Source organism: Hesperophylax consimilis, chromosome 10, assembly GCF_061612785.1.
Source record: "Hesperophylax consimilis isolate HC1 chromosome 10, BYU_Hcon_1.0, whole genome shotgun sequence".
In the NCBI taxonomy this organism is placed as follows: Eukaryota; Metazoa; Arthropoda; class Insecta; order Trichoptera; family Limnephilidae; genus Hesperophylax; species Hesperophylax consimilis.
This window is the reverse complement of record NC_142845.1, coordinates 5,930,015-7,083,447: the sequence shown is the minus strand read 5'-3', so window position 1 is coordinate 7,083,447 and position 1,153,433 is coordinate 5,930,015. Positions and strand designations below refer to the sequence as shown.

General features: G+C 33.7%; 17 protein-coding genes across 22 annotated transcripts; 7 read left to right on the top strand and 10 right to left on the bottom strand.

Annotated features, from left to right (window-relative positions):
• Positions 1 to 17,970: 17,970 nt before the first annotated feature.
• On the bottom strand, positions 17,971 to 19,040 carry LOC149420239 (uncharacterized). Its single transcript, XM_089636324.1, has 2 exons — positions 18,669 to 19,040; positions 17,971 to 18,036 (listed from the first exon to the last, which is right to left on the bottom strand). The coding sequence occupies exons 1-2, from the start codon at positions 19,038 to 19,040 to the stop codon at positions 17,971 to 17,973; spliced, it is 438 nt and encodes a 145-aa protein (XP_089492450.1).
• A 27,832-nt stretch (positions 19,041 to 46,872) lies between these two features.
• Positions 46,873 to 136,615, bottom strand: LOC149420238 (uncharacterized). Its single transcript, XM_089636323.1, has 8 exons — positions 136,519 to 136,615; positions 136,365 to 136,428; positions 136,061 to 136,280; positions 134,113 to 134,308; positions 93,091 to 93,266; positions 67,212 to 67,320; positions 63,491 to 63,629; positions 46,873 to 47,599 (listed from the first exon to the last, which is right to left on the bottom strand). The coding sequence occupies exons 1-8, from the start codon at positions 136,556 to 136,558 to the stop codon at positions 47,452 to 47,454; spliced, it is 1,092 nt and encodes a 363-aa protein (XP_089492449.1). The 5' UTR covers positions 136,559 to 136,615; the 3' UTR covers positions 46,873 to 47,451.
• Positions 136,616 to 138,014: 1,399 nt separating this feature from the next.
• On the top strand, positions 138,015 to 145,254 carry geminin (geminin DNA replication inhibitor). The gene is made up of 5 exons (XM_089636061.1): positions 138,015 to 138,180; positions 138,261 to 138,382; positions 138,489 to 138,647; positions 139,311 to 139,437; positions 144,977 to 145,254. Exons 1-5 carry the CDS (start codon positions 138,112 to 138,114, stop codon positions 145,094 to 145,096), a joined length of 597 nt encoding a protein of 198 aa, XP_089492187.1. The 5' UTR covers positions 138,015 to 138,111; the 3' UTR covers positions 145,097 to 145,254.
• A 2,306-nt stretch (positions 145,255 to 147,560) lies between these two features.
• LOC149420236 (uncharacterized) lies at positions 147,561 to 152,490 on the bottom strand. Its single transcript, XM_089636060.1, has 4 exons — positions 152,355 to 152,490; positions 151,873 to 152,140; positions 149,291 to 149,875; positions 147,561 to 148,904 (listed from the first exon to the last, which is right to left on the bottom strand). Exons 1-4 carry the CDS (start codon positions 152,363 to 152,365, stop codon positions 148,581 to 148,583), a joined length of 1,188 nt encoding a protein of 395 aa, XP_089492186.1. The 5' UTR covers positions 152,366 to 152,490; the 3' UTR covers positions 147,561 to 148,580.
• Positions 152,491 to 153,480: 990 nt separating this feature from the next.
• LOC149420235 (putative ATP-dependent DNA helicase HFM1) lies at positions 153,481 to 157,891 on the top strand (the record flags this gene model as incomplete). Its single annotated transcript, XM_089636322.1, has 7 exons — positions 153,481 to 153,617; positions 153,772 to 153,871; positions 153,971 to 154,042; positions 155,500 to 155,634; positions 156,695 to 156,815; positions 157,503 to 157,576; positions 157,769 to 157,891. Coding segments are annotated over 7 exons (762 nt in total), but the record flags the coding sequence as incomplete, so codon positions are not given.
• Positions 157,892 to 159,678: 1,787 nt separating this feature from the next.
• On the bottom strand, positions 159,679 to 168,786 carry LOC149420234 (pro-resilin-like). 2 transcript variants are annotated; one of them, XM_089636057.1, is made up of 3 exons: positions 168,721 to 168,786; positions 162,902 to 163,005; positions 159,679 to 160,650 (listed from the first exon to the last, which is right to left on the bottom strand). In XM_089636057.1, exons 2-3 carry the CDS (start codon positions 162,998 to 163,000, stop codon positions 160,447 to 160,449), a joined length of 303 nt encoding a protein of 100 aa, XP_089492183.1. In that variant the 5' UTR covers positions 163,001 to 163,005; positions 168,721 to 168,786; the 3' UTR covers positions 159,679 to 160,446. The 2 variants fall into 2 exon arrangements, with proteins under 2 accessions (XP_089492183.1, XP_089492184.1); XM_089636058.1 differs by having other exon boundaries at positions 162,902 to 163,000; positions 168,721 to 168,778.
• Positions 168,787 to 228,931: 60,145 nt separating this feature from the next.
• loqs (double-stranded RNA-binding domain-containing protein loquacious) lies at positions 228,932 to 272,049 on the bottom strand. Of its 3 annotated transcripts, XM_089636544.1 has the most exons (9): positions 271,949 to 272,049; positions 270,712 to 270,876; positions 268,147 to 268,300; positions 267,519 to 267,569; positions 267,297 to 267,417; positions 264,860 to 264,969; positions 263,858 to 264,027; positions 234,292 to 234,432; positions 228,932 to 230,659 (listed from the first exon to the last, which is right to left on the bottom strand). In XM_089636544.1, the coding sequence occupies exons 2-9, from the start codon at positions 270,874 to 270,876 to the stop codon at positions 230,411 to 230,413; spliced, it is 1,161 nt and encodes a 386-aa protein (XP_089492670.1). In that variant the 5' UTR covers positions 271,949 to 272,049; the 3' UTR covers positions 228,932 to 230,410. The 3 variants fall into 3 exon arrangements, with proteins under 3 accessions (XP_089492670.1, XP_089492671.1, XP_089492672.1); XM_089636545.1 differs by lacking the exon at positions 267,519 to 267,569; XM_089636546.1 differs by lacking the exon at positions 270,712 to 270,876 and having other exon boundaries at positions 271,949 to 272,042.
• Positions 272,050 to 300,559: 28,510 nt separating this feature from the next.
• LOC149420232 (CLIP domain-containing serine protease HP8-like) lies at positions 300,560 to 313,140 on the top strand. Its single transcript, XM_089636321.1, has 6 exons — positions 300,560 to 300,688; positions 301,322 to 301,585; positions 311,679 to 311,861; positions 312,080 to 312,314; positions 312,472 to 312,587; positions 312,955 to 313,140. The coding sequence occupies exons 2-6, from the start codon at positions 301,322 to 301,324 to the stop codon at positions 313,138 to 313,140; spliced, it is 984 nt and encodes a 327-aa protein (XP_089492447.1). The 5' UTR covers positions 300,560 to 300,688.
• A 70,269-nt stretch (positions 313,141 to 383,409) lies between these two features.
• LOC149420231 (uncharacterized) lies at positions 383,410 to 424,763 on the top strand. Its single transcript, XM_089636056.1, has 19 exons — positions 383,410 to 383,449; positions 383,869 to 384,031; positions 397,321 to 397,484; positions 399,703 to 399,834; positions 401,784 to 401,963; positions 402,051 to 402,431; positions 402,594 to 402,642; positions 403,829 to 403,941; positions 406,149 to 406,313; positions 406,434 to 406,612; positions 406,866 to 406,998; positions 407,854 to 407,968; positions 412,184 to 412,261; positions 413,651 to 413,778; positions 414,624 to 414,866; positions 415,672 to 415,876; positions 417,870 to 418,021; positions 423,723 to 423,965; positions 424,195 to 424,763. Exons 2-19 carry the CDS (start codon positions 383,929 to 383,931, stop codon positions 424,372 to 424,374), a joined length of 2,943 nt encoding a protein of 980 aa, XP_089492182.1. The 5' UTR covers positions 383,410 to 383,449; positions 383,869 to 383,928; the 3' UTR covers positions 424,375 to 424,763.
• A 1,821-nt stretch (positions 424,764 to 426,584) lies between these two features.
• LOC149420230 (uncharacterized) lies at positions 426,585 to 436,477 on the bottom strand. Its single transcript, XM_089636320.1, has 4 exons — positions 436,301 to 436,477; positions 432,954 to 433,191; positions 430,630 to 430,776; positions 426,585 to 426,877 (listed from the first exon to the last, which is right to left on the bottom strand). Exons 1-4 carry the CDS (start codon positions 436,475 to 436,477, stop codon positions 426,786 to 426,788), a joined length of 654 nt encoding a protein of 217 aa, XP_089492446.1. The 3' UTR covers positions 426,585 to 426,785.
• Positions 436,478 to 441,583: 5,106 nt separating this feature from the next.
• REG (proteasome regulator gamma) lies at positions 441,584 to 449,293 on the bottom strand. 2 transcript variants are annotated; one of them, XM_089636054.1, is made up of 5 exons: positions 449,120 to 449,293; positions 448,414 to 448,551; positions 445,311 to 445,529; positions 443,123 to 443,338; positions 441,584 to 442,680 (listed from the first exon to the last, which is right to left on the bottom strand). In XM_089636054.1, exons 1-5 carry the CDS (start codon positions 449,138 to 449,140, stop codon positions 442,537 to 442,539), a joined length of 738 nt encoding a protein of 245 aa, XP_089492180.1. In that variant the 5' UTR covers positions 449,141 to 449,293; the 3' UTR covers positions 441,584 to 442,536. The 2 variants fall into 2 exon arrangements, with proteins under 2 accessions (XP_089492180.1, XP_089492181.1); XM_089636055.1 differs by lacking the exon at positions 449,120 to 449,293 and adding an exon at positions 448,842 to 449,110.
• Positions 449,294 to 451,337: 2,044 nt separating this feature from the next.
• On the top strand, positions 451,338 to 454,780 carry LOC149420228 (histidine protein methyltransferase 1 homolog). Its single transcript, XM_089636542.1, has 4 exons — positions 451,338 to 451,593; positions 451,716 to 451,970; positions 452,926 to 453,086; positions 454,376 to 454,780. The coding sequence occupies exons 1-4, from the start codon at positions 451,497 to 451,499 to the stop codon at positions 454,778 to 454,780; spliced, it is 918 nt and encodes a 305-aa protein (XP_089492668.1). The 5' UTR covers positions 451,338 to 451,496.
• A 15-nt stretch (positions 454,781 to 454,795) lies between these two features.
• LOC149420227 (pyridoxine/pyridoxamine 5'-phosphate oxidase-like) lies at positions 454,796 to 463,132 on the bottom strand. Its single transcript, XM_089636540.1, has 5 exons — positions 462,703 to 463,132; positions 461,488 to 461,644; positions 461,138 to 461,237; positions 457,576 to 457,835; positions 454,796 to 456,119 (listed from the first exon to the last, which is right to left on the bottom strand). Exons 1-5 carry the CDS (start codon positions 462,806 to 462,808, stop codon positions 455,954 to 455,956), a joined length of 789 nt encoding a protein of 262 aa, XP_089492666.1. The 5' UTR covers positions 462,809 to 463,132; the 3' UTR covers positions 454,796 to 455,953.
• A 1,226-nt stretch (positions 463,133 to 464,358) lies between these two features.
• SrpRbeta (signal recognition particle receptor beta) lies at positions 464,359 to 472,115 on the top strand. The gene is made up of 5 exons (XM_089636541.1): positions 464,359 to 464,556; positions 464,811 to 464,977; positions 469,030 to 469,169; positions 469,970 to 470,101; positions 470,903 to 472,115. The coding sequence occupies exons 1-5, from the start codon at positions 464,466 to 464,468 to the stop codon at positions 471,111 to 471,113; spliced, it is 741 nt and encodes a 246-aa protein (XP_089492667.1). The 5' UTR covers positions 464,359 to 464,465; the 3' UTR covers positions 471,114 to 472,115.
• An 11,539-nt stretch (positions 472,116 to 483,654) lies between these two features.
• Blos1 (biogenesis of lysosome-related organelles complex 1 subunit 1) lies at positions 483,655 to 487,986 on the bottom strand. The gene is made up of 3 exons (XM_089636053.1): positions 487,735 to 487,986; positions 487,519 to 487,591; positions 483,655 to 484,417 (listed from the first exon to the last, which is right to left on the bottom strand). The coding sequence occupies exons 1-3, from the start codon at positions 487,793 to 487,795 to the stop codon at positions 484,180 to 484,182; spliced, it is 372 nt and encodes a 123-aa protein (XP_089492179.1). The 5' UTR covers positions 487,796 to 487,986; the 3' UTR covers positions 483,655 to 484,179.
• Positions 487,987 to 490,922: 2,936 nt separating this feature from the next.
• Liprin-gamma (liprin protein kazrin) lies at positions 490,923 to 1,150,114 on the top strand. Of its 2 annotated transcripts, XM_089636537.1 has the most exons (16): positions 490,923 to 491,031; positions 820,470 to 820,723; positions 822,629 to 823,352; positions 869,166 to 869,561; positions 894,511 to 894,638; positions 957,444 to 957,630; positions 960,852 to 961,010; positions 1,048,210 to 1,048,303; positions 1,054,749 to 1,054,954; positions 1,073,665 to 1,073,843; positions 1,098,351 to 1,098,539; positions 1,101,767 to 1,101,925; positions 1,103,676 to 1,103,799; positions 1,104,328 to 1,104,472; positions 1,147,918 to 1,148,101; positions 1,148,820 to 1,150,114. In XM_089636537.1, exons 2-16 carry the CDS (start codon positions 820,688 to 820,690, stop codon positions 1,149,309 to 1,149,311), a joined length of 3,402 nt encoding a protein of 1,133 aa, XP_089492663.1. In that variant the 5' UTR covers positions 490,923 to 491,031; positions 820,470 to 820,687; the 3' UTR covers positions 1,149,312 to 1,150,114. The 2 variants fall into 2 exon arrangements, with proteins under 2 accessions (XP_089492663.1, XP_089492665.1); XM_089636539.1 differs by lacking the exons at positions 1,147,918 to 1,148,101; positions 1,148,820 to 1,150,114 and adding an exon at positions 1,131,500 to 1,132,256.
• Positions 775,853 to 787,795, bottom strand: LOC149420224 (acyl-CoA Delta-9 desaturase-like). Its single transcript, XM_089636319.1, has 7 exons — positions 787,715 to 787,795; positions 786,422 to 786,563; positions 784,148 to 784,278; positions 782,997 to 783,202; positions 780,387 to 780,572; positions 778,291 to 778,450; positions 775,853 to 776,020 (listed from the first exon to the last, which is right to left on the bottom strand). Exons 1-7 carry the CDS (start codon positions 787,793 to 787,795, stop codon positions 775,853 to 775,855), a joined length of 1,074 nt encoding a protein of 357 aa, XP_089492445.1.
• Positions 1,150,115 to 1,153,433: the final 3,319 nt, after the last annotated feature.

Genomic DNA, 1,153,433 nt, shown 5'->3' with positions numbered 1-1,153,433 from the left:
CATTTTTCTTTGTCTGTATGAGATAGATGTAAATGGCGTGTGGGGACATTTCGGTGGAATACATGAATTCAAAATGAAGAGTGAGTATTTTATAAGTAAACACCTACTTAACTCCAAGTTAGGTGTGTACTATGAAACATTCAACTATATGTTGCATTTTGTTAACTCTTTATACAAATTACATCAATCAAACCGATTGGCATTTGATCTGACACTCTTGTTTTATATCTCACTAGGACTTTCTATTGATTTTGTTAAAAAAATCTACATATTGGTTTGATTTGTAATAAAAATAGGTTGTTCAGCGTGAAGAAAATCACAAAACAATCTAAAGTAAGGCATTTTTTTAGCATTTAAGGCGATGCACCACGTCGTTTAATATTTGGAATCGGGCCAAAACGCTGCTTACTGAGATGGCGGTAAGGTTTGAATTCCCATTTAACACCAGCCGCCTATTTTGATAAACGTAAGGCAAAATCATCGCCTAAATTTTCAGGGACAAATATTTAAATGTTTTACTATAATTTTCAAAAGAACTTAATTTGTAACACTATACAATAAAACCATAACAGAAAAGGGGTTTGCAAGTAAAAGTTTTTTAACTTTAAAGCAGTTTTTACAGGCCTGAAACCTTTTTTTTCTGGGAGTATAAAAGATTAATCCCAAAAACGCTCGATTGTTTCAAAGGCCAAGATGTGTTCTACTCGTACCATTTAATTAAAGTATTTAAAATATTTCTGAGCGATGAAAATATCAAAGAAAAAAACATGATTCTGAATTATTTCATAGTGAATCGTCTTAAACACATCGTTTCAGATAGCAAGAAAGTCGCCTCTTTGAATTTAAATTTTCTTGGTGGAAACTAATACCACTGTACCTATACACCAGTTACCCTCATCCCATTTTCTTATTAGTCTCTTGGAACCAACCAACACCCCTGCGTCCCTCTCCTGCGCTAATTTTAGTATCTTGTGTCATGGAAAGTTCAGATTTTTTGTCAAATTCTCTTCATAAACTTGTTCAGATTTATCTTAGACCACCTTTCTTTGCCAGGACATCTCAATTCATAAGATGCTAATAGGTAGGTCCTTTTCAAATGAGAAGAACAAACTGTACCACAGTAAATTATTTTCGCTCATATTGCTTCTAAAAGTTACCATGTATGAGACCTCAACAAGGATGAGCTCATTTAATAAGCTAGCAGCATAAACAAATCAATCCCTTGGAACAACAAGGTTCTATCTGTTTAATCAAAATAGACTTGTTTAAAACACTATCTAAAACTTATCCAACTGTTGATTATTAAACAAAGTCCTATACCTACTTCATATTTATTTTTAGAACAACAGTGTTCCATTTACAAAATTTCGGACAACTTAGTTATATCGCCATAGATTAAATATGTTTGGAGCAACATAGTTCCATTTGCGTTGTACTTCGAGTAAAATTGCTTGGTACAATAAGGTTCTATTTGCCAAAGGCGTGAAACTGAGAAAAATTGATGAAAAATTACATTTGTGAAAAAGTGAATACCCAGAAAGTATGGTATAATTGAATTATCTTTGGGTATGCTGAGTTTGACTGATTTACAGAGCAACAAAATTTTATCTTTTTTTCGTTTAGTTGTTTGGCTAAATTAATACCCCATTTTTTTCAAATTGTTCTTAAACATTAACAAAATTTAATAACACTACGTTCTCCTATAAATTTCAAGTTTTAGCATTGTATTTTATTTGAATTAAAATATGAACGTTAATATCTGGGTTTCAATATTATTTATTTATTTATTAACGCCCTATCGGACTTTTACATAGTAAATTGACAGTATATGTATGTAAGCGTAACATAATACATGGATAAAATAGATAAATATAATTTACTCATAAGGTAATTAGATAATAAATTTATATAATACACTGATATGTATTATAAAACAAATGTTTAAAAAAAGAAGAAAAATAATGTCTGTTGTATCTATAGAGAAAAAAAAACTAATAAGTCATGGCAAAATACCAACGCCGTAATTAATATTGAATTTAAATAATAGGAGGTACTTGAAATGGTAACCTAAATCAAAGTATAATATACATATCAAGTATGACCGTACATGCATACAGTAATTAATATGCGTCCAAAAAAATAAATAACAAATTAACTAAGGAGTATGTGAGTTAAACGTTTTAAGGTATAGAGACAATGCTTTTTTTAAGCTAATAAATAATACAAGTTAATAACTAGCAAATAGGTCTGAAATTAGTTGCCTTTTGAAACTCACAAAGTTAACACCAAATATATCAATAAGTTCACAGTATTTGTTTGCAAGGTGATGAATTCTTGGAATTGGTGAATACATAGAGTAGTTAGTATTGAAGTTATTGTTACATTTAAAAGTGTCTTTGCTTCGAGTTTGTCTGGCAGGTACATTCATATAAATTAATTCCAATAATTCAGGGCTGTCGATGAGATATTTGATAATTTTTAATACAAATAATATATCAGTTAGAACTCTTCTATCTGATAGTTTGAGAAGTCTGGTTTCGGTGCGTAAGTTATTATAATTTATAAATTCGATGGAAATATTCATTTTAAAATTGATGTACCGTACAATAGACTTTTATAGAACGATGACCATACTGTTGAATTATATTCTAATTTACTTCGTACTAATGAGCAATATATATTATACCAGATATTGAAATAAATGTTCCCAATTGAAATTTTTTAAGACGCTATAGCATGTTTTATCTGAATACGTTTAATACAAAATAATATCGCCTAAATTATCCTTCCAACCTTGTTATCTCCAGCATGAAGTGTGTTAACTGAGTTTTTATGAGCCGATTTTTCTCACGTAAATAAGAACATCTTTAAAAACCAGTAAAATAAAATGGAACCTTGTTGTTTCAAGGGCAAGAAGCTCTCCCAGTTCTTTATCGCAATCTCTTTCAAGAGTTTCTCTCCCAACAAACAACGTGGTGCGGGGAGGCGGGTAGCTTGAACAGACAACGCAGTAAAGTACTTCACTCCGCCAATATCTTTCTGGTCTATTGACGTGGCAAATATTATCCCAGTCAAATACGACAGTAGAAAGTTTTTTAATTCTTGGAACAATACCGTAGCGTGCCACCTTAGACTGTGTTGTCTCAATACAAACATTCCTGAGAGTGTGAGGATTTCTTTTGATCTTTATTTTTTTCTAAATAAATATTGCTGTAGTATCATTTTAAATGAAGTCACTTTCATAAACATGGGTATCTGTGGCTATAACTGTGGGTTTTAAACTAAAATAAATGTACCTTTAAAGATAAATCATTAACCTTTTAAACTTCAGCGTGTCTTAAAGGATACCTATAAAAAATCATTGCTCTGAATAAAACCAGCATTTCTGTGGATACTACACATGGTACGAGCATTGTGACCGGATAAATCATGAAAATGATAATTATCCGGATAAATCATGAAAATGGCAATGAAGGCTAAAGTGTATAAAAAGCTATTGATTAAATATAGACTAATGTGTTTAAATATATATTTTTTGCAAACGTGTTTAAAAAGACAAGTGATTCCAAATTACGTTAACTTTAAATTTAAATCATCTTCAAATTCGGCTAAGAAAGCCAAAATATGTTGGTTAAAAGAGGACTTAAAAAGTGGTTATAAAAAACGGAATGTTATTAAACTTCAACTTAAATTCTTACATATGGAATTGGCTAGTGCTTTACACCCATTGGAATGGGACCTGTTTGATGATCAAGTAAGATCTATAGCTAGTATCAAAGCATACAAAAAGAAAACTGTTCTTGACAAAAAAATTAAAAAATTGTGTGATAATAATAAAAAAGTTAATGCGGTAGTGTCACCAACTGAAAATAAACAGTATAAATTCCATGATCGAGTGATTAACATGTCTAATCATGAGTTTGCGGAGGAAGAGTTAAAATTATTAAATAAAGGACTAAATCATAACTTGCATTATAATTCTAATATTAAAAATAGAGAAGAATTAGAGTTGTTGGCAGTGGATATGGACAATGCATTAATAAATCAACCCAAATCGTTCCATTATAAATGTGCTGAAGGGATAAAAAACATTAACAACAAAAAAACAGTTCCTAATCGGGAAAAGAATATAATTTCTAATACTGACATAAAAATTGCTAAGAATATTTCTAAAATGGTGAGGGAAAAAAATCTGGTTGTTACGAAGGCAGATAAAGGTAACAGTGTTATAATCATGGATAAAGTTGACTATATTAACAAGACAATGGATTTTCTACAAGGGGACAATTTTGAAATAATTCTAAATAACCCTATTAATAAGTGTCAAGAAATGGTGAAAGAAGCGGTTAAACGTTGTAAAAGTGATATCTTTGTAAACATGAAAAATAACAAAAATTTGATTTTAATTAACCCAAAAATTCCTAAACTTTACAGCCTATTAAAAATACATAAACTGAACAAACCTATTAGGCCAGTAGTCTCTAATTGTAATGCCCCAACTTTTAAATTAGCGTCAGCTATCAATACTGTAATTAATAATGCTAATATATTTCAACCAACATACACAGTTAAAAATTCGTTAGAATTAGTTAATTATCTAAAGGATTTGGAAATTCCTAATCATGCTATGTTGGTTTCTTTTGACGTAGTAAATTTATTCCCTAGTATTCCAATAGAAGAAAGTAAAACCATCATCAATAATTTGTTAAATTCATCTAACTTACAGAAAGACCTTATCCATGACCTCATTTTATTTTTCGAAGTTATTTTTAAACAAAATTATTTTCAATTTAACAATACAATTTTTAAACAAAAGGATGGCTTGGCCATGGGGAACAGTACGAGTCCTTTGATTGCAGACATTTTTATTAATAATTTAGAAAATAAGATTTTTAATAGCGGTGCCTTGTTACTTAAAAATTTATATTGTTGGAAGAGATATGTGGACGACATTTTTTGCATTTGGTTAGGAACAGAAAGACAATTGAACATGTTCTTAAACTTTTTAAATAAAATACACAAAAATATTCAATTTACATTAGAAATAGGTATAGATAAGAGTTTAAATTTCTTAGATTTAAATTTAACAATAAAAGGTAATAAAATAGATTTTAATATTTTCCGTAAAGATAAGTACACTGATATTGTCATTCATAATTCATCAAATCATCCCTTTTCTCAAAAAGTCGCAGCTTTCCATTCTATGCTTAATAGATTAATTTCGATTCCTTTGTCGGATCCTAATTATATCTCAGAATTAAATATCATAAAACAAATAGCATCTAATAACGGCTATCCTAATAAATTGATAGATGAAATACTAAATAAAAAAATTAAACATAAATTCTTTAAACTTTATATTTATCCTATTTATAAAGATACAAACAAACAATGGCGTAGAATTCTATTTGTAGATAATGATACTTCCAAAATTATAAATAAAAACATCCCCTTCACTATTCAACCGGCGTTTTATACGAATAACAAATTAAAAAAATATATTCTTAATAATAAAGATATTGATAGTCAAACTAAAAAATCAGGTGTTTATAAACTCAACTGTAATGATTGTAATTCCTTTTATATAGGAAAAACTAATAGAAACTTTGAGATCAGAATTAAAGAACATCTTAGGGCTTTAAAGGGAAACTGTGAATCAGAATTTGCGGATCATTTATTAAATAACGACCATACTTTCGATATTAATTCAGGTTTTAAAATACTACATTCTGGTTACAAGGTATCTCAAATCAATAATTTTGAAATCCTAGAAATAAGAAAACACGTGAATATGAAAGCAGATATTATTAATAAACAAAAAATTTTTATAAACCCCATTTTAAATATTTTCCCAATTACCCGGTCTTTCCCGTCTAATGACATTTTAATTCCTACTTTGAATAACCCTCCCCCACTCTTACCCCTCCCCACTCCTTCTACCTCTTCTTTCTAGACCTAATTTTAATTATAACTTTAGTATACTTGTGCTCCTGATGAAGTGAACTTGGTTCATGAAACATGTTGAGATTTTGTATCGAAATAAAGTGATGTAAACAATGTTATTTGTGTTTTAATAAAAAATGATAATTCTTCACATTTTTTAAAAATTTATATGCGTAACATCTTGTAAAAATATAAAAATCTTAACTGGTTTTTTTTAAAGTTATAAACACATAATGTTGTCAAATGACACAATTTACAAAAATATCATTTTGCAAAAAACAATTAGGTAAGTTATGAAGAAAACTGAATAAGATGGCGCATAGCGATAATTGTGCTGCTATAAATCAGAAGTTAGAAGTTTTTTGTTCGTTTCGAACAGAAAAATGCAAGCCCGAAATGTTGTTCGAATGTATTTCACAAGTTCATTAAATTCGTTGACAACTCAACACCCCTTTCAAAAGTCATGAAACGTGATGAAAATAAAATTAGGCTTTTAATTTTATATCACTTTTTAAGGTGTGTTGAATTGTTATCGAGTTGAGTTATCGGGCAACCATTGATTTCATATCATTTTAGTAGAATAATAACAGAACTTGAATATGAACTTTTTAAATTTAATGAATAATTGTTCAAGATCTGTGAAACAACTGGCCCTTGATATTATTTCCTTATTGTAGAAAATGAATTAACGCGTTTCATTAAATCATGGGTGGATATAATCCACTATGAAGGTATCATAATAGTTATAACATAACGCGTATCACAGGCTATAAAGCTTTATGTTGTAAGCTTTTAGCATTCCCCAACTTATAATCCGATAATCTAAATATGACCGAGCGGTGGCTGAGTTGACATCGCGTTTGAGTCCCACCCAGGCATAGTGTTTTCAATTTCTCGGCTGGCTAAGTCCTCCATCACAACACAAGCACCATTTTCCGCTCACTGTGGTGGTAGTAGGAGAGTTTCAAATATTGTCAGGTTATTCGTAACCCAGGAATGTTTGTCTTTCTTTAAAAAAAATCTCCCAACGATTGAATTATTTAGAAAAACATATTACCTATAACTTTTTGCGTTTGAGTATCTTTTGTTGAATGTATACGGACGAAAAGACATTAATATATTACAGCGATAACTCATTTAGTACAAAATAATATTTATAACAATAAAACTTTAGAATTTTATAAGCCAATGCATGAAGATTTATGAGGTTGACTTCAGTTTTAATTTCAAAGGCGGTTTTAATTTACATTTGAAAGTTTAAATTAAAGTACCTAGCTTATGAAATTTGAATACAGAGCAAATTCTTCATTTAAAGTTTCATAAAATATACAAAATCGTTGTAAATTATAAAGAAAGATTATCGGCGATTGAAATATTCCCGGCTCTGGGATTTTGGAGCTCATTATTATATCAAGAAGATTAAAACTTTATCAAAGTCAATTTACAGCTGCCAGATTTCGGTCAGAATATTATCCACCCTTTTCCTATTGTGTTAGCATAATTTTCAATTTTTTGCTCCGGGCCACACAATATCTTAGATTTTTTACCGAAAAGTTGTGATTGATATTTTTTTAATTATTGACGGATGGTAATCTTATAAAACATCAGCACTTAATTTAATTTCATTGTCTTTTAAACAACTCTGCTTGATAATAATTTTACTAACTTTAAGTTTTATTATTTCTTATCTATCTTTAAAGAATACCATTATTAGGCGCTTTGATTAAAAACATTATTATAAAAAATAAAAATTGTTTATTCAGTGAAATAAAATTTCAAAAAACTAAATAATGATGAGATAATGGGAGTTATTTTTCAACACTTCCGAACGAATTTCACAATATTCGAATTAGAAAGGATCATTATTAAACAACATTATTTCGGATGTGATGCACTTACCATTTAAAATTCAAAAATACATAGTGGGATATTTACACTAACTCTGAATAACGCTGAATAATTTTGTTAATGATTATTGTACTAAAAAGATGTCGTTTAAATATTTTCATTCATAATTATTGTTTTCAAAAACTATCAAAAACGTTATATTTTGAAACGGTTCCTACTGACCATAATGTCATTATGACATGGAAACCGCCAATATCTGCTAAGACGGCTGTCACCAAACTGTCACCAAACTGTCACCGGCTGTCGCCCGTCGTGACGTCAACGCCGCCGAATTCACGAATAAAAAAGAATATGTCGTTTTGGCGGCAAATCGAAAATGGGACATTTTAATTAATTATTCAAAACACATATTTTTTAAATACCTTCATTATCCTTAATTTTTCTTTAATCTTTTAAAGAATAAAAAGAAACAATGAAAATAACCTATTCTTATTTACAGTACATATTACGCCTCCATTATTACAATATTTGGCGGAGTAATGGTCAGCATAGTTTCCCTCTAAGCAGTTCATTGTAGTTCAAATATTGGCCGTAGAAATGATCAATTTTAATCTTTTTTGCTTTTACTTTTAAAGTCCATTTATTTCTCGCCCGCGCTTGTAATAAAAAATGTGAATGACAAACATTTAATATCCTTAGCAATTGAAGTTTCTAATCCAACCGATGAATTCTACTATCACACCAGTAATCCCCTTAGGCTTAAGTTACTAATACTAGGAACTACCTTCGCAAGAACATAATAATTACATCGTACCTTCCCCCATAAAACGAAACAATTAATTTCATCCGTAAAGTTTTCCGTACGCCTCGGCTTGGTGTTAGAATCTCATCCGGCCTAACCTTGGCCATAAGTCATTGTTGTAATAATATTATATACTGTACCACGCGCCGTGGGATGGCCGCTTACCCGGGGTTCAATTTGATTATTCGCAATTCACCCCTCCTCCTGTGGCGCGATACAAGTGATATTGTATTGAGAACATGCAATCATGAAATTTTGGGACATCTACATATCAACGCTTGAAATAAATAAAAAATACTATGCCCTTCAAAATGAAAATAAAAATACCTTGAAGATAAATAAGTTTAAAAACAATTTCGAAATATGGCTAAGTAAACTTAAAGATGAGGTAAACATAAAACTGTAAAAACAACCTACAGTTAATAAGCTTAGGTCTGCAAACATGAAGATGAGGAAAACAACAACCATGAAGATGAAGTCGTTAGACATGAAGATGGAGAAATCTACAAAACACAGTCCATAAATCTATGGACAACTTTAGTATTTCAATCAGTAATTTCCCGAGATCCTTATAATCTAACCGCAAAATAAATAATAGTGATTCAAAAACACAAAAACTTTTTAACGCACTACGTTTTAAATATTTAAAAGCGTTAGTTGAAAAGCCAAGTGATTACTGTGCCATAAGTAGATTAATGAAAATAACATAACCTCAAAACGTCAAATTTAGTGTATTTTGTCTATGCAATCAAGTGCCAACAATAAACATTACACAGTGTTTGCCAGTTTTAATTTTTGTCAGGGGCATCTCGAAGCAAAAACAAAATTTCTGAAGAAAAAGTAAGCTTGGATAAAATAATTGAATATATTGATAAAAAAATGAAACTTTGAAGAAGGACATATTTATTAAAATCGAATCTCAAACTACTATAAACTACAAAAATCACTGAGTTTGTTAGTGCTCAATATGATAAACTTTAAAAAAAAATGGATGTTGCAAATAAATTAAACCAAGTGATACAAACTGATTTCGAAAATATTGAAAAAGATCTGTCCGAAAAAAAACAATATCATAAAAAAACTTGAAATAACACTCGCCGACATTGAAACCATTTCAAAGGGTAATAATCTAGAACTAGCTGGAATTCCCCAACAAAACAGAGAATAACCAGCTGAAATTATAAGAAAAGTTGCTGCAGCAGCTGGGATCACTATTAAACACACGGATATAACTAACGTCATCCGAGTCTCAGATAGACGAGATGGGGCTCCACCTACACTTCTTGTTACTTTCTCAGAAAAAAGACAAAGAGAATCCCTTTTTGAAAAAAAGATGAAATAAATTACGAAGAAATCAAGGATCTAACAACATCTCCAATTTTCATCGGCGAAGAACTAAGCCCTTTTCACAAAGAGATCCTTTGGAAAGCTAAACAAATAGCAAAGGAAAAAAATTACCATATTTTATGGTTTAAACAAGGAAAAGTTATGCTAAGGAAACAGCAACATGAAAAAATCATTTACATTCGGCATTTAGATGACTTGGTGAGAATAATTTAATCTAAAATAAATAAAAACCTTTCCATTTACTAAGAATTTAGTTTGCGAAAATGAATACTACAATAATTACCTCTGAACCAAAGGTTTTAACGAATTTAAATAATTATTTCAAAATTTTACATACAAATATAAGAAACATAAATAAAAATTTTGATGTGCAAATTCTATTAAAATATATTGGACTCCTCACTGAATGTTGGATAAACGATAAATATTCATCGTTGGAAATTGCTGGATATACTACTTACTCAACCTTAACTAGTAATAAACAAAATGATGGCGTAAATGCATAATATGTAAAAAAATAAATAATAGCTGAAGTGGAAGAAACCATAACAATAAATGCCAATTGTCTTAAGATTAAAATTGGAAAGGAGTCAACTATATTAGCAATATATCGATCACCTTCATCTTACAATTTAGATCCTTTTATTAAATCCTTCGATGAGGAACTCTCTTTACAAAAAGCAAATAAAAACTTATTTCTTATTGGAGATCTAAACGTCAACATTCTACATAACCGTCATCCCCAAATAAATAAATATCTACATACATTAGCCTCGCATGGTCTTAAAAGCCTAATCAATGAACCCACTCGAATAGTTGACAATTCCAAAACCTGTATTGACCATATTATGAGTAAAACTAAAAAACATACGAAATCTGTCATTTACGAATCAACAATAACTGATCATTTTACAACAATCCTAGCTGTAAACCAAAAAAGGAAAGAAAAACTCGAAATAGACCGACGACAATAAAAAAATCTGAAACAAACTGGAATGCCACTAAACAAAACTTGCAATGTACTGATTGGAATAAATTACATAATATTGACAACACAAATGATGCGTGGAATAGCTTCATTTATATTTTCAAACATAACAATGTCCAATAGTGTCCAATAGTGTCCAATATCAAAAAAACTGTAAAGAAAATTTCACATAAGAATATACACATCAAGCCTTGGATCTTACAGAATATTATAAACTGAATACGAAAAAGAGACGATTTACATAAAAAAATTTAAGTAACTACAATACTACAAAAGATATAGAAACATTTGCAAAAACATCATTAACACCACAAAAGAATCCTACTATAAAAATAAAAAAGAAGCATGTAACGATAATCCCAGAAAAATGTGGCAAATTTTAAATGAAGCCACCAATTTTATATCCACCAGTAATACATCAAAAATCGATGAACTGAACATAAACCAGGTTCTCACTCTACTTGCTAAAAAAAACCCTGACAAAATTCTTCATCACGTTAATAATTTTTTTCACAAACATTGGATCAAAATTAGCAAAAATAATTACACATTGTGATAATGATACACTCGAACCAAATGAAGCTAGCAATCTAGAAAGAGAACTAAATTTCAAACAAATAACCATTGACGAAATCAACAACATAATTACTTCCTTAAAACCAAATGTATCATCGGAGGGTGAAGTAATCTCAACAAATGCAATAAAACATCTCAGTAAAGAAATTGCCTTCCCATCAATCAATTTGTCTATTACTAAAAGCATATTTCCCACGTCCCTTAAAGTAGCAACTGTCATACCTATATATAAACGAGGAATAAAAATGATATCAATAACTTTTGACCGATAAGCCTTCTAAGTACCTTTTCTAAAATGTTGGAAAAAGTGCTAAAAATACAAATTATGAAGTACTAAGAAGATAATAACCTACTATCGAAAACTCAGTATGGTTTTAGACAAAACCTGAGTACTACCGACGCCATAGACGATATCATAAATACGATCACGAAAATTTTAGACGGGGGAAATAAATCTTTGGCGATATTTATAAACCTACAAAAGGCCTTTGATACAATAGATCATAAAATCCTTTTCAAGAAGCTAAAAAAAATCGGAATGTCAAACACAACGTTAAACCTGCTAATAAGTTACATGTCAGAACGTACTCAGTGTGTTAAAATTGAAAAGCATTAAAGTAAACCTCTCCCAATAAAATATGGTGTACCGCAAGGAAGTGTCTTAGGACCTTTATTATTTGTGATTTATATTAACGATATCTGCAACTTACACACAAAAGGAAAAATAATTTGTTTTGCCGACGACACCGCTATTTTATTCAATGAAAGCGATTGGGTAACCAATTACAAAGAAGCTGAACATGGGCTTGTACTTCTGCAAAAATGGCTTAAACAAAACTCACTTACACTAAATTTCAACAAAAGGAAATACTTAACATTTTTTTATAACGGCCAGATGACAACCAGCTGAGGATTATGCTCTCAAAATACATGACTGTCAAGGAAAAAACTACCCACCATAACACACTCCAGAAACATAAAATATCTCGGCGTTGAAATCGATGAAAATATTCGATGGGATACTCACATAAATAGCATTACAAAGAAACTTACAAAGCTCATGTACTACTTTAGGAACGTACACAATATACTAAATAAAAATGATCTATATAAAGTCTAATATGCTCTATGCCAATCACGCATAGAATATGGGATTATTGGATAGGGATCTGCCTTAAACCTTCACATGAAGCAGCTCGTAAAAACACAAAAAAAGATAGTAAAAATAATCCTGAAAGTACCCATAAGTACTCCATCAAAAGAAATTTAAAAAAATTTAATGTGTTCAGCATTATAAAACTGTACCTACTCAAAAAATGCACTACTCAATTTTAAAGAAAAATATGAGTACCTTGCTGAACAACACACCTACACTACAAGGACGAAATCCTCCAAACGAAATCTACCAAACATTCCAAAATTAAATACATCTTTCGGCCAGAAAAACCACTATTTCCATGCTATAAAATTATATAAGGCCCTTCATATTGAAATTAAAAACACCATAGATATAGAAAAGTTTAAAAAAGATATCAAATTATGGCTAACTTAACATGAAGATGAGGAAATCATTAAATTTATGAAGTAACTCCAACGCAACCTACAGACAACAAATATAAATACTTTTTGCTTAATTTATTTTATATTATGTGTGAACCAACAAATTAGAAGATGAGGAAATCATGATCAACACACATACAACAACCTACAGTCCGCCTCGGAACAGGAATACCTAGTGAGGAGAACTGAGAACAAACTACATCACTTAATATTTTTATTGTACTTAATATTGTAACTTTTTACTTGACTTTATATTGCCGTATAATAAAAAAAAAAGTTTTAAATTTAAAAAAGAATTTAAAAGAACATGAAGATGAGATAAAAAGTATGATTTAATACCTACACAACAAACTACAGGCAGCTTCGAAACAGAAATCCCTAGCGAGGAAGACTGTGAATATACTATTATACTATGTATGTTTAATATTAATTATTAAAACTCAAAATAAAACAATCCATTATACGAAGTTTACTATTTGTTCTTGAAAAATTGAAGAACCTTTTTGAACATCGTAATATTAAATCTAAACGAAACATAACAATACATGGAAAAATAAAAACGTCAAGGTCACATTTTTTGTCTTTCTTTCTGGTCTTATTCTGCAATGAATCGTGGGGTTAATATGGAGATACAGGATAGGTATTGTATTGGACACCTACGCCAGTGACATTGACTGTAAAAGTCCGGTTTCCTCTCGGAGGTATCTTAAGGAAGGATTTGCAATTGAAACACAACGTTGCGAATGTCGTCGGACAACTAACTGACTGATTGGGCCAGTTGTTTGCATATGTATTGGGTTAAAATCTACACGTGTTAATGTACAGCAATTATTTTTATCTCTAAACAGGAAGCGTGAGAACATGAAGGAACCAAAAAAATAACCAAAATTTAATTACTACGGTTAAATTCCATTTGACACATGTGTTGACTCGACCTCCTAATTGTCCTAACTCGCTTGAATAAGGTTTTTATACCTCTTTCTCTCCAGCGTTCAGTTTCGCTTTTGCAAAATGATATCGTGCTGAGCCTAGCTAACTCTGAATATCCCCCGCCCCTGTGATATTGCACACAGTAAAATAAGGCCTTCGCTTTGGGGTTGATCTACAATAAATCCCTTAACTTCACGTTGTGTGATTTGTTAATTCGAAGCCCACCGTTATGGGGTGGTAGGTATTTAATGTCTCCTTTCCATGGTAACTCCCGGTTCTTTTTAGCCAAAGTGTGGGGAAAACGTCCATCGACCCTCAGCGAGTTCTACAAGAAACGAGTACGTGTCTCACCTAACTTTCGAATACTGGACCCTATTACTAATTGACCTAATAGTTTCTATCATATCTCTACAATTTCCTTGTATCCCCGTCCTTACCTAATGTCCCCGTGTTTATAAATTCTAGATTGTGACATAGGACCGTACCCCCCCCCCCCCCCTTTGTGTACGTGCTATTAAACCCTTCGTTGAATGGGGTGTTGTTTCCGCATAAGTACTGGGACTCCCTCGTCGACCTCTGTAACGGTGTACTGAAACTAGATAGATGGATTTAGCTGTAGTTAGTAAACTTTGGGTGTTGGGGATGCAAGTGGAAACGAGAGAGAAAGGAGATGGAAACGGATTGAATGACGAGAAAAGGTTTTTTTTGCAAACTGGGTCGGCACCTCACTGCCCCAAATGAAATGGTCGCTATTCTTCCAAATGCAAAACCCCAAGAACCAATACGTGTCTGGCTTTCCCCGAGGTCTGGTCTAACTTCTTCTTATAGTCGCCCTGACACCTCCGGACCGCTCACGTCAGAGGGAGAGGTCATGCACCTGTTGGAATATCCCAAATCACCCCGCCCCGCTTCCTCCGACGGACTACGTTACTGACTGTAAAAGGGGGATTTCATTGCGTCCCTTGCCATGATGCTAAACGCGTGCATGTTTCAAGTAGGTTTGTTCTGGTGGGGTTTTCAACGTCCGCTAGTCGCCAGGCCTACTATCCACCTCACGAAGGCTGCTGCAAAGGATCTCGAGGGATTTCCAGTCGAGTTGCATCAACCTCCGGGTAAACTCCGCTTTAGTATGTGTTCGTCCTCCGATTTTGAACCCTCGTTCATCACGCCGACGTCCCCTCCACGCGAATTTTAAAGACTTGGAGCCCGTTCAATTAAACGCCTTCGCAGCGAACCAAGGCCCAAACATTCCAACTCGACATTAATTTTCATACTGCCTCTCGTGTCTTCTCACCCGACCCGGCTCCGCGAAAAGGGATGACCTTCCGAACTCTTCGTGATTCTCCATACAACGTTGACGCCCCGAAATCGCGTGATGAGGAAAGTAGAAAATCTTCTGAGCCGAGGAAGTTGTGTGCTTTCCCAAGACAGCTTACGGACAACATACTCCAACGGCGAGTTCTAAGCCGAGGCCAAAGGTATTTAGGAATTTGTTAGTGAACATATAAGGTTATACAAATATTATTAATTTTATTTTTTATTTGTTTTGAGCATGAGTTGGTTGCAGCTAGTCGCTTCCATGTTGATTTGAGGTGCCTCTGCGCGGCTGCCAACTCGGTAGAATGTACGACTTTTGTCGTCAGACACGATCGTCAAGTGATTTATGGGGGTCCCTTTTCTTCCTTTTGGGCCGTGCGTCGACACTAACTGCTTACAAATAAGTAGGTCATTGGCCTCGTGCTAAACACAGCTGTTAGAAGCAAGCAAACAGTTCTAAATGTGATATTATCTTATCAGTACCGCAGCCCTGTCCAAGCTGCTGGTTGCAGCCCCATCTTCGTCGCAATTTTAACGTTCTGGAAATATATATTCATGCAAGATCACTTACCCAAAATCGTAATATTACCAGTCCAGTCGGGATATCGACGACATGTACATTAATCCACGTCCAGGAACTGTAGGTATGAGTAGAAGCCCCAAGTGGTACTCCTCGTAGTGCGACACGTATACTTCTGTGGCAGCGTGAACGTCGGGATCACCAGTATGGCAGGATAAATGTAATTTACGATGGCTGCCGGTATCGTAAATCTGTGTTCAAGGAATTCTGATGATTGAAAGATAAAGGTCTGCGATCTTTGTTGAATTTATTTGCGAGAATGAATTTACAAGTTAAGTGAACGCAGAGACGGTGGTAGTAGAGAGTGGTGGTTTGGTCGAAAGTTGAAACTAGAATGGCAGAGAGTTGCGTTCCCGTCCACGCCTGGTTCTCCCGGGGCTTCAGGCGGCGGAGTAATTATTTAGTGTTATCATATGTGGGACGAGTTAAAGTAGTCCCCATATACCTCCCCACCAGCGTCTCTACGCGATACAATAGTAACATATAGTACATAATAACAACAATGAATATTTTACAATGTCAATCATAATTTATAAAAACACAAGTCCATTTATAATCTAAGGTACATAATGTTGTGATAATATTGCGCTCGGTTAGCGACAGGAAAGTAATAACAAAGTAATAATAATAGTGGCTCCATGCCGCCGTTGCATAGTAGCTGTGGCCGTACGAATTTTTATTCGCCGTAGTAAATAGGTACATAAATGATATACAGGTAAACATAATTATTGATAAACGGCGAGCGCTAGTCGCAATGTACTTAGCGTAGTAGTGAGCTACCTGTGTAAACTATGATTGTTTACGATGATTTAAAATAGCTTGTTATGACAGTTCTATTGTTGTTTTTATTAATGCACTTTTGACGTAGTACATAGTATTGTGAATATTTACATAATAAAGATTTTATTGTAGGATGCTTATATATGCGTATTATTGATAGTAAATTTTATATTGTTTTTTGTTTTGTTTTAGTAACAGTAATTTATTAGATTGTCTGACATTTGCGATATGATAGTTACAATTAATTTATGAAATTTGTGGATACGTCAATCTAAGGTTTCTGGTTAGTTTTTTTGCTAATTACTGTGCCTTATGATATTGCCAAATTATTACTGCGCTTGATATCTGTCCGGGAAGTGAACATGTCTTCCGGATCGAGTTGTCATTTTTGTTATTGGAGGCTGTGTGACGGTTCCTCTTGATGGAATTTCTTCTGTGCTTTGAAAGAATGCAGGTTTCAGTCGATCTATTGATGAATAAACGTGTGATGAATGCGGTAAATCCTTGTGGATGAAAAAATTTCCAGCGCTGTGGTTACTAGCGGGAGTGGGTTTCATCTCATCGAACCTTTTTTGTGGGCGTCCGACGTAGGTGTCGGGTTCTTCGCGGTGGGTTTCTTCGCGGTGGGTTGTGGTGAAGAATACAGATGGTAGTCTAAGTGTTCTTACGTACGTCGCTGTGGGTGCAGTTGTGTGTCGTGGTACTTTTGCTTTCTGGCGAGCGACGCACTGTTTGATGAAGGTTTTGGTTTCCATTGCCATTTTAGGCCAGACGAATCTCTGACGTATGCTGTTGGAGGTGCCGGAGGCGCTTGGGTGGCATACGTTGTGTACGTTGGCTATTGCTTGTTCTCTCATGTCTCGAGGAACAAAGGGGCTGTTTATCTCTTCTATTCGAGACAGCGTATCTGCTACGATGTTGTGATGACCGGAGATGTGTTTGACGTCAGTGGATCTGCTACGGTGTTGAGATGACCGGAGATATGCTTGACGTTGTTTCTTGCTGAACGCAAACGTAATCGGTTTGCGATCGGTGTAGATCGGTTTTCCATACCAGTGTGGCAGCGTTGAAATGCCAGATGAGGGTCCTTGCAGCGAAACTCCTCTAATCTGCAATCCTGTTGACTGGTCCGTTAGGGTTCCTTTCTTCAAGTTGACGCTTAAGTTGAAGAAGTTTAAGAAATCTGCTCCTAAAATGGCTTTCAAGACGTCTGCGATGATGAACTTCCACTTCATATCGCGGCGGAGGCCAAATTGGAGATTTATGGTTTTTGTACCATATGTTTTTATATGTTTCCCACTAGCACTGTATAATGTGGTGGGGCATGTATCTGTGGTGACCGTATTGGTTGAGTTCCAGCTTGATCTTGGGAGAAGAGATACGTCAGCACCAGTGTCAATTAAAAATTTCTGTCGCGTCACGAGTTCGTGAATGAAGAGACGACAAGTTTTTTGAGGAAAATCGCACGTTTCTACTGCGGGTTTTCCACTGTCGTTTCTTGACTTATTATTAATAAAAGTACATGGTTTGATGCAATTATATGATTTGTTACCGAATTTTGCATGGTAACTGCAGTAGCCGAGTGTCGTGTTATTGGTGTTTAACTGGCTACCGCGTGACCTAGAACGAGGTCGGTGCGCGGAATTTGGGTATGATGTCGATGGATGACGCCATTCACGGCGGGTGCTGGGATTCCGGTTTTCGAAATTAATGTTTGCCTGTCCATGATCATCTCTCCGAGTTGTTTTAAGTCGACTGACTTCTAGAGTGAGTGCCGAAATTTGTTCTTGTAAGTTTTGTAATATAGCACTGATGTTTGGATTCGAGTTCGGGATGCCATTATGATGATTATTGTCCATAGTTTCACATTCAGATTTTTGATAAACTTCCGAGATTTTATCTGCTGCAGATGCTAGTTGTAACAGATTGTCGTCGGGTAGTGCGGTAAGTATGGCCTGAATGTGTTGCGGGAGTCTTTGTAGCCAAAGTACGCGTACGATTGGGCTCTCCGATAGCCCGGGACCAGCGAGTTCATGGATGAGTCGAAGCAGTCCAGAAGGCTTCCTGTCCTCGAGCTGAAGTCCGGTTAGAAGACGAGTGAGTCGCTTTTCCTCCGAATCTTGTAACCTCTCGATGAGTGCTGATTTGAGATGAGTGTACTTGTCTGCTGCAGGAGGATTGATGACGATGTCGCTTACGGTCCTGAGGGTCTCCATATCCAAAGCGGCAACAATAATGTTGTACTTGGTGAGGTCATCCTTTAGTCTTGAGTTAGAAAATTGGCTTTCAGCTTGTGCGAACCAAAGTGCAATGTTGTCGCGCCAGCACGCGGGTAGTTTAACCGAGACAGAGTTTATTGTTGTGTCCATTGTGGAATTATTACCGTGGATTTCGTTCGATGTCTGGTTATTCTCGAATGACATATTATTTTGATAATACGGCAAGCAATAGGCAGTATAAAATAGGCAGATGTATGTGTAAAAATAGCAAGGAAACAAAAGCAATGACGACAGTAAATATAGATTTTGAAAAAAATTTTAAAAATTCAAAAATGTTAGATTGATGGTATCCGAAAATTTCAAAAATCCCTTAATCTAGAGTGCATACAATGTAAATAATGTGAATGTACTGTGACGAGTTCAACTTGTCTGGTCACTTAATTTAATAAACATGTAACAATATTGTACACTTGCAAAATTTTAAAAAAAAAAAAGTTATTTTAGAATGTTCGTATTCGGAAATTTAACTGTAAAATCACTGTATGTAGGATTAATTATGGTTCGTTACTTGGTGTTGATTACTGGGCATTGCTTTGTGGTGGATGTAACGAGGTCCGATGAAATTGATGTTGGTCTGCAGAGATTGTTGCGTTCTGCGGTGAATTTGATGCTTGGTCTGCAGCTGCTGGTGCGGTGTTTCACTGAAATTGAGATTTTTTGGCACTATACTATTCGAATATACGAGTTTCTTGGTTCAGATTAGTGGGTATATTTGATATACTTAAGTTTCAGAATTGGTGGGACAATAATGTTTTTTTTTGAAATGTGCTTTATAATTCGACAATCAGACTCTAATAAATATACTGGACTTGAAAATGTTGAAAATGAGATTGTAAGTAATGAGATTGGAAGTTACTTACTCGATTGTCCAGGATTCCAGCTTCAACGATCGACCTACCGTGTCCACTAAAAATTATTATCACCAGAAATGTCGAGGGTCACCAGTGTGGCAGCGTGAACGTCGGGATCACCAGTATGGCAGTGTAAAGTCGGGATCACCAGTATGGCAGGATAAATGTAATTTACGATGGCTGCCGGTATCGTAAATCTGTGTTCAAGGAATTCTGATGATTGAAAGATAAAGGTCTGCGATCTTTGTTGAATTTATTTGCGAGAATGAATTTACAAGTTAAGTGAACGCAGAGACGGTGGTAGTAGAGAGTGGTGGTTTGGTCGAAAGTTGAAACTAGAATGGCAGAGAGTTGCGTTCCCGTCCGCGCCTGGTTCTCCCGGGGCTTCAGGCGGCGGAGTAATTATTTAGTATTATCATATGTGGGACGAGTTAAAGTAGTCCCCATACTTCCTTAAAGGTCCCCGGCGATTTTGTGACGAACTATCTCAAAATTCACGAAAAGACTCCAACCCGTGAATTTAGTATTGTCTAATTATGAGTCTACCCTTTATTTCTTTTTGGTTGAACCTAATTAAATTTTAAAACACTTCAATTATTCCAATTAATATTAAAACCACTCTTACTTCGTGAGAATGCCTTGATTTTCTAAATACACAACTTCACTACATTTAAAACTCTATCAGTTTAGTTTAAAAATAGCACGCAAAAGCTGTCGCGACGTTAGGATCTCGAAGACCGACTCCAACCAAGTTAAAACGAAAAAGCCTCGATTTCCTCCAAACAACCCTATTTAATAATGTTTTTTTCGAATAAATCGACTTAAAATTTGTGCGACTTTCGTCTTTATCAATTCGAGGTTTCACTCTCCGTTAAGTTTAGAATTGCATAACCCCGCTTCAGGTTTTAGGTTCCCGCCTTCCGATTTGAGGTAAACACCTACCAACCTGCCGAGGCGGGTACAGGCCCGCACTCGGTGTCCTGACCTTCGGGCGCCCTCCCGTAATTGGTATTCAGCGATGTAGACGATTGCGCAAAATTATTTGATTATTTTTTTCTCGTACACGTGTTGTGTCCGTAATATTGGTTGATTTCCGGCCTATAGACTAGGTGTAGCTCATTTCTATATCGTTGTTTTTGAAATCTTTCCGAGAAAAAAAAAAAAAAAAAAGAAAAAAAAAAAAAAATAATAAATAAATAAAATTCGCTATTGATATGGATAATATAATCAATAAATTATCCCAACTAACGGAAGCTTTTCACCTATTATGTCCAGCGCTTGCGCAATACAGTATCCTTCCTTGTGTGCTGCCTTCTAGCATTTGATTAGTGTCTACACGATCCGTGGGTGATCCCAGGACACATATACCTTCCTCTCGGTGATGACATACGTAGGCATTCGTTCCAAAATTTGATTCGACACGTTTTTGTAATTTCGCCTACCTGTTTTGACTCTTTTCGTGATATCCGCCGCATATCTTCTGGTAATCTTTCGTAACCCATCGCTGTACACTACCCGAGTCGTTGAAACCCCTTCCATCATGAGCTAAACTACCTTTCGGGTTTCTTTTCGATTCCCGGTCCTTTCCTTTCGGTGATCTACGCCCATTATATCCCTGTTTTTACAGTTTTTTGCGTCTAGTTTTAGCCCAACCCAAATACTCTTTTCTCGCTTCATCCAGGAATTTCAATATATTATCCTCATAACTTTGTTTACGCGCAAAAAAGGTCGTAAAATTTTGATCGTTAATCAAAGACTTCGTGACCCATTAACTTTTATGTCTTTTCTTAATTACCCAACTTGCATCTCCCCCGTGTTAATATAATTAGGCAATTTCGGCCAAACGTCCTATCTTAAGTTAAAATTTGTGTTCACTGTGGCCACTTGAAAGAGCACTTAGAAGTTCAGCGAACGTAAACAATTCTCTCTACGAGGATCAACTCGTAATATGTCTTCTGGACCAAAACATTCTAAAACACCCTCTTCTTTCACCAAACCGTCACCCCCTTTTTTCGATATCGATGGTTGGGTATCGCTTCGTTTCTGCCTTAGAATGCAAATTTATCGTCGATTCCCAAGTGCCTTTGCACGCGTCGTGAGACCGGATCCCAAGGTTAACTCAACAGTAAATCAACCTCGAGTGTATCGAGTCTTAGACCGCCCTTAATCTCCGTGATTGGTGAAAATTATTTAATTGATTTTGGGGATGGTCTAGTTCGCTGATACCCATCACGCCCTTTTTCAATTATTACGTGGTTAACACCTATTACCGACGTAGGTTTCTATAATAAAACTTCTAGTATGTCCCAAAGATGTCCATAGTCTGTTCGTTTCTCCCTATTCTCTGAACGTATTTTAATTTATGAAAAAAAAATTCTTTACGTTCTTTTACCCCAAACAGGTCCATTACACACATGATACGTGTCCGGTGATAATCCTCATAAAGGGTTTGGCGTCGTAAAATATGTGATAACAGATAAATATTCATTTCCTTAATTATTTAAGTACATCCACCTGATGTCCGGTATAGGTATATCCTGCAAAATTTATTAAAAGAAAGGTTCGAGATGATACAAATTCCCTCTTAAAAGCCCCCGGCTATATAATAAAATATGTGAAACAATTTTTTTTTTGCATAGTTTTCTCGGTAAATTTTTACCATGGGTAATGTGTATTAACTAGGATGTTCTTGTTCATAATTGGATATTACAATATTTTTGAAAATCATGTTGCAACCATAGGTAGCAAGTTAAAACTACTTTACACAATATTTGTAAGGTATTTCCAAGATGTTGAAATATATTACCTACTAACGAGAGATTTTGTTTGTTTTTCTAACTTCAAATCTTAGTACATTATTTTTATTACAATTATGGAGCGGTTAAACTTTTTAATTCAGTATCCACCGATGTATGGTCCTCCTAGCTCGTCCTACAGATCGGAAGCTAAATTTCTAACACAAAAACATCTCCGTCACGCGGTGCGGCCTTCCCCGGCTTGGGGGACAAAATTAAACCATAACCCTGCCCCAGCAGTGTTTCATCTCGTTTTTGCAAGGCACACCTAAGCAGTAAGCTAAGCACTTCCTCCAGAAGCAAAACGGTTTACTCGCCTAACCCTCGAGGTGCCATTACGCTTTTTAATCATTATCACCTTTCATCGCGGTGATACATGATTAACCATGAATAATTTATTAGGCCTCTTCATTTTTTAAGAGTTTTTACTTTGCTAGTAATATATATTTTTACCACAGGAAAAAGTACATATAAGTAATAAGGTTTACAATTTACAAGGACAATATTTAATACTACTCTTCCAGAGAAGCATTAGCTTGTGGTTGGAAATATATAAATCCATTGATATTTTGCACAAAAACGGCGCTATATAAATCACCCAAATATTATTATTAATATCGACACGTTTTTAATATTTTATTTTGGAGAGCTTTATTTTATTAATTTCCACGTGCCACTAATTTTTTTGATGTTTTGCTATCGGTTCAGACACGAGTTTTTAAAACTAACTTTAATTTATTCGAGTACTGAGAAAAATGAACATAATTAGGATAGTGGAAAAAAACTAAGGAAACATCACCAATTTTACAACAATGTTTTTTACATTAACCCCACGTCCTATGTAATCTTTAGGGATGCTGTGTGGAGGGTCTTTTTTATGAAAGGAAGGAGGAGAAGTTTTGGGAATGAAACGGTATGAGGAGTGGGTAGGAATCCAGAGAACAGTATGTTCAGAGTGACGGACTTATGAATCTATCCCTCCGGCTGCAGTGCAAGGCAATGGTTCAAGAGAGACCATTTGGAGAGGTCAAAGGGTCTCTCCAAACCAGCCTCTTCCGATCTGACTTGCCACGCAGCTGCTGGGCTATGAAGCCGGGCACCCCTGCTAAATAAACAAACGTAGCGAACCACTGGCAGAGGTGGCAAACCTATCAGGATGCTATTATTTTGGTAATTATGTTCATTTTAGATTTTATTTTTCTATTAAATTTCTAAGGAAAAAAATCTCTTACCCACTTAACAATATCTGATTATATCTGTATTCGTATAATTTTAAGTTAGTTTTAAAAAACTTAGTTAGGCTGGCCGCATACATACGTTTTTCGTATTCGATTTCCGAATTCGTTTTCCGTATTCGGACATCCGAATGCACGGAATCAGTAGAAAATACATTAACTGCCGCACACGTTCGTTTTAGTTCCGAACGGAACAAATTCCTTACGCACGTTCCGAATACCAGCCGGCGCGTTCGGAGAAAACGAATGGAAAAAACCTAATGACGTCATGTGGAACGCAGCTATTGCATACAGTTTGTTTGTGCCGACGCAAACGTACGGAAATTTCCATTCGTAATTCAGTGTTGCCAACGGATCTTGACCTAATATCGCCGTTTCTCATACATAAGGTAGCGTAAAGTAGCCGAATTTGCTGTTAGGTGGGACATGTTTAAAATTGATGTTTTTACGTGAAAATAAAAAAATTTCGTAGGGAGGGGTGGCTAGAGAATTTCAAAAAAATAAAATTTGTCCCCAGAAAATAAAAAAATTCATGGGGAGGGTGGCTAGAGAATTTCAAGAAAATATAAAATTTGTCCCCAGAAAAATAAATTTCATGGGGGGGGGGGGGGGTGGCTAGAGAATTTCGGGACATGTTTAAAATTGATGTTTTTGAAGTAGCTTAATTGGCGACCAGTCGCCTTTTAGATTTTTTCGGCGCCGATTCTCGCTCTGAGTAGCCTAAATGGCGATATATCGCCCTTGTTGGCAACACTGGTTCTGACGTTTATACATTCCGAATGAAGAAAAACGAACGTTTGCGCTAGTCTCACGGAATTCCGAATACGGAAAACGAATTCGTAAATCGAATACGGAAAACGTATGTATGCGGCCAGCCTTAAGGATGCAGATGCATAAAAATTAAATTTATCGAAAACAAAATGTTTATTAATTTTCATATAGTAAGTGCCGAATAAATACTAAAATAACGTTTTTAAATATGTCTTCAGAGTTATTTGGTGGCTTTTGGGAAGGAATTAATTTGCGGCACATGATAACTAACTAGAAATCCATTTTTAAAAAATGCCTAAGTAGGATGTGAATTTACCAGTCTAGGTATTAGGCTCAATAATACTCGTCCCCTAATAATTAGGGGATGAGAACATGTATGTATTTGTTACAGTTATTAGTTAGCACTAGCAAGTGATTTGATACGTACTAAGTACGTACTTATTTCTGAAAATAAGACCCTTTATAGGACAAATTTTTTTAACGATACGCCTTAAATGGTTTTATTCATTTTGATAAACAGAAAAAACATTTTTTTTCTTTTGCTTAGTCTTTTTGAAATTTAGATTTTTGACCGGTGTCCATTTAGGTAAAAAAAAATATGATCTAAAATTTTTGTTTTCATTACAAAAAGACAGGTTGGTGAGGAAAATTTTTCTTTTATTTATTTGCGTCACAGGAGAATAACTGCTTTGATAATTTTATAGAGAAACTGACCAGAACGCGATTTTCGTAAATTTACTCAGCATGTCCGAACTTCGGGGCGGTTGGTTCTATTCAAGACCTCTGTGCGTTACCTCAGAATGATTACAACCCATAAGGGCAGTCAAAACTTGCAAATATAAAGAAATATAGACCTTAATGTTGCAGGTCTCAAAACTATCCGTTTTTAGCTTAAGACCTATAAAGGGTTAAGGCAACCATTAAAATAATATTTGCGAAATCAACAAAGTATTCAAATTATTACATTTTTCAATGTTCATAAAATAATGCATGAACAACACACTCAATCATTGAAAAACTTTCGGAGATTTAAGATTTTAAACAAACGAACATTTTCATTTTAATTTATATAGAGAGATATATAGATTAATTGTGAGGGCAAACAACGATTTTTCTGCGTTCAGTTGCTTTGAAATTTTTACACGAAGTTGCATTTGATTACGCGTTTGTTTTTATATCTATATTATAATTTTATACCTATATTATATAGATGTCACCTGTGACAGGTAAAAACAGGCTTTTAAACAGCGCCATCTGTTGGACAAACGTGCTTTTTGAAAACCAGCCCCATTTGTTGGACATAAAATCAAAACGCGATATTTTTTCTCTATCTGCACAGACAGCAAGAACCATAGCAACGCGTGGCGGGGAACAGCTAGTGACTAAATAAAATAATATTTTATTCAATGGTTTTCTCTCTCTCTCTCTCTCTCTCTCTGTGGTATTAGGACACTTCCTTTTTTTCTCTAATCAATGCTCACGTTAAATAAACAGGCCTTATTAATGAAACATTAATTTGTGACGTGAATTCAACCTACATCTTTGGTGACGCCGGTCCTACTCACCGGGTTTTTCAACCTAAGATTTTACTAAAAAGCAATACTTCATTCATCTTTAACTTGGTCAAGTATTAAAGAAATGTTTTTTGAACAATAAAACATAGATATATTATTCATCACACTTTGTTATTAATCTTTACACTTATGTACTTAGAACACTAGAAATCACAATGTTTTTTTAAGTTTATTTTAAAATGTTAAAACTTTTAACAATCATATTTTGTATAGCTAAATCAGCCTTTGTCAGTCTTATGATACAATGAACTTAAAAAACACACACAAAAAAGATTATCCTTCCAACCAAAAAAAATTGCCCTCTAAAAATACTCTTCTTCAAGAGACAAACAGCTATATTTCTTGCAAATGGTAGCAATCTTGTCTTTTGGTATAATAATAATCACAATAATCTTAGTATCAAAATAAAACCAAAAATAAATACATAATCTTATAAAACCGAGAAACTTCAAAAATTAAGCTGTGAATATTTGACTTACGTAGTGTGTGTCCCGGATTCATCCCGGCTTCCTCCAAAATTCCTAGAGGTACGTTTACGTTGCCGGCGCGGGTGGATAAAAGGTGGAAGATGCGCCATGAGGAAAGTACGCGAAATCACAACTCATTTTAATGTTGAGTAAAAAAGTTATTCGATTTTTTTTCGAATCACCCTATCTTATTTACGTCACCAACCGCGTGTTAAGAATGTTTTATAGATTTGCCTTAAGGCGATGCCATACGTAGTAATGCAAAATCATGTGTTTTTGGTTTGAAAATTTGGTCGCCTAGAAATAATTCAGATGTTTTAATTAAATACTGCGAGTAGAATACATCTTGGCCTTTGAAAATGTCGAGTAGAATACATCTTGGCCTTTGAAAATGTCGAGTATATTTTAGATAAGTCTTTTATAAGCCCAGAAAAAATAATGTATAAGGCCTATGAAAACTTCTTTAAAGTTCAAAATCTCCTACTTACGAACCCATTTTTGGTTATGATTTTATTGTATAATGCGGAAAATTAAGTTATTTATAAAATGATCGAAAAAATAAAATATTTATGCCTGAACATCCACAAAATAATATAAAAGGCACTTTTTGGCCATGTTTTTTTCTTGCGTAATTCAAAACAGGCGGATGGTGTTAAGCGGGAATTTAAACCTTATCGTCATCTACTAAAGGGTTGTTATTGATAGCGGCTCAATTTGAAATACTACACGACGTAGTGCATCGCCTTAATAATATATCGTGTCGATATAAATAATTTTTGTTGCTATACAAAAATGTTCAGATTTTCATGAAAACGTCTCCCGACATCATGATAAAATATTCGTAATTTACTGAAAGTTTATCAGAAAACCCGTATATTCATTCGTAAGGCCTGCAATCCCATTTTTAACTGGAATTACCGATAATAGTTATTCTATTCCGTGTGCAATTATTTTTTTGTTGCTTATGTAAACAAAAGTAAATCATCCATTTTAACCGGAATAAAAGTTTTATTCGAACTTTCAGTGCTACAGTACCATTCCTGGTATTAAATTAATGAAAATATACATATTATATTAAATTGTGGAATTATTAGGGGAAATGTATATCAGTGCCCCAATTCTCGTCGGTTATTTTGTTTCATAATTCGTTATCTAACTTCTAGCCAAAAATAATATTCACTGATGAGTGGAACATTATTCAAGATGGTTAGGCGTCATTCAAGGTTCAAATATGAATGAAACGCAATGGATTCAAAAGATCATTTGGGGTTGAATACAAAAAGACCTTCCTGTGTTACTTTTAATACTCGAGGAAACATTTTTTTCCTTTCGTAGACACAAAAAATGAAGGGAAATGTGAATGGAAATTTATCCCCACTCATTTCAAGCCCCATATTATTTTCCTTGTTTGAGTTAAATGCCGTATAAAAGGCTATAAAAGCTTCGATGAAAAGTTTTACTGTTAAGAAGCTGGGGTACTTATAAATTTCATACAAAAATGTATTATTTCTTGTCTCGTTTTCGTAAAACAAATATAAAATGTGAGTTACAGTCATACTCGGGTAACCATATTGTGTTGAAGAAATGCTCAACTTCGTGCTTACTTTTGCCGAACTTTTCTTTGTTTTCATCAAAAAGACAAATACGTGTTTTTGTGGAATTTCGTAATTGATTGAATTACTCGGAAACTTGGCGCTTTCAAACAATATTGTAATTCTAACTCAAAGAATTTACCTTCATTTGTAAACTTTTACTCTAGGTAATGAAAACGATTCTTTAAATACTAAGCATTCAACATTTAGCGAGAATTTTACAAAACCAACAAAATATTTAATGATTTATTTCCTTTTCGGAGGCGAGGCCAGCTACACAAACACAGTTTTATTAAAAAAAAACTTTCGACAATATGATTTTATTACCAAGCACTAACTTTGCTTCATCTTTTTCGTAATGCCTATGAATATTTTAGTTCATGGCAGAAGTTTTCAAATATTTTAAATCAAGTTCTCCTGAGCAGATAGGAACAAAAGTTAATAAAATTAGGACTGTTTTGTATTATTTTTCAAACGGACACATAATAACACCAATTAACGATCATTGATGTTTGAAAATTAGTTTAGAACAACAATGTTGGTTTCGTTAGTTAAACCAAATTAGTTTAGAACAAGAATGTTCGTGTCGTTAGTTAAACCAAATTAGTTTAGAACAACAATGTTAGTGTCGTTCGTTAAATCAAATTTGTTTAGAACAACAATGTTGGTGTCGTTAGTTAAACAAAATTAGTTTAGAACAACAATTTTGGTGTCGTTAGTTAAACCAAATTAGTTTAGTACAACAATGTCGGTGTCGTTAGTTAAACCAAATTAGTTCAGAACAATAATGTTGGTGTCGTTAGTTAAAACCAAATCATAGGCGAGCGATGTTCTTCTGGCATGGATTTGTTAAATGTGCATTGTTTAAGAAAATAGTTCATTTATAGTTTCGAAAGCGCGATCTATGTATTTTGTCATTTACCTTCAGATAGCGTTACTACTTTAGATATGAGGATGGATTGTAGTAATTTATTATATTTTTATTTTTATTAATCCACAATCCGGATTAAGTTATAAAGTCCAGACACTCTGTAAATAATATAAAAATATATACAGAAAAAAATTAAATATGTGTTTTATTATGTGAAACCGCAGAAGAGTCCCTACTGCTCCCAACCGTCTTGAGCGAGTGACAATATGGAACCCCTATTGGGATATTTATTTATTTATTTCACTCCTATTAAGGCTAAAAGAAGAAAAATAACTATAAAGTCAAAATATCACTGAACTTGATCTACACAGCATACAGGTACAAAACATAAAAAATCCAAATTTTTTTTTTCTGTTTCAGTTTACAAAATTATTATGTGTTAGTCAAATCAAATTAAATACCTTTATTAAAATATTCCACTACTTGATGAAAAAAACTTCAATAGGGTATGCTTATATATTGAAAATGATGTACTAAATATATCAACAACATCGTAGTATATTGATATTATGATATTGCACGTTGTAAGGCTGAAACTGGTCGGGGGGGGAAGAAGATAGAAAAGAGGAAGGTGGGGAAGTACCTGGCTATTCAGATCTGGTCACCAAACATGGCCAAAAGCATTTCAAGCAACGTTTCAATTCTAAATAGTCATCTTACACCAGGGCGGTACTGAGAACATCTTTCATTTTTTTTTTTTTTTTTAATATTTTTATTCTTGATAAAAGAAAATTACATTTCTCACTTATTTAACTAGAAATAACATATATATTACACATAAATATAAATATATTACACACCGATATTATTCACTTTCATTGTTTTGTTGATTGAGCATGAAACTGAGCAATTTTTTTTTAAATATACCTATACTTTTTTCATTTTTAATTTCGTCTGGGAGGCAATTATATATGTTGCTTCCCTCGTAACCAATGGATTGCTTGCCATAATGAATATGTATCGTGTTTAATTGTATTTTATTGTGTTGCCGTGTAAAGTGTGTGTGTACTTGGGACGTTTTAATGAGTTCTGTAATTACTTCTAAATGTGCATTACTCATTCCCCATTCTGGAACGCACCGTAAGTAATTTGTGAAATAACTCAAATTTATTAAATAAAATAGTAATGCGACATCCAGCTTGCTTTTCGAGAGCCTAACCCCTCGACCACAAAGACCGTAGTCCAGGGGTCCAAGTCCGTAGATCCATTCCTAACACCAGATCCAATAGGGATATGGACCTTTTATCATTTTGAACATGAACTTTTTTTTCTGTGAAAATTAGATAATTTTTTTGATGAAAACGTTATGTACAGGGTTTTCCAATAAAAGGAGTTTTTTTTTCGGTAGATTTTACTTTTGAAGCTGTCATTTTTTGACATTTGACAAGTAAAAATTACGCCATTAATAAAAATGGAACGATACACGCTTCAACAACGCATTGAAATTATTAAAATTCACTTGAGTGAATCAAATGCAAATCATCTTGAGTGATGAGGCCCATTTCCACATCGTTGGCTTCGTCAACAAGCAAAATTGTCACATCTGGGGTTCAGAAAACCCTAGAGTTATTGTTGAAAAGCCTCCTTATCCTCAAAGTGTGACTGTTTGGTGCGGTTTATGGTCCGGCGGAGTCATTGGACCTTACTTTTTCAAAAATGAGGCTGGAGCAACAGTTACGGTGAATGGATTGCGCTATCGAGAGATGATTAATGATTTTTTATGGCCGGAATTAGATGGTATTGATCTGAACAACGTTTACTTTCAACAAGACGGCGCTACAGTGCCACACAAGCAACGAAACCATTGATCTTTTAACATTGAATATCAAAATAACACCTCTTATTGGAAAACCCTGTATTTATTAAAGTGCTAACCCATTTTTCTCGAGTTATTGTGTAATTACTAATCATATATTTATATATATAAAATCTGGTCTTAAAATTGCATGTTATTGTAACTGTAATGTAATCGACGAACCACATTTTTATTTTACAAATTAAATAAGTAGATACCAACGAATTATTTAACTAATGCAATTTTGAAATTACATACGTATTTCCTTAAAAAATTTTACTGCTGACTACTGTCAAGTAGTCACAGTCATGTGATTATAATATTATCATTGAAGTAGGGAACAGAGTTCAAGAGTTCGATGAAGGGAATCATCAACTGGCAAAAGTAAAGAGTTGAATCTCCCAGCCAGCAATACAATATTCAAAATATACCGAACTCTGTGAATGAATTCCAAATGAAGTTTCAGTTAACTTAATGGAATAAATATAGGCGGACAGCCTTTAGAACGCTTAAGAACAGCTTGAGCACTGCAAAGGTTCTAATTTAAGGGCAAAAGCAAGAGGTTATTTCTATTTAATGCGGTGAGTTCAAGTTGCAAAAAAGGTTTCGAATCGAGTAAGAAATTCAAATAAATGTTAATTGAAACTTTCAAACGGAATCGAAGAAATTCCAAATGTTAATAGAAAATTCAAAGTAACGTTTATGGGAACTATAGAAATATTTATGAGAAGAAACGTTTACGTTTGAGGTACTTCAGAACAGTGGCGGCAGGTGATTTTTTCGTGCTAGATTATACCACCCAGCTTAACTGCTGGGTGCAGTACAATGTACAACTTTCAGCCACAGTTGGAATAACGAAGTTCTAATAATTCGTTCTTAATGTGTAATAAACGATAGAAATAATTTCCTTTATCAATCCATTTTGTTTTGAAAAATTATTATTTTTGGCTTTAAAAAGGGTACTTAGTTATTTACTTTTTAGGAGAATAGTATCTTCAAATACGGAAACAGCAAAATGAACATTTGTTTCGGAATTAATTATAAATATTTTCTTAATATTTTAAAACATAATGTTATAATTTATAATCTTAACTGCATAACAAAACATAAGTATACCAACGAACTGGCGATGCCTATATTTTTTACATATATGCATACTATTGTACAATTTTTTTAATGGTATCTTATATAAAGATATAGTTCTTTTTTTTACTTAATATAAAATTTATATATTTATACGTATGTAACAAAAAAATCATTTCTTTACAATTTTTTTGTGTATTGCGTTTTAAGTGATTTTATCATGAAATCGCTTCAGTAATAATAGTATTCTGTTTTTCGGCATCCCTTTTTTTCCTCCCTCACATAATCTTCAAGATCCGGATTAATAAATCTCTTCCCACAGCCCGTGCCTTAACCCGCTTCACAACCTCGCCCAACCGGATAGCGATATATTTCTGTATTTCGTTATTTTTACACCGTACAAGGTGAGGTGAAAAATAAAAAAAAATATACAAATGTAATTATAAGAAAAACATTTTAAATCAGTTTTTCTTTTCCGTTTTCTTTGTGAAAATCTTAGTTAAATGTATTCCATTAGTAACTTAAATCCTTAACAATGAGCATTCATTATAACTGCTTCTCCCAACTTATCTCGTAAATACTTCACTTGGTTCCTCGTGTTAGAATTTTACACACGAAGTTATGACGGTTTCCGAGGCTGAAATTTCATCAAGGAGTGAAGTTCCTTATCGCCGTTCCACAGTGTTGCCCGCTGGATTCGACTTCCATCCCAATTAAGCGACACGGCACCGCCGGTAGGTACTTAATATGTTATGGGAAGGTGGGTTCCGCTATTTTAATGCACCGTTTTACTGGCAACTCTGTTGCCGAGGATGAAATCCCTGCAAGAATTCGCAAGGAGGTAAATGTAATGGTTAGTTCATGTCTTGCCAGATATTTTTCACAGGGAATCACAAGTTTTTTTTCTTTGATGGTAAAACTAGGTCTAAAATGATGATATACTCCCTACTTCGCAATGGTGTAATCAGAATTAAAACGCTGCGTTGCTTGTAATGGCTTTAGCCGGTTTTTTGACTAGATCTGAATAGTTGCGTATTTCCCTTCCCAATAACATATTTCAATGTGGGATACAATATTCCCACTGGTTCCAAGTAGTTAGGAATCTTGTGTGGTATTTACCGACATTAAAAATATATTAAAAAAAGATCGTTCTTTCTTTTGTGTGTACATGGTTTATTGGTTATAAATTATCTTTTTTTCTGGCATCTTCGATTAAAAATGAGTTTATCTCTTAAACATTCACAGAAAACCTTAAAAATGCTCGTAAAAAGAGCATCAATCTCTCTTGATTAAATTTTTAACGTGCTTTTAAAAAGGATCCTGATTAAAATCATTAAAAAAGTGTTAAACAAAAATTTAAAAATTCACTTAATTAAATACTGTTAATCTGCCTTTAGGATGATAAATAAATCATTAAATTGTGATCACTTTTTGCAAGTAACGTTTCTCAATCTATATTATATTTTTATTTATTTATACCTTTAAAAACAAGAACAAAATAATTTTAAAAAAACATACATTTCTTAAGGCTAGTAACAAAAGATGTATTTTTTAACTAAACTACCCATCACAACACAAATCAATTCTTTCTTATTTATGGAGTAGGACCACTATAGTCAATGAGGAAGGTGGGTAAAGAAATTATATTATTAAAAGTACCTAAATAATAAAATTAAATAGCATGATGGAAAAACTAAATAATGACTAAACTATGTACAAAATAGAAAAATATGTTTATCTATTGCTTACTTTACAGCTATTATTATTTTTTGTATTAAAACACAAATAACTTTGTTTACATCACTTTATTTCGATACAAAATCCATCCAAATTTAATGCCATCACAAAGTGAAAAGCAGTTAGAAAAGTTTTCTTCGAAAAATTAAGCTATTATTATTTTAACTTTTTTTTAATAGAGCGCAGACGGTTTACGTGTAGTTCCCGTGAGCACTTAGACCACCAGCCCACCGTGCTATTTCTCATTTTACCTTATTGCTTTGGTGAAAATATATATATTTTTTTTTTTGCTTTTCAAACAATTCTTTTATCTGTATTTCAACAAGCCCTGTTTCAAAAGAAACAAAATAGGGTATTTTCAATTCTTTTATTCTCGAAAAATATTTTTAAAAAAATAACAATACTGACATGTTACATTTTTGATTTTCCTTTTTAACCGTGAATTAAGCTTTGTTGACATCACGCCGCTCGACGTTGGTATCAGCCGTATTGACAACAAGACAGTGGCGTTTTATGTATAGCCAGTTGGAACTGTTTCGGAATGCGCGGTTTCGAATCGTTTTTAAATCAATAATTATGAATGAAAATATAAGAAAATTACACATTTTTTTTAAATACCCCATGCATGTACATAGGGTGCGGGTGGTACATATTCGTTTAACAATGTGAACACCGTGTAAAACAACTTGTGTGAAGCACCGTTCTCGTACCGTCTTTACGTGTGGTACGTAAAATGGATAATATAATCCGGGGACATCAATAAAACTGTCAGCGAAACTCGGGCACAATCCAAAACCACTTGTGACGTAATCACACGGGGATGTGATTGGCACACCCTGAGACTGCGATCGTGGGAAAGCACCTAGTTGTGGCTTTAGTTCGCAACAGATTGGAAAACATGATAGTTAACATATTCTATAGTCGGTGGTTATCTAAGGAGAGTCCTTGCAAACTACGCTCCGGCAAAATACTCATAGTCTAATTTTATCATTTGGTAGTCTAATTAGGACTGTATTAAAACCTTACTTTACCGCCAACGTAAAATAATAAGTGCCTTCCATAAAATTACTGGTGAATTTTGATAGCTAGAGTACTGCGTAGGGTAGTAAAAGGATTCAACGCATCTTCCCGAGAATTTTCACGAGATGATTATTGAAGTTCCATCATCATTTAGGATGCGTCAAATTTAGTAATATGAACTCTTCAGGCCTCTCGCATATTGACGGTTACATTTCTTAAAGATGCTGTCAGAAAGTCGTACAATTTGTGTGTATTTTCGCTTCGCAATAAAATCCATATAAATAGAATTTTCTGAATGTATCCGAAAACTTAAAACTGTGTTTAAAAGGTGATGAAATACACTTTCAAAATCTATTATTATAAAAACTTTGAAATCAAAACACTTAAAGTTTTTAAAATGGCTCACATTAAGTTTTTTTTTTATTTTTACACTGAACTAAAATTACATATTTTACTAGACAAATAAAGATTATGGCCACCTCATGTTGTCGTTTTATATAATTGTGATCGGAACCTTTGATTTCATGGAGGTTTTATGGGTAAAAAACTCAATTCTTTCGAGAAGGGCATACAAATTCAATATTGTATCAGTGATTCAAACCAATATTGTATTTGTGTGCATTTCTTGAAAGAATTCAGTATTTATGCGGATAAAACGATATATTCATATTGCGTATGTACGGGCGCCAACAAATAATTCACGTTAATATTTTAAAGCATAACTTGCAAAAAGTGTATTTTCATTAAAAGAATTTAATTAATGTCATCTATGAATGCGTAGATTATAACGAATTTTACGTTTACCCATTAAAATCGCTTTTTCAAATTCTCATTACAAAAGGAATAGTGCAGAGAAGAAAAATCTGGAAGTAAATTACTAATTATCCATAATTGGTTTATTTTGGCTATATAATACTTATGTTCAAACTGAAATAAATGTAAACTGTGGATTTCCCGAAAAATTAATAAATAAGTAAAAAATCAAAATGATAATCAAACAGAATAATACAGGAGCCAAAATTTGAACTCTGTAAAAACAGGTAGAAAAAATTATTCACTTTATTTTTAAAAAAAGCATGTTATAAAAATGTTAATTATTAATCACAGAATGTTGGCAGATGAATAGTGTACCATTTATTGTATCTGGTTTATGAAAAATGGAAAAATCATATATAAATGCATGATAAAAATCATATCTTATCTACGTACGGAAGAAATTTAAAATACAAGAAAATTCCTATCCGTCAAAATCTTATCTCCGAAATTGAAGAAACATTTACTCTGCAATTTCAGTCGTTTCTCCGAAATGATATTTTTGATGATGACAATGGTGGATAGTGGTCCCATCCCGTAATAAATTCCAGAGATAAATCTGTCTGTTTAACCGTCTCATTTGTTCCGTTATGCCCGGTTGTGCCTAGAAGACGGTGACTCCCTTCTGTCCCTTCAAGTACAAACCACCGGCGCCACAACTGTGGGACATGGGATGAAGTCACGCTCATTTTAACATTTTAATCACTACTAATACTTGCGAATTTAAACAATAGTAGAATTTTGAATTTAACACTGTTAGCGTAGGTAGCATTATTTTTTTTTAAAAGAACTTTATGTTGTTCGTGGCATAAAATACGTTCGTTACGCAATATTAAATCAGATGATGATTTTTTATTATTTTTTTCTATAGTTTTATAAAACATTTCATGTTAGATTCAGAGTAAACCATATCCCAATATATCGAATGGAAAAAACATATATTGGTTTCATTAAGCAAATGTATGTTCAACCACCGACTTATATTTCATGTAATGTTTTCTAATCGTAAAATATTCAATTACGTTCGTTGAAATTATTTTATCCGAAACCAATAAATAGCTTACCTTTGAAAATTTTATTGATTTAGCCAATGTTATTTATTAATATTAGATTACGAAAAATAAATTCTTGAAGTTTCTACTCCCATGGTCCTGAATTACGATTAAATTTATTCATTCGTGTATATTCTGCTTAGTCTTTATTTCAGAATATTATGTTTAGTTTTAATGCATAGTGAAGGATTCTTCAAATTTGTCCTAGTTCAGAAACTTAACGTTACTGAAGCCGCTTTAGCTATGCCAAGTGACCAGATCTGAAGAGTCAGGCACTTCCCGAAAAAAAATTTCCCTTTCTCATTTTCATCATCACAGCTTCTCAATACTCACTAAAAACGACAAAGTCAATTTAAAATACAAAACATTAGAGTTCGTTAAATACAACGATTACCCACGTGCTTCTTTTTTTTTCTTTGAAAGCTGTTGAGCGTAATAATTTCATTTATTTTAAATATTCCTGTGTCATTATTAAAATCATCCTTAAATATTAAATCCAATAAATACTTGTAAGTAATTAACAGGGTGAAAATCATTGGCCCACTTCCGGCTTGCTAAAAAGGCAATTCATTTGTCAATCGTGTTTGCTCGTCAGAGCAAATATTATAAGCAAGAAGCATCTTAAATTAAAAATGGTTCTAAACATATTAATATTGAACGTGATAAACCACGCGTTCATATTTGGCAATAATTCAGTTATTTTAAGATAATACACTTTAAAGCATTAAGATGAATTATTTTTTTGCGCCTGTACAAACGCAATATGATTATTAATAAATAGTTTTGTCCGTATAAAAACTGAATTCTTCCATAAAATATACAAATACAGCATTGTATCGGTCATCCCATCCACCGTTTATATTCATATTGCGTATGTTCGGGAGCAAACAAATAATTCGTCTCAAAAAGCATATTTGAATAAAATAATGAAATTAACGCCATCTATTAGATTATAACGTACGTTACGTTTGACCTTAAGTTTTTCATTGCTACCCCACCAGATATGTGCTAGCAGTGGCGGCTCGTGACTTGTGGGTGTACTAGAATGCTAATATGACAAAAAATGGCATTATTGATGCTGTTGTAGATGATAACGTGTTATGTTGTTTTTCAAAAATTTGGTTTTTCTTTATGAAGATTTTCAGGAAACCTGTGCGACCCACGGCCAATCTGAAATTTCCTGAAAATCTTCATGAAAAAAATGTTAATTTTCGAAAAAAAAAATAACTTATCACTCTATCGCACCCAAAAGTAACGAGCTGCCACTGCGTGCTAGTCTCACTTCTTAGCGCCAAAGAAGCCACCATAAAGGAGGACGACTTACACCCGGACTTCTAATCGTGACCCATACAATATGTGCTTTATTTTAGCATTAATAATATTTTAAAAACACAACTAACTTCTTTGTCATGCCAAGTACTCATTAATTTATTACATCAATCACAATAAAATAATAAGGATAATTTCTTGATTAGAATTCGTTTGAAATATTAATTTATTATGCTCCGCTTTAATTGTTCAGCACTTGTCTGATTTAACTGAACGCTTCAAAAATCCTCGCTTGGAAACCTTTATCAATACCCCACGTCTAACCCGTCCCATTCCACACCGCGCAAGGTCACGCTCACTGCCTCCGGATCACGGCCCATCAAAAGCCACGCTTTACGGTCACCCTTCCTTCACGGCTCTACGTATATCCTATCAACTAGTACTGTCTGCGCAGCCATTAAATGAATGGATATCAAATTTGCATACTACACCCCGTGTCTTAATCCGCTCGACGGTGGAAAAGAAAACCTTCGGGACTAACTTTTGATGCTTCGCTGTTTTTCCGGGGGTTAATGGAGGTTGAAATACTAGACTCGGGATAAGTTAAATTCTGCCATGAAAGATATGTAGGTAATTAGTTAGCGAATAACACCCATAATTTTATGCGGGAAGATAAACGTTGCTCTAAAGTCAGAGTCAAGCACCGGTTGACATTTTGCTTCCACCTAACTTTAATTTTCCCCACCATTCCCTCCTTATATGAAAATAATTTAAATACTTGAGTATAATTTTATTTTTAATATTCAAATAAATTATTTATCATCATAGAAAAGTCGATAAATATTTACCCAAGACACTGTCTAGAATGTATTTAGATCGAGAAGAATCTTGCAAATATACGAGTACATAAACAAAAATATGCGTTATGAAATTGTTGGTAGTAAGGACGGGTTGTTTAACAGAATTTGAACAATTCATCAAATATCAATTTTGATTGATCTCTGAAGGTTCTGTTAAAGTTCTGTTACTATATCATTATAGGCCAGATACTTAACAGAACTGAAATAATAACAGAACTTTAATAGAACTTTCACAGAACTTGAAAATTAACTTTCAAATTTGGAGAATAGCTAAAATTCTCTGAAACAACCCGTCCTTAGTCGAAGGATGATACATTTAATTATGAATTAGCTTAGTGCTAGAGCAGAGCCTCGGCAAGGCTAAGGTCCTGTGTTCAATTCCTAGATGCGACCGTATCTTTTTATGTTTAAAATGTTTCTTTAAGAATCGCTAATATAGTCTGCAATGATTAAATACTAGTATTTTTATTTGTACTAAATAAATTTAGATGAAAGTCTATAACACGTAATCGAAAATATACAATTATCTTGATAACATATACATTTTTGCCACCTGACTTCGGCTGAACCTAAAATCCTATTTTTTTAAATTTTATTTAATGATTTATAATACTTAACAAAATTAAGAAGTTGGTATTTTTGTAATTTGTATTATTAATTCATAGGTTTATGGTTCAAAGACGTTAAATTCCGAATCGTGCTGAAAATACATCACATACAAATTTCAGATAAACGAGCTTTATAAATAAATATATCTCAATTTGAATATATCTCTACAAGTAAAATTAAGATCTTTAAGATTACCGTGATATCATAATCAGCGGATCAAGTCATGTATCTTCTTCTTTATGTGCCGTATCAGGTCCCCCCGACGTTGGCGATCACTCTTGAAAATGTCTCTTGAAAAGTCATGTATAAGAGGTATAAAAAATATTCAGTCCAAAGATGAGCAGAAATAATCAAATAACGCACGGCTGCCTACAAGGAAACCTCCCGTTTAGACAAACGGAAAACAAAACAGATAGGCCTGTCTGGTTCAGAGATCCTTCAACTGTTTTCTCCTGTTAAATAATTTCAAAAGAGAATACTTTCAATCGATTTTTTAAACATATCTACCAAAGATAGCCAATGCAAGTGTTGAAAATTTGAATCAAAAGCAGTATAGTATTTTATAGTATCTATTTGTTATGCACTAATATGTTTTATTTATAAAAATCAGTTTTGTACAAAAAAAAGTTATTTGTTTTAAATTGTGAAGGTACAAAAATATTTCATTACAAATCTGTTTATGTAAAGAAGAATATCTGTGGCGGGCAGGCGGACGGCGTGGATTTGATTATCATACAAATCTAGATGTTTTTTCCGAGATTGATGATTTTTTTTACAATTTACTTACAAAACAAGAGGAAGGTCACTGTCGACGTCTGATTTTGAGAAACTCTGCGTAAAGCCTGGGCAACGCCGGGGACTTTAGCTTCTCTACCATTGAAACGTAATTTCACCTATCGCATAACATTATCTAACCTGCCTGTGTCAAAAAAGTATGTTAATTGACTTAAAGTCAATACTACATAAACTTCTTTTTTTAAATATGCGATAAAAACAGTTTTCTTCTAAATTTTTTTATAATATCACTTTTTTCACTAATTTGGGTTCTACTTAACGGAGGTTTATGATATTATTTTAATGTTTGCTTTTTAAAAGTGAGTAATAAAAATTCTGTAGTAAGAATCAACATCGCAATTGATTTTTTTTACGTATTTTGCCTCCAGTCCCACTGGTTGACAACCGCAAACTCAGCAACCCATTAAAATTCATCAGGAACTGACAGAGCAAGTTGCACCCAGGCAAACATCGGTATGCAGAACGGATCACTATTGTTTTTATTCACCTCATTAAAGTAATAGTTCGTCCACACAAGGCAGGTGTACTTGAAACCCATAAAATTTGAAATCTTGTTTTATCAACTTTCTAAAGCAATTTTTAGTTTTCGTATACGTTCAGAAATGTTCCATTTATTTGGATTTTATTGCAAAGCGGAAATACTTCAACCTTTTCAAAATAAAGCAGAGGCCTGAGGAGTTAATAGTATTTTTATTTATACAACTTACCCCGCCACGCGTTGATGTGATGTTTTAAAAAACATGTTTTTACCTGTCATCTATAAAATAAAGATTTATAAAAAGAACTTTCGAAGATATAAGATTTTGAACAAACGAAAATTAACATTTTTAATAATATGGGTAGACAAATCTGTCAAATATACCATTCGACACCTAAGGAGAAAAACAACATTGTGAAATCCATTCCTCAAATCTGCCCAAAACCATTTTAGGTCACTGTTGTTGCTGGGGGTCATTTTTGATGTTTTTTAACTTTAAGATGTCTTAAATAATAAGAAAGATGTTGATTATTCTATGAGCATCCTTACCTGTATTAAAATATTAAGTAACAGGTTCATTCTCATTTTCAACAGATATGCAATCTTTTTTTTAAATCAATAAAGAGTATTCAGGTTGTCGATAGCCCTGCTATTATGATGCAAAATTATAAGGAATCCAGCGAGTAGAGTTCCATACTTAAACTTATGGGCATTTCACCTGACGTTTTTTTTAAACCGATCTCCATTTGGAAACTATTTGGGGACCCACATGAAAAATCGTTGCTTTACGCAATCATAATGTCAATAATTACGATTTTATCCAAATAGTTGCCATTAGAGAAGAAATAATATTTTGGAGGGTGCTAAATCGTCAAACACCTTGAATATAACCGTAGATTAAACGAAAGCATCTGTGATTTGCCTTTGCCTTTGCCATTGCCGTCAAAAATTCATCAAAAATGTATGCGAAATTCATTGTAGCCAACAGTAATAGAGGTTCAAAATCATTAATAAACACATTTTATAATCTTTTTATCCATATTTATACAAAAAAATAAATAAACATACAATATTTCCACAAAATAAAGTTACTTAAATCAATAAAAAACATAAACTAAATGAAAACGGTACCAAAACACGTAATTTTTTTCACCCGGAATCCATATGAAAAGTAGGCCCATACCCGACCGGACTGGATGAAAAAAAGGATCGCGTAAAACACCCATAAAAGTTGGTGCAGACTAACTCACTTTTCTGAAGAGTTTTATTTAGTGAGAAGACTTAATACTATGAATCTTCTTTTCAGTACCCTTTCAATACTTTTTCGCCTTTCTTCATTAAGTTTCCTTGTTCAATGTTTGTATGTATTTAATATTTAAGATCAAATTAGTGGTACAAATTTCCAGAAATTTATCAGATAAAATATTCTCTCATTGTTCAGAAACAAGTCAGAATTTCTGTTTTCAAATTGTGGTTCGTCAATAATTCCATCAATTCTCAACCAAACGGGCCTTTTTTGTAGTAAATATTTAGTTTCAGGTACGACTGAAAATATTTATAATACATACAATACAAAAAACAATCAAACGTCTTATCATGTTTTTAGAAACCACTTTTGTTAAATAATATTACTTGTTCAAACAATCACGGAATTTACAGGTAAATCATTTTAAAGGGACCCTTGCTTGTGTAGTGGTGTACCACAAAAAAAAATGAAAATAATTTTATTTTATAGTAAATTTGTTTTTGTTAGGAAGCTGACGAACGAATCAAAAAAGTTAGTTCAAAATACTTTTCTGAAACTTTCTATGTACGCGTGTGCACAAATTCATTCAAACGTGTACTCTGAAATGATTTGCCTGTAACTTATCTTGCTAAGATAAAAGCTGAGAAATATTATTTCTACAGAAAGTAAAGTAGTTGTTTTAATTTTAAATTATTTTACTATACTCACAAATAAATAAGCTCCTTTTTTAAATATCGAGCAAAAACAAATTATGTACGTTCATATTTCAAATAACTGTAGAGTAAAATAAACGTCTGGTAAACTGTAATATTTAAAGGTAGGTACTTTATCGCGGGTCTAGATTTGAAAAGATTATTTTTATCAAAGATATTAGAAGAACGAGATGTGCTATGCGCAGTTCGTACTGAGTGGAATTGTTTTGCCGAGTGTCGCCGGTTTTGTTCACCAATACTACTGCACACCTTCGCTTGCGCTAAGGTATCCGCACTAATACATAGAACAGATTTCTGTGCGTACACGTCCCGATACCGTTCAAAGTACCCTAATTAGGGTGTACTCCGGCTACGGTCCGGCGGCCAACATAGCATATCGCGTTCTTCTAATATCTTTGATTTTTATGATTCCAATAATTTTCACATACCTCGAATAGGTAGGTACCGGTTGACCAAACATAAAATATCGCTCAGTCCCTACTTAAATTATTTTCCTCAGGTTAATATAATAGTTAATTTAAAAAATATTTAATACGTCTCCTTTAAACAAATAAATTCAAAAGTTTTTTATAGTGGTAACTTTTAACTTTTCCATAGATTAAATTTATATTAATTTTGTTACCAAATTATCGTTTGACGTGGCAAAAAGGTGAAATAAACGCTTAATAATGAAATTAAATAATAATGCTAAGGCAAAGCTGGGGGTAAGCCTTACCAATGTTGTCGGGTCAACCTAAACCTGCGATCATCTTTATTAAGGGTTGTTTTAGAGCCCTAAGGGCTTTTGTTGACCCGGGTGTTTTAGCTTTGAGATAACCTATTTTGTTCCGACTTGTCTAGTCTGAGAAATAGTCATCGTTAATAACACCTACGTTTATTAACAGAATCCATTATTGGCAGAACCGATAACTTCTTGAATATTTAAAAGGGTAGGTTGTTAAATAATACAGTTGGTCGGATCAAATTAACCATCATTTTTAACACATATGTAGTACCTACCCTAATAACTTAGATGATTCTTTTATAAAATTTTCACATTAGATAAAATGTATATTTCAATATTTTCACAGCGAATTTGAGAGCCACCTCCGGGCTTGAGCCCCACAATACTTGATTAACCTACTTGATTCCGTTCAAATGAGGGCGGTCCGTCTGATTGAAAATTTATTGTTAATACACCTTTTGCCATCTCTGATTCACAGACGCAATGTGGGCAATCTGAGCCTATTTAACAGGTATTTTACTGAAGTCTGCTTGATTAATCCCCAGTACACCGGCGCATATGCGTGAAACTCGACGTACACTGTGTAAGACGGCTCTTATGTGGTACTAGCTACCGACGTCTGCCTTTCCTCTTTCATATAATGCGGGCCTCTTTTAATAAATCCTGACGATGAAAGACCTGAATTAATAAATCTTATATTTTTATAAGCAATAATTATTAGCCTGAAACACTCATCCACATTGAAAAATCTCCTGATAAAAGATACATGACGCCAACGGGACATATAAGAGATAAGAGATAAGCCGGGAGATAAGATAGGAGATAAGAGATATACGGGATAAGAGGTAAGCCGCCATAGCTCAGTGGTCAGAGCTGTCGACCGGAAATCGAAAGGACACGGGTTCATGTCCCGTTGGCGTCATGTATCTTTTATCAGGAGATTTTTCAATGTGGATGAGTGTTTCATGCTAATAATTATTGCTTATAAAAATAATTGTTACCCTTTGTGCTATGCATAAAAAATATTGTCTTAAACATTAGTTTACCAAAAAAACAAAAAAAACAAAAAAAATCTTTTCCTGTAGCCGCTGCCTAAACCCGCCTCGCAATGCTGTCGAATCGAATGGCGACATAGCTCTCCTGTCAGGCAGGGGAGCTCTTATGAGTTATCACATAAAAGAAAAGTTAAATTCAATAAACACAATACGAGACTCCAACCTCCATTAATGTAGTTGCTTCTCACACCAATGTAATAAATAATTCTTGCTACTTTGTTGATCTTGAATTTGACATTCTTTGGGTTGGTACTACCTTCGATTAAAAAATGGGAAAGATTGCCACTCTTTCGCAATGGTACGATTCATACCGAACGCTTAAATATTTAATACCAGAGATTTTCAATAAATTTAATAATTCTTTTAAACCTCAGAATAATGAGAGACCCTGCCCCAAAAACACTAAGCGTTGGCTAATAAGCGACGAATCAATGTATCTCTGAACTTTATTATTGATGTATTCCTGAACATCTCAACGTACCTGCCTAAATAATTTGTATATAGGTAGGTACTTTGAGATATATTATTTTGTGATATTGTTTATTGTATAATTTTGTGTCATACATGTATTAAAAATTAAAAATGTTTATATATATTATTTGTAGAACCTACAGACAAGCCGTCATGTGTGACAGCTTTGTGGGACTGCATAAAACTTGTATCTTTAAAAATTTATAATAAATAAAAAAAATAAAAATAAAAAATAATGCCTTCTTTACTAAAACTACAATTTTTTGACATTTCGCTCGAACCTACTCAAATAATAAAATGAAATGTTTTACGATGCGCGTATTTTTTACATTACTCTGATTAAACATAATACTTGCACCAATCGTAAAAGCATCGGGAACTATCATTTCCAAATAGCACTCGATTACTATGCTTATCGGAGTTTTGGATATTTTCAACGTGCCAGGCAGTAAAATCAACATGTAGCAATAATACGCTTCTGTAGTTCTCGCTGTCACATTATATCTACGGATATTGTTGGCAAGCAACAAAATGCTTTTTTTCAGAACACCCGCTATTCTTTTGAAAGAACATCGTCAGCTATTTTCTAACGAGAACTTAACGTTCGTTATTAACTTTTGTCCAAAGGTTATTGATTTAACAAGACAGTCGTCAGATCATATTTTTATAAAACTATTTTTTCTCGAGTGGCAGATTCTCTCAGTATCGCCGTGGTAAAATTCCAGCATTCAGAATCGAAATATTGTTTGATATGGCATTAGCTGTGTTTGGTGAGCAAAATTAAATGGACAGATGCTCCAAAATTTAATTTTTTCTCAGCTCATTTCTTTTTTACACTTGGTTCAGCGTCACAGTCAGTCTTGTTGGTTTCGGGCAGTTGGGAATATTGTATAGTATTCTAATACAAAGGAATTATCAATAAAAATGTCAATTTTGGGTTATAATTACGTGTTTTATCATTTTTATTAAAATATAAAGAGTGAATCTTATTATAATATATTATAAGCAAGAATAAGGTAAAATTGAAATCTACATATAAGAAAACAAAATACAGTAATGTAATTATTCTTCGCTTAAAATAATTTTAATAAAATTAGAATATTATTTGTAAAATCAGCAAACATTTGTGTGCCGCAATGCAAAAAGAAATACCATCTTCCCAAATGTGACCAGAGTTGGCAAAATCCCAAGCAAACCGTCCCGAATGTAGGTTAGATAGGCTTCATGGAATATTGCAAGTACTTTCCTCTCAAAAAGGAATTCCTAATCATGGAAATTTGCATTTTTTGTACTCTAAAATTGGACTTTCATAATACATTATATTATCATTAAAATAAATTATTTTTTTTGAATCTCAAGAAAAATATTATAATATTTAAGTTTGATGGTAAAGCTGTTTAAAATTAACATTTGTTTTAATTAATAAATTAGATTGTATAATTACTTAATTCTGTTTAAAATTTCAATGTTTGTCTTTTGGTTATTTGCGATTAACTTCTTGCTTCTGTTTTTAGTTACATATATATTTTTTACATTTGAACAGTCCCCGTTGAACGCCGATTCTCGACACATTTCAGCTTTTGGTCAATTTTTATTCAACAGCTAACAAGAATAACAAAATGAACCGATATACTGAACCGCTGATTTATTTAAAGCTGAAACTGAACAAGATTCAAATGATTTAAAAATCTTAATAACGTATATTATAAATCTTAATATAATCTTCGTGAAGATTATCAATCAATAATTTTATTGTTTATCAAATCGAGTCTGAAACATCTTTTTATTCAACAGCTAACAAGAATAACAAAATGAACCGATATACTGAACCGCTGATTTATTTAAAGCTGAAACTGAACGAGATTCAAATGATTTAAAAATCTTAATAACGTATATTATAAATCTTAATATAATCTTCGTGAAGATTATCAATCAATAATTTTATTGTTTATCAAATCGAGTCTGAAACATCTAAGCCTTGGTCAAACTAATGCGAATACATTCCTACTAAACGTTTTTTTAGAATTTCAAATAATGCTTTACTTGTTATCTAGGCACAAATCATAATTCTCCAAAAGCCATGCTACTAGACGTCTATATTATTCAATGACACCAAAACCGTTTAGGGATTTAATGCTACCAGGTGATCTGCTTAACCTGGGTCAATCGAGAACTACCCCCTCATTGTAACCCGCTCACGAATCACCGATAGATGCCGGTGTGGCGAACGACCATAGATGTGTGAGTTTTGTAGACGGCACAACGCGAATTACGTTCTCGAGACAGACAAAGTAATAGAAATGGTAGATACCTGAAATCTAAAATTAGCTATCATTTTTCTACTACCTACCTAAGTCAAATGTAAGTACCCGATCACAGATCGGGTGACGGATACTCGAGTCTCGAGGGAAAGTGCGCTCATCGATCTCTCTTCTCTAATTTTTTCATTTACCCGATTAAAGAGCGACTCTTTACTCTTCACTTCCGTCGGTGGGTCGTGTAAAATGATCGATCGACCCAGCTCTAATCTGTGCGATTAGTCAACATGTATTAGGTAAGGTTAGGTTAGTGATGGTGATGCTGCGCCTGCAGCTTGGCCGCCACGTGTTGGCTGATGGCGCAGAGGCGGGGCAGGGCGGGCGTCTCGCCGGGCCGCGCCTCGCGCACCTTCAACGCGTGCAGCCGGTTAGAGCCAACCATCTTCCCTGCCACTCTGCAAACAAACACAAACTCAATATTCATAAAGTACTACTATGCTTTATTAACAAGATTTGTTTAAATAAAATATGCGCTGACAAAAGAAACGACTTCCCACTATTATTTTCATTTATAATTCTTTTTTTATATCGACATATTTTGCGTCAGTGAGAAGAGATTAAAACGGTTAATCCTACTGAATCTCGCCTCATTAACACGATTTCACCACTTTCTACATTTTTATTTTGTTCTGCAAACCTACCTTAAATATTTGTTTTTTTTCTTTTTTTCTTGTAATGTAAAAGAAATTTAAAAAATTACAGTCACAAGGAATTTATCGCTACGCCATAATGTACTAGTAACATTTTGTTATCTACATTTCAAACTATAATAACTTCTAAAATATTAATAACTGTTAGTCATTTTTCAAATATCCAGTCAAAAAAGGTCATTAAAGTTTTACTGTTTTTTCATAATTATCTGTTCCATACAAACAAACAAAAAAAATTAACTTGCTCCTCGCTTAGGACGGGTTGTTTCGGAGAATTTGAACAATTCATCAAATTTCAACGTTCATTTCCGGGTTCTGTGAAAGTCCTATTCAAATTCTGTTATTATATCATTATAGGCTAGTTGCTTGACAAAACTGAAATAAAAACAGAACTTGAAAAAATATTTCACAGAACTTGAAAATGGACTTTGAAATTTTATGAATTGTTCAAATTCTCCGAAACAACCCGTCCTAAGTGTTTTCATCTTCTACAATAAGTCTGTTACTTACATCTTTTTTTACTAGTATTTCTGTGAACAACAGCCCTCTCATCAAATAAGTATGATTCTGATTTTCCCATCACTAGTCACTATCTTTAAAACTCAACACAGTGACAATTCAACACACTATTAAAAACTGATGTAAAGTCATTAGAAACGATGAAAATTTTTTTTTTTAACCTTACCTAACCTAACCTACTTAACCCAGTTAATAAAGTTTTTGTTTCATCACTTCCCATGAGTTTATATATTTTTTTAAAGATGTGATGAATTATCATTGTGATGATTTATCCGGTCACCATCGATTTCATTGAAAATTTAAAATATTGTTTTTATTAGTGCCAGGAGTATTTAGAGAGTAATTTAAATTGTAGAAGAATTCGGGGACGCCCGAGAAAGACTTTACGCATTACAACTGCACGGGAATGAAACTAGTCGAATAACGTAGATTTTATATTGTAATAGTGTGGTATACAGTAGCGAATGGTAGAGGAAATTTGTTTTTTTTTTGTTTATTCAGGAAACAGACAGTTGTAGATATGAATTGATTTTACATTTCAGTTGAATATAAGATAAACCAATTAAGTTACATTTACAATCTTTTTTATGGGTACAGGTTAGGAAGAAAGTCGATATTTAAAGACATTGGTAAAGAATGAATCAAAAGAATAGACGAACTATAAAAAATAATCGTTGTGATAAAGGTACATTGTAAGATTAATTTGTTTTTAAAAGTTTTTAGGGTACAGTGGAAAAATCGTAAAGAAATCACATTGTAAAACATGAATAAGATATTACGAAAATTCAATTTTCATAACAATATAGTAAAGTAGTCTGCTAATAAACTGGAAAAGCAGTTTAGCAGGTTTAAATTGTAAAATAAAATCAAAATAATAAAAAAGTTTAAAAAATTAATGCGAGTTCGATTTATGTAGACAAAAAGTGTGCGATGTAAATTTCACATTTTACGAGACGTATGATTTGCGATAACTTGATTAAAAGTAATTTGTTTACCGGAAGTTATAAAATCAAAAAATAGTTTTTAATTGTGATTGCTACTTAAAAATACTAAATGCGAAAAGAAATGAAAAGAAAAAAAATATTACTAAAAAATGTGTAAGTGAAATGATTTTGGAGTATTTGAAAGGAGTCATACTATTTTGTTTATATCTGCCTCAGAGGAAATTCGAATAACAGGAGAACCGTCATTTTTTCTCATGAATATATAACAGTTTTTTGTCCATGGGCATTTATAATTTTTTTCAGTTTTAAGTTCCTTGGCTTTCTTCATAAGTAACTTTTTAGAAGGCGTGAGGTCATGAAGTATGCCTGAGACAGACGTTAATCTTATTTCTGCACTGAAATGAGATATGTAGTCAAAATTATAGTAGATTTAATGTAGTTACTTAACTTATCGAACCCAAAGTGTCAAAATCGAAAACAAATTCAGCCAACCCCTCCCTATAACCTACGGGGTTCCCCAAGGAAGCGTCTTAGGCCCTATTTTGTTTCTCATCTACATAAACGATCTATATAACCTAATGATAGATGGAAAATTTTTAAGTTTTGCTGTCGATACTGTGCTATACATTAAATCAGACACTTGTTTAAACGCAAACAAAATGGCTGAGAATTCAATTAACTCTGTTACAAAATGGCTAGACATAACTCTCTTGCACTAAATACTTCCAAAACAAAATACATTACTTTTAATATGAATATCGTTGGCCAACCTAAATGTTCTTGTACTGACGATACATTCTGTCAATGTCCTTGCCTAGATCGAACGGACCATATCAAATACCTTGGTCTTACATTTGATCAATATCTTGTGTTGACTCGACCTCCTAATTGTCCTAACTCGCTTGAATGAGGTTTTTATACCTCCTTCTCTCCAGCGTTCAGTTTCGCTTTTGCAAAACGATATCGTGCTGGGCCTAGCTAACTCTGAATATTCCCCGCCCCTGTGGTATCGCACACAGTAAAATAAGGCCTACGCTTTGGGGTTGATCTACAATAAATCCCTTAACTTCACGTTGTGTGATTTGTTAATTCGAAGCCCCCCCGCTATGGGGTGGTAGGTATTTAATGTCTCCTTTCTGTGGTAACTCCCGGTTCTTTTTAGCCAAAGCGTGGGGAAAACGTCCATCGACCCTCAGCGAGTTCTACAAGGAACGAGTACGTGTCTCACCTAACTTTCGAATACTGGACCCTATTACTAATCGACCTAACAGCTTATATCATATCTTTACAATTGCCTTGTATCCCCGCCATTTCTAACGTCCCCGTGTTTATAAATTCTAGATTGTGACATAGAACCGTACCCCTCCCCCCCCCCTCTTGTGTACGGGCTATTAAACCCTTCGTTGAATAGTGTGTTGTTTCCGCATAAGTACCGGGACTCTCTCGTCGACCTCTGTAACGATGTACTGAAACTAGATAAATGGGTTTAGCTGTGGTTAGTAAACTTTGGGTGTTGCGGATGGAAGTGGAAACGAGAGAAAAGGAGATGGGAACGGATTGAATGACGAGAAAAGGTTTTTTTTTGCAAACTGGGTCGGCACCTCACTGCCCCAAATGAAATGGTCGCTATTCTTCCAAATGCAAAACCCCAAGAACCAATACGTGTCTGGCTTTCCCCGAGGTCTGGTCTAACTTCTTCTTATAGTCGCCTTGACACCTCCGGACCGCTCACGTCAGAGGGAGAGATAATGCACCTGTTGGAATATCCCAAATCACCCCGCCCCGCTTCCTCCAACGGACTACTTTACTGACTGTAAAAGGGGAATTTTTCATTGCGTCTCTTGTCATGATGCTAAACGCGTGCATGTTTCAAATAGGTTTGTTCTGGTGAGGCTTTCAACGTCCACTAGCCGCCAGGCCTACTATCCACCTCACGAAGGTTGCTGCAAAGGATCTCGAGGGTTTTCCAGTCGAGTTGCATCAACCTCCGGGTAAACCCCGCTTTAGTATGTGTTCGTCCTCCGATTTTGAACCCTCGTTCATCACGCCGACGTCCCCTCCACGCGATTTTGAAAGACTTGGAGCCCGTTCAATTAAACGCCTTCGCAGCGAACCAAGGCCCAAACATTCCAACTTGACATTAATTTTCATACTGCCTCTCGTGTCCTCTCATCCGACCCGGTCCCGCGAAAAGGGATGACCTCCCGAACTCTTCGTGATTCTCCATACAACGTTGACGCCCCGAAATCGCGTGATGAGGAAAGTAGAAAATCTTCTGAGCCGAGGAAGTTGTGTGCTTTCCCAAGACAGCTTACGGACAACATACTCCAACGGTGAGTTCTAAGCCGAGGCCAAAGGTATTTAGGAATTTGTTAGTGAACACATAAGGTTATACAAATATTATTAATTTTAATTTTTTTATTTGTTTTGAGCACGAGTTGGTTGCAGCTAGTCGCTTCCATGTTGATTTGAGGTGCCTCTGCGCGGCCGCCAACTCGGTAGAGTGTACGACTTTTGTCGTCAGGCACGGACGTCGAGTGATTTATGGGGTCCCCTTTCTTCCTTTTGGTCGTGTGTCGCCACTAACTGCTTACAAATAAGTAGGTCATTGGCCTCGTGCTAAACACAGCTGTTAGAAGCAAGCAAACAGTTCTAAATGTGATACTATTTTATCAGTTGCAGCCCCATCTTCGTCGCAATTTTAACGTTCTGGAAATATATATTCATGCAAGATCACTCACCCAAAATCGTTATATTACCAGTCCAGTCGGGATATCGACGACATGTACATTAATCCACGTCCAGGGGCTGTAGGTAGGATGTAGAAGCCCCTAAGCCGTTAAGGGTTCGTATTAAATTCGAAATCGGTTCTCTATGTCACCCGTCTACTCGCCGGTAGAAACTATAACCATATTGTATCTAATTTTTCTAGCTAAAATTTCTACTTTCATACGCCGCTCCGTAGATAGCACATAAATTACCTGATACTAGAATTCGGAATGTTTAAGCGGATCATTTCTTTCAATAGAATGGTCTCTTCCTCCCTAACCGTAAATTGATAGTTGACATGCATCGGTATCTGTTGGCCTCCACTGTACCTAATCTAGATATCTCCCCCTAACGACTATTTTAGAGCATCTAAGTAAGCATTTGCCGAGATCTACCCAAAACCCCCTTCCCCTCCCTAGAACCTTTCATATATTATCTGCCACGTTCACCTCGATTTTTTTCACTCAATTCTTATATCGTGTAGACCGTTAAAACCTTCCCGTGTTCGCAAGGAAAACACTGTCTATACCCCCAATTCAAATGAGCAATTTACCCTACGTTTTATATATTGGAAATTAATTATTATTAATTTTGACCAGAAGGTCCACATGTGATTTACGAATGATGTATTTAGCTCTTATTAAATTCTATTCTCCGAGTAAATTCATTCGCCGCGTTTCTACACGATTTTTATTATTATTTCTTTTTGATCAATGTACGCTGTCTCTTCAATTTCACAATAAATTTAGAACTTTGACTTAGCCGTTTTCGTCTGGTCATTTGATAATTATTATGGTTCTCTATTTTTTTCTCCTCTAATGGCACACGCGTTATTATTAAACATTACCGCAGTCGAGTTTCATCGTTTTATATTAGTCTGAACCAAGAGACTCCAACCCGTGAATTTAGTATCGTCTAATTATGAGTTTACCCTTTTTTTTTGGTTGAATCTAATTAAATTTTAAAACACTTCAATTATTTCAATTAATATTAAAACCACAACTTCACTATATTTAAAACTCTATCAGTTTAGTTTAAAGATAGCACACCAAACTGTCGCGACGTTAAGTTATCGAAGCCCGACTCCAACCAAGTTAAAACGAAAAAGCCCTGATTCCCTCCAAACAACGCTATTTAATAATGTTTTTTCGAATAAATCGACTTAAAATTTGTGCGACTTTCGCCTTTATGAATTCAAGGTTTCACTTCCCGTTAAGTTTAGAATTGCATAACCCCGTTTCAGGATTTTTGGCCCCCGCCTGCCGAGTTGAGGTAGACACCTACCCCCCTGCCGAGACGGGTACAGGCGTGTACTCGGTGACCTGACTTCCGGGCGCCCTCCCGTAAATGATTTTCGGCGATGTAGATTATTGCGCAAAATTATTTGATTATTTTTTCTCGTACGCGTGTTGTGTCCGTAATATTGGTTGATTTCCGGCCTATAGACTAGGTGTAGCTCATTTCTATATCGTTGTTTTCGAAATCTTTCCGAGAAATTCGCTATTGATACCGATAATATAATCGATAAATTATCCCAACTAACGGAAGCTTTTCACCTATTATGTCCAGCGCTTGCGCAATCCAGTATCCTTCCTTGTGTGCTGCCTTCTAGCATTTGATTGGTGTCTACACGATCCGTGGGTGATCCCAGGACACATATACCTTCCTCTCGGTGATGACATACGTAGGCATTCGTTCCAAAATTTGATTCGACACGTTTTTTGTAATTTCGCCTACCTGTTTTGACTCTTTTCGTGATATCCGCCGCATATCTTCTGGTAATTTTTCGTAACCCATCGCTGTCCACTACCCGAGTCGGTGACACCTCTTCCATCATGAGCTAAACTACCTTTCGGGTTTCTTTTCGATTCCTGGTCCTTCCTTTTCGGTGATCTACGCCCAGTACATCCCTGTTTTTACAGTTTTTTTGCGTCTAGTTTTAGCCCAATCCATATACTCTTTTCTCGCTTCATCCAGGAATTTCAATATATTATCCTCGTAACTTTGTTTACGCGCAAAAAAAGGTCGTAAAATTTTGATCGTTAATCAAAGACTTCGTGACCCATTAACTTTTATGTCTTTTCTTAATTACCCAACTTGCATCTCCCCCGTGTTAATATAATTAGGCAATTTCGGCCAAACATCCCATCTTAAGTTAAAATTCGTGTCCATTGTCAACACTTGAAATAGCACTCAGAACCTCAGCGATCGTAAACAATTCTCTCTATGAGGATCACCTCGTAATATGTCTTCTGGACCAAAACATTCTAAAAAACCATCTTCTTTCGCCAAACCGTCACCCCCCTGTTTCGTTATCGATGGTTGGGTATCGCTTCGTTTCTACCTTAGAATGCAAATTTATCGTCGTTCTCCAAGTGCCCTTACACGCATCGTGAGACCGGATCCCAAGGTTAGCTCAACAGTAAATCAACCTAGAGTGTTTCGTGTCTTTAGACCGCCCTTAGTCTCCGTGATTGGCGAAAATTTATTTAATTGATTTTGGGAATGATCTGATTCGTTGAGCTCCATCACGCCTCTTTTCAATTATTACGTGGTTAACACCTATTACCGACGTAGGTTTCTATAATAAAGCTTCTAGTATGTCCCAGAGATGTCCATAGTCTGTTCGTTTCTCCCTATTCTCTGAACGTATTTTAATTTATGAAAAAAAAAATTCTTTACGTTCCTTTACCCCAAACAGGTCCATTACAATCTTAAGTGGAATGCACATTGCCTACTTATCACGAATAAACTTAGAAAACATATTTATTTATTCAAAAACATTAGAAACATACTAGACTCCAAATCTATGAAAATTGTTTATTACTCTCTTTGTCAATCTATCATTGAGTATCGAATAATCGCATGGGGAGGTGCAACACTATCAGCAATAGATTCATGATCGAAAGCACAAAAAATAATTATGAAAGTTATTCTTAAAGTTCCCTTAGAAACAAGTACTGCAGATATATTCTACAAATTCCATATATTATATATTCGACAAATTTACACAAAAACTATCTTAACTCATCTGTTTAAAAATAAAACACATACATTTTATGAAAATACCCAAAGTATTGTAAACACGAGGCACAAAACCGAAAAACTCATACAAACACCTAAAACAAACACAACATTTGGTCAAAGAAATTTCAAATACATTGCGTCTAAAATATACAATAACCTACCTGAAAAAACAAGAAAATCGAATAATACTAACAAATACAAAATCCTGATCAAACAATGGATCATCGAAAAAGGTCGTGCAATAATTAGTCACCTCGCCCAAATATAATCCTCGTTACCACTACCTACCAACCTAAAATTTTTTGTCAAATATTTTTGCTTTATTGAAAAATGTACTTTATTTTAATATTATAAAATGTCTGTCTCGGCACAGGATTTCCTAGTGAGACAGGCAAAGCCAAAACAATATATTTAAACCTTTTTTATATAGATGCACATAATAAATAAAAATACAAATAAATAAATGTAGTTTTTAAAAAGCAAAAATGTGGATATAATGATATTACGTGATTATTAAGTGAATGGTAAAAAGAACACGAGCAACGCCGGGTATACGTCAGCTAGTATTTAATAAATCAAAACCATTATTTCCTATTAAATCATTGGACTTGTAAGAAGGTACTAACCTAGGTACTTAAATATAAAACAAATTTAACTTTGCGAAAATTGCATTTCAAATAAAGTTTTATATGACTTTCCCCAAAAAAATGTTACCATCTTAATGACAATTATTTTTCAAACATTCTACAGTCGTTAGGTACGATAATATTATATTATTGATTATTCCGATTTTACAGCTCATGGTAGAAATCACGATCATGCGAACTCCAGTGGAATAAAAATGTAGTATCCAACAATCTTTTCTGCGTTACCTCAACCACAGAATGAGCGCACCTAAACGGGGATACACAAATATGCTCTCGAAATATAACGTCTCCACTCTTACTCACCGGCGAACTTACCTTGACCTAATGACCTTGTACAAAATCTGTAACAACTTTATCGACTGTCCTGGCTTACTCAATCTAATAAACTTTAAAATACCACTCAGATCGACGAGGCTTAACGACTTATTCCATATTAGCCGGACGCGCACAAATGCTGGTGTCACCAATCAGAAGAATGTGCGAATTGTATAATAAAAACCAAAACCTGAAGGATTCCGACATATTTTTTGATACATATAGTACTTTTGGTAGGAAATTGAAGTCTGTTTTACTATAAAAAAGAAGAAAATGTGTACTTACTTCATTCACTATACTCTTTAAGTACTTTTTTATGATTTATCTCTAAACTTGTATAAAAAATATTTGTACACTTTTATTTGATACTGAGCATTATCTATATACAAAATAATTTTACCTTATTTAAATGTAAAAAATATTTAAAATTGTTATCTACCAGTGAGAAATAGTTAGGATGCAGGTGAATTCTCAAGTTATTGTTTTACAAAATTATCTTTTAATTACTGTCTGTATCTGTGTTTTTTCCTTAAATAAATAAATAAAAAAATAAAAAAAATCTTAAGCCGGAACCGGAAATACCAAATGGTCGAGTTAACTGTGTATACATGTACCGATCCCTACAACAAGTCACGCGACTAGTCTGGTGGTTACAATCTTAACTGAAAAACAAAATACCAATCCAACACTGAACATTACTGAAAGGAAATAATATTCTCCCTTTCCAAATCGTTATAGTTAGAAAATTTACCGGGTGTATTGACTATTATAAAATTTGGCAGATTGCTTAAGTTGTATCTACAACCAATTCGGAATAGTCGTGCAAATATTATGAAATGTTTCCAACACGGTCGTAATCCGTCGCACATCGTTTTATCGCGTCATTATCATTAGGTGCCGCGATACCATCGCATCGCATCGGCCGCACATATTTACAGGCTCATCAGGCGGGTGGCGGGTTCATTCAACAACATGTTAACATGGCCGCATTATCCTAATGCAAATCCGCTGACTGCCATTTGCTATTTGGACTACTATCTATTTTCTACTATCGCGGAGCTACTGAGCGGCGGAGATCGGTTTTGTGACAAAACACTACGAATTTAACATTTATTTGATTTGTTAAACGTTATAATAGAAGGTAATATAATTATGAATCAGCCAATAAATGCTTTCAGAATGCAATCGTTACGAAATACTTGATCACTACGTATTGCTATGATCTGTGATATAATACCTACTTCACATGTTCACGATAAATCATATGGGAAGCCCTGTCAGTCTGCATTCCCGTCTCTTCCCTTTTCCTTTCCACCTTCTTCATTATGAACATCTCAATCAAAACTGGTACTTTATTCACTGGTACACCTTTCATTGTGTTTGTTTCTAGTAATCATAACAAAAATCATTTCTTGTTTAGTTATTTTTATCTTCTATCCATCAATCTAGTAATAAAAAGAATAATGTCTTTGGCGGGTGGTCCGCGTGGACTTAGTATTATTCTGAGATTGATGAAAATTTGCATACTTTATCATCAAAATAAGAGGAACGTCACTAATCGAACGTCGAACGTCGTCTAATGAAATTTTGAAAAAGGGACTGATACCACTTGTAAACTTTCCTTTATCTCAAATTGTAATAAAATTTTAACATTATTTTTTCTGCTAACATTTCATAATTTTTTCATTGTTTTCATTTTTTCAATGATGTTTTTTTTAAATATTTATAAAGATCATAATTTTATGTAAGTAGATTTTATGTAATTTTGAAGCCTTTATGTAATTTTTTATTTGATTGTATGTAAATAATTCAAAATCTTTAATTTTATTTTATTGAATGCAGACTATGAAGATTTATTATAAGTCACAAAAGATTATTGCTACCGTCTCCGAACAGGTAAGGAGTGAGGAGTGCACCGGACGTATATAATGTATGTTGAAATATTAATATATATTTTTTAATGAAAATAGTGGTTATCTGTTCTAAAAACAAGTTAATTATTTTCAATCAATGTAAAGGAATGGTAGTCCATCACCTAACTAGTTATGCTCCGAAATGCATAATATATATTTCAACAAATTGGATTCACAAATACAACAACTGACGAAAAAAGAAGAACCCATCTTCTGGTCAGACGGCTTTGATACGTGGTTGTCATTGTTGGTCCAGTGACAGATATCACGTTTAGTATTTTTACGATATTACAACAACAATAATAATGCTCCATATAGTAATATAACCTAACTGCAAAAAACTATTCCTCCACATAATATCAGGAAGACTTTGCTTGATGCGAAGACAAATAAAATTTCGGAAATCTATATCACATTTTGTCCACTTTCTGTCTTAATTCCGTTTGGCGGTAAATACCAAACAGTCAACTTCAACATTTTTTAATTAGTTTTATCTGAATCACTTCATGACATGTAAACTTATAAATTGTTGCAAGTCTCAATGATCTTTGTCAGTCATTACTGATTCATTATGCGAATAATATTTTGTATTGATGTGGCAGAAGTTGTGAACCCCCTCAAAACCTTGTTCCTGTCATGGATTGACATTATCGTTATTGTTTTTATGTTCTATTTTTATCATAGCTGTATTTTGTGTATCTTTTTTTGTATATTTTCCCTTTTGTGTTATATGTAATGTATTGTTATCGTCCGTTAATAAATAAATAAATACAGCCTAAGATAAATGTTCTTAGTTTTGTTTCCAAGATAAGCAAACTAGCAGAACTTTATAAAAAGTAACTTAGTTTGTAAATAAAAATAATGATTCTCGCATGGAATATAATGTAAATTGAATAGCGGTTGTATTGCGGTAGTGATTGCGTGTTTTACTATTTTCTTCAGAATTCTTCTACATAATTAACTTGAAGTGCTATTTTCAAAAAGAAATCTGGATTTGGTGTTTTTTTTTTTTCAATGTCAATGTCATTTTTCACATATGCTATCTCATTCAGTATCAGGGCAGCACGTTCAGCGACGATAAAGACAGCTGTATATGTAAACTGTACAGTATTCGCTGTTCACACAACGGATAGACGGGATCGCCGATAGTCGATGGATGAAGCTGATAGCTGATAGCGCCATATGCCTGGTATCTGCCTACAACGAGCCGGTCCAGGACTACGACAGGCTGCGATCTGCGAGTGACATCATTATTTTGCCAGCATATATTAATATTATTTATTTACATCGATGAGCACTCCGCTTGGTGGCGTTTGTCATTTTAGACGTAGGTGTGATCAATTTAAAAGTTTTAAATAAAAAATTAAAATGGCTAATGACAATAAACGTTTTGCCGCTAAACGTTTCTACATTGAAATCCAAGTAACTGTCTGCCAGTGCGGTAAGAGTTTTGGCTCTGGGCCCAGAAGTCACAGGTTTTACACAAATGGCGGGTGGTCACTTTTTTTGCTCTTCTCTTAAAAAAAAAAGTTTTTTTTATAAAATACTATAAGCAAAAAAATATATTTTATCTAAAAGGCAAATTTTTGCACATATTCTTGGAATCTAGGGCAGCATTTCGTCCAAAGTAAAGCAGAGAATAACAAAGCATATTTCTTGAATTTTCGCAAATAATACAGGAGTTTTTTCATGAAAATATGGACTTACGTACTTAAATAATTATCATTTTCCGATAGAATTTTTTTTCAATCTCAGAGAAAAATTACCATAAAAAGGTAATTATCAGTGGCCTGGAGCATTATCCATGTAGTCCTGTTTTGACTCGGACGTTTTGAAGTTCGTCGATCTGTAAATTTGTTCCTACGTTCCGTTTCCATTTCAAGATGGTAGCCATTTTAATGCTTCAGTAAAGATTATTTTTTGATAAGTGAAATCTTCGTGTTTATTTGGAATTTCTTTTCACACTCTTTCAATATTATGGTACCTACTTATCTGAAGAAATACAAAAGAATTGTCATTGAAATAGTGACGTTTCTTTGGAAAAATTATGTAATTCCTCATTTGATTTTTTTTAAATATTACATAAAATACACGGCGTGTAATTAAGTAGGTAGGTATTTACGTACCTTCTTACAAATCTAATGATTTGAGAGGAAATTTTGGTTTTGATTTGTTAAATAAAAGAAAAAGGAAACATTATTATACGGACGCGAAGTCTTCAACTGTTCACAAAACTGCTATGTGGATATTCAATATTAACCCTTAATTTCGAAGCAGACTACATTACGTCATGGTGTAGGACACCTTTTAGAATAAAAAAAAGACTTAAAATGGCTTTAGCTATTTCAAATGCTTACATGGCTATTCTTTTTCCCGTTCTTCCCTTTCCCACTATTATCTCTTTCCAGCTCAAAGTTATCAAATTAGGGGTGCTAAAGTACGGGTTCGAGGCATTGAAACTCAAATGGGATAAAAGGTGTTAAAATCAAACATATTTATTTCGGTTGTGAGTCTGTCGGTGATGTAATCTGGTTCAACGAACTCGAATATGTTTTAAATATAAGTGTCATTTTCAAAATTATAACTGATTCTGTCAAGAATTCAGAAAAGCGATGAAGTACCTACGTATAAATAGATATTTTTTTAACCAGAAAATGATTGAAATTCTGCCTTTGAAGTGTGTATTTTTTTTTTGTTTAAGTTTCTTAGAGTTTTAATCTTGATTTTTCTTGCATGTGGGCTTTTTCAATTACACAAGAAAGCTTTATTATTAACTAATCAGAGTAAGTAACATAATATCTTTAGTAAATATAATAATACTGATAGAAAATAAATATAAAAACATCAACATTGCCCAACATGCAAAAATAAACTTTTTATAGTCACATACTTAATATCATTTCTTTTAGCCGATTATATGATAAGTACATTTTTTTACGTAGATAGAAACATTATAAGATATTTGAATTGTTTACGGAAGGTTCATTTTAACCACCCCCGTACAGAGTAGATTCGTGAATTTGTGCTATCCATGATTTGATCCCAAAATTCAGCATGTTGATGGAAGGTCCAGTGAGCTGGCAATATAATAATGTGAACCAGCGTCGCATTGTCTAATCATGATGCAGCGGGCGGCATTCTCCGGTTCTAAGGGCGCTGGTCAAACATAGGGAACATTGTTCCCCGTTGAAACTAACCAACCAAATAATCCTCAAGCAAATGATTTCCTTTGTCGAAATGCTACAACATTTTTAATCGCTTGGGAAAATAAGCCATATATGAACGAATTTGAAATTTAGGAAAAATAACTTACTGCGCCACTGAATTGGATATGAATTAACACTTCTTATTCTGTTCACCGAGAAGCAATCTCAGAACTGCAGATATCGTGTAAGATTGCGCCCCACTATTGAATTTGACATTCATATCTGGTTTGGAACCCCAAATTACTTTAAAAAGCTCTTGTGTCTATGCAGAAACGGGCAGTCCATTAAATAGGTTCCCTTTTTTTCTTTTTTTACATTAACCCCACATAGGAGGTCCTGAAGAAAATAATTTCCCTCAAGGCCTATGTCATATTTTGGGAGGTCTTTTTTTAAGAAAAGTAAAGAGAGGAATTTCTGAGAAGGTAAAGGGTATGAAGGTTGTGTAGGAATCTAGGGATGTCAGAATCAGTGTGTCTAGGAGTGACGGGTATATGTTCTGAAAATCTTCATATCAAAAATCGAATTTTAGAAAAAAAAAACGGTTTGGACTAAAAACATCAATAATGTGTAATTTTTCAAACTTGGCACTAAAAAGTCACGATCCGCCACTGGACATCTAGTTTATTTGATAATTTAGTTTTTTTTATATGTTTAGTTAATTCAAATCAAATTCCATAAAAAGAACGGATCATATCATAAAATATCGGATGGTTTCATACAGTATTAATACTAAAGTCAAAAGATAGATTGCATAGAATGCCCTGAGAAATTGTTTTTTTATTACGACTTTGTCAAAAACGATCAAAGTTTATTTTAGTCAATGACAATACCTAATTATTATTTTTATTTTCATTGAAAAATCATTTTACCTTTTAATTCCAGGCAATCAAAAGAATATTATTCACTATTTTTATTTTAACTTTTTCCAAATAACCAAAATTCATAAGACCATTTGATCCTAATTTTGTTGACTCCTTTCAAGAAAAGTTTTCGTTAGAAAGTTGTTGTGAGGTATCCTTAAACTTCGAAAGTTTTCAATACAAAATCAAATTCATCTAGCGAACAATAAACCATTATCCGTATATTCTATAATCAACATCTCATAACACTGTTTGAGATTTACAACAAAAAGTTTTTGGCCTTATGAAAAATTTTATAAAAAGCAACTAGGCCACCATAGTAATGGGATAGTGGTCCGTAGTTCTTTATTTCCACATTTGAACTTTGTGTTGTCGTTAAAACTTTCAAAACGACGCTCGCCAAACCTTTACAACAAATAATAATAATGTCATGGAAGTTTTTTCGACAAAACATAATATTTATACTCGAAACTTGATGAGGTCAAAGTTTTTAGGCGTAAAAAGTTTAACTTAACAGAACCTTGCTTTTAATGAGGTTACCTAGATACACCTTCACAAGAATATAGTCGAAAAAATAGGGTGACGACGCGACGTAGGCACATGGTGGTGGTATTTATTTTAACATTCCGCCTATATTATTAGCAGAAAAAATTAATTATGTGTTTAGATAACTTTCCGAAAAATAAAAAGGTGATTTTTTACTACAAGTATGGATTTTTTTGCGCACTCTGATTGTGATTTTTTTTTTAAACAAATTTACCAGGATACTGCGAGGGAGCATGAGTTTAATTAATGTACCTTCAATACTTAATTTATTCAATGAAAATAACCAATTTTTTGTACGTACATTTTTAATAAAAAATATTAACATGTTTCAAAATGAATGGTTTCTTTATCTGGATACAAAGTATACTTTAAAGTATTTATATCAGTGTACAAAGTATGCTTTGTATCCAGGTGGACGAACCTCTCGTTTTGAAACAAGTTCATAGTTTAATTAACAATAGCATTTAAAATGACACGACGTAATTATGCATTTAACTAAGATTTTATCAATATCGTGTTATCACAATTAGAGCTATAAATTTATTCGAAGTGTAAGTTACAGTTGTATAAATTGTTGGTTTATAACCCTGTAAAGTTAAACATAAATATGTGGCGTGCGATATAGTTTTGTTTCGTTCAATGTTAACTCAAGTGCAAAACGCCCCTGAATATGGCACAAATGATTAAAGAAAATTGAGATGCGTAATACTGGGGGGCGGGGGGAATTAGAAAAAAAAAACTGGCGATTGGAACCCAGTCATTTGAAGCATTCATACATAGCTCATTTCGTTTCATAAAGGCAGCCTCTCAACAAAATGTTGATAATGATTGTATCTTGTTCTGCGTTTCAATAGTTTAGTGTTTGTTTCGCCTGTAATTAGGGTGCATACCTTAAAACAGATCCTGGCCTGACTTCTGGCAGCAGAAAGTCAATTTCATAGTAGGTGGCTTGGAGCACGGGTCCGGATGCGTCCCGCAGAAGGAGATATTTGGCGCAGCCGGGGCCGGAGCGGATGCTCACACATTTAGCTGAAATGAAAACAAATATTGTAAGAAAACTATTTTTAAAACTCCTTCATTGTACATCTAAAATATAGATATAAGAGATAAGTGTACAATGGTTACTATAAGTGATCCTTAGTATAAAATATCGGCTTGCCACAATGTGACACTTTCTTTTTTTAAGTACGGCAAACAACAACAACAACAAGCAAGATTTGATTTACGAAATATCCTGTCAAGTAACCGAGCTTTTGAAATAATGGCTTAGAACTACACGTCCTTGAAGGAAGAAAGCCAAACAGGAAGAAAGAAAAAACCTACAATCGCTATTTTTTTTGCTTTTAAGTGTTATAATATTACTGGAGTCTACATAAACTACACGCTTCTGATTATTGCGTTTTATTGAATCATTTATTGAAAATTAAAATCGATAATTTCCTCTATCCAACCAGTTCAAAAAATTTAAAAACAAATAAAAACCTACAATTTTTTTTAAATATATATACAAAACATTATTTTGTTACCTATGTACTAAAGACAACATAACTAATAATATGTCGATATGTTAGGATTTCTAAAAAAACTTCACACCTTACTCTTTATCTGACAGTGGATGTTGTTTGATTAAAAAATGAAATCACAATAGTTCTAAAGTTCTAAATAAATGTGCCAGATTGTTTTCGGTGGCGAGTCTCTATAAAGTTGTGGGAACATTGAAGCACGTGCCACGGACCCGTCTTCATCCAGTACAGCATCCCCGAAGACCGCGGCGCCCGTGTCACAAATTCGTATTATTTGAATATCATTTAATAATGTAAGTTGTACAAATTGTGCGGTAATCGAGTTGTGATGGCGTTCAGTAGTTACGTGCCGCACTTTCCGACTTACCCCGCTCTCCGCTACTCAACTCAACAACTCGCCTGCCTCTGAATTCACACTTCCACGAATATTCTGCCGGTACAAGATAAACTATATTTTCAAGGCTCTCGGAGATTTTCGAGAAATGCTTTCATATTATCTGTCTTTGTAGTTTGACGAAATATATTTGTGTCTCGAAAATATAAGATTTATTTGTCTGCTTGATATTTTAATGAAATTAAAAAATTCTTACGTTCAATTATCCGTCTTTTTGAACCTAGATTAAGTTTTAAGTATCAGTTTCAATAATAATAATGATTGAATTATTTGTATAGCGACGATTTATTTTAATTTTTTAAATTTATTATTCATTAACGCCCTATCGGGCTTTTACATGGGAAATTGACAATTTATATATGTAAGTGTAACATAACACATGGGTAATAGCATAACTATATACAAAAAAATAAAAATCAAATGCTACTACTAAGATTAATATCAAATCCAAATAATAACAACCGATATTGTAAATAGTCTGATATCGTAAGGTATATAAAAAATAAATATTTATACAACTTACCGATATGTATTATAAAACATATGTTTTTAAAAAATATAAAAATAAAATTATGTATATTGTTAGCAACATACCAACTCTGTAATTATAAGAGAATTTAAATAATAGTACTTGTAATGGTAAATAAATCAAAGTATAATATACATATCGAGTATTTCCGTACATGCATACAGTCACTAATATGCGTGTAAAAAATAAATAAACCAAGGAGTATGTGATTTAAACGTTGAAAAGTATAGAGACAAAACTTTTTAAAAAGTTAATAAATAATACAATTTAATATCTAGCAAATAGGTATGAAATTAGTTGCCTTTTGAAACTCACAAAATTATTAACACCAGGTGAAAAAATCACCTCAAGGGCGAATAATATCAATTACATATCAAGATATCTACTATACACTGTATTTTTTTATACTTTAACCAATTTTGGTAATAATAAACAAAAATTTAACAAAAAATTATTTCACCACCTTCAGAAAAGTATGAATGTAACAAATCAAATATATTTTTTTATTTTATTGAAATACCCTGATGGGCTTTTACATAATACATATTTCACAAGATATACAGCATAATACAGATATAAGAGAAGTTTTTTAATGTTTAAATAACAACAACAAAAAAATCTTTAAAATGAACAATTATATATAATTTTCCATTTAAGTGTGTATGAAAAAAAAAGAAGAAAAAAAAAATCAGTTTTAAAATACTCACCCTAAACATAACTAAAACGAAATATATAACGTTTAGTCTTAATATTCCGAGTCAGCCTTCAATCAATCGTACACTAAAAATACATTCTTGTAGAGATAACTCTAGTTGTCTGTGCAATCCACTAGAACGAGTAGATTCCATTAAATATTTGGGTGTAATAATTGACAATAAACTACGATGGGAAGATCACGTAATAAATGTTACAAACCGTATACGGAAACTGGCATATATCTTCAGGTCATTACGAAATATTCTAAATAAAAATACACTAAAAACGGTATACTTTTCTTTATGCCAATCAATTATATCTTACGGTATAGTAGTCTGGGGAGGATGCTCTAACACGATATTAGATCCATTAATTAAAGCTCAAAAATTGATAATGCGGACTATTTACAAAGTACACTATATTCACCCCACGAAGGACTTATTTAACGACTTCAAAGTACTCAACATAAAATCCTTATACGTCAAAAACATATCCTCCTACTATAAATTCAAACATACGAAAAAAATACTTTTGAATCGACCCATAATACAAGATATTCCAACAAATCCAATTATAATATTCCCCCAATAAAAACCTCAATGGCACAAAGACAATTTAACTTTCTTGCTCCAAAACTATTTAATAATTTAACGTTAGAAATAAAATCAATAGCCAAATACGACAGTTTCAGGAAAGCGCTCGGGGATTTTTTGATGTGTGTTTGTTATAGTGTTAGTAGCCTATTCCAAGTACTCAGATAGAGGTGTATATATTGTTTATATGCGTGAGGATGCGTCATATGGGTGTATGTATACATGTGTTGTTATATGTATATAGGTATGTCTGCTGCTATATAAACATGTGTGCTTGCATGCACACATATTAAAAATTATATATATAATTATGTACATTTTTACAATCTAATGCTAATTTACTTCTTTCTCTTTTCTAATTTCTATCTTCTACTTTTATTACAATTTTTCCAAAATTTTAGCTTCATCTATAGTTACTAATTTCATATGTTTACACTAGATTTCATTTTCATACAAAGTAATTACACTCAATTGGTCACCATGAAACAGGCAGCCGCCTCATATCTACTTTATGTAAATTTCAAAACAATGTAACATGTATTAAATAAATAAATAAAATAAATAAATAAAAAAAATGCAGACGGTATAAAATTAATTTACAAGTAATTTTACTTGGTTTAGAATCATTTTACATATGTGGATCTAAACCATGTAAAACGTACTGTGTATTTGTAATAATGGTTAACCACCAAGTGTTAGTTAGCAACAAACGAAAGTATTTACGTAAATATTGTTTTTTTTTGACCTATAAAAATATTAAAATTTCTTAGATCACATTTTCGTTGGCACGTGAAATATTATAAAGCGCGTCAGAGATGTAGATATGGGCTACGGGCTATGGATACGGATATCGATAAGGCTGTGGGATCAACTTACCAATCACTTCGAATAAGGCGTTGACTCCCGTTTCCTGCAGAGCCTTATGCCATTTAAGTACCTTCTCCACCGGCCCGGTGAAAAGTCTCATCCCAGCTGGGGCGGCGCTCTGAAATATGATATTGCGGGGGTTAGGATAGAGGCGTCGATGACGAAAACTTTAATCATTTTTACGATTATATGCTGCTTTCATTTTACGATATAAAGCCAACCCATTTTCAGACCGGCAATTCAAAACTCTACGCACGTCGTTTTGCTAATTAAGGTTTTACAGCTTTTATTAACTCGGTTTTATTACAGGCGATAAAATTTTAAATTGTTTATCTGAACGTTCCATGGTACAAAATAAAATATACGAATATCGTTTGTACATAATGATTTTCAAAATTGGAACATAAAGAAATAACAAAAGAAATCTTCAAGTCTTTTGCAGATCCAAATATTCTAAATATCTACGCCAAGAATATTTAATCAAAAAATACCAAAAAAAACATACATTCACAACACTGTTATGTAAAACACAAATTATGTATGTACCTAATGTTAAAACTGCTTTTGGACAAAGGTAATATTTGTATCACGAAATACACCCACAACGCACTTCATGTGTTATTATTTTTTCTACTTCCTATAATTAAGTAAAGCTGAAATATGTTATGAGATTACTATTTTGTTTTAAATAGGATACGTTTGAAAAACAGTCTATATTGACTGAACAGCTTTCACGTAAGTCCTTTTAATATTATTTTCAAGAGCACAATAACGCAGATAAAAATCTTTATAGTATTCTGTCATTTATCTGGTATCATTTTTTGATAATAAATGTTCCTTACAAGATAAGATAATAGATAATCAAGTAGGTACTATGAACTTGTGTGTCCAAACCTGTTATTACCATTGGGATTCGATGTATCCAATCTTTTATCAAATAAGTTCAATATGTCCATTCTTGTATTTAATTACTACAATATATCCATTCTTGTAAATCTGGCAAGATTAATGAGGGAAACTTCGAGGAAAGCGGTAGAAAGATGTAATCCGGTGAACGGCAGGCAGTGGGCATACATCTATCATGAAATATGTTGCGAAGGAAGCATGTGGCCAGAGATTGATTAAAGCTTGTCGAACTATGGATTTCACTTAGTGAAACTTTAAGTTGGGTGAAAATATCGACGTCGTTTTAATCTACATTGTGCATTTAAAGTTTGTTTCACGAACTTTAAAGGGAGATTGATAAAAGGTTTTTTGAGATTTAAGATTTTAAGAGGTAAAGCAGAAAATAAATATATAATTTTTTTATAAGAATCCCGCACAAGGGTTACAATTATCAAAATTCAAAATTAATATTTAACATTTTAAAATTTCCTCACAAAAAACACAATAAAAAAATTAAGTAAATACATACTTTAACATATAAATAAAGAAAACGAACAAAATAGCACATCCCCCCATACACACAAGTATAGTTTTATAATGGTGGTAAATCTTACATAAAACATTATTTAAAATACTAACTACGTACATTGTGCCTTTTTAAATATGAATACCGCACAAGAGTTTCAACTGCTACCAACCGTCTGGATACATGGAGACTATAGTGACCTCAATCGAGGTATGTTGTGTGGTTGAACGAAGTGGGGAGGAAAATTATATGGGAAAGAGGAAGGTGGGTGAGTACCTGGCTCTTCAAATCTAGTCACCAAACACGGCTAAAGCCATTTCAAGCAAAGTTTTATTTCTGAATGGTGGTCTTACACCATGACGATACTGAGAGTATTTTCTACTCTGGAACGTATCGCAAATATTTTATAAATTATTTTTAGTGAACAAATTGTGAAATAACAAAAATTAATTAAAAATAAAATTTACTCGCGCACTCCGGGATTTGAATTCGCGACCATCAGTTTGTTAGTCGAGAGTTTTACCCCTCGACCACGGAGACCGTCATTTCCTTCACATCAACTATAAAATCAAACATGTTAATACTGTCGAAATAAGTGTATTAAAAACTAAAATTTTACATATACTTTTTATATAAGCGAATTATATACAGCGTATGTATATTAAATTAAAATAAGCATCTTTCTTTACACCACTATTTTAGTAAAAATTATATATTTTTTGTTACAAATAAAACAATTTTTCAAATCATTTTGGACCTGAATAACGAATAATGAAGTTTTTATTTCACATTATTGTTATTTATTTCCATCCATCCAATCATCCAAAACAGTGAGACAAATATAGTGAATTTTTCGAAGAAAACTTCTTCTAACTGCTTTTCACTTTGTGATGGCATTATTTATTTTTTATTAAAACACAAATAACATTGTATACATCACTTTATTTCGATACAAAATCTCAACATGTTTCATGAACCAAGTTCACTTCATCAGGAGCAGTATACTAGTATACTTGTGCTCCTGATGAAGTGAACTTGGTTCATGAAACATGTTGAGATTTTGTATCGAAATAAAGTGATGTATACAATGTTATTTGTGTTTTAATAAAAAATAAATATAGTGAAGTTTACATGCTGCATTTGCATTCGAAACAACAGGATAAATTAAAACACCTTATTCGGGATAGTAAAATAAAAGCAATTTTATGAATCCATCGGCACAAAACCGCCCAAATAATTTAATGGGATTTTGAAATATTCGAAATTTCATCACAAATCAGGTAAAATTCTCGTTCCAGCTATAATCAGAATGCGTTTATTTATTTATATACGGTACTAGTAAATTTTTATACAGAATTAAACATTTTTTTCGAAGAAAGGATTTCGAAACAATTATACAGTGTAAACATACGTATGTGACAACTAAACTTTACGATCAGGCTGGAGGAAACAAAATATCAGCTAATATTCTCGTAGCTATTCAAAAAATACGTGAATATGAAGTTTGACATTTTCTGTGCATATTTGGATGCTATCGTGTATTGTAAAAGTATATCTCGGATTGTTCTTACGTCAATCTTTAAGTGTTTTTTTTATGTAAGACAGCATAAAATTCCCAACGTTCACAACCGTCTGGAGCCAGTGAGACCATGGTATCCCCAATTGGGGTATGTTGTGAGGCTGACGGTAGTGAGGATGGGAAAGATATGGGGAAGAGGAAGGTGGGGAAGTACCTGGTTATTCAGATCTGGTCTCCAAACAGGTCCAAAGCCATTTCAAGCAACGTTTCAGTTCTGAATGAAGGTCTTACGGGTCGATACTGAGAGTATCTTCTACTCTCGAACGCGCCGAAAGAATACTAATAAATGAATAAATTGAGAAATAACACAAAAAAATCAAATAAAATTTACTTGGGCACGCCGGGATTTGAACCCACGACCTTCGGCTTGCTAGTCTAAAGCCTTACCCCTTGACCACGGAGGCCGATACCGGTCTCTAGATTTCAATGCGGAGATTGGTTTGACATAAGGCTAGAACCGCAGTTTAAGTAGCCATTAAGTTTAGCCATGAATTAAGTTTACCCATACCTGTGGACAGAGAAGCAAAGTTAACTGACTAAAAATAGCAATTTCATAAATCTTCATGCGAATCAAATCATTCTTCGTGACGGCTTCTACAGGCAGAAATGTAAAAAATATATATTATTCATTCATTCATATCAATTAAACCAACATAGTTGAAGACCTTTAGAGAGTTCAGTTTCAAGTAGATTAAATGAAAGATAATGTTAGGAAACCATAAACGATTAAATTATTTTTAAACACACGAATAGTCGTGGGCCATCACTGGTTCCAGATATTCTCATAATATGCTGAGATGTTGGGTAGGTACTTCCGTTGTTGGTTGGATGGTTGGCTTGGGTTGGGGTGACCAGGCGTGGCATGTCGCGGGAGATTGATTAAACCCCACAAAGTCACCCCCCAAATGGGAAACCGTTCCACCATACATCATACTAGGGAAGCAGCAAGTAAACACTCTATGGAAGAATTCGGTAATAAGCTGAATTAATTAAAATTGGAATATATTATTTTAAAGAAAACAACTTGTATGGCTGCGATTTTTCTTAAAAGAGTTGGTCATGTAAAACATTTTTATTCTCTAATATAGATTATATGATTTGTATGATTGCATAAAATTAACATTTTACGGTAAATAACTAAGTCGTTTCGATGAAATTGCCTAAGCTTAAGCTATAAACTTCACTCGATCATCAAAATAAAATGATTTTGTTTTTCACAATAATAGTTATTTTAGTGAACAATTAAATTATCATATAAATATATGATACGTCGATTGCTTCGTATAAAATAGATTGCTAAAACATCACATCGAATTAAATAAATAAAAACCTATTATTCACATTTCCGCACTCATCGGTTCGCTTTATTAAACACTCGTTGGCATCTTTGAGTACTCCTCCATAGGATCAAATTAATATAATAATTATAACAATTCTCAAAATATCGTCTCTGAAATAGACCCGTATTTTTCGCAATGCAATTATCTACCAATTTATTTGATTTTGATTTAGTCTTTCTTGAAAATAATACTGTGTGGGTTTTTAGAAATTAGTTTTTCACAAAATTTTGAAATGAAACCTTTCTCAGAAAATGGTTTTTTTTAACAAAGTTGCATTTTTTGCCTGAATAATTAAAACTAACAGTTAAAAACCCTTTGCTGCTAGGCCCTGCGGGCGGCACTTAGTTGAGTTTCGCCTGGTATAAGTGATACAAACAACAGTTACATTTAATAGGTAGATATTAGGTCATTTACAGAGATAGGGTGAGTATATATTGCTAAAACACGAAACAGGAAGGAGTTAATGAATAATAGCATGTTCAATTTAAGTAAATAATAAGTAGGCATAAGGTAAATAAATATCATATAGTTTGTCACAACAATTAAAGATGTTTATAACAAAGTTGACTGAAATAATAGATTATTACATTTTGATTAATTGTACCCGTGTTTATGAATAAAAGGAGCGTAATTGTGCGATGAGATTAGCAGTCGGTTTGATTAAAAGGTGTTTGTTTTACTCCAACTGATGGTATCAACTGTTACTGTATCTATTAAAGTTGAAAGTTATAACAAAGAAAATTGAAATAATAGATTATTATACTATAATGTATTTCTTTTTTTTATATATGTGCATTGATATACAACGGAAATATATAGAATAATGTAATCTTATTAAAATTATTTTATTAAAACACAAATAACTTTGTTTACATCATTTTATTATATACAACCACTACATGTTTCATGAACGAAGTTCACCTCATCAGGGGTAAGTATACACCGAAGTCAAAAATTAAATGTTGATTCCAGTTGGAAAGAAGAAGTGGAAGGAGGTGGGAGGGGTAAGAGTGGGCGGGGTTTATCAGAATTAGGAAATAAAATATCGTTGGACGGGAAAGACCAGTTAAGTGGGAAAATATTTAAAATAGGGTTTATAAAAAAAATCTTATTAATTATATCTGCTTTTATAGTAACATGTTTTCTAATTTCTAAAATCTCTAAATTAGTTATTTGCGATGCTTTATATCCTGTGTGAAGTATTTTAAGACCTGAAAAAAATAAATAGCATATAACCATAAAACAATATATTCATAAAACAAATAGCATTTAATAACCGATGTTCTAATAAATTGATAGTTGAAATACTAAATAAAAAAATTAAACATAATCCCTTCAAACGGGATATTTACCCTTTTTCTAAAGATAGAAATAAACAATGGCGTAGTATTCTATTTGTGGATAACGATATTATCAATAAAAATTATAAATAAAAACATTCCTGGTACTATTCAACCGGCGTTTTACACTCATGGCAACATGAAGAAATATATTCTTACTAATAAAGATAGCGATAGTCAAACAAAAAAATCAGGAGCTTACAAACTCAATTGTGATGATCGTACTTTCTTTCACAAATAATCAATAGAAACTTTGAAGTCAGAACTAAAGAACATCTCAGAGCTCTAAATGGAAATAGTTAATCTGAGTATGCATATCATCTTTTGAACAATGATCACACTTTTGATAAAAAAATCAGGTCTTAAAATACTTCACACAGGATATAAAGCATCGCAAATAAATAATTAGGAAATTTTTGAAATTATAAAACATGTCGATATAAAATCAGATACAATTAATAAGCAAAAAAAATTATAAATAATAATGAAAAATTCCATTACAAAGTGATAAGCTTCCAGAAGAAATCTTCTTATTAAACGCTTGTTAATGGTCGAGTAATTTTGCATAACTATGTGTATTGTGAGCTGCATATTTAAATATTCGCGCCAGTCATTTGGTTCGTTTTTATACAGCCAGAAGTGCGCTCTGTCGGCCATCTATAGCCGTCGTGCGAATCGGCCATATTGATGGAACGCGTGATTTTTTATAAACGTCAAACATAATCACGTAATTGTGGATAATTTTCACTGTAATGCAATTAATCCAATGAATTATGAACTTTCTAAAAACCTATTTTCTTCGATATTATCCAAAAACTATCTGAGCAGAAACGATATTTTTGAAGAAACCTCGTGTTACATGTGGCGATCCTATTTCAGTATGAAATTTACCCGAAACACACGATTTGAATTCGACCAATCAGAGGGCCTACATCGCCCAGACGCTAGCGTAATAATATTATAGATGGTGGACTAGTTATTTAATGGTACCAGCGCAATATATACAGATTAAAGCGATTATTACCGAAATAATTGTATGCACTGAAGGAAAAGTAGTTGTTCATTTTTCGATCTCCGACATTCATTAATATAATTTGTAATCGAGTAATATTTAACTATAACACATATTTACATTTTGTGAAAGGAAATTACTTGGTACACATCTAATCTTCAGCTTTATTTCATCGATGCTCACATTACATTTTGTCTGTCTCCAGTCGTATGCGTTATTCATGTCGCATCATCTGCATAGTATATACCTAACTACCCCGGTAGGAATACTATATATTCATTTTGTGAAAGTAAAACACATGAAACACATTTAATCTTCAGCTTTATTTCATCTATGCTCACTTTACATTTTGTTTGTCTCATGTCGTATGCGTTATTCATGTCGCATCATCAGCACAGTATATACCTAAATACCCCGGCAGGAATACTCATACACGGATCCGAAACACATATCCCATCACACGCCTATCCGGAAGTGGCAAGAACTGGCAGCAATCGCGAGTAGCTAGTAGCGCCAGCAGTGGGTACGTAATATGTAATATTACGTGTGTGCTGCATACGTATGGGATGAGATACGTGAAAGGGAGGATACGGCCAATAAATTATGCGGTACATCAAACCACCGGAAGTTTTAGCCAAAGGGATACAAGGGAAAGGTTACAGAGATTGCAGATACTTTCACTGTGCACGTCAGATTGTTAGTTAGCTATCTCAGGTACACACTCATATATCGAAGGGTTAGTGGCTGCGTCGGATTACCACGCAGGCGTCGTGGGTTCAATTTCTCTGCTAGATGAGTCCTTCATTATGAACCGTGTCGAATAAAATTAAGCACCCTTTTGCCACTCGCATACAAAATCTACGAAACTACATTTCACCAATATAACAGCATATTATTCCTCGAAGTAGCCCCGTCAATAGCAGCCTTCCAATATAATTGCTAAATCTATGATTCTCAGCTCTGTGGAAAAACTTAATGAATGTTCGATTTATTGGAATAATTTACTGTATTGAAGCATATAAACGTGGTTTTTATTGCAATATTTAATCATTAAAGCAATTAATATTAACAATACTCCAATAAAACACGAAACTCAAAAGGACACAGAAAATATAAAGGTAATGGTTCTAGGTTCGATTCCCAATTGCGGCCGTTAACTTTTTTACTGTCTGTTTCGTGTTTAATTTTAAGATATTTTAATATTATTTTGAATGATTAAAGATTACTGGACTTTATTTACACTTCCTGTTCAATTTTTTGCTATGGGCTGACTACACTTACTTCTACTCAAACATTATAAGTTCAAAGATCAAGGTATGAAAACGAAATAACACGATTGCAAGAAAATTCATATTTTTATGATTCTGTTTCATAAATAAGCATATTCTAGATAAATTCCTAGAATCAATACTTCTGATTAAACTGGGCCAGTTATATGTGGTATTCAAACTCTTGAAAGGAACATTATTTACATGAATAAACCGACATTTTATTAGGTGCGTCAAATATTTTAATATTCTGAAGGTCCATAGAAAATTAATTTCTTATAATAGATAATTAAAATTAAAACTGTTATTTTGAGTCGGACTTTTAGGTAGTGACGTAGAGAAACTAGATTTCTATTCCAAATTCATATAAACTTTATAAAGTTGAGCTAACTCTAATTAAATACGATAATTTCAATTGTGAGTCTCTGTGTAACGCCGGTTCGACGACCTCTAAAACTGGAATTTGCTTTGATGTTCTAAATTGGAACTAATTGTGGGAACGATTCAGAGAAGCACGAAAGTAGGTACGAAAATTATTTTATTTAAATAATTCTTTATTTGAAATACGTACTTATTTTTATTAAATATTTGGCAGAGATGAACTTTTCAAGTCTACTGTTATTCGAAACTTACATTACTAATCGTCTTTGGAAAGGCTTAAATGATCTTTACAAATATATTTTTTTATAAATACTTTCAGCTTCACAAATCCTACAATTATAATGATCGCGGGTCTGTGCCACTAAATAAATAAATACAATAGACCGAAAATTTGAAATTGCAAACATGATTCTACAAACAAATATAATATTATAACCTAGAAACAGAAACAAACCAATACTGACAAAGTCTAAACAATATTCCACGTAGTGTATAGAACCACGGTGTATTCATACTTCATAACAGAACGCTTGTAAACGATGTGAATTAATTACGTTGCGTTGGTGGAATATCCGCAATAAGACAACAACGTTGGTTGGTACTTACAGATAGTGTTTTCTTTGTGTTAACATCTCGGAACATAGTTCCCGAAGCACGAATGCTGCGAGAAATGTGCGTGGGCATTTTCAAAGTTCTAAGAGTTGTATTTTCAATTCTTTACATGAATACGTACAATACTTCTTTAGAGAACAAATAATTTTTGGTACGGTATTTCGCACGAAGTTTTTGAAGCATTTCAAAATACCGGAGATATTCGTGGAATGTTTTGAAGCTCCCGTATTTTTTTTTTTCAGGGTAACATCAAAATAATTTTACCACGTAGGTACTTTTAGAAAGTATTTTTTTTATATTTTTTCTAAATTTCAGGGAAAACTTATTTATAAAGAAGAATACAAAATTGTCGTGATAAAGTTTCGAATGGAATTTCTGTGGAGTTCGCGAATTTATTGTAGCTTATGTACCTTTTTTAGTATACTCAAAAACCATATTTAAAATCTAATTTATAAAAATATTTGAGTATCTTTTCTATATACTATCCATTTTACTGTCCCAATTTTTTTTTAAAACTGCTGCCACATAAAATCTATAAATTTTGTCAAAAATCGTATTAAATGGCATTAAATTTTGATTTAGGAAGAAATATTGGTATTGAATTAAAATTTTAAGCATTGAATTACCTACCGATATAAATAAGATTTTTCAAACCTGAACCTACATTTTTATCAATGTGACAGTAATTTAATCGATTATAAACCGTAAATGAAAAAATCAACACATATAAAATAATAACTCATATCCCCAGTATTTAAACATATTCCCCAAACTTTGTAACCACCTTAAATAGCGTAATATAATATACTTAAGCATCAAAGCGAAAATTGGTCTTTCCTCGCCTGAAATCCGCTCTTTGAGGAGTGATCGCGGAATTAACGATTTGGATCGACCAATCTCGTGACTGACGGCTTAATTAAGCGTTGCGATAGTTGCGATTCAATTTTACCAGACTAAGGGGATATGGGTAGGAAATGGCGAATTTTATAAAGTGGTGGTTGTAAGCTGCAGATGGGTAAACGATTAAGGAATTCTAGGTTGGGGAATTTTAATCGTTACATCTTGTTCTTGTGAAAAATCAGTAATCATTCTCGGGTAGATGATATCGCCGACAGTATATCTTTTTTGGGTGATCTTTTTCTAGCAATCCAAAAAGTACATGCGGCTGCAAAACAATGCCTTCAAGAAAAAACAAAAGATTAATAAAAACCAACAAATTTATGGAAAATTTGCTTTATTTACAATATCAGGTGTTATTATTTGGACTTGATGTTAATCTTAGTATTAGCATTTGATTTTTATTTACTTTTGGTACATAGCTATGCTATTATCCATTTATAATGTTACACTTACATGCATAAACTGTCAATTTCCTCTGTAAAAGCCCGACAGAGCTTTAATGAATAATAAATAATAAATACTGATTATAACATTAGAAATGCTTCCGTTTAGACATTTTTACAGTGGCACAACCGTTTAAAAAACCACATCGGTAATTTTTCCGGCTAATAAACTATTAAAAATTTCATCTTCTTTTCCACAATACGGAAAAGGTCACACCCACATCCATTGGTTGCAAAGGCATCAGCGAAAAATGAAATCGATAATATTCTGGTATCACAAATAATTGAATTCTTCCATAAAAACTCACCCGCAAACCACATGCATACAAAAATTTATGTTGCTAATTGCTTTAATTTTCAAGAATACTCGTTTATCATATTTCACCATAAATCATTGCCTCACTTTGTCTTAACCCTATTAGCCAAAGTCGTTAAATATTTTATACGAAATGTATAATGTATTTCTGCGTGACAACCGCTCAGTAAGAGAAATAATAAAAACGGGGAGGGAAAAGGTAGCTATACACATCTAGTACATATATCTGTGGACGGTATTATTCTGCTGGAGAATGCGGAGAGGACGGATTGGGACGGGGAGGTAGGTGTACGTAGTCACTACCCACTTGTAACGTTTCTGTATAAATAAGGTTTAATTAGAATGATTTGACTGGAAACCCATAAGTAATACAGATATTAAGCTCGTTTAGAATTTTAACGTGATAGGGTGTAAGGAATTGCCAGGAGCGGAACCTCAACGACCGAATTCCATTTCGCTCGCGACTCAAATGCCAATTATAATCCGCCTTAGGTTTGGAATATTTAGGTAAAACCTTGAAAATTTTCAACATTCTTGTATATACATAAAAATCTATACCTAATGCTGTAAGAATTTCACTTTTTCGTACTTTAAAATAAATGTCCATAATGCTAGTTTAGTTGTAACTTACAGCAACCTTATTTACTAAGTATTAGTTTGTAGGTGCAGATAATTTAACTAGTTACAACACCGTTGTAAAACATCTATTGGGATCACTTGTTATTAACAAAAATATTATTAATAACCAACCTGCAATAACTGGAACTACTCAATCTACTTCAATGGAAATATGTGACGCAATTACCGAGATAACAGAAAGGAATTTACGTTCGAAAAATCTAATTCTGCTGAACGTACCTGAAAGTAGAGACGAGAATCAAACCAACAGGATATCTGATGACAACAACAAAGTATGTTCAACGTTAAAAATTATCGATGATACATTACAGATAAATATTTCTAAAATATATAGGCTTGGCGTAAGAAAAACTGACAAGATCAGACCCATAAAAGTAGAACTCCAAGATTCATATCAAGCTAAGCAAATAATCATAAATAAATATAAACTGAAAAATGGCATCAAAGTTAAACAAGATCTCACGAAGCTGCAAAGGAAACAAATGACGGATGTTTGGAAAGAGTTTGAAACGAGAAAAGCGGATGAGGAAACAAACATAACAATTAAGTACATAAACTCTGTTCCAAAAATAATAAAAAACGTGCCAAAAAACTTAAACAGCACCTAAAATTGTTTGGGTACTACCAAAATGTTCGCGGAATGAGAACCAAATTACAACATCTCAAAATAACTTCTCCCACATTCCCACATAATATTTTGTTATTAACAGAAACATGGTTAAATGAGGACATCAATTCATCGGAATTAGGTCTCAATAAATACAACATCTATCGTCTTGACCGGGACCCCATTACAAGCAACAAATCAAAAGGAGGAGGTGTAATGGTGTGCATATCTAAAAACATTTCATCTAAAAAATTGCCAGTTAAACACAAAAGCGTTGAACAGATGTTTGTAATGCTAAATATTTCATCCACAAAAATTATTATCGCTTGTACTTATATTCCACCAATGTCAGATCTGCAAATATACAAGAACCACATCGAGGATGTAGAAACACTAAAATATAAATATCCTAAAGCCAAATTTATAATTGTAGGTGACTACAATCTTCCGAAAATTGACTGGTCTTTCGATAAGAACAATGAAGTGATTATTAACGAAACAGAAGTGCAGTGTGTCAAATCTAAGGAAATGCTTGATATGTCTTTTTTCCTAGGACTAAAACAGTTAAATAAAGTGCATAATTCTTATAACCGAATGCTTGACCTAGTATTTTCTAGTGACTTAAGGACAGTGGTAGAACAATCGGATGAATTGTTGTTACCTTTAGACCAACACCATCCGGCGTTAGATATTATTAGCACAAATGAGCCTAGAAAATTGCAGAAATTAAAAACTTCATCGTACAATTTTAAAAAAGCTGACTACCCAAATATAATTGATTATCTTGACCATATAGACTGGTCATTTCTAGAAGATGAAAACAATATTGTGAATCAAGTCCAACAATTTTATTCAATCCTAAACACTTCAAAAGAACGTCATGTTCCAAAAGTTAATTTTATTGCATCCCTTTACCCTACATGGTTTTCAAAAGAATTAAAAGAATTGATTTATACTAAAAAACAAACTCACCGAATATGTAAGCAATCTAGAAACGTCGATGATTATATAATGTTTACTAACATAAGAAAGCAGTGCAAAGAATTGTCTAAAAAATGTTATAATGATTATATTAGTTTAATAGAAATGGAGGTTCATGATAATGTTAAAAAATTGTGGAACTTTTCTAATGCTCAGCGAAAAAATGATTGTAGTTTACCAAATATTATGTATCTGAATAACAATTGTGCGGATAATACCGAAGGCATTGACAATCTTTTTGCAGATTTATTCAAAAGTGTTTATGATGATAATATTACTGATAATGAAATCCCAAATGATATATCACTTGAAGAATCACTTAACCTAAACCATTGTTTTATTGAAATAAACGCTATAGAAAAGGCTATAAAAGCATTAGATACTAATAAATCCGCTGGACCGGATGGTTTCCCTCCAATATATTTAAAATCTTGTGTTCGCAGTTTAACTTATCCATTATTTTTACTATTTAATAAGTCTTTGTCGTCAGGGTGTTTTCCAAAACAGTGGAAAAAAAGCTATCTTACGCCTATTCATAAAAAGGGAGATAAAAGCGACATATCAAACTACAGACCAATATGTATATTGTCCGCTATTCCCAAACTATTTGAATCGTTAGTCCTAGATGTAATATGTAAACAAATTAATAATATTATTGTACCCAACTAGCATGGCTTTATCACAGGTAAATCCACCCTAAGTAACTTGATCATATACGAAAATTACATAACTGATTCTCTTGCCTTGAAGCATCAAGTGGATTCAATATATACTGATTTTTCCAAAGCTTTTGACAAAGTTAGGCGACATATCCTTGTACAAAAATTAAGTATGTTGGGTATCAAGGGTAATCTGTTAAGTTTGTAATGGACCTGTTTGGGGTAAAAGAACGTAAAGAATTTTTTTTTATAAATTAAAATACGTTCAGAGAATAGGGAGAAACGAACAGACTATGGACATCTTTGGGACATCCTAGAAGCTTTATTATAGAAACCTACGTCGGTAATAGGTGTTAACCACGTAATAATTGAAAAGGGGCGCGTTGGGTTTCAACGAATCAGACCATTCCCAAAATCAATTAAATAATTTTTCGCCAATCACGGAGACTAAGGGCGGTCTAAAGACACGAAACACTCTAGGTTGATTTACTGTTGAGCTAACCTTGGGATCCGGTCTCACGATGCGTGCAAAGGCACTTGGAAAACGACGATAAATTTGCATTCTATGGCAGAAACGAAGCGATACCCAACCATCGATAACGAAAAAAGGGGGTGACGGTTTGGTGAAAGAAGATGGTGTTTTAGAATGTTTTGGTCCAGAAGACATATTACGAGTTGATCCTCGTAGAGAGAATTGTTTACGTTCGCTGAACTTCTGAGTGCTCTTTCAAGTGGCCACAGTGAACACAAATTTTAACTTAAGATAGGACGTTTGGCCGAAATTGCCTAATTATATTAACACGGGGGAGATGCAAGTTGGGTAATTAAGAAAAGACATAAAAGTTAATGGGTCACGAAGTCTTTGATTAACGATCAAAATTTTACGACCTTTTTTGCGCGTAAACAAAGTTACGAGGATAATATATTGAAATTCCTGGATGAAGCAAGAAAAGAGTATATGGGTTGGGCTAAAACTAGACGCAAAAAACTGTAAAAACAGGGATGTACTGGGCGTAGATCACCGAAAAGAAAGGACCAGGAATCGAAAAGAAACCCGAAAGGTAGTTTAGCTCATGATGGAAGAGGTTTCAACGACTCGGGTAGTGGACAGCGATGGGTTACGAAAGATTACCAGAAGAGATGCGGCGGATATCACGAAAAGAGTCAAAACAGGTAGGCGAAATTACAAAAACGTGTCGAATCAAATTTTGGAACGAATGCCTACGTATGTCATCACCGAGAGGAAGGTATATGTGTCCTGGGATCACCCACAGATCGTGTAGACACCGATCAAGTGCTAGAAGGCAGCACACAAGGAAGGATACTGTATTGCGCAAGCGCTGGACATAATAGGTGAAAAGCTTCCGTTAGTTAGGATAATTTATCGATTATATTATTGATATCAATAGCGAATTCCTCGGAAAGATTTCAAAGACAACGATATAGAAATGAGCTACACTTAGTCTATAGGCCGGAAATCAACCAATATTACGGACACAACACGTGTACGAGAAAAAATAATCAAATAATTTTACGCAATAATCTACATCGCCGTAAATCATTTACTGGAGGGCGCTCGGAGGTCAGACCACCGAGTACGCGCCTGCACCCGCCTCGGCAGGTTGGGAGGTGTTTACCTCAAATCGGAAGGCGGGGAAAAAACCTGAAACGGGGTTATGCAATTCTAAACTTAACGGGGAGTGAAACCTCGAATTCATAAAGACGAAAGTCGCACAAATTTTAAGTCGATTTATTCGAAAGAAAACATTATTAAATAGGGTTGTTTGGAGGAAATTGGGGGCTTTTTTCGTTTTAACTTGGTTGGAGTCGGTCTTCGAGAACTTTACGTCGCGACAGTTTTGTGTGCTATCTTTAAACTAAGCTGATAGAGTTTTAAATATAGTGAAGTTGTGGTTTTAATATTAATTGAAATAATTGAAGTGTTTTAAAATTTAATTAGGTTCAACCAAAAAAGAGGGTAAACTCATAATTAGACAATACTAAATTCGCGGGTTGGAGTCTCTTGGTTTAGACTAACATAAAACGATGAAACTCAACTGCAGTAATGTTTAATAAATCACATGTGGACCTTCTGGTCAAAATTAATAATAATTCATTTTCAATATATAAAAACGTAGAGTAAATTGCTCATTTGAATCGGGGTTAAAGACAGTGTTTTCCTTGCGAGCACGGGAAGGATTTTAACGGTTTACACGATATAAGAATTTAGTGAAAAATATCGAATTGAACGTGGCAAATAATATATGAAAGGTTCTAGGGAGGGGGAGGGGGTCGATGACTCTCCATAGGAGAACGGCGCTATACAAATTACCGATAGTTCGCAATAAAACACGGCTGAAGTTACTCCCGTGTTTTACACGCCCATACTCAAAGGGGGGCTTCTACTCATTCCTGCCTTGTGAGCTTCTGGACGTGGATTAATGTACATGTCGTCGATATCCCGACTGGACTGGTAATATTACGATCCTGGGTGAGTGACCTTGCATGAATATATATTTCCAGAACGTTAAAATTGCGACGAAGTTGGGGTTGCAACCAGCAGCTCGGGCAGGGCTGCGACACTGATAAGATAATACCTATCACATTTAGAACTGTTTGCTTGCTTCTAACAGCTGTGTTTAGCACGAGGCCAATGACCTACTTATTTGTAAGCAGTTAGTGTCGACGCACGGCCCAAAATGAAGAAAAGGGACCCCCATAAATCACTTGACGGTCGTGTCTGACGACAAAAGTCGTACATTCTACCGAGTTGGCAGCCGCGCAGAGGCACCTCAAATCAACATGGAAGCGACTAGCTGCAACCAACTCATGCTCAAAACAAATAAAAAAATAAAATTAATAATATTTGTATAACCTTATATGTTCACTAACAAATTCCTAAATACCTTTGGCCTCGGCTTAGAACTCGCCGTTGGAGTATGTTGTCCGTAAGCTGTCTTGGGAAAGCACACAACTTCCTCGGCTCAGAAGATTTTCTACTTTCCTCATCACGCGATTTCGGGGCGTCAACGTTGTATGGAGAATTACGAAGAGTTCGGAAGGTCATCCCATTCGCGGAGCCGGGTCGGGTGAGAGGACACGAGAGGCAGTATGAAAATTAATGTCAAGTTGGAATGTTTGGGCCTTGGTTCGCTGCGAAGGCGTTTAATTGAACGGGCTCCAAGTCTTTCAAAATCGCGTGGAGGGGACGTCGGCGTGATGAACGAGGGTTCAAAATCGGAGGACGAACACATACTAAAGCGGGGTTTACCCGGAGGTTGATGCAACTCGACTGGAAATCCTTCGAGATCCTTTGCAGCAGCCTTCGTGAGGTGGATAGTAGGCCTGGCGGCTAGTGGACGTTGAAAGCCCCACCAGAACAAACCTACTTGAAACATGCACGCGTTTAGCATCATGACAAGGGACGCAATGAAATCCCCCTTTTACAGTCAGTAACGTAGTCCGTCGGAGGAAGCGGGGCGGGGTGATTTGGGATATTCCAACAGGTGCATTACCTCTCCCTCTGACGTGAGCGGTCCGGAGGTGTTAGGGCGACTATAAGAAGAAGTTTGACCAGACCTCGGGGAAAGCCAGACACGTATTGGTTCTTGGGGTTTTGCATTTGGAAGAATAGCGACCATTTCATTTGGGGCAGTGAGGTGCCGACCCAGTTTGCAAAAAAAACCTTTTCTCGCCATTCAATCCGTTCCCATCTCCTTTCTCTCTCGTTTCCACTTCCATCCCCAACACCCAAAGTTTACTGACCACAGCTAAATCCATCTATCTAGTTTCAGTACACCATTACAGAGGTCGACGAGGGAGTCCCAGTACTTATGCGGAAACAACACACCATTCAACGAAGGGTTTAATAGCACGTACACAAAGGGGGGGGGGGTACGGTTCTATGTCACAATCTAGAATTTATAAACACGGAGACATTAGAGATAAGGACGGGGATACAAGGAAATTGTAGAGATATGATAGAAACTACTAGGTCAATTAGCAATAGGGTCCAGTATTCGAAAGTTAGGTGAGACACGTACTCGTTTCTTGTAGAACTCGCTGAGGGTCGATGGACGTTTTCCCCACACTTTGGCTAAAAAGAACCGGGAGTTACCATGGAAAGGAGACATTAAATACCTACCACCCCATAACGGTGGGCTTCGAATTAACAAATCACACAACGTGAAGTTAAGGGATTTATTGTAGATCAACCCCAAAGCGAAGGCCTTATTTTACTGTGTGCAATATCACAGGGGCGGGGGATATTCAGAGTTAGCTAGGCTCAGCACGATATCATTTTGCAAAAGCGAACTGAACGCTGGAGAGAAAGAGGTATAAAAACCTCATTCAAGCGAGTTAGGACAATTAGGAGGTCGAGTCAACACAAGTTGGATTGATAGTTATCTTAGTAAAAGAGAACTATGTGTCAAAATAAAATCTGTGGAATCTTACATTTTCGAAGCCACAAGTGGGGTCCTTCAGGGGTCTCACCTGGGACCAATTCTTTTTTTGTTATTTATTAATGATATTGTTAGCATATTTAAAGATGTAGAAGTTCTTCTTTTCGCAGATGATTTGAAAATATATAAAACAATACGCAGTCTAGACGATTGTTATACTTTGCAACTTAATTTAAATAAACTATATCGTTGGTGCATCATCAACTCTCTGTTTCTTGATATTAAAAAATGTCAGGTCATTCGTTTTTGTAAAATACGAAATCATACAATTTATGAATATTCGCTTAATAATGTAAAATTGACAGCTGTCACTCAAATCAGGGACTTGGGTGTTATATTTGATGAACAGTTAACATTCAATCCGCATATAAATGAAATCACAAATAAAGCCCTAAAAATGCTTGGTTTTATATGTAGAACCGCATGTGACTTCAAGTCACTAGAATGTTTGAACACACTGTACACATCTTTAGTAAGAAGTCAAGTAGAGTATAATTCGCCTATTTGGTCCCCGTTTTATAAAGTACATTCCAACAATATCGAAAGGGTACAACACAAATTTTTAAGATTTATTAACTTTAAACTGAATATTCCAATCCAAAATATAAATTATATCCAACTCATGCATCAACTAAATTTGATTACGCTGTCAGATAGGCGAATTATCTCCGACCTTGTTCTACTAAATAAAATTATTAATTATAGAATCGACAGCCCTGAAATTCTTGCCACAATAAAATTATTTGTACCTTCCAAAAATACGAGACAAAATTCCACCTTTTTCTGTGACAATTTCAAATCTAATTATCAAGCGCACATATCGTTAAATCGAATACAAAATTTTGGTAATAAATTTGGTAATGTTGTTGATATATTTAGAGATTCCGTAGCAGTGCTTAAACGAAATCTACATAAACACTTTGCTGAAATGTATGACTTATCCACTCCATAGTGAAAAACCCATTTTTAGCTTCTGTTTTTTCACTCTTTTCTTTTATGACTTTTTAACTTTAATATATATGTTTTAACTTTACAAATTAATATTTTAATTTAAATAACAATTCGAATATGATTTTAAGTCCCTATAAATGCTGATTAATTTCAATCCATTTATTTTTCTAAGTAAAAAAAAAAAACTGTTCTCCATAATGGTATTCTGCATTATTTGTAAAACATTTATGTACTACAGATATAATAACTATTTTATTTATATATGTACGTAAACTTTTAAATGTCACATAGTTAATGTAATAACACTAATAACAATGTATGTAAAAGCCCAATGGGCGTTTAAATAAATAAAAAATAAATAAAATAAAATAAAATCACATGGCCGTACATCGGCAAAATATTACATTGTAGGTGCAGATAATATAACTAGCTACAACAACGTTGTAAGACATCTATTGGGATCACATGGCCGTACATCGGCAAAATATTACTTTGTAGGTGCAGATAATATAACTAGCTATGTACAACAACGTTGTAAGACATCTATTGGGATCACATGGCCGTACATCGGCAAAATATTACTTTGTAGGTGCAGATAATATAACTAGATACAACAACGTTGTAAGACATCTATTGGGATCACTTGGCCGTACATCGGCAAAATATTACTTTGTAGGTGCAGATAATATAACTAGATACAACAACGTTGTAAGACATCTATTGGGATCACATGGCCGTACATCGGCAAAATATTACTTTGTAGGTGCAGATAATATAACTAGATACAACAACGTTGTAAGACATCTATTGGGATCACATGGCCGTACATCGGCAAAATATTACTTTGTAGGTGCAGATAATATAACTAGCTACAACAACGTTGTTAGACATCTATTGGGATCACATGGCCGTACATCGGCAAAATATTACTTTGTAGGTGCAGATAATATAACTAGCTACAACAACGTTGTAAGACATCTATTGGGATCACATGGCCGTATCGCGGAAAAATATTAGTCTGTAGGTGCAGATAATATAACTAGCTACAACACCGTTGTAAGGCATCTATTTGGGATCATATAGCCGTATCGCGGCAAAATATTACTTTATAGGTGCAGATAATATAACTAGCTAAAACACCGTTGTAAGGGATATATTGGGATCACATGGCCGTATCACGGAAAAATAGTAGTTTGTAGGTGCAGATAATATAACTAGCTACAACACCGTTTAAGGTTTCTGTTGTGATCACATGGCCGTATCGCGGCGTAATTTTTTTCGCATTTTTTTTTCAACTCTAATTTAGTAAAAAAAAATGTATTTATTAAAGAATTTTGATGACGTGTTGTTCTCGAAAGTTGAAAAAGTGCATTCAGATGATATTCCCCGCTTCGCGAAAGTACTGGCGTAAAAATAAACATTCCAAACCGACGCATTTGCTTTCTGACATGGAAATTGGAGGTCGTTTCTATGAAATTGAATTAAATTTTCATCTTATTTCGTACTCGCGGGAGCACGGGATACCATATTATAATATGTAAAGGCGTTTTAAATACCGTGAAAGTCGCAAGTTGTGAACTTTGTGTTGTGAAGTATAAATTTACAATAGTTCATGAAAAAAATCCCGAATTTTATACTTTCTTATAAAAAAATGCGTTAAAAAATAAAAATACAAATCGACGTTCATTTTCCTTTGGTGCGTAACAGATAAAACGGTGTTAAAGATTCAGTATAAAAAATGTTATGAAGACATTAAGGGTGGGAGGAGGAACGGCATATTGTCCAGATCAAATATACCAAAATTTGAGTCAATCAATAAATGAATATTGAAATGAGAGCAATGGCCAACAAGGCTCAAGAAGGTGTCAGTCAAACACCCTTGTTTAACCACAAATTCGTAATTGGAGAATCGTTCCTGAATCCATCGGGTCCAAAATATAATGCCAACTAATTTTTCATAACTAAACGAGTCCATTAATATACTTGATCCGTGCGTTATGGCAATCTAAAACGTTATCTCGCAAGAGTATTTTGCACATGCACACTTAATAAAAACAAGGAATTAGGAATTGAAAACGTAATTGGTTCGCCAGGAACGGCAATATTAAATGTCGATCTCGCCAAAAATATTTTTTTTTTTAAATTAAAATAAAAAACATTATATGTTTAAGTTTAGCAAGTATTTTATTTTTTTATTATTGCGAAAGCCATTATCAAACTTTGGTTGTGCCACCAGTGCGATAATAATAATAATTCGGGAAATCGCCAATCATTTCATTCAAATAATTGTCGTTGTTTAAATTAACTGACTAACCATCACGCCGTTTCCCCGAAGGGGTAGGCAGAGAGGATTGACCGAACTACTATTTAACTACAATATTTATAAATTAATACTTTTAATTTCATTTTCGTAACTGGGTAAAAACAAACGTCAATAGTTTTATTGTTATCATAAAACAATTAAGATAAAAATTTTAACAGTAATTTGCGAAAAACGAATGAAGCAAATTATGGTACCGTAGTATGTTAATTATGGATATGGATCTAGGGAATTTTTTGCTTTCCGCACGAGCTATCCGATCAACATTGACGTTATTTCAATAATATTCAAATCATTGACAAAAATTTTAAATAAAAATTAGTTCTATTTTATCTCTAGTAAAATGGGAGTAATTCCGCACAAGCTATCGGATCAACTTTGACGTTATTTTCCGAAAACGAGGTTTTTTTTAAATCCACTCCATTGAAATATTACAATATCAATACTTGACCATATTATGTGATTTCATGAACAAGTTTTAGAATGCTCTGTTCTTGACATTGTGACTTAAAATTGACTATGAGACTGCAGAATCAATTTACCCTTGACAATGTCCTCCACAACACATATGAACACTTCGCGTACAGGACAATTATATACAATATTTTTCTATGAAAATAAAAGAAACACATTATAGCAAATATGAATTCAAATCTCAAACTCGACCCTTATTCACGTGTGGATTCCATCCTATTTCAAAAAATTAAAGTTTTCAAAAAAGGTTAAAGTGACCGACGGAATTAATACGACGGGTTCCCACATTCCAACGAGGCGTCATGGATTCAATCTCACTGCTGGTTCCCCCATCATTGCATAAGCAATATCTTCCGATTTATGGTAGCATGAGTTTTTCAAATATTTTAAGGTTATTCTTAACCCGGAAATTTATGTCTTTTTACAAAAAAAATAATAGTCAGCGGGTTTTTTTTGCATCGATATATTTTGTTCAAATTCTTGTATCAGTCACATTCACACATCATTTTATGAATACTCATGACTATTTTTCTATTATCACGATTCTTCACATGACCCGATTTAAAGTATTTTATTCACTTGATAGCAAATATTTTCATAACACTCGTTACTCCCATCCGCTCTGCCCATGTGTATAATATGTGCTGACCATCTAAGTTGCCCTTTTTCAATATTTTTGCATATATTATGCTCATTCATAATACGATATTGCATAAAAAGAGGCAGATAGTGCATGTCTTGGGTTCCGCCATAGTCTTATCTCGGCAAATTGATGAGTACGTTCGTAAATTAATTATTATAGAAGTGGTCCGTATATTAACGGATTGCACAAATTCTTATTTTAGTAATGAATAAAACAAAGAAAATATTTTCTTTCATCCTAAGTACAAAACTCTCTCGTCACTGCGCTAATTAGACAAAAGTGACTTTGCTTATATTTTGTTATAATTTATCATCAATTCCCAGACAAAATGTACGTCTGAAAGCGAGCACAATACGAGTAAGGCCACACAATAATTAATATCTTTCGTGCAGCAATCATTTTGTTTCGAAAATCGGTAATCCGTGATAAAATAATTCATCGATCCGCTGCACAAGGTGACGAAACTCTAATGAGACTAGTTACTGGTTGCTAACGGAGCGACTGAATATTTGTGAAGAACTTTTAAATTGCGGTATCGCCACTCGGATGATTAAAATAGCAAAACTCTACATATCTAATATATATTTATATATATAAAATATATATTAGATATATAAATTCTAGGAAACTACTTGCATTTCCGCAGTGACGTTTGCCACTGTTGGGGTCTTTGGTTTATTTTTAACCCCTGCACATTTTAATCTAGAAAAAATAGGATTTTTTCATACAGATCTAAATCATATATTTAAATGGACCCAGGACAACAGTAATTTGATTAATGCCAAAAAAACTAAATATGTACGTATACACTCACCATATGCAAGGACATGTATACAAAAGTCATTCCTACGACTGTTGGCATATAAAAAAACCATTCTTTCTAATCTAAATGCCCAAGCAAAAGTGTACCAATATACATACCTTGATCTTACAATAGATGTGACCTTTAACTTCCGGCAATTCCTATTGCATGTTTTTAAAGTCCGACAGCATTAGAAATTCTAAATACGCTTTTTTATACAACACCTAAATTTTACTCGTTTTACTCGGAACGATCGCTAAACGCGCAGTTTTCTTATAAAATTGCCTTCCGAAGCATTTTATGAAGTGATCCCACCGTATTTAAGACACCGAGCACCGAATAATTTCTCCACCGGGCGCTGGAGCGTTTTGCGAGCAGGTACTAGAATTTCTTATTAAACTTTTATTATATTGTTGAGCTCGACGAATAATGTGTTTAAATTTATATGGCAGCCATAAATTAGGGCAAATATCGGAGTGAGGCCAGAACCCAAAACTCGGGTAATAGATGTAAGATAGGTTTTAATCTTGCCTTAGGTACCCTTTGCGAATTACATTGCAAATTGAAAAATTTCCCCGCCTCTCCACAAGATACAATCAAAGCGTAAATTTGTGAAATAATTGAATGGAGTTAAATGTATTTTATACGAAATGACTTCGTTCGCAGATTAAGCGGATTCTAGCTCAGCACACTTAAGGTTTCGGAAATGAGATGCAGGAATAAGTTTTGGCGAGATAGGGTAAAATATAAACTCAAAACCCTAATTTTATCCTTTTTGGAGATATTTAAAATTTTAAACGTGCTATGCATTTTGATCCACTAATTTGTAGATTTTAGAGAAATTTCTCCAAGCTAATGCAAGTGCTTGGTAAAGCTTGTTAATGGTGAGGAATCCTTCACGTTTTCCCTTTTGGTAGCCCTTCGCATTTGGCGTTTTATCTCGTTTTATCCTGCATAGTTGTAATGTATGCGCCACATTTGGGTATGCATACATTTGGAGAGTGTCTAGCCCACTCAAATCTCCGCGAGATTTTATTGTTACTTGGCAACTTGTTCATGTTCGCATCCGTGATGAATGCTGTACGGAAAGTGCTGAGGGATTTACTCCGAATTGTGGATGTGTTATAAAAACTTTGAGATGTGTGAGAAATATTATTATTCCGTAGGTAGCCACTCTCCTATGAAACTCCGACGTAATTCTAAAGTTTTACCGATAATGATATAATATTCACTTAATATCTCCGTACTGTGTACTGTCTATGTGTACTGACAGCAAATATGGCAAATCTTTTTTTTTTTTATTTATGCTAACCTAACCTAACCAAACATTAAACAAAATTAAGTAGGTGTTAAAACCGAATCAATTCGGTTTATCTTTTTTCTTTAAAAAATCTTTTTTATTTATTATTATAAAAATCAAGTTAAAAATAAAATTTCGCAATGATAAAAACATTCAGAAAAGAAAAGATGAATTTTATTTACGTGTAAAAATTACGAACAGTACAGTGAAATATGAAATAGAATTTCTTTTTCAAATGTGGTTCGCTGCATAAGTGCCATTTTAAAATCCCTTTATTTTGTATGCACCTCCCCGGTCCCCAAACCGAGGTTTAGTTTTAATATCCATTGTTGTAAAATATTTCTTCGAAACACACAACATATTTTAACACAGCAATTTCCTTCCAGCTAACGTGAATCACAAAGAAAGCATTTATTCACTCGTCATATTTAATGGGTGTATTTCCTTGGGAAGGCTGGTGATTATTATGCACTCAAATTAGGATTACGTGTAATTTGCAAAGAGAAGTATCAAAATAATTCTTGAAGTAAAATGAATTTTCATTGTTTCTAGCACAGCCAAGAACATAATTATTTCTTAGGTGTTATAAAATAAAGACTTCGAAGACCGAATCACAGTGCATTTAGGAAACCCTCATTCTATTTTTGGGCTCCAGGGGCTACTTGGATGGCTTAAGTTTGAAATATATGTAAAAAAAATACAAGTGGATTAAGATAATCCACCTTCCTACCTATTAGAAAATTAATAAATAAAAAAATTTAAATATTGAAGACAATATTAGTGATTTTTAAACGAAAATCTGAAACAGAAAAATCAGAAAAGGAAACGGTCACATCTGGGACTCGAACCCAGGACCCTTGTCTTTCCGGGACAATGCTCTACCATCTTCAATATTTAAATATTACAATTTGAAGTTTTACTCAATAAAAGTTATTCCGAAAAATAATAAATAAAAAAATGTTTATAATGCTAAATAACGAAGCGATGGGTATAGGGAAACAACAAAAAAACCTGACCGATTTATCATCACTTGATTTAGAAAATTTGAAATATGTAATTAATTAGCAGTAACTACACAATTTAATTTTAATTTTGTCCAAAATATATGATAAGAAATGAAAAATTTATTTTTAAACCTAACTAAAAACACTTTTACAAAAAAAATTTGAAGTGCGATGTTCATACTCAAAACTAAAAATAAAGCAAATCAATGAAATTAAAATTACCGCATTGTTAATTCCTGGTGATGTAATAATAATTCTATCTGTATATGCAGGTTCTGGAAAAAGCACCTTTCGATTGACCATTTATATAAATTCATTTTTCTTACTTTTTATTTGAAAAAAAAAACAAAGTAGTTTAGTACTATGATACGATGCTGCACAAACGTTACACTGAGGAGGGGTATGGTGTACGGTTTCCAATAAAAGCAGTAATGACATCTTACCCTTTGTTTGTCGAGTGCAGCTTTGTAGGTCCCATCAACCGAGCGTCCCGTTTCAGCACTGCTCGTACTAGCACTGACGCTGCCACCACTAGTACCGGACCTCTTTATGCCCGCACCACCACTGCTAGTCCCTGGTGTTGGCTGGACTGGCTTGCTTTGGACATCGGGAGTGTAATCTGGAAAAATGCAACAGTAGAGTTGTGAGAGATAAATAAAGAAAAAAAAATCAAAACTTACAACTTTTTAAAATATATATTTATATTTATGTTTGTAGAATATATTTATGTAATAAAATAAAATACTTTTTTGTTTTAAAACCACGATATTTATTAATTTAAGAACCGACCGGTTTCGCTTTACTTAAGCATCATCAGGGTACAAATTAATACTAAACAAGAAGTACATAATGTGTATATATATATAACAAAATATAGAGGGAGACAACATGATACAAATATAAGCAAAACAAAGACGGTCATAAAATACATTAACATAAGTGCACAAGTAATGGAAAAACCGCTAGATAATTATGTAGACTAATGGGTTATATCAATAAATCGGGAGAAACAAAGCATCAACTGGCATGGTGGTAAGGAGGTAAGGAGAACTGGGATTTTTTTATGGGTTTATTGGAAACAGACCTAATATTGGACTACTTGATATGTCTAATTGATTATTAAGTATCAGATTTTTGTTTTTTACAGCTTTTTTAATTTCTAGTGCCTCTAAGTTGTTTAGTCTGTTACCATGCCCGTTTTTATGTAAGATGTTAGCACCGGTGCTATGACAGAATGTATGATCTTTATCGATCAAATGATTTGCGAATTCGGAAAACCCATTATTATTGAGGCAACGAAGATGCTCCTTTATCCTAATAATAACATTACGTGATGTCTTACCGATATAGAAAGCCGAACAATTATTGCAATTTAATTTATAAATCCCCGAATGACTTAATTTATCGTCCTTATCTTTAGAATTAATTAGAAATTTACCTATATTGTTATTGGTATAAAAGGCCGGTTTGACTTCAGAAGGAAGGTTTTTTACACTTAAGGTAGAAAAGTGATTAATAAATAAAATTCGCCGCCATTGATAATTAATATTATTATCATTGATTTGAGGACAAGGACTAGCAAAGAGGAAGCGATTAATGGCTATTTGTTTTAGCTTTTTATTTAAGATTAAATCTATAAAATTTGATTCATAGCCATTATTTACTGCTATGTTTTTAATTAGTTTTAGTTCACTATCAAAATTACTATCGGACATTGGAATTGTGACTAAACGATGGACCATTGAATGGAATGCGGAGTGCTTATGTGAAATAGGGTGATTGGAGGTGCTGTGTATGACAACGTCAGTATAGGAGGGTTTACGAAAAATGTTAAAATTAATTCTGTTATTAACGATCGATAAGGTAAGGTCTAAAAAATTTAAGGTTGAATTTATGCCTATTTCTAATGTGAATAGAAATATTCACATGTCTGGATTTCGACAGTGCGACCGTGCTCGTGAAATCGGTGTAAAAAAATTGGTAGTTACACCTATCGATCCAACATTGTTAAGTTATCAATTTCACTGTCCTAGATCCCATGATCGGTTTTAACATTTTTTTTTTCAAAAATTCCAATCAAAAAAAATTGTTGATATTATTTGTGTAACTGCGTGTAGTACATAAATCATATTTATTTCAAATAGAGTTGGCTTCAAAATATTCCTCGGTGGTACACGGCATAATACGCGTATTGAAAAGCGCCAATAACCAGAAGAATTAATACGCCTCGCGCACCCCCTCCCAAGCGCGGGTTGATGTTTTTTCTCAGGTACGAAACCGTACTGAGTAAGTTGGCACCAACCCAAAAGAGGAAAATCAAACTATTTTCAACAAAATCAATGACATGCATGATCGACACTTTTTACTTAGTGGACTTTCACGAATTGAAAGATGTAAAATTATGTGAGGACGATTCTTGCGCTGTGCATTTTCCCTTTCAACGTTGCATTATATGGAATCTGCGCAAAGCAACGGTCTCGTAGAGATTCGGCTTGCATCTCGCTTTTATATCCATTCAAGTGAAAAAGGTACCTACTCGATAGATCTGAGAAACAGGGACGACTTTATAAGAAAAATATTTACTAAACATAATATATTTTCAATGCTTTAAATTCTAAGAAAATTATTATATAATAAGTATTATTTTAAAGTGGTGCAAAAATTGTTCTCATGTTTCATAATGCTTCATAAAGCACGCAATTTTCTGAGAATAAATAATGCTTGAAAGATTTATTTCTGAAAATATCTCGGAATCTACACAAACTCTAATTCACACTACTACATAAAATTCAATCATTTTTTGCCATTCTTTGTCATTCCATCAAATTCTGCTTTCCTGTACAAGAAAGTAAACATAATACCTACATTTTTTGTCAAAAATTAAACGATAACATTATCAAACTTACCACCCGGTTTCGCCCGAGACTACAAAACTTTTTTTTTTCTAATATTAAACAAAACACAACAGAATGACGTTTGTTTTTTATAAATAAATGGATCTTTCAAAGGTCCATAGCTCACGATGGATTTTTTTTGCTAGCAGAATAAAATTTTTTTATAATACGTAGAAATTTCAAACAGAAAAGTTGCACACATTTCATTTGCGCAAACTTTCGATTTATTACTTCACAGTAAAAATGACACAATTTTTTTTTCAGTTTTAACATGCATATTATTGTCGAAGGAATTTGACTAGTTGCCGAAGTCGTACCCAGAGCCGGCTCAGTGTCAGTGCCTTGGTAGCATGGTCGTACGCGAAGAAATTCAATATTTCACTACAATATTATTCAGCACACGCGAGGGGCATGATTTAACGGAGATTGCTTTTTAGGCATAACTTTTCTTATCACTCGGCTCGATTATCGCCGTGAATACCCTCGGCAATCCTTGTCCCATTTAACCTGGTATGGGAAACATTCTGCGGAATCTAATGTGGACCGAAACGTTAATCGAAAAATTTTCACGGAATTCACGATGACAATGGACGCCACCACAAAGCAATAGAATAGGGCCACTTGAATAAGGAATTAATTTTATTCACGAGTGTTTTTGCGTCAATTTGCTTTACACATCACTTACAGATACAATAAAAGTTAATATCAGACATTTTCGGCATATCTTTTGTTAAAGATATCAAGAGACGCGATTTGTTGATTAAACACCACACCCCGTGTCATGATGTGATCAGCCATTTTGTCTGTTTTGCCATGGCAGTATTTGTTTCGTACGAACACTGAATAGCATTCCAGGTGTTATGGAAAATCTATCAAATTATGGATAATTAAATACGCTCCCATTATTACTAACGTCAATGGCGTAGACTTCACGTGTATATTAGTATGTACTTACTAGGCACACTTTGGTATTAAATAAATAAAACAAAAACAAAAAAATTTTAAATTTAAAAAAAAATTAAGCTAGGTCTTATATAAGGTGGGGGGCTCAGAATTGCGTAGGAAAAAAAATAGAATGACACTCCCCCCTCCAATTATTTTTAAAAGATAAGAAATTCAACCCATTTCTGTCGACTTAAGAGAACATAATAAACGGACAACTACGTTCTTAGTGCTATTTTGTTTCCATGTGATTATGTATCTTTGTTATTGAAAATATATGTTGTGAGGCAGAAATTCAAATCCAGGAGGAGAAGAATGCGGGGAAAAGTGGGTGGGTATCTGGCTTTTCAGATTTGATCACTAAACACGGCTAATGACATTTCAAGACAGGTTTCGATTCTAAATTTGAAGTATTCACTAGGGCGATACTAAGAGTAGGTATCTACCAACAGTTCACTATGTGATGATTACTCTTGAACAGGAATTAATTGTTATCAATATCACAACTCTCTTAAATCAGAGCTTAGTAAATAATAACTCGTAGCAGCTATTTATGAAAAATAATAATTTATATTTATTTACCACTTTTTAAATGTAAATAATGTATGAGAAATCCTTATATTTTATTTCGATTTTGTATTGTTTGTTTTATACTGTTGTTAAAAATGAAATTTGTAACTGTTTTGTATTTAAAAACCCAATAGGGCGTCAATAAATAAATAAATATATAAATAATAGTTACATTTTGTAAGACTAAAAAATTTGGTAGAACGTCACTGCGTACTAGTTTTAAGTACAGGTTACGCATGACAGATATATATATATATATTTATGTATCCATAAATGAAAAAGGACGTAATTACACTCATTATTGTCCTAAACCAATAGCACGTCAAAGCCACAACCCCCCCCCCCCCCCCCAATCCTTCCCCGCAATTCAAAGAGCACATTTTCTTGGTTCGGCAGTTCGGCAGTTCGGCATAACGCGGTAGGTGGAGGAGGTGACAACAACTCCGCTTAGCAAAGCTCAACTACAAAACAACTTTCTAACTATGGGCACGTGATTCACCCTCACACCTTTCCGAGAATCAGAAGGAAATTTGCCAGACGCAAGCATCATATCACGAGCGTTTATCCAAGGCAACAATGTTATTAACTGAAACAGCAGCCTTATGTTGGGGTTGTTGAAAGAAACATTTAACCGCCGAGGATCACTTCCGGCCTTTTTGAATGTGAAAATAAAAAAATTATGAGAAAGAGACAATAAAACTCCTGAACAGTTCCTTTATAACAACGCATAATATTTTAATGTTACAAATATACGAAACTGACCCCTCATCGTAAAAGCTAACGTATTGAGTAAGAGATTTGTGCTTTGAATTCCAGCTGTGAATCATCTACCTGGTAGATAAATAAATTCTGTTGTATTATATTTTTATAATTACGTGCAATTTGCAACGAGGAATTAAATGATATTCGTTTTTAATATAGCTATTTGACGGACTAAATTTTAACCCATTTATAATGCAAATGCCATGATTTTGGTACAAATAATGATTATAGATTGCAATTGCGAACGAAAGTAATACAATATAATCCGGTTCGAAATTGTACCAATTTGATGGTGGTGCGCAAATCCTTCGTTCGCAATTGTGCGGGGGGGTTGGTGCGGATGCGATAAAGACTAAGACAAACAAAACGAATTGAATTTTGCCTTAGTGTTTGCAAGAGGAAAATGAGTAGGAAAGGCCAAAGACTTACCCTGGTCTCGTTTTCCTTAGCCGCTGGTTTTCTTTTCACTTATCAGCTTGCAATTCCCTTTTAACATTCGCTCACTTAACACAAAAACAAAAAAAAAACAGTGACATTCACTGCGGCGGGTAAAACGTTTCACTGGACGATGTGTGCTCCAAAACAGTCACAGCCGAGTTCAAACATATGCGGGTTTTCAAGATGACACGAATGTTCGCGGGTAAGATGCAACGATAACAATACTCCTTTATCTTTGGCCCGGATCAAGGAAAGGGGACAAGGGGCAAAGGGGGTGTGAATGGTACACATTTTAAGGCTATTCAATTTTAAAACCTCACGCGCAACTATAAATATTTCCATTCGTTATTTCGGCTACTGGCATTATACCCAGCTCTCTCATTAAAAATTTAGGCGTATTAGATCTATCAAAAAAATTATATATAAAAAAATGCAAAAATCAGCTATTTTAAATACATGTAGGATAAAGAAAGATTTTTCAAATATTTATGTTGAGGGATCAGTAGGATTTATAGGCCCTGTTAGGAGTTCTACCGAGCCGAACCCTCTGATATGAAAATATCTGTAGTCGGTGAATTATTTTCCCATTTGATCTCTGGTGAGTTGACGTGTTGTTCTTGTATTGTTTTGTATTTATTCTGCCTATATAATGCACTTGCATAATTTTGATTGACTAGGTGATTATTTGTGGAAAAGTGTGTGGAAGGGTTTAGTTGTTCCTATGAGGAAGATTTAACCCCGACATAAAATCGGATGAGTTATTGAAGAAGAAGATAATACTAATAAATCTAAACGAAACAGAACATAATACAGAAAAATAGAAAAAAACGGTCTCAGTTGGGAGTCGAACCCATGATCTCTGTTAAACGTGTATAACCTCCAAATTTTATTAAAAGAAAAGTTATTCCAATAAAAAATGAATAACATTATATCGCCTATCTTTTTCTGAATACAGATAGGTAGTCCAATTTTTTTTCACTAAAAAATTTCAGGGTACCATCGATGAACGTAAAATGTTATAGGGTAATAAATCAGCTTTTGTTCTTTTCCGCCTCATGACATTTCCCAATTGGGGCACCATAGTTCCACTCCGTCCGCGCATAGGAATTCTTTTAATTTAGTTCGATGGTATTTCCTGTTTTGGTATACCTGTGAAAACAGTGGTGTCATCCAGTGCGTTTCCAATGGTTTCCGGTAAATCCTTTGTCCGAATTTTGTCGAAAACAAGTTAAATGATGTCTTCATCGCTTGCTATTCATGTGTTTTAGAAAAATTGACAAGTAACTTTAAAATAAATTTAGAATCGAATATGGATGGATGTTCATTGGCCGATTTATTACCATCAAAACAACTTATGTTAAACTAAAACAGTGTACAAAAGGGGATTTGAATTTGAAATAAAACAATTTTTTATGATAGCTAACAGGCCTAGAATTAGCCTTTACAATACTTGAAGTGTAAATGCACCCACAGATGAGAGACTTTAGTTGCGGACATAAAAATCTATTACGGTGTATTGCCATGAAACCGCAACATTCGCCGCCATAGAACGATTATATCTAAAGTCTTCGAAAACTGTTTCCAATTAAAATTTTACACATTCTACCATATTTACTCCAAATACTTACTACCCATAAATAAGTTTTAATTACTTAATAGAACGATCATTCATTTTCCAATGAATACTTGATGGCCGATTTTTTTAAATGTCTATTTTTTTATAAATTTGTTTCTTTATTTAAAATTATTTTGATTGCGCTGACTTTCCAGTTTAACCCTCACTGCTGTGTGACGATCAGTTTAGCAAAAACTAACGTGGAACTCTATTTGGTAAGGATATTAAAACTTTTAACTGTTTGGAGCATGTGGTTTGCTTAGATTTATTTACAGTACCTGCCTGGCTGCCTGTACTGGTGAAATCCACAATTAACGTTCCGTTTTATTCACGTTGGGGAAATGAACTAAGACCACAATTAATTTATTAATTTCTACCTTTATTGTATTCATAATATCTTTTTATAAAAATTATGTCGTACTAAAGATAATTTAGTGAAAAAACTAGGTTAAAATTGTAAAGCTGTATAATCGCGTGCAGCTAAGAAATTAATTTCAGCGGCTCCTTAACTTAGGCAAATTTAACAACATGGCATAATTTATTTGTTTATTCACGCCTTGAAGGCTTTTACATGTATACATTACTATACGTCAGTTCAGGATTACAAAAATAAGTGTGTAGTATATAACTGAGTATGAACGATATAATCAGTTACAATAGAAGTGATCATAAAAGTTGTACAAAGGAGTTCAATAAATGTATACAATAACACGAGTACAAAATAAGTTTTCTTCTTCTTTCGTATGGTGGGGAGGGATCATAGGGGGACATTTAGGTCTGCGAGCCATTCTAGGGCCTCAGGCGTCGCCATGTGAACCTCATCAATCCCGCCGGGGAATGAATGGAGCGGGCATTCGTTGACCACATGTTCGGTGGTCTGCACCGCACCACAATCATTTATATTTATAAGTATTTGTGGTGTTATGAAAGTAGTTACAGAGCAATATGTAATATCAATAGTTTTATCAGACACAAGAACTCCTCTTTTCGGATAAGGTAAACATGACCAATGATGATCTAAAATGTAATATTGTTAAATATTTATGTATCTATATTCCTTATATTACAATAAAAAATAAATCTTTGGCGATATTTATAAAAATAAGCATGATCAATTTGTTGTAAGGCATATTCGTATTTAGCACACCTTTATTACGCCAAGGCAAAATAGTGTGGTTTGGCGGTTTTATTCATTTACATCTTAGAATATTGAGACCGTACATGATATTCTCAATATTCAAAATATTTAGAACAGTGTTTCACCGAGACGCTGAAACCACAAACTAAAATGTGGCAGAGTATGAACGTTTCAGCAACTAAACGTCTGTTGGACGGGCATAATATGCATTGATAATGGCTTGGCTTAGGCACAATGTATAAGCATTACATTGTATAGTGACAATTATAATATTTTACTGATGAGAAACTCGGAGGACAAGGAAACACCCGTTCACATTTGAGAACGAATCGTTTCTCCGACTCGTTGATTTATAAAACAGCACATTTGTGGAAAGAGCTAAGCAAACGTATTCCTTCCTCATTTAATCCTGGCATCTTCAGGACCCCCATTTTTATTTTTTTATTTTTTTTTTATTTTTTTTTTTTATTATTTATTTTTTTTTTTAAAGAAAGACAAACATTCCCGGGTTACGAATAACCTGACAATGTTTGAAAATCTCCTCCTACCACCACAGTAAGCTGAAAATGTTGCTTGTGTTGTGATGGAGGACTTAGCCAGCCGAGGAATTGAACACACTACGCGTAAGTGGGACCCAAGCGCGATGTCAACTCGGCCACCGACCACAGGCCGATTAACAAAAACCCTTCCACAGGCCTTACTTATCTCGGCTCACAGCATCTTCCAACCGGTTTGCGAGATAGTTCTTCTTGCAATGCGATGAATGGTACCAATGGAGTTTTTGTGAAGTCGCATTAAAAATAATATACCTTTCCAAAAAAGTGGTTATTAATGCACGATGATTGGGACGTTTGAGTGGCAGTGAGAGATTGAGATTAAACCCCACAACGTGGAACAACTTACCTACATTCGTCTTTTTATATTAACCTTACGTAAGAGACCCTGAAGAAAATATTTTCCCTCGAGGCCTATGTCATCTATGGGGATGCTGTGTGAAGGGTATTTTTAAGGAAGGAAGGAGAGGAAGTTCTAGGAAGGAAAAAGTTGTCAGTTGTAAGTATTAATCTAGAGGTCAGTTTGTCCAGGATCGACGGATGTATGAATCTATCTAACGCTTAAGATACATAGATATGTTATTTTTAAATAACTTAAGAATATTGGGTTAGGCCTGGTTCCCACTATGCCGGACCGGCAGATCTGCCAGGCCGGTAAAACTGCCGGAAGGGCTAGTGGCTGTACAATTTATATGTAGCTGTTCACATTATCCCGGGTCCGGCATTTTTGCCGAGCCCAGCATTTTTACCGAGCGTTTTGTCACTGCGAAAGTGCCGGTAGAACCACCGGACCGTAGTAATGTGAACGAGTTTGTGCCGGTATCCGGCTGTCCCCGCTCGCCGCGCCCGTGCTCCGGGCTCCCCTCTCGTCATCGGCTTGCATTTTTTGAAGAAAGTAGACGTGTTCGCCCTGCTCGTTTAAATCTTTTTATCAGTATTCAAATGTGTACCTACATACGGACGTAGGAGATTAGGTGTTAAAGCAAAGCCTTCATCGCCAACTAGTATAAACGGTAATTCCTCGTGCAAGTTTTCATGAAGCGGTCTAGGCTTTGGTACATTTAAAGTACCATCATTGATCTTTTGCCAAAATTTACTATCCTTTAATATAGTAGAATCGCATTCCTTGCCATATGAGCTCACACTAATAAAAATAAATCGGTACTCTGAATCAACAACTTCCATTAATACAAAAGAATAATATTCCTTGTAATTAAAGAACATAGAACCATTCTCGGCTGGTTTAAAAATTCTAATATTTTTGCCATCTACTGCTCCAACACAGTGAGGAAAGTTAGCTTTTCTTTCGAATCCCGAAGCGATGTCCTCCCATTAGGCCGGGTTCCCACTATGCCGGACCGGCAGATCTGCCGGAAACCGGACACCGGACAAGAGTGTTCACATTACACCGGAGCCGGAAAGATAATGGGAACCAGGCCTTATCTCTCCGGCTCCGGTGTAATGTGAACACTCTTGTCCGGTGTCCGGTTTCCGGCAGATCTGCCGGTCCGGCATAGTGGGAACCCGGCCATACTATTGATTAATCAAAGTGCTTTTGGCCTGGTTCCCACTATGCCGGACCGGCAGATCTGCCAGGCCGGTAAAACTGCCGGAAGGGCTAGTGGCTGTACAATTTATATGTAGCTATTCACATTATCCCGGGTCCGGCATTTTTGCCGAGCCCGGCATTTTTACCGAGCGTTTTGTCACTGCGAAAGTGCCGGTAGAACCACCGGACCGGAGTAATGTGAACGAGTTTGTGCCGGTATCCGGCTGTCCCCGCTCGCCGCGCCCGTGCTCCGGGCTCCCCTCTCGTCATCGGCTCGCATTTTTTGAAGAAAGTAGACGTGTTCGCCCTGCTCGTTTAAATCTTTTTATCAGTATTCAAATGTGTACCTCCATACGGACGTAGGAGATTAAAGCCTTCAGACACTCATTTTCATAAATCCGTCATTCTATCCAAATATTTCTTTTTTTCATTTTTTTTATAGTGTAATTGTTACATTATCTAGCGATTTCGTTCATTCAATTTTTCTATTGACTTGCCTACCAATGGGTAATGGACAATATCAGCGGGAACATAACAAGTCAATCGGTTTAATTGTTGGCAGATGAATCATCTAAATGCGTTTAAGATTGACGATTGATTTTATTCATTAATTTCATTCATTTAACATATATATCCAGCTAACAATAAAAAACACCCTAATATAATGGAACTTCCTTCTTCTTCTGGCGTTAGTAAGATTAGATTGTTAATATTAATTTTAGTTGTAAGTTGCTAAATATGTAAATACTCGTATATAGTAGTTATAGGCCTTAGTCGTAAGTCACTAGATATAAGTCTTAGAGATAAGTCAGTAGTTCTAGTGTTAACTATTTAAGAAATATATTTGTACAGCGCCCTTGAGGTGATTTCTCACGAAAACGGCGCTATATAAATCAGCCAAAAATTATTATTATTATTAGTTTAAACGGTAATTCCTCGTGCAAGTTTTCATGAAGCGGTCTAGGCTTTGGTACATTTAAAGTACCATCATTGATCTTTTGCCAAAATTTACTATCCTTTAATATAGTAGAATCGCATTCCTTGCCATATGAGCCCACACTAATAAAAATAAAACGGTACTCTGAATCAACAACTTCCATTAATACAAAAGAATAATATTCCTTGTAATTAAAGAACATAGAACCACTCTCGGCTGGTTTCAAAATTCTAATATGTTTGCCATCTACTGCTCCAACACAGTGAGGAAAGTTGGCTTTTCTTTCGAATCCTGAAGCGATGTCCTCCCATTATCTTTCCGGCTCCGGTGTAATGTGAACACTCTTGTCCGGTGTCCGGTTTCCGGCAGATCTGCCGGTCCGGCATAGTGGGAACCCGGCCTTTGTTTTTAATTCGTTACGTAGGTACCGGAAAAGAGTGTCTAAAAGTTTAAAAAAAACAGTAATGTTTGCGGTGTCGGAAACGAAGATCTTACCTACTTAGTACACTCTTTTTTAGCCATTAAAATAATGCATTCGTGATGACTGCAGCTGCGGAGCGAATAACGTTTCTTCTAGTTACACCGCCGGGTCTTAGTTTATTCCCTCACTACAAATTGCGGGCTCCAACTGAGCCGAGTCTTTTCATCTCATCTCGCCGCATTACGAGAAACAAGAAAAATGAGAGCTGAATGTTTATGCACCAAACTTTTTATAGGATGCGAAGTTCCGAGATCATTTGTTAAGAGGAAGAACGTCTCGAAGATAAAAAGTTCCGCTCTTCATAATAATGTGATGGGGCGCGAGTTTTTGGAGAGTGCATCAATTATTTCACTAATGGCACAACACCGCGATGGGAATAGAATTTCAGAATTATAATTAAAAATTTGCCTTAATATTTGAGTTTTGTTCGCCTTTGCGTATGTTTTTTCATTTTCAATCTTTTTATGAAGGAAAAAACCTTGATTACCGCAGCCCGCAGACAAGAGACTGTAGTTGTGGTAATTATTTCATCGCAATTACCGTCTTCAAATCGAGTGTGCACACGAGAGACTTTAGTTGTGGCAACTATTTTTTTAAATATCACATCTGTATGGGTAGTAAATACTTGGAAGAAATATGGTAGTACGTGTAAAATTTGAATTCGAAATAGTCTCCGAAGACTTATATAATCATTCAACCCATTGGTTCAGCCGCATAGAAAGTTGCGGTTGTCGGCAGCCGCAACTAAAAAGTCACGCGTGTGTGCATCTGCATGGCAACTTCATATATCGTAAGGGATGTTTATGCCCGCAACTGTCTCCGCTACTAAAGTTTATTAGAAAACAAGAAAACTTAACATAAACAAATGGAAAGATGGTGGGGGTTTTTTAATGAAAAACGGACATTATAAAATGGATTTCCATCATGATGTAACTGTTTCAATATTATAAATAAGTTTTTACTGCGCCCGGATTTCCAAAATCCGGTACAAACCCTAGGATAAACTATTCGTTTATAATCACGAGGCTCTCACTATATCAAAACCATCAAAACATAAAAACATCGATAAAAAACCATTGTACGGAAAAAATGCGATGCACAAAAAATCATGAAACCAATGGCTGCCGAGTCTTTAATAATTGCATTTCAGAGCGGTGGAGCAGGGAAACGCATCATAATGCACATATCAATTTATTGCGTTCACGATTTAATTAAATTTTCACATGCGGATGGATGCTGCGCACCACAGGTGAAAACCTTTCCCATCCTGTCCATGCACTCCAATATCATGTTCACACAGGACAAGCGGTTAGCGAATGGAGTTCTTCAATTAAAAGCTTGCGAGTGTATTTTTAGTCAATATATCCTACTGTAAAGGTGCTATATGTTTTTTTGTTATTCTTTACACATATTTAAACGTTATTATTACGGGACCACTTAACTTCATTTTTTATATTGGTTTTTCCCACCACCCATATATTTATGTTATTTTTTAGAATATACTACTTCAGAAAAGAAATTTAGCACTTTAATGACTTTATCATGAAGGTTGCCTTATTTCTTTAGTGAACATTAATTTGCTGGCATTTACATTACAAGATTACATTTTCTAGTTTCTCAGTTAAAAATGGAAACATTTAAAATTTTATTTTTTCTTAAGCCTCTTTTCAAGAGCTTTTACATGTGAATAGTAAAAATTATACAGTATTTATTTTACATAACTGAACTGCCTCAGTACCAATATATTTAATTATTTGTTGATAAATTGAAGATTTCCGCGGACTCGGTACCATTATTTCCCTCCAATAGTATTCTGGGCAATTACGAACACATTTGGTAGTTAGTCCCACAATTTCGGTACTGAAATATATCCCAACTTTTGTATTACGTGGTGGAAGCCGAAAGCTTATCAATGCAAGTAATTATGGACTATCAAATGCATCATTTAGCACTTTATAAAATACCAAGTGGGTGAAAATCGTTCTTTCCGCCAATTTAAGCATATTCATACTATTTAAAAGAGTATTGTTGTTCAACAAAATTGCTGGAATACCCATTTTAAAATGAAAGAATTTATTTTGTGTTCTTTAAATAGCTTGTAAATAAATATTGAAATGTGGGTTCCAGACGGCGAATTGTACTTCTAACAAAGAAAAAATGTAACTGTTGAATGATACATTTGATATTGTTGAAATTAATTTTAACCTTATTTAACATTTGCTCCACATGGGGGACCCTGGAGAAAATAATTTCTCTGAAGGCCTATGTCATCTTTGGTCATGCTGTGTGAATGGTCTTTTTTAAGCAAAGGAAGGAGAGGAATTTCTAGGAAGGAAAAGGGTATGAGGGATTGGTAGGATTCTGAGATTCAGTATGTTTAGTAGTGACGGACGTTTGAATCCTCCCCTTCCACTGCTGTGCAAAAGCGATGGGTCGAGATATTCCGTTGGAGAGGTCAAAAGTCTCCCTCAACCAGGTCACCCGATTCCCGATTTGACCTATCACGCAGTCGACGGGCAGACGCGTCCGCCACCAAGACCTAGACAAACATCACCTCATGAAACTTGGCACCCCTGCTAAGTCACTAAACGTAGCGAACCACCTGCGGCAGAAGTTTTGTTTATCCAATAAATGGTTCCCGGGGCGGAGGTACCTATACCCGCCTCCCAAATTATAAATACCAACATTTGTAAGGTCTTGTAGATTTCTGTTACCGTTAACAAATGATAAATAATCCATTGATAAACATATAATGTTAACTTTTTACAAATCTATATTTAATAATAAAACATTAAAACCATTTCTTCTTTCCCGTAATATTTCATAACATATTGATGGAAAATTTCATGGTTAAATTTATACGGTTTCTTATGTAAGGAAACCATACAACAATAAAAACAATTTTCCTTGTTATTCTCGTTTGTTTTTAACAGGCAACATAATATTTGAAATATCATGTTTCACCGTTGATTTTACTAAAAATATTTAAAATTCGAAAAATCTCGTGTAGTAAATTTGGAACGGAAAGAGGGAGGGTCTTCACAATCAATTTTGTCGGGCCGTGGGGAACCAAAAAACGATTGCTTTCAAGCATAAGGAAAACCCTGATTTTTCGAATTGAAAAAGTTTGCATTTTTTCCCCACTTGTAAGGATTTTACTATGCATTGACCTGATTGCGTCTCGTTGCGCACGGATGCGTGTGGTCATTTTAAAAACCACGAAACTAATTATTTGTAATAAATGTATTACAAATAGTAATTAATCAAGATTAGTACACTAAAAGCATTGATGGTAATTAGTATTAATGATGTGCACATGCTTTTTATATCTAGGTATCATTTCCATGTGAACGGTAAATACCGTTCGAAGATTTCTAATATAAGGAAAAATAAATAAATAGTTTGTAGTATACATTTCCAACAGTGTATTGTGATGGCGGTTTTTCCACATACCTTATCGTTGTGTATATTTTATAGTGATACAACAATAAATTATTTCTTTCATAATGACGATTATGCATCAAATTACAGCAAAATTAATATGCCGACTAGGAATATGAACAAAATTTAAAAAATGAAATCAATTCAATGATATATCGAAACAATTTGAAACATTTTTTCACGTATTGGATACGCGTGTGTTTTTATATTAATACATTACGTAGATGTCAAATGTGACATGTAAAAACATGTGTTTTTTAAACAGTGCCATCTGTTGGACGTAAAAGCAAAACTCGCTATTGTTTATATGTCTGTACAGACAGACTTAGCCACAGCAACGCGTGATGGGGTACAGCTTGTCAAAAATAGAAATATTAAAATAAATTCAAATTGTGTTTCTAATCCTAACGGAAAAGTTATAGGAATAAGGAAAAAATGCCGAAATGAAAATACTCTCTTGAAACCAAAAAATAACATATTTGCTTGAAACTAACCTAATACATTTTGCCTAATATTAAAAAACAGCAAAAAAACTGGTTGATATTTTTTTGACTAATCTTTATCTATATTCTAATCTGTTTTACAATGTGAAGTGGTTTTTTTTATAATCAAGACATTAAGACAATCTCTGTTCAGTTGTGTTTACGATTCATTATAATCGTGTAATCACTTATTTTTTAATATTGCCATTTTAAATCCATTACCAAAGTAACACAATCACTTCACCATATTAAAAGCTTCCAGTGCTACCCATAATTCACATCATTTCCAAATACCTGGGAAATTTGTTAAAATTTCTATAAACACATTTGCGAGGCCCGTGAAAATTAGAGAACGGTGTGTCCATTTACACTATATAGCTACTTCGTTATTAGCTATTTCGGGAGGTTCATTTACATTCGTTCGAGCTCACTCGATTAGCAACTTTCATATTGTGAATATTCATAAAAGCGTCGAGAGTTTTACTAAATGATTCCTATTTATGGGAATGATATTTCGACCACATTTTTTTTCAAGAGATTATTGTTAATGGGGATAAAGTGAGTCAGTTATACTCGTATAAACTTGTTGATTCGACAATATGGAATATCATGAAAAAATATTTTAAATGTAAGCCGTTCATGGGACTAAGGATATATCTTTCAAAGCGTGTATGTTTCCACATTTACCCTTCCTGATCTTGGGTTGGTTTTCTTCAGAAAAATATGCGTAACTTCGATAGTTTTCTCCATAAGTTTATAGTTCTCCTTCTTAGAATGGAAATGTTCATTGAGAGATATTAAAGAGACTTGGGCCAGTTGTTTAATCTACCGGCATATTTATCACCAACAAAAATAGATATATTTTTTTTATATTTGAACAATATCCGTTAACCGTCGCTTTACTCATTTTGAAGATTAACTGGACCCAATCGAGGTATGTTGTGAAGTTGAAGGTAGTGGGGAAGGAAAGGAGATGGGGAAGAGGAAGGTGGTGTGTACTAGACCATTCAGATCTGGTCACGAAACACGGCTATTTCCATTTCAAGCATCGTCTCAATTCTGAATGATGATCTTATACCAGGGCGGTACTTAGAGTATCTTCTACTATGGAACGTGCCGCAAGTATTCTATATTTTATTTTAAATTAATAAATTGTGAAATAATACAAACAAATTTATTTACGCACGCCGGGGTTTGAATCCGAGTCCTTCAGTTTGCTAGTCGAGAGATTTACCCCTCGACCACGGAGGTTATTAATTACATATTTTCTGTAAATTACCTAATTTTTTTTTAAAGTTTTTTTATGTTCTGTGAAAGTTCTATTCAAGTTCTGTTAATATTCCATTATGGGCCAGTTGCTACACAGACTTGAATATTAACTTTGAAAGTTGGTGAATTATTCAAATTCTGTGACACAACTGGCCTCTACAATCGGATGCATAAAAAATCTTATGTACCTTACGGACGGGTTGTTTCGGAGAATTTGAACAATTCATCAAATTACAACGTTCATTTTCGGGTTCTGTAAAAGATTTATTCAAGTTCTGTTTTTATATCATTGTAGGCTAGTTGATTGACAAAACTGAAATAAAAAAAGAACTTGAAAAAATCTTTCACAGAACCCGAAAATGAACGTTGAAATTTGATGAATTGTTCAGATTCTCCGAAACAACCCGTCCTAATAATTAGTAATTATTCAAATTTGCATCTGAACAAGGTAGAATACCTACTTCACTATAAACTATGGAATACCTAATTCACTATAAAGTGGAATATTTGTTTGAATTTCATAACATAAGATTTTCTATGACATGATTCATTTGAATCAAAGATAATAGAATATTTTGAAATCATTTTTACCAGTATGAAATTTTACGTTGCTACCCATTAATAAATTAAAAACCATCTATTACGTGGCTACATTTAGCACAGCGAAAAACATAACTCGCTTTGAAGTACGAAGTACCCTCCGAAGTCAAGGTACGTTAATTACAAATCGATATGCCGTTTTAGCCCCATCGGCTACTTGCGATATTCGTCATATAGTTAGGCCCTGTTCGCTCCTATGAGCTGTAGGTGGCGAAATTTGTATCACCATGATTTGAGACGAAAGTATTTTATCGGATTCTGTGAATACGTTTTTAGTATGGGAACAATTTTAATGCAAATACTTAAAAACATGGCGTTTTACAAAATTTACATACACACACCCTAAGGACGCGGTGTTTTTGACAAATTTGAACAATTGCTGGAATAGTAACGGAATTTTAATAGGACTTTCACTACGTGACTACGTCGTGTAATATTTTAAATTAGCAGTTAAAAACCCGCTCCGCGGGTTTTTTTCTGCTAGGCCCTGCGGGCGGCTCTTGGTTGGGCTTCGCCCATTTTAAGTGATATTAACAACAGTTACATTTATTAGATAGATATTAGAACATTCACAGAGAGAGGGTGAGTATATATATTGTTAAAACACGGAACAGGAAGGAGTTAATTAATAATAACATGCTAAATTTACGCATAATAAGAATGACAGTTGTTTGAATAAATGAAATTTTACGTATCTGTGATGGATTATTTCAAATGAAACACTATTATTGACTACATGTCTACAACTGATATTAACTGTTATCGTACCTAATATAATTAGCTCATAGGAGACTTGCAGTGCTTGAATATGTGTTACAACCGTCAATGTCTATAAGTTGAATCAATATCGTTTAGTTTGTCACAATTAAAGATAGTTTTAACAAAGTTGACTTAAATAATAGATTATTACATATTGATTAATTGTACCCGTGTTTATGAATAAAAGGAGGGTAATTGTGCGATGACATTAGCAGTCGGTTTAGTTAAAAGGTGTTAATTTTACTCCAACTGGTGGTAATTCTTTACCTACAACTGTTACTGTATCTAATAAAGTTTAAAGCTAGATTATATATACACCTTCATCAGGAGAGTAAAAATCTATATATAAAGGTAGATTATTACAATATAGCGCCCCTGAGGTGATATCTCACAAAAGCGGCGCTATGCAAATTGTCCAATAAATAAATAAATAAATATAATGTTGACATTTTATTGTGTATACACCGAAGTCAAAAATTAAATATAGATTGCAATTGGGAAAGAAGAAGTGGAAGGAGGGGGGAGGGGTAAGAGTAGGCTGGGTTTATAATAATTAGGAATTACAATATCGTTAGACGGGAAAGACCAGTTGAGTGGGAAAATATTTAAAAGAGAGTTTATAAAAAAAATCTTATTAATTATATCTGCTTTTATATTAATATGTTTCCTCATTTCTAAAATTTGAAAATTATTTATAGTGAAGTATTTTAAGACCTGAAAAAAACAAATAGCATATAACCATAAAACAATATATTCATAAGACAAATAGCATTTAGTAACGGTTATTCTAATAAATTGATAGTTGAAATACTAAATAAAAAAATTAAACACATTCTCTTCAAACGGTCTTTCTAAAGATAGAAATAAACAATGGCGTAGAATTCTGTTTGTGGATAACGATACTTCTAAAATTATATATATAAACAATCCTGGTACCATTCAACTGGCGTTTTACACTAATAACAATGAAGAAATATATTCTTAATAATAAAGATAGCAAAATTCAAACAAAAAAATCAGGAGTTTAAAAACTCAATTGAGGTGATTGTAATTTCTTTTACAAAGGTAGAACCAATAGAAACTTTGAAGTCAGAACTAAAGAATATCGCAGGGCTATAAATGGAAATAGTGAATCTGAGTTTGCAAATAATCTTTTGAATAATGATCACACTTTCGATAAAAATTCAGGTCTTAAAATACTTCACTCAGGGTATAAAGCATCGTAAATAAATAATTTTGAAATTTTAGAAATTAGAAAACATGCCAATATAAAATCAGATATAATTAATAAGAAAAAAAATATATAAATAATAATGATAAATGCCATTACAAAGTGATAAGCTTCCAGAAGAAATCTTCTTATAAAACGCTTGTTAATGGTAAGTAGTCAAGTATTGTGAGCTGCATATTTAAATATTCGCGCCAGGCATTTGGTTCGTTTTTAAACCGCCAGAGGTGCGCTCTATCGGCCATCTTGAAGAAACGCGTGAATTTTTATAAACGTCAAACATATTCACGTAACTGTGGAGAATTTTCATTGTAATTTAATTAATCCAATGGATTATGAACTTTCTAAAACATATTTTCTTCGATATTATCCAAAAATTATATGAGCAGAAACGATGCTTTTGAAGAAATCTCGTATTATTATGAGGCGATCCTATTTTAGTATGGAATCGTGTCTTAATATTCAAGTTACCCGAAACAGACAATTTTAATTTGACCAATCAGAGGGCCTACATCGACCAGACGCTGGGATAATAATACTATCAGATTGAGCCGTTATCAATAACAACCCTTACGTAGAATGCGATAAGGTTTAAATTCCCGCTTAACACCATCCGCCTGTTTTGATTTATGCAAGATAAAAACATGGCCAAAAAGTGCCTTTTATTTTAGTTTGTGGATGTTCAGGCATAAATATTTTAAAAAAATTCAATCATTTTATAAATAATTTAATTTGCCACATTATACAATAAAATCATAACCGAAAATGGGTTCGTAAGTAGGAGATTTTGAACTTTAAAGCAGTTTTCATAGATCTTTACATTATTTTTTTCTGGGCTTTTAAAAAGACTTATCTAAAAAAATACTAGATTATTTTAAAGGCCAAGATGTATTCTACTCGCAGTATTTAATTAAAGCATCTGAAACATTTCTAGGCGACCAAATTTTCAAACCAAAAACACATGATTTTGCATTACTACATATGGCATCGCCTTAACTTAAAAATCTTTTCAAAATTATTTTTGCTCCCGCGCTATTACAGCGCTCTAAATAATATGTTTGCCAAATACCATATCCACAGCTTTACTTCTCCCAGAAGCGTTGTGTCCCTAGTCGTAATGTTTTCACTGTCATTGGCGATCTGGATTTTTATCGAAGAATGGTGGTTACTTCATCGTTCGATATTCCTACGGCTTATTTATATGTACCTACTATAATGGATAGAGTTTTTCACGCAACCAAGGTAGAATGAAGCGGGTTATCATTACATCCAAAGTAGGACTATTTGAAAGTACTTTTTTGTAAATCCTCCAATAATATAGTACATAAGGTAAGTGTGTATCTAAATCACTATATCCCTGATGTCATCATTCTGCTAGGAATCCTGAAAGTTTAATTTAGTCTTTTCAAGTGAAGTGATGAAAGGAATTATTTAATAAAATCGCAGCCCGGAGTGACCGGGCAAAGTGCCTACTCGACCAAAACCACTATTTGCACGATGGAATTGAACTGGACCCGGAGAAAGCGAGAATATTATTTGAACTAATTTATTCCTTCACACACATAATACTACAGAAAGGTTTTCTACAATTTGAAATTCAAATTAGACAATTGATTATTTTATGAGGATCTTTGAGAAATAACCACAATAGCCTTTATTCAAAGACGTTAGTGCCTAAAGGAAGGACCTGATTGTGAAACAATATCGGAACCAACTAATCTTAACTAATTATCTGTTGTATCCAACTAGAAATATTTTATTAATCAAGTCTTAGCTTACCAACAAACTATTTTAGGAAAAATCTAACCGATGTCTTTAAAACTTGGAAACTATTCAACAAATAATTACCGAACTTCCGTTATGAACAAAATAAATTAATATATAGCTTATACATTATGCCTACATTTTATGCATATCTAATTATTGTATTTGATTTTGTGGTGTAAATTATATTAAGATATTAACAAAAGGAAACGGTTTATCTGAAACAGATATCCCTGATAGATTATTGAAGAATTGTAATAATAACCCGTCAAAATCGAGGGATATTATATTTGTAGGATTTGCGAAGCTGGAAATATTTACCAACATCTATCCAATGACATTAAAGAAATACAAGACATCTCATATTTGTACTGATCGAACAATAAATGTAGCGCCACTTACGAAAAGGATGGCTATTCAAAGGACGTGTGTATGAACGGACGGCTAAAGTGTGTCCACTGGACCTAGTTCAGTCAAACCACGTGAGTTGTATCAGTATATTAATTTATTAAAGCATCGGTCAAACATTTGAACGAAATAAATACGCATTTCGAATATCGAATTATTAATTCGTAAAATGATTTCGGTAACTGCTTATCTACCGCTTGACTGATATTGTGATAAGTAGTTCCAATTTTGGAATATAAAGTTCCCTGAACTTAAATAATGTTACGCATTACGCATGAATATTTTACATTACTTATCCATGCACCAAAAACCAAAATTAGAATTTTATTATGCATAGTTTGTATTCTTTAACGTAATAATATTTTCATTTCAATCAAGATATAATGGCTTCTCCTGTTTAAAAAGTTGCCGGAGAAATCACTGCATCTAAGTGATTCCATTGTCATTGAAATGTTTTCTCCGAAATGAAGTTTGTACAAAACGGCGCTAGAAGTTAGTCTTCGTGCCCGTCTTTTGTAGTGAACCCAGTCTTTTTTTGGCTTTCCTTCTGCAATAAGGCAAAACTTTTCCGCTTTTATTTACCGCCCACCTCCCCGTCCCGTCTTCAAAACGTTTCGGAAAGTAATTGTTCCTTTCAAAAGATAACTTGGCCGGAAGTAAAAACACAACTCGTTTTCTCTCATAATTAAAAACATAAACTCAAATGAGTTGCTTAAAGGGTGAAAAAAATTATTTCTATTTCACGAAGATGAAAATAATTTAAGTATCTTTTTTATCTTATCTTGTAAGCCCAAAAATATTTTGTAGAGTTTTCTGCGAAGAAAAGTTATGTTCATAAATAAATTTCATGTTCTTCGTTTCATTTCATTCTGTCCAGATAATGTAACTAAATGACGTGTTAGTCTTCAGCAAAGTATTTTAATAATAATGTTTTAGTTATGGATTTATAGGCCCTGTTAAAAGTTCTACCGAGCCGAACCCTCTGATATGAAAATATCTGGAGTCGGTGAATTATTTTCCCATTTGATCTCTGGTGAGTTGACGTGTTGTTCTTGTATTGTTTTGTATTTATTTTGCTTATATAATGCACTTGCATAGTGTTGATTGACTAGATGATCATTTGTGGAAAAGTGAGTGGAAGGGTTTAGTTTTTCCTATGGGGAAGATTTAACCCGGACAAAAAAATCGGAATCATAAAGTATAATATGATAATTTTGGAGAAGTCTTCATCCACATGCAGTAGTGCAAGGATAATAGAAGATAGTGAGAGATGAGAGCACGTAATGGAAATGATTTACCTGCTATGATGAATGATGATGTAACATTACGTCGGTAGTAATGGAATGACATTCATGTCTCTACGAGCCCTTTATGGATAATAATTAGGTCAAACATTTGGCAGCGTAACCGAATTCAGATGCAGTAACCTCGTTATATTCATGCTTTTTTTAAGTCAGATTAAGTGCACATTTTTTTTCATTTGATATATATAATAACGATATTGCATATTTCAATCCACTATCTAGAATGTGTCGTCTGTACAATACAGTTGAATGCGACCTTAAAGATATATTCGCAAACAGTCTCGCATATTTTAAAAAACAAATCAACCATCTTCTACCATGATATGTTATGGAGAACAGTTAAGAGATATAATTGCTTTATTATTTTCTTTACTTTTCTTCCTTATCCTTTCTCTGTACATTTACTATATTTTATATTTCATACTTTTTTTTTTTTAAACTTCCGATTTAGTTGTCCGGGTTAAGTCTTCCCCAAAGGAAAAACTTAACCCTTCCACTCACTTTTCCACAAATGATCATCTAGTCAATCAACATTATGTAAGTGCATTATATAAGCAAAATAAATACAAAACAATACAAGAACAACACGTCAAATCACCAGAGATCAAATGGGAAAATAATTCACCGACTCCAGATATTTTCATATCAGAGGGTTCGGCTCGGTAGAACTTCTAACAGGGCCTATAAATCCTACTGATCCCTCAACATAAATATTTAAAAAATCTTTTGTTATCCTACATGTATTCAAAATGACCGACTTTTGCATCTTTATAAATAATTTTTTTGATAGATCTAATACGCCTAAATTTTTAATTAGAGAGCTAGGTATAATGCCAGTAGCCGAAATAACGAATGGTAATATTTTTATAGTCTGAGAATGCCAAATTCTTTTTATTTCATTTCCTAAATCTGTGTATTTTCTTATTTTTTCACTAACAGATTTTTGAATATTACAGGAAATTGGAATAGCGACATCAATGATATAAGTTATTTTTTTAATTTTGTCATGTAAAACTATATCGGGTCTATTATGACTAATCGCTCGGTCTGTTAGTATAGTTTTATCATAATATATTTTATAAAATTCGTTTTCTAAAAATGAATTTGGTTCGTATTCATAATATGGTACTACATTACGGCAGTCAATCAAGTTATGTTTAATTACCAAATTTTGGTGAATTATTTTTATATTTTTATTTTTATTTTTTATTTTTATATTCATGTTTTATATTTCTTTTTAATTATTATTATATTTGTTTTTTTTTCTTTCACTACTAGCATCTCCGCCTAATATCAACTAAACCTTGTTTACGCATGCTGTGAACATTTTTAATTGGGGTGTTAATATCTGTGCACATTCCCACCGAAATAATATAAATGTAATAATTGTTAACACTCTGTAAACGTTTCAAACAATAAATAAAAAAATAAAATAAATAAAAATTTTAATGTGGTCCTCAATACCATTTTTATTTTTATTTATTATTAATAATATAAATTTAGCCTCTGCGAAAAATTTGAGTTCGACCTGTTGAGCGAAAAATGTATCCCTTAATAAAACCTTTAACAAAACCATTAGGTTCCTGCACTACCTACGTAAATGAAATTCAATAGGTCGATAAAGTTCATAAAATAAATATATATAATTCACTAGATTAACTCTATGTCTAAAATCCATTGAAAGAAGGCGAGAGTAGGTCCACTGTTGATGTACATTAAGTGCCTATTTTGGTGGTCGAAAAACTTTATAAATGTTGATAAAATAAATAAATCTTATTCTTAAAAATTTTCCTGTTTTCCGAACTTAGTAGCTTATGCCCATCCGAAACCGGCAATTCTTTTCAGGACTCATTCAGGTTCATCAGCGACCCTTTTCGTTCTCAAGATGCGTCTGATTGACAATCCGTTGTTAACAAACCGATTACCGTCTCTAATGCACGGACACCATGTAGGCATAATGTGTCTGTTCTACAGGTATTTTAATTGATCCCCGGTGAACCGGTATACGTGCGTAAAACTCGAAGGACACGAAAGAACCACCCGTTCACAGATGATCTTAGCTTCATGAGAACGGGTCGATCCTTTGACTTTTTTTTGTAAGTCGGCATTTATTTGAAAAGAACTACCGGTATATGCTTTACCTTCTACAAATAATCCTTGTCTCTTGAAGACCCGCATTAATGAATCCTATCTTACAGCCGCTACCTTAAGCCGCCTCAGAACGCTGCCCAACCGGGTGGCGACAGAGTACCCCGTCTTTACACTGTACAGACTCGTGTATTCTATATCAAGGTTTCTTGCAATTTTTAAAAAAAGCTATTATAATTCTAAAGCTATTTTTTATCGTTATTGAATTTTTTTGTTTATCGTGAAATAAACAGAAAATTTATTTTCCAATAACTTGTAAATGTATTTATCTGACTGTATATCATCTAATTTTTTTTTCTTTTTTACTCGAAACAAAACTTGAAATTGAAAGAATTCAACGCCATTATTCAGATCTAGCAAAAATTTATACTGGACTACATTATTATTTAAATGCAGTATTTTTAAAGTATATTTAAAAATGAAAAATCGTAATTTTCTTATCTCTTTGTGAAAATGTTTTGATTCGTCTTGTTTTTAATTCTCTCCTTTTATTTTCCTTGTATTTTTAATCAAACCTATATGTATGTCCCTATTTGATTCTTTTTCGTTTTCTCTTTCTGTTCGTTCTACTTAAACTCTCTTTTTAATGTATTGAATGTAAAACTTATATTTTTGATATTTAAATACTTATGTAAAATTGCATCTATTACCTCCCACTTATGTATTGTAAGTTACTCCAATCCTCAAATGAGGTTTGTAACTTATCGGGATTACCCTAGTAAGAAACGAATTTTATAAACGCAGGACAAAAAAGTGTATTATAATAGGAAACACTGTTTTCTGAAAACAAAGCGTTAAAAAATTATATAGCAACTGTTATTGTGTATTACAGGCTGCAGGATGAAGATTTCCCTGATAACGGCTGACCTCCGATAGGATGGCACGAGAAGATGAAGCATATATTGAGAGAATCCAATATTTCTAGCTCCAAAATAAAGAGCGGAAAATAACTTTTATGTGTGTTCAGCGATACAGGAGTAACCTTCAAATTTCAAAAGTGAAAGACCGTCTGTTCAATTTTCTTCGCGCCGGCTCTATCCCGTTTTAAGGAACTGTTGTCAGGGCCGCACAAACGTTCAGAGCTTGTAATATGTTCTCCTTTCATAATAAATACGATTTGTGATCTCATGTGATGTGTATGTTGTTTTTATAATGATCGATATATAAGCAAATAACTATTAGCTTTTACAACAAAGATTACCTAGTAGGGTGCTACTACTCGTTACTTCCCCTTATTCCAAGTGAGAACGTAACATTGACAGGAAAAAGCGGCATAATTTCCCCACCCTGCTATTTACTATAATTACTTCTATAAATTGCACAGATGAGTTGTAACCTTAACATAGGTTTCTGTAAATGTTGAAGATTTGTGGAAATTGAATTTCATGCCCTTTCATAAACTTTTAAGGGCTCTTTGATGGAGTTTTGAATTGAACGCTAGGAAGAACACTAGGCCCGGGTTCACCGCGGAAAAAATCCAAATCTGAATAAAACGGGCCACGCCATCCGCTTGTCTTCGTTACCGTAGTGAATTCCAGATGGACACGCGAAATTTAGAACAAGTGTTATGTTTAGCTTCCTCCATAAACGTTTATAAACACCTACCATCACGTCGTAAGAGCATAGACAGCCACACCACTCTATCTCGGCACACATTCCTTGCTTAATTCACATTCATAAATCGTCATGTAGAATCACCTTCTGAAGTTGCCGCACTTTGCCAGACATCTTGTATGTTTGTTCTTTGCAACATCCGTTGAGTCATTTTTCTAAGAAACATCAAACTGAAGAGACAACATCACACTTACAGACCTGACAGTACCCATAAACTTTCTATTACAAATAAATAATAAAATATACGTTTGTGTTTCATAGGACAACAAGACAAAAGAGTAGGATACTGCACTATAAAACAGGTCATCATGCCTAGGTACATTCATCACTGAATTTTAAACATTCGTAACAATTATTTCTGTAATTACAATAATAATTCATTCAAAGAAATTTGGTTCGGTTATTATTTCGTCAAGTACCTACCTACCTAAAAAAATATTATTTCACGAAAAATATTATCCTTATGTCTGGTTTAGACGAGAGGAAAAAATTACCATTATAAATCATATCCTCCAGGCATGAAAATCAGATATAACTTTTTTGTCGATAGATTATTTGAAAACGTTCGTAAATACAATTTTTCGTTATGTGGATATTTATTATTTTTGAGTAATTAATTATTAAATCTGACGTAATCGAAAACCTTCAAAACAAACTTAAGATTTGATGAATAACTTTGGTTGGAAAACATATTGTTCATGATCTAAAAGTCAAATTGGAAAAAATAAAATCAGGAGATAAATCATATACATGATACCTATTTACAAAAAGTGTTTTTTATTACGCTGCTCGCCACCAACTAAAAAGACCGAAGTCTTTATTATTTAACCGTACTTTAAAAACATTCTTAAAATATTAAGTAATGTGTAAAGCGAATAATTAAACCAAAGCAATTTCCCTGGAGCTCAGTGGTTATAAAAGCCAATGTGTTGAAACAGGAAACCATAGTACGGAATACCTGTCTACATTGCGTATCTAACATTTTGATGCTGACAAAGTTAAATTCCAGGAAATTTTTCCTTACTCCTAAGTAAATTCAAAACCTTGTGAACATTGGAAATCCTGCGAAAATGTACCTGCTCTGTTTGCTATCGTGGTAACACTAATATTATTCTAGGATCTTCACCATCCAAAATGATACTCATTAGGAAACCAATAATAATCGAAAGTCTCATTAAACATTAAAATCAAAATATGTAGACCGAAAAATGAATTTGAAAGATTGTTTTTGTACCGCCCATTTGATATATTTTACGTCATGTCAATTATTTTCGATACTCCTTGGAAATTTAGCAAAAAAACATACCTACCACAATGTTTTCCAGCAAAACTTTAGTAATGCTAATAAAATTCATGATTTCGCGTGATAAAATTTCATACAAACAAAAAAATATGTGTTCAGATACTCTCGTATCATATTATTCGGCTCGAAACAGGCTCAGCCTAGTGAAGTGGATTATACAAAAAAAGTTATTTTATTGGCTAATAAATAATTAAAATAATAAAAAATGTCTGAGCCGGAATTGCAGCCTAAAACAGTATATTGCGAAATACGGCTGTTGAGGCGCTGATTTTATATGTGCTAAAGGTATATAAATAAATCTAAATCCCCGGCACTTTCTAATGTATGGCTATTACGTAGCCTTCAGAATTATACCCCACAGCACCATCCTCCTTCTCTCTCTGCTTCCTCTCCCCACACTCCCCCAAGTTTCAGCTATGGTCTCCAACACAGTTTAGTCTACGTCAACGGCAGAAATATTTACACTCGGTAAAACCTCAAACGTACAGAAATTTCAAACAAACGACATGTTTATACACGTGGACCGGATTAATCGTGCAAATAATAAAACTTTTGCTCCAAACTTGTGTTTTTCTTTACAAACTCGTAGTAAACCAGCAATTTAATAAATGTGTTCGTTTCAAGATGCAGGCATGAAGAAAAAAACGATTTGAATACATTTAAAATAAAAAAATTAATATATTAAATTGTAGATATTTAGTTACATTTTAATATATACATAAATAATAAATAAGAAAAGAGAAAGAAAAAAAACAGAAACCAGCTTTAAAATAGCAGATGGCATAAAAATTAAATAAAATACTAACACAGGTTCATAATACATCATTTAACGGAATATTTTCATAAAGCTAAAATTTAATGTTTTGTCTACGTTTGATTTTTATTCTAATCTTTTTTCTAACAATGTCCGGCTAGTAACCGAGTGGTCCAAAGCATCGGCTTTCTACCCTAGCATTGTGGGTTCGATCCTCTGCTAAGTCAAGTCCTCTATCAATACAAAGCAACATTTTCCGTGTATAATGATGCCAGTAGGGAGAATTGAGGTATTGTGAGATCAAACCTACTAACTGGGAATGTTTGTTTACCTTTCTTAAAGAAACAGTCAAATAAAACAAAAATTTAAATCAGTTAAATGGATTTCCTTCCAGATATGTGAACTGGAATTCTTCATAAATTGGTTTTTGGGGTAAAATAGTTATATTGTATGCAAGTATTGAGGTCATCGATATAGAAGTCTGTAGGTAAAGCCAGGTTTTCTGTAGTCCAATGACAAATTTTTTTTAAATATTATTTTTAATCCTTTGTTTAGTGTAGTTGTCGGTATTCGGAAAATGTGTTTTTTTCACAACCGAGGAATTCGGCCATATCCTCGCATCCGTATGTTTTTCGTATGCTAACTTGGGAGTCCCAACTTTGAAAGCTCGATATTCGCCTATAGATTTAGATTTAGTTTGTAATTCCTATGCCACTGCATCAATACCACGTTGCTTAAGAAAAGAGATCACATTTTCGCAACTTGCTGACAGAAAATTTTAGACTATTTATCTCGGAAGTTAACAAGTCTATTTGTTATTTAATGGCCAAGTTCTTATTGTGGTCGGATTCATCTTTTAGTTTCTGAACGTCGCTTTTGATGATTATTAAATCTATAAGAAATGCAGTTGCGTCAATATAATCGAATGTCACAGTCGGTAGTTTGTTAATGCTTACAATCCCGTTTGTTCGTTACATATTGTTCGGGTCAGTTTCTTTGAGAATTTTAATTATTTCAGTAATAATTCTTTTTTTTCTTGTCTTCGCCGACCCCCTGGCAAAGGTTTTTCCGGTGCGCATTTGCACAAAACACTTTTGGCGGACTCAATGTCATCTTCAGTGAATATTTTATCACATATGATTTGCGTGGTTTGTTCGTCCATCACGTCTTCTTTTTGTTGGATAAACGCAAGAATCTCGTTACACTACAATCCCTCATGGTCAGTCCCCGATTAGAGACATGTTCGGTAATTTTTCGTATTGCTTTCTTATTTATTTATTTTTTGTTTGAGGAGTACGGAATACGTGTTGTCGCGACGCCACCTAGCGGTGAATTCATAATGCATTACATTAATGCACTACATACTATGGTATTTTTTCGTTAAACTGTAAAATGGAGATAATCCGCATATAGCAGGTCCGACCTGTCCTTGCGTGTAGTACAATGAATCGGTGACTCGTTAAACCGTCCCTTTCCAAGTTAGATAATACCCTTCTATTATAATGACAAAACCCCCTTTAATAGAACCTGAATACTCTAACTGGAGTATGCAGCTTAAGGATGAACCGATATATTAGAAAATTTAAAAATTCTACAGGTGAAATTGAAAATGCTGAGTGGTAGGAAGGTACCTACTTTGTGTTTTAACCTGTTTCTTTTGTACACTATTATGAAGACATTATTATCTCAACTACGAAGCGGAAAATCTGTGTGCTTAGCAGACAGTAGAAAATCTGACAGTTAGGTCTGGCATTATAAATGTATCCTGTGCGCAGATTTTTTCGTCAGAAAATTCTAAGCCAACGCTACTATTTTCAACTGACAACGTCATTTCCAACATATTCTTAGCGTGCGCTTTCTATATATACCTTTTTAATACGGCAAGATCTCACTTTTTAAATAGTTCAATAAATATAACCGGTTTGAAAATGAGTTGAAATATAAGTAGGTACCTTCTCAGAGATAAAAAGAACTCTTATACGAAGCCAGGTAATAAAAGTCCACTTGATTTAAAATATTGTTACCTAGCCAAAATCGATAGTTTTAAAAATTGTCTGAATAATGATTGAGAAATACGTAACGTATTATAAACTCAAAGGTTGTTTAGGAAAAGTTGTTTAACTGTTTATTCTCAAAGTCCTCGTCCTTGACGGTTCTTTCATCAATAGGACCGGATGGGCACAGAGCTTTAGCTATAAGAATATGGGGCCCGCAGGACTGTAGGCAGGGCCGAACTCATCCACGAAATTAGCACGGTAGAAAATAATATTTTTTATCACATATTTCAGAGAAAAATCTGTTAATTATTAGGAACTGCCCTGAAAAATATTAACAATTATAACATAATTGTTTTTATTTACTCATAAAATGAACATTTTGTTTTTAATAGCCATACTTTATTGAGGGTTAATAATTATTTGATTTATGTACTATAAAACCACTTTTATCTTTTGATTTAAAATAAACACTTGCATTTGTTTTAATTTTTTAATGAAAAACTAATGTTTATAAGACAAGGTTTTTTGTGCATAGCACAACGGATAACAAATTATTATTAGCAATAATTATTCATTACACCAACAAATGTTCACATAATATGTCTCAACGCCATCTAGTGGGAAATCCAGCACTAACAAAGCCTTTCCTACAAAAATAAATAAATTTTGTTGTTTACGGGTGAAAAAATATAATAAGCAATTATTTTTTAATGAAATACTAGTACATATTGAATTATTTGGCGGGTTAGAAATAAGCCAACGTTGTTTAGTGGTTCAGAGCACCTGACCGGCAATCAGAAGGTGCGGGTTCAATTCCCGTCGGCGGCATTTATTTTTACTGGGGAGATATTTTCAATTCGTATGGATATTTCAGGCGAAAAATTATTGCTTGTAATGCATTTTTAGTCAACAAAATTAGTTAATTTTTAATATATCATTCCGTAATCCAAAATATCTGATTAAAATCATGCTTAATTGAGACTTGTGTTTGTTGGTATAGTATTTACGACCTCTACAAAAATAACTTACACTCTCAAAGCTTTTGGCAGATTTTGGTGGGGTTCCGCATTGGGCGTGAAATTATGTAGGTCCGGACCTGATTGTAGGTTCTCATTTAGAATGTGTCGCCGCAAGTGGTCCGCCATTATGACGAGTGGTCGTGGTGACTGTTCAGCGCAGGGCCGAACTGGCTCATCAGTCCTTTCAAGAATCCATTGGGCATGGTTCTGAATTACAGTTTGTATTGAGTTTTGTCTTGATATCTTTTCGAAGGATTTGAAACACTCCCTCATCAACATAGAATGCGCGTTTTATTGTTACATATTTTTTAAATTTTTGTAGAAAATTTAATCCTAGAGTATCTAGCACAGTGATGCATAACCGGCGGCCCGCGAGGCTTATTCATGCGGCCATTTAAGTTCAGTGTAATTAGCGATCCGCGATCGTGAATATTCCGGCAGTCCCATTTTTAATATGTTTTATAGACTGGCCCCATGATGTAAAATCCAAGTTGTCGACCTTGGAGCACCTGTGTTAACGCCGCCATTTTGAAAAAAACAGTTTAAAGCGCGCCAAAATCTAGTTTTTCCTATATACCTCATTTCCAACGAAAATTTTGGGTAAAGTATCCTAACAAATTAAGTAGAACATAAAATTACCTACAACTTATGAGACAACAAATTTTCTTTTATGCCTAATAAGTAACGAGATATAAAGTCGTAAAAATGTGAATAACTTTACAAAAACAAATAAATTGCACGACTAGGTTTGGTTTTTTTGAGTTTCAGTTTTTCTTTTCCAGTGGTGGAAAACAAAATAAGTAGGTTCATGTTTTATATTTTTTATATTTCTTAGGTATCCATATTCTAATCCACCAAAATTAAAACACAGGTGTAGTGTTTTAAATTTGGCATTCTTTTTTTTACGTTAACAATTATTGCTGCAATTTATTAACATTATTCTTGAGAAAAATACTGCCTGAAAAGCCTCAGTGTCCTAATAATTGAGTACCACATTCTTATCCACACCGGAATGCCCTATGGTAAATTTGTGTTTATGTATGTGAAAACTCAATAATGTCAACAAAACTTCAATAACGTGATAATAAACCGGAATAAATTTGATATTCTATGCATACCTTGATTTTATCAGTATACAAAGACATAAAAAACACTTATCTTTTAGGAAATCTTTTGTTTTACAAAATTAGTGTTTTCATTTTTTCACAAAATTGCACTGGAAACAAGATACTCACAAAAAACCAAACCTAGTAGTGCAATTTATTTGTTTTTGTAAAAATATACACATTTTTACGACTTTATATCTCGTTACTTATACATTTTACTCGTTACTTATATATTTACGGTTTTATATCTCGTTACCTGTATATAGAGATAGAAGTAAATTGTTTGTGAAAAAGTTATTGCTAATTTTATGTTCCACTAAATTTGTTAAGGTATACATCATAAATCAACAATTATTGATGTTAATATTATTCAAATCGAAAAAGTATCATAATAATAAATGCGACAATTTGTAATTATTGGATTTCTCGTGTAAAACACATTGGACGTGTAATATATTGTATAAATAAATACGGGAAAGGAGAACAAAATTCTGTAACAGTTCAGTAAAAGGGGCACCCATGGCACGCTACCTGTAAGGGGTACCTAGTTCGGGCCTGGTTTGGGTAGTCATTACCTATGACTGCTGTTAAACGTAAGGACGCCACTTTTCAACTTTTCCCAAGTACAATCATACTACCTACCTACGGCTATGTGAGGGTTATTAGTTATTGGGGGACTAATGGAAGGATGAAGGATTGACACGCATGTTTCCGTGATGGGACAATGCATGCTATGAGTAAGTTCAACCGTTGTCGGTGTCTGAATTATATTTATAAATCTTCACGTTGTCGTTTTCACCCTCTTTGCGGGATTTATAAATATAAATCACTGTCTTCATTATTCTTATACATATTATATAAAATTGTTACTAATATCACTGAGAAGTAATCTGTACATCTATGATTTAAACTGTGTATCAAGTAAATTAAGTTGTATACGAGAGAAACTCAATAGAATTAACAAACACGGCGTGCGCAAATAATTTTCATAATATTAATTTGTGTTATTTCACAAATTAATCAAATACTCTTTTAAAATAACATATAGTATGTTTGCGACATGTTCCCGAGTGGAAGATACTTTCAGTATCACCCTGATGTAAGACCACCATTCAGAATTAAATCTTTGCTTGAAATGACTTTGGCCGTATTTGGTGACCAGATCTAAATATCCAGTTACTTTCCCAACCCGCTACATTCAGTTTCACAACATATCACAATAGGTCATTCCATAGTCTCACTGGCTCCAGATGTATTTTATGGTTATATCAATATTGGTAAATTGACAAAGAAAAAATATATATTTTAAATACTTAAAAAACTGTTGATGTAATCTTGGTTCCAATGGGAGATATCCCATTTCAAAAAATATATAACCTTACTTAGTCCAGTGAGAATTGGATATTGCTCCGTTCCCTCTCACCTTTTCACATTCAATTCAGTTTCAATTCACGTTCTTGACACCCAAGATTGTACTTTCTGTTTTTTTCTATGAACTTCAGATTACATACTTCTCGGTTGTCACTCTCTAAAAAACGTATTTTTCTAACAAGCCTCTTCTAAAATTTATAAATTTATTTTCGCCTCCCCTCTCTCCATGATTATAAATTGTCAGTATTGACCAGATCATCCTTGAAGGACGAAACCCAGAAAAAACGAGAGATACGTATCACCATGGTGAAAGATCGCCATTCAAAATTGGAAAGAAGCAATAGATCCGATGCAGATACAGTTACAATGTTATGACATATTCAAATGTTAAATATGTATTCTCTTAAAATCTAACATAGTGAAAATATCAATCGAGAAAATATCACGTGCCTAACTCTATATGGGCGATAACAATATAGATAAGGAATTCCCTAAATTAGTAAATAAATCCCACGATACCATAAATTTAATAGTGATAGACACGTTGCCCAATGATATATGGGCGATAACAATAGAAACAAGGTATTCCCTAAAGTAGTATATAAATCCCACGCTACCATCAATTTAATAGCAATAGACACGTGCCCAACTATATATGGGCGATAACAATAGAAATAAGGTATTCCCTAAATTAGTATATAAATCCCACGATATCATCAATTTAATAGTAATAGACACGTTGCCCAATGATATATGGGCGATAACAATAGAAAATAAGGTATTCCTCAAATTAGTAAATAAATCACATGATACCATCAATTTAATTGTAATATACACGTGCCCAAAGATATATGGACAATAACAATAGAAAGGTATTCCCTAAATTAGTAAATAAATCGATGAAACATTGTTAACATTCCTGAACGCTGATAATAACCAAACTATTGGAAATTCAGTTGTGAAACACGACATAACTAAAATGGAAGACCCAATAGTAAACTCATAATTAATACAGATTTCACCAACCTTTCGATTCAATCGATTCAATTATTGAAACCATAAAATATGTATAATCAGGATGTTTTATATAGCTATAGAACTGGGCTATACAAGTTCAGGGGAAATTTTACCAGTCTGAAGATGGTCGTGACAGGTTGAAAGAGTTAACGGTGAATAAATAAATAAAAAATGTTGTTCCGTAACGCTGATTGCTTTTGACAGGCTGTGTACTAACCAATCGTACCGTCAGAATTTAAACTGTATAGTTTAAATTTCGCACATGTCAGCTGGATCCACGGAGGCCGTGGGCCGAGCAGTTGCACAAAAACGGTTCGTCCTGTCAACTCTCGATCGCCGGTTGTCTAATCGGAATAATCATAAGACGTATTTTTATCGCAATTTAATCTAAAATAACGAGTGCTAACAACCACGCTAAACGTCCCAGTGCTGACAGATGATGCTCACTATGCAGATTTCACCATCTCCTCCCGGTAAGTTGATTGTGAATTAACGTTATGTATTGTGTTTTTGCATCGCCTGTCACAAGCCATATAATTCATTTATACTTTATCTGTGTGGAATAGCCCTTTAAAGTGCGGCTATTCCAACCCCTGTTCGTTCTTCGAACATTTTTGGTGCCGAAACTAGGGAACTTTAAGATTATAATCTATCTATGCCAAAACGGATAATGCTGTGGAATGTTTCTTAAATTTTGAATAATAATCAATTCGAACAGTAATTAGGTAGGTACCTAGCGCTTGAGTATTTACGACCTACCGCGCATATAATTATAATAGATTAAATTATTATCATTTATTTTGTTTCGTTTTTGGGTACGTTTCCAATCGTGTTTATTCAACATGGCCCCAGCCATTCAAACATTGCGCCGGAAACGGACATTAGCGAATAATAGGTTAGTCAAGACACATGAAATAGCAAAAAGCGCTTTGCACGATGCAACTAAGTGCAACTTACTGTTAGCGCATTATACTACTCTGGAAAAGATAGTTCTTGAATTTGAAACGTCTCACGCGGAAATATTAGCTTTAGATGACACAAACGAAATTGATGAGGATAAAATTCGCGAAACCTTTAACGAGATGTATTATCGAATTGTCGAAATTTACCAGGAGTTAACCAGTCAGCCTCTCGATTGCAAAACCGCGAATGCGTGCACAAACGTTAAATTACCAAAAATAAACATTCCAATATTTTCTGGAAATGTCAAGCAATGGCCCGAATTTTACGACATGTTTAACGCTCTGATTCATGAAAACAAATCTTTATCCAACATCGAACGCATGCAGTATTTGTTCTCATGTTTATCTGGAGAAGCTTTAGGGTTAATTCGGACATTTCCAGTACAAGGAGCTCACTACGTTGAAGCATATCAAAGATTAATCGCGCGCTATCGTAACGCGCGTGAACTCGTATTTACGTGTTGGCGGGAAATGCTAAATTTAAATTTTCCGCCTACCGATCCTTTTGAATTTCGTCGCGTGTTCGATGTATTTAATGAGGATTTAACAATTTTTGTTATTTGTTTTTGGGGTATTATGCCGTGTTGCGCTAACTCCTTCTTTAGCCAACGTTTCGGACAGCATTGCAGTGTCCATCATCAGGGCAGATGTCTTGAGACATCTGCCCTGATGATGGACACTGCAATGCTGTCCGAAACGTTGGCTAAAGAAGGAGTTAGCGCAACACGGCATAATACCCCAAAAACAAATAACAAAAATACTTTTGGCCGTGAAAATCTTAAATCATATTAGGATTTAACAATTTTAAAAGAATTGGATCTCCCAATAGATAATTGGGACTTCGTGCTTTGTTATTTAATTCTGTCGAAATTAGATTCACCTACAAGATGCGCATTCGAACAACTGCAGTCTCCTACCGACCTACCTTCATATTTGAAACTCAAAGAGTTTCTTTATAACAAATGCGAAGCTCTTGTACGAGACTTACATTTTTCGACTCGCGATAGCAGTACTATTGACAAACCTCTTGCACGGAACTTTAATCAGGCTGCCAAAAAACGCACTTCAGCGCTTCTTTGCAATCTTAAGAAAGGACAGCCTAAAACAAATAGGTCCTCGAACTCCACCACTTACCTGAAATGCTCCTGTTGCGGGGAAGACCACTCCATTTCCAAGTGCAAGGTATTTGCACTCAAGTCAGTTCAGGATCGCCTACAGTTTGTTCAATCACACCGTTGGTGTTTCAATTGTCTTCATTCTTCTCATTATCTTAAAGATTGTAAATCTTTGTTTACATGTCAAAAATGTCAGCAAAAACATCATACTTTGCTCCATCGAGACGAAAACGCTTCTTTGGAAGATCAGTATCAACACTCCACGACGTCTACGGACCAGGAGCCTTCTTCCGACTCTAAAATTCAGGTCCTCACCAACTTAGGAGACAAGTCCATAGTACTATTGTCAACCGCCAATGTTGGCATTCGCGATTCATCCGGCCGTTTCCAAACCTTTCGCGCATTGATCGATTCGGGCAGTCAAGCTCACTTCATCACCGATCGTGCTGCGGAGCTCGTAGGCATCCCTCGTCAAGCCAGTTCTCAGAGAGTTAGCGGCTTAGGCCAATCTTCCGCAACCACGTCAGGAATCATTCAATTAGAGATCGGTGTTAAGGGACGGGTTCTCTTCAACATCAAGGCACTTACGCTGCCTAGTATCTGTGGCAACATGCCAACTGTTCGTCTAGATAAGTCATCGTGGCATCAGTTGAGAGACTTGCCTCTTGCCGATCCTGACTGTCACAAACCGGGACCGATTGATCTTCTTTTGGGTGCTGAGGTTTTCTCTTCTCTTCTGAGACCTGGTAATTTAAATGGTGGTCCACGTCAGCCATCAGCTTTCAATTCTGCATTTGGTTGGCTTCTTCTAGGTTCAGTTGGTTCGAACACTGCTCATGAAACGAATTCTTTCATCGTTACTAACGAAGACCGGCTCCACGAAGAGGTCCAGCCACTGTGGGAGTTAGACACCATTCCCCAGTCTTCACACCTCACTCCTGAAGAACAACTTTGTGAACAAATGTACTACACTGACCACTCACGGGACACTTCGGGAAGATACATCGTATCCTTGCCTTTCCGAGAAAGGGGAAGGGATATCTCTTTTCCAGGGTCGCGTGAGATCGCTTTACGTAGATTCCATTCCCTCGAGCGCGAACTCATAGCAAATCCAACCTTACGTGAACAATATTCTGCTTTCATGACTGATTATTTACACAGTGGTCCCATGACTCGTGTTCCTGGAACAGATTTGCACAAGGGAAAGTATCACATACCTCATCATTGCACTCTTCGTCCAAGCAGCGCTAGCACTAAGTTAAGAGTGGTTTTCGACGCCTCAGCGACGGATGTGAACGGATCCTCGTTAAATGATACCTTGCTTATCGGTCCAAAGCTTCAAAAGAACCTGCTGGAGCTTTTGCTAAAATTCCGTATACCATCGGTAGTGTTTACTGTTGAAGTACGACAAATGTATCGCCAAATATTGGTTCAAGAACCAGATCGTGCTTTCCAAAGAATATTTTGGCGTTTTCATTCGTCGGAACCCATCCAAGAGTACCAACTAAACACTGTAACCTATGTTGTCTCCTCCGCCCCATTTTTAGCCTGTCGTACTGTCAAACAGTTGACCAAATATGAAGGTTATGATTTACTGCTAGCGCGTCGTGTGCTAACTTCGGATATTTACATAGATGACATCGTCACCGGTTGTAACAGCTTGGAACAAGCTCAACAAACGAAAACCGAAGTTATCGAGCTGTTCAAACGAGGTCAATTCGAATTGCGGAAGTGGGCAAGTAACAAACCAGAATTACTCGCCGATCTGCCTCCGGAATACTGCCTCAATGACTTGGTGTCCATGGTTGTTGATAACTCTCACATTCTCAAGGTATTGGGATTAAAGTGGGAGCCAAGACATGATACATTTTCATTCGAAGTCTTATGCCTCGATCGCGAGTTTACTAAACGCACTATCCTCAGTGAAGTCGCTCGGGTTTTTGACCCTCTCGTTTTTCTATGCCCTTTGACGTTTTTCGCCAAATCCCTAGTACCAAAGTTGTGGGTTCTAAAGGTTGGGTGGGATGACACCCCCTCTGTTGACATTGTTCGTCAATGGGATAGTTATACTAAACAATTACCGCTCTTGAAGTCGTTCAAAATCCCTCGATGGGTGTCATTCCCTCACATGGAGTCGTGTCAACTTCATGGCTTCTCAGATAGTTCGGAACTTGAATATGGCGCGGTAGTTTACTTGCGAATCATGGATGTTGACGATAAAGTCCAAATATATTTGGTTTGCGCCAAGTCTCGAGTCGCCCCCACAAAAAAGATTTCATTGCCTCTCCTTGAACTGTGTGCGGCAGTTCTTCTAGCAGATCTATTAAAATTCGTCAAAGATTTATACGTACCATTGCTTCCGATCTCCAATACCTTTGCGTGGTCGGATTCAACCATCGTGCTCGCCTGGTTACGTTCTCTTTCGTGTCGCTGGAAGACTTTCGTGGCTAACCGTGTCAGTCACATTCAAGATGCTCTCGAAGGGACTTCCTGGCATCACGTGTCATCTGGAGATAATCCAGCGGATGTCGCTTCTTGTGGTCAATCCCCAGCCGATCTGATCGATCACACGTTATGGTGGGCGGGGCCTTCGTGGCGGATCCAGTCATTCGATTCTTGGCCGTCTTTCGATGGCAATGTCGACGAAATTGAACTTCACTCTGAGGAACGAGTTCGATCATTATTTGTCCAACAGGACGAAAATCTGGTGGACCTATTACTAATTAAATTTTCTTCGATTCAGAAGATCCAACGCATTCTCGGTTACTGTCTTAGATTCATCTACAACCTACAGAATAAAGAATCTCGTCGTTTGTATCTTCCATTAAACCGTGCCGAAATTCACACTTCACTTTTGACAGTAGTTAAACGCACTCAACATGTACATTTTAATGATGATATCACGCGCTTGAAAGAGGGCAACCTTATGTCGAAACAAATGCGGAAGCTTAATCCCTTCATTGACGACCACGGTGTGCTCAGTGTGGGTGGCAGGTTATCTCGATCTGGTCTCGAATTCGAGTATAAACATCCTGCCCTACTTCCTCGCGAATCTAAGCTTACTTCTCTTGTGATAGACGCTCTACATCGCTCTACATTAACCAAATTATGTCCATTGCCTAGTCAATGTGACTAATCATCTTCGCTTCCGCGGCGCATTCTCTCTTATCGATTTTCGTTATTCTTATTTTCATTTTTTTCTTTTCTTATCATTTTCATTATTATTATTAATATTTTTTTTCTTTTTCTTATTTCTTTTCACTGTTCTTCATTCACGCAACGTTCCACAGCATTGCCCGTTTGGTTTCTAAATTTTTTTTAAAATACACGTTGTTGTATTTTGGTGGGCGGAATGTTCCGTACCGCTGATTGCTTTTGACAGGCTGTGTACTAACCAATCGTACCGTCAGAATTTAAACTGTATAGTTTAAATTTCGCACATGTCAGCTGGATCCACGGAGGCCGTGGGCCGAGCAGTTGCACAAAAACGGTTCGTCCTGTCAACTCTCGATCGCCGGTTGTCTAATCGGAATAATCATAAGACGTATTTTTATCGCAATTTAATCTAAAATAACGAGTGCTAACAACCACGCTAAACGTCCCAGTGCTGACAGATGATGCTCACTATGCAGATTTCACCATCTCCTCCCGGTAAGTTGATTGTGAATTAACGTTATGTATTGTGTTTTTGCATCGCCTGTCACAAGCCATATAATTCATTTATACTTTATCTGTGTGGAATAGCCCTTTAAAGTGCGGCTATTCCAACCCCTGTTCGTTCTTCGAACAAATGTATTTTTTAAATTCTAATTTTGCTATTACCAATCAACTCATTAGGCATATTTTTTAAATGGTTCGGATTTTTTTAAATTCCCACTATAAACAATAATATTTGCTGCGTAATATCAAAGGATGTCTACTCACGGGCATTTTGATTTCCGGGGGCCTCAACAGCGCGGACGACCGCATCCGGCTCCGGAGGCGCGGGAGGGGCGAAGCACGCCGGCCTAGCGGGCTCTTGCACGGCCCTGCGCTGGGCCGACTGGTCGATGGCCGCGGCTGAAGGTTTAATGGCATAGTCCTGCGTGGCCTGTCTATATTGATACTGAGGAGTGCGCTCCTGAAAATATAATATAACAATGCAATATCCTTGTGTGCATGTACGAGTCATTTTCATAATTGGAAATAGAGAGATACGACTATCTACGTATAAAATTATCGAATTATTGAAAGAGTCTTTAAAGTTTAGATAAGCGATGAATTAATACTCGATTTATGTTTTATTCTATATTTAAATTACTTACATAAATATGTCGTTACATACATTTATGTTGTCAAGTCAAATTAACAACTAATTATGGGTACCTGCATTACCTGTGGGTAAATATCTTTATGTCTGGCAGTTACTATGGCAAATACGTGATTTTTTCAGAAGAGATTATTGTTTGTCGATTGCTTGGCCTAAAATGTGACGTAATATTTTTTGATGCACTTTAGATAGGCCACAATTTCAAATAATATTTAATGGCTGTCAAAGGCTTTTAGCATTCAAATAACGGATATTTTAGAGTGGTTACTTTCTGACACGTAGCTCAAATTATAAAAACTAACTTAGGCCCTTCTAGTTTTAACACCCAGATATATGTATGTTTAGTGAATAAATGTATGTCTACAATCTGGAGCGTTGCTATTGTAGGCAAATGGCATTACAAACTTTGATTGTAGGTACCTATAAGTTACGGTTATCAGTGCAAAAAAGTTCCGGTTACCTTAGTTAGTGTTTTTTTATAACCAGAGTGGTAAATATTCATGGAGAAAGACCACCATTTATTAAATGATTTGTTAAAATTCTGTTAAAAACGTGATGGCAAGCCTTTTCCTAATAAGATATCAGTACATTCAGACTATATCTGCGCTTAACCTGAAAAATAAAATGACAAAATTCGACAATTTTAGAATTTTTATGAATACGTTTTCCGACATCTTCATAACAATATCGTGTTTTACAGAAAGTTTATTAGGAAATCTAACAATTCATTTGTTAAAGGCCTGCAGTACCGTTTATAACAGGAATACGAATAATTTGACCAGATTTTTTATAAATTAGCAATATTTTGTATCAATAAGTTTACTGAGTGTGCTTAAAATGACTCAAACCGTGTTTAGTGACCAGATCTGAAAAATCAGGTACTTCCTAACGTCCTTCGTCTTTCTCATCACTCCCTTTGGCCTCGCAACATACCTGCATTGGCGAAGCCATAGTTCCAAAGACCAGGTGGGACTCTTGTTCGTTTTTCACAACTTAATGAAATAAAACGTTAATTTTTAAACAAAAATGAATATGTATTTTTTTAATTATGAAATTGCTACCCAACCTAACCTACCAAAATGATTCCAGATAACGCGTTCCTCTTTTGGCCGTCTGCAGTATTACGCATGTAAATATTATTATCTCTCTTACTAAATTATAATTCGTTGGGGACGATAAAAACTGAAGTACATATTACCATGGCGATTGTGTGGAACGGCCTTAAACCAGACTCTACCATACTAACATTGAATCGGCATATAAGAATCTAGTTAGGAATCGGGGTGTAATACCGCGGAGGAAAATATATCCAAATACTACCTGTATAAACTATGGAACTCACATTCTGTATTATGTAACTGCCAGCATTTTTCCATGATTTTTATTAAAAGATATCCCTTTTTTACTTATTTATTAGGGGCACATAAATATGGCTGCGATCTTTTATGATTATTTATTATATTTAGGTAAAAGGAAAAATTATCGGATTTTCATCCCATATAATATAAATGTAGGTAGGTAGTACGTTTTCTCGTAAAAGAGAAGATTTTTTTCTAAACGTACCTCGTTATTGTTTTCATATCCTGGATAGAAAGAAACTGGAGATTCCTCATATACTCGTTTATTATCTGGTGTTGGGCAATCGTATAATATATTATTGGAAACGTTATTTCCTGTCATATTGTAGGAATATTGCTGATTCACCGGCGACATGTTTTCATACATCCCCTCATACGGTTGATTAGAAAATCGTTCGCCTTCCACTCCGTGTACGTTAGAAAACCTTGAAATATTACATTAGTATTAATAAAATATAATAATGTAAACATTGTATGGAATTTTATTAAAAGAATATTGAAATGAAAACCTGGTTGGGATCGGATTGTATACATCTTGACATACTCCTCGTGAAGGTGTCCGCTGATATGGACCTTCAACGTAAAAAAATTAAAATCAATACGCTAATTAAACTGATGAAATCAATACTATATAATAAAAACAAAGCCTTGTTAAATTCCTACCTGGTCGCGGCGCATCACTGTTGCGATAGTACCTTTCCATAATAAAGATTTGAAAGTTATTTAAAAAATTCGTCCCTCGTTTAAATTACCGCCTGGCACAATTGAAAAAAGTGATGCCAACGCGAGAATAATATCTTTGTTGTTTTATTTCTTCTATGGCCCTTTTCCAAAACTGCAGGTAAGTACCGCAATAAAATATTCTGATTTGTAAAATTCGTTGACGGCATAATGTATTTTTAGGTTAAATTAATAGTCGTTGTATCTAGCAATTCGAAGGTCGCGGGTTCAAATCCCATCGTTCGCAAGTAAATTTTATTTGATTAATTTTATGTTATTTCACAATTTATTCATTTAAAATAATGTAGAGTATACTTGTTGCACATTCCAGAATGGAAGAAACTCTCGGTTTCGACGTGGTGCAAGTCCACCATACAGAATTAAAACGTTGCTTGAAATGGCTTTAGCCATGTTTGGTGACCAGATCTGAATAGCCATGTCGTCACCATACTCTTCACAATATACCCCAATTGGGAATGCCATAGTCTCACTTGCTCCAGACGGTTGAGAGCAGTTGCGCTCTTATACGGTTTCACATAAAAAATATTTTATAGTTCATTTTCACTTGTTTGTCGGTTTTGATCTCCTCAATTAACGTCACTTGCATGATTAAAATATTTTATTTATTTACTCTTCTTCAAAAGTTAAAGTGCAATAAATACAACTATTTATACTGATTTATTGAAAATATACAGATTATTATAATTGACACATCTAATGGAATTAATATTCATATCACGATACTGTTTATCTACATGATTGCAAAATTGAATAAAAATTACAAATTTATATAACCGCCTCGTATATAATATTTTTTCTTAGGAGCCATATTTTCAGTTTATCTGAATCTAGTTGTGAATTGAATGTTGAATATATTATGTTATACGTTATACTCCAGGGTGAAGGATAATAATCGAATGAATTTAACAATTTACGCATGATTCTATTCCGGAATTTCAATTGTTCTGTGATCGCTATGATTGATATTTACGCCAGGTAGGAGCCCCGACAATATATAAGCCGACTAATACCATAAAATTTCTAAAAAACACTGAAATGTCGGCCCCATTAGCGGATTCACTCGTTTCAATTTTAGTTCCTTTTATTGAACGACAGGATTTGTAATTAAAAACTTGATCAACTTTGTTAAAAGAAGGTTCACACTGCTTGTCAATATGCTTTTAAGTGTCGAGTTGATCAACTAAAATTGAAAGATCGGAATCCATACAAGAAATATATTTACGTTCATCAAGTTCTTCTCTGGTAGAAACCCTGATAAGATAAGCCGAATAATACCACTACTAAGAATTACTGAAATACTGGTCCTTAGACATGCATTCCAACTTGGAACATTGATGATTTTTTTTGACACTCCTTATTTTTTTATATGGTATCCCAATTTAACGGGCTACCAACCGAAGATTGTTAAATGTTCTCTTTTCTCTGGAAAGCGGGAAAGTTCCGCAAATATTCGTTTGCAGCTGTCAAAGTTTGTTATTCAGATGTAACTTTAATTTATAACTTGGTTATACTAAAATGTCGAAGGATCCCATTGAAACGGAAGCGGCTAGTAAAATAACTGTTCGCACAGGGTCAACGGAACAAGTAAAACCATTGTTACAATATTGGTAGGTTTATAAAATATGCGTGAATAACATGATGTTAAATTTTTGTACAATTTTCAGGATAACATGCAAACCTCCCGAAAGAGCCTGAAGACTTTGCAACACGTTGCGACTGATAAAGAAAACTTGACAGGTAGAGTGACCAAATTGGTTGGCAAAACTCCCATGAAAGAGGTTAAGATGTGAGTATTTTTCAAATCCTTGTGAAATGATTAAACTGCCAGTTTAGTACAACATATTATTTATGCTTGCGAATGTTCGTCAATCTTTAAATAATCTATTTTACAGTGAAATCAAAGATCGCGTGGATCTGAAAAGGAAAAAGTTGGTCAACAATAAGGAGAAGAGCATCCAGGCTGGAGGAGATGATAATATCAGAGCTGAAGACTTAACTAGTGACGCTGGACCTTCAGAACACTATTGGCAAGTTCTTGCCGAGAAACGAGGGTACGTTTAAATATTAGTCAAGTGAGAATATTCAATATCTGATAGTTATGTTATTTCATAAACTGTTGTCGCAGTTTAGGCAAATACCCTAGAATATCAATAATATGTCTAACTTCACACAAATATTGGCTGTATTTACTTGTATTGGCTGGCAACTCTGGCCGATAGAGGCGCCAGTACAGCATACTGCCATCAGAATGTACGGCAAATATCCGAAGTCAGAGGTATTATAACTATTCTACAGTGTTCGGTTTAGGTCAGTTTACATACACCTTCCTTTGTGAAGGTGTATCATCTGCAGATTGTACAAACTGTATTAATTTATTTCACAACTAATGCCATAGAGCTACAATTAGAGATGCTACTGCATACTAATATCTCGTCGAAACTTGTTCCACTATTAGAATGCGATAAGCGGTGCGCGAACACCGGATTTGATAGTTTTAGCTAGAGTGTTGAAAGCTCAGTTGGAGATGAAAAAGTGGAACCTATTTTTTCGCTTCGTGTCTCATCTAAATATAATACATCAATGGCTAATGCTGTCTTTCACCAATCATCACAAATATCCTTATCCAATAATACACTCCGTTTATACAATTTCAAGATTGATATAAAAACTCCATTTATCTCCATAATACTCCATTAAAGCATTTCTTGTTTCAGGGACGCGTTAAGGGAAGCTTTGGAAGAAAACAAGGAGTTGCATGAGAAAATTGAGAAGCTAGTGGAAGAAAACATGGTTTGCAAACAAATGCTAGAAGAAACCAGAAGCATGGTGGACGTTTTGACAGTAAGATTTAACAATTTATTTATTCTTTTTTGGGAAATCGACAGTATACATTTTATCAGTTAGTACATGTGTAGTATTATCGTCAAAATAAAACCAATTATAGATTTCCTCCTTGTGACTTTATCTCTAATGAGACAACATATAAAAAATGAAAATGTTGAAATTTATAAGCAAATTATATAAAACAAAAAACGCCCATGAAAAGTAAGAAAAACATTTATTTTATAATAATAAGAGTTAATTACAGAATGTATGCAGGTGTAGTGCAATGCAATACATTCCATATTTTAAAATAACACAAATAATAAGATTATATAGATAATCACAAAAAATAAGGAATAGAAGTGAAAAATGTGTGCAGGCAGCCATTTATGGAGGAAATTTGAATATCTCCCGTCTCCAGAGGGCCATCGGGGGGGGACTGCATCCAGGCAACAATGGCAGTGATGATGGAGTTATTTGATTGGCGTAGTCTGCGCCATAAGCTCCCCATGTGGTGGAGTAGAAGTGCTCTGTAAGAGTACACTCGTCCCTCCAGGAACATTTCCGTAGCGCTGCATTATCTCGGTAGGGGGAATAGCTGGCGATAAGCATTATTGTAAGCCACTTTTAGCTTATTCCATTGGGATGCAGTGTAATCTACGCATAGTTCTGACATGCACAGTGAAGTGCAGAATGCGTTGAATAGTATCCTTTTGACGTTTGTATTGCAAAAGTGAAACGGATATCGCTCTTGTTTGTCTTTCCATATCCTCGATGTCTTTCAGGTCGTCTGTGATAATATGTCCCAGGTATTGAACGCTACAACTAACATCCATTTCCCTTCCGTCTAGCCATACTGAAGGTATTTGCATGATTTCGTTTTTACATTTGAAAACCTTAACGATTGATTTGGACGTATTATTTACAAGGTTGTGATTTCTTCCAAAATCCTCACATATTTGGAGTTGTTTGACGGTGCTAGAAGAATCATATCATCTGATTAATTAATATCATTTACACATACTCCTTTTTTTTTTTTTTTTTTTTTTACAGTAATACCTCACAAGAGTCCCAACTGCTCCCGTCTGGAGCCAGTGAGACTATGGCATCCCCAATTGGGGTATGTTGTGAGGCTAAAGGTATTGGAGAGGGGAAGGAGATGGGAAAGAGGAAGATGGGGAAGTACCTGGCTATTCAGATCTGGTCACCAAACACGGCTAAAGCCATTTCAAGCAACGTTTCAATTCTGAATGGTGGTCTTACACCAGGGCGATACTGAGAGTATCTTCCACTCTGGAACGTGCCGCAAATATACTATATATTATTTTAAATTAATTAATTGTGAAATAACACAAATTAATTAAATAAAATTTATTTGCGCACGCCGGGTTCGAACCCGCGACCTTCGGATCTGTAGTCAAAAGCGTATACCACTAGACCACGCCGGCCGTCCTTGAACATGGCAACCTATTTTTGTGTTATTAAGTCTTTGAATTAGTTCATCAGTCTTCAGTACTCCTTGCCTTATGCCACTTTTCAAATAAAATGGGTTGGAAAATTCGCCTGACGATTTCACCACATTTTCTTGTTGGGTATGCCAAATTAAAAGAATCGCTATTATATCTTCCGAAACTGCTCTGTTCCTAAGTTTTTCCCAGAGTTTATTGTGAAAAACACGATCAAACGCTTTGCTTAGATCTAGAAAGCAGGCATAGATAGGCGTTTTTCTTAGTTTATAGTAGCTGATGGTTTCTTTTAAGGAATAAATTTCCATATATGTTGACAGTGTAGATTTAAATCCAAACGAGTTATCCTCTATCTTTAGATGGTCTGTTACGACTGTTAATATATTATTAATAATCGATAAAATTTTATCAAATAATCTTGCCACGGCGGTCGAGAGTGATCACGGTTAGTTATTGGTCACGGATGGATCAATTTTTGTTGATTTAATTATGGAAATAATTATTGTCTTCGTCATTTCATTCGGGATGTACCTATAACGCACAACATTTGAAAATAGTTTTGTTAAGATAATATGAATTGCTGGCCCAGCATACTTAATGTGCTCAAGAGCTATTGAGTCATGTCCTATGGCTTTTCCTGTTGCCATTTGCTAGGCAGCACTTCGCAGTGCGTCTACAACATTTTTACACAGGAAATTTATTTGATTTTGTCGCTGATTTTTTATCAAGTTCTTATTGGTCCTTGAACTATGTTTAGAAGTTTGTTGTTAATAGGTTAATTATATTTTATTATTTCAACATTATATTTTGGATTCCATCTAGAAGGATCAATCATATTATCATTAAAAAATTTCACAAATGCTGGTAGAAATTGAAGGTTGAGATTTATTATCATTAGCAAGTGATCAGACCACACTGCATCATATTGGACATCGATGCTAGCTATAGCATTTTCCAGAGCTTTTGTGATGACACAGTGATCTAGCCAGCTTGTAGTACTACGGGCATCACTTACATATTTAAAAGTATCACAGTTCATCAACTTCATATTGGCGCAGACGTAGCAAAATTTTCCAGTTCTCGGCCGAACAGACTTTTGGGATCTGCATTGAAATCGTCTAAAATAATAGAACTCGAAGAATTTCTTCCCTTACACGTGCAGTTTGTGAATTCCCCAAGATTTTCCGGTTTATTTGTCAGCATATAAATTGAAAAAATTAATATTTTGCCACTGTTAACTGTTACTTGTATTGCCGCCAGTCTTGGCTCAGAGCATTCCACTATGTCGACAGAAAAGGAATCCTGCCATAGGATGGCGAACCTGCCATAAGTTCGTCCAATTAGAGCAGCGGTCGGGGATCCGGGGTAAATTACCCCAAATGGGGTAAAATTGTTCTTTTTTGGGGAATAAGGAAATTTTTCTAGTTTGCTATTTTGGAAGACTGTGAAAATATTACTTTTGATGACATCAAGGATACAGTTATAAAACATCTTACCAAACTCAGAGAGCGGTTCTCTGACCACTTTCCAGATCTTGATATACATACTTTCAATTTGTAGATCGTTTAGATTCGGGTTGTAGATCCTTTTAAATGTGAAATTGCTAACATACCAGAAGAACCTCCGGGTTTGGCAGAAACAATACTTGAACTTCGATCTAATACTGAAGTACGTATTCAATTTGAGAGCAAAGCCAATCTGTCGTCTTTTTGGATGTCAAAAGCTACGAAAGCTTTCAAAATTGCACATGAGGAGCACTAATGAACATAAAAACGAAGAACAGAAATCGATTAAACGCCGAAGACTGTATTCAAATTGCTCCCACATCAAAAAGTCATAATTTTGAAGTACAGGGTGCGCCAGAGAAACTTACTTATTTGAAAAAATTCCCGACCGTTGAGTTGGGCAGGTAGAAGGGTGGGAGGGGACGCATCTGGAGGGGGACGTCCCCAAGTTTGTTTCCCATTCTCGTCAGTTGCCATTATGGCGATTATGCTGTGGTCTAGAGAGCAGCGGGCATGAATTTGCTGCGACAACATTTCCCCAACCGCCTCATCTCTCTCCGAGGCGATCTCCCATGGCCGGCGCGCTCTCCGGATTTGACTCCATGTGATTTTTTTTTATGGGGTTATTTGAAATCCCTTGTTTATGTCGATCGACCACGGACCATAGATCACCTGAAGAACAACATTCGCAATGCTATTGCCAATATTCCGATTGATATGCTGAGAAGAGTGGACGAGAACTTCAAAAAACGACTTAACCAGTGTATGCGCGATGAGGGTCGCCATTTAAAAGATGTAATTTTTAAGACAGTATGAAAAAAAACTTGGTACATTGCATTTTCAAATAAAAAAAGAATTAGAACAATAGCTACAGTGCTTTTGTTTTTATTGAACTTTCAAATAAGTAAGTTTCTTTGGCGCACCCTGTAATTGTATCAAACATGAAGCAACATCATTTCTCCAAAAACTGAAAGGGAAACCTGAAAATCTGAATTTTTGTTTGATCCAATTTGAGAATTTTATTTTGTTTGTCTATTAGATACTTACTATATTCATATAACTTTTTTTTTCCGTGTAAATTAATTCAATAAATAATGTTTATTTAAATATACATTGATTGTCTTCTTTTCAAAATGGGAGGAAGGGGTAATATCGACTTACGCAAAAATATTTTGGGGTAATGGTTAAAAAAGTTCCCCGACCGCTGAATTAGAGGGCTTTCAGCTAGATTTACAGCTGTAGGTCCATATCCTGAAAATTGGGGATGAATTTTTAAAATATGTTTTTTTCTGTTGGTAGAACCCATGTTTCCTGGAGTAGTATTATGTCATTAGTTTTGCATAAATCTTTTACAAAATGCTTTGTCCGTCGAATCGACCCACAGTTCTGAGATGTAATTCATAGAAATTTTTAATTTTTATGTGGATCCAATTTTAGAAGTGTTATCTTCTCTGTTCAGCGTGGAGATCGGTTTGAAAAAATTCGGTTTCGGATTTAGATTACTCATATCGTTCTTCAACATTGTTATTTCTTTTAACAGAGTAGTTACATCTACGTGATCAAACGTTACTAGCGGAAGTTTATTAATGTCTAAAAAATTTCAGCAGAAGTTTACCGTCAGTTTCTTTCATGCATTCAATCAAATCAACCTTTTCTTTTTTCCCTTGCCGATTTTCCTCATCAAGGGGCTTGGAGGTTGGCCCAGAATACTTGTAAGTAGTGTAGTCGATATCTTGTTCTGAAAACATATCACACACTTGGGTTAGACTAATGTCTTTCATCACTTCAATCTTTGGTTGTATGAAAGCCAGATCTTCGTATGACGAATCCACAACTACATAGATTTGTCACGTTTATTTATCACTTGCGTATTTTTGCCGTTTGGTTGTTTCCTTTATATCAATTATTTGTATTTCAAAATATTCAATTTGCGCCACGCCGACGCGCACAATTGTTGATATTCACAATATTGTTCCAACTGTATTCACATTCTATGAAAAGACCGTTATTTTTATGTTTTACTTCTTTTTTCAATCAGCCTTGAATAATTTGAAACTAAAGAACAGTTTTTATTTGACGTAAAGCATTTATTAATCCTGAACTCTTCTTTAGATTAAAAGAATATGAATAGTATAACAACAGTAACGCTATTTAAGAGAACATCTCTCTCAGCATTTGTTACCTTACTAATATTTACTCTGTGAATCATTCAGTAACTTACTAAACTGCTGCGAAGATGATCACAGAAATAGTGCATAGTATTTAAACATCACCTGAAAAAATATTGCGCACCATAATAAAGGGTAAAATTTCCGTACTCTGCGCTTCTTAATACCCATAAAAATAATGATACTTCATTTCAGCTTAATTCCTACAAGAAACAACTATTTAAATAATAAAGATGCTTTAAAGTATCCTTATTATTTAATATGAAATTTTTTAGTTTATTATTTGCGTAAATACAGGCTGAAATGGATATTTTTTAAATTCTTTGTTATAGTTACATTATTTTGAATGATTATTTTTCTTCAAAATGATGTCACAAAATAAGTTTGCAGTTTTTACAATTTATATTTTCTTCTGCAGGAGATGATCGGTGACCAAGAAGAATCCGGCATAGATATGGCAGAGGCAAGCACCTTCAGTGTTGCCGAGGAGGCCACAGAAGGCAACGAAGAAGAAGAAGCGAAGACTGACAGCTCATAAGACTTTAATTCATTTTTTTATTAAATTATAATTTCAATTATTTTCATCTAATTTTTTTTTCCATTAACATGGGAAACCCTCATTTTGTCACTACAAAAAATGTAGAAGTTGTCTTTCTATTGATATTTAATAATCATTAAAATAAACATTGAAAAATATTTTGATTTTCTTTTCAAAGGGTGTGAAAATCAATGCAGTAATTATTTTGTCATTACTCTCTTAGTAATCCAGCACTCGATTATCCGACAAGTACTATAATCGGCCATTATTTCTTACTAGTTCAAGCTCTATAATTTGCTAGATTTCGTATGTCAAATTCAATAGTCCGACGTGTATCTAGACTAGCGCCAAGATTTGTACGCAGGGTTGGGTTATTAGTATCACTCTTACACACTCAGTAACTTACCGCCGTCTAGCTTGCTTAAGCTGACCATTTTACCGTTACTAGTGTTCATTTTTGTTGTTTTAGAAATTTTTGTTAGTCCTCTGTCTATTCTTGAAACTCGCATGTGTTTCTGTTAGTTTCCTTCTGTGACATTTTATGTTTGAATAAGTTTAAAAAATGGAGTCTTCTTGACAGCGTACACATGACACCCTACGTGAACCCCTACGATATGATGAAAAACATGTGTTTTTGGTTTTGATTGCTTCGAAAAATTTTTATGATTCAATCAAATACTGTGAGTAGAACGGTTCCATGATAACTCAACACAGTGACAATTCAACACACTTTTAAAAAGTGATATATAAGTCATTAGAAATGATGAAATATATATTTTTTTAACCTAACCTAACCTACATAACCCAATTAAAAAAGTTCTTGTTTCATCACTTTCCATGTCTTTATATAACCTTTTAAATGCCAGTAGGTAGAAGTGTAGCTGTGCACAGCAGGCCAAGAATGCGAGTTAACTCGCTCTTGGCACAGAAGCGGTTAAAGATGTGATGATTTATCCGGTCACCGAGTAGAACACATCTTGGCCTTCGAAATAATTGAGCATTTTTTCATGTCTTTTTTATAAGCTCAGAAAAAAATAAAGTATGAGGCCTATAATAACTGCTTCTAAGTTCAAAATCTCCTACTTATGAGCCCCTTTTCGGTTATGGTTTGTATAATGTGGAAAATTAAGTTCTTTAGAAAATTGTTGTAGACCATTAAATACCGGCATAGTCCAGTGGTAACGCATTGGACTGCCATTCCGAAGGTCGCGGGTTCGAACCCGGCGTGCGCAAATAAATTTTATTTGATTAATTTGTGTTATTTCACAATTAATTAATTAAAATAATATATAGTATATTTGCGGCACGTTCCAGAGTGGAAGATACTACCAGTATCGCCCTGGTGTAAGACCACCATTCAGAATTGAAACGTTGCTCCAAATGGCTTTAGCCGTGTTTAGTGACTAGATCTGAATAGCCAGGTACTTCCCCACCTTCCTCTTTCCCTTCCCCACTTACCTTCAGCCTCACAACATCCCCCAATTGGGGATGCCATAGTCTCACTGGCTCCAGATGGGAGCAGTTGGGACTCTTGTGAGGTATTCACTATAAAAAAAAAATATATAAAAAATAAAATGCTTTTTGGCGATGTATTTTTCACGCATAACTCAAAACAGGCGACTAGTCTTATGCGGAAATTTAAACCTTATCACCATCTACGTAAGGAGTGTTATTGTTAGCGGGCTGATTCCAAATGTTGCACAACGTGGTGCATCGCCTTAATCATAAACCAAAAAATTGAAATTTTACAAAAGATCGATGGCGGAGTTTGTTTGTTTATATACTGTATACCCTTTTTAATTTCAATTGGACACTTGCCCGATTTTTGGGGTGGTGGCGATTTAGCAATAAATTACTGTACTGTCCGGAATCAATTAACCAATGTTATTTTGCTGATCTTAGATTATGACCGGTTAGCGGCTGACTGGAATTGCTTCTGATTCCCACCCGGGACAGTTCAATTCCTCGGCTGGCTTACAAGCAACATTTTATGATTACTGTAATCTTCTTATTTCGTATTGTGGGGGGGGGTCAGAGGGGGACATCAAGGTCTGTGAGCCATTCTAGGGCCTCAGGCGTCGCCATGTGAAACTCATCAATCCTGCCGAGGAATGAATGGAGCGGGCATTCGTTGACCACATGTTCAGTGGTCTACACCGCACCACATTCACACATCGCCGATACTTTAAGACCCGATCTGTGCATCATGTGGGCACAGCGGCTATGGGAGCACCTTAACCTATTGATGGCGGACCAGGTTTTGCGAGGCAATGAGAACCCAGGCTGTCTCTCGGTGGGGTCCTGTAATGGTAGAAGATCTTCAAATATTGTCCGGTTATTCGTAATCCGTGAATGTTTGTCTTTATTTTTATTAAAAAAATATATGGTAAATAAATTAATATCAATAAAAAACATTAGCTTTTCATAATTATAATATTTTCATTATATGATTTATTATATTGGGACTTAAAAGAATATAAATCTATAACATTATACATAACACTAATTAAACACATATTTGTTATGAAGGTTATCAGTTCAATGATGAAGTTAATGCTAATAGATAAGATCGCACATTTCCAGCTCCTTGGGGATGAAAGAGCTACTGCCGGAGTAGAGGTGATGTCTTGCCCTTGGTTCTTCATCCGCATCTTTCGGCGTATCCAAAACCGTTTCATGTTTACAATATAATTATTATCAATATAAAAATAGGATTATATTTAAAGTACAATATTTATCAACAAATGAAAACCTTTAAATATAAAACTGTCAATAAAGCAGGGCTTAACAGCACCTGAACATATGTGGAGTAAAAAATGTAGATGGCATTTTATAATATTTTTTTTCAATTAAAAATATTTTTATAACACGCCACACATTATCGTTCGCCACTGTTCACACTACTACATGTAGTGACGGATTACGTGATACATACACTGTCTCGTCTGTTACCCTGTTGTTGCTGCTGGAACGAGATGGAGTGCGTATCACCTGACCCGCTGGGCTGTACCCAACTACCTAGTGGCAAGGTGATGGAAATATTTTTTTTGTTTTTAATTGAATAAAAACATCACTCAGTAAAATGACATCTATATTTTAACTCCAAATATGCTCAGGAATTGATAGTTAAAATCCTTCGGGTACATGCTGTTAAACCCTGTATATCTTCAGTATAAGTCCAATACAATTTTAACTATTTGTAAAAATATCCAGGAAGGACAAAACAATCTAGGGATATCCACGCTCTTGCTTGCTTGTGTACTGGAGATGGTTAATTCGCGGTACCGACTTTAACCAAGCAGTCTATTGGTCGATTTCAAAATTTGAAGCACCGATTATTATATACATAGACAATATTATTTCCAAACAATACTAGTTGGTGTAAATGGCCATGGCACCTTCATTAATGAGCTTTTAGCTTTCTGATTATCACAGGCATTTGGAATGCCCATAGAGAGAGAGTGAGAAATAATTGAGACACCAACTACAATTTGAGCTTGGGAACTTTCTTCAAGTCAGTATACAGGGCAGCTAAAAGAGTCTGTATTTCATCTTCGTGGGTCCATAGGCTTAGCAATTGGTAAGTGACCACCTTTTTAAGCGTCGCATCATTTGCATTTCGAGACAATACCGATCTTACTTTTAGATTGAAACAACCATTCACGTGTGTGTAATGAAGAAGCATTAGAGTATAGATAAAATGAGCATATTGACAGTCAATGTTATTGAGATAACCTCCCGCAACAATAGAGTGGCCGCTGATAGCTTCCATGTACCCCTCGGTGATTATTGGCATCACATAGTCAACCTGAAAAAATTCGTTAAAAAATCATTAATGTGCTGAAAATATAAAAGTATTCCGCTTTCTATTCCACCCCTGCAATGAGTACTAAGATTTCCGGAATTATAATTGGATAACTTGTACACCGCCGTTTTTGTGAAAAATCACCTCAAGGGCGCTGTTCTGTTTATGAAGAACTCAATTCATTTTTACAAGTCGCACATTGTTACCATATTCATTTGTAGTTGTTCAGGGCAAAATTGAATGTTGGGTGAGATAGGAGAGCTTTTGTGGTTTTAGAAAGATAAATAATTGTTAGTTAACTCAAACTGAGGAACGTGTTTAACGCAGGGGGATAATACAACTGCAAAAATAATAGTAATTTATTTTTGAAGTTAATGTTATACTTTTACCTTTTCATAATAATTTCTTATGTAATGGTCAGCGTTCGCCGATACAGTTCTTTTATTATTTTCTAAAAGAATCACATTAATCCTGTTTCCTCCATTGTCGTAGTTACTTATAGCGTCTGCCAAGTTCTGGGCGATCATTATGCCATCGTACGAGTAAGTTAACATTACAGAAGGACCATCTTGTACTTCTTTGCCTTCCACTGAAGATTGATTAGGTTTTCCTTGTTGCTTTGGTGGATCACGGCCAATGAGTGCAGTGCTGTCATTATTTAGGTCAGTTTTTGCCTCAATTGGTTTTAAAACCAAACTTACAAAGTTATCAACAAACTTTGGAATAAAAATATCGATTCCGCCCACTCGAGAAGAATTGGAATAATATCCATGATCTTGTTCACTGTGCCTTTGTTTATCAGCCAACTCTATGAAAAGTCTTTTCAGGGGGTCAAAAATGCACTCTAAAATATCTAACCTTCCCATATCCATTAGAGATTTAAGGATTTTTCCAAATGTAGCATCCGCATCTTGGGTGAAGACACGGAGCATTGTATCGGTGGGACATCTGAGCTTATGATTATCGTAAATATACTAAAATAAAAAAGAGATCGTTAAAATGAATTTGTTATATTGGTTTTAATTTCACATGAGCAGCACGAAACAAGCACTCAATCGATATATCAAACCGGATATTTTAATCTTGTTTATTTCGGATGAGGCAATATTTTGATAAAGATGCCGAATTCCGCTGTACGCTTAATATGCAATAAATTAAAATAATATATGGTAAGTTTTTAGATTCTCACGGCCAAAAGCATTTTTGTTGTTTGTTTTTGGGGTGTTATGCCGTGTTGCGCTAACTCCTTCTTTAGCCGACGTTTCGGACAGCGTTGCAGTGTCCATCATCAGGGCAGATCCGGTAGATCACATCACATCTTCGGATCTACCGGATCTGCCCTGATGATGGACACTGCAACGCTGTCCGAAACGTCGGCTAAAGAAGGAGTTAGCGCAACACGGCATAACACCCCAAAAACAAAAAAAAACAAAAAAAAAAAAAATAATATATATTTTTTTAAATTTTATTTCAAAGAAAATTTACATTGGATGATATATTTTGAATGTTATTTCAACCGCCATGCTAGGGATGCCCCTGTGTTATGGCAGGTGAAGTTTACAGATTGAACATTTTAATAATATTCATAATAGTTAGTAAATAATACAATTCTGATTCAGTTTATATTTAATGTGATAAATAATTAATTAAACATTGACAAGTGCTATTTTTTTATGACTTAAATCAATTGAGGAATGTGAGAGATGTGTGGAGGGAGATTAGGGGGTTAAAATGTATGTAGAATGTATGGGTGGTGTAGTTGAAATGTATTGCAGATGTAAGGATCCATAGAGTTATTTGTGTTTTGAAAGTATGGAGTGGAGTTTCTTTTTTTAGAATATCAGGGAGAAGGTTGAAGGTTTTGGGAGCTAGGTAGGTGAATTGTCTCTGTGCCGATGTACATAGTATGAGGTCTAGGTAGTACATTGTACTGTCGTTTGGTTATATTTCTGGTGCTATGATTGTGTTGGAAGAGTGTTTTTGTATTGTGTACAAGAAATGTGTTAGCATAAATTTATTTAAGACGCTATACTCAATAAAAAGTTAGTTGACGTAAATGTATTTAAGACACTATACTCAATAAAAAGTCCGATTGAGGAATATCTTGTCGGTCGCTTATTGATAACACGTATTACCATTTTTTTAGCTTTTTGCAGAGGATCAATAATAGTTTGAGCACAGCCACCCCAAATAATGATACTGAAATATTCGGTTTCATCCCACGGGTCGGTAAGCAATCAACAATCGAGAAAAATTCCGCAATGAACTGTGCTGCAGACCGTTACCTTATTATAATGAAATTAATTTTCTGTGCAGGAAATTGCAACATTCGGTTAATGTTGATTGCTTACCGACCCGTGGGATGACGGGGGTTAATTACCACAAGAAACAACAATAGTTATGTCAGGGGAGATGGTAAAAGATGCACTAGAGTTCCATTTTTTCTCTATCAAAGTTCAAAATATCATGTGCGACCACCATGTTTTTTACTTATTTCTATCATCTGAAATTTATCGTAAGTTGAGTTTGAAGATTAGGATATATACATAAATTATTAAAATAAGCAAAACTAAGAACCAAATAACCTCCATCTGAATATTTTTTCCATCTCCCCCGAGTTGCTTCTTGTAGTAATTAAGTTGAAAAAAATTGTTATTTTTAAAAAGGTAATCTTTTACGATCGCTGGCCATGCTAAATATGAATATTTTTTTGTAATAACACTTTGACAACTTAATTACTTTAAAAGAAAATTATTTAACGTGGGGATGAAAATACTGCATTAAAGTTGCATTTTTTGTCAAAGTTTAAAAAATTCACACATTTTGACAGTTCAGACATTTTTTGTTGTTTGTTTTACATATTTGTATTGAGGGTGGCCAGCGATTCCAATTATATTCCTTTATAAGTTTACCAAATGTTGCATTTTAAGCTTGCAGCAGATTCCGCATCTTTACCAATACTTTTACTTACGGTTAATTTCTCTTCAGGGATTCCCAGATAAAGACCTAAATCCATCCATGCTGGATATTTATCATGCCGTTTTGGTAAACGCAAAACAAGAGTTACGTAAACTTCCAAACATATTTTGGGTATTTCTTGAAGCTTATCATGAAGAAATAGGTAGCTAGCATGAACTCTGTAGCCTACATCACGAAGACTGTTAAATTCACGGACTCTCGAGTCATTCTGTTCCTTAAAATCCGGAAAACTGAATTGAAGCAGTTCATCAAAGCTTGCACTGAAATAAAATATGTAGCATAAATTCTATTAGTGTTTTAATATAAATAATACATATTACGTCTTGCAATAGTGTGAAATCAATATAATATGAATGGAAATAATGAAAATAATGTAATGTTTTTGGTATTTACTAAACCAGGAAAAACACTTAAATAAATTAAATTAAGAGTATATATGTACAAACACTGTTATTTTAAAAGAAGGAATATTACCTAGACATCATGGAATGCTTTTGTATTATTCTTGTAAAAATCGGACTCGGTTAAAAACGAACCTACCGGAAACAAATACGAAATGAGAACAGTAAACTTTTTAAAAAACTTTAACTTGGCAGTGACAGGTGACAGATCAACCATGGATCAACCAGTCTGATATAGTTTATATTATTTATGGCTAATAAATTCTGGTTTTTTGTGGTTGGTAATGGAAAAAAGGCAGTAACCTATTGGCGTATTTTAAAAATAATTTTATTTTATGGCAACAAAGATTGTGAAAAATTCAAATGAGTGGATTATTTATTTTTCAAATATTCTTAAGTAAAAATAACATTGGTTGGTGTCCTTATAAATAGAATTTAGGCATTTGCTTGTAAAAGTATTGATAAGAGGATTTTAAAACGATATTTTTATAGAGAATATAAACCACATATTTCCAAAATGAGCACTCAGTCAGAAGCAATGTCATTGGATGAAATAATTGGAGATTCTCAAATAACTTCTGCTCAAGCAAATAAGTTTTCATCTTTTAAAACTTACAAATCCGGTGATCTACGTTCTATTGATGAATTACGTATCCTTTATAAGTATATTTATGAGTTCACTCATGGTTTAACCTATTTAGAATAAATGTATAAAAAGTTTCTTATTTTTATATTAATTCATACAAATTGAATACAAATTTTCCTTACATCTAGGACATTTTAGATCCAAAATTTCGTCAAATTTTTCGGTATCCATATTTCAATAAAATCCAATCAAAAATACTGGATGATGTTTTGTATACCGGTAAGATGAATGCAACCACACTAAATATTGTGCTATTTATGTGTCTATTATTAAATATAATGTAATCATTATCAATAAGAAACTGTTACAAATTGTTAATATTTTCTTTCAGACAAATCTTTGGTCGTGTCAGCTCCCACTGGATCTGGAAAAACTGTTTTATTAGAACTGGCCATTGTACGATTACTGATGGTTTTGGAAGAACTTAAATATACTGGAGACTTTAAAATTGTTTACAGTAAGTATTTTCAAAAACGTTATTGCAATTAATGTAGCCAAATGCTAATTTATTGTGCACATTATTATCTTATCCAATAACAATGTTTATTTGTCAACAGTGGCGCCGGTAAAAGCTTTATGTACGGAGAGATTGTCCGATTGGTATGGAAAGTTTTCTAAACTAGGTTTGCCATGCATAGAAGTAACTGGAGATACTGATTCTTTGGACTTTAGGCATCTCAAATTTTATAAGTATGATTTTTTAACTTATAGTACAATATGATAAATATGAGTTTTAAAATGGCAATACCTATCTCCTAAATGTGTTTTCGGTGTGTGATATAAATAAAATATGATGTAGGTACATGATAATATTGAATTAAAGTTTTATTTATTATTACTCCAGGATTATAATGACAACCCCAGAGAAATGGGATTCACTCACTAGAAGATGGAAGGATCATAAACTAATTGTTCAAATGGTGAAACTATTTATAATTGATGAGGTAAGCGTTAAAAATATTAATAAACTTAGTGTAGATTAGGTAAATTGTATTGCAATAAATTTAGACACATTGTGATATTTTTACATATACTTATTTTAGGTTCACTTACTAAATGAAGATGTTAGAGGGCCTGTTCTTGAGGCAGTAGTTAGCAGAATGAAAACCATTCAGGTAAGTTTTCTCTATTATAAGTCATTGTCCGCTGGATGTTAATGGATAGATTTTTGAAAAAATTAAACAGAAGCTTAAAGGTAATTCAATACAAAGAAAAGAAGAAAAAAATAATAAAGAATGAATGCGAAGCACCAAGAATGGTGGGTTTCACAGAATTTGAACAATTCATCAAATTTCATAGCTAAAATTAAAGTTTTATTCAAGTTCTGTTATTATTTCATTGTGGACCGGTTGTTTGGTTTGGATAATAACAGAACTTGGATAGGACTTTCACACGACAAACAACCCCTCTTAAGACAGATATTTTTTGGGAAATTGATCTTCTTTGTTTCATGCTACGGGGAGTCCATTTTTTAAACGTGATGGCCACAAAAAATGTGTAAACTGTTAAAAACCTTATTCTTCTCCTCTAAATTTGTTTACATAAGTTCACACATATACCTATCACGAAAACTTCACAATGTTTGAACATTTGCACTTTTGATAACATTTCCTTCCAGTCGTCCTTAACGCTATCGAAATATGCCAAGAACAATAAGGAGTCTTGCAGCAAGAACATTGTGGTAGATGAGAATGTAGCAGAATTTAATGTGGATTCACATGACTCTGTGGACCAGTTGCCTGTTGAGATAAGATTCATCGCTGTGTCTGCCACCATACCTAACGCCGAGGATATTGCAGAATGGCTGGGGACCGAGGAATGCCCGGCTGCATGTTACAAGTAACTATGTTGATTTACTTCATCGCATCAACTTGGTAAAGTAACCATCTTTCTACAGTATTGTTTATTTTTTTAAATAAAGTATTAGTGTGTGAAATTAACACCTGTGTAATTTCGTCATGTAACCAGCGTCCAGCGTCATCACATAAAGTACTTATTGCTTTGCAGGATAGGTGAAGAATATCGCCCTGTTAAACTAAAGAAAGTTGTAGAAGGGTTTCCATTCAAGGATGGTCAAGGTCTTTTCAAGTTTGATATGTATCTGAGCTACAAGCTGCGACCCATAATAGAGCGTTATTGCGATGGAAAACCTACCCTAGTAAGTAAAATCGCCTTATTATTCGAACCCCCTCAGTTTAGATAACCAACACCTCTGCCGCAGGTTACCCCGAGTGGTTCACTACGTTCGGTGACTTAGCAGGGGTGCCCGGGTTCAACGGGTGCAATTTGTTCAGGTCTTGGCGGTGGCAACAGTTACGTGGCGGGCCAGATCAAGCAGGTTGGGGAGACCCTCCAGCTGAACTCTCTCCTCCCATTCCCAGAACTTCCTCTCCTTTCTTTCCTTAAAAAGACCCTCCACACAACATCCCCAAAGATAACACAGGCCCCGAGGGAAACTATTTTTCTCCTGTATGGAGTCGATATATAAAAAAGTATTATTCATTGATTAACTGTACCACAGTAAAACAATTTTTATTTGAAAACAAGTTTTTAAAAAATAAAAAATTTTCAGATTTTTTGTAACACCAGGAAAAGCGTTGTGATGACAGCTGAAGTTCTGTCCAAAGAACTTATGTTTCAGTTTTCTCAGGAACAATCATCTTCCTTCGCACAGATGGCTAGTCGACTCTCTGATAAAAAGTTGCAGGTTATTATTTCCATTCATATAACATGTATATATGTATATATATATTTTTAAATAATGTCAATAATAAAAACATTACTGTGTTCAAGTATTGGATTTTAAAGTTACTTGTATTTCTTTTCCAAAATACCGAAAATATATTTTTGAAGAACTTTTCAACATTGATAATGTAAGCAAGTTTAGTAGATACACTTACCAATGTCATTCATTACTCTGTGGTTGACACCTTCACATTATTTATTAACACTAAGGACGGGTTGTTTCGGAGAATTTGAACAATTCATCAAATTTCAACGTTCATTTTCCAGTTCTGTGAATGATTTTTTCAAGTACTGTTTTAATTTCAGTTTTGTCAAGCAACTAGCCTATAATTATATAATAACAGAACTTGAATAGGACTTTCACAGAACCCGGAAATGAACGTTGAAATTTGATGAATTGTTCAAATTCTCCGAAACAACCCGTCCTGAGTCACTGTGTTATATAGTTGTGAGCTCAGAGCAAGGGAATTAGTTTTTGTAGTGAGAAGGGTAGGATATTTGTATGAGACGGAAAGGCTAATAAAGACGGAGAGTAAATGGACGTGGACAGGAGTCTCAGGAGAATATTATAACCACTCGAGCGATATAGCTACTCAAATTTAGGAAGGTGATTTTTATGAATTCTAAATTTCTCAATTAAAAAAATAAAATAATTATAAACTCTGAAAATAGGAGATTAACAGTGAAATCCAAGTAGATTCATTGTTTTTAAACCCCAGTAAGCAGTTCATATGTTTCTGTATTAATATTTTGAGTTATGATATTGATTAAATTGAAAAGCTGAATCGAAAACATTATACCCGAAAATCTTCATCGTTCGATTGGATAATATGGCACGCACAGGGATAAAAGACATAAAATCAATCTGTCAAATGAATACTCAAATTGGTTCATGTCATGATTCAGAATAAGAGAAGATTTTGTAAGAATTTGGAGTTGTGTGTTGTGCATCTTCTTTGCATACCAGTGTGATGATCGATGATTGCCATCTAAGTACATATGCCTTGGTCTTTACTTTTCAGGTATTAGTAAGGAGTGGAATAGGGTGTCACCACGCAGGATTCATACAGTCAGATAGAAATATTATTGAGCAAATGTTTCGACAAGGCGATCTACCATTGCTTTTAACCACCTCCACTTTATGTAAGTTCTTACATTATAATAATTTATTACTTATACACTGTCCAGTTTTTGTTTGATGTTAATTTTAACGTAAGGTTTATAGAAATATTGTGACAAAAATTAATATGTATAGTGTGAGGCTAAAAGGAGTGGGGAGAGGAAGGAGACGGTGAAGAGAAAGGTTGGGAAGTACCTGACTATTCAGATCTGGTAACCTAATGCGGTAAAGCCATTTCAAGCCACTTAATGTGGAAGGCAGTTATGGGTACCGCCGCCCCGGTAACCAATTATTGGATAACCAACACCTCTGCCATAGGTCACCCTAAGTGGTTCGCTGCATTTGGTGACTTAACAGGGGTGCCGGGGTTCATGAGATGAGTTTGTCCAGATCTTGGTAGCAGTTACGTCTGTCCACCTACTGCATCGCGAGCCGGATTTGGAGAGGTTGAGAGTGACCTTTTTGCCTTGTACCGTAGAGGTAGAGATAAACTCATACGTCTGTCATACTGAACATGCTGACCCCCATATTCCTACCCACCCCTCATACCTTTTTCTTTCCCGAAACTTTTGCTCCTAAGTGGAGCTAATGTAAAAAAAAACATATTTCTATTCTAATTGGTGATCTTTCACCCGTTGAAATCAATTTTCCTTGTTATCATTTCTTTTCTGCTATATACAGATTAGATTACAATTAATATATTTTTCCAGCAATGGGAGTGAATTTGCCAGCACACCTCGTTATTATCAAGACAACTCAATTTTACAACAATGGAGCGTATCAGGTTTGTGATAATCTTTTTCTATTTTGAGTAGTTACATATTTTTTTTAATGATAAACTAATGTTTATAAGACAAAGTTTTTTATGCATAGCACAAAGGATAATAAATTATTGCTTACAATGATTTATTAAAAGTAGTTACATGTTGATCGAGTTTTTTGTAATGTTTAAAGTATTCATTTTGTCTAATTCTAGGAATACGAAGAGAGTACAGTGCTACAGATGATGGGACGAGCTGGAAGACCACAGTTTGATACAGAAGGAGTGGCAGTCATTCTGACAAAGCTTCAAGATAAGGTTAGTCTTTACTGCTTCTAAACTAGCTGACCACCACACCATTTCTCAGCAGGGCAGGTGTATGGAATTCCACTCTCTGTCTCAGGGCCACATTTAGGCCTAGGGTGGCAAGTTTTAGGGGGAAATAATTATCAACTCTTCTCTTATGATGGTTCAATTTGGAAGGTGGGAACGGGTACCGCTGCCTCGGGAACCATTTATTATATATATTTATGGTTCACTACGTTTGGTGACCAAGGGTGACAGGATTCATGGGGTGAGGTTTGTTTAGATCTTGGCAGCGGATGCGTTTGCCCACCAGATGCGTGGCGTGCCGGATCGGCAGAGGCCGGTTTAGGAAGACCCTTTGACCTCTCCAGCAGGTCTCTCTCGACACATCGTCTTGCACCATTGCGGGAGGGATGGATTCATACGTCCGTCACTCCTGCGCACACTGATCCCCAGATTCCTACCCACCCTTCCTTCCTTTTCTTAAAAAGACCTCCACACAGCATCCCCAAAGATGACATAGGCCCTGAGTTAAATTATTTTCCTCAGGACCTCCTGTGTGGAGTTAATGTAAAAAAATATGTTAAAAGTCCCCATTAAATAAATAAGTGCAATAGTTTTTTGTAGTGGATATTTTTCCGTAGGTTAAATTAATATTTATTTTCTTTCCAAATTATCGTTTGACGTGGCAGAAAGGTGAAATAAGCCCTTAATAATGAAATGCACTAATAATGCTAAGGCGAGGCTGGGGTAAACCTTGCAAATAAGTCATTTGTACCATGTCATACTCGTAAAAACAAACCACCCTCGTCAAATGATTATATTATTTGTGATGTTTTATTTGACTCAAATATAACCTTACTTTACCCCTTTTAAATGCGGATAACGTATAGAGGTGTCTTTTTTGGGCGACAATGAAGTGTACTTAATATTTCTTGAGACTATTGCTTTGTGCAAAAATACTCTCAGTTGCAAAAAGTATTGTGTTTAGGCATATTTTTTAAGTTAGTAGGTAGGTACTTACCACACACTCTGAAACAACAGAATAATTTTGAAGGGAAATATTTATTGTAAAAATAAGACCTTATTCAAAAATACTCTTAGTTTCAAATTGTTTTTATGTATATTTTACAAGGTTATTTACCTTTTACCCATTCTTGTTTGTTATTTACTTCTGCATATTTAGCTTATTCATTTTGTTACTATTTTTGTTGTTATTATGTATTTAAACATCCATGTATGTAAATTTAAAGTTGTTATTATGTATTTAAACATCCATGTATGTAAATTCTTGGGCACCATGCCTGTTTTATGTACTTAAATAAATAAATTAAAAAAAAAATTTAAAAAAAGGTTACCGTAAAACTCATCAAAATGACAATTCAACACATAAGAGTGCTATAAAGTTATGAAAAGTGATGAAATAAAAACTAGGTTAAATAGGTTACATATTAACTATTTAGTCTTTGTTTCATCACTTTGCATAACTCAATAAGTTAAATAGGTTACATATGTAACTTTTGACCATACATTACATATGTAACTATTTAGTTTTTGTTTCATCACTTTTCACAACTTAATAGGTTGAATAGGTTACATAATATATGTAACTATTTAAAGATGCATTACATATGTAACTATTTAGTTTTTGTTTCATCACTTTTCATAACTTTATAGTCCCTTTTTATAGGTGTGTTGAATTGTCATTTTGAGGAGTTATCATGGAACCATTTTGCAAGTTAGTAGGTGGGTACTTACCATACACTCTCGAAAAAAAACAGGATAATTTTACAGGGAAATGTTTATTATAAAAACAAGATCAATTTCAATGGCAAATATTGTAGTTGGCAAGGATAAATTACTATAACATTACCTTTGCTTGAAACATTAATTTATTCTAAATAAATAAATATGTTAAATAATCATAGCCGTAGTGAGTGCCGTAAACAGATTAGTATTTTTTTGTTTTTATCAACAGATAAATATTGAAAGTTAGTTGTGCGTATAAAAAAATTGTTTTTATAAATATTAAATAGTTTTGTTAACAATTTAGAAATAATAAGTATTATTTCCCTCATGCATGAATTAAATATTAATAAATGGAGTCCTCACTTAAAAACTAGGTGTATTTACAAATCATTTGTCGTGCCTTGTCATCTTGTGATCAGTTTACCAAAATATATATATTTTACGGTTCCAAGCCAAATCAACAATACAAATATCAAGTATCTAACGTAAGAAAACAATGAATTTACAACCAGCAGCAATTTTAGTATATACTATTACGTAAGTAGTAACAAATCTCTGCTGTAAACAACATTCTCTCAAATCTTAAAAATCTCTGTTGCAGTAAATTATTGCTGTTGCATCAAATGCACTCTACTGAACTAAATCTATGTTGCACAAAATGTATACTGCATCAAACTTAATGATCTCTGTTGCAGGAAATATTTTTTGCAAATATTCTCAGTGTCAACAAATTGTCTCTGTTGCAGAAAATCTCTACCTCATTACACATCAAAATTATTACAGTATTTTATTCATATTTTTGAGTGGCTTGCTGCATGAACGATTAGTTTTTAAAAGTTCTAAAATGGTTTGGCATTCTCTTCGAAGGTAATCTTGGGAACAAAACCACTCTCTCCCTCAACGCTGTATTCCACAGTCATCAGTCTCCCATCGGGCAGAAGAACCCTGTAAGCACCGGTCACCTTTCCATTTGCGTCCCCCAGCTCATTTGCACCGAAGAAAAGGTTCTTTTCGGGATCCTTGACGTCGTATTTGTATTCGTACTGAAAATTAAAAAAAATGTATTTTTTTTAAATATAAATATTACCTTCTTTTTCTTCTAAAAATAATCGTCTTTTCGTCTGTCGAAAAACCAAACTAACTCTTTCTGGTCTGGAAAACAATGATAATCGGAACAATTATTTAAAAACTTGCAGATCATTGACTAAGATTATCTAGACAAGACGTGTGAATCGTAAAATTAACACCGAAACCAAAAATATCTATTTAAGAAAACATTTATCAAAAGGAAAGTGCATTATCTCGCAGTCGAAAGATTGGAAGAAGCATTCCTTTTTATTTTTTGTTGATCTGCTCTTTGCTGAATCCCAACGCTCCCTAGACTCTCATTTTTCAAACACGAAATAATTGTGACAGTTATGTACCTTACAGTATTAATAAAAGTAACAATTGATAAAAATCTTAGACTTGTTTCTAGCAAAATCACTACGTCACGCAACAAATTACGACAACAGTTTTGCCACAAAATAAACGATCGTCGCTGGTTTCGCGTACGTTTTTACAACAAGTTTACGTCAAGTTAGGTTGTTAAGTTCACCTCTATATCTCGTGATGCGATGCTTTTCAGACTGACTACAGCCGATAAATTCACAAATTACGTCTCGGGATTTGAGCGAACTTTGTGCTCTGTTTTATATATTGTAGGGAACCTGCATTTATATCTAGGAAGCGAGGCATCGGAATAAGGAAGTTGAGTGAAAAATATTTTGACTTATAAAAAATATGTTCATGTAGATCAAAAAATATCGATTCTAAATATATAAATATATTTCTATATTATTATTCTTAGAATTAGTTAAACGTTCTTGAAAAAGCATTCAATAGCAATAGACTGTATACGCTCCACGATTGGTCGAAAGAATTCTGACGTCACATGTGTCGTGACTTGACGTACAACGGATCACCTATGGTGCATCTCTTTCTATTACATGAGAGATGGTCGGTTTAGATGAGAGAGGTGTATAGGCCAAACGTTTATTTGGATTTGTCAAATATATGTACGTATTTGTTGTTATTATTATATGAAATGGATTTCTAAAGATACATATTCGTATAGTGCTTTATAATAATATGTTGTTTATTGCATAACTTACAAGTTTTTATTATTATACATGTCACATAACATGTGATACACTTCAGGCCGCCGGCCCCCCAGAAAAGTCTCTGACTTGGGCTGTAAACCGTTATTTTACTTTTGGTCTTTACTTTTCTGCGCGGTGGTCCTGAATTCGCGCGGGGCAAGTCAACAAATAGCGAGGCAATACCGTACAAGTACCGTACCGGGCGGGAAAAGCAAATATTCTAACTTAAAATATTAATTTAACTATGAAATCTTAATCAATTTTCTTTTTTTTTAATAACATCAATTCTAATAGACAGTTAACATTGGTAAAAAAATTACTGGAATTCCTTGTTGAAGAATTAAAATTATTTCCATACAAAATGCTTAAGCGACGTGGTTTTCACAGTTCGAATGACGTCACACCCACACCCCGCCTCTTACCGCTCGGATTCCGCTCGTTTTGGCGGGCTTAATAAAATTTAAACTTTGAGAATTAATTTAATTATGAAAACAAACTTTAAAAAAAAAAAAAAATACCAGTATTTAAGTTTGAATGCGAACATTGATAAAAAAAATTAAAAAAATGGACTCAACTTCCTTATTCGATGGGGAGTTGTATTGTGAAATTACTCCTAGGTGGTGTTACTTGTAGATTGAAATTATTACGTATGAGAGGGTTAATCTATTATAGTTATATATTGATGGTGCAGATACATTTATGTGGAAAAACTTTTTTTTTTTTAAATGTTTTCTTTATATTTAATTTCAATGTTAAATTTAAAATCCCTCATGACTCAGATATTGATATCGAACCTAACAGAAAATCTTAATGTTGAAACAATCAGTTCCTCAATCTATTCTGAAAAAAATAAATCATTTTAACAATTGGAGTTTGGTGGGAATCAAAACCAGCAAACCAAATCACAGCATATCAGAGGCACAATATGCAACATACATTGTAACCTAACCATCACTCCGTTTCCTCGCAGGGGTGGGCAGAGGGGACAGACACACTAATTACTTCATTCACATTCATATATCGTCGCTTACGTATTTTTATGACGCGAATACATTTACGGGCCGAAACGCGAGCTGAGCCTCGAATTATGGGAAAGGAATGAAGCAACAGCAAATGTATACGCAGCATTAGGTACTTAAAAAATAATATTTACCGGCATGGGAGCTTCATCAGGTGCCGGAGCGGCAGATACGCTGCAGAATAATACGACGACTGCCACACATGCGGTGCATATTCTTAAAGTAGTTGTCATCTTTACTGAAAAAAAAATCCAAAACAGTAAATCACTGCAATATTTTATACATTATACCTGGGTGAAAAATTTGCGATGATATTAGTGTCATCGATTTTACATTAATTATCCGTTTCTAACTTAGTTATATTCAAGTGCCGAGTCACGACAAATAATAATAACAGAAAGTGAAAATAATATATCGTTAGCAATAAATATTAGCCTGAAACACAAATATAAATTGAAAAAATCGTCAGAGAAAAAATAAATGCCGCCGACGGGACTGGTCAATTGCACTAAGCCCACTGTGTACTGTACGTTAGCTTATTTTAGCCGCCAAATAAGTCAATAAATGCTAGTATTTTATTAAAAAAATATTGCTCATTGATTTTTCAAAGAACAACCAACTTTTTGTAGGTAAGGCATACTAAATTTCCTATATTATTATTATTATGGTAAAGATAATCTTATGTTTACAAGACAAGGTTTTTATGCAAAGCACAAAGAACGAAAAAAATATTATAAGCAATAATTATTAGCCTGAAACACAAATATAAATTGAAAAAAATTAAATGCCGCCGATGGGAATTGAACCCGCAGTCTTCTGATTGCCGTTTAGGTGCACTAAGCCAGACATTTACTAAGCGGCATTTATTTATTCTCGGAAGATTTTTTTCTATTTATATTTGTGTCCATAGTCCTCCTTTCAGTCTCATAGAATTGAGATTTTAATAAAAAAATTTAATAAAGCAGATCTAATTTCTAGCCCGTTTATCACGCGCTCTGTCTCCCTTACACTTGCTTGATATCGTATATTTCCAGCCCATTTGAATTTCATAATAATGACGAAACGGAAACAGTTTAAGAACTGACTTTAAGACTTTTGGATTAAGAAACACTCTCACATCACATTTTTGCGTTCTTCTGTATTCTATGGTATCTACTTATTCTATGACGGCCTACATGGTCGAGGGGTGAGGCTCTTGACTAGCAATCCGAGGGTCGCGGGTTCAAATCCCGGCGTGCGCAAATTTTATTTTATTGATTTGTGTTATTTCACAATTTTATCATTTAAATAATATAAAGTATATTTGCGGCACGTTTCAGAGTGGAAGATACTATCAGTATCGCCCTGGCATAAGACTTCCATTCAGAATTGAAACTTTGCTTGAAATGCTTAGCGACCAGATCTGAATAGCCAGGTACTCCTACCGTTTCCTCTTCCCCATCTACTTCATGTCCCCACTACCTTTAGCCTCACAACAAATCCCATTATTTTTCTCTTACTCCGCTTCACTCTTAATACGCAATATTTCACTTTCAAATAAATGGATTTAGCTTTATTAATTCAAAACATGATTTATTATGTCGGGGGAAACGGAAAAATACGAACTTTTAATTTTAATTTCGTTTATTAAGTCACTTACGCAATATGTCAATTAGTATGCGGCGCCGTTATAGTCGCAGCCGACGGCGACTATGTTCATATCAAGAGTTGGATTATATTCAATATATCGTATTAGAATTAAATCACAAACCAGTCTATATAAACCTAGCGTAGCCCACAAACTACTTGAAAACTGGGATATAACTCCAAAGGGGACGCGAGCAGGCGTTTTTAAAGGTTCCCCAACATTTATAGTAACTTTTAGTAATAATATAACTAAATTCAAGTATTAATTCAAAGTAAACATTCCATATTTACCGTGAAGCGGAATTCGTAGCCTTTACCCAAATCCCTATTGGGGATTCCAGAGTCTCAGTGGCTCCAGGCGGTTGGGAGTAGTTGGGACTACGTGCGGTATTTCACATAAATAAAGTATTATGTTTTATATATTTCAATGATTTAAAGCGTTGATAGTTCGTACCTAGATAGCAGTAGCCACTTGAATCAATTTATTTAGTTCGCACGCTTTTCGTCAAAACAAGTGAGTTTTCCGTGCAATCGATTGCGACTAACCTTGGAGGACGTAGTGCACGGGAAATATCCGCGTCTCGTAGAGACCGTGTCCCTTGTTCGAGTTGTGCGAGCATTTCTTATTGTCGTCCGTTGTTTATAAGCTTTGCATCACTACAACAATACTGTCCCACGGGCGCCCATTGTGTGGGTAATTAGAACTATTTCAGCAATGTTCTGGCGTTTATCTAATGACGGGATCGACTCGACCACGACACATTTAAGAAATTCTTTTGGGCAATGTGAAACTAATCCAAAAGGTTTTTTATGGTGATTTCTATGAATGTTTATAAGATTCGTGATATTTTAGGTACATAGCAGTGTTATAAATTTTACCGTAATCAAGAACAGCAAATTATACACAAGGCAATTATTTATTTCACGTTAAATTTTAAACTTCACTGGTACCTACAACTGAGCTACACTAGAGAAAAAATGGTAAATCGCATTTTTTCATTGGTTGTCCCTGGTTTTGAGATAATTTAGAAATGAAGTTTGAAATCATAAATTGTCTGGCCCCAACGCATTGCAACGACGCAAAAGCCATACAAGTTATTTTAGTTTGAATCATTAAATAAGTTAATTTTTTTTCTATTTGAAGATTACCATTTATGAGTGTGCGTTTTTATCAAAAATTTTTAAAAAGTTCAAACAAATCAAAATATATTTGGCTATTAGAAACACCATTAGCATTTTCTGTTAAATTTGCAGATTTTGATAGCCGAATAAATTTCGTTGGTTTTAATCGTTTTCGTTGTAAAATTGTAAAATAAAATAGTATTAGCTGATAATATATATTGTAAAATTCTGCCCAGAATACTTATAGAGGGAAATAATTATACCGAGTCAGTGGACACTTTTAATTTATCACTTAAATACAAAAGATTGTTACTGAGTCAGTTTAATTAACAGTTTAATAACTTTTACTATTCATATGTAAAAGCCCCTAAAAAGGGGGTAAAGTAATAAATAATAAAGGTTAAAACCGGACTATAATAAATTTAAAAATAAAATAAACTTCACTACCTTAAATAATTTAGCGAATTATGACGATGACATCTCACTATATTATTTTATATATTATTATATAAAAAAAACAAAAATCTCTTTACTTTATATGTTTTTATGAATTTTTTTCTTCTATTTACATTGTATGTTAAGTTTTTATTTGTATTTTTTTCCCTTTACACACGAGTGTTAGACTCTTGTTAAGGTAAATATTTTAATTTTTTATTTGAAATATGTTCTTACTATTTAAATTAAAATAAATATACCGTTTTTTATAAAATAAATAAAAATATTAAAAAAAATTAAAAAAATGTTAATGTTAACTAGGTAGTTACTCTTTTAACTTGCTCGTCACTTGCTTTCCTATGTTCAAATTGTAAATTATCATTATTTTTTCGAATACCTAGTGACATGATTCAACTGTCTCTAATTAGGTATAAATTTTACGATTTTTGTAATATGATTTATGATGCTGACATCGCATTTATTTTAAATGTGCTAATACGTGATTTCACTTATTTATAAAAAAAACGGAATACCCAAATCGATCTTAAATGATTTGGCTTGAACTTTCATTAACTATTATTTCATTAGTATTTTTCCTATCTGAAGAATACTTTTTGTTCTTATACATAAAAATATAATTGTTGACAGTAAATCATTAAGTTAATTATTCTGATTAGGTACCTATTGTTTCAATTATATTATTTAATACCTAATTAGCATCTAGCACTCTTCACGATTCACATTATTTTCTTATACCTAACTTGTTTTTGCGTAAGTAGAAGACAAATAAGAAGGTGATGGCTAAACGAATTATCTTCTCGACTGGTTTGGCATAATTTGTTCTTAATCGTTATTAGTTCCACAGTTAGCTATGCCATCTAGTATCTAACCGCCAGTGGCGTGCATTCGATAAATACTGAAAAACTAAGCTGCTCGTATAAAAAAAGTTACCTAGGTTTTCTAATTTATTGAAAATGTTTTGAAATAATTGGTAATCCAGTTATAAACGGGATTGCAGGCCGTTTCCTGATAAATTTTTAGAAAATTACTAATTATCGGAAAACGTGTTCAAGCACTTGAATTTGCCTCAATAATATACAGTGACGAAATGTGTAAATATTAAAAAAAAAACTGAACTCGTGTTCCGACATCGCGATAGTACATTTCTCTTTTACTAAAAGTTTGACAGGAAACCGACCAATTTATTCGTTAAGGGCCTGCAATCCCGTTTTTAGCCGCATTACGAATAATTTGAAGAGATCCTTAATAAATCAGTAATATTTAATATTAGTATTTTTTCTCCGAATAAATAAATTTCTACTTCATTCAAACTCACCCTTCCTAGTCCGTATAAATTTTCATGCTCCCTTTGTCTCGTCTGATTATTTATCTGTGTTAATTTTTAAAACTCTTTTAATGTTGGCTTCTGTAATATCATTTATTACGAATCGTGGATGGGTAGCTGACATTTTTATAAAAAATTCTGTTTGTGCGCTTATTTCATCTAAACTACACTATGGGTTATGATAGGATTTCTTTTGGAAGGTTTAAATATACAATACATGCATATTGTATTTATGGAAAGTAGAGATAAGTCGATTTTTTGTAAAGAAGTTTTTTCGGGCGCTTACATTGCTAACCCTGGCTAAACCCTGTGAGATGATACATCATAGTAATTTACTAAAGAATTTGAAATATTAAAAAGGCCTACAGAAAAGTCCGCCATGGTATATGTCTTCTCCCTAGCAACGCCGTGTACACGTCAGCTAGTTTATTTATTTATATTTTTCAAACGTTTCGATGCAAGTCTTCAAAAATGTTTACATTAAATTATCCACTAACAAATACCTCCTTCGACGCATCCACTGAAAATCCACAGCCTAGCCTTTGTCGAGGGCGATGCACGCCACTGCTAACTGCTCAGCTGTATAAGCTAAACGCACGCACACTTTGCATGATGTCTCTATAATAACATGCCATCAATCAATATTTTTTTCTAAATGTTTGCAATCATAAATTGCGATGCAATTGGTAAGACACAAACACGAGAGTAGCAAGTTAAAATCCCACAATGAGCACCCCCATCTCTTTAATCTTTAAATTATACTTTTCTGAACTTTCGAATATTTTTAAGAGGACTTCTACTTTCAAAATTCCTACTCGTATGTCTTCAGATTACGTAGGTACTTATTATGTACAGATAATTATTTTTTTATTGGGTGCTGTTTCAAAAATAACAATTAAATGAAAACTATGTAGGTCCTGATATTTAAATAGTGTGTGCCATATCTGAAAAGAAATTTCTTATTTAATTTGTAGACGTTGGTCAAAGTAAAAAAAGATTAATAATATGGGTAGGATTTTAAATAAATATTAAAAAATAACATTATTCTTAGTTCTTGAGAATACTTGAGATCCATGTTACTTTGCAATTATGTAACATTATGGCATCCAGACATGGAAGCATCTATATAGTAAAAGAAAAAATCCTTATAAGAGCATTTTTGCATTGTGTGGGAATCAAACCTACAACCCTCCCGCAAATAAATATATACTCTATACTTTATTATTTAATACATGCAGCAGGTTAATCCTTTTGTTTTAACTCTAACATCAAATAAATAAATGCATGAACACTATTATTAATTTCTTGAAACATAATTTTTTTTAAATCTTTTTTTGCACAGGGATGCCTCTTGCAAAAATAATTTCTTACATAAATATTATTATGAATCCAAGTAATCTGTTAACATCGTGAATTCGTTCTTACCTTTATTTTGGTTGGGGTAGTTTCACAAAGCACTAGCACAGAACTAGACACAGAAGGCTTCTCACAATACTGACACTGTTGAATAACAGCCTCCCGGTTTTATACGATCTGAGATTGAACCCCAACCTTCGACACTGCATGATGCTGGTCACGTTTTTCACTCTGCGCCCAAGTTACCGTACTTACTTCTTCTACCAAATGCTCAATTGGGAATCGGTGGGTTATTTCAACAATCATTGTGAATAAAATTATTCATATTATAATTTTCGCAATTTTTACTTACTTTTCCGACACATTTATATAATTAGCTGTTTCGAGTAAAATAAATCATCATCGTAAATGTTCTTCAAAAAACGATTTGAGAAATATGTGCGATACAATTATTTTTTTACTCTTCAATAATTATTGTAAAAGTACTTTGTGGCACTATTTTTAAATCAAATAATAATGAAACTTTTGGGTCGGTTTATTTAACAGAATTTAAATATTCAGGGAATTTCAAAGTTAAAATTAAAGGTCTATTCACGTTCAGTTATCATTTCACCATAGGTCGGTTTTTTTCGCCGTAGGTACTGGGATAATAACAAAAATTGAATAGGACTTTCACAGAACTTATATATTAAATTTGAACTTTTGTGAAAGAACCAGTCATCATATATCATTTAAAACAGTGGTTAAAACTGAAAGCTTCATTATTATTATTTTTTTTTATATTTAGGAACGTTTTTGCAATGAAAACTACAATAATTATATCTTAAAAGTGTTTCGAAAAATCGTGTGGATGGAATCCATTATTTAGTTTGTGCTCGTCGTGAATAGGAAATGAGTATAATGAGAGATTTTTCTGTTTGCCCACTGGACAACTTTCCTCGAGGAAATCCATGTTTTATTAAATTTTTCGGGTTTCGCGTTGGCTGGTGCATTGATATTCAAATCCGCAAGTTCACTAAGGATGGGTTGTTTCACGGAATTTCAACAATTCATCAAATTTCGAAGTTAATGTTCAGGTTCTGTGAAAGTTCTATTCAAGTTCTGTTTTTATATCAGTATGGGCCAGTAACCACACAGAACTGAAATAATAACAGAACTTTAAATGAACTTTCACGGAACCTGAAAATGAACATAAAAATAATATGAATTTTACAAGTTCTGTGAAACAACCCATTCTAAAACTAAGTGTTATTATATCACTTTAGGCTAGTTACTTAACAGAATTGAAATAATAACAGAAGTTGAAAAAATCCTTCACAGAACTTCAAAATTAACTTTGAAATTTGAAGAATTGTTAAAACTTTCCGAAATAACCCGTGTTTAGTAGAAGTGGTGCTATCGAGATATCTACAGAATAATTTAACGGATGATTTACGAAAATTAAAATTCCTGAAAGAAAATTCCGAAAACGTAGAATAGTTTAGAAACTTGTAGTTTTGTGTACATTAGACTTCGCGTAATGTTGATTATTTGACAGCGTAATAAATCTTGACACAATTGACCGGACATGGAACGCACAAACAAATTTTCAGACTGCTGAAATGCATGGTGGTCGAGTCATAACTCAAAACAGAAATTCGCTACGCTCTGCTAATAAATACAAATCTTCATGTAGGTATGGAAATAGTTTAAAAAAAAAATCTAACTTGTAAAATTTCGGATTAAATCAAACGTAAATGAAAAAATCCATTTGTTGTACTTCGAAAGGGATTTTTATAAAAATATTATTCTTCTAAAGACATTGAAGATAATTTTAAGAAAATAGTGTTTTTAAAAAATCTTTTGTGTTGTTATGAATTCTATGTTTTGCAGGTTTTAATACGACCAAGTGCCAGGATTTTCGTTCAGGTACCCCCTTAATCTCTTTCTAAAAGCATCGATTTTTTAAATATTAATATTTAACGAAATGAACAATCGAAATTTCAATGTGGTGAGCTTACAATTTTACTTAGTATTTCAATTTAATCGGTAGGTATTTTGTAGTATTATGTAATATCCCACCCATCCCGCAATGTGCTATGCATCTTATACACATAAAATATAGATCTCGCAATGCGCAGTACATTCAATGAATCAGAAATGAGAAAATCGAGGCATTTAAAATGAATTTAGCTAAGGTAGCGACCAATAATATCTTTGGTAGCGACAGTTTTGTGGTTTTCCAAAGCGGTCATCGGCTTGTATAATATTCTTAAAAGTGGGAAATTAATTACATACTTACATACCTACCTGAAATCTACCACCTTTAAATTTCAATGACTTGCGCCAGAGTTGGGTTTGTTTACGTAAATGATTATATTAATGAATAAAATTAAAAACCACAGAACCATCATCAAATGAATTCGCGATGTAGCAATTGATATTGAGTAGGAAGATATGAAAAAAAAGTTTAATTAAACAATAGTTTTTTATGTGTCTGGAACCAGTGAGACTGTCGCATGTCCAATTGGGGTATTTTGTCAGGCTTAAGGTAGTGTGGAGGGGAAGGAGATGGGTAAGAGCAGGGTTGGTGAGTACCTGACCATTCAGATCTAGTCACCAAATACGGCAAAAGCCATTTTAAGCAAAGTTTAATTTCTGAATGGTGGTCTTTCATCAGGACGATACTGACGGTATCTTTCTCTATGGGAAATGTACCTGATAAATATTGTTGTGAAGGAATTTATTTTGAAACAACACATATTAAGTAAACAATATTTACTTGCGCACACCGCGATTTGAACTTACGTTCTCCGGATTCGTTGTCGAGAGCCTTTCCCTCGATCACGTAGGTAAAAAAAATGGTTTTTACCTCCATGAATTATTTTCTTCGTTATGTAATAATTAGTGTTCTGCTGAGGTTCATATCAATTAAATTTGGATTTTGTAGTTAGCCGCTGAATTTAAAGGCAAATAATCAACAGTTTCTATATGTCAGCGAAGTTCTTAATTGTTACCTCTGAAGTCAGTAAAATTTAATTGATTTGTCCTTTCGATCGATACAATACAATTCTTACTAACTAACTAACAACAAGTTGGTCGCTGATAATAAGAAAGGAGTGGCCACTAAGAATCGTTATTGGTTTCATCTCAACACTCTTATTTCATTATTTATTTTGCTGTTATTATCAGCCATGTTTTTTTTAAAGATAGTCCAATATTCCCTGGTATTGAATATTCTGATCATATTTTCAAACATTATGAAATATTGAATTTGCGACGCCTGGGATCCAGACGCTTTGTACCACTCGGTCAGTAAAGGATATTATAAAAGTAAATGCTTTCACTTTTCGTCATAAGTATATTTAGGCAAAGGTATTCAAATCTGTCATATATTTAACCTGATTTTTTTTTCTTTTTTTGTGGTTGTGTCAGGTAGGTCGTTCTACTAGCATTTGGGCGAATCCAGTTCGATACTAACAACGCCTACTTCTTTTTCAACAATTAATATTTTATAAAATTAGGGAATACAATAATACCTATACTAGCAAGTAGTACCTACTTGACTTTGTGACTCTTCGGTTCCCATTAAGCAATTAAGCCAGTTTTTCGTATCGATCCATATATGGAACTTGGTTCCATGATAACTCCTCAAAATGACCATTCAACACACCTATAAAAAGTACTTTAAAGTTATGAAAAGTAAAAAAACCTAGGTTAAATAGTTAAATATGTACCCTTTTTAACTTAGTTTTTATTTCATCACTTTCCATAACTTTATAGCACTTGTTATAGGTGTGTTGAATTGTCATTTTGATGAGTTATCCGGTCACCATGGAAATTATGTCGAAACCTTATGGAAATCCTTTGCTTTACACGATCATTATATTCATACTTGCGTTTAAATTTTTTTTCTTCTCTAATGGTAACAGATAGTTGTCATTAGATAAGAAACACTATTTTGGGACTGTACTAAATCATCAGAAATGGCAACACCTTAAGATGAACATAACCATAGATCGCTTGAAATCATCTGAATTTTTTTATTGCCATCAACAATCCATTTTAAAAAACACAATACCGAAAAGAACACGCGTTCAAAATCATGTATTTTTTATCGGCGCGTTCATGAAAATTTTACTATCTTAGACATGTAAATTGGGATGTCAATAGCTTTTAATCCTGTTCTACATCATATCTTGTGTACATATTTTCAAGTTTCGAAGTTTATTGTGACTGTTCTGATTTTACTATACACATCTTCAAATACCTGGCACATTTTAAAATGCACCAAAGTTTTGTTTTTCTATTTTTACACAAATTTTCCGCAATCCTTTCGCCGAAATTCTGAATGAATCATTAATAACCGTGTAACGATTGATTTTGCGGGCAATTAACTGCCGATCCAGACGCAGTGGAAGTGGCAGATCAAACAACGAACTTCGATGGTGTGGAAACACAAAGCAGAGGAAGCGTTGTCGCAGGGAAATCTCACACCTTCTGCTCGCCGCCGGATATGCCAAGGTTACTTCTTACTGCTTGCTGCTTCGTGCAGACAGAAAACATGATCGTCATTTCGCTTTGTGCATGTTTTTGGGAAAATTTAGAGTGAGGCTGGGAATATGGAAATTGAGATCTCTTTTGAAGGTTCACTGTCATGTTCATGGTCTGATGCGTAGACAGAGCCGCACGGAGAAAAATCAGCATTGCTGATTTATTCCAAATCTCCGTAATCCGGTTAAAATGGGAATGCAAGGCGTTTCCTGCTAAACACTTAGTACATTCCTAATATATGGGAACACGTGTTCATGCCTTGATAATATATAACGACGAAATGCGGAAATATTATGTTATTTATGAACACGTGTTACGGCATCGCGATAACATATTCCTCTTTTACTAAAAGTTTAACAGGAAACCTATCAATTCATTCGTTGAGGGCCCGCGGTCCCGTTTTTAACCGGATTAGGAATAATTTGAAGATATTCTTAATAAATTAGGAATGTTTTATATCAGTAAGTTTTATACCAATCGCCCGCCGTACGCCGACTGACACTACTTTCTTAATAACTTACTTGTTTTTTTTGCAAAATTACGATTTTATTACCAGATATATTTTTGATGTATTTATAAAAATTGTATTTATTGGACTTATGTATTTTCCTTAACATGTTTTTTTTTAAAAAAGATAAAGAAATATGAAAATACTTTTAAGTTTTATTATATTTTAATTAAAGCGAAATAAGTGAACTTCACACTAATAAAACAATTTTATGGGGCTTTTGTGTAAATAATTGCAATAAAAACTATGCTATGAAAATCCTATATATGTATCACTTCCACAGATGTAACATTTCAAAGTTTCAGTTTTAAAAATCTTTTTGCGCTTGACAAAACGAGAGTCTAGAATAATACAATCGAAGCCGGCCCTGAGCCAAATGGCGCCTTACGCGAGTAAAATTTTGACCCTTGTCAAAATCATTACACGCCTAGGTAGGTGATCACTGTGATCGATAATATTCTTATGGTATGTGTTTTTATGTAGCGCCGTTTTTGTGTAAAATAAGCTCAAAGGCGATGTGTGTACTGTTAGGTTTTAGGAATTATCAACGCCTTGGATTTCGGCGCCCGGAGCGGACTGCTCCAATTGCCCCCCTCATTTCGCAGGGCGGCCCTGAGTATAATAGTACCTTATTTCCTTCCAGTCGAATAATATATAAAAATATTTGAGTATACAATTATGTTAGTACAAAATATAATAAAACCGGGGAAAGTAAGGTAAACTACTAGCGAACCTACGGCGGATTAATCGGCACACTATGGACACAAACGTCAGAAATCCACGGTGGATTTCTCGGCACATATATTTCGCGCTGTGTCTGAATAGAATTTTTTTTTTGCACTTTTGGACTTCGATGCAAATTTAGGGATACTATATTAAGTATGCCTTTATTTATTATTATTTTTTACCAGCGTTATAAACAGTCTTTGTATATACGTATTTGACAGTGTTAGAAAGGTTATATAACTGACCAATAAATTAACGACGATTACATTTGAATACCAAAATAAATAAAAATTAAATTAACTTTATAATATAAATCAGTTCGGATAAATAAGCTAAAGTGTCCATAAAAATATTAAGAGAAAGCAATTATATGATCGAAAAGATTTTTTTTTGTAATAACCCCATATAGGAGGCCTTGAAGAAAATGATTTCCCTCAGGGCCTATTTAATTTTTTGGGAAAGGAGAGGAAGTTTTAGGAAGGTAAAGGTTATGAGGGGTGAGTAGGAATCTAGGGATCAGTTTTTCCGGGAGTGACGGACATAATATTAACATATAATGCGGCGATGGGTCGAGAGACCAGTTAGAGAGGTCAAAGTGTCTCCCCAAACCTGCCTCTCTCGATTAAATGTATTGCATTATCCCTGCATACATTCTGCAATAAACTGTTATTATTATAAATTAAACGAAAAAGAAAATATCGTCTTTAAAGTGTCATAAAATTAAACAGCGATCTCTGCCGGTTTTCTTCCATACAGTTTCAGACTTACCGGATTCTACTAAAAAAGATATACTTCTTAGCAGGCCTAAATTGTATATTAGGATATAATTATTTGGATATCAGTATAAACAACTATTAGTCTAAACAAATTAAAAGCAAATTAATGCTGTATTAGCGGCAAATATCTTTTATAATGTTCTTTGATTGTGTTCCCACCGTGAAATGATAGATTTTTCACTTAATTCGTGATTAAGAATTTTATACAGATATAAAAAACTTTATTTAATACCCTACTACTTATCAAGGTTGAAACTATTAGGTATTTATAAACAGAAAAAAACTATGATGGGTTGGCAACGTAAATTAGAAGAATCAAAACTTTTTCACAGAAACATGAACCAAATGGGTACATACAGGTACTATACAGGGTGTATCGGCACGTACCCGACAAACTTTAACCAGCTATTCCTTATAACATTTGGAGTAAAAAATGTTATGGGCACTTTGCTGTCCGGTAGCATTTTTTTTTTCAATTAAAAACCAAAAAAATTAAAATTTCCACACTACATCACTGTCATTGGCATTGCTTTTCGTTTTCAACAGCTGTTATAAGCAAGTATATCGAAAAGCGTCTTCGCTCTTTCGCACACACTAAATAATAATAGTTAAAAATGAGACGAATGGTGCCGTGCCATTTCGTTGTGATTGTAAAAGCGCGCCAACGTAGGTACGTACGTACATTATTCAACGAAACTCGAACAAAATATTGCCAGACGGGTTTTCAAACTTTGTCGGGTACGTGCCGATACACCCTGTATAGACTTAATATTTATTAATGCCATCTAAGAGCGTATATAAGGGGTGGGGTTTTAGGGGGTTCAACCACAATCTTTATAACTCCTCATGCTAATTTGGTTGGTTCTGAGAACAAACAGCTATTACCCGTGGAGTCAATTTATTCGCTTTTCGAAACCACGAATTCGGTCTAATAAAAATAGTTGTGTCTCCCTTACCGTCACAGTTAGAAATATGAACTCAACGCTGTTAGAAAGAGAAAACACCAAGCTTTTTATTCAAATAAATAAGTAAAGCAAACAATAATTAAAATGTAAACCTCTATGAAACCAAAAGTTCGAACCGCAATTTAAGAAAAAATATGAAATTTCGTGATGTTTTAACTAATTATTATTATAAAGATACAACCCAAAATTAAGGTGGCATTAATGTTTATAGTATATTTGTCTATTAAAATATGTTCTTTTTTACTATAAATAATTTAAGTTCAGAGACTAATTGAAAAAGTTTATTTCTAATAATTAAATTTGAAATTTTTATTTAAAATTCTTTATATTAATTTTCCAAAACAGTTTTTAATTTTCGGCAACGTTCAGAAATATCCCATTTATTTGGATTTTGTTGAGAAACAGAAATATACACAAATCATCCGACTTTCAGCCTCTTTAAGAAATTTAACAGTCAATATGCCAGAGGTCTGAAAAGTTAATCAAAGTTATGTAAATAATAAGTGGTTTTAGGTAGAGGTCTCAAAAACTTTCTTTGAACAAAATCAACTCCCCTTCCATTTCCCTTGCCAAAACTAGGGTCTAACCCCCACCCATGTGAATGCTTCAGCTACGCCACTGGTGCAATCCATAATGGCTAAATATCTCTAAATATCATACGGAAATCGTTCACAGATATTATTTAAGGGGTAACGTTTTAACCGCTGGACTACGACGGTTTGCTGGGTTCTCAATGTATGCATTCCACGCTAGAAATAAATCCATAATAAAATAGCTCTCCAACAGGAACACGGTTGAAAAATAGAATAAGTCATTTGACACGTTCGCTGCGACATTTCAGAGCAAAATGGAGAGATTGAAGATTATTGTGTCGTCGTCATCTGGTATAAAATCATACCATATCCCTTAAGAGCTAAGGGATATGGTAGTTAGTTAGCTTACGAGCTTAGCTATGAGCTTAGTTACTTAGTTACTTAGCTACGAGCCAAAAATGTGTATATTCTTGGTATACCTTATATTGTAGGTAATAGGCATTAAAATCGCTTGACAAATCTAGAAACGTTCGATTTCAAGCATAAAACTGGTTTTTATTTATTATTTATTATGTAAATAATTTTATAACAAAGCAAAAAAGTTAATCAAGTGAAACTGTTACAGACGCGTTCCTTTACGTTTTCATACATTTCTATTGAAAAAATATTTTGTTTAGTAGTTTACATTTATATTTTTTATTGCGTAATTTATTATTTTGTTTGTATTTTACTCAAGCGAAACGCTAGAAAAAGCTTCAATTTATTTAAAGTATATTTTTTTGTATTCATAATGTACACCAATTCGTTATAAAGATTAATCAAAATAGTGATTTAGCACTAAGCTTCGCCTTAAAAATTCAAATTTTGCCCATTTTCACGAGTCAAAATTTTATTTTTCTTCAAAGTACTTTAAAAAACTGACATGGACGTCAGATGGTGAATACTGTAAAAAATAAATTAAGTTAAACTGTACATAACTTCATTTTATCAAACATGTAATAATAATGTGTCTACAATTTAACTAGCAAGTCACAGAAGCTGTAAAATGTCAGCAAGTAACTTCAATAGTTACCAATCAAATAAGACGGTTGCCATGAGATCTATGATGGTAATTCTCATAACGCTTTGTCGTAATCCTTCAGAAATTTGTATATTCATGTGTATTTAAACTAGACAATTATATTCCTCGTACAACTTTTCAGGTGTCATGTATATGTACTTATCTATATCATTCATTTATCATACAAAAACTCATAGATTTTAAAAGAGTTTATTCGTTAGTTCTTATTTTGGCCGCCTGCACAGATAACCTTATAGAAGTTCTTATGTGCATCCTTTCGGTACCTACCTTACCTATAAAGTGTCAGCTACACTACTCGCTTCGACGCTTCGACAAAGTCTTTGACGAAGTTAGCCGAAGTTCGAAGTGCGTGCCCACACACTCGTGCAACTTCGCGAGTAACGCTTCGAGTCCTTTGACTCGGGCGCATTTACTGACAACAATCGGAAGTCGGGCGAAGCGAAGCGAAGTTGCCCGAAGCGAAGTGAAGTTCGTGCCCACACTATCGTATTCGGTCAACTTCGATCAACTTCGCGAGTAGTGTAGCTGGGCTTTAAGACATATATAACGCTTTATGTCATTCTCGTATTGAATATGGAATTATAGGATGGGGATCTGCTGTATCTGAGTATATACATATATAACCTGAACACAATTAAAAAAGGAATCATAAATACCACACTGAAATTACCCATAAGAACGACTTCGATTGAAATTTTCAATAGTTTGATGTACCAAATGTATAACAAATGTATGCTAAAAATATACTATTGAAACTATTCAAAGATATTGAATCCTCTACAATACCGCGTATTCATCAAACAAGGTCAAATCACAATGAAAATATTCCAGGTCATAAAACCACATTCGAACAAAGAAATTATTTGCCAACAAAAACAAACTCCACAACATCCTTCCCCCTGATATAAAGCAAATAGAAAATTTGAATGATTACAAATCAAGAATAAAAATCGGGCTGAAAAAGATTAGTGGAAAAATTATGAAAAAAACATTAAAACGACATAGAAAACTAATAAAACATAAATGAATGACTTTAGTTCCACTCAGCACAGGTTACCCTAGTGAGGAGGACTAAGAAATACAATTTACTATACATTTATTTAATATCGTATTTTGTATTTACAATGTTTAAATATTCGCTATAATAAAAAATATACACGATAATGGATGGATATAATGGATTCTTTCCCTTCATGTTATTGTATCTACTACGTTTTTTGTATACCTACATTTGACTTGTTTGGAATTTAAAGTCGAAACTACGAGTAGATTTATCTTTAAACTGATATTCTGCAGACGGGTCGTTTTTCAGAATTTGAACAATTCATCGAATTTTGAACTTAATATTCAAATACAAACAACCGGACCATGGTGAAATAATAACAGAGCTTGAATAGAACATTCACAGAACTTGAATTTTGACTATGAAATTTAATGAATTGTTCAAATTATGTGAAACAACACGTCCTAACTATTCTAGACCTTTTCACCAATAACTATCCTTAGTTTCATCTCTTTAGAAGTTTACAATGAGAGTTTTCAGATCCGCTAGGGTTTTGATAACTCATTTACATATTTGTCCGATACTATTTCTCATTCCCTATGAATTTCCATTTCATAACGACATAATATTATTATACGATATAGTGTTGTAAAAATTGGGGTAGCTTCCTACCTACCGTTTGCTTTTTTTCTTCCGATTTTATGTCCGGGTTAAATCTTCCCCCTAGGAAAAACTAAACCCTTCCACACACTTTTCCACAAATGATCATCTAGTCAATCAACATTATGCAAGTGCATTATATAAGCAAAATAAATACAAAACAATACAAGAACAATACGTCGACTCACCAGAGATCAAATGGGAAAATAATTCACCGACTCCAGATATTTTCATATCAGAGGGTTCGGCTCGGTAGAACTTCTAATAGGGCCTATAAATCCTACTGATCCCTCAACATAAATATTTAAAAAATCTTTCGTTATCCTACATGTATTCAAAATGACCGACTTTTGAATCTTTATATATAAATTTTTTGATAGATCTAATACGCCTACATTTTAATGAGAGAGCTAGGTATAATACCAGTAGCCGAAATAACGAATGGTAATATTTTTACAGTCTGAGAATGCCAAATTATTTTTATTTCATTTCTTAAATCTGTGTATTTTCTTATTTTTTCATTAACAGATTTTGGAATTTGGAATAGAAATTATTATTGTTATTTAGTATACAAAAAAAGAATTTAAAAATTCCATATAATATGCTCAGGGTTATTTGTGGTTTATTAAGTAGCTCTTATTGATTTATTGAGCTGAGCTCATCACGAATTCCTTTATCGGAATAATCTTAAATATGTGATGATTATGATTAATTAAAAATAGCTATTTCTCACTGCATCTCTAGCCTATGAACTAAACGGTTGCGTTGTAGAATGACCTTTCAAGTTTGGTGACACACTCATTGCATATTGCGGAGATAAATAATAATACCTACCAGAGAGGTTGCTGGCATATAATCGTAATCATTAGGGTCATTACATTTCTTTAAACTTTCAATGATCGAATTTATTTTTATTTAGGTAAATATTTTAAGCTTTTAGGTCGCATTTCTATTATATTCGTCGAATATTTATTGTAAGCTTTTTTGAAGGCATTTATCTTTTTTCGTATTTTTAAAGACATATATTTGAATTTCGATTTTGTTTTCTTGAATTAATGAAATTTAATACAATAAATTAATCTCGGTACCATGCAATTTGGATTTGGCGCGCGTTTCACTCATTTCAGTCAATCCCTGTGTAGGAAGGTTCAATCCCCAGTAAAGCAAGAAAAATATTATTTCAAATACGTCTATTAAAAAAAACACATATTTTTAATTTTCATTAGTGCATTTAGAAACATTGTTAAATTGCTCGGCCTCGCATATTTTTTTACTACCGGCAATCTTATGCTACGTATACATCCGCGATCCGAACTGCCGAACTGGACCTTAACTTTTGGGAAAGAAACGAAGCAAGCGCAAATGGCGCAAAACGCCGCTTACAGTTGATTCGTTCCTTTCCCGTAATTCGTGATACGGTTCGCGTTTCGGTTCGTAAATGTATACGTACTATGTTCTTCGGCGCGATTTTCGTTCAGTTTCCGTGTTATTTTTTTTATATAGCATTTTAGTTTTAATTTATCAATGAATTATTTTCCACTTAATTGTCATGAAATGTAGCAATTCGCAATAGAAAATTTAGAACTAAACCGTCCAATCTGTCCATAGTTTGGCACATTATTATGACTCATCGTGAATAGCTTATTAATAAGAAAACTTTATTATTATTATGTAGGGTAAATTATAGGGAGTTCATCTCCCGAAAATAATGACAACATTATTTTTACCCACATTCTTGTGAGGCTGGCATCACTGTAAGCCTGCGCGAGATAACTCGCGCGGAAAATATTTTATTCTATTTCCAGCGGTCTAGTTCTTCTAATATCTTTGGGTCTAGCCGTCGGGTTAGCCCTAAATCTCTTCTAGCGTACGCGATCTGTTTGTTCATAAAATTATTGTAACGTGAGTTTTGTTAAAATAAAAAGTCAATTGGAAATATCAGAATTCTCATTATTGCACACCGAGAGTAATCACGCAACCTTGGATTCTGCGGATTTGAGAACCACAGAATCATTCAGCCAACAACCCATTTAAATTGGCGATAATCACAATCCTCCAAAATTTGTTTAAGGCGATGCCATACGTAGTAATGCAAAATCATGTGTTTTTGGTTTGAAAATTTGGTCGCCTAGAAATGTTTCAGATGCTTTAATTAAATACTACGATTAGAATACATCTTGACCTTTGAAATAATCGAGTATTTTTTATATAAGTCTTTTTATAAGCCCAGAAAAAAATAATTTATAGGCCTATGAAAATTGCTTTAAAGTTCAAAATCTCCTACTTACGAACCCATTTTCGGTTATGATTTTATTGTATAATGTGGCAAATTAAGTTATTTATAAAATGATCGGCAATAAATTAAATATTTATGCCTGAACATCCACAAAATAAAATAAAAGGCACTTTTTGGTCATGTTTTTTTCTTGCATAAATCAAAACAGGCGGATGGTGTTAAGCGGGAATTTAAACCTTATCGCCATCTACGTAAGGGTTTTTATTGATAGCGGCTCAATTTCAAATATTACACGACGTAATGCATCGCCTTCACGGTTTATCTACAACCTCGCTATAGGGTGTGTGTTTAATATGTATTACTATCTGGATAACCCTTTCAGATACGATTCAATTGCAATTGGTAGGTAAGTTTACAGTGTTTTAGTGGATTTATCCGATTTATATAAGACACACAATACCCTAAAATGAAGTCGCAATCTTAACGACGTAAGTGAAGAAGGCGGGTACAAAAATTTTTGGCGTACTGCCTGGCGTATTGGACAGAACCACGGTCGAATTTACCCTGGCAGGGTTTATTTAATTAATTGTGATAAACGTATTACTGAAATCTCAGATATTTCTAAATTAAATGTTACTAATTGGGAAGTTACTAACTACTTGTCTAGAAAAATGAAATCTGGTGCTTGCCACCAATTTTATAGTTCAAAAACGTTTTATGAATTTTAAAAACCGTTTTACATAAAATATTTGAATGGTAAAGTACTGCTTTTATTACCTTATATAAATAACTTACCTTCGTCGGTATCGGTCTAAGAAAGATACTATAGTTACGAATTCGTCGGAAATCTTCGAAAGCTTCGAGCCAGCCCCCATTATTAGACTCTTGTGTCACCTTAATGCGTTCCTCGTCGAATGTTCTTCGAGTAGGTACCTTTCACTCTGGAAAGAGGAATGGGATATATTTTAGGTAATTACCTACTATATTTTAAATCCTTAAAATCTTAAATCCCAGACTCGCAGGGCCAAATACTTTGAGATGTTTCTTTCCACGTGAATGTCAACTATCAATTCAATCCCGACTCGGCAATATTTTCTCGGTGTTGTAAGAAGGAAGAAAATAAACCTCATGCACATTTGCTTTTCCGAAGAACCACGCAAGGTAGATTTTTCATGAATGACTCAACAAAACAAGGTTGAGCCAAAAAGTTGCTTATGGTTAGAGATAAGAATTTTATTTTGCCATAACACTAAAAAGGTAATGGGAAGAAGAATATAGGATAAGGGTAGGAGATGCTCTCGATACATTCTTTGCTCGTGCATTATGTGATAGTATGCCTTACTTCGGTTTCATATTTCTGAGGTTTATAAAACGGGAACGATTACGCTACGTAGTTCATCCTGCCAAATTCGGAAAATTGAATAATTGGTTGAAAGGATTGGTTTTGATTAGAACACAAATATACAAAAGAAATCCTTAAATACAAAGGTTAAAGCAATAAACATATTGTGAACCAAAGTGATTTACTGAACAGCAAATGTTTAGGTAGGAACCTTCGATTACCTAATGACGATTAATGCCAACCTTATAAGGCGACTTCCTGTAGTACTAAGATAGACACACGAAGTGCGGAAATCTTTATACGGGTACAATTTATTTATGTTCTTCTTTCAAATATTGCATTATGATAATATGTATAGTTATAATAATAATAATATCTTTTATTAATAATTTAATAAATTTGCAACTATAAACAAATAAATAGATAGAATATATAACAATTAGATAAAGTTGAGGATTCTCATAACCTATCTCACTAGGCTAGCCTGTGTTGAGGCAGTAATTTTAATAGTTAATTTAAATACTCGTGAGTATACCTACACTTATATTAAAATATAAACACTCAATATTTTTGCTGTATCAATCGTTTAGAATATGGGTGAGGGCACTGGTAAATGCCCTATTGTTATTTTTTATCCAAATACATTGTTATATGTCTTGTTTTTCGATTAAATAAAAATTTTCATAGTCTAACCTGTCACTGCAAAAATAATGGCCGCGAATTGAACAAACAATTTTAACTTCTTCAGTAATTGCAATTAATTACTCTTTGGCTTCATTTTAATTACATGAAAATAAAATACTTTTCATACACCACTATTTAACCAAAAGGATCGACATGTTTCAAAACCAATCGTTTATTTGTCAGGTAGACGTTTATCCTGCTGAAAAAACCATTGGTTTTAAAACATGTCGCAGATTTTTTTATTAAATGGTGGTGTGTACAAAGTATTTTATTTTCATCTACAAATTTAAGTTTAACAAATAACTATTGACATGTATTTGCTTCATGACAATACATCATTTACTTATTAAGTTTCCATAAACGGCAACGTACATTTATATTTTTATAAAGGTGACGTAAACACTAGTACGCAGTGGCGTAAAAACGGGCCCTTGCGCATATTCGTTAACCGTCGAAAGCTAATCTACGTCCGGGGGACGTATTTAAATATAGCTGTCTCCTTTTAATTACAACACGTAGCGTCTCGTCTGTCTCAGTCAATTCAGTCGTCGGCAGGAGCTAAGCTAACGTGAAACGGTTGTGTCGCAGCGGTAAGTACTCCAGATACCTAGATATGGCTATAAATTTACTTCCGCGAATTGTATGATTATATTTTGGGAAACTTTTGCGAGACACATATTGTGTGTAATAATTGTGTATAATAGTGTAGTAATATAAAAAGGCTGGTAAGCACTTAGTAATAGTGAAAACTTCCAAAAAATAACAAACAAAGACAAATAGTTTTGTAAACTGGTACTATTATAGAAGTAAAATATTTTCTGTTGATTTATAAGAGTTTTATATGTGGAGGTAAAATTTTCTAATTTGTAAATAAAGTTACAAAATAAGGGTATAATTTATTACAACAATAGATAAACGAATGCCTAAAACCTGAAATATACAAAAAAGTGCAAATAAATTTTACATTATGTACTAATTTCGTTCATACGTCTCTGGGACGTTTAATTATCTTTAATGCCGTTCAGCATATGATTAAATTTCTATTGTTAAAACAGTTTTAACAATCGGCTAGGGTGCAACCGATCATTTGAATTAAACCTACATAAAAAGTAAAACATAGACAGTAATTTCGAGTGCGTCCAAAGCCCGGCTATCAAGAACTTGGATCGCCCGGGGGCTGAGCGTCTGAAGTTCCGCTACTGCACAATTCCTACAGCCATACTTAGTAGATGTTTTTCTATCGTAATGTCTTCCCGTCCCTTCGTGCAATATTGCCGATTTGACATTTTGTTAGAGGACGTTTAAGTTGTAAATTTACTTAATGTTGGCATATAAAGTGACAAGATATGCACAAAGTTATATGCCGCCCGGATGTTAGAAAGGAATGGATGAACATTGTCTTAGATTCACTTTTAAAACACTGTGATTACCGTAGCTCTTACTTTAAAAAAAACACACATTTTTCTGACAGCTTACATAAAGTGCTTTTTTAAAAGACTTACGGTTTGTAATAAATAAATAAGATATTTTCTAATTTTTTTTTTATTATTTTGTGAATATTGATGGTAATTGCCCATTTCTGGGTCTTCATTTTATTTAAACGAGAAAAATCATTGATTCATGTGAACATATTTTTTTTTACTTCACATTAAAATTATTAATAAATATAAACCCGCATTAAAATTCTTTTTTACCATTAGCTATTGTTATTAAAGGAAAATAGCTAATATTTTTGGTATGTTACGTGTGATTTAACTAAATACCGATTTAGTACCCACTTTCCAGACTCTCAAAATATGCAGTTTTGATTGTTGCTCAACGAGTACCTACAACAAGAAACAAACCGAACTAAACAATTATCGGGGACTTGAGATTAGGTATGGCTTATTATAACTATAATATTAATAAGAAGTTATTCCAATAAAATTTCATATATTTGTATTTTATGTAACATTTTGCTTTATTTCAAATAAGAAAATATACAATTTGTACAAATAAACGTCACTATCTCAATTATTTTCAAACATTCTTCGGGCAGGTAGGTATCATTATATTATCGAAAAATGCAAATAAGAAATTCTTAATGAACGTGACAATAAATTTCACAATTGATAAAATAATCTCTACTAAACCATTAAAACGGCCACTAGCTTGAAACGAAACTAACAAATACAAACAAATTTCGATATTAAAACATGTCTTCACTCCGCTCAGTCCATAAATTGAAAATCAGTTAAGATTTACGGACAGTAGGATCTTAATTAATTTTCGCAAGGATGCATAAAGAGCGTCATCCATTCCATCACAACTTCGTGATGGGTACAGAGCAAGTACTCTCAGATTCCGCAAGTGTCTCATGAGGTGATGGAAGGAAACCAATAGGTTATTGATTAAATCGTGATGCGGATTTTTCTCCATACGAAAAGTTTACAAGTTTTGAACAATGAAACAGGTTTTGCATCAACACCTATGTCATACAGTTAAGTTATTATCGATATATACCTACATTAAAAGCGTCGGTGATAATAATAGCTAGATACCTGAAAACTTCGCGTTTGCGATAACGCGTACTTTTATACGAAATTCGACATTTTGACGACAAAACGCGAATTTCGACATTTAAAAAAAATAATTAAAATATTTCCCAAAATATTTTTTAATATTTCCCGATGCGACATAATCTTATTCTATTTCATATTTTTATTTTATTTATAGTTCTTCAAAGTATTATCCCGTTAAACTACAATTAAGCAGTTTGTCAACAGGATATACATGTTTAATTAAAATGAAATTATTATTACTAATTATGAATATATAGATTATTATAATCTTAAATAATACTAAATCCACATGCTAATTAATAACAACTACGATTTGATAGTGATGACTAGTATAAAGTATCTCTACTAAGGAGCCATATTTTCAGCATATATCTGAATCTATTTATTAATTGGCACTTTTTGGTATTACTTGGTAACATGTTGAATATTTTGGGCACGTTATACTCTAGGGTTCGCTGTCCCTATTTATTGTTATGTTTTGGAACAAGTGTGCCTTTCTTATTTATGAAACTAGTGTTGTGCTCCACTCTGTTCCACATTCCTTTTATACCAAGAGTCAGATATATGCTGAATCAATGTTTTGTCCTATAGTAAAGCTTGCACAGGCAAGATATTTAAATCAATAGCAGTGCTATTATCATCATTTCTTAAATATGTGTTTATATACGCTTATTACTGTTATTAATGTAATAATATTAATTCTTTAAAAAGCTACCAAAAAGTTTAAGTAGATAAATAATATCACTTTTGTTGCTAAATGCAACCGCTATTTTTCGCCTAAAAGTAACGCAAAATTTTCAGGTCCCTAAAAATAAATTATCTACATACTCGTAGAATCGCCAAGCTGGTACTACGGAATCCTAATTTACAAACTTATGAATATATCAATACTAGTCCAAAAAATGTTTTTTACAATTTATTGTGTAGGTAATTCATCAAAATAATACGAACCTACCGATTACAGAATGTAAATATTTTTTAATCTGGAATTTTATTGAAATTATTAAAAAATTTCACATTCAATCGTTTTAATTTGGCATCTCTAAAAACGAACTTACGAACGGTTTTACAAAAAGCCGACACGACGCACAATGACACGAAACCCAAGTATTTATTTTTTGTATATTTTATTTGCACTTCACTGGGTTTCTAACACGTGGCTGTTTAAAATTCCAAAGCTTGGTAAACTTGTCTAATTCCGCTGCATGCAAAGGCTCTTTATAAAAATAACATATGATTTCTACAAATATCTAATGGGCACAACTATTTAAGTCGGGGGTGTAAGTAAACACGCACAACATAGGTTTTTAGGGTTTAGTTTTCTTTAATGCATCTTTTATCATTTATGTGTTGTAGTAATTAAGTTGAAACCAAGTGCTACTTATACATTTTTGCGTACTAAGCGTGCTGCGGAATTCGACAAGTTTATCCAAAGCTTTGGTGTTTTCCCAAGTATTTAGGTAAATAAAAAATGCGTTTTGTGTATCATTATAATTCATATTTCAAACTGAAAGCAATTTGTCTGTCTCGTTATTTTTTATGACCGACATTTTATTGACATTGCATGATTCCATGCATTTTTCTGCATGAATGCACACAATTTACATAGAATCATCTCCGTTGCAGAAATTATATCTAATTGATAACATTACAAAATCACATATTTATCTCATCTTTATATGTGTATATTTTCAACGTTCTGAAGAATTATTTTTTTTTAATTTAAATTATTTCTCAAGAATGCAGTGGAGTATTTTGTTGTCATATCAGTCTGATATGACAACATTATAATATTATTTTTTATTGTGCTGCATCAGAGATCGAACCGACAACCTACCGAACCAGCATAAAGTAGAAAATCATTCGTGTTATTTAATTTTGATTTAATTGCAACATCTTCCTTACATATTTTTCCTTAAAAGAATAAGACCTCCTCGTAAAATCTTATTAGTACTTAACTATAACATTTTTGTTATAGTTACACTATAAAATTGAAGTCATGTGATAGAGTATTGTTGTTTGGATCGAATACGGCTTTACGTAGACCTCGACATCGCTTGGTGGGGGCAAACGATTTTGCATTAGGGTTTTCAGCAAATGTCAATAAAATTACTGTCATAAATCACCTCGGAATCAATGATTGCCAGCCTAACAACAATAACCAACGGGTATTTCACAGTGGGCACAGATTGCATACAATCTCGTCAGTGAACAATCATAAATACGTATGTTATTTAGTCACATTAGAATTTTACTTTATTTATTTTATAAAATATTTTTTTATTGTAATTGATTCATACTTTTTCATTTTATTTTCCAATTATATCTCTCGGGAAATATTTTTGTTCTGTTTAAAATTAAGTTAAAAATTGTAAAAAAAACATCGGATACTTCAGTAATATGATTTTATGAACAAAAACACCTCGAAGTCAGGTATGTGGCTAATCATTGCATTGCTTTCCTTCGACACGAACCAATTGTGGGAAAATTGCTAATCCTTAGCTGCCTGGAATTCTAACGAGCATTTCAAGCTACGAAAATGATGTCTTGCGACATTTTTGACATGTCATATTATAATATACAATTGATTACAATATAAAAATACTCATTAGTACTCAGCTCTCAAGCTAGACTTACGATACCTTTACTTATCGGACCACATACGACCTTTCAAAATTGGAGTAGGAAAAAAAAGTCGAAAAATATTAAAATCAATATTTAAATGAATTTAATTTACATGTTTGAACTACGACAGGAATCAACAATAATACAATATTTATTATAAAGTTTTCAAAATGTTCAATGAACTCTCTTTAAATGTTAAGGAAGTCATAAGTCTTGCAGTTTTTCGTGGGTTATGTCTCAATATTGTGAAGTCCTAATATAAGTACGTAGGTAATAGAATATTTTTATATTAGTTTTAGAATAGATTTACACTAGTTATAAAGTTTTAAATTTTATTACTAAGTTAAATATACTTTAAAGAAAAGGAATCGCACCCGTAAATTTACAACAAAAATACCTACACCATTAAGCAAGCGGTTGGAGATATGTCAGAACTGGTTCAAATGTTGGTACGACCAGCATATTTGATTTACTCAGCTCTTATATTGTGATACAATCACAGATGTATCTTGTTTTATTTATCTCCGTGAATTAGAACAATGTCATATAAATTCTATGCTCAATCTGTCTGCACCTGTAACCTTATTATATGTCTTGTATTATTCAGATATTGATCAGGAATATAATTGAATTGTGTAAAACTAGATGTACGAGCTTCTCCATATTATCAAATATTTATTACAACAATTCAATAAAGAATACAGCCTTTTTATTGCATGACCTATTTGAGCATGCCTAATAAATATTAACTTAAAAGGATATTGTCTTCATTATAATATATATGTATATAAGGAATCCTGCGGTATACCATTTTTTTTTGTTCTGCATAGTTATGCGTGTTTGCACGGACACGGGAAGCTATAGTTTTATTCAGTAAAATATTCGACCGCATTTTTATTATTTTATTTTATTTGATATTATGAATTAATAATTCTTGTTATGTTGTTCAAAATAAATAAAAACTCTCAAACCCAGTACATATTAGACATTATCTATAACTAGATCATTATTTATCCCATCCACATTACAACAGACAGGGAACAGACCATGGCGAATGTTGTGAAATGGAATGAAATTGATAGAAAAGAGAGAGAGAGAGAGATAGTTAGGTCAGTGTTTTATTATTTAGATCTCACTATTGAATTTGGTAAAAGTCATTTCGAGTAACGCGCAACGTTTCAATTTTGAATGTGTATCTTCCATCAGAGCGGAAATTAAGGTAAATGCGTCATTAAATCTCCTTTATAAACTAACCATCACGCCGTTTCTCCGCAGGGGTAGGCAGAGAGGACGGACCGCCAAACAACTCGGTCTTGGCACACACTTCTTGCCTCATTCACAAATCTCCTTTATTTTATTTATAATTGCTACGAAATGACTTAGGGAAGCGAGTTTGGGTACCGCCGCCTCGGGAACCATTTATTGGACAACCAACACCTCTGCCATAGGTAACCCCAAGTGGTTCGCTACGTTTGGTGATTTAGCAGGGGTGGGATTCATCAGGTTCAGAAATCGCCTGCCAACCAGCTGCGTTGCGTGCCGTGTCGGGAGAGGCTGGTTTGGGAAGACCCTTTGACCTCTCCAGCTGGTCTCTCTTAACCTCTTTCTATTGCCTTGCGCCGCTGCGGGAGGGATAGATCATTCATCCGTCACTCCTGGACACACTGATCCCTAGATTCCTTTCCACCTTTCTCATACCTTTTACCTTCTCAGAACTCCTCTCCTTCCTTTCCTTAAAAAAGACACTCCACATGCAAGGCCTCCTGTGTTTCATACCGACGTCACCCCTAGACACAATGACCCCCAAATTCCTGCGTACCCCTCATATATTTTTCTTCCCTGAACTTCCTCTCATTCCTTTCCTTAAAAAGACCCTTAACACAGCATCCCCAAATACGAGGTAAATTATTTTCCTCAGTGTCTCCTTTGTGGGTTTGATGTAAAAATAAAAAAAAACAATGAAATCTTTTTACTTAGCATTAAATCTAGTTTTTATTTTTTTGCACACCTCCGTCGTACAAGCAGCTCCAAAGGTTCCCATGGAGTAATCTTGGGTGAATGATGTGCAATGAAAGATCCACCGCGCTTACAATGATTAATAATTTATCGTAATGATCTCTACGTATGAATAATGTATGTGGTAGATAGGTTTCTATTTAACCGGTAATTATGTAGGTAATGTATGTAAATACCGCACACCTGATTTATTGCTTGACCAGTAGCCACATACCCCCCTGTTCTAGCCATAATTTTAATATACATTTATTTATTTCCCGACAAATAGTCGATTAACAATATAATATTTTTTACACGAATAAGAAAGAGATGGCAGTGAAAGGAGAGCATATGTAAATTACGAGCAATGACAATATACAACAAATAATATAAAGATTACAGATGGTAGAAAATTACAAGTGTTACAAGGCAATTACAATGCATGAAGAAGGTAGGACTTTAAAAATTACACATTACGTATCGACTGTCGAAATTCATTTAGGCTTACACCAAAAAATTCAATGCTTTGACTTGACGGTGAGTTGATAAGTCTCGACATTCTGGACAAAGGAGAATGGTAACCATAATTAGTGGAATGTTGATTGAGGAACACCAATTAATTATTTCAGAGTCTACGGGAAGGGATGTTAAACTGGATGAGTTGTAACAAAGCAGATGCGTCAGTATATTGTTGATAATGTTGGATATGCAAATAAGATCAGATTCTTTTCTACGTTTTTCTAAAGAAGAAATGTTTAAAGTTTGTTCAATTTCATCATATGAGTATTCGCCGCTTTGAAGTCCCAACCTCCAAGCAATTTCTCGTAGGAAGCGATGTTGTACGGATTCGATATGACAAATATGGACATCATAGAAAGAAGAATAATACACATAACTACATAAAGCATTTTCTAATGATTTATGTGAGAGTTGTCAACTTACACACGCATTTCCGAAACCTGTAGATCTAGCTCTTTTCCATGGCACTTGGGTATGTGCAACTTTACTATTCAATTAATTGCTTTATACATATAAGATAATTGCTTTTCAAAATATATTGTATAGATATTTGGTGAAAATTTTGAAAAACCTATAAATAATATTTATGTGTGCTGGGAACCACCACAAATATCAACTTTATTTGCTACATTTTTTTAACAAATTGCTTTAATAATAATGAAGAAATTTTTATTTTATTTGACAGCGATTTTTTTTTCTAAATAAGATGTAAACAGTAATAAATATTTTCTTCTTATTTAATTGTGCGAAATTCCATCAAGAAGTAACAAAATTCTGGTTCACGGAGAAAAATGAGTATTGTTGTTGTATTAAAATCCTGTTAAAAACTTCATAGCAGGCTGTTTCATATTACATTTTAGTACTTTCCGAATATATCGGAACACGTATTTGTGCACCTGCGTTTGCCCTGTTATACGAAATGCGAAAATATAATGATTTTTATGAACATTTGTTCCGACGTCGCAATAATACATTCCTTTTTTACTGAAAATTTAATACAAAACCTATTAATTCATACGTTAAGGGCCCTTTCTTTGAAGATATTCTTAATAAATTAGAAATATTTATATTAGTAAGTTTTTAGTAATGGGAAGAGGGGATGTGGGTGTTTCGAAACCTCATGAAGACAGTGAACTTCCTCTCGTTGTGAAGGACAAGTGTGCAAAATTTCATCAATCTTGAAAAAAAATTGTAGATTTGTGACAGTCACGCCCGCCGTCTCGCCGCCCGCCCGCCATATACACACTTCTTTATACAATTATTGAAGATTTTTTTTTAAATGTTCCTCTCACTCCAAACACTGTTCCGAATAATATTATACAAACTTGTTGCTCAGATTAAGTTCCTGTGTTGTATCATATAAGTGCCCTTTAATGTTTTTAAATAATCGTTAGGATAGGTAGGTAGGTACCTTGTGGCGATGACAATTTTCCCTAAAGAACCGGATGCCATAGACATATGAATATTAGTAGACCTGCCCTAAGTGATTAAAAGCGTATTATCCCCACTCCCCATACCGGTTCCATTGGAGCCGGCTGGGCTCGCGTATGGCCTCAAGTGAAATTTGAAAACGTGACGTCATCATTCTTGTGCGAACTATGGTCGAGGCATCATCGGTTCATTTTACGAAATAACACGGCAAAATGTTGACTTGTGATATGAAAACTTGTAAAAATAGATGTGAAAAAGAGAATAAACCCAATTGTCGTATTACATTCCATAAGTAAGCATTATTTTACTTTATTTTAAGCTTATTCACACCGTATTATATGGATCAGTTTTAGAAACATATACTATCACATCACAATGTAGCGATTCTCAAGTGTGCTCATCGTTGTTTACTGGGGTAAGTAAATTATGAAACATTTGTAAAAGTGTCTTAACTAAATACTCTGAAACTAACTACGACTCTGCAAACAGAAGAAATTTACTTTTCCGAATTTGGACTTCGCAAATTAGTTCATAACGTGGCGAGTAATTTGCGCTCCCATGTAAAAATGTCTATTCATTCAAAAGCAGATTTTACTTTTAAGAAGTAAATGGTGATATTATAATGCGAGATGCCTATTTACTGTCAGATTGATTTATTGACGAATCACAGTCAGCCTTACTCCCTTCGTTCTTCAACAGTTGATTTTACCCCTCGCCATTATCTTCTCGTCTATTAATTCCTGTGATGGGTACCTAATAAAGAAAAAAAATGTGAGACCCGCATACGATAAAGCATCTGGTATATCCCTCAATTTATTGGAGGTTTAAACATACGGGACCATCACTATCAGTCATAATTTGATTTATCTCACACAATATCAAAGTTTGATAACCTTCGGAGTTGTCCTTGAATTCGAACGAATGAGCTTCTCATTATGGCGTATTGTTGTCAAATTTTTGACTAATTATGATTGTGAGCTTGCTAATGTTGCCCGTATATGATTTTCACCATTGCTCGACATTCGACATCACAGATTTATAATATTTCTGAAATTAAACCAAAGCTATTTTGAAAGTACATAAGGGGAACATTATTTACCCGGTACCTATCTACTCTGGATTTACTTTATAAATATTTTATTGTGATATCAATTACCTGCTCCAGTTTGTACACCTACCTGTGCAGTGCCGCGTCGACCGACTTACCTGGTTGATGGGCAAATTGCAATTTGCGGAGGGGCTTTTCTTTCAGTGCCCCGTCCCTTATGTGTCTCTCCATAGTCTTTAGAAGAAATGATGTGAGACTAATTGAATAAAATGCGCAAAGGTTTTACTCCGCAATTAGTAAAAAATTGAATTTCGTGATTATTTATTAATTATTTTTATATAAATCGAAAGTGAAGCGACAAAAACGTTTTGACTAATAAATTGTATGCTTTTAAAAAAAAATGTTTGCATTAAAAATTTTAATATTATAAATTTGAAAGCGTACTTTCTGAAATATTTCATTTATTTGGATTTTATTTAAAAATTGAAAAACTCCGATCTTCTGACAGAATATGCCAGAGGTCTGATGAGATTTTCCTTTCACCCCAATAACTTAACATCTGCTATCTTTGAGCCTGAAAACAGAAATACAGAAGAACGTTAACAACGTGTCGACTGTTGCCGCAAATTAAATGGTTGCTCGTGTTCTAATAATGCAAACCTAAACGGCACATGACACACTAATTCATCTGGGATACTGCTCACGGTGCATGGTGCAGTACTGTGCACTATACAGGTACCGGACCTAGCTAGTAGGGGATAGTGGGGTAATAACGGACACCTAAGGGAAAGACGAAAAAACTAAAGATCAAATCGTACACAGAAAAAAATCTTTTTATTAGAACCCGAATCTTCCCTCTGAGATAAAACAACACTTACAAAACAATTGCCCAAGGCATGCGCTGTAATGGCGAATACACCTCAAACATTGATTTCGTTTCACACTATGTGAATACGTGTGTGGCTTAAGTGGTTCGCTACGTTTGGTCAATTAGCAGGGGTTCCCGGGTTCATAGGGTGAGGTTTATCTAGGTGTTGGCCGCGGATGCGTTTGCTCACCTACTACATGGCGGGCCGAATCAGGTTGAGGGAGATATATTTGCCTGATGACATAGGCCCTGAGGGAATATTTTTCCTTAAGTTATCTTGTGTGAAGCTAATGTAAAAAAATCATAGATATGTTAGTAAAATTAATGTAACAGCGCTAAACTATAATAAGAACCGATATACCTTCATTTTAACATATTTACAAATTTTTGATTTAAAATAATTTGTAACGGTTCTTACCTTAAACGACTCGCGTACCTTACTACCTCTACGAAATGCTGCCTGTTGTGCGGAGTGTAGAGGTATCTAAACCTTCTGGAAGTCTATCTTTCGGTGTTACCCATTGTACGCCATTACCCCACTGTCCCCTATCGCAGGCCCGGTGAATGAGAGGGGCACAGAATCACCTTCAAAGGTAAACAGCGAATCTATTTTGATCATGACTATTATCAGTGGGAAAAAGCTTCTTCAGGTCGTAATCGCACGGTTCAGTGCTGCTCAACTTCTTCATAACATAAATGCATGTACGATCCAGTACGCATGTTTGAATTCATGTTAGATTATGATACGCAAAATATGATGAGAATTCTTGTTTTTAAAATATTTTTTTTTTATTAGATTATCTTATAAAATTTATTTTATTTTATAAAACGACTACAATAACATTTAATTCTTCAATCATGTCCATTAGGACTTTTATGTCGTATCTTCTATCTATCTATATAAATATAAATGTAAATGTTCGTTTCTTCAAAATCTTAAATCTCCGAAAGTTTTTCACTGATTGCTTTGAACTTTTGCCACAACACTGCGTTCGAATACGCGTGATATATGTCACGCACAGTTAAAAACATACTTTTTGAAAAACAGTGCCATCTCAACGACAAACATGCCTTTTTAGAAAAACAGGGCGCTGTTGGACGTAAAAGTAACACGCGCTATTATTTCTCTACTACACAGGCAGACTGAGCCACAGCAATGCGCGGCGGGGTACTAATAATACTAAAATTTAAGGGTTATTTTACATAATAATATTATGATCACTGTCCAGCTAATTTACGCAATAATACTAACATGTGTTTTTTTCTATGATCTTTCTCGTCTATGAAAGAAGCGAACGCTTGTGTTTAGAAGAAAAGTTGAGTAGCAGAATTTCAATCTTATTTTAGTACAGGTAAAATGGCATCAACATAAATTACGTAATTCGTGCATTCAAGAAACTAATTAGAAATTAATTTTACGTTTATCTTGGCATTACAAATGAAGATCTACAGAGTCTATCCAAAAAAGTGGCCAAACACTCCTCAAGGACCTCCAATTCTTGAAAAATGCATGTTTACAAAATAGGTCGAGCGAGATATCGTTTACTATGTTTTCATTCATACTGAATCGAATTAAACCACCTCCAAGTCGATAGAATCAAAATTTGGAGAGATAAGACAGATTTTATTCGCAAAGAAACGAAAAAAGCAAATAAAATAATAAGGTTAACCCCAAAGGTTAACCCCCTAGAGGGATGTTCCGTTACTTTGTTGTTGGTGGACTACGCAGATCTTAATTTTTACTGTCAAATAGAATGTACTAGTAAATTTTCACATATGCGTGAATTATTTCATTTTTGTGTATTTTTGTATGTAGAATTGATACCGTACGTGTGTTGCGCTTGTCAATCCTCTTAGGATCAGTATTTTAGAATAATAATAAGTTTTCGGCATTTATGATATATTGATTATTACAGTTATCTGCTCTGATGATGACCACTGTAAAGCTGTTCTAAACGTTGACTAAAAAAGGAAAGAAAAACAACACGCTATAATAAAATATCACGATACCAAAAATATATCACGATATTGATTTTCTGACTGTCGCGTCTTTATCATAGCCTTCTTCAAATTCTCCCAAACATAAATTTATTAAATCGCCAGTGAAAATTTGAAACCACTTGTTACTTATGTTTAAAAAAATAAATAAGCCCATGACTTGCCGGCAACTGATCACGTATAATGTGTCGTGGCATTAGTGTAAAGGTCAGTCGCGACTCGCTTGTCGCAATAGGTCCCCGAGAAGATGCGCAGCTTGTTATGCGATGCTGTGAGCTGTGATCACCCACGAGATTATGCAATCGGATTGATGTAGTTTGCAGTTTGCTGTTTGTAGTCTGCGGTATCAACAACACTCACAGAAAAAGACGATGACCGCCAAATTCTACTGTAACAGAAAGATTAGTGAAAACGTAATAATATCATGTATTAATATTATTAATGTCACTAACGCTAGAAGGGTATTTTCCCTGGTATGTACGTGAAAAGTATTATGAGTGAATTTTACTTTTACATTGCAAAAAAATATGCCTCCCAAAAATTGGCTTGACGGGCATAAACTCGTATTTTTTAGAGTACGTTGTGGTGTATGAGTTCATGGATTTTCGTGAGTAAGAAATTATTTCTACACACCTAGTTTTGCGAGCTGTATTGTTCAGCTGTCTTTGTTGTGGGCTCATAAAGGAGTGAATGCATTTTACTCACTGATCCAGTTTTAGGGTAAATGTTATTAATGTCATTAATGTTATTAATGTCATTAATGTCATTAATGTTATCGATGTCATTAATGTTACCAATGTCATTAATGTTATCAATGTCAATAATGTTATCAATGTCAATAATGTTATCAATTATCCTTCGGTCCAAGAGTGACAAAATGGTTTTTGGATCTAGGCAGGACTGATTCCGAAATGATACTAAAAATGTAATTTGAAATCACGAACGCCTCAATGTATCTTTATGTATCTTTTTTATGTATCTTTTTATGTATCTTCGTTTTAAAATACTTATTTTAGCTAGTCTTAAATCCTGTATTCGTCTATATTCGTGTATCCGTAGGATAACTTGAAACCTGTAAATTTGACTGTCCTGAAACGGGAATCCTTCCTAGTTGGACAGTCAAAATCATAAAATGTCATCAATATTATGAAAAATAAAAATAAATAAATGTCAATAATGTTATCAATGTCATTAATGGCACCAATGTCATTTATTTTTTCATCTTTTCCGATTTTATGTCCGGGTTAAATCTTCCCCGTAGGAAAAACTAAACCCTTCCACACACTTTTCCGCAAATGATCATCTAGTCAATCAACATTATGCAAGTGCATTTTATAAGCAAAAAAAATACAAAACAATACAAGAACAACACGTCAACTCACCAGAGATCAAATGGGAAAATAATTCACCGACTCCAGATATTTTCATATCAGAGGGTTCGGCTCGGTAGAACTCCGAACAGGGTCTATAAATCCTACTGATCCCTCAACATAAATATTTAAAAAATCTTTCGTTATCCTACATGTATTTAAAATGACTGATTATTGCATTTTTATATATAAATTTTTTGATAGATCTAATACGCATAAATTTTTAATGAGAGAGCTAGGTATAATGCCAGTAGCCGAAATAACGAATGGTAATATTTTTATAGTCTGAGAATGCCAAATTCTTTTTATCTCATTTCCTATCTGATATCAATATCATTAATGTGATTAATGTTATTACTGTTATTTCATATTTAATTAATTTAATTTTACATCATATTTTCATATAAAATATGATGTGAAATTATATATATAATAAAAGTGGCAAGTTCCGGACTGGTAGATACTCTCATTGTTTGAAATGGCATTAGCCGTGTTTGGTGACCAGAATTGAAAGCCAGATACTTCTTGACCTTTCTCTATCTGACTTTTTTTTTAAATTAATCCTACACAGGAGGTCCCGAGGAAAATAATTTCCGTCGTGGATGCTGTGTGGAGGGTCTTTTTTGAGGAAAGGAAGGATAGGAAGTTTTGGGAAGGTAAAAGGTATGAGGGTTGGGTAGGAATATAGAAATCAATGTGTTCAGAAGTGACGGACATATGAACATATCCCTCATACTACGTTGCAAGGCGATGGGTCGTGAGACCAGAGGGGAGGTCAAAGGGTCTCCCCAAACCAGCCTCTCCCGATCTGGCACACCACTCAGTTGGAGGGCAGGCGCATTCTGAACACAACTCACCCGATGAACTCGGGCACCCCTGCTAAATCACCAAACGTAGTGAACCACGTGGGGTGACCTATGGCAGAGGTGTTAGTTATCCAATAAATAGTTCCCGGGGCGGCGGTACCCAAACCCTCCCAAATTTCATCCATTCTCCACTCCCTTCACCCTCACAACATTCTCCAATTGGGGTACTAATATATCGTTGAATAAAAAGATAATAAAAATAAACACAACTAGATATAGAAAAATAAGAAGGTTAACGGTCTCAACTGGGAATCGAACTCTGTCTTCGGGACAATGCCTCTAACTACTCGTTAACCACCATATAATTAAAAATCGGATATGTTTATCTTTGACACTATCTAGGTTACAAATAAATTCTTTAGAACTTTATCTGTATCATTCAAAAGACCAGCAAAAAATATGGGATAAAGAAGAAAATGTTGTTAATTCTGAATTTGAAATATAAGATCGACATTAATGACGCAATATAATTAGGTCCCAATAGCCAAGTGGTTAGACAGAGAACCTGGGTTAATTTCCCAGTTGAGACTCACCTTTTTATTTTATGTCTTGTTCTGTTCACGTTTCGTTTTGATTTATTACTATTATCTTCTTCTTTAATTATATACTAATTGCTTTCAATCAATCACACATCAAAGTCACGCATGCTCGTATGATTTGTTGTGAACTTCACGATAGGTAATCATAATTTCATTATAACATCTCTATCGAGTAATCCATGATGTCCTCGCTGAGCTCATATGTACATAAATATATATTATTGTTGTTTTGTAAAGTATCATGAACAAGTGCCTGATTGATCAGCTCCGGATCTTCCATATCGTAGGTGCAGATCGAACGTATATTGATTAACCCCTCAGGCCTCTGGCATATTGTAATAGAAGTTCGCAGTATTTCCGCTTCACAAAAAAAATCCAAATAAATCGAATATTTCTGAACGTGATAAACTGAAACTGAAAACTGCTTATGAAAGTGGATGAAATATGCTTTCAAATTTAATAATAAGTTTTTGAAATATGTAAAAAATAGATGAGAACATAAAAAAAATTAATAATGGCTCATCTTACGATTTTTGTAACTAGACTTATTGACAACGGAAAAAAAACACGAGCATTTTATTAGACAAATATATTACAAACGTTATTGTCACCTCACTTTTTTGTCGTTTCATATAATAATTACTAGTAAAATTTCACGGGTTTCATAATTTTTTTTATTGCGTTCGGAACACTTGGTTTTAGAAAAGTGCACAGTATAAATTATTATTTTTTTGGTAAGCTAATATTTAAGACAAGATTTTTTTATGCATAGCACAATGGGTAACAATTATTTTACAAGCAATAATTATTAGCCTGAAACACTCATCCACATTGAAAAATCTCCTGATAAAAGATACATGACGCCAACGGGACTTTTCGATTTCCGGTCGACAGCTCTGACCACTGAGCTATGGCGGCTTATCTCTTATCCGCGAAATAATTCAATAATATATACTAGTGTTATTTGTTTTCTTTTTAGATCATATTTCTCACCATGGCAGTAAGGGAGACGCAATGATTTCTATAGACCATTTGAGTTGTTCCCAAAAGCGAACAAATTAACCTGAGGGGTTAACATTACACTTTTGTTGTAATTCTCTAACCACTTGAACCTTAATACACAATAATATATTAAATTAATTCACATTGACAATAGTGCGAAATCACAGTTCAAAACGTGGAGCATTTGCGCCTTTTCCTCATACTCGTACATATCAACATTAACAGCGTAATATATAATAGTTATTTTTTAAGGTTACAGAGGTTTATCTAAACCGATTTTTTTATGTTACACCTCACAAGAGCGCCCCTGTATGTACATGTACAGTGTAAAAAACTATGTCGCCACCCGTTTGTGATCTATGTAGGTCCGGCCCGGCGTGTGTAGTTGCTTGACATAATTATATTCATAGGGGGGCATTTATTCATTCTGTACCCGGGGTAAAGTGATCTATGTAGGTCCGACCCTGCGTGTGTAGTTGCTTGACGTAATTATATTCATAGGGGGGGGCATTTATTAATTATTCACCGGGGGGTAAAGTGATCTATGTAGGTCCGGCCCTGCGTGTGTAGTTGCTTGACATAATTATATTCATAGGAGGGGGGCATTTATTAATTATTCACCGGGGGGTAAAGTGATCTATGTAGGTCCGACCCTGCGTGTGTAGTTGCTTGACATAATTATATTCATAGGGGGGGGGCATTTATTAATTATTCACCGGGGGGTAAAGTGATCTATGTAGGTCCGGCCCTGCGTGTGTAGTTGCTTGACATAATTATATTCATAGGGGGGGGGCATTTATTAATTATTCACCGGGGGGTAAGGTGATCTATGTAGGTCCGGCCCTGCGTGTGTAGTTGCTTGACATAATTATATTCATAGGGGGGGGGGCATTTATTAATTATTCACCGGGGGGTAATGTGATCTATGTAGGTCCGACCCTGCGTGTGTAGTTGCTTGACGTAATTATATTCATGGGGGGGGGGTCATTTATTAATTATTCACCGGGGGGTAAAGTGATCTATGTAGGTCCGACCCTGCGTGTGTAGTTGCTTGACATAATTATATTCATAGGGGGGGGGGGGCATTTATTAATTATTCACCGGGGGGTAAAGTGATCTATGTAGGTCCGACCCTGCGTGTGTAGTTGCTTGACATAATTATATTCATAGGAGGGGGGCATTTATTAATTATTCACCGGGGGGTAAAGTGATCTATGTAGGTCCGACCCTGCGTGTGTAGTTGCTTGACATAATTATATTCATAGGGGGGGGGCATTTATTAATTATTCACCGGGGGGTAAAGTGATCTATGTAGGTCGGACCCTGCGTGTGTAGTTGCTTGAAATAATTATATTCATAGGGGGGGGCATTTATTAATTATTCACCGGGGGGTAAAGTGATCTATGTAGGTCCGGCCCTGCGTGTGTAGTTGCTTGACATAATTATGCACAGGTAGAAACTCTGCACTTTTTATGGATAAATTCATAATGATTTTCATAAAGTGTTTTCCGCACTTCACTTTTAGATGAAGGTATGTTTTAGAATGGGAATGGTCGCTATCCGTCTTCAGAAATCTTCCTCGTAATTTATGACAAAGTAACTTGGGGCTAATGATGTACCTTAATGATGCTCGTGCTGTAGCCTGGACTAGTCCAGGGTCATGGTCATTCTAGTCATTGAGAGAGGATCGGTCTTTTGTAATTATTATTCATTTATAGGTACCTACCTACTCTTTTTTTCGTTTCTCTAATTGGAACTATACCATACTCCCTACTCAGTTTGGGTCCCAGTGATTTGTAATGACTGTTGTGCGGTTTTTACAATTTTCTAAAACGAAAATGTATTACCAACGATTATCTGAAGATCAATTAGACTAGGCCAGTCGTACGCGTTAGAGTTTTAAAAAAGCCAAACATCAGCAGTATAAAGATTTAGATTTTTTCTTTACAAGAACCCTTATTTTAGAAGTCAGTTAAATCTGGGATCACTGAATAAAACTATATACGTATCATACTATATAATTATCTTATTTATAGGTTTAAAAAAACACGTTTTTGGATTAAAAATATATTTAAAATAACATTTTTTGACTAACTGACTATTTTAATTACAATTCGAAGTATTTATGAACACTTAGGTAAATCTGAATCTGAAAAATAACGGCAATTTGTCAAAATGCAGCATAAATAACGAGCGCAAACTTCACACTTGCGAATTAAAAAATGTCTGACGTGCAAATATTAGAGAAATACAATTGTCTACAAATAAACGATTCGCAATAAATTAATTAACTGAGGAACGCCAACCACGCAATATTTAAAATTTCTTGAAAAACTCGACAGTAAAAAAATGACAAATACCAAACACTTACCCATAGATAAGGATAGAGGGGATATTTCCTCCAATGGCGTACCAGAGTTACCGCTGACAGCGTATCCTGGCGGACAAGAACAGTACCGGTCTCACAGGAATATTTTTAATTTAGTACCTACCTACTATAATTTTTTTTCGATAGCCGAATAAAATAACATATAGAGCCGCACTCAAGTAAACAAGAACCCCAGTTTACAAACACAGGGCTAGGAAAATTCTCTTTAATTCTTAGCAATTTTCTTTTCCATGCAGAATCTGTTTAAAAAGTCTGTTTTAAAAATACACATCGTAAGGTACCTACATTCACTACAAGCCACTGTCGGACCTACTCAGTAGGTACTCAAACGAAGGTCGTATTCATTGGCGTTCCTGTTTGAGCGACTCTTCGTGTCTTCGGTTCTTCAACCCTTTGACCCGTACAGACATATACTTGTTAGGCAATGATGTTGCAAATAGATGGGTTTGTGAAACAGAAACTGGTAATCAAATCACTTATAAGTCTAGAATTCCATATCATCAATTACAATACTTATTATGAGTTTATATCGGCTGTTATAAGTTAATTTTACATAATTTAACTTTTGCTTGTGTCATGTTTTATAAGGGACCTTTCTAAGTCAACTACATAAAATTAACGAAAAATCCCCTTGCACGTTTTATATGTTTCTAAATAATATCATCATGCATATGAATATTAAAGTTTGTGTTTCCTGATGTAAATGAGAATTCCTGATCTACTAAGCATCTGTTAAATATAATAAATTATGTAGTTCGGTGGATACTCGTGTTATTAACGTATTCGTGATGTCTCTAGGGTAGATATTGGGGCTACCACTGCATTCAAAGTTAAGTATATATTTCGTTAGTTCTACTTTTGGCCGCATTACCTACATTCTCTCGCTTTTTGTAATAAAATGTTTACTAACATTTATAAAATATTGCATCCAAAGTAAATCCATAGTGGTAGATACTATCAGTATCGCCCTAGTGAAAAACCACCATTCTGAATCGAATTGTTACTTGAAATGGCTTTAGTCGTTTCTGGTGGGACTGAATAGCCCAGTACTTCCCCACCTTACTCTTCCCGTCTCCTTGCGCTCCCGACTACCTTTAGCCTCACAACATAGTCTCACTGGATTTAGAAGGTTGGGATCAGTTGGGACTTTTGTGCGGCACTCACATAAAAAAGATTAATTCATAGTAGTTAATCCCAAAATCTACCAGTTTTTTTGGATACATCTTTCTTAATTTCGATTTTGATTTCGTGAATGACTAAATGGGTGAATGCAAATCTTGGAAATGGAAATTAACCCTCTTTCCAATTTTCTGAAATTGGATGACATTACAGCAGTTAATATACGAAATAAATGCCGTGATTTGGCTCAGTTGTTAGCGCGGTTGACTCCAATCCCTGGAGAGGAAGGTTCAATCCACAGTTCAACCATTTTTTTTTAGTTTAAAAAGACATTTGATTCAATTCAACAATTTTCTTTGAAAGTTTTTTTTTATTTCAATTCATTCTTCAGCTTGCAAAAAAACAAAAATATTATTAAATTTTGTTATTTTTTATCCATCCAGTACACCACTACATAAGCAAAGGTCTCTTTAAAATGGTTTACTTGTTTACCTGTAAAAGTGCCAAGAATTTTTGATCATCAAGTTATTTTCTTTGTAAAGCACTCTTTAGATGATCTCACATAAATGATCTTATAAAAATTATCCATGTATTGTTATTATTATTGATGATTTTAATTACAGTGTTCCGTGATTCGCTTATACTCCTTTAGCGGATGTACTGGCGCAGTACTATACGGGCAGAAGTCAAGGCCCTCCTCCGCCCCAAGGCCGAGCTATTCATTATTTTTATTTATTCTCCAAATACACAACAAAATACAAAAGGATCGAGAAACTGATGGGAAAATAAATATGACCGTTTCATGTGCGACACTAACTACGTCTGTGTTGTTCAGCTTTGAGAATGATGAACCTAGCTCGTTAGAGGAAATCAAATTTGCTATAATTTATCTCAGATTCTCAAAAAATTAGTTAATAAAGAACCGTTTTGTAGGTAAATACAGGTAAACCATTTTAGCAAACACTTGCTTATATAGTGGTGTACTGGATGGATAAAAGTAACTAAATTTAATAATGATTTTGTTCTCGTTTGGAAGGTGAAGAGTGATACGAAATAAATAAAAACTCATAAAATAACTCTGTCGAAATTGCATCGCTAGTCAAATGGAGTTGATAGACGTTGCTACGCACCTTCGGGCATTTTCTGGGTAATAGGGGATTGCGGGCAAGTGTTTCAAACTAAAACAACTTTTTTTAAACTTTCGATACTTACTATCGTCGTACACAAATACATTCCTCTTTTAAATCATTTTCCTGTACCTAAAATCACTTACTTTATAAACTTAAATATCTTATGTTGCGTATAGACACGAGAAAAAACGCGCGAACCGAGCCACGAAAGGAATAAAAAGGAATGAAGCAACCGCAAGCGTCGATTCTCCCATTTTAGTTTGCTTCGTTCTTATTTCGTGAGTATTATAAGTCGTGGTTCAGCTCGGCAGTTCGGCTCGCGTGTTTATACGCCCCTTAAATTTTATCGTTTTCATACATTTTAACGTTTTCATACATTTTAAATTGTCAATAAAAAAATTCTGTGATCCTAAAAAAGGTTTTTTGGCAAAATTTTGATTTATATACGGCTAATTTGTGCTCCAACGTAAGGCGATCGTTTGTAATTTTAATTTAAGGCGATGCAATACGTCGTGTAATATTTTAAATTGAGCCGCTATCAATAACAACCCTTACGTAGATGGCGATAAGGTTTAAATTCCCGCTTATCACCATCCGCCTGTTTTGATTTATGCAAGAAAAAAACATGGCCAAAAAGTGCCTTTTATTTTATTTTGTGTATGTTCAGGCATAAATACTAAATTTTTTTCGATCATTTTATAAATAACGTAATTTGCCACATTATACAATAAAATCATAACCGAAAGTGGGTTCGTAAGTAGGTGATTTTGAACTTTAAAGCATTTTTCATAGGCCTTTACATTATTTTTTTCTGGGCTTATAAAAAGACTTATCTAAAAAATACTCGATTATTTCAAATCCCAAGATGTATTCTACTCGCAGTATTTAATTAAAGCATCTGAAACATTTCTAGGCGACAAAATTTTCAAACCAAAAACACATGATTTTGCATTACTACGTATGGCATCGCCTTAAGCGCATGAAATGACTCCTTTAAATCTTTTTTTTTGGTTTTATTTTTCATCATATTTACAATGGAGGAAGGTAGGGTAATATATACTTTATTATATTATATTTTTAATTTATCATTAACTAACAAATCATTGCCAAAATTACCTCTAAAATCATTAAAAATGGATTTTTATGACCTGTATTTAGTAAATTAAAACACAAATAAATAAAGTAACTCAAATCCGTATGTACGTATTATAAGACTATATATTTGATATTCTTTTTGATAGAAAAAAAAAACAGTTTGATTGGGGTATTTTGATTTGAAAAAAAAAAATTAAGTTTTTGTGAAAAAGAGCATGGTTAGAAAATTTTTGATTTGTTTTTTTTGAGATAGGTCGAAAAGTTATTTAAAATTAATAATAGTGTCCTTTCGTCAGTTTATTATTAAATGAAAAATAACAGATGAATGAAACTCTAAAATATTTTATCAACCCTATTGTATTTTTTTTAAACATTCCAACTAGTACATATTGTATTATTTTACTAATTAAATTAAACATTCCAACTAGTACATATTGTATTATTTTACTATTTAAAATTAAAATGTCTTGTCATAAAATAAAACTCCTATCCGTTTACACTATTTTGAGTTGCGGGTTCATATTGAAAATTTTTCGGGTTACGAAACGCGTCATTGTTACCCACTATGGGATCATTATATTATTATATATGAGGTGAAACAATATTATTGGTGTGTGTTTACCTGAGCAGTGAACATTTCACATTATTTGCCCTTTAGCGCATTGGGTTGGTTAAGGCCGGTTTTCGTTCCCTCCGCCGAGAAAAATATTAGATTATGCTTTCCGAGTTTCATCATAGTTTCCCTGCTTTTTAATGTCAACACAATGAATGCATTTCATATCTTTAACATTGATACTTTATAATGGTCACGGTTGACTTTATTATTTTGCATGTTGTGGTGATCGAACCAATGGCGACTGGTGATTGTTTTTTTATGTTATTTTTCAAACTGTAATTCACCGCGCCGGAAAAATAATTCATCTACGTATACATTAAGGCAGTGGTTTCAAATTAGTGGTACGCGTACCCGCAGGGATCCGCGACTCGCGACGTTGCTTGAAGGGGTACGCGAACGCACTGTACAGTGTACACATAGCAAAAGAGTGTTGATAATTTATTAAGAATCTCTTAAACGAAAAAAAAAGGATTGCAACTATTTTTAACAAACAAGCAATATTTTGTGTGTATTCTCAAAATCTAAATAGTGGCACAAACGACTGCGTACAAGTTTATACGGTAAAGTAACAAGTAGTTACTTATAATTAACTTAGGTTGATTAATTAATTAGGTAACTACAATTTTCGCAAGACGAATATTATCACTCGACTTTCGGAAGTTGCGGACATGTAGCTTATTTTGTGAGACAATCGTTTTAACTTTTTCCGTTCAGACAAATCATGCTATTATTGAAGATTACAATTATTATAAATGTTGCTGATAGATTTTACCCAATTTTAATTGGGATCCCAAATCTATTGATACTTATAGATCAGTGAGAACAGGCTTTTCTATCGACTTCAAATTCCATTGACCATAGAAGCTCTTAGACTAGATCAGGACACCTAGCACGGTCGATCGATAAAGGTTTTTTATATAGTGTCAGTAACTTTTCATCGTTCGCGAGCACCACTGCAAATCGCTAATGTACAAACAACAGTTCACGTCAAATACATTAGAACACCAAGGACGGGTTGTTTCAAAAAAATTTGAACAATTCTTCAAATTCCAAAGTTAATTTTTAGTTCTGTGAAAGTTCTTTTCTAGTTCTGTTACTTTTTCAGTTCTGTCAAGTGACTCGCCTATAATGATATAATAACAGAACTTGAATAGGACATTTACAGAACTCGCAAACGGATGAGTTGTTTCACAGAATATGAAAAATTCATTAAATAACAAAATTAAAATATCTGTTGTTAGCTGTCAGTTGTTTGACATGACTAAAATGATAACAGAACTTGAATAGAACTTTAACTTTGAAATTTGATGAATTGTTCAAATTCTGTAAAACAACCCATCTTTAGTCGTTGTGAACTGTTGTTTGTTCAGACATGCGTGGGAACGATAAGTGTTAGATACCCTGGTGGAACCCAGCATTACCTAGGTACTCCGTGCATCATTAGTAGGTATACTGTAAAAATATCTGATGTTTAGGTATTATTAAGAATTTTAGAAATACCTGCCAACTTATTAGATTCTAATGCGATGTATTTCAATAAAATGTGTTTCTGCTAGGTTACTTTGCCGTTGGATTTTCTCACACCGAAAATGGCATTGTTAAGCCAGATATTGCATAGATTTATTGTTTCCCTTGCGAGAACACTGTGAAACAAAGGTAGCCGGTACGGTGCATTTGTTTTTGTAATATTGTTTAGCACTTGCATAATTAAATAATTTGTTAAAGGATTTTTTTACGTTACAAATTTATAATCACGTTAATTTTATCTATTTAAGTTTACCATTTTAACACGCTGTATTAATTTAATGATCGTATTTACATTGATGAAATATCTGTAAATATATAAATGATCGTATTTACATTGAATCATTTTTCATATCGTCGGGTTAAATATACCGAAGGGAATGGATGAGCAACAAGCAAGGTGGTGCTTAGGGAATCCGTGGTCTCATACGCACTGTACAAGGCCCACTACAGCCTTGGGCCTTGGCGCGCTTCGGATTTTGAAGTGTCACGTGATCAAGTCAGTGCCATCGAGCAACGACAGTTTGCATATGGCGGCGATTGATGTTGATATACAGTTACTGCTGCTTTGTGTTTTTTTTAAAGTGTGTAGCGACATACTCTAGTCGGCCTTGCGCACTGTAATAATGACATAATGTTGACCGGAGATGGAACGATGTATTTTGGCGCTAGAGGTATGATTTCATAAACTCTTCCCACAGTAAAACAATATTTTTCTAAACTCTTCTGGAAACAGATGAAATGCGTTTTTTGGAATCGGGCCGCTAACAATAACACTCGTTATGTAAATGGCGATAAGGTTTAAATTCCAGCAGGCCCCGTAGTAAATGTTCAAAGATGGTTTGAAAGGGAGTTATGGAAATACGAATGTTAGAGGGAGCGCGCTAATATTTAAAAAAAAAAAACGATAATAGTTAAGCAAAAATGTTGAAAATATTTAATAAAATACGTTTCATTTAAAATGGAGTAAAAATCACTTTAGTCAAATGCTTTAGTTGTATTTTAACATACACTGTGAATTTGTTCATGCCTATAACATATTAAACAGAACAAGACGTGTTTTTAATAATTTTCGGTGCTTACTTTGCGATTTTTTATTCGAGGGAATTTCATATAATTAACGTTTCGGCGTAAAAAATGCATAGATATTATCTTCAAAAATTTTTTTGGAACTTAAAAACTTAAAGAATCAAAGAGAAACTTATTATAAATCGGTAGAAATTGGGAATGCGGGCCCGTTTCGATTTATGAAAGAACAAAAACATCGCCAAAAAATGTTTTATTTTTAGTTCAGGCATAAACATTTTAAGTTAATTTTCTAAAGAACTTAATTTTCCATATTATACAATCAAACTATAACAGAAAAAGGTTACGTAAGTAAGAGATTTTGAACCTTAAAGCAGTTTTTATAGGCCTGAGATTTTATTTTTTTTCTGGGCTTATAATATGCCTCAATTACACAAAAATGCTCAGTTATTTGAAATCTAAAATATTTCTAAGCAATCAAATTTTAAAGCCAAAAACACATGATTTTGCATTCCTTCATAGTCCTTCGCCTTAATTATTTAAACACGACAATTTCGCATACGAAAAAATTATATTTCCTATACGGCCACGTAACAAACAAATTTACAGACAGATGAAATGCCAAATGGTCGAGTTAATGCAGGATTTCGCTTCGCTCAGTCTACCTATTACTATCTAAATGGAAACCTTTCATCATTATTTGCTTGCTTGGTTGCTTCGTTCCTTTATCATTGTATAACCGTTGGTCACACAAATATAAAATGAAAATAGTTACCTCCTCTAATTTCCTAATTTTTTTATTATAATATAAAATTAACAATCGGTTACATGCAGGACCGTCTTAAGCCGTGAAGGGGGCCATGGGTTTGAGTTCGGGGCCCTTTTTGAAATTGATTGGTTGACGTAAAAAATAATAAAATTTTATGGTATTAACCAAGCGTTTGTTTGACTTTTTTTAATATTGAAAATGCATTTTAACCAACAATCATTGTAAAATAGTGTAAAAGTAGTATTCTTTATAATGTTTCAGAATCGCTACGTTAGTATGTGCGGCGGAACCCGTTGCGTGGAGAGCGCCCTGCATCGTCACCTGTCGGAGCACTTGAACGCCGAGGCCGCGCTGGGCACCCTGGCCGACCTGGTGCAGGCCATGGACTGGATCCGCTCCACCTTCCTGTACGTGCGCGCCGTGCGCAACCCCGCGCACTACGGCTACCCCGTCACCACCAAAAGGGACACCATCGAGAAGCGGCTGGAAGGTAAGTAGACAGCATGCCATGCTTCTCTCCACATTGATAGGATATTGGCACTTGACCCAACATATTGAAGAAAAGAAAGAGAGCATTACTGCTGACTCTGTACGAATCGCAAGTGCGCCCCGCTGTTGAATTTGACAGCCACCTCCGGTTTGGGGCCCCAAGGTAGGGTAGACTGGGTACGGTTGAAACATTTTAGCGTTTATCGTCCATAGCACCGGGATTAGTTAAGCGAGCGATGACGGAATTATATTATATAAAAGACCGTACATCTGTCTACTAATGGGCAATTTTATTTGAGATCACTGCATTGTATTTTATGTGTAAAATGAAATTGAAAAAAAATAATAAATTGTTTCAACTCTCCCCATGCCGGGGTCGGTTGAAACAGTGCTTGGGGTCGATTGAAACACATGCAAATAATACAACATATAAGTTTTATTAATCATCTAATAACATTTTACGACTCGTAATGACATATTTTGATGCATAGATAAACAAGTGATAAAACAAAACAATAATACTTTTGTTTCAGAAAATTAAATTCAACAGTTTAAAAAAATAAATAAATTAGCCCTTCAGCTATAAAATAGGTTATGAAAAAGCTAAAGATTATTATTTCTATAGAAATCAATATTTTAATAAAACAAATAATTAAATGTGGAATTACAAATGTGGTAAACATAACTAAGACATTGTGTGCATTGTATCCATTTTTCCCTCAGTCTGCTTTCTGAAAATGCTGACATACAAACAAGGCAGTAGCACTCCTCTCGTTGATTTCCTTTGGCGTATTCTTGACATGTAAGAATCAAGCAAATTAAATAAATAAACTGTTTCAACCGTACCCAAAAAACATGTTTCAACTGTCCCCAAACCCCCTTCTAGGTATAAAACTATTCACAGTTAGAATGATAATAAACTTGAATAAAAAGTAATCAATCTTTCATATTCTACAAACTTCAATTAAAACGATACAAAACTCGTAATACTCTACTTTTGATCAAAACCACAATAAGAGCAAAAGTGTAGGAACAAAAACACAATGGGGCCTCCTATACACAAGCACAGCGGGCGATGAGCGATGCATTACTAAAATTCGTGTTTCGACTTGTCGCCAACTTCGTTCTCCCCTTGTACCCCTCACCTCATCACACACGGTTCGCGAGATATTCGCTTTGTTTCAACTGTACCAAGTCTATCCTACTAGAAAAAACCATTGACTCTATTCAGAAACGGTTAAACGGTTTGTTAGATTCCCCTATTATCAATGTAATTAATCAACAGATTGCAATCTTTGGGAATGCTCTCCTTCTTGTAACGGTATTTCAATGGAAGATGCTCCAAAGAACTTGAATCGTCGATCCCTTCGGCACCAGTGCATACTTTGGAAATATGCCGAATGCACATAAATATTTGTTACGTTGAAATTAATTAGTCACATGAGAACGGGTAGTTCATAAGACTCTTCTTGATTTCAACAGTTCGGCTGTGGGACGATTCGCCGACCTGTGTCTCCTCCCCCTCCAACATGGGGGGAGACAAAAATGTCTTTGTAATGAACTGCCCTCTGATGTACAAACCCTTTTTTTTAATACTAACTCCACACAGGAGGCCCTGAAGAAAATAATTTCCCTCAGGGCCTATGTCATCTTTGGGGATGCGGTGTGAAGGGTCTTTTTGTGGAGAGGAAGGAGTGAACATGGGTCTTGAAGAGTCCCATGTTGTAGGAGGGAGGAAACACAGAGGCCGGCAGTTCGTTCCACAGCCGAGCTGTTGAACTTAAGAACGAATCGTAGAAGCGACCCGTTCTCATGTGACAAATGTCAACCGTGTACAAATGTTGGGCGCGCGTTTGGCGTGTATCCCGACTACGCACCGGTGCCGAAGGGATCAATGACGCTAGTTTCTCAGAGCATCTTCCATTGTAATACCGATAGAACAAGGACAGCATACCTACCTGACGCCTGTGCTCTAAAGATTGCAGTCCGCTTGTTAAGATTGGGGAATCTATCAAACGGACCGCCCGTTTCTGCACAGAGTCAAGGGTTTTTTTCAGGTATTTAGGGGCTCCGGACCAGAGATGGCTGCCAAATTCGACAGTAGGGCGCACTTGCGATTTGTACAGGGTGAGCAGTTGTGTACTATTAAAGTATCTGCGGGCCCTGTACAGTACGCCCAGCTTCTGAGAGGCCAACTTTACTCTGGCTTCGATGGAGCCCCCCTACCTGAGCTGGTCACTTATAGTTACACCAAGCATATCAATGGCCCTGTCAACAAGAAAATATATTTCTTGTTTTACTCAATGTACGAGCTTGGTGATCTGCTTCCAACACCTTTCTATTGTTTATTTTATTTATGTTACACCTCACAAGAGTGCCACTGTCTGTTCAGTGTAAAGACAGGGAAACTATATTGCCACCCGGTTGGTTTTTTTCTTCAGAACTCTGCCTGAAATGTGTGAATGCTTTGGCCCGAGCTGGAATGCTGACAATGGATTCTAATACTGTCATCACTTCTACGGAGGCTGGCATGCTCATGGCCGCACACTGCCTGGATTTTGAAACAATGAGACTCATCATAAAAGTCAGTAACATATATACTTTTTACATCTGTATTTTCCCGGGCAAAGCTAAACACAGGCTCTTAGTATATAAAATGTCTTCTATTTAACCCTTCTAATTTTTCTATAACTTATTCAACCCATTGGTCAATAAGCCTCCTTCCTCTCCTCCATAAAAAACTTCCATTCTTCTACTTGATTTTGATATTATATATTTCAGGCGAGTAAATATTTGACTGTCCCATTTCCTCTCTTATTTTCCATCATAGAGTAAAAAAGAAAACTAGAAGTGCCTTCCATACAAATTTGAATGGAAACAAATGTCGCCACTGACTTAGTACCTTTTGGTTCTAGACCATTTAGCTCACTTACACTTGTCTGACATTGTAGATCTCCCTCCCATTTGAATTTCGTAATCATGATGAAACACAGTATTGTACTGGAAATTTAAGGCTGGATTGGCCAAATATTTGGTCATGAAACACGTCTGCATGGAACTTCTTGTGTTCTTCTTTATTCTATGTTTTCCGTAATATTTTTATATGCAGATAAAGGGCACAGAGACCCTGAGCGACTTATTAGGTGTGCTGAGCATGTGCCACGAGTACAGCGATGTGCCACTCCGAGCGGGAGAGAAACGCTACCTCAACCTGCTGAATAGACGGCCCCGGAGACAGGCGGTGGAGGGTGCAACCGACTCTTGCCGCTTCCCTCTGCCGGGGCGCATCCAGACCAGGGACATGAAGGTCAACTGGTAAGGGAGCTTGTGTTTTAATAATGATTCAGGGTAGAAGACCTGGGTTACCTTGTACTTGATAAGCAAGGCAATCACTTAGGACATAAAAAACAACAACAACAAAAAGATAACTGGGTTAAGGTCTTCTGAAGGTCTATAAAATTTTCTGTAAAGTCTCTGGAATACCTCTTTCAAGATCTCCAGAATGTCTCTGAGATGTCTCTCGAAAGTCCCTTGAATACCTCTCTGAAGATCTCCAGAATGCCTCTGATAGGTCTCCGAGATGTCTCTAGAAAATATCTGAAATATCTCTTTCAAAATCTCCAAAATGTATCTGGGAAGTCTCTAGGATGTATCCAGATGATTTCTTGGACACAATGAAAGGTATATTGAATGTTTCTGGATTGTGTTTGGTAAACATAATTTAATTGCAAATACATACATGGTGTTTGTATTAATAAATACCTAATTACGTAAACTGTTATTTTACTTTAACCCATTGGCCTCCGAATTGTTTGGCTAAAAAATGGTCCTTCACATCCGAATTAATTTGTACCAAAAGTCAAAAGTGCAGTGGTGTACTAAATCTTACATAACTTTTAAACTAAACATGCGAACGAAACAATCTTTTTTAATTTACTTGTGCATTGAATCAAGGTATGTAAAAAATATATGCTTTGTTTAAAAAAAAATTATAATATGATTAAACGAGGATAAGAATTTTTTTTTTCAAAAACCATTTTTTTTCTTCATTTTTTATAATTGGATTAAGAAAAGTTGTACATTAATCATACCTATTGCCATAATATATATTTTTTGCCATTTGAGCTCTTTTTAGCAGCCCACCATGCGTTTTACAAACAAGCTTGTCAATTCTCGAACCACACGCCATTTTGAAATAATTCAATGAAGCTGAAATATAACAAAATTTCAATCGTAAATATCAGGAAAAAATTGTACCAACGGAGTCCTGCCAATTACTACGAAATAAATGCTAAATTATCTACAGAGCGATTGGCATTTAAAATTTTAATCATAGATGTCAATAATGTATCCTTTTTTCGTTTTTAAGCCGACAGACATCAGACCCGCCGGGACGGCGTCGTTTGATTTTAAGACACATCGCCGTACACACGCCGGGACGGCGTCGTTTGAGGCCAATGGGTTAAATAAATACAACCACCCCTACGTACCTATGACAAATAATTGTTTATACATTTGAATTGCAACCTACCTTTTCTAACCCTCTTATTTTCCTTTAGCCTCATCCAAGCCATATTTGGATCTCTCCCCATTCCTGACCCATCCCTAAACCAGGAGGCTTCAAAACTTTTGCGAATTGGTGATCACATAACAAAATGTAAGAAAATGGATCCATTTCATTCTTCAAAATTCGAGCTGTTTAAATTCGCTATAGTTGTGGTTGTCAATATTTTAGTCTTTTCTGAAGAAATGGATTGTTTTTGGAATCGATTCCATTTGGAAATAAAACCGTGTTTTAATATGGCCGTCCACACCCCCCTTCATCATATTTTTTGGAGGAACCTGCTCTTTTCCTTGGGAATTTTGCTGGACACACCCCCTTCCCATGCGAAAGCGAAAATTTCCCAAAGAACTGGGTTCTAAAGGACATATTCCTGTTTTTATTGTTTAATTTAAATTATAAATATGTTCTATATCTGTTTATAATTATTTAAAACCCTCAAGCCTCATCAAACGGTTTACCTGGTTGAACAAATGTTTAGTTATTGTAATGAACGTAGGTTGGAGATTTAGAATAGTGAAGTTTTCAATGAATGTACGATGCGAACGGAGGATATAAAGGCTTGTTCGCATGTCAGTCATTCTCTTCATTTTTGACCGTTACCAGTTGTACTTTAAACGTTATTTACTTATTATAGGTGTCTATATTTAACTGTACCATTTACAATAACACTTCCATTGTTGTAAACTTAGATTTTATAAATATGTGCACAACAAATGCAAAATTGCTAAGATTTTATGACTAAATAGATGTGACCAATAATCGCCACCATCAAAATTAAATTTTTCCAGGCATTGTAAACTACACTACCAGACCTAGTGCCCTTGCCGAAAACATTGACAAGCCGATATATCAATCCGTGTTGAACTCCGTGATTCTGGCAAAGTGTTTTGCCGCCCGGCTATGGGAGAACAGCTGTTTCATGGTGCGGCAGCTCAATGGGATAGGTCCTATTTTAGCAACCTTGCTCGTGTCAGCTGGGAAAACCACCTTTGAGAGCATCCGCCAGAGCAATCCGAGAGATTTAGAGAGGGTAAAAAATTTAAGTTATTTACTGCCATATCATGCACATACCCAATCGAAACTTCGCTTAAAATTACTGTAACCGGATTTGAATACAATCGCTTTATTATTATTGCTGTCCATGCAAATGTAAAGCTATTTTCGTTGGGTTCATCAAACTTAACAACCAACAATATAACACACAGACCTGGCAGCGCAACGATAATATTATAACATCAGACTGCGTGGAAATCAAACACATAACCTTCCAACTCATATTCAAATGCGTAGACCAGACCACGGAAGCTGTTTCATCACAAATTTCTCCTTCTGCTTCCCCTCCCTTAATTTCTCTACCTTACAACATTCACACACCAAGTCCAAAGCGCTCAGAATAATTATTGGAGCGATGAAATCTTCTCCAATTAATTCTCTCCAGGTAGAATGTGTTGATCCCTCCTTAATTTTGAGGAGACAATTCCTGGCTGATAAATATATTTTTAAATCTTTTTCTGTATCGCGTCACCCTTTAGAACAAAGCCTTGATTATTTGTTCAATAACTTAAATAACGAAAAAAGATCGACAGATAAAAATCGACTTCCTCTCCTTCTAAAAAGTTTTCTTTCATTCAAATCTCTGTCTTCTTCCCTCCAAAATCTACAAAAAGATCCTATCCTTCCTATTTTCACCATCCCATTTGATTCTATCAATTATATCCCCAACGTTATAACTTCAGACTTCCGAACTGATATTTTAACCTCATCTAATCAAAATGTTGAGGAAAAATTTAAAAATATTACATCTTCTAAGTTTCCAGAATTTTCACTCATTTACACAGATGGTTCTAAGTCTGATAACAAAGATTGTGGAGCTGCGGTACACATTCCCGAATTCGATTTAGATTTGTCTTATAAATTGCCTAAAGAAATTTATATATATTTACTGCAGAATGCTTCGCAATTGAACAAGCTTTGAGCCAAATCCAGCTTTTCAATATTCGACGAGCCTTACTGTGCACTGACTCACTAAGTGCAGTGTTGAAAATTTCCTCAAATATCCATAAACCAAAAGACTATATTATTTATAATATCAGAAACACCTTTAAATCTTTAAATGAATTAAATTTCGAGACAATATTGGTTTGGGTCCCTGGCCATTTAGGAATTGAGGGTAACGAGAAAGCCGATTCTCTAGCTAAACTTGGAACAATTTCTGGCTCTAATCATTTAGATTTTAGAATTCCTATCTCTGACGTCATCCCAATTCTTAAATCCAACATGATTCGCTCCTGGGAAGAAAATTGGACTGATACGAAAACCCGAACTGGTACTTTTTATGCTGGAATACAAAATCATATTCCAAGTAAACCTTGGTTCCACGACAAGAAAAAATACAAAAGATTTATATCCTGTATCTCGAGAATGAGAATTGGTCATTGCTCCATTGCATCCCATTTGTTTAAAATCCGGGTCCTAGATAGTCCACTCTGCCAGTGCGGCATGGAAAATGAGACTCTTGTTCATGTTTTCTTTAATTGTAAAAATCATTCATCTTTCAAAGGCATTTATCGTTTACTTATAAAAATCACCCACCAATCTCCCCTTAATATTCCTTATTTACTTTCTCTCAACAATTCTCGCATTTTCTCAGTTCTATACAAGTTCATAGACTTGAATGACTTCAATATTTGAGATTTCCTATTCCCGTATAGATTTTCCATAAAATTATAACCATCTCCCTTAACTTTAACGGCACATAGCACTCTTTCTAGGGTGAATTGCCTAATACAAAAAAAAAAAAAAAAGTCCTGCTTTAACTCGACTGTTTGGCATTTCATCTGTCTGTAAATTTGTTTGTGTGTTCCGTTTCTGATTTGAGATGGTGGCCATGTTGGATACTGACTCTTTATCCTGTCAGAGTTTGCATAAGCGGGGATGAGTTCTACGAGCTGTCAAATCAGCATAGTCAATATTATGGTACCTACTTGCCTGAAGAAAGTTTCAATAAGAATTGTTAAAGAAATTAAGAGATACTGACATTTCTTCGGACAAATTGTATATTTCCTTATTTGAAATTTAAAAAAGTTTCATAAAATATTCTATGGATTGTAATTAAATAGGTACCTACTTACAAATCTTGTAAGTAGGTACCTATTTAAAGTGCCTACTTACAAATCTTATGATTTCAAAGGAAATTTTGGTTTTTATTTATTAAATAAAATTAGAAACATGCTTTTTGTATGTTTCTAATTGTCTACTGTTCACAGACCTAGTCGTTAAAATCATTCAACAGTATCAGAATTTTCCATTTTACATAATTTTGATTTGAAATGAAATTTAAATAATTCGGATGTCTTTTTAATGTCCAGATAATGAATAAATTACCACCAACTGGAAACGTTCTCAAGAAACAAGTTGCATTACTCCCTTTCTACAAACTGGACATCAAATGTGAGCCTAACAGGATGGTCCAAGTCACACTGTCCATAGTCAACTGTGATCAGCTGTTGGGCCAGAAATCTACAGCCGGAGAAAACCACAGGGTGACACTAATCGTAGGAGATTCAGAAAATAATCTTCTACTTTTTGAGAAAATCTTGTAAATATTAAAAAAATCAATGTATTCTTACCTACACAAAATATTGCTCCGGGGACATGATACTGACTAATCGGGGTTTATACATTTCAGAGATACCACAATACTGAAAACCGATAACAATGAACTAAAGAGAAGAGTCACACCTAAATGCTCTGTAGCTCATACTGTAAACGCTCATTGTATCAGCAATACCTGGGGTACTATTTATTATTACAATATTTATTTATTATAATTAACATTCTTTCATGTTGCTTCCAATTACCTCAACACAGGAGGCCCTGAGAAAAATAATTTCCCTCCTTCTAACTTTCCTGCCTATGTCATATTTGGGGATGATGTGTGCAAGGTATTTTAAGGAAATTAAGGAGAACTGACGAGGGTGACTCCATCCATCAAAAATCCATCCCTCCAACTACGGTGCCAGGCAATTGGTCGAGAGAGTCCGGCTGGAGAGGTGAAAGGGTCTCCCTCACCCGGCCTCTCTCAATCCAGCCCACCACACAATTACCTAAACAATTCGCCCCATGAACCTGGGCACCCCTGCTAAGTCTCCAAACGTAGCGAATCTCTTGTGGTGGTGACCTATGGTAGAGGTGTTATTTATCCAATTAATGGTTCCCAGGATTGTGGCACCCATACCCGCGTCCCAAAATGTTATCGCTATTTTATGTCAAACATAATTTCGCGCGCTATCTGGATTTGCGATAAAACGCTCACAATGTGTTAAACCAGGTAAAGTGTAGAAATAGAACTAAAGTCAGTTTTATGTAAGTAAGGTTTAAAAATTAAAAATTTAAATACCAGCAAAGTATTTAAGATTTGTTGTCAATAATTTTCATGTACATAATTTTTTTTTATGGAATCATTATGGTTTGAATCATTCTTTATACAACTGTCCAAATACTCATATTTTAATTTCTCAAACACAAAAGTTATGCGAATTTTATTGGGTTTTTGTGTTATACTGTTAAGATTTATGTAATTTTAATTCTTTACTTTATGTCTTACAAAATATTTTTTAGTTGGATTGGATGTGAAAAACAGTATCAATGTTAAGAAAACACTCTTCAGTAGCCTTTCAGGAATACTTCAAAAAAACATTCAGCAATATGTCGGGGAAAAAATCAGGGGTTCAATCAAATTAAAAGACTCTGATGAAATAATCCAGGAAGAAATTAGGGAAGCGATTGAAGACTTTTCCCCTCAAATACAAACAGATTTCTTAAGTGAGGAAAATGATTTGTTTGAATCAAATGACAACCTACAGAGGAAGCAAGATGATCAGCATAGTTCAACTGCAAATAAGAAACCAAGGAAAGTCACCAAATTAAATAAACCCAAATCCCCATTACCCAAAAATTATGATGTTGCAAAGGGAGGCAAAAATATAATGGAAAAGATAAATAAATATCTCAAATCTATTCCAGAACCATCAGCTCTCAATACTCTGTCTGCAAATGTCACGTATTATGTAAGTATTACATATTATTATAAAAAATAACATTTAAAATGGTAGGTATAGGGATGTATGAATGTGAAAGTGAATGAGACAAGGAGTGTGTTCCAAGAGTTATTTGGAGGTCCGTCCTCCCTGCCTACCCCTGCGGAGCAACGGCGTGATGGTTAGTTGGTTAGGTATAGGGTCAGGCGAGGTAAATATGAGACACAAGTATATCTTAGGTACATACCCTATAGGTAGAGATGGCAAAATTTCGTTTTAACTAAAAACGCGAAAAAATATTTATGGTTCGAAAATAGGGCATTTATAAGTTTTCTTTGCGTTTCAAGGCATTTGAAAGTGTTTCCAGTGATTTCTATTTCGCGAATTAACGCGAAAAACGTGATTTGGGTCGTATTTCAGCTAAATTATTCTATTTAGCGAAATAGGCGCGAATTTCCCGAAAATACCGGGTATTGACTGACAGGCGTACGAGAATGAAGGAGCCCACTATTGAAACGTGCGCAATGCTATCATTCAATCAGTAAAGTGCCTTTTCCATTGTTTTTTGTATTTACCTGTATTTCAAATATGCCTACTTTATTTCATTTTTTCTAAGCCTGTCCTACCTCTTTTTACAATTTTGTTACTATTCTATGTGTAAATATTTAATATTTTTAATTTATACTGTACGCTGAATTTAAACGCTTTCCGAGAATATAGCGTATTTCGTAAGTCAAAGAACCATACAAATTGGAGAAGCTGATATATATATAGCAGTAATATTTAGTCCTGTACAACTAAAGAATAATTGAGAAAAATGCATAAGGAAGGTAGTTTCATGTGAATGTGCAGGGAAAAGTATTATGCCTACTTTATTTAATTTTTGGAAGCCTTTCCTACGATTTTTTATAATTTTGTTACTATTTTATGTGTAAATATTTACTATTTTTGTACTGTAGGCTAAAATAGCTTTTTGACATTACACAATTTGTGCCAAATAAATTACGCCTATTGATGTTAATCGCAATCTGCATTTGTTGTGTTTGTGTTCGACCAGTACTTACAGTTTCCTTCGTTATTAATTTAATATTAAAAATAATTATTTATAATCTTTCACATGGAAATACTTGCAAATGAAGGTTAAACATGTATTTTACCAAAAAATACTTAAAATATGCGCTAAAAACATTCACGAAATACATTTTTTTCTATTTTGCTACAAAACGCTAAATTATGCCTCAAAATGCTATAAAACGCTAAATTTCCAATTGTGAAAATGCTAAAAAATCTGAAAATTAATGCTAAATTTTGCCATCTCTACCTATAGGGTAAGGTAAAAATAAGACAGTCTGAATTTCCAAAATAAATTTAGTGAAATGAGAAATGTATGGTCTTTATTTATACTGGGTTTTATAGATGTCCTCACTTACTTGTGTACAATTCAGTTAAAAAACACAGGAATGTAATACATATCTACATTCAATATTGAATTACAAAAATAACTATGTACATAAAAGGATACACAATTGTCTAGCCTTCAAAAGATAACATATTTCAAGGTAGAAAATTATGACACCACCATTACTTTAAAAGAAATTATATTATGATCACTTTGTGACAACATTTTATCTAAATTATATTATTATGTTTTTTCCAGAGACCCTTGCCCAAAAGCAAAGCTCAAGACTGCTTTGTGGACTTAGAGTCAAAAGAAAATGCAAATACCTCAACTATGTGTGCAAGTAATCCAAAGATATCGAGGGTTCAAAATAATTCTTCATACATCAACAGGACACTGCAAAAAAATAAAGAAAATGCATATACCTCAACTATTTGTGCAAGTAATCCAAACATATCGAGGGTTCAAAATAATTCTTCATACATCAACAGGACACTGCAACAAAATAAAGAAAATGCAAATACCTCAACTATTTGTGCAAGTAATCCAAACATATCGAGGGTTCAAAATAATTCTTCATACGACAACAGGATACTGCAACAAAATAAAGAAAATGCAAATACCTCAACTATTTGTGCAAGTAATCAAAACATATCGAGGATTCAAAATAATTACTCATACGACAACAGGACACAGCAACAAAATAAAGAAAATGCATATACCTCAACTATTTGTGCAAGTAATCCAAACATATCGAGGGTTCAAAATAATTCTTCATACGACAACAGGATACTGCAACAAAATAAAGAAAATGCAAATACCTCAACTATTTGTGCAAGTAATCCTAACATATCGAGGATTCAAAATAATTCTTCATACGATAACAGCACACAGCAACAAAATAAAGTAACAAATTTTCACCCCCAAACTGGTATTGACAAACCAGCAAATACGCATTCCCTTCACACAAATTCATATTATGATGAAGAAAACATGGAATTAATAAGGAGCATTGAAAATTTTCCTTTGGACACAGAAAAAATTTCTTCACTAAACTTCAACAGAGAAAAATATAGCTCAAGGCAGAATTATTATGAATATGAACAAATCCCTGTTGCAGAAGAAATTTTAAATGGCAGTGAAGATGAAACTTACGAAGACTGGTACAGAAAGTTGGATACACAAAACACAAGAGATTCGTTAGTATCAAAGATGAAAATTTCCAATTCTTTTCCATATCAAATTGATGACAGTTTTACTAATCATTCAATCACTGAAAGGGAAATTAACGATTGGGATGTTCATAGTCAGGATTATAATTATTTGACCTTCAGTGAGCCACAGTTGAAATCTCAACAGAATAATTTACAGCCCGAGATACCGAGCTCATTTTCCAAAAGAGATTTTTCATTTAAGCAGAGTACTGAACATTTTAACGATACTCAGCAATGTAATAATAATGATGGCAATAAACAAGTTATTGTTAATAATAAAAGAGAAACGCCAAATCACCAATATGAAACATTTAACCCCTCTACTTTACAATACCCTCAAAGCATTGATTTCACACAAAGTAGACCTGCTTATAAAGAAAATGCTAAAAGAATTGCACCACAAACTGAAACATTTCAACACTCTAATAAAAAAAGTAAAAAAATCTCCACAAATAATATCAGTCACTTTGATCAAATGAAAGAACGAGAAACAAATGTTTATACTAGTCCTGAGAGTAGTGAAAAGACACATTTTATGAAACCAAGTGATCCTAAAAGAATAATTATTTCGTACATTGATTTGACAGACGACCTTGAAACAATTCAATGTGGAGAAAACAATATTGTTAAAGTAGATTCTGTAAACATGGAAACAAAACCAAATAAAACAACATTCAAAAGTCCATTAGACAATTACAAGAAAAATACTTCTAAAACAAGGACCAAAAGGCTTGAAGATGAATCAAAATATGAAAGTGAATTCAACAATATATCGCTGAATGAATTTACAACTGTAAATCAATCATTGAACTATATTGTAAAGGTTGCCAAAAGTGATCAAAATAACTTTGATTTATCAAAGAATATCTGTGAAAAAGGAATCAAGAATCTTTCTGCATTTAACAACAACCTTGAAAAAAAACAATCCAGAACAAATGATGTGAGTGGCGAAAAAATCACAAATGCAATAGATGCCCAGACTTTGTCGATCAATTTTAAACAAAACAAAATTATGGTAGAGAAACCAATCGAAAAAAAAGAACAAAAGAAAATAACTTATCCGGCACTGTCTATTTGTGAGATACGTTCAGATGATGAAATCATTTTTGTTGAAAATTTAACACAACCCCAAAATAAAATTGAAATTAGTACAGAAAATTTAGTACAATCCGAAGATGGTGAATCTAAAATAGTTAATCTGAATTTTTTGGATAAAATTCAATGCGATAAAACAGAGAGCCAATCACCAAAATTTTCCCATACTCCAAAACAATCAAAGCAAAATTCTGTTCAGAATATTGTAAAATGTGATAAATCCGTCGAAAAAAATAATAGTATGGAATATTATTACAAGCCCACTAATGTTAACATACAGTTTGTTAATCAGATTCATATTGCTAACAACTTTCAAAAACTTCACTGCATTACTTTCAGCACCGTGCCCAAACCATTCACTTTCAACGCATATCCAAGAAGATATAAAAGTAAAAAGTTCAAGTCAGTTACTTGGAGAGCTCCTCTTGTTTTGCTTCCACCTACAGCTGGCAATATGTTAACTGGAAATGTTATAAACGAAATCCAAAGTGAAGAATTTTCCTTGGTCAATAAGAATTTATCCCTCGTAGGGAGAAATCACAAATTTAAAGCAAACATTACTGCCAAGAGACCAATCTTGTCAGTAATGAAATCAGTGATGGAATTACCACTAAAGGAATTACTTTCTTTGTATTCATTCAACACAACTGCCAATAATATCATAGAAATTTCAGAGAATGAAAATATAGGAAAGATAGTGTGTAATTCCTCACAGGATAAAATAAGAGAATTAGAAGATATTCAAGAAGATGACATCTTTGAGGGAAAAGACAAGCCAATGTCACCATTAAAAACAGATCTACATAAACCCAATATTGAAGTATCAAATGACGTAAACACATTAAAGAAAATTGCTGAAAAAAGGATTTCCCAAATTGAAAGCAATGTGACAGGTGCAGGTGATGAAGTTGATATCACCCGAGATGTTTCATCTTCTTTAGAACGTAAAACAGAATTACTTTTTGCAAGCCCCGGTAAGAAAATATGCAATAAAGAAACTTATGTTAAGGAATGGTTGAAAAAATCTCCATTCAACTGCTTTCCTGTCCTGGATCCAGATACAAATGAAAGTCAAACAGCTTGCAAAGAGATTGAAATGATTAAAGATTCAGAAGAAGAGAAAACAATAGTAATGGTAAATAAAAGTCACTTGACAACTGAAAACATCTTTACCTCAATGATAACAGCCTCATTGCTGAAACATAAACAAAAACAAGATTCTGGAAAAGAGGTGGATATAAACGATGACTTTGATAGGTTGTATGAATTATATTTTCAATTAATTAAAATAGTACTTACATAGTTCTAAAATTAAGTCAATAGCAGTAACCTTTGTTTTATATTGTCATAAAATTGATTAGATTTAATTATGTAATTTTTTTCTACTGCAGAATAGAAGACTTGGAATCAAATTTGGAAAAAGATTGTAAGCTACCAAATGCAAATAAAGTCAAAAGTTCTCAAAGAAAAAAATCACAGAAACAATCCATCAATTCAGTGTTGAATTACAAAGCTCCAATTGTTTGGGACATGTATACAGATACTCCTAACAAAAGAGAGAACTTTCAAAAAATGACAATAAAGGAACCGGAAGTAGTCAGGCTAGAAAATGACGGAATAATATTGGATTATCAACACAGTCTAGGAAACTATGTGTCAGCATGTAACAATATTTTAAAGAATGGTACTAATACCAAAATTGACAATGAAGATGATTGGATTAAGAAAATTGATGAGGATTTAGCCAGTCAAAATATGTATGATTCCGATAACAATGAAATAATAGATCAAAACCTTTTTAATCCACAAAATATGATAGCATCGGCATATTGCAGCAACAGAAATATAGAAGATTCTGAAATGGTTAATCTGTCACAAGGTAAATACGAGCAAAATACAACTTCCGAAGTTTCATTTCAATTGTTTCAACACCAAACAATAGAGAATATTGTTGAATATCGAAAAAATGATATGAAACATTCATACAATGATAACTACTTCAAAAATGTTCATATTCCTTCAACGAGGGTTGAATCAGGGAATTTAGGAAATCTACCGAAATACAATGAACCAGACACACAAGGATCACATCTTAATATTGTGCCAAAGACTTTGGAGAGACATTACCAAAATGTTCCTCAAAATGCTGGCCAAAACCAGTACTCTAGTTTTAATAATGTATCTAATGATTATTCAAGATCATTATTTGGAAATTTTTGTAATTATAACTCTCCTTTGGCTTCACAATCAAATGACGTGAATATGGGTCAAGCCCAAAACATACTGAAAACGCACTGTCAGCCTACAGCAATTAATGTCTGCACCCAAAGATTTCATTTTGAAAACAGCAATAATCAAGGGCAGTTTGAAATCCGTAGTCAAGTCCGAAGGCAAAATGTTTCTGGGAACTCATTTTTCTCACAATTTGAGAAACCAACGAAGAACCAATTTACCCATTAGAAATTTAAAAAACAATATTATGTTCTCTCATCCAATGTGCTTAAAAATATAAATAACTTAATAAATAAGCCATACCTCTAGGAATACTGTAAGTGTTTGATTAATCTGTAATAATATAATACAAAGTGTATCTAAATATGTAATTTATTGTTCATTGCAGTAGGTTCAATTTAAACTTAACACAATGGTCTAATTAAATGTAACACAATATGTATTATTTTAAGATCAATGTTTTTGTCTGTATAATATATATCCACATTGTTATCGATGTATCTATAATTTTAAACCCTCGATGAATAAATAAATAAATTTTAAAGAAAATAATACCAAAAAAACCTAGTTTTTTTTTATAAATGTACCACATTTTATTACCATTATTTACCGGAATTATCCACTTTCGTTCATTAGTGTATATATTTCATTTCATTTAGGCCCAGTTCTTTTGTCATCAAACAGCCATTCAGCTTCGTTTTGTTTTTTGTGTATCACAAATTCATGTGTGACAAAGTCATCAAATGGCCATTCAGTGCCATTTTGTTTTTTTTTTACAGTTGAAAGTTTCCCATTAAATGTCGATTCTAATTTGAACAATTCATCAAATTTCACAGTTAATTTTCAAGGACTGTGAAAGTTCTATTATTATTTCAGTTATGTGAAGCAACTGGCCCATATTGATATAACAGAACTTCAATAGGACTTTCACAGAACTTGGAAATTAACTTTGAAATTTGATGGATTGCTCAAATTGTATGAAACAACACGTCCTTAGTCCGCTTCAGCTTTTGAATAAATTGTGATCAGCAGAAGAGAACAACTTTGCTATCACGTTGCTATCAGCTTATACAATTTGATAGAAAGCTGAAACAGACCTGGAATCAGCATTTAACGGGGAGCTTTCAAATGTCAAAAAAAAAACAAAATGTTGCTGAATGGCCATTTGATGACAATGTTACATGTGTGGGTTGCAAAGACCTCGATGGAATTTAATGTTCATTTGTTATTCCTTACCTCTCCATCCTACATATTCCAACACCACTTTTTTGTGCAATGTATTGTTGCAATAAAAATGTATCATTTTATCACAAATATGTGTAAATATTAAGAATAGTGAATCTTTAAAAAGAAGGAAGTCAGAAACTCACGAATTGTTCATCTCTGAAATATAATTTGTGATACTCAGATTCCAACTGGGACCTTCATTAATTCCAAAGCCCTTTTATTAGATAGTTTAGCAGATTCTGTTAATATTATCTCGTCGAATTTAATGTTTCAAAGACCCAATCCTGTCTGATTACGTCTAAAAGGGATCCAAATGATAATCTAGTCTCCTTCAACGGAAGCAATCTTCCGAACAGGCCTTCCATTGATATTCTTGGTATAACTATAAGTGACCAGCTCAGGTACGGGGGCTCCATCGAAGCCAGAGTAAAGTTGGCCTCTCAGAAGCTGGGCGTACTGTACAGGGCCCGCAGATACTTTAATAATACACTAAAAACAACTAATAACTGCTGACCCTGTACAAATCGCAAGTGAGCCCTACTGTCAAATTTGGCAGCCATCTCTGGTCCGGAGCCCCTAAATACCTGAAAAAAACCCTTGACTCTGTGCAAAAACGGGCGGTCCGTTTGACAGATTCCCCAATCTTAACAAACCGACTGCAATCTTTAGAGCACAGGCGTCAGGTAGGTATGCTGTCCTTGTTCTATCGGTATTACAATGGAAGATGCTCTGAGGAACTAGCGTCATTGATCCCTTTGGCACCGGTGCGTAGTCGGGATACACGCCAAACGCGCGCCCAACATTTGTACACAGTTGACATTTGTCACATGAGAACGGGTCGCTTCTACGATTCGTTCTTAAGTTCAACAGCTCGGCTGTGGAATGAACTGCCGGCCTTTGTGTTTCCTCCCTCCTACAACATGGGACTCTTCAAGACCCATGTTCACTCCTTCCTCTCCACAAAAAGACCCTCCACACAGCATCCCCAAAGATGACATAGGCCCTGAGGGAAATTTTTTTCTTCAGGGCCTCCTGTGTGGAGTTAATATAAAAAAATAAAAAAAAATATTTCGACCGAAGTGCACAACCTCAATTCTACCACTAATAAAATCGCATCACCGTAATTCATTCATGGCCTCATCTATTTATACAAAGAAGATTGTCTGTGGGGGGCAGTTTTTCTTTGATTTTTATACAAAATCTACAGTTTTATTCCGAGATCGATGAAATTTTGCAAACTTGACCTTAAGAATAAGAGAAAGGTTACTGTTTAAGTCTGAATTCGAAAACTCTGTTTAAAGTCTGGACAACGCCGGGGACTTCAGCTAGTTTGACATGTGTTGTTGCTTACATGGTAGGTCTACGGGAAAAGAATGTACATGAAGGTACATATATAGGAGAAAGGTTTTGATAAAAGCATATAACAAATTCATGCATATAAATTATGTGCATATTGAAGAAATGAAAGACATTTTTTTAAAGCAAACATTTATTAATATTCAATACAATTAGATATTAGATAAGTATTACGCATCTATGTGTAATCATTCTAAATACCACAAAGCAATGATGAAAAGAATTCCATTACAATAATGCATAATATGTACTGCATTCAAAGAAAGAGAGCTTATTCTATGTATAAACATAAGACAATTCATAGAGACGTCACTTATCTATTATTTATTGAATCATGTTTGTTTGTTTGTTACATTACAATATAAGAAATACCAAGACCAACTAAACAGGAGGTACACCGGGGTAATGTTTAGTCTGCCTTAGCAGTTAATTAACATTTAACTTATTTCTTTGTTCATTTTAACCCCATCAGTCTCTGATGTATTCCTTAAAATATGCCGGGCACTGTTTAAATTAAAATGGACAAGGAAAACAATTCACTTTGTTATGGATTGAATAACTCAACCATATCAAAAAGAGAGTTTACAACCTCTATACTTTGCATTAAAATAATGCCCATTTTCACAGGCAGGGTATTATTGGCTAATTCTCCGTCTGGTTTGTACTGAGGAATCTTTACAGGGGAGTTTTGTTTCTTAAATACATATACATTTTAATCTCCACCAATATCAAGGGATTTGGAACTGTATTACTTTCCTCTCAACATTACCTACTCCTACTAAGAATATATAATGTGTACTGTATACACTATATACTAACCAAGAAGGGTTAATATGGACACGCGATTAAAATACTAGCGAGTTAATTATTCTTATGGACAGGCATATTCTCACACTTTTCTCTTTGTTATTTAGCATTAAATAGAGAAACTTCATTTGAATAGTAATTTCCAGGCTTGGAAAATTCCACTAATTCTATGCAAAGTATAGCTTGTACCAAGTGTCGCCCCATATATCCAATATCCCAACTGCACTGGACCACCCGAGACATTGCCCACTCGCAATCTGCCTAAAAGTTAGTGTCCAAACAAACAAATAAACATTAGTAAATCATTCAAATTATCCATTAGTGCTTGTTTTCTAAATTGCGAATCAGCAAGATTACAGAATGGTCCGAAGCTATTGCGATTTCACAAATGTATGCTTTATTATTTGGGTCATACATTCATAAATATGTATTTTATATCAAGAAGCTTAAGTCCACGTTACAAACATGGGAGACAGTACATCCATCAGACTCAGCTTCCGTTTTAAACCAACATACAAATAAACTTCTAATGTTTCACACAATATGTATTGAGATTAAATCAAAAGTCAATACAGCTTCACTCCAATAATTCATCAATCACTTTTCCTTACAGCCCGTGTCAACTAAATTCATATGTGGGCAGATCATAAAACTATAGGTACATGCATTATAATTATCAATTCATTTATAAATTATTTTCAACAAACTTTTATAATAAAAATAAAAAAACATTGAGTTGAAACATTAGAAAATTGGGTTTAGCGGTTTACGGGAGCTGATCAGAAATAGGCTGCGATGGCTCACTTTTTGGTCATAATCTTGAGGTACTCCAAAGCGTTCTGGGCAGCACCGGCCTGCGCATCCTTGCTGCTGGCCCCAGCTCCGTAGCATACAGCCACCGGCAGTGTAGACAACTGCACCAAGCACTGCCACTTGCCAGATATGGACTTCTCCTCAATGTCTACATAGGTCACCTCGAACGACTGCTCCGAAGCTATCTCCTGGAGGAACTGGACAAAGTTGAAATCTTTCTTGTTCAGAGGTGTAACCTGGAATACAAACATTATTCAAAATACAGGTTTCTATTCAAAAATACTGTTTTTTTTATTGGGAAAGAGCCTGTAAAGTAATTACAGTTATGTTGCATCTTCAAAAAATAAAACATATATATCGACAGTCATGAAGAACAATGTTGGATGTGCAAATGTGTAGTTTTGCAGGGGAGCTGTTTAAAGTTTAATTTATGCATTTTTACTATTTTTGACAATGTATTTCTCCCATTAAATAAATAGGGGTTAATGCAAAATATCAAACACTATATTTCTTGATCTCAAAAACAGTAGAAAGGCAGAAACGAAACTTTAAACAGCTCTACTACAAAACTACAAATTTGCACATCCGACATTGTTCTGCGGGACCGTCGATATATATAAATACGAGCCTCAGAGGTGGATGATAGCTCAGCGGGTACGACACCTTCATATTACTTTTTTGTACTTGTTCACCTTCATATTACACCTTCATATTACTTTTTTGTACCTTCATATTACTTTTTGTAGTTTGTACTGAGAACATGCAAATTTTTCAAAAATACTAAGACATATCTGACTCTCTACAATTCACATGTTCGTCCCCACCTGGAGTACTGTTCACCGGTTTGGAACCCGCGCTATATTGTTTATGTTAACAGGTTAGAAAGAGTTCAGGAACGATTTCTCAAATTCCTCAATTTTAAATCATTTAACATATACAACTCTTACGACGAAATCGAGAAACATTTTCGAATCACGAAACTACTCAACAGGAGGATTGTCGCTGATCAGATGCTCTTGTATAAAATTATTAACTCTAAAGTTGACTGCCCGGAGTTGCTGAACAAAATAAATTTCCATGCGCCAATTCGATACAGCAGACAAAATACCCTTTTCTACATTGATAGATGCAATACCAATTCCAACCAAAATGAATTTATGCAAAGGACATGTAACTACTATAATAATAAATTTGCAAATATAGACACTCGTGCTGACATATTCACTGCTAGTTACTATCACTACAGAATTTCATTGTATCACATTCTAACTCATATTAACCACTGTTAAAATGATTGTACCTAATATTTTAATATTACCTGCGTGGCAACTTTTCCTCATCCCTCTCCTCCCCTTTCCCGTTCCAACCCAAGTCTATTTAAGTATAGTTAAAATCACTTTTATTTATTGCTGTTTATGGTAGGCATATTATAGGTTTATCGTTTGCAGGTTAGTTTTATGTTTCTATATATATCTGTGAACATTAATAATTGGTCTGTTTTTTGTTATTCTCTTATGTATATTATATTACTAAGACTGTTAATGTTCCTAAAATAAATAAATAAATAAATAAATAAATATTACAATGCGTTCTAAATAAATGTAAGAAATCTGTTTTAAGGATTGTTGTGGGAAAACAATGGAAAATTTATTAAGATTTAAGGTTCATTTAAAAAATGGTCTAATTTATCCCACATTAATGGTTAAGTTCTGTACCCGAGAAGCATACGGATGCAAGTCCAAAATTTGAAGAAATGAGTTTTTGATGAAGACATGAAGTAAATTATCATGTTCATTAGTGGCAGAAAGATGCAAGCCCTATCTTGAATATTTATGGTATTTTCAAAAATATTATAAGGATGCAAGAACCATTAGCACATTCACACCGTAGAAGCATAAAGATGTACATTGGACTTGCATCTTTCTGCCTCTAACATTACTACGCTTTCCGTGGAAGTAAACATTCGGATGTAGACTCAAGTCCATTTTGCGTCCTTCTGCCTCTAATTTCTATGTTTTCTGTGGAACTAAACAGAACAATCCCAGTGCTCTCATCATTATTTATTGCATTCCTGCAATAAATAATGATGAAAAAGAGTATTTCCGTGTATGAATGTATGACGAGGCTCAAGAAACAGAATTGTTCTGAAGAGACTGATGGAAACATAGGTGGTGATATTATTATTGAAGACCTGACCATGTCACTTACTTATTTATTTACTTACATTTACCTTACCTCATCATTATACTACTGAATGGACTATATAGGGATGGAAAACAGGTGGCAAATGAAGTAGCTTCTTGCCTCTTAAAGTGGATATACAGCGATATGGGGAATAATGTTGAAGAAATAACCGTATGGTCTGACAACTGTGCAGGTCAAAATAGAAATATAACAATAGCCATATCCTACGTATGGCAGGTTTTATAAAAAATTAAAAACCTCAAGATCATTCATCTTAAATTTTTATTACCTGGAAGTAGACTCTGTCCATTCAGCGATTGAAAGGGCAAAAAAAAACTACCCAATTCCAAATATTTTACCGCACGACAAAAAAAATTAACGGGAACAATTCATCAGATATTGCAAAACTAATAATCAGTACATTGTACACTCAATGAACTTAGAAAATTTCAAATATTTAAATTCCCTTTAAAACTGGTTCACAATCACCTTTTGTATATCGAAAGAAGAACATGAATGGTAAGGGTTTCCTAATATCAACGGAATTATGGCTACGAGCTGACGTAAATGTGTCGGGGATGCTACTGTATAAAAATGGTTTTCAGGAAACTGAATTTAAATATTATTATATTAGAAGAAAAAGGAGAGGTGTTTTGAGCGGTGACCGGATAAATCATCAAAATGATAATTCATGATAATTTCCCATTTTTAAAAAGTTATATAAAGTCATGAAAAGTGATGGTAAAGTGAAGAACAAAATCTCTATTTACTGGGTTAAGTGGGTTAGGTTAGGTTTAATTTATTTTTTTCATCGTTTCTAATGACTTTATATCACTTTTTAAAGGTGTGTTGAATTGTCGATTTATCATGGAACCGTTTTGAGCACCCCGGAGGTATTGCCCCAGGTAAATACAATTCCAATCGCATTAAATACACCAAATTTTGGTGTCCTACAAAAGATGTTACAGTGGGTACCAGAGCCACTGCACTTTTTTTACATTTATTTTTTTTTAATCTTTTTTTTCTCTGTCAGATGACGAAGATATGGAAAATACCAATAATTTGTAAAAATAATTAAATAAAAAAATATACAAATTAAATAGATATTTATATATACCGGTTATATAGTTATTATTTTACTTCCAAATGAAATTTCAACATTGATCTATTTTATTTATATTTATATTTACCTATAAATATCTATTTTTTTTTTATTTATATTTACCTAGTAAATATAAATATCTATTTTATTTATAGGGAAATATAAATATAAATAAAATAGATATTTATATTTACCTGTTACATAGTTATTATTTTACTTCCAAGTGAAGTTTTCAATATTGATCCCTTTATAATATACCATGTGTCATACCAAAATATTCAATATCATTTTGAAGCAGAAGGACTCAAGTCCACAATGCTTTTTTTAAAACATTTTTTTTAGGCTTTGCATATAAAATATTGTATTTTATTTTCTCATTTTCGATACAAAATTAATTGATTCAATAGGATAAAAAATAAAAATCAATTATCATGAATATCCGCAGAAGTTATGAGACCAAACTTACAGAAAAAAAAGTATTTTGTATCTCCTGAACATTTAGCTTTTTGGACTTGCATCCGTATGCTTCTCGGGTACAGAGTTAGTGGTCCCTTGAAAAGTGTTTTAGTAGTTCCAATGTACCTGCAACTTAGCCAAGACGGGGCCTACAGACTGCTTGAGCTGCTTGTGGAACTGCGACACCTTGTGGCTGTGGCTGGTGGTCAGCGTGGAGATCTTGCTGACCTTCATGTCTGCATAGCGTGCCGCCACATTGCCTGACTTCTGCAATACAACACACAAACTATTATTGGATCTCATCTAAATATCGCTACTGCGTTGTACTTATAATGATAATGATTTATTGTCTTCTTTTCATTGGTAACATATAGATATAATGATATCCTCACTGGGATCTCCCGTGCTGAGGATGTCATTTACATATTATAATTTAATTATAAGAAATTAATATTACAACAAAGTAACATATGAATTTAATTATAAACATATATCATGTACTATAATTTTTTTTTTTAAATAATTTTAAAATAAGTAAAGTGTTTTTTTTTGTATAGTTCAGTTTAGTAGATTCGGTTTTAGTCTGTGTTTGATATCAGTATATTTTCTATTTCAGATCTCCCTATATTAAGTATCCAGCTTTTGATTTGAGATTTAAATGTTATAATGTTGAGGTTTTTGAGTGAGAGTGGTATTTTATTGTAGAGTTTAATACTATGATATAAGAAGCTTTTTTGCCCAAAAGTTGTATTAGTAGTTATTTGTTGGATAAGTTTTTGACCATGAGATCTAGTGTTTCTATTGTACGTGTTTATTGTTATTTCTTGGGTTTTGTACTTATGAATGTAAATGAGTATAGTTTTAGAATATAGTTGTTTAATTGACATGATGTTAAGATTGTTGAAGATTTCGTCAGTACTAGTTCTTACAGGAACTTTCAGTATAATTTTCATTATGGCTTTTTGAGATTTAATTAGTGGATTTAGTATATTTTTTATTTGCACTGCCCCATCCGATAATACCATATTCTAACAGTGATTGGCAGAGAGCCATGTAGATTTTTATTAAGTCTTTTTTAATTAGCACATTCCTGATAGTTTTGAAAAAAATAACTTAGTTCATCCATAATATGAGAATAATTTGCTATAATGTGTTACGAAACACGGTCCACTCTATTACACAATATACAATTCAAGCCAGCCTAAATGGTAAGAGCTCCACAAAATTCCCGCACACGCATACACTCTGGGACGCAGGCGAGCGCTCGCCAGTTGAAATCAGACCCCGGTCTAGCGAGCACGCGGCATTCGCCCCGAGATCACAAACAACGCGGTCAAAGCCGCATCATAGAATCTATTGTTTTGGAAACGGTAATACTGCCGGTATCTTTAGATCATGGACCAGGACCGCTATAATCGGGTCCTAGGAGTTAACCTAGTATTAAAACCGCGTGTGTACCGACTCAACCCCCGCTTTGGACAGCAAGTGCGACTTCCTGCATCATGACTTGACGTACTCGTAAGCTATCTTCAACCTAAAACCCCCCTTATTTTGTGTTCACTTAGTAAATTCAGTAGTACCATTCACCCTGTTGAGAGAAAAAGAGAGAGATCGATACTGTTTTTATGGTTAGGATGTACCCCTGTTGTAAAACTACTGAAATAAACCCTTTTTCACCACATCCTGGCTTGTGATATTAAAATAACCTTTTCTGTGCTGACCGTGGAGAGCTCGAGGAGAACAAAGAAGTCCCCCACGCCTTGCAGACAAAGGAATCTCACCGCCTCCGATTACTGAGCTACACTGGTGCCCCTGGTTCGATACCAGTGGGCACGTGCCTACCCTTGAGGACCCCCCGTGTTATAACATAGCAACTGGCTTCCAACATAGCGCATTTATAACATAGCAACTGGCGCCCTATTGTGAGACCCCTATCTCTAAACTTTATAACCTAGCAACTGGCGCCCTATTGTGAGGTCTTTATCTCTAAACATTATAACCTAGCAAATGTTATATTGATTCTTGGGATAAACCGGCAATCCCAAAGACTAATCGCGAGGAAGATACAGATTTTTAAAAAAAAGAGACCTTTCCACACAGGTCAGTGAAATGTAACTATTCAAGGAAGGATTTCGTTATTCGAAAATGTTGATCAATTTTACCAGAAGTAAGGAAACCTTGAGCTTAAACCACATGAACTGAACATGCCCACACCACAAATCTTATCTCTTCAGTGTTATATCATTATCATCACCGGATAAAGGTCATTATAACTACACTGGGTGTAGTAATGAGATCAGTTATCAAGGGATCGAAAATACAAAGGTTCTTATGTGATACACTTTATGCATAATTATCAAAAGAGACGAGATGTATTAAATTATTTTAAATAAGTCACATTTTTAATAAAGATTTTCAGAAATATAGTGTGGTGTTTTGAATACTGGAAAATCTTGACATGAAAAAAATAGCTGTCACGGGATGCCTGGTAAATGTGAGACATCGAAATTGATTTTTATAGTGCATTTACTTGTAATGATTTTTCATTTTCACTGTTACTCATATTTAAAATAAATAAACACATTTGTATTTAAGAAACAAAAACGGCGCTCTACTCGAAATGACACACTTGTTTTAAAATTCACTCCTATATGTATACAAATGAAGCAGTGAGGGTTTAGTAGAGAAAATGACAATATAGACGGAGAGAGGAGAGCACAGAGTCTTGGCAGCAGAGCAGAAGGAGCGGATGAGTCACGAGACAGGCCGAATGAAGCGTCGTTTCCTCATGCCACACAAGAATTGGCCTTTCCAGCACAGAGTTTTGGTGGCCAGGCGGAAAGAACCGACGAGTCATAATGCTGGCCGAATGAAGCATCGTCCCGTGCAAGAACGTCGTCCCGTCTTGCCATGCAAGAGTCAGTTTTACCCTCTATGCACGTCAAAGGTAAACTTTTAACAAAACTATGTAAGTACTATGAATAAAAACTGTATGAATCAATTTTTTATTTTCCCTAAAACACAAATAAATATGTTTTCGTCAATCTCGGCACTAGCACTAAAGCTACTAGCAAATCCTTATTCAAATTCATTCAATCTTATGTCTAGTTGTTTGAAACCCGGTCACATTAGATGTCATCATCAAATTGGCAATTAGCGCCATTTTGAATTATTGAAATTTCAACTCTTCCTAAAATGGGCAGAAAAGCAGTACAAAAAATTTGCTGTCTGGCATTTTTCGGTCATGTGATTTTATTATTAATTGATTGATAATAACCGGATTTTTGATACTCTTTTAGTCTCAGACCACTGATCTATGTGCTTGTGCTAAAATGCCTGACCACCGATTCATAAGCACAAGAATTTTTTTAATAATAATTTGATGATAATTTTTTTTTTAATTAAACTCTCAGAGCAAGTGATCTGAAATTTTTAGCATATCGGTGATTTTTCACTGTGCTCCACTATTATTACTAGCGCAGACCCATGAAAAATCACAGAATATTATAATTGTAAGATTAGAAGCTAAGAATATATAAAAAAAAATATTAGAGGCAGGATCATTGACTATCGAATGTTAGTAAACATGAAAAATTACGACATCTATTCAAAGACATTATAATAATACAAGATACGTTATATTCATACTAGTCCAATAAAAAATGTAGCACAGCAAAAGGATGGCCAATCAAAGAATATATATAAGAACAGGCTAGAATGAAAGGCAATCAGAGGCGCAACAAATATAAACTATGTTCACTGGACCTAGTTCAGTGAAACAATGTGTATTGTCTCAGTAACGGATCTTTAATCTTTTTTTCAAAAGAAGCAACAGAATCTTTAATCTATCAATTCATTTAAAAACATTTAACGAAATTCTTCTTCTGTCAAACATTTCAACAAAATAAATATGGATTATTATTAATTAGCATTGTTGATTCATAAAATTCATAATTTTGTTATCTACTTTATTGCCTGTCTGATATATGGTAAGTAATGTTGGTATCTACTTTATTGCCTGTCTGATATATGTTAAGTAATGTTGGTATCTACTATGCCTGTCTGATTTATGATAAGTAATTCCAATGTTGGTATGTATCTACTTTATTGCCTCTCTGATATATGATAAGTAATTCCAATATTGGTACATATCTACTTTGTTGCCTCTCTGATATATAAGTAATTCCAATGTTGGTATCTACTTTATTGCCTGTCTGATATATGATAAGTAATTCCAATGTTGGTATCTACTTTATTTCCTGTCTGATGATATATGATAAGTAATTCCAATTTTGAAAATTCATATATCACTGAATTTGAAGAATCATGCACCAACAATCGAAAATTAGTACATTTAATTATCTAATAAATGCTTGAGAGTAAAAGGGTTAATAAGCATTTGTAACGCTTATCTATTTATACATGAGGCACAATTAACAGCCTAGCAGAAATAGAAGAAGAATAAAGGTTTACAGCTACAACAGCAATGCTACTTCTGCCTACTCTTCTATGAAGAAAACATAATAACTACTAGCTACATGAACTTGTGCCTATATCATCACTAAACTTACAGACTGTCATTAGACATTTTGTTAAATGATAACATAACAAGTAGTAATGCATAATATGTATTGTCAATATTTTGAATATTAAAAAAAGCTCAAAAAGATTGGAATCTTAAAACTGAATCTTTTTAAAAGCTATATGTCAGAGATATCACAATTAGTCAAGATTCAAAATGTAACAAGTCAACCAATACAAATCCAATACGGTGTTCCACAAGGCAGCGTCTTAGGCCTGATTTTATTCCTGATATATATTAATGATCTATGTAATCTAAACTATCACGGCTCAGTCATTAGTTTCGCAGATGACACAATGCTTCTCTTCGATGGAATGTCGTGAGAGACTGTATTCGAAAAAGCTGAAGTAGGGATGAATAGGGTAAAACAATGGCTTGATTCAAATTCAAATTCAATTTCATTAACCTTAAAGGACACAAAAACTAAATATATTAAATTCAAAATCCATAATAAACAGACAGATAACCTCAATTCAAACCTGAACATAAAAATTGTTTAAACTTGAAGCAAGAAGATCCTTGCAACTGCCAAAAATTGAATGAAATACAAATGATAAAGTATCTAGGAATAATTGTTGATCAAAATCTAAATTGGAACTCCGAAGTTGAAAATATAAGCAACAAAATAATTAAAACTAACCCTAGTTCTTCAAAACATTTTAGATAAAGAACAACTAATGAAAATTTATTACGCCTTGAGCCAATCTCATTTACTATATGGTCTTATCGGATGGGGAAGTTCATGCAATTCCATTCTAAAACCAGTCCTCACAGCACAAAAGGAAATTTTGAAAATTATACTTAAGAGTCCCCATCAGAACCCCTAAAGACTATGTTTTTAATTCCCTGAATGTAATGTCTCTGAAACAATTATATTCAAAAGATATTTCAATGTATGCATTCAAAAACCAGGATAACTTTACACACACAAACTTGAGTCGATTCACAAGATCCTCATTACAACATACATTTCACCAACCTACAACTAAAACGAGTTTTGGGCAAATAAATTTGCAATATTTCTCTATAAAACTATTTAATATCTTCCCTCTTGCAATAAAAACCATTAAAAAAAAACCGGCTTTAAAAGAAGTATTAAGACATGGATTATGGACACGGGAAGGAAGAATATAGATAAAATGTTGCAACATAACTAAGATTAACCTTATATTATGTTTTCTTCTGTATTTTTTACCACTATACATTTTTCTTGTATAATGTTATGTTTTTCTTCTATTATTTCGCTTTATAATTTACCTCTTGCATATTTTGAATGTTTACAAAAATTACTTTAAAAAAAATTAACACATTAAAACAATGTGACCTTAGAACGGAGTACCCCAGTAAGGTCACATTCTTTTCTATTCAACTAATGTAAAAAATATTGATTTGTTTTCAGTGACATCACAAAATATTATTATCAACACATATCTTAACACTTTATGATCTTTTGACCCGATCCTAATCATATTTTATACAAGAAAAAATATTGTATCTCATATGAAAAAGAATGTCTGCGGCGGGCAACGTATATTTGATTTGTATACAAATCTACAGTTTTATACCGAGACTGATGAAATTTTCCACACCTAGACCGTCAAAAGAAAAGGAAGGTCACTGTCTATTTTAGATTTTGAAAAACTCTGTGTAAAGCCCAGGCAACGTCATATTATATTTTTCAGTTCATCATGAAATCCTAATATCAATAACTGTTTTGTATTTTAATATACATACACAATTATACAAAAAAATTTCAAATAAAAAAACAGTTATTCGATTTGTGCGGTCCATTTTTAATTTTGTTTTTATTATTCTTTATTATTTAAATTGTTACATAATATCACAATAAATGAAGTCCTGTTAAATTGCTATAGAGCAACAGGTTCTTATAATAACAACCTATATTAATTTAAGATAGGTATATAATATATACATTAAAAAAAAATATATTATCATTGATTTTAATGTAAATCAGAAAAAAAATTGTACAAAAATCTTTTTCACAACCATTCTGAAGATACAAATATTTTATTACACGCTTCTTAAAAGTGCAGCTTTCCACTATTTTTCAACATAGCCGCTATTTAAATTCAAGCACTTTTCGTAGCATTTCACCACTAATTTAAAAATTCCTTCTGCATAAAAATCGGAAACCTGGAAATGTAGCCAACCTGTCACAGCGTTTTCACAGGATCATCATCATCTAAGTGCTGGGCCCAAAGTCACTTCTTCATGTGAGTGAAAAATGGAAATCATCTACCGTCCTCTGTACATCCTCTGTTTTTATTTAGAACCAAATGGAGGTTACTTTCCAAACCGCTCTCTTATAAAATTTAGGTATCTTTAATATAGTATTTAATACCTTGGGTCTTTTTGGGCCCTTTTGTACACAGAACACCAACAGCAGTAGAGTATTCTTGTTTATTTGACTGCACAAGATGATACGGACTCGTAAAAGTCATTCCATCTCCTTTTGTATTACTGTGAGAAATATGATTTAAGCAGTGTTCGAATGTGGCAACACCACGCTTCGTATTTATGTTTAAAAGTTAACCATTACACTTAAAAGTTTATGAATTTTTTATATTGTGAAATGAAAAAAGTGAAGTGACAATAACCATTATAATCCGTTTATGTAATTTAATTTTTTTCGCTTTACATTTGTCACTTTGTAATATTATATATGAACAAGTCTTTCATCTGCTTTTAAAAATTGTAGTTCATTTTGGGCTATATTCAAAAACAGAAAAACTATTTTTAAATTAATGTCAAACGGGAATATTTCTACTTATAGAGATGTTTTAAAGTAACTTGATGAGAAAATCTCAAAGAATACAGGGGAAAGAGTAAGATTCTTTTTGACCTATTTATTTAGACATGTATGTGGGAACTATTTGTACCTTCATTGTTTGCAGTTAGTATTGTGTTATGAGCATGTACCACAATTTTATTATTTTTTTGTAACATTACAATAGATTTCTTAAAACTAAACTATACTACCCTCAACTCAATATAGAAATTATAGAAGTTTTTGTGTTTGTTTGAGTTGGGGACCAGCACCATTGCAGAGATATAAGAATAATATATAATATTAGAGTAAATATGTAATAAGCTTAATAGTATAAAAATTAAGTTATATATGGTAGTAAATATTATACAAAGTTAAAAATAGAGTAAGAAAATAATCTTATGTAGTAGAAATAAAATTAATTATGTAATATTTAGTCATACATGAGAGTAAATAATAAGTTATATTTAGAAGTCGTGAAGTTCGAAATGAGACTACCAACTGAATCAAATACATAACAGCAAAACTCTCTTAAGAAGTTTCCTCTTAAGAAGTTTCATGCTTAAGAAGTTTGGTTTTTTAGACCCTTGAATACTGAATTTGGCCCAATTTATCCCACATAATACATACATACAGGGTGTCCGGGGGTAAAGTGCATTAACTTCAGGGGGTGATTCTACATGATTTTAGAAGTAGAAAAGATAAATAACTTTTTTCGAAAATCCAATGTTTTAAGGTAGTTTTTAGGTAAAAAAGTTGAATCGTTTGTATGGAAAAATATATATTCTTCTATGGAAAAATATTTTAGTACGGGAAAAAAATTTCGAAAAAAGTTATTTATTTTTTTTACTTCTACTATCATGTAGAATCACCTCCCGAAGTTAGTGCACTTTATCCCCGGAAACCTTGAATAAGGTTTTCCCTCTTGACAAGTTGTTTTTACAGACCTTGGAAAACTTTTTTCAAGAGTTTCACTGTACTAATACTTATCAAATACATAAATCGTCATTTGATGCGTAATAACTCCAATGTGAAAACAATTATATTTCAAATTTATTTGTGTGTGAAAATAAAAACTTTTGAAGCAGAAAAATAAAGGTGGACCATAAATAATATATATTTATACTAATTATTATTATTTATACACATGCACAGTGATTTTTTTTTTATAATGGGAGTCTTACTTCATGCCTAAAAATTGGTAAGCAAGAGACAGAACTGCCAATAAGGGTGAGTTAAACAAACCAAGTTGCGTGGAGCAGGGGAAGTGTCCCTTTCAGTAATATGTTAATAAATTAATACAACAGCCTACAGGCAACTCGCATTGTAGAATCACTTTTTAGTCTTTGAAAATAAAATCTGCTTATAAATAACTACTCCTATTTATAATGCAACACGAAATGCCCGCTGCATAATAAACGTAATTTGTCATGAATCCCAAATCGAGTGAAAAAAGTTCGATTTATAATATACTCACCGCGGTAAAAACGAACACGTTAAATATGGGACCTGACGGTCCGATATTCAGGCCTTGCGCAAAAATACCCATAATGGCCTGCACTGCAAACCCGTTACCTAACTTTAGCGAACTACTCATTTTTTCTATGTGTGTTTGTCGGCGGTCAATAATGTACGAATGGTGTCGTAGTTCATATGATACATGCTGGAACCCAACTGTTGTCGTCAAAAAGATGGTCACGTGGTTTGCCTTGTTGAAATAATATCCAGATTTCATGTTAGGGCACGTCTATCTCTTCATCAGCGATTTTATTCAATTTCTTCACATTGGAGGTATGAAGTGCCCAGCGATGAAATATTATACATAATATATACGTAATTAACCGGTCAGCAACGTAAGCAGATATACACGATAAAATAACGATAGCAGTCAAGTACAATAAGCGTGTTTACACGTCAACGCGTGTGTTTCCACAAAAATCGTCATAACTCCGTTATTCTTCTAGTGACATCCCTAAAACAAAAAGTAGAATATTCATATTGAATGAAGCTTCACATCTCTATTCAAAGTTATCCATAGAAACCCGTAAAAAGACCTACTCAGTGGAAGCAAATTTTACCCGCCAAATCGTAAAACGACGCCAAGAAAGCCGTTTGACGTGCCGACCCGCCTCGCAAGTTTAATTATTTTTTTAAAAATATATTTTGTATGAAATGGTCAAAAAGTGAAGTGACAGAATTGTTTATTGTACATTTGTACGATGAAATAAATGTTTTTTTTTTACATTATCCGTGATTTTAGTATCGTTTTTACGTAAAACATTACAGGTGAGTCATTTTTACAATTTTTTCATGTTTCCATTCTAAATTTAAATATTTACAAATGTTAATATTTATTTATGATACAACAATTTGAAAGCCTATTTTGTAACCTTTCTAAAACAGTTTTTACTATTCGGCTCCGTTCAGTAATGTTTCATTTATAGAGCTTTGATTGTGAGGCGGTAATAACACAACGTTTTCGTGAAATTGACATTTCGGTAAAGACATCTTAGCTTCAAGTTCGCGAAAAGTCGGAGGGGTTAAATAATACATAGTTGTTTTGTCAAGAGTCAGAGAATAGAGTATGTATGAGACAATACATGAATGTGAAAGAAGTAACGAGCTTGTGCCAAGACAACAGACGTGTGGTGGTACATCCTCTGCCTAACGGTCCGGTGAAAAGACTTGTAGTTAATTAATTCACACTGAGATGTATGTTGATTAAAAGTGACTTAGATTTAATTTGAGTGTAGGTCCTGGCCGGATATATCGGTACCCTTATTACCCGCCGAAGGTGGACGATCTGATGACGCTGAAAAGACACCACAGAATTAAAAAAAAAAAAAAACAAAAAGGAAAACCAAGCATTAACCCATTACCTCCATGACGATGTCTATAGGCATCAAAAAAATAGATGCAAAGTATGATTTTTTTTCACTGTAAATAAAGCTAAATCCCACCAAGTTATTATGCAGCATTTATAGATTGGTATGTTAGCTTTCAATAATTAACATAATTCAATAAATTTTATTATTAATTTTATTATTAATTCTATTTTTAATTATTTTTTTACTAAAGCCCTAAAAATAGACCCATTTTGAAAATGAAAAAAAAAAATTAAACGGAAAAAAATAAAAAAAGTGTGAATCACATATTGTTATAAAAAGATTAAATGGTCGGCAACACTATTTCAACATAGTATTATACGCATAAGATGACCGCTAGATGTGACTGAAATCAGGTGATGCCTGCGCGCAACCTTTGGAGGTTAGCTGTGAGAGTGTTTACATTCGTTTTTGCTTAGCTTGCCTTCAAATAATATGGTTTTGTAGTGTTTTTATGCATGATTATTAGGATTAAGAAGATCAGTCATGCCATGACGAGCATGTACCAGATGAATTCACTAATGACCTTGATTGGAATCAGCCTTCGACATCATCTGGTGCGAGTCATAATATTGCAAATATCTATTTCAAATGCACCACCAGCCAAAAAATCAAAACTACAATACAAAAATAAGTCTCACTATAAACAAAGTGGTCTAAGGCATTTAAAAGAACCACCAGCCATATTGCGTTCCTAAACCGCTGAATGTGGTGCATAAAGATATGTACGAAAAGCTGAAGTCTTATAATGCTTTCTAATTGTTTTCATTATTCTTTGATGACGAAGTGCTTCAGTTCATTCTTACGATCAAATACGCTCGATTTAAAAACAATACCGAATTCCAGTTAGATATATGTATACGAATTGAAGCGTTTTCTTGGTTTCCTTGTGTTGACCGGCTACAATACATTGCCATCTACCACAGATTATTATTCATCTGACCCGACATTGGGTGTAAGCATCATCAAAAAAGGAATCAAATGTCGCAGTTTCGAGCTTACAAAGCGCTTTATACATTTTTGCGATAACAACACTGTAGATAAAACCGAAAGAATGTCTAAGGTATAGTAGCCATAACATAAACTTTTTCATATTTATTATTCTTCGACTAACGTTAATCGTTCTATCTTTCTATGTAGGTTCGTCCATTGTTCAATATGCTGAACGTGAAAAATCTTCAATTTGGTGTTTTTGCACACAAGCTTTCCATCAACGAGCAAATGGTGCCATATTTCGGTCCTCATTTTTGCAACCTTGACTTTCTTCAGAAACAAAAATCCTGTTTTATTCGAATATTCCATCAATAACATAGCTTTAGAAAGAGTCACGGAAATGAGAGATCTTGGAATTATTTTGGACGAAAAACTAAGTTTCACCAATCATATCCATCAAATTGTGAACAAAGGTATGAAAACACTAGGCTTCGTATTAAGAACAACTAAAAACTTTAATTCTTTGCAAGCCATTAAACTATTATACGTATCTCTAGTAAGAAGTCTAATTGAATATAACTCAGTAGTTTGGTCTCCATCTTATAAAATTCACATTAACAACATTGAGCGAATACAAAAAAAATTTCTACGTTTTATAAATTTTAAATTAAATATCCCTGTCGAAGACTTAAAATACAATTTCTTATTAAATACTCTAAAAATACATACATTAGAAGATAGACGTAAAATAAACGATTTAACGTTCTTATTCAAAATACTTAACTCTAAATTCGACTGTTGTGAACTCCTGCAACTTATAAACATACATACACCCACAGTAACAACACGACAAAATACAATATTCTACAGCAGCACACATAAGCGTAACTACATTGCCCACTCTCCGATACAACGACTTCACACCATGGGAAATCATTACTTGGGTGATGTTGACATATTCAATACCAACTTGGCAAGTTTTGTGGATCATTTAAAACATTTATTTCAACAATACTCCTAAACACATCATGTAAACCTACAAATAGCTGTAATTTTCTGTTTTTGTTTCTTGTGTTTGTATGACTTGTTACATAGCTTTTATCAAATATAATTTTATTCTTATTTTTTATGTTTGAAAGTATTTGTCAAATTAAAATTATACTATCAACCATGTAAAAGCCCTCTGGGCGTTAAATAAATAAATAAATAAATAAAATAAGATGTACATTAAGAATAAGTCAATCAAATTTGACTACAAGATTTGGTGTTTTGCTTCCTCCGAAGGCTTGTTCCAAGCAATGCCGTATTCCGGAGCATCGTACTGTCTATAATGGAATATATAGAGTTCCCCGCACGCCATGAGCTATTTATGGACACTTTCTTCACATCTCACCGTTTGATGTGTATCCTGAAGGATAAGAGAATGTTCGCTACTGGCACATGTAAGCCAGTTCGCTTCCCTAACATTGAAGCTTTAGGCAAGTTTTTCAGTCACCATTTTCTTTTATATTTCCCTTGCGCATAGCGTTCATTTACCTAGCCAAAGTGTAACTCTCACCGCTCTTATAATTACAGGTGAATTTGATGCGGTGGTAGACGTAGAAAACCAAATCCTCGTATGCCGTTGGCAGGACAGCCGTGAAGTAACAGTGGCCATGAACTATGATCGAATGGAGCCTGTAAGTCAAGTGCATTGTTGGCAGAAATCGAAAAAAGACAAAAAAGGCAATGTTTTGAAGGACTCATGCAAAAAAATCGATAACCAGGCGCCAATACGAAATTATAATTTGGGAATGGGTGAAGTAGACCTCCGTGATAATGGTATACAAAATTATCGGGTCAACGTTTGGTAAAAGAAGTGGTACTGGCCTTTATTTGTATCTTGCCTCAGCAGTGATCTTATAAATGGATAGAAGTTGCAATGCTTCTGGAGGAAGTACGAGCATGATATGGGAAACCAGATGACTAGGCCACAGAGAAAACTTTCCCAGAAGGCATTCCGTGTGGTGGTTACCCGTACTCTTTTATTGTCTTTTCCAAATCAGGTCAATGCCGAATTCGGAGAATCTCGGGTGAAGGAAGAAGATCATGACGCAGAACATGGGAATCGTGTGCCTCGAATGCAAGAATTTAATTTGCCATATCGTGGCGAATCTCGTATTCGTTGTGTTCTCTGCAAAAAAAATCCAAATCTCTATCGGTGCCGGGCCTACAACCGCCCCCTTCATTTTGACTTCTTCGAAGGGTATCACTTAGAATAATTTGCTTAGATTTGGTTAGTTTTCATCATTCTACAATGTTTTTTTTAATATTGATTTTATTGTTATTTTGCGTATTTTCCATTAACATTTTTTTTTCATTGAATTATAAATAAAGGCAATTATTTATGTTATATTATCAATATAAATCACACAGTTGAATGCATTTTTTCCATAGTTGACATAAATTTTGCTTAGGGGGGGTTACCTCCAAGTGTTGCGTTTAGGCATCAATTTTCTAGACGCTCTGGTGAGAGGGTGGGCGGGTGGAAAATTCTAAAACTGATTTTGGGCTCTCCTTGAAGTCTATACTATCGGGTTATAATGATGATTCAAGTTTATAAAAATAAAAATAAATTCATGGAGGTAATGGGTTAATATTATAACTAGCTTTTTGCCCGTTGCAGGCAACTAATGGGTAAATGTGCTAAGCGATTTGATGTTTGAATGTAGATGAGACGAAGAGTGTGGGACTACAATATTTTAAAAAAGAAATGAATATTTTCAGAAAAAAATGTGCCAAGGAGTTTACTGATCATTTTTTCACCGAGCCATTCGGGTTCTGTAAGTCGAGACGCGTAATTTGATACCCATATCGCATGTACGGTTTTTGTCACCAACACTCTTGAAAAGTCCAAGGGAGTTATATTTTGGAAAAAAACATTGCTTTATAAACACGCAAAATGTAAAAACTTTTAATTGAAAAAATTATATTTAAAAAAAAAAAAATTAAATAATCCGTTTTTAATAGTAAATTACTTTCTCAAACTTCTGTGCTCCTGGTAGATTACAGCGTTCTCGAGGTAATTTTTCGCAGAAATGGCTTTATAAGAATTATCATTATGTAGGAAAAAAGTTTTCAATAAACTTTTAATTTTAAAAAAAAATTTACCAAAAAAATATTTTCATAACACAATAAGGTACCTACTCGTTAAAAAATAAAGAGATGAACACTTTATATATGAATGGATCCCAGGGCAACGGTACCCATGCCCGCCTCCCAAATTTAATGATTATTATAAACACACAAACTGCAAAAACTTTTTCTTAAAAAAATATTTATTTTACAAAAAAAATCGTCGCTTCACCCACTAACTTCTGCGCTCCTGGTATAATTTATAAATTTGCGTGACGCTATTGATGTAGTTTTTCACTACGGGGCGACAGTACCCGTGCCAAATTATTTTTATCAAAATTTATTTTATTTTGTTCGAAAGCATTATCGATTTTAAAAAGATAAACTGCCTAAGTAAGTACCTGAACAGATTTAATCGTTTCTTTGAATTCACATCACTATGTTATAAAACAACACTACGGTGCTAGTCTATGATTGGCTGATTTCTGATTGGCCAAAAGCCCGACTGTTTTCTTTTCTAAAATGGCATTTTTTGGTTAAAATCGCCAATGTCAAAACTTTTGCCGGTTATTGTGAGACATTTTGAACCGAGCGCCATATGTAGGACGGCCGATTAACGTTCCTAAACCTTCGGACGACGTTTTTTTTCGAAAATTTTAACCGCAGACTAAGCGTTTTCAACGCAATTCAATCATCAGGTTGACCATGTAGATTTTGATAAATAAAAAGCGAACCACATGGTTTGGTTGACCACGTGACTACTTTCTTGGCCAATGATACCATTATGCAAAAAAAAACATGAACGCGATTGTTAAACCTCTTTCCCGATAAATGGGGAAATTTCGTAAACCTTTTCGTGAAATTTAAAAAAAAAACAAATGATTACTGATTAAATCAGACCCGACGCTTGATCAAAATCAATCGTCTTTTTAATTTACGTTTTAACAATAGGAAAAACGAAACATTTTTGAGCAAAAAAGACGCACGAAAAAAAAATTTAATCATTTCGCGTTCGGGGTGTACAAACTCGCACTGACTAGTTTTCGCGGTTTTGCCAGACCAAATTCAACCTCGGGTTCTACACGGACGGCGTCTCGGTTGACTTTCGCCTGAAGCCCGAAACAAATGAACTAGACTTTTTTCGAAAAACGGGGCACGCGAAAAAGAACCTCGAGTCGAAACGACTCTGGGGAAAGATTGCCGCAGTTAAAATAAGTCTTATCTCCAGTTTCTTGAATCAGCCGCCTATAACTAATAGTTTTATTATTTTCTTTTCTAAACGTTTATATTATTTCATTGACCTTTTTAAACATAAATAGATCATCTTTAAGTGGCTTCACTACAGTTTGATAATGCCTTCGTAAGGCGAAAACGCTTGTTATCAATTTTATTTTTATTTTATTTTTAATTATTTTTTTAATAAATAATAAAAGACATTTATTAATTTTTAATTAGTATGTATTACCACAATAACTATTATCACCTATGTTTATTTTAGAACCTACTATTGTATTTACTTAATATATTACGGCAGTGTCTATTGCACACCTCCACAACGTTGGAATTAAAAAAATGTATTATAATAATAAATAATAAATGTGATTTCAATTACGTTGAATATTTTTATATTTCTTGGTATCTTATCGATAAAACAATATATTAACAAAATATTGACTTAACACATAAACGATCGATAAAACCCTATGTCAATACGATATTGACTAAAGTCATCATAATATATGCAGTGGCAGCTTGTACTCACAAAAATGGGGGGGTGAGCTAAAAATATTGCCAGTCTATCCCCTACGCCAGGTCAGGTAAGGGATACTAGCAATTATGAAACTTGTACTGACCTGCTGAAATTATCGGTATGCGAACTGTGAACTAAAGTGGCGCCATCTCGCCAAAGAGTTCCGAGGCATTGGTGAGCACCGTTCATGTTTCGGAGAAATTTCAGTACTATGGTCAAGATCCATGCTCGAATATAGATAATTGTTGTTCCCAGGTGACGTTTCTAGATGAGCGATATGGAATCCGCTCACACCACCAATGAATATACACTTACTAAGCGCTATTTGTAAGCACGGTCAGCATATTATTCCGACTGCCAGTAGACAAGTGTCTCGGGTGTCACTAGCTTCAGTTGAATGTCAATATGTATACACAACTTTTTGAACAATGTCATTCACCGCCTAAATTACTGGCTTATATAATTAAAGGAGGCTAACGAAGTTCGTAAGATTGAAAGTCGTCGTATAAGCAATCAAATGAATCCGTTTCAGCTTGGAGATACAGAATTCAAAAAGTTCTTCAGAATTACGCGAGTTATGGCAAAGACCTCAAACTCCCTCACGATTTTATCGTTTTATGTTGGATTATGAAAATGGATTCTGGAGAAAGGGACTTTAGAGCTCATTATCTTGTGGAACGAATGTACTATCTACATTGCCAAGCTAAGTGGTATTTGGTATTTAATAGTCGTCGCAAAGAAAATGTCGTAAATAGACTGTCATTAGATTAAGTCAAATATAATGATTTTTTTTTAATGGTTTCGCTTTATTTGATGACTAAGTAATATTGTGCGACGTAGGTGTATTATATTTTGCTCAAACTTCGATATCGCTATCCTATAGTGCATAGTAAAAATTATCTTCCTTTGTATTACTTTTGGCTACAATGACATTATATCTACATTTGTAATGTCATTATTTGGCTATGCTAATTTACAATTTTGTATATATATCCACACCGTTCTGTTCATTTAAATATTATTTACATTATTTAGTAGCGTTTTAGGGGAATTATTGTGTTTTAAATGTTTTATAACATATTATATTGGTGTGTAATATAATTACATTCATCAATGGCCAATGGCACTGTATCACCAGAAATATATGTACATACTTTTGAGTGAGATGTGATTGTTTAGCGTGAGGGAGGGGAATCTGGAATTCAGGAATATATGAGTACATATATGAATTTATGAGGACATGTTCACAATGTCTCTTTATCTAATTATTATTATATGTGGCAATAAATATATATTAAATTAAATTTATTAGGTAGGTACTTACCTATATTGTATTGTAAAATGTACAGAAATATAAATTATTAAATATTATTAGAGAACTTCTTTTCCCTTTCTTTCTTTCTCATGGATACTTCAGTAAAAAAAAAAAATGAAAATACTTTTTTAATGTTTTTATTTCCATGTTGAGTTTTTCAATATTTTCACAAAAACATTATTTTTTCTTTTATTCAAAGAAAACTTATAAAATTATTGTTTTTAATAAAACATTATGGACAACTTACTCAGGTAACATTGTTACCATACTTAAATTTGCTTATGTAAGACATAGTTTTTATAACCTTAAAAATTAAAATAGGGTTTTTTTTATACCCGAACCAGGGTTTTTGGAATATAGCTTCACTAGTCAATGGTGTGAGTATGAAAGCTGTTAAGAGTAGGGGTGGGGGGGTGTTTTTATTTTTACAAGAGTGTATAATGTCCTCTACGCTAGGAGTTCACCTGTATTGTGGAGGACATTTTACAAGGGTAAGTTAGTTAATTTTAACGAGAAAGACAAAGTTATATTATTGCAGGTATAAAAGAGATAAATTAATAATATTACAGGTTTAAACAATTAAATTAAAAATATTGTAGTAATTTAAACAAGTTCCAACACAAATAAATTAATGTCATAAAATAATTTAGAAAAAATCAAAAACACATTAACAGTGAAACCTCCCTCTATCGTTTTTGAGAGTACCTATTGAAAAAGCTATGAATGCGGGAATATAGATAAAAGCTACATTCACACAAAAGTGGTATCATTTGGGTGAGCTTCATAGTTATTTACAAACAATAAAATATTTCCATGTTTTACGCACATTTCTGCATCAAGATCCCTTAAAAAACAGGTATGATTTGAGATTTACACGGTCAAAAGTATTATGACGTATTACGCTACCTCCTTCTTTAGCCAACGTTTTGGAAAGCATTGCAGTGTCCATCATCAGGGCAGATGTGTAATTATTGCTGTCCGAAAAGATGGCTAAAGAAGGAGTTAGCGCAACACGTCATAATACCCCAAAAACAAATCACTATAACCCTTAAAAACCAATTTAAAATGTTCATAGTCAGTAATCCATGCCCTTTTGTTTGATAAAATTTTCGTATTCTTAAAACATCTAGGCTTTAACAATTTGCTAATGACAAAGGGCTGGCATGTCAGTTCCATCACTGTTGATGCAAAACAACACGGGAGATTAACACTTAGACCCTTTACCACTGTGGCAGGACTCGCCCTTTAACGTCAGTATGTCTTTCTAGTTTTCAAAGATTTTCCGCATGGTAAAAAGATTGCATGGGCGCAAACGAATGTCTAACGACAACTAGTAACTAATATCAAAAATTTCGAATATTACGCTCGTTGTTAACCCCTCAGGCCTCTGACATATTCTGTGAGAAGGTCGGAGTATTTCTGCATTGCAATAAATTGTCATGAAATATGCTTTCAAATTTTATTATTAGAAAAAACTTATAATTTTTGAAATGTAGAATTTTTTAATGCAAACATAGAAAACTTTTAAAAATGGTTCACTTGACGTTTTTACGTGTAACCACTGAACTTAAATTACTGATAATGAAAAACACATATATTATTAGACAAAAGTATTGTAAACATTATTGTCGCCTCATTTTTATAGTTTCATAAAAAATTCTCAAAGTTTCATAAATTTATATCATAAAACGATTATTCGAAAAATGATCGATCCAGATTTCACTGTATATAATACATGCATATGCCATACAAATCAGTAAATAATAACAAACGAAAAGACTTGGGGAAACGTAAAATTAAAGGCCACTGAAATCATAAACACTCTTGACTTTCTTCAACATTAAACTTAACACTTAATCACAATGAAAAATGTATGTAATTCCATTTCCAATACAACATAGTCTCTGTAATCAGAACTCACTATAATCAGAACCTCCAGTAATCAAAACAACCGGGTGACGGGTGCGGGGTGGATGGGTGGAAAACATAAGACGTAAACCATTGAAGAAAAAAGTGTAATTTGATTTAGGTCCGGTACATATAAAATTGGTAAATCCACAGTATCAGATTTGAAAGGTAAAAGAATAAAATTTTGAACTAGGTAGCATCCGGTAGCATTAAAAGGTTCCGGAAAAGATTATAGATTCCAGGAATCCGAAAATTCATTAAACTGTACAGGCTCAGTTTTCAAGTGTTAGGATTATGGAGACTATACTGTAATACTTAATGTACCAATACAAACACCCACTTCAACCATGTTTAAAACACACCCAGTGCTGACAATATGTACAAAAATTACGTTCAAAACATACACTAATTTTCCTTTACAATAATAAAAAAACATTTAACACCTCACCAAATACTCGCATTACTAGAACAACATGCACATCAACTACAAATATCTAAAACAAACACATCATTTGGACAAAAACACTACAGAAACCAGACAGGGCCGGCCCTGAGCCAAACGGCGCCTAAAGTTAGTGAAAACCTCAAGGGCACTGTGTTGGGTATTATTAGCGCCTTGGTTCCTTGGCGCTTTGAAGACAATAATTCCCCTCAGGGCCTATGTCACCTTTGGGGATGCTGTGTGGAGAGTCTTTTTAGGAAAGGAAGTTCTGAACAGGAAAAAGGTACGAGGGTGGGTAGGAATCTGGGGGTCAGTGTGCCCAGGAGAATCCATCCCTCCCACTGAGGTGCAAGACCATGTTCCGAGAGAGTCCTGAGACTGTCACCCAGTTGTTGGGCAGAACAAACCTCACCCCATGAACCCGCGGAACCCTGCTAAGGCACCGAAAGTAACGAACCACTTGGGGTAACCTAAGGCAGAGGTGTGGCCAAGCTAAGGTGTGGGATACCGTGCCCAGGGCTGAATGACACTGGGGAACAGTGTCAAGAACGGTTCCTCCGAGACACAAGGTCGCATCTCGGAGTATACAGACCTTACCCCGGCATTCGGGGCTCTGCTGGGGTGGACCTTTTATTTCCCTAGATACTCGTGGGACCAAATATGGACTGCAAAAACAAAGACAACACTGACGAGGGACCTTTAAGGAACCTAGGGGGAGTGGAAGGAGGAGTTGAGGCCGCCTCGGTGGACTCATCCCTCTTGGGGCCTTTGAGGAACCAAGAGGAAGTGGAGAGGAGAGATGGGACCACCCTGGTGGACTCTTCCCTTGAGGGGCCCTCTGGGAACCGTAAAGAAGGACCTCCGACGGACGCAACGCGGCGGGATCCCCCAGGGGATCCAGACGTGGAAATGCAGGGACCATCAGGGGACCTGGAAAATAGCGCATGTCGGGATAAGGAAGGCCACTTTCACGGTGCGCCCTCCTAACACCGAGGAGCGTAAATAGGAGGAATGATCTAAGGATTAGGCAGTAATGGCTAAAAACTTACAGTTCATTCAAATAAACTTGCACCGCAGTCCGGCAGCAACTGCAGTGCTTAGCAGTAGAGTCACCCGGGACAGTGTGGACGTCGCGCTGATCCAAGAACCCTGGACTTATAGGGGGAAGGTCAGAGGACTAAACATGAACCAAGGTCTACTCTATTATAACGAGTCGGGGGACAGACCCAGGGCCTGTATTCTCATCAGAGGGATACCTGGCACACTGCTACCCGAACACTGCAGTAGGGACTTAGTGGCTGTGAAGCTACAGGTCACGCTGGACCAAAGAAGCAGGGAAGTAGTTGTGGCATCAGCATACATGCCCTATGACTCTGTGGAACCACCACCCTCAAGGGAAATAACGAGACTCGTCCAGGACTGCAGGGAGAAGGGTAGGGAACTGATACTCGGAGCAGATGCTAACTCGCACCACACTGTGTGGGGGAGTACGGACATCAACAAACGAGGACAGGACCTCCTGGAATACCTGATGACAGTGAACCTTGAGATTCTTAATAGAGGTAGGGAACCCACCTTCGTTATAAGTAACAGACAGGAGGTGATAGACCTGACCCTAGGAACATTAAGAGTCTCAGGATGGAGAGTATCGGACGAACCATCCCTGTCGGACCACCGACACATAGAATTTAAACTAGAGGGAGAAACAAGCAAAACGGGGACCGATACATATAGGAACCCAAAAGCAACTGACTGGACTAGATACTCGGAGGAACTAAATATAGGAATGACAAGATTCCCAGCTAAATACGGCTGCCCCGAAGAAATTGAGGACGCAGTAGAAGTACTGAGGGACTCAATGATAAGGGCATACGAAAATAGCTGCCCTCTGAAGACAAGTACCAGGGACAAAACACCGTGGTGGAGCAGAAGACTGCAGGAGCTACGGAAAATAGTAAGGCAAGCTTTCAACAAGGCCAAAAAGTCAGGAAACTGGGATGCCCACAAGCAATACCAGAAAGAGTACAAGGTGGCAATCCAGAAAGCCAAAACATGCTCCTGGGAGAAATACTGTGGGGAGGTGGAAACCATCCCACAGACTGCAAGAATCCAAAAAATTCTTGCAAAAGACCCAGGGGCAGCAAAAGGCCCATTCAAAAAATCTGATGGAGGATTTACCAACAGTTGGGAGGAGGAGTTGGAGGTACTGCTGGGGAAACATTTTCCCGGCTACAAAAAGTTAGAAGCAGATGATACCGGTCCACCACCAGCCCGAGTTACACGGGAAGGTAAGGACTGGGACACTGCGGCTAAAATAGTTACTCCCTCCAGAGTTAAATGGGCAATCAGAGGGTTTGACCCTTTTAAAAGCGCAGGAGAGGATGGAATCTTACCGGCACTTCTACAGAGGGGCCTAGATACAATCCTACTTCCGGTGACGAAGATCCTGAGGGCATGCTGTGCCCTCGGATACATCCCCATACCATGGCGGAAGACAAGGGTAGTGTTCATACCCAAACCGGGGAGAGCTGACTACGACCAACCAGGTGCATTCCGCCCAATTAGCCTCACCTCATTTCTTTTGAAGACAATGGAGAGGCTAATGGACAGGCACATAAGGGACGGGGCACTGAAAGAGAAGCCCCTCCACGAGTTACAATTTGCTTACCAAGCAGGTAAGTCAGTCGACGCGGCACTGCACAGGTTGGTGTACAAACTGGAGCAGGCACAAGCGACTGGGGAACTGGCGGTAGGGCTATTCCTGGATATAGAGGGAGCATTTAACTGCACCACTATTAAATCCATTGATGAAGCGGCAGAAAGACATGGACTCGACAAAACCACCAGAAGGTGGCTGAGGAACATGCTCTCAGGCCGGATACTTACGGTGACAAGGGGTGAGGTAAGCATCAAAGTGCTGGTGACACGAGGGTGTCCACAGGGAGGGGTCTTATCACCCTTGCTGTGGAGCCTGGTGGTGGACAACCTCATCCGGAAACTCAACAACAGGGGCCTATATACGCAAGGGTATGCGGATGACATTGCAACCATAATAAGGTGTTGGGATGCAGACACAACCCGAGGCCTTATACAGTCAACACTGGCAACAGTGGAAGAATGGTGTGAAGAAACAGGACTGTCAGTCAACCCAGACAAGACAGAACTAGTAATCTTTACGCGTAAAAGGAAACTAGAAGGATGGAGCAATCCAACCTTCTATGGAAAGGAATTAGAACCCTCTGACACGGTTAAGTACCTCGGAGTCATCATAGATGCCAAACTGAGCTGGAAAAACCAGGTGGAAACTGTAGGCAGAAAGGCCTGTGCTCTGATGTGGGCAACTAGGCGAATCTGCGGCAGAACGTGGGGTCTCAAACCTAAAATGATGCAATGGCTTTACACAGCCGTTGTAAAACCAAGGATCATGCACGCAGCCCTGGTCTGGTGGAGGAGAACAACACTGAAAACAGTGATGGTCACACTCAATCACATACAGGGACTTGCATGCAGAAGCATCACAGGAGCCATGAGAACCACTCCAATACTAGCCATGGGAGTGCTGCTGAACCTACCCCCACTAAACATAGAAATAGAGGGGGCGGCGATGGCGGCAGCCTACAGGTTACATTGCAATGGCCAATGGAGAGGAGAGTTGCCCAGAAACAGTCACACAGAGATAGGAATAAGACTGAGGGCAATTAGTCCGACGGCTGGGATGAAGCAGGACGGCAAGCAAGCCGAATACTTCTTCGGACAGCTGTTTAAAGTGACGTACCCCACAAGGGAGGAATGGGACTCGGTCCCAGGTCCAAACTCCAAACAGGAACTAATCTGGTTCACAGATGGGTCCAAGATGGAGGAAGGAACAGGGGCCGGGGTCTGTCTACAGGGATCTAAGAGGGAACTCAGTATACCTCTAGGAATGCACTGCACTGTGTTTCAAGCTGAGATGAAAGCCATCTTAGCCTGCGCACAGGAGAATATGAGTATCGGGTACAGAAATAAGAACATAAATATATGTTCAGATAGCCAGGCGGCCTTAATGGCACTGGAAAGTAACCGATGCGACTCCAGACTGGTGATGGAATGCAGGACTATCCTTATAGAACTGGCGACCATCAATAAAGTAACCCTGCTCTGGGTACCAGGACATAAAGGTATTGAGGGCAACGAGCGGGCTGACGAACTAGCAAGGAAAGGGGCGAAAGCACCACTTGCGGGATCCGAGCCGGCCGTAGGAGTAGCAGCTTGCCACACCAAACTACATATCAAGAGGTGGGTCAAATCCCAACACTGGAAGGAATGGAAGAAGGCACCCGGAATGAGGCAATCTAAAGTACTCATAAACGGACCGGACCCTAACCGAACCAGGCAACTACTCGATATGGACAGAAACTCACTGAGGGAACTGGTAGGACTATTAACGGGACACTGCCATCTCAGGAGACACATGCAACTGTTGGGAGTGGAAAACACCAACATCTGTAGGAAATGTGAAGAGGAGGAAGAGACTCCAATTCACCTATGGTGCCAATGTCCCGCTCTGCTGGGAATAAGGCTCAGATACCTGGGAAGACACAGTGTGGAACCAGAAGACATCGCCACATATCCAATGACAGCCCTGGTGAACTTCATTAAAGGGACCGGGTTACTGGCAAGGGAATGAGGTAAAATGGGAGATAGTACAATGGGCCTATGGCCTAAGTGCTCGCGGGGAACGTAAGTAAACCGCCTCCGACTTAAAAAAAAAAAAAAAAAAAAAAAAAAGGCAGAGGTGTTGGTCGTCTAATAAATGGTTCCCAGGGCTGCGGTACCCATACCCGCCTCCCAATTTGTAAGAACTAATTGAATCCCAAATTGAAAATACATACATACATATATGGAACTGGTTGCAATCCTCCTAATTATAATATTTTTGACTTCTTATCACAGATAAAGCCTGTCCGTACTATTCTTTACACAAAACTATTATACCATTCATATAAATTATGTATTTGGTCAAGTGGTAAGTCTAATATATTATTATTTAAGTATTTGGTCAAGTTGTGGTAAGTATAGTATTTAAGTATTTGGTAAGTTGTGGTAAGTCTAATACATAGTATTCAAGTATTTGGTCGAGTTGTGGTAAGTCTAATAGTATTTAATTTTTTGATCAAGTTGTGCCTTATTTAATAATAATATTTTTGTTTTCATTAATTTCTTATCGCAGATGATGTCCATCTATAGTACCTGTTATTGTAATATCTATTGTTTATTTTGTTTGTAATGTATTGTGTGTAAAAAGCCTACAAACAAACTTCTTTATTATTTGTTTGTGTTGGAACTTGCTTAAATTACCGTTATATTTTTTATTTGGATTATTTATACCTGTTAAGCATTCCTTGTTAAAATTAACTAACTTACCCTTGTAAAATGTCCTCCACAACATATGACACGACATAGCCCAGCATGGAAGACATTATATACTTCTCTTGTAAATTTTAAAAAAACAATACCTCTAAAAATCTTGACATCGTCATAGATGACAATTCTGAAACTCACAATAAAAATAATTGCATTTCAAACTGCAAAATATTAAAAATAAAAACACATCAAATATCTACATTTGATAAAAATCTGAAATGAAAGGACCAAATATGTTATGTTATAAAAAAAATATAAATATATTTTTAATAATCAGAAATTTTAATTTAATAGATAAAAACCTATATTTAATACACTAGGCCTTGGTTAATTCAAGTCTACAACATGGATTCATTATATAAATCAAGAAAAAAAATTACTTTGTTGAAACCACTTTATTGAGTTATATAATCGACCGGTTTCGGTTGCAAGCAACCTTCTTCAGGACAATGTTAATATAAACTTGTATATAAACTACAAATTGTCCTGAAGAAAGTTCAGTACAACTGAAACTGGTCGACTATATAACTCAATAAAGTGGTTTAAAACAAGTAAAAAAAATTTTCATTTATATAATGTCAAGCCACAAAGTATTTGCTTTCTTTGATAATGCCATCATTAGTTAGAGATCCGTATATAAATCTAACCTTCCAATAGGAATTGTACTAAGAATAATAAATAAAAAAATAAAAATTTAAAAAACCGTAAGACTACCCGACGGATCGCTACTCCTACTACATAAACATGGTTTATACAGCAACTAACCAGTAACCACTAGCAACCTCAGTCAATAAATGAACAAGCTCCTAAACAGACATGTCATTAATATTACTCCCCATTGTATTTTGACTCCCACTCGCATGTGACATAACCGCCACAAGAGACTGATGAAATTTTGCACACTTGACCTTAAAAAGGAAGGTCACCGTTTACACCCGATTTCTGTAAACTCTGCGTAAAGGCCGGACAACACCGGGATTTCAATATAAATATATACTTTTTTTGTTTGTTTCTAAATGCAATGTACTTACTATAGCCTATTGTACGTATATTATTAATTACTGATAAATTACTGCAATAATGTATATTACACTTTTAACCACAAGCAAACGCTTCTATGGAAGAGTAGTATTAAAATCTCATTAAAAGCGTAATGTTAATCCTATTTTATCGATTGCAACCAGTTCAATATAAATATGTATTATGTATTCTGTAAGTGTAGACGTTTGAATTGTGCAGGAAGTGAATTGTAAAGCTTAATGGCCTGGTATCTGCTGTGTTTATGTCCAAAAGATGTGTTGGTTTAAAGTGTTTTTGATACAATAACTTTTTCTTCACATTATTTGATAATGTGGGCCTCACTGGGTGCTTTACCCATGCTGAGACCCCCATTTTACATAGTTTGCGCGCTAGCTACTAGCAGAATACACACGGGCCTAAAATATTCTGTATATTTGGTATTTTTCTATTTTTTTTTAATCTAAAATTGTCTGCCATCACAATTGTACCACCTTCATGTAAAGGCCCTCTGGGCGTTAAATAAATAAATATGTCAAATAAATAGAATTATAATTCTGTAGCCTGTTCTATGCTAGGTAATTTGAAAGATGTTATCTCAGCATCAGATGCGCCCTCTCCCTTGGGAGTGACTTGCTTTATGCTAGGTAATTTGACAGATGTCACCTCATCACGGGGTATGTTATCTCCCATTGAGGTGACTTGCTCTATGCTAGGTAATTTGACATATGTCACATCATCATCGGGTGCGCCTTCTCCCATGGGAGTGACTTGCCCAGTGCTAGGTATTTTGACAGACGTCACCTCATCATGGGGTACGCCCTCTCCCATTGAGGTGACTTGCTCTATGCTAGGTAATTTGACATATGTCACATCATCATCGGGTGCGCCTTCTCCCATAGGAGTAACTTGCACTGTGCTAAGTAATTTGACAGACGTCACCTCTTCATCGGGTGCGCCCTCTCCCATGGGAGTGACTTGCCCCGTGCTAGGTAATTTGACAGATGTCACTTCATTATTGGGAACACCCTCTCCCATGGAAGTGGTTTGCTCTATGGTAGGTAATTTGACAGATATCACATCATTATTGGGAACACCCTCTCCCATGGAAGTGGTTTGCTCTATGGTAGGTAATTTGACAGATATCACATCATTATTGGGAACACCCTCTCCCATGGAAGTGGTTTGCTCTATGGTAGGTAATTTGACAGATATCACATCATCATCGGGTGCGCCTTCTCCCATGGGAGTGACTTGCACTGTGCTAGGTAATTTGACAGACGTCACCTCATCATGGGGTACGCCCTCTCCCATTGAGGTAACTTGCTCTATGCTAGGTAATTTGACATATGTCACATCATCATCGGGTGCACCTTCTCCCATAAGAGTGACTTGCACTGTGCTAAGTAATTTGACAGACGTCACCTCTTCATCGGGTGCGCCCTCTCCCATGGGAGTGACTTGCCCCGTGCTAGGTAATTTGACAGATGTCACTTCATTATTGGGAACACCCTCTCCCATGGAAGTGGTTTGCTCTATGGTAGGTAATTTGACAGATATCACATCATTATTGGGAACACCCTCTCCCATGGAAGTGGTTTGCTCTATGGTAGGTAATTTGACAGATATCACATCATTATTGGGAACACCCTCTCCCATGGAAGTGGTTTGCTCTATGGTAGGTAATTTGACAGATATCACATCATCATCGGGTGCGCCTTCTCCCATGGGAGTGACTTGCACTGTGCTAGGTAATTTGACAGACGTCACCTCATCATGGGGTACGCCCTCTCCCATTGAGGTAACTTGCTCTATGCTAGGTAATTTGACATATGTCACATCATCATCGGGTGCACCTTCTCCCATAAGAGTGACTTGCACTGTGCTAAGTAATTTGACAGACGTCACCTCTTCATCGGGTGCGCCCTCTCCCATGGGAGTGACTTGCCCCGTGCTAGGTAATTTGACAGATGTCACTTCATTATTGGGAACACCCTCTCCCATGGAAGTGGTTTGCTCTATGGTAGGTAATTTGACAGATATCACATCATCATCGGGTGCGCCTTCTCCCATGGGAGTGACTTGCACTGTGCTAGGTAATTTGACAGACGTCACCTCATCATGGGGTACGCCCTCTCCCATTGAGGTAACTTGCTCTATGCTAGGTAATTTGACAGATGTCACTTCATTATTGGGAACACCCTCTCCCATGGAAGTGGTTTGCTCTATGGTAGGTAATTTGACAGATATCACATCATTATTGGGAACACCCTCTCCCATGGAAGTGGTTTGCTCTATGGTAGGTAATTTGACAGATATCACATCATTATTGGGAACACCCTCTCCCATGGAAGTGGTTTGCTCTATGGTAGGTAATTTGACAGATATCACATCATCATCGGGTGCGCCTTCTCCCATGGGAGTGACTTGCACTGTGCTAGGTAATTTGACAGACGTCACCTCATCATGGGGTACGCCCTCTCCCATTGAGGTAACTTGCTCTATGCTAGGTAATTTGACATATGTCACATCATCATCGGGTGCACCTTCTCCCATAAGAGTGACTTGCACTGTGCTAAGTAATTTGACAGACGTCACCTCTTCATCGGGTGCGCCCTCTCCCATGGGAGTGACTTGCCCCGTGCTAGGTAATTTGACAGATGTCACTTCATTATTGGGAACACCCTCTCCCATGGAAGTGGTTTGCTCTATGGTAGGTAATTTGACAGATATCACATCATCATCGGGTGCGCCTTCTCCCATGGGAGTGACTTGCACTGTGCTAGGTAATTTGACAGACGTCACCTCATCATGGGGTACGCCCTCTCCCATTGAGGTAACTTGCTCTATGCTAGGTAATTTGACATATGTCACATCATCATCGGGTGCACCTTCTCCCATAAGAGTGACTTGCACTGTGCTAAGTAATTTGACAGACGTCACCTCTTCATCGGGTGCGCCCTCTCCCATGGGAGTGACTTGCCCCGTGCTAGGTAATTTGACAGATGTCACTTCATTATTGGGAACACCCTCTCCCATGGAAGTGGTTTGCTCTATGGTAGGTAATTTGACAGATATCACATCATCATCGGGTGCGCCCTCTCCCATGGGAGTGACTTGCCCCGTGCTAGGTAATTTGACAGATGTCACTTCATTATTGGGAACACCCTCTCCCATGGAAGTGGTTTGCTCTATGGTAGGTAATTTGACAGATTTCACCTCATCATCGGGTGCGCCTTCTCCCATGGGAGTGACTTGCCCAGTGCTAGGTATTTTGACAGACGTCACCTCATCATGGGGTACGCCCTCTCCCATTGAGGTGACTTGCTCTATGCTAGGTAATTTGAAAGATGTCATCTCAGAATTGGATGCGCCCTCTCCCATGGGAGTGACTTGCTCTAAGCTAGGTAGTTTGACAGACGTCACCTCATCATCAGGTGCGCCTTCTCCCTTGGCAGTGAATTGCTTTGTGCTAGGTAATTCGACCTCATCATCGGATGAGTCCTCTCCCATGGACGTGGCTTGATCTACGCTAGGTATTTTAAAAGATGTCACCTCATCATCAGGTGCGCCCTCGCCCATGGGCAGGGGTGTGTCCTGCAGCAGCAACAGCATGCGGTGCGCCGCCAGCCGCTTCGCCACTTTCTTGCTCTTGCCGCGCCCCACCTCGCGGTGGTTTAGCAGCATGCACGCCACCGTGAACTGCCGCTCGTGAGGAAGACCACCTAAGAAGGAAAGCACTTTATTAAAAAAAAAAGCCTTTAATGTGGCTAATGGACTCTAAACTCACCCTTAGCAGAAGACTTGATAGGATGATCACATTTGATGACTACCAAATCATTTTTTTTTTTACATTATACAAAATAATTTACCTAAGGGGCCTATGTCATCTTTGGGGATGCTGTTTGGAGTGTTTTTCAAAGGAAAGGTAAAAAGAAAGAAGAGGAAGATCTAAGTATGAAAAGGTATTAGGGGTGGGTAGGAATCTCGGTGTCAGTGTGCCCAGAAGTGACGGGCGTTTGAATTCATCCCTCCCACTGTGATGCAAGGCAATGGTTCGAGAGAGTCCTGCTGGAGGTAAAAAGGTGTCCCTCAACCAGTCTCTCCAAATCTGACCCAACACACAGTAGGTGGGCAGACGCATCCACCGCCAAGACCTAAACAATGAACCCGAGCACCACATGAACCCGGGCGTTCATGCTAAGTCACCAAACGTAGCGAACCACTTACGGTGACCTATGGCAGAGGTGTTAGTTATTCAATGAATGAAATTAAATTTAACGGTTCTGGTGAAATCCAATTCTCAGCATGTTTTAGTTATTGATCAAAATGTGATCAGCAGATCTGATCAGGTTGTTGTTTTAGCAGGGACCGTTCAAATGTTGAAAATACTTTGGAGGATTGTGATTGGCACTGTGGCAATGGCACTGATCGTCGATTAAAACACAGTGATGCAGACATTACTGCCACATTCTTTATAAACATAAGATTGAACAATTATTATGGGGATTTTTACTATAGAGCATTGAAGAGAGTGTTGTATTTGGTGCAACTGACCTTCCTCATGCTCAGTGACGTACTGCGGGGGTGGCAGGAACCTTCGCATGCACATCTCCTGCAGGCAGCCCACCGGGTTCACCTCGTAGGGGGACTCGGCCGCGCCATCGCTGCAACAACACACACACATCCACCATATCATTATCAAATACACTTGCTTCACTATACAGACACATCGGAAAGTAGCTTTATAAAATATTAATTCTTTGTCATAAATCTATCTTATCTTTTTTAGACATCTTTTTTTTTATTTTTAAAAGAAAGACAAACATTCCCGGGTTACGAATAACCTGACAATATTTGAAAATCTCCTACTACCACCACAGTAAGCTGAAAATGTTGCTTGTGTTGTGATGGAGGACTTAGCCAGCCGAGGAATTGAACACACTACGCCTGTGTGGGACCCAAACGCGATTTCAACTCGGCCACCGACCGGTTATAATAAATTATGTATTAAGATAAAATTGATTTATTTATTTTATTTGTGTTCATAATAATTACAACATTACAGATATTGTATGTACATAATACATTGCAAAAGTACTGTTGATGTAGTATGTAGTACAAAAAAACTTTGCCAACTTATTGTAGGTTTCAAACACAGAATAAAGAAGAACACAAGAAGTGTCCCGTGGACGTGATTCGTGTTCCAGATATTTGTCCAATCGGGCCTTAAATTTCCAATACAAAACTGTGTTTATGCAATTCAAATGGGATGGAGATGGTGGCGAGTGTAAGTGAGACAGAAAGCTGGGCTAATGGGCTAAATGGAACATATGTTTCCGTTCAAATTTGTATTGAAGGCACTTCTAGTTTTTTTCTTTATTAATTCAAAGAATACCTTGAATTTTATGTCCATCATGTTCAGGTAACAGGTCGCTCTTCGGGTACAGATTTGTGACTTAACAATACAATATGAGATATCCCATTGGGCATGTGTGGTAAGTAGGCATGGGCGTAATATATTAAAAACAGTGATAATATTCGCAAAACTGTCAGATTTACGAAATATTTAGTATCGTCGGTATTGATATATTTGATATCATTTGTCGGCGCTGTATTGTATAGTATCAAGTCTCAACTCCTGCTCTGCATAATACACGCTGAGATTGTTAGGTATGATTCGAATGCCAATGGGTTAAAGACAACTAAAAACTTTGAATCTTTATATAAAACTATTGTACATTTCCCTAGTTAGAAGCCTAATAGAATATAGTGTGGTCGCCCTAAAATTTATATTCACAATGTAAAAAGAATTCAAAGAAAATTTTCATGCATCATTAATTTTAAATCCCTTTAGAGCACACAATTACTCGTCGTTGAGGAATATATTCCAACATTAGAAAAATGATGAAAAATAAATGACAATGATGAACTCCTGGATTTAATCAATCTAAAATCTACACGTACCTAAATTAACAACTATACAGATATTAACATTTTACATTATCTAAAGGTTGATTTTTTAAAGATATAGAATTAAAAAGAAATAAAAGGCATAAAAATCGGACTAATGGCCATGGTATTGGCTTTATTGGCTTGATAATTTTATGCTAATAGTGTTTAACTAACTTAACTGTAGTGTTTGGTGTTTGCGTTCGGGTAGCTTCTGTATGAAAACACCTTACACTGTATGAAAATTTCATCTCAAGTGCCCTTGCTAATAGACAACAAGTTGACTCGATTTATACAGGTTTTAGTAAAGCATTTGATGAAGGTTTGCCATTAAATTCTTATAAATAAATTGTCAAAACTAGGAATAAGTGGTAAATTACTATGCTGGATTAAGAATTATTTATCAAAACAACTGTCTGTATCAAAGAACACTTGTCTTACGAATTTGAAGCTACTAGCGGCGTGCCTCAGGGCTCGCACCTTGGTCCAATATTATTTATATTGTCACTTCCATATTCTCTGATGTTACGTATTATTATTTGCTGATGACATGAAAATATATAAAATCGTAAAAAATATCAATGACTGTTTGTCCCTACAATCGTAGTGTAAATGAATATTTTTATTTATAAGTAAACAATGTGCTATAAATGATGTACCGCTTCTTAAGACTGATTTATACAATATTTACGGTTAGCAGGGGCGTGCACTCAGTAGAGACTGTAAAGGTGTGCCGTTTAAAAAAAAAAAAAGTTTACCATGCTGTGTAGAAATTTATGAAAAAAAAATTAACTTCCTTGATGGCGAGGTTTTTAAATAATTACAAAATTATTATGAACATTAGGTTAGTTAAAAATCAATCTTTGGCAGAGTATAAATTTAACATACTTAACAAATAATGTTAGTGAAAAGTCTCTATTCCTTGTTAGAACATCTGAAGCGTTATTATAGATAAAATCAGCTAAAAGCATACCCCTATCAGCTTCATTGTAACCTTTTCCTCAAATAATACAAACAATACACATTTGATAATAATATTTACATAGTTTCTGCGGGTGAGCCATTAGTGGTGCTATCAGCCGGAGTCTCTCCACTCAGCTTGTCCAGCAGCCCCTTGGCAGCCTTGTGCTTGGCCTGCTTCTTGGAGCGCCCCGTCCCTATGGCTGTGAACAAGAACGCCCAATCAGTATCACGCCCCCAACACATGTATTTCAACAACTCATAAAGCATTACTTCAATAATAATAATAATGTTCCACAGTTACCTATGAAAAAGCCGTCAATACTTGAATGAATCCTACTTTCCTCATTTAAGGCTGAAACAATGGGGAAGGGCTTATAAACTCATAGCTGGTCAAGGATAATATCTACGCATAGCATCTACACAGATGAAATGTGTGTAGCATCATGTCTCCTTGCAGAGATTATATAATAAATACATAAAGGGTAATCCTTCATTATCAGCGGGGTCAAGGTTCCTGCAATGCATCACGGATAGCAAAACAGCAGAAAATAACATAAGTTAAATTTATCAATTCATACCTTAGTATGAACTAAAAAAACTTAAACTTATTTAACAAGAATCATACAGCATTGTTACAAAGCTAATTTCCTTTTTCTCAAGGTCTTTTTGCACTTCTTCATTGGGCTTATATTCCTTTTTAAGTGAGTGTCGCACAAGCAATGCTGTTGCTAGAGATGCTTTAACCTCATAAATTATTTGTGTTTTATTTTAACTGCGGATAATGATGAATTACTCTACTTGGAACTAATGGAACAGGTTAGGTTACATCAGGAACTGGTTTTGTGACGATTGTAATTATCTACTGAATTGAGGATGACAAAATAACAAATGGTGAATTCATTGCTAGTATGTAATCATTCATTACTCACCAACAATGTCTGACACGGTGACTCTGTACCGGAAGATTGGTTCATGGATCAGCCCCTCGATCTGCACCAGCTCATACTTGGGGACGGTTCCCCTGCGAGCCAACAGCTCTTGGAGAACGGACACAGGAGTCTTTGCTGGCATATGGGCCATTTCCTGAAATTGATTTCAATGTAACAGGACGATTTTGTTAAGTATTCAATCGTTCGTATAACAATCCTGGTAATAAAATGGCATTCATAAATAGAATTCTCTAAAGGCACAAAAATTATGTAATCATAGACGTAAATAAATAAATATCTATTTGTAGTAACTATCAGTAATATTAAGGGTAATCAGTAATCACATTTCCAAACAAATAAATAAAACCACTGCCAAAGTCTTGTTGAATGAATCAACCAGCATTTAAAGTCCAATAAACTCATATTTAAAATGCTGCAGTGCACATTTCAGTGCAATTTTAAAATACATATTTATTAATTGCTTTTTAACTACAAATAGATGTTCCAATAATTTTACTGTATTGTTTTCAGAGAATGGAAGTTAAATATGGGTTATTGATTTAAACCCAACGCATCCTAACACGGTCTGTCAGGTCCGCCAAGGGGCGAGAAGTTGCAAATTCCAATATTGGCTATTAGGTTGCCTGTATACCGGTCGATTAAACTCCAACCTTCTTTCAATTCTCAGAGCATGTGTTCCAAGATCTAACAAATCAGTGCCCCTGGCGCACCGGTCGCACCGGGACAGGAGTGCTCCTGGCTGGGGCGGTACAGTAAAATTGTATCAACTAGCAAAAATAACGTCAGATTATAGTAGTTGTAGAGCCGCGGATTACGGAGAGAATATTGTAACTAACTTTTCTGATAAATTTATCCAGTATAAATCACTTAAAACACTTGTACGGGACCAAGTTAGTGAAGCCCGCACAAATACTGCAAATTCAATAGGGCACCGGCACACATTGACACCTTGATCTGAGAGTTTTTGCAGGTGCAGTAGGAAAACATTAAATTAAACAAGTATTACTTTCCCGAGTACTCTTGGATGAGAAGTGACTGTTTGTACCAGTTACTTCTCTATTTATTGGACAAAATTATACATTAAATTTCACACATGTTCAATGAGAGTAATTAGCGATCACCCTTATCTCTTCACTGTGTTGAACAAACAAAACATTAGTTTTTAAATGTATGGTGGTGGCCGAAAACCCATTAATATTAACTATAGAAGTCGCACATTAAGGATGTGGGATAATATTATAGTATCATATTTATTTTGAAGCAGATATTTTAATGGTTTTATCAAAAATATTAAGGACATCATAAAAACTTGAGATCTTGTTATCTCATAATGACTTTGGCTCTTTTGGTAAACTAATGTTTAAGACAAGATTTGTCCCGTTGGCGTCATGTATCTTTTATCAGGAGATTTTTCAATGTGGATGAGTGTTTCAAGCTAATAATTATTGCTTGTAAAATAATTAGTAAATTAATCTATAAATCCAAGGTAACTATGCCTGCTATTAGTAAACAAAATTGAAAATTCAGCTGTGAAATACCACATAACAACGAAGACGGGAAAATTATTGTATACCATTCCTGTTAACCCCCACCCCCTCCCTTAAAAGCTATGTATATAAACCACAGTTTAAGGAATTATTGTACCAGTCTGATGGCAATAACAATAAGCTGAAACCAATAACAATTAAAAAATAAAATAAGTGGACAAAAGTTTATAATTGTTTCAATATAACATACAAAATTTTCTAAATCAAAGATGTTCATAAAAATTCATGCAAAAATTACAATGTTTTATGTATTATAAATAGGAAGACATCAAAATTATAGTAAAATTTTCCCATAAATAGTGATTTGCCAATTGCTAGGTTTTCTACTCAACTCAATTTGTTGCAATTTTGTAAATCAACAGATTTATTGTTAACCATTTTTTCTTACTTACCAAATAAGATATCATTACTGAAGAAATTTAACAAATAAGATCTACTTATCATCTACCAAGGTCTATTCAATGAGATGATATAGCAAAATAAGGTACCGATGAAGATGGTTTCATGAAGAGTAAAAATTACCTACTAGAAAGCAATATTGTCTAAGTTACTTGTGAATTGTTTTATGGACTCGTAGATTTAAAGCCTTTAATCTACTTAAAGGATAATATGTTAGTTCAGATTAAACTAGGTTAGTTAAATAAATATAATTATCTTCACAGAAATATTGCAGGTTGAAAATCATTAAGTCCAAAAACAATATTAACAATGCGGTCGGAGTGGCTAAGTATTGGAATTACAGGTTGTTTGTTAGGTTGGATGTTAAAATGTCAAGCAAATGATATGGTTGGATGTTAGAATGTAAAGCAAATAGATAAGATAGATGAATGTTAAGCGAATAGATTAGATGGATCTTAGAATTTAAAGCGAATAGATTAGATGGATCTTAGAATGTAAAGCGAATAGATTAGATGGATCTTAGAATGTAAAGCGAATAGATTAAATGGATGTTAGAATGTTTAGCGAATAGTGTCGTTGTGTTGTGCGGCGAACTCACAAGCTTGGCGGCCTCGTTCAGTGGCATGCAGTCCTGTGGGGGGGGCCTCTGGCGCTGGGCGGGGCCCCGGCGGTACCCAGAGGGGGCGCGCCCCACAGGCCCACGGGGGCCCCCCGCCCCGCCCTCCCCGCCGACCACCGAACTGCTCACTGGATGAGTTGCCATCTAAAACCAATCATGTGTCAAACTCGCACAGCTTCCAATTGGACATCATTGCTTTGGAAATTTAATCTGCTCTGCTTAGAAGGTATTATGTATACTATTGCCTGGTCTCAAATTCTATTGAGATTTAGAGCCGTCGAGGTGATAAAAAATTATTAGAGAGAGTTGTTAGAATGACGGTGTTATTGATGATTTTGAAAAACTCTGACACTGAGTTCCTGTCATTAACCCTATATAAGTTTGTAATTTTGTATTAACATAGTAATAAAATATAATAAATATGTATGCACTCAATAACATTAGAAAATCACGTAGTCAAGAAATAAATAAAAAAATTCCTTATATTATCTAAACATGGCTAATTTTAAAGTCAGACATATAGGCTGGCTATAAGCGGGACAGTTTCACAAAGACATGCAGCTGATAAATATTCCACAATTATCTATTTTCTACAAATCGTAATCTGAATTTAATTTTAAAAATACCTTAGGTGTTTTTTTTTACATAATGTGGTCCTACACAGAAATAAGGACACATTTTTTTCAAAGAGCGGCAATCCATGCAGAACCTTTGAATTCGTGATTTTGCAGATATAAAAATACTGATAATTTGATACCCAGAGTAAATTAAATTAATGACAATTTATAAATCAAGCCTACGTATCATCTGTAAGTATAACAGGGCTCTATTACAAATCATCTGAACACCTACTAGTCTAAATCGCCGAATAGTATGTTATCTTAAAAATTATCATTAAAATCATCAGCGATAGATACATGACAGCTCGATATGATGTAAAAAAACCATGGGTTGTATTAAATTGAAATAAACGAAGGCCAAGGGTAAAACACGAGATAAATAAATCTTAAAATGTGTCATGTAAATATGACACATTTATAGTTCAGTAAAACTGATCTACTTTTGCCTAATGTGGTAAAAATTATCATTGTACCGCAACATGCGGAAACGAATTGCAGCGAAGGTCAGGAGGGCGATAAACGTTTGGGAAACGTAAATCCTTCGTGCAAAATTGTATATATTACCATAATAATAAAAATATATTTAAAAAACTAACCAAATGTGTTTAATAAAACTGGTGGATCCAAATCCGACTAGAGCCGGTGAAATTTTACAAAAGTCAAGATGTCGGCTGTCAAAGACAATCTTATGTTCCACATACAAATCCATAGATCACACCATAGACTCGGTAAACGGCGTACCAACTTACAAGTTACAAGATACTTCATGCTACAAAAAAAATTTAAGCCGCGGTTAAGGGAGAAGATGTATGAAAAGTGCCAAAACCAACTTAATTTTTTATGACATATACCATTCCCTGTCTCATCAAATACCCCAAAAAAATCATAAGCCTTTATTATTGCATTAACAATACAAAATAAAATGAAAATAGTTCATTATAATTTAGGTAGTTAATTCTACTCACTACTCTTAGACCTTGTATTTAGTAGCGATCCTTCAGTGAAGTTATGTAAATCAATAGACCCCCTTTCTCCCCTTAGATTCTCACCATCCTCCCTTAGACATCACAATTATGAACAATTACCTTAACACACACTCTAACTCTGTTTCTATCTACTCATATAATTTTGCTAAAACAGAATATCCACTGATAATAAAACACTTTAGTAATGCGGTTTGTCTTTTTTAGAATGTTAACCATAAACTTGAATCTTTTTACTCCATCATCAACACGGCTCTCGATAAATACGTACCCTCAACTCAAATCAAACAATCAATGTTTCCCAAATGGTTTAATAATGACTTAAAACACTTAATAAAAAACAAAAAAATCTAGCACAAAATGTTTCCGATTTTGACATAAAGAAAAAAGCGGGCCCTGACAAAGTTAACCCGGCTTTTTTAATTAACTGTGTATGAATAGTAGCCAAACCACTATTTCGAATATTTAACCAATCACCGTATTTCTGGCTGCTTCCCTGATATATGGAAACACTGTTATCTGACACATGTATTTAAAAAAGACAATACTCATGATATTACAAATTACAGACCCATTTGCATGCTCTTTACAATCCCCAAATTGTTTTAAAAACTTATGGAAATAGTAATAAGTGTTTCTTTTTTGTAAAAAATATATATAATGATATCCTCACTGGGATCTCCCGTGCTGAGGATTTCATTTACATATTATTGATATTTTTGGTGTTAATAATTTTGTGGGTTTCAAAAGGCAACTAATTTAAGACTTATTTGCTCGTTATTAACTTTTATCATTTCTTGTCTTTTTTAAAAATCTTGTCTCTATTCCTTCCTACGAGTACATCGCATAATCCTTTTCAATTTTTATTTTGTTTTTAACACACATATTGACTGTATACATGTATGAACATACTCGATTCACATATTGTTATTTTGTTGTTGTTATTATTTATAAAATAAAAACCTCCTGTTGGCACTATATTATGCAGTAAATGATGTAAAAGCCCATCAGGGCGTTTAAATTAATAAATAAATATTTATTTTCTAAATTCATGCTAATGCTCATTAACCCTCACATTCTTTATTCTATGCCCCTCACCAAAATAGATTTATATTTGGTAGGCGGGAATGGGTACCGCCGCCCTGGGAACCATTTATTGGATGACCAACACCTCTGCCACAGGTCACCACAAGTGGTTCGCTACGTTTGGTGACTTAGCAGGGGTGCCCGGGTTCATGGGTTAAGGTTTGCCCAGGCCTTGGTGGCGGGTGCGTCGGCCCACCTTCTGCGTGGCGGGCCGGTTGGGAGATGCTGGTTGAGGGAGACCCTTTACAACCGGTTACCGCTGTCCGGGCCGCTCGATAGTACAGGGGGACAGGGGCCCGACCCTCAGGCTCACGACTAAGGGTGGGCTGCCCCATCAGCGAGTGTAAAAACCCCGCCACTGCTGTTGTGCCGGTTCGTGACCGGAGGGGACCAAGCAGCAGCGATTGGGGCGCATTGGATGCCCTCTCCAGCCGGACTCTCCCAGCCTATCGCCTAGCACCGCAGTGGGTGGGCTGGAACCAAACGCTCATCACTCCTGGGCAGCCTGAACCCCAGATTCCTACCCACCCCTCATACCTTTCCTTTCCAGACCTTTCCTTTCACCTTTCATGAACATACAACACAACAATTTTAACATCGTTACAGCGGCGAGTAGCAGGCGTCCCCGGTGCGGGCCAAAACTGTTGATAAATTTTGCCAACATTCGCGGCCTGCACACAAATTTAAATTCCGTCCATCACCATCTTTTGTCCCAACGTCCCAACCTTCTTTTCCTATCCGAAACTCAGATAGCCGAGCCCCAGACTCCTCCTATCTGGACTGCCCGGGCTTTACCCTCGCAAGCAAATTCCGACTCAAAGGAGGAGTCTGCCTCTATAGTCGAGCTGACGTCAACTGTGTACGACTATTGAGTCTGGAAAACTCCAGATTCGACGTAATGTGGGTGCGCGTCAATCTTGCCAGTACGGCAAGATTCTACGCATGTCTATACCGCTCACCGAACCATAGCGAATCAGACACTTCCGAACTCTTCAAACATCTGAGCGAAACTATTGATGATCTCTTGCCCCGCTACCCTTCGGCCGAGTTTGTTGTTCTGGGGGACTTCAATGTTCATAACGAACCATGGTTGAAGTTCTCAGGCCCAACGGACTCGGCTGGCCGACAGGCGGAATCCTTTGCCATTTGCTACGGATTAGAGCAATTGGTTCAGGAGCCTACAAGGGTTCCTGATGTACAGACTCACCGCTCCAATCTGTTAGACCTATTCTTAACTACTGTGCCACACGGTTATAAGATTGACGTCACAGCGCCTCTGGGATCATCTGACCACTGCCTAGTGACGACATCAATCCCCGTTAGCCTCAGACCAACCAATGAGAGGCTGAGGAGAAAAGTGTGGCACTATAAGTCAGCAGATTGGTTCGGTATGCGGGCCCATTTCAACGCTTTTCCGTGGTCAGCTGTTTGTTTTCGGACTTCGGACCCTTCAAGATGTGCCCAGGAGATTGGTGAAGTCATCAAATCGGCGATGGATGGCTTCATACAATCGACTACTAAAGAAACTGGTGTGGGCTCAAAGTCATGGTTCAGTCGACAATGCTCCGAAGCAGTTCGACGAAAAAACGCGGCTTACCGAGCCTACAACACATCTCGAACGCCCAAAAGCAGATCAGCATACAACAAATCGGCAAAGGAATGCAAGAGAATCATTAATAGGTCAAAATTCGAACACGACCTCCAGATCAGCAAAAAGCTGGCTGCCTGCCCGCATGGCAGCAGAGCATTCTGGTCGCTTGCGGGCTCAATAGGTCGGAATTTTTGCAAACCCAGTTTGCCACCCCTTACCAGACCTGACGGCTCACTAGCAAACACCGCCACCGAAAAGGCTAACTTATTAGGGAAAATGTTTGCGGAAAACTCGACCCCCGATGACGGAGGTGCTGTTCCGCCGTCGGTTCCTCACTGCGGCTTCTATATGAAAAAGCTGAGGATCCGGCATCGGGATGTACTCCACGTTATACAGGGGCTCGATGTTAACAAAGCTAGTGGACCTGATGGAATACCTGCCCTGGTATTGCAGAGGTGTGCTGCGGAAATAGTTCCAGTTTTGACAAAGCTCTTCAAAATGTCCCTGAAGTGTGGCACTGTGCCCTCTGGTTGGAAAAAAGCGGTTATTCACCCTATTCCCAAGAAAGGTGACCGCTCCAACCCGGCCAACTACCGCCCCATAGCGATCACATCAGTTCTGTCCAAAGTGATGGAACGTGTGATCAACGACAAACTGCTCACATACCTCGAGAAGAACAAAATTATCAACGACCGTCAATACGGATTCCGGCGGAACCGTTCGTGCGGTGATCTTCTCGCGTATGTGACGCATGTTTGGGGGCGGTGCCTGGAACGTCACGGTGAGACCCAAAAGGTCGCACTAGACATATCCAAGGCCTTTGACTGGGTCTGGCACCGAGGACTTGTCAACAAATTGCAATCTTACGGACTTCCCGCATCCCTGTGTACGTGGATTGCTGAATTTTTAAGGGATAGGTCGATTCAGGCGGTTGCTGACGGTTTCACCTCTTCCTCGCACTCCATAAATGCTGGCGTCCCACAGGGATCGGTTCTGTCTCCGACTTTGTTTTTGTTGCACATCAATGACCTTTTGACATGTGCACCGATTCATTGTTACGCGGATGACAGAACAGTTCATGATTGCTTTTTGTTTGACAAGCCCCCAAAGGGCACACAAACTCCAACGGCTCGGAGGGCTTTGAAGCAGAGAATGGACGGTTATCTCGAGAGTATTTCCTCCTGGGGTAAAAATAATCTCGTCGAATTTAATGTTTCAAAGACCCACTCCTGTCTGATTACGTCTAAAAGGGATCCAAATGATAATCTAGTCTCCTTCAACGGAAGCAATCTTCCGAACAGGCCTTCCATTGATATGCTTGTTATAACTATAAGTGACCAGCTCAGGTACGGGGGCTCCATCGAAGCCAGAGTAAAGTTGGCCTCTCAGAAGCTGGGCGTACTGTACAGGGCCCGCAGATACTTTAATAATACACAACTGCTGACCCTGTACAAATCGCAAGTGCGCCCTACTGTCGAATTTGGCAGCCATCTCTGGTCCGGAGCCCCTAAATACCTGAAAAAACCCTTGACTCTGTGCAGAAACGGGCGGTCCGTTTGATAGATTCCCCAATCTTAACAAACGGACTGCAATCTTTAGAGCACAGGCGTCAGGTAGGTATGCTGTCCTTGTTCTATCGGTATTACAATGGAAGATGCTCTGAGGAACTAGCGTCATTGATCCCTTCGGCACCGGTGCGTAGTCGGGATACACGCCAAACGCGCGCCCAACATTTGTACACAGTTGACATTTGTCACATGAGAACGGGTCGCTTCTACGATTCGTTCTTAAGTTCAACAGCTCGGCTGTGGAACGAACTGCCGGCCTCTGTGTTTCCTCCCTCCTACAACATGGGACTCTTCAATACCCATGTTCACTCCTTCCTCTCCACAAAAAGACTCTCCACACAGCATCCCCAAAGATGACATAGGCCCTGAGGGAAATTATTTTCTTGAGGGCCTCCTGTGTGGAATTAATATAAAAAAAAAATAAAAAAATATCCGGTAGATTAACACTAACAAATTTGGCTACAAACGAAAAAAAATTTCAGACAATCTTAATTTGCGATTGCAAACGGATGCAGTTTATGCTGACTTCAGCAAAGCATTCAATAAAGTTTCTCATATTTTTTTAATAAAAGAACATGGGACCAAAGGAAATCTATTTAAACTCGGTGCACGTAGCTTCAAAAGTGCAAATGGCCAATTTGTAACGAACGTGCCCAGACCACAACATTGTTGATTTGTGCAGTATGCTGACTTTATCAAAGCATTCGATAAAGTTTCTCATATTGTTTTACATACATCCCGCCAAGTCAGAGATGCCCTAAATGAATTTAGCAACGAACACTGGTATGAGTATATATCGTCCCTAGAAAATGACAGAGCAGCGTACTGGAAGCTTTCCAAAACTCTCAGACGTCCAAAGACTAGAATATCTCCTCTTCAAGGTCCAAACGGAGTAGTATACTCTAATGCGGGCAAGCCCAATTTACCCCAATAACCGACCATGATGACCCATCCTTCGTTTCGATGGTGGATTCAAAAGTAGTCTCAATTTTAAATACAGAATCTGATGACTTGCCAATCAAATTCTAACACCTAAGGAAATCAAAAAAATCAACTCTCTCAAGATAAAAAAAGCTGCCGGTCCAGACGGCATATCAAATAAAGTAGTAAAATATCATTACGGCTTACTATATAAAATGTACCTTATGGGCTTTTCCAAAGCATTTATGATATTCAGCTACCTTTTAGAGCGTACTTTTCAAGTACAATCGGAGGACATGTTATTCTCAATACGTCCACTAAAAGCTGGCGTCCCCCAAGGCGGATCACTGTCTCCTGATCTGTTTATCGTATATTCTTGTGATATTCCCCCACCAATGGACCACAACGTAAAACTTTCTCAATTCGCAGACGACGCAAACGTAATTTCAATTTCAACTGTCGTGACCACTGCTACAATCGAAGATTATTGTAAAAATGGAGAATTTCAATTAATCCCACTAAAATTACTGCGATATTCTTCACACGAAGAGTGCCCGAACAGCCTCCGAACATAATTCTGTTTGGAAAAATCAATAAAATACCCCGGACTCTAAATTAACGTGGCCTAAACACATCAATGAGAAAATAAAATCAGCAAAGAAGTCAATATCAGCACTCTACCCGATGCTAGGTGGACTATCAGCAGACAATAAATTACTAATCTACAATACGACCATAAGGTCGGGCTTTACATACGCTGCACCCATTTGGGGACACACAGCTCACACACAATTAAACTAATTACAAGCCCTGCAAAACAAAGTCATTCGATTAATGTTGAATGCGCCGAAGTGGATTGAGGTTACAGTCTCCATAAAGACACGAGCATTCCTCTGATAAAGGATTCAATTGTTTCACACTCGGAAAAATTCAACGCCGGCCTAGCCGGACATGAAGATCCAACCATTAAAATTCTCGCTCAATACAGCAAGAAAGAAATTACGGAACATAAAGGAACTAAAATAATCCTCCGCAAGAAGTAGGCAATTAAGTAAATAAAAAAGAATAAATCCTGTCCCAAGTCACAGTATAGTTTTAAGTTTCATTTCATACCACCATAATTTTAACTTTTCGTCAGGGTAGAACCCGAGTGATGTTTACGATTATTTTTGTTCTTTTTATGATTTGACACAAGTAAACACTGTTTATAACATAAATGCACGCATGTTAGACTTAGTATTAAGCAACATACATTCCAAAAATGCTGTTGTCCGTCGCCATGATTCTCCACTTGTCAAAGAAGATCTTAATGACCCTTCACTATGTAATGGACCTGTTTGGGGTAAAGGAACGTAAAGATTTTTTTTTTTTCATAAATTAAAATACGTTCAGAGAATAGGGAGAAACGAACAGACTATGGACATCTCTGGGACATACTAGAAGCTTTATTATAGAAACCTACGTCGGTAATAGGTGTTAACCACGTAATAATTGAAAAGAGGCGTGATGGAGCTCAACGAATCAGATCATTCCCAAAATCAATTAAATAATTTTTCGCCAATCACGGAGACTAAGGGCGGTCTAAAGACACGAAACACTCTAGGTTGATTTACTGTTGAGCTAACCTTGGGATCCGGTCTCACGATGCGTGTAAGGGCACTTGGAGAACGACGATAAATTTGCATTCTAAGGTAGAAACGAAGCGATACCCAACCATCGATAACGAAACAGGGGGGTGACGGTTTGGCGAAAGAAGATGGTTTTTTAGAATGTTTTGGTCCAGAAGACATATTACGAGGTGATCCTCATAGAGAGAATTGTTTACGATCGCTGAGGTTCTGAGTGCTATTTCAAGTGTTGACAATGGACACGAATTTTAACTTAAGATGGGATGTTTGGCCGAAATTGCCTAATTATATTAACACGGGGGAGATGCAAGTTGGGTAATTAAGAAAAGACATAAAAGTTGATGGGTCACGAAGTCTTTGATTAACGATCAAAATTTTACGACCTTTTTTTGCGCGTAAACAAAGTTACGAGGATAATATATTGAAATTCCTGGATGAAGCGAGAAAAGAGTATATGGGTTGGGCTAAAACTAGACGCAAAAAAACTGTAAAAACAGGGATGTACTGGGCGTAGATCACCGAAAAGGAAGGACCAGGAATCGAAAAGAAACCCGAAAGGTAGTTTAGCTCATGATGGAAGAGGTGTCACCGACTCGGGTAGTGGACAGCGATGGGTTACGAAAAATTACCAGAAGATATGCGGCGGATATCACGAAAAGAGTCAAAACAGGTAGGCGAAATTACAAAAAACGTGTCGAATCAAATTTTGGAACGAATGCCTACGTATGTCATCACCGAGAGGAAGGTATATGTGTCCTGGGATCACCCACGGATCGTGTAGACACCAATCAAATGCTAGAAGGCAGCACACAAGGAAGGATACTGGATTGCGCAAGCGCTGGACATAATAGGTGAAAAGCTTCCGTTAGTTGGGATAATTTATCGATTATATTATCGATATCAATAGCGAATTTCTCGGAAAGATTTCGAAAACAACGATATAGAAATGAGCTACACCTAGTCTATAGGCCGGAAATCAACCAATATTACGGACACAACACGCGTACGAGAAAAAATAATCAAATAATTTTGCGCAATAATCTACATCGCCGAAAATCATTTACGGGAGGGCGCCCGGAAGTCAGGTCACCGAGTACACGCCTGTACCCGTCTCGGCAGGGGGGTAGGTGTCTACCTCAACTCGGCAGGCGGGGGCCAAAAATCCTGAAACGGGGTTATGCAATTCTAAACTTAACGGGAAGTGAAACCTTGAATTCATAAAGGCGAAAGTCGCACAAATTTTAAGTCGATTTATTCGAAAAAACATTATTAAATAGCGTTGTTTGGAGGGAATCAGGGCTTTTTCGTTTTAACTTGGTCGGGGTCGGTTCGAGAACTTAACGTCGCGACAGTTTGGTGTGCTATCTTTAAACTAAACTGATAGAGTTTTAAATATAGTGAAGTTGTGGTTTTAATATTAATTGAAATAATTGAAGTGTTTTAAAATTTAATTAGATTCAACCAAAAAAAAAGGGTAGACTCATAATTAGACAATACTAAATTCACGGGTTGGAGTCTCTTGGTTTGGACTAATTTAGAACGATGAAACTCAACTGCAGTAACGTTTAATAATAACGCGTGTGCCATTAGAGGAGAAAAGAATAGAGAACCATAATAATTATCAAATGACCTGACAAAAACGGCTAAGACAAAGTTCTAAATTTATTGTGAAATTGAAGAGACAGTGTTTTCCTTGCGAGCACGGGAAGGATTTTAACGGTTTACACGATATAAGAATTTAGTGAAAAAATCGAAGTGAACGTGGCAAATAATATATGAAAGGTTCTAGGGAGGGGGAGGGAGTTTGGGTAGATCTCGGCAGATGCTTACTTAGATGCTCTAAAATAGTCGTTAGGGGGAGATATCTAGATTAGGTACAGTGGAGGCCAACAGATACCGATGCATGTCAACTATCAATTTACGGTTAGGGAGGAAGAGATCATTCTATTGAAAGAAATGATCCGCTTAAACATTCCGAATTCTAGTATCAGGTAATTTATGTGCTATCTACGGAGCGGCGTATGAAAGTAGAAATTTTAGCTAGAAAAATTAGATACAATATGGTTATAGTTTCTACCGACGAGTAGACGGGTGACATAGAGAACCGATTTCGAATTTAATACGAACCTTTAACGGCTTAGGGGCTTCTACTCATACCTACAGTTCCTGGACGCGGATTAATGTACATGTCGTCGATATCCCGACTGGACTGGTAATATTACGACTTTGGGTGAGTGATCTTGCATGAATATATATTTCCAGAACGTTAAAATTGCGACGAAGGTGGGGCTGCAACTGATAAAATAGTATCACATTTAGAACTGTTTGCTTGCTTCTAACAGCTGTGTTTAGCACGAGGCCAATGACCTACTTATTTGTAAGCAGTTAGTGGCGACACACGACCCAAAAGGAAGAAAAGGGACCCCATAAATCACTCGACGTCCGTGCCTGACGACAAAAGTCGTACATTCTACCGAGTTGACAGCCGCGCAGAGGCACCTCAAATCAACATGGAAGCGACTAGCTGCAACCAACTCATGCTCAAAACAAATAAAAAAATCAAATTAATAATATTTGTATAACCTTATATGTTCACTAACAAATTCCCGAATACCTTTGGCCTCGGCTTAGAACTCACCGATGGAGTATGTTGTTCGTAAGCTGTCTTGAGAAAGCACACAACTTCCTCAGCTCAGAAGTTTTTCTACTTTCCTCATCACGCGATTTCGGGGCGTCAACGTTGTATGGAGAATCACGAAGAGTTCGGGAGGTCATCCCTTTTCGCGGAGCCGGGTCGGATGAGAGGACACGAGAAGGCAGTATGAAAATTAATGTCAAGTTGGAATGTTTGGGCCTTGGTTCGCTGCGAAGGCGTTTAATTGAACGGGCTCCAAGTCTTTCAAAATCGCGTGGAGGGGACGTCGGCGTGATGAACGAGGGTTCAAAATCGGAGGACGAACACATACTAAAGCGGGGTTTACCCGGAGGTTGATGCAACTCGACTGGAAAACCCTCGAGATCCTTTGCAGCAACCTTCGTGAGGTGGATAGTAGGCCTGGCGGCTAGTGGACGTTGAAAGCCTCACCAGAACAAACCTATTTGAAACATGCACGCGTTTAGCATCATGATAAGGGACGCAATGAAAATTCCCCTTTTACAGTCAGTAAAGTAGTCCGTCGGAGGAAGCGGGCGGGGTGATTTGGGATATTCCAACAGGTGCATTACCTCTCCCTCTGACGTGAGCGGTCCGGAGGTGTCAAGGCGACTATAAGAAGAAGTTAGACCAGACCTCGGGGAAAGCCAGACACGTATTGGTTCTTGGGGTTTTGCATTTGGAAGGATAGCGACCATTTCATTTGGGGCAGTGAGGTGCCGACCCAGTTTGCAAAAAAAAACCTTTTTTTCTCGTCATTTAATCCGTTCCCATCTCCTTTTCTCTCGTTTCCACTTCCATCCGCAACACCCAAAGTTTACTAACCACAGCTAAATCCATTTATCTAGTTTCAGTACATCGTTACAGAGGTCGACGAGAGAGTCCCAGTACTTATGCGGAAACAACACACTATTCAACGAAGGGTTTAATAGCCCGTACACAAGAGGGGGGGGGGTACGGTTCTATGTCACAATCTAGAATTTATAAACACGGGGACATTAGGTAAGGGCGGGGATACAAGGAAATTGTAAAGATATGATATAAGCTGTTAGGTCGATTAGTAATAGGGTCCAGTATTCGAAAGTTAGGTGAGACACGTACTCGTTCCTTGTAGAACTCGCTGAGGGTCGATGGACGTTTTCCCCACGCTTTGGCTAAAAAGAACCGGGAGTTACCACAGAAAGGAGACATTAAATACCTACCACCCCATAGCGGGGGGGCTTCGAATTAACAAATCACACAACGTGAAGTTAAGGGATTTATTGTAGATCAACCCCAAAGCGTAGGCCTTATTTTACTGTGTGCGATACCACAGGGGCGGGGAATATTCAGAGTTAGCTAGGCCCAGCACGATATCGTTTTGCAAAAGCGAAACTGAACGCTGGAGAGAAGGAGGTATAAAAACCTCATTCAAGCGAGTTAGGACAATTAGGAGGTCGAGTCAACACATTTGGTGCCTTGAGAACCAGGAGCCGAGAGTTTTACAAGTTGGGGTGGCTTCATTGACCTTATAAGCGATAGAGGTACGAGTATGGTGTCTCAAGAAAAAAAAATGGAAAAAAAAACATGTCAGGAGCGAATAGAGAAAAAAAATAGGTCGAAACGAATGTGGGTCAGTTGTAAAATAGTCTAGACAGGTGAACAAAAATTAAGCTGGACGCACTGTTAGACTCTAGTGTCATTTATGATTTAATTACTTACGATGGAGACGGCAAGGCACCGGACAATAGTGGGAAAAAAAGGTTACCTACTCTAACGGATCTACAGCCGGTGGTAGATTTATCGCTCTGAACGCGGCAGGGATGTCAGTCGGCTGTTTGTTGGGACTTGTGTGGCGCCGTTTCGGGTAAAGTCGCCTCAGGCGCGCCGTACAAATGAATAAAGAGAATTAATACACAATACGGTAGTTAGTAACGAATAATATAAATTGAGTACTTTTCACGAGACTAATAATAAAAGGGAAAGGTTACGCAGTTAAATGGGAAAAAAAAAAAAAAACGTAAGCTGATGTTAATCAACATTTCATGAGAAAAAAAAAGAGAAAATAAATAAATAGACAAGTTGATTACGGAATCTTTATTTGAGTGGAGATTTGTATTAGTTGATATTGCGAAATGTACGCCAACCTTCGATAAGAAAAAATATACAAATCAGTTAAATGACCATAATTTGAGAAGGGCTCGCATTTAGATGGTGAAACGTAAAGCATCTGACTAGTATTTTTGTAGACCGCTTTTAAAAAAATAATATGAAATAAATATTATTCAAACATTTTAAATGCCTTACAAAAATGGGTAAAAACCGTACTAATATCTGTTTGTCGTTTTGAAGAGACTCATTGACTCATGTCACTTGAAAATTATTGCAAACTAAAATGAACTAATAGACCTTTTCATGATTTACAACGGTCGGGCCATAAATCTTAGAAAGAAAAAATATCCACCGAGCATTTACGAGACCACTTGTAGTAGGTAAAAACGGTTTGTTATCTTTGGATAGAGCGATATTAAGGGGAAACCTAACCGGTCGAAGGAGACAGCTTCAAAAATACAAGCTTTCATACAAAAGGGATCCGTCTATCCTCTTAATATAGAGTTAAACTTTGCAATGGGTGGTGATAGCAGATAACAGATATTGTATGCGCTTTTGTACGACGTAGTTTGGAAACGTTATGCGTGCAGACTTCGGTAGTCTCGGAATGTGTATATTACAAAATGGTCGGTAGATAACGGTTTTTCGATACCTAGCAAGCAATATAAAGAGGGAGAAAGTGTGAGATGGTAATAATAATAAGGTAAACCGAAGACTAGTGAGATTTGACTTGGTTACGAATCGGGACAGCCGGGATAGTGAGAGAGGGGAGATAATAATTATTTTGTTATGTTTTCGTAAAGGTTTAAATTAAACGTAGTGAGTACAAGCAGGGATACAATACGTTTGCGTACCACGACGAGTTCATTGAACCTACAGTGAACATTACCGGTGATTACTATCAAATACTTAAGTTCGTTACGTAACGGATGTTTTTCGGTGAAATAAATGCAGTGTTCTTGTGAAGTGAATAGTTACAACCATTGGATATAATCTAACTTAATATTTGAATAAAGTGAAAACAGTGATATTGTGAGAAAAACTACAGCGTGAAATAGTGACTAAATTCTGTGAATAAGAATAAATAAATCCGTTTCAATTAGTTCAACAAGTAAACAAAACACGTTCGGTACAATACGAATATTAAAACAAAAGATAGGTAGTCTCGCAAAGCTACTACTTGGATGACTTAGTCATATATTTGTGCGGAAATTTCGATGAACATCTAGGACACGTAAGTGCAGTTTTAGGGAGGTTGCGTGTCCAATTCAATAAACCAGATTTAATCCAATTCAAGTTTTATCAAGGCTTATTGATAACCGGCCACACATACGGATTATTATTTATTAAAGAAAACGAAAAAAATTATAGTCACGCGAGAATTAAAAAAAAAAACAGAAAAAAAAACCACATGCAAAATAGCTACGCGTTTTAAATAGATTCATGTTGCGTGCATACCATCATGGAAAAAAAAACATACAACCGAGACTTCAGTCAGGTACCCATAGAACTTTGCTTCGACCCTTTGGGGGTGCAACAAAAACTTAGCCATAAATGTGTAGTTAAGAGGAAACACGTCTACTGACGAAGCGCCTAGAATATAAAGCAAAGTTACGAGTTTTGTGACAAATGAAACCGTGTTTCGTCTTAATGAAATCACGAGTGGTAGGAGGCGGCAGATTTATGAATGGCATTGTGCCTTACGTTTTGTTTAAAGGCATTTGAGTTAAGACACGTACAGGGGCGAACTTCGTGGGAAGCAGATAAGCCAAAAATTAACGGAAGATTGGAAAGAAAAAAAAAGGAAAAGACCCATTCTAGAATTTATTTTGCATTTAGGGAAAATAGGAACATCTCCTCTTAGGGAGGTAAGGGGTACGCAACCTTTGGAGTACGAAAAAAAAATTTGGAAAAGGAAGAAAAATGAGTCAATCTAAACCTATTGTTAGTAATGATTTCACCAAATAAACACCAAAACGTGTTTATCCGCTGTAATCCTTACTAAAGGGAGGCTGTAATGGACCTGTTTGGGGTAAAGGAACGTAAAGAATTTTTTTTTTTCATAAATTAAAATACGTTCAGAGAATAGGGAGAAACGAACAGACTATGGACATCTCTGGGACATACTAGAAGCTTTATTATAGAAACCTACGTCGGTAATAGGTGTTAACCACGTAATAATTGAAAAGAGGCGTGATGGAGCTCAACGAATCAGATCATTCCCAAAATCAATTAAATAATTTTTCGCCAATCACGGAGACTAAGGGCGGTCTAAAGACACGAAACACTCTAGGTTGATTTACTGTTGAGCTAACCTTGGGATCCGGTCTCACGATGCGTGTAAGGGCACTTGGAGAACGACGATAAATTTGCATTCTAAGGTAGAAACGAAGCGATACCCAACCATCGATAACGAAACAGGGGGGTGACGGTTTGGCGAAAGAAGATGGTTTTTTAGAATGTTTTGGTCCAGAAGACATATTACGAGGTGATCCTCATAGAGAGAATTGTTTACGATCGCTGAGGTTCTGAGTGCTATTTCAAGTGTTGACAATGGACACGAATTTTAACTTAAGATGGGATGTTTGGCCGAAATTGCCTAATTATATTAACACGGGGGAGATGCAAGTTGGGTAATTAAGAAAAGACATAAAAGTTAATGGGTCACGAAGTCTTTGATTAACGATCAAAATTTTACGACCTTTTTTTGCGCGTAAACAAAGTTACGAGGATAATATATTGAAATTCCTGGATGAAGCGAGAAAAGAGTATATGGGTTGGGCTAAAACTAGACGCAAAAAAACTGTAAAAACAGGGATGTACTGGGCGTAGATCACCGAAAAGGAAGGACCAGGAATCGAAAAGAAACCCGAAAGGTAGTTTAGCTCATGATGGAAGAGGTGTCACCGACTCGGGTAGTGGACAGCGATGGGTTACGAAAAATTACCAGAAGATATGCGGCGGATATCACGAAAAGAGTCAAAACAGGTAGGCGAAATTACAAAAAACGTGTCGAATCAAATTTTGGAACGAATGCCTACGTATGTCATCACCGAGAGGAAGGTATATGTGTCCTGGGATCACCCACGGATCGTGTAGACACCAATCAAATGCTAGAAGGCAGCACACAAGGAAGGATACTGGATTGCGCAAGCGCTGGACATAATAGGTGAAAAGCTTCCGTTAGTTGGGATAATTTATCGATTATATTATCGATATCAATAGCGAATTTCTCGGAAAGATTTCGAAAACAACGATATAGAAATGAGCTACACCTAGTCTATAGGCCGGAAATCAACCAATATTACGGACACAACACGCGTACGAGAAAAAATAATCAAATAATTTTGCGCAATAATCTACATCGCCGAAAATCATTTACGGGAGGGCGCCCGGAAGTCAGGTCACCGAGTACACGCCTGTACCCGTCTCGGCAGGGGGGTAGGTGTCTACCTCAACTCGGCAGGCGGGGGCCAAAAATCCTGAAACGGGGTTATGCAATTCTAAACTTAACGGGAAGTGAAACCTTGAATTCATAAAGGCGAAAGTCGCACAAATTTTAAGTCGATTTATTCGAAAAAACATTATTAAATAGCGTTGTTTGGAGGGAATCAGGGCTTTTTCGTTTTAACTTGGTCGGGGTCGGTTCGAGAACTTAACGTCGCGACAGTTTGGTGTGCTATCTTTAAACTAAACTGATAGAGTTTTAAATATAGTGAAGTTGTGGTTTTAATATTAATTGAAATAATTGAAGTGTTTTAAAATTTAATTAGATTCAACCAAAAAAAAAGGGTAGACTCATAATTAGACAATACTAAATTCACGGGTTGGAGTCTCTTGGTTTGGACTAATTTAGAACGATGAAACTCAACTGCAGTAACGTTTAATAATAACGCGTGTGCCATTAGAGGAGAAAAGAATAGAGAACCATAATAATTATCAAATGACCTGACAAAAACGGCTAAGACAAAGTTCTAAATTTATTGTGAAATTGAAGAGACAGTGTTTTCCTTGCGAGCACGGGAAGGATTTTAACGGTTTACACGATATAAGAATTTAGTGAAAAAATCGAAGTGAACGTGGCAAATAATATATGAAAGGTTCTAGGGAGGGGGAGGGAGTTTGGGTAGATCTCGGCAGATGCTTACTTAGATGCTCTAAAATAGTCGTTAGGGGGAGATATCTAGATTAGGTACAGTGGAGGCCAACAGATACCGATGCATGTCAACTATCAATTTACGGTTAGGGAGGAAGAGATCATTCTATTGAAAGAAATGATCCGCTTAAACATTCCGAATTCTAGTATCAGGTAATTTATGTGCTATCTACGGAGCGGCGTATGAAAGTAGAAATTTTAGCTAGAAAAATTAGATACAATATGGTTATAGTTTCTACCGACGAGTAGACGGGTGACATAGAGAACCGATTTCGAATTTAATACGAACCTTTAACGGCTTAGGGGCTTCTACTCATACCTACAGTTCCTGGACGCGGATTAATGTACATGTCGTCGATATCCCGACTGGACTGGTAATATTACGACTTTGGGTGAGTGATCTTGCATGAATATATATTTCCAGAACGTTAAAATTGCGACGAAGGTGGGGCTGCAACTGATAAAATAGTATCACATTTAGAACTGTTTGCTTGCTTCTAACAGCTGTGTTTAGCACGAGGCCAATGACCTACTTATTTGTAAGCAGTTAGTGGCGACACACGACCCAAAAGGAAGAAAAGGGACCCCATAAATCACTCGACGTCCGTGCCTGACGACAAAAGTCGTACATTCTACCGAGTTGACAGCCGCGCAGAGGCACCTCAAATCAACATGGAAGCGACTAGCTGCAACCAACTCATGCTCAAAACAAATAAAAAAATCAAATTAATAATATTTGTATAACCTTATATGTTCACTAACAAATTCCCGAATACCTTTGGCCTCGGCTTAGAACTCACCGATGGAGTATGTTGTTCGTAAGCTGTCTTGAGAAAGCACACAACTTCCTCAGCTCAGAAGTTTTTCTACTTTCCTCATCACGCGATTTCGGGGCGTCAACGTTGTATGGAGAATCACGAAGAGTTCGGGAGGTCATCCCTTTTCGCGGAGCCGGGTCGGATGAGAGGACACGAGAAGGCAGTATGAAAATTAATGTCAAGTTGGAATGTTTGGGCCTTGGTTCGCTGCGAAGGCGTTTAATTGAACGGGCTCCAAGTCTTTCAAAATCGCGTGGAGGGGACGTCGGCGTGATGAACGAGGGTTCAAAATCGGAGGACGAACACATACTAAAGCGGGGTTTACCCGGAGGTTGATGCAACTCGACTGGAAAACCCTCGAGATCCTTTGCAGCAACCTTCGTGAGGTGGATAGTAGGCCTGGCGGCTAGTGGACGTTGAAAGCCTCACCAGAACAAACCTATTTGAAACATGCACGCGTTTAGCATCATGATAAGGGACGCAATGAAAATTCCCCTTTTACAGTCAGTAAAGTAGTCCGTCGGAGGAAGCGGGGCGGGGTGATTTGGGATATTCCAACAGGTGCATTACCTCTCCCTCTGACGTGAGCGGTCCGGAGGTGTCAAGGCGACTATAAGAAGAAGTTAGACCAGACCTCGGGGAAAGCCAGACACGTATTGGTTCTTGGGGTTTTGCATTTGGAAGGATAGCGACCATTTCATTTGGGGCAGTGAGGTGCCGACCCAGTTTGCAAAAAAAAAACCTTTTTTTCTCGTCATTTAATCCGTTCCCATCTCCTTTTCTCTCGTTTCCACTTCCATCCGCAACACCCAAAGTTTACTAACCACAGCTAAATCCATTTATCTAGTTTCAGTACATCGTTACAGAGGTCGACGAGAGAGTCCCAGTACTTATGCGGAAACAACACACTATTCAACGAAGGGTTTAATAGCCCGTACACAAGAGGGGGGGGGGGTACGGTTCTATGTCACAATCTAGAATTTATAAACACGGGGACATTAGGTAAGGGCGGGGATACAAGGAAATTGTAAAGATATGATATAAGCTGTTAGGTCGATTAGTAATAGGGTCCAGTATTCGAAAGTTAGGTGAGACACGTACTCGTTCCTTGTAGAACTCGCTGAGGGTCGATGGACGTTTTCCCCACGCTTTGGCTAAAAAGAACCGGGAGTTACCACAGAAAGGAGACATTAAATACCTACCACCCCATAGCGGGGGGGCTTCGAATTAACAAATCACACAACGTGAAGTTAAGGGATTTATTGTAGATCAACCCCAAAGCGTAGGCCTTATTTTACTGTGTGCGATACCACAGGGGCGGGGAATATTCAGAGTTAGCTAGGCCCAGCACGATATCGTTTTGCAAAAGCGAAACTGAACGCTGGAGAGAAGGAGGTATAAAAACCTCATTCAAGCGAGTTAGGACAATTAGGAGGTCGAGTCAACACAACTATCATTCACACTCGAGTACATAACAAAAACCCAAGAAAAATCACACATATTGCCCCCGGACATAAACATGGGTTGGATTTTCAACGAAAACTCAGATCATACAATTAGAAATGCCTTAGAACAACATAACTGGAATCATTATGACTGCCTCGATGTAAACCTAGTTTCTGAAATGTTTTATAATTTTAATTTTAATTTTAATCATTGTAACATTGCAGGTACGAAAGCAGAATTAAATTCAGTAATGAACCGACTGCACAGTGCAGGGAATAAATATAACATGAACACCAACGGCACTGAATGTCTGTCAGCCTATAAAAACATTGTTATTAAATCTGTATGTCTATCTTGATTTTTTTTGAGATTCATTGTTATTAAATCTGTATGTCTATCTTGAGCTTTGTAATGTTTATAATTTTCAATGTATCTAAAGTTATAGAAATGTGCATCCTATAGTTTACTCTGTTTGTTGTTTTTAACTTAATATTTTTATACTCGGTACATTTTTAATTGTTTTATCTCTTCTACTCTCTGATTATATCAAATGTATTATAATTGTATCATATGTAAAAGCCCTAATTGGGCGTGTACAAACAAATAAATAAATAAATAAATAAGCAGCACAATAATATTTTTGACTTATGCTTAAAGAAAAGATCCACACGTATGCTCGGAAATGATGAACAATATCCAAAATGGTTTACTGGAGAGATCATTCATCACATACGAGAGAAAAATAAAATGCACCATATTTGGAAAAAAACTAAATCCGAACATGCCTTAACAAACTTTAAAAAATCACGAAAATTAATCAAGCAGTTAATTGGTAAGGCCTACACTGACTTTACACGTGAAGCAGAGAATAGTATTATAACAGACCCCACTCGATTTTGGTCTTACACGAACGATAAACGCCGCGGCTGTGACAAACTTAATCACATGACCTTTAATGAACATCAATACAATGGATATTCTGAAATCGCAGAAGGTTTCGCAGATTATTTTCAATCAGTATTCAGCGACAATATTCCCAAACTTGACATTTCCTCTATAGCTTCTTCGTCACACAATGCTTTACCTGTTCAAATTCACGAAATTAACGATGATGATATTGTTGCCGCTTTTCACAAGCTAAAACCTAAATACTCTGTCGGTCCAGATTTTATACCACCCATCATACTCAAAAGATACTCAAAACATTTAATTCAACCTCTAAAGCACATTTTTAACCTTTCACTTCGTAATAATACCTTCCCTGAAATGTGGAAACTAACAAAAGTCACGCCTATACACAAAAAAGGCAAAAAAATGGCAATCGATAATTACAGACCTGTAGCTGTCTTATCAGCACCCGCAAAACTTTTAGAAACCATAATTTACTCACAAATATATAATCAAACAAAACATACACTCACCGAGAATCAGCATGGATTTCGACCCACTCTATCACCCTCAACAAACCTTATGAATCTCACCACCTATATAAATAAATCGTTTGAAAATTTTTTACATGTCGATGTGATTTATACAGACTTCGAAAAAGAATTTGATAAAGTCGACCATGATATTTTACTAATAAAATTGAGTGACATCGGATTCTCGCTTTCGTAACTAGCTACTTACACAATCGTCGTCAGTATGTCAGTTACGGACACCAGTTCTCTCACGAATACAAAACTAACTCCGGTATTCCCCAGGGATCGAATCTAGGACCCCTCCTCTTTCTTTTATTCATTAATGATATAGGCAAGACCATTAACCGCTCAAAATATCTACTCTTTGCTGACGATATCAAACTTTTCAGAGCTATCAAAAGTTGTATCGATTCCATTCTTCCGCAGAATGATCTTTATTCTCTTGTCAATTGGTCGGAATTAAATAAATTACCCTTCAGCATCCAGAAATGCAGTGTAGTTACATTTACAAGATCTAAAGATACATTTTTATTCCCTTATCACATTAATAAAAATATATTAACACGCAAAAACGAGATTCGTGACCTTGGGGTGATCTTCGAAGCAAATCTCTCTTTCAAATCCCACATATCTGACATTGTCTCCCGCGCCAACAAAATGCTTGGATTTGTTCTTCGTAATGCGAGATCATTTACTAATGGAATTGCAATACGGAGAACATATGAAGCACTTGTCCGCAGCATCCTGGAATACAGCTCCATTATTTGGGCCCCTTCTGAACAAAACCATATCTTAGAAATAGAAAAAGTACAAAAAAGGTTTATGCGTTACCTGTATATGAGGGAATACACATACTATCCATTCCTGTATCCATCCTTGTTCTTAACAGGAATGCTCGATTTCAATACATTAGAAGCCCGCAGAAACATATTTTTAGGCAAACACTTTTTTAAGTTAATCTCTGGTACAATACACAATCCGCCTATGTTGAAAGAGGTTAACTTTTATGTCCCTAACAATTATACTCGAGGGAGATCCCATGCACTCTTATACGCTCCGAAAGCGAGGACTTCTGCCTATCAGAACGCGCCAATAAACAGAGCGACTCAACTGCTTAACGATTCTGCATTAGCCATCGATATTTTCAATATCACCTACAGACAATTCAGTAACTATCTTATAGCACATGTGACAAAATAGTAAAACTGCCTGTGTAAACCTTTTAATTTGTAATCTTCTCCATGATATATTGGTGTATAACCGTTTCATGGAGAACATGAAAAAAAAAAAAAAAAAAAAAAAAAATTAAAAAAAAAAAAATAAATAAATAATAAAATCGTTCCAAGTAAAGTTTCTAAATAAAATCCATATTTGCCTTTATGCGTAACTCTGTCATTAAATAATATCCAAGTCCAAGTCCAAGTCCTTATGAGATACGTCAAAATAATGTACTGCGGAATTGTATATCTTAAAAAGGCCTACTGAAAAGTCCACGATATCCTTAGGATAACACCCAGCAACACCGGGTACACGTCAGCTAGTACCCAATAAATACAACACTGGACTAAATGCAGCATTTCTTGTTGTTGTATCTCACGCTAATTTTATGCACCTATAATTCTTGTTCACAGAGATTGCAATGAAACTTCCTCTGTCGACATATTTAATTTTAATACCATTGTTTCAAAAAGCCAATGTACATGCAGATAATACGTAAAGATCCGCTTGTTATTGTGTACTTATATTATTTATATTTTTGTATTACAAATTATAAATAAGTTTGAATTTTTCTATCCATACTCTATACGCCAATAAGGTATATACGGCTTGTCCGATACTAAACGAACTTCCCATATCAGTGGCGTGCATTGCTCTACAACCAAAGTTTTTAGTTTTTTCCAAGTTCGAGTGTGAATTTTGCATTAAATATTCTAAAATTAAGTACTATTTTGTATTCATCTTCAGCTGATTGATGTGGCCAGACAAGTAAAAGAGTTTACAAGTTCCATACCAAGTACGTGACGAAAAAATCTTTAACTTTATTTTTATGGTTCGTTTTTCTCACAGTCTTTATGGATTGCACGCCACTGCTGCGAGAGCTCTGTCGTGACCCTTGGCCTTTATCTGTAACGTGCGTCGCAAGAAAGAGGGAGTTATCACAATAGTTTACATCATATCAGCCACAGACATATGAATATTAATAGACGAGAAGTTAAGGACGAGGGGTTAAAACAAGAGTTGCGGGACGCAGAGAGGAAAGCTGACTGTGATTCGTCAATAAATCAATCTGACAGTAAATAGGCATCTCGCATTATAATATCACCATTTAGTTCTTAAAAGTAAAATCTGCTTTTGAATGAATAGACATTTTTACATGGGAGCGCAAATTACTCGCCACGTTATGAACAAATTTGCGAAGTCCAAATTCGGCAAAATAAATTTCTTCTTTTTTCAGAGTCGAATATTTCGTTTACGTATTTAGTTAAGACACTTTTATAAATGTTCATAATTTACTTCCCAGCAACCAACCAGCTTTGTGTTTCGCGTCCAGACGTATCTCGATGTGATAGTATATGTTTCTACAACTGATCCATATTATACGATGTGAATATGCTTGAAATAAAGTAAAATAATGCTTATATATGGAATGTAATACGACAATTGGGTTTATTCTCTTTTTACAAGTTTTCATAGGACAAGTCAACATTTTGCCGTGTTATTTCGTAAAATGAACCGATGATGCCTCGACCATAGTTCGCACAAGAATGATGACGTCACGTTTTCTAAATTCACTTGAGGCCATACGCGAGCACAGCCGGCTCCAATGGAACCGGTATGGGGAGTGGGGAGTAATACGCTTTTAATCACTTAGGGCAGGTCTACTAATATTCATATGTCTATGATATCAGCGTTTTAATGCATGTACGCACAGAACACAGGGTTTATCATGACGTACGTAGGTACCTGACAAACTTTAACCAGTAATTCCTGTATTTATTTGGAGTAAAAAATGTGGATGGCAGGTGTAGTTTATTTTTGTTCACTTAAAATATAAAATACAGTACAGTACAGTCAGAATCGGGCGGCGGATTGGGCTGAATTCGGCTGAGTTTGAATTTGAAAAAAAAAAAAACATCAAAAAAATTTCATCGGAGTCCAAATGCCATCCATATTTTTACTCCAAATAAGCGCAGGAATAACTGGTTAAAGTTTGACCGTGTACGTTACACCCTGTTACCCGTTTAAGTATTTTCAGGGCCGGCCTTGAGCCAAACCGCACCTGGCGCAAGTAATATTTTGGCCCTCCATGTTAAATAGCACTATCTTCCATAATAGCAAATACAAATAGTCGCATTTTATTGTCATTAATTTGAATCAAAAGTTTGTTATTGAAAAAGTAAAAGTTTACCCACTTACCTACAGACGGTTGGAAGAACTAAATACGGGCGCAATGAGGGCCATTGTGACGAATCAAATTTCGTCACAAATAAATATGAACGTTAAACTGAGTATGTCCCGCAGTGTGCGCCCAAATACAAAGAAAGTGTTGACAGACGGGGGTTGTAAAGAAAGAAGTGAGAAGTGCGGGGTAGGGCGACAGGTCCTACGAGTTCAAGAAAGAAAGACATTCAAGATCGAGGCGGGAGAGAGAGGACACCGAGACAGGAGTGGTGGTGAAGTACGCGCTCCCCGCCCAGCGGTGTGATGCTGGGCGGTGGATGAAGAAGTTACAGTCAAGTCAGAGAAAGTGATTTTCAAGTGTTATCCTCCGCCCGGCGACGTAATGTTGGGCGGGAGACGAAGAAAGTGCGGTGATCAGACGCGGCCGGGAGGGCCTGAGCTGCAGAACTGCAGAGGCTGCCACCTAGGACTTCGGCCTTACTAAGGCCATCGAACAGAATCAACTCAGTGACAACAGTGTAGCTACAGTGAACAATGACAATGCGAATAGTGAAGAAGTGATCCGAACCATATGACAACTAGTTAAGTTATAGATGTAAGTAGATCTAAGTATAATTTAGATTTAGTACTAAGATTTGACAAACCTAATTAAAATCGAGACTCATAATTAATAGATGTTCATAATTAAATTCACCTCCCTAGTCCCCACCCAAGCAACCCGAATTGGTGAGAAGGCAGAGTATACTGCTGAAGAGGTAAGTATAAAACAGCAATATATTTAACTATGATTCTGAGCTAGATGCCGGAGGAGATGTTAACGTGACATTGTCACAATGGCGCCCAATGTGAAGCGGTTTTAGATATTTTAGTATATCTATCACTAATGTTATTGACATTCCTAAAACCCATCCCTGAAAACAAGGTAAATATTTGCATGTTCTTATTATATTTAATCTTCTGCACTGTTTCTCGCCCTTGTCATGTTTTGTCTCGAGTTACATACCGTTGTTTGGGTGTTTCGTTTTTTTGTATAGTGTAAACAAATGTACTGTGACAAAGTCAGATGCGTAATATGCGTCTCATGTCAAGTGCTATTTTTTGTCGGAGGGCAGTTAAATCATTCTCAAATTCGGCGTTTTGACACATTTGGGACTGTGTTAAAATTAACCATTTATCGGAGTAATATTTTCAACACAAGTAAGGCGGGTGATGTTAAGTGGCTATTTTTTATTTGTTAAAATGTATTAAGGATAGTGATTTTAAGGTACCCATTGGAGTTTATTTTTTGTTGCGTTTTAGGCAGGGGTGTTTGACCCTGAGTAAGGATTATATACGTAATTGTAAAAAGCATTCACTTTGTGGCTCATCATAATTTATAATAAAAACACATAAATTTGTTTTTGACCACGATAGTTTTATTTTCACTCCCTTCACTTCACAAAAATTCAATTCACTGTAGAGGTAGGCAGTAATGCATCGATTAATTTTCTAGATTTAACACTAACTTCAATAAATAATACAATTGAATTTAACATCTATCGTAAACCGACATTCACGGATATAACTATACATAACACGTCAAACCACCCGATATCACACAAACATTCTGCCTATCATTCAATGGTACACCGCTTAGTAAAAATCCCACTATCAGCTGTTAATTTTGAAATTGAACTGTCAAAAATAAAACAAATTGCTCTAAATAATGGTTACTCGACACACTTAATTGATAAAATCCTGAATAAGAAACTTAAACTCATTTCGACGAATACATTTTTATTTGGTACACCTGAAACTAATAATAAAATCATAAATCCCTTTCAATGGCGTAAAATCTTATACATATCCAATTTTTCTTCACTTAGTTCAAAAAATTTGCCTACCCACATTAAACCCGCGTTCTATACTGATAACAACTTGGGAAAATTACTTAAAAATACTAAAGATAAAGATCACAAATTTAGCCACTCAGGCATTTACCAACTATGTTGCAATGATTGTCAATCGTTCTACATAGGTAAGACAACTAGAAATATAAATATTAGAATCACCGAACATTTAAGATGTTTAAATAACAATAATTTTTCGGAGTTTGCCAATCATCTCATTTCCACCGATCATACTTTTAGTAAAGATACAGGCGTTAAAATTCTTCACCGTAGTAAGAAAGGCAAAAAATTAGATAATTTAGAAGCACTTGAAATCAGAAAAGCCATCAATAATAACTCCAGTATAATAAATAACCAAATTAATCTGTCTTATAGTCCTATTCTTGACATATTTCCAGTTAACCGCTCTGTTCTTCCTGGAATTCCCGTAATTACCCCTTCCACTTTGTCGACATCTCTCTCAAACACTTAACATTTTTGTATTTGTGTCAATATTTTGTGTAGTAGATTAGTTTTAAATATTCTCCTGACGAAGGAAGGGATCTTCCGAAACCGGTAGAGTGAAAATAAAACTATCGTGGTCAAAAACAAATTTATGTGTTTTTATTATAAAGGATTATATATTTGTCCCGTTGACAAAGGTCATCAAATCAAAGATTGTGGTGAGCTGAGTCAGCAAATGTAAATTTGCTGTGTATGAACGGCATAAGAATAACAATGTATTTTCTATATGTCATTCGGAGAAATTCATTTTCATACCACAATTTCGATCAATTTTATGTGTTCGGTAAAAATCCGATAATTAAAAATTGATGGCGGAAGGCGACCGATAGAGAGGGGAGAGAAAGGGTTAGGCGCATTCACTTAACGCGATTTGAGAAAAACAAATATCTTCGTTCGGCGAAACCGTACATTATCTTGTATCTAAAGTCTCGCAATGTTTCGGATAGTAGTCTGCGCAGATGAGAAAATAAAAGGGCGCGTGCGAATGTGATGACGAACTGCGATAGTTACGAATTGGAGCACTTACCACCGACACGATTTGTGAGGTACAAATACTTACGTTTGATGAACTTAGTATGAGAGTACCTAAATGTCTCCATATCTAAAAAGTAATCTGCGTGCGTGATAAAAGACCGGTGTTGGTAGAGGTGCGTTCACAAGTTAAAAAATGTGAAATGCGAACGGAAATGTAAAGGAGCACTGAACGTTCCACGATTTGAGTGGTACAAATATGCATGTTTGACGAAATTACTATGAGAGTACCTAAATGTCTCCATATCTGAATAGTCTGCATGCGTGATAAAAGACCGGTATTGGTAGAAGTGCGTCCACAAGCGAAAATGCGAAAACAAAAGCGAGCACTGAACGTTCCATGATTTGAGTGGAACAAATACGCGCGTTCGTTGAAATTAGTATGTGTGTACCTAATCGTCTCCATATCTGAAAAGAATTCTGCGCGCGTGATAAAAGACCGTAAAATATGTAAAAGTGCGAAAAATTTAAATAAAATGGGATGATGCATTGAAGCATTGGCCAGCAGGGATGATAAAATGTGACATGTTGAGGTTGCATCTTAAAAGCGGTTGAATGAGAGACAGAGTATCCGGTTTTGGTGGTTTCTCCGTGTAATAGAAACTACCTGGCGCTCAATTTTCATTGTGTATCACGTCGGGAGATACACTACAACTCTGTTACCATATATTGTTTAGTTTTTTATCATTCATTTAATTTCAGATGTACTATGTATGTACACCAGATTTCTTGTTTTTGTTATCGAAGATGTAGGCGTTAATAGATTTAGGTAAATGAGGAGTGAATAAAGATTAGTAACGGCCTCTTTTGCAAAGTACAACTAAGGTTTAGGTTTAAGTGATCAACGTGTATTGATAAGGAGTTATGCGTATGTAAGTATGGAATTCTATTATACTTCAGACATGCCAGCAGAACTGAGGGGAGATTAAACTGAAGTGGTAGGTATGAATTCCCAACTCCTTCCCTATCCTGATTCTTTGAAAATTTTATGTTGTCATTAATAATATTGTCATTAATAATGTTGTCATTTCATGTTGTCATTTAAAATCTTGTCATTAGTTTTTGGTCACATGCTTGGGAAGAAATTTGTAAACAAAAAATTGAAAGGTTTATATCCTCAAGTGTCTGGAGAGGATTAGATCGCTTGGTTAAAAAAAAAAGTGTTTATGTTAGTCGAGGTGTTAGTATTCATCGTTGATTTTAATGTGTTTTATTGTCACTTTTATTGTTTTCATGTTATTTTATATTGATAGGCTAAATGTTTTGACTTGAGTTTTGTTGTTGGTTTGAAAGAGCGTGTAGCGAAAAAGATTGTCGTTGAAAATGAGATATGATGAAAAAGAAAAAAAAATGATGAGGATAAGTAATGGTAAGAAATGTTAAATTTAGAATATTGAATTTTTTATAATTTTAGATATACCATGTTTAGAGATAAGAAGGTTGTCATATGGGAAAAGGGAAATAGAAAATTATGTTTGTAGGAAACCATAATTTTCTTTTGTAACGAAGGGGGTATTGTGACGAATCAAATTTCGTCACAAATAAATATGAACGTTAAACTGAGTATGTCCCGCAGTGTGCGCCCAAATACAAAGAAAGTGTTGACAGACGGGGGTTGTAAAGAAAGAAGTGAGAAGTGCGGGGTAGGGCGACAGGTCCTACGAGTTCAAGAAAGAAAGACATTCAAGATCGAGGCGGGAGAGAGAGGACACCGAGACAGGAGTGGTGGTGAAGTACGCGCTCCCCGCCCAGCGGTGTGATGCTGGGCGGTGGATGAAGAAGTTACAGTCAAGTCAGAGAAAGTGATTTTCAAGTGTTATCCTCCGCCCGGCGACGTAATGTTGGGCGGGAGACGAAGAAAGTGCGGTGATCAGACGCGGCCGGGAGGGCCTGAGCTGCAGAACTGCAGAGGCTGCCACCTAGGACTTCGGCCTTACTAAGGCCATCGAACAGAATCAACTCAGTGACAACAGTGTAGCTACAGTGAACAATGACAATGCGAATAGTGAAGAAGTGATCCGAACCATATGACAACTAGTTAAGTTATAGATGTAAGTAGATCTAAGTATAATTTAGATTTAGTACTAAGATTTGACAAACCTAATTAAAATCGAGACTCATAATTAATAGATGTTCATAATTAAATTCACCTCCCTAGTCCCCACCCAAGCAACCCGAATTGGTGAGAAGGCAGAGTATACTGCTGAAGAGGTAAGTATAAAACAGCAATATATTTAACTATGATTCTGAGCTAGATGCCGGAGGAGATGTTAACGTGACATTGTCACACCATACAGGCCAAAACCGCGAGAAAGAAATCGTTTCGGTCGTAATTTGAAATGTGAATATACAAAACGTTGTTGAAAGAATATTAATATGTTTCTAATTTTTTTCTTTAATTTTTTTTTGTGATTTTACCCCATAGCTCCGGCCCTGTCTATTTAATATCTGCAGTGGCTTGGCAAAAACCGCTATTTTTAGTATCTTCTTTTCTGAATATAATTTAGATAAAGTTAGTTTTTCTAGCCAGTTCAGTTGTTCATTAGATATCGTCGCGGTCAATGTGTTTATAATTAAATAGAAAAACAGTTCATATGATTTTACCATTGCGATTGATATTGAATTCATTCTGAGAATCAACACTAAAGGTATTTTTTTCTTTAATAATAATAATAAATATTTGAATGATTTGTGATTTTTATTTTTTTTAATTATTTTTTTTAAAAGAAAGATAATTATTCCCGGGTGACGAATAACTTGTCAATATTTGAAAATCTCGTACCACCATTCTCATTTACTGCATTTTTTATAAACAAGTTTGTTTCTTCGATGTAACAGTAATTAAAAAAAGTTACTAATTTTAAGAGAAAATCTGAACTTTATACCTATGGCCAAGATCACCCTTACGGGAAAGCCAAAATAAATAATAAAATATTAAAAAAATATATATATTTAATCGTGAATACGTCTGCCAGTTTTAAATGTCACGGTGTGAGTTTGTGGGAACCTTTATTCGGCATAAAATCCATTCGGCTTGAAGTTTTACAAAAAATACATAAACAATTCAGGTCATTATGATTGTGTAAATATACATCCCACAATCAAGAGTAAAATTTTTAAAAATATATCCATTGTGTACTAGTGACATCATTAGCTAAAAACACTAGTTCGCTTGATTAAAAACAGCCTTATTTGTAAATGTCCATACATACTTTAAGTTCTAAGTAGGTAAGTCAAGTGGTTCATTTCACTTAAGTAATATTACACTTTGCTCCTTACAGATGACTTCACAGACTACAATATTTTTAATAATCAATATCCTGCTTCATATGAAAGTACAAATTATGAGTGGTAGAACTCTCATAGGAACTGCTCTTACTATATATAGTCCTTGCAATAGTGGTATTCTTGTTATGGAGAGAGAAAGTGGTAGACCTCCCTCCATTGAAAATTATTGGACTGGAAGGATCGACCTGAAGGATTATAAAAAATATGGCGAAGCAAGGATCCATTTAGTTCTGGACAGCGAGGCAGTTATTAAAATGGTTGGTACAAGTATTATCAATCTCCTTCTTTCGTATGGTGGGGGGGTCAGAGGGGGACACCTAGGTCTGCGAGCCATTCTACGGCCTTATCAATCCAAAAGTAAATAATAATAGTTTTAGTAATTATTTACCTAACTGCCGCATTTTAATTTCTTTCAACAATTACTAAAATATACAACTATTTGTATTCACAAAACAGGTTATTAGTTTGGGTTAATTAAGTAATTACATACTAAAAAATGTTTTTTATGGTGAATTTGGTTGATCAAAAATGGAATTGTGATGTATCTTTTACCATTTCTCCCGACATAAATAGTTGTTTTTTGTTTTTGATTTCATGTTTCTTATTTCATTAATTTGAAACGAAGTATAATTTCCTTAATCTGTGCCTACCTAAAGTGGGGTGCTTATGTAAATATTTAACTTATTTTTGTTACACCTATTAGGGTAGGTATTTACGAGTATGTGCTAATAAAACTAATCATGAGCTGAAAATATTTTTTGAATGTTTTTCCAACCGATCTTTGAAAATGTCCTTCTCAACCTGCTTCTTTAAGGCGAATATAAACGCCAAACATATTTGGGTTTCTACCCCTTCCAACAGAATATAAAATGTGCACATTTTTTGTTACTTTTCTGCACGAGACAAGTAATTGCAGTAGCCGCGTACTATGTACCTGCTATACGTAGGAAGCGCCCGACCAGGCCTCCCCGTTCGCCAAGGCTTCCGTATACCTACTAATACCTTTTTAACTGGTGGACGATTACTATCAATCTTATTTTGACAACAGCGGCAGAGCTATAGCTGCCGGATGGACTCAAACTGTGGGGATATTAGTGATTAGTATAATAATTAATATTTTTTATTTTTTAATAACTGTATATTTTTTATTGATTTTTATTATTTGTATGCATTATTAAAACATATAAAATATTTGTTAATAATACGTTACATTGAAATGTCACTTACATATATTATTTAAAAAAAAAAAAAAATTCACTTTTATCAAATTTATGTTGCTAATATATTTTTTAAATTCAATTTACAAATAATTTTTGAAGAACAATCAAATTACCAAACAAATATCCAGTATTAGAAATTATCAAGGAACAATTCTTAAGTTCTTTTTTCTAAAAATAGTGCATGAGTATATAATTCTACATGCATTTTAATTGTAGCAACTACTAAATATATAATCTAATATCAACTTGTGATAGTACTCCCTCTCTAATCACGATCATTTCTCAACTAGGGAGGTATTATTACCACTAATTAGAACATATTAGCTTTACATGCATTTAAAAAAAATGTACTTATACCTGCTTTTATTATAATGTAAAAAAATTGGAAAAACAAAAAATACTTATATTGTGAATTTATATAGCATATTCATAAACCTAAAATTTCTCAAATGATATAACATTCTCAATATCAATAGAGTTGAAATCAGGAACAATTGTTGATGACACATCGTCTGTAATTATGCCATTTTGTAACTCCATTGATGATGATTGCGTTATAGGCGTAATTTCTACAACATCACACGGATCTGGTATTTTTTCTGAATATGTTAATTTACGCTTTGTTGGAGGTTGAGAGAGTGTTTTTTTTTTAGTTTGTCATTGATTGCATCGACTATAAAAGGAGGATTCCTAATTGGCATATTCCTGTTCTTTCTTGGATCAATAATTTCAGGAAGTAAGCAATGTAAATAAAATCGGACCAATTTGGGTTCCATTTTTATTTTCCAGAAATCGTCGTCTTTATAAATATATTCAGTTTTTAAAGGATATTTCCGTCCACTCCATACAACAAATAAACAGACATTTTTTTCCGTAATGCGAAGTTGCCCTTGAACCTGAAAATACCAATCATGATTTGTATTTATGCTCATACTTCCATCTTTGTTTGTCCTACAAAAAGTAACTTTCTTCTCTTGAATAGCTCTTTCTAAGCCAAGTTTGAAGGACGTTAAAGGACATTTTACTTCTACTAGCATATCGCCGCTAAGACCGTCCGGAGAAGCTCCTAGAAATGGAAATTCCTTGTCAATAAATAGCCCACACGGTTGAATTTCAATATCGTGTTCAACGCTAGCCTGATGTAAAGCTTCTTTCTCATATTTTCTTCCGTGACTTATTGAAGATACATGAGAGATATTGAATTTGTACAGCAACGATTTTACAAGAGCTGCACAGCTTATATTGTCTCTTCTACGTACAACTTTTCCAAATGAAGATGCTGTGATCATTTTACGTAGCAACTCCATCCATTCACTGCAGTTACTCTGTAAAATTGTTTCCCGTTCTATTTTATTCCTATCTTTTTGTTTTTCTCTCAACTCATCCAAAAGTATTTCTTTCTCCGCCTCGAAAATAAATTCAGGAATATCTGGTTTTATGCAGAACTCTCCATACTCAGCATCTTTTCGATTCATGTGTCGCTGAATTCGATTTTTCTTACGAAAATATCGCAAAGTAAGACGACATTTTTTGTTTTATTCCCCATCTTCAATAAATTATGGACCTGTAAAAACGCATTATTAGTCAACATAAATGCAAACGGAAAGCATTTTTCCGTAAGAAGTAAGTCATTAATTTTGTGAAATAATGAATAAAACTATACATTCAAAAGTATTTTGAGATAAAAAAGTACAATATTTGGGCCATGAATAATAACAATATAATAACAAAACTCCCTCACCGTTTGAGAACTAATAATACTCGTAACCAGAGTGTATATTATTACTCTAAACTCGTAACCAAAATAATGCCGACAAGAAAAAACTGTCGAAAAAACTGTCACCAACCGACTTCCGTTCCGTGCCACGTTCCGCGGACTTCTGTACAGATGCTAGAATGTTTGCGTCTTATATCACCACGAATAGAGGCGACAATTGCTTAACCAGTGGAGTCTGGCTAAATTTGACGTAAGCGCCAAAGTGAGTTTTATTTATTTGTTGAATATTTTTATATCAGATCAGTTCGTGTCTTACGCTCGTAACGGCAGCCCGTCCCACGACACTGTCTTCGCGCTCTCGTTACACCGCAACGTAACACTTTCATGACGGTAGAAGAGTTGTTGAGTACGCTAAAAAATGAAGTTCAAAAAATACAAACCGTTAAAGACTCAAAAACCAAAACAAACATCGAAAAAATTATTATCGATCTTGACAATGAAGTGAAATCTGAAATATTAAAAATGCAACAGCAAATAATTCAACTACAAGACAAACTTATCGAAAAAAACGACCAGCTTGTGGGAAACTTTGAAAAAATAATGAAAAGCGCAACAACACCATCATATGCTCAGAAAGTATCAACAACCAAAGTTACTCCTCGAGAAGAAGAGAGATTCTCAATCATCATTTCGTCGACCAAAAATAATGCTAAAGCAGAAGAAATTGAAAAAATAATAAAAAAAGAAATAAATTTAAGTAACATAAAGATAGGAATAAATGGTTTGAGAAAAACAAAAGAAGAAAAAATAATAATATCATGCCCAAAAAAGGAATATGCAAATACCTTAAAAGCCGAAATAAAAAAACTGAATACCGATTTGGTGGTAAATGAAATTCAAAAGAAAAGACCAAAAATAATAATAAAAGGATTAAAATCCAATCTTACTGAAGACGAAATAGTTTGCGGAATAATTACCCAGAATGAAGGAATTGAAGATGTTTACAAGGAAAGTGAAGACAACAAAATCACACTTATAACGGAGATAAAAAACACAAACATAAACGAAAAGCAGCGCCAATTCACTAGCTACATCATGGAAACCAGTGGCAAAATGCGAAAAAGTCTCCTTGCACTCGGTAAACTAAATATACAGTTTCAACGAGTAAAAATTGAAGATTGCGATCCATTAACTCAATGTTTTCATTGCTGTATGTTCATGCATACGGCTAAAAGATGCCTACACCGAACCAGCCCTCCAATTTGCCCACACTGCATGGGCGACCACATCCTTTCAAAATGTCCGGGAAGAGAAAAAACAGTACCAGCATGTGTAAACTGCACCAGACAAAATTCTAAATATGGAGAAAAAAACACCACGGACCACGCAGCCAACAGTATTAGGTGCAACTATAGAAACAAAATGCTGAAAATTGCGAGGGATCGCATCGATTACGACTAATGATGCATATCATTAATTACAAGTCTAACGAAAACCTAAATAAATTGCACAATATTTCAAAAAAATATTGCGAAAAGCCCTCCCGCAAAGTGTTAACACGCAGTGATAATATAAAAGTCAACACAAGTAATATTATAATTGCAAATGTGAAGTGTATTCCCAGCGCCAACATTATTGTTAATTTTTATTACTACCTCAAAATGAACGACTTTATAATAAACGCAATAGATAATTCATATAAAATAGACGTAAGGATTGTTGACACGGTAAATAATACAAACGATTTTATAGATATAAAACCTACAGCCAGCCTAATAATAATACACATGAACGTTAGATCTTTGGAAAAAAATTTCGAAGAATTTCTAATAACTATTGAACAATTAAATAGACTTGACTGTATAATATTATCAGAAATGCATTCATCGAGTGAAATTAATTATAATATACCGGGTTACTCGTACTATACAACAAAATATAAAACTAACAGAATTTGCGGCGTCGCCATATTTGTATCAAATATTTACGCTGTCACAAGTGTAAATGAAATAATGGTGAACAATGTCAATATATTAAACTTGGAGATAAATTTTATGAATTATTCATTTAATATCATTGCTATTTATCGGACACTTAAATTATTTAAATATGTTAGCAGAATTAAATTACATTTCATGTATAAATTCATACATGAGATTCATAAGAGATTTTGTTACCAATTTCTTTTTTGTTACCATTGTGTTTTTTTTATTCTAATAATTTTGTTAATATTTATTTTCTTGCTGAAACTAATGTTTCACTCGGCGAACACTTTTTCTCCTCAAATACATTTTTTCCTACAATTATATTTCAACAATACAATAATGTCGAAATCAAAAATTTATTTTTCTATACTCTTAAAACACTACCATGTCTGACTCATTATTTGAAGTGATAGACTCATCTTTTAATATTTCGGAAAATATTTGTCTAACTAGTGTTGAATGTAATAACACATTATTAGAAATAGATTCTCTAAAAGCATTAACAATCCTTCACCTAAATATTCGAAGTGTCTCGAAAAATTTTGATCATTTTACACTTGCATTAAATGAACTCACTCATAAACCGGATTGTATTGTGTTGTCTGAAGCCAGAATTAGCGGCTACTCAGGTACCTATAATTTACCTGGTTACAAATACTTTGTCACAACTTACAAAATAAATCAAAACAGCGGAATCATTGTTTTTGTAAAATCTATTCATGAGAATATTTCCGTTAATGAAATCCATATCGATCTTGTAAATTGTCTTCATATTCGAATTATTATAAAACACACGTTTTATGATATAATAGCATTATATAGAACACATAACTCGAGCATTAGTAATTTCACCGAGAATCTGAAATCTATTATAAATACTAATTGTTCTCAAAATGCATTTGTTGTAGGCGATGTTAATATTGATATATCTAACGAATTTGAAAATAATAGAAATAATGAAAAAACTGAATATATCAACACATTAACGGAACTAAATTTTAAACCATGTATAAAAAAATATACGAGAGAATTTCATGGACAAAGGCCATCATGCATAGATCATATCTGGTGTAATTCTAATGAAACTGAAAAAATAAAAACAATTATTTGGAAAAATAACATTACTGATCATCACACATGTATTGTAGCTTTTAAAACTGACAAAATAGATGTGAATAATTACTCCCGCAATAATTTCCCAAAAACTATTATTAATTACGAAAAATTACAACAAAACCTTAATATTGAAAATTGGGAAACTGTTCTATCCTCTAATAACACCGACTTATGTTCACTAAATTTTGAAGCAATCTTGAAAAAGCACATCAAATCTTCCTCTTCCATTATAAAATACTCTCCAAAAACTAAATTTAAAAAATTAAAACCATGGATCACTCAAGGAATCATAATTTCAATTAGACATAAAGAAAAAATTTATAAAGAACATAAAAAGTTTCCAGAAAACTATAAACTATACGAATACTTTAAAAAATTCAGAAATAAACTATGCCACATTATTCGGAAAACCAAAGAAGATTTCTATAAAGAAAAAATCAATATTGCTGGCAACAATAATAAAAAGATATGGCAAACTATAAATGAAATTATCAATAAAAAACCAAAAAAATCTAACATAAACAAAATCACAGATATTGATAACAAACTTTACGATGTAAACACGGATCCAACGAAATGTGCAAATATTTTTAATAGTTATTTTGGGTCAGTTGGTGAAAAATTAGCACTCAAAATAAAAAACACTGATAATAATGAAAAATTAGCACTTAAAATAAATAACACTGATAATAAAGATCTACCGTCACCATCCAATAATTGTAACAACTTGAGTCAATTTCAACGAACTAATGTTGATGAAATTAAACAAATTGTTAATGAATTAAAAGGTAATTCTTCCCCTGGTTTTGACAATATTTCTGTAGAAATACTTAAAAAAAATTCTGACTCACTCTGTAAACCATTGGCTCACATCATAAATACAAGTTTTGAAAATGGCAACTTTCCCTTTACCTACAAAAAAACTATTATTTCCCCAATTTTTAAATCTGGGGACCCCAATCTAAGTAGTAACTATAGGCCAATTTCTCTCACCTCAAACATTGCCAAAATATTTGAAAAAATTGTAAAAAAACAAATATTTAAATTTGTTAAAGAAAATAATATTTTAAATGCACATCAATATGGTTTTAGAGAAAATATGAGCACTCAAGATGCTATCGTTGACTTAACATCTGAAATTTATAAATCTTTAGATAATAAAAAAAAATGCATTGGAACATTTGTCGACTTAAGAAAAGCATTTGATAGTATATCACACTCTAATCTTATCTCGAAACTAGCGAAAATTGGTATAACTAACAATGCTTTAACGTGGATTGAAAATTACCTTTTTAATAGAGAGCAATTTGTAAAGTTAAATGGCTCTCTGAGTGATTCGCAGACCACAAATTTTGGCATCCCGCAGGGAACTGTTCTAGGTCCAATTCTTTTCATCATTTATGTCAACGATATTTTTAATCTCTCAATTATGTCTAAACTTATTTCATACGCTGACGACACAGCAATTTTAACTGAGGGATTAACTTGGAATGAAACCCAAAAAACAGCAGAGTTAGATATAAACATACTAAAAAAATGGTTCGATAATAATTTGTTAACACTTAATACTGAAAAAACTTTTATAATACCTTTCACCATTAATAAAAATTCATTCCCTGATAATTTAAAGATAAGTATACACTCATGTAATTGTAATAGAATTTCAAATTTATGTAAACCTGACTGCTCTGTACTTACTGTTAAAACTAATGTAAAATATCTAGGTGTAATTATAGATAGTAACATAAAGTGGAAATTACAAATCAATGCAATAGTAGAAAGATTAAGAAAATTATTGTACATTTTTCTTAGAATACGAAACATACTAAATTTTAAATTATTAAGAACCATATATTTTTCACTAATTCAATCAGTATTACAATACGGAATTGTTGGTTGGGGTGGAGCATTCAAAACTTCTCTCTTACCTTTAGAAATCATCCAAAGAATATTAGTAAAAATAATTTTGAAAAAACCGTATGATTACCCCACAATTAGATTATTTCAAGAATTTAAAGTCCCTTCACTTCATATTATTTATAAAAAAATAACTCTTTTTCAAATACATAAAGATTGTTTCAACATTGACAACTTAATAACTTTTTCGAACAGCAATAGACAAAGTATTCTTGGCTCTATAACTATCCCGCGCTGTAACACCACCACAGCCCAACAATTTTATAAATATTTTGGTGTCAAATGGTTTAACCAATTACCTCTTAACTTAAGATTGTAAATGAATTATAAAAAATTCAAAAGCTCAATAAAAGCACTATATCAATAGCATATTAAAATCGTTTATACTTAAAAAGACAATATAATCTCTCAATTATTATTATATTGAAATCCTTTTCTCTTATTTCTTATTCTTATCTCTTTCTTTCTTTTACATCCTTTTCTCTTTTCTATTTGATAAAATTTTGTTACATATAAAATTTTTATTTTGTTATATTAAAAAATAAAAATTCTTTTCATTATCATTACACTCTCTGAAAAAATATGTTAAATTACTATTTACACGCGTTTCTCCGCCTTTTTAACACGAGCATTTGCTCTAAAAAAAGGTGTATCACGATGTACTGTAATAAAAAGAAAATAATCTTAATGTAATGTAATAACATGTAATTGTAAATTTAATATTAAATAAAAATTAAATATTATAAAAAAAAAAAAAAAAAAAAAATATGAATGAAAAAAAGTTAGTCAATAATAATTATAAAAAATAATCTTAGCCATAAAACGGTATTTTTTTAAAGGTGTTTCTTATATGAGTTCTTAGTTACCTCAAGAAAAAACAAAATTATCAGTGGTTTACGTTTATATTTTTTGTAACGCAACCAATAATTTTATTCCAATTCCGATCAATAATAAAGAAAGAAAAAGCTTCAATTTATGCATAATATATTTTTTGGCATTCATAGTGTATACCGATTCGTAGCAAAGATTAATCTAAATAGTGATTTAGCATTTCCTTCGCCTTAATGTCGTCTCTGGCCGGCGTTCACTAACAAACCCCCACCCGACCTCGGATCTTTCCTCAATCATTGCTCAGTTGTTCACCGACTACGCTGTGCATCGGATCGTGCCTCCTTTATCAAGAAAAGCAAAAGTTGCTCTTGTGGTCAGTGAAAGTTTCTGGGAATGCCTTTATGCCACAACGGACCTTTGAGCGATTTGATACCATAATATCAAATTCATCAATTTCATGGTCATTTTATATGAACAAATACATGATTATAAGTTGTTATAATATATTGTCTACTGTTAGTTATAAAATGAAACCTATTGAGGTGATTTTTTATAGTTTATTAATAAATAAAATTATTTTACATGAATTATGACTCCAAATGTTAAATAAATAAAAACATATTTATGCACCTCTTAGTTTTGAGGTGACCTTGTACAAGCAAAATAGATTCATAGTTTTCATGATGCGATAATGGGCCCTAAGCTTTATGATTTGTGTAAATATGTACACATACATACTACTGAACATATCGACGGTCACGAAGAACAATGTCAGATGTACAAAACGTTTCGTTTCTGTATTTTTACTGTTTTTGACAATAAATTTCTCAAATTTAATAAATAAAGTTAATGCAAAATATCAACAACACTATGATCCCAAAACCGTAAAAATGCAGAAACCAAACTTCAAACTGCTCTACTCCAAAATTACAAATTTGCATATCCGACATTGTTCTTCGGGACCGTCGATATTGTAGAAGGACGTCCACTTCACCAGTTCTCGGGAAACAAATCTGTGTTGAATAAGGGGATTCCCGATGCCATAACCTAACCTACACCAATTCTCCTTTTCTTAGTGTGAATACTGCACAAGTGTCCCAAATGTCTGAGCCAGTGAGATTATGCCATCCCCGATTGGGGTATGTTGTGAGGCTGAAGATAGTGGGGAGAGGAAGGAGGAAGGTGGGGGAGTACCTGGCTATTCAGATCTGGTCACCAAACATTGCTAAAGCCATTTCAAGCAACATTTCTATAATATATGGTGGTTACTGAGAGTATACTGAGAGTATCTTCCACTATTATTTTATAGTACCTATACTATATATTATTTAAGTGAATGAATTGTGAAATAACACAAAATCTTTAGTTAAAATTTACTTGCGCACGCCGGGATTTGAACCCGCGACCTTTGGATTAAATAAACCACTTAGCCTTAACCCTCGACCATATCACCATACGAAGAGAAAAATTCCATGTAATAACATAATATTAAGAGCTTTAATAATCATTTCATTTTGGCACAAATCCTAACCGAATGTTTTTTGATAAAAATTAATGCTTTTAGGATCAAAAAAATGGACAGGATTGGAAAGTTGATAAACAAAATTTGGAATTTACAATTACTCCAAACAACAGAAGTGTTCCAGACAGATTGCAATTTGAGGTGCTAGCTCCCCAGGGAAGGCCATTTCCAAATGTAAAATCCCTTACAATCAATTCAATATCGGTCTGCGAAAATCCTAGAAAGGTATGTATTCAGTAAAATAACTCTTTACTACTTAATTATAAATAATAAATCCCTTATTCTGATTTTGGATTCAGATGAGCTGACGAAAGGACTAAAGAAAGTGGAAGCGCAATACGAATATCAGAAAACAACCAACATAATGCATTTTTTGTTTGCATTTATGTAAGTTATATATTTTATTAATTTTGGTATGCGCTCATCAAACATATGTTTCACAGTGGGAACCTTTCCTCGAAGGTGTAGCAGACATAGCCGCGAGCACTTTAACCAATCCCACAAACTTCAATGCCTTCTGCGGCAGGAGACAGTTGCCACACGCGGAACTGGTGTTTGGTGGTGTGGCAACCAAGCCGGGAGACTGGCCGTGGCATGTCGCCCTGAACCGTCGTGTTGGAACCAAGTGGCAATACCAGTGTGGTGGGACCCTTGTGTCCACTACCGCCATTGTAACAGGTAGAACAAAACATTCTGTTTTCCTCTTCATCGCTTATTTACACGCACAAGACTTATTTTCGGTGCAAAATGCTACTGCGAGAAGAATATATTATGTATTAAATTACTTTTTGTCGGGACTAGTTCTTTGTAAAACTTTGTGTTCATATTATTTTAGCTGCTCATTGTGTAACAATAGCCAGATCAACAACTTTAGTACCCAGCAATCAATTGCTTGTTCAACTTGGAAAGTATAATTTAAATGGTGAAAATCCAGATTTACAGGAAAGAAGGGTATGTATATATTTAGGTCTTTAGAATAGACAGAGGATACGCAAGTATCCGATACTCGACGATTCAAGTAACTTGGCAACTACCACAATAAATCGCGGAGAAACGTATACAGGCGCAAGTTGATGACATTTTGGAAGATGACATTTTCAACAATGATTGGACTTGTGATAATAGCAAAGTGAATGGACTGTGCACTAAATTTGTTTGCGACATGAGTATCGGATACTTGTGTATCCCTGTGGAAGAAAGGGCTTATAATTCAGGTTCACATTAAAACTCTAACACATATTTGAATTACACATTGAAAAATATATTTTAAGTATGGTTTGCACTTTTTTGTTTGAACATTTCTATTTATCACTTTTAGGTATCAGTTATATACATCAATAAATATTATGACCCTATCCTGTTGAGGAATGACATAGCAATGATCCGCATGAGATCTGAAGTAAGGTACGGTCTTCTGATTCAACCAATATGTTTGTGGCCAGACGAGGACTTATCTAAAAACCGCGTGTTTGGATCACTCGGAACAGTAAGTAAAATTAACTAAGCTAAATAATTTTTGTAAAAAGTTTATGTTAGCCAATATTATCTATCTATCTAATAAAAAATGATATTGTTCGTTTGTTTAAAATCTTGACATAACGTTGCATTCAAATACGTGTGTTTTTATTTACTCATATTATATAGATGTCACCTGTGACAGGTAAAAACATGCTTTTTTGAAAACAGCGCCATCTGTTGGACAAATATGCATTTTTGGAAAACAGCGCCATATGTCGGACGTAAAAGCAACACGCGCTATTATTTTTTTATCTGCACAGACAGACTGAGTCACAGCAACGCGTGGCGAGGTACAGCTTGCTTAACAATAAATACGGACAGAGCCTGGAGTATAACGTGCCTAAATTATTCAACTTGTTACCAAGTAATATTAAAAAAAATGTGAATAGTATGTGAAATTGCTAACCAGTTAGATGAGAAATTTATCGCTCATAATTAGAGATACTTTATACATACTAGGTTCCTATATCATTAGTTTTTATTCTGTGTAGCATTTTAAAAATAATCTTTAAATATTATTTATATTAAGTGTAATAATTGGTATTATTCCATTGTTAATGAGAATTCTGTGGACAAACAGGATAATATTTTTGAAGAACAATAAAAAAGCCTTTTTTTAATGAAAAAAACATACACTTAGTAAGACACCACTTTATTTTTGAATTAATAACAATAGTCAACCGGGTTTCGCTTGTCCCAAGCTTCATCAGGACTAAATATCAACTAAATAGAAGTGAGTCGTTCGCGAACGAGTCGGCTCAGTGAACCGGATCTTTACACCGATCCGTAAGATCCGGTTCCCAAATCATCCGCTCACTCGTTCGCGGATCGGTAGTGACTCACCCGTTCGGGAACGGTGAGCCGGTGACCCGGTGACCCGGTGATCCGCTTCACTCGTTCGCGAACGAAGAGCCGGTGAGCCGGTGACCCGGTGACCCGCTTCAGTCGTTCGCGAACGGTGAGCCGGTGAGCAGGTGACCCGCCAGACCCGAAGAGCCGACTCACCCGTTCGCGAACGAAGATCCGCATACATCGTTCAACGGATCTCACGGCTCGCGGGTCACTACTGACGTACTGACCGGATTGATCATATATATGACATAATAATACTGGTATTCCCGCTTGCATAACATTTTAGTTGTTGTGTCGGCACTTATTTAGTTTATTATAACAGGAACAAGGAAGAGTTATATTATGTTCATGGTTTATTTTCAGTTAATCATTGATATCGAAATAATCGTAAAAAAGTAATGTTGGCATTGAGTACTTACATGAACGACGTTTAGCTATCATTCTCACACCGAAGTATTTTGTTTCACAACACAATTTTTATATTATTATTGCACTTATTTGGGACAGAATTAATTTAAAATAGATTTAAGTTTATTTTCATTGTTCTATATTTTGATTCCATTCACCAATTGATTTTTTTAAACTTAATTTGAAGAAATTTTTTCAATATTATTGATATAGATTATAGATTTTAATTTAAAAATAACACATCTGACAATTTTTGTGGCCGCAGAAAAATGATTCCAAATTTCACTCTTTTTTCTTGTGGAAATCATGGTAAATTTAAATTAAAGCTATTAAAAAGTTCGTAATTATGTTTTCCGGGTAAAAAAAAACTAAAAAGCGATAAGAAACGTGATTCAACGATTACCGTACGATTGAAGTTTGACGTTTTGTACCAAAAACCTAACAAAACAAAAGATTTCTCGATTTCATTTTTTCATTCTAATAAAAGGGTATTCCAATAAAATTGGGAATCCCCTTTGAATGTAATCATAAATATACGATATATTGATCGATTTTTCTGGGCAAAAATTTTGTCTTCGAAATATATAATATTCCCAAAGAAGCAAAAATGTCGGAATGTTTCCTCACGATAGCAAGGTCCCATCTGACGAAGCGCAGTCCTGAGAAATGACCTTTAAAGCATTTATCTTTTCAGCTCATTCTTCCGGAGGGAGCTTTGTCAGACGCAACCTGTTATGAAACATCATAAAACCCTAAAAATATTTTAAGTGCAACTTTTATAAAAGAAAAATGAAATCTCATGGTTTCATGTTTAAATACTTTTATTTTATAAGCAATAATTATTAGCCTAAAACACTCATCCACATTGAAAAATCTCCTGATAAAAGATACATGACACATCTCTTATTCGCGAAATAATTCAATATATACTAGTGTTTCAGGCTAATAATTATTGCTTATAAAATAATTGTTACCCTTTGTGCTATGCATAAAAAATCTTGTCTTAAATATTAGTTTACCAAAAAAAATAATAAATACTTTTAATTTCACCAAAACATAAAAATAGCACATTGTATAATAAACGATCCAATTTGATTTCGGTCACAATGTACAATTAAAATAAATTTCACTAGCGAATCTTAAACATCTTAGGACACTGTAGAGTGTAGAACACATGTCGATTTCAATATCTGTACCATTGTATAATATCGACGACTACACGTATGTATTCTTTTATCGCGAAGAACTTTGTTTTTATTTTATTTATGGAGGGGGGGTGGGGGGGGGGGGTTCAATCGAGCCGGTTCACTGAAGCGGATCTTTCAGGTGAACGGGACCCAGTGAACCGGCTCCCTCAACTGAGCCGCTTCGCCCATCTCTAGTAAGTATAAATCATAATGAAGTAATAATAATAAAAATAACTTAGAAGAACTAAAAAATACTATTTTATAGAAACATAGGAAAGAATTAGAGAAGAAAAAAAAGAAAAACAAATTTGATGATAAATAAAACTAAAAAAAAGTATATTAAAATTAATAGTAAACTGAAAAATAAAGAAAAAGTATATGTATATTAAAAAGATACAAATAAAAATTAAAAATATTAAACATTAAGATTAAAATTTAAACATAATTAATGTAGATTGTTTAATGCATATAATTGTTTGTGTGCAAGTTTATATATCTTAGGTATTATCTATAAGACAACATGTTTATGTTCAACACTTAATTTTAATTTTCGTGATATGAGACAAGTTGGAAAAGAAGTTTTTAATTTTTTTTTTTTTTGTGTTAGGAACTCATATAATCTTTGAAGAAAGGTCGTCCCCTTTCAAATATCCATTGATGTACACGAGCAGTAAATATGGATATAGAATTACTTGACTTTAAGTCGGTACTCAATGCATTGTATATTTTAGGCGCGATGAACCAGAATTGCCGTTGAGCGAAAGAGGTTTTAGTTTGAGGAACCACGCAACCCAGGTTTGATGAAAAGCGGATGTGAGCTTGGTGTTGTGGAGCCAACAGTAGGTTATTTTTTCGTATGTAACAAATGCTTACCTTAGTAAATAACTGTCGTATATCTAAGACCCTGATTTTAGCAAAGAGTTCATTAGAGGAATGGGTAGGTTGGCATTTAAATATAATTCTCAAAATTAGTTTTTGAACTGTAATAATAGGATTAATAATGGATTCAGCACAACCACCCCATCCCACTATACCATACGTTGCTATAGATTGGAAAAGGGCAAAGTATACGCTTCTTAAAGTCTGTAAATCAAGGATGGACCTAAGGGAGCAGAATACATGGCAGAGTTTACGAAGTTTGTTTACTGTGTCACTGATATGGGCTTCCCACCGTAGTTGGTTGTCTATGATTATTCCCAAATATTTAACTTCATTTGATGATTTAAGGGTAGAACACGTGCAATTTATATTAGGTGTGATTTCGTGAGTGTGTAAATTGAGTGAACACGAGTGAATAATAGGTTTAGGGCAGTTGTTGGGTACATTATGTTTGCGGATGGAAAATGTCATATATTGGGTTTTGTCGATGTTAAGTGTGAGGAGGTTTGTGTCCAGCCAATGTTTTACTTTTAATAGACCATTATTAGCTTGGTTAGTGACTGATTCCCATGTTACATCTTCAAATAATCTTACCGGGTTTACAACCTTTTACAAAGAAATCCCTTAATTTCTCTGATAAACTATTCCCGAATTTGCAATTGCTAGAAAGAGACTTTAAACGAACAGCAAAATCGCGAACTGATTCGTCATTCCTTTATTTAGCTGAATAGAACTGCGATCTTTCTTCAAAAAAACATTTTGTCGTACAACAATATTCATTGAGCTTAGATATCAAATCTTTTAAATCAACCTCTGTTACTTTTTTAGGAATGCACAAATTTACCAGTAGAGAAAAACAATCATCTTGCAAAGAATTTAGGAAAATAGCCCTTTTTTTAACATCCGATGCGTACTTTTCATCATTCACAAGGAGGTACTGCTCGAGACGGACCTTGAAGTTCTCCCAGTTACCGTCACGCAAACTGAAGGACCCCAATCCTGACTCCATGCTTCCTCTGCCCAGATGGTACCCACAAGACAAGAAAAAAAAAACAGAAAAAAACTTCCCAATGAGATTTCTCCACTCTCAAATCTGCTCCCTGGACCCTCTCAGGAAACGTGTCCTTGACCCTTGTTGGCTGGATGGCTCTTCCCAGACCGCTCCTAAGACCTGGTAACACCGATACTTGACCCTCGGTGCTGCTGATGGCTGCCCCAGACCACTCTTGTGGCCCGGACCCCTCTGATCCTTCGACCCTCGGAGATGCTGCCGCTTGACGCCCTGGACCCTCCCGTGCTTCCCCCTTCCGAGAAGCTGGCTGGCTCCAGTGGCTTCTTCTTCTTCTTCACTCCTTCCAGTGAAGAAACAATAATTTCGGTCCGGCCTTTTTTTACCGACCCGAACAATATGTTGCAATCCGATGTTTCCGACAATATCGCGTTTTTTTTTGTGCGAAATCTCGCGCGTCGATTCTTTTAATCGATGTTAACTTTTTACGATTTCCGAAGGCTGCGCCACTGTTATATACAGACTTGGTGGTACTCAATAATAGAACGCGTGTGCGGAATGAACGTTTATTAACAATATAGAAGTGATTGTCTACTACTATCTTCTTAGCTGTCGGTTGGGAAAAGAGAGCGAGCAGATGCATCCATCATCTTTTATACGTCGATCTGTCATCTCGCTCTTACACATTCAAAAAGCAGGCGTACCACCTAAAACCTTTCTTACAAAAAATTATAATAATTTCGCTGACTATCTCCAGAATGCTATAAATTAAAGCAAAACAAAAGTAAAAACAAATACAGGGGACAAAAGACTGAACAATACTCCATGGTTTGATGCTGAACTTGATACACTTATTAAAAAACGAAATAGTATATTTAAACTTTGGAAACAAAATCAAGAAAGTATTCCTTTGACAATAGAAAAAAATAAAGCACGTAATACTGTCACCAACTATAGAAGATACATTAAATCTAAATATTATACGAAATTGATTAACGAAAACATTAATAAGCCACAACGAACATGGAAAACAATCAATTCCATTCTATCAAATAGCTCGCGAAACCCAACAATAGCTTGTAAATCTCTAGTCATAAATGACAAAGAAGTAGAGGGACCAAAAGAGATAGCAACTGCATTTAACACATTTTTCTCTCAGTTGGGGAAAGTTTAGCATCAGTCGTAAAAACATCAAAAACTGATGTAAATACGATCTACACGGAACCTCAAGCAAAACAATCTTTTAACGTGATCAGGACAAATAAAAAGGAAATCTTAAAAGGGATCATATCTAACCTTAAGTCTAAAGCAGCAGCTGGTTCCGATGGTGTAACCTCTCTCCTTCTCAAAAACTGCAAGGGTGAACTGGTGGATGACCTCGTTTACTTAATAAATCTCTCTCTATCAAAGGGTATATTTCCAGATAAACTAAAAATTGCAAAAATTATTCCTGTACATAAAGATGAATGTAAAAAAAATGTCCAAAATTATCGTCCAATCTCTATACTTCCAGCTATCTCTAAAATTTTTGAATGTGTCATTAAAGAAAGACTATTGAAATATCTCGAACACAACAAAACTCTCACGTCAAAACAATATGGTTTCAGACGACGATCTAACACTAAATGTGCAGCCTTCGATTTTATATCAAATCTGCAGAAACATAAAGATGACGGTGATTTTACGGCGGCAATATTTATTGATCTAAAGAAGGCGTTTGACACGGTGGATCATAACGTATTGATCGAAAAACTGAAGCATTTGGGTATTGTTGGTACACCTCTGGAGCTTTTCCGATCTTACTTATCAAATCGCTTTTCGGCAGTAGAATTTGGAGGAGAAATGAGTGAATTAGGTAAAATAACATGTGGAGTACCACAGGGATCAATTCTTGGACCGTTGCTATTCCTAATCTACGTAAATGACATAACAAAGTGGGGTATTAAAGGAACTATCTAACTTTATGCTGACGATACGGTAATTTTTTACAATAAACTGAACCTAGCGGAGCTTGAAACGGAGATGAATGCTGATATTTCCCATCTCACAAACTGGTTGAGAATAAACAAACTAACTCTTAACGTAAAAAAACCCATTATATACTTTTCGGTAACAAGAAAAATTTCAGCCTCGATATTAAAATTGGAGACAACTGCCTCGAAAAGAAAATGAACACAAAATATTTGGGCCTGATCGTAGATTCCCAACTCTCGTGGGATCTCCATATAAATCATATAAAAGAGAAAATTACCCCTATAACTGGTGTACTATATAGGCTTCAAGGATTACTACCCATTCCTTTACTAACTTCAGTATACTATGCCATGGTACATTCACACCTTTCCTATCTCTGCTGTATCTGGGGTTTTGCCTCAAAGAAATTGATAGCTGACCTGCAGGTGGTTCAAAACCGAGCTCTCAGAAATGTGTTTGAACTTCCATGGTACACTCATGTTAGGGACATCTATTCAGTTTCTAGTATCCTTCCAATTACAATCCTTCCTAAATATGAAATCACAAGCACCATCCTACAAATTACCCAAAAATCAACTCACACCAACATCAAGCCACTTTACAATCAAGACATCCACAACCACAATACTCGAAATAACAATAAAATCCGCATTCCTCAAACACACACTTCAAAATATGGGTTAAAATCACTGAACTATATTGCCTATACACTATATAATTCGCTTCCAGATATGTACAAACACATCCACCATAATAAAAAATTGCAAAGCAATGCTTTAAAGGAATATTTTTCAACTACATTTAAAAATGAAAATATGTAACTGTGTTGTCATTTCTTGTTGTATCTTATCCATGTTTTTTTCTTTTCTTTCTGTACTTGTTTTCTATTGTTGTTTGTTCTAATTAACGTGTCATTATTTTAATTTTTAATTTTTATGCTGTATTGAATGTGAAACTTATATTTGATATCAAAATACCGTTGTAAAATTGTACCTACTACCTCCTACTTATGAATTGTAAGTTCCTCCTGTCCTAAAATGAGTTCTGTAACTCATCGGGATTGCTCTAGCAAGAAATAAACACATTAAAAAAAAAATTAAAAAAAATATATATATACAGTTGGCAATAATTTCACAGAAATTTTAGATGTGTTCAACTGCACGGAATATAGTTACATGAAGGCTACAATAACATACCTCAATAATATTAATAACTTTTCGGTATATTAATAATAAAATGAATATTTCCATCGAATTTATAAATTTTAATAACTTACGTACCGAAACTAGACTTCTCAAACTATCAGGAAGAAGATTTTAACTGATTTATTATTTTTATTAAAAATTATTAAATCTCTAATTCACAGCCATGAATTATTGGCATTAATTTATATGAATGTACCTGCCAGACAAACTCGAAGCAACACTTTTAAATGTAACAATAACCTCAGTAATAACTACTCTATTTATTCACCAATCCCAAGAATTAATCACCTTGCAAACAAACGCTGCAAATTTATTATTGATATATTCTTACTGACGTATAGCTTCCACTTTCCAGAAATGTAATATTCATGTATTAAATATTTACATTCCGCAAGAAATTCTCTAAATGGTAGTGAAAAACACATCAAAAACCATTGCGTAGTTTAGAAGAACTAAGCGCACAAACAGACAGACGCGGATAGCGACTTTGTTTTTTACTATTTAGAGATATGTATAATGATTTTGTGGGTTTCAAAAGACAAATAATTTTAATTTTTATTATTTATGGTATTTTTTTAAATCTTTTCTTTATACCTTCCTACGTGTACATCATTATTTGTTTGGAACACACATATGAACGAACATACTTCCTTTATACAGGGTGTATCGGCACGTACCCGACAAACTTTAACCAGCTATTCCTTAGCACATTTGGAGTAAAAATGTTATGGGCACTTTGCTGTCCAGTAACATTTTTTTAATAAAAAATTTATCATTCATATTTTCACCACATGTCACCACTGTTTTATCCTTTGTCACAGTTTGAAAACCCATCTGGCAATATTTTATTCGAGTTTCGTTGAATAATATACGTACGTACCTACATTGGCGCGCTTTTACAATCGCAACGAAATGGCATGGCACCATTCGTCTCCTTTTTAACTATTATTATTTAGTGTGTATGAAAGAGCGAAGACGCTTTTTGACACACTTGCTAATAACAGCTGTTGAACACGAGAAAAAATGCCAATGACAGTGACGGAGTGTGGATTTTTTTATAATTTTTTGTTTTTAATTGAAAAAAAATGTTACCGGACAGCAAAGTGCCCATAACATTTTTTACTCCAAGTGTGCTAAGGAAAAGCTGGTTAAAGTTTGTCGGGTACGTGCCGATACACCCTGTATATAATATTAAAATTTATTTACCATGTTCGGGTCCTATTATTTAAATTCGATCCTAATTACAGCAATGGTATTTTACTATTACTTATTAATTAGTTTTTTTCTATAGAGACAACAGATATTATTTCTCTTCTTTTTAATTCTTTTATAATATTAGTATATACCTTACGAGTAAATTATTTCCCTAGTTTCAGTTTTATTGGTTTGCAACAAACATGAATAATTGTATTCATATACGAATGTACAATGTACATAGTTACTTACTTTTCAATTTGAAACTTTGATTTATTTACAATATCAGGTGTTATTATTTGGAATTGAAGTAAATTATAGTTTGGTAACTTATTTTTTTTATACAGTTATGCTATTATCCATGTATCCTGCTTACATACATAAATTGTCAATTTGGTTAGTAAATAATAAATAAATAAATTATATACCAGTTTGCTTACAAATTATTTCGAAAATCACACAATCAATGCTCCGTCCTGGGCTTATTAGGTCCATGTGCTAAACGGTAACCGGATAATTCATCACAATGATAATTCATCACATCTTGAAAAGATATGTAAAGTCATGGAAAGTGATGAAACAAAAAATTTATTTACCGGGTTATGTAGGTTAGGTTAGGTTACGTTAGGTTAAAAAAAAAATTTTTCATCGTTTTTAATGACTTTATATCACTTTTTAAAAGTGTGTTGAATTGTCACTGTGTTGAGTTATCATGGAACCGTGCTAAACAGAGCAAGGACCGTGGACCATGTTATACCCCACTCACACAGGGCGATTTTAGTTGATCAAGTCGGAGTTGAATGACACTTGAAAGCTAATCGACAAGTGTGAACAGCCTTTCAACAGAGTTGATCAAGTTTTTAGTTGAGCGACGAAAGTTGAAAGCCCGTCTACTTTTGTTGTTCAAGTATGAGCCATCGTTCGATTTTACCGCCGAATCGAAACGTGTGAACATATGTTTCAAGTCGCGATTTTTAGTTCCCTGCGGCAGAAAGAAGACCTCAGACGACACTCCAATTAATAATATTAATGTTACTGTGACTTAGTAGTTATTATTATTAAATATCGCGTTTCTGAATGTTTCATAAAATATTATTTTTTTACCTTCATAAAAAATTTTAGGGCATCAACTATTGCAACGAATATTTCTTTTATAAACAACAATATCAACTTTTTTGGAACTTTGTGCATATAAGCCAGTAGTGAAAAAGAATCCCCCATTGCCAGGTATCTGAGCGTAATTTGTAACTTAGTTTTTGCAGGGACAGCCGCACGTATAACTGCGTCCTGTTTTTGGATTTTGTTAAATTTTATCCAACAGCACATCAAATTGTTCTTCCGAAATTCGCAAATGGTTGCGATAGCCTTCGGTATCTTTTAACGCCATCTCTCAATATAGTGTTAGAAGCATCCGATTCGTTTCTCCTTATAATCCATTATCTGGCCGACATACAAAGTATTTTGCATTTTTTCATATTCTAAAGTTCATTCCGTAAAAGGTCCGAAATTACACGGACGCACGTTGCGATAACTTCACTTGAAGTTTAAGTTTTAATCTTGATTAACAATATCGGTTCGAGTTAAATTGAAACGTCTTAACGGTATCTTGTTCAATTTTTGTCGTTCAACTAAAATCGATTTATCTGGACGGGGTATAACATAGAGTATTAGTGCGATTTTGTATGAATGGCACTGAAGCCAAATCTAGGGCGAGGGGAAATTGCCTGGCAGCCATCTTGTATAACTAAATTTTGAACTGTTTTGCATGCAAAGTGCATTATAAACTATTTTTCATTTTATGTTTTTAATGCTGTTATAGCGGCTTGTGATTTTTAGGGGTATTTGATGAGACAAGGAATGGGTTACGTCATTAAAAACATAAAATAAGTATAACATTTTCCATACTTTTTCTTCCTCACCCCGCGGCTTCAAATTGTTCTCGAATTGCTCCATTTAGGGCTTTTTAGGTCCATGACACAGAGCTTGGACCTAAAAAACCTTTTAGGTCCATGACACCAAATACCCTATAATATTAATAATGACTACAACTTCTGACGTTTCCCATACATTTTGATGGCAACACGCTATACTAGCACATCCTAGTGGTATGAGTTGTGCGCCTTGGTTTTCTCTCATACATTTTAATGTATTTTATGTGAACTTATATTCTTTATTTTACTATATATAATATTATTATAGAAGCCGAAAAAAAGTTAAACCGCACAAGAGTCCCAACTGTTTAGAATGGTAATAAAATACTGTAAGTATATAATAATTGTGAGAAATTTTATAAAAATATTTCAATATATTTAATAATATCAATGTATAATTTTTTTAATATTAATACTCTTATATCAATAAAAAATATTCGATAATTCTGTCAAATTATGTTTTCCTCCTTCATATAATCCGAGCTTCTTCAAGACTCGCCTTAATAAATCCTTTCCTACAGCCCCTTACTTAACCCGCCCCCCAAGGCTTCCCAACCTGGTGGTGACATAGCTCTCTATGCTTCTTTGCGCCTCCAGTGCTCTTGTGAGGTGTCACATAAAATAATATGTTTTGAACATCAGCATTGACGATGATTTATAACTTGAACACCGAATGTTACATGGAACTAACACAGCTTTGCTGAATTAACCTTCAAAAATTATTTTTAAATTTTCATGATGTAAACCACGTTTTACGTAATCAAGATTTTTTTTTGCTAGGATGTTCGAAATCATTTCACCAACTATAACGATTGCGATTTTTTAGCATCTTGAAAAAAGACTTGGGAGTGTTTTTGTTGTTTGTTCGTAAACTGAACCACGGAACTTACTTTTTGAAACATTTTTTTATTATATTGATCAAAATGCAAATTAGAAAGCGCAAAACACCGCCCCCAAGTACAAAATAAATTCGTTTTGCCGCCATCGAAAGAAATGTAAAAGTCAACGTGCTACACTAGCTCCATCGCTCCCTTGCCCCTTCTAGCGGCTAGAGTTGTTGATATCGACACTATTTCAATAGTTCATTGTAGTTTGACTTATTATTAATATTATAGTTATTTGATGGCACAAAAGATATTATTGCACAAATTTGTCATTAGATGGGGTCTTAGATGGGGGTACTCATCACTTATTTAGTCTCATTACATCAACTACCTATACCTATCCTTACATAATTCGTCTTAAACAAACCATTTCACTCATTCCCCAGTCCAAAAGCTAGTTCTTGGAAATAAATTCAGTTCAATTGATATTTTCATTTATTCCATATTAAAATATAAATTCGAACATTATTTGTTTCTCTAACATTAATAATACGTAAAATCTCTAACTAGCCTTTTGTGCAAATATTTACCATTTACCTACCTTTCTTTTTCTTTTAAGGTTGATTTTTAATATTTACTCTAGGCACTGGTATGTACCAATTATTTTGTTCTATTTTCTCTGTATTTGTTGTACTTACATGTATTACGTTGATTCATCTCATTCTCCCTTCTCTTTGTTTGTTGTATTTACGTGTATTACGTTGATTCGTATTGTTCTCCCTTCTCTTTATTTATTGATTATTTGTTTCTCCCTTCTCTGTGTTTGTTGTACTTACGTGTATTGCGTTTTAGTTAATTACGATTAGCTTCTGGACCACTTTGATCAGGGTTAGAATCTTATTGTATGACCCCCCCATCCAAAAATTCCATATTGAATTAACGACTGGATTAGTACGTAGTATATTCTTTTTAGGTTACTTCGTTTTGAAATATTACTTAATCTTATGAATATATATACACACTTTCTGATACGCTAAATCAATTCACAGATATGTCTATTCCACTTCATATGTTGTTCTATTATTGTCTGATTTTCATATACATATTACTATTATTATATATTACTATTATCTGTATATTGTGTGTGAGTTGAAACGTTATTTTATTTTAAATATTAAGATTACCCGCTTTTAACATAGAAGAACACAATGTAAAATATTTGCATCTCGTCACTAATGTTATCATATTTAATCAATTTGCAAAAATGCATTCCAGAACACAACTGAAAATCAATTTACGGTCTTTAAAAACCTGCGTTATAATATTATCATCGATTCAAATATGAATGTGAACCAGACTTGCCAATACATATCGTCCTAAATACCCACAAGAGATGAAGAGATTTTCGAATTCCCCACATGTTGCTTTACCTCTGAAATGGAACAAAATTCTATTGAAATTACCATTGTTTTTTATTGTAGTCATTTTTTGACTGTCTCTTTCGTTCAGGCTTTGATATATACTTTATGGAAAATTTACTGCGAAAAAACTAATTTGAAAACGAAATATATTTAATAATAATAATAATTGGATGACTTGTATAGCGCCGTTTTTGTGCAAAATCACCTCAAGGGCGCTGTACAAATTTATAATACATTTCTACAGTGATCTATGTTATTATTAACTATTTATGGAGATAATATACAGTACAATACGTACCTGGTACGTTACTTGAGATTAACACTTAATTAACATTATCTAATTGTTTATTGGCGAAATTTAGATACAGGATTTAGGAGTTAATTGAAAAATTGAAGTTGTCTTAGGTGAAAAAAACTGGTGCTTACAGTCCTATTTATTTGACTTTTAAACGAAAAGTCTGAATCTAAATTGACACCGAGAAGTTTGACTTTTTTTTGGGATGATATTGCTGCCGGAAATAGTAATAGGTGAATCTTCTATGAAATGTTGACGTTTGTTTGTGGCCGCCCAGAGAAACTCAGTCTTAGATGGATTGAGCTTCAGCTTGTTTGAAGACATCCAACAAGTTATTGCTTCTAGACATTCAGTTATACGGATCTTGAGAATATTGATTGCGTTTGGAGCGCAGTAAAAATAAACTTGCTGATCGTCAGCGTAGCAGTGAGACAAGAGATCAAATGACTCAATTATTTTGGCGACATCATCAGTTGATAAGCTCCTCCCCCTAGACTGCCACCACACCGCTGTAAGCATAAACATTATGACAAGTAACTCACTAGACGACACAACTATTCTGCCTAACCTTACTTATAATTTTTCTAAAGCTGACTATCCTAACATGAAACATTATCTTGCTAATGAAGACTGGTAATTTCTTCACCTCAACATTAACAATAATATTAATCACAATATGGAATTATTTTACACAATTCTTAATAGGGCCATTGAAAAATATGTACCATTTTCACCCTTCAAAGAAGCAAAGTTCCCAAAATGGCTTACTGGAGAGTTAATTAACTTAGTAATATGTAAAAAAATTGCCCACAAAAACTTTCAAGAATCGAAATCCCTAAAAGACTACAAGATATTTCAAAACTATAGATCTCAATGTAAAAAAAATGTCTAAAATATCGTATATTAATTACATAAACGGAATCGAAAATTCTATACCTTCCAACATTCAGAACTTTTTAATTCATGATAACTCTCTAAGAAAAAACAAACAAGGCTTACCCATCTCAATGCATTTCAAAGAAAATAGTAGTACTGATATGAAAGTAAAGGTTAACTATTTTGCTGACTATTTCAAAAGTGTGTATGATGAACATATCCCAGACAATTATATCCCACCTTCATCCATTAACGAGACCATACATATCCCTGCCATACATATCAATATAAACGACGTTAAAACTAAGATTAAATCCCTAGACAAAAACAAGAAGGCCGGACCTGATAATGTGCATCCCAGTATTCTTATAAATTGTATTGATTCACTGGCTGAGCCTATTTGCTTATTGTTTAATCATTCCCTTGATTCAGGTTGCTTCCCTAACATTTGGAAACTTTGTTATCTGACACCTATATTCAAAAAGGGCAATAAATGTGATATAACCAACTACAGACCAATATGTAAGCTATCCGTAATACGAAACTTTTTGAAAAACTATTACTTGATAAAATTTCACCTTATATTAACCACCTCATTGTTCCGAATCAACATGGATTTTTGTCGGGCAGATCAACCTTGACAAATCTCTCATTATATGAAAACTATATATCGAACGCATTAGCTAATAGAACTCAAGTCGATTCCATATATACGGACTTTATTAAGGCATTTGACAAAGTTTGCCATAAAATTCTCCTCGTCAAACTATGTAAAGTCGGTATCGATGGAAAACTTTTAGACTGGTTCGCAAGCTATCTAACTGATAGAGTTCTACTAGTGAAAATCAATTCATTCCTTTCCAACCAATTTATAGCTACAAGTGGTGTACCGCAGGGGTCTCATTTAGGCCCAATATTGTTTTTACTGTTTATAAACGACATTGTTAATATATTTGATAACGATATAGATGTATTACTTTTTGCAGATGATTTAAAAATATTTAAAAAAATAAAAACCTTAGAAGATTGTATCAGTCTACAAAATAACTTAAACAGGTTAATTAATTGGTGCACTCTAAATAAACTAAATCTCAATATAAATAAGTGCCATTCAATAAGATTTTACAAAATAAGTCAACCAATTCTAACTTGGACTTGTTTTTGCATGAATGTAAACAAACATCATCCAATTGCCAATGCGAACACATCGAAAGGGTAAAACAAATAAAGTACCTAGGAGTTATTATTACAGTGGACTGAACACATTACTTTTATTACCAATAAACTTAAACGAGTCTTGCACCTAATAAAATCCATTAAAAACATTTTCCCACTTACAATACTCAGATCAATATATTTTGCACTGTGTCAATCCATTGCCACTTATGGAATATTAGCTTGGGTAAGCGCTACAAACACAACAATTGACCCAATTCAAAAAGTTCAAAAGGCAATAATAAAACTCATACTGCAAGTACCATTCTACACAGACTCAACCAAAATCTTCAAAACACTAGACGTCATGTCAATAAGACAACTTTACGCCAAAACTGCTCTCCTACACCTCATCCATAGTAATCTTCATATTACAAATCAAGCACAAGCCATAATAAAAACCAGGTCCTCAACAAATAAAACACTGAACATTCCGATAACACACCACACACGGACAAAGACACTTTCAATACTACGCAACCAAACTTTTTAACAGTATGCCCATTACTTTGAAACAATTATTGACTACAAACACATTTTTTTTTTTTTTTTTTTGTGATTTATATTATATTATATTATATTAATTTATTTTATATTATATTATAATTTTACTGGTCTTCCATTAAAAGCCTTAGCTTGTGGATGGAAGAAGAGTTAACATTTCACATATTATGTACAAATAAAGTCACGTGTACAGTTAATACAATGCAGTTAATACAGTTAATACATTTCATATAATTATAATTACTATTTACTATAATCATGTATTTCAATATATATGTATGTGTAGGTAATATAGACACATGGCAATCACATCCGTTAACTAAAATATGTAAACATATATGTATTCAGTAAGAAGAAAAACAAGTAAGATTTTTAGTGTGACATTCTCTAAAATACTTTTTGATGGAGTTCAACAATTGAATTTTGTTCCTAATGCTTCTGATTTCTATTGGTAGGTTATTGAAAAAGAATTTTCCTTGGTGAGTATAATGGTGTTGTGCAAAAGAAGTGTTTAATTTGGGGCACACAAATACATGTTTAAGTCTAGTACGATTTTCAGTTATGAATGCGTATTTATCTTTTTCTTTTATAATTTGTATAATTGAATTTTTTATAAATAAGTTTTTAAATGTTGGAACTTTGAATTCTTCGAATATGCTGTCAGTTGGGAAGTCTGGAGGTTTTTTTAGTATAATTTTTTTATTAGTTTTTGAACAATTTCTATGGGGGTCAGATTAGTTTTGTAAGCTGCTCCCCAACTGATAATGGCATACTGAAGAATAGACTGTACTAATGCGTAGTATATTGAGTATAGGTTTTTCGTTGATAAAAAGTTTCGTATCCGTAAGAATATATGAATTAACTTCCTAATTCTTTTTATTGTATGGTCGATGTGATCTTTCCATTTTAGGTTTTTATCTATGATTATTCCAAGATATGTAATTTTATCCGCTATTTTCAGAAGTGAACATTTTTGTTGGCAGTGATTAGTATCGTGTTGTGCGAGAGAATGATTATGTAAGAATATTTGAAGATTTGGAGGTACAATGTTAGTGTTAATTTCGAAAGGAATGACATATGTTTTATCACTATTTAATGACAAGAGGTTATTGTCAAACCATATTTTTAGATTATTTATGTCTTCTGTAGCTTTTAGATTAATTTTTTCCCAAGTTTTTTCTTTTATTATAAGGACTGTATCATCAGCGTAAGAGATATTTTGGCCATGCAATGGTTGAATAAATATGTCGTTTACATATAAAATGAACAATATTGGTCCAAGCACGGTGCCCTGTGGGATACCAAAATTTGATGTTTCTTGGTCGCTAGTTTGGTCATTTATTTTAACAAATTGTGCACGATTGTTCAAATAACTTTCTATCCATTGGACGGCTTTATCATTGATGTTATTTAATTTCAGTTTTTTGATAAGCTTTGCGTGTGAGATACTATGGAATGCTTTTCTTAGGTCTATGAATATTCCTGCGCATTTATTTCCTTCATCAAGTGCAGAGTATATAAATGATGTTACATTTGCTCTTGCATCTTGTGTGCTTTTTCTTTTTAAGAATCCGAATTGATTGGAATGTAATATTTTATTGTTTTCTAGAAAATCAACAACACTTTTTTTCACAATCTTTTCAAATATTTTTGCTATATTCGATATTAGTGATATCGGTCGATAATTTGAAACATTTTGCGGGTCGCCGGTTTTAAAGATAGGGGATATTATAGATTTTTTATAATTTGTTGGGAATATGCCTTTAGTCAGACTGAGATTGATAAGGTGGTTTAGTGGTTTCAGTAGATACATTTTCATTTCTTTAAGAATTTTCACAGAAATGTGGTCAAAACCTGGAGAGGATCCGTCTTTCATGCTTTCTATTACAAGTTGTATTTCAGTTTTGGTAGTTTTTTTAAAAGTGGATAGTGTATTTTGTTTTTGGGTATTAGTTGTTATAGTTTTTGGTGTGTGTACAGATTTAGTGATTTTATCAGCGAGATTGTTTCCTACTTTAGAGAAGTAAGAATTAAAAATGTTTGCTGTTAGTTTTGGGTCTTTGGATACATCTATGATATTATTTTCATGTTTTAAATATTTTATAGAATTATTTTTTTTCTTATTTTCAATTGCATAATTTACCGTTTTCCAAATAACTTTTAGGTTGTTTTCTGAAGTAGAGATTATTTTTTTAAAGTAGTCGTCTTTACTTTTTTTAATTAAAGCTGTTAATTTATTTCTATATTTTTTGAGAACTATCTTAGCATTTTCATCGTGTGGATTTTTAATTGTATTTTTATATAGCCTTTCTTTTTCTCTGATAGATTTTATTAGGCCACAAGTGATCCAAGGTTTTATACGTCTGAATTTTGAATTCGTGTATAATGAGACTTCTGTTGTGGAGGTTTCAATATGATCCATAATTTGTTTTTCAAACATATTTGAGCATTGTTCGACATCGTTAGATTGTAGTATCGTACACCAAGTTTCTGCTTTCAATTTTTTCTCTAAAGTGGCAATATTTGTGGTTTTTTTAATAGTAATTGGAGCCTTAATTTGTGATTTTATTTCATTATCATACAATAATAAGCAAGTGTGGTGGTCAGTAATATTCGTTTGCCAAATCATTGTTTTGATTTTATATAGGTTTTGTAATTTTATGTTTATCCAAATATGATCTAAGCAAGACGATTTTTGTCCGTGCATTTCTCTAGTATTTTTGTTTATGCATGATTTAAAATCTAATTCAGTCATACAATTTAGGAACTCATTTTTGAAAATATTTTCTGATTTTTCGTTAATGTTAATATTAAAATCACCCGCGATAAAACAGGTTTTATTTTTAAGCGGTAGTAATATATTTTTCAGTTGAGTTATAAAATGAGAAATATTTGATTCGTGTGTTCTGTAAATGGCAATTATGTGATAAATATATTTATCGAGTTTAATTTCGATTTGAATACAGTTAGTCAGTAATATTGGGTGTTCTAAAGTCGTGACAATACTGAATTTGGTGTGAACGAATATTGCGATTCCACTATTTTTATTGATATTTATTTTAGTTGGGATGTATGTATATTTAGGAAGTTGAAAGGCTGGTGACTCATCATTTGTAAATGTCTCTGTTAATATTATACAGTCTGGTTGTAATATTAGATTATTGATTTTAATAATAAATTCATCAAAATTTTGAAACATACTACGAATATTTTGGTGTAATATGAATAAACCGTTAAATTTGTGTGGGAAAAATTCATTACATGTCTCTGTGCTTGCACATTCGTATTCATGGATTTTGTAGAAATTTTCTATTTGGCTAGCTATAAAATCATCCATTTAAAATTAATTTTAATTCATTTAGAGCAATTGATAGCACATACATTCATAAGCTTGCCAAAACTATGAAGAATTAAATTAAAAGAATTACGCTCCGTTATTATAATTATATCGGTATCGTGTCTATTAGTGAATAAAGTGTACTTATATCTGTTGCGAATGTATAACATGAGCATATAAATAATACATAACATGAGCATATAAATAATATAAAATATAAGCATAAAGAGAAAATAAAACATGAGCTTAAAGTGATTAAAAAACATAAGCATATAAAGAAAATAAAACATAAGCATATAAAGTATACCAGTGATATATGGATTTGGTTGTTGCGGATATTTAACATAAGCGTGAAAAGTATGCATAACATTGGCATAAGTATACAGAGTATGCATATAGTTGTTGCGAGTATATATCACGAGCATATAAAGCATAAGCATATAAAATATAAGTATATAGAGAAAATAAAACATAAGCATAAGCATGTAAAGTACATAGGTGTTATAGGGATTTAGTTGTTGTAAGTATTTTACATAATTATAGCAGGCATATAGTGTAACTATGAATTGAAGATACATAGTACAAGATTTATATTGGTTAATGCTAAAACTGAATGTGGTGTTTGGGTAAAGAGATAAAAGAAAACTAGAGAAATACAAATGAAATAATTTAAATTCCCCTGTAACCATATACCTGTGCCCTTCTGTTTCATATAATAGGTTGAGATTAATAGTTAAAATAGTGATGTTAATGAATTTTGAGTAAAGTAAAAAATATTTTATAAACATAAATACAATAGTTACAGTTCTTTTACAAGTTATTGGGTGTGTGAGATAAGATGTGTTTGTTTTTGTCATTGATAATAATGACTGGTGTTCCAATATCTCTACGGACGTACACTTGCCCTCCACGGGTCCAGGCGAATTTATATAAGTTTTCCCGTGTAGCCTTACGTGCAAGGAACCATAAGTGTTTCGCACGAAACGTCAGGTGTTCTGAGACGTATATGTGAGAGCGAGGTCCTGCAATTCCGACGAGGGTGGTGTTGAGTTTTTCCTCTCTATTGTTAGCTTGTTTGTTGAACTTTTTTATGTCTGACAGGAAAACATCACGGTCAATACTGGTTTTAAATGATATGATTATGGGCCTACATTGGTCTTTAGGTATTTTTTGGGAGATGCGGTAAGCTGCGTCAATCTTGTTCATTTCCACGTTTGAATTAGTAGTTTTTTGGATGTTGAATATGAGGTTATTTAAATTTTCCCCATTATTTTCCGGGATCCCCCTGATTTCAGCGTTTTTAGACCTATTTAGCCTGTCTATTTGCTCCATTTGGTTTTCTAATACTTCAATTCTTGCTTCGAGGCCGGTGTTCTTTTTCTCAAGCTTGTTATTAGTGTCTTCAAGCTCGTGGACGCGAAGAAGAATGTCCTCATATTGCTTGCTCATCCCCGCTAGAGTGGCAAGAATTTGCGTGTTTTGTTCGAGTAGTTTGGCGAGTAGTTCACTATCAATAAGTGAACTACCACTGGGTTTGACAGTCGGTGTGACACAAATGCATTGTTTACATTTTATGAGGGCACGCCGCTCCTTAGAGAGGCGACGGTAGGTACTTTCCGTCACACCTCCACATTGCAGATGGAATGTCTCCTTGCAGGTTACGCACACAAAAATAGACTCGTCTGAAAGTGTTGGTTCGGAACATTTTTCACAGGTATTATTCATGTTGATGATGTATGATATGTTGATGATGTTTCACTGTTATTTTACGTTATTTGTAATAGGCAGTAAAAGTTTTGCTATAAGCAGTCACAGTTCTTAGCACAGATAAACACTGGATTGAACTGTCACTGTCAAATGTCACTTGATCGAAAATTAAGACACTTGTAATCGCTGTAGAATTAATGAATTATAACCAAGTTTGAAGTTTGTACACTAAATGTGACCCAAGGAATCACCTCCAATACATTTAATTTTTTTTTTTTTTTTTTTTATTTATCAACTTTCAAAAATATATTTTTTACAATTAAGTCCCGTTAAACTGATTGATATCAGTTTGTCAACGGGTTCTTTTAACAATTACTTCTTAAATACATATACAATTTTAACAAGTACATAAAATATACACATAATTACATTAATACAAAAAAATTCTTTCACATAACCATTTTTTTAACATACATTTCCTTCTGTGAGTCAATTCACAGCTTTTTATTGAGTTTGGTAACATGTTGTAAATTATTGGAACGAGGTATTCTAGAGTTCTTTGACCATATTTATTCAGGTATCTGGGAACTACAAGTCCATCGTTTGCAATTAGTCTTGTATTATGAACATGTGTCACTATTTTATTATGTTCAGATTGAGATGTATGCTGACTCGCAATTTTAAGCCACAATAAAGCACGAACAGATAATACATTTACAGAGTTGTATAGTAATGACTTTGGTACGTCATTTCTTTGTTCGTATTTAGTTCTGTTTAATAATAATTTTACCAAAGAATATTGTACATTTTGGACTGAAAGAAGATTTGTTTTTGTTGAATGTCCCCATGAAGTTATTCCGTATCTTATTAGGGATTCCGCCAATGATAGGTATACTATTTTAAGGGTATTTGGTGGAACAAAAAACTTTAATCTATAAAGTTTGCTCACTATAGCTCTAAGCCGTGTGCACACTTTTTGTATATGTATATCCCATTTAAAATAACAATCAATTGTTAAGCCTAGATATACGTATTTTGAAACAAGTTCAATATTTTTGCATGAGCATGGTTGTATTACAAAGTTATGAATGCAATTAAAGTCATGAGAAATAATTTTAGGAGTTATGGTGATGTTATTATGAGGAGATCTGATGTGCATAAGCTTCGTTTTTTTAGCATTGATTATTAAACCTACATCATGTGACCATTTTTGAAGAGTGACAAAGTCAATTTGAAGTAAATTACTCGCTATTAATAAATCCTCATGTGAAATAACTAATGCAGTGTCGTCAGCATAAACGTAATGTTTTACATGAGAAAAAATAAATTTCATTGCAGTAACATATATTATATACAAGGTAGGGCCTAGTATGGACCCTTGTGGTACGCCTGCGAAAACAATATTTTTTTTGCTAAAATGATCAAAAAATTTTACACAAATCTTTCTATTTTGAAAGTAGTTAACAAATAATTTATGTAGATTTCCTGTAATTCCAATGTTTTCTAGAGTTTTAAGTAATTTACTATGATCAATCGTATCAAAAGCCTTTGAATTATCAATAAATAATACGAGTACATGTTTTCTTTTGTTAAGATCATTATTAATTTTATTTGAAAATTCTTGAAGTAGTAGATCTGTGCTTTTATTTTTTTGGAAACCATATTGATGGGTATCAATAATAGAAAATTTTTCAAGGTACTTTATTAGTTTTACAGATATATATTTTTCTAGGATCTTTTCAATTGCAGGTAAAATACTGATCGGTCTATAGTTTTCAATTTCACTGTGTTTACCACCTTTGTAGATAGGTCGGATTATGCTACATTTAAGATCTTCAGGTATAATTGCCTCCGATAAAATCATATTAATTAATAGAGTTAAAATAGGTCCTAAGATATTAAAGTGTTTTTTAATGTCAGACATTCTAATTTTATCTATCCCCGGCGATTGACTATTTTTTAAACTTCTGACTACTTTTTCAATATCACAAAGTTTTGCTTGTGTTAAGAGCATGCTGTGTGGAAGTCTATGTGTTTGAATATGAAAAGCTTTTTTGTCACATCTATGTAATAGTTGCTTAACATTGTCAGAAAAAAAGTTTGCAAAATTGTTAGATGTTTGCTCAGTCGTTTGTTCTTTTTTTAAAAAATAGTTTGATATAACTTGGTCGCAATTACTTTTGCTCTTCCTCCCTAACAATCTGTTTATTTCGTCCCACGTTTTTTTAGAGTCGGCAAAGTAATTTTTAAATTTTGAGTTGAAGAATTTTAATTTGCATGTACTGATTAATTTTGTAACTTTGTTTCGATTACATTTGTACTCTCTTTCATAAAATTTATTTGTAGGATTATTTTTCCATCTTTTGTAAAGTGTATCTTTTAATTTGATTTTTGATAATAAATCTTCATTTATCCATTCATTTATGGCATTAGGTCTGATTTGAGGTTTATAAGACTTTACTACAGTACTTTTTTCATAGATTTCATTGAATTTATTTTTAATTTTATTATACAGAGTAACGCAATCCACTTCTTTCAAAAGAATATTCCAACTATATTTTTTTATTTCTTTATCAACACGTTTTTGAGACAGAATTGTGATTTTTTCATTTTGTTCAATATTTTTGACGTCATGGTATTGTAAATTTAGTCCCGTCATAAAATGATCAGCAATTCTCGAATCAATTACACACGCGGACAAGTTACATTTATTAGATCTAACATATATGTGGTCAATACAGGATTTGGTTATTTGACCAGCAACGATTGCTTCTCTAGTCGTATCATTAATACATTTTGTTAAGTAATTACTGGTAAGTATATTTTCATAAGCTATTATATTTGAATCACTTTGATTTAGTATGTTAAGATTAATATCCCCAAAAAATATTATATTATCATTAAAGTTTACATTATTGCAAAAAAAACAAGAAATTTCATTTAAGAATCCCTTTTTATTGAGGTTAGGTGGTCTATAAATTGCTAAAATATAAAAATTACATTTATTAGGTAATGTCAATATTCCAAATACATTTTCAAAGTGAATGGTTTCAACTATTTTTTGTTTAAAATTTAAATGTTCCCTTATATACAGCAATATTCCACCTCCTTGTTTATGTTTTCTGCAATAATAATACGATTTATATCCTGGAATATCATATAATTTAATAAGTTCCTCGTTAATTGCAGTTTCGCAAAGCATAATTACATCTATGTCTTTCAAACAGTTTTTCAAATAGGCATGAAGAATATCCCAATACTTGTTTAGTGATCTTATATTTATTTGGACACAGGTTAGGTTAGTATTGCTTTTATTAATATTTTGTGCGTGAATCCAACATTCTAAATTGCTTACTCGGGTAAATTCTACATCAGTATCATTTTCAATATAGTTGAAAGCCATTTAAAAATATAATATAATATTATACTCGTAACATTCAGTATAATGGTTGGAAGTTGAAATATAGCATCTATTAATAATGTACAAAATAATAATGATGTACAAAATATACTTGAATATTGTAGGCTTGTAAAAAATCAATTGAAAAATAGATTTTAATTTTGTGCATCTTATAAAGAAAAATATCGAACTGTTTGTAATAATAGTATTATCCTCGTATATTTTAATATTATGGTTGTTGGGTTTAGTATTATTTGATACTATTTCCCGAGAAGCTATGTAGGTACAACCTAGTATTGAGTAATACAAAACAAACTTGAATAATATCGGCGTGTAAGTAGAATATATAAAAAGAGAAATGTTTCAATAATAATACGAGAGAATACTGCTGTAGAGTTATGTGCAAAATACTACTATAGAGTACAAAATAAACTTCAAGAATATGGATTTGTAAAACGTAGTTAGAAATGTCAATTTTATGACATCCTGATGAAGAAAACATTAAAACATTACGATTTTTAATAATCGATTTTTTGGTGTGCAATTTCAAGCATTTTTTTATAAAACTTACAATTAATCTTGTCATTTGCTCGGTGATTTGATGGAAATGTCAGTTTATTTTTTAGGTTATGTTGTTCACAGTTCAGACATTTGGGTGCTTGGCTTATATTAATACAAGTCGTATGTGTGTGAGGGCCTCCACAATAGCTGCAGCTAGCTGCGTCCTTTTCTTTCCCAAGGCATCTACTTGATGTGTGTCCAAAGCGTAAGCAATGGAAACATTGTACCAGCGGGTTTGCATCTTCGGCGTAAATTCTTTGATATCCGATATTTATTTTTTCTTTTTGTATTATAGTTCTTCGGATGTCCTTGTCTACCTCTACAATGAAGTTCATCGTGTCGTTGTATTTATTTTTAACAACCTTTTTCACATTTATTAATGATTTGATATCTCTAGTGTGTGTAAAAACTTTAAGATATTCGTTTTGTTCAAATAGGTCATCAGTAAAATCTTCAGTGTTGTAGTCATTGAAGATGCCTTTGAATATAAGTGTAGGTTTTTTTTCATAAGTTCTTTTGCTTCTACATCCTGTAATTCTTTGGAAATTTCTTTTTGCAGCATCAGTGCGTCCTCTTTTTTAAAGCATTTTATGATTAATCTGTTTTGAGAAATTTTTTTAATGCTGTCAATATTAATCCTTAATTTTCCGTTTTTAATTTTTTCTTGGATTCGTTTTTAGAGTTTTTCATTTGTTTCTTTATTATTTTGATTAGGGGTAATCATTAGGGAAAATTCGTTTTTTCGATTTAAGTATCGTTTTTTATCTACTGATTGGTCATACGACTCAAGTTTGACATTGTTTTCAGTCATTTCAATGGCGACGTGACCCATCAGTGCCAATATTGTATTCACTTTTAATGTAATTAAGTTTTGTTGATCCTTGGTAAATTTTTTTGTTGGATCTTGTACTGCCTCCAACAGGTCTTGAATTGCCGTCTTGCATGATTCCATAAATTGGTGGTTATTTGTGTGCGTCATGTTTACCCCAATTTACACTGTGTTGTTTATTTCGTTGAGTTGTGTGTTATTGTCACAATCACTGGTTGAGCTCTAATGGACTCCAATAGAACACAGTTAAATTTACAAAATGCACCGTGATAAAGCACTTGAATGACAGTATGTTTAGCCACCTTTTTAAGGAAAACTTTTTTAATCAGTAAGTTCACTCACTTGAATATAAATCTTCAGATTATTCACTGTTTTTAAGCGGTTTTAGTGAGAGCAAAAATATCGCGTCTACTCGCTGTTACGTACTTGGTTGAACTTTTGTACTTGGTTGAACTTTTGATTGAATTTGATTGAATTTGATTGAATTTAATTTTCAATATGACGGTTTTAAATATAGATTTTATGATTTTATCGGTAGAGCAAATATCGTGGTATACACTGTTTATTGTTGTATTGTTAACTAACAAAACAACAATAACATCTACAAACTTTCTCAAAAAACATATCGTAGCCTGGATAAAAAATCAAGATATTCACTTTATTCAAAAGATTATAATTCCAAACCAAACATAACCAAAATATAATAAGCAAAATTAAATATTATACACGTTCTTCAAGAATTATCCACAAATACATACACTCACATATAAAAGCGTGTTTTCATGTTTCAATATATGTCTGTGAAAAAAAAATCATAATAACTTTCTACCACAACACATAAATGCCTGTCACCCTTAATCACAAACACGTTAACACCTCAGCACAGGTTTTCCTAGTGAGGTGCTCACGTTACATATAATATCACACACACACAGTTTTACCTAAATCAACCTATGTTCTTCATTTTTTATACCTTTTTTCTGTACTTTTTCTCTGTACTGCAATATAAACCACTGTAATACTTTGTAAAACGTGTATTCAAGAATAGACATAAAATAAATAAATTATTTATTCATATTAACTTAATAACTCAACCCTTACCTTTGTTGAAGAAATTAATGACCTGGGCATCATTTTCAACTCTAAATTAAACTTTATATCTCACATAAACTCAATTAACAATAAGGGAATGAAAATGCTTGGATTCATTCTTCGAAACTCCAGAGGCTTCAGAAATATTTCAACCTTGAAAATTTTGTATACATCTTTAGTTCGAAGTCAAGTCGAATATAACTCCTCGATCTGGTCCCCACATTATAAAATACATTCAGATTCAATAGAAAAAAATCAACACAAATTCCTGAGACACATTAACTTTAAACTCGGTATTCCCATTGAAAGTATAAATTAAAATTATTTAATGAAAAAATTAAATTTATTAAAACTCTCAGATCGAAGAATTATACACGACTTAATATTTATGTTCAAAATTGTAAGTGGTAGTGTATACAGCCTTGATTTAATTAACCTCATTAAATTTCATGTACCCATAAGAGCTACTCGTTCTAAAACCCTCTTTAATTGTAACAATTCTAAGACTGAACATTTCAAACACTCGCTTGTACCTAGATTACATGAAATTAGTAATAGGTACGCAGATGTAGCAGATCTGTTTAACTGCACAGAAGCTAGGTACAAAAAAGCTTTAATATCATATCTTTTAAATCATGACCAATAAAATGTAAGTCTACTCATACTTACGTAAAAAGTCAAATAAATATGTATATAAAATGAACTGCCTGGGGCAACTGAGGAAACCTGGGTCAATAAAAATAGTCAATAAGGTGAACCAACAGCTTGATTGGCACTTACCTACTTTCAACCAAAACCTGAATATAAATGCATACATTTTAGCTATTGTAATATATTATATCATGTATCTATACTATCATATATTTCAATCAATACTAATCTAACCTAGTCTACCTATAAGTTTTGCATGTACTTGTATCTCTAACTTTTTATATCCATCTAGAGTTTCTGTTAATTGTTTATTTTCTGATGCCGCTATTTATAATTTACTGTATATGGTATGTTTTATACCGTTGATATGAAAATAAATAAATAAAAAGGATGAAGAGAAGTGGACCCATAACGGATCCCTGGGGTACCCCTGAAGAAAGTGTTGCGAAGTTAAACAATTTATTTCCAACCCTCACGGCTTGTAAGCGATTGGATAGATAGGATACCAGCCAATTTTTTAATGTCGGAATTCAAACCAAATGTTTCCTCTAATCTCCTGATGAGGAATTCATGATCAATCGTGTCAAATGCTGCACTCATGTCTAGGAGTGAGATAAGTGATAACTTACCTGACTCTATGGCAAGAGTTATGTCTGATAGCATACGAAGTAGTCCGGTTTCAGTTGAATGGAACTTTCTGTACGCAGATTGACGTTTTGCGAATAATTTATTTGAATTCAAGTGACTGGTTATTTGTGCGGCAGCAATTTTCTCCATGATTTTTTAAATAAATGGTATGTTTGAAACGGGTCGATAATTACCTAAGTTATCGGTGTCTAGTTGTGAATTTTTCAGTATTGTTGTAATTACAGCTGACTTTAGTGGTTCAGGAAAGTCACCCGTGCTCAGTGATTTATTAAAAACGTGAACTAGGAATGGAGCTAAAACAATAGAACATTGTTTTAATAACCATGTCGGTATAGGATCAAGACTGCACTGCGTATTAGGTGAGCTTGAAATATTTTTTATTACTTCTTCCAGCGTTGTGGGTTTGAAGGAAGACAAAATTCCTTTTGAAATTACAGTGAATATTGGCGGAGGGTCGTGAGATGTGGAAGCACGAATTGATTCAATTTGTTCCCGAAAAAAAATTGAAAAGGCTTCCGGGGTAGTATTTATTTTCATTGGAACAGTAACTTCGGAAATTACAGTTATTATTGAGTTCCAGAGACGTCGCGGATTGGTTCGTTCAGAGTTAATCTTTTCTGTCCAATACTCTGATATTTTGGAATTTATTTTACTCGTATACTGTTTTTGAGCAAGGATCCACTCTTGTAGTTACAGAAGAGTTTTTCCTATAGGTCCTCTCTAATTTCCGCATAAGTATCTTCTGGTTTCGACATTCATCGTCAAACCAGCCGTCAGACTTTCGAACTTTTCGTGTTTTTGATGATGTCGGGGCATATTTATTTAACAGACATGAAAGTGTTGTATTATATGTCTTGACAAGTTCGTTAGGGGTCTATATTTCCCAAACATTGGGTGTACACAATAGAGAGGTCTGTAACTCGAAATTAAACGAAATTTTCTCACAATTACAGTAAATATTATTTTTCAATATGGTTGGATAATCAAGAAATGCCCAGGATCCCAGAATCTTCACCACAAAAAGGTTCTCCCCGCAAAAAACCCAATTCTTGAACATCTTAGAAATACCCCGAAATTCGAGGAACTCTCCACAAATTGGCAACTGATGTGGATGTTGTAGACAATTTAGACCATAGATATATCACTCACGTAGACTGGTTGTGATGTAACTGCAGGTTTACTCGTACCAACCAAACGGACGGGATTTAATTGGGTGGTATTTTATTAGTTTTTAGATGACAATTTATAAATTCTAGCTATAATCATACTTACATATTCAGAATCAGCGTTTGTGATATACATGAAAATGTATTTAGAATCCAAAATATTTTTCGCTGTAGTTCGTTATTCGTAACGTTGATTTCAAATCAACACGTAAAAATGGTTTTTTTTACTCTTATACATCCATTTTAAAATGTCTTTTAAAACTGTAAATCGAATCGAAGAAATATCTAATTAGGTTATTTTTGAAGTTTTGAAGTGTTCTAGAAAGTAGAGGTAATTGTGAATTATTTGTGTGTAGGTTAATCTTGGAGGCAATATATGAAACTTTATTACTAATTACACATACCTATATTATTTTTTTCTTTAGTCATTTCCTACATTACCTACATATAAAATACCCTAAACACCAAAAATACAAGATGCAATTTTTTTAGTTCAGATGTAATAGGTATTACTAATTTTTTTGGAAAACTCATGATTGTGATAATTTATAAATTGGTACAATAATTAATAAATAATTTGATATAATAAATTGGAATATTCTAGATAAGAAAAGCAACATAATAAGAGTCATAAGAGGAAGCTACAAGCCAAACATGTGTATATTCTTGGTATACCTTATATTATAGGTAATAGACATTAAAATCGCTTGAAAACCAGAGTCTAAAAACGTTCGATTTCAAGCACGAAACTGGTTTTTATTTATTTTGTAAATAATTTTATAACAAACCAAAAAAGTTAACCAAGAGAAAGTGTCACAAAAAATCTTAGCTATACCTAATACTGTATTTTTTTAAAGTTGTTTCCTTTACGCGTTCATACATTTCTATTGAAAAAATGTTTTTTTCAGTAGTTTGCATTTATATTTTTTATTGAGTAATTTATTTGTTTATTTCTATTTTACTCAAGCAAAACGATAGGAAAACCTTCAATTTATTTAAAGCATATTTTTTGGTATTCATAATGCATTTCGTTATGAGGATTAATGAAAATAGTGATTTAGCATTAAGCTTCGCCTGAATGGTAGGTAAATCTCCAATATTCCGGATAAGGAAGGAAACATAATAAGAGTTTTAATGGTAGGTAAAACTCCAATATTTTTCGTTCGATTTTAAATCATGTGATTTACGTACTTGTAATTACTACTAATTAATATTATAATTTGATTTTATGAAAACTCTAAGAACCTTGAGTACCTACTTACCGGTATTTTCTAAGAACCTTGAATAATTTCACTAAAATGTATCATTAATGTTACGAAAAAATCACGGCATCCAAAAGGTAAATATGTATTTACCACCTGGTTTATATGGTGTTTAACTGATATAAACCACAATGCAGTTTAGTATGAGGTGAAATCAAGTAATCTGATCAGAAAATTCTGTAAAATTATGGTTTTTGTCAAACAGTTAGCACTTATCAACAAAAAACATCGCATATTCCATCAAACTTTTAACATGCCATTATGTTTGTTTACTTTGTCTGTCATTAACAAATTGCGACGTTTCAGAAGGTTGGATAGATTTAATCAAAACTTTTTACACAATATCCTTAAATGACTCCGTTTTGTGGAGGTTATTTGTCAAAACCCTTAGCGGATGTTACCCACCCATATAATACAAAATATGTTATAATTGCAGGATTTGTGAAGTTAAAAGTATTTATAAAATAATTGCCTCAAGATATTTGTCCATCGAAAAAATAATTAGAGACGGTCCTAGGATAAGAGCCTCAGGGGTTGAGGGGTAAGGCTCTCGACTAGCAATCCGAAGGTGGCGGGATCAAATTCCGGCGAGCGCAAATAATTTTTGAGTGATTTTGTGTTAATTCATAATTTATTCGTTTAAAATAAATAGTTTCAGAGTGGAAGATACTCTCGGTATCGCCCTGGCGTAAGACCACCATTACTAATCGAAAAGTTGCTTAAAATGGCTTTAGCCATGTTTGGTGACCAGTTCTAAATAGCCAGGTACTCCCCCACCTTCCTCTTCCCCCCATATCCTCCTGCAGCCTCACAACATATCCCAATTGGGGATGCCATAGTCTCACTGACTTCAGACGGTTGGGAGCATGAGTCCCAACTGCTCCCAACTTTCTGGAGCCAGTGAGACTATATTGTGAGTCTAAAGGTAGTGGGGAGGTGAAGGAGATGGGATTAGGAAGATGGGGGAGTACCTGGATATTCAGATCTGGTCACCAAATACGGCTAAAGCCATTTCAAGCAACGATTCAATTGTGAATGGTGGTCTCACACCAGGGCGATACTGAGAGTATCTTCCACTGATGTCAATAATATTTCTGTAGTTTCCAGGAATGTAATCTACGAGGACTATTGTCTTTTTTTTTTACGCAATACTAGGGCCGATAGGGAGGGGGATAAAACCTCCAACCCCCTCCATACGCCCTTGATGACTGCGACTATATTATGTAACTTCGTTTCGTAATTAAATTTCGTAAATAAAGTCCGATTATTGGGAAAGTAACTCCATAGCCTGTTTGAGAAAAATGAATACGAATGATTGATCAAAATACTGTTAAAAATGTGACTGCATGCCCATTTCCTAGTATAAAAATAATCATTCAGAATATATCTGAACACGTGGTGGACTTATCCTATTAAATATACTGGACGAAATGCGAAATCTTTATAATTTTTAAGAACACCTGTTCCGACTTCCCCGTGACATATTCGTGCTTTACTGATGCAAACTGTTAAAACAGCAATTCGTTAAAGGCCTGCAGTCTCGTTTTTAACAGGGAAACGAATAATTTTACAAGATTTTTAATAAATTTAAAATATTTTAAATCAATAAGTTTTCTCCGTGTACTATGGACGTAGGTGGGACAGATTTTTGTGGATGCTGTGAGGAGGGTATTTTTGATTAGAGGTGGGCATGAATGTTGTACGAGGGAGGAAACACAGGGGCCAGCAATCCGTTACACATCTGAGCTGTTGAACTCATGAACGAGTCGTAGAAACGATCCGTTTTCATGTAACAGATCATTCCGCACCTACAAATTTTGGGAAGGTATTTGGCGTGTTTCCCGGATATGCACCGGTGCCGAAAGGATCAATGCCGCTATTTCCTTGAAGCATCTTCCATTGAAATTACCGGTAGTACAAGGATGACGTGTATTCATACGTAGTTCGAATAATGCTTTCCAGTAACATTAATCGCATAATGCGTCATGCAATGTTGTTGACTCAATTATATATTTACTTTTTGCTGTGTCATTTTCCGTGCTCGAAAAAAGAATCTCTCAAACGGACCACCCGTTTCTGCACAAGGGTTTTGTCGCGTATTTAGGAGCCCCAGAGCTTGCTGCCAAATTAAAAAATAAGGCGCGATTTATGCAGGGTCGTCAGTTGTGTAGGAACTATTGTGTGGCAATCCTTTTTTCCCTGAACCTGGTAGCAACAAGCCAAATTACGCTTGCCACATTTCATTTTCTCCTATTTTGCACTTAAGTTAAACATCAATTCAGTTTTGCTATGTTTGGACATTTACACAAGGAGCTGGAACTGAACTCATCTTATTATTTCGTATTGTTCTTCACCCCATCAATGGGTGGACTAGACCTAGTCCCGGCATCAACCAAGGAGATGACCCCCTAAGCGGTTGCGGTGACCGGATAAATCATCACAATGATAATTCATCACAACTTTAAAAATGTTTTATAAAGTCATGGAAAGTGATTAAATAAAAACTTTATTAACTGGGTTAACTAGGTTAGGTTAGGTTAGGTTAAAAAAATGTTTTCAACGTTTCGACTTCTTTTCTTTTTTTCGACTTATTATCACTTTTTAAAAGTGTGTTGAATTGTCACTGTGTTGAGTTATCATGGAACCAGCGGCTGATACATCTCGCAAACTCCCCTGCGCTTCACAATTCGCCATGTGTCGGTTTGAGGATCGACTGCGGGGGGCCGAAACCCTTCCACCCTGCATCTGGGTGACCCGATGCTCACTTTTGTCTCAGAGTATTTCCCCTTCAATCCCAATACATTCTTCAAGGGCTTAACGGGAAGCTGGCTAAGGAGTGCGAACGCCGAGTCTCGCTTGCAACTGGTCCGATCGCTCCGCTCAATCTCGGCAGGACTGCCAGATAACTGCAACTTGGCTGCTTTGGTCTCAATTTCATCTTAATATTTCTCTTATACCTTTTTTTTCTTTATCTTAATAAAAAATTCCAGCAACGCCAATTGGCGGAGATGAGAGATAGACTCGCATACTGCCTTTGACACTGTATGCCTGGACATTGTAGGTCTAGAGTCATTTTTATAAAAAGTAGCTTCATTTAAAAATTAATAAAAATAAGTCTTGACGTGTACGGTGTAGGAGGAAACCATCTGTTTCCTTGGTTAAAGTTGTGGGCAACCTCCAATGGAACCTGGAAGTGTTATAGTGTGAACTATCTATTTAAGTACTTATTCAGTTTGAAACATGATGTATTCAAGACATGTATTTGTGTGAGTACTGTGTCTGGCTGCATTACCTATCATTACCTATATTCAAAACAATAAATCTATATTTTTAGGAAGGTATATACAAAACGACGTAAAAGTAAGTCAGTGGTGACTGGTAACTGCATATGCATTTCCACAAAATTCTTATCAGTATCGGAAAATCAATGTCCAAACTGCGGGATGCATGCGACGGTAGGACAGTGCTTTGTTGTTAGCAACCGAAGGTGCTATTGCCATCACTATCATGGCATTACCATAACCATACTATAAGCACTGACCACTTCAATTAAACTTTATAAAAATAAACCAGTACTTCTGTAAAGAATAGATAAAAATACCTACGTCATAAGGTATTTTACAGTTTTTTTTTATTCTCGAATAAAATTTCAATAGTGATGGTATTTTTATTTTATTTTTATGTTGACTAATAAATTTTCTATTGCGATTTAGAATGTACCATTTTTGATTTACTGCCAAAACTAGATGTTCGTTTATATTCGTGAATTCGCCCACTACAATTAATAGTCAACTAGCTGAAATACCCGGCGTTGTCCTAGCTTTATTCTGTTTAAGGGGTGGGGACAGGGGGCAGAGGGTCGGTTTTTAGAATCTCTTGTTTGTAAGGACAAGCGCGCTAATTGAATATTACTTTTTAAAAAAATAAACCCACAAACCCTCTTCTTTACATATATTATAATATTATATAGTTATAGATTGAAGTTATGTAGATAGAAGAAGATTGATTCTTGGGTTTAGAAATATTATTTCGTTAGTTCCTCTTTTGGCCTTCTGCAAAGATAAGTACCTATGTCACGCTGTGCTGGAGTTATCTCAAATGGTGTATTCAAAAAGAGAACAAAACTGTTCTACCTGGTAATTGGTATTCTAATCACTAAGGGCACACTTTAATATATAATAGAGGGCGTTTTTGGCTTAATTTGAATCTGTAAGGCCGCTAGAATAATAAAATAATGTTGAGACAATACATTTGAGGGAGGCCGATGTCGAAAGCTGACCACCAGTTGCAGGTTTATTAAGACGACAAAAATGGAATCTTGTACAGCGACAATTGGAAAGTTTATCTACAACACTAAATCCTCTGTAGTCTATAGGATGAATTATAAAACTGACTATCTGTATCACTAAAACTAATTTTAAACCAGTAGCTCTGTTAACTTAATACTCGCGTAATGTTGATTATTCTCATTTGACAGTATTTTGCTCATTCTGGTATACTCTGAAAAGGTTCTATCAAACACGACTGCCATCCTCAGGATTGACTGGACCCGGAACACACAAACGAATTTACAGTCAGACGAAATGCAAAGTGGTCGAGTTGAACCAGGACTTTGCTGCGCTCAATTATCTAATAGCAGTTACATTTTAACTTTCGGAAAAATGCAAAAATAATTGAATTTTGATGTCATATATTTTAATCTTATATACCTGAATATTTGCACTTTGTGGGGTTTCTAAATCACATAAATATGTGAGATATTTTCAGACTAAATCTATTTCAGGGATGTAAATTCAATTTCTAACCCCTAAAAATACCTGAAAACAAAAACTGAGTTAAACAAATCGGCAATAGGAACCCACATTTTATAAAATCTATGATATTTTCATGATCCCAATTACTGACAGGCTTTATCTTGTATTTTATTAAATTATTTTAGAGCTTTTCACAAGACTTCTTGTATAGTTTTGTTATGCAAAGTGTGTATATACTTCGTGCATTAATAGGGTATATTGCACAGAGCACTTTTCACATTGCACATGCTATCGATAATGGCAGATAGTTATGCTACGTCTCTGGTCTAGTCCGGTGAGCCACGAGGCATGCCTCACTCACTGTTAGTCTTCGATGTGATTCGGTTCGGTATTACAAATGTTTATTCTCGATATCGTAAAATATTAATTTAGAAAAAAAGTGTTAAACCTTATCTTATCTAACCAGATAAATTAAAGATAAAAAATACTTATATTTTGTCAATTTTTCAAAATTTATTTAAACGTGGTAAATATTAATATAATATACATTAAAAAGACACACGCGTATCTTTGTTAATTTTATATTATTATTATTTTTTCAAAACCGAAAGTTTCAAACGTCTCTTCTTTAGAGCAAATAATAACAAACTATTTATTATTTACCCTAACGAAAGAGTGTTGCTCTGAAACGAGTTGACGTTAAAGGTAAAAATAAAATGTTTCAAACAAAGATACTAAGATTTTTTTTATAATAATTGATAACCATCAAAATATAATTCAATTTAAGAATGTTAAATGTTGCGCACTTAGATTGTCTGAAAAATAAATAGATCATTAAAAATATTTTTGCATAGCCCACCGGTCAACATATTTTTAAACCTTTGATGAAAATTCTATTTAATCCAACTTAATGAAGTGTACCTACCTATAATGTATTATCTTATAAATTCCCTCCCAAGTAGGTATATAATACGATAATATTAAGTTTCCTCTGACGTACTTAAAATCGATTAAAGTTATTTATTTAGATTCAACTCTAGACTCGTGTATTAAATATTTAATTCAACGGTCGATAAAGCCACAAATATTTAAAAAAACATAAAAGTAGTACTTTTAAAACTTGTACTTAATTTATAATTAAAGTATATTCCATATTAACCACTAAAAACAATAAATAAGAACCTACTCGATAATAAAAACAGCCCTTCCTATCTTAATTTAGATCAAATCAAGAAATGCATTAAAAACTCAATTACCTTTAGATTATCCTCACGACATAATTTTTATATTAAAATTAGTTAAATATCTATTGTTAAAAAAACCCTAATGATTTCTACGCCTTACATTTGAAGAAAATCATTTTATCATAACTCAAATCTCCCGATATAATAATATTCAATCCAACGCGCAAGAATAATTATTTTCACGCTTTTTATAAATTGAATTTTTTCTAATTAGTCTAACATGCTTTATTTCGTGTTAATCATTTGAGTGGAAACTCCTTGACAGCTGTTAGAATATGGAAAATACAGGTCACAGTAAAACGGGCTCGCGTTAATGGGACACAATTCACCTAAAATACGATACTGCAACAGCTTTGGTTTATCGCCTATAGACTTTATTATATCTTGGAATATTTTATATATGTCAAAGTTTTATCTTTGCTATGTTATCATTCTTCTCCTATAATTAAAAAGGTGACCGGATCACTCATCAAAATGATAACTCAATAAAACTTTAAGAAGTGAGAAAAAGTCATGAAAAGTTGTGGAACAAAAAGTAGGTTAAATAGGTTACATAGGTTAGTTTTATAGATTAGATTTTATAGATTAAATAGGTTAGTTTTTTTCATCGCTTTTCTAATATTAGTAATATACCAATTTAGTACAACGTGAAAATATATTCCATCTCACAAAAAATTCAGTGTACCAGAGCAACTTCAAAAGGTCAAAGTGAAAGTTCTCTACGTTACTGAAACGATTAGTTACATATCGGAAATAAAGATATTACTCCTTTTTATGTGTTAATAGTTGAAAATATTAGGAGTAAAACTTTTTCGAAATCAATGGTTTCTTCGTCAAGATAAACGTCGTATAATCCTGACATTGGCCCATTACGTCCTTTCCCATCCTTTGTATTTGTTTTTCTTAGTTTTGTCTGGAGCGATCCCCTTGGAATTGCCGCAAAAATTCTAAACGGTAGTCCCTTTGCTTGCGTCCCAGCCAAGCTAACTCATCTGGGATTTTTATATAAAAAGCAGGGGTTCTATTACAATCTTTTCTCGAATAGGGCAAGTTCTGACTTTTTCCCTTGGCGTGAACAGAACCAGAAATAAATTTCTTCAATTATTTCAAGTTAAAAATATGGGTATTATTTTTACAATTTTTTATCACTTTCCCAAAAGAGCTCACATTGGTTTCGAAACATCTCGATTATTTTCATTAAATAATAGTGAATGCAATGTGATTTAATTTATTGAAATCTGCGTTCGGTGGAGAAGATATAAATTCGATGCAAAACATCTAATTCTAATTCAGTCAATGCTCGTAATATTTTGCTTTCTGAAAATGCATGAATGTTTATCATTATTGAAACATGATGAAAACATCCGATTGAAAATCTCGTAGTAATAAGGACATAAATGTGTAGTGCATTTGCCTTGATAATATATCAACACGAAATATTTAGACTTTCATGAACACGTCTTTTGACATCGTGAAAATTTATTCTTAATTTATTAAAGTTTATCAGGAAACCTGTTAATTCATTCGTTAAGGCCTGCAATCCCGTTTTTGAATCTTACCCTCTTGCTGGTTAGGTGCACTAGCCACAATTTCAATTTATATGGGTGTTTCAGACCAGTAAATATTGCTTATAATAATTTGTTATCCTTTGTGCTTTGCACAAAAACCTTGTCTTGTAAACATCTTTATGCGATTCTAAATAAATTAGCACATTTGTACGCCATGGGTAGTAATACTCTAATGTGCTTGGTATAAACCAACCAAATGTAAGAATAGATTTATATTATTAAGCTAGGACAGTATCATGTCGGGGGAGCGTATCGTGTCCCATTCGCCGTAATAACCTACTAACTGTCCGAATGGTTCGATTTTCCCTTCTTCGGCAGTGTCAACTTCATCACCAGCGGATTTGTAGTCTTTCGGATACTGTCCAGCCGAACTTAACAGTTGTCATTATTTTTGTTGTATCGTGAAGACTGGACAATCACAAGTCGCCATCGGTGGTCACCGGCTATAATAAATAGTGCTTTCAAATAATGGTGTGTTTAATTAAATTTATGGAATCAACGTTTTGGAATGACGCCGTGAGATATTATTGCGAAGTTAAATATCGTTAGGCAATAAAATTAATTAATAATTGAAGTATTGAGTTAAAAATTATAATATAATTTTGGTATCACATTAAAATATTATTAATTAATAAAGTAATAAAGATTATTCATATAAATGATAGGCAAACTTTTAAATTAGACTGTAAGTAGTAGACATAAGTAAAGTTTTAAAATAAATGTAAACTATAGTTTATTCATAATTATCACGAATACACCAAAATTACGTTTTTAATATGTAGTGTTAACGTTTTCAGAAATTCTACAAATTTATCGATTTTCTTTCAATTCATGTAAATTCGATAAAAGAAACTTGTTGAACCGTGCAAAAGCTCTTTCCTTTCACATTTTGAGTTGAATAACCAGCAAAAAGCCAAAAATAGGTTCACACTTTTCAAGGCAATAACACAACTGAACTCTGATAGCAGTGTGCTGCGGGCAGTTGGGGAGGGAACTTTAAGTGTCGAGTGTCAGGGGTTGTTTTCCTGCACATGATCGCCTCGTGATGGCGGGAAGGAGGGACAAGGGGTCCCCGGTAGATGCCCTCTATGTCCACTACAGTCCACCAAGACGTAAGGAAACTCATTTCATTATCTTTATATATAATTTCGACTGATTTTACAATATATTTTTTTTCTTTTTTTTACTGTGTATGTTACATTCTTTACAAATTTTATCAGCTATGTTTTTAAACTTGGGTGATGAAAATATATATTTATTTTTAATGTTTCTGATGTACCTACAATTTAATTTGGAAGAGATGGTATTAATATTTTGATTTAAATGTGGTTTTCTTACATCTGTCGAAGTAGATATTAACCTAAAATTCAAGAGATCTTTTAAGAATCCACAAATCACGTCGACTGTGTTCGAGAACGAGAAGTAATGCAAAAGTAGTATTCGTCCTCACTTCTCATTTTAAAAAATGTGTAAATAAGTTTTACCTAGTTTTAGGAATAGTAAAAGCAACCTCGTTTTTGTACAGTTTGTATCTATAATTTAGAAACTAATTATTTTAATTATTTATTTCTGTGCACCTAGTAAACCGATCCAGGTGATGATAGGTACCTTACCTAATGTGTCAAAACTTTATTACTGTTAAAAATTATCATTTCTTTTTTTCACAGCAAATACATACCTAATAGGCACATTCATATTATTTGTTATCATAAGAAGAAAAATAAAAATACCGGGGCCTTCATATCGATAACCACTTGTCATTTAAGCAGCACATACAAAAACTTTATTAAAGAAAAAATAATTTCTCTAATTGGTGTACTTGGTAGGACAGCTCATCTTCTGCCAGCACAAGTAATGAAAGGATTATGCTTTAGTTTCATCTAAATTATCTCATAGAAACATGAAAAAACACGCGTGAATTTAAACGACTTACGAATGACGCATTTTTTATTTATATTTTTTTAACTATAACCCAGATACCCCCACCAAAAAATAGAAAACTGTGTAAATATGACATAAAACCTATTAATCTGAATGAAGAAATATAATATAATATGTAATATATAATATAATTACCCGCCTCAAAACAGGCTTTGTCTAGTGAGGCGGATAAAGAAATCCATATAATAAAAAAATCACAATAAAATAAATGCCCAGTTTCCCGGTACTGAAAACGATACGGAATCTACGGAACCAAACCCGACATTTATGAAAACACAATCACAAGTTAATAAACACTACATAAGACAACATAATAAATTATACATAAATTCAGTTAAGTGTTAAGGGTGTTCACATATACAATCTCCTTTCCGATAGCCTGAAAATAAATAAAAAATTAGTATAAACGTATGAAAAAAATGATAAATTTTTAAGATTGGTGAGCAAAATAAAAAAATTAACTTATACACTATGCGACACAAAAAATACACATCTTCGAAAATAAGTTTCAAGCTTAAGTTTTCATAAGCCAATACTTCTAACCCAAAAAATATTGATAGCAATTGAAAGAATATTTAACAACCTCTTATCAGGAAATAGTTTCATTTCATAGACGACACAATTTTTCAGAGGCGGAACGTTAAAAAAATGTTGGACATGACTCTCTACAATTCACATGTTCGTCCTCACCTGGAGTACTGTTCACCGGTTCGGAACCCGCGCTATATTGTTTATGTTAACAGGTTAGAAAGAGTTCAGGAACGATTTCTCAAATTCCTCAATTTTAAATCATTCAACATAAACAACTCTTACGACGAAATCGAGAAACATTTTCGAATCACGAAACTACTCAACAGGAGGATTGTCGCTGATCAGATGCTCTTGCATTAAATTATTAACTCTAAAGTTGACTTCCCGGAGTTGCTGATCAAAATAAATTTCCATACGCCAATTCGATATAGCAAACAAAATACCCTTTTCTAGTACATTGATAGATGCAATACCAATTCCAATCAAAATGAATTTATGCAAAGGACATTTAACTACTATAATAATAAATTTGCAAATATAGACACTCGTGCTGACATATTCACTGCTAGTTACTATCACTACAGAATTTCATTATATCACATTCTAACTCATATTCACGATTGTTAAATTGATTGTACCTAATATTTTAATATTACTTGCGTGGCAACTTTTCCTTATCCCTCTCCTCCCCTTTCCCGTTCCAACCCAAATCTATTTAAGTATAGTTATAATCACATTTATTTTATTGTTGTTTATTGTAGGCATATTATAGGTTTATCGTTTGTTGAATTTACATTCGTATTATTATTTTTCTTATTTGCTGCTTTATTCTGTTTTTTTTTTGTATTTTAGTTTACAGGTTAGTTTTATGTTTCTGAATCTATCTGTGAACATTAATAATTGGTCTGTTTTTTGATATCCTCTTATGCATATAGTATTACTAAGACTGTTTATGTTCCTCAAATAAATAAATAAATAATTCAATATGTACTAGTACTTCAATCAACAATATCTGATAATTATATTTTTTCAACCAGGGATGCAACATTGTGATGTTGCTCGACAACTAAACTTCCGAATTAGACGATCGCTTTATTTTCTCATAAGATTTTTCTATAGATGCAATTTTTGTTAAGCCGACTGTATAAGAATAATATGTTACTTAGGTATTAAATAATTATATTTTATTGTGAATTTTGAAGTGTGTGGGTATTTAGTTTAAGAAACTGAAGTACGTATATTTCTTTTAATTTCATAAAAATTATCTAAAAATAAAATACAGAATAAGATAAATTATATTATCGTGAAATTTGAAAATTCCATTTATAACACTACTCCAGGCCAATTATAAGATGTAAAGCAACAAAATAGTGCCATTGTGTGGTTTCTGTGTCCATCTATATGTACCTAGAAAGGCATCAACGCATGTATGGATGTACAAGTACAACTGGTGACATGGGGTTTATTCCGTATTTACCCCATTATTTTTCCCCTTCGGTTTTCCACAACGGTCAATATTATTTTAGAAGTTTTCCCAACATGAATCGGAAAGTACAAAAAATACTCAGTACAATATCAAATTAGAAGGTGCCGGCCATAACTTTTTTCGATTCAATTAAATCATAAAACATACAAGAGGGATTATTGCTTGCAACACTATAATGTGGAAAGTGTATTTTAATTATTTTAACATAATATTATATATAATATCCTCTCTTCTATCAAACCTTATCTAAAATTGCCTCCCCTCCATTCAACATCTCATCTCTTCTAAGTCTGAACTCAACTCCAATTTTCATTATAGTTTTGAAATTTGCCTATTTAAATAAAATTAATATTTAAATTCACCTTTCATTTCTCAATAATTTTAAATGATGGCCAAGAACACCCTTGAAGGGTGAAAGCCAGAAATAATGGAAAAAAAAATAATATTAATCCTGAAAAAAAACTCAAGCGATTTTTGGCATATTATGCCAAGTTTGCAAAAACGTTTTGAGCGATCATAATCATAATGCGCCAAATTTATATAACATTAAAATATAAGATAAACTGTGAAATGTAGATGAATTCATTGGCTTCAAACCGCAATAAGCTGTTTTATATGTTTCGATGTGTTTATTTTGAGGAATGGTACTAATTAAATAATATGGTAAATATATATATATATATGACACCGACCGCTCGAGTGGATATAGGCTATGAGCGTCGTTAATAATGAAACCCACTTTATACTCTATACCAAGCCGAGGAACTAACATTTAAATTTTACTCTACAGATTTAGGTATCTATTTTTTTGTGCATCCACGGAGAAAAATGAGTAGGTTTTGCTAATTTATTAAGAATCTCGTCAAATTATTGGTAATGCGAAAAACGGGATTGCTGACCTTAATGAATGAATTAACAGGTTTCCTGATAAACGTGTTCATAAAAATCCGAATAATTTCACATGATTATGATATATTATCAGAGCAATGCACGCGCACATGTCTTGATCATGACGAAATGCTAAAGTATTCCGATTTTCATGAACACGTTTTCCGACATCGTGTTAGTCAGTCATTCGTAATTTACTAAAAGTTTATCAGGAAACCAGTTAATTCATTCCTTAAGGCCTGCAATTGATTTGGTGTTATGGATTCTTTCGTAATCTTCTAACTAGCTAGGCCTTATATTTTTATTTTCTTGTTTTAAAACAAAAAAACCCTTTCAAGTGTCTAACTAACTAGTACTGCGGCTCATTAGACTTTGCCTGCAATCCCGTTTTTAAGTGCATGTGCATTGCCTTTATGACGAAATGCAAAAATATTCGGATTTTCATGAACACGTGCTCCGACATGATAAACAGTCATTCGTAATATACTAAAAGTTCATTCATTCGCTAAGGTCTGCGATCTCGTTTTTAACCGGATTACCAATAATTTGAAGAGATTCTTAATAAATTAGCAATACTCATTTTACTCCGTGTCCATCAACTTCGAAAGTCTTGCCACAATGTTTACTTACAAACCGGAATGCGCATTTCAACGTCGATAGTATCAACAACGATAAAAAACATCATTGAAGTAAAAGGGGAAACCATTGTACATTCCTAGAAAATAGTATATCTGGTAGGTACCTAGAGCACTTACCTTAGGTCAGTGGTTCCAAAGCTTTTCGATAAAATTGCTATTAAATCCCTTTTCAAATCAACATTTTCCAAAGGCTCCTTATCTCGATGTATGTGCATTATGCGAATTAGCGACAGACAGTGGTTTGAAAGGTTAATAAATAAAACTAAATTTAGATCAGAAAAAACTTTAATGTCGCAAATTAAAATTAACTGACTCAACTAATTACGTTAAGTACCTACTTACATATTACATGTCAATAATATAAAATGTTCAGTGCGCACACACACACAAAATATATACATTTTTTTATATTATTGAAATACAATTAAAAAATAAAATAAATAGATAATAAAAATAAGAATCTTTAAAACTGAATCTGAACCTGAACTTTCATCTGGGTGATTTATTTATTTATTTATTGACGCCCTATTGGGCTTTTAAGTACATAGAAATTGCAAATTTCATTTTTAGCAACAGTATAAAACAAACAATAGAAAATCGAAATAAAATATAATGATTTCTCATACATTATTTACATTTAAAAAGTGGTGGACTAATTTGGCTTTAAATGTATTGAAATTTAAATTAAATATGTCAGCGACATCACTTAGTTTATTGCCCAACCTATGTATTCTTTCTAACACAGAATTCGTAGCGAAGTTATTGTTGTAGAATAAAATATTCCGTCTAGTATATTTTGGAGGTATATGTAAAGATAGCAAGTTTATAGTGTCAGGGCAGTCTAACCTTGAATGAACAATTTTATATAATAAAAGAAGATCAAATATTTTTCGCCTTTCAGATAATTTCGATAAGTTAAGTTTACTGCGTAAATTGACATAATTGATTTCAATAATAGGAATACCAATTTTGAAATTAATAAAACGTAAAAATTTATTTTGAATTTTTTTTAAATTTGTAAACAATGAGAGTTGAAATGAGGACACCAAATGGTTGCATTGTATTCAACCTGACTTCTAACGAGAGACGTGTATAGTAATTTTATAGTTTTTATGTTATTAAAGTCTTTAGCGATTCTAAGAATAAATCCAAGAATTTGTAGTCCCTTACTGGTAATGCTATTAATGTGATTAAAGAAGCGTAATTTGGAGTCAAAGATAACTCCAAGGACATTGAATTCAAAAACTCTTTTTAGATTGGCATTGTTAATTGAGTAGTCGAATAATAAAGGGGTTTTAGATCTATGGAAACTGATCGTTTGGCATTTGTTGATATTAAGAAGTTTACGATGTAAAAACATATTATTATTGTTACAGATTCAGGTTGAACTGAAACCGGTTGGTTTTATATATAGAAGAAATATACAATAGATTGGTATTCAAACTAAATTATTTTATTCTAATTATGTATATCGTGTACAACGTGCACAAAGTGTTCGCTACATGTTAATTATTTATTCTAATTATGTATATCGCGTACAACGTGCACAAAGTGTTCTAATTATGTATATCGTGTACAACGTGCACACAGTGTTCTAATTATGTATATCGTGTACAACGTGCACAAAGTGTTCGCTACACATTAAAATTTTAAAAAAATAAATTCGGAGCATGATTGGGAGGAAACTGCGCCTCCTTGGGTAATACGGCGTCAATCGTGTATAAAAAAGTGTATAATATTACTTAAGTTTACAAAACAATTTTACTTTTTGTTAAAAATTTGTCCGCGTTCTAAATTGGGTAATGTCGTCATCTATAATAAAAATCGTTGATTTCCCAGAACAGATGATGATATTCACAATGTTAACACAATATTATATCGATCCGATATCCGAACCGTCTAGAACTTTTTATGACACGTGCGGTGTTTTGACACCTTCAAACGTACTTGAACAAGCATAAAGTAGACTAGTTGTGAATAATTCATTAAACCTTTCGGAGCTTTACCTAATCAGATACACTTTAAATAAACACGGGCGATTTCTGTAGGCCGCAATAATGGCACCCGATATCAAATTTGCCTTCGTCCTACGTCGGCCATAATATTACGGCGGAATGTGGGGCCGGGGATGGCGTGCTACTACCGGAAGGAAGACAGGAAACAGCTTTTCAGTGGCCGGAAGTTGGAATTAGCCTATATTAGCTGACGGGCGGAGTGACTCCGGGTTGCGTGACTCTTGTGTCGACCAAAGGGCTGCCTACTGCTACTCGACATATTCATGAGATCTTATTTTAAATTAACTCCAAGAAAAGGAAAAACCGCTGTTTGAATAAATTCCTAAATGCGACAAACAGATATTTATTTAGATCGATTTAATAAATATATATATATATACAGCGTAATCTAATAAATTATTTACTTTGTGGCTTGTCATAATAAATACAATAATAAACAAATTCGTGTGTTTACTAACTTATACTAAGGCATTACTCACTCTATGCAAAAATTATCATTCTTACCTTAAAAAACGAGATGGTTTCTTCCACAGCGCGGTTCTTATTAAAATATCATTTTAAGAATTTATTAAAATGTATAAAAATAGCAACTGTGGTGAAATAATCAGTGAACTACTCGGTTTCATAGATTCAACGAATTAATATGGGTATTTAAAACTGCAAAGAGGTTCTCAGTTTACGATAAAACTGTTAAAGAGAAACTTCCCACATTTGCGCGAAAGTTTATCTTTAACAATTGAGATACTATTTCTGAAAGAATTATATTGAAATTTTCGGATTTAATAACAACAAAACGATTACAATTTTCATGGGGGGAATTTTACATAAATATGTAATTAAATAAAAAATAAATTCTAAAAAACATAGTAAACATGACTTTTCTGGAATAAGGGTTGGTTGGTTATTGTTGCAATAATTTTTGAATTAACTATAATTGAAATATTTTTATTGCGCAACAAATTAGACGGAATAATATTTTTTCTAGTCTAATTGTTTGACTGCGTTAGCCTTGTAAACAATATTAATTGGCGTAGAGTGGTAAATACTTTCAGTGTCGCCCTGGGGAGAGACAACCATTCACGTTGCTTGAAATGGCTTAAACCAAGGTGACCATATTGTAATATACAGATACTTCCCTATTTTTCTCTTCCCTATCTCGTTCCCCTCCCCACTACCTTCATAACATACCCCGGTTGGGGATGCCATAGTCACTCTGGCTCCAGACGGTTAGGAAGAGTTGGGACACTTGTGTGGCACATACTCACAAAAAAGTAAGTAAATTAAATGAAGTTATTTTTTGCGAAGTCATTGTAAAAATTGCAAAAAAATTATACATCCATTATAATCAGCATAACATAATACGGAAGAGAAATAAAACCCATTCGAACTGTAAAAAACAACTATAAAATCCCTCGCGTAAATAATCGTAACATGTCCTGCATAGTCTAATGGTTTAATTGCGTGATGTCAGTATAAAAACAATATGTTTAACTTTGTGAATACATAAATAAATTATTTATTGGTGAAGTAATCGACGTATCCGTGCATTACTCAGATTGCGCATGGAGAGTTGGGTGGTTGGTCGCCTGCTTTATGGTTCCTGGCACACATTATGGCACTGCATTGTTTTCACGATATTGAAAACATGGTATTGCTTCATTGCGATCGGCGATAATGTTAGGTTAAAGTCATGCACGCCGGTAATATCAGATAATCGAAGTGTTTCACCAGAATAAAAGTCAATGACATCACTCTGGCGGGTGATGTCATCCCAAAGTCATTACAATAGTTGTTACCTTTTAAAATATAAGATCAATAATTAATATTTTAATTATTGCAACATTATATAAATATCTACATATCTACGGTAATCAAAAATATTAATTTCAGTTTAGTGTCTGTAACTTTCAATGAACATGATTCAATGAACTCTAGAACTCACGGGACTATGTACAGGATACGACAAATCTTTACTTGTTTTGGACATTTTTTTATTAAATAAGTACGGCATCAAGAAATCAATTAATCGCTAAGACAATTTTCGATTGCTTGTTTTAAATGAAGTCATTAGATAGAGTTGTAAGAGCGAGGATAGAACATTGAGAACATTGATAGGATATTGAGATAGAACCTGCAGACAAGCAGCCATGTGGCAGCTTCGTGGAACTATCTACACATTGTCTAAAAAAAAATTTAAAAAAAAAAGTTATTATTTTCAGTCAATGTTTTCTTTGCATAAACTTTTAGCTTCACAAATCCTAAAAAAAAGGAACAATAGTCCAGCCCATGCCACCATAAATAATAATAATACAAGTTACTTAAAATTATAATATATAAACAACAAAAAAATTGTAAATTTAAGGTTAACCGTGCCACCTGAAGATGCCATCGCAGATCAATAAAATTGTGTTTTTCTCATAATTGGATCATTCATTAGGCCTGTAGATATTTGGAGATTCTAAAAATTTAAAAAAATCACTTCGCCCTAAACTAGTACATCATTATTATAATCTTCATTTTAAAGATATATTTCTTTAATTCCAAGTTTTTACACTTTTCGTGATTTTTACCATACTTATTTTATCTAGCATATCTAGAATCCTCCAGTAGAGATGCGAAGGCTTCTGTCCAAGATTGGTCCTCTCGCTTCAGAATTGTTTTCATCTCTGTGAGGAATTGTCCGAAGAACTCTTTCAGGATCAAAAGAAGAAATTTCAGGATGTCTCAGCGTCCATGGATTCTTAAGTCGATTAATTTGATTTAATTTCGATTAAATGTTTTCGCCGAGTGCTTTTTAGTATTATATTTTCAGTATTTTTCTTTTAGGTATTGAACATTAATATTTTTCCCTCGCATCTCGAATGCATATTTCATACCTTAGACACGACCTCATTATGAAATATTTTATAAATACTTTCAGCTTTATATCCTGCGATTATAATATACATACAAAATCTATTGATATATATATATACATTTTGTATTTATGTAATATGATGACATATTATGTAATTTGATTTGATTATTATTATTAATAATAATAAAAAATAAATAAATTAGGAAATTGACTAACTACCCAGTTAGACTCGAGAACAATTCTCCACTAACTGGGAATTGCAATTAGTTAATTAAGATTATTATGTATTATTTTATTATATTGTATCTTCTATATTGTATTATTAAAATAAAATTTAAAAGATGATACAGTTGTTAATAGAAGTGCAGCGGGACAATACATAACTAAAAGAAATATCTACTTTTGTAATAATAGTTGAATGAATACTAAGTTTGTATAAGACCTGTCATAAATCGAGGTATGAGGTGTCTATGATAATAGATAGTAATTAATATAAAATAAATTCTATTAAGTTATGGAATGTTAAAATAAAAAAAGTTGGTTGATAATGTACCTAACTGTTTTATGACTTAAGTTTTTCAGTGTGAAATTATTAAATTGATTTTATTCCATAAGGATACACGGAGAAAAATTACTGACATAAAATATTGCTCATTAATTATCAATCTCTTCAAATTATTCGTATTCCGGTTAAAAAAGGGATTGCAGGCCTTTCACGAATAAAATGAGAGGTTTCATGATTACAGTAAAACGCGAATATGTTATTACGACGATGGAACACGTATTTATAAAAATTCCAATATTTTCTCATTTCGTCATTGCATATTATCAGCATAAACGCAGGTGCATGAAAACGTCTTCTGATATATTATGATTGTAGTAAATGTTTATTAGTGAATGGTCTGTAACCCCGTTGTTAAAGAATTATAATAAATGAACAATACACAATTTTCACCATGTACCAAAAAAGAAAAAATCGGTGTCTGGTTCACGTTTTTCGGATAATCTTTATCCGAAAATTGTACCCGTGTCTGGCACCGTGTTGTAGGCACACTTTTCGATATTTGAAAATCACGATGAATAGTCGATTACTTAAATATTTTCACGTAGGTAAACATAATTGCTATATTTTAGCGTATATCATAAATATATAAGTTACGCCTGTTATATTTGAGGTACGCAATTTTGTTGATTCAAGCATCTTCATCTTTATTATATTAACTTCTTAATATATAAAAATTCAGCCTGCATATGTTTGCGCTCGCAAAACGTGAAAAGTAGTCGATCGATATCGCTGAAAATTTAAAAGATTGTAGTTATTATTATTTATTAGCTACCAAACAAATACAATTACAGAATTACTGAATAAATAAATAAATAGACTTTGATTGTCGCAGTTGGACAATCAAAGTCATGGGAAGGTTTCCCGTTTCAGGACAATCAAATTAATTGGTTTAGTTCATGTAAAATAGGCATATTATGACAGGAGCGTTTAGATAGTGTTAACGACATAGTTTAGTTTTTAACAGTAACATTATGATATACAGTAGTGAATTGTAAAAGAAGTCGGGGACGCCCGAGGAATGCTTAACGCAATATCTTTGCACCGAAATGAGATACGGAGTCGAATTGATTATATTAAAGTCGATGTAATGTAAAATATGATTTAAGATTTTCACGGCCAAAAGTATTTTTGTTATTTGTTTTTGGGGTATTATGCCGTGTTGCGCTAACACATCTGCCCTGATGATGGACACTGCAATGCTGTCCGAAACGTTGGCTAAAGAAGGTCGATGTAATGTAGTTTTTTAACAGTAACATTGTGGTATACAGTAGTAAATTGTAGAAGAAGTCAAAGACGCCCGAGAAATAAATTAGCAATAGCGAAGCATTGCGGGGTCCATCAATATGTTACAAGTTTATTTACTTACTCTTTTTATACGCCCATGGGGCTTTTATATTGGGTACATTGAAATGCTTACAATTTTGTACATAAGGGTTATAAATAATGGTTACAAAAAATATTTTTATTCATTACAGTGGTTTACAATTAGATGAAATAAATCATTATAATTTTTTTTTTAATTTTTTAAAAAAGAAAGACAAACATTCCCAGGTTACGAATAATCTGACAATATTTGAAACTACTACCACCACAGGAAGCTGAAAATGTTGCTTGTGTTGTGATGGAGGACTTAGCCAGCCGAGGAATTGAACACACTACGCCTAAGTGAGACCCAAACGCGATGTCAACTCTGCCACCGACCAAACTAAAAACTAAGACCGACATAAACTAAAATGTCAAAAATAATATTTTTATATAAAAAACGTTTAAATATGTTTTAAAGATTGAATTTGTTACATTACAAAAGTCGATATCATTTGCTAAACAATGTCGGCGAGGAATTGGCGAGTTTACTATGTAATTTGTTTGTGAATGGTTTGAAATAGGTCTTTATGGCGGAGTTGTAATGCAAGTTCCTTGTATGTACTATTCTCTATACTAGTCAAATAGTTCAGAAAACGAACTTGTTAGCTACAAGACGACGACTATCATGTACTCACCGTGGGGTCAGAATTTCTCATGAATGAGATTTTCAATGTATTTTTAATGAATACCGCACAAGCATCCAAACTGCTCTCTTGTAACCGGAGCCAGTGCGACTATGGCATTCCCAATAGGTATGGAAAGGAAAGGAGTAGGGAATGAGAAGGTAGGGAAATATCTAACTATTCAGATGTGTTTTCCAATCACGGCTAAATCCCTTTCAATTGAACACTGTTAGGTATTTTCGATAACTGTACATTTTGTGTAAAAAGTGCGGCAATTAACATTAAGGAAAATCAGCGACCATCCTGATGGATGATTAATTTAATTTATTTTATTACTAATATGTTTTTCCTTGTAATTGTAAAACTTACGTCTCATGTAGGTACATAATAAGTATTGCACCACCCTCCCAGTCATGCTAGAATAAAAATTTGGATTTTTAATTTTTTTTTCAAAGGTTTTTACATGATAATCGACTACCAGCCTGGGCACATGCCCGTATTAAGGTAAAATTATTATTGTTAGTAATATGAATTATATTAAAATAATAATAATAATAAATTTCATTTTCTGAGCAATTTACTAGATTATACTAGTCGAAGAAACTGTCAATACATTAAAAAAGTTTATTAGGTACCTACGTGGGAAATACATATAAAATTTTTGCCAACGGACCTAGACAAATCCTTCAACCAAATGAGTACCTTTTTAAGAATACATCATTCTGCCGACCCAATATTAAGGAGAACTCTGTGGCAGACGCGATTATTCGAGAGAAAATATGCCTTTCTTCTCACTAACGCTGAACTAAACCAATGAATTCACGGGTTTACGGCAAATATTAGATTTAGTAAAGTGACACGTCGGATATTTTCGCCCCAAAAATTACACCGGAATTGAACCCTTTCCAGGACTCCCCCCGAGTAGAAATCTGGCTGAACGAGTTTTTTCTTACTAATCTTATTTGGGGTTAACGCCAGCACTTTGGTTGAAGTGGTCTAACGGACATAATTTTTAAGGTCATCGCTTGGACTGTTTTGGGCCCGAGTGCCCCATACACAATGCCTTCAGTCCGGAAGGAGCACACCCCGTGTTTGTCATTTGTTAAAGCCCGCTCCTAATCTAAAGGGTAGGCTTCATAAAATGTTTTATGTTTGGCCATTGACCATTGTCCATTCCATCGAACGGATTAGATATTTCGTGAGATTTGCTATTGTCATGTCATGACACTAATATTAAAATGGCATGTGAAACATTAATTTTATAGCTCACGTAATGAGCATTGTGTACCTGTATTTTCAATTTTAAATCTATTTGTGACATTTAAGTAACTCGACGCAGATTTTCACAAAAAAAAATATAAATTGTATCTTAACATCTCCTCAATGTAAATATTGTGCGGAGCGCAAGGTCGGAAGAGTGAGAAACTTAACTTATTACCGCAACGTTTATGTGGTTAAAAAGACCTTAAGAGGAAGCTACAAGCCAAAAATGTGTATATTCTTGGTATACCTTATATTGTAGGTAATAGGCATTAAAATCGCTTGACAAATGGAGTCTAGAAGCGTTCGATTTCAAGCACAAAACTGTTTTTTATTTATTTTGTAAATAATTTTATAAGAAAGCAAAAAATTTAATCAAGTGAAACTGTCACAGATAATCTTAGCTATTATACTTTTTTAAAGTTGTTTATGCGTTCATACTTTCTATTGAAAAAAAATTTTTTTTAGTAGTTTACATTTATATTTTTATTGAGATATTTATTTTTTATTTGTATTCTACTCAAGCGAAACGATAGGAAAACCTTTAAATTATCTAAAGCATATTTTTGGTATTTGGTATTACCATTCTTACAGTAGTACATAGATCACAAATATAATGTAATAACCAATGACATAACAATATACACAAATACGCTCTGGAAATATCAAAGTGTCGATCAAAAATAGTCGGCCTTGAGGTAGTATTCGACGCAACTTTTGAATACGAAAACGCCGCCCGATCTTATCGTTTACTTCGTCCGTCATATATTTTTGAATGTTTATCATTGTTATAATATATGACAAGCGTTTAAATTAAGAATTTACAAGAAACATGGTTTCTTCCTTGTCACATTTTATCTTAATTGTGTGTGACAATAACGAGTCTAGGTATGGGGAGGGTAGTGCAATACACATTCGTGATTACGGATTTTATTGTATCATGTACCTACATGTTTAACCTGTTAAGCCCTTCATAGTGAATGTACATTTGTTCATCCATCGTTGGTTTAGCTATACGAAGAAGAGGGTCGTATACTGCTCGGGTTAAAATCTTTACTCATAATAATGTTCATGCATAATTTTTTGAGACTTGCACCACTTTGTTCCAGACTTCAAAAACATGGTCATTTTCGCATTTCGCGTTTTACTGCTAACTTCATATCTCTTCAGATGACATTTGTAATGTCATTGGCCTGGCCTGTTTTGAATTACATTGAAATCCGGCCAATTCGATTATGCGTGCCGTATTTGCTTTGGTAAATCGATATTTATATTTAAAATATTTCTTTGGGAGCTGCAAATGGGTATCATTGCTTTTTCACATTTTCATTGTGCAACCAATCGATATTTGTCAAATCAACCAGATTTTTTATCAAATCCGACGATCGTAATACGTTTCTATTCTTGGGGTCTAGCACAGTGAAATCGATAACTTTACAATGTCGGATCCATAGGCGTAACTACCGATGATTTCATATCGATATCAATACGATATTAACGAAATCCTTCATCTATGGTCAGTTAGTGATGTTCGCGAGTACTGTCAAAATATGATTCCGATAGTCGGTACAGACCTCATGAACTAATTAACTTTTTTTAATGTCCATAAGTAAATGCGGACAGCCAATGTATATTAAAGTTATTATTTTAATTTGAAATTGTCAATTTATTGGTATTATTTACTTTGGCATAGCTGTCTGACGTTAATTCAAATCACACTGCTACACGGTATCATGTGATACGCGCTCGTATCATGTCTCGTCTATTGCGGTGTTGCTGGAACGAGACGGAGTGCGTATCACGTGACACTCTAGGCTGTTCCTAACTCCTAACTATCCATTGACGAGGTGTGAGGGAAAACAAAATTTAGTTAATTGAAAAAAAAAATATCACCAGACTACAAAATAACATCTATATGTTTTACTCCAAAACATGCTCTGGAATCGCTGGTTTAAATCCTTCGGGTACGTACTGGTAAACTCTGTGTATTAAAGTATAAACTGGTATGACGGTCAGAATGGAAAAGACTATTTAAATATACGTACTCGCCTTTTATAGCCTTCTTACTCATCAACATTCGTCAGATTGTTCACGATTCTTCTATAATCTTCGACCTACGTTTATTACAAAAAGGATGTTTTTGTGTCTGTCTGTACCTTGAAATAATGCCTGTTACATAATATGGTAATCTTTCAGGATCGTTGGCCACACTTGCTACTAATATTTTTTTAGAAAAAAAAAATTGTGATTCACACCTTAATTACTATATAAGGCAACTATTTTCAATCGGGGTTATGGAAAATACGTTTTAAGTAAGCCATTAATCTTAACATTAATAAATAAATAGGGCAGCGCGTGCAATAACGTGTTTTAATTGCACAATCGTGTGCAGTATTATGGTTTCTTATGGTATCATAAATTATGTATTACGGAAATGCTTATGATTGTTGGAGGCTATAAAACAAGGAACATGTATCACAAGGTCGACAAAATCCAATGAAGTTCTCATGAGAAAACACTTTGGTTAACCAAAACCTAAGAAAAGTTTGTAAAAGATATGCATCGTCGTAGAGACTAATTTTTAGGAGTACACGGAGAAAACTTACTGATAAAAAATATTGCAAATTTATTAAGAAATTATTCGTAATCCTGTTAAAATTATATGTCATTAAGACAAACGCAGTTGCATGAACCAGTGTTTCGATATTATTATGAATTAAGTACAATCTTATTAGGAAGCGACATGTATCTAACCTCGTTTTTAACTGGATTACAAATAATTTAAAGGGATTTTAAAAAAATCAGCAGTACTCATTCTTCTCTTATTTGTATATTTCAGTAATTCAACAATATTCCAAAATATTTATGTTGGTAGAGCAGAACTTAAAAAAAAAACTTTTTTATATTAATATTTACTATCAGAAATTAATAAAAATAAAACTCTATTTCCATTAAATAAAATTGACTTTAAAACCATATTATTTGGGATGCGGGTATGGGTACCGCCGCGCGCCGCTCCGGGAATCAACACCTCTGCCATAGTTCACTCCAAGTGGTTCGTTACGTTTGGTTACTTAGCAGGGGTGCCCGGGTACATGGAGTGAGGATTGCCTAGATCTCGGCGGTAGATGTATCTGCCCACCTACTATGTGTTGGGCCAGATTTGGAGAGACTGGTTGATGAAGATCTTTTCACCTCTCCAATAGGACTCCCTTGACCCATCGCCTTACACCACAGTGGGAGGGATGAATTCAAACGTCCGTCACTCCTGGACATACTGACTCGCAGATTCCTACCCCCTCCTTATACTTGTTTCCTTCTCAAATCTTCCTCTTCTTCCTCTCCTTCTTTTCCTTAAAAAAACCCTCCACACAGTATCGCAAAAGATTACATTAGCCCTGAGGGAAATTATTCTCCTTAGAGCCTCCTGTATGGAGCTAATTTAAACATAAAATTTTTTAATCCATACAATTATGTGGGTTCTTATGTATTGTTTTGATCTAAATGTATTTCAGTTAAAGATCTGTCGTAGTAACTCGCAAAAGTACAGTATGTTGGATCAGTTTTTTTTTCTTCCTTCTTGATCGGTTGAGCGGATACGTGTATTTTTAAATTTTTACTAGGTTAAAATGCCTCTACGGGAGCGGTAGCTATTTACTTTACTTAAAATCTATTAAATATCATATTATAATTTATGAAAAGCAAAAGCAGAGTTTTTCACACATTTCGTTTTCCAGAAGCTATAACTATCATCTCAATTATTTTATAAAAATCGAAAAAAAAATTTAATAAGGAGTAATTCTGCAGCGCCTGGAAATTTATTTCTTTCCCGGATTAGTTGTAAGGAAAAAAAATTCAAGCATAACCCTTTTTAAAAATACCCTACTAAACGAATGTGCATTGCACGCTACTGGTGTGAGCAACGCTTGCAATCTCACCCATTTTCTTTTTAATTATTATTCTGTTCCACATAAGAAAGCCTTTCTTTTTTTCCACATGTCACAATAAAACGTTCATGTTTTATTAGGCCGACCATATACCTTGCACGAGCACTTGATTGGCCTTATGACCACTGACCAGCCACCTTCAAGTATACTTGTGCGGTGTCAGTTCTGGCAAACAAAGCAAAGATGGTTGTGCTCTGCGGTGTAATCAATTTTATCCATGGTGTCAACTGACGACATTTTGGCTATGATTGGACTAATGTTAGCTATTTAAAAAGCCACAAGAATCAGAAAATAACGTACTGTTTGATGAAAAGAAGAAAAAAAAATGACGGTTCTCCAACAGACGTTAAAATATTTATACTTGTGCAAACGTTGTTATACAGACTTCAAATTCAGCCTTTTTAAGACACTTGTGCAAGTCAGAAAACTTGATCAAACTTGTGCAATATTGATTGCACACACGCTCAAGTATACTCGAGGGTGTATTGCCGGCCTTACCTTTAATTAAACTCTCCCGTACGTCCGAGTCAGGTCCGAGTAGCAGGTAGGTAATTCACGTGGGCCCAGTTGCATGGCAGCCGGTTGCATATCGCATGGCCCACTGACTAATCATATGCAAGCCGATGCAAAAAATGAACGGAGCTTTCTTTCTTTCTTTATTCGTTGCTCACTTACTTCCAGTCTTCCAATTGATAAAGAACAACTATCTTGTGGTGTCAATTTAAGGAAGAAATTTACACAACTTCACCAAATTTCAGATTCTTTACTTTACATACAATTAAATATTGCAGACAATCGGATACTTTGAAATACTTCTGTGAATCATAGGCTTTAAAATATTTGAAATATAATCAGGTAAGCAAATAATCATGGATATATCCTTAGTTCTTTATAATACACAACAACAAAAATATGTGAAGAATCAATGGATTTAATTATGTAATCAATTTACTTATTCGTATTTTATTATTTCTAAGAACATGGTGCTCAACATATAGTAACATTTTAACTTATAATATTACTAAACAATATAATTTGAGTAGTGATGCATATATTGTTCCACTGACTTATTATGTACATATAATTTAAAATTTTCACGGCCAAAAGTATTTTTGCTATTTGTTTTTGGGGTGTTACGCCGTGTTGCGCTAACTCCTTCTTTAGCCAACGTTTGATGATGGACACTGCAATGCTGTCCGAAACGTTGGCTAAAGAAAGAGTAACACGGCATAACACCCCAAAAACAAATAACAAAAATATTATGTACATGTTTGTAAAAACTTATATGGGCGTATAATATATTTAAACAATAAATAAATAACATCCTGAAATTCAAAAATACCTAATTCTTCTATTTCATCACATACTGTTAGGAGTGTAATGCTCAGAAAAGTTGCCTTTCAAGCAGTAGTTGATCGGGGTTCAATTCTGTGGTTCAAGTTCTCGGGATTTTGAAAGATGTTGTATTGATTTTATATTTATGAGTATCAGGGAATTATAATTTAGAATGCGTTTACAAAGCTGTGTCTTCGGATATCAACTTCCAAATCGTATTATATCAGAGGAAATTTTTATTTTAATTTATTAAATTAGAGAAAATTATAAACATACATTTCGGACGTGAGGTCTACTGTTCACAGAATTACAAATAATGCATTGATTATATTAATGTAAATTTAACTTCAAAATATAACACATACTTTTATTTTTCTTGTTTATTCCAGATCTCGAATAAACTATAATAATATAACTAGATAACCATACAATCACAAATGCATAATTTAAATATAGACACTAGTCGTTTTGTTATTATTATTATTCCTATCTTTGTGAGGTGAGTTAAAATTATTATTAATTGTAGAAGTATAATATATTATAATAAATAAAATAAATTATATTTTTTTCATTAGTATTGCTTTTACATCATTTACATAAAATATAAATTATATAAGACCCAATAGAGATCCTTGAGGAATTCCCAGGTTGTTTTCCATTGACTCCGATATTGACCTTTCAACATTTGTATCACCTGTTTTCTTTCTTGGAATACTATCAGGAATAACAAAATGATTCCAATAATGTGTTCTACCATGTATTTTGTTATTCCCCAGTGGTGGACGCCCGTCGCTGGGCGCGCGGCGGCGACGTGGAGCGGCTACGCGACGCGGCGCTAGGCGGGCACGCGCACCGCCTCATCGGGCTCGCCGCGCCCGGACAGCGCGCGCGCTCCTTCCTGCGCGACTTGCCGCAGCTGGCCGCCAAGTGCGACGCGCTGCACATCGCCGTCACGGAAGGATCGTTGCAAGGTCTCAAGGTGGGTTATTAGTTATTATACTCATACGACATACAATCATCGCCCTAATTAATTACTTCTTATTTTTACATTTACCCCACACGCTTGTCATCTTCGGGGATGGAGTTTGAAGGCTATTTTCGACGAAAGTAAATACTAAGCCTGAACTTTTAAGAGACTATTGTTGGGGAAGGGGGAAGCACATATGCCAGCAAATCATTGAACAACATTGCCAGAACATCATTGAACAACATTTAACAAGAACAGGACGCAGATATCAGAAAGTAGTATTTTTGATGATAGAATGAGAAAATTCTTTCATTTGCAACCATGGCACCAAAGAGATGGAGCAAAGGTGTCAAAAGAAGAACAAAGGGTCCAATTGAGTCGAAAACCATGGAATTTTTTCTGAAAATTATAGTCCATTTCCGGAACGATGTTGGGGTTGAAATATTACCCACTACTTACCTAACGTGTGCATTGATTGCACGCTACTGTATGTCGGCAATCTATATAAATAAAAATGTAAATGTTCGTTCGTTAAAAATCTTTAATCTCCCAAAGTTCTTCACCGATTGCTTTGAAACTTTGGCACAACGTTGCATTCAAATACGAGTGTGTTTTTATATACCTATAGTATATAGATGTCACCTGTGACAAGTAAAATCATGTTTTTTTCAAACAGCGCCATCTACACAGACATACTGAGCCACAGTAACGCTTGACGGGGTACATCTAGTTATATAAATAAATAGTGCATATTATTACCACTTCAAAGCCATAATTCTGATTCATTGACATTTTTGAAGTGAAACTTCTTTACGCGCGTTATGCATTTTCGAGGACCGGAGTAAAACCGACTCATGACCGTCACGAAAAACCGTGATCATTTCGCTATAGGAGCCTAGCTAATATTATATACCTAGTTTAGGTCACCCTCCAAACTCAGCTTCGCGGTCTAGAGGCAGAGCGCCCGACTGTCGTCGTGAAGAACCGAGGTTCGATCACCGCTTTAACTATTTTTTTTTTCTTTTTGTTATTTTTTTAATACGAGGAAAAGTGATAAAATGCTCTCGTGCTGCGACTTTTAGATATTTTGGTCGAAATATAGCTTACAAATCGAGCCTGTAGAGTCGCTCGGTATTTTGATTAATTATTTTTATTTTGAATCATTAAAATTACTAATCAAGGCCGATAACGCGACTAATTACCCTCGCAGACGTGCGTGACAAGTTTTTTTAGTAAAAAACACAGCCGTAAGTGAGTTTTTCAAAATTTAAAAATGTTTTTCAAATTCAGACTCCATACGGGTATGAGACTGTTAAAACACGATAGATCTTTTCCAAAACGGACAAATATACGGAAATATTTTGAAAAACGACAGATATGACTTCACACTGCCGATATATCTTCGATTCGACCCTATATAAAGCGTTAACGAGACGTTATGTGATATTATTCATTTGCCGTGTTTGAAAACGAAAATTTGAGCGGGACAAGTCAATTGAGGAGTACACGTTGTATACACGGTTCTCGTCGCGCGAGATACCTCTCCTCGCGGTCTAGAGGCAGAGCGTTCGACACTCGTTATGCAGGACCCGGGTTCGAATCCCATATTTTTATAACTTTTAATTTTTTTTATCACATGCTACTTATAAATATGTCAATAGAGAGAAAAAAAGAGAGAATGAAATGAAAAGAGAGAGAGACGAATACTAAAAGTTTCACTTCCGTCGTGCGTAGGCTTGCCACACACTGTATTTTTAGTTAAATAATAGGCGTAATAATAGACATTAGATAATATGATGCAAAGAAAAAAAATTAGGGACGGCCAACAGATTCTGTGTGTTTTACGATGCACAAATTATAATATTTTGTCTTACTTCATTCCCAAGGATGTCCTGGATGTCGACCCGATGCGCAAACGCCTGGCCCTGTGTAGAGACCGCGCGGGGGTGGGCCTCCTGCACAAGGCTGTTTATTATGACTACGGGGATATCATCTCCTTCCTCCTGGACAACTACCCTCAGACCGTGCACATGAAGGACAGTGTGAGTACCTTGATTACTGCTACCAAACGCCTGGCCCTGTGCAGAGACCGCGCGGGGGTGGGCCTCCTGCACAAGGCTGTTTATTATGACTACGGGGATATCATCTCCTTCCTCCTGGACAACTACCCTCAGACCGTGCACATGAAGGACAGTGTGAGTACCTTGATTACTGCTACCAAACACCTGACCCTATGCAAGCTCTGTGCAAAGACCGTGCGGCGGCCTTCTGCTATGACTATGGAGACAACATATTCTTCCTCCTGGACAACTACCCTCAGACCATGCAAATGAAGGTCATTTTGAGTACTTTTATTGCTGCTACTAAGTTGCATACAATATACATGTGTCCCGTTGTCCTGGAGAAGAGCTTCGGGACGATAAAATTTCCTGTTTTCAGAAACGTGAAATGAAATAAATAGCAAAATATTAAATAGTTTAGGTTTTTAGGGTAAACTAAGCCTTTACTAATCCTATGTGGAAACTTATCTGCGCTATTGTCAGATTGGGCAAATTTGACTAAAATACCCACTTGGGAAAAAGCACAAACAGTAATAGATTTACCGAATAAATTAAAGGGGATTTATTGATACTAATAAAGACACAGAATTATTTTATAGAAAAAAAGTGACAGAGTGGAACTACTTTGAAAGTTTCCGTTTAATATCGGTGGGTGGAATTATTCATAGACTTTAGAAACAATAATCTCGATCAAGTGAAATGTCGTTAAATAGAAAAATATAAAATATAGGAGACATAAAATGGTTTCCTCCGTTCTTCCTAAAGTTGTGGACGGCCGAAAGAACACAGATGGATGTTTCATAACTAATAAAAGCTATGTTATTTACAGAAGTGAATAGTAAAAACACAGATGGATGTTTCAGCAGTAATAAAAGCTATGTTATTTACAAAAGTGAATGATAAAAACACAGATGGATTTTGCAGAACTAATAAAAGCTATGTTATTTACAAAAGTGAATAATAAAAACACAGATGGATGTTTCATAACAAATAAAAGCTCTTTTATTTACCAAAGTGAATGATAAAAACACAGTACTACTAAAACTATATTAATTACTAAAGAAAAAAATTTGTTCGAAATCAGACAAATATAAAAACATTCAAACAAAAAACAAACAATTACAGAGCTTTAGCTTTTAATTGTTTAAAGAAATTAACTGTGGGTTTAGCCTTACCCAGATTTCTGTTGTTTCTATCCCATGGATGTGGAAATGAAAGAGGAAGGCTTGAAATTACCTGGCTCTTTAGACTTGATAACTAAATACGAGTATTGTTTAATACATTACAATCATCGCATCATATCCATTGTGATGTATAGTCTATCACCAAGGCAATACTCAACGTATCTATTTCTACTACACTGAACGAGGGGAAAATAATTACACTAACTAATTTTTAATTTAATAAACTATTGTATATTATAGTTCCTGTCTACGTTTTATTTTAGGACAAGTGATTGCAAAATCAATAAATAAAATAATTCTATGAGAAATAATGACCCTATCAATAATTCACGGGCCAGCCTGTCTTGTCACATGTCCTACTAACAAGTAACTACGTGACGTATATGTACTTCGGAAGGTATTGCCCTTGGTAGCAACACATCGATTGACACAGATACGACTTGAAACGTTATCAAAAAACTTTAAAAAATCGAGTAAATTATTTACGTCTGTTTCAGTCACATAGAAAACTTCGAATAATTTTCATCGCCATTACAAGGACGTTCCCTATCGAATATAGGACATCCATTCAGCTATTTTAATTTATCCTCTTTTTTGAGTGTGCACTGCTTACAAATTTTACACACGTAACACAACATAATGTCGCTTATTTACTCATGGATTTTCAAAGACGTTATAAATAAATGCGTGGTAATATTTTGATCAAACCCGCCCCAAAATCATGACAAACCTTTTCTAACCTTTCTTGATCCATGAAGAAACATTCACTATGTGTGTATTATTAACCTAATCAGTAAAAATGCATCGTCACAGAAGGTCAGGCTTTGAAAAGAGTTTTTTTATATCTATGTAGGCCACTATCAGTTAAATAATGGTTGCACCGGAAACGGAAGACAATTTCTTTGGAAGCCTTTAGTTTTGAAAAATTATTCCAAAAAATCCGTGAATTTACGAAATAAAATAATGTTTTTGCTGCTACCTATTCCAATAATTCGTTTTCGTGGAAAAATACACAATTCCTATGGTAAAATAAGGAAAAGGGTTGGCTAAACAGCATAAAAAATAAATGGGACTTTATTTAATTTTATGCCAAAGCGTAGTTGTTTAACAAAACAAAAACGATTTAATTTTACGTTACACTAGAACATTCAAACAGCTATTTGAAAACGCTAATCGATAAAGATCTCGGACGGGACGTAAACACCGAACTCAATTATGGATTGGCCGTCGACGGTGAAAAGTTCACATTTAATTATTGACATTCCGCCGCACGAATATTTCCACTTTTCCAACACCACTCATAGTGATTGCCTCCCAAAGTTTTCCATTGAAATCAAAATGACAAATATTGGTTTGTGTCATGTAAAGAATCAAACGAAACTATAGAAAAGGCTTCGGTTTAAAATATTTCAGTGTTTAAACGTATTTATTTATGTAATAGTATAATCATTCAAAATTGAGTTTATTTTAAGACATGTCATCAGAATTGTCAGAAAAAGCCGAATTCAATGCGTTAATACTTAAATTCGAATTTCTTAGTCTTTCAATCACTTTGCATTCTTGACATTTTCCTCACAAATTTTAACATATTCACTGCCCGACAGTTAAAAAATGATAGTAAATATTTGACGAAGACACTCTCACCTCGGGGGACTCGGACAAATAGAACTATATAAAATTTAAAGAACAGTGGAAAGTGGGAAATGATAAGTGGATGAAGAAGCATCAATTTGAATTATAATGGTAGTTTTTTTAGAGGTATAGAACTTTAAACTGAAATGAACCACAGAAAGATAAACTTGTCGAATTCCGCTGCAGGCTCTTTAAAAAAAACAACAAAATCTAACGGAGCTATTTTAGTCGGGGGTTTAAGTCGCACTTGCACAAAATAGGTTTTTAGGGTTAAGTTTGGGCTATTTTAATAATTAATGCTTATTTTCTAACCTGAGAACTTAACTTCGTGAGAAAAATGGAACTCTGGTGCATTTCCCACCATATAAATAAATTATTCTATTTACCTATCAGTTAAAAAACAATACATGTAAATGCCTCAAATAAATTCATTCAATATAAATGCAACATGGATATATTGTGACAGTAAGACATTCCTGGTAAACTTGAATAAAATGGGGTTAGATAAAATGAGTGAGTTAAAAAAATGGGAGAAAAATGCGCTTTTAGTAGCCGTACAGACCGTTTCTTCATTAATACTATAAATACAGTCTAATTTGAGTACCCTTGCAATATTCTAATAAGATCTTTTTCCAATGCAGGAAGGTCGCACGCCGCTACACTACGCGGCCGCGTGCTCGGACCCGGCGGGCGTGTCGAGCATGCTGCTGGGCGCGGGTGCCGAGCGCGCGCCCCTGGACTTGCGGCAGCGCGCGCCCGCCTATTACCTGCAGCACCCGGGGGCGCTGCGCATGCCCGAGCCCCAGCCGCCCACACCACAGCAGTGTGAGTGTCACTTTTCTTACCCTTTTTATGATTTAGACCAGACAATACTATAAAAATAATTTCGGAATCTTAACGACATAATGAAGAAGCCATGCACGAAAATATGCAATGCGCGGCCCTGATGTTTTGCATATAAATGCGGTTGAATTTTCCCTAGCAAATCTCTAAAATAGAGTGCACGATGAAGTCGTGTACAATATTCGACGCGCGGCCCGGCGTAATAGGCGGACCTACGAAAGAATTTGCCCTAGCAGGCCTAGAAAATGTATCTTTCTGTGGTGTTTATTTTAATTATTTCTGATGAATTTACTATTAAAATTTCAAATGTTTATAGAGGAATCCTTCGAGAAGTTACTAATTCATCTACCAGAAAAATAAAATCTGGTATTTCCCGCAATCTTTATAGTCAAATAAAATTATCGAATCGTTTTACATAAAATATTTTAATATTAAGGTACCATAGACATATGAATATTAGTAGACCTGCCCTAAGTGATTAAAAGCGTATTATCCCCACTCCCCATACCGGTTCCATTGGAGCCGGCTGGGCTCGCGTATGGCCTCAAGTGAAATTTGAAAACGTGACGTCATCATTCTTGTGCGAACTATGGTCGAGGCATCATCGGTTCATTTTACGAAATAACCCGGCAAAATGTTGACTTGTACTATGAAAACTTGTAAAAATAGATGTGAAAAAGAGAATAAACCCAATTGTCGTATTACATTCCATATATAAGCATTATTTTACTTTATTTTAAGCATATTCACATCATATAGATCAGTTTTAGAAATATATACTATCACATCGAGAAACGTCTGGACGCGAAACACAAAGCTGGTTGGTTGCTGGGGAGTAAATTATGAACATTTATTAAAGTGTCTTAACTAAATACTTAAACGAAATATTCGACTCTGAAAATAGAAGAAATTTTTTGCCGAATTTGGACTTCGCAAATTTGTTCATAACGTGGCGAGTAATTTGCGCTCCCATGTAAAAATGTCTATTTATTCAAAAGCAGATTTTACTTTTAAGAAGTAAATGGTGATATTATAATGCGAGATGCCTATTTACTGTCAGATTGATTTATTGACGAATCACAGTCAGCCTTACACCCTTCGTTCTTCAACAGTTGATTTTACCCCTCGCCATTATCTTCTCGTCTATTAATTCCTATGTCTGTGTAAGGTATTGTATTTATCAATAATAAATATAAATAACTTACATCCGATGAGATCGCTCTAAGAATATATACATAAATTCGTCGGAATTAATTAAAATATGAGCCCTTCCTTTTACGCAATTGTGCGATCGAAAAAAAAATCATTTGTCCAGTACTCAATTGACTGTTAATAATAACTGAAGCGGTATTTGGATATTAAATAGCAGTCAGTGCCTTCTGTTGATACCTCTATTAGTTAGTACAACTTTACTAACGAAATGAAAATCATTTCATGTTGGCTTTTTTCACGCTATCGAAAAAAACGTTAAAATTGCCAAAGCCAGCTGCTTAGCCATACGTAGTCCGTATCTGTGGTAAGTGTTTTTAATATCGATTTATTTGTTTTTTTCCTACTGCCTACCCTGATTAAAACTCTGTACACGCCACTGGTTATACCCCCCCCCCCCCACTTATTTTATTTATTTAACTTATAACAGAATACAAAAACACACACTTCGATCTAATTTAGGTATTCCTTACAGGTTCTCCTAATCACGGTTCTAAGAACTCCTAAAAACATAATGTATTCAAATCTGCAGAAATTTCATCCACGCAAATTTCTTACACTTCGCTATAATATTTTATAACTATTAATTACGGTAAAAACATGCCTAAACACGCTGAATATTTATTTTCTGGGATTTTCATGAAAAGCGAAAACTGGCTGTTTTCTTGAAGAACACAAACATGAGATTTTAATATCAAAACCCACGCACTATGCTCTTCTAGTGGCCAGGTGTTTTAAAGTATGCCTACAGTGGTCCACGTTTTAAATCCTCTTAGTTTAAGTGTGTTTTAGCGTAAACATTATTATGGAGCCATTTTTTTATCATAAATTTCTAAAAGTATAGGTATATTGTATTTTTTTATATATTATTATTTTTTGTATTTTTTTTATTAATTAATTGAGCACGGCATTATACCCCAAAAATAAATCACTATATTTATACAGTCTAGGCATTGAAAATCCCATTAAAAACATTAACTGCACATATTCATAGTTCTTATATATTATATTATAACTATAAAAATATAAATCAGATTAAAGGTCACGATGTCGCGCGTTAAGGGATAGTGACTTTAGTCCAGGAACGAAAATAAATCAGATTAAAGGTCACGATGTCGCGCGTTAAGGGATAGTGACTTTAGTCCAGGAACGAATATAAATCAGATTAAAGGTCACGATGTCGCGCGTTAAGGGATAGTGACTTTACACCAGGAACGAAATGTTAAAAAAGAAGAAATTTCTTTGTTAACTTCCTCTTTCAGTTATTTTTAATTGGCTTATTTAGTAAACGCAAATCGAAGCGTTTTCAAATAACCACCATGCCAACTTATAGCAGGGGTCGGCAGATAGAAAGGATCGTGACACATTTATTGGTTCAAATTTATCTTGTACATCGTCTTATCATCTCGTATAAACTTTGCCGTTATTTCGACTATAATAATAGACATGGTTGACTGAAGTAATTGATTCACTTGAACGCGCCCCTCCAATGCAATGAAGTTCCCAAAACGACATTTCATGTTATTTACAAATAAATGATACTGAGAATAGAACTTTAAAAAGGAAGAGTACCGAAGATATAAGCAGTCAAAATTTTTATTGTAAAATTAAAATAATACATATTTATTCAAGACACTATCTAGATTGCACTTAGTTCGAGATGAATCTTGCGATCATCCATAAAGAAGTCAGCCAATAAAATGTGCAGTGAGATAATGAAGATAATGTTGGTAGTTCTTATTCGAAGTATGATAAAGTTAAATATGACCGAAGGAATTAGGGTCGGATTAGCTCAGTTGGTAGAGCAACGCCCCCCTCAAGGCGAGGGCTCTGGGTTCAAGTCCTCGATGCAACGGTATCTTTTTCTGATCTTTCTTTTTCAAATATTCGTTTAAGAATCGCCAATATTAAATGTTACAATTTGAGGTTTTACTGATTAAGTTATTCCAAAAATAAATAAAAACTATTTGGAGATTTGTAATCTACGAAAGTGACAGATCCAGTTCAAACACAAATAATAACTAAAGCGTATTCGAACTTCATTGGAAAACACATCTTTCAATCGTATTCAAAATGAATTTGACAAGAAGTAACTGGTCATCGCCCTAAAATTAAGACAGTCAATAAATACTATTAAACGTGTCCGTTTTTTCCTATATTTTTCTACCCAATAAAAATTATAGTTAGAATCGATTGTAGTCATAAAATTGATTGCCATGAGACACCATTACCTTACTAGCAATTGAAAGTAAATTAAAAAAATGTATTGGACGAATTCGAAGTGCTTGTACATAGCGAGTCCTGACATGTAACATGTGGAAATTAACAAATAGGTCATCATTGATTAGTGTGGGAATTTTAACATGGCTGCCAGTATTTTATACCGACAAAATGTTTTTTGTTCAATCGATGATGTCTGCCATAGTAGATGCCAATCGGGTACTTTGATAGGTACTGTGGTTTTAAGGAAGCCCCTTTTAAAAATAATATCGAACGGTCTTTCGATAAATTTATTTGATTCGGGTAGGTGGTAATGGGTATTTAAATAATTTCAGAGTTTGGATAGTATAAATTATTTAATTCTCTAATTTCAGAATTTAGTATTTTCAAAATGAAAGTAATTTTCTTTTTAATTACTAACGCCCTTTTTAGGGCGTAATGGTAAAAATATTCATACGAGTCAATATGCATGCCCGATAAGAAATGAAATCCCGACGGCAGTCGATTTATTTATTAATTACAGGTATCTATTATACATAAGTAAAACTGCCTCAGAAACAATGTTTTGTATTTGTTAAGTGATAAATTAAAAATCCACTGCCTCTGTATAATTAGTTCTCTTCATAAGTAATCTTTGCATTAGGAATACATATGGGAGTTAGTCTCAGAATTTCTTCACTGAACTAAGATAAATACCGACTTCTAATATTACGAAATGAAATCCGAAAGCTTCTCGATGCAACAATTGCATCGTTTAGAATTTTATATAGCAATACTAAGTCAGCGAAAATCCTTCTGTCCGATAATATAAGCAGATTCATTTAATTTAAAATAGTGTTGTAACCAAAGATAATTAAACTATATTATCTTTGGTTGTAGCTTAACAAATTTTCTGAAATGCCCATTTTCAAACATGGAAAAAATAAAGTTTTTTAAGTGCATTTTCAATTACTAACCAATCAAAAATGTATTAACCCTTGTTGAACCTCGTCAAGAATTCCACATTTGAAATTACGGCAACCATTAAGAGAGACATAATAACTCATTTCAGGTTTTATGTCATATGAAAATAGAAAAACAAACATCAGCCTGAAATGTGACATCCTTTCGGAGGTATAAACAAATAACGCAGTTCGTTTCCACAACAAATTCGAGCGCAGAAGCAGTAGACCTCGCGCCTGAAAGCTCCGGAATGTCGGCCATACGAGGTGACTTCAGGAAAGCTTTATTGAAGAGTCGCGTCCGTTTCTTTTCTAAACGGTGATCTTTTGAAAATATTAAAAGTGGCATTTTCTCTTATTTAATTAACAGGGACTGGCCTGAGTATTAATTCGTGGCCCAAATATTTGCGGAAAGTTAGTTTTTAAAGCTTGGCTTTGTTTCTAATTTCTGATTTTCCTAATATTTTTACAGTGTCCTGAACAAAATTGCAAAAAAATCTTTATATAGATTTAATTTTGAATTTAAATCAATGTTTTACACTTTTGATTGTGTACGTTTTTAGTGAGAACACACGGAGAAAAATGAGTATGGTTGATTTATTAAAATACTGTTAAAAGCGTGATTACAATCCATTTCCTAAGAAAATATTATTCCATTCAGAATATGTCGGAACTCGTCTTCATGCAGCTGTGCTTAGAACTAACTTAGGCCTTCTAGTTTTAACCCCCAGATTGAATAAACGTTTGTCTACAATCTGTAGCGTTGCTATTGTAGGCAATGGCATTACAAACTTAGATTATAGGTACCTATAAGTTATGGTTATCAGTGCAAAAAAGTTCCGGTTACCTTATTTAGTTCTTTTTTATAACCAGAGTAGAAAATATTCATGGTGAAAGACCACCATTCAGAATCGAAATGTTGCACTGTTGATTTATCAAAATCCTATTAAAAACGTGACGGCAAGCCATATCTTAATAAAATATGAGTACATTCCCACTGTATCAGAACACTTTTTCATACAGCTGCGCTTGACTTGATAAATAAAATGACGAAATGACACAAAATTAGAATGTTATGAACACGTGTTCCGACATCCTAGTAACATATTCGTGTAATACGGAAGTCACTTCATTCAATCATTAATTAATTCGTTAAAGGCCTGTAGTCCCGTTTTTAACAGAATTACGAATAATTTGACCAGATTTTTAATGAAATAGCAATATTTTATATCAGTTAGTTTTCTCTTTTCAACATTATTCCACATGTTAATAAAGAAGTGGAATAAAGTTAAAATTGTTTGTACTATACTAATTCCACAAAAATAAACATTTTCAAACAGTCTTTTCAATATTTGTAGGTACTTATAAAAAGAGGACTATTTGTTTTTGGCAAAATAATTACTTTAAATAACCGTCCAGCATTTTCCCCGCAGCGATCGGCAGAGATGTAAAGTATATATTTATTGTGACCCAACTCAATGATTTTTTTCACTTGATAATATAATTATTGCAATCAAAAAAAAAAATTTATGAAAATGTATTATACATTAATTCCAAGTCGTCATATTCAAAATTGCTGTGAAATAAAAAGTCGAAAAAATTGTTAGTATGTAAAATGTAGTAAGCGCTAAACACCATCGGTTTAGTGTGTTTTAAGGCCCTGCTTTACACTTCCGCCGCCTCCTGCTAGTATTTAGAAACGCGTCAAGTAAAGAACCTCACAGTTTAAGCTCCAACCTGCTGATTCTACGTACACTCCATTATTCAGCAAAACTAGTGAAATTCTTTCTTCAACGTTGTTAATTATTAAATTATATTTAATTTACGATTTTCTTTCGAATACATTATTAACTTATTAATTTAATTTATTTTACTAACCGCTTACATACTGCAATTTCAAAATACATATTGCAAGAAAATGACATCTTAATTACGCTGTTAGAAATATTTTTCTACAAACATAATTTTCAAGTCTTAATAGACTAATCTTTGTTCAGAACAAAATACAATTGAAATCGATAAAATTACACTTGACTTATTCTGTAAGATACGGTTGCACAAGTTCATTGAAACATTTTTTTAAATAAAATTGAATCGTTTAAAACCTTTGTTATATTGTTCTAAATACTTTTCCTATAACTTTTTGATAGTATGCAATTTTCTTTATCTTCGTGGATTTATTTAGATGTATGTATTATGTTTTTGCGGCCTTAGTTAAAGTTTTGAAATAATGTGATTGACAGTTCCGTGCAAGTAGAGTGGAAAAGAACGTGAATGGTTTACTCAGGAGAAACTTTGATAGAAGTAGTGAACACCTTTATAAACTTCGGAGGGGACAACATGAAGCACGCTCGAGAGCGCAAGGATGATGCCAAGGGTAAACTATAACTCGTCTTATTTTAAATTCATTTCTCTTTTTATTTATCAAATTTAAAAAAATCCAATATAAAGGACAATATTAGTGTTTTTAGCATTACTTTTCTGGTATAAAATGTGCATTTTAAATAAAATTATTTTGTATTTAAAATCAAACAATATCATATTCGTTTTTACTTTCCGTATTCAACGTTGGATTTTTGAAAGGGGAAGAGCTTTTTTTAAAGAATACAAAAGTTCCTAACAGTGCAATAAAAAGTTTAAAAAAATCATTCATTCCTTTTTTTTTCAAATCGCTAAATTTAAACGTTACCATAAACGTATTCTCTTCTTGTAAGGTACGGACCACAATTAATCTGTGTTAATATTTTTGTCTTATATAAAATAATTTTTATAATTTTAGATGTATATTTGTCTCACTTTTTATTATTTTAATTTCTATTTTCTTTAAAATATCTTTATTATCATTCAGTTTATTCTTTTTTTCTATTATGGACTATACTATTATATAACTGTATTTTGGTTGTTCATTTTTTCCGTTATAAACGTTATATTTCCATTATCCTGAAGAAGGTTGAGTGCAACCGAAATGGTCGACCTATATAACTAAAAAGTGAAATATGATTTAAGATTTTCACGGCTAAAAGTATTTTTGTTATTTGTTTTTGGGGTATTCTGCCGTGTTATTTGTTTTTGGGGTATGCTGTCCGAAACGTTGGCTAAAGAAGGAGTTAGCGCAACACGGCATAATACCCCAAAAACAAATAACAAAAAAAAACTAAAAAGTGGTTTAAAACAAAGTTAAAATTCATTTATCTTTATGTTAATTAAATCATTATTTTTTAATAAATTTCATTACGACCCTTCCTTTCACGATAAAAACTGTAATCTTTAATTAAAATTTTAAGTTGTAGTTATGTTGTCTCTCTCCTCTGGAATTGAAATTTTTCTTTTAGATTTTCTTAAATAATCTTAGTAGGATGACGGCCGGCGTGGTTGAATGGTTACGAACCTTGGCTACGAATTCGGTTAGTTTGTTTTCTGTCACAATTGATTCTTTAAAAATAACCTGAATAGAATATTTTCGGCACGTTCCAGTTTGATAGATACCTTCAGTTATGCCCTGATGAAAGATCACCACCCAGAATCGAAACTTTGCTTGATATGACTTTGGACCTGCTTAGTGATCAGATCTGAATGGCCTGGTACTTCCCCACCTTTCTCTTCCCCATCTTTCTCTTCCCCACCATTATTTTCCCCGTCTTTCTCTGCCCCACCTTTCTCTTCCCCACCATTCTTTTCCCCACCTTTCTCTTTCCCACATTTCTCTTCCACATCTTTCTCTTCCCCACTTTTATCTTCCTCATCTATTTCCCTTCCCCACGGCCTCATAACATACCCAATTGAGGATTCCATAGTCTCACTGGCTCCAGATGGTTCGCAGCAGTTTGGACATTGATTTAAAATGTTGGTCACACTGTTACCATTTTGAACGCACGTCAATTAATTTGAGACGGAATGTTCGAAATTGATCAGAGTAAGGAGGCAGGTACCATGTACCTTTTTCGGTATCTAAGATCAGACATGTTATTATTTCATATACATTAAAAAAAAACACTCCAATACTAAAAACACTAAGAAATATCGATTAGTAGTCGAGTCTACCCACAATAACAACGTTTTATTACAATCGATAAGGCTGATTATTTTGAGCAAGGTTGGTGCCCATTGTTAACGTACAGGTAAAGTCATATGTCATAATTAACATACGCATTGGCTCTGTTTCAATCGTGGGGTGAGGTTTTAATAATTGGTCTTCCCGTTCCAGCTTTTTGATAAGTTGCGCATCAAACGATTTTGCTTTTCGTTGTAATTATGAGAATACAAAATTTTCGTTCGCCTACGTAAATATAGTTAATAACTATCATTTATACAGTCCGTGTTTTGGCAACCACATTTATTTACACAATATATTTTAAAACACAAATATACTTGTTTTTTAATGCGCTTTTTACAACTACATATTCGCTGCTGTATTTTTTTATTTTTTTCATATTTTTTATTCTTCATTATTGAAAATAACTCGCTAAACGACTACACAAGTTTGTCAGCGGGTCAAAGATTTAAAACTTATTAAAACACCTAAGATTTAAAAAATGGAATATCTTATTATTTTAATTAATCCTTTCCGAAGCGTGAATTTAAATTAATAAAAGCCATTAAAATCATCCAAATCAACATACCTACAAAACCAATAAACACATATCTTAACAGTCGCAAATTTTTGACGTTCGTCGTCCAAAAAAAATATATGCTCCGATCCTTACTAACAGAAATCAGTACTTACCTCTCTACAACATAAAATCGAAGCCTATAAAAACCACACAAATATTAATAGGGACGACGCCACAGTGCTAAGCTTAATAGTCCTTGGTATCCGATATTTGACGCCTTCGCCAAAATTAAACGCAGAAAACCACTTAAGAGGATTAAGCAACACAGCATAGTGTATGTTAATGTCTTATTAAATCACAATAATTATTATTATTAAATCATATTCCTATAACTTAGACTTATAGCTAATTACTAGTGGCTTATAACTAAGATTTACAGCTATTGACTTACAACTAAGACTTATAACTAGTGGCTTATAACTAAGATTAATGTCTAGTGATTTACAACTAAGACTTATAACTTATAACTATACAGCTCATTCTAATTTATGTTGCTGTATGAGCCTGGGTAGTATCTTTCTCCCATAGGTACCTATATATATAACATAACATAAATTAGGATGAGCTATAGTTATAAGTCTTAGTTTTAAATCACTAGACATTAATATAAATACATTAACTATAATAATGTATGAAAATGAGTTTTTTAAAATTGTGATAAATTTCATTAAAATCGTTAAATATGAAAGACGTATCTTATGCAATGTCGAAGGACGTAGTCAGCAGAGGAATCGAACCCGCGAAGCCTGGGTGGGGGAACTCACCACATCACTGGTCACAATAATTTTCTATTTTCCAAAGGAAATTGACTCATTGAAATATACTGATTTGAACCATTCTGATATTATAAAGACATGTTCCCAATGATATTATAAAGACGTGTACATACTCACCTCATTGTGCCAATATTATTTGTTCGAGGTGTAAGTAACGTTGTTCGAGAAGTAATTTGCCAACACAGTTCAGTGTTTAGGTCGCGTGAGCCTCGTAACCCACTCACCTTCCGAAACAAATAATTTATTTAAATGGCTATAAAAATGCCGTGATGTTGTTTGTAGTTTGTGTTTTACATCTGTATTTTCCACCGCGCAATTGTTGTTACTGTTTAAAATCCTAGACAATTTTTCAACGAAGTTAGTGGTTAGAATCCCACACACCGGGTACCATTTTATTTTCTATCAGATCTATATCTCGACCAGAGTTATAACTTGCTGACAAACTGCTCTGACAGATTGGATAGTTTTTTTTTTCAGATTTTTTTGTCTGAATAATTAGGGTACAAATCAATTTTTAACTGGCAACGTAAATTTTGTCAAGAGCCAAGTAAATTGAAACGCCATTTTGACAAGAACTACACCAGATGCCATATTTTTTATTACATTAAATTTACTCAAATAATTCAATAAGACAAATGTTTACAAAAAATTATAATTATTAATCTCTACAACTTAACGGCTCGTGACTTTTGAGTGTGATACATTGCTAAGATTGAAAAATATGACATTATTTACAAGCTCCATAGACATCCATATAAATAGACGAGCCAATCAGGGAAAGGAGAACAAACCAAGTAGCGAGGAGCGCGCACTTTCGCATTGTAAATCACCATTTTGTCCCCGAACATAAAATCTACTTACGAATAACTAGTTATTTATTCAATGGCTACCAAATCTCTGGCTGCTTAAAAAACTTAACTATATATCTCATATCGAGAAAACAAAAGTTCGGTCTTGTCAAAGTTTATTCAAAGCATTCTCTAACATCTTCTGGTGCCAAAATACGATCACGTGGTTTGCCTCCAGCTCAACAATATGATACCCAGATTTCAATTTAGGGCAAATCTATTAATTTTACTGTCTATGACATGCCAAATGCTTGATTTTTTTTCAAAAATCCTTTTTTACATGAAGATTAAGAAGATGGAGAAAATTTTCAATACTTTTCAGATCGGCGGTGAGCTGTAAAAGCGATTTCTTTTTTAAATGGTTATTTGGCCACTACAACGTTAGCACTCGAGCTTACTCGAAAGTCACCACCTAAAAGCTAAAACCTACATCTACACTATACCGTCATTACAAGCTCAGTCAACTGAGTAACGGACGTTGTATTTCATAAATAGATATAAGTATTTCAAACTGCAACCGATGGAGCTTAAAGGGCAAAAGTCATCAAATGTCAGACGTCACCACGAACGGTGGGTACTCGTACTGGATTATCTCGGCTAACCTTTAAACTGAATTGTTTCTAATTCTTGTAATAAAAACATTATCATATTATTACATCGATTACTTTCTATTTTTAAAGCATTACAATGTTTGAAATATGTGCAATATCTTAGAAGAATTGCGTGACAAAGAGCGGATTGGCCCTGCGAACTACCTGGAATTTCCAGCTTTAAAGTTGACATTTTTCACATGGACTAGAGTAAAATTTTTCGAATTCTGCTATAAAAAATGTGAAAATGCACCGTTAACCTTTTAATCTTTTAAGGACGGCCATTGTTTGGATTGCTCATACACCAACCCCTGCAAAGAAAGCGATACATATCTGTATGAAAATTATTTGAAATGTCTTAACTTTAAAGCAGAAAACCCGTTTGATTATTTCTAAAGTAGCAAACTCTCTCATTTTGATTTTTTTCTTTCCGGAATGTTGAGGTCAACTTTCAGCTCGCAATATAAGGGCCTTTTGCATACAAAACTTTGTTAAATATTTTTGGTGGGTTTAAATTTAATTTTCAAACGACCAAATTCCAACACCAAAACAATCTTTTGATGATGTTTTATTTTTTAAATTTATATTTCATTGTATTCATTTAGTAGATTAGGAAAAACAAATAATAATTTCCATTAACTCAAAAAATTGACAAATTTGCCTCTAAAATCGCGAAAAATTTAATTATTTAATTGCCTTAATTTTAAAATGTAAAACACAAATAAATAAAGCAGCACTGATCAATAATAGATGTTTTCAATTTTTGTGGTAATAAAATGTAATAATAATGTATAATTAAATGTAACTTTCAGGAAAATTAAAATAAAAAATTGAAAATTAAAACTTTTGATTTTATTGTAGAATCATTACGAATTATGTTCGTCGACTACATTCTCAATGTATTACCCTTAATGCCCTATTCATATTGATATTGAAAAGGCTACCGGGGTTTTTTTCTAACCCACGGCAATTACTGTCGCAACAATGGTGACCATTAGCGACCCTTTTTGAGGCTGTCATTGGCTAGGAAAAGACGTGAGGAGCTTTTTACTTCCCATATTAACTATGCTTTTTCCACTCCTTCAATCCACGAAATTAACATTCCGGACTGTTGATTTCAGACCCAGTTTTATGAATGCGCAAATGGAACATTAGATGCTGAGGTATTTGCAAACTATCATACTACAGGGCTCACCTAACTTTGCGCTCGTTCATGCCCGGTGCCAATACACATTGAAAATTTTTTTTCAGTATTATATCTAAAAATCTATAACGTAATGCGTAGTACAATATCAAGATTACCAGATCAAGGTGGACTGACGGGTTCGTCTTTGCCTCTTTTATTACGACTCTTGCTATAGAGCGGAAGCCGAAAAGAATGTGACCCTACTGGGTACCACGTTTTACTGTGACATTGTATATAGTTTTGTGTATGAATTATAAATTAGGTGAAGTTTTTTGCAAGCATGTTTAAGAATGTGTAAGTCTGTTAAAATATGACAAGAGGAAAATTATAAAGCAGTATCTAGAAGAAAAACAAAATATTAGCGTAAATATGTGGTCATCCATATTTTTATAATTCTTTTGAAGTCGGTTATATTTTATGATTTTTATTGAAAGAGGGAGGATATTAATTAATAAGTAATTTTATAGAGAAATATTGCAGATTTCTTTGTCCAAAAGTCGTTGAATGTATGTTGTAATGAGGATCTTATGAATCTACCCGAGTTTGTATGTGCTTATTCTGGTTTTTGAGTGCGTAAATTAAAATATCTTTTGAATTTAATTGTCTCTGAGACACTGAGACGCCATATTCAACAAGCGTCGAACAAGAAAGACTCGAAACTATACTAAATTGTAACGCCGCGCGATTAATTATAATAATTTTTTTCTATTTCCAATTGGCACGTGTTTTCCCTGTTCCATTAAATATGTCACATTGACACCTTGAGGGGAAAAAAGCCATCATGGCGACGAACTGAATATTGACAAAACGTTATTAAAAGTTATAGTTTTGTCGCAAGCAATAACAAGGTTTAGGAGATGGCGTGCTTCAATACTTACCGAAAACACTTACCTCGACTGGCTCAACTCTACAGAGCCAAGACACGCGACCTCCCGCCCCGCCCCATTGCTTTATTGAAACATCCCCTAAATGGAAATTGCAAAACAGGTATTAAAGTGTCGATCTCAAAATAATTATTTGTCAGATATCGAAAATTTCATTTTTCTGTGCAGTAATTAGGAATAACTGTACATATCTGTAAACAAAGTTACGAAAAACAGAGAATCTACATTTTATAAGATCTCGGCATCTCACAGATGCCCCAAATGCTAAAACCAACTGCATTTAATTCTAAAATGTCATGTTTTATAACTGACTAGCTGAAGTGTGTACCTGGCGTTGTTCGGGGTTATGAATGGTTCGGAATTGGTTTTGGGTTTGGTAATTTTTGAGGTTCTGAATACTAGCATACTTGAAAACTGGGTCTAGTTTTTAGGTGGAATAATATTATTCTAAAGAATTGAAAAGGTTTGCTTTTTATAAGTTTTTTTCACTTGATCGTGTCACGTCTTCCTCGGGCGTCCCGACTTTTTCTATCATTCTCTACTGTATACCACATTGTCACTTTAGAAAATCTACAGTATTCTACTCCTTATCACATTCCCGTGCAGAGATAGTGCTTAAAGCCTTCTTCGGACGTCCCTGATTTCTTCTGCAATTCGAGCTATTATCTAAACACTCCTGGCACTAATAAGAACATGCTTGCAATAAAAAAATTTTGACATAGCTGCTAGAAATGTACGTTTTACCCATCTCCAAGTAACCGAGCGTTAGTCGCTGGGCACACATCTATTCGTGTGCATCTGCAGTCAAAGCAATTTACTTTTGAATTATGACCGCTTAAACAAGCAGTGTTGTATATTTTTTTATTGTTTATTGAGTTAGTTTAAACGTGTGTAAACTAATATGTAGATGTTTTGTTTGTTTATAAAATTATGTTTGTACAGTAAGCAAACGACTTTTTTTAAATAGATTCAGTTCCTTCATTATTTAGATGTTCTGGCAACTCATTATACATTTTTAGTCCTTTACACGTTGCAGTTATGTAACTCTGTTTATCTCATACGCTTATAGTTGAGTCATCAAAATTTATTTAGTTTAATAAACGAATTCACAACCACAAATCTCTAAATAACAATTAAATCCGCATTCCTATGACACACACTACAAATTATGGGATTAATGCCTGGAACAGATCATACTAGAAACGCGCTATATTTTGATGAATTGGCATATTTCAGCATATCGCTCGCCATACATTCCCATTGGTAGTGTATGGCGAGCGATATGCTGAAATAGGCCAAGCCATGATGCTTTTAGTGTAATGTCACGCCTACCTAAATCTTAAAACTATCAATAATATATCTCTCTTCCAGGTATGTATAAAAACAGCCAACATAATTTAAAAAAACGATGTAATGCTTTAAAAGAAAATTTTAAAGTAAATTTAAAAACGAAAATGCAATCTTCATGTTTTTTTGTGTTGTTTCTTTTTTTCTCTCCTTTTCTTTTCCCTGTATTTGTAATCAAAAATCAACCTGATATATAATATATACATCCATGTTTATTTTATTTTTGTTTGCTCTACTTAAACTTTCTGTTTTTATTATTTTTGTACTGTATTGTATATGAAACTTATAATTTTGCGAAACTTTCTGTACAGTGTGCAGGCAGGGGAGCGGGTTAAAATAGGGACTGTAGGAAAGGATTTATTAATGCGGGTCTTGAAGAGACCCGGATTATATGAAGGAGGAAAATAAAATTTCGTATGTAAGTTTTATATGCATTATTTATTTTTTTGAATTATCGAATATATCAAAAAAAGCAACGTGTGAGAGAAAATCAAGGCGCATAATTCAAGCCCCTAGGAGGCGCTAGTGTCGCATGTTGCCATCAGAATGTCTTGGAAACGTCAAAAGTTGGAGGTATTATTAAAATTATTGGGTATTTGATTTAAGTCACAAAAAATAATTTTTGGAAAGGTACAGTTGGATTAATTTATTGGGACCACACATCTGTCCTCCTCCTTTCGGCAATAAGAAAATAAACTATTTACCATGTTCCAAAACTATGGCATTTTTCTTAGGACCAGTTAATTCACAGCATTTTAAAAATTCATCAAATTTCGAAAATAAAATTCCCATTCGGTGAATAATTTTCCATTTAAGTTCTGTTACTATATCATTGCGAGCCAGTTGTTTCTAAGAACTGAAATATCAAACAGAACTTGAATGGAATTGAAGAACGTTGAAACAATTGGCCCTAAGTGTTTCATCTTCGTGTTCTTCACCTAATTTTTCAAAGAAAATTTTTGTTGGCGAACTATTGTTATTTTGTGTCTCTACACTTGAACCTCTAGTGATTATTTAATGTATATGTACCTTCTTATCTGGGTCATGTCATAGACAGTCCATTTCCACATGGGTAAAATATGCTTTATTGAATGGCCTGAATTTTATAGTCGTAGTCTACAACACCGTGTCTGTTTTCACATCTGTTACTAAAATAAGAAATAAAAGTAGGAGTTCACATATAAATATTTGATCATATTCTTTTCCTACGTAGAAACATAATGTATATTATAATTTATTATAATTAAATTACCTTGAGAAAAGCTACCTATGTTTTTTTCAATTGACATTCCTTTCAACGACACTTTTTTTCAACTAATTTAATGCAACTGAATAACATATGTTTTGAGATTTTCATAGCAAAAGTTATTACAGTGTTTTATTTTGAGGGTAATATGCCGTGTTGCGCTTACACCCTTCTTTAGTCAACGATTCGGACAGCATTTTTACAAATTATTATAAGCAATAATTAGTCGCCTGAAATATCAATACGAATTGAAAATATCTCCCGAGTAAAAATAAATGCCGCTGACGGGAATTGAATCCGCATCTTCCGATGTCCAGTCAGATGCTCTGGACCACTGAGCCACGTCGGCTTATTTCCAACACGTCAAATAATTCAATATGTACTAGTACTTCAATCAACAATTACGCTGCTTATTATATTTTTTCACCTGTAAGCAACAAACTTTATTTTTGTAGGAAAGGCGTTGTTAGTGCTAAATTTCTCACTAGATGGCGTCGAGACATATTATATCTACATTTGTTGGTGAAATATTTTGAATTGTCAAATATTATTATTTTTTTAATAATAAACTAATGTTTATAAGACAAGGTTTTATGCATAGCACAAACAATAACAAATTATTATAAGCAATTATACAATTGCTTGAAATGAGTATTGCTATTTATTAAAATCATGTTATAAACGGGATAACATGCCGTGTCCTATTAAACTTTTAGTGCATACATAATATATCGGAACACAATGACGAAATGCGAAAATATTATAATTTCTATGAACACGTGTTATGACATCGCCATAAAACATTCGTGTTTTACTGATAGTTTATTATGAAACCTGTCAATTCATTCGTTAAAAGACTGTAGTCCCGTTCTTAACTGGAATATTAATAATTTTACATTGAATTGAATCTTATTTAGCAACTCTGGACATTGAATATTCTTGATAACTACTTTATACAGGAACAGTGCATCCTCATAATGCCTCCGTACACTCAGTGAATCAATTTTAAAGTACGAAGCTTCCTCTGCATAATTATTAAATCTTACAAATTACGTGTAACAAAGATATTTTAGGAATTTGTTTTGAATTGTTTAGATTTTTTACCACACATACGCCTTAGGGATCTTATTCCTACAAAGTTCAGACTACATTCACCCTTCCTCTGCCAGTTTCAAACCTCTTTGCTGTACATCAGTATATGTAGCAGCACATTATGGAAAAATCGTCACACCCTACAGTTCTAGTTTCTTTTTGCTCCCGCATACTACTTCTCTGATTCGTAGTTATTATCTTATTCTGATTCGTAGTTGTTATCTCTATTCGTTTCTGTTACAAAGTGAAGTTTTGAAGGTCATAGAGTTTTCTAAATATTAAATATTATTTTTCGTTGACATAACAGTTAATGAAGGCGATATCAAATTAAAATGTATGGCTTTTATGCTCGGAATTCCGAATCAAAGATATAATTTCTTGAAGGTTTCGATATTAATCCGAAAGATTCGTGATATAATCCCGTAACCAGCCAACTTATTTAGCCTTTTTACCTCTGACTTTGACCTTTGGTATTATCGCCTAACATATTTAATGGCTACTTTTGTCCATATTACGTACAACACGAGATCTTTGTTTCGCGTTTCTAATTTTCTCACATTATTTCTCGCTCCCGTGAGCAATATTTTTATGTAATCACTTTTATAGATTGAGAACAACTAAATGTTCACGAATGACGTGGTCATTTGATTAACCTCGTGATAAAATTCTTTTTTGGGGAATTTTATTTATATTATAAATAGACTTTTATAAATGTGAGCAGTGAAATTACGTAAAGCAACCTTTAACTATTGATTTTCAAATAATTCATCGCGTGTAATTAAAAGTATATTAAATTAAAAATATAATAACCCTTTTAACGTGACGTAAGTAAAATAGTATTAATTTTCAATAAAAAAAATTAATGGTTACAAATTTAAAATTGAAATACGTGGGTACTTAAATTTGCTTCACGGGCCTTTCGGTGGTTTTCTCGGCATATACAGGTATTTAAGGCCTTTCTCTATCCTTCCCCTCAACACCATTGTATGATTACACATCTGCCCTGATTTTACTATAATGTAATGTATCATCTTACTGTAACGCTGTCCGAAACGATAGCTAAAGAAGGAGGTAGCGTTTATCATCTGTGCTACAACCATTGTAGAGTCCTGATCGCCCAGGGAAACGTCCCCACTCCTGCCGGTATGCCTTTTTTCAAAGCCTATACCATTTGATCACGGTGAAGACTGTAATCGAGTAGGTTTAACTGTAGCATAAGTTTAACATAGACATTATTTTACGAGATTGGAAAATACATTACCCTAGCAAAGTCCACACGTAGAAAAATGAGAATTGCTTATTTATTAAGAATCTCTTCCAATGATTAGTAAAACGGTTACAAACGGGATTGCAGGCCTTTAACGAATGATTTAACAGATTTCTTGATAAACTTTTACCAAATTTAGAATACATACAGCGATGTCAGAATTTACTAGGAGTTTATCGGGAAACCTGTTAATTCATTCTTTAAAGGCCTGAAATCCCGTTTTTAACCGGATTATCAATAATTTGAAGATAATTCTTAATAAACTAGAAATATCAATTCACTTTTCTCCGTGCGGTCTAATGCAGTCTTTAATTTTGGCTAAGCTGCTTTATAAAATTTTGACACTCCTTGTCAAAACCAGTAAACGATTAGTTAGGTGATCTATTATCAATAATTTCGGATAGTGTGTATTTTTGTATAGGGCCGTTTTTGTGAAAAATAATCGCAGGAATGTTATTTGGGTAGGCTTATAAAAACAACTAGAATGTGTTCTACTTGCAGTATTTAATTTTTTAATTAAATACTGCAAGCAATAAATCGCTAAAAATTTTTTTAGATAAAAATATCTATAGATCTAGATATTTTTATCTAAAAAAATTTTTAGCGATCAAATTTTCAAACGAAAAACACATGATTTAGCATCACTAAGTTGTGCTTTGCCTTAAACATTCCCTAACATTTGGGATGGGAAATTCATTTACCAGGTTAACCGCCTGGTCTTGGATTACCTAGTCTTGTTTTACGGAGTAGGTTTGCAAGCCTTACATCCCCAACTCTCTTTACTTTACTCTCTTTATCTCTCTTTACAACCTTTGTTCGGGCTTAACACCGAAATCTCCTATTGATTGATTTCTTGAGTAGTTGCCTCATGCTGAGGGCATTCGATGTTAAACTGTTAAAACAAGCAAGCTGGAGTGTGCAACTGGTGTATCAACTAAATATGCTAGAACTAATCCAGAAAAAATCCTCAGGCAAATGTATCTACATGCATGGAACTTATCCAGGGTTCATAGACCATATGGACTTAATTGAGGCAACAAATAGATTTAATCAAGAAACTAGACATTATGCAAATCTTGCAATGCTTAGTTTTAACATATTTCCAACTATAATTATTAATCAACTCCCTACCAGATCTGAATAGTCAGGTACTACCCCATTTCCCTCTTCTCCTCCCTAATGTCTTAAAAAAATATTCTCAACTGTACCTACCTTGAATTCGAGGCACAATTGAGCAGTCCGCTCCGGGCGCTGACTTACCAAGAACTTTTTTTCAGTGTTTTTATAATATCCTTTGGTTTAATTTTTATTTTGTTTTTGTTTACATTGTAGTATGTACAATTGCTTGTATACCTTCTTAATTAATGGAACTCAATTATTGATTCATCGTAAATTTAATGTTCATTTCACAATAATTATCATTAATGTTATGACGGTATGATTCCTAAGTATAATGAAATAAAATTAAAATAATACACTATTGACTGTCCATTTCTCTTGTAATAATATGGCATAGGTATATGTTTCTGAAAAAAATCGTGTCATAGTTGACACCACGACATGTTCAAGATGCCACATGGCAGAACAAATATTCTAGCACAACGTATCATGACATGATGAATGGCGCTATTGAATGAAATTTCTTAAATATTATATACGTATTTAATTGCTTTTTAAATAAGTTGTAAACTGTTTTGTATAAATACCTATCTTCTCAAATATTAAGATGTCTAGTACTGTAAATGGATGATTAGTCTATTGGTATTTACATATATATGTAAATCAGTGAGACATAAACAACAATTGTGTTTCCGTTACAGCTGAGCTGGTGATCAAGCCGGCCAACATCCGGATCTGGTGCCATGACCGGGATCTGGGCAGGCTGCAGCAGGTGGTGTGGAGGTGCCAGGGAGCGCGCCTGCGCACTGAGGTGTCCAGCCAGCCTGCTGTCAGGAGGTTCTTGGAGGCTGTGCCGCATATAATGGTATTCATTTAATCCTATATGTGCATACACACGGTATCCGGAAACTCTTAGTGCAAGCGAGAAACTAGTAATTTCTTATCATAAAACTTATTTCCGATTTGAGAATTTCACTTTTCTACTTTAGAAAATAATTTAAACTTTTAATACTTGAGAAAACATTTCTTTATAAGCATCTGAAATATCGATACAAATTGAAAATATCTCCCGAGTAAAAATAAATGCCGCCGCCGGGAATCGTACCCGCACCTTCTGATGACCGGTTAGGTGCTCTGGACCACTGAGCTACGTCGGCTTATTCCCAACCCGCTAAATAATTCAATATGTACAAGTACTTCAATCGACAACTAATTCTTATTATTATTCAGGTTCAATTCCCGTCGGCGGCGTTTATTTTTACTCGTGAGATATTTTCAATTTGTATGGATATTTCAGGAGAGTAATTGATTCTTATAATAATTTTTATCTTTTGTGCTTTGCATAAAAACCTTGTCTTATAAACATTAGTTTATCATTAAAAAAATAATGAGAAAACATTAATTTATTTGTATTTCAAATTATAAAATATAGTATTTTAAAGAATTTAATTTTTTCACGACTTTCCCAAACTATTTACTTTGTAAATACAATGAAATATAAATTAATCATAAACGATTGTAAAAAAGGAGTTTTTTGTGTCGGAATTTAAAATTTATATACCACAAATTAGTGTTCCAACGTAAATCAGTCGATTGAAAAATAAATTTAAGCCAATCATAATAGTTTTCTTTTTAAATCACGTTTTTTAAATTTTATATTTTAATGGTAGGAAAGGCAAGATTATTTTTTTGTAAATTTCAACCTATTTTCATTTTAAAAAAAAATTATAATTTTGTTAATAAATAACTTATAATTCAGTTGAGAAAATAGCAAGTACTGACGTATACCTGCAAAATATCATTGCTAATTAGCCACATATGCATAAGACACTGATCGCGATGCATAATCAATTAATTTCAAATTAGGTATTCCCGCGGTTGACATAAACTATGAATCTTTATTACAAAAAATGAGACTCTTATCGTTAAAAGATAGAAGAATACTCAATGATCTTATTTTTTTATTTAAAATAAACAATAACTGGTTTGACTCCCCTGAATTGGTCTCATTAATAAATTACCATGTACCTAGTAGACCGACTCGATTCAAAACACCTTTCCACTGTGACAATACTATGACGAACGCAGAACAAAACTCAACCATAAATCGCTTGCATATTTTAGGCAATGAATATGCTAATATTGATCACGCTGCCGGTAATCTGTCTTCATACAAAAGATGCGTTAAACTAAATTTGTTTGCTAGTACCACGTAAATACATCATGTAAACATAATATGCCTACCAGTACTTCTAAAACTATTAATGCACTTGAAATCATAAGTACTTGTAAAATTTATCATATCGGTTAACATAATCCAGGATTTATTACTTTTTATATTTAAATCATTGTCGGTACCTTGAGATAGGTATCTTATTGGTACATTTTATTGTTTTATTTCAATCTTTAAATTTTTTTTTTTTTTTTTTTTTACTTTTTCCTAATAAATTATGGTTTGTACTTTAATACTTTATATTTTAAACTATTCACTTTACAATTTACTTTTATACATTATAGTTTTTATACACTACTTATTACCTTACTTTTTACCTATTTTCTTAAATTTTACTAACATTTATACTGTTATTCTTCATGTTGTTGTACTATTATAAGTATGTCAATTATGTTAATGGCACGTGTTGTGCCGTATATGTGTAAATAAATAAATAAATAAATACCAACAAAGCTTAATATTAAAGTGATATCTGTGATGAGGTGATGAGGTGATGAGGTGATGAGGTGATGAGGTGATGAGGTGATGAGGTGATGAGGTGATGAGGTGATGAGGTGATGAGGTGATGAGGTGATGAGGTGATGAGGTGATGAGGTGATGAGGTGATGAGGTGATGAGGTGATGAGGTGATGAGGTGATGAGGTGATGAGGTGATGAGGTGATGAGGTGATGAGGTGATGAGGTGATGAGGTGATGAGGTGATGAGGTGATGAGGTGATGAGGTGATGAGGTGATGAGGTGATGAGGTGATGAGGTGATGAGGTGATGAGGTGATGAGGTGATGAGGTGATGAGGTGAGGTGAAAAGTTTTTTCCACGGCAGTCATTTAAAATGAAATAATTCTTTTCAGGGAACCATCAAAGAAATCCACGCGTCTGTAATTCAGAACGACCTAGCCAAATTAAAAGCCATCACCGCGGATCCAGTGCCGCCAATAATCTTCTCAAGTCAGGACATCAACGGACTAACTGCTTTACATAAGGTATTCAACTATTTATTTTAATGGTACGTATTATTTGAACAACCCCAAGCTTCGGATAAGTATAAAAGTAAGAAGAGGTATTTTTAATACCTACTACAAGAAAACGAAAAATTAAATGAAGGAAATAATAAATCCTCGTAAAGAATAAGCCTCGTAAAATTAATTGGATATTCAGTAAAAAATATTTAATAACACCTTTGTTGTTTTGGTCTATTGAATGTTTTATGATTATTTATGGTCGTTATAAATGTTTCGTGCAATGTTGCCACACCGTTTTGCGTTTAGCTATTTTGGAGTATTTTAAATTAATCCATAAAACACCCTACATACGTGGTAAAAAATCTGTACAGGGTGTTAAGAGACGTACCTGACTTACTTTATCACTGGTCTTTATCATAGCTCACCCCAAGTGGTTCGTTACGTTTGGTGACTTAGCCGGGGTACCCGGCTTAATGGGGTGAGAATTGTCTCCGCGGGGGATGCTTCTGCCCACCTACTGTATGGCGGGCCGGATTTGGAGAGACTGGTTGAAGGAGATTTTTTACCTCTCCAGCAGAGCTCTCTTGACCTGTTGACTTGCACCGCAATGGGAGGGATGAATTCAAATTTCCGTCACTCCTGAACACACTGACCCCCAAATTCCTACCCACTCCTCACAGCATCCCCAAAGATGACATATGCCCTGAGGAAAATTGTTTCCTCCTGTGTGGATCTAATGTAAAAAAAGTGATTCCTGCGGTTATTTCGCATAAAAAAAACTTTTTTTTTCATATTAAAACATTTAAAAAATTGTGGGTATTGGACAAATTGGGTCGGGATGTAGGGTTTAGCGGTAACTCGGCCGAGTTAGAACAACAAAAAATGCTACCGTAGATCAAAATTTCATTACATTTTTTACTCCAAATAATGTCACTATTTAAAGTAAGTCGAGTATGACTAACACACTGTAATATACTCCTGGGTCGCATGTTCGTTTACCAAAATAACTAAAAGCTTATAAGCATCTAGCTCGTTCCAGAGAGCTGTTCGGGGGTTTAGGATCACAGGAGCCTATCTACATAAACACTGTTTTGAAATAAACTCAAATAAAGATTGGTATGCTCATATGCCCAACTGTATGCCCAACTGATATGCCCATCTGTATCTCTTAAATGGCAGTATGTACAAGATAGAGCTTCATATCACTAATAAATATGATCATGACATTACTGAAATCAAGCTTAACTCAAAACACCATTTTTTGTAGTTAGGCCCTTGTGATCCTAAGCCCCGAGTTCCTTTATTGTAATTATTATTCAAGCATACAACCTAGTTAGGTAGAATTTTCATGGCGTTTACGTAATTTTTTGTAAAGGTTGAATGCGTTCGCGTGAAACAAAAGAATGTAATTTTCTTAATCTGTTATCGCTTGAAATTATGACGTGCTTCTTAATGTGAACACCGTGTACTCGCATTATAATTTTAAAGCATTTTCTTATTATAACACATTATTTTACAAGCGACAAAATTATTCTGTGTGTTTTTCACTTTATCGGGGGAAGGAATTTATTTTGTTAACTGGAGGAAAAACTTTAACAGTTGGCCTGGTATTAGATTTCTCGATAAATTTATATCACTCAGCATTCTGTATTTATAACATTTACTCGTAAATGAGTTGAATTAAAATAAGTGGAAGAAGTCAAAAAATTTATTTATTTATTGTTTCTTTCCATGCGGTATCACTGTTTACATTATAATTATTAACCTCACTAGGACTAGCCTGTGTCGAGATTAATAATCTTACAAATCAATGAATAAGTCGGAACAATGATACTTGACAATTTAATTAATAACATTTAATGGAATTTTATTTGTTTTAATTATCCAGGCGTAGTTGAGCGATGTATACAATAAACAACCCGTTTTTTGAATATTAAACTGAAAATTATATTTTAATTGTGTATTTTTAGGCAGCGGGATTGGGCCACTATGATATAGCGGCGCACATCGCTGGAAGGTTTCCCCAAGGTACTTCTGCCGTTGATAATGACGGAAGGACTCCACTACATTGGTCCATCCTTGCCAAGGACGAAGATCGCATATACAATGTCCTGGTGGGGCACGGGGCGCAGGAGGGAAAATTAGATAATGTACAACCTCATTTTCAATCGAATATTTTCTGTTGAGATCAATGTTATTAACCAACATCCACTTCATAAAAGCATACTTGGTTTCAGAAATTGAAATCCGCCGGGTTCTACAAAAATCGTCCGACAGACATTGACAAGTCACAACTCACTGTGATTCCTGAAGCCCCGAGAACTGCCAGCGCAACTTACCCTCCTTCTTGGGATTGGAATTTGTTGAAAGCGGATGTCCAAACAGCCCCACAGCCCGCTAGACCAAAGAAACTATTACCTCCTGCAACAGCTACCAAAAAGCCCTCATCCGTCCCGCCCATCCCAACGGGAGTGAGCATACCTGACAAGTACTCTCCGGAGGTATTCTCCCCGGACACAGAAACCCGGGAAGCCCTTAGTGAAGATCTTGATTTGGATCACGATGATGGAGACATGGATACTGAGAATGATTTAGACAATGAACAGGCGTCAGAAAACGTTAGTAAGATTAATGTCAACACTTCTTGTGTGAGAAGCATTTTAGTTGCTCCGCTTTCATATTTTTATTGATTCAATGTTTAATTTTATTATTCTGTACAAATTTAATACAAGCAGTCGAAAAACATCCGATTGCTACAATAATGAAAGATTTTTTTTCAGGATAATAAAGAAACTGAAACGTGGTTAAATGAAGGCAATCGTTCTGAAGGTGAAGACAGTGAAAAAGTCAGTGCGGATGTTGGGTCAATTGATACAGTTACACATATTCATGACGACTCTAACATTTCTACTGATGATTTACATACTACTAAATCACATGTTTCTGCACACAGCACTCATAAAAAATCTGCAACTCTTCCAAAAACTGCACCTAGCCGTAAGCACACTCCCCCTGCATCACCAGAAACGACAACACATACTAACGATCGTATGTCAAAAACAGCGTCAGCACATAATGACCCTCGCACTAAAATACCAGTATCAATGAAAAACAAACATACGCCATTGCCATTGGAAGACGGTGAAAACAGTAATACACCTTCGCCTACTATAGGTGATAGACACAGTAATACATCGACACCAACTAAAGATGAAATACACAGTAATTCATCGACACCAACTAAAGGCGTTAGACACAGTAATACTCATTACAAAGACGAAGAACACAGCCGTACATCGACACCAACTAAAGATGGGAGACACAGCAATGCATCGACACCAACCAAAGATGTTAAGCACAGTAATACATCGACACCAATCAAAGATGGAAGGCACACTAACACATCGACACCCACAAACTATAGAAGACATACATCGAGTGACTTGGAGGACGACGAAATTATTGCCATTGAAAGCAAAAGCCTTAAGAAAGAGAAATCCTTTGATAGTCAGCATAAAGGGTCTAAGATTCATGATGTAGAGGATGAGAAAGGAGATGATCCAGATATAGATGGTATTGATGATAAAGTTGCAGATAGCCGAGCTAATCATGACCTCGATGACAACGATGATGATGAGGGGATCGTGCGAGGTGAAAGTGTTTCGGAATACGGAGATGCCCACAAAGCTGATACGGCTGACGTTTTAGATGTCGAGGACATGAAAAAAAAGCATAGTTCAAAAGGTAATGATTCTTATCGTAAAAATGTTTAAGAAATTGGAACGAACAATCAATTGGCAACTGAAAAAAAAGGAATTTTTAGCAGGGTAAAATTGAATTATAAAATTTGCATGATTATAGGAAACTAGATTTGAGTTCTGATGAACATCAGTGCTGCACTGCACACCAATAGAATAGCTGTAAAATATTGAAACCAAATACTTAGATAAAGATAATTACTGTAAATATTTTCAGCTCTTATGTTTGTTTTGTTTACAATAATATTCCATCACAGGTCGTCACTCCCAAGGCAGTGAATCTACTATAGAAGGAGTCATCAATGCCGACCCTGAAGTAGATTCCCTCGATGCTGACCACAGGGAGAATGATAATAATTCTCCTGACGAGGTAATGGTTCTCAAAAAACCACTCGGAATATTTGAAGCCATTATTTATGTTGCACACACTCTTTCCTAAATACTTCTTGTGTTTATTATTCCAAGATCAAATGTGAAACCAAAACTGGGATGGTGTTCTTAATATTAATGTTGTACATACTCTCCTGTATCGCATGGAATCAGCTTTGTTAATATTGCTTCACTATTAATTATTACTTCTTTATTTTCGTTTTTAGAACCAAAATTCATATTTTGTACCAACATAAATTATTTGCCTGCTTTATCTTCCGTTTTGCACTAAAACATCACTGAACGTGCATGTCATTTTTACAAAACATGTTTTTTATGAAGTTTCAGTAAAAAAACTGCACACATTGCACGAACTCTTCTTTGAACCCCGATTTTTTATTGGTATTGTTTTTTTAATGGATGACAGATATGTGGAAATACTTTGCTTACCACCACACAAGTTTTTTTAATGGATGACAGATGTGTGAAAATACTTTGCTTACCACCACACAACTTTTTCGTATTTTTTTATTCATGATCATAAAAACTTTTTTTAACATCCTAAATTTACTAAGTAATAAAAAAATCATTTTCCGTAGGCTACCAATAAACAGAAACATCATTAAATGAAAATTTTAGATGTGCAAAAAAAATGGCTGTATGATGCATAGTAGGCTTGATAAGTCGTTTTTAAATTAACCTACCATTTTGGTAATTATGGAAGAATGTACGCATCCGCATACACAAAGGATTCAATCCTAATATAATTGCATTTAGTATTTCTAGCTTTCATCTTAAATCTTTTACGTACTTAGACATACTTTGTTTTTTATTGTTATTACAAATGTGTTTATTATATTTTGAAGAGTTTTAATTTTCAAGTGTGCATTCCACTTCTGAGAGTTAATTTTACTCCCAGCAACTCATCTTTTTGTAACCTCTCCAATTAGCATACATTTCTTTTTCATTAGTCTTCTGTAGTGTGTATGGTAGATAGATGCGTGTAAGGGAGAATTGATGGAAGCGAGAAACGAGAAGATGTCCTCAAGCTTTGGATACATCAAGCCTTCTTCAAGTATTTTTGTTTGAGCTGACGTCTTTCACCTATCCGAAGCCGGCAGTTCCCTTTAAGACCCATTTCATAATTTGATTCGCTTTTCCAACTAAGAATGTCACCCATAAGATGTGCCACTTGGGTGTATAGACTGTGGGATTCATTTTAATTTATTACATCTTATATATCAATTTTTCTTACAAATTAAATATTCACAAAAATTTACAGAGAAAGAAGATATGGGAAAAGATCATAAAGAGGTTCTAAATCTAAATATCTTGCAGATTATTCGAGACCGACTTTTGTTTCTGTTCTGATAGTTTTGGAATAAAAACGGTAATCTTTTACTCAGCATATTCCCACGTAAATATGACGTTTCTTGCTGTAACACTGGCTACCTAAGATAATACACATCCACAAAAATTTTAGGCAGAAATGATGTGGATAGGCAGTGTTGGACACAGACGCGGTTATTTTCGTTAAAACGTCAATCGTGTGTTATAGTCAATATATCTTGCAATATATTTAGATCACATGTTTGTTTTGAATTGATCAATTCATTTGCAACTTAAATTTATTGAATACAGGGTAGAAGGTAGTGGTACAAGAAGGATACATCATGTCTTTGAAATTATTTGAAAATGTCAAATCTATTTTTTTTTTTCAAACAATGTTTCCCTTGTGTGTTTGGTTTGTCCAACTAATTCATTAGTTAAAATTTAAAGAATTTCTGAAGGTATGCACGTAAGATTGCACATTGGTTTTGGGTTCAGGCCCAGTGTTTTCAGTTTTTTTTTGTGAATATTATCAAAATTCATCTATGAAATTTTATATTCTACGCTTTCCTGCTCAGTTTTTGTAATTCTGGCAAAGTTGAAAATCGGGGCTTCACTTTGCGTCTGCACAGTTGGCGACGTCCGGCCCCAACGAAAATCAGAGTAGTAGGTACTGGCACACACATTCAACTTTCTTTTTTAAAATGAGACTTAAATGGTGCTATAATATTGAAGTTCAAATTTACCCCGACAGAAACTGACGCTTATTTCTGCGCGATTGCTCCACACACACCGGCATCTATTTTAAAGACATTTCCACGTCAAAGTAAAATAGGACAACTAAAACAAATCATTTAAATATTTCAATATTCCTCGTAGATGGACATGAACCTCGATGATGCCGAGGTGCAGATGTTGATTGACAGCGGCAGCATGGAACAGCTGGCGGCGCTGGTCCTCAACGGAGAGGGCGAGAGACTCGTGGGACACATGGCCAGGAACCCCGAGCTGCAGGCCTTCCTGGACAATGTTCCGTCTTATATGGTAACTCTCCATTAATGACAAAACTTTTTTTTTTCTAGATTTACCTGTATTCTTTGTAGGTTCTTATAAGAATTATAGGAAGAAAACTAAGAAATGTAAGTGATACTTTATTTTTTACAGGGAAAGATAAAGCGCGTTCACATATCAGCCCGCGAAGGAGCCCTGCGTGATCTTCAGGCGGCGCTAGACCGGCGCAAGTTTGCCGTGGCCCGCGACCAGGTGAGCCCCGCGGGCGCTACGCCCCTGCACGTGGCCGTGCTGTTCGGACACACGCCTGTTGTGCGCTACCTAGCCGGAAGGTGAGAACATACCTCAAAATTTTATTTTTCACCTGAATCATTTGGTTCATCGCCCCCTTTTAAAGTAAAAAAATATTTTTTTAAGTGAACCAAATTTAAAACGCTTCTCACTTCACTTACTCTCCTCTAACTGCACTTCAATATCCTCATGAAGCCATCACGTTAAAATCTTAAATCAAATTTCAGTGATTACGTCTTTGTTGTAGTACCAAGTGTTACAAAGCAAATGCTAGTTCTTCGTATATTTTCTCAGATTTCCCGAGACCCTTTCTGCAGTGGACTTCGAGGGCAGAACAGCCCTTCATTATGCAGCGGTGTTAAAGGACAATGGCCACTACTACAATATACTCCTCAATATGGGAGCCAATCCCAAGGATCAAGATGATGTAAGTATTCTTCACCTATCTTGCACTTCCTCCAACGATGGTTGGAAAGCTGAGGTGGAGTGGCATCAATGGTTGATGAATCCTTTATACTACTGACGGGTTATTTCGGAGAGTTTAATAATTCTTCAAATTTCAAAGTTAATTTTCTGTGTTAAAGTTCTATGAAAGATTTTTCAAGCTCTGTTATTATTTCAGCTCCGTCAAGCAACTAGCTTAAGAACTAACGCTAACAGAACTTGAATAGGACTATCACAGAACCCGAAAATGAATGTTGAAATTTGATGAATCGTTCAAATTCTCCAAAACAACCCGTCCTTAGATCTGGTCAAAAGTTCAGAAAGTTGCGGCCAGTTGAAAAGTTATTTTTAAATATCTCCTAACAAAAATGTTTATTCGTCAAGTTTGTTCTATTCTATTCATCGCCTTATCTTATTATATTGAATTCTAAACCACTGAAGTAGGTGTGTCTAATTTTTAACTTAACATTAGACTACCAGAAAATCAAATTATCGAAACCGTTTGAAATATTGATTTGCTGAAATGAAGACCTCGGATAATTTTTAATCTATACGCCGGTACATCCCAATTTAATTTTCTTGTAATTGAGATGGGTTTTTGACAAAACACACCACATACAATGTATAAGTACACAAAAAAAACACTTATTGGTTAACACTGTTGTCGAAAATTTATTATTTGTAAGGCAGTACATATATATGTATATACACAGAAGCAAAAAGTTGAAGGAAACATTCATCAAAATTTAAAATGACCAGTCTGTGTTAGTTCAATAGTGGACATAACACCTTGAACTTCTGAATATATGTCTTTAAACTATTATAACATTTTAAACAGAATGGACGAACCCCTGAGGAATATCAACAAAATGATAAGTATCTAAGTCACAAGCAACTCCTGAAAGAATTTGGTGCAGAGGAGAGCTTAGCTGATGAGATGCTCAACGACAAAGGTATGATAACAATTGTATTTTTCTAAGAATGGACTAACAATGACCCCTGTTGGTTATTGGTTTTGGAATGCCGCAAGCATGTGTGTATTTAATGGGTAAAATGTAAGCAGTTGGAACGGCAAATGTATTTATGAGTTTTATGGCAAAACAGTTTGTTTCGTGTTACACGCCATGGGTTATTTTAGTTGTTTTTGAATTGGCAAATTTCTGTTGGACTTTTTCAACACAAAATTTAACACTAATAATTTTAGTCGTTCACCAACCACCTCCTGATGAATCAGTTTGTCGGTAATGTAATGAGCAATTATTACTCAAACCCCGAGCGCTTCTGAAAGAATGGGTGATTTTTATATGAATATTATTTTATATGTACATAACTTATTAGAATTATTAAAAAAAACTCTTTACTTATATAATAATCTGTGCAAAAAGCAATGTATGCAATTTAATTAATAACTTATTGTAGAAACTTATTATCTTAAATCACATTAAAATGCTAATTAAATATCTTCATCACATTTGATAGAAAATGCTTCATATCATAATATATTTTTCATTTTGTATAAATATTTTGTTAATAATTTATTTAATAGGCATACCGCTGATAGCTCCGTTATTACTGAATCTTTCTCAGAAACGAAAAGGAGTAGGTAATAGAACAGTGAGAGTAGTTATAACGGAACTCTCGGCGATATTAATTGAGAAATTGACGAATGTTACTTGTGTGGGGTCAGTAAACAACGACGTAGTAACCTCCCGGCGAGAGCTGACGGACGCCGAGACTCTGTCCGTGCTGGGGCGCTGCTTCCGCCTGCTTCAGGACCACCGCCGACCCTCGCGCTCCGTGCCGCCGCCCAGCGCGTCCTCCAACCAGGGTCCGCCCACCACCTTCCTCGGCCGCTTCCTCACCAAGCCCGTCTTCGAGAAGATCAAACATAGAATCACCAAACTTGACCACAACCTCTTCGACGTCATCTGGCCGGCCGTCAAAAAACTCCCAGATAACAAAAACGCCATAGAAGCAGTAGAAGAAGACTTTAACGGTGGAGTAGTCGCACCTGATTACTACGCCTACACAGTATTTGAAGAGTTTACGTTACCCTTGATCAAGGATCTACACTGCATCAATATTTATTCTGACTTTCAGAAACACCCTGAATCCTTATTTTTACCTAAGCCAAACTTAAATGAAATCGATTCTGAAACACCTTACATCTTCGTCAACCTTAATATTGATCCCCCAGGCAAGAATGTTCTAGCTGGCACAATAGAATGTAGCCGAAATTTAGAAGCTTTTGAACTTCCCCTAAATATGAATGTTGGACAGCTAGAGATGGTGGAGAGGCAATTGACAACAATTTTCTTGAGTGATGAATTTACCAAAGTGATGAATTATGTCAAAGTACGAACGGAAGAGAAAGCTGGAACTTACTACACTATGAATGAGGTGCTGGAAACTCCTTCCGAGATACGGGCCATTCTGGCTGCTTCGGGTCTGCTCATCCCTCTTGCCGACAGCAATGAACTCGATGACGATAAACGTTTGCATGGCAAGCACTGGCCTTACGGGAGGGGAGTATTTTTAAGTCACGATGGTAATCTGGCTATTTGGATAAGCGTGCAAGACCATATTCGAGTCTTGACGTGTACTTCGCATCATCATCCGGCGGAAGTTGGGCACGCTTACTCGATCATTTCCAGAGTAATGCTTCACCTGGGGGAAAATCTCAAATTCAAATGGGACGACAAGCTCGGTTATCTTTCGGCGAGGCCAAGTTTTCTTGGGAACTCTCTTCACTTTAACATCACAATCAACTTGCCTTACCTCAGCAAGGATCCGGAGCACCTAAAACACTTGTGTACTGTGAGGGGCTTGAATCACAGAGAGACCCACAGTCCGGAGATAATGAGGATTGGCAACTACCAGAGCTTGGGTGTGACGGAGCTGCAGACGTTCCACGACTATACTACGGCCGTAGGAAACATCATTCAGCTCGAGAAGGACTTGGCGATGCAGAACTCGATGCATATCGCAGAAATGTTTGTCAATATTTTTAGAAGAAAAAGAAGCAACTTGGTGGATGCTGATATATAATTTGAAATGGACAAACCGATACAACTATTTTTTTTTATTATTTATTTGCTTAGTAAAAACCATTAAACAAAAACGCATCCATCATTATTAGACTCTAATCACAATATTAAAAGTAGCTTTAGTGGCTTAAGTGGTAACCGAATTTAGAAGTGATATTTTAGTGAATGCTTTTGAAAAGGGGTGTGAGATACTTCTTACTTACCATCGGATACTTAGGTCAGTACTTCCAACAGTATCGTACAGAGTAGGCCTACATCACGAACGTTCAGCTAACTCCGCATATTACAATAAATTATTTAAACCATTTTTCTAATTGCTTTGCAACATATTCCTGACATCAATCTTACAGTTCCAACATACTCTTTCCATCTACAGCTGTTAAGCACGACAATGCGTAGCTTAACTTTCGTGAAACTGGGCTGTAGTGTTTAACAATTTGTTTTATTTTACTTACAACTGCAAAACTTTTAATGTTCAAAGTTGCGTGTTCTGTCAGCACAATATTTCCATTCGCTCCGCTAAATCACGCCAGCTCTATTAATACTTTCCACATTCAAATCTCATATAAGTTCCACGTACCACCAATGCATCCGATGTGTGTAAGAAGTTGTTCAGGTTTAAAACTCCATCGTACCTAAGAGAACCAATACATAAAGAAATACAAATATTTAACCCCTTTTCATTTATATTTCGTACTATGCTTACTGCTTTTGTAATGCTTGATATAAATTTACAGGGTGTTAAGGGATGTACTTGTTTACTTTAACCAGTGATTCCTGATTTAATTGGAGTAAAAAATGTTGGTCTTCTTAAATTTTTAGTGTATTTGTTTTCTATAAAACATAGAAAATCAATAGGCACTGGACTGTGCTAGGGTCGATGTGGAATGTTGGGCGTTTACTCGTTTGAGTGACTGGAAGTAAGTGAAAAATGAAAAAAAGCATCAAAAATTTAAAAAAAAACATCAAAGATTTCACCAAAATTTCTTTAACATTTTTTACTCCAAATAATTTCAGGAATCACTGGTGAAGAAAGTCCCTTGAAACCCAATATTATACCCTTATAATTATTATTGCACTTGTTTGTACATAGTTTGAAAAACACTGATTGTTTTGTGTGGTTTTTTTTGCTCATTTTGGCATGTTTTATTACATATTACAAACCATTGAGGTCATCTTGAATATCGGTTACTAAACGTTTTATGCATATACACGGTGTCCGGAAACTCGTAGTACAAGCGGGAAACTGGAGAATCTACACCACATGGGGAACCCAAATAAATATAAAGTTTTTTGATTTGAGCATTTTCACAAAAAAAAAAAAAAAAAACCAAAAAAAAATATTTTTCGGCTATTTTAGGGTTAAAGTTTTTTCTGGTGTTTAGGGTTGAACAACAGATGTTTTAACCCTGCAGGGCAGAAATATTTTATGATTACACCGGATTAAATGAAGGGTGATTTCAAAATAATGCTTCAAATCCGAGTTTCTTCATTTGTTTTACTTTCAAATAGTTTTAATTAGTTGGGTACTTTGATCTTCAGTAATAATTTATAAGAATTTGATTAAAAAAAAAAAAAATCAACTTCTAACTCGATTTACTCGATAACGAAAGCTCAAATCAAAAAAAAAATAAACTACAAAATCGACTCCAAATGTGATGTAGATTCACCAGTTTCCCGCTTGTACTACGAGTTTCCGGACACCCTGTGTAAATATGTTGTACGGTAAAAAAACTATTATTTTCAATTTGTTTGAGATATGTAAGCTTGTTTTGGAGCTTGCTAAATCGAAAAACCGTCATGATTTAGCATTATTTGGTCTTACATCTGGCATACCATCAATCACTTACTTAGCACCACACTAGACACCCCGACAACATTGCTTTAAATCCATCAATTTATATGTGTCACGGTTTATCCGAATCGATAAAAAAACTACCAAAAGCAAATTAATTTGTGTAACGCAGTTTTCTTAGAAAATAGTCTACCTGAATAACATACATATATTCGTATTCCAGTGCTAGGCGTGTGGAGATGTTTTACTTATAAGTTGTTTGTAGGTTTTCGATCGGAGTGGCATCGATTGAAAAAGCCATTTTAATATTTGATGAATACTTTCAGAGACGGCAAGCGAGGGTAACAATGGCCAGGTGGATATTCCCATATTCCGGACCGAAGAGGGCAGATACCTCGCCTCGTGTAAGCACCATTCTATTTCCTATGACCTACGTCCTCGTGTTGGTATCCATGATGTATTTAGTACTTATCGATATTTCGATGGCGTGATAAAGCTTAATTGCCTATTCCATATTATATGGTCGCTAGCATCATGTGAGCTTTTTACGTGAGTTTCTTTGAATTCCTCGCGCCCAGCAAACACTGTCAGTTAGCTGTCGTGTTTGTCTTGTACAGCACGCAAATTATTTATTCACGTTAAACTCTTGTTTACTCTCAAAAACTGTTTTTCAGTGGGTTTTGTAACACTTTTCATTTATATTACTGTTACATTTAGAATTACACGTTAATAGAATTCTTACACAATAATTCAAATAAGCTTAACGAATTGTTAAGTTCGCAAGTAAAAAGTGATTGGGAGATTTTGCTGTTGCTTTAGTAAACCTCAACAGTTCAGTGTGTCAACTGTGTTACAAACTATTAGAGTTTAAAAAATACAATTATTTATATTACACGGAGAAAAATGAGTGCGGCTTGTTTATCAAGATGCTGTTAAAAATGTGACTGCATGACCATTTCCCAATAAAATATAAGTAATTCAGAATATATCTGAACATGTGTTCAACGCAGGTGGCCCTGTCCGAAAAAATACTATTAATTTGAAAAACACGTGTACCGACTTCCTCATAACATGTCGTGGTTTACTGATGGGTTGTTATGAAATTTGTCAAATCATTCGTTACAGGCCTCTAGTCCCGTTTTTAACAGGAAAACGAATAATGTGACCAGATTTTTAAAAAATTAACAACATTTCATGTCAGTTAGTTTTGTCCGTGTATAAGTTAATTATCAAAACGAGCGTTTTAACCGAGTTAAAACTAGTTTAGGTTATAATAATATAACGGTATCTCACAAAAGCGGCGCTATACAAATCATCCAATAAATAAATAAATAAAACGGTTATAATGACATATGTATCGTAGAAATAATTTGTATGTAATTCGAATTGTTACGCCTTCCATGGGTGACATTTTCAGATAATTAATAGTCGATCGTAGTTTTTTGACCTTTGTAAAGTTTTAATTTTCTTCCTCAATATAAAATACAAAGAAAGACAAAGTAATGAAAATAATATAAGAATCATACGACAACCGAATGGGGCAAATTCAAACTATTTTAATAAAAAAATCTGTAAAATTACCTCTCTAAAATCTTGAAATACCAAAATTATTTTTTTCAATTTTTAATAAAAAATGGAACACGTTTATTAATTTCAGTTCATAAAATGATAAATTTTCTAGAAATTAGTTAAATAATAATAGTTTCAATCGTCGGTAACAATGACAAACGGTGGGTTTTATACCCCGGCAGGGGTCGGCTCGCTCTGTAAAGAAGGTGATGATGTGTTCGCAGCTCTGGGTGACCCGCTCATCAAGGGACTGACAGAGGTGGCCAACACGCGGCCCAAGGACCCCATCGCCTTTCTCGCCACCTACCTGTATAACTTCGCTAATCAGAACAAGTCGAGGATCAAGACTGGGGTGAGTTGATGAATTTTCGTATATTAATTTTTTTTATTATTTTTTTTTGCGTTTGTAATAAAATCTTTGAAAATATCGTGTTTTGAGAAAAAAAAATTATCATTCAAGTGTTTTTTAGAATAAGGGAGATCACTATAATTGTGACGTATATACAAAATTGTTATCATGGAACAGTGGCCTAAAATAAATTTATATTCCGCCTTCTTTCAATCGTTATTTTCTATTTTTCAATAACTTTGCTGCTCGTTTTTTTAACCTACTAAGGTTCCAAAACATTACTTTAAAAAATCTTTCTCAGAACTTGAAAATGAAAATTGAAATTTGATGAATTGTTCAAATTCTCCGAAACAACCCGTCCTTAGTTATCATTTTTTCAAATTATTTATTCAGATAAACAAAATAAACCAAAAAAATATTGTCGACAGTGAAAATCTCCAAAACCTTCATTCTTCTTGCCGTCGCCCCCCCCCCCCCCCCTCTCCCACAGCCACTCAATTCCTGAGGCCACCTAATTGACTATCGACAAGAAGCAAGGAGCTCTGCAACGAATGGTTGCTGACTACCCAGTCAACCGCACAACAACACAATTGATAGAAATTTATAAATGCCTAATGAAATGTATGCCTACTTGTATTGATATTTTTTATTTAATTTATATTTTATTTGAATTTTAGTTATTTAACTTAATTTTATTTGTTTATTTAAAATGAATAAATCTATAAGAGGTACTGCTTAAAACCAGCTGCTTTCCGGGTCTGGATTATACAGCTTAGAATTGACCTTTTTGTCAATATTTTAAAGTCAAATATGTTTTATTAATATTGTTTAAACCTTGTTTAAATCAGGAGACAGCAGCCCTAATCACAGAGCCCCTCCATGAAGAGGTCAAGGCCACGGAGGCGGAGCACGGCCTGGGCCCCGTGCAGACCATGCCCCTTCAGAGCATGGCCCCGCATAGCATGGCCCCGCAACGCCTACCTTCGGGCCCAGCGCTCCTGGGGCCCGGCGGCCGTCCTGCCCTGCCCCCCACGCCGCCCGTGCCTGTCACGCCGGGGGGGCCCGAAGCGGCTTTTAGCAGTGATAATAGGGTTAGATAAATTATAATTTTACTATTTTTTATAGAAAAACTACTACTAGTCTACACTCTACTCGAACATCTAAATCAGATCAAAAGGAAGAAGGCGCTTATCGGTTAAGAGTGTAAACTATAGTGTACAAGAGTGTAAACTATAGTCTACACTCTTGTAGGTACATACTAGAACATCTAAATCAGGTCAAAATGAAGAAGGCGCTTTTCGGTTAAAAAATTATGAAAGAAAAATTATTTTAAATAAATAAAATTATTTTAACAACAAAATAAATTAATTCTTACATACAAATAGATGTTTTGTTATAAACCACATCACTAGGCTGAGTCTGTTCCGAGATAGCAGAAATTTTAATTGAATCTTTAACTCCTTAAATTGAAAGGAAATTAAAAGAAACAAAAATAAAGGAAATAGATGAAATTAAAAGAAAGGAAATTAAATGATTTAAAAGAAAATTTAAAAAAAATAAATAAATATGTAAAAAGAAACGAGAAAAACATCGAAATACAGGCTTGAAGCGCAATCTGTCCGCAGTAGATGCCTTTGTTGGTCCCATGTATGAATTTGTGTTGAGACTTACATTATTTATCATGTCTTTTTCAATTAAATGTAAAAAATTGGAGCCAAATTAAGGTAATGTCCAAAAGACAGATTAACTATTATAGTAACTACCTAGGGTCTTTTGAATATCTCGTTTGGCTAGTCTATGAATCTCGAAACCTCTCACCTTTTCTAGAAAAAAACTCTCAGCGGCAAAACCAATACAAATGGATCAATTTTGATTTAATTTTTATCAATTTTTTAGGATGAGCACGGTCAGTCCATGCTCCACTTTGCGGCGGCCAGGGGCCACGCCCGGGGAGCTCTGTTGCAGCTAGTGAGGGAAGCGGGAGTCAGTCCGGCCTACAGGGACCAATTGTACCGCACGGCGAGAGACGTATCTCTGCAGGCCAATCTGCCGGAGAACACGCGCGAGCTGGACCGCTGGCTCATTGAGACGGCCGCCAGAGGTGAGACCAGTTAGTGTCCTTGCTTACTATGGTAGTTGTTAGTCAGCACAAGATACAAAATATTTATTATGGAGGAATTTACCAATGATTTCATTACCTTCAGCATTTATTTGTTGGTTTTTGTGGTGAGAACATGTACTACTTACAGTACTCTTTTTACGTAAAATGATGGACTAACGAAGATGGTGGACTAAGAACGCCAAACTACATGATACCTAATTGCTTAAATATGCCGAAATTCAAAAAAGTACAAATCTAAAACCAAATATTATGCTAAAGACTTGGTTCGCTGAAAGAAATAGTTTGTGTCAGACATATTTGTATAGTTTATATTTTATGATTAATCTATTTAGGCTGCACCACTTATGCAAGTATACATAGTTTTTATTGTTTTAGATACTATCACTGTTGACCTCCACGTGGTTGATATTTAAATTATGTTATCTCTGTGTTAATATTATTATTATGTTATAATGTGTATGAATGTGTACGTCATTATGTATTTGTATAATTTTGTTATGTTATGTTGTTTTAGGAGTGCAAAAAATGTTTGTCGAAGGACCTTAGATGTTAGTGTAATTACCACTGCACATAAGATAATAATATGTTGTATGGAAGGAAGGACTCACCATTAGGAACAAGGGCACTCGTTTCTTCCTGTTTAATCTCCTCAGGGATCATGGCACTGAACACGTAACGGCTTGCACAATCCTGGCGCGGATGTTAAGATGTAATAAAATAAGCGAGGTAAGATCTCGCGCGAATGCGGTTTTATAGTGAGCTATGCGGATTATTGTAACAGACTGACTACAATAGCACAGAGAGGTGTAGGAATAGAATAGGAAGGTAGGACAAAAGGACAATATTAAAATTGTAACTGACTTGTTTGGAATTCCGACTAGTCATAAGACTCCAAATCTACTGTCCTCGAATAACCAAAATTATTTTAGACATATTGTGTACACTTTTCGGATAAATCGAGGCTAATTAGAATCTTAATAGCATTGAATCGGCACTGGGAGAGACGGTTCGTAACTTAAATTGCCAGCAATGCATTTCACTTTTAAAACAAAAGTAGAAAAAATGAACTTATACACACAAATACAACATTTAAACAAACGTCACAAGTACACGAACATTATACTAGGCAACATAACAAATTGTACACAAATACTGTAAGGACTGAAAGTGGCAAAAGAGGCATTGGCCACGAGGGTGTACAAATATACAATCTCCTTCCAGATAACCTTAAAACGGAGAGTATAAATGTATTTTAAAAAAACTTTTTAATCTTAAGTTATCAGAACAAAATTGGAAAACTACTTGTTTGTACTTATTTAAGTTAAGAAAGTGAAATATAAAATTTCTAATAACTTAGTAAATAAATTATATAAAAAAAAACATAAAACACAAACAATTTCTTTTTAAATATACCTAGAATGTAATATAGGCGTAGCAAATTAATTAATAGGATGCTATAATTCATTCCCATGAAATGTTATTTGCTAAACAATTGTAAAAATAATACTGCTGCGACAACGATCGCAAAATTATCTCGAGAGAATAAAAAAAGCAATTCGTCTCAATACCGTTTCAATTCGCCACGCACAAGTACCAATGTGTGAATGTTGTAGCGCTAACATTGTAAGTTTTACTAAACGAATCTACCCCAGACGCATTGGATTACGCATGATCAAAGTTGTTCAAAATGCATTTGCCTTTAAGGCACTTCCCACATTCGTCGATGGTGCACAGGATGAGTTTTATATCTGCACTTCTCTTATGAGTGTAATCTGTCTCGCTCATGCCACCGTTTCGGCGGGTCGAGCTGCCTCAATAACATCCGATGCTGTTGTCTCTGTAGTACGGTAAAACAATTTTTTTGTGCATATCGGAATATGCACGACTCGCGCTGGTATTATTTTATTGTTGTATTCAATCATTTTAGTTTTGTTTTATTCAATCATTTTAAAGTATCATTTTTTATCTACAGGTGAAACAGATAAAGTGAAGGAACTGATTTTAGAAGGCTATGACCACATTTTGGACGTGGCGGATGACGAGGGAGTCCCGGTCACTGATATAGTGGCTCAACGAGGACATAATGAAATGAAAGAGCTGTTTGGCATTGTATCCGATTTCGAGGTAAGTAAATAATTCTCCTATTTCTCAATCAAAATCATCACTATTCATTTGAATATCGATTGACGGGGAATCCCACATATATCTGCTGCAAGTAGTAATCAATTTTCTTTTTCTCGGCCCTTCAGGTTCATCAATTTCCGTCCTTGAATATTATTCTTAGTCATTAATTCACAGTGCATAAGTTCTATAAATAAAAGGAAAATTTTGATCAATTTTATTTCTTACAATTTCGACCATAACAATAAAAGAATTGAAAGCTTATGTTCTTTTTTTCTGTGCAGGCAATCAATCTTATAGTCAATACATTTGTTTTAATCTTTATATCTATTAATTGCATCTTAAGACTGATAAAATGTCGTTAGTTCGTCAGTTGATACATAGGCTGCGTTATTTCTCACTCTGCATATTTCAGTTTGTTTATACATTTTTATTACAAGTTAAGTACGAAAAGTTAAGTTCGCGGATAGTGTTTTGCGAGGGCTTCCGCCCTATAATATTTTTTTTCCGGTTCTCTACCGACAAGATATAAAAAAAAAACAATTTAAAAAACAAGTCTCACAAGTGAAACACGCACGTCAAACGTCAAACGCGATCTTGTACACTATTAAATTTAAAAAAAAAACACTATTTTGTGCAGTGTAAAAGAACTAAACCATCCTATCCGCTCTTACCGTAACGGTGTATAAATAACATTATTTAAGTGCAATATTGTGTTATAAAAATATATATCTACAAATGCCACAATAATTAATTTGAAATAGCGTAATAATTACAAGTTCGCTAAAACCAACACCGAAGAATATAAGAGCAAAATTCGCCACTCCGTATAAGAGGCCCACAGCAACGTGGGTTAATGCACCATATCCGATACTGTACTTGCCAGCGCCCGTGGTTCGATCCTTACACCGGCGAATCTTTTTTTTTTAAATAAACTTACCATCAGCTTGCCCGCCAACAGGCGTCGGTATCAGTTATCAAAGGAGCTGCGGAGTTTGCCAACCAACAGGCGCTAAAAATTAAACATCCCGTGTCAATAAATTATTTTATATAAATATGTCTTGTAAACACTGTAAGAGTGAAATACTCTCCGGTGATGGCATTAAATGCTCTACATGTCTGCTTAACTACCATTTCTTCTGTGTGAACATGAAAGAAACTAACTTTAGGAAGATGGGTGTTAAGCGTGATACCTGGATCTGTATTGACTGCAAAGATGATCTGAAAGTCAACCAATCTTCGAGCGGGAACAGAGTGTCTACTGCTTCTCCTGCGTGCGGTATGAAGTCGCCTCAGAACCCGGATGTCGAGCAGATAATGCTTATAGTTCGACGATGTATTGCATCAGAGTTCGAATCTTTTCACGACAAACTCAACATTCTACCGGAGTTAAAAAAGTCCGTAAACTTCATCTCCGCTGAATACGGGGACCTAAAAAAAATGTTCTCGGAATCACTAGCCACCATCAAAAGCTTACAGGCCGAAAATACGAGGCTTCACACAGAAATGCGTAATCTTAACACGCGCGTATCCCAAATTGAACAGATGGCCAGAGAAACCAATGTAGAGATTCAGTGTGTTCCTGAAAATAGATCTGAGAACTTAGTATCCATCATCAAACAACTTGGAAGCGTAATTTCCCGTCCCATTGCTGAATCTGAAATACTTCACTTACATCGGGTCCCCAAGGTCCATCCTGAATCCAGCCGACCCAAGTCAATAATAGTGAAGCTTCCAAGCGTGAGGGTAAAGAATGAAGTGCTGGCTGCAGTTGCCAACTTCAATAAAAAAAACAAGACGAACAAACTAAATTCTACACACATAGGCATCGATGGCACGAAATCACCAATTTACGTCAGTGAACATCTCTCTCCCGCAAATAAGGCCCTGTATGCAGCTACTAGGATGAAAGCCAAAGAAACACATCATAAATTCGTATGGATCCGAAATGGACGGATCTTTGTACGAAAAAATGAAAACTCTGCTCACGTACTGTTGATCCGCGATCATGACTCCTTGGATTCTCTCACCTAAATTTCCCAATTTAATTTATCTGTAGAATGTATAATCTATCAAAATCTTAACAAAACAAAATGGAACTGAATTTTTTTTATCAAAACGTTAGAGGAGTCAAAACTAAAACAAATGATATAAAAAATGAAATTTCAATCAACAATTACGATATAATCTGCTTCACTGAAACATGGTTAAATTCATCAATATTTAGTAATGAATTGTTTGACGAGCGTTACCTAGTTTTTCGAAGAGATCGCGAATCCACTAGTTCAGCATCCAGAGAAGGCGGTGGAGTTTTAGCAGCAGTCGATAAAAAATTAATAACAACACGCAAATCATCTTGGGAAAGTGATGGAGAAGATTTATGGTTATCAATAAAACCGCACGAATATTCTAACTCACTTATCTACATTTGTGTATTATATATTCCTCCCAATTTATCTGTTGATGATTACTGTAATAGAATCAAGAATATTCAGGATATTTATCTACAACATAGTAATCCGAAATCTAAATTTATAATTATCGGCGACTTTAATTTACCTGAGATTAAATGGACACCAGACATAGCATATAACAACAAAACACTAGCTCCGTCCAACTACACTAGTCATAAAGCTCACTGTGTTGTCAACTTGGCCTCAATGTGTAACCTTCACCAATTCAATTATATTCTTAATGGAAATTCTAATATTCTTGACCTACTTTTTTGTGATGAAACTAATATTAATCTGTCTAGAACAACAGGGTTATCAAAAGTCGACAATCATCATCCCCCTTTCGAAATGATTTTAAAATTTGAAAAACTGAAATACTTAAAAGATAATCATTGCCCTATTAAATACAATTTTAAGAAAGGAAATTATGAAGCTTGTCGTCTAGATCTGTCAAATGTTAATTGGATCTCACTTTTCAGTAACTCGAATGTCAACAATAAGGTACAATTATTCTACGATACTTTGTGGGATATTATTGATAAACATATCCCGAAAAAAAAAACACAAATAAGAAATCACTACCCCAAATGGTTTAGTCAGTCTCTTATTAAGCTCCTCAAAGAGAAAAATAAAGTAAGACTGCGGGCCAATAAATATAAAAACCCGCTAGACTATGCTGAGTTTGGTATTCTAAGAAAAAGATCGAAAAAAATGCAAAAAAAATGCTATTTATCATATATAAATTCTGTTGAACAAGGCATAAAAGTAAATGTAAAAGCTTTCTGGGCATACTCAAAATCGTTGCGTACTACCAATTGCATTCCTAAATCAATGCACCTGGATTCTATATCTGCAGATAATGGACAACACATTGCCAATCTTTTCTCTAATTATTTCGCATCCGTTTATACTCAATCTAATCCCTTGTTATATACTGCCATGCCAAAAGTTTCACAAAACAACCAATTTAATCTTGGAAAAATTAATGTTAGCAAGGAAACCATTAAATCTTGTTTAGAAAAAATCGATACATCCAAAGGCCCAGGACCTGATAAAATACCTCCCTTGTTTGTAAGATGTTGTTCCAGCTCGCTGATTAACCCACTTCTTTTAATATATAATGAATCATTATCTTCAGGAACTTTCCCAGACTTGTGGAAAAATGCACATATTGTTCCAATACATAAATCTGGTGATAAATCTTTTGTGAAAAATTACCGACCAATCAGCATTTTATCTTGTTTTGCGAAAGTCTTTGAATCTATAATATATATTTCTGTATTTTCACACTTTAAACCGCAATTATGCATCAATCAACATGGGTTTGTTCCCAGCAGATCTATAAATTCAAATCTTCTTGACTTTTGTGATTATGTTTGTAATGCTTTCAATGAAAGAACTCAAGTAGATGCCATTTACACAGATTTTCAAAAGGCATTTGATAAAGTTAACCATTCTATTCTACTACAGAAGCTTGATCGATTAGGTATTCACGGTGATCTTTTTAGATGGCTTAAGTCTTACTTAGAAAATAGAACACAATTAGTACTTATTAATGGGTACGAATCACCTCCCATAATTGTAACATCAGGCGTACCCCAGGGGTCCAATCTTGGCCCACTGCTTTTCTTAATCTTTATTAACGACCTTGGCCCCATGTTACGCTGTGACTTTGTTCTATTTGCCGATGATCTCAAGATTTACCGCAAAATTTCCACTGATTGTGATCATGTTAAGCTTCAAGAAGACCTTTGCACACTAAATAGCTGGTGCATTCAAAACGATATGTTTTTAAATATTGAAAAATGTTACATTATTACTTTTACTCGTAACAGAAAACGAAAGGATTTTGCATATTCCATTAATAATGTACGATTAAATGCAGTCACCACTATAAGAGATCTAGGAATCACTCTTGATTCAAAGTTTATATTTGATGTACACATAAATGATATTATAAGTAAATCAATGAAAATGATTGGATTCATTCATAGAATATCGAAACCATTTAAATACCCCCAATCCATTATAACATTATACAACTCGTTGGTCAGAAGCAAATTGGAATATGGGAGTGTTATCTGGAACCCACATTATATAAAATATTCTAAAAGTATTGAATCTGTGCAAAAAAAATTCCTAAGACTGTTATCATATAAACTTGGATTAAATGCCTCACTCAAATCTTATGAAGAACGTCTACTAAACTTCAAATTTACGACATTGGAAAAAAGAAGACAATTTGCAGACTTAATATGTTTATATAAAATTATTCATGATAAACTTCTTACCACTAATTGTCTGAGCAATATTCATATTAAAGTCCCTAATAGACATAATTTAAGGAGCCAAAATATATTCCATATTGATATATTTAATAATAATATTGCATATTTCAATCCACTATCTAGAATGTGTCGTCTGTACAATACAGTTGAATGCGACCTTATAGATATATTCGCAAACAGTCTCGCATATTTTAAAAAACAAATTAACCATCTTCTACCATGATATGTTATGGAGAACAGTTAAGAGATATATTTGCTTTATTATTTTCTTTACTTTTCTTCCTTATCCTTTCTCTGTACATTTACTATATTTTATATTTCATACTTAATATTCATGTTTTATATTTCTTTTTAATTATTATTATATTTGTATTTTTTTTTCTTTCACCACTAGCATCTCCGCCTAATATCAACTAAACCTTGTTTACGCATGCTGTGAACATTTTTAATTGGGGTGTTAATATATGTGCACATTCCCACCGAAATAATATAAATGTTATAATTGTTAACACTCTGTAAATGTTTCAAACAATAAATAAATAAATAAATAAAAATGATTAAAAATGATTGGAAAACTGAAAAACCCTTCTTTCAAGCCATTTTCATAGAAGTGGCACCTATGAAGGTGGTAGAGTTAAGGGTTACAATAACCTAATTTTCTTATGTTTATGATTATACCTATGACACAGCGACAAACGTTTCAAAGATATAATCTTTGTGACAATGTATTGCTTGTATTTTTTAAATCTGACACTACGACCTTAAGCGATGCGTTTTATTACTCTCGACATCCCCTTCAATGCCCACATGAGGCCACCGCCGCCACCCCTGGATCCTGGATCTCTCCTTTATCCCTCCCTCTATTTATTTAGAGGAAACTAAACCTAAGATGTTTTAGGCATTCATTATAGTGTTAAAAAATACTGTTTTTGGCTTATGCATTAGTAAATAAATTATTATAAGGATTCTCGCGAGCGCTTGCACCAGGCCATACGGCAGGGTGACGAAGACCACGTACGAGAGGCGCTAGGCCGACCACACCGCGGGGACGTCGGTCACCGCAACCTGATGTCCGGCCGCATGATGGCCGTGGCCAAGAACTCCTACGGCCGCTGCTCGCTGCACGTGGCCGTGCTGGCGCAGAACGAGGATCTGGCCGAGTTCATCGCCAGGAGCTACCCGGAGACCTTGAGGGTCGGGGACAATGTAAGATGAATAACTTCTTGTTATTGCTACCTGGTTGTAATTCTAGTACCTATGTGTAATTCTCTCCATGCATAATCATGTGTAACCCAACTGGATATCTTATTTAGAATCTTTCAAAAGGTTCGTGTAGTAAATATTTTTAATATTGTTTAGAAAAAAAACTGATTTAAAAAGGACCAACATCTTTTGCTAATAATTCATTTGGTGTAAATGTTGTCGCTTTAATTAGTTGGAGCGCACCGCTTTACATTACGCCATGGGTGTTGACAACGTGGAGGCAACCAGCAGAATCCTTATCAAGGCAGGAGCCAAGAGAGTTCTTAAGGACCTCAAAGGAAGACAGCCTTCTTACTACTTCATGAACAAATCGGACATCCTGCGACTTAAGGAAGAAGAGGAAGCCTACTAAAAGAAACCTTGAATTAACGTTTTTCTCACCAAATTAAAATGTAACTTTGTACTGTTTTACCATTAGAGAATATTGTCACGATCTACGAGTATATTACATCCTCAATTTCACGCTTAAAAACATTTAAGTTCAGTTTTGTGATGTTACCGTTCATTTTCTAGCGAGACCTAAATTTTTGGGACTATCGTCCTCATATGAGTTATTAGGAGTCAACTGCGATTTTCAGGAATTCGTCACTGGAAAATCGTGGAAATTCAGCAGACTTAATAATCTTACAAAAAATAGCCATCTCTATGATAAAATGCCCGGAACTCCTTCAAAGAATCCTGTTAAGGTGCCCATCAGACAAACCAGACAACACCACACATTAAATATCCCTCATTGCAATACCAACCCAAAACAAAACACTTTCATTCACCGCGCTTCATACATGTATAACACTTCATACAGTGAATTCGATGTATTTAATACAGCACCTCACTTTTCAAACCCTAAATCAATAAATAACATAGATACAAAACATACTACTCAACACAGACTAGATACATCCCCTTTTACTCTCTCCCACCATCCAAACCCTTTTAAACTTGTATAACTCTTTCTTGCTTACCAAAAAAATTATGATAGTGAAAATCTCTTATTGGTTTAATAATTATACATATTTCACTATACATTGTAAATACTAAAACTGTTTGTTGTCCAAAATAAAATAAAATAAAAAAATAAAATAAAAATAAAATGTGATCTTTGTACTGTTTTATCGTTAGAGAATATTGTCACTACGCAACATCCTCTATTTCACTCTTAAAAACATTTTAACAAGTTTAGTTTTGTAATGTTACCGTTCAGTTTGTAGCATGACTTTTAATATGTGAACTTTGTACTATTTCATCGTTAAAGAATATTCTCACGACCTACGAGTGTGTTACCTATGCTAAGTATACAGATGCGAGCCGAACTGCCGAACTAAACCTCAAGAAAGGAACCAAGCAACCGCAAATCGCGCGAAACACCGCTTGGATTTGCTTTGTTGTTTTCCTGTAATACCTGGCTCCTGTAATTCACTCTTATGTTTAGTTTTGTAATGTTACAGAAAATTTTCTAGCATGACTTTAAAACAACTTAGAATACTGTAATTTTAAGTTTTTACCATGCTTTACATTGATATTATATTCCCTTGTGTAAACTTAAGAAACACACAATAGTATAAAATTAAATAATGCATTTCCGTCATTATATCGATTTTGTCGACACCGTGTTTTAGAGGGGTGCATTTATTATTACGTTCGCTTTCATCAGTAAATCAGGGCCTCGATTCTCGCCGAAGTCATTCCACGAGAATAAGAATCGACCAATGTATGTACTTTCGACGGCGATTGCGAGCGGCCTGTATTGGAGAATCGATACCCTGTGCGAACGCTAAATTAGGAGAAAAAATCACATTTTTAATGAGCGTTCGCTCACAACTACATAGTTGACAACAATTTGTCAAAATAGATCTCAGAATCATTGAATTAAATAATTCAATTATTTTGTGAATTCTTACTATATTAACAAATCTAATGCGTAAACTTTTGATAGCGCATTGTGAAAAAACTTTAATTTGTCATTTTACTCCATTGTCAGTGCGGCCAGTTCGTGAAATACTACCAAGACGTCACTATGACAGTACAACGCTCAGCGGAGAGTTAGCCCGTCATCCCACGAGTCGGTAAGCAATCGAAATAAACCAATTGCAGTAAGACCCTGCGCAGAAAAATTTCACCCTAAACTGCGCTCCAGACCGTTACCTCATTAAAACGAACTTAATTTTTGATTGCTTACCGACCCGTAAGAGGACAATTCTTTTGTTCGTCCAAAATATCATAAACTTACTCACTATTATGGTTGAAATTATTGTGTTTTTCAACTTTATGTTATTGTTAAATATTTTTTTTATTTAAAACTTAAAATAATATTGTATTTTTAAGAAACCTTGTTTCTCTTTTCACAACATATTTTCATATTTTGATATTTTATAGGCCGTAGAAAATTTTTTTAATGTCGATCCAATGTTTTAGGCGACACAACCGACTTGAGTGAATTCAAATAAAAATTAATAAACAAATTAGTTAAAACTGTGTTTTATTATTTATTTTTGTGATCCACATGTTGAAAACCTTAATTTAGCGTTTAACAGCTATAAACACGAAAACACAAAAACTGTTTTGAAAAAAAAAAAAAAAATTGAACAAAGTTTATTTTTTTACAAGATTTTTACAGGACTATAATTATTATAAAACATATTTTTGTTTCAGTAAAATGAGTAATGAAATAATAAGTTTTGCATTAAGTGATTTCAATTCATTTGAGTAAAATAAGCAATTTCATGCATATAAAAAAGTAACTAAGGATGGTACTCTAATAATATCTCAACTCGACGTCGATGAATTTTCATCTTTCTCTTCGGAGCATTTCCACGGTTGGGGATTTACATACATGGATGAGATTGAGCCACGCATGCCTGAAACAATGGCATATTTAATACATTATTCACATTAGCAATAGGAAAGCACGGTTCAAAAACCTAATATGATAGTTTCGATAAATCACTTTTTTTCAGTTTGCAATGTTTTCTGTGCATTTCAAATGCGCTATATACATCTTATTTGGTAAGTTTGCGTAAAAACAAATACTGTTTTAGAAACTAGATAAAATTATATTTCGGGCGGATGCAATTAAAATAAAAATGTAATATTTCTAAATAATAAAATTTTAATATGAAACGTGAAAAATGTTGTCAAAAACGCTAACCACATTTTTACTTAATTTTGTACTCCAATCATCGAAAAATTGAGAGAACTCGATATTTCGACAAAACGTTCGTTTTGTTTGGGGATTTTTTAAGAAAACTGTACCCTCATTTAATATAATAAAAAATAGTATTTAAAATTAAATCAATTGTTACGATAGCGGCGTGAAATATGAATTATTAATTTTGGCTATTTTTAGGATTTTATTAATCGCATCTAGTATACATGTTTGAAACAAACTGAAAAAAACAATTATTTTTCTTTCTATCCTCAAAAAAAGTATGCATTTCCGTGTGATAGAAAAAAAGATGAAAATACTTTTATAAAATATGGACGCCCGGTCATATATGACCCTTAAACGTTGGAAGGGTTAAAAGATACGTCAAGGACCACACGGAGAAAAATTAGTATTGCTAATATATGAATATTTGGGGATTATTGGTGTGAGGCACGAAATAAAAGGCGTGTCGTGAAGTTCACTGTGTTTATTGAGTCAGTTGCCGTGACGAGGAGATGATGTAGGACAAATGTTGAATACTCCGGTTGCTGCGGTGATGTGGTCTAGGCGGTATTTGGCGACGGCGCGTTGAGACCGGACTCGATGACTGTCAGGCACTGGCGATCTGGGGAATCAATACTCCAGTGCTGACGGAAGGGCGAAGGTGCGGCGGACCTTGTAGGCAGTTGAGCGGGAGCGGCGTAGACCAGTGAGGATGCTGCGTGTCCTCGTGGTGGTCATGGTGACGGGGAAGAAGCGCTGGTCAGAGACACTGGAACCAGGGCGCTTGTAATCCGAGTAGCGCTTGCCAGGGACGGCGATCTGGACAAGGCGCTATGATGATGTCCCGATGGAGTCCATGATGGTACGGGCGAAGCCGGGTATCTTTTCCTTCGCGCTAGTAAGAGGAGCGCGAATTATCACTCGTTGATTCTTGTTAAATGACGGCGGACTGATGACTGGCTGACTGACTCGCTGCGTCGGGCACATTTATACTGTTCGGCCGGTGGCAACAGCAGGTAGTTAAATGGCAACTAAATCCAGGCACTCGCACAGTCTGTGTGTTTCAGGAATCTTCGACAGCGCGGCAATTATGCATAGGCGGTAGACTCGAACCTTCTGGCGAGTTGTCGTAGTGTGACAGATCGACTGCGACGTAGGTAGGTTGCTTTGTTTTAATTTCGGCTGCAAGTACGTACCTGCAAGTACGTACCTGCAAGTACGTACCTAAGTAGCGTCGAGCTGTCTATTATTAATGAGACATTCTGGATGTTCTCTTGACGCTACAAATATATAAATGACACATTCCCCATACACACAAGCGTAGCTTTATTACGGTGGTACTCATATCTCAGTATCTCATCTTTATTGACATATTATGACAAATTTAAAAAGATTCTTAATAAATAAGTAATATTAATTTTTCTCCATGCAGGGATGGAACACCATTGGCATTGTTGCTTATGGGGTGATTTACGTTATGAAAGTGTGAAAACATAATATGAAGGGTTTGATACCGTTAAATGTCACAAAACAAAATTTTTGGTGTTACGAATGCCAAATTTTGCAAATCAGCCTTGTACGTTTCTAAAATATTCAATATCGCTCATAGTGCCGAGTAAAATAACCTTTTCTAAAAGCGACACACGGCTGTACTGAGTGTCACAAATGAATTAGATAATCATCCTTCTTGAAAAGTAATATGGACAATGGTCGTTCTTGAATGTGCGTCAATGTGGACAATGATCATTTTTGTAAAGGAAACTTCGGAATTAAATCACAATTTGTTTGTAATAGAAATATCGGTAGCTACATGCCGATGGCTTAGAATTGAAATATTATATATCCATATTTTTAACTATTATTATTTAGTGTGTACGAAAGAGCGAAGACACTTTTCGTCATACTTGCTAATAACAGCTGTTGAGCACGAGAAACAATGCCAATGACAGTGACGGAGTGCGGAAATTTTTTATTTTTTTTTTTTAAATTGAAAAAAAAAATGTTACCGGACAGCCCGAAGTGCCCATAACATTTTTTACTCCAAATGTGCTAAGGAATAGCTAATTAAAGTTTGTTGGGTACGTGCCGATACACCCTGTATATATATATTAAAGTTTAAAAATCATGTGTTCGTACACGCTTATTTCTAAAACTGTCCAACGAATTTCAATAACATTTTGTGAATGTGTAAGGTTGGTTCCAACTTGAAACGCAGGATAGTTTTGGACCCGATAGGGGGGTGGCTTTGTTGTCGAGATCTAAAAAAAATCTCAAACCCTCAATATTGTATAATGCGATTTTAAGATTTTTTTAAAGGAAAAAGTGTGGTAATTCATTTTTAAGTTGTGTACGCTTTATCTATTCATATTGGTTAAAGATGGACAGACAAAAAATATTGTTCACCAAATCGCACTACATTAATTAAAATTCATTACTATAATTCAAAACAACAGAATCAATCTTTGTTTACCTCATTTAATTTTTATCCATTATCAATTAAGAATTTTCTATTTATTACACTTGAATGAGATGAATAAAAAATTAAATAAATAATGTGTATCGAAAGATTTTATAAGGATCATATTCGTACGACAATCTGTCACACTGTGAAAGACATATACTTCGAGGCAGTTCTAAGAGTATAGAACGGTACCGGTTGCATTTTTACTTATTTTCTATCGTACTGAATAATAATCACAATCTGCTGAAATGATCGATATCAAATGATACGTCAAAACAATATATATTATGGAAGTGACTTGCGCATCTATTAAATGTATGTCAAATGCATAAAATATCCGACAACAGCGATAACAGATAAAGAACGGTCTACATAAAATGAGGTATACATAAAATGTGGTCTACATAGAAGGCGGTCTGTGGAAGGATATCGTTACCTACTGCTACATACCAATAAATAAATAGTAATTACTTTTTAAAAAAATTATGTACAACAGACATAACACTAGGACGCGAAATGAAATCAATACCAAAAAAGGACAAAGCCAATACGGAAAACATAAAAACTACACCATTTAATAAATTTAAAAGAGATACTTATAATTGGTAATTTTTAAGTTAAATGTACTAATATCTAAAATAAAACAAATAATAAATTAGTGTAAAGTGTGAGGCATTTCTAACTCGTAAATGAACTTTAGAAATCAAATTATGTATTACCTCAACACAGGCTTGTCCAAAGTGAGGTTAAAAATTCTAACGTAAAAAGATACAATGTAACAATAAATAAATAAATATGTTATTCTACAACAAGAACGCGAATTGTTAGCTTTTGTTTAAAATGAACATACTTCCAAAAAAAGACCTAAATTCTAATTCATACACAAAACCATATAGGTACAATGTGAGTTTAGAACGAGATACCCCATTAAGGTCACATTCTTTTTGACTTTGTTAAAAAACTAAAAATGAAAGACACCTCCTTCAAAAAGCTCCACTTACTTAGTTCGCCCTTGTTGAGAGGCACTGGCAGGGGTTTGTCTTTTGCCTGCTTCAACCATCGCTGATACGCTTCCTCGCCCATCTTTCGCCTTTGATTTTTGGTTCGGGCGATTGCATCAGCTTTTTCCTTCTCTCTCCGTTGCAACTCTGAAAAGAAAAAAAGTTATTGTTTTGTGAAATTTGTTAAAACTAGGTGTACCCCGCTACGCGTTGTCGTTGCTCAGTCTGTCTGTGCAGATAGAGTGCGTGTTGTTTTCACGTCCAACAGCTGGCCTTGTTTTTAGAAATAAGCATGTTTTTACCTGCCACAGGTGACATCTATATAATATAGGTATATAAAAACACACACGTGTTCGACGTTGTGTCAAAAGTTCAAAGCAATCGATGAAGAACTTTCGGAGATTTCAGATTTTGAATAAACGAACATTTACAATTTTATTTATATAGATAGATTGTGTAATAGCATTAATATTTGCCGTTAGTTTAGAGAAAATCTCTAAACCTATCCCTAACACCTGACTGGAATAGTATTAATAGCATTAATATTTGCCATTAGTTTTGAGAAAATCTCTAAGCCTATCCCTAACACCTGACTGGAATAGTATTAATAGCATTAATATTTGCCGTTAGTTTAGAGAAAATCCCTAAACCTATCCCTAACACCTGACTGGAATAGTATTAATAGCATTAATATTTGCCATTAGTTTTGAGAAAATCTCTAAGCCTATCCCTAACACCTGACTGGAATAGTATTAATAGCATTAATATTTGCCGTTAGTTTAGAGAAAATCCCTAAACCTATCCCTAACACCTGACTGGAATAGTATTAATAGCATTAATATTTGCCATTAGTTTTGAGAAAATCTCTAAACCTATCCCTAACACCTGACTGGAATAGTATTAATAGCATTAATATTTGCTGTTAGTTTTGAGGAAATCCTAAACCTATCCCTAACACCTGACTGGAATAGTATTAATAGCATTAATATTTGCTGTTAGTTTTGAGAAAATCCTAAACCTATCCCTAACACCTGACTGGAATAGTATTATAATAGCATTAATATTTGCTGTTAGTTTTGAGAAAATCCTAAACCTATCCCTAACACCTGACTGGAATAGTATTAATAGCATTAATATTTGCTGTTAGTTTTGAAAAAATCACTAAACCTATCCCTAACACCTGACTGGAAGTCACTGAAAAGTTACACCGATTGCATAGTCACATACTGGTAGGCATTGTGAATTTAATATCTGTACTCGGTTCCATGCTAACTCAACACAGTGACAATTCAACACACTTTTAAAAAGTGATATATAGTCATTAGAAACGATGAAATTTGTTTTTAACCTAACCTAACGTAACCTAAACTACTTAACCCAGTTAATAAAGTTTTTGTTTCATCACTTTCCGTGACTTTATATAACTTTTTAAATATGTGATGAATTATCATTGTGATGATTTATCCGGTCACCTCTGTACTCAATAATCATACACGACACAATAACCCAAAAATTACTCAAGATATCTCCAAAATTTAAACTTGCATCCGTATGCTTCTCGGGTACAGATCCAGGGCTAGTCCTTTGCGAGCGCAATTGGAGCAGTCCGCTACGGGCGCAAACTTGCCAATGCGCCAAGGAGCTAAGGTGCTGATAATACCTAACACCTAAAATACTGTACCCTTGAGGTTTTTAGTAGCGCCAAGCGCCGTTTGGTACAGGGCCGACCCCGTGCAGAACTGATATGTGCTACTACCTTCTACCTACGTAAAACATAGTCAAAAACTTTTCTTTTTTGAATCTGACACAAGGCCGGTCCTGTGCAGACTTAATTGGAGGAGTCCGCTCCGGGCGCCGACTTGCCAAGGCGCCAAGGACCCAAAGAAGCAAAGGCGCTGATAACACCTACCACCTAATACATCGCCCTTGAGATTTACTAGTGCCATCTGAAAGTAAATCATTTTATTGAAGTAGACGATTTTTGTATCCGAATGATTTGTTTTCACTTTTTTTTAATATAAGGTTAAGTATTTAATTTTCAGATTTTATTTAGGCATTCTAAGAATTTGTTCCTAACAGCTGGGTAGGCAGGTATTATTCTAAATAAAACCCAGGTGTCGTAACACGTAGGTAGGTATTATTCTAAATAAAAAGCAGGTGTCGTAACACGTAGGTATTATTCTAAATAAAACGCAGGTATAGTAAACACGTAGGTATTATTCTACGTAAACCGTAGGTATCGTAACACGTAGGTATTATTCTAAATAAAGCGTAGGTATCGTAACACGTAGGTATTATTCTAAATAAAATTGCTATAATCTGACCTCTTTTCATTTCCTCTTTTCGTTCGACCCATTCTCTGAGTTTATCTTCTTTACCCCTTATCAGCTCTCTTTTCTCTTCTTCTTCTCTTTTCCTCTCCATCAACTGGCGGGCTTTCTCCGCATCTTTCAGAGATTTTTTCTTATCTAGCCATTTTTTGAAAAGTATTTCTCGTGCTTCTGGCGTTAATCTCACTTCCTTTTCATTTCTTTGGTTCTGCTTTTTGGCAGATTCTTTTCTCTGTGCGATATGAAAAAAATAACATAAACATTAACTAACGGTGTATATAGGTATGGTATGAAAAGTGAATAAACATTTATTATATAAAACATAATTTAATAACCAAAAAATCAACAATAGATATGACTATTCTCTCTGAAAAATTAAAAAAGGAAGATTGGAATAATGTTTTAAACAGTGATGATACTGAAATTTGTTCGACTAACTTCGAAAATATTATGTCACAACACATTAAAAATTCGACAACTGAGATAACAACATACATAAAATCAAAATTAAGATGTTTAAAACCTTGGATTACCAAAGGACTTATTATATCTATCAGAAATAAAGAAAAACTTTACAAAATAACTTTAAAAAATCCCCAAGATGAAAAAGCATATATTTTCTATAAAAAATATAAAAATAAATTAACATCTTATATTAAAAAAAGTAAAGAAGAGTATTTTAAAAATAAAATATTATCTTCAGAAAATAACCATAAACAAATGTGGAAAACTGTTAATTTCGCCATAGAAAATACAAAAAAAACACAAAACATTAAGTACATTGAACATGATAAAAAAATTATAGATGCCAATATACAGCCTAAACAATGTGCAAACATATTTAATTCCTTCTTTGCAAATGTTGGGAAAAATCTTGCGAAAAATATTCATAAGCCTTCAAACCAAGAAAACCATAAAAATAAAAATATACAGAAACGTAATATACTTTCAATGTTTGAAACAACAACAGAATGTGAAATCTCGAAAATAATAGAAAATATGAAAGGAGGTTCGTCCCCCGGTTTTGATTCTATTACGACACACATGTTAAAAACTATGAAACCTCACTTAATAAAACCTATCACTCATTTAATAAACTTAAGTTTAACAAATGGAATTTTTCCAATGAACTACAAAACCACAATAATCTCACCTATTTACAAATCTGGAGATCCACATCAAGCAACGAATTATCGCCCAATATGTCTAATTTCTAATATAGGAAAGATCTTTGAAAAAATAGTAAAAAAACAATTGGTAAAATTTCTAGATAATAATAAAATATTACACAAAAACCAGTTTGGCTTTATAAAATCACTCAGCACACAAGATGCTATTGCTAACGTAACTTCATACATTTACGAATCATTAGATAAAGGTAAAAAATGTGCGGGTATATTTATTGACCTTAGAAAGGCATTCGATAGCATATCCCATGAGATGTTATTAAAAAAATTGAATAATATTGGCATAAAAGGCAACGCAATTAAATGGATCACCGACTACTTAAAAAACCGTCCTCAAGTAGTAAAAATCAATCGTGTTAATAGTGATCAAGAGATTACAAGCTTTGGAATCCCCCAAGGTACAGTGCTTGGACCAATTCTATTTACTATATATGTAAACGATATTTTTTTTCAACCCTTACATGGTCAAATTACGTCATACGCCGATGATACAGTATTAATAATAAGTGATACGACTTGGGAAAATGTAGAATTAAAGGCCACAGAAGACATCAACACGATCAAGAATTTTTTCGACACTAATTTACTGTCACTTAATAAAGAAAAGACATTTGTAATTCCATTTGCAATCCATACAAATGATACTCCTAAAAATTTTAACATTGTCATACATAATAATACTAAAATTCACAGCCAAAACTATTGCAAATCAAACTGTACAGTACTAAAAACAACAAATAAAATTAAATATCTAGGAGTAATTATTGATAAAAATCTGAAATGGAAGGAACAAATATGTCAAGTAGTAAACAAAATTAGAAAATTAATATATATATTTCTAAGAATTAGAAACTTTCTGTCGATAAAAAATCTATATTTAATTTACTATGCCTTAGTTCAATCCACTTTACAATACGCTATTATTAGTTGGGGATCCGCGTATAAATGTAACCTTCTTCCAATTGAAATTATACAAAGAACAATTATTAAAATTATATTAAAAAAATCCTTTGACTACCCAACAGAACGCCTGTTTGAAGAATTTCAAGTACCTACATTTAAAGACCTATATATTAAAAACTCATTAATCCAAATTATAAAAGAAAAAGATAAATATCAATTTTTAAATGAAAACAGAATGCGACTTAGACATGTTTTTCTATGCCCAAAACTAAATACGTCTTTTGCACAACATCATTATACTTACCAGGGAAGAACTTTTTTCAATCGTCTACCAGAAGAAATCAGAAGCATTAATGATAAAACCCGAATACTGCTCTCTGTCAAGAGACATTTTAAAAATATTCTGAAAAAAAAAACTACTGTCACTTAATTAATCTCACAAATATCCTTAGTTTTCCATAACTTCCTTTCTTTTTTAAATTATAATAAATTAATATACACTACTATCAAAAAAAATACGACAGCAAACATACATTTATGTAAAAAGAATTATTTAAGTACTAACTAACAACAACATTTATGTACACTCCCCTTCCATACACAAGCAAATGCTTTCAATGGAAGAGTAGTAAAAAAATACAAGATGTAAAATTAATTATGTACCATGTAAACATATTATTAAAAATAAAAAATAATTACAAAAAAAAAAAAAAAAAAAAATAACTAAATGCCTTTTGTTGTTATTATTATGGTATACGGTATATATACAGTATACGGCGACTACGCACAAAGTAATTAATTTAAATTTACATTACAATTAAAACAAATAAATTTAGTTTTTAATACATCAAATCAATATCAAAGCAGTGCCTTACAAAAAATTTTTCCTCCCTTAAAAAATTGAATGCCCCCTGAAACTTATTTAGCGCTCAGCTCCAACTAAAGACGCCAAAAGCTTAGCCATGTACGCCTGGTATATTACTTTATATTTATGTTCGTAAGAGAAAATACTTTGGGGATGCTGTGTGGAGGATCTTTTTAAGGAAAGGAAGTTCTGTGAAGGAAAAGGGTATGAGGGGTTGGTAGGAATCTAGGGGTCATTGACACCTCAAACTATAAACCCGGGCACCCCTGCTGAAGGTTTGCTTGGAGTGACCTAGGGCAGAGATGTCGGTTATCCAATAAATGGTTCCCGGGCGGCGGTACACAAACCCGCCTCCCAAATTGAAAACTAACAAAATTGTAACAAACCTCTTCTTCCTTACGTGCTAGCCAGTCGTTGAATGCTTCCCTTCTTGCCACTTCGTAGGCCTCTTGATCGTCTTGCGTCGCGCTAGAAGAAGGCGAATTTAGCGAGAGTGTAAAGCTATCATTACTTTCGTAATATCCGTTTCTTTCCAGAGTTAAAAATTCGTTTCGAACCGTCATGCTAGATTCACCGTCACTATCACAATGAGATTCAATTTTGCAGTATTTTCGAGACGTGCTCGGCCTTTCGCTTTTTGATTTAGGCAGATCGCAGTAAGAAGCGCTTTTGGGACCGATTAATCTGTTCGTTTTATAGCTGTCTTTCTCTATGATAGTGTCAGCTGATTTTACCGATGAGACGACTTTTTCACTCGACTGAGCCTGACTGGCATGGCGAATGGGACGATGTAATACGACGGTGTTGTTGTTCACTTTACTAGGTCTCCATGAGGGTTTCTTAGGGGAATATTCCCCACATCCACTGTTATCCAAACTTTTTAGATAAAGGTCTTTCATCGAATTGGCTGCCGATTCCATGACTCTGTGAGTATCATAACCAGACGAATCTCCGTGATCGGTATTTAATTTAGTTTGCAAGTCTTTAGAAGTCATTATTCACAAATATTTGTCAAATTAAATGGGAAGTTTTTCGAAAAGTTAACAGTCATATAAAATAATAATTAGAAAAGTATTTTTGACATGTCAGGGTGTAAATATACAATGAACAAAATAAGAGAATGCTCAATCATTCTTGATCCGTTTTTCAAAAAATATTTTCAAATGAACATGAGAAAAATAAATGGAACCTAGTTAATTTTGTACGTTGCACATTAGGTTCATGTAGGTAGGTAATTCATTGTAACTTTTGTCATTTCCATATATCTACCTCAATTTTCCCCGTTTGATTCCGTATTGTTTTCTAAAACCGGGACGTATGATAATATGTTGGCAACGGTTCCATGCTAACTCAACACAGTGACTATTCAACACACTTTTAAAAAGTGATATAAAGTCATTAAAAACGACGAAAAAAAAATTTTTAACCTAACCTACTTAACCCAGTTAATAAAGTTTTTGTTTCATCACTTTCCATGACTTTATATAACTTTTTAAAGATGTGATGAATTATCATTTTGATGATTTATCCGGTCACCGTTGGCAACAGCAGCGGCCTTCGTCCTGCGCTATTGGAAGTGATTATTATCCATTATTATCTTTCATTATGAAATTGGACAATATACTTACTTCTCCCAAAAAGCAGTGCTAGTGTACCCCTGATCATTCCAATAGCATCGTCATATTCAATACTAAACTTATGTCACAACGCGACTTGTGTCCGCCTAATATTATCAACGCAGTATTTACATTTCCATTTACGGATTTCGAAATATTCGAAGATTCATAAACACTTTTTTTTATGTGAATACAGCACAGGAGTATAGACTATTCCCAACCGTTTGAAGCCAGTGAAACTATGGCATCGCCAATTGAGGTAGGTTGTGAGGCTGAAGGTAGTAGGGAGGGTAAAGTAACTTCTACCAATATTAAACTGAAATGCTCCATATTATTATTTTAAAGAATGTAGGTAATAGGTTCTCAATATAAAATTAATATTCCATAGGTTTTATGTATAATTTAAACGATACACAAACATAATTTTTTTATTACCCTTTTGTCTCTCCAAATATGTGAAAAGAATAGCCCGGAATTGAATTATCTATCAGTGGGACCCTTTATATTATTTTCCTAAATTCTTCGATTGGCATCACTGGTTTGCGAAATTCATTATTTCGTCAATATTTGAATGATTTTATTATTTTTTACCGCCGTGCATTATTTATGCCACCGTGGGTGATTTATTTATGAGACCGTCACACAGCTATATTCACACACACTCCTAGCTTCATTCACTTTCATGCATCTCCTCTTATTTTAAATATTGACATTAATAGACTCATTTTATTCCCTTTGTCATGCCATATCTTTGGGTGGCCCTGACTTCTTTCATTAATTAGAATATTATCATTTTACTGTAATAATATATACACTTATGAAAATTACATTCATATTTATTGCCCGAATAGCCGAGTGTCCAATGAATCTGGTTCTCAACCAGGCGTTATGGCTTCAATCCTCGATCATTGCACAAGCAAAATTTTCCAGTGAAAGTATTTTTTTTAAATATTTTCTGGTCATTCGTAATCCAGGAATTTGACCTCTTTAAATAAATAAAATATTGCTTGCTAAGATCATAAACATTTGGGTAAATAATATTGAAGTGTTTTTTCACTATTTTTAGATGCATGAAAGCATCGCCAAATACAGCTGAATCATGTTATACATATAAGTAAATAAAGATGTTATTACCATTTCGAGACAAATTCGTTCGCTCAATATTGTGTGCAAATTGTCAACGCTTCCAACATTTACACATATCCAGTGGGGGCTCGTGAATTTTAAGTGAACTAGAGTGCAAAGATCTAAAATGATAGAATCTTGATACAAAAAATGTAATTTTGAAAAAATAAAAATCATAATCTTTTTTTACATTCAACTCCACACAGGATGCCTTGAGGGAAATTATTTTCCTTTGTCATCTTTGGGGATGCTGTGTGGAGGGTCTTTTTGAGGAGAGGAAGGAGTGGAAGTGGTTTTGATGAGACCTATGTTGTAGGAGGGAGGAATCACAGAGGTTGGAAAATCGTACCACAGCCGAGCTGTTGAACTCAAGAACAAGGCATAGAAGCGTCTCGTTCTCATGTGACTAATGTCAACCGTGTGCATATGTTGGGGGCGCGTTTGGCGTGTTTCCCGACTATGCACTGGTGCTGAAGCGATCATTGACATTAGTTCCTCGAAGCATCTTCCATTTCTGCATTCAAGGGAAAAGTTATATGTACATATTAAACTCAAACAATATACTTAGTTTATGTACTCAGTATGCCTAAATTAAATTACTATCTTAAAATTTTATTAATTTTCTTCTCGTCAAGCAGTACTTCAGCTCCTTGTCTTTGGACCCAAAGGCTGTGGGTTCAAGACCCGGTGCGCAAATTAGTAGTATGTATCGACCTTATACATTTATTTCTCCTTCGGATATACCTCTACTTAAGACAAAAATAAAAATGTCACTTTATCAAGTATGGTACTGTCTACATGTTGACTTTAACAGGTATAGTACTGTCTACGTGACTTTAACAAGTATGGTACTGTCTACATGTTGACTTTAACAAGTATGGTACTGTCTACATGTTGACTTTAACAAGTATGGTACTGTCTACGCGTTGACTTTAACAAATATGGTACTGTCTACGTGTTGACTTTAACAAGTATGGTACTGTCTACGTGTTGACTTTAACAAGTATGGTACTGTCTACGTGTTGACTTTAACAAGTATGGTACTGTCTACGTGTTGACTTTAACAAGTACGGTACTGTATACGTGTTAACTTAAACAAAAATATTTTTTTTATCTATTAAAGTTTCTTGTCGGCCCCTATAGATTAAACTAAATGGGTACATTAGGAAACATAAATCTGTTCTCGAGAGCAAGAATAGGACGAGTAAAAATTAGGATAATAAGTTACAATTTATTAAGTTTATTGTAGTAAAGCGCACTTGAAGTGAAATAGTACAAAACTGGAGTTTATTATTATTACAATAAAGGAATTCATTTAAGTCATATTATCCACTCAAACGATTTTTGGCAAATTATGTTTACAAAAATGTTTAGAGTGATCACTTACCATAATGTGCCAAATTTATAGAACCTACAAATATGGGATAAACAAGGAAATCTAGATGGATTCATTGGCACCGCAGTAAGCAGTTTCAAGTTTCCATACTAATATTTTGAGGAATGGTACTAATTAAATAATATGGTAAATGTCAACATATAATTTATATACAGGGTGTCCGGAAACTCGTAGTACAAGCGGGAAACTGGTGAATCTACATCACATTTGGAGTCGATTTTGTAGTATATATTTTTTTTATTTGAGCTTTCGTTATCGAGTAAATCGAGTTTGAAGTTGAGTTTGTTTTTTTTTTTTTTTTTTTTTTAATCAAATTCTTATAAATTATTACTGAAGATCAAAGTACCCAACTAATTAAAACTATTTGAAAGTAAAACAAATGAAGAAACTCGGATTTGAAGCATTATTTTGAAATCACCCTTCATTTAACCCGGTGTAATCATAAAATATTTCTGCTCTGCAGGGTTAAAACATCTGTTATTCAACCCTAAACACCAGAAAAAACTTTAACCCTAAAATAGCCGAAAAATATTTTTTTTTGTGTTTTTTTTTTTTTTTTTTTGAAAATGCTCAAATCAAAAAACTTTATGTTTTTTTGGGTTCCCCATGTGGTGTAGATTCTCCAGTTTCCCGCTTGTACTACGAGTTTCCGGACACCGTGTATATACAACACCAATAAGTCCACTGTGGTGAAATGTTGGCAAAGCATTTTTTTTTTCAAACAAAAACCAAAAATTATTTATTTTCGTGCGCTTTGTTGCTGTACTACGTATGTTAAGCACAATAAATAATTTTGTAGGTTATTATTAAATTTATTATTAAAAAAAAATTGTTTGCCATTATTTCACCCAAGTAGACTTATCGTATACAAGAACTATACGCCTCATTATGTGTATTAAAAAAATTCTCCTATCATTCTGAATGAAAGTTTATTTTTTATTTTTTTTTTTTTCAGAATAACTTTATAGAGTAAAACCCCAAATTGTAATATTTAATTATTATTGAAGACAATATATAAGACGCTGTCTAGATTGCATTTAGTTCGGGTTGAATCTTGCGATCATACATAAAGATAGTTGCCAATAAAAATGTGCGGTGAAAAAATGAAGACAATGTTGGTAGTTCTTTTTCGAAGTTTGATACAGTTAAATGTGACCGAAGGGGATAGGGTCCCATTAGCTCAGTGGTAGAGCGGTGCCCCGGCAAGGCAAGGTTCCTGGGTTCGAGTCCTAGATGTGACCGTATCCTTTTCTGATTTTTCTGTTTCAGATTTTCGTTTAGAAATCGCTAATATTGTCTTCAATAATTAACGTTTATTTTTCTTAGTATCGTGGAGGAGGGTTGGTGATGGTCAAAGTGGGGAGTTGAAATATTACAGCTTGACACACTTATCTTAGCAGGTGGCCAAAGTGGAACTAACGAACTATTTTGCAAATCTGTAGATCGGTATCCACACTAGCGATTCCAAAGACACAATTTTTCACACATTCTTCTAGTCCTGCGTTTAATAGATATTTATAATAAAAAATATGTAGAGAATGTCTTTTCTTTATTGAAACATTTTTGGTAAAACCCAAAACATACTAAACAATATCATTATATTAAAATTGAAGTGCTTAAATAGACAATAGTGTTTGTTTTGGCAGCAAATAATTTTAAAGGCATTTTTTTATAAATTCTGTGGAAATGGATCAATATTCACAGTGCCAAATTCCTACAAAAATCAGAGGCACTATTATTCAAACTATCAGTAGGTAGAAATATGAGGTCTCCAATGAAATCTTATAAAAAAAGTTGTCCAGTTCCTCTCTCCGTATCTCGAAACATTCTCACGAGCCATGACCTGCGTCGCAGTCAAAATTAGTAACATAACTCTAGAGATAGTTTCTAGAATACCTAGAGAAGTATAATACATCTTGCAGTAGTTCTGAGATGGAGCACACTTGGCTTGATATTAAACCCATACAGATGCGGTTATCACAAACAACGGACAAGGCCCAAGTGTGTTGAATGTCAAATGCAACTAAAGACTTACAGAATAATTTACATAATAGAAATCGTAGGTTTGTAGGTGATTTTGTATAAGATTAGGTTGCTATTGCTTTAGTGTCTTCTTCATTCGTTATACAGACGGTAAAAATATTCAAAATGCAAAAACTTGTTCACATTACGGTGTAATTGGCGAAACAATACGCCCGAGCTCAGTATATGTTAATCAATATAAACACGAACCATCAACACATACGTTAGAAGCTAGGGAATAAATAATACATCTGCCACTAAATAGATCCACTGTCGCAACCAACAATGACAAAGCACTATCACCGACATTGTTCGTTGGGAGAATGGAAATCTTCTCAGACCACTTCCGTATTAACCGCACTGTCACTGACTCCTATGCTCTAATTCATCTTTTAGTCTAATGGATCCTTTTTGATATTAATGTCCAATTTATAGTTGAGATTATGATAATGGAATGAAGGCCTTAGTATAGAGAGTCTGTATTCGACGAGCGAGGTTTCTTTATTTTCTCCAGATTCTTAATGACAATGTCGTGGAGAGAGCAGTATCTGTTGCGGATCTCACACATCACCAGCCACAGGGACAGGTATTCCTTCTCGTCCAGCTCCTACAACAAACAAACAACTAGAATGAATATAAATAATACACTAAAACCCCTTCACAACAAGTTTTCACGCTGAACTTGTGTTTTCAGTCCCTTCAAATTCAAGGTTTCCTCACATAACAAGTTTAGTTTAGGTTCCTAAAAAAAACACAATTCTTTACGAATATATTGTATACCAGTGGACAGCAACGGGCGGACCTAATTGGAACAACAAACAGGATAAAACTGGACCGCCAAAATATATTTCGACCCCTGTTATTGGATTTTGATGGTACGTATTGCGACCAAAAGTAAGAAATTATTTAAAACAGAAATTAATCAGTCCTTAACCTACATTTTTTTTTCCATGAGTTTCATAATATTACCAGCTTTTTTGGCAGCCAAAACTGTTTTGAGCATGCAAAAAAAAAAAAAAAATTAATTTAGGAGTGTCCATTTTATTTACCTGAACGGCTCGTCTATAGTCATCAATGTGTGGGTACTTGGCTACTTTGGAGACGATCTTGGCGCGGGACATGAAGTAGCGGGAGATTTGGTCGAAGAAAGCGGCGGCCTCCGACTCCACGGCCTGAATCTCCGCCAGCGTGTCCTCCTGGATTGACACACCAAAGTTGTTGCCGTCTTCTATTTTGGGGATCATGAAGGATATCCACATTTTCAGCTGAAATAAAATGAAAATAATTATTAAACTCTTGTTCACCAGCGTATCCTTAAGGGGGTATTTCACTATGTCGGGCTAAATATCTGACTAGCTATCCGTTGGCTGGCTTTAAAGATCAGAATAACTTCGTTATTCAACGGCGACCGTTTCACCATTGTTTCCGAGCTTCCGGATAGATAACACTCGAAATAGTCTAGCAACATCGCAAAATGTTTGCAGTTACTCCATCTACTGCCACGGCTGTCATGCGTCACAGTCCGCACACCGCGAAGTGTGCATTTTTTTATTTATTTATTTATTTTATTTATTGTGGTATTTTAAGTAGGTACATAGTTATCTATGTCCTAATACAATCCTTATATACATATAATTATGGTAACATATTTAAAATAAATCAATCACATATTTTCTTAATTTTTTTGGTTATGTTATGTTGATTATCAGGTCATTTTAGATAGATTCGTGTCGAATTAATACAATGTTTCTTATTTTGAACACAATCAAATAATTCAGGATGGATCATACAAGCATTCAAATTCATTCAACAAAATTCGACTCACTCCTCAGCTGTCAAACTCGGAATGTTTTGACGCCATCTTTGATTCGAGGAATAGCGCCTAACGTGAAGTTCGAGCACTGATTAGTCAAATCGAACTTTAACCCGAGCGTTAGCGTTATTCAGATATAGTGAAAACGAAAAAATGACTAATCCGCGGATTAGTGCTTAGTCAGAACATAATCAGAGATGGTGAAATACCCCCTAAGGGTAATAGTAAAAAAATCATTTCTCTACAATTTACAAAAGCATAAATTTGCAAAAAAACAAGTAAGTTATTCTGAAAATTGACGATCAGGGAATTAGTTCATTTTCTAGTACATACGGATTTTAAAAAATCAGATCCTTCCAACCTTCCTCATCCCTATCACCTTCCTCATCCCTATCACCTTCCCCTCGGCAGTTCGTCAACATAATCCAAGTTAGGGTATAACTAACGTGACCCTAAATACGGTACGTCCTGTCTTCCGACTGAGAGCAAAAGATTGTCAAGTATAAGAGTGTGCGTCCTGACGAAAATCGATCCCCCCTATATTATATTTACATTAAAACTTCAAGGAAGTTGAAGATAAAAGGTTAAAAAATTAATAATTCTCAACTCACACGTTAACCTACTTAAATTTGAGCAACCCACTAATGTAAAGAAAGTCTTACAAACCTCATTATTAATTTGTTTACTTAAGAAAATAAATTACGGTGATTTCAAATTTTATTTAAATTGCCAAGATTAAAATGACAGCAAAAAGGAAATATTTATGTGACTCAACAACATTGCATGATAGATGTTATTGAGTCACATAAATATTTATGTGAATCAACAACATTGCATGATAGATGATGCAATCACTGTTACTGAAAAGCATTATTTGAACTAATTAAAATGCAGTGCAATATGTGCATGAATAGGTTTAGTTGACAAAGCAGATATGATGCTTACTTCTGTAACTTGGTGAACAGGCGTCAGGCGGGAATATTGTACTTGTTCTACCGGTATATTAATGAAAGACGCTTCGAGGAACTAGCGACTTTGATCCTTTCAGCACCAGTGCATAGTCAGGAAACAGGCCAAACCCACGCCCAACATTTATACACGGTTGTCATTCGTCACATGAGAACAGGTATTTTCTATGACTCATTCTTGAGTTTAACAGCTGTGGAAATATTCGCTGGCCTCTGTATCTCCTACTTCCTACAACATTGGTCTCTTCAAGACCCATGATCCATCACATGTGTAATCCCCAAAGATGACATAGGCCCAGAGGGAAATCATTTTCCTCAGGGCCTCTTGTGTGGAATTAATAAATAAAAAAAGACAACATCACAAACAAGATGCATTGATGGGAGATTCATAAAATTATTGTTGGCCCTGAAATACTTTCCTTAAAATATATGTAAGCGTTTTAGAAGACGACTTACCAGATTTGAATCTTCCACCAGCTCTCGAATGCGTGGCTTCACCAGCAATATGAGATCGCACAGCGGCTTGTTGCAGGGCACGGTGCCCGAGGGCAGCGCATACACGCGGCAACCCCCCTCCCCGCCACCGCTCATCCCCTCTTCCACGCGCGGCCGCTTGGCCCCTGGGAGGCCCCCGTTATTCTCCACCAGGGGTGGAGGCACGGGAATGTTCAGATCCTGGAAATAAGCATAAACAATCATTATTAGGATATTTTTAATGTTCTCACTATTCTAAGAGCTCATAGACACACTTTGAATGAACCAAGTTTTTAAAACACCAAGGACAGGTTGTATTACAGGAATTAAACAATTCTTCAAATTTCAAAGTTAAAATTCAAGTTCTGTTATTAATTACGTACAAACCACTGGCCCATGGTGAAATAATAGAACTTAAATTTGAGTTTTGAAATTTGCTGAATTGTAAAAATTCTGTGAAACAGCCCATCCTGAATATAATATCACTATTTACTGTAAAAACAAATGAACCATGATTAAATATGTATCATTTGTGCAATTAGATTCCATGAAACCAATGAGATAGGTAGGTATATAAAAAACAAATTCCTTTCATTCTTCTACTAATTAAGTAGAAATGAAATGTTATTTCAATAATTTTTGAATAAAGATTGAAACTGCTCCCCAACTCAAACATGAGAAAAAAAAAATATGTATATTTTTGTATAAAAAAAATGTACATAATAAAAATAAATTAGGGCCCGTTCCCACTTCCGTTTTCAAATCGGAGGCGGGTCCCGTTTTAAAAACGGATGGCCAATGGCCCTGTTCACACTACCGTTTTAAAAACGGATCCGTTTTAAAAACGGACCATACTCTACGAAAAAAAATAATTGTCGATTCAACAAAAACATGTTATTTGCTCATTCTTCAGTAATGGTGCGCAATGGACGACGATGAAGCTCTTTTTGTCATGTTGTACTTATTAAAAAGAAGGAAAAAAGTGAAAAGAAAATTTTGGGTACACCCAATCATAGCCGAATGATTTTCTGTAGGAATTTTCCAAGTGTTAATTGGTGAGTTGAGAAGTGATGAACTAAAGTTCTTTAATTATTTTAGAATAATAATGATTGGATTATTTATATAGCGCCGTTTTCACCATGAAAAATCACCTCAAGGGCGCTTAATGGCTTAAGAGAATGTCTATCACTTCCTTTAACCATCTACTGGAATGAGTTTCAGAGAGCTTAACATATCAAAATACAAAATTGAGAAAGTGCATTTGTCCTGAAGAAAGGCTATCGATATTTTAAAGTAAGAAAACAATAACAACTCAAATATTTTTATTATGTGTTTATTTAACTAATACGCTCTTCCGTGCATCTCATTAAAGCTTTAAAATTTAAAAAAAGTAAACTTAAAAAAATAAAAATAAAAATTTTGATGTACAAAAGTTGTGTACACCAAGTGTTTTGTTTTTATTTAGTTAAAGATAAAATATTACCATACTCTTTCTTCGACCAGTGGTATTAAATTTTCGGGATTTATTTCCTTATCCATTATTGTAGTTTTGATTTATTTACTTAACAAAATAACCAAATACAAGCACGCAGCGTGCCTGCTTCCTTGCGACTGGGAGCGGGCGGGGAGGGGTCGGGGTGTGGCGGGGACTCTGCCGGAACGACTGGACGACAAGTGTGAACAGCTCCATACAACACTATGAGCGAGCGTGTGCCGACACGATTTGAAAACGGACGCGCTGCGTAGGCGAGCCATCCGACAAAAAATGTCGGATCCGTTTTCAAATCGTGTCGGACAAGTGTGAACAGCTCCATACATCCACTACAGCCACTAGGGCATCCGATTTTAAAACGGGACCCGCCCCCGATTTGAAAACGGAAGTGGGAACGGGCCCTTAAATTAAAATTTGGTAGCCATACAGAAAAGTGGGGCACGTTTAATATGCACTTTAAAAAAAGCCACCATGTTTCGTTGTCAAACATTTTCTTGGAAATTACAGATTCTTCAAAATAACCCAAACTAACACCCTAAAAACCCTATTTTGTGCATGTTACTTGAACCCCCGACTGAAATAGTTTTCTCCATTAGATATGTTAAAATCAAGTGTTTTTTTCTTAGAACCTTTGCATGCAAAATTTTAAGAATTCGAAGAATTGCTATTCGAAGAATCGCTATTAGAAGAATCGCTATTCGAAGAATTGCTATTCGAAGAATCGCTATTAGAAGAATCGCTATTCGAAGAATTGCTATTCGAAGAATCGCTATTAGAAGAATCGCTATTCGAAGAATTGCTATTCGAAGAATCGCTATTAGAAGAATCGCTATTCGAAGAATTGCTATTCGAAGAATTGCTATTCGAAGGAAATTTGCGAAAAATGTGTATTTCGAAAACTGCCATTTGAAAAATATGTCCTTCAAACAATTGATTTGGGTAAATTGATTTTAGAAGAATTTACCTATAATCCCCTGTATCAGATGGATAGTAATGCGAAGTAAGCATTTCAGTTTCCGGAAATGGAAAAAAGCATTTTAAACGTAATTTTTTCATTTTCGGTTGCTGAAACAGTTTTTTCATTGTTATCTAATTTGGTAAATATTTCCCTAACCGCTGCACTTTTAATAGGCATAGATTATGGAAATCAAACTAAGTTTAAACTTAATTACTAGAAGAAACAATGATTTACCTCAGTATAGATGGTAAAAGATGCATTATAATTCCATTTTTATGCAATGAAAATTCATAATTTTCCTTTAAAATCGATCTCCTTGCTACCATTTTGAGCTTTTTTCTATGGAGTAACACTTGCGAAGGTTTCGTTTCAATCTAAATATGCATAAATTACTTAATTAACCCAATATAAGAACCTAATAACCTATTTTGAGCACCAAATAATTGTTACACAAAGCGTAATTTCCATAATCTGTGCCTAAAAGTGCAGCAGTTGGGAAAATAATTACCTCTAATTTAAAATAAAATGTGCCTATTAAGCAGGCCCCACTTTTCTATATATTTACTCGGAATTCTAGAATTTTACTATCATTTTAGCTTGAAAATGTTACTGCAATATTTTATTAAAAAACTCACCGAGTGCACATCTGCAAAATTCCTATTTTGGAAGTTGGGGGTCTCCAGTAACTCATTGAGTTTCACAATTTTCTCCGGGAATCCTTTAATAATAAGTACTTCTGCTTTTGTTTTCAGAGAATCCTTGTAGTCCTGAACCTTAAAACGAAAGCAGTCAATCATTGAACGGGAAGAGAAATTGTTAAAATGACAGCATTATAATGTAGCAAAACCAGTAAGGAACATTTAATAAGTCCACCATTTAAAATCACAGATATTTGCGTTGTGAATACAACGAAAATATTCTCACAGGTTACGAAAGTGACAGCTTTAAAAAAGTTTGTGCAAGTTTCTGACAGTAGTCTAAATCTGAAATAGCCAACAGAATATATGAATTATGGCGTCTTTTGAGGGGATAGTTAAATGGTTATGGTTATTTTTATTATTACCGGGTTCAACATTTTGAAACGTGGTTGCAGCGGCTTTCAAATCACGCAAAATAAAGCGACGTATGTAAAGTCGATATGTTCTCCTTTACAACTACGCGTATCCTGAGAAGTATTGCGCAAATTAGACTTGATTTAATCACTGCCAATAATTAACACGGTTCTGAAAATGCTTTTGCCTCAAGAACCAGAAACACTCAAGTCAGGAATGACAAACGAAGAACGACATAACAATGTGATGTACCAACTGTGTCGGTGTACAGTCAACCAATTTATCATACCTTTTTCGCGATGTCGGCCATTACGAACAATTATTATAGGGTCAAGAAATAGTTTAAAATCTTTAAATTTTGAACTACCAAAGCCCAGTTAGCTAAAAACGTGTTTATCACCCCCTGCCAATTTACAGGTTCCTACAGGCTTCCTACCTACAGTTTCGGTTGTCTATGATTTTCGATTTGTAATTTTCATGAACCTATTTTGGTTCGTTCGATTGGTATTTGTTGTTTTCCATATTGGTGAGTCTTTGTTAATTCAGATTGGGAATGATTTTACAAAAGTAACAGCCCAACACCATCCAGCAACAAACGTTTTTTCTAAATTTATTTTTGAATAAACCATCTATATTAATTCATTTTTGACATTCGAATGATATAATTTTTTTTTAATTTGCGCAATTACTGTCATATTACTCAACATTGCGCAATATTTTATATGTTAAAAATAATTAGCGTGAGTGGCTCGCCTTATCCGAAGATAGAACTATATAGTGATGGAAACAATCGATGAATCATCAATGATTTACTCGATCTTTTAGATCATCGAAATATTTCGATGATCATGGACAAATCGATTCTGTCAAAAATCATCACACAGTCCGAGACAATAGTTTTGAAACGTCATCGAACAAACAATCGATTGTGTCAAAAATCATCACACAATTCGAGATAATCGTTTTTAAAATCAATCGAAACCACAGCCATCATGTCACTGGTCAAAATTCAATCGAAAACATTAATCGATTCCCAACTTCGAGAAACGTCGAAAAAATATCTCGAACTTGACAAACGAGACGAGATCATGGAACGATATGTTATTACCATAGTAAATTGTGCTACTGTAACAATTTCCTCCACAAAAAATAAAGCTACTTATCTCCGGATCTCTTCTTGGGCCCCTTATCCAACAAGTCTTCCTTCGGATAGTCCTCTTTCTAATTTGTGAGTCACCGCTCGCCTTGGCCGTGAAAAATTATCCTTTCCTGGTCTGGTTCCTTCCAGGTTTTAGTAATTTTCCTGGTTTAGGTAATTTGCCTGGAACAGAAAATTACTTCGCCGAACCATGGCGATCGAGATCCAATGCACTTTTTCTCATCTCCACGAAGAGAAAAAAATATTGCAAGTCACGCCCGTGACTTAAGCCCACTCGCTCCTGGTTAAACTTTCTGCTGTCGTGTGACAACAAAACAAAATCCACCGATTAATCCTATGGCTGCGTCAGCTGTTGTGTTCGCACAAACAGTCTCCAACTCGTCTTCGAAGGAGTTTTATAAATAAAAGGTTCTTTAATATTAATCAGCGATTTATTAATACTCCGCGTATTATATTGGTGACTCGTTAGTCGACCTAACTAGAAGCTTGCTAATTGGAATCTGGGCCAGTGAGATTGTCTGAGAGCCTTCGCACTGTCCATGGCGAAAATTCGCCACTGGTTCCATCTTACGGACTTCCCCGCAAGCTCTACGCACTGCCATCTGTGCATGCATCTACAAAGCTTCCTAACATTATATGATTTGAGGATTTGATATCCCCTGGAACTGGGAACTGGGAACTGGGATTGCGCTATTATTCTTTGCTTATTGTCAAATGTTTAACTAGGATATTATATACTAATCAAAGAAGCTACGAGTATGTGAACAATTCATTCAAATTTTATGTTAAGATTTAGGACGCCCGTGCATTTAGTGTGTCTAAAAATGGCATTCTGACTTACAATAAGTCCGGAAGGTTATAAATAAACATAAAATGTGACGAGATTTCAAACTTTCAGTAGGAATATTCAAGTATATAATATTTCCTTTTAATTTGAAGTAGTTATGAAACTTGTTTGTATTATTTATTCAGTTTAAATTTAGATTTTATAAATTTAACGTCATTAGAAACGCATTCAAATTCGTAGTCATTCGCATCATTATAATAAATATTACGATCATTACGTAGCTATCTGCAAGTAAACAATAAACATCATTGCCAGTGTGAAAACACTGGTTTAGCCTATTTTTTGCAAATGCAGTACTTACCTACCAAAATGTTGCCATACCAATGTACCATACTTTGTCTATGTACCCCCTTTGTAATTTATGATTAATAAAGGAATTAATCATTCGATTCTTTTGATGTTTCGATTAAAAAAATCGATCCTGTGCATCACTAGATCGATATGATTGCAATCCCTCCCTAGAGAATTATGTATATATTGTCTATGTTTTGTAGTGTCAAAAAGCCGTCTGTCAAATTGCGCGTGAATATGACATTTTCTAATAAGGACTTAGGTTAAGTTTGAGAAAATAAAATTATTTTCAAATTTTATTTGAGGAGAAATCAATTTAATATTTTGCTTGTAACAACGTTTGTACTCCGTAAAGTATTATTCGGTAAAATGTCAGGATTCAGATTTTCTTTTTCTGTCAATACAGAAGATGAAATGGCTCAGAACGATCAAGTTGCACAAGCCGAAGGGGAAATAGATACCAAAGGTGATTTTCATAAGTGCTCAGTCCGTAACGTCAAAAAACTACTCTTTTATCCTGAATATTTAACTCCAATAAAAGCATATTAATTTTTATCTTTTACCGTTCTAAATCTATATTACTTTTAGAAAAAAATATTAAAAGCAGCGACTTGCAATGGCTGGATGCCATTGAAATAATTCCATCAAATGAAATTATTAAAGACATAGACGAACTGTTTCCTAAAGCCAAACTGTTGATCTGCGGAGATTTGGATATTGGCCATGTTTTCCCTGAGGATGCTGTGAAGTATCTAAAAGAAAGTAATCATGAAAATGATTTGGGAAGTGATGTGATGCGGGCGGAGACTCAACATTCTGATCTTTTGGCCGGAGTTTACGAAGGTAGTCTATTTCATACAATATTCTGATAAATATTTCACTAATCACCGCACTATAGGCGCATGTTATGGAAATTACACTATGTTTCAACTTAAACTTACAAGAAACATCGATTTACTTCGGGATAGATGGTAAAAGATGCATTATATTATCATTTTTATTCAATCAAAGTTGAATGATACTTGCAATAGTTTAGTTTCAATCTAAATTACTTAATTAACCCAAACTAATAACCTATTTTGTACTATGGAAACAAATTATAATTTCCATAATCTATACCTGAAAGTGAGGTGGTTAGGGAAATAATTAGTAATATTATTTAGTATTTCACTATTTATACAGGGTGTATCGGCACGTACCCGACAAACTTTAACGAGCTATTCCTTAGCACATTTGGAGTAAAAAATGTTATGGGCACTTTGCTGTCTGGTAACATTTTTGTTTAATAAAAAATTTACTATTCATATTTTCACCACATGTCACCAATGTTTTATCCTTTGTCAAAGTTTGAAAACCCGTCTGGCAATATTTTGTTCGAGTTTCGTTGAATAATGTACGTACGTACCTACGTTGGCGCGCTTTTACAATCACAACGAAATGGCACGGCACCATTAGTCTCATTTTTAACTATTATTATTTAATGTGTACGAAAGAGCGAGGACACTTTTTGACACACTTGCTAATAACAGCTGTTTAACACGAGAAACAATTCCAATGACAGTGACGGAGTGTGGATTTTTTATTTATTTTTTGTTTTTAATTGAAAAAAAATGTTACCGTACAGCAAAGTGCCCATAACATTTTTTACTCCAAATGTGCTAACGAGGAATAGCTGGTTAAAGTTTGTCGGGTACGTGCCGATACACCCTGTATACCTAGCGCTGTTATCAAGGTAAATCACCACAAAGTTGTTTCAATGATTTCATATTATATTTCTAATCTGTTTCATAATTCCCAGGTGGCTTAAAAATATGGGAGTGCACAAATGATTTATCGGAATATTTGTGCACGGAAGAAGTGGAATGGAAAGAAAAGCAAGTGCTGGATTTGGGTTGTGGAGCGGGAATTTTGGGATTGATTGCTCTTATGTCGGGAGCTACTGTTCACTTTCAAGATTATGTAAGTACTGCTCATGTTCTGTAAATTTTAAAGTTTTAAGTGGGTGACAGATTACGCTATACACATCGAAGCATTTTGTGTAACTCAATATCGCTCGCCATACAATCCCATACAGACTTGTAACACCTGACAATGATGTGTTATAAGTGTAGGCGTGGCGACGATGATGCGCCGTAATCTGCTAGCCAGGCTATATTTGAAAATGATACGACCCCCTCTGGAGAGGGGGTCAGATCAATTTATGGATCTGTGCCGTGATCTGTTAAGGTGACAGATCCCATACAAATAAATGATATTCCGCGGCAGTTCCCCAGTTAATCTGACCTCCTCTCCTGAGAAAGATTATAGCGTACTGTGACACCTCAACGTATAATCTGCATAGGCCATGCCCAAAAAAGTTTTGATCTAAATAGCGTGGTCATCCACTACCCTTATACTTTATTATTTTAGAACCTTTAAAACAATCCAGAATATCTGATTCTGACAATGCATATTAGGATTGGTTCAATAATATTTAAATCATTCATTTATGGTTAAACACGACTTTCGTTATAATCTATGCATTCATAAATGGCTTTAATTTAATTATTTTATTAAATTACACTTTTTGCAAGTTATGCTTTACAATATTAAGATGAATATTTATTTGCGCCTGTACGTATGCAATATGAATGTGAATAAATAGTTTTGTCCGTATATACACTCAATTCTTTCAAGAAAGGCATACAAATACAGTATTAGATTGAATCATCCATCTAAAATTATATTTGTATGCCTTTCTTGAAAGAATTGTGTTTTTATACAGACAAAACTATTTATTCATATTCATATTGCGTTGTGTTTAACCTTAAGGCCAAACTTAAAAGTATTTGTAATCTGCTCTTTCATAGATAGCAGTAATTTAATTATTTCACTTAAATACACGTTTTGCAAGTTATACTTCAAAACATTTGCCCGTATAAAAACTCAATTCTTTCAAGAGAGGCATACAAATACAATGTTGGATTGAATCACCAATATAATATTGTATTTGTATGCCTCTCTTGAATGAATTAAGTTTTTTCTAAGGGCGAAACTATTTATTCATTCTCATATTGCATATCTATGGGTGCAAACAAATAATTCGTCTAAATATTTTAAAGCATAACTTGCAAGAAACTTATTTTAATAAAAAATAATTTAACTAACGCAATCTATGGACGCGCAGACTATAACGAAACGTTGCGTTTAACCTTAAGTTGCATTTTTTTCCTTCTGCTAAGAGCAATAATTTTGTTTGTTTTTTTCAGAATAAAGAAGTAATCAACGCAGTGACTATACCGAACTGCCTTCTCAACATCCATTCAGAAAAGAGAGAAACAATCAAGAATAGTTGTAGATTCTTCTCAGGGGATTGGGGCTCTCTATCAAAACTGATGCAAAAGAATATCAAACATTATAAATACGATTATATCCTGTCTTCGGAAACAATATATAATGTCGACAACCACCAGAAGATTTACGAAATATTCAAGAATCATTTAAAGGAGGATGGGATTGGATATGTGGCTGCAAAAGCTCATTATTTTGGAGTTGGAGGGGGGGTCAGACAATTTGAATCATTGGTGGTAAAAGACGGAGTCATGAAATGTAATAGTGTTTGGAAAAGTACTGGGGGACTTGGGAGAGAAATAATAAAGCTGACTTTCAAATAAGCAAAACAAGTTGTTTTATTTTTCTAAGTGAAATATTTTCTAGAAAACTTATTTTCATAATTATGTATGTAGTTTATAAAAATATTTTCGCTGCATTGTTTTATTCCTAATGCCGAGTTCACACTAGGATAATATTCTCTTGTCCCAGTCCGTGAACAGCTGTGACTGCACAGGAGAGGATAATGGGACAATACAACAACTCAACCGTAGTTCAAATGCGAAAATGGACAAATAGCGACATTCGTTATGAGTTCATGAAAAATATCATTCACAGTCGTGTTCACTATATATATGGTTATCAATTTAGTAATCTCTTACGTGTTCCATTTGGTGACCAGATAAATCATTAAAATGATAATTCATCACATCTTTAAAAAGTTATATAAAGTCATGGAAAGTGATGAAACAAAAACTTTATTAACTGGGTTAAGTAGAATGGGTTAGGTTAGGTTTAAATTTTTTTTTTCCCCGTTTCTAATGACTTTATATCACTTTTTAAAGGTGTGTTGAATTGTCACTGTGTTGAGTTATCATGGAACCGTTCCATTTATTCGACACAACGCGCGGATAGATTGGCTATTGTCCTACTGTCCTGTCCTTGCGCATTCACATGCGTACAATGCGGCCGCACGCGGTGGTAGGGGAAGACACTGTCCTGCGGAGATAGTCTGTCCGTCTATCTCTAGGACAATGTCTTAGCCCATAGTCCTGTCTTCTAAACTTCTGTTCGTACTAGGACAATAGTTTCGGTGCTGGGACAATAGAATACTGTACTATCGTAAACTAGGCATAAGTTTAAACCTTTTAAAACCTATTTAATTCTAATGGAAGACATTACATAGGGTGATACATGGTTGAATTATAATTCAATATGAAACTCTGCAATAATTTATTATTTCTTGATTTTACATTTAAACCATAGCAAGAATGCAAAACTTCAATACATTATTAAATCAAAAATAAAAATTGCACCGCTATCATTTACATCCTGCCTTTGAACACACACCAACCGACCATAACAATATTATTCTGAAATTCTAATCAACAGTATTATCTTATTTACAACAGTATCCTAAACCAGATAAGATAGGAAATAGTTTATCAATATGGGTCATATGATTACTGATTACAAATAAATAATTTATGTAATCATTAGTTTATAGTACAGATTATCTAAGGAGACAGCCTTTCATATACCCAACCCTCTTCTCCGAGGTGCAGCAGCTTTCCGTCGGGGACTTCATTGGCCGCGGGGCGACGGAACTTGATACGGTCGTGGAGTCTGTCTCTCTGGCCCTGCCAAAACTCGACACACTTTGGTGTGAGAATGTAACCACCCCTGAAATACAATTACATACATATTCAAGTAATTTGTTTTATAATTGACTCCACACAGGAGGCCCTGAGGAAAATAATTTCCCTCAGTTCTGGGAAGAAGGGGTGGGTAGAAATCTAGGGTTCAGTGTGTCCAGAAATGACGGACGTATGATGCCAACCCTCCCTTTGCGGTGCAAGGCGATGTATGGATTCACAAGTGGATTTCCGCTAGCCGGGCTACACAATAGTAGCTCTAGAAGGCAAACGTAGGGCCTGCCTACGAGAGCCGCTGATTTCATATAGGGATGGGGGTGGAATCGAAATTAACGGTAGCTGACATGGTCACATTGGTGTTTAGTTTGAGGTGGGCTTCAAACACTTCAGAAGCATCGTCGATCATAATTTTTTTTTTGTTTGTATGTAGTTATATATTCAAATATCCAAGACCTCAGCCTCCATGGTCGAGGGGTAAGGCTCTCGACTAGTTTGTAAGTTTTATTTTATTAATTTGTGTTTTCTCACAATTCACTAATTTAAGCCAGGATACGGCTAATGGCCACCGCCAACACGTTGGCAACCGCAGCCTACCAGCACCAAGTGCCACTCCTGAGTGATCGCTGGACCCAAGCTCACTCAAGACCACGCCCTGCATAGTTGTCGTTATTTGTTAATTTATTATATCTATTAAAAAAAATGTATATCTATATGGGACGTGTGGGATTGCACTAACCTCCCCATATTCAATTACAAAAATTATTATTATTATTATTACTATGAAAATAATATGTAGTATACTTGCAGCATGATCCAGAGTGGAAGATACTTTTAGTATCGCCCTGGTGTAAGACCACCATTCCGAATTGAAAAGTTGGTTGAATGGCTTCAGCCGTGTTTGATGACCAGATCTGAATAGCTAGGTATTCCCCCACCTTCCTCTTCCCCATCTCCTTCCCCTCCCAACTAACTTCAGCCTCACAAAATACCCCAATGGGGGATGCCATAGTCTCACTGGCTCCCAACGATTGGAAGCAGTTGGGACTTTTGTGCAGAATTCACATTAAAAAAATATATACACAAGTCTTAAAAAATGTTTGTGCCTCCGCACTTTTCAACCCCGCAAACCGCCACTGTCCGAGACACATTTTGATAACACTTTAAAAGCACAAACTTGTCAATTAAAATTTTTAAAAACCAAGCAGAACTCAACAAAATCAAGTTTACTGACAAAAATAGAGATGTAGCACAATTCACCTTTATGAATGAGGAACATCTACGTGAAAGGTCTAACTGAACTATCTATACACCAAGACCCTAACTAGCGCTTTTCAAAATATGCTTATCAATCAATACTAAATTGACCGTTAACATTTTTAACAACATACATGGATATTTTAGCATCTATTTTGAAGCATTGAAAATGACTCTATTCCTATCAATTATTGCTATTTTTTACGCAATGTTTAAAATGAATGACTAACCAAAATGCAGGTTTGGGCACGGGGATTCCTTTCTCCGTATATTGCTGTTCTAGAATCTTCTCCCGATCACATAGAATGTCCCTCGAAGGGATGGGCTGACTCTGAAAACTGGACGAAGCCCCGATCTGACTGGGAACGGGTCGGCTATGGAAGTATGTGGTACTTTCCTCGTCGCTCAGTGTACCGACTGTTCCTTCGATGCGAATGCTTCGGTTTAAAACTTCCCAGTAGAAAGTAAGAGCGGCGTTTGGATTTTCTTTCTGTTGAACAGAAATACAAAATTGATTTAGACCAGGCACACACGGGTGACTTTTGTCACGGCAACTGTTTAGCAGTGTTACAAAATCCACTGCAGTACATATATAAGACAGAAGACCATGTCATCTGAAAAAAAATCTCCTAAAATTTAGAAATCCAAAAACAAGATTAAAATTATTAGCAAACAAGAAGGTGATTTCAAACCTTGAGAAAATGATATTCCTAGGATGTTATGATAAATGATATTTCTAGGAGAATCATTATCTCATTATTTTAAGGAACTACTTTGGAAAGCCAAAATAAAGGGAAAAGAATTAATAGGTATATAAATATATTTGGTTTAAAAACAGATCCATTCTAATGAAAAAAGGTGAAGGCTAAAAATCAGGGAAATATAACACGAATATGACCTCAATACAATATTATAGAGGTTGAGTAAAAGGCACCGAAAATATTTACAGCATTAAAAAATAATATGGATTTTATGGAAAAAAAAAGATTTGGATGACAATACAGAACCTAATTTAACTATTAAACATTCATTAACTTGCAAGAAGTTTTTAAAATATTCAAAGTTTTCTTTACTTTGAAGTTTCAATTTAAAAAAAAAAAAAAACTATATAAATCCTCCGTCCCAGGATTACACAGATAATTTCCTAGAATCACTGACTCTACATCTTCATATTCAAAATAAGGAAGTCATTTTATGTAAGGACATAAACATTAATACTTTGGATTTAAGTAATATGAAAACTCAAAAATACATCTCACTCTTGGCTTTTCATGGTGTTGAAGCCAATCATAATTTCACCTACCGGAGATTCTACTACCATTTCAAGCTGTATTTATCATATTATGAAAATCTTAATTTAAACCACAGGGAGCTGTCTTCACTAATACAACACTACAGATATAATAACTGGACCTAACCTAACCTATATATACCTTTTTTTTATATTTCTTTATTTTTTCAACACACGCTTTCCCAAGTTACAAATAACCTGAAGTCCAACTCCAGTATTTTCTTATACTGGCTGGTGACTCTGGCCGCTAGTTAAGCATAGCATAATCATTCATAAAATCCATTAAAATGTGTACAACAGCTTATAACCTACAATGTTATATAATTAAAAATTTTAAAAATTCCATTTTTACATATTTAAAAGATGACCCATTTTTGAAATGATCGTTATCACTGTGCACATGCTATATTGCCTTTGTAAGGTTGAATTCACAGACATAGGAATTAATAGACGAGAAGATAATGGCGAGGGGTAAAATCAACTGTTTAAGAACGAAGGGAGTAAGGCTGACTGTGATTCGTCAATAAATCAATCTGACAGTAAATAGGCATCTCGCATTATAATATCACCATTTACTTCTTAAAAGTAAAATCTGCTTTTGAATGAATAGACATTTTTACATGGGAGCGCAAATTACTCGCCACGTTATGAACAAATTTGCGAAGTCCAAATTCGGCAAAAAAATTCGGTTCTATTTTCAGAGTCGAATATTTTGTTTAAGTATTTAGTTAAGACACTTTTATAAATGTTCATAATTTACTTCCCATCAACCAACCAGCTTTGTGTTTCGCGTCCAGACGTTTCTCGATGTGATAGTAACAACTGATTCATATTATACGATGTGAATATGCTTAAAATAAAGTAAAATAATGCTTATATATGGAATGTAATACGACAATTGGGTTTATTCTCTTTTTCACATCTATTTTTACAAGTTTCATAGTACAAGTCAACATTTTGCCGTGTTATTTCGTAAAATGAACCGATGATGCCTCGACCATAGTTCGCACAAGAATGATGACGTCACGTTTTCAAATTTCACTTGAGGCCATACGCGAGCACAGCCGGCTCCAATGGAACCGGTATGGGGAGTGGGGATAATACGCTTTTAATCACTTAGGGCAGGTCTACTAATATTCATATGTCTATGGGTTGAATTACTCGCACAACAAACCATGGGACCTTAGTAATTCATTTTGAAAATGTATTTGTTTCATACAGGCTCCCATGCATTTCTTTTGGAGATATGAATAATTGCTCCACATTAACATGCGTAGAAACTGAACATGTTTAGCTCAATAAATAGGGAAGTGAGTGACCCACCCAGTCAGTCGTCCGATGACATTCTTGAAGTCTTGTTTCATTTGCAAAATCCTTACCAAGGAATCCCCCAGAGGAAACTGGAATTTTACACTCAATGTCACTGGAGTAGGTGTCCAGTACAAATTTATGAAAGTAAACCAAGCCACACAACTCAGGCCGCAGGGAAGCGCTACGGTGGCATACTGCCATCATAATGTATGGAAAATGTCAGATATTGAAAGTATTATGTATTACAATTCTACAGTAGTTGCTCTTACAACCCTTCATAACTAACTAACTATCACGCCATTTCCCCGCAGGGGTAGGCAGAGGGGATGGACCGCCAAACAACTCGGTCTTGGCACACACTCCTTGCCTCATTCACATTCATACATAGTCTCATACAAACTCTTCCATTATTCTGACTCTCGACATGGCCCGACTCAAGTATCTGATTCACTTGGTCGTGCCATGTCTTCCTCAGGCGTCCCCGACTTCTACTACCATTCAAATTTGCATTGTGTATTCTCCTTACACTTCATTCTTCGCTCATTCGCTCTACATGCCCAAACCATCTAAGTATCCCTTTCTTGATCTTACTCATTATGCTTACATCAGCCTTGCACTCTTTGCGGATCTCCACATTTCTCACACGATCATACATGGTTTTACCACACATACGCCTCAGGGATCTCATTTCTACAGCATTCAGTCTACTTTCATCCTTTCTCTGCCAGTTCCATGCCTCACTTTCTTACATCAGGATAGGTACCAGCACTTCATTGTGGACTGCTAGCTTCGCTTCTTTGGACAGTTTTTTGTTGTTAGCGCCAACTCCCTTCACTGTAGAGGAAAATGTTGCTTTTGCAATGAAAGAGGACTTAACTAGCAGGGGATTAAACCCGTGATGCCTGGAAGAGAACCTGACTCTTGGACCACTCACCCAACACAGTTTTACATAAAAAATGCTTGTTACACATATTTTCTTGTACTTGTTTTGTTCAAGAAATTGCAAGACAAAGATGCCGATTTTCTAACATAAATAGAATATTCGCTTTTTTCAGACATCGACTTCTATACTACATTGAAACAGCTGACGTGGAATTTAATAATATGTACAAACAAAAAAATAGCAGAACTTCGAAATTACTATGTTAATAAAATAAAAAATAATAATTATCAATAAATAATTTGCTTACAAGTTCATTTGCTTTGCGGCTTCCTAAATTTGTGAAGAACTTGAATCCATCTTTTCCATATCCTTTGCAGAGTACAAAACGTGCAGATGGAATTCCATCCCTAGAAAATACAAATCATTTTATGGTATAAAAACACAAACAAGTTATCTTAAATTATACAAATAATGAAAATTTATAATTTACTCCTCAAATGGTGATGGTTTTCATTATTAGAAATCGATTATTTACTGAAATGCATAAAAATACATTTTAAGTAGGTATCTTTAATTCTACATTGTGTTTTTGCAATACAACGTTTGTGGGTTCGGTTTCCATATAATAAATATATATTTTAAAAATTGATTTATTACTTGGTGGCAGTAGATAAGCACATTGCGTTAGGCTCTAATATTTTATCATTGCTCTTGGCTTGTTCGAACCAGGCATGGAACTGTCCAAAAGGTTCCTTGGACACCAGGTGCTCCTCTAGGAAGGTTTCGCTCCTATCTTTGTACCTTATCCTCATATCTGGAAATGTACACCAAATAATGTCAGTAAGAGAAAACTAATTACATAGATGCGTATGGGAATGGGTCTTTTCTACAACTTATTATACAGATACTTATGGGAATGGATCATTTATACAACTTATTACATAGATACTTATGGGAATGGGTCATTTCTACAATATATATTTTACCCCAGATAAGTCTTCCTTTTACAGTACAAGATTACTTATTTTAAGATTTTTTTAAATCTTTGAATATTATAATAATAACTATTTCACTTCAAGTGAACTTTACTCCAGTAAACTTTAAAATAATAATTTAGTATTTAGGGGTCATATTCGGAAAATTACCTTCAGTACTTATTACATAATATTGATCAAATAAACAGTATGTACAAATCAAAAAAAAGGAACAAATAACAGTGCAGAAAACAGTCCAGTGCAATAACTACATGAGACAAAATAATATAAAACGGGAGTCAGTAGACGTTCAGAAATAAGAATTTTCCGAGAAATTAAACATAAAAAGTTCAATAAGGAGGAAACCGAAACCAAACAATTACCAGAAACTTGAGAAAATTGCTAATTATAACACAAAAAATTGTAGGAGTTGAAAAAGGAGTGATAAGATGAGATGTGAATGGTAAAAGATGTCAGGGACGCCCGCGGAAGACATGGACATTATTTTCTTAAAGTTTGTTTAAATTTAATCAAATTATGAATATTAGGAAGAGCTGAGAAAAGTTTATTACAAATGAGCGGGCCAGTTACACAAAAAAAGCCATCATGGTTAACTGCTTGATTTCTCCTAAAATGTTCAATTAGACGAATAGTAACATCTAGATCTGCTGACCTTAGAGTCCCGCTGTCTGCTGCTTAAACACTTACAACTCTTTATTGTACTTATATACTTCCGATATATACAGGGAAGATGGAATATGATAGCTCAGTGGTTGACTTACGGTTTTTGACATGCATAAGGGGGGGGGGGGGGGGTTAGGGTTCCAAACCGTGTTTTTTTAAGGTGCCGTTGTAGTAATGGTTAATTTTTAAGTAATAACAGAAAATGATTGCTTACTTCCAATATCGACGGATCGGACGGCATCGCCGCTCATCTTTCTGCCTGCGATGAATGTACTTCCGAAAGGCCGCAAAATGTAACTGCGGGTGAAAACAGACTGCATTTATATATAATATTACGGTTATAAACTATCTAACCTTGTTTTCCTTATCACTGAAAAACGGCTGTGCGGTAACGTTAATAATCCATAATTTTAGTTATGACAACGGATACTGATTTTTATCTCTAAACTTGTTATCACGACAAAAACATTAGTGACAGTCAAGTGACAGACGTCACTGGTATTATTATTTATTTTTATCTAACCGAGAACACTGATTCTAGAATATTTACAAACCTCCAGGAATATTTAAGAAAAAAAATGTGGAAATACAATTAAATGTGACATTCAAAATTATATTTCAAAAACACAAACCAAATTAAAATAATTTAATAAATGTCATAGCGAATAGCATAGATAACATAATACCATAAATAAACCACTCTCTAGATCGATGTCTTCGGGCTTTTTGTATCCGAAAAGTTTATACAGAACTTAAGCACAGATTACACGTACGGTACGTAAGCAGTAGACAAGGTAGAGAAACTCAAGGCCATTTAAAAAAAGGTGCAACCATAAACAATATAATTGCAGGCAGCAATTCATTATTTAGCCTAAAAAACTATTTTAAAAATAAAAATGTCCTTGAAGCAGAAAAATACCGAAATGTTTCTTGAGGGCATGGTTAATCTGAATACGAAAATGAACTTTTACAGCTTTTTTTCTCAAGATGAAACTTGTTAACCCGAGAAGAAAAAAACCAAAATGACGAGAAATTTGAACTAATGAAAAAACAAACACTGAAGAAAATTTGCAAAACATGACAATACGGCATGAACTCATGGTAATATATGTTTAAACATCTTTAATTTCACCAGAACAATAAAATAATACAGGATAACTTTAATCAATAACATTTATACGTTGTGGAGGAAGACATTTTGGTTTGGTTCTTTTTTTCAAAATACCGTCCACACTGCCCTACATACGATATTTTTAAAGTTTGTTTGTAATGTAAAATGACGTATCCCATTCATTGTATTATCAAATACCCCCAAAATTAAAGGCAGTTATAACTGCGTTAACAACACAAAAACAAAATAATAATAGTTTTTATGCACCACAGGGCTCTTTAGGACCATATTGCATTGTATGCACCCATAGACGGCAACGCGTAGAAATGTTTGATACCTGAAATGGGTTATCACTGCGGCTCTAGTTACCAGAGAGCGACTATATGGATATTATAGTATGGATGGAGAATAATAGTTCCATGATTTATCCAGTTATTTATTCTTTAATTTGGGACCGGTTTCTCAATCAAATACTATATGGGGGAGGAGTTCCTCAAAATTAATAAATATTTTTATTAAAATTTAGTTCAATGACATTGCAAAAGGAGCCAGTTCAAAAAATAAACCGATTCCTAGGAGAAATAACATCGACTGCTCCGGTGAAGCAAAGGAACCGATTCCTTGAAACCGGACAGGAATATCGACCATCTCTACAACGCAGAAGCACCATCGTGTATTTTTTTATCTGTCAAACATTTTTACGTAGTTGGTATTGAGCAGCATTGAGCAGTATTGAGTTGTTTATTTATGGTTGGTATTGCGTGTGGTTATTATCGCCAGTACTTGCCTTGCACCGCCTTGCACTATTTTAATCACGTTTCTCCTCCTTTGTTCGAGGCACGGTCGAAAGTTATAGAAAACTAATCATGGTGAATAAAAACGCCGAATCAGTTAACATTAGCAACAATGCGTACTTAGTGAGTACGGTTTCGATCGTTGTATTATTTATTACGTTAAGTGAGTATCGAAATCTTATTATTATTATTATATTTTTTGTAAAATGCTGACTACAATAACATGTTTTCGTCAAAAACTTTTTTTTAGTGCAATACCTATGTAATATTTTCATTTGAGATAATGCGTAAATAGTTCGATATATCGTTTTGCTATGTGTTTTATGTAGTTTTTCACGAAAATTGTTTGATATTTTTCCAAGGTAAGGCTGGTCTGACAGGTCATTGAACTTCTTTTAAACGCGGTTCTTTTTTTAGTTGTGTTCTGGCTTTGGAGCAGAAGGCAGTATTCCCGTCGTGGCGTATTGTTGACCGGCTTGAGTGACTCTGGAAAGACCCTCATCTTCGCTCGTCTTCTTCATTCAGAATTCAGGCAAACTCACACCTCAATCAGTGAAAATGTTGGAAACTACTCAAGCGAAAATGTACGTACCTACCAACTATTCATAATAAACCGCATGGGAACTATTTTTGAACACAACCATATTAGGAAGTAACTAAGAAAAATCCCAAACAGGACCTAAGTAAATAAATAATAACAATATTATGAAAAAAAAAGAGAACTTAAAAATGTACTGGGGAGAAGTTTATTTCAACAATGCAGAAGTTCTGCTTTTTGTTGATGGTATGAAATTACGCAAAGAAATATTCATGAAAAACGAATTCGTCGATTTCCGCTACACGCTTAACCTTTCCGGGAGTATGGACGCTAATGAACGACGGTACACACTTTAGCCAAAGGAGTATGGACGGCTATGGACGACAGGCGTCGCATATTCATATTCGATGCATATTCTGTAAATATGCATCGTATTGCCATCAATGGGCATATTCCTGTAACTTTACACTAATTTTAAACATTTTACATCATTATCGACAGACATATCGGCTGTTATTTATTTTGCATAAAGCATACATTAGATCAAAAAAAAAAAAAAATTATTTATGTAAAAAAAACTCACTCCCCAGAGCACGGCCAGCATTACGTAACTTACTCCCGGAAAGGTTAATATGCAAAAAAATTTATATACAACACATGCTTTCAACTTAATTACAAGAACTATCTATGAATGTCGTAGTAAAAGATGTATTAATGTTTTTTTTCTCAATCAAAGTTTGCAGGTTAGGAAATCGCTAGCAACTTATTCCTCAACGTTAATAAATGTAAGACACTAGCATTTTGTCGAATAAAGACCCCTTTATCATTTAACTATGTTATCGAAAACAAATCATGGAGAAGGTCCACAAAATTGGGAATCTCGGAGTTATGTTAGACACACAATTAAATTTTGTAATTCACATGCAATAATAAACAAAGGCATGAAGACACTGAGATTTATAATCAGATCTATCAATTATTTAATTCAAGCTTAATTTGTAGAATTCCCTTTTAATTTTTTCTTTTATATATTTAATAATATTATGTTTCAATTTATAAATAAACTCTTTTGTATAAATTGAGTAATATTTTATAAATTGAGGAGGCGCGCTGTGTCTTGTTCCGGGCGCGCGTTTTATAACCACACTCATGGCCGGCCCTAAGCCAAACACCCCCTGCCGTGAGTCAAATTTTGATACCCCTTGTCAAAATCAGTAGATGCCTTGGAGGGCGATTGCTGTAATCAATAATATAAGATTGATTTGTATTTTTATGTAGCACCGTTTTGGTGAAAAATAATCTATAGGGCGATGTGTTACGTATTATCAGCGCCTTGACAATTCGGTGCCCAGAGCGGACTGCTCCAATTGCGCATACTTAGGAGGCAAGGCCGGCCTTGACCACAATTGTCGTAAACTTTGAACTGTCACTATGTTAACTATTACTGAAACACTGCTTATTTTTCTGACTTGAACAATGACATGTTGCTCACTCAAAAAAAACGCTTGTCCTGTCCGCTTCCATTATCTTGTTATCAATGAGTTGTGTATAAACTTGCACTGGAGAACCGTGTAGGTCGCGAAGGGAGCCTGCTGTAATTCATTGCATAGAGCCCTGTACTATTTAGCATCGGATGCGCCCGGGGTTCTGGCTATAACTAATCCCTAATACACTTCAAATACCCATACCCTAGACAAATAACCGACTTAACTTTTTATTTAAAGAATTATTCACTCCGAATTAACTGTTGTAAACTCCTGCACTTAATCAACATGAAAATACCTCACTGAGCTACTCGGTAAAATTAATACCACATATTTCTCGCTTATATATGCTTGGACACAAATTCACCTCAAGTATCGACAAGTGTAGGTTTACCCGTATTTAAGAGATACTGATATTTTAAAGTAGCAAATTTAGGAGCATCCATAGGAGCTGTGGTGTAATTATTATTTTTTTGTCTTTTATGTTCCTACAATCTAAAAACATGTTTCTCTTTTTTTCTTTCTTTGTATCATGGAATATGCATTATGGTTTATTTTAATTGGTCAAATCTTTATCATTTAACTTTTCTAATCTATTTTATTTATCTTTATGCTATCTTTATCATGTAACACAAATTGTGCAATGTGTACCTTATCTTATTTATTAATTATTAGGAATATTGCTAATAATTTTTCAACTTTATGTACATATCTCTGATGTGTAGGGATATGTGCATAAAATAAAAAAAATAAAATGTAAAATAATGAGGTGACTAGTATTTGATAAGAAACATTGAATAATGTATAAGAAATTAGCCATTTATTTTTTCTAAACTTGTTTACTATTAAAACTAACTATAACAATAAAAAAATATATACTGGTATTTAAGTTAGAAGGTTTATAATTGATGAAAAAGGACTGGAATTCCCTATTATCTCACTCATTTACATGCATGAAATTTATGCCTGCATATTACAATCATTGATTTCTCACAATTACTTGAGGCCTCAACAAGGGTAAAGCATCCAGTGAGGCCCACATTATCAATTGTTAAAAAAAACTTCTACCAGGAAAGAAGGGAGAGGACATAGCACTAGTTACTAGAGCGGTCGAGGGCCCCACCACTTTCCCGAACCGTTTTAAGGACCAGATTTATACTTTCGTTTTATTTTTAAATGATTCTAAAAGCCCCTACACACCACAACAACACTCAAAGACTAGACATCAAACAACTCAATTAGGCTCTAGCGGGCGTGGTTTCCTAGGCCAGTATTATTCCACTGCTTAGCTCTTTAATAAGCAAAGTACGGTGAAAAATTTTGTAAAGAACATTCAGGAAGATAGTTACAAACTGAGGATAGCATTACTTTTCTTTTGTAAATATTTTTACTGTTTTTTTTGTTGTTTTAACAAATCTCTTAAGTTTCTGCCATGTTTTGACGTTGCCGACCTCTTTGAAGTTGTAACAAATCTCTTAAGTTTCTGCCATGTTTTGACGTTGCCGACCTCTTTGAAGTTGTAACAAATCTCTTAAGTTTCTGCCATGTTTTGACGTTGCCGACCTCTTTGAAGTTGTAACAAATCTCTTAAGTTTCTGCCATGTTTTGACGTTGCCGACCTCTTTGAAGTTGTAACAAATCTCTTAAGTTTCTGCCATGTTTTAACGTTGCCGACCTCTTTGAAGTAAAGATTTCATCTGAATCAACAATATTGTGCAATAATGGGCTTTGAAGAATGTTACATTGGAGCTCACAATCGCTTAGCTTTGGCTTGCCAGATGGAAATTTGTTATTACATACTAGATGACACTAAACTTCTCATAAATAAAATACACACTTCATTAAAAAACATTTTTTGTATCTAGTGTAAATCACGCCTGCCTTGTATCTAGTGTAAATCACGCCTGCCTTGTATCTAGTGTAAATCATGCCTGCCTTGTATCTAGTGTAAATGACGCCTGCCTTGTAAAATATTATTATAAAAATGAAATCTCCTTTCTTTCTTTTGTTACACTTCACAACAACTTTTATTCAAACGTGAAATTATTATTATTTTTAATTAGAGCTATCTATTGCTAATTCGACTGGCCCTTCGCCAGTATACCGCGATGGATGGGCGTGTCAGTTTGAAATTCGTCCCAGGATCCCAGACTTCTGTCACAGAAGTTCTCGACAAAAAAATCTTAGGACGGGTTGTTTCGGAGAATCTGAACAATTCATCAAATTTCAACGTTCATTTTCAAGTTCTGTGAAAGATTTTTTCAAGTTCTGTTTTTATTTCAGTTTTGTCAAGCAACTAGCCTACAATGATATAAAATCAGAACTTGGATAAGTCTTTCACAGAACCCGAAAATGAACGTTGAAATTTGATGAATTGTTCAAATTCTCCGAAACAACCCGTCCTTAGAAAATGTTGGTATGACCAACTTCGCTCTCTTCTCTGTGGTTAGAACTATACAATGCCCAAGTAATTCTAGAGAAGAACGGTTTAAACAATTCAAAGCACAACTTATTCTAGCGACGAACTGTTTAAACAATTCAATGCCCAACTAATTCTAGTAAATAACTTTTTAAACAATTCAATGCCTCACTAATTCTAGTTTATTTCCTTCAGGGATCGTTACAAATTGTGGATGTCCCCGGACATGAGCGTGTTCGAGGTCAGATCTTCGACAAGTACAAGGCGGGAGCCTGTGGAATCGTTTACGTAGTAGATTCGGCCACTTTACAGAAAGATGTCCGAGATGACGCAGAGTAAGTACTCCACTTTACCTGTAATTTTATATAAAATATGTGCGTAGACTGAATACATAATTGTTTTTTTTTAATACAACTTGTACCAATATTGTTATATGTATCACCTTATTATTAATTTTTAAGCTGCAAACCCACAGTTTGTGCGACGAGAATAAGCAATTAAAAATGTGTGTATTGTATTAAACAAAATAAGAAATGGTTCCATAATAACTTCACACAGTGACAATTCAACACACTTTTAAAAAGTGATATAAAGTCATTAGAAACGATGAAAATATTTTTTTTTTTAACCTAACCCAACCTAACCTACATAATCCAGTAGTTTTTGTTTCATCACTTTCCATGACTTTATATAACTTTTTAAAGATGTGATGAATTATCATTGTGGTGATTTATCCCGTTACCATAAGAAATAATACTTAGCATGATGATGATACAAACTACAACTATTGGTACTTACCCAATTGTACTAGTATTATAATGTTACATAGGTATTTCACTTCAATGTACAAAATTATAAACAATACAAAAAAGTGTTATTCTTCACATAAAAGCTTTTGCTCCAAATAGAATTGAACCATAAATAAAATGTGGATTCGACTACTGCACTTTTTATAGCGATGTGTACCTACTGTGGTTTCTAATCTGTCGGTAATAAAATAAGATTGCCATTCTAGCCTTGTAGCCAAGGTCACTCAGTATATTGTTCTGTTAGCAACTCTTATTTTGTTTTTTTTTTCTCCCTGTCTTGTAATATTATGAGGTCATTTTTTCATTGCTGTTTGTCTTTATTTCAGGTACTTGTACAACTTGCTGTCGGATCCCGTAGTTATTAAGAATCAACCAGCCATTTTGATTCTTTGCAACAAACAAGATCAGCCCCTGGCTAAGAGCTGTGTCATCATTAAGAGCCTGCTGGAAAAAGAGATGTAAGTTGAAAAAACACTTGTTGCTCCTGGGTTAGAATAAGAACATACTTGTAGATAGTCGACCACCAAATAGGCTTCTCTAGATAATAAGCATGCAGATTCAAGGAGTGTTGTAAAACCTAAACTTAAGTGGCTGAACCACGTGGAGACACAAAAGTAATCCTTCCATATAAGTAATTTCCAACAAACCATCCATACATGTGCTTGGTTTAACTCTTAAGTCACCAACTCAGACATGGGGGTTCCGTTGAAGCCAGACTTATGCATCGATCACACGAGGACAGTACAATACTGTTTTGTCCCAGCTCCAGACCCACTGTCCTAGTTTGAACAGTAGTTTGAAGGACATAACAATGAACCGAGACATTGTACCAGAGAGAGACACAGAGCAGGGACAGGACACTATTGTATCGTCTTCTGTATTGTTCTCGTGTGATCCCGACATAAAGTTAGCCTCTTGGAAGCCGGGGGTACTGTACAGAACCCGCAGATCCTTTAATAGTACACAAATGCTAACCTTGTACAAATCATAAGTGCGCCCCAAGGTTGTATTTGGCAGCCACATCTGCTGTGGTGCCCCAAAATAACTGAGAAAAAAAACCCTTTACTGTGCAGTAATGGGCAGTCCATTTGATAGATTCTGCTATCTTAACAAGCAGATTGCAATCTTTAGAGCACAGGCGTCGAGTGGGAATTCTGTCCTTGTTCTACCGGTATTTGAATGAACGATGCTCCGATGAACTTGTGTCATTGATAACATTTAATTTGATTGAATTTTGAATTTGATATTTTTGATTTTAGAAATCTGGTTCGTAAGACAAAATCGAGCCAACTGCAATCAGTGGATGCTTCCCAGAAGAATACTGTATTCCTCGGCAAGAAAGACAAGGACTTTGAGTTCTCTCACCTGAACACTGATGTGGAAATTGGAGAAATCAGCGCTGTGGACGAGAATGATGAATCCGGCTCAAACATCAAGCGCTTGACTAAATGGCTCGAAAATATGGTTTAGTTCTGCAATCGATATCCTTTCATATAATCAAAACATACACAACTCCCTGCACTGCATTCTCTGAGATGGAAATCCTCTGGGCGCTGTGCCGAGTTTATATATTTTTTTAAATACGTATTTAAAAAACTTTGATTTTGTCATTCGTGACTCAAAAAATTGAATTGTCACAATGTGACAGTTTTCCCAAAAAAATGTAATCTTCTGTGACTTTTACTACTTGATCCTTTCTGTATCCATGCTTCAGGAATTATTGTACAAGTACCATATTAATACGTTTTTGCAATAGTGAATATTCAAAAACATTATATATTTTTTTTATAAACTGTTGGTACAACATGGGACTTAATTTGGTAAAAATATTGTATTGTTTTATAACTTTATTAAGACTGAACATGTGAAGAATTATTCTACACTATATTATAATTCGGCTGTGAATCAATGTTAAATAAAGAACTGTTGGGCTATTGCATTTAATCTCTGGATATAAAATATGTTAAAATGTTTGTTTTTATCTAGATGTTTTAATCCTACTACATATAGAGTATATTGAATGTACATGGGTATGGCAAGGTTAAGTAATATTTTTATTTTATCACTTTTATATTTTTTAAGTAAACTGGCAACTGAATGCTAGACAAGAAAAATGATATTGACAAATCTAAGATCATTCATTCCTCCACGTTAAGATGTAGTATGCCTTCCACGTTTGTAAAACGAAAGAAATCACGCTTTTAAAATAATATTATTTACAATTGCAACTTACTGATCCATAATGATATTAAAACCATGATTGCATTTATTTTATTTACATGCATGTAATTATTCAAAGATCATGAATAAAAATCCTATATTATACTAATGATAGTTGGCATTCAGAAGGTAATACATAGTTCTTGTTTTTATTTATAAGAACTTCTTTTTCACACAATATATATTAAAAAAAATTACATGTGTAATATTACAATATAATTAATTTGTCCTATTTTTTATAAAAAATAAAGCATTCTCTAATAACACGGTTTTTAAATTTTGTTTTAAAATTTTTTGTCCAGCGGTTATTTTTTTCCCACCCAAATCTATACAGGGTGTATCGGCACTAACCTGACAAACTTTAACCAGCTATTCCTTAGCACATTTGGAGTAAAAAATGTTATGGGCACTTTGCTGTCCGGTAGCATTTTTTTTTCAATTAAAAATTTCCACACTACATCACTGTCATTGGCATTGCTTTTCGTGTTCAACAGCTGTTATAAGCAAGTATGTCGAAAAGCGTCTTCGCTCTTTCGCACACACTAAATAATAATAGTTAAAAATGAGACGAATGTTGCCGTGCCATTTCGTTGTGATTGTAAAAGTGCGCCAATATAGGTACACACGTGCATTATTCAACGGAATTCGAATAAAATATTGCCAGATGGGTTTTCAAACTTTGACAAAGGATAAAACAGTGGCGACATGTGGTGAAAATATGTATACAGTAAAACTCGCTTAAGAAGTTCCCACTTAAGAAGTTTTCACGCTTAAGAAGTTTTGATTTTTGGTCCCTTGAAAATTCCATACAAAAAACACGATTTTTTCCCACATAAGAAGTTTTAGAGCTAAAACTGCTTCCCGCTTAAGAGGTTTTAGAAATCCGGCGGTAAAATCAACACAAACGAAATATTGTGTCGCAAAATATCTAAAATGAACCTTTTTCCAAGTCATAAATTGAAAGACGTTGACTGAAACTCATACCTAGTACCTGAGACCATAAAACCCTTTGTCGGCCGCCGGGCCGTAAGCCGTAACCTGCCGTAACCAATAAATAAACCAAATACCCCATCTCCTAATCCCCTAACTAGGTAAAATAGCAATGGAACGAATAAACAATGCGGAATTATGTAACAAATATGCAAGCGTCTTTAAGGCCGAAATAACATGAAAGATTATATTAAACTCAACCTTAATGACAACGTGGGCTAGATCTACATTTGCATACATTTGACGCCTCCTTCAATAATCTTCCCTTTGATAATGAACATAGAGATGTTTCGTAATATTATTGTATAAAATTTTTATTCCATCGAATTTGTAAAACACGAAAAACTTTTGATAAACTATCGGATCACGGTTAATACGGAATATTTCACCTTTAAATACATAACAACATGATTATATGGCGGGGGAGATGGTAAAATATGCATTATAATTACGTTTTTTTCATTCAAACATCAAAAATTGCCGTGCATCATGTTTCATCTGACATTTGTCGTAAATTAAGTTTGAAGGTTAGGAAATACATATGCATAAATTTAAAATGTAGATTGAAACGCATGATAACTAGAAGATGTATATATATATTTTTTTTTTTGACCGCTTGGATCATATGAGCTTGTTTTCACGACAATTTAACGTAGGTAGGTAACGTAGGAATGACGTATGCCCCGGACTCGAGTTATTAAATGGCTAAAATTGAATCCCACTTAAGAAGTTTTCCCACTTAAGAAGTTTTTTTTCCCCGGTCCCTTGGAAAACTTCTTAAGAGAGTTTCACTGTAGTAAATTTTTTATTAAAAAAAAACGTTACCGGACAGCAAAGTGCACATAAGATTTTTTACTCCAAATATGCTAAGGAATAGCTGGTTAAAGTTTGTCGGGTACGTGCCGATACACTCTGCATATATAAAAATGTTTGTTTGTTTGCCCTATAGACTCAAAAACTACTGGACCGTTTTCGCTGAAAATTACAAAGTTTGTTCTTATTTTTGCCAGGAGTGTCGTGGACGCCCGGGAAAGACTTTGCATTATTTCTGCACTGGAATGGGATACGGAGTCGTATAAGAGTCGATGTAATGCAGTTTTTTAATAGTGACAATGTAGTATACAATAGTGAATGGTAGAAAAAGTCAGGGATGCCCGAGGAAGACTTAACGCATCATCTACGCACTGGAAAAAGACAAAAAAAGTAAACTTTTCAATTCTTAAGAAAAATCTTATCTCCACCTTAAAAATAGACCCAGTTTTCAGATACACTAAAATTCACAAACTCAAAACTTTAATCCAAACCATTCATAATCCTGAGCAACGCCGGGTATATTATAAAGATGTCACCTGTGGCAGGTGAAAACAGCGCCATCTGTTTGACATAAAAGCAACACCCGCTATTGTTTATTTATCTGCAAAGACAGACTGAGGCACAGCAATGCGTGCCAGAGTACAGCTAGTTATTAATAAAATAAGCATCTTTCTCAATTTAGTAAAAATTAATCTTAAAGGTTATCATTTTATTACAGTAAATGTAAATAACAGTTTTTCAGTGCTAATAAATCTGCATTTATTGAAACTGTATTTTTACCACAATTAATTTGCTGACATGCGACTCAAACAGTTGCACGCAACTAGTTTTATATTAATTAAACGTACACTGCCGACTGGAGAGACTAGTCGCGCACGATTACGTCCTTTCCCCTGCTGCATCGAGTGTAGATGGGTTTTTTGGTACATTAGAACTGTGCCATCTAATAAGCCGTATACATATACATGCTCTAAATGGCGTGGATGATGTTGAGATGAATGAAGAAAAGAGAGAAATATGTGTAATACGCAAATAAATGCAACCGAGTCGTGCAAAACTTTATATTCCAACTTCCTATCAACATAGTAGGATAAAAACACATTTAAATTTACTATTCCTGAGAGAAAGACCAGTTATATCTAATTATGTCCTAAATCCTGTATCTAAATTTCGCTAACAAACAATTAGTTAATGTTAATTAAGTGTTAATCTCAAGTGATCTACCAGGTAAGTATTGTACTGTATATTATCTCCATATATAGTTAGTAATAACATAGTAGAAATGTATTATATAATTGTACAGCGCCCTTGAGGTCTTGAACTTTATGTCTTCCCCATAGGAAAAACTAAACCCTTCCACACACTTTTCCACAAATGATCATCTAGTCAATCAACATTATGCAAGAGCATTATATAAGCAAAATAAATACAAAACAATACAAGAACAACACGTCAACTCACCACAGATCAAATGGGAAAATAATTCACCGACTCCAGATATTTTCATATCAGAGGGTTCGGCTCGGTAGAACTCCTAACAGGGCTTATAAATCCTACTGATCCATCAACATAAATATTTAAAAAATCTTTCGTTATCCTACATGTATTTAAAATGACTGATTTTTGCATTTTTATATATAAATTTTTTGATTGATCTAATACGCCTAAATTTTTAATGAGAGCTAGGTATAATGCCAGTAGCCGAACTAATAAATGGTAATATAAGTTATTTTTATTATTATTAAGGGTGAGATTCCACTAAGCTGCTATCTGCAGTTGACCGCAGCCTCAATGTGATCTCATCTTATCATGTTGGTAGGAACTAGGAACATACTCTGTTTTCTTTTACCTACTGATTTTAATTAAATTAAACAAAAAACCAGAACAAAAAACAACTGAACTGCAAAATGCTTCAGTCAGTTCTGTGCTCTCTTGGAACTGATTAATTTTAGACAATTCATTTTCAAAATTATCTGTTACACATAATAAATAATTCTCAAATAATGGACTGTTTGGAAAGCATTTTTGGAGAGAATCAATATTTTGGACTTGTTCTTGTGCTGATTATCACAATTGGTAAGGAATATGTATTCTTCAAGTTTGGTAGAAATGTTGAGTGACACAGGCAAAATTCTGGATATCTGGCAAAAGCGTTCCATGATAGGGAGATTGTAAAAAATCTTTCGCCCCTCATGTGTTCACAGAACCATTAGGTAAAGGCATGATTAAACATCTCCCCTGAAGGAAATAGGTTGAAATGAAGTGTTGTCAATATATATAAAGAACACAATTTTAAACTTTTTTCCACTTGTTTTTTATTTGACCGTGACCGTGAGGTCACGGTCAAATAAAAAACAAGTGGAAAAAAGTTTAAAATTGTGTTCTTTATATATATTTATAATGGAATTCCACCATGAAATAACAGTTTCAAATATTAAAATATTAAAAAGTGTTGTCAAAAAATAATCTATTTATTTTTCATTCATTATACTGCCGGGATAGGGTCATAAAGATCGAAAGTCGTCTTTGGAAGGAGAAATTAAAAATTTCGCTAATTTTCGATTTGTGATGACGCCAAATAGTAACGGATGTTAAAATACCTGAGCCCTAATCTCGATTTGGTATTATGTAGTTATCAGATTTCGCTTGAAAGGTAAAACAATGTTTTTTTATTTGTTTTCAGTTATATATATGTGGATTAGGAAGAATGGACGCCGCCGGGCTGGACAATCTTGTGGATGAAAAAAAATTAGAAGCTTGCAAAATAATAAAATTAATATTGCATTAAATAAAAATGAAGAGATAATTACCATGAACACAATATGTACAACGCATAATTATGTACAAAATTAAACATATCTACTAACATGTTGTAATGAATGATTTTTATTGTATGGTTGTAAAACTAATTTGGCATGTTGGTATATCTACCAAGTTTTGTAATCTGTTATTATATTATATTGAAAATAGTTTTATAATCACTGAAAAGAAAATCACTAGGAATATGGTCTAGCCAATTTTAAAGAATATTGATTTGCCGCAATAGACGAGCAGCCACATTTATTATCTGATGACATCACCAGCTCCGTACAGTAGCATCTCGGCAGTTATCAGTTTTCATAGAAAAATCTCATTATCAACCCATGGTACGTTGTGAACCATTCTCGTGCTGTTGAGTCGTCGGCTGCTGTTGCCTTGCTGGTACGATGCTGTTGGCTTGCTGTTGTCGCGCCAGCAAACCAACAGCATTTAAACATACTCACTGCACTTGAAATCTGTGACCAATTTCATTGTTCTGTGCAAATGGCCCTCAAAAAGGAACTAATTTTATATTATAGAAACACACAGTCCATGATTTACAGTGATGAAACAATATACAGGAATTAGATATTTCATGTTGGGTACCTATGATATGTTTCCTTGTAAAGTCTGCTAAGTGTTATGTTTATTCCTTAATTACCAGGTGACATGTGTAGTACATAGGTGTGTGTGTAATGTATGTATGAGTGTTTGTGTGTGTGTGTGTCTGTATGTATGCGCATTGAACTTTTTATATTATTGACATGATGCCAAGTTTGAATTTGGGCAGTGAATCCGAAAAAAAAATCAAAGTTTAGAGTTTATACAAATACTATTCAGATTATGAAGAGCTCGGTTAATTGGTGAATTAGATGCTGCGTTTGTTTTATAATTAAGCGTGTGGAATAGAACTGTATGTCGTGCACGTCTCAAAGGTATGTTAACATTATTAAAGGACGGAAGTTCGGTACAGTCGATGGTTAAAATTCCATGTATAAATATTGAGTCAGCTACTACTCGCATTTGCTGCAAAGTTTCAAATGTACATTCAAAGTTATTGTTAAATTTGGAGGTAATATATTTTATATATTTTGTTTTGGATACATTCTATACTATCTATGTAAAGTTTATATTGTGGATTCCAAATTGGCGAAGCATAAACAGTGTACTTCTGACTAATGCGAAATATAACATTACGATTATCTGCGGATTTCTGAATACTTTACTTACATGTAGCACGAAACCAAGCATTTTATACGACCTATTGACGATTGAGTCAATGTGCTTATTAAATATAAGTTTGCTATCAAAGTAAACGCTGAGGTCTTTACATTCCGTTTTAGAGATGACAGGTTCATTGTTTAGTGAAAAGGAGTACTTAATTACGTGTTTATTTCTGGTAATTAATGAATGTCTTCCTTGGCAAGTACCTACTGAGCAGCCTCAACTTAAAAATAATTCACACAATTCAAACATGTTCCAATTATCACAAATTTAAATTCTATTGTTTCACATTGAAAATTTTTGAAGTGGTTTTATTTTACCTTTTTTACATTATCTTTTATTTATTTGCCGAAAATGGTCAAACAAAGTCAAACCAACTACCAGCCCCCCCCACATGCTGGCGGTCCCATGTCAGACCTGCTGGGTGAAAATTCTGTATATCCCTTGATCATTTTGGCAGCCCTCACTTTACGTATGTTTTGGCATTCATTGAAACATTATTTATTTTCAATCTGCTTTTAGCTCTAATTCAGTTGTAAATCATTTTAGATCCAATAAGTTGTAAAATGTCAGATTTTTCATGAATAAATGTTAATCGATTAATTTTGACGGCCTCCGTGGTTGAGGGTAAGGCTCTAGACTAGGAATTCGTAGATCGCGTGTTCAAATCCCAGCGTGCACATGTAAATTTTATTTGATGAATTTGTGTTATAACGCAATTTATTATTTATTTATTTAACGCCCAGAGGGCTTTTACATGGTTGGTAGTAAACATAATTTTAATTTGACAGATACTTTAAAAGTTACAAAAAAAATTACATTTGATAAAAGCTATGCAACAAGTCATACAAACACAAGAAACAAAAACAGAAAATTACAGCTATTTGTAGGTTTACATGATGTGTTTAGGAGTATTGTTGAAATAAATGTTTTAAGTGATCCACAAAACTTGCCAAGTTGGTATTGAATATGTCAACATCACCCAAGTAATGATTTCACATGGTGTGAAGTCGTTGTATCGGAGAGTGGGCAATGTAGTTACGCTTATGTGTGCTGCTGTAGAATATTGTATTTTGTCGTGTTGTTACTGTGGGTGTATGTATGTTTATAAGTTGCAGGAGTTCACAACAGTCGAATTTAGAGTTAAGTATTTTGAATAAGAACGTTAAATCGTTTATTTTACGTCTATCTTCTAATGTATATATTTTTAGAGTATTTAATAAGAAATTGTATTTTAAGTCTTCGACAGGGATATTTAATTTAAAATTTATAAAACGTAGAAATTTTTTTTGTATTCGCACAATGTCGTTAGTGTGAATTTTGTAAGATGGAGACCAAACTACTGAGTTATATTCAATTTGACTTCTTACTAGAGATACGTATAATAGTTTAATGGCTTGTAAAGAATTAAAGTTTTTAGTTGTTCTTAATACGAAGCCTAGTGTTTTCATACTTTTGTTCACAATTTGATGGACATGATTGGCGAAACTTAGTTTTTCGTCCAAAATAATTCCAAGATCTCTCATTTCCGTGACTCTTTCTAAAGCTATGTTATTGATGGAATATTCAAATAAAACAGGATTTTTGTTTCTGAAGAAAGTCAAGGTTTTGCACTTAACTATATTTAAAAATAAATTATTTTGAACGCACCAATCTATAAACTTACTACTATTTGACTGTAGTATATGGCAATGATTTATATCAGTTATTTTCTTGTATAGTTTGATGTCATCTGCAAAGAGCAATACCTCAACATCGTTGAAGCAATTGGTTATATCATTGATGAAAATGAGGAACAAAACCGGGCCAAGGTGACTACCTTGCGGTAGGCCACTGGTAGCCCGGAAAGCTTTCGACATCCAAGATTTTATTTTAACAAACAGTTTATGATTTGACAAATAGCTACTAAACCATTTTAGCATGTTATCCCTTATTCCTAGAGCAAATAGTTTTTGGATTAGTAGTTTATGGGATACTTTGTCGAATGCCTTCGAAAAGTCTGTATATATATACAGTCGACTTGTTTATTTTCTGCAAATGATTGTATAATGAAGTTTTGAAATACTGTTAGTTGCGGTGGATCTTCCTTTGATAAAACCGTGCTGTTTTTGATTAATTAATTTGGGATAGATTTCATCAAGGACCAATGATTCAAAAAGCTTTGGCAGTACTGACTGTATAAAATTGAACATTGGTTATTGGGTTGTAACCTAATTCTCTTACTTATTTTTTCTCTCTCTCTATGCATGTTATGTTATAAACCTGTTAATGTTCCTAATAAAATAAAATAAAAATGGGGCGATAATTAGCTATGTCAGTATCGTCTCCTTTTTTGTAGATCGGTGTAATGAAGCTAGATTTCCAGCGGTCTGGAAAATGTCCAAGGGACAAGAGACGGTTAAATAGTAATGTGAGTGGTTTAGATAATGTATTAGAGCATTTTTTGAGGAATATTGGTGGAATGTTGTCTGGGCCAGCGGATTTGTCAGTGTCTAAGGAAAGTAATTTTTGTTCGCAACACTTTTATGTGATTTGGCAGTTTGTTAAGTTTGTGGTCATATTAAATTTGTATTCGGGTATTTTATCATCTGGAGTGTCTTCATCATATACATTTTTGAAGAAGTCCGAAAAAAGGTTTACAATATCCTGTGTATTGTTTGCACTGATTCCATTCATTTGCATTATTGGCGGGTAGTCGGTGTTTTCACTGTTCATTTTTTTAAGAAATTTCCAAAGGTTTTTGGATTTAAAGACAGTGTCCTCGACAGAGGTTATGTACATTTTGTAACATTGTTTGGAAAGATCTTTACATTTTTTCCTAGTTTCGCTAAAGCTAATATAATCATTTATGGATTTACTTTGTTTGAATTTTTTGTGTTGACTCTTTTTTTGCTGAAGAGAGGCTGTAAGCTCTGATGAAAACCAAAGCGGGTAGGTATAGCTTCTCGGTGTGTAAAAAGGTACATAGGATTCAATAGTATTAGAAAAATATAAATAAAGTTTATCTAACGATTCATCAACGCTTTCATTGGATAAAAAAGACCAGTCTGTATTTGAGAGATGGCAGTTAATTGAGTCGAAGTCGGCTCGTTTAAAGTTTAGGACGCTTTGTGAAGGTTTCCTTTCATTATCACATGTCATATTTAATTTAATGTATAGGGGAGGATGATGATTATCTATAGGTAGAAGTGGATCATTTGAGAGTTCAACAGACATTTTAGGATAGTTTGATAAAGCTAATAGGTCTAATAAGCGATTGTTACTGTTATATATAAAATTATGTTGATGAAAGTTTAGAAAGTTTACCATGTCCAAAATTTCACGTGTACGATCGTTTTCACTTTCGTTTATGATGAGACCACAGTTATTTGCTTTCCATATTAAGTTTGGTAAGTTATAATCCCCAAGAATAACAATTTTCGAGTGAGGATATTTTGATGAAATTGTTTCGATGTCTGCACAGTGGTTTCTATATGACTGAGGGTCAGAAAGTGGTGGTAGATAGGCCGTTCCAAATATAATTTTCTCGAGAGGAGTCGTTATTTGCACAAAAAGATGTTCGATGTTATTGTGTTTCGTGGTTAATTTTCTTGCTGACAACTTCTGTTTTATTGCAATTAAAACTCCTCCACCTCTTGACTTGGAACTTGATCTGACGTTTCTGTCGCAACGAAATACTTTGTAGTTAGTAAGACCGAGTTCAGTCGATTTGATTTCCGAGTTTAGCCAGGTTTCCGTAAGTATAATGATGTCATGATGATGAGAAGGTAGAGCTGCTTGTAGGTCATGGAGTTTTGATCGCAGTCCGCGGATGTTTTGATAATAGATTTTTATAGTTCTGGTTCGGTTAGGTTGGATTGCTTGAATATTTTTGTAACTTCCTAGTTTTTTGGTCGATTTGGCACGATTCGGGGGGTGGAGTTAATGTATTTTATGGTGACATCTTCATTTTCTTTCCTTTTCTCCAGCTGAACCCTCAGATCGCTTAGAAATTTTTGTTGCGCCGGTGTTGAGTCGGGGTAAATTCTGACATTGTTCTTGAGAAGACTTCGTTTGCTTAGAATATTTCTCGATTGTATTGAATTTTGTAGTTCAATTTTTATTGGTCTAGGCTTGTCATTTAATAATTTTCCAACCCTATAAAATTTAGATATATTTTCATTTGCTGAATTGTCGATTACACCGATTATACTGGTGACAGCTGCCTGGTCATCCGAGATCCTGCCAGCTTCTGTCGTCTTAATGCTTTCGGGCACATTGCAAATAATAATATTTTTAGATCTCACTTGTTGTTCATTCATTTCCGAAATTGCCTCGCAAATACTAAAGTTATTTTGAGAAGGATTTTCTCTAATCTCCTTGTATGCACGCAGTTCACCTTCTAAATTAGCAGTTTTGGATGCTACAGCTGAGACATGGTACTTATGGCACTTAAAATTTCACATGCAATTGGGGAAATTTAAGAGATTTGATCCTTATTAAATTTGTTGGCCGGATCAAAAAGTACCTTATTTAAGGCATTGACAGCTATTTCTGCTTTGGAGATGAAATTTTGCACATCCATTGTGAAACGTTTAAAAATTCACTATTCACTGCTTATCACTGTTGGGAGTCGATGATTTGTTATTGCTTTTGTTGACACAGTACACAAGCACTTCCAATGCTAAATACTGCTATGTTAGTAAATAAGTGCTGCTTGTTAATATTCGATAATATTTATGTGTATGTAATAATTCACTGTAAATAGTTTAAATGTTTAATTTTGACAGGAGTAGATCAAAATATGTTTGTACTATCAAAAGAGTATTGTTGTAATATTGAGTAATGTAATGTAATTATAAATAAAATATAGTATACTTGCAGCATGTTCCAGAGTTGAAGATACTCTCAGTGTCGCCCTGGTGTAAGACCACCAGTTAGAATTGAAACGTTGCTTGAAAAGGCTTTAGCCATATTTGGTGACCAGATCTGAATAGCCAGGTACCCCCCCCCCCCCCCCCACCTTCCTCTCCCCACCACCTTCAGTCTCACAACATAACCCCTTTAGGGATGTCATAGTCTCACTGGCTTCAGACGGTTGGGAGCAGTTGGAACTCTTGTGCGGTATTCACATAAAATAATCCCTCAGACCAGGTGCCCATAAGTAACTTTAGTTGCAGGCAAAAGTTGCGTGCATCAAAATCCATTGCAGTAAACAATTGACAAGACGCTAGGGAGACTTTTTTGAATTTTGAAATAATGTTACCAACTGTCGCCGCAACTAAAGTTGCTTGTGTGCAGAGGTCCAGTTACCCCTGTTGTACGGCTGGCTACATTTGCAGTCCAGTAAAATAACCCCTTTTGTACGGCTGGGTACATTTGCAGTCCAGTAAAATAACCCCTATTGTACGGCTGGGTACATTTGCAGTCCAGTAAAATAACCCCTATTGTACTGCTGGCTACATTTGCAGTCAGGTAAAATAACCCCTTTTGTACGGCTGGATACATTTGCAGTCCAGTAAAATAACCCCTTTTGTACTGCTGGCTACATTTGCAGTCCAGTAAAATAACCCCTTTTGTACGGCTGGGTACATTTGCAGTCCAGTAAAATAACCCCTTTTGTAAGGCTGGGTACATTTGCAGTCCAGTAAAATAACCCCTTTTGTACGATGAAACGCTGGACAGGAATTTGATTTTTGGAGTCATAAGCCGCGTGGACGCTTTCTTTTCCTTTAGCCAAACCCAAGACAGTAAATTTACTAATTCAAAAATACTTAATACTTTAGAAGAGAATTTTTATTAAATAAAAACATTTTTGTTAAATCATACAAAATCAGCCCAGTATTTGTAAAAAATTTTTTTTTTTCAGTATACTTCATTGCGTACGGAAGGAGAATTGGATGCTGCACATGCCATTAAAAAAGTAAAATTTATTTTTTGTCAACAATGAAAATTTATTTTTTGTCAACAATGAAAATTTATTTTTGTCAAATAAAATTTTGTATCCAACAGCAATATTTTATTGTAATAGAAAGTGATTAAATATTAACTAAACATAACTTACGATTTTTATTTTAAATGGTTCAAACGTTTTTCAATATTTTTATAACGACAATAATATATATTAGTTTGCATACAGTATCAGTGGTAGCCATGTACACCAAATGGAATGAGTAAGGCGTTTATAACTACAAAGGATTCCTTCTAAGCAACGCTTTGATGTAGACTTAGGACGGGTTGTTTCGGAGTATTTGAACAATTCGTCAAATTTCAACGTTCATTTTCAAGTTCTGTGAAAGATTTTTTCAAGTTCTGTTTTTATTTCAGTTTTGTCAAGCAACTAGCCTATAATGATATAATAACAGAACTTGAATTGGACTTTCACAGATCCCAGAAATGAACGTTGAAATTTGATGAATTGTTCAAATACTCCGAAACAACCCGTCCTTATAGTTGCAATTTAAATTAGAACATGATATTTTTGTGTGTGGGGTACACACTCAAGTTAATGTCATGGCGTTTCCTGGGTAACTTTGTATGCGCATTCAAGGGCCTCCGTTATTATCCTCATGTCTGACTCGATGCTGCGGGCCCAATTTTCAACATCTCCGATCTCCTTGAGTGCGCTGCTAAAGCTCTCTACCAGGGTCAGCCATTGCTGGGTTTGTTTGGCGAAACCGATGGCTCCTTGGTGCAGCTGCTTGGCCTCTGCGTCTAAACGTTTCTGGTTTAAATATGCTTGGGCCACGCTGAAAACAAAACATTTTCTGTATTATTCAATTAATAAACTTTCTGAAATTGAGGTGGTGTTCAACTAAAAATATGGATTTATAAAAAGAGTGCAAAGTTAATAATGAACTGTAGAGTGATATTTAGCATTGGATGGGAAAAAAACCTGGTTTCTAAAGGCGCTATTTTAAAAGGGGAAAGTTTTGAAAAAATATTTAAGTTCCAACATTGAATTGTTGTCCATATCACATCCCACAATTTTAAGTCCAAAATAAATACTTTTGAGACAAAACCTTGATCATTGACATTGATGATCCCGTCCAAGACACCACAACTTATTATGCTATCAATTTAAAATGTAAATATTATGTTTAGTTCTGTCATTATTACATTATGGGCTAGTTATTTCACAGAACTTGAATTTCAACATTGAAATTTGATGAATTGTTCCAAGTTCTGTGAAACAACTGGAGCTCACTGACCATCATGGGTGCGGGAAGAGAGGATAGACTGCCAAACACTCTACGCTTTATTCAGATTCATACATCACCTCATACATATGCTTCTGTTGTTCTGAGGTGAGTAAAATAATGTGAAACAGTATTTACGTAACTGTAAGTTCCGAAGCAGCTGCAACAGTTTCGTGGATTTTGGGATAACTGTTAAAATTAAATTATTTTTTTAACCCATGCATGCAATAAAATGCGAAATGATTCCATCTCTACATGCCCAAATCATCTAAGCGTCCCTTTCTTATTCTTAATGAAAAATTTATTACTGTACTGTAACTTTCTATACTTTGTTCATCCCTATTGTTATATTGTTCTTTCTACCTCTCAGAACAGTGTTTTAGAGGACCTGTTTACTACGATCACTAAGTTATTTATCATTGTTCCGTAATAATATTGTTTTGAATGTTTATTTAATTATTATCATTGTAATAATATTGTTATAAATGTTTATTTAATTATTGTCATTAATTATTCCGTGATAATATTGTTATAAATGTTTATTTAATTATTGTCATTGTTCCGTATTAATATTGTTATGAATGTTTATTTAATTATTGTTATTTTGCGCTTATCAAGAACCAATGGATTGGATTTAACGCTGACATTCTTTTCATGTCGCATAGTATTATTATTTAACAGCATCGCGTAGGAGCGATTTCAATTTTTTTTAAAAGAAGACAAACATTCCCTGGTTACGAATTACCTGACAATATTTGAAAATCTCCTAATACTACCACCACAGTAAGCGGAAAATGTTGCTTGTGTTGTGATGGAGGACTCAGCCAGCCGAGGAATTAAACACACTACGCCTGGGAGGGACCCAAACACGATGTCAACTCAACCACCGACCGGTCAAGTTATTTATATTCTTCTTATTGTAAATTATGTCTATCAAATGTTTGCAAAAGCCCGTATGGGTGTAAAATAGATAAATAAATTATTTCCATTCACTTCATGTATTATGAACTTGTACTATTATTTATATATTTTTTTCTCTTTTCTCTCTTTTCTTGTATTATGTACTTTTAAATGCAACTTTATATGTGCCATGTATTATTTTCATTTTTCATCTAAACAATGAAATTAAACTCCTGTGGTCAATGGTTTAAGCCTGTGACAGACCACGCTATAAGGGTGCTATATTTTCGTGGCTTGGCCTATTTCAGCATATCGCTTTTCACTATTAAATTCCCATTGGTAGTGTATGTTGAGCGATTTGCTGAAATAGGCCAAGCCATGACGTGTATAGCAAAATGTGTCCCCTACCTCATGCAGTAAATCTTGTAAAATAGGGAGGAATGCAGATCACGCCAAACTCTGGGAATTGAATAAAAATGCACTTTCTAGATGAAAAAAGTGTGTAGAAATTCATTAAAAAAATAATTAAGGCGCGGAAGAATAAATTGAGGGAGATACAGCCGATCAAAATTTAATAAATTGCACTTCGCGATCTGATATTATCACCATATTCGGACAGTCCGCCGCCATATTTTGTCACGAAAATCAAATTAAAAACTTTTGAAATTTCAGTAGTGCCATCCAAAAAATAAAAAGTGTTGCCATATAATAATATCAATGCATGGAAAATTCTGAAAATTAAATATCATTTGCCAGATTGGTAGTTTATTATTTAAAATCTTGTAAATACTTAATTTATGTATATATAACCTAACCTAACTGTGATTTTCTATAACAAAAAAATGAACCTTTAATAACGCCCACTCGCGTCCCCTTTAGAGTTTTATCCCAGTTTTCAAGTAGTTTGTGGGCTACGCTAGGTTTGTATAGACGGTTTGTGATTTAATACTAATACCTTTTTTCCATGTTATTTCCTGTTACACAAAATTGCCCCTTTAATAACGCCTGCTCGCGTCCCCTTTAGAGTTATATCCCAGTTTTCAAGTAGTTTGTGGGCTACGCTAGGTTTGTATAGACTGGTTTGTGATTTAATTCTAATACCTTTTTCCCATGTTCTTCTGCCTACTCTAACCCAAACTAAACACCTAACCTATTTTGTAAAAAAATATTATTATTATATGGCAACACTTTTCTTTTTTTGGTTGGCACTACTGAAATTTCAAAAGTAAATAGTTGCTAATTTGATTTTCTTAAGTCATAATTGATAAATAAAACATGGTTCCTATGTATCGCGTACGAAGTTTCAAAACCCTATAACTCAGTTAATAGTGCCGACCCCCACCTAATTCTTTCAGATTCGGATTCCCCAGCCCTAAATTAGTCTAAATCAAGTTCAATTTCGGTTATACTCCCATAAACCGAATATTACCCTCAGATCGCGAAGTGCAATTTTATTAAACTTTGATCGGCTGTATCTCCCTCAATTTATTCTTCCGCGCCTTAATTCTTTTTTTAATGAGTTTCTACACACTTTTCTCATCTAGAAAGTGCATTTTTATTCAATTCCCAGAGTTTGGCGTGATCTGCATTTCACCCGTAAAATATATGATACGTAAAAGCCCATTAGGGTGTTTATAATATAATAAATTATTCATTTTCCATTCAGGGTTCATTATCATAGGATTGAACTGCACTGTATATTTTGTTATATTTTTGATATGCATAAGTGAAATTTAGAAAACTATATTTACCCGACATTTAGATGATCTACCAGTGCCTGGGTTAGGTTATTGGCAGATGCTACTGCATCCTTACGCTTTTGTTCTGGAAATACAAACACAAATTCAGTCTTCTGTGAAAGCAAGAATACAATTGTGAAAATGCCAAAACAAAGACACATGCATGCTGCTATTACTATTAATCGTTATGTATAAAATGCAAATAGCTTTATAATATATTTCACTCACCTTGAGCAACTTTTTTGGCTGCCTGTTTATTTTGATGTTCACGAACTAAAGAAGACAGCATTGTGTATAATTTACGAAGGCAGTCGTGATTCTTTACTAATTATTAAATAAGTGTATCCGATAAGAATTTTAGCTGAATATCATTCTGATTATGTAAATTGGGTAATGAATGTTGACGTTTCACAGATGATAATAAAAATATTTTCATGAAACTGAAGATTATTGACAGATCAATGACAGCAGAGATATTTGGTAATCCATAGACAAATGTGGTGAAAATACATAGAAGTGATGAAAGTATAGAAAAACGATTCACATTGAGATTCATTTAGCGAGGCTGAAATATCCACCATACGGATTTACCATGGATTCACAGAGTAAAAATATTAATGGAAAAACAAGTTTTCGATTCCAGTAAGATTTTTTCTAACCTAACCTAAAAATAAATCATGTACCTGACTAGAATTTGAGACTCTTTGACTCGGTCTCGGCGGTTAATTAACTGACTGGAAAAATTATCTTTTACCAGACTTTTTTTACGTGATTCCGATCCTGCATTTATACGACTATTTCGCCTCAGTATTTACTGATAAGCACTGAGCAGCCGTGAGTATTTGTATGCCATTATCCACTGGGGCATCAAGATATTTACGATGAAATGCGTTGAGCGCTGGAGATTTTCTTATGTTGGTTTTGAATTCGCCTGTGCTCATTAAAAAAAAATCAAACCTACGAATATTGACACGAAAACCGATAATCTATTAACGGTCTATTAAAGCCAATGAATTTACCTATATTTCGTAATTTATCTTAAGTTTGTAGAGCTTATAAAAAACATATAAATCATCAAATTCACAAAGGTGTGAAATTTGTCTGATTGTTAACAAAAATGGTACTTATTACAGGAAATTTATTAGTTCAATATAACTAAAAACAATATTTCCTCTTCCCTAACCCCTCATTGTTTCAATCAATCGATAATATGTGTAATAGGTGTAATATTTTAAATTGAGCCGCTATCAATAACAACCCTTACGTAAATGGCGATAAGGTTTAAATTCCCGCTTAACACCATCCGCCTGTTTTGATTTATGCAAGAAAAAAAACATGGCCAAAAAGTGCCTTTTATTTTATTTTGTTGATGTTCAGGCATAAATATTTTTTTTTCGATCATTTTATAGATAACTTAATTTGACACATTATACAATAAAATCATAACCGAAAATGGGTTTGTAAGTAGGAGATTTTGAACTTTAAAGCAGTTTTCATAGGCCTTATACATTATTTTTTCTGGGCTTATAAAAAGACGTATCTAAAAAATACTCGATTATTTCAAAGGCCAAGATGTATTCTACTTGCAGTATTTAACTAAATCATCTGAAACATTTCTAGGCGGCCACATTTTCAAACCAAAAACACATGATTTTGCATTACTACGTATGGCATCGCCTTAATCATATTATAGATAATTTAATGCTGTAAACAGTTCACAGCGCTCGACAAGACCGGAGACGCAACGAATTAATTACATGCCCCCTCACCCGCGTGAACAACGGGTGGTTCACTAACATAATTTTTAAATCACTATAGCCCTTCCAACTAATATCTAACCCCGTGTTCATTTTTCCAGGCATTGCTCTCCCTGCTATAATCAATCTATTTTTCATCATAGCAACGGAGCTTGCTCTGGTCTATTGCGCCCTAAAAATAAAAGTTTCGCAAATTGAAGAAAATCTGTACGCGCTAGAATGCATCGGGCAACAGCTTTAATAACATACTTGACTTTTTCTTTGTGTGACGTAGCAACGCTAGGTGTGTAGATTTAGTGGGTAAAAGATGCTATGGATTTAAATACTCCATTAGTTCGTCATTTGGTCGCCTTCAGAGATGCCATTGATAAGTTTGTCAAGCCGTAATACGACAAGACTTCACACTTTTACGAAACGATTTTAACGGCCTCTGTGTATCCTCCCTCCTACTACATGGGTCTATTCAGCACCCATGTTCACTCCTTCCTCTCATGAAAAAGTCCCTACACAGAGCTTGTCCAAATATGACATAATATTATGTGAGCCTCCGTGGTCGAGGGGTAATAATCTCGACTAGCAAGTCGGAGGTCGCGGGTTCATATCCCGGCGTGCGCAAGTAAACTACCTCCACTACACCATTTACCAATTATATATTTGCGACATTGTCCACAGTGGAAGATACTCTCAGTATCGCCCTGGTGTAAAGCCACCATTCAGTATTAAAAAATTGCTTGAAATGGCTTGGCAGTGCTTGGAGATTAGATCTGAATAGCCAGGTACTTTCCCACCTTGCTCTTGCCCATCTCCTTCCCTTACCCAGTACCTTAGCCTCACAATATATCCCAATCCGGGATGCCATAGTAGATACCTACTAATAATGGCACGAATCATGGGAAAGGAACGAAACGCCGGCCGTTCGTTCCTTTCCCATGATTCTTGGTTCGGCTCAGCGATTCGGCCCGCAAGTGAAAACGCGCCTAATAGCCGACTGTTTCAAATAAAATGCCACAAGTATAAATATTTCAAGAAAATAACAAATTATTTTAAATATCAAAATAACATTTCAAACTCGATATATGATAATGTCTAATAGCTTTTAATTCGTGAATATGTTAGCAAAATATCCGAATGGCCAATACGATGCGTTAGGTGGTAATATTCCCCGTTGTTATAGGCTTAAAAACCACATTAGTTTGGTCTTTGTTAACCGTGTTCTTTCAAGAAGGCATCATGCGCCTGCGCACTTTTCCCCTCACAGTCATTGCTTTCCTTGCCACAAAGCGGGAAGCCACGTTTACGGCTTCCATAAAAAGGTCACAACACGATAAAGTAAACACTCGCACGTTAAATGCGATATTTTTGTCAGTTTTTGCAAAGTGCCACATTTCTGTAGCGCTTTTCTTGCTACGAATCGATTGCAACACATCAAGGAAGAAGATTAGTATTTTCGATACGCCGAGTAAGGGAGTCTCCTTGTATTAGAGCACGGTCATTTTTTGTAGGGGGGAGTTGTATCCTTTTTGCAAAGTATGTGTAATTTATCATCACCGAAGTACACGTAGCAATCTGGTCGGGATGAAGCGTAGGGGAGATTTCCACCGTGGAGAATCACTCCCCCAGCTCTCCCCCTCAGTCTGTGGCCACCGCGCGTCGGGGTAAGTTGCGTCGCTTTCGGCTGCCATTTCGCTACTCCAAATGTGAAGTTCCTACTGTGATCCATGGTCAGTGTTGCCATATGAAAGTGTGCTCTGTTTTTGAATGGTGTCCGGTTTGTGAATTTTTCAATTTATCAACAAAAGTTCGGTTGGCAACGAAGTACGAAATGAAATTTGGAAATGTTTTCAGTTTTACGATGTGTGTTTTGATTATTTAACATATTATTTTTTTGAGGTAGTTTTAGTATTTATTTACTGCGCATTACCATAAACATTTAAAACGAATGAAAATATAATGCCTAAATAGTACTTACCTTCACGTTAGTATTGAAAAACTCACAAAACGTTTAACAATAAGTAGGGATTAGCAAAGAAATTAGGTTTTCGGAATTGAAAATCGGAATGTTGATATTTAAAGCATAAGTAATTACAAGTAGTTAAATGGATCGTAAATAACTTGTTTATCCTGTTGTGTACCTGGCTATAGAATTAATCCTGGCTGGAGGAGTTCAAAGAACGGTAAGTGAGTTTGTATTATTGTTAATAAGGATTTGTTGCGTTTTTATTTATATTTTTGATATATCATGATACAAAACTACATATTTAAGGTAGGTAATTAAGGCTTCTAATTAATATCTATGGACTAATTTGGTACTTTCCCAAATAATTGATCTAACATCTATCAGCAGTTGTATATGTTGGAAGCAAGAATTATGCGGAATAAAACATATAAGTAACGTACTTTGACAATAAGTTACCAGTCGTCGGAAAATATACAGAAAATAGGGATAAGCACATTTTATTTTAAAATCACTTTATATTAGTAAGATAATAGTGAGAAGTGAGTAGTTAAGTAATATTTGGCTAATTTTTAGACTAGTTTTTTTTATTAAATTGTAACAAACAACCTAACTACCTATTTTAGGATCACAGATTCATATTTTGGGAAATAATATAAGAAAAAACTAATGTTAAAACTTAGACATTAATAACAATGGACGCCAAATGAACAACCGATTTTAATTTTAACGAAATAACTATTAAAATGCATTATTTTCCATTTCCTGAAACTGAAATACTCACTACTAGAAAGTTCTTTTAAAATAAAGTGTGCATATTAAGCTTGTGTCACAATAACAAGAGCAAAACTTAGAATGAGGCACAGCGCTAAGCTTTTTGACTGCATGTCGCGGGTTCAATTCTCGACGAGGGTAAAGTATAATGCATCATTGAGAGTTTGTTTACGAAGACAATAATAATTTATTTATTATTATTATTACACACCCTAATGGGCTTTTACACACTACAAAGTTAAATAGTAGAGTATCACAGTTATTATAAATTCTACCAAATTAAAACAATAAAGGAAACATAATACAACGAAAAAATAAAAAATATTAAATGTCACAACAAAAGCATATAATAAAATAAGATACATTAGTAAAAATGATAAGAAGTCTCACATAAATAGATATTCAAAATAAAAAAAAAATATATATTTATGAAGATTTTTTGAATTGACACTTTGATGGGACTTAACTTCTGTACAAGTCAACTATTTTACTAAAATAAGTTTTTAGGCATGTTTAATTTTATTATTATTATTTTTTTATAAATTAAAAATTATTTGTACTCCATTGTCGCCACCACGGCGACAAAGGAAACATTCTAACAACTCCGATGGCACCGCAGTGGCGACATAAACAATGTGTATACATTTAATTGTTAAAAAATGCAAGGTTCCGTTTACGGGTATACACATGATTCTATTCAGTTGTATACAGTACCCACTTACGATTGGTTGTGCTTTTTGATCTGTTTTTCATACATAACAAACAACGTTTATAACATTCATTTTATTTGAAATTTTTTTACTGAGCAATCCATCAGAGACTAGGCTAAATGGAAAACTCCATATTTTAAGAAAAGGACCCAAGTGGGACTCTTTGGTCTGCTCGAAAACGGCAGTAAAAGGTGGCAGACGGGAAACCAGTGAGTACTGTGACACGTGTCCTTACAAGCCACGTATGCATTTGGGCGACTGCTTTCTAAAATACCACACGTTAAAAAATGTTAATGATTAGAATGTGCAAATTTATCTTTTATCAACAATCTTATATGACAATAAATATTTATTTCTTAACATAACTGTATCATTTTATTTACTGCCTTAACAAAAAACCAATTTCTTCTAATTTTCTAAAAATGTCGTAATTTTATAGCTGGTATACCATATAAAAATAATTTGGAATACAAAGGGTTTTAAATTTTATAAAAATATAATATTACTTTAAAAAATTTTAAAAAAATTAACGCCTGTCGGGAATATCGACATACGAAAATGTCATGAATATCTACCGAAGAACAAAAATATGTAGAACATCAATATGACGATCGTCCAATATAAAAGCAAATTATCATTTCATCTAATTGTAATGTTAAATTCAGTATTTTCCACCACCCTTGAAGTAAATAGTTGGCTTTTATAGTAATTAAGTTGAATCAAAGAGTTATTTGAAATACATCTTCATACTAAGCCTAGCCAGCAATCCTAAAAAATTACCTGTAATAATAAATATTTTAAGATTCATCTTCTGATTTGCAATAGTTCCACTGGCTCCAGGCATTTGGAATTCTTGTGCGGTATTGCATAAAGAGGGACTGCTGAACAATAATCCACCAATTCCATTCCCACTTTCATGAAATTTCCAATAAAACTGAACTCAGCGACGATCCGGCGATCCACAAAGGAAACTGATTGAAATAAAATGACAATAATTTCCATTGTTACGAGATGACGGCATTTCCAGGGATATAAAAGTTTTGTTCCTGTGCGTATTCCTTCTGGAATATTCCGGTGTTTGTTTTAATTAAAGAAACTGAAGTGGGTGGGGTGGGGTACGGGGGAGATGAGGAGGGGAGGGGTGTAAAATTTACCTTAGGGGAGGTTTGTAAAACGTTGCACCCAAAGATATTAGGTTGAACTTACCTACTTGACGTAGGCCACTCAGGCGCACGCTACGCACTGCTTTTGGCTACCTAATTAATAAAACCTTCCGTGCGTGAATAATGATTTTAATAATGCATTTATAATTCATGAATATGGTTGAATAATAACATAACATAAACATGAATTTAAATATGCTTTTTGCAAATTACAAATGAAATTACCTCAACTGCAAAGAGAATTATTATGAAACAACAAAAATCTAAAACTTCGAACTTTGGAAAGAACTTGTACAAATAATAATTTTTAAAATGTGTATTTTTTTGCTTAATATCAACTAATTGGGGCCGATATTTCGACAGTAAAAAAATCCATTCTTTGTCGAAGGCAGCAAACACTATTGAAAGTAGATGACTGGCTTCGTGAAATTTGCGCATTTAATTTTTCTAGTTTTCAGGTCAAGCGCCTGCTTCTATAGAAGAGAAACATAAAAAAATCAAAAGCGGTAAAAACAAAGATATTGTTCTTCTAATATCTTTGGGTAAAAATGATGGAAATAAATGATTATTCTAAGTAAACTGATTAATTATTTCATCAATAAAAATTCCATAATTTTCATTCCACAACTAATTACTGCTCTAAATTCCAGTTCCATAATGAGCTAAGGAGCCTTAAAAATTCTAGCTTTAAAAAGCGAAAACAAAAAAATTGTTTCACAATTTTAATTGAAATTTTGGGGGAAGTCGGGAATTATTAGGCTTGCATATTTAACGAAAATGGGTAGCTAAGTAATAATTAGTCTCCCTAATTCACAATTTAACGGTTTACTCTTTATGTATATTATACTTTCAAGTAACTAATGCCCCCGAATTCCCCGGATCAACAGACCACGTTCCAAATTAATTAAACCAGTTTTACGATAATGGAAAGTCATTTATGTTTTACGCAAGTCGCGTAAATTTCATATAAAATATTTCGCCAATTTATAGAAGTACGTCTACGATGAATTTCAGAGGAATATTAATTAAAGGGGCACTGGAATAGATAAAATATAATAAATGATTCGATTTAAATAATTAATTTGTTTTTAATGTTATAAGTTAAGAAAATTATTTTCAGTCAATCTTTGTGTTGAAAATCCAAGGAAATGTTGATGGAAGACGTATTATGGGAGGACGAACAAGTGTTGATAACTTGCATAGATTTTTTGTCTGAAATTTCTAAGATCAACACAACTATTTGCAGGTAGTAACTTAATATCTTTTTGTAATGTTTACATTTTATCATGAAGAAAGGGATTTTAAAAAAATGGAAAGCCGGGTAGTTAATCTTCTTAGTCTGGTAAAAAAAAACACCCTTCAGAATTGTAAGGTTGATTGAAATGGCATTAGTCGTGTTTGGTGACCAGATCTGAATAGACAGGATCTTCCACATCTCCTTCCCCTCTCCACTATCGTCATCTTCACAAGATACCCTGATTGGGGATGTCATAGTCTCACCAAATGGTTGGGAGCAGTTAAGAATCTTGTGTCGTATTCAAATAAAAAAAAACAAATGAGTATTGCTCTAAAAATGGTAAAGTTCGTGTCATTTAGAATTAAACAAATGTATTCTTAGCATTAGTATATATTTTATAAATGGGAAGGTAGAATTGGGATGTTTAATTTAACTGTCAAAAGGATGAATTGGAAAATAAATTGTTGCTTATGCATTTTTCAACAAATTGCTAATTTTACGTACCTACAAATCTATCGAGGAATTAGAATCAAAATCATGAGTGACACTGGGCAGTAAAATAATGGTACAACTACAAGTCCAGTATACTGAGGAAATCGTGGTACAAGCTAAATGCTTTACATTTATAACTGTTATCGAATAATTCACCTCCAGCAATGCTGGTAAGAAAAAGGCATGTGCTCTAATGACTCCATCTAATATTCAGCCGCGACGAAGGTCATCCAGGGGCAAACAGGAACATTCATAATATACGAGTTGGGTTCAGGAATTAGACCTTAATTACGCGTAGGTACTATGGCAGCAAACTAATGTTGCATAACTATTACACGTACTACAGCGACAAACTAACAGTACGCAACTATTACACGTGGTAAGGCACCAAACTAAAATTGCGCAACTATTACACAGTACGACAGCAATACAATATTACGCAACTATTACACGTACTACGACAGCAAACTAATATTGTAAAACTATTACACGTACTACGAAACCAAACTATTACGTGTAGTTCGACAAAAAAAACTAATTTTGCGCAACTATTAAGCTTGGAATTAGATGCTTAGAAAAATAGTGAGATAAACTATTGATTTCAGTGTGCTGTTGCTCCTGTGGTTGAGGGGTCAGGCTCTCTACTAGCAAGCTGGAGGTTGCGGGTTCAAATCCAGTCGTACTTAAGTAAATTTTATTTGATTAATTTTTGTAATTTCACAATTTATTCATTTAAAATATTATATAGTATATTTGCGCAACGGACTACCCTCCTTTGAATAGAATCAAGTGGCTTTTTAATTATTGTGGGCCTCCAGCCCAGAGGTGGCTCCCAAATTCAATTGTTGGGCGTACTTGAGATTTGAATATTTGGCCGTGTTTGGTGACTAGATCTGAATAGTCAGATACTTCCCCACCTTCCTCATCCCTATCTCCTTCCTTGCCCACTACATTTAGCCTCACAACATACCCCGATTGGGGATGCCATGGTCTCACAGGCTCCAGACGGTTGGGAGCAGTTGGAACTCTTGTTCGGTTTCACATAAAAAAAATCTGTGACCGAAATAAGTAAATGTTTTCTTACTTCTTAGGAACTTTTAAAATTTAACATCCTTGTTACTAACCAACTTTTGTCCGGGTTTCAATACTCTTTTTCGCATCATTTGTCATACTGAGCGAATTGAAAAAAAAGAGAAAAGAATATGGCGTCTTTACTGAAATTTTAACAAAACGATCAAAATATATTCACTTTTAGGTAAATTTACCATTTTTCATTCCTTGATGGTAAAAAGAATTCATAATCTGCTCTTTGGTAGATGGCGCTAATTTAATTTCACTTATATTCACGTTTCGCAAGTTGTGCTTTAAAATATTGAAACGAATTATTTTTTGTAAATAGTTTTGTCCGTATACAAACCCAATTCTTTCAAGAAAGGCATACAAATCCAATATTGGATTGAATCACCGATACTATATTGTATTTGTATGCCCTTCTTGAAAGAACTGAGTTTGTATACGGACAAAACTATTTGTTAATTTCCATATTGAGTTTGTACGGGCGCAAACAAATATTTCGTCTTAATATTTTGAAGCGTAACTTGCGAATCGTGTATATAAGTGAAATAATTAAATTAGCGTCAAAATTTCGTCGTGAGCTGAAAATATTTGCGTTGATTTTAAAATTATTAAGCTAACGTTTCGACAGTTTTGGCTCCTTCAGACTAGCACAGGCGTCAGGTGGGAAACTCTCCTTCTTTCACCGGTATTCTAATGGAAGTTGCTCGGAGAAACCAGCTTCAATTATTCCTTCGACACCGGTGCACAGTCGGGTAACATGCCAAACTATATATATAAATATTTGTACACAATTGTCATACAAGAACGGGACATTCCTATGACTCGTTCTTGAGTTCAACATCTCAGCTGTCGAAAGATTTGTCGGCCTCTGCGTGTTTTTCCTCTCTCCTACAACACGAGTCTATTCAAGAACCATTCCTTTCCTCAAAAATACCCTCCACACACCATCCCCAAAGATGAAATGACCAAACACGAACAAACACCCTGAGGGATATTGTTTTCCTCAAGGCCTTCTGTGAGAAGTTAAGGCGATGCACTACGTCGTGTAATATTTTAAATCGATCCGCTATCAATAACACCCCTTACGTAGATGGCGATAAGGTTTAAATTCCCGCTTAACACCATCCGCTTGTTTTGATTTATGCAAGAAAAAAACATGGCCAAAAAGTGCCTTTTATTTTATTTTGTGGATGTTCAGGCATATATATTTAATTTTTTTCCGATCATTTTATAAATAACTTACTTTGCCACATTATACAATAAAATCATAACCAAAAATGGGTTCGTAAGTAGGAGATTTTGAACTTTAAAGCAGTTTTCATGGGCCTCATACATTATTTTTTTCTGGGATTATAAAAAGACTTAATCTAAAAAATACTTGATTATTTCAAAGGCCAAGATGTATTCTACTCGCAGTATTTAATTAAAGCATCTAAAACATTTCTAGGCGACCAAATTTTCAAACCAAAAACACATGATTTTGCATTACTACGTAGTGCATCGCCTTAATGTAAAAAATACGAAAATGCAACCAAAAAAAGTTTGACAACTTATATAAAGTTGAATTTCTTGCCCTTAATAAATAAGTAAAATTCTGTAATCCAATCTTCAGCGTGTCATTATAACCCGGAGAATATCGAATATCCAATATGTCACCGTAACTATGTAGAACATTACATGATAACATGTCACCGTAATAGTTGGGGGCCAACGGCTAGCCTATCTACGATCCGTAGCACATAGCTCAGGCCAGCGCATTCCACGCTTCATATGCCCGTCTTAAGTACCACTTTATTTAATTGACCCCACGGCGATTTAAATAATTGACAACAAGCGAAGGCGGGACGTGTTCACGTTCACTTGCTCTGCCCCTGCGGGCTGTGCGCTCCTGGCACCGCAGATCCTGGATTATTCATTGAATGTATTTATAATTCAGAGAGGACTTTATGCATCCCTTTGACCAACGATTTAAAGATAATGAAATAATTTCAGATGCAGAGTTTTGGGCTCTGTAATCAATCGTGCACAAAGAAAAAAAAAGTATTGCTAATTTAATAAAAATCTCTTCAAATTATTTGTAATCCAGTTAAAAACGTGATTCTGAGAATTGAGGTTCATGATCTCAGCCTTGCTGGGGCTCTGCTCTACCACTGAGCTAATTCAACTTTTCGGTCATATTTAACCGTGTCATGGTTCGACTTAGAACTACCAACAATCTTTTATTAATTATTCTGTTTCAACTATGTATTTGTTTGTGAGCTGCTAATATTATTTTCAATGAAAGATCTTTTATTTATTTGTGGTAAAAACAATTACTGTGTTTAACAAAATAGTAGACTGAATAATGTAGAATTGAGATCTCTGAGGTGTATTTTTATAAATATTTATAACATGTAGTGTAAAACTGTAAAGTATAATTTTTTTGATATTTTCGCCCACCATGAGGATGTCCCTTTGTTGTGGCGCACGAAATTTTGAATAATTATCTTAAAAATGTGGAGGTTGTAAGCGTAATGGTTAAGATTAAGAAAAAGACGTTTACATGGTTTTAGCACGTAGAACGGATGAACGAAGAAATGAGAATTTAAGACCCGGAAGTTAATAGTAGAAGTTAGTCTGGGTCACACAAGGAAGACATGGCACGTTTAAGTGAATAAATACTTATACGGAACAACATAAGTGTATGTATGCGTACATTTATGCATTGTTAGTTGTTTAATAATGAGCGTATATAGTACATAAGATAATAAACAGAGTATGAACGATATAAGCAGGTACAATACATGTTGATAGTTCTGTTGTACAAAGGATTTCAATAACTTTTGATTTATATTTGTATTTTTTACAGTAAATATAAAATGTGTACATATCATACAGTATTATAATGTAAAACAAAAATAGACTTTTCTCACCGTAAAGAGACTTGGCTCTTGTGTTTGGTGAGAGAATTCTAGCTCAATTATACAAAATAATACAAGTAATTAATAAAATATTGTAAATAATAACAAAAAGATAGTAAGAAAAACGCAAGATTCATCGATAATAGATTTTAAAATAATAACAGATATCAACAAGGAGGATGAAAGACATTTTCTATATTAAAGCCTATCACACAAATACAGGATATTTTTCCCCTGTACCGCGAACATTAACAAATTATAACATTATACATGGCTTAATGGCATAATGAAATAGACATTTTTAATGACCAATTTAAACACGTAAAAAAAACGTATTACCTTTAATCATATTAAGCTGATATTGTGATGAAGCCCTTTATTTAAAGAGAAGCAACATTGTACCTACCTAATCAGTGTCTCACCAGTACAGGTGTGTCAATAACAAATCGTTTATGAACATATTTGTATTTACCTTTTACCCATTCTTATTTGTTATTTACTTCTGCATATTTAGCTTATTCATTTTGTTACTATTTTTGTTATTATCATTTTGTTATTATTATGTATTTAAACATCCATGTATGTAAATTTTTGGGCACCATGCCTGTTTTATGTACTTAAATAAAAATAAATAAATATGGACTCTTATAGTAGTCTAAGGACGGGTTGTTTCGGAGAATTTGAACAATTCATCAAAATTCAACGTTCATTTTTGGGTTTTGTGAAAGTCCCGTTCAAGTTCTGTTATTATATCGTTATAGGCTAGTTGCTTGAAAATACTGAAATTAAAACAGAACTTGAAAATGCACGTTGAAATTTGATGAATTGTTCGAATGCTCCGAAACAACCCTTCCTAAGATAATTTATCAATTTTAGCTCAAATTCATGAATACTTTCAATAATTTTTAGATTTAAAGGAAGGTTGTTAAAGTAAGTTATACCTAAATACAATAGGTATTTTGATGTGTTTGGTATTTAATTTTGAGATTTTAATATTATTCTAATATCTTGCTGATATATTGAATTGTAAGTTATTTAACTGCTTTTCCTTATAAATTTGCCAAATTGAATATTTTTTATAACATGAAGTCTATTGTGGGTACATTGCGATGTTACACACTTTTTAAATTTACTAGTCTTGTAAAAATAAAAATTTCAAAAATATGTGTTTTTAATTTAAAATCTTGATCTATATATAATAATAATAATATTTGGCTAATTTATATAGCGCCGTTTTCATGAGAAATCACCTCAAGGGCGCTGTACAAATATATTTCTTAAATAGTTAAAACTAGAACTACTGACTTAAAACTCGTGACTTACGTGTGAGACTTATATCTAGAGACTTACGACTAAGGCTTATAACTACTATCTTAATAAAATATATATTTACATATGTAGAAACATTTAACTAAAATTTACATTAACAATCTAATTTACAAGCGCCAGAAGAAGGAGGAAGTTCTATTATATTAGGGTGTTTATAAAAATAGTTTTTATTACTAGCCGGAAATATATCTTAAATGGATGAATGAAATATTAATGGTGTAAGTTGGACTAAGTATAGAACATGGTTGATTGCAATTATTTCTAGTATATAATAACAAGAGTTCAAAATAAGTACTTATGGCACTATGAAAGTAGTTACAGTTGTAGTTATCAACTTTGTTAACATTTATAAAATAAAATAAACACGAACAATTTGTTTGTATTTAGCAAATGTTTATTACGCCTGATTGAGTGTTTTAAAGAACATAGCTAAATTAATACAGCGATAAAAGGTGGTCTGATGAAGAAGAATTAACGATATAATTAATATAGGTATGTAGAAATCGTAATTTTTTAATAAGTTGGTTTGTTATTTTGGTAAGTTTTCTGTTCTTTTTCATTTTATACAGAGCGTGGACCAAATCAATGAAAATCTTTTCTTTTCGAAATACTGGGACTCCATTGCTGGGCAGTGCAAATAAAAATATACTAAATCCACTAATTAAAACTCAAAAAGCCATAATGAAAATTATACTGAAAGTTCCTGTAAGAACTAGCACTGACAAAATCTTCACCAATCTTAACATCATGTCAATTAAACAACTATATTCTAAAACTATACTCATTTACATTAATAAGTACAAAACCCAAGAAATAACAACAAACACGTACAATAGAAACACTAGATCTCATGGTCAAAAACTTATCCAACAAATAACTACTAATACAAGTTTTGGGCAAAAAAGCTTCTTATATTATAGTATTAAACTCTACAATAATATACCACTCTCACTCAAAAACCTCAACATTTTAACATTTAAATCTCAAATAAAAAGCTGGATACTTAATATAGGGAGATCTGAAAAAATATATATATTGATATCAAACACAGACTAAAACAGAATCAACTGAACTATACCAAAAAACACTATCTTACTTATTTTAAAATTATTTAAAAAAAATATATATACTACATGATATATGTTCATAATCAAATTCATATGTAACATTGTTGTAATATTAATTTTCTTATAATTAATGATATCATTATACATAATATGTAAATGAAATCCTCAGCACGGGAGATCCCAGTGAGGATATCATTATATCTATTTGTTACAAAAAAAGATAATAAAACACTTATTATTATTATTATTGCACTCTATTGTCTATTAAAAAACTATCAATATAACTAGATTAAAACTCCTCGTTGATAAACTACATAATTCGTAAATTGTGAAATAGTTGAGGATATCTTAAAATAAAACCAAATAGCTGCTTACAGTACATATGTTACAGGAAAATAAGTTATTCAAAAATTACTCAATTTACAAACAAAGAAACAAACCCACTACTTAACCTATCATTAATGTATTTTATGTAAGACTCAATCGTAATGATTTTGGACTGTGTGTGGCTTTTACGACCTATAAAGACAACGATTTTTTGTTCCCGTACCAAATAAAAGAAAGCACACAGCAACCCAAACATAAAACTCTACGCAATCAATTTATATAATCAAACGAACTGTATATTTATATGGAACACGTTCCCAGCGACTAACAACATTAAATATACTTGTCGGGTAGACGTCTTAAATATAAGAATTTGGAATGGAATTTATTTTTCGTTAGAAGATGTTTAAAACAAACGTGGGAGTAAGGACGTTAGGGGGTGAGAAGAAAATGTCGCATAGTGTATACGTTAAAATTAGGCTAATACAAGACGTTAATAATTCTTCTTTGTTTTTCATAACAAAGCTAAAAGTTTGGTTTACTAAACATTTAAAAAATATGCCACAAAAAATGTCATTGTTTATTGTCTTAACAAAAATACAATTAGACACACTACGATATAGGTCCTCCAGTGAGTAATGAATTGTGAAAAAGTTGAATATTACAACAAAAATACACATAAACAGTAGTAAAATACAAAGCACACTATGCATTTCCCGAAAATAGTTGTTGTAGAAGCAGTGGAAATAAATAGGTACGAGTTAAATAATGGATATTTGTACACGGTTGACATTTGTCAGACGAGAACGAGTCGTGTCTACAACTCGTTCTAGAATTCAATAGTTCGGCTGTGGAACGATTTACCGGCATCTATGTTTTCTACCTCCTGCAACATGCCTCTTCAAGACCCATGATAAAACAGGCCAAGGAAAAATTATTTTCCTAAGGGCCTCCTGTGTGTAGTTAATGTAAAAATTTCAAACCTCTATAACTATTGTTTTCCACTTCTTGAGTGATTGGTGTCATGGATATACATTTACCATATTATTAAATTAAGACCATTTCTCAAAATATGAAAACATATGAAACAGCTTACTGCGGTTTATTTTTATTTATTTTTTTAGTGAATTTTTTTTGATACATACATAATTATTCAAAACATAAGGCAGTAACAAAAAAATCCCACAAAGGCGAAGGTATGTATTCAAAACAGTGGTTGTTACATTATCTTTGGATTAAATGAAAAAAGAAATATGAATAAAGAAAAAAAAATATAGTTAGTTTAATATGATGTTACTGGAGTTTTTGCGTATTTAATAAAAAACAGATTAAAAGAAGTTAACTTTTTTTTTAAATGTAGATGGTAATGGCATATTTTAGATATCATATTCGTAGTATAAATTATAGAAAAAAATTCTCACTTCCAGATACTTTTTTACCCAGCTTTTGACATTTATTTTATACGAGTTTAGGTTTTGGCACATCTTGATGAAACTCGGCAAGGAATTAAACAATTTTGGGCCAAAATAATTAATGTGTCTTTGGGCTAGCCTAGTTTTGCAGTGATGCACTGTGTACACGCATATGTTGTGTCTCTGGCTAGAACGATTTGGATTTTTACAGAAACTATTAGGACGAGTGAATATATATTTAAGACATTGGACACAGTAGATCCGCCTTAGTTCCATAATTTCAGATTCCTGAAACAATTGATCGGTGGGATATGTCTTGGTCTTCTGGGGCATTATCTTAATGATAGACTTCTGAATAATTTCTAGAGGTTTCACATGGTTATTGTATGTTCCTCCCCAGGCGATTATTCCGTAGGAAATGGATGAAAGTACCAATGCATCATAATCACGACTCATGGTTCTTATGTTAACGATATTGCTCATGCGTTTGAATATGTAAATTAGGTGCTTCAGTTTATTGAGTGTTTTTTCTATGTGATAAGTCCATTTGAGTTGACAGTCAATAGTTATACCTAGGTATTTGATACAATTTCCTAATTTTACATCTTCGCAGTTTGAGCATGTCTCAGGGTTACAATTAACATTATGGAACTTCAGGTTAGGATTATTTTTAGGGGATGTCTTTTGGGAATTATAGAAGGGCCAATGAATCCACCTACATGTCGCCGTTTATCCCATATTTTTAGGTTCTATAAATACGGCACATTATAACAAGCGATTTCTCAAAACGTTTTTACAAAAAGGCAAAATATGCCAAAAAATCACTCCAGTTGAATAGAGGTTTGATTTTTTTATAAACCACCTTAAATATTCATCTCAGTATCTCATGGTGGAAAAGACAGAGTAAGTTGCGCAACGTTCACGACCCCGTCGAGAGTTTTCATTGCTAATTACGAACATATTTTCTGATTTTGTTCGCATTTTTTAATCTAATAAGAAATCTGTCTATCTCAGCAAATGTTCTCACATTATGTATTTTTTCAAGATTGAATTTCTATATCAACACATTTTTTTTTGTAATTTTCAGGATGAACCATGAAGTCTTGTGAAACAAAATAAAAAAAATATTAAACGACGTCAGATTGTTTGATCGACAATTAATTGTAATTAATTTAAAGAAACAGCTTCAAATCATTTAATTAAAATATTAAATATTTGCAAATGAAATTGAATCTTAAAATAAAACAATAACTTTGGTCCGGTCATTTTACTAAAATTTACTGTATATTATGTTATTGTTTTATTTAAAAATATATTATGGTTTGGTTAAAAATTGTATTTTAAGGATCTGCATCACTTGAGAATCGGCGTATTTAAATTTATTGGTTGAAATTTACATCAGTTTGTCAGGGTTTTAAACTGAATCTCTATTGGTAACTTCTATAAACCACGGATGTCGGTTACGTAAGTCACTAGACGACTAGACAGTGCTCTGTCGTGGTTTAACTTTGTTTGAAAGTGTGTTTTACCTACATACATCGGGTCTTCAGTATACTCGTACTTAATCTAATGTATTTGCTACCGTAAAGCTGGATTTACCGGTAAATCCATTACCAACATCAATTGGTAAAAGACTGTTGTAAGCGATGAGTCTATCTGAGACTGTTGTAGTTTCTAGGTCTTAACATACTAGTGACTATTTATACTGGCTAACCTAACCTAACCTAACATAAGAATTCACCGAAATTGTTGTGAATAAAGTTTCCGTTTCGGCGGTTGGGTTTTGAGTGCTTCTACAGTAGTATGATAATACTATAACATTAACCCTCGATCACTCGCGCTTTTTTTAGCCTCGTTAGCACTCGCGGGGTGCTGTGGCCACCCCACATACTCAAAGTACATTTTTATACATTATTATATCAATTATATCAGCATTTTATTATTAAGTGTTGTAGGACGTATGTAAATAAAAAACATAATTTTTTTAAATCAACTTTATTACTGTTCTACAAAACATTATAATAATTAGCCTTTTTAGTCATAATATTGAGATCTTTCCTCAAAGAACAAAAAAAAACAACTTCTTAGTTTTTGACATAAACTTTCTCATTGAAAATCATAAAAATAAGGGTTAATAAAATTAACAAAATCAAATAAAATTTTCTTATTTATCGTAACCTTGCTGATAAAGTTACCTCCGCAAAAGTATAACGGGAGAACTCGCAGGGTGTCGTGAACACCCCACGCAAACTTTGAAACGTCCTCACGTCGCGAGCGCTCGCACCACACTGCCCCCCCCCTCCCCGTGTCGACAGGTTTAAAGGTCACTTGAAGGTACTGAGACTCGTGGACTCGTAACTAGACAAATTATAATTCATTTTTACGTTAAAAAATGTGTGGGGTGCTGACAGCACCCCGCGCGAATGATGGCGGGTTAAGGAAGGGTTATTTCTTAGAATTTGAACAATTTATATGCATATAATTAGTTTGTGAACTTAATTCTTCTTTATCTGGTCCACCTACTATCGAAGATTGGTCATCATCAGGGCAATCCTGACCCTGCAGGAAACTCTACGGACTACGCTCGTAGCAAGTATTTTATTATTATTTTTTACGACTTCCGTTGAATTTTCATTAAGTAATATTGTATTAGTCGATCCTTCTAATATGATCAAGATATAGCATTCTCCCCTTTTTATATCTATTAAAAATTCACATGTTTTGGCCATTTAATGAATTAGTTACCTTCACTGACATCAGCATAAGTAGACGTGTCATAAAGTCGATTTTGCAAACCATTTAGACGGCCTGAAGGCAACCAACGACAACATATTTTGCTATCAATAAAATATTATCATTAGTATTTTGGGATATAAGGATAACTCAGCAATTATGGTTTCTCGTGCATTCAAACTGTGTAAACATATAAATAGTAATGGTTACAATCACCTGTACGGACATTTCTTTGTATTCTCTATCTACGGTTAGCCTATATATCACTATTGCTCTACTTCAGCTATGAAAAGATATTTTTAATGAAAATAATATCTCACTGCCTAATATTAGCATAAGGAATACTTCTGTAGGTAGACTAACTGTACTACCCGTACGAACCACAACAGCACAGAATCACCACATTTATAAAGGAATAAAATTATTTAATCAATTATCCGCTGATATGCGAACAGAAAAAAATTAAATCATATTTTTGTAGTACCACCATATAATTTTAACTTCCTCTTACATATATTTTGTTTTGTTATTCCTAATATTTTATGTACATCCCACATACATTTCTTGTTTTAATTACGAGTACCTTTATAATCTTAAAAACATTATTGATAAGTTGTCCTCTCCTAACCATAAGCGTCAGCTTTTGTAGGAGAGTGTATAAAATATGCTTTAATATGTTATATTTTGTAAAAAAATATATATATATATATATATATACCCAGGATATTTCAAGGATGCGCCCACGTGTTTAACAGTATAAAACGCTTCAAATAGATACGTTAATAACAGATTAATACAATGCGTTTCAGACGGAACGTTCCACTTAATTAAACCCCGCAACAATAGTTCAGTACAGAATAATATTAGAGTTTGCTCGTCCCACGCCAATTTTAATGCCATGGCAAAATAATGGCTATCCGCAGCGAAATTGTTTCGCGGTACACTGAGACTTGTTCACTTGAATTATTATTATGAAATACAGTAAGAAGGCCCTTTAAACTTTGCAACAGGAAAATATGATACATAATTGAGTAGAGGCCGGGCCATAATACAAAATCCCCTAGAAGCATAACCCTTCTTTCACATCCCACAAATCTCTTATATTTTAGAACTTATATTAAGAAAGGCAGTTATTTTTTTATGCTATAAAAATGGTTCATTGGGTCCCAAAGCACGTGCCTGCCTGTGTTGAAAGCTCTCGAAATTTATTCCATTTGACGTTTTTATTCCCAAAAGGACAGCGTACCTTGTTTTATTTTTGTTCATAATTTTATTTGAAGTTCACAGCGCGAAAGAGTTGTCCTTTTTTATTCTCATCATCACGATTTAAAGGCTGTGTCACAGAACCGAATAAAGAGCGATAAATATTTCTGACGACCAAGCTTTTCTGTTGGTAAAATCTCATCGTTGGTACCTGCTTCAAATTAATCAGCTCGGGGAATATTTTTAATTTTGTTTTTTTTTTTAGCTTAGAATAAGAACAATGTAAGAATATAATATAATATGTACTAGCATAGGAAAATCACAGGATTTTATATTTCGAAGGATTTGTGAAGTTAATGTAAAAAATAAAAGTATGTATAAATATTGAATGATCTTGACGCAAATATGTACGAGTATAAATGCGTCAGGATCATTGTCAATTTTAGAGATAGTAAGAAGCTTTAACAGTTTTCATAAATATTATTAAACAGTAAATAAATTTTACTAAACATAAAAAATATAACTTGTTTATAAGCTTCTATAATACATTAGAATGGGGAGTTCTCGACTGGAAAGCTGTTTTGTCGGGAAATTATTGATAAACCAAACAAAATTAATTTTCAAATGTCGTTTCCATCATGAGTTATGGAGTTTTGAAATATCCATTAAATGACGCCATATTAGACTTTCTATTATTTTGTTAAATTTAAAAAATTGAAAAAATATGCTGAAATTCATACAGAGCAATTTAACTATCAGTTATGTCTTTAAAAATTGAAAAACTTTTTCTTTTATAATATTTTTATTCAAATGTATCGAAAGGTTAAGAAAAGAAATTCTAAGTCAAGAATTCAACCCGAAAAATCCTTTGCAAATGGAAATCTACCCCAGGACACTTATTTTGGGGAAATTTATATATTTTTAAAGATAAAAGAGGCACTGAGAGATTTGAGGGTGTTTAGCGTTGGCGCTGCAGGGAAACTTTTTAAAATATGTCCTTTGCGGAAAGCTGTTTGCATTTTGTTTCGAGGGTCAATTGTACTGAAAGAAAAAGGTTTTAACATTGTTTTAAGACTCGAGACTTTAAGAAGAAGGGGATTTGAAGAATAAACATGAGTTTATTTTATTATTTTAAAAAAATGTCATAAACTTTACAAAAATATATATTTTGTAGATGCATACTTCTCAAAAGAGTATTAATTTTTTCTCTTTTATAAAAAAATTTATTTAAAGGTCATTTTACTAGTGTTCAGTTTGTCTACTTTTCTTCTATTTTCTGCCACTGAGAGCTCCATTCCACCCACTATTTTTATGGGTTTCATGCCTAGTTTATGAAAGAAAAAATATATTCAACGGACTTATCAGCAGTCTGCCTTTAAAACATATATGTATTATCTAACCATATAAATAAAAATGTAAATGTTCTTTTTGCTCAAAATCTAAAATCTCCGATAGTTCTTCACCGATTGCTTTGAAATTTTAACCCAGCGTTGTATTCGAGTAAGCGTGTGTTTTTATATACTACATTATCTAGATGTTACCTGTGACAGGTAAAAATATGCTTTATTGAAAAACAGAGCCATCTTTTGGACGTAAAAGCAAAACGCGCTATTGTTTCTCTAACTGCACAGACAGGCTGACCCCAGCAACGCGTGGCGGAATACGGCTAGTGTTATTAATAAATGATACCTAAAGTCTCGTAATGCTGTAACGTTGTAGCCATACTAAAATATCCAAACTTTTTCCTGAAATTTAGTAACGTATCCTACATTATAGAAGCATTTTACTAATGTACCTAATTAGTACATTTTAAAATTATTATCGCCAGCAGAAAAATCATTTCCTCAACCGATTTGCAAGTTTTCAATACATTTTTGCTGCTGAAAATTCACTGTGGAATTCCATTACACTGATTTTAAGCTTTTTTATTTTTATTTTTACTAAATTTTTATAATTGTTTCAATATATCACCAAGTGTTGTAATTAAATTTATAATCTACCAACATTTATGCTCAATTTTCAATGCTAAACGGGCATTGAAAAATAAACACACAAAAATTCCTGTATGCACTGTGCCATCATTTTTTGAATTCTAATGTAGTTTTTTATAAAGCAACAAAACTTTCGAACGGTGAGAGATATACATATAGCTTAATACATATTTTTCAACTGTTCAGAGCAGACAATTAGCGAAAAAAGATTGTTGAAATTTCTGCGAATATTTATCTTTTGGTCCTTGAAGATGTAATATACTACTATGATGAAATTATCAACCTAGTAATAATAATAACAACATGGCATTTATATAACGCAGTTTAGCATTTCACGTCAAGTGCCCTTAAAAGTCTAGCCTAGTCTATTGCAATCCTTTTGCTTAAAAGATCACTAACCTACTATAATCATAGTACCGTTTCCTCGCAGGGGTAGGCAGAGAGGACGGACCGCCAAACAACTCAGTCTTGACTCATACTTCTTGCCTCATTCACATTCATACATCGTCTCATATATACTCTTCTATTATCTGACTCTTGACATTGGCCGACTTAAGTATCTGATTTACTTGATCGTGCCATGTCTTCCTCGGGCGTCCCCGACTTCTGTTACCATTCGCATTTGCGTCGTAAATTCTCCTTATACTCCATTTTTCGTTCATTCGCTCTACATGCCCAAACCATCTGAATGTGTCCCTTTGTGGATGTCCACATTTCTAGAACGATCATTTGGAATAAACTTCCCTCAGTTCATCATTAACGCATCCTTCATGCATACTTCGTTCATCCTAGACACGAGGGACTGTAGATCATCCATACTATTAGCAATCAGAACCGGATCATCAGCATGCAACAGGCAAAATACTTTCAGATTACTTAAATTCGCGCCTAATCCCACCTCTTTCAATTCTTGCATACAATTATCCATGTATAGATTAAATAACCAAGGTGACATTACGCAGCCTTTAACACCTTTTGTGATATCAAACCACCCCGTAAAACCACCGTTCACCCTAACACATGCAACACTTCCCTCATACAGAAACGCAATTGTCTGAGTGAGATTCGTATTCACTCCATACTTGGACAACACGTTGTTGCCTAAAAGATACAAGCATGAAATGGTAATTTAGTGTTAAATTTCCATGAATATCAAACCTCCGAGATTCCGGCCGAGTACTAAGTATATTAAAAGACATTCAAACCATTGTTAGTCGAGCGCTTTTACTCTGTTAGTATAGCATTCTATATGCACAGACTTATGCAAGACTCGGTTGGGTTGCATTTTCTTTGCTAACATGCTCGTATCTTATGTTAGAAATCTGCTAAAGATGAAGCACAACGATGAAGATAAACAGTATGTAAATGTTTAAAAAACACCAACAATTAAATACCCATCGATGGCACTAGATTAGTCTTTAGTCTAGAGAATAATAAAACAAATAATAAGGTGGCATTCTCAAGGTCAGGGTCCAGATTATTCCTACCGCCTGCTAGAGATATCAGAGCCCATTGCAAACCTATCACAATCAAGGCCAAAGTGTTTTTATTTAAGCTGGAGTTTTTATTGAAAGTTTGAGATAACACTGGAGTCACATCGTATACAATTGCCAAACGTGGTTGATTAAAAATAACCGAAAGAAGAATATACTATCAACAAGTCTCAGTAAAAATATGAAAGAGATAGACACAGAAATTTAAAAGGTAACGATCGCAACTGGAACCCAGATCTTCTAGTATTTCCAGGACAGGCGTTTGTACCAATTGACCTTATAACATTCCATCATTTTTATCAATCTCGTATTTCCATTTTTTAATTATCAAAATTGTTTTTAATAATTTCCCACTATATAAAGTTTTCCGTGAAAAAGGCGTTTCTCTCAACGGAGGAACTATATTATTATTTTTAATGATAAAATAATGTTTATGAGACAAGGTTTTTTATTCATAGTACAAATGATAACATATTTTTTTAGCAATATTATTAGTCCGAGAAAAAATACATGCCTCCGTAATTTTATGTAATTTTGCTGAAAAGATTTTTTCAATTTATATAGTTGTTTCACGCTAACAATTATAGCATAAGAAGTACTATAGTAAATTTAGGTTCTTTGTTAACTTTATGATTGACCATATTACTCATTTGTCATCTTTGAAACTACGAAATTAAAAATCCTCGATATTAAAGTCAAATCTAGGATGAGGAGAAATCTCCCGGCAGTCACCTTATATGACAAACTTTTGAATTGAAGTGGTATAAAATGACAATTTAAATTATTTTTTTTTTGTTTTTGTTGACACTGGGAAAGAGACATATAATTTAAAAAAAATGTCAGTTCACCTCTCACGCCGCGGCTTTTAATTATTCTCAAATAGCTCTGTCTAGGGCCTTTTAAGTTAATTATGAATATATTACTCATGAAAACAACTACGCTACATTCTTCTAAAGGTATTTCATCCATTCTGATCTATGCAGCCGTAGCACAGACCGTAGACACACCGAGTCCCTCTGGCGGCATGGCTGGGGCTGGCGGCTGCCGAGCCAATCAAATTACCAACTAATCATATTATCCACCCACCCCCTCCCCCCGCGGTGGTTGCAATTCAAATTTCCATTTCGCGTGAAATAAACTTGCCGCTTCCCTTTTAAAGATCACCCCTCCGTACGAATATTGAAACTGGTCGTGCCCTCAAGTGGCCAGAGTCCAGTAAACCTTAAATAATCATTTATTGGAGAAACAGTACTTGGTAGGTTACATAAGGTAGATAGATACACATCATGTTTTTAATAATCTGTTATTATAATATGGTCAAATAACATCGCAAGAAGTAAAACGCTTCTCTGTATTTAGTAAAAAATGTTATTACTTCTCATAGAAAGTAATGCAAAATCTGATTCAAAATTGTTTTTGATTTTGAAAATTTGACTATTTAACAATATTTTAGATGTTTTAATTAAATACTGTCAGCAGAGCACTTCTTGGCCTCTGAAATAATTTGGAATTTTTTAGATAAGTCTTTTTATAAGCCCAGAAAAAAATAAAGTATCAGGCCTATAAAAACTGCCTTAAATTTCAAAATATCCTACTCACGAATATTTTTTACTTTTATTGTATAGTGTAACAAATAAGTTCTTTAGATAATGATCCTAAAACGTTTGCGCCTAACTTGGTAAAATAAAACAAAATACACTTTTGGCGATGTTTTTTTTCTTGCATAAATCAATACAGGTGGCTGGTGTTAATCGGGAATTTAAACCTAATCGCCATCTACATAAGGAGTGTTATTGTTGGTGGCCCGATTCCAATTTTTTTCATAATATCTACTTGCGATCGGCTGACGCAGCGATGTAGGCTATGTATTTGACATGTCAATCAAATATACAATAAATAAATATAATAATTTTTATTTCAGCTTGACAGAGCGGTGTGTGCAATGCTCTGCCTGCCATAAAAGCTTACATTTAAGTTAATACATAAACATAAAATGAACAAAGAAATAAATAAAAATAAAAATAATAAATAAAAATAAAAATTCAATACATTGATGTGCACATTAGGACTTTATGGTGGCTTGAGTGAAATTCTCCATCTCTGGTGTAGAGGCGCTCCCTGCCACTGGGCAACGGCCTGGACAAGAGTGTTGTCCGATCTCTGGTAGCGCTGACTCGTCCCGGCTATTCTGTGGCGCATCAAAGCAGCGAACCCATGCACCCTTCCTTCGGTGAACATCTGTGAGGCGCTGCATCGCCAGGGGAGGCCAAATAGGGCTCTGTATGCGTGGTTGTACTGTACTCGGAGTGTGTTCATGACGCCTTGTGTGTATGTCGTCCATAGTTCGCTAGTGTAGAAGCTCATACAATATGTTTGGAAAAGTTGCTTCTTCACCGGAGGACTGCATTTGTTGAATCTCCTGGCAAGCATGTTAGCTCGCACACTCAGTACTCTTCTTTGACGTTCTATGTCTTTTTTATCATTTAGGTCATCGGTGATGACATGCCCCAAATATTTGATTTCGCTGCAAATTGTCAGGTTGGCCCCGCCGAGACGTATGGGTGGAATGACAGTGGGACCAGTATTTGCTTTAAATATCAGCAGGGATGACTTTTTAGCATTGTACATCAGCCCATGACTATCAACGTAAGCTTCGCATATTGCCAGAAGTTTTCTCATCGCTCTTATCGATGGAGCTAGTATGACCATGTCGTCTGCATAGCTAATATTGTTCATACATACCCCGGCAATATGGCATCCGATTCATGTCGTATTTAGTGTTTTACTAAGTTCATCCATATACACGTTGAAAAGCACTGGGGACATTGAGCCTCCTTGTCTAACGCCGCACTTTAATTTGGCTGCTTCTGATAGGCTTTCATTCCATCTGACAAAGTTTTCCTGTTTCCATGTTCTCAATATATTAACAATTTGTGGTGGAACTTGTCGTTCGGTCAGTTTTTTCCACAACGCATTATGACAAACCCTGTCAAAGGCTTTGCTTAAGTCTAGGAAGCATGCGTACACCGTTGTTTTTCTGGCTTTATAGTATTCGATTGTTTGTTTCATGCTATATATGGCCGTATCAGTAGAGCATCCAGCTTTGAAGCCCATTTGAGAGTCCTCTGTATTGAGCTTGTCTTCCGTTAAATTTAAGATGACCTTTTCGAAGATTCTTGCAATTATTGTGGCAAGAGATATGGGTCTGTAATTAACAGATGATGTCAAGTTCAACTGGCGGCTTTTTGGGATCGGTATTATTATTGTTTTGGACAGCTCTTTCGGAATGTGTCCGAGGCCGATCATGGCAGTGAAGAGAGAGGCAAGCAGTATTGTTAAGTACTCCCCCGCATGCTTTACATGTTCTATGACCAGTCCATCGTGACCTGCAGATTTACCTCCTGCCATGTTGCGTATTGCTCGCTGGATTATCTCAGGTAATATGACGATGGACGGCTGATGTTCTGGTTGATTCGTTGTTGTTTCAATCTCTTTATCCATTATTTGCGATTGATCTGGTGCGGAGCAGAATGTATTTCTGAAAACTTCAGCAATATCTTTATTTACAGATTTTCCATCAATCTGGCTCAGTGCGGTGTATTTCGCTTTCAATACGGCATTGGTTTTATTCCAGAAAGATGGAAAATTCTTGCATTCAAAGCTGTTCGCTATTTTGTCCATTTTGTTCTGCTCAAAGTTTCTTTGACAATTCTTATATTTTTTCTTAAAAAGCAATCTGGTTTCTTTTCTAGCTTCCATGATGGGACCTCCAGTAGGTCGTCCATTCTGCAGCCAATTTATATGTGCATTTCTAGACGCTTCATAATATAAGGCAACCTGCTCATTCCAACCCGCTGTAGCCTTCCATTTTCTCCCATTTTTTGGCCTTCTCCCTATGTTAAACGCAGATATAGCTGAGTTACTCAATGCTTGTACAATGTTTTTGTATAGGTCATCGATTTCATATAAATAGTACTACTAGTTACTAGCCGGTTTCTCTCAGGATTCAAACTATTTTCGATTGTTTAAAAGCATGAACCAAAAAAATCTTCTTATTTATTGGTAGTTAAATGTTATTTATTTTATAGCATTGTGATCTGAAAATAGTTATTCATTACGCCAGAGCCCGCCATTTATTCAGACAAATAAATTCTGCTTCACAAAAAGAAAATTTTCCCAATGTGCGCTACGTTCTTTTTTTAAACCAACTTTTATTTGCTTTTCTATCTAATCTTTTCCCAATACTCATACATCAAACCCGAAATAAAAGCTTATCATGAAAAACCTATGTTAATCCGCAAATATCGCCGAAATAAAGCACCTCGCGAATGAGGGATCGTTTTCCTGCAAAAATATGGAAAAACGGTACATTATTTTTCACTAAGCGCTTGCAGAGGGATGAGGAGGTGACCACCGCCGAGCAAATCGCCAAATCGATACAAATCATTTAGTCATAAAGTCCGAGTAATCGGCGCAGTCCATTTTTCATTTTCCAGCATCAATTTTCCATGGCAGAAAGGCGACTCGTTCATACCCACTGAAGATATCAAACGATAGAAGTGAGCTGTGGTCGTACGCGTAGGCCTGGAGTAAGGTTAATTTTTAAATATTTCTGGAAATGATTTCTTTGACATTTTCACTATCTTGCCTAGGGTTTACGAGTAGTGTGTTATGTAAACTGACGGCACCCTTAAAATTAGTATTATTACATAATATATTTTTGTAAATGTATACTTTCATTTCGTACAGAGTTCCACCAACATGGGTGCTAAAGAATTGATGAATTGAATTGAAAATATAGCTAATTTATCAAAAATCTCTTCAAATTATTCCTATTTCGGTTAAAAATGAGACTGCAGGACTTCGATGCCTGAATTTACAGGTTTCCTAATAAAGTATCGATAAAACATGAATTTGTTATGGCGATGTCAGAACACGTGTTTATAAAAATTGGTGTAATACAAATGCAGGTGCATGAACACGTGTTGCGATATATTATGAATATACAAAATTTTTATTAGGAAACGGCATGCTATCGCGTTTTTAACAGGATTTGATAAATCAGCAATACTCATTTTTCTCCGTGCAGACCAGGGAAAAACTTGGCTTAGTACCATGCCGGTTGATTTGGTTAAAACGGTCTTAAACCACGCCCGAGGCCGACTTTACCAGACCAACGTTGAACCGACGTATAAGAATCTAATTATTAAAACGGTTAATGTTTCATATTTTCTTTGTAGTCTGCTTCTTATGTTAAGATTTATTTATGAAATTAGTTCTGATATTGTAAGGTAAAAGCACTACGAAGTAATCCAAAATCACGTGCTTATGGCTTGGAAATTATGTCGCTGTTTTTTTTATTTTTAATTTTGGCTGTTAAATATCAGTTTAGTCAATTTTAGGTTATTTATATATATTTATTAGTTATCAATTGTATAAATTTATATCACGTTTATTAGTAAGGCTGTTACAGTTTTGCTTTTGCCGTTTTATAGATTTCACATTACATATTGTCTTTTTGAAGGGTCTTTGGTTTGCTAAATGATTCCCACACTGACACACTCTGAATTTGAACAGTAAAAAATGTCAAAACTATTGTAAGATTCCATGAAATTTACAAAACGACACAACCTATCAAAATAATATGTGATATTGCAAAATTAATATAGATACCACAAACTATAAATCATACAAAACTGCTAGAAAAAGCGCCGAAAGATGGGTATAGAACCCACTTCCAGGAAATATATTCGTTCAGTGGTCATTGGTCATAGATACTCGTAAGTCGCTCGCCACTCGGGATGGACGACGCATTAATGGGAAGTCGACTTAATCAAACTTAGTCTCGATATTGCTCGGGGTTGAAGGCTATCAATTTTACATACCTACTTTTATTTGAATTTTTTAAAAACTTTTTCCTCGGTGATGTCGGGGTAATGTTCACGTCGCTTACTGAAGCCCGGAATAACTCTGCGGAACTGCACTCGTATCAGTTATGAAATATTAGTATTTAAATTATTGTACGACATATTAATCATTCATTTTTTTATTTATTTCTATATTGGTACAATATTTTACATTTCTTAGTACAATTTAATAATGTTGGCCTCACTGGGTGGCTTACAGATGTGGATGTTTTTCAAAAAATCATGTTATTACCTGTCACAGGCTACATCTATATAATACTACTACACCCGGGCAGATGTTGTCCTGCTACAGACCGCCTTCTATGTAGTTCTGTGTAGGGAAGTTTAAATTTGTGGATGTCAACCAACCAACCATATACGGAAATCGGTTGGGTGGTTTCGGAGATTAGCGCGTACAAACACAGAAAAACGTGATTTTTATGTATTAAGATAATGTTAGCGAAGCAAAATGTTAGAAATTACTGATTTAAATTTTAGTATGGAATAAATGAAAATATCAGCGGAACTGAATTTTTTCTAAGCCTATGTAGCCTTTGAACTGGGAATTTAATAAAATAGTTGGTTTTAGATGTATGAACAAAGAACAACTCAGGACGTGTTGCTATTTTTACTCGGAATGTTATTAGCTTAGCTAAGTCGGGTTAAGCCATTAACTAATTTGAATAAAAAGTCGACAAATTCACTAGTAGGAGTATAATGTACAAAGTTCTATATGATTCTAGATATGTTGATGTACCAGGCTTTCTGTAGAAAATCTATCGCAAGCAAAACACTGCTGCGTTCCCTGCGTTAAAAATAATGAAAGGCATTAATAATGCACGACAATCGCTCCCCTTGAATGTAGAAGAGCAATAATTGATCTACCTGTGTATACAAACATAAATATACTCAGGAACATCGTGTCTAGTGTCTGCTACAGCTACAGGGCTACGGCCCGCCTTGCGAGAGTGCTAGGAGGGTTACAACAAGGAAACAAGGTGAGGATTGCCTTCAATCAGGTCGCACCTCAATTGAACCCGGGCGGCAAATGATCTCGGGCGGCACGACATGGTCAGACCTCTCGTATCGAATATTATTATATGTATTAGATTAGACTTGTGAATGGTTCGGGGTAAAGTTTTGATGTTATGAATTCGACTCTTTACTTCATTCCAGTGCATGGATAATGCGTTTCATCGTCTACGTAAAGTCTTCATCGGGCGTCCCTGACTTTGTCTACCATTTCCTACTAGTATACCATATAGTTACCTACTACTCTCTAAACACTCCTGACACCAATAAGAACAAACTTTAAAATTTTCGGCGAAATCGGCTCACTAGTTTTGAATCTATTTATTTATATGTATGAATACATTTCACGGAATATCATTTGAAAAATAATAAATATTTAAATGTTAAAAACACAGCTTCAAACATATAAAGATACTTTACTCGTGATAATCATCAAATTATTAACGGTGGTGTATTGTGCAAATTATATGACCGCGAAGTGAAAATTAATATGACGTTTTTTTAAAAATATTTATTCATTGATGTTAAGTTAGCTCACATCATCGTGTGTTTTCACAATTTTACAAAGATAAATCGACATTATTTTCAATATTTAAAAAAAATTAAGTATGTTCAATCACAAACTCAACATCAATGATTGTGGCAGACGTAATTTCATATTTCCTTTTAAAAATTAAACGCATTTTCAATCACAGTCATTTCCTAAGGAATTTTACTATACAGAACGTTAAGGGACGTATTTGACTTACTTAAACAGTGATTTCTGACATTATTTGAAATAAATGTTCGTTTTCGATATCATTTGTGATGTTTTTTTTCAACTTAATAAATCAGTAGGTATTAGACAGCTAGCCGAGTGATCGGACATGATATTTATTTATTTTAAATGCACACATACAATTATACATAACCAATAATAAATATACATTTTAAGTAATGATCGCGTTTTTTAACTGTTGAATATTTAATTGTTCAATATCTATATCAGAGGACAGGTAATTTAGTAACAGAATCATTTTTCTGAGCGGATTACTAATGGTAAGTTAGTTCTGCATTTTGGAACGACATAGGTTCTGTGCCTGCGCGCTCTTGTTTAATTGTCGGGGACATAAAACTCAAATTTTTCTATTATATCGGGAATACAGATGTTACCGTTTAGAAGTTTATATGCTGTTGTAAGCAAAGCAGTTTTCTTTCTATCGGTGAGGGTATTAATACCCAGAATGCCGGACAAAAAGGTTGATGGATATAACCAGGGATAATATCCGAAGTCTCTAAGATATAAATATCTCATAAAAAAATTCTTTTGTACTTTCTCTATCATTAGCGAGTAAGTTAAATCCATTGGTACACATATTACAGAACCACTTTCCGAAATGCTACGTACTAAATTTAAGTATAGTACACGATTCGCGGCCGAGCTCCAAAAATGTCCGGAGTTGCTTAGCACAAATTCTAGCATTCTTAAAGCTTTGTTGCATATCGTTTCTACGTGGACGTAAAATATTAGGTGCGTATCAAATGCGATTCCCAAATCTCTCGAAATAACAATGTGCTGAAGATATGAATAAGACATTTTGTAGTTATGGTAATTAATGGAGCATTTCTTAATATTAAATCCTGATTTATTGGTATGACTCCATTCGCCGATAGAATTTATATATAGTTTTATACCAACAACAATTTAGGTAAATTTTTAGTCAATTCTAAAGATAAAGATGACACACTTAGTCATGCAGGAATTTATAAATTAAATTTTAATAATTGTCCAGCGTTTTATATCGGGAAGACAACGCGCAATGTCAACATTAGGATTAAAGAACATCTTAGATGCCTAAATAGCAATGGCTTTTCAGAGTTTGCCAATCATCTTATTGAAAAAGATCATACCTTCAATAAAAGCACCGGTGCTAAGATTCTCCATAAAAAAGACCATAGTAACAAATTGAATAACCTAGAAGTAGGTAGGTACTAGAAATAAAGAAAGCCATTAAACCAAAAGTTTAATTTTGAATAATCAATTAGATTTGTCAAAAAGCCCAATACTGGGAATATTCGCTGTAAACTGTAAAATTCCCAATATCCCTTAATCACCTTACAATTATTAATGCCTATTCTCTATTATTATAATATTTATATACACTAATCGTTTTTCTTTTAATATATTGTTGTTTCATTTTGGTTTTACTTTCTCTCTCCCTCTGTATGTATATATAATGACACATTTTGTATTATTGATTAGTTTAATTTTGTACCCTGACGATGCTCGAGTGAAGCAAAACTGGTCGGTCTTAAAATTAATAAAAAATCGTGGTTTTAAACAAAAAATATTGTTTTATTTCAATAAATAAATAGTTTTCAAAAAAGTTATTTTAGGTTCAACTTTGTTTAACTTTTCAGTACATTCATCACATTTGTTCAGTTTTCAATGTTTTCTGTGCATTTAAATGCGATATATACATCTTATTTTTTAATTTTCAGCACAAAAAATACTGTTTTTTTAAAGTTAAACCGTTTGTTACGATAGCGGCCCGAAATATGAATTATTAATTTTGGATAATTTTAGGATTTTATTAATGGATTCCAGTATGATGATTTAAAAAAGGAGGAAAAAATTGTTATTTCTCTTTCTAACGTCAAAAAATGCATTTTCGCATGATAGAAAAAAAGATAAAAATACTTACAATTGACCTTCAATACAAGATGAAGGTCACTGTCTACACGAGATTTCGAAAAACCCTTGTATAGCCCGGACAACGTTGTGTACCCTTATTTCAATATTTATATCAATAAAAATAAGCACGCTATATTAAATCACTATGTAATTGTGCACGCGATAATACTTATATTCAATAATAAATGCAATGTGAATAGAGTCCGAACCGCAACAAGCACTGTGTATAATAATTCCTACATGCTCAGCTTTCTGTTCATCGCGCCATTTATAAAACAAAAAAAAACAGTTCAGTTACACGGCAAACCAGGTCGCGATAGTTCAAAATGACATCATTTTACGCGCTGCACGCAAGTTCTGTTATTATGGGGGGAGTGGAGTGTGCATTAATACTTGCGTGTGTTGGAGTGGGCACACAAGCGCAAGGGGGAGGTTGTAAATTATTAGTCCCCCCTCTATTCCGAGTGTCATTCCTGGGCTTATCTTCACAAACACATTTGACCGAGAAGTTGAACATGGAACGAGGCAAATATTCACTTATCCAAATTCAAAATTAAAGTAGGATTGGAATAAATTATATTCAGTCTCTGTTTTAATGGAATTATTGAAGTTTCGTTAGGTACCTAATAATAATAATAATAATAATTGGATAATTTGTAGAGCGCCGTTTTTGTGAAAAATCACCTCAGGGGCGCTGTACAATTTATTTCCTAGGATCTACATTTGTTATTTAGAAAAGATACCAAAACATACTTACCTGGCAAGTCACTTCCGACAAACACACTTATATTAAAAAGTTTATGCTTATAAAAGATAGAACTGCACGCAGAGGACACCATATCAAAAAACACTGGTCGTCGCATGATCTTAAGTCTGCTATAGTTTTTATTTTAATTTAAATGTATTTTAACTGTCTAAAAGCCTACAAATTGTTAGTTGTTATCATTTTTATTTATTTATTTTTAATTATTATTTTTATTTATTTTATTTTATTTTTAGTATTTATTACATTTTGTTAATTTAAATTGCCGTCAACTGTGAAAGTGGAGGTTTCTGAAATTATGGATACGACTGTCTGAAAAGGTGCGTTTTAAGTTTAGACCTAAATTCTGTCGACTCTGCGATCATTCTCAAATCATGTGGCAGTCCATTCCAGGCTTTAGGTCCTGACACGGCGAAAGCACGCTCACCGAACTTAGTATCTGGTGTGCGCTTTGGTTCCTTCAACCTTCCGATAGCTGATGACGTTGCTGACCTAAGGGTTGACTGTCGGGAATTGGAATCTACTAGTTTCACTATAGAAGATGGGGTATTTTAACAAACTATGAATACCGTTAAAATTTTTTTTAACATTTTCATGTATAATTGATTCAAAAAACGATGTAAAACTGCAAATTACGACACGGTTCCATCTGGCTACAATGTCATTATGAAGTAGAAACCTCCAATTTCTGGTAAGACGTCTGTCGCCAACGTTACGCGTTGCCTGGCTTGAAAAACGAACATGTCATTTTGGCGGCAAATCGAAAATGGCACATTTAAAATGCTCATATAAAATTTATTCGCCAGTATAAATAAAATAAAAAATACTTCACCATCGTAATTTTTTTGAGAATACAAAAACCATGAAAATACCCAACTGATGGGAGTGTAATATTATTGTACCTACGTTATGTATGAATTTCCTAATTGATACAGCCCCCCTAAATAGAATGAACATAGATATTTCGTTCAATTTATTCGCTTATATTGTTCTATTTCTTGTTAAGTTCAGATGATCATCTCGATAATTCTATTCATCAATTTTTTTAAATTGCAACAATTTACAATAATTAACCCTCGATTTTTTAATATACAGCAATGTTGTGTTCATTTTGTACGCTTGTGTAGGTTTAATTAACCTTATGAAAAAACATAACCTAGAAGTAAATATAGCTGTTTTATTCGTTACTATTCAATTTTTACGTTTATATTATGCTATTTCATGCATTCAGATAAACTCACAAACAATTCTGTCCCCCAGTTTATTTCAACTAACAGTTATAATAAGCCCTCGAAATGAAAATTATTCATAATTGTCTGTTAGCTAGTCTGTACGATTGGTACGTTCATACTATGGTACACCTATTGACAATTTAGAAGAATAGAATAGGCTGGTTTAGTTACTCATAACTTATAACGTTTCTATTCTTCGGTTTCATCTGCAATAATAATCCCTCGCACAGAAAAAAGTAACACATTTTATCCCCCACTCTTATTATGGTTCCGTTCCTCAGCGCATTTCTACAGTAGGGTCAGTGAAAAATGAAGAGAAGAATGAGTATTGCTGATTTATTAAAATCCTATTAAAACTGAACAGCAGGCCGTTTTATAATAAAATATTAGTACTTTTCATATATTTCTGAACACGTGTTCATGCACCTACATTTTCCCTGTTAATATATTTATTTATTTACATATAATTAATGCCTTTCGGATTTAATATATGATACTTTTAGTAAAAGAAACCCGAGTAAATAAAAAATCAAATTGAGATTGACAGATAAGACAAAAAAATGGTTCCATGATAACACAGTGACAATTCAGCAAACTTTTAAAAAGTGATATAAAGTCATTAGAAACGAAGAAAAAAAATAAATTTTAACCTAACCTAACCTAAACTAACTTAACCTAACCTACTTAACCCAGTTAATAAAGTTTTTGTTTCATCACTTTCCATGACTTTATATAACCTTTTAAAGATGTGATGAATTATCATTGGGATGATTTATCCGGTTGCCATAATTATTTGTTAAAATCTATTCTTTATCATAAACTGCAATCAAATAAACAATATTGTGTTGTTGATTACTCTTAAAAATGTTTGTTATAGTGCGTTATTTCCGGATTCACTCTTTACGGTTCCATTCCCCAATTCATTTCAACAATTTTTTTTTTCTAATTTTTGAGTTATACATATAGGTCGATCGGTTTCGGTTGCACTCAAACATTTTCAGGACAATAGAAATATAAACTAAATTACGTATAATACCAAACTACACACTATAGTTATAATAATACAGACAGAGGTGAGAGGAACGTTATTGAGTTTATATTGGCAGTTAAAGGGTTGAGTTATTCTGAAAAATCTTATAATGTGGCATTTATTAATGTTAAGATGAAGTTTATTAAGTTGGCACCAAAATTGTAATTTGTTTAAGTTCATTTAAATGTTGATACAGTCAGATAGTGTTTTTATAATTTTAAATAGTTTTAAGTCATCGGCAAAAAGCAACGCTTCAACATTGTTATCGAAAACAGTGACAATATCGTTTATAAAAAGTAAGAAAAGTATTGGGTCTAAATGCGACTCTTGTAGATATAACATTATTTTGCCAGTGAATCATACCTAAATAAGGCAATATATTTTGCTATTTCACTATGTGTCAATACTTACTAATTATCATAAAATTTAAGTAAAATTAACAAAATTGTTTTGTTCTTCACTGTTCATTTATGTGATCGTAGTGTGCTATTTTATAATACGTCCAGATTTACTCATTACGCTTCCTTTCCCCAGTTTTTTCAACAGCAATAACAACCCTAAAATATAACACAACACGAAGGAAATTATTTCACCATGTAAATTAATTTTCGGAACGCCCGCTTCAAAAATGTGTATACGAGGAAGTTAATGAGAGAGAGTGGTGACTTTGATGTCGGAGGCTTTATTAACAGCGGTTTAAGTAAAACGAAGAAGGGGTTGTCGCTGAAGGTTGTAGAGCCAGAATAATAAGTCATTCAAGTTTCAGGCGAGCGGGGCCCCGTGCCTCTGCTCGCGGGGGAGGGGGAGGGGGTTAATTGTGTAGCCGAGTATGTGTTTACTAATGAGTACCAGCAAGCTTTACTACTAATACTCTGGTGGACCAAATACAATGACGGTACAAGATGGAAGTACAGTGGGTGTCAAAATTATTAGCTACACATATAAAAAATGAATTATCATCAATTGGAATCTGTATAATATTTGTAAACAGTGGGAATTAAAACTTCCATTATTTTTTTTAGTTTAATTATATATTTTATATACAAATATTTTTTTTTCTCAAATAATACACACTTATTGTTACAAAATGTTTAGAAAAATATCTCAATATTTAGTAGAACTTTCCTTGACCTCAGTCACTGCCTGCACATTTTTTGGTGTGCTCTGAATGCATTTTAACAGAAATAGTAACTTCGTTTATTAACTAATTTGAAGAACTGGCTATTAATAATAATATTAAATTCGGTGCAAGATTAATATTGGATTCTCGCTCGCGCCGCACCGCCCCCCACTTTCCACTAAAAACAAATGTATACCTCCAAATAATCAAAGCTAAAAGACAGTAAGTTTCACTTTATTATAAAGTGCAAAAAAAACAGGGGGATCGATCCACGAAGAGACTACAGAGGAATATGGCGAGTGATCTTTATTCATACTTGGAGGTCTTAGGTATGGTTACGCATAGCAATTTTTTGCAATAAAAAAATTAAAATTAAAACTAATTAAACGACTATGAAGACGTCTTATTGATTTATAATCAAACATTGAATGGTAGTGTGTCCATCGCACTCCTAACCAACTTAACTCCTTCGTATATTTTCTCCTTTTTTCCAGGCAATTCTCACGAATTTTTCGTTTATTTAGTGAATCGCGTTCCTACTTATTTCCTGGTTTTATTATTTGCTGTAGGTGTTTTGTTATCAAGTTTGTTGATAAAATTCGATAAATTTATGTGTGCATTAAAATCTGGAAATTTTAAATAATAAGAAAAACACCCTAATGTAACTAATAATTTGGACACCCACTGTAACTTGCTCACTTCGGAATAGGTAAGTATAAAGCTGGTACGGGCGCTGAGAAGCTATGTAATATCATTATATTATATGAGACAAACTGACGTGTACCCGGCTTTGCTCTAGGACTTATGGATGGTTTCGGGCAAACTTTTGAGGTTATGATCTCATAAGATTTAGCCAGCGTTAGCAATGTAAGATGCTAGATTACAAAACATCAACTTTTTTCTACTCTCTATAAATATAATATGCATGTTTTATTTATATAAACCTTTCGGAAGAAATTCTTTAAATGACAGTTAAAATCTTATCTCAATCCGTTGTAAAGTCTACAGTATCAAGTAAGTAAGTCTACATATATCAGGCTACAGATTGCAACACTGAGGGAACACAAGAAGGCGCTGCAAAAAAGCGCTATGCCTTTGCACGATGATGTCGTCTCTCAACCTGCATGTCACTTAGAGTCCCAAAAACCCTTCTGATGGTAGGAGAGAGGCTTCTCCGATTACAGATAGGTGGAAACATGAGTGGCAGTCGGTCAACGTGAAAAATGCCCATCTCGTGCACAACTCCACTGAGAGACTGACCATTGGATTCCCACTCTGGTATGCCATCAATAGGAAGGTCCTCCCACAATCACTGTGCTCACGTGATGTACAGGTGGGGTCATAAATAGTCCGCCATATGTGAATGCATTGCGGTGCAAATCACCGAATGTGTGGTCAACGAATGCCCGCTGCATTGACTCCCCTGCAGGATTGATTGTTCTCTGACCTAGATGTTCCCCCCTAACACCCCCACCATACGAAATAAGAAAAACCACCCTCCTCCACAAAAGCTACAAATATCAATATATTTAAAACATTCATAAAACAATGCATCAACACTGAGATACGTGAAATTGATAGAAGATTTCAAACCAAACACAGATTACTAAAGTGAGACAATCTGTGTAATAAAAGTATAATCAAAACAAACTATGTTAGCTTTTCGATTTACATTGTAAAATGTTAACTATTACGATATACAAAAAAAATATAGTACATATTCTAACTAGTGTAATATGTATTATTTTATATTATAAAGAAATTGAATAAAATAAAATAAAACACGGAAAATGTTAAATGTATTCCAATAAACCACAGTTGGAAAACATTATAAAATATAATTATGTATCAACGAATCATTGTAAACAAATTAAAAATCTGTGGTTCAAAGGAAATAAAGTTTTATTCGAAAGTAATGTTAACGATTTTCATTTAAATTTGCATACTAACAAAACGAAAAAGAAACGATAGCGTAACACAACAATTTATTTAATATTTCAAAGTAATGAACACCTTCCAACGTAATGTAACATTTTCCATTTGAATTTGCCTGCAAATTGAAAAAGTCTGTTTTGTCTTTGAATTAAGTTTTAAACAAAAAGAAACAGTAATTTAATTAAAAATTCAAAGAAAATTGAACATCACTACTACCGTAATGTATTAATTTCCTTTCAAATTTGCTTACAAAGAAAGTGAAAGCTGGTTTTGCTTGGAAATAAAATATTCGAAATGAATCGTATAAAATCTTCGGAACCATAGAATAACAATATACTTAAAATCTTATATCAGAGGGAATTTATACGTGACTTGAACGTGATAAATAAGTTCTATATTTAAATTTGCCTACAAAGAAATCTGTACACAAAAAACTGGGTCATTATTCAAGTTTCTATTAAAAACTGGCACAGACACATGAAATATCAATTGTGGGATTTTGTGAGCTGAAATAATTTATAAAATATTTGCATTAGTATTGACTTTCTAAAACTTCAAATATTTTTCATTTTTCATTAGATTCGATCAGACATTTACCTATCGAATGAACACCTAATGAATGATGAATTTGTAAACTTGAAAATGTAAAAAAAACATATAAATTTTAAATAAATAATTTTCTGATTGTAGGACCTACCTACATTATCGCTTGTCAGAATTCACACGAACAGTTTCAATTTCGAAATTACAAAAGCACATTTAAGTTCATTGAAAGTGAATAATTTCACGTTGGAATTTTGAATCACGCACCGACAATCAATAATAATAGATGTGCGACTAGTCACATTTTTAAATATAGACTCGATCGATTTTATTTGAAATGGCTCGGATATAACATCACTGATGGACAAATCGAATATAAAATCATATAAATATTTTTTCCAGCCTTCGAATAATAAAATAAAATTGACAGAAAATGACAAACGCAAACTCTATCTGCCTCTCACACTCGTGCCAGAGGAATATTTTATCTCCGTGCATGTATCTTGAATTTATTGATATCATTTTCTGTCGTTCGAGTATTCATGTCAAATTATGCAAGATTTTAGAAAATTCTTTTTGACACTTTAATTTCACAGAAATTTTATTTGATATTAACTCTACACAGGTTCCCCACATCAAAGCCTACATCATCTATGGAGATGTGTTTTGAGGGTTATTTAAAACTAAATAAATCATTGATCTTTCACGTTGTAGGAGGGTGCAAACACAACAGTCGGCAAATTTTTCCACAGCCAAGCTGTTGAAAACGAGTCGTTCTCGTGTTGCATATTTCAACCGTGTTTATCGGAAATTAAGAAATTAATTATGATGGAAATACCGTTATGACAATTACTGATTTATATTTAGTAATTTATTATATAAATTTTTTATACCGGAGATATAATATTTCATTTAGCTACTCTTTACAAAATCCTGTTTAAATGTGACAATACTAGGACTGAGCATTTCAAACACTCGCCTCTACCTAGATTACATGAAGTAAGCAATAGTTACACAGATGTGACGGATTTTTAACTGCACAGAAGGTAGTTACAAGAAGGCCACACTCTTCAATCTTTTCAATTAATATTAATTAAACTTGAGTCTACTTATACTTGTTTATTATTGTTTTTATGTACTCGTATCTCTTAATTTTATTTCCTTCTAGAGCTTGTATTAATTTTATTCGCTCTGTCGTCAGGTTAAAATCAAATGCCACAGTTATTTGTTATGTTTGTTTAAATTATTTCTAGTATTTGATTACGTTTATATACTGTGACATGAAATCATTGTGTATGTTATATTTATACCGTGGGTATTAAATAAATAATCATTTTAAATAGGTAACTACTACAAATAAACCTGAATGAAATGTCATTAAAGATATAAAATAATTTATGCTATCAGAAAAAAAAACGTTTGAATGTGAAAACATTGTATTCGAGCCAAACCGGAATGCGAATTTATCGAGTCGCGGGGCAGAAGGTATATTTTTTAATAAAAGTTAGGGTTCGGTGTTAATGTGAATTGGAAAACGATTAAGCACCATTTATACCTCAAACGGAAAAACAATGGCTGCTATACCATATTTCACATCCCCTAATGGCATCAATTTACACGATAAATTGTAAATTTAAACATGATTATGGAAATCTGTTAAATAAAACTTTTAGACTGTCTTATAAATCAGTCAGACTGGAGATGAATTTGTGGGAGGAGGTATTGACTTGATAAATCAGGCTTTTTGGACTACTTTCTGTTTCGAGCCTTCGCTTTTTTTGGTAGAATGAGTGGTTAAAGTTTTTAGGCGGGAGTTGGTGAACGGGTCATTAGGTAGAGGAGAAGAACTAGCAGTAGCACCTTGGGTGGAGGGGGGTGAAGGAGGGAGATACATTTTTGGAAAATGTTTTAAGAAACGTAGGAACATGCCGAATTGATAGACTTGTAAAAGTTTGGGGAATTGCCCAGCGATGATACTCCTACGTTCCGTAGACGTTACGCTTAAAGTAATACGATTCATTTATTTAGAGCGTTGTACAGCTTGTCATACTTATCTTTGCAGGCGGCCAAAACTGGTAAACTAAAAACGTAATGTTTTTGTGATTGGGCCGTCAAAATATTTTCAATAAGGCTTCTTCAAAGTTTTGTATTTTCGTCGACTTTATGACACAAAGCGATAAAATGGGAAAACCCTTAAAAAGCTATTCATGAAGTTTTATTCTCAAGGTTTTCTTGAGAATAAGCTTTCAAAAGCTATTTCTATATTTTCTGCAGTTAAAATTGTGCTGATAGCTTCTCGGTCAATAATTACGTATGAGAAGAGTTTATTATTTGTTATTCATTCTTGATTATTTGATTACTTGATTATGTGATATAAAGTGTAAAAAATGATATAGGTATATTATTGCTATCATCTTTAAGTTCAAATAATATTTGTATGCAATGTATAAGTCAAATGGTACTCAACCCGGGATTAAAATGAGGCCCACTCTTTATTCCATTGACATCATATTCAAAAACAAATATGTTAACTTCATCCAAAGGGTCTAGAACGGATAATCGATAAAGCCCTACGACAATACGATATTGAAGAAATCCGTCATCTATGGTCAGTTAGACATATTTACGAGCACGGTCAACGATTGATAAGAAATATTCCGACTGTTAAGCTTCGGTTAGCTGTCAATATTTATCATTCAATATCAATATCTTTTTAATAAAATAGTCAATATCTTTTTAATAAAATCAATTGTTACCCAAAATTACTGACTTATTGACAAACGGAGTCCAACTAACGAAGCTCTTAGAATTAAAAGAATTCGTATGCGCAGCGAGTTGAATCCGTAAGGGCCAATGACGCAAAGTTTGTTCGGGCTTGCAGAAACGAAATTCACATAACAAGTTGTGAATAAAGACCTCATTAACTAATTAATTAACCGCATTTTTAATTTAAAAAAATAAATGCGTACTGCCAATGCATATTAGGTTAGTACTTTTAATTCAACATTGGCAATTAATTAATATTTTTACGTAACTGTATGACGTTTGACGCTTCGGAATGTCAATTCATAATACTTCCAGTGTTGGTGGCATATGTCGATTTGTGATGTATTGCGTAATCAATATCGGTCTGGTTATCAACAGCACGACCGTGCTCAGGTAAACTATAAATACCGATAAAATCATCGGTGGTTACGTCAATCGATTCGATATTGTAAAGTTATCGATTTCACTGTGCTAGACCCCCTGATGCGTAAAAAAAGACATGTCGCCAATTCTCGGAAGCGACGATGTCCCGCATTTTAGTCGATAAGTGCCTATTTTATATTTTGACTGTATTATTTCAATATGTATTTCTTTGAATAAAAAAATCTCAGAAGTTCTCAGAACAAGATAATGATAAATAAATAGCAAAAATAAATCGAGCCGCTCGGTGGATGTGTGAAGCTGATTCGTTCAACTGTGAACGGATTAAGAACGGGTTGTTTTACAGAATTTGAATAATTCGTCAAAAATCAAAGATAATTTTTATAAAGTTCTGTAAAGGTACTATTCATGTAATGTTATTATACCATAAATTGGCTAGTTGTTTTATACCACTGAAATATTAACAAAACTTGAAATCTAACTTTGAAAATTGATGACTTGTTCAAATCCTCTGAAGCAACCCGTCCTCAGAATGTCTATGTTATTGTTATCATATAATATTAGTTTATTCCAGAATGTATGCTGGGGTAGTGCAATTCAATACATTTAATATTTTGAAATAACAAAATAAAGAAATCAGACAAATGAGAAAAATAAATTAGTCAAAATAACAATACACAGAAAGAAGAATAAAAAATAAAATAAAACCACAGAAAGAAGAATAAAAAATAAAATAAAACCACAGAAAAAAGTAAAAATAAAATTAAAAATGCTGAAAAGAAGTGAACAATGTTGAACGCAAAAAGTATGCAAGCAGCCGTTTATGGAGGATATTTGACCATCTCCCGTCTCCAGAGAGCCATGAGGGGGGACTCCATCCAGGAAACCATGGCAGTGATGATTTTATTATTTGATTGGCGTAGTCTGCGCCATAAGCTTCCCACGTGGTGGCGGAGAAGTGCTCTGAAAGAGATCTGCACTTGTCCCTCCAGGAACATTTCCGTAGCGCTGCAGTATCTCGGTAGGCGGAATAGTTGGCGATAAACATTATTGTAATGGTAGCCATACACGTTAGGGTTTGCATGATGGTTATGCATGTACATGCATAACCATCATGCATAACCGAAAAAATATCTATTTTGATATTTCTTAGGTTGCATGTACATGCATCGATAACTGTACAGTTTTTTACATACACACTAGGGTTTGCATGATGGTTATGCATGTACATGCATAACCATCATGCAAACCCTAACGTGTATGGCTACCATTAGTTAGCATTTAGCTTATGCCATTGGGATGCAGCGTAATCTACCCACAGTTCTGACGCGTATAGCGAAGTGCAGAATGCGTTGAATAGTATCCTTTTAACGATTGTATAATAATAATTCTTCTTTTATTATTTTAGTCATTTAATATTATTTATGCTTTAGTTATATAATTACCGTTAAATTAACCTGCTGACAAACTGCTTTGGGAGTTTAACTTGTTTTAAACTGAAAAAAAAACAGTTTAAGGATCCGTTTTGTATTGGTTTCCCAAATATCTACAGTGGTGACCGTACCAACTGTAAACTTGAATACATCAATCTGCAGTCAGTTTTTCAACTTCACGTTTCCAAGGGAATGTTTTGAATTTCGGAAACATGTTGATTTGGTAGACTTGACAAAAAATAGTAGCTTAATCACTAATCAGCCTCGACAGCTTGCATGGCGACATGCAACTCTAGTTTCCAGGCGATCACGAAGTTAATTAGCATTTTTGAATGGGTGATTGCATTAATGAATGTGTGACTTCATTATCGTATTTAAAATATGTATTTATTCTTATTATTTACAAGCATAGTTAAAATAAATGAAGATATTTTAATCTTTTGTATATTTACAACTCGTTCTTGCGTGTTACAGAGATATTATTTTCTCAAACATATTATAGATGTTCTGCTTTATACCTTTCGATGGCTGAGTTGATAAATACATCGGGTTCCCATCCAGGCATCGTGGGTTCAATTCATCGGATTACTATATCCTCCACAACATCGTCTGCTTTTAATGTTGAAATAAGGCGATTTTATCTGGTTATTCGAAACTCGCACAAGAATTCCAACTGCTCCCAACCGTTTGGAGCCAGCGAGACTACTGTACACCCAATCGGGATATGGTATTAGTCTGAAGGTAGCGTGGAAAAGTACCAAGCTATTCAGATGTAGACACCAAACACTACTAAAGTCATTTAAACACCGCTTAAATTCTGAATGGTGGTCTTATTACCAGAGCGCTTCTGATAGTGTGTTCTAATTAAAAGCTGATCAGCCAGAGTGGTAAATACTCTCTGTATCACCCTGGTGAAAAACCACTATTAAATCGATAAATTGCGCATTGTTTGCTATGGATTTAGCTTCGTTTACTAGCCAGATTTGAATATCGAAGAAATTTTCAGTTCTCGTCTCTCATATTATATCTAACACACCTCACTTCCATCAGTTTAAAATATCACTCAAATGGGAGAAGCCGTAGCCCAATTTTTTCCTCCAAAACCGAATTCCACCCTTATATACATCATAAAAGATAATACTTCCAGGTGATATAAAATTATCTGCCAGCAACCATCGAAAATAATTAATGTCAAAATATTTTCTGCACGTGTTTAATAAAATCGAAATCATTGGGTATGAAATCAGATAAGATCTTCATTAAAACATGTTCCCCTGTCTGATTATAAAAATTCACAAGTTTTGAGCTGCAAAAGTTCGAAAACATTTTAATAAAAAATCTTTCGTAAATCGAAATAACATCCCCCTTTTTCCTTATTCCCAGTCGACTTGCAATCGACGCAGGAAGAAACCCCAGTTCATGTAGTGCCCCTGCTGTTTGTGCAAGGGCTCCCCTACTTCGGTCATTACCCCCTCCCCCCCTCACGGAACTACCCTACACCCACCAAAACGAATTACCCCCTCCGGCCCACAACCTTCTAACCCCCCCCGCTGAAACCCTGTCTACCCAGTCCCCCGCTTTAGCAAGCCGGTACCTACACTATAAGTACCCGGTACCTACCCCTGTACCACGAGAAAGTTTGCGGAGGCGTAACATTTAAGGGTCGGCAATTTGAACGGCGAACGTGTTGTAACAACGTTTCGAATACATTTTTAACTCACTACTGCAATACATCCCCGCTGTTTTCTCGACTCCGCTAGTACGCTAAGTATAAAGACAGTTTGCTCTTTCCAATTTCTACTAACCCGTCGGGTCACGTAGTGCCGTATTCGTCACGAAACATCAATAGCCGTCGAGTCAATTAAAATAAGACTAATTAAAAATTATGTATACCTAGTACATTTGAGGCACGTACCAGAGAGGTAGATAACTACATTCAAATGGTGACCAGATCTCAATAGCCAGATACTTCCACATCTTCCTCATCTCCATCTCCTTGCCTTCCCTACTGCCTTCAGCCTCACGATGAACTCCAATTGTAGATGCCATAGTTGGAGCAGTTGGAACTGTTGTTAAACACACAGAATAAAATAAAAATCATGTTGATAGGGAATCTGTCGGATTGGAGATTTATTTTGAAATATTCCTGTTTGTCATTAAATTTCAAAATTTTGGACGCATATAATTATGGTTAACTTTTAAATGCTAAGAGACGTCCTCTCTTTCTAAACATGTTATGTAATATTCTATTTGTGCTTTCACATATATGGTATTAGATTACTATATTAGGTTAGCCATAGATGACGTTATCCGTCGAGAATAATAGGAGAATAAATAAGGTGGCAAACTCCAGGTCGAAGTGAAGATTATTCCAACCGCATGTTTGTTAAGATATCAAAGCCCATTGTCTGTCTATCACAATAAAGTCCAAATTTTTTTGTTGAAGCTGGTGTTTTACTGATTGAGAGAGTTTGTTAGGAGATACAGCAAGTCTTGTGAATGACTTCTGTTTTACTATTCGAACTTATTTGACGTTTTAATTTTACCTTTATTTATTTATTGCATCTCACTATACATAAAACACTTTTTTTTTCTCATCAAAATTAACCTCACTAGGACTGAGCCTGTATCGCGGTTAACAATTTACATTTGAGTGAAGCAAACATAAGAGTAATCACAAACATAAAGTAATTCTACATACAAACACAAAATATTTCAAAATTAAAGAAAAAAATAAGCATTAGATGTGTTACCAGATGGGTAATTTGACAGTATATTGTAACAATATTTGAACCATAACTAACATTAATCATTATTCAAAAGAAGAAGCAAAGTAGATAATAAAGACAGATAGGGTGACATTCAGTTTTTAGTAAATGGGAGTTATATAAAATTTATAAATGTAAAGTATATAAATGGGACTTATATTATTCGAATGATTTTTCGGATATATTGTTATTTATAACTATTGTTCACGCGATATGTATGGGATTGGTAGGTATGCCTTCGCAACTACTTTGTGGATAGAAAACCTCAATATCAAATCCTCCAATTGTCCTACCTACCCGATGTGCCCAATTGTTGCAAGATGTCAATAAAGTGACATTATGTTCACTTGACGCTCTGCAGTAAAATAATACCTCAAACCTAGAGGATTTATGTACATCATCCTCCACAACATCCTTCCCCCTGATATAAAGCGAATAGAAAATTTTAATAATTACAAATCAAGAATAAAAATCTGGCTGAAAGAGATTAATGAAAAAACTCCGATAAAAACATCAATAACGACATAGAAAACTAATAAAACAGAAATGAATAATTTTAGTCCTCCTCAGCGCAGGTCATCCTAGTGAGGAGGACTAAGAAATACAATAATTTACTATGTATATATTTAATATCATATTTTTTTATGTACAATGTTTAAATAGTCTATTAAGTAATTAATAAAACAATCATAACTACAACTTAATAATATTTATTTATTAACATTCATTCATTTTGACCGGTCAGTGGTTGAGTGGGCATAGCGCTTGGGTCTCACCCGAGCGTCGCGTGTTCGATTCCTCGGCTGGCTAAGTCCTCCATCACAACACAAGCAACATTTTCGGCTTTCTGTGGTGGTAGTAGGAGATTTTCAAACATTGTTGGGTTATTCGTAACCCGGGAATGTTTGTCTTTCTTTTTAAAAAAAATAAAAAAAAATAAAAAATAAATATTTCGAGTGCATTAAGAATCTGGCAGACTTTGTTCACCCAACTGCGACGGGTGACAATCTGTGCTTTTCTTGTATTCCAGAAGCCCAGATTTAAAACGTCGAGGAATACTGTGTATCAAGTTCAACAGATGCATACAATTAAATTGTCCCATATAACATTGCAATTAACACAGTTCTGGGACTGGTCCTTCGCGTGTGTTGCGCAGGGCTTATTCCAGCAGCACCAACTAATGCAGTGGAGTCGCAGTTTCGCGACGCCAACTATTATTCAACAATTATTATTATTATTTTACCACTTATGTGTCTTATATTTAGGGGGCCGACAGACGTAGCTATAAAAGATCAAAAGTTATTTGGCTTGGCGTATTTCGGCATATCGCTCGCCATACATTTCAATTGGAAATGTACGGCGAGCGATATGCCGAAATACGCCAAGCCAAATATCTTTTGATCTTTTATAGCTACGTCTGTCGGCACCATTAGCGTGACATATCTTTTACGAACCTACTGCGGTACACGTGCACTTACACCTACGTACCGCATTACGTTAATAAATAGATAGTGGGAAGTAAACAATAATGCTCGCTTTGATTTCTAAATACCCACGCATGAATTTAATACGTATAAAGTTATTTTTACCGGTTTCAGTAAGCTCAACGTATGTCAAAAACAACCCAACCCAACAAAAATTGTGGATGTGGGCATAATTCTTAAAAAAAACAAAATTTTCCTTAAACCAAGGGTGTTTTTTTTTACATCTATTCTTGCAAATGCATAATTTATTTTTATTTATATAGGTACGTGGAGATAGTTACATTCAAATTATATTATTTTATGTAAAAATATCATCTCATTCAAGCTCAGCATCTATTTCACTGTTCGCCAATTTAGTTCCTTTAATATTTTAGTTACTTTTGCAAATCTGTTCCAAATGGTGAAGTACATCAATTTCTGAGAATTGATAGCTAATTAGCCCGACACAAACAATCTGGAGACCTATTGATCTTGTAATAAATATCAAACTTCTTGAACTTTTCCTCAAATTCAATTAAAATCTCTCTTAATTTACCTTTAGGGCGAGATTTTGATGTTCTTAATCCTTAGCGAGCTCGTATTACTTCGCCTACCCTAACTACACCCTTGTTCTTCCCTCCGGGTCTCTGAAGATTATAAAACTGTAATGAAACAGTTATAAAAGTCTATGTCATCAAACCCTCCGAGAAGCAATGCCGCAAGATGGCGGCCAGTAACATTTTGACTATTTTCATTTAAAATATAGAGCATAGCATTTATGCACACAAATAAATGTTGTTTTCTTTAAAAATATTCATCATTAAAGATGGCGGCTAATGAAAAAAATATCTAAGCTTTGTACTTACTACTTACTTTCTTTAACATTGAAATGAAGAGTTACGCCCAGTTGTTTCACAAAAATTCATGTGCTACAAAGTCATCAAATGGCAATTCAGTGTCATTTTGTTATTTTGACAGTTGAAATGTTCCTGTTAAGGCGATGTCATGCGTAGCAATGCAAAATCATGTGTTTTTGTCGTCTAGAAATGTTTCAGATGCTTTAATTAAATACTGCGAGTAGAATACATCTTGGCCTTTGAAATAATCGAGTATTTTTTAGATAAATTTTTTTATAAGCACAAAAAAAAAATAATGTAAAGGCCTATGAAAACTGCTTTAAAGTTCAAAATCTCCTACTTACAAACCCATTTTCGGTTATGATTTTATTGTATAATGTGGAAAATTAAGTTATTTCTAAAATGATCGAAAAAAATTAAATATTTATGTTTGAACATCCACAAAATAAAATAAAAGACACTTTTTGGCAATGTTTTTTTGTTACATAAATCAAAACAGGCGGATGGTGTTATGCGGGAATTTTAAGCCTTATCGCCATCTACGTAAGGGTTGTTATTGATAGCGGCTCAATTTAAAATATTACACGACGTAGTGCATCGCCTTAAATACCGAGACTACGTTCGTTTGAAAAAATTGTGTCCAGCAAAAAAGGACAAAAATCACGTTATTAAGCTTGTCAGCTTCATACAATTTGATCAAAAGCTGAAACGCCCCTAGAATCGACGTTTAAAGGGGACCTTTTAAATGTCAAAACAAAATAGCGCTGATTGGCCATTTGATGAGAATGTTATATTTGAATTTCTGCAAAAAAAATGTTCCTTAAAATATGAATTATTTTGTAGCGTATTTGTTGCGTGTTTGTTCTCACAAGAACATTTGACCGATGGGGTGGGGGACCGTCATGACCTTCATATGACTCTATTTCGTTTATTGTTTTGATGTTATATTGTCTTCGTGACTTTTATGTAAGACTTACCATAATAATTTAGATAACATGAATTGTTAATGTTCTATCGTGCTTAACTTATTGTACTCATATTGTGAGCTCGTAAGAAAAGGTATTATATTATATAAAGCGCTTGAGGCCAACATGTATAACCTATCAACGAAACATTTAATAGCCCTGATTTAAACCCAACTATGTGCAAATTACAATTAAACCATATATTATTTTGGTCATATCCCTGTAATAAATTTACGCGGCTATTCTTATACTAAATAGCGGTGTAACAGCAAGCATAATTGCCACCCAAACAATTTATGTAAATTTTCAATTTTTTCTTTCATTTTAACCCCTTGGGGAATCTTGGGAGATATTATTCGCAGAGAAGAAACATCCTCCAGATATTTATTCCAGCATGATACGGTCTCATAAAAGTTATGCTATCTCATTTTGTACTATGGTGAGAAATATGATTTAAATAGTGTTAGAAAAAGAGATTACCGCGCTTTCAGTTTGCATTAAAAATACCGTAAACGCTTCTGAAAAATTTGAAATAATTGTATAAAACAATATTTTTAGCATTTCAAAAATGTTTGTCAAGATTTGCAAATTTTTAAATAATAATTTTTATATTTAACATAAAAAGTTAGGTGAAAATAACTTTTGTAATACCTTTGTCTAATTAAATATTTTTTTAGTATCTAGTAAAGTAGTAATTACAGTGTACATGATAAAAACCATCGATAAGCTACTTTCAAAACTTCATCTTTGTTTGTGTACAAAATTTTTGTGTATATTGATTTGTAATACTAAATATACTAAACATGTCGATTAATATCGGTTTTTAATACCAAAATCTGAAAGAATCTTTCATCTGCTTTCAAGTACAGTATTTCAATTTGAAATTCATTAGGAAACAGTGAATTTATCTGGAATCAAATGTAATGTGAAAATATTTTCCGCGAAATCCGTATTCTGACAGTTCTCACATTGGAAAATTTCAGAAGCTTTAGGGGTGTAATGTAAGAAAATTTTGAAATCCCGTGATTTGCTATTAGTCTGCGTTAGTGTAGACATTAAATGTAAATGATTCCCTTTCTTCTTCTTTCTCTCCCGTTTTTCTTTCCACGTGTTGTGTCGTACAGAATGGAAAAAAAACTACAGAAACTGCTAATGGTAAGCTATTTTTAAGAAAAATCTGAACTTTATTTGGCCATGGTCACTCTCAATAAGTAACAGCCAAAATTATGACTAAAAAAACGAAAGAATATTATTTGTGCTAGTATATTAATTGCTTAAAATAGAGGTCATCTTAAAATCTTTGATTTGTAAATACTTTCCCTAGAGACTGATTTCAAATATCCTCTAGTTATTTCATCGTGGTTCTTTCTTTATTTTACCCTTCGCAACTTCAGTGGCGTACCCTTGCCCCCGGCTGCCAATAGTTACAGGTTTGTGTTTTGTTCCTTTTTGGCAATGGAATACCGCTTTGGTATAGGCCGTGTCCAGGTCGACTTCCGGTACATTCGATCCAAATACAAAGAGGAGATTCTGACCGTGTGTTTCAATTTGCCGAAAACATGAAAAATGAATTAGTTACTATTGCTAGCCGGAATAAATAATGGTAAATGAAATCCAAATGTTACCGCTTTGGAAAAAAATTCTTGCCATTGTAAATTCCAGTAAAGTGCACTGAACAAATATTGCCTAGAAGTGTGAAATATACCGATTGTCAAAGAAAAGTGATGTCGCCTACTAACATGATACCATTCCACTCCAGGCAGGCAAAATAAATTGATTGCCTGTTAAAGGCCGAATGACATCTGCCGAGTGCTCGGCCGAGTCACTCACTTTGCTACTCGGTAGAGCAACTTATTGGAAAAGAGAGGTAATTACATGTTGAAGAGATTAGTAAATGCTGTTAACATGGTTTCCAGCATTGGACCGAGTGAATAGCGAGTAAGGCGCCGATTTGAGTATGCACTGTCTCGCCTGAATCACTCGCCTGCTACTAGGCGGTGTAACGATCACTTCAGCCGAGCACTCGGAAGGTATAATTCAGGCAACAGTATCGTCCCGGTGAAAGCCCACCGTTCAGAATCAAAACGTTGCTTTAAAAGGCTTTAGCCGTGTTTGGGGATCAGTTCTGAATAGCCACGAACTTTCTATTACCCGTCTCCTTTCCTTGTCCACGCCCTTGTCACTTAGGCATCCCCCAAGTCCCTATTGTTGATGACATAGTATATCACTAAGCCATAGTTAGTTGTGAAACTTGTGCGGTTAAAAATAATAATTTCCGTGATTTGTCCCTGTGTATCTCCGGTTCAATGACCTCTAGAAGTGGGATTTGCTTTGATAAAATTGGAACTGATTGTAGGAGCGATTCCGACAAGCAATGATGTATGTAAAACATTACTTTTAATTTAAAAAATGTATTTGAAATACGTTTATGGCAGATGTCGTTGTTTTTCATGTTTACTCAGTTGTTTTAAAATGTAATTTTTTGATTCTGATTGTCTTTTGAAAGGCCAATGTTTTTTTATAAATACTTCCAGTGTCACAAAATACTACAATTATAATATCCTGTGATTATTCAGTATTTAAATACATATTGTTTTCAATTCAACTAAAATGTATGGCCGATTTCACCAAAAATAAGGAAAAAATGAGCTTATTTCGGGCTCGTAGATACCCCACAAAACACGTCTATCGGTGTGTTTCTTCAGTGATTTCTTGATATAAAACAAATAAACAGAAAGTTGGGCTAGCCCTCTCTGGTGATTAATTAGTCCCGTTATTTATCGGGAACGGGATTTAATTTGCATGGTAATTAATTGAAAAGTTGAGGGCCCAAATGTTGGGTAAAATCAAACCGATCGAGTGCTGTTTACTTGGTTATAATAATTTTCCATTATGTCCCATGACTATAATTATTTATCATTAATGTTTTATTCCATCTGCTATTGGTTCCTCCCTACCATTAAAAAAACGTACACCCGGATTTTCGTTATTTATTAATAAATTGATGTAGTACACACACGTTCCATACGTGCTTGAAATCCTATCTCCATAATAAATTCAAATATTAATTTTAATTCTTATAAATGAATACATTTTTATATGACACCTCACAAGAACGCACCTGTCTGTACAGTGTTCAGGCAGGCCCAACCGGGTATTGTTGTGAGGCGGGTTAAGAAAGGGGCTGGAGGAAGGGATTTATAAATGCGAGTCTTATGAAAGAGGAAATACAGAAGCTTGTAGCTCGTTCCACATACGAGCCGAAAAAACACAAAAACGAGTCGAAGAATCGACCCGTTCTCATGAAGCCAACGTCAACTGTGAACCGTTGCACCACTGTACCGGGGATCAATGCTGCTAGGTTTTTAGAGCAGACTTCATTAAAATATCTGTAGAATAGACTCAGTATGCCCTCATTGCATCTGTGCTTTAGAACTAGCAATCGGTCTGTTTACAACTAATTGACCGCCCTCCTTTGCACGGAATTAAGTGTGTTTATCAAGTATTGTGGGGCTCCAACCTAAAGGTGGCTCCCAAAATAAATTGTAGGGGAGGGGTACCGCTGACCCGGGAACGATTTATTGGATAACCAACATCCCTGCCATAGGTCACTTCAAGTGATTCGCTACGTTTAGTGACTTAGCAGGGATTCACGGGTACATGAGGTGAGGTGTGTTCAAGACTTTACGATGAAAGATTGGGACCATTTTGTTGAGGGAGACAATTAAGCTCTCCAGCTGGACTCCCTCAACCCATGCACGATTAAGTATTTTCATTTTGATAGTCATCCGACGGTGGCTTCTCCAATGTAACAAGGTTTTCAAGATATTGGTACATACCGTGGCATACTATAAGATAGTGGTACATACCATGACATGCTATAAGAGTGGTACATACCGTGACATACTATAATATAGTCTACATACTATAAGATAGTGGTACATACCGTGACATACTATAAGATAGTGGTACATACCGTGGCATACTATAAGATAGTGGTACTTACCGTGACATACTATAAGATAGTGGTAAATACCGTGGCATACTATAAGATAGTGCTACATACCGTGACATACTATAAGAGTGGTACATACCGTGGCATACTATAATATAGTCTACATACTATAAGATAGTGGTACATAGCGTGACATACTATAAGAGTGGTACATACCGTGACATACTATAATATAGTCTACATACTATAATATAGTCTACATACTATAAGATAGTGGTACATACCGTGACATACTATAAGAGTGGTACATACCGTGACATACTATAATATAGTCTACATACTATAAGATAGTGGTACATACCGTGACATACTATAATATAGTCTACATACTATAAGATAGTGGTACATACCGTGACATACTATAATATAGTCTACATACTATAAGATAGTGGTACATACTATAAGATAGTGGTACATATCGTGACATACTATAAGAGTGGTACATACCGTGACATACTATAATATAGTCTACATACCTACTATAAGATAGTGGTACATACCTTGACATACTATAAGAGTGGTACATACCGTGACATACTATAATATAGTCTACATACTATAAGATAGTGGTACATACCGTGACATACTATAAGATAGTGGTACATACCGTGGCATACTATAAGATAGTGGTACTTACCGTGACATACTATAAGATAGTGGTAAATACCGTGGCATACTATAAGATAGTGCTACATACCGTGACATACTATAAGAGTGGTACATACCGTGGCATACTATAATATAGTCTACATACTATAAGATAGTGGTACATAGCGTGACATACTATAAGAGTGGTACATACCGTGACATACTATAATATAGTCTACATACTATAAGATAGTGGTACATACCGTGACATACTATAATATAGTCTACATACTATAAGATAGTGGTACATACCGTGACATACTATAAGAGTGGTACATACCGTGACATACTATAATATAGTCTACATACTATAAGATAGTGGTACATACCGTGACATACTATAATATAGTCTACATACTATAAGATAGTGGTACATACCGTTACATACTATAATATAGTCTACATACCTACTATAAGATAGTGGTACATACCGTGACATACTATAATATAGTCTACATACTATAAGATAGTGGTACATACCGTGACATACTATAAGAGTGGTAAATACCGTGACATACTATAAAATAGTCTACATACTATAAGATATTGGTACATACCGTGACAATACTGTCTCTATTGATCACCCACCCCACTTAGTAAAAGCTTGATATAATATCTACATTTATTAATTATAAAATAAGTATTTTATAATAAAAATAAAATTTAATGATGTTCTGCAAAATAAACAGTGTTTTCGTAATAAATTTGAAATGTTTTCAGCCTTCAAATTACTTTGGAATTTAATTAATGCATGATATAAAAAATTGAATTATAATTTGTGCACCCGGCGTAAAAATTCTCCTCTACATAATTTAAGGGTAGGTATTAAGTACGTATGCAAGTTTATTTAGTAATCTGGCAAATGAATGAATGTACAATACAGACGGTCCCCTCGAGAGGGATGCAAATCTCGGCGAGTTTTTATCCGTTTTATTGCATTTTTTCATCAAGCTCCGCTGCTGTGTGCTTGAGTTATTTATGTTTAAGTTGCATTTTATGCAATGGGGTGATGTTAGATTAATTAAAGCTTCAGACACGAGATAACGAGTCTATGAAGTTAATTTTCCGTCGAATTGAAGTTTTATCCTAATGAGGATAAAATTGCTCTTGGAAAGTTTAATTTATGGGTCCAACTGCTTGTTTTGTTTAAAAGATAAAATATATCAAGTGGCTACTTCGAGAACTTTTATTAATAGCTACACGGAGAAAACTTATGGATATAAAATATTTATAATTTATTTAAAAGCTCTTCAAATTATTCGTAATCCGGTTAAAAACGGGACTGCAGGCCCTTAAAGAATGAATTGTTAGGTTTACTGTTAAAGTTTTAGTAAAAAGGGAATGTATTATCGTGATGATAAAAATCATTATAATTTCGCATTTCCTCACTATATGTTATGGGCGCAATTGAAGGTGCATGAACACGTGTTCCGATATATTAGGAATATACTTAAAGATTAACAGGAAATGGCATGCAAATCCCGTTTTCAACCGGATTTTAATAGATCAGTAAAACTCATTTTTTTCCGTGTGAATGTAAAATCACACTAGGTACCTACCTCCATTTTTTTTAAATGACAAAATCTTTTTCATTGTACAACACAACGGTTTTTTAGTTCAGTCAGAAGAGGAGAAAAAAACATAAACATGTATAAAAGCTTTCAACAGTGTAAAATTTGAAATTAAAACTGAGGAAAGTAAAAATAAATTCACAAACAAAATTACAAAATGGATTAAAGAACAAAAAAGACAATATTACCAAAATGTCATATCATAAAATATAAATAAAACCTTCACGTAACACACAAAACCAATATAAACACACATCACTCTCAAACACACAAGATTATTTTCAATGTATTATTTTTTAATTTTAAATATATTATTATGTATTTTTAATTTTAAATGTATTATTTTCTCTTTAAATGTATTATGTAGATTATATTTTCATATTATAAAATGAATGCCTCAGCACGGGCAAACCACTCAGTGAGGCCTACATTACTGGAAAACAAAATGTAAAAAAAATTGTACCAAATAAAATAAAAAATAAATGTTTTTTGAACAGTAAAATTTCTTGATCGGTAATTTTTAGCGTTATGAAATTTGACTAGTACTAACTACGATCGTATTATGTTTTCAACGTCCACATGGAAAATTTTTAGCTTTCGAAGTAATTTTCGTCACGAGCTACAGAACTTTAAAATGTCAGAATTACTATCAAAATATTCCTTACACGATATGCCAAATTGCACTTTCTATATTTTTCAATGTTTTAAATGATAAAAAGGTATTTCTTGTAATTCCTAAATCTGGGCATATTTTGTATTGATGTTTTTTCAGATGCAGTTTTTTAATTTGTATAAATAATTTAAACGAATTACTCATAAAATGAGTTTAAGTATAATTTTTAATTTTTTTAATCGTTAAATAAGACACGATTAAATATTCAAAAATCTGAATCGCGTGCGAAGTCGTGTAGGTAGTAAAGCTGGTTAAAGAAAAACTCAATTTCAATTACCAAGGAAAGCATATTAGAAAACATCATCTATACTATCTTAAAATAATAGACTACATCGTTCGATATTCCGAAAGTTATCCCCTGAAAGCTTGTCACGTATTACATCCTTTCAGGATAAACTATTTTCAGACGACTGAACCAATTAACAACGCATTATCGCCGGAGTCAAGGATCACGGCTGGTATCCTTGTATCCTTGTCTCGTGTCGAAGGATTACGTCCTTTGGCCTCAGCCCGGCCCACCCTTTCACCCTCCACCCCTCGTAGGGCTTTAATGAACGCTGATGTAACTACCCCCGCAAGACTGTGCTCTACATTATACACCCTAATACGCGATATCAATACAACGCATACCGTAATCTACTCTACACTACACCCCACTCTAAACTTGTACCGTAATACACGTAGCCGTACATAGATTACAATATATTATTTATTAGTAAAGCACTCTTTAAAGCCAAATATTATTTTATTTATTTGTAAGAAACAAACAGCTTTTATAATTCAAAGATTGGATTATAAAAGTTTTTATGATAATGTTGTCTAGGTGTAAATTTTTTAATGATTTGATTATTTCTGTTGTAAGAAAATTACCTCATGCGCGCTTAAGTGCTTAATTTAACCCTTTATAGATCTTTAAAAACATTGTTCAGGATGCAATTTTTTCTATTTATTTTCAATGTGGCATATATATATATATTATTGAAGTGAAACTTCTTTAGGCGCGTAATGGATTTTCGGGGACGGAGTAAAACCGAGTCAGGATCGACACGAAAATGCGGGTACCCCCACCACCGCTCACCGTTCACTGTCCCTCTCTCACCATATGCGCTTGTTGAGGTGGGGGAGCCGCTCACGAACGTTCTCTCTCTTCTCTTCTTTCCTCTCTCTCAGACACCAGCGAACTGCGCCACGCCAAGCATCAGCTGCTTGGTTAGTATACTGCGTCGTGAGTGTAATACGAGTGAAATACGTAATTGATTGTGGTTCATACGGTTTGGTACAGAATTTCAGTGTTAAAAATGAGTAGTGACGAGATAGAGGTGATGAACACATCAGTGGCACAAGAGGAAATATCCTATCAAATCCATGCTTCGTCGTTGAATTATTTAACCTCTAATTTTCAAACTAACCTAAGAGAGAAAATAGAGATGATGAAATGAAAATAGAGAGAGAGGAATACTAGAAGTTTCACTTCTGTCTTGCGTAGGCTTGACACACCCACTTTTTTTTCAATGATCCGTTTAAACAAATACTGTTTTACAAACTAGATAAAGTTATCTTTCCAATTTATGTTTATTTAAAATAAACAATACTAATTCTAAATAATAAAATTTTAATATCAATCGTGAAAAATGCTGTTGAAAATAGTAACATCATTTTTTATCCCGTTCATAAAATAAATAAAAATAGAAATAACAAGTTAAACCGAATAATGTTACGTTGGCGGTGCGAAATACAAATTATTAACTTTGACTATACTTAGGATTTTATTCATCGCATCCAGTATAGATATCGCAAGACATAGACGATGGCAAACAGCACGATCTTGGCACACATTACTTACTTCATTCACATTCATAAATTGTCTCATACGTACTCTTCTGTTATTCCGTCTCTTCACATGGGCCAACTCAATTAGTATCTGCTTCACTTGATCGTGCCATGTCTTCCCCGGGCATATTCGACTTCTAATATTTACATTTTGGTTATATGAACTCTTAACACTCCTTTCTTTGTTCATTCGCTCTACACGCCCAAACCGTCTAATCGTCACTTTCTTAATCTTTATCGCTATGCTTACACCAATATTGCATTCTTTTCGAATCTCCACATTTTTAAAATGATCATACATGTTTTTTTATGTATCTATTTAAAAAAACATACATAAAATACAATAGTTATCCAGGACTTCCAAACAATCTCCTTCTCTTTTTCTATCACCCCTATTTCTGCTTCACAGCATTTTCTAAATTGGGGTATTCTAAAGATCAACCGACTTCAAGCAGTTAGGACTCTTGTGATGTAGGTACATATTAACAAAAAAGTACAATAATACATCTTTTTACATCACAAGTTGAGGCTCACATTATCGGAGATAGTATTGTAAATACTCTCTCTGTATTGACTCGCACTTAGTAGAATAAATATACATGTAGTATTTATTAGTCTGTAATGTTGTAAGTGACAAGACAAAAGACAACGTCGTCCAAAGAACATATTCAATGTCAAGAGGTAAAGGGTCGTATCTAGACATATTTGACTTCTGAAAATTGCGAGGACATCCGACCTTTTGCTGGCCTAACTTCATTTCACTTTGCCGTAGAAAACCCGTCTGTATTTCCTCTACCTAGATAGTTAAAGAAACAAAATGGCCCTCTACATAATTCAATTTAGTAAAGAAGGACAACCACTCTTGACTTTAGAGATAGGTTCAGTTTCAGTTTGACGAATTATCGTTGGTGCTTTCAAATAGGTTGTAAAAAAACTTTTTTTATTTTTTTACACACTTTACAAATATAAGACAAAAAAGTCCCGATAAACTACTTTTTAGCAGTTTGTCTAACGGGTTATTTACATTATAAATCTTATTATAGTGAGGTTACAGTTACATTTTTATAATTAAATAAATAATAAAAAAATTACAGAAATACAGCAAAAGAAAATTATAAAAAACATAAATAACAATTTTAAAAGTCTTTAGAATAATATATCATTGTAAGCTAATACAAATTAAATCTTTCAGTAAGCCAAGTCTTCAGTAAGTTCACCAATTGTTTTTTTTGGGCACAGTTTTTAATTTCAGCGGGTAAAATATTAAAACAACTGGGAATCATATAGTTTAACGTTCTTTGTCCATATTTATTTGTGTGCTTAGGTAAAATAAGTCGTTCATTAAAGTTAAAACGAGTATTATGATTGTGTTCTAGCCTGTTTATATTTAAAGGGTTATGTGCTGAAATATAATTTTGTACCACAGAAAGAATTTTGAGAATCTGATAGAAGTATGAATATTATGCCTTTCTGTATATACATTTTTTCAGCTAATAATTTAAACAATGAATATTGCACGGATTGAACATGGTAGAACAGGTCTTACATGAATATCCCCAAGCTGTCATTCCATATCTTATAACAGATTCAGCTAGAGATAAATAAATTATTCGAAGTGTGCAGATTGGAACAAAAAATAAAATTTAATTATAACAGTTCGAATAAATAAATAACCAATGTTTATATTATTTTTTTGATAAATTAATGTTTTTAAGACAAGATTTTATTTATGCATAGCACAAAGGATAACAATTATTTTTATAAGCAATAATTGTTCGCCTGAAACACTCATCTACATTGAAAAATCTCCTGATAAAAAATACATGACGCCAACGGGACTCAGGTGAAAAAAAAAATGTAACAAGCAGTAATTGTTGAATGAAACACTAGCATATATTGAATAATTTCGCGGGTAAGAGATAAGCCTCCATAGCTCAGTGGTCAGAGCTTTCGACCGGAAATCGAATGGACACGGGTTCGAGTCCCGTTGGCGTCATGTATTTTTTATCAGGAGATTTTTCAATGTGGATGAGTGTTTCAGGCGAACAATTATTGCTTATAAAAAAAAAATGTTTATATGCTTTCTTACGGTAGGTTATTAGCTTTGGCATGTTTATTAAAACCCCTGTGAATTAATTGTTTTAAAAAAATATATTGCCTGTTAAAGATAAGATTTTAGGAACGAAAACTTTGGTAAACGTTAAGATAACATTTTATTTAAAGAAAGCGTTAATTAGGATTAGAGATATGGACATTTTAATGATATTGTTCTTATTCCGAAGCAAAAGTCAAAATAAATCGCCTTTTAAAACGTTTGCTTATCTCACGCGAATCTCGGCCGGTTTTAAACAGAGTTAGTGAAAATGTTTATTTCGAATGGCACCCTTATTATTTCACAGTGCACAAGTAACGTATTTTACTTGATGTATTTTTATCCATTTGCATTTTAGTTTTATTTTCAGGAATTAATGAATGCAAATCTTGGAAGCGGAAATTTACTCACTTCACGACATACGATCGAGCTGAAACTCGGCAGATAGATGTGTTGTCGATGACAATGCATTCTATCTTGGTGGCAATCACTTAGACACACGCGGACATATCCTATATAGATATATTCCTTTATATTTATTAATAATTATGTACAACTATTCTATCAGTATGCAACCGAGATCCAACACTATAATAATAATAATAATAATAATAATTAATAGCAGTTATAAACCCGCTGCGCAGGTTTTTTGCTGCTAGGCCCTGCGGGCGGCACTTGGTTGGACTTCGCCCAGTTTAAGTGATACTTACAACAGTTACATTTAATAAATAGATATTAGGTCATTCACAGAGAGATGGTGAGTATATATTGTAAATAGATTATTACAGAATGTTACAGAAGAAAAGAAAACATGTCAATATAAAATCAGATATAATTTATAAAAAAAAAATTATAAACCCTCTTTTAAATATTTACCCACCCAACCGGTCTTTCCCGTCTAACAATATTGTAATTCCTAATTCTGATAAACTCCACCCACTCTTACCCCTCCCCCCTCCTTCCACTTCTTCTTTCCAATTATAATCTATATTTAATTTTTTACTTCAATGTATACTTACTCCTGATGACGTGAACTTCGTTCATGAAACATGTAGAGGTTGTATGTAATTAAGATATGTAAACAAAGTTATTTATGTTTTAGTAAAATAAATAATGCCATCACAAAGTGAAAAGCTTCCAGAAGAAATCTTCTTATCAAACGCTTGTTAATGGTCATGTAATTTTGCGTAACTATGCGTATTAATAGCTGCATATTTAAATATTCGCGCCAGTCATTTGCTTCGTTTTTATACCGCCAGAGGGGCAGAGTGGTCGAATTTTGCCTGCAGACCCCCTATTCGGGATTTACCCGAAACATACGATTTGAATTTGACCAATGAGAGGGCCTAGATCGTCCAGACGCTAGCGTCACAATACTATCAGATTGGATTATTTGTATGGCGCCGATTTCGTGAGAAAATCACCTGAAGGGCGCTTAACAACTTCATTTATGCATTTAGTCTAATCCTATCACTTAGATTTATAACTTATTACTTTTGGCTTACAACTAAGTTTCATAGCTAGTGACCTATAACTAGTGGCTTATAACTACGATTAATGTCGAGTAATTTACAACTAAGACTTTTAACTAAACTATACATATTTTTATGACCGAGTGGGTATTTACACAATACCGCCGAAATATGACTTACAACTACGACCTAAACTAGAGATTTACGACTAACATACATATTTACGTTTACAAATATAGATTATTATGATTTCTGCACGTGGTGTCTGTGATAAGGTATAAAATATTACAAAAAGAGTTTTGAGCATAATAAATGGTTATTGCATTAAAGTGGGTAATGAGGGAGAAAATCCCCTGGACTGAGCAATTAAATAGTACTGATAAAATGCGGTAATTATTCTGGATACGACAAGTTGAAAAGGTGAATCTTTAGTTTTGCTCTGAACTCAGATGAGCTGTCGATCATTCGAAAATGTGAAAGGAGTTTGTTCCAAGCTGTTCTGCAAAAGCCCGGTCTCCTAAATTGGTATTGGGATTGTGCATAGGTACTGAGAGTTTACCTATGGCTGTTGAAGATGCTGATTTTTTTTAAATTTTTTTTTTTTAATTAAAAAAAAAAAAAAAGAAATACAAACATTCCCGGGTTACGAATAACCCAACAATGTTTGAAAATCTCCTACTACCACCACAGAAAGCCGAAAATGTTGCTTGTGTTGTGATGGAGGACTTAGCCAGCCGAGGAATCGAACACGCGACGCTCGGGTGAGACCCAAGCGCTATGACCACTCAACCACTGACCGGTCTAAGGGTTGCTTGCCTAATATTAACATCGCTTGGAATGCACAGTTCCGACAAGTAGGGTGGCGTCATGTCATGTACGGCTTTGAAAACCATTTAGCAGAGTTTGATTTGGAATCTCTCACGGCACTTAAGCCAATAAAGGTTCCGCAGATGTTGTGAGATGTGTGAAAATTTAGAAACACCGATTATTGGCCTTGCTGCAGAATGAAAAACTGACTGAAGTCTGTCAGTGTATATTTTAGGAAGACTTGTATATATGCTATTGCAATAGTTGAGTAGTGATACAACGTAAGAGTTTACCAACATCTTTGTAGCGTTAGCCGGAATATTTCTTCTTATAATCAGATATATTTAATTTAATTTTATATTTGAAAAATATTTATTTATTTTGTAAGAAACAAATAGCTTTTATATAAAACAAACCATACGATATGGCGTCTTTCGTTAGTTTTTAGCTATCAACAATGAATTAGTAAATAAGTCGGAAGATAAGAAAACGAGCAAGGCCAGAAAGTACATTGTTTTTAAGATCAGGTATTAGAATATAGCCAAAGTCATTTCAAGTAGGTAACTTTTCTGAACATTCATTTCAAAGAAGATACATAAAAAAGAATTTAACGTATAATCTAAGCATACTAGTAGTTACTGTGAACAGTAGACCTCGCCTTCAAAATATAATATTTCTAATCATAATTATTTTTTAAATAGGTACTAAAATACCTATTCACTTAATTATTAACCGTACAATATTTCATGAAAAAAAATATATTTTCAAATAAAATATTACACAATTTGTCCGAAGAAGCGTCACTATCTCAATCAAAAAATTTTTTTCAACTTTCTTTAGGCAGGGAGGTACCATAATATTGAAAGCTCAAACTTAGCAATCTAGTCAAAGTAAGACTTGAATAATAAGGTGGATGCAGGAGTTTTTCGAAATTGGAACAGATGAAATGCTCAATAGTCATGTTAAAACAATATTCTTTGCTCATAATTACAACTACTTGCAATGGGGTTGTGGAAGATTTAAAGTGTATTTTTGTGATTCTGATCATTGTACAAAAAACGTGTAATATTAATATTTTTATTCATAGTTATTGATTTGAAAAATCGCACATTGTTAAACCGTTTCAACAGGCTACAACGTCATTATGACGTAGAAGCCGCCGCTGGCTGGTAATACGGCTGTCACCAACGCTACCCGGTGTGACGTCAACGCCGCCGAGTTTTGGCGGCAAATCGAAAATGGCGTATTTTAAATCGTTAAAGAAAATTTATTTGTCAACATTAAAATAAAATAAAAATACCTTCACCATCGCAATTGTTTTAGAGAATCCCTATTCCATTAATTATAATTATTTTACATATTTATATGTTTAAATTAATTTTGCTTTTTCAGAGTAATCATTCCACACAGATAGATAATTCCCCTTTTCTCTACTGAAAACGTATTTAAAAAGAGAGAACATTACTTTTGAATAGAAGATTTACACGAAGAGCAGGTTTTAAATTGAAAGAGAGAAATAAAGGAGTGTAGGTGTGGAAGAAGAAAAGTTATATGAATTCCGGCAGGAAAGGTTGAACGTGCGTGACTCACGCCATTACAAAAATGCTAAAAGAAAACATACCTCGAGAAAAAAAAACACGTAATCGATTATTTGTTGTCAATCTTGATAGTATTGTATTCTCGTAAAAAAATGCACCAAACATATTTGCACGAAATGTGTTTACAAAGAAATTATGAGCACGAAAATGTTTTCAAGGCATTTTATATTTTGGTATTCAAATGAGAATTAAACGACATAATTCAGCCGATAATGTTTCCTGCCAATGCGCAGTGGGTAAGTTTTTTTTTGCTTATAATACACAATTGGTAAAAATGTTTATTTTTCAAATATGTAGTCCACTTTCCATTTAGCAATGGAAAATGCAAAAATATGTTAATGCCAAACGAGTATAATAAATTAAAATAAAATTATCGTTAAGTTTTTTCTTTTATAAGTGTTTAATTTGGTATATCATTTAAAATAATACTAATAAATATAATCGAAACGTCAAACAGAACAAGACACAGATAATTAAATGGATAACTGGGAATCGAACTCAGGATCTCTGTCTTAACGGGACAACGTATTTAACCAATCGACCATTGGGACTTACTGTAATTTTTGACGTTCTCATATTTCAAATTCAGAATTATCAATATTATCTTGCAACTAATATAGCGGTAAGACGAAGATAGATATACTGGGTTCGATTCCCAGTTGAGACTGTTAATACAGCGGTAAGACGAAGAGACTGGGTTCTATTCCCAGTTGAGACTGTTAATATAGCGGTAAGACGAAGAGACTGGGTTCTATTCCCAGTTGAGGCTCTTAATAAAGCGGTAAGATAGAGATATTGGGTTCGATTCCCAGTTCAGACTGTCAATACAGCGGTAAGACGAAGAGACTGGGTTCTATTCCCAGTTGCGACTGTTAATACAGCGATAAGACGAAGAGACTGGGTTCTATTCCCAGTTGAGACTGTTAATAAAGCGGTAAGATAGAGATACTGGGTTCGATTCCCAGTTGAGACTGTTAATAAAGCGGTGAGATAGAGATACTGGGTTCGATTCCCAGTTCAGACTGTTAATACAGCGGTAAGACGGAGGGACTGGGTTCGATTCCCAGTTCAGACTGTTAATACAGCGGTAAGACGGAGAGACTGGGTTCGATTCCCAGTTCAGACTGTTAATACAGCGGTAAGACGGAGAGACTGGGTTCGATTCCCAGTTCAGACTGTTAATACAGCGGTAAGACGGAGAGACTGGGTTCGATTCCCAGTTCAGACTGTTAATACAGCGGTAAGACAGAGATACCTGGTTCGATTCCCAGTTGAGACTGGTATCTTTTTATTTTTATTTTCCTTTTTCATGTTTCATTTAGATTTTAACAAAAAGTTTTAAAGTTTAATAAAAGTAACAACTACACGTGTATTATTTTAGGGATGTTATGTAAAAATGTTTTTAAAGGAAGAAATAAGTAAGCTTGTAGGAGGAAGGAAACAAAAGCCAGCGATTAATTTCAGTTCTTGTCAACCTTGTATACATTTGCGGCATTCGGCTGTGCGGAATGGGTCAATGACGCTGGTTCTTTGGATCATCTTCCATTTACATATCGGTGTAATAAACACAGCATTCTTACCTTGTTTGCTGAAATACTTGTACCTAAATTATTTGTAGAATCTTAAACATGTTTTGAGGAAAGTAAAAAGATGTACATTTTCTTCGTGTTGTTGTGTTGGGTTCGTGATGTTTTTATCGGTAAATAGAGATGTTGTTGTTACATTATATGAAATTTCTCTCAACCATTGTCTGCAGTTCCCTATAGTTTTCTACGTAAAAGGTATTTTATGTGGCTGCATTTCGTTTCTCAGCTTGTTCCTAGTACCTTTAATGGATATTTAAGATGTTGCATTTCAGCATGCAACCAACCTCAACCCCTTCTCACTGCTTGCATCTTACTTCACAACGTAACAACCCCTCGACAGTAAAGGGTGTAAGCCTGCTAGCTATATCAGAAATCCTTCTCTCTCTTCTCCTGAAACCGCTGCTGCCTGTTCAGTTCATGCAGTAATGTGCTGTAATTACGTTGTTAGATGATGTACAAAAACTGTTGCTCGAATTTCTATTTAAACCTAATGTTTGCTTTCTTGTTCACCAAGGAATATTATTTATCTTGCAGAATGTAAATTTAACAAGTTTATATATATTAAACATACCAGCAGTAATTTTACTGTGATATTAATGCTTGATGGTAAAATCCGTGTTTTGACTTCTTCTCTCTTACGTGAATACCACACAAGTAACTTACTATAACAATTATTTGACGAAGATTATCTAATTGAATAATAAAAATTCTTCACGATGTGTTTTGAGAATTTGCATATATTTGTATACCCACAATAATAACTGCTATCTTTCCTTAATATTTATTAAAGTTAAAAATACGTTTAAAAGACAAGGTTTTAGGCAAAGCACAAAGAATAACAAATTATTATAAGCAATAATTATTAGCCTGAAACAAAAATATAAATTGAAAAATCTCTCAATTTTTACATTTATTTTTACCCGGAAGATTTTTTCTATTTAAATTAGTGTTGCAGGCTAATAATTATTGCTTATAATAATTTTCTATCTTTCCTATTAACGTTTTTTTACGTTAACTTTACACAGGAGGCCTATAAATTATTTCTCAAATATGTTTTCTTAGGGCCTATGTCATCTAAGGACGAGTTGTTTCGGAGAATTTGAATAACTCATCAAATTTCTACGTTCATTTTCAAGTTCTGTGAAAGATTTTTTCAAAGTCTGTTTTTATTTCAGTTCCGTTAAGCAACTAGCCTATAATGATATAATAATAAAACTTGAATAGGACTTTCACAGAACCCGAAAAAGAACGTTGAAATTTGATGAATTTTTGAAATTTTCCGAAACAACCCGTCCTTTTAGAGAATACTTTGAAGAGGGTAGTTATGAGGAAAGGTTGGAGTAAACCTCGGTATTATGAGACAATCATCACAGGAACGAATTATTAGCTTTAGTGAGTAAACATATAATATTTTGTTCGCCTGCCAAGCCAATGTTGAAGGAAATAAACATCATGGTTGAATAGGTTCATTTTAAATTTAAAACACATTAGGCACAGATTAATATGGAACGAGCAAGCAACAAGGATGAGCATTTTCCATTAAGAACCCATTACCGACATGTTGGCATACTTATATACACGAGTTAAAAAATACACTGTAAGTTATCCCTGCTTACTTACACTTTTTACGTGTTTAATAGGATGGGGATCTGCTGTATCTAAGTATATACGTAACCTGAACACAATTCCAAAAGGAATCATAAAGACCATACTGAAAGTAACCATAAGAACGCCTTCGATTGACATTTTCAATAGTTTTCATGTACAACAAATATATTTATTTATTTAGAATTTACGGCACAAGTGCCATTTACATACAAAGTTTTTATTTTATTTTTTTACATATACATACTGCAGTATTAAATTTTGATGAGAAAAATTAAAGAATTAAATTTATTTAAAATATAACAAATAAAATAACAGTAAAGAAAGAAGCAATAACATAAGCCTGTTATTTAGTGACCTCATTAAAATAAGTGGCGTTAAACTATGTTATTAGTGCAGCTTTATACTTTATAAGGTGAATATTAAAAGAATAAGGGAATATTATAATACGGACATGTGTCTAGTGTGGTAGTCAAAAAGCATGTAAAAAACTGTTTTCAAATATATTTTACGAATAAAGGAAAGAAAAAAAAAAGTGCGATTTTAACATAAAAAATCCCAAGTGTGTGCAATCTATTTAAAACTGAGTTATATCCTGAGACTGGTATGATTGTCACAATAATAAATACTAGAGGACCTTGATCTAATGGTAGGTACATGAAATTGAATCAACACTAATATTTCAGGGCTATCCAACTGATAATTTATAATTTTGTATAAAAATATAAGATCAAAAATTTTTCTTCTATCATTTAACACCTGTGGTGTGCCAGGAAATTCCAAGCTCAATTTAATTCCAAAATCAAACGTCAAGTGTCCACTTAAATTTTTTTTGTGTCGCATTAAATAAGTATATGATAACAATTCTTCCAGATTTCGGTAGTCTATACAAATGTTGTTACTAATAATATTATTTTGTACAAGAAACCTGTAAATAAATAATGCTAAAAATAGAATTATTCATTATGACGTAAAAATTTTGACATTTCTTACGAAGTTAATTTTCTTTGGTGAAATATTATAAAAATTACATCAAAATAATGTAGATAAAACTATTTTTCTGATGATACCTCAAATCTATTATTTCCACAATCAATTTATATAAAAAATAATGAAAGAAGACGCTTTGACACTAAAAACGCGACAAATATTTCGTTGGCATTCCACTGAAAAATTCTTTGTAAAAAATCTGAAAAGCTAGAAGTCATTCCGGTATTTGCTGCGTAAAGAGCGAGAATAGCCCAAGCGATTTTGACCTTGTTCTTCATACAAATTCCTTATACATAAGAGTCAAAATCGCACATAATTTTTTTTTTTTTTTTTTAATTCGTAGATAATGTGCAGCACTCACATATGCGGTCCCGGCATATGACGATTTCAATGAATGTAATAAGAAATCATAATCTATTGTTTCTAAAGGAATACCAAGCCTTAAATTAATACACCTCAAAAATTTGCATTGGACTCTTTCAATGATATTAATGTGATTAAAGACAGGTGACAACATTGTAGAGTTGTATTCTAGAATATTTCTAACGAGAGATGTGAACAGAATTTTTAATGTGTTGATATTTTTAAAATTCTTACTATAAAACCTAACATTTTCATAGCCCTGTTAGCGATAGAAGTTATGTGAGATACAAAGCAGAGTTTCTGATCAAACATTATGTCTAGGTCAAGTATTTCGATTACAGAGATTAAGTCAACATTAATTACACAATGAATAATTATACATTATTGGGTGTTTGATTTTGTGGAACCTCATAACTTGGCATTTGTTAATATTTTCATTCTGTTGCTTATATTTTTTGATATTCTGATTGATTTTTGTTGATATTCTGTTTCTATAATTATATATAATTTTCTTGTTGTACAATTTTGTATTATTTTGTAGTATTTTACAGTATTTTTGAAAATTTTTTTTCTTCCATTTTTGTAACTGTACATATTATTATCTATATATATATATAAGCACATAGAATAGCTCCCCAGTTTGACCCGAGAATATTTTTCTACAAATTGGGTAAACAAAAAAAAGTGATGTCTGATATGAAATGTAATATATTTTTATCTCTTGTGAATATTTACTTTTTTTCTTAAAAAAAAAAAATTAGTTGCAGTTTATTACTAGAAAACCATTTAAAAAAGTTGTTAAGGTTCTCTTGCAAGATTATGCAGTCGTACATATCATTAATGACCCTAAAAAACTTCATATCGTCAGCAAAAAGTAAAACTTCTACATTGTAGAAAATGCTGGTAACGACATTGATGAATAGGATAAATAATAAAGGTCTCAGGTGTGAACCTTGTGGGACTCCACTGGTAGCAATAAATTCATATGATAGACAGTCATTAATCTTAAAAAAAGTGATCTATCAGATAAGTAACTGATCACCCATGCCAGTAAATTACCACTTATCCCATATTTTACAAGTTCATTGATTAGTATTTTGTGGCAGACCTTATCGAACGCCTTGGAAAAATCGGTATATACGGAATCTACCTGTTTCCTGTTAGTCAATGCTATATTTATGTAGTTTACATATACTGTAAGGTTTGTGAGAGTAGATCTAGATGAGACAAACTCATGTTGGCAATTGGTAATAACATGTTTAATATTAGATGATATTTTGCTTATAATTTGCTTTTTGATAGAATACAAATAGGTCTGTAATTGCATACATCATTTTTAGAACCCTTTTTGAACACTAGAGTGAGATAGCTAGATTTCCAGCTATTGCAGAATTGACCTGTTTTAAGAAATTTCTTAAAAAATAAGTACAATGGATAGGATAGACTATTTACACATTTTTTTAGAAATATGGGTGGGATATTATCGGGACCAGAACTTGTTTTTGGTTCCATGAGTTTAATAGAGGCTATGCTATAATTGCGTTCAATCAATAGATCAGATAGTTGCAAGTTAATATTAGTGAAAAATGCAGGAACACTGTCAACAGAGATATCATCCTCATATACGCTTTTGAAAAATTCAGCGAATAGATTGACAATACCCTCAGTTTTGGAACAAGTCTCACCACCATAGTTTATAATACTAGGGATAGATGCATAGTTGTTTTGTAATGATTTAGAATAATTAAAGAAAGATTTAAAATTAGATTTTATGGAGGTTTCAACTTCTTTTATATAAGTCTTGTAACATTTATCTGAAATTACAGCGCACTGCTTACGCAATTTGTGAAATTCAGTATAATCATGGAGTTTTCTCATTGTTTTGAATTTATGGTGAGCAATCTTATTTTTAAAACTAATTTAGATCATTGGTGAACCATTTAAGAAAAGTTGATGTATTACGTGAAGTAATGCTAAAAATATACTATGGACATTATACAAAATACTGAATCCTCTACAATATCGCGTATTCATCACACTAGGTCAAATCAAAATGACATGAATAATATTCCAGGTCATAAAACCACATTCGGACAATGAAATTATATTAATTTATTTTGCGACAAAACTCTACAACATCCTTTCCCCAGGTATAAAGCAAATAGAAAACGCAAATGATTGATTACATATCAAGAATAAAAATGTAGCTGAAATAGATTAATGAAATAAAGATTAAAAACGAGATAGAACACTAATAAAACAGAAATGAATAACTTTAGTCCGCCTCAACCCAAGTAACCCTAATGAGGAGGACTAAGTAATACAATTTACTATGCATATATTTAATATCATATTTTGTATGTAGAATGTTCAAATAGTAGCTATAATGAAAAAAAAAAATAATAGCACCTTGCGGTAAGGAAGTTCAGTGAGTAAATACCATTTACCATATCTGTAAATTGTGTAATTGCTTACGTAATCGAAGGACCATTGCGTGAAGCAGAAAATATGTTGCAAAAGAAGAAAGGACTCTTCATGTATTTTTGAAGCAATTTCTCTGAAGGTAAATGATGCGCGGCACGCGACACTTATCACGTGTAGTTTGTATTGCGGAAAGGCCATGATTATTCCGCGAGATAAATAATATTCCTTTTGGAATCTCCAACTGGTCTCTCGACCCATTGCCTTGCGCCGCAGTGGGAGGGATATATTCATATGTCAGTCCTGGACGTACTGATTTCTACATTCCTACCCAATCATCATACCTTTTACCTTCCCAGAACTCCCCTCCACACAGCATATCAAAAGATGACATAACCCATCTAATAATTTACCTCAGGACCTCCTTTGTGGGGTTAATGTAAAAAAGCTCTGGCACGCAAATGTTATAAATTATACCACGGTATTAACCAATACATTATTTGAGAAATAAATTTATTCGTCGGAACATAACCAAATCAAGTCTTTACTGGATGTAACGAAGTAACATTGATTAAAACAAAATGCTTTATGTAATTATTATTAATCAGAAACATTGTATTTTCACTTCCCATTATAGTTAATTTATAAACACGCTCTACTTGTTTTGTCTACAGTTGACACAACTTCGGGATTATACCCTAATAAATAGTTCCAATTTAAGAGTGATCTTATTTGCTTCACCCAAGAATCAACATATTTGTTGCCGAATTTCATGAAAAACAAGTAAGTATTTATTTTGTCTACAGTTTGTAATTGAAACTAATTTCTTGTTTTAATAGCTTAGTAAATAGTCCTAGCTTAATGTGATCTTTTTAGCTTAACTCAATAAACTTTTAATATTTGTACAGAACACAACATTTGATACATTCTGCATAATCTTTAAACCTTAAGCCATTGAATGAGTGCCTAATTGAAAATGGTTTCCATTCAACTCTGTCTGGTAATCACACACAAAGCCTCGCCTCGGGCCCTTTGAAGGGTGGGACCCATTGTACGTTGTAGCGAATGGCCGAATAAGGTAGACCCATAATATTCGGCCTTTCAAGGGTAGCAAGACACATCCTAAATCTTACGTACAAATCCAACGATTGCTACAGAAATTTTACATTATGCGAAAAAGGATTTTTTTCTTCATATTTCGTTTACAGCGGTTGAGTGAGTGCTTTAATCTAAAGAAATTCTGTTTGGAATTTTTATTCGTTCGACGATTCTCACACAATAAATAACATGTTTTCGAGATATATATCAGAGTCAGAAAACTAGTCGATATGGATAAAAGCTCAGAGAAGGAGCTAGTCATATTATTGATCAGACACTTCAAGAGGAACACGCCTATGTTGGGAATAAAAACACCAATAGCTATAGGAAATTTAAAAATGATGAAGTAACACTGATTAATCTATGGTGCCTCACCTTGGTGAGAAGGACACCATTTTATAATACATATTGATAGAAGAAAAATAAAAATAAGGTCATCAATCCATTTACAGAATGCTCTCGTCATGTATTCGTTACAAAATTATTTTTCATCGAAAATAAAAATAATTAATTCTATTACACCATAGAGTAGAGAAAAAAAGAACAATAATATTTTATCATAAAGAAAATATAGGCGAGTCTCAAACGAAAATTTGAAACAGAAAAAGATTCGGTCGCATCTAGAAATTGAACTTAGTCCTTCAACCTTGCCCGGGATATCCTCTATCACTGACCTAATTCGAACCCATTCCCTTTGGTCATATTTAACTGTATCATACTTCGACTAAGAACGACCAACATTATCTTAACTTTCTTAACGCTTTTTTTTATTGGCTTTATACACAAAATTTCATTGAAATCGGTTGGGCGGTTTCGGAAATTAGCGTATACGAACACAGTGACACTTGATTTTTAATGTGTTGCACAATGAGATATAGGAAATGTTAGAAGGACGAAGAAACACCTATGATATGACTCAGCTTTGATACCAAGACCCCACCTTGATGGGAATAAGGTCCAGATAGGACCAGTGGAACTGAACCAGAAGGCATTGCCAATCATCTAACGACAATCCTAATGAACTTTCTCAAATGGACTGGTCCTTTACTAAAGGAATAGGGATAATGTGGGAGAAAGTACAATGGACCAATGTCTTGAGTTCTTGTGTGAGCTGTGCAGTCCATCTCCGTATCACGCCTTCCATCAATCTTTCAATCTTTAGAAAGTTGGGTAATCTTAACCAAAGTTAAGTTAGCCTCTCAGAAGCTGGGTAAACTACGGGTCCCGCAGATACTTTAATAGTACACAACTGTTGACCCTGTACAAATCGTAAGTGCGCTCCATTGTTGAATTTGGCAGCCACCTCTGGTCTGGAGCCCTAAACTACTCTGTGCAGAAAGGGGCGGTGCGTTTGATAGATTCCCCAATCTTAATAAATTTATTGAATCTTTAGAGCACAAGCGTCAGATGGGAATGCTGTCCTAGTTCTATCGGAATTCCAATGAAAAATTCTCCGGCTAACTAGTGTCTTTGGTACCTTCGGCATCGGCGCATATGATGGAAACACGCCAAAAGCATTATTCGAGAACGAAAACCTATGTTTACTCCTTCATTTCCTCAAAAAGACCATCCATACAGCATCCCTAGAGATGACACAGGCTCCGAAAAAAGTTATTTTCTTAAGAACCTCCTGTGTTGAGTGAATGTAAAAAATCTTTTCATTGTCACTACTCATGAAATGATTCATGTATTTGATATAAAAAAACTTGTAATTTTGGTAAAGCAAACAGATCACCTCTTCATTAGCTACTCGCTCTGTCTCTCTGTGGGCATTTTGGGATTGTATTCATGTATCCACAGTTCGAAAGCTCTTAGCTTTTGCGTCACCGAAAAAATTGTACCCTGCCCGAAAATATGCTATTATATATACTAAAATTATTTTTTTACTTATCTTCAAAAAGCAGGCTGATCCAAACAGGCAATTGTTTCCCTTCATCTTAAATTAAATTTGATTAAATAGAATAAATGATATACACCCTTAATAAATATAAACGGAACTTTAATTTAATTCAATTTTAAATGGTTGACTTACAAACAATCTGAGATTAATAAATTAATTTGCGCCACAAAGGAGGTTGAAAAATTCAACGGAAATACTAAAGAAAAAGGGAAGGACCTTACAATTTGTTGAATACGGCAGGATTTACTTAATGTGTCAGAAAAGTACACCCTCTGCTTCGTGTTTTATCTCCGTAAGGGCATAGTGGGGGTGGAGAAGGGAGTAAGGGATGTATGGGAGTGGACAGGGTGGGGAGGATGTAAACAGAGGTTTGGGATATTTTCATGTGAATAGGAAGCACCAAACGGCCTTTATTGAGTTTTTCTAGCTGATGCAGCAACTCACTGAATAGGCTATTCATTCTACCTGATATGATCTTATGAATGCACAAAACCACATTAGATAAGGGATGTTAGCCCCCTTGATATCGGTACTATTGTAAAAGTTAATAGGGATGAGAAGACAGACGAAATAATGAGGTCTCAGTTAAATGCTTCCAAGGATGTGCAAGTGAAAGAAATATTTATTTATTAATCATGCCTGTGCGCTTGCACATAATTTATTAAAAATTTAAAAATTATCTAACCGACAAACTAACCACCACCTCACATACCGAGGAGTACCCACATAGATCTCATCGCTATTCAACTCTGTCTTTGCACACTTGCTTCGTTCAAACATTGTCGCAAACACACTCTTCTGCTGTGCCAACTTTTCAAATAAACTTTTCCCTTTAAATCTATTGCAACATCATTGTTAAGCTGTATGGACCAATAAGTTAGTGATTTCGACCTGCTAGCTTTTGCTACCAAGTAATTAAATAATGTATAAAGTACACACAATAATAATTAGATGTCGGTATCGATAGCGCAAAATTTGCATCTTAAATTGTCCTTTGTTTTGGAACTTCAAAATTAATATTTCGAAGTTCCACATTTTTTGTAATATTATCGCGGTGGAGAAATATGACGATCGATTACAGGACAGATGGGGTGGAAGGAATGAGGAACGGCCTGCCCCTAATCCCTTCAACGGGGCGTTCTCCACCAACAAGTAGTGCGGCAATATAGCTGCACTTTCTCTCCCTTGCTGAAAACCTTAGAAAAACTTTGCTACAACCAAAAACACCACCCACCGACTCTAGAGGGTTGTTGAACCTGAAATTTACCGAGAAAACAGCAAGTTGCCACTTGGCGAGAAAACCTAGGGTATGTAAGGGTTACATTCTGTATTGCATATTGTAAGCATGTTTGTATGTACATACTGCGCATTGTATGCCTGTATTGTATGTATGGCAACACAACAATTTTGTCTGCTCAATAATATTTTTACTTGTTATAAGTTTCTTTTCAAAACACGGAATATTGAGTACTTGATTTGTGGATATTCATATATTTTATTTATTAATTTACTCCAGTCGGGTTTTTACATATACAAGTATTCTCATGAGCATAGAATCAAAATATAGCATCAAAAGAATATAAAAAAATAAGATAAGAACAAAATGAATGAACGTAATTCGCATCAATACAACAAATGGTCGGTGGCTGAGTTGACATCGCGTTTGGGTCCCACCCAGGCGTAGTGTGTTCAATTCCTCGGTTGGCTCTAAGTCCTCTATCACAACACAAGCAAAATTTTCCGTTTACTGTGGTGGTAGTAAGAGATTTTGAAAAATTTTCAACTCAGGAATGTTTGTCTTTATATTTAAATTTAAAAAAAAATACAGAGAAAAAGGGTATTAATACCTGAATGGAGTAAATAACAAAAATCAACATAAAATAAAATTGTAAGTTAAATATTTACATAAATATTTCTAATACATTCAGTACACGGCTATTGTAATTTATTTGGTAGATGTATAACCTTACCTAACCTTCACAAATTGTAAAAATCTATCTTTAAAAGAACTTACTAAAAGAAATTTTAATTTTCGAAATAATAGATTCATAAAATTATAATTGTTTTAGTAGGTATCTGTTACTAATTTATTTGTGGTTTTTAAATAGTTTCCTATGTCTCATAATACACAATCTTTACACATAATTTATTTAAAAAATTTAATTACGAATCAATCATATTTACGCAATTTAAATTTGTTTACATTTTCTTCTAATTTTATTTCCTTAGGTAATTCGTCAAATATCTTAACTTAACTCTGGATTTATTTTTGAAGGCCAGTCTTATTTTTTTTCTTTTCCTTAGGTGTATTATAATATGGTTTCATTATTTATCTGGAAAAGGAAGGCTTATATTAGCCAAATTCGATTTTAAGAGTGTGGGAGATAAATAAATACAAACTTAGTACGTAATCCTCATGTTATATTATCACAGTGCATAATTCTGAGTATCTAAAATATATTCAACAGGGGCCATGGTAAAATTTGTTCACTGCTCTTTGTTCCTAACTTAAACAAGACTAATTAAAATCAGGTGCTGTGATAATGTTAAGGTAGCTAATTAAATCACCCAGAAGGTTATTTTAAAGTGAGCTCGTTATTCCAGGCTTGTTTGCATTTTACTCACAAAATAGGCTTTAATTAAAGCGAAACGTATCTAAGATGACGTAGCCACTGTTTGGTTACTTATAACTCACTTAGTACGCATTCGTTAATGACGTTTATGTAATTGGAAATAGATTTTCTGTTTGATGGATTCAATTCTCATAAAGGACATTAATGATGGATGTTAGTTACAGAACGCTGTGTATACTGCACCCCAAAGTGGTAGATACTTACAGTATTGCAACGGTGAAAGAGCAATATTCAGAATAGAAACGTTGCGTATTGCTTAAAATACTAAGCAGTGCTTAATGACCTGATCTGCCACCCATAAAATATTTAGAAATCACTGTTAAAAATAAAAGTGGCTTAAGTCTTGTCAAGTGACAGGATTGGAAAAGCCGGGGAGGTACTATGGGTTCCACTGGTGGTTATTTGAGACGGCTTACGGTAATAATTTTTTTTAATATTTGCCATACATTTATGATAAATTTATTTTAATTTAGTCTTGGATAGAAAGTGATATAAATATATTTTACGTACAAAAGTAGCCATTGATTGATAATCAAATATACTAATTTCGGTTGTGCGTGCGTCCTCCATAAAAATTAGTTGAATGAACTCAAATTTGCTTTGAAAAACTGAATGTGTGAATAATAAAGAAAGCGATAAAATAAGAAACTAAATAAATATAAATACTAAAGATTTACTATTCTAAAAGAATATGATTATATATTTTTTTTTAACTAGGAATTATAATATCCCATGATTTGTCATGAAATAATAGTGATGCATATGTAAGTCTGTACGGGTGTTCATTGCTTTAGTGAAAATTTTGTGTTTCCGATAAATTCATCTTCCTGGGATTGGATGAATCATGATAAATAATGTATGGATATAGTAGTATTGTAGATATAGTAATATCTACAATAATATAATGTACACTCCTCTTCCAACCACAAGCTAATGCTTCTCTGGAAGAGTAGTATTAAATATTGTCACTGTAAATTGTAAACCTTATTACTTATATGCACTTTTTTCTTTAATAAAAGAAAAATAGTTATTGAATATTGGTAATGTTGATCGCGATACTCGGTTCTCATTAAGTTAGAATTTATCCACCTAAAAAACAGTGTTCATCGAGTGAGGTGAGTACTTGTTCGAGCATGATGTACGATATGCCCATTCATTCCGTTTCACTTCCCAATTTACGTCGTCCATCTAAATCAACGTAAGCCTATATAAATAATAAATGTATTCTTCAAAAGCTCATTTTCTTCTCAAATCTACCCCTAGCGAGTAATTTATTGATGGATGTACCGCTGTGCAAGCAATCTGGTTCGATATGTACTCGTACAGTGGACCTTTAGGGTGGTGGCCAGATAGGATACTTAATGTACTAGCAGGCTGCAGGGGTGGTCAAAAGTGGTCAGGGGTAGTCGGAAGTGGACAGGGGTGACCGAGGGGATTTGCGGAGTCCAGTAGACACAAGTCCCGGTTTACACTGAGGGATGGGTGTAGCGCAACCCTAACATATGCCACCGATAGCTTTTGCAAAATCACTTATCGCCGTATTGACGCTGCATTTAATTATTGGAGGTTTACATGTTTGTAAAAATGACTCACAGCTCGCATAAAGGGTGTTGTTTTTTGGAAAGATTGCCGTTTCAATGAAATCACCTTTGAATAAATAATATTTAATCATTGAATAACAAGATAATATTCATAAATTTAATCAAAACATGAAACAGAGCAAGACACAGAACATAAAAGGTAAAGATCGTAACTGGGGATCGAGCCCGCGACTTCTGTGTTACCGTAACAACACTCTTAACACTGAGCTATTTGGATGTTATTATTTAATGTTATTTTTTATGTGTATTGCTCTGTTTCATATTTCATTTAAGTTTATTAATATTAGTAGTTCTGTAAATAGTACATCTTGCGGCCTTTTGAGTACGTTTCTATTTTTCTTATTTAATAAATCTAAATCAAACTACTTTTGAAATCATAAGATTTGTAAGAAATACCTGACTACTTAATTAGAATAAAAATTCAAATTACCATACATATTTAGGTAGCTTTTTTTTTAATTTCAAATAATAAATTATATAATTTGTTAGGGAGCGTCACTATATCAATGACAAATTATTTTTCCAACCTTCTTTCCGATTTCGATTTGACAGCTCGTAGTTGTATCCAAGCTCCTGCGAACTCTGGCGGGTCAAAAAAGTAGTTTATAACACGGCCACCATCTTGAAACGGAAACAGAACACACACAAATTTACAGAAAAATGAAATGCCAAACGGTCGAATACCAAACAGAACGTCGCCACGGTCAGTCGAATATTTTCTCGATATGTTGATATAATTTAAAACTATTTTCTGCTTACTTTATTTTTTGACCGTGACCGGTTTCAGCTTATTATAGCCGTCTTCAGACTTCAGACCAGTCTAATATCTATAATAAGCTGATAATCAATATATCATGGTAATTGAGTTCCACCACGAATTTTCATTATCTAAAATATGTATAACCTTCAAAAGTTATTCTGATAAATTTTAATAATATTTGTACTGAAAAACAATTGTTAATGGATGGAGTTTGGTTTTGAAATGAGAGTTTGCTTAATTCCTACCGGCTTATCATTTATCCAGTTCCTACCTATCCATAACCATCAAGCATCACCATCCTTGCTGGAAACGTATTTGAAATTTGGAACAATGCAAGAACACTGCGAATTCGAGTGCTTTTGTTTGGAAAAAACTGAAGAAGAATTGAAGTACTGGAAGTAAGTTGTTTGTGGTTATCGTGCACACAATCTCTGAAGAGAAAAAGTATTGAAAGTGCTTTACATCGCTTAAATATTTATTCGTTGTTCGTCGTTGAAACTTACCTCAAGGTATCGGAAATCTTATAAATTATATTGTGTTGTGTGCTGCTTCTTGGTAAGTGATTGGTCATCCTGTTTTTCCTTATTTCCGTACTTTTTCTCTGCACAAACTCGCACCCAATTCCAACAAACATCAGTCATTTCGTATCGTTTTAAATTCATTTAGAATCCACAATTCATGTTCATCTGATGCTGTAATTCGGAAGCAGTTTCGGATGAAATAAAAATTTTGATGAAATAATTAACTTCCGCCACGAGTTAACAGTTTTCAAAATGGAATAGATGCATTGAGGTACGTAAGTACATAATTGAATATACGGAATGCATTTTAATAATTTTGCGTACCTGACGTCCAGAGTGGAGATACTTTCAATGTGTTCTTCACCACTTTAATAATAAGAAGAATGTATGCAGGAGAGTGCAATGCAATACAGTCCATATTTTGATATAATATATAAAATAATTAGAATAAGAAAAATAATAATACTTAGCTAGGCACAAAAAATGCGAAATTGGAGTGAAAAAAGGTAAACACAAAAATGTGTGTGGGCGGCTGTTTATGAAGGATATTTGACCATCTCTCGTCTCCAGAGGGCCATAAGGGGGGACTCCATCCAGGTAACCATGGCAGTGATGATTGTATTATTTGATTGGCATAGTGTGCGCCATAAGTTTCCCACGGTGGCGGAGAAGCGCTCTGAAAGAGTGCACTCATCCCTCCAGGAACATTTCTGTAGCGCTGCAGTATCTCGGTAGGCGGAAAAGTTGGTGATAAGCATTATTGTAAGCGGCTTTTAGCTTATGCCATTGGGATGCAGTGTAATCCACCCATAGTTCTGACGTGCACATTGAATTGCAGAATACGTTGAAAAGTATCTTTTTCACGTATGTACTTCAAAAGTGAAAACGCCTTGACAGCATACCTGCTCTAAGGATATCACGGATTTTAGCACTTTTTTGTACACAACTAAGATGAAACCTAAAGTTCTCCCTAACTTTATTTTACCATATTGCTCCCCTCTCCGTGAAATTCACCCCACCATACTCACTAATATTAGGGATTCTATAGATCTTCATTCGGGTAGCTGCAAGTCTTGCCATTAAATGCAAAACAATCAACTAATTGGATTAATGTCACTTCAATTAACTAGGTTTGATTCCAAATACTTTGGTCAGTTTGCTACTGCGATTTTGATCTTTTAAAAGAACCTTTAAAAAGGGATTGTAGTTTTACCTATATGTATTTTTCTAGTTTTATTACTCGTCTCCGCCCATTGCGAACTTTCATTGAGTAAATTTCAAAACTTCGCATTTTTATCTTATTAAGGTATTGCAAATATGACGCTCACAATATGGCGCTCGGAATTTTATTTTCGCAGTTCAACTATAATCATGAAGGAAATATCAATATGAGAGGTGAGCAGAAAACAGTTTTTTTTTATATATCGGACAGAAAATATTTACTGATTCTGGTGGAATTTTGTAAAATAATTTAAACCTACTAAAAAAAGACATTTACATACATAATTTAAAGTATAGTGTGTGGTAAAATTATGACTTAAATGTGCCAAATACATTATCATCAATTTGAAGCCATATAAATAATATTTTTAAATAGGGGAGTATATGTTTTTTTAGGTAAATTAAGCATTTATCATACAATTAATCAAAAAATCTTTCATTTTAAATAATGTTTATTTGAGAAAAAGCACAGTAAATATGTTTAGAAAAATCTCATCTTTTCATGTTAATTTCTTTATTTAAAAAAATAGTAGAACCTTTCTTGGCGTCAGATAAAGTTAACCCATTTCTACAAGACGGCGCCTGGTTATTATAGCTGAAGTAGTATCTGAGGTTTCATTTATAATTTTCGTCCTTCGCACTCCTAACTAGCGCAGTTGCGCTAAGAAGGAGTTCCTTCGTACATTTTCTCCTGTTTCTCAGGCAAATGTCACGACTTTGTCGATCGTTTCAAGGCGCAATGAATCGCTTTCCTCCGCATTTTCTGGTTCTCCGACTTACTATAGGTATTTTTCGATCAAATTTGTTAGTAAAATTATGAATAAATTTATATGTGCATCAAAACTGTTAATATTCTGAATAAATAAAAATGTGAATTTTCGTTTATTCAAAATCTTAAATCTTAGTTCTTCACCGATTGCTTTGAAATTTGGATACAACGTTGCATTCGAATATGCGTATATTTTAATATAACTATATTATACAGATGTCACCGGTGACACGTAGAAATATGCCCTCTTTAAACCGGTGACAGGTTGGACAAACATGTTTTTTTAAAACAGCTCCCTCTGGTGAACGTAAAAGCAACACTTGTTATTGATTATCTATCTGCATAGACAGAATGTGCCACAGATGTGCATGGCGGGGTACAGCTAGTTCTCAAATAATAAGAAAAAAACTGCAGTGTAACTAATAATTTGGCCATCAGCTGGATTATGATTAACTACTTAATTTGGTAAAAGAACTCATGTAAAACGAAAAAAAAACAGATACTTAAACATTCTAAATTTCTAGATGATTACGTACGACATATGTATTCAAATACCGCTGACAGATTTGACCATGTCAGGGAATTTCAAATTTATTCACCGTATATTCTGCGGTAAATTAAGATCAAACCGTTTTATAAATTCGTGATAATATTTCTGGCGGGCCGACGCCAATTCCTAAATTTACTCCGGAGAATATTCTCAGGTCGCATTGAGAAGCTCCCGAGCGAACTGACGGAAGAGCGAAGATATTTTATTTCTGCGTACATATTTTAAAAAGAAATACGAGTGTATGGAAAAATTTGTTCATACGCATTTATAAGTCTGAAAGGCGGCAATTTGTCGTCGTGATTTGGGGCTTTTTGAGCACTCCCCTCGGCTGAAACGGGGCGTAATGAAAATCAGATTCTGACAAACATCTCCGTGGCTTCAATCGCTGGTCGTTACGCCGACTCAGGGCCCGGGACATCAGCAATATATTGCCATGTGCGGTTTCATCGGCTTCATAAATTCTTCAAGCGTTTTTTGCAGTGTGTAAAGATTCGACGTTTTCATAAATTCTTCATTCAATTTCCCTCGCGGAGATTTACATAAAAGCTAAAATGTAATTGCTAACATTCAATGGATTTTATGTTCAAAGTGAGTGACATTTAAGTTGGAAGTTTTATCTTAAAATTTTGTTAAAAACTGTTATTTAAAAAAAAATATTTACTTCATACGAGTCTCATCGTCCATTTTCTGCAAGGAAATTTACACTCGAAACCATAAATTAATAGCCAATATTAAAAGATTTTTTGTTCAAAGTGAGAAGACTTAAGATTTGTTTACAATTATTCGATCCGTCGTTCGACTTTTTCCTTCAAACTGACTAGTAAAGAAATTAGTTGCTGAAGAGATTCGATGTTTTTAAATTGAATATGAACTTACCGTCAAGATATTTTATGTTCAAAGTGATTAAAGCTCAAAGTTTTATATACGATAATACGGTGCACCTTTTGGGCTTTTTCTTCAAACAAGTCTATTAAAGATTGATCGTTTTCATAAATTCTTCATTCTATTTCCTCCCCGGCGATTTACCTTAAAGTCGGTAAATAAGAGCTTACCTGCAAGGGATTTATTTTTCAAAGTAAGCAGATAGTATTTGAACTCAAAGGAAGCCTTGAGCTGTATATAAAATTATTTGTGCGTTATTCCTACAAACTATTCAAGCCATTCTTGCTATTCTTGGCGGTGAGTCATCACTGAAATGTACACATGTGTGTCTAATACCTCTGTTGATTTGAGCGAAAGAGCAAATATTGTTTTAGTGTATTTACAATTCAGCACGGAGAAAGCGCAAGTTATGGATAATAGAGTATAATGAGATCAACAAATAAAACGTATCATAATTAGGTCCCAAAGACGTTGTTCCGGTAAAACAGAGATACTGGGTTCTGTTTCATATTTCTTTTGAATTTATTAGTATTATCTTCTTCTTCAATGATAAATCAAACAAAAATATCTTCAAACTATTGAAAACTCCAGTTGATAACGGGATTGCAGGCCTTAAGAATGAATTAACAGATTTTTTAGTAAATTGTTTATGAAAATCTGAATATTTTTACATTACAACGAAAATTCTTTTTATCTTCATGTTGAGGCAAATCGATAAAACATAGAAATTAATGTTTTATTAATAAGGCCTGTTAATTATCGTGAGGGCAAAAATCGATTTATCTTCGTCTAGAAATGTCACTTTTATGAAGCAAATATAAATTTATATGGGAATTTATATTTACTTACTGCGTCAACATATTCATTATCTTATCTAAGGGTAGGTATTTATTGCTTGTCATTACGTCAAAAATTTGCCAAATTTAACACTAATTTGAATTTCCTAACATCTTCTGCGTCATCCTGGTAATACATGAATACGGTTTTCGTTAATAATGTAAAATAACATGTTTGCTAATAATGAGTACACAAAGTGCCAGATACGTGGGTCGCATTTATATTTATTGTACAGCGAGCAAACCGTTCCCTCGAAAGGCGTTCTTTTGAATTACTTCCCCTAAAAAGTCATGTCCCTCAAAGTATGAAAAGGTAAAAAATCAAAAGAAAGTAGAGAATATTAATTCAGTGCTCTTACTGAAATTTATTCGAATTGATAATGTAATAATATTTTTTTCTACTTTACATCTCGCCATTAGTGATTGAATCAATTTAGGAGGCGGTTTGGGTACCGCCGCCCCGGGCACCATTTATTGGATAACCAACACCTCTGCCATAGGTCATCCCAAGAGCTTCGCTACGTTTGGTGAATAGCAGGGTTGCATCGGGTGAGGTGTGTTCAGGATACCTGCTCACCTGCTGCGCGGCGTGACATCGAGAGAGAGAATCTTTGACCTCTCCAACTGGTTTCTCGACTTATCGCCTTGCGCCCCAGCGGGAGGTCAGATAAGCCCATCAATCTTGGACATACTGATCCCTAGATTCCTACCCACCCTTCACACATTTTTCCTTCCCAGAACTCCTCTCCTTCCTTTCCTTAAAAATACCCTCCACACAGCATGCCTATATTTTTAGGCAGATACTGTCAGTAAATTAAAATTAAAAGCAGTAGTTTTCATCCGTGTTCTTTTTAAATTAATAATATATTACGTTTTTTTTCAACAAATGCCCAACCTTCACATTTCGCTGCATTACATTCTAATGAATTGGTTGAAATTAGCTTAGTCGGTACCATGTACTCGTAGGTACCCAATTTGTAGAAACATTAATGTATCAATATTGTTCTAGCAATATGTATTTTTTACTTATTTTTATTAATTTGTAAAATTGTTAACATCAACACAGGCTTGTCCTAGTGAAGTTAAAAATTATAATGTAAACAATGATAAAATGTGAAAAATAAACTTGTAGTAATTATTTTACAATACTTTTTAAACAAATTTTTTGGAACCACACTCCCTCCCTCCATTGGTTTCACTTTCCTAGTTCATAATTAATAAAATCGATAAGATTTTTTAACTTGCTTTATAGAGCTGTTTGAGTATATTTCTCAGACTTTTTCGTTCTTTACTACGCCTACATAACAATAGCATTTTACATTCATAGTGGATACCTAGGCAACAACCCAGTTAATATGTGGATACAAAAATAAATATTTTAACGTGTTTATAACGTACTAAGCGTGATGGTTAAAATGAGGTTTTCTCGCTTTACGAATGTATCCCTCAGTTTTCTCTCATATTCGGTTTCATCAAACTATTAACTATCTCGTTTTATTAAAGACTAGCTGACGCGTACCCGGCGTTGCTAGGGGTTATCATTAGAAGATAGACATACACCTTCTCAGGCTTTTCTGTAGACCTTTATAAGATGTACAATCTCGTAGTACACCATTTTGATGTATCTCATAGGGTTTAGCCAACGTTATCAATTTAGTGCTCGAAAAAAATATTTTTACGACTTGATTATAAAACATCGACTTTTCTTTACTTTCTATAAATACAATATGCATATATTATATATGTAAACCTTTCGGAAAAAAATCTCTAAATGATGGTGCAAACTTTATCAATATTCGTTGCGCAGTTCAGAAGAACTAAGCGCACAAACAGACAGACGCGGATAGTGACTTTATTTTATACTATTTAGAGATTCTGAAGCTGGTATTTAGACATTACACAATACAATATAATAATATTATAAACTAATAATGTATGTTTTCTTCCGGAGAATAATTGAGAATCTGACGTGTTTGTTATTATGGGGAGTGAATTACCCCCAATTGTCCCCCACCCCGGAAACACTACCGAGGTGTGGGGGGCATGTTACCCCATCCCCTTACCCCGCCCCAAGGGAAAACTCCCCCACGTTTCTGGTTCGCCAACTCTCGCAAAGGACGAACCGCGTGAACTCATAAGATTTCAACCGTCCTGAAATTTCTAGAATCGTAATTTTTTTCGTCTCCAGGTTAAACGCGGAGCAACTACTTGACAAAGGAAAAAAAATGAAACGAATTTATTTAAACACTTTTCTACAAACGTTTTTACTTGAATTTTTTCTTGTCTTTTCTGGACTGCATTTTCTGGCCATTTTGAGGGGTTATTCATTTCTCTGCCGGTAAAATGATGGGCCTTCCGACTATTTGAAGAGATCGTTCTGGCCGATATAAGCAATTATGGCCTAAGACAGGACTTCAGCGAAGAAAATTGTTTTTTGGATGACCTTAAACAACTCAAGATGAATCTGTACCAAGTGATAAAAAAATACTTGAAGAATTGACGCCACTCGCGCAAGAGTGGTGTAACCCAAAATAGCGCAAGGGAGATAATAATATATGCGAATGAAAAATTGTTATATTTTTCAGCTACGAATAAAAATAATTTTTTTGATTAGGTTAAATATTATTTTGTGTTTAAATTGTTTGATTTGTAATGTGTTCAGTTTGTTTGTTTGTGGTTGTCTTAATATTCATAATTTGATCGGTAATTCATACCTCCCGCGATGCTTGTTGAAAGTTGTTTGTACCAATCAACTACTACTAGGGAGCGGCACCACGATCTGCTATGCATATCACATGTTAGAACAGGAGTATTGCAGTGTGTAGTTATAACACGTATCTTGATATAGTCAAAATAAACCTTGAACGTTTCAAGAGACCTTCAAATAAGATCTCTTAATATCATACTTTTTGTGAATTAGGTTTAGGATTGGAATAACACATTATTTTATTTTATTTACTATTCACGTGTGTAAAAGAGTAAATGGATGGCAGTCTGTTAGAAACCTAAAAAAATAATGATAAAACAGTGTCATTGTGCCTGTGAATGTCCTTGTTATATATAACTTTAAATTGAAAATTAATTTCGTAATAGGTTGTTTATGTTTTTATATTTGTTGAAATAAGGTTTAATAATTTTTATAAATCTTATCTTTTGTATGTCACAAATTAATTTTATAGTTCCAAATCAAAAATACCACTTCTCAAAAAGAGAAGAGCTTTTATACCATTATTGAAAGAGCAGCCTCAATTACGATCTGAAATAAAGCAACTTTCAAAGATATATTTGAACAACCGGTGGCAATACCAAGGAAGAGACTAGGGAAAGTTTTGCTTCTGCTTTTGTGTGGAATCTATGGCTTATAATTGAATCAATACAAAGTGTATGCAATCAATCAAAATTTTCCTTCGGGGTAATAATCTGCGCTCATTGCTCTTTGAAAATAATATTTCTTTTCAAATAAGGATCGATTAAACTCATCCTCTCTTTCAAGTAAACGACGAATGGTTTGTTGGAAAGAGAAAAATATTAATTTATTGAAAAATCACTATTGCAAATTTATTTAAAGTCCTTACGAATGAATTAACAGGTTTTCTGATTGATTTTTAGTAAATTACGAATATATTATCACGATGTCGGAACCATAGAGCTACAATTAGAGGCACTATTGCGAAATTGTCTAAACTTGTTTCATTATTAGAACGCGACAAGCGGTATGCGTAGACCGGATTCGGTAGTTTTAGTTATAGGGTTTTTGAGAGTTGGAGGTCAATTGGAGCTAAAAAAGTGGAACCTATTTTTTTGCTTCTTGTCTCATCTAAATATAATACATCAATGGTCGGAATACGTGCTTATTAAAAACCGAATATTTTATTTATAATCGAAGTAAATAGATAAAAAACTCTTAAATTGGTGTTTTATTATAAAACGCCTGTTAATTTATTGTGAGGGCAATTTCTTTTCATGTAGGTATTTCAAAGATAGCCATTTCGTGTTTTGACTACTCGGCACAGTATTAGAAAAAAATAATACAAATATACAGGTGTTTTTTATTGGATGAGAACTAAAAAAAACCACATTTTCAATATTCGGTTCAGTAGTAAAATGAAAATACTAAGGACGGGTTGTTTCGGAGAATTTGAACAATTCATCAAATTTCAACGTTCATTTTCGGGTTCTGTGAAAGACTTATTCAAGTTCTGTTATTATATTATTGTAGGCTAGTTATTTGACAAAACTGAAATAAAAATCTGAACTTGAAAAAATCTTTCACAGACCTTGAAAATGAACGTTGAAATTTGATGAATTGTTCAAATTCTCCGAAACAACCCGTCCTTTATATATGATAAATTCCCCCTAAATACTAAAGTGTATCAAACAAACGCAAAAGTTTACAGAGAATAATAATTTTCTTATTTTTTTAATATTTCCGACTTTATGTCCGGGTTAAATCTTCCCCACAGGAAAAACTAAACCCTTCCACACACTTTTCCATAAATGATCATCTAGTCAATCCACATTATGCAAGCGCATTATATAAGCATAATAAAAACAAAATAATACAAAAACATCACGTCAAATCACCAGAGATAAAATGGGAAAATAATTCTCCGACTACAGATATTTTCATATCAGAGGGTTCGGCTCGGTAGAACTTCTAATTGGACCTATAAATCCTACTGATCCCTCAATATAAATATTTAAAATTTTTTCATAATCCTACATGTATTTAAAATGACTGATTTTGGCATTTTTATATTAAATTTTTTTGATAGATCTAATACGTTTAAATTTTGAATGAGAGAGCTAGCTATAATGCCAGTAGGCGAAATAACAAATGGTAATATTTTTATAGTCTGAGAATGCTAAATTCTTTTTATCTCATTTCCAAAATCTGTGAATTTTCTTATTTTTTTCATTAACAGATTTTTGAATATTATAGGAATTTGGAATAGCGAAATCAATGATATAAGTTATTTTTTTAAATTTTGTCAAGTAAAACTATATTAATATATATATTAATATTATTATTTAATATTTATTAAAAAATGATTTATTTGTGATTTTAATTTAATAGTGCTGGTCTAAACCCTGACCTCTGGATCCAATACCAACATGCCCACTCATCCATCAAGCCAGTATATGAAATAATTCATTTACGTCCAAAGTCACCCCAGCGGGTCCCCTCGCTGGCCTCAATGATTGCACAATCCGGGATTAGCCCCCAGTCTCCCCAGTTTACTTGGCTGTGACTCATTCAATTGAACGAAATGAAAATATTATTCGTTAAGTCGACCATCCAATGGCAGTCCAATGCCTTCGACGATTTAGGAAAAGCTTTAATGAATTGAACAATTAAAAGCTCTAGAAAGATCTTCAAAGGAATTCCAATCCTTTTATGAATTGAAAAATGATGTTTAGAATTGAGCTTCGGATTTTATATTAAACTAGCTGACGAGCACCCGGCGTTGCACGGTATTGTGAATGGTTTTGAGGTTGTTAATTGTAGTGTACCGGAAAACTGGGTGATTTTTTAAGTTGGAAATAATATTATTGTAAAGAAATAAAAAAAGTGTACGGGCGTCTTCAACTTCTACCAATCACTTCCACGTCATATATTCTCGTTACACTCCCTTCTACGTTCATCATGTCCACCAAATTTTACCACACGCCTTCCTCGGGCATCCCCGACTTTTGCTAACATTCACTTCATGTAGTATTGTGAAATCCACCTTGTTACTGTTAAAAAATTACATTAAATCGTCTTTAATTCGACTCCGAATTCTCTTCAGAGCAGAGATATTGCGTTAAGTCTTTCTCGGTCATACTCGACTTTTCCTACCATTCAAACCACTTTCAAAACACTCCTGGTAATAAAAAGAACAAGCTTAAAAATTTTCAGTGAAATCGGTCCAGTAGTTTTACAGAGAATATAAGGCACAAACAAAGAAACATTCATTTTTATTTATATAGATATTTTCATTGTCTTTTACCACAGCAGCTTTCAAGGCTATTCTAGGAGAAATTCTGCAGTGAACGCTAAAATATTTATTATTTAGGCAGACGGTAAGTTCTTAGTTCTTTTGGGACCCGTCGTCATAAAACTTATTTTGATGAATTTAACACTGTAGGTAACTTTACTAAGTAAGTTTTAACTTGTGTTGAGAAAATCTTCATCCCCTATTTCCTAATTAGGGATTCGTTTAACAATGTTCACTATAGTATTACATCGACACAGTTTTCATTTCAGTTGTCTGTGATGTGCGGGAATTCAAATATTCCTGCGTAAATTTATTCACGTTCAACTCAAATTTGGTTTAAAATTTTTAAGATTGTAACTGATTGTTTCAATTCAGACCAGCGATAAACCAGTAGGTACCTACTTTAGTCAGAAAATTATCATATTTTTATTTTATATGATTTGAGATTTTACATATTTATAATTAATTTAATTTATATATTGCATATTTGAGATACTCGCCGATAAATCGATTTTTGCCCTCACGATAAATTAGCAGGCCTTATTAATAAAACATAAATTTAAGAATGTTCCATCGATTTGCCTTGATTAGTAGGCCTTATTAATAACACATAAATTTAAGAATGTTCCATCGATTTGCCTTGATTAGTAGGCCTTATTAATAAAACATCAATTGAAGAATGTTCCATCGATTTGCCTTGATTAGCAGGCCTTATTAATAAAACATAAATTTAAGAATGTTCCATCGATTTGCCTTGATTAGTAGGCCTTATTAATAACACATAAATTTAAGAATGTTCCATCGATTTGCCTTGATTAGTAGGCCTTATTAATAAAACATCAATTGAAGAATGTTCCATCGATTTGCCTTGATTAGCAGGCCTTATTAATAAAACATCAATTTAAGAATGTTCTGACGATCTGCCTTGCCTAGCAGGCCTTACTAAAAAACGAAAATTTAAGAATGTTCTGTCGATTTGCCTTAATTGGCAGGCCTTATGAATAAAACATCGATTTAAGAATATTCTAACTATTTGCCTTGATAATGTTTCATAACGATACAAAGAATTTTCGTTGCAAAAATATTCATGTTTCGACATCATGATAATAACTTCGAAATTTACTAAAAGCTTATCAGGAGACCTGTTAATTCATTCATAAGGTCTGCAATAAGACGAAATTGTGCCACGTCAGTTATTTTAAGTATTTTTTTTTATATCATCGTCTTTCCTAAAAAACCAATAATTGTTGAATAAATACTTGTTAAAAATAAGTCGACGTAGCATAATAGCTTTTGCACCTGACCGGCAATCAAAATAGTGCGGGTTCAATTCCCGTCGGTGGCATTTATTTTTTTTTGGAAGATATTTCAATATTTTTTTCAGGCTAATAATTATTGCTTTTAATAATTTTAGATTCTTAATAAATTAGAAATAGTAACTTTTCTCCGTGTAGAATTTCCCAGGGAAGATTTTTCGTTTTTCGTAATTCAACCTCTTAAAGTTTGTATTGATTATTTGCTAAGGAAAATGGGATGTCAAATTATATTAACCAAGATTTCCTGTATATTCGGATTATAATTTAAATAATAAGTTTAAGCATTGGAGACTTGTAGAACGATTTGTATCATTTAACATTACAATAGCGACTAACCAAGAGTTTGGTAACTTATTTTACGACCGCCCTTATCTCCTGATCTTGCTTGATAATATTTTAATCTCGACCGATGTCTTCGAGGAAATTGCTTTCATTGTTACGCTGTTCATTTAAATGCCGCGACGATTCATTCACCTCTTGTTTCCCAAAAATAGATTTTCCGCCGGTTTTTATTTTAATCTATCACACCACAACGTTAGACACATTGGTTATTTAAAAAAAATAAAATGATTTTTGTTTTAAAACCACATGTTTTTAATAATTTTTAGAACTGACAGGTTTCGCTTTAATCAAGCATCTTCAGGGTACCAATTATTACTAATTATTTAATAGTAATAATTTGTACCCTGAAGATGCTTGAGTAAAGCGAAACCGGCCGGTTCTAAAAATTATCAAAAACTCGTGGTTTTAAAACAAAAGTATTTTATTTTATTAAATATGTCAAACCACAAAGTGATTGCTTTCTAGAATAATAAAAAAATAGTTGAATAAATTAATAATCTGTTTTCTTAGTTAGTTCAAAGTATAAAAATACACAAATTAAATTAATTACTCTTGAAAATTTTAAGTCATAAAATCTAAAATAATAATATTACTTTTAATGATAAACTAACGTTTAAGAGACAAGGTTTTTTATGCATAGCACAAATATAACATATTATTTTTAAGCAATAATTATAAGCGCAATTGATAGAGCACCTGACCGGCAATCAGAAGGCTGTGGGTTCAATTCCCGTCGACGGCATGTATATTTTCTCGGAAGATATTTTAAATTTACATGGCGCTTAAGGCTAATAATTACTGCTTAAAATTAATCAGTTTATCTGTTTTATTTACAAACATATAATAGTTATATTACACAGAATCAAAGACGAAACAAAACTGAAATTACGCACTGTCGACAAAGTTCAATTTTTTTAACTGATCGTGTTTTGATCTGCAATCATAAATAATTTAATTTAAAAAATATATTTTTTTTTACGATGTTGTCAAAAACTTAATTTAGTTCACACAAAGCTTGTTGTGATGTCCTGTTTACGATCGCAGAGATAAAATATCACAAATTCATTTTCCAAAGATGTTCCATTTTCTGTTGTCTGGTTTTCCCAATAAGGGTAGGAGATGGGCCTACAAAATGGCGGGCAGGCCGTCAGAGATTAATGACAATGGTTATGGCACACCGGAACGGTTCGGTACGGTTTGGAACGATTCGGAACGGTTTGGAACGGTTCCGCTTGAGTTTACTTCTCTCTGGCAAGTATACTAAGGACTTTACAAGTTGCCACCAACTTCTCTCTTCAATTACATAAATTATGCGAGGTAATAGGTAGGGAGCGGCAACCAGTTAGTTACTGCTTGGAAACTTTTCTGGCGTTTTGTTAAGGTTATGTTAGATTTCAACTAACTTCCTGGTTCAATTAATCCGCTAAGGAAAGGATCGACAACCGGTTTCTACTCTCGCTCTCATATGGAATGATTTTATTAAGACTCCGTATTGCTTGTTCAAAGATGGTCTGAATGGAAGATATGTAAATACGAATTTTAAGCGCGCTAATATTAAACAAACGATAATAATTAAGTGGAAATAATGAAAATATTTAATAGAGCACGACTCGTTTGAAATAGGGCAAAGATCTCTCCACAAAAGCTTAAGTTGCATTTAAAGATACGCTGTGAATTTTTTCAGTCCTATAACATATTAAATAACAGAACCAAACGAATTTTTAATAATTTTCGGAACTTACATTGCTTTTTTTTTCTACAGACAGAATTTCATATAATTTTCGTTTCGGAATTACAAATGTATAGATATTATCTTAAGAAATAATATAAATTTTTTAAGTTTCTTAAAAACTGTGTTCAAGAGAAATGTGTTATAAATCGGTAGAAATTCGGAATGCGGGGGCTTAAGATTTTTGTTGGTTATATTAGAATAACAAAGGAAGTGCCCTAATAATAAATAAAGTGAAAAAAGTTAATACCTCATTAGCATGTTAGACAGAGACAACAATATCGGCAGAACTGATTTCACTTTGCCAACTGATTTGAGGTGTTTTTGGAATATGTTTTCCAAAACTTAAGAAGATATCTATTTAATTATGTAAATTATGCAAAGTATACAATGTGAAAAACATGGTGTTAATATTGAACATCGGCTCAAAATATTTTTCAATAGATCTACTTGAAAATAATTTTTGCTTTCGGAAATAAATGAATGCTAATCTTGGAAGCGGAAATTTATTAATTTATTAATCTACTTCCCGATATTCCATCCAACTGAAACTCGGCAGATATACTCGCTATCAATGACAATGCATTCTTTAAACTTTTGGTGGCAATAACGAACACACAGGTGGACACATTTCTCTGAAATCAGTTGACATTACAGAAGTTAATATGCGAAGTAAATGTCGGTCCTAACCGATCGGCATTTGGCAAGGTTGGTAGAGTTGTCGACTACAGTTTCTGTGTAGGAAGGTTCAATCAAACCTTCCAAAACCAAAATGTTAATTAATTTTTTTTCACCAAAATTCTCATTTAGTTTTAAAAGATATAAAATAGATTTCTGTACCTCAGAAGTCAAATGGTCGATTGTCCAGTTTTTTTGTGAAAATTGGTTATTTATCCTGAGACCTTTTTAGTTTTTTCAGTATCTACACAGAGGTATAAAAACGATTATCCTACGACAATGGAAACTAAGTTAGGTCAACATAAAAGTTCTGGTATCCTCAAAATGTTCAAAGGAAAAAAATTACTATTTCCTCTCTCCTGAACAATTTAAAAAATGTGACAACCGACCTTTGACTTCTGAGGTACAGTATTATAGTGATATGAGTTTAAGCGCTACGGAGTATTATGATTGATTTGGTTACCACTAATAATAATACCACAAAAAATCAGAGCAAATAACAGTAATAAAAGCGATACTATAAATATATCAAGTTGTACTTATCGGCTTGAATTTTAGTTCTTCGTATCACGTGTCAACTAGCCACGTGATGCGAGCGGATTCCATATAGCTCAACGAAAAATGTCACCTAGGAACATCGATTATCTCTACGCAAAGAGCGTGGGTGTTGACCATTGTACTGACATTTCTCCGAAACATGAGCGGCGACAAATAAATTTATTTGTCGCGCCGAGATGGCACCACTTTAGTTCACAGTTCGCATATTGATAATTCCTGCAGGTCTGTATAGGCTAATATATTTTTACTTTCAAATTTCCAGTATCACAAAAATTTAATATGTTGTGGTTTTATGACTTTTGCTTTCGGCGACGAAATTGGGTTTTGCTAAGATTTTTAGATCGTCTCGATACCTACTTGGAAAAAACTGGTACAAGTATGAATAAATACCTATTCCAAATACCCCACATATTTTCTACGTAAAATTGATTCTCTACAATAAATTTTCGAATTCTCTGTCGAAAAATTCCCCACATTGTGTCTTCTGATGCGTTTGCTTTGCGGGTAATCGCAAAACCGAAAGACGCGCGATATTTAAGAAAAAATACTAAGTACGAAAGTATTATCTTTGAGATATCTGTTCTAGTATATACGCTTCACCTCTAATTTTTATTTTTATTTTATTTTTTTTAATTTATTTAAAGAGATACAGACAGTAATTAAAAGGTAATTTTGTAAAACAATAACTTGAGAATTCGCCTGCATCCTAACTATTTCTCACAGATTGACTGGTAGATAACAATTTTAAATATTTTTTTACATGTAAATAAGGAAAAAGTATAAAAGAAAATTATTTTGTATATAGATAATGGTCAGTGTCAAATAAAAGTGCCCAAATATTTTTTATACAAGTTTAGAGATAAATCATAAAAAAGTACTTAAAGAGTATAGTGAATGAAGTAAGTACACGTTTTCTTTTTTTATATAGGAAAACAGACTTCAATTTCCTACCAAAAGTACTATATGTATGAAAAAATATGTATCAAAAATATCTTATATGTATTTCTAACAACCATTAAAAATTCTTAAGCCACCTCCAGTAAATGCAACTGCCTGTTTCCCTTCCGATTCTTTTGTCTACACCTGTAGTATTGGTTAAAAATATAACACTTACGGCCGCTGTTCCCAACTTTTTAATCGTTATCTAAGTTCAAATCTTTGTTTTTGCTCAGCCAAGCGATTTTTAAGCATTTTGTAGGGAACGTTCGATTTGCGTTGTTCCCAATCATTTTATCTTTGAAAATCTTAAGTAGCCCCACACACTACCGCACATTACCATAGACAATAAAATGACATCAAATTAAAAACTTTCTATGTTAAATTAATATTAAAGAGTTAATTATTGTAGCTCTTATTAATACACATTACTTCTTTTAAATACCGTTATTCATAAACTGGTATTTCATATTTTTTAAACTAACGTATATAATATATTAAAAATAAAGTGACAACTTGAACTTGATGCCACAATCGGGACTTCCCATTTGATTTGGCAGATCGACGTAAGTTTTTTCTCCGTGCGACAGCAAAACAAACCCAAACAAACCTTAAAATGGAGATCAAAGCAAAGCGTGCGAAGAACTTCACACAAAATGATAATGAAAAATGCAACACAAAAAACTGAAAGGAGCGCGACTGTCGATTGTCAGAGTGACATTTGATCATTGATTCGCGGTATTTTTTCACTCTGTCGACACTTTTTGGAACTAGTTTTTTCCTTACATATTGCTTATGGCTAATCCAACTGTCCGGCTGGCTTAGACTGGGCGGCTTGCTTAAGCAATTATTGTGTGTTGGAATTACGTAGTGCAGTGGTGATTCGCTTAGAATTTGATTATTAGGATTGGGAACAGCGGCCGTTACAAACGTTAGATTTTTGCTAACGTATCTAGGTAATATACGAAGCCATTAAATTGGTTTTTGCTAAGATTTTTCAGCCTCAACCGTAATTCTCACCCGCGTCAATCAAGGATCGTAGGTAGGTACGTCGTGCATATTTGAATCCGGTCGGGTACGGTCCTCCGCTGTCCGGAAGTGAGAGCTCAATCTTAGAAAGGGAAGACGAATTAAATGAATTAGTGGTAGGTCCCCACCAAGCACCTACCCCCTCCCTGCGCCACCCAAAGGTTATTTACGACGGTGGTTTGGAGGTATATTAGATTTCGAGAGAGTATTATTATTTAGTTTGCTTTAAAGGGTTACACAGCTCAAGAGGTCAATATTAATCAAGATCTAGGAACTAATTTTGTTGGAATTATACGAATTTTTGCATTAGGTACGTATTGGTAAATGCTTAATTTTTACGTGCTGGTCACTAACTAATAATTGTCCCTCATTGGAAAACGTTGACCATATAACTTACTAGTTGTAAAAATTGAGCTCATTAACTATTTAAATAACTAAATTATTTCTCCGAAACCATTAGGAACGTCCTCAGTAAAAAAGACTTAATAAAGATCTACATGGCTCTTTGCCGATCGCTCTTAGAAAATGGTCAGTGAAAATGAAAATATCTCAAAATCACCCACTAAAACCCAAAAGGCCAAAATTAAAAAAATTCTGAAAGTCCCTGTAATAACTAGCACTGACGAAATATTTAACAAACTAAACATCATGTCACTTTAACAACAACTGTATTCTAAAACAATTCTCCTTTACATTCATAAATACAAAACAAAAGAAATAACAACTAACATTAGATCTCACGAACAAACATATCCAAGAAGCAACTAAAAATACAACATTTGGGCAAAATTTTTTATAAACTATGGTACTTAACTCTACAGCAAAATCCCACTCTCATTCAATACTAACATCAATATTTTTAAATTTAAATCTCACTCTAAATTATTGTAGACATTGTGACGGGTTTATCATCCATTTACAATACCAGATTTTTTATTTTACAATTCTTAACATTTAGGAATATAGAAGTATACTACAAAATTTTAATGTTGTTATTTGAAGAGTAATTTAATATATCTACTGTTTAAGAAAGGTCATTAAGTAGTACCATTCCTCTTATCACGCTATGCTGTGCTTGAACATCTGTTCTGCCGTCTGGTATCTTGAACAAGTAGTGGTGACGACTACGGCCAAAGTTTTCAGATACACATAAGCCATCAAGAGGAATAGGCTATCAATAAAGTTATGCACTATAATAAATCTATGTATTTGCAAGATAATTAGGTATAACGTTGGTAAAAAACGGTGCTACGAAAAGTTCTGAAATTTTAACTAAATTTAATAAAATGAACTTCCCATTTAATGAGCTTTTGTCGCATGAGATTATTGCGCTTTTAACCCTTGGCTTGTGGAAGCTGTTCAGAACTTTATGAGTGGTAACTTCGTGATGAGCTCCGTGATGAGTTCCCTGACGAGGTCTGCTGGCGTCAATATTTCACACTTACCGGGAAATTACAACTCGCTACATTGAAGTGCTTCGAATAATGTATGAAGCAATATAGCCTCGTTCTTAAACGCGCCGAAGCAACAATACGCAGTTCATTGAGGAAAAAGCATGGCATACAATGTATCTTACCTTTTGCAGAAGATTAAAAATGTTAACTTTATACAAGGGTTTCTCTTATACCTACGTATTATGTTATACATAATATCTTTTCTATATTTGTAAACTAGCTGTACACCGCCATGCGTTGCCGCAGCTCAGTCTGTCTATGCAGATAGAGAAGAAATAGCACGTGTTGCTTTTACGTCCAATAGATAGCGCTGTATTAAAAAAAAACATACTTGTCCAACAGATGGCACTGTTTTTCAAAAAAAGAACCTGTCACAAGTGATATCTAAATATAGGTATACAAAAACACATGCGTATTTGAATAAAACGTTGCATCAAAATTTAAAAGCAATCGTTGAAGAACTTTCGGAGATTTAAGATTTTGAACAAACGAACATTTACATTTTTATTTATAAAGATAGATTGTTCGAACTGTATCTGTGATTTGTTTTTATTTATTAATCTTGAGTTAATAATAAACAATATATATCACACATTGACATCTGGCAAACATACCTATTTAAAAAAATTAAGTTTATTGATTACAAACATAAAATTTATTTGTAGATGGTAGATTAAAATTTTGGCGCCATCAAATAATTATTTTGTTGATTTGTGTGTCCACTTTGACATAAATAAAATAAAGAAGGGTGACAAAAGTCATTTTTGTAATTACAGACCGATACGTATTCAATTCACCATACCTAAACTGTTTGAAAGTCTACCACTGTCTTATTATTTCATTTACAACATAATTATTACAGTTTATTCTTTTATAATATACCTATACTTAAATTAAAACTGTAATGGCACTATTACCATCTGAAACATGGGAAAACTTTCTCAACTGATATGGGTAGTTTTGTGAAAAAACACAATTTGCTTGTAAACAACCTTGAAACATTGTATCCTTGTAAAATCAATTATGATTAAAAAATATGTATATTTTTTAATTTTTCTTACTAATGGGACCAAATCCCTAATTGAAATCACCTCACTTTACACAGTTACTTAGGATGGATTGTTTCATAGAATTTGAACAATTCTTCAAATTTCTGTGAATGTCTTATGCAAGTTCTGTTATTAAATCATAATAGGCCAGTTACTTGACAGAACTGAAATAATAAGAAAACTCGAAAAGAACTTTCACAAAACCTTAAAATTAACTTTAAAATTTGAAGAATTTTTCTCTGAAACAACCCGTTCTTAGTGTTCATCACTAAAAAATAAAATCATTTATATGTATCATTATCAATAAACATACAATACAACAGCTTTGTAAGAATATAAAACATGTCGTCGAAGAATAAGATAATACTATTAAATCTAAATGAAACATGAAATAGAACAAGACAAAGACAAATAAAAAAATAACGGTTTCAACTTCATTTTTATCTATTCGAATTTCACTTTTGTTTTCGGGAATACATGAATGCAAATCTTGGAAGCGAAAATTAATCCACTTCCTGAATCCGATCGAGCTGAAACTCGGCAGATAAACTCGTTGTCAATGACACTCCATTCTGTACACTTTTGGTGGCGATCACGTACACGAACCCTGACATATATGCATTTTATCTCTAATTGGCTTTCATTACTTCAGTTTATATATGTTTAGAAATAAATGTTGTTCCTACCCGATCAGCATTTGGCGCGGTTGTTAGCGCGGTTACAGCACTTATGAGCCAGTGGGTAGGAGGAAGGTTCAATTTCAATACAAACAAAAAAAAAACTATTAATAAAAATAGATATATTGTATAAAAAAACTTGATGATTTTATTATTTTTGATTCGGAAAACACGGTGGCTTGATTATTGGTGTGTACATAACTCAACCATCGTTATATAAACTCCCTCAGTTTGATATGCAAAATGGGATATGGTATAAAAGCCTCCGTGTCATCACGTATCGTACAATAATAGTATAAGTAACAAGAACATCCAACTGTTACGATATGCCTCAAATTTTAGTCACGCAACGTCCTATTCACCTTTGTACACGTTAAGCCTGTGGCCTTAATATCACGATCAACGTTTCCTCACGTTCAATCAACCGTTGATTGAAATGAAATAAGGCAAACAATATATTGTATGTACTAGCATACATTGTATATTCATCTATGAAATAATCCCACTGAGCAAGTGGGTGGTAGTTAAACAGAATCTATTATAGGTGCGGATATACGTGTCTCTAGGGCGCAAATTTTTCAGGGAGCTATAATTTTATATAAAGTATAATGAGCTTCAGAAGTTTGTTATACTATCAATGGTAACGACCAATAAATAAAAGCCGACGTTTCTTGACTTATTAATTAATATTGATTAGAAATAACTCATGAGTAATCTGTTTGAACCTTAACATACAGGTTGAATGGGAATAGTGTTGGCAAACCACAGTTTCAAATACTCAAAATGTTAAGGCGATGCACTAAGTCGTGTAATATTTTAAATTGAGCCGCTACCAATAACAACCCTTACGTAGATGGCGATAAGGTTTAAATTCCCGTTTAACACCATCCTCCTGTTTTGATTTATGCAAGAAAAAAACATGGCCAAAAAGTGCCTTTTATTTTATTTTGTGGAAGTTCAGGCATAAATATAATTTTTTTTCGATAATTTTATAAATAACTTTATTTTCCACATTATACAATAAAATCATAACCTAAAATGGGTTCGTAAGTAGGAGATTTTGAACTTTAAAGCAGTTTTCATAGGCGTTTCCATTATTTTTTTCTGGGCTTTTAAAAAGAGATATCTAAAAAATACTCGATTATTTTAAAGGCCAAGATGTATTCTACTCGCAGTATTTAATTAAAGCATCTGAAACATTTCTAAGCGACCAAATTTTCAAACCAAAACACATGATTTTTCATTACTACGTATGGCATCGCCTTAATACTAAAATTTATTATACACCTCGAGAATTTTTTGCCGATTTAGTCTATAATTTTTATACTTTTTTCATAATTTAAAATAAATCAAATATAATCATGTCCTTATTAAGTTTTTACAAATATTTTGTGTAAGTGACATCTGTTCCGCCATTATATAACTGTTCGATAGTGGAATGTTATCAGCGAGCACTCACATGTATATGTTATTATTATTTTTAGTAAATGACCATTTAAATATAATGAAATGTTGTTTCTGCATAGTCCTCCTCATTAGGGCTTCCTGTTCCGACGTAAACTGTGTTCTGTTGGTGGTTAGTCCTCATCTTCATGTATGTTGACTATGTTGTTTGTAGATTTCCACATATTTATGTTTGTTAACTGTTGTAGGTTGTGTTGGTGTTACATCATGATTTCCTCATCTTCATGTATGTTGACTACGTTTCTTATTGCTTTCTTCATCTTTACGTTTGTTGACTGTAGTTGCGTTGGCGTTACATTATGATTTCCTCATCTTCATGTATATTGACTATGTTGTTTGTTGATTTCCAAATCTTTACATTTGTTGACTGTAGGTTGTGTTGGTATTACTTCTCAATTTGTTATGATTTCTTCTTCTTTTTGTATGATCGTTCGAGCTACTACGAATAGCATACTACTAGTCTCAAAATTACATGATCACAGATTCAGAGAGAAATAATATAACAACTACGAATTATTTGCCGATATTGACAAAACCTATATAGCTCTTAATATAAGTTATCATGGGATCGGCGATGGCGGATTTACCGTACTTTCTGCGAATTTCGGTCCTGCAAGGTAAACATACCCAATGAATGTTTATATTAGTCACACTCGGGTTCTCCGCTCTCTATGATAAGTGAGCCAGAATATCAGAGTTAAATTACCACTCGTTAAATTGCAAAACGTCTTCGTTACTATTTAATCCCTTTGTAGAGCCTAAACCTCACGCCAAATGAGCATGGCTCAGCCCAGGCACCAACCCTGCCTTGTTTTCCGTGCTCGGGAACTCAACCGCAAAATTTACATTCTATTAAATAATTTCCTCCGCTAAACATTCCCGACCACCTTTCCCATTTTAAATATTTCACAAACTCAATATTTAGCGTGTGATTCACTCGACTCAGAGCTTCGCTTTTCAGATTTAAGAGTGGTACCGCGAAACTTCAGGATTATCTAAAAATGTATGTATGTATATATATATTCTTTTTCTTAAATAAAATAAAAAAGTATTGAAATATTTCGGTAAATACCATGCCCAACTTGAACACATAAATTTAAAGCGATGCACTACTTCATATAATATTTTGTATTATAATAACAATAACACTCCTTACGTAGATGGCGATAAAGCTTAAATTCCCACTTAACACCATCCAGCTGTTTTGATTTATGCAAGAAAAAAAAAATGGCCAAAAAGTGCCGTTTATTTTATTTTGTGGATGTTCAGGCATAAATATTTTATAAATAACTCAATTTGCCACATTAAACAATAAAATCATAACCGAAAATGGGTTCGTAAGTAGGAGATTTCGAAATTTAAAGCAGTTTTCATAGGCCTTATAATTTTTTTTTCTGGGCTTATAAATAATAGACTAACGTAAAAAATACTCGATTATTTCAAAGGCCAAGATGTATTATACTCGCGGTATTTATTTAAATCATCTGACACATTACTAGGCGACCAATTTTCAAACCAAGAACACATAATTTTTCATTACTACGTAGTGCACCGCCTTAATACAACATTATCAATTTAAAAGAAAGAATATGAATATCTTCAAATAAGTCGGTTAGTTTTAGTTTTTGTGGTGTGAAGGTGTTTTTTTTGGTTGCATTTATAGAAGAAATTTGTTAGCATAAATTTTAGATGGAGTTGATGTATATTTAAGACATTATCGATGAAGAATCGAATGAAGGAATATCTTTCGGTCGCTTGTTCATAATACGTATTACCATTTTTTTGAATTTTGTGGGGGATAAATAATGGTTTTGAGCACAGCCACCCCAAATGATGATGCCGTATGTTAATAGAGATTGACAGATAGCCTCGAATACCGTTTTAAGTGTTGTAGGAGTAAGGATATTTCTAAAAGATCGAAACACATAAAAGTCCTTGGGAATGCGGGACTAAGTGCAGTTCAATCAAGACCCCTAGATATTTTATATGAATGACTTGTTGTTTGGACATTTACAGAGAGAACTAGGTCTTGAAATTCATCCTTTATAGTAAACATCAATACACGCGGGTGTTGTAAAGTTACAAGCAAAATACAAGCTTTCAAACAAAATGCGTTTTTAAATTTGAAAGTAGAATTGCTCTTTTTGACAAGTTTCGTGGTACCACCCTGAAACACGCGTGTATTTTTCGTATGGTACGTTAAATATTTGAGTTAGGTATTATCGTTTGGGATGCGTGACTGGGAATAACAAAGCGTAATAATTGATTAGGAATAATTTGTGTTTAGTATCCCAATACAGTTCCTCGGACATGATTCGTTAGCATTAGATATTTGTATTATTTATAGGCAGTTTGTAGTTGGATGACTGAGCATTATTTGTAGGACTAATGTACAATTATGAACATAACATAAATTAATAAAGTTTTCAATTACTTCAAGTAATTTGCTCGTCGTGGTTTTGAAAACCAAAAGCGACTCGGTGTGGCTAGATAGAAAAAAGCATATTGTCAAAACGTAGTCTCACTCCCTGTTTGGCCAAGTATAAAAATGAGAGTTTTTTTGTTTATTTTTGGTGCCAAATTAAATATTTATTTCATAAATTGTTCGTATCAACAGATATCATAAAGGTTGCTCGTTTAGAGATGAGCTGATTTTCAAGTTAATTTGTCATGTGATAGGTAGTCAAATAATGCTCTCATTCGTAAAATATTTATACAAGTTATTACATATCGGAAGGTAATAATTAAAAGACGAAAGACAAAGCAGACATTATCTCATTCACACACGAATGTCTCTTTCATACATTTAGACACTCGTTCATAACAATAACGATACCTAGTTAGAAGCTGTAATTCCACATGTGTAAATGCAAAATATTGATTAAAATCATTGAAGCGATACACCGTAACGAAGTTGCAAATGTGGGTTTGATTGTATGTATTGTATATCAACGTTTTATTTATTGTCATCAAGGGCCTATATTAATTGCGAAAAAAATCACAATAGTGAAAAACAATAGTCTGGGAATGATTTTTTAGTTTGTTTTTTTACATTAACCCCCGCACAGGAGGCCCAGAAGAAAATAATTTCCCTTGGGGTCTGATTTGTGTCATCTTTGGGGATGCTGTATGGAGAGTCTTTTTAAGGAAAGGAAGGAAAGTAAGTACTGGGAAACAAAAGAGTATGAGGGGTGGGATGGAATCTAGGGGTCTGTATGTCCAGGAGTGACGTATGAATCCACCCATCCCACTGCAATGCAAGGCGATGGGTCGAGAGAGTCCGTCTGAAGACGTCAAAAGTATCATCCTCAACTGACCTCACCCTATCCCATCCGTCACGCAGTTAGTGGGCAGATGCATCCGTCGTCAAGACCTGGAAAAACCTCACCCCATGAACCCGGGCATCCTTACTAAGTCACCAAACGTAGCGAAATACTTTGGGTGACCTATGATATAATGCAGGTAGTTTTAGCCGTTTTAAATAATTGTTTTCTATCAAATTACACAATTTTGCCTGTCCTCTTATTTTTCTTTAAACATCCGAGATTTTTTCTTAGATATTCTTAAGGAACGTCATAATATTACAGACACAGGGATATGAGAAGAGCGTCGTTATCCGTGGGAGCATGTATTATATCAAGACGCATTTACTTTTACAGCGCAAATGTTGATTCAATTTTGTCAGATGCATTTTGCACATTTTTCTATTTCTCAGAACTGTTGCGAACTTTTCTCAGAAGTGCTCATCCGACTTCCGAGAAATTGCAAGGGAATTTAGTGGGAAGCTTATAGCTAAGATTATGTTAATACCATGATCAATGTAGTGCACGGCAAATGAGTACGACTTTTTTTATCAAGATATTCTTAAAAATCTGACTGCATGACCATTTTCTAATAAACTATTAGTCATTCAGAATATATCCTAACACGTGTTCACGCAGGTGCCCTCATCCGAATAAATATAGTGGACGAGATACTAAAATATTGTTTTTCGAAGAACACGTTTTCCGTTTATTTTATGAAATATTTCAAATCATTCGTTATTGGCCTCTAGTCCCGTTTTTAAAACAAAAACTAATAATTTGACCAGATTTTTAATAAACGATAAATATTTCATATCAGTAAGTGTTCTCCATGTGTATATATGGTAACCATATATGATTCTGTGAACTCGGGACCATGAAATATCGTGTATTGACTAATTATTTGATTAATTGATTTGAATTTAATTAATTGACAATACAAACACGAAATGATAATTTTAACTCTTTCCCATTTATAGAAGGTTTTTTATTTTGCCATCAAAGCATACATTCTGGTACAAATAATACAAAATGTTTTATACTGTATCGTAAAATAAAACCCAATTAAAGAAATGTATAAAGTATTTAGAGATAAAAAATATACAGAACTATAATCAAGTTATTCTGACTTTATGACCTGACAAGTAAAATATCAAAAGAAAAATAAACTAGAATATTTTAAATAATTTGAATCTAGGTAATTTGTACACGAAATTTTTCTACTTTTTTTTAGAATAATTTTTTTGTTGTTGATTTTTTTTAGTTTTTTTGATGCTTTGAAGGTAGGTGTTATATAGTTGTTTGCAAATAACTGTGTGGATTTTTCTCACAAGCCCCATGCAAAAGTAGATTTCAAAGCTTATTAGGGGTGGCGTTCTCTCAAAGAAAATATATTTCATCTCACGCCACGGCCAAAAATGTCTTATGAAATGAAATGAGAAAATTTTCTTAACTCAATTTGGAGTCGCCGAAGGAAAACAAAGGAAAACACAGATATAAAGACATATCCTACGTGGCCAATTGATGTTGAGTTCTGGATAAACACAATTACTTTTAATATTGTACGAGAAAGTTGTTCTCTTCCGGGCTTTTTGGATTCTGGCCCAGGCACTCGGGTTCGCCCGGCCAGTCAACAAATGAAAACGAATACCTGCCTGGCAATGCAATAAATCTTTAAATTAGTCTAGAATTTCCCCATTCTGACCGGCTTAGCGAGTTCAACGAATATAAGCGGCTCTCAGCAGCATATAAATTGGAATACTCGCTTTAAAAAATGTATAATTTTTCGGAAAACGAGCAAATCTCAACGTTTCTACTCTTCGCGGGCGGGCTCTGTGTTCAAATCGAATAATGTGGAGATTTAAACGAGTTATTTTATTTCAGCGGCGTAATTTTTAAATAATGTTTTCTGCACAAAACAGGAATGTTCATTCTGCTGCTAAATCACAATTATAAAGAATAATACTTCACTAATAAATACTAAATCATGATTTTTGAAAAACTCGATAAAAAATAAAAATAAAATACTGTGAGTGGAAAACATATCCAGATGCAAATTAATTTTCAAGACTGAAAATAATGAACTGTCCAATTTCATACAAACGTACAGTTGTTATAGTTTGTTTTATGGTATGAAAAGCATTTCGCCTGTGTTTCATAAATAAAATTCACTTTTTACTTCTTGTAGTATTTTGAGACGAGCGATTGATGTGACGAACCAATTTTAATTTTATTACGTTTTTGACGTCCTCCTTTGTCGAGGGGTTCAAATCCCGGAGTGTGCAAGTAAATTATGTTGAATATGAATTTGTGTTATTTGACAATTTATTCGTCTATAGTAATATAAAGTGTACTTGCGGCTCGTTCCAGAGTGGAATATACTCTCAGTATCGCCCTGGTGTAAGACCACATTAATTAAAATAGCTTTAGGCGTATTTGATGACCAGATCTGAATAGCCAGGTACCTTCCCCCTCACAACATACCCCAATTAGGGATGCCATAGTTTCACTGGCTTCAGACTGTTGGGAGCAGTTGGGACTATTGTGCGGTTTCACATTTAAAAAATCACAAGGGATATAGGTAAATCGATTTAAAAATCACGCGTTTCGTGAAGATATCGAATGGCATACCTTACCAAATCTATTTAAAATCTTTCCATAATATTTTATAAATGACTGATTCCTGAAAGCATATCAGATGACTTTGATTGATGTTCAGTTCCTCCGAGTGCGAATAACATTATCCCTTTTCTTTGGAATTACTCACATACTCGTGTCGTAAGGCAGACACTCCTACCTCTCCACATTGTCGGAAAGTAACAAGAACTTATGAACGATCCGTAGATAAATTAGGTGTAACTTTGTGTTCGAAGGGTGAATTATTTATTAGGATCTGGGATTAGACTTGAGTTTATTATTTTTAGTTGCGACATATTGTATATAATACGCCTGCGAGATATCACAGCACAAATTGGACTTACTGAAAGCTCGGAACAAAATTAAATTTTTAATAGAATGAGCTTTTGTATACATTTGTTTTGGAACTAAACTAATATTTGAACACAGAATTCAAACTTGTTTGTCTTTGTAACTTGACAACCTTGTCAACATTTATCATTGAAGTTCAACAAAGTCAAAGTAATTATATTTTCAGGAATATTTTATATATTATTTTTAAAGAAATGTGGAATTTTTAAGGTTAGAAATTTAATAACAACAAAAATGATTAAAATTTCACGACAGGCTTTGCATTAAAAACTCGAATGATTTTAATAAAGTTTTAATTAAATTTTTAACATCGTTTTAAACAAAAACTGGTGGAACGATGAGATCAATGAATATCCATAGTTTTTATGATGATATTTTTCTTATTTTCAAACGTATGTGTTATTTTTCAAACTTGAACGATTTTAATAAATATTTATTTAAATTTTTCACGTCGTTTAAAAAAAAACTGGTGGAACGATGAGATCAATGAAAATCGCACATTTTTTTATTTATTTTATTTTTAAATTTATATGTTTTTGCGATATATTCGACCTCTGACCAAAATATGAAAAATGTAACACTTAACTAGCGAACTAATAAGAAATTGGACTATTTTTTTTAAAATTCAGACGCTTAAGGATTTCGAGAATTCAACAGACACGAAGGGCCTGCGTAATTGAGAGTCATTATTTATGTGAAGGAGTTGGCATTACAGCTTTAATTGTAGGGGCCGAGCGGCGCAAACTCAGAATTATTATAATCATATTTAGTTTGGATTTAATTTAGTTTCAAGGTTGGTAATGTAGCGAATTATTTCGCTTTAAACTTGGGCGTAACGCCTTGAACAAGATCTCGTTAAACCCAATTCACCGCAGAGCCTGAAAATGTATATTGTTGGTAACTAAAAAAAGTTTTTGAAATTTAGATGTGTCTTTATTATAATTATCCTTACATATTAGCTAAATTTTGGGCTAGTATATTACGTGCGTAAATTTTTCATAAGACGTCGCAATTCATTTTATAATCATTCCGGTTTGATTGCCAGAAACCCAGCGTTTAGTATTATTGATGGCCTCCTTGGTTAGGAGTTAGGCTCTCGACTTGCAAGTCGGAGGTCACGAGTTCATGTTTATTAATTTCTGCTATTTCACAATTTATTCATGTAAATTACACATGCAGCACGTTCCAGAGTGGAAGATACTCTCAGTATCGCCCTGGTGTAAGACCACCATTCAGAATTGTAACGGTGCTTGAAATGACTTTGGCCGTGTTTCGTGACCAGATCTGAATAACGAGGTACTTTCCCACCTTCCTCTTCCCCGTCTCCTTAAACTCTCCACTTCCTCAAGCCACACAACATACATCAATCGAGGATGCCATAGTCTCACTGGATTCAGAGGAATGGGAGCAGTTGGGACTCTGTCCGATTTCACATAGAAAAGAAATTAATGAACTTAGGTCTTGAACAGACCCATGTTGTACGAGAGAGAAAACACAGTGGCGGGCAAAATATTCCACAGCCAAGCTGTTGAACTCAAGAACGAGTCATAGAAAGATCCGATGTTTCGTTTGTGTTCGGTTTATGTTGGCAGTTAAAAATAATTTCTCCTTCTGGGCAGATAAAACAAGACTCGGAAGATACATTTCAAGTGCTTTCTCGTGAAGGTCGTCCACGTGCCACCCGGAAATAGAAAGAACTTGTTATGCACAGCTTGTAGTTTACTTTCCTCTTCCGACTTCTGAATTTGAACAAATATTTACTCTGGACGGGGGCGTCAGAAGACGCTGGAACAAATATTTTATTTTCTCTGAATTAAACGCGCCTTAACGACAAGATTCGAGTAAATAAAAGGGTTTCCCGGCCCCAATACAAACAACACAGGAGTTGGAAATGTTCCTCAAATGTCCAAAAACAGATTTTAATGATAAACACGGCGCAATGTGCGATCGATAAAGGTAGGAGACAACAACCAGTTATTTGGTTCATGTTTTGGTTTAAAATCTTGTAACAGTATTCCACTCAATGCAATTGAAGAATATTTTTTAAGTATTGTGGTGAAATCCCATTATGATGTTATGTTTAAGCTTTACTTTACTCAACCCTTTTCTTCGTAGTACGAGCGGGAAACTGGTGAATGTACAAAAATTTGGAGTTGCTTTTGTGGTAAAACTTATTTTATTGAGCTTTCGTTTTCGAGGGAATCGTGACCAAAGTTGAGATTTTGTAGATCAACGCATGAAAAAAAAAGGTCGTTTAATGTATTTTAAAATGCCTTCAAGCGTTGACACAGTTAACGAAAAGTTTTTAAAAAAAGCCTGAAAATAATTGTAATAATAACAGGTTTATAATAAATCTGTTTGTATCACGAGTTTCCGGACACGTTTATGTAGATATACAGGGTGTGTCGGCAAGTACCCGACAAACTTTAACCAGCACATTTGGAGTAAAAAATGTCATGGGCGCTTTGCTGTCCGGTAACATTTTTTTTCCATTAAAAACAAAAAATAAATAAAAAATCCACACTCCGTCACTGTCATTTGCATTGTTTCTCGTGTTCAACAGCTGTTATTAGCAAGTGTGTCAAAAATTGTCCTCGCTCTTTCGTACACACTAAATAATAATAGTTAAAAATGAGACGAATGGTGCCGTGCCATTTCGTTGTGATTGTAAAAGCGCGCCAACGTAGGTACGTACGTACATTATTACGAAACTCGAACAAAATATTGCCAGACGGGTTTTCAAACTTTGACAAAGGATAAAACATTGGTGACATATGGTTAAAATATGAATAGTAAATTTTTATTAAAAAAAATGTTACCGGACAGCACAGTGCCCATAGCATTTTTTACTCCAAATGTGCTAAGGAATAGCTGGTTAAAGTTTGTCGGGTACGTGCCGATACACCCTGTATACGTATACGGCGCGAAAGGCATACCCAGATTTGTGCACCGTTTTTGTTGTTGTTTAGTTCTCTCTCTGTTTAATCGACTAATTAATTAATTTCTTAAAATTAATCTGATCAGCTTGTCACTGGTACCAAATAATTGACTTTTAACCATTTTAAATTGAACCCCTGACTCAGAAGTTAGATTATTAGTATGCAAACTCACTTCTTTTAAGAAAGGCATACAAATACAATATTGGAATGAATCATCGATACAATATTGTATTCGTGTGCCTTTCTTGGAAGAATTAAGTTTTTAAACGGACAAAAGTATTTGATCATATTCACATTGCGTATGTACTCGCGCAAACAATTAATTCACCTTAATATGTTAACATTACTCGAAAAAGAGTTCATAAGACAATTAAATTAGCGCCATCTATGTAAGAGCAGATTATTAATTATTTTAAGTATACTCTTGAGCGATATTTAGTAAGGATTTGGAGGAATTATTTTATTATCTTTTTGATACATTTATCAAAATAGATTGCGTTCCATTGAAATTTACAAGTGTTCTATATGTAAATTTTTTTTTTAAGTTTTCTTTATTCATTGAAATTATTTGTTACATTATAATGAGGATTTTTAGACCATCATGCTAGGCACATGCCCGTGTTATGGTAGTCACTGCAAGGTGTTGATTACTCTACTTTGTAATGTTTTAATACTCTGCTCTATGTTGTCTATGTCATCATTAACTAACTATGTTTCCTAGGGTAACATACCATCAAGGATATCGATCCTGATACTTTATATCTCTGTGACCATAAGTTTCGGACGTACACATATTGAATGCAAGTTAATGACTATTTAAACTATGAAGCCCCGTCAACAGTTATGTTTGCCTGATATTTCATTGATACTCGTTACAAGTTTAGTATTCAAAATTGTTTAGCAAAATGACTTCTTACACTGTTAAATCAACTGGTTACAGTTTTAATGGGTTGAAAAAAGTTGAATAAAAAAATACATATATTTTATTTATTTATTAACGACATACAGGCTTTTACATTAATACATTGTCAAAGGTAAGTGGTTCAAGAGTACAATGATAAGTGTATAATATAAATGAGGAACGCATGAGGAACCAAAGGTTTCTATAAATGGAGAAATCATAAAAAAAGTGGAAGAAATTAAATATCTAGGTGTTATTATAGACTCAAAATTGAACTTCTCAAAAAATGCAGACTATACAATTAAAAAAATTGCAAAAAAAATATCATTTCTTGGTAGAATCAGAAACAAAGTAAATAAAGAAACATGCCAGATAATATACAATACAATTATATCACCACACTTTAATTACTGTTCAAGTATTCTTTTTCTCTGCAATAAAGAGAAAATGAAAAAAATGCAAATACTGCAAAATAAAGCAATGCGAATAATACTTAAGCGCAACATATACACACGGATAAGAGACATGTTAAAGGAGCTGAATATTTTGACGGTGAAGCAAAATGTGTATTTAAATGTACTTATTTTTATACATAAAATTAAATTAGGGATGATGTCTAAGGAACTGAAAAGAAAAATAAATTACAATAACGAGATACACGGACACGGGACGAGAAATTCTAAGCAAATTAGATTGCCAACAAGAAAAAAAACAAGCACCCAAAAATCTCTGATGTACCAGGCCGTTCAACTCTATAACAAAATCCCGAAGGAAATTGCTGTGATAGAAAATATTAATAAGTTCAAAAATGAATTAAGAAAATATGTCTATCTCAATTATTAATGTTTCTTTTTTTGTGACTTTATTGAAATATTTAAAGAAAGATTATGTTTGCCAAACAATGTACATGTTTATATGTTTATAAAACTATTAGCACACACGAAGATGTGAGCTAACTTAAGATTAATAAATAAATAAATAAATAAACAGGTACAATACAAATTAAAAATATAAAGTTCTGTTGTATTATAAAGGAATTCAATAATTATATATAATAGCAAGAGTAAAAGATTAGTACTTAAGGTTCTATGGAGGTAGTTGAAGAGCAATGTCTAGTAACTTTGTTGATATTAGTAAAAATAACGTGAAATGTTTGTCGTATTTAGCAAACCTTTAACTCTATTATTATACTAATATAATAACAAAGTTAAAGAAATTTTACAGGCAATTAATACAGGCAGACGTTGTCCTGCCACAGACAGACCGCATTTTATATAGACTTCATTTTGTGTATACTGCCTTTTATCTGTTGTCGCTGTTGTCGGATATTTTATGCATTTGACATACATAGAATACATGCGCAAGTCACATCCATCGTAGATATTCTTTTGACTTTTCATTTGATATCGATCATTTCAGCAGATTGTGATTATTATTCAGTAAGATAGAAAATAAGTTGAAATGCTTCCGGTACCGTTATATACTCCTAAAACTGCCTTGAAGTATGTCTTTCACTTACCTAGTCTGTATAGTGATGAATGTGTTGGAGATTAAGCACAGTATTATTTAAAATAAATTGTTTTCACCATTCGGTTGTTATAATATTCTACCAACAGTAGTATTAAATTATTTTAACAATACCTTATTAAATTCTTACAATGCAATGTAAAATTTAATAAACATTATATTAGTTAAAATTATTTTTTTATAAATTTCCTTTATGTGAAATATCTCGAATGCCGAAGAATATTTTGCCGGATACTTGAAAATTTAAATTGAAGGAAATTTTTTGTTTGTTTAATAACGTAGGTATATTATAGGAATTTCGTACGATATGTTTGTATGTTGATAGGAGTTTTTATTTTTACATGTTGACTGGTATTGGGTGCGAAAAAATAGAAAATAATTAAACGTATTGGGTTCAGTCTCTTTGTCTACACGGAGAAAAATGAGTAATGCTGATTTATTAAAAACCTGTTAAAAATGTGACAGCATGTCATTTCCTGATAAGTTATCAATACTTTCACAATATATCGGAAAACGAGTTCATGCAGCTGCGTTTATTTTGTTTTTTATTTGATGAGGCAATGCAAAAATATTAGATTTTTTATGGACACGTGTTCCGAAGTCGTCATAACTATTAGAAAGACGTAGTAAATTTTTAAAATATAGAATGATGCATTTTGGAATAAATTCTTATAATTATTTTATTAGAAAAAATTGTCAATTCATTCGTTAAAGGTTTGCAGTCCCGTTTCAACAGGAGTATGAATAATTTGAAGAGATTTTATTAAATTAGCAATATTCTACATTAGTTAGTTTTCTCCGTATCGATATGTAAACAGGTATGTCGTAATATATATAGTGTATGTCCTCAAAATATATCTACAACAGAGTGATACCGGTCAGACACTCCCAACTCCTTCGGTAGAATAGTGAGTTACATGGTTCTCTTATAAAAGAAAGACGATTTACCTAATAAAACGTTTATTATGGGCTTGCTGCATATTCAAAGAAGTGACAGACTTGCCAACCTTGTCATCATCTAACAGCTGGCGTTGGGACGACTACCAACATGACAGATATACATATTACATATGATACACGTGCTGAAGATATCGTCTTCAACAACGATTCTTCCGCAGCAGGGTGAATTATTCCGTAATATAGACGTTTTCGGATGTAGCTTATTTTTTTATTCCTCTAGATACCTACTAGAGGTATCAATTTGACACTGTTCACATCAAGTATTTATTTCTCTTAGGTAACTACTAGAGGTATCAACTTGACACCGTTCACATCAAGTATTATTCCTCTTAGGTACCTACTAGAAGTATCGATTTGACACTGTTCACATCAAGTATTTATTTCTCTTAGGTAACTACTAGAGGTATCAACTTGACACCGTTTACATCAAGTATTATTCCTCTTAGGTACCTACTAGAAGTATCGATTTGACACTGTTCACATCAAGTATTTATTTCTTTTAAGTAACTACTAGAGGTATCAACTTGACACCGTTCACATCAAGTATTATTACTCTTAGGTACCTACTAGAAGTATCGATTTGACACTGTTCACATCAAGTATTTATTTCTCTTAGGTAACTACTAGAGGTATCAACTTGACACCGTTCACATCAAGTATTATTCCTCTTAGGTACCTACTAGAAGTATCGATTTGACACTGTTCACATCAAGTATTTATTTCTTTTAAGTAACTACTAGAGGTATCAACTTGACACCGTTCACATCAAGTATTATTCCTCTTAGGTACCCACTAGAAGTATCGATTTGACACTGTTCACATCAAGTATTTATTTCTTTTAGGTAACTACTAGAAGTATCAACTAGACACTATTCACATCAAGTATTTTGCTTGAATGCTCGTTTGTTTTCTCTTATTTAAATATTGTACATAAAATGCCAGTAACCCTGCATAAACGACTGTATTTGGCCATGTTTCTGGATGCCAAAATTACGCAAAAATAATTTTGTATTCCACTTTTAACATTTGGCAATGCCATAAGAAGTTTTCTCTCGTACACATTGTGTTTCTTTCCCCCGCGCACTTTATTGGGGGAAAACATTTTGCTTATGAAACATTCTTTATTCTACGGGGTGCTCCCACACATATTACATTTCGTATTCATTGTCAATACTTTCACATATATATTTATCTTCATAACGAAATTTTCCCCTTTTTATTAATGTATCCGAGTGTTTCAATAAACATGTATATTGTATATAGCATCGGTGGCATTCGAAAACAGATTGGTGGGGAAATAAACATTTTTATTCAGATATTTACTGGTGGTACTTGCCTAAATGATTCATTTATCAACAATATTACGAACTAACTAACCTTCCCGTTAGTTAAATCATGCCGTTTCCCCGCAGGGATAGGCAGATACGACGGACCGCCAAACAACTCGGTCTTGGCACACACTCCTTCCTTCATTCACATTCATACATCGTTTCATATATGCTCCTCTATTATTCTGACTCTTGACATGACCTGACTCGAGTATCTGATTCATATTATCGTGCCATGTCTTCCTCGGGCGTCCCCGACTTCTGCTACCATTCGCATTTGCATCATACTCGTATATCCTCCTTACACTCCTATCTTTGCTCATTCGCTCTACATGCCCATACTATCTAAGCGTCCCTTTTTTAATCTTACTCATTACGCTTACATCAGCCTTGCACTCTTTGCGGATCTCCACATTACTCACACGATCACACATGGTTTTACCACACATACGCCTCAGGGATCTCATTTCTACAGCATTCAGTTTCAAAAGATTCTTAGACTTGACCAAATATTTTTCTGATTTTTCTGTTTCAAATTTTTATTTGATAGTCGATAATATTGTCTTCAAAAAATATAATATTTTCCTGAATTGTTTACGATTCGGTATGGAGGTACATAAATCGGATGACGTCATGCCAATTATAAGACCAGTTTATTTTTTTCATCTTTAATACCACACAAGAATCTCGACTGACCGGAGACAGTGGGACTATGTATCTCCAATTGGGATATGTTGTCAGACTAAATGGAATGGGGAGGAGAAAAAGATTGGGAGAGGAAGGTTGGGAAGTTTGTGGCAGATCTGGTCACCAAATGTGCTGGTTTTTCAACAAGCCGATACTGACAGTATCTAGTAAACGGAGTCATTATTCTTAAAAATTCCTCAGCATAAGTTATAAGGGAATGGGAAAAAAATGAAAACCTGGTGGAGCAAATCCAGGATAGTGGCGTAGATCTGTAATAAAGAGTATGTAATGTATCGGGAGCATCTCCTATCCTCTTCCTATTTTCCCCTTCCTCTCCCTTTCCTAACACCAAATTAATTTTAAGATACTAAAACTTCATTTTTAATGCACTTTAACATAAGAAACTTCTGTGACTTGACTTCAGTTAACTTGTATATTTATATCTATAATTGTATATTATATAAAAGCTGTTTGTTTCTTACAGAATAAATAAATAAATAAATAATTAAATAAATAAATAAATAAATAAATAAATAAATAAATAAATAAATAAATAAATAAATAAATAAATAAATAAATAAATAAATAAATAAATAAATAAATAAATAAATAAATAAATAAATAAATAAATAAATAAATAAATAAATAAATAAATAAATAAATAAATAAATAAATAAATAAATAAATAAATAAATAAATAAATAAATTAATTAATAAATGAATAAATAAATAAATTAATAAATAAATAAATAAATAAATAAATAAATAAATTAATTAATAAATAAATAAATACATAAATAAATAAATAAATAATCTTAACAGCCCAGTGGCCTTCTCTTCGTAAAAGTCACAAATATTCTAGCAGCTTGTTTAACTCAAACAAAATTATAATTTGGAACTGCCATACGAAAAATATATTTAATAAAATTGAAAATAATAACTTCGGTGGTGTGCCTCTACGTAACTCCTCTTTAATGACATATGGAACCGGTATTTGATTTGGTTTTCAAAATAGATCTGATTTTGGGAACGATTTAGAGGAGCGAAAGTAGATATCAAAATTATTTTATTAAAATTTAATAATTTGCTTAAATTTTCGACAGTTGTCATAAATTCCAGCTTACTAACGGTGTTCATTTGAAAGGTAATTAATTATAATATCGCGTTATTTTTCACAGAACTGAGTTCGTAAATAAATAATTAACTTCTGCTACAAATCACAAAATTAACTGTGTTGAAAATTATATATTATATAATATTATATGTTCCAATTATGACAAGCAAGTGTAACTGATGTTCACAATCTTGTATTTTTAAAATTTTATTAACAGAAGATAACAACTAATACATATTGATATAAGTAAGTAAGAACATCAGTAAGTGTACAGCAAACAGAAGGTAAATATTAATAAAATTGCAAAGTAATAACAGAGTGTAGTAATGACGGTGTACAACAGTATGTTATTTTAAATGAATGGGTAAGTATATAGCTGTAAATTAATACTTCCCTAATTGAGAATAAATCGCGTTTAGGGAGGGAGTATTTTTAAAGTATTTCTGTATATACGTCAAATGAATTTGTTTGTTTGTTTGTTTGAGTTATTAATAATGTTATGTGTGTTCCTTTTTGGAGTACCGAAAACCCACGCTAGGTTTCAAAATTAATTAACTCTATAAGAATCTATAAAAAGATATTTGTTGCTTGGCTGTATTTTTAATGATGTTTTCAAGCTCATCTCCATATTTATTACTTTAACGGAGTCGGCCTTCCATAAACCCTACAAATTTCAATGCCCGTTCAAAAGTTTCCGGGGTTCCTTAATACTCCTTAATTAAAGCTGTCCCCGGCGGAGATGCTAAGTAAGAAATTTAATACAAGCCAAGGACATATTTTTTAACTGTAAATTTGTAAATGGGATCGTTTTACAAATTTCACAAACTGTTGCCGAGCAGCTCGAGCGTAAAAAACCATTCAATCAGTGATTTTTAATATTTTTTTTTAACTCGTCAAATATTATATTAAATATTTTTATTTATTTTTTTTAAAAAGAAAGATAAACATTCCCGGGTTACGAATAACCTAACAATATTTGAAAATCTCCTACTGCCACCACAGTAAGCTGAAAATGTTGCTTGTGTTGTGATGGAGGACTTAGCCAGCCGAGGAATTGAACACACTACGCCCGAGTGGGACCCAAGTGCGATGTCAACTCGGCCACCGACCGGTCGTATGTATTATATAAGTTTGCTTTATTGTTAATAGTCCATATTACACAATTGCATGTTTAATATTTAAGCTACCAATTTTATTATATAACTGCTATAAAGTGCTAGATTCTGCTTTCAGGGGTGGGAAAATTGGATGTGTTTGGGGTGGTTTTTTAGAAATATCACGTAGAGAGTGTTTTTCCCATTGTTTTAAAGGTCAAGTGATGTTTGTAGTTCATTGATCTCGGAAAAAAACTGTAGTTTTTTGTAAAAATGTGTTTGTAGTTGAATTTTTTTTCGTTGCCCTTCTCTGGCTTTCGGTTTTTCGTCTGAAATACGTGTAATAATAATAATAATAATAATAATAACATGGCATTTATATAGCGCAGTTTAGTGTCATTTCACTTCTATAACAAACTTTTAAAAAAATGGTAATTCAGTATTAATGGTTCTTAAAATTATTCCTACAGGGTGCCTTACCCAATACAGATCTAATATTATAACACTAAATACACTGTTTATACAAACTGATGACAAAACATAGAATAAAAATAACAGCAGGACAGGACAAAACACGAATATTAAAACTAAAACATAACATAAAACAAGAGGCAGTTTGTGCTCAGAAATGAGAATTTTCTGAGCAGACACTTTAAAAAGAAGAGAAATGTAAATAAGATGAATTCAAAAAGTATGGTTGTAAAATGCCTGGTAATTAAGTTAGTTAAAATAAAATGTAAGTTTTGGTCACTAAAAGTCTCTAAGCAGTTTTATTTAAATTGCATCTCATTAGAGTGATAGTACCTACTAATACGTCAATGATTCAATTAAATACAATTTCATGAACTTCATTAAATAATTCAATAGGTGAAGACCCATTTTTCCTCTTTATTCATTTAACTTGTGACCTTCGTAGCGCAATATTTTGTTCTACCGTAGAGACATAGGTTTATGCACTTATCGCTTTTCATTAAAAAAATATTGCACTGATTTCAATCTTGTGATATTCCAGATATTAGTTTAAGAGGTTACCCGTAGATGGCGCATAGTTGTCGGTAATGCAAGGATTGAGACTTCCGCTTCACAATAAAACCCAAATAAATATGTACATAATAAAATATGTATTTCTAAACGTATCCAAAAACTAAACTTTTTTTTAAAGGCGGTGAAATATGCTTTCAAATTGTATTATTAGAAATAATATTTGAAATATTAAAGTTTTGAAATCAAACACAAAAAACTTGGCAATGGCAAAACAATGGCTCATTACCTTAAATTACACGAAAAAATGCATATTTTACTAGACAAAAAATTTTATAAACATTATCGGGACATCATTTTTGGTCGTTTCGTATAAAATAATTGGTAAAGATAGTTAGTAATTAGTAGTTTTACTTAGGTATACATATTAATTTTTCAGTGGTTACCTTCTAGATTTGAATATAAAGCTTAGTTCATATTTTTCAACATGGACAGTGAGCTGTTCCCAAAAGCGAATAAATTGACTCTACGGGTAATGGCTATATTAATATCGCAAAAGTGAATTTTTTTCTTTGTAGGTCTTAAAAAGCTTACGTAATAAGCAATCAAAAGGTTCGACTCGTGTAATATTACGTAATAAAGTACAATATAATATTAACTATAAATCTTGCGACTAGATTTTTTGTGACATTCCGTGTATTATTAAGGGTCTTTCTTTTATGACGGAGAATCATCCATCATCCCCCTTCGCACACTACACGGCTCGGTGATGGGTTTTATGGCGTCATTGACGTCATAGAAGGTAATAAAACAGTAGTAGGATTGTAGGTTCCCTTGGTGTGACAATGGGAGGTTTGGGATGTTCCTGAGACTCAGGTTCGAGGTTGCTTGTTCCAGTGTTCCAGATTCTTGCTAGGGGAGTTTCTGACACATAATGGTAGTTTTACGTAAATGGGTGGATCTCATATTGAACCCCGTGAGACGCGGTAGAACATTCTCTCCATCCAAGTCTATTTTAGTCTCTAATTATAAAATGTAAAAAATAATAAAACGTATGTGGGTATACTAAATAATAATTAAGATTTTTGAAGATTGCTATTATATTGGTATTGGTTTTTGCTCATTTTTATTTTACTAAACATGATAAAAAACTTTAAGAAATTAAATTTCAGGAAAAAATTTAAAACTTCAAATGTGTATTGTCCCTTAAAATCAAAAAAAATTTTTTCAAGAATTTTTTTATTTGGTTCATTTATTATTACTGTTACCATAGTCATAGATAAACTAAAAAAAAATGTTTACTAGTCCTGGGTCGATCGTGAATGACCCGCTCATTAAAACCCGTTAACGCCCCACACAAAAGCGAGCGGGTTATTTTTATGTGCGCACTTTCGTCTCACTCTCGCGACCCACTGTTGCAACCTTCTCTCGTGACCTACTCTCGCGACCCGGGTTCTGGGTGAAAGTGTATAGGCGAGTGACCATAGATAGATGTATGAATGAGCGACCATAAACGATGTATTTTGTAGACCGTGTTTATATTATTTTCTGATTTTTTTTCCTGAGTAATAAGTTAAACTCCGGTAGCTGAAAACTGAAACCGCAGTGACAAATAATTTCAGTTTCATATTAACCATCTCTTTTTCTGTATTGTGAGAATGAGACTTGAGTCACATGAGAGGTATTTCTACAAGATTTCACATTTATGGCATGGTTCAACAATTATAGGATAACGGGACCTACTACCCACTACCTAATCGTGGTGTAATCGGGTTTCGGGATTTGGGTCGTGTATGACCTGGTACGGCGGCAGCCGGAGCACCCATAAAACCTACTCTCGCCAGTGGGTCATGAGTGACCCGGGTCATATAAAACGATCGATTTAACCAGCTCATATATTGACCTAAGACCACAGACATATTTTGCTATTTACTGTAGTTATTGGGTACACGGCAGACCCGCCGTAAGTGGGCAAACTGCTCGGAGGGGCAAATAATCTATAAAATAAATCGTGTTGATCAAACTCATTCCCATTAAATAAATCAGTACAGCATTAGGCTCAGTATCACCAACTCAATTATCAGCTTCAAAAGTGGTTTAGCCCCAGATGGGGGGCGGTATAGTCGGTTTCGCAAGCGGTCTTGAGGCGACTAGCTTCGAGCCTGGTATATGGTTTTATATAAAAACTCACTAGGGCATTACAAATACTATTTGAAAAGCAATAAATCGAGTGAACCTATTTGGTTTTGAAATTAGATATAAAAAGGTTGGAAAAAGAAAATTTCGACAATAATCATAAACCCATTCATACAAAAAATCTCATCACTTCCACCGCTTCATAAAATGACCCACCGCAACTTGAAATTACTGTTAATAATCGCATTTATTTCCACATCTCGCAAAAAAGGAAAATAGCTTGAGACCCCGAGTGACATTATGACGCCATTTTGTAATCCCGTCCTTTGTCCTTTGCGGGTCTCTGCTGTGGCAGCGTGTCCTTATCCCTGTTATCTCGATCCATTAGATATTATCACCACAATATACCGCAGGACCGAACAACAGGTTACCTATGGTGTCAGGGCCGTGTTTAGGAAGCGAGTCGCCCCAACCAAATATTAATTTATTAATGCTCCATAATAAAAGTCAAATATGTAATAGCGCCGTTTAGTGATAAAATTACGGCAACTGCGTTTTACATTTTGTTAAAGTTGGTAGACTCTTTTAAAAATATATGTTTTTATATTTAATAATATGGATTGCGGCCAAACAGGCATTTATTTATTTGCATAATTGTAAATAAAATATTTAGATTTCTAAATTACAAACAAGTAGTCTTCAGAACATCGGCCGCCCTCTAACTATTTGCCACCCTTGGCAGTTATCTAGTTTGCCTAGGTTGCCTTAATACGGCCCCGCATGTCCTGCCACTGAGAGCTCCGTTTTAGCCTCTCTTTCCATTACGTCCACCGCTAGTGAGAAAGAGGAAAAGGTTAAAATGAAGCTGTCAGCGGTATGCCTTTGTGTACCCGCAGAGCGTTTTCCGGAATCCTAATTATTTCAAAATACGTCTTGCATAATACCCTCGGGTAATACCGCCATTATCGTTCCGATGTTCCAAGATTAGATATTTCATGGCCCTACCTCTGAGAGATCCGTTTTTACCTCTCTTTCGGTTACATGCGTCATTCGCGAGGAAGAGGGAGAGATTACGACGGAGCTATCAGCGTAGAGATTGCTCTTCCGCTGAGAGATCTGTTGCAGGCTCTCTTTCTGTTACATGCGTTGTTAATGAGAAATAGGCAGGGGTAACAACGGATCAGCGTAGATGTATTCGTTGTCCTGCCGCCAAGAGATCTGCTGAACGCTCTCTTTCTGTTACACGCTTCGGTAATGAGAAGGAGGGAGGAATCATAGCGGAGCTATCAGTGGTAATGTGTATACCTGAAACATGCTTTATGTTGTTGTAATATGATGATTTTGTTTAATGAAATAGAATGAGGGAGATTCAAACATATTATTGTCACCGGGTTAAGATACAATGTTCAATTAAAGCATCCAGTTACAAATAATGTGTGAATTGCGACATCCTTGTTCCGCGGCTTATAGTTCTTTTGATGAAAGTAACAATGCCGTGCATATTAAACGATAAACGCACTTTGTAATAAACCATTTTATTAAATTTTATGTTTAGACAGCCGGTCGGGTTTCGGTTAGCTCAAATTTCGAAGGTTTATCCCTTCAGGCCTCTTGGCATATTTATTTATTTATTTATTTATTTAAACGCCCATTGGGCTTTTACATACATTGTTATTAGTGTTATTACATTAACTATGTGACATTTAAAAGTTTACGTACATATATAAATAAAATAGTTATTATATCTGTAGTACATAAATGTTTTACAAATAATACAGAATACCATTATGGAGAACAGTTTTTTTTTTTTTTTTTACTTACTTAGAAAAATAAATGGATTGAAATTAATCAGCATTTATAGGGACTTAAAATCATATTCGAATTGTTATTTAAATTACAATATTAATTTGTAAAGTTAAAACATATATATTAAAGTTAAAAAGTCATAAAAGAAAAGAGTGAAAAATCAGAAGCTAAAAAATGGGTTTTTTACTATGGAGTGGAGAAGTCATACATTTCAGCAAAGTGTTTATGTAGATTTCGTTTAAGCACTGCTACGGAATCTCTAAATATAACAACAACATTACCAAATTTATTACCAAAATTTTGTATTCGATTTAACGATATGTGCGCATGATAATTAGATTTGAAATTGTCACAGAAAAAGGTGGAATTTTGTCTCGTATTTTTGGAAGGTACAAATAATTTTATTGTGGCAAGAATTTCAGGGCTGTCGATTCTATAATTAATAATTTTATTTAGTAGAACAAGGTCGGAGATAATTCGCCTATCTGATAGCGTAATCAAATTTAGTTGATGCATGAGTTGGATATAATTTATATTTTGGATTGGAATATTTAGTTTAAAGTTAATAAATCTTAAAATTTTGTGTTGGACCTTTATAATATTGTTGGAATGTACTTTATAAAACGGGGACCAAATAGGCGAATTATACTCTACTTGACTTCTTACTAAAGATGTGTACAGTGTGTTCAAACATTCTAGTGACTTGAAGTCACATGCGGTTCTACATATAAAACCAAGCATTTTTAGGGCTTTATTTGTGATTTCATTAATATGCGGATTGAATGTTAACTGTTCATCAAATATAACACCCAACTCCCTGATTTGAGTGACAGCTGTCAATTTTACATTATTAAGCGAATATTCATAAATTGTATGATTTCGTATTTTACAAAAACGAATGACCTGACATTTTTTAATATTAAGAAACAGAGAGTTGATGATGCACCAACGATATAGTTTATTTAAATTAAGTTGCAAAGTATAACAATCGTCTAAACTGCGTATTGTTTTATATATTTTCAAATCATTATTGACCGTTAAATTTCTTAAAAATGCTGTCAGAAAGTCGGAAAACTTGTGTGTTTTCCACATCAAATAAATGGTATATTACTGAACGTATCCGAAATGAAAACTGTTTTTAAAATTTGATGAAATACACCTTCAAATTTTATTATTGGAAATAAACATTTCTTTTTAAATATCATAATTTGAAAATCAATCATAAAATATTTTGAAAATGACTCACCTCATGTTTACTGAACGTTTACTGATATAAAAAAAAATCAAAATAAATTATTTACAAAATTACATACGTGGTTATGCTGATATTCACATTATCTTTTTATCGAGATAATTTGAATTCTAAATAATATTCTAAATCTCACTTATGGAATCGCTTTTTCTCGGTGTTGTGTGGGTTTTATACTTTATATTTTCCCCATATTTTTGAGATTCTTTGTAACATTTATCTTTTTTTTTAAAATTTTAAACACATCTATTTGATTTTTGCTTTTTTTTTCTCTAATAAAAATGATTGGATAATTAATATAGTGCCGTTTCCAAATCACTTGAATGGCGCTGTAGGATTTAGGCTCTATCTAATTTTGTATTTACAACCAGATTTAGAAGAAAATACTTATTATTTATTATTATTATGTATTGGTAATCTTGTGAGCGGAAATAAATCCTCTTTCCGGCATCCGATCGAGCTGAAACTCGATAGATAGACTCGATGACGATGCATTTTATCAACAGCAATTGGTACCAATCACGTAAACACGTGCTCATATACGCATTCCTCTGAAATTGGATGACATTACAGCAGTTAATATACGAAATAAATCTCGTTCCCACCCGATCGGCATTTGGCGATGTCAGTGGAGTTGTCGACTTCTTTCCTAGGTATGAAGATTCAATCCTCAGTCAAAATATAAAAAAAAACGCATTTAAAAATAGACACATTACAGTATTAATATTAATATTTATATTGCGAAGCTAGCAGTCCACAATGGAGTGCTGGTACCTACCCTGATGTACGGAAGTGAGGCATGGAACTGGCAGAGAAAGGATGAAAGTAGAATGAATGCTGTAGAAATGAGATCCCTGAGGCGTATGTGTGGTAAAACCATGTGTGATCGTGTGAGTAATGTGGAGATCCGCAAAGAGTGCAAGGCTGATGTAAGCGTAATTAGTAAGATTAAGAAAGGGACGCTTAGATAGTATGGGCAGGTAGAGCGAATGAGCAAAGATAGAAGTGTAAGGAGGATATACGAGTATGATGCAAATGCGATGGTAGCAGAAGTCGGGGACGCCCGAGGAAGACATGGCACGACTAAGTGAATCAGATACTTGAGTCGGGCCATGTCAAGAGTCAGAATAATAGAAGAGTATGTATGAGACGATGTGTGAATGTGAATGAGGCAAGCAGTGTGTGTCAAGACCGAGTTGTTTGGCGGTCCGTCCCCTCTGCCTACCCCTGCGGAGAAACGGCGTGATGGTTAGTTAGTTAGTTTTTTTTTTACATTACAGTAAAAAAGAGTTTTTACCATAGAGCTACAATTAGAGATGCAATTAGGGTAACCGGATAAATCATCACATCTTTAAAAAGTTATATAAAGTCATGGAAAGTGATAAAACAAAAACTTTATTAACTGGGTTATGAAGGTTAGTTTAGGTTAGGTTAGGTAAAAAATATTTTTTTTTTCATATTTTCTAATAACTTTATATCACTTATAAAAGTGTGTTGAATTGTCACTGCGTTGAGTTATCAAGGAACCGCAATTAGATATCTATTCAAAACTCAAACAATAAAAGATGCGCGTAGACAGGTTTCGATAGTTTTAGTTAGAGCGTTGGGAGAGTTGGAGGTCAAAAAGCGGAACCTGAATTTTCGCTTCACTGTCATCAATGGTTTTTAAGAGTTAATTTTTATTGTATATTTCTTTCGAAATCTATCCTATATAGATTGTAACAAAACCGATTGGCGTATTGTTACGAAATAGGTTATGTGTATATATTTACTGTATTTCATTTTAAACAAAGTTTTAATTGTCTGTTGGGGTGGCTAAGAACAGTATCAATAGAGTTGTGTAAACTTGTTCAGTTAATCCCCGATAGTTTATCAGAATACAATACGCATATTTACGAGGTCTCTTTACCCACTCACGAGCCCTTTAATGAGGGAAAGCCTCTAAACCCTAGCCTGTGACTATATTAAGATGCCCTATCAGATCCTAACGAAGAAGGAACGATTGCTGAATAGACCAGAACGTGACCAGAATCACAAAGCCTCCCCTTACGTGAGGAGAACTTCCAAATTTATATTTCGACTGCAGCGTTCCGGTGAAAATTGAGTTATTTTAAAAATGACGTAGTACAGTATTATGTATACTCCCCTCGTGCGAGTATACCACCCCATGCCCTGTATTGACGTCAGTTGTTCAAATGAAAAATGTTTTTGAGGTGTTTTTGTGTGGAAGTTTTTGTATGGTGTTGTGTTACACGACAAAACATGAAAGCTTTCGCTTATTGAACATTCATAATCGAGGTTAACAGATAAGCCAAGGTGTACGTGAGAAATAAAGAACTTGTTTTCCCGGGGATTAAATATCTCCGTTTCAAATAGATAACACGATTGCTTAGGATTTTTGTGGATTTTAAGATGTCAAAAAATGGTTTATATAACATTAAAATGTTTCTTCTTTTGACGGAAAAGAATGTGTTCAAGACTTATGCTTTTAAAAGTTATGACAAGTTAACGCTAAATCCGTACTCCTTCACCTCTGCAAATCTAATCTCCACATTCCCCTACAGTCCCAATCAATAATAATAACCAGATCTTCAACAAATTAGATTCTGAATATCGCATATAAATTTTCTACCCACGGATAAAAACTTTTTAAGTAGGTACTGTGTACGCAATTAAACTCTATAATCATATGCCTACTTCATTGAATCCACACAGAATACACAAAAAATATAATCAAACACAATGTTTCAGTCTGAATAAAAACAAAAAGTACAATTTTTTTATTTAATAAAACAAATCAAAATATGACTATATACTTTATGTCTTTCTTAAAACATTTTATAACATGCAGTAGCGTAATGATACAATCAATTTACACCAAAACAACTCATGTCAAAAACACGTGAATACCACAGCAATATATCACCCTGTAATATATAATCGTTTATATTAACTCTATACATATTTAACTAAAGGTTTTTATTTATATTACGATCGCATTAATTTAAAAGTAAAATAATTTAATACAATACGTGTGTTAATCATTTGTTAGAGAAACTTATTCAAAAAACACAAATACATATTATGTGTTATATGTAGGGAGGTAAAGCAAAAGGTTTAATTTTTTTGTTTGTTCTTCTTTTATCAGATGTGTGTATGAGATAACGTGTGCATTTGGATGAAGCAATAGCTGAATGCGGGAAAGAAGTTGGGTGGTGATTCATTTTCATTGCAAACTTCTGCGGTGAAATAGCGTGAGGTTAAGTTAATAAGTTTAGTAAGTTTAGGAAACACGCGCGCAGCTGTTAGAGTTGAAAGCTCCAATAGATGTAGAAAAAGTTGAAAAAACAACCATTCACGTATGTTGCAATGCACTGTTTTGATAGGAAGAATCTTAGAATACCTTGGAAACCAGGAGATATCAGGTGAACTTTACACAGACAGCAAAACGGGCCTATGGCCTGACATACCAAATGACTTTAGCCATATTTGGTCATAGATCTAAATAGTCAGATACTTCTCAAACTTCATCTGCCGCATCTCTTACACCTTAACCTCTTTTGGCTTTTCTACTTATCCTAACTGGGAATGCCATTGTCCTACTGGCTCCAGGTAGCTGGAATTTTTATCGACGTAACACGGGGCGACATTTGAATCGGGGTGCGTCTGTATAATTCTCGCTACCACTCAGAAAGTACTCTCTTATTTTAAATGTGAAATCAGTTGGTTTCTAGTTAAATTCAAACATATTTAAGGTTTGAATTTGGAAGCTGTTTTTTTTTATATTTTCGGAGAGAGAAAAATGAAGAAGACATATTATACATATCCTCAAATTTTGTGTATTCTACACCATTACGTGCTACATCAAAGCAAAGAAAACAATTATCTTCAACTAAAAAATGTCTTATTCATTTCTTAAGAACATTGTTATTTCGAAAGATTTGGAATCACATTTTAAACGCACCTAACATTTCATATCTACATGGAAACGATATGCAACAAAGCTTCGAGTGCTGGGATTTGTGCTAAGCAACTCCAGGCATTTATGTAGCTCGGCCGCGATTCGTGTGCTATACTATAGTTTAGTACGTAGCATTTTGGAAAGCGGCCTAATAATATGGGGACCAGTATTTTGCCTACTCTCTAATGGAAGAGAAGGTAGAAATAAGTTTCTGAGATAGTTATATCCTTGGTTACATCCATCAGCCTTTTTGTCCGGTATGCTGGGCATAAATAGCTTCGTCGATAGAAGGAAAACTGCTTTGCTTATAACAGAAAATAATTCCTGTTTTTCTGATGCAATGTGAACACAAAATTTTGAGTTTTATGTTGCCGAAAACTTCACAAGAGCAGGTACAACAGTGTTTTTGTTGTTCCAAGATGCAGAACTAACCTACCATTGGTAATGCCACTCGGAAAAATGATTCTGCTATTAAACTTGCATACCATTGGAATAAACATAAACTGGTATATCAAAATCAACCCACTCCCAAAGCTGACTTCGATCATTAGATATTTTTACGTATATTGGATACTTTAACCCCTCCAGCGTTTTTCTCGGTCATATATGACCGGGCGTAAAAAAAATTGTAAAAGCATTTTATCTTTTTTTTTAACATGTGGAGATACGTTAGAAAGAGAAATATTAATTCTATCCAGTTTGCCTCAAATATTTGTGTTCAATTTTGCAGGCTACCGACATCTGTAGTCTAGAAATTTGAAGTTACTACGTTTAACCAAAATGGTGTGAGTCCTTGCTTAGAAAATAGTGTCAATTTGGTCGGTATAGCAGGTTTCATTTTTACTGCTAGACATCACAATGACAAGTGTTTTATTTACATGTAGTGGGTTTTGAAGTCTTTAAAAAGGCTCGCATTATGTGTTTTTTCGTTCTTTTCTCAACAATAACTCGATAATAAACAAGCTCATAAGTCAGAGCGATCGTAGCAGTGTTATTCGCACAGTTTCCTTATAAATATTGTACCTGTTTCAATAGTTTGAAATAAATGTAAAGTGGTATCAAGAAAACCAGTTTTTATTCAAAAAGGATCATCCCCAATTTTTAACATTTGGTCCTTCGAGCCGGATTACGATCAGGAGATTGTATGTAAAAAAAACAAAGAACCAGCAGCCAAAAGGATACAAAATTGATTGAAACTGGAAATCATTAAGGAAAGTGGACCACATCGCAAATCTGAGATAAGTATTCAGTGCTTTCCTTCCTATCATCCATTTTATGTTTATTCAGGTCTCATGTAATTTAAACGAGATTAATCTTAAATAGAGTCAATATTATAAATAAAATCACTACCCACTTGAAAATAAGAATATAATATTATTGAATAGTGTTCTCAAATAGTATTGTCAAGATTGTCGTGGTATTCTTTCAAACGGGTGTTTGCTAAAATAAAATAATTGTCAACCGATATTAACAAAATATAATTAAAAATGGAAAATATGAAGTCATTAATAAACAAACGCGGCGTAATCAAAGGAAAACTAACCCGATTCGCGGATTCCTTAAATGCATTGTCGGTAAATGAAATTAAATTAAGATATGAGCGGGTGAAATCATTGTTAGATGAATTCGAAGCAGTTCAACAGAAAATTGAAATGTTACCGGATTCAGACGAAATTGAAAATTATAGTCAACGAGAAGCTTTCGAAAACCAATATTTCTCAGTTTTGGCAACGGCCAAAGGCGCGATCGAATCCGTCGATCAAAGTAAGGTGGAAATTAAACTACCCAACCTCCAATTACGGGAATTTCATGGCGATCAGAAAAATTGGGTTAATTTCGTCGAAACCTTCAAGACTTTAGTCCATAGCAATAGTAATTTAAGCAACGTACAAAAATTCTTTTATTTGCAATCAACTTTAAAGGGAAACGCATTAAAGATAATTGCTAATCTAGAAATTTCTGAATTAAATTACATTTCCGCTTGGGAATTATTAAATGAACGTTATGCAAATTTAAGAACTACCGTTCATAAACACATCCAAGCTCTATTTTCATTAAAAGACATGAAACAAGAAGAGCCTGTAGCATTGAGGTATCTAATTGATGAAACAAACGTTAGTTTAAAGGCATTACAAAATATCGGGGTCAAGGTAGATCAATGGGATCCATTGGTTATTTATATAATATCAAATAAATTAGACACAGCTACCCGAAAAAATTGGGAACAATATATATTACAAGACGAATTACCGACGTTAAAGGAATTCTTAAAATGTTTATCTGCTAGAGCCCAAGTATTGGAACTGATGAACGCTTCTGAGAAAAAATTTTCTAGCTTACATAAAACACAACTAGGCAACAATAATTGCAAAAAAGATTCATCAGTATTTTTAGCGGTAAAGGCTAACAACTGCATTTATTGTAACGAGAAAGGTCACCATATTTATTATTGTAAAAAATTTCTGAAATTAAAATTACATGAGAGGATTGATGCTACGAAATCAATCCAAGCTTGTTTTAAATGTTTAAAGGTGGGTCACCAGGCACAGAGTTGCAAGGCAACCTTTTCTTGCAGGCGTTGTGGCAAAGATAATCACAACACCTTACTACACAATGAGGTACCTCTGCGGGAGGCCTCCAATATGGATGCTGATAACGAGGTTTCAGTATCGAATTTTTCTGCATTGGATAAAGCAGAAAAAATAATATTATTGTCAACTGCCAACATAGGAGTTGTGGGTAGTAACAATAAAATTTTTAAAGCCCGCATTCTGATTGATTCAGGGGCCCAGTCAAATTTTATGAGAGCAGAATTTGCTAATAAATTAAATTTACCATGTGAATTGATAAACAAACCCGTTTCTGGGATCCATAATAACATCACTCACATAAAAAAGAGAATTTCAGTGGAGATGAATTCGCTTCATACTGATTATAAAAGTGAAATATCATGTCTGATTTTACAGGAGATTACAACAAATTTACCACAAGTGACAATGGCGAAAAAAGACTTCAAGTTACCACGAGGATTGGAGCTAGCTGACCCGAACTTCAATATAGCTGCACCCATCGACATCCTGTTGGGCGCGGAGAGCTTTTGGGAAATCCTAACCAACGATAGATTGAAACTCGAATCGGGACCAACACTTCAACGTACGCAACTGGGATGGATCATATCAGGACCAATCCACATGTACCCAAAGCAAAGGCCTGTATCAGATTGTTGTAATTTATCTATAAATAAAATAAGTCACCAAATAGAAAAATTTTGGAAATTGGAGGAGATTAATCCCACTAAGATTCTAAATCATGAAGAAAAGGCTTGTGAAGCCAGTTTTGCTAGTACTCATACTAGACAAGACGACGGTAGATACGTAGTAAGTTTACCGCGTCGAGCATGCATTGATCAGCTGGGAAGTTCATTGCTCACTGCTGAAAAAAGATTTAAAAATATAGAAAGAAAATTTGTGTCAAATCCCGAATTGAAGACACAATATATACAATTCATGCGTGAATATGAGGAATTAGGTCATATGGAGGTGTGTGACCAGTCAAAGGGGGATCGTGAATCCTATTTTTTACCTCATCACGCTGTAATAAAAGAATCAAGCACTACTACTAAAGTGAGGGTCGTTTTTGACGGCTCCGCCAAAACTTCAAATGGAATTTCTCTCAATGACGCCTTGATGACAGGACCTGTTATACAAAAGGACTTATACACCCAACTATTGCATTTCAGGAAACATCAAGTAGTACTGACGGCTGACATCGAGAAGATGTACCGCCAGATTAATGTGTGTGAAGCGGACCGTGACCTGCAGAAGATAGTGTGGCGCGAGTCGCCGCAGGAGGTGCTCAAGCATTACCGTCTGAAGACAGTCACATATGGTCTGGGGCCTTCCTCTTTCTTAGCCACTAGAACTCTACGGCAAATTGGTATGGATAACAATATAAATTTTCCTAGAGCTAGTCAGGTCATAGAAAATGACTTCTATATGGATGACTTGTTAACCGGAGGAGATGACATGGAATCCTGTAGAGAGTTAAAAGAGCAATTAATCAACATCTTTTTGTCTGCGGGGATGACCTTGAGGAAATGGAGGTCCAATGTCTTGGAGTTGTCAGCCGAGTCGGGCCAAGCTAAGATTGCCGAATCAGGCAATTCTGAAAAAATTATTACTGACAATCCAAAGACTGAGAAAATATTAGGATTAATATGGAATAATGAATCTGATTATTTTTCTTATGTAATAATGAAACCATCAAGTCGAACCGAGAGTAAAAGACAGATATTATCTTGCATCGCATCAACCTTCGATCCATTAGGTCTTCTAGGACCGATTATAGTTGTAGCCAAATTGATAATGCAGAAGTTATGGCAGTCTAAAGCAGCGTGGGATGATCCATTGCCTAATGAAATATTAGCACCCTGGAGGTCCTACCTTCAAGAATTAATTCAACTAAATGTGTTGAAAATACCAAGAAAAATTATTTGCAGGCAATCTACATATCTACAACTACACGGTTTTTGCGACTCATCTGAGAAAGCTTACGGAGCCTGCGTTTACATGGTGTCAGTGGACCATGTCGGTAAGCGGCATTCACATTTAATAACGTCCAAATCAAGAGTGGCGCCATTGAAGTGTATTTCCCTGCCCAAGTTAGAGCTTTGTAGTGCTGTGCTACTGGCGAAATTAATAAAAAATATAAAACATGCGCTAAATATAGTGGAGATCGACACACATTATTGGTGTGACTCCATGATAACGTTGTGCTGGCTGAAAGGTCAACCTACGAGATGGGCTACTTTCGTTGCAAACCGAGTAGCCGAAATACAAGAACTTAGTGATCCAGATCTATGGAGACATGTATCATCAGCCGACAATGCAGCAGATATACTTTCAAGAGGAACCACTACAGATAAATTGATAAATTCTGCAATATGGTGGAATGGACCAAGTTGGTTGACCGAGGGAGTCAACGCTTGGCCTATATCAAATATTTCGTGTTCAAACCCTCCTGAACTCAAAGGCAAAAATATTCTATTATCCACAGATATTCAAGAATGGGAGATATTTGAAAAATTCTCATCATTTATTAAATTGAAAAGAGTTACTGCGTATGTATTGCGATTTGTCAATAACTGCAGAAGTGTTAAGGGTAAAATTTCAGACAATTTAAGTGTGGCTGAATTGGAATCAAGCTTGAAATGTCTATTGAGATCAGCTCAAATACACGCCTTTCAAAAGGAATTGAAAGAATTAAAAAACCATGGCATCGTCAACAAGAAAAGTAATTTAAAATCTCTTAATCCCTTCTTACATGATGGTCTAATATATGTAGGCGGTAGGTTGAATTTGGCTACACATTTATCTTACCAACAAAAACACCCAGTTATCTTGCCGGCTAAACATAAGCTAACTGAATTGATAATACGTCACTACCATTATGTAAACCTACACGCAGGACCTCAAGCTTTGTTAGCTAAAATACGATTAAAATTTTGGCCCATCTTTGGTAAAAATACTATTAAAAAGATATTACATAAATGTGTTGTATGTTTTAGATGTCGTCCCCGAACCGGTCATCAAATCATGGGAAATTTGCCACCCGAAAGAATTACGCCGAGTCGTCCTTTCGCTATCACCGGAATAGATTACGCCGGACCAATTCTAATTAAAAGTGGGACGCTGAGGAAGGCTTCCCTCGCAAAATCGTATTTATGTATCTTTATTTGCTTCTCAACCAAGGCCGTTCACTTGGAATTAGTTTCGGATTTATCTAGCAATGCTTTTTTGAACAGCTTAAAAAGGTTTATATCCCGTAGGGGACAACCTGAAAAGATCTTTTCCGACAATGCTAGTAATTTTAAAGGAGCTAGCAGCAGACTCAAAGAGCTGTACACCAGCTTGAGGGAAAACAACGACAATATTCAAAATTATTTAGTGAACAGAGGTATTGAGTGGAAGTTCATAACCCCTCGAGCCCCTAATCAGGGAGGTTTGTGGGAAGCAGCAGTAAAATCAGCAAAATTCCATTTATATAGAATCACTAACAATTCTTCATTAACATTTGAACTCTTATATACCTTAATTTGTCAGATTGAGGCCTGTTTGAACTCCCGTCCATTAACTTCCTTATCCGACGACATCCATGATTACCAACCTCTTACCCCAAACCATTTCCTTATAGGCACTGAATCCTGTATCATTCCTGAGAGAGACGTCCGGGCGATACCGGACAACAGACTAACTCAATATCAGAGGATCAGTTCGCTAATTCAATCTTTTTGGTCTAGATGGAAGCAAGATTACCTGATGGAACTACAAAAGAGAACTAAATGGCAGACCAGCACTCAACGGGCACTGCAAAAAGACGATCTGGTGATTTTAAAGGAAGATCATTTACCTCCACCTTTATGGAAAATGGCCCGAATTCTGCATACACACCCTGGAGCGGATGGAGTAGTACGAGTTGTTACATTAAAAACACCTCAAGGAGTCTTTGTGAGGCCCATCACAAAGATATGTCTGATGCCCCTGGATTCAGACACTAAACCTGTAATTGACGTCCCGGACCTTACCAAGGATTGATTATGTACATTACACTATGATGCTTATCTTCTCGACTCCACCTTGGATGGATCAAGCAGAAGACCTGAGAAGAAAGAAGAAAAAAAAAGGAACAATAATTGTGTTGTGTTCAGTGTAAACTATATTATTTGTGTTATTGAACTATTTAAATATGTAAAAATTAGTATGCAGACGTGTGTAATTTAGTCATTTTTGAATTTTTTTTTGGTTATTTAATAGGATTAATAATTTTCTAGTTATTTTTAGTTAATTAATAGAGTAATTCAACAGCATTTATACAGTTAAATTTATAAGTTTACCAGTAGGGCATAAAAAAAGGGGGTTTTATTTTGTTAATTTCTGCTATTTTGAATTATTTTGTTAGTATTTTTGCGGTATATTTAGATTAAGAATTTTTAGTTTATTCTGTTTGGTTTATAGTTTATATTTAAATAGATTATCATTCAAAAATTTAGTGCAATTTTTGAATCCCGCCCCCTGGCAATATGTTCAATTTTGCAGGCTACCGACATCTGTAGTCTAGAAATTTGAAGTTACTACGTTTAACCAAAATGGTGTGAGTCCTTGCTTAGAAAATAGTGTCAATTTGGTCGGTATAGCAGGTTTCATTTTTACTGCTAGACATCACAATGACAAGTGTTTTATTTACATGTAGTGGGTTTTGAAGTCTTTAAAAAGGCTCGCATTATGTGTTTTTTCGTTCTTTTCTCAACAATAACTCGATAATAAACAAGCTCATAAGTCAGAGCGATCGTAGCAGTGTTATTCGCACAGTTTCCTTATAAATATTGTACCTGTTTCAATAGTTTGAAATAAATGTAAAGTGGTATCAAGAAAACCAGTTTTTATTCAAAAAGGATCATCCCCAATTTTTAACAATTTGTACTGGATGCCATTAATAATATCCTAAAAATAGCCAAAATGAACAATTCATATTTCGCTATCGCAACAATCGGTTTAATTTAAAAAATATTATTACTCGCATATTACATATTTAAATTATGTAATAAAACAAATAAGTTTTCGAAATGTCAAGTTCTCTCAGTTGATTTGAGTAAAACATTAAGTAATAATGTGTTTACCTTTTTTTGATATGAAAATCTTATTATTTTGAGACAGTAATGATGATTTTAAATGCATACACCGGAAAGATAATTTTATCTAGTTTCTAAAACAGTATTGACTTTTACGGAAAATTAAAAAAAAGTATTGTAAATTTTGAAGGTTTAATAATACGCAATAAATTTGACATAAAATTGTTCGACGTAACAAATGATTTTATAAAAATCTGTTTTTAGTTTCAAAGTTGGAAAATTATCGAATTCACCCCATTTTACGGTACGCATAATGAAATATTTATACATATGTAAAATGCAGTTAACATGCTATTTAATAAACAGTTAAAATAATAAAACCACCCTTTTCCAAAATGTAATGTAAATAAATACATTCTCACATTTTAAATTGACTCATTATCACGTTATTATGTGCTCCATGCAAGGCTCAATGTAATTATTTGTTAATCTTCAGATGATCCTTCGAGGAAATAGCCCGAGGACTTACAAGGGGATTTAGCAAGATAATCTCTTTGGAAGAGAAGTAACAAAGATAAAGCTTCTCGAAACTTTCAAAATATCCTCATACTTTGTTGAGTTTGATACGTTCAATGTATAACATAATTTTCTAACGCATGTCAGATATTGTATGTTAAGAATGAATGTTTATTAAAGTTAAGCATTGTATATTCTTGGTAACCCGGGTAACCGGGGTGGCAAGGATGCCCGGGTTCATCGGGTGAGGTGTGTTCAGATGTTGTCGGCGGATATGACTGACCTCCAACAGCGTGGCGGGCCGGATCGGGAGAGGATGGTTTGGAGACCCTTTGACCTCCCCAGCTGATCTCTCGCGATCCATCGTCTGGCACCGCAGCGGGAGGGATAGATTCATACGTTCGTCACTCCTGGAGACGCTGATCCCTAAATTCCTACCCACCCCATTTTCCTTCCCAGAAAATTCTCTCCTTCCTTTCCTTAAAAAGACCCTCCGCAAAGCATCCCCAGAGATGACATAGGCCCTGAAAATTATTTTCCTCGGGGCCTCTTGTATGGAGTTAATGTAAAAAAATCCGTTGGCGACTACACCAAAACGAAACACAGAAACCCACATTAGTTTATTTATTTTATTTATTTAATACATGTTACATTATTTAGAAATTTACATAAAGTAGATATAATGAATCACCATACTAGGCGGCTGCCTGTTTCATGGTGACCAATTGAATGTAATTACTTGGTATGAAATATGAAATCTAGTGTAAACATATGAAATTAGTAACTATAGATGAAGCTAAAATTTTGGAAAAGTTGTAATAAAAAGTAGAAGATAGAAATTAGAAAGGAGAAAGAAGTAAATTAGCATTAGATTGTAAAAATGTACATAATTATATATATAATTTTTAAGATGTGTGCATGCAAACACACATGTGTATATAGCAGCAGACATACCTATATACATATAACAACACATGTATACATACACCCATATGACGCATCCTCACGCATATAAACAATATATACATCTATAATTAGTTTAACTAATTATTACACTGAAATACTTGTCCCAAGAACATTAACGAGCACAAAATCACTTCTACATAATACATAAGTACACACTTCACCACAATCTACACATCTGCCCTGATGATAAACACCTTAACGCTGTCCGAAACGTGGGCTAAAAAGGAGAAATAATATATTTGGCCGTGAAAATCTCAAATCATATTCGATGTTCATCGTGATAATCTTCAGGAAAACACAAGAGAAAGGTCAATTTTCTTCCAAAAATTCTTCCTAAACTTCCCTTTTTTTGGATATCGCTCTTACTACCGAGCTATTGCGGTAACTATCGGACTTAACATTTTTACCCAGTACAATGGTATTGTAGTATCGTATTACTTATATAATATATTGAAGTTAGGATTCTCTATTTTCAGTGGTTTATTAATATAATCTATATCAATGTGGTGCCATTGAGAGGTCTGTTGTCACCCTTCTTTCTCCTAAAGTAAATGGTTCAATATCAGTTGTGTAGAATTTTATTAAATTTTTTTAAGTTTATTAGTAAAACGGTTAGTTTTTTGATACATATTTATGTTCTAAGTATAATTTTCCGATTTTTCCTTCCTTACAATAACTAAAATTTGTTGTTATTTTTTTTTCACAGATTGAAGGCTATTCCATCAAAATCGTATTTTTGAAAGCAATTTTTCTTTCTGCGACCGGTATGAGATTGCTCAACAGAATGGCAGAATTTTTAGAGGTAAGTTGAACTAAACAGTTTTACCAAGTCGTTTCATTTAAATTGTTTGAATACAAATAAGTATGTATTATGGGTAAAGAAGTTGAGAATGAGTCGGAAAGGTCCCTGAAAGGATAAATTAGATGATTTTATATAATATAAAATATAAATTATTGAGAATTTTCATTTCAATTTATGTGTAATTCGATTAAGAATTTAAAAAAATCGAGGTGAAGAGACAATTGAGTATTATTCTATTTTTTTATTTATTTATTGCACAACCAAAATATTATTTAAAGTAAAAGTTTTAAAAATGTACAAAATGGTTTTACGGTTAACTAAGTAACCATCTCGCCGTTTTCCCGCAGGGGTAGGCAGAGAGGACGGACCGCCAAACAACTCGGTATTGGCGCACACTCCTTGTCTCATTCACATTTCTACATTTTCTCATACATACTCTTGTATTATTCTGATTCTTGATATGGCCTAACTCAAGTAATTAATTCACTTGATTGTGCCATGTCTTTCTCGGGCGTCCCCGACTTCTGCTACCATTCAAATTCACATTTTCATATATTCTCCTTACACTCCTTTTTTCATTCGCTCTATATGCCCAAACCATCTATGCTTCCCTTTCTTAATCTTACTCGTTATGATTACGGTTATTTAAATAGTAATTAAATACAAAGGTTTCGAATCATAAACCCTTAAAAATATCCACTATTTAGTGCAATAGCACCATTCCTCTTTACGATATGCTGTGCTAGAACATCTGTTCTACCATGAGGTATCTTGAACAAGTTGTGGCCATAACCATGGCTGAAGTTTTCAGGCGCGATGTAAGAAATGTTCCCTGTCCGCACACATGTTTACATCTTCCGCACACATCTTGAAGAATCTTTAATATGAAGAAACATTATCGGACAAAAACAGTTTGTTTTTATAATGTAATTTATTATTTTGTGGTAAATTAACTTGATTACTTTTATCTACGCATGAATGTGCGTATTTTTGTACTAGACTTTTTTATTCCTTTCATATCTTGCGCAGATAAGTTGACAGGCCGCACCCACAGTAAAAAAATATTGGGAACGTTGTTTATAAGCCATAGTATTCCAAGAGGAATGGACTATTACGCCATTAGAACGTTAGTTCTAATGGCGTAATATTTTCGTTAATCAAATATTTTCTTCTTCTTAAGCATACACGGATATCATGCAGATTCAATGGAAATTTGAAAAAATACCGTGTACTCATGTCATTAAAGTTAATATTATGACTATTCTCAGTATTTCTTTAACAAACCGATACCATAAAAAGATACTCATATTATGCTATGTTTGATATCCACGTTTTTCATAATTTTCGCATAACCTCTTACATTTTCATCAGCAGGACTAAAAATCATGTGTTCAAAAGTTTCATGATAAGATTAAAGGAGCGTAGACTCTGCCATGCGTGCGCGTGTAATCATCTCTGCGGGAGATGAAAAGATTCTACATTACTCATCTGCGGCTTTATAATTGCCTCCATAAAGCTTGCCAGATACCCCCTGAGAATTTATACTCGCAAAATGTTTTTCAGATTTCATCCTTTTGTCTCTAATTAGATTGTATTGCCAGAAAACTGTGTTTTTTTTGCTGAAGTAGTTGCGACATTCAAACAGAAAATTGCTCAATTTTCCAGTGAAATGCAAAAGCGGTCGCATTTTCACCCCGATTTGAAAAATAAAAGCTGTTGGGATAACTATTACAGTTTTCAAATATTTTCTCTCTGGTTTAAACTGTTCATATACTTTATTCAGATCGTGGTTTTCATTTATGTTTAACTCGAACCTCATAGATTAAAGAATATGCATCAATATTGCACTATATTTTCATTTTCTTTACTATTTAATAAATGGTAATTAAACTAGCAGATTAAAAATAGTTTAGTGTGCTAAAACCTGTGGGAGGCTTTGGAAGGACTACTCCCAATTCAATATACTGAACAAAAAAATACGTGGCCAAAATTTCTCAACAATTATGCAAATTGCAGACGATATTTCAAATTGACAAATCGACTGTCTAAAATGGTCAGATTTACTGTCCAAATGAATAAGTTGAATATTCAGATGAACAAACTTAATATCCGAATTGACATAATTACTGTCCAAATGGATAAGATGATTGTTTGAATGGATGAAATCCGTCTCAATGTCAAAATGAATATCCCAATGGACATTATTAATGTCCAAATGGATAAGATGATTATTTGAATGGATGAAATCCGTCTCAATGTCAAAATGAATATCCCAATGGACATTATTAATGTCCAAATGGATAAGATGATTATTTGAATGGATGAAATCCGTCTCAATGTACAAAATGAATATCCCAATGGACAAAATTACTGTCCAAATGGATAAGACGATTCTTCGAATGGATGAAGTCCATCTCAATGTACGAAATGAATTTCCCAATGGACAAAATTATTATCCATATTGATAAGATATTCAAATGTATTTGACCGACTCTCTGCAATGACCGTAATAGTTAACAATTAATTAGTAATGAAATGCACAATTTGACCAAATTAATTTATCCAAGGAGCATACATAGGTATTTATTTGATCAATGATCAATTTTAACATTTAAAAAAAAAATTAAGAAAAAAAAATAGAGAAGTGTACACCTACGTCAATTTTATAGACTACATAAAAGGTCTTTTGTTTGTAAACACAATAAATGTGAATTCAAAAATCACGAAATATGTAGCATTCGATTAATAAATTGGAAAATCGATTCATAATTTTATCTATTTATTGTACAGTGTTCACTTATATTCTTTATGATCTTCCCGACACAACCACTATTACATAAACAAATCTATCTTATTTAGGTTACTTCCCACTGTTATTCAAATATATTTATTGTTAGTTAATTAATTCATAATATTGTTAGTTAACTAATTCATAATAATGTTAATTAATTAATGCATAATATTGTTAGTTAAGTAATTCATAATATTTTAGTTCATCAATTCTTAATTATTTAACTAACAATAAACAATTTGTATTTAATTAATTAACAAAGAAAACGTTTTTCCTAAGCCGGTCAATAATAAGATTAAGCGGGGTATATTTTATAATCTGTGTTAGGATAGGTTTAAAAAGTTTAAAATCGTTTCAATACATTATTATAGTGAAATTTCAACACCAGTTGTCAGTTTCAAAAATAGAAATCTCACATATATACGGTACATACATAATAAAGATATTAAGTTCCAGATGTAATACCAATTCAAGGAAAAATCTGTTTTTTCTCTTGTGATGATAATAATATGAAGGATATCTTGAATCACCTGTCAAAGATTCTATCATCACTTTCGTTTATCTTAAAAAAACCTTTTTATTAGTGTGACACATTTAAAACACGTTTCACAGCAAAAAAACACACAAACACATACATGTCACTCTGAGTGTAATGGCGAAGTTGTTTAATGTGTCGAAAACGGGGAATTATTTTGGAATCTTTGTCACGTAAGACAGCTCTTGATATGTCCGGCTTTGAAGTGACGTTGACACCACCCTTGTAAGAACTGTCATTGTAATATTCTTGAATAGACAGTTTTCTCACCCCAGTTCATGGCAGAACTCCCTTTCGTTCATACAAGTCTTTTATGTCCTCTCCGTGGAAAACTTTATTAAATTACGAACTTTTTCTAGAACCGACAACGATTTTTATCAGTTCGATATGTTTTTCAAATAAAATGTGTTCACTGGTTTTACTACCGGATAACCACGTTTCAAATGTCTTGTTTCATGTATAGAAATGTCAAGTATTGAAAGAATATTATGCGTTTTGCTTCTGAATAGCTTTATTATTTTATATATTGTGCCTACAATTGTTAAAATAAGTAAAAAAGGGTATTGCTTAACTCTGGTACATTGAACTCGAGAACACGGATTTTTCACGGGTCTGCGCTAGTTCAAAAACGAAATATGACATAGTTAATGCTGAAAAAATACAAAAAGGGAAGAATATAGTAGTTGATTAAAAATTTATACATAGCATGTTAAATAATAACATGGTCTGTTCCGAACTTCTGTCCCTAAATAATTTTAACATACCTTTCAGACGTACAGTACACGTAACGCTATTCCATATACCTAATTACAAAACAAATGCAACATTTAATTCACCAATTAACGGTGCTCTTCACACATTCAATAATATTTGTCAAAATTCTAACATCGACTTTTTTTCGGATTCACTGCCGAAATTTAAAAGGGGCATCATTCGATAATATTATAAACTGTTCAATGCGCATACTTATACACACACACTCACTCATAAACACACCCCCTATACATTACACACGTCACCCGGTAATTACTGAACATACATACCACATATGAGACATTACAAGGAAACATATCGTAGGTTCCCATTTTGAAATATTTAATATCTGTAAATTGTTTTATCACGGTAACCAGCGTACTGTAAAATAAATAAAATAAAATATGAGTTAATAGAAATTGTATGCAGAAAAAAACGATGATGCTAGCTGAAGAGTTTGCGTTTGGTTTGAATTTTGAGAGAGAAAAGCTGTGATTCTAGTGTTATATACTGGGTTCTAGTGGGATATTTTTGTTTTTTCATGTATATATATTTACACGGGCATAACTGATTTTCTGCTTTTCTTTAAAATCTAACATGTATCTACATACCTATGTTCTCAAGTTTAGTAGGCAGGTAATCGACTGGTTTAGATGTAAAGGGTACAAAGTAAAACTTTTCAAAGAATAAGATGTTAAAAAAAATCAAACGGTTAGGTTTCAATGAATTTTATCTTTTTCTCAATTTAAGGTAGAACGTGACTGTGTTTCGAATATTGCATTACTGTTCATCCATGACGACCGAGCTGGAACAAACAGCAAGAACTAGGAACATTCTCATTTAACTCTACGTCAGGGGTACCCAACTGATCGACCGCGAACCGATTTTTGGTTGATCTCTACCGTATTCGTAGTTTAGTAAAAATTTAAATATATTTATTTCTTTTTGTTATGTCAGTACTATTTTAGTAACTGTTATGTTATTTAAGTTTATTATTTTAATTGAAGGAGAAGAATTAGCAGAAGTCGAGGACGATATCAGATACTTGAGTATGACTCCATGTCAGGAGTCAGAATAATAGAAAAGTATGTATGAGACGATGTATGAATGTGAATGAGGTAAGGAGTGTGTACCAAGACTAAGTTGTTTGGCGGTCCGTCCTCTCTGTCTACCCCTGCGGGGAAACAGTTAGTTAGTTAGAAGAAGAACATAATACTAATAAATCTAAACAAAACGTGAAACAGAAATATGTATACATTTTTCATTAAATATGAGGTTTAAAAAAATAACAGTTTAAAATAGTTTTATAGTGATTTCTTTTGGGGTATTATGCCGTGTTGCTCTACCACCTTCTTCAGCCAATGTTTCGGACAGAATTACAGTTTCCATCATCAGGGCAGAGTGTGTAATCGAAGTTTGTGCTTATCATAAGTGTTTGCTACTAGTTTTCTGCGTTTAGTTTTGGTGTAGCTATCAATTAACTGATTTTTTATGAATTTCAATTACCTCTGTAAGTAGGCGGGCTCTATGTGATTTTGGTTTTCCCAGAATAAATCCAAATTAATGGCCGGTTCTTCAGATTATAAACTCCATCTGTCTTAAAAGGAAACTTGTTTTTTTTTTTAGCCTGTGTAAGTCTTGTAATTTGTGGTGAATCGCTAGCACTCTTGCTATATGCGTTGCGTAGAAAGCCTAATCATTTATTTATCTGAGTCTTTTACAATTTCATATTATCTATAATTAACATCACAATGAAGTTTAGTGTTTTAATAATGAAATTTAATAATATTTATTTAGTATTTACTTATTCTAAACCCTTGTTTTATCTCTCACCATTGAGGGGAAATTTAGACAGATATCACAACTTTTTTACAAATGTAAAAAGTAGATCCCAACTAGAACAAAAGTTGTCCATTCATGCTCAGTAGGATGTTTCCTGAAACTACCATTCCTCTATCTAAGTTGATTGGTAAAAGTTGTCGCTTAGCCGGGGATAAACTCAACTTTTATTTGAAATCCAACATCGGCTGAGCCTTTTGTCGTAATAAAGTTACGGCTGGAAAACAAGTTGCCTCATTTATAGCCGTATTAATCATTAACGTAAGACGTTTTGATTTTTATTTTATACTGCCCTACCTGCTTTATGGGCACCTGGAGGATCGAGAAATTTTATGTGATGAATAACTAATAAATAAAAACATGACATGGGAAATAAAAATCAGAAATAGATCTTTGACATGCACCATATTATTTATATGTGTAAAATATGAAAAATTAAAAAAAAAATAATATAATCGCTATTTCAATGCCCCGTAGCTTATGGTAGAAATAACCAAGTGTGTAATTGGACAGAAAAATATTTTCCCTTATATATTTAAACCTGGAACAAGTTAAAAAAATCACAAATAATATTGATCAAAAATTACAAACTTACGCAAATAAAACATCGGCAAAAAGCGTTTTTTTTTTGTGAAGTTCAGGCTCATAATTAAAATGTTTTCCGTTCTTATTAGGAATGGTTGCGCGGGCCTTTTTCATGCAAAACGTAAATTTGGATTTAAGGCCAAAATACATCACAAAACCGATTTTTTTAAGCTTCAAAGGTATTTGAAATATCTAATACGGATACGTGAAACTTTATTTATTTGTATTCTAAATATAAAACATAAAAAATTCTATTTTTTAATAATTTTGGAATCTTTTGAGTTAAATATACTTATAAAAATAGTAACCTTGCCCAATCTATCATTATAAAATAATGAAATTGAAAATGAAAAAAATCGTAAAACAGGCGTTTTTTTAATCTCTATTTTTAATTTATATTCGCAAAATTTGTAAGTTAAATTTAACCCCATAAAATGATTTTTTGAAATAATTTTTATTCTAATTTATTTAACTTATCTTTATCTAACATAAATTAAAGTACGGTAAAATTTTTTTTTGTTGTTTTTTTTTTAATATCATTCATACACAATAGCCTCAACTTCTTTAATCGCATATATTTTATAATCTGAAATACGAAAAAATGAAGTAGTACATATGCATACTAGATATACCTTTGCCTTTTGACTAAACAAAATATTTTTCAGCCTTTTAATGTTGGCCCCAAATCCAAAAAGTTAAGTTTTGTAACAAAAAAGTTGCGCAGCCGTTCCTCTTAATCTAAAGATATATAATAAAACCATATCAGAATAGGTATAAGTAGAAAATTTATGAATTCTAAAAACTTTGTATGTTTCTTTTTTTCTGGGCTTATAAAAAGATTTACCTAAAACGCTCGATTGTAGCAGATACCACGATATGGTTTACTCATTGTATTCAAAGGATCTTTGATATTTATAAGCGATCAAATTTTCAAACCAAAACATAAAAATTTGCATTATTTCACAGTGCAAGACCGACCACAAGTCATGCAATGTATTATGCTACTTGAACATAAAGTTTGAAAAATATATTTTGAAGTTATTTTTGCAGATTTAAAGGTAAACGTTTTTCCGCAAGACGCGCTATTTTCAAAATCACATTAGCTTTCATTCCTTTTTTCCCTACTCGTCTGGAAGCTCCACTCACCTGCCCCACGCCCTCCCCCAACCCAACTTCCCTACTTCCCTACCAACCCAACTACCCGCCAGGCCCCGAGTACAGTGGCGTGGGAAGGCGTCACGTGTTCCTCACAATAATCGTGTTCAACATTCTGATGCCTCGAAAAACAAGGCCTTTCCACGGCTTATACAAACTCAAACATTTTTTTTGAGTGAATGTATGCAGGAGGGTTCGAAAAACGTCAAAAAATTGTTGCTTTACAAAATAATACACGGAGAAAAATGACTATTGCTAATTTATTAAGAATATCTTCAAATTGTTGGTACTCCGCTTAAAAACAGAATTACAGGCATTAACGAATGAATTAACATGTTTCCTGTTAAACTGTAAATTACGAATGTATTATCACCATGTCGAAACACGTGCTCATGAAAATCCGAACATTTTCGCATTTAGGTACGGGAAATAATTTTGATTATTAATAAATTAGCAATACTCATTACTCTCCGTGTATATTTGAGAAAGTTTTTAAAATGAATTCCTATTTTGAAATTTATGAATTTACTTGCTGAAGTTCCCGTCGTTGCAATTACTTTGTGGTTAGACATTATATTTTTTAAAATAAAACAAACACTTCAACAAATCAAAAACAACTCAAAAATACAGAACTGTTTTTTTCAACAAAGACGTTCAAATATATAGGTAGCTTCGTTCTCAGTGAAATAAAAAACATACCTAGATTACGCATAATGTAAAGATTATGTATTTATTCTACAAAAGTTTTTAAAAATAAAACATACACTTTGTATTTAACCACGAATATTTATTATTTTACACATCGACCGGTTTTGCTTAAACCAAGCTTCATCAGGATATAATAATAACTTATTATCAAGGAGTATCCACATTCTGCTTTAAGGGTTGGAAAAAGTGGTGGGGGTGGTTTTTACATATCCCATGCAGACAGTGGTCATTCTCCTATTTTTAAAGTCAAGTGTTCAAAATTTCATCAAATTTGCTGTATAGGTATATTGACCTCATTTTCAAGTTTGTTATTTTCTTATCGACATATTTGCTGGCTGTAGGTTTATGTATTGGCGTCACTTGGCGTCACAAAAATTTTATAATTTCCTCATTTACACATTTATTTAGCGGTTCTATTTAAACTTTTTTTTATCTCCATGGCCGTTTTATTATATTTGGAAGAATTAAAAGGAGACTTCTTGGATAATAAGCCATATTACACTTCTTCCTACATCTTTAAATATACGTTTCGGATAGCCTCAGCTTCAGGGTAGATGTATATAGAGATAGATGTGTGAAGAGAAATATATCTTTATTTGTGTAGAAGTTATAAATGGTTTCAGTAGTCTCTTCAGTGAAACAACCATCCAAATCCTGGTACCACAAAGGAATTGAAAATACAATACAGTCACTAGGGGATGATGATATAAATAGTGTAGATGTTAAGATGAATATGAAGTATAAAAACAAATGCGTAAATAATCATTTATAGGCATCTGCTAACACACCATGTGTTTGGCTTATCGGGACATTATGTTTTCTTAAAAAATAACATCAATAACATCTACGCAAATCAAAAAAAAATGTGTAAAAAAAGTTATTATTGATTTAAAAAATTTTCTCTTCGTCTCTTCATACATATTCTTCTCGATTTAACTATTTTCTCTTCATCTCTCCACAAACTTTCTGCCTATTTAGTATTATTTGTTATTATTAATCATACCCGCATCATTAGAAAGGATTAAGAACTATAATTTTCATCCCAGATGAAATTACATACAGACATTTTAAGGACGTACGTAAAGGTTACATTAACTGCTCGTATACTTTAATATTAAGAATCATGTAACTTTTAGTAAAATGTACTCTAAATATCGAAATTAATAAATAAACAAACCTTTTTTCTTCCAATTTTGTAGAAGAGGATTAATAAAAAATAAATATGTGTAGCAAAAAAAATATTCTGCTGTGCGGGATTTTTTGAAACTTTTTTTACAAAGATCGCTAGTATCTTGATTAATTTAGCCATCTAAAATGTCTCTTGTATTTGCCGGCTAAAGAAAAAGATTTAACAATACTAACATAGTTTGGAGCAAAACAAAGAAAAAGTAATATAGCAATATGGTAGTTCATATCACCATTTCAAATCTAACCAATCTAGAGTTTGTAGTATTTTATACAAACAAATTTTCAATAACGATTATTTGCCTAACTAATTGTGTAAGTATGATAAAAATAAATCAATATACAAAATGCTTAAGGAATTAAATATATAATAAGTGTTAAACAAGGAATTTTCTATAACCTTTTACTACCAATCTACTTTAGAGCCAAAATATGTTAAAATAAAGAATTTCACACACACCGCATAAGACAGAAAGAAAAAATTAGACTGAAAAGATTGAACAAATCAAAAACACAGAACTGTTTGCTGTATAAAGACGTTCAAATATATAGGTAGCTTCGTTCTCAGTGAAATAAAAAAACATACCTAGATTACGCATAATGTAAAGATTATGAATTTATTTTACACAAAGTGTAAATTAAATGTGTGTTTATATTAGAACACACGAAGCGGATCTATTTTAAGTTTATTAAATAAAATCTCTCCACCCAAATAAAAAGCAAAGTCAGCTTTCAAAAATAACTTTAAAAAAATTGTATTTTCAACAGAAAGATTGCTTAGTTAAAAAAGTTAATTATATCCTACCGAAAAATCCCGGCGCACGTTACTATTAAATTCTCCTCCGCGCAACATCGGCTATCAGCCATAATTCTGCTCTGGCCGTAGTGAAATATTCACGACAGCGTATGTAGCGTATGTAGCAAGTGTGCGCTCTAGTCGTATCTCGCAGAATATTAAAGTAGACTTTACATAATCCAGGCTGGAACAAGGGCGCCCGTAGCGGGGGCTGGAACTAAGCCGACCCTGTTCAGGGATGATCTTACAGGCATGGCATCTGCGTACAACTAGTGTACAATCAATATCTTCTACATAAATGCCCGTAAACTTCCAAGATGGCCGCCGATAATATTTAGACATTCATATTCAGTAAACAATAAATTGATGTCAATTCGCTTCAACGATCTTACAGCATGGCGTATGCATACGAACAATGCACAATAATATAATAAATAAATGCTACAGATGCTTTGGCACTTCCAAGATGGCCGCCGATAACATTTAAACATTAATTTTCAGTAAATAACACAAAACCGACCCGCTTCACGGATGATTTTACAGACATGACGTCCACATACAAGCAGTGTACAAGAATTTAATATATTCGCTCCATAAATATCCAATTAATTTTAATTCAACTGAAGTCAACTTTGTAATTAATAAGAACTACCTATTTTACATAAAAAAATATAAAAATAATAATTTCGGTGGTGTCTCCTCAGCGGAAAAAAAGAGTGTTTTTTTGAGAATCTCTTCAAATTATTGGTAATCCGATTAAAAACGGGATTGCAGGCCTTTAACGAATTAATTAACAGGTTTCGTGATAAAGTTTCCGCCCACTGCGAATATATTATTACGATGTCGGAACACGAGTTTGAACACGATAATGTATTCTAAATTTACTAAAATTTCATCAGGAAACCTGTTAATTCATTCGTTAAAGGCCAGCAATCCTGTTTTTAGCCGGATTACTAATCATTTGAGAGATTCTTAATAACTTCGCAATAATCATTTTCCTCCATGTGTCTTTCTGTAACTCGGTTTAATGAATTCTAGAACAGGATTTGCGTTGATTTTCAAAACCTCAACTGATTATGGAAAAGATCCAGACAAGCAATAAAGTAGGAACCAAAATTAATTACATATTGAATTAAGAATTCTATATTCGAATTTTTCTTTATTTTTATGTGAAATCGCAGAAGAATTCTGACTGTCTGGAGCCAGTAAGATTATGGCATCCCCGAATGGGGTATGTTGTGAGGCTGAAGGATGTGAGGAGGGGAAGGTGATGTGAAAAAGAATGTGGGGGAGTACCTGGCTATTCAGATATATTCACCAAACACCAACATTTCAAGCAATATTTTAATTCTGAATAGTGGACCAGGTTGATACTAATAATTCCACTACGGAACCTGCCACAATAAGTATACAATAGAATATTTTAGATGAATAATTTGTGAAATAACAAAATTAATCACATGAAAAATCCTTGCGCACACCGAGATTTGAACCCGCAACACCCGGATTGCTAATCGAGAGCCTTTCCCCTCGAGTACGGAGACCGTGAAATGTGTATATCTTTTGTTAAAATGTATGTCTTCCATATAAATGCGCAGAGACTTCCAAGATGGCCGCCAATAACGTTAAAACAAAAGGTGTATATCTGCTTCTCACTGCTGTCATTTTCGACCCTGTTAGGGGATGTTCTATTTTAATAAGTCACATATAATCTGTAAACGCGCATGGGAAAAACTTACTGCAATAAAAGATTGTTAATTAACAAACTATCAGTTCTTCAGAATTATAATATTTTCGCATCTCGTCCATTATATTTATTAGGACACGGCTACGTGCCTGAACACGTGTTCAGTTATTTTCACTAGGAAATAGGCGTGTAGTCACATTTTAACATTATTTTGATTTAATAAAAAAACGGTTCTCATTTTTCTCCGTGCACATTGAGCCTAGATGGTCACGGATCTCGTTTCCTCACCTTAAATATTTATGTAAGGTTGATTTTATTTTCAGTTCATAGGGTTGATAATAATTGCGTTATTGGGATAATCCTTAACCTGATTCTCACTATATTTCACCAATTCCGAGAATTAAATAAATAAATTATTATCTGTTTATATGTCGCAGATACTTTGTGATATGACATTATAATTTAAAATAAAACAATATCTTTCTAAACACTTATATTTTTAATATTTAATACCGACTGGGTTTTGTCTACAACCGTGGCTTTTTAAAGCCATTGGAGGTGGCCGACCACTTTTCCCGCCATGGTATAAGTAACAGATGGTTACTCCTTCAAGGCTCTCACGAAGACTATATTTTTTGGCATTAATGGAGGTAATAATAAGAGTATTAAATATAATATATAAAATTTACAAAAAAAATGTATGTTGAAAAAAAATTATTATTCAATACAGGTTCTTAAGGGCACCCTCCACACAGCATCCCCAAAGATGACATAGGCCCTGAGGGAAATTATTTTATTCAAGCCTCCTGTGTGGAGTTAATATTAAAAAAAATAAATATATATTGTAAAATCTACAGTTAACATGTATTACAAATATATTGATCGTTCTTGTGTTGATTGCAAAAAATGAGCTGAGTTTGTCAATAGGGAACAACCTACATTCGTACTGCTGTGTACGGTGATGATAGTCCCGTTGGAGAAGTCAAAGGGTCAATAAAATAAAATTGGTTTATAAAAAAATTAAAAGAAAACTGAGTGTACGAGTTATAACAAGATTTACCGCATTAGTCAGTTTCAAAGTATTTACACAAGAAGGCTTTGAGTACAACCCTAGCACATGTTACGGAGAAGAGACGTTTTTGTATCGTAGGTTTTGTCGAACTGAATGTAGATGCGTGAGACCTTTCCCAATGTCCCCAATATAGCACTGGGTAGATTACCCGCTGCGTGCATTTACTGCACACCTTTTCAACGCTGATCTGAAGGTGGCGTGTTCGTTGGAGTTCCGCGACCTGCATCATGCGACACGCATAGCTATTTAGTACAAACTGTGGGGTGGTGGCAACTCCTCAAGACTATACGACGCTTCGACGTAGTGCAATTAACAATATTCATTATTTGTTTGTATACGCACTGTTATGAATGCAAAAGTTAGCAATCCGTTTGACACATTCCTCTACCATAGTTGGAAAACGGACGTTATGACGTCGGGTGAAAATACTGTGTTTGTTAAAAAAATAAAATTTAATTGTATTCACTTCTGACGACCCCTTTGGCATGGTTGCATTATTGGGAAGCAGTCCAAAAACGTCCATAATATACGGTCATGGTTGAAATTTTTCACATTCATTCTCGTACTTTCGATGGCGGTAACTACTTTCCAGATTTTTTGATTTCTTCAGTCTTTAAAAATATCGATCTTTCCTGGAATACGTTGAATATTCCATTAAAATTTCACATTTTTTCTGACAAAAGAAGTTTCTCAGAGTGGATTTTTTTTTTCTAAAACCTGCCTTAACATTGATCTCTCAGGAAAGAGATAACTTTTGAGTTTCAGCTATAAAATTACCAACACAATAACATAAAACCCACGGTACGCCGCTGATCCGTGTAGATATGAATGTTTTTCAACACTAGACCCGAAGGTTTTACGTAAGAACCCTTATACAATCGCCCTCTTAGTATCTTTTTAGGCATAAATTATTCACAAACTTCCAATTGAATGTTTCATATCACATTGTGTGGGATATTCGCCATCCGTAAGCGTAATAAGTTTTCCGCTAGGGATGCGCTTGTATTTTGAAATATGGATGTTTGTTTTCAATATTTGCCATCCCCTACAAAGTGCACAGTGTTGTGCAATCCAATACATGTTTTATGAGACCCTTCGCATATTTGCAAAAACAAACCGCCTGATACCCGCGCAGCGGATTGTTGATCAATTTGTTTGAGTAAAATCCAAGTGCCTATTCGTTGTCTGGTGCATAGGATAGTCTATGTAAAAATAAAGAATCATATTGGCTGGGGAGTGGAGGTAAATGATATTGCATCTCGAATACAAGTTAATACGAGTATATCAAATTACGGTACGTTTTATCCAATAACGAGGAAATTTTAAAAAGTAATGTTTTTGTGACTACGGTTTCTGGTTCAGTTTTATATGAATTTGAATGTTTTGATAGTTGTGTTGTGGCTTGCTGTAATACTAAAATTACAGTATCATTAAAATAACCATTTCAGTGAATATTGAGTATGTAATTCAACGAGAAAATTCCAAAACTGTTGTAGCATTTTTATGTAAAAAAATACACCTTTGCAAAGTGGCTTTTTACTTACAACGTAGCTAAGACGTTCATGTGAACATTTGAATACAAACGTGGCAAATAACATTATTTGAAGTTAGTGCTCGAATAGTAAATTCTTTTTGAAAAAGTTGCTCGCTGAATGCTCGAATAGAGAATTCTTTGGAATGTAAAACGTTTAGACGAATTTTGTGAATGCTCCAAACTATCTCTCGTGGAACTGTCGAACTTGGGTATGTTAACCTCTGAGGACTGCATTAGGAATCCTATAGCAATCAAAATAATAAATATATGATCGTTGAAATCCTCGGCTTAAAGTTTCGCACATTAGATTTGTATTACCCGAGCTTTAGTAAACCTAAAGATCGTTGCGCGCGCAACACTGACTAGGCGCATGCGTCAGAACGACTAAGCCGTCAGTAAGTGGGAGGCTGCGCAGGCGTGCAATGATCCGATTGCGCATGTTCCTGTGAGAGCTGTGTTTTAACCGAAATTTCGTTAAATGTATCGTAACTGGGAAAAGTTATGCAAAATGGAGATATCAGTGGTAGACTTAACCATTCGCTTCAAGAAACTCTTGTTACCATTAAAATTACATATATAATACATGACGCGAATGTGAATGGTATAAGAAATCAGATACTTGAGTCGGGCCGTGTCAAGAGTCGGAATAATAGAATAGTATGTATTAATGTGAATGAAGCAAGGAGTGTGATCCAAGTTTAGTTAAAATTACATATGATTGGTCCGCCCATGGGCGTAATTGGCTTACTGATATAAAATATTGCTAATTTATTGAAAATCTGGGCAATTTATTCGTATTTCTATTGAAAACAGGACTGCATGCCTTTATTGAATGAGTTGACAGATTTCCTAAAAAATAATCAGTGAAAAGCAAATGTGTTGAAGGATATCGGAACAAGTGTTCATAAAAATTACAATATTTTCACTTTTCGTCGTTATATTTACTAGGACAAGCGTAGCTGCAAGAACCCGTTTTTCGATATATTCTGAATTTACTGATATTTTGTTGAGAAATGGCGTGAATTAACGAGATTTTAATAAATCAGCGTAACACATTTTTCTCCATGCACTGAACCGGTTAACGGGTAAATTCTTTTAGACGTTCGCGTATGTACCTATAGTTTTGAGATCCGTTATTAAAGAAACCTAGTGCAATTTATCATAAATTGTCCCACGATGTACAAGTTGTCACTATGAAAAAAAGGGTGATGTCCAATATTATCGCCTTTTTTGTCCGCAATATTTTAAGTTAAACGTGTCTCAACCTATGTGCTACTATTGAAAATCTGCTGGTAATGTATGAGATATTGTACATAGCTGCCATTTCGCATTTTTTTGCTAATTGATCAATCTTATAACTGAGTAGAATGTGCAATTCATTCGCAATATTCTTTGAAAGTGTGGCACCTTTCCACTATAATGAAGATCATTCTTGTCTTGGTAAGTTTCCACAAAGCACCTGCTTTATAATTTAGTTGAATGTATCTATTGTGTTCTTTAGAAAAGTATACAGTCCAGAAAGCAGATGATCCTTCATGCCCTTGGCTGGCTGCTAAAACAAGCTTGCAAAGCCCTTTGTTCAGGTTGATGCTAACTGATGAACCATTGTGCGACACGTGTAGTTCTTCTGTGGCAGGAAAAGATGGCTCTCATTTCTAGCTGAAAGTGACCACAACACTGGCGCAACCACCATCTGAGGCTAAATTTGATATAATGGTCTTGCCATCGAGAGCTCCGTTGTAACATTTCTTTCTTTTACATAATAAGTCATACATGTGTGAAATGGGAAGAAATTGCAACGAATCTATCAGCTGTTTACCTGGTAATTAATTTTTGTGTCCATATATTATACAATTTACATAAACCCCAAACAGGAGACCTTGAGGAAAATAATTTCCCTCAGGGCCTATGTGATCTTTGGTGATGTTGTGTGGAAGGTCTTTTTAAGGAAAGGAAGGAGAGGAAGTTCAGAGAAGGAAAAACGTATGAGGGGCGGGTAGGAATCTAAAGATCAGTGCGTCCAAGAGTGACGGAGGAATGATACTGTGAATGAAAATTATGTCCTTATTAACTGCTTACCACAATTCGGTTAAATCCAAGGAAAATAAATTGTTGATTTACAAACAAATAAATCATTTTGTTAAGAATTTATGTATGTGAATTTATGGGTAACCGGATAAATCATCACAATGATAATTCATCACATCTTTAAAAAGTTATATAAAGTCATGGAAAGTGATGAAACAAAAACTTTATTAACTGGGTTGTGTAGGTTAGGTTAAAAAAAAATTTCATCGTTTCTAATGACTTCATATCACTTTTTAAAAGTGTGTTGAATTGTCACTGTGTTGAGTTATCATGGAACCGAATTTATACCTGTATTTTTTTGTTTGTTTTGTAAACGAAATGTTGTGAAAACTTTATGCTGCGTATACATTCGCGAACCGAAACTCGAGCCGAGCCTCGAATTGTGGGAAAGGAACTAAGCAACCCCAAGTGGCGTTTTGAGCCATTTACTGCTGCTTCGTTTCTTTCCCATAATTCGAGGTTCGGCTCGCGTTTCGGTTATCAAATGTATTCTTATCTTTACGTTACGCATTTCACTCGTTTTAGCACTTGTTAGATAAATACTCGTTGAAGAAAGATATATTGTTTTCCAATGACCACCTTCAAAATAAATAATTTCATTAAAAAAATTAACAATAATTCTTTATTTCTCATGCATACTATTCCGTACATATCGGGCAAACAAAATCGTTTTGTCGAATTTTTAAACGTTCGTATTTTGAATGCATGGAATGTCATAGTGTGGTCACGATGTCAGACGTCACGCACTAGTGACGTTATTAGCATATCAGGTGGCCAGGGGCGGGGTGAGGTGAAATGGGGTAGATTGGGGATGGGGTGTGGAATATCGATCTAACAAACCGCACCAGAGACAAAAGTTAACATGCTTTTATATCCCTGCATGTATTATTAATCATAAGCAATCTAAAATAATGTTTTTGACAACAGGTTAATGATAAAATTAATTCATGATAGTATTTTCACAGAGAGTTCCATTATAAACTTCATTTCTGCTTTAAGAATATAAAATAAAACGTACGATATATGCACATAGGGAGATTAAATTTGGGAGGCGGGTATGGGTACCACCGCTCCGGGGATTTACTGGATAACCTTCACCCATACAACGCTGGCTTGTCTTGCACTCCTTGATTCATTCACAATCATACATCGTCTCGTACATAATACTTTTCTGACTCTTGAAATGACCCGTCTCATATATCGCACACCTAGATAAAGGGTAGCACAACTCGAAATAATTCAAAATTGAGTTATTGCGATTTTCGGAATCTGCGTCGAAAACTACATAAACTACAAAGACACCTGTTTTAAAATCTCCATCAAAAATAATGTGACGGCGATGTAAGTTAGTCTTCCTGAGTTGCTCCACGTACACCCACCACCAACAACAGTAACACATCACCAATTACGACATACCAGCAGTAGGGGAAGGTGCTGTCAATACGCACAAAGACTGGATTATTTCGATTTTTGAGTTTTGTATTCGTGATTAACTGCAGTCATAAAGCGTGAATTATTTTAGTTGATTTGGTATTCGTGATTGAACCTGTCTTGTTTCTCGGGCGTTCTACATATCAACTCCACATACTCCGGTTTTGTTTACAAAAGTAAGTAATTTTAATTTTACTAATTCATAATAGTTGATTAATTTGAGTTGATAAATTATTAAACAATGATTGAGTCACGAATACTAAAATAACACGAAATTAATTAATAAACAAGTGATACGTGTATTTGATGATAAGTAATTGAGCAAATAAATATCCTAGTAAAATAACATACAACATTATATAAAAATATTTTTAATCGGTCACATAAAAATTGAGTAAAATGTTTTTTGCTGTTCCTGAAAAAAGAGGTATTTTGAGTTGTACTACTCTTCATCTAGGTGTGCGATATTTGAAATCTGATCGTGCCTCGCGCGTTCTTGACGTATTCTACCTTTATTTTTTGATCCACAGTCAGATATTTATAATTCTGACGTAGGGATGTCTCTCACCCCTTAATGTCCCCCTACAATCGCCCTCTTTTCGCAACCCTAACCCGGAGCGTAGTGAGGGCGGCAGCAATATGTCGATCCGACGGGCTATCGATTCAATCCAATGTTGCCTACTTTTCCGTCACTAATTTTGTTGTTTTCTTCGGCGAACATCGAGAGATGGCGCTGACAGCGCTAATTGACGTTTTATATGAAGGCTAACAACATATTAACCGTGGCTCTTTTGTTTCTGGGGTTAATCGACGGTGCAAACAATTATTGTTTTCCGATACTTTTTGATAGAAACATGGGTAATGACAACCGTGTTGTGCTAGTTTTAGCACTAGAATTTCTCCCAGTTTCAATACTGATTCAAGCACATTGAACAATACAATACAATTTTTGTAATTAATTTTTGTAGAACAAACAAAATGGTGTCTTTTATTATTTTTGAGAGCCAAAAATAATTTTCAAATCCAAACTGAAAATAGTTGTATTGTCATAAAAATTCCAGTACGAAAAATGCTACATATTTTTCTTGACGCCAGAGCTCGTCGTTAGAAAGTTTTTGATGTTTCAGAAAATCAGTATGTTGCCTGCTGTATGCTGATGATGCGGTGCTGATTGCTAATAGTATAGATGATCTACAGTCTCTCGTGTCTAGGATGAACGAATTATGCATGAAGAATGAGTTAATGATGAATGTAAGTAAGTCTAAAGTAATGGTGTTTGAAAGAGAGAGTACGAAAACAGTGTGCAATATAATTGTAAATGAGGAATACTTGGAGCAGGTGGATGACTTTGTGTATTTGAAAGTATGTTTACGAGAGATGGGAAGGCTGGCAGAGATATTGAAAGAAGGGTAAATGCAGGTCTGAACGCAGTTGGCGCTAACAAAAAAATGTCCAAAGAAGCGTAGTTAGCAGTCCACAACGGAGTGCTGGTACCTCCCTTGATGTATGGAAGTGAGGCATGGAACTGGCAAAGAAAGGATGAAAGTAGATTAAATGCTGTTGAAATGAGATTCCTGAGGCGTATGTGTGGTAAAACCATGTTTGATCGTGTGAGGAATGTGGAGATCCGCAAAGAGTGCAAAGCTGATGTAAGCGTAATGAGTAAGATTAAGAAAGGGACGCTTGTATGGTTTGGGCATGTAGAGCGAATGAGCGAAGATAGGAGTGTAAGGAGGATATATGATGCAAATGCGAATGGTAGCAGAATTCGGGGATGCCCGAGGAAGACATGGCACGATCAAGTGAATCAGATACTCGAGTCGGGCCATGTCAGGAGTCAGAATAATAGAAGAGTATGTATGAGACGATGTGTGAATGTGAATGAGACAAGAAGTGTGTGTCAAGACCGAGTTGTTTGGCGGTCCGTCGTCTCTGCCTACCCCTGCGGGGAAACGGCGTGATGGTTAGTTAGTTGGATTTTAAAGTTTACCACTTCTTTTGCATGAATATTTCTGTCAGAGATTATGTATCTGTTGTCACATTCTGTAAAACGTTCAATAGAGAGGAAATTCGGAAAACAAACAACCCTTTTGACTAATATTCGTTGGTCAATTTTAGGTTATTTTTAACGTTTAGCATTTTTTGTAATAAGTACATCGTTAATTGTCTAATTGTCTATGGTCATCGATGTATTCAACACTCCTATATGATATCATGCTACACAATGTCAGAAGGTAAAAGATCACATCTGAACAACAGACATATTTGAATTTTGAAAATTGTGAGGACACGACCTTTTCAGATGCCTTAACTCATAGGACAACCCTCTGTATACTTTAGGTTTATAGGTATCGCATAAATAACGCGTTTTACTAATTATGCAACCGATATTAACCGATTAGTGAGGCGTCATGTGACCGTAATTGTGACTTCTACTGTAAAAAAATCTATTGTGTAACCATTGAAGACAATATTAGCGACTCTCAAACGAAAATTTGAAAGATAAAATCAGAAAAAATTTGTCGCATTTAGGATTCGAACCCAGGTCCTCAGCTTTGACGGAGCTTTGCTCTGCCATTAAGCTGATTCGACCGGTGACCGGATAAATCATCAAAATGATCATTCATTACATCTTTAAAAAGTTATATAAAGTCATGGAAAGTGATGAAACAAAAGCTTTATTAACTGGGTTAAGTAGGTTAGGTTAATTTTTTTTTTCATCGTTTTTAATGACTTTAATTCACTTTTTAAAGGTGTGTTGAATAGTCACTGTGCTGAGTTAGCATGGAAATACGACCATATCCCCTGCTGTCCTATTTAACTGTATAATACTTCATCTTGGAACTACGAACATTAGCCTCATTTTCTTAACGTATTGACTGCTATCTATATACTCGTATATTAACATTTGCATAGTGCGATTGATAAAGTACTATGCAATCGTGTATACAACCGTAGTACGGTATTCCATTGGTGTCCGTTTAGTTTTTTAGCACGTACCGGTGCACCGAGGATCAATAATGCTAGCTCCTTAGAGCAGGCTCTATTAAAATACCTGTATAACAGACTCAGAATGCCACAAAGGCTTGTCAATCAAACGGACCGCCCTCCTTTGCACATAATCAAGCCAGCCCAGAGAAGGCACCCAAATTCAATTGTTGGGAGTACTTACAATTTGTACAGGTTGATCAGCTAAAAAATTGCTTGTATTTATAAAATCCTCGATCAAAACCGTTTTCAGCAGTTAAAAATTAATGTATCCCAACAAGCATGTTAGTCCACTGAAGGGTGACATTAATGGGTGGCGGAGTGTTGATAATGTTGATCAGGAAATGTGTATGGCACATTTTTGCCTTGCAAAGCTTTTAGCTTTATTAAAACGTATACACTGCGCTGGCTACATTGTGGGTAGATAAAAGTGAAAGATAGGATAAAACAGGCCGAAATGTTACGTTTAATTTTTATATGCGAATGTTTGACAATTGCACGAAGGTGACATGTACATATTTTAATCAAAATTTTCAGAATTTATCCATTCGATAAGTCACCTATTTTTAAAACGGGGTTTTTAGATCGGAAGAAGTCGAAAAAGTTCCAGAAAGTACAGAATATGGTGTATCTATAAATTGAACTGAAAAAGAAGTAAGGAGCGGGGTTTAAGACAGAATTGTGTGGTGCTCGTTATTTATTTATTCATTTTCGGGAAATCGACAGTTTATATTTAATCACTTTGTAACTTTACCTATACTGAGACAACATAATATGGAATAAATAAATTAAATCTGTGAGAGAGGAATATAAATTAAAAAAATTAAACAAAACGAAAGATTATATAATACGCAAAAAATTTACAAAACAATACATTTATAGCCATGAAGAGGGGTTGTAGATTTAAATCAAATCATAATAGAGATATAAACAATAGAGACATCTGACAGAAATTTTGAGAGCCTAATAGTGAGAATCTTGGCCTCCAGGCAGTCCTACATACTCTTTCCTAATTATAAGGGTGTCTAGTCTAAAGAAGGATAAAATGTATTGTTGTGAAGAAGGTGCTATTTATTTCATGAACTATTCACAACAGGTATACAGTATCGACGATATCTTTGATACTTTCCTGCCCAGGGGAGTCTCATTTATTAAGTATTCCTGTGAGTATTGATACTTAACGTGCGTGTGCCCTTTCTGTTTGTTGTAAGTTAGTGTTTGAATTCGCCAGGGTAAATAATAACCCCAGCAAACCTTCAGTGTTGGGGGAAAGAATTCACAAAATACGTTTTAATTATGGAAAATTTTGTTGTTTCGATGGTTTCCGTAAAGTTCTTTTAATTTTATTGAGTTCAGAACAAATACGACTTACCTATGAAAGAAAATCATTTATTTATTTTTCGGAATAACTTTATTGAGTAAAACCTCAAATTGTAATATTTAAATATTGAAGACAATATTAGTGATTTCTAAACGAAAATCTGAAACAGAAAAATCAGAAAAGGAAACGGTCACATCTAGGACTCGAACCCAGGACCCTTGTCTTTCCGGGACAGTGCTCTACCAACTGAGCTAATGGGACCCTATTCCCCTTTAAAAAAATATCTTTTATCTATATTTATTTGTATCAAGTCTCTATTTGTTATTTAATTTTAAGTAAACCTTGAAGAGGTGAGCATTGCTTACCAAACATTCGTAACTAAACAATGAAAATGCTCTCTAAATCTATCTGTTAGTTGAAGCTTAAATGCTAGCTCACCTCGCTTATGAATAGGAGGGCCAAACTTTTTAAAATTTTAACATTAGCTCCACACAAGAGAATAATTTCCCTAAAAGCCCATGTCATCTTTGGGGATGGGGTAGGGTTTTTTAAGGAATGGAACGGGAGGTCGATCTGGAAAGGAACAAGGTATGAGGGATTGTAGGAATCTGGGGTCAGTGTCTCCAGGAGTGACCGTCGTATGAATCTATCCCTCCCATTATTGTGCAAGGCGATGCGTCGAGAGAGTCCTGCTGGTGAAGTAAAATGATTTCCCTCTAACAAGATGACTCATGTGTGGACCTAATGTAAAAAAATAAGTATTATAGTAGACTGTTTTGTAATAACAAGTAATGAAATTTATATCTTCAACCACCGCGCCGGCTTGGTTGGATGGAGAAGTACTTGTGGGTGTCAAGCGTATCAAGGTCCAGTAGTTTCTGAAAAAAAGGATACAATTTACAGCGTAGACAGATAACGTATATTTATAACCAGACGTGAATAAAATATTTAATGCTGGCTTTTAAAAGGATTGCAAGGATTAATAAGATATAAAGCGTGCGACCACAACGTACATCGTACATACACGAAGAATTTAAATTTAAGTGAGTAAAATTTTAACTGTTAATAAACACAAGTATACCCATGAACTGTCGATGCCTATGTGGGATTTTTTTGGTTAATCTGCTAAATTTATTATTCTTTACTTTTTAACTGTTTATATATAACAAACGTGTTTCCTTTATTGTAAAATTATACCAATGCATGTACCAGAAAAATTATTAGTAAAAAAATAAAAAATTAATAGAAAATTTTTGCTCTTCGATATAAAATGTTAAATTGTGACTTCTCACGTCTCTCATTCGAAGTAGGTACATGCTTTTGGACTAAAGAAGGACATATTATATCCAAATAGGACGTACTTTGCCAATAAGCCATTTTTTTGTAGTCATCGAAGTATATTAATTATTTTTATGAAATTTAATTTTGTAGAACTCCATTTTAATTTTTGTTTTTTTTCTTTTAATGCCTTCAGAGAACGAAACAGCCAGTATTAATTATTACACAGAAGAACTTGTTTAAAATTAACTATAATTAAAGTGATTTTTCGGGATGTTTGGAAGAGGTTTATCTGCCCTTGATAATGGACACTGTAATGGTGTCCGAAACGTTGGCTAAGAAAGAGGTAGCCCAACACGGCATTATATCCCAAAATAAATCACTATAATACTTTTGGCCGTGAACATCTGAAATCATATCTGGTTTTTGTAAATTTAATAATAATATTATTGAATATGTAAAAGAAAAACCCCAACAAATATATTTAATAAGGTGTTGCAAATAAAATGTTGAAAAATGCTTCGAAGCTATCAAACTTCGTTTTTTATGTATAAATAAATATTTCAATATTTAAACAGTATGGGACCGCAATAATAGTTCAATATTCACGTAACCATAAATACCGTCACGTTAAAAAGAACTTGATATCGTCATAATCATCCATTGTATTTGCAATGATGGATGCAAAACACCTCGTACCCCCACCCCTGAGTGCTCCATTTCTCTTGATCCTTTGTGTTTTGCCACCAAGGGTTACAAAGTAGGGGTTGCTAGTTGCTACTTAAATAAAAATGAACGGTAGTTACCTTCGCATCTAAGTGTATTTTTTTGCCTATTATTAATGGTCTACTGATTTAATAAAACATATTTTTAAATAACCGATATTTTTTATTATTAGTTCGATATTAAGAATGGCGTTTATGACGAATTTGAGGAATAGTTTAATAATAATGGTAATCGTATGTAAATAATTATATTAATTATAGTCTTGGTGATCGGGATATTTCAACGATTACTTCGGTTCGTCTGAGATTTACAATACATATCTAACTGGACTTCGTTCTAGTTTAAAGTAATTCTGTTGCGGGAGAAACCTGTACTGAGCTGCTCGCCTTAAGATTGGATAGCACCGGCTGTACTCGCAACGGGTATGGCCGACATGTTGTCTCTGTTAAGTGGCATTACTATTGTCACCATCTTAAAACTACGTAAACTAAATATCAATAACTTAAATGTAAACACTCTTCAGAGGGGTATTGAAACTTAAAGAATTTATCAACACTATAGGTACCTTTACAATAATATTGTGGGTACGTTATATTCTAACGAGGTATGCTTCACTTAACTCAGAGAGGGTAAATACTCGTAATATAATAATCTTTTCTATAGATACGGGTGTTTAAAATATCCACCGTTTGAGGTAAGTTTTTTTTTTCAATATAATCGGGGTAAGTATGTAAATTTTTTGTTGGTATTTGAATGTCATTCATTTATAAAATAAACTAAAAAGGGAATTGGTATGACAAATATGTTATTGAAAGGAAAAGCCTTTTTTCACATTAACTCTTAACAGTAGGTCCTGAGGAAAATAATTTCCATGAGCGCCTATGTCATCTTTGGGGATGCTGTGTATGTTTTGAAATGAGAATATACTTACCGGGATGTCGTATATCCAGTTCCTACCTCCTAACCTAACCTAACCTTACCCACCACCTTGCTGGAAATGTATTTGAAATTTAGAACAAAGCAAGAAAATAGTGCAAATACGAATGCGTTTGTTTTGAAAAAAGAAGAAAGTTGACTACCTTGGAAGTGAATAATACCGTTCTGGGATAATTATTGGTTTTTGTATCGCGGTGGGTTTCACTATATTTGTGATTATGTTGTGTGCTCCTTTCCAGAGATTTAGTGGTAATTGATTCATCATCCCGTTTTCTTGTTCATTTGTACACATCCTATCATCCAATTCTAGCAAACACTAATTCATTTTATCTCGTTTAAATTATTTACAGTCCACATTCATGTTCAACTGAAGCTGTAATTCGGGAGTTTCGGATGCAACATTAATGAATTGTGGAATTTCTATTATATTAGATGTATAATGATTTTTAATCAAAATAACTGTGTAAAAATAAAAATACGAATTTGGTTAATTTGCTTGCACAACAACATTTTTATGACAGTGGGGTTTTACAAATAATTAACAACCCAAACAAACAACTAACAACTAAGAAAATAATTCTAAATTACCCGCAACTAAGAATTTAATAACTTATAAGTCTAACATTTTGTGACAAACACTTATTTTCAACAATTTATAACCATATTGACCTAAAAGTTGCTACAGTCTCTTAATAATAATCAATCGATTTATTTATTTCGTAAAGTATAAAGTTCGAGGATACCTAAGTAAGAAACTGTAATATTATTGATATTGGTGTTTGAGCTCACCCATAGATGGCACTAGATTAGTCTATTGGGTTATCCATATATGGCGTCAGCTGTTGAATATTAAAGACCGAGGGGATAATAAATAAGGGGGGAACCTCAAGGTCCATATTATTCCTACCGCATGCTAATTAAGATATCCGAGCTCATTGTTAAGTCCAAGTTTTTTTTTGATGCCAGAGTTTTATTTAATCAGAGAATTTGTGAGAAACCCCGGAGATACAATAGTAACACTATTAAGTTTGCCTTTGTATTTCGCTCATGATGTAATATGAATAAGTCCAATCTTATTGAAAAACATTTGGGTACCAAACATTATTTATCATCTGTAGAAAAATAGCGAAAACTAGCTTTTGAATTGTACGTTTATTACTTTATCGTTTTCAATTTATGGAGTTTATTCTTTATTTTACCAGTTACCCCACAAGGAAGTTTTTCTAACGTCATTCGGAAAGTTCCTACCGCCATCCACCGCGAGATTTAATTTACGTTAAGCCTTTTCAGAGAGGCTTTGCGGGAGACTGACTGACGCCTGCACTGCCAAAACTCTTAACGTAAATAACCAACCTCTGCAGCGCTGTTTCGTCGGAAACGGTTTTTATGGGACCTCATGCAAGAGTTTTACAGCTGGTTGTCAGAGTGACTATAGAAACACCAAACGGGGAATGCTGTGTGTTGTGAGGCGTTAATAAATATACAGTAGATGAGACTGACGAATTTTAGGTACAACTGAAGAGTTTAGATAGCTTAGAGATAGCTTTTATTTTGGAAAAAGGTGTAAACATTCCGTTTTTAATAATGCGTATGTGAAAAGTTCACTTCAATTTTGTAAATCTCATTTTCCTCTCGCTAATCTCATTTTCACATCTCAACTTTAAAGTACCAAATCGAGCAACCTGGCAAATATATGTGCCATCTGCAATTTAAAAAGTGATTATAACATTTGATTGCAACATTATACCTTCCATTTTACTTAACGTTTTTTTTAGTTAACTCATAAAAAACTCTGCTTTTCTCTGTATCAGTAAATTATGTAAAATATAGCATGTAAAAGCCCATCAGATAATAAAAAATATTATAAAATTAAAAACATAGAAGTTATAAGTTTTTAAAATGGATTGAATTGACTTATCATGTATGTAACAGCTTAGTAAAAAATAAAATACGATAAAACGAATAGCATGTGAAGTGAGGGTCTTGCAATTGATGCAAAAAACAAATACATACATAGGATTATGTCAATAAGGTAGATGTGTAATCTTTTACAGCGATTATCTTTAAAAAAAATTATTTTTTGTTCGATCGTTATTATAATTAGCGCTAAAGTGACAATTTAATAATTGATTTAAATACAAAGACGCGTTATGTTCATACTAATCGAAAAAAATAACATGCTCCAATTTCTAGATGCATGCAAAGTGAAATAACGGAACGCATAAGAAGAGAATAGCTAATAACGATGAATAGATGAAATATCTACACCTGCCTAGCCTGCCTAGCATGTAACGGAACGCTTTAGAAAGGGATAGCCATTCAAATAATATGTGTACGGGTGAAACAGCTATATTATTATGTACGCCCGCCGTACCTGTATTCGGCGGCCCACTGATGGACGAGAATGTAACAAATATCCATGCGAATCTATTGAAATAATAAGTAATTTTTGAGCACATACGAATGGCAAGAAATTCCTTCGGATCTGATTTTTACTCGATAATGATTTAAGCACCTCTCAAAAGCACAGGAATGTATTTTTTCATAAAAAAGACCATAGACCACGTGTTCGTGGCAGTTGGTGACAGCTTGTCTGACCAAAGAACTTATGTGCGATACTAAATGCAGTAAATTTTAAGTATGTCCATTGGACCTAGTTTAGTAAAACCACGCGGGTTGTATCAGTAACCTGTCTTCTCTTTTAATTCATCTAAGAATACAATTTTGAAATATTAACATAAGTTTTACACGGTGTTTTTTTGTTGTTGTTTGAATTTTATATTAAATTAAATAAATATTTTCTATTCTGAAGTCCATAACAAGTTTAAAACATTCTGTATGCAAACAATTCATCTGTGTGAGTTCAGGGCACATCTGATCTCTGGTGACGATATCCATAAGTGCTTGAAAAAAACATCACTGCCGATGATTTGCCATTTGCTGATTTTTGCATAAAACATATTATAGCTATTTCTATTCGTATAATTTTACGTTATTCAAACAAGAAACATTTTCTCATTATGAAAATAATTCATAATGTTGAAAATTTCTCCATTTATGTTGACGCAGTTATTTACATCGCTCCCATGAGCGCTGCGGAATTCAGGGCTTTGTTCAAACACCTTTACTGTTCAAGGGAACAAATTGTCTGCCTCCTGATCTATGGATATTGGTTCAACGCCGCAGCGATGATGTGAAACCTAATAATATATCTTTCCAGGAAACATATTTCCAACACCATTTTTTATATTTCACAAGTAAGATTTGAATCAGGGGAATAAGTTCCGTGACATTGTTTATGTGTTTTACTGGAAAGTCTATCAGTAAAAAATGCATTTTGATTCTCTAAGCAAAAACCAGTAAACAGAAAAAAAACCTTTCACAAAGTTATACTACCCAGCAGTGCTCGACTTTTACCAATTTTCGTTTTTTTATTCAGCTTTAGAAAAAAAACTTTACAGTAAGACTGTATTTCAAAGCTTTCTTAGCTTTATTAAGAAGTTGCTTTGCGTGCAAAACTCGTCTGGGAACTATAGGAAGTGTAAAAAGATGTGCGAAATTCACTATGCCAAAGCTCAACGTTCGAAGCATTTTTTAAGCTTTCCACACAGAAATGGATACCTTAAAGTATTACATTTAAGATTAATTTCCTCTGTTTTACTTTCATAAACATTCCTGTTAAAAAATCTAAAGCTAAACTACCGATTTGATATCGTTAACGTAGCATAGAAAAGCTGTGCGAGTTTCATGAAACCAAAGCTCAAAGATTAAGAGTTCTTGCTGGTTATATAAAGAGTATTTTTATGTGAATACCGCAATGGAATCCGGAATGATCTCAGTTTTCTATTATATAATATAATATATTCTATTAATAAATAAAACAATTTCATAATTTGGTTATGTTTACATTGAATTACTTTTTAATCGCTTTTAGTGGAAAATAGTCCTCTTCGATTGTTTTTTTTAATTTTTTTTCCCTAGATGTATGTAATGATGTTGTGCAAATGAGGTGCTATATTTTAGTGTTGGAAAGGTATATTTTTGACGATTACACCTTTCAGTTACAAAACGAAGATTTTGTTTTTCTTTTATTATTTGAATTATTATGTTTTTTCGTAATAGATCATTAAATTTTAATACCTAAAAATTAGCTGTTATCTGTTACATCGAAAGCATATTTAATTTATTTTATGGCTGCCAACCACCTTATTATCTTTAGTGACTCGTAATAAAAACATTAACGCGTAAAATATCGTTTTCAATCTCCGCGGCGCGCGTAATTAAGGAAGATGAATCTCCTTTTGTCCCTTGCTGACGGATGACTGAACACACAGACAGATTCTTAAAAAGCTAAAAAACAATGTCACGGAAAATATGTCCTACAAACAATAACAATGTAAAATGATAAAAAAATTAAAGCGACAGCTATGTAATTTCAGGATAAAGAAAAACAACATTATATATTTTTTATTTAATCTACATAGGACGCTGAGGTATTCCTTAGGTTTAATAGCATAATTAGGTCAAAATTTGGTTGAAGAACTGCTAAGAGCTCCGTTGTAACCTCCCGTTGCTTTCAGAGAGAGTAAGAGGGGGTGTGGATTATAACGGAGCTATCAGCGGTTCGCCTGAATACAGGAGTTTTATCTGAATATCTGTTATAAAAGGTTTTATTCAGATAAGCGAGCATTATTATAATAAATGTATCGTTTAAGTGTGGGCTTACTACGTGAATACAAAACAGACCGTAATTTGTTTCGGTTTGCTAAAATTGTCCCATTAGAATGGACAATGATTTTTAGTATTAACAAAGGCGTCACAAAAGCCAAATAAAGCTATATTTTGTATACGCATAACTTTTCACTATGCACATTTTTTTTCTAATATATTTGACGAGTAAAGAAGATGACTGTTTGATTTACACAGTTAAAATATAGTAACGAAATTATTTCTGAAGACGATTCAACGAAAAATTGGCTTGTCTTGCAATAAACGGATTACAAGTTAATAAAATTCTCTTCAGTGATGTTTAACTAACTTTTTTGTTAGCTGCATCTTAGCTAGAAAAGATCTCATCTCGTCCAACAAACTTGATTACAATTACCGGCGCCATTTTCTATATACAAGATGACGAATTTGTAATCTGCGAGCCCTTTTAATGAATTAGCATAACTTGTTACCAGCTCCAAGTTGGAATAACAGCTCACCGCTTATTGTAATCGTGCAATGAACGTGATCACGATATCTGACGCCATGCAAAAGTTCATGAATTTCCATTTTTAATTACGCCCTTGAGCGCTTTTAAATAATGGATAGTACAATAAGAGAAACAATTTGAACACGAGAAAGAAAAAACTGCAATAGATTAAAAAAAACAACAAGAGACACAATTTGAATACGAGAGAAAAAATACAATCCTTAAAAAATACATGAAATATACAAGAAACAATTTCTTTTTTAAATACAGTGATCACATAGGTTTGCAGAAAGACAATATATTAAAACATAGTGTTGGAGTCCTTGTTTGTTTTTTTTTAGTCTTTTTTTTATTTTTTAAAAGACATATAATTAAAAAAAACCGGTCTTAACCTTGCTTTTTTATTTATGTGGTGTGATGTTCGGTAATAAGTTGGGTTTTCAAGCGATAGATGGCACCAGTCATAAAGCTAACTTTAGAGTCCGACAAGAGTATAGCAAGTGCCTGTGGGATATTATTGCCAGACAACAAGCTTCTAGAAACAGAGAATTACCAACCCTCGGGTAATGAACAGTGTAGTTTAATCCAGATTTATTTATTGTAACGTAAATAAACGCAATTATAGTAAAGAACCTTTTAATTTATCAAAAAGTTCCCAACACAGAAATCTGCAAGTTAACTAAAGATATAACATGTACTGTATAACATACGATTTTTTTTATATAAAATACCTAAGTAAAATTTTATCATAAATTTCTCCCGTTCTAAAATGAGAATTATAACTCATCGGGATTGCTTCAGCAATAAACTCACCATACTAAATATTAATATAACATAGCCCAAGGACATTCCTAGCATGGCGGATAAAACAATACTAAAAAAATGTTTATCGCACCAATAAATTCGCAAAACTTATTCGCCTCTCTACGCTCAAATCACCATGCATTAAACGTGATTCAAATATCCAAGGCCAACCAAAAGTTGGTGAATTTCTCTTCAGAGGGAATATATATAATATTGAATTATCTCGAATTAACGTAACCATGAAAAATACATGATTACATTAACCGGCGCAATCCACAAAATGACGAAAATTTCCCTTCAGTCATAATGAATTAACATGACTCGTGACTTGTAATTGGCTGAACCACCCATCCTAGGAGCGGGTCTCCCCTTTCATTCCAAGTATTATTTATTATGAGAGAAGTACCCAGTGTTATTAAAGCCAATGACAGGCGAAAACAATCCGCAGGCGAAGATAAGGCCTCGGGGCTTAGGGCCTTAGACAATAAGAAGACCATATTTCTAGCGTGGGTTGTTTAGGACAGTAGACAGTATAGTAAGAGCGCGGAGTTATAAAATTTAATGCCGCATATTAAATGTAGTTTATATTCGAGTTTGAACTTTGGGTGCTTTGTCTAGTAGCAGAATGCTGATTGTTTAGACACTAGTTTTATGATACACTAGCGCAATCACGAGGTATTCATTCAGATAAGTTTTTATAACATAAATATTTGCCTCAGGATTGCCTAAAAAACAAATTTTAACGATTTTAGAGACGATTAGAAATTTACCTTTTGAATAAAACCATTTAGAAAACTTGATAAATTACGAAATCTGTTCAATATTTAAACAAAAGAAATACACATTTCAAATGTTACATTTTTAATTGATTAATTAAAATAAATTTATTTATCTAGGTATCTACTTTATCACTTTTCTGAAGTGTTCCAACAACCATTTCCAAATTTGAAAATGACGTGTAAATTCAAAGCAAATACTAGCGTTCAGTGAACCGAAGTAACAGACATATTCATATTTTTGTTGTTGTTTGTGGGGGATTTTATTAATTTTATTTAATGATCGGGTAAGTTTTATGAGGTAAATAAATTGTATGGAACAGTAATTATTGTTTGATAGAAAATTGTTTCTAATGTGAAAGTATATTTAATTACATTTTTGCTAGTAATTACTAGCGAAAGGACTCCGTGGTCGAGGGTAAGGGTAATCCTTTCTGTTTAAAGTAGGCAAGCTCTCATTACAACCATTCCTTTGACATCAATAACGTCAAATGTCAACTAGTTTACTCTGATGCGAATCAAGTATCTCAAATTTCTGTAAAAACTTTTCTAATCACAAGAAAGAAGGTCAAACGATTCCTCTCACAAAAAAAGAAACAGAGTGAAGCAAATGTTTACTTAGCCGAAAGGGTGTGAATTGTGGAACCCTCACAAAGAAAAGGCTTGGAGGGTAGCCAAAGAGACCAACGTTACATCAGCCGCGAGTAGAAGTCAAATAGATCGACATACTCGGACACCTTTATTGATAGTTGGATATCAATATTCCTAACATGCTCGATACCGTTCGAGTCAGGCAAGTTGAAAATGGATTTCCATTTGGTTTCCGGCCTCCACCGGATGGGAAGCCGTGAGGATTTTCGCCTTAGCGGAAATGCCGAATTTGACATGTGAATCAATACGGACCGCTTTCATTTCAACGCCAAAGCCATGAGTTTTGCGATACTGGTGTTTTACTAGCCAGCGCATTAGGATTTCAATCTGATTACGGTGGTTTCCATAATATTATCTAGCTTCATAAATCATGTACTGGGTGTAATATTACTATGTTTGCATATTTAAAAGATCCAAAACGAGGTTTAAACTGAGTGAATTATCACTATCCTTAGATAGGTTATTTTTTTTAGATGGTTTTTGAAAATTCTTCGATAAAGTATAAATAAATGCAATCACCTGCTTATACACCAACACGTCAATATATATTTGATTAATAAAAAACAAATGTTAAAAACAATATTAAAGAGATCTTTTGGAATAGAATTACTGGTTGATCTTATATTGTTTTATATTATAGAAACAAATAGTATATTGGTTACAGTGATGAAACAATTTACAGATATTAAATATTTAACATTTCTTTTATTTTTTTTTTCTTTAAAAATATATTTCTTTTATATAAAAACATAAACATGTTAAATTAAAAAAAAAACTAATTACAATAAAAATGTTTTCTTTTTAACGTAACTACCCAATTCAATAGAGAAAAACGTTTCTCGTGTTTGATTTGGGGAGTAGTCGAGTAGTGCCATTACAATATTTTATATTGGGTAAAGAAAAGAAAGAAAGTTTTTATTTACAAAGTAAGAAATAAACAAAATTTATAAAGCATGATAACAAAAGTATAGATAATGAAAATAGACTACAATAGATGTTACTAAATTAGATACATAGTAAATGTAAAATAAATATAAGAATATATTTATGTACATTGAACATTAATTTAAGAATAAAAATAATATTATTACATTTCGATTAATAAGTAGGTGGTATAAGTACATGGAGTTATTTTATTCATTTGGAGTAAACAGAGCTGATAGTATTGCAAGCGGAGGTACATAATAAATTGCGACAATAATCTGTTGGTGGCTCGAATGCTGATATAATATTAGAGGATATGGTAAAAGAAGAAAAATATATTTTTTTAGTTAATTAATTTTATGAAATAGTAAATTATATACTGAGTATGTACCATTAAAATTTGAATTTGATCAATTACTACTAACAAGTACCTGTAATCAGTAGATATGTAAAAAATCAAATTAAAACTTATAATTATTATTTGGTTGATTAAGAAGTTGTTTTATTTGTAATTTAAAGGCTTTATATTTTTTTTCAGATTTGATTTTATATGGGAATGCATTAAAAAATTTTATACCTTGATAAGTATAATGGTGTTGAGAAGCGCTCATTTTGATCTTGATCGGTTACTTATTTTTGGAAATGTTATTGTAGGATTGAAATGATCTTTATGAGTTTGTAACAATGAGTTCTTTTTGAATATATTATTTAGACTGAGAACCCTAAAAGAGTTAAATAACTGTGTTGTTGGAAATATAGATGGTTTACGTAGGATGACTTTAGAATCAACCTCTGTGCCTTTTCTACGGGTAAGAGGTTAGTTTTGAAAGTCCCCCCCCACCCAATTATACCATATTGGAGAATAGATTGGGCAAGAGAGAAATAAATAGTTTTAATCATATTATATGATAGGATGTTTCTCAATCTAATGAATAAGTAAATAAGTTTTCTTACTCTGGTTGCCGTATTTTGGACTTGTTCGTTCCATTTTAAGTGTTTATCTACTATGATCCCAGATACTTTATACTATTTTTGCATATTATTGGTAAACAATTTACATTGCTGCATTCTTTTTTATTTTCACACTGTGATGAATGGATTTTAATGGTAATATTGTTTTCGAAATTTTTTTCGTGCAAAGAGAATGGGATGAAATATGTTTTCTCGGTATTTAGTGAGAGACAATTTAGGTCGAACCATGTTTTGAGTATGTTTATATTGATATTGGCTGTCCTCATTGTTTCCTCCCATGATTGAAATGAAAAAAAATTGAATCGGTAATTTTTATTAAATGGGTACATATTATATATTTTCTTGTAATGTCTCATAAGTGACATGTACATTCAGTAATTATCGGATGGAGTATATTGGTGTGTATGTTATTTTTGCAAAAAAATAACAACCGGTTCACCTACAACCTTAGTAATCTTAGTAAAACACAAATTCATAAATTAAGTTCACTCGGTAAGCTTTACCAAAAACATCAACTTGGCGACGTCAAAGAAGATAAAAATAAATTTGCGTAAGAAAAAAAGGCGCGTACATTGCACGCTGTTTTTTTCTCCCGTAAAGAAAAGTGGATAGACGATGCCTACATCAGTCACAAAAAAATCTCTTTTACCAACCTGATGTTATTTACCATTTACCTTTACAATTCCGGGACTCACCCGTTCCACGATGCATTCAAAAAGAAGGAGATTCCTATTCTCCCGATCTTTTGTGCGCGGAATAATGAAATGTTTCGTGAAAATGTAGGAAAAGGATTATTCATGCGAATGCGGTAAGAATGTAATTTCTTCGATAGCTCGCTGACGGTTCGAAACGTATTTGTCTGCATAGTGTGAATGGACCCTTTTCAGTTCTTGAATCTATAATTGTTTTATTTTAAAGGTATGAACAAAATAAAAAAAATTATTATTTTTTATTTACTTTTAATTTTATTTCATTTATTACAAAAAAACAAGGTTTCAAATTATAACAGTATGCAAAATAAATATTTTTTCCTATTATTCTACTACTCTATAAGGTGAGCTCCAGGAGTAGGTATATACAAAAATAAAATAATGTTTGAAAGGTGATGTGTGAACAGTATTCAAAGTCTTATTAAAAAACTACAGACGTAATTAAACATACAAATTAACATAATTCAATCTTCAAATTTACTACCGTTTAGTATTAAAACAGTTTTGGATAATTTCTACCATTTTTCACATCATATACTTACTGTCATACCTACTATCCATTTCCTTCCTTAAAAACAGCCTTACCCACACTTGAAAAGAAGAAGATTTTATGTTGCATTGTAAATTATCTCAAGTCAACAGTCGAATTCGTGTCGTATAGCAAGAAGGTGCAATCGTAGTATCTTCGTTGTATTATTCACATGCTTTGTGCTAAATATCAAAACACATCTCGTTTATCTTGTTGTGGAGGAAATTTCACCCGAACAGTGCAAGTTCATCGAGAGCCCTATTGCCTGGATTCATGGAAATTCAAGGTAGGCTGTTTCCTTCATTCCACTTTTCCCGTGATTTATTCAAAACCAATTTAATGAGCTCTTTACTGTCGTATTTTATGGTGGATTTGATTTCGGTTAATTTTACGTGTAATAGAACACGTTACAACTACAAACATAATTATTATGACAAGTATTATAACTAGTATTATAACAATAATAATTATAATATTAGTTTTTTTTCAATGCTAGATAGTATAGATTGTATGCGTACATTTAGGGTATAATATGTCATTATCCAATTTCAGTGGGTAATTTTTTTTTAATGTTCAAATATCAATGTTTCTGTTATTTTTGTTTTGTTTTTGGACAGTAATATATTGTACCATTTCAGACCTAAAAACCAGTAGTGGTGCTGAGCCGTGGTCGTTCTTAGCATTGGGATCCCTATAAGACCCTTTGTTTAGAATCGATTGCTTTTGCTATCTAAGGGATGAATTTTATTGATGAAGATTTGCTTAATAATTTTGTCAATAGATGTCTCTCAGTTTCTTTTATTCGCCACCAGATCGACATTAGTGGATTCCTGTTTTACCATTGTAACTAGTTTAATTTATTTGTAAATAGAGCGACAATAATAGATTCATATTTTACCATAGTAACCATTGTTCTTTTGTTTTCTGATATATTTTTTATTTAAATTTTCAACTCAACAAACACCATTTTGTGACCGGAGTGTTTTTCTGTTTTATTATTATAAAAGGAAAGGAAATAGATAATAAATATGATTGACATACCAAACAGTGCCTTACTTTAAAAATAGTATATTGGTAAGAAAAAAATGGTACATATTAATTTTATAGCCATCAGTGATAATGTTGACGCGAACTGTAGGCATATACCTTTTTATTATATTTACTGATGTAATTGTTTTCTGGTTAAAACTGTTATATTATAAGTGATAAGTGGAGCCAAGGGAATTTTTATGATGACTTCGCATTAGTGTCAATCTCGTCCACAATTTCGTCCCCGGCGGTACCTATGACGTCAGTCAATTAAATAGTCTTGAAATAATAATTTTTCACGCATGTGTTTATTTGGCAAGGTGAGAACTTTCACACAGTTTAAAATTAACATTAAGTTTATATTCGTGTTTGTAATTATCTGTTTAACCATTACGAAAAAATATATATTTATAAGCACGATTTCGATTGAGCCCTTAATTATGGCAAACTTAAATATTTTGTTTAACACAAGCGAGGATTTCATTTTATTATGGACAAACTACGTTGAACGTATCTGAATAATGTAAACTTCTTAAGTAATTTCAGGTGTTACGAAGAATTACTAGAGTATTAGAAGGTTGATGAAATTTCAAAGAAGTATAAATATTAATTAAGTACGTATGACCTTTAAGAAGCCATCGTGTGAGTTGAAATCACCTCATAAATGTAAAATATTTGTAAATATATTAAATAATGATTTTTTCTGAAATAATTAGAAATATATCACAATTACATGGCGTTTTTGTGTTCGGTTGAGCGATTTCGGTTTTATATTATATCTGTAATTTCTGATCTCCCTGTTTTGTATTTAGCTTTTTATTTGTAAAAATATTATTGTGAGTTTTGAATTACAGTAGGGTTGGGGAAAAAGATTAATCAAAAGAGATATTTCCAAAAGAATGTCCATCTGTTTGGTGCCATTAGTATGATATACATGAAAAAGTTATACAATTATTATCTGTTTTAACTTGACGACTTTGCATTTCGTCAGTCCGTTTGTGTATTCTGGGTCCATTAAATCCTGTCAAGATGGTAGCCGTACTTGATAGTACCTTTTCATTCCGCCAGAGCGCACTCGTGACCTTTGGCATACGAGGTGACAAATTACGTACATAATTAAGTCTTCTGTTCACAGAACTACTAGTAACGTATGTATTGATTATTTTAATTGATTAGTACCGTGTATACACGGATAAATAAATTTCACGTCATGAAGGACCAACGAATAAATGTTTTATCGAACAAGGATACTGATAACTCGGTGCTTGCCTGGACTTCTAAACTTTCCACCAACCTATTTAATAATAATATGCGTGTAATTTAAGTAATAAATAAGTACAAAGCATATGAGTTGTTCCATATAATTCACGTAACTGAATAAATTTTCTTTTTTTTTACATTAGCTCCATTCACTTTTTTAGGAAAGGAAGGAGGATGTTGGGTGGGTAGGAATCTGGGGGTCAGTGTGTCTAGAATTGAAAGACGTGTGAATTCATCTCTCCCACTGCGGTGCAGGGGCTTTATTCCTGAATCGAGGGCGCTCGTAATCGCCGTCAAAAGTACGTACGTTGGTCGTCGTTGCTATTCCCGAAATTGGTCGAAGGTACATACTTCGACGCCAAAAGTCAAAAGTCATTCCACACAACAACTCCTGGGTATAACCAGTAGAAACAGGGCAGCGAGTGGTAGGTTGTTGGCGTTTCTATGGAATTGGCTGTCAAAATCTAGTCTAGCTGTCAATTTTTGTTTTACCGCGCGGATTCCGCAAATGTAAAAGTGGGTAAAAATTTCCCACTTACTAAGTCTTTATCGGAGCTTACAAGCTCAATTAAGAGTTGCTTTTGGCAATTTGTAATATGTCCCGCAGCCATTTCTGTTTTGAATAACGAATAACTGTTGTCTGTTTGACAGTCACACCATAGAAATACCAAAAACATCAGGAACATAGACAATATTCACAGGGGTGCCAATATAATCATCTCTTCTACCAACTTCGACCGTTCGACGCTCAAGAATACGTAAAATTGAAACATTCGAAAAAGTTAGTCGCGACGACTAGTAGTTTTTCACTCGAAGACGGCGCATACGAAAACGATTGATCGTTTAACTCCAGAATCGCAGGCCAGGTCGATGTTTGTAAAAAGACCTATTGGAGAGATCAAAAGATCTCGCTCAACGCCTCAACCAATCTCTCTTGATCTAGCCTATCACACAGATGGTGGGCAGAAGAATCCGTCACCAAGACCCCCATGGACCCGGGCACTCCTGCTAAGCCACCAAACGTAGCGAACCACTTGGCACCTATGGCAGAGGTGTAGGTTATCAAAAACAATGATTCCCCAGGAAGCGGTACCCATACCCGCGTACCAAATTTTAATAAAATTTATTCCTTGAAATGGAACTACCTGATACATTACGTACTGAACAAATTTGCGCGATTTTTTTTTTAATTGTGGTTTTGTAATAGAATGAACGTTTTTACAAAATCTATAACAAAACACTTTGCTGCTTTTAGAAATCACGGAATAATAAAAATATATTTTTCAATTAAATTATCGTATCTGAAATTATAACGGTTATTTAATAAGACTTAATTTAGTGCTACCTTTTTTAATAGTGCTTGAGAAGCATTATCAGTTTCATTATTAAAATTTCCAGACCGAAAAAAGGCGTGGGAAATCTTCAATAAGCTCTCCTGAAAAATTAGTTATTAAATTATGAGTAGTATTTTTTTAATTTTCTGGTTAATAATTATTTCAATAATTACAGAACAATGTTGAAAACTAATTTAATTAGAAAATATTTGTGGTTCTAAAAATATCGTAGGTAGTTGAATTGTATCCCTTGTAATTTTTCTTAATGTTAAACAATTTTTTTTCGGGATGTTGTACAATGTTTAATTATGCATATATCTCCACAGATGATATCTTGTTGTTACATGTATATCCTTCTCTACAAATACGTAGAAATACGCTACGTAGAATCATATCTCTCATAATGATTTGCTGTGCTAGTACTTATTTTAAACCTTGTCATTTACTGTTGAATTACGTATTATAACTCCTATCTACAGATATCTTGTCACGTAGAAAAATCCCTATCATAATTTGCTGGGCTAGGACTTATACTCGACCTTGTCATATTGTTAATTAATGAAATATTATAACATCTCTTTTCAGGTGTCTTGTATCGCAATGATTTGCTACGTTAGGACATAAGTCCTATCTAAGACCTAAATACCATGTTAGACCGTGTCATTTATTTTTAAATAAATACATATTCTAACATCTTTTTTCAGGTGTCATTTATTTTTAAATAATTACATATTCTAACATGTCTTTTCAGGTGTCTTGTGTAATACCTCTCATAATTATTTGCTACGTTAGGACATAAGTCCTATCTAAGACCTAAGTACCAAGTTCGACCGTGTAATTTATTTTTAAATAATTACATATTCTAACATCTCTTTTCAGATGTCTTTTATAATACCTCTCGTAATCATTTGCTACGTTCGGACATAAGTCCTATCTAAGACCGAAGTACCAAGTTCGACTGTGTAATTTATTATTAATTATTTATATATTATAACCTCTCTCTACAGCTATCTTGATACGTTGAATAATACCTCTCGCAATGATTTTAGTTTCTTATGTTCGACTTTGTCATTTATTCTTAAATTATCTCTACATATCTAATCTATTTCGATTTCTTGGAATAACCTTTGAAAGTTATACAAGCCAATGTAGTATTTAACCATTAAAGAAGAAGATAATACTAATAAATCTGATCGAAACACGAAACCGAAAAATACACCGAAAACAAAACTGTCACGACTGGGGATCGAACCTAGGACCCCTGTCTTATTAGGACAACACTCTAAATGCTGATCTACTGAGACCTGATTTTCCATCATTCAGTACTAAGTGCATGGAGAATAATTAGTATTGCTAATGTATTAAAAATTTCTTAAAATTATTGGTAATCAGGTTAAATACGAGATTGCAGGCCGTTTCCTGATAAACTTTTAGTAAATTCCCAATATATGAAAACACTTGATAATATAGAATGACGAATGCGGAAATATTAAGATTTTTATGAACACGTTTTCCGACATCGTGATAATACATTCGTATTTCACTAAAAGTTTATGAGGAAACCCATCAGTTTATTCACTAAGGGCCTGGAATCCCGTTTTTAACTGGATTTTGAATAAATAAATAGATAAACTGCTTTTTAAACGGGTTCTTTACATTATAAATCTTATTATAGTGAGTTTACAGTTACATTTTTACAATTATATGTATAAAACAGAAAATAATAATTTTTACAGAAATATAACAAAAGAAAATTATGAAAAAAACATAAATAACAATTTTTAAAGTCTTAAGAATAATATATCATTGTAAGCTAATACAAATTAATTCTTTCAGTAAGCCAAGTCTTCAGTAAGTTCACCAATTGTTTGGTTTGGGCACATTTTTTAATTTCAGCGGGTAACATATTAAAACAACTGGGAATCATATAGTTTAATTTTTTTTTTTTTTTTTTTTCGAAGAAAACTTCTTCTAACTGCTTTTCACTTTGTGATGGCATTATTTATTTTTTATTAAAACACAAATAACATTGTTTACATCACTTTATTATAAAGTGATGTTAACAATGTTATTTGTGTTTTAATATAGTTTAACGTTCTTTGTCCATATTTATTTATATGCTTAGGTACTTAGTCCTTGATTAAAGGTAAAACGTGTATTATGATTGTGTTCTAGCCTGTTTATATATGAGGGGTTATTTATGTGCTGAAATATAATTTTCTATAATTAAATATATTAACCACAGAATTGCTCTAACTGAAAGAATTTTGAGACTCTGATAGAAGTATGGAATATTATGCCTTTATTTGTATAATTTTTTTCAGCTAATAATTTAACCAATGAATTTTGCACGGATTGAACATGGTCGATATTAGTTTTACAGGAAAATCCCCAAGCTGTTATTCCATACCTTATAACAGATTCAGATAGAGATAAATAAATTATTCGAAGTGTGCAGATTGGAACAAAAAATTTCAAATCGTTAGATAAAATTCCCACCATAAATGACATAAATCATCCCTGTTCTATGATAATGAAGGATTACTTTTCCCATACATTGGCTGCCAAAATCACTTGCCACTGCTTGCTCCCGCTTGGCAGGCTGCCACCACTTGGTGCCCTCTTTGGCCGCGGTCTCGAGTCCAGTAAAAACTTTAAATATTCCAAGTTTCCACCCCAGCCAATAAACCCGCCGTGCAAAGGGGCGAAATGCAGCGAACTAAAATACTGTAATATTATTCTTGGAGAGATATTCTATATTTCGTTTTGGGGTTATGGACTGCGTGCCAAACGACAAAACTTTGTAATATTTTGACTGAATTGATGCACTAATATTTATGGCTTGAATATTTGTCCAGTGCATCCTCTATGTTATGATTCATTGATAAACTTGAATTATCACCAAAGTTTTAAAAAAGGTATCAATATAATGAAAACTGTTCATATTGTTATTTCGATAATCTTTATTGGATTCAACCTTCTAACTACCGTTCCCTAATTTACCGAAATGATGGCACAACATTTTGACTTAATATAATAATAATAATTAGATACCTTACATAGCGCCGTTTTTGTGAGAAATCACCTCAAGGGTGCGCTTAACTTTTTAAAAGTCATCTTTCACCAAATTTATAGTGCATTAATCTCTGGAAAGAATTTATTAATTTAAATATTACCTTGCAATTCTCGCATATTTCATTTTTTTTTTCTTTTTAAAAATAAAGACAAACATTCCTGGGTTACGAATAACCTGACAATATTTGAGAATCTCCTTCTAACACCACAGTCAGCGGAAAATGTTGCTTGTGTTGTGATGGAAGACTTAGCCAGCTGAGGAATTGAACACACTACGCCTGAGGGGGATCCACACGCGATGCCAGAACAGCTACTGACCATTTTTACATTTCGGTAGAAACGAAAACAGAGGGCTACCACATCGTATATATATATATATATTATAAAAGTACAATTACAATATATATTACAAAAGTACAAGTACAATGTGTGTGCCGCTAAAATTCAGAAACTAGTCCTTGTAAGATCAAGGGAGTTATACGATGTGGTAGCCCTCTATCACCGACCCGTGAAGAAGGTTCTCGTTTTTACCTGAAGGGCGTGCTTTTGAAGATGGGCTGGAAGATTTGCCCTCTAGAAATTTCTAGAACAGTCCAGAGCACTTGAGTATTCGAGAGAATTCCACAACATTCCAGAACATTATAGGATGTTATGGAATGTTCGGGAATAGTCTGGAACGTTCGAGAATATCCCGGAACATCCCAGATCACAATGAACTAAAAACGGGATTACAGGCCGTTTCCTGATAAACTTTAAGTAAATTCGTAATCGTGACAATACATTGGTATCTCTAAATAGTATAAAACTGTCACTATCCGTATCTGTCTGTTTGTGCGCTTAGTTCTTCTAAACTATGCAGCGGAGTTTGATAGGGTTTTCACTATTATTTAGAAAAATTTTTCCCGAAGGTTTATATATATAATTTATGGATTTTATATTTATCGAAAGTAGAGGAAAGTCGTGCAACGCCGGGTACACGTCATCTAGTTATTAATATTTTGAAACAAATCACGCTAAACGCACGGTTTATCCTCTTGAAGTTGGAATGTTCTATGGAATGCAATAAAGTATTATTTTCTGGTAGTATGCACTACAAATAATTACAGCGCACTGTAAGGTACTTCACATATCCTTACACAAACTAATCTTTGATCTATTTCAACCAATTTGCAAGATAGAATTGAGTTTGAACTTAATGAAGTTATTACATAAAATGAGTCTCAAAATGACAATCCCTTCAGATTGGCTACCGCCCAGCAGATGTCTCCTCTGTCCACCGGAAGTTCGGTTCCGTCCGGAAGCGGGTTCAAGTAAAATTCACGTCTGAGTAGTTCTGCGCCAGTGATATTAACGCGGTGGACGGCGCCCATTTACGGTAATAACTTGGTCTGGTACGGCGGGACGGAGCGAAGTTTTGCACCGGGACTTGTGAGTTATTTTTCAGCAGCGGATGTGCACTCCCTTTACCGAGTTTGCTGCAGCCATCGCCTCTGCGAGGGGGGCTCTTGGCAAGATGCTCTGTTCCCCTGGACTACTTGGATAAGGGAAAATACTTACTATAACTATAACGTCCTTGAAAAGAGCCTTGAGATAAGCACGGTTGAGAATAAAGTTTGGTAGTTTAACGCATAACTGAAAGTTTTCAACAGCCGAATGATAATTATTATACTTCTTAGTAAGAATTTTAGCGTTTCGATCACCCTTGAACTGCTTGGATATGTAAACATTTTATAACGTCCTAGAATAGAGTGGAGTTAAGCACTTCAGAGATTTTTATCGTTCAGAATTCGTTGTTCTGAAGATAATACTAATAAATCTAAACGAAACATGAAACAGAATAAGACACAGAAAAAAAAAATAACGGTCTCAACTGGGCATGGAACCCAAGATCTCTGTCTTACCGATACAACGTCTTTAAAAACTCGACCATTGAAACTATTATTATTGCTAATTCTCAATTTGAAATATGAGATCGACAAAAATCGCGTATAATAATTAGGTCCTAATGGTCGAGTTAGTAACTTGGATTTGATTCCCAGTTGAGACCGTTATATTTTAATTCTTCTGAGTCTTGTTTTGTTTTGTGTTTCGTGTTCTTAAAATAATACATATTTCGTATAACCAAAAGCTTTTACATGGTTTTTAATAATTTTTAAAAATCAAATGAAACTTAAAACGAGTATCTTTTGTTTATGTAGTATCACCCTACGTTTTTCATGAATACCTACACAACACAAAAAAACCTTTCATTCCTCTTTGTGATTTCATTAGTTCGAGGGGGCTCGCATTTTTTCATAAGGCTAATCTTTATTGTTTCTCCTTGCCATTGAAGGTTTGTCCTTTGCTCAAAATTGAATAAGGAAATTGAATTGTTTCATGAGGGGCGGACGCAGACGTGATCGGAATCTCGGCTTTTGCCAACAGCGGCCGGCTCCGTTGATAAAATCAATAATGAAGGTTTATTTATGCTGAGTACGCCGGCAATATAGTATTATATCGCTAATAATACTTACAAAAATACACTCTGTTGTGTCTAAAGTGATACTACAAGCTTCGCACACCATGGTTATAAAATATTACAATTTTCTTTGTTACGAAACTTGTGAATAAAGTCGCACGACTCGTAGTTTCGGAGAATTTGGACAATTCTTCAAATTTCAACGTTCATTTTCGGGTTCTGTAAGAGTCCTATTCAAGTTATATTATTATTTCAGTTATGTCAAGCGATTAGCCTAAAATGATATAATAACAGAACTTGAATAGGACTTTCACAGAACCCGAAAATGAACGTTAAAATTTGATGAATTGTTCAAATTCTCCGAAACAACCCGTGCCATATTTGGTTATTTTAATTTTTTATTTATTTGAATATGGGAGAAGGGTACCAAGTTTACTGACCGGAGCAATAGGACATCGGTGAGTCTGAAGTAAATGGCAAGGAAAGGAAAAGGACAGCCTTCCGACTACGAGTCCGGAGGTCTCGGCGTGCGCATGTAAATATTATTTAATTAATTAATTTCAAATTATATACCATATTTGCGATCGTTTGAGAGTGAAATATACTCTCAGAATCGGCCCGGTGAAATGCCACTATTCAGAATTGAAACTTTCTGATCTGATTAGTCAACTTTTCCACCCTTCTCTCCCCCATTCACTGTCCACTACCACAACAACCTCACAATATACCCCAATTAGAGATGCCACTGTCCCACTTGCTCCAGATGGTTGGGAGGAGTTGGGAATTGTGCGGTATTCACATTAAAAATACAATTGACCTCCGATAATAGAGGACATCAGACGAAAAAGAAAGGAACTGTTCTGCTAATCGACATGCAGATTACGACAGGAATAGAATATTGTGACAAACGCGGTATTCTCCTTGCGTGCTTTCAACGCGTTCGTGCCAATGGGCAGTATTGCCATTTGTTGTGAAATATCACCACGCGGGGTGTTCAAAACGACGCAAGCGGGGTGTTAACGCATTTTTTAAATGTATTATAAATTAAATGGTTTCGAGGAGCGTCGTTAGTAGGTTTAAAAAATTCTACTGTTGTTTGTTTGTGCCATTAATTAAGTTAGTTTGCCTTGCCGCAGTTTTTCTCAAATTCGTTTTTTTGCTCTTATTAAGGGCGTGGCTTGTAAAGTGTATTTAATAAAAGCATCTCATATATTCTTTTAAAGTATTTCGTTTTCATTTCCTTTGTAGGCAATATAACTTACTGCATTTTTACCGTTTAATTTTTTTTACATTTTGCTTTCATAAAAGCAAAAGAAGCTTTCATAAAAGGTACAATTGTGGCGTAAGTAATGAAACATTTACCTATTCGCTCAACCTTACTCAAGAGAACAAAGGCAGAATTTACAATTGTGTCCATTTTAACCGCCACTGAATATGCAATCATGAATACACAGATATTCTAAATACCTGTAATGGTGATCCTTTATCGAAGTTCTGTCAAAACATGAACGTTTTTTATTCTAACCTCGGTAAATTGATGTCTATTGACTTACTCATTGAACATTGAGTCGATAAATTGCGAATTTTATGTTAAAAAATATCACTCTATTAATAGTTTACACATTCCTATTAGAAAAGGGGAAATCGCAAAACTTATTTAAAAATAAAAAAAAATAATTATAAACGCGCATAGGAAACATTAAAAAAAATTCTATTTTGTGGCCAATATTATTTGTCACGGTAACAATCGATTGAACTTTTTCTTTCTCATTTTTTTTACAATAATTCCACGCAGGAGGCCCCGAGGAAAAAAAAATCTAGGGCCTATGTCATATTTGGAGATGCTGTGTGGAGGGTCTTTGCGGAAAGGAAGGAGAAAACATGGATCGTGAAGAGATCTATGTTTTAGAAGAAATGAAACAACAACTTGTCATTAAAGCAGCACGTATAAAACTAAAAAATATTCCATTAATTGGTACATTTGGTAGAATATGACATTACCTACCATCACAAGTAAAGAGCGACTTATACTTTAGTTGAATCTAGGCTCATACAAATTATCTTATTGAAATATGGGGAAATACACGGCATATATTTAAATGACTTACAAATAATACAGAATAAAGTTTAAAAAAACTTGTCAACTATAACCCCCGTTAACCCCCGCCTAAAAAGTATATCAAGAAACAAACTTTCTGAAAATCAGACAACTGTACGAAAATAACATATGCGTATTAATCTACAAAATAAATAAAAACGGATTAATATACACGAACAAAACATTTATAAAAAACACCACAAGTTCACGAACATTACACAAGACAATATAATACATTTCACACAAATTCAGTGACGACTGAAAGTGTTAATAGAAACATAGGTCATAAGGGTGTACACAAACAATCTCCATCGCGGTAGCCTCAAAACAGAAAACATATACAAAAATAAACTGTTTAATATTCACCCTTCAGGCCTCTGGCATGTTTTGGCAGTTTTATTTCTTAAAGATGCTGTCAGAAAGTCGAAAAATTTGTATGTATTTTCGTTTCACATAAAAACACCGTATGGGATATTTTTGAACGTATCCGAAAACTATTAATTGTTTTGAAATGGTGATAAAATACGCTTTCAAATTTTATTATTAAAAATAAAGACATAATATATTTTTTTTTCATTTAAACACTGAATTAAAATTACTGATAACAAAAAAAAAAACATATTTTATCAGACAAATACAATAATAATCGTTATTATTATTATTGATGTTGTATGGTCCAAAACGATTTTTTTTCAAAAATATGTGTTTTGTATGAAGATTTTCAGGAAATTTCAGTATGGCTGTGCGTTGCACCGATTTCCTGAAAATCTTCATACAAAACGCAGAATTAAAAAAAAAAAAATTTTTTTTCGGCTACAACAATATTAATAAACATTTTTTTTTAAATATGGGCCACTTAAATACCACAAGTAACGAGCCGCCACTGTAATAATTATTAAAAAATTCTCAAATTCCGGCTGGAACCTTTGGTTTCATAGAGCATTTTAGTTGTTCTCTGATTAACTTCTGTATTTGGTGTTTTCTCTTTCTAACACAGTTTGGTTCTAACTATGATGGTAAGGTTGACACGACGATTTCTATGAGACGATATACGCTGTTTGTTCCGAAAAGCGAACAAATTGACTACGGGTAATAGCTGTTTGTTCCCGAAAGTGATCAAATTGACCACGGGTAATAGGTGTTTGTTCCCAAATGCGAACAAATTGACTACGGGTAATAGCCATTTGTTCCCAAAGGCGAAAAAATTGACTCTACGGGTAATAGCTGTTTGTTCTCAAAATAAAACAAATTGACTCTACGGGTAGTAGCTATTTGTTCCCAAAAGTGACCAAATTGACTGTAAGGGTATTAGCTGTTTCTTCCCAAAAGCGAACAAATTTACTGTAAGGGCGATATAAGCTGTTTGTTCCGAAAAGCGAACAAATTGACTCTACGGGTAATAGCTGTTTTTTCCCCAAAAGCGAATAAATTGACTCTACGGGTAATAGCTGTTTGTTCCCAAAAGCGACCAAATTTACTGTAAGTGCGAAATAAGCTGTTTGTTCCGAAAAGCGAACAAATTGACTCTACTGGTAATAGCTGTTTATTTCCAAAACCGAAAAAATTAGCCTTAGGAGTTAACATTGTTGAGCAAAATGATAATGAACTTTTGCTACATACTCGTACAGCAATATTAAGATATTGTCCATTGAAATATGTATATATTTTTTAAAATATATATTATCATTGGCACGTTCTGACAGTTCTCGATGAATCCAAACATAGTTTAAAGAAGGTGGAAAGGTGGCAGTGGTTGGTGACATTTTGAGTTAATAAACAGCCCCTCGGGCTCACTTCCATATTAAGTTGGACTGTGAAAGTTAGTTTTATTTCCCCTCGGCGAGTAGCCATTATTCCAGTACTACTTCCGAACGAATGTGGCCCGCTACACATCTGCGCTATCTGTCTCAATAAACTAAAAATAATGCTTTCAGCGTAAATATATCAGGACACTAAGTACGTGATATAAACGATTTTGTCGGTGATAATGTGTACTAGGTTGGATATACCAGCGCCCCGTAAACAGGTGTCCATGAAATGAATTTCGGATGTGAGTTGGTGCATGATTATTATGATATATTCTAACGAAGATGGAAAAATCCATTTAATTATAATAAAATCATTGTACACCATTCCTGTTAATCTCCACTTCTTCACCCAAATTTTATGTATATCAACCATAGTTTAAGAAATAATTGTGCCAGTCTGAAGATGGCTATAATAAGCCAAAACCGGTCATGGCCAAAAAATAAAACAAGTGGAAAAAATTATAAAATTGTTTCAATATGTCATTATAGTGGAATTTCATCACGGATTGTCAGTATTAAAAATAGAAATAATGATATTATTAATATATTAATTATGTTCATTATGTAACTTATTCGGACCCTTCCTAAGTTAATGATAGGTAGATAATAACGCACTTTATACTTTAAATTCGAATTTTAAAATCTCATTGAGAATATTGCGATTATTACGATTATCGAGCAATAATGATGCAACCAAGTAAACATTCAATATGTCAAAATGTGCGTGCAACATTACTGTATATTTTCCCAAATCCTGAGGGAGAGGTCTAAGTTCTGTCAGAACCCGCCGATCAATTACAGACAATTATGGAGGCGGTATGGGTGCCTCTGCTCCGGGAACCATTTTGTTGGATAACCGGCACCCCTGGTATAGGTCTCCCAAAGTGGTCGCTGCGTTTGGTGACTACGTTCGTGGGATGAGTGGTGTCTAGGTCTTAGGCTGATTTTAGTGTCACGCTCACCGTCAGCGCTCATAGATCAGCGCGTAGTTCGTCAGCGCTGAGGCTCAGCGTGGCTCGTTTCAGTATCGTTCTGACCGCCTTACTGGACAGTAGGGTGTATCGATTTTTAACTTTTTTTTTGTTTTCAAATTCCAAGTTGAAAAAAAGTTGCTACTAGGTACTACAACTTACCACAAAAAAAATTGGATTTTTAAAAAAATGTTTAGGTCTCCCGCACAAGGCCCAAAGTTTTAATTTTTTTCAAAAAAATTTCAAATTTTTTTAAAATTAAAAAAAATAAAATCGTAACTTTTGTGTTTATTCTAAGTTAAAAAACAGTAATATTAGGGAATAAAAATAAATAGGTAGTTTAAACTTAAAAAAAACATGGTTTTTATATGTACACAAAATTACGAAATTTCATCAAAATTAACAAACTTTAGGGCTTGTGCGGGAGACCTAAAATCCATTTTTTATAAAAAAAAATCGTTTCTTACTTATTTTTATGCCCTAATATTACTGTTTTTTAACTTGGAATAAACACAAAAGTTGCGATTTTATTTTTTTAAATTAAAAAAAAATTGATATTTTTTGAAAAAAGTTAAAACTTTAGGCCTTGTGCGGGAGACCTAAACATTTTTTTAAAAATCCAAAACTTTTTATGGTAAGTTGTGGTACCTAGTAGCAACATTTTTTCAACTTGGAATTTGAAAACAAAAAAAAAGTTTAAAATCGATACACCCTACTGGACAGTCGAAGACCAAAATGCGGAGTGTATTAGTTATTACTGCTTTGTACTACCTATCCCAAAACAATAAAAACCGGCGACGACGAAGACTCCATGTTCATCCATTGATTGAGCAGAGAGCCGTTGCTGGAGACTTTGTCTTGTTATATGGCGAACCTCATCGATAACTCGACCTGTATCCACTTCGCGATTCGCCATGACTGTACACTAGGGTGTATCGATTTTTAACTTTTTTTTTGTTTTCAAATTCCAAGTTGAGAAAAAGTTGCTACTAGGTACCACAACTTACCACAAAAAGTTTTGGATTTTAAAAAAAATGTTTAGGTCTCCCGCACAAGGCCTAAAGTTTTAATTTTTTTCAAAAAATATCCAATTTTTTAAAAATAAAATCGTAACATTTGTGTTTATTCCAAGTTAAAAAACAGTAATATTAGAGCATAAAAATAAGTAAGAAACGATTTTTTTTTATAAAAAATGGATTTTATGTCTCCCGCACAAGCCCTAAAGTTTGTTAATTTTGTAATTTGGTGTATATATATGAAACATGTTTTTTTTAAAGTTTAAACCACCGGAATTAATTTTAATTTTCTTACAGAAGGCATAAAATGAGTTCAGAACACAAAAATTACGATTTTATTTTTTTTAATTAAAATTTTTTTTAATATTTTTTGAAAAAAATTAAAACTTTAAGCCTTGTGCGGGAGACCTAAACATTTTTTTAAAAATCCAAAACTTTTTGTGGTAAGTTGTGGTACCTAGTAGCTACTTTTTCTAAACTTGGAATTTGAAAACAAAAAAAAAGTTAAAAATCGATACACCCTACTGTACACGCGATGACGTCTGCTCCGCTCGACACTAGAACGCTCGCTGAAAGCAGAGGCGCTCGTGCGATCGTCAGCGCCGACAGCTACGCGGCGCCGACGCGCGACGCGTACGGCCGCGTAGCCATCAGCGCTGACCACCTTGCGCGCTGATAACTACGCGTCATTTAAAAACGCTTCCTAGAAGTTCATATATCTCGACCATCAGCGCCGACGGTGCGCGTGCGGTCGGCGTGACACTAAAATCAGCCTTAGAGGGAGACGCGTCTGCACGACTACCGCATAGCGGGCCGGTTCGCCAGACATCAGAAGGCATCGACTCAATGCCTCGTAATTACTGGATACAAGAAGCCACGAGGAAAATAATTTCCCTCGTAGCCAACCACTTGGGATGACCTATGGCAGAGGTGTTAGCTATCCAATAAATGGTTCCCTTAGCGGCTGTACCCAAAACCGCCTCCCAAATATCTACGTGATTTTCAGTCTTAATATTGTTCACTCAAGTTTCTAATTATTATAAATTACTAAGTTTCTTCAAATTGAAAATTGTCAGGCGACAGGAGCGTTTTAATGGTGCTGCAAATTTGTTACCACCGAAAAGAACTTAACCCAGTTTTGTAGCTCTAAAGACGCTTATAGCTAAAGTGTTTCAGCTATACGAGTACCAATTAGTGCAAGCAGTTTATTGCATTTTCTCGGAAGTACAGAAAATTTCATTTCAAGCCTCTGTTCCTGCCAATGAAATGCTCTTTTCAAGAATCCTAAAATATATTTTTGATAAAACCACCCATGACATTTAAATGCCTTATGTTTAAATGCTTATAGGCCAGTGCAATTAGCGATTCGCGATCGAAGTAATTCCGGAAGTCCCAATTTTTTTATATGTTATATAAACTGATCTCCTGATGTAAAATCTGAGTTTCCGACCTTGGCGCACCTGTGCTCGCGCCGCCATTTTGAAAAAACTGGCCGAAATCGGGCCAAAATCTAGTTTTTCCCAAATATCTCATTTCCAATGCAAATTTCGGCTAAAGTATTTGAACAAGTATAATAGAACATAAATTGAACATAATTGAAGTGAAACTTCTTTAGGCGCGTAATGGATTTTCGATGGACGGAGTAAAACCGAGTCAGGATCGACACGAAAATGCGGGTACCCCCACCACCGCTCACCGTTCACTGTCCCTCTCTCACCATATGCGCTTGTTGAGGTGGGGGAGCCGCTCACGAACGTTCTCTCTCTTCTCTTCTTTCCTCTCTCTCAGACACCAGCGAACTGCGCCACGCCAAGCATCAGCTGCTTGGTTAGTATACTGCGTCGTGAGTGTAATACGAGTGAAATACGTAATTGATTGTGGTTCATACGGTTTAACAAAAGAAGTTTCACTTCTGTCTTGCGTAGGCTTGACACACCCACTTTTTTTATTTACAGAAACATATTGACAAATATATATTTTCGTAATACAGTACACACACTTCTGGAGGTGATCCTAAATTATGGTAGAAATAAAAAAAATATTTTTTTCGAAATTTTGATGTCTTTTTTTCACACAAAAATTATTTTCCATAGAAGAATATAATTTTTTTCATTCTTATACTTGAAAACTACATAAAAACTTTGAAATCTCGAAAAAAATCATTTATATTTTTTACTTGTACCTACTATCATATCTACCCTGTATTTTCTACAATCTACATATTACCTGCGAAAATCGAATAGCAAAATAATAATAGTGAGTGCTCTTAATAGGTGTTTAATTTTGCATTTGTGAAAATTGATTTCATGGGTACTATTTCTAGGGGTAAAAAATCAAATGCTTCGTAGCCTTATAAACTTAGGACGAATTGTTTCAAAGAATTTAAACAATTTATCAAATTTCAACCTTAATTTTCAAGTTATATTAATAATATACTAACAACTTCAATATATCCTTCATAGAACTTGAAAATTAACTTTGAAATTCGATGAGAATTTTAATGTATTTGGATTTGTTCCGATCTGGTAGGTTACTTAAGTGGACAACAAATATATTTAAAAGACAAAGAATTAGTTACCTGTACCAAAAAGCGAATGTATAAAATAAAAAATAAAACTATTTATTACTTATAAAGTGATGCTTGAACTATAAAATATAAACTGAAGTCAAATTGAGTAAATGTTCACCAAATTTATTTCACCAAATTTAATTAAATCTTTTTAAGGATAAAATGGTATTCAAAATGTAGGCAAACGTAAATTTTTTGAGGAAAGTATACTTTTTTTCAAAGCAGATATTTTATTAGAGTAACAAAAACGTTTCAGAATAAGTTTGGGTTCAAATTTTGATAAACATTTACTATTTGTGAGAAAACGGTATTATTTTTGGTGTCAGGTATTATGTGACTAACGTAAGCTTAAATATATAGGTAACGTTTTAGTACAAAATAGGAGGTCAAATTTTTGTTTGAAAACGTATTTTTTATGTAATTTTTTACTACATTTGGTAATAGGCCAGTGCAATTAGCGCCAAAAAGGGGGTCGCGATCGAAGTAATTCCGGTAGTCCCAATTTTTTTATATGTTATATAAACTGATCCCCTGATGTAAAATCTGAGTTTCCGACCTTGGCGCACCTGTGCTCGCGCCGCCATTTTGAAAAAACTGGCCGAAATCGGGCCAAAATCTAGTTTTTCCCAAATATCTCATTTCCAATGCAAATTTCGGCTAAAGTATTTGAACAAGTATAATAGAACATAAAATAACCTACAACTTTTGTTTAAACGAAATTCTTCTATCTCTAATAGGTACCGAGGTAGAAAGTCGTAAAGATGCGTATATTTTTTAAAAAACGAGTTTTTTGCGCGACTAGGTTTGGTTTTTTTATAAATACCTCGTTTCCAGTACAAATTTATGAAAAATTTAGTGATAATAATTTTGTAGAAAATAAAATTTCGTTAAAGAAATAGGTATATAATTTATATTTTTTATCTCTATTACGTATCCAAACTCTAATCCACCAAAACCAGGCCAAAAATTGAAACAGAGGTTAGGTGTTTTAAACTTGGCATTCCTTGATTTTATTTTTCTTTAACAATTATTGTTATATGAACATATACGTTGACAACAATCGTCATGCCTGTGTCAGACCTAGCTATACATATAGTAGATAGACTATTTCAGCATATCGGTCGCCATACATTCCCAATGGGAAGACCACTAAAATAGGCCAAGCCACTACATTTGTGCTCGCAGCTTGGTCTGACATGCCTATCAACGTAATCACAACATACATTTAAGATTATTAATACAATTAAGATGATAAGGTACATAAAAAAGATAAAAAAAATTGTATTTTCGTAAAATTAACATTTATTAAGTGTTTTATTTGTGGTGAAAAAATTACTGAAGAACATCTTCAAATGCAGAATAAGTTGTCACCTGCGTCAAGACGTAATCCTGTGCATAATGTAGAGCAGCTGTATGTAGATAAGACGATTATCAGAGCAGCTAGAGAACGGGGTGATGAGTGGGCCCAGAAAGTGATTGAACGAATTGCTCTAGTGCCTGAAGGCTCTGACTTGGTGGCGCAAGATGCAAGATATCATGCGTCTTGTTACAAAAAGTTATTCCGCGCACCTCCTTCTGAAATGAAACCTGGCCCGCCCTCTAATGAAGATGTTGATAGAGCCATGGAAGACATTTATAATTTTCTTTCCAACAATTCAGACGAATGTCAGTTTACACAGGAACAGTTAATGGGTAAAATAAAGGGAGTCTTTCAGCCTTGTATAAAAACTGTCAGAGCGAGACTTGAGAGCCACTGCGGTGACGACATCTTCTTTGTTGAGAGGGGGAAAATACACCAGTAGTGTGCTTCAAAAACACTGGCTACAAAATAATTACTAACCATTGGTATCAAGACAGGAGCTCCAACCCCGTGGAGGAACGTCGTCGGATTGTAAGAGCTGCTGCAGATATTATTAGAGAAGATACTCGATCACAAGTGTACACATTGGAAAATTACAGCCCATCAGATGACTTTCTTCAAGATGTGAACTCGGTGATTCCACATACAGTATCAGAGTTTTATGAGAGAGTGATAGGCAAAAAAAAACATGGAAAGGCAGAAGGATGGAAAAGGAAATGTGTTGCCTTATCGCACGCCCTGATTTCCGCAGCACGGCCACGATCTTTCGTTTCATCACTCCTAACTAGTGTAGGTGCATATATGTACAAAAAACTCATTGATGCGCTTTCAGCCCTTGGATTTTCATGTTCTTACAAAGAGGCAACTCGACTTGAACAGTCTGCCATTCTGCATCCGAAAATTCCTATTCAAGATAATGCTTTTGTGCAATTCGTATTTGATAATGCAGATTTTAATATAGACACTTTAGAAGGATGTGGAACGTTTCATGCAATGGGAGGGATGGTAGGTGGGACCACCCACCAAAGATGCAGTCCAGCAACACGCTTCAAGAACATTCTTGCAAGTGCAGACTTGGCTTGGTCACGATAAGGATCCGACTGAATGGGGGTTGAAAAAGGATGCTGTTGGGTTACTTACTCCAGTAACAATGTTGAAGGAAGCTGCACCTCAGGCCTTGCTGAACTTCATATCATGTCAATGTAAAAAAGGTTGCGTTGGAAAGTGCACCTGCAGAAAGTCGGGTTTGAAATGTTCCCTACTCTGCATTCATTGCAATGGCAACTCATGCGAGAATGCTGTAGAAGCCTTCGTTGATGACGATGACGAGGAATATGATGACCCAGTCGAGACAAATTTGGGTGATAAGACAGATGAAGAAGCTATTCAGGGCCAGAAGTACGAAACTATAGTCAAGGGCTCGTACTTCTGTCTAAACTGATCTACAAATAATTTTATTTTTTGTTATGCTGACAACTTAACTAATAAAGAAAAGAATGTCAATAAATGTTAATTTTACGAAAATACCAATTTTTTATCTTTTTTATGTACCTTATCATCTTAATTGTATTAATAATCTTAAATGTATATTGTGATTACGTTGATAGGCATGTCAGACCAAGCTGCGAGCACAAATGTAGTGGCTTGGCCTATTTTAGTGGTCTTCCCATTGGGAATGTATGGCGACCGATATGCTGAAATAGTCTATCTACTATATTTATAGCTAGGTCTGACACAGGCATGACGATTGTTGTCAACGTATATGTTCTTAGAACAATAATTGTTAAAGATAAATAAAATCAAGGAATGCCAAGTTTAAAACACCTAACCTCTGTTTCAATTTTTGGCCTGGTTTTGGTGGATTAGAGTTTGGATACGTAATAGAGATAAAAAATATAAATTATATACCTATTTCTTTAACGAAATTTTATTTTCTACAAAATTATTATCACTAAATTTTTCATAAATTTGTACTGGAAACGAGGTATTTATAAAAAACCAAACCTAGTCGCGCAAAAAACTCGTTTTTTAAAAAATATACGCATCTTTACGACTTTCTACCTCGGTACCTATTAGAGATAGAAGAATTTCGTTTAAACAAAAGTTGTAGGTTATTTTATGTTCTATTATACTTGTTCAAATACTTTAGCCGAAATTTGCATTGGAAATGAGATATTTGGGAAAAACTAGATTTTGGCCCGATTTCGGCCAGTTTTTTCAAAATGGCGGCGCGAGCACAGGTGCGCCAAGGTCGGAAACTCAGATTTTACATCAGGGGATCAGTTTATATAACATATAAAAAAATTGGGACTACCGGAATTACTTCGATCGCGACCCCCTTTTTGGCGCTAATTGCACTGGCCTATTACCAAATGTAGTAAAAAATTACATAAAAAATACGTTTTCAAACAAAAATTTGACCTCCTATTTTGTACTAAAACGTTACCTATATATTTAAGCTTACGTTAGTCACATAATACCTGACACCAAAAATAATACCGTTTTCTCACAAATAGTAAATGTTTATCAAAATTTGAACCCAAACTTATTCTGAAACGTTTTTGTTACTCTAATAAAATATCTGCTTTGAAAAAAAGTATACTTTCCTCAAAAAATTTACGTTTGCCTACATTTTGAATACCATTTTATCCTTAAAAAGATTTAATTAAATTTGGTGAAATAAATTTGGTGAACATTTACTCAATTTGACTTCAGTTTATATTTTATAGTTCAAGCATCACTTTATAAGTAATAAATAGTTTTATTTTTTATTTTATACATTCGCTTTTTGGTACAGGTAACTAATTCTTTGTCTTTTAAATATATTTGTTGTCCACTTAAGTAACCTACCAGATCGGAACAAATCCAAATACATTAAAATTCTCATCGAATTTCAAAGTTAATTTTCAAGTTCTATGAAGGATATATTGAAGTTGTTAGTATATTATTAATATAACTTGAAAATTAAGGTTGAAATTTGATAAATTGTTTAAATTCTTTGAAACAATTCGTCCTAAGTTTATAAGGCTACGAAGCATTTGATTTTTTACCCCTAGAAATAGTACCCATGAAATCAATTTTCACAAATGCAAAATTAAACACCTATTAAGAGCACTCACTATTATTATTTTGTTATTCGATTTTCGCAGGTAATATGTAGATTGTAGAAAATACAGGGTAGATATGATAGTAGGTACAAGTAAAAAATATAAATGATTTTTTTCGAGATTTCAAAGTTTTTATGTAGTTTTCAAGTATAAGAATGAAAAAAATTATATTCTTCTATGGAAAATAATTTTTGTGTGAAAAAAAGACATCAAAATTTCGAAAAAAATATTTTTTTTATTTCTACCATAATTTAGGATCACCTCCAGAAGTGTGTGTACTGTATTACGAAAATATATATTTGTCAATATGTTTCTGTAAATAAAAAAAGTGGGTGTGTCAAGCCTACGCAAGACAGAAGTGAAACTTCTTTTGTTAAACCGTATGAACCACAATCAATTACGTATTTCACTCGTATTACACTCACGACGCAGTATACTAACCAAGCAGCTGATGCTTGGCGTGGCGCAGTTCGCTGGTGTCTGAGAGAGAGGAAAGAAGAGAAGAGAGAGAACGTTCGTGAGCGGCTCCCCCACCTCAACAAGCGCATATGGTGAGAGAGGGACAGTGAACGGTGAGCGGTGGTGGGGGTACCCGCATTTTCGTGTCGATCCTGACTCGGTTTTACTCCGTCCATCGAAAATCCATTACGCGCCTAAAGAAGTTTCACTTCAAAAAATAAGATATTGAATGAAAAAGGCGTTAAAAACAAAAAAATAATGTGCGATGGCCGAGAATCGAACTCGGATCAACTGCTTGGAAGGCAACTATGCTGACCATTACACCACCAACGCCAGTTGTCGGGATGAGCTAAGAAGCATTTATATGTTACTTCAAAACTTTGAAAATTATTACATATTATCAAAATAAATAAATTAATTAAATAAATGTAATACAATTATCATAATATACGGATTAGATAATAATTTTAATCCAACACAATAACGCAAAGCGCGCTCTAGCGGAGTAATGTTTTATCACAGTGAGATAAGTGTTTTTATTATTTTGCAATATTATTTTCTTTTAAAAAATGTTCTGACCTACTAAAAAATAAGATATTGAATGAAAAAGGCGTTAAAAACAAAAAAATAATGTGCGATGGCCGAGAATCGAACTCGGATCAACTGCTTGGAAGGCAACTATGCTGACCATTACACCACCAACGCCAGTTGTCGGGATGAGCTAAGAAGCATTTATATGTTACTTCAAAACTTTGACTAGATCAAATGAACTTTAATCGGTGGTGGGGGTACCCGCATTTTCGTTTCGATCGTGACTCGGTTTTACTCCGTCCCCGAAAATTCATTACGCGCCTAAAGAAGTTTCACTTCAATAATAAAAAAATAATGTTAATTTTTTACTTGATTTCTGGAGTAGAACCTTGGATTAATAAAAGTTGTTATTATTTTCCTTTACTATTAAAGGCATAATATCCTTTAATATTCTAAATAGACCCCATTGAACACGAAAATTTGTTTTATTTTTTATACAAAGTGAGATATAAAAGGGGATTAGTGAATGTTGTTGCTTTACTAATACACTAAACTCTGCTTTAAATAATAAACACCATTATAGCACATAATTAAGGAGATAATCGTGCTTTAAAACGTGATACTTTCCCCCAAACGGTGGCCTTTATTATTTATCGCGAGGGTTTGGGGATGGGAGTTGAGGGATGGTGATTGGGGGTTGGGGATGAAATGGCGCAGGTCGTATCTCGCACCTGACCCAGGCAGGTATTTTTAAAACCTTTTCTAATACCTCTCTCGCCGAGTCGACACAAAGTAAAACCACAAAAAGCATCGCTTATCAATCATTATTAAATTGCCGACCAAATATAAAAATCCACTGCCAAAATAAATAGCTCCTACGTAAGCGTGGGGTACTGTGCCGCGGAGGACGATCGTATTTAAAGATTGGAATAATGTGTCATTTTTGGTGAACTAAAAGTGAACCAAAATAATTAAGACTGGACTAGATCGAACAAAGATTGCGTTAAGAGTGCACGGAGAAAACCAACTGATATAAAATATAGATATTTAACTAATGAATTGACAGGGTTACTAATAAAGTATTAGCTATAAGCGAATGTTTCATGAGGACGGTGGAGCACATGTTCATACAAACATTGATATTAATGTTGACATACTGATATTGTCGCATTCCATCATGATATTTACTAGGAAAAGAACACGTGTTCTCGATATATGTATGACTAATATTTTTTCAGAATATTGGCATGCTATCAGGATCATTTTTCTCCGTGCGTGAGCTAAAATTTAACTATAGATTAATAATATTTGTAGTGTTTGTAAATATATGTAGTTTCAATACTGCTCAACAGACGTCGTTAAAATGTGTGGATTTATTTTTCATAATTTTAAGATGTCTCCGTAGGTGGCAGTAGTAATATTACACGACAGAAGCAACATGATTTACAGGCGAGCATCTCAGCCAGAGTTCTCTCCCACCTCAGAATCACTCATAGCATCTCCTATAGAACTGACGTAAATCCAGTTAGATATTCCTCGTAAATATCTGACGACAATAAACATACTCATAATCTCAGACGGAACGAAGTAATTATCGAAATCTCCCGATCATCAAGTTAAGTGTATTGCAAATTAAGAAGAGAATTAACAGCACACCACAATCTTCTAGTACACTTGTTGTTTTGATGACTTCGGTTTTAACACGACACAATACCAGCATCTGAACGACGTAAGTGAAGAAGCAATTCACACAAATAAGCGACGCGCGGCCCTGATGTATTCGACAGATCTATGGTTGAATTTGCCCTACCAATCTCTAAAATAAAGTGGAAATCTTAACGATATAAGTGATGAAGTCGTATAAAAAGAATATTTGGCGTGCGGATCGGCGTAATCGAACTTAAGGTCGAATTTGCTTCAGCAGGCCTGGAAACTTGATCTTTCCGTTGGGTTTTATTTAAATTATTTCTATTGAATGTATTACTAAAATCTCAGATGTTTGTAGAGGGATTCTTCGGGAAATTACTAATACATCCTCTGAAAAAATAAAATCTGGTACGTACCGCTAATTTTATAGTTGAAAAACGTTTTATAAAATTTTCAAATCGTTTTACGTAAAATATTTGAATGAATAGGTACTATTTTCGTGAATCTTAAATATAAATAACTTGCGTGGGGATCGATAAATATGTATATTATCGTTACGAAAATTAATTAAAATTTGAGCCAAAATGTGAACCCCGTTATTAGAGCCTTGTGTTGCGTTAAATGCAGGAGGACCATATTACTAGGGTACGTTTCCCCAACTGAACATCAACTTTCAAAATGCACCGGCGGAAAAGTAGAAATGGATCGATTTATGAATTATATGAATAAAGGAATAAAATTTCATTTTCGCAAAATGTAGAGAAAACCAAGAACCTGGGATCCCCATTTTGTATCTAATATCCAGGTTAACGGGCCAGTGCAATTAGCGCCAAAAAAGGGGTCGCGATCGTAATTATTGTGGTAGTCCCAATTTTTTTATATGTTTTATAAACTGGTCCCCTGATGTAAAATCTGAGTTTCCGACCTTGGTGCATCTGAACACGCGCCGCCATTTTGAAAAAACCGGCCGGGATCGCGCTAAAATCTAGTTTTTCCAAAATATCTCATTTCCAAAACATAAAATTACCTACAACTTTTGTGAAAACAATTTTCTTCTATCTCTAATAGGTACCGAGGTAGAAAGTCGTAAAGGTGCGTATATTTTTAGATTTTTGCGTGACTTGGTTTGGTTTTTTGTAAATACCTCGTTTCCAGTACAATTTGTGACACATTTATTGAAACTAATTTTGTAAAAAATAAAATTTCATAAAAGAAGTAGGTTTATGATTTATGTTTTTTATCTCTATAACGTATCCAAGCTCTAATCCACCAAAACCAGGCCAAAAATTGAAACAGATGAATAGTGTTTTAAACTTGGCATTCCTTGATTTTATTTGTGTTTAACAATTATTGTTGTAAGAACATATACGTTGAAAATAATCTTCATGACTGTGTCAGACCTAGTTATAAATGTAGTAATGGCCTATTTCAGCATATCGGACGCCATACAAGCGCAATGGGAAGACCATTAAAATAGGCCAAGCCACTACATTTATATTTGCAGCAAGGTCTGACATGCCTATCAACGTTTTCACAACATAAATTTAAGATTATTAATAAAATAAATCATAAGTAACTGGTCTATCGACCCATCGCCTTGCCCTGCAGCGGCAGCGATATATTTAAATGTTACTCCTGAACATACTGATCCCTAGATTCCTACTCACACCTCATACCTTTTTCCTTCCCAGAACTTCATCTCCTTAAAAATACCCTCCACGCAGCATCCCCAAAGATGAAATAGGTCCTGAGGGAAAAAAAAACTCTTCGAATGCACGTGCTTGAAAACAAGATTTTATGTAATAGAAATTTACTAAAAGTTTATCAGAAATCGGCCTGCAATCCCATTTTTAACCGGATTACTAATAAGAGATTCTTATTAAATTAGCTATTTTATTTTGGTCATAATATAATGAGTGGTGGTCATATCATAATATGGTATAACCACCGCTATGGAAAATTATTATGTACATATATATATATTCATGATTTTTGTTTTTTTTTTTTTATAATCATTCTCACACCGAGAACACCCTCGACCGCAATTCTCAGCCGAGGATGTTAACATCTCGACTATAGATGTCTTCAATATTGTAACGCTCAAAAAATAAAGAAGAACACTAAAGAAGTATACAAGAAATGCGACGCGGAGTTTCGTGAAAAAGTTAGACCATACTTTGCTTAAATTTCAAATGCAAAAATGTGCTTCATCATCATTATGAAATTTTCTAGCATTATGAAATAGGATGGCAATATATGATTTCAGATAAGTAGAGAGACAGAGCGCGTGCTAAATAGGCTAGAACTAAAAGGTAGTAAGTAAATTATAGTATATAATTTACAGCGCTTAAAATTTGACAAATAAATCCACGTGAATAAAGTTTTAAACTGCGTTAGGAATCTCCAGTTCGTAATTAAATCCATCGTACTTTACATACAGCACTATGCGATCTTTCAATAAATTAAACGAATAATAAAAATAATAATTTGCCAACAAAAAGGTTTTTAAAGCTTACACAGTTTTTACCTTCAAATATAAAACACTTTGTTTGTGAGCCTTACGTTCAACCGGCGCAGCGTATGAATTTTCACGACTTAGCATAAAAATTATCGCTTAGGCTTGTATTTTTACATCCTATTATAACCTTTCGTTTTCATTACAGTGGTAAATAAACTCACATGGAGAAAAATGATCCTGTTAAAAAAGTGATAGCATTCGAATTTCCTGAAAAAAAATTATTCATTTAGAATATATCGATTAATTGTCCTTACAAATTTCAAGACGGAATTCGACAATATCAATATTTGTATGAACAGGTGTTCTGCGATCATCACAAAACATTCGCTTTTAACTGATACTTTGACGGCCGGCATAGTCCAGTGGTAACGCATTGGACTGCCATTCCGAAGGTCGCGGGTTCGAACCCGGCGTGCGCAAATAAATTTTATTTGATTAATTTGTGTTATTTCACAATTAGTTAATTAAAAATTAATTAAAATAATATATAATATATAGTATATTTGCGGCACGTTCCAGAGTGGAAGATACTACCAGTATCGTGTAAGACCACCATTCAGAATTGAAACGTTGCTCCAAATGGCTTTAGCCGTGTTTAGTGACTAGATCTGAATAGCCAGGTACTTCCCCACCTTCCTCTTTCCCTTCCCCACTTACCTTCAGCCTCACAACATCCCCCAATTGGGGATGCCATAGTCTCACTGGCTCCAGACGGGAGCAGTTGGGACTCTTGTGAGGTATTCACTATAAAAAAAAAAAAAAAAACTTAGTTAGGAACTGTTTGACCAGATTTTTAATAAATTAGCAGTGTTTCTCTGTGCAGTATCTCTCTGCTTTAAAGCCACAATTCAGAATCTAAACATTGCTTGAAATTGCTTTGGCCATATTTGATGAACACATAATCAATAGCTAGGTATTTCACAACCTTCATTTTTCTGGTTCAACGCTCTTAAAATATACAATGCCTTAAACACCGATATAAATTCAATAAATTCTATATCCCTTTTTACTATCCGTGTACGACATTGGCTATTTGAAAGGGAACGAGTTTTCTTTAAAGAATACATGAGTTCCTGACACTGTTTAAAAAAAGTTTTAACTCTATCATTTATTAAGTTTTATATTAATTTTTATTACTAAAACAGTTTCTATAATAATATGTTTTTTTAAATATTTGTTTTACCATTTCAATTTTCCGTTGTGTTTTATCATTGTTATTCTTACATAAATCATGTACGACCACCATAATACGGGCAAGAACCTAGTATGGTAGTTGAGAAAATCACCAAAATATATTTTTTTAAATTTATGTAATAAAAATAAAATAAAATAAAAAATATCATTTCCTTCCCTATTCTATTCAACCTCACAACATATTCAAATTGGGCATGCCATTCTTCGGACAGTTTGGACCCTACGAAACTGTAGAAAAAGATTTAAAACTTTTTTTTGCGTTTTATATCGGTATGTCTCGTAAAAAATAACCTCTCCTTAAAGGAAAAAAAACATTTATCAATGCAAACAATTTAACCAATCCCTCAAAGTAAGGCCAACTGCGGAAAAACGGACAGCGGGAAAGTGGTAAAATTATTAAATTGTTTTCCCCCCACAAAAAGTTTTCCACATTTGCCTGGCCGCGGTGATTACCTACCCGAATATATTATTTCACCATCCTTGTCGCGTTTCCTTTGTACCGTTGCAGCATTATACAAGAATAAATTAGATTTTCTCCCAGGCAACACCGAGGCGCGATACTATGGACAGACAATACGGCAAAAAGTTCTATTTAGTTTAAATTTATTTCATTTTATTGGAATAACTTTTTGAAGGTTATATATCCATCAACGTAATATTAATCATTAAATAATATAAACAAAACATGAAACAGAATAAGACACAAAAAATAAAAAAGGAAACGGGCGCAATTAGGAATTAAACCTAGGATCTCTTACCGGGAAAACAGTTATATTTATTTGTATTAACTTCATTTTCAATGATTAATAATACATTGATGGGTTTACCTTCAAAAAGTTATTTCAATAAAATTTAACTTTAATTCTAGACTAATAGAAGAAGTCAATTGGTTTCCCATATAAATAAAAATCAGATTTGTATATCCAAGACACTGTATCTATTACAAATCATAAATTTTTAGGGTTGAACCTTCATTCCCTGGAAGTGGAGTCATCCGCGCTAACAACTTTGCACAAATTTCGGTCGGGTAGGACCGATATTTACTTAGTATATTAATTAATTATGATTTTAGTGAAATGCATATATGTGTGATTACCACGAAAATTAGTAAAATGCATTTTCATCGACAACGCGTGTATTTGCCGAGTTTCATATAGATGTGATGTCGGGAAGTGGCTTGATTTCCTTTTCCAAGATTTGCATTCATTCTTTTCCCTAAAACAAATGTGAAATTCGAATAGATGTAATTAAGAAGAAAACAGCAGAAAATATAGGACAATTATTTGAAGACAACATTGTTATTTGGATTGAGGCGTTGTCCTGGTAAGACAAATATTCTGAGTTTGATTCTTAGTTGAGGCCGTCACCTTTTTATTTTTCTGTGGCTTTTTCTGTTTCATGTTTCATTTAGATTAATCATTATTATCTTTGTCTTTAATGATTTATTTTTTATTTTATTTAGGCGCAGAAATTGCCAATAACTATCCAGAATTAGTGAGATTATGTCATCTCCGATTGGGGTGTTTGGTGAGGGCAAAGGAGTTTGATGGGGGTAGGATATTGTGAAGAGGAGGGTGAGAAATAAATTTATTAAAATAACTTAATTATTTATTTATGCCGTCTAGCCTGTCTATTTCCGGTTGGTTTCCGAATCACTGGAACGCTAAAATATTCTTAATTAATTGTATTAATTACTTACTATTAAAGCCACACTAGTTTATAAGTCAAATACACGGAAAGAATCGCGGACAGAGTCGTATTAACTATTGAAGTACAGTTAAATAATTTTAGAGAGCTCACCGATAATATTAAATGTTTCAAAAAATAGTAGTTTGGAACACCTGCCCGTAGTCCCCTCTTACCCCCAAAATGTTACAAATTAGATTCACAATGATGATCTTTTTAAATATATATATATATATATATTTGTATTTTACTTTTCTCTTATTTGACTCTTTGTCGATGAAAAATGCATTTTATTAACCTTTGGTTTGAATCACGTAACCATTAATTGGTGTCAATCACGTACACACAAGCAGACAAGCAAGCATTTGTCTAAACTCGGACGATATTACAACAGTTAATATACGAAATAAATATCGGTCCTACGCGATCCCTGCTAAGTGTTGTTCAATCCTCAGTGAAAACCTTTTTTTTAAAGATTTTAAAGACAATTTAAAATAGATGTGCCTTGGTAAATTTTGGTTTTATGGGTTGATTTTTTATATTTTTTGTTTCATTCTTCAGCTGCCTAACAATTTTTTATCCATCCAGTACAATGCTTCACAAGTAAGGATCTCTTGATGATTTACCTGTTCCTATATCTGTACATTAGCAGACCGAAAATTAATAACATGGAGCTGAATTTTTTAAATTTTTTTAAAAAATTTTATTAGAAAGACAAACATTCCCGGATTACGAATAACCTGAAAATATTTGAAAATCTCCTACTACCACCACAGTAAGCTGAAAATGTTGCTTGTGTTGTGATGGAGGACTTAGCCAGCCGAGGAATTGAACACACTACGCCTGAGTGGGACCCAAGCGCGATGTCAACTCGGCCACCGACCGGTCGTATGTATTATATAAGTTTGCTTTATTGTTAATAGTTCATATTAGTCAACTCGGCCACTGACCGGTGATATATATTTTTAATAACTTAACGAACAAACCTTTTATTGTAATATTTTATTATTGAAGACAATATTGGGAATTTTTAAACTAAAATTTGAAACAGAAAATTAGAAAAAGATTCCTGGGTTCAAGTCCTAGATGCGACCGTATCCTTTTTTGATTTTTCTGTATCAGATTTTCGTTTAAAATTCGCTTAATTATTTAAAAAAGCCTCTTCTCAGTCGATTCAGCATTGTACTTTGTATTATTTGTGTCACTTCTTTTCAAATGGAAATTCTTATCGCTTTGATCAAAATCTTTACTAGCAAATTATTTTTCTACATATTTTGCGCTATAAATTTTCTTAACAACCATGAACGGTATTTGAGTTTGTTTCAGCCATAGAATAAAAAAGAACACAAGAAAAGCCTTGTGGACATGTTTCGTCATCCAAATATTTGTCCAATCGGGCCTTAAATTTCCAATACAAAACTGTGTTTCCGAAATTCATATGGGATGGAGATCTGCGATGTCAAGCGAGTGTAAGAGAGACAGAGCTGTGCTAAAGGGCTATATTTAATATTTGTTTCCATTAATATTTGTTATAGTTAGGAAAATATGCACTCGATGCACTCCAGATATTTTAATGTTTAGTAAGCAATTTGTGTCTTTTTTGAGAATTTTCATCAATTTTGTGCCCCGACAATTGTTGACAGAAAAGATTTTTGTTTCTGCAGAATCAGAAAAATACTTTTGAGAGTAACACTTACTTTAAAAAAACCAAAGTTCATTGAACTAAAGTTAAAATCACAGACAGACTTGTGTATTTGATAATAATAATACTACTTTTCTGGATTTGAAAAGTTTAATTATGATTATTTAATCATGTTTACAGTTCACACAACTTAACACATAGGTATGTGTATACATCAGTTACAGTTTTGAAACATCACTTACGTGCGCATAAGAAAATTAATTGTTTCTCGTTTCTAGAGGAGTCTAAACTTTATCATTTTTCTGCAAGCATCAGTAATTTTACATGAAAACTTCCTAATTCTTGCATAGACAGCTTTCTGTATTGTTATCCATAGTATTTCCTGGCAACACAGGCGGAGTAATGTCAGGTGAAAAGCGCGGGAATATTCTCATCGATCATTAGGCCCGGCAAGAATGGCGGATTGAAAATTGTTTTATTCTCTCTCTGGGAGGTAATCGCATTCGAAGGGGCCGGGCCGCTCAAAGCGACGGTAAACAATAAAGCCTTTGGCAGAAAATGTACCCCATTAGTTTTTGTTTACTCCGTAGTAATTTTACTTACTTCAATATAGTATAATAACATACAATTTAAGTGTACCTATATATTTTAAATATATATATATACTTTAATATTTATGGAAAAAATGTGCCAAGCAATATATCGTTTTGGATTTAACTTGAAAATGTTAACTAACTATTCATCACGTCATTTTTGGAGGGGTAGGCAGAGGCCGGACCGTCAAAGAACTTGGTCTTGGCACATATTCCTTGCCTCATTCACATCCATACATACTATTCTGTTATTCTGCCTCTTGGTATGGCCCGATTTAAGTATTTGGTTAATTTTATCGTGAAATATCTTTCTCGGGCATCCCCGACATCTTTTACCATCCGTATTCACGTCATATGTAAAAGGGAATGCTTCCATATTCATAGAAAACTTCCATAATAACACCCGTGCCCAAAATTGCTCATGCAAAAAACTTTGAACACTTCAGACCAATAAATGGATTACCAAAATATTAGATACCACTAGAATCCATAGATGAAGAACAGGTGAGTAAATTTATTGAAAAAAATAACATTCTAGTAAAACAAAAATCTGGGTTAAGAAACAAATATTCCTGTGATACAACAATAAATGATGTGATTAATGAATGGAAAACAGGTATGGATCAGAAAAAATGCACAATAGTGGTATTCTTGGATTTTAGACGTGCTTTTGAAACGATAGACGGAAAGACTAAAAATGAAATTGAAAAAATAAGAATTCATTGCAATGAACTGAAGTGTATTATTGATAACCTAAAACTAGAAAACAAAGAAGCAAAATTGCAGAGGATGTCTCTGAAGAACAAGAAGTAAATTTTGGAGTTCCTCAGGGATCTGTTTTGGGATCTCTCTTTTTTATTATATAAATTAATGATACATATTACATATTTTTTAATTCCCTATTTGTATTTTTTTGCTTATTTTTATTCTCTATTGTCTTTTAATCTCCTTTCTTTCTTTTATCTATTTTTGATTCTCTAGCTTATTAATTTCATCTAAATAAAAAGTAAAATTTCAATTTGATAAACTCACATGTCAATAATTTTTTACTATATTGCTATTTTTGAATTATCATATTTGAATATTCTTTAGTCTATTCTCTGCGTTTATATTATTTAAAATATATAGTTAACAACTTCTTATATCAACCACGAAAACTTTTAAAATTATTTATTAAGTGCAATAATTAAGTAAAAGTCAATACACTAGACAAAACAAGAATCGCTTTTAATAAATCTGCCTATTTCTGACTGTCCTAAAACAGGTTATCTCCTAGTTGGACAGCCAAAGATCACTGTAATATGTAATATGTCATGTTTTTTTAAAAAATAATAAATTAATTAATTGATAAATAAAATAAAAATTAAAAAGTAATCAAACTTTCTGCAGATGACACGTTCCTATACATTATAGCAAATAATTTTGAAGATGCAATTTCAAAAATACAAAGTGAATTTCATTAAATATCTAAACGGTTAAATATAAATAAACTGATATTAAATGTAATTTCATGGTGTTAGGTAAAAAAACTAAATGAATATATTACTACCCTAAACATAGACAGTCAAAATATTACAAGGGAAAATTAGACATCAAAACAAACGAAATTGGTCTACCACACTACTGTAACATCCCGCCTGAATTACTGCACAGTTGTACTTGTTTGAGTAATAAAACACAACTTAGAAGAATGAAAATAATTCAGAACTGAGGCATGAGGTCCATATTGTGCTGTAGCAGATAAACTAGGATAAAAACAATGCAACGCCAACTCAATCAACTCAAGTGTGTGGCAACGTTAAGTCTTTAATACACTAGTGTTTATATATAAGTAAAAAAAATAACGTTGTCCCGGCAAGACAGAGATCCTGTTATCTTTTTATATTTCTGTGTCTTGTTCTGTTTCATGTTTCGTAGATTTATTTGTATTATCTTCTTCTTCAATGATATATTACATTAAAATTAGTTCTGAGGACACTCGAAAACTCAACAACAGCACTTGCATTAGATAATATAGTACAAACTTAGTGTACTGTGTACTTTACGTTCAACTTCTCGGAGTCCAACTTCTTTTGTTTTCAGTAGAGCTCTTATTTCATACCCAGTCACGTAAAGTCATACCGGGTGAATTGTGATGCGAAAGATGTTGAGAACTTGCAACGAGGTAGCCAGCTGTGCATGCTTTTTACACAGAGGCTGCTTTATAAAATCCAAAGTTTTGACTTTGGCTGATAAAGTTAGAACACTGAAAATATTACTGTAATTATATATGTGTAAAGAAATCAGCCGTCAAAAGTTACTGTATTTTGTATAATCATGTCATTTGCTCCAAAAATATCTAATTGTCTAATTTATTCAGGCACACGGAGACAATGAGTATTGCTGATTTATTAAAATACCTATCACTGCAACAATACAGGATCTAACGCTGAACTCAATTCCATAATGAATCGCCTACATGTACTTGGTAATAAATATGTTTTGGATGAATCTATAAACATTGCTAGTTTATCCTCATACAAACACCACTTAATTAAAACTGTATGTCAGCGCTTCTCTGATTGAATATAACCAAATACAGTTTTAAAGTATTAGTTTATCCGGGATTTATTGTAAATTAATTGTTTATATATTTATATATACACATTGTTGCATTGTATTTATAATTACCATTTCTATTTTTATTTTTTATTTATTTTTTATTTATATTTTTTTTATCTATGTATATTCTGTATTTATAATAACTAAAACAATTGTTATTCTTTTGTAAAAGCCGCTATAATCGGCGTTAATAAATAAATAAAAAAATAAAAAAATCAGGCATCTGCAGGCAGTTTCTTTTTAAACGTTTAGTACATTCCTAATATATCAGATCACGTGTTCATGCACCTGCGTTTGCCCTGATAATATATAATTACGAATTGCGAAAATATAATAATTATTGTCTGTAAATTTGTTTGAACATTCCGTAACCGTTTCTTCATGGTGGCCATTAATGGTTCAGTAGAGATAATTTTTCAAAAGTGATATCGTCGTGTTTATTTTTACTTCCTTATTCAATTTTTTTTTTAATTACTGTACCTACCTGCCTGAACAAAGTATTTAAAAGAATTGTCATTGATATTCAATTGTCGTTTCTTTGCAAAAATTGTATAATTTCCTATTTGAACAAAAAATACATGGAAAATAATTAAGTAGGTAGGTATTTACGTAAAATCTTATGATTTGAGAGGATTTTTTTTTTGTTTTATTAAATAATTGAAAATTAGAAAAAAAAATTTTTGTACAAGACGTCTACTATTCACAGAACTATTAGCATATTATCAAAAAACACAAAAAACACAAACACATCTACAAACTTTCTCAAAAAACATATCATAGCCTGGATAAAAAATCAAGATATTCATTTTATTCAAAAGATTATAATTCCAAACCAAACATAACCAAAATATAATAAGTAAAATTAAATATTATACACGTTCATCAAGAATTATCCACAAATACATACACTCACATATAAAAGTGTGTTTTCATGTTTCAATATATGTCTGTGAAAAAAAATAAAATAATAATAATAACTTTCTACCACAACACATAAATACCTGTCACCCTTAACCACAAACACGTTAACACCTCAGCACAGGTTCTCCTAGTGAGGTGCTCACGTTACATATAATATCACACACACACAGTTTTACCTAAATCAACCTATGTTCTTCATTTTTTATACCTTTTTTCTTCATTTTTTATACGTATTCAAGAATAGACATAAATAAATAAATAAATAAATCATAAACTTGTATATCTGTCATAGACAAACTAACTTCATAAATCTGTTCCTACATTAAGACGATGCACTACGTCGTGTAATATTTTAAATCGAGCCGCTATCAATAACAACCCTTACGTAGATGGCGATAAGGTTTAAATTCCCGCTTAACACCATCCGCCTGTTTTGATTTATGCAAGAAAAAAACATGGCCAAAAAGTGCCTTTTATTTTATTTTGTGGATGTTCAGTAATAAATATTAAAAATTTTTATGATCATTTTATAAATAACTTAATTTGCCACATTATACAATGAAATCATAACCAAAAATGGGTTCGTAAGTAGGAGATTTTGAACTTTAAAGCAGTTTACATAGGTATTATACATTATTTTTTTCTGGGCTTATAAAAATACTTATCTAAAAAATACTCGATCATTTCAAAGGCCAAGACGTTTTCTACTCGCAGTATTTAATTAAAGCGTCTGAAACATTTCTAGGCGACCAAATTTTCAAACCAAAAACACATGATTTTGCATTACTACGTATGGCATCGCCTTAATCAACGTCGTCAACAAGAACCGGAAACATATAGAATGTCAAGGAAAAAATAAAAGTCCTGAAAATGATTGCCATCCTGGAGGCAGGCGCTTGTTTCTCAACTGGAATTTTATTCTTCCATTTATTCAAGTGATTGTCTATTGTCTGTTTGGACACCCAATCAATTGGCGCCCAACGAATCCCCGGTAAGATGATACGTCAAGACTAGACTGCGATTGGAGTGGTAATAAATGATGGACTTATGCCAGACAACCGATGAAGTAAGAGATAGCATTTGGGAGGCTTCCCACCAGGAATCTCTGGAAAAATAAAATAAAAGAGAAAATACCGATGAAATTGATAGCCTCGCTTACAGCTTAAAGATTTTTTATTAGATTTAATGAATAAGCTGATTATAGGGCTGTATCCCAAGAGTTTTGTTAGTAGGGTTCTGTGCAAAATGTAATTTTCTGTTAAAACCCAAATAATATTGTTGATATAACTCTGCTATGACTAGTGGCTAGTCATGACTTCGATATGAAAACTTATGTAAAATTACATTTTTAATTTTTATTAATTTTTGAAAATACATAAATCAGTAATTTTATTTAAATAGAGAGCTATTTTATTATTGGATAAAAAGATTTTCTGGAAAAAAATTAACCATATTTACCACAGTAAGTTTAAAAAGTCGTAGCACGCCTTCAGTGCCACTTACTTTTAAATTGTTTTACCGAAAATATCATATATAGATATCAATTAACGTTAACATGATTAACATGTTGATATATATATTTTAAAGTTAATGGTTTAAACGAAGTTTCTTTATTTTTATTTTAAATTTGACGGAATTTATTTTATTGTAGTAGTAGATTGTTTGATGAGATTTTGACAAAGCCTAATAAGGCCAATTAATCTTATATTTTTGTTAAGAATATATTAATGAGTGAAATCTAAATAAATTATATTTAATTATTGATTACAGCAAAATCGCATCTAGCACTCGAACCCAGGATCCTCGCCTTGTCGGAGCGCAGTTCTACCAACTGAGATAATAAGACTCATCTCCTTCGGTCTTATTTAACTGTATCATACTTCCAATATAGAACTACTAATATTACCCTCATTTTCTCACGGCATTTTTTTATTGGCTATATCTTATATCAATCTATGTATGATCGCAAGATTCAACTCGAACTAAATGCAATCTAGACAGTTTCTTGGATAAATAAATCCTACTTTTATTTTACTGTCTTTAATAATGTTTTTTGTTTTCAATAATTAAATTTCACCATAAATTCTTCACTGGTTCAAATGGTTTTAACTTTCTAATAGCATTACTCTTTAAATTAAACAATAATACGCTTTTTGCTTTTTTAAATTAAACCCTTTTTATTCACCAATATTTTTTTTTATTTATTTTTTTTTTATAGTGAATACCTCATAAGAGTCCCAACTGCTACCGTCTGGAGCCAGTGAGACTATGGCATCCCCAATTGGGGGATGTTGTGAGGCTGAAGGTAAGTGGGGAAGGGAAAGAGGAAGGTGGGGAAGTACCTGGCTATTCAGATCTAGTCACTAAACACGGCTAAAGCCATTTGGAGCAACGTTTCAATACTGAATGGTGGTCATAGTATCTACCAGGGCGATACTGGTAGTATCTTCCACTCTGGAACGTGCCGCAAATATACTATATATTATTTTAATTAATTAATTGTGAAATAACACAAATTAATAAATAAAATTTATTTGCGCACGCCGGGTTCGAACCCGCGACCTTCGGAATGGCAGTTCAATGCGTTACCACTGGACTATGCCGGCCGTCAAACAATAAATAACAAAGATAAATAACAAACAATAAATAACAAAGAACGTAAAAATAACAAGTAATAAGTTATTTGTTTATCCTGAAAAATAAGCCATTGGTTTAGAAACATGCCGATTGTTTTGATTAAATAATGGTGTACACAAAGTGTTTTATTTTCTTTAAATTAAAATGTCGCCAAAAAGTGAATTTGCAATTATTAAGAAAAGTTACCTGCATTTTAATTAAATAAATATGTATGTGTATTTTCATTATTCATTGCTCGATGGTTAAGATATTTCTCGGGTCTCGAACTTCAATCCCAAAACAATTTTTTTAGGCACAATAAAAGCACAGATTTCACAGACCCTTTTTTTAAGTAATACCGAGTTTATTTTCAATATAAATAAACACCAGGAAGTCTCCCAGAATTTTAAATATATGAAGCCAAAAAAATTGGAATCGGAGATATTTTTTTTTAAATTATTTTTTATTAAGCCCGCCTAAGAGCAGTGGGGTGTCACATCCCTACGGCTTTATTATTCTCGTGTTTTCTAAATGGAAGAGGGTGGGAAACTGAACACTCGGAAAGCATCTTAAAAGTTGCTTAGTGCTTTACATACTCTCTCCCTTGCTGACTTGCTGTTATTCGCTGACCCCATTCTGCCACAGCTGAATCTCTCATTACGCCACTGACATTGTGATTTCAAAATTTATTTCCCTTTACTTTAAAGCAAAGCTTAGTGCTAAATCACTATTTTGGTTAATCTTTGTAACGAATTAGTGTACATTATAAAAACCAAAAAATATGCTTAAGATAAATTGAAGATTTTCCTATCGTTTCGCTTGAGAAAATAAAATACTCAATAAAAAATATAAATGCAAACTACATTTAAAAAAAAAATAGAAATGTATGAAAGCGTAAAGAAAACAACTTGTAAAAAATACAATATTATAGCCAAGATAATCTGTGACAGTTTCACTTGATTATATTTTTTGCTTTCTTATAAAACTTTTTACAAAATAAATAATAACCAGTTTTGTGCTTGAATTCGAACGTTTCTAGACTCAGTTTGTAAAGCGATTTTAATGCGTATTACCTAAAATATAAGGTGTACTAAGAATATACACATTTCCTGTTAAGACCCCGCATTTACAATTTCTACCGATTTTTAACAAACCTCTCTTGAACACATTAATTTTTAAGCTCTTAAAAATATAATAAAAGGAATTATAAGAATGTTCCTTGATAGAAAAAAATGGCAATATATGTTCGGTTAATTGGTGGTACCTTTCTACCTCGTAACTGGAGTCAACAACTCTATCACCCTTAATAAGGTATTTATTAATGCGGGCCTTGAAGAGGTCCCGATTATACAAAGGAGGAAAAAAATATGTAGTAACAATAGTATAATAATTTGTGAATGTAATAATTATTACACGATAATATATAGCTCTAATAACATAACAACCATAACACACTCCAGAAACATAAAATATCTCGGCGTTGAAATCGATGAAAATCTTCGATGGGACACTCACATAAATAGCACTACAAAGAAACTAACAAAGCTCATGTACTACTTTAGAAACGTACGCAATATACTAAATAAAAATGATCTATATAAAGTGGACTATTCTCTTTGCCAATAACGCATAGAATATGAGATTATTGGATGGGGATCTGCCTCAAACCTTCACATGAAGCAGCTCGTTAAAACACAAAAAGTAATAATAAAAATAATCCTGAAAGTACCCATAAGGACTCCATCAAAAGAAATTTTGAAAAAAATTACGGCTAACTAAACATGAAGATGAGGAAATCATTAAATTTATGAAGTAACCCCAACGCAACCTACAGACAGCAAACATAAATACTTTTTGCTTAATTTATTTTATATTTTGTGGGAACCAACAAATTAGAAGAAGAAATCATGATCAACACACATACAACAACCTACAGTCCGCCTCGGAACAATACCTAGTGAGGAGAACTGAGAACAAACTAAATCACTTTATATTTTTATTTTACTTAATATTATATCTTTTTTACTTTACTTTATATTGCCGTTAAATAAAAAAGAATTAAGGTACGCGACACATTACGCTATACGCATCATGGCTTTTCAGCATATCGCTTGCTATACACTACAAAAGGGAATGTTTTGCGAGCGATATGATGAAATAGGCCAAGCCACGCGCAATAACGGGTACAACTTCCAGATACATAAACTAACAATCTACACAATATCTGTTCGGAAAATGGACACTGAAACATTTGCTAAAGAATCAAGTTACACGGCGCAACGACCCAAAAATTAATCACGTAAGAACTTTTGGACGTGAGGCAGGTGATTTTACCTACAGCTTAATTTGATTCATCACGCTTAACAGCTCGCTGACGAACACATTGCAGATCTGGTTTATTTTAATTTAAAATTGCAAAGAAATGGCAGATAATGTGCTTTCCATGTTCTTTTAAAAGGGAAGACGAAAAGAAATTATGCTAAACGCTAAATATCTTTATAAAAGTAACGTTTTATTATTTTTTTTCGAAAATTGTAGAAGATGATGTGAAATCGTAACACTAACCCGTCGAAATTCCTTTCTTCCCTTAATTATTATTATTTCCGAGTGGTCGATATATTCAGTATCGCCCTGATAATAGACGACCATTTAGAATTGAAACGTTGCCTAAAATGGTTCAGATCTGAATAGCTGGGCATTTCCCCACCTTCCTCTTAACCATCTCCTTCCCCTCCCCACTATATTCAGTCTCACAACATTCCCCAATAATCTGGTAGTCTCACTGGTTCCAGACGGTTGGGAACAGTTGGGACTCTTAGAAAAGTTAGTACAAGTCTCAAAATTTCGTTTATTTTGGGTTCACATATCAACACGAAAAATATGGGAAAATTTGTGAAGAAAAAAATTAAGACGGGACATAAATTCATTATTTTTACTTATTTTCACTTTCAATATTTGAAAGTTTAATTTGAAAAGTCGTTTAAAAAGCCTGCGAAACTGCGACTCCACTGTATTAGATGGTGTTTGGTGCTGCTGAAATAAACCTTACGCAACACCCGAAGGACCAGTCCAAACTATGATAATCGCAATGTTATATGGGAAAATTAACTTTTAATGCATCCGCTAAAATTGATAGTATTACTCAATGTTTAAACCTGGGCGTCTTGAACATAAGACAAGCCCAGATTGCAATAAAGGATAAAAGGAACTCACCCTTCGCAGTTGGGGCTCTACAGCCTGCCAGATTATGGATATGATTTTAAAATTATATTCACAATAATATATTCCACGGTTTTGGTTATACGTCAATCCTCCCTGTCTGAGGTGGTCTGAGGTATTATTTTACACTGAGCTTTGCAGAGCTCCAAATTAGCATAATATCACTTTATTGACATCTCGTAACAATTAAACCGGTCGTGGTGACATTTGGGATGGGTACAGCGCTCTTCAGGTGATTTTGCACAAAAACGGCGCTATACAAGTCATCCAATTATTATTATTATTACATTGGTAGATAGGACAATTGCAGGGTTCGAGATTTCTTATCCACCAAGTCTTTGCGAATACATACCTACTTATCCCATATATATTTCGTACACAAGGCCAATGTATCGATTTGGTCTTTTTTTGAACCCCCAGTGTGCCAATAAATCCACCGTGGATTTGTTAATAGTCCACTGCACTTGCTTCGATTTTATGGTATTTTGAAACATTAAAAAATTCTCCTAGCATACTTAAATATATTTCATTTGCTTGGCAAGGAAAGAATGTATCTTAATAATATTAATATTGTGAAAAAATGCTTCGCAAAATTCCCTGTCAAATGTCATCATGGTAGGTGCTATATTTATTTAAAAAAAATTTTGTGAAGATCTCTTATATAGTTGGAAAATATAATGCCTACGAATATTTTAGTATATATGTTTATTAAAAATATAGTCAAATGTATAAGGACAAAAATTAAAGGAGTTAAATTACTCAAATTAATAAGGAAATTATAGACAGCCCTAAATTATTGAGCCTGAGTCATTTGTATACTGGCTTGTACCTAGATTACATGCAGTTGGAAAAACTTTCACAGACATTATAGATGTAATCAACTGCACGTAATGTAGTTACAAGAAAGATATAATAACATATGTCAGTAATAGTTACAATTAAGGTTAACATAATACTTTTCTTCTGCATTCTGGTTCTACATAGTTTAAAAAAAAAATTACTCTTGATTATTGTTCCACATATCGTTATGACAATACTTTGTTATCAAAACTGCATAAGACCTTATGAAAAATGTGTTGTTTCCATTTATGTCTCAAACATTTAGAAATAATGTAACATAAGAGCTTTTTATGCGTAAGTTTGGGTTGTTGCATTCGGGCTCAAACCGCTGAAAATGGATTCAGTGAGCTCTTCATCATCGCCAGATGTCAGGTGTCCAATTTACACCGCAAATCGCACTCACATATTTGTATAGATATATGTAATCGCATTGGTACCTGTGAAGTTTTTTTTTTAGCTCACGATGAGAATCCCAATAATTGCCGAATTTATTGTTATTAACTACCCCTTTCAATATCTTCGGAAGGATCGGAGCGGTCCCCCTTCTTAGATATTGGGTTGACGATCGCCCTTTTCCAAAGATCTGGCACCTTTCCACTTTTGAGTGAGAGTTTAAATAATTTTGAGAGCACCGGGGTTAATTCTGCAGAACACCTCTTAAGAACCAGGTCAAGTATTCCATGTGGTTCGCTGGCTTAACCCTGCCATAACCATAACCCTGTAGCGATTTAGTCAAAATTGTTGTCTTAGACTCCTCGCCATGTTTCATATAGTCAGTTTGCCTTTCCGTGATCGTGGGCCAGAAGATACACCAGACCATAATTGCTTTGAGTGTCCAATCAACTAACGGAGAAAACTTACTAAAATAAAATATTGCTTATTTATTAAAATCTGGTCAAATTACTCGTATTATTGTTAAAATAGGGATTGCAGGCCTTTAACGAATGAATTGACAGATTTTCTAACAAAGTATCAGTAAAACGTAAATGTGTTACGAGGAAGGCGGAACACGTATTCATAAAAATATTAATATTGTCGTAATTCGTCATTATCTTTAACAGGAAAAGCACACCTGCATGAACATGTGTTCCGATATATTCTGAATGGACACATATTTTGACAGGTAATGGATTGCCATCCCGTTTTAACAGGATTTCAATAAACAACCACACTCATTTTTCTCCGATCATGAGTTGGTAAAAATTAAATTTGAACTTAATTTCGGTATTCCCTGCCTCAATACTCCTGAAATAATAAAAAAAATTGCACTGGCTCAATCTACACGGATCTGTTTTGAAAAAATAAAACGTATTTTTGTCCCTTCGCTTGAAATGACGCAACAATAATCCAAGATAATCCATTTGCTTTGAACCCCGCTTTGCTGTTTTGTTTGTTTTGCGAACTTCAAAGTTCAAGAGTCTTTCTCATAAATTATGAAATCTGCACTGACAGATCTTTGCTTGGAAACTTAAGTTATATATTGCAATAAAGAACTCCAGTGAAAAATATTATGACTTAAAAATATATATTCATATAGATCAACAGACAGATTCTGAATTTATAAGTTTTATTACATATTGTTACGTAGAATGAATAACTCTTACAAATTAATAATTCACAATCGCCTCAAAACACACTGTTCAGTTGTTACGACTGAACCTGCTGATTCATCACAACCATTCTTCGTGAATAAAATATTTATGGTCTACAATATCCATGTTAGGGTTTCCAATTCGTGGGATATTCCCCCAAATTGCGGGGAATTTTCGACATTTTTCACGATTTGTTTTTTTACGTGGATAAGTGTTTTGTGGGGAAAATCCGTAATCAAAATAATATATGCAATAATTGCAATAAAACTTCGTTTTATTTCGCAGCAAATTTTCAATGAACCTATGTTTAAGGCCTGAACTACCTAACCTGACTAGATAATAAAAAATATTTCAAATTTCAATGGGATTTTGGAGTTAAAGGAACTTTAGGAATTTTGTGGGGAATATAAACATCTCTTCATATCTTTTGGGTATTATAGAGCATACGCATTGGTAACCCTGGTCAAATTCACATTAGAACTGATTAAAATGTTGAATTGCGGGATTTTAAATACCGATTAATTGTTTATCAGGTGCGTTCTTAGGTGTATTTTTGCACTTTGGTTCAATGCAATAACATTAGTGACGAAATGCCAAAATGTTACCTAGTGTTCATCAATTTTACACGAAAAATTTTAACTTAATTTTTTTATACCAAAAAATACTGTGGTTTTTAAGTTACAAGTTCATTATTGATTAAAAATAAAATAAAATGGATTGGAGTTCCCTATTCCGTGTGTTTGATCCTGTTTTACGAACTGCGACCAAAAAAAACCGAATATTACTCTACATATGTAATAGAAGCGAAACAATTCTGCAATAAATTTTGTTAATTAAAAATAATGTAATCCCATTACTGGTTTAATTAATTATTATTTATAATTTAATTAATTTACTCAATCATTATAAATTTATTTTGCCACACGTGTAATTATTTTTAATCATTTGATATACTTGTGTGTTCATTATTAATTACGTTTTTCTCAAATAAACCATTTTCAATAATTTTTTTCCCAAAAATAATTAAGGGTATACTTAAAAGAATTAATAATCTGCTGTTTTGTAGATATCCCTAATTTTATTATTTTGGGAAAAACACTCTGCAAGTTATGCTTGTATCATATTTTTGTATTTGTATGCCTCTCTTGAAAGAATTGAGTTTTTTATACGTACTTAATTAATTATATATTGATATTTCGTATACCCGTTCATACAAATATATAGTATAGCAAACAAATTATTCGTCTTAATATTTTTAAGCATACTTGCAAAGTGTATATTTTAATCAAATATTATTAAAAGATTATAACGTACGTTGCGTTTAACCATAAGATGAATTTTTTTTATTTGCGCGTGTAAACATGTACCGAATGTGAATAATATGAAAAATAGTTTTGTTACATAAAAACTCTATTTTTTCAAGAAAGGCATTTGAATACAATATTAGATTGAATCGCCGGTGTAAAATTTGATTTGTATGCCTTTCTTGAAAGAATTGACGTTTTATACGAAAAAAACTATTTATGCATATTCGGTATTTACAGGCGCAAACAAACAATATGTCTTAATATTTTAAAACATGCTTTACAAAAGGTGTATTTTTTCGAGGTAATGGACAGGTTAGAAATAATTTAAAGTTTACCTAAAGCTTTTCGCTTCATTGTGATTAATTATAGAAACAATATAAAATTCAACAAATATAAATAAAATATATGTTAATACTTGTAGTGTCTCGGTCGCGACCTAATCCTTTTATTTTTAATGTCAATTTCCATTTTCATTAAAAGCTTTCAGAACAGTATTATTTATTTCATTTACCTTTGACAACTTATTTTGAGAACGGAAAGGTTAAACAAAAGTACGGGCGAATAATCGTAAAATCAACAGCAAGAAGGCGTCAGTCAGTTGAATAATTAACAACATTAATAATTCTCGTTCCAGCAAACAACATTATCTACGAGATTTTGAATCTGGTTCTCATCTCAGTTACGAATTAAAATAACACCATTCAACGATTTATTATTATATCCATCCTTCTGAAACAGATATCAACAAAATTATCCTCTTTCCGCCATGCTTAATTAAATTATAACCTCCATCCCTATAAATCATATTGACTAGTGGTGCGCTAGGATTAAATTACATTCGTCAAGATAACCAGAAGTTCCCAACCTTATCTGGATCACCGCCCAATTTTAAAGTATGTTTTTCTTCACGACCAACCGGTTAGGTTGGATATATGGTGTAAACATCAGCGTTCAAAATATGGGCAACAACATTGAGCTAATTGGCATCATAGAGATAACAGAGGCTTCAATCGGTGACAAGCACTCGCTGGGTACGGGTTTCCATCGATCACTGCATAATGTATTACATTACGTTACATTACATGTACGCTTTCAAGATTACGCTTACCTTTTATCGGTGAATAGAGTGTTACCATAATCGGTAGTCATTTAAATTGTCTTTTTATGATAAAAAAACACAATGAACATTTGAAGTTGGCAGGCCGTTAACCCAAGTACTCCAGGCCATGGTGCGGCAGGCGGTCACCGGCGAGTCGTTGAGAGTTCGTTGAGTTTGTTCGCGGTCTGAAGGATTCGAGCGACATCTTAGGTTACTAGGGCGACATTGACAGCCGCCACACTCCCCTTCCTGCTTCCCGCACAGGAACAATATTTTGCACTGATTTTGCAAGGAATGTAGACTATATTTATATAACTCAATGGTAGCGTGGTAGAATTTATTTTATTTTCTTAAGCCCGGCCATTACGGGTTCGATCATTTACTAGTATAGTCTTCTTTCATTGCACAAGTCACATTTTCCGCTTATAATAATTGAAGTGAATATTCTGAAATTATTTGTAACCCCGGAATGCTGCATTTATAAAGTTAAAGGTATCTAGGCATTTATACATTATTTTAAGGATTTAAAAAAATGTATAAATACCCAGCTACTAATCGATCAATAATACCTAATCACTATTTGAATGGTTCACGTGCAAGATTCTTATAACGGTACCTACGATGTAGTTGATTTCATTACGAAAATGATATTTTAAATTCCTATGACCCTCTCTAGGAGCCTTTCACCGCCCTCCGTTGGGAATCACAGGTCTAACCCCAAGGCATCTAGCCTCGACGTCAGAGTAGAGAGAACCCTAATCCAATAGATTTTTCAACCAGGCAGGTACGAAGCCATACCAACTTCGTACACACTGAAGAGATAGACTGATATAAGTGTAATCGTTTGCAATCAATATGGACATTCAAATTAATAGACCTAACCTAACCTAACCTAACCTAACCTAACCTAACCTAATCTAACCTAACCTAACCTAACCTAACCTAACCTAACAAAAAATCTGGGTACCATTTCGACGAGGAAAACCACGCGGTGTTACTTGTGGCACCAGGAGGGTTCGAGAATGTTTTGAATAAACTATTACCACCGAAGAGCGCACATTGAAATAACCAGACTACGCTTAGAAAAGAATAGTTCGCTTAAGGCGAAGCTTAATGCTATATTACTATTTTGATTAATCTTTATAATGAGTTGGTGTCCATTATGAATACAAAATATGCTTTAGATAAATTTAAAGTTTTCCTATCGTTTCGCTTGAGTAGAATACAAATAGAAAATTAAATTATTCAATAAAAAATATAAATGTAAACTACTCAAAAAAATATTTTTTCAATAGAAATGTATGAACACATAAAGGTAACAACTTTAAAAAATACAGTATTATAGCTAAGATTATCTGTGACAGTTTCACTTGATTCACCTTTTTGCTTTCTTAAAAAAATATTTACAAAATAAATAAAAACCAGTTTTGTGCTTGAAATCGAACGTTTCTAGACTCCGTTTGTCATGCAATTATAATGCCTATTACCTACATTCTAAGGCATACAAAAAAGTTAGACAAACAATTTCACTGGACTTTCTGAAATGAAAGGTCTGAAATTGAATTAAATATCACATTTAATGTGCTGTGGGCGTGTTCCACATGTCCGATATAAGGTATGTTAACCCTTACTGTAGTGTATTGTCAATTGTCTTATATGAAAATATACATAATGACCGTGAGTTTATAATAAATGCTTCGGTCCAGCATAGATAGATTACGAGTTTCTTTACTATCGTGAGATAATGGAATATAAGTTATCTTTCGTTAAAATTAATATATTATTTATTAACGCCCTATCGGGCTTTTACATAGTATGTTGACAGTATATGTATGTAAGTGAAACATGTACATGGATAAAATAGCTAAATATAATTTACTCATAAGGTAATTAAAAATTAATATGGTAAAGTAAATCAAAGTATGAAGGCAAGACCTTTTTTTAAAAGCTAATAAATAATACAAGTTAATAAATAGCAAATGGGTCTAAAATTAGTTGCCCTTTGAAACTCACAAAGTTATTAACACCAAATATATCGATAAGTTTACAGTATTTGTTTGCAAGGTGATGTATTCTTGGAATTGGTGAATACATAGAGTAGTTAGTATTGAGGTTATTGTTACATTTAAAAGTTTCTTTGCTTCGAGTTTGTCTGGCAGGTACATTCATATTTATAAATAAATTCCAATAATTTAGGGCTGTCAATGAGAGATTTGATAATTTTGAATAAAAATAATATATCACTTAGAACTCTTCTATCCGATAGTTTGAGAAGTCTGTTTTCGGTACGTAAGTTATTATAATTTATAAATTCGATGGAAATATTCATTTTTAAATTTATGTTCTACCTTTTCTAAGGCTTGAGAATGGACTTTGTAGAACGGTGACCATACTGTTGAATTATATTCTAATTTACTTCGTACTAATGAGCAATATAGATGTTTTTGAACATACTTCCATTCTATAGTGTACTCTAAGTTCCTGAACTGCCGGCCTGGAGATCGGCTTGCATCGGCTGTACTCGCAAGCATTCGGTTACAGCCAATATGTCATGTGGTGTTACTACTGCCAACCTACGGAAATATCTTAGAACTACATTAACTAAATAACAATAACATTTTCACGCTCGACATCTGTTGGGTGGTAATGAAACTAAATTTAATTATTAACACTACATTTACTTTGAGTGAAAATATCAGTTACTGCTGACGTGTGTTCTTTTACCGCAAATTTATTAAATAAAAATACAATTTTAACGACACCACTGACTTCATTGACTAGGCGGGTATGACGTCATACCACCTCAGCATGGTTTGAACATTTCAGACCAACTAACTAGTCCTGAAATCCCTAAAACTGCTCCTCCGGGGGCTGTCCCGAATGGGACGCCTGACCTATCCGCTGGAATTACTATCCATTCATTAGCGACGTCTCCGGCTTTCTGGGCGAGGTCGGCCGAATCGGGGCGGTTGGGAAGGATCCTTCATTGTTCCTCGGGGTAATTTGCGAAATTGCTTTGCGAAACAATAGTTTGCGAGGAAAAAATTCACGGCCTTTTTAAGAATAGTACTTCACTGACACAAACATTATTAAACTTATATTTATTTTGTAGATACAGAAAACAATTTTTGAGTATCCAACTACTAAGATTTTCCCGTTTTAGAACGTCATATTTTCATGTTTAGAATGTGATAATTATAGTAGTTTTTGTGGGTAACCAATATGGGTTTTGTTGATGCAATGAAACCAATTTTGACATTACATTAATTGGTTGCATGGATTCAATATAAATTAATTTATTTTAATTCTTTACGTCATTTAATATAATAAATGTTTATTGCTATAGTTTAGTTATTATTAGATCAAACGGTTTATTTTTATGAGTACCAAAAAAAGGAAGTTAGTTATTTAAATTGAATGTGAATTTACTAAAATTCTTATCTGTTGAGAGTAGTTTCAAATTCGCAAATTACTAGCTGTCCCCAAATGTAGCCAAATCTTTAGAGGGCAACTTATCTACTTTATTATTTTCGAAATTCTGTCGGAATTTTCCTTGTTAGAGACAAATATTTAGAATCGAAAATGGCTCCGTACATCTGGGACTCGTCAAACGTCATATGTCAATTATAACATCATGTGTTATGCAGTTAACGCATATATTAATCATTTGTATTTAAAAAAAATTAACTCACTTATTTGACTTCTGTTGCCGCATTATCTAATATCGTTTATGTTCCTACTTTTGTCTTTGAACTATCAAATAAGGTCAGTAAATAAACCGAGCAAAGGATTGCAGTACATATTTCCCCAAAATTAAATAATTTTTATACAAAAAAAATTGCGAAAACCAAAATAGATACATACAAACCTTTTATATTACCTTTCAATGAAGATTCACAATAAATCACTGCTAAATAGAATCAGTTATATTTTTACAAAGAATTTATTTCAACATTTAAATAACAGTGTACGTACTTACGAAACCTTTGATCTTTCATTCATAGTAATTTTAACAATATATGTCATAATTGAAAACAATCGCTAATCTAAAATTTCTTTACACTCGATCTTACAATTTCACAAAAAAATATATGTAGTACCCCATTGCAACAGCAGATTAGCCCAAAGGCATATTCACTTTGTTTCCCCTAAAATGTAAAAGACACTAATTAAAATTTTTGACTTTATACGTCAAAACGTTTACTATCATAAAAACAGATAAATTCTTTGCTAAAATTCACCGAGAAAGACACATTTTTTTTATAAATCATCCGTCATCCGTATTTATGCTTACATCGGTTTTGCAATGCCACACATTAATGCCCTTGTTTTTGTTTTTCTTTTGGTGGCACCATTTTTATATAATTACGATGTACGAACCATATTTTTAAAGTCTAGTTTAAAACTTCACTGAAACTGTTACATTATGTTATTTTGTGTTTACATTTTTGATAATATTTTATATCTTTTATCTTCAAATAAAATGTAGACTTTAATATAGGGTTTTCCAATAAGAGGTGTTATTTTGATATTCAATCGTAAAAGATCAATGGTTTCGTTGCTGTTGTGGCACGTAGCGCCGTCTTGTTGAAAGTACCCGTTGTCTAAATCAATACCATTCAATTCCGGCCATAAAAAATCATTAATCATCTCTCGATAGCGCAATCCATTCACCATAACTGTTGCTCCAGCCTGATTTTCGAAAAAGTAAGGTCTAATGACTCCACCGGACCATGAACCGCACCAAACAGTCACACGTTGAGGATAAAAAGGCTTTTTAACAATAGTTCTTGGGTTTTCCGAGCCCCAGATGTGACAATTTTGCTTGTTGACGAAGCCACCGAGGTGGAAATGGGCCTCATCACTCAAGATGATTTGCATTTGATTCACTCAAGTGAATTTTAATAATTTCAATGCGTTTTTGAAGCGTTTATTGTTCCATTTTTATTAATGACGTAGTTTCTAATTGTCAAATGTCAAAAAATGACAGCTTCAAAAGTAACATCTACCGAAATAGCGGGCTATTCAAAATAACACCTCTTATTGGAAAACCCTGTATAATGTTACTTAAACCAGATAAGTGTTACAATCTACTATAATACCCACTCACAGGCTTTGCCTTTGTGGGATTTTTTGCTACTTAATACAATTTTTCTTATTTCTATAAAGATTCCGATGCTGTATCAAAACTTTCAATAATATAACTCCAGGTGCTGTAGTTAAAAAACTCTACCCAACGAAGTGCCCGAATTTCTGGACACATTAGACCAAGAGAAGACCTAACGACCTCTACTAAGATACCAGGAAAAATACGTTGTATTACTTATTACTCAGATTGTTACATTAATACTTGAATTCTCTAAAACATGTTTAGTAGATAACTCACCTTTATTATGTTTCGTTAGGCTTATAAAATTATTAACATCGTGTTTTGTCGGTTAATTATGTATAAGTTGGTTCGGAGAAATCTTTTATCACATTCCGTGTTTTCTAAAATTATTCACATCTGTTGAAGGTTATTTATTAAATATTTATTCGAGCATATTTCAACGGGATTATTCTCACTTTTAATGAGTTACTTAATTTTGCGTTACTTAATCACTGCTGCCTGACTGCTTAATCGTGTTAAAAAAGTTTATAATTAGGTAAACACTAAATATCTCTTTTTCTTGTATGGTTTTGGCACAGATATTTTTTTTTTGATTTGGAATGCTGTATTTCCAAAAACCGTTAGCCGCGAAATGTATATTTTAATTATATTATTTATTTATTACTTTATTAACGCCCTAATTAGGGGCTTTTACATATGAACAGTAAAAAATACATATTAATACAGCACTATTTATTATACATAACTAAAGTAAAGTGCCTCAGTAACAATCTTTTGTATTTGTTTAAAATAAAATTAATAAAAATTTCACTGACTCGGTTTAATTTTTTCCCTTCATAAGTATTCTTGGCAATGAGGAATACATATTGTAGTTAGTACCAAAATTTATGCCCTGAAATAAATCCCGACTCTTAGTATTACGTAGTGGAATCAAATGCATAATTTAGAATTTTATTTAGAAATACTCAGTCAAAATAATAGTCAGTGATAATCCTTCCGTTAGACAATTTAAGCAAATTCATTTAATTTAAAATAATGTTGTAGTTTAAGAAAATTGCTGGAATACCCATTTTAAAACTTAAAAAATGTAAGATTTTATTTTGTATTCTTTCAATAGCTTGTACATGGATATTGTAATGTGGGTTTTCAGACAGGAGAATTGTAGTCATGTTGACTTCTAACAAACACAAAATATAATAGCGTAATGCACTTCATATTGTTTAAATTTCTAGATAACCTTGTTATAAATCCCAAAATTTGTAAACCCTTGTTAGAGATTTCCGTTATGTGGTTCAAATTTGTGGTTGTATGTATTTTTGGATGATAAAGCTGAAAAAAAAAATTCGTCGAAAAAATTAAAATTATTCCACATCCCAATGTCCTGTTCAAATTGTTATTTTCTTTGTTCCTCTTCTTCCTAAAAATCTAGCCTGGGAAGAAAGAAAACGTAGGTCAGTGATATTCAATTGTTATTGTAACACACTTGCCATTTGTTTTCATTCGTAATATTGTCATCGTTGATAGTGGATTTTATCTTGTTGCTCGAATCATTATTCTAGTTAAAATGCTATTAAATATTCTAAATTGCATCCTCAAATTCAATATTTGAACAAACAGAGTCGTGTTGTGGAAAAATAAGATTTATTGTGATTATATGAGGTATACACCTATAAACTATAAGTGATTCATGTGATGGAATTTTCGAGAAACAATCATCAAAATAAACCAACATCATCATTAGGTAATACTTCCTTTCATCTTTCCTCGATTTCTCAGTGATCTTAACCCGATATTTTTTAGAGTCCATTTTAACTGACACTCGGGCATCAAACACCTATCACAAGATGATCGCTTTCTCAAATATCGTTTCTTAAAGTTTTGGTATCCGTCGAAGTCTTGTAAAAATGTTTCCATGCCCTTAGATGTCCCGATCAAATGGGCAAAGTTGCTGACGGCAGAAGTGTGGCGGTGTCAGGGGATCGCTAGTGCCAACAGGCGCCCACTCATCCCTTCAGCCCTTGAAGGGGGTCTCGTCAAATAAGGGATGTAACACGAACATTCCACCGCACAAGAATATCACCTTTCATCGCACTGGGACAAAAATAAATTATAAATCGTTACGAAAAATGACAGTTCTTTTGATTTGTAAGTTGTATTATTTGACATGGTACAAGGGTTAGGAGCGAAAAAAATTATTCTTTGTCTTTATATATTGTTTCTAAAACACCGTGTCTTGTATTTTGGACTTTTCAAAACGATTGGTTTACTACTATTGATGGTAAAAAGGTTCATTATAGTATCACAAAGGAAAAATACCTACTTCCAAAGCTTTTATTATAATAAATTAGCTGACGTGTACCCAGCGTTGCTCGGGGTTGTGAATGATTTTGAGTAAAATTTTGAGGTCGTAAATTCTAGGATAAATATCGACTTTCCCTACTTTCTATAAATATAATATGCATATATTATATATATAAACTTTTTGGAAGATTTTCTCTAAATAAAAGTAAACCCTATCAAAATCCATTGCGTAGTTCAGAAGAACTAAGCGCACAAACGGACAGACGCGGAAATCGACTTTATTTCATACTATTTTATTTATAAATACAATAATAATAATTATAACTCTTGTTGTTTTTTACTCTACAATATTAGAGATGCGCCGCATCCAAAGCATGTATGGAGGGACTGTTATTGGTATGTGTGTATTGGGCCGGAGTGAATTTTTAATTTTTGGAATTTCAAAATCTCTACACTTGAATTCTCTTTCGCGCCACTTGAAGATGTCATCGTAGGCCAATATTTTTTCATTTTCTTTTAGTGAAGGATCTATGACTAACCATAAAAAAATAAATGAAAACTCTGGCCTAGTGTGTGTGTGTCATCGTTTATTCATAAAATGCTAACATAATATTCCATAAACTACACATTGCGCCTATACTTACCTAGTACCGAATTCTATTCTTATTATGTACACTTATTATAATACTTTATTGCTACTACAGGGTTTTCCAATAAAAGGTGTTATTTTGAATAGCCCGCTATTTCGGTAGATGTTACTTTTGAAGCTGTCATTTTTTAATATTTGACAAGTAAAAAATACGCCATTAATAAAAATGGAACAATACACGCTTCAACAACGCATTGAAATGATTAAAATTTACTTGAGTGAATCAAATTCAAATCATCTTGAGTGATGAGGCCCATTTCCACCTCGGTGGCTTCGTCAACAAGCAAAATTGTCGCACCTGAGGCTCGGAAAACCCAAGAGTTATTGTTGAAAACCCTTTCTATTCTCAACGTGTGACTGTTTGGTGCGATTTATGGTCCAGCGGAGTCATTGGACTTTACTTTTTCGAAAATGAGGCTGGAGCAACAGTTACGGTGAATGGATTGCGCTATCCATAGATGAATAATGATTGTTTATAGCCGAGATTGGATGGTATTGATCTGGACAGTATTTACTTTCAACAAGACGGCGCTACGTGCCACACAAGCAAGGAAACTATTGATCTTTTACGATTGAATATCAAAATAACACCTCTTATTGGAGAACCCCGTATCTATAACACTCCTTTGAATAATTTACCTACAATATACACACATGTAAATGTAAAAGAATTGAAGGAGTGAATATATAAATAGAGTTGTAAAAAGTGAAATAGAGTTATTTTTCCTTATCTCTATTTGCATTCATTTTTCATCATTCCGATAGTGCACGCGTTCCCAATGTGAACGTATTTCACGTTAACTTTCCGTTGCCTCTACCTAGAACCTTTTGTGTGTTCCGCGCTTCGGAATAAGATTGCGCGACACATCCCGTAAAGGTTTTGTCCTGGAAATAAAATCCTTTGAATATATTGTACCTGCATTGTCAGAATGATAAAACACCGGCAAAATATTTTCATACTAGCACAAAAGGCGAACAATCGCGGAACGACTTCGACAGTACTATTTCGTGACGTGAAATCTTTTATCGTACAATAATTTTATCCTTTGTAAACAGTAATATTTTTTATGTACGATGTTTAAATAGTCGCTATAATAAAAAAAGTAATATTAATATAAATGTTGAAGAGTGGTAAACTACCTGATTCTATACTCGAATGTGACATATTCTAAACGGTTAATATGCATTTGTAACTTGTTTCGGAGAGGAGGATTCTCTATTTATCACTCTGGTCAAAGATCATCATTGTTTAAAATGGCTATAGTCGTTTTAAGTGACCAGATCTGAATAGCCAGATACTTAAAAACCTTCTTTTTACCCTTCCCCTAACTCTCCTCCACTTTATTCAACCTTGCTCCATATTGATCACGTTCAAATTCATTGTACAAATAGCTTTGTATTAGTGATCGACGAACTGGTACACTGCGTACCAACAACTTCATATCGGTGTTCTGTCAAGATGGTGCGTCAGTTTGAAAATTCGCGCGTAAATTATTATCTACGTAAATAATATCAAATATCATTTTTTTTCAACATCGTAAATGCAGAAAGTCGTGTTTTATTATCATTAAGTTGAATCAAATGTTTTTTTAACTGCGTATTAAAACGGTAGTTGTAGGTAAAGTTTTACCGAAACAACTGTAATTCTTATTTTGTCTAAACTGAACATGTTATTATTCATTTACTACTTCCTGTTCCGTGTTTTAACCTTCTATACTCACCCTCTCTCTGTGAATGACCTAATATCTACCTATTAAATGTAACTGTTGTTAGTATTACTTAAACTGGGTGAAGCCCAACCGAGAGCCGCCCGCAGGTCTTAGCAGCAAAAAACCCACGGAGCGGGTTTTTATTATTATTTGAAAAAAGGGTTGCCATAATTCCACGGGCTCCAAGCAGTTAGGATTCTAGATCGTTATTCACTTAAAAAAATTGCGGTTAGCTCCTTTGCTCTGGACTTAGTGGTTAGGAACCATAAAACTGTTTTTGCATCTCATTTCATTTTGCTTGAAAATGCTTTGGACGTGTTTCCTTACCAAATTTTACTAGCCAGATGCCTCCCAACCTTTCTCTTTTCTTCTGATTCATTTCGAAATCAGAACACATAAAAACGGTTTGAAAAGTGCATTTATTAGCACAAGCTAAGTTTGTAATTCAACTACTGGCCTTAATTTATTTTGTTTATGAGCATTGCATTTTTACACATATATCCAATTTTTGAAGTGAAACTTCTTTACGAGCGTTATGCAATTTCGAGGACCGGAGTAAAACCAACTCATGACCGTCATCAAAAACCGTGATCATTTCGCTATAGGAGCCTAGCCAATATTATATACCTACTTTCGGTCGCTCTCCAAACTCAGCTTCGCAGTCTAGAGGCAAAGCGCCCGATTATCGTCGTGAAGAACCGAGGTTCGATCCCCGCTTTAACTATTTTTTTTTTCTTTTTGTGATTTTTTTATTAATAATTTTTTTTAAAGTGATAAAATGCTCTCGTGCTGCGACTTTTAGATATTTTGACTATATGATATTTTGGTCGAATACGTAATAACCGCGGTCTAGAGGCAGAGCGTTCGACACTCGTTATGCAGGACCCGGGTTCGAATCCCATATTTTTATAACTTTTAATTTTTTTTTATCAACGATTTGTAATAATGTAGTAAAAAATTAGATAAATTTGTTAATTTAAATTTAATTTACTTTACGGTACCTATATGATATTTTGGTCGAAATATAGCTTACAAATCGAGCCGGTAGAGTCGCTCGGTATTTTGATTAATTATTTTTATTTTGAATCATTAAAATTACTAATCAAGGCCGATAACGCCGCGTCGTGCGAAATATATTCTCCTCGCGGTCTAGAGGCAGAGCGTTCGACACTCGTTATGCAGGACCCGAGTTCGAATCCCATATTTTTATAACCTTTAATTTTTTTTATCACATGCTACTTATAAATATGTCAATAGACAGAAAAAAAAGAGAATGAAATGAAAAGAGAGAAAGAAGAATACTAAAAGTTTCACTTCCGTCGTGCGTAGGCTTGCCACACACTGTATTTTTTTATTTTTATAATTATAATTACAGTAATGTAATAATTTCACGAATTTCCCTTTGCGAAGGAAAAAATACCCGCCTTCTCCACTAAAATACATTTACCCAGCATTAACAATATTTCGGCTTTTACATACGTGACGGTTTGTGTAAAACTTTCCCCAACAAACGAAGCCGGCCGCTTGTCTAATAATTATGTTTACCGTTCCTATGGGTGGGAAAACAACGCCGAAGCTGGAAACATGAAAACCACTGCGAGGAAAAAACCGTTTTTATTGTGTGTACTAAAATCTGGCAGCTCCGCATTTGTACGAATCTTTTTTGTCATTTTTTCTGCCCGTTTTCTGGGAAAAAGATAACTCTTTTTGTGAATGCTTTGACAAGCACTTTAACGTGCACGCTGGTGTCGGTTGATTTGTCAACACACGAAAGCGCTCTGCAATTGCAGATACCTGATAGTATTATTACCTTATTGACTGTAGAGTTGAGGATTATTGTAAACGGAAGTGGCGCCATCTGTTATTAAAAACATCGCAATAGCGTCGTAATTTTATACGCTAGTTACGATTATTCTTGTTATTTTTTTCATGTTCGCAAAAGTCAGTAATCTCTATCTTGTTGTGGTTAGAAGATTTAATGAAAAAAATAAAAATACTTTGTTCTGTAACAATAGAAATCACGGGTTTCATGAGAACTCTCACAACGTCAGGACAAATGTTATATTAATAACAAATGCGGAAGATTGTTTGTCTAGTCACTAATCTTCAGTCGATGTATCATATGTCCATCACTTCCGGATACGCTGACCTCCCTGATTTCCTCACACTTAATTTACTTAAAAAGACCTCCATACAGCATCCTCAAAGATGACAAAAGTCTCGAGAGAAATAAATTTGATGTCATCATCTATAGGGTTTTCCAATAAGAGGTGTTATTTTGAATAGCCCAATATCTCGGTAGATGTTACATTTGAAGCTGTCATTTTTTGACATTTGACAAGTAGAAACTACGCCATTAAAAAATTGGAACGATACACGCTTCAACAACGCATTGAAATTATTAAAATTCACTTGAGTGAATCAAATGCAAATCATCTTGAGTGATGAGGCCCATTTCCACCTCGGTGGCTTCGTCAACAAGCAAAATTTTCGCATCGGGGGATCGGAAAACCCAAGAGTTATTGTTGAAAAACCTCTCTATCCTCAACGTGTGACTGTTTTTCGAAAATGAGGCTGCAGCAACACTTACGGTGAATGGATTGCGCTATCGAGAGATGATTAATGATTTTTTATTGCAGAAATTGGATGTTATTGATCTGGACAACGTTTACTTTTAACAATATGGCGCTACGTGCCACACAAGCAACGAAACCATTGATCTTTTACGATTGAATATCAAAATAACACCCCTTATTGGAAAACACTGTATAATCGTTTAGGTTTTACTCTAGGCAGAATTATACCTTTTTATTTACATTTTATCTCGCTTTTAACTCCATTCTAGAATTCTTAGACATTGTTTGGTACCTAATAAAAATCATAAATCATAAAACTACGTTATAAATTACTATAATACCCACCCACAAAGCTTTTTGACTTTGAGGGATTTAAAAAAAATATATTTTCATGTATTTTTGTATAACTGCTCTAATGTATGTAATTTTAAATGCCCCAAAGTAGCGATGGCCACTGGGATTCAATTTAAGGACCTTACTAATAAACGTGTAATAAATCATCAAAGTATAGTCGTGTAAAATTAATACACGTTTATTATTAAGGCGGCGAGACTTTATAAGCTGGTTGTAGTTCTCCTCGAGTATAGAACTAATCACCGCTAACGGGTTTTAGCGTTGTGCTTATAGCTAATAGTGGTTGTCTATTTAGCAAGAAACACTTTTATTTTGAAGTATACAGTATAGAGAGCCATCGATATTAACCTTCGGTTTGATAATGTATTTAATAAGCATGCTTATGTTAAGCTTTAAGAGGCTTAGGTCAAGTTAATAGTTCACGTCATAAGTAACTTCAACACCGGGTTAATTTGTTCGGTTTTGCGAACAAACAGATATTTCCCGTAGAGTCAATTTGTTCGCTTTTGGGAACAGCTCATATGGTATCATAGAAAATCGTTATGTCTCCCTTGCTTACATTGTGAATATATGATCTAAACGGTTTTAGAAAGAGAAAAAGAACTCTTTATATTCAAATCTCGAAGTTAACCACAGAACAATTAAAATTTGCACTAAACCAATGTTCCGACGGCTGATTGAGAATTTTTTTAAAAATTTGCTATACTTGTTTTTTTTACGAAGCGACTTTAAAGTGAGGCGACAGAAATATTTATTAAATACATTTGTCTATTAATAATAATAACGATCGGATAATTTTTATTCCAGGATGTGGGGACGATCAATTCAATTAAAGTGCAATCCCACACGGATTATATATATATATATATATATATATATATATATATATAAAAATCATAAATATATATATACAACAATAAATACAATAAATTAACAACAGAAATTAACAGAAACAATAAATTAACAACAGAGTACAACTATACCGGGCGTGGTCTTGAGTGAGCTTGGGCCCAGCAGTCACTCATGAGTGGCGTTTGGTGCTGGTAGTTAAAATGTGTTTTTTTTTCTTTATCAGTAATTTTAGTTCAGTATTTAGGTGAGCAATTTTTTTTATACTTTTGCATTAAAAAAATTAACATTAAAATTTTTTTTTTATTTAATTTCATCACCTTTTAAAAACAGTTTTTAGTTTTTGGATATGTTCAGAAATAGTCAATTTATTAGCATTTCATTACAAAGTGGAAATACACACAAATTCTCAGACCTTCTGAAGAAATATAACGGCCGATATGTCAGAGGCCTAGGGGGTTAACACAATTTTTTTGATAGTTTAGTTTATGAATAACATTTTTAGTAAGTAAAATGTTATGTTTCTTAACTGTAGCAAGTCAATGTATTGATTTGATGAAACAGTTTTGTAATTGTAACTCAAACATACAAGTCGGTAGAGCATCAGCGGGTTCAATTTACTCACTACAACTAGCTAATCAAAATGATTTATTGTTAAGTATCACGAGGTCCATTTGGGTAGCGTGGAATCTGTTCGTTGATTTTAATTCTGCTAAACGATTTACAATAGAATGATGTTGATGCAGTAAAGTGAAGTTGATCTATGGAAGTGAAGCGTGAAACTGGCAGAGAAAAGACGAAATAATAAGGCACAATACAGTGGAAGCGAGGCGTACATAAGATACACAATAAGACAGAATGCAGTGGAAGCGAGGAGTAGGTATATAAGATACACAATAAGACAGAATGCAGTGGAAGCGAGGAGTATATAAGATACACAATAAGACAGAATGCAGTGGAAGCGAGGCGTATATAAGATAGACAATAAGACAGAATGTAGTGGAAGCGAGGCGTACATAAGATACACAATAAGACAGAATGCAGTGGAAGCGAGGCTTACTTAAGATACACAATAAGACAGAATGCAGTGGAAGCGATGCGTATATAAGATACACTATGTACGACCGTATTACGAAGATCGATAGTGAAGATCCGTAAATAATACATATCTGATGTAAGCGCAAAAAGCACATTAACTGAGGAACGTTAGGATGGTTAGATCGGATGCACTGAGGTATGATCGACAGGAGAATATATTTATAACGACGCGCACGTGAACAGGAGAAAAAGTCTGGGATGCCCAAGAAACACGGGACTCGACGTTTGAATTATTTTTAATGAACGTATTACTAAATTCTGAAATGTTTCTATAGAAAACCTTACGGACGTAAGATTAAAAAAAAAACAATACCTTACCATTAAAGTATTTTATGCAAAACGATTTCAAAACTTTATACAACGTTTTTCAACATTAAAATTTGCGGTAAGCACCAGATTTTATTTTATGAATCGATGAACTCCTTGAAGGATTTCTCTAGAAACATTTGAGATTTTAGTATTACGTTAATCAGAAATAATTAAAATAGACCCGATGGAAATATCGATTTTCTAGGCTTCCTAAAGCAAAGTTGACCGTAGGTCTGTCCAATACACCAGGGCCGCGCGTCGCATATTTTTGTGCACGGCTGCTTCACTTACGTCGTTACGATTCTGGTTTTATTTTAGGGTGTTGTCTCGTCTTACGACAATATCAGTATGTCAATTGTATGAACACATGTTCCGCCGTCCTCATAATACATTCGCTTTTGACTGACACTATCTATATTTTTATTTTGACTGGAGCTCTGTCAATTCATTCGTTAAAGTCCTGCAGTGCCGTTTTAACAGGAAAATTAATAATTTTAATTTTTAATAAATTAACAGTATTTTAGATCAGTATTCTTCTCGTCCTGAGAGTCGGTAAAACGACATGATTCGCATTTTGAATGCGAATGAAGCAAAGATTTATGTCAATATTAAGTTGGATGATGTACCATCGTTTCCGTCAACCTCTGTGGGGAAGGAAATTTGTTTTAATTTGATAACTTGTAGACGTTGAATTTTTTAAGAGAAATTTTGTGCGTCCGGTTCAACACGATACTGCCAAACTCTGGCACGAGGCAAATCAGTTCCTTTGCATCAATCATTCTGAATTACTAATTAATCATGCCCACTATCACATTGACACTGCAATTAAGCCTTTACTTCGGGACTAGGGTACTACTTGTTTAAATTCATGCGATTTGCCAAGTAAAAAAATCCCTTCTGGCTATTATTGTAAACATATTTTCGTGGCTGAAGGATCCCCTGAAAGTTTTCCAATAACAGCTTACAGGTTGAGCTTAAATTTTCCACATTGTACCTTATGAGTTATAACATCTCACCATAAAACCAGAGCAAAACAAATAGATAAGCTAAATATGCCAGATAAGTGTAATACTACCTTTGGAAAAAGAAGTTCTGAATATGTAGCTCTAAGATTATGCTAACTCCATTACATAAGTCCAATCTGATTAATATTTTAAAAAACATTGTCTTAGAAGTTACTGAAGATAACTATCCTTACCCTTGAAATCGAACTGTAGAAACTCTTAAAACCTTCATACAAAAACCAAGTTCACCTCAGTACAGGTCCTCCTAGTGCGGAGGACTAAGAAAATATTTAATATCTTTTTAAAATTATATTTTACATATCTTCTTAAAATGTCAAAATAATAAAATAACTTTTATAACGTAAAATAATAAAACATTTATACTAAATACACAACACCATTACAATACACACTTCATTATGTACAACCGTACCTCATAGAAGGTATCATAAATACCGTTTTTTTTTCATTACCGCCTTTATTATTATCAAATTATGTTTTGAAATATCTATTGTGTCTAATAAACACATATATATATTTTTTTAAAGTTAAAATAGCTGGTGAAAGAGGATATTATACACAAACCCATATGTGCCTTTTTGGACACACAAACACATCACATAGAGCTCTCCTAATCCGATTGCACTTAGCACTTGTTAGTCGTGTATGGTTTTAAGCATGCCGGCAGTTGAAATAAATTTATATAAAGCCAAAAATAATTATGTGACTGCGGCTTTAGATGTTTTTACCAGAGGTGCAACATCTCTATGTGAAAGGCGTGTGGCGCACAAGGGCGGCCAAACTAAGAGGCGGCTTATGGATTTTGCACCAGTCCCACTGCATTATTTACTGATTCACTCATTATCATTACTTTCAGATGAATTCTTATCGACAAGTGAATTGCAAAAACCATTGCAAAATACTACCGAAAATATAATTTAGGTTTTAAGACAATAATTGCAAAAATATATCTTTTTACATTAGGTACAGGCTCTGCGGAAAAAATCCCTCAAGGTGTATGTCATTGGAATGCTGTGTTAAGGGACTTTTTATGGAAAGGAAGTTCTAGGAGGGATATGAGGCGGGGTAGGAATCTGGAGTCAATGTGTCCAGGAGCGATGGGTCGAGAGGTCAAAAGATCTCCCCCAATAAGTCTCTCCCGATTCGGCCTGCCACGCTGCACGTGGGCAAACGTTTCCACCGCAAAGAAATAGGGAAACCTTATCCACATGAACCCGGGCACCCCTGCTAAGTCACCAAACGTAGCGAATCACTTAGAGTGACCTATGGCAGGGGTGTTGGCTATACAATAAATCCCACACCCGCCTCCCAAATTGAAGTATATATATTATGGTAAAACCACGCGTGACGGAATTACATTTTTTCCTTTCTAGAACTTCCTCTCCTTCTTTTCCTTAAAGAGACCTTCCACACAGCATGCCCAACGATGTCATAGGCCTTGAGGGAAATTATTTTCCCCAGGACCTCCTGTGTGGGGTTAATGTAAAAAAAATAGTGGAATATTGTCATAATATTAGTATCCCTTTCCCATGAACCCATTGACTTGCGTAAAGCTTATACACGTTCACTAGACTGAAAGATTTCGCAGCTTTCTCACTCATGGATGCAAATAACGCAAGCAGAAAATATTTAGGTAATCATTTAATTAATTTCATACAAGATTGCCAGCTCGGTCTTTGAACAATTTACTACCAGTACTGTACCTACCTACTATTATTTCGTACCTAATAAGTACATTTTTATTTTTATCTCTTATTTTTTCGAAGTTTAATAACTATTATATTATTTAAGTTATATTTTTTATTTTTTAGTTTGCAATTAAATTTCTTATGTTCTTAATTATATTGTTCTTAATTATATAGTGTTATCAAATTTATCATCTAGTTTTATAGCTATTTGTTAATTTTTAGCTACATCAACTAGTGAAATTTTACAACCTATAAACCATAATGACTCACAACACTCCCCAACTCAAACACGAGAAATAATTTCTCAATTGAGTTGGGCAATTTTTTGTTAATAATTTCTAATTTTTTCGCAATCAGCCTCGAAATATCTACATTTGTAAATTATTGTAATGTGTTTATATATTCAATAAAAAAATATATATATATATATTTCTAGTTATGGCTACGTTTTTTTTCTTACAGGCTATTGTATCCCTCACGGTGGCCCTGGATACAACAACTCCATTCCGAAGTCTTATTATTCAGGTATTGGAAATGTTTATTATTTAGTCTTGCGTCTTTGAGATTGATGGAATTCGTTCAGAAACTCATTTCAACGACAGCCTTACGCAGGTGGGTAGACCCAAGTAAATCTGTGAAACTTGCCGAACCCTTTGACAACTGAATAAAACTTTCTTACTCAAAGCAAATAACGGGAAACGTACGCAAACGAAAGCTGGCGGTACATTTTTCAAACAATTCAGAAAACAACACCTTAAGCTCCAGCGTTTCTATAGAAGATGTCTGTTTCTTGTTCTTTTATCGTCTTCCAAAACTTTCCCCACGATATCAAGTGGAACTAGGGAACATTTCTGATTTGAGGGGTCTGACAAGTTCCAGGGAATGAAATAATATATTCGATCTAGGTTTATTCCCCGCGCGCTTCGGGAATACAAACGTTGGACAGTTAGATTCCATATTGTTAGTTTATTATTTGTGTTGGTACTAGCATGAAATCTTATAATTATTGTGGTATTTATTAAGCTGAAAGTATGCATTTCAAAACAAATACTATCCATTTTCTATACAAATACAATTATATTTTTATTGAGGAGATCAGAAATTTACATTTCGAATGAAAACCTTTAGTAAATCTAGTTAGTTACCTTAGTTACCAAGTTTACCAGACAACGTTTTCTTGAAAATGTAAAAAGCGCCGACCTTTCAAAATTTTATTCACGAAATCTGGACTTTACTGGTCTAGATTAACCCTAAGATATGTAAACAAATGAAACACAAATTTCAAATATAGCATAGAATATTTAAATAATTTTCTGTTAAAATATTATTTTATGGCTTTAGCCTCTTTGAACTTTTGACACAGCCAGTTTAAATTTTGAAAATTTCATTAACATTTAATGCAAATTTTGCGTTCATTGAATCTGATTTCACGCAGAACTAACGTACAGCAGATATAACCGAATTTCGCAAGTTTGATGATTGTAAATTAATCATCAAATAAGTCTTAAAATGTATTTTTTTATTAGACATCGTCAGTCTTTAAGATGATATAATTTTCCCCATGTTACGTTTTATAACAATTATTTTTTAATATCTAATTATTTTATTAAAATATCATACCTGCCAAAATCAAATCAATACAAGGCGATTAAAACTAATCAAATCAATTCCATATTTATTAAAACAACATAATAAACGTACTCACATTTTAGTAGAAAACTCTTTTAGTACGTTTCTCTACATTTTGTCTCACTTTATCTGTCCACATTTTTTGTCTGCCTCAACTTTTTTCAGATCTATTCGTCGTTTCCATCATTAGGTAACTAGTAAAGCTTTGTAACAAGAGTAATTAAATAATTTGTATAGCGCGGTTTTTGTGAAAACTCTGCTCAAGGCCGGAGGACAATTTATTGTGAGTTCGTAGCCTGTGGTAAATTTTATTATTTACAATCGGATTAAAAAAAACATACTTACCTGGCAGGTCACTTCAGTTAAGCACACTTATATATGTATATATTTTTATATATATATATAAACATTCCCGGACGAAGAATAACCTGACAATATTTGAAAATCTCATACTACCACAACAGTAAGCGGAAAATGTTGCTTGTGTTGTGATGGAGGACTTAGCTATTCGAGGAATTCAACACACTACGCCTGGATGGGACCCAAACGCGATGTCAACTCAGCCACCGACCGGTCACTGGTTTTTAATTTCGACTTTGTACGCAGAGGACTCCATAATAAAACACACATTTGGACATTGATTTTATATTTAATATTCGAGGGTTTAGAATCACAGGGGCCTATCTACAAATAAATAGTTTTGAGATAAATGCAAATTAAGAATGGAATGCTTATCTGCCCAACTGTAAGAGATATAGCTTCGTGTCACTAAAAAACTCAAAACAACAGTCTTTGTAGTTAGGCCCTTGTGATCCTACGCCCCGGTAGTTTACCCTCCATTAATAATAATAAATAATAATAATTGGATGACTTGTATAGCGCCGTTTTTGTGCAAAATCACCTCAAGCGCGCTGAGGTGATTTTTTTTAATTACTCTTGATATTACATTTATTAGAAGATTGGTGGCAATAGTAAAGTTGATATTTATTTTTATAAACTAGAGGATTCAGAACTGGGGATTTTTTGTTAAATGTCATAAAAAAGCTTAGAAATTCTTAGTTATCAAAAAAGCTAACACATTTAGTTATTTAGAATGTCGCGGACCTCAATGGTGAAAGGTTCCTGACTTTATGGATATGACATAGTTTCTTCGTATCTGGTGTATATCTGGTTTGTCTCCGTTAAGTAACTTAAATACCATTGAGCAAAACTTAATGTCAATGTAATTTTTTTATAATAAGACAAAGCGCATAACATTGTTTATAATAATAATATTTTGATGATTAATATAGCGTCTTTTTGTGCAAAATCACCTCAAGGGTAAAAATATATAATACACTTCTATAATGATCTACTAACTACATATTATGGAGGTTTGTTTCAGAATTTTCAAGTAATGTTCAATCAAATAAAAATTTCGTAATGCTGCATCCTCCAATAATTAAAAATAAATTCCGCGGATATTTTTGTAAAATCAATAAAATGATTAACAATTTTTCAAAAATATCCATTTAATGTCACAAAGGCAGAATTATATGTCCCAATCAACAAACAACATTCAATTTAAATTTTTGCCATTGTCATAATTGTTTTAATAATTTTTTCTCAAAATTTCATTCAAACATAAAACATTTGATGAGGTTGTTTTATAATTTTGTTTCCAAACGATTTATCTCTTTGTAACTCGTGCACAAAATTATTATATATTTCCGCATCAAAAGTTTGATTAGTGAAAGCGACACCGCTGTGAAATAATTGATTGCTGTTAAAATGGAAAACTGAATTTTTCCCGAAATTGACAAATGTCATTCGGACTAGCAGAGTCGTGATTATATTCATTAGTTAGTGTGACAGGCGTCAACTCTTTGACATCAACGAAGTTATTTGATGCGAAAAAGTCGTTACTGTTTTATTGAATACAGGATAACGGGCGAAGGGAAAACATTTTACACTATAAAAGTTATTGTTATAATAAGTATCAGAAATTTGGGTATAAAACTAGATTGAAAAGCACGCACAATTGTGTTTGCTATTCCAAAATGCTTTAACGAATTCAATAAACCTATGTGGAAATTCAAATAACGCCGAACTTCTTGGTATCTTTTGTAGACAAAATTTTACAGAATTTGAAAATTTCTTCAAATTTCAAAGTTGATTTTCAAGTTCTGTGATGGTTCTATTCAAGTTCTTTTAGTATATTTATATTTGTAAAATAAATAGCCAAAAATGTTTAAAACATATCTTTAAAATCAACACTTAAATTTGAAGATTTTGTTCAAATTTTGAGAAACAAGTGTTAGATAAATAATTTATTTTTTATGGTGGTCCCTCGTGATCCTAATATACTTAAGTGTATTGCTTTGTTAAATGAGTACAACTTGACTGATACAGGAAGTGTTAATATGAAAATCCATATAAATTTTTCAATTTACTACCTGTACTGCCCAATTTCATAAAAAATCTTTTTAAATTATCACAAATTGTTGTGATCGAAGGAGACACGGAAAAGTTGTTAGTAATCAAAAATACTAACTTCGGTTGTATGTCTGTACTGTGTGACTTTGGTTCAATGAACTCTGTAACTCGGATTTGCTTTGAATTTAAGTGTCAAGTTTAATTTAACGATTGTGGAATTCAGACAAGCAATGAAGTACCCACCTATAAATTAGTACGTTTTCGTGAATATTTTTTCTTGATCATTCTGCAGCAATTTTCATTGTTCTGATGTGTTTTTTACACAAAAATTTTTCTTCACAACTCCTAAAATAATAATATTCAGTTCTTTTCTCATAAAATTTGTGTAGCACAGTTTTGAGTCTCTTCACTAAATAATGATTTAGACACCCGATTCGGCGGCCTTGTTCTTAAAATTACTTTGGATTACTGTCTTAACATTTTACCATTAAATTTATAAATTAGATGGTTTGAGCATGTAGAGCGAATGCACGAAAAAAGGAGTGTAAAGAGATTATTTGACGCAAACGTGAATGATAGAAGAAGTCATGTACGCCCGAGGAATACACGATCAAGTGAATAAGATACTTGAGTCGGGCCAAGAGTCAGAATAATAGAAGAGTATGTATGAGACGATGTAGGAATGTGAATGAGGCAAGGAGTGTGTGCTAAGACCAAGTTGTTTGACAGTAATTGATACGGATCGTATTATACTATTCGGATTTTTGAGACGAGGTGTATAGGTGTGCCGGGTGGCCAAATATCATCCATAATGTATTCAGTTGAGAACTTTCACCCTTTTATCAATTACGTTCGTTTTGAATTTTATTACCATGAAATTTAATGAACGATAATTCTAATTAACGGGTTAATAGAATCTTGGTGATTTTCATCCCCTTTTGTAGTCGAGTCGGAGACTCATTGCTTCGACAAGGGACCTTTAGGCATTCCGGGCTACTATTGCGCTCCTTCAGCCTGAGGGCATTGCAGGATCAGCCTCGTACAACCTAGAAACTCTTAAATCTCTACATAATTTCTTTGCTTAAGCTTTGTTTAGGTCTTCCTCTAGACATTCTTCTATTTTATGGACCTTCTGGCGTTCTTTGGACATGAGCCTACCTCAATGTTTTTCAGATTTTAAAATATTGTTGATGATAATAATAATTCGCGACTTTTGTTCTGTAGGCCTCTTGAGCACATTCCCATCGTTTTTCTGGATTTTTTATTTATTATGTTAATTGCCAACTAACTGGGTCCCGATTTTGAACCCGTCTACTCTTCTCGAGAATCTCTCCAATCCAGGCCGCTCGCAATCGCCATCGAAAGTAAATATATTGGTCCACATTCTTATTCTTGAGTCTCGTCAATGGTAGATATTTACATACCTACGCCAAAAGTAAAAAGTCATTTGGTTTGACCCACTCGTTGTTCGAGTAGAATGACGAGTAGAACACTCGTTCCTCCACTTCCCGCCGTCATGCATTGTATTTGATCTCTTCACAGCGCATCGCTTTGCAGAATAGATTTGTAAATACGGGATATTTGCCAATCGTCTCTGCGCATATACTTGTACACTTAGTTAATAGAAAAATATTTCTTGAATAGCAGGAGTAGAATGTCTATTCTGTCACATGTCTTGCCGGATAGTTGAGTTTTAAGGAGGATGTCACATTCATATTCTATAAATTATGGCATACTTTACATAATTATGCCGTTCTTTAAGCTTTATATTTTTCTTTTCTGGAATGATATCCAGTCATCGAGCTACAAATACAGCGTACTACTACTGCGTACTAATATCTCGTGGAAACTTGTTCCATTATAAGAACGCGATAAGCGGCGCGCGTAGGCCGGATTCGGTGGTTTTAGTTTAGTAGAGCGTAGGGATAGTTGGAGGTGAAAATGCCGAAACTATTGATCGATGTATCCAGTTATTTGTATCAAGTGCTTGGCTAAACGAGACCTGGATTTTTAAAAACTAGATCAAAGAAAAATGAAAGCAGTTCAAACGTATATTGAGACGAGTGCAAATGTTTGCTGTTAAAAAGGAATTGTCGCAAGTATTCTGTTTTTCATGAGACTCGAAGAAGATAAGCAGTTCTGTTTAGCTCCCAAAGCCAATTGGTTTTCTGTTCTGTTTTGATTTATTTGAGGTTACAGCAGAGCTTTCCTACACAATATTATCTAAAAAATATTATCACAGTATCTCAGTGGACGAATTACATTTTCATGTAATACATCAGTGTGTTATTTATTAGCTAGGACATCGTGTTTAGGCGTGGGTAGCATTTGTACGTCGACCCTTACAAATTAGCATTTTCAAAGCATACCCCCACAATTTGCGAGTTTGTCGGTTTGTCCAATTTACTAGTTCAGCTTTCATGTGAGGACAGTAATATGGAAATACGAAATATGCGGTGTTCTAGTATCAACCAACTTTGCTTTTATCTGTGGCTGAAATATTCAACTAGTAATCTGGCCCTGGGCATCGCTCTTTAGATTATCAGATAATTTTGTTTAATGACAAGGGAATATATTTACTGTGAAAAACGTTTGAGAAAATCCTTTATACAAAAGTTAAACGTCTGTTGGTTATGTTAGTTTGTAGAACTCTATTATTATTAACATAAATTTTTCACAATATATTATTGAAGTATCCTTAAACACACTATGGCTTCTTATTTTATTTTTCATGGTTCACTTCGAAATGTTGATGATACCTAAAGTTAGGTGTTTTAATCAAAAAAATGCAAGGCAGTAAAGCTTCGTAAAGTTCAGTTATCAAAAAAAAAATTTTTTTGACAACTATTTATTTTATTTTGGAAAACAAACAGTTTTTAGATTTAAAATGTATATAAATATATATCATTATTAATCCAATGAAAGTTTTTCACCGATGTATCACAATTTTTTGTGATAAACAAGAAAGTTACCCTTGCCTACGTGGTTAGGATGGTGGGAGGGAGGAGGAGGGGAAAAAAGGAAATGGGGATGGATCTAGTCTGTTTTGAGTAATATGTATTATGTTTTATTTATTGATTTTGGGTTTGAAAAAGTGAGATGCTGTATGAAGTGTTAAACTTGTATGAAGTGCGGTGAATTTTTTATTTTTATTTTTTATTTATTTATATATATATAATTTGTACATTTATTTATAACAATTACAGGTAATATAGCCTAAGACGTTATAATTGTACCATTTATGCAGTGTACACAAATATAGGACACAAAAAATAAATCTATTTTTTTATCTACTGCATTCAAAAACCACGTAGCTCTCCTCACAGGTGAGTTCATAAATAAATTAGTGCGGCTTGCTCTACTATATAGAAAATTGTGATGACGTCCTCGAGAGTGAGACTCTGGTACAAAAAAAATTAGTTGGGCCAGTATCTCATTATTAGATAAGTGACCGTTTATTAGTTGAAAAAAATATTTAAGCAAAGCAATACCTCTACGTGTCTCTAGGGAGTGGTAATTGGTCATGCCTAATATATAAATCGATGGGTAAAACCAAGGGTAACGTCCATAGAGCCGCAAAAATAAAAACCTTAAAAAAAATTTATGGACTCTTTCAATTCGTAAAGTGTATGTTATTTCATGTGGAGCCCAGATGATCGAGTTTGATTCAAGTACACTTAGGACTAGTGTGTTATATAATAACGTCAGTGTTTTTGTGTTACGAAACGGATATGAGTTCCTAATTATGAAGCCGAGAAGCCTGTATGCTCTGCTTATTAAATCATCGATGTGAATATGAAAGTGTTGTTGTTGCAATGAGTCATTTAATGTGTAGATTTGTTTGGTGTCTCTGATTGGCACTCTTAATTGTATTCTTTGAATAAGTTCTAGGCATTCTATCGTAGAGTTGGCTAATTTTTGTAAGAATTTTGCTGAATTTGCAACAAATTATCTATTACATCATTGGAATTCTACAACCCTTAACAGAATTTTATTAGCTTTTGTCTAGCAAATGACCAAAACTGATGGAATCACCCTTCTAAAATCACCACACAAAGTTCAAGTGTTTGGGCTTTACGGTTTCCAACTCCAACCACACGAATGTCACAGCTTCAAGTTCTGAGCCACAAGTGCCGGTTATTCAAATTATACTTCCACAGGCTGGTGATTGTCCGCTATTACTTCACATTAGAGGTGGGTCCTATGACTACTTTTCGTTACTGGGTACAATGAGTACAGGTACAATAAAATACCTGGTAAAAATACCGGTGACAAAATACTCAAAAGTATTGATTGGGGGGGGGGGGGTTGTTAGAGAATTTCGCTGGAAAGAAATTCCGTACAGGCAAAATCATCATATGTGATTCTCCACGATAATTTTTCTAAATCCATGGGGGGGAGGGGTAGCTACAGAATTCCGTTTCGAAAAAATTGCCCACATTTTTGCTATCAGATCAAATACCAGACTCAGATACTACCCAAGAGATTAACCTACTAAAAATACCCATCAAAAATACTCATCAAAAATACCCATCGGAAATACCTATCAGAAATACCTACTGAAAATACCCTCAAAAATACTCATCAAAAATACCCATCAAAAATACCCATCCAAAATACCTATCAAAAATACCTACTGAAAATACTTATCAAATATACCCATCGAAAATACCTATCAAAAATACCTACTGAAAATACCCTTCAAAAATACCTACTAAAAATACCCATCAAAAATACCTATTAGTCAAAAATACCTACCAAAAATACCTGGTAAAAGTACCTATTAAAAATATTTAGTCCCGGTATAAAATACTCATGAGTATTTTGGAACCAGGTATTTTAGAGAACTGTCACAAGTACAAAGTATCGCATGGAAATACCCGGTACTTTTACTGGGTACGATAAATACGCCTCACCTCTACTTCACATAGGTTATACCCCCCCCTCATATCGAAAGCCGAAATCCTGAATAACCAATTTCGCCAAAACCGAATTCAAGGAAGTCGAAATACCGAAAGCCAGACACAGTGATATAATAGATAAGTAAATAAAACTAGGTTTGTTTTTAAGTATTTCAGAGTTACCGTAAATCTTTATTGCTCTTTCCCTCTGATATTTAGTGCTGGTCCATAAAAATCCCTTATTATTAAAAGATTTTGTTTAAAAATGTTTCTACGTTTTACTTTGTAGTACTGTTTAGTTTAAGCCAAACAAAGTAGACTAGGTCTTATAATTTATAATACAATATTGTACAAATCTGACGATAGATGCATTTCGTCTTCAAAAATATCAAACACTTTTACTACTTTATCCACAAATATATAGGAAATTTAGTTGATGAAGGTGTACGGAGAAAAAGTATTATTGCTAATTTATTGAGAATCTCTTCAAAGTATTCGTAATCCGGTTGAAAACGGGATTTCAGGCCCTTAACGAATGCTCAGATAGGTTTCTTGATAACCTTTTAGTAAAATACGATATCATCGCGATGTCGGAACATGTGCTCATAAAAATCTTAATATTACGTCATTATACATTATTACATTAAAAACTAATTGGCTTCTTCATTCAAATAAAGTGTTTGGTTCAGCACCATCATATTTATTTATTTTATGCCGCCCATTATTCTGATGTATTTATTTATGCCCTAATGGGCTTTTTCAAAAGTAGTTAACAAGTAATACATTTGTGTTACATAGTTTACAATAAATTATGATTTTTGATTAAATTAAAGTAAATTCAAATAAATAGTGTGGATTACGGAAAGCTAAATATGTATTAAGGAACAGATAAATATAAAAAAACAAAAGTACGGAGTTGTGAATTCATACATCTCAGTAAAATGATTAAAAAGATTTCGTTTTATAACTAATTTTATACGGAATCTTTATACGTGTCTACAATATTCCCAAATTTATTGCCAAAATGATGTAGTCTATTTATAGGTGTATGAGCTTCATAGTTGGTTTTAAAATTGTCACAGAAAAATGTAGCACTTTGCCTCGTATTTTTAGTCGGTACGTAAAATTTTATTTTGGCGAGAATTTCAGGGTTGTCAATGGAATTATTAATATTGATGGATTAATCTTTAGATAAAAGTTATCTTTTTGATAAAATTTACCTTTTTAAAGATAAATTTTAAAAATTTTACAAGATAAATTTTAAAAATTTTACAAGATAAGGTTTTAATGCAAATCACAAATAATGACAAATTAACCACAATACCAATTTGTGATCCTTTGTGCTTTGCGAAAAATTATTAAATCGAATTATTTTGGTATTCGTTATTTATTGGGTTTCTTATCTTTATCCTATAGAGACATGTACGTTCATAAAATCATATTGATTACTACAGCCAAAGCAAACCGTGTGGCCGGTGTAATCGGTACAGTCTGAAGACTGGAGTCGACCATTCGTGTTTACATAACAGGAAGTTTGGGTACTCGGAACAAGCTGGCGGGAAGTTTAGAGCGTTGATAGGTTATCCAGGAAACGGGAGAAACAGACAGAGGACGCTGTTTGGTGTTAGATAACCAAAACAGCCTAGGCAAGACGCTGAGGGGTCCATACTCTTTGGCTGAACTAGTATTGTAGGACAGAACCGGTTTCTTGAAAAGCACGTTTAGAAAATAACGCCCGTCCCGGCAGTGACGCATCGACAAGAAAAAGACAAAATATTTAAACCTTATTTGCCAAAAGAACATTTGCCAGGAAGAGCAAATGTTTACAGATTTGTTAGCACATCTGCAGGAATGCTCCACTTTTAAAGTTGTATTGAGTCTCTCAGGATTGCAAAACTGCCTTTACGACTTCCACAAAAATATATTTCCATATACCCACAAAAATATATTTCCATATACAAGTCACAAGTTTCACATTATTTTAATTATTTATTTATTGGTAAAGGTAAGAGACAAACAGCTTATACATAAAATACAAATATAAATATATACATGTTAAAAACAGTCAAGCCAAAAAAGTCTCCTATATTAATATTGATTGGAGATGGAGTTTTATTGCATAAAAAAAATATATATATATGTATATATATATATATATATATATTTTAGGTGAGGAGGGGAGGAATAGGAATTTAGGATGAGGATAGGTGATGCTCTGGATACATTCCATACTATAGTATTAATTTTCGATCGTACGAGTTACTTCTAATCGATATTTGTGAAGTGTATTGCTAAAAATATCTATGTTTTGAAATTTAGTATTATATTGGGCACACATATACGTGGAATTGGTGAATTTTTTCTAAAGTTAGTTCTACATGTAGGTAAATGAAACAAATGGGATTGCCGTGTTGATCTTGTTGGAATATGAATATTTATTAAATTCATTAGCTCTGGTGAGTCGAGGCCATTGTTAAGAATTTTAAATAATAAAATTTGGTCAAAATCCAAACGTCGTGTATGAAGTGAGTTGAAGTTGTGGTAATTAATAGAATCGGCGTAATTTGAGAAATGTAAGTTTTGTTTATAATTAATGTGTTTAAAATTTTCTTTTTGAATTCTTTCGATTCTTTCAATGTGGGCTTGGTAAAAAGGAGTCCAGATCGGTGTGCAGTGTTCTAGGTGGGGACGGATGAACGCTGTGTAAAGGGAATATAGAGTCTTAAGGTTGCGGAAAGGTTTCGTTAAACGTATTATAAATCCTAGCATTTTGTTGGCTTTGTTGATGATTGCATCAGTGTGTTGAATGAAGTTTAATTTCACATCCAGTATTACCCCAAGGTCTCTGATAGAATCTACTTCTTTGATTTGTGTCCCGTTTAATGTATAATCAAAGGAAATTTTATTTTTGTTACGTGTGAATGATAATTTATTGCACTTTGAGGTATTTACTACAAGTTTATTTGATTCACAGTAGTTAAAAAGACGATTGAGATCCTCTTGAAGTTTAATGCAATCTTCGATTGATTTGATAACTAAGTAGATTTTTTTATCGTCTGCATATGCTAGGTAATTGGCATGTAAAAAACATTTGTGAATATCATTAATATACACATTCAATAATAATGGCCCTAAATGAGAACCTTGAGGTACACCGGAGGGCACGGAAAAGAAACTGGACTTAGTTCCCGCAACTGATACACATTGAAGTCTGCTCCGAAGGTATGAAGTGAGCCACCGAAGTAAATCACCATGGATGCCTATTTGACTTAATTTTTTAATTAAAATGAAATGGTTTACTTTATCGAAGGCCTTAGAGTAATCAGTGTAGATTACATCTACTAGGTTTCTATTGTCCATATTGCTCGTTAAATATTCCGTGAAATTTACCAAATTCGTTAGTACCGATCTTTTTTGTAGAAATCCGTGTTGTTGGTTTTATATGATATACCATCATCACTGCCAGCACCCTTACTAATGTCTAAATTCTTCAGGTATTTATTGATCAAAAAATTGTTTATTTGTACGTTCCCAATCGGGTTATGATTATTCATATAGGTAAAACTATCGACTATACTGGGATCATTCGTATCCTTATCATTAACGTAGGTGGACTGAAAGTGTTTAGAGAAAATTTGACACACTTGTTGAGCACCGGTGCCTGACTCAACTTTAAGGTGCATGATTTGTGGGATGCCATTTGTTTTACTTTTGCTTTTAGCATAGTTCCAAAGTTGTTTATTATTTATAAGAATATTAGATTCAACTGAATTTATGTACTGAATAAAACAATGCTTCTGTAAGTTTTTTTGTTGGGTACGTTTGATTGAAAACTCTATGTAGTCTACTGGATTATTATTGGATTTCCATTTTTGATGGAGTTTTTGTTTATCTTTAATGATTTTAATTAGAGAAGCTGAATACCAGTTTGGAAATTTTCTCTTTTTGATGATACGTTTAGGGACAAACTGGTTGATGGTACTGTTTAAAATGTTGTAGAAAGAATCGACTACTACGTCAATATCCGAATTTTCCTGAGTAAATGACCAGTCTGTCATTGACAGATGTTGGTTGATTAACTCGTAATTGGCTTTTGTAAACTGATAAATTTCTTTAGGTGGGGCGTGAATAATAGGAAGTATATCGATTTTTAGCATAATTTTGAGTGATGGGTGGTGCGAGTCTTCGCTGACAAGAAGATCGCATGCACGATATACTTGGCATTCCTCATTACAGATAACTAAATCCAGGATTCTGTTATTTGCATTTTTTATGTAATTATATTGTTTTAATTCAGAATAATGGATTGTGTCAGCATGTGAGGAACTAATTGTGTTCAAGTTTTCAGGTGTTAAGTGTAAATCATTGTTATGTATATTCCATGTTACGGTGGGCATATTAAAATCTCCAATTACAAGTAAAATGTCATCGGGATGTTGATCTTTTACGTTAGCAAGTAAGCAAAGGAATGAATTGAGTGCAGTTTCATACCCTTGTCCCTGTGGGAGATAAACACAGGCTACATGGATAGTACGTTTGGAGGTATAGTTAGAAGGGGGAATAGTTACCCAGATACATTCAGCATTGCAGACCAATTCTTCGCGAGGGTAAGCGTTAAGATTGTTATGTGTTATGATCATCACTCCACCACCTCGACGAGAATCTTCTTGGTTGTTTATGCTATTAATTGTAATGTTATTTGATCTATCCCGTCTGAAAACGCTGTAAAATTCTGTTGGTGCCAGTTCCGGATCTAAAATAGAATTAATTAGCCAAGTTTCAGAAATACCGAATATGTAACAATCGTCATTCAATAAAATATTATTGTGAAATATGTCTGTTTTAGTGCGTAGTCCTCTACAGTTTTGTTACATAATAGTAATCATCGTGAATTATGTAAGTTTTTCTATAAGTGTAAATAATTTTGGTAAAGATAAGAGATAAAAAAACAAATAATAAATGCAGAGTTTTATGAAGGACACGCATGATGTTATACTATACTGGTGAAATAGTGAAATATAAATGTGAGCAGCAAGTACGGAGAGCATGTTAGGAAAGAGGGGGGGAGTGAGAGTGGAATGGGGGAATGGTGTAAGGTTGTGGATAAATAATACGTCGATTACTCGACGAATTATAGAATTACAAAACATATGATTATAAACAATATAAGAAGATAACAAAATATAAGGTAATAGAAAAAACTAATTAAAAAAAAAAAAACATATAAATTACTATATTCAATTATTATTAACAGTTATTTTTAAGGTATGATTTGGGATCTAATTACACATCTGCCCTGATGATGGACACTGCAATGCTGTCCGAGACGTTGGCTAAAGAAGGAGGTAGCACAACACGGCATGATACACTAAAAACAAATCACTATAAAAGTTATTTTTACTTTTCAAATATAAAATAAAAATGCTACTTGAGCAGTGGTACTTCGTAATAACCATATAAATTTTATTAATAAATCACGTTGAATAATAACAAATATTTCCGAAATCAGTTTCCTTATTTGTTTACATCCAAATGATGAAAAAAAAATTGAAAGGCTCTCTAAGGGTTAAATATAAAAAAAGTCGAATAATTAAAAAAATAAAACTTCACTTCTTTCACATAATCTTTAAGGGCCTATATTATCTTTGGAGGTTCTTTTTAAGGAAAAGGCGAAGAGGAAGTTCTGGAAAGGAAAAAGGTAAAATAAAGAATATACGGGTTGATGTGTCTAGGAGTGACTAACGTATGAATCCATCCCTTCCACTGCTGTGCAAAGCGGTGGGTCGAGGGAGTCCGGCTGGAAAAGTTAACAGGTCCCCCTCAACCAGTCTCTCCCGAACCGGCCCGCCACGCACTAAGTGGGCAAATGCATCTGCCGCCAAGACCGAGACACACCTCATCCCATGTAACCCGGGCACCCGTGCTAAGTCACCAAACGTAGCAAACCACTTGGGGTGACCTATGGCATGGGTGTTGGTTATCCAATAAATGATTCACGCGGCGGAGCTACCTACAAAATTGAATATTACTGCAGCCTAATAATACCGGTAGTTATGCTGATAGTTGATTAGGTAATAATTAACTTTATTTACACGTAAACGAAAAATGTAGGACAACTACACCTTAGAATACAAACACAAAAGACGAACATTGAAAAATGCTTAAGATACAATGACAAATGAAGCGCAAAATATACTTATCATGCAACTTTTTAAAAAATATTCAAATACATATTTATTTATAAGAATACATATTTTTTTAAATGTGTGGTCTAACGTGAGATTGATAAAAAATAAAATAAAATAAAACATTCTGCAGCTGGTAAAATTCCTTTCTTATCATAAAAAAATAAATACTTTCAACATTTTTTTTAAAAAAATGCAAAGGTACAGCGTGACGCTAGACTGATGCTTGTTCCAGTAAGAGTTAAATAATTTTTTCGGTTCTTTAAAATCATTTTACGGTTCTTATTTATTTTAACGGCTTATTTTATTACCCTTCGGATATAGCTCCCAGGGCCAATACCTTGGTACCCCGCCCTCAGCCCGGTCCTGCTGTAGATGTATGGATTTATATTTAGGTACTGTACTTACATTTAGTATCAACACGTACCACTGTAATAGCAGTTAATACTTGAAAGTTTGTAATAATTAATGCGGTTGAACCGCAGTTCTAATAAACAGCTGTTAAAACGTTCAACTACAAATAGTAAACTAACATGTCAAAAGGCGTCGTACTAGCATACTCATTTATATAGTTTTAATCATAGTTACCTAGCAGAAATATATTGGTTGGTAATTGCTCTATAACTACGGAAACATTATTTTATAATTTCTTTAATTTTTAACGTATCTACATATTTATATAAAAATATAAATATTTGATTACTGTTACCCAAATTTGGGAGGCGGGTATGTGTACTGCCTCCCCGGGAATCATTTTATGGATAACCAACACCCCTGCCATAGGTCACCCCGAGTGGTTCGCTACATTTTGTAACTTAGTAGGGGTGGCCGGGTTCATGGGGTGAAGATTATATAAATATGATCTTTGCTGAGAATGCGTTTGCCCACCTTCTGGGTGGCGGGCCGAATCGGTAGAGACTGGTTGAGGGAGACTTCTTTGAACTCTTCAGCCGGACTCTCTTGACCCATCGCCTTGCATCGTAGTGGAAGGGATGCACTTATATGTACGTCACTCTGAACTTGACACACTAATTCCTAGATTCTTAGCCACCCATCATACCTTTTTCCTTCCCAGAACTTCCCCTCCTTTCCATAAAAAGACCCTCCACACAGCATCTCCAAAGATGACATAGGCCCTGAGGGATTTTTTTTTGTCAGAACCTAATGTGGTGCTAATGTTTAAAAAATGTATATTTTGTAAAGTTTTTAAATATGAAGAAAAAAAATAGGACGGTTTGTTGAACAGAATTTGAACAATTCATCAAATTTCAAAGCTGATATTCTAGAACTGTGAAAGTATACTTAAGTTCTGATATTATCCAAGTACTGTGAAACAACCAGCCCACGACGAAATAATAACAAAACTTGTCTGTAATTATAACTTGTCTATGTCTATAATCCATAAATAATATATATCGTTTAATCTGTACTGATAAAACATTTTAGTGAGATCACTGCATAACAGGTGTTTTTGTTTCTTCGTAATTTATTTTAATAACTTTGCACTATTCTTAATGTGTATTATTTTTTCTTGTTAACTTATATAATATTACCTACTTTTATTCCTTTCAGTACTGTGGCTGTCAATAACTTGTATGTATGTAAATGGTACATGGACCGTTCCTTCTAAATAATTACCAATAACAACCAACAAACAGTAAAAATACTTTGTTTTACGGTGTTTTAAATTAGGGTCCTTGGAATTAAAACTCCGTTCTTGAGAGCAAACTGAATCACTTTTATTTAACAATAAACCTCCACTATCACATGATATGACTAGGCACTTTTTAATAAATACTCTGGGTACAGGCTAGTTCCTGTGGTTCTTTAGGAAAGGTGAAACCTTTGGTTGATTTTGAGCAAGAGAGAGTTTTTAAGGAAACACGACCTTTTATATGACAAAGACTGTTGACACCTTCAAATTCAAAAGGGCCGCAAAACAGGGATCGTCTTTGCGGACACAATTTAATCACAAACAAATAGCAGAGGCGAGAACCTTTCATAAATAATATAATCTAACCTTCATAGGTGTCACTAGTGGTACATATTTACTCTGAAAATTATACATACGGGTTTATTTTAATACTCTTAAATTTATCTCCTCTTGAGCGTATTTTATGACGAAGCAGAAATATTTAAAATATAAATATTCCAGTTTTCCTACACAATGTAAATCAGTAAAACATTTATTGTGATTTCGTAAATTGAAAATTTCTACTATGGAGACTATGGAGTTACACAAATCCTCCATATTAGACTGAGTAAAACGATTTTTCTGAAATTCAACAAAGCTTTTGCAGCTCTTCCGAGTTGCGTGTACTTCGACTGGAATCCAAGAGAGATGAGTTTTATGATAATGGCTACTTGTTAAAGTTTCTGACAATAAAAGTCTAAAGAATTATCACTCCTGTACTTTTGAAAGCTTTGACGAATCCGTTAAATATAAACAAACTAATAAAAAGTGCCGAACAACCTCCGAACCCGAATTTTAACACCAAGCAATTAAAACGTTTTCTTAGTGTGTTTCCTTTCTTATTTGGATACTTGATCCTTTATGGATATTCCTTGATGGGCCACTGGTTCGTGTTTTCCTTACTGTCTTACAATTTGTATCGTGTTTTATGGAATTGTTTTAATGGCTAGATTGCTTAAAGGGATGGCCTGAGAAATTAAACCGGACTGAGTTTACATGTTTGCTTTAAGAAATTCTTCAACCACTAACAATTACTTTGTTTTATTCGGTGATGTTGAAAACAAAGCAAAACATCCCATAAATAATTCTTAATTGATAGAAGGAATTAATGTTCTTTAAATGTTCAGTCTGTTAAAATATTTGTAACATATTTGTAGATTTTTTTCATGTGTTAATTTTTTCTTTTTATTATTTTATCCATTTTCCGTAAAATAATAATTTGCAAATGTGCTGTACAACAAATTGTTCGTATTTATTTTTAACATTATGTTAACAATCTTACTCGGCTAAAATACACTTGTCAAACTCCATTGTCGATATATCATTATATCCATCGTTCTTCTTCGTGTGCACCTTTTATGGCTGTATTAATTTAGCTACGTACGTTCTGTAAAACACCCAATCTGGCGTAATAAAGATTTAGCTACATATGCTCTGTAAAATACCCAATCTGGCGTAGTAAAGATTTAGCTACATATGCTCTGTAAAATACCCAATCTGGCGTAGTAAAGATTTAGCTACATATGCTCTGTAAAATACCCAATCTGGCGTAGTAAAGATTTAGCTACATATGCTCTGTAAAATACCCAATCTGGAGTAATAAAGATTGAGCTACATATGCTCTGTAAAATACCCAATCTGGCGTAGTAAAGATTCATGACAAAACAAACTGTTCATGGTTATTTTTGTAAGTACTTTCATCATGGAAGTGCTGAAATCGCTCTGTAAGTACTTTCATGGTACTTTAAGTACATATTTCGTACTCCTGTTATTGTATAAAATTTATTGAATTCATTTATACAACAGAACTCTCTATGGACATGTATTGTACCAGATTATATCATTCATACTCAGTTTAATATGTTATGTACACACTTATTGTATTCCTGAACAAATTACCTATAATAACAATGTAAACGTGGGAACGCTTTCAAGCCTTCAATAAATAAATAAAAAATGTCCATGTTCTAAAGTGACAGAAGCTGGTGTTAAAACAATAATAATATGCACATGAGTTTTTGAGTTGTAATTTGTAAAACCGTTTATTTACTTTAATTTTCTTTTAAAATCATAGGCAAGTGATTGATAAAGAGTTGTAACTTTGTATTTGATCTCATATTTATTGCATTCAGACAGAATAATTCAGGCAAATAGTTTAGTTGCCACGTCACGTCGCGTTGGCGTTGCAATCGGAACACGATTTCCGAACAGACGATTTTCAATAACTTCGTGGAATATAACCTATACTGTTTGCCGTCGTATATTTTGTCAATCAGTTACAAAGCTTAGGACGTAGAAGATCAATGTTTTCATTGATTTTCGCCTTCATAAACATCATTATTAGCTACAGTTGACCCCCAGTCGTAAATATTTCTTAGGCAATAGCGTATTTGGATATTGATACAAATGTCGCGGGATTGGAATCTCGCAAAGAACTTATACGTATATGAGACCATTTGTGTAGGAACGTACTAGTGTACCAAAGATATCTCGTATTTTCAAATTAGGGCCAGCCAGTGTAGGTACCTACTTGTGAAATTATTTATTAAAGAAGCATAATTTTCAACATGATAACACATGTATTCTGATTGAGTGTTTATTTCTTTTCAAAGTTTTTTAAATGCAAACAGTCAATTTCTGTACACAAATCGATTTTGGAGTATTTAAGTACAATCCCGACGTCTTTATATTCAGTTTCGCGAGTAAAAATTAGTTTCCCGAAACCAAATACTGCTGAATCGAATTCACGGAAAAAGAAGCAATTAAAACTTTGAAAAGTTTGAGTGAAATTCACAAGACCCGATTGTTCAAAGTATTCGCAGATGCCGCATGGTTAAACTTTTAATAGTTCGTCCCATTCTCTATCTTTTACCAGAACCCTGCTCCTGTCGAGATCCTTCCATTCCTTTTTCTTGCCCCAAACTTTGTGCAGGTAATCGCACATTTCAGCATAGTCCTAGAACACACGGATTGGGAGTCTCGGCAGTTGGTGCGTTAGTAATGTTTTCTGTTCCCTTTAGAATTCAGGGAATATTAAATTGAAAAAGAAGTGCCCGCATTAAGTGAATTTTAGGGGTACAGAATGCTTGTCTGGACTGCAGCGTCGAGGGTTTATGTATTTTTGCGATGATGCTGGACAACCTCTGATAAGATATGAAAATATATTATTTATTTAAAAAATCTAATATAATAACAATATTTTTTTAATGAAAAATACTAGTAAATATCTAATTATTTGGCAGGTTTAGAATAAGCCGACGCGACGTAGCGAAATGGTAGAGCAGCTGACCGGCAATCAGAAGGCTGCGGATTCAATTCCCTTCGGCGACATGTATTTTTTCTTGGAAGATTTTTTTCAATTTGTATGGGTGTTTCAGGCTTACAATAATTTGTTATCCTTTGTGCTATACATAAATAATCTTGTCTTGTAAACATTAGTTTATCATTATAAATAATGTTGTATTTTATTTTGAATCCACGCCGAGCTGGGCTTTTACACGTGTATTATTTTTGAACACAAATAACATCTAATTGAGCATAACACAAAAACAAAAATATTCCACCACGCAAGATGGAAAAAAGTGGATTGGGAATCAAAAGTACAATCAATAAATTAAATAAGTCGAAGCAGTTTTTATTTGTATCATAAAGAAGACAATCAAAAGTAAATATTTAAAAAGTTCAAATGCATGTTTTTTTATCTCCCCGACGTAAATAGTTGGTTCTTGTTCTACATAACTAAGTTGAAACTACAAGTTTAGCAATAATTTACGCATTTTAGGAATGATGTAAACTGGAGCAGTATTACAAAGTTTTTAATAAATAAAATAAATCTTTTTTACAACGAAAATTACTCAGGAGTTTTACAACTTCCCGGATCCAATAGGTTCCTGGCTGGCTTCAATAAATATTTTGGCTTAGCAGAAAGAAAGGAGTGGACAAATACAAGTTATATAGACGTGTATAATATGTGTAGAGTATAGACATAGACGAAAGCTGGAAAGAACCTTGACATTCAGATTTGATTTGTGCTTTTTTAAGCAACGCAGAGTCTGAATGTGATCTCTCAAAAGGACGATGCTGAAATATTTTTTATTTTTTATTTTCATTGAAAATCTGAATAATCCTTTCCGTAAACACCCACATAGAGAATAATAATAAGTTTTTTTTTAGCCGTTTGGGGTTGATATTTCTCTTTGTGAAAACGCTTCTCAATTCTTATTGATGCTTAAACTATTAATATCATTTCACTTCGTCTTTTGTTCCCAGCAATCCTTCTCCCTCAGACTCGAAAGACCTGGCACCAGATGGTTTAGCTTCGTTTTCCCTCTGAATTGCTCTGTCCTTCCTACTCGGTATTATAAATATGATGTATCATTTATTATACGTAATGGCCGAGTAAGAACTTCTTCCTCCATAAAACTATTATTAAAAATGCAGTTCATAATAGCTCTTCTTATTTTGTAGTTTAAGACGACCGAGAAAAATAATATAAAAAGTATCTAGTAAAGTTTTAACGGCGCTTTTATTATTATTATTTTATGTGACACCTCAAAAGAGCGCCCCTGTCTGTACAGTATGAAGGCAAGGGAGCTATGTCGGAGAGCAGACTCCATTAAATACCTATACAACAGACTCAACATGCCCACATTGCGTTCGTGCATTAGACATGGCATTCAGTCTGTTAACAATGGATTTCAATCATACGGACCGTCTTTGTAGAGAATCAAGTAGGTTTATCAAGCATTAATTAATAATATAAATAATTTAATTTTCCATTCCTCGATTAATACAAATACTTCGTATGCATAATTCAAAAAATCTGATTTTAATGGCGGCACATCTTAAAATCAAATTAAGTTGATTATCACAAGTGTAAAATTTGCTTTAATTTATACAAATTTAATTAACATAGTCAGCACGTAACCGCTTCATGTTTTCCATATAAATGGAGTTCAAAACTTAGTTAACTTCTTGCTACGAACGGCGATAAGAACAGAGATAAGAATTTCAACACAACAGTGGGTAGTAAGATGGAGGACTTTCGAACACTGTCGCTAAATCTTTTCCTTGGTAATATTAGTTATATTCAAAGCACGTCCTTCGTTTCAAAGGAATTCGTAAATTTGCTTCATGTCAGTCCCTCTTTGCACACTTTTCATTTAACTAGTTGGGAACTGCAATATTCCCTTTTTCCGTGGCCATTACTTTGCTTTTGGAATTCTTCATTTTTGAATACTAAATTGAAAAGAGGTTGATTTTTGTAGTAGAATATTTTTTTGATACGTAGGCAGTTACCCCTTAAGTTAATCCTTTACATAAATATATAAAAAAACTTTTTTTTATAAATCCATATATATAATTTAATATTTTCAAAATTTCGATTAAATCAGTTTGCATTTTCTTCTTATTTGATCTCTTCTGGTAATTCGCCAAATGTTTTCATTGCTCCGTACATCTACGAGTTTTGACTTTGGATTTTTTTCTGAAAGGGAAGTCTTAATTGATTTCTTTTCCCCGTCTAATGTGTGTGTTTGTGTTGCAAGTTTTCATTTTTTGTCAGAAATTACTTACATATTGTTTTTTTTTTCGGTCTAATTTTCATGGCTCTATTTTGTAATATTAGGTGCCTTTGCGTTGTTTCGTGCTGATATTAACACATTTAGCATCTGTCTAAATCTCGTTATTTGTAACCTAATGTGTGTCACATTTTTAATAATTTAACATCTGGTAATAATTTTTGTTTATTTTTACTCACACATATAATTGACAGGTAAATAAATGATTAGTGCAAGTAATACAAAAAATGTTCATAATATCAAACATGGTAATAGTATTATGTAAAAATGTTGTATGCAAAAGGTTAAGTTGTAATGTTTTGTGAACACCTCACTAAGATAACCTGTGCTGACGTTTTTTTGAACACCTCACTAAGAGAACCTGTGCTAAGCTGTTTTGTGAACACCTCACCAAGAGAACCTGTTCTTGGCTGTTTTGTGAACACCTCACTAAGATAACCTATGCTGAGGTGTTTTGTAAATACCTCACTAAGATAATGTATGCTGAGGTGTTTCATCAACACCTCTCTGAGAGAACCTTTACTGAAGTGTGCGCGTGTTATAGATACAAATCAGATCAATCTGCCTCCGCAGCACATGACTATAAATACATCTTTTCACAAAAACTGGATGCTTGAAATCAATTAAATTAAATGTATTGCCAATCTCTTTAAATTGTTGGTAATCCGGTTAAGAACCGGATTACAGGCCGTTTCCTGATAAACTTTTGGAAAATTCCTATTATATCGGAACACTTGTTCATAGACGTGTATTTGCTTGATAACATGTAAAGACGAAATGCGAAATATTAGGATTTTCATGAACACGTGTTCTGACATTGTGATAATATTTTCGTCACATACTAAAATTTTATCAGAAAACATATCAATACATTAGTTAAGCCCTGCAATCTCGTTTTTAACCGGATTACCAATAGTTTGAAGAGATTCCTAATAAATTAGCAATCCTCATTTGAAATTTTTTTATTTTTATTTGTTTGACTCTGGTATTGAAAAATTTACTCTTTCCTACAAGTAATGATCATTTACTGACTGATAATGCGCTCATGTTGTATGCTGGTGATGTTGTGCTGATTTCTAATAGTACGGAAGATCTACAGTCTTTCGTGTCTAGAATAAACGAAGTATGTATGAAGAACTAGTTAATAATGAAGTTTAAAGTCATGTTATTTGAAAGACAGAGTACGAAACTGTGTGTAATATAGCTGTGAAAGATAAATACTTGAAACAGGTGGATGTTTACGAGAGACGGGAAGGCTGACAAAAAATATTGAAATTAAAGGAAATGCAGATAACTCCATTGATAAAGGACTGTAAAAAAACTATACAAAACTGTCCAGAGAAGCGATGGTAGCAGTCCACAATAAACTTCTGGTATCTACCTTGATGTATGTCAATGAGGCATGGAACTGGCAGAGAAAGGATAAAAGTAGACTGAATGCTGTAGAAATGAGATCCCCGAGGCGTATGTGGTATTACCATGTTTGGTCGTGTGAAAAATGTGAAGATCCGCAAAGATTGCAATATTGATGTAAGCGTAACGAGTGATGAATAAGATTTAGAAAGAGACGCTCAGTAGTTTGGAAATGTAGCGCGAAAGAACGAAGAAATGAGTGTAAAGAGAATATATGACGCAGAGTGAATGGTAGAAGAAATCGGGGATGCTCGAGGAAAGCATGGCACGATCAAGTGAATCAGATACTTGGGTCGGGCAGTGTCAGAATAATATAAGAGTTTGTATGAGACGATGCATGAATGTGAATGAGACAAGGAGTGTGTGTCAAGACCAAGTTGTTTGGCGGTCCGTCCTCTCTGCCTACCCTTGCGAGGAAACGGCGTGGTGGTTAATTAGTTAGCTTATAAGGCGTTCAAGTTGAATCCTGTTATCACAGCGCTATACTATATTTTTTAATGAATAATCTTTCGATTATGTTTAAAACCTTTGCACTGACAAAAATCTAAATCCAAAAAAAATTACAGGTTTTATGTGAAATTCTCGCGTTTCGTTTTCAAATTACTTTTAAACTTTATTAAAGTATACCGAGATTTCTAACTATTAATTTTGGATTGGCTTAATGCTAACATCGTACAATTTCTTTGTTTTCTTTAAAAAAATATCACGAAACAAAACAAAACAAACTTTTTTCATTAATGCTTCAAGGTTTTATTTAAAACAAACTTTAGAATGCGTAATCCTTACTTATCTAGGAAAAGGGACAAAACAAATTTCTTTGTGTTGGAACATGCAAGTTTAACACGCCATTTTTATTTATTTAGTTGAAAAGTTCATTAAAAAGAATAACAAATAATATTCAGATTAAAAAAAACGACAACCCAAATGTAATGCATTTTTTTCTGGTAGTTGACTACTGCTTTCAAAGTTGTTTGTGTTTTGAAATTGTTTTATGTGTTTAGAAAATATTTATTTCAAAATGTACGTAGTTTTGTTACTTACTTTTAATAAATCGCTACCGATTTTAAAAAGGCTAGTGATGTAAATGACAAAGACCTGACCGGACTCAAAACCGGTAGCAAATTAATAAGATTAAATAATAAAATGTGAAATAAAACTTTTGGAAACAAAATGTCTATAAATTGTTATGTAGTAAATACACATTAAAATCTCATATCCCTTCCACTACCTTCGGCCTCACATTATACCCCAAATGGTGAAAAATGAGTATTGCTGATTTATAAAAATTCTATCAAAAACTTGAAGGCATGCCATTTCCTAACAAATTATTAGTACATTCAGAAAATATCGGAACACGTGTTCATGCAGCTGCACTAATCCTGATAAATATAATAATGAAATGCGAAAATATTATAATTTTTATGAACACACCGACATCCTCACAACACAGTCATGTTTTGATAGTTTGTGAGAAATTCTGTCAATTCTTTCATTAAAGCTCTGCAGTCCCTTTTTAAAAGGAATACGAATAATTTGATCAGACTTTTGATAAATTGGCAATATTTTTTTATCAGTAAGTTTTCTCCGTATAATGCCTTCAGACGGTTCGAAGCAGGCTATGTGTAGCATTCAAATAAAAAAGATAATAAAAAATAACACTTACTAATCTTTTCCTATCTTTAGTCAAATATTATTCGTGCTATATTTTGAAATCATAGAACCATACACCGTGTGCCAAGATCCTTACCACACTGCCACGGAGGCCAAAATATCCAATATATCCAATATCATAGTTAAATGATGAGACCATTTCACCAAAGAGCCTGTAAATTCCAGTTATCTGGGTTATTCGATGCATTCACATTTGAAAACCATCCTGGGCTTAAGGCGAGGTGAACCAATTTGCATGGATGAACCTTTGATGGTTTAGCGAATTGCACTGAGGCCAAATGCACACAGTAGTTTCATCAAAGTACCCATAATTCCCACGTTATTCTGAAACGGTTATGTTTTGATTGCATCTCAAAACAGAGTCGTTTTATATGAAATTATATTTACTTTTATAAAATAAAATTGGAAATTTTATCCGAGAAATCCCGCAATAAATTTGAAAAGTACAGTTTTTAAGTTTATTGCGGGATTTATCGGATAAAATTCGGCAATAAACTTGAAAACTGTACTTTTCAGTTATATCCAATAAATCCCGCAATAAACTTGAAAAGTACAGTTTCCAATAAATCCCACAATAAACTTGAAAAGTACAGTTTTCCAAAAAGTCCCGCAAAAAACCTGAAAGATACAGTTCTCCGATAAATCCCGCAATAATAACTTGAAAAATACATTTTTCCGATAAATCCCGCAATAAACTTGAAAAGTACAGTTTTCCGTAAAAAAGCCAAACTTCTTCATATTACCTAAAAATTTATATGTTTTTTGTCGCTACGGAATATTTAAAAAAATATTATGGCAAGTTTGCAAAACATCTTTAGCGATCGCTTGCCATAGTGTGATAAAATTTATAAAACTTAAAGATATGGGTAAAGAGGCGAAATCTAGGTGAATTCATTGGCTTCAAACGGCAGTAATCAGTTCATATGTTTCATTATTAATATTTGGAGGTATATTATAAATTAAATCGAATGGCCAAATCGAAAACCGAACACTCATCGCATGAGTGGTTAACTAAATTAATGTTAATGTAGAAAAACCAAAAAAAATGGACATCGGTGTATCCTTTTGACTTTAGCGATCTGGAGAAAAAATGACTCGCAGAAAAATTACACACATGACGTGACAAAAATCACACCACAGAAAGTTATTTCAAAGCAGCAAGAGAAGCTACAAACATGGATAAAAAGTCGGTTTTACACTGATATTTAGCTCAAACGATTCTGACCTTGTCCTTCATACAGTTCCTTTATGCATCACGTTAAAATAGAATTAAAAGGCGATGGATTTTAGTAGGAAACCGATGTCCAAAACAGAGTTGACAGCGGGTCAAAGACGAAAGATTAGTCTAATTTAGATATTTACAAACAAACACAGCTGGATACACATAATGTATAAACACGTGAAAATGCAAAGTAAAAGAGCGAAAATAACAAAAGAAGTTTTAAGTTGCCTTCATTATCAGTTTAGATGGTTTGAAGTAAGATAATATAAAGAGGTCAGATTAGGTTAAGGTAGATTTAAATTTCAAAACACTATTATTAATGATGATTATCTTTATACACGACGCACTCTATCCAATAGCTTTTTTTATATTGATCGTTAGACCCGAAGTAATGGACACATTACCGTAATGTTTCTGTCACTTTAAGGGGGGTATTTATAGAAGGTAGCGCGAATATCCTGTCCATCGTCCTCTACGGGTTCCAATCCTGAGGGTTGAGGGCTGCGGGCACACCTGTTCGCTTAAAGCTGCGGGGAAGTCTTCCAGATGTGAAATATTGAATAAACTAGCGCTTATACTTTAAACTATAAGCTTTCTACATTAAGAAAGATTGTTCTTTATTGTAATAATTCAATTACAACATTTTATGATTGTAATAAATATACAACCAAAATACAGTGTGATTATATAGTTATTCAGGATCGCAATAATTCGGATATGCTGACAACGAAAAACATAAAATTACGTGTCCTATACGTAGTTTTCACCTCCGTAAAAGTTTTCTGTTTGTACCAAAAACAAACGTTTTGACGGCCTCCGTGGTTATGATTCTAGGCAAAGGTTACGAATCTGAGAGTTGCGGGTTCAAATCCTGGAGTTTGTTTGATTAATTTGTGTTATCCCACAATTTATTCGTTTCAAATAATACATAGTATATTGCAGCACGTTTCTGAGTGGTAAATACATTCAGTATCGTCCTGGTAAAAGACCATAATTAAAAATAGAAAATTGGCTTGAAACGGCTTAAGCCGTGTTTGTTGACGAGATCTGAATAGCCAGGTATTTCCCCATCTTCCTCTTCACTATCTACTTCTCCTCCCCTACATCTTCATCCTACAACATATCCCAATTAGGGATGCCATAGTCCCACTGACTCCAGGCGGTCGGAAGCAGTGGGGGACTTGTAATATCAGTATCTCTAGAAAAATACCTTACTTTTAGCCCGACATACTCCTTACCATCTCCGTGTTATTTTTTTCCATTTCAACCCATATAAACTATTAAACTACGTTAACTTTCGTCCCAATGAAAGAAAAATTCTTCCGAGACTGGTCGACCCAACAATTTAATAAAATGTGTTCTTAAAAATAATAATATTCAAAAACTGTTATGTAAATTCAATTTTTAACACACAACGATTACCAAATCGATGGTAATCGTAGAACGGAACACGGGTCAATAAAACTGAAGGTGATACGTGCACAAACTCTTGCATTCGGTCGTAAAACATTGCGGAAAATACATATGGAACTGGCAAAATGGCAAACACGTATTCGAATACAAATAACGATATTTAATTTACCATTCCCTAGTATTTCCATGTTTTCAGTATATATATTTTTTTACAAAATTCAGGCGAAACGACGACTGTGTGACATCGCTCACTCCTCGTATCCACTATACACTATACTTACACTATTCACTTTACTACTTACTAATGAACATGATCAGTAATAGAATTTTTTACCATATGAATCATGTTTTCATTTCTAGAAAAATTGATGCCTTAACCACTGTATCACTACTTTTTTTATTTTTTATGCTTCCGATTTTGTTGCCGGGTTAAATCTTCCCCATAGGAAAAACTAAACCCTTCCACTCACTTTTCCACAAATGATCAGCTAGTCAATCAACACTATGCAAGTGCATTATATAAGTAAAATAAATACAAAACAATACAAGAACAATAACACGTGAACTCACCAGAGATCAAATGGGAAAAAAATTCACCGACTCCAGATATTTTCATATCAGAGGGTTCGGCTCGCTAGAACTTCTAACAGGGCCTATAAATCCTACTGATCCCACAACATAAATATTTAAAAAATCTTTCGTTATCCTACATGTATTCAAAATGACCGACTTTTGCATCTTTATATATAAATTTTTTGATAGATCTATTACGCCTAAATTTTTAATGAGAGAGCTAGGTATAGTTAGTTCATTATTATTATTATTAATAAAGAACTAACTTTTATAGCGCCGTTTAGTGAAGTGACTCCACGAAGGCGAACAGATATTCTATTTTTAACATTTCGATTGCGATTCCACAAATAGATTGAGATATATGCTGAAACAATGGTTACTAAATAGAGATAGTTTATATTAATTTAGGTGTGTTAATTGTATGGTTATAGTAATAATATTATGTGTGTATGTATGTAATTGATCATTAACATCCTGTTGACAAACTGCTTTATTGAAGTTTAACGGGATTGTAACTTGAAAACCAATAAAAAAAAAAAAAAAAAAAAAAAAAAACTTTATCTCATCAACTAACTAACCATCACGCCATTTCCCCGCAGGTGCTAGGCAAAGACATTCCGCAAAACAACTCAGTTTTGACACACACTCCTTGCCTTATTCACATTTATATATCGTCTCATACGTACTCTTCTATTATTTTGACTCTTTACATAGCCCGACTCAAGTTTCTGATTCACTTTATCGTGCCATGTATTCCTCGAGCGCCCCCGAGTTCTTCTACCATTTACATTTGCGTCATAAATTCTTCATTACTCTCCTTTTTACGATCATTCGCTTTATATTACGATTTACGATTACATCAGCTTTGCATTCTTTGCTGATCTCCACATTTCTCAAACGATCATGCATGTTTTTACCACACATACGCCGATACGCCTCAGTGGTTTTGGATTAATTTACCACACTGACATCAAAATATAAGTCAATAGCTTGACAGTATTTTCCTATGTTGTATTTTTAATATTTAGAATCAAAAATAATAAAGGGCTACAGTATAATGGTGCTTGTAATGATCTGACAATGGTCTGATGATTTTTTTTAATATGTATTTGGAAACCAGCGAATATACCAGACCCTAGTATGAAGTACTAGGTTATGATTTTAATAGTGTAGAAACTATGTGAAACTTTGTACACGAGAAAGAGTTTTTGAAAATTTTGCCCCGTTTGCCCGGAAGTCGTCATTTGGTCAAAACTTTTAATGATGCAGTAAAGTGACATGGTCGAGCTTTCAACATCGTTTATTCGTCTTTTGCTAATGAAAAAACCCACACGTAAAACGAATGGACGCTTCATACTTTAAGTAAGTAGTCCTGTATTCAGAAAATTAGTAAAAACTCTTTTTAATTTAAAATATATAAAAATTCTGGTCACTGGTCTTTGTGAAATTTAGTAATTTATCTGTCGAAAATTGAAAAAACCAAAGAGAACCCTAGGAATTAATGATAAATTCAATAAAATTCATAATACTTATTCTGCCCTAATTAAACGGAAAAAATCTAACTGATATGAAATACTGTTAATTTATTAAAAATCTGGTCAAATTAATCATTTTCTTGTTAAAAGTGGGACTGCGGGCCTGTAACGAATGAATTGAGTTACTTCATTATTTCCATATAAATAAAAATGTAAATGTAATGTAATTGACCATTTCTAGTAAATCTAAATTTATTAAAAAAAAAATCCGGACGTAATCATACTTACTGAAGCCCATTTAAACATTAACTCAACCATTCCAACTCTCCCCAATTACATCAACACTCAAAGCGCACATTATATTAATAAGAATAGTGGTATTGTAGTATACACTAAAACAATATATAAAGACGTACGCTTTACTGAAATAAATATGACAAAAGCAAACTGTATTATTATAAACATGAATATTAATAATAAAATACCTATTCCAATAATGACAGTCTACAGGACACACTCAGCTATAATACCAACATTTATAACAGAACTGAATAATATTATCCTAAACCATAAATGTGCAAAAAAATTTCTGATTGGTGATATCAATATACCTAAACATTGCTGAAAATAACCAAACTATTGAAAAAGAAAACTATATCAACATGATGACCGCTTTAAACCCTGTATAAGTAGTTATACTAGAGAATTTAACAATCAGATGCCATCATGTATTGATCATATATGGTGTAATTCCAACTATACTGATAATCTCCAAACAATAATATGGAAAAACAACATAACGGATCATCATACATGTATACTAAACCTCAACATAGAAAAACAAAAAATAAATAATAATCACAATGACTCTGCCATTCCTAAAATAAAAATAAATCACCAAGAACTATATGAAAAACTGTCTCACGAAATGTGGGAATCTGTACTTACCATAGAAGATGTGAATATAACTGCATCACAATTTCATGACACCTTTCAAAAACATATAAAAGATTCAAGCTATGAAATACCGAACAAAACATATAAAAATAAATTTCGTAAACTTAAGCCATGGATCACTCATGGTATCGTGGTTTCTATAAGAGAAAAAGAAAAATTATTTACACTAACAAAAAAATATCCACTAAATAATCCGAACATCACACACTTCAAAAAATACAGAAACAAACTAACGGCACTAATTAAAACCACCAAAGAGGAATTTTATAAACAAAAGGTATTGAATTCAGGAAACTACAATAAACAAATTTGGAAAACAATAAATGAGATTATTGATAAAAAAAGGAAAACCAATGACATTTTAAAGCTACATATTAATAATAATTTGGTACAAGTTTCGGATAACCCTAAACAATGTGCAAATGCTTTCAATAATTTTTTTTCTAATGTCGGAAAAAATCTGGCAAACAAAATAACTAATAACGTAGTTAATATCACATCTGCCGTAGAGAATGAAGTGGCATCATAAAAAAAAACAATAGAAAAATTCGAAATGGTAACTGAACAAGAAATTGTTGATATAATAAAAAACCTAAAAACTGAGTCAGCACCAGGTTTCGATGGGATCACTGTTGAAATTCTAAAAACACATCTTAACTTTTTGAAAAAACATATTACATATATTATAAACAATAGTCTTAAAAAGGGAATCTTTCCATCAATATACAAAAAAAACTATTATTTCGCCGATTTTTAAATCAGGTGACTCAAAAGAAATTAATAACTACCGACTCATATCAGTACTATCAAATATCTCAAAATTTTTCGAAAAGGTAGCCAAAAAGCAAATACAAAATTTTATTGGAATTAATAATATATTGAGTGACCAACAATTTGGATTTCGCGCAAAAATAACCACGCAGGATGCAATCATAGATTTAACAACAAAAATATATGAAGCACTGGACAAAGGCAAAAAATCTCTTGCAATTTTCATAGACCTAAGGAAAGCCTTTGACAGCATAAGTCACAAAAAATTACTATACAAGCTTAACGAAATCGGAATTATTGATAACGCTAACACGTGGATAAAAAGTTTCCTGAACTCTAGAAATCAATATGTAAAAATAAAAAATATTCTTAGTGAACCGAACACAAGCGACTTTGGAATACCACAAGGCACAATTTTGGGCCCTCTTCTATTCATCTTATATGTTAATAATATCTTTGAATTACCAATAACAGGAAAACTTATTTCATATGCAGATGATACTGCAATTATATTTCAAGCAACTTCAAGGAATGAACTTGAAACAACTGCTAATCATGATATCAATACCTTAAAAGAATGGTTCGACAAAAATTTATTAACATTAAACATTGAAAAAACCTATTATATACTTTTTAGTATAAATAACAAAAAAATACCTCCTATAGCCTTAAATATTAAAATTCATTCAAGAAAATGCGCCACTAAAATATTAACATGCCAAAATAATGATTGTCTATGCATAGCAAATAAAAAAGAAATAAAATATTTGGGTGTAATAATAGATAATAACCTTAAGTGGAAGACTCAAATAACCAATATTATAAATCGATTAAGAAAACTCATATACATATTTATTAATTTAAGAAATATACTTAACTTAAAAATTCTTAAAAATATATACTACGCACTAGCCCATTCAATAATACAATACGGTATCGTTGCGTGGGGAGGAGCTTACAAAACCTCAATTTTGCCACTGGAAATTACCCAAAGACTAATAATAAAAATTATTACTAGGAAACCATCAGATTATTCAACCTCTCAACTTTTTCAAGACTTTCAAGTCCCACCTCTAAAAAATACATATATAAAAAATACGCTGCTTCAAATACACAAAGATTCTAAGAAGTCACACCACGCCATGGTACGCGTAGAGAGCAATAGACATAACACAGTGGGTCGCTTAAGTACGCCATTAATGCATACCAGTTTTGCACAACACTTCTACACATACAATGGAGTGATGTGGTTTAATCAATTGGAAATGGAACTGAGGTTGTAACCTGACTATAATAAATTCAAAAATAGACTAAACAATGATATCTTAAATAGTTTGGCTACCTAGAATTGCATTGGAAATTGATTAAGAATATTTAATTGACAGTTTCTTTTTTTTTAATTTATTTTTTATTATATATATTTATAAATATTATTATTTTTTATCTATGCACGTATATATTGTGTTATAATTTTTTACTTTTAATTTTAATTTTTAATAAACTTCTCTATGTTCCCCCCTTTACACACGAGTAATTTAACTCTCGTAAAGGTTATATATTGTATACAAATATGTGTTTTTACAGTTTTTAATCAATGTTGCAGGCTTAATTACTCATGATTATGTTACATATGTATGTATACAAAAACTAATAAAAAAAAATTAAAAAAATAAAAATAAAAAAAATAAAAAAAAGTAATGTTCGTTTGTTCAAAATCTCCGAAAGTTCTTCACCGATTGCTTTGAAATTTTTACACAACTTTGCATTTAAATACTCGTATGTTTTTATATATTTTTTATTTTTTATAGTGAATACCTCACAAGAGTCCCAACTGCTCCCGTCTGGAGCCAGTGAGACTATGGCATCCCCAATTGGGGGATGTTGTGAGGCTGAAGGTAAGTGGGGAAGGGAAAGAGGAAGGTGGGGAAGTACCTGGCTATTCAGATCTAGTCACTAAACACGGTTAAAGCCATTTGGAGCAACGTTTCAATTCTATACTATATATTATTTTAATTAATTAATTGTGAAATAACACAAATTAATCAAATAAAATTTATTTGCGCACGCCGGGTTCGAACCCGCGACCTTCGGAATGGCATTCCAATGCGTTACCACTGGGCTATGCCGGCCGTCAATATATTATATAGATGTCACCTGTGACAGGTAAAAACATCGTTGGGGTTATTTATGAATGTGGTTCCAAAGCAAACTACTTATTTAGTGTACCTTTATAGTTACAATATCAGACAGTAAAATATGTCCCATAGTGATATTTTCTCGATTACTTGGTTTTAAACAAATTAACGATGATATTATTTCACCTTTTAAACTTGTCCAGGTTATGTATATATGGTCAAATGAGAATCATTTTGATTTAGAATATCATTTAAAAATTTGTAATTATATTGCATTTAATTATTGAAGACAATATTAGCGATTTCTTAGTTGTTGGTAGTTCTTATTCGAAGTATGATACAGTTAAAAGTGACCGAAGGGGATAGGGTCCCATTAGCTCGGTGGTAGAGCGGTCTCCCGGAAAGACAACGGTCCTGGGTTCGAGTCCTAGATGTTACCGTATCCTTTTCTACTTTTTCTGTTTCAGATTTAGAAAGTTATTCCGAAAAATATATATTAAATTTGTTGATTATTGGAGAAACTTTTTAGTTTTCTTTTTTTAATACATAATTTTTTGCTCTTTGATAAATGGGTTACAAGAAAGAAATGAATATGTGATTTATGTACCACTCTGAACATGTCCACAGCAGGTAAAAACGGTCCATTTTCTTAATCTAAATATTATAATGGAATTCTACCACGAAGAAATATTTTAATACTATAGAAATCTGGGTTAGTCGGAAAAATTACCACCTCGTAATAATGCTATTTTATTTTATTATGATATAATTTAAAGGAAATAATATTTAATGAAGTGTTAAGTTTTTTTAAAATTTATTTTTAAGTGTTAACTTTTAGTTTGTGCTATGGTGGCGAAAAGATTAACTGCTATATTATTTATTTTATTAATTGTTTAGGTTACGTAATATTAGTTTGTAACAATCGCTTTATCTCTGAATTGCATAGCCAAGTGAATACGTCTCGGCAAGGAACATTTACAAATAATTTCCGGCACACACGTGACATATTCCGCTCGTGACAGCCGCAGTCGACTTCACACTCGATAGATATATCACGAGGGAAGTTTAATAAACCTTGAACATCCACAATACGTACACTGCCGCTATCTAGCGGTGCGCGTCAGCGTCAATAGCGTACAAATGCTTTCTTGTCAGGCGCGTCTTGATGGGCGAGTTATGAACAACTGTTGTGGTTCGGGGAACGGTCGGTAGAGTAAAGTCTATTTGGTAAGTCAGGTAAACACTTAAACATATCAATTATAAAGGGTGTTCATGGACGTACCTGGCTCACTTTAACCAATGATTCCTAGCATTATTTGGAGTAAAAAACGTAAATGTGATTTTTTTTTCTTCGTTGACATTTTTTATGTTTTTTTTCAGGTTTTAATCAAATAATGATCAGACGACAGGCGTAATAAAATTACCTTTATGCCTGACAGTTAATCACAATTCGATCAAAGCAAACATGTTCCAAGATTTATCTATTTTATTGCCTTTAAAAACTTCTCTGATCGTCGATTTGATAGTCATCATAATAATATATTATGTAATTTTTTTTAGGTAAACTTATGTTTACAAGACAAGGTTTTTATGCAAAGCACAGGGGATAACAAATTATTAGCATGAAACACAAATATAAATAGAAAAATAAATAAATTCCCGAGCGCAGTTTTTATTTTTAATAATTATTAGCCTGAAACACAAATATAAATAGAAAAAATAAAACCCCGTCCGCGGTTTTTATTTTTTCTCGAAAGATTTTTTCAATTTTATTTGTGTTTCAGGCTTATAATTATAGCTTATGATAATTTGCTAACATATTATGTAATGGAGTGAAAGAAACAACCCAAACTCGGTCTATTTGTGATAAGTGTGCCAGCCCGAAGCTTTTGTGGCATCCATATTTTCCCGTACTAAAGTTATAAACACACTAGAGGCTTTCCATGTAGATATTAATGAAAACCGTCGCCACCTAATACGTTTTAGTTCTAGCTCATTTAGCACGTGCTGCGTCCTTTTACACTTGCAATACGTTGTATATCGCCATCCCATTTGAATACCACAAAAGTTTATTTATTTATTAATTTGTAAGAAACAAACAGCTTTTAGATAATATACAATGATAAATATACAAGTTATCTGAAGTCAATCTACAGAAATTTCTTATGCTAAAGTTCATTGGAAATGAAGTTTTAATATCTTAAAATTAATTTTGCGTTAAAGGAAAGGGAGAGGAAGAGGAAAATAGGAAGAGGATAGGAGATGCTCCCGATACATAATAGTAAGCAAGTATTAAAAAAAAAACTAACGCGCTAATTGATTGCAAGTAACGCAAAGGGATTTTGTTGCATTTTTTCATAATATTTTCAAGAATTTCCTAAAGTTGCGCGGTATTCGCGAAATGAGAAATATTTAAATTGTAATTTCAATATTATTGAAATACAACATCTAAATAGTTTTATCAATATTATTGAAATACAAGATCTAAATTGTTTTCTCAATATTATTGAAAAACAACATCTAAATTGTTTTCTCAATATTATTGAAATACAAGATCTAAATTGTTTTCTCAATATTATTGAAATACAACATCTAAATTGTTTTCTCAATATTATGGAAATACAACATCTAAATTGGTTTCTCAATATTATTGAAATTCAACATCAAAATTGTATTCTCAATATTATTGAAATACAACATCTAAATTGTTTTCTCAATATTATTGAAATACTACATCTAAATTGTATTCTCAATATTATTGAAATACGACATCTAAATTGTTTTCTCAATATTATCGAACGCAAGTGTTGTGTTTGCGAAGTGTATATACGGTTAACAGAAGAGCAGTGCAGTTCGAGCGAGTATCAAAGTGAAGCAAGTCAAAGTTAGTCGCAGAAAAGTGGCTTTATCACGTCTTCTGCTTCATTTATTCCTCTTCGCTCAGCGCAGCGTTCCTCCCCCAGTGGGGGCTACTGTAATAACAAAGGAGCAAGGTACAACTAGTAAGAGCTGTTAATAGAGCAAGTAATGCAATATCTATGGTTAGTTTGCGCTAGAATCTGTGTATATTAAATGATGATGAATGTATTGAGATCACAAAATAATCTGCATCTCTCTGTTACTCAACGTACTTATGCATGTTGCTTTGATTAATTGAGGAAATTTCATGTGGCTATTTCAAACATCTTTATTGTTTTGGCATTTAAATAATTCAATAGTATCATTTTTTTGCTTTTTTCTTAATTTTGTTTAATCTTGTTATTGGCTTTATTTTTAACGCGCTACATATTTTTATGTTTTCAATTATTTATGTGATAAAAGTCGTCCTAATTCATTAAAATTTTATTCTATAATACTCTTTACATACTATCCACCTTCAAAATCTGTATTTCACGTTTAGAAAACTGAGCCAGCAAAAATCATCTTAATATGAAGTTTTCCAATGTCAATTGTAAACAGACAATATAATTGTATTCAAACTGTGAAGAGATTAAACCAGGAAAAGACATTAGACATTACGAACCTATTTATCACGCGTCATATTTTTCTATATCATATTTCAAATTCAGAAATAACAATTTCATCTTGCAACTTATTTTTCCCATGTTTTTGGCATTTACCTTTTTAAATGGAAACAAAGTTGCTAATGAAGTTGGTTTGTAACCTAGTTGTTGTTGTTTTTTGCAATTCTAAGTATCACTTATTTTGACTAGCACTTCAAAAGCTGCAATGCCCAAAATAAATAACGTAATGGACGTTTCGGAAAAGCGAAATAAATTGTTTTCCATACAAATGTATCTATTGCGAACGATCAAAGGCGATCGTTTTCAGGAAATGATGTTATCGTGTATTCAAGGGTTTCGTGAGTTTATTATTTCTTAAACGGAAATGTTTCCGTTTCTATGGCATTACCCCTTTCCACGGGTGAAATAATAGACACGCGTTTGAAAATAGTTAATATTTACAAGGTTTTGTGTAATTATCGTTTAGGAAACATTAACTAAGAATATCTTAACTTCTTTCAGTTCAAGATTTCTGTGAAAACATACTTTAATAAAAAAGTTGAAGTATTTTTCAGAAATTTTCTTTATGGATTTAATTATTATTTTAAACCGCACATAATTTTTATTTTCCACGGGGTACACTTACCTATTAATTATCATTAAAAAGTTTTACCATTTCCCGCAAGGGTGGGCAAATAAGATGGAATGCCACACGGTAGACTATTCTGTATTTGCACATTTCGTTTACATTCATACATCGAGACATATATTTATTTTTTAAAGTATTTGTATGACAGATTTAAAGTACAAGATGTCTTATTTTAACATTATTAACATCTGGAAAGGCAGGTTTACAAAAAAGTTTTAATGTATTTATAGAGCAATTATATATATATATATATATCTCCCTTTTTACAAATTTCATTCAATAGCACTATTTCTCTTGTCGTGCTAGAACATCTGTTCTGCCGAGTGGTTTCTTGAATAAGTCGTCGCGAAGCTTAATGCTAAATCACTATTTTGATTAATCTTTATAACGAATTGGTGTACATTATGAATACCAAAAAATATGCTTTAGATAAATTGAAGGTTTTCCTATCGTTTCGCTTCAGTAGAATACAAATAAGATAATAAATTACCCAATAAAAAATATAAATGTAAACTACAAAAAAAATATTTTTTCAATAGAAATGTATGAACGCGTAAAGGAAAAAACTTAAAAAATACATTATTATAGCTAAGATTATCTGTGACAGTTTCACTTGATTAACTTTTTTGCTTTCTTTTAAAATTATTTACAAAATAAATAAAAACCAGTTTTGTGTTAGTAGCTTTGTACTTTGTACTTTGTTTCTCTTGTTTTACATGAGTACATATTGTTATATGTTTACTATTTATGCTCACATATACTTATTTTTGGACGGATAGAATTTATTCTTTATTTATTTTTTTGTAAAATACATAGTTTTTAATTGACATTTACAAGACATTGACTCATTGAATCACCATACTAGGCAACTGATTGTTTCATGGTGACCAATACATTATAGTTATTTTGTATAAAGTGTAAAGAATATAATGTAAGATTTTGGATCTTACTAATGAACGTGTTTCAAACCCTACACAACCGATAACCAACTCTTAATGTAGAGTTATGGTTGTTGCTCAGCTGCACAAAGAGCTATAAAACACGTCCATTAGTAAGGGGGTAAAATTTAAAAATTATGATTAAATGCAGTTTTGAATTAACGTTTCAATTTCTTTATAAAAATGAATTTGTTCAAAACTATTTGCGCACATTTATAAAAAAAGTATGATCATTCAGAATTTTCAAGACAACAGAAAAAAAATTCAATCGAATTCAACTAAAAATATATTTAAGTCCAATGACTTTTCAACCACTGAGTCACAATAACGTAGTACGTGATGGTACCAACACAAGTAAAAGCGTGCAAAATGAACAAAAGATCTCGGCCACGGGAACTATTTCCCAGTTTGTTGATCAATCAATGTCTTAAACTCATTTATTCATAAGGGGAGGGAGGATGTGAATCTGCTTAAATATTCCATACAAAATGCTAATTTAAAAGATTTTAGCGGATTGAAATAATACGTCGGTACGTATAAATCCATAAGTTTACCACAGTTGTTCTAGGAAGAAGCAATTATTACTTGTTTACATTCGAAACGATCAAATATTGGCGATATTTCTAGAAAGATTTGTCGATTTCGTCCCATCACTAATTCTTCCCCTTCTCTTTTCCTTCAGATAACACTTATTACACCATTTCCACAACACATTACTCTAACCTTGAACCGATGTCAAACCTTTCTTCGACCCTACAGTTCCCCTTTGTTTTTCCTTATATTTCTTAAACTGTGTGGTTTACCCAATAATCTATCTGTTACAACCAACTTCTCTACGTTTTTACATACTTGTTAAAATATGTGTGCTAGCATGAGCAGTATGAGCACGTTCATACGTTCGTTTATTGAGTGTAACCATGCTAGGAGCGTGCCTACTATATTTAAAAAATAAAATAAGCATGTAGATCTACCTCTATTTATTTATCTATACCTATATCAATCTATTTATATAAAGAACATGGTCTGGTGGGCAGCCGCCATACCTATATCAATCTGTTTATATAAAGAACAGGGTCTGGTGGGCACCCGCCATACCTATATCAATCTGTTTATATAAAGAACAGGGTCTGGTGGGCAGCCGCCATAACTATATAAATCTGTTTATATAAAGAACAGGGTCTGGTGGGCAGCCGCGGCAATTAGTAATATCTATGCACATGAAGAAGAATTTGGCTTTGATTTTTATTAAAAACTACAGTTTTATTCCAATATTGACAAAGTTTTGAGGAGGGTCACTGTCTACATCTGGTTTAGAAAAACTCGGTGTAAAGCCTGGTCAACACCGGGGACTTCAGCAGCTACTATTATATTTGATAAAAAAGAGCGTATATGGTCACATGGCTTTGTTTATTTATGCAAAAGATTGATGAAATTTTGCATACCTTTGTGATCTTCAAAACAAGAGGAGCACTATATCAACATGAAATTTCAAATAACCACCCTCACCTCCTTTTCCGACCGCTTAAAGTAGAATTCTGATACGTATTGATGAAATTTTGCACGCTTGGCTTTCAAAATAAGAGGAAAACTACTGCCTACATCTAATTTTGGAAAACTTTGTGTAAAGCCCGGGCAATGGCAAAAACTTCGGCTTATTTAAATATATTTTTTTGGCGAAATTCCCTCGATTGGAAAACATTCAATCCTTAGGGATTTTTGGCCGCCTCCAGGAACGTTTCCACTCCTGAGGGTCCCTTGTGTTTTCCTTACAGGATGCCTCCTCACCGTCCAACCACCCAAATTTTAGTTTCTTATAAGGATCTACCCCTCAAACACATTTAATATCCTTTCTACTTTTGCTCTGTGTTTACCCACTACTCGCACTTGTCTGATTATTATGTTTCACAGAGATCCCGATTATAGAAGACTTTGGAGATCGTAGTAGCCTCCATGAATATAATATAATGTTGCGTCCTTCATGGAAAACAAACTCACTTTGCAAATGCATTTTCGTTAGATGTGTATTAGAATGTGATTGATTAAAGGTGAAGTGCTGCAAACCTATATATCAATTGGCTTCAAATAATCTCAGGTCTATGCTTTACAGAATTTTGAAAGAAATAATTAAATTTAATAAGTATTTAAAAATTGCCTTTAAACGTATTGATAATACTAACATGGAGCCGATTACAGGATTTCTTTCAATAAACACTCAGGCCATGTGCCCATTGTGCTATCCAATGTAACAGTAACCCAATACCTTTAATACAGTTCACTAGGGTTGTCATTGGATATTTGCCCTTGTCTCCCCAAGTAGCTGAGCCTTGTTCTCTTCACGGCGGAACATTAACATCATATGTGAATTGGTTTATCTTCATCCTATTCACATTTCCTGCATCTATTGGTGTTTTCTACTCCCTACTGCTTCACGTGTGTCCTGAGTTGGCAGTGTCCCGTTCTTAGTCCTACCAGTTCCCTCAGTGAGTTCCTGTCCATAATGAGTAGTTGCCTGGTTTATCCATGGTCTGGTCCGTTTTTTGAGTGGAATGTATAGGAGATTAATCAATTTAAAGTTGCCTATTAAAAGTTTCTGTTTAACTTGCATGAAAAACAAACCCAACTACTATGAATAATTTACAAGATGAAACGCGAAGCCAGGAAACTTTCAGATCAGGGGATATAAACACATTCTTACATAAGTATATAGGTGCCTTTGTAATATAGGAAGTGGCCCGTAGTAATGATTGAAAGAATTCTCCAAGTCTTTAGCATAAATAATATTTCCTATCATTTCGTGCCCCTCCTCGAAGGGTCTTCCATATACTAAGCCCTGTCTCTCGCCTGTTCCTAGAAAGGAATCCAGACAAAGTTTCGCCATGAGATTGCAACTTTACGACTTTATTTCCGAAGTATTTCGCCATTAAATATAAAGTTTGAGACGTTGAATCGCGTTACGGAATTACTTGTGCTTCTGAACGCTGCTCCCGTAATATTTAGCCCGCGACAGAAACTTTAAATACAACTTCACATTACGGACACATAAGTAGTAATGAGTTTGTTTGTGAATCTGTAGGAATATCAACTTAATGTTAATAATTCGTTAACAGGGGATGGGACTAAGTTCCACATTTACACAAAATATCTCGTTGAAAAGTTACACGGTTATAGTATTTATTGATTAAATTAAATTTATTTCTATAAAATGAAACTTTACACATTTCTAAACTTACTTACACTATTCACTTAAAGAAAAATTATTTACACTATCTATTTCATATCCTTGTCATGACTTCATACTTATTATATTAGTCTATTGGAAGGTTGAACGAACCACGAACTGGCACGCATTACAACCCGCCTGTCAATAGGCGCTTTAGTTGGTCAATGGCCATTGAATTCAATTCACATTTTCAACACCACATGCAGACAGTTGAACGTCTATCTTTTGACGCATTTCAAAAATTACTACTTTAAACTCCACACGTGTCTTTTTTTATACTGTAAATCGTTTTTTGTTTTGTTATATTACCCATGTTAACGTTATACGACGAACGAGAAAAAATATTCTTTCCACGCCTGCGAAAGAATCACAGTGCCTAATTTTTATAAAAAATTTTGCACTAGCGTAGACCCGTAAAAAACCATAACGAATTGTAACTATACGATATAGAAAGCTGAAAGCATTAAAAAATATATATTTGCCTCAGGATCATTGCCTCTGGTAAGAAATTTACCTTTCGAATTTAAACCTGAAAAATTACGACATCTGTCAAAAATTTAAACAAAGGAAATACTGTTTTGAGATTTTTCACGACCGAAAGTAAAATAGTGATTTATTTTTGGGGTATTATGCTGTGTTGCGCTAACTTCTTTAACCTACGTTTCGCACATCTGTCCTGATGATGAACACTGTAATGCTGTCCGAAACCTTTTCTAAAGAAGAAGTTAGCGCAACACGGCGTAATACCCCAAAAATAAAATCAAATCATGAAAAGAAATATTCATTTCAAATACAGAATTATCTATCTTCCATATATCTATCTATCTATCAAAAACTTAAATCTCCGAAAGTTCTTTGCCGATTGCTTTTAAATTTTGACTAAACGTGTCATTGGCATGTGTTTTTATTTACCTATATTATATAGATGCCACATGTTAAAACAGAGCCATTTTTTAAACAATCATGTTTTTAAAATAAAATAAAAACAGTGCTATCTGTTGGACGTAAAAGCAACACGCGCTATTGTGTCTCAATCTGCACAGACAGACTGAACCACAGCAACGCGTGGCAGGGTACAGCTAGTTTGTTAATAAAATAAATTTGCCACCTACTGTATCGCTTGTCGGAATCAAAATAAATAAATGATGAATTAAAAAATCAAATCAAATCCCAGTTCTAGAGGTCAATCATGGTACCGGAGGTACGCAGACACACGACCAAAATAATTATTTATAATTTTTATAATAAAATAAAAATATTACAATTCCTAATATTTTTCAATCTTTTTATGGACTTTGATATGATGTGGATGCCAGTCTAAGGTATGTTAGTGTTAAACCACTGACAATCAATAAACAAAAAAAATCTGAAAGAAAAGAACGGTAATTTGTTCAAATTAAGAAGGCCATTGCTTTTTTATAGTTTCAGACAATGTGCATTGTGTAATACGTTTAAAAAAGGAACGGTAATTTGTTCAAATAAAGAAGGCCATTGCTTTTTAATATTTTCAGACAGTGTGTAATCTGTTTAAAAAAGGAACGGTAATTTGTTCAAATAAAGAAGGCCATTGCTTTTTGTGTCTATTGCGTAGTAAGTTTTTTAAAAAGAAGTAAAAAACAAACAATTTAGTGCTTAATTTTAACGAATGAATGAGACGTGCAAGTAATTTCCCTGGTTACATGGACATTGTTTTTTTTCTTACAACGCGGACAGTGTAAAATAGAATATGTAATATCCGTTACAAGTTAATTTCCGGGTGCTTTGTTCGCAGAACGGAAGCTGTTTGAGGGAAACGGAAGCGTTTGGACACCGGGGAATTTCCTATTTGCGTTTTAAATTCTGTGTTTTGTTATTGGAACAGCACGTTCTTTGTAAAAATAGGCTTATATTAAAAATACTTTTATGAAGTGTAGATAGGTATAAGCTTTTCTACCAGACTTGGTCCTGGTCATCTTTTCATATTTTTTCCGCCACTGTTTAATTTTCTTTTTTTTTATGTGATTACCTGAAGCTGCGGGAATAGGGAGGTGAAACAGGTAAAGAAAAGTTAATATCGTGATTATGTTTTATGTCATAACTTGTTGCGCTTCCTCCTTTTTAGGTCAACGTTTTCCGTTTCAATTGTAACGAATTTATGCCATTGAATTTAAATTAATGTAGCAATTAATTTTTATTTCAATAAAATACGCTGAATTTAATATAGGTACCAAAATAAAATCACTCAATCCTAGAACCCTATTTTGTACACGTTAAACATAGTCGGAAATCCAGTTTTTAATTTAAATTGTTAAATATCATTAATAATCGAAATTAATTTAATTAATGAATTATTAATTTTGTTTAATTCCCGAATGGTGGTTTAATGGACTGTAAATGAAAATAGAAGTTCATTCAATCGGGTTGAACTCACTGGGAAAACGAGGAGGGATGAATAAACCATTTCCTTTTGATTACTGTTGGTTTCTTTAAAAATCAAATGAATCTATTAAAATTCGTAGGTGTACAGTACACCTCGTATAATCATAATTAATTTTGTAATTGATGGCACTAAACCACGAAACAACACTTATTATGAGTGATGTACGATTCAAAAGATATACCTGATTCAATGAGATTCAATGATGAGCTTAGTTTTGCCATGAAAATATGTTGACCAAACCCTCTGACAGGTGTGTTACAATAATTTTTCATTTCATTTGCGTTGGCGGGAGTTTAAGTCTTCTTTCTTCTTTTCTCTTTCTTCCCAGGTAAGATTTTAAGGACAAGGGAGATTGGGATTGGGACCTTGGGATATATGGAATAGTCCCAAAACTGTTTTTCTTTTCGAAGACGGTTTTGAGATAAACCTCAATTATTTGGTTTAAATTCGCCATAAATTGAATACTATATACCATAACAACAAATTTTAATAAAATTTAGAATAAATGGGTAGGTACTGTATAATCTAAGTTTTTCTTCGAATTTTCTACATTTTATGCTCTGTTGTATATTGTAAATGTACATTTGGTGGAAATGATTGTAAATTCATTTGCGTTCATTGAAATTTAACTATGATTTTATAAAAATTGCCGATGTATTATTTGAACAGTTCAAGCATCTGCTCTCTTAGAACGCCTTAATTTTCACTGAAGAATAGGAGAAATTATTATAATATATCAAAGTAGAAACTAGAGACTCTTTGATTGATAGATATCTCAACCAAAGGACAGATGTTTTTTAATATAGAAAGGGGGGGGGGATAGTTTGTTTTACCGGTATTTAAATTTAAAGTGTTTCGACAACACACCATTCGCGTGCCTGATATTTATACGCGATTAATAATAACTCCGAGGGTTATTTGTGCTGCACTTTTGTACTAAGAATGATTGGTCGGCTTTTTAGTCCTTTGTAGGACTCATTCACTCCGTATTTTTCTTGAGAAACCTCAAGGCCTCCTGTATGGAATATATCTTTATAAAGACGAGGTTTGTTTTTTATACAAATCTCTAATTTTATTCATAGAATTTTGCTTACTTGACCATCAAAACAAGAAGAAGGACACTGTTCACATAAAATTTGGTAAAACCACCCCACATGCCATTTTTCCAACACTTTAAGTACAATAAAAACAGAGTTAAATGAACAACGGCGTTTTGCTACGTGCATAATACTGTTAGTAATTTCCTACTCTCAACAATATTGTAAAGCAAATAATGACACAGCGCGAACTCACACTGTGTAAACACTATGCTTGGCAATTCTCTAAAGTGCCAAATGGAATTTGAATGATTTTAGTGCAAGTGACAAGTTCATTAAAATGACACAGGAAATCATTTTCTTCAGTTCCCATATAAGTGGCTACTGGCTACCTCCTACTGCAACTGCAAATTCTTCTTATGGAGAAGAAAATTCTATCAGTATTGCACTGATAAGATACCACCATTTAGAAGCTCCGTGTTTAGTGACTAGATCTGAACACGATCCTTGGCTGAAGGTGAATTGAATTATTTCATATCAACACGTACCCAAAGATTTTTACCAATAATTCCTGATCATATTTGGAGTAAGCATTTTGATGCCATTTTTTCCATCAAAACAAAACAATAAATACATTGTAAGTCGACACTGTGCTTAAACATGCTATTCGCGTGATACACACACTGTCTTGTTCCAGCCGTACAACCGTACAGATGAGACAGAGCTCGTATTACGTGATCCGTGAAGTATTTTTTAAAAATAATTTAAAGATTTAAAGTAAATATTTTTTTAAATTGCAAAATGACATGTATATATTTTACTTTAAATGTGTCCAGGAATCGATGATTAAAATCTTTCGAATACTTACTGATACACTCTGCAGAGTGTAGCTTGCTTGGTAGATACTGTCAGTATTACCCTGGTGAAACACCACCATTCAAAAATCGAAACGTTGCCCAAAATGGTTTTAGCTGTATTTGTTGACAGCCAGGTACCTCCCCATTTATCCTTTCCTCTTTCCCATCTCCCCACTACATTCAGCTTCACAACATTCCAATTGGGGATTCCGCAGTCTCATTGAGGACAATTGGGACTCTTGTACGGTACTCAAAATAAAAAAAAGTATATCCATAACTTACTCTTCCCCAATTCCTTCTCATCGTTACATTCTTCGTGTTAATTTTTTTTAAATTTGATTATAAATGATTTTTCGGTGCCTCTATCACTGGGATATATTCCTGTCTCGAGATAGACGTACGAGGTACCAAAATACATACACACCCCAAGAAATAATACATAAATACTAAGCCTTAGCTATTATTATTTCTTGCTACCTTAGTACAGTTATACATACCCTTAAGGCTGGCAGAAGATTTTTGAAATGAAATGTTAAATGCAGGTTAATCATATATAAATTAGAATTATTTTATAAGCAATAATTATTAGCCTGAAACACTCATCCACATTGAAAAATCTCCTGATAAAAGATACATGACGCCAACGGGACTTGAACCCGTGTCCTTTCGATTTCCGGTCGACAGCTCTGACCACTGAGCTATGGCGGCTTATCTCTTATCCGCGAAATAATTCAATATATACTAGTGTTTCATTCAACAATTACTGCTTGTTACATTTTTTTCACCCGAAACAACCAACTTTATTTTAGGAGATTTTTCAATGTGGATGAGTGTTTCAGGCTAATAATTATTGCTTATAAAATAATTGTTACCCTCCGTGCTATTCATAAAAAATCTTGTCTTAAACATTGTTTTACCAAAAAAAAAAAAATAAAATTAGAATAATGTTATATATGTGGAACGAAGGGATGAAAAAAAAATAGATACAATAATATTGATTAAGTTTTACCATATTATACAGGTGTTAAGGGTCGTACTTGGTTTGCTTTGACCTGTAATTCCTGACATTGGAGTAAAAAAAATGCAAATGAAACCTAACATTTTTTTCTGAAATAATTTTTTTTAAACAAAAAAGTCACAGAGACCAAAACTACGTTTCCTTTTTTCACTTAAAATAATGTCAGGAATCACTGGTTAAAGCACCTTGTATATAACATTCAATTTGGCGATAGTCCAAGTGGCTTAAGTTAGTAGGGACTAAACTTTGGTGTTGTAATCATATTGAAGCACGAATTAAGAAACACACAACAGATGACGCCATAGCCGTTTCCGCGCAACAGCTGTTTGATGCTTGGCGTCTGCCGACTGGGGTGAAAGAAGAAGAAGAGAAGTGGAAGTGAACATTACGAATTGTTGCCTCTTCCCCTTTTGTTTCTTACTATCAAAAGAAAGAAGAACTTTCATAAAGGATCACGGAATAACTGCGCTCCGCTGTTTTCCTTTCAAATTCACCTGTTGAAATCGTTTAAACACGAACTAACGACGGTGCATTATGAACATCATTATTTTTTTTTTGACGGAGTGTATGAAATGCAAGCCTAAAGCGAGTTTGAGTAAACTGTTTGCAATGTTTCCACGTACGAATGTTTCAAATCTTTTCAAAAAAAGCTCGTTCAAACACGTTTGAACTATACACACAGTGTAAAGTACATGTTTTGGTTTCGCTATTTTTTTTAACATTATTTTGTTGTTGTTAACTAACAAAATATTATAAAATACTTTTTATTACACCTGATTCTTCACGTGAAATAAATCTCTTTTTCGCCATGGTGAAGGGCAAACTTTAAAGTCGTGTATGGCCAAATCTTAATAGCCAGACCTCGCAACATTTCTCGTGCATATCTTTTTTAATTAATATTTTTTCTCAGGGCCATTGTCATCTTTGAGGATGCTCTGTGAAGTGTCTTCTAGGGGACAGGAAGGAGTGAACATGGGTCTTGAAAAGACAAATCTTCGTGGTCGAGGTGTTAAACGCAAGAAAAAATCTTAGAAACGACCCGTTCTCGCGTGACAAATGTCAACCATGTCAATGGATCAATGATGCCCACTGGCAAATGTGCTCTAAATATTTCAATCCGTTTGTTTCTGCACGAGTCAAAGGTTATTTTGGGGGTTCCAGACAATAGGTGGCTGCTCTCCTCCTCTTTTCACTTCCTTCACCCTCACAAAACACCCGAAATCAGGGATACCAAGGTCCTACTGCCACATTCTTCAACAAAATAAAAACAACGAAATAATTTATCGATACATTATTTTTATTTTTTAAAGAAACGCTTATAAAACTAATAATGCTATTTTCAAAAAACATAACACTTTAATAGTTAAGAACAAAAATAATAATTCATAACATTATTTGTAACACTTTGACATACGATTTAATCATCCCACTTAATAATAATTAATTCAGTTGTTTATTCTAAAAACGATGTTGACTTGGATGCGAGATTTTGGTGAGTTTCTTCTCGGAGTCTGTAATGTCTTTGTCCTCCCAGCCCCAGATTTTGTGAGAGCCATCCCCGGTCCTCAGGGCCCTTCTCTGTACCACATCTCCGGACACATACTTGAGGTCTGAAGCCTGGCCGATCTGTGGGGAAGAACAAATCACTTCAAATAACTATTTGCTTTGAGTTTCGTAGTCAAGATTAAACGAATTTACATTGTATATGTTTGAATTTAATCGAAATACACAACTAATACTACTAGTATCATCTAGTAGGGTCTGCCACTTTTATATTTCAGATTCAATCATTTGGATTTGTTTTGATTTTAATTGTGATTTTCAAAATTGGAACTGATTGTGTCGAGAATTCATACAAGCGATATAAACCTTCATTAAAATATAATATTTCAACAGTAAATTATAAAACATTTTCGAAATTGGAACTGATTTGTCAAGAATTTTGAACCCGTGAAAAATCACTAAACATTTTTATTGTAGGATTGATAATTCAACGTAAATGACGAAATCTGGTCCTAATAAATTTAAACAAAGTAAATAAACATTTCAATTATTGAATTCTTGAATTTGTTTGAATTCAAGAATTTTTCTTAATACTTTTCTGAATTTGTTCCTAGTCGGCAAATGGAATTTAAAATGTTTTCAGTTTACCATTAGGTTTAAAAATAACTTAGAAGAAAGTCAACTTTAAATTTTTTTTCAGCATTATATATTTTTGTGAAACTATCTGCAAAATACTTTGCAACATATTAAATTAGCAATCCTGGAAATTCTTAAGTGACACATTATAAATAAATGATTCTAAACTTATCCCGAAAATTAATACAAGTTTTTACATATTTATAAAAATCTATTACGACATAGCAAACGTGAGTTCTAGTAAAAGCTTCTCTGAAATTTCTAAAAGCAATCTATCACGCTGCTAGACTCGTAATCCCTCGTGGATTGTTATTTATGGCCGATATATAAATTAAAATAAACGTTTATAAAACCCTTTCTCAAGAGTACGCTATGGTTTTATGATCACTTAAGTACGTATTTTTAATATTTTATGGATCCAGGTACAGAAAATACACGAATGGCGTTTACAGTAGCTAAAATGATCCCGCGTAAATATTTACAACTTATTTTGTATTCTTTCTTTCTGATATCGGAAATCCAGCTAGCCAAGACTCTTTAAAAGTGAAACAAGATCGGGCAATATAATATTCATCAAATTATAGACAGCCCTGATTGACTGAGTCTGATCACCTTCAACATACCAACTAGAACTACTCGACCAAAAAATATTTTTAATTGCAACAATAATATCAGGATCAAGTCATTTAGATAGTCACTTGTACATTATTATACTTTGGCTAAAATTATATGTATATTCAACTACACGGAATATACTTGTTATATTTGGATTTTATGTGAAATATATTCTAACATATTCGTTTATATAAATATGTTTTTGTTGATGTTAGTTCAGGGTGAACCGTAACCGGTTGGTTTTACATATTAAAAATATATACAATAAAGTGGTATTTAAAAACACATAATTTTATTGTAATTATTATAATTATGTATATACACAAAGTGTTTTATTTTACTTTACTAAACTATATAAATTGAAATTTGAAAAAAAAAATAGATAACCTACGTACTACCTTACTGTTTTTTTTGTTCGTACATAAAAACCTTAAAGCGGCTTCTCTGTCTTTGATGATTTAGAAAGGTATTAAAATATTTATATAACCAACCGGTCGGTGGCCGAGTTGACATCGCGTTTTGATCCCGCCCAGGCGAAGTGTGTTCAATTTCTCGGCTGGTTAAGTCCCCCATCACAACAGAAGCAACAACATTTTCCGCTTACTGTAGAGGTAGTAGGAGATTTTCAAATATTTTCAGGTTATTGATAACCCGGGAACGCTTGCCTTTTTTTTTTAATTGTTAGAAATTTTCATCAATTTCTTATTTCACTTTTTATGTAATCAAGAACATTTTATTTGCCAGAACATACTGATTACTAATTTCACCAGCTTACTCTTGCCATTTAACGTTTTTTGGCATCCTGAAAAACGACTTTAATTAAACTAATAATCTGCACAAACAGAACCTACTTTGTACGGTATATTTTTCAATCATTCGATTTTGATCAAAATTCAAATTAGAAAGCGTGAAACACTGTCATAAAGAAATTAATAATAATCAATTTACCGCCAATAAAAGGTATGTCAACGTCAATATGCTACACTAGCGCCTCTAGCGGCCAGCGTTGTTGATACTGCCAATATTTTACTGGAGTTGGACGTATTATTAATATTATTGGTTTAGTTATTTTACATTACTGTCTGTGGTTGCTGTAAGAGACGACGGATCTAGTGTATTTAAAGTCAAAGGTGGTTGCTTACGTATGCCATGAAGTCTATGAGTGCAGTGGAGGGGTTGGGGAGGTTGTAAAGGGGTAGCTCTGCTGCCTTGTAATCCCACGGGAAGGAGTGGTGGAAGTTGTGGAATCCCTCTCCAAGGGCGACCATTGACACTCCCAGGTTCTCGCGCGGGTTCAGCCCTCTGAAATTTTAAATTAACATTTCTTGATTAACTATAAACTTTGTGATGGAATTACAAAATTATTTTGTTTTACTTTGTTAATGCCCTGCGGCATAGCGACAGACTCAGATGTTCTGTCTCTCAAATTTGATATTGATATTGCTTACGCAAAATGAATATTGTCCAACTAATATTTCCTATTTGTAACCTTCTTATACTTATGGATATTTATTAATGGATTTTTACTAACACTGATTTAGACATATACTAATATTAAATGAATATTTACGGCTATTTGTGGAAATGTACAGATAATAATCATGGTTATTTAAAGATATTGACGGATATGCAAATGGATATATGTATTATATATGAATATTGAACGGATTTTTAAGGTTAGTTAAGTTTGTAGCCAAGTGGTCCAAACCGTCAAATTCGCAACAAGGTGTCACAGTGTCACCAACTCAATCCACTGTAAGCTAACTCTTTCACCTTTGTACAAACAATAATTACTTCAGGTTTTTATGATGAGAGTTGGAAGTATTCAAATTTGGCAGGTCATTCGAATATTCGTCGGGTCATTCTAATATTTGGCAGGTCATTCGAATATTTGGCAGGTCATTCGAATATTTTTTTAATATGTACAAATTAAAACAGTAACCTAATTTTAAAGAAATAAACTACTGCAAAAAGTTTAAAAAGTAACATACGGACAAGGATAGAAAATTCACAAATGTGTGGTATTAAATACAGGGTTGAAACATAGAGCTACAGTCAGAGGCACTTCTGCGTACTAAATAATAAATATCTCGTTGAATCTTGCTCCACTATTAGAACACGATAAGCGGTGAGCGTAGACCGGAATCGGTAGTTTTAGTTAGAGCGTTGGGAGAGTTGGAGGTCACTAAGCGGAACCTATTTTTTCACTTCATATCTCATCTAAATATGATACATCAGTGGGCTGAAATCACTTTGCGATCTGGTTATGCATCTATATAATAATGTTCAAACGGAGGTAAGTAAAATATGTAGACAACACTCATTTATTAAGTAGGTAGGTACATATAAGATTGAATAATATTAGAAAACTTAATGAGACATTAGTTGAGCTATCTGTGCTGAGAAATGTTTCTCAAATATAAGTAATAACAAACCTTTATTTGCCAATTAGATTAGTATTCATTACATATTTCAACATCATGCTTGGCCTTAAAAGATTGACAAAATGGTCAAGGTTTTGAGCAGTGCTTCAATATATAATAAATAAATAATTCTTAAATAAAAATTCAGAGTAAATCAAACAATTAAAATTAAAAACAATATCGCTAACACAAATAGATATCCCTTTCGATGGACATTTATACATTAATTCAATTAATATTTGGTTATAATAGTGGTTACTGCACAAATAAAAATAGTGAGAAATCAGACCAATTTTGAAAAGCGATATAAAGTAATGAAACGTGATGAAAAACACACTTCTCTAAGGACGGGTTGTTCGGAGAATTTAAACAATTCTTCAAATTTCAAAGTAAATTTTCAAATTCTTTGAAGTATTTTTTCAAGTTCTGTTATTATTTCATTTCTGTCAAGCAACTAACCTATAATTATATAATAACAGAACTTGAATAGGACTTTCACAGAACCCAAAAATGAACGTTGAAATTTGATGAATTTTTCAAATTCTGTAAAACTACCCATCCTTGGCTTCAATAACATTATATTACTTTTCAAAAGTGTTTTAACTTTTCCCACGCATAAATCTATATATCTTATCTGGATTTGTGGTTCAGGAAGGTCATTTCACAATGGACATTTCTAAAGGATATATTCATAATATGTCTTTAGGTGTGTAATATGTCTTTTTATATTATTTTCTCCACTTTTGGATACATTTTAGTTATGAATTGTTTTAAATGATTGAATTATTTAAAATATATAATTGTGAGATACATACCGGTCGTAAGGCCTGTTTCCAAAGTAGTGTGCGAAGCTGTTGACAGACCACGTGGCGTTAAGGACGATCGTGTACCGAAGAAGGGTCGGAATGCAGAACGCATTTATCCAACTCTCATCCCAGAAGTACGCCGGGATTACGGTAGGGAGGATGAAACATAGAACCGGCATCAGTTTCATGTAATGCCTGAAAAAACAGGAAGAAAAGATTATACTTTTCACATTTATTAATTAATTTGCATTGGTTCGATTACCCGATCACGTATTTGATGAACCGTGACAAAGTAATAACGCTTGTAGAAAACTCAACAGATGTCGCACATTAAAATAAAAATGGATGTATTTTCCCTAGACACTATCTATATTGCATTTAGTTTATTTCATTAAGGAATAATCTTGCAATCATACATATAAAGATAGCAGCCAATAGAAATACGCTTTAAAATAATGAAGATGCTGTTAGTAGTTCTTGTCTACAGTTAAATATGACCGAGGGGGATTGGGTCGGATTACCTCAGTGGTAAAAAGCCGCGTCAAGGCTAAGGTGCTGGGTTCAATTTCTAGATGTGATCGAATATTTTTCTAATTTTTCTGTTTCCAATATTCGTTTGAGAGTAGCTTATATAGTCTTCAATGTTTAAACTAATTTTAATTTGCAACTAATAAATAAAGTTGTTCATAAAATTGAAGATGCCTACCTCGACTTATCGATAACTTTGAATGAGTATTGATCACTTTGTTTATTTTAGAATTATTTAAATGTGTGATCCCCATTAGCGATGAGGTCAACACGCTAGAATTGTGTTAATTTCAAAATTAATTAACGGTAAATTCAATCACCAAGAAGTTATTGCGCATGCCAATCATTTTACGTTAACCTCATAACCTGCATTATTAATGTGTCAATCAATAAATAATAATCGAGTGTATTTTCATTTCTAGTTCAAAGGGTTCTGACGTGTGATATTTGTAAGCAATAATTAAGGCCCCGTAGTAAGCGTTCGAAAGAGAGTAAACGGTAATAATTAAGCGAAAATGGTTAAAATATTTAATAAAACACGACTCGTTTTCAATAGAGCAAATATCTCTCGAAAAATGCTTTGGTTGCATTTGAAGATAAACTGAATTTTTTCATCCTTATAACATATTAAATAACAGAACAAAACGTGTTTTCAATAATTTTCTGAGCTTACTTTGATATTTTTTCTATCGATAGAATTTCATATAGTTAATGTTTCGGCAAAACGAAAGTATTATGTAACTTTTAGGAACTAAACTTAAGGAGTTAATGAGAAACTTGTAATAAATTGATAGAAATTGGATATGCGGGGGCTTAAATCATTACGTTTTGGATAATATTAGAACATTGTTTAGGTGTTGACTTTGACTTTGTGCAGAAACGGGCGGTCCGTTTGATATGGTCCCCCTTTCAGTCTTAATAAACGGATTCCAATTTTCAGAGGTCACGCGTCAGGTGGGAATACTGTCCTTATTCTATCGGTTTTTCAATGGAATATACTCCGAGGAACTATCGTCATTGATCCCTTCGGCACCAGTGCAAAGTCGGATCGTTTCTACGACTCGTTCTTAAATTCAACAGCTCTGCTGTGGAATGATTTGACGACTTCTGTGTTTCCTCCCTCTTATCTTATTGTCCTGAAGAAACCCACGTTCACTCCTTCATCTCGTCAAAAAGACCTCCTACAACCTAACCCCAAAGATGACACAGGCCTAGAGGAAAATATTTTTCCCTTGGCCTCTCCTGTGTAGAATTAAGGAAAAGGTATAAATAATTTTGTTATATACTACTATTGACTTTGCCTGAGATTTTGGCACATTTTTGTTATTGAATAATACCAAACAAACCCATCGATATGGCGCCTTATATTTTTTTACAGATCAATAGTAAATTCATATTTCCATAGCTCATAAAAGATATGGCGTAAGGACGTGGAATTAGTAAGAGTCTAATATTTTAAATGGTAACAAAAGAAGCTCTGCCAATTTCAAAGCTCATCTCTATTTATCAGAAGAGGGTTTTTATAAGTCAAGTTTTTAATTAATTATTTTTTTCGGAATGTTGAGATGTTATCGCAATACTAATAGTAAAGTATGTGAAAAGTGTACAAATAATTACACTGGAAAACGATTTGTCATATCATCCAAAGAGTATCTGTGGCGGCGCAACGTGGCTTTGTTTTTATACAGATCTACAGTTTTATTCCGAAATTTATGAAATTTTGCACACTTGACATTTAAAACAAGTGGGAGGTAAAGTCAGAGATTTAAGCTAGCAATCAATAAAACAATTGTACAATTGGTAAGCATATTGTGCAACAATCTTCGATCGTAAAGTCGTTTTGATTCGCGGAGCTTAGAAACACAAAAAAATAACGTCGTTTGCCATTTGTTTTGTTCCATGTATTTCCACATACTTAAAATATTTCTGGTGGAAACAAATTACTAACAATCGAAATTTTAAGTTTCGAGGCCGATTTCAAAAGTGAACCTTTTAATAATTTTCCACAAATCTTTTCAGAATCTCTCAGTTGTAAGCATTTAAACTAATTTTCAAAAATTAAAGTAAAGGATTTATTTTTATTTCGCTTACTTTTTTTGGAAAGCCAAAATGGGATCCGCGTACAGGTCTGATAGGTCGATCTTCCTCCCTTTGTCCTTGACAGTATCGCTTTTGCGGCAGCACAGCCAGCCAACGTGGCAGAATATGAAGCCTCTCTCTGCATTGTGCGGGTCTAAGTCTGTGTCGGAGAACTTATGGTGGACACGATGGTCGCGGCACCATTCTATCACGGAATCCTGAAAACATCACGAAATTATCATCAACTTACTGACAGTTTGTAACACCAAATTATTTATTTATTTATTTAATGTCGTTGGTATAAATTAACCAGAAACAATAATTACCAACAAGTTTACCGACAGATTTTATCACGACAACATCAATTATTTGGTGACAATATTTTAACACGAATTTACCGACAAATGAACTTTTTTTCCACTTCAATAAGTTCTGTCACGAGATTATAAATAATATCGTCTACTTGTTTTCGTTCCAAAATTACGAACAAATTCATAAAGAAGTTTTGTCACAAAAGTTCAACAATTTTATTTTAATTGGTTTTACGCCCAGCCGGGCTTTTACATGCATTTTAAAACAGAGTAACATTTTAAACTAGTAAGATATCGAAAAGTATAAAAAATTTAATTTAAAGCTGATGAATATAAAATAATATTGGTAAAACATGTAATAGTAACATGAGATATTAAAGAAACTAGAACAATACTACATATAAGACAAATCACTAAAACTAGATTACCAAAACCACTCAAATTTGGTTAGTATTTTTTAATAAGTTAGTTAGATAATTGAAGTGTATATTCAATTATTATGCATTGAATGTTTGTTTCACGGTGAAATATTAGGCAATATAGTATTAAAAATATAATATACAACAATGAAATCACAGGTGAAAACATAGTAGCTTTACGTACTATTAATACATTACACGATTAAAACATAAATAAAGTTTATTTTAAACCCATGATGCCGCTAAATTCATTCAGCCAACGTAAATCAAATGAAACACGTGCTTTGTTAGCTAATTCTAATTACTAATTACGCCATTCGGTCTGTTCTAACGAGACCTGCGAGTGTAGCGTATGTGCTTAGGCGGGTACATAGAATAGTATGTGTACGTGTGCATATGAGAAGGAGATACTATTGGCATAGGTTCACTGTACCTGAAAAGCCATGGTGTTCCACAGCATTAGGACGAGACGCAAGGGCCATTTAGCCGTGAAAGCCTTGTGAGCCCACAAGCGGTGTACACCAACGGTGATGCCAAAGCCAGACATTAGGTAACATAGGAAAGCTGCAATGACAAAAAATGTTATTTAAAACTAATATAAGATAAATAAGGAGATTAATAAGATTGAAATTAGCATCAAAGTAAACATGATGATGATAAAATGAAAATTATGAAGTAACACCAACATAACAACCTACAATCTACAAAGATAAAGATTGGAAAATCAACAAAGATTAAAATGAGTTCTCCAATCATGAAGATGAGACTATCAACAAACATGAATACAAGGTCTACAAATACGAAGACGAGAAATTCAACAAACATTAAAATGAGGTCCTCAAATATGAAGACTAGAAAATCAACAAAGTTGAAGGCGAGGTCTACAAACATGAAGATGAGAAATCATAAAAATATGACTATTCCCAGCACATAAGCTCAGTGATCATTTTTAGGGGATCAAAAGCATGTACTTTTCCATTCATGAGAAAAGGGAATAAACACGTACTTTGAAAAGGAAAGGTGTTCACTTCATTTTCAGTCTCCTGAAAGAAGCGTTATTCACATATGTTTCCTGAGGTTTTCTCGGTTTGGTTAGTTAGAATTAGAAAGCTTCTTTTCGATTCTTCGTCTTTACCTTACTAAGTAATTTAATTATTTTAAATCATGATTACGTATCACATAATATTCAATTTGTTCAGCAAGTTGCATAATAAAACGATCTAGCGACTGTAATTATTTCAGGTAAAATGGAAGAGTTTTTAATATTATTTGAAAGTCCGGTAAAAATGGTAGCATTGTTAAGTTTTTATAAATTTACAGATGAAATAATACACATATTTTGACAGCAAAATAGATTATCGCAAAATTTTCTGGTAGGAGGTGTTTCATGCACTCAAAATTAATTCAGAAATATTGTGAAAATAACTTCAAGAGAAGTTGTAAAACTAATATATTATCTATTAGGTACGCACCAATAAATAGTGTTAATGGTTCTAATTCTTGATAGGCAAAAACTTATCTACTTGTAAAAAATATTACAATGCTGAAACGCTTCATATATACAGCACCGAAACCGTTGTGACGTTTTTTGAACTGTTTGAAAATGAAATTATAAAACATTCTTTTGAATATTCTCGAGTGGGTTTAGCGAATAGTATGTTCGTGTTCTTCATGTCCTTGCAGCAAACATTCGTTGCACCATTATATTACTGAAGGATAAACATTTCAAAGGAAGGATTTGCCTTCAAAGGATTTTGATGTCTGCCTTGCCATTCTCAGTGGTGCGGAATTTGTTGGGAAATTTTTATTTCTTTTTGAACAGGGCAGGGGAAAACATTAATCCCTACGTTTATTGTTCAGATAATCCTCGTATTTGTACCTGAGAACTTTATTACGGATGTTTTATACCCTACAAATGATACTTCGTTTGTGGAATTGAGGGGAAAATACCGGTTTTATCGCTGTCCTTATAAACACGTTTCCCGGTCAATAGCACTTTATCGGTAAAGCAAAATTGACAACCATTTATTTGAGTATTTTTGTGTAGAATAATTTGTTTGTATTTGAGCAATAGAGAGAGAAATTTGTTTCATAATCCGTACAAGTATAAGGTTTCACGAACATGTTCGATGTTTGGTGCTTTTTGGCAAAGTCTGTGTATTAATCATAGTAGGTATGTGACAAGCATTAGTCCTGGATGAGATCTGGTTTAAAGAACTCATATTTGCTCTGAACCTTTTTGTTTAATTTTAAAGGCATATATAATAAAGTCAAAATATGATGTCTCTTCATCTTTTATTTATCATTAGAACAATAATAGTAGAATCCTTCTTTCCACAGTAACTAGTTTCTTCTATTTATCACCAGAGCAACATTAGTAGATTTCTCCTTTACCGTAGTTACATATATTTATTTTCTGTATTTTTTTTGTTCTGTATTTCTCTCTTAAAATTTTCGACCTCGAACCAAAATTTTCTTATGTTTTAATTATTATAATGTTAAAGGAAGTGAAAAATCAGTGTGATTGACAAAAAATAGTGCCTTTATTTAAAACTGATTGTGTAAAAAATATTGGTGTACCATTTTTTTATGAGCTTGTAATTTTTTTACGGATTTTTACTATTTTATTTTCTGTATCTTTTTCTAAATCATCATTTTTAAATATTATTAATATTTTATAAATATTTATTATAATAATTTGACTTACCGAATACATTGGTCTGCCATTTTGCATCTGTGAATGCCAAATATAATCCGTAGAGGGATGCTGCGTGGAGAAGTATGAACCATGAGATGTTGGTCCAAACCCATACAATCTTCTTTTCTCCGGCGGTTCGTAAATCCTTAGTCTTTATGTAACAAAGGGGTTGTTTAAATATTTAGGATAGGTTGTTCAAAGCAATTTTAATACTTCTTCTATATCAGTATAGATGAGATGTGCTGTATTTTAAATTAAAGGGATAAATCTGCGCAACGAAAATAACAATTTTTACTCTTAATTAATTGACCTAACCGAATGAATTATTTTCGCACCAGTGTACTTACTTAAGGGTGATCTTAAAATTATTCATAAACTGCTCGTTCATAGAACGCGTTAATTTAATTGTGTAAAAACAACTTTTGTAAGTAATGCTTTAAAATATTAAGATGGATTCTACGTTTGCGCGTGTTCGTGGAATATGAATATAAATAAATAGTTTTAACCGAATAAAATATCAATTCTTTCAAGAAATGCATACAAATACAATAGTGTTTGGCGATTCATTCCTTTCTCCACAAGATTCCGTAAACTATTGAAATTGCATCAATTTTTTATGCTGTATTGTTTAGTCGAAATAATTGCTGGTAATAAAATTTTTAAAGTTAAAACAAGTTTATAAAGTTACATAAAAGTATCTTTTTTGTTGTATTTTAAATAGGTACATAGTTATCTATGTCTTAATATAATTCTTACGCGTATAGTATTTTTTAAAAACCTTTTCAGAGTAAATCAATAACACATTTTCGTATTTTATTTTTTCTGATAATTCGCCAAATATCTTCATTACTTCGTACATCAACGACTTTTGATTTTAATTTAATTGGTTTTACCCGTATCATGTGTGTGATTTTGCTGATGTATGGTCATTAATATTTTTGATATTAAGTAGTTTTTACCTTCGTTTTCATCGTAACAGTTTTAAAATGCTTTCAGAAAGCAAAACAGCTGTGTATTTCATGTACAAATATATAATTATTTCAGTTCTTTTTAACGAAATTTCACATTTTCTTGCCTCTTTTCATATTAAACCATCAAAAATTACAAAGTTCGAGGTTTTCCAATTTTAATTTTATGAAAACCTTCACTGATAAATACGAAATCCAAAAGAGCACCCATTTCACAGTTATTGTCAAATACAAAGCATTTCTTGCAAATATTATAATATCATCTTGACGTGTTACCCGGATAAAGATAAACCTTAATCTGATGAAATATATTGTGTCATAAATGCAAATATACCTTGGCAAGACCCCCGTCAGTGGTTTGAGCGTCTGACTCGAATAGGACCCCCGTAGCGCCGGACTCCGCATGAGGTGGCATCTTTATCTCAAGGGATAATCACCTTTATTACTTCTGAAAGACGAATTACAACATACATGAATTATTATGAAAACGCAATAACTGATTTCGTATTTTTTTATCTTAAGTCAAATAAAAGTCTTCGGTTTAGCATATCAAATATCATTAATAAAGGTGAAAAAATCAACAAACTAACTTAATATTTCGATGGCTTACATTCAACACATTATATCTACAAACCACAATTTTGAGGTAAACGAAGTAATAAAATCATATAGAAAAAATGTTTTATTACCTATGTAAACATTAACAAGAATAAATATAATTAAAAAAAAATTATTGCTGGAACTATAATAATATCTTTTACAGATGCCATATTTTTACTCATATAAATCTGGGGTTTAGTTAATCTACAAAACATAGTTTTGAGAAAAACGTGAAAATATATTGAAATGCTCATATACCTTAACTGTATTTCTTAAAAGGGAGTATGTAGAAATACGTGTCACGAATGAGTATGATTATGGCATTACCTAAACCAAGCTTAACTCAAAATATCAGTTTTAGTAGTTACGCCCCTGTGATCCTTAGTCCCCGAAATTTGGGTTCACTTTAGTAGAGTCTTGTTTATCACTAATTTTTGAGTGCTGATGCCATGCCTTGACTTTAAGCTACCGACATACACTTACGATACATTGTTTATATTAATAAACAAATAACTAAATTTGTTTAATCCACTGTTAATAAAAATTATATACATGTTTCAGATCAGGGTAAAAATTATATGATGTGGAACATATTTTATTTGAACGCCCATCGGCGTTACAAACATAATAATACGTATCATAGAATAACAGGGTAAAAATAGGAGTTGTTTCATTTGTTAGTTACACGTTTAAAGTAAAACGTTAAATGTGATTGTTATAATGCAGACCACAAATTCGACAAATTCCGATCAGCAATAGGCATTTTAGTTAAGTGTACATTATTCTACCATATATTAGACTGAATATGTACACACAACATATCAGGGACTTGCATTTCTGGAATTACGCAATAAATTCTGTCTGGAAATTGCGTTATGTCAGTAGTTGCGTGTATGGATTCCGATTCAAAATTATCATGCTTAAAATAACATGTTGAGAAATGGGTTAAATATTGATTAGATTGAATAAAAGTATAATTTCTCAATGAGCAATATTTTAATATACAAGAAACACACATTTAAAAAAAAAGAACATATTATTTTTGTATTATAATTTTCCATTGAAAGTGTCAAATATATCTAAAGTATTGTGCCACGTTTTTCGGAAAAAAATATTTTCGACTCTCGTAAAAAGCAGAATAGAAAAGATATACGTACCTACGCATGGTATTAATAGGATATTTTTGAAAAATATTGGGTAAAAGTTTTTGGAAAAAAAGAGTAACGCACCTTGAAGTGTATTTCTCGGCAGTTCAAATAAGACTAAGTTTAAAAAAAAATGTGAGTGATTTATATACTTCAGTAATTCAGTAATTATGACCATTCGAGAATTAATTACAATAAAATTATTGCTTACAAATTAAGCGTTGTATGCAAATATAAAAATGGTATTGTTTGAACTGCACTTAATTTATGGGCAGGTAATTTGGATCAGAATTAAGTACCCACCTTTAGAGCCTCTGTCTTAATAACTCATAGTTTCCCAGAGTATGATGTAATATATTTTGGGAAACCTAAGGCAAAGGGGTACATGGTCTTAACCCCAGAGTCATTTCGAGAGATATTTCTCCCAGCCCGACACGAACTCATAAAAGTCATGCTATCTCATTTTGTATAACGGTGAGATATATTATTATTTAAATAGTACTAGAAAGACAGAACACCATGATTTGTATTTTTCATTCAAAAGCTTACCATAGGCGCTCCCGAGAAATTCCCGAGAAAATTGAAATAATTCTATGAAACAACATTTCTCATCTTAAACATATTTTTATGAAGGTTTGCAATTTTTTTATTTCTTCAATAATTGCAAATTCACTTTGTGGCGTCTTTTCACATTAAATAAAATAAATAACTTTGTATAAATCACTATTTAATAATTAAAATATATATTTCTCTTGAAAATTTAATAATTTTTGCGTCTTTTGCCAAAAAGCATGTATTTGCAATATAAAATATATTTCAATTGATCAAAGAATCCCCATTCCATATCTACATCAAGTATATATCTACGTCCTAAACCGAACTTTTTCTCAGATGTCTCTTTGGTGCTTTAATAAAATTCATGATTAGACGACAACCCACCGGTAAACCGTGTCTCTGAAACTGCCAACACAAAGCAGAACTCAAATTAATTATGAAGTAATATAACTTTCAGGATTATTTGCTTTGTGCCGAACCCCTGATAAAGTTTCTGGATATGACCACCGGCAAATAATTCGTTTATTATTTCACGCAACGCTGATTTATATTATTATTTATGGCAATTAAACAGCATTAGAATTTATATAATTCATTTACATGAATTAAAACGGAATAAAATATAAATAATCAAATCCGTTATTTCACTTTGCGTAAAAATAACATTGTCAAGCATTAGGGTGTAGATAGGTACTTATTATAAATATAACATGGTAGCTACCTACTGGCTACGATTGCTCAAGAAGGAATTCAAATTTTGGAATATCGACAAACGACAACTACGAAAAAACATTACCGTTATCAAATACCCTATAATATTAATAATACCAATCAACTTCTGACGTTTCCCATACAATCTGATGGCAACGTGCTCCACTAGCACCTCCTAGCGGCATGAGTTGTGTGCCTTAGTTTTCTCTCATACATTAACCCTGTATTTGATGGTTTAGAGAGGTAATAAAATACTTATATAATTATGAGAAATTTTGAATATTATTAATGTATAAAAAATTGTCATAATATATCAATTTATTTAATATATTCAATAATTCAATACAGATACAAAATTCTGTTTTCCTCATTTATATTATCCGGGCCTCTTCAGGACCCGTAATAATAAATACTTTTCCTACAGCCCCTACCTTAACCCTCCTCACAAGGCTGCCCAACCGGGTGGCGACATACCTTCCATGGCTTTGAACTGTACAGACAGGGGCGCTCTCGTGAGGTGTCACTTAAAACATTTTGTTCTGAACATCAACATTGAAAATGATTTATAACATTAATTTTATCACAGAATGCTACGTGGAACTAACACAGCTTTGCTAAACTAACCTTTTATAATTATGTATTAGGTTAGCTGGAAGAAATAGGATGTAACCTACAAGCTATACCCTTTGTACTCTTTTTGTGCAATAAATATTTTTTTGAATTTTGAATTTATTCATGGTTTAGTCCACGTTTTTAGCAATCAAGTACATTTTATTTGCTAGGATGTTACGAAATCATTTCACCAACCATAACCTGTCAACAATTTTCGGCATCTTGAAAATGGGAGTAAAAGTAAAAACTTTGAAACTTAAGAGTGTTTTTGTTTGTTTTTTTTTAAACATTTTATATATATTTTTTATCAAAATAAAAATTAAAAAGCGCCTAACACCGCTACCGAATACTAAATAATTTCGATTTGCTGCCATTGAAAGGAATGTCAAAGTCAACAGGCTACACTAGCACCCTGTAGCGGCTAGAGTTGTTGATTATGCCTCTATTTCACTTGAGTTGGAAGTATTATTTATAAGATATTTGCCACTATTCATTCTTTCACTCCTGCTTGTTAATTTGACATATTTTCTTTCATTCGGTTCTTTCATTATCATCTTTCGATCAATTTAATTAATAATATCGAAATTATAATCAGTTTGTTAACATTGCGCATGCTATAGTAAACCACTTCTATTAAACTTAAGTGAGTCCTTTCATTTAAATACACACATCTTTGATCTTAATAATATACTCAATTCACAAATATAGGAATGTACGAATCGCACAAGATTAATCTTATATATCTATATATCTATAATTATTAATTATATATCTATGAATAATCAAATTCCTATAAGGGGTTAAAAAACACCAACTCTAATCACTTCTAGGAGTAATATAAAGGTTAAATCGTAACTTGTCGCCCCGATTTCGTGGTACCTCGTAGTTAGTTGGTTTTGGATAGCAGCAATTGATTTGTCCTAAATACGCCTTCCTTGTTGATGGAGCACTGTTCTGTTAATTCTCGAATCTTTTATCGTTGATAAAAATATTCGACAGTAAATAGAACCAACGCCAACATTAAGTCGCAACCGGGTGATTGTCGTTCGCGCTTTTGTAATATCGTAACATATAGAAATCATGGTTATAGTTATTGCCACCGTTAAATCATTGCAACGTTAAACCGTCGACGGTGGATGTAATACCGGTGTCCTCCAAACTAAAATTGATGAAATTAAGCTTAGTATTTGCCAAGATTTAGATACCGACACCTAACCGTAGTGATATTAATGAGATGTACAATGGTATTTTCATGTTTGCAAAATTTAAATCTATGCAAATACTATAACAAACTCTACGTCAACTACTTGGCAGTGGTGTCGGCGTTTAAAACGCTATAAATGTGACTATAATGAAAATCATGACTAATTGATAACTATACGATACGCTATTTGGAAAGCGGGAACAATAATCATCCGGCTCGAAGGACCATTTAATGGTGACGCTGGTTCTTTCTTATCATTTTACGCATGATAAAAAAACATTGATTGAGTTTTTCCAAAGTGCGGTGTGAAATATTGGATCCAAATACCCACTAACCTTTCGTCGTAGATGTTTTGTTCTACAAGGCTTCTTCTTTATTACTGGCATAGTAGATGTACTAATATAGTTGAAATAGCAATTAAACACAGGGAAATCTGCGGCGGGTTCTTACAACGGTGCACGATCGCTATTGTAATTGCGTGTTATTCAAGCGAATACCGCAAATACTGAGTCGCGCCGTTCACGATTAGGGTTTTGGGAACAGACGATGGGAAAGGATAAATAATGAATGCATATTTAGCGCAAATCAACCACAGTTATCCAAAACTAATGAACTTTTAGGCAGATCACGAAACCGAATACTTATTTTCTCATCTGCATTTTCGAAAAATACAACTAAAAATTCGCGAAAATTGTACGTAGGTATCATAGGAAAAATTACCTAACTAAAGCGTAATTTATTCACATGATCTATTGATTGATGATGATTTAGTGTATTGACCTTCTTACTAAACCAAACCTAACCAAGTCTTACCTTACCTAACAATCCAACCTAACCTCAAATAACATAACATTACCTAGAAAGATTCACGGGCATGTAAATACCACGCATTACCCATTGTAATATGTATTTCATGTGTGTATTGGAATTGGATCCATTATTCTGTTCACAGAACTTCACAATATTTTACGTATACGCTCTTTGTTTTGTGCCTTTAAATTATTTATGTACATTTCAATTGGCTATGACATAAACCCCAATTTTAATTTTTCTTGTTGAATACTCTGACGTAAACAATAACAAGTGTATTTTCTTTTGTTGCAGGTTTTCCGAAGAAGCCAACTGAATTGCGGATTTCAACTAATTAAGAACTAACGAACCGAATAGACATCATTTTCATACCTACTTAATTACATCTGATGGACATGCAGCTGGATTAGAGATTTAGACTCTGTGATGATGGCAATCTTATTCTTCCAGTCGATTATTTTTTGCTCTAAGAAATCCTTTTCTTCCAATCTCTCATTCATGGGGATATCCATAACTAACCGTAATCGATACGATAAACCAACAATTTATTAATTCAAATGTTTTTTTTTTAAATTAAAAAATTGTCCATTTTATAGTATATCAAAAACAAATAGATCTAAATTATTAAGTTGAATGTAAAACCTATATAAAACGTGTATAAACATAGCATACAAAAAATTGATAAAAAACTAGTTTCCCACTATACTAGCAGCAAAAAATTTTTGTCGTTTAAAAGCACTCCATTGATAGTAAATATGTCGATATCCGATTTGGTTCTGTTCAAAAACAAGATTTTCGTCAACTCCTCACCGGTATGACCATAAATTGGAAATGTAGTAATTAATTAGTTACTAATTAATTATTAATAATATTGTTTCCACGTCCTGCTATGATTAGTTTTTTATTTTATTTATTCTATTTCCTACTATAATATTACAGATTGTTTTTTGAACAATTGTCGTAAGCCATAACGCATGTTTTCATTCAATAAAAAGCTTTCAGTAATTTTTAATTTCCTGGTGAAAATTGTGGAATAATAAATGCACGGAGAAAACTTAATGATATGGAATATTGTAAATTTATTAAAAATCTGGTCAAATTATTAATTTTCCTGTTGAAAATGGGATTGGAGGCTTATATCGAGTCATTTGACAAATTTTACAACAAACTATCAGTAAAGCACGAATATTTATTTATTTGTAAGAAACAAACAGCTTTTACATAATATACAATGATAAATATACAAGTTAACTTAAGTCAAGCCACAGAAGTTTCTTATGCAAAAGTTAATTGGAAATGAAGTTTTAATATGTTAAAATTAATTTTGGGTTGATGGAAGGGGAGAGGAAGACGAAAATAGGAAGAGGATAGGAGATGCTCCAGATACATTCTATACTCTCATATTAATAATCGATCGTACCCATTACTTCATATCGATATTTCTTTAGGTTATTACTAAAAATGTCAATGCTGTAAAATTTTGTATTATATTGTGCACATACACGAGGAATTGGGGAATTTTTTGGAATATTTGTTGTACACGAGGGTAAATAAAATAAATCAGATTGTTGGGTTGATCTAGAAGGAATATGAAGATATGTCATGAGGAAAACAGTAATAGTTTTGCATCTCGTCCATTATATTTATTCGGACAGTGGCACCTGCGTGAACACGTGTTCAGATATATTCTGAATGAGACATCTTTCGGAATATGATCATGTCGTCTCATTTTTAACAGTATATTGATAAAAAAAAAACCGTACTCATTTTTCTCCGTGTACACACAACTAGGGTGCTGAAATTCTCAAATAAACCAGACAGCTTTTAGAAGACCTGACAGATGTGCTTGCGGAAGTCTAATCTTCGCCGATATTGTAGATAAAAATCTAAGGATCATGCTAGACCTCCTAGACGGCCAGTACGTTGTTCATAAAGAGCTGTCTCGGACTTTCTGAAGGCCTGGTTACAGATGGCTTGGCTCGTTCTACGTCTTAATGGATCTGTCCTCCCCGTTCTGCATACGTGATCAATTTATGCTAATTGACTAGCTCTCCCTCAGTTGATTTTGTTAGTTTGGACGGGGGGGGGGAGGGGGCGATAATTCATTACAGGGTTTCCAAAAAATACTATCTTCGTGAACATTATATGTTCATGGGGTTGAATTTTCATGTAATTTTTATTTTTATTCTATTATTCCATCCACTCTTTTTTTCTCATCTTTAGTTTTTCTTGATCATTTTTTAAAATATTTTTAGCTCTATTTACGATTAATCTTTTATATTATTTTGTAGAGCACACTAACAATTGTTCAAATAACAGGCTTTATCATCCAGGGAAGATTTGACTGAAAATTGATAAATTAAAATATTATCTGAAAGAATAAGAAATGCTCATTAAATTACAAAGAAAAATTTGTGGCAAAATCAAAGAACAATAACCTAAATTATCACACATAAGTAATTAACTAACCACCACACCGTTTTCCTGAAGGGGTAGGCAGAGAGGACGAACCGCCAAACAACTCGGTCTTGGCACACACTTCTTGCCTCATTCACATTCATACATACTCTTCAATTATTCTGACTCTTAACATGGCCCGACTCGAGTATCTGATTCACTTGATCTTGCCATGTCTTCGTCGGGCGTTCCCGATTTCTGCTACCATTTGCATTATATATTCTCCTCACTCCTTTCTTTGCTCATCCGTTCTACATGCCTAAACCATCTAAGCGTCCCTTTCTTAATCTTACTTATTACGCTTACATCAGCCTTGCACTCTTTGCGGATCTCCACATTTCTCACACGATCATACATAGTTTTACCACACATACGCCTCAGGGATTTCATTTCAACAGCATTGAGTCTACATAATCACAAATATATAAATTAATTACGAAACTGTCGTATCTTAAGGACTTCTTAACTTGTTGATAATGATTAGTTAAAAAGTAAAACATCGTAGCATTATTTGTTATTCATAGCAAATAATGCTACGATATATTACATTAGTTAAAAAGTAATATATTGTAGCATTATTTGCTATGAATAACCCACCTCTAAACAGTGTATTTGAAATTAGAATAGCTAAGTCAAGTTTTGCAATTAAATCTTTGCCGCAAAGATTATCATGGTTTCCAGGAAACGCCGGCTACTCCTGCAGATTGCAGTTTAATGTGGCGTTGTGTTCGTCGTATTTCACCAAGGAGGTTGTTTGGTTCGGGTCCTAGGTCTTGGTATATTGGTATATTATATACTACTTTGGGTTTGAGTACTTCCTTCTCGCTGGCTGGATTATGTGCCTGCGGTGTACACCTGCGCTCTCGATAGTTGCGGTGGAAACTACTGAGAATCGAAGGGTTTGAAAGAAATCTTTATTTGAAAAAGAAATTGATTATTTTATTAGAGACAAGTATAAGTTTTATGTATTTGTTTGTTTACTTTTTAAATTAACATCACGCAGTGTGTGATCTTTGGGTATAGTGCGTGAAGCGTCTTTTTGAGGATTAAACATGAAGAGACCCATTTTGTTGGATGGAGGAAAGAAGCAGGGAAATCGTTCCACAACTGAGCTGTTGAACTCAAGTTGAGTCATAAAAGCGACCCGTTCTCATGTGACAAATGTCATCGTGTTTAAATTTGGAGCGCGCGTTTCACGTCTTTGTAACTGTGCTGAAGAGATAAATGACGTTTCTCTTGAGTGTGATGTTCCTCGGCGCATCTTCCCACCTGACGAATGTGCTCTAAATATTGCAATCCCTTTGTTAAGTGGAAGATACAAGCCAAAGATGTGTATATTCTTGGTACACCTTATATTGTAGGTAATATGGATTAAAATTGCTTGAAAAACGGAGTCTAGAATCGTTCGATTTCAAACAAAACACTGGTTTTTATTTATTTTGTAAATAATTTTACAAAAAAGCAAAAAAGTCAATCAAGTGAAACTGTCACAGATAATCTTAACTATAATACTGTATTTTTTTAAAGTTGTTTCCCTTTTATGTTCATAAATTTCTATTGAAAAAAAATTTTTTTTGGTAGCTTACATTTATATTTTTAATTGAGTAATTTATCATTTTATTTATATTCTACTCAAACGAAACAATAGAAAAACTTTCATTTTATCTAAAGCATATTTTTTGACATTCATAATGTACACCAAATCGTTTTAAAGATTAATCAAAATAGTGATTAAGTTCAGCTTAAGTTATGAAGCTTCGCATTAAGATAGGGGAATATATTAAATGGATCGCCCGCACAGAGTCACTGCACAGAGTTCTGCACAAGGGTTTTTTAATGTATTTTGAGGCTCCAGACTTAACTAGAAGTTGATATAAATAAAATAATTTTATTAAAGTTGCGTGCTTGTTGTATCTACCAAAACATTTAAAAGGAGGCACAGAGAGTATCGTTAGGTCTATTAAAATAGTATTTGTCAATTACGATGGTATTGCTTATTGAAGATATTACCGCGATATAATTAGGGAAGAATAAATACTCGCTTATCAATAATAATATTATAGTTTTTCCTAGAGGCGCGTTACACCCTTTCATAACTACCTTTATCTCTCTCTTTTCAGGCGGTCTCTTTTACACATTATCCAGGACATACGTTCATTAAATATTATATTCATCCATGATACAGAGATAAGATCCCTGGCTCTGTGCCAGGCCGCGGGTTCAAACCCCGGGGAATGCTGCTCATTAAACTTGTTGAATTATGCTCGATTTTTATCATCGCGGAATTAGAAGTAATTAAAACATGGTAGATATATTTGAACGTTCCTATTCTTCATGTCTTCTGGTGCGAGTTACTATTCCGAAAAAATGATAGGTAGGTACTTGAAATGGAAAAAAAATCAATGAAAATATCCGCAATTGTTTAACACCATTATTTTTAATAATTATTATTAATATGTTTCAAAACCAACGATTTTTTCATCAGCGAACAAAGTATATTAAAAAGAAACAAAAATAGAAAAAGTTAATTTTGCAATTGTTGAAATAAAAAAGTGTCTATTTTTTACTCGTCTAATTTCTCTCTTTTTCAGTTTAAACAACTGCTTTTCTTCAAAACATTAATTAAAATATAATTAAATGAACAATACTGAAGAGTATAATGTCATAGTCACAACAATTCATACTTTGCATATTATTTGACCATTTGAAGTTGGTTTACGCTTCTTTTAAACGAATAAATTCAAATATCAACATTTTACCCACGACATTTAGGAATGTTATCTTCCCATCGAATACTACACATTGTATAGCAGCAATATGTTCAATAGATCCGACCCTGATTCGATACTCAAATGCACTCGTGGGTCGTAGGCTAATGCGAAATAGAACGGAACCGCTTCTGGGGACGGCAAGCCACTTTATCGTTCCCAAGCCCCAACCATGCATCATAGAACAGGCTCAGAATTCCTATCTCTTTGAAGCTATTTCTCCGTATTTCACTTTTTAAGTGCATTTTTATGTTTCAAATAGTCGAATGTCAAACTGATGTATGTTCGATTACTGTATTTTTATTGTGTGATACCGCTAAAGGGTCCCATCTGCTAGGCGATTCACTTCGAGCGAAAATATGCTACAATAATACGGGTCGACTTTTGAATCTTAGGGCGACGTTGGTCATCGATAATTGCATAATTCTCGCTAGCACTCAGAAAATATTCGCTTCTTTTTAACGATTTTTTCGGGCAACGTGGATGGTGTAAATTACAAAAGAGGTTCATGCGTTACTTGTATATGAGAAAATATACATACTATCCATTCCTGTATTCATTCTTGTTCTTAACAGGAATGCATGATTTCAATACCTTAGAAGCTCGCCGAAAAATATTTTAGATAAACATCTTTTAAGTTAATCTTAACTATGCTTAACTTATATGTGCCTAACAATCATACTCGTGGAAGATTCCACGCATGTTTTATGCTCTGAAAGGGAGGACCATAGTACGTCCCAATCAACAGAGTGACCCAACTGATTAACGATTCTGCATTGACCATCGACATTTACTTACAGACATTTAGTATATTTCTTTGACCCATGTCACCAAAATGTAGAAATGCCCCCATGAACTTTTTATATGTACCTCAAATTTGTAATTTCCTCCGTAATATTTCCGTTTAACGGAGAACAAGAAAAATACGCTTCGAAAATAAGTGGCAAATTAGTTATTTTCCAGTTAAATACAAATACAATAATGATGCTTGAATTGTGGAGTTGTTTTATAGAAATTTTCGGACAAAGAAACATTTACACATTTTATAATTTCCTCAACGATTGTAATAGTTTCGTGTAATAATTTTATGAGTGTCTATGGATATTTATATACAGTTTCTTAAATATTCAAACTAGCATTTTTTTCACTCCGCAAGGTTTCTTATAACTTCCCAAATACATACATTTTTTACATATGTTTTGATAGTAATATGTAATTTTTTTAATGTAAAAATTTTCCGACAAAAATGATTTCATAAAAAGTTATTTAGTTTCAAGGATTTTTTTTTATGAAAATCACCCCATTTTATGGAGGCCGGGTGCACTTAAAATGATTTGTATAAAACTGTTACATGTTAACATCTATAAAAGTAGAAGGACTAAATGGTCGAAGGACTAAAAGTAAGAATCGCAAAAGCATAAACACGTTATTGCTATTTTTTTAATGGTATCCCAGGCGAGCTTCTATATTTGCTTACATTTTCCAACACACGTCAGAAATATATGAAAATATGGCGTCCAAAATTTTTGAGGATAAATAATGAGTTGGCTGGAAAGAAGAAGGGGTATTATATAGGTTGGAAGTACCTGCCAGGACATTCGTATATATTCATTGAATAGATATGATCGTTTTGAATCTTAACAGTCACCAAATACATTGCAAGTCTTTACATTTCACTGATATCATGTTGGAATTATAAATAGATACTATTCGTGTTTAGTAGTAGGCATAATTTTATATAACATTCATTTATATTTTCTCGATACAAATCTCCGTCACCAACAGTATGTTTTAATGTAACCAACTTAGAATGTTTTATCTCCCAGCCTGCAGAACTAACTTGCCAATGGTCATGCCTGTGGGGAGAGCAATCTTCAAGGATGTTGACATACTCAGCATCAGTAACGTTGCTTTAAAAAGGAAGCTCTGTTACTACTAATATAGTTGATACCTACTTCTATATAATGTAATTCTTCCATACAAGTTTATTTAAGCACGCATTAATATAATATTTTCATGTTTTTAATGTTAAATTGAATAGAATGATTTATTACGAAACTATTTAAGTAGGTACATGCAAAGAGTAACGGATAAATAAATAATGAAACCATTTATAATTTCAGGACAATTTGAATTGGGTACACGGAGAAAATTTACTGATAAAAAATATTGCTAATTTATTAATAATATATAGGGTTATAAACAGTATTGTAGGGCATTAATGTACTAATTGATAGGTATCAAACTAAACTTTTAGTAAAATACCATTGTTTTGTCCGATGTCATTTCGTCGTTATATATTATTAAGACAAACGCAGGCGCGCGAACACGTGTTCCAATTTATTACGAATTTACTCAACGTTTATCGAGAAGCGACCTGCAGTCACGTTTGTAAGCGAAATACCAAAATATTAAGAGACTTTTAACTAAACAGCAATACCTATTTTTCTCCGTATACCCACGCTTATAAAACTACCTTACTTTACTGCAACAAAATAACAATATATTACAAAAATACCCATACATACATACACATCACAATATTTACTCTTGTTAGTAAGACGACTTAAACTTTGTCAAAATAACGGGTTAATAGTAATAACTAGCAGGTAAAAAATATTCTACCAAAACTTCAATAGTTCTATTTAAATGTTGTCGATGGCAGCACTTCCGCTTAAATCGTTCGTGGAGCGAGTGTGTACGACAGACGTTAGCGTATTAATAATACAGATACCCAATCATGACAGTAAGAAGCTTAGACTACGTTGCAGAAACTACTTTACCTTCCTTTCTGCAATGAAATGACAGGATAAATTACAATAGTAAGACGATAAATACTTTGCAGAAACTACGAATACTTACTTCACTGCAACAAAATAACAAGATAAATAATTATAATACCCACTTAAAATGGTAAGACTCTTCAAACTACGCTGCAGAAACTACGTTAACTTAGTCCTAGTTATTAACAGCGGAGCTATTAATTTTCTTAATGTAAATTTACACATTGAATGCGAGAAGCAAGTTTTTTTTTATTTTTTATTTTTTTTTATTTCATATATATCCCGTTAAACTACAGTTAAGTAGTTTGTCAAACAGGATTTTTATTACAACTTTTTACAGATTACAACTTAGACCTTAATTTATACAATAACAATAAACTTACACATTAAATCGCCTAATACAAATTATTTCTACCTAGTAGCCACGTTTTCAGCAAATATCTGACTCTATTTGGAAATTCGCATTTCTTAATATTACCAGGTAGCATATTATATATTTTAGGCACATTATACTCAAGGGTTCGCTGTCCGTATTTATTATTATGTTTAGGTACAAGCATGCCTTCATTCTTTGTGAACCTAGTATTGTGCCCATGTTCAACTTTCCTCTTATACTCAGAGTCAGATATGTGCTGAATTAATATTTTATACCACAATAAGGCCTGCACCGGCAAAACTGTTAAATTTTGATACAAAAGTGAAATGTTTCGTCTTTGCGAAAAAATATTTTTTTTAACTAGTAATTTAACGATAGAATTTTGTATTGATTGTGCGTAATTTAAATTTGTTTTGCAAGAATGTCCCCAAGTGGTTATTCCATATCTTAAAGTTGATTCCGCGAGTGACATGTAAATAATTCTTAAGGTATTCACAGGAACGAAACACTTCAATTTGTATATTCTACCCACTATCGCCCGCAGCCGTTTACAAATTTTGTGTATTTGTATGTCCCATTTAAAGTAGCAATCAACAGTCACGCCCAAATAAACATATTCGTTTACTAGCTCAATCGTTTCGCATGAGCAGGGCTGCACAATATTTTGATGGATGCAGGTAAAGTTATGAGAAATTATTTCAGGCATGATGGAAACTTTTGCATGTGGAGATCTTATGTGCATGAGTTTAGTTTTTTTTTGTATTTATAATTAATCCTACGTCATGACACCATTTAATCAGAGATATAAAGTCTTCTTGCATATATTTCATCGCAGTATATAATTGTTCATCCGATATGACCAGTGCCGTGTCGTCAGCATATACAAAGTGTTTAACATGTGAGAATAGTTTACTCATTATTGATACAAATATTATATAGAGGGTGGGTCCCAAAATTGACCCCTGCGGGACACCGGCGTACATTTTTTTTTTCCACTCAGTTTTTCAAATATTTTTACACAGATATGTCTATTAGATAGATAATTTTTAAATAAATTTAGTAGATTTCCTCTGATTCCTATTGCTTCTAGAATATTTAATAATTTTTGCGGATTAATTGTGTCAAACGCCTTGGAATTATCGATAAATAATACTAAAACATGCATTTTTTTATTTAATTCATTATTTACATAATTCGAGAAATCCTGTAATAATATTTCAGTACTCTTTTTCTTTTGAAAGCCATATTGATTTTTGTCTATAATGGAAAATTTCTGTAAGTATTTGTTTAATTTTAAAGAAATATATTTTTCAAAGATTTTTTCAAGTGCAGGCAAGATACTGATAGGTCGATAGTTTCCTATCTCTGAGTGTACTCCACCTTTGTAAATAGGTCTAATTATAGCACACTTTAGATCATCAGGTATTTCTGCTTGAGTAATAAGTCTATTTACTAAGTGCGTAATAATTGGGGCTAAAATATTTATATGTTTTTTTATGTCGTGCATTCTTATACTATCCATTGCAGCAGATTTTGAGTTTTTAATTTTTTTAACAATATTTGTTATCTCCGTGATAGTTGCTTTAGGTAGGTACATACTGTGAGGTAATTCTACTGTATCAATATTAGATGCTTTAAAATCACACTTGTGCAACATATGACATATAGTATCTGAAAAATAATTCACATATTGGTTAGTTACACTTTCCACTGTCTGATCTTTTATCACATATCGCGAGATGACTTCATCACAATTGCTTTTAGTTTTTCTTCCTAAAATTTTATTTATCTCATCCCACGTTTTTTTAGTATTATTGAAACATGTTTTAAATTTATCTTTAAAAAAATATGATTTTTGTTTAGTAATTAGTTTGTTAACATTATTTCGAAAGGCCTTGTATTCATTTTCGTAATTTTTATTGGTTGGTGAATTCTTCCACCTTCGAAATAGCAAATCTCTTTTTTTAATTTTCTCTAAAATATCAGTAGTTATCCAATTTTTGATCCTGTTTGGTCTTTTATTCGGTTTTTTCAGGAATGATACTGTGCATCTTTCGTATAGGTTAATAAAATTGTTTTTAATTTTTTGATACAGTGTAATACTGTCTTGTTCATCAAGTAAGGAATTCCAATTTATTTTATGTATTTGGCTGTCTATACGTTTTTGGGACAAAACAATAATCTCCTTCGCAATGTTTAAAGGTTCCTTTTGCTCGTCATATTTAATATTAACTGCGACCATGTAATGATCTGCTATAGCAATCTCGCATACGCACGCTGATAACGCGTCCACTTGTTTATGCCCGTTATTGTACCTAACATAAATGTGATCGATGCATGAGCGTGTAACGCGTCCGTCTACAATTGCTTCTCTAGTCACGCCGTCTATACACTTGATTAAGTAATTGCTAGCTAGAATATTTTCATATGAGATTACAGCAGGATCTTGGTAATTCATCAAATTTAGATTAACATCCCCAAAGAACAAAACATTATCGAGAGGATCTATGAAACTTGTCAAAACAGATGTTATTTCCCCAATAAATGATTGTTTGCTAAGATTCGGCGGTCGATATATTGCTAAAATACTAATATTTTCTTTATTTGGAAGAGTAATTACACCGAATACATTTTCAAAATAAAACGATTCTAGTTGTTTTTGTTTGAATACAATATTATTCCGAACATATAGTAGAATGCCCCCACCTGACTTGTTAGTGCGGCAATAGTTATAGCATGTGTAGCCCGGTATCTCATATAAATCAATAAGGTCAGTTTGTATGGAAGTTTCGCATAGCATTAAAATGTCTACAAACTCCCAGCAACTATTTAAGTATACATGTAATACATCCCAATATTTACATATTGATCTAATATTAACTTGGATGCAAATTAAATCTCCTATCTCACTTTTACGTTTCATTTTTACCCATTGATTCAAATTGTTTGTTCTTATAAAGTCCACTTCACAGTCATCTTCTATATAATTATTTAAAGCCATAGTCGATGGTTGCCAAGTCCCTGGATAGTGCTGCTTGATAAGCTGGGCATTCCTTGTCTCCCGTCGGGTGGTCCGTGGCCTTACCGAACCTCGTGCATGTTGCACATACCGGCTTGGCTTCAGCGCTTGGGCACGATTCACGTCCGTGTCCTTCCTTGGCGCAGTGAGCGCATCTTGGTTTTTCCTTACAAAATTTGAATGAATGTCCAGTCATCTGGCAATTAGAGCACACAGTAAGCCCTATAAAATCTCGTACACGGCACACCGTCCAATCCACGAATACCCGTTCCTGTTCTACTAACAGATGACGTAGCTTAGCCGGAACCTCATACACTCGATGACAGGTTGAGCCAGATCGAGCGCCAGCCAAATGGCTGAGTCGGCAATTCGAAATCATCTCTCCAGTGTTCATTTGCTCCATGTTTGGAATTCCAGCTAAAGCGCTATTCAGGAAGCTCTCATCGGATAACTCTCTAGGTACATTGAAAAATATTACCTTGGGATGTCTTTTTGCTGGTAGTCGTGCGCTTAAAGTACTTGAATTCGTATTAGTGAGCGCAATTAATAATTTTTGTTGGTCTTCAACACTGGCAGTATGAATCGCTACTCCCTTATTTCGTATGTTTCTCATGCCGGTTACTCGGACACCTAAAGCTGAGGGCTTTAAAGTTTTTCTTACATTTTGTTTTGTTTCCTCGCTGTCTTTAATGCTATCCAGCTTAGGAAAAACGCATATAGTAGGCTTTGTAGGTCCTACTGCTTGTCCTGTACGAGTGATCGGCAATGGAGTCGCATCTTTAGTTTTTATTTTGGTGATGTCCGCAAATGACATGGTCGCCTCAGTAGCTTCAGCGACACGTCGCATCACAGGTCCTAGGTCCGCCTCTAGCTGCTGAATTTTCTCCGCGAGGTGACGGTTGCAGTCCTCAACCGAACGTTTTTCCGCCTGGGCCACTTTCAAACCAGCCTGGGCAGTAGTCAGATCAGCTCTCAGTTTTTCTCTGTCCAATGTAAGTTGTGATACAGCACCAATTACGTAGGTTACGTTTCTGGCAATTTTTAGTTGCTGCTCCTTGCTTACCTTACATTGCTTTTCAGCTAAAGTGTCCTGCAATTCCTCCAGCGCCATCTGGACATCGCTTAGAGCTTCTTTCCCAGATCTAAAGTATTCTTCAGAATTGTCCGAATCCTCGTCCGAAATATCACCTAGTTCTAGCCTGGGACTGCTGCAGCTGGTGCCCGGGATCTAGATTAATGTCTCAGCTTAGCTGTTTCAGTTTGAATTCCTTGAATAATAATATATAATATTTGCAATAGACAGGTGCCTTAAGATTAATGTTGCAGGATGTTGGCTTCACGGATTAAAGGGAGAAACCATTTGTACCGGTGTATCTGATCGGTAAGGCGAGGAACACGTGGCTACAAAGGAGTAATTATTAATTAAACCTGGCTTATATTGAATTCTTGGATATTTTACGACCGGCAATGAGACACTTAACTGTCAGGATTTCGTAACAGTGTAACCTAATCTGACAGTGATTGCAGACAAGCTAGAAATCTGAATATAAGAAAATAGATATTAAAGAGTAACGCTGTGCCTTACGTAAGCCGAAGGATCGTCACTTGAAGTGTCCTACGCGACAAACAAAATCGACGAGATTTGACATTTTATTATTGTCTTTTGAGCATTATATGGTTTAAAAGTTTCAATACTTTTTATTTTGTTTTGTTAACTTCGTACCTCACCATCCAACAGAAATAGATCGTTAAAGATTGCGGAACTGGAACTGTAGATTTACTTCAAACCGCGTCACAGTTGCATCGATATAGCCTACGTAAAAGTGCTATCAGACGTGATCTATTCCATATAATTTATGAAATAGATCAGTGAGAACAGACTTCTATATGGAATGGAAACCCAAAGTTGAACGGATTTCAACTTTAGTTCTATAAATTGACCAATGATCATATATATTTTTTAGAATAGATCAGGTCTGGACGCAGCATTAGAGTTGTTAATTTTTCAAATAAATAATCACCTAATCATTAAGTACCTACTCCTATGCAAAACAATCAATTTATGGTTTGAAATAATATCAGTTTGTATGAAACCACAACTTATGTTATATATTTGTCATATACAGGTTTCCACATACATAAACTAGCGCCAACGTCAACGTCAAACTTGCTCATTAAATGATAACATTATTTTACGTATAATGTCAAACCACGAAGTGATTAGCATTCTACGGAAATATATTATTGGCGAGCATGGTTAATAAATCGAACATTTTCAATATAATTTTGAACTCGTGAAGATTGGGTGAACGCGAAGCCGATACATGACAAATGTTTCAATACATTTGTGGTTTCATTTCATAATAAATAATTGTTGGAAAGTAATATATATTTTATTATAAAAAAATAATAATAATTAAACATAGTTACATTTACGAGAGTCTTATACTCTAATAATAATAGTCTAATACTTTAAAGGGATAAAAATAATAATTAAAACATAACAGAAAAAAATTCATAAAAACATATAGTGAAGAGATTTTTGTTTTTTTTTTTATATAATAATATAATGAGATGTCATCGTGACTCCAATTAGCTAAATTATTTAAGGTATTGAAGTTTATTTTATTTTTAAATTTATTATAGTCCGGTTATTCTCGATTTTTCTTGTCACAGGCTTAGATGAATTAATAGAATGAAGATCCGTTACCGTTACAACGTGCGTGGTTTTGCTGAACTAGGTCCAGTGGACATATTTTGGCGGGCCGTTCATACAGATATTTCACACGTACACACATATTTGTACACGATAGACATTTGTCACGTCAGAACGGATCGTTTCTATGACTCGTTCTTGAGTTCAACAGCTCAGCTGTGGAACGATTTGCCGGCCTCGGTGTTTTCTTCCCCCTACAACATGAGTCTTTTCAAAGACCCATGATCACTCCTTCCTATTCTCAAAAAGACCCTCCACACATCATCCCCAAATATGAGATAGGCCCTCATTGAAATTATTTTTCTCGAGGCCTCATGTGTGGAGTTAATGAAAAAACAATATTCGTACATTCTCTGAATGGTTATCTTTTAGCGATGCTACATTTTTTGTTGGATTAGTATGAATATTACGTATGTCATATATTTATATAGGTCAAAGAAAAGTTTTTCATAAATCTGTATAAAATTATTTCAAATATCAAACCCACCCATTATCAATAATCACCCAGGTATCAAACTAAACTTTTAGTAAAATACCATTGTTTTGTCCGATGTCATTTCGTCGTTATATATTATTAAGACAAACGCAGGCGCGCGAACACGTGTTCCAATTTATTACGAATTTACTCAACGTTTATCGAGAAGCGACCTGCAGTCACGTTTGTAAGCGAAATACCAAAATATTAAGAGACTTTTAACTAAACAGCAATACCTATTTTTCTCCGTATACCCACGCTTATAAAACTACCTTACTTTACTGCAACAAAATAACAATATATTACAAAAATACCCATACATACATACACATCACAATATTTACTCTTGTTAGTAAGACGACTTAAACTTTGTCAAAATAACGGGTTAATAGTAATAACTAGCAGGTAAAAAATATTCTACCAAAACTTCAATAGTTCTATTTAAATGTTGTCGATGGCAGCACTTCCGCTTAAATCGTTCGTGGAGCGAGTGTGTACGACAGACGTTAGCGTATTAATAATACAGATACCCAATCATGACAGTAAGAAGCTTAGACTACGTTGCAGAAACTACTTTACCTTCCTTTCTGCAATGAAATGACAGGATAAATTACAATAGTAAGACGATAAATACTTTGCAGAAACTACGAATACTTACTTCACTGCAACAAAATAACAAGATAAATAATTATAATACCCACTTAAAATGGTAAGACTCTTCAAACTACGCTGCAGAAACTACGTTAACTTAGTCCTAGTTATTAACAGCGGAGCTATTAATTTTCTTAATGTAAATTTACACATTGAATGCGAGAAGCAAGTTGAGTAGATTAATGTCTCAGCTTAGCTGTTTCAGTTTGAATTCCTTGAATAATAATATATAATATTTGCAATAGACAGGTGCCTTAAGATTAATGTTGCAGGATGTTGGCTTCACGGATTAAAGGGAGAAACCATTTGTACCGGTGTATCTGATCGGTAAGGCGAGGAACACGTGGCTACAAAGGAGTAATTATTAATTAAACCTGGCTTATATTGAATTCTTGGATATTTTACGACCGGCAATGAGACACTTAACTGTCAGGATTTCGTAACAGTGTAACCTAATCTGACAGTGATTGCAGACAAGCTAGAAATCTGAATATAAGAAAATAGATATTATAGAGTAACGCTGTGCCTTACGTAAGCCGAAGGATCGTCACTTGAAGTGTCCTACGCGACAAACAAAATCGACGAGATTTGACATTTTATTATTGTCTTTTGAGCATTATATGGTGGTTGTGCGGAACTCTTTCGTACGCAATTGTGCGGGGGGTTGCGGTATTGCGGATGCGATATAGACTAAGACAAATAAAAACGAATTGAATTGCCTTAGTGTTTGCAAGAGGAAAATGAGTGGGAAAGGCCAAAGACTTACCCTGGTCTCGTTCTCCGTAAGCCGCTGGTTCTGCTCTCTTATCAGTTTGCATACAATTAACATTAACACTTAACACAAAACAAAAAAACACAGTGAAATTCACTGCGGCGGGTAAAACCGTTTCACTGGACGATTGTGCTCCAAAATGATCACGGCCGAGTTCAACATATGCGGGTTTCAATATGACACGAAATGTTCGCGGGTAAGATGCAACGATAACAACTGATAACAATACTCCTTGTCTCTGGCCCGGATCACGGAAAGGGGACAAGGGGCAAAGGGGGGCGAAGGGTACACATTTAAGGCTATTCAATTTTAAAACCTAACGCGCAACTATCCCCCCCGCCTTGAAAGGGTGCGAAATCACCCCTTTTAAAACCGCATTGTCATGGCATTTATCATATAAACAAATTAACATAACCTACAGTTATCCTAAATTTCCTAACCTACATTGACTAAACCTAATGCTACTAGACTACTATTGAGTTGGCAAAGGGTATAGCCGTATTACTGGGCGAATATAAGATCCCAGCACTGTTCTGACACGAGCAACACGAATTACTCCATCTTTTGCGGGGAAAACTTCATCAATAATAGCTAACGGCCAATGTAATGGTGGGGCATTTTCAGTTCCCACTATTACTACTAAGCCGACCTTTACTGGATTAGTAGGAGTATTCCATTTTGGACGTACTTGCAAAGTATGCAAGTAATCTAATCTCCATCGCTTCCAGAATGATTGAATTAATTTATCGAGTAAATCATGACGCGATAGAAGGCTCAAATTATCCTTCTCGATTTCCATGGCGGGCAGGTGTTTTAAGGGAGTTGTCGTCAAGAAGTGAGCTGGCGTTAACGCAAGGGGGTCGGAGGGGTCTGAAGAGAGCGTTCTACACAATGGCCTCGTATTCAGAATGGTTTCTACTTGTGCAAGTACTGTTGTTGCCTCTTCAAACGATAGAATCTGATCTCCTATTACCCGAAAAAGATGAGTCTTCATACTTTTAATATTGGATTCCCAATTTCCTCCAAAGTGGGGTGCTATTGGCGCATTCAAATGCCAGCTTATTCTATTATTGGCCAAAATACTTGCGAATTCTTCACCAAAATGTGAAGATGACGAAAATGCGTGCAATTCATTCAATTTTCTCTTGGCTCCTACAAAGTTAGTTCCGTTGTCTGAGTATAAATTTGACACAGGACCACGCCTAGAAAGAAATCGTTTGAATGCGTTCAGAAAACATTCGGTGCTCAAACTTGACGCCAATTCAAGGTGTATAGCTCTTGTCGTCAAACACACGAATAAGCAAATATACGCCTTTTGAGAACGAATTCCACGTCCACGTGATACGGTTACCCTTAAAGGCCCGGCAAAGTCTATACCCACATGCGTAAATGGTTTTATAGACTGAATGACACGACAATCTCTATGATCCGCCATTAAAGGTGCAATTGTTTTAGGGCGTAGCCGAAAACACGAATTGCATTTATGTACTCGATTTCGAATTAAACTACGGGCTGACAGTATCCAATATTTTTGCCTCAAAATAGACATTAATAATGCGGGACCCGAGTGACAATGAATTTTATGATAATGATCAACCAATAAATTTAAAACGTGATCCTTTCGCGGGAAAACTATGGGGTGCTTTTGATCATAATTTAAATCCGAATTAACTAAACGACCTCCCAACCTTATGATTCCGTCATTCAAGAACGGTCTCAAACGTTGAAATACGGGTTTACACGTCTTTCCTTGTTGTAGATTTATCAATTCCCCGGGAAAGTACGCTCGTTGTATTTCGCGCAATATTTTAAGCTCAACGAACTCTAAATCTGACCCACGTATATATTTTCGATATGGCAACACCTTAAGAAAACGAAATACGTAAACCAAACATCGTAATAATTTATTCCACGAGGAAAAGCGCTTTGACAGGGTTAGAATATCATATTCTTCTAAACCAGAAGTCATTACTAACGAAATAGACTTCTGTTCGGGTGGTTCTGTGACCATGTTGACATCAAATGTGGTAATGGGCCACCGTTCAGGCCTAAATTTCATCCACGGTGGGCCATGAAACCATAGCGGGTGATCAAAAATCTGATTGGGGGTAAGCCCTCGTGACAGACAATCAGCGGGATTATCTGTGCCTGCGATATGATTAAAACAGGTAGCTGATAATTCAGATTGAATTTTAGCAACTCTATTAGCCACGAATGTCCCCCAACGGTGCGGAGAAGACTGAATCCAACAAAGTGCTACAGTGGAATCAGTAAATGCGTATATATTTTCAATTTTCAAGCGTTTTTCTAAGGTTTCTATTACGTTATGCATTAATTTTGCAAGTATTAATGCAGCGCAAAGTTCTAATCGTGCGAGAGAAACAATTTTTACAGGAGAAACCTTCGATTTTGCACAAGCAACATGTACTGAAATTGCTTCATGATTTTGGACATGGAAATACACTATACCTAAATATACATTTTCGCTGGCATCTGCGAAACCAACAATGGTTACGATGCTACTGGACGTGATGCCAGTATGACGCGAAATTTGTATTCTATTCAGTGAGGAAAGTTCCTCACAGAATTGCGTCCATATCCTTACAATATCGTCGGGAGGCTCATCATCCCAATCGCATTTGTGTAGCCACAATTGTTTAATTAAAAGCTTGGCATATAAAACGACAGGCGCGATGAAGCCCATAATATCCCATATTTTTGCGACACAAGACAATATATTTCGTTTTGTACAACCTGTTTTAGGTGTAGAAGTGACGAACGAGAATAAATCGGAATTTGGTGACCAGTATAAGCCCAATATTTTATGCATGCTTACTTCATCAAATTCCTTTATCGCTGATAAGCGATGCGAATCTGGAATAGATTCCAGAACATTTTGCGAATTGCTGGTCCACTTGACAAGGTCAAATTGGCCAGTCTTCAATAATGCAATTAACTGAGAGGACGTTTCCTTTGCACCCTCTTCAGTTTCCATACTATATACAAAATCATCCATATATAAAAATTCTTCAATAATTTTCTTAGCCTCAGGAAAAGCTTCTCCTTCATCGGAGGCCAATTGCCTGATAGTGCGTAAAGCTTGAAATGGGCTGGATGTAAGACCAAAACAAACGCGGTTAAACTCATAAGTTTTAATATCTTCGCTGGGCGAGAAGCGATACAAGATTCGTTGATATCTCCGATCACTATCTTTCACTCCTATACACAAAAACATTTTGCGTATATCAGCTGAAAGAGCTATTGGGAATACACGAAAATTCATAATTATATTAAATAAATTTCCCTGTAAATTTTCCCCACTATATAAAATATTATTCAATGACACGGAAGTGCTTGTTTTTGCGCTAGCGTCCAGGACTATTCTCAAACTGGTCGTGATTTTATCCTCTCGTACAACTCCATGGTGCGGAATTATGTATGAAGGCATCTCATTTCCTTCATTTGAAGTGCTGAGAGTCAAATAATCCTTCTCTAAATATTCATTGATAATATTATTATAAGCTTCTCTTAATTTTGGAGAGGCTTCCAATTTACGTTCAAGACATAAAAAACGTTTCTTTGCCATTGCAAATGAATCCCCAAGGGTTGAAACATCCCCTTTAAATGGCAAAGTTACTATATATCTTCCATTTTCAGGATCTCTTGTGGTTGTTCTTTGATATATTTCCTCACATTCACGATCTTCAGGACCTTTAATAGACGGTACGTTTACCTCTTCTAATTCCCAAAATCTTTTGAGACAAATATCATCTGGTTCTTCTAGCATGGCACAACAAGATACGCTAACATTATCCTCAACCCGAGTTGGTGCTGATCCCAAAATAACGTATCCTAGAACTGTTTCTAAAGCATGCAGATTATGCCTCTGAAAAGGGTCTTGAACCCTTTTTGACAACAGGAGATGCGGGAAGAGCTGGGCTCCTAGCAACATGTCAATTTCTCCTGGTTCTCCATATGACTCATCCGCCAACGGTAAGTCATTCAAATATGACAATGAAGGTACATCAACTTTGGCGGTAGGTAAGCGCTCTGTAACTTTATTCACAATCAATGAAGTAATGTTATAATTTATTGCTCGATTGAAACGAGAGTAAATTTCGGTCTGTATGGAGCCTGTAATGGGCTTAGACGATCCTCCAATACCCTTAACGGTGGAACAAGACGGGCGTTGATATTCAAAAAATCCTAATTTTCTACAACAATCCCGAGTAATAAAATTGCTCTGAGATGCGCTGTCCAATAAACACCTAACGAGATGTTCATTTCCCTGTGCGTCTATTATTCCCACTCGTGCGGTAGCCAGCAATACAGTACAATGAGTCTTTAGACTATGAGATAGAACAGTTGAAAAAGTACACAAAGCTACATCAGAATTGGAGCAGCCCGGTTTTGGATCATTCAATTGATCAGCTTTCTGGTTTTCAATTCTTTGGGCATTTTGAGAGTCTGACTGCCCCTTGTGTGATGCACCCTGTTCTTCAAAATGTAACATTGTATGATGAAACTTGTCATTACACTTATGACAATTTTGATTTGAATTGCAAGTCCTAGCCTTATGTCTATCACTAAGGCACCTAAAACAGAATCCCTTGCTTTTGATAAAATTGAACCGTTCCCTTACAGTCAATTTTTTAAATTCTGAACATTTAAACAAATTTCCATGCGATAGATTATTGCAAAGTAAACATTTAATAGGCTGACGATTTTCCTCACTACCAGCACTCATATAGGCTTGCGTCGATCTTTGTGACCGTTTTAACGTTTCACTTTTATTTTCCACCGATTTCCTTGAAGAACCGGTTCTTTGCAAGATCTTAACTTGTTCCCGAACAAATTTCACCAAGTCTTCAAACGAGGGGAATTCATTTTCCCTATTGTATGTTTCGAATCCTTTCACCGAGTCCATATCAAGTTTTTTGAATGCAATGTGTAAGAAAATAAAGTCACACAAATTATCTAAATTTACATTTTTAACGGCTGCCACAGCTGACGCAAAATGATCAATAAAGGATTCCAGATTATTAATATTTGCAACAGCAAAGGATTTAAAATCCAAAATTTGATCGATGTATGCAGAAGATATTACTCTTTTGTCGTTATATTTATCGATCAACGAGTTAAAAATAATTTCGTAATTTTCCGGCGATAAAATGATCCCGGCGAACGTTGATTTAACACGGTTACTGATTTTTCCCAACAAATAATATAACTTTTCTGAATTCGAAAGTGTATCGTTATTGTGTACGGTGTTAATAAAACTTGAATAAAATATGGGCCAATTTTTTATTTCCCCATCGAAATATGCCAATTCAATCGGTGGGAGTTTTACACTACATTTTTTCTGTTCACTAACCACCCGCGAAGTGTTTTCCCGATTTAATGATATTTTTCTTTTGATATGTCCGTACATATCGTCGAACTTGAACCATCTTTCAAAATCAGGTTCAAAGTTTGAATCGATTTCCAAATTTAATATATTTATTTGTTGAGATATGTCCTCATACTTACTTCTAGTCAAGTCTAGAGTTTCAACTAACGAAAGAAACTCCTCTAGAATACTCAAGTCGGAAATTTTATTTGATAGTTCAAATAACTTAGTAAGACGTGCATCTAACGCATCTCGCTGAGCCGTCAGTAATCTCAACTTTTTTTCTTTAGTGGCCATTATGTATTTAGCAATAAATAATTAATCCAAATAATTAATTATAATTTAAATAACGCTATAATTGAATTAACGCTAGCGTAATTGATCAAAGTAAACAATTCTTCTGATATGTGTTTCCAAATTAAACTCAATAACAACTGAATATTATTATTCTGTTTACTATCTATTGTTAGCGGTCGTTAATACATACCTACGTACTTAACGCTAGCGAAGTATGTACTCGTATTATTAGAATTCAGTATTGAATACAAGTACCTACTTACACAATACGATTCCTTGCGTTAAACCAGGTACCTACATACACGATTAAATTATTGTCAACCTATAATTTGCCACGAGGAATTAAATGTAATTCGTTTTTAATATAACTATTTGACGGACTAAATTTTAACCCATTTATAATGCAAATGCCATGATTTTGGTACAAATAATGATTATAGATTGCAATTGCGAACGAAAGTAATACAATATAACCCGGTTCGAAATTGGACCAATTTGATGGTTGTGCGGAACTCTTTCGTACGCAATTGTGCGGGGGGTTGCGGTATTGCGGATGCGATATAGACTAAGACAAATAAAAACGAATTGAATTGCCTTAGTGTTTGCAAGAGGAAAATGAGTGGGAAAGGCCAAAGACTTACCCTGGTCTCGTTCTCCGTAAGCCGCTGGTTCTGCTCTCTTATCAGTTTGCATACAATTAACATTAACACTTAACACAAAACAAAAAAACACAGTGAAATTCACTGCGGCGGGTAAAACCGTTTCACTGGACGATTGTGCTCCAAAATGATCACGGCCGAGTTCAACATATGCGGGTTTCAATATGACACGAAATGTTCGCGGGTAAGATGCAACGATAACAACTGATAACAATACTCCTTGTCTCTGGCCCGGATCACGGAAAGGGGACAAGGGGCAAAGGGGGGCGAAGGGTACACATTTAAGGCTATTCAATTTTAAAACCTAACGCGCAACTATATGGTTTAAAAGTTTCAATACTTTTTATTTTGTTTTGTTAACTTCGTACCTCACCATCCAACAGAAATAGATCGTTAAAGATTGCGGAACTGGAACTGTAGATTTACTTCAAACCGCGTCACAGTTGCATCGATATAGCCTACGTAAAAGTGCTATCAGACGTGATCTATTCCATATAATTTATGAAATAGATCAGTGAGAACAGACTTCTATATGGAATGGAAACCCAAAGTTGAACGGATTTCAACTTTAGTTCTATAAATTGACCAATGATCATATATATTTTTTAGAATAGATCAGGTCTGGACGCAGCATTAGAGTTGTTAATTTTTCAAATAAATAATCACCTAATCATTAAGTACCTACTCCTATGCAAAACAATCAATTTATGGTTTGAAATAATATCAGTTTGTATGAAACCACAACTTATGTTATATATTTGTCATATACAGGTTTCCACATACATAAACTAGCGCCAACGTCAACGTCAAACTTGCTCATTAAATGATAACATTATTTTACGTATAATGTCAAACCACGAAGTGATTAGCATTCTACGGAAATATATTATTGGCGAGCATGGTTAATAAATCGAACATTTTCAATATAATTTTGAACTCGTGAAGATTGGGTGAACGCGAAGCCGATACATGACAAATGTTTCAATACATTTGTGGTTTCATTTCATAATAAATAATTGTTGGAAAGTAATATATATTTTTTTATAAAAAATTAATAATAATTAAACATAGTTACATTTACGAGAGTCTTATACTCTAATAATAATAGTCTAATACTTTAAAGGGATAAAAATAATAATTAAAACATAACAGAAAAAAATTCATAAAAACATATAGTGAAGAGATTTTTGTTTTTTTTTTTTATATAATAATATAATGAGATGTCATCGTGACTCCAATTAGCTAAATTATTTAAGGTATTGAAGTTTATTTTATTTTTAAATTTATTATAGTCCGGTTATTCTCGATTTTTCTTGTCACAGGCTTAGATGAATTAATAGAATGAAGATCCGTTACCGTTACAACGTGCGTGGTTTTGCTGAACTAGGTCCAGTGGACATATTTTGGCGGGCCGTTCATACAGATATTTCACACGTACACACATATTTGTACACGATAGACATTTGTCACGTCAGAACGGATCGTTTCTATGACTCGTTCTTGAGTTCAACAGCTCAGCTGTGGAACGATTTGCCGGCCTCGGTGTTTTCTTCCCCCTACAACATGAGTCTTTTCAAAGACCCATGATCACTCCTTCCTATTCTCAAAAAGACCCTCCACACATCATCCCCAAATATGAGATAGGCCCTCATTGAAATTATTTTTCTCGAGGCCTCATGTGTGGAGTTAATGAAAAAACAATATTCGTACATTCTCTGAATGGTTATCTTTTAGCGATGCTACATTTTTTGTTGGATTAGTATGAATATTACGTATGTCATATATTTATATAGGTCAAAGAAAAGTTTTTCATAAATCTGTATAAAATTATTTCAAATAATTAATAAAGTTGTTCTTATTCTTATCGGCTATTGCTAATTTGTGTTAATTTGCTAAAAATTCTTTAGTGCATTGTATTTATGGCAAGTCATGGATTAACTTTGATGAAAACGTGATAATATTTTAATGGGAGATAAATACGAAAACCGTGTGATAGTTTTTTTTTAAATTACATCACAAAGGCCGTTTTATATCTACTAAATGCTCTTCCATTTTGTCACAACTGGTTTTTCCTTTTGTTAAATTCTCCCGTCTTAAACACTTTATAAATCCAATTCAATATAAGTTGTATCTATATCTATAGAAAGTTCTTAGCTTTAAATGTTAAATCTTTAATGTTAACTTAAAATAAATATTTAAATGTGATTGCGTATAATTTAGTTTTTGTTTTTAACAGAGACAATTATACTATTTATTCCTTAGGAAGTTATCCGCGGAAGAGCTTCAAAGTATTTTTTTAGAAAACCTTCTAAAACTTTATGCCTAAAATAATCAAATTTTATATCACAAATTTTAAATTGTAGGTAAATATTAATGCAAACTTCATAGAAATCTGTATGTCTTTTATACCATAATTGTTTCCAATCGACTACATTAGGCGTTTTGCAAGACATTCATCACGCAAGTGCCAATAAGGAGGGAAAAATTATTAATTAAATCTTATAATAAGGAAGTTGAGTCCATTTTTTTATTTTTTTATCAATGTTCGCATTCAAACTTAAATACTGGTATTTTTTTTTTTTAAAAGTTTGTTTTCATAATTAAATTAATTCTCAAAGTTTAAATTTTATTAAGCCCGCCAAAACGAGCGGAATCCGAGCGGTAAGAGGCGGGGTGTGGTGTGACGTCATTAGAACTGTGAAAACCATGACGCTCAAGCATTTTGTATGGAAAAAATTTTAATTCTTCAACAAGGAATTCCAGTAATTTTTTTACCAATGTTAACCGTCTATTAGAATTGATGTTATTAAAAAAAAAGAAAATTGATTAAGATTTCATAGTTAAATTAATATTTTAAGTTAGAATATTTGCTTTTCCCGCCCGGTACGGTACTTGTACGGTATTGCCGTCGCTATCTGTTGACGTTCCACGCGCTAATTCAGGACCACCGCGCAGAAAAGTAAAGACCAAAAGTAAAATAACGGTTTACAGCCCAGTTCACTGTGAGACCTTTCTGGGCGGCCGGCGGCCTGAAGTGTATCACATGCTATGTGACATGTATAATAATAAAAAACTTCTAAGTTATGCAATAAACAACATATTATTATAAAGCACTATACGAATATGTATCTTTAGAAATCCATTTCATATAATAATAACAACAAATACGTACATATATTTGACAAACCCAAATAAACCTTTGGCCTATACACCTCTCTCATCTAAACCGACCATCTCTCATGTAATAGAAAGAGATGCACCATAGGTGATCCGTTGAACGTACGAGTCACGACACATGTGACGTCAGAATTCTTTCGACCAATCGTGGAGCGTATACAGTCTATTGCTATTGAATGCTTTTTCAAGAACGTTTAACTAATTCTAAGAATAATAATATAGAAATATATTTATATTTTTAGAATCGATATTTTTTTATCTACATGAACATATTTTTTATAAGTCAAAATATTTTTCACTCAACTTCCTTATTGAAAACACTTCATTAATCATTTTGATTCCAAGTTTAAAATGTCATAATTTTGTAATGAAATTGATTCGTTACTTCGTTATAAATCTATAATAAATTACATATAACGAATCATGTTGTGAGTCTCAAAGAGATTGGGGATAGCATAAGAAAAGAACGATTGAGAAAACCCGACTATTCATATCTCGTCAGTTTCCACTGATATAGTCATTTAAATCAACCTTTCAACTTTAGTGGTGTTTCACCAAGGCGATACTGAGAGTATCTACCACTCGGGATCGTACAATAAATGCAGGTACATTTGTTTATTTTTGTGCCGCTTGTAAAGTAAGCTTGTTTTAAAATCAATAAATAAAAATTTGTAGCAAAAATTTATAGAAAAAATTTTTTTTTACAAGGATACAAGGCTCTTGTTTTCGGCGACGGGATTCATGCTCAAATATTACTGCCATTTAAGTAATAAAATATTTTAAATAATAATAATAACCCCAAAATAAATTAGATAAAAGTAAGATTTTTCGAGAGCAGACTTTTTTTTATAATAACAAATATTGACTCTTTTTGATGAGGATGCGATTAATAAAATCCTAAAAATAGCCAAAATGAATAATTCTTAGTTCACTCTGCTATCGTAAAAATCGGTTTAACTTCGAAAATTATTAAATGAACATACATGAAATATCAAACAAAAATATTTTCCATGTTTTTATTATTATTTTCCTTTGTTACCGCTCAAATGTAAAGTTATTGACAGTTAACAACGCTTCGTGTCAACATAATCAATGACATATTTTGTTCGCGTTTCTATATTGTGGTCCGGGAACGTGTTGTTATACTACGCCATACGTCGTCCATAACTCTAAAATGTCAGTTATGCAACAGCCAATGTCATCTTTGGGGATTCTGTGTGGAGGGTCTTTTTATGAAAAGGAATGAGAGGAAGTTATGTAAAGGAAAAATGTTTGAGGGGTGGGTAGGAATCTGGGAGTCAAAGTGTTCATCCAGAGTGACGGAAGTATGAATTCATCCCTCTTACTGCGGTGCAATTAGTGTAGATTGGAAGATATTCTCAGTATCGCCCTGGTGAGAGACCACCATTCCGAATTGAAACGTTGAAATGGCTCAAGTCGTGCTTAGTGATCAGATCTGAATAACCAGGTACTCATCTCCTTCCCCTCCCCACCTTCAGCCACAAAACGTACCCCAATTGGGGATGCCACAGTCTCACTGGCTTCAGAGAGTTGGGAGAAGTTCTGGCTCCTGTGCGATATTCAAATAAAAAAAATCAAAAACTTACCTTACCCGGGTTAAATGCTCAATCTTTTAAAACGCCTTAGCAAATAGGATTTTGACGGCTCCAATATTTGAGAAATTAAAACCCCAATTTTAGAGATTTTTTATATAAAAGTCAAACCTGTCCTCTTTTTGCTTTAATTTTTTTTTTGATTTTCGAGAATTGGGATTCATGAAATAAAACTGTTTTAAAATTTTTATATGCTATGGTACTAGATTTGGTCTCGTTATGAATATATGTTTTATTTCGTACTGAACGTTTCAGCAAATTTCATATAATTTCGTTGCTAACCGACCGTTTTCCCCTCAGTGAAGTGTAAAAAATTATCACAAAAATAAATACGAAGTGAAGTGAAAATAAAGTGTTCAAAAATCGATAAAAGATTTTTCGACCGTGTGTTACGGTCCCATTAAGGGCAGGGATATGTGTCCACTGTGAGTGATTTCCTCGCGTAAAGCCCTCATGTTGGGGGCTCGTCGCGCGGGGGCGCGTGGCTACTAGCATGGCCCCTAATCGGCCAGGCACACATGGCGCTGGTGCGCCGCCTGCTGGGTGACGCTCAGGTAATTTTATTTATTTTATGTATTTGAGTATGCCTTTGAATACCATTCTGTAATGTGTCACATTATGTTATTGTCGCTCAGAGCTCTATTGTCACTTCTATTCTGCTTTATCTATCCAGTGAGTGCATAGTTTTTTTGTGAAATATGTAGTTGTTACAACGAAACTATGGAGCGTTATTATATATATTTGTATCAGTAGTTGTCTAGTACAGGCATACCACAGGGATCTCTGATGATACCTACGTTGTTATTGTTCAAGTCAATATACACATTAGACGTGGATCAAACCATGTAGTTGGGTTAAATTTTTGACAAGCCCCTTTTCACAATAAAAATTGGATAGTTGGAATGCTGAGTTTGTTTTACAAGTATTACAATTTGCATGCATGGGTGAATTAGCAAGGTAAACGGCAAAAAATAGCAAAAAAACCCTTTCTCAATAATTTTGCTGTCGGCAGCATGAGCACTAGTATTTATTTATTTATTAGCGCCATTTTTAGGGGCTTTATACAAATGAATAGTAAAAAATATACCGTATTTATTGTAGATAACTAAACTGCCTCAGAAACGCACGTTTGTATTTGTTAAGTAATAAATTGAGGGTGTCCACTGACTCGGTATAATTATTTCTCTTCATAAGTATTCTGAGCAATGAGCAATTTGTATGGTAGTTAGTCCCAGAATTCTGACGTTTAGTATCTTTATAAAACAGCTCCTACATGAAACGAGCTGCTGGCATTCGTATTTTCCCCTTTATTTAAGACCAGCATTAACTAATTCCTTCAATCAGCTGTCTTAATTTGTCTCAAAACTTGTCTCAATTGAAATACTTTTTGCCCTGCGTGTATAACTAGGGAATCTCTTGTGAGCGTTACAAAACTTTCCTTTGTAAGGAAGAATCTAAGTTTTAACAAAACAAGCAAGAAAATTAAAATTCTCTTTTTGTTATGATTCAATAGACTTAGAAATTTAAACATTCATATAATCTATTTATTAAAGTTAAAATGTGTAGTACGAAAAGATTCATCACTGAACAAGCATTTCCTTTCTATACTAAATCACAAAATATGTGTCAATAGCAATAATGTAAAAGCCGTCGTATTTCACATAAAATTGCGAAATTATACAAGACAAAATATCATTTCTGCTTGCCTTTTCAATATTTTATACACAAAATTATGAATATGGCATTATGAATCCTTCGCTGGTCATATTTCATTTCGGAACACCTATTTCTATAGCAACGTCTGCCTTCTCTTCTCTCCTCTTTTCTCTCTTCAAATTTACAGATGAATGCTTTTGTGAAAACAAAGGCATTTTGGAAATGGCGTGTTTAAAAGTCAATAGCGAAAGGAAGTTGGGGAAATAAATTTAAGATTTCTACGGAAGCCATTCAGTGATTACTAAGAACATTTCACGAGGCTTCACTGGGAAGTGAAAATTGGGAAGGCATCAGCGGCGCGCGACGATTTTCATTGAAAATCTATCAGCATTGTTAAAGTTCAGTTTGACAGTGTAAAATAGGCATGAAGAGAATTTATTTCATGTTTTCATTTTCCAGAATACAAAGCTAACAAATTAGTTCATAATGAACGCAATAAGAGTTCTCATAATTTTTATTGTGTTACTATGTCGTGTTGTGCTTCCTCCCTTTTAGACAACGTTTCGGATAGCGTTACAGTTTCCTTTATCAGCCTGTCAATAAGGGAATTAATGATTTTAGTTTTGATTTTGACATAGATTATAAAAGAAAAATTCACGCTAGTGAATTTCAAGATACTTAACGGTCTGATATAACAGCTTGACGGTGATGTTCATTTAATTTCCAGCAACACAGACTTACTTTAAACACTTCACTGGAAAATATCTGTTCGTTTTTATAATTTTATTAATTTATCATTACAGGCGAAACTACGCAAAATGGTTGACGATAATCTGCAAGTGGCCCCGCGGCAGGACTGCGACCTGTCCCTGGACAGGCCCGAGCCTGCTGACCCCCTCATCACCCCCGCCACAGATGCCTCCAACTCGCACAGTCTCTCAGATGGCATCTGCAGGCCTTCCGGATCTCCCTCACGACCCCCCAATTCATACAACAGCGACAAATCGAAGTTCTACACTTCATCCTATCTCGACAACGATAAGAAAACTGCCATAGCTCTTGACAGGAAGATAAATTTCAACAATACGCTCTCAAATCAAGAGCAAAAGAACGTAAAGAACGGCTCAATCAATGGGTCAACCATAGAAATGAGCTATCACGCAGACAGGGATTCCTTACCTAGCACGAGTAGAAGCGCGAGGCTTTCTCTAAGCAATAGGCAAAGCAGTCGATCGAGCTGTGCTGATCGCTCTAGCTGCAGCGCTATTAACGAAATTGAAAACGAAAATCTAAACGATGCCATTGAGTATGCGGATGGAGATCCTGCCACGAATGGTTCTCCCGCGATATACCACCAGAACGGGGGGGACAGGGCGTCGTATGCGGAAATAATGGTGCCAATTTCAAAGTACGCCGATAGGAATATTCTGGATGCCGACAGCTCGGATGTGGAGGATGACATAGCGCCCTCTGAGAATGGCAGCGGAACCTCCCCTAGAGCCACGGACACGGGAGCACTCGAGAACGGTAAGAATTTACTTGTTATATTCTCGTGAAAAGCAATTGCTTTATGGCTTGACTTTACATTTATGAAGTATTTTTTAACGTTTATGAAAATGATGACACGACGTTAACAATCAAAATTAATAAAAATGTTGTTGAGTTTAAGGTTATCGTGTGGATGGAATTACACAAGTAGTTCTGTGAACAATGGACCTCGCATCCAAAAAAAATCTGTGTTGCTAATTTTCACTTATTTAAGAAATAGGTACTTAAATACCTACCTGCTTTATTTAAACCTATATATTATGTAACTTATTTTTATTCATGTAAGGAATTATAATTTTTTTCCAAAGAAACCTTACTATCTCAAAGACAGGTGGGTACCATTATATGCGAATAAGTCCAAATAAAAACGAAGATTTCACATTTGAAAAAAATAATCTTTACTGAGTCATTAAAACGGCCACCATCTTGAACCGGAAACGGAACGTACAAACAAATTGAAGGTAAAAAATATATGAAAGGTGAATTTATTTATTACTACGTACAATGAACAGTGTGAAATTAGTAGTAAAATTCTTTAAAAATGTTGTCTAGTTTTAGCGTGTAGATGGAATTACTGAACAAGTGTAGTAAGGTTGTTGTGTTTCGTAAACACCTCATTAGGATAAATTTTATCGGTATTACATTGGATTATAGCAATCATACGTGTAAAGCCTCGAGTACTTGTCGACTACCGGTTTCGCTTCGTCCTAAGCTTCATCATTACATTAGGTTATCTTCTTCTTAAATGGCTTTATCTATCTAAGGTTGGCTATCATCTGCATCTTCTGCAATCTGGCTATCATCTGCAATTTTCTCTCCTCCACCCCACAACTAAAGGAACTTCACTCCAAAATGCATTCATATTTATTCAAATTCGCGATAAATACAAAGATTAAACGTGTATTTATATAAGACAAAAGTACTCGCATATGTGTATATAATTGAAATAATAAAAATAAGCGGAATGTCAGAGAAATGGTTATTGAATTTCAACTGGTTCATAGTGAACATATACAAAATATTATTGTAAATCCGAGGTCTTTGGGGACCTTCCATTCTAGAATATCGGGAAAAGTTTTCAGAATATAACTATAAATAATTCCTCTCGAATCCTAATTGGTGTTTTAAAGTGAGGTAGCCACTTCAATTTTTATTTTATTATATTGAAACTCCAAAGAGGTTGCAGATAAATCTTAATTTTCCCGAAAAAAGTTCTCGGAATACGGTCTCCTGGCACAAGGGTTAAATAAATAACGAAGTTTTCCAGAATTAATGAAAATAGCCCAGGAAAGTCCCATAAATATGTTGGCTAGAACATTTCTCTATAACTAACTTAATTTAACCAATACTAGTATAATGCCGTTAGAAGACTACCATTCTGTCGCACGAGTTTCGACTTATTTTTTATTTGATGTTTTATTTCTTACGTTTCAAGGTTATTAACAGTTTTAGTAAAAAAAAATACTATACAATACATATTTTTTAACTTTTAGTTTTGATTCCCTTGCTATCCCTCCTTTGTTAGTGACTCTTTGTCACTGGGGCTTTTAATCAACCGCAGAATAACTTACCGGTTTTAGCTGGTGATTGGTTTCATCACTTCAAGGAAAGGGAACAGTCGACAATATTACAATTTTAGTCGATTATTTATTGCTTTGCAGTTAGTTCATTGGAAGTCGATTTAAGGGTATATATTGTCACGTGCTCTAGTGCATGTTTTTTGCAGTCTTGTGCAATATTGTGGATGATGTCAAACACACGACATCTATCCCATCCGATATTTAATTAACCTTCTTGTTACATTTTTTTGTATTTTATTTCTAGGTCAGTAATAAGTCAACTTACTTGAAAAAGTAGTTGACATTTTCACCTCATTTGGTTTTGACTTATTTTACAAATGTATTTTAATTTCAGATTAAATTTTTTGTAGACAATCATTTTGCATTTGAATTTTTGATCAAAAAAACTCTGGAGTGAATTTATCAGCTAAACCGATAAGGTTAAGGGATATTTAGATTTTGTTGTGTTCAGATCGTGTTTCTCCCATTTTTTAAATTATTTGTTCTACAATTCTTCTTGGTGTAGCTACGTTCTTATGCTCTACTATCACTGCCCTTTGTTTAAAAGACTAATTCCGGTGACACCAACATTAACAGGATCTGTATTTCGTTTTTTACCGTATTTTTAAATCCTTATCTTTGGTTTAATAATGACGATTGGTTCACGTATCTTACAATTTTTTGTTTTGTCACTAATCATAATCATTTCAGTCTACACTTTTAATTTAAAATCTTTAATATTTTTGTGGATTTGATTTTTGAACGATCGATATAATCTTTCGCATCCATCGTCTGCTATGTTCGTTAGGGCCTAGCATTATTGGATCACGGCCTCAAAATGTTTCATCATTTGGCCCACTTGCTTCAGTAAGGTTGGCCTTTTGCTCTTTTGACAAAATATCAAAAGTTATTGTTTTGTTAAAATATTTCACTAGATTTTCGACTGCCAATAATCAATCAAATCGCTTGGAGGATTTTTGAACCCTATGACCGAATTGAAGTAACCGGTTTTGGTTAAGATTTATCTTGTCCGATTAACTATAATGAAAAAACTTTTCTCTTTTGTTAAACATTTTGTATTTGCAGATGATACGGCATTGGTCATATCACATAAAGATCTAAAAATTGCAATTGAACTCATGCAAATTGACTTTAATCAACTTTGTAAATGGTCACATGATGCAGGACTATTAATAAATGCTAAAAAAACCAAAGTTATGCATATAAGATCACCTAATGCCAGATTTCAATCTAATCCTAATATTATTTCTCATAGTTTTAATTGCATCCATAAAAATATCCCGACTAATTGTAAATGTGAAAGCTTAGAATTAGTTACAGAATATGACTATCTTGGTGTTACAGTAGATTGCTTTTTCAAATGGGACAAACATATTAAAAAAACCTGTAAAAGACTCAGATCAATTGCTGGCAGAATGTACACATTAAATTTTTTCCTATCAATTGAAACACTTAAAATAATATATATGTCAATGGCAGAATCTATTATAAGATATGGATTAACCATATGGGGAAATACTAGTATAACCAATCTGAAACAAGTCCAAGTTGTACAAAACGCAATTGTAAAATTACTAGTCGTCCCTAATATTTTTAAACAGAGACATAATACACCGTTGCTGTTTCAGAGTGCCAAAATTTTACCTGTTAAGGCTATACTATGGCAAAAAATCATAATTCAGTATATATTTACCCCGCAGCATAAAGAAAAATTAGAACATAAATACAGTACTAGATTCACGCGCAATGACGGGTTAATAGTTCCGAAATTTAATAATAAATACGGACAGAGAACGTTTGAATACAACATACCGAAGATATTTAATTTATTACCTGACACTATAAAGCAATGTAAATCTATGAATAAGGTTAAATATATGGTGAAAAATTGGCTATCGGAAAAAAAATATTTATTTTAATTATGTATGAAAAATTGTATGAAAAATTGTTAATTCTGTAGATATAAGATGTAAATTATAACTTTTAAAAATGTATTTGAAACTAAATTTAAGCACCTGTTGACAAGCCAATTCAATCGGCTTAGCAGGACTTGTTTGTTGATATTATGTATTAACTATTTATTCAATAAAAAAATAAAAAATAAATAAAAAAAAACCGGTTTCGGTTAAAGCCGGTTTGGAAGCCCTACATAGTACCTAGTACGTTTCCACCGTTTGAGCGATTTGAATTAAAATCAAACTCTCAACAACATAAAAAAATCATTTCCTTCTCGTCATCAGATCCTAACAAACTTTTTAAATGCTTTTAAATTCTCTTTCAAGACTTCCTATAATTTTTCGGCAGAAGAAATAATTAAAAGAATATCCTTTAAAACTTTTAAAAACTTTTTCGATCCCTTCAAACACTTTGCGTCAAATGATTTAATACCCCAAAACTTTCCAATTTCAATTATTTTCAGCATTAATTATTGTTTTACTGAATCTTCTAAATCTTCAATGGAATTATGGTGTTACCATGGAAAACCCTCTATGCCTTTTTTAATAAGAATTGTTGAAAGAGGAGTAGGTAAAATAAACCCCCGTTTCTTTCATTGTTAAAATTCCCCGCTTTTCAAAAATTACTTGACAAATTAACAGAAAGCTTTCTAGTTATATGGGAAAATTACAGCCTTTTTTTAATCTTCTTAAACTATAAAAAAATGGTGCCATGCTAACTCAACACAGTGACTATTCAACACACTTTTAAAAAGTGATATAAAGTCATTAAAAACGATGAAAAAAGGTTTTTTTAACCTAACCTAACCTGATTAACCAAGTTATTAAAGTTTTTGTTTCATCACTTTCCATGATTTTATATAACTTTTTAAAGATGTGATGAATTATCATTTTGATGATTTATCCGGTCACCATAAAAATCACGTGTCACTGTGTTCGTACATGCTAATCTCCGAAACCGCCCAACCGATTTCAATGAAATTTTGTGAATGTGTATGATTGGTTCCAGTTTGAAAAATAGAATAGGTTTGGAAGCAAAGGTGGCGCTGTTGTCAAGATTTAAAAATCTTTTTTTTTTTTTTTTCAGATTTCTCATCCATAAATTCATACAACCCATATTTTAATTTCCCTATGTAGAAGGCGGTCTGTGACAGAACAACGTCTGCCCGGGCCCTCTAGTATTATATATAAAGCATTAAAAACTGTCCAACAATAGCCCAGCTCTTTTTATTCGGGGATTTCTAGGTCAATGTGTGAGTCATTTCCGTCAATAACAAAAGTTTTGATTTAATATTAAAAAATGACGAGAGGCCCAATTTGTAAGAATTTATTTCCTATTATTATGTAATTTCATAAAAAAACGTTTATGATCTATTTTAAATAATCTCAAAATATCACGTTAATTAGAATAGTAACTAATAAACATCATTGTGAATTTTCTCAATTTTTTATTAAATAATTTGCATAAACTGTTTCTAGCTATTATAGATTCTCGAGTTATGGCAGTTTGTTTGTCTTTCAAATTTGGCAGAAACAAAAATTTATCTTTTCTCCAATTTCCTTGAAATAGATTTGTTGTGATAAAAACAGAAATCCATAATAACCCATTTACCAATTTCAGTAATTTGATTACTGCCCTCAGTTAATTAATTAAAAACTGACACTTTTTTTATGAAAAATATGTACGCTAAGCAATACTCATTAAAATTTTACTTCTTTATTTTATTTCTTAGAATGTGAAATTATATTTCTCTCTGACGCATTCCTAAGAAGAGCCTGAAATGTCAATACGAAAAAAAAGTGTTCAGATACGTTAAAATACCCTCTCATAAAACTTAACCAAGGTTTATGCACCATATATGATATTCTTGAAGAAATAGACTCGCTCAGCCTAGAAACAAGCTAAAAATAACATTTGTACTCTTCTTGCCATTTCTTTGTCTAATATTGTATATAATAGTAATAAAAATAACAATTCTTTTGATAAAGAAAACAAAAAATATATTTCATAAACATGGAATGACTGTCACAGACTGACAGACCAAACTACATTTTTGACTAAAACCAACCCAAACTGTCTAACTGGTCTATTGGTGATACCAATAGACCAGTTAGACAACTGTCTAAAAAACGTAAAAACTCCGACGGTAAACACAAGCTTTGGATAAAGACGCCAAAAATGATAGCCAAAAAAATTTCAACAATCTTTCACTTGATATAAAAAGTGAGGGAAACAAAAAACATATCAGATACAAAATTAAAAGTACAAAAAAGGCAAAAGAACACAATTTTATAAAGTGCAATAATAAAACATATATACGTAAATACACAATACCATTACAATACACACTTCATTATATACATCCGTACCTTATAATATTTGCCGATTTTTTTTTTATTACCTACATTATTGTTTTATTCTATTTTATTTCATCTTAGTTTTTTTTTATTTCAATATATAACAAGACGCCTAGTTTCTTGGAAGCCAGATTAATTCGAACTTTTACGGAGCCCCGATACTTGAGCCTGTCTGATATACTTACTCCAAGCATTTCAGTGCAGTCTATTTTAAATTAAATGACAAATCTGAAAAAAAGACTTCGTCATGCACAATTTATTTAGCATCCATGCCTACCCATCACATATCTATCAAATATGCAACAGAAAAGTGCAACACGGCGGCACTACAAGGGTGCAAAAAATGAACACAACATCCCCACACGTTTACCCCCCTCACTTACATAGTTTGTTCACGGAGCGGGGGGGCGCTTATTAGACCTCGCTAAGTGGGACTTTACGTGGGACTCTATGAAGGAGGGAGAGAGGTATCACTCGTTGTTTGTAAAGAGTGATCTATTTCAGGATTAGGTTTAAGAAGATAATACAAAATCAATAAAAAAAATAATTACTAACTGATTACTAAACATAGCAAACGCTATTTCAAACAGATACATAATGTTTCGGTATGGATAAAAATAAAAGGTGCAGATTTTTTTCATAACTTAACACCTAATCAAAATACAGTAACATTAATATGTTATAACTAAATATTGAGAATTGAACATAAAGTATATAGAAATAAATAAAAAAATCCATATTTTTGAAATAACTTGAAGAGTAAAACTTAAAATTGTAATATTAATTCATTGAAGACAATAGACAATATTCGCTACTATCAAACGAAAATTTGAAACAGATTAATCAGAAAAAAATGGTCTAGCAAACCCCCGGCAAGGCTGAGGTCCTGTATTCAAACCCTAGATGTTACCCAATCTTTTTCTAATTTTTCTGTTTCAAATTTTCGTTTTAGAGTCGCTAATATTGTCTCCAGTTATTAAATATTACAATTTGATGTTTTACTCATTAGGTTATTTCAAAAATTAAAAAAATATAGATGTTTTCATCCTATACTTAAATAAAAGTCAATAGATGTCGCATATTAAAATTAAAATAGAAATTTATCCAAGACACTATCTACATTGCTTTTATTTCCTGAAAAATCGAGCAATCACCCATAAGAATAGCAACCAATAAAAATATGCGTTAAAAACGTTAAGATGATGTTGTTAGTTCTTAGTCGAAGGTATGATACGGTTAAATATGACCGAAGGAGTTAGGGTTAGATTAGCTCAGTGCCCTAACAATGTTGATGTCCTGGGTTCAATTCCTAGATGAAGAACTAGCTAGGAAGAACTTAACCAAAGTGTTTACCACTCTGTCATAAAGATTTTCAAAGTTTTTGCCAATAATTTCAATAAAGGCCCTAAAAGGGTCTGAGTGAGAAAATCAGAAAATTCGTTTTGAAATAAAATCTTTAATAATGTCCATATATTAAATTCTATGCGATTTCATTTCATAAATGTCAATATTTGGCCTACTTTTTATTTCTTGCTCATTTTCCAGCAAGAGGGAAAGGGAGGCCTGGTAATAACGTATTTTGAATGATTTTTAATGTTTACGATAAAAAATACAATCTTTTATCTTCTCGGTCTAACGCTAGGTAACTTTTTGCTCATCGCAAAGTCATGCGTTTCGTAGTTTTCGATTTATCTTAGTTAAAATAAAGCTTTCAGTACTGTATTATATTAGCCAATTGTGAGTTGTTACAGCTTATTCATGAGTTTCTGTTCTGGGTACAAAAGCTTGCAGCGTGTTTTCTATGTTTACAAACTCTAATAAAGACATTGAGAGGTGAATGCACTGCAACTGCAAGCAACGAACGTTACGGGGTGAATATCAATAAGAAACTGTCAAAAACCGCCACGCTAGCAGTTCACAACAAATTTATAAAAACGTTACTCATTAAAATTATTTTAAAAAATCGATCCATCAGTATTCATTTGCTAGCATGATTTTGGCTCTACAATGCTTTAGCAATGATATGATATAATAAGTAGGGTTTTCAAATCCCGCACCTTTTTCAAATCCCGTTGGATTGCGGGATTAAATTTAGAAATCCTGCGGGATATGCGGGATTTTTATACAGGGGTATTACAATGAGATAATCTCAACATTTTTTTAATATTTCGTGTTATTTGGTATCATTTATCTTATATATTATATTTATCATAGTACCTACCTTTGATACTAGTATACCTACAACCGAAAAAATTGAAAATGTTACAAAGTATTATTTTTTCAATGATAAACTCATGTTTATAAGACAATGTTTTATGCATAGCATAAAGGATAACAAATAATTATGAACAATAATTAGTCGCCTCAAATACTAATTATTGCTTATAATTATTTGTTACAAAGTAAGTCATTTAAGAAGACTTTTTGTATCAATCACCTTTGTTACTAGTGATATTATAAAAAATGTTGAAAAGGTAACATATTATGTATATTAAGAAGACTGATAAAAAAATGAATCGTATAAATTATTAAAATGTTAATGACATGATTCGCCACAGTCATTTGAGATCAATAATCTTTGTTAATATTAATATTATAAAAATTACATTTAAATTGAAAACGTAACGTTATAAGTAGTTTAAGAATACTTTGATAAAACATAAGATCGTAAAAAAACATAGGCTATCCAGAGTCCTGATGAGTGTGGCCAACTCAGTTCCTCTAATTTCTTTAGGAAACGGTTATATTTGTGTTGAAATCTTGTTTTTTTGCCTCAGAGTTTCTCAAGCCGCCGCCCCTCCTCTGGAAAATTCGAGTTTTTTTTCTTTATACAAAGGATGGTCCCAACTTCGGGTGCTCTTTTCGGTTGACGTCTAGCTTTATTTTGAAAATCGAGTTGACAACACTAGCCTGATATCTCTTTTCTTAAAAAGGGACATTTCTTTCTTCAAAACCGATTCCAGGTCTCGAAGTTTCAACACGTTTTTGCTGTAATTTGTTTTTTTTTCAAACCCGCATTCCCACAAATGTTGCACACAAAAATCCCACAAATCCGCGGGATCAAATATTTCTAAAATCCCGCGGGGTTCCGGGATTGAATACCCCATCCATAATCAAAATACAATGGATGCTAATGAACTGGGAAGACGAAAGAAAGAAATTAAGGGTATTGTTAAATTTGATTTCTATTCTTTAATAAATTATTTACGCTTTATAAGTGAAAACTTAACTTGGGACTCAATTAAGAATAAATGTTTCAAGTATAAATTTTAAATGTAGAAAGACAAACATTAAAGTTTTGCTTCTGATAATACGGTTGTTTGGATAATTCCAAATCTTTGCTCCCTGATCACGAACTTCTCATCGCGGTTGTTAGAGTGAATTGAAGAGTTGTTGGAGTTTGTAAACATAATTAAGCCTTGTTGTGTTAGAAATAGAAATCTAATTAAATATGTATTGCATTGGCTTTGCGTGACTTTTTTCGCATCTATTTGAAGTAAGCCTGGAATAAATGACTTGTTTCATAGCTTTGTAAATCACGTAATATATTCATTCGATCTATTGGAATGACATCCTCAATTGGTATTTGGTATTTTGTGAGGCTGAAGGTTGTGGGGAGGGGAAAGAAGTGTGTAAGAGGAAAGTGGGTAGTAACTGGCTATTCAGATCTGGTCACAGACATTCTGATACAGAGAGTATCTTCCACTCTGAAATATACTGAAACAAAAATGAACAAATTGTGAAATAACACAAATTAATCAAATTTAATTTACTTGAATTTTGAATTCTTACCCCTTGACCACGGAGGCTGTCGTAAATTTTGCGGGTGCAACTGGGGATCAAACCCAGGACCACTGCCCTATAAGGAGAACGGTCTGACTTTTAAGCTATTGAGACCTCGTTATTTCAATATAAAAATTACCAATTATCCTCATTTGATTCCTATGTTTTTTTGGCTGCTGTCTTTGTAGAATTACGAAGTTCAACTCGTTTTTTCTGTAACCTAGATAGTATCTCCTAGATAGTGTATATTCCTATCCGATTTTTATTTATATGGGACACTTATTGAAGTTTCTACTAGTCTAGAATGAATATTCAATTTGTTGGAATAAATTATAAGATATTATATTATTCATTTGCTCTGCCTTTGATCTGAAACCTCCATAAACCTACTAAATCTTAAAATCTGCTAAATCGGTTAGGTAGTAATTTCTAGGTACCTACCTAATGTGTTTGAGCTTTGATTTGTGTTATTTAACTTTTTTTAATGTGACTGCTCCCAACAGTCTGAAGTCAGTGAGACTACGAAATCCCCAATTGGGGTATTTTGTAAGGCTGAAAAAGGTGGGGAGGGGAATAAATGTAAAGAGGAAGGAGAGGAATAACCGATCTACTCAGATCAGGTCACCAAACACGGCTACAGCCATTTCTGAAAAGTGGCCTTTAATTAAGGCTATCTAAGGATATAAGCATCTACTCCATCTGGAACGATTCGCTCTGGTAAAAACCTACAATTCGATATGTCTTTGCTAGACGTTTTTTTGTAATCACATCAAAATAACCAAGTATTTCTTTACCTCGTTTTCACCTTTCTACACCCTCTACCTATTACCTACTACCACACAATTTGCCCCAATTGGTGATACCATAGTGCCACTGGCTCCAAGCAGTTGGTAACAGTTGGACCACTTGCGTGGTATTCACGTAAAAAAAAAGCAAATAGCATACTTCAACGTTAAGCGCAAATCTTCGTTTTACTGTTCAAACCATGAAATAACTTAGTTTTTGGACATTTTCTTGTGTCTTGAGAAAAATGACATTATCATAATATGTCATTTTTTAATAATGCCGGCGTGGAAATGTGCCAGACTTCAATAAATAATATATTCTAAAATTTTCTGCAACTCACCGAGAGAAGGGAAACTTTTACGTATTAAAAATTCAACTCACTAGAGAGAAATTTTAATACCTGTGACGTGAAACTTTTCGGAATTTCTTCACGTCATGTCACATTAATGACATCATATTTAAGAATAAAGTTGCGTAGGAAAGTGTTTATTTTTTTAACGAGTTGAAATAACTTTCACATTCTATAGTTTACAAGTATATTTTGAATTTCAAATCAATGTTGAGATTTTGTAAACTAGTAGTTATGTACAGTAAAAAAAATATGTGAAAAAGCAAACTTTCCTCTAATATCATAAGAATTTTAATTAAGTACTCAAATAGCTACCTACTTATTAATTATAAACCATATACCTATATTATATTTACATCTATTTATTATACGTATGAAACTTTGTTTTTCAAATAAGGAATTTGACAACTTATCCGAAGAAAGATTATTATTTTTATTTATTTTTTATTCCTTGATTGAGCAATCCCAATGTGTTACAAAACTCATTGTCGAGTGAAAGGAACTAACAATAAGTAGGTTAGAGTTAATAGGTACAATTTTACATTGGTATTTTTATATCAAAATTATAAGTTTCACATACGAAACAGTAAAAAAATAGAAATATATCGTAATTTTAAGTTTCACATACGAAACAGTACAAAAATAGAAATATATCGTAATTTTAAGTTTCACATACGAAACAGTACAAAAAAAAAAGTGGGTGTGTCAAGCCTACGCAAGACAGAAGTGAAACTTCTAGTTTCAGCTGATGCTTGGCGTGGCGCAGTTCGCTGGTGTCTGAGAGAGAGGAAAGAAGAGAAGAGAGAGAACGTTCGTGAGCGGCTCCCCCACCTCAACAAGGTTTCACTTCAAAAATGCCACAGCCGAGAATCGAACCTCGCTTAACTGATTGAAAGCCAACCACGCTGAGCACCAACTGTAAGCAAAGCCGCATAAATTGATTATATTATGTAGGTTCTGAAAATATGAGAGCTTGTTATGTTTTATAATGTTACCTACATCACACCCAAAATATAATATATTTTTAAAAATAATGTACAATGTACAGAAATAGAATCCCACACAAGATCGCGTAGTGCGCTCTAGCGAACGGATATTTTATCAGAGGGAGATAGTTTTAATTTTTTTTTCTGTAAATTATTACATATTATCAAAATAAATAAATTAATTAAATAAATGTAATACAATTATCATAATATACGGATTAGATAATAATTTTAATCCAACACAATAACGCAAAGCGCGCTCTAGCGGAGTAATGTTTTATCACAGTGAGATAAGTGTTTTTATTATTTTGCAATATTATTTTCTTTTAAAAAATGTTCTGACCTACTAAAAAATAAGATATTGAATGAAAAAGGCGTTAAAAACAAAAAAATAATGTGCGATGGCCGAGAATCGAACTCGGATCAACTGCTTGGAAGGCAACTATGCTAACCATTACACCACCAACGCCAGTTGTCGGGATGAGCTAAGAAGCATTTATATGTTACTTCAAAACTTTGACTAGATCAAATGAACTTTAATCGGTGGTGGGGGTACCCGCATTTTCGTTTCGGTCATGAGTCGGTTTTACTCCGGTCCTCGAAATTGCATGACGCGCGTAAAGAAGTTTCACTTCAATAGAAAAAAGGAGGTTAAGTAGAACAAACAAGAAAAAACAAAAAAATGAAACAGACAGGGATACTCGAATACACATAAGCACAGAACCAATGTAGTAATTTAGAAGAAGTTACCCACTAATACATCGGTAAAAACAGATTATTTTTAATTACAAATACAGGGGATAGAAAAGAAGAAAGAGAGAGAGAGAGAGAGAGAGAGAGAGAGAGAGAGAGAGAGAGAGAGAGAGATAGAGCGAGAGAAACGAAACAATGTACAACACGACAAGAATTACAATTTTTTATATGTTTCTAAAAATATTCTTGTAAAGCCTTACTTAGAATATTTGGATTATGCTGGCGGTTTTTACATCTGGAAGAGAGTTATAGAGTGTGTGGGCAATTATTTTTTCAATTTTCTTCAAGCAGGTAGGTAACAAAATGTTGAATAAAGGCGAATAAGAAAGTCCAAATAAACACTACGATTTCACACATGAAAAAAATATTTTTTGTGATCATCAACTAATAAAGTCTAGACTGGGCATGTGGATATTAAAAATGACACCGAAACCAAAATTATTGGTTAAAAAAATTGTTTTACGAAAACATTTTTATGAAAAAGAAAGTCCATTATCTGGCAGTCAAAAGTCGAAAGACGCATTGCTTTTTACATTTTGTTTGTCTGCAAGGAGCAAATTTGTCTCGCAAGATATAATGCTTTCGAAGCGAGGCAATGGAATTAGATGGGTAGTTTCGATATTACTGGTTGGCGGGCCGAATTATTCGACCAAATTCGTAAGACACGCCATATCTAGAGTTGATATATCGATATTACTGATCCGTTTAAACGGTCACCATCTTGAAACGGAAATGGAATGTGCAAACAAATTTACAGACAGATATTAAAAACAGGACTTCGCTACCCTCTCAGTCAATAAAGCCTATAGGTTTACCTCACTATTCTAACTACCCCAGTATTCACAGTATAAACTTTTATGGTTCGAAAGTTTTACAACCCGGTTTCGCCCTTGATATATATTATTACATATTATATTCATTTACCAGTCATTACACTGAAATAAAACGCTAAAAACAGAAAAATCTGTAATGCGTCACTGTTTCGGCGTTATGTTATTATTATATAACATACATGTTCTGTTTCTTGTTTTATTTATAGAGGATATTTTAAAGTTCATGATGGAATTCAAATGCAAAAATAAAGGTGTTCAGTTATCCTAGATAATTCCGTTAGAACAGTAATTAAAATTTCACGACGCCACAGCTCAATGTTCGAGAGTTTTTTACTGCCAAAGCAAACACGCTTTACTACATACTATTAATACATAAACAATAATATTAATTATTGGCTGAAGTCTCCTGCATTGCCCAGCCTTTGCACAGTTTTATAAATCAGGTGTAATTTTTATTTTATTTTGAACGTCAACAGTGCAAAATTTAATTAAGAAGTATCTTAGTTCTGCTTTAAGGGGTGGAAAAAGGAAGTGACCTTCTTCTTGTTTTGAAGGTGCGAAATTTCATCGATCTCGGAATAAAACTGTCAAATCAAATTCACGCCTCCCGCCACAGACACTCTTCTTTGAACAATTAGATAAAGACAGAAAACATATTGATTATATTACATATTATCGATACAGTTCGTATAAAGGATTGAACATGCTTCACTTCATTCTCCGTAACGGCCGAGACTTGAAAAACATATCAACTGTAAAAATTTTGTATTTTTCTTTAGTTCGAGGTCAAATCAAATATAATTCTTTCATCTGGTCCTCTCACTTTAAAATCCTCTTCGATTCCATGAAAAAAATCAGCACAATTTTCTAACATATGTTAACTAACTATTATTAACTCGATTTACCAATAGAAACTATAAATTACAACCACTTGATGAAAGAAATAAAATTATTAAAACTCAGTTAGAAGACTTGCTACCGACAAGAGTATTATTTTTTTAAATTCAATAGAATTATAGACAGCCCTTATGTATTGAGTATAATCACCTTCAACGTACCAACTTTGACTACTCGATCGAAAATAATTTTTAAATGCAACAATAATATCAGGACTGAATCATTTATATACTCGCTTGTACGTAGATTGCATGCAGTTGGCACGGAATATAGTTACAAGAAGGATATAATTAAGGTTGGCACAATACTTTTCTTCTGCATGGATTATATATAAGATAAAAATAAAATTTAATTTTTGTTTACTGTTGCACTGAATTATTATGTCCACGTTTGTAAAAGCCCATATGGAAGTATAATATATAAAATTATTCGATATTTAAAATTATAATTTCATTAAAAATATATTTAAGTCCTTCATCAACTTAATAATTTTTCTAACTCATTAATAACTACATTTATTCAAACGCGTAAATGGTTTTGAATTTCAATGTTCTCAAACTTTTGAGAACATTGAAAACAAAATATAAAACCTTTTCGGTTGCATTCATTTTATTCATTCATTCGCTTATTGACGTTCGTGTTTTTTAATGATGTATTCACCGGCTGTACATTGTCACGAACGAAGCTGAAATAATTTATGAAATTACCCGCAATGAAACACGACGTAAATTAAAATTTCCTGATTAAAAACTGCATATTTTAAAATACAGATTCATTTCAGTTTTACAATTTAAATCCTAGAGAACATAATGGCATAGAGCTAAAGTGGACAGTAAATGATTGTTCAGTAACGCCATTGTACTGAAACATATTTTACACGAACATTCGCGCAATTTACTGATGATTTACACAATTCAATATGTACATAAATATAAATCTAGTGTTGCGATAAAAAAGGTTTTGACATTGTTAGCCAAGTCAAGATAACTTATGTCATTAAATGACGACAAATTTTATCGTACGGGGTACCAGAGCTGTAGTCCAAACTTTTGTAGGAAAATCAAGTATTTTTTTTAACATTAACTCCTTTGAGCGACCTCTTGGTTGGGTCCCCAAAATACTTGATAAACCAACTAGATTCTATGCAAATGAAGGCGGTCCGTCTGATCGATATTACATTTTAACAAACCGATTCCATCTCTAATGCACAAACGCAATGTAGGAATGCTGAGTCTGTTCTATAGGTATTTAAATAGAGCCATGCCTGGTGCACGTACGTGAAACTCGACGGATACGAGCGGTTCATGAGAACTGGTTATTTCTTAGACTAGTTTTTATGTTAATCGGCTCTTATGTGGAACGAGCTACCGGCATCTGATTTTCCTCCTTCATACAATACGGGCCCACTAAGACCCACACTAAATCCCTTCCTACAGCCCCTACCTTAACCCGCCTTACGACGCTGCTCAACTGGGTGGCGATATGGTTCCCCTGTCTTTACACTGTACACACAGGGGTGCTTTTGTAAGGTTTCACATAAAAAGGGCCTATGTCGTCTTTGGGAATGCCATTTGGATGGTCTTTTTGAGGAAAGAAAGGAATTAATCTGGGTCTTGAAGAGCCCCATGTTGTAGAGTTGCACAGTGGCTGGCAAATCATTTGACAGCCGAGATGTTGAACTCGACAATCAGACGTAGAAACAACCCGTTCTTGTGTGACAAATGTGAACTGTATACAAATGTTGGGCGGACGGTCGACGTTTTTCTCAACTGTGCCCCGGAGCATCTTCCATTAACCTAACTAGAACAAATTTACAAACCTGTTTTACTTTAATATTCTTTCTTCTTACTTTAATAGTCTTTTCAGTTGTTGATCCTTTCGGTGGTTGGCTATCACCTAGGCAACATTTAGTTTACACTATACTACATCTTCCATTCATCTTTCCCCAAATTATCATTCAAGTCAAATTGTATTAAACACAAGATGAGCCTACGTTCATGGGGTTTTGCTCCAAGTTTTCAAAATTAGTCCAAAAAAAAAAAAATATTTTAAGAAAATTTGAATAGGTACTAACATTTGTAACGTCGTAGAATATTTTAAAACAAATAGCATCAGATCCATTGTTCTAACTTATCGTGACTGTAGAACGGAGCTCGAAATTTGAAAATTTTGCAATTGAATAAAATGTTGTTGCATTTTTGTTGAAGTATGCGACATTGTTACTGTTATAAAACTAAATCATATTGACTTTAACTCTTAAGGCTAATTTGTTCGCTTTTGGGAACAATTCGTGTGGTTTTATAGAAATCGTTGTATATTTCTTACTGTTATGGTGAGAAATATGATACAAACAATGTTGGAAAGAAAAAACACCACGTTTTATATTCAAATCTAGAAATTAAACACAGAAGCATTCAAATGTGCACCTTTATGTAACTAAAGGGTCCAAAAGCAATTTAATGATAAAAAAATATGAAATTTCGTGAATTTTTTATGTTAATTTTTTATGAATTTACCTATTCACTCATACTCATTCCGTTGCTAAGATAATGCAAAATATTGAAACATAATATGTCTATATAATCAAGCACACTATACATAACATTATATAGAAGCCCTGCTCACTGTTCACCGTTTCCCGTTAGCTCCCGTAGACGGTCCTGTGCAAAACCAATAAACCTTCCGCGCCATCTTGCAGCCGTCGAAGCCTTCTGATTTATAGCTGTCATTTCTACCGACTGCCAGCTGACTCAGTGATTTATACAACACTTGTTACTAAAAAATATACCCCCCGATGTTTTACGGCAAGGGAAGTAGGTTAGAGAATGCTTTATGCTCTCTCTGCGTAGAAAACTTTTTTTATTCGTCATGTTTTTATGGTCTCTAAATTAAATCGTTCTTCGTTGAGATAAGAGATATGAATATAGGTGTAACTGGTTTTATAAAAAATTCATATAGTTTCTTTTCTATTTCCTTTCCCTTTTCCGGGAAGGTTGGGGATTGCATGATTTGATACTGCCCTTACAACATGGATAGCTTTTAAGATAAAACTTTCCAAATTGCCTCCGATTTTTTTTACTAATATTATTATTTACTAACGGGTAGTGATTCTTTTGCATTTGTGTATTGTTGTATCAGCTATGTGCCTATTTACTTATTAAGATTATGTAATAATCTTCAGTGTAATATTTAGACGTTGAAAATAATATTAATAACTCTCTTGTAGCATTTAAATATACAAATTGAAATAAATACCAAAACAAAAAGATAACGGTCGCGACTGGGACTCAAACCCATTTCATCTAGCTTTATTTATACATGGAATTATAAACAATAAAATCGACTGTACCGAACTTCTGTTCCTAATTAATTTCAACATACGTTTGAGACGTAAACAACATATATAGCGCTATTCCATATGCTTAATTGCAGAACAAATGCAAAATATAATTCTCTAATTAACCGTGCTATTCATATATATAATAATATTTGCCTCAATTCTAATATCTTCGATTCACTGCCCAAATTTAAAATTAGAATCATGTCAATGATATAAACTGTTCAATACGCATTTAAATGCACACACACACACACACATACACTCTCACACACACACACACCCACACAATACACACATCATGTGGAAATTACTAACATCCCTCTTTTAAGACATTTTCATAGGTAGTATAGGTACCCACCTATATAACCTATGCAGTATTTAATATCTGTAAATTGTTTTATCACTGTAATCAATGTACTGTTTGTCACTATAATATAAAATAAAAAAAAGTATATCTAGTCTTACAGAGACCATCACTCTACGAAAAACTTTATTATATTCGGCAATTACTAAGGGCAAGTTATTTCGCAAAACTTTAACAATTCATCAAATTTCAAAGTAAAGGGAAATTTTAAATTATTCACCAAATGCTTAATTATAGATAGTGCTAGTTTAATTATTTTAAATTCTGCTATTTTTTCATTACGGGAAAGTTGTAACATAATGATAACAACAATGAAATAATGACAGAACAGCAACAGAACTTTAACCGAACTTTCACAGAACTTGGATATAAACTTCTTTTTGATGAATTGTTCAAGTTCTGTGAAACAACGAATCCTTGCAGTATCTTATTGTGTATATACATAGATATATATCTTCATATTTTCACTGAGAGTTGTTAAAATTATTTTGGTCAAATATTACCTGTTTACTATGTGGGCTGTGTCCAGGGCCAGCCCTATGCAGGTGCAATTGAAGAAGTCCGCCCAAGGGGCTCTTTGTCAAGGTGCCAAGGCGCTGATAATGCCTAAAACCTAACAGTTCTAACACATCACCATTGCCATTATTTTATTTACAAAAACGGCGCTACACAAATATACAAATCATCGCAATTTTATTGATCAATGATCAATTACCTATCTAGGTGTCTACTGGTATTGACAAGGGGCGTTAAAATTTTACTCGCGCCAGGCGCTGCGTTAGCTCAGGTACGGTCCTGGTTGTGTCAGCATGCGCTACGCTCTTACCTAAGGATAATTGTTTTATCATCGCTGTCATAGCTGTGTTTTTTTTTATTATGATTACCATAACCATTAACTTCCCTAATGTGAGGCTGAAGGTGGAAAGAAGTTATGATGGAGTAACAAGGCTGATGTCATTTTAAACAACGCGATGATTCGTGATGACGGTCTCTGGATGGTTGTGTTATGCAAGTACGTACTGAGATCGCATTCTTTGAAGCAAAAAAATGTTAAACGAGACACTTTTTTAATTTATGGCCACATTAGTTTTCGAGACAACTTCCATAAAAAGAATGGTGTATTTTATGTTTCCTTTTTGCAAACTTCCGCTTTATGCAAGACTCAATAGAGAAAAAAAACTGTTTCTTTGCTACTGAAACAAAATTATAAAATAATTCTTGATTTTCCAATGAGTGCTTCAAAAATACCACGAATTGAATCCTTAGCAAAGTGCCTCTCAAAGGAAATCTTATTTTACGCAAATTACTTTAATAAAAGGTAAAAACACAAGTTACCTCCACAGAGTTGAATATAATATTTAAGTTGTCAGCTCCTTCGTTCAGCCACAGCTCTAACATCTCTTTCTGTGTTTTTAATATTTCCCCGCTGAACAAATTAAAGCAGAGATTTCCCTCGATACAAAGGAAGCAATTACGTAGCTCGGTTCGCAGGATGTAATCTTTATTTAACCCTCTGCTTTCTGCGAACCTCACATCCGTCAAAATACAGATGTTGTTTTAAGATAATTAATCGCACTTCATTTGTGTATATTTAATTGATTTACATGAGCGTTAGACGTTTCAGAATTTAATGGAAAGATTATCAGATAAATAGCTTTACTTGCTTGTTTTGGCCGATGTGTTTAGCCTTTTTTATTTAAAAAAATTGAAAAATATAGAACAAATAAATCAGCGTCTCAATACTATAGTGGGACCCACAAAATTGACATTCTGATTTATAGTTAATACTTAATTCACTCAGCATTTTGTTTCTTATTGAATTAATTTTTATTTAACTGGAAAACGCTCTTATCGATCTGACAAAGATTTTGTTTTGTTCCATCATTTAAAATGTATATTTTCAATGTATCTGTTGTGTCGTCCTATTTACAATATTTAACTTAATTTCTTAACTGTGATTTTACGTTTAAATTCGTATTACTTCATTTCCTTCTACGGACTCTTACTATAAATTTCGAGTTTGTGTCACATTTATCTTCAGTTCTCTACATCAAAAGTGTCTTTGTATATTTTTTTCTATGCTTTCACGAGAAGAAAGTGTCAAATCATTGACAAAGATAGTCATCAATTCATTGCCAAAATTCTTCGATTCCATCAATAAAGGATCCACAACCACCACCTAACATCATCTCACCTTTATTGAAAGTTCATCTGAACTATTTATACGCAATTTCCCAATATAAAGTAATAGAACACAAGTATTTATTATTCGAGTATCGCCAATAATTTCTATTCAAAATCCCCCTTATTTTGGAAGATAAATGTAGCTATTGAAGTAGCTCGATTTACACCCGACTCAAAACCTCCAGAGACCAACAAGGGACAGTACAATCTGTTCATTACCTCAGCATTGGATTGAGATACGGGGTTGAATCAAAGTCAATATGATGTAGTTTTTTAATAGTAACAATATGGTATACTCCAACTTATTCTCCAAAGTTGTTGGAGGCCGCAATGATGAAATTTGCAATAAAGATGGCTGGAAACGAATTTGGAGTTATGGCTTATTTTTTAACGTATTTTTTCATTCAATTCCATCTGCAATATTATATCGACACTTTTGTTCTCTGTGTGTTCCTCGATTCCATTTTTACACAAATAAATATTGTGAAAATTTTGGTTCTTACCTTATTATTGCGTCATTTAGTTTAATTTGTCCAAGTTAATACATTCGACTTCTTGGCTTTGTATATACGTTTATAATGGAATTTGAATCTGTACATTTCTATGATAATGTTGACTGTGTTATATTTATAAGTCTATGCATTTTATTTTTATATTAACCCCACACAGGAGGCCCTGACAAAAATAATTTTCCTCGGGGCTTATGTCATCTTTGGGGATGCTGTGTGGAGGGAATTTTTCAAGGAGAGGAAGGGGAGGAAGTTCCGTGAAGGTAAAAGGTATGAAGGGTGAGTAGGAATCTAGGGATCAGTGTCACCAGGAGTGATGGACGAGTGAATATATCCCCCACTGCTACGCAAGGCGATGGGTCGAGAGACCGGTTGGAGAGGCCAAATGGCCTCCCCAAACCAGCCTCTCCCGATCTCGCCACACAGCTGTTGAGCAGGCGCACCCTAAACAACTCAACTGATGAACCCGAGCACCCCCGCTAATTTCCCAAACGTAGCGAACCATTCCGGGTGGCCTATGGCAGAAGTGTTGGGTATCCAATAAATGGTTGCCGGGGGGCGGTACCCAAACCCACCTCTCAAATAAATTCGCTTGAAATTTTATTCTTCTAAATTAATTTATATATTGTGGATAATCGTTATATGTGTGCTTTAATTTTATAATTAATCTTGTTAAATTGATTTGCTTACAAACTGTTTTGCAGCTTAGCGGGTGCTTATAATGAAGAATAAAAAAAACTTAAATTTCAATTTATTGATGATTAAATTGACGACTTTTTTCTGGATTTCTTATTAAAAATGGCGTACGTACTTTCCTATCAAAAACGGCAATAAATATTATGAACATCTTATGAGAAAGATTCTCAATAATAATAAATAATGATTATAAAAATAAATTGATAGTGAAATATATAAAATTTGGTTCAATTTGGCCTCGGCAGCTTTTCCATAAGCGTCTCGTTTATCTTTTTTATGATCCTGTCATCCGGCATAGGCTTTATATGGCCGTTTATCATGTTTTATTATGATCGTGATAAAATAAAGACTCCCATATTATATATTTGAATACCGGAGCGGCGGTGCAGAGTTTGAAATAATGTTATGAAAGTTTTAAAATAATATACGCATGATCAATCAAACGATGACCATCAAAAAAATTTATAACGTTTAACAACACTTTAAATGAATATATTAAAGATTTAGCTCAGTAAAATATATATTTTTTAAATTTTACCTTTGTTTTACCAAAACCTCCTAGATCACATCGCCGGGACACTGCATCAAAACAGCCTCCTAACTTGTATGGGAACCTCCAAAAAAAATATAAATTTTAAATTAAATATCCCACTAGAAGACTTAAAATATCATTTCTTATTAAATACTCTTAAAATACACACATTGGAAGACAGGCGTAAAATAAACGACTTTTTTATTCAAGATTCTAAACTCTAAATTCAACTGTTACGAACTTCTGCAACTCATAAACTTACGAATACTTACAATAACAACACGACAAAATACACTATTCCACTGCAACACACATAAGCACAATTACATTGGGAACTCCCCAATACAACGGTTTCACACTATGGGAAACCAATACTTAGGTGATATCGATAAATTTAATATTAACTTTACGAATTTTGTGGATTACGTAAAGGACTTATTTCAACACTATTCCTAAATGGAAGTTATATTTTTGTAAACCAGTCAAATCGCTGTATTTTTTAATTTACGTTCTTGTTCTTTTTAATTTTGTTTCTTGCATATATTATTTTGTAATGTAATTTTATTTTTATTATTTCTTTCTTATGTTTCAAAACTGTCTTTAAAATTGTACCACCAACATGTAAAAGCCCTCTGGGCTTATTTAACATTTGTAGATGTTTAAATAAATGAGAATAAATCTAAAAAAAAATTAAATCGAAAATTTTTGTATAATCCCATACAAGTTAGTAGGCTGCTTTGAATGAGTGTCCCGGCCTTGTTATCTAGTAGGTTTTGGTTTTACTCTTCATTGGAAGATCTTTGCGTTTACCAAAATATACCAGATAGAAAAACCTGTACAAAATTGACAACCGTATGCCAGAAATTCAAAAGGAGAGGTTTTGCAGTTGTAGAATTCAGAATTTTTTAACTTTATAATTTGAGACATATTTCAGCCCACGTGCAGGGTCCTTTTCATGATATTCTAGTACAAAAATAATTTTATTATATTCTGGTTTTGAACATTGTTTCTGCTTTTAACGCCCGTGACTCCCGGTTATCAAGTATAACCGATATGAAAATAGATATAACTAGGTATTTAAATCTACTTATAAATACATCTGTTTATAATATCAACAAAATACTAAAACCCAATCCCTGTCACGCATGTTCAACAACAATAGTCGGTTTAATTTATAAAAATAAATAAATAGATTATGTGCATCTTTTACTGATTTATAGTTAACAATAAACAAAAATAAATTTATTTCATCGGTAATATCAAATATTTGAGATAACCGATGACGACCCGGTGGTCGAGTAGTAATACTCTCGACTAGCAAGCTGGAGGTCGCGGGTTCAAATCCCGGCGTGCGTAAGTAAATTTTGTTTGATTAAATTTCACAAATTATTCATTAAAAATTACATATTGCAGCACGTTCTAGAGTGAAGATACTATAGCCCAGTCAATGAAGGGAAAAAAAGGCCCAATGTCGGAACTAATTCCCCGGAAGCTGAATTTTTCACAGATGTTAGAAGACCTTTAGACATGTATTTTTACAAAAGTCCCCGACTTTCCCCCTTGTGCTTCCTTCCCCACCCCCTCTTGAATATATTTTTCAAAGCCTTTCGGAATACGCTAATATCTCCTTAATGGTTTTATAAAATCAGATTATTTATTTTTTGTTTAGTTTTTAATTAGTTATTCTAAAAAATTGTATTCTTTCATTTTTGCGAGAAAAGCTATACAATCTCTACAATTTATTAGTAAAGGAAAAATATCAGTTTTTAAAATAGTATTTCAGAATATATTTCCACATAACTTTTTTCTGAGCCTGTTAACGAAAAAAAATAAATCAACAAAACTTGTAGACAATATTTTTAACTATAAAATAATGTATATAATGATGGGTTTCAACTTATAATAAGGCACGTAGGCTGTTAATAAGGAGCACGGCGCGCGGCGGCTCGAGCGCGCAGCGGTTCGCGGCGCAGCGTGAAATTACAAAAACCTAAGGAAAGTAATGATTAATTCATGTTTTTTTTTTTATAACAAATTCGTCTAACTTTGAAGAGTTTTATTGTTATTTACCAGTTTTAGTTCGGAGGGGAGGGGGGTAATATAAATATTTTCCCCTGCCCAATGAAGCGCTTTCATTATCCACCAACCGCCGTGCCCCGGTCTGGCTAAACAGTCATATTGTGTTGTATGATTGTTTGTTACTTATTATTTAAATACAGTTATGTGAAATAAGCCAAAAATACCAACAACAGCTTGGGAATACCCTTTCACAACATTAAAATATTGCAGACCTTATGTTATGGCGAAGTTCTAAAAAATCTTTTGTGGAAATACTCACTTGTTTTATTATGTCCACCTATCAACAATAAAATACCGAAACAACAAATCACTTAAACTAGTGCATAGATCTAAAATGGTTTACTTTCAAACAAGCTTCTTAAAATATACCTCAAAAAATATTATAATGACAAAACGGTTTGTAAATTATATTATATACTTATCAATATTATCTATGACGAAATTAGGCAAATATTCAAATAATTTTCTAGTAAAGAGAGTCTTCCATTTATTCGTCATACTGGGGTGTGTTCAGACATGATAATCCGTTATGGTTGTAGCACATGGCAGAGCAGGTAAATCCAGATTTTCTGCAGCCACAGTAATTTTCACATCCAGACTTGCAGGAACAGGACACCAGAGAAAGAAGGTCATCAAGAGCAAATGGTTTCAAAAATTTCTTCTTTCGACCATTTTCATTTACATTTTCATACCTCCATCCCCAGTTTATAGGGTTTAGTTTGTTTCCTAACCAAAACTGTACTTGCAAATAAAACTCTCAACAAATGTTGATGACACGATTCTGAAGTCGGTGGTAGTTTTGCCAAGTCAAATTTAGATTTAAAAGCTGATTTTGTCGTTAGTCTGGTAAACTTATAGTATCGAGTTTCGTTTCAATTAGAGTAGCTACCAAGACCATACATGGCGAGAGCGAATTTTTCTCCATTTTGCAACAAGTTCTCTTCAGTCGCATCTTTTTTCCAGAAATGCCTCAGCTGCGCGTTTTTCTTCGGGATTGTTTTTCATCATGTCAGCAGCTTTTATCTTTCCTAACCCGTATAAAGATGGGGTCGTATCACAGCCCGTAATGGCATGGGTAAATAGCACGTGTTTTCGAATATCTTTATGTTACATTATAGGTTTCTCTATGATGTATAAAGTTCTTGAAGGGGCCTTTCCACCAACATCTTTACAGAAAAAAATAGATTTTCCTTCAGGAGCAAGACTTACAAGTAATACCAAAAGATCACTATCCGTGCCAACAACAATCACTTTTGAGAAGATGTTGAGTTGTTCGATGCCAGTTAGTACAATGTCAATATCGGCATCACCTGCGGCCGTGACTGTTTTCAAACCAGATTCACTAAATTTATGACACAGTGCTTCAATCATTATTTTTGTTGTTTTTCTTATTAGATAAGAAAGCTTCCTTCTTAGTCAAACAACGTGTAGTAAAGTTTAATTCAATATCGCACGATGAGTTGTTAGCCGACCTTCGTCTTTGCTCTTCATATTTTACAGTTGGTTCTTCAGGGTATCCATTGAAAACGACAATAGAATGTTTGCCAAATTTAGTTTGGACGAAACGTGAGTATGATTTAATGATGTCTCCGTAAGTAGTTTAAGTTTGCCAAACAACAGAGTGTAGGAGGTATCCCCCATCGATGACTATTGCAGCATTTTCCAAGTCAACTTCGTCATGAATACTTTCGCTAAATACTTTCGCCATACATGATTTTGTTCCTTTACGAAGGAAGACTTCATCAAAAATAGAAGGGTTCTTGAAGCCAATTCATATCCTAAGTAGGTCTAAAGCTTGCTAAGACTATCACTAATGCACAGTATTCTGTTAAATAGCTGCTGGGGGTTTACTGCAACTTGTCTCGTCCTAACAGTTGCGGATTTGAATCTTGCTGGGTAGTCACCATGTCTTTCCTTTTTAGTCGTATATCTCCAAAATTAAATCCTTTCATTTTTTACATAGCTACCAGGCCCACCTCATAAGCGTTATCACAATTGACACTATTATCTGAAATAAACCCTTAAGATAAAGACACCAGCTCCCCCGAGAGCTTGGTGAACGGGCTGTGCTGTCTTAGCCATGATGTACATTTTCCTATATCTAGCTCATTCCTTTTCTTCCGTGATTCGCGCAGCTCAACATGCTGTTCAGTAAAATTAAATTTTATACCGATGAATTCTTCAATGCTCTCTTGCACTTTCACGTAGTAAGTGGTTCCAAGTTTCCACTTTGACAAAGCGCTGTCAGTGATTCCACGCACCAGTGTCAAACCTCCTACTGACTTCATTGGTCGCATGAGACACTGCTCGATGATCATGTCCGTCCACTTACCGGACCAATATCTGTCGATTCTTCTTATTGTAAAGTACCCATTTTCAGTGAATAGTTTATATTCTTCTTTAGTTATTCTTGATTCGAGTTGCAACATACTTTGAGCGTACATATGTGCTGATTTTGCGTATGGTAAATGTCCTGCCGGGTGGAAAAATGGAAGCATATCAACAATAGTATTTAGGAGCATTTTCCGATTCCCAGACTTCTCTGCAAATATAAATCTAAGCATGAAGTCGATGCAATGTAGAAGGTAAAGCCACAACTTGGCAGTCCTACTCGATGATTCCTTAATCCTGTCTTCACTTGCTTCACTATATGAAATCGTCTCTTAGATTGTCATCATTATTAACCTCCTCCATATCTTTTTTCCACGTAACTAAATCTTGATACATATTTTCTATTTGTCTAAATTTCCCATCAATATCTCGGTATTCTTCTCTCATTACGTGGACAAGAGACGCTGCTGTTAAAGTGTAGGCTCTGTTTGCCCGAGAATATTCATGTCGATGGAGCATGTGAGTTACTGTTGAAGACGCGTAAACTAATTCCCATAAATTTCCCAGATAACTTCATTTAAATAATAAGTAACAAACAATCATACAACACAATATGTTTAGCCAGACCGGGGCACGGCGGTTGGTGGATAATGAAAGCGCTTCATTGGGCAGGGGAAAATATTTATATTACCCCCCTTCTCTCCGAACTAAAACTGGTAAATAACAATAAAACTCTTAAAAGTTAGACAAATTTGTTATAAAAAAAAAAAACATGAATTAATCATTACTTTCCTTAGGTTTTTGTAATTTCACGCAGCGCCGCGAACCGCTGCGCGCTCGAGCCGCCGCGCGCCGTGCTCCTTATTAACAGCCTACGTGCCTTATTATAAGTTAAAACCCATCATTATATACATTATTTTATAGCTAAAAATATTGTCTACAAGTTTTGTTGATTTATTTTTTTTCGTTAACATGCTCAGAAAAAAGTTATGTGGAAATATATTCTGAAATACTATTTTAAAAACTGATATTTTTCCTTTACTAATAAATTGTAGAGATTGTATAGCTTTTCTCGCAAAAATGAAAGAATACAATTTTTTAGAATAACTAATTAAAAACTAAACAAAAAATAAATAATCTGATTTTATAAAACCATTAAGGAGATATTAGCGTATTCCGAAAGGCTTTGAAAAATATATTCAAGAGGGGGTGGGGAAGGAAGCACAAGGGGGAAAGTCGGGGACTTTTGTAAAAATACATGTCTAAAGGTCTTCTAACATCTGTGAAAAATTCAGCTTCCGGGGAATTAGTTCCGACACAAAACCTTCATTGACTGGGCTACTATCAGTATCGCCCTGGTGTAAGACCACCATTCAGAATTGAAACGTTGCTTGAAATGACTTTGGCCGTGTTTGGTGGCCAGATCTGAATAGCCAGCTACTTCTCCACCTTACTCTTCCCCATCTCCTTCCCTTCAGCGTCACAACATACCCCCGAGATGCTATAGTCTCACTGGCTCCAGACGGTTGACTCTTGTGAGGTTTCACAATAAAGAATAAACAATTGAACAATTAAAATACATATTGGAAAGCAACCTTACATTTAATGATCAATTTTCCTTACCAATGTAAAATACACCAACTATAAAATATTTATTGAACAACTTTAAACACCAACTCTAAAAAAACATATTCCGTGGGGTAGTGCAATCTATAAACAATAACGATATATCTGTTTTCAAATAGAATAATATGGTAATAACACGGAATGATGCAGAATAACCTTTTATCACAGACAAGTTGGATTGCCATTATTTCCCCGCTCGTATAAAATGTTCTTTCCGTTACCGGGAAGAGACGGAACATAAACCCCTTAATTACCAATGAAATATCTCCCACCTGCCTGCAACTAGATTTAGCTCACATGAATGTGAAGGATGCAATAGATCGATGAAGATAGTAGAAAAAATGACAGAACGCTTCAATACAATAGTGTTTCGGGACGTCATAACACGTTAAAAGTATCCAAATAAATACTGTTATACTAGTGTCAATGTTAAATATAAGTAATATTAAGCACGGTATCCAATACGCAAAGAAACTAATTCTATTATGACATTGGTCCGATCTTCACACTCGTCTAGCGCAATGAAATCGATTACTTTACAATATGCGATTAATAGGCGTAACTACAGAATATTTTATACCGATTTCCCTAGTACGGTAGCGTTGTTGACAGCCAGTTCGATATTGATAATGCAATAAATACGAAAACATTATACGCTGGCAATACTGGCGCATCTGTCTTTCAATTCTAAGAGCTTTATTTGTTCACCCCCATCCATTTATAAGCCAGTTATTTTGCAAAACGAACGACATTGCTTAAAAAATTATGTATATTACCAGCTTATCGAAGGCTGCGCTAAAAGTAGCGGCTTTTGTCTACCGACCATCAGAATCATATTCTGACTGTGCTCGCAAATATCGCTAACTGACCATAAATTGACATGGCTTTCCGTGTGAGGTCCGTGCTAGACCTCCTGATGTACGTAACAAGTTTCGTAATTTCAAGTGAATATGAAATGAACAATGAGATTCTGGTGAGATATATATATATATATTTATATATTTAATACTAATGTCTTTATTTTTACCAAATTTAATTAGTGATGTTATTTTTTATAGCTGTGTTTACAAAAACATAGTAAAGATTTGCCCCTTTATGATAAACTTTTGCTAAATAATATAAATTACTCTAATTTGTCACGCTGGCAACGACTAAATTGCGAATTACGACTTTAGCAGTCAACATTATTCAAAGACAGTTGATTTCAACACAACAGAGATAAATCACAAAGCTAACAGTCAAGACAAGCGACTTAGATTTAGGGGAAGAATTTCCTGTTACTATTAAAGAATTTACTTAAGCCAAAACATTGTCAACTGTTGCCCGATTAAAGGGAGATCTCGGCTTTCAATTTCCAGAAATATTGTATAAATAATTGATATTTTATATAATTTCAATGTTTATCTTTACAAAACTAATCACAACATACCCCTTTAAAAGCTGTGATTTCCAAAAGGTATAATAATATTTCTTATTGATTTTCTAAAAAATATATATATTAAAATATTTTTAAATTTTTACTTCAATGCAACACATCTAGAAAAGCTTTTCGATCATTGCACCGTGTTTACTGCAGCTCTCGAAGGTAATATATTTAAAGAGAACCTCCTAGCGCAGCTTCCTTTCACGTGTCAATTACCTTTATTTATATTCCTTGCAGAGGGTGCTCACCCGCTCTTATTTTCAAATAGAAATTATGATTTTTTTTCCAATTCTTTATTTTTCAATCCCAGGAAACTACTATGAGCATTTTTGGTATTTTGAAATACTCAAATGCTTCAATTTCGCTCTCAGTTTGTGTTGCTGAATTTCAGATAAGATAATAGTAGAATGCAAACATGCGTTCTTTATACAGGGTTTATATTATTTTATGTAATACCTAACGATGATCACGATATTCTGTACAAAATTCCTTTGTGATATATTTTTTTATTAAATATTAGTGTCTTCTTTGAGATATTTTTAAAGATTTTCTGCAATTTTACCGCGTCATTGATGTGTGAAATAATAAATTCTTTACCTTTTTCGAAATTGTGTTTTTTATAAAAAACAAAATTTAAATTACCCTTAGTCATCTTTGAGGATGCTGTGTGGGGGGTCTTTTTATGAAGGAGGGAAGTTCTGGGTAGGAAAAAGTATGAGGGGTGGGTGGAAATTCGTGGGTTAATGTATCCAGGAGTGACAGTCATATGAATCCAACCCTCCCACTGCGGTGCAAGGCGATTTGTCGATAAATAGTCCGGCTATAGGGGTCAAAAGTTCTATCTCAGCCAGTCTCTCCCGATCCAACCCACCACGCTGTGGGGTAGCAAATGCATCCGACAAATCTCACCCCACGAACCCGGGCACCCCTACTAAGTCACGAAACTTAGCGAACCACTCGGGGTGACCTATGGCAGGGATCCAATAATGGTTCAAGAAATTTATTGGCAAATCAACGAAACTCTTATTTTTAAGGTCTCTCGAGTGTTCGCTGCTGAAAACTCTATTTCTATGTCGTTTTGCCAAAGAAGGGAACATCGACATTTTAAAATTTATAATTACGTAAGTTATGAATTTGAAAGCTTATTTTATTCGTTAAAGGCCTGCAATCTCGTTATAAACCGGATTACCAAAATTTTGATGAGATTCTTAAAAAAATAGCACTACTCGTTTTCTCCGAGCACCCACATATAATTTGGCCTAGAGTTAAAAAAGTAAGGTTAAAGAAAAACTATAGAGGAGACGCAGATACATAGAATGGGTTGCAAATTTCAACGTTCATTTTCGGTTTCTGTGAAAGTTCTATTCAAGATCTGTTATTATATCACTATAGGCTAGTTGCTTGATAGAACTGAAATAATACCTAACAGAACTTGAAAAAATCTCTCACAGAACTTGAAAATTAACTTTCGAATTCGAATAATTGTTCAATTCTCTGAAACATCCCGTCCTTCAATGAATGTTGCTTTCATAACATATGATTGTGAAAAATAATATATTACACTGTCTTTTAATGTTAATGATCATCTCGTTAGGCTTGCAGTGTGCTGCGAAAACTGTAAATCAATATCATTTTAACAATATTGTAATTGAGTGTTGAAAACTTGTTTAAGTGTAATTTACCTAAGTTTGATCCATCACCCATAAATACAGCCGAAGTCTTATATGCAACCATGATATCTGTTACGTTACACTAAGTTGGTTTTGCCCCGTTCAAATGCAGCCTGAAGTTGGTTAACTACGAATAGTTCAGTTGAATGTGTTTCCCAGTTAGTTGTGCACATGCACAATCTATGTAAATAGCACAAAATAAACCATCCGATATTATAACCGTACGGATGCGGAAAACACAGGAAAAAATCCATTAAAATTAGTGCTCTGTTATATGTGATAAATTCACCTCTAGCCTTTGATTTTGCAGTTAATAGCAATGTCAATATACCTCTTAGAAATTGCTCACTACCTGTATATATTGCAAAACTTGTGCATATCTTCTTGCGATAACTGTTGGGCTTTGCGATATCATTTCCATCAGTTATTGAAGCGTATGTTAAAACGAATTTAGATTTTTTTAAATAAATAAATTTACTAAACTATTTGAAACGAGCCCTGTAATTGAATTTAATAACTCATAATATACAAATTTATTTTTAATTATATCTAGTCTACGGGCTCAGCTGCTGAAGTTTTGATAAAGACTGTATAGTAAACTGTATATAGGCCTTAATGGAAAGGCCAAAAACGAGTATAAAAAAACAAAATATTTCCAAGATTCTTGTAGGTAATAATTTATTTATTTTTAAGTCTTAGATCAAAACCAATCGAGATCACCTACATTCAAAGACGATTGAAATGTTTGTAAATTAAAGATAGCTGGGATAGGCTATTTATTACTCCTTGGAAGGGATTGAGAGGGTTTTTCGTAGAAGCCACCAGTAAATTCACTATCTAAGAGGAAGGTTAGTTAAGGATATTCAAATAAACGTCTAATCACGATCTATTATAAATTACATATCTGTACTGATAATGATGTGTTCAAGGCGTTGCACGTTAGCTTCATAATTACAACATTAATTACTATTTTTTTTAATGATAAACTAATATTTATAAAACAAGGTTTTATGCATAGCATAAAGAATAAGCAATAATTAGTCGCCTGAAATATCAATAGAAAGATATTTTCAATTTGTATTAATATTTCAGGCGAATAATTATTGCTTATAATTATTTGTTATCATTTATGCTATGCATAAAACCTTGTCTTATAAACATTAGTTTATCATTATAAAATAATAATATTTAGCAAGTCAAAATATTTCATCAACAAATATATAATATGTATCTAGTGGGAAATTTAGAACTAACAAAGACTTTCCTTCAAAAATAGAGTTGGTTGTTTACAGGTAAAAAAAATATAATAAGCAGTAATTGTTGATTGAGGTACTAGTACATATTGAATTATTTGGCGGGTTGGAAATAAGCCGACATAGCTCAGTGGTTCTGAGCACCTGATCGGTCAACAGAAGGTACGAGTTCAATTCCCGTTATTTTTACTCGGGAGATTTCAATTTGTATTGATATTTCAGGCGACTATAATTATTTTTTAACATTAATTACCATATCTTCAACACACTACACGCTTAGTATCCCATTAAAATATATAACCCATTGACAAAGACATTTTACGTACTACTAAACTCTATAATCACTTGCCTACATTATTGATACAATCCACACAGAAGATTCCAATAATCAAACATATTGATCAGATCTGGATAAAAACAAAAGGTACAGAATATTTCTATTTTTTAATACTTATTACACTTTTGATAATTCGTGGTGAACTTCCATTACAATGACATATAGACACAATTTGAATTTTTTTTTCAATTTTTTTTTTTTAATTTCTGACCGTTACCGGTTTCAACCTATAAATCTTTGGAGACAGTTTGAAGATGAATGGCTGAAACCGGTAACGCTCAGAAATAAATCGAGGTAAAAAGTTCAATGTATCATCAAAGTTACATCATTTTTATCGTTACATCTTAATAACGCCAAATTAAACAGCACAATAAAAATTAACATTATTCATAATTATTTTCCGTGTTTTTTTATCTTCAATATAATTACAATGTTGTTATCTCTAAATAGTATAAAACAAAGTCAGTATTCGCGTCTGTCTGTTTGTGCGCTTAGTTCTTTTAAACTACGCAATGGAGATAGGTAGGTTTAAAGATTTTTTTTCGGAAGGTTAATATACAGGGTGTCCGGAAACTCGTAGTACAAGCCTGAAACTGGTGAATCTACATCACATTTGGAGTCGATTTTGTAGTATATTTTTTTTTGATTTGAGCTTTCGTTATCGAGTAAATCGAGTTAGAAATTGATTTTTTTTTTTTAATCAAATTCTTATAAATTATTACTGAAGATCAAAGTACCCAACTAATTAAAACTATTTGAAAGTAAAACAAATGAAGAAACTCGGATTTGAAGCATTATTTTGAAATCACCCTTCATTTAATCCGGTGTAATCATAAAATATTTCTGCTCTGCAGGGTTAAAACATCTGTTGCTCAACCCTAAACACCAGAAAAAACTTTAACCCTAAAATAGCCGAAAAATATTTTTTTTTGTTTTTTTTTTTTTTTTGTGAAAATGCTCAAATCAAAAAACTTTATGTTTATTTGGGTTCCCCATGTGGTGTAGACTCTCCAGTTTCCCGCTTGTACTACGAGTTTCCGGACACCGTGTATAATACATGTATATTATATTTGTAGAAAGTAGAGAAAAGTCGAGTAACGCCGGGTGTTAGTCAGCTAATAATCAACACTTGAAGAATATCTAAGCTCAGGTTTTCTCTGTGTAAGTGGTCTGTTCTCTCTGCCTACCCCTTCGGTATGAAACGTGATGGTTAGTTAGTTCTTGAGTTTTTTCTTCATGCTGAAAACCATAGATAAATCTCCGCCTCTCTACAGGAAGTTGGCTCATATCTTCTCATCACCTCTGCAAGCGACTCCTCGTCAAGTTGTGCAGTGGAAAAGCAGACGCAGGCTTCCGACAGGACCATTATTGAAAACTCCCTTTTCCCCTTAAAGTTTATTGAATCGAAAAGTCTGGCGTACATCCGAGGCTGTGTTTTGTAATACGCTGCCATACTGCTTGGCACTTCATTTCAATGCTTTGCTTGTTTTAAATAGGAATTAATTTTTCTAGAACAAAGCATGCAGTTTTGTGTATTGTTTTAGGGATCCGCGATAAAGATAAATTGCACTGGACAAAGAAAGGCAAGGGAATGTTTAGCAGTCCAAAGTGAAACTTCTGAATAATATGCTGTATTTCTGAGATGCATTTAATATTTATTTATTTATTTGAGGACCATAAACAGTCTAAGTAATACAATATACATAAGAGGATAACAAAAAAACAGACCAATTATTAATGTTCACAGATAGATATTCAGAAACATAAAACTAACCTGTAAACTAGAATATTTAATAAAAATAGAAAAAAACAGAATAAAGCAGCAAATAATAAAAATAATAATACGAATGTAAATTCAACAAACAATAAACCTATAATATGCCTACAATAAACAGCAATAAAATAAATGTGAATATAACTATACTTAAATAGACTTGGGTTGGAACAGGAAAGGGGAGGAGAGGGATAAGGAAAAGTTGCCACGCAAGTAATATTACAATATTAGGTACAATCAATTTAACAGTCGTGAATATGAGTTAGAATGTGATACAATGAAATTCTGTAGTGATAGTAACTAGCAGTGAATATGTCACGTATTTTTTACATCTGGCAACTATCTTAACTTGAATCAACTTCAAACAATGGCGGCCTCCGCGGTCAAGGCTTCAGAATAGTTATCCGGAAGTTACGGGTTCAAATTAAATTTGATTATTTTTTGATATTTCACAATGTAATTATTTAAAATATTATTAGGTATATTTGTGAAAAAACATGGACAAATAAAGTTTTCTTATCAAGGTACAATTGATACATGAATTACTAGAAATTTGCTCTAACGTACCTACGTAAAGCGTCTATTATAACGACGTTTCCATCTTCCTAGTATTTTGACTACGCGCTACTTACAACCACCGGCTCCAGATTCCTTAAACACACATAAAACTTAAAACAAACTTTCATCGTAGCCAACAGCCCATTTATTTTTATTCGCAGGAGTTTTTAGTTCTCCTTGAGACATGGGGATGGCCAGAAGACTTTAACCCACTTTCTCGAAGCAGTAAAACTACCATTAGACAGGAAGTCCCTCTTACAGACCCTATTACTGATATTTAAATGAAGGCTTTTATACACCTTTAAGAGACCCCGTTTTATCGGAAAGATTCCACTTAAGAGCGAACGTCCGTGTTTAGTATAATGATGTTTATTAAGGAATGTCTCTGAAATTATAAATTGATATTTTTAAATCCCCCATTATGAATTCATTCAGTTCAAATAAGTTATTGTCCGAAATTTATCGAAACTTATCGAGTTCTTGGAAAATAATGGGCTGAAAATTGTTTTCGAAACTTCATAGCTTTTTCGGATTTCATGGCTTGAATTTTTCAATTTCATATGAATGTCATTTTATTGAAAGAGTCTTAAAGATTTCCTACTAATAAAAAATGTGTTAATTATTAAGAAATAAGATTGTGAATTATAAAAACTAACGTTTCCAAAGTGTCTTTTTGTTTTGAGTAAAACCGAAGAGTTACATCACTTGAGGCCGTAATGATTTTTTGTGTGCGATGCTTTGTACCATTTACGAGGGAAACATTACGAAAGTGGGTTTTGAAGAACTTAGTTTAGATACTATTCCACGACTGCCTTGCTTTCCTAATTTTGCCGCTTGCCCCTTTAGATTTTCACCTTGAAAACTTTGTAACCAATAAATCAGAAGAATGTCTATTAATAACGATGCTTCTCTTCAAAATCGACTTAAGTTTGACCCTCGATGACACTGGTTTTAAAAACTATATTAAATCGAAAAGGTGAAAAAATGATCGTGGGCAATCGTAAATAATTCAAAAGAGATTATAGTGATATTTTTGGTCGTAGGCATTACTTATATTTGAACGTAATAAAATATAATTCAATCACAAACTCAGATTAAGTGGGTTGTTTGTTAAAGATTCTACTTTAATTAAATTATCCTTTCAGTATTTGCCCTTCTTATTAAAATCAAATTGCTTTCCAAATGTTTAACGACGTGAAGAGCTGTTACCAAATTGTCTTGTACATAGAATATAAAACGTCGAAGCTTTCAAGGCTTTATTTTTTCAATTTCTCTTGTCTTAAAAACACGTTTGTATTTGTATTGGCAGCCTTGTTTTTATTGGATTTCTCTCTGATCAATGAGTCGTGTAAATTAGATTAACGACCAAAGCGAAATATTACTTTTCCTTAATTTCTTTTCTTATTAAATTATATTCAAACTTGCAAAGGAAAAATTGCTAAACAGCGTATTTTTACTCTTAAATCGTAATTAAAGAGAGACCTTCAAGTTTTGTTTTGGATGAATTCATTTTGTGATCTTTCTCATTTAAATTGCTCGTAAAACTAGGTTGTTTACTCCTATCTGAGTTTCTTTTACAGCCTCCGCTTTAATGTAGCACTTGGTTGAGAGAAAATTTCCTTTATAAAATGCTAAAATATGCAGTAGTAAAAAAGAGTCTCCTACAGAGTTTCAAACACAAAATAACTCATAAATTACCATCAATAACTCTGAACGACAAACATAATATTAAGTTTCAGCCATTCCGTCTGGAGACTGAGAAAGTAGAAATTCCGCAGTAACGAGTTAATTATTTGCCGAAATAATGCTTATTAGACCCCTTTAGACCCTAATAGAAAAATAAACCACCCCTGGGCAATCAAGGGAATATATATACGTTGCTAGTATTGAAAACTACCACGCACAGGGGTAAATTTATTACGCTCTTGTTATTTGCATCGGAAACCGATTCTGCCAATTGGGGTTTGTTAGTCGATATATTTATAACTTGCTACTTATTATAACTTACCAATACAAACGAAATAACACAATCCACGAAGAAAATATTTTATTTTCATATTATACTCGTATGTACTAATCGAAACAGATGCGTAGGAAGACGTTTGATTTTAATACAGATAACGTTTTTTATCGACATGAAAAGTTTACTATCGTCACGCTGATCGAACCGAGGAGATACGATATTCATGGAAGCGTTTTATGTGTTTAAGTAGCATATAACGCTGATTGAGACCGTTTATCTATATTTTAGACTTCATAATTTCCGTTTTTTTAAGGTTTATGGGCTTTCTAATGTAAAGAAAAACACACGTTGTCAATATTACATGTTGTGATGATCAAACGTAGACATAAGCAAACTGCAAACAATTTCAATATTCAAAACACCTGAGAACCTTAGACCTTTTTCTATGCTAATTTGCTAGAAAAGTCACTTTTATTAGTAACGTTACTTCCTTGTGTAGATAGGATGTGTCATTTTACATTTCATTTTTTTACATTACATTAAGGTCCCGAGGAAAATACTCCCCCCATAGCCGGTGTCATCTTTGGAGATGCTATGTGGAGGGTCTTTTTAAAAAAATGAAGGAGAGGAAGTCCTGGGAAGGAAGGGTATGATAAGGGGTGTAAATAAGAAACTGGAATCTGTTCAAGGAGTGACCACTGTGGAGCAAGGCGATGGGTCTAGAGCAGACGTTCTCAAAGTGGGCAATAACGCTCCTTTGGGGGCGCTGGAAGCTTTCAGGGAGGCAGTAGAAGGTTCAAAGGGGGCGTTAAGGAAATCTGCAGGCGACGGCAATTCTATCCATAAATATCTGACTTTAGCTGAATTAAATAATAATAGTTTGTTTTACTTCCTTACTACAAAACATTTTTTATAACAAAACTGGCTATTAAATTAAATTATGTAAAACACTACAATGGAATTAAATCTTTTCTATCACCCTCGTTGGTTCCTCAAAGTTTGTATGGAAAAATGTATCGGACTATTAACCTTCAGTTCATGCCGTGTTTGTGGCAATCGAGTTCTAACAAACTTGTTAACTGATAAACTTGTTTTTTGTTAAACAACGCGATTTTTAAACCCTGCTTGAATTGACATGATTATCGTACAAGTTCTAACTTTCTCAGTACGAATTCGGTTACTCACATGAGATTGGTTACAAGTTTATCAGATTCATATTTTCATATGAACAATATGAACATTTTCCCAAACCATTAAAAATCTCCATCATAATTCATAAATCGAAAGAAACGCACATACTAGACAACTACAGACCTATATCCTTAATCTCAAAAAATAGAATAATGAATTAGAGAAAAACAAAAAAAAATTCTGTCCCAAAATCAATATGGCTTCAGAAGAAAAGTAAGCACTGAAGATGCTATATTCGATCTGAATAAAAAATTATACACATCATCTGTTGATCAAAATAAAAAAGTTTTGCCATATTTCTAGACTTAAGAAATGCTTTTGATACGGTAAATCACAATCTACTATATAAAAAAATAATCAAGTAGGTTTCATAAATGACACACAAAAAATTCTTACTAGCTATCTCAAAGACATAAAACAAAAAACGAAAATAGGGAATTTTTATAGTACTAAAACAGGAATAAAATATGGAAGACCACAGGGAACTGTGCTTGGCCCAATTTTATTTCTAATATATATAAACGATTTATGTGATGTTATGATCCTTGGTAAAATTTTATTTTATGTACAGCAATAATAGTGAATGGAAAATCCTGGCCTGAAACTTTTTTGAAGGCAACAAAATGTATTACATAAGTCTCATAATGGCTAAAAAGTAATAGACTTTTCTTAAACTATAGTAAAACATTTACCTAACCTTTTATAAAAATAGTAAAAACAAACACCCCAATAACCTTAAAATTAGAATACATAATGCTAACTATTTTCAGAAATATGCTCATCTTGCTTTGAACTTGGAAAAGTTGAAAAGATCAAATATTTGGGTATTATTATTGATACAAAATTAAATTGGCAATCACAAATTAATAATACCGTCCGTAAATTAAGACATCTTACATACCAATTTTACAGACTAAAATAAGTGCTCAATATTGAAAAACTATAAATTGTTTATTTTCTTTGGTGCAATCTTCACTCATATATGGAATAATAGGATGGGGTGGCGCGCTTCATGCACATATAAAACCTTTACAAATAACTCTAAATTATACCATCTAAGTTATGTATAATCGGAAAATAACATTTTCAACAGATAAGTAATATATAGAATCTAAACTATTGTGTCTCCGTAAATTGTTTATTTTGCAAACTATGAAATATACCTTTAACCAAAAATAAATTCAAAATAAATGAAAACAGAATCAAAATTAGAAATAGTAATGTATTTTATGCTTCCTAAACGAACACAAAACAAATGCAAACACACTGCAGTTTTATTGGACTTCGCACTTTTATCAATCTTTTACCGAAAAATATCCAAGTGATAACTAAATTTCCTCAATATTTAAAAGAGTTAAAATTATAGTTTTTCAATACAGCAGTTAAAACTTTTTTTATTTAATTTGTAATACTTTATGTTTCTCATAAATTATTCACCATACTTTACACTAAACACTTATAACTTCACTCCACTCAGAACATTAGAACGTCAAAAGACGTAAATATGATAATAGCGGTCAAGACATTAGAACGTCTTTTCACGTAAACGCGCGAGATTTTACAAAAATCGATTTATTTCCATCACTAGTATACGGATTGCCATGATTTAAAAAACAGAGTATTGATAATGAATAACGCTACGCGTCTGTATTCAAGAATATCTATGGAATGTAGAGGTGCATTATCTAAGTCGATTGGATCTGTCATCTTGTTCGTTCATAATTTATTGCGTTTCTAAATAATTTATTAAAAATATTTTAGTTTGAACGGTTAATATTTTGAAGTGACTAATAGTTTTTAATTATATTTCTTCAATATATAAAGTGTTATTTCTTTATGATACTCAGAAAAAAGTACATTTTTCACAGCTTTGAAATAATGGTCAGCGATTTTTACATATTTTTGACGTTTTCAGAAAATGTATATTTAGAAACGCAAATATTTACGTATAACAAAATAATACGATAGTGAATTTCATAATCTTTACAAAACATTTTTTAGAATGAGGCTACGTTTCCCAAAACGTGAGTTATGAAGCTTTTAACAAAACTCGTGAATAACACAAAAATTTTCACGTTTTGACAGTTCGCAAAGGAACACAAAGTAAATAAAAGTCTTTTTCTTAGAGGCTATACACTATTTTAAACACTTTTTATACAAACCGCTTAGACAAATTGTAATCTTGTTTTTGTTTTATATGCCCACAGTTTGTTTCTTTCTAGGTACAATAATATAATGTATTTAACTATACTACACAAGCACAGGCTTCGCCTTAGCGCCCATTATTCTTATTGATTTTTATAATATTGTATGTACTTAATATAAAAATTGGAAAAATAAAGATATTTAAAAAAATAAATATTTGTATTCAAAGCCTTCTAAATATGATTAGGTGTGACTTTTATTTCCTCTGATTGAAATATTCTTTCATCTCGGAAGTAGGATATGGGTCACATCCATATAATAATGCACGTTTAAAAATATATTTGTAAAAATTGTTATTAAGATACGCAACAGATGGTAATGTAAAAGGGTAAGTTAAAAATATTGGCGTCCTTAGATTTTTTTTAAAATCTCAAATTGATGGTGGTCGAAATAAGTTGAAAAACCTGTGGTCTAGAGAGTCCAGCTGGAGTGATCAAAAAATGTCTACCTCAACCAGTATCTCCCGATTCGGCCTGCCACGCGGTGACCTAGACAAATTTAACCCTATAAACTTGGGAACCCATGCTAAGTCACCAAACGTAGCAAACCACTTGGGGTGACCTATGGCAGAGGTGTTTGTTATTTAATGAATGGTTGCCAGGGCGGCGGTAGTAGTTCTTGTGCAGACGAGTCGTAAATTGTATAATTATTCGTACATCAAAGTGGAGAATTTTTCATCTATTTGAATTTCGATTTTGTTTTCGGTAATGAATCAATGCAAATCTTGTAAGTTGAAATTTACCCACTACCCGACATCCGATTAAGCTGAAATTCGGCATATAGACCCGTTTTCAATGACAATGCATTATTTTAACTTTTGGTTGCAACCACGCATACCAACGTGGACATATACGCATTCCTCCGAAATTGGATGATATTACCAAAGTTAATATACGAAATAAATGTCTGTCCTACCCAATCGGTATTTGGCTCAGGTAATCAGTCCCTGTGGAGGAAGGTTCAGTTCTCAGTCAAACAACAAAATATATACAACTATTAATAAAAATGGATGTATTATAGTAAAAATAGCTTTGTTTTGTATACTTGTTAACGAATTTACACTGTGACTTAATTATACTTTATATGTGTATACAAATTAATATTAATTTGACTTTTCATATCCCCACACCATCAACGCGAGACCATTCACTTAAGCCCTAAAAATTGCCTTTTTTAATGAGATTATCATAAATCCTAATAGCACGCTATATTAAGGCGAGACAATACCCTAAAATATAGCCAGACTCTTAACGACCTAAGTGAAGCAGCCGTGCACAAGAATATGCGAAAAGCGGCCTTGGTGTATTGGACAGACCTGCGGTTGAAATTGGCTTATCACATTTCTAAAATTAAGTGGGAATTTTCCCTCCAGCGTTTCCAGGGCGTCCATATTTTATAAATGAATTTTTATCTTTTTTTCTATCATGCTGAAATACATATTTTTTTGACATTCAATAGAGAAATAATAATTCTGTTCAGTATAAATCAAATCCATTAATAACATCGTAAAAATAGACATCAAGAATTCATATTTCGCGTCGCTATCGTGACAATCAGTTTAATTTTAAAATCAATTTCTAATTTTTTATTATATGAACGAGCTAAAAGTGAAGTAACAGTTTTCTTACAAATTCCCCAAACAAAAGGAAAATTTTTTCAAAGATATCGAGTTTTTCTACGATTGGAGTAAAAAATTAAGTAAAAATGTGGTTTGTGTTTTTGCCAACATTTTTCACGTTTGATATTAAAATTTTGTTATTTGGAAATACTAACATTTATTTTAAATGATAGATAATTTTATCTAGTTTCTAAAACAGTATTTTTTTACGGAAAATTAAGAAAAAAGTTGTATAAAGCGAATTTGAAATATACAGAAAACATTGAAAACTGAACAAAAGTGATGAAAGTACTGAAGGGTTAACGATATAATAAGAAGTCACGTAAAAAAAATATTCATGAAAATTGATTTTTTCGTGGGGTTTATTTTAATTATTTCTGATGAACGTATTACTAAAATCTCAATTATTTCTAGATGGATCCCTTAGGAAGTTACTAATTCATCGCCTATAAAAGTAAATTTTCTTTGAACCACTAATTTTATAGTTGAAAAACGTTTTATAAAATTTTCTAACCGTTTTACATAAAATATTTTTATAGTAAGATCCTGTTTTTATCAATCTTTAATATAAATATATTCCATCCGTAAAGATCCCTCTAAAACCTTTGCGATTTTAGTAATACGTTTTTAAAAAATAATAAAAAGGTGAGCTTCGAGCAAACCCCCGTTATTAGAGTCTTATGTCGCCTTAACACTTACTGAATTAAGCTGTTGTTTAATCTCTGTGCACACCAATCCACGTAAAGACCAGCATTGTTCACAAATAAATGCTTTCTCCCATCTTGATAATATGCTAATAGAAAACATTAGTCACGTTAAATTGTAAACGGAGCTTTAGGGATTTACTTAGCTATTCATTACCGGGCTATTTCTTAAGTGTATTTCACATTCGTTTGAATGATTACCTTTAGAACCAAATATCAAATAATGTACTGTGTTATTCACTTATTAATTTATTTACGAAATTCAAAACGTGAAGGGACAAGATATCTTATTAAATGCAGGTAATTCAATTAATGTGTGATTGAATTCAGTAGTTTCTAGTTGCTAGTAATAAGTTTTCAAAGAAAACGAGGCGAGTTGTGCTTATTGCATTGTGTATATATTATATCCATGGCATGGAACTAGCAGAAAAAGTGCAAAAGTAGAGTGAATGCTGTATAAATCACATCTCGCGAGTCTCGTGTGTGGTTAAATAAATAAATTCGATTTTATTGTTGGATAAGTGTAAGCGTAATAAAAACATATTTAAATATTTTATACCATTTTATTAAGGTAACAACAGTTACAATATATGATAATGTACGGTTAAATATGTACAATAATTATTATTGAACCATTAATAGGTTTGCACTGATAAATCTAGTATGTGTAGAGTAATATGTACGAGTACTGTGTGAATGACATTTATTTATTTTAGGTTTGAAGATGCGAGGTGCTGTGTTAAATACGTCGAGTTTACATATGAAATGTTAGAAATGCATGTAAAAATGAGGAGAATGTGTGTGTTTTGTTTTGAGTTAGTGTTGCATTGAGGGATGCTTAATGTGTGTTTTTTTTCCTGATTTGGTTGATGGTCACTCCTAATAGAATTTATTCAAGTAATTCAGGGAAATCTACCACAATTGTGACTATTTTTTGCAAATATAGCACGTCTGCGGAATTTTTACTAATTCCTAGTGACGAAATTCCCAAAACGTAACTGACTCCTAAAACTCCATTGTGACCATAAACCCGAAAATCAAGGCATCGTAGAAAAATATTTGTACCTGGGATTCCCGACTTACAATTAACACAGAGTGTTACCATAATGTAACGTAATATAAATAAATAACAAAGAATACATAGCAATCGTCTAATAAAGGAGTACAACCATAGACATATGAATATTAGTAGACCTGCCCTAAGTGATTAAAAGCGTATTATCCCCACTCCCCATACCGGTTCCATTGGAGCCGGCTGTGCTCGCGTATGGCCTCAAGTGAAATTTAAAAACGTGACGTCATCATTCTTGTGCGAACTATGGTCGAGGCATCATCGGTTCATTTTACGAAATGACTTGTACTATGAAAACTTGTAAAAATAGATGTGAAAAAGAGAATAAACCCAATTGTCGTATTACATTCCATATATAAGCATTATTTTACTTTATTTTAAGCATATTCACATCGTATAATATGAATCAGTTGTTACTATAATAATAATAACATAACATTTATATAGCGCAGTTTTGTGTTGTTTCATCTATCACATCGAGAAACGTCTGGACGCGAAACACAAAGCTGGTTGGTTGCTGGGAAGTAAATTATGAACATTTATAAAAGTGTCTTAACTAAATACTTAAACGAAATATTCGACTCTGAAAATAGAACCGAATTTTTTTGCCGTATTTGGACTTCGCAAATTTGTTCATAACGTGGCGAGTAATTTGCGCTCCCATGTAAAAATGTCTATTCATTCAAAAGTAGATTTTACTTTTAAGAAGTAAATGGTGATATTATAATGCGAGATGCCGCCCATTTACTGTCAGATTGATTTATTGACGAATCACAGTCAGCTTCACTCCCTTCGTTCTTCAACAGTTGATTTTACCCCTCGCCATTATCTTCTCGTCTATTAATTCCTATGTCTGTGAGTACAACAATATCTGAAAATAAAACAATGAATGTTTAAAACAATAGCAACAAAATAACAAGAGAAAATTAAGTTTTGGCCAAGTGAAGTGAAAACCAAAAGATTCGATAAATTTAGAAATTCTGAATCTCGCCACTACAGAGCTTGTTATTCGTCACATTCGTCCTAGAGGTTGGTAGAAGGTTAAGTTAGTTATTTTGATTTGACTTGATTTTGATTGTGGCGATGACGGATGTTTCTATTTGGCGGTTTATAATTTGAAAGTATTTTCTTTATTCTCATTTTTGTCACGACGTTCATTTGGTTTATCTAATTTGAAATATTCTAGGCGATTCATGCAAACATGACTAAAGAATATTACGATATGCAAGATAATGGAAGATGTTGGGGAAATATTACGTCAAGAGTCCGGTCTAAAAAGAATAATCAATATATATGGTGCAATGCAATACATTTTTAAGTGGACTGTTGACAATACGTTTTTTGCAGCGCTTATCAGATGATTTTTTTTCATGTTAATAGTCTGTAAATGTTCCTAAACAATAAATAAATAAAATAGCGTGATGGTTTGGATTGGTAAAAATGTTGTTAGTTATCTTTCCATTGGATGATGAGGAAAGTATCTGATTTTATATCCATGACTGATGTTTGCTTTACTCTCTATGTAATTAAGTATATTTCATACAAACCCAGCTGTTAGACAGGAAAATTCTACAAGCTACCAATTTGACATATTTTTCTTACTGAAGAAATTACTTTTTCGTTTGAAATTGATCAAACATTCTCAAATACGATATTGTTTTTCGATTTCACCGTTTGCCTGGCTACAAGGAAACGAAAAGTTTCACGTAAATATCACGTAATAATCAGTTTTCTTTCAAATTGGCATTGAACACAAACACTGTTATTTTTTTTAATAAATTTTAACAGGATGTCCCTTGAGTGAGTCCCTTTGTCATCTTTGGTGATCCTAAGAAAAGGAAGGATGTAAAGTTCTGGGAATTGTAAAATGTATGAAGAATGGGTAGGAATCTGGGTTCAGTGTCTCCAGGAGTGACGTATCTATTCATCCCTCTCACCAAACGTAGCGAACAGCTTGAGTTTACCAATAGTATTTATTTTATTTTAAATTATTTTGTACTTGGATTAACTAGATGTTGTAGCAAAATGACGAGTGAACAAAAAAGTTCAAGCGGTTTTAAACTAAATGTGTGTTTTTTTTCAGACGATACTTCAGGGCGCTCGGGCTCCGGCCGCGAGAACCGCACCACTCCTGAAAGCATACATCCAGTGGTGGCGTCCCTTCCGCCAGGCGGCTCTGCGCCCGCTTCCCCGCGCCTGGCCGCCCCGTCCCTGTCCGCCCTGGCCGCTGACTCGTCCGCGCCCGCCTCCCCGCGCATGCTGACCGACGCGCCCCGCCGCCTCCGGCACGAGAACGAGCGGCTGCGCGGCGAAGTAGCCCGTCTCCGTCGGCTCGTGGTCGCGGGCGCGGAGCGCGGAGAAGCCGGCACGGCGTTGTTGGCTGCTAAGGGCGAGGACCCACCGGCCAGCGTTGAGGAGGGGGAAGCAAGGATCCGGACGCTGGAAACGGAGCTGAGGATGGCGAGAGAAGCGGTTATAGGTAAGTGATTTTATGTAATTACCGAAAAAATGCGTTTCAGATAGGAGCTACATTCCCAAACGGGATTAAACCTCATCTACAAATTCCCCCCACTAGCTGTAGTGCCTCTCTATTCCTCGCCAGTCCTCAATCCTCTTTCACCTCTCCTCGGCGTGATTCTGAATCACTTCCATTAGGGCAACCACTCTGTATAGTGTCTGTACAGTGCAAAGACAGGGGAACTACGAGTATACCCGGTTGGGCAGTGTTGTAAGGTAGGGCTGTAGGATAAGATTCATTAATGCGGGTCTTAAGGAGACCCGGATTATATGAAGGAGGAAAAATAAATGCCCGTAGCTCGTTCCACAAACGGAACAACTTACCAAAAAACGAATCGAATAAACGACCCGTTCTCACGAAGCCAACATCTACTGTGAACGGATGTTCCCACTCGTGTCCGTCGAGTTTTGTGCTAGATCCATAGAGCAGAATTCATTGAAATATATGTAGAACAGACTCAGCTTGCCTATATTGCATCTGTGCATTAGATATGGCAGTCAGTATTTTAACAATGGATTGTCAATCAGACGGACCACCCTCGTTTGCACAGAATCAAGTATTTTGGGGCTCCAGCCCAGAGGTGGTTCAATTATTATTGATGTTCAGTCATCTCGCTTCCACCCTTTCACATTCTTCGAGACATTTAGAATTTTACGATAATCTCATACTAAATAATTTTTTTCAAGTCATGTTTCATTTAAATTCGATATGATCCATTTTAAAGCCCAGGTCCATAGATTTTTCAAGGTTTTGGCGTTCACAGAATGCAAATTTTGGTTGTATATCCGGGTTACGAAAAACATGGTAAATTTGAACTGTCACAACTCAAATATAACCGGATATGTTACTTGTGCAATGATGGAGGAACTGGCAAAGGATTGAATATGACCTATCGATTATAATAATTTGATAAAATCTTTAAGTTTCCCATGTTTAGAGACTATTGGCCACCTCAAGCTTCAGAATACTCGGTTTTTGTCCTTGAAAAGTGTTATTATCTTTGTCCTTGGAATGTGTTAGTATTATTGTCCTTGTAATGTTTTAATATTTTTGTCCTTTAGATGTGTTAGTATTTTTGTAGTGTGATTTTTTTTCCTTTGAATTTCATACATGAATTTGATACGTCGAATCTGAGAAATTTCCAAAAACATATCTTTGAATTTTGGTCAAAATAAATAATAAAATATTTCTAACATGTGGTCTGTTATACATTTCATTGGTCTACGTCCCAAATGTAAGGTATCAAAAAAGAGTATTTCCTTAGCAAACAATATTTTGGCGGACAGCAAATAGAACATAAATAAGGGTTTACGTAAAGAAGAGATTGAAAAACGGCTAGTTTGCATGCTTAATAGATAATGGCGGTAATGTGTCTTAAATGAACTGTAATTATAATTAGCAACATATTGTATTTGAATCTTCTTTCGTATGGTGGGGGTGTCAGAGGGGGACATCTAGGTCTGCGAGCCATTCTAGGGCCTCAGGCGTCGCCATGTGAACCTCATCAATCCCGCCGGGGAATGAATGGAGCGGGCATTCGTTGACCACATGTTCAGTGGTCTGCAACGCACCACATTCACTTCTCGCCGACTCCATCTGTGCATCATGAGGGCACAGCGGCTATGGGAGCACCTTAACCTATTGATGGCGGACCAGGTTTTGCGAGCCAATGAGAACCCAATTTGAATTATTGACGACCTCTTTGGCTGATCGGTTAAGGCGATACAAGACTTAAATAACGGGGGATTGTCCGAGGCTCACATTTAATTTAATTCCAACGAATTCGTCACTTACAATAAAAAAAAAACAATTTTTTGTGTTTTTTATTGTAAATTGTGACTATCCACAAAGTAAATGCTTTTAACAAATACGTATATAATTTACATTTTTAGACCGATACCTATCAGTCATAGAAAAATTGTTTTATTTATTTTTGATGAACGTATTACTAAATTCGCAAATGTTTCTAGAGGGATCCTTGTTGATGTAAGATATTTATATTAAAGATTAATAAAAACATTACCTTACCATTAAAATATTTTATGTAAAGCGCTTAGAAAAATTTTATAAAACCTTTTTGCAACTATTAAATTATCAAGCACCAGATTTTATTTTTATCAGCGATGAATTTGTAACTTCCCGGGAGATCCATCTCGAAATATTTGCGAATTTAGTAATACGTTCATCAGAAATAATTTATATAAACCCCACGAAAAGATCGATTTTCTAGGCCTGTTAGGGCAAATTCGACCGTGGGTCGGTACATTACGCCGGGCCGCACGCTTCAATTTTTTGACACGACTTCTTCACATTGTTGAGTTTCCAACTTTATTGTAGAGATTTGCTAGGGCAAGTTGAACCTTAAGTGTGTCCAATACACACGGGCGCGCGTCGCATATTTGTGTGCATAACTTCTTCACTTACATCGTTAAGATTCTGACTTTATTTTAGGGTATTGTTCGTCTTAAGATCCTCCTCTACGAATCCAGATGACGCAGGTTCAAATCCTGACATCCTTAAAAAATTATATGAGTTATTATTACTCTCTTTAGTAATCTGCATCGTATTTTAAGTACATAATAAAAACGAACTGGGAGTATTTAACGTAATTATCACACAATATCCCTAATAAACAACGCAAAATGAATTCAAACGAGCAGCGATTAAAATCCGCAGTGGCCCCATTAGGTCCGCGAGCCATTTGGCCATTAGCCGAACCCCGCTGGCCTCCTGAAACCCGTAATGGATTTGTCACGTAAGTCGTCAGCGCAGGTGGGCCCCGGGACCCTCTCTGCATACTGAATCAGCCACAAACCGTCGGGAAGGTTGGAGAAGTGGCCCGCCCCCCGTGATAAGCCCCTATGCAAAGTTTCGTCTGATCCGACTCGAATATATTGCGAGTGCTATGAGGAGTGCAACGTATTCAATAAAAGCACTTAATCAGGCAGTCTGTTTCGTTCCGACGCTTCATTTAACGTACCGTAAAATGGGGTGACTTTATCAATTTTCAACCCAATAATAATAATATTTGTATAATTTATAAAGCGCCGTTTTTGTGCAAAATCACATCAAGGGCGTAGTACAAATATATATGTATAATTTTTTTATAGCTGGTAACCCGGTCGTTTATTGACATCAATGGTTATTTACAAATCATGTGCACTACCCGACTCGCTATCTATTCTTGGCCGGGTATCATTATATATTTTGTAAACAAATCAGGGCTTAACAAAAATACATAAAATAATCTAGATATAAAATATTACACACATATATACTTTAGTTCTTATTGAGATGGTACCCCATGAAAACTTATCATATGCATGGAGAAAAGTTGTATATAAAAATAAAAATAAGTAGGAAAAATGCTAGCAATTGCATTTAAAACATTAGAAACAGTATAAAAGTCTGTAGGTGTTAAATAAAAATAAATGAAATAATAACGCGCTCAATTTCTTAACATAAATGATGTACTCATAATAAATACAATGCAAGAAGGAAAGAAAAAAATGCAACAAAGAAAAAAGAAAATCAGAAAAGGAGAAAAAGAGTATTCAATATATGGGAGATACATTAGAAACCATTTTCGGTGTAAAAATTACATTTACTCAAAAATTCTGTTTATTTACACGGACGGTTTGCAAGTAACTTGTTAATGTTAATAATACACTTTTACAATGATCTACTAACTGTATATGGAGATAATATAAAGTACCATACTTACCCTACACTACAATTACAGTTTTATAGTTTTATTTACAGCACATGTTTAAACCATGGAAATAGCGAAAATCTTTACTTATTACCACGGATTTTTTAAAGTATATCTTATTTAGTTATAAACATTTTTTTGAATTATCTAGCGTAGATCTATTCTAAAACTAGTATAAAATATTCCATTACCTACGTACTAATATTTAGACTTCACAATAATGCGACATAACCCACGAAAAACTGCTTCCTCGAAAAGACTTTTGGATTCCTTAACATTTAAAGGGAGTTCGTTGTACATTTTGAAACCTTTATAATAAATATTGTTTTGTGTGGCCGATAAATTTGTCTTAGGAAGCCTAAAATCGTTAATCGCAATTTCTCGTAGGAAAGCCATGAACTGCACTATTAATACTAACACTTTTTAACATATAATCTGGTAACATTTTACTATTTTAACTTATATATAAATAATATGGTATTATAGACCAAAATTTATGTAAGCGTAATGAGTAAGATTAAGAAAGGGACGCTTAGATGGTTTGGGCATCTTTTTTTTATTTTTTTATTGTGAATACCTCACAAGAGTCCCAACTGCTCCCGTCTGGAGCCAGTGAGACTATGGCATCCCCGATTGGGGGATGTTGTGAGGCTGAAGGTAAGTGGGGAAGGGAAAGAGGAAGGTGGGGAATTACCTGGCTATTCAGATCTAGTCACTAAACACGGCTAAAGCCATTTGGAGCAACGTTTCAATTCTGAATGGTGGTCTTACACCAGGGCGATACTGGTAGTATCTTCCACTCTGAAATCTAGAGCGAATGAGCGAAGAAAGGAATGTAATGAGAATATATGACGCAAATGTGAATAGTAGCAGAAGTCGGGGACGCCCGAGGAAGACATGACGCGATCAAGTGAATCAGATACTTGAGTCGGGCCATGTGAAGAGTCGGAATAATGTATGAATGTGAATGAGGCAAGGAGTGTTTGCCAAGACCAAGTTGTTTGGCGGTCCGTCTTCTCTGCCTACAAACGGCGTGAGTGTTAGTTAGTTTTTAGATTCAGATTTAATTTCATTTCACTGAAACACACCAAACATTGAGTAAAGGAGTTTATGTTTCAAGTTATCACGACTTTGAATATTTTACAAGACTTTGTTGAAATTTTTTTTTTTAAATTAACGATGCAAGATAACGTCTTTTATTACCGCAGTTGGATTTTTCGAAACTTCCAGTGGTTGCGTGGGTCTAGAAATTGGAGAAAGAAAAATCTGTTCAATTTTTATGATTCCTGAACTTGCCGTTCGAGGTGTATATAGTCCGCTTTATTTGCGGAGTAAATATCTCAAAAGTATTTTGCCTCCGTTCGCATTTATTTGAGATTTCGTGCATAAGTTATGAGTATATTCTGGCTTTGATTTATCACTATCGAAACAAGTATATATAAATGTAATAAAATCACAGAAATTGTGGGCTAAAAGGGGTAATTTTGGTAAAGGAAAATTTTTAGGTATCGGATAAATATTTCCTATCTGTTGTATCTCAAAGATTTCTCGCGAACTCCCGGTTAGGTTTCTACAATACTCGACACCTAACGCCATGTATTGGTAGCCAAATAGACTACTAAGAGTGCCATGTATGGGTGCTATGAGTGCTCTTACATTTATATCAAGGACATTACACTATCAATATAAATTAAAGGCAATGTTCGTGTGTGTGTGACATATGCACTTAAAAACCACCGGACCGATTTCACTGGAAAGTTCAAAGTTTGTTCTTACAAGTGCCAGGAGTTTTCAGAGAATGGTTTGAATAGTTAAACCAGTCGAGGACGCCTATGGAAAACTACAGGGTTTTCCAATGAGAGATGTTATTTTGAATAGCCCGCTATTTCGGTAGATGTTACGTTTGAAACTATCATTTTTTTGATATTTGACAAGTAAAAACTACGCCATTAATAAAAAATTGAACAATACACGCTTCGACAACGCATTGAAATTATTTAAATTCACTTTAAAAATGGCGAAAATTTGGCAGAGACGGTTCGTAAAACTCGAACATTTTTGGGTCGTCGTGAAGCACCTTGTCGGACCGCAATACAAATTGGTGGAAAAATTCGAGCTGTTGCGAGAATTTAGTGATGTGAATAATAAAACCCGTGCACGTTGCTCAAGAACAGCCGAGAATATTGCTGCTGTAGCCGAAAGTGTTGAAGAAAACCCAGTTTGTCCATTCCTCGTCGTTCTTTGGAATTAGGCATTCCACAAACGTCATTACACCGTATTTTGCATAAAAATTTGTGTCTTAAGGCTTATAAAGTTCAGTTAACACAAGAACTCAAGGCGGCCGATCATCAACAACGTCGTGTCTTTGCTGATTGGGTCGTTGAAATGCGTGAAAATGATCCGGAATTCCATCTAAAAATCATCTTGAGTGATGAGGCCCATTTCCACCTCGGTGGCTTCGTCAACAAGCAAAATTGTCGCATCTGGGGCTCGGAAAACCGAAGAGTTATTGTTGAAAAGCCTCTCTATCCTCAAAGTGTGACTTTTTGGTGCGGTTTATGGCCCGGTGGAGTCATTGGACCTTACTTTTTCGAAAATGAGGCTGGAGCAACAGTTACGGTGAATGGATTGCGCTATCGAGAAATGATTAATGATTTTTCATGGCCGAAATTGGATGGTATTGATCTGGACAACGTTTACTTTCAACAAAGCGGCGCTACGTGCCACACAAGCAACGAAACCATTGATCTTTTACGGGAAAAATATCAAAATAACACCTCTTATTGGAAAACCCTGTATAACATCGAGCAACGAAGTGAGCTTGTTATTTGTAAAAGAAAATAGTTTGTCTTGTATAAAATCGCCATTAAACATTTATTAGTAAACATTTATTTTAGGTTTAGCCATTAAACTTTATAATGAATTTCCATTGAAATTTGTGATATAATACATAAAAAAGTTTATTGTACTTTTCAGAGAAATAATAATGTTAAGACTTACAAACATTACGGCACACAGTGATGTGAATTAATTATGGATCATGTATGGTTATGCATTAATACGATTAACCAAATAGTTCTGAATTTATATTTATTTTATTGGATTTAATAATAAATTTATTCAACACACTGACTAAAGTGACCATAGCTTAGCTGTGAGATCCAAAATTATTGACATCAATTTTACCCCACCCTGTATTAATACCCCATCCATATCCTGTCTGTAATCAATGGCCCATGATATCCTTCAGCCATTCCGGCGATTAGGATGTAGAGCCTTGTTATGGTCTCCATCTAGAATTGTCACATGTGACGTTGATTGCTCCGACAGTAGGTTGCATGGGTTGCTCATTTCTACGCTTAGCACTTGAGTGCTCGCTTCCCAGGAGACAAATAGCGTAACAAACGGGCGATATGTCAACCGGGAAACGATCTGTCGAACTGGGCCCTTTGGCGCTAAATGGACTGCTAATTGAACAGAAGATCATGTTGGACTGTTTGTTGAAGATATTATGTAGACATCTAAGAGCGTTTGCGTTTATAATTGACCGGTCGGTGGCCGAGTTGACATCGCGTTTGGGTCCCACCCAGGCGTAATGTGTTCAATTCCCCGGCTGGCTAAGTCCTCCATCACAATACAAGCAACATTTTCAGCTTACTGTGGTAGAAGTAGGAGATTTTCAAATATTATCAGGTTATTCGTAACCCGGGAATGTTTTTCTTTCTTTTCAAAACAAAAAAAAATTAAAAAAGAGCGAATGAGTAAAGAAAGGAGTGTAAGGAGGATATATGATGGAAATTCAAATGGTAGCAGAAGTCGGGGACGCCCGAGGAAGACATGGCACAGTCAAGTGAATCAGATACTCGAATCGGGCCATTTCAAGAGTCAGAATAATAGAAGAATATGTAAGAGACGGTGTGTGAATGTGAATGAGGCAAGAAGTGTGTGCCAATACCGAGTTGTTTGGTGGTCTGTCCTCTCTGCCTACCCCTACAGGGAAACGGCGTGATGGTTAGTTAGTTAGTTAGATAAAAATAATAATTTAGTCTTCAATTTTCAATTTACAGTGCACCTTACAAAATACATATCAAGTAATATAAAACAAAATTTACAGTACATACAAAGCGATGACAAGAGAACAAAGAATAACAATAACAGTGCTATTATAGCACAGGACAATAGTAACTAACATGACAAGAAAATGTACTGTACACACAAAGGAATGATAAAATAACAAATTTAATAAGTAACAACAACAGTGCACAATACACAATAAGAACATTAAACTAAAAGATAATACAAAACAGGACAGTTTATGTTAAAGTTAACAACAAGGTTACCATAAACAATTACAAATAAATAACAGAGTACGGCCTCCGTGTTTGAGAGATAAAAGGCTCTCGACTAGCAATTGGAGGGCGCGGGTTTGAAAACCTGGAGTGCGCAACGCAAGTAAATTTTATTTGATTAATTTGTGATGTTTAACAATTGATTCAAATAAAATAAAATGTAGTATATTTACAGTACATTCCAGAATGGAAGATACTTTCATTATCCTACCACCACTCAGAATTGATAATTGATAATCTTTTTTGAAAGAAAGACAAACATTCCCGGGTTACGAATAACCTGACAATATTTGAAAATCTCCTACTACCACCACAGTAAGCTGAAAATGTTGCTTGTGTTGTGATGGAGGACTTAGCCTCATATCTTGCTGTCACAACTCCATACGGTTGGTAGCAAGTTGGAACTCTTGTGCGATAATAAATACCATCTGTCCAGTAAATTTGTACAGTAATATGTAAGAATAACAAGACAGTAAAGTTTGGATCAAGTGAAAACAAGAGATTCGAGTAATTTCGAAGTTCTGGGCGCTATAGCTAAATTAAATAGTCGATACATTCGCGCAAAAGGTTTGGAGAAGGTTAAGTTGTTACTCTGTAAAGGAATATGGAAAGTTTCGGGTTTCTTATTAGACGGCAATTGGCATAGATTTAATTGTGGCCAAGAGGAAAGATTCTACAAGGTTGTTTATAATTTTGAAAGAAATTTCATGAATTTATTGTTATTAAGTTTAATTTGTAGAACTCCATTTTATTTTTTTATTTTTTATATATACAATAATATTATTATTGGGTTTATAAAAACAGTTTATTTTTAAACAAGTTCTGCTGTGTCATTATTATTACGCGTGACAGCTGTTTCGCCCTCTGAAGGCATTATCAAACTGTTTCAGACAGTTTGATAATGCCTTCAGAGGGCGAAACAGCTGTCACGCGTAATAATAATTACACAGCAGAACTTGTTTAAAAATAAACTGTTTTTATAAACCCAATAATAATATTATTGTATATATAAAAAATAAAAAATAAAAAAAAAAAAAAAAAAAAAAAAAAAAAAAAAAAAAAAAAAATTTCATGAAATTTAAAATCAAAAATGAATGAAATCTACAAAAGGCGCTCTTCGCTAAGGTTTTTTAAAATCGGGCAGCGAAATTCCAGTTGAGGGTTTACTATTTGGAGGGATATTTTAAGGTTTTTTAGAGGGTTAGAACAAAGGTTTAAAATTTTATATAGTGTCATTAAATGGAGCTAACCCTTTCAAACCAACGCTACGTTTAGATTATGAATGATGATGATGGTCTTTCGCCAGAGCTATAATGATTAACAAATGTAATTACTGCCATGAAATTAAATAATTTATTTTTTGTGAATTAACTATAAACGTCCTGATGGGCATTTACATGATTTTATATTTTACATGATTTCCTCACGATACAGAGATAACAAGAGTGTTTTTAAATGTTTAAGTAACAAAAAAGTAATAAAACATGAACACAAAGAAGTGTATATATATAAAGTTGCATTTAAATGTTTATACAAGTAATTTATGAGAAAGGAGAGAAAATATGCAATATAGGCACTACAATATTTTAATTGATTTAAATTGCGTTATATCCTTGATATTAGTGTATGAGCTCATCCATAGATGGCACTAGATTGTTCTATTGTGATACCCATAAATGGCGTTAGAAACCGCCTGCTAATCAGAGCCGATTGTCTATCTACCACATTAAAAGTCGTTTGTTGAAGCCGGAGTTTTATTTAATAGAAGAGTGTGAGAAACTCTTCAAAAGTTCTGTTGAAACTTGTAGCATCCGGACCGAGAGCAAAGAACTCTACTGCTTAACCCCGTAAGCCCATGTTAATACTGTATGTTAAATAGCCGAACGTACTACTTTACTAAACAATTTTATTGAATCGACATAATCGCGTAAGAATGCGAGCAATGAAAGTAAGCAACACCGCTTCCGTACCGTACCGACCTATGGAACGGAACGCTCTCGGTATCACGCTTTCTTACTGCACCCAGTTTATGCCGATTCCTTACCGACTCGTGAGGGAGTAGCGGGCTAAGCTTTTTAATAATAAAAGCAAACAGGAAGCTCACTTTAAATACTTCGACTTCGAAATCGCTAGAAATCTATGAGATTATTATAATTTTTTGCTAAATTTAAATATGAGTGGAGATTTAACTGAAGAGGTGGGCACCTACTAACGAAAGAAAACATTCCATTTTTGTTGGTGTTTATTGGTATTCAACTAACTGTAATATAAAGGTTGCACCTTTTGGCAGTCCCTCCATCCCGACAAACCTACAATAGTAATAACATTCGATGTTTTCATTATAATATCTCAAGAATCCTGGCGAAATTCTATTCAATATCGTATTATTTCGGCGAGAATTTCTAAAAAGGAAACGTAAATAAAGGTTTATCCTTTTCAAATCCCGAGGGAAACCCCCATCTTCCTTACTCTAATCCTCTTCCCACGGCGCTTTTGCAATTCCCGGAATAAAGATTCGGTGACGAGGAGTATTGGCAAAATGTCTTAGGCCTTTGTGTGGTGGGAATTATTATCGGGACCTTAACCTGTGGATCGGTTTAGGTCGGCTAGGATCGGTTTGCGTCGGTTTGGGTCGGCTTGGATCCGTTTGGATCCAAATGTATCCAAACGAATCGATTTCATCGGTTTGGATCCGTTTGGATCGGTTAATATCGGTTTGCATCGGTTTGGATCAGTTTTAATCGGTTTGGATCAGTTTGGATTTAGTTTTGATCGGTTTTGGGTCGTCAAACCAGATATTTAACATACAGATGAAAATAACATTTCAAACAATTTTTTCTTGTAGATTTTGGGTTTACGTTGCTCATTTAAGTTTTTCGTGGTGTGTCAAAAAGCTTCCGTCAATATTGGAAAAAAATTAAAAATAAATCATTAAAACTAATTGTTACATTTTATGCATTGTAACATATAATGTAACAAATGTCACGTTGGGTGTCAAATGTAACATATAATGGTGTTACGTACTACGTTGGGCGCTAAAATGTAACATAACACGTTGAATGATAACCCTCACGTTACAGCATATTTGAAAATCTAACACTCATTCCAAGAAATTATCCTATTTCATAAAATACACATACGCACTCGAAAATGGAAAAAATATTTGGGAAAATCATCGCCGCAGAAATCATTTATGTTCCGAACCAGGCATCTTTTATAATGAAGTTTCAGATTTTTTCCATAATCATGTGGAATTTTATCTTAGTAGCCGAGTGGACAAATGCTTCAGTTTTCCACCGTGGCGTCGATGGTTCAATTGCACAGTTTTTTTTTGTTCATATAAGCAGAAGTAAAAGAATATTAGTGTATTGTCAGCTTATTTTAAACCCGACCAAAAATAAAACAACATAACAACAACAAAAAATTATTGCAATTATACATGAGACATAATAAAAATAACTTTATTTATTCCTGAATATGGAGTGGTTAGTGCAAAGACATATATATATATATACAAGTAATTGCTTAAATTTAATACAGTTAAAAAAAAAATAAAAGAGATTTGTTCAATAAGAAAAATAAAAAATTAATAATATAAATAATTAAACATCATCGACTTAGCTTTTCCTTATCGTTATTGTCTTACCATCGCAAAAATTGTTTTGTGTGAATTTCATTTGTGGATTATTTTTTTTATGTGAATACCGCACAAGAGTCCCGACTGCTCTCAACCCTCTGAAGCCAGTGAGATTGTGGCATCACCAATTGAGGTATGCTGTGAAGCTGAAGGTAATGGGGAGGGAAAGGAGATGGGGAAGAGGAAGACTTGGGTTCCTGGCTATTCAAATCTGGTCACCAAATACAACTAAAGCATTTTCAAGCAACTCTTAATTCTGAATGATGGTCTTATACCATGGCGATACTGAAATTATCTTCCACTCTGGAACGTGCCGCAAATGTCACCATGGATAATACCACAACACTACCCGGATTCACCCGATTTTCAGTATTTTTTTAACAAAATATTTTCTAATGGGACAAACAAAACGTAAACTATATTTGAATGAATTTCAAGAAGAATCATTAAAATTAAGCTCCTGTCAATATTTCGGAAAAAATATTTTTTAACTATCGCGGCCCATGTTCGAAGTATGTTGATTATCCCTGTGTTGTCACTTGCACTTAAAGTCAGGGATTACCAATAACCTGCCTGAGTAAATCGATACGTGTACGTAATATCGCCCGACATGTGACACTAAAGTAACCCCTGCGTTGCAGCAGTCAGTGGGGGGACTCAAACCAGAATTTTCCCATATCGGTTTTACGTTAGACCGATTCCATTATGCATGAAATTCTTACAAACTAAGCATGTGTACGAGGAAATATTGGAAACACCACGTTGTGTATAATGTATTCTGTTTATATATCTTGACATGTACTGAGTTTTGCATATTTTTGTATAAAGAGAATCACTTTTCGCCTAAATATTACTTTCAGGTTAATAAATTCCGTTATCTATAAAAATAAAAAAAACGTAAATGTTCGTTTGCTCAAAATATTAAATCTCCGAAATTTCTTCAATGGTTCCTCTGAAATTTTTACATAACGTTGCATTCGAATACGCGTGTATTTTTATATACTTATATTATATAGATGTCTTTTTACCTGTGACCTGTGACAGGTAAAAATATGCTTTTTGTAACAAACATCGCCATCTGTTACACAAACACGCCTTAAAAAAAACAGCTCCTTCTGTAAGACGTAAGCTAAACGCTTGTTTCTCAATCTGCACAGACAAACTGAGCTACATCAACGCGTGGCGGGTACGGCTAGTAATGATATAATGAAACAATTTAAAACTCTTATTTTATATTTTGACCGTTACCAGTTTCAGCTTATTAAAGCTATCTTCAGACTGTTACAATTATTCCTTAAACTATGGTATATATACATAACCTTTGGGGGAGGGATTAAGGTTAACAGGAATGGTATACATACAATGATTTTATTACAATTATATGGAATTTCCCATCTTCGTTGCTATGTGGTGTTTTATAGCTGAATTTTCAATTATTTGGTTATTACCAACAGCTATAATTACATCGGTTTTAGAGATTAATTTAGTTAATTGACACAGTTGTCAGGCAGGTGTCTATAATTAGAGGAAAAACATTTAATCTGGGTATTTCTTAAATGAATAGTAAATTTATCTCTAAAACCGAGGTCTTTATAGCACCAATGATTTTTTCACCAATTACCTTCCTAATTTTTACATTTTAAGAAGATAATATGAAAAATAATACATACAAAAACAGATTTAGAATACTTTACATAGTCCTCCTCACTAGGAGATCCTAAGCTGAGGCGAACTAGATTTGGGATAGTGGGACTCATAGGGTATTGTCAGTAACTTTAACTAAACTATGACGATGATTTTTAAATTACTAGTGAGTTCATTTAAACAAATATATTTTTAATTATAGAATATCTTTTTTTGATTTTAGTTTTTTTTAATTCAATAATATCGTTATTCAATGTATATACTATAAATTCAATAATATCATTTTTCAATTAATACAAAAACGGTATATAAATAACATGTTTAACAAAATTTGAACAGTTCATCAAAGTTCTACTAAAGTTCTGTTATTATTTTATCATCGACCGGTTGTTTCACGGTACTTTGAAAATAACAGAACTTGAATAAGACTCTCACATAACTTGAATATTAACAACGAATTTTTTTAAATTGTTGAAAATCTGTGAAACAACCCGTCCTTAGTGTAGTTATTGATTTAATTTGTTTTATGCGAGAAGTTTGTTATATAACTTAACAGCAAAAAAATCTATAGTTTTTTTTTCCAAATGCAGTATTATTTTTAGGGAGGGTTGTTTCAGAGAGTTAAGAACAATTCTTCAAATTTCGAAGTTAATTTTTAAGCTCTGTTATTATTTAATTCTGTCAAGTAACTGGCCAGAACTTGGATAGGACTTACACGAAACCCGAAAATGATGAATTATTCAAATTCCACCGGTTATTTATTATTTATTTATTTATTTATTTATTTATTTACGGACAAATAGTCCATTAACAACATATTAATTACACGAATAAGTTTTATAAACAGAGATGACAGTGAAAGGAGAGCATATATAAATGAGGAGAATAAAATTATGTTTGTTTAGCTCGTCTTTTGGCTTTCGATCAAATAATCAAAAAAACGAAAAAAAAATGTCATTTTACACAACGTTTCTAAACAGAATTGTAGTATATCACCATTGCGTTACTGAGAATATCTACCAAGCTGGATAGAGTTGAAGATTTTTATTTTTTTTACTATGTATTTTTATACTAAAAGAAAAATTGGTTATTGAATACATTGTTCATTTAATATTCATGATTTTCGTAAATAACACACGACCATTTCTGGTTCATGTCTTGAAAATCCTCAAATGCCCGCTTCATAAATAATAAATATGGAAATGGACGAGAACCTTCATAAATATATCTTTAAGGACTTCTCGTACTATCCATTATACTTAAACAGATGTGATTATTGAATACTAAGAGATATTTACGAGCGTCGCCCTCTTTGTATAATATGGAACGAAATCTTTTTACTCTACAATGAATAAATTGTTTTTTAAAAAACTTTGTTCTTTTGATAAATGTTTAACGTTTTGTTCGCTTTATTATGATAGTGGGTTAATATTATTACATACTTTTTTATGTAATTTATTTATTACAGTTGTTTTTTACAATAATAATACAGTATTCAGTAATTAACACGATCTGAAAAACAGTAGAAATGAATGGTAGGTACCTACAAACTAATTACCCCTGAATATTAAAATGACAAATTGCACAAAAACATACATCACGAAGATTTCTGAACAAAATTTTGATGAAATACACGAAAAAAGGCGATGCCATACATAGTAATGAAAAAACATGTGTTTTTGGTTTGAAAATTTGGTCGCCTAGAAATGTTTCAGATGCTTTAATTAAATACTGCGAGTAGAATACATCTTGGCCTTTGAAATAATCGAGTATTTTTTAGATAAGTCTTTTTATAAGCCCAGAAAAACATAATGTATAAGGCCTATGAAAACTGCTTTAAAGTTCAAAATCTCCTACTTATGAACCCATTTTCGGTTATGATTTTATTGTATAATGTGGCAAATTAAGTTATTTATAATATGATCGGAAAACAAAAAAATATTTATGCCACAAAATTAATAAATGTCAATTTTTGGCCATGTTTTTTTCTTGCATAAATCAAAACAGGCGGATGGTGTTAAGCGGGAATTTAAACCTTATTGCCATCTATGTAAGGGTATTTATTGATAGCGGCTCAATTTAAAATATTACACGACGTAGTGCATCGCCTTAAGTAATATCGTAAGTTTATTTCTAGTTAAACTGTGGACCTGATTATGACAAGGCTTTATACAAAAGAAGTTGAATACTAACTACCTAATCATCACGCCGTTTTCCGCGGGAGTGGGCAGATAGGATTGACCGTAACACTACTCTCACTCGGCAAATACTACTTGCTTAATTCATATTTATAATACATCGTTTCAAACGCACTCTTCTGTTATTTATTTAACGCCTATTGAGGCTTTTACATATACAGTGTGTATCGGCAAGTACCCAACAAATATTAACCAGATATTCCTCAGCACATTTGGAGTAAAAAATGTTATGGGCGCTTTGCTGTCCGGTAACATTTTTTTCCATTAAAAACAAAAAATAAATAAAAAAAATCCACACTCCGAAACTGTCATTTGCATTGTATCTCGTGTTCAGCAGCTGTTATTAGCAAGTGTGTCAAAAAGTGTCCTCGCTCTTTCGTACACACTAAATAATAATAGTTAAAAATGAGACAAATGGTGCCGTGTCATTTCGTTGTGATTGTAAAAGCGCGCCAACGTAGGTACGTACGTACATTATTCAACGAAACTCGAACAAAATATTGCCAGATGAGTTTTCAAACTTTGACAAAGGATAAAACATTGGTGACATGTAGTGAAAATATGAATAGTAATTTTTTTATTAAAAAAATGTTACCGGACAGCAAAGTACCCATAACATTTTTTGCTCCAAATGTGCTAAGGAATAGCTGGTTAAAGTTTGTCGGGTACGTGCCGATACACCCTGTATATAACAATATTTACGAAATTATACTCGTAAATATTACAGGAAACGACAGTGTAAAACACTTGCACAAAAATAAATATTAAGTAAAAATATTATTGAATTTGATCCACTCAATATTTAGGCACAAAATATAATAAATTCAAATTTTTTTTTTCTTTCAGTTGTCAAAATACTGTTAATGTGTTAGTCAATTTAAATAGCTTTATCAAAATATTCCCGTGCTTGATGAAATAAAACTTCAATTAGGTATGCTTATATATTGAAATTGATGTAATAAATATATCAACAACATCGGAGTATTTGTTTCCTAGCTGTTGAATCCGTCGCATAGGAGTGTACTATTGGGACGGTTATGAGAATTGCAATTACAATAATTTGGCAGGTACTGTCTTGTAACTGACCTGCTTGAAGTATTCTCACTCTTGATATGACTCGACTCGAATTATTTGATTCATTTTATCGTAAATTGTGTTTTTCGGCGTCCCCGACTTTTTCTACCATTAACTTTTACGTTCATGATATATTAGCCTTACACTCCTTTCTTCGTGCATCCGCTTAAAATTCTCAAACCATCCAAGTCTCAAACCATCTGCTTGGGAAGCTGGGGTACCACCGCCGAGAACCAGTTATAAGATAACCAATACCTCTACCATAGGTCACCCTAAGCGGTTCACTACGTTTGATAATGTAGCAGGGGTGCCCGGGTTCATCGCTTGAGATGTAAAGATGCGCTTGTCCACTAGCTGCGTGGGTGCCAGATCGGAAGACGCTGGTTTTTAGGGGACCCTTTGATCTCTCCAAATGGTCTCGCCTTGCGCCGCAGTGGGAAGGATATTTCCATATGTTTGTCACTCCTAGACACATTAATACCTGGATTCCTTTTACCTTCCCAGAACTCTTACTCTCTCCTTTCTTCTCTTAAAAAAGACCCCCCACGCAGCATCTCAAAAGATGCCCTGTGTGGGGTTAAAACATCCCTTTCTTAATCTTAACCTTTACGCTCACATTAACTTTACATTCTTACCGGATCCTCAAATTCTGAGAAATATAATTTATGTTATTAATTTACGCCCTTGAGGCTATTACAATCGGTAGGTATACAAGTTTTTATTACATTAGTATTTACGAAATAAAATAATTAAAAACAGAAAATAAATACAGTTGGTACCTAGAGTAAATGGCTAAAATCAACACGAGAGAAATAGTGAAGTATAAAATCAACATTAATAATGAGTTAGAGATTTCAATTTAATATATTACATTATATGTACTAGAGTAGACCCTTAAAAAAACACAGGATGGTAAAAGGTGAGCTATTGAGATCGAAACGTAAAAGCACGAACACGTTTCCAAGAGATATTAGTAGTAGGTCTGCGCTAGTCTTTAATAAAAACGACGAACACATTAGACTTCACCCAGTTAGATGGAATATTGTGGATACGATAAAATAAATAGGGGCCTAAGTTCGTTATACCCAACCTGCTGACACACATACAACCTGTAGCCCCCGCGATACAATAAACCTGGTTATTGGGAGGCTTCTGGGCTGCTTTCATTGAAACATTCCTTTGTTGGGTATAGGGGTCGGTGGGTCCACCCTTCTCCCTCCACCAGACCGCCCCCTTGCGGCTAGGGGCGGTGTGGGAGATGAAACGAATGAATGCGGGAATTTCAGGAATTTCCTGCATTGTACTGAATGCTCTGGTCATCTCGTATCGCGATTCCTCCCATTGTCTGTTTTGAGGTTTTTCAGCATCACTTTACTATTTATAAAGTTATATTATAAAAGATTTTTAGTTTAACTTTATTTAATAATCGCATTTAATTAGAAGATATGTACGTGTCAGAATAAAATATATCAAATGATGAACATTTGATATGAGATCACTATGATAAACATTTGATCACCTCGATGCAAGACGATCATATCTTTAAAAATTAGGTATTCCGTATAATCTATTAATATAAAGGAAAGTGTCTGTGACGAGCGGGCAGACACCAAGCGGGCGGTGTGAATTCAATTTGTATACAAATCTGCAGTTTTATTTCGAAATGATGAAATTTTAAAAATAAATAAACAACAGGAATTGCACTTTCTACATTAAAGATTTCTAAAAAAGCAGTAATAGAGCCCGGGCAACGCCGGGAACTTCAGCGTCTATTCTCAAATAAAAATAGATTATAATCATTGAAACCGAAAAATACCTAACACCAATAATAGGAAAAGAAGCACTTACACCGAATATTTCCAAAATTGTAGGTTTCAAAATATTATATGTAAATGATATCAGCATTAAATTATTACTAACTCAACACAAAAACAAATGTTTTGATTTATATTTTTAAACGGAAAATTCTCATACTTACACGTTTTCAAGAGCAAAATATTGGTTTTGACAGTTTTATTATACCTTCGAAAGGCGAAACAGCTTTCAAGCGTTATTATAATTACATATAAGAACTTTTTTGTAAATATATATATCGTTTGAAATATACGGTATTTTTGTGTAGTAATTATTATTTTATTTATTATGAAAATAATACAATTTGTATAAACCCGTAGAGCTATAATTAGAGGCGTTACTGCGTATATAATTATAGCTCTCGCAGTTTAGTGTCATTTCACTTCAAGTACATTTAACTATAACAAACTTAATCCCCCGCATACCCAATTTCTGCCGAGTTATAACAAGTTTCTCGTTAACTCTCTAAGTTTTTATGTTCCAAAAAAATATATGTTACTTTTTAATATAATATCTATACATTTGTTTTGCCGAAACGTTAATTATATGAAATTCCCTCGATAGAAAAAAATCGCAAAGTAAGCTCCGTAAATTATTGAAAACACGTTTTTTTCTATTATTTAATATGTTATAGGTATGAACAAAATCACAGTGTATCTGTAAATGCAACTAAAGCATTTTTCGAGAGAACGAATCGTGTTTTATTAAATATTTTCATCATTTTCGGTCAATTATTATCGTTTTTTTAATATTAGCGCGCTCCCTATAACATTCGTATTTACATATCTCCCTTTCAAACTATTTACTATGCGGTGCGCCTATACTGGATTCTGTAGTTTTACTTAAAGCTTTGGGAGAGTTGGAGGTCAGTTGGACGTAAAAAGCGGAACCTATTTTTTTGCTTCATGAATCATCTAAATATAATTCATCAATGGTTTTAATGCATTATAATCCCACTAATGTTTTTGCACTTATAATAAATTATTGTCTTCACTATGACTCATTTTGATATTGCGTTTGCGCTCGTTTATGAAGCAAAATAAAATGTTGAATTTTTAATAACATTACTGCTATAATCAGAACTTTACATTAAATAACAACTTTGTGTATTTATTTATATAATACGTTCATGCGATCTTTTACAAACATGTGATATAATAATTTAGTGGTGCAGTAATCATGAAGTAAAATTTGCTATTAAAATTATATAGAAACCCAGAGCAGAAGAATAGTATTACGCTAGTCTAAATTATTATTTTTGAGTTATATTATTATATTCTTCTTGTAACTATATTTAGTGCAGTTGAACACATCTACAGTTCCTGCGAAAGTATTACGAGCTGCATGAAATATACGTAAAAACGAGTGTTAAAATGACTTAGTCCTAATATCATTGTTGCGATTAAAAATAATTTTCGATATAGTGGTTCTAGTTGGCATGTGGAAGATTATAATTTCTTTAAAAAAATTAAAAATAAAAGTAAAATCACAAACTAGTCTTCCGTTTGAGGGTTTTAATAATTTGAATCATTTCATCAAGTGGTTGTAAATTAATAGTTTCTATGGGAAGACCTAGTTTATTGTTAATATATCTTAGAAATTTATTTTGATTTTTTTCAATGGAATCGGAGTAGATTTTAAAGTAAGGTGCCCCGATAGCAGAATTATATTCGTATACATAACATAAAGCGTTAGTTAAAGTCAATTAGGGTCTTTCGTATAGCGTAAGCCGCTATTTGTGCGCTTTGATTCACTTGACAATGCAATTTAGATATCCATATACCGTGCGTACACTCTTACAGTGTGTACAGACAACACAGTTCACTTAACTCCGTACCCTATACCCCGTGTGTATTCTAAACACTGTATGTACTCCAAACCTCGTAGTCTGTACACCGTATGCTGAGATAACGTAGATATTAACGTACTCCGGATATGTCTGCCTCTACTCACAGTGTTCAACGTGGCAGGCTTGTGGTTATGCAGGTCATTCGAATTAATGATTAGAAGTTTTTTTATGATGTTGTCATTTACAATATGTATGTGCTACGTATTTTTATCTTTATATTTTGCAATTTTAAATTCAAATATAATATTTTCATAAAATGAATGGCTATTCATCGCCACATATACACAATGTTTGTGGGAGGGGGATTAACAGGGGTGGTATATAAGTGTAACGTGTTCTTTTACATTAAAATGAACCGTAAATCAAATCTATAATAAAATACGACAGTAAAGAGCTCGTTCAATTGGTTTTGAATAAATCACGGGAAAAGTGGAATGAAGGAAACAGCCTACCTTGAATTCCCATGAATCCTGACAATAGGGCTCTCGATGCACTTGCACTGTTCGGGTGAAATTCCCTCCACAGCGAGATAAACGAGAGAATTTTATATTTAGCTCAAAGCATGTGAATAATACAACGACGATACTAAGATTGCACCTTCTTGTTATACGACGCGAATTCGACTGGTTTGCGACAATTTACAGTGCAACATAAATCTTCTTATTTTCTCCAATGTGGGTAAGGCTGTTTTAAGGAAGGGAATATATAGTAAATATGATAGTATATGGATGGGAAATGATAGTAGGTATTATCCAAACTGTTTCAATATTAAACAGCAAGTATATCGATTTTCTCATCTTCGTTGTTTTGTGGTGTTTCACAGAAGAATCTCCAAATATAGCAAGCATAATTACCTCGGTTTTATAGGTAATCATTTACAATTTTTTTGGAGAATACCTTACATTTATGGTTTTCGCCAAATTATTACAGTTATCAGGCAGGAGTCTATTGCTATTATTTTTATATTTTTCAGTAACAAGGGAATTTTTTATTGATATTTTGTTATGTTAGACATTAAAAGAATACATATTTTGCATTACAGTCGAAAATAATACCGTAACTGACTCTAAATTAAGACTAATACATATTTTTAGCACATCTAATAATATTATAACGGATATAAGAGCGAGGACGCATATTATACTTCTAATTTTTTTTTCATTACAATGTTAGAAACTACTTTTTAGTTATGCGGGTTATTTCTAATGACTCAGTAATAATTGTACCGCTCTGAAGAAGTGTAAAAAGTATTTTTTGCCAAAACGTTAGATAGATAAGGATAAGGTTTCAAATTCCAATTTAATAAACTTACAATTCTTAGGATTCTTGCGCGGAATATTTGTGGAGATACACAGCTAGTTAACTGATATATGCGTTAGCAATAAGTTACCTGCTCGGTAAATTCCTGTTAAAAATTCAAGTATAACTAAGTAACATTGTATATGTACAATGTACACCTAGATCTATCATTGAATTAATTCCATTAACCATTATTTCTTAATTCTCAAATTATGTATCTGATGAAATTAATATCAATGGCTTCATTCCAAAGATAACTTAATGATTTAGCCCAAGAGTCACGTCATTAAGATACTATTTAATGCGGTCAGGGTCCGTTTTGGCTAGAAATGTACCCAAATGATTCACAAATGACCACATTTGGCATCCTAATGTGATACAGCCATGTGCTAATGGTGACATTTGTGGCCCTAGAGGTACATAATGGACCCCACATTTCTATTAAGATGTCGGGTTCATTATATTCTAATCAGCAGATGATAATGGATGATTGTGATGTTGTTTGTATATTAGGAATGACTGAACATTGACCTAGCAAATCATCCCGAACTAAGGATAACTTTTGGTAAAAAAGCAAATAACGGATTTGCTAATTAGGTTGAACTTTTTCCTTCCATTAGAAGTTTATATAAATATATAGAATCTAGGACGATCCTATTTGCATAAAATCATTTAAAAAATACCAAAGAATATGTAGATGAACTAGTCGAAGTCTCCGGCATCGTCTGGACTTCCACTAGTCCATCTACCTATTTTTCAAAAAGACCAAAGAATAGGTAGATTGGTTAGTCGAAGTCTCCTGCATCGCCTGGACTTTACGCAGACTTTTTTTGGAATCTCATATAGACAATGACCTTTCTCGTGTTTTGAATATCAAGCGTGCAAAATTTCATCGATCTCAGAATAAAAGTGTAGACTTTTTTAACAAAATCACACCGCCCGCCACATTCACTCTTCTATTGTAAAGAAGAAGTATAAGATTTATTTTGAAAAATGAAACAAATAATGTTTGACAACTATCGAACAAGTTGAACGGATAATATTTCAATATCGATCTTTTTAATTAAAACAACATAACGAATCCATTTTTTTAATACCGTACAAGATTCCTAACTATCTGGAGTAAGAATTACTCGCATGTACAACCTATTTGTATGACATTTAGGCACAATTACGTCTAAAACATATTCTTTATAGCATTTAAGCATAACCAACGAAAAGCTGCAAGGCTTTTAGCTTCTTTAACATCCGTCGGTAGTTCATTGAATACCTTGAACTTTGGGGTATATTGTGAGGCTCAGGGGATTAGTAAGAAAAGGCGATGGTAAAATTCCGGACAAGGAAAATTCGCGAGTTTCAAGGAAAACCATTCCATAGTATTTCATCCCACAAACTTTATAGTAGATAAACTATTTTTCAATTATTGAAGACAATATTAGCGATTCCTAAACGAATTTTGAAACAGAAAATCAGAAAAAGATATGGTCACAGTCCTAGAGGACTTGAATCTAAGACCCTTGCCTTGCCGGGGCACTCCTTGCTGCCTTGCCGGTGCCAAGTCCTAGATGTGACCGTATCTTTTTCTGTTTCATTAAGGAATCGCTAATATTGTGTGCAGTAATTAAATATTACAGTTATTAACAAACGATTTATTTAATTATTTATACGAACAACCTTGAATACCTTGTATAATCAATACACGTGCTACGGATCAAACTTTAGTTTATATCAATCTTTGATATTTCCAACAATAATAATTTTCCCTCGCGTAATAATACGGTTTCATATAATATATATATATTATTTCCTCAAAACATTGTATTATTTGAAGCAAGCTCGTTAGTTATGAACATTACCCCATCCATCTTTACCTGGGCTGTTCCGTCGTTTCCCTTCCATCCGATCAATCTTAGCACCGGCTGTTTTGTCGTACCTACCTAATTATTTATAATTCCACGACCTGTGCCAGTTACGCACACTTCTGTACGGTGACCGGATAAATCATCAAAATTATAATTCATCACATCTTTAAAAAGTTATATAAAGTCATGGCAAGTGATGAAACAAAAACTTTATTAACTGGGTTAAGTAGTTTAGGTTAGTTAAGGTTAAAAAAATAATTTTTTCATCGTACAAACAGTCTCCAACTCGTCTTGGAAGGAGTTTTATAAATAATAGGTTCTTTAAATTAATCAGGGATTTATTGATACTTCGCTTATTATATTGGCGACTCGTTAGTCGACCTAACTATAAGCTTGCTAATTGGAATCTGGGCCAGTGAGATTGTCTGAGAGCCTCCGCACTGTCCATGGCGACAACCGGCTACTGGCTCCATCTTGCGGACTTCCCTGCAAGCTCTACGCACTGCCATCTGTGCGTGCATCTACAAAGCTTCTTAACACTTTATATCTATTGTGTTGAATAGTCACTGTGTTGAGTTAGCATGGAACCATTTATGAACGGCCTTTTTAGGTGCTGTTACATGTTATAAAAAGATAACTGTCCCAACTGGGACAGTTATCTTTTTTATATTTCTGTATCTTCTTCTATTTCATCTTTCGCTGAGAATCATTAGTATTATCTTATTATTCAATGATATATTCATTTCATTAAAAATAATGCTGTAGTTATATAATAGTGATAGTGTATTAACCTCAGGATTTCAGGGTTATCCAACAAATTAAGTCAGACACTCCTTTTTCACTAATATACGAATTTATTTATTGTGTTTTACAGCTTTCTCATCCATTTTCAATACATATCACGATTCGTGACTTAGGCCAATGTTGACAATGTCCTTAGACCTAGAGGAAGCATTTAGCAGCGCCATACACTGAGAAAACTTACTGATATTCAATATTGCTAATTTATTAAGAATCTTTTAAAATTATTTTTAATCCGGTTAAAAACGGAACTGCAGGCCCTAACCGAATTAATTGATAGGTTTCATGTACTTTTAGTAAAAAAATATAGTAAACACGTTTCATAAAAATTTTAAATTTTCGAATATTATTATTATTAACAGCTCAAACTCAGGTGCATGAACACGTGTCATATTTGAAAATATATTTGATATATTTGATAATATATTTGAAAATATTTTATTAGGAAGCGGCCTGCCGTCATGTTTTTAATAGGATTTTAAGATCATTTGAGCAATATTCATTTTTTCCGTCTATGCTGGATTAGGACGTCCGTTCTGGCATCCGAAATACAAATCGTGGTGTCGCCGCGCTTGTAGTTGTTAGGTTCGATTTTGATTATTTCCTTAATAGAGTATGTGTTTATTTCCAGCTCTGAAGGCCGATAAAAAGCGTCTGAAGGCGGAGAAGTTCGACCTGCTGAACCAGATGAAGCAGCTGTACTCCTCGCTAGAGGACAAGGAGAGAGAACTTAGAGACTTTATCAGGAATTACGAACAGGTAAGATCAAGTTGTATGACATATTATGACTATTTTAATTTCTTTTTTTTGTCCTTAAGTATTTTTTTTTCTTTATTACAGTACGTGCATAGATACATGTTTATGTAATGGCAAATAACATCAGAGGAAGTAAATAATATTTCATAATAACTTATAACAAAAAGTAACTCAGTCATTATTTTTATCAATACCTTCTTACTTAAATACGGGTGTATTTTTTTATTTTTATAGTTAGTTTAATGGTTTAAATAGTTTCAAGGTTTTAGTTTTTCGGGTCTCTCGAAAACGTATCAAATTTTTGGTTTGTTTGTGTGACGTCACCAGTATCATAATGCCTACGTTTTATTTCTACGGGCACTGTAAAATACAAAATTTGTGGCGGCGTCGAAAGTCGAGGCGTTTTTAATTTTTAAGTTTTTTCTCTCAGTGAGATATTTGTTGCAATATGCAACCCTTGTGTCTGTTGTAATTCATGTTTTCATATGATAATGTGAGAGAGATAACAATTTTTTCAACACAGTTTTTCAACACAGGAATTTTTAAAAGTTTACGATACAGTATGTATTGTATTCCCCGAAATATTTTGCAAACGATTTTTGTTCATCTCATGAAAGTCAACTATTTACTTTTCACTGAACAATTATTGGAAAACAACAAAATTATCAAGTTTTTATCGCACATTAGCATACCGGTCATTGAATCCACGTTATTTGTTCATTTGAATAGGAGTTTTTGTCGAACGGAATATGAGAATTCATCGAAACAATTATTTTAAAGCAAACAAAAGAACGTTGTTCTATTTTGTTTTTATTTCTATTCCCACAGAAATCAATTATAATTTTTACTCTGAATATTTACCCAACTTGATTAGTAAAATTATTTTCATACGAGTCGCAGTCAATAACTCTTTAGAATTTGATGTTTGCCTTTCACTGTAGTTTAGTGCAGCGATGGACGTAGTTTGATTTGTCTTGATATTGTAATCTAGTGATATATAATGACATTGAATCGATTATTTTAGATATTTATTTATATGTTGTGGTTGTAAAATTCGATAATTTTTAAATTCACCATATCGTCGATCATTCTCGTACCTCTTCAATTTAATTTGTTTATTAGAATATTTCGAGTTTCATATATGCAAACACACAATACATACATATCTTTGAAAATGTTATGAAGGGAAAAAATACATATACCCACAATAATTTTATTCAATATCTAACAGTTATTTTATTAAATATCAAATATTATTATTTACTCTAAAGTACCTAATTCAAAAAAAAAATTATAGATTATAATTTGAAAAAATAATAATGTCATATTTTACTTTTTAAAATGTTATAGTGTTTTTATGTGTCACTTCACAAGCGCCCCTGACTGTACAATGAAAAGGCAGGAAAGCTATGTCGCCCCCCGGTTGGGCAGCGTTGTGAGGCGGGTTAAGATAGGGTCTGCAGAGATAGATTTATTAATGCGGGTCTTGAAAAGGCCCGGATTATATGAAGGATGAAAAACAGATGCCGGTAACTCGTTCCACATACGATCCGTCTTACATAAAAACGAGTCTAAGAAGCGGCTATCTGTGAACCTCTCGTGTAAGTCGATTTTCACGCACGTGCACCGGGGATCAATACTCCTAGTTCCTTAGAACAGGCTCCATTAAAATACCTGTAGAAGAGACTCAGCATGCTCACATTGCGTTTGTGCATTAGAGATGGCAATTGATCGGTTAACAATGAATTGTCAATCAGACTGACTCCCCTTCTTTAGACAGAATCAAGTAGGTATATCAAGTATTGTTGGGCTCCAGGCCAGTGGATTTGATTCTTCCAAATTCAAATGTTGGGCGTACTTGAAATTTGTATAGGGTTAGCAACTGGTTACTATTGAAGAATCTGATAGTCTTATACAAGACGCCCAGTTTCTTGGAAGCCAGATTTAGTCGGGCTTCTATAGAGCCCCGATACTTGAGCCGGTCTCATATACTTATGTACTTCAAGCATTTCAATGGAGTCTTAGGACGGGTTGTTTCGGAGAATTTGAACAATTCATCAAATTTCAACGTTCATTTTCGGGTTCTGTGAAAGTCTTATTCAAGTTCTGTTTTTATATCACTGTAGGCTAGTTGCTTAAAAAAACTGAAATAAAAACAGAACTTGAAAAAATCATTCACAGAACTTGAAAATGAACGTTGAAATTTGATGACTTGTTCAGATTCTCCGAAACAACCCGTCCTAATTGTTATTAAAAGTTCAAACTATTTTATTTGTATGGCACGTGTATATTTGGCTACCGCCGCCCCGGGAACTATTTATTGGATAACTAACACCTCTGCCATAGGTGACACCAAGTGCTTTGCTATGATTGGTGATTTAGCAAGGGTACCCAAGTTCATCGGGTGAGGTGTGTTTTAAAAATTCTTTGTGAAAACATATTTTCAAAACACTTTCATACTATTTCAGTATTTTTTATTAAATTAACTTTTTACGGTAGGAAAGCGTTCAATTATTAATTTTATTTTTACTGAGCGTAGCGAAGTTCTGTTCCAAACCCACCACTTTGAATTTCATCTATCTGTAAATTTGTGTGTGTGTTCCGGGTCCGGTCAATCATTCAGTCAGTTTTTGATAGTATCTATTTTTTTATTCCACCAAAACGCGCCCATGCGCTCAAAAAACAATATTGCGCGAAGTCTACTATGTCGTCATAAGCAAAAAGGCAGCTGGATCCTTTCAATGGTCACATTCTGACGAACTTTTTATTATAAAAGGCTTACAAACATGAAAGGAATCGCATGTCAGAATATGTGACCAGCTACCATTTTGCTTACGACGGCAGTACTGTTCACATAAATACTATTTTAACAAATGATAAAGTCATTATAAATGGTGTAGCGAAAACAGATTTATTCGATTCACCCAGAAAGCAAGTTTCTTGTAAAATGGGTTTACCACACAAGCACCAATTTAATACGATTATTACAAAACAAGATATATAATTCAAACTCCAAACATTCACCAGCCAACCTTTTATGTTTTTTTTTTACTTTAATTTCTTTTGTTACAGTAATGAATTAACGAGAAAACATTTCTTTGTTCCGATAAAGGTTACCGAGTTATTCTTGCGAGTGGAAAATTAGAGAAATGCTTGGAAATAAATTCGTTTAAGCTAAAAATGGCCTTTGTAAATTCCCGATTGAAATTTATTCGATTAAATTATGTTTGGATTCATTCATTCAACATACTCTTAATGTTATCATTCAAGTTTCAAAGATAACATATTCTCTTTCAATTGGGTTGTATTCATCAGTTGGGTGCTCAAAATCATCAATATTTCAACTAATTTTCCGTGAAAACATTCAACTTTATTTTTATTAATCGAAGATTCAATGGGGAACTTAGACGCAAATTTAGGTGGTGTCAGGAATGCCAAATTTCTTGATTTTTGTTTTTAACCCGTGAAAAATCATGGTGACCGGGTATGTCATCAAAATGACAATTCAATACACCTCCAAAGAGTGATATAAAGTCATGAAAAGTGATGAAACAAAAACTAGGTTAGATAGGTTACATAGGTAACTATTAAACCTATTTTTGTTTCATCACTTTTGATGACTCTATATAAATTTTCAAAGGTGCGTTGAATTATTATTTTGATGAAATATCATGTAACCAAAAATCCTATATTATTATTTTGTTTATTATTTCTTGCTAGAGCAATCCCGATGAGTTAAAAAACTCATTGTAGGACGAGAGGGACTAAGGGAATACATAGGTGGGAGTTAATAGGTACAATTTTACATTGGTATTGTGAAATCAACATTATAAGTTTCACATACGATATAGTACAAAAATAGAAATATTATCAAAATTAATTAAGTTTCGTTGTAATAGTTAGATTTGTGAAGCTGAAAGTTTATGTAAAGAACATGAAAGATCGAGTAAAAATATTCATGAAAATTTACTAAATTATAGGTAGATACTTTTCGCTAGTCTGAATTCTTGACATATAACTTTCTATTTTGAAAATGAAAATTAAAATAATTTTATGTTAAAAGTAAATTATACTTTATAGCACGACTTAATCAGTTACAATTTTGAAAATGACACCAACATTCAAAACAAATTCGAGTTCATTGAACTAGAGTTACATTGAACTATCACTCAAAGACAGATCCTCAACCGAAAATATACAGGTTGTCCGGAGGTAAAGTGCGCTTTGGGAGGTGATTCTACATGATGGTAGAAGTAAAAAAGAAAAATCACTTATTTCAAAATTCTAATAGGCGGAATATAAGAAAGGATATTAATTTACAAAAAAATGTTAAAGTAGATCCTGCAAAGAAGCAGCCATGTTGTTGGACACCCTTTTTTACGAAGCAAAAATGTATTTTCTAATGTATTATTATTAAATTGCATAAAAACTAACAAAAAACAAAATTGACAAAAAATGTATATATGAATCTAACTTTAATTATTTCTTATGGCTTGATGGTTCATTTTGGTCCTTAAAAAAACACTTTCTTTTGTTAAATAATCCCACTTGTGCCATTATATCCCGATCATTGTCCTCAGTAGACCCTATACGGGTGTATTCAGCTACCAATTCAATTGAATTGTAATTCTCTGATAATCCAAGTCCCAAATTCCCCTAACAGTATTCTACATCCCATCCTCTTTCGACTCTTAAGTTCATCCCTTTCGATAATCTTTTCGGACGTGACTTTTAAAACGAACCACCGAATGATTTTTTTCTGCTTTTATGGAAACGCATTTTCTGAAAATGATGCTTTGTTTGTCTTAATAGTTTCATTAACTTTGATCACAGTTGCAAACTTTGTTCTAAATTCAAAGGTTTTCCGTGTTATTGTCAGACCTGCATTATTGCAATTGATTTCATTAATTTCATGTTTCTAATAGAGTCGTGCGAACTAAAATTTCTTTGTCTGCAAAAAGAATGTCAATTCCAATCGCTTATAAACTCTCTTGTGCTCTTATACCCAACTTACTCGTTGGTAACCAATATGCAGTTGTAGCAGACATTTTTAATAGCACCGAAAAAACCATTTCAGATACTTTTTAAAAATAGTTAATAATTTCCTTTTTGTTTTCTATAGCCTTATAGTATATTTTAGTTAATTTCAAACCTGTTCGTATCTTTAATTAGGCTGGTTTTTTGTAATAATGTTCCTGGTAACAATTTTCTTTGTCAAAATGTTCCCAATAAAAAAGTCCACAGTTCAAATTTTCCTGGTCAAAATGTTCCTTACTTTAACTAAGATAACCTTTTATTATTTTATTTTATTATTTTGTGTTATCCATGTTAGTTCTTTCCGCTGTGCGACTAGGTATTTATGTAGGAATTAGGAACAGTTTTGACTCGGATATTTGGTAGGGAACATTTTAACTGTGGAATTTTTACTGGGAACATTTTGACAGGAAAAATTATAACCGCAAACGCTTTACGCTGTTTATAATTATTGTTTTTTAATAACATTCATTTTACCCACAATAAATAAATAAATTCCCTGGGGAAGAAGTTCCATCGGCAGTCAAACTAAAAAAAAAAATGATTTTTTTTATTTACGCTCATTTGAACGGCCCCCTTCAACGACGATTATCGGCTCGTCAGCATTGTTAAATATATCTTAGGTTCAATAACCTAGGCCTTCTGTCAAAACGTGTTGTTAGTGCAACTTTTGTACAGTTGATACCGGTCAGCAGCATAAATGATTCAAACGATTAAAACAAAATATCATTTTGAAAAGAAGTTTTTTCTATGAATAACGTCAACCAGTTCATTAGCTTTTCATTTGAATTTTCCAAAACCAATTACGTACTGCCATTGTTGTGCTAATTGTGTGATCAAGGTAATTGTGCTCAAAATTATTCGGTTTTTGACCCAACCTTTTGTATGATTTTGGGTATTTTGAACCTGAATTTATAGTTGTTTACTTTTCATGTTGACGATTCCAAGAATTAATTATAATTATGTATGCATGTTCGAAGTCAAACTGGCTAAATTTTTATGTTTTATATTTTTTCACATTTCTTTAATTTTGAATACATGTCCCGTTATTTATAATTCATAACTTTGTCAGAAACTGGATAATTTCTTTTTCGCTTTACCTTTTAGCAAAATGGAACCTGGCAACTTGTTGAGTAACTTGGCAATTATAAATACATTGATCAAACACATTTATTCCAGAAAGCTATTTTATTGGTTTGCCTTTATTGGAATTTGCATAACGAATCTCTGTTAAGCTGCCTTGGAAATGTACAGACCTATATAATAAATACCTTGTTCAAAATTATACTTCGTTCTCGTTTAAATTTTCTACAAGCTGTAGTGGAAATAATATATGAATATCGTGCTTCGAATTCAAGTAATATATAAGAATTAGCATTGTAAGTTATTTAAATTAATTTATCAATGTTTGTTTGTTAATTTAGTAATTGGTTTGCGTAATTACGATTAATTTTTCTTAGAATTCGAGGAATTTATTAAAATTAGCATTGTACGTTATTTAAATTAATTTATCAATGTTTGTTTGTTAATTTAGTAGTTGGTTTGGGTAATTACAATTATTTTTTCTTAGTTTTCGAGTTTGTTAAGTATATATGAAGAATATTTATCAGGCCATGATTTATTTAATTATTTTCTTCGCTGAACAGGTATACGATAAAACGAATATAATATAAAATATATTTTTAGTTATAATTCATCGCGAAATTATTGTGATTTACAACACAACAACACGGCATAATACCCCAAAAAGAAATCACTGTAATACTTTTGACCGCGAAAATCTCAAATCATATCCAACACAAAAATGTTCAACTGTATAAATGATCATTAAAAAGTTGTCTGATATCGTCTTGGCTACCACAAATTCTCAACAAAGGAATTATTTTGTACACTTTTCCCACTCGATTTGAAATATTAAAGAAGATATTTTAAAGTAAAGCAATTCGTGTAAAATATGATTTAAGATTTTCACGGCCAAAAGTATTTTTGTTATTTGTTTTTGGGGTGTTATGCCGTGTTGCGCTATGATGGACACTGCAATGCTGTCCGAAACGTTGGCTAAAGAAGGAGTTAGCGCAACACGGCATAACACCCCAAAAACAAATAACAAAAACAATTCGTGTAAATTTAAAATTAATATTATTCATTTAAAAAATACTGTCGTGAGGAGCAAACCTTTTATTGGTTTTCGATTTTTTTGCATTCGATTATCATTAAAAAGTATGTTTATTTTTTTTAATTGCCTTTAAGGATATAATGTGTAAAGAGGGTGATGATTAAAAACATTTTATACTTGTCTAGATAACGGATTATTCCAACCCTATAATTATTAATAGCTGAAATGAATATCCTTCCTTTCCATTCCAACGGTTTGCTGATTCCGTTATCTATACCGTTCGGAGTTCTCTATTTCCAGTTTACAGATGACAATAATTGCCAATTATTGGCCATACCATACCACTTCTTTTGTATTGGCGAATGTCTCATATTGACATGCTGTGACATTGTTTAAATTTTTTTACATCAACTTCAAGTAACTCCTTATATAGGATGTAAAAAAACGAACCCGACAGATTAACCAGCGATTCCTAGGGTTAAAAATATAGATTGTGTTTTGTTTTTCGATAAAAAAAATTTTAGTCAAAACAAACGAACAAAAATATCAAAAAATAAACAAGAAAACTAGAAGTGCCTTCTACATAAATTTGAATAGAAACAAATGTGCCACTGATTTAGTACCTTTTGGTTTTGGAGCTTTTGGGATTTGAACATACAGTATGTCTCTCTTACTCTTGAAATTGCATTTCGCCATTCCATCGGAATTTCGTAATCATGGTGAAAAACATTTTTGTATAGAAATATAGGTTCGATTTCGGAGGTTTGGGATCACAGGGGTCTATATACAAAAACATAGTTTTGAGATAAACTATTAAATATCGGAATTCTCATATGCCCAACTGTATACCCAACTTATATGACCAACTGTAACTCTTAAACGGCTGTAGTACGAGATAGTGCTTCTTGTCACTAATAAATATGATTATGCCATTACCGAAACCAAACTTAACTCAAAACACCAGTTTGGGTAGTTAGGCCCCTGTGATTCCAAGCCCCCGATCTGGATCACAAAACGCGCCCACAAGACACTTCTTGCGTTATTCTTTATTCTATGAAACATGTTTTCAACTTTATTGGAATAAATCTTTCAATAACTTTTGAAGGTTATAATACCCATCAACGTAATATTAATCATTGAAGGAGTAGATGATACTAATGAATGTTTCCCAGTTGCGACTGTTATTTTCTGTGTCTTGTTCTGTTTCATGTATCATTTAGATGAATTTATATTATCTTCCTCTTCAAAAATTGATAAAAAAATATTATTCATCGCTTTTGTTTACATATTCAGGCTTACCCACCTAAAACCCACACGGAGTAAACTCACTTATATAAAATATTGCTAATCTGTTAAAATTCTGGTCAAAATATTCGTATTCCGGCCGTTAACGATTAAATTGACAGGATTCCTAGTAAAGTATCAGTAAAATACGAATATGTTATGGGGATATCGGAAGACGTGTTCATAAAAATTCTAATATTTGCCAAATCGTCAATATATTTAATAAGATAAACGCAGCTGTATGAACACGTGTTCTGAGATATATTCTGAATGTACTAATATTTTTTTAGGAAATGGCCTGCCATCGCGTTTTTAACAGGATTTTAATAAATCACCAATACTCATTTTTCTCCTCGCACATGGCGCTGTGTCCCACGTGGTAAAAGTGGGATGGCTTTAAGTTCGTATCAATCCGAGAAGTGAATTAATAGAAAAAGTTTCACCGGAGACCAAAATTTAAAAGTAACTTTTTACTCCCGATTTGCTCAGGTTTTGAGTCTATTTATATACGTTTCATATAATACCCTTTATAAATGAAGTTGTGTAAGGTTAGGAAGGTTTTGCAGACGACATTAAAATTTATTTCTCTCAGATTCTGTATATATTTAATATGTTGCCACTTCAATTTATGATATTTTTAGTAAATCTTTGATACCCTATATTATTACCCTCTAGGTCCTCATGTTACTAGCAATTATATCGAATAGTTAGCTTTAACTAATGGTTAGTTTTAACTAGCGGTTAATAATGAATAATGATTGACTAGTAAGTGTATTGAGTGACCTTGGTAACGTGGTGGTGCTGGCTGACAGATGCGGGACGAGGAGCACTCGGCGCGGCGGTCGGGGGAGCGCGAGCGCTACTCGCTGCTGCGGCACGCGCGCGACGAGGCCGAGCGCTGCCTCGCGCTGGCGGCACGCCTGAGCGCGCGCGAACTGCAGCTCCAGCACGCGCGCGACCAACTGCACGAGGTGCGTACTCCAACCAAACAACCAACCACCAACAACCAGCACATCGAACTCTTCAATCATCAGTCCCTTCATATCATCGGACACTCATTCTTCTCATCATCTTATCTGTAAAGTTTCCATTCTTCATTGTATCGTTAATCGTTTAATACTATGGACTGTTTATTGTCCTATAGTTATCTTACTAGCTGTATAAAGTGACTACTCACCTCCAGCAAATCAGAAATTTCATTCACTTCATCTCATCGGACACTCATTATTCTATCCCACTACTTGTTATGTTTCTATAGTAGCTTCATAGATAGTTTTCTGCTACAAAGTATATGTGGTCTTCTGGTACCTGCTGTTTCACCAGTAATCTATGCATTGTTCTTCTTAGTGTCATGGTTCTACACTTGTTTGCTATTTATACATGTTATTTTGATACTATGTCTGCACCGGAGGGTTTTCACTAGCAATCTAATCGCACCTCTTTACTATTTTGTTTGCAGTCTTTTAGAGACCAGTCTTCAATTTTAAAATTTTCTGTCGCTTTCGGTCTTTCCATTTGTCATGACTTCTTAACTTTTTTCAGCTCTTTATGTAACAGTTTACAAGATGATATCGTAACCTTCTGTACAAAGGTGTGTACCTACCTCCAGCAATCTGATCAGGTTATCATTTGACACACCATCTCATCGTGCAATCATTTTTTTATGTATTGTCATTTTTCTTTCACCATCTGTCTTCAGATTTTAAAGACGCTTTCTTTGACTTGGTGGTTGTGCTTACTCACTGCCAGCATTCAAACTCTTCATCATTCACATCTCATTGCACACTCTCTTTCAACTGTCATGTTTTTTTCATTTTATTTATGTTATAGAATTGTAGATGCTTGCTGAAGGTCTTCACAAAATTGTTTGTTCACTACATGAAATCTTAGTCCTGCCATCTGATCAGGTTCTTTCTTCTGTCAATTATTGCTATGTTCTCTCCTCACAAACATTAGGTTTCTTACGCATCAGTTTTGTTAGAGACTTGTCTTCAAACCATTAAACTAATTTGCTCACTTGCACTTTCGTCTATTAAAGCATAACGTTCAGCAAATATTCTTATTTACATGCCTCAAAAAGTCTTTAGCAGTCTCTCCTTACTTCTGTTGGTAATAACAATGAAACTGTTTTTTTCCACTGACGGTTATCTCAACAGATACTGTACATATTTGAACTCTTATGTATTTATATTTACCTCGTCTATCTATCTATTCCTAATTGAATTATTTAATAAGCTACTTTTAAATATTATAAGATAAGTAAGCCTTAGTTTTGTAGAGACTGTGATTTTGAGACTCTTAATGAAAATCCTAGTGAAAAACTTTTTCTAGTATTTCTAGTAATTACGTACCTTTCATTCCATTTCAACGTTCTTTCATATTTTGCATGAGCATCGATCTGATCATCATCATCAATTGATTGATTTTTGGAACCCTTTAGTCGCTTTGTACATAGCTGAAATAACTTTCTGCGGATAGAATTACCCTATACAGACTTGTTTAGGGCTTAATATATAATTTAGTATTGCTTCCTTACTTTTTTTGTCTAAGTCTTTTTCTAATTTTTTGTAACCATATGCCTTTATTTTTCTTTCTCAGATGGGTACATTTTATTAAAGGTAATAAATAACACTAATAACTTGATCACTTTTGTCAAAATAATACTCAGCATATATATTTCGATATTACAGCGGTCTGCAATGACTAAAAAATTGTCTGTTATCTGCTGAAACATTGTCTTACAATAATAAGCTTGTCCTACGGAAAAAGACTATTGGACGAACGGTTGTCGCTTACATGTATCTTTTCAATAGCAAAGTTTAATGAATTTATCATTATCTCTATAACTTTGAATACCTACATTAAAATTTTACATCTTTTTCAAGACTTCTTCGGATAGTTCTCATTCCCAATTCACTTTTTCATTTCATGAAAAATGGGTTCTTCATGGGTTTGGTTTCGGTCCACTTTTATCCTTTGTTAAGTGTAAACCGCCCGTGATAAGAAGTTTTACAAAACATTTAATATTCTTATTCAATCTACTTAGGTATATGATTGTATTTAAAAGTTTACATAAAGTGTGCTTTTACATTCATAAAAAAAAAGTTCAATATCGAATTTTTTTCTGAATAAAAAAACAGCCCAAATTGAATATTTCTCACCGCAATGCTATTAAAAAGCTTTTTAAATTGATGAAATCCTTTTGATCTCCAATTGCTTCAACATAACAATTAACAGCACACCAATTAGATACGGCAAACCTTAATAGCAGACTGGTCGGGGGCAAATTGAAAGTGTTTTCCTGTGGGCGGGGTATTAAATATTCGGACACGTCACACGAGCGACGATAAAATCTCCAACTTAATGATTTGTTCTGCCCTTTGTGGGGAAACAGCACGGCATTTTATTCCAAACCTTTTCGAACAAACCACCCTCGACGTTCTTCCCCCTTTCATTACATGATGCAGGTATTGTTGGTTTAGTTTTTCAAGAGGGATATTCTTTCGGTATCGCTCGATGAAAGCCATTCGTGAAACGTCCCCTAAAATAATTTTGCAACCGACAGATCTGAAGCAATTTCTACCGATTTATAACAAGTTTCTCGTAAACTCTTTAAGTTTTTAAGTTCCCAAAAAATATATGTTATTTTTGAAGATAATATCTACACATTTGTTATGCCGAAACGTTAATTATATGAAATTCCGTTTATAGATTAAAATCGCACACTAAGCTCCGAAAATTATTAAAAACACGTTTTGTTCTGATATTTAATGTTATAGGCATGAAAAAAATCACAGCGTATCTTTAAATGCAACTAAAGTATTTGTCGAGAGATTTGTGCTCTTTTTCAAACGAGTTGTTTATTATGAAATATTTTCACTATTTTCGCTTAGTTATTATCGCTTTTTAATATTTTACATTCGTATTTACATATCTCCCTTTCAAACCATCTTTGAAGGCTTACTACGTAGCCTTAAGCGAAGCTCTTAGAAGAATCGGTTTACATTATGAATAGTGGAAAATAAGCTTTGAATAAATTCAATTTTTTCCTATCGCTCGTTTCGCCTAAATTCGCTTGTTTTCGCTTGCACGTAGAATAAAAAATGTCTATTAGTTTATTGAAAATATAAGCGTAAACTACTAAAAATGTTTTTTTCACTAGAAATGTATGAAGACCTGAAAAACTTTAAAAAATACAATTAAAGGCTAAGATTATCTGTGACGGTTTACCTTGATACCTTTTGCCTTTTTTCTTGTCAAATTATTCACTAAATAAAGAAAAACCACTTTTTCGCTAAAATCAGCCGTTTCTAGACCCGGTTTACCAAACGAGTTTTATACATATTACCTATATTCGTAGTAAGAATGAATAAATTTTTGGTGTATTCCTGTGAACCTTGCCTTTTTTACGACCATTTGCATAATTCCTAATAAAGTTTTTTTCAATTACATTCTGTTTTTATTTCATTTATTGTTAATTTGTATAACTGTGAATTATGGGTTGTATTGCAATTGGGTGGCGGGTTTTTAATGAAATGTTTAACTTTTTAGCATGGTTTTAACCATTTATTGGATAACCATCACCCCTGCCATTGGTCGCCCAAAGTGGTTTGCTTCGTTTGGTGGCATAGCAGAGTGCCCAGGTTCGTGAGGTGAGATTTTTCTAGACCTTACCTGCTTTGGAGCGGTCGGGTTGCTCTTATAAAATACAAATGATACGCACAAAGTAACCCTGTTTTTTTAGAAAACACTCACTAGCATTAGATTATGTCAACATTTCAATCAAAATCATTCTTTGTTGAGCGTAATAAATATCCTTTGTGAAAAATACAAATTAAGTTTTTTAAACAACTGATTATTTTTTTTTCATTTTTGATGTTTATTTTACTTTGTGAACATAATATCTTTGATAAAATATGTTAATACGCAGTTCTCGGTAAAGGCAATATAAAAACGAGTAATTTTGTTTCGTATTTCTACCGAGTTGCCTCCTGAATATGGCATAATTTATTTGTAAATTATTTTGGCAGTTCAAAGACAATAACTCTTATTTTTCAAAGACTTTTTTTATCCTTATATACGCGGCTGTCTCTTATGTGATCTGTTTTATCTCCGGGATTTTCTCAAAAAATCTCTTATTAAATAAAACTCCGGTTCATCAAAACACTTTAAACTTTGATGTGGATGATTGACAATGGCTCTGATATCTTAATTAGCAGGCGGTTGGAATAATCTGGACCCCGACCTTGAGATTGCCACCTTATTTATCATTACTCAGTCTCTACAATACTCGACAGCTAAACACCCTCTACAGGTAACGTAATAGATCAATATAATTCCATCTATGGATGAGTTCTTACACTAAGGATATTATATGATCCATTTGTGTCGATTTCAGCTTCAATTCACTTATCAACTGTAGCTTCTCTATTTGTTTGTAAATTGTTACATTGAAAAAGCCGATATCAATAATCATGTCCTAATATTGTATCATTGGAAATGAACCCTTTCAGACCTAAACGGGCGTGTCTTATTTAAATATTTTTTAAATAAATAAAAATTAAACAATGACATTTTTTGTATTTCTTGGGCATTAACTATGTAACAATTTATAGACATTTTTGTTTTATTTTTCAATATACAGTACCCCCTTCTCCCACCCCTAAAATCACCCCACTCACCTTATAAAATCTAAATCTTTCTGTACTTGTATAATATTTAAGTTAGTTTTAAGATTGCTGGTTAATGACACGGTGGTGTCGAAACCGGTTGCAAAGTAAACGAAATTTAAGTAACAAATGTACATTGAAAAATAAAACTCAATAAAACAAAAATGTAAACAATGATATATGATGAAATACGAATATGATTTGAAATTTCCCTACCCAAAAATATTACACTAATTTTTTTTGAGATATTATGCCATGTTTTGCTACCTCCTTCTTTAGCCAACGTTTTGGACAGCATTTCGCTTCCACTCGGAGAAATATGAGAGTTGCTAATTTATGAAAAATCTTCAAAATTTGGTTATCCGGTTAAAAACGGGATTGTATACCGAATCCTGATAAACTTTTAGTAAATTCCTAATACATCGGAACACGTGTTCATGAACCTACTTTTTCCTACTATGACAATGACGATATATATGCAAAAATATCAAATTTTTATGAATTCCGAAAAGTACAAGTTCTGACATCGTGATATTACGTTCGAATTTTACTAAACGTTTATTAAGAAACTATGCAATTCATTCGTTAAGGGCATGCAACCCAGTTTTTACCGAATTACACATTCTTAATAAATTAAAAATATTCAATATTTTTTTCTCCGTGCAGAGTGGAAGATACTGTTAGTATTGCCCTGATGAAAGACCACCAACATTTTTCCCTCCCATCTCTTTCCCTTCTCCACTTCTTTCAGCCTCTAAAGATATCCCAATCAGGCATGCCATAGCCCCTTTGGTTCCGGGCAGTAGGGAGCATTTTTCATTTTGTTTAATTTGATGTGGTGTATAATTATTTAGTTTATACTTGGGCAACTAAATGCAAATGATTTATGCTCCGATTATAATATCATAAATGCATATTTAAAACCATATAGTGTCCTTCTTTCAATTAACTTATAGTTTAATTTTTTATTCCCCTTTCAATTAGGTACCAAACTATTACCAGTTTTACGGTTGATTCGCCTGAACATTATTTATCTTCCCAGTATAAAACACTGCTTCATTTCCTTTCCGTAGATGCCTCTGACCGCGCTGAGGATTTAATTAATAATGTGGTTCCGGCGGCTGACGCAAGCCATGGACAGAATTAAGCCATGCTGAACACGTCCTTTGATTTATGTTCACATCCTGAAATATGTTTTCAAAACCGCTCGAAGGAAAGAAAGGTGTGAACTTGCGATCTGGCAGGAAAAAAAATAAGAATAATTCTGGAAGCTTTAAGGGCTGAATATTTTTTTTTAATATCGGCATCCGCAAGTAAATTTTATTACACTATTTTATTTATTATTCGAATCCAGATAGACAGACAATACATCTGTAGTGACACCAGTCCCGGTAATACTAGAAGATCTCGGTGCCAGATGCGACAATTACATTTCATATTTTCATTGGTAGTTGTTGATATTGTATTCTTCAATTTTTAAATTTGTCAACTACGTTAACATTGTATTATTTTAGAACGTTTTCCTTTGCAAGCTCCATGTCTTACTGCGCATACTTCAGGGTATTAGTACTCGTTTACTGACTGCCGACCTTACTTTTTTTATGTGAAACCGCACAAGAATCCCGATTAATCCTAACCTCCTAGAGCCAGTGAGACTATGGCATCCTCAATTGGGGTATGTTGTGAGGCTGAAGGTAGCGGGGAGGGAAAGAGATGGGGAATGGGTAGGTGGGGAAGTACCAGAGTAAAGTTACCAGCTTAAAGTTATTTCAAGCAACATTTCAATTCTGAATGGTAGTCAATATTGAGAGTATCTTCCACTCTGGAATGTGCCGCAGGTATACTGTGTATTATTTTAGATTAATAAATTGTGAAACAATACAAATTAATCAAATAAAACTAATTTGTGCACGCCGGGATTTGATCCCGTGTTCTCCGGCTTGTTATTTGAGAGCGTTACCCCTCGACCGCGGAGAGCACTTGATACTTATGAATATTTCAGTCCGATATTCGTCGAATGTGCTGTGTACGCCGTACCGTCCGTGTCCGCCCATCTAGCCCTCCAGTATTTCTGAAAACAGTAACAGCTTAACAGACACATTAGGTTGGTACTATTGTAATGCAATAAACTTTAAATGCTGCACATTAGGGCTCCTTAGTAAGCGTTTAGAGATTGTTTGAAAGGGAGATATGTAAATACGAATGTTAGAAGGAGCGCGCTAAAAGAAAATATTTAATAAAACACTTATTGTTGGAAATAGAGCAAATTTTTTTTGGCTAGTGCATAAGTTGCATTTAAAGAAAAGCTGTGATTTTTTTTCATACCTATTAAGGCGATGCCATACGTAGTAATGCAAAATCATGTGTTTTTGGTTTGAAAATTTGGTCGCCTAGAAATGTTTCAGATGCTTTAATTAAATTCTGCGAGTAGAATACATCTTTCCCTTTGAAATAATCGAGTATTTTCTAGATAAGTCTTTTTATAAGCCCAGAAAAAAATAATGTATAAGGCCTATGAAAACTGCTTTAAAGTTCAAAATCTCCTACTTACGAACCCATTTTCGATTATGGTTTTATTTTATAATGTGTCAAGTTATCGGATCGAATATTGGATCGGTTATTGGATCGAAAAAAAATTTAAATAATAATGCCTGAACATCCACAAAATAAAATAAAAGGCACTTTTTGGCCATGTTTTTTTCTTGCATAAATCAAAACGGGCGGATGGTGTTAAGCGGGAATTTAAACCTTATCGCCATCTACGTAAGGGTTATTATTGATAGCGGCTAAATTTAAAATATTACACGACGTAGTGTATCGCCTTAAATGTAAAATTTATTAAAAAAAAAATTTGATGAGTTTTTTCTATCGAGGGAATTTCATAAAATTACCATTTTTGCTTTACAAATGCATAGATATTATCTTCAAAAATTACATTCATTTTTGTACGAACTTAAAAACTTAAAGTGTTAATGTAAGAAAAATATTTTACAAATCGGTAGAAATTCTAAATGCGGGGCTTAAAACCATCTTTAAGGCCAAATCACAGCACCCGCCCACGTAATGTAAGTGGAAGTTTTTTTTGTTTTCAACGGTTGAAGTTTAAAACACTGTGGGTGTTGTAACAAAGAACCGTCCATCCTAAGACGCGAGCACCCACCGGGATGATTATCCCACTTTTTGTTTAATTAATCTTCTTGTTTTTCGGCATAAAACTTAAAAGCCATTATCAAAATATAAACCTGGTGGGTGAAACAGCTTTAGATAGGGAGACTAGGAAATTAAACTAACTAATATGCAGACAAGCAAAAAAAAATTCATAAATTATTGAATATTCTTTTCATAGTAGTTGTTCTAGTGGTTGCCGGTTGCCACGCACTTATGCCTAAAATAGCTATATTTGTTTTTCTTATTAAACAATTGAAAAATATTGGACTAGTAATACGGCCGCATGTTTCTGTCTTTTTTACAGCTAAATAGGAGATTTCAACTTTATTTAAAGATTCTTTCACCCTTCAAGAACCCATCTACTATTCACGTTTCATGACTTTTCTACGATCTATGTAATTTTTCAAACCTAAACTAACCTAAAGCTTAATTTGGCTCCTATTGTATGACAATTTTCAACTGAAAATTATTTGTTTTTTTACACCTCAACATTTTTTTCAGAATTTTTTTTGAACTCTTACTTTAAATCAACCCCTTAGAATAAAAAAAAATTATATCTTACACAAAATTGTTATGCAATATTTAACACTAAATTATCTTTATCTAGAGTCCATTATCGCATGAAATTGATTTTGTTAAGACGCATTCAGGTACATCACCCATAGTGATAAGAATTTTTTCATGCAAAGAAAGGTTTTCTAGGCTTTCGTTTCATTGTGGAGGTAGGAAAGATGAATTTATATCTTTATAAGTTTATTTATATGAGCAATTTTCACAATAGTTATGTGGAAAATAAAAGTCGAAGAAACAATTTTGTACAGAGTAGAGTCAGTTATATAAAGCTTATTGCAAAAATAGGATATTTGTAAGAATAATAAAAAAATATTAAAGTTCTCACTTCTATCTAGATTAAGGAAAGAACAATCTAGGGAGAGAGCACTTGAATTTAAAAAAGGTCAGAGGGAACGGAGCGATGTCTTTCTCATTTGAATAAGTGAGGAAATTTATTTTTCGGATCAATAATTTTTTTATTTATTATTTATTACAAGATAATACATTACAAAACGGTAACGAATTTATAATGTGTTATTCCCAGTGAATTTACAAAACTCATTTCGGGAATGACAACATTAGATTAAAGACAAGACAACATAAATACATTAAAATAAATAAACGCAGAAGTTATTTTTGAGTTACATGGAAAGAATGTGTCATTCATTAATAAAACTGCTGAGGAAATAGATTTTAAGAGCTTTTGCCAATGTTTTTTTGTTCGCTGCCGGAAGTTTTAGATTAGTAGGTAATGCTTTATATTGTAAGGAGTCAATTCCAAATTTAGTCGTGCAAGTAGATGACGATAAGTGTATTTGATTTTGTGATCGTGTTTTGTGCTGGTGTATGTCGGAATTAAATACTGGTTTGGTGTTGGTGTTGGTGTGTGAGAGTGTTGAATTATTTAATTAAGAGATCAACTTTTTTTAGTATTGCCTTATTTTTGGCTGTTAAGTGAAAAGATTAAAGCTCTATTATATCGACTTTGGTATGATAAAACCATTCATGCCACAAAATGAAAACTTTACAGGAGAGAATAAAAATTTATTAATTTATGGATTCATAAAATTAATTTAAATTTTTGAACTTTACATGAAATTTTTATTTGTTTTTACAACTCTATTTATAATTTTCAGTAATTTCGTACATATTTTTCTCGAAATAGCCTAAAAAAATACGCGGAAATTAGTTTTAAGTATTCAAAAAGTGTTGAAAAAAAAGTAAAATTGGCAAAAATTACTTTACCACGTTGTACTTTGAAAACTATTCTATATGAAACCACAGAAAAGTGACATTCCCAAAAAATGTGGCTTGATGGGTGTTACCAAAATACAGTGAATATCTCTGGAGTGAATTTATTTAATTTAAAAAAAAAAAGAATTTACGACCCAGATACGCCAGACATAGCGGAGTAAATTTCACGACTTCAATGTTCTTATTTCGAGAGTGTTTGCTCCTTCAGTCACATATACAAAGATTTATTTATTTTAATGCGAATATTTGCGTAATTTTTTTATTTCCTTTGGTTCAAACTTTTAAAAAGAATAACTCGGTACTGATGGGGTAAAATCATTAATTTTATATTATTTTTGCCTCTCTTAGTAATTGTGACCCTTAATTCGTTCCACCATAAATTGGGTCGTGGAAAACTTGTACGAGTTCTTTCTTTGCTGTAAAATCACAGCTAAGCCGGCGGCAAGTATAAGAAGCAAGTATACATCCTGTTTCAGGATGGTTCCTCAAAACTCCCGAGGGTGATTATTCATGAAATGAAAAAAAGAAAAAAAATCTTATCATTAACGCTCAGATAAAAAAAAACAATACAATTTCGGATTTGATGTACTCATATTAGGATTTTGGACGGCCAACATGGTCGAGGGGTAAGGCCCTCAACTAGCAAGCGGGAGGTCGCGGGTTCAAATCGCGGTATTCGCAAATAAATTTTATTTGATTTATTTGTTTTATTTCACCAATTACTCATTTAAAATAAAATATGGTATATTTGCGGTACGTTCCAGAGTGAAAGATACTCTCAGTATCGCCCTGGTGTAAGACCACCATTCTGAATTGAAACGTTGCTTGAAATGGATTTGGCCGTGTTTGGTGACCAGATCTTAATAGCCAGGAACTTGCCCACCTTCCCATCTCCTTCCCCTCTCCACTACCTGCAGCCTAACAACTTACCCCAATTGATGATGTCGTAGTCTCGCTGGCTCCAGACGATTTGGAGCAGTCTATCATAAAATTATTTTTTCTAAAATTTTATATATTCTGTACAAAATATTATGGATACTGTAATGATTCACTGTCATTCACTGTCTTACTCATAATACATAATACGGAGGGAAAATAACAGGTTAATAGACAAATTTTTAAACCATCAGACCCCCAGGATTAGGGACGTATTACGGTATTAAAACGGAGATCGCGAACTTTGTTTGATTTGACAAACATTGAGCGGTTGCGCAATGAAAATGTTTTAAAAAAGTAGTAATACACATTGGCAGCACATCAGAGGAATATTTTGAATCGATTTACCAAAGCAAATATGTTAAAATTTCGAAGCCATCTGAAGAAACGTGAAGTTTACACCTAAATGCAAAATGGAAAAATTACCGTGTTTTTGAGAATTGGAACAAAGTGGTGCCAGTCTACAAAAATCATGCAAGAATTATTATGATTAAATATTTCAACCTGATCAGTATACGGCCAGCGCTGGAACAGCGTATTAGGGATTTTTATCAGTAAGCCGGTCATAGTTTACAGTATTAGGATTTTTTATTTCATTGACAATAAAACAACGCCATCCAAAAGTTAAACCAAATTAAAAAAAATTGTAAATTTATAGTTATTATTTTTTTTTTATAGTGAATGCCTCACAAGAGTTCCAACTGCTCCCGTCTGGAGCCAGTGAGACTATGGCATCCCCAATTGGGGGATGTTGTGAGGCTGAATATAAGTGGGGAAGGGAAAGAGGAAGGTGGGGAAGTACCTGGCTATTCAGATCTAGTCACTAAACACGGCTAAAGCCATTTGTAGCAACGTTTCAATTCTGAATGGTGGTCTTACACCAGGGCGATACTGGTAGTATCTTCCACTCTGGAACGTGCCGCAAATATACTATATATTATTTTAATTAATTAATTGTGAAATAACACAAATTAATCAAATAAAATTTATTTGCGCACGCCGGGTTAGAACCCGCGACCTTCGGAATGGCAGTCCAATGCGTTACCACTGGACTATGCCGGCCGTCAGTTATGATAAATTGTTATTACTTAAAGGTACAATTTTTTTTTAAATATTTTCTACTGTTACATTTGAACAAGGAATGAGTATCAATAATGACAATGACAGAAAGTGGTGTTATTTAATTCAAACTGCTATTATTCAGTGATGCTGTTATTAAAACTTATTTTATTCAAGTGAAAGAATTACAGGGAATGTGACGAACTAAAAAATCAATAAAATAATAAGTTTCCTGAAATATTCGATTAAATATTATTTTTGAAGAATGTTATGAATTTAGTGAGGTTTGTGTTAAACACATCGATGTCAAATCAAAATGTGAATTATCTTAAGAATTATAACATCTCTAATATCTCGGCGTTGATCAAGATGTTCTTTCAATATTTGATTATGTAATATGGTCAGCATTTGATCGGGGTTCAATTTTTGGCAGTGGATTTTTTTTTTATTTTTTCATGGGTAAGTACATACTTACATAATGTTTTAATTCTTGTTTTTGTGATTTTTCACGGGTCTGTAAACATTTTCAGTAAATGGGGACTCCGTGTATATTACCGATATACGTTACACCGCCCACTATAGATCATTATTGGTTTGCCAAATTGAAAATGACCGACATTAACCTGACGACTGATTGGCTATCTATAAAGCATAGACGTTTATTTATTAAGCTAGTAAATATGAGCCTATGGTAAAGCTACAAGAACAGTACACGTTTTCGACAACTTTCAAACGTTTTAAAAAAAATATTGAGTAAAATAAAGTGCTGTTTGAAAAGTCTATTTACGTTTTTTTCCCTTGAATATGGTGAAAAACCACCTCCTGTAGTTTCACGGGAGAAACCACCCTGTACGTATTATACTCGCGCGGCATTTAATTCCCAAATAAACAACACCAAAAACTCGCCATAAAAAGTGAGCGCGACAAATTTATAAAATGAAAGCACTTCGATATTAATTACGATGGGGCTCTCTCTCTCTCTCTCACTCTTGCGCGAAGTCGACTTCGACCAAGTTAATGGCGTTGATATAAAAATGTGATGTTTTAACGAAATACAACATCAGATTTGAAAGACCGTGATTTTTACCTCGTCTTTTTTTGCTTACCAAAAAAAAAATATTTTAAGCAGCTTTCATCCGTAAATAAACGAAAATATAAAGGTGTTTAGTTTTCTTTATTTTTTTGTTTTTCATTACAAAATTATATCGTAAAAATTTTCGTAATTTTCAACGTAAAACCATTTTTTTTAATATTAATGTAAATACTGAACATCGTCACTTATTATCCCTTTCCAAAGAAAGTTTTTTTTAACTTAGAAATAAGACAAATGAAAGGCGTATGACTTTGAACACAAGAAATACACTTTTACCTACCTATTTGGAACCTACGTAATGTACGAAAGTATGACATCTGAAGCGGCGAAAACTCGCAAACAGTGAACTATGGCGTTACGAAAAATGCTCGGATTTTCGGGTAAAACTACTACAAAGACATAAATAAACCACCAAAGACCCGTGAAAAATAACGCAATATTTTTTTAATGTTCAACCGCACAAGAGACCCAACCGCTCCCAATCGTCTAAAGACAGTGAGACTATGGCATCCCCAATTGGGAAATGTTGTGAGGCTGAAGGAAGTAGGGAGAGAAAGGACATGGAAAATGGGAAGGTGGGAAAGTATCTTTCTTTTCAGATCTAATTCTTTTCGGTCACTAAACATGGCTAAAGCCATTTAAAGCAACGTTTCAATTCTGAATGGTAGTCTAACACCAGGGCGATACTGAGAGTATCTTCCACTCCATATCGTGCCGATATACGATATATTATTTTTAATGAATAATTCGTGAAATACAAATTAATCAAATAAAATTTGCTTGCGTACACCGGGATTTGATCCCACGACCTCCAGCTTGCTAGTCAAGAGCCTTACCCCTAGAACACGGAGGCCTTCCAAAATAATATGCTTGGAACATTTTCAATCATAAGGTTTTGTGAAGCTGAAAGTTTAATCAACGAAGACATCAGAAGAAGGACAATTTCTGCTGATTTAACAAAAAAAATATTCACCAATAAATATTATAAGCAGCAACTCTAATAGTAATATGTTTCTACATGCATTTTTTTCTTGATCCGTTGTGTTGTTTACTGTTTCTAAATGCGTGACACAGAACAATTTTGAAAATGACAGTTTAATATTTTACACAATTTTCTGTATCAGAGGTATTATAAAGAGATACTATACCGCTTGTACCGCTTATATTGGTAACTTAAAAATCGAAATTCATTCATTTTAATTTCACGTAATCAGCAGAATATTAATTAAAATTAAATTTCATCATATTAAATTCCTTTAGTTCGAAAAGTTGTGCTCAATTATCGTCATTTCATTTCCCATCCCCATGTAATTTAAATCCTGGTGGTTGAACTATAACGCTGAACTACGGTAACCCGAAATTCCAGCCTTAAAATAATTTATATAACGCCCTTCGGCCTCCGACTAGAATCACTTCAGTTTTAACGGAACCATTTGACCTCACAAACTTTCAGACCCTCAGCAAGGCGTATGAGGGTACCATCTACCATTGGCGTATCATGACATTTCTTTGATTTATGTCATTTTTCAAACCTAACCTAAAACTCAGTTTGACTAAACTTGTTTTACCGATTTTCAACAGCAAAAAGATTTATTTTTTTTACACCCGTAAATGTTTTTAGAATTTTTCAACTTTTAATTTTAATACATCGACCGCTAAGAACAAAAAAAAATTAATATGGGCAATGCGTTTGCCCAGATCGGGAGAGACCTTTTGACCTCTTCAGTCGGAATTTCTCGACCCATCGTCTTGCACCGCAATTGGAGGGATTGATCAGGGAACTGCTGTTAACGCAATATATTTCTTGCTAATGTAAAAAAAGACATAATGGTTGGTTTCCAAAGAGAAAGTTACATCTAAAATAGGTTTAGGTTAGGTAGAGAATATAAAGTTGTTGCGAAAGAAATGGTGTACACAAATTTTTTGTTTCATGTTGTTCCATAAAAAAAATATTTTTCGTATTGGAAAATCACGGATCGGGAAAAACGTTATGCAAGGTCGACAACAGTACAGGTCTTAGCGCGCGACGGATTTTGAAGTTTTACCTGATCAAGTCAGTGCCATCGAGCACCAACAGCTTTCAATGGCTACGATCGTAATAACTATTGATTTGTGTGTTGTTATACCGCTAGCATACTAAATAATAAACTGATTAGATTAACTGTGATTAGACTATTTTAAACAATGAACTTTTCTTTGCAATAGCACTGACTTCGTAATTTGGCGGTCGCGCACCCAAGCCTGTACTCTAGTCGGCCTTGACACTACGCCCCTGCTGTATACACACTCCATTCTAAAGTAAGGAGTCAGTTACTGTGAAGTAAATTTTGTGTTTAAAAGTGAAAAGGTTACTTAATACATTTCGGGTAGGTTTTATTTGTTCTTGCTTTTGAATCACAGTTGGTAAATGTAGCTTCTTGGGTATAGCATAGTAAAATCAATAACTTTACAAAATTGGATCTTTAGGCTTAACTACTGACGATTTTACACCGATATTCCGAGAACGGTAATCATGATTGATATCCAGATCCATGTTGATAACACAATAAATCAGAATCGATATGCATATGCAAATCTGGAATGAATCTTTCTATGAATTGACATTCCTAAACGTCAGATGGTTACGTAAACGTTAAAAATACGAATAAATTGACAATTTCGAATCGAAACATCGACAGTCCAAATGTTATTTTTGACACTCAAAATGGAGTTAATACGCCCTTGAGGTGATTTTTCACAAAAACGGCATATGAGTAATCCTTATAATTTTTACATCATCATTATTTTTATTATTATGGAATCATTAATAATAACTAACAACTATTGTTCCCGAAACTCACTCTCGGAACGCAATCATTAGATGAATTAATTAAGTATATTCATACAACAATCAAAGTAGCGCACAGTAAGAGTGACCCTTTGAAAACTTGGCTTAATTGTGTATATCGGTGAACGGTTCAATTCAAGTCAGTTGCGACATTTACCTAAGTGTTCACTGCATCAATTGTGATATGAATTTTGCGCGTTGAAGCGAGATTGCTCAAGTGATTTATAAATTATTAACATCGCGAAATAGTAACGGTGATGTTGACACTGTATTAGTGAATCTCTTGTGATTGGCCAACTCCACCGCCATCTTTCAAACTCGGGCCATTCGGCTTGCTTGTTTCTACCAAATCTACTGCGAGAGTGACCATGAGTTCCAACAAAAAAACAAGCTCTCAACAACAAGATACTCAAAATACATTTACAAGATCCAAAAACAAAATGAATACTTCCCCCGAAGACACTAGCTCAGAAGAAGATACTTTTACTAAATTTGCGTCTTTCGTAGACACAAAGCTAGAGAAATTAAAAACTCAAATACTCGAAAACATTGAAAAAAAACTTTCGGAATTTCAAAAAACTACCGAATTTATTTGTCAAAAGTATGATGACATTATAATTCGCTTGGACTCCATGAATGAAGTTTAAGGAATCAAAAGCTTAAAAAACGATTTGACAAATAAAAATAAAATTATTAAACATCTAGAAACCAGACTGGCTTGCTTATAACAGTCGAACCTCGATAACTGTATTGAATTAACAGAAATTGAGGAAAAGACAGATGAAAATCCCTGTAACTGCTGTCAAACTAATAAAAAGTGCTAATATCCAAATAAGTACAGAGAATATTTCATCAGCAATAAGACAATATGACAGAAGACCAGGTCATCCGAAAAAAATTGTCTTAAAAATTAGAAATCCAGAAACAAGATCAAAATTATTGGCAAACAAGAAGGTCATCTCAAACCGTGAGAAAATGATATTCCTAGGAGAATCGCTATCTCCTTATTTTAAGGAACTGCTTTGGAAAGCCAAAATAAAGGGAAGAGAATTAAAATACAAATATATTTGGTTTGAAAATGGATCCATTCTAATGAAAGAAGATGAAGGAAAAAAAATCAGAGAAATAAAACAATAGAATATAGAAGTTGAATGGTAAAAGGAACCGACAATATTTAATGTATTGAAAATAAATATCGATTTCGGGAAAAAACATTGATTTGGATGAAAATACAGAACCTAATTTATCAATTAAAGATTCATTTACTTTTCAAAACTTTTCTTTACTTTGTTTGAACATTAGAAGTTAGAGTAAAAACTTTGATGAAACCATAACTATGCTTGATGGCACAGAACATCGTCATGAGGTATTAGTTTTTACAGAAGTTTGTCAAAAAAATTTGACCAATACACCTAGCGTCTCCGGATATACAGTTTACAACGCAAATAATAACTATTTTCAAAACGATGGTGTAGTTGCCTTCGTGAAACAAAATGTTAGGCGACGGTTGAGGAATTTTTTTTCCCTAGAGCAAACTGCTTAAGAATGCAGATATCGAATAATATATGTTTAATAGCCATTTACAGATCTCCGTCCCAGACTCATATAGATAGTTTCTTGAATCACTGAGTGTCCTGCTTGATTCTACATCTATACATAATAAGAAAATCATTTTATGTGGGGATATAAATATTAATACATTGGATTTGAACAGTATAGAAACTCAAAAATACCTCTCACTTTTGGCTTTTTACGGCTTAAAGCCAATTATAATAATTTAACCTACTAGAGTTTCGTCTACTGTTTCAAGTTGCATCGATCACATTATGGTAAAATCTAAATTTGAACCACAAAGAGCTGTCTTCACTACTGACATAACAGATCATGATGCGGTATTGCTGAGATTTATGAGCTTTAGACTAAAGAAAATAGCAAAGGAAAATGAAAAAATCAAAACCGTCATAAATAACAATCTTTTGAAGACTAAATTAAAGGAAGAATCATGGCAGTCAGTCCTGTCATCGCAAGATGATAATTTAGCTGCTGAAAACTTCGTAAAATGTTTCAAAATGCATGTGGAAAGTTGCTCGTCGGTACAAAGTATAAAACATAACATGAAATACTTAAAACCTTGGATAAATGATGGAATTATCAAATGCCTGAAAACCCGCGACAAACTGCACAAAAAATGTCGAGGAGAGTTTAATAATATTCAACTGCTGGCTTATTATAAGAGATATAGAAACTGGTGTACAAAAATTATAAAATATACAAAGCAAGCGTATTACAGAAGGAAACTGGATAAAGTCAAAGGTAATAACAAGCAACAGTGGAAGATTATAAAGGAAGCCATAAATATTCAAAAGGAGCAAGTGTCCATAAAAAAATTAGAAATCAATAACAAAATTATCTCATTGTAGGAGAATCCACATATACCAACCAACCATGTTAATAACTTCTTCAGTGATATTGTTCCTAGATACGCAAAAAACTTGTGCAGTGCTGATAAAACCAACGAAATGTATCTTGTTAACAATTTTATACATGGTACTCAAGTTACAGGATATAGTTTTGTATTTAAAACTACTAGCATTTATGAAGTTACTAAAGTTATTAATGAATTAAAAGTGTATTTTTTTCTGTGGTATCGATGGCTTAAGTATCATGGTGTATAAACAGCATGTTTATGAGTTAGCTGGTCCTATAACTCATATTGTTAATCTTACTTTTTAAAATGGCATATTTCCTTTTTACTGTAAAAATGCCAAGATTATACCTCTTTTCAGAGGTGGAGATCGCGAAAATGTTAATAATTACAGACCAATATCTTTACTCAATACTCTCTCAAAAATAATAGAAAGACTGGCTAAGTCAAGATTAGTATCATTCTTAGAAAAATACAAAATACTCTCCGACAACCAATTTGGTTTCAGAGAGAACAGAAGTACGAGTGATGCTGTATTAAAGGTATTGACCAAAGTTATAAACGCAAAGGACTATGGCAATAAAGCTATATCAGTATTTTCAGACTTATCAAAGGCCTAATACGGTTTTCCACGAGTTGTTTCTTAAGAAATTATTATCTGTAGACATTAATAATACAGCTATGGGTTGGTTCAGATTTTACCTTAGTGATAGAACACAGCAAGTAGAAATAAATAAAATGTTAAGCAATAGTAAATCTATCTCATTTGGAGTACCGCAAGGTAGTGTTCTCGGGCCAATATTATTTCTTATTTATATAAACGATGTATGCAGACTAAAAATTCCAGGTAACATTGTTAGTTTTGCAGATGACACTGCCTTAATATTTGAGGGTAAAAATTGGAGTGAAACTTTTGAAAAATGTGATACAGGTTTAGGAGTAGTTAATAATTATCTGAGTAATAATATTTTATCTTTAAATACACAAAAAACCAAATACAAGACTTTTAGCATTTCTTATAAAAGTCAGCCATCTACCTCTCATAATTTGATTATTCACAATTGTGCGCAAACGTGTAATTGCAACCCCTTGGAAAGTGTAGACAGCCTCAAATACCTGGGGGTAAAAATTGATAAATTTTTGAGGTGGAATGATCATGTCGAAATGTTAGTAAATAAAATAAGAAAACTTATCTATATTTTTAAAGATCTCAGACATGTACTAGACAAGGAAAAATTAAAAACAGTGTATTTTGCTATAATTCAGTGCCTACTTTCGTATAATATAGTGTGCTGGAGTTCCTGCCTGAAGACTGTAATAGAACCACTTAATATTGCCCAAAAACTGATTCTCAAAGTTGTGTACAAGAAAAAAATTACATATCCTACACAGTTACTTTATAAGGAATGTAATATCATGAATTTAAAACAACTATTTATCATACAACTGCTATGCAGATTTTTTAGCAATATCAGTTCTGCGAAAAGATCGCAACAAATTCGTACTACAAGAATTGGCTCTGGTCTTAACTTTATGGCAATTCACCCTAAATCCTCATTTGGGCAAAGACAATATTTTTTACCAGGCTCCACTTCTATTTAATAGCCTTCCAGATCATATTAAATCGTCAAATTCCTTGTGTATATTTAAAAAGAATGTTATTTATTATTTCTGCCATCCGAGGATTTCCAACATATTCTTACATCATTGTGCTTTTAAATTTTGGCATAATATTTTGAATACGTTTATTTTTTCATCCTTTTCTTTTTACAATGTAAATTATATTTTCTCTCTTTCTTTCTTCTCTGTTGTTAAAAATAATAGTTTATTATCATTTTTCTTGTAATTAAATATCAAGGTATATCATGGACACCCTACATGTTTACAAAATTATACTGTAATGAATAGGCTGGTACCATGTAGGTATCCAATTCGTAGAAACGTCAATGTAACAATATTGTTATCTTATATAATCTTTGTGTTATTTTTTTAAATTATTAACCTCAACACAGGCTTATCCTAGTGAGGTTAAAAATTCTAACCTAAAAAAATTATACAATGTAAAAAAACGAAAAAAAAAATATGGATCGTGTATACGATCTCCTCTAGTTTAGAGTTTTGTTAGTTCACCCCCATTCGTTAATAAGCCAGTCATTTTGCATAACAAACGACACTATCCTTTCTTATTATTTTTTTATTATTTTATTCTTCGGGATAGCTACAAAAATATGTTTGTACATTTGAAAGTATGTACATCTTTACATATAAATATAAATGATTGAGGTAGAACCTGCAGACGAGCAGCCATGTGGCAGCTTTGCGGGACTACCTATTTATTGTCTAAATATATGTATTGTGCCAAAAGTGGTGAGAAAAAAAAAACAAAAACAAAAAGTCTATCCAAAAAGTGCATATTGATAGCTTACCCGACACCTTGCAAGCCGCGCTGAAAGTTGCGGCTTTTTTTTACTGACTCTCGGAATAATATTCTGACCATACTCGCAAATATTACCAACTGAATATAGATGACGTCCTTCCTAGACCTCCTGAAATCGTTGAGATAGTTATTGTACAATGACGGTTGAGTGTGTTTTGATTTGAGACATACCCGTTACGATAACTGATAAAGCCTTAAGACGAGACAATACCCTAAAACAAAGCCTCAATCGTAAGTGAAGCAGCCGTGCACAAAAATATTCTACGCGCGACCATAAGTATTACAGAGACCTTGAAATTGCGGTTGAATTTTCCCTATCAAAAATCTTAAATAAAGTGGGAATCTTAACGACATAAGTATACCATTTTATATACCATTCACAATAAATAAATTCAAAACCTACCCCAACATTCATATAATAATACAAAACAAAAAAAGTAACAAAGATGTTTGTAATAAATCATGTACCATACTAAACCAAACAACTGAAATAAAGTACCTCGGTGTAATTGTAGACCAACATATGAAATGGAACAGACACATATGTGAACTTGTTAAGCGCATTAGAAAATGTATCTATATATTCATTAGATTAAGAAATGTTCTCAAGCTAAACAACCTGAAAAAAGTCTATTACGCACTAGTCCAATCATTACTTCAGTATGGAATCATTGGGTGGGGAGGTGCATATGAAAAAATTTTAAGCTCTGTAAAAGTGGTACAAAAACTAATTATTAAAGTAATTTTGAAAAAACAACCAACATTCTCTTCAGCATCATTGTTCAAAATTTTCGAAGTACCAAAAATTGAAGACCTCTATAAAAAAGATGCAATATTACAAATATATAAAGAAACTGTAATAAAAAAACTTAAATTTAACTCATCCTTAAGGCATAATTTTAACATCCAAATTCCTCTATTTTAAACTCAACAAATGCACAATAATTATATTTACAAAGGCATAAGATATTTTAATAGTCTTCCCGAAGAAGTGAAATAAATACCAGATTTTATTTTATTCAAAAAAAGGTCAAATTTATCTTTAAAAAAAATTAATATCACTTTTCAAATTTTATAACTTCAATTCATGTTACAACCAAAATTAAGGTCACAATCCTCTTTAGGGTTTATATTTATTGTACTGTGTTTATGTTAATTACTGATATAAACATGAAATAATTGTGAAATAACTCCTACGCCAAGCTCAAGAGCTAGCACTCTTCATCGGAGTAGAAATTCAATAACATATGTTTTTCACTATTACCTATTATTACCTAATTTTATGTACAATGTAACAATGTTATAAGTTAAACAATAAATAACAAAAATAAAAAAAAGTGTTAAAGTCCTGTAAAAATAATATTCGGCGCACGGCCCTATGGTCGACTTTGCCCTAGCAGGCAGGGAAAATTATTTTAACTATTTCCGATGAAAGTATTACTAAAATCTCAAATGTTTCTAGAGGGATCCCTTGGGAAGTTACTAATTCGTCGTCTAGAAAAATATATAATAGTTGAAAAACGTTTTATAAAATTTTAAAACCCTTTTTCATAAAATGTTTTAAAAGTAAGGTCCTGTTTTTATTCATCTTAAATATAAATAACTTGCATCCGCAGTTATCCCTCTAGAAACATTTAAAATTTTAGTAGTACGTTTCTTAGAAATAATTAAAATGTGAGTGTTGAGCAAACACCCGTTATTAGAGTGTTATGTCACCTTAAATTCGTTATTATTATATTAACGCAGACCTTCGTAAAATCATAAGATGATCTGAATTCTTCACACCTCTTCCAATCTCGCAAAGAAAGGCAATTACGAATAATTTCTGTTCAAATATTGTATTACAGGCAGGTAGGTACTTTATCACTCATCTGAATTTTTGACACAATCGATTCCAATTTTGAAAATGACACCAAAATTCAAAACAAATCCGACTTCATTGAACCAGATTAGACCCACAACCGAGATTATTATTTTTCGTAAATACCACACGAGAACCTAAACTATTCTCAACTGTCCGGAGCCAGTAAGACTATGGCATGCGTAATTTGAACTAACTTAACGCCTTACGGTTAAAGCAACGATTCCGAGTGGTGGTCTTTTACCTTGGCGATACTGAGAGTATCTACCACTCTGGAATGTGCCGCAATTATATAGAGTGTCCGGGGATAAAGTGCGCTAACTTCGGAAGGTGATACTCCACAATAGTAGAAGTAAAAAAGAAATAATATATAAATAATAACCGTTCAACTCTATAACAAAATCCCGAAGGAAATTGCTGTGATAGAAAATATGAATAAGTTCAAAAATGAATTAAGAAAATATGTCTATCTCAATTATTAATGTTTCTTTTTTGTGACTTTATTGAAATATTTAAAGAAAGATTATGTTTGCCAAACAATGTACATGTTTATATGTTTATAAAACTATTAGCACACACAAAGATGTGAGCTAACTTAAGATTAATAAATAAAAATAAATAAAATAAATAAAGGTAATTTTTGGATAGGGCCTGACACGCTTATTACGAATATTTTTTAGAAAAAAACTTTATATTCGCCTTAATTACTACAAAAGAAAACTTTTTGCATTTCGGGCGGCGGAAAATTATGAATTTAAATTTTCAATTGCGTTAACCAAAATTCACTTCAATTCAATTCAATCAGCTGTCATTAGGTACGTCACTGTTATGTTGGTATCCCTGATACATTGATTTATATCACAAACCATGTTACACAAACCTAGCGTAGCCGGTAAACTAGTTGAAAACTGGGATGTTTTTCTTGCCTTGACGCGAGCAGGCGTTATTAAGGGGCACTTTCCTTTGTATCACAAACCATATTACACAAACCTCGGCATCCCACGAAGATAGCAACGGTCGTATTTAGCTCTTGTTAATGCATCAGTGATACCAACATAACAGTGCGTTCCTAATGGCGTCGCGTTGTCGCCACATCGATTCGCGAAGTGAATTTTGGTTTTATGCAATTGAAAATCAAAATGCATAATTTTCCGCCGCCCGAAATGCAAAAAGTTTTCTTTTATAGTAATTAAGGCGAATATAAAGTTTTTTTCTAAAAATTATTCGTAATAAGCGTGTCAGGCCCTATCCAAAATTTACCTAAATAAATAAAATAAAATAATAACTTCTTTCGAAATTCCAATGTGTATTTTTCCATTAAAAAATATTTTTCCAGAGAATAATACTTATTTTCGCATACAAACAATTCAACTTTTTAACATAAAATCATTTATATTTCGAAAAAAGTTTTTCATCTTTTTTACTTCTAAAATCATGTAGAATTACCTCACCCACTTAGCGCACCGCTTATTCCCGGACACCCTGTAGTACTACCATTATTTTAAAAAAAATATTTGAAAACCATATTTACATAAAATTACTTGCGCACTCCACATTACCTCAAACCCGCGAACTCCGGATTAGTAGTTAAAGGTCTTAACCGCAGGACCACAGACTACCTTTGCACTCCTTTCTAAGGGTAAATTATTAATTTGCGCCCGTACATGCGTAATATGAATATGAATAAATAGTTTGGTCCATATTAAAATTCAATTCTTTCAAGAAAAGCATACAAATACAATATTTTTTTATTTTTTTTAAATATTTGTTCTTAAATATATTTGTATTACAAAGGTATAGTATATTGTCCTCCACGCTAGGAGTTCACCTGTCGTATATATCTACCGTATTTTTATGCCTTTCTTGAAAGAATTGAGTTTATGTATTGAAAAAACTATTTATTCATATACATATTACGTATATACGGGCGCCAACATATAATTCGTCTTAATATTTTAAGGCATAACTTGCAAAAAGTGTATTTTCATAAAATAATTCAATTAACGCCATCTTTGAACGCGTAGATTCGATTTGGTCAAATGCTTCAAAGATATCTCATCGTGTAGTGTTAACACTAGTAATTGGTAGTACCAAATTGTTTCGCTGTGTTTACAAGGTGTTGTAGCATTTTTCGATAATACAAATAAATACAAGGTCTCCACCCCCTATGATTGTTAAATTTTAATACGATAAGCATAGCCGGAAATATCCGTCATACGGTGTTTGTATTGAGTTTTCCCTTTGTTACATTCAACCCTCACGCCCCTACGAGGTTTTACGTCTCCCCTTGATGTATTTTATGAAATTCCCCTCACCCTCAGAGGAAAACTCTCTGATAAAATATGAACTTATGAATACACGTGTATTGCAAGTATTGAAAATTTAATCAGAGAGGATATTACTCGTTTTTACATCAAAACATTAATATATTTTGCCATTCTTCATTACATTAAGTTTTTTTAAGAAAAATATTTCACTTTTTTAAACTGGGAAATATTACTAATATTGAATATTGCTAATTTATTCAGTATGTATTTTTCGCAATCCGGTTAAAAACGGGATAGCAGGACTTTAACGAAAAATGTATAGGTTTCCTAATATAAATTACGAACGTATTATGATGATGTCGGAACACTTGTTCATAAAAATCCAAATACTTCCGCATGTCTTCATTGTATATTATTACGTTGGTGACCGCAGCCTACCAGCACCAAGCGCCACTCCTGAGTGAGCACTGGGCCCAAGCTCATTTAAGACCACGCCCTGCATAGTTGTCATTATTTGTTAATTTATTACATCTTTTATACAAAAAAACATATATATGTAAAATAATGTATATCTCTATAGAACGTGTGGGATTGCACTAACCTCCCAATATTCTGGAATAAAATTTATTATTTTTATTACTATCATCGAGACGAGTGCAGGTGCATGTACACGTGTTTCGATATATTATGAATGTACTGAAATTTTAACAGTAAACGGCCTACAATCCCGTTTTTAATCGTATTACGAACAATTTTAAGAGGTTTTTAGGAACGTGTCGATCCTGAAAGGTGATCTTTCACCGGTACGATACTGTTTTACGAGTATTTCTTCCACTCATAATTTAAATGATTATGATTAATTATCTCAAACATATTATGTTATATTGGGTATTTTTATTTGGACACCCAGAGAAAATATGATTGCAATTTATAAAAGTCCCAAAAAAACATTTTTCGGCTGTACTTATCTATTTTTCCGCTCTTCCCATGTTTCCTGTGCCATGTGGCAGCGGCGGCCTTTGCTGGCATATAACTGCGGAATGTCAGGGAACCCTTTTCATAAAGGCGAGGGTTGGCTTCGGACACCCTTGGATACAACAGAAGATGTTATTCATTTCAAGACAATATTAATTTAGTACTGGTTAAAGGTTGAATTTTGTAATTATTTTTGATCATTTTCGATAGATTGAAAAAGGAACATTTTTATGTGACTTAATAATTTGCCCTCGAATTTTTACCTGAATTGGAAAATTTATTATATCACCAATACCGGTTTACAGACTTCTTATTTTTCCTATGCCATCTCATATCGGATGTTGGCTATCGTTGGACATTCTGTCGTTAAAAAAATTACGTCTTGCCTTATTTTTAATAGCAAAATTAAAAATTTAAAGCTCGACAGATCATCATGGAAAATAGCATTTTAGTGTGTTTACCGAATATTTCAAGAAATATAAATAAGTTATAAAAAAAATTTGACGGCAGTGCCTACCGTTTGCAAATTATTGCTGCTATAGATTTTCTGCTTTCGTTATCGTTAAAATACATTAAAAAAAAAGTGGGTGTGTCAAGCCTACGCAAGACAGAAGTGAAACTTCTTTTGTTAAACCGTATGAACCACAATCAATTACGTATTTCACTCGTATTACACTCACGACGCAGTATACTAACCAAGCAGCTGATGCTTGGCGTGGCGCAGTTCGCTGGTGTCTGAGAGAGAGGAAAGAAGAGAAGAGAGAGAACGTTCGTGAGCGGCTCCCCCACCTCAACAAGCGCATATGGTGAGAGAGGGACAGTGAACGGTGAGCGGTGGTGGGGGTACCCGCATTTTCGTGTCGATCCTGACTCGGTTTTACTCCGTCCCCGAATTACGCGCCTAAAGAAGTTTCACTTCAATTATATAAAATGTTTGTTTATTTCACTTTGAAGTTGAACTAAAATACATAGTCGCAACAGGTGGCTTGATATAAAGGCTGTGATTTAAAGTGGATGTTATGAAAATAATCATTCCAATTTATTAATAAATATTTTCCTTATTAAAATCCACAAAATTATAATTTGTATCGAATAACCCCGGATAGATTTATTGAGGCATTAATAAATAACTAACTGAGGAGTAACATATTTTTCGCCTTGAAGTTTAGTTCTGTTGTTTTGGCAACAGAGCGCCAACTTAAGTTTCCTTACTTCTTGAATTGACGCCCCAAGGAGAAGCGATGTTATTTTGAATTGTCACGAGTAAATGTATTTTATTTGATAATACTGTGTTAAATTTCCCCCAAGTAATAGGTGAAGCAGGTCAATATTATGTTATTAAAGTTTTTAATCCAGCACGACTGGGGGTGGTGCAATCCCTGTCTGATCTGATGCCTAATGTCTTACGAATGATCCCTTTCGTTTTTAATTAATCATTTGGGTGATTGTGTCAAAAAAGTGTCCCGTTTGCTACGTACAGTATAGGTACCCTAATATGCAACAAAAATAAAACTTATTAACAAAAAGGGTAGATTCTATAGAAGGAGTTCATTTTTGAACAGGAAATATTTTGCAATGTTTTTTAAATCTTCTTTAGTGGTGACAAAACATAAAAAAATCTGAATTAATATTGTAATTTACCAATGCTGTACGTTCAGCTCTAAAACTCGTAAACAATGAATTACAGAATTTAGCCCGGAACATTCGTTAAATCACATTTCGTTCAAAACCAGAAAAAACATAAAATCTCATTATTTTCACACATTTTTTGTTGGTATGTCTATTTTTTTGGAGCATAGTTTGATAAATGATAAAATCAGATAACTCTTGAATGAGAAAGGGTGTAAAAAAATTTTGCAATATTTTGTGAAATACTCTTTACTAGCTCTGTAGCGCACGTTTTAATAAGATAATTCAATAATTGATGACAATATAATTCTCAAAAGAAATTTAAAAACAAAAAATGATGAAGTATTATTCATTTAACTACTCCAAAAACAAAAAAAAATCACCCTTGACTTGTAGAAAAGTCAACAGATGTCGCACATTCAAATAAAAAGTGATTTATTTATTCTAGACACTATTTAGAATACACTTAGTTCGGGAAGAATCTTGTAATCAGACATAAATAGACATAAATCAGACATAAATAGGTATACATCGGACTAAATAGTTATAGGCCTTTTTTTTATAGTGAATACCTCACAAGAGTCCCAACTGCTCCCGTCTGGAGCCAGTGAGACTATGGCATCCCCAATTGGGGGATGTTGTGAGGCTGAAGGTAAGTGGGGAAGGGAAAGAGGAAGGTGGGGAAGTACCTGGCTATTCAGATCTAGTCACTAAACACGGCTAAAGCCATTTGAAGCAACGTTTCAATTCTGAATGGTGGTCTTACACCAGGGCGATACTGGTAGTATCTTCCACTCTGGAACGTGCCGCAAATATACTATATATTATTTTAATTAATTAATTGTGAAATAACATAAATTAATCAAATAAAATTTATTTGCGCACGCCGGGTTCGAACCAGCGACCTTCGGAATGGCAGTCCAATGCGTTACCACTGGACTATGCCGGCCGTCATAGTCCAGTGGTCGTTAGTCGTAAGTCACTAGATATAAGTCTCAGACTTAAGTCACTAGTTTTAAGTCAGTAGTTCTAGTATATATACAGCGCCCTTGACGTAATTTCTCACGAAAACGGCGCTATATGAATTAGCCAAATATTATTATTATTATTATAAAGATAAAAGCCAATAAAAATATGTGTTAATAAAATGAAGATAACGTTGGTAGGTCTTAGTCGAAGTATGATACAGTTAAATATGACCGAAGGAGATATGCTCGAATTAAGGCTGGGGTTCTAGGTTCAATTCATAGATGCGACCGAATCTTTTTCTGATTTGTTTCAAATTTTCGTTTGAGAGTCGCTTATATTTTCGTCAATGATTAAATATTACAATTTGAGTTTTTACTATATTATATGATTTTTCAATTTGGAACTGGTACATCTGCTACGTAACGTAACAATATTCCGTTTATTATTTTTCTATCTGTCCCTCCGGTTAGTCCAGTGAGTGAATTACTTTACGATACGGTCAAATTATCCAGCGGGGGTTATAATGTCCACCCTGCTGTAAGTATAGGGGTGGATGGCCACGCTACTCTCCTTCTGAAGCCCTTGGCGGTGTATCATTCAATAAATCGAAAGAATTGAAATAATATCTGCCAGGGAGAGAAATTCTCTTCTTGTTGATTGATTTTTCTTTTTGATTTAATGTAAATAATATGACTAGTTTTTGTGGAAATGCCTTTGTTTGTGCTCATGTTAATGTTTTATTTGATTTCCCTCATTGCGATATGTGTGCCCTGATGATAGATTTACATTTAATCAATAAATAAAATAGAACATTATGCCACTAAATAGCAAGAATCTGAATATTTCCACTTCGAGATTTCATTTCACAGAAAATTATAATTTAACAAAAAAGTAGAACTAGCCCTTCAATAAACCGATTAAGTGTAGCTACTTTATCGCTTGTCAGAATTATTCACACAATCAGATCCAATTTTGAAAATTAAAGAAATTCCACATTCAAGAGCTGGTACCATGGCTCCCGCTCTTAAGACCCATCGCTAGTACGGTTTATATAATAACAGAATGAGAACAGATCGTTTTCACGACTCGTTTCTTCGATGCCCTTCCATGTTTATTCCATCCTACAAGATGCGTCAAGCCTCGCTTGCACACACAGAATACCCAACTTTGAATAAAATCCGAATCTGTGTAAATTGATTTGGCTTCCATCCAAAAATTCTTGCCTAAACTAATTATATTACTAACTGGTGATGCTCAGTTAGAATGAATGTTTTCCACAGTAAAAATTCAATTAGAATCTCTCCACGGAATCAAATTAGTAAACAAAATGTTAACATTAACAAGTGTTCCGTTATTTAAAAAATATTTGTTTTTAATGCTTTAATAAAATTATCGAAACCCTTTTTAAAAATTACGCTTAAATATACGAAGGGTATATTTACCCGGAAAAGAAATAAACTTCCCCGGTTTTGTTTGGAATGCGGTCCATACATTTTATTTTTTCCTTTGTAATATTTTTACGTAGGAAAACAAACCAACGCTTTTAACGATATGTATCCAGCACTTCAAATGATTAAAAGTGCATTTTATTTTTAACCGTACAAAATAAACATGTTTTATGTTATTTTAAACTTATGTATGGCTATTGACTTTTAAATCGTGAACCGTTGTAAAAACACTTTTTTTTCAATCTGTCGCACAAACACATAAATACTATTATGTATGTAGAAGTGATAACGTATTGCGCGCTTTAATCCTATTAGGACCGATATGCCAGTATAATAAGTAGTTAAATTATTGTGGTTTTCGGCGTTTAGTTTTGATGTAGCCGTTTGTTGAACTCGACAACGAGATTTATTAAGCTTAACCCAGTCGTCCCTAATAATATTAATGGAGATTTTGTGCATTTCAATTGTCTTTGTAATTTATTTATTTATTTATTTATTGCATCTCACTATACATAAAACACTTTTATTCTCATAAAAATCAACCTCACTAGGACTGAGCCTGTATCGAGGTTAACAATTTACATTATAGTGAACCAAACATAAGAGTAATCACAAACATAAAGTAATTCTACATACAAACACAAAATATTTCAAAATTAAAGAAAAAATAAGTATTAGATGTGTTACCAGATGAGTAATTTGACAGTATATTGTAACAATATTTGAACCATAACTAATCATTAATCATTATTCAAAAGAAGAAGCAAAGTAGATAATAAAGACAGATAGGGTGACATTCAGTTTTTAGTAAATGGGACTTATATAAAATTTTATTATTTAAGAAAGGACAAGGATGAAAAAATATTAAGACAATCGTCTGTCAATACATAAACCTTAATTAACTTTTTAAATTTAACTAAGGAATTGGTAGATTTAATATGATTTGGAAGAATATTAAACATAAGTGGTGCCTAATATAAATAATTTCTTTGATTAGGCATGCTCGATGCGTTTTGGGTCTTCGTAGGACTTTAGGAACAAATGTAAAGTAATGGCCGGTTTCAATTAAATGCTCGGGAAGTGGTCCCATTATCTGGAGTCAGTGATACGATGGCACCCTTTGTTTAGAAATTTTGTAAAGAAGTCGGAAGCGGAAAAGTAAGTTAGGTTATCTAACTATTCAGATCTAGTTATATAATAAGGCCACAGACTAGACATCTAATGCGGTGTAACATTTTGAATAAATATTTGATGAATTCATCAGATTTGGGGATGCTTTAATCGAAAATCTATTTTATTTATCTATTTATGTTAAATTTTTATACGACAGAAATAATCCATTTACAGAATAAGATTTCTCATTTTAACTATCTAAATTTTGACAAAATATTTACACAAAAAAAGTTATAACGTTATTTAATAGGTGTTTCAATACATCTTATGTGTTAGAATTTTCATTTAATAGCGCCATTCCTATCATAATGCTATGATGTGCTAGAACATCTGTTCTGCCGTGCGGTATCTTGAACAAGTTTTCAGACTCGTATTAGCCATAGCATTTCAATGGAAATGGTCTGGCGATAGAATTGTGAATTATATTTAAACTTTGTGTTGCAAACTTTGCATAACTTTTGGTTTATAGGTTAAATCTGTTCACAGCCTCACGTAAGTCTATGACGCATGAAGCTCGGATAAGTTATAGTTACTATCCGAGCTTTATACACTATACTCACATAGCTTCATGTAAGTCTATGGCGCATGAAAATCGCATAAGTTATAGTTACTATCCGAGCTTTATACACCATACACACATAGCTTCATGTATGTCTATGGCGCATGAAGCTCGGATAAGTTCCATGCATCCGTATATATATATTATATTTATACATTTAGTTTGACGCGGAGTCAATACTGTATAGTATACTCCAGCTTGCTTCTTATAATGCCATCGAAAATGGGCTATCACTGCAGTTAAGTCTGTAGCATATCGAATTTCGGGAATGCTGTTAGGCTGAATAAAATTGGGAATGGGAAGGCGTTGGGACAAAATGCTTGGAAATAACATTTTCTTCCTTATCTCGAATATCTATCATTTTTTTACAAATGTATTCACAACAAAAGATTATATAATTTTAGTACGTTTTTTTGAAGTGAAATTTCTTTAGGCGCGTAATGGATTTTCGGGGACGGAGTAAAACCGAGTCAGGATCGACACGAAAATGCGGGTACCCCCACCACCGCTCACCGTTCACTGTCCCTCTCTCACCATATGCGCTTGTTGAGGTGGGGGAGCCGCTCACGAACGTTCTCTCTCTTCTCTTCTTTCCTCTCTCTCAGACACCAGCGAACTGCGCCACGCCAAGCATCAGCTGCTTGGTTAGTATACTGCGTCGTGAGTGTAATACGAGTGAAATACGTAATTGATTGTGGTTCATACGGTTTGGTACAGAATTTCAGTGTTAAAAATGAGTAGTGACGAGATAGAGGTGATGAACACATCATTGTCATTGTAATTTCTTTGTAATTTTTAATTGTAATATTGTTATTTATGTAATATTGTATACTTGTGAATAAATTGAAAATTTTTGGAACTATACATTAATCGAACGTCATTCATCTATAAGAAAATATTAGAAAAAGCAAATCCATGCTTCGTCGTTGAATTATTTAACCTCTAATTTTCAAACTAACCTAAGAGAGAAAATAGAGATGATGAAATGAAAATAGAGAGAGAGGAATACTAGAAGTTTCACTTCTGTCTTGCGTAGGCTTGACACACCCACTTTTTTTTTATTTAAATACCGCACAAGAGTCCATACTGCTCTCTACGAACCGGAGCTAGTGGGATTATGGCATCTCCAATTAGCGTATGTTGTGAAGCTGATGAGAGCGATGAAAAATAGAATATGAGAAAGAGGAGGGTGAGAAAGTATGGAAAGTGTCTGACTATTCAAATCTGATCACCAAACACGGCTAAAACCATTTCAAGCGACGTTTTGATTCTGAATGGTGATCTTTCAGCAGGACGATGCAGATTATCCACCACTCTGATATCTGCGCTACATTCAAGTTGTAACCACAGTTCACCTTCTAAGACAAGACCATTTGTTCAATCAATACTTCTTCTTAAAAGCTAACCTATAGAAATACTAGAGTGTGTATTTTCTACTTTACTCCCACTATTAAATGATTCTCGCGCCGATATTTATACAGCGCGAGTTATAATAAAAAAAAACATAAAACCCCCAAACGGCTTCACGATATTTTGACCGATAAAATAAACGCGTACCTGCCACGCCTAGAGATCGAAAAATTACGCTGTTTTCCCCCTGAGCGAGATATTTCTCCCACAGCTAACAAACTGACCTGAAAGTGAAGAGTGAGAATGAGATATTTGTTTATTCGAGAGCATTTCATGAATCGTCAGTAGGAATATAAATGACTTATAATGTTTCCATATCACTAAATAGTATAAAATAAATTCGCTATCCGAGTCCGTTTGTGCGATTAGATCTTCGAAACTAAGCAAATAAATTGTAATAGGGTTCTCACTATAACTAAGAAAATTTTCTTCCGGAAGTTTTATATATATAATACATAATATGAGCCTACAAAAAAATCTGCAATGGTATGTATTTCCTAAAGATAACCCCCAGCAACCCCGGGTACATATCTGCTAGTTTTGTTTATATATATTTTGTTAACGCCGAAGTTAACATTTGGCGTGAATTTATCTTGAGCGCCACCTGTTTTTTTTTGTTTGAGTAAGGGAAACAGGAAACCATTGATGGAATTTCAGGGTTTAAGTGGACAACGAGTGCTGGCATTCATAGGTTAGGTTATTGTAATAAGAAGATAAATTTATGAGTGTAAATTAGATAGATATAATTTAAAGATATGAGTCGCACAAAGTACAGAGAAGTGTTATACATCCTAATCTAGCTTTGGGCAAGAAGTTAATACGTTACTCGGGCATTTCAAGTCTTGAAATTATTGCGAACTGCGCCTTCCAGGTACGATGTCATCTTGTCAAAATAATTATACCGCTCGGGCGAGCGATGGCTTCAAATGGATTCTCCTTGTGAATCCATTTCATCGGTAAGCAGGTAGCAATTATGAATATTATCTGAGGTTCCAGAATTAGCGGAGGGTAGGCAAATTTACATCTTACTTGAGGATTTGAAGTGTGGCTTTGTATTGCCAATCCATTGGTCTTATTAGAGTTATCCTCGCCGGGATATTTAGATTGCCATTTTAATCCATCTGCCTTTTGTAAGTTGAAAATGGCGATCAGGCTGTGATCCGTCGTTTTTATGATTCCACGGTGCTCCAAGCCGTTGAACCAAAAGATAAAGAATGACCGCTTCCTTCCTTCCGATTCCAATCTTGCCACCTTGAAAAAAAGTGTTGCCAGGCGCATCCCACACAGTTCCTTTTATGTGGGGAAGGAGAAGTTCTTACTTTGTTACGATTATATACGTAACAATTTGGGACGGGATGTTTCGGAGAATTTGGACAATTCATCAAATTTCAAAGTTAATTTTCAAGTTTTGTTATTATTCTGTTCTGTCAAGTAACTAGTCTAAAATTATATAATAACAGAACTTGAATAAGACTTTCACAGAACCCGAAAATGAACGTTGAAATTTGATGAATTCTTCAAATTCTCCAAAACAACCCGTCCTTTATATCGGAGCCAGAGTCAAGTGGGGCGTGCTGTACAGGGCCTGCAGATACTTTAATAATACACAACTACTGACCTTGTACAAATTGCAAGTGCGTCCCACAGTTGAAATTGACAGCCACCTCTGGTCTGGAGCCCCAAAATACCTGAAAACTCCTTGACTGTGCAAAAACCGGAGAGCCGCTTGATAGACTCCCCTGTCTTAACAAACGGATTGCAATCTTACAGCACTTATTGCACAGGCGTCAGGTAGTTATTGTCCTTGTTCTACCGGTATAACAATGGAAGATGCTCCAAGGAACTGGCGTCATTGATCCCTTCGGCACCGGTGCGTAGTCGGGATAAACGCCAACCGCGCGCCCAACATATGTAAACGTACACGGTTTACATTCGTCACATGATAACGGTTGGCTTCTACGACTCTTTGGTTCTTTAGTTCAACAGCTGCCAGCCTCTGTGTTTCGTCCCTCCTATATTTTCCTGTGTGGTGTTATTGCTAAAAAAGGTATGCAATTAGTGGTTTTATGCCGTTTTTCTTCTCCGTTTCTGGCGTGCGGGATATTTTTTGGGAATTCAAGACATTCTGAAACTAAAGCAAATGCAGTGACTCGAAATTACTGTATATTTTAGTATTTTTTCAGGTTTCTCTCCGGGGATATGAATTTAGAACACTTTTAGCTTATTTAGGTGTTTCGAATATTCAAATTAAATTATCAATATTGACTTTAAAATTAATTAGGTATTAAAATTTTGCCCACACCAGATACCTTAGGATATTACCGGTCAGTGGTTTTCAAACTCTGAAAAAAACATAAAAAAATTAAAAAAACTAATAACACAGAAATGAATACAGCGCCTTTGAGGTGATTTTGCACAAAAACGGCGCTATACAAGTCATCCAATTATTATTATTATTATTTAGTCCGCCTCAGCAAACGTTACCCTAGAGAGGAGAATTAAAAAAATCAGTTTTCTGTACACATATTTTAAATCATTTTTCAATCAAATCTTTCATTTGTTAACCACATAACAGAAATCTGTAATAAGGGCTTAAAATTTTTGAGATTTATAACGAGGTTCACCAGAAATTTTAACAATATAAAGTGTATTAAATTGTTATATTTTGACTTTGTAAAAAGTCAACTTGAGTACAATTCTCCTGTCTGGAACCCACATCATAATATCTGTACAAGCTGTTGAAAGAATACAAAACAAATTCTTACGTTTTATAGATTTTAAAATGGGTATTTCAGGAATTATGTTGAACTAAAACACTCTGTTAAATTATATGAATATGCTCAAATTGTCAGACAGAAGAATTTTCACTGACTCGGTATTTCTATATAAAATTCTGAATGATTTGATAGTACGGTATTGCTAGAATTGATAAGCTTTCGGATTCCACAACGTAATACTAGAAGTCAGGATTTATTCCTCTTTGCCCAGAATACTAACGGAGGGAAACAATTATACCAATTCAATGGACATCTTCAATTTGTCTTTAAACAAATATAAAAGGTTTTTAATGAAGAAATTCAGTTATGTAAAATAAATAATGAATATTTCTTAATATTCTCGTGTAAAAGCTCCAAAAGGGGGCGTTCATAAATATATAAATAAATCATAATTTGTATGTAAAATGTTTACAAAATTTTGTTTTTATGTTGACGATATAATATTTTTTTTAATCAACAATTATTGGGAATTAGATTTTTTCACTAGAAAACAACCAACTTAATTTTTGTAGGAAAGGCATTGACATTGACATGCCAAATCTTCGACTTAGACTGAGTCGAGATACATTTAATCTTCATTTATTGGTGAAATATTTTGACCTGTCAAATATTATTATTTTTAATTTTTCTGTGCATAAAAACCTTGTCTCGTAAACATTAATTTTTCATTAAAAATAATAAAGAGTTTAATTTAAAAAATGTAGTATTTTTTTTCTTTTAAAACGATGTTTTAGGATGTTCTCTGAGATGAGATGTTCTGAATCTTTTGAAATGAATAAAATGATAACTCACAATATTCACGAAAGTTTAGATTCATTAATATTGTTTTTATAAATGACATTTTACCTAGATTTCTCATTCGAGTTTGGAGAATTTACAACAAAACTTTATGTATACTCGACTCCACCCCAATAATTCCTGTAATTTTTCGGAATGGAAAGTATTAATTATAAAACTTATGAAGGCACATTTACAAATATAACTTCAGATTTTGCGAAGTTTTATAAGAAGTAAAAGGATGGATATTGGAAAGGAAAGATTAAAATTCATTAGTTAACATTTGGGTGCCAAGTTTATGCTATTCCTAATTCAAATCACTAAGCAAACTATGTTAAATCTTTTTGCTTTTTTTTTAAATTTTTTTACGTAAATCTTTCCAAGGTAACGTTGTAACGTATACTATGATAAGGCGATGTCATTTTTAACTAGCAGTCTTTTTATGAAAAATGTTTCTAAATTCTAAAAAAAGGTGATCTTTGTTGTGCGACACACTCTAATCAGCATTCAGCGGTAAATATTATCAGTATCGCACTAGTAACATTCAGCATTAAAACGTTACTTTGATAAGTTTTAACCGTGTTTGGGGAACAGATCTGATTAACCAGGTATTTCCCAACTTTCCTCTCCTTCATCTCCATACCTTACACACTAACTTTTGGCTCACAAAATACCTCAACTAGGGAAGCCATAGTCCCGCTGGCTCTGGGCATTTGTAGCAGTTGGGACTATTGTGTTATTACTTACAAAAAGGCTCGCTACAACTAAATGGAGATATCATGGGGTTCTGCTGGATCCGGAGATTTGAACCCTTAGACGGTATTACATAAAACACACAACATGGCATTAGAATAAGCCTATGTTATCATCCCTTAAAATAAATCAATTGTCCACCCTCCACAGTCTTCATTTCCTTTGAGACGGAAGTTAAGTCTATTCTAGTGTACGTTGTGTTTCTATCGTCCTTTATAGGACCTTGTGTCTCGGTACCTTTTCCAAACTAGATTCTCAGAGATGATGGGTTGACGTTCATCTGCATAATAAAATTAACCTCGTTACATTGTGATATGCTTCCGTTATCACGAACTAGTGTTTATTATATCACTGATTTACATGGGGTCTGTCTATCCGTTACAATAATACTATATTGAAATGTTTTGACTTTAAGTAAGACATCTGGAAAGCACACTTAATATTTTTGTGCGCTTATCTAGTAATTAAAATGGTCATTTAAATGCCGCAAATATTATTTTATTATTTGTTTAATACCGCAAAGATATTCAATTCACACAATTTTTTTTTTACAACCAAACTACTAGCCATCACGCCGTTTCCTCGCAGAGATAGGCATACCCGCATACAGCACGGACCTTAAAATATCTCGGTCGTGGTACAAATTCCTTTCCTCATTCACATTCACACACCGGCTCGTATATACTTTTCTGTTATTCTGACTCTTGACATTGCCCGACTCAAGTGTCTGGTTCACTTGATCGTGCCATGTCTTCCTCGGTCTTCCCTGAAATCTTCTACCATTCACATTCACGTCATGTATTCTCCTTACACTCCATTCTTCGTTCATTCGCTACTCGTGCCCATCTTACAATCTAATTCATATTATATCTTTGTAATTAATATAATAATAATATATCTTTATTTATTTTTCGGAATAACTTTATTGAGTAAAACCTCAAATTGTAATATTTAAATATTGAAGACAATATTAGTGATTTCTAAACGAAAATCTGAAAAAGAAAAATCTGAAAAGGAAACGGTCACATCTGGGACTCGAACCCAGGACCCTTGTCTTGGACAAGATTTTCGTTTAGAAATCACTAATATTGTCTTCAATATAAAAATATATCTTTATTTAAGAAATTTGCAACTATAACTAAAAATAGATGTTAAGTGTCCGTAGTGTTCATTTGTTTGTAAATTAGGTTTTAAATAGAATTAACAACAGAAAATAATAATACAAAAACAATAGGTAGTACGTAACAAATAGAACAAGATGATTTTTCTCATAACCGGCCTCACTAGGCTAGCCTGTGTTGAGGCAGTCATTTTAAATGTTGATTTAAATACATATGAATATACCTACACTTATATTATAATATAATCGCTCAATATTTTTTTTAGATCAATAATTTCGAATTTGGGTCACGGCACCCGTAGAGGCCCTATTATTACTTTTTATCCAAATTTTAATGTTCTTTTTGAAATTTGTTTGACTATATCATTTGTTCATGTTCTCTGGAATAGTATTGTATAATCATGTTGCAATGTACCTTAAATTTTTTAAGGTACATCGAAAGTAGTATGCATTACAGGAATTTTAGTAAATCTTTATTATTGTTTCGAGTACAGCGAGTATTTAAACTTTTTGTGTAGTATTTATGTATGTTTGTATATGGTATAGGTGCGTGAGAATTATTTTTGCGAATATCTGCCGAACGTCAAACACATTCTAAATATTAAAGATTAAAGCAATGTTCGAGCGTCTGAGTTGAAGCAAGAACATTTGCAACATTCAATATACCTACCAAGAGCTAATGCTGAACAAACTGAATGCATTATCGGAAGAATGAAAAATTCAAAGACACCGGGCGTGGATCTAATTCGCATGTATGATCTAAAAAAACATGTAAAATTATTTAGTCCTATAATTACTCACCTAATTAACAGAATTATTGACACAAGTCACATTCCAGCTGAACTAAAATGCAGCATCATAAGGCCAATTTTTAAAAATGGAGATCACACCGTAATAAATAATTATAGGCCTATTTCCTTATTACCCGCATTAGAAAAAATATAAGAAAAATATATATCTATAAATTTGGATAAATATTTAAATAATTTGGGCATTATTGATGAATGTCAGTATGGCTTCCAAAAACAAAAAAGCTGTGATAAACTGCTCGAAAAATTTACCAATTATATAAATTCAGAGCTTAACTCAAAAAAACATGTACTTGTATTATTTATTGATTTCTCAAAAGCTTTCGATACACTCAGTCATACACAATTAATCAAGGTACTCGAAATCATAGGAATCCGTGGTAAACTCCCATCATTTTTCAAAAACTATTTAACAAATAGAAAAATGTATGTAAAGATTTTGAATGTAATGAGTAATTTTAGATTTATTAAATCAGGGGTGCCACAAGGATCAATTTTAGGACCAAAATTATACATTATATATGTAATTGCCATGTCTAAACTTTTTAAAATAGCCCGTAGATTTATTTTTGCTGATGATACTGCACTAGTTGTCTCTAATGAAAACCCTGAAATAGCTATTCAAGAATTACAAATTGACTTTAACGAGCTACTTAAATGGTCTCATGATGTAGGATTAATTATTAATGTCAAAAAAACTAAATGCATGTATATAAGATCACCGAGCTTGAAAATGTGGAACTTACCTAAAATAACTGCACATAATTTTGATTGTATACATAAAAAATGGATAATATTTGCTGCTGTGAAAAAATTGATTTTGCAAACGAATATACTTACCTTGGCATAATCGTAGACAATAACTTTGAATGGGACAAAAGTGTGATCAAAATTTGTAACCAGCTCCGATGTTTGGCGAGTAATTTTTATAAATTAATATTTGTATTGCCTCGATGTACTCTCAAACTTATATATCATTCTATGGTCGAATCAATACTTAGATATGGAATTCGAACTTGGGGACACTCGAGTAATTTTAATATTAAATACATTCAAAATCTACAAACTGCTATAATTAAAAAAATTGTTAAGCCTAGCATTTACAAACAAAGAAACAACTTAAAATTACTGTATGGCTCTGAGGGCCTACTCCCAATTAAAGGGCTTCTCTGGTTTATTATAATTATGGATAATGCGGGAGAAAATGCGTACAAAAAGCCATTGGTGCATAGTCACAAAACAAGATTTACTGAAAAAAAAGGCCTAAAAATTCCACTAATATCAAATTAGTATGGTAGCAGAACACTTGACTATTTGATACCTGTGATTTATAACAAATTTAACGAAAACTTGAACTTGAAAAATAATGAGGAACCTTGCCCTAAACTGACAAAAAAGTGGTTAATAAATGAACAAAACGTTTATCTATCCTAAACATAATATTTAAACTTAAGCTAATGTGTATTATGTTATAACATTAAATGGTAGAACCTACAGACAAGCTGATTGTCACAGCTTTGTGGGACTACCCATATCTTATATTGTATTAAATGTAATTATATTAAATTTAATAAATAAAAAATAAAAAAAATATATAACACTACAAACTCCTGACTTAAAATAGTTACTATTTTTTTAACAAACGTAACTTATTTCCTACGAATAAGCTCAAATCGATAAGTACATAAATTATAACATAAAGCAATTATATTACTGATTTATTTATGGTGCTTTAAATAGGTACATACGAGCGTCATTCAGAATGTAAGGTTACAACTTTTTTTATGTTCTGTAAATTCTTTACATTTCACTATGTCTTATATTCCATACTCTTTCACTATTTTTAAATTCTATTATATTTCATTCATTTGAAATATTCTTTCAAATTATTTTAATGTATTTCAAATACATTAAAATAGGGAGTATATAGTTAAAGATAATATATGTAGTATTTTAACTATATACTCCCTATTTTCTTTTAAATTATATACTTTTTATACTTATTTTAATTTCTTCTATATTTCATACTCGATTTATTATTTTAATGTACTGTATATATAATGAACCACCACAACACAGGCATGTGCGTAGCTAGGTGGTCTTAACATACTTAATAATTATAAAAACTAAAAAACACTGAATAAAGAAATTTAAATTTAAAAAAACATTTACGTAGGTTAGAAAAATCCTTATATTTAATTAAAATTTACTTCGCGGATACATTAAACTATTTTTCAACGTTATTGCCGTAGAGATCGAGACTTTTCTGTAGTCGGAGCACCAGCTTTTGTATGCCAGTGTCATAGACCTCCGTCGCCAGCTCTTTCAGCCATTTTTTCACAGCTTCCTCGAACCCTTGGAAAAAGGTGTCACCCCAAAAACCTCGTTCAGTTTGGTCAAAATGTGATAGTCTTTAGTAATAGTTGGGTGAATAGGGTGGGTGTGTGAAAATATCCCATCCAAACGATGTAGGTCCTGTGAAACAGGCGCTGTGCGGGGCCTGGCGTCATGCAGGAGGCTCACTTCCCGGTCAGGATTCCCCTTCTGCGGTTCTGAATGGCTTTAGGGTATTGCAGTAAGTCTCTGTAATAATGGTAGTCCCTTTAGGCATAAAACCTACCAAAAGGACCCCCTTGCGGTCCCATAAAACAGATGCCAAGACAAGAATGGGTCGTCTTAAACTTTTTGGTAGCTGCGGAAGATGAATGACGACACTGAAGTGATTGTCTTTTGTATTTTGGGGTATAAAGACACACCCACGTCTCATCCACCATCACGATAGAGTCCAGAAAAGCTTCTCCCAGGTGTGCAAAACGATCAAAAATTCACGCGGATCTCGCACGGTCGGGAGGTCGCGGGATCGCACGACGACTTCTTCATCGGAAGAATTTACTGTGACTGAACAAAATTGCCGACAAACAAGTGGGACCATAAAAACTTACCGTTTGGATTCCACCTACATTCCAGGGGCGCCAAATTCTAAACGAAAAATTCCCCCGGCCTCAGGAGCTATTGTAATCTTACTTTCCGCATGGCCCTAAAAGTTATCGTCCTAAAATAATAGTAATTTTTTCAAAAAAACATTTTTTTAGAATATGTTACATACTTTAGAAATTTAAGTTTAAAGTTCATATTTTCAGTCAAAACCTTTTATTGGTTGAATCATTATACAAACTTTACTTGTGGTTTTCCAAAATAAAATTAATGTTATAAATAAAATAAATACTTTATCCTGTGTGAAAAATCTCGTCTTTATGTACAAAGACTGGGATATTCTAACTGTTTACTCGCAGATACTTGTAGAAATAAACCTTAACACAAACGCAAGGGTGGATATCTGCTACAGCGGTAAGCCGAGCGTTATGTACGGGTGGTATAATTGAAAAGTCCAAACAAACCCTTTGGTTTTCCTCGCACGCCATGGAATTAAAGCTCACACGGAGCAGTCCTTTGTGCTAATCCTTTTTTCATTCGAATTTCTCTCATCCTGTATCGCTGGCGCCGACACTGATACATGATTCGGAATGGAACTGACGCGTTATGGGAGAACAATGGAGATCCGTATCTTTAGGAAAGAGAGGAAATTTCTTGGGAAAACCAGCTCGATTGAAAACGTTTGACATCCAAAAATATATTATTCAATCATGATACATCATCCATTTTTATTAAAGATTAACTTATGTTAACAAGACAAGGTCTGTATACAAAGAGATAAGAAATTACTCCAAAATTTCTTAAAATAAATTGTTATCATTGTTGTACTTTGCATAAAAACCTTGTCTGTAAACATAAGATTATCTTTTATAAAAATAATAATATTTGACAAGAAATATATAAAAATTTTAAATTAGGGGTAAAAGCCAGTAGATTAAAAAGATATAATTATACGTAAAATAAGAAAAAATAATAATAGATTATTCCAGAAAAATAAAAAAAATATTTTATTCCAAACTTGACGAAAAACAAAATATTATTTCGAATAATAATATTCCGTTGCGATTTGAATCAGATATGCACGATTTTTGGACTGAAATTTGGAGTAAAGATATAAAACATAACGAGTCAAGTCCCTGGATAGAAAATGAAGAACTCAATTTTTCAGGCTTTGAACAAATGAGTTTTTCTAATATATGGGTTGAATTGTTAACCAAAATTATAAAAAATACTCATAATTGGAAAGCCACGGATTGCGATTGGAAACATAATTTTTGGTACAAACGTCTGACTACTTTACATCCTCTTTTGGCAAAAATTCTTTCAAAATTTGTCAGTCAACCTCAATTTTCCAAATTTTCTAACTAAGGGCATTACTTATATGTTGCCCAAAAGCGAAAATATTAATAATCCCTCTCAGTACAGACCCATTACATGTTTACCGACAATATAAAAAATTTTAACCCCTTGCTTGACAGATTTAATATATACTCATTTAGATGAAAAAATTATTTTATCCGAACAACAAAAAGGTTGTCGCAGAAAACATATGGGATGTAAAGAACAATTAGTTATTGATTCTGTAATTCTAAAACAGATTCAACTCGAAAGCGTAATTTACATACTTGCTATATAGACTACCAAAAGGCTTTCGATAGTGTCCCGCACTCGTGGCTGGTCAAAGTATTAAATATATATAAAATTAACCCCATTATTATTAGCTTTTTGGACAATATTATGTCCTTTTGGAATACCAATTTACTTATCATTTTAAAAGGTAAGAAAATAGTAATACCGGGCATTTCAATTAAAAAAGGGATTTTTTAAGGAAACTCATTGAGTCCTCTTTAGTTTTGCTTAGCATTGAATCCTCTATCTAAAATGTTAATTAAAAGCAAGTTTGGAATAAAAGTTAAGGGTTATACAAGGGAGAGTAGTACAATTTAGCATTCATTATTTATGGATGATATAAAATTATTTTCGAATTCTGAACAAAATTTAGAGAAAATGATCGAGGTAGTTAAAAACTTTTCAGATGATATCAAAATGACTTTTGGTTTCGATAAATGTAGAACGATCCATATAGAGAAAGGCAAAATTGTAGATGGGGACGAGAGTATATTTAGAAATTTCCAAATTACTAGTATGAAAAGGGATGAGGTTTATATTTATTATATTATTAAGTATTTAGGATACCCACAATCAAATAAATTAGACAATACTAGTACTAAAAATGATATTAGGATTAAATTTCAAACTAGGATCAGAAAATTTTTAAGTAAAAGCAATAAATACTTGGGCAATACCTCTATTAACGTACTCATATGGCATCATTAAATGGTCCAATACAGATTTAGATAACTTAGAAAAATTAATTAGAACTACGCAAACAAAATTTAATTGCCATCTTCCAAATTCAGCTATAGAACGAATTAATATACCTAGAAATTTAGGAGGTAGAGGTATAGTCAAAATAACTTCTTTGAAACATAATCAGGTAGAAATGCTAAGAACTTTTTTCCATAGGAAAGCTCATAGCTAAGATATGCACAAAATAATTTGCAAGGCAGATAGAAATATTACACCTTTAAATTTATACGATGAAAATGCCAACATTTTTATAAATCCCAACAAAATCCCAATAAAATTTTACACGCAAAACACATCTCAACCAAACGTATGTTGACAAATTTTCGTCAAACAAATGGTTGAGTATTGGAGAGTTGAGCGCAGAAATAGAAGGATTTATGCTTGCCATTCAGGATAGAGTCATTAATACTAAAAATTATAGGAAGCATATAATCAAAGTCACAAATCAATTTTTTTATTTTTTTATTATTAATTGCCGGAAACCCGGGCGTTTATTGCAATTACATGATTAATATTACAAATGTGAAAGTAACCCGCCTCACTAGAAGATTTCTGTTCTGAGGCGGGTAAAATTTATTTGATGATTTATGTAGAAAATGTTTGGCTTTTCCGGAAACTATAAAACATATTATATCGGAATGTTTTATATTAGCACCGTCCGAGTATTTATTTAGGCACAGTCAAGTTTTAAAAATAATTCACAAAAGTTTGGTAATTAAACATAACTTGATTGACTGCCGTAATATAATACCATATTATGAATACGAACCAATTTCATTTTAAGAAAACGGATTTTATAAAATATATTATGATAAAACTATACTAACAGACCGAAATATTAGTCATAATAGACCCGATATAGTTTTACATGACAAAATTATACCTAGCTCTCTCACTAAAAATTAAGGCGTATTAGATCTATCAAAAAAAAAATTATATATAAAGATTCAAAAGTCGGTCATTTTGAATACATGTAGGATAACGAAAGATTTTTTAAATATTTGTTTTGAGGGATCAGTAGGATTCATAGGCCCTGTTAGGAGTTCTACCGAGCCGAACCCTCTGATATGAAAATATCTGGAGTCGGTGAATTATTTTCCCATTTGATCTCTGGTGATTTGACGTGTTGTTCTTATATTGTTTTGTATTTATTATGCTTATATAATGCACTTGCATAATGTGGATTGACTAGATGATCATTTGAGGAAAAGTGTGTGGAAAGGCATAGTTTTTCCTGTGGGGAAGATTTAACCCGGACATAAAATCGGAAGTCTCATTATATAATACAGTAGGAATTTTTGTATTTAATCAGCCTTTCCTACAAAAATAAATGTGATTGTTTTCAGGTGAAAAAATTAATAAGCGATAATTGTTGAATAAAATGCTAGTATTCGTTAAATTATTTGGCGGTTAAAAAATAAGCCAACGTATCACAGTGGCTTAGTGCACCTGACCGGTAATCAGAAGGGTGCGGGTTCAATTCCCGGCGGTAGATAAATTTTTTTTCTGAAGTTTATTTCAATTTTTATTTGTATATTAGTTTAATAATTATGATCATTACGATATTATTGATTTTAGTGCGGTTTTATATAAATTTTTAAAGAAGAATTATTACATAAATCTAAATAGTAACAGAGCTTTCCTTTTAAAGGCAGCGTCGTTGATGCTAAATATGGCGATATCCGAATTGATTCTATTCTACGCAAGATTGTTTTCCCCACAGGCATAACCATTGGCATTGCATGCTGTTAGATGAAAAGTCTAAACTGTCAATGACGGAGATAAACATAACGACGGGAATGTAGAAATGAATGCTCTCCATGATGACCAAGTTTTCAAACCATCCACGAATCAGTCTTCTATAGCTCACGGTGGAGATGATGTTGCGAATTAAAAATCGATTAGTTTACCTGGGAATTACAATTGGAAAAAGCTGCACAAATTAAACTCTCCCCACGGGCTTACTACAACCTATAATTAATTTATTTTTTTCCGGTAACGTGTAAATCACGGAAGAACTAACTCGCGATCTTAAAATTCAAAGATAGAAATGGCAAGGGGAAGGATTAATATTTGAAAGGACGTGGTTATTTAGATCTTATCACTAAAAGTAGATAAGTTATTTCAAGTAACTTTCTCGTATTGTGAGATTCATCCGAACTTAACACGTTCATTGCCAACTCCGCCATTGGGCGGAGTTCGAATACCTTGAGAAACTCCGCACCCGCCAATTGGCGTGTGCTTTAATACATCTTTCAATGCTCAGTGTAAATCCGGCAATTGTCACGGCGTGTTGTTTTTATGCTGGCCCTGAGCTTAAAAGAATCAAAAAAAATGTGTGAACGCGGTTTTTGATTACCTAGTCTAGTTTTAGAATATGTGTGGCAAAGAATGTATGTGGTTTGTAGCTGAATATATGTGGCAAAGCTTTCGAAGTTTGCATATCGGAGTTTTCCAAGTCATCACTGTCCAAGGCTGGCAGTAAGCCGGTTAACAAATATATATAGGTAGATAAGAGTCCAAATGCTCCCAACCGTCTGGCGCCGGTGATAATATGGCATCCCCAATTGGGGTGTGTAGTGAGGATGAATGTAGTAGGGAAAGAAAGGAGATGAGGATGAGGAAGGTAGGGAAATACCAGGATATTCAGAACTGGTCTACAAACAAGATAAAAGCCATTAAAAGCAACGTTTCATTTCTGAATGGTGGTCTTTCACAAGATGATACTGAGTATCTTCCACTCTGGAACGTGTAAATATACTGTATGTTATTATTAAATTTAAAAAAAATTACTTGCGCACGCCGATATTTGATGAACACGTGACCTTCGAATTGCTGGTAGAAAGTCTTACTCCTCGACCACGGGGGCCGTCTGAGATTGTTACTAACTAATTTTATTCAAATTCACAAAGTTTAATTCAGAGCAGTCGTTTTGACCGTTTTTAATCATTTACGATGCCATTGATACCATTTGTTCGGAATGATTTTTCAGTACCAATTTTCTCGACTATTATTATTGCGTTCGTTTACATCCCAAATATTCAAGGTAGGTACTATTGCCAATTATTTTTAATTCCTTTACTATGAGGCTTAATGCTAAAATAATTTGTAAATAAACTATTCAGAGAGTATAAAAATTTGTTTTCACGAACCAATTACTGATTTATCATATCTCTTTGTTTTCCATAAAATAGCAATAACTTTTTACTGTTGATTTGATTACTTTTCACTTAATTAATGTCGATAATAATTGATCATTTTAAATGCTTAAATAATTGCAGTAAAATAACATTTCAATAAATGCGAAATCGGTTATTGCACAATTACTGTTCAAATTTATTTAATTTGAAATATTAATGTTTGGATTTATGATACAATTTGTTCGCTTTATTTAAAAAATAGAACATCAAATGTAATTTTCCTGTTTCACAGAATTTGAATGATTCTTCAAATTTCAAAGTTGATTTTCACGTCCTGTGAAGGGTCTATTCAAGTTCTGTTATTCTATCATTATTGGCCAATTGTTTCACAAACTGAAATTGTGATAGAACTTGAATAGAACCTTCACAGAACTTGAATATCAACTTTCAAATTTATTTATTTATTTAACGCCCAGAGGGCTTTTACATGGTTGGTATCTAGTATAATTTTAATTTGACAAATACTTTGAAACATAAAAAATAAGAATAAAATTTCATTTGATAAAAGCTATGCAACAAGTCATACAAACACAAGAAACAAAAACACGAAAACTACAGCTATTTATAGGTTTACATGATGTGTTTAGGAGTATTGTTGGAATGAATGTTTTAAATGATCCACAAAACTTGCCAAGTTGGTATTGAATATGTCAACATCACCCAAGTAATGATTTCAGATGGTGTGAAGTCGTTGTATCGGAGAGTGGGCAATGTAGTTACGCTTATTTGTGCTGCTGTAGAATATTGTATTTTGTCGTGTTGTTACTGTGGGTGTATGTATGTTTATAAGTAGCAGGAGTTCACAACAGTCGAATTTAGAGTTAAGTATTTTGAATAAGATGAATTTTGATGAATTGTTCAAATTCTGTGAAACAACCCGTCCTTAGACATTGAAAATGAGATGATCCTAATAAATCTAAACGAAATATGAAACAGAACAAGACACAGAAAAATAAATAGATAATTTGAAATCATTCAAAGAGATAACTACCAAAAATATGAGAAAAATTAGTTGAAAAGATAATATTGTTAATTCTGAAATAAAATATCGACAAAAATTACTTATAATAATTAGTTCCCAATAGCCGAATTGTTAAAGAAAGTTGTCCCTGTAAGACAGAGATATTGGGTTCGATTCCCAGTTGAGACCATTATTTTTTTTAATTTTTCCCAGTCTTGTTCCATTTCATATTTCGCTTCGATCTATTTCTTATAATATTCTCATATAATAATAAATTACATGAGAATATTATGGGTACTCTTGAATACTTGGTACCTGTGATCTTCAACAAACTAAATAAAAACTTACAAATTGTGAATAATGAGAGACCCTGCCCTAAAATCATAAAGCTGTGGTTAATAAATGATCAATCCATGTACCTACCTTTGAACACCTTAATGTAAATTCCCAAACTTTTTGTTTTTAGTTAGGTGCATTAGATATATTATGTATTTACAATTACTCGTTAGAAATATATTTTGCGAATGTCTGCAATAAAATAAAATCGGTGAAATGTACCTACTTAGAAATAAGACTTACTCATGTACACATAAGCATACAATGTTATAGACATAGACTTAAGATATTTTGATTCGGTGGATCCTGCAGACAAGCTGTCATGTGACAGCTTTGTTGATCTACCTATTTTGTTAAATAAAAAAGTGTTATACATATTGTTTTAAATAAAAAATTAAAAAATTAAAAAATTAAGAAAATATAACCTGTAAAAATTACTTAAAAAAAAAGTTTTTCCAATAAAAAATGAGTAATTACTAAGCATTAATATTAAATCTTCTTATTTTGTAATTTTTTATATATAATTTAACCACCGCGGAGGGCGTCAATTGTATGTAGCATAAATATCAATTATGCTGGATTTTTTAAAAATAATGTAGGTAATATGGTATACATCATTTATTAATCATTGCCACTATTAAATTCCATGTGCCGACAGGAACACAAGGCAAAATGTATCATTCTTCTGCAAAACATACACAACCATATATCAGACACACTCACTTATCAATAGGATGCATGATCTCGGCTACAATTTTGGGAGTTCTATTGATATATTTAATGACTACATTTATAGAATTAAGCGTAATCTATACCAGTACTTTGTTCAATACTACAAATTATAGTAGCGTTGTTAATGTAGTTTTAGTGTTTTGGCTTATATGTAGTATTGTTCTAGTTTCTATATTATTTTATATTACTGTTACATGTTTTACTAATATTGTTTCATATTTGGCTTTGTTTATCAGCTAAAAAATTTTTTGTATAATTTTTGATAGCTCACTATGTATATTCTGTTCTTAAAATCCATGTAAAAGCCTGGCTGGGCGTAAAAATAGTGAAAAAAATAATAAATTTATATGAAGCTAACAAGTTCAAATAGTTTGTTTGCTCTAAAAGTACGATTGAATTTACAGACTCTTAATTATTTTAAATAAAATGATAATTTTTTTATCACCACTACTTAATCCAAAAGATCGACATACGAGTATTTCAAAACCAATTGTTTCTTCGTCAGGGTAAACGTTTAATGAAAATTAACATTTTTTTAAATCACCAAATTAGTACCTGTAGACAGACAATGAGCAATATTGCAATGAGCGGTAATTAATTAGTCATTATTATGAAAAAATTAAATTAAATTATCATAAAATAGGTTAATTATTGCATTCCTCATTCCTTTAATAAAAACTAGCATAATTTAACGGGTTTATCTTGTTGCCGTTCCGTCTTTTTTAGCGCTCTTTGATTAATACATAATTTGCTAATATTTACCTAAAATCTTTCCTTAGCATATAAATAATAGTTTCTCTGTGAAACAATCACTCACCAGGTATTATTTCATGGAGAAATCTCATTCCGATCTCTGTTATTTATTATAATTATTTTTTAAATCTTGTTAAACTGTTAACCGCTCATTTCATTTATGTCCTACTGTTTCTTTCTGATAACACAATGGAATTGGTATGTCCATTCCAATCACTGAACACAATTACAGGCGCTATTACGTACTAATATCTCGTCGAAACGTGTTCCACTAGCGAGAATCCATGCGCGTGAACCGGATTATGTAGTTTCCGTTTGTTTGGCATTAGAGCGTTTGGACATTTATTTATTTTTTTTATTTTTTATTTTATTTATTTGCAAAAACAGTACAAAAACCAATACATTGCAAAAGCGGTAAACAAATTATTGAAGAAAATTTTATACATAAGTATACAGTTAAAACATATGCAAAAGCGGTAAACAAAATATGGAAAAAAAATTATACATAAGTATACAGTTAAAACAAATACAATATTTCGCGCTTAAAGTCGTTGTAGGACATATGGAAAATATCCAAGTTAGCTGGAAGGGAGTTAATTAACCTAGTGAGTCTTCCCAGGGGCATCACCATTGGTAAGTTAGTTCTGGACCTGGGAAGAATTAAAAGCCTGTGTTGGCGGCCTCTCGTGAAATTATCCGGGACATAAAGTCCTATTTTTGACAGAATGTCTGGAATTGATACTAAACCATTCAGAAGCTTGTAAGCCATCATCAATAATGCGACGTCCCGTCTGGAACTAAGGCTGCAGATATTCAGCATTCCCGAGATAAATGCTGTTGGAAACAGCCATGGGTAAAAACCAAACTCTCTCATATAGAGGTATCGTAAAAATTTCTTTTGAATTTTCTCGACCATTAGTACATAGACAGTGTCCTCTGGCCCCCATACCTGAGATCCACTCTCGAGAATGCTACGCACTAAGCTAAAGTAAAGCAGCCTTATGACTGCAAGGTTTGTCAGTTCCTTTGAATTGTGTATGACAAAACCTAACATTCTTGTAGCTGATTTACAGATCTTTTCAATGTGAGCGTGAAATGTTAAGCGAGCGTCATACACAATTCCTAAGTCCTTATAAGTCACCGTATGCTTTAGTGATGTATCTTTCATTTTGTAATTAAAATATACGATCTTTTGTGACCTCGTAAAACACATAACTGAGCATTTTTGGAAGTTGAAACCGAGTTTGCTGTCAATACTCCAGTCAATAATTGCATATATATCTTCCTGGAGCTTTTTACAGTCTTCTAATGATCTTATTCTTAAGAACAGTTTAATATCATCTGCAAAAAGTAAAAAACGGACGAATTTGATTTTTCCCCGAATATTATTTATAAAAATTAGAAACAATAAGGGTCCTAAATTGGAACCCTGCGGCACACCAGAGTTTGTAGGATACGCGTTAGAGTTAAAACCACCATAGGAAACGAATTGTTCCCTTTCTTTTAAATAGTTAGCAAAGAGTTTAATTAAGTTTTCGGAAAAACCAATTTCTTCAAGCCTACTTAAGAGCACTAAGTGATCAACCTTATCGAAAGCTTTCGCAAAGTCATGGTATGACGTGTCAACTTGCTCATTATTATCGAGCGCTCTCGCCACGTAATCAGTATATGCCATCAAGTTTGTAGTGGTTGATCGGCCACGTCGAAATCCGTGTTGTTGTTCGATCAAGAATGGTTCAACCTTGGCATATACATATTTATGAATAATTATTTCGAATAACTTGGCAGGTGCGGAAAGAATTGCTATAGGACGGTAATTGGTTGCCTGACACTTGTCACCATCTTTATGTAGAGGGGTAACTTTTGACAGCTTCCACAGTTTAGGAAAAATTCCGTTTTTAATCGTAAGATTAAATATATGTAGAAGTGGATTAGACAGTGGTTCAGAACAACCCTTAATGACGAAGGGTGGAATGAAATCAGGGCCAAATGATGTTTTTGGTTTCAATTTTCTTATTGCTAAACTGAAATCCATGTTATTAACGTTTTCTATATATATGTTTTGAGCTTTTGTCAATCCAATCTGTCCTGGTACGTAAGAATCAAAATCAGCTTTTTCTGGATTATAGACAGATTGGAAATATTTTGCGAAAGCTTCCGGTACGTCAGTTCCTTTGTAAGTACAATCATTCAGAATAATATGATTTAAGAGGCCTCTGTCATTTTTTTTGTCAGAAACATATTTCCAAAATGACTTTGGATCGTGTTTAACATTATTCTCTACCTCCACAATATATTTTTTGTGTGCTATTGAAATGCTATGTTTAATTTTTGTACGATAGGATTTGAATAACTCGTGTTCACTATCCAAACCTGATCGTTTCCACCGTCGATGGTATACAAGCTTCGTCTTTATGTCCCCGATAATCTCACGCGAAAACCATCTAGGATAGTTTTCATTTCGCGGCGCTTTTTTTCTTAGAAAACATTTGTCAAAATACGCGTATAGGGTATCGTAGAAGTACTTAACTGCTTCGTCAACATCGGAGATCTCCAAGATAGCCAGCCAATTGTGGTCACGCAATTGGCTGTACAGCTTCTCAAAGTCTCCTTTGCGGAAATTCCAACCACGAAAGTTATTTTCTGAATGTAAACAACGACTTTTCAACGGTCTGTCATGATCAAGACTAATTTCTGACACAAGTGTCGGGTGATAATTATCTTCTTGAACAAGACAGAAATCGGATTTTTTTGTAAACATACTAAAGTTACTTAATACTAGATCCAAAGTACGATTACATGAGTTAAGTACTGTATTAAACTGCTTCAATTGAAAAAGTTCCATAACATATAAAAGCTCAGTGTTCACTGCACGTGGATTTTGTGAAGAATTAATGTTAAAATCACCAATCACTAAGATTTTTTTATCAACAAGGTAAGTTAAGTTACTAATTAAAGTTTCGAAAAAAGTCGTGTAAATATGCGTTTTTGAACTGGGTGGGATATAAACAGAACAAATAAATAAACATAAGCCTTGAATTGTGACATATCTCATCTAACTCAATGTATATAGTTCTTTTAACTGATATGTCTCCAAACAATCATCTGTCATTCCCAAATAAACTCAAACCCTTCTTCCAGGCCCGCCGTCAGCTCCAAGCCAGCGGATGGGTGTCGGACCAGGAGTCTCTGGGGTCCCTCCCACGGCAGGGAGGGGGCGCCCTAACTCCCGGAGGCTCCGCGCCCCCCGGCCTGGGCGGCGGCCCCCAGGGACTGACCTTGGCCCCCGGAGACAGGGGCAGCTGCAGCGCTGATAGCGGCGTGAGAGGTACCTGACTAATTTTTACTAAAACATATTTTTCTATATATAAAATAAGAATTACAGTACTGGATAACTATAAAATATTGTTTGGTATGGTGATAGATGAGGACAGAGTGGAAAGATATTGGTGACAGATACTGAAATAAGGGTAAATTTAGGAAATTACATTAATAGAGGACTGATTGCTGTTCGCACTAACAATGGAGTGCTGGTATTTACCCCGACGTATGGCCGTGAGGCGTGGAACTGGCAGAGGAAGGATGAAAGTAAAATTTTAAAGGAGTCCTGTTTTAACTCGCCCGTTTTGTACTACGTATGTCTGTGAATTTATTTGTACCTTTCGATTCCGAATCAAGATTGTGGCCATTTTAATGACTAATTAAAAATTATTTTTCAAATGTAAATTGTTAGTTTTTATTTAAAATTACTTATTCGCCTTTTTTTCAATATTATGGTACCTGCCCACTTGCCTAAAGAAAATTTGAAAAAAGAATTGTCGTAGAGATAATGAAATTCTTCTACGAAATTCTGTAATTCCTTATTTGAAATAATGATATATATATGTTACAAAAATAATTAAGTACGTAGGTATTTTTTCTTGTGGGTTCTCGGGAAATTTTGGTTTTGGTTTATTAAATAAGATATATTTACCAGCATACTCCTTTGGACGCGAGGTCTTCTGTACATAGAACCACTCGTCAAATTCATATATAAGTGTCATCAGAGTAAAATTATGTTTTATAAAACCGGTCAGGCCGAAACATTATTTTCTGTTCCGGAATCGTTAAATGAATTATTCTACAAATGTTTCGTTGTGAAATTGTAAATACCAGGGTACCATACGAGTACATTAGAAAAGTTTGAAATTGAATATTTTGTGAAGAAGCAAGTGCAATACAATGAAAATCATAAACAAGTGAAGTGAGAACCGTAACATCTGGGTATGATATCTGCTCCTCGCTGCCGTTTGAAACCGTATCATCGCATGCCCCGACTCGGTTCAGAATATCATTTTCTTGGGAGTTCTTTCAAGTTTCATAAAAACAGCTATTCCATTACACCAACTTGCACAAAGCGGAAAAATGGCATACAATGTGAAACCTACATTATAAACAATTTAGATTTTTACAAATATTTTATATTTTATTGTCACTATTCTTTTATGTGTGGTTAACACACAATAGGCGCGTTTATGATTTTGTTATCACGTTTTTACATGTTGCCGTCTCGTACCATGCAAAATTATAAATGCGCCCAAAGGATCTATTACCGGATGCAGTAAGATTATGCACATAGAAAAATGAGTACGGCTTTTTTATCAAGATACTATTAAATTAAAATTAAATATTGGTCTTGTAGTAAACCAGCAGAAGACCAAATACATGGCCGTAGGATGTACCCAACAAACCCCATCTCTCGTATGTGGAAGCCAAAATTTTGAAACGGTACCAAGATTCACATACCTGGGCTCCCTGATAACAAACAATAACAACACTACAGAGGAGATCCAGAAGCGCATCGTGAATGCAAACCGCTACTATTTCCGCCTACAAAAACAAATAAAATCCAGACTGCTTTCCAGAACCACCAAGGTATTAGTGTACAAAACACTAATTAGACCAGTGCTTACGTACGCAGCCGAGACGTGGGTTCTAACTAAGAAGAATGAGCGAGCAATGGACGTTTTTGAAAGGAAAATTTTGAGGCGCATCTTCGGACCGGTTCTAGAAAATGGATTTTGGCGCAGACGTTATAACAATGAGCTCTATACTCTGTTTAAGGAGCTAAACGTCACAAAGTTCTTAAAACTGGGAAGACTTCGGTGGCTAGGTCATGTGGAGAGAATGACCGAGCATCAAGAACCAAAGTCCCTGCTGAGCTCAAGACCGATAGGGAGAAGGAGCCTGGGAAGGCCAAGGTTAAGATGGAGCGACAACGTCCTCAAAGATTTGTCTGCCTTGGAGCTTCGAAACTGGCGCGGGACCGAGATGAGTGGAGGTAGACTCTTGAGGAGGCCAAGACCCACCAGGGGTTGTAGAGCCAAAAGTGATGATGATGATGACTATTAAAAATTTGAATACACGACGTAATAAAATATTTGTCATATTTAATTATTGAAGACAGTATTAGCGATTTTTAATCGAAAATTTGAAACAGAAAAATTGGAATAAGATACAGTCACATCTAGGACATGAACCCAGAACCCTCGCCTTGCCGGGTCGCCGCTCTACCAACTGAGCTAATGGGACCCTATCCCTTTCGGTCATATTTAAATTTATCATCCTTCGAATACAATTTACAAACATTATTTTCATTTTATAACCCCCCATAATTTCTCTGTTTCAAATTTTCGATTAAGAACCGCTAATATTTTCTTAATATAATTAAATATTACATTTTGAAATTTTGCTCATTAAGTTATTTAAAAACAAAAACAAATTGGTCATTCAGAATATATCTGAATTATTTGTGTATTTTTTTTTTATTTTGCGTTACATAATTTAATAAAAAAATCTACGGAAAATATTATCAGTAAAAAAAATTTTTTTCACGAAATTTCTGGTGGATGCGACGGTAGGAACAAAAAAGGTACGATAATTTAAAAACGCTAATTTTTCAATTGTATCTACTCTATACTATAAGTGTTAACGACCTAAAACCGTGGAAAAACCGCTAAATCGAAAAACATTTTTCTTCACACAATCCACATAGAATATTGACAATTAGATATTAACTCAGAAATAATGAACTGCTCTTCCTCAACCATCATTCGACAAATTATGGATATTATTCACCATTGTCCAGAATGTGTAGACTGGTCAACTCAAGTCAAAACCTTAACTTTTTTGGGATAAGTCTGAATAATTTTTGCCAGTCGCTAAACAAGTGACGGAATATTATAAGTGTCCTGTGGTCCTGACCCACGGCGTATTCTTGACTTGATTCGACTTGTCACTTTATTTTCTTATATTATATCTACCATATGTCTTTGCTTTCATGTACCTTTGTCTACTACTGTATTTTTCATTTTACTTTATTCGTGTTATTATTTTGTAATTTGAACGATGTCCGTTGATAAATAAATAAATAAATAAATCGAAAAAATTAAACACGTTTCGTGACTGAGGATTCGTTCCAGATTTTCGGCCAGATATGCGATTCATCATAATATGCGATTATTATTACACTGATTTCTTTTAATCACATTAATATTACTGTATTTCCAGTGACAGGCAGCAGTGATCGGGAAAGCGGCGCGACGTCTATCGGTGGCAACTTGTCCGACTCCACCACAGATGGCACACCTACCATCACCCTGGGCGAGGGGCTGGACATGGACTCCATATCCGTCGTGTCTTCCATACAGCAAGCGCACATGTACCACCGTAAGTCACTTAACACTATCTCATATCTACGGTATTCCTTTTTTTATATTTTGTTCAATTTAATAATAATACATCGTAGTTAATACAGGTTATGTTAGTAAACATTTAGTCCATCAAAGCTGCCACATGGCTGCTTGTCTGCCGGTTCTTCATTAAGGCGAAGCTTAATGCTAAATCACTATTTTGATTAATCTCTATAACGAATTGGTGTACGTTATGAATATCAAACAAAAAATATGCTTCAGATAAATTGTATATTTTTCTATCGTTTTGCTTGATTAGAATACAAATAAAAAAACGAAATTACTGATGAAAAATATAAATGTAAATTACTAAAAAAAATTTTTTTTCAATATAAATGTATGAACGCGTAAAGAAAACAACTTTTTAAAAATACAGTATTATAACTAAGATTATATGTGACAGTTTCACTTGCTTTCTTAAAAAAATATTTACAAAATAAATAAAAACCAGTTTTGAGCTTGAAATCGAACTTTGTAGACTGTGTTTGTCAAGCGATTTTAATGCCTATTATCTACAATATAAGGTATACCAATAATATACCTACACATTTTTGGCTTGTAGCTTCCTCTTAAAAAATTATTTTAATTAGTAAGAATATGGATCAGAATTGTAAATATTACATTTCTTCACTTACTAACAAACGGTAAACTTGGAAACTTGTACTCTTCATTCCTTTTATCTTCTATACAGCAAGCGCACATTTATCACTGTAAGTCAGATAAAACTTTCTCTTATCATATTCAGGTGTATAACGATTGTTTTAGGACATAGATAACTATGTACCTATTTAAAATACAAAAAATAAATAAATATCTATATCTCATATTCCTTCATTAACTAACAAGCGGCCTTGTAAATTTGTACTCTGCAACTCTGTATTCCTTTCTTCCGTATTCCACTGTAAGTCACTTACCCACTATCTCATATTTAACCATATTCATTCGGTAACTAACAAGCGGCCTTGTAATTTGAACTATGCATTCTTTATATCTTCCATACAGCAGGCGCAAGCACATTATACAGTGCTGCCTGTATAAAAGGTACAGAAACACACAGTCAAAATGGCCGCCGCCCTTGTTCAAATATGGTGGATATTTATTTGTTTTCTTAAGTTTTATACGAATATTCCAAAAAACTTTCATCACAAAACATTAGTAATTAATTTTTCAAAAGGCTTTATTAATAAAAAAATCTGCGAGGTAATTATCACTACGCGTGACAGCTGTTTCGCCTCCCGAAGGCATTGTTAAACTACGATAAAGTCATCTATTTTTGTTGTTGTAAATAAATAAGAAATGCAGGTATTCAAAGGTTTGCTCCTTGAAATGACACACGTTATTCACGTGGTTTTACATAGATATATCGTATTGAAAATATTTTTGCAGCTTTTACAGATTTTTGAGTGATAAAATATCGTGAAAAGTTTATTTTATTGCTGGTGTTTTAATAGAATAATAACTAAAGCGAAAATAAAATTCAAATGTGCACGTAATTTTAGTTTGTATATTTTTTCTGTCACTTAGTAGTAGACGTAGACATAGACACGGCCTTAAATAATAGGTGGCATTTGTTCAACCGTTAAGTTTAGGAATTAATATTTTTTAAATGTTATCTAGTCTGCATTAATATAATACGAACTACTGATTCCCGGAATAAAATTTAAAAGGTATTTTGAATTTATTTTTGAACTTTAACATATTTTGGCACACCAAGCACGGAACGACATTTCATTCGGCTGGCCTCATCCTCTAATCTATTCTCACTAAAAATAACAATGGATCTATTCTATGGTGAATTTTTAAATTTTTAATATATTACTTTGTGTATGTTTGAATAATATTAAAATAATTGTTTTGTTATCAAAAAAACAAATACTTACTTTTTATTTATTTTTGTGTTTCTTGCTAGAGCAATCCCAATAAGTTATAAAACTCATTGTAGGACGGGAAGAACTTACAATAGTGGGAGTTAATAGGTACAATTTTACATTGGTATTTTGGTATCTAAATTTTAAGTTTCACATAGTGCCAAAATAAATAATCAAAATATAAGTTTCACATACAAAACAGTACAAAAATAGAAAAATAAGGTTATGTAGAACAAGTAAGATAAAAAAGGAAACAGACAAACAAACAAACACATGAGCACTAACAATTGGTAAAAATAGATTATGCTCGATTACAAATACGGGAGATAGAAAAGGAGAGAGAAAGAAATAAAACAAAACACTACACGACAAGATTACGTATTTTTGTTTTATATGTTTTATAAAAAAAAATTTAAAGCATTACTAATTTAATTTTTAAATAAAAATATTTATACGCTTGCTTTTTTATACATATATGGAAGAGAGTTATAGAGTGTGTAGGCAATATAGTTAAGAGATTTAATCCCATGTTTTGTAGTGTGTATTAGAGGAATGCGGATTTAGGATTAGAGACAGATACGGATTATTTAGGACAGATAGAGGATTTTATTGTTATTACGAGTATTGTGGCTGTGGATGTTGCTGTTGTTTAATTTAATTTTCACTTCCTTCAATGAAAATCAATTTCAATGTTTCACATCTTCCAGGCATCCCCTGTCAGCTATTTTTATTTTTTTTATTTTATCCGTCGGTTAGCAATATTTTTTAAAAATCTAATTTTAGGTAATGTTTCATCGACTGCTATGAATGGGAAGAAATGCATCGTGAAAGTCCCTGAAATATATCCCAATAAGTACTGTACTGAGTATAGTAGGTGCTGGTAACAGTAACCAGCTGCATTTCCACGATATCCGCTTTAGGAGCAAGTACAAATTGAAACAACTGCATTGTGTTTTACAACGAAGCATAATGAATAACTGTTTAAAGATACTATAGCATAGAAACCTCGTGAACCGTAAGTTGTTCGCTATTAAAATTTGATGTTGGCAGTAGGTACCCGCCATTGTTACTTGAATCATGCTGATTATTATTTTATTATCGAAATTCATTCACCATTTAAAATACTGGTTTTTGTCGTATTTGAGCCGTTCTATCAAATTATCGATTTCATGGATGCCTTCGATATCTGCGACCACTTTTAAAAAAAATATCTGCCTGCAATCCCGTTTTAACCAGATTACCTTTCATTATTTGAAGAGAGATTAATAAATTAGCAATACCTATTTTTCTTCGTGTACAATAACAGCATATAAATATAGAAAAATTAGGCCCACCGTACATTGTCCAAAGCACTGCATTCTATATATATATATACCTACGTGTCTTCTTTCACGTAAATTTATCAATATTCCTTACTGCTTCGGAATAATAATAATATTTGGCTTATTTATGTACCGCCGTTTTCGTGAAAAATCACCTCAAATATATAAAAAAAAATATTATTTATTCCTAGTGGTTGTTAGCAGTGACGGACTCGTGACTTTTGGGTGTTCTAGAGTTCTAATATTACAAAAAATGGTGTTATTAATGTTGTTGTAGCTGAAAACAATTTAAAAATAACTGACAAACTGAAATTTCCTGAAAATTTTCATAAAAAGACGAACTTTCGACAAAATATTATAAATTGTTTTCAGCTACAACAACATCAATAATGCCATTTTTATAATATTAACACTTTAGAACACCCAAAATTCACGAGCCCCTGGTTGTTAGTTCAACTAGTTAGTAAAAAATGTTTATCATTTTGATATCCTTACAAATTGAAAGTTTTCATTACCGTCATATTAATAAAAACTAATTTCTATTACAAACACCCTTCTTTGAATTTGATATTAATAATCCTGAATTATTTCTTATGTATTAACAGAGTCTTAAATTAAGCCGTTCCCTTACCAGGAAGCCGACAGCGTCTTCGTATTAATTTTAGCTGTTAAATTTCCATAACACAAGCTCCACTATAAATGCAAATAACATCGACCGGCTGATGGTGAATGATCGTGGTTCGGCAAAGGGGAATTGCAAAATAAGAACCGTAAAACAAACTTTACCACTGTCGGGAATGGTGCAATTTGAAAACACCATAACACCGATGAAATTATACTTTTGTTTGAAACCACGCGTCAAAAAGTAGTTTTTTTTTATAAGTATTACTATTAGTTTTATATCATTACTTATACACTACCCGCTATAGCGAAAAATGTCGGGAGACCGCACGTTATAGAAAAATACGAATATACCGGTATACCGCACACTATATTGTTAAATGCCGAGATACCGCACGCTAGAGTGAAAAATACCGGAGAACGCACGCTAAAGTAAAAAAATACCGGGAGAATGCACGCCATACAGAAAATATTATGCAGGTAGACCGCACGCAATAGTCAAAATATGCCGGTAGACCGCTCACCAAGTATTCCATAACACATCGTTGTCTCTCAATAATTTTCCTTCACCAAAATATCGTGAAAATTAAACGCTTTACATAATATGAAAATCAAAAATTCAGTTCTATGATATACTTGTAAATACAGCACAAAAGGTAAAGTTCGATTAAGTTTAAAATAATAAAATCTAAAATTGTGTTAACGATGCTTGTAAATACAACACAAAAGGGAAAGTTGGATAAAGCTCTCCCACATTATACGAGCATACAAATTATATATAGCTTATAAATTACGAGCGCATGGAGTGGAAATTAGTGATATTGAAATTTTAGCTCAGAACGGTAAGGCTAATACGGTGGTTTAGAGCAGGAAAGGGAAATTTGTGGTACATTGCGAGTTTCATCCGGACAATTTCCACCTTGCATGAAAATTCTCTTGCTGAACAATGTTGCCAGACTTACGGTTATTATTATTACGGGTTTATTTTTTATGTTATGTGGGTATAACCGTCACAATATAGTTATTTTATTCTTTGACAACCTCAATATTGTGGAATGTTTACGACTGAAGGAAAATAAGTATAAGTTGTAAACACATGTCGATTCCTACGTATTGTAATAAGTAAGTCGTTATAGGTGCTCTTAGTATCACCCTGGTGAATTGAAACCTTTCAGATTCTAACGTTTCTTGAAATAAGGGTTGTGTTAAGTGACCAGATCTGAGCAGTCAGATACGTTTCCCACCTTTCTCTTCTCCATCCCCTTCCTTCAACCTCACAATATTTCCCAAATAGTATACCCCATAGTCCCGTCGGGTGGTTGGAACTTTTGTGAAGTTCTGAATGGTATACAGATTTGTGTTTTTTTTATAGTTTTATTCTGAGATTGATGAAATTTTGCACACTTGATATTTAAAACAGCAGGAAGGACACATTCTATTTAAAAATATCATTTCCCATCCTTTAAAGCAAAATGTTGATACTTCTTGATGTAATTTTACGCCCTTGACGTTCAAAGTAAGAGGAACATAACTGTATATCTGATTTTGAAAAATATTGTCCAAAGCCTGAGCAAAACCGGGACTAAAGCTCGTAACTTTTAAATTTATGTTTTAATGACAAAAAAAAATAAATTATCCTCGCTTTTATACGGAAGTTATACAGTAAATTATTTAAACGTGTTTTACAAGAAATTTGTTCAGTGTTAGTTATCCATCAGATTTATTAGTATAACTACATAGTTAATCAACGAAAATTAATTAATCGGTTTGTTGTTATAATTTGTTACAAAATTAATTAGTTTTAAGTATCTGGTTATAAATTTTGAGTCATCGATGGTATTGTGAGATAGATAGAGTTTTGATTTAAATTGGTAGTTTTAAGTTTCGGAGTCTTTGATTAATTGGAAAACGTCCTGAGGGGATTTTTAACTAAAGCAGCGCAATATAAATGATCCATTTAATATCTATTATTAGTTGAACGGAGATAAAACTTGGAAAACAGACATCTGGGTAATCAATCTGGTTGATAAAGCTAAAAGTAATTTAAACCACTATTTTGATTAACATAATGAGGTTTTCTGGGAAAATCAAGAAATAAAATTGTTGTCATGTCATTGGCGTTGTGTGTCATTTTGTAAGACAAATAAAACATATTTATACTTGAAGGTGACCGTTGTTTAACTTTGTGGTATATTTATACGCGTTCGTAGATGGCGTTAATTTAATTATATTATTAAAATACACTTTTTGCAAATTATGGTTTAAAACATTAAAACTAATTATTTTTTTGCGCTCGTACGTACGCAACATAAATATGAATAAATAATCTTTTCCCTAAATTTCAATTATTTTTAGAAAGACATACAAATACAATACTAGATTGAATCATCGATACAATATTGTATTTGTATACCTTTCTTGACAGAACCGAATTTTTATACAGACAAAACTATTAATTCATATTCATATTGCGTTTGTACGGTCGCAAACAAATAATTCGTCTTAATATTGTATCGATGATTCATTCCAATACTGTATTTGCATGCCTTTCTTGGAAAAAATGAGTTTTTATACTGACAAAAATATTTATTCATATTCATAATAAGTATGTACGGGCGCAAATTAATAATACTTTAAAGTTATAAAGCATAAACTGCAAAAATTGTATTTTTATAAAAACATTAAATTAGCGCAATTTACGAAAGAGCATATTATGACGTGCCTTGCGTTTAACCTTAACTACGCTATTACTATACATGTCAAAATATGCCACAAACTCGAATAATAATCTGTTTGATGTTCGCAGTATCTACTGTCTAGTGCAAATTTATGTTGAGCTCTGGACACCGAGTAACGTTCTTACTATCAAATTTTAATACACATCAATATAACCATTATAGACCAAACAGAGTTAAGACTCTGGAGGTGCAAAATGTAGATGATCGATTTATGGGGCGTTTAATAAATAAAAAAATATAAAAGTCTAGTGTAAGTTACACCCATGAAAAATCACGGGATATTTTATAATGTTTATGTAAAGAACACACCAGAACAAGAACGATTAATTGATACAGGATGATCAATAAAATATATCAATGAAAAAGTAATTACGGCAACGACTATTTAATAACAACATTTTTTGTGAATATATTTTCTTGATCAATTATTTAAATTATCAAATTATGTCTGAATTAATGACACATCATGCTTCAGTTCTAATTTATAAAATTACAAGTTTAAATTTCTTTATTTATAAAAAAACTACAAACATTCCCAGGTTACGAATAACCTGAATATGTTTGAAAATCTTTTAATACCATCACAGTAAGCGGAAAATTTTGCTAGTGTCGTGATGGAGGACTTATCCAGCCGAGAAATTGAACACATTTGGCCTGGGTGGAACCCAGCCGTAGAGCCGCTGACGGGACATTCATTTTAAGTAAAGTACTCGTAAATTATTTTTTTGTTAAAATTTATACTATTGGTAGGTACTTGTAGTCGCTTGTGTGAATTATTGACACAATCAGTTCCAATTTTTTAAATGACACAAAGAAATCTGGGTTTAGTAAACCATAGTTACAATCACTCACAATCGAAATCAGTATTATTTAATTTTTTATTGATAAAAATATTCCAGGGTTACGAATAATCTGACAATATAACTTTTGATATCCTAATTCTACTCGTTTAAGAGGGAAATATTGCTCTTGCAATTATGATTCTCATGGATTGAACTCTCAATGTCTATATGAATTCAGCACAAGAGTCCAAACTGCTTCCAACCATCAGGAACCAGTGAGACTATGGAACCCCAATTGGGGTATGTTGTGGGGCTGAAGGTAGTGCGGAGGGGGAGAAGATGGAAGAAAAGAAAGTTGGGGAGTACATGGTTATTCAGATCTGGTCACCAAACACTGCTAAAGCCATTTCAAGATAGTTTCAATTCTGAATTGTGGTCTTACATCAGGATGATACTGAAAGTATATTCCACTCTGGAAGTATACTATATATGTATTATTAACACAATTTTATTATTATTTTTTTTTTTTTCCTAGGAAGCAATTACTTTGTGGTTAGACATTATATTATAAAATAAAACACAAACACTTTGTATTTAACCACGAATTTATTATTTCATATATCGACCGGTTTCACTTCGACCAAGCTTCTTCAGGATATAATAATAACTAAATGCTAAGACAGAGTTATGGCTTATATATAAGAGTGACAGAGGGAGAAAGAACTAAATTAGAGGGAGACAAAATATTTGACATAGGTAAAATGGATAATCAATTAGTGGGAGGGAGACAACAATACAATAATCAATTACTGGGGGGGAAACATCAATACACATCATAATCCCAAGTAAATGAACAAACAACAGTTAACTGTAATCTATGAGATATTAAAAAAAGAATTTTTTTGTTGTATTTTACATTAACTAAAGGACAATATTTAGATATATGATAATATTAATAATGAATCACGCTACAACACATATATACTATCATGGGTTAGGATGGATTGCGGGAAATAAGTTAAAAATAGGACTATAGGGTGTATTTTTTTGATTTGATAAGTTAATTTGATTATTAAGTAAGTATTCTGACATATTTGTATTTAAAGATTTCCTAATTTCTAAAGCTTCTAAGTTATCTAGTTTTATACCTATACTATTTTTATGTAAGATGCGAGTTCCTGAAATTTTATTAAATGTATGATCTGTTGAGATCAAGTGATTTGCGAGCTCAGAGAAACCTTTTCCATTTAAGCAGCGTAAATGTTCTTTTACTCTAATGTTGACATTACGTGCTGTTTTTCCAATGTAGAACGCAGGACAATCGCTGCAGCTAAGTTTATAAATACCGGAGAAGCTTAACTTATCTTCTTTATCCTTAGTATTAATTAACAATTTGGCGAGGTTATTATTTGTGTAGAAAGCCGGTTTTATATCGAAAGGAAGGTTCTTAACACTTAGGTTAGAAAAGTTATTTATAAATAAAATCCTACGCCAATGGTAATTTAGTGTATCGTTATTGTTAGCCGGGGTGCTTTTATACAGGAATTTATTTGTAGCTATTTGTTTTAGTTTCTTATTAAGTATTTTATTAACTAAATCCGGGTCATAGCCATTGTTTATCGCTATTTGCTGAATAAGAGATAATTCTTTTGAAAAATTACTGTCAGTCAATGGCACAGAAACTAATCTGTGAACCATTGAATGAAATGCCGAGTGTTTGTGGGAGATTGGATGATTGGATGTGTTGTGGATGGTTATGTCTGTGTAGGTTGGTTTGCGGTATATGTTGAAATCAAGTCTATTATTTAACAAAGTGATTGTAAGATCCAGAAAATTTAAAGAAGCATTAATACCTATTTCTAAGGTGAATTGTATTTGAGTGTGAAATGAATTTAAAAGCTGGAGGAAGGAATTTAATTGTCGATCCGTACCTGACCAAATGCAAAACACATCGTCTACGTATCTTTTCCATATCAGCACGTTTTTGAGGAGAGGGGATTTGCAAGAAAAAATGTTATTTTCTAGGTTAAACATGTTAAACAGGTCTACATGTTAAACATCCGCAAAAAACTAGTGACTGACCAATTAATTTTAACTAAAGCTGATAAAGGCAATACTGTCATTATAATGCATAAATCTGAGTATCATTCAAAAATGGATGATTTCGTAAATAATGATAATTTTAAGATCTTATCACAAGACCCAACAAATAAATACCTAAATAATGTAAAAAATGCCTTAAATTCATGTAAAACCCCAATTTTTATAGATGACTCATATAATAAAGTAAAATTTTTGACAAAAAACCCAAAAATCCCCAAGCTATATGGAGTTCTAAAAATCCATAAACCTAATTCCCCCATTAGGCCCGTTGTTGCATGTTGTGAGTCACCAAATTTTAAATTAGCTTCCTTTGTCACTAATGTCTTTAATAATTCTAAAGTGTTTTCCCCCAAACACACTATTAGAAACTCATTAGACCTAATCAATGAGTTGAAAGACCTGGTTATTCCTACTAACAGTAAACTAATATCATTTGATGTTATCAACTTGTTCCCGAACATCCCAGTAAATGAAAGCAAATCTCTTATTAGTAATTTACTTAATAATTCTAAATTGCCAAAAGAATTTTCTAATGATCTCTCTCGTCTGTTTAATGTCTCCTTAAACCAAAATTATTTTAAATTCAACAATATCATCTATGAACAAACTATGGGATTGCCGATGGGGTCTCCAACGTCACCCTTGGTAGCTGATATATTTATGGACAACCTAGAAAATAACATTTTTTCTTGCAAATCCCCTCTCCTCAAAAACGTGCTGATATGGAAAAGATACGTAGACGATGTGTTTTGCATTTGGTCAGGTACGGATCGACAATTAAATTCCTTCCTCCAGCTTTTAAATTCATTTCACACTCAAATACAATTCACCTTAGAAATAGGTATTAATGCTTCTTTAAATTTTCTGGATCTTACAATCACTTTGTTAAATAATAGACTTGATTTCAACATATACCGCAAACCAACCTACACAGACATAACCATCCACAACACATCCAATCATCCAATCTCCCACAAACACTCGGCATTTCATTCAATGGTTCACAGATTAGTTTCTGTGCCATTGACTGACAGTAATTTTTCAAACGAATTATCTCTTATTCAGCAAATAGCGATAAACAATGGCTATGACCCGGATTTAGTTAATAAAATACTTAATAAGAAACTAAAACAAATAGCTACAAATAAATTCCTGTATAAAAGCACCCCGGCTAACAATAACGATACACTAAATTACCATTGGCGTAGGATTTTATTTATAAATAACTTTTCTAACCTAAGTGTTAAGAACCTTCCTTTCGATATAAAACCGGCTTTCTACACAAATAATAACCTCGCCAAATTGTTAATTAATACTAAGGATAAAGAAGATAAGTTAAGCTTCTCCGGTATTTATAAACTTAGCTGCAGCGATTGTCCTGCGTTCTACATTGGAAAAACAGCACGTAATGTCAACATTAGAGTAAAAGAACATTTACGCTGCTTAAATGGAAAAGGTTTCTCTGAGCTCGCAAATCACTTGATCTCAACAGATCATACATTTAATAAAATTTCAGGAACTCGCATCTTACATAAAAATAGTATAGGTATAAAACTAGATAACTTAGAAGCTTTAGAAATTAGGAAATCTTTAAATACAAATATGTCAGAATACTTACTTAATAATCAAATTAACTTATCAAATCAAAAAAATACACCCTATAGTCCTATTTTTAACTTATTTCCCGCAATCCATCCTAACCCATGATAGTATATATGTGTTGTAGCGTGATTCATTATTAATATTATCATATATCTAAATATTGTCCTTTAGTTAATGTAAAATACAACAAAAAAATTCTTTTTTTAATATCTCATAGATTACAGTTAACTGTTGTTTGTTCATTTACTTGGGATTATGATGTGTATTGATGTTTCCCCCCCAGTAATTGATTATTGTATTGTTGTCTCCCTCCCACTAATTGATTATCCATTTTACCTATGTCAAATATTTTGTCTCCCTCTAATTTAGTTCTTTCTCCCTCTGTCACTCTTATATATAAGCCATAACTCTGGCTTAGCATTTAGTTATTATTATATCCTGAAGAAGCTTGGTCGAAGTGAAACCGGTCGATATATGAAATAATAAATTCGTGGTTAAATACAAAGTGTTTGTGTTTTATTTTATAATACAATTTTATTACATAAATTTAACTTTCGCACGTCGTGATTTGAACCCGTTACCTTCGGATTGCTAGTCGAGAGCCTTACCCCTTGACCACGGAGGCTGTTGATTTGGACCACTGGACTATTCATGTACTCGACTATTCATAGATTATGAAAATACAAACATGAAAGTCGTTTTTCCTATTTTAACATATTTTTGACTTGCGGAAGTGTAGTTGTAGTAGCACTATGTGTTCATTTTGAAACGAGTTATTTTTGTGCTGTGTAATAAAAAGAATCGTAAGAACTGAATCTAAATGTTGTATTATATTTTTACTCTAATATTATTATATGCTTTCAGGTAGCAGTCAGGTTTATTCCTTCCATTTTATGGTCAATAACTTCACGCTTTATTATAAAAAATAAGCTTATATTGGGAAAGAAAAACGGATGAAAGCTTCGTTTGGAATTCATTGGCTTCATATGAAGGCTGTAATATACATAATGTGAGTAACTGCGAAGTCATGCCTCCCGCTTCCGCTTGCGATGCAATCTTAACCCAGATCACATCTGGGAATACTAGACTTTCGTTCTTACTACCACACATATGAACCCAGCATACATCTGTATGTATGTTCGCGCTCTACAAACATTTCTGTAGCACTCTTACGTTTGTGCTCAGCATACTGTCTTAACCTCTAGGAATTTCCCAGTTTTAGAATCGAGTTAATAGGTTGCTGAATTATTGAGTGGATAATATCGTGGTCTTTTACAAAAAATAAGGGTTTTAGAAAGTTTTATTTTTTTTAAACTTTATAGCAGCTTAAAGCTATGCCGGTCTTAAACCTTCTAAATAGAGCAGATACTTGCTGAAATATACTGTCTTAATGTTAAAAGCGACGTTCGTTATAATCTATGTGTTCATAGATGGCTTTAATTTAATTATTTTATTAATAAACGCTTATGCAAGTTATGCTTATGTACACGTAGATTTTAATGAACGTCGCGTTTAAGGTTAAAGACGAGGCAATAACTTAAATTAAAGCCAGAATCTTAACGCCGTAAGTGAAGCACCCGTGCATAAAAAATTACGACGCGCGGCCCTTGTTTATTAGACAGACCTGCAGTTGAATTTGCTTTATCAAATCTCTATAATAATGTGAGAATCTTAACGATATTTGTGATGAAGTCGAGTAAAAACAATATTAAGCGTGAGGCCCGGTGTAATGGATGGAGATATGGTCGATTTTGCCCCAGCAGGCCTAGAAAATCGAGCTTTCCGCGTGGTATATATTAATTATTTATTATGAACGTATTACAAAAATCTGAAATATTTCTAGAGAGATCCCTCGGAAAGTTACTAATTCATCGTTTAAAAAAATAAAATCTGGTGCTTTTGGCTAATTTTATAGTTGAAAAACATTTATAAAATTTTCAAACCGTTTGACATTAACTATTTTAATGCTAAGGTCTGTTTTTATTGATCTGAAATATAAATAACTGGCTTTCGCAGGGATCTCTCTAGAAACTTTTGTGATTTTAGTAATATGTTCATCAGAAATAGTTAAAATGTGAGCGTCGAGCAAACCCCCGTTATTAGAGTATCATGTCGCCGCGCGTGTTGGACAAATATTGCACAAGTTTGATCAAGTTTCATGACTTGCACAAGTCTCGTAAAAAGTTTGAATTTTAAATCGGTATTGCGCATAAGTATACTTAAACGTTGACCGTTAATTAAATAGTTTTTAATCGACGGTTAACATGACAATGACAAAAGCTCCGAATTAGATTAGTCGTTCATATGAAATTCGCTATTTTTAGATATTCGGACGAATTGTGCCAGTCTTTCGGAGCGAAATTCAATTCTTTTTTTTTAAATTTATTTATTAACGCCGATTATAGCGGCTTTTACAAAAGAATAACATTTTTTTTACTTATTATAAATACAGAATATACATAGATAAAAAAAAAATATAAATACAAAATACATAAAAGAGAAGAATAGAAATGGTTATTATAAATACAATGCAACAATGTGTACATATAAATATATAAACAATTAATTTACAATAAATCCCGGATAAACTAATACTTTAAAACTGTATTTGGTTATATTCAATCAGAGAAGCGCTGACATACAGTTTTAATTAAGTGGTGTTTGTATGAGGATAAACTAGCAATGTTTATAGATTCATCCAAAACATATTTATTAGCAAGTACATGTAGGCGATTCATTATGGAATTGAGTTCAGCGTTAGATCCTGTATTGTTGCAGTGATAGGGTAATTTGAAACGAACTGATCGACTAGGTACACGGAAACATATTAGCGAAATAAGTTCAGGGGAGTTCAACAGGTTGGTAACGATTTTAAATAAATAAAATAGGTCAAAACAAATTCTTCTTTCTTTTAATGTATCGAGTCCCAATAAATGTAACAGAGAGGGGTAATTAATGTTTTCGATGAGTATTCCCAATTTAAAATTAATATAACGTAAAAATTTATGTTGGACGCGCTCAAGGGAATTCTCATGTACACTGTAGTAAGGACTCCAAATGGTGGTGTTAAATTCTAGTTGGCTTCTAACAAGTGAAGTGTAAAGTAATTTGATAGTTTTTAAATTTTTAAAATCCTTTGAAATCCGTAAGACAAATCCTAATATTTGCATTGCTTTACTGGTTATATTATTAATATGTTTAATGAATGTTAATTTAGTGTCAAAGGTTATACCAAGGTCTCTTATTTCATCAACAGATAATAAAGTGTGATTATTGAGAAAGTAGGTGAACAACAATGGGTTTTTTTTTCTGTGGAATCTCATAAGTTGACATTTTTTTACATTAAGTGTTAATTTGTTTTTAAGACACCAATCGTTAAAGCTATTAATATTAGATTGAAGTGTTAGACAGTCCTCTATATTGTCAATAATTCTATATATCTTCATATCATCAGCGAACATTAGAATGAGAACACGGGTGAATATGTTTGTTACGTCGTTAATGAATAAATTAAAAAGTATAGGACCAAGATGCGAACCCTGGGGTACGCCACTGGTAGCTTCGAACATGTAGGATAAGTGATCATTAATACAGACAGTTAACTGACGCCTAAGTAAGTAACTCTTGAACCAAGATAAAATTCACTGATTAAATGATTTTTTTCAGCACAGTTAAAGAAGCCAGTGATGCCCACATCAAATAATATTAACAACATTTAAAGTATAGGACCAAGATGCGAACCCTTGGGTACGCCACTGGTAGCTTCGAACATGTAGGATAAGTGATCATTAATACAGACAGTTAACTGACGCCTAAGTAAGTAACTCTTGAACCAAGATAAAATTCACTGATTAAATGATTTTTTTCAGCACAGTTAAAGAAGCCAGTGATGCCCACATCAAATAATATTAACAACATTTAAAGTTATTGCAACAAATAGATTTTTTCTTAATATCAGCCTTTAAACCAAAGGGTTCACTGATTTCTGCCCTTCTGGCTTTTTACAAAGCTAACTTAGCCAAAGCGTAGTCAGTGAAAGCCATGTACAAAATTGATGGCACCGCACAACACAACACCTTCGTCTGTTGTTCACCAGAACTGAAATCTCACAAGTATACTTGAAGGTGTGTGGTCATAAGGTCGATAAAGTATACTTCAATTCAAGTATACTTGTCAAGTATACAATGAAGGTCTGTAGCTTGACTTACGTTTGGTCTCTGGGCTCCCTACGAGCCCTTACCATTTTGTAACATTAATTTCTTCATGTATGAACATCAGAAGAGTCAAACGTTTAATGAGAGCTCATTATTAAATACGTCTGCTTGAATTTCAATTTTGTTTTGAATGCAAATCTTGGAAATGGAAATTAACTCGTTTCCAGACATCCGATCGAGTTAAAATGCGGCAGACCGACTCGTTGCCGATGACAATGCATTATATCAACTTTTGGTGGCAAACACGTATACACACGAGGACATGTCCGCATTTCAACCACTTTTGTACAAAATAAATGTTGGTCCTACCCGATTGGCATTTGGCGAGATTGTTAGCGAGGTTGACTCCAGTCCCTGGGAAGCAAGGCACAGTCCTCGGGCAAACCAATCAAAATATTTTTTTACGTGTTGATTTTTATGTCTTTATTTAGGTAGTTAATGCATATATTTTATTTTTAAGAAACAATTTTATATTTTTTTACAAACTAAGCACATTTTAGTAGTTTCGTCTGAAATTTTGAATTTAAAACAACGTTTTGATTGGAAGTAGAAAATAATGAAAGGTATAAGGGGACAAAATTTGTCACATTTAATTTTCGCATTGCGATGGAAATATATATTTTTTTTATTTACTCGAAAAATCACGTGATACTATAATTGTAGGATTTGTGAAGCTAGAAGTATTTATAAAATATTGTTTTATCGGGATCATTGCCATTCAAAAATGAATAACGGTTGTTGTTCCCAACTTTTCAAATGATCGATCTCTGGCTCCGATCAGTCAAATGATTTGTTCAGTAATGTGCGATTCGCCTGTTTCCAAACATCTTTACCGTTGATTATCTTAAGTGGCCTCGCGCACTTACATAGACAATAAAATGACATCTAAGTAAAAACTTTCATATTGAATTAAAATTGACGAAATAATTATTTTATTTACATGAATGCATTTTTTTTAATACTCTAATGCATTAGCCAAAATTTTATATTTTTTTAAGCAAACTTATGTACATACTATGTTTAAAATAAAGTGTTAGCTTGAATTTAATGCCACTTTGTATTGCGAATATTTTTCACTCTGTTGACACTTTTAATAACTAGTCATTTAGTGAGGTAAATAATCAAGTAGTTTGGCTTCCATAAATGGATTGGTGACACATTCGTCACCATTTGAGAGCCTTACCCCTCGACCACGGAGATCCGAAGACAAATATACAAATTTTACCAGAATATTTTAAAAAAATATGCTACATTACCTTCAAAACAAGAGGAAGGTCACTGTCTACACGAGATTTATTTTTATTTTTTTATAGTTCTTTTTAATATTATCTTGTTAAACTACAACTAACCAGTATGTCAACAGGATGTACATGTTCAATTATAATGTAAATATACATAATTTTGTTAATCCCCGGGCATTGCCGGGGACTTCAGCTAGGAATATATATATTTATTAAATTCAATCTACCATTACATGCCATCTTAAGTCAAGCAAAAATATTTTCAAGCATGATGTCGAATACACAACAAGTGAATCGAGTAACTTCGCCATTTGGTGTCAAAGGAATATTGCTCGCTTAAACGAATAAATATTTATTCGAAGGGAAGGTAAACTTTCATTAAAACGAACAAATAACCATGGAGCAGCCTTTGTTCTATATTTAGAGCTAGTCATTAACGGTCAAACGAAGACGCCCGGAGATGGAGTCAATAATTTCAACGAAGAAAGTCTCTAGCTAAAGTCGATAAATATTTTCCAAGCGGACCGACTATACAAAATTTAAAGGTGATATAAGACTCTAATAACGGCGGTTTTCTCCATTCTAATTAATTCCGATGAATCTTTAACGATAATAATATCATAATAACCAAGCCATAATTAAAATATTTTAATGGTATGGTACTGTTTTTATTAATCTTAAATATAAATAACTTACATCCGTATGGATCGCTCTAAAAAAATGTTATTAGAGTCTTGTATTACCTCAACATTGTGTATAGTCGGATATACTTATAGCGATCCATGCGGATGTAAGTTATTTACATTTAAGATTAATTAAAACATTATCATTGTTTAGTATTGAAAAAGTTTTGGATAATATCTACCATTTTTCCCATCATATAGTATCATACCTTCTATCCATTTCCTTCCTTAAAAACAGCCTTACCCACATTGGAAAGAAGATGATTTGTTACACTGTAAATTGTTGCAAGTCAGTACAGTATTCGTATTCGTTTCGTGAGGCAAGAAGTGCTCTGTTTTCAAATATCAAAATCATCTAAAAGTTTATCTCGTTTAGGAGGAAATTTCACCCTGTGAACAGTGCAAGTTCGTCGATAGCCCTACTGGCGGGATTCATGGGAATTCAAGGTAGGCTATTTCCATCATTCCACATTTTCCGTGATTTTCAAACCCAATTGAATGAGCTTTATACTGTCGTATTCTTGTGGATTTGATTTACAGTAGCATTAAAATAATTTTATGATTTGGTTATGGGTTTTAAAATTTTATAAAACATTTTTCAACTATAAAGTCAACGGTAAGCACCAGGTTTTATTTTTCTAGACAATAAATTAGTAACTTCCCGAGGGATTCCTTATGAAATATTTGACATTTTAGTAATGCATTCATCAGGAATAACTAAAATAAACCTCATGGAAAGATCAATTTTTTAGACCTGATAGGGCAACTGCAACCGTAGGTCCATCCATTTTACCTGGCCGCGCACCAAATATTGGTTTTACACAACTTAATCACTTAAGTCGTTAAGATTCCCACTTGATTTTAGAGATTTGCTAAGTCAAATTCAACCGCAGGTCTGTCCACGGCCGAGGTGAGTGTTTTTTGTATCTTTTTTGTACCTAAAGCAAAATGTTCATTAAATCTTAACTCTAAAGCCGCATTAATTAACTTTTTTAATGTTCTCACAACTTATATTGTCTTGAATTTTAGGGTCAACTCAGGTATCTATTGACACTTTTTTCTTCGTCTATCTCAAACTATCTACCGTAAGCCGTGGTTAACTTGCTTAACTTGTTAATATTTTTTCTGTAAAATGTTTATTTTTTTAAGGCTATTAACAGGTACCTAGTATTGTTGAAATTTAATAGTAAGATGATATTGTGAGGTTTGAACATCTTTTTTTGTTGTTTTAAGTGTACTTGGATGTTGGCACCGTACTTAAATTATAAAGCGACAACATAATTTAATGTTTTATCTCCAAGAAAAAATTTCTATTTAATCACGTGTTCACATTATAAAATCGAAAATCGTTAAGAAATTCGAAATGGCTCTACGATTAAAAGCCATCACTTCCACTCCGTTTTTCCACTAGCAAAAATTCAATCTCCCGCTCCCGCGCTTTTCCTCGAAAGTCCGCCATCTCTAATTTATTTTAAACGCTCATTTCCACAAGTGCTGTTAGCAGTGCGAAGGCTGATAAGTATTTTTCACCCAGTAATTTGAGGGAACTTCCAGCTTATCGTCGTGTTTTATCATTTAAATAATCTACTTAATGCTGATAATTTTCTAACGCTTTATTCCAACTTAAATTACTTTTAATAAAGTTCATAGATTTCTCGGAAAAAAGAATTAATTATTTTATTTAAAAGCTTTCGTTTTGTATTTCATTCCTTGGATGCAAAGATATTATAATACAAGCGTCGATGTCTTGTATTTCTTCGCATTCTCGTCTTCCCTTCTGTGTGGAAGAGTTTTCAGCAAAGCTAAGACGGTCGAGTGGGCGAACTCGAGAACTTTAATTTAAAAATAATTATCAACTCTTTTATGGCACAAAGAGAAATTAATGTGTAGAAAGAGAGACAAAGAAGAGTGATATTTATTAGAGCAAGAAAGTTATTAAGGGGTTTTCACTATCGCAGCACAAACATCAAAATAACTTAGTACACAGCATTCCAATGGCTTATGCTAAAAGTCACCTACAATAATTAATGCTAATCGCTAACTATTCCGCCTACCTGTGGGCACCTCTCGTCATCCTATTGATTCGCCTAAAATCCATCGAGTAATTGAACAAAACAAATACGCATTTCAAATACGTAAACATGATACGTAGTTCCAATATTGAAAAATAAAAGTTCGTTCAACTTGAATAATGTAACCCATTACGCAGGTATATTTCACATTACTTACCCATGCACCAACAACCGAAATTAGTATGTTTAAATGTTATTTTGCTTAATTGGACTATTTTATCACTCTTAAATATGGAACGCATTGCATTGAACTACTGCATACCTTCTAGAATAAATAATATTTTTGTATTATAAAACTAATATTTATCTCATTCGTTCAGGCATATTGTCGCTAGGCCACCTCAACCAAATGAGTGCTGGGCAAATACTGATTAGTAAAAAAAATGTGTTCTGCCAGAATTCTCCTCGGGAGGAATCCTGGAAAGAGACGACTTCCAGTGTCATTTTTGGGAAGAATATATCTATCGTGCCATTTTAATATCACTAAAACTATTATTAAAGTTTGACGGCTAATCAGTTATGAAAAAAAACGTTCTGCCAACTTTTACATCGGGAGTCGTACCTGGCAGACGACCTGAAAAGTCACCTCCAGAGTTCGTAAAATATGTCATCGGCACAGACATATGAATATATAGACTAGAAATTAAAGGTGAGGGGTAAAATCAACTGTTGAAGAACGAAGGGGGTAAAGCTGACTGTGATTCGTCAATAAATCAATCTGACAGTATATAGGCATCTCGCATTATAATATCACCATTTAGTTCTTAAAAGTAAAATCTGCTTTTGAATGAATAGACATTTTTACATGGGAGCACAAATTACTCGCCACGTTATGAACAAATATGCGAAGTCCAAATTCGGCAAAAAAAAATTCTTCTATTTTCAGAGTTGAATATTTTGTTTACGTATTTAGTTAAGACACTTTTATAAGTGTTCATAATTTACTTCCCAGTAACAACGATGTGCACACTTGAGAATCGCTACATTCGACCAGATGTATCTCGATGTGATAGTATATGTTTCTACAACTGATTCATATTATACGATGTGAATTAGCTTAAAATGATGCTTACATATGGAATGTAATACGACAATTGGGTTTATTCTCTTTTTCACATCTATTTTTACAAGTTTTCATATCACAAGCCACTATTTTGCCGTGTTATTTCGTAAAATGCCTCGACCATAGCTCGACGCTAGTTCGAACAAAAATGATGACGTCACATTCTCAAGATTCACGGGAAGCCATACGCGAGCCCTGCCGGCTCCAATGGAACCGGTATGGGGAGTGGGGAATAATACGCTTTTAATCACTTAGGGCAGGTCTACTAATATTCATATGTCTATGGTCATCGGCCACCGGAGTCAAACCGATGCCAAAATGTAGGTATAAGTTCCCTTTTTACGAATATATCGTTCTACCGACAAACATTCAGGAGAACCCTGTGGCAGACGCGAAAAAATGTAATTCTCTTCACTAACACTGTTCACCGTGAATTCATTGGTTAAATTAACTCATTTGGTTGTGGTGGCCTATAGGATATAATTTTTACGGTCATCGCTTGGACTACTCGAACGTTTCTCCTTTCATCATCTTGAGAAATATTACAATATCACTTACCCAAATTCGCTTCAAGGATCTCATTTCTGCTGAATTTAGCCTATTTTCGTTTTTTTTCTCCTAATTCCATGCCTCACTACATCAAGGTTGTATCAGAATTCCATTTCAACCTTTCACTAGCAACTACTGCATTCAGTCCTCCATTAAAGAAATTTCACTCATTCAACCTTCCGTTGATGTCGTTATCAGGTTTCCCGTCTTTCACCAACAATCTAATTAAGTTCAAAACTTAGTTCACTTACTTTGGACGGGTTGTTTCACAGAATTTGAATAATTCATTACATTATGTTAAAATGCAAGTTCTATAATAATAATAATAATAACATGGCATTTATATAGCGCAGTTTAGTGTCATTTCACTTCAAGTGCGCTTAACTACTCGTATAACAAACTTAAAAAAATTATTATCAAGTTTTGCAAGTAACGTAGTTTTTTTATTAAATTTGATTGTTCTACGAATTAAACACAAAAATAATCAATAAGGACCTGGATATTTACTTGCAAATCCACCTATCATTAAGAAATTTACATTGACATCATTTACCATACCAAAAATACAAACAATTATAGATTTATTTCTTGGAATAAGAAATTAACAGAACTATGGAAAGGAAAAACAAAAACCATTATTATTATTATGTTTTTCTTTTAAAAGACAAGAATTCCCAAGTTACGAAAAACCTGGAAATATTTTAAAAAAATCTCCTACTACCATCACAATAACCGGAAAATGTTGCTTCTGTCGTGATGGAGGAGCCAGCCGAGGAATTGAATACACTACGCCTGGGTGGCTATCTCAGCCACTGACAGAATGTAATACAAATTAAATTTAAAAAAAATAAAAATAAACAACGATAGAAAATTTAATCTTGAGATGTCAGAAAAATACTAAATAATTTTTTTATTTTATTTTATATTATAGAAACAAACAGTACATGATTTACAGAGATAAAACCATGTACAGGAATAAGATTCTTCATGTTGGGTACCTATGTTATATGTTTCCTTGTAATGTCTGCTAAGTGGTATGTTTATTCCGTTGTATTACCCGGTGACGTGTGTAGTATATAGGTGTGTGTGTGACGTGTGTAATGTATGTTTGAGTGTTTTTGTGCTTGTGTGTGTCTGTATGTATGCGCATTTAACAGTTTAAATTATTGACATGATGCCACGTTTGAATTTGGGCAGTGAATCCGAAAAAAATGTTAATGTTACAGTTAAGGCAAATATTATCTAGAGTATGAAGAGCTTGGTTAATTGACGAATTAGATGCAATATAATAAAAGTTTATATTTATTCAACGCGCAATTTAATATGTCATTTTTTGTCGAATAGTCCATTATGTCACATGTCACATATTCTAGAAGAAACTGTAACAGATTTCATGGCTTTTATTTTCTATCTTAAATTTTGATCAAAAATCAGAAGGATCGTGTGATCGATCGCTGGTAAAAAAATAGAAAGAATATTACGTGGATAGAAATTGGTTTATAAGATTTTAAACTAGATCCTTACTGATTGGTAATATCTTACTATTTGTATCTCGATTAATTGGCTCGTTCTTTATTCATTTAGCGTTGATGGCTAAGGTAGAATTCGACCGTTAAATAATACAAACGCCCGCCCCCAGGCAATACCATTTTATTGGGTAAACTTTTTGCTGAAAGAATTTGCTGAAAGCACTTTCAGCGGATAATCTGAAACTCAACTCGATAATCCTAAAGCGATACTTATTTGGCGAGCGCTGAAACTGGATTAGTGGAAAATTTGTTCTATTTTTAAAAACGCTTTTATCTGAACGAAGTTATGCTTTGTAAATGAAAAAAAAAATAAGAGTAATTATGTCGGAGGCCATATTATATATTTTTTTATTTAATCGAATATAGTAATTACGAGTCGGTAACGTTTAGGTTAAAATTAAAATTGAATTGCGGCTGGCAAATTCAGTGGCTTGCAATCCATAGCGGCTGAACAACTTCGCCTAGCATAAGAAAAATTAATAAAATAAAAAAAATTTTAGACGATTTGTAAAACGCCGTTTGTTTGTGAAAAATCGTCTCAAGGGCAATATAAAAGATAAAAAATGATGGTCAAAGGCAAAATACGAGAAGAATAAAATCTATCTATCTGTCTTTACTACTTATATAAAAGAGTGTCTGCGGCGGGCTGCGTGGTTTTGTGTTTTATAAAATTCTACAGTTTTATTCCGAGATTAAAAATAAAATTTCCACTTGATCTTCAAAATATTAGGAAGGTGATATTCTATGTGAAATTCACACCCTCCATCCCACATTCCCACCCCTTAAAGCAGAATTTTGATTCTTCTTGACGAAATTTTACACATCTGATTTAGGGCAACACCGGGGACTTCGTATTCCATACAATTGAAAAGAACTTGAAAAAACTACACACAGCATACCTTTGCTCGTAAAGCTATGCACGCCATTGGATGGATGATATCTTTAGTAAAGCCGTGACTTCCTTGTTTATTATGCAAGGTCAAATAAAAATATCACTTTCTTTTTTTTTAATTCATACTTATTTATAATACATTTATTTATTAAAAAATCTTCTACCTACCCCGGTCTAGGGGGAGTTACTAAAAACAAATGAATATAATATACTTTTATTAAATACAAAGTAATATAATATAATACTCTCAGTATCGTCTGAGGATTGGCTGTGTAATTAATTGTGCGATTATCACTCAAAAAATATTATTTTATTTATTTGCTAAACATCAAAGCTCCTATGAGCTTTTTCAGATATTTTTGAGTTTACACGACTTAGTGCATACAGAGACCAATAAAAAATAGATATGAAAATGGATATAATACATAAAAGGAATAAAAGTGCATTTAAGTGCGTATTATATTATTTATAAAATTATAGAATATGAAAGAGAAAAAAAAACGTTTTTAAACTGCAGATAGCTTCGAAAATTGAATGAAGGTTTATGATACATTATTTTTTTTCATAATTTTAATTTATTTACTAAAAATAACAAAGAACTTTTATTAGTTACTGTTATTTCCAGATAATGGAATGACCCGGGGAGGTAGCCCGTTTATAATAAACTATAATGGAGTCTCAGGCTTACCTTAAATTATTATCATGTGTATTAATTGCCCAATAATGCATTGCAATATTTGGTTATTACCTAATTTCTATCTTTTATTAAACAATGATACATTAGGGTGTTATACACGTCAATGAAATTAATATATTCTTTCAATTTATAAATGCACAAAAACAAATGTTTATTTTATTTCATATATTTTTTTAATATGTAAATATTTAAGTTATAAATAACAGTACATAATAAAATGAATAATATATAGACGGTCTATTTAAATGTATATAAACAGTTGGATATACAATTTAATAATGAAGAACTAAACGTACCAACTGAATGGAAATAATTATTTCCATTAAGGCAGAGTACATAACAATGTAATTTTGCGTAAACCCTATAGGCACTCTAGCGATCTGCTCTAAATAAAAATTTAATGCACTTGAGATTCGTCAAAATTACATAAAAAATGTTATTATTCAGGTACACAAAAATCTATAAAATCTTGATAAAATTGATCACAAATAGATCACAAGAAGTCACACCCAAAAGGATCTCGTGGTCCCAGGGAGCAATACGGCAAAGTATCAAAAGTCGTATACATATCTGGGACTGAAATTATTTAATAAAATCCCTAAAGAATCAAATATTTAAACATGCAAAATGTCGTTCATCGGTTCAATAATAACTAAATGGTTGATTGGCTTAGCGAGGGTGTAATATTTTGCCTCTTTCACCATTTTCTTTTATTTGTTTAAAACAATATAAAATTTTCTTCTCTCCTGGCTATGACCGATATTTAAAAAAAAAATTTCTAAGGCTTTGTATATGTGTTCGCAGGGATGGAAAATTCCTCCCCTACAACACATAAGCCTCCATGAAAATTGGACCCTTTTCTTTGATATCTACAGAAAGCTACTTAAAGCTCTCTTGTACTATATATCTTTATAGACATATGTACTTAACTAATTAATACGTTATTTACGAACTTGAACGCAAATATTTCCGTATTTATATTGTAATTAAATTCCATCAAACGTTGTGTAATTTTTTTGATTTATGATATAGGATTTTAATTACCTTCATTTTTGTGGTAACCCCCTTGGTTCTGATCGAGGTGTTGAGTTTCACAATTTAATTGGTCTTTCCATTGCAAACCTAGACTTAAATGAATTCCCTGAATGAGCTAACTTTCCTAATGTAATTATTCTGATTCCCTGCACACTAACAAAATCGTAGTTAAACGCTGATAAAAGATATTATACATGTTTATTTGGACAGGTAATTTGATATAACTCAAATGGTTAATTGTTAGTAAATTTGATTTTGGTAAACTCTTGTGTCTGTGTGGCGCCACTCCTTTATGATTCTGCTGCTATAAGGTACATGTAAAGATTGATTTAGTAGGTTAATGTAATTAGTTAATTGCATATTTGACGAACTCGGAATAGCCCATTTGCTGGCATAATTTGGCTCCAAATCCTCCTGCAAGTAAACGAGATGATCGTGAGTCAACAAGAAATTTGCACAATCCTTTGACACGGCTCTTTGATTGATACCTAAGTTATCGCGTCCCAAAAAGCCTTCCACGTCATCATGTACTGCCTTCAAGTTTCCCCTCGAGTCTCGATACCCCCAAATTCCGACTCCTCCTTGGACTACAATTTACTTAGGGCGAACCGGTTTCGTCTTATATACAATCATATACTCACGGTTGGTGTGGACTTACGGGTCGTGAATCCTCATTCCACGTTTAAAAGAAAATGCGAGAGTGGTCTATAAGACCTAAAATGCAAGCTGTATGCAGGTCCGCATTCTCCAGTAAACAGTACATACGAATAAATATATGTATACATACAGTTTGGGAAAGGTTTATAACTCGCAATACGAGGCTATCTACCTCGCATTCCGAGCTCGGATCTCGCACGAAGAGTTCTGCGAAACTCTAGGATTGGTAACCGAATATATACGTAAGAATAAGGTTATACTAATAAATACTAGTAGAATAAGGTCTTATTTGATAGTTTGTTTTGGAGAGCTATCGAACTCCAGGCTTTTGTTTGTTTGGTTTTGACGTTTTTATTTAAGAGAATCGCCATCTCTATTTGATTTGGTTAATGGTCTTGTTATAGGAGCGACCACTGCCTCCTATTGATGAACTGTATTTGTTTTAAATTTTCTTCCTCCAGGGTTCAACATTAATTTTTGTTCATCCTATCCCGTGATTTTCCAATTGTTTCAAGTAGTTGATTGCCACATTAGAGAGTACTCGACTCTCAAATGTCTCAGGCAACTGATGGGGTTCTGTATGAGCACCCAATCAATAATATTCAAATGTTTCGTATAATTATTCAATATAAATCTTCCTAACCCGTGATTTTTCAATTGTTTCAAGTAGTTGGTTGCCACATTAGAGAGTACTCGACTCTCAAATGTTTCAGGCAACTGATGGGGTTTTGTATGAGCACCCAATCAATAAAATTCAAATGTTTCGTATAATTATTCGATATAAATCTGGCTAACCCGTGATTTTTCAATTGTCGTTTGTGATTGATAAGTATTTGAGAACACGCATCTTCCAGCTGTTTCGGGTAATTAATAAAATCCTTTGTGACTAACTAATTATGGCCAAGGTCGTTTCCAAACTATGCGGTTGACCCCAATTCTCCAGTGATCCTTTGTTTTATCAACAAATTGAACAATGTAAACATCTCATTTGACCCACTAACCCAGATGTGAGATTGTTTATTTTAAAAAATATCTCGCGCTCTCTTTGTGATTCAGTTTTGTTACCGTTTATTGTGCGTAGTTAATTTAAATATTTTTAATTCCTTTATTGAAGTTAAACTACTTTTCATTTTCCGAATTTAGTAAATTTACTAGAGTTTAATTGAAGAATAAATATACATATATAAGTACACATATCTCGATTATCAAAATATGTTAACTAAGAGTACATATATTAATAAATAAATATAAAATATATGATTCTACATAGTCTGGAATATTAATAAATACATATTTTCTTTTTCAATAATATAGATATGTCCTCGGGTAGGTATTAAAAATCGCTACCATTTCGATGCTTCGATTAATAAATAAAATACATATATATAATTACATTACTCATATATATTCTTTATATACAATATATTATTTTATATTTATAAATATATATACAAATATACAATATACATATATTAATGTGTAATTCTTTGTTTTGTTGTTTTAATTTAATATTCAATTGATATACTTCCACTTCACAGCCCTTCTGTGTCTCCTGGGACCTGAAAATTATTTATAAAAGGAAAACTTACCCACGTCAAGGTATTTCCGGTCGGGTAGTACACAACAACCTTGATGAAGAAATCCTACCTAATTAATTGTATTTTTCAACTAATTTCAAAAAATAAATCTTTTCGACTATTTATTCCTATTTAATATTTTATTCTCGCTTGAATCGTATAAATTAGCTGATATTTAATTTTTCTTCCGAACGAAATCCTAATTCAGAAAACCCGTTGATTTAATAACACTTTTCTAGTTTAGACTTTTGAATGATAGCTGTTAAAATACTTTTTTCGAAATGATAGATTGATGTTTAGAATTCCGGTTAAAATGACAAACACTTTTAACACTGTCGCTATACGCACGATGGATTTTAATTGATTAAATTTTTTGATTCTAAATTTCTTTTTATATAAATTGATAAGAAAATTTATTCCGAATTGTGCAAACTTTTAATTAACTCGACTCTTAATAAATTAAATTTTTTCTAACTGTTAATTTTAGAACAAAGGTTTAAACGTTTATTATTATCGAATCCTTTTTTTTGTTTTTGTGTTTCTTTTAACCTAAGATGGAGTATTTACTATTAATAATTTTAAACAAAATTATAATCTATTTTTAAATATCAATTCACGAGCACATCCACTTTAATTTAACGATAACAAACTCTTAAATTTAATTTGAATGTTTTCACTTTGAATGAAATAATTATTTTTAAATTTTAATTAAATTCTTAATTCCGTAATCACTTTCTGCACTTCACTTAAACTTTTTAAGCACTGAGTTTAAATTATATTTATTTTCACTGTTTAACCAAATTAAACTGATTTAACAAAACTTCACTGGTGGGGTTTTCAAAGGAATTTAGAAACTGAATTTAAGACTTTTTACAAAACTTTCTAAGTCCAGGGACTTGTTCAGAATTTAACACTTAGATTATTTCACTAGAATTTTACCAATAGACGTAGTACTGCCACGTAACAACTTTTCAAATCCTCGGCGCGACTCCCTGAAAACTGGTCTGTACCGTCATTTTATACCCTTCTCAGATTCCAAAAGACGTATCTGAATTTCCTCTGATGATCGATTCCATCTTTTACCAACTCGCAAATCCGAACATCCCTCCCATCAATATCGATTGTGCTTCCATAAGATGTTCTGCTTTCCGGCTCTAGGCGGTGGTCAGTTTCCATCTCACAAATCTAAATCGATAGGGTCCGAATCGGGTAAGTCTGTGTTAATCGCCCAAGCTCCCTTTGTCCTCTGCTCATACAAAATGTAGTTAAAATCTCATGATTTTGCGTTCCTTTTTTTTCTCAATTCGCGATAGGTCCGTCCTCAATAACATATATGCAGATCTCAATTTTATGCATCTCGTGCAAAAATTGTTTAAATCCATGTCGAAATCTTTACTACGCATTTTTGAATTTCGATTTGTTTAAATTCTACTTAATTTTATTGTCGCTTATATGAGCTTTTCCATTTCCACCCGTACTTTCCATCTTTATGTCGCAGATTTGAGTTTTTCCTTATCTTTTGGATTTTCTTTTATCCGCGACGTCTTCTTGCACAATTTTCTTCTTTATTTTTTTGTTATTTCTCATAACTCTATAACTAATTATTTTCCAAGTCGTATTTATTTATTTCACGGATAAATTTGAATTGTATCACTTTTCTCTACTTGGATTATTCTTTATCTCCGTTCTTTACCCTTCCTTTTATCTTCCTCTCACTTTTCCCGATGTGTGTGGTCTCCAGGAAAATTTCATACTTCATTTATTATTAATTAATATATAGTTTTCCACACTTCTATGGAAGATATACCTAATTTGACTCTGGGATATCTGTCACTTTTATTGCCTGATCCAATCTCCGCCCATTCTCCATCCCTCACTTACAAGATTTTACATAAATTATACGTCTGGACATATGTTTACGCCTCAGATTTTATGTACTTTGGTCGTAAATTTTATTTAATTTCAAACCTATTAATTTTAATCTCTTTTGCCTAATCTAAATACTTCATAAGCTCCACGTTAAAGTTAATCGTCTCTCCAATCGTTTATTACCTTAACGTAAATAAAAATCATGTTCAAATTTCGATTGTTTATCCTTCAAAATATACATGAGACCGCCAACCTTTTATCTTGTTTCGATCCCTCCGTAATATTGGGTAACTCTAATATATATCTACCCTGATAATCATGTAAAATGCCTACGTTTCCTGAATTTAATCTATCGCTATATGTTTAGTTTTACTGTCTTCTTCTGACACTCAATTTTCATGACCCTGGGACCTTTGTAGCAGCTAAAATCTCTGTATTATCCTTCCATTCGGTCGCCGCACTTTTCTAAAATGTCTATTTTTTTTGCGAGATTTTCATTCAAAATTGATTTACCAATATGTCCGCTTCATCTTAAATTGATAACGATTAATTTCCATTGTTTCCAACACTCACTCCTCTCTTTAGTACGATTTTTTCGAACTCGACACCCTACTTCTATCATAAATAATTGTACTACAGTTGAAAATTCTGCCAGTAACTTTCCTTCGCTTTTCCCGTCCTTTTTTATACTATCACGTTTATAAATTTTCCATTGCATTTTCGTGCGTGTGTTTTTCAATTTGTAAAATCTTCAAAGCACTCGATTTTCTATGGTTCGCTACCCCATAAATGTCTCAGTTATTGTAAACATTCCCAGGAGTTTGTCACCTTGAAAGTCGATGTTGACCCTAAAGTGCGTTCACCTCTAATTTCTGTGAGAATTGAAATGTCGTTAATTATCTTTTTTATTGCCCGATCCACAGTTCATTCCTTTGTCTGTATTTGATGTACGCCTCTCCGTTCACTGATTGGTTACTCAAAATTTTATAGCTCTTTGTTCAGATCTATTGGTTGACAAAATTCAATATTTATTTTTAGGCCTAGGAAAGGGGAAGTACCAGTCGTCCTAGACGATTTTACGACCTCTCTGCTTTCGTCCCGGAACCTTGATTTAATTTCAACTATTACAGGTGTCTACTGCAAGCAAGCTGGATCAATTCTTTCTCCGCCAGATGTCGTTAGCATGTCCGTTTTCATAAATAATTTGCATATTTTCTTGCAGCTATGGTTTATCTGTTTTTTTTTTTTCACTGTGATTTAAAGCCTTTCATCACAAGGGTGAAGTCTGAAAAACTTTTAAATAATATCACTTAAAATTTTACATGGTTACCCATTAATGGCTCATTTATTAAATACTTAATATATACTCAATTTCGATAAAAAAAAGGATACAACAAAAACAATACTAATTAATTTTACAGAATAAATTTTGAGCAATTTTAACAGCATTTGGTTCCTTAGACCGTGCAATCTGCCTAGCTAGGAACTAATATCAACCTACAATTCATAATAACACATGCTTTTATTTTTAATATACTTATACAGTTATTGCAATATTATTATCTTGTCATTTTTGCTATAAACATGTATCTAATGTAATTAATAAAATAAAATATTGCGTATTTAGTATAAAGGAACATTAGAAAAATGACCAGTTTTGTAGTAAGATACAGAACTAGGTACTGCTGCTTGTATTGGCTCTATCTTTTTTGGTAGCCTCATTTCATTACATGTTCTTGTGTTATGTCTGTGAGTGTCCTTGTTGCATAAAATTTTCTTTGATAAGTATTTTTTTTGTTGTTTATTGTTTTATTTATAAATATTATCGCGCTAAAGGTCAACATCTATTCAACTGTTAACCAATTTAGGTCCTATAACATTTTAGTAATTTTGAAAATCTATTTCGCCTAAGTACTATTCTCATTGCTCTATTTTGTAGAATTTACAACTTATTTGGTTTTCTGTCTTTACATGAAAAAAGAATCGTTGAACAGTAGTTAACATGTGGAGCAACCATATCAACATCAGTTATCAATTCTTGCAATTAAAATACTCGTATACGTTACGAACAGATATTGCAGAGGCGTTATTCTTTATTTTGTGTTGCAGATACAATAAAAGTACCTACACATCCACAACGTTAATCGAAAGCAGAGTTTGGTATCCACCTCTGGTCTGGATATAGATACTAGGCATACATACGGTACACGTAAAATAAAACTTCAACGTGGGCGGAATAAACGTTTTCGTCTAGAAAGATTTACGGATCGTCAGGCAAAGCGTTTTATATTAAGCTTAAGAAGTTTTTTTATGGTTTTTGTTCAATTTACGTAAGTAAATTTTTTAGACATATTCGCACTGAAGGATCCCGTGCCATCTTTGGGAATACTTGCGCAATATCTGTTAAATAAACTGAAGTAGCGAACCTTGGTCTTTAAAAGATCCGTTGTGATTGCTTACAACTTCCGAGCGGTTGAAGTTGAGTTGAACATTATTACTTAGGACGGGTTGTTTCGGAGAATTTGAACAATTCATCAAATTTCAACGTTCATTTTCGGGTTCTGTGAAAGTCCTATTCAAGTTCTGTTTTTATATCACTATAGGCTAGTTGCTTGATAGAACTAAAATAAAAACAGAGCTTGAAAAATCTTTCATAGAACTTGAAAATGAACGTTGAAATTTGATGAATTGTTCAAATTCTCCGAAACAACCCGTCGTAAGGGTATTAATCTTGTGCAAACAGTTTCAATCGGATTAATCATGCTAGTTCTTCTGAGAACCTCCGCTTGTAACACCAGTAAAACAAACAGAGCATTTCCACGTAAGTGTATACACCTTAGTATATGTATATTCTTAGTACTGTCCTAGTGATATACCACAATTCAGAATTGAAGCGTTGCGCATTGCTTGAAAAAATGGCCTTTGTCTGGTTTGGTGACCTGATTTGAATAACCAAGTACTTCTGGACTTTCCTCTTTCTCATCTTCTTCGCTTCCCCACTAACTTCAGTTTCACAACATACCTCAATTGGGGATGCAACAGTCCCGCCGGTTCCGGACAGTTAGGACTCTTTTTCGGTATTCAAATTTTGTTTAAAATCCGTTGGTTAAGATAGGGAATCTATCAAACGGGTTACATTTTGTTTAAAATCCGTTGGTTAAGATAGGGAATCTACCAAACGGGTTACATTTTGTTTAAAATCCGTTGGTTTAGATAGGGAATCTATCAAACGGGTTACATTTTGTTTAAAATCCGTTGGTTAAGATAGGGAATCTATCAAACGGGTTACATTTTGTTTAAAATCCGTTTGTTAAGATAGGGAATCTATCAAACGGGTTACATTTTGTTTCAAATCCGTTGGTTTAGATAGGGAATCTATCAAACGGGTTACATTTTGTTTAAAATCCGTTGGTTAAGATAGGGAATCTATCAAACGGGTTACCCTATTATGCAAATAAGAATCAAGAGCTGCCATAAGGTATCAGGACGTCCCGACTAAAGGTGGCTACCAAACAAAATAGTAGTGCTATTGCAGGTATTACAGCTTCGAAAAACTACCACGATAGGAATGCAGAAGTGTGAAATAAGATTTAGTGTGCAAAGTCAACCATGCTGTCAACCTCTCCGGAGATAAAATAACGAGATCTCTATTTGGCGAATTTACCATTCATATGTTTCTTTGCATGATTATCTTTAGAATTTCCTGCCTCCTGATATGATTGCGATGAAAAAACCTGCATAATATCTGGGTCACATCTCCAGAAATTACGCCGTCCCCCACAGCTTATTATTAAAAGATAGGTTGGAGCGAAGTTGATGATTTTCATGGCATAATTCTTCACATTCCGACTTTCCACCGAAATATAACACACTTCCCTGGAACACTTTAAGTTTTTAAGCTCTTAAAAAAATATATGTTATTTTTTAATAATCTCTGTACATTTTTCATGTTGAAAAGGGAATTATAAAATATTAATTATATGAAATTCCCTCGATAGAAAAAAAATCGCAAAGTATGCTCCGAAAATTATAAAAAACACTTCTTTTCTGATATTTAACACGTTACAGATTTGAAAAAAATCACTGTGTTTTTGTAAATGTTTTTTTTCTCCGTATTAAATAAGTCAAGCTTTATTACATATATTTTCGCTTACGCTCTTCAAAAATAAACATTTTTTCAATATTGGCATGCTCTTTCTAACATTCGTATTTACATTTCTGCCTTTCAAATCATCTTCTTTTTCTTTTTGAACGCTTACTGAGGAGCCTTAAGAGGAACGGTTGCGCGGCCTTTTTCACACAAAACTTAAATGTGGTTTTGAGGTTAAAATACCAAACCAAACTACATTTTTTTTTTAATCAAATATATGTGTTTCAAATTATTAATATTACTCATTAAATAATTTAATGTGTCATGATTTTAGAGCCTTCGATCACAAGTTTCGATCACGGAAGTCGTATATATTTTATTAACGAAAACCTCACTTCTCGATGCAACCAAATATATGTCAAAATTTTTGGCTACTGTACGCGTTCCAAAATTAAAATAAATAACCGTTAATATTTAGAATTTCTAACATAACGCCGCAAATCTTTGTTCGCACTGTTATTGTGTGCTATGGAGCTTTAAAACATAATAACACTGTTTAATAAAATAAGGTCCAATATAATTAATCCTAATACAACTATTTTAAAATAAGAAAAAATTTTGAATGTCGTACGAACCCGGATACAGGTACATATCATTTTTAAGAGACCCTTGCTTGTGTACTGGTGTACCTACTGGATGGATAAAAATATATTTGTAATTATTATTTAATATTTATTAATGTAATGCTGAAGAATGAAACGACAAAAAATTATTAAGGACACGTTGTTTAGCAGAATTTGAACAATTCAATAAGTTTCAAAGTTTATTTAAAAGTTCTATGAAGGTTCTATTCAAGTTCTATTATTATATCATTATTGGCTAGTTGTTGCACAAAACTGAAATTATGAAAGAACTTGAATAGAACCTTCACGAAACTTGAAAATTAACTTTGAAATTTGAAGAATTGTTCAAATTCTATGAAACAACTCGTCCTTAAACGAACAATTGAATTGAATCCCGAGTCTAGTTTATTTAGACGGAGTTGATAAACGTCTCGCTACGCACTCGGGGTCTGTGGACATTTGAGGGCTGACTTTTCTTAATCATTCCATACCATCGATGTACACAAATACATTCAAACGTGACCTCTTTAAAATGATTTGTCTGCACTCTAATATAATTTTATTATCCAAAGTTTTATTAACTTTATCACATTTATCAGAACACCAGCTGAAGTCGCCGGCGCCGTTGTCCGGGCTTTATTCTACTTTAAGGGGAGGGAAATGGCGATGGAAATGTTTTACTAAATCTCATATCAGGTTAGATTAAGATTTTAGGTTACTTTCGTAATGAAAAACATACTCTTGTTTTATTTAGTTTATTTTCAATAAAACAATTTACATAATGACCTTGCACTGTTTTAATCTCTACCCAGATAAAGAAAGTCTCGGCCAACCAGCTCGTTCGTTTGTAAGCACTGCTTTGTTATGTGTACGAAATAGAAGTTAATTTTTAAAAAGCTGTTTTTTATTTATCTTTAACTAGCTGTACCCCGCTACGCGTTGCTGTTGCTTATTCTTTCTGTGAAAATAGAAAAACAATAGCGCATCTTGCTTTTACATCTAACAGATTACGGTGTTTTTCAAAAAAATCTTTTTTCCCTCTCACGGGTGACATCCACATAATATAGGTATATAAAAACACATGCATATTCGAATTCAACGTTGTGTCAAAATTTCAAAGAAATCGATCAAGATCTTTCGCAGAATTAAGTATATTAATTATTATAATTAAGTAATTTAATTATATTTTATGTCGAAATTTCAAAACAATCGGTGAAGAACTTTTGGAAATTTAAGGTTTTGGAAAAACATAAAATTACATTATTGTTTATATAGATAGATGGATCAAACTAACACAATGACAAAATCATTGAAAGAATTCTATGTTTAAACGTGACCCCTGAAGTAGCATCCTACCTTATCAATAAAGAAACTGCTTTATCATATAATCAGTAAAACACAAGAAGCTTCAGTAAAGCTTCAAACCTAATATCTTAAGATTTACAACATATAGGGCAATAGAAGTCATTTTATAGCATAATTGTTTTTTCAACAATAGACTTTCATCAATCTCGGAATAAAACTATAAATTTACACAAAAAACAAACCCAGAGACACTCTTTTTTATATAACAAAACATTGAGTCACTTGTGAAAATCTATATTTAATTTAAATTTTTTGGAAAAACTTAGTAAGTAAAACCACAGACTGTAATATTTAATTATTGAAGACAATATTAGCGATTCCTAAACGAAAATCTGAAACAGAAAAATCAGTAAAGGATACGGTCACATCTAGGACTCGAACCCAGGACCCTTGCCTTGCCGGGGCACTGATTTTCGTTTAGGAATCGCTAATATTGTCTTCAATAATTAATTCTATATTTAACTTGTATCGATTTTTTTCTGATTATTATCCGGAGCCCATCCTTTCGCTTTAGTTCCTTATTCAATCTTAAATATCATAGATATTTTTAGAATGAAACCCGCTAAGTGGAAAGGTCAAGAACCATTTTGAGCACAAAGAAAATAAAGCAAACAGCGGGAAATATAGTTTGGTCAACCTCTCCTGGCCATTTGTCCGCCACCTTCCCTAATGCCCCGGTTTCGCCATAAATCTCCCCTAACGGTCCCCCTACCCCACCCGGCTGTCCAGACCCCCTCGCGATACCCTCTGACCTGGTGGCTATTACGAAGCAGGACGCTCATTAAATGTATGTTGCCACCGTGTTAATCCGTTAATCAAACGAATGGGCAAACGAGGAAATTAAGATGTGTGCTAAGAGGAAAAAATACTGCTCTTATTTCTTAGACTGTATTCTTAGAAGGCTTTAGTTTACTGCTCGGGTCAGTTCGTTTGTACTTGTCGATGTACGCTTCTATTATTGGTTAAGGTAACAATTAATGTCAGCGTTCATAAACCACGATAAAAGATTATTTAAGGGTGAAGTGGTTTTGTCAGAATGTTGTTGAATGTCAATCGTGTGCTTTATTGTAGGCAGTTTGCTGAAAGTTGCGCGAACTAGTGTTAAAAATAATTTAAATATTATAAATATGTTTATTCATTAATAAAATAACTGCTATCCTATGTTTTAATTATATAGAGTTTAATTATATGGTTACTTAATGTTCTACGTCTCATCTTTTTCGAATCCTTTTTTATGCATTTTTATCTCATTTCACAGCTTTCTAGACAGTAGGCTAAATATATTTTTTTGAATTAAAAATTACTGTCAGAAAAGGCTTCAGCAAAAAAGTTTATTTCATGGCATTCTCATCTAGTCAGTGCTAATGTGACATTTAAAGATAATCCATTATACATGTTGAGGTGCCTCAACCTTAGAATTAAAACCGTTTTTAAACACTACTCATGTCATGTTGTAATAGGTTTCTGTGATCACTCATTAGGAAAAAAAGGGGGGACAGATTACGCTACAAGTTCAAAGCGTTTTATATAACTCCATATTGCTTGCCGTACAATCCCATACAGACCTGTCACACCTAAATAGATTATGTGTTATAAGTGTGGGCGTGGCGACAATATGCTCTGTGATCTGCTAGCCAGGCTATATTTGCTTCCATCTCCCTCTCCTACCTACAGCAGAAGAAGGGGTCTGAACAATTAACGGGGCGTCGTAATTACGTGGCTGTCATCCATCAAAGTGACAGATCCCATACAAAAAAATGATATTCCGGGGCAGTTCCCTAATTTATCTGACCCCTTCTATAATATAGAGTAATGTGTCTAAATACTGCGAACTGTCAAATAATTTTTATATATCGATTTCTGGCAACTTTGCGACTTTGTGGATTACATGATACTTTGTTTTTTTTTAAATCAATAACTGCATGTAGTAAACGCTCGAATCATGGCGCTGGCGTAGTCGGTCATCCAGCCAGTCATTTTCCTATGCAATGGCAAAAGTTTAGAAATAATATTAATTAAAATGTTTCAATGTTGTGTTGTATCTTAATGCTCATCGAGAACGTCTGGACGTAAGTTTCTATGTGATAAACGGTTAAAATGAAGTGGATTGTGCCGTAAAAATGCATAAATATAACTTAAAAATTATCTTATTTTCAATAAACATTTTGCCTATACTATATAATACCTCGTCTGAAATACAGCAAAGTTTAATAACAATATAAATACAAATAAGCACTATATTGCAAAATTTGAGTTAACCTCACTTTTCAATATTTTGGCTCTGTAAAAATCATCATAAAATTGTTATTTCTCTCGTAAGCCAACAATCTGAAAACAGCAAAACTTATTTCTCATTTTGATTTGGTGTCAGTGTGTGTAGATACATACGTTCATAGGAAAAAATCTGAAATCGGTTGCGGTTATCAACAAACCAAGTCTTCCGTTTTTTTTAATTACTTTTGCATTTATTATTATTTAATAAATCCTCAACACTCCAACCACCATATTTATCAACCATTTTTTTTTAAATGCCTTTAAATCATTGAAACATTATCTTTTAAACCATATCACACAGCTGTCATATCATGCAAATGATATCCAAACATACCATCTGCTTCAAGCTTTACAGATTACCTCCCGTAAATTGTTTTCAAATATTCTAAACTATCAATATTGACAATATTTAACAGCGGATCTATTGATCACCTCAATAGTTAATGATGTTTTAAGCAGTCATCCTTCAAAATTCTAATCCAAACGAAACACAGCTTATTTTCTCGGGTTAGATAGTAAATTTTGCGATGAACAAAATTATTAACTAAATCTACTCTTTCACGTCATGTCATAACTCTGACTGAATAATTGAAGCATCAATTTATTCTTGTAACATCCATGGAATATGAAAATACACGTCCTTACATCCGCACAAGATTGAAGAAGCAATCTCAAAGCAAACCATAAACCTAATAAGAGGAAACCAATAAACCAACGACATAAATCCCATTCTTATATCGTGAGCAAGGGATCGTTTGCCGTTGCATAGTGCCTATACACGGGTATATACCAATATTGAAACTGGAGGAAGAGTATTCTACTCTGGCCACGTAGTGCTATATCTGACACCAAACGACATGCCCTTATAAAACTCGTCATATATTCGTTTATATTATGGTTAGTTATATAATATCAACAAATTTAAAAGAGATAATACTTAAATTTCCATTTGTATTTAAAAGTTTATGTTTAGTGGCAAATTTGACCATCATATTTTTTAGACGCCTTCTCCACTTACGTCGCATTACAGAAAAGCAATATCAAAAGAAACTGATATAAATGATCTCTATTAATATTTTTTCTAATTCAATATTTTTTAGACGCCTTCTCCACTTACGTCGCATTACAGAAACGCAATATCAAAAGAAACTGATATAAATGATTTCTATTGATGAAATATTTTCGCCAATTTTTAGGCCATTTTAAATAGCCAGCAAAATAGATTATCTGCTAAAAAAAACTATTTTTGATCCATTTCACCGAAAGTAAAGAAAAATTTATCTTACTTCGGGCACACAGACACGCCCACAACTCTCGTATGTCGGTTTATTTTTCAGTGAACGGAACTTATTTTCAAAAATGTATCAACCCTGTAGGCATTTCACAGTACAAACCTTACTTATAGTAACCTACAAATCCCTCATCAATCAAACCCTGCTTCAGGGCATTAATTACTGCTCCAAAAAACAATAATTCAAAACACTTTACCAGAAGTTACAGTCGATATGTCACCGAGTCTTTTAATATTGTGTTCGCACAAAACCTTTTTTTAAATTGTCCCTTAAATCAAAAAGGCTTTCAACTAGCTGGGGGAAGTAAAATATGGCCGTTTCAAAATCAAGCCACCGCAGAATTGACAGACCTCCCGACTCCCACTTCGATGGCGCGGGGGGAAATGAAGAAGAAAATATATTCGCACACAGCCGGTGGGTCGTAATGGCTGATGGGACGTGCCGAAATTTCCTAACCGGGAAGATTGATGTCGGGACATTTTTTACGGGGAATTCCGAGGGAGAAATCGGGAGAAATAGGGAGAAACGGGGAAAGCCAACGCGATTTGAATGACTGGCCGTGGAAATTTATCAAGGATTATTTTTTGGATGGGTATCGGAATTTTTTCATTCAATGCATGATGGAATAATAATTTATTAGTTTCAATAAGAAGATTGATGGGGGGTGGATTAGGAGTCTGAATTTCATAATTAATGGTTAAACCTCAAATAAAACGCAAAGAAATAGCTTTCGTTTAGTGATATAAAGCACCATAAACTCTCGAATCGTGAACTCTGGCGCCATGAAATTCCGGAAAACCTGTTTCTGCTTGGAATCTCCAGATCAACGCAAGCGTGATTTGCATCAAGAACTGTACAAAGCTTTGTGTTAACGCAACTATTTGCATCTTCCTCCAACATATATTCCCCCGCTTCACCTGTTACCCAATTTCTTGTCCCTGTCTGATAGTGTGGAGTATCTACATTTGCAAAAATTATTTTATATCGTCAGTCTGTTAAGAAAACCGGTACAGAAAATTTTGTTCCCTCCTGCATTTAATTCGAATCCATTACGGAAGCTTGTGCAGTGCAGCTCAAATCATCAAATCCATAATATCGACCGAAAATATCAAGAGAAAGTCAGAATTCTTTCTCTTTCTAACTGTTAAGCACAGCTACCTCAATATTTGGGTTAAATATTAGTTGCAAAACTGATTCTCATACAATACTGCGACCACCTTTTAAAGGTAGACAAAAACGCGAAAAGACGCTATATTTTTCGTTTTCAACGGTTCAACCGGCAAACTGAATGTTAAATTTTTAAAGAATTGCTCCTTTATTGATAAACGTGGGCTAAAAATTACAAAACTGAAAACCTTACATTAGTGGATATCTAGTAAGGCTCCTAGTAAACAATGAAAACAGCAAAATAGCAGTGGCTATGTTTTTAAAAAAAATGCATTTGTTGGTGTTCTTTCCAACCTATAAAATATTTTATCTGAACAGATTTTTCGATATCAAAATAACATCCTAATAAACTATTTTTTAAATTCAACAAAAATACTGTTAAATCTTTCACAAAAAGGGTATATCGTTAAAGCCAATAAACAATTTTTTAAACTTTTTATTGTTTGGAGATATCAGAAAGCATAAAAATCTTGATACCTCGGTTTTTGACCCCTCCGAAGGAGAAAAACAATGTAACCTATAAAAGGAAAGGTAGAACTTTTTATTATTTGATCAGATAAATGAAATGATACTTTATTGATCGATTTAACCTTTCTTTCTGAGGGTGGGCAACCTCTCAAGTCGCACAGTGGTCCGAATATTAAATATATGTGGCCAAAAATATTTATAAAAAACGACTTTATTTTGTGAAGCCGCACAAAAGTCCCAACCGTCTGGAGCCAGTAAGACTATGGTATCCAAAATTGGAGGCTGTGAGGCTGAATGTAATGGGGAGAAGAAGGAGATGTGGACGATGAAGGTGAGGAAGTACCTGGCTGTTTAGATCTGACCAAACACGGTCAAAGCCATTTGAAACAAAGTTGAAATTCTTAATGGTGGTCTTACACCAGATCAATACTGAGAGTTTATTTTAGTCTGAAACCTGCAGCAAATTTATTTATTATTTGGCTTAATAAGTCAACCAAGTTATGACGTAAATAAAACCAGATGGCGTACGGCGAAAAAATTGTGACGGCACGCCAAGAAATGAAGCCAAGATATAAAACATCCGTCAACCATTATTCGAAGTGAGTCAATTAAAAAATTACAATATTTTGCAAAATTTGATTTAAAATCATGTAAATAGTGAATTAGAGATGCCATATCTTGACATGAATTTGGAACTTCTAGGGTCTAGTTCAAAACTCAACTCAATTGACATCGATAAAATTAATATATTGATAAGATTTGGATATTATCATGAAAGTGTTTTTGTCCGCCTAAGTGAGTGATGTAGTCCTATGTGTGTCTGTGGGCTTCCTCGAGTGGGCCATTTGTCCTGAAAGTGAGGAGATCATCGGGCGATGCCCCTTGGCAATTGCGCGTTACATTCTATTGGAAACCATGAATCACCCTGTAAACGTTTATTTTTTGGCCTTAAAAGCTGCATAATATAATCATCATGGTTCAACCGAACTCCTCCTTCTTGCTTTCTCTTTTTGTATTTTTATATTTCTTGCTTTTACCCTTGAAAAACCACCTATTTGTTTTAACGCTGAAAGCTAAGTTATAAATCCAATCCTTCATAACATGCATTTCAATAAAATAATCGAATATGGGTACCGCCGCCCCGGGAACTATTTATTGGATAACAAACACCTCTGCCATAGGTCACAACAAATGGTTTGCTTCGTTTAGTGACTTAGCAGGGGTGCCCGAATTCTGGGGGATGAGGTTTGTTTAGGTCTTGATAACGGATGCATCCGGTTGAGGGATACCTTGCACCGCTGTTGGAGGGATAGATCCATACATCCGTCACTCCTGGTCACACTGATACCTACAGTCTATTCCCACAGTCCTCTCTTACCCGTAAATGACCAAAGATGAATTATAACGGTGTATATTCAGCTTCCTAAATTTTTTTTTTCATCCACACAGTATACCACTGCACAAGCAAGGATCTCTTAAAAATGATTTACCTGTACTCTCACTTATCGTATGTTATGGTTTGTAAAGAAATATCCACCTTAATTTTGTGGAAAATTATTTGTATGACTTCTTTTATGACTAATGTAATAAAATTGGTAAGTTGTGAAATTGTTCATCAGTACTTTACACAGTAAGCAATTACTAGCATAGGTACTTTAAGCTGTACATATGTGTTGATAACTGTTCATCAGCACAGTAAGCAATTACTAGCATACATACTATGTGCTGTACACATGTGCTAATAATATAATAAGTAAATAATAATATAATAGTCATAATAATAATAATAATGTTTATTTCAGCTGGACAGAGCGGTGTGTGCAATGCTCTGCCTGCCATAAAAGTTGTGCTGATAATTGTTCATCAGCACAGTAAGCAATTATTAGCATAGCTACTATGCTGTACATATGTGCTGATCATTGTTCATCAGCACAGTAAGCAATTACTAGCATAGGTAATCGGCAGATGAAATTTATCATCGTTTCATGATAATTTATATATTTTGATAATTGATACAAAACCAGTGCTGGTCACTGACATAACCGAATTATCCAAAGATAAACTGGATATCCTTAATACGCACAAATTATTTTTTTAAACTTCGTATCAATTTAATTATAATGGGAACATTAATTAATTAGAATTTCAGTCTTCGGAGAAGCAGCATAAAGCATTTTAATAACTATTTTAATAGCCATTTAATTATAATTGACAACTTCTTCATGTTCACTTGACGGCCATCTTTGATGTTCGTTAATCTATTATCAACATTGATGGTGGGGTTAGTTTTATATATATATACATAGCGTAAACAAAATACGTTAAATTATCTATATTAGTTTGAATGATACAGCTCTTTTGTTGCATTACCTATTTTTCGTTTATTTTTTATTTTTATTTTGTTAATAATTATTCATACTATCCCTCTTGCCGTTGTCCGCGTGGTCACTTTATGATAGTGGCTGATAAACCACTACGCAATACTTATTTAGTCGATAGATTGTTATTGTTACCTTTCTTTAAACATACTGCACAGCAGTAATTTTAGTTTGAATAACTTTAGTGTTTATTTTTGTTATCATTTTGTAGGTTTATTTTTTTAAATATTACATTAAGTTTACGAGTTTTTTTGCCGTAATTGAGCCCTTGTCCGGAATAATGTTGCAACTAACAAATCTATCAATGTTGAGTATATTGATGGAATAATGTTAGGTATGTTATTATGCATCTTTTGAGGTAGGGACAATGGGAATTAACAGATATTTAGGTCTTTGGCAACGTTTTAAAGATATTGGTCTGTGGAAGAATGTTGTATATCCTGTCTGTCAAAGTCGTGGAATGTGGGAATTCATGGGAATAAACGAAGGAAGCGGGCATATTGTGTTTTAAACTTGAAAATATCAAAGCCAAGAAACTGACGGACGTACGAAAGTAGTATTTGTCCAGAAAGAATATTATTAAATCTGCTTTTTATTCTTCGAGACAGTTTTGTGTAATAATATTTTATGTTAATCTCACGGCAATATCTTGAACGTAAATCGTTTGACTTATTCATACCGTTACTATGCGCGAATACCTTAATGACATCTGTGAATTTATGTATGATGACCATGTTGCTTATAATGCTCTAGTGAGAGTAAAAAAAGCATTTTGGGAAGTAATATTTTTTGTGAAATTTTCATGAATATACAACATTTTTCCACTAATTCAGCAAAAATTGTTTTCATAAATTTTAATTTAATTGCATATCTTCGCCACTTTTCATTTAAAACACTAAAGAATTGAGCGAAAACTAGAAAATTGTTGGATATAACATTATTCCTGGCAAGGACTCAGTTGTAAAGTTGCACATCTCGAGATGAACTGCTTTTGATTTTATTGTAATGTACTATTTTTTTAAATAAAAATAAAACACTTTGTTGAAAAACCACGATTTATTGTAAATTTTACTAAGACCGACTGGTTTCGCTTGGTAGAAGCATCTTCAGGGTTCGAAATTGTTTTATTTTTATTTAATATTATGTCAAACCACAATGCGACTGCTGTTTAGCAAAATATACAATTTTTTTAATAAATGCATTATTTTTCTTCTCGTGAGGCAGAAATAGATAGCTTCTCATCATTATTATTTGATACTCAATACAGAATTTGTCAACATTAAAGTCGTCCAAAGTATTATAATATTTTCCATTCAAATTATTTGTAAATTTAGAAACGTCAGTACTAGCCCGAGTATTATTTTATGTGAACCGTATTCAAGTAAAGTAATGATTATTCCCTTTGCAATAAAATAATCTTTGTCTTTTGTCATGAAAATATGGCGTAATTGAATAATTCATTACTTGGTAATCTTGCTTTATGAAGGCAGCCAATATCACTTCCCTCTCACTACCCTTTCTTCTTTAATTAAAGGGTCAGTGACCCACGGGTTCGATGACAGCTTTATTTTTTCTATAGATGCTTTGGGCGAGTCCAATTCCCCACTTTCAAACAATGAAGTTTTCTGACTTGCATATTATTGTTTGCAATTACTTTGGCATCACTCCGTCGAATTGACAATATATACTTTATTTATTATTTGTCTGATGCCTTTATAAATTATTTTTTTAATATTAAAAGAAAAAAACAAACGTTGTAATTCGCCAATTTTATTGAATTAATGACAGGCAACCAGGATTCGCTTCACTCAAGCTTGGTCAGGTCTTATTATATTAACTAATCATTATTACATACAGACACATACATACATAAGAAAATAATACAATGAGAGAAAGAGACAAATAAAGAAGAACACACCTTATTGGTTACGGAAAGAGATACAAATAGAAAAGAGAGAGACAAATTATTATACAAGTGCTAGGTAGGGGGAGAAAAAAAACAATTTCAGCGGAGGTTAACAGGACAAACTAAATATGGGACTTTTATTTATGTTGGCGTTATTAACATTTATTAATTTCACAAAGGTGGTGTATTACAAACTGTGTTTTTCCATTTCATATATAATGTCACAACACCCAAAGTATTTGCTTTCTTTGAAAAAAATAATGTTTTTCTTAATTTAACCGTAATTTTATTTTTATTTATTTACACCCAAAAATTAAGGCTGCACATATTTTTCTTTTTTTAGTACTTACACATGTAGAAAAATGAGTATTGCTTCTTTATTAAGAATCTTTTCAAATTATTCGTAATCACCCTTAACGAATGAATTGATCGGTTTCCCGATAATTTATTTGTAAATGACAAATATATTATCACGATGTCGCAAGGCAATGCATGAACACGTGTTCTAATATATTAGTAATATGCTAGGTTTATCAGGAAACGGCCTGCGATTCCGTTAATAATTTGAAAAGATTCGCAATGGTCTTTTTTATGTATGCAAACGCGTTCGTTTTTCATTTTTTTATTTAAATTAAATAAAATTTTACCATGACATTCTTAAGTTCTGAGAAATTTATTTTATTTATTTACTACACGCCCTAGTGGGCTTTTCTTTAAAAAAAATACAAGCATTTTGTATCAGAGTAAACACTTAAAAATTAATACAATAAAGAAGAATGTAAACATAATGGCAAAATTTAGTATGTATTGTTGTAATAATTGCTTTGGCGTTCAAGGCCATCATCAAACTACATTCGCCACTGTTAAACAGTACCAGCGCCGAAACAGCTGTCGCAATAATAAAATAACTAATATACTAGCAGAACAAATTTTACTTGTTACCTTATTTTTTTGATTAAATTGAGTTCCACAAATTGAACATAATAAAAAGTTCTAAGTAATCGGAAGCAAAGAAGAAGAATTCTGTTACTATAAAACTCAATAGAAATAAAACTGCATGTTGTGTAAAAATGAATATTTATTTTAATAATAGTAGAGAAACGGGAAATTACTAAATACAGTATTTTCGTCCAAATATCCTACGACTAAATAAAAAAACCAAATATTTACCATCGCGCCGCTGACATAACTTTTTACTATTTGCATTCCCGTTCAGATGAAAATATGCCTCGTCCGAACAAGATATTTTAAAACTAGGGACCGTTGTGTGAACGAATATTTCCAATGAAGTCAAAACATTTAGTTTAAATCCTACACCAATTGTATCTTGTGAAGGTGTAATTGACTACAAATTTTTTAAGGCGATGCACTACGTCTTTTAATATTTTAAATTGAGCTGCTATCAATAACAACCCTTACGTAGATGGCGATAAGGTTTAAATTCCCGCTTAAGACCATCCGATTTATGCAAGAAAAAAACATGGCCAAAAGTGCCTTTTATTTTATTTTTTCAATCATTTTATAAATAACTTAATTTCCCACACTATACAATAAAATCAAAACAGAAAATGGGTTCGTAAGTAGGAGATTTTAACTTTAAAGCAGTTTTCATAGGCCTCACACATTATTTTTTTCTGGGCTTAAAAAAAGATTTATCTCAAAAATACTCTATTATTTCAAAGGCCAAGATGTATTCTACTCGCAGTATTTAATTAAAGCATCTGAAACATTTCTAGGCGACCAAATTTTCAAACCAAAAACACATGATTTTTCATTACTACGTATGGCATAGCCTTAACTTGCACGACATTCTGATCACTCCTCCTGTTCCTTGGCCATCCTGTTTTTATTTCTCATTTTGGGTTGAACCATATTGATCTATATTTTAATTAAATCAACAATAGGAGACTGATTTAGATTCTGTAATCACGTAAACAAATTTCGAGTTACTTTTGTAAAATTTTAATTTTACAAAAGTAACTCGAAAACAATGTTGCTCACATAGTACGAATACAAGCCATCGCTATTTTTTTCCTCGCTGCTATTACTGACAGGTTTCAAATCATTAAACTCTATGACAGATTCATTATGCGAGAATATTTTTCCATTTCTCCGGGGATGAAATGGAAAAAGCTAACGCGACCGTGAAAAAAGTTATTAATATTTATGTTAAAGTATATTGATAAATCTTTAGTTTTACTGATAAATCCTAGCGTTTAGCAACACCAACTGGTGGAAGTCCATAAATAGCGACAAGTCTATCTGCATGTTCCAACATGCTCGTGACTCTCCTACTTGACCTAACGCTAACCTAACTTTGCATAATGCAACACAACTTTCAACAGTACTTTCTAACGAAACCTTCACGATGGTTACATAAAATCCGAAAACTTGAAAGCTTCCATTAACTAACATCACCTTACTATATACCATACTAACGTAACCCAACTTCACCTTACCTTACCTAACCTAAAATAACCTTACCTATACTCGACTAAACTAATGCAACCTAAATTTATCTAAGCATTTGCAAAACGCTTGCATTTCGGATTTTTCCAAATTGGTATTGGTAAATGCTAATTTATTAGGAATCTCTTCAAATTTTAGGTAATTCAGTTAAAAACGGGATTGCAGGCTCGTAACAAATGAACTTATATGTTTCCTGATAAACTTTTAGTTTTGTACGATTCGAATATATTATCACGATGTCCGAAACACGTTCATAAAAACATTTTCGCATTGCGTCATTAAATATTATTAAGACAAACGCAGGTGCATGAACACGTGATGCGATATATTAGAAATTTACAAAAAGTTAATCAGGAAAGGTCCTGTAATCCCGTTTTTCCCGGATTACAGGTAATTTTAATAGATTATTAATAAATTTACAATACTCATTTTTCTCCACGAAATATTCGGATTTTTACAGTAACATTATACATTAACATCCCGGCTTTTCGCGTAATCTTATGAATATTTTAGTTGTTTCTCTTATGACGGATATCCGTTACTTAGTTGTCTAGACGTTTATTGAATTTCCTTTATATAATACTACGACAAACGCGGAGATTACGCAATTTTTCAGGAAAAGTCATTTGTCTGCATTAGGCCCGCGTTGTGTAAAAGTTATTTCGACAGTGAACAAGCATTTTCTTTTAAGATATTTTTCGTGAAGTCAAAAATGATATTTTAAATGACCTGGATTTTTAATTTTCAAAGGTTTATCAGAGTCCTTAAGAGTTACTCGAAGATAACACGGAAATAAAAAACAAAGTTTCTAACTCCGGTTCAATGACCTCTAAATCTGGAATTTGCTTTGATTTCTAAAATTTTAACTGATTGTCGAAACGATTCGGACAGTCGATAAAGTAGGTATCAAAAGTATTTTTTAATTAATAAGTCTGTTTATGAAATGTGTATTTCTTTTGTTTAATTTTTTTCAGATTTATAGATATAATAAAAATATAAATTATTGTGGGTGTGTAAGTAAAAAAGTTATAGCAAAGTGCACTCAAGTTTTCCTTACTTCTGCTGAAATTATTAAACCATTTTCATATATCGAAATTCTTTGTTGGATATATGGTCACTTTCGTTGGATCGTCTGGGGTCTAGGAGTCGATAAGTCATATATAAAGTGGTGACATCAGTTTTCTTTCAAATCGCAATAGATCACACTTCTAAAAATTTTATATATTTAGTGCCTGCACACTTATACATAAGGGTTTTTTGTTCAGTGCTTTATATCTATGTACGTAGATGTAACAAATTTATATAATGGAGTTTGCATCAGTTGTTTGGTCTCCATTTTACAAAATCGAAGCAATTCAAAACAAATTCCTAAAATATCTTTGTTACAAGTCATTTGTAAGATTTAATAAGCATGCAAAGGCAGCTTCATACTTTAAAATTGATTCACTGAGTGTATGTAGGCATCATAAGGATGCACTATTCATGTATAAAGTAGTTAACAATAATATTCAATGCCCAGAGTTGCTAAACAAGATTCCATTCAATGTACCTGCGCGTTCAACACGCTCTTGTATCCTGTTCAGGTTTAATCAAAGCAAAACGAACTCTAAGCAGAATTCTTGCCTGAACAGACTATGCAATAATTACAAAAGCGTATTATCCAAGTTTGATATTTTCAGTTGCGAACTTACTAAATACAGAGGTCCAAAAAAGTATATTTCTCTGATGTTTGTGAATAATGTTTATGTCTCTATTGTTTATATCTCTATTATTATGATTTAATTTATATGTACAACCTCTCTCCATGGCTATAAATGTATTGTTTTGTAAATGTTTCGTTTTATATAATATTTGTTTTGTAAAAAAATTTTAATTCATACTACTCGTACTTTCTCACAAATTTAATTAACGTCACAAGGAGGAAATCCATAATTGGTTTTATTTTACTATATAATACTTGTGTACAAAATGATTAAATGTAAACTGTCTATTTCCCGAAAATGAATAAATAAATAAATAATACTAGATGACGTGTACCCGGCGTTGTTCGGACGTGTGAATAGTGTGGAGTAAAATTATGGCCAAATAAGTATTTCTTTCACTTGATCGTGCTATACCTTACTTGGGCGTCCGTGACTTCTTCTACTAGTCTCTTCTAAATCATACAATCTTCTTAAACCTCTTTCTTCACGTACGTCACATTTTAATAATTATTTGACTCGTGTCTTCATTGCGTATGGTAAACCACATCCAGAGATGTGCAAAATGGGTACCCAAAAAAATATCATTTCTTGGTAGAATCAGAAACAAAGTAAATAAAGAAACATGCCAGATAATATACAATACAATTATATCACCACACTTTAATTACTGTTCAAGTATTCTTTTTCTCTGCAATAAAGAGAAAATGAAAAAAATGCAAATACTGCAAAATAAAGCAATGCGAATAATAATACTTAAGCGCAAAATATACACACGGATAAGAGACATGTTAAAGGAGCTGAATATTTTGACGGTGAAGCAAACTGTGTATTTGAATGTACTTATTTTTATACATAAAATTAACTTAGGGATGATGTCTAAGGAACTGAAAAGAAAAATAAATTACAATAACGAGATACACGGACACGGGACGAGAAATTCTAAGCAAATTAGATTGCCAACAAGAAAAAAAACAAGCACCCAAAAATCTCTGATGTACCAGGCCGTTCAACTCTATAACAAAATCCCGAAGGAAATTGCTGTGATAGATAATATTAATAAGTTCAAAAATGAATTAAGAAAATATGTCTATCTCAATTATTAATGTTTCTTTTTTTGTGACTTTATTGAAATACTTAAAGAAAGATTATGTTTGCCAAACAATGTACATGTTTATATGTTTATAAAACTATTAGCACACACGAAGATGTGAGCTAACTTAAGATTAATAAATAAATAAATAAAACCATTTGAAATGCAAAATGGAAATGGGTCAAAACTTTTCCAGTTGAAAATGCAAAATGCAAAATGGTTTTTAGAAAAGCATTTCAAATGCAAAATGCAAAATACCTATTATCAAAATGCATTGAAAATGCAAAATGGTTTCTCAGGTCAAACAATTAAAATAATTATAGAATTTTTAAACAATTTTGTCATTTAATAATGGACATCAATGTAAAACAAACATTATACATGATGGTTAATCCAAAAACACCACTACAGATTAAGAAACCACAAAAAAATTGCGCAGGACTAATGTTGCCAACGTAAAAACATAGAAAAGCTATCTAACATTTGATATTATAGCGTCATGGCTCTATGTTCAGTATTTTTTTGTAATGGTATCACTAAATTGCCAGGGCTCCTACCAGGGAGCAACTTGACAAATGTAAATTATCTCTCATAGCGAGGTTGAGGACCGACTGATATTTGGGGCTTATGAAAAAAAGATGAGTGGAGAAAGTAGGAAGAATGTTGCAAAAAAGCATTTCAAATGGAAAATGCATTGATATAATATATAATATAATACATGTCCAATTATGTACCTAAATATTATATTTTGCAAAATATGTATGTATCAATGTAACTATGATCTATATTAAAATAATAATAAAAAAAAATTAAAAAAATTGAGAAAAGCATTTAAAATGCAAAATGCAAAATGGTTTTTAGAAAAGCATTTAAAATGCAAAATGGAAAATACCCATTTTGCATTTTGCATTTCCATTTGAAATGGATTTATTTGAAATAAAGCACATCTCTGACCACATCGTTACTTTAGAAAAAACTACGATATCGACTTTAATCTCATCCCCATGCAGAGATTATGCATAGTCTTCCTCGAGGGTACCCTACTTCTTCTAACATTCAAACCGAAATCGGTCCAGTAGTTTGGGAGTCTATAGAGCACCTTAAAGAAACATTCCTTCCTTTATATATATATATATATTTAGATTACCTCCATTAGATACCATCTTTCATCATTTAATATCCTTTAAATTAAAGAATTTTGAACAGTTTACATAACACAAGACTAGAGGCGTTGTCCCGGTAAGATAGAGATCTTGGGCTTAGCTGTTATCTTTTTTATTTTCTGTGTCTTGTTCTGTTTCATGTTTTGCTTAGATTTATTAGTATTATGTTCTTATTCAAAGATTTATCACACTAAGATTTGTCCACCATAACACTAGCATATACTAAAATACCGTGGCGTTCGAAAATGTACCAAAAATATGTTCACAAAAATTTTAATATGTTTTTGAACAATCTCTAAATAGTATAAAATAAAGTCGCTATCCGCGTCTGTCTGTTTGTGTGCTTAGTTCTTCTAAATTATGCAACGGATTTTGACAGGGCTTACACTATCATTTAATGGTTTTTTCGGAAGGTTTTTGTATTTAATACATGCATATTACATTTATAGAAAGTGAAGAAGAGTCGATGTTTTGTAAACAGATCGTAAAAAATATGTTTTCATGCGCTTACATTGCTAACGCTGTCTTAACCTTATGAGATATATCAAAATAATGTACTACGAAATTTTATATCTTTAAAAAGCCTACAGAAAAATCCGGATAACCCCCAGCATCACAGGGAACACACAGTTAGTAAAAGCATAAATTATTAAACATTTTGTTTTACCTTCATTAAATTCAAATACATTCAAATAGCAAAAACCAATCCTGACAATATTAAAATGATTATATTTCTGTTGTTATCAAAATGAATTAACATAAATATTAATGGTGCGATCCGTTAAACAATTGTTTTCCACAAATAAATTAAATTACCTACGTTAATACTTTAACTAAAACCAATTACGAGCGAACACTGAACATACATTAAACTATATTCTATATTAAATATGACGTTTACAGGATGCACTGATATAATCTCTCTTTAATTTAAATCCTCCCTTTAATCAAGGCTTGCATTCACATTTCACATAACACTCTCCTACACACATTTGCAGTTGTATGTCCGTTGTAGATTTAACATGTCCATCACCCTAGAATTCTGCATAAAACATCATATCAACTTTAGGGTGAGTCGTCAATTCATGGAGGCTTTTTTTTAAATCAGCTTTTCATAAGCTGCGTATTATTTTATAGAATTTATATTATAACCAAAATTTTAATTTCAGTCTTAATAATTAAACTTTTGTGCTTTACCGGAGCTTGAATATGAAACAATTAAAAATGTATGAATTCCTCAGCCAGCAATTTAATGACAAGATTGGATTAACCATGAGTTTTCCTCGTATTCTTTCACATTTCTTCTCAAAATCTCCAATTGATGATTACTATGGACAGTCGAAATTTTATTGTACTCAGTAATATACTGATATTTTTTCAATTTTCTTCTTAAAAAAGAATACACTTTAAGATCAGAATGTTTTTAATAAATACTTCGGGTGCGTCAAAGACTACGAGTTACCTTATTATCGTAAGATAATTACAATGTAGGAAGCTAAAAGTCTTGCAGTTTTTCGTGGATTATGTCTCAATGTTGTGAAATCTAAATTTTAGTATGTAAGAAGTAAATAATATTGTAGTAGTCATAGTAAATAATATATTAGGTATAAGATGTAAACTCTTATAACTAAATAAAATATACATTAAAAAAAATATATATATATATATATGAATATTTAGCAGGACATCGTCTGTTCTATAACAGTTTTGAAACTACAACCAAATATCAACACTACAATACTTACAAGACTAAGAACATTCTTTTAAATGTGAGGTTAGGTTAGGTTGGGTTCATTAGGCCTGGAAATTCTTAACAACATTCTACTTAAATATAAATAAATATTTTTAATAAATTTTAATCTAGTAGCTTATCTTTAAAAGATTAAAATTTATCCTTAGATAATTACCTAAAATTAATCGAAAATTTGTGATATTTCACATACAGGGCTGTAAAAGTTTAGGTCTTTTTTATGAATGTTGATGGTCAGTCAAGAATAATTATGGTATTAATTTTGTTTTACACGTAGATAGTTATTAAACATTCGGAAACTATGATTTTGAATGCGGAACTTTTAGGACCCTTTAAATATCCAAATTCTAAAAAAAATGGCAGCCCACCCTAGCGTGCATCACTGCACATAGAGCTATGTTTAATGTTTGTACATATATGTACAAATATGATACGTCATGTGTAGTTGTTGTGCACATACGCATATAATGGTAGAATGTATGCGAGGGAGAATGCATCCCTAATTGGCTTGATTCTGACCGATGGGATCCGGTGCTAACTGCGCGCTGGCGCTTGTTCGTCTTGTTGCTAACTTGGTGCAGGCTGGATAAAATAATTATCATTTGTTGTTGACAGTGAAAGACAGATGGGTAAATAAGTTAACAAGTTAGGGTCGTTTTGCATTAGACGAAAATTATCACTTTAGAGTGATTTCAAATTAACTCTTTCGAGGAGAAGAATTGGTTATCGTTGCGATTGGGATTCGAACTAGGGCTCTTCCGCCATCGGGGCATCTTATTTAACCCTCTGCTGCTGACGATACGTCTGTCAGACACCGCCAAATCTATGTGTAGTTGCTACGTTGCCATTTTTCGGCACGTAATTCTGTATCGCTCAGTACCTTCCTGAACCAACACCCGCTACCCATCAACACGACTACGGCAGCGGCGGTGAACGCGCGTGATGAGTCTACAAGACGTAAGGCAGTAATCAGACGATACGTCTACCAGATTTATAAGTGACTAGCTGGCGTGTACCCGGCGTCGCTCGGGGTTATGAATGATTGGAGTAAAGTTTTGAGGTTTTGAATTATATGATAAATTTGACTTTTCTTATGAATATAGAAAAGTCAGCTAGTTTTATATATGGATTATTTGTATATATATATATAACTAGAATATTTAATAAAAATAGAAAAAAAAACAGAATAAAGCAGCAAATAAGAAAAATAATATTTCGACCGTAAATTCAACAAACGATAAACCTATAATATGCCTACCATAAACAGCAATAAATAAAAGTGATTATAACTATACTTAAATATACTATGATTGGACCGGGAAAGGGGAGGAGAGGGATAAGGAAAAGTTGCCACGCAAGTAATATTAAAATATTAGGTACAATCAATTTAACAGTCGTGAATATGAATGTTGTGATGGACTCGCCCTGGGATAAATTTTTTTTATTGTTGATTTATTATGGTGGGAAAGAAATTTTCAGTTGGTCTCACGACATAGGAGATTACCAGATGTTGGACAACTGATTTTAAAACAAGTGTTTAGATTTATTAGGGTAGAGAAAAAAAAATAGGAACATGCACTGTATCGGCAGAGACCTCCGTGATGGTGGTTGATAATAGTAAGCCGAGCTAAAATGCTGGTGGGCCAACACGCCACTCGACTGGGGGTAGTCAAGTTTCATCCTTTGAACAAAGAGTTAGACATTTTACTGGAGGAGTAACAATTTATTGGTTTTGAAACGATTTAAAATTAATGTGACAGGTTCTAGGGCCATAATTGATGTGTTCCTTTAGTGCATTTCTGTCTTTTGAAAACAAAAAGCATTCAGAATTCAAAAGAACATAAATTAGAAATCGCATATGGTGATTTGGGGGGTTGGTTAAGGAGCGCGGGCGGGTAGTCAGTTTTTGGAGTCTGGATTTGAAAGCGCGGGGAGACGGTCGAGACAGTCAGCGTTGAAGATCGGAAGGAGGAAGTCGATAGTCGGTGGTTAGAAAAAGCGGTTCAAGACAGTCAGCGTTGAAGAACGGAAGAAGGAAGTCGATAGTCGGTGGTTAGAAAAAGCGGTTCAAGACAGTTAGCGTTGAAGATCGGAAGGAGGAAGTCGATAGTCGTGGTTAGAAAAAGCGGTTCAAGACAGTTAGCGTTGAAGATCGGAAGGAGGAAGTCGATAGTCGTGGTTAGAAAAAGCGGTTCAAGACAGTTAGCGTTGAAGATCGGAAGGAGGAAGTCGATAGTCGTGGTTAGAAAAAGCGGTTCAAGACAGTTAGCGTTGAAGATCGGAAGGAGGAAGTCGATAGTCGTGGTTAGAAAAAGCGGTTCAAGACAGTCAGCGTTGAAGGTCGGAAGAAGCAAGTCGATAGTCGTGGTTAAGGAGCGCGGGCGGGTAGTCAGTTTTTGATAGTCTGGATTTGAAAGCGCGGGGAGACGGTCGGGACAGTTAGCGTTGAAGAACGGAAGAAGAAAGTCGATAGTCGAGGGTGAAAAAAGCGGTTCAAGAGAGTCAGGTTTTGAAGACGTTGGGAGGCGGGAAATAAAGTCAAGGGGGTCAGAGTTTCAAGGTCTGGGAGACGGTCAGGAATAATCAGGATCGGTCAGCGTTTTAAGATAGTCGAGTTAGTAAAAACTAAGAAGCGCGTCAACAAGAATTAATCGTCGGGACGCGAACACGGCTAAAATCATTTAGTGTAGAAGGTGCGGTTTTCTAACAGCATGAGTTTTTCTGCATGTGACTGTGCTTGTTTTTTTATAATTAGTTGGATTGTTGACACTAAGATGTATCGGTAAGTCTATTATAATCTAATTATTAACACTTATTTCCTTAATGTAAACCAAATAATCCATTGTATTTTGAAGTAAGGGTATTTAACTTGAGCACTATAGGTACCCGTTAGCGAAGGAGGCCATAAATTACGAGGCCTGGCCATTAAAAAAGGGACGAAGAACGGTTACCCTGAAACCGCTTTAGATCATCCAACAATAGACATTGTTTATGAGCTAGACAATTTTTTTTCTGCAATTTTAAATGATTTAATAATTCTCCAGTAATAATATTTAACGATTAGGTTATACGGAATTCATAAAATATATTTAATTAAATATAACTTATTCAAACATCACTCTTTTCATTCATTTTGAATCGGGATAACGCAGCGGGTTACAGCTAGCCGCCGGGAGAATTCATCTGTCTGGCATTCCTATTCTATGAAGTGAGATTTTCATTTTTCATAAGTTTGGCGAGGACGGAGTGTACGGATTTTCCGTAGGCTGTCCTATCTTACCAAAGCGACAAAAGCGAAGGGAACAAAATTTGTAATTGGCTTGCCTAATAGGGACTCTTGTGTTAGCAAAGTCGATAACCCTGGATACCGATATAACGTCTATTTTAGTATAGCAGCGCCGGCTTTTTCCCCTGCTATTGGTGTGGTTGAGTTATTCCCGTAAAAGCACCGGTTTCTGTCGAAGGTGTTGGCGGACCAGCCTTAGATAGTCACCCGGAATAGACCCCTGTTTCGAGTATTTTCAGCTGGTGAGAGGACGCTTTCACTGAGTTCAGATCGAAGGGAACGAAAATTGCTAATGGGCTTTCCTACTTGAGTTAGCTGGTAGACGAAGGAACAAAGCGGATAAGGGCTATGCTATTCTTGGCTGGCGTGTGAGGAGGATTTTCTCGCTGACAGAACGAAGGGATCTTGACGAATATGAAGTTGTTTCGGCGCTTTCTGACGTCCTTCCTGTCAAATTCAATAAGTACTTACCCCACTATAGGAGGAGAAGTCATCCAGAATTAGGTTGGAAATTGACTCCGACTGAAACCGTTTGAGCTGACGGAGATCGGATGATTTCAGATTCACGACCTGATGATTCCAGTATCCCTGATCCTTAGCGCCGGAAGTCGAGGATATCAATTTCTACCATTCTTTGATATTTGAAGCGAACGGAGGGTGACAAACGATAGAGCGAATGACCATGACTTTGAAGTGGGGTAAAATCTCCCGTCTAGGAAACATTCGTTATGTCGGATGGACGCCCTCATCCAAATTAAATATTGACATGACTATTTTGAGTGTGGACGAAAGACTTGAAGTATGTTTTGTATTGTACATATGATAAATATGTGTCATTACCTCCACTGGAACGAGAAGCTGTATAGACTGGAGCCAGGAGCTATTTGGAGTAGCGTGACTGCAGAGGCGAAGTCGAACAAACTGAAGCTGAATTCATCATTATCCTTACGAGCGTAAACCAGAGGGGTGTTCACGGGACTCCCGAACTCCTGACGTTGCTGATGCAAACCACTTCAGTATATGTTTATGTTTGAGGTTAGTAGAGTGGACTCCTAATTTTCGGCATGCTGGCGAAGCTCAACTCATCATCGATTTGGGGGAGGTTGACGCGACCTAAACCTCGCGCTACCCACGTGGCCCAAATGGTTCCTGACACCAGGCTATCATGCCACCGGACCAGAGCAGCTCCTTGTACCTAACGGTATAAGATGAATCTTCATCATTCATCATCAACATCAACATCAACAGCTACCACCAAGGACCCACATTCCACCTTCATCACCCTCCGGCAGGAGGCAAAACATGTCATTATCTCATCTGTCGCTGAGCGATATTCAATTCATTTCTGGAGGTGTTGGGATTGGACCATCAACTTGGCTGCTGGCGAGCTGGTCACGTTGATGGATGGGATTTGGACGGAGACCAATCGAAAGCAACACATGTTTTGTCTCTAGCTATTCCCGAAAATACCTACTCATAGAAATAACTCACAAAACTAACAACCCATAGTCAAATCATTAACTTAGAATCTTGTGCATCTTGAATTGAATTGTCTATAGTGAATTTCATGTACTTGTAATTAATTGTCTCATTATATTAGCACATTATCAACTGCAGCAACCGGAAACGTTTGGGCGAGCAAACAAGGTAGGAAAAGGTAGTTAAAATCAGGGTAGTCGGTCATTGTCTTATTTTCAAACCATACAGAATGTAACACGCCTCATCTAAAAAGAACCAAAGTTACCACAACCAATTAAAAGGATCCTTCAATGAATTAATCCCTGTCGAAACAAAAAATTGACACAACGTGACATATTAATTCGTTAAGATTGAAGGGTTGATAAACCGCGAGAAGTTGCAAAAACAAACGAGCAAAATATTAATCCGTTAACGAAAAAAAAAGGGGAGATGGGAAATCATTACAATGTGATTCAATGAAATTCTGTAGTGATAGTAACTAGCAGTGAATATGTCAGCATGAGTGTCTATATTTCCAAATTTATTATTAAAGTAGTTACATGTCCTTTGCATAAATTCATTTTGATTGGAATTGGTATTGCAATGTAGAAAAGGGTATTTTGTCTAAATAATAATTTAAATATAAATTATCAATCCTTATTAAGAAATACATATTACGTATAAGTGAATTATTTAGGTTCATTTACTTAATCCGTACTATCTAGCATTTAATTTTTTTTTTAAAACCTTGGCTTTTGATATTATTTCTCGAAAACTAATTCTCAAAAATTGTCTATATTGAATTACGTTTTAAGTTAATTTGAATATGGTTTTGTGATATTTTTATTTAGAATTACGTTTGCAGTTATTTAATAAGTCTTTGAATATTGTTTAAATATCGCCTTTTAAGCATTATTTTTTTTTGTATTTACTGACTCCTCCCATAAACACGAGCTACTGTAGCTCACCTTATGGAGTAAAAGAATAATTATGAAAACAATATTGCGACTCTCAAACGAAAATTTGAAACAAAAAAATATTCGGTCGCATCTAGAAATTAAACCCAGAACCTCAGCTTTACAGGGGCTTTACTCTTCCACTGTGCTAATTCGACCCAATCCCCTTGGGTCATATTGTATCATACTTCGAATAAGAACTACCAACATTTTCTAAATTTACTTAACGAATATTTTTATTGGCTGCTATGATTGCAAGATTCTTCCTGATTTAAATGCAATCTGTATAATGTTTTGGATAAATGTATCCACTTTTATTTTAATGCGCGACATCAATTGACTTTTTTGGGTAAATATTTTTTTAATTTTTTTAATAACGTAATGAGTAGAACTTAAAATTTTAATATTTAATCAACGAAGAAAATTTTACTGACTCTTAAAAGAAAAAATTAAAACGAATCTAAAAAAGATTACTACTACTAAGCATTTCTATCTCGATATTTTTGTACATTTTAAAATAATAATTGCTACTTTATACTTTTTATTTTGTGTGTACATAGCTATATCTGTATGGGACGTGTTTGCCTGTACAAGAAAAGACTGTAAATAATAAGCGCCGGCACACATCAGCCCTCAACCTGGGTAATGATTTAAGTAAAACACCGTGAGGTGTTCTATCCAAACCATCATTAAAGAAAAACGATTCAAATCAAAATTCACATTTTAATTAGATGTATTGTACTGGTATACAAAACGTACAGAGGGGTTTAGCTTATAGGTTCTTCTTATTTCGTACAGCCAATCCAATTCACAAGAAATAGTTGTATGTATTTCAATACAACTGGGTTTTAATACACAGATAGAAACTGAGACAATCGGAATTCTTTCAGCGATAATTTCAGATTGGAGCACATTTTGCATCATCGCGCCATACGATACAGCAAATGGCGCAGGCAACTTCTGCAGCAGTGGCCAGTTCAATTGGTAGCCAGGAGGAATTGGCCAGCCTCTAGGTTGTGAGCATCAGTGGCTAATTCAGTCGGTAGCCAGGAGGAATTGACCAGCCTCTAGGTTGTGAGCATCAGTGGCTAATTCAGTCGGTAGTCAGGAGGAATTGGCCAGCCTCTAGGTTGTGAGCATCAGTGGCTAATTCAGTCGGTAGCCAGGAGGAATTGACCAGCCTCTAGGTTGTGAGCATAAGTGGATAATTCAGTCGGTAGCCAGGAGGAATTGACCAGCCTCTAGGTTGTGAGCATCAGTGGCTAATTCAGTCGGTAGCCAGGAGGAATTGGCCAGCCTCTAGGTTGTGAGCATCAGTGGCTAATTCAGTCTTTAGCCAGGAAGAATTGGCCAGAATCCAGGTTGTCAGCATCAGTGCTGGTTCAGTCGGTAGCCAGGAAGAATTGGCCAGCATCTAGGTTGTCAGCATCAGTGCTGGTTCACTCGGTAGCCAGCAGAAATTGGCCAGTATTTAGGCGATCAACAGCGGTGGCCAATTCAGTCGGTAGCCAATTCAGCGGCGGCATGGTCATTTGATTATAAGGGCCGGCACACGGAGACGCCCCATTATTGTAATGATGACAGATGCGTCTGGCTCAGCTGATAGAGTGCCGTAAACAGCTCGTTGCACATATTTGTAATCTTTAAAATGATTGTGCCATGATGAAGGAACAGAAGCGAATACACATTTCAGTTGACACTCAGAAATTGTAAGAACAGATCGCGTTATTACCGGCGTTGTCGCTACTCCTAGTTTTAAAACTTGAATGTTCCAATATTTTGTTTTAATGGGCTATGTATAATATCTCCTACAAGCTTTTGTGTGACGTCAGCTTGCAAAAACATGTTTACGTTTTCAAAATACAGGTATTGTGGTGCGAATAATATTTCACCCAGCAACAGCTTTTGGCTTTGTCAATATTTTAATTTCATTTCATAAAATAGGGTTATCGAACAGTTAACAGGTAGCAGATTGATGCATTTTTCAACTGGTAAATATTATGATTTGGAAAAAGGGGTCATTTTATCTGAGCTTCAATGTCAAGATTTTACTGAAGAAAATAAGCATAGTATCGAATTTTACGATTCAGTAAATTTTTATTACGGGCATAAAAATTCTCGTGTACTCTTAATACCATACCATAATGTGAATATTCTAGAAGAAAACTATGTATAAAGAGTATACTGCGTACTCACCTGTGACTTCTCTAGACGATCAATCAATGTCTCCGAAAGGTTGGAAAGACTGGATAACTATAATTGCCGACTCGTCAATCTTTTCAGCCATTTCTGCGATAGTGGCAAAGGCAACATCTTGTGTTAATAGAATTTTTATTGTTAAAATAATATTTTTACGCTGGAATTATTTATTTTTAAGAAACAAACAGCTTTTACAAAATATATGATAAATATACAAGTAAACTGAAGTCAAGCCACAGCAGTCATGCTAAAGTTCATTGTAAATGAAGTTTTAATATTTTAAATTTTTTGTTTCGGATTATAGTAAGGGGCGAGGAAGAGGAATATAGGAAGAGGATAGGAGATGCTCTCGATACATTCATACTCTCATATCGATAATCGAACGAACGCATTACTTCATATGGATATAATATATTATTATTCTTTAGGTTATTACTAAATGCCAATGCTGTGAAATTTTCAATTATATTGTGCACATACACGAGGTATTTTGGATTTTTTCTAATATTTGGTCTACACGAGGGTAAATAAAATGAATCATATTATCGGGTTGATCTTGACGAAATATGAAAATTTATTAAATTTGTAAGTTCTGGTAAGTCAAAACTATTATTCAGAATTTGAACAAAAATTAGACGTTTATTATAATTTGTGTGGATGGAATTTCGGAATTTCGTCAACTTTTCACATTCTATCCACTGGCTATGGACAGAACAATCGGCACATCACGCAGTTGAATGTATAATTTCCCCCGTAGATGGCTGAAAGTGTTTATACCGAGTTGCCATGGCAGTAGACAGTTAAGGCTATATCCATTACAAACGCCAATCATTTTTTATTCCGTTAGATCGTAAAATCGCGCGTTATCGAAACACTTTACTTGGAGGTAAATAATATAGAATTATTTCGGACTCGACGATAAAAAATGCTATCAGTTACAAAATTTTATTAAATCATATTTTAAGACCACCAATGATATAAACCAATATAAATATGTTGTGGACGTTTCCGTGTGCCCAAAAAAGTCCAAAAATAGTAGATACTTTAAAAAGGTGAAGTAGGTGAAAGTATAAATAGATTATGCCGGGTGACCAGATCGGAAAAGCCAGATATTTTCATTTTTCCATCTTCTTCCACTCCCCCAGTCCCCTCAGACTCCCAGCATACCACAATGGGGTATATGTTGGGAGGCTGTAATGGGGAGGCGATATGGTATGTAAACAACGAATACCGTTAAAAATGTGCGAAAGATTAAAAGTTCATTTTTCTGGCTATGATTATCGTACTAAAAATATGTAATTTTTCTATTTTCATTCATAATGATAATTTTTGATTTAAAAAATGGCTACAACGACATTGTGACATAGAAAACGCCAATGTTGTCACCAAAATCACCCTGCTTGACGTCAACGCCGCCGAATTCACGAATAAAATCGAACACGTCGTTTCAACAAACCTATAAAAAATGCCATGAAATGTAAAATCTCCTGTTTACAAACCCCTTTTCTGACACGGTTTTATTATATAACGTGGAAAATTAAGTTCATTAGATTATTATCGGAAAACATTTTAATATATTATATCTATGCCTGAACTTTACAAAATAAAATAAAAACATGCATTTGGGCCATGTTTTTTGCATAAATTAAAACTGGCGGCCGGTTTTAAGCTGAAGTTTCAATCTTATGGCCATTGTGATTTCGCCTAATTCCAAACGTTAAAAGCCAAGATTGATCACCTTTAAACAAATTAATGTGTTTATATTAGAAGTTAATTCAACGGATCTAACCTTAAAAAAATGAAAGCAACATTTTAAGAGGAAGCTACAAGCCAAAAATTTGTATATTCTTGGTATGCCTTATACCGTCACAAATATAGGTAATATGCATTAAAATCGCTTGGCTTAGTTAAAGTGGTTTTTATTTATTTTGTAAACAATTTTGTAAGAAAGCAAAAAACTTATTCAAGGGAAACTGTCACAGATAATCTTAGCCATAATACTGTATTTTTTTAAGTTGTTTCATTCAATCATACATTTCTATTGAATAAATTTACTTTTAAGTAGTTTAAATTCATATTTTATATTGAGTAAATATTTTTTTATTTGAATTCTACTCAAGGGAAACGATAGGAACAGCCTCAATTATTCTAAAGAATATTTTTTGGTTTTCATAATGTAAACCAATTCGTTATAAAGATTAATTGAAAATAGTGATTTAGCATTAAGCTTCACCCTAAGCAAACACATCGTGGAACTTATTATTAGTTACAATGCGAAGAAAAGTCAGACTGTTTCAGTTGTTATTGCTTAAGAAAATAAGAAAGCTAATTGTTCTAACAATCCTATGAAACATTCCTTCAGCATTCAACAGAAGAAAACTACTGTAATCGTCCAAAGTTAAATACACGTAAAGAAGTTACCTACACTTGTGTTGTAATCCTTCGTCAGGAGTTAAACCCAGCACAAAATCTAGCCAATCGTTCTTTGTACATCCAGCAATTTGTAAGGAATTCAATTTAGCTGCTTGCTCGATCTACCGCGGTGTAAAGAATAGTTCGTTTGTAAAACAACTAACCGGATGAAATGTTTTATTCTCTTTTCTCCGGGTTTCCATTCCTACACCTTTCTTACCTGTCCATTTTTAATTAATCCTCCCAACCCCCTCTCCAGGGGAGTAGTCCCGTGGTTTTGTTAATCACTTGAAAGCTACTCTGGTCAAATAAAAGTCTCTGGACCGCGGGTGGTGGAGATTTGATAGAGTGATGTTTTGCTTTCGTGACTGGGATTCTCGAGAAACTCACCGTATATTGTATCACTTGTCTTGCGGTTAAAAGAGTTGACGCTTTAGTATAAGTTTTTTAATACATTTACAACGTGTTATCTACAAAATGATTATAAAATATCAAATGTTAAAATCGGCACCTTCCATTGAGGTAGATACTTTCAGTATCGCCCTGGAAAAAGACCAAAATTCAGAATCGAAACTTTGTTCACAATGGCTTTAGTCAATACATCATTTTTTTAATATATGTATTTAAAAAAACAAAATATTTTTTTTGTGACTGAAGATTGAACCCCCCAGGGACTTAAGTCAACCGCGCTAGCGACGAATCCCAATCTCAATTGGGTATGATCAACATTTTTTGTTTTTTATTATTTATTATATATGAACTGCTGTTAATCAATTTTAGAGAAATGCATATATGTTCGCTTGTGTATGTGTGACTGCCGCCAATTGATAGAATGCATTGTCATCGACAACGAGTCTACCTGCTGAGTTTCAGCTCGATTGTATGTGGGCAATAGGGTTGATTTCCACTTCAAAGATTCCACTACATTCAAGAAAACAAAATTTAAATTTAAATAGACGAAATCGAAGATTTCCCTGACAACATTTGCCCAAAAAACATTAAAACAATTTTAACTTCATGACAACGTTAACACTCAATGTGCTAAAGGTGAGTTGAGAACCCAATTTTCAAAACAATTTACGTTCGTGTACATAAACCTTGGCAGGGCGGTGCGGCAGAGTGGTTTGGTAAGGTGGGGTGAGGTGGAGTAAGGATGTGGACCCCGAAACTGAAGGCTTCTGCCGCCTTATTAAATCCTTGCGCCTTGGGACTATGGGACCTCCGCTCCGTAATAATTAAACCAAAGGTCTGTCTCTATCCCAGATCCTAGACGTAGACAAGCACACACTAGACTTGAAGACAACGATGAAATATTTTATTTTATTTATTTGCATTGTAAATGGTCTATATACAGACTTATATAAAAAAAATACTCAATGATAGATAACATATTCCTCCGGGCTATCGTTCACCTCAAAACGTATAATGTTTCGATTGATCAAACCCTAAGTCCTTCCAAACTGAAAAATGTCGTAGAAATCAGGGTTTTGTTATGGGAAAAAATTAAATGAAACAATATGAAATAAACAAAGTGCAGAATCCATTATTTTTGTCAAAACCCCAATCTGTTTCGTTACGATCATGCATTTGTAAGGCCCTATGTATATATTGTAGAATACTGTAACTTTGTGAAGACCGCTTTATTTAAAAAAAACTAAAACATCATTTACTGAGTGTCGTGATTTCTGAAAAATATACCCCACCATAATATATTTTTTAATGTGAAAACGCACTAGAGTCCCAACTGCTCTTAACCGTCAGGAGCCAGTGCGACTATGGCACCCACAATTGTGGTATATTGTGAGGTTGAAAGAATTATGGAGAGGAAATATGAGGAAGAGGGAAGTGGAGAAGTACCTGGCTATTCAGATCTGGTCTTCAAACACGGCCAAAGCCATTTCAAGCAAAGTTTCAATTCTGATTAGTGGTCTTACACCAGGGCAATACAGAGAGTATCTTCCACTCTGGAATATATTGCAATTATATTATGTGCATATTATTTTTAATTAATCAAATGAAATTTATTTGTTCACGCCAGGATTTGAACGACTTCAAGCTTGCTAGACCCTCGGCCACGGATATGGTGACAACATTGACACGTATCTAAAACAAATTAAATAATGTTATGTTTACCGATGAATTTGAGAAAAAAATACCCTATTAAGCAAAATGTTCCATAGATTTTTATATTACATTCGTTAAGGGTTTTCTTCATACAATGAAATATAAAATATAAAAATTCAAAACTAACTGCAATTACGAGCATATGCTTTCACGCAAAATTTCTAGTCTAGGGAATCTAGAAGGGATTTTGGAGGGTAACTTTGCAGTCTAGGGAATCAGAAGGGATGTGGAGGGTAGCTTTCCAGTCTAGGGAATCAGAAGGGATGTGAAGGGTAGCTTTCCAGTCTAGGGAATCAGAAGGGATGTGGAGGGTAGCTTTTCAGTCTAGGGAATCAGAAGGGATGTGGAAGGTAACTTTTCAGTCGAGGGAATCGGGAGGTATGTGGGGGGTAGCTTTCCAGTCTACGGAATCAGAAAAGATGTCGAGGTTAGCTTACTGGTCTAGGGAATCAGAAGGGGTGTGGAAGGTCACTTTCCAGTCTACGGAATCAGATGGGATGTGGAGGGAAGCTTTCAACAATTTAAAACTTTCAATAAAAAAATAACACAAAATAATATTTTCGAATTTGCATTTTAAAATTTTCATTTTCACTCTGTATCCTCTTTTGTACAAAATATAACCTGACTTAACTAGTGGTGTGACGTCACTAGTTCTGTTTATGTAACGCGGAATTGGATTCGTGTGAATTGAATCGAGATGAATGGAATTGGATTGTCTTCCATCGCCTCAGAGGCTTGTCATCTTATAGATTAACCTCTTGAGGCTTTGCATATTAAATATTCCTTGGAAATACCCCCAAACCCCTTTCCCCACCTACCTACCACCCCCAACCTGCCCGGGGCACCACGAATGGGGGTAATTGAAAAATAATTTTACGACTTTCTGATATTTCAAACGAAACTAAACCGCGCGTTCGGGGGCCGGTTTATTAAAGAACCGATTGTAAAATTTAATACAAGCATTTCGTAGAAGCGAAAAAGATGAAAACGTTTCTCTTTGCTATTTTCCATTTGAGTTTGTGATTAATTCACAGAAGTCCAGTTTCAAATATAAATTTATTAGTAAAACAGCGAAATATCATTGCAAATTGCAGAAATTCGCCGACAGTAAATTCGGTTTGAATATGAAATGAAGAAACGTGTTTTGACTAGATCTGGAAATAAAATATTTTGCAGCGTTAAACCGCTGATAGGTCCGTTGTAGCTTTCACTCCTGCTTTTAAACGATGGAATAAAAATGCTCTCCGCTCAAACAGCTAGGGAACTATTTACTTTTAAACGGGATAAACCATCAGAAAACAAAATGCTTTCGAAATAAGTCAATGATTACAATTCGCGTAAACCCTCAGAGGCCATTTGAGGCCATCGCACCGCGGCATACTAGGCCCACAGCAGCACATTCACAGTGGCCCATCGATTGGCTCATCATGATGGGCCACCGTGTGGTGACCCCGCCACTAAGGCCGTCCCATACTATCGCATCGCCATATGATGGGCCACTATGATGGGCCATCGATGGGCCACTGTGAAGTGAGGCCATTAAAAGTATAACAAAGAAAATTAAGAAACTGAGAAATATAAAAAGGCACCCTTTCAGGGATAATTTTATCGTTACTGCTTACTTATTTAGACCATGTAGAAACGATAGCTGACCATGAATAAAAGTATAAAATACAACCAAACGCATTTCATTGCATGGCGTCAGTACCCCAGACTACGTGATTGAATCTCACCCCTTTGACCTTTATTGATTCTTTCTCTTTGAAATTAGCTACTTAAGCAGTAGCCCGGAGTGAAAGAGGTCGAAAAAAATTTTTCTTCGAATTTCAAAAACCCTATATCATTTAATGTTGCTGTAGATAAATAGCTGTTGAAAAATATTTTTTATTTTTTTTTGACATATGATCTTCAGGTGGCGCAGAGGACCTGAAATTTTGAAAAAATGATCGATTCTAGAAATTTAAAAAAAATTTAAAACATAATTATTATCATATTTAACTTTATTATTTGCATCAAAATATAAGGAACATTTGAAATATATATATTTTTTAACCATTTCAGCCTTCAGTCGTGTCATATGCGTATGGGGTAGCTCCCTGAATTCCAGAGGAAAAGTGTGATTTTGTTTCGAATTTCGGCATTTTTTTTATCGATTTTATTCTTGCTCGAATATATCCATTGTGTGCTGTACTTCCGAAAACAGCCAAACTAGCTTCAGTGACCGGCTTCACACCTCTCTCCACAGCCTGTGTGTGATTTGGAAAATTTTCAATCCGGATATTTATATCTTCGCTCATAATTTTGTCCCATAATTCACTGTCACCGTATTTTTTTGTAAATGGTGATTCGAATATTTTTTCTGTCTTCCAGTTTATCAAATCATAATAATCGTTGGCTTCGAAGTTTAGTTTTGGAGTCAAGAATGTCCTTACTTCTTTCTCCTTTGCATTTTGTCGGGCTTTAAGAATTCTTCTTACTGCTAATTCTTTTATATGCTGTCTTTCGGCTTGTAGCATCGCTAATAAAATATTTTCAGAATGAGCGAAGAAAAATTTCCGCTCGATTATTCGAAAAACAATTGTTTTCCGCTCATATTTTAAATAGGAGCATTTTTTTATCATACCAAGGACATGTTTCGGACCATCTTTACATGAAGGTTTTGTTTTTATGATGAACCATATTGGCGCATACACTTTTATCACAAACGTAGCAATCTCAACCAGACTATGAGTTGGAAACTTTGTTGCTACACATAGTCTCAATATTTTATTTGTACAGGTTAACCAACGAGAGTGTGCCAGCTTTCTTGGTTGCTTATTAGCCAAATCAGTTTTTACGCTGCCTTGTGTTACAGCTTGACAAATTTCATACAGATATATTTGATCATTGCTTAGAATTTTCACGTCGATATCGGGTAAGACTGTCGTAATTTTATCAAATTTCACCACAGGGAGGTCTTCACAGTGCTGTAACATCTTGCCAATGACTCCTGCGAACGTATTGGGACCTGAAGTACTGCCATCCAAAGTATTAAAAAGATGACGCAGTGGTAATTCGTTGGCATGCAACAAACATATAAACCAGTGTAATGGTCTATTTAAATGTCTTTCAATCAATGCGATTGCTCCATTCCTGAAGCCCGTGTTTACAGCCGTTCCATCGCATCCAATGGCTACAATGGTTGATAAATCTCCGAAGTGCAAATTTAAAAATTCTACAATTGAATCCTAAATAGAATTAGCGGTTCCAGAAGGAGGCGCGACGTGGCCAATGTACTGAGAATCTGGCTCGGAGAGTAATTTACTTCTATCTATTACTTTTGAGAAATCTTGTTTAGAAATAAAACCAATATCTTGAAGAACTGCACTGGCGATGGTTGATGCTGATCTGTCGGAGACACCAGCCCTGTCACAGGCAGTGGCAAGATTTTTTAATCGATGCCTCATCTGATTTGTTTGTGATTTCGATGTGGATGGCGTAGAGTATGCCGGAAAAAGTGTATAAAAGTCTGGATCTTGATTGCTGTCTGATAATCTTACACTATCATCCGAGGTCTCTGATGTCTCTGGGGAGGGGCTCAGAGGTTTCTCAACAGTCTGTTTTTGAAGTAATTTATTTTGCCTCATCAGTCGTAATTGCCTACGCTCCAAAGCCTTGGTTGCTACTATATCTTTTGAGCAGGTATACATTTTGCGGCTACTTCTCTGATCTTGCAGGAATTCTAGCTCCTTCTTGGGTATTTTCACTAAACATTTACAAAAATCGACACAAATGCACTTGCAAACAGCAATATCAAAGAGTTTTTTGTTGCATCTTCATAAAATTCAGTTTTCTTTTTAGGTACTTGACATTTCTTTAAGCATTTGTACTTGTGATAATACCGTGTTAGTTTAGTTACAATTTGACGTTCAGTTACAATAGGAATAGACGCTTTATTCCACAACGTAATTAGATCAATTGCAATTATTTCACATATATCTTTCACAGAAGGATCTTTTCCATTTGATAACCACTGCAAGTCATTTCTAATCCACAAATAATACTTTATTACATCCGAATAAGTTGGCAACACATTGTCTTTTAATTTTTCTGGGCCACCAAACATAGAACACATTGAATTTTTTTCTTGTTTTAGGCATATTACAAAGAAATCACAATCAAATTTTCGCAGCTGTTCCAACGAAAGTGCACTTCGCGCTAATGTCTGTTAATTACTGATTGACTGCAGCTCTTGTTACGCAAAATAGTGTCAAAGGGTGGGAGGAAGAGGGGTAAGTTAGATGGCTAAAACTAAAATACATTTTGTGACGTTTAAGTTGGATTAGATGATGTGCTTGTTTACTAACAAAATCTGAAAAAACACCATTTTTTGTAGAACTTTAGGGTCAGTGCGCCACCTGAAGATGAAGTTGGAATTTGATGATATTTTGTGTACTTTATAGGGTACTATCAAGGCACCTATTGGTAATATAGGAAACACAAAATTTGAAAAAAAGTTTTTTCACTCCGCCCTATTAAGCAGGTACCTATTCACTGAACTGTTAAACAGAATAACAATAATAGAGACGACGGAGCCTAATCTTAATAGTTCTCGGTATCTACTACACCAATTGACTACACCAAAACTAAACGCAGAAAACCACATAAATTTAAACAATAATGATTACACCAAACTAGTGTCTAGGATCAACGAAGTATGTATGAAGATTCAGTTAATGATAAATGAAGTTTAAAGTCGTGGTGTTTGAAAGACAGAGTACGAAAACAGTGTGCAATATAGTTGTGAATGAGGAATACTTAGAGCAGGTGGATGAGTTTTTGTATTTAGGAAGTATGTTTACGAGAGATGGGAAGGCTGACAGAGATATTGAAAGGAGGGTAAATACAGGTAACTCCACTAATGGAGGACTGAACGCAGTAGGCGCTAACAAAAAATTGTCCAAAGAATCGAAGCTAGCGGTCCACGATGGAGTACTTGTAACTACCCTGATGTATGGAAGAGATGCGTGGAACTAGCATAGAACAGATGAAAGTAGACTGAATGCTGAATAAATGAGATTCATGAGAAGTATGTGGTAAAACCATGTATGATCGTGTGAGAAATGTGGAGATCCGCAAAGAGTGCAAGGCTGATGTAAGCGTAAGGTAAGAGTAAGATTAAGAAAGGCTAAGATGGTTTGGGCATGTAGAGCGAACGAGCGAAGACAACTATAAAAAGAGTATGTGAAGCGTAGCAGAAGTTGGGGAATGAATGAATGTGAATGAGGCAAGGAGTGTGTGCCAAAACCGAGTTGTTTCGCGGTCCGCCCTCTCTGCCTACCCCTACGGGAAACGGCGTGATGGTTAGTTACTTAGACCCTAATAGGATTAAGAGTACAATTCCATCGTTTGGTCAATTTACACAAAACTGTCGAAAGAATTCATTGTTAGTTTTTACGATTTATAATTTTAGTTAAATATTTCTTTAGAATATAATATTTCTTTAGGTTAAATATTTCTTTGAGTTAAATGTTTCTTTAAGTTAAATATTTCTTTAGTTAAATATTTCTTTAAGTAAAATATTTCTTTAATTGAAATATTTCTTTAGACTACAACTTTTTTATTAAATACCAAAAAAATACGTACTCTCTCGAAGAAGGATAAGCGTTGTTTCATGTTTCATTTTTATTATAAATTCTAAGCTCGACTGTTGTGAACTCCCGAGTCTAGTCAATATAAGAATACAAAACAAATTATGAAGCAAACACGCCAATTCCTCGCCTTCATAGTTTAAAAAACCAACATACAAATGATATTGACATTTTTATCGGTAAAAAATTCGATATTTAAAACATACTTATCAATTTTTTTATGTCAAAATGTTATTTCTGGTAATTTAGATTATAATCATTATGATTTCAGGTAATTTAAAAAACCTGACGGTCTTTTAAAAAGTTTAAATAAAAATTAACGCTTGCAACATGGTATCACTTTTACATTAATAAACTCACACTTCACCATCTGCCCTGATTATCTAAATATAGCTGTCCGAAACGTTTGCTTAAGAAGGAGAAAATGCGGCATGGCATAATTACCCGAAAATTGTTTAAAAAAAAATCGCACCAAGAATAACGAGTTTTTTGAAAGTCTGTTTGTGAGGTTTCTCTCCGGCAGAAGTAATACAGATAATATGTGTTTCATATTATGCCCTTCCCTCTATTAGGTTTCTCCAGGTACCTTATTACTTTGCCAGCGTGTGTGATGACAAATTAAACATTGTGTTTCCTGATATATGAATATACTCCGGCGAGGCATGTGAGTTATACGCTTACTTGCGTGGAAGGAGAAGGTGCCTAACCGCACAGGAAACCTGATAAAACCTCCAAGGAACGTGACTAAGTACTACATTAAAAGGCACAAATTTCTGAAATAGCAGGACGTTTCCAAAATAAGATTATTTTCTTATAAATTGAGTGAACCATTTACTTCATTTGATAAAAAAACGATAAAAATACAATATTATTGACTGAGATCATTGTGCATTTCATCTCTTTGTAAATTAATAAGTAGTTACTGTTTCGGTTCAAGATGGTTGCCATATTGAGTACTACCTTTTTACGGCCGTCATAGTCCAGTGGTAACGCATTGGACTGCCATTCCGAAGGTCGCGGGTTCGAACCCGGCGTGCGCAAATAAATTTTATTTGATTAATTTGTGTTATTTCACAATTAATTAATTAAAATAATATATAGTATATTTGCGGCACGTTCCAGAGTGGAAGATACTACCAGTATCGCCCTGGTGTAAGACCACCATTCAGAATTGAAACGTTCAAACGCTCCAAATGGCTTTAGCCGTGTTTAGTGACTAGATCTGAATAGCCATGTACTTCCCCACCTTCCTCTTTCCCTTCCCCACTTACCTTCAGCCTCACCACATCCCCCAATTGGGGATGCCATAGTCTCACTGGCTCCAGACGGGAGCAGTTGGGACTCTTGTGAGGTATTCACTATAAAAAAATTTAAAAAAAAAACCCCGCCAGATTTCGCATGATTCGGGTTCCTACTACTAACTATCGGAATAATCAATATGACCGTACCTACCGGCCTGAAAAAAGTATTAAAAAAGATTTGTCGTTAAGATGGTGACATTTATTTAGACAAATTTTATAATTCCTTATTTGAAATTTTTTAAAAAATGTTACATAAAATATTTATGGTTTTTTTTTATTTTATTTTTTTTTATTCTAGATAAAAGAAAATTACATTTTTCACTTATTTAACTAGAAATAACATATATATTACAAATAAATATATTACAAACTGATATTATTCACTTTCATTGTTTTGTTGATTGAGCATAAAACTGAACAATTTTTTTTTAAATGTACCTATACTTTTTTCATTTTTAATTTCGTCTGGGAGGCAATTATATATGTTGCTTCCCTCGTAACCAATGGATTGCTTGCCATAATGAGTATGTATGGTGTTTAAATGTATTTTATCGTGTTGCCGTGTAAAGTGTGTGTGTGCTTGGGACGTTTTAATGAGTTCTATATTTGTATGTATGAGTTTATTATTTATTTTGTAAGTAAGAAGACATGTATTATATTCATATAATTTTCTTAATTTGAATAATTTTGTTTCCATATATAATTTTTTTGTTGATGTTCTAGATTTGAAGTGAAATAGTTTTTTGATTACTTTGTTTTGTGTTACCTGTAGTTCGTTTATATATGTTTCACATGTATTTCCCCAGATTTCAACCAAGTAGCTTAAATGTAATTTAATTTAATTTATTTTAATTAAGTAGGTGGGATATTTAAGTACCTACTTACAAATCTTACGATTTCATAGGAATTTTGTTTTCGATTTTTTTATTAATAAATTACTGTTAGTACCTACCTATTGTGAGAGATAGAAAAAAAAATTAAAAAGACAACGCTGCAGAGGATATTACGTAGCACATATTAAGGAGAGAAAACTAGCGCGCTTATTAACTTACTATGGAGGTTTAAAAAGGAAATGCTTGATACAATGCTGGAAATGCTTTATATTAAAAACTAGAAGATCCTACCAGGCTTTGACAGAATTTGAACACTAGAAACACAAGTGAAAAATGGAACAGAAGTATTGCGTTTCGTCTTATTTCTTCGTGGCTAAGTTTAACCATTCGGGCATGTAGTGCTGTATCACCAGTGTTACTAAATATTAAGTCCTCATAAAACTCGTTCTATCTCCTTTACTATTACGGTCAGACATATAAAATGAAATCTTTTAGAAAAAGATAACAACACATACGCTCCCGTATAATTATAAATAATTCTGTAAAACGGAAAACCGTCAAACAGTTCACACTGACAGAGTTTGTAAAAAAAAATGTTTTTAAAAAGATAAAAGGGTGAAAGTTGGGTTAAAATTATTAATATTATGCTGAAAGATTGCTTGAAATTTTGGAAAGCAGGGAACTATGTGGCATCCTGGTTGGGCAGCGTTGTGAAGCGGGTTAGGTTGGATCTGAGGGAAGGGATTTTTTAAAAATACATTATTAATTTTGGAGGCGGGTGTGGGTACAGCTGCACCAGGAACCATTTATTGTATAACCAACATCTCTGTCATAGGTCACCTTAAGTTTTTTGTTACGTTTGGTTACTTAGTAGGGGTGCCCGGGTTCATCGGGTGAGGTCTCTTCATATCTTGGCGGCGGAAACGTCTTACCACCAGCTGCGTGGCGGGCCAGATTGGGAGAGACTGGTTTGGGGAGACCATTTGGCATCTCCAGTTGATTTCTCTCGACCCATCATTTGGGCCGCAACGGGAGCCACACATTGGAAATATAATCTCAAAAACGTACTGCAAGAACAACATAAATCAAAATACAATTACGTTTTCTACAGACGCGACAAGATATGTTCCATTTCAGTAACTTAATGATAAACAAATCTATTCACAAGTAGATTTAACATTTAAAACGGAAAATATGAGATGTTCGTGAATTGCAAAGAAATGTTCACATGACATTATAACGACTCAAGGAGTACCGCTGACAGCTCCTTCGTATCCTCTCCCCAATTCTCATAAGTGGCGCATGTATCAGAAAGAGAAGTTACAACTGCGCTTTCAGCGGCAAGCGCATATCTCTTCGTTCATGCGCGAGTAATTTCGTAAAGGGAAAAATGGAAGGTCTTGGTAAATTTATTGTTACTCTCGGAATATTAAATGTGGAAATGTTAGCGCAAAATGAGGACACATGGGGAATGAAATATTAAATAGTGCGGGAACATCTTCAATGCGCCAATTGTTACATAAACGGAATGTAAAATGAAATAGGCCTTTAATAAAAGCAGTGCGTTGTTTCACATTATTATTAAATAATTATATCTAATTATGATTACTACTAACGAGCAGAAAATATGCGCTCTGAAGAATTAAAAACTCTTAAACGGTGTGCTACAGCATCACGAAAAAAAAAATCTGTCGCCTTTTTTTAAGACAACCAAAACGACTATTTTTACAGATTATACATAGAATTTGTGGAACTCTATTTTAATTTTAAGTTCTTTTTATGAGAATGCCGATGTCAAGAGTCCTAACTACTCTGAACCATTTGAAGCCAGTGAGGAATTGGCATCCGCAATTGGATATATTGTGAAGCTTGAGGTTGCGGGGAGGGGAAGGAGATGGAAAAGAAGAAAGTGAGGGAGTACTTGGCTATTCAGATCTAGTCACCAAACACGGCTTAAGCCATTTAAAGCAACATTTCAAATCTGTTTGATGGTCTTACACCAAGGTGATAATGAGAGTATCATAATGATGTTCACATTTTAGACCTTTTTTATCAAATAATAATCGTTACTATAAAAATATCTTTAAATTTAAATAGAGTTCTACAAATCATACATGAAAACAATACAACATTGTACTTTATTATTCTTGTAAAATTTTGCCATTGAGAATTTTCTCTATACCATTTAATAATCATTTTTTTTACTGATGACAAATTATCGTTATCAAATTTTATTGTTTAGGTACAAATTTTCACTAACTGTAGGTACTGTATTTTTGTGGCAGAGATATTGCTGTTTTCTATGCTTAAATTTGACAAAAAATATCCATTTTTAATAATTTTCCGTTACTATCAACTATCACGATATTCTGAATAAAAGATTCCTGCTACTTTTCTCTGTCAGAAAGTTCTGAATATTCTAAAAATGTTCTTCAGAAGTTTCACAAGACATGGATTTTGAAAAATAATTTTATTTTGTTCGATTTTTAATTTTTACATTTTAAATAGGCACCAACTCCTTTGTAAGAAATGTAATTCGTTTTCCGAATCACTTTACCTTATAATAATTCGTAGAAAATATTGAATGCATGGTACCTAATACTTATTACGTAAAACTTGATACATACAACTTAATACTTAATTTTAAAAATGCATATATTAAAAGACATACCTAATATGCATTATTTAACTTTCTTATTTAAAATACTAAACTCTAAATTAGACTGCTCCGAACTCCTCTAACTTATAAACGTACACATACAGACAAGAACAACACTTAAGCGCAACTACATTACTAATTCTCCGATACAGCGGTTTCGCACTATGGGAAATGATATTGACATGTTTAATTTGGTGATTTTTAAAAATAAATACCTATTCCAACCCTTTTCTTGAATCTTTGTAAACCTATCTGATCCATATTTCTGTGGAATGTATTATTTAAATTTTTATTTCTGGTATTATTATTTAATGTGTGTATTTTATGTCTGTTGTAATTTTTTTTTCTAAATTCGTCATCATGTCAAAATTGTACTACATATACTTATGTAACAGCCATGCGGGCTTAAAATAAATAAAAAAAATAGTTAATAAGTTTTTAATAGTGCAAGATATTCTCAGTATCGGCCTGGTGTAAGACCACCATTCAGAATTGAAACTTTGCTTAAAATGGCTTTTGCCGCGTTTGGTGACCATATCTGAATAGCCAAGTACTCCCCATCTTCCTATTTCCCATCTCCATTCTCTCCATTGCCTTCAGCCTACAACATACCCTAATTGGGAATGCCATAGTCTCACTGTTTTCAGACGGTTGGGAGCAGTTGGGACTCTTGTGCGGTATTCACATTAAAAAAATAATGTTAGTGTAGGAGTTTTTTAAAAAAACATCAGGTTATTCATAACCCGTTAATGTAAAATCCTTAAGCTGAGAAAAATGTGTAGTGATAATTCATATTTAGAATCTCTGAGAAATTATTGGCTATCCTAATTTCGAATATATTATCAATAATAATAATAATAATAATGTAAAATCATTAAGCTGAGAAAAATGTGTAGTGATAATTCATATTTAGAATCTCTGAGAAATTATTGGCTATCCTAATTTCGAATATATTATCAATAATAATAATAATAATAATGTATAATCATTAAGCTGAGTAAAATGTATAATGATAATTCATATTTAGAATCTCTGAGAAATTATTGGCTATCCTAATTTCGAATATATTATCAATAATAATAATAATAATAATAATGATTTAATATATACTCATTTAGATGAAAAAAATATTTTATCTGAACAACAAAAAGGTTGTCGCAGAAAACATATGGGATGTAAAGAACAATTAGTTATTGATTCTGTAATTCTAAAACAGATTCAAACTCGAAAACGTAATTTACATACTTGCTATATAGACTACCAAAAGGCTTTCGATAGTGTCCCGCACTCGTGGCTGATCAAAATATTAAATATATATAAAATTAACCCCATTATTATTAACTTTTTGGAAAATATTATGTCCTTTTGGAATACCAATTTACTTATCAATTTAAAAGGTAAGAAAATAGTAATACCGGGCATTTCAATTAAAAGAGGAATTTTTCAAGGAGACTCATTGAGTCCTCTTTGGTTTTGCTTAGCATTGAATCCTCTATCTAAAATGTTAATTAAAAGCAAGTTTGGAATAAAAGTTAAGGGTAATACAGGGGAGAGTAGTACAATTTCGCATTTATTATTTATGGATGACATAAAATTATTTTCGAATTCTGAACAAAATTTAGAGAAAATGATTGAGGTAGTTAAAAACTTTTCAGATGATATCAAAATGACTTTTGGTTTAGATAAATGTCGAACGATCCATATAGAGAAAGGCAAAATTGTAGATGGGGACGAGAGTATATTTAGAAATTTTCAAATTACTAGTATGAAAAGGGATGAGGTTTATAAATATTTAGGATACCCACAATCAAATAGATTAGACCATACTAGTATTAAAAATGATATTAGGATTAAATTTCAAACTAGGATCAGGAAAATTTTAAAATGCAATCTATCTGCTAAAAATTTAGTAAAAGCAATAAATACTTGGGCAATACCTCTATTAACGTACTCATTTGGCATAATTAAATGGTCTAATACAGATTTAGATAACTTAGAAAGATTAATTAGAACTACGCTAACAAAGTTTAATTGCCATCATCCAAATTCAGCTATAGAACGAGTTAATTTACCTAGAAATTTAGGAGGTAGAGGTATAGTCAAAATAACTTCTTTAAAACATAATCAGGTAGAAATGCTAAGAACTTTTTTCCATAGGAAAGCTCATAGCTCAGAAATGCACAAAATAATTTGCAAGGCAGATAGAAATATTACACCTTTAAATTTATACGATGAGAATGCCAACATTTTTATAAATCCCAACCAGGAATTATTAGATTCCTGGTCAAATAAAATTTTACACGCAAAACACTTCAATTATCTCAACCAAACATATGTTGACAAATTTTCGTCAAACAAATGGTTGAGTATTGGAGAGTTGAGCGCAGAAATAGAAGGATTTATGCTTGCCATTCAGGATAGAGTCATTAATACTAAAAATTATAGAAAGCATATAATCAAAGATACAAATCAAATTGATGATTTGTGTAGAAAATGTTTGGCTTTTCCGGAAACTATAGAACATATTATATCTGGATGTTCTATATTAGCACCGTCCGAGTATACATTTAGGCACAATCAAGTTTTAAAAATAATTCACCAAAATTTGGTAATTAAACATAACTTGATTGACTGCCGTAATATAGTACCATACTATGAATACGAACCAAATTCATTTTTAGAAAACGAATTTTATAAAATATATTATGATAAAACTATACTAACAGACCGAACGATTAGTCATAATAGACCCGATATAGTTTTACATGACAAAATTAAAAAAATAACTTATATCATTGATGTCGCTATTCCAAATTCCTGTAACATTCAAAAATCTGTTAATGAAAAAATTAGAAAATACACAGATTTAGGAAACGAAATAAAAAGAATTTGGCATTCTCAGACTATAAAAATATTACCATTCGTTATTTCGGCTACTGGCATTATACCTAGCTCTCTCATTAAAAATTTAGGCGTATTAGATCTATCAAAAAATTTATATATAAAGATGCAAAAGTCGGTCATTTTGAATACATGTAGGATAACGAAAGATTTTTTAAATATTTATGTTGAGGGATCAGTAGGATTTATAGGCCCTGTTAGAAGTACTACCGAGCCGAACCCTCTGATATGAAAATATCTGGAGTCGGTGAAATTTTTTTTCCCATTTGATCTCTGGTGAGTTGACGTGTTGTTGTTCTTGTGTTGTTTTGTATTTATTTTACTTATATAATGCACTTGCATAGTGTAGATTGACTAGCTGATCATTTGTGGAAAAGTGAGTGGAAGGGTTTAGTTTTTCCTATGGGGAAGATTTAACCCGGACAACAAAATCGGAAGCATAAAAAATAATGTAAAATCATTAAGCTGAGAAAAATGTGTAATGATAATTCATATTTAGAATCTCTGAGAAATTGTTGGCTATCCTAATTTCGAATATATTATCAATAATAATAATAGTATAGTCAAAATCCTTGGAAACTTAATCACTTGACACCTGTATTTAAATCAGGTGATAAAAATTGTGTTTTAAATTATAGACCAATTTGCATACTGTCTACCACCCCGAAAATGTTTGAAAGTATTGTCTTAGATAAAATTGCTGTTAAGTTTAGGCATATTATTACTCCAGAACAGCATGGTTTTGTGACCGGTCGGTCTACCACAACCAATCTTCTATTGTATGAACACTATATCTGTGAAGCTTTCACGTCTCGTGCACAAGTAGATTCAATATATACTGACTTTTCAAAAGCCTTTGATAAGTTAAATATTAATATCCTTCTCGCGAAACTGCAAGCCCTTGGTATACATGGATCATTCCTAAAATGGTTGAATAGTTACCTCTGTAACCGCGAACTGATGGTAAAATTAAATAATAAAGTCTCATATAAATTTAAAGTAACATCTGGAGTTCCTCAAGGCTCTCATCTGGGCCCACTTCTCTTCGTATTGTTTATAAATGATTTATCTTTATGTTTCGAAAATGTCAAATTCATTCTATTTGCAGATGACCTAAAGCTTTTTAAGATTATAAAATGTTTAAATGATGCACTTATCCTTCAGCATAATATAGATAGACTTGCTAGCTGGTGTGAAATAAACAAATTATTCCTAAACGTAAAAAAGTGTTTCCACATGTGTTTTTACCGTTCACGGACTCCAATAACCATATCGTATTCAATTAACAATAATGAAATTGCATTAGTACCATTTATCAAAGACCTTGGTGTTATTTTTGACAGAAAACTTACCTTTGATCGTCACTGTGAAACAATTTCCAATAAGGCCATGCAAATTCTAGGTTTTGTAATGCGTAACACAAGGACTTTTCAAAACATTGAGTCAATTAAATTACTCTACTGCTCTCTTGTGAGATCGCACCTAGAATATGCATCTCCTGTATGGTCTCCGATTTATACCTGTAACTTACACCGCTTGGAGAAAGTACAAAGAAAATTTCTTCGATACGTTCAATTCAAATTGAGACAGCCTGTAATTGATATCTGCTATAATACATTAATGTCTGGTCTAAATCTACCACTTCTTTCTACCCGGCGAACTATTAATGACATTCTTATACTTTTTAAATTACTGAACAATCTCATAGACTGCCCTCAAATGTTAAGTGTTATAAATTTTCGTGTCCCTGTTAAATCAACTCGACTCCACCATCTTTTCCACAGTGACAATCATAGCACTAACTATTTGTATCATTCACCGTTGGCGCGTTTTCACCGCACTGCCAACACGTATACAGACCTTTTTGATATTTTCAAAACCTCACCGTCTTGCATCAAGGCAAAAATACTTGGTTATGAATGTAATTGATATGTTTGTGAAATGTTAAATGTCTGTTTGTACTGCATCATACTGACTGTTGTGTTCTTCTTTATGTGTAACATATATATGGTGTTCTATACATATACATTCCACATATATACATATATGTGAAATGTATATGTATAGCATCAATAAAAACTGCTTGTGGATGTATTATTTTAATGAAAAATGCTATTTCTAATTGTTAAGTCTCTTACAGCCCTGAACTGTGTACTTATAATCCCATGTTTCACATTACTGTAAAAGCCTTTTATGGCGTTTAATAAATAAATAAATAAATAAATAAATAAATAAAATAACTTCTTTGAAACATAATCAGGTAGAAATGCAAAGAACTTTTTTCCATAGGAAAGCTCATAGCTCAGAAATGCACAAAATAATTTGCAAGGCAGATAGAAATATTACACCTTTAAATTTATACGATGAGAATGCCAACATTTTTATAAATCCCAACCAGGAATTATTAGATTCCTGGTCAAATAAAATTTTACACGCAAAACACTTCAATTATCTCAACCAAACATATGTTGACAAATTTTCGTCAAACAAATGGTTGAGTATTGGAGAGTTGAGCGCAGAAATAGAAGGATTTATGCTTGCCATTCAGGATAGAGTCATTAATACTAAAAATTATAGAAAGCATATAATCAAAGATACAAATCAAATTGATGATTTGTGTAGAAAATGTTTGGCTTTTCCGGAAACTATAGAACATATTATATCTGGATGTTCTATATTAGCACCGTCCGAGTATACATTTAGGCACAATCAAGTTTTAAAAATAATTCACCAAAATTTGGTAATTAAACATAACTTGATTGACTGCCGTAATATAGTACCATACTATGAATACGAACCAAATTCATTTTTAGAAAACGAATTTTATAAAATATATTATGATAAAACTATACTAACAGACCGAACGATTAGTCATAATAGACCCGATATAGTTTTACATGACAAAATTAAAAAAATAACTTATATCATTGATGTCGCTATTCCAAATTCCTGTAACATTCAAAAATCTGTTAATGAAAAAATTAGAAAATACACAGATTTAGGAAACGAAATAAAAAGAATTTGGCATTCTCAGACTATAAAAATATTACCATTCGTTATTTCGGCTACTGGCATTATACCTAGCTCTCTCATTAAAAATTTAGGCGTATAGTATAGTCAAAATCCTTGGAAACTTAATCACTTGACACCTGTATTTAAATCAGGTGATAAAAATTGTGTTTTAAATTATAGACCAATTTGCATACTGTCTACCACCCCGAAAATGTTTGAAAGTATTGTCTTAGATAAAATTGCTGTTAAGTTTAGGCATATTATTACTCCAGAACAGCATGGTTTTGTGACCGGTCGGTCTACCACAACCAATCTTCTATTGTATGAACACTATATCTGTGAAGCTTTCACGTCTCGTGCACAAGTAGATTCAATATATACTGACTTTTCAAAAGCCTTTGATAAGTTAAATATTAATATCCTTCTCGCGAAACTGCAAGCCCTTGGTATACATGGATCATTCCTAAAATGGTTGAATAGTTACCTCTGTAACCGCGAACTGATGGTAAAATTAAATAATAAAGTCTCATATAAATTTAAAGTAACATCTGGAGTTCCTCAAGGCTCTCATCTGGGCCCACTTCTCTTCGTATTGTTTATAAATGATTTATCTTTATGTTTCGAAAATGTCAAATTCATTCTATTTGCAGATGACCTAAAGCTTTTTAAGATTATAAAATGTTTAAATGATGCACTTATCCTTCAGCATAATATAGATAGACTTGCTAGCTGGTGTGAAATAAACAAATTATTCCTAAACGTAAAAAAGTGTTTCCACATGTGTTTTTACCGTTCACGGACTCCAATAACCATATCGTATTCAATTAACAATAATGAAATTGCATTAGTACCATTTATCAAAGACCTTGGTGTTATTTTTGACAGAAAACTTACCTTTGATCGTCACTGTGAAACAATTTCCAATAAGGCCATGCAAATTCTAGGTTTTGTAATGCGTAACACAAGGACTTTTCAAAACATTGAGTCAATTAAATTACTCTACTGCTCTCTTGTGAGATCGCACCTAGAATATGCATCTCCTGTATGGTCTCCGATTTATACCTGTAACTTACACCGCTTGGAGAAAGTACAAAGAAAATTTCTTCGATACGTTCAATTCAAATTGAGACAGCCTGTAATTGATATCTGCTATAATACATTAATGTCTGGTCTAAATCTACCACTTCTTTCTACCCGGCGAACTATTAATGACATTCTTATACTTTTTAAATTACTGAACAATCTCATAGACTGCCCTCAAATGTTAAGTGTTATAAATTTTCGTGTCCCTGTTAAATCAACTCGACTCCACCATCTTTTCCACAGTGACAATCATAGCACTAACTATTTGTATCATTCACCGTTGGCGCGTTTTCACCGCACTGCCAACACGTATACAGACCTTTTTGATATTTTCAAAACCTCACCGTCTTGCATCAAGGCAAAAATACTTGGTTATGAATGTAATTGATATGTTTGTGAAATGTTAAATGTCTGTTTGTACTGCATCATACTGACTGTTGTGTTCTTCTTTATGTGTAACATATATATGGTGTTCTATACATATACATTCCACATATATACATATATGTGAAATGTATATGTATAGCATCAATAAAAACTGCTTGTGGATGTATTATTTTAATGAAAAATGCTATTTCTAATTGTTAAGTCTCTTACAGCCCTGAACTGTGTACTTATAATCCCATGTTTCACATTACTGTAAAAGCCTTTTATGGCGTTTAATAAATAAATAAATAAATAAATAAATAAATAAAATAACTTCTTTGAAACATAATCAGGTAGAAATGCAAAGAACTTTTTTCCATAGGAAAGCTCATAGCTCAGAAATGCACAAAATAATTTGCAAGGCAGATATAAATATTACACCTTTAAATTTATATGATGAGAATGCCAACATTTTTATAAAACCCAACCAGGAATTATTAGATTCCTGGTCAAATAAAATTTTACACGCAAAACACTTCAATTATCTCAACCAAACGTATGTTGACAAAATTTCGTCAAACAAATGGTTGAGTATTGGAGAGTTGAGCGCAGAAATAGAAGGATTTATGCTTGCCATTCAGGATAGAGTCATTCATACTAAAAATTATAGAAAGCATATAATCAAAGATACAAATCAAATTGATGATTTGTGTAGAAAATGTTTGGCTTTTCCGGAAACTATAGAACATATTACATCGGGATGTTCTATATTAGCACCGTCCGAATTATTTAGGCACAATCAAGTTTTAAAAATAATTCACCAAAATTTGGTAACTAAACATAACTTGATTGACTGCCGTAATGTAGTACCATATTATGAATACGAACCAAATTCATTTTTAGAAAACGAATTTTATAAAATATATTATGATAAAACTATACTAACAGACCGAGCGATTAGTCATAATAGACCCGATATAGTTTTACATGACAAAATTAAAAAAAAAAACTTATATCATTGATGTCGCTATACCAAATTCCTGTAATATTTAAAAATCTGTTAGCGAAAAAATAAGAAAATACACAGATTTAGGAAATGAAATAAAAAGAATTTGGCATTCTCAGACTATAAAAATATTACCATTCGTTATTTCGGCTACTGGCATTATACCTAGCTCTCTAATTAAAAATTTAGGCGTATTAGATCTATCAAAAAATTTATATATAAAGATGCAAAAGTCGGTCATTTTGAATACATGTAGGATAACAATTTTTTTTAAATATTTATGTTGAGGGATCAGTAGGATTTATAGGCCCTGTTAGAAGTTCTACCGAGCCGAACCCTCTGATATGAAAATATCTGGAGACGGTGAATTTTTTTCCCATTTGATATCTGGTGAGTTGACGTGTTGTTGTTCTTGTATTGTTTTGTATTTATTTTACTTATATAATGCACTTACATAGTGTTGATTGACTAGCTGATCATTTGTGGAAAAGTGAGTGGAAGGGTTTAGTTTTTCCTATGGGGAAGATTTAACCCGGACAACAAAATCGGAAGCATAAAAGAAAATGTAAAATCATTAAGCTGAGAAAAATGTGTAATGATAATTAATATTTAGAATCTCTGAGAAATTATTGGCTATCCTAATTTCTAATATATTATCATGATGTCGGAAATCGGAATACATGTTGAAATTGTGATAACATATTCGAATATATGATTTTTTTTCATCCGTGACCAAAAAATTTTAACGTGATTTTTCACAAGTAAAACCAAGTGAACGTATTATGTTTACGTGGTTCTGACGTATTACGGTCCTCACGTTTTTACCGGATAAAAAATGAATGGAATTGTTTGGGTCGAGGGGATTTCTACAATAAATAAAAAAAATGGTCGTACAGACGTGGGTTGAAGTACATTACGCTGAGTTAACTTTGTGAGGTTGAATTGATTCGATTACTAAATAAGTCTTGAAACCATAGCAACGATCATTATTTGTTACGCTATAAATATTAGATTTTTTATATTAATATTAATGTTCTGTTTACCTAGACCTAGAACCTAGACAATAAGATCAATGGTAAGATTAAGTTAAATCTTTTAACACGTGTAATGTATTTAATCTACAAGATGCATGTTTTTACTTGTTTTTGATTTTTAGGAGCATGAAATCCAAATTTACTGCGGTATATTATGGGGCTGAAGAAAGGAAGGATATGGTAAAGGGGAAAGTTGAGAAGTAACTGGCTGTTCGAATCTAGTCACTAAACACGGCTAATGCCATTTCAAAACGTATAAATTTTCAACGTCAGTCTTTCACCAGGGTAATGCCGAGATTATATATACTTAAGTTATAGTTAAGTAAAGTTCGGGTGAAGGTTTGGGTACAAATAAAACCTGGAAAACTTTTAAAGTATATGTTGTAATGTAATACTGCGTAATGGGCGGTACACAGGTGTTTTTTTTTCAAAACGATCCGTATATGCAAACTATGTCAGGACCCAAATGAAAAATCGTTGCTCCACACGAACATTATTTTCGTACTTATGATTTGATACAGATAATTTAGACAATTAGGGAAGAAATCAAATCGTGAATATATAATAGAAATGGTATTTTAAGACGATACTAAATCGTCAAAAAAATGACAACAACTTGAATATAATCGTTACATTAAGCTATATCGCTATACCGAACAGAAATACACGTTCCCAATAAACATATATTATACTCTTTTTTTTCAATTTTTTAAATATGAAACGAAATAAACAAGCAACATTTCCACATAATATATTTAGGTCAAGCAATGATCAATGACAGACATTAGATGATGTCAAATAATTTCCGCCATCTTAAACTGTACGAATATCTTTACCAAAATAAAACACGTCCTTTTTTTCATCCCGAATTCATATACGACGCATTTGGACACTGGATGAAAAAAGCATCGTGTAAAACATCCATCAGAATCCCAACTTTCCGGAGCCATTGGAACTGTGATATCATACGTTAATTTCGACACTGTCTTAGATGGTCCCTCGAAAATAGAAGTCTGTGCACTCCATAATGCAGAGCTTAAAAGGCAACGGCAGCCTTTAAATGAGTATATTTATGGATAGTTACCAAGGGATACGCTTTGGCCCCGCACTTTCCATTTCCCAGTGTTTCCTAAGATTTCCAGACCTCCTAACACCATTTTACAGACCATTTTACAGACCTCCTAACAGACATTTCCCAGACCTCCTAACACCACCAATACCACATGTATAAAGGCCAACATTATAACATCGCCTCTGGTCGTGAAAACAAAAGCATTTTATTAAAATTTCACAAAATTAAAATAATATTATTTTTTTAATTTTAAAACCTACATATCGATGTCGACCATATTATAACACAGCACATCTCAAAAAATACGAAATTATTTTTTTCGACTTTCTTTTTTATTTTTCACTTCTTAATTTTTAATTCTGTGATACGCGTTGTTGCCTAACTTTGTACAATAAGATCGGTTATTGGTATAACATTTATTTTCAGTCAGTCAGTTAAAATCATGGCACATTCGTAGTTTTAAAAGAAAGTCGAAAAAGGGTAATTTAGAGCGATGATATTCGTATTTTTATTCACCCAGCCCTCTCAATTCTATTAAAAACTTTACAGTAAATTTTCCATCATGTTATTTCTATATTTTTAGAATTTTTCATGAGTGTTAGGTAACTTTACTTCTATTTTATTATTATTCTGTATTTTAATACAATTTTTTATATTAATTTAGCACATTAAACAGGCATAGTGCCCAAAACTTGCATACATAGGAATGTTTAGAGTAATAATAAATAATTATATTAATTTAAACAATATTAAAAATTGACTTGGTACAAGTTATATAAAATTTTATGACAAATAAGTTTGGGCAACCATTTTTAAAAAACATGCTTAAAAAGATCGGCGGCCATCATAGTTTTCAGCGCCTGGGCCTTCTATGCAGGCGGTTTTGATTCCACCGTTGGTTGGCTATAGTGCTACGAAGCCTCAAGTCAGTATTAATTATTGTGTTTTAAAATATGTAATAATGATTAATATTTTTAATTATTTTGTTTCAGACCCGTCGGCCACCCCCAAGGACTGCAGCCCCACCCTGTCGCCACACAACACCAACCCCTTCTCGCGATCCATAGACAACAGCGTGCTATCTAGGTACCGTACACCTTTTACCCATTATTATGGGTATCTACTTCTATTTACTCTATAGGCAACAGAATTGAATGTATATTATCACTAAGGACTGATTGTTTAACAGATTTTGAACAATTTATCAAATTTCAAAGTTAATATTCAAATACTGTGAAAGTTCTGATACTATCGATACTACTGTGAAACAACCGGCCCATGATAACTGTTATATTTGCCTTTACTCAAGCAGACTTCGGGTGTTGGGAACACTTATAATTAGTAAAAGATTCTTAATATAAAAACTGGTTATTTACGTTACAATAACCTGTCTGGCTAGCTACCACTATTCGTTACCCAAGGGTAGGTAAATCTCTATAGCGCCCAGATGCTTGCTCTATCCGATAATATGTCTCACTAGTACCTGCTATACACTAGCGTCATCTGGCGGTCCCTGGCGTAGGCTTTATGTCTACCGCCATCTACCGATTAACTAGTCAACCTAATTACCATACATCACAATAACATAAAAACGGAACTTGGATAGAACTTTCACGGAACTTGAATTTTAATTTTTGAATTGGACCAACTGTTCAAATTCTGTGTAATAACCCGCCCGTGATGAACTAATAACAGAACCTGAATACAACTTGTATTTTAACTTTGAAATTTGATGAACTGTTCAAATTCTGTAAAACATCTGTTCTATGTAGCTTGGTTTTGTTCACTTTTTTTAGGTAGAAATATCAGATCTCTTCATTTGACAATGTGTATTTATGTAACTTAGGCAAAGGTATAGTAACAAAGTGCCGGGCGTAAGAGGATATATTTTTGGTAAACTCCACAAAACTTTTTAATTTGTCCAACATTTCTAATAATACCTAAAATATGAACTACTCTCTCTGAGCAATAAATGTTTAGCAGTAAAGTTTATGAGCAGTAAATTTTAATAATAATAACCAAATTTAAATACTACGTTCACGATTTGACGTTTGTTAATATTTTATTTATTTTTTATACGCCCATAAGAACTTTTACAAACATTAATTTGATAATATGAACATAATATAATAATCCAGTGAAACAGTAATTAATATAAACATTTGCATTTAAAATTATACATAACCCACAGAAGAATGGTATTATGCTAAACTTAATTGTTATGATTACTGAGATATGTTATTATAGCCTTCTTGTAACTGTATTCCGTGCAGTTGAACACATCTACAATATTAGCGCAGACTTGTGAAAAATCACTTATGGTCCAAATTCTCGACAAATCAGTTTTAATTTTTAAAATGGCATTTTAAATCATTTTCTGTTAAATAAATTACATTCTTCAAGCAAAAACTTCAGATTTTCAAAATTATACTCAAATTAACATTTTTAGAGTTAATTGAACCGGAGTTACAGACAGAGTCACAATTATTTAAACTGATTCTTCGGTTAAAAACTAAGGAACACTTCCGGTTTTGTTTTTAAATTACAACGGAATAATTTATTTTTTCTAAAACTCTCCTTGTATTGTATCACGAATCTATAAAGAAAAAAAAATAAGTGATTGATCCAGTTGACGTGTGCTAATTTATTTTGAAAATTTTTTATCCTGCTGTATTTTTAATAAACATTATTTCATAAAGCTAAATAAGGTTGGGTTATTACCAACCCCTTCAACTGCTCAGAACTAACTACTGAATACTGTATCTTACTCCCAGATATAAATTAATCTGCTCTCTCTGAGAAAATTTTTAACTCATTTCAGATATTTTCTTAATAGACAGCAGCGTCTGTTTTTAACATTTTTTTGTTGTGAAGTTGAAACTAACGCCTTGACCTTTAAACAAGCCAAAGCAGGCCACCAAATCGAATTACAAAATTCCTAAAAGGGTATCTCAAAATAATTTTCCACCGCATTTGTAGAAAACATAACATCCCATATAGTTTCGAGCTTTCCAACTTCTGAAAGTACGGGGAGTATTTCCGAAATACAAACGGTAAATAATAAGAAATAGACGTAAGTATTCCACCTGGAGAATTCTTCGTACAATAAGGCCTTATTTTCTCTGAACTTTGTGTGGGTGTATTGTGTCAACTTGCTAACTCCCTCGAGCTTAGAATACTTGAATTACATTGAATTGTAAGTCGTAAAGAATGTCGTTGTAGAATACTTAAAGGCGCAGTGGGCGAGGTAATTTTCCAACTAAAAGAATTCGTGAATTTCAAGAACACGTCTAAATGATTCGGCCGTCTGAAATGTGTACGTTTAAGCTACGCTTATATATATATATATATATACATATTTGGAGGGTTAGGATCAACATAGGTTAGAGATAAACGCAAATAAATATTGGAATGCGCATGTGCCCAACTGTATTCCCAACAGATATGCCCGACTGTATGTCTTAAATACCGGTGTGAAGGAGATAGAGCGTCGTGTCACTAATAAATATGATTATGGTATTATTGAAAACAAGCTTAACTCAAAACACCAGTTTTTGCAGTTAGGCCCCTGTGACCCTAAGTTCCCGTATGTATAATCCGGTTCCATGATAACTCAACACAGTGACAATTCAACACACTCTTAAAAAGTGATATAAAGTCATTAGAAACGAAGAAAATTTTTTTTTTAACCTAACCTAACCTACTTAACCCAGTTAATAAAGTTTTTGTTTCATCACTTTCCATGACTTTATATATTTTTTTAAAGATGTGATGAATTATCATTTTGATGATTTATCCGGTCACCATAAAAATCACGTGTCACTGTGTTCGTACATGCTAATCTCCGAAACCGCCCAACCAATTTCAATATATAACTTTTTATAGATGTGATGAATTATCATTGTGATTATTTATCCGTTCACCGTATAATCCATATAGAGTGGACTAGTGCCTAACAAAAAAAAATTGTGTTTTTAATAATCAAGTGTATTTTGCGATGTTCTCCATCTTTCACAAAAAGTCGATATAATGTGTAATTTGAATATTTTATATTTAAATCATCATATCGAAAAAAGTGGATTCATGCTTAACCGACGATATATGGATTATAAGTAATAGTGTTCAAAGTTACAAAAGGCTTACAATTAATTAAACATTATAATTTCGCTTTTTTGTGACACTACATATCTACATATACCGAATTTATGCCGCCGTTATTATATTATTGGTGGTGAAATTGTTGGCCTTCTCAGTGGGATTCGATTCTTGACAATTTTTTAAAAATATTTTTTGTGCACTGGTAATAAATAAGTACTGATTTATATTTATTATCTCTTTTTTCTTTGATTGATTTTTCAGGCTTTCTAGCTCAAAATTGATATTTTTGAGAAGTGTACATTATTATTTGAACATCTCTCACGACCTTCACAGAGCGGTAATCTCAGTTCTTAAACGAGATAATTTCAAAAACATAATTTAAATAAAATTGAATACTGTAGTACCTACCTATACATATTTGCACACTAACTTACTTCATTCCACGATGGAATATACTCTCACTATCCCCCTTGTTTGAGATCAGAGTTTAGAATCAAATTGTTGATTGAAATTATTTAATCCATATTTGGAGACTATGCAATAAATTCATCACTTCCTCCATCTTCTAAATTCTCTAAAAAATTCCTCCAAAATGAGGAAACCTTAGTGTCACTGGCTCCTGCCAGAAAATAAAAGTTCGAATGTCCCATTTTCATTAAAAATTAAATCCAGCGAACGCATAAACCAAACATTTCACTTTGCACGTCATCAAATCACGAAAAACCCCCGGAACGAAGTTTCAGCCGGTACCCACTTCAATTTTCAGAAACTCAACAGTTCAAAAATAAATTGAATGTTCAAATAATAATTGAACGGGAACTCGATTCGGGAAAAAATAGATTCCGTGCGTGAAGGAAGGCGTCAAACAGATTACGCGTTCAAACTTTAATTCCGTCCCCTCTGAAAAGCGAAAAAAGCGAAAAAGCTTCGCGCTAGAGCTTTATTGACTGAAAAAAATCCCATGAAAGGTTCCACATTTTAATCAGGAAAGTGTTGCCCGTACATGGCCGTCAAAAAGACCCGGAAATACCCGCGTTGGATTACCCGGGGGAGAATTAGCGGGTAATGCGGGAGTCAAAGCAAAAATGCTACAAAGGGACTTCCGGCTCGGAGAGATAATTGTGGAAATGCGGTAACTGGCTAATTTCATTTCAGAGACAATGGATCTACTGCGCGGTTATATTATTGAAAGCCGCTTATTCCATTGATCTTGCAATCAATGGTTATTTAATCATGTAATTCAATAGGTTATTTTATTAATCGAAAATGGAAGTAGTACTAAACTATTTGTGGTACTAATTAACTAGTAGAAAAAATAATATTATTAATTATAAAATCCTTAATAATAGAACTCGTTGGTCGAAAGCATTTAAAACTCTCCAATAATTTAATATTATAGTTTTTTGGTAATTGGAAGTAATCCTTTTTAAAGGCAGTTATAAACTTGTGGGTAAAGTATTAATAGATAATAAATTAATAGCTTAAGTGTTTACAAATAGTTCTAGCTAAGAAAGTGCTCGATAAACTCGGTGCTGAATTAGCCATCAAACGAAAGAGAAACGTTCTTGGGTCATCAACAGAACAAGTTTTCAACATGGTATGGTTGTGCTGAATTTGACTTATTGGTACAGGTTTTGCGGTCTATAGCATCTCTCTATATTTTAACGCGCGTTACAGTTTACTTTAAGCCATTAAGCACACACGTTTGCAGTTGCGACAAAATACGAATTTAATGAATAAACCAAGAGAACTGCAATTAGAAAAAAAAGCAATAGAAAACATTATCCGTCTAACTTATTAGAGTCTTACACTCCCGTTCAACGTTGAACGTTGATATGGTAAAGTTCGGTGTTTGTGTGGTAAAGCCGGCTTTGAGCCTGTTTAAGACCGTTCTAATCAAACAAACGCCATGGTAATCAGTCAAATTTTTCACTGTTCAGACTTCACGCGCTGCGTAATATTTACATCACGTTTATAAGTAACGGGGTTTATATTTACACTGATTGGGAGCACGTACAAAAAAACATTATTTTTTATGGTTCACATTTTTTATAAATTTATATTCTAAGAGCTCCAATATTTAAAGAGCTTCAGTGTTAATCGTGAAGGACTTATTTTATATTTAAAATATATTTTAATGTAAAAAAATAGCTTTAATTTAATTTTAAAACGCTGCCATGCTAACTCTAAAGTGGTTACAAAATATAAAAATACACAAACCAACAGTTTCATGACAAATTTCCAGTGATTTTTATTAGAATTCCAAAAAATGTGATGTAAAACCACGCCACATAATGAAAACCTCTCATATTTCAACGATTAACTTCCATGATAAAAACTGCTTTAAAATATTAAATTAATAAATACAGTCTTATCATACACATTTAAGGTCTCACTAATGAATGTGTTTTAAATTTTACACAATTGATAAACAATCATTTACGATACATTAAAATTTATAACCCGTTTATTTTAGGAATAAACCTTGTTTTTTTGAGTACAAAATAATAATAAGCATTCAAAATAATATTTTTGACGTTGATGTGCGAACTTTGTTCATATCTCTGTTTGGTTACATTTTAACATGACGTAAAATGTAATTTATCTTCCGCTGCAATATCATCCAACATGCACAATGCTATCGGATGCTAAAAATGCAATGGGAATGACAGTGGCATTTTTAAATAAAATATTCGTTATGATTTATGAATGCTTTTATTTTTTTATAACGTCAAAAATATAAGAAGTCCTATTTCAATGCCATGTACTTATAACTAAGCCCTATTTCAATGCTTTGTACATATTACTCAGCCCTATTTCAATGCCAAGTATGCTACGTACGTATTACTAAGCTCTATTTCAATGCTATCTACATATGTACTATGGCGTCACCAAGGAAGCGTACTGGGACCGAATGATATCACTTACCTTAACATTAAAGCAAACAATCAGTTTTGCTGATGATACCGTTACATTATTTCAGGAAGATAACTGGTTGAAAACATTTAATGTGGCTGAACGGGGCTTAGTACACTTCAAAATTGGCTGAAAATTTTCTCACTTACCGTTAATATAAGCAAAACTAAATATATAACATTTTCAACGAACTCAAGGGGTCAACCAGTAAAATCAATCGAACTAAAATTACACGAATGCCATAGACATAATTTTTAATGCCAATGCCGAATTATAGAAAAATCACAGTATCTAAGGGTAGTAATTGTTGAAAATCTTAGATGGGACCTACATATCAAAGGTATCACGGAAAAACTTACAAAACTTATATATTTCTTTAAAAATCTAAGAAATGTCATTTCATGTTATTTTAAGTCTATGGTTAATCATATCATCCCATTTTACTCCCTAGTTAACCAGTTTATTCCCTATTTTAGCATGTTTATTTCCTGTTATTACCACGTTTTCCCTGTCTCAGGTCTGTCGAGCAGCTGAGCGGTCTCGGGGAGCGCGAGCCCCCGCCCCGCACACGGGGGCGCAGCGGCTGCAACGCTATGCAGAGTGGCGGTGGCGCTGGTGCGGGCACGGGAGCACGAGCCACAAGGGGGCCCTCCGCGTGGGGATCCATCTCAAGGGTGTTCGCAAGATCGAGGCATAGGGCTAAGACGCAGACACATGAATGCGGTGAGTTCTAAGATTTATAAAATTATTGTTACATTTGCACTCAATCCCTTTTAATGTCCAGTTCAATTCCTTTTATAATATTTTTATTTATTTATTTATACGCCCATTGGCTTTTACATACATAGTTCATAAAAAAAATATATTCTGAAGATTTTAAGTTCACAATAGTAACAGTAAAAATACATATAACCATATCCATTTGACATATTATAACAGCAAGTAAATAGTAAATGCATACAATAATTATTTGTAGGTATAAACCTGTTGTACAAAAATAAGAATATGCCTCCTCCTAAGGTATACAAACGTAAATTAGTTAAAAAGAAATGTATAGTCTATATGTACATTTTAGGTATTGGCAGCAGTAAAACGATATCATACGACACATAGTGTATGAGGCTCTTGAATTAGAAAGTTAACGAAATAATTATTGGCGGTATTGTTAACAAAATATAGAGCGTTTGACTGGTTATCGTGGCCTGTTTAATCGAGGGCGTTCTGTCTGCCATTTTACATAGTTTATATAAAAAATATTTTGAAGATTATAAGTATAGAATAGTGATAGCAATAATATAACCTTCACCATTTGACATATAAAAGCAAGGAAAAAATAAATGTGAACATGATAGTTTGTAGGTATAAGCCTGTTGAAAGAAAATAAGAATATGCCTACTTTTACGGTATAAAGACGAAAATTGTTTATAAAAATGTTAATTTTATATGTACATACTAGGTGGTAGTTGTATTAACATAATATCTATGCGACACATAAAAGCTAATGTATGTACTTATTTATTCATTCAATTATCTATTCATGAACTAGCGGGCTCCATAAGCCAGCCAGTTCGTAAATTGATAAATAAATAAAAATAAAATAATATTTTTTAATTTTTTATTTAAACATAAATTTTATATTAAAACACAAGGACGCTTCGGTCACAAGCTATTAATTGCAAAGTTAGACAATTTGAAGAGAAATAATCGTGACAGAAAACAAATAACACTGATAATCATAAATAAAGTACTCACTAAATCGAAATTTTCGGGCTTTTTATATGAAACAAATTGTTCCTAAAAAAACATAGATATGCTAATATATAGACAGTAAAATTCTCATTCGGAACCTACTTATTATAGTTTACACTAATAAAAACTCCAAAAATTTAGTTATTTCCATAGATTTTCAGAGTTTATCATTGGTTAATATGGTTAGGCAATCATTTGACGCCACAATATTTCGGTTATAATTTTCGATCGGAGTTATAATACCCCCCTGCTGATTATCATTGTAATATATGAATGTACCGGAATCCACTTAATTGACAAATAAATAAATCGATTGCTATTGAAAAATTAAAGTGACATCTGTTGACAAAATTATATTTACCTGTAAAATTAAACAATTATAAAAATAAATATTGTATGTTTCTGTGAATTTCTAGGTATCTACCGGTTTTAATTGGTATTTCCAGATATTTCTAAGTATTTGGGCATTACCTAAATGTGCATGAGAAAAAGTATCACAAATTTGCATTCATAATTTACGTTGACCGGGCATAAGATTCTTAGAATAATATACTATACAAGTTCGTTCATACAGGCAAACGCTTCGGGCTCGTGATGTAGCTCGGAGTCCAGAAACTAGAGAAGTTTTATACCTGAAATGATTTCTTTCTGCGGTTCCAGTTACAGGAGACCGTTGCGGGAACGGTTCTTTAACCAGTTACTTTTGAAGCCGGTTCCTTACAAAAAAAACACGGGGGTAGACTAGATAATTTCTTAGAAAATATGAAATTTGTTAAAAATGTTTGTGTGAAAATAATAATACTAGATACGTAATAAAAAATACGATAAATTCGGTTGTGAGTCTGTCTTTGGGTGATTGAAACTGATTCAAAGAACTCGGGTTTGTTGTGAATTTAAGTGTAATTTTCGAACTGATTGAGTTAAAAGATAAGACAAGCGATAGAGTTGTATATATCAGTAACATAATATTTCAATTGAACATTATTTTAATTATAGTTTTCAAAATTGGAACTCATTTGCAAATAATTCCGACAAGCGATGAAGTTTTTACCTACAATATAATATTTTATTCCAGAACATTATTTAAAATGTGTATTTCTTTTGTTCAAATTTCTTAGGGTTAATCTTGACAAGTATAGTCAGATTTAGAGTTTTTTCAAGGGGCTGTATTTCACCATTTTCAAGAGATATTTTTGGGTGTCCCGTGATTTTTCGAAGGTCTGCAGTAGCAATTAATAATTAAGCAAAAAAGATCAGTTGTGTAACCAAATGTTGACCATTGTATGGAAGACAACTGAAAAAAAACATATAAAATCCGGTTGAGAAATCTACCGAAACCACCTCAAAAAAGGCAAGGACACTGAATCAAGTGTGCCTGCTATTTATGTAAGATATTCCCATATAATATACAAAAATAATTTTATGAAGAAAAGAGGTTTATGCGTTACCTGTATATGCTAAAATATACATAATATCCATTCTTAAATGGAATGCTCGGTTTCAAGGCCTTAGAAACACGACGAAAGATGTATTTAGGCAAACATTTTTTTAACTAATCTTTGGAACTACATTTAATCTATGTATATTAAAGAGGTTTACATATAAGTGCCTAACAAGTACACTCGTGAAAGATCTCATCCACTTTTTTACTCTCCGAAAGTGAGGCCTTCTGCCTATCAGAACTTCATTTACAGACAGTTTAGCAATTATCTTTTGACGTATGTCACAAAATAGTACAACTGCCCTCGTGACCTTTCTTGAGAACCACGTAGGGCGCCAGTGATACGAATTGGCGTGGGGCGCCAGTGTTACGAACGGGGCCCCAGTGTTATGGGCAGCGTGGGGCGCCAGTGCCGGCTTTGGCAGCGTCAGAGGGTAGAATCATGAGACTCTAATTATTCAGCTCAGGTTTGGATCGGCAAGAATGCCTTTACACGGGGAACACTCAACAATCTAGACTCCACTTCCCTCGTCAAATGAAACTCCTATTAGAATGATAAATGAGTGTATTTACAGTCAACAGGTACATAGAATTACACAAAATGGGGACACAGTATACATCCTAAATTATTTCCTGGCTGATTGAATTGAACAATCTCTTTCTCATATTTGCTCTGTCTGGCAGACTTGTTTAACAGACATTAAAAGAAGGCACATAATGGGGAAAAGGTTTGGTATACGCTTACATGAGTTGTTCCGGGGGATGCAGGAGTTTCGAGGCCAGCGAGGTATTACTCCCAGTCATTGTGAAGTGGTAACCAAGGTTGTAATCGTCTACACGCGCAAAACGGGCACGTGCTAGACTTTGGTAATGTTGCGGGACCGGGGTCCGGGGCTCAGCATCCGAGACCTGTTTTGGAGTTGCAAACCGCACGTGTTGTTGAGACCAAAGCTAGAGTTGGACTGGCGATCGCCGCCGGTCACAAAAACCGTTGGGGTTTTGGCGTTGATGCGCAGTAGAAAGCGCATCGCTCTGTGCTGTCAGGTTCTATGTTGAATTTAGTTTTGCGGTGTTTTTAAAATGCGTTTGAGAGATTTGCTTCGTGACACCTTTTATACTTACATGTACCTCAAATTTGTGATCTTCTCCGTAATATATTGGTGCATAACCGTTTATTGGAGAACATTAATAAATAAATAATTTTGTTACATAGAAGAGCTTATTACATAATTTTAATAATAATAATCATAATTTTAATATTTTATAAATAACAGGCCAACTTGACGTGTTCTGCCCTTGGTTGAGGTGTTTCTTAAACCACCACCTCCCTTAAACGTTAAATCCGCAAACCCCAACATCAATGCCTTTCCCACGTTGCTGTTTTTTTTCCTGAAGTTATTATAATAACGGTGTTATAAATTCTGTTCGCGGGTGGTCTCGGCTAATTATATATTCATAACACGGCTCAATTAGACCTCGCCGTGAACACAATCAGGAAAAACACTCCAGTAAACCACTCCCGTCCGATCAAAGTACGCTAATTTACGGCGAACTAAACATACCAGGGTTTATTGTTCGTATTAATAAACACACTCGACTTTTTTAAAACTGAAAAATTACTTTTGTAACTTTAAACCGCTGTCATATTTGACATTGTCCCAAATCGAGTTTAGGATTTGACATGTGTTAATTATCTGGGGTGCTTGCAAAGTGAAACCGATAACTTCACAATATCGGATCGATAGGCGTAACTACTGATGATTTTATACTGATTTCCCGAGCACGGTCGCATTGTTGATTCCTAGACCGATGTTGAACCGATGACCAGAATTTGATAAACGCTGGCAACACTAGCGCATTTTTCTATGAATTGACATTCCTAAACGTTAGACGGCTAGTTAAGTTAAAAATACTAATAAATTGACAATTTTGAATTCAAATATTAACTTTAATATACTTTGGCAGTCCACATCTACTTTTTGGTACTGTTTTGTGTCTCGAAGCTGGAATACAATCAATTAATCACGTCTTGAATTAATTAAGTCCATGGATCTTGTATACGGTTTCTATCAGAGCTTGGTTAGGTTAGGTTAGGTTAGGTTTCAATTCAATAATAAGCCAGTTATTTTGCATAACGAACGAAATTATCCAAAAAGTTGTGCATATTGACAACGTTGACCGGCGTGAGGTCAACGCCTACGAATTCAAGAAAAAAATGTTAGTTTGGCAATTATCAAAAATGGCACAATTAAAACAGTTTTGGAAAATTTCTTCATCAACACAAAAATAAAATAAAACCACCTTAATTATCTTAGTTTTTTCTTAATTTTGTTCGAAATAAAAATTAGGATGTTTTTACTTAAGGCGATGCCATACGTAGTAATGCAAAATCATGTGTTTTTGGTTTGACAATTTGGTCGCCTAGAAATGTTTCAGATGCTTCAATTAAATACTGCGAGTAGAATACATCTAGGCCTTTGAAATAATCGAATATTTTTTAGATAAGTCTTTTTATAAGCCCAGAAAAAAATTATGTAATAGGCCTATGAAAATTGCTTTAAAGTTCAAAATATCCTACTTACGAACCCATTTTCGGTTATGATTTTATTGTATAATGTGGCAACTTAAGTTATTTATAAAATGATCGAAAAAAAATTAAATATTTATGCCTGAATATCAATAAAATAAAAGGCACTTTTTGGCCATGTTTTTTTTTGCATAAATCGAAACAGGCGGATGGTGTTAAGCTTGAATTTAAACCTTATCGCCTTCTACGTAAGGGTTATTATTGATAGCGGCTCAATTTAAAATATTACACGACGTAGTGCATCGCCTTAATTTAGCAACCTCATTAAAAAAATTGTTTTTCTGTTAATAGTCAGCCTTGCTAATAAACGATTTTTAAATTTTAGACAACATGTAAATAGCCATTTACAATACAAAAATTGTTCTTTATCAGAAGTTTAAACACATTTATTTCTAAGGCTGTATAGTCAAGTTTAGTGACCGTGTGCAACTTTTACATTATAATTTTTGATTTAAAAATCGTAAGATTTATATATATATATTTTTTTAGTTTTTTTAATAAGATTGATGATTAAGGTATCTCAAACTAACACAAAAACCTCGTAGATTCATAGGTCAAAAAGTTATTTTTCAAAGTTCACATGCATGTCGATTGCATATACTTGACCCACAAGTGGGGTAAGCAAAAGCATATCATAATGTAAGTGTTCGCACTCTGCTTTCTATATGCTCTTGTGTGAAAAATGTCGTACCGGTGCTTAATTACTCGGGAAAAAAATCACTATAACAATCAAGCATGAGATGAAACAGTGTATTTATAAAATTATTTAGGGGTAAGTGATCCAACCAAAAAACTGCTTACGCTTACCCCCGCACACTTACCCCGCACACTTAGCCCCGCACACTTAGCCCTGCACACTCACGCCATCACAATTTAACATGAAAACAGATGAATCTGTATGATAATAGCCTCTTTGTACCCGTGAAATCAATACTATTTTACTGAAAATTGTAATGGACCACACCGTTATGACACAGTTGGTTACACAATAGCAACCATTGGTAACAGATGCAAAAAAAAATAAGAAAACCGCTAAAAAAATCGTGACTCACCTGTCAGTTTGTATTTTTACTTGGGGCTCACAACTGTATTAGAGGCAACCTAAAGCACTACCGAATTGAGGACTAAGCGCAGGTGAATCATGCATAAATTTGTCGCAAAGTTTTCCGCGTACACTTTCCCACCGCGTACGGTTATCTCACATATGCACAATAATTGTTATTTACGTATTTACATAATAATATTAATGATGACGGTAATTTTCATGTTTTTTTATTATAATATGGAGTCTTAGACGGGATCGAGAAGGTGATACTGTGAATGGAAAATTATGTGTTTGGTTAACACCTCACTAGGAAAACCTGTGCTGTTTTAAAATCACTAAATGACAAACACTGTTTCTATTCTTAATATCGCCCTGGTAAAACACTACATGTCAGAGTGAATATTTTGCGTACTTTGTTTTTTATAATCTTAAATATAATAATATAATATAAAACTTTCCTCAGCCTCATAAAATTTCCCAAACTGAGATTCCATATTCTGCTCTGGACAATGGGAACTATTTTGTGGAACCACAAATACAAAATATTATAAGAATAACACCTCTGTTCTTCATAAAATTTGCTGACTTTTCAGTAGCAAGAACAAAGCGATACATCTTGACACTAAAAGCTTTCTAGCAAATGTGAGAGAAGTGTAATTTCCTTTCGTAGCAATCCGGTCTGAAGTGATATCTGTGAACATTTTCGAAACAAATCTAATTTTCTGCACGTGTCTGATGTCTATCCGTTTTGTTTTCCAGGGCAGCGATAAAGGTATATCCAGGTGCATTGTGGCGTAAGCCATTTAAGTTTGAAATTAAGTGTTTCATTTTGGTGAACGCCGCGGGAATTGCTTAGCAATATGCCATTACGGCTCGAGGCCTCGGCTCACTGTGTCATGTAGTTACGTTGAATGCAATATGCATGGCGCGCCGACAGGATGCTCAGAATGCATTTTTTTAAACTACAAGTGGTTACTACCAGGCTTCACTCGAGTTTCCCCACTCTCCCCATCTACAAATGTGAATGTTAAGCTACTCCAGCTCACCATTCACAAGTTTTCAATAAAACATACAAAAAAGAGGTTGTCGAGTTGATAATTATTTTAGACAGTGCACAAACTAGGTCTGAGTTTTATAATGTGGAATCAACAAAATATATAATTTGGTATTTTATATATTTTTTTTAGAGGCAAATGGAAATGCCATGGCTCAGTTTAATATCTCAAGATAGAAATGAAGATAAAGATGAAAATAGTTACGTTGATCTATAAATTCTTCTTCATTTTACATATTTTCTGCTTTATAATTAATTATTAAGCGATTTAGTTCTAAATTTAGAAATCTTAAAAAAATCTATTTTCGTATTTTGTCATTAGTTTTAAAAATATCTAATACTTAAACGATACGCGTTCAATCTTACTTTTTAACAATTGGTTGTATATTTCCAAGCTCTGTAGTTTACAATCGAAATGACGTTGTGAGCCGAAATAAAAAGCTTTATACAGAAAACGAGTATAAAGGCTTTCAACAGTGTAAAACTTGAAATTAAAATTTAGGAAAATAAAAATAAATTCACACACAAAATTACAAAAAGGATTAAAGAACAAAAAAGACAATATTACCAAAATGTCATAGAATAAAATAAAAATAAAACCTACACGTAACACACAAAACCAATATAAACACACATCACTCACAAACATACAAGATTATTTTCAATGTTATTTTTTTTTAATTTTAAACATATTATTATGTATTTTTAATTTTAAATGTATTATTTTCTCTTTAAATGTATTTTGTAGATTATATTTTCATATTTTAAAATGAAGGCCTCAGCACGGGCAAGCCACCCAGTGAGGCCTATATTACTGGAAAACTTATAATGTAAAAAATATTGTACCAAAAAAAAAAAAGCTTAGTGGACTCTTTTTCAGAGTTTTCATTTTAAATAACAAATATTGTAAAATAAACAATACTCATTTCGGTATGTGTGTCTTGAATAACTCTGGTTCAATGAACTATTGAACTCAGATTTGTTTTGAATATAAGTGTCATTTTCAAAATTGAACTAACTATGTGAGGAGTTCAAACAAGCGATTATCTACAAAATAACTAGAAAATTATTTTAATGGTATTTTTTAAAATTGGATCCGATTTGTCAACAATTAATATTATACTGTTATTTTTGATGCGCTAAAAACAGTTGAGAACATTCAAAACAACTGAAAAAAATGTGTATGTTGAAGTGTTATTGTGTTTCCTCTGTTCGATATTGGTTCTCAGAGGGACAAGAAAACAGATTTTCCTATTCACAGTCGAGATAATTCTGTAAAATCTACAATAGAATGAAGAGATGTTTTTTTCTTGATAAAAAAATACCTCTCAGGCTGTGAAAAGTTTTCAATACTCATATCGATTTTTATGGTCCCGTTACCAGGGCTATTATTCTCGCGTTCCTGTTCTAGTTACGATAAAAGAGAATACTAATTTATAGTTAAAGTAACTCATAAAATACGTGCCTATTATTATATTAGAAAAAGAACTGCGAGACACTGGGCTTCTGGATGTAGGTCACAGAGCTCACTCCTGTGGGAGAAAGATTTTTATAAAAGGGAAAGTCATACATCGTGTACTTTCCGTACACTTTTAAAATTATTTCATTTACCTAACTAGGGCTTCTTAACCGGCTTTAACGAAACTAGTTATTTATAAAAATATTCTAATTGTAAAATATAATTTTTTTAAACCAACTCCAATTACATTATTCTAGTAGTTAAGGCCGAATTACACCTGCCGAGTGCTCAGCTAAGTCACTCGCTTTGTTACTCGGTCAAACAATCTATTGGTAAGTATCACGTGTACAAGAGACACACTCCAAAATCTTTTTGAATTTTTATTCTTTCTCTGGCTAACTCGGTTGATCGCACTGACCGAGCGGAGAGCGAGTGATGTTGAGTGAGTGAGTTGATTCTGCAGGTGGGAGGGGACTTACTCGACCAAGTCATTGGGCCTTGCTTCTGTCTATTTTTTGCCTGAATCACTCGCCCGCTACTGGGCCGAGTACTGACTGTACTGATCACATCAGCCGAGCACTCAGCAGGTGTAATTCAGGCATTAGGAGGTGCGTTCTTGCACGTATTCTGTGCATTGTTTTTCTGTGTGTTCTTGTTTGCAATGAAAAAAGGAAGTGAAAGGAAAGGAAATGAAAAGCTGATAAGGATATGAAATATTAAACGTAACCGCTAGTACAGAATAATTATCAGTGGAAGCCCATCTAGTAGTCCACAACAAAGTTCTGGAGCTAACTCTGGTAATGGCAGTAATGAGAAATTGACAGAGGAAAGACTAGATTAGAGTAAATGTAGTTGAGAGTAGCCGTGTTGCGCTTTTCCATTCTTTAGCATACGTTTTGGACAGCGTTACACTGTCCATCATCGGGGCATTTATAATGTTACATCTGCCCGGATGATGGACAGTATAAAGCTGTCCAAAACTTTGGCTAATTAATGAGGAAGCTCAACACTGCGTTATATCTAAAAAATCGATCACGATAATTAAACAATATGATTTCATGAAATGTTTGTAGGTACCTGGTACCAATAATGAAGGAGTGTTTTTTTTTCATTGCGATGTTTGGAAACGTTAAGTAGATGGATGGAATCGAGATGTGACGTGCAAGTGGATAGAAAAATAGTCGTAGACATATTTGGAAGATATGGTATGAGCAAATGAACCATTAGATTATAATATGTAGAAGAAGTGAAGTGAATCAGTCACGTCAAAGGTTAGAACTGGTCAACGGTTTACCGTAAAAATGACTGCAATCCAATTGATCTAAAATAACGGTTAATTGGAGGCCCTGCATCTAACGTACATACGGGAACGACCGACATAACTCTGTCGAACGAAAAAATTCCATACCTAGTTACTGTATTTCTGTTCTACGAAGGTATATTTTACAATTATTATAAATTTTTCACTAAATTCGTTCTGTGGAAGTCTGCCTAATTTCCCTCGAGTCATAAATTTTTTAACAGTAACGTAAAATGGCTGACAACATGACGTTTTTATATTCCTTTTCATTTTTATTGAGAAATTTCTGTTAATTTCCTTTTTTCGTAATTTTCGTATTATTTATTCCCTTTGATAACCGCAGAAATGTTACAGATAATTGAAAGTAATGAACGGTGCGAAATAAGTATCTCGTGAAATATTTATTATCATGAGTACTTAATAAATGTTTTTTTTTAATTACTTCATAATTAATAATGATTTTTTTCTTTTCCCAGCGGCATTGACAGATTCCTGTAGACTACATTTGTCTGACTTATCTACGTATTAAATATTCATAAATCAGTGGCGTACGGGAAAACTTTCATATATCGGGTCGTGTTTCTAAACCGGACGATGATAATATATGATGATATGGGGGCTGGAAAATAAAACATGAATTGTTATTATTGAGATTATTATTATTAACCTGGTTATTGAGATCTAATCACATTACATGTCGAAACCATTTCAAACCACGTTTCTGAGTGTTAATCTTTGAGCGCCGAGATTTTCTTTCACTGTGAAACTGGTGTCACTACGCCATTATTTTTTTATTCAAATTTTTGTTAGAAAGAAACACATTTTTTTGTGTTAGCGAATATACTGTACATTATTTGGATAGGAAATATTACATTCTTGACACAAAACCGAAATACATAATTTTACAAGAAGATATAGTATATTTTACAAGTAGTATAGCAGAAGTCGGGGACGCTCGAGGAAGACATGGCACAATCAAGTGAATCAGATACTTGAGTCGGGCCATGTCAAGAGTCAGCATAATAGAAGAGTATGTACGAGACGATGTATGAATGTGAATGATGCAAGGAGTGTGTGCCAAGACCGAGTTGTTTGGCGGTCCGTCCTCTCTTCCTACCCCTGCGGGGAAACCGCGTGATGGTTAGTTAGTTAGAATACTTATACTTGATGAAAATGCCAAATTTATCGTGAACGCAGTTTTTAAATGTAATCAAATATTCAACCCAGTTAAAGAACGAAGAGAGCGCCACAGGTAAATTTTTCATCATGTAGTAACAGCGTTTTTAGCGATTTTAAACCACAGGTGATTACACATTCGGTAGCTACTCTGTAGGTTGCTGAATTTTCAAAGTGTGAACTTTTCTAAATAAACCTTTCGCTATATTTTGCCAAATTATTTAGTAATAACGCTGTTACGCATGTACGTGGAAGAGCTGATTTACGGGTTCTCCCTTGGGGCTTGATAAATTATCGCTGCGTCACTGATTTTGCATTCCATATTCGATATATTGGTAGAAATATGGAATAACGTTTTTTAATATATTAGTAGGTTTTTTAATACCCCAGAGAAGGAAAGAAGTGTGATTTATGGTGGGGGGTGTAACAATAAGGGGCTTATCACACCATGTGACGATTGGTAGAAACTAGTAAAGTTCTAGAGTGGTAGATATTCGTATGTATTGTAGTATTTTTTTATTTATTTATACGCCTAAAACGGCATTTACATAAAATAATAACAGTATGTAGATATAATCCATTATAAAGTAGGTACAAAATAGATCTATAAATACACAAATGTTAAATTGTGTATTTATAAGCGTAAACAAGTATAATGAGAATATATTCAAATTTAAAAAAAAAAACTAAATATGAAACAATATTAGTAAAACGTTAGAGTAACATAAAGTAAAAAAAATAATTATAACAATACTACATATAAGCCAAAACATCACAACTACATTATCAGCGCTACTCTAATTAATAGGATTCAACAAAGTGCTGGTATAGGTTATGCTTAGTTTTATAAATATTTATCAATAGCACCCCCATACTTGTTGCCCAGATCATGCATCCTATTGGTCAGTGAGTGTGTGTGATAGTTGGTTGTGTATGTATTGCAGAAGAATGTTATATTTTGTCTTGTATTCCTAGTCGGCACATGGAATTTAATAGTGGCAACGATGTCAGGATACGTAAGATAACGATAGGTAGATATTCGTAAGGGAATAGAGAGGTGGGGAAGGTCACCAAATACCCTTTAAGTCATTTAAAGCAACGTTTCCAATCTGAATGGTGGTCTAATACCAGGGCGATGAGAGTATCTTCCACTCTGGAACGTACCGCAAATATACTATTAATTATTTTATATGAGTAATTTGTGGAGTAACTAATATTAATCAAATAAAATTTACTTGCGCACGCCGGGATTTGAACCCACATCCTCCAGCTTGCTAGTCGAGAGCCCTACCCCTCGACAATGGAAGCCGTCAATGATTTTGTGCCGTTATTAGTAAAGCGTTATTATTTAACAGTTACTCTGTAGTTCAGGAAAGCAGCCAGCAAGGTAAAGGTTGCCCTGATGAAAGCTATATTGCCGTCTTAAATAAAAACACAGTGTCTTTCTTAGGAGTCTCAAGGAAAATACTGTGTTTTAAGTTACCGTGGCAGTATACTTCAATAGAAGAGCACACCAGAAGAATAAAAACATTCCGTTGTGATATTATAAAAGGATTTTCAAGCGTAGGTTTAGTCCTTCATATCTCGAGACAACTTATAATGTCACACTCCCAAAAATCCCCCGTTTGTATCAATTAATGCCAAAACATCACATAATTCATAGCCTATTGCCGCCACTTCACCAAGCAACGGTCTATAAAAAGTCTTAACGACCCCTAATTACCTAAAAACTGGCCATAAAAGATACAAAACATTTAGTTTAAGAGATTTCAGGCATAAATTATCTTGGAAGGGGGAACTCTTGATGTCAGCTGTTTGAGCTTGGCGGCCCCATAAATATCATCCCTTTAAGAAAAATATTTTTAACAGAGCCGCTTTCAAGGTCAAGGATAATCGTGGACGACCTTCGTGGGAGAATTATTCTCTCAGGGGGTCTAGCACAGTGAAATTGATAACTTTACAATATCGGATCGATTGACGTAACTGCCGATTTATCGGTTTTTATAGTTTTCCCGAGCACGGTCGTTGTGTTGATAACCAGAGCGATATTGATAACGCAATAAATCTGATTTTGGTATAGGCTGGCAACACTGGCGCATCTCTCTATGAATTTGTATTTCTAAACGTCAGAAGGCTACGTTAAAATATAAATTGAATTGAAATATTAACTCTAATGTACATTGGAAGTTTGCACGTATTTTTTGACACTAAAAAGGGAGTTAATTAGATCACGAGGTCATTAGTCATACACGTAGAAAAATGAGTATTACGAATTTATAAAGAATCTCTGGAAATTCTAGGTAATTCCGGTTAAACGCGGGATTGCAAGCCTTACGAATGAACTAACAGGTTTCCCGATAAACTTTTAGTAAATTACGAATATATCATCACGATGTCGGAATACTTATCCGCATATTTTCGCATTTCGTCGTGATATATTATCAAGGCAAAGGGATGTCAAATCCTGTTTTTAACCAGATTACCAATAAATTGAAGAGATTTTTAATAAATTCGCAATACACATTTTCTCCGTGAAACTACCTACTTTTGTCTCTAGAAGTTGGAACTGAACGCGTCTCAGATGAATTAAGTCTAATCTTTAATCTAAGATTTCTTTCGTTACTAACCAACTAACTATCACGCCGTTTCCCCGAAGGGGGTAAGCAAAGTGGGCGTACCGCCAACTCGGTCTTGGCATACACTTCTTACCTCATTCACATTCATACATTGTATTATGCATACTCTTCTGTTATTCCAACTTGTGACATGGCCCCACTCAAGTATCTGGTATCCTAGATAGTGCAAGGTCTTCCTTAGGCATCCACGACTTCTTCTGCCATGAAGAATATTTTATAAGCGCTGATGTTGTATTGTATGTAATTGAAATAATTTATCTGTAAATAAATTAGAAATTAATAAAGCATCATTGTCATCGTAATGTCAATTTTCTTTAGAGAAAATTAGAGGCATGTTCAGAAACTGAAATTTCGAACGAACACTTTCAAACCTTTAAAAATAACGAAATCTTTAAAAAATTAAAACAAAAGAAATATACATTTCAAAATAAGTAATTATGTATTAATAAGAAAGTATTGATAAAATAATTTTCTAATGGAAGGCAGGTACCTACTCTATTACTTATCTGTTTTTTTTTTTTTTTGAAATCAGATCCAATTTTTAAATACAAGTAAATTTGAGTTCATTGAACATGAATAATTTTACGTGAGAATATTTCACTTTTCACGCACCAACAGCCTAAATTAGTGTTGCCAATTTAGTACACAAAACCCATAGAGATCAAACCAACAAGTATCAATATACATATAACCACTTTCTTTAAGTATGTATGACTTTATTAACAGCGCAATACGACCTCTCACCTTCTCTTGTTCACTTTTTTGCATATTTCAGGACTAAGCAAATAGCGGAATTCTCAGCGGAGAAGCCTAATTCCTTGCAAGCGGGGTTGGGGGTGGTGGTTTGGACGCGAGATGAACCCGGACGCCGGAATAGGGGATGTAATTATTGGGTAGTTATTGGGAGGTTCTTTTTCTAATTCTGCAGAATCCTCAGGTGGTTGCTTCATTAAAAAAAGAGTTTGTGTTCAGGGTATCGATTCTCCAATGTACATACATTGCTCGACTTTTGAGGTTTGGCGTATGTAGGGTGAAATGCCTAAAACCAAAAAAAAAAATATATGTACCTTCGACGAGACTCAAGAATAAGAATGTCGACCAATATATGTTCTTGCGAGCTGACTGGATTGGAGAATCGATACCATGGTGATTAAGAGGGTTCTTCTTTTAATATAATTCAGCATTCAGCACATGTGGCGCGACTTTCAAATACAAAAATCAAAATAATAAAAAAAAATTGTCATTAAATATCAGTCAGTAGATATCACGAAAAATGCATATTACATATTGTTTTTACGTTTTTTTTTATTTTAAAACAAAATGCTTGTGGCTTGAGATCACAATTTTACAAAATGATACTACATTTTAAACTACTGATTTACATTTTACAATATTTATATCATAGGCACTGTCCTTGGGTTGTTAATTAGCTAAACAAGTTGAATATGAAGTGTCATTCGACAGAGTTAACTATGATTTTTTTAAAGCTTTATAAATTTTGAATAGCAGGGTAGTTATACATGTGGTTTAACAGTTATTTAAGCTACAGGTACTTGGCTGTGATGGTTTCACTACTTATAAATTTATCGCCACCAGCGGTGTTCCCCAAGGGTCACATTTGTGACCAATTTTATTTATGCTATTTGTGAATAATGTTCTTACAATTTTCAAAGATGTCCAAAAATGTTTGCTGTCAATCAAATAATTTGTTAAAACTTTTTGTTTGGTGCCAAGAGAACAATTTACAACTAAACGTAAGAAAATGTCTAATTATGAGATTTAATAGAAAAAAATAATGAATTAATTATGATTACTCCCTCTTAGTACCGTCCCTCTAACTCAAAACTGCTATAAACAATAATATATTATTATTTTTTGGTAAACTAATGTTTTTAAGACAAATTTTTTATGCATAGCACAAAGGGTAACAATTATTTTACAAGCAATAATTATTCGCCTGAAACACTCATCCACATTGAAAAATCTCCTGATAAAAGATACATGACGCCAACGGGACTCGAACCCTCGAATAATTATTGCTTGTAAAATAGTTGTTACCCTTTGTGCTATGCATAAAAAATCTTGTCTTAAAAACATTAGTTTACCAAAAAAATAATAATTAATATTTGACAAGTTCAAGTATTTCACCTAAAAATTAATATTAAGCCGCCCCGTAACGCTCCCCAGCCTGGTGGTGATAGTTCCCCTGCTCTTACACTATACAGACAGGAGCTCTCGAGTGAGGTGTAACATTTAAAAAGATAACCTCGAATTAAATGTCACGCCCAAAATATTAAAATATGTTCAAACATAAAACATGTCCTATTAAGAGGCACAGCTACGCGGGCTTTTTATACGAAACATAAATTTGAATTTGAGACCAAAATACGTAATCAAACTGAAGAATTATTTTTTTATCCAATAATTTTTTTTTTATATGAATATCGAATTTTTATAATAGTAGAGTATAAATTAAATTCATGATTTATGAAAAACCCCAACAACATGGGGTTAGTCCTCGTCCACGAATATCTTAATTATACATTAAAGTGACACGCTGAAAGGGTCTCAGTGGGGGGGAGGTTTTGGAGAGAGGAAGCCCTGACTGGCAAAGCAAATTCATAAAACTACCTAAAATGGTCTCTGTGTTCACTGTGCAAACATAACCCTATCCAAAAATGTTGATTCCCTTACTCCAAATATTTCAAACTTTACAAACTACAGTACAGTATATAGTGAAAAAGTTCCAAATAAAAAAATTACGTATTTAATGGATCTTTATAGTTTCATTGTAAATTCTAAACTAGTTTGGAATAGAAGTTCAGTTATTTATCACAACAATACATATTTTTAATGAATATTTCGGTTTAAAAAGAAAAAAAAGTGAAATCAATAAAGATATTAATGAATCAAATAAGGAAACCTTTTTTCCTATTTATGATACCTACAGTTGGATTCCATGTGAAATCAAATAATCTCTTCAGAATGCGGATAGACTCTACCTGATAAATAAGATTTCCGAAACACAGATCTTTGGAAAAATCACTCTTAAAAACCTTAAAGTTATGAATAAAGCAAAATATATCAGGGTCTAGATTTTTTCCAAACAACGCCGACGCATCGTTCAATATAATCTAGTAGGAACCTACCAAACGAATATTTGAGTTTTAATAATACTACTTCATTAATTTTGATTATATCTAAAATAATTTATTATTTACAGAGAAAACAATTGTGACAATAGATTCTCTATTTTGTGGGATACTTTGAAATTTGTTTTCCCCACATTAAATAGTAATGTTTTCTTAATTGTTTAATAATGACGTGACTGCTATTAGTTTATTTAAATGTGTTATATTGTTTAAATTTTGTGAACATTCTGAGAAGCGGTGAATTAATAATTTTCCTTACTGACTCAATTAATGTTTTATATTTTGTAAGTTTAATGAAAAACTTAAACCTGGTGTTGCCGCAATTTTTTAAACGGTTTTGTTTTCGTTGATTAAGTTACTCGACTTCTTGACCTGTGGAGAGCTTTATCGCCTTTCCATTCCAGGTTTCTTCATAAAACACTTCTTTAACCTACTTTTCTCTGTGTTGTTAGTTATTATTACCATTAATAATAAACACATGAAGCTAAGTACAGCAATAAACTGTACTTAAGAACTTGCTGTTAATATTTATTTTAAGGTCTTTGCAATAAGCACCGCGCTATCTCGGGTCAACGGATTATTTCCGCAGTTCAGTAAGTAGCCTGTTTGCGGGTTTTAATATCGGTTCCGGGTAGACTTGCAGGTCGGCTTCACTGGTCTGGCCTGGAATTGGAGTTATTAATTCATCACACGCATGTTGCTTGTTGGTTTTGGATTTTCATAGTTTGTTTGCTTTTCCTTTTGCGTGTACATATGATTATTTTTTTTACAAATCGATTTTCCTCAATCTCGAAATGCGCACAATGAAGGTGTTTGAATGTTTTTGATATTGGTGATAGAATATTGCTTTTAGAATATTAGTACTGAAAATTGATTCCGTACACAGGATTTAGTGAACGGGAATTGTCTGATTCAGCCCTGAATAATTATTTACGAATTCAGAGGTCGCGGGTTCATGTATGTTGTATTTGAATAATAATTTTTGTTGTTTTACAATTTATTGATTTAAAGTGATATATTAAGATGAGAGATACTTTCAATATCGCCATGGTGAAATACCACCATTCTGAATCGAAACGTTGCTTGTTGTGACTTTTTTAGTGTTTGGTGACCAGATCTGAATAGTCAGATAATTCCCTGTCTTTCTCCACCCGTATCCTTCTACCCCATTACCTTCAGCCTCAAAACGCACCCCAAATAATTAGGGATGCTATAATCTCACTGGCTCCAGTTGGGACTATTTTGCGGCACACACATATAATAGACATAACATAATGTAATGAACGTATGATCGGAGATTATGGATTAATAGTGAACGTATGTTTCTGATGAATGTGCGACGCGAACTGAGGGTATAAAAAGCCTGTTTGCGTGCTAGTGAGTCTCTTCTATTTTTGACGGACTTACCAGTTTTACTAAATATTATATCGGGGTCTACATTTTTGTAGGTGACCAGATATCTCATCAAAATTACATTTCAACACACCTACAAAAAGTGAAATAAACTCATTCAAAGTGATGAAACAAAAACTAGGTTAAATAGGTTACAAGGGTAACTATTTAACCTAGTTTTTGTTTCATCACTTTTAAAGACTCCATATCACTTTTTAAAGGTGTGTTTAATTGTCATTTTGATAAAATATCATGGAACCAAAAAATAGTAAAAAATGTCAAAAATCACGGGCTTAAAGTAAGTCAAGTACGTTCCTTAACACACTCTACAATCAGCTTAAATAGAAACTAATAAAATTATCTACACCTTTATAAAAAGTTCACTAACAAAAAAAAATAATAGACCACATGAAAATGTACCTTATTAAATTTATCTTTCCAGAATCCCTTTACGAGCCCCGGGCGCAGTGGTCCGTGAGCGCCGAGGCAGCCCTGCGCGAGGCCGCATCCTTGCCCCTGGAGCGCTGGAGGGCCCCTGCCGTGAGGGCCTGGCTTGACCTGGCCCTGGGAATGCCCCCGCAGTACGGGGCCCGCTGCGCGGAAAACATCAAGAGTGGAAAGGTAAGTCCCCGATACCACTATTCATATATTTATCATTTACCCGGATGCCGTGGAACTATGGGTTCCATGATAACTCAACACAGTGATAATTCAACACACTTTTAAAAAGTGATATAAAGTCATTACAGACAATGAAAAAAAAAATCTTTGACCTAACCTAACCTGCATAACCTAGTTAATAAAGTGTTGGTTTCATCACTTTCCATGACTTTATATAACTTTTTAAAGTTGTGATGAATTATCATTGTGATGATTTATCCGGTTACCGGAACTATGATATACCTAATAGCGTATTTTCACTGCTTTTTTTAATGAAAAAAAAATTATGGCATTTTAATTTTCTTTGGGTTTTAAAATGAGCCATTTGTGAATCGCCGCCAAAACGACATGTTTATTTTATGATGTTTTATTTATTTTATAAATACTTTTGTTATTGCCTGTTAACACAGAAAAATTCATAAAACGTTCTTGACTAATTAATAAATAATCTAAAATGTCTGAAAGCGATTTTTTGAGTTTTATTGTCGCCAGAACGCTCGTCACATCAAACAACAAAAATATGCTTTTTGGTGTAAAAATAATTCCAATTAAAATTTTAACAAAAATTTAAATTAGAATTATGGCAATAACATACAGTTACATTATTTATTACATTAACAACAGTGATATTCTGCCACAGTGTTCAGTTTTGTACCTATCACGTTCCAGTAGGTACAGTAGTTGTCATATCCGTCTAATTTATAACATATGACAAAAACATACGGTTACATTAACAACGGTGATATTCTGCCACAGTATTTAGTTTTGTACCTATCACGTTCCAATAGGTACGTTGTCATATCCGTCTAATTTATAACATATGACAAATACATACGGTTACATTAACAACGGTGATATTCTGCCACAGTATTTAGTTTTGTACCTATCACGTTCCAGTAGGTACGTTGTCATATCCGTCTAATTTATAACATATGACAAATACATACGGTTACATTAACAACGGTGATATTCTGCCACAGTATTTAGTTTTGTACCTATCACGTTCCAATAGGTACGTTGTCATATCCGTCTAATTTATAACATATGACAAATACATACGGTTACATTAACAACGGTGATATTCTGCCACAGTATTTAGTTTTGTACCTATCACGTTCCAATAGGTACGTTGTCATATCCGTCTAATTTATAACATATGACAAATACATACGGTTACATTAACAACGGTGATATTCTGCCACAGTATTTAGTTTTGTACCTATCACGTTCCAGTAGGTACGTTGTCATATCCGTCTAATTTATAACATATGACAAATACATACGGTTACATTAACAACGGTGATATTCTGCCACAGTATTTAGTTTTGTACCTATCACGTTCCAGTAGGTACGTTGTCATATCCGTCTAATTTGGACAATTCAAGGATTTTAGCATTGCATACCTCTACCCTCTACCCACTCGAGTGATTGCCGATTGGTATCACTGTCCATATTATTTAATTAATACCATTCCTCAAAATATGAATGTGGAAACATATGAAAATGCTTTCTGCGGTTTAAATTTTAGTTTAATTCCACCTGAATTTTACTATTTATCCAAAAATTTTAGGTTCTATAAATTTATCACATTATGGCAAGTGATCGCTCAAAAAGTTTTCGCAAACATGGCATAATATACCAAAAATCGCTCGAGTGATTACAGACTGTAAAAACTGTGTTTTATAATGCTATAGGTCTAACGAATCTATCACAACACGGGATAAAGTGCACTAGTTTCGAGAGTTGATTCTAGATACATGTTGGAAAAACTAAAAAAGATAAATATGTGCATTGTTTTTTTTTTATTCATACAAAAATATTTTTTCGTAGGTGAAAATAATTTTTATCGAACAATTGCGGCGGAATTTCGAATAAAGTTATATATTTATGAAATTATTAGTTGCCAGATAATATTGTTGATTCTGAATTTGAAATGTTAAATCGACTACCAGGAGGTTTAATAACTAGGTCCCAATGGTCGAGTGGATAAGTCGCTATCCCGGTTCGATTCCCAGTTGTGACAGTTATCTATATTTTATTTTACGTGTCTTCGTGTTTCGTTTAGTTTTGTTAATATTATCTTCTTCAAAGTTTTTTCTTTTATTTATAATTTTTATTCTCGCTAGAACAAACCTGATGAGTTACAAAACTCATTGTAGGACGAGAGGAACTTGCAATACATAGGTGGGAGTTAATAGGTATAATTTTACATTGAAATTTTGATACCAACATTATATTATGTCCACCTATTATATAATATTTTAATGTTTTCCTGTTTTATATAATATTTTAATTTTAAAGTTCTTATTTTTCGTGCACTGTCACTGTCTTTTATTGTTATCCTCTACTAAAATAGCACTGTTGTTGTTAAATTTTATTCTCTGCTTTTGTGTAAACCGTCTATTCTTTATTTCATATTATGTAATTAATTTTTTTTAAAAGGAACACAATAGGAAATTTTATTTTAAGTTTATTATAGTTAAGCGCACTTGTAGTGAAACAACACAAAACTGCGCTATATAAATGTTATGTTATTATTATTATATTATAAGTTTCACATACGAAACAGTACAAAAATAGGGCCAAGGTAGGAATTTAGAAGAAGGTACTTACCCACTAATACATTGATAAAAATAGATTATGCTCGATTACAAATACAGGGGATAGAAAAGGAGAGAGAAAGAAAAAAAAACAAAGTACAACACGAGAAGAATTATTATTTTCGTTCTTATATGTTTTTAAAAAATATTCTTATTCTTTCTTACTTGTACTATCGTGTAGAATCACCTCCAGAAGATAGTGCACTTAGCCCCTGTACAGTCGTACACACTGTGTAAGTGCAAGTCGAAAAACGAAGAAGTAATTAACGTAGTGGAATTCCGGCTAGTCTCCGTGTTCTATGGTACCAGCTCTGTGGTCCCAACTCCGGTGTCCGACCTATGTGGTTAGAGCCCTGTTGTCCTGGCTATGTGGTCCGGGCTCTGCTTTCCGCGCTGCGTGGTCCGAGCGGTGTGGTCGGGTCCATGTGGTTCATGTGGTTCGACGGCTCCGAGACAATCCTTCTCCAGGAATGTTTCGATTAGGACAATATCAGATAATAATATACACGGTGTCCGGAAACTCGTAGTACAAGCGGGAAACTGGAGAATCTACACCACATGGGGAACCCAAATAAACATAAAGTTTTTTGATTTGAGCATTTTCACAAAAAAAAAAAAAACCAAAAAAAAATATTTTTCGGCTATTTTAGGGTTAAAGTTTTTGAAGTGAAACTTCTTTAGGCGCGTAATTCGGGGACGGAGTAAAACCGAGTCAGGATCGACACGAAAATGCGGGTACCCCCACCACCGCTCACCGTTCACTGTCCCTCTCTCACCATATGCGCTTGTTGAGGTGGGGGAGCCGCTCACGAACGTTCTCTCTCGACACGGGACAACAATCGATGCAGTTTTTGCACGATTCATTAAGGATTTAAGTGCTCATGTATATATCTCGCACTTTAGTTACCATAACCCAATTATCACGACATTAGGAAATGATATTCATGAAATTGACAATGAAAATGGCACATGATTGGTAAATTGTCATTGTAATTTCTTTGTAATTTTTAATTGTAATATTGTTATTTATGTAATATTGTATACTTGTGAATAAATTGAAAATTTTTGGAACTATACATTAATCGAACGTCATTCATCTATAAGAAAATATTAGAAAAAGCAAATCCATGCTTCGTCGTTGAATTATTTAACCTCTAATTTTCAAACTAACCTAAGAGAGAAAATAGAGATGATGAAATGAAAATAGAGAGAGAGGAATACTAGAAGTTTCACTTCTGTCTTGCGTAGGCTTGACACACCCACTTTTTTCTGGTGTTTAGGGTTGAACAACAGATGTTTTAACCCTGCAGAGCAGAAATATTTTATGATTACACCGGATTAAATGAAGGGTGATTTCAAAATAATGCTTCAAATCCGAGTTTCTTCATTTGTTTTACTTTTAATTAGTTGGGTACTTTGATCTTCAGTAATAATTTACAAGAATTTGAATAAAAAAAAAAAAATAATAAAAAAAATCAACTTCTAACTCGATTTACTCGATAACGAAAGCTCAAATCAAAAAAAATATACTACAAAATCGACTCCAAATGTGATGTAGATTCACCAGTTTCCCGCTTGTACTACGAGTTTCCGGACACCCTGTATAACTCTCATGCCGTGGGAATTACAATACGAAGTTGGAAACAGCTGACAGCGCCCGATTGTAGTTCACTTACACTTATATGCATTTAGAGTAATTTAAACTTACGTTATTTACCCCATATTAAAAGTCAATAACAGATTTTATCATTTTTGCGTACATTTCACATTTATTTTTTATGTGAATACATACGCCCAACAGTCCCAACTATCCGGAGTCAGTGTAACTACGGCATCCCCAATTGGGGTATGTTTTCTAAAGGGAGTTGGGACTCTTTAGAAAACATACCAATTGGGGTATGTTTTCTAAAGGGAGTTGGAAAGGGAAGGAGATAATAAACTGAAAAAAAATAATAGATAAAGGAAAATTTAAAAATGATTACAATTGAAAAACAAGCATGGTGGACGACGCATTTGAATTTGATTTGAAAGGTTGCCGGTTCAATTTCCCGCACGGTTCAATTCACGGTTACCGTCGCCCCAGGAACCATTTATTGGATAACTAACACCTCTGCCTCCAAGTCGTTTTGAGTTTGGTGACCACTGTATAGGTCACCCCAAGTGGTTTGCTACGTTTTGTGAATTAGCAGGGGTGCCCGGGTTCTCTCGACCTGTCGCCTTGCAAGGGGCAGTTGAAAAAATGGATTCATGCTTCCGTCACTCCTGGACCAACTGATCCCCAGATTCCTACCAACACCTCATACCCTTTTTCCATCCCAGAACTTATTCTTCTCCTTTCTTTCTTAAAAAGGACCCTCCAAACAGCATTTCCAAATATGACGTACGCCTTGAGGAAAATTATTTTCCTCCAACAATCATTGCTGAATTCTCAAATTGTCAAAACTAGAATGCTTTCACGACCAAAAAATTGCTGTAGCTGTTATTTTTTTATATATAAAATGAAATGAAATGAACTGCCTGGGGCAACTGACGAAACTTGGGTCAATAAGGTGAACCAACAGCTTGATTGGCACTTACCTACTTTCAACCAAAACATGAAAATAAATGCATACATTTTAGCTATTGTAATATATTATATCATGTATCTATACTATCATATATTTCAATCAATACTAATCTAACCTAATCTACCTATAAGTTTTGCATGTACTTGTATCTCTAACTTTTTATATCCATCTAGAGTTTCTGTTTATTGTATATTTTTGGATGTCACTGTTTATAATTTACTATATATGGTATATTTTATATCGTTGATATTAAAATAAATAAATATATTTTTATGCTTTGTTGGCTGATTTATTTTTGACATTGATCTAAGCTCACGCATTGTTACAAAATGTCTGAAACCTTTACGCCATGTTTAAAGTCTCAACGATGCAAGTCGGAATAATCTCACCCGGCTGGTTGCGGGAGATTAGCGTCCCCGACGAGTTTAATAAATGTCGCCAACGTTTGCCTGTGTACGAACCTCCAGGTAGATGTGTATTCACCAAGTGCTTGCACCGGATAACAACGTTTTCCACGAATAAATAATAGCAGGAATTCAAATATTGTAAGGTAAAAGTAATCGGGGAATATTTGTCTTTCTTAGTAGTATGTGTTATTAAAAATTCTCGCCCCGAGATTCCTATGTCGATTACTCATCTAAATAAACCGAGCTTTGCATACTACCTGAATTTTTGTCGAAAGCATTTTCCGCGGGAGATATTTTAAAATCATTTTTCTCTTAAATTACCCACATTTGATGTCTTAATTACTCCCTAAGCTACCGGAACTCTAATTAACCGTACAAAAATGTAGAATTAATCTCTATAAAATTTGGCGTACCGAAATGAATTCAAATCTAATAGCAGATACAAAACATACTCCAAGTTTGGAGCGAGATATAATACTTTGTGTGAAGTCTGTACATCTGTCTGTGGGTATACAATTAATCTTAGAATGTGTAGTTTTTTTCTATAACATTTACACCAGACTATAATTTTTGTTTAATCATTTATTTTCAAATTTATATGGCCACCATATGCATTAAAAGTATTAAATACTACCCTCATAATTTATCGCATCAGCAATACAAAAAGCCACTCTATTTGACGACCGCAAACTGCCCCTAATATCAAATATTAGCCAACAAACATAATAATGTGGTTTTTAATCTACTTCAACATTATTTTATGTAACCATACTATTAATCAGAATCCAACGTCCACTATTCGCAAATTCAGACCAGGCCATAACGCAATTTATGACATGAAGCATAAGTATTATCAACAAAGCAATAACTCGATAATAAAAAAGATAGCACGTATAACAAAGGCGGGGGCGTCAATAGTTGTCCCGAAATATGCTATAAACGGGTTTAAAAAAATCTCTTCCGCAATCGTAAAAGACCCTGCCGGGCGTAAAAAGAGCTAGCCTGACTTTAACTTCAGCCTACAAAAAAAAAAGTCTTTCATTCCGCGGTCATTTAAAATTCAATATCATAAAAAGCCTCCCGCAGTACCTATCTTGCTTATCCCACCCCTAAAAAGGCAAACTTCGGGTGGGTCGTATGCGAGGAAAATAGCTATATGATCAAAATGCTGCTTTTATGCGATGTTAAATGTGAAATGAAATAGACGATATCGGTAAGTGCGGCACGTAGTTTCGAGTTCCACACATTAATAGACAGTAAACTTTACGAGAGCAGAATCCTTGAACTTCTGATATTTTTTACCAATCGCTTTACGATGTGCTTAGCCCCAAGTCTGAAATCCGAACTTACTTATTACGGTCAATTCCAAAATGGCAAATGAATCGGCGAATAAAATAAATCTTATGTTTCATAAATGTATTGCCGTTGAAAATGTGATATTATTAGTTATGTCTTATTTTATATTAATTTGAAAGGGTCATAAAGGTGGTATCATTTTACTAGCAAGTTTTCACTATTTCACGTTGTACTGATATATTGTGGCCTCAACCGAACTAACAAAGTACCCATTCTATCTTAAACTTATTTTAAAATTTACTATCAAACTTTTCAAAATTGCAATCACTTTGTTCTAATTTACTCTCAGTGGATTAATGAAACTTTACAATGTACGAGTATATGGATAACGAACTTCAATAATAAACATTAATTATTTTGTCATATTCGCCATTTAAGCTTGAATGCCTCGATTCTGTACCGGTGGTTTCATGTTAGAATAATATATTTTTTAATCTACTTTCAGTGTTGTAATTTGTAACACATGCCAACTTATATGTGCAGTAGGGTGTTATCTTTATCAAAATAGTAAATTAATAATGCCGAATATGACGCAGGCCCTTAACACTTGAAGAACAAACAACTCTGTTATCGTAAATAAGTAAGTACATCGGTAATAGTTATAAGCATTGCTAACCACATTCAGAGTATCGTCCATAGACTTTCAAATTAATAAACGAGGTAATCAGGGAAAGGGGAGTAAACCAAATCACGTGGAAATTGGGAAATGAATCTGAGAGTGTGCAGGCAACACGTTGGAACATAAGCGGATCTGTTTAAATGCACAGAAGCTAGGTAAAAAAGGCTTTAATGTCATATCTTTTAAGTCATGACCAATAAAATGTAAGTCTACTCATACTTACGTAAAAAGTCAAATAATTTTGTATATAAAATGAACTGCCTGTGGCAACTGAGGAAACTTGGGTCGATAATAATAGTCAATACGGTGAACCAACAGCTTGATTGGCACTTACCTACTTTCAACCAAAACCTGAAAATAAATGCATACATTTTAGTTTTTGTAATATATTATATCATGTATCTATACCAGTGTTCCGCAAACTTTTTATGTTCACGGTACACCTAACTAATCAAGAAATTTTAACGGTACACCAAAGAAAAAAAAAACAAGGTAAATTTTGGATAGGATTGGCTAGGCTTATTACGAATAACGGCGAACTTTGAGGTTCAACTACGAAAACTGCTTGTCATCATAATTTTAAAAAACATCCCAGGTTTTGAATGGTTTGTTTGGCAAAGCAGGGTTTGTCTAGCCGGGTTTGTGTAATTATGATTGATATTTATCACATAACAGTGACAGAATGACCGCGAACTGTCACCGAATCGGTTCGAGAAGTGAATTTTAATTTTACGCAATTGATAATTAAAATGCATCTTTTTCCGCCGCCACCAAGCCAAAAAGTTTCCTTTTATTGTAATTACGGCATATCTAAAGTTTTTTTCTAAAAATTATTCGTAATAAGCGTGGCCACTCCGAACCAAAATTTACCAAAAACAATATTTTATTTATATTTATTATTAAAATCAATATAACATGAAAAGATGTTTAATGCGAAATGTGAGCCTGTTTAACTGAACACAGACGATCAAAATTTGGAACAATCGTTGATAACGCTGCTCGCATCTCTTCGTCGATCGTCCTCAGGCGTTCTCTTTTTTTTGACTTTATCGTTGTGAGAGTTGAAAACCCCAATTCGCATAAATAGGTCGTGGCAAATGGTAATAGAATTGCAATAGCTCGCTTTGACAGCAGTGGATACTCATTTTTTACGTGGAGCCAAAAATGTGCTAACTCTGTTTCAGAAAATTTTAATTTTAGTGTTCGATCAGTTTTAAGCTCCATGAATTCTTCCTGCTCGTTTATTGGTAAATGTCCAAGGGAAATGCTTTCCGAAAATGGATTTCATACCCAGTCCATACGTTGCAGGTCACACTTAGGAAAATATGAGTTCATTTTTTCTGCTAACAGCTCCAAGTGTTTCACTATCAAAGCCACCTCCGGCCGCAGCGCCGCACAGAAAAGTAAAGACCGATTTACAGAGCACTTTGTGAGAAGTGACGCAGGACTCGCGGCACACTTACAAATGGCCACGGCACACCAGTGTGCCGCGGAGCACACTTTGCGGAACACTGATCTATACTATCATATATTTCAATCAATACTAATCTAATCTAGTCTACTTACAAGTTTTGCATGTACTTGTATCTCTAACTTTTATATCCATCTAAAGTTTCTGTTAATTGTATATTTTCTGAAGTCACTGTTTATAATTTATTGTATATGGTATATTTTGTACCGTTGATATTAAAATAAATAAATAGCCATTTAGTCTTCTAAAATAGAATGTAATTTTTTGTTACACTATTTAGTTAGAGACTTTAAGAATTGTGTTGCAATTATCCCACCTCACTCAATTTTAGCGTCGCTACTCCAGGCAATTATTTAAGAACGAACATTCAGATCCTTCGCAGAAAAGGACTTCGCCTTATGGTCTTGTTATTTCAATGTACGTTCTTCAAGCATTCTTTAACTCTCCTGGTTCCAAAAATATGGTTTTCCCCTAGCTTGTCGAAATGATACCCAGATTTCAAGGAATGTCTAAAAAAAAGTCTATTAATTTCTATGTACATGGTATGGTTATAACAAACCTGCATATGTGTTTATGTACATTGTACATAATGTACATACCTATGCAACACCTGGCGATGAGTTTTGACACGATCCACTCGACTTACTCTCAGTTATTTTCCACTTAATTTAACAGCTGCCTTTCCATAACAACATAAATAACATAATAACTGTCACCAAAATTCTATTGGACAATGTTATCTTTTGCACCAATGCACAAATTCTGGATCTACTGTAATACCACACTGTCCACAGCGCAATTTGTTAATCGTTAATATTTAAAAACAAATTATCGACCTTTTCACTAAGGCCTCTTAAGGAAGTGTTTGGGTCCATGGATGTTTTTTTTTTGCTTTGTTAAACGCCCCCACAAAAATTTGCCAAGAAGGTATTAGTATTACTACGGTGACTCGTTTTTAGTATTCTGTTTATTCACAGATAATAGTATTCTATTAACTTTTATACTCGAATTTATGTATACATTCAAACATGCTAATTTCGGTTGTGGGTCTGTCTCGGTAACTTGGGTTCAAAAAAACTCCGATTTGTTTTGAATTTAAATTGGAGATGATTGTGTCAGGGGTTCAAACAAGCGAACCTACCTACACGGAGAAAACGACCTGATAAAAAATATTGCTAATTTATTAAAAATCTCTTCAAATTATTCGTATTCCTACTAAAACGGAATTGTAGGCCGTTAACGATTTTATATTTTTGCGTATCCTTAAAAACTTTAAGAAAAATACCAATGTTTTGTCGCGATGTTTCGAACACGTGTTCGTAAAAGTCCTCAAATTTTTGCATTTAGTCCTAATATATTATTAAGAACAACGCAGGTGGAGAACACGTGTTTCGAAATTATTACGAATTTACTAACACTTGAGGAAGAGAATGAGGAAGCCGCTTACAATCCCGTTTTTAACAGGATGACTAATAATTTGAAGAAATTTTCAATAAATCAGCATTACTCATTTTTCTTTGTGTATAATGTGATATTTTAACAGAAAATTATTAAAATTTTCGCTTGCAAAACTCTGTATTCACTATACCGTGATTTAATAATTAGAAAAAGTATTAAAATGAATAATGTCTTCCCCTGTATATTAGCACGAAAAGCCTTCCTTTCAGCCTAGGTAGCTACTCAACAAACAGTCTTGAAATGCCCCTCCCTGCTTTACGAACACTCCAATACTTTCCCCCACGCATCCACTTGATTATCCTCAGTTTCCCGATAATGGGCGGCCAAATCACCCCAGCCCGTGAAACTTCCGCGTGTCACTCCATAATTCTCGCAAAGCGCCGCACCTGCGGGCCGGCCAAGTACCAGGGGAACATATTTCAAAATGGGATATGTAAATATTGATTACCGGTCTAAATTAGCCCCGGTCGCTTCTGGGGTGGTTTCAGAATATTCCCGCTCTACAGCGCCGTTCCAAACTGAACATTTTCAGCGGAATATTAAAATCCTTATTCAGGGCGGTTTTCCATAGCTTTACAATAATATCTTCCCACGCTGCTGCCGGAATAGTAAAATATATTATTTTCATTTCTGGAAACGTAATATTAGTACTACACGTGGTTATTGCTTCATATCTACATATTTACATGGATGTATTATTACATTTTTATAATTATTTTTAGCATTTTCACGTACGAATGTGAAATAATTCAATATTTCGCTTGGAATCCGTAAAATTTTGTTGACTTTTTATGAGGTTATTTGAAAGTCTATTTACTTTACAGTTCAAATTATTCAAAAGAAATGTTTATAATGCACGTACATTAAGGTGTCGTAGATTATTACATGTATGTCTACTTGATACAGTTTTATATTGTGATAATAGAAAACATACAAATAATATCGTGTCTTAAGATGTACGCTCTTTGACTTGATTTGCTGATTCAAAAACCCAGTCATGCCAAATTAAAAATTGTGAATCAGTTTTTAAATTAAAGTCAAATACGCAATTTTTGCACCTGGCTCCTGAATGAATGAGAGATTCTCTTAGTTTGAAGAGATTCCATTTCATTTTTATGTTTAGCTATTAAATAAGAATAGCCGGGTATTTCTCAAACTTACTGTTAATGCCCTGTCAAGTAAAATTTTGGCTCTAAACGGTTATCTTTTGAAGTATCTGCCACACTGGAACGTGCGGAAAATGTACTATACGAGTATATTATCTATAACGAATAAATTTTTAAATAACTCAAGTGTATCTAATAGAATTTACTTATGCCCCCGGGGATTTAAACCCACGACCTTCGGAATTGTTGCTGAGGATCCTTACCACTCATCCACGGAGGACTATCAATCCCACGATATTCTTCGTCGAATTTAACATAGTCTCTAAACAAGTCTATACCGAAAAAATTAACAAACAGGTCACTGAGAAAAAGTGTTTTTTCTGTAAATTTTCATTCATTTTTTCTCCAGTACATTGTAAAATTACTTTCAAAATAGCGCTTCCTATTTCAAATCGTAGAGGCTCCGAATAGAGAACCGCAAAGCAATAACAAAAACGGAAGGACAGCGGTCGTATATTCTTGTATGTAATATTTCATGTGGTGTATTTCCTATAGATTCCGTGTGGTATGTTTCCTATGTGTTCCGTGCGGTATGTTTCCTATGTGTTTCGTGTTGGTACATTAAGTGTTACGACTTTTCCTCGTGCCGCGGGGGCATTGCTTTGACGTCGCATGAATTCCAATAACAATTTAATTGAAATATGAACGTGTACGTTTTATTGGATGTCGCGGGTGTGCATGACTTTGTTCCGTAAAGATTACCATTATACGACGTAATTGATTGAATTGGATGATCGTTTAAGATGGGCTACTTTCAAAACCTAGATCATTACGACACGGTACCGGGAGCCAGTGGGGTCTGTGACATAACCAATATCATGATTTTTATATCCTAAAGATTCGGTCAGGGCCTTTTTTAATGTAAATACCGCACAAAAATCCCGACTGTCCTGAACCAGGCTAGTGGGACTATTTAAACCCACAATAGACAATTTTGTGAAGCTGAAGGCATCTGTGATGGAAAAACGGTGGAAAGAGGAAGGTGTGAAAGTACCTGGCTGTTCAATTCCGGTCGCCAAACATACCTGGAGCCATTTCGATTCTGAGTGATTCGGTTTGGCTTCCACTCATTTGTTGTATTTTTTTATAGTTTTGCTTTAAAAAAAAGTGTTACTAATTTTGAAAAAAATCTGTTCTTTTAAATAACGAAAGACCTCCGCCATTCTTTTACACAGGTTCCTATTTTAATAATTTTTTATTACCTGTACCAGCTCTGTATTATTTATGTTAAGTTATCTGTATATTAACTACACTCATTTGCTATTTTTTGTTTATATATTTTTCTATTTCATTTTACTGTATTTTTGTTAAAAAAAATTAAACTAATTAATATTTTAGTTAACTTAATGGGAGAAAATCAAAATAAATAATTTAATTAGAAACACGTCGTTCTACTTTCAGAGGTTCCACTTTTTATTTTCTTTCTCAGGAAACTCTCTTTTTTCATTTTCTGGAAACTGGAAGGAACACTCCTGTTTGTAATAATGTATTTTCCCGTTCACTTTGACCCGTTGCTATGAGAAGTGAAGTGCCGGTACGGACGTGGCGACATCTGTGAATTTCACTTCGCAGCTCATTGGCGTATGGCAAAAATGAACGAAGTGTGGTGCTATATATAATATGTATAATACTACTGGAAAAGTGAAGGAATTTAATGCTAAAAATTCTCGTTTTGTTTTAAAACGGCCGTTCAAAGTTTAATTGAAAAATGAATCCTTATAAAGAATAATCGACAATAATTGAAAATGTTTTTTGAGAATGGGCTTGCTATCTATAGAGGCTGTAAAATTTTACGTAGGTTTGTGTCACATAAAAATAAGAAAGGATTCTTATGATTCTTTAAAAATTAAAATTTCATATTTTTGGTACAATATTTTTCCTTAATTTTATCGAATAAAAACATTTTTCTTTGGCATACACGGTTTTACATCCTTTGTGGATCGCAGAACCTGCCTACAATCTACAATCTGAATTTTGAATTATATAGAGATCCGGAATTAGTTTTTTTTTTAAATTTCAATTGAATTTTTAATTTCAAAACTCTAAAATATCATAAAGCTATTGACAAAGTTAGAGAAATAATTTGCATATGTTGTTCTTTACTTTTGTATACGTATCTTTATTTATTATTTAAATTTGACATATTAGGTCAATTAATGCATACATGGATATGACAAGTACCATGATACAGTTAGATGTGACTGAAGGGGATAGAGTCACATTAGCTCAGTGGTAGAGCGGTGCCCTGGCAAGGCAAGGGTCGTAGATTCGAGTCCTAGATGTGACCGTATCCTTTTCTGATTTTTCCGTTTCAGATTTTCGTTTAGAAATCGTTAATATTGTCTTCAATAATTAAATATTACAATTTGAGGTTCTACTCAGTAAAATTATTCCAAAAAATAAATAAAAAATGCAATAAAGGTGTTACACTATGGCCTAGTCAACTCACATTGGTTTCTAAGAAAAGGTATTGAAAAGTTAACATATGTTTCGTAACTTCGTGCTGTAAAAAGATTCAAGCTTGTGGGATTTTAATGTCAGGAATAAAAATGATAAATAGATCAATGTGACCAGTATTATAAACAGTAAACATTACAGGTATGATTGGAGATTTTCACGGCCAAAAGTATTATAGTGATTTATTTTTGGGGTATTATGCCGTGTTGCGCTACCTCTTTCTTTAGCCAACGTTTCGGACAGCATTGCAATGTCCATCATCAGGGCAGAGATTATGCAATACGGCATAGTACCCCAAAAATAAATCACTATAATGTAATACATTATAAAATATTAAAGTTTGGGGCACATTTCAAAGACAGGTTTTGGGACAAACTGTATATAAATCTAAAAATACAACCGGATTTATCTGAAAATAAAATAAAAATATTTCTAACAGTAACAAAAATGAGTGAATGTCACGTGTTGTCAAAACAATCATTTATTTACTACGTCAATCGCACAAATCAAGTTACCTATATCAAAACTACGCCGCGTGCTTGTACTGTAAAAAGCTTTTATTTATCTTTTCATAGAACTTAAAGAAATTTCATGATCCCATCTACGTTATGATATTTTCAGCATCTACTCCGGCGAATAGCTTTTACTCGTAAATACCTAATAAATGCTCCTGAAACGAGCTTAACCAGAAATGAATACTGTATTTGCAGCGAATCTACGAATATGAAAAGTAAAGCGAACTCTCTCACCTAATAGATATAACATTTGCTTAGTCAGCAGCGAGTAGGGGCTTGATTTGATTTTTTTTTAAATTCACATTATGTTTTTACGATAAATCCAGAAATTGTAAAGAAAATTTATTGTTCACCACCGTTGTTTGGAGATACGTTTACAGTGTAAGGATCAGTCAGATTCGAAATAAAAACAAAAAAATTAATCATTTACCCTCGGTGATGATAATCGGAATATTATCATCAATCATCACATATAATAATTTCGGTTGAGGTAGGTCTGTAAGTGATTGTGACTCTGATTCAATGAACTCAGATTTGTTTTGAATTTAAGTGTCATTTACGAAATTCGAACCAATTGTGTCAAGAATTCAGATGGGCGATTAAATGCCTACCCATAATGTAATGTTTTGACAAAAAACAATTTTAATTGTCATTTTCAAAATTTGAAATACGAAATGTGTCAGGAATTCAGGTATAATTTGATAACTTACACCACTGATGAAGAAAAGATATTCAAGAAAAAATTTATCAAAGGGTGCTGTAAATATTTCTTCTTGATCATTAATTTTCTTCATCATTCTGCAGCGATTTTCCTTGTTCTGGTGTGTTCTTTAAATAAATGTTCAGGTTTACAAATCCTACAAATACAATATGTCGTAATTTTTCAAGTATTCGCGCTAGAAATATTATTCATTGTAAAAATCATAATAAAATTACCAAACGTTTATGTAGTTTACATCATCTGAGTTCTTTAAAATCTACATCATTGCCGTCATAAAGCATTAAAAGAACTTGTGGTATTATTCTGTGATTCAAAGGGTAGCTACCTACCCTACCCGGGGGTAGGTACTACAGCTCCGTACACGTGGTCCAAAGTACTTTTTGAGACCCTACCCTACAAGCCAGAAGCTGCCAGCTTCCCATTTTAAATTTCCTCTCGCTTGCATGGCCAGTAGATACCAGTAGAGTTTGAAAACGTATGTAATATCTAGAATGGTGTAGTTAAGTCTGGAATCGCACTTTATCAGGAATATATTTTTTATAAATATGAAGTTTAATTATGAATGCTGTTATTTGACCTTAATGGGGACTTTAAATAATGACTTAGCCTCAAAGCGACAAAAATATTTTTTTTTAAGTATTTATTGATACGCAGTGCATTTAGTGATTTATTGAGATTTTTAATATCCATTTTACTCTTTTACTTCATCTGTAGATGTGTATGGATAATGTATGCATTTAAAATAAGTTAAAGGTAAGACTAACATTCCCGGGTTACGAATAACCTAACAATAATTTGAAAATCTCCCACTACCACCACGTTAATTTGAAAATTTTGCTTATGTCGTGATGGCGAACTTAGCCAGCCAAGCAATTGAACTCACGACGCCTGGGTGGAGCCCAAACGCGATGCCAACTCAGCCATTGAATGGTCTATCATATTATACAACCACGTTTTTTTATTATATTGAAACTGCTGTTTCGTGATATTCTCTGGTATTTAAATGTAATTATTTTTTTCCATTTTCTTAGTGTTTTCTGTATTTTTTTTTATTTCTTCACGAACTCTTTGTAAATCATGCCGACAATCTACTTGAAGTAGCTTAGCAGGTGCAAAAATATTTCAGTTAAAAATTCTTCTTTTTCAAGGAACTAGAGGTTCCAGAAATATGCACTGCGTTGTATCTTGCTGTAGCCGGCGCATTAATAATGTCGCAGATGCTTGCGATCCACCGAACCTCGTTATTTACACGGAATTTTTACAGTACTTTGAGCTTTTATTTTAAAAAAAACACAACAAAGTGAGCCACTCCAGTGAGGTACTCCTACTCAAGTAGCTCAATGCGACGCGATGAAGAATGTTATTTAAATTACATGAAATAATATCAGCGCCTTTGAGATACGTTTTCAGTTTGAATGGAAATCATCGTCTCATTTATAATTCTACGTAAGTGAAATAATTACAAACTGAAGTGTGTAGTAGTTCCTGTTGGGACTGCAATTACCATTTTACTAGTGCAGACCTGTGAAAAATCACATGATATTATAATTTTAGGATTTGTGACGCTGAATGTATTTATAAAAAAATTATTAGCCTCATTTGCCTTTCAAAAGAAGAAATTTACCTATCAAATATTAGTCAACTTGAAAAATGACGACAAGTATCCAATGATATTATAAAAATACAAGACACGTTATATTCATACTAATTTAATAAAGAATGTAGCACTTCTTAGGAAAAGAATTTATTAAAGGTTATTCAAAAATATTTGAACGGCGCTAAAGTATGTCCACTGGACCTAGTTCAGATTCAAGTCAAGCATTACAATACAATAAGCATATCGAATAAAAAATTGTTAATACATAAAATAATGTTGGTACCTACTTTATCGCTTGTCTGATCGGATAGTTAATTTTGAAAATTAAAGGTTCATTGAACTTTAATATTGTAACTCAGTACGCAGGAATATTTTACATTTCTTACCCTTGTACCAACAACCGAAATTAGTATGTTAAATAACATTTCGTAATTTCTATTTTTCATTTTGCACATTTTCACTGCACGTAAAAATAAATTATTCCCTTTTTCATCCTTTTTTTATCGACCAATAAATTGTGACTATTGCAACTGTTATTTGAAGAATTTTGTGAGTCTGAAAGACCTGAAGAAAATGGGGAGAAAAGGAAGAAAAAGATCGGAAAGTATCTACTACCATAGATATACCTGAAGATCTCAAAACATCATTGTTTTAAATTTACTTAGGAAGCTATTAATGTTCATCTTAAGATAAAAACATCTCAAACAAATCAAATTTATGCACATACCTAAATATCTATGAACAGTTCATTGATTATAATTTATTTCGTAATCTTTCTTTGTGCATCTTACGTGAAAGTGAAGTGGGTAGTCTCCCCGGATACGACAGAAGTGCATGATGCAGAGTGCTCGCAATACGCTTCTGTTTTATTTAAGACTTGCATTTTGTACTCATTTCGAATGCATTGCAACAGCGATTCCACCCTTCTACGAGTATGTTTAACGCGCCCCTCCTGCACCGGTGGCGTCTTCTGTACTCCTTGTCCCCCGGGGTTGGAGTGCAGCTCCTGCTTTAATCTAGAAGTGGCTTCGTGCATCTTATATCTGGGATACAGCGATTTGAAATCTTCTGAGATATCTTAAGCTTTCAATTTGAGTAAAACGCAAGTGAAATTAAATACACCTTCCTAGAAAGCAATCACTGTGTGGTTTTACACATTTAAATGAAACGATAATTTTTTTTGACCACAAATTATTTTATTTTCACTATTTTCCTTTTTCTGTTAAATTAAATTAAATAATTTGACGAATATATTTAAGTTTATAGTCCAACATCACAGCTTCAGGGTGGTATAATAAAATTCTTCTCACACTCGCGCAATTCCGTTACCTATAATGTTGATAGAAAAAAATTCAGAAAATTGATTTTATCAATTTATCAAAAAAAAAAATTTTTTTAATTGAAGTATTTTTTTTTAAAGAACATCGAAATTTTAATCCGTTTTTTTCTTACATCTTAAAAATTATAGACACGGGGCTTCAAAAATTGATATAATTTTGTCCTTATTATCAGGAATAAAAAATCCAGCCAAAAAAATATATGCAAATATCAAAGATTGTTCGTTTTCAATGTAACATACACGAACAGATTTCCTGCCTTCTAGAGTTCTAGAAACTTAGCATAAAATCCAAAAATAGCACTTTACGACTCTACCTGCTTTTCTCACATAGGATTTCATCAAAGGTATTTGAGTGCACGGTCCAGGGTCCAAGTTGGATTATTCTCCCGTATGATATTCCATCCTTTCTTATTTAATACTGGGTGGTAAAGGACACATAACGGCAGGGTGGAATAAGTAAAACCGGAGGTTTAAAGAACACAGAATGCCAGGGTGGTATAAGGAAATGGGGGTGGGTCGTCACGTATCGACGGTAAAGTTCTCGGAAGGAAGTTGCGATCGACCGATAAACGCCATAAAATAAACCTACCTGCATATGCTTACTTTAGCCGGATCAAAGAAGGTCCCAATTTAATATGTACTTTGTTTCCTTTTTGGCAAACTCAAATGTCTATATGGAAATCTGGTGCGATATTATCTTGAATATTATGGAGATTTGGTCACTCAAATGGGTTAGAATATTTATTTGGATCATAAGAAATGACTTATTTTGAGAAATTTGATATTTAATTAAAGATATAGACGAATGGCTTTTTATGTGTACTACTTTAAGTGAATGTGGGGAATTTATATTATTATTTACAAAATTAACATTCTTACGTGATACTCAAATCATATTCTGACGGCCGGCGTAATCCAGTGGTAACGCATTGGACTGCCATTCCGAATTTATTTGCGCACGCGGGTTCGAACCCGGCGTGCGCAAATAAATTTTATATGATTAATTTGTGTTATTTCACAATTAATTAATTAAAATAATATATATAGTATATTTGCGGCACGTTCCAAAGTGGAAGATACTACCAGTATCGCCCTGGTGTAAGACCACCATTCAGAATTGAAACGTTGCTCCAAATGGCTTTAGCCGTGTTTAATGACTAGATCTGAATAGCCAGGTACTTCCCCACCTTCCTCTTTCCCTTCCCCGCTTACCTTCAGCCTCACAACATCCCCCAATTGGGGATGCCATAGTCTCACTGGCTCCAGACGGGAGCAGTTGGGACTCTTGTGAGGCATTCACTGTAAAAAAAAAATATATATATTCAATGTTTAATGCTCGAAACAATTTTTTGGTCAAAATGAATGATTGATTTTCATCGCGTCATTTCATGAAAAATCACCTCAATGGACTTGAATGTGTACACAATACAATAAGAATCCAATTTTAAATCTATAAAATATTTCTGAATAGAATGTGTAAAACTACAGTTATGTTAAATGCTTTTTTTCTTGGTTTTCCGATTCCATTTCTCTCCAGTATTTCCGGTTTTTAAAACTGTTTTTGCTTATTTTTTACAATCTTTCATAAAAGGCAATATTATTAAGATGAAACTGAAACATTTATATTTTTTTATATTCTCAAAATGCAGGCAGGTGGAGGCAAGTTTGTTTTACGTTAGAATATGAATAACTTGTAATTTCTTATTAGTATCGTCCATTCTACAGTGGAAGATACTTTTTTAGTAACTGATCCCTAGATTCCTACCCAACCTTATACCTTCCCAGAACTTCATTTTCTTAAAAAAAAAACCTTTACAAAACATCCTAAAATATGAAATAGTCCCTGAGGAATATTATTTTATTTTGAGCCTCCTGTTGTGGGGTTAATGTAAAAAAAGAATAAAAATACAAATAAAAATGTAAGACGTGCAAATAATAGAGAAACACAATTATCTGTTTGCAAAAGAATGATCCACAATAAAATGTAGCGACGCGCTACTAGAATAATACGAGCTATTAGCATCGCTAAGAAATTAATTTAAGAGAACATCTCTATGCCATTGTACACCATTGTAACACCATTAACTATTCATCAGTGGAAAGTTCATAATTGGCATAACTAATAATATTATTATAGTATCATTATATAATTAAAGATTTGCTGTCAACTTTTCCAAATAAATAAATAAATCGCAACCTAGAACCTTCGAGATTTGTAATACGAGGCTTGCTCCACAGCCAGGAAACTTTTAGGCCTCACGACGAAAACGCGCCGGTGTATCTGCGTCCTGTTTACAACTCACAGCTCCCGCCGTGCGCCCGCGGTGTCCGCCGTCGAGATCCACCCGCGGCTCCAGCCTAGCGCACAGTCTAGTCTCCGCCCGCATTGCGTCGAGGTCCAACTACATCGCCACACACCCCACCACCATTTATTTCCAGAGTCATTTATTTGTCGAGATTTGCACTGAAGGACCAGGAAGATCCGTGATCTTACTCACTCACGGACTATCATCGTCAAAAATGAACGCCCGCTACGTATCGAACACAGATTCACATCCCGCCGTGGTGTGGCCTATACGGTATGCATCTCATCGTGATACATACGCACAAGTTGTGTCAGTGACACAACTGCACTGTCTAAAGCAATTCATCACAACATATTTAATTTATATCTACCTAACTCTCAAAAAACTCTAGATGGTAAAGAAATGTCAAATTCAAAAATAGGCAAGGATATAAACAGTAAAGTAACCGCTGACAGAACATCCTGGGGGACGAGAACAGCACCGTTCTCACAGGAATATTTTGACATTCGGTACGTACCTACTGTAATTTTTTATTATCGATAGATAAATATTTATTGATTAATAAAATATTATTAATATATGCCAGCGTATTTTTGCACTCTCAAAACTCGAGAAGTAGTTGTTTTTTCCTTATGAGTGCCAGGAGTGTTTATAGGGTGGTTTTAATGGTAGAAAAGTCGGGGACGCCCGGTAATGCTTGACGTAATATCTCTACACTAACTAACTAACTAACTAACCATCACGCCGTTTCCCCGCAGGGGTAGGCAGAGAGGACGGACCGCCAAACAACTCGGTCTTGGCACACACTCCTTGCCTCATTCACATTCATACATCGTCTCATACATACTCTTCTATTATTCTGACTCTTGACATGGCCCGACTCGAGTATCTGATTCACTTGATCGTGCCATGTCTTCCTCGGGCGTCCCCGACTTCTGCTACCATTCACATTTGCATCATATATCCTCCTTACACTCCTATCTTCGCTCATTCGCTCTACATGCCCAAACCATCTAAGCGTCCCTTTCTTAATCTTACTCATTACGCTTATATCTCTACACAAGAATGATTTTTTACAGTACCATTGTGGTATACAGTAGTGAATGGTGGAAGAAGTCGGAAGCGCCCGAGAAAGCATTCCGGGGCCACTCATTAATAATAAATAGTAAAAACATTATATTAATTCATCATTCATCGTCATTCTTCGAAGAGCCACACCAAAAAACCCAAAGAGCCGCATGTGGCTCGCGAGCCGCAATCCCAATATTAATCTTCTCCACCTCCACCTCATTCAAAGATTGTAAGATTTTCACACATATTTTTTCAACGACTCGAAATAAAGTTCAAAAGCCACTAGTCTTAGCTGGCTATTTTCCAACCCCTTTTGCTTAAGTAATTTAGCGTCGGTCGTTCACATGTAATTAAGGGATCTTAAGATAATAGACGCGAGGAAGGCGGATGTAACAATTTAAAGAAATGGCAAAGCACTTGAATTGTTTCAGGCTTTATCTACCCTTTTTTCTATTCAATGTTCGTAACATAAAACATTCTCCAATATTGTTGTCTCGCGTTCACTGGTCACATGTAATAAAGGATAACTTTATTAGTATCCATGTTAGCAGTGAAACCTTAGCAGATTTAAATAAATGCACGAAAATATCAAATAATATTAATAATACCTCCATATTTTCCTATGGCAACATTCTACACTAGCGCCTTCTTGCGGTGTTATGCGCCTTGGTTTTTGTGGTCTTTGGAAAAGATATGTCGACGATGTTGTCTTTGTATGGAAGGGAACTGAGCTACTTTAAACTTTCTTGATCTTAGGTTATCAATCATAAACAGTAAAATAGTACTTACATAACCATTCATAATTCCTCTAACCACCCCATCTCCCACAAACATTCCGCTTTCCATTCCATGATCCATAGGCTGTTTACGGTCCCTTTATCAAACATCAACTACATACTAGAGTTAACTACAGTCAAAAAAATCGCAATAAAGAACTGTTATAAGATAAGTATGGCCAGTGACATTCTACGTAACGAATTAGCGACAAGTAAATTTTTATTCAACAGCCCCCTTAATAATAATAAAATAACAACCAATAATAACCAATCTTACCAATGGCATAGAATCTTGTACGTCAATATTTTTTCTCAAAAAGCATAAAACATCTCCCATCAGATACCAAACCAGCATTTTATGGAAATAATAGTACTCGTATAAGTATTTTTTTAGGAAACGAGAAGGATAATGAAGATAGTTTTAGCCATTCAGGTATTTAATAACTACATTGCGTTCCCGCCGTAAAGAACACCGAAAATGCCAAAATAGTAACGGTTTTTCCGAATTTGCTAACTATCTCATTGAGACATATCAAAAATTTAATAAAAACACAGGGATTAGTTTACATCATAAGAATGCAATAGGGATCAGACTGGATAACTTGGAGGCACTGGATTACGGAAGCCAAAAGCATTAGTGGCCAAGTCATCAACAATCAAATCAACCTAAATAGAAGCCCAATACTTGTACAATATTGACAAAAACCACTATATTCCCAACCCCTTACCTACTGCTAACACCTCTTTCGCTAGAACTCAGCCCAATACTTGTTCCATATTGACAAAACCACTATATTCCCAACCCCCTACCTACTCCTAGAACCTCTTCCACTGGAACTTAGCACAATTTCTTGCACCTAAGCTTAATATATTGATAACACATGTTACTGGTAGATTGTAGATTTTTGATTTTTTAAGTTTTACAGTATTATATAGCCCTGACAAAGCTACGGTTGTAGCGAAACCCGGTCTGCATTAAATATAAAAAATTAAAGTGGTGTTTACTAAGTTATTGTATTATCCCAGAAAAACTGTCAATATAAAGAATTCTTAAGAAGTATTCTGGTAAATTATTTCTTATTTTGAAACCGATAATTCAAGGTGAAAAACACCTTTATAACTTTTTTCACTTGTTAATTAATGACCGGAACGGTTTCACCGTAACCAGCATCTTCAGACTCGTCTAAAGTCACATTAAAATTAGTTTACAATTGTTTGATCACATTATCGGTTACCTGCATGAGAGACCACCATTCAGAATCTAAACTATGCTTTAATTGTTTGTTAACCAACTCTGAATACAATTTTCAATTTTTTGGTAACCTTTCTCTCTCTCACATCTCCTGAATTTTAAAATTCCCTATTTAGGGGTAGGTATGAGGAATATACAAGTTAAAAATATGACTAATCTTTGTGTGTCTTATCACCACGAATATTGGTAAAAGGCATAAAAATCTCTTCACAAGCGGAGCCGAGAGATGGGCAACAGTGGTTTTTTGAGAATAATTTTAAAAGAAAGAAAAAAATAAATCATCAGAACTGTTATGAATAATCTTAGCCATAAAATAGTACTTTTTAATTAAAAGATAATTAAAGCGAACTGTAGAAAAAAGCTCCAATTTTATCCAAACCACTTTTGGTACCTATTCATAACGAAAACCGATTCTCAGGAATCGATAAAAGTGATTTCACTGATTCCGATTCTCCGAAAGAACCGTGATAGCAGTTAGCGAAAAAGTCTCCAATTATATGGTTAAAAACAGTTCCTTATCATTAAGTCGACCAGGAATCTCACCCATTGGATATGGAATTCTTGTGTTGTATCTACTGCCAATCCACTGTCAATCCACCATTGTATCCACTTTCAATCCACCATTGACTGAAAACCTCCGAATATTATTCCAATTTCCTTGATTATGTATTTCGTCGGTCCATCAGATATGAAGTTCCTCTCGAGCTAGACTGATTACTTCCTCCATTGATTAATTATCTTTATTCAACGTTGCTGGTCTGTTTGATCTAACCTATGACTTTCCTCGCAGGTTCTGCTGGAGCTGACTGACGCCGAGCTGGAGTCGGAGCTGGGCATCGCGCATCCCATGCACAGGAAGAAGCTGCGGCTGGCTATCGAGGAGCACAGGAACCCGGACATGGTGCGCCACCCTGCCATCTCGCAGCTGGGCCACGACTGGGTCGCTGGGGAGTGGTTGCCGGATCTGGGCTTGGCACAAGTAACTACCTTAACTATTATTTTATGTGTTTTAATTTTAAAGTTATTTTTATTGAAATATAACTACTTCCTTTGACGGCTTCCGTGGTCGAGGGTTAAGGCTCTTGACTAGCAATCCCGGCGTGAACAAGTAAATTTTATCTGATTAATTAATGTTTTTTCACATTTTGTTTTATTTCATAATATACAGTTTATTTGCGGCACGTTCCAGAGTAAAAGGTACTGTCACTCGTAATTATGGTGTGTAAAATGTCGAGCGTGATAATCTTGTTCAAAGGGATTTTGGCGTGTGAATTCACGAATAAAAACTTACTTGTTCTCAAACAATACAATATGCGAATTTAATTTGATTGGAGTACAAAAATGTTTCTTAAATATTTGCGATGATAAAGGCAAGAGAGAGAGTGTAATTCAGATGATAATTACAGATGAATTTATGTTAACGTACGCAATTTATGGAGGTCGCATTGCGATGGTAAACTTCAATCGCGTTCTTTTGGCTTCACCGAAATTAATCTCCAGGTTCCTCTTGTGTGGGTTTAAACGATCCGGTTCTTGTAATTATGGAATCCACCCACAGCTCGATGCATTATTTCCCAAATTTGCGTCATGCCGAGCATCGTGGGTGTGGAAGAGAGAAGTCCTAGTCTCTCAAACAAACGTGAAAAAAAAGTAATTAAAGTTAAATTTAGATAAGGACGTATTTTTTTTCAAGTTATCCCAGTATAACGTCCAGTCTCGAGTCCGTGAACTGCTCCCTTTTATGAAGCCACCTTCAATGGCGGCCGGAATGGCTACAATAATCTCAGTATCGCCCTGGTGTAAGACCACCAGTCATCATTGAAACCTTGCTTGAAAAGGATTTGGCCGAGTTTGGTAACCACATCTGAATAGCCAGGTACTCCCCCACCTTCATCTACTCCATCTTGCAGCTGAGGCTATCGAGCGGTTTTACTTTTAATACACCTACTATTTACAGAAAGGAATATTTAAAGCGGATGGAGGACCGACCACAAAAATTATGAATTTGAAATTAAAACGTTTCTCTTTACTATCAATGTTTATTTATTTATTTATTATTTATTAACGCCGATTATAGCGGCTTTTACAAAAAAATAACATTTGTTATACATATTAATACAGAATATACATAGATAAAAAAATATAAATATAAAATACATAAAAGAGAACAATAGAAATAGTTATTATAAATACAATACAACAATTGTTTATATATTTATATATATATATAAATATATATATAAATATATAAACAATTCATATACAATAAATCCCGGATAAATTAATACTTTAAAACTATATTTGATTATAATCAATCTGAGAAGCGCTGACATACAGTTTTAATTAAATAGTGTTTGTATGAGGTTAAGCTAGTAATGTTTATAGATTCATCCAAAACATATTTATTACCAAGTACATGTAGGCGATTTATTATGGAATTGAGTTCAGCGTTAGATCCTGTATTGTTGCAATGATAGGGTAATTTGAAACGAACTGATCGACTAGGTACATGGAAACATATTAACGAAAGAAGTTCAGGGGAGTTCAACAGGTTGGTAACGATTTTAAATAAATAAAATAGGTCAAAACAAATTCTTCTTTCTTTTAATGTATCGAGTCCCAATAATTGTAACAGAGAGGGGTAATTAATGTTTTCGACGAATATTCCCAATTTAAAATTAATATAACGTAAAAATTTATGTTGGACTCGCTCAAGGGAATTCTCATGTACACTGTAGTAAGGACTCCAAATGGTGGTGTTAAATTCTAGTTGGCTTCTAACAAGTGAAGTGTAAAGTAATTTGACAGTTTTTAAATTTTTAAAATCCTTTGAAATCCGTAAGACAAATCCTAACATTTGCATTGCTTTACTGGTTATATTATTAATGTGTTTAATGAATGTTAATTTAGTGTCAAATGTTATACCTAGGTCTCTTATTTCATCCACAGATAATAAGGTGTGATTATTGAGAAAGTAGGTGAACAAAAATGGGTTTTTTTTTCTGTGGAATCTCATAAGTTGACATTTTTTTACATTAAGAGTTAATTTGTTTTTAAGACACCAATCGTAAAAGCTATTAATATTAGATTGAAGTGTTAGACAGTCCTCGATATTGTCAATAATTCTATATATCTTCATATCATCAGCGAACATTAGAATGAGAACACGGGTGAATATGTTTGTTACGTCGTTAATGAATAAATTAAAAAGTAAAGGACCAAGATGCGAACCCTGGGGTACGCCACTGGTAGCTTCGAACATGTAGGATAAGTGATCATTAATACAGACAGTTAACTGACGCCTAAGTAGGTAACTCTTAAACCAAGATAAAAGGTTTCCATTAATGCCGAGTTTCAAAAGTTTATTAATGAGGATTTTATGACAGACCTTATCAAACGCCTTACTGAAGTCGGTATATATAGAATCAACTTGTTGTTTGTTGGCAAGTGCATTGGAAATAAAATTTTCATATAATGTTAGGTTAGTCAAAGTTGATCTGCCGGAGATAAAGCCGTGTTGACAAGTTGCGATACAAGAGTTTACAAAGAAGCTGATTTTCTTAAGAATCAATTTCTCAAAAAGTTTAGGTATAGACGATTGAATACAGATAGGCCGATAATTTTCAACAAAGGATTTATCACCACTTTTAAATACAGGAGTTAGGTAGCTAAGTTTCCATATTTGTGGAAAGTGTCCTGTGGAGAGTGACTTGTTGAACAGTATATTAAGCGGAACAGATAAACTTTGGACACAATTCTTAAGTAAGATGGAAGGAATCTTATCAGGTCCCGAGCTCGTTTTGGGTTCAAGTGATTTAATACAGACTATAGACTATGTCTTCTATACAGACTATGTCTTCAATATCAATGTGTATTTGCGATAAGTGTAAATTTATATCCGAATTGAAGTAAGGAATTAAGTCATCTGGAATATCAGGTATCATGTAAGGAATAATCTGCGAAATGTTTTCTTTTTGCTTAGTTAGGTATTATTTGACTTTCAGAGAGAGTACAGATCCTACCAGCTCACATGACACAAGTAATCGACAATTTCTGATGTCACTGTTAATAATTTATTGTATATGGCATATTTTATACCGTTGATATAAAAATAAATAAGTAAAATAAATTAAAATAAATTAAAATAAAGTAAAATAAATTGCGCTAATGAACAATCACATGACTCATGAATTATTTCTTTCCCAGTACGCGGAGAGTTTTGCAGCCAACATGGTGGACGCCAGAATGTTGGACAACCTGAGTAAGAAGGAGCTGGAGAAGTACCTTGGAGTCACCAGGAAGTTCCACCAGGCCTCCATAGTCCACGGGATTCATCTCCTGAGGCTGATGAAGTATGATAGACAGGTATGAAAACATCCAAAGTATAAATTCAGTTTCGGGAACCATTTATTGGATGACCAACACCTCTGCCATAGGTCACCCAAGTGGTTCGCTACGTTTGGTGCATAGGTTCCCGGGTTCACGGGGTGAGCTTCGTGTAGATCTTGGCGTCTGATGCGTCTGCCCTGCTGCGTGGTGATCTGTATCGAGAGAGGCTTATTGAGAAAGGCCTGTGGACCTCTCCAAGACTCTCGACCCACCGCCTTGAACCGCAGTGGGAGGGATATATTCATTTCTGCAATACTCCTGGACGCACTGATCCTCAGACTCCTACCCACCCTTAATACTTTTTTCCTTCCCAGAATTTCCTCTCCTTCCTTTCTTTAAAAAAACTCTACACACATCATCCCAAAAGATAACATAGGCTCTGAGGGAAATTATTTACGTGGGATTAATGAAAAAAAGTACCATTTCCTAGAATTTTAATACCATTTTGGGGTGGTTAAATATCCTTTTCCATTCATCAATGATACCAGGTTTAATTTAGGTCCTAAAAATTAATGAAACCATAGAATTTTATAAGCATTGTGAACAACAACATAAACATATATATAAATAATAAGACATGTACATTCTAACGCGTGATTCAATGGTCAAATTCATTGTAAATTCAGTTTTGTATCAGTGATTGACAAACCGTTGGATGCAATCTGTTATCCATACGTTGATAATAGTTTGTCTAGTCTATAAATAATTAAAAGATACATCATTGCATAAATATATTATACAAAGAGCTCGGGGGTGAAGTGCGCTAACTTCGGGGGGTGATTATACGTCATTTTAGAAGTAGAAAGGGCAAATATTGAATTGTTTTTATGAGAAAATAAATATTCTTTAATGGAAAAATATTTTAGTATGGCAAAAGTTGGAATTCCGAAAAAAGTAATTATATTTTTACTTCTACCATCGTGTAAAATCACCTCCCGAAGTTGGTGCACCTTACCCCCGGAAACCTGTATATTGAGGTGACTTTTCACAAAACGACGCTACACAAATCATCCAAATATTATTATTACTATTAACAACAACATGACTCACCAGTTGTCCTCATGTATCTGATTTCCAACAAGTATTACTCTCAAATATATAACATCTTTGATATAATTTTGTAATTTTGCTGTAATAATAACATAAATTTAAAAGGATTTTAAATATCCCGTGAGACTGTTAGTAAAACTTTACAGTCAACGTCAGCTGACTGACGCATCAAAAATATTAAAACTGTTAACAGTGGTGCAATGGAAATGCAGTTATTGCATTATTTTATTGTGTTGTGATTTTCAACCCGTCACAACTCGAAACAATGTGCGGATATTTGTTTTCGGCGTCAATAACAAAGAGACAAAACGACCTTTAGTTTATTTTTCAGTTCTCGTTTTTTAAATTCAAAATATACATTATGTGGATTTATTAAAACGAAAAAAAACGCCATTGTACGTAATCCCATGATCCGGTGATGTGTATATTTCAGTATCAAAAACAATTGTATTTGTTGGATTCTTAACAGAAAATATTTTGGTCAAAAGGTTGTATTTTCTGATAACTCGTTTTTCCGTTTTTTGTTTTTTGAGTGGTCAATTAGTGATTTCATTTACCTCTTCACATATTGAATGTTCATGTCGAATACATTTTGATTGTTCGAAAATAATTAATCTTAAAGATACGTATTTCATTTCGTTATTTTGATTTTAATATATATATATTTTGTTACTAGGCACTGGCGTTGAGAAGACATCAATCTGAAACAGTGGATGCAGATCCTCTTGTATGGACCAACCAGAGATTCGTCCGCTGGGCCAGAAACATAGACTTGGCAGAATATGCTGACAACCTCAAAGGTAGTTAACATTTTAACAAACTAAATCTTATGTTCAAATTATATAACTTTTGTAGCGATTTTTCTGTTGTGACTGCGGTGTTAGCTCGTTTGAGATGCTGAGCTCAATCGCCAAGTAAATTTATTGTGTGACAAGTAGTCAAATAATGCTGTCGTCGGTAAAATATTTAAACTGGTTATTATTCACACAATTATACAAGTTACTATATCAAAGGTAATGATTAAAAGGCGAGAGACAAAGCAGAAATGCTATCTCCACCTTTCTCATACCCTTAGACACATTTCCATTAGAGTTACTATTTTCGTCAACGACCACAATTACGAAATCAATACATACAAGGTCTGAACCGAAATCAGTGAAATTATGCCCCCTCAATTTCAGGAATGTCGTTCAGATAAAAAAAGTTGGGGATGAGATCAAATATCTCGATTCTAAGTTGTAGTTTCGAAGCTGGACTAAAAGATGTCTAAAGAAAACCTTTCTTTCATTTGTTCATTATTGAGTCTTTTTTTATTTCTGTCCCAGCAGACAGCGGAGTTCACGGCGGGCTGGTCGTGTTGGAGCCAAGTTTCACAGGAGACACCATGGCCACCGCCCTCGGCGTGCCCCCGGCCAGGGCTATCATCCGGAGACACCTCTCCCAGCAGCTAGACGCACTCATACTGCCGGCGAGGTAAGAAATTCCCTCCTTATATAGTAGTGGCGTACTGGCCAACGACCCGCTAGTAGATTGTCTTTAAATGTATTCATTTCTGGATTCATGGAAAATACAGTTAATTTTATTATATTCTGGGTAGGTTATTGATGCGGTATTTCAAATGGCACACTAAGACCTATGTATTACCCTTCCGCATTAGTGTCTTATTGAATTTTAAATTGGCCATTTGGAGAGGAGCATCAAAAACCAATATTTATTATGTTTAACGTTCAGAATCCCATTTATTTTAGTTTTATAACGCAATTACTGCACAGAGAAAAATTACTGATATATAATATTGCTACTTTATAAAGAATCTCTTCAAATTATTCGTAATTATTTTAAAAACAGGATCACAGGCCCTTAATGAGTGAATTGATAGGTTTTCTAATAAACTGTTAGTAAAATTCGAATGTATTATCACAATGTCGCAACGTATAACAAATGCAGGTAAACAAACACGTGTTCCGATATTTTAGGAATTTAATAAAAGTTAGTTAGGAAACCGCCTGCAATCACGTTTTTGATCGGATTACCAATAATTTGAAGATATTTTAATAAACTTGCAATACTATTTTTTCTCTGGGTGCTAAGAATTAACACTTACACATTACAATATTTATTTTACTCGTTTATGTCACCTCTATTACGTACTTCAAATAAAATACAAGTATCATTTTTATTGTTCAACATTGTAGTTCATTTTTTATCATATTTTGAGTAAACTATACACAAAAACATGCCTTCAAAATATCTATGTTCATAGAATTCTGCTTTCTATGGGTCAAGCAAAAAAACTGAAACATGATACTTTCATGCACCATGTATCCTGAAACGCACTGAATGCCTTAAAATTATGAAATTTTGTATCAGTGTTATGTGTTACCATCCCCTTTTCCGGTAATATTGAGCAAGTACCAACACAAATACATACAGACATAACATCAGAGTTATATGGCAACATTGCTGGCGAAGTAGGAATAACTACTAACTACTTAGCAAAGTGTTTTTCAATAGTTGCCAATTCATTACAAATTGGACTCCGCCGCACAACATGTTTAAAGTACATACCTACAACTAGTATTTAGATCAGTCTATGTACACAAGTGGTGCTCAACACACAGTCAAATTAAAAAAATTTTTTGTCCAATTTTCTAAATAAAATAGCAAGAAGTATTTGGTTCAAGATACAAGTTGATAAAAATGTATTCAAATTTGCATAAATATGTAAAAGAATAAACTTCGATGCTAAATATGCACGGTGTCCGGTAACTAGAGCTATAAGCGTTAAACTGTTGAATCTACATCAAGTTTGGAGTTGATATTGTGCTATAACATTTTTTTTATTTTAGTTTTGTTTTATAGAAAATCGTGTTCGAAGGATTTTTTAGAACAATTTTCAAAAAAATCGATCGCTCTGGGGTCACTTTGTTACTATCAGCTATTTATTGTCATTTCGTCGAAATGCGTCAAGCGTAGACCCGGCTACAAAAGCTTTTTAACCTTTTAGTGATCAAATCAAAGGAAAAAGACTTTTTTTTCGGAAAAAAAGTTGTTTTTTTTTGGGTTTCTATGTGATGAAGGTTCACCAGTTTCCCGCTCGTACCACCAGTTTCCGGACACCGTGTATACATTTTTTTAAACGTTGGTAAGTACCTAAAAAATGGTTTAGAAAATAACAAATATTTAACTCATCTAAACGCTCCGGACGAGCTCTCACGTCATAAAACCATGCAGGACGTCATCGAACGAGGAAATTCACAACTTATCAGGATATCTGATGTCATTCCATCATTCACCACTGACGGGTCGTTTTAGCAGATTTAATACAATTTTGACCCTAAATTTTCTTTTTTACAATGCAAACGTGTTTAAAAATAAAATTAATTACTGCCACCTAAGTTTTTTTTTTTTTTATAACATTATTTCTGGCTTTCACCCTTCAAGGGTGTTCTTGGCCATCATTTAAAATTATTGAGAAATTAAAGGTGAATTTAAATATTAATTTTATTTAAATAGGCAAATTTCAAAATTATAATGAAAATTGGAGTCGAGTTCAGACTTAGAAGAGATGAGATGTTGAATGGAGGGGAGGCAATTTTAGATAAGGCTTGATAGAAGAGAGGATATTTGTTTAGAGAGGGACAACCAAAAAATATGTGATCTAAAGTTCCCACTTCTAGACCACAGAATGTACAATCTGAGGAGTCAACAACGTGAATTTTAAAAAGATGGGAAGGAACGGAACAATGTCCGATCCTCATTCGAATGAGTGAAGAAATTTCTTTTTTGGAAAAATGAGGGAATTGCTGAAACCACGGTTTTGATGGAATAGTCCTTTGTATTAAGGCATAGCAGGCTCCCTTGGATTGACTAGCAATGTGCCAATACTCCGACCAAACATTGCGGGATCTATCTTTGATGATGGAAAAAATGTCAGATAGGGGAATGTGGTTTACGAGGGTAACAACAGGGTTGGACGCTCCTTGTTTTGCCAAGGCATCCGCAATATCATTACCCATGATACCAACATGTCCAGGAATCCAAATCAGAGTTACAGTTTTACCATAGCTTTGAATGGAGGCTATCATCTCTCGAATAAGGCATACAAAGTGATCATCAGGATGAAGAAGAGGACTGGATTTAAGTTTTTGGAGGGAACTGAGAGAGTCAGAGAGAATGAGGGAATGTTCAAAATTATTTTTGATTATATATTTGAGAGATTCTATTATAGCAATGCACTCGGCTGAAAATATTGAAAATTGATTTGAAATTGAATGAAATATTCTGTCATTAGAATTATTGTGGTAAACGTTAATACCTATACCACAGTTAGGAGAGTCGGGAGATTTGGATCCATCAGTAAATAAAAGAGAAAAGTTGGGCCATTTAGATGAAATAATGTCATTGAACATATTATTGACAGTTCGGGCCGGGAGATTGGAATGACTTTTAAGGATTCCGATCCCTTCTATTATTGTTGGGGATAGGGTGACGTGACTATATTTTAATTTGTATAAGGGTAGTAGATCATTTTGGATGATGTGAAGCTCTGAGAGAGACTTAAAATTTTTACAGATGTCAGGAAGAGGTTTAGTTGAAGCTCTGTTTGTAGATGAATGGGTTGAGTCAATGAACAACGAGACGCTGGGGATAACCTGATGACATTTAGAATTTAAACATTTAAGAACAAATTTGTCAGCAAATAGTTGACGCCTTAAATAAAGAGGAGGATCAGAACATTCTACTTGAAGGGAATTGATGGGTGACGATTGCATCGCTCCAGTTATAATTCGCAAAGATTTAGATTGAATTTTGTCTAATTTATCAAGTACATTTTTTGAGGCAGTACTAAAAAGTGGGCAGGCATAGTCAAGATGGCTTCGAATAAGTGCGTTGTAAAGCAACTTAATGCAAGTAGGGTGAGCACCCCACCAAACGCCAGATAATGATCTGAGGATATTTAAATTTTTTTCGCATTTAGTAACTAAATTATTAATATGGGAAGACCATTTAAGTTTCCTATCAAATGTTACTCCCAAAAATTTTACTTCAGAAGCGTTGGGGATTGGAGAATTTTTAAATAAAATTTGAACGGGGGGGTTTTTATGGCGGTTTGAGAAGGTGACACACTGAGTCTTTTGGATTGAAAGTTCAAGACCATTTAAGGTGAGCCATGTGCAAAGGGTATTCATGGCTTCGTTAAGATATTTGACGGCGAGAGGGATGATTTTGGATGATAAGAAGAAAGCTATGTCATCTGCGAACTCAATAACTTTTACTTGTGGTGGAATAGTGACATGCATATCATATGTGTATATATTATACAGTAAGGGGGACAATACATCGCCTTGTGGTAAACCCTTCCAAATAGACCTACTTTGAGGAAAAATATCTGGAAGTTCAATTAAAATTTTTCTATCTAGAAATAGATTAATAATAGATTGGACAAACATGGGGGGAAGGCCAAGGCCTAGAAGTTTTTTTTTCAAGATTGGGATGGAAACATTGTCAAAGGCGCCTTCTATATCTATAAAGACGGCAAGACAAACTTCCTGTTTAGAAATTGATAAATTAATATCAGTACTGATGATGGCAAGGTTATCTTGAGTGGATTTTTTTTCCTAAATCCAAATTGAGATGGAGAGAGAAGCTGTTTACTCTCGACAAAAAATTCTAATCGGTTTTTAATTAATTTTTCATAAAGTTTACTGAGGGTGGATGAAAGAGCGATTGGCCTGTAGTTGGATCCAGAATTTGGTGATTTGTTTGTTTTTAAAATAGGGATGATTATTTGACAACTCCAGTCATCAGGCATTATACCAGTCTGGAAGATTTTATTTAAGATGCTTAAGAAGTGGTTTAGAACATTATCATTACTATTTTTGATTATGCTGTAAGGTATACCATCTCTGCCTGGAGATGAGTCCTTGACTGTTGATAAACAATTTTTTAGCTCAATTAAGGTGAACGGAGAGTCTAGCCAATGATTAGACATAGGAGTATTATAGATGGGCGTTATTTCATCTAAGTTAGGTACAGAAGGGGGGGCAATTTTGTCCAAAAATTCATCGATCCATTTAGAATGAGACGCTCGAGGAGATGGTGAACTGAAGGAAGATCTAAATCTTCGGATCATAGACCAAACTTCCGAAATTGGAGTGTTCGGAGATACTGAACTGCAGAAGTTGTACCACCCGGATCTTTTTTTTGACCTCAATACCCTTTTGGCATTGGATTCAGCGTTTTTGTATATAAGATAGTTCTCCATAGTCATATTGTAACGATAGGAAAGAGATTTAGCTTTCCGAATTCTTACTACTTTGGAACATTCCTCATCCCACCAGGGAGTTGGAGGGAGTTTTTTGAGAGATTTAGTTTTAGGGGGAGGATTTGATTTATTTATTGCAGTTATGAGCATTGATTTGAAGTTATTATAATCATCTTTGACGGAAAATATATCGGTGGCGGGTGAATTTAATAGGAACTTGTCCATATGAGAGTTAAATTCATCCCATTTGGTGTGTTTCGTTTTAATTTTTGTCGAAATATGAGACTTGTCTGATTGGAAAGAAGTTTGATAAGTAATGGTGATCGGGAAATGATCACTGAAGCAAGGGTCGGGGGACACCACCCACGAGGAGAGAGAAGCCAAACTAGTAGAACATATCGATAGATCCACTGCACTGGGGTTTGTGCTGGGGCGTGAGATCCTAGTAGGAGATCCGTCATTCAAAAGGAAAAGGTTGGATTGATCTAGGAAATCCATCACACTTCGACCATCTCGGTCGGAGAAAGCAGAACCCCAGACGGGGGAGTGGGCATTAAAATCGCCTAATATAAAGAAAGGAGGGCTTAGTTGACTTACAATTTGCAACCAAGTTTGTTTATTGAAGTGGGCTGTTGGGGGAAGATAGACTGAAATAAAGGATGTGTCCTTTATTTTAGCTGCAACCATTTGGAAGTCAGCATTGGGGGGTTTGATATTATTTATTGGGGAAAATGATATGGATTTTTTAATAAAAAGGGCAGCACCGCCGCCCGAACCTTCCGGGCGGTCGTCGCGGAGACAGGAATACCCTCCCACATTAAAGTGGGTGGATGGAGTAAACCAAGTCTCCGAGATAGCAGCCAAAGAAATAAAGTTGGAATTTAATAGGTTAAGGAGATCAGATTTGTTAGAAATAGCACTTCGGCTATTCCACTGAAGTATTCTGACATCCTGAAGAGTCATTTTGAATAAATGATTTCAATGTGGAAATAATAGTAGCAGCGTTGGACGGTAGATTAGTTTGAGAAGAAATAAGGTCAATTAGAAGCATAATAAGAGTTTGGATAAATGAAGAATTTTCTTGGGAGAGTTTTTCAGAAAGTTTAAGAGAGTTCATTGAGGACGGATTATAATTATTTGCACACCCATTTGTGGCATTTGAAAGAGGTGAACCATTGGGATTTAAGAGCAGTGAGTTGTGTTGTTGCTGATCGTATCCAGGAGCCGGTTTAGAGATAGCGTTTTTGTATGTGAATTTAGTTGAACGAGAAGAAGTTGTTGTAGTGGAGGGAAGAGGGTTGGATGAGGAGTTGCTGGATAAAGCCTCAGCAAATGATTTTTTGACAGGCGGGAATAGTTTAGAAGCCTGCAGAAAAGACAAGTTCTGAGAGGCCATAGAAATTTTAATATTTTTTTGGCGAGATTGTTCTGGGCAAGATGTGTTGATAGCTGTATGTGAGCCTGAGCAGTTAAAACATTTAGGTGAGGAGGAAGAAGGACATTGGTCAGCTGCGTGGTTTTCTCCACATTTAAAACATCTGGGTTGAGATCTGCATGCAGCTTTGGTATGACCAAAACGGCAGCAATTGAAACACTGAGTGGTGGGATAGGTATACATTTCAACTGGTAATGAGTTGAAGAATAAATATATATGGGAGGGAAGAGATTGACCTTCAAAGGTGATAACGACAGATTGGGAGGGCTTCCAGGAAATTATACCCTCAGAGGAGTCCTTGTAATTTAGCCTCCTGGCTTTTATGGGATTTCCAATGTGTTGGGGGGTTGAAAGTGAAGACAGAATTTCTTCGATGGACAGATCGGTCGAGATACCTCTGACCAGGCCCATGCGAGTGACATTGAAAGTAGGGATATATGCCTTAAACTTTGAATTAGATGAAATGAAGATATTTTTGATGAAACTGTTGGCAGCTGACCCTGAGAGGAATTCGACGGAGATTCGGAAGCGACCCTCGGCTTTTACACCTCCAGGCTTGATTGAAAGATTCTTGCTATTTGATACGAATTTGCCAAATTCAAGAGGGTGGATGGTTTTTCCTTGCTCAGTTTTTTGGGCGTATACTATGAATGGGCCACGGGAATGAAGAGAATAAAAGTTTGTTGGAGGAAGTTGAGAAAGTGCTGGTGGGGACTGTGAAGTCGAAGGCGAGTCAAGTTTTATTGGGGAAGAAGGAGTAAATTTCCTTTTTTTGGTAGAAGTCAAAATGACAGAATCACTGTCAGAAATTTCTACATTTTCCCCGTCTGGGGGGTCCGGAGAGGGATCTGGGGGCTTTGTAGGGGGTCCAGGAGGGAAATCTTCCTCCATTATTCACAACAGTAAACAACTACAATAATAGTATGAAAAATGACAGAAGTAAAAAAGTTTATAAATATCTGGAAATCAGCAGCGAAAAGTGACTCCTGGAAGATCAAAAGGGAGAAGAAACCTCAAGGCACAACACACTACACATTTTTTTGGCCAGAAAACAAAATAGAATGAAAAAAATTAATTTTAGATAGAGCAAAACAAAACAACTGATGACAGCCAAATGTTATTGTTGCAATGAGCCACCTAAGTTAGTCGGTAAAAATTAATTAGCCCATTGAAAAATACATAAATTTGTCTTACAGTTTAATATGTTGTGCACCACTGTTGTAAACTATATGTCCGCAAACCGACTCCCCAAACCCAAACCATTACCTCAACACCACTCCCCATTGATAAACATAATCCCAAAACTCTGCCCCTACCACACCATAACTAGCTTCTACTTACTAAGTTTAACCATCACATAAATTGTCGGACATTTTGGAAACTAATCGAGGCTGATTTTATGTTTGAATTTGCCATAATAAATTTCGCAGCCGTACAGGGTGTATCGGGCGGTACTCGACATGCTTTATCCAAAACCACAAAATTCAAAACTCAATCCAAGCCAGAACGCTGAATCAAGATGGCCTGCTGTTCATATAAGATGGTCCTATATTATTGTATATTTATTTACATTTTCACAAAAAATAATAAATATTAAAAAAAATAAGATATTTTATAGTTCATAGTTATATATTTATTTTATATTCGTAGTTCATCTCTTGTACGTTGCGGAGCACAGGCACCACGAGACCTTTGGTGGTCGCTACGGCCACTGAATAAAAATAAAAAACTTTTTTTTTTAAATATGTCACAAGAGAAAAAAAATCCATCCGTTTACTCCAAATAAGTTCAGGATTCTCCTGTTTACATTCGAGATAATAGAAACAATTAGAGATGTGGCATGGAAGCGTGCCGACTGTCGATGAGCTACGACCAAACTGCACGAACTATCAAAGAGGCGAGTGAAGCCAAAAAATAAAGAAAAGTAGAGAAAAACATTGGGGCGCCACTGTGTAGATTCGATTTGCAATAATATGGGTATGGTATGGTATGGCCAATGTCGCTCCTTTGTTTCTACTATCAATGATCCTGGCACACCCTGTATATCAAAATCTGTGCTTTTAAATTAACTAGAACATTTTGTCCTCGCTTTGTAAATTAATTTAATACCATCGGTTTTATGGGTACATTCAATGCTAGAGAGAAGTCAATCAGGCTTTTAATCATAGAATTCAAAACCATTGGATTGAATATATTTTCATTTACTGTGTAATGCAATACAAATAATATTATTATCTTGCTCATCATTATTTAAATGTATTTTACCTAGTCTGCCTGTAGGATCATTAATCTGTAATTTTATTAATGTAATTACATCTATTGTTTTTTTTTGTATCATTACATTGGTTTAACCCTTTAAATTGTTAAGGTACAAACGTTCCTAGTGTTCATTATTTTGCATTCAATAGTAATACATGACTACCACCCACAATCTTAACTATGAAATAGAAAATTGTTTTTTAAGCACAACGATCCCTCGAACGGTGAGCTATGACATCATGAAATTTGCACAGATTTTCTGCGTGTACTTTTTAGGTTAATGCAATGATATTACTATCCTCATGTCATTTCCACCATTCACCATGAACTTTTCTATTTAAAATATGAATTTAAATAGCAAAAAAGACGCCATATTGCTTTTTCAACATAGGAGGCCCTGAGAAGAGTAAATTCTCTCCGGGCCTTTGCCATCTTTGGGGGAGCTGTTTGGAGGGTATTTTACGGAAATGAAGGGTAGGAAGTTCTGATAAGGAAAAGAGTAGGGGAGGGTGGGAAACTGGGGTTCAGTTATGAACGTATGGATCCATCCCTCATAAGGCAATGGGTCGAGAGAGTCCTGCTGGAGTGGTCAAAAGGTCTCCCTCAACCAGTCCCTGCCGATCCGGTACCAAACGTAGCGACCCACTTGGCAGAGGTGTCGGTTATCCAATATAAAAAAAATCGGGGCGGCGATATTCATACGCGCCTCCCTCAGCTCTGGCATCATGAATTTTGTGTTTGGAATTTGAAGGTTAAAGCAAAAATATAACACTATCTTAAATTAGTTCTCAACGTCATTTACATCATGAGCTAAGAAGCTTTCAAATGTCCGTTTAAATGTTAGACAAAAAGCTGTATTGTTTGTTCGAAATTTTTCAAGCATTATTCCGTTGAAAAATAAAGTTTCTAAAACTGCTAGGTCGGGTAGTAACTAGAAGTTAACTTAATAAATCGGTACAAAAAAGAAGAAAAAAATGCGGCCTGTCAAAATCAGGCTGTTTTTAAAATGATTGCTTAATCACGTGAGCGTACGTTTTAATCATGATTAGACTATAAATCATCACCCTTTTACGCTAATGAAAGTCGCAAGAATATTTCACATTCCCTTATAATTAATCCCTAAAAGAAGACCTATTAGATTAAGTGTTATTACTAATTCGATTGTGATCTTCCCTCTCTGAATGTGCCTCCTCTAATTAATTATATAATTATTTGCCTTATTCTGTATTGTACTCGTGTGCTTTGATCAACACTTTGATTGGATTTAAATCCGACTTTCATCGTTTACGAATATAACTAAATGCATACATATTATATAATATGTAAAACATTTTAATTAAGCACCTCAAGATTATTAATGGAAAATAGTTGTATTACACTGCTAAAAACATTTATCTATATAATCAAAAAATTTACACATTTTCATGATTTACGACGATCATTTTTATATTCAATTAAATAATGTACACAACAGATAAAGGATTAACATAAAAGTTAAAATGAAATAATATATAATAAAGACCAACTATCCGATAACGGTTTACAACAATAATAAGAAATTATAAATAAATATAATACAACAAAAAACAATAGTTAATAAGTCAAGTATACAAGTATTTTTTAAGTTCTAGGCAATCGCATGTATACAGTACCTATACAATAGACAATCAACACATTTGTACCAGAGGTTGGGAGAAGGTTAAGTTGGTTTTTTGGAAAGGAATAAGGAATGTTTCGGGGTTTCTTAAAAGACAGAAATTGATATTGATTTTGATTGTGGCCAAGACTAACACGTTTATTTATAATTTTGACAAGACTGATGACAGTTAATTTTTCTAATTTTAATATTCTAGAAGTTTTTTACAGTCGGTGAGCTGTGTAGACAATGCGGTTCTGTGGGATAGTGACCAAGTTAATCTCTTTTGAACTAATTCGGTACTTATTTTGTGATGTCGTTGTACTTGTCAGCTGATCACAAATTGATCAAAAGCTAAAACGGGTCGAAAATCGCCGTTTAACGGAGACCATCTAAATGTCAAAATAAAAATTTCGGTGATCGTCGATTTGATTGCCGTCAGAATTTTAAATACACTAACTTGGTAGATTTCTCAGCTTTTTTATATTGTGCGTTAATTTTTTAGTCATTGCTCTGTACTCGTATTTTTTCGCTAAATAATATAATTTTTAAAATCACATAATGTATCTACATACCTTTATTTAATTTAGATTGAGACCTTAAGATTTCATTTTAAACGTAGATAAAATAATATTGTGTAACACGGGTTGTCGGGGATGAAATTATTTGCAATACTTTTAGGTTGCCTCAATACGTATTAGTTGTATTCCTAAACCGAGCACGCAATATTTGACTGAATGGAGCAATATAATGCTCTCTAATTATCAAACTCGTAGCATTTACATTAACATTATATGTCTGAAAATCAAATAACGTAAGTAGGCAAGGAGGGGAAGCCCAGGCAGTTTGTGACCCGGGTAAAGCTAATAATGTCAATAGTTTCAAACCGCGCCGGTGTTTCAGTATTTTCATTAACAATGCATTACACGTGCCTAATAATATTAGCAATTGATGATTTTCTTACTAACACTAAGATAAAAGAAAAAAAATTGTTAAATTACTGAAATGCTAGGTGTCCGGGGGTAAAATGCATATGTTAGGAGGTGATTGATTCTACATGATAGTATAAATCAGAAGTATTAATTCATTTTTTCGAAATTCAAACATTTTAAGTCAGTTGTTATGGTAAAAAAGCATTGATGTATTATAATATTTAGAAGAGATTTTAAGCGAAAAAATAGATTCTAATTTTTTACCTCCAATCTCTAACTAAATCCGAATCCGGTCTACCCACACCACTTATTTTGTTCTAATAGAGGGCCGCGTTTCAACAAGATATTAGTAGGTATGCAATTGCGCCTCTAATTTTAAAACTCTATGGAAAAAGGTATATGTTTGTATGGAGGAAATAAATCTTTTGAAAAATATTTTTGTGTAGGAAAATGCAATGGCATTTCGAAAAAAGTTATTATTTTACCTTTTTTACTTTCCCTATCATGTAAAATCAGCTCCCAAAGTTAGTTAATTTTACCCCCGGATAACTTTTATCTGTAGATAAGATGAAATCTAACAACAATAGTATTTCAGTACCGTAAACACCTGTCCCATTTTTTTTTAAATTCATGATCCCATGGCTTTTTAGAAAATATATTAATTAAGACAACAATATTTCAAATTCTTCCATGACGTAAAAAACAAATTACCTCTCGAATATTTTTTTTACTTCCTTTTTTTTACACTTTTTTCTCTTTAATTTTTAAGTTAGAATTATTATATAAATTTATTATTTTCCGTACTAATCCAATCAATAAATCAACACAATTTCCTTGGTCTGAAAGTCTAAGATTATCCCACTTTCACTGCTTTCTAACTAACGTCATTTGCGAACATATTTCGAATTGCAACGAAATTAACTGTCTGACACAAATTAGACATTGTCTGACTTGACAAGAAAAAATATTGCTCTCTGGACATAACTGTTTAAATTTTATCGAATTTCATTAAATTTATTATTTTATTGCATAAAAAATGATTCCCACGAGTTTATGAATATTATTCATATTGAAAGCACAACAAACAAGGTTGTGCAATGTGCATAGTTGGCTTTTATGGCAACATATTGATGGAAACATTAGACCTTGTACGGAAAATAATATGGTAATTAAATTCGTACTCTAAAGAAACTTTAATCACAGCAGGTACAAAATTTACTTTATTTTATAAATTCATCTTGAAAAAAATCTATTTTATTTCACTCATTATTGATTTTATTTCACATGGAGTAGTCATTACCATGGAATATGGAAGAACACAAGAATAGCATAGTGGGCGTGTTTTGTGATTCAAATATTTACCCAATCGATGCACAAATTGCCAATACAAAACTGTGTTTACGAAATTCAAATCGAGATCTACGATGTCAGGCGAGTGTAATCCAGCCGGAGCGCTGGCCATTGGGCTAAACGGAACATTTATTTTCATTTAAATTTGTATAGAAGGCACTTCTAGTTTTTTTTCTTTATTCTATGGTCAATATTATTTATCGCAGTAGTTATTGCCGTAATTATTTTTGTAAATTTGCGTTTATTAGTTTAATGCTAAACTTTACCCAATCGCTTTATCTTGGATTCTCCTACGTCATCATTTTTTTTTAAATATTAAAACCTAAAACATTTGATTCGTAAAAATTTCTTTGTTAATAATTTTGTTTTTTAAAGTAATTTAAAAGTTTAAAAAATACTAATAAATTGACAATGTCGAATAATATATGTGTAACTTTAATATACATTGGTAGTCCGCATGTACTTTTGACGTTAAAAGGGGAGTTAATTGGTTTATGAGTACATTAGAAATAACTAAAAACTTTTGTTTCTCGCTGCTGGAACGGAATCAATATATCACGTCTTAGATGAATTAATTAAGTCTATGGATCGTGTATACGATTTCTTTTAGTTCTAAGAGCTAAGTTAGTTCACATCCATTCATTAATATGCCAGTTATTTTGCTTAACGAACGTCCTTATCCAAAAAAATGTGCATCTTGATAGCTTATCCGATAACTTAAGGGCCGCGCCAAAAGTAGCGGCTTTTGTCAACCGATAGTCGCTGATGACCGTGCTCGCAAATATCGCTCTCTGATATGATGATTTATCAATCGTCCGTGCTAGACCTCCTGGTGACGGTAAAAGCTCAACGTAATAATAAGCCGTAGTCGTGCCGATACCCCGGAGGTGATGAGCCTGCTTTGCGTTGACGGCTGGTTGACGGCGAGGCGATGAGCTGATATGAGTACGATAACATTAAATATGTATAATTATTACGATTAAACATATTTGAAACTTTAATAAGATCACGTTTGACCTTCCATTGTTGAGGATAAACACACAAAATTGTCGCAAAGTTGTTTCTATTTAAGCTTTTATCCTTGGAGAGCTTTTTGATAAACGGGGATTAACCATTCGGGCCTAATTTAAAACGTTCCCGAAACATTTATCCACGTCCTTCCACGGGACGCCCATACTCGTATAACGGGTCGCTCCCAGATTCAAGTTTAGATCACGGATCTTTCTAATAAGTAAAAGTCAACACTCCCCGAACGTGCCCAGACTCCTGAATGCGAAATATTTAACACCAGCCGCGACTGAATAACCGAATCTTTTCAATCGCTTATATGGGGGTATCTCTCTGTGCAATATCTCGACCATTGTTATTATATAATACTAGCTGTACCCCGCAACGCGTTGCTGCGGCTTAGTCTGTCTCTGCAGATAGGGAAACAATAGAGCGAATTGCTTCTACATCCAACATGTGGCGCTGTTTAAAAAAATCATGTTTATCCAACAGTTGGCACTGTTTTTCAAAAAAATCACTTTTTTACTAGTCACATGTGAAAAAAAGCATATTTTTACCTGTCACGTGTGACATCTGTATGATTTAGTTATATAAATGCAACGTTGTGTAAAAATTATAAATGCAACGTTGTGTAAAAATTATAAATGCAACGTTGTGTAAAAATTATAAATGCAACGTTGTGTAAAAATTATAAATGCAACGTTGTGTAAAAATTATAAATGCAACGATGTGTAAAAATTATAAATGCAACGATGTGTAAAAATTATAAAGGCAACGTTGTGTAAAAATTATAAATGCAACGATTTGTAAAAATTATAAAGGCAACGTTGTGTAAAAATTATTAATGCAACGTTTTGTAAAAATTATAAATGCAACGTTGTGTAAAAATTATAAATGCAACGTTGTGTAAAAATTATAAATGCAACGTTGTGTAAAAATTATAAATGCAACGTTGTGTAAAAATTATAAATGCAACGATGTGTAAAAATTATAAATGCAACGATGTGTAAAAATTATAAAGGCAACGTTGTGTAAAAATTATAAATGCAACGATTTGTAAAAATTATAAAGGCAACGTTGTGTAAAAATTATAAATGCAACGTTTTGTAAAAATTATAAATGCAACGTTGTGTAAAAATTATAAATGCAACGTTGTGTAAAAATTATAAATGCAACGTTGTGTAAAAATTATAAATGCAACGTTGTGTAAAAATTATAAATGCAACGTTGTGTAAAAATTATAAATGCAACGTTGTGTAAAAATTTCAAAGCAATCGGTGTAGAACTTTCGGAGATTTAAGATTTTCAACAAACGAACATTTACAATTTTCTTCACATAGATAGAAGATTAGCGCAGACCTCTCGGGTCAAACGTGGGATATTATGATTCTTGTAGATTTGTAAAACGGAAAGTATAAAATATTTGTATCAGAATCCATGCCTTTCAAAAAAAATGTTGTAAATTTTCGTTATAATTTTGTTATAATGTGTACCTATTACATTACATTGGTGATGTGCTGTGATTGTCTAAATTCATTATTAGAAATAATACCATTTTCCATAGTCTATGATTAAAATAGTGATTAGAAAGCAGACAACCAACGTATGAACCCAATCTAACCCTTACCAAAACTAACATCATCTATGTATCTTTAACTAAAGTAACCTTATCTTATCTGACACATCTTTAATCATTACCTTTCCTTTACTAAACAGAAACAACCTAGCCCCAACTGAAATGATATTGATATTATCTACCTAAATTTAAAGTTGCGAGAAGACATTTCCAAGCAATTTACAAATAATCCGATATGAATTCAAAATACAAAATTTCCTTCAGCGCATTGACTTCGTTGATAAAATTCTGTGTATTGATTATAAATTACGGTGCCAAAAATAGATTCAATGTTCATTTTGACTCAATTATTTGAGGGCATAGAATAAAGAAGATGACTAGAAGTGCCTTCCAATAAAATTTAAATGGAATTAAATGTTCCATTTAGCTCAATAACCCAACGCTGTTTCACTTACACTCGCCTGAAAACTAAATTCCATTTAAATTTCGAAAACACAGTTTTAAGCCTCAATTGAGAAAATATTTGGATCACGAAAAACGTCCGCAATACACTTCTAGGTTTCTTCTTGATTCTATGTTTGAGAGGAAGTTTACCATTGACCCACCCTCTCGCTTGCTTACATTTTATGTTTAATGATATTTTTAACTAACTACACTATTTCAGCGTTATTTTGTTTATTTCGAATTTCGTTTATTTATTTTTTTATTTATGTCATTTATCTGAGACCTTCATTTATGTTGCTTTTTATGCTTATTTTAAAATAATTTTAGCCTTAATGCTTTATATGTTATTTAATAATATATGTTTAGTATAATGCTACATATCGCACACATATAATGTACAAACTCTCAGACTTACATAATTTAGTTACCTTTTTAGGCACGTTAATGCTTCAGTTGATCGGTCGATGCATAAATATTCTACAATTTGTGCGAAGAAGTCTCAATACAGTGGTTAATTAGTACAAAGTTCTGATTAATTCGATAATAATCAATATTCAATGTATTCTATAATAAGTCCAAGTGGTATAATTTACTCTCGTACCAAAATCTCTCTAACCGACTAAACAACACTTTAATGAAACCATTTTTTTACAGAACTGTTAAAACCAAAGATATTGTTAAAACTCTGTTCAGCTCGTGAACAGTTTCTATCCCAATATAATCCTTTGAAGTTTTTGGTGAAAACAATTAAGTATTACGTTTATATTTATTTAAAGAAATTAGTGAATTTGTTGTCTATTTGTTTTCTATTTTACTTAATAATCATAAACATATCAAGCTTAATTTATAGAACTTAATTTAAATTTTGAGTAATTTTTTTAATGTATTCAATAAAATTATTATGAAATTAATTATTTAATGTTTATTTATAAACAAGTTCTGCTATGGTAACAAACCATTTTAGTTTGATAATACCAATGTAAGGCGAAACAGCTGTCACGTTAAATAATAATTATACAGTAGATCTTGTTTACAAATATACTTTATTTTTTAATTAAATAATAATATTATTGAATACATAAAAGAAAAACTTAAAACCTTTTTTTTATGTTTTTATGACCCATGGACTAAACGTAACAACATTTGGTTCTTTCTTTATACTTTTTCGTCGTAATATCGAAACCAGAGCATCAAAAAAACCTAGCATGTTAAAATATTTCAAAGCTTCGCCAATGAATATGGAGTCGCAAATCTTGTCTGCGAATCAATTTTTGATTTTATTGTGGACTGTAATCAATATTTAAAACAACTGTTGGGAAGCTATGGTTAACAAATAGAATTGAGAAAGAATTCTGACTTATCCTTTGTCTTTGGTATAAGTCCAGTTGCATATCGATATCATGGCCTTGACCAAAAATGGTGTCGCGAAGCTGCGACTCCACTATATATTTTAGAGGTGGTGTGATATGCCACACGCCCAAAGGACCAGTCCCAAACTACTCCGAATGATAGGTATGGGACGATATATGCATCCGACAAACCCGATGGACAGTGCAATAATCAAAGGTATAAATCTGGGCTTCTGGAGCACAAGATAAGCCCAGATTGGAATGCAGGAAAGATGGACTCACCCGTTGATGACTATCACACGTCTCCAGGAGTATTAGTTGATTTCACTTCACAATTTATATGTATATTCGCCCTGTCTGATATTAATTATCACTCCGAACTCTGATAAGCAACTGACACCACTTGTCAGATTTTACATGTGTCGCAACAATATTTTTAATATGGTGACATTTTGGGATGGGTAAAAGGGTAGGTAGGACATTTGCAGGATTTGGTATTGACATTACACTTGTCCTTTAAGCCTGTGGATGCATACCTAACAATCCCATATATATTGCGCGAACATTCTCCCGGCGTTGAAAGTACCTTCCGAAATTTTAAGTACTTTCAAATAAAGTAAAAAGTTAAATGTAAAACGAAAGATGAAATATAAATATTCTTATCAATACGCTATTAATATTGCAAAGTTAAAACGAAAATTTATAAAATAATGAAATAAAGAAATAATAATTATTGTGTAGGCAAAGGACACAATTTTACGACTGGTCGTTTAAAGTTCCCGGAAGGGGTTCTTACGCGTGCGACACGAACCACTCCGTCTTTACCAGGGAACACCTCCTCAACAACGCCCACCGGCCAATAAAGTGGAGGCGCATCCTCTTGATGCACCAATACTATGGTACCTACTAGAATGTTATTCGCGGGACTATTCCATTTTTTTCTCATCTGCAGAGAGTGAAGATACTCTATATGCCACTTCTTCCAATAAGATTGAACGAGGTGGTCCAAAAGCTCTTTCCTTTTCAGTAGACTAATGCATTCATTAGTCAAATCATAAGCAGGTAGATGCTGAATCGGGGTAGACATCAGAAAATGAGCCGGAGTAAGAGCTTCTGGATAATGAGAACTGCTTAGTAAACATAATGGCCGTGAATTAAGTACAGCCTCTATTTGTGTCAGAACTGTGAGAAGCCCTTCATAACATAAAAGTTGAGTACCCACAACCCTATACAGATGCGATTTAATGCATTTAATATTTGACTCCCATAATCCTCCAAAGTGAGGAGCGCGGGGTGGAATCGTCTTCCATTCAATTCTCCGAATGTTAAATTCATTGCGAAGAACTTCTTTAGTTGAATTTGCCTCTAAAAAATTATACAAGTCATCCAGACAATTCTTTGCGCCTATGAAATTTGTCGCATTGTCACTGTACATACACGAAACCGGTCCGCGTCTGGATAGAAAACGCTTAAATGCGTTTAAAAAATTGTCCGTGCTTAGATCTGATACCACTTCCATATGTATAGCCTTCGTTGTTAAACAAATAAATAGACATATATATGCCTTTTGACTTTTTACCCCACGACGCCTAGAAAGGGTTATATTTATTGGTCCGGCAAAATCTACACCCGTATGTGTAAATGCCTTTGCTTCCTGAACTCTAGCTGTAGGTAAATCTGCCATTAGCGGTATAATATTAGAAGGTGCAGTTTTAAAACAGAAATTACAAGCATGTACTCTTTTGCGTATTAGATTTCTCCCCGATAAGATCCAATAACGCTGTCTAATTATTGACATAAGGAGATGTGCACCAGTATGACAATTCACACGATGGTGAAAGTCTATAATTATATCGACAATATGATCCTGTCTTGGCAGAAGTACTGGATGTTTGTTTTCAAAAGGTATATTCGCGTTTGTTAATCTACCACCTATACGTAACAAGCCATTATGATCTAAGAACGGGTTTAGTTTTCGGATTGAAGGTGAGCATAATTTATCCCTCTGTATTAATTGTATATCGGCACTAAAATACCTATTCTGTAAAGCTTTTAATACATTCATTTCAGCAATGTTTAATTCCGTGGAACTTATAACTGTTGAGCGTGATAACTTTCGCATAAATCGTAAAATATATACCACAATTCTCAGCAGTTTTGGCCATGAGGAAATTTTTAAAGCGAGATTATATATCGGAGAATTTTCCTCTATTGACGTTATCGTAAATGTATGCGATTTTTTCAATTCCAAAGTATTCTCCTCCTCTCGTGAGGGGGAAAATCTTTCGACAGGCCACTCGGATACTGGGTTCGCAGCCCAGGGCGGACCGTGCCACCAAAGAGAATGATCGACCAGCTGAGCAGGCAGTAGTCCTCGCGATAAACAATCACTAGGATTGGTAACGCCATCTATGTGATAAAAATGTTTCGCGGGTAAATTTTCCTGAATTTCACTAACTCGATTAGCTACAAAAGTTTGCCACCGGTGCGGGGACGAGTGAATCCAAGAAAGTGCTATTTTTGAATCTGAAAAAGCAAATATATCGTTTATCGAAACGCGATTTCTATAAGTATCTATAATAGATCTAACGAGTCTAGATAAAATAAGCGCAGCGCATAATTCCAATCGAGCGAGCGACACTGTTTTCAGAGGGGCCACCTTGGATTTAGAACATATCAAATTCATTGTAGTGTTGCCACCCTTATCCGTGACATGAAGATATATTACACAACCGTATGCTTTCATACTCGCATCTGCGAAGGCGATAATATTTATCGTGCAGTCCTCCTTTACTCCCAAATATCGAGGTAAATTTAAATTAGAAAGCATCGGTAATTCTTCCTTGAATTTGACATATCTATTAACAATACTTTGGGGTAGTTCCTCGTCCCATCCTACTTTCTCTAACCACAGCTCTTGTAAAAGTAATTTGGCATATAAAATTACCGGAGCAACCAAACCTAATACATCGAATAAACGAGCTATTGTGGAAAGAATTGATCTTTTACATATAGTTTTTTCCTCCGTCGGACATATCATAAATTGAAAACAATCAGATATCGGATCCCATTTTAATCCTAAAATGCTACATTTATCCGAAAAATCCATTGTCACGCGGTGCGACTCTGGTAATTGGGCCAGTAAATGAGGAGAATTACTCGACCATTTGACTAATTCAAATCCTCCACACTTGAACATCGCCATTAAATCTGTAGCCAAAGTGATGCCTTCACTTATAGTATTTACAGAATATACAAAATCGTCCGTATATAACTCATTAATTGCAACTTCTGCCGCTTTCGGATAACGATTTCTTTCATCGCTCGCTAGCTGCCGTATAGTTCGCATTGCTAGAAATGGTGAACAGTTCAAACCAAACGCGAGTGAATTAAATTGATAAACTCCAATTTGTTCATCTTTGTGAAATCTATAAAGAATTTTTTGATATTTTCGATGGCTTTCCGTTACCATTATACGTAGATACATTTGCTTAACATCTGCGGTTAATGCTACAGCGAATAAGCGAAATTTAATTAAAAGTGTAAATAAATTAGATTGCAAATTTGGACCTGTATACAAAATATCATTAAGTGACAACTCTGAACTGGTCTTTGTACTTGCGTCTAATACAACACGAGTTTTAGTTGTTGATTTATCTTTACGGATTACTGCGTGATGAGGAATGAAATATCCCTCATCAATATTAGATGAAGACGGAACTTCAACCCTCATATATCCCTTTTCCAGATATTCAGAAACTACTTCATTATAACTGCAATGCAATTCTGGCGACGTATTAAATTTCCGTTCTAAATATTCATATCGACGCTGCGCGACACGGCGCGAATCACCTAAATTATTAGGATCTATCTTAAACGGTAAAGATACAATATACCTTCCCGATTCATCCCGTTGGACTGACTCGAGGTACATTTTCTCACATTCTGCATCTTCAGCACTCATCAACGACTTAATAGGCATGTCTTCCATCGTCCAAAACTTGGATAACGCATTATATAAATCTACATTGGTTATGGGGCCGAACGTCCACGAAACCTCCGGCGTACACGTAGGTATTTCACCCATTACAATATACCCGAATACTGTCTGTATAGCCGGTGGTGCATTCGTATTATGTTTAGATAAAACCTTATTCCCCAGCAGAATATATGGAAATAACTGTGCACCTAATAAGATATCAACATCGGATGGAACGTTCCAGGATTCATCCGCTAAGTTTAAACCCACTAAATGCTCACATGACTTTGTGTCAACATGTTGTGTAGGAAGCTTATCAGTTATTTTATCGACAACTAATAGACTAATTTTATAAGTATCTTCTGAAACGCGGGATTTAATTTTTAACGCAACGTGTCCCAATATTGGTGTCTCTACTGAACCAACACTTTTAACTACTGAATTATTTAAAGGAATTATTTTAAGATTTAATTCATTACAAGTGTTTAAACTGATTAAATTTTGTTGCGAGGCGCAATCAATTAAACACCTTACGGTTACTTGATTATTTTTATTGTCATAAGCAAATAACTGCGCGGTTGACAGTAGTACATTCGTAGCTATATTACCTGCAGAAAAATTATTATAATGTTTATTATTACGCGCTATTAATGTAATGGCTTCGTTTTTCGATTGACTTTCAGTATTCACCGTGCTCTCAAAATGCAGAGCGGTGTGATGTCGTTTTTTACAAATTCTACAATCCGATTTAGATGGACATTTCACAGTTTTATGTTTATCGCTTAAGCAGTTTACACATAAATTATTTAATTTCACAAACTGAAAGCGAGCATTTGGTCTTAATTCGTTAAATTGTTCACATTTAAACAATTCAACATGATCAGAATGATTACATTTCCGGCACCTATTACGATTATTATTACTTGACTTCTGTTCGACCACAGCGAATGAATGCGTAACTTTGTTTTTATTATTAACAACTTTATTATCATTTTGCCCAGTTCGTTCTAGGATTTTGACATGCGACCGAATGTATTCTATTAAATCGGTATATGTAGGTATAGCTTTCTCCCGTATAGACATTTCGAAATTTTGCACCAACTGTATATCTAATTTTTTCAGTGCAACATGTAATATTATAAAATCGGTTAGGTCATCAATACCTAATTCCTTGAGTGCAGCTATGGAAGACGCAAACCTTTCGATAAAATTATTTAACTCATTTGGGTTACTAGGTGCCAATAATTTTAAATTCAAAATATTGTTCAGATAAAAGGTACCTAGCACGCGTTTGTCCTGATATTTCTTTTCGAGAGCTTCCCAAATTAAAAAATAATTTTGTTCGTTCGGAAGTATTCCCGCAAAAACTGATAACGCCTTTCCTTGGAGTTTCCCTATCAGATATTGCATCTTTTGCGACGTATTCAAATTTTGATTTGAGTGAATGTTTAATTTAAAAGCTTCATAAAATATCGACCAATTCTCTTGATTACCATCGAACGATGGCATCTCGATCGGTGGGAGTTTAATTAATGGTGAATTATTTAACTTCTGTCGATCACGTGATGAATCTTGCTTTGCTATAATGCTTTCGCGTATAGAAACTACAAAACAGTACTTATTTTCGAATTCACTCCATAAATCGAAATTCATATTGTAATTTGAATCCTTTTTCAACTGAAGTGTATGAAATTCATCACAAAATGTGTTAAATTGTGCATAATATGTAGCTATATTAACCGTTTGTTTAAGAAAATCCTCCGAACTTCTCGTCTCCCTGTCCGCAATACTTTTCGCTTTCTCGTATAATTCATTAACACGATTATGCATCAAATTAATCTTCGATTCTACTAACTTGATTTTAATATCCTGAGTACTATCGCTAGTCGCCATGATTAATTGTATGTAGGAATTTAAACACAACAATAATTACAAATGCAACCTAGTACATACAAATTAACAAAGTATAAAGAGGAAATAATATTTATTTATAACTTTAAATATGTTAATTTTAAATACCCCGTTGGTAATCCGGCTCGAAAGAACCAAAAAGCTAATAAAATTATTATGAAATTAATTATTTAATGTTTATTTATAAACAAGTTCTGCTATGGTAACAAACCATTTTAGTTTGATAATACCAATGTAAGGCGAAACAGCTGTCACGTTAAATAATAATTATACAGTAGATCTTGTTTACAAATATACTTTATTTTTTAATTAAATAATAATATTATTGAATACATAAAAGAAAAACTTAAAACCTTTTTTTTATGTTTTTATGACCCATGGACTAAACGTAACAACATTTGGTTCTTTCTTTATACTTTTTCGTCGTAATATCGAAACCAGAGCATCAAAAAAACCTAGCATGTTAAAATATTTCAAAGCTTCGCCAATGAATATGGAGTCGCAAATCTTGTCTGCGAATCAATTTTTGATTTTATTGTGGACTGTAATCAATATTTAAAACAACTGTTGGGAAGCTATGGTTAACAAATAGAATTGAGAAAGAATTCTGACTTATCCTTTGTCTTTGGTATAAGTCCAGTTGCATATCGATATCATGGCCTTGAAGGACGCTGCGGCAGATCACTGCATATGCTTCCTTAATAGACTCGAATTAAACGCACTGAGGGAACATGTTCCATGCACAGGTTTTCTTAACAGACTGGTAATGTACAATAAATTATTGCAATGTCACTGGTGTAGGTATGTACTCCACATTGTCAGACAGGGACAGATAATTGGGTAACAGGTAATTGGGTGGAGGGATGCAGGAACATATGTTAAAAGGAGATTCATATAGTTGCGTCAACAGAATAAATTAATATTGAATAACGTGATACTAAGGACGGGTTGTTTCGGAGAATTTGAACAATTCATCAAATTTCAACGTTCGTTTTTGGGTTCTAGGAAAGTCCCATTCAAGTTCTGTTATTATATCATTATAGGCTAGTTGCTTGACAGAACTGAAATAATAACAGAACTTGAAAAAGTCTTTCACAGAGCTTGAAAATTAACTTTGAAATCTGAAGAATTGTTCAAATTCTCCGAAACAACCCGTCCTTAGAATGGAGAATTTGAATAATTCTTCAATTTTCAAAGTTCATTTTCAAGTTCTGTGAAAGATGTTTTAAAATTCTGTTATTATTTCAGTTCTTTCAAACAACTAGCCTATAATGATATAATAACAGAACTTGAATAGGACTTTCACATAACCCGAAAATGAGCATTGAAATTTGATGAATTGTTCAAATTCTCCGAAACAACCCGTCCTAAGAAAACAAATTAATATAAAGCCTGGTACGGAAGATAGCGACAAACTAAACAATCAACTTTTAAAAAGTTTAACTCGCTTTTATCATATTGACTCGCATTATGTATTGAAACCTTTCAAAACTGAAAATTGATTTCCATGAAGTAACTGACTTTAACAAAAGAGACAAGCCATTTCAGTCATATGAAATAGCAACTTTTGTCACGTTCTCTGCTTTCTTGACAACCTTTGGCAGCGACTTGTCACTGTAGTTAGTTAAACTAAACTGAACTTACGAACTAATATTACCTAGCTTTGAGCGCTCTACACTTTACCGCCAGAGTTTACAGCAGATCCAATATTTGAGACACTTAAAACTAAAACTCATAAAGTATCACACAACACAGTTATCCCGGTAACACGTGCATGAGAGACCTCTGCACGAATTATGATAATAGTCTAATAAAAGGAAGTATATAGTTTTTTTGGTAATATTATCACTTTTAGATACTCACACACTGATGGTTTGTTTGAACAATTCATCAAATTTCAAAGTTGATTTTCAAGTTCTGTGAAGTTTCTATTCAAGTTCTGTAATTATTTCACTTTTGTGAAGCCCCTGGCCAGTAATGGTATAATAATAGAAGTTAAATAGAACCTTCACAGAAGTTAAAAATCAACTTTGAAATTTGATGAATTGTTCAAACAACCCGTCAGTGTGTGAGTATCTAAAAGTGATTATATTACCAAAAAACTATATACTGCATTTTATTAGACTATTATCATAATTCCTGCAGAGGTCCCCCATGCACGTATTACATATAATATAATATAATATGATATAATAAAATAAGTTGAATAGAACCTCCACAGAAGTTAAAAATCAACTTTGAAATTTGATGAATTATTCGAATTCCCAAAAACAAGTCGTCTAAACTTCGTAGTTATATTCATTAGTGTCATACAACTGACGAAATATCGGGTTTCCAACAACAACAAACGTCCTATTCAATTCCAGGTTCAATAAACAGTAAATATTTGTTAATTTTATTGAAAAGAAGATAATATTAATACAATCTAAAAGAAACATGAAACAGAACAAGACACAGAAAATAAAAAGATAACGGTCACAACTACGAATCGTACCCTGGATCTCATGTCTTACCGGGACAGGCGTCTTAAACACTCGACCATTGGGACCTAGTTACTGAACGTCATATTTGTCGATCTCATTTTTCGATATTGATATAAATCCTGGGTCTTCCGATTTTCTGTGTCTTGTTCTGTTTCATGTTTCATTTAGATTTATTAGTATTATCTTCTTCTTCAATGATATATTATATTGATAAATATAACCTTCAAAATAAGTTAAAAGAAAAAGTTCTTCCTATTTATTTATTCATTTTTGAAAAATTAATTAAATTTATTAGAAAATTATACAACACATAAAACCCCTCATGACTAGTAAAAAAATCGTTTGTTTTATGGAGCTTATTCTGGTGGTAATTGAAGATGTCACATTGAAAAATATGACAGGATATAACATTAATTTAGTTCAATACAGAATTATACAAAACAACAACAACGACGACAAAAAAGACTCGTGACAATAATAACTCAGGAAAAAATTATTTTTCAGTGTACTTGTGTAGTCATTTGTCATTTATTGGTAACATAAATAAATTTAATTTTCAAAACTTAATTAAAGACCATATTGACTGAATAAAAATGATTAGTACATGCTGAACAACTGAAAAAGGCATCTAATTGCGATTTTAAAAAACATTTAAAATACACTATTTGACTTACATTAATCTTTTCTCAAAAAATTTTCATTACCAATAATTGCTGGCAAGCGAAAGTTCATAATTTGTCAAAACGTTTAGCAGGAAACCCTCGGAATGGTTTGATAAATAATTAATGGTGGATTATTGTCTCATTTTATTAGATTCTAGGTACAAGTACGTAATCAATAAACAATTTGTATAATTATTTTTCTAGTATTATTATTTGTCTTTGCTTTTAACAAAGTATATTTTTTACGTGGTAAAATAATAAACAGTACGTAGGAAAAAAAATCCCTCAGGGCCTGTGTCATCTTTGGGCATGCTGTGTGAAGGTTATTTTTAAGGAAGGAAGGAAATGAAGTTCTGGGAAGGAAAAAGGAAAAAAAAAGGTGGGTAGGAATCTAGGAATCAGTGTGTCCAGAAGTGACGGAATAAATTTATTCCTCAAAAAAGAAGGGTTAAAGGGTTTACCTCAACTTGTCTCTTGCGATCTGGCCTTCCACGCAAATGGTGGATATATACGCATCCGCCACAAAGATCCAAATCACCACATTAACCTGGGCACCCCTGCAAAGTCACCAAACGTAGCGAACTCCTTGGTTGACCTATGACAGGGTTGTTGGTGTATCGGTATTCTACAAGCGATATCAGAACTGTGTGTAACATTCTACTGTTAAATGACGAAATTACACTGACGTGAATTTCACATACCAGTATTTTACTGCCAGAATTACACATGGACGGAATTACACCTATTGAAATTACACACGCCAAAAAAACACAACCTTAAAAATAACCGAACAATTGTTTTTTTTTCATACGCGAAATTTATATTCTTCGTGTGAAATTTTGTCCCTGTTTAATTTTGGCAGTGGTAATTTAGCTGGTAATTTTAATTTATTTTTAATTTTACTGGTAATTTAGCCATTACACACATCGTACGACCCTTGTTAAAATGTGATTTTAGTATTTTACAGCGAACTCACACAAGTAATGCCACACATTTTGTGAAACTTGTATGTATAAATATATAATTGGTTTTGTGTAGGTTTGTTTTTCTAATGAATGTACTAATCCGACAAATGCAAGAATATAGAAATATAATAATAATATTATATATCTCATGTACTTAATTGAAATATTATCTGATGTGTTTTGTTTAGATTGTGATTTCCTATTTTGAATGACATTGAAATGTGATAATGGGAATCCCCACAGGTACGTAATATTCTGTCAAATGGAGGAACTTCAAGCTGAGGCTGCGAGGGCCTCCGTGCTGGCCTCAAAGCACCGGTAGAGCCTTCATCCCCGCTGGACCCGAGACCTTCCAACCAACAAACTACCCTCCATTTATACATTATACAACCCTTCACTATCTGACAGACAACTTTGCAGAAACACGCACATTCACAATTATATGTATATTTCAGACAATACCATTATGATTTGATTCAAGAAGGAAGCCTCTAAAGAGTAGTGATTGCATGAACCCAATATATTATTACATTTCAGAAATAAAAAATGGGAATTAATTTAGAATAATATTGGTAATTCTTAAATTGAAATATGAGATATATAAAAATTAGGCAAAAATAATCAGGCCTCAATAGCTTAGTGGTAAGAGTGTTGTCCCGGTAAGGCAGAGGTCCTGGGTTCGATCCCCAATTGTGATATATTTTTTTCTGTTTCATGTTTCGTTTAGACTTATTAATATTATCTTTTTTTCCATAATGATTAAATTATTATCCGATGTACTTTCAATTCCATTATTGATTTTGTTAGACAACTTAATAAAACGAAAAAGTTTTTACAAGTATTTGATGTATTTTTGAAGAAGATCGATTGCTGGATTAAGGTTTATTTTCGTTCGTAAAAAAAACAATGTGATGGAATTTATGATTGACGTTTATCAGGGATAGTGAAGCTACGACAAATTTTTGGCGTTAAACACAAGTAAACTTCGAATCGTGTGTAATAATTTGAATAAGATCTCGTTCTAATAGTTGTGTTGTACTCGTTGCATACTGTGAGTTTTTAACAGCTACATTGACTCCTGCAGTAAGCGACATAGACAGAGGATGAGAGAGACAGAAGCAGCTATATAAGGCATTGTAATATGGAGTAAGGCTCTCTGTTCGCAGCTCGCAGGTAGGAACTATACTCTGTATAATACTCGTTGTTACATTAAAACATTATTATTAATCCAACCGTGTACCATTATTATAAGTGGGAATCTCGGCACAAAGATTAACAGTGGCGCAGCCGGTAGGATATATCACACTTACCTTTATTCGTTTGTGAATTTCTCTCTCATCTCTGTCGCACAGCCCGTAGAACAAAGAAGAAAACTAAAAGTTCCTTCCATACAAATTTGACGGAAAAAAAATTTTTTTTTTGCAAATTTGACGGCCTCAGTGGTTGAGATTCAAGGCTCTCGACTAGCAAACCGGAGATCGCGGGTTCAAATCGCGGCGTGCGCAAGTAAATTAATTTGTGTTATTTCACAAAATTGCGTTTAAATTAATATATAATAAATTTTCGGCACGTTCTGGAGTGGAAGATACTCTTAGTATCGCTCTGGTGTAAGACCACCGTTTAGAATTGAAACGTTGCTTGAAATGGCTTCGGCCGTGTTTGGTGACTAGATCTGAATAGCCAGGTAAACATACCCCAATTTGGGATTCCATAGTCTCTCTGGCTCTAGACAGTTTAGACTTTTGTGCGGTTTTACACTAAAAAAAATTACATAATGTTCTAACCCAACAGCTAGATGGTCTGTCTTACTTACATCGTAGATCTCCATCGCGTTTGTGTTTCTTAAACAGTTTTGTATTGGAAATTCATGCCCCGATTGTGCAATTATTTGGATCACGAAAATTGTCCACGAGTAATTTATTGTTTTCTTCTTTATTCTATGGCACAACCTTACTTATTTGCACAACTTATTTAAATTAATTAATCCTTTTTTTCTGAAAAATTCAAGAAATAGGTTCGCCATCCCTAAAGGTGTAACAAAGTTATCAATCTTAATTTTTTAAATATTATAAAGCCTGTGTGAATTTATTGTTACGCCAGCAAACAAAATGCGAAGCTTGAAGGTAAACGTTATTATTTTGATAATTCGGTATTAGTTCCAATCACTATTGGAAATGGACCCGTAACCTCTCATAACATTTTCCGAGTTCATCGTTAAACGATTTCTTATTTATTAATCCCGCCCATTGTGCTATGGTGACCCATGGAATTATAATCTTGAACCAGCGACGCCATGCATTGAACAGACAACAATGGGAAACCTTCGGATATATTATTCGCATAGAACAGACAAAGCTGGGATAAATGGGACATTCCTACATAGTAATAATATCTTAAATTTTCTTACGATTTCCGACCTGACGTTTGCAATTATCTTACATCATACTCAATCAATGCTTTTGACGTTCTTATCTACCAAAGTAATAATACCAATTTCATTAAACAAGCATTATAACATCAATATTTTCTCTAAATTATCATAAAATTAATCGTCCTATCATATTGGTAAACATAGCGTTTTATATAATTGAGTAATAAAGTAATTAACCTTGCTAACAGCTTAAGGATTGCTTAAACTATACATTAAGTGACTGAAATACTAAAAAAACACTTATAAGCATTTATGCACGTAACTTACATTAAGCTCATCTCAAATTAAGACCAAAATGGCTTACTTATAACAACATATCACCATAAAGTTAAGTAATTAAAAACGCTACTTATCTGTGCAAATTAATAATAGATTTATAATAATATTAAAAGGTTTTCATGTTTGTTTGTCTGGCGTTAACTCAACGGCTATCTAGTGATAAAAAGATTTTTAATTTTCTTGTCATAAAAATTCATACATTAGGTTTTTGTAAGAGTGTAAAAAATAATCAATACGCACCTGTAATGGGTAGATTCATTTCTATCGAATTAAATGAACTAAGTAGGTTTTTACGATTTGTAGTTATCAAAGCTAGCTTGATCAATAGTTAAAAAATGCAATTAGTTAAGGTTAAATGCGACGCTCATTATATTCTACGTGTTCGTAGATGGCGTTTATAATTTTTTTTTAAATATGCTTTTCGCAAGGTATTGCTTTACAATATTAATACAAATTAATTTTTCGAATAAATTGTTTTTTTCGTTCAAAAACTCAATTCTTTCGAAAAAGGCATACATATACAATATTGTACCGATGAATTCGATAAAATATTGTATTTGTATGTATTTCTTAAGTTTGATTGAGTTTGGTTGTTTGAGTTTGTTTGAGTTTGGTTGAGTTTGTACAGTGACAAAACTATTTATACATATTAATATTGCGTATGTACGGACACAAAAAAATAATTTGTCTAAATAGTTTTAAGTATAAATTTGAAAAAGTGTATGTTCATAAAATAATTCAGTTAACACCATCTACGAACGTGTATATTATAACGTACGTTAGGTTTACCCTTAATGTTACATAATATGCAAAAATAAGCGTTCAAGATAACTATATTTTTTCTCTAATTAAATTGGAACCAAAACCGACAAATAATGTACAATACCAATACGAATAACGAACTTATTGATGTCTTAGTAAATAGAATATTATACTTTTTTGTACATAAGTATGTGTTAGACTTTTAAAAGTAACGCTTTCATGCAGATTTTATCGTTGATTTTTAGACTCTAGGACCAAGTTCCTCTGCAGGACTATTACGTTTTAAAGTACTATGAAACTATTTCCACTTGTTTACTTTTTAACGGACCGGTTTCACTTCACAACAAACTGATAAATTTTAAAATTAAACTAGCGAATTTTTTACATCTATAATATCAGGGGTAAAAAGCTTTTGAATGCAATTTCAACGGAATTTACTAATTTCAGCTACTTTTAATGAATTATCAACTTTGCTACGAATAAACTCAAAATTTTGGTTTAAAATATTATATTTATATACGTCGGCCAACAAAGTCTAGGCAGGGCGTGTGGGTGTTGAAAATGACACCGAAACTAAAACTTTTGGTTTCAAATTTTGGGTTACGGAAACATTTATCAAAGAGAAAGCGTATTATCTAGCAGACAAAAGATCGCAAGAAGCATTGCTTTCTACCTTGATTTTTACCATTTCGGTCTGCAAGGAGCAAATTTGAACTCCGAGATATTATGCTTTCGAAGCGAGGTGACGGAGTTAGATGGTGAGTTCTCTAACCAAATTTATTATTGATGGGCCGAATTGTTTTACACCGATACCACTTTGTTCCAAAGTCAAAAACCTGATCATTTTTGCATTTAGCGTTTTGTTGATAACTTCACGTTTCTTTAGATGACATTTGTACCGTCATTGACCCAGTCTGTTTTCAATTGAATCGAAATCTGGCCAATTCGATTATGCGTTCCGTATTTGCTTTGTTAATTTCGGTTAAAAATATTCCTCTGATGGTGCTGCAAATGGGTATTACTGCTTTTTACGTTTCCATTGCGCGACCGATCGATATTTATATAATCAAACGGATCTCCGTCTTAAGACGATCGTAATACGTTACTATTCCTGGGGGACGGGCGGTTTAAAAATACCGCCTTTTTACGGACGGTATAAGCAGTTTTCTACTAACCCGTTCTTATCCCTTCATATTATCTATTGTGAGTAAGGCGGTGTATATATTATAATTAGGTATGATTAATGTTGTTTTACCCCTGAACTAGATGTTATTGATGTTCCAATCCGAAGATGCCCGTAGTGGGTGAAACCGATACAATAAGAATAATGAAAGGAAAAAAACAGTTATAAAAGTACTTTTTAATCATAATATTGCATTGGAATATCACCTCCAACAAGCATAGAAAAAAATTAGGACTACTAATTATTAATAATATATCAATTTTAATCTTTTTTTGTGGTAAACTAATGTTTATAAAACACCGTTTTTTATGCATAGCACAAATGATAACAAATTATTATAAGCAATAATTATTCGGCTGAAATACCCATACAAATTGAAAAATCTCCCGAGTGAAAATAAATGCCGCCGACGGGAATTGAACCCGTAGTCTTCTGATTGCAGATCAGCTACTCCAAACCACTAAGCGGGTTTGGAAAAAGCCGACGTAGCTTATAATATTTTGTTATCAATTTTAACAGAATTTTGTTTAACTTAAAGATAAATGCTCAATAATTTTGTATTGTACCACCGTTGAAAATATACTACTCTTTATAAAATCAGTAAATTAATGTTTTTTTTTTTGCTTATTCATATTAATATATAGTAATCATTCCAAAACTTGCGTAAATTAAAGGTCACTTGTATATTCCATTTAGGGGCAACTTAAGTATTGAGCGTGTCAAATTAACTTATATTAAAAATGTCGATTGTAATGTTAGACTTAAGAATTGTAAAGTTTCCTATTAAAAGGGTTGAGTTTTAAAACATGTTTCTTCAGAACAATAACTATCTTTAATTGTGTATATTACGGTGCTTTGTAAAATATGTAACTAGCTGTTGGAGAAAAGGAAATAAATAATTTGGATACTTTGGATTTAATTTCATTTTACTGTTTCTGAATGCATGACAAAATACTTGAAATTTGTAATTTGATTTAAAATATTTGTTACGAACTTTAAGATTTTTTATGATTAAATATTTATCACTTAATTTATGATTATAATATATTTACTAACGTATGTAGCATGTCTATTATCTGTAAGTGGTCCCAACAAGAATTCGCGAAATATCCTGATTTTAAAAATTTGCATTAGTTACCTAACGTCAATAACAGAAGAATATCAAGTCAAGTTTCTAAATAAAAAATTTTATTGTTCTCTAAATGTAGTATTACGTCCACCACTGATGCCCTATTCATATTGGGTCTGAAAAATATCTGAAAGGTGTATTTTCCTAGCCAACGGCAGCCTCCTAAAATGCTACTTATTATGTCATCATTATTGCCAGAACTTGTCAATAGCTAGAAAATAACGCTCGGAGCTTTTTTCACAGAAATGAGCATAGCTAAAAAAATATGCCGGCAGCTTTTATGCTTGCAATGTGAACCGTGATGCAAAATGTTAAAATTCAGTAACGGTCCGGAAGTTTTCAGCTGCGCTTCCCTATACTGAAAGAATCCTTAAAATCTCACAAAAAACTCAAATTTTTCAAAGAAAAAATTTTTTTTTTCAGCTACAACAACATCATTTATGTCGTATTTTCCAATCTTACCCCTAGTTCACTGAAAACTCACGGACCACCACTGTTATACCAATCGTCAAACATCTATACAGATAACAAAATCAAAATCGGAGATGAAGGGTATATAGTGGTTACCTAGATAAAAATAATATTTTGTTTTAAAATAAGAAATGGGAAGGTTCATATATACAAATGGCTATTTAAATTTACAAAAATTAGGATATTGTATTATTTAAAAAAATAATTTCACAAAGCTCGGGAGGTGATTCTATTTGATGGTAAAAGTAAATAGATAAATAACTTTCTTCGAAATTCCATTGTTTTTTTTTCTCATACAAAAAAAATCTAACAAAAATATTTATTATTCCATGCAAAAAATTAAAGTTTTTACATGAAAACTTTCTTACAACGTTGGAATTTCGAAAAAAGATTTTATATTTTTTACTTTTAACATCATGTAAATTCATCTCCCAAAGTTAGTGCACTTGACCCCGGACAACCTGTTTATACTGATGATTTCTCACAGGAACAATTGAACTAACTTCAAATTAATATTGTTTATGAAATTGTTACCCCATAATACTACGTATTATTCGTTGATAGGATAGGATGTAATGTTTATGTGCATATCTTAGCCCATCCCCTTGGCATGCAGATTTTCCCCGGCAGATCTATCCTATGTGTGGTACAACCATGCATCACCCATAGAGCCGTCATTCCGGCGAGACAACGGCTTCCCAGGGCAACTAGGTCTCCTCCCTGTGCCTAAAGATATACAGAATACAGCGTGTAACACTGGGAGAGTCATCTCATAAGAGCAGTTAAAATTTCATACAAAATTCGGGTTTTGAGGAACGGCTATACAGCCTTTTTTATAAGTAGCTTAATTTTGAATTTGTGGCCAAAATACTCAATAAACTGATTTTTTTTAAATCAAAATGTATAAAAAATATACTGTTTAATACTTTTTAGTTTAGTACGGCTGGGAACTATTTTATTTATTTGTGTTTTAAATTAAATTATAAAATATTAGCTATTAACGATTTAGATTTTTCACGATTTTACTTTACTTTTTTTTTACAATGTTTTGTTTTCTTAAGTAGATTGGGCTAGTTGGTTTTTGAAATAGTTATTATTAACTCACCAATAATTGCGTCTTAAATCATTAAATAATTAAATTGACTTATATTTTATAAAAACACAAATAAATTAAAAACTCACATCCGCACTAGATATATGCTTTTGGGTTCCATGATAACTCAACACAGTGACAATTCGACATACTTTTAAAAAGTGATATAAAGTCATTAGAAACGATGAAAAAAAATTGAACGTAGCCTAACCTCACCTAACCTACTAAACCCAGTTAATAAAGTTTTTGTTTCATCACTTTCCATGACTTTATATAACTTTTTAAAGATGTGATGGTTTATCCGGTCACTATGCTTTTGATAGTAAAAAATATTTTCAGTTTAGTTAGGTATTTTGACCTCAAATCCAAAATTAAGTTATGTAGGAAAAAAAGACGGAAAGTATTTATTTTACTATCCAGCGCAGTATCTAAAAGGTTTTTTTCAATATTATACAGTTTAGATTTCAAAGTTCTCTTAAAAGTCTGAACTTGAATTCCTCGGTGAATTAAGAAGTCAGGGATACCCACGGAATATATGGAACGATTAAGCGAGTGAAATACTTGAGTGGGGTCGTGACAATATTATTTAATGTGGCACCTCAAAAGAGCCCCCTGCCTGTGCTGTGTACTGCAAGCGAAACTATATTGCCATCGGGTTAGGTGATCCTTTGAGGCGGGTTAAGGAAGGGACTCAAGAAAGAGATTTATTAATGCGGGTCTTGAAGGGACTCGAACTAAAATAAAACGGAACAACGAATTAAACGCCACGTTCTTATTTCACAGCGTCACTTAATTCAACTGTGAACGGTTTAGACCTTATGACGTAATGCGCATTATTCTATTACTTACTCACTCGCTTGTTGACAAGACCAAGTACGGAGTCAGTGCTGTCACTATGTTCACTGCTTAAAATAATCAAATAACTCTGTTTGTAATATACTTGCGGTGAAACAAGAGTATCAACAACAATCGCCACCATTTGTTAACTGTTGTTGCTCGATGGCACTGACTTGATCACGTGACACTTCAAAACCCGTCGCGTACCAAGGCCTGTTCTGTAGCTGGCTTTATTTGTTTAGGCCGAGATTTGTTCGTTATATTTGTTTTAAAAAATGAAGTGAACATAACTCTAGAGTGGTTTATATGCTGATTCAAGTTTTGAAGGCAAGTAAATACTAGTAACCTCTTTATCCTTACAGTGTTACACCCTGTATAAATATATACAGCCCTTAGTAATTCAGCCTTATTCTCCTGGGCTGTAAGCCACCACGTATATCACGTGTACGTGACACGGGCTAGTTGCATCCTGTCTCGAAGTCCATCCATTCTAGACTATTGAATCGATCCAGTTCACAGTCTCTCATCTCACGTTCAACCACTTTCATATTCTATTATAACAGATCGATATCAAAAATATAATCGATATATTTTTTTTAATTTTACAACATACAGAGTGACCATCATGTAAAATCACCCCCCTGAAGTTAGCGCACTTTGCCCCCGGACATCTTGTATATTATGCTGTAAGATTTTCGGCTAAATTATGTACCCAATTACGTGAATGATGCTTTCTTATGTTATTTTTTAACGGCTTTTCATACTAGCTAACAATTTTTGTAAAAATATTACGCAACCGATTAAATCGAAGATCTACGCCATAAATAAATCTGAATTAATAGTAGCAGAGCTTCTACCCTAACATAATTACATTTTGATTCAGTTCCTTTGTTTTAACTTCTATTTTATATTTGCCTTATACCTTATAATGAAAGTGTTACTTTCTTCGTACTTTAGTGCATTGAATTGTTCATATTAGAGTTAGGTAAAAGAATTTTGTAGGTTGTATGGAATGCCGTTAATTAGTATTTATTTATTTATCGAAAAGAAATCGTGGTGGATAATTTATTTTTATTCTGCCACGAATAGATAAATGAACAGTTTTTAATATAATTATTTAAACGGTAGTGTTTCCATGTGAAAAGTCTTTGGAATTATCGATCGGTTTAATCGGCGTAATCAATTATTTTCCATCGAAGCACAAAAGAGATAACTTTCATGAATGTTTTGTAATATTCCAACATCAATTATTTTAAATGTCGATTATTGTTATAACGTTATGACTTATGTTCGTGTCATATGTAGGAATAATATGATATACAATATCTATTGTTTATTTGATAGTAGACTTATATTTCATTACAGTAATGTATATATTATTAAAAGCTCTGACTTCCAATTAGTTTGCCCAAAAGAATCAAAGTTTAATGAACCTATGCATAGAAATATTCAACTTTAAAAATAAAGTTACCTTGATAAATAAATGTGTATTATAGAAAACGATAATTGTGTGTGATACCTGCATACATAATATTGTATTATGATTACAATTAATTAATGTTCATGCTTTTTATATGTATAATTTTAGACATATATATTTTAGAATTACAAAAACATGTCTTTTTTATCCATAATTAATGAAACTTTGTCAAATATTTGAGTATTTATTTTAAAATGATTGTTAACTTAATAAATTTTCATTCGTGGATTCGATTAAATCAATTTTAAATTTGTTTTAAATTGACACACATCTAACCCTTAAATGCATCTTGTGAAAGAAGTACAACCTACCATTATATACGAGTATATATATATTATATTATTCTCGATTCAAAATATCACCATACTACATTGTTTTACAGAAAAAACTATGAAAAATGATTGTTTTTTTTATAATGTGTTTTTACGTATTTTTTATATTATTTTCCATAATTTTCCGAATGTCACATTACACAATTTTTTAAAGTGTTTTGTGTATATGCGAATGTTCGAATCTTGCCATTTACGAAAACAAACTAGCTACGCTTGGGACGTGAGTTGACGTTGGCTGCGTCAATTCCTCGGTAGGATAAGTCCTCTATCACAACACAAGTAATATTTTCCGCTTACTGCGGTGGTAGTAGGAGATTTTCAAATATTGTCAGGTTATTAGTAACCCAGGAATGTTTGTCTTCTATAAAAATATTATACAAATGAATCACACATTTTTTGGCTGCGTTTATGATTTATTTCATTATTACATTTTCCTGAAAACATGATCATCATGATTCACAAACATATGAAAAATGGAAAATAATAATGATTGAGATATTTATAATATTTTTCTTCTGTCATCTGAACACACACATAAACAAATTTCAAATATAAAAATCATGCATTTAAGGATTTGAAAACATAACAAAACCACACCCCCTCCCTGTCACCACCAATATAGCAGAAAAATGGTAAATACCTACGTCTATAATGTTATTTATATTTATTTGTTTACATTTAATAATACTTTAACAAAACGCACTTTAAAGTGTTTTGCACAAGCATAGATGTGAAAAGCTTTACTAAGTGAATGCCTCTGGGAGTCATGCAAATCTTCACCTCTTTATTCTTATTCTTTGTCTCTTCATGTTATTATGTTTATCAACTATGTATGCATCTTTGTTTAGTTGTCATATATCCATCATCATTATTATTTTTAACACTTTCTTTCTCGGTTGTTTCAAATTTTAACTTATCGATGTTAGATGTTTCATAGAAGCTTTATGGCCCTGTCGCTGAAAGCTCTGTTGTAACCTCTTCTTGTTTCTGATAATACTTATGTCGTTTATGTGAAAGAGGGAGAGGTTACAATGGAGATATCGGCGGTGTTCCTTTACTACAGTTGTTGTTGCATGAAGTGTCTTTCTATAATAGTGTTGTATTTAAACAAATTCTATTTTATGGAACTTGATGTATGTGTTAAATATTGCCCTTTAAAACAATAGCAGATGATGCCCATTTGTGTAATATAACCTTACTAGCCTTGCCTAGCCTCGAGTCGCGTCGCGTCACCTCGATTACACTTGGTCCCGTGCCGGTTTTTTATGCACGAATCAAAGAACGTTAGAACCGAAAACGTGCACATCTACTCTAGTACATAACTGATTCATTCAAAGCAACAGCTGCGCGATACGGAAGTAAAGAGGTAACTCTCAGACGCCCTCACCTCGTTAAAAGTCTCGTCAATTGATGTCTCACGGAGTCCCCTGAGAGTGCAGAGCAAACATGAAAGTTATCGAATTCGTCAGAAAAATATCATAAATTACTTGCAATCTCCTTTTTCATTCAGGTAATTGAGTAGTCCGAGTTAAAAAGTCACATTTTAACTCGGACTAATCGAGCATTTTGTTTGTTACGTTCCGGTTCCGGTCATGATGGTCGCCGTGTTGGATACTACACTTTTATACCGCCAGAATTCGCATGATCGTGGTTCCTACAACGAACTGTCAAATTGGAACAATCAATATTCATATACCTACCGGCCTGAAGAAATTTGAAATAAGAATGTTCATTTAGATGGTAACATTTCTCTGAAAAAATTGTGTAATTTCTTATTGAATTTTTTTTTTTAATTTACCTCAAATATCTACGGTTTTTAATTAATGGAGGTATTTAAGCACAAATCTTATGATTTCAGGGGAAATTTTGGTTTGATTTATTAAATAAGAAAATATTAGAAACACAGGACGCGAGGTTTACTGTTTATAGAACTAATACTAGTAGTTTTATCTGTACGCAACTCTGCTTTTGCCTAAAACCTGGACTAGACTGTCTGCAGTTTCGAATTGAAACTAACTTTAGCTAAAGAATTCCATTTATATATTACCTATTGGAACACTCGTAAAGATTTCAGCTACTCTCATTTTTCCATTATTCCGTGCATTTCCCACAAGCAGCTTAGACCAACGACAAATCGCTTCCACCGTTCGCCAAGGCTTAGCTTTTTCTGCCATTTCCATTCCCCGAAGGCTCCTCCGTTACCTTCTTCTATACACTTCTTCCCTTTCACCTTCCTGACTTATTTCCTCGGATCGGCTGGTTATGCCTTTGAAAGGTCGCGGATGTCCGGAGCGCATATACTGCAGAATATCTATCTACGTCGTTTGCTTCTTTTATGCGGAGGATATTATCTCCGGCTCTGAGAAGATTAAACATTATTGCTAATGGCAATGGCTAATACTTGCTGACCCGTATCATTGCATAGAATTGCACAAAATGATAGCATTTATGACCAAGTTTCAGATATTACGTAGGATTTTACTGAATAGGAATGATGGATTCGAACATCCAATTTTCTATATACATAGTTTCGGAATTGTTTCAGCTTAATTACGAGTAGTACAAGAAGTAGTAGTATTTACGTCGGGAGAGATGGAAAACATGCGCTTAAATTCATATTTGATAAAAAAACTTTTATAAGCCTTATAAAATTGTCGTTAGAATTGATGTCATATTTAATCTTGTTATTTGTTAGTATGATGCGACGTTTGCCGGAAGATTTCGCTTTTATCTAAATAAGCACAAATAATTTAAATAATCGAAACTAATAACATAAGAACCTAAAATGTAATTCCCCCGACGTAAATAGTTGTTTATTGTAGTACTTAATTTTGTTGAAACGATGTGTTATTTCAATAATTTAGGCGTAGGTGCTTCGAAGAAAGCGAAGTATGAAAATTTTGAAATTTTCAAAATAAAATCAGTATTTGAATTTGAAAAATACCCCAACGGTAACTTTTGATATCATGAAAATTGCTGAGCTTCGTTTGTCTGAAATTTCTTTGCTAGCGAAACTATTTGCAGCTGACAACGTCATTTACTTCACGACCTTTCGAGCTTTTAAATTTCCGTTAATTTGTCTGTCGAAAATTTAAAACATGGAGCCATGAGTACTGTTTGTTCCATATTTTTCAATGTATTATCAATAATAAAAATGATTTCAGCACATAGTAAAATATAGTTTATTATTTTTAAACCATTTTAAAGAGAGACAAACATTCTTAGTTTACGAATAACCTGACAATCTTTTTGAGTTTTTTTTCCCTGTCAACATATAAACTGTCGAGTTTATGATAATACTAAGAGGATTTTAACATTTTATTTTTTTTACGGAGATTCCAAAAAAACTTGAAGACCTACAAGGAATCAAATTATTCCGGAAATTGAAAAGTCACCGTTGAGCAATATCAAAAGCGGGTAAAGTGGGTGGAATCAGAATTCAGTCGGCATATATACTTCAGATAACTAAATAGTGGCACACATCGAGCGCTCAATAATTGGCTCGTTGGGGAATATAACGTTGTATTGGAGCAATGATAGGTACAAGTAAATATTACACATATCATTAGTCTACGTTACGCCTTTCCGTTTATATTATAATTGGCCCCCGTATTTCGCTACGCCAATAAGGTTCTATGTACCCCCAATCGGCCCCGTATAAACTTCATACCGTAATCCTGATTAATTTATTGTTCAAAAGCCGATACCGTAATAATGACGAATTTTCATGCTTTAAGACCTCCGTGCATAAAGGGACCTTCAAAACGGTTAGAGATCCCATTATATTATTAGATCCCGTGATATTCACGGCTTTGTGCCGTGAAATTAATCCCAACATATTTCTGGCGACAATGCAATGCCATCTATTGTAATGCTGGGATATATTCCCTAAAGGTAACTTACACTAAGTGCCACCTCAGGTAGCAGAGATGAGAAGACTAATTACACAAGAAATATCGCTTCTACTTCTTGGGGATAATAATATATTACCTACTAACTACTTACTACCTATTAAGTAAGGGAAGCGAATTCCAATTTGAACCACCTAAAGATATTTGACCTGATAACAGGTTAATCAATTAAATATTACTTATTCTCGTTTTTTTTTGTGATTTTCAGCAATCATCTTGATTTTTTAATTAAAACATGTTCACATTTTTATTTCAAATGCCTCTGAATTGTTATTTGTTTTGTTCATCGCCTCAAAAAAATTTTTTTAAGAATTTGAGACACCTTTATGATATGATCGTTTTCATTTTATTCGGTGAAAATATTTTATCTAGGGTATACCTTTGAATGGGTATGCCATAATGCCTCGTCGTAATTCTGTGTTGAAAGAAAGATTTAATAATTCAAACATTAATAACAACAAATATTATTGTGCCATTTCGACAACACCTCGAAACCATTCTAATAAATCTTCGAACTGAATAAATTTAAATATATCGATGATCTCCGAATTTCAAATATTATGTTTTCATAAACTACGGATTGAAATAAAATAATAATCTAGAACTCAATAATTCCTAAATCAACAAATAGCTAAAATGATAACTATACAAATACAATGCATTGACAAATAAGACGACCACCAAACGAGATGGATTATTTATAAATAATAATAATGCTTCATTGTGCTTACGTTCAATTCGACTAATTATTTTAGGGTAGCAAATAGGTCCCATCAATATGCGTCTAGTCTAGATACAATATATGTCTAGATTAAAAGCATGAATAAGTGTTAGAGCATGACTGCGGTTGTATAAAAAATATTGATGCAATTTATTAAAAAAAGTTTGAGAAATGTATACTACTATACAAATTCTCCAATATTTCATACACATTTAAAATAGATTACGTAATTGCACAATGAACTAAACATTTATAAGAACGGATTTGAATTGAAATAGATTTGTGGGGTATTGAGGCCACCAAGTCTTGTTGTACTCCTCCTTTTGAGACCACTTTTCAAGCATCCTTGCAGAGCCCATCTTCGGGGCAGATGTGAATCGTTAACTCAAAAAGATGGGCGGAGTTCTATTAATATTAGCTATACAATACCATTGATATAATAACTAATTTGTTGATGCTCAATACTCCAGAAGTCAAACGACAAAATACACTTTATTGGTCGTGATAGTCTCAAATCATCTCTAGGTACCTACTTATCTGAAATGGACTGATTTATATAATCTATGATTTATATTTTGTATAAATTTGTACATCAAGCGGCTCTTGAAACGCGGTACCTACTTTAATATTGCATGCACAATTTATAATATTCAATAAATTGGGCTGAGATTTTTTTTTGGTATTGGTAAGAAAAGCTAGCTCCATAGATAATTTAATTATTCTATATTATATTATTAGATAATAATTAGGTACCTACTTACTTCCAATTTCATAATGGGAGATATCTTAGTGCCTAGTCAATATCGCTTTAACTGTTTCATTTCTGTGTCTACATCTGTCTATCTATCATTCGTGTTATCTTTTTTATGTTCTTTTCAGTATTTTCTTCTTCCTTTGCGTCGATGTTTAGTGTAAAATTTACTAAGTATGTTCTATCCACCAACAGCTAAGCAAGAACACAATGCTGGAATGTCTCACAATGTCATCAATGTTTTATTATTATTATATTAAAAGCTTTCTTAGATAAAGTATAGATTTCAGCTGCGAAAAAAATGTTAAAAATTAGGTACCTACTCCATAGTTGTTAACTAACCTAACCTAACCCAACCCAACCATGCAATGTCACTTAGGGAGCAGTTAATAGCTGATTCATAAACAGGGCAATAAATAGTGCGCCCCACAGAATATATTTTTGTGATATATATTTATATACTTCCTTATTGAAAAGGGGATTATGAAATGGCAACCCTGGGATATTTTTTTATAACAGACAACTACTTATAGTTCATTGCCAAGTAATGACGTGAGTTATTTATTTATGGTAATAACACTGGCAGCTCGTGTACTTTATCAAAGGAAGCTTTTAATCCATAGATATAGATTTGTGTAGGATTTTAAAATAATAATTGTACAAAGCTAAATAATTGTTTTTTTTTTTGATATTTTTTATCACAAAATACCAGCAACAGCAACTACCAACACTACAATCATCGTTCTATTACGACTTTTTTTTCGTTTGTAAAAAGTGATTACCTTTCATTTCTGTCAACGGTTTTCCTTCCACTTTATCACAGGAAAGCATTGAATGCACTCCAATGTTGAGATCTAATACACAATTCTTATTACTTGATTCCAATTAAAACTGCGCTCGCTCACATAAAAAAACACTCCACATTGCAAAAAATATATTTCTCCACAAAATACAGATGTAAATATGTATACACATACATTCCACCACTAACTTAAGATTGAAACTATAACTGCCAAAAGAATTCATTCTACAAGCCATCACTACAATAAAATTAATACAAACTAACCTGATATGATATAGTTATGCCACTGAGAGTTTTGTTGCAACAAGTTTGTTACATTGAGAGAGGCTACAACGGAGCTATCAGTGGCATGCTTATATCAAACTATTTTGCAATTAATAATTGATTTTCTTTATTTTTCCATGTTTTCTAATCTCGATGTTGGCATGCCTGATTGAACTTTATTATTTCTTGATTTAATGTGGTTATGTTTGTGTCAGGATGTCTCTGGGAGCCCTACCGACCCGTCGCAGCCGTCCCCCGGCGCCCTTGGGACCCCCACCGCCCCCTCCACCCAACTCTAACACCACTTCTGCTTTACAAACACACACACCGCCCACTCGCCACCACTGGAAGTCTTTGGCCAGACTGGAAATGGGAGAGATGACAGCCAAGAACATAAAGGTAACTAGATAGAATTTACTTAACTGCTAATTACTTATTGATATTGAGTTATAAAAACTTTAATTTTGGGAGTTAGTGAAAATCATTTAGAAATAAATAAAATCATTGTTTACCACCCCTGATACCCCAAAAATTCTACCCTTGGGAGAAGTTATATGTACCATAGTTTAAGTAAAAATTATACCATTCTGAAGATGGCAATGACAAAATACAATAAATGGAAGATAGTCGTGATGGGCTGAAATCGGTTACGACGGTCATAAATTAAAAGGTAAATTCTAAATAATAAATCATTTCGTAAAATACCGTCTTAAAAAAAAAGATTTTTTTCTCCTTTGAGCAATCTTGCAAAAAAAAATAGAAAAAGGCGTAGTATTTTCTTGTAACTTGTAACTACTGTTCAAACGTCAGTATCTCCGTCTCTGTAAAATCTACAAAAGTATCATTTACACAGCAGATATAGAAGAGATTGGAGATACCAAAAAGACAATGGGAGCAAAAAGAGCTTGTGTTCTTTTAAGTTGTTATTGCATCCAGCTTCTCAATTTAGGGACTGTACAAATTGTAGGTAGTTAGGTACCTAAATGTCTGTACATAACACTCTTGTATTTGTTAAAATGAATTAGGTAATATTTTTTTTAAATCTAAAAAAATCAATTTCTCTTCATCCAATCATTCGAAAAAATCACTGAAGAATAATTTTAATTTATGTTTCTAGGGCTCCATAACCCGTGCTTTCGGCCTGAAGTCAAAGCAGGACAAGACCTCCCCCTCCAGTTCCAGCGAGAGCTCCAGTGTCATCAGCCGCTGGAGCCGCCCCTCCCCTCCCCGCACCCGCTCCTACGTCAGCATCGGCCACCCCATTGGGGGGCACCCGCCCTACTCCTCCCTAGACTACGACTCCACTTACGAGTCACCGCAGTCCATCTACGACTCGCCTTTAAACTGCAACCAGCCACAGCTGCAATACAGAGTCAGCTCTCAACAGAGCATCAACAGCAACATTTACAGCAACGGATCGCATTGCTTCGATATATCAGAGCTGGAAAGCGTTTCACACCGAACATACTCTCAACGAAGCGTTAACTCCCACAGAGTCAGCTCACCTTTACCAATTCACGAGGAAGCTGATAACCCACACAAACAGAAGAAACACAGGAGGGTTAAGAGCATCGGCGATATTGAAGCAGCGGCAACACTGCCTGCATAATTTCCACGTCGAACTTTCACATCACCTAGATAGAATTTTACTAAATTAATCAAATTAGAATATTTGGTATTTTTTGCGCATGTTCAGCATATAGATATTAAAATGTAACCAAGATTTGTTTCAATTAGAAACTAGATAGTGTTATTATCATTACATAATATCAACATTACTGCGGAGTGGAAAACTATCGTCGAATAAAACGAGGATGAAATATATTAATCCAAATGACCAGACTCAAATAAGTGACCAAGTTTTATAGTGTATGAACTAATATTATAACATAATACAACTGTGCTATATTCCAAAAAATATTTTTATTAATTTGTGATATAAAAAATATAAATGTCGTGCTGTGATTGTGCTTTTTAAATTTGTACATTCGTCGTTGTTGTTTTTGGTAATGAATTATTTTCATTTAAACTATAATCTTCGTGGCAATATCTTCATAATGCAATTGTCGATCAAAGCAAAATAAATGGGCAATTAGTTGAATTTTTTAGAAGTTAATATTGATTTAGGATAAAATAATTTGAAATAATCACGGTAATAAAGTTTCTAAGTGTAACACTGATATACCATGCGTACTCAACTGTATTCAATTTGTCAGTTGTGTGAATATCATATTTATTAATTCATGTTTCTAGAAAGTTAAGACATCCTCATGTACAAGGACCGGTCATATCGTAGACGCAATAGTTTTGTGTCATAGTGTCAAAATCATTAAATCAATTAGAATAATCAGATTCATTTATCCAACTTATTTATCCAAATAACCACATAATTACTAATGCCATGTACCAACTACTAGTCATTGTGCAATTTTGCAAACTATAAACCAATAAAATTCTTATTTATGTATTTATTAAATAAATTGTTTTCGATGTAACCTAAGAAAGTTGTTTTATTTCAATAAATTAATCACTTGTCCCTGAATATATTTTCCATGTTGAGCTAATTTTAGTCAAATAGTGTCAACTTATCCTTTGATGTTATTCTACCCGTCTCGCCACTCATATTTTTTTCTTTCTTTTGAAATATTTTGTGTTTGCATGTATTTTTTATGTTTGCTTCACTTAAATGTGAATTGTTAACCTCAACATAGGCTTACTCCTAGTGAGGTTGATTTTTATGAGAAATAACATGTAAAGTGAGATGCAATAAATAAATTCTACTATCCCATTCTATCTTGTGCTTATAGAAAAACCATCAATAACTCGCACGTCGGACGCCTGATAAATATAATTCTGCAATATACATAACGTCAGAGTTGTGAGGATTGCATTGTCTATGTTCCTGATGTTTTTGGGATTTCTATGGTGTGACTGTCAAACAGACAACAGTTATTCGTTATTCAAAACAGAAATGGCTGCGGGACATATTACAAATTGCCAAAAGCAACTCTTAATTGAGCTTGTAAGCTCCGATAAAGACTTAGTAAGTGGGAAATTTTCACCCACTTTTACATTTGCGGAATCCGTGCGGTAAAACAAAAATTGACAGCTAGACTAGATTTTGACAGCCAATTCCATAGAAACGCCAACAACCTACCACTCGCTGCCCTGTTTCTACTGGTTATACCCAGTAGTTGTTGTGTGGAATGACTTTTAACGTTTGGCGTCGAAGTATGTACCTTCGACCAATTTCGGGAATAGCAACGACGACCAACGTACGTACTTTCGACGGCGATTACGAGCGCCCTCGATTCAGGAATAGAGCCCCTGGTCTTACTTTTTCAATAAGTATCTAGACTTTATTTTTATTCTTTTTTTTCCCAACAATTTTACTTACGTTTTTAGAAAAACAAAATTTACAAAAGTTTAAAAAAATACTGAACGTTATAGATTTTTGTTTGTACTCACATCAAATGTAAAGCAGAATGTCAATTTTTTAAGCATTTAGTATAAAATTATTTTAAAGTATTTATTTATTGTTATTATGTTTAAGTTGTAGAACTCCATTTTATTTTTTTATATATTCAATAATATTTTTATTGGGTTTATAAAAACAGTTTATTTTTAAACAAGTTCTGCTGTGTAATTATTATTACGCGTGACAGCTGTTTCACACGTACAAAATAAAGGCCGTAAACTGAATCTTTTAGAACAGTTAGAAATTAACAAAAACTCTAATAATCCGAAAGCAATTCGAATTAATGAACAAACAAATATAATTAGTTCACCCCTACTAGATATCTTCAAACCTAGTGCAAATATGAGTGCACTATGAAGTACTTAATTATGCTATTAAAATAACCCTATGAGTCATCGTTTGGGAATAACTAACATAAAGACATTCAGTCAAATTTAAACATTACACTAATAGGGGAAACTTTACTGGGGTAATAACCATTAATAATTTCTAACATTTTACTCAGAAATCAATTAAGAAATCAGTAATTGAAATTAAAATACCTACCTAGAAATAATATAAATGTATCGTCTGTAAGTGGGCTACCCACAGTTTGATAAGGGCGAAACAGCTGTCACGCGTAATAATAATTACACAGCAGAACTTGTTTAAAAATAAACTGTTTTTATAAACCCAATAACAATGTTATTGAATATATAAAAAATAAAAAATAAATTAAAGTATTTAATTATAATCCACTACAAAGTAGAGATGAGTAGGTTCTGGGTGCTTCCTTTTAAAAGAACGCGAGTTCTAGGAGTGGGTCCGGGTTCCGTGTTCTTGAATACGAAGTGGGTACTGGGTTCTGTGGCGGGTGCCGGTGATATCCCTGGTTCTCCAGTGAGATGCTCTACGCAGTAGGGTAGATGAATGTTGGCTAATTCCTCAGTGGACACCGTGATGTAAGTGAATGTTGGCAAATTCCTCTGTGGACACCGTGATGTAGATGAATGTTGGCAAATTCCTCCATGGACACCGTGATGTAGATGAATGTTGGCTAATTCCTCAGTGGACACCGTGATGTAAGTGAATGTTGGCAAATTCCTCCGTGGACACCGTGATGTAGATGAATGTTGGCAAATTCCTCCATGGACACCGTGATGTAGATGAATGTTGGCTAATTCCTCAGTGGACACCGTGATGTAAGTGAATGTTGGCAAATTCCTCTGTGGACACCGTGATGTAGATGAATGTTGGCAAATTCCTCCATGGACACCGTGATGTAGATGAATGTTGGCTAATTCCTCAGTGGACACCGTGATGTAAGTGAATGTTGGCAAATTCCTCCGTGGACACCGTGATGTAGATGAATGTTGGCAAATTCCTCCATGGACACCGTGATGTAGATGAATGTTGACAAATTCCTTGGGCCGATGCTTGACACCGTGGATGGTGGAGATGATTCCCTACGCCGACACCATGGGTGGTGGAGATAAACGGAGTGTCATCGAAGCGATGGGTTGGTACTCATGCATGCGAAGGAGACGCGAAAGTCTTGGATGAATATTTTTATTTTTGGAATATCTAATCGTTGTAATATTTAATCATTGAAGACAATATTTGTGATTCTCAAATAAAAATTTGAAAAAGAAAAATCAGAAAAAGATACAGTCGCATCTAGGAATTGAACCCAAGACCTTAGCCTTCCCGGGGTGCTGGAATTTTGCGATAAAGAAAGCAGCCAACAAAAGTATGCATTAAGAAAATGAAGATAATGTTAATAGTTCTTATTCAATGTATTATACAGTTAAATATGACCGAAGGAAATAGGGTCTGATTAGCTCAATGGTAGAGCAGCATCCTGGCAAGCCTAAGCTCCTGGGTTCAATTCCTAGATGCAACTGTATATTTTGCTGTTTCAAATTTTCATTTGAGAATCGTTAATATTGTCTTTAATGATTAAATATTACAATTTGAGGTTTTAATCATTGAGTTATTCCAAAAATAAAAATAAATAATATATTTTATATATACTAGTATATTTTATTTTCTACCAAATTACATCTACCCAGTAAAGAGCCGTTATATTAAAATAATAATTGGATAACTTTATACTTTTTTTATATATTTGTATTTTTCATGCCGTTTTTGTAAAAAAATCACCTCAAGGGCGATGTACGTTACGAATCCCTAGTCTATATCTAATTTTATTATTTACAAACAGATTCAGAAAAACATACTTATTATTTACAAACAGATACAGAAAAACATACT

Excerpts from the sequence above, each read along its gene's own strand:
- LOC149420239 (XM_089636324.1), bottom strand. The coding sequence starts at position 19,040 with ATGGACACAACAATAAACTCTGTCTCGGTTAAACTACCCGCGTGCTGG. Across the intron at positions 18,037-18,668 it reads GGCTATCGGAGAGCCCAATC|ATCAAGCTGGAACTCAACCA; the intron begins GTACGCGTACTT and ends TCTTCTCCCAAG.
- LOC149420238 (XM_089636323.1), bottom strand. The coding sequence starts at position 136,558 with ATGGAAAGGTACTATCGCAACAGTGATGCGCCGCGACCAG. Across the intron at positions 136,429-136,518 it reads CAGTGATGCGCCGCGACCAG|GTCCATATCAGCGGACACCT; the intron begins GTAGGAATTTAA and ends TTTACGTTGAAG. Across the intron at positions 63,630-67,211 it reads CGCCTTATTCGAAGTGATTG|CTAAATGTGTGAGCATCCGC; the intron begins GTAAGTTGATCC and ends TTTTCATTTCAG.
- geminin (XM_089636061.1), top strand. The coding sequence starts at position 138,112 with ATGTCGAAGGATCCCATTGAAACGGAAGCGGCTAGTAAAATAACTGTT. Across the intron at positions 138,181-138,260 it reads GCACAGGGTCAACGGAACAA|GATAACATGCAAACCTCCCG; the intron begins GTAAAACCATTG and ends TACAATTTTCAG. Across the intron at positions 138,648-139,310 it reads GTTCTTGCCGAGAAACGAGG|GGACGCGTTAAGGGAAGCTT; the intron begins GTACGTTTAAAT and ends TTCTTGTTTCAG.
- LOC149420236 (XM_089636060.1), bottom strand. Across the intron at positions 149,876-151,872 it reads TCCCTGAAGAGAAATTAACC|TATATTTACGATAATCATAA; the intron begins GTAAGTAAAAGT and ends TTTTTATTTTAG. Across the intron at positions 148,905-149,290 it reads TAAGAAATTATTATGAAAAG|GTTGACTATGTGATGCCAAT; the intron begins GTAAAAGTATAA and ends GAATTTTTTCAG.
- LOC149420234 (XM_089636057.1), bottom strand. The coding sequence starts at position 163,000 with ATGACAACTACTTTAAGAATATGCACCGCATGTGTGGCAGTCGTCGTA. Across the intron at positions 160,651-162,901 it reads CTGATGAAGCTCCCATGCCG|TACGAATACAAATACGACGT; the intron begins GTAAATATTATT and ends TTTAATTTTCAG.
- loqs (XM_089636544.1), bottom strand. The coding sequence starts at position 270,876 with ATGGCAACTCATCCAGTGAGCAGTTCGGTGGTCGGCGGGGAGGGCGGG. Across the intron at positions 264,970-267,296 it reads GGCTCACCCGCAGAAACTAT|CGATGGCGCGGCCGAGTCCC; the intron begins GTAAATATTATT and ends GTGTTGTTGCAG. Across the intron at positions 230,660-234,291 it reads CCGTCTTGGCTAAGTTGCAG|GTTACACCTCTGAACAAGAA; the intron begins GTACATTGGAAC and ends TTTGTATTCCAG.
- LOC149420232 (XM_089636321.1), top strand. The coding sequence starts at position 301,322 with ATGACTTCACAGACTACAATATTTTTAATAATCAATATCCTGCTTCAT. Across the intron at positions 312,315-312,471 it reads CACTACCGCCATTGTAACAG|CTGCTCATTGTGTAACAATA; the intron begins GTAGAACAAAAC and ends ATATTATTTTAG. Across the intron at positions 312,588-312,954 it reads CAGATTTACAGGAAAGAAGG|GTATCAGTTATATACATCAA; the intron begins GTATGTATATAT and ends TATCACTTTTAG.
- LOC149420231 (XM_089636056.1), top strand. The coding sequence starts at position 383,929 with ATGGTTTACTCAGGAGAAACTTTGATAGAAGTAGTGAACACCTTTATA. Across the intron at positions 384,032-397,320 it reads GCGCAAGGATGATGCCAAGG|CTGAGCTGGTGATCAAGCCG; the intron begins GTAAACTATAAC and ends TTTCCGTTACAG. Across the intron at positions 399,835-401,783 it reads GACTAACTGCTTTACATAAG|GCAGCGGGATTGGGCCACTA; the intron begins GTATTCAACTAT and ends GTGTATTTTTAG.
- LOC149420230 (XM_089636320.1), bottom strand. The coding sequence starts at position 436,477 with ATGACGGTTCGAAACGAATTTTTAACTCTGGAAAGAAACGGATATTAC. Across the intron at positions 433,192-436,300 it reads TAGCACGTAAGGAAGAAGAG|AGAAAAGAATCTGCCAAAAA; the intron begins GTTTGTTACAAT and ends CATATCGCACAG. Across the intron at positions 426,878-430,629 it reads TCTCAACAAGGGCGAACTAA|GCATGCGTGGCTCAATCTCA; the intron begins GTAAGTGGAGCT and ends CCATTGTTTCAG.
- REG (XM_089636054.1), bottom strand. The coding sequence starts at position 449,140 with ATGGCCGACATCGCGAAAAAG. Across the intron at positions 448,552-449,119 it reads TGGCCGACATCGCGAAAAAG|GTTCAGGACTACAAGGATTC; the intron begins GTATGATAAATT and ends TTTCGTTTTAAG. Across the intron at positions 442,681-443,122 it reads ACTATAGACGAGCCGTTCAG|GAGCTGGACGAGAAGGAATA; the intron begins GTAAATAAAATG and ends TGTTTGTTGTAG.
- LOC149420228 (XM_089636542.1), top strand. The coding sequence starts at position 451,497 with ATGTCAGGATTCAGATTTTCTTTTTCTGTCAATACAGAAGATGAAATG. Across the intron at positions 451,594-451,715 it reads AGGGGAAATAGATACCAAAG|AAAAAAATATTAAAAGCAGC; the intron begins GTGATTTTCATA and ends TATTACTTTTAG. Across the intron at positions 453,087-454,375 it reads CTGTTCACTTTCAAGATTAT|AATAAAGAAGTAATCAACGC; the intron begins GTAAGTACTGCT and ends TGTTTTTTTCAG.
- LOC149420227 (XM_089636540.1), bottom strand. The coding sequence starts at position 462,808 with ATGCAGTCTGTTTTCACCCGCAGTTACATTTTGCGGCCTTTCGGAAGT. Across the intron at positions 457,836-461,137 it reads GCCGCAAAGCAAATGAACTT|AAAGAAAATCCAAACGCCGC; the intron begins GTAAGCAAATTA and ends TCTGTTCAACAG. Across the intron at positions 456,120-457,575 it reads GTGCCCAAACCTGCATTTTG|GGGTGGTTACATTCTCACAC; the intron begins GTTAGTCATTCA and ends ATTGTATTTCAG.
- SrpRbeta (XM_089636541.1), top strand. The coding sequence starts at position 464,466 with ATGGTGAATAAAAACGCCGAATCAGTTAACATTAGCAACAATGCGTAC. Across the intron at positions 464,978-469,029 it reads GAAACTACTCAAGCGAAAAT|GGATCGTTACAAATTGTGGA; the intron begins GTACGTACCTAC and ends TATTTCCTTCAG. Across the intron at positions 469,170-469,969 it reads GATGTCCGAGATGACGCAGA|GTACTTGTACAACTTGCTGT; the intron begins GTAAGTACTCCA and ends TCTTTATTTCAG.
- Blos1 (XM_089636053.1), bottom strand. The coding sequence starts at position 487,795 with ATGCTGTCTTCTTTAGTTCGTGAACATCAAAATAAACAGGCAGCCAAA. Across the intron at positions 487,592-487,734 it reads AGCCAAAAAAGTTGCTCAAG|AACAAAAGCGTAAGGATGCA; the intron begins GTGAGTGAAATA and ends TTGTATTTCCAG. Across the intron at positions 484,418-487,518 it reads GTAGATCATCTAAATGTCGG|CGTGGCCCAAGCATATTTAA; the intron begins GTAAATATAGTT and ends TTTTGTTTTCAG.
- LOC149420224 (XM_089636319.1), bottom strand. The coding sequence starts at position 787,795 with ATGCCACCTCATGCGGAGTCCGGCGCTACGGGGGTCCTATTCGAGTCA. Across the intron at positions 784,279-786,421 it reads ATGGCAGACCAATGTATTCG|CTTTCCTATGTTACCTAATG; the intron begins GTAAGTCAAATT and ends TTGTCATTGCAG. Across the intron at positions 783,203-784,147 it reads GGAACACCATGGCTTTTCAG|GATTCCGTGATAGAATGGTG; the intron begins GTACAGTGAACC and ends TGATGTTTTCAG.
- Liprin-gamma (XM_089636537.1), top strand. The coding sequence starts at position 820,688 with ATGGCGCTGGTGCGCCGCCTGCTGGGTGACGCTCAG. Across the intron at positions 894,639-957,443 it reads TTATCAGGAATTACGAACAG|GCCCGCCGTCAGCTCCAAGC; the intron begins GTAAGATCAAGT and ends CCCTTCTTCCAG. Across the intron at positions 1,073,844-1,098,350 it reads AAAACATCAAGAGTGGAAAG|GTTCTGCTGGAGCTGACTGA; the intron begins GTAAGTCCCCGA and ends CTTTCCTCGCAG.